The sequence below is a fragment of the Ochlerotatus camptorhynchus genome, unplaced genomic scaffold (genome assembly GCF_037179485.1).
Source record: "Ochlerotatus camptorhynchus isolate MF236.1 unplaced genomic scaffold, CSIRO-AGI_Acam_v1.1 ptg000130l, whole genome shotgun sequence".
NCBI lineage: Eukaryota > Metazoa > Arthropoda > Insecta > Diptera > Culicidae > Ochlerotatus > Ochlerotatus camptorhynchus.
Genome location: NW_027040620.1, coordinates 1,334,708 through 2,488,140, shown reverse-complemented (window position 1 = coordinate 2,488,140; position 1,153,433 = coordinate 1,334,708). Strand labels below are relative to the sequence as shown.

Below are 1,153,433 nucleotides of genomic sequence, written 5' to 3'. Positions count from 1 at the left end.
AAAAAAGTGTGTTATTAAAAATATCCTGATTTCTTTTCCTGAACCCTATGATAGGTCGAGGGGCTAGACTGACATTACATCCCGTAACCCTATCTGTGAAACAAAAAAAAAACGCTAAGATAACTAAACTCAATGTGAATTATGTTGCCAAACAAATTATCACAGTGTCCATCCTACTTATCTCGGTTCATCGCTGTTAGCAACTTTTAATTGACCGTTTCTCGCCACATCCCACTAATAAGTGTCGTAAAAATATCTCTAGCTGCATCTTCGGTAAATATAAAAACAAACTGTGGTACTGGCATTGCCTGGTTGCATTATTGTACGCTCCACAAGTCATCGACGTCGATGCAATCCACTCGATCGGACCATAGCTGCCATAGTAAACTAACTTGAGTTTCGAAAGAAAGTGGTCAAGTCTTGTTTTCGCTTTTATTTCAGTGCGTAAAAAGAGGTGCAGTTTGGAAAATTCCTTCTTCTCCTGCAGATTAACTTATAACCGGTGCTTTTTGCACCAACATGCTATATAGTAGGTATAGGATGACATGCAGCTAACAACGGAAGGAATCGGTACCGGCGGGGCAAATATGGATCAATAGATGTGTATTTATTGGCAGTATCAATAAAACCACCGACGCGAAAAGTGGAGAAAGTGTCTCAAACCGTTTTTCTTTTCTGTTGGCTCCTCAGCAACCATTGGCAAGCTGGTTCGGGATCAATATAGCGTAGAGAGCAGCGAAGGTTGTAAACGAGCGCATGATGCTCACATGGACATTGAACACGGATTTGGGATAACGAAGCCGGCCTAATGCACGTTACCTACTCAGCAGTGCCGTGCTGTTCGATCATCCATGATCGTGATTTTTTTGCAGCTACATACTCCACTGGACGCAATCGGGCAGGTCTTTGACACCATCAGACAGGCAAGGTTGCAGTGACAGGTTTGGTGGGCACGACTCGCCCCGACGATACTGATTCCAAGGTGAAACTGACAGCTTCTCTAATGTTATCGCTCCAGTTACTTCGTGATGTCTGCATCAAGACGAACGAAATAACGACTTTGAGACGTTGGTTGGTAGGTGAGATATTATTGCTTTTATGACATGAGTAGTTTTTGACAAGACCTTCCCTTTAAAAATCTATTTTCGCTTCTTCTTGCCAATAACGTCCCAGTTTTACGTCTTGCCACAACGTGTGTGGTTTGAATCTAAAACGTTGCAATTAATTAAGATTTAAAGCTAAGGATCATGCCTCTAATGCTATGCTTCAAGACCGGTTCCTCTTATCTAAAATACTAACCAAACTTAGTGGAAATAATTAACATGCAGTTTACTATTAATATGGGAGTGCTTCTTGATTGATCGAATTTTCCCTTGAAATCGGTGTTGTCTTAGACAGACCCGCGCTGCCGCATGATTGGGAGCACAGGGGCAACGGCATTAGGCCGCATGATTGCCCATTCAGGCTCACTTTTCCCAGATTTCCGATTTCAGATTTCGTTCCTCTGCATCTGCAGCAGTAGCAGCACATGCCTGCCCACCTAACTACCTACCAATGTGAGAACGGGTCTCACACGTCTTCTCCGCATGTAGCAAATGGTGCATGCAATCAACAGCGAAAAGAAATGTGCATCCGAAGGCAGGTTGCGTTTCACACAGGCACCAAAACGAGTGGTGGTGGAGCCGATTGAACTAAATTGGAGAAAAATGTAGCAATCAGCAGCGGTTGAGCAGTGAATGCATCGACTACTACTCGCTGGCACAGGTAGAGAGGTGCTGGCGTGCTGCGGAAGCTGGCGACGCTCTTTTTGGCCACCGGTGAAAAACGATGCGATGGCACGCGCGCACGCTTTTGGGCTGACAATTTTTGCGCTTTCTTTCCAAACGATTGAAATTTGATTATGAGTTTTGTTTGGATTTTTTATGTGAAAGTGAAAGCATTTGCGGACATGAAAACATTGGTTATGAACATCTGTTTTGTTATGTTGACAAACGAGATTAGTCAAATTTGAGGTATCGCCTGTGTTTCTTTTTTTTAATCAAATTTGTGGGGTTTCGTTGGAAGACAATAATGTTGTTCCTACATCAAAAATCATATATATTTTTGTTTATGAATTGTTCAAATTAAACACATTGTCAATAGTTCACAGGTTTTTTTTTCCTTGATTTGTTTTCCGTCGATCTTGTTTTCCATACTGAGTACCAATACTACTACCAATACAATTTTATGGAGGATTTCAACCGAATTTAGACATAATACATACAGAATATTGGTTGTGTTCCTAGACAATCAAAAGGAAAATTATGAGAAAAAGTTGATTGTGGGCATAATGACTATCATGAAATTATAAAACATCTTTGACAGCATTATGTGGGCTACACAAACTCACTCGTTGGGCCGGTTGTGACCCACGGGCTATTGGATGAGCACCACTGCACTAGACTACTGCTCATTTTCAATAGTTTATTGGTCCAGAGCATGCAGGTTTATTGACAATTATGATCATTTTAAGTACAAGGTGTGAGTTTTCAAGTATCGTTTATATTTCTGTCTTCAGGGATTAATTGTACGTTATTTTTTTGTAAACAATATTGCAGCTTAAGGATCGTGATATAACCTCTGTGCAGTTTTTATTACCAAAAAAAAAAATCATATTTCCCATGCAATCACACACAACTCGCCAACCTCGGGTGAATGACCCAAACGCTCCGCTGGGTGATCGAGTACGACAAAAAAAAAGCTCCATTGAAACGATCTCAGCTGCGACTCCAAACTAGTCCCGTTCTTCAATCGCGTTCCAAACATAGAAAGCCAGGTTCCATTAACGATTTCGTAAACTTTCGCTATTGAAACGCGTTTTAAATCAACATAACGATAAGTATCCCTCAGCAGCAGCAGCAGCACGGCAGCAGTCAGCGCTGATCTGAAAGCCATCCCGAGCGTGCCCGTACACATATAACAAGAAACGTCCAAACGTCTGTGCTACACATATTTGATAGAGCCCAAGTACCCGCCTGCGAAGATCCCGTTTGCCATTCATTATCTGGCTCGTGGAGGAGATTTTGCGCGACGGACAGGTACCTGTTTTGCCGCCGCGGTGGTACTTCGTTATCTTACGACCATCATCATTGCCAACACCGTCATCTACATCGCGATCCATTTGTTAGGCAACTAAAAAATGGCAACTGTACGGACCATACGCCAGTGAAAACGCTATCTCAGTCAGTGAAATGGGAGGCAATTCCGGAGGGGTTTCGCCAAGGGGTTTCTACCAAGCTTGGAAGATGACCGGTGATCAAAGGTTATTGAGTTTTTTCTTCGAAATAATCATTTAATTGGGTTCTTTAATTTTGCAAATATATTGGCTAATATACATCATCTGGACCACGTTTTCTGAGCACAACAATATTTTTTTACTTCCATCTACATTTTAAAAATCAAGATTTATAGCAAAATAACCACATCACTGTTTGACATAAATAGAACTAACATATTGACAGCCCATACAAAGTACCACCGAGGGGCGCTAAGATGGTGATTTTTGGAAATGTAGTCTGACTGACTAGTTTGACTAACTTATTAAAAAAGTGACAGCTCTAAAAAATTTATGAAATTTTGGATTTCGGATCCAATTGCAATGCAGATTACGAATATGCAATTGCCCATTTTTGAATAATGAGACAAGACAACTTACTGCCATCCTCAGAAGATGTCATCAATGATGATCATTGAGTTTTTTCCTCTGTTGGGGACCTAACACCACAGAGACCAGTTATTTGATCTATTGTAGTATATCTCCTGTCCTTAGTTTAGTGCATGTCGTATTACTCCATAATTATTGAGAAATTATGAGGCATTCGTTTTTTTACAGTTGCAATTCTTGCATTTATTGCAAGGATCCGACTCTAATTGAAAGGTCCCACTATTTGTACTCTTCGGAGTGTTGGAACACCCTCCAAAATCACGCCCCTTTGTCAGTTAAAATTGAGTTCATTAGCAGCAAAATTAAGGAATGACACCGATAATGACCATGCATCAGAACCCTAGTCTTAACCACTTTAAACTAGGGAACAACGAATAGAAGATTAGGAATCACATTGATGATAGACTAACTGACTCATTTTTTCCTTGTTTCAAGATCATCCACGGATAGCGGCACCGGTAGTGTAGTGGTAAGCGTGATTACCTTTCAACAATGCAGACCTGGGTTCAATCCCAGTTGGCGCCGCCGGAGTGTTCTGAGGCATAACATCTCTGTAAAGGCGTTGATCCCCGATTCATGAGTTGATGGGTCGATAGGTAGGGTCCAGGTGTGGGAGCTGCATCCCTGGCGTCGGTAGCATTGGTGCTCAGCACGGAAAACAAGATCGACGGAAAACAAATCTAGGGAAAAATTTTTGCTTGCTGTTACGCCCTAATTCCAGCTCTATCTAGAAATGCTACTGCAAACAAAGTCAGGAAAATCTAAGCAGACATCCACGACATTTTTGGAAATTTGTCAACCCTAAACGGAAAGAGACTGGTGTAGGAACCGAGACGAACAGACGATCATTTATTGTTTAGAGATGTAAAAAAATATTATTGAAACACTAAAACGTTTGCTTTATATATAGGCCACGTTGTTATCTGAACTTATCAAGTTATAGTCAAATCTAAATAAAATTGATAAAACATAATAATACAAATAAATATATTTCTGGCATGTACCAAAGTTTTATACATAGTTACAACAATCCAAATATGAAATTCATACAGATATACCTCGATATAACGTAACTGTCACTTTTCACTTCCATCGACGATTTCTCACAAGCAACAATTCAAGCACGCAAAGTAACAATACTACCGGACAGGTGAGACAATCCCCTATTTAATCGTAATGTTAATTTGTGTGGTTGAATTGTTGTTTGCGAGAATTCAACGATGAAATTAAAAAATGACAGTTACGTTATATCAAGGTATACCTGTAATAAGATAATCGAGTTATACATTGGAATTAACAGTTATAATTGATGTATTTTATCTCTGTGAAAGATAAATACAAATAAGTTGTTGACCTTAATGATGTTACTTTTGCAGAAAAGGAAATAAATAATTCAGTAAGCATAATGGTATTTTATATTTAGTGTGCTAATGAACGCACACTAACGGGAAGCTTTACAACAGCTATTGGACTTGCATCAAAGCATCTAAACGCAAACTCTGACCGGATTCCGAGTTAAAAAAAAGGCGCGTTAGAGGGAAAGTTGAAAGAACGTGAACACGAAAGGAGTTTGAGCAGATCATTCTGTAAACTATTTCAGTGAAGAAAAGTCACATTACGGAGTTGAGCAAAGACAATCTTGAAAATACGACAAATGGGTTACCCATTGAGGTGTTTCTGGGCAATGAAGTCGCTACTTCCGCTTCGGAAGGTCATTCAATGATTCTATATACGTCGTCTGCACGTTAAATCACAGAAGCTTGTAGAGATAAACCTGTTCTCCGAGAAGCATTGCGATCACGTCGAATCAAGTGGACTCCGCAATAAATAAATTGAAATACTCTGTGTCCAGTCCAGATGACATACCACCATGCATCCTGAAAAAAATGCGGTGAAGAGTTTGTTTTCCTCTTATGACACTTTTTAACATATCATTATGGAAGCGTAGTTTTCCCACAAGCTGGAAAACGTTAGTCATGTCCCCATTGTTTAAAAGAGGGGTTCAACAGAACATCGAGAAATACAGAAGAATAACTTCGCTGTGTGCTTGTTCATCGGTATGTGAAATCATAATAAATGATGTAGGGGAAATGGATGTAATGTCGGTCTTAATGCCCCTAATTTGGGCCCATACATAAATTCAGTAAACGACTAAATTTTTAATAGCGTTCAAAAATATCCATTAGTACCGTCCCAATGACGCGTTCATCTAGATAAAATTGATAAATATCAGATTTTCAGCGATGGACCCAATCTTAGATCCATAGGCCAACATTAGAGCCATTTTCCCTGTAAGAATAACATTTCTACGGACCAGCACGGTTTCTACCCCACAAGATCAACATCTACAAATCTCGTCCAGTTTGCTTTATTTTGCATACGCAACATTTTTTTTATTATTATTGTTATAGTCACTTAAACGCTCTTGGGTCATTCGTGGCTAGTCCGGGGTGCGATTTGAACTCGTGACTTTGACGTGAGAGGTATGGATGCTAACCACTACGCCGAGGTCGCCTTCCTTATACGCAACATTGATGCTGGTACTCAGATCGACACCGCATACACTGATTTGAAATCAGCTTTCGATAGAGTTAACCAGGGAATACTACTGAAACGTCTAGGAAGAATTGATGTCTCTGTGGATCTTGTTAGCTGCTTTGGATCGTAACCTCACCGTTAATATCGGATTGAAATCTCCGGAACAATTTTTAAACTTATCTGACGTGCCACAAGGCAGCCACCCGAGTCCTTTGTTATTCTCACTATTTATCAACGAGCTTTCCCTCGTACTACCATCTGACTGCCGTTTGTTTTACGCTGATGACGTCAACATATGCATGATCATTAAACGTATGGAGGACTTCTATGCTCTACAACTGCTGCTGAATAGTTTTGCTGATTGGTGCACCCGAATCATGCTGACATTGAGCATCCACAAACGTAACATTATATCGTTTCATCGTACGTCGGTGATCTTGGCGTCATCTTGGATTCAGATCGCTCTAAACTATGTTATCTGTAGAATGAACTGACAGCTGGAATTCATGATCAAAATAGCCTGCGAATTTACCAATCCTCTCTGCCTCCGGTCTCTGTACTGCACTCTGGTGCGATTGATTCTGGAATACAACTCTGTAGGATGGTGCCCGTACCAGTCAACCTGGACTGGTAGCATCGAAGCAATTCAGAGAAAATTTGTCAGGTATGTCCTACGCCCTACCACAATATGACGATCGAAGCAGATGATTGGGACTGCAGACGCTTGATCAGAGACGGAATGATGCCCAAACGGTGTTTGTAGCTAAAATTCTCACAGGAGAAACTGACGCACCGGATATACTTGGTCAACTTAACCTATACGATCCTGAACGATTGCTTCGCCAACGAAACTTTTTGCTGTTTGAGCCCCGGAACTCCTTGTATGGCCTTCACGATCCTGTCCGCTTCATGTCAGTTAGATTCAACGAAGTCTACATCCTCTTCGACTTCAACTCTACTGTTCGCAACATTTAAGCGTAGACTGACTGAATTACATTAATCGATCGAGTGAGATTCGTTGTTGTGAAAGGTGAGTAATATTCCACTGCTCCTAAATTGTTATGATTATGCTACCTGTATATATTTTTAAGGATATCCACAAAGCCTCATGGAGATCATCTGAGCAAATCGATCACGTTCTAATCGACGGGAAATTCTTCTCCGACATTATCAACGTCCGCACGTACCGCATTGCGAACAAAGATTCGAACCACTACCTAGTTGCAGTATGCATGCGCTCAAAACTCTCGACGGTGCATAACACCCGTCGAAGTCGAACACCGCGACCCAACATTGAGCAACTACGGGACACCGGAGTTGCCTAGGACTACGCACAGCAGCTGGAAGTTGCACTACCCACGGAAGAGCAGCTTGGCGCAGCTTCTCTTGAAGATGGCAGGAGGGACATCCGTTCAGCCATAAATAGTACTGCTGCAGCGGCACTAGGTACTGCAATCCCGGACCGAAGAAATGACTGGTTTGACGGCGAATGCAAACTGTTAGTAGAGGAGAAGAATGCAGCACGGGCGAGAATGCTGCGACACCGCACTAGATTAAATGTGGAGCGATACAGACAAGCGCGGAACAGACAAAACTCGGTTTTCCGAAGGAAGAAGCGTCAGCAGGAAGACCGAGATCGCGAGGCGATGGAAAATCTGTACCGCGTAAACGACACACGGAAGTTCTACGAGAAGCTAAATAGTTCGCGCAAAGGCTACGTGCCGCAAGCTGATATGTGCAAGGACTTGGACAGTAACCTTCTCACGAACGAGTGTGAGGTGATTGAGAGGTGGAAGCAGTACTATGACGAGCACCTCAACGGTGAAGCAGCAGAAACCGAAGGTGGCACGGCAACAGACCTTGGAGCACGCGCAGAAGGCGACAGGCTACCGGCCACTGATCTTCAAGAAGTTGAGGAGGAGATCGGTCGGCTGAAGAACAACAAAGCAACTGGTGTAGATCTACTACCAAGTGAGCTATTAAAATACGGTGGTGAAGCACTGGCTAGAGCGCTGCACTGGGTAATTGCCAAGATTTGGGAGGAGGAGATATTACCGGAGGAGTGGATGGAAGGTGGATGGATGAGGACCTCCCTTAGCTCAGTCGGTAAAGGCGCAGCTACAAAGCAAGACCATGCTGGAGGTGGCTGGGTTCAATTCCCGGTCCGGTCTAGGAATTTTTCGGGTTGGAAAATTTCTCGACTTCCCTGGGCATAGAAGTATGATTGGACTTGCCACACAATTATAATAATGCAAAAATGGTACAGGCATCGAAAGCTCTCAATTAATAACTGTGGAAGTGCATCTACAACACTAAGTTGAGAGCACGCAATAAGCTAATATGCGATATGCAATAAGCTTGAAATGCGAAGAAGAAGAAGAAGTGGATGGAAGGTGTCGTATGCCCAATCAACAAAAAGGGCGACAAGTTGGATTGCTGCAACTACCGCGCGATCACACTGTTGAGCGCCGCCTACAAGGTACTCTCCCAAATTCTGTGCCGCCGCCTGTCACCATTTGCAAGAGAGTTCGTGGGGCAATACCAGGCGGGATTCATGGGTGCCCGCGCTACCACGGACCAAATTTTCGCGATTCGGTAGGTTCTGCAGAAATGCCGCGAATACAATGTGCCGACACATCATTTGTTCATCGATTTCAAATCCGCATACGACACAATCGATCGAGATCAGCTATGGCAGATTATGCACGAGTACGGATTTCCGGATAAACTGACGCGATTGGTCAAGGCGACGATGGATCGAGTGATGTGCGTTGTTCGAGTATCGGGAACACTCTCGAGTCCCTTTGAATCTCGAAGGGGGTTACGGCAGGGTGATGGACTTTCGTGTCTGCTGTTCAACATCGCGTTAGAAGGTGTGATCAGAAGAGCTGGGATAGACACTAGTGACACGATATTCAGGAAGTCCATCCAGCTCCTTGGCTTCGCCGATGACATTGACATTATGGCACGGAACTTTGAGATGATGGCGGAAACGTACATCAGACTGAAGGCTAAAGCTAGCCGGATTGGACTTGTCATCAACGCATCAAAGACAAAATACATGAAAGGAAGAGGTTCTAGGGAAGACAATGTTAGCCTCCCACCCCGAGTTCAGATTGACGGTGACGAAATCGAGGTGGTCGATGAGTTCGTGTATTTGGGCTCACTGGTGACCGCCGAAAATGATACCAGCAGAGAAATTCAAAGACGCATTATGGCAGGGAATCGTGCCTACTTTGAACTCCGGAGGACGCTCCGGTCGAATAAAATTCACCGCCGCACGAAGTTGACTGTCTACCAGTGGCCCTCTACGGCCACGAGACCTGGACTATGCTCGTGGAGGACCAACGCGCCCTTGTTGTTTTTGAACGGAAGGTGTTGCGTACCATCTACGGTGGAGTGCAGATGGATGACGGAACGTGGAGGAGGCGAATGAACCACAAATTGCACCAGCTGCTGGGAGAACCATCCATCGTCCACATAGCAAAAATTGGGCGACTACGGTGGGCTGGGCACGTCGTAAGAATGCCGCACGATGACCCAGTGAAAATGGTTCTAGAAAGCGACCCAACAGGAACAAGAAGAAGAGGCGCGCAGCGGGCAAGGTGGATCGCAGACTACGAGGCTGGCGAACTGTGGCCATGGATCGAGTAGAGTGGAGACGACTTCTTCGGACAGCAGAGGACAACAAGGCATTTGCCTGATTGGTAAGGTAAGTATATTTTTTTAAATAAATAAATAAATAAATAAAAAAAATACATTAATTAATTTAAAAAAATGAATAAGTAAATAATAAATAAATAAATAAATAGACAAATAAATTAATAGATTTATAGTTCCGTTTGAGTACAGTAGTGTGAAAATTGAGCACAAGTTGAAATTGAGCGATGGGACATCAATGCGACAATACTAATCAATGGCCCTTCGCTCAATTGAAACTTCTGTTCAAATTTCACACTGTCGTACTCTAACGGAACAATCAATCTATGCTCTTCAGTACTTTCTTTTCTAATAAATTATCGCACTAAAGCTCCATGATGATATAAGTATAGCATTGATTGAATTATTCCGTTAGTTTTAGATTAATTTTGTTACTTTCGATTACTTTTCTACTTTTGAGTACCATAAAACGTTGATAATTTAACAAACATTGATAATTTTTCAAGCATTTTCTAAATTTTTTTAAAGCAATGAATGTTTTTCAAATTTTACTTTTTTAAACAAGAACTGCGGGTCCTAGCGAGTCACACCGTTACTAATATGTTTAACGGAAATTATTGCATTCACACTATTGTTTTAGTCCAACATCAGTGTTTTTATTTGGGATTATTTCGATGAAGAAATATGAAACAATATAATATGAAACTATATAATATGAAACTATATAACTATAATCAGAAAACATCATAAGCAATAAGTAGACAACATTGAATTTGTGATGGCTATATCGAAAATATATTTCATAAGTGATTGTTTGAGTGCCTTTTCAAACAGCGAAAAACAAGAAAATTATGTTTTATATATTTGGAAAATATGTTATACATATTACAACAAAAACTCTATGTGATATAAAAGGTAATACCACAAACGAACAGACATAACACTCGCAAATTGTTCATCGAACACGTATTTAACGACCAATTTATTTATTGTTTAGTTGGTAGTACTGCCACCTATGGCACGCATAGTCAACTCTGCGTTTGACGTTTACACAAAACCGCCATATGTTCAGCGTACTACCCATCACAGTATACTCAACAGATGGTGGTAGTGTTTTTAGCGACGATGTTTTATATTGAAAATATTCAATGTGCTATGTCTGTTAGTCTTTGGTAATACCCTAGCTACAAAATGGAACCAATGTTGCCAACTTATCAAAGATACCCCGTTTTACGGTTTTGGGATTACTAATATTACACAAAGAATCACAAGTTGACCGATGATATTATAGATATAGATATAGATATTTTTAAAATATAAATTTGGATTTTTAATATCAAATTTTCGGATCCTTCCGGAAAAAAAATATTGTCGGAACTGGAGAACCGCGAAATACATTTAAAAATGGCCAAAAACTACCAACATTTTAAAAATATCTACTTTCAAACCACTACATCTCGAAAACGGTGCAACTTAGCATAATTTTACCCAGGTGCTTTTTTATTGTAAATTTGACGTACTTTCATTATAAAAAGTTGAAAAAGTAATTGGACTAAGTTTTGGATATTTTTACAAAAACTTGAGGTTTTTGTCCATCATTTCTCCATCTTGACCTATAGTGCAATAGATGGCATTTTTTTGTCCCTTCAAACATATCAATAAATAAAAAAAATCAAAAAATCTTTTTTTAAGAAAAAATGTTTTTATGATTTTATTTTAAATTGAAAAAAAAAAGTTGCATAATTTTTTAGAGTGCATATTTTTTTTTCAAATAGTCTCATCCATTATCTCCAATATTGCATGAGACACCAAACCGATCAGGCAAACAGTTTTCGAGTAAAATTTTTCTGAAGATAACCTTGATATTTTTCTATATGCCCTTTTCAAAAATAAGGCTGGATCCAAAATGGTGATATGATGATACTTAATGGCATTGTCGGTCATAAGGAAGGTTTCTGCAAAATTTCAACCTAATCAAAAAATACAAAATAAACCTATTTGCCAATGCGTAGGGAATTGCTCTGATTATATTTAGCGTGTGATGTAATTTTTCCATAAAATCCCTCATTTGTGAGATGTTAAATCAGTGAATAATTGAGTAACACGATTGTAATTCTTCATTTGGTTCAAGAAATCGTAGTGATCCCAGTAATCGAAAGTAACAAAAGTAATCTAAAAGTAACAACATAACTTTCATTAATTGTATAATAATCGCAATAAATTCGTGATAATTTCAAAGGCAATGAACGGTCGTCAACGTTGGTCGAGACCCCTCGGTCTCCGCGATCCAAAGTGAGTCGATCACAAAAAGAGATAAAACAATAATAAATCTCGACCATCGCGAACGCGCTCGCTTAGGCTAGGTCGTCGCTCGGATGCCATGGATGTAACATATTTCACTTACGTGAAATTGCACGCTATAATCGAAAACATCACTGGTCAATGAGCGATCTGTCAGGGGAGGGTAGGTACTCGGGACCACCATCACGGACAGTGCTCACACGCAAGCGAATCAAGATCTGATGAACTGTGACGAACAATTTGTGACTGTCGAATTGGAAAGCGGAGCGTGAGCGCGATGCGTTGTGACTTTGTATCGCGATGGGGAAGTTGTGATTTTGTATAGCTTGGCATCAGATTAGAGAAATATACAGATAAGAAATCGGGCTAGGGGCAAAATTAGTTAACTGGTAATGACATTCGTCGGCTTATACACTACAGTCAAAATATCGGCACCATAGAAGTGGAATTGTGTAAGAAATAACTATTTTTTCACGAGACGTAATCCGTCTTAGATCATGAAACGTAAACAAATATGTCATGAAAAATTAAGTGTTCCGAAATCGAAACATATGCAGCTCGGCGTAAAGTGCGTAAAGCCTGTTAGTCTACATATTCATAGCACGTTAATAACAAGTGCCAAGATTTTGGTACTTAAGGCTAACATATATTTTGAATAAAGTAACCAAGTTACAATTCTCAATGTGTATATTTATTGCCAGTAGTGACAAGATTCTGCTTTCCTTAGGATACACAGCAAAAAATAAATTTTAATATTACATCCAAGAGGATGCACTACAATCGTGTCGAAAATCTCATCTAATTCTTATGGCCACAACAATAAACAAATGCAGTAAAAGCAGTGTAATGTGAGTTCATGCACTGTATTAATGATAATTTTGTCCTTTTTGGCAAGTAATATTACACCATATTTTCGACACGATTGAAGTGCATTCACTTTGATGTGATATTAAAATTAATTTTTTGCTGTGTGCACTTTTGGCAATTATGAGTAAACTAAACTCAAATTTGGGTATTTCATAATCGCCGTGTAGGTTGAAATCGTTGTTTCAAACTATCAGTGGAAAAACCCCCATATTTACTCGCAAAATTCATAACACCATGACGGATGTTCCACGCATCACGGACCTGTCACTTCAAACTGCTGTAACAACTCCTCCGCATTCCAGCACAAGGTCCTGCATATTGGATATTCCACTGCACTGCACCAGCTTGTCAAACAATACAGTAATTTTTCAGCAGTTGTCATCCACCGGCCTTAAGTTGCGGAATGCATTCTCACTTAAACAGCCTACCTATATATTTCATAAAATTGTCCCATGGCTCTGTAAGCAGTTGTTGTTGTTGCGAAATAAAACCAACTAGGTACCAGGTGTGAAAAGAAAGAAAATACGCACACATTTTATTACTTACCAAGCGGCCTGTAATATCGGCTCCAAAGTATCCATCACCGTGCGCGCGGCATCATTATCATCCTCATCGTTACCTGCCAACTAGGTAGGTACCTGTTGCGACCCCACCGTTGTCGGTGCGCGGTATGTCATTATCAACAAACCGTCCCAGAAGAGTGCAACAGTTCCTGAGGGGCGGTGGGGTTTGGTTCGCTGAAATGAAAGTGATGACCCAATTCTGTTGACTGGGTCTGCGGTGACACTTCGCGCAAATAAAAAAAACTGAGAGCAATACCGGCAAATCGACCCGGCTACGCACAGTTTATCGACAAGTGTGGCTTATTTGCATATTTGTTTTGCTGTTTCGATTAACACCGTTGATATTGCAGATATACCTACGCATACACCAGGAACTATGGTAATGATACCTTTCAGAGTTCCGTGACGGAGCCTACCAATTTATTTGCCGATTTGCTCTCGAATGGGTACCTCCCATGAATGAAACATTCCGAAAGCTCCAGTTACATATTTGAAGATGGAAATTGATCCCTTTGTCATACCTACATTGATTTGTCAATCTTCCGTTTTCTTTGGAAGAAATTCAGACAAATACTGTCCAAATACTTCCACCTACTATGGTATGCAAGTAACAGATGACCACTACGAGCGACATCTATCAGGCTTAATTAACATTGAACAGCCGTCTGCACGAAACTCTGGAACCGGTGGCACGTACTACTAGGCTAATGCTGCAGCAAGTAGCGGTCAGTGACTTCTATACCGACTGACCAACCATCAGCTGCATGCCGACGAAGAGCGGTGGCGGCAGCCCGGGCACTAAAACAGTATGAAATGAAATGGAAAGCGTACAGTAACTAACTAACCGACTAGTTTCGGTAGCCGGTCGACGGTGTAGCCACGCGTCTTCATGCAGATTTTAGAGAAGAGATTACATTCGCTTCGGTGCATATTTAAATGCATTCACGGTGGCAGAGTGCTGTGGCAGCACCACAATCAAGAAGCGATGTTTTCTTGATGAATGTAGACCGTTGAAAATACAAACATTAGACCAATGCACACGCTATCATGAAAGTACCCATTTATGAGTTAAATTTCACCCATTTTGGAAAAAAAAACTGCTAACTCATTTATGGGTAATTGTCTTACCTTATTAAATGAGTAAGTATTACACATTATTAAAAATTAATAATAATAATAATAAAATTAAATACACATACTCATCCGATGGGTAAACATTCAAAATGGGTGTTTTACTCATTCATAAGTAGTTTGAAGTTAGCGTGCAGTGTTGTTAGATCAACATGGATTACGATCCGAAGATAGCTAAAATTATTTCCACTTTCCACTAATCAGGCCTCAGGTAGTCTAGTCGGTAAAGGCACGCTATTGCCAAGCTGCAGGCGGCGGGTTCGGTTCCCGCTCCGGTCGAGGAAATCTTTCGGGTTGGAAATATACCATTTAGGCAGCGCTATTTATCACACAGCTTTCGTTGGTATTAGATGATAAAAAAAACCCCAAGTTACCTTATTACCAACGAAACTGACTCTGACTTATTAAAAGGTTAATTAATAACTGTAGAAGTGAACACTAAGTTGAGAGTCGAAAAAACGCTTGCAAAAGAAGCGTAAAGCCTAGAAGAAGAAAAATACCAATCTATTGAAAGCACCAAACTTTCGAACATTAGAAAAACTTTGTAAAAAATCTCTGAAAATCCGTAAACTTTTATATTTGCCCATAGACCACAGATGGAATACATAAAATAAGTTTTCCGTACTGAGTACCAATGCTACCGACACCAGGGAGGCAGCTCCCACACCTGGACCCTACCTATCGACCCATCAACTCGTGGACCGGGGACCAACGGCTTTACATCCCGTGATCCGAGATTTTATGCCTCAGAAAATGCCAGCGGACTGGGGGTGAGAGGTAATCACGCTTACCTCTATACTGGCGTAGTGGTTAACATTCATACCTCTCACGCCAAAGTTACTAATTCAAATCTCAGCCCGGACGAATGACGCAAGAGTGTGAGAGTGACCATAACAAAAAAGGCGCACATTTGGAAGAGATGGATACTTCTCTGTACACAATTAATAAATTGGGTACCTCGTTTTTAGCTTATAAATTGATGTTGCTAAATGGTTACAATTTTTACCCTAAAAATAGGTCAATGTTACGTAAAAATGAGAAAAAAATGAAATATTTGTGATGCAGTACATTTCCAAAACGAGATACCCAATTTTGATGCATATTTTGATTGGAGAAGTACTCATCTCTCTAAGTGCACATATCCAAAAACCGCGGAGCTCTAGGATCAGATTCATGAACTGACCACTTTTATGGATGTTTCGGATGTTTAATGGATCACTCCGTCGTTCCCAGTGACCAGATTCCGGCCATAACTTCAAATTAATACTGATAAGACGTCTATGAGAGGTTTCCATTAAAAAACCGCGGATTTTTAGGATCAGTTTCATGAATTTACCACTTTCATGGATGTTCCGGATCTTGCGGATCCTGTGGTCTCCAGTCTATATTCCGGTCACAACTTCGAATTCATTATAATAAGACGTCTATTAGTGGTTTCGAAAAATACACGGAGCTTTAGAATCAATTTCATAAATTTACCACTTTTATAGATGTTGCGAGGACCATCCCTTAGTCTACAGCTTTTATGCGTCAGAAAATCCCGGCGTCGCCAATTGGGATTGAACCCAGGCCTTTTGAAGTGAGAGGCAATCACGCTTACTCCTACACCACCGGCGCCGCTAAGATCAGTTTCATGAATTGACTACTTTAACGGATGTTCCGGATCTTACGGTTGACCATTCCGTGGTCCCCAGGGTCCATATTCCGATCACAACTCTGAATAGATTCTGATTAAACTTTTATGAGTGGTTTTGGAAAAAAAAACCATTGAGCTCTAGGATTTACCGGTGACCCAAGGATGCTCAACCATTTGCACGACCTCTAGACCTCATGGATCTTTACAATTTTGTTGCATAGGCTCATATTTTGGGGATATAAATCAAACTGGAGGGTGGCCTTAATGATTGCAAATCCTTTTTTTTTTCAAAATGAAGCAGTTTACTGTGGCAAGTAAGCTCAATATACTGGAGACAAGCAGTGAATCGAGTTAGTTGGTGCAACATTGCACAGTGGGCCAGATCAGCAATCTAACTGGACAAAATTTATAGCTCCTTGGGATGACGTCGTAAACTATTTGATGACTCAGAAGCCTATTCTGCGCCGCTAGTGAGGTGAGGTTATCTCATGTGAGGAGACTCTACATTTGATTTGCACGGAGGGTCTCGTAGAGAGACTCGTTACGCGGAATACCCAAGTAAACATAGGCATGTTTTTTCGCCTTTTTGGCTATATACAGCTGAACAGTGGCTATACCAGTGTTTGCAAAGTTCTGATGAGGCTCCTATATACACACACTAAGAAATACCAAATTTAACACGTGACGGAATCCATCTTTGACATAAAGGATGAGACGTAAACAAACATGCCATGTAAAATTAAGTGCTCCTAGACTTTGATTGAGCTGTATTTCGGCTCTATTACGACTCAACTTTATGTCAAAATTGACGCTCGTAGATTTTTTTTTTTTTTTTTTTAATCTTTATTTTAGAGATTTTTAGCCTGAACACACGCTCGTAGATGTCAGTCTCAGAGCACTTAAATTTACATCAATTTTTTCTAAGTTTGTAGCCAAAAAGGCGAAATACCGTGCCTATGGCTACTTGGGTAGGCCTCTCAGCTTTGAAGGTGCTCTGCTATACAAAGCCTACTTTGCGAATAAAAAAATCAGATCAGTGCATTTATTTCTAAGAAGTTCTGTTTTCTTCTTGGACAAAGTTGACCTTGAGATTACGCTGAATAAATTTGCTCATTACGTCAAACGCGTTAGAGCAATGTAATGAACAGAGTCAATGTTATAATAAGAGTCCCGCCAAGAGTGAAGCCAGTAGTACCAATCGAAATGTCAGGCGGGCACCAAACAAGCCAAGTAAATAAACATTATTGTTCCCACAGCCATGGTATTAGTTCATTACTGACAATATTTTAGTAATTTTAGATGAAATACATTTCTTTGCTTTATTTAGTACATTGCGGTATTTATAAGTTATGCCAAGCACTTGTTTGAACATTTTTCAGCTTCTATAAATGTTTTTGTCTCCCAGAAGCTCCGTTATCAACATGAAATTTTTCACTTCTGAGTGAAAGTCTTCCGATGCTAACGCAAAAAATCTGGTTGCCGTTTACTCTGACGAAAAATAAATCACAAACAGTGCTGCTTGTTTGCAACATTTTATCTTGGCGGAACTCTTATTATAACATCGACTCTGGTAATGAACAGTAGAGTGCCCACCGACAAACCGACATGAATGCCCATAGCAAAAACAATAAAATTTCTGACCATTGACCATCTGACATTGAATAATTCTCATTGTAAAACATCGTCGCTAAAACATTACCACCACCGGTTTTTTTTTTCCTTTGATTTGTTTTCCGTCGATCTTGTTTTCCGTGCTGAGCACCAATGCTACCGACGCCAGGGAGGCAGCTCCCACACCTGGACCCTACCTATCGACCCATCAACTCATGAACCGGGGACCAACGGCTTTACTTCCCCTGATCAGAGATGTTATGTCTCAGAACATCCCGGCGGCGCCGACTGGGATTGAACCCAGGCCTGCTGGGGTGAGAGGTAATCACGCTTACCACTACACCACCGGCACCGCTTACCACCACCTGTTGAGTACACTTTGGTGGGTAGTACGCTGAACAGTGGCAATAGTGTGTAAACGCAAGGGAATTAACTATGCGCGCCACAGGTGGTAGTACTACCAACTGAGATACTTTTAAATTGACCGTTAAATGCTTGTTTGATGAACAACTTGTGAATGTTATGTCTGTTTTTCTGTGCTACTAACATCTGGCTCCGTGTTCGCGGGAAATATTTAGACAAGCCATGAACCCGCATGCAAAAGTTATAAATTGGTTCGTGTCTGATCTATTCTGGACAAATTATTATTATCAAGATCAAAAAATCCTATGTTTTTGACAGTTCGGATCACAGCACATTTAAAACGGCCGTTTACGATTTTCGGGCATAAGTCAGAATTAAGTGTCATGTCGATTTGTTGGTGGAGTGCCAATGAAAACAAAATAAATCGATCATGTACAAAACGCTTGTTGCCTCGAAAAAAGAGCCTGTACAAAATTTGGGCTCAATACAGGAGATTATTTGGAGGTGGCGCAAAATCATCAAAGTTTGAACTGTATCCATCTGAATTTTTATAATAATAGGTCATGGTCACACTTGTAAAGTTTAAGGATGTGCTGATAATTGATTATACAAATAATCCCAAGTAACATAGCAGGTTTTATCGAGGTTTCATAGCATTTTACAAGTTCAAATCATGGTTTACAGAACACTCATAAAACCAAAATTGTTACTTGGGAATGATAATGTTCATAGTTTGTCAAACAAGTGTACTGCCCTGTGCGGCATAACAGTCCCGACAGCATTGTTGGCAAAAATTAGTTATACATTGGAATCGATTGTCAAATATCATCACTTTAAAATGTACACGACAACTTTCCTAATTTGTTCGGAATATGTCACGAAAAATAACAAAACTATATTGTTCCATCCACACAGTAAAATATAAATTTTAAAATTACATTCAAGAGGATGCACTTCAATCATGTCGAAAATCTCATGTAATTTTTATGGCCACACAAATAAACAAATGCAGTAAAAGCAGTGGAACGTCAGTTCATGCACTGTACTAAAAATATTTTTTTTCTTTTTGGCAAGTAATTGTACACCATATTGAACACGATTGAAGTGCATCCACTTTGATGTGTTATTAAAATTATTATTTTTACTGTGCATAAGAGCCCATGGAGAAAAAAAATCTTCAACAGCGATTTCCTCAGTTTGTTGTTTTAACAAATGGGACAACTATGTTGACATGGGCAGTGTATCCGTGGCATAAGAATATTCCTCAGGCTGTGTTTCATTTGGTAAATTTTCTCTTTAATTTGACATTTCGAAAATAAATTATAATGTTCGAAAATATCGCTCTGTTGTTGATCGTCTGAGTTTCGAGAAGATGTTTGTCACAAATCATTCCTGGTCTGTCAGAAATAAGTCTGGTTCAAGAGCATGATTATTTGAAAATTTTCCATCTGTCAAATTTAAGTGGAAATCCACCAAATGGAACACAGCCTCAATAGGAGAAACATCGATTTGAAATCAATACTGAACCTCTAAATTAACAAAACCAGATCTGGTATTTAACCAATTAGACTCAGTACGTGAAGCATGTACTAACTCTAATTGGTAAAATACCAGATCTCGTTTTCTTAATTTAGACTAATTTTGAATCACAAGGAACCTAATATATTTGTGATATATTTAAATTTACTATGATTCTCCACTAGGGCCAAATACAGGAGAGGAGCTAGGGCCAAAAGTGGCTCACCTACCCTATTTCAATTTTTGCAAGAGAGAAAACGACGCAGCAAAACGAAAACACCTCATTTTCGCAGCGCGACCTACTTCGATCAAGTTTGTACAATTGTGTTAAAATTAAGTATATAAGTAAAGATCGTTTTTACTGGTGTATTTCAATCAAGATTCTTCATAAAAGTCCTGGAACCACCCAAGAATATTTAATTGTTTTTTAATATACTATTTTGATCGTAAAATGTCTCAAGACAAAGTATTAACATGTGTTCCTTTGATTACTGATAAACCCTTCTTCCCTAGTTTGATGTGGTCAGGACTAGGCAAATATATTATTTTCAGAGTTGGTTGGAAATGCTATCTAACATGATGCTTTAGTGTGATAATTAATTGGCTAGGAAAAGGTCTGAAGAGGGTAGGTTGATAGTTCCTCTAGAGTACGGCAACGGAACTATCAACCTACCATCTTCAGAACTTTCCCTAGCTAATAAATTATCACACTTAAGCTTCATGTTACATAGCATTTCCAACCAACTCTGAAAATCGTAAACTTCACGTATTACTTACTTACATAAGGGTCCTGTGCACCACCAGCGGTGCTAAGGGCCAACGTGAAAGACTTCCATCCTGAGCGGCTGCTCGCTTTTGCCTTGACCTGGACCCAGGTCAGATTTCTATCGACTTGCTTAATTTCCTTATTGAGGCTCCGCCGCCATGAGCCCCTGGGTCTGCCTCTGCTGCGATGTCCTGCCGGCTTCCAATCCAGCGCTTGCTTGCAGATTTCGTTTCCGCCCCGTCGAAGTGTGTGGCCGACCCACCTCCACTTTCATCTCGAATTTCTGTTGTTATCGGCTTCTGATGACATCGACGATGGAGCTTGGCATTCAAGATCCACTTGTGAGGCCACCAGGCACGAATTATATACCGCAGGCACGTATGAAGTAACATAAAAACACTTTGAAAATATATTTTATAAATAATATGGTCCACTCTGTCGTTTTCTAAGCGATAAGTCTTTCAAACTTCACGTTCGCTTTTGCGTCAAGAGAGGTATTTTAAAAACCTTGTGAGGGATTTTTTTTTTCCTTTGGTTTGTTTTCCGTCGATCTTGTTTTCCGTGCTGAGCACCAATGCTACCGACGCCAGGAAGGCAGCTCCCACACCTGGACCCTACCTATCGACCCATCAACTCATGAACCGGGGACCAACGGCTTTACTTCCCTTCCGAAGGAAGGCGTGATCAGAGATGTTATGCCTCAGAACATCCCGGCGGCGCCGACTGGGATTGAACCCAGGCCTGCTGGGGTGAGAGGCAATCACGCTTACCACTACACCACCGGCGCCGCAACAGGCTTGTGAGGGATGATTCAAAGCTTAAAAAAGGAATGAAACCAAACTTTTTCTTAAAAATTGTTATCATGTTCCAATGGGTTTAATAGATCTCATGATCTCTACAGAAATGTTTCCTTGGATGTAATAAAAATCATAAAATTACATTTTTCCTGTCTTAAAATTGATGTTCACACACCCCTGTGGAATGATTGAATGCGCGCTGCTGATCTTTCCTGCCGCTAGATGGTGTTAAATTATTGTCCTCTACGTAATGTATGGAAAAATGTAGAGTGGACTTTATTGGTAATACAATATATTTGGACCAGGGTTCAGTTGTAGATCTTATTCTGAAACGTACCATGAAGAGCACCGCGCTACGAGGATCCACTTAAGGAGTGATTAAAATATAACATCCATTTATAGGGGGCAGGGGGGCGGTGGTTGGTTTAACATTCGAAAATTGTATGGATGTCATATTTGACTCGTCCCTTAGAGAGAAAGCAGTGAGGCCTACCAAAGTTTGCAACATATCGGAAAATAATTAGGTATCTTTATTCGGAGTAAATTTTCCGGACTATTATGTTCTTGCAAAAAATATCTATACTCCATACATTTTTTTGTACATTTAATGTTTGAATAATTATCAGGACCACAGACTAGGAATAAATATCTTCGCTTGCGGACTTGGTTGCCCATTCAAATAAGTAGTTAGTAAATTAGAGCTTGAAAATTTCTCGATAGTGGATAAACAATATAAAATTAAGATTAACCACCGTATATTCAAGATATTGAAAATATATCTTACACACTTAGAAATTATCGCCGACTTCGGTAATTTTTTATCGAAATATGAACAGCTGAACTGTTCGGTAAAATTTATGCAATTAAATTTCATTGCTTTTCAGCTACTTTGAAACCAAATCTCCACTAAAATGGCAAGATTTGATAATTTAAACAAAGTTGAACATGTTTTGAAATTATTTTCAAATTCAACAGCCTTTAAAATGAAGGATAAAATTTTACCGAACGTTCAACTGTCCTGATTTCGGTAAAATTTACACGAAAACAAAATCTTAGTGTGTAGTAATCGATTACCGGCATAATTACAAACTCTTCCTGCCCCTCGTCTAACACCATGTTGATGCAAATTCCCGTTATTTTAAAATTGCAAATGTTTGGAGAGTTTGGAAGTAATTGTAGAGTTTTTCATTGAACTAATATTAGTATCAATCGTTATATAGTACAAATACTTTGAACCAAAAATCTTACATGATTGGCCAAATCTCGGTCATTTATAAGATCTAACCATCATTGATCAAACAATGTGTTGCTGTTACACATATGCCGTCGAAACCTTAACTGGAGTTCCAGTGTCAACAGTGAGAATTCAACCAATAATCAATTTTAACCAGTCTTCGACCCACTGTGGACCGGTACTGGCACCGGCACTGCTGATAGCACGTTGCCTACCGAAAGAGGTCAAAACTTTCACGTCATATAAAACGCTCGCGAGCGCTTTTCGCCAAACGTATTACCATCTCAACCATCGTCGAGTGCGGTGTTTTTGCTCTTTTTTTTCAAACACACACGCACGCGTGCCCGTGAAAAGCAAAAACGATCGGCGCATCAATTGCAGTGAAGCAGATTTTGTTTTGGATTGCCATTTTTTGATTTGCAGATCCCCAACCACGATCCCCTGTAATTGTATTGTATCACAGCACCACGTGCTGATCTCCCGTTAATACAACCACCCCATTGATCGTAACTTTCCACCCAACAGCCCGAACAGCTGGGTTGTGTATTAGTGTTTTCCGCACAACTGCTGCACCCCAAACACTGCGCCAAGCTAATTAGAAGTAGTGCAAAGACTATACGGTTCGCTTTCCCTTTCACCAGCGATTCTTTTGAATGCAAATTTTCTTGGCGAATGCGGGAAAAGCTCCAACTGCAACAAGTACATTTTGACGTATGCATGTGTTTGTGCATTTCAGTGAATAATCGTAAACAATATAGATGTACCTACGTAGCTCTTTGAAAGCGAAGTGACACACGGAGAGAAACGTTCCAAGAGATCGACGAGACGATACCGGGGTTTTCATAGTGCAAACCGCAAAACCGAAAGTGATAAGTGTTAAACAAAAATAACCGCACAGCATCGGGATAGTGAGAGCGCAAACCGTACGATATATTGTCGGGAAGTGAAAGGAAGTGCGGTTTTAGCGCCTACCGGAACCGAGTTAAACAAGTTTACCCAGAGCGACCAACCAACCAACCGACGCTTTGTGTGTTGTGTTTGCAAATGACCGAAGAGTCAAAGGTGTGATAATTTGAAACGATTGTGTGATTATCGCTATTGTGGAAATTTACTTTGTGAGCAAAAAAAACGTAAATTGTGCTAAACACAACTGCGAAGAAGATTCATTTGGAATTTTGAATGGAGTTTGTGTGAAGGAGAGTGTGCGCTAACTGCTGGCACCATTGGAGATACCGAACAAGTGGCAATCAATGTTGTCTCACTTTAAAGGATTAGCGATCAACTTTTTTTGAAAGGTATGTTACTATTACTGTTTTTATTTACATAAAATATATATAGTCTCGATTTAATCTGCGACACTTTAGCAATACAATTTACCAGGGACACGACGCGGAAATGGCTCCCGCTTAGGGCGGCAAGCCAAGGGGGCTTATTCAGAGAGTTTCTTCTTGATAAATTTTCCACGAAATTCATTCCCATGTCATTTAATTTATTGGCATATACAGATATAGGAGTAAACCGCATTCTTCCCATTCCATTCAAAATCAATTTTTAGAATATTGAACATTTTTGTATGTTTAAGAAATTTGTTAATCTAGTGTTTCAAGTATTCCAAGAAGGTTCAATCCCTATAACTCTAGCTTTAATATTAAGATTAAATGTATAACGAAAATGATAACTTGGCTCTGTAAAGTTTATTCAATTGAGCCTGTACAAATAAATCAATTCATAAAAAAGTATTCCAAGAAAAGGTTACTTACAGAATAGAATTCCTAGATAAGTAGTATTGAATAGAATTTCAAAGTACGCAGCTAATTTTTTGTTGATTTGCATTTGGCCCTTTTGATGTATTTTCTGGCCTTGATTGAAAAAAACCTCATTTTTCATATTGAATTTTACATGCATATGGGGTCTTCCAGCCCAAGTTTGTACAGAATTCAAAAAAGTTGTGATCTATGTCACCGATTTGAGCCAAACTTGGTCAAAACGCTTATTTTGACATTCTGATCATACGTTTTTTTTTTTTTTTATAAAGTGCCTCTGGGCTACAACCCTGGATTTTCGAGATTAAAAAAAAATAACTTTCAGACGAGATTACTCCACAACCAAATAAGCTATATAAGTATAATATAGAACGTCGATGTTAAGGTTTTTAAATGTAGATTCTTATAAGAGTACCCACATTTTGTTTTTGTTATAGTCTATACTTATACAGGCTGATTACCGGCAGGTATCCAAATTGTAAAAAAATGGCCTATTTTCATCATGGGTGGGATTTTTTATTTTCAACAGAATTCCGCAAAATGATGTATCGAACTTTTGTAGGTTTTGTTAACAACTCAAATCCGTATCTCTTATGTATGACGAACTAGAGCGAACAGAATCCACTACTGTTTTTCAGTGAATGTACTTTACATTCACTGAAAAATTGTAACAAGTTCTGCCCGCTCTAATGCGTGATGAATAAGAGATACAAATTTGAGTTAAGGGCAAAAGTTGTAACTAATAAAAAATCCTACTAAAGTTCTTTACATCATTTTGCGGATTGCTATTGATGAAAAAAGTAAGAGGCAAATGAATGTGAATGATTGCATGAAATGAATGTAAATGATTTTCCATGCCTGGTTTACTTTTAAAATTTTTAAGATACTGAACTCATATAAAATTAAGAAACTCTAGGGCACTGGCAACTTTTGAGATTTCAGAATTAATACAATTTTGAAACCTGTACTATTTAAAATTTCAGACTGAGACTATGAAATGATTTTTCGTAGCAGAAATTTCTTTGAAATATGGCAACTTCATTCAATATTTGGCCCCTCTATTTTTAAATTTGCAATAATAACCATTTTTTAGAACCTGTCATATAAAGCTAAAAATCTTCTTAATCTCCAAGTGTCTTCATATGACTTCAAAAGTATTTGAAGTGATCAAAAACAGTCTTGAAGCATCACTCGCTGTGCGGTAGATCGAATCCCATGCACATTAAATAATGTTTGATAATATTGAACTGCATACACATCCATCATTTCTTTGGACGACATCCTATCTTGAACCAGAACCATTCATGCGTCAAATTAAACTTTCAGACAATAAAATATAACCCATTAGTAAGCTTTTGGCATATTTATTTCATTCAACTTCAATACCATAACCGTACCATCGCACCTTACGCTTAACTCCACTCATTAGATTCTGTACAACATCTGGCTGCAGCTTCTTCTATACGGAAATCCACTTCTTCTTCATGTCTTCCTCAGATTTGACCTCCTTGGTATTCTTCCGTAGTGCCTGCTTCATATTAGCTAAGTATTTTTTGATGGGCCTTAGTTCCGGTGCGTTGGGGGGGTCATGTCCTTGGGTACGAAAGTGACCCCGTTGGCTTCGTACCACTCCAGGACAACATTTGAATAGTGGCACGAAGCTAGTTCCGGCCAAAAGATCGTAAGGCCCTCGTGTTGCTTCAACAGAGAAAGCAGACGCTTCTGTAGACACTCCTTTAGGTAGATCTCCCCGTTTACAGTCCCGGTAGTCACGAACGGCGCCGTTTGCGACATGAGCAGATCGCTTGCCAAATCATGTATTTCTTGGTAAACTTTGACAGTTTCTACTTCCTTACTTCCTCCGGAACAGCAAATTTGTGCTGGACGGTGAAGAACAGTAGCCCCGGAAGCTGCCAGAACTCCGCCTTGACGTAAGTCTCATCATCCATGATGAGACAATGAGGCTTCGTCAGCATCTGGGTGTACGATTTGGAGCCTTCTGCACTTTGTGCGTATGCAGTCCCTCCCGGTCGTTGGCTCTCTGAACGAAAGACTTGGACAGATTCAACTTTTTGGCCACATCCCTGACCGGAGCATTGGGATTCCGCTTAAACGCTTTCACGACACTCTTGTGTTCCTGATCACTAATAGAACATCCATTCTAACCACATTTCTCCTTCCGCTCGATACCCAGAGTTTCGTAGTAACGTTTAATTACACGACTCACCGTTGACTGCACGATTCCGAGTTGTTTTCCGATGTCCCGATGAGAGAGTTGAGGATTTTCCAGGTGCTTGCACAAAATCATTTTTACCAACTTTCGAAAAACTGACAGCGATAAAAATACAGTGTAAACAATACACTCTACACTACTTCTACCCAAATTTTCAAGAGAAAATACCTAATGGGTAATTTTCTACGGCGTTTTTTTCCGTGATGCAATTCCATGTGGGACACTATTTATTAGAAATTAACTACTTCCGTAGATGGATTCTTGAACCATTTTTTAAGTCATATGGATAAATAGGAATATATATTACAGTAGATGAAATAATACGGGATCATTCTTAAACACAAACGAACAAACAAAATAATTCTATGCGCCGATAATTCTATAACTCGATGGTCCTTTCAATATCGAGTTATGGAGAGTTTACTGTATTTAAAAAAAACATCTTGCAACATATAATGTCATGAAGATAGCGCTTCAGATTATGAACCAGCACTAGTGTAAACTAGAGAGGGTCTAGTATAACAAAGGAGTGGCTTAAAAACAAACTGCCTTGGCAACCTATGCCTAGCAACACTGTCAATGCAAACAAGATAGGTGCTGCTCGAGTGGCTCTGGCTGTGGCAGTTCATTTGGCTCAAAACCAGCCAATCCGCTCCTCTCTTATACTAGACCCTCTCTAGTGTAAACCGGGCATTAATATCAATCATCACCAGCCACACACCAATTGCCACAAGCGCCCCTTACTCATCACAATCGCACGGGGCGCAGCATCATTAACAACATTCACATGAACTTGTACTCACGTACTCCAGAAGACCTTGGCAAGCACACACATGCCGGCAGTACCTACTGATGTGATGAACGTACACCACGGCACGACGATCCGGCGGTTTGTGTTTACCTTTATTAAAATTCATTCTTTTATTTTCATTGCGCTTTTTTCATCGCGAAGTGCATTTTTTTTTTGGGCTGTGCAACCCAACGAGGAGGATTTTCAGCGAGATTATTAGCAATAATTACAATTATTATTATTTGGAGAAAGTTTTTCGCTTTTTTAAAGTCGTGAGCCGGGCGCACATAAACGGGCCCATTGAGCTCGGGAGGTTCACATATGAATGCACCACAGCCGCTGAGGTTTGTTATGCGATCGTGGTTCAGGGGGGAAAAAGTGCGTTCGAATCCGGGGAGCTTTATTGCTTCCTCTACAGGGAGGGCAGGGAATGGATCATGCTGTGCACTGGAACGATACACCCAGGATGGAGCGCAGTAGTGGGGTGCCTATGGAACAGGAAGTGCGCTGGTCGAGTTAGGATGGAAAGGTTAAAATTTTGGTTTATGGATTTATGAGATTCGACTGATAAACCGGCTACCTGAAAATGCTTTTAAATCGTATTTCAACCATTCGAGTATGTATGTGCGCAACAGACCAAGTCTAACAATGCTTCAGTTTTGTATGAGAAGAGTGGATTCGAACCTTTAAGCAATGTAAAATCTGTACAGCTGGAGGCATAATGTACCTAAACTTATAGCTCTAAGCGCTAAGGGGTCGATATCAACAAATTATCTCTAATTAAATATTGTGTATGATTAGTTGGTTGGGATACTAGTGAAGCTTGTGAGCATTTGTGTTACCATAGATGTGACTAAAAACCGGACATCCAAGTGGACAGCAATAAACACCACTCGAGCTTGCGTGCGAGCAAGCCATCCATGTAAATCATACCGAGGTGTAGAAATGTGACAATCTAATTACTTCAACTTCAATTCAGTCCGCTAATCCTCTCTCACGCATCCCTAGCTAAGCTAGAAGAAATCATTAATGTCAACTTCAATTGACTGCAAATGGTGCAATAACCGATCGTTCCAACACTCGTTCACCAGCAGCTCCTCAGGAAACAAGTTTGGTCAGTGAGCTAGAAAAAACAAACCCTGACCAGGTTCAACATACTCTCGATTTCACCACGTACAAATCTGGAGCATGAGGAACCGCTCCCAAGGTCGTTTGCCACTGCCGCCGCCAATGGCTGTGGGATACTTGAAGGTAAGGAATGATTCTAGACTGCCCCATCCACGCACGCACGTCTCGACGACGTAGAGCGCCAGAATTCAATTTCAAGGAAATTAGGCGAAAAGCTGCTGAAAGAGGATTCGGAGATTACGGTGAAGAGATGCGAGAAGAAAAGTAATTACAACATAATCCAAATTTACATAATGACGATTTTCTGAGAAGTGCGCAGACCGACAGCATTGTGGAGAGGGAGAAGATGATCGAGCGAAAGAAGAGCAAATTGGGGATCACTTTTCATTTTGTTTGAGGCTCTTGAACTCCCACCATTTCGGGTGGTATCAAGAGTGAGGAGCAGGTGATGGGGTGCCGAAAATTAATTAATTTGCTTTCAAAATGTTGTAAGTTGCTGGTAAACTCGGAGAGGTGAGCATCAATCACAGAATTTCTCCCGTCCGTGTTCTAAGCATGCTCACGGAAGCCCTAACCTGATGATATCGTGTTGCTCATGCAGCGGATGAACCCAGGGAAATTATATCAACAGCAATAAACATCATCATCACTCAGTCTAACGATTCTGATGATGTTGTAGAGACGGAGAGCTCACCTTTTGGTCATCTTGCCTTATTCAGGCGCTGACTGGCAGGCAGGTCCATGCTCCATGTAGGCAAAATGGATGGGGCTCTCTAGTATGCTGCTGCTTTCTTTGACCATGTTTGGATTCCTCGGGAGAGAAATACACACCTAGACCGAAGCACCACAAACGCGCGTTGAAAACAACTTTCTCCTTGGTGGTGAACCACAACCGCGCTCTGTGGCAGAATCTGTCCAGAAAGCGAATATGGGAGCCACCAGGTGGGGGAAGGAGGGTTAAGGCTTGGGAGGAAAATGCAGGGTCTAATGACATTAAATGATTAGCTTCTATTCATTGGTTCCTGCGAGCGCGCGCGTGTGTGTAAATGCCATTCCAGCAGTGCGGAGGCGAGCAAGAAGAATCTCGCTTTCAAGAAGCTTGACACCTGACCGAGCCACGATAGGATAATCCATCATCACGTTTATGAAGTGAGAGCCCATTTGGGGATATCGGCTAGTCATCGTATGTGAGAGTGTTTTAGCTCGCCAGGCACTAACGAGTTTTTGATATGCGGTTGATGTTGAGAGTCTATCAAAATTTCCATTCTGTCGTTGGATGTAGGTAAGGGTTTTACTTGATGGGTTGAGGATAATCAGATGGAAGCATGAATGGACTATGGTTAATGCAGCTAACAGCAATAATAGCGAAAAAGTGGATCAACTAAAATCGAAAAGTTTCTATCGCTAGTTTGTAGCTGGCATTTTGCATTTTGACATCAGAAAGAATTGTTGCTATTCGATCTGTATGTGAGTCAATAGTAGAATTGTCTAATGGTTCCGAAAAAAAGCTTGGAGTAAGAGCTGCTAGTCAAGACTTAAAGTGAACAAAAACCCTACTGTAATACATGTTACATCTCATTACTTCACAAAACTTGGTCAGTGGTGATCAAATTGAGGGCAGAACTGGCTACACTGGGACATGTTTCGTGTGCTACTGACCATGCTTGGAATGTACATTTATGCATATGAATTGCCAATTTGTTAATATCTGTTTACTCAGTCGATGGAGCTTGGTTTGCTTTGAACCAATTATAAGAATAGAACCATATGGATTAACTCTAAAGAATCCTGCCTTTGAAAGTATGACCTAAGTAACGATCGTTCTCTTTCCGTTTCAGTAACGTTAAAATGAGTACACTCAATTATGTTTTACGCGATTTTTTTTTTACGTAGGACTACGTCTTTAATTTCTTCACTAGGGTACACTTTGTGAAAACCGAAAATGGAACATGAAACAAAATTATTAAAGATTTTGAACATTAATAACTCAGCTGCCCCTGGATCAATTTCAATAACTTTATCACCAATCGATCAGAAATATGTCTACGCAGTGCTTCCAACTGATGATTTTCAACAAGAAACTATTGAAAAAGTGGTAATGTCAAGCATTATCCAAAGTACAAATAAAAAGTGATATTTTTTTTCACTGTTTTCATGAAATAAACGTTGTTCCCAAACGCAGTCGTCATGATGGAGTACCACTTGGTTGCACATCATTCTGTTTTAACCTGAAAAGATATAAAAGAGCGCTGCTGTCTAGCCTCAACTGTCGACTGTCGAGCTGTTTAGTCCGTATTTTCGCTCGAGTTCTCGATTCGATTTGTGCTGTCGCGTTACGCCGTGGAAGTGTCGCCACCTTCTCGCGTTCTGGCAAGTTTACTTGAACTTGCAAACACGAAACAAATGGTGCGTAAACGTGCCAATGAGTCAGCAGCGGGCCCTTCAAAGAAGGTGCTAATCAAGCCCAGCGCGTCGCAGGATGACGCCGGAAAACGGGTACTGCAAGCCAACCAGTATGCAGTACTCCCGGAAGGAAAATGGCGATCGTGACGCCGTTCCCATTGCAAGAAGAGAGCGGATTCCCCCGCTTTTCACGCCGGTGAAGGATGTTGCCAAGCTGGGTGCCGAACTGGCAAAACACAAGCTGCTGCCTCGCTTCAAGCTTTGCAGCATCGGTACCAAAATCATGTGCCTGGAGGAGTACAAACAAATAGAATGTTTCCTGAAGGACAACAACGTGGACTTCTTCACGCATGATCTACCAGCGGTTTGGGCTCAAGCCTGAGGCAGTGTACCCGATGAACCGGCGTCCCAACCACAACACCAGCTTCCGTGATCAGTTGTTCCTGGTGCATTTCACGAAGGGATCCACCAGTCTTGCGGCTCTGAGGTTCAAAATCCGGGACCTGTTTCAGGTCATCATCAGTTGGGAGCATTACAAACCCCAACATCGTAATGTAACGCAGTGTATGAACTGCCCCTCATATGGCCATGGCACCAAAAACTGCCACATGAAGACAAACTGCGGCAAGTGTGCTGGAACTCACTCAACATCGAGCCAACGTGTGTCAACTGCGGTGGAAACCACCAAGCCTCCAATCGCGGATGTCCCAAGCGAGTGGAGTTCATTAATATCCGTCAGAAGGCCACAATCAACAACCAGTTCGGTCGCCTGTACTCACGGAAGTCTAGTACCCAGCTCTCCAGCCCCGTCGACATGTTCCGAACCTAGCCCCGCTTCCGCTCAACAACCAACAAGCCAATCCTGCGAGTATCCAAATGGTTCCCAACAGTCGGACAGTTCAGCATCGTCTCGCTGCTGCTGCGGCCCAGCAATTCCAGGTTCATCCACTGCCCCTGGTTTATCATACGCTGGTGCTGTCCTAGGTGAGCCTGTCGACGATTCTCCGTTCACCTCGGAGGAACTTGTGACGGTCGTGGCCGAGGTCATCATCATCATGCGCACATGCAATACTCGATCTGAACAGCTACACGCTGCCCTGTCCCTTGTCACTAAGTATGGACCGTGAAGCCATCAAGATCGTAAATTGGAATGCTTGCTCCTTGAAGAGCAAAAACATCGAGTTTGTTGACTTTCTCAACGAACGGCACATCGACATAGCCGTCATCACCGAGACTCACTTGAAGCCCGAGCTGAACGTCGTCCTTCCCGATTTTCGGCTCGTAAGGCTTGACCACACCAGCTCCGGGGGAGGGGGAGTGGCCATCGCTGCGAGACGGAACATCAGCTGCCGGTTACTACCAAGCTTCCAGCTGAAAATTATCGAAGCCATCGGAGTTAAGGTAAGCACATCGCTTGGTCCAATCACCATCATCGCGGTCTACTGCCCCAAGCAAGCCAACATTAGGGACGGCTCGGTCGCAGACCTCCGAAGAGACATCATCAAGCTAACACGATGGCGGCAAAATTTCGCTATCGCTGGCAAGCTGAACGCCAAGCATCAAGCCTGGGGCAATAGTCGGCGAAACCAGAACGGCACAATATTATACAACGATCTACAGGAAGCCCACACTACAACATCCTGTGTCCGGACACTCCCACCCGGTTAAGTCGATCCGGAGCTCATGCCACCATCGACTTCTTCATCAGCAACATTGGCGATAACATCTGTCAACCTATCGCCTATCAGGAACTGAGCTCGGACCACTATCGGGTGGTGGCCGAAGTAGGTTCCTCGGCCAATAGGTTTCAAGTTTCCCGGTGAAATTACCACCGTGTCAACTGGCAGCAGTATCAGCGCTGTGTGGACACAGCATTCGATTACGACGTCCTACCGGAGTCGTTCGCAGAAGTCGATCAGTGTCTGCAAACCATCGAAGAGGCGATATCCCGTGCCAGGGTGCAACACGTACCAGCATCCAGACAGGTGAGTCATACTATGAACCTTGACAGCGCAACCAAAGATCTTATCAGGCTCCGTAACACCATTCGTAGGCAGTTCCAGCGTTCTGGGCTGCCCCACTTGAAGACCAATGTCAATAGGCTAGCCAAAATTATCCAGGCCAGGATAGTGGAACTCAGAACTAACGATTTTGCCAACAAGATTTGCTCTCTCCCAGATTGTGCAAAACCATTTTGCAAGATGACCAAAATTTTGAAAAATAAGTCGAGACCGATCCCTCCGCTTTTCTCTGTTGACCAGAACTTGGACCCATCCTTACTCATAACCCCAGTTGAAAAGGCCAATGCTCTTGGTCAACATTTTGAGATTTTACATAATCTGCCGTACTGGAGGCATTGTCTAGAGTCACTGACACCCCCGTAGTAGTGCATGATGATAGTACAATATCGGCTGATGAGGTGATTGCAGCTATTAGACATGAAGGCCGCGGGTATGGATGGTGTAGTCAACCTCGAGTTGAAAAACTTGAGTATTGACTACTTCAACCATCTTACCATTATCTTCAACAAATGTTTGGAGTTTGGCTACTTCCCTGCATGCTGGAAGTTAGCCAAAGTGATTTCAATACACATGCCGGGCAAAGATCCTACCAGTGCCAAAAGCTATCGCCCCATCAGCCTCTTGTCCTCCATCTCGAAGCTATTGCCGTCTGCTGGTGTTTTCAAATGACAATAGCATCTTTCTCAAAAAACAATTCGGGTTTAGGAACGGCCACTCTACCATCCACCAACGCGCACGGGCTACTATCATTATCAAGCGGAATAAGTCCGTTTCCAATACATCTGCCATGGCATTGTTGGACGTCGAGAAGGCGTTCGACAATGTATGGCATGATGGTCTAGTGTACAAGCTGCATTGATACAACTTTCCGATCTACCTCGTGAAGATCATTAAAAACTACTAGTCGGGCAGTTCATTCCAGGTCTACTTGAACAATGTCCCCTCTGATACGTTCAACGTTGATGCAGGGGTCCCTCAGGGAAGCCTGCTTGGGCCTATCCTATTCAACAGCTTCACGTCAGACGTTCCTCCTCCTGCCGGGTGGTGGTAGCCTGTCAATGTTCACAGATGACACCTCCATCATCTATAAGGGTCGAGTGATCCGTGCTCTGGCGAGTAAACTACAATCAGGCCTGGATGTTCTGTCCGACTATTTCAAGAGCTGAAAGATTTGTATCAATGCAGCTAAAACACAAACCATTTTGTTTCCACACTCGAATTCACCTCGGCTTGTTCCGCCTGCTAAAGTCAAGATCCATCTTGATAGCACTCCCATTGAATGGTCGAGTGAAGTAGTCTACCTTGGTCTCACCCTCGATAGCAAATTGCTATTCCGATCCCATGTGGACAAGACATCCACCAAGTGTAACGTCTTGATCAGGTCGCTCTACCCTCTGATAAACAGGAAGTCCACCCTGTCCCTCAAAAACAAGCTTGCTGTCCACAAGCAGATCATTATGCCGGCTATTGAGTATGGTATGCCAATCTGGGAGAGTTGTGCTAAGTGCCACCACCTAAAGCTTCAGATGATCCAAAACAAGATCCTCAGAATGATCCTTAACAGTCCACCGCGAACTCGTAGTTCTGAGATTCACCACCTGGCTGGTCTTCAAACGCTCGAGGAGCGAAAGACGTCCACGCTGGAAAGGTTCAGAGTCGCCTGTCTGCGATCAAACCACCGATTCGTGATTTGGCAACCTAGTTCAAGTAGCGGTGTTTTTTTTGTAGGCTCCTGTGCTCAAGTAGGTAGGTTATCAAATTTTTAAATTCAAATGAAACAAGCCCTTAAAAGGGTATCCTGTAAGTTAGCGCTAAATGCAATCATCACATTAGAATAAATAATTAACTAGAGCAAAGATGAAGAGCCAAAGGCTAACCAATTGAAATGTAAAACCAAATGTTGAAACTTAAAAAACCAGCAAATAAACGTAAATTTTAGAAAGCAAGAATGACAACTCTATCAAAACCGAATACTTCATCATTTCTACAATAGATCAAATTGCTGGTTGCAGTGGTTTTATGTCCCGAACAAAGAAAAAAAAGATCTGCTTGATTTTCAAAATATTGAATTCAATTTATTTAAGACGATGACTTTGATTTTAGCTGGAAGCCAGGAAAAAAATCATTAATTATCGTCCACTTTTTATAGGTTGCAAGATTAGGGAAACATTGATATTCTAAAATTTTATTATATTTTCAAACCAAGGTTGCAAACGCTCTTTTCGCATATAGTGAAATTTGGTATAGTGAAATCATGAGATGTTATGAACACATGGATTTATGTGTCAAACACATACTCTGCAACCTCTTCTTGTAAATGTGATCATAGCTGCTAATGATTTCGTAATTACAATAACAAATGCTTTATGCTGTTCCAATAACAAAAATATGAACATTTTCACGCCAACGACGAGTCAATCAGACGTGACCTTCTTTGATGCAAGGTTGCAAAGACTCATTTCAGCTAAAATAATGTTTTTCGGAATAATAAAACCAAAAGATGGTATGATGGCATGTTTTACTTGTAACTTACAAGAAGAGGTTACAAAGTATGCGTTGGAAACATAAAACCTGTAAATTTTGCTTTCTATGAGTCACAATCAGCGATTTGCTGATCGCTGAGTGAGTGAGTGAGTGAGTGAGTGAGTGAGTTTGTGAAAAATCGCTGATTGTGACTCTCATGAAGTGAAATAAACAGGTTTAATATGTCAAACACATTCTTTGCAACCTCTTCTTGTATCCTACCAATTCAAAATTTGATCATGGCATCTAATTATTTCATAATTTAAAAAAACATTGTTTTAGCTGAAATGAGTCTTTGCAACCTTGCTTTGATGTTCATGAAACTTTACATAACTTTCAATCGTTCAAATTTGTACTGCAATTTGTTAAAAACTATAACCAGATTTTGGAGATTTGGAAAAGTAAAGCACTTGGCCAATATGGCCATGTTTTCCAGCTTCCGATATAGTTTACAGTCGATACAGTTTCACATAAGTCGGATAATTTTTTCAACAATCTGTGCCAAAGCTGTAGTCATATATTCTAACAAAAGATGCAAACCAATAAAATAAATCCTCAACCGGTCCAGGAATCGTGTGTGGCTTTTGACTATCTATCCCTAACTCCATACCAATCAGTATAAATCCAAACGCCAATCCTCTAAATTACCCATTAAAAACACGTTTCCAGGAATTATTCAATCAACGGCCGCAAATCATCAGTCCTCATCGCCGCTAGCAAAACTTTTCAACTTTTTTTAGAAATAAGTCTCAACCAATGGTCATAATCCGGGATCACTTTCGCAGAAAGTGGCCTTCCCCGGTGTCGTCCGTCGTTGGCAATTTCCATGGAACGGCCTTGGTTGGGTATTTTTATGGCTTCGCCGTAAGCCTTTTTTCTCCCGAAGAAAGTGAACCCGACTGATGCACGATCTGGTCGTTGTTGTTCACGGATGTAGCTGCCTACCGAAGCCGGATTATAAAATAAAATTGCTCAAATATTTATATTGCCACTTTCGACTCGACAGAACTGCACGTCCAAAAGGCCCGGTGATCTTAATCTACCAACCATAAAACCACACGTGCTTTTTTGTTCATATGTTTACGTCAAAGAATTATTTCACTCCTTTGCTTACCTAACGGTTTCGACTTTCGCTTTCGAGTCCCATAAAAAAGAGACCTGGTAGCAATATGCAATAATACCCTTCTACTGCAACGCTTCTATTCTACATGGCACCAGTTTTCTTCTTGGGGGAAAAAAAAAGCACACTCGAGCACCGTTTGGGTTCGTCTGGCGTGCACCAGGGTGTTGTGGAGCTTGAGGGAGGGTGGATGCCGCGCGCAGTAATACGGGTTATAATAAAAGAGAAAGTTTTTTTGCGCAAGGTTTCTTTCTTCTGGCCATGTGTTGATGTTGTTGTTATTGGCTCTGCTGCTGAGTATGGAACTTGCGATCACTGACTCAAGAGTCAGTTTGGTTCGCTGTGCTATAGGCTTAAAAGGTGAGCTAAGAGGTTATTAAACCGAGCGGGGAAGAGAGAAGCACAAAGCTTAAGAGTATTAGCTCATTGTGTGCGATGATGGTGGGTAGAGCCGCCGAGAGATGTGATGGTAGGTGGATTGCGGATTCGCCGAAGTCGGGTTGTAACCGGGAAAACGTGATTTAAGGCATTTTTCCCCCGCGCCGGCAGGGTCTTTAATGCAAAGTTCGACGATTATAAGTATAGGGCTGAGAGATGGCGAAATTGATATTTTGTCTAAGCTAGCTCTCGTGAAGGTCAAACGTAATCGGGACGGATGATGACATAGAGGTCTCTTATGCATCTTACGGTACGGTGTACTTTCCGCTGTAATGCTACGGAATTCCAGAGGGGGTGGAAATTACATCAACTGGTGGGCATTGGTAGAAGGTTACAACTGATAAATAAAAAAGCAGCTTTCCCAAGTAACAATTCAGTAACCATTCGGCATCCACTCTGATTTATGATGGTTTTATAACGGCAATTAACAATCCATTTAGTATAAATACAGCATTTTAAAGTGAATAACATTCCTGCTTAGTAATTCAGCTTTTTGCTGTTTTAAAAACCTTTTATAGTCTGGCAAAAATAAATTTAAAACAGTTCTCAATCCCTCCTTAAAACTGCTCTGTAATTCAAGCATAAACGTCATTAGAAATTGTTTATGAATGTCTTGATAAAATGCTTTGTAAACGTGTTCTATCATTATAAAAGCAACCATAAAACAATTAAGTTTTGCATTAGAGCAAAAAGCATTTATTGTTGCTTTTTAGGCTTTTTAAAGTGCATCATAAACTCCGCAATTATTCTGTTTACAAATTGAGCTTAAAGATGGTTTTTCATTGTTAATAAAAGCCAAATTTATGACAAAGAAATCTCGAAGGATAGACGAAGTAGGATGAAAAATTCAAGTCAATTTCAGCAAAATTTACTTCTTTAGAAAAACCAGCACACCATCAACTACTGACCATCTGACGGAGATGAGTAAAGTGAGCGTGGGAAGTTTAAAAATATACCAGCCTTCTCCAGATCTTGCGAATAGATGACAACCGACAGCAAACCACTGAAACCACAGACAAACAGACGTAACTCTTCATTGTGTATCTTAGTTCACGTATTTAACGGTTGATTTGAATATTATCAGTTCCGCGACCTCTCGCCGCAGCGCTGGCATCGGATCACTTTGACGTTTCTATACATTCTATAGAACTTTTATGCAATATTGTTTGCGAGTTAGCGAGCAAGCTTCTTTTCCGCGAGAAACCCGAGAGATGTCGTTACTGATGTCCTATGTTTTGAGATACTATGTTTTCAAGAAAAACTTTTTCAAAGAGTTACGTCTGTTTGTCTGTGCTGAAACTGTTAGTCCGAAAATTTCATTCAAACGTACATCCCTGCATCGTTAGATGGTGCACTTCTGTAACCATCCGAAAGAAGGGGATCTTTTTCGGGAACAATTGCGCTTCCAACTGTTCGAAATGCAAAATGTTGTAAAACAGTATCGCAAACTATCTGAGTAACTTCTCACGATCCATCTGGAGAAAACCGCCTGGAAGAATCCTGGATCCCACAGCGCAAATATCGAAAGATAAACTTTGACGTTTAACTTTTTGCAGGCTACTTCGCCTCCATAAATGCTGCCATAAATCTGAACGGGTTAGGATCAAGCAAAATGGCTATAGATAAATTCAATTCAGCCTGCAAGTTTTCATCATAAAAGCCATTTTAAAAACTTATGAATTTGTTAAGGATTTCTTGAAAGCAAAACACCTTTTTCACAAATGACCCATGAAAATCAACTTTTATGCCACCGCCATGTTGCAATAAGTTTGCTTGTTTTTTACAATCTTCAATTTTCAATCTATAGTTCCTTGGATATAACTATATTTTGGTAAATTTAGCAAAAATCTCGGTCTAGCTCGATCTGAAGAATAACTCATTTTTGTCAATGTAAAATAATTAGTCAAATCGACGTTTTACGAGGGCGGACTTATTTTTTTCGATGTTTTCACGTACATTTCACATAAAATTTAATAAGGCACCTAAAACTAGGCCACTCAGTGAGAACTATTGTAATAAATTTTGATATTCAACAAGAATTTTATACCATCAGTTTCTATTGAAATTATTTTGATAAGATCGGATTAATAAATCCTTTTCTATCTTGATTGATGCTTTCCTAGCGGATTTAGCAAGCAGCTAGGAGGAATGGCTCGGAAAGGGTTTTTATTGTTGCTAAATAGCTTTTGTTCTATTTTTAAAATGGTTCTCAATGCGTTCGTCATACAATCTTTTGCAGTAAATCAATCTTGAAGAGCTTCGAGAATAGACCCTTCAGAACCTTCTCCATGGTGGGCCAACTAGACATATTCTAGTCTTAATGAGGTTTTGGTGGATGCATTAATGACAAAATAGCCTTGACCAGAGTTTTATGAATGCTGTTTTATAGCTGCTTTGTAGTATTTCATAAAACATAAAATGTTACTTGGGTTGTCAAATTTTTAAATAAGCTTATACAGGTGGGACTCATTTATCGGTAACTGACTTTTGTCACTTTTAGCGTCGATTTCTCACAAACAGCAACTCAAGCACAAAAATCAACATTGCCAGTACACCGTTTGAAAAATTCATGTAAATTTCTACGAGATATAGCGCACATATAATTAACGCTAGATTTGATATAAATGTGCACGTCGTGTAAATTTAAATTAAACGAGTGGAGATTTTACGTGATAGTTAAATTTTTGATGGTTAAAATTCAGAATGAGAGATTGTCTTCACTGACAGATGGTGGGTTACTTTACGTCACTGAATAGTCGTTTGCTGGAAATCGCTGATGAAAGTGACAAAAGTTAGCTGCAATGTTGATCATCAATCAGCAACAGTAAAAGAATAAAATTTATCGCCGAATTTAGAGTCGAGTATTATACCGTATGAAAAATTCATGTAGATTCACACAAAATTAACACTATATTTGGCGTAATTTTACACGACATTTCATGTAAATTTAATCTAAATATCGCATAAATCAGCTATGTTATAAAAAAGCTTGTATACAATTTCGTTCTTTATGCGAATTGTAGCTCACGACACTGAAAAAAGTTTTCATATAGTTTCCATTGGGAACGCACTTGATAATTTTTCCAATAACAAAATTAATGATTTTTATCTGAAATTTACATGACGTTCATCAAACATTCACATAAACTTCATTGGACACATAAGGTTCATGTAGTTTTGTGGTACGATTCGCAATTATGAGATCACATGAAAGTTATGTGACATTCTAATGGATATTTTCCATTGGAAATGTGATTTATTTTTTGAGTGGAGGGGAGATTTTACGCGATGGTTAAAATTCGGAACTTTTTTCTGTGTAGTACAAGACACTGAAGAAATCTGCCCATTGTAGACGAAATATGCTTATCTGTCAACGATAAGCAAATAGGGTAGTAGAATTAAATGGAAATCTAACTAATCCTTCTCTTTATCTTTATTCTGCTTCTTATTTGGAAAAGTTCGATATTTGCGTTCTAAGGATAGTTCACATTCCGATTTTTTTAGAAGTAATGGCAGATAAAGCACGTTCAAGTTCAAATATATACGCTAGAAATCAGCTCTATCTCGTGATCAACGCTGTAATCGATGACGGTCGCGATTAGTTAACAACTAATCTAGAAATACTTTTTAACAACTCCCTACCCCCTTGTCGTTGCCAGAAGCTACATTCTTCTCCAATTTGGAGGATATTTGGCTAGATGGTCAGACAGTTTCGTAGTCACTACAATGAGCTCCTTTTTTATCCAGTCAAGGAAAAAATTCACTTCTAAGCTTTTACTACCTATATTTACCGAACTGCTTACTGAATATCCTGGTTGCGATATCCTCGTAAGAGCGTTCGAATTCAATAGAAAATCATGGAGTGAACTTCGATTTTGACTTTATTTGCAAATTCTGCACAAAAGTGATTTACGTCTAAGTATTGCCTAAGCAGATTATATTGTATTAATAATTTTAAATCAACTTTTGAAGAATATATATTTAATAAGATTAAATAAATATTTATTCTTCGTTTGCTGGCTTCCATAAACCATACGTTCAGATTATTAATATTTTTGGTTTTAGAATACTTTTATGTTGAAACAATAGTAATTCGATATGAAAAAATATCGACTCATTAAATTTAATTCATCAAAACACTTTTTAAACTATTTTCACTACAAAATTTCACCAGTATCCGATAATATACATAACCTATCATAAGTATGGACTTACATGAAAAAAAGTAAAGCAACACCCATTTGAATATTGCATCACCCTCTAAATATTTAGCATCACCTAAAAAATGATGAAATAGCTTAAAAACGAGCTGAATACGCTTGTGATAGATAGAATTAGCATCTTTGGAACTTTAAAAAAGTACAGATTCACTTATGACAAGTTCGAAATCACTTCGGAAAGTACTAGATCACTTAAGAAATTATCCGGATAACTTTGAAAACTACTTAATCACTTCAGAAAAGATCTAAATCACATCGAAAAGTACTAGATTCCTTAAGAAATATTCAGAGTTACTTCGTAAAGTACTGAATCACTTCATAAAAAGTCGGAATCACTACTAACATAACTGAATCATCCTAGAAATATTTAGAATGCTCTGAATCACTTCAGAAAGTACTGAATCATTTCAAAAATGATCGGAATCACTTCGGAAAGTACTGATTCACTTCAGCAAAGTTAGGAATCACTTCAGAAGGGATTGAATCAATTCAAAAATGATAATAATCTCTTCTACTGAAAGTACTGAATCAGTTCAGAAGCGTTCGGAATCACTTCTTAAAAATTCGTAATCACTCCTGAAAGAACTAAATCACTTCATAAATGTTCTGAATCACTTCAGAAGAAATCGGAATCACTACTAAAAGTACGGAATCATCCCAGGAATGTTTGGAATCAATTCAAGAAGTACTAAATCACTTCGGAAAGTACTGAATTACTTTTGAAAAACTTCGAATCACTTTGGAAAGTATTGAATCACTTCAGAAATGATTAGAAACACTTCTGAAATTTTCGGGATGACTACGAAAAGTTTCTGAATAAATTTAGAAAAGTTTCAAATCTCTTCGGAAAGCAAAAATTACTTTTGAAAAATTCGAAATCACTTCTGAAAGTACTGAATCACTTGAGAAATATTCTGAAATACAGCGGAAAGTACTGAATCACTTCAAAAAAATTCGGAATCACTTCTTAAAGAACTGAATTATAGTTATAGGGATCTCTTTGGAAAGTATTCAATCACTTAACAAAAGTTTTAAACCACTTCGGAAAGTGCTGAATCACTTTTGAAAAATTTAGAACCACTTCATAAAGTACTGAATCACTTCAAAAATGATCGGAATCACTTCTAAAAGTACTGATTCACTTGAGCACAATTAGGAATCACTTCGGAAAGAATTGAATCAATTCAGAAATGATCATAATCACTTCGAAAAGTACTGACTCAGTTCAGAAACGTTCGGAATCATTTCATAACAATTCGGAATCACTCCTAAAAGAACTAAATCACATCAGACATGTTCTGAATCACTTAATATAAAATAACGATCACTACTAAACGAGCTGAATCATCCCAGGAATGTTCGAAATCAAAAAATCATTTCGAAAAGTTCTGACATACGTTTGTGAAATTCGGAATTGCTTTGGAAAGTACTGAATCACTTCAGGACTGATCAGAATCACTTCATAAAGAATTCAGAAATTGAATGATTACGAAAAGTACTGTATCAATTAAGAAAAGTTTCAAATAACTTCGGAAAGTACTCTATCACTTCAGAATTGATTGGCATCATTTCAGAAAGTACTGAATCACTTCAGAAATGTTCAGGAAAACTTCGGAAAGTTCTGAATCACTTCAAATTGATTCGGAATCACTTCTTAAAGAACTGAATTACTTCATAAATGATAGGAATAACTTAGGAAAGTATTCTATCACTTGACAAAAGTTATAAATCTCGTTGGAAAATACTGAATTACTTTTGAAAAATTTAGAACCACTTAAGAAAGTACTAAATTGCTTCAAAAATGGTCGGAATCCATTTCATATCAAATCAATCACAACTTCGAAAGGAATTTAATCAAAAATATACTGGGAAATTCTGAATCAGTTCGGAAACGTTCGGAATCACTTCGAAAGCATCAAAGCACTTCAAAATGTTCTAAGTGACTTTGGAAAGAACTGATTTTCATCATGAACTTTCGGAATCGCTTCTAAAATAACTGAATCTCTTCAAAAATTTCCGGAATCACTTAGAAAAGCACAGAATCTTTTCAGAAAAGTTCTGAATCTCTTCGGAAAGTACTAGACCACATCATAAATATTCTAAGTCACTTCAGAAAGTACTGAATCACTAAATCAAAAATCGAAACCACTTCAAAAAGAACTGAATTATCCTACAAAAATTTGGAATCACTTTGAAAAGTCACTTCAGAACAGCTTTAAATCTTTTTGGAAAGTACAGAATCACTTTTGAATAATTCGGAATCACTTCGGAAAATACTGACTCACTTCAGAAATGATCGAAATCACTTTGGAAGGTACTGTTTTACTTCAGAAAAGTTCTAAATCACTCAGAAAGTACTTAATCACTTTAGAAAAATTCGGAAACACTTCAAAAAGTATTAAAATACTTCATAAATGTTCAGAATCACTTCGGGAAGATCTGAATAATTTAAGAAACATTTAAAATCACTTCAAACAGCACTGATTCCCTTCAGAATCACTTCGGAAAAATCTGCACCAATTCAGAAATGTTTAAAATCACTTCAGAAATGTTCTGAAGCACTCCGTTAAAAACTTAATCATTTCAGAAATGTTGAATAATAAATGTTAAAAAAAATTAAATCCCTTCAGAACGTACTAAATTACGTCATAAATGATCAGAATCACTTTGGAAAGTACTGATTCACTTAAAAAAAGTTCTAAATCACTTTTGAAAAATTCGAACACACTTTGAATCACTTCAGAAAGAACTGAATCACTTTTGTAGTGTTCGGAATCATTTCGGAACGAACTGAATCGTTTAAGATATATTCAAAATCACTTCGAAAAATACTGATCCACTTAAGAAAAGCGTGTTATCACTTCGGAAGGAACTGAATCAATTCAAAAATGTTCATACTTCATAAGGAAAGTATTGAATCACTTGAGAATTGTTCGGAGTCACTTCGGATAGTGCAGATTCAGTTAGCAAGTTGTGTGTGGTGATTCCAATTTTTTCTAAAATGATTCAGTTCTTTGCGAGGGATTACAAACTGTTTTGGAATGATTCAGTACTTTCCGAAGTTAATCCAAAATGTTCTGAAGTATTACAGTACTCTCCAAAGTCATTCTAAACTCTTCTGAAGTGATTCAATAAATTATAAAGTAACTCCACACTATTTCGAAGTGATTCAGTACTCTTCTAAGTGACTCCGATAATTGATTAAGTGATTCAGTACTTTCTGAAATGATTAGGTACATTTCCGAATCCGAAAGTACATTCAGAAGTGATTCCGAACCAGCTGCACTTCCTCTGCTAATCTTTCGGGTGAGATGGTAAGGAAATCAAACTTGTCGATTCCTCGTTCTACAAAAATATATGATTAGTAAATGCTGATGACGAAAATAAAACAACTTACTATTCAGGAAATTAAACAAATCCAATGGAATTTGCAAATCTGGCAACCGGTCGTCAGCAATGCACCGTTCGGACGCCATATTAGGTTTTGTTTAGGCTATCACCACTCAGACATTTTCACACTATAAATTCATGTAGAATCTACACAGCAAAAAAATAATTTTGATATCACGTCAAAGTGGATGCACTACAATCATGTCGAAAATATGGTGTAATATTACTTGCTAAAAAGGACAAAATTATCATTTATACAATGCATGAACTGATATTACGCTGCTTTTACTGCATTTGTTTATTTATGTGGTCATAAAAATTACATGAAAGTTTCGACATGATTGTAGTGCATCCACTTTGATGTGATATCAAAATTATTTTTTTGCTGTGTAAGTGAAATTATGTTACATGAAATTCACTTGAAATTTGTATATATTTCATCTAAGTTTCAAAGCTTATCACATTGCTTTTAATATGATTTGTAATGAATTTTATTAATGTCATGTACTTTTCAGATAATTTATAATATCTGAAGGTTAGGTGTTTTTTTTTCCAGTGAAATTTATGTGACAAATTTTTTGAGTGCAGGGCACGGGAATTTACATGAAATTTTCGTAATGTGTATAAGACCACGTAGCCCTACGTTACCATTGCGTACAACCCCATAGGGCTGTCCTTTGTAGGTTTTTTTTTTGTTTATTAATTTATTTGTCAAGGCTCAACCGAATTAACTTTACAGACCCGAGGATTATTGTTCACTATACAATACATCTTAAAAGTATAGTCAAATGGTACAACACAATAAACATTTTATCTTCCACTATCCAAAAAGCCTCCTCCACCAGAACGGGAGCCGCTTCCAGTGGTTTCATTGTATGGCAGATTCGCCAACGGGGATCAGAGCACTTCCATTGCAGCAATGGACGCAAAACGTGGTCAGCACTCACACATTCATCACGAAACGTTTTCTCACCTAAATCACCAAATCTAGAGGTTGGCCCGTGGAAAATTAAAACTTTTATTTTTGTGGGCAGTTTACTGTACCATGGGGTCAATTTGACCCCAGGCCACATTGAAAGACTACATTTTTTATATTTTCGATGGATTTTACTAATTCTTTCATGTCTGTACCTGAGGTCAAATTTACTCCAAATTCAAATTGTCGTATTTTAACGAAATTTCAATAGATTTTTGCCAAGTTTAACTAAATTTTAGTTAAAATTATAAGACTTTTTTAGGAGGGGCGAATCTCTCGGGGAGAAGGGTAGTTGTAAAAATAAACCCATGAAGTGGCATATTTTGATTTTAGAGATCTTTAACAATACAAGGTTTTCAAAACTATGGATACACACTACGAAAAAGACATGTATATTTCAGTGCCCTGAGACCGACACATGCAAGCGGCCCTTTTGACGTAAGAATCAGTTGAAAAGGACGAGAAAATCAATTCAATCAAACGCACTTATCGTCGAGTTGCATATGTTTCAGTTTCAGGACACTTAATTTGACATGCCATGTTTGTTTACGTTCCATGATTTGCGTCAAATCTGAATTACGTCTCGTGTAAAAATAATAATTTCTAAGTATGTAGTTTATGACAACATATACTCACTAGATAGCGCTAAGACGACAATGACCTAGTTACGCCTTCCTTAATACACATTATATAACGCTATCTACAGATCCTGCTCCTATGAATGGTTCCCGTCTTCCACAAAGTTGTTCAGATGGAATAGACCTATCCTAAGGTAAAGAGTTTAGTTGATAATTCACTCATCAGGCAGCGCTTGTGTGGCATTAATTTTGAACTGTGTGCCCTAACTTAACATCTAAACTAGATAGAAGGATCCCGTCTTGGGCGGAAAGTCAGGTTATAGAAGAAACTTTTTTTTTTTTGTGGTTTGCGTGATAAAATTTCTCTATTCGGTAGCTTCCACTTTACTGTTCGTTTATCGACACAATTTAATACAAACCTGTAAATGATTCGATTACGTAACCACCTCATTGTCAGTTTTCGAAGCTGATGGAAGATTCCACGAGTCATAGCCGTAAGTAAGAAAACCAATTCAAATGGATCAGACTTTCTATGAACTCGATTACGGAGAAGAGCTGCATTACGTAAAATGAAACCAAACATGGGGTTCAGTCCATTGCCGTCGGATGGCTAATGACCCCATACCCTGGGGTACGGAAGCTACAAGCTAACTTTAAATACCAAACCACCGAAAAAAAAAACGACCTCACGCGTGTGCATTACTTATAAATTTTACGCTCCCGGCACAAAAGGTGATAAGTTTCACTTTCATCTCCTTTGCAACCCCCACATCATCGGTATCGGTATGGTGCCACGGAATTACTCAACGAGCTCAAACTAATGATATTTGCAAGTCGTATGGGTGGCTCTCGGGGGCTGCAGCGGAAAATTAAGAAGCGCTAACGATTTTATTTGTTGGTTTCATACGTCTCCAGCAGCGGTCACGGTGGCGTGGATCGATAGCCTGGGGTAGCGATTTAATTGTTACGTTCACCCGGAGCGTGCATCCATCCGCGGGTCGAAGAAAGTGTACATATCAGGTGGAATCTAAATCGGCGCTGGATATTGGATGTATCGAGATGATGGATCAATAAAATGAGTTGATGAAAAAATTGGACGGAGTCAAGTGCATGCGGTCATTGAACGAACTGTGTATAGGGGTACATGTTTTCTGCAGACGTTATAATTCAATTACCATTAAACTTCAAGTTCATTGGTTTAAAAACTGACAATTCGCAGTCCTCTATCCAAAGCATCAAAGTAGATCTTACAGCATTGGAACGTAAACTTAAAACACCAATCGTCATTAACCCGCGTGCGGTAGCAATTTTCCACTTTCTCACATTTACGCTGATTGATTTTCAGACCGCGACGACTATTTGTATTAATTACTGTGGATTAGATTCCCCCGGCGACGATGTGTGTACAGTTTGTGGGGGGTATTTGTATGGCAGATGGTGCACATATAGTGCAATCAAAGAGAAAAGAAAGAAATGAACCTTTTGATCAATCAATGCCGTACTACTACTGCTTATGTTGTTCCGCCGTCGATGCCCGCTGTCCATCGCATCTCCCATACCAATATGTTTCCGAGAAGTATAGCAGGGCTTTTGCTTCGTGTTGCTCCGTTCAGTTTTCGATTTTATTAGCCATCAAGTTGCAATTAGCCCTTACTGCACACATCTCAAAGCAGTTGTGCATCATAATTTGTACTTACTTAGGCAACTGAATCAACAAGGAGAAATTTTGACCGGGTTCGTCATCTGAGCGTTGAAGTCACTTTCAGATTATGGAGATTCTTCTGTATTCTTGTTTTCTTAACCATCATCGGTTCAAACTTTTCTTTTGGAACCAAGTACCTATGTAAAATGTGCTGCAGTCTTTTTACATACTTGTTTCCTACAAAAAGGTATGAATCGATGAGATTAGTCTACTGGTTCCAGAGCCCCTACTGAATAAATGTGCCGCAGAGCAGGTGGAAATGAAAAGTGAAATAAATAAATTCGCTCCACTCTATTGAAATGGCTCGACACAGCAGGTACCTGCACCGCTCTGATGCCCTACTATAAAAGCACGTCTATCGCGCCCAGAGTTGGGGAAGCAAGCTTTTACCATAGGATTGCGTTGCTTCCTGAAAATATCAAGAGGAAGGCTACTATGAAGGTCGCATTAGCCTCTGTAATGTGCTTGCCGCCACAGAGTTCGTTGGCGCTGTTGTTGCTACCTGTAAATAACCCCATTATGCCATGAGATAGCACATTGCTGGTACGGTTCGTGAAAGTGAAAACGTGAGCTCTATTCAAGTGTGTAGAGGTAAATTGAATTCTTCACCAGATATTGTTTCGTCAGAGCCCCATGCAGGGAAACAGTGTGTCCTAATTATTCGTGGATTTCATTCGTTTTCAAATTTTTACCAAAGCAACTTCCAACTGTCAGAATACGAGCCATGACCTGGGATATCGTGGATTAGCTTAGGGTAATAAAACCATGCTCGAATTCTACTTTTATTAGAACAATCTATTAGGCTCACTTTCTATTTCATCACCATAGAGCAGCGTTTCTCAATCTATGGGTCCAGTCCAGTGGAGTAAAGTGTAGACAAATCTGGGAAAAATACAATTTAGTTTGTAATAGCTACGAAATGATTTGAAAAGTTGTAAAAAAAATTGTGGATGATAATAAATGAATAAACTCACCTAACTGGGTTTATCAGCCTAACAAATCATACTACATAGGAATTCCATTTGATCAATACTGATCCCTTATTAAATTAAGGAATTTAATAATAATAGTCCATTCAACTTCACGTTTCAGTTAAAATATATTAAAATCAATTTTTAAAATCCTACAATTTCGTTTAAATCCGCCATGTTTATTTAAGGTTCTATATTTATGAAACCCTTAATTTTACTTAACCAAATTTCAAGTTTATTAAAAGTTCGACGGAGCACTGCTACAGGTATGGTGGAGCACTACATGAAAACCCTTGTTGTACAGAGGATTACTGTGATTTATGAGGCTCGATGGCCTAGTGGCAACCATTTTTGCTTAATGAAGACAGTTTCGTAATTCACAACAATTTCTTATAATATTTATTTTTACTTGTAATCAAAACCATTATCACAGCACTTATCAAGATGATTCCTGATGCTACACGGTTCGAAAAAAAATCATATAATATTTCTGCTAGTGCACACATTGTTTACGTTAGATGTGGTGCACATTTACACGATTATTCGAGGTTCATGTTTCAAAAAAAGTGAAAACTGCTAAGCAACGGTGCAAAAAAGAATATTATGCAAACATACTCAATATCTCTAGTAATTCCAATTTTTTGGAAAAAGCTTAATGAAATTTTTGGCCGCAATAAACATAGTGAACAAATAAAATTACGAGCTGATGGGAAAATCATGGACTCAGATCACGATGTTGCTGAAGTTTTCAACAGCTTTTTTTCTGGCATTGGCAACAGTTTGTCCGAAAAACTTCCAAAGAACAATTTCGATTTTCTGAAACCTGTAAAGTGTGTTAATAATTCAATATTCCTGAAACTCGCTAATGCGAACGAAGTAAGTATCTTAATAAGTCAGCTTGATGTTAGAAAAAGCAGAGGGTATGATAATCTTCCGGCAGATTTGATGAAATCTAACATTGGTCCACTCTATAAAATTATTGCCAAGCTCTTCAATAGCATAATAGTAACTGGATCTTATCCTAATGTTTTAAAAATCGCTAAAGTGTTTAAATCTGGCTTAGGTCTTAGAACCCTTCTAACTATCGATTAATTTCAACCCTGTCAGTCCTTAATAAAATTTTGGAAAAACTTTTATCCAGCCGGCTTCTTTGATCTTTTTATTGATGCGTTGGTCTGTGAAGTTGACCGAAAAAAGATTGTTGGGGGCTTATTCATCGATCTAAAAAAAGCACGAAATTCTTCTGAAGAAACTTGATCGATACGGGACTAGAGGAGTTGCCAACGATTTGATAAAAAGCTATCTCTGAGATCGAAAACAATTTGTAGCAATACCATTTAATTTGAAGTAGCTTACGCTCGGTTAATATTGGAGTTCCTAGATCGTTTGCTATTTTTGATATTTATCAACGATTTGGGAAATTTAAAACTTCATGGAACACCAAGACTTTTTGCAGACGACATGGCTGTATTATATCATCGCTCTAGCATTCAATCCATTGTTAATGACGTCGAATCAGATCTGGTGAGTCTTATAGAATATTTTAACGGCAATCGTCTTTCTCTAAATCTGACAAAAACAAAGTGCATGGTTTTCCACTCGTCACGGAAAAAAATCTCGCAATGCCCGATCCCGATCCATGTGTCAGAAATTAGTGCATTGAAAAATTTTAATCATTTAACTACTTAGGGTTGCACTTAGATTCTTGTCTTTTATGGGATACTCCCTTTAAGCATGTATCTATCAAGGTTTCATCTTTATGTGGCCTCATGAAAAGAGTACGCTATTTTGTGCCCAATGAATCATTGCTACGATTTTATTACGCGTGAATTCATTCCATACTTCAATACCTAATCAGCGTTTGGGGTCATGCTGCTAAATCAAAACTTAAAAATATTCAAACGTTGCAGAAAAGATGTGTGAAAGTAATCTTTAATTTACCTCCTTTATTCTCAACAGTTTTGCTTTATACTAGTTCATACCACAGAATTATCCTCATTCTAGGGTCTCCTTAATAAAGATAACCTAATCCAACCTAAAGATCTTTAAGGGTTGGTTCCAAGAAATTCAGTTCCGTTCTATGAACTTTATGAATTTTTTGTGAACTTAAATGCAGATCAGAGAGCTTCACTACATTAACTTCACCAGGACCATTGTTTGGTCCTCCTCATTGTTTTTCATCAGCAATTCTTTCAGTCGATACGTCATCGACTTTGGAAAGCAACCGTTTCGTGATGGATGTGTGAGTGCTGACCACGTTTTGCGTCCATTGCTGCAATGGAAGCGCTCTGACCCTCGTTGGCGAATCTGCCATACAATGAAACCACTGGAAGCGGCTCCCATTCTGGTGGAGGAGGCTTATTGGATTGCGGAAGATAAAATGTTTATTGTGTTGTACCTTTTGACTATAGTTTTAAGATGTATTGTATAGTAAACAAGAACCCTTGGTTCTGTAAAGTTAATTCAGTTGAGCCTTATCAAATAAATTAATAAACAAAAAAAAATGTTGGAAGCAAAATTCGGGAATGTTCTGAGAATTTCATGGCAGTTCCTGCAATTCTGAGATTATCAACATAATAATAGCAGAAACTTGACAGATGTTCCAAGTACAAAGCCCAGAACACTTCAAAGAAGATAAGAGTCCCATGAAGGTCAGAAAATTGGTACTTAAATTAAGTTCTAAGAATTTTTCAAAATTTTGTAATACTTCTATGTCCATTTAAATCAGGAAAATTGCGAGAACCTTCAGGAAAATCTGAGAATTTCGTGGAAATTCCAATAATTTAAACGAAATTCCGAAAAAATTAAGATCGTCCACCACCTTCAGAAAAACATGGAAGTTTTACGATCTTTAGGGTAGGTTCAGGCAAGTTTCGAGAACTTCAATGAAGATTCAAGAGCTTCAGGGCAGTTCTATTCAATTCAGGAAAATTTAAGGAACTTCAGCAGCTTCCATTACAAAAAATTCAGTTGAGTATAATGAGCTTCAGACAGTTGTGACAACTCAGGACAGTTTCATGATTATCAGAAAAACCATCGGAGCTTCAAGGAAATTCCGAAAACTTCAGGTAAGTTCCGAGAACTTCAGGGTAATTTTGCGTATCCTGGGCAGATCTATTAAATTCAGGAAAATACCGAGAACCTTCAATAAGGTTAAAAAATTAATGAAAGTCTAGAGAGAACATAAAAAGTTTAGAGAACAAGAAAACTGTTGGAAACTTCACAGTATGAAAAAAAAAAATCAATCACCGTACTGCAGAAACCGTCGTGAAGCTTAGAGGTCTTTAGTGCAGGTATATTAATTTTGGGGCTGTGTCATTTCGCCGAAGGACGTTTCGCCCAAGAACATTTCGCCGAAGGACATATTGCCGAATGGGTCATAACTCGAAATAACTGCTCATGTTCAAAAGAAGGAAGCATTCCTATAAATATAAATATCTATTATTTGAAAATTTCTGAAATCAGTACAACTCAAAAGAACTGCTCATGTTCTAAAGAATAAAGCATTACATTTGGATAGCTTGCCAGGTTGAAATAATCGAACCATCTTAATCTTTTTTCGAGACTGATTTCAAAATTTACTGAGCTTTGAGAAAAGTTCAAAACCGTAAAAAAAAAGGGCGAAATGACCCATTTGGCTAAACGTCCTTGGGTGAAATGTCCTGCTCCCATTAATATCAGTGCAACTTCAGGAACAGAAGAGCAGTGAGAACTCCTGAAGAAGTTCTAAGGACTGAATAGAAATACCGAGGATTTAGAAGAAGTTTCATGAACAGACTGCGGGATGGTCAGGAAACTTCTGTAAAACTTCGAGCACTTCAGGCAATCTACGAAAACTTTAAGGTGGCTCCATCAGCTTCAGAGGAACTGCAGGATCTTTAAGAAGTTATTGGTATTTTAGAGAAGTTCCAATAACGTCAGGGAAGATAGGTCTAGAGATTATCAGGGTAAATTAGAGATGTTAAGGCTGTCGTAATTACTTTAGGGACGTCCAGACTTTCAGGTAAGTTTAAAAGCCATGAACGTAAGTTTGGATGAATTCACGACCATGAATGTCAGCAACATTTTGGTACAATTTAAGAAGTTCAAAAAATTTCAGGGAAGTCCAGAAAATATTAGAAAAGTCAAGACATATTTTGGGAATTTCAAAGATGGTCACAGATTTTCAGAAGAGTTGAAAGATTTTTAGGACAGTTCCATTTATTTCAAGGCAGCACCAAGAAGGGTTTCCCTTAGCTCAGTCGGTAAAAGCGCAGCTACAAAGCAAGACCATGCTGAAGGTGGCTGGGTTCGATTCCCGGTCCGGTCTAGGAATTGTATGATTGTACTTGCTACACAATTATACTAATGCAAAAATGGTACAGGTATCGAAAGCTCTCAATTAGTGGAACAGTATGGACTGTGGAAGTGCATCTAGAACACTAAGTTGAGAGCACGCAATAAGCTAATATACGATAAGCAATATACTTGAAATGCGTAGAAGAAGAAGAAAAAGAATAAGAAGAAGAAGAAGAAGAAGAAGAAGAAGAAGAAGAAGAAGAAGAAGAAGAAGGAGGAAAAGAAGAAGAATAATAATAAGAAGAAGAAGATGATGATCAAAACTAAGAAAGATGTACCAGTCATGGCTATACGTTCCTACTATGGTATGTTCCAATCTTGGAATATGAGGTTTCCGTCGGCCATAATTGGAACGCACCATAATAGTAACGTATAGCCATAACTAGTACATCTTCCCTATATTTCACAGGGACTTGATGAATGTACAATTAATTCGGGACTAGAACGTATTTTCTGAAGACTGATTACAGCGAATTTTTGATCCACCAGCGGCCACTGGTGGTCATTTTGCTTTTACAATATCTGACTACATTATGGGAGGGTCGTAGTGGGTCGTAGTCACCGAAAGTTTAAGAACCACTGCCATAGAGTGAATCGTTTCCTGCACCGGTTTCAGCACGGTTTGCGTTCCATACAACCATTCATCGTCATGCAATAAAAATAAAATCGAAAGTTGGATGTGCGTTCTAGGGGGAGAGGGGGTGCAGGGAGTTCATGACGGTGCGGAAGATTTAGTGTGGTAATTTGAAGCTCGCAATGGCTCGTAGGCAGTTCGGTTTCTTTTATTGCATTCTTGAAGATGTGCTATGGTGAGTGTGAGTTGATTAGTTTTCTATTTTCATCGCATGGGAATTTGTTATTTCAGCTGGGATGGCGTAGTTTTAGTCGAAGGGAATTGGTGTTGTAAAACTGCGCTGCTCCCATAAAGTGAGAATTTTAATTAACTATTGGTGACAGTGTCTATACTGTTTTATAGATTACAATTTATTGTTTTGAATATAGGTATCAATCTTAAATTGTTTTTCTTCATGCATGTTACCTAACATACACTTTCCCTGGTTTGATTGCAACAATTAGTGATAATTGTTGCCTGAAGCGAAAGCAAAGCCGAAAATAAATCCATTCGATCAAAAATGTTCGTTATGAAAGCAAATAAATATTTCTAATTAGTATTTAACAAAGTCCGACGGTCACGACAGTCTCCGGACAAAATCACAGCTTGATCCGCACCAGCTTCACCACTTGCACTCTCAAGTCGATCACTTTTACTTTTTGTCCCGCTTTACACAACGCGAGAGGAAAACACGAAATAATCTCACGCATCTGAAAAATGACCCGCCGGGCATGGATCACCCGAAAGGTACCGCGCGCGGCGCTTCAAGTTCAATATCTGCATATCAGTTGATGGCTATACCTACCTACTACAATCGATCGGCCCCGTCGTCGTCGTCCGTGTGGCAGCAGAGATCATTTATTTATTGTTGTGCGCGACAGTCTCCCCAGCTAGGGGAGGTATAGAGGAAACCCTTCATTTTTCAAATCACACGCGGAAAGGTTGAAGTGGATGGAAAAGTAACCCTGATTTAGCGCTGTTTATCAACGGATCTGATGGGCTAAGGGCACACAGTCCGGCCTCCTCGGGCATTATAAACAGCTCGACAACTAGTAGGAACAGCCGCATATTATACCTCTCTGTGGTCCGGCAGATTGAATGAATAATTGAGCTGCGGCCATCGGGAACGAGACACTTTTTCGATACTTCACTTTCTCTTTCTCCGACACTTTGGAATGTTTTCAATTAGGATCGTGCAATAGGCTCTTTAAAGTCGATGGAAACGTATAGGTCATTAATGGTCCCCTCTTATCTGGGCGGTTCGTTTCTCCTAGAACGTTTCCCCGACTATCTCTTCCAGGCGCAGGCGTTGAAGATTTGATTTAGTGATGAAAGATTGTGATCATACATGGTTTAAGTATATTGATGCTTAATAATATCCCCTCTAGAAGCATCATGTAGGAGATTAATGAGCGGTTTTAGACGAAGAGTAATTAATGATCCTTGAATGATCAATAAATCAACTAGAACTGACAGCAGCCTGCTGCTATAGAATGCGTGAAACCAGTGCTACCGAGTTCGGCAGTAAAGATAGTGAAAGTGATTTTGATGATTTTTTTTTATTAATTCTTCCAGCAAAACGTGTAAAACCATCATCGGTGTGGGTTAAGACATCAATCTTTCATAATAGGTTTGTTCTGAGGAGATATTTCTGATTTCGTTTCATTTATTGAACCTAGTCGACTAGTGCTTTCTGAAGTTAGCGAAATTGAAAGGAGATTGACTGATTTGACGGAAGGAAATTGTCATGATCTTCAATAAAAAAGCCACACCTCAACACAATATATATTTATTTCAATTGTTACAAAGTATGCTACTACGGTCAGATCAAATTTTAACGTTCAAATCTGCTGGTAGTGACATAGGTGCTATACCGTCTCAAGTTTGTAAGCAATACTGCCGGTTTCAGCGATATTTGTCATAAATTTAGACATCCAAACATTTGGATCAGAACCCATGGAAGGGAGGGGGGGTTTATTTATTTAAAAAAAACTCACAACATTGTGTGATGGCAATAACGAACGCATGTTTTATGCAAAAAGGACAAACTCTTCATTGCTGGCACACAGTAAGATTTTGTTCGTTACCGAGGAAACGCTTTCGATGAGGCATTTGGCACACTCTGGGTAATATCCTGCAAACTTAGACCCAGCCTGATAATAATGCAAAGATATAGGGACGTAGCAAGCTAACTCCTTGTAGCATAATTCTGGATAGAGCTGGAATTAGGGCCTAACAGCTTTTGTAAACAATGACTTCTCTTGATGATTTCTAGAAATTCAAGGCTCGCCCACCCAAACCAACATCCTCATCGGGTAGGGAAAGACTTTCCATATCCGATGGTTATGTTGTTCTGCGTGGGCGTGCCTTGAATTCCTAGAAATCATCGATATAAGTCATTGTTTACAAAAGCTGTTAAGCCCGCATTCCAGCTCTATCTAGAATTAATTCCACAAGAACTTGTAGCACCTCAGAGCGTTAGTAAAGCAACTTTGTGCATGCATCTCACAACACTCGACAAAGAGTGTGTGGTTCTCCCATTTACTTCGCACACTATTTTCCAACTAATCTGTGTGAAAGCGATCCACATAATGAGCGGTACACTCCGTGTGGCACAGGGAGCAAATATAATAAGGGAGAACAGCCCATAATGCACCCCTGGGGTAAAATGCCCACTTATAGAAAAACAGCGATAACTTTTCCTCAGATGCATTTTCCGGGTAACGGTTTGTGATTGTTTTCAACTGGAGGTTTAACAAATAATTCTTGATAATAAAATCATATATTGACCTTCTGATTCCTTAAAAAAATTGCATTTTGTGCAAAACAGGACACAGTTGTTAAAATCATCGACTGTAAATTAAGCTTTTATCATCATGTATCACAAAAAAATTAAAAAAATTTACGTTTCGTATATTTTTTAGATATTTTACTTGATGAATCACAGTTTAACATTCTATTGAGATTTTGAGACCTTATTTCTGATGTAACATAAAGAAATAATCATTTGAAATACCGCATCCCTTTGCATTATCTACTTGCAGGGGTTATGGTTTGTTTACCATGGGGTGCATTTTACCCCAATGTTGTGGTGCGTTTTGGCCATTGTTGTCGTGCGTCTTGTCCCAAAGTTGTGGTGCATATTGCATCATGAATCAGGCGTTTTGCCCCGCTATCATTTTGGAAGCAATTTAAAAAATACCTTGAAAGTCATGGAAAATCATCCTTTTGTAGTTCTAAATCACTCGATCTTTGTAGAAAACATGGTAATGAACCAAACGACATTACTTTCTTCTTGATGTTAGCTTCCATTCGCCAGCCATTGACGATTTTGCTTAAAGGGTGCGTTTTGCACCATCCTACCCTACAACAAGCGCTAATGTCTTCTTTGAATTCTTTGCAGACTTTGCTTACCACGACTGCATGCATAGGAGATGAAGAAGGGCAGAAACGAAGAAGAATTTTGTCTTTTTGCTGGGTTTCCCATTTGCAACCCTACACTGAGTGGCGCTCTTTGCGTCGGAGCGATGGCTACACATTGAGCTTTCGTTATTTCTTGGTGTGTGTCTGTCTTCTCTTCTCCGCTGCTTTACACTTGCGCAGGGTGAAAGACAATCAAACTTTGTGTTTGCTTGATTCTCACTTTGTTTATTTCATAAAATCAGTACATTGCACACATTGAGTGATCAGATGACAGCCCTGCCGTCCACCCAAGGGATGCCAAATTTGAAGACATGTCTTCATTTTGAATATTTTTGGAATTCTGTTAACATATTTTTCTCCCGCAACTTCATCCAAGTTTATGTTGCTAAGCTCTCTGTCATTGGTCACATGTTGCTGGACCTTATTAATGAATCAACAAACACGTTCAGGTTCAGCTATGTAAGCTTACTTATTGTGAAGCATAAATTGCAGCAAATCTATACATAGAATGGTCAAGGAACAACAACGCAGCAATTTCATCGAAAAAAGTTATAGTGAGTCTCAGAATTTCGTGAAAATTTGTATAGGTCTTACTTCTTAAAAAATATTATATTCTTATTTTTTTAATTCCGATATTACGGTGACCATTTATATGTTAGGGTGGTCCGAAAATCATTTTTTTTTCTCAATAATTCCTTATTTCAAAAACTTATAACTTCTGAACCGCTTGACTAATTTTTACGGTTGACCTCTCAAATGAAAGATTATTTAATGTAGTTTTAAGGAAAACTACGAAACACTCAGAAATTTTCGATTTCATGTGATAAAAATACGTAACAAATGCTTATTCTTGATTTTCACTGCGAAGCTCTTCAACAACTTCTTATTTTAATATTTTTAATTGAAAGATCATTTATAAAAAAAAATATTGATTCCGAACGAGTCGTTTCGGGGATACAAAATAAAAAAAAATCATTGTTCTGCAATATATACACCACACGTGCATGGAAACGATGAAGACGCATTGCATCGAGTCACAGCAGCTGGGACTAACGAAATCTATGATTAGTTTACAAGCTGGGTGCACCATTCAGTTCAGCCTGCGTGCTGTTCATAAACCTTGTAGACCAATTTTTAGACAATGCAGATCCTACCTTCCCCCTTGTATACTTTTCTAAAATTTTAAAATATTTTTACCAAGCTTAAACTTTGGCTGGACTCCCCTCCCCCATTAAAGCCTACGTAGCTTTAAAACAGGCCCCAGTTTGAGATAATTCAAATAAAAATAAGTAAAACATCAAGCATTTCTTTTCTTTAATTGAAAATTTCACACATTTAAAAAAAAAAGAAAAGATTTTTCGGACCACCTCAACACGGAAATGGTCAGCCTAATGGCGGAATAAAAAAATACGAGGTAAATGTTTTTTGATAAGGAAGAACTATACCAATCTTCAATTCTGAGACTCACTATAATTTTTTTAAATGAATTGCTGCATGTAGATAGTTCTAAATCAGTTTTAAGTGTTGGTGTAGCAAAGTTGGTAGTATTGAGGTTTTCCGTTACGGTCTTCACACGTTCGAGCCCAGGTCCAGGTGCAAGTAAATTATGTGTTTAATTAAATCCGGCGATGACAAACGTTCAGAATAATATAAATGCGGTAAATTTCTTGATATGTTCTACTCACACAATATTTAAGTCTACTTTGCGACAAAGCTATATTGTTGATTATATTGTAGAATATCACCTTCTTCTTTTACAGAATTTTTACTCAAATCAGTACTAGACCGGTACGCATAACAGGTCTTTGAAATCGGATCAGCCGGTTTCAGTTGTTGAAAACGGATTTTATCGAACGCATTCCTAATCTCGTTTGGCAACTCATTAGGTAAGCCGCCTTCAATCTGATTTATACCCCTAGTTCACAGCGCACATCTTCGTCTTGTTCCAGTCGGGTCGCTACCAAGAACCATTTTCATTTGGGTCGTTATCCGACATTGTTACGATGTACCCAGCCCACCGTAGTTGCCCGATTTTCGCATTCGATCTAAATTTCGTAACTTACAAACGTGCTGCAATGCTACTTAATGATTCAATTTTTTTTCTACAGTGATTCAACAATTTCAAAATTGGTTTAAAATTTTTAGAAGTAAGGCCAAGTTAGCAACGATCCAGGAAGTCATCAACACTTTTCTAACTGAGTCTAAACCTTTCTGTTATGTTATTCAATCATTTTTAAAGTTGTCAAAGCTTTCCTGAAGTAATCCAACATATCTCGAACCTAAGCTTTAAAGAATTGGTTTCGCATTTTCCGGAGTGAGGCTACATTAACTGATTTAATCTATTTCTTAAATGAATCCAATGTTTCCTGCATTGATTCAACTTTTTCCGAACTGATTCCAAACGTGTTAGGACGCGTTTAACATTTTTCTAAGTGAGCCCAGATTTTTGTTAACTACATTGGCAAGGACTCAATCTTGTTTAGGTCATCTAGCTTTCCTAAAGTGTAGAAAGTTTTCCGAAGTTAACCGACACTTTTTTAGCTTAAATTTTCCAAACGGAGTCCAACCTTTTCTGAAGTGGTTCAATGAGTGATTGATTTATATTTAATGTTAGTCTGAGCTTTCCTGAAGCGATTTAACTAGCTTTTAACATAGATTCCGCTCCCCTAGACCCCTTCCTCGGTCTTGTGAGATTCATATGCTTTGAAAATTAGGCTGAGATTTTAAAGAATGGGTTTTCATCCACAAAAGTACGTATTTTATAGAAATTTGGGTTTCTTGATCAGCCAAGTTTGATTTTGGCTCCGTCCTTTGAAAAACAAGCTTGGATTTTATAGAATAGACCTTTGTGAGTTCATACGTGATGGTAGATTTGTTTGAAGCCAGGTTGGATTTCGATTCGATCGTTTGAAATTTGTGCTTGGATTTTATATTATGGAATCTGCTGAATCCGTACGTGAAGGACCAACCTAGTTAATATTCACAAAAGCAGGTATTTTCATAGAAAATTGAATTTTTTGTTTTTCCGAACTGAATTTTGGCTCCTATCTTTGAAAACTAGGCTTTTTTTCATGATTTGTTTTCCATCGTTCTTGTTTTCCGTACTGAGCACCAATGCTACCGACGCCAGGGAGGCAGCTCCTACACCTGGACCCTACCTATCGACCCATCAACTCATGAACCGGGGACCAACGGTTTTACTTCCCTTGGCGTGATCAGAGATGTTATGCTTCAGAAAATCCCGGCGTCGCCGGCTTGGATTGAACCTATGAGAGGTTATCACGCTTACCACTACACCACCGGCGCCGAAACTAGGCTTGTATTTTATAGAATAGAACTTACTGAATTCATACGTGAGGGTTGAATTTCTCAATTTTTGAGGAAACCGAGTTTAAACTCGCAAAAGTCCGTATTATCATAAAAACTTTGATTTTCTTTTCAGCCAAGTTGAATTTCGGCTCCGATATTGGATTTTATAGAATAAACCTTGCTGAATCCATACATCAGGGTTAAATTTTTGATTTTTTTTTTTTTCTAAAATCCGAGTTTAAATTCACAAAAATACGTATTTTTATGGAAGTTCAGGTTTCCTGTTCAGCCAAGTTGGATTTCAGCTCCGTCTTTTGAAAAATAGGCTTAGATTTTATAGGCTGGACCTTGTTGAATCCATTCATGATGGTACATTTTTTGAAGCATGCAAAATTTTTTGAAAACTGGGTTTAAATTCGCACAAGGAACGTATTTTCATACAAATTTGTGTTTCCAGTTCAGCCAAATTGAATTTCGGCGCCTTCCTTTGAAAAAAGTCGTAGATTTTATAGACTTGCTGAATCCATACGCAATTTCATACAAATTTGGTTTTTCAGTTCTGCCAAATTGCATTTCGGCTTATATCTTTGAAAAATAAGCTTGTATTTTATTGAATGGACCTAGCTGAATCCATACGTGAAGGTTGAACCGGGTTTGGTTTCCTTTTCTGCTAAGTTGGATTTTGATAGCATCCTTTGAAAGTTATGCTTGGATTCTATAGAATAGACCTTGCTGATTTCAGGTTTAAAATGACAAAAATACGTATTTTGTTAAAATTTGATTTTTATGTTCTGCCAAGATGGATGTTGGCTCCTTCCTCTTTGATTTTGTTGAATAGACCTTCCTGAATCCATAAGACTGGTTAGATTGTTTGCAGCACGCGCAATTGTTGAGAAAACTGTGTTTAAATTCACAAACTAGGTATTGTCATGTCAATTTGGGTTTCCTGTTTTGTCATGTTATATTTGAATAAGGAGGAACTATCGAAAACAGAACTTTTTTTTTTATAGAACTATTACGTATGTGGTATTCCACTTGATGGTTTACCCGGAATTTATAAAACTCAAAAATCAGTTGCTTTGATCATATTCATCTACATTATTACCAATGTTCTTCCTTGAAAGGATACAAAAACTTTTGCGGGAAACGTCTTGTTGGTAACCCGAGTGTTACATATAATAAAGTAAAAATTTGTAGCTTCTGTTATGCATTAGTGTCAAAATTCACGGCTTCAAAGAAGTTTAAGACTAAAGCGAAGGCTAAGAAGTAATGTAAGCGCTTGAAATATATGGTTTAGATCATTGAGTGTCAAAAGAAAAACTTGTAATTTGTTCCGGCCTAAGTGCCTTTTAACTTCATACTCAGCGAAACAACTGAATATCGGCTGAGTAGAAGCGTCAAAGAATATGGGATTAAAAGCTGTCTAATGTGACCAAAACTATCTGCATAAGTTCGCCAGATTTGCTTGTATAGTGTTTCAATACAGCTTGAGGCTTGAGGCGAAATTAATAAAGCGTTTATAGATACTGAAACGACGTGCCACTGGTAGGAATGAATCCTTGGTTGATCTTATTCAAAAAGTCGCTGAAACGATTAAAGCCGAAGAGTTTCGTCTTGTCAACTACACACATTAGAAAAAAATGTTGAACTTGCTGTGAAAGGTCAGGAGTATTGAACTTGTTGGAATATATAAATAGTAATAGTTTGTTGATACTAGAACAATCGGGATGTTGGGAACGTCATTTTTGTGAAACTTAGTTGAATTTGGTATTAGCGAAGTGGAAAGATAGCTTGGAGCATAAAGATACAATTGTTGCTGTTTTTTGGTTCTAACACGCACTTTTGAAACAATTGCTGTTACGATCAACCAAGTGCTTTGTAGTTATGAGCTCTGCATATAAATAGTTTGAATGTTATTTGTGTGAAAGTACTGAACGGACTGTTTATAATGATTCTGTTCCAGTTCCATGGGGAATAACCATCGAGTGCCCCAGAGAAGCGTATTAGAGCCCCTTTCGTTTATTATATATATTCATGGCATGCGACTACCTTTATGATTTTGCGACATTAATCTTTTTGCAGATGATACTGTGTGATTCATTGCAGCTAAGGATTTCTTTGATGCCGTTTTACATTTGAAGGAAGATTTGCATTCTCTAAGTAGATAGATAGCATAAGCACTTGAGCTTGAACATCAAAAATCAAAAAATCAGATTGACCGCCCACGGTTGCTGCTCTGTTATTACCAGATCAGCTGCAATTACACAGAGAACCAACAGATGATGTTTGGGACTAACATTCATCCTCAATGTGTAAGAACTGGAGATCTAATATTTAGCAATACCAGCGCCGGCCGTGTTCGAATGCAGGTCAACTAGGGAATTGGAAGGAATGTGTTGACGTGGTTACTCGCTGTGAAGGAAACCGAGAAATCCTCTGCGCTTCCACGAGAAATCACTGGGATGTTGGATGTGGGGAAAGGTTGCACACGCACACGCAGGGATCGTTTTTTGGTAGAGCGATTATAATACACAAACACACACACACACACGCGCGCGCACTCGTCCAATTTCTATTTTTAGATCAGGACCCACACTGTGGTAAGTGATGCGATCGGTGTTAAAGAAGAATTTGTTTTCATTAAAATCTAGTGGGTATAGAATAAGGCAAAGTGAAAAATTGCAAGGAAGGGGACGGGCCTGGGATTGAACTCCCGATCTTCTGCTCAGTAAGCAGAAACGGTAATTACTGAGCTACCGAGCCTCGTCATAAGCACTTGAGCTTGAATATAAATAAAATTAAATTCTTGGTTATTTCATGGAATCGAGTAAATGATAACGTATCTGTTGTTATTGATGAGACTTTTGATCGCGTTCGGGAGATTAAATGTCTTGGCATGATTATTGATGACAAACTTAAGTTCAAACTTGTCAAAAAGTATGGAATTCTAGGGAAAATTTAAAAACGATTTAACTATTTCCAGTAAACTACAGCAATATAAATCGCCACAGTAGTGATGATGGATCTATTATATTTGATTTATTAGTATCTGAGCGAAGAAAAATCGACCTCTTTTTACCGATTTGGACCAAAGTTTGTGGAGAAAAATATTCTCGGTCACTTGACGCATTTGGTGATTTTCTAAAGAGAAAATCACATCGAAGCACACCACACGACAGGATAAACATTAACATCATTTTCTCTTTCTCAAAATAGTTCTCTACAGCAACACCACCAGCGTGTCCGGATTGCGAATAAGAACGGCAGATCTTTACGAAATAACTCCATCCCATCAATTTGATGTTTCATTATGCTAAATTCAACATCATTTCTCTCATCGATAAAACCAAAAGATTTCATCGCCATTGAGAAGAAAGTACAACCCCGACGAACCTCTTGTCGAACAACAACAAAACAGCTGGCCAATGTAGCAGTGCCCGAACGCAAAAACTCAATGCTAAATAGCCCATAACTCATGTGCGCCTTAATTAACCGATCAACCGGCCTTCCGGCTGCTATGCCTCTCGCTCTGCTGGCAAGAAGTGCCTGCTGCAAGTGAAAATGCATTAAACATAAACTCTTTCCTCGCACTTCTGCTGCATACCCACAGCTTCCTTCCTGCCAGTAGGGGTAGGTTGGTATGAGCGAACATATCGGATCGTTGCTATCTTGGTCAACGAAATTTCAGATTTTCGCTGCTCCCGCTGCCGCCGCATGCCAACAGCTCGCGTTGATTTAAAAGTCATAAATCGTCTCGAGCTCGCTGCAGCCTTGCGCTTCCGTTTAATAACAAGCAATTAAAAATTATTACAAATTGTTTGACTTATTTTTTTCTAAGTGAATGATTATCAATCAATGTAGACTGAGTGCAGTGTACACCTTTCCTCCCTTGCATGGACACTTCCGTGAAAAGATCTCCAGATCCGGAACTACTTATCTTGAGCTGCATGCGAGATAGCTGCCATCCTTTTCCATTGTTTTGGTTGGTATTGTTTTCTGGCCCACTGATCACTGATGGTAATACCCCAGACGGACGACGACGATGACGATGCCGACTGCGGTGGAACTCAATTAAGTGGAACTAGGGTGTGGTGTACGCCCGCCGCCATCAGCGCACCATCCATCCTGCGTTGTCGTCGTCATCGTGGTCGCATATGGGGGAGAATATTTTAACCAGCCGCGGCTGCGATCCGGCCCACCAACATCCATCCATGGGTCTAGGTGCACGGCAATGTGGTTTGGTGAAAGTTTTTCTTCTCGCTTCAGCTGGGTGCGCACTGTGGGCTCGCCAGGGCTCTCTTGATACATGTGTAGCACTGTCAGCTAACACGAACCCCGGGTATGTGTTCTGAGGTGATAGATACCAGCACGAAGTTGAGCTTGACGTTGGGCACGTGATCGATGCTTGTTTTGCATATTCAGAAGTTGATTTGAATTGAATCAACTTTTCTAACCATAGATTCGAAGCGGGGGCCGCTGCCGATCATTAGGTGTGCAGATCATGGTTTGGAAGTTTGTGCGATTTGGGTATAAGGATTAAGTTTCTTTCAGATGTTGATGCATTAGAAAGCTATGAGCGAGCACTTGGTATAATTTAAAGGAGCTGTTGAACTGCATTGAGGAGATTTTTTAAAAACTGGCAGGATGGCGTCTTCTTTGATATTGCCTCCTACGGATATTTTTCAGACGAATTAAGAGCTGACGATCGTCATCTATTATGATTGAATCGAATTTAACCTCGCATTTTGGTACTGAGGCAGCTCTTGCTTCAACTATAGAAGTAGTCAGAGATTGAAAAGCATAATTAACATCAAAGAAATATTTGGATCGAAGTTATATTCCATAAATGTTCGATATAGCTCCGAATCAGATGTATGGTAATTGAAAGTAGAGCTGTTGGGATTAGAAATTATTTCTTGGGATATTTCAAAAGTTACTAGAAGGTGATAAGAACCGAAGGCAGCATGGGTAACCAATTGGCAACAAAGTTGACATGAATCAGTTAAGACCAAATCAATAGTTGGATTTCTTGCTGAAGAAAAGCATGTTGGGCTGTTTGGATATTGAACAGTCTAATAACCTGCAGAACAATCATCAAACCATTGGAATTGGTTTGAGCATTATTCCAAGAGCGATGTTTTTTCTTTACGATCGCCAATAATGAAGAATTTAGACCGATGACGGGTAGGTTTCTGAAGGTCACCTTTGAGAAAAGTCTTTTGCTGGCCTACGCATTGGAATGGCTATAAACGTAAGTTGTCCAAATCTTGTTTCGATAGAAATTTCCAAAGTTTCAAATACTTTGGTTTTAAATGAAGAAATAATTTGATGTTTGATACGTCTATGAACAATACTGGCATTGCCACCACCGCCACTATGGGCAAAAATGGGTCCAAAATTACCCAAAATTCAATATCTCAACAGCACGCTGAATTCCGGCCATGAAAAACGACTTTTCCAAAGGGAAATCGTTCGGGGAATCGATTGCACGTGGTCCCATAGACCGGAGAGCCTTGTAGGTATGTGTTTTGGACAATGTTACCCCATTTTCCCCTACTTTTTGGAGGAAATGTTTTTGCAAAGCTCTATTTTTCGTAAAACATAAGCACTTTATGCATGGTTTTAGAATACTATGTCTTTAAACAACAGTTCATGAGATATTAGGGGAATACGGGGTACACTTTATAGAGGAGTAAGGGGTGCACCGGCTCCATCAAGACGGTCATTTCGATAAATGAAATAGTTTGCGTCACTTTTAACCTGGTCTAGTTTAAGTAACGTTTCAGTTATAACGGCGATATACACGTTGTGAACTCTCAACAAGTTAAATAGCTCGTCTTTATCATATTTAAGAGATCGAGAATTCGAACTGAGATCCTGGACATAGAAGAAATCTACAGGGGATGGCCCCAGTGTAGTGGTTAACATCCATACTTCTTACGTAGTCACGAGTTAAAATTTCATCACAGGCCATATCACAAATAACCTATGAATGTTCTTTGACTATATGTTTAGTATTACTTCTGCGTGAAGTCAACTATTTACATAGTTGAAGATGCTAATTTCAAATTCCCTCTCCAAAGGGGGAGTTTGGTAAAGAGAGTTGAAAAAACCGATTTGTACCTTCCTTAAAAGTTGTCCTAGCTCGCTATCTACTATCTATATGCAATATTCACACTGCCGTACTCTAACGGAACTATCAACTCTAGACTTTCATCTCCTTCATCTATCGTATAAAAATTCTGTTATTTGAAATTAGCATCTTCAGCTAAGAATGTTACTAATTCATTTTCACTATTTACTTTCAGTATTACTTGAAACTATAACAGATACGTATTTCGTTTACTACTTGCAAATTTCTTCAGTGTCTAGTCATAGACTTATAGAAAAAGCATGGCTTCTTTTCCTCGTGTATAGGTAGTGATGTTTGTTATGTAGGTAGTCAGTAGTACATAGTACAAGTACGCGTGTTTTGTTTATTGAGGTACCGTAAAACGGGGTAAAGTATATTCTAAATAATTTGTACAGCAATGAATGTTTTTCAAATTTTATATTTTTAAAACAAGTACTGAGGATCCAAGAATCAATTCGTTAGAAATATGTTTAACGGAAATTAAAGCCTTTGCACTATTTTTTTAGCTTTGTGACCGAACTTCAGTTTTTTGATTTAGGGTTACTTTGATGCTTTGAGTGCTTTTTCAAACAGGCGAAAAACACGAAAATTGTTTTTTAATATGTTTGTAAAATATGTAACACATGCTATATAAAAACTATATATAATATCAGCGGAAATACCCTAAGCTACAATATGGAACCAATATTTCTAATTTGAAAAAAGCACAGCGAGTAAATTTAATCTTTAAATTTTTTTTTTCTTCGGTTTGTTTTCCGTCGATCTTGTTTTCCGTGCTGAGCACCAATGCTACCGACGCCAGAGAGGCAGCTCCCACACCTGGACCCTACCTATCCGACCCATCAACTCATGAACCGGGGACCAACGGCTTTACTTCCCTTCCGAAGGAAGGCGTGATCTGAGATGTTATGCCTCAGAACATGGTGGTGCTCAACTTTTTGACTCAGCTCTGGTACTATCTTCGGTCCCAAGCTAATCGATGCACCCCTAGAGACATAGGAAAATCCACGAGCCCCTCATTTTATCTGTCAAACTTTCATAGCGAATCAAAACAAACATTGTGTAGTGCTAGAATTTCGACTATAATGGGGTACGTTAATCGATTTGCTTGGGACCAATAGGCTAGTCAAGTAGTGAGCCAATTTAAAATCGATAGTTTCCACCGGTTGGTAGACTTGATGCTACCTTCATCAATCTTACGAAGCGGTGATATGATAGAGACGGTCCAACCAGGAATCAAACCTGGCGCCTCCAGCTGGGTGATACCGTGCCTGTACTGGCTACACACTATGAAAACACCCGTAAATTTTGGTTCCCTGAGACCAACACATGCAAGCGGCTCTAATGACATAAGAATCAGTTGACAGAGACGAGAAAATCAATTCAATCAAACGCACTTTTCATCGTTTAGCGTATGATTCGGTTTAGGAACACTTAATTTTACATGAAATCTATGTTTGCATTCCATGATTTACGTCAAAGATAAGCAACGTCACCTGTAAAAATAGTTATTTCTAAGTGTGTAGGCTATCTGAGGCCTTTGTTTCTTAATAATGAAATAATTATTACAAATGTTACTGCTAGTTTATTCATGTTCGATCCCAAAAAGATTTGATACGTCCATCTTCAAATTCAAAGAGTCATCTTCGACCTACATCCTCGACAATCAACTTTTCCGACTGAATTCTTGTGTATACAAAACTTCGAATCCATCCCAAACAACACAGATGATCACTTTGGCTGGTTTGGATGTATAGCATAATTTTCAATTATGTTCAACCAATTCTTTGATTTCAATCATAATTCAGTATTCGAACTCAATCAAAACAAAGCCAAACGATCCATTAATCGCCGCTCAACCCCATTTCAATCACCCACATCAGATCATCGAAAGTGAAACTTCGGTTTCGCTTTCATTTATCGCACCGGTATGCTAATAAGAACCCAGACTAGGGAAGCACACAGGCCACAATCATGGTTACCATACCCATTGCGATTCCATATTTTTATGCAATCGACCTCTTTTTCGCTTTGCTTCACTATTACCACCTATTGACTGTGACTGTCGCTCGTTGTTCGATTGGAAGAAGACTCGTCGTAACCCGCATCGTTGCACGCTGACAATAGAACAATGGTCTCCGCTTCAAGGTGCACCACCATCGCCAAAGTAGGATGGGGGCAGGAGGTACGGTAATCCCTCAATTTAAGCGGTGGGTGGTACCGTGGTACCGCTGTTTCTCGGCTGATTTTTTGTATGTGATTAGTGTCAACCATAAACTAGTTATCTACAGAAAATTAGCTCAATTGCTAGAAGGAAAGCCGAGGAATAGCGGCGGGTGGATGTTACCACGCACCGCATAAATGGAGGGATGACTGTATTGTATTTTGGCTCAGCTGAGTGTAACGGAAGCAGAAGAAATTGTTTTGAAGTTTGACGAAATGTACTAGGCTCTGGTAGTAATAAATTGTAAAGTGTGTCTTTATACCGATTATATTTAATGAGCTGATGGACACGTTCCACAATATGTTTGGCAGTGGCACGTATGACAAGTGTGTTATGGCTTCGATTAGTAGCATAAAAAAATTAGTCAATTCTATTGTGTTTTCGAATGCGCATTCATAAGTTGTCGCAAATTTTGTTATGCAATTTTTTTGCTGTTATATGATGGCATAGTTTGGAACCGTGTTTTTTATGCAATCGAAATTTGTTTTCCTTGTGCATCGGTGGTGCAGTAAGAGATAATTTTGAATGCACAGAAAATGTGTTTTATTACGCATAATAATTTGCCAATGCATTCAGCAAAAGTAAGTCTGCGCTGAAAGAAAGAAAAGATGCCATAACCTACATGTTGGTGCTAATATCCACTGGTCGATGGGGCCGCGCACAAATTGACGAGACAGGATCGATGGTCTCAATCTTTATCGTCAATCAGCGAGCGATTATCGTGATTTTTAATCTTCGCTTATACACTTGGCTTGTCTTGTAACGATACTCACTGGCAGCCGAGAAAAGTTCCATCCAACAAAACCGTTGTAATGTGTTGAAAAAGTTGCGAGAAGGTAGCCGTAACCCAGTTTTCTGTAGGAGTTTTCACATTACGACGAACGATGCGTAAGTTGATGCTGTTGTTGAATGTGATTGTGGAGTTGAAATTATCGTTGCATGTTGCACATTTAAAGCAAATTGATTGAACATTTTGATACTGTTATCCCATTGCCAAACATGATGTTTTTTTAAATCTTGGGTAGCACATAAAATTCCTTTGCATCCATATAGAGTCACTGTCAAATCGGGTTGGCTCACAACGCAAAACCCATTCGTATCAATTTCCGGATTTCACACGATACCCGTTCACTTTTACTACCAAACTCCCTAAAGACAGACCCTTCAGTTTAATGTTGACAAATGACTGTACACGGCGAATGAGAACGACTCAAATTTGAGTTTAGTTCACTCATAATCGCCAAAAGTGCAGGAACTCAGCGATGAGTAAAATTTGTCCCATGGTTTCCTGTGGAAAACCTAAAAAATCTGCCGGAAAATGAGGAAATTGACGAAAATTTTATTCAGTCTCGGAGTAGTACCAATAGACTGAGTGAATCCAATCTTTACTTTTCTCAAATTCGGGAATTTTTCCCTGGAAAATCCTGGAAAAACCTGGGAAAACATGTGGCAAATTAACTCATCGCTGAGTTCCTGCACTTTTGGCGATTATGAGTGAACTAAACTCAAATTTGAGTCGTTCTCATTCGCCGTGTACCAAACAGATGACGGAAATTATAATGTGTCCGTCCGTTCCCATTTCTTTTCACCCTTTTCGTTTTGTGCACGCTTTAACGCAGTTTTCAGTCATACAAAAAAAAAGGTAGCTTCAGTGTAAACGTCGATAAGTGTTCCACATAGGGTAGATCAGGCCAAAATGCACCCCTGGACAACGCCCTATTTGCTTTTTAATGGCTTTTCCATTACTAATTCCAGGATTAGTTGCTGAACTAGCAATGCTGCTTATCAAATTCATAAATTAACAACGGGAAAGTTATAAAAAACCGCATCGGGCGTATTGCCCCGTGGTGCATTTTGGACTGTCTTCCCCTAGATGTATTTTGCATTTGAAAGTTTTTATCGTCTTGGGGTCTTCTACGCACTTATTCCTTATGTACCAAGCAATAAGTGTGCCGAAGACAGCAAAACAATTGAACGTAAAAGCGCAGTTTTACAAGCGGGGAAGTTTTTTGATATTAATCATACAGTTCGGAATTGCTTAAATTCATTCAGATCTAAACATACTACGCAATACCTATCATGATTAATTCAGATCGTATTCAAGCTGTCCACCAAAGGTGAAAACCCAACCTCGGTTTCTGATAATTGCATATCATATTTGCATTGACTACGCCGGATCCGCCTCACCGTATAAGCTGATCTAAACGATCAACACAATGCATGATTCGTCCAGCTAAAGCCACAATGTTGGACAAAACAGGAGTGGAGGTGTTGAGTGCGTTAGTTTGTTCAACCGATAGCTACAATTAGATGGATGATCCAAATCCTCCAACAAAAGCGACCTACTCCAATCAATTCCACAACGACATAGGTAGGCTAAGGCCAGTCACCTAAGCGCATCGCAAAAAAAAAATATACTGGACATCATCAACCTTAAACAACCCACCTCTGTTGTGACCATTAGTCAACAAAGGGGTGTACTAGACCTGAGCTGTAGGGAGACACCCAGATTGAGGAGATTAGCCTTCATTATCTCCTTCACTTTGGTGTAGTCGGTGTTTCTTGCTTCAAATACCTCTCCCTCAGCTTTTTTTTTTGGTAGACGCAAACAAAGTCATTGTGGCTTTCGCCTTAAAATTTACCCTATAATTAGCAATTGTCATTCAGACTGGGGGTGCAGGCTCAGACTCTGACGACGATGGATTGAGACAGTGCGAGAAAGGTGAGAAAATGAAGAAAGTGAAAATCATGGATCGTCTCCGCGGTCGTCGTAGTCGTCGTACGTACCTACCTACCTTGTTGAATGATTGGATGATGAAGATTTTATGTATGGCCATATAACCATGCACAAGAAACGAAAGCAAAGACGCGCTCGAGTAAGCGGTTTGTGTTGCCTGTGCGGTTATAATGTTGACAGAGATCAGGTTCAAATTATGGTGCCGAAAAGCGCCGAGTAAGAAACTCAACGATAAAGGGAAACAATCGAAATAATTCATTTGTCATTTAAGCGACGATATTGATTTAATTTTAAAGCGCTTTCGTTTTAGTCAGCCGTTTGAGATACTTTCATATCCAATTGGACCTTTTCGAGTGATCTCGTGATCGTTGGGTGATAATTAAGTCTTGTACTGGGCTTTGTTTCAAGCCCTTTTATTTGTGATTGCCCGGAGCTCACCTTAGTGTGATGGTAGGTATTGTCGGCAAAAGCTACATGTGCAGTAGATTCAGTTTTCCACTTTGTCGGAAGACTAATGGTTTCTATAGGTTTAAGGTGACGCTTAATCGAAACTTTTTTTTAGTGAATGCTGATGTTGTGTATATCGTTTAATCTAGAGAGGGTCTAGTATAACTAGTACTAGACCCTCTCTAGTTTAAATCGCTCTTTCAGTGAGTTTCAGAACATGGAAATGCCACGTGGAAACTCATTTATAAATAGATAAGCATTATCAGACTATCCTTAAAAGATCGAGGCTGACTATTCGATGAAAATTGTCCATAGCTTGCCTAAACTACGTCCCCCTTAAAGAACGCATACAAAAAATATCCATAACCAATCTATTCTCCGTTACCTAAATATAACAGTGAGCCAGCATGTTTTTTTTTATAATTCGAAAATCTATAGTCGTGAGAAAGAGTTCTACTGTTGGCAGCCAGGGATCGTCTGGATGCACGCGCAGTAGTAGTAGTAGTAGTAGTGAAATTATGTTTATTTCTGTTGATTTTGAGTGTACATTGACTTATCATTTCAGATGATTAGCCTATCTTGCTCTGCATATTTGTTTCATTTAGAGCTGGTAAATATCACGGCCGTCATTTTAAAATGAGAAAACAGGTCCTCTCACTATCACGACACGAAACTACCTATCATTAGCTTTCTTGTCATTTTCCAATGATCAAGCACCCATGAGAATAATTCTTATGCGGCTTTGATATCAACATTTCTAACTGATATAGATGAATTTGAGCAAGCAACCGTTGGTAATCGGTTAAGTGAATACATAGTTAAGATTTCCTCGGTACAATTAACTTTGATAGCAATAAACGAGCCTATAATTACGACGATCTTAACACTTTCACGTTCTGTCATGACAAAAAATTCGATGAGATTTTGAAGAAAATCTCTCCCAAGTAACATTGTAAGTTTTATTGAGGTTTTATAGCATTCTACACGTCTAAATCGTGGTCTACAGAACCCTCATAAAACCCAAAATGTTACTTGGGCTATCATCGTTTTCTCATCCGATGATAGTGACTGAAGTATCTCTATAAATATCGCGTGAGATTTGTCATTGAAAATGACATTTGCCAGCCCTGGTTTCATTGGATATTCTAATTTGATATTTGCGTTTTTCAACTAGTTTATCGAATACCCCTTGGAGTGTGTGCTTTGTTTGAATTGAAAAATGTGATTACCTTCCTAACTATGAGTATAACTTAACTTAACGTGCTAGATCACGTATGATCTCACGATCTGGTCTCAGACAGGTTTCTCTGAACCTTTCCAAGAAGACCGTTCTTCGCTCTTCTAGACTCTGATCTCAGAGTTTCGCATCCGTGGACGACTGTTTAGGATCACCCTAAGGATCTTGTTATTGATGCTTTGAAGTTTAAGGTGATGACATTTGGCGCAACTCTCCCATATTGGCATACCGTACTCGATTGCGGGAAGGATGATTCCCTTGTAGACAGCAAGCTTGTTTTTCAGGGACAGAGTGGATCTCCTGTTGATGTTGAAGATTGTTTTGGATACAGACTTGTTCCGTCTGAGAATGTTTGTCACCCGAGCTAGCTGACCTTTACGGAAGCCAAACTTTTTTTTTTCCAGCAACAAGTTGTTTCCATCGGCAGATGCTACGAGCCGGTGTTAGACTTTTTTTTCGAACAGCTTAGATAACTTCGAGAGAAGGCTGATGGGTTGGTAACTTGAAGGACAGGACGGATCTTTCCCAGGCTTTCGGAGAGGGATGACTTTAGCTTACTTCCAGTACGAGGGGAAGTAGCCAAGTCTAAGGCACTGAATAAAAACCAGTACCAGTTGGTTGAAGAGTCTAGAACCCAAGTGTTTGAGTTCTAGATTCAGAATTTGGTCGAAACCTGGGGCAGTCATTTTTCAGATGATTTGATGTAGGCCAACAGTTTGTCAGCCATGATCTCGGATTCCACAGGAAAATTGTTAGGAATTTGTTGGAGGTTGGCAACCGCAGTATCGTATGGGCTTGCCATGTTCAGTCCGCAAATATGAGAGCTGATGAAGTGTTGGGGAATAGGCCTTGGCTTATTTTTAAGGATTTTTGTTGGTTTCCAGAAGAGCTTTGCACAATCTGGGAGGGAACGGATCTTATTGGCGAAATCGTTATTTCTGAGGTTCACCATCCTAGCCTGAATGATCTGTGTTAACCCGTCAAGCTAGACAGGCCAGATCGCTGGTACTGTCACGAATGGTGTTACGGAGACTAATGAGATCTTACGGCTGTCAAGGTTCAGACTTTTTGGCATTTTTTTAGATCTAAAGCATATGCACATTAAATTGTAGCGTGCATATTGAGATCATAACAGCCTAAAATCAATGCGCCTCAAAAATAGAACTGTGTATTGAAAAAAAAATCATTCGATTGGTTTATCATTTTTCTTTTCTTTGATTTGTTTTCCGTCGATCTTGTTTTCCGTATTGAGTACCAATGCTACCGCACCAACTGGGATTGAACCCAGGCACTTTGGAGTGAGAGACAGCCACGTTTACCACTACACTACCGGCGCCGCTAGTTTACTTATCTTAATTTCCCAGAAAATTGATCCTACCATGGTTTTACATAATTTGTCGACCTACAAACGTCACAGAATCTTACTTTGACTCTAGATACACCATTCCACGAGAACTTACGATATTTTGAAAAAAAAAACTTGATGCTTAAAAATAGAGAGAAAACACATCAATTTTGCATTAAACTTAAGGCATATCATGTTTCTGATTTTACCCCGATTGAACTAAACATTTTGACGTAGACTGCGTCATACGGGAAGGTACAGGAGGTAAGTTGAAACCCAAAAATTGTGACCGTCACAAAAAGGTGTTAGATTTTGGACCCTTATGGCGTTTCCATTGATAGATGAAAATAAAATCCAAATATCTATACCAATCGATAGAAAATAACGAATCTGCTGAAATAAATACTTTCCAATTTTCCTTGACAAAAATTAGAAAAAAATTAAAAATATAAAGCGATCATAATCTAGTACCACTTAGTTGCGCATCTTTCTGCTAGAACCTGAAAAGCTATAAAACAACGCTACAATGGAACGGATCGCTCAAGGTACTAACAGCAAGTAATAGTAACATCATCGCCAGCGGTAAGAGCGTCGTGGATAAAAACTTCCTCGCAGTGGACAGGCATGGAAAATCATTTCATCCATTTAGTCTATTCATTTATATTCATTTGCCTCTAATTTTTTTTTTCATCAATAGAATTCCGTAGAATGGTATATATTAAGCTTTTCTGGTTTTGATATTAGCTACAACTTTTGTAAATGTAAATGTAAATGAATGTAAATGATTTTCCATGCATGGTGATGAGTGAAATCACCTTGACAATCAGCGGTGGGGTGGAAGGAGAACTGTTTTTGCATTAAACTCAATTCGCATCTACTCGATATCATCTGATCCAACTGGCGATTTTCTATATATATCTCGCTCTCTCATTTGTGGAGAGTCAATGGCATGATATCGGGCAGGTGTGGGATGAGCAGGGTGATCAGTGAATCGGGAAATTGAAGTCACCGGGAAAAACCTGTGAGTGAAAAATCTGGAAAAAATTACTTAATCTATTTTTCAGACAAAAAAAAATAAGATTTTGGGCTTTGGAAATTTTTTAAGATTTGTAGCAAACCCTTTTGGTACGCCCGCTCAGCCCACAAGTGACTCTAACCACATTCTGGGTCGGCTTTTTCCGCCAAGGTTTGCGAAATAAGGAGAAAAACTATGAGACAATTAATTTACTTACTGTCGGCGATTTATTGAATGTTTGGCCCTAACAGTGCTATCTGATCCTACCAAGAACTACTCACGGTTTCTGATTGTGTGCGGTGTCGAGCCCGTCCATGAACGCTAGCTGGCTGGTTCCTCAACGGTTGGCACGATGTCTCCAATGTCCTCTTTCCTTACCGTTCGCGCCAATCGTGCCGATTGCCCTGATTGCGCCAATCTAGCTTTCCCGATTGTGCCGTGTGCGTCGATCACGCTGATTGTGAATTACGCTGGTCTGGTTCTACGGGACGTAGATGTTTCCACGCTGACACGTGCTACAACGAGACTACTTTTTGAGTACTTCGTCCACGTGATGACGGTGTCAGCTTACCGTTTTTTTATGGCAGTGACGATTCTCGTGGTTTTATTAAACCTTTTCACCAATTTATGGAATAGAAATTCCTTCACCAAACTTTTCTTCGTGAGCTAAGGTATGGGTGCTCTCCTGATGCTCAAGCAAGTGACTGAGGCTCCAGACTTGCAATCGTCGGGAGCCGGCGAATAGGCCTTTTTCCATGGTTGATATAGGTAGCATCCACCCATCAGGCAGTACAGCTACCAAACATACCAGCGTTTAGGGATGTATTAAGGGTGTGTCGTGTTGTTGAGGCTGCGTACAATACTTTTACAGTGTGTTGTGTTTTTTTTTTTAATTTAGTCGTTAGCCGTCTTTTGCCTCGTAGTTTAATTTTTCATGATACCTAATTTAAGCATTTATGTATTTGCATGGGTTTTATTATTTATATAGCTTTCACATTTTCTTTTAATTTTATTTTAAATAAGTCCCTATCTCTCTAGCTAAGGTTTTATTTATTTTTATAAAAGTTGATAGGGAAATGGATGTAATGTAGGCCTAAATGCCCCTAATTTGGGCCCACACATAAATAGAGCAAACGAATAAATTTTCCATAGCGACCAAAAATATCCTTTAGTACCGTTCCAATGACGCGTTCATCTTGATAAAATTGATAAATAGCAGATGGGTCCAATCTTAGATACATAGGCCAACATTAGAGCCATTTCCCCTAAATCTCCATTTATGGAAAGTGAGCGAGTGAGCGACTTGTCACCGATTCTTGGACCAGACGAGATTTTTTTACGAAGGAACTTTGAGAAGATTTTACGTTTTAAAATGTATGACAGAGATAACACCAATGTAGTTCAGAGAAAATTATAGGGAGTTTTAAAAGGAACTCTTAGTGATTTTAAACATTACCGCCAAGTCACTTGTATGAGCTCATATTCAGAATATAATTTTTATGTAGCTCTGTGGAAAATTCCAAGACAATTGCAAAGGGAATCCTGAGGATCGTGAAAAATACCAAGGGGATCGAATTTTGAGCGTACAATTTCAATGGTATTCTGGGTATAATTTTAAAGGAATTCCGAGGGTATCACGAATCAAAATAAATTGTTCACTAAATATTTTAGATATCGTGCGTTTTGTCAACGCATATCCATTATTTTGCATAAGAAAACGAGGTGTTTCTGTGGTGAAAAAAAGAAGTGATTTTTCTATCACAAATTACAGATTTCAGTACCAAGCACTGAAATTATCAGACGGTACCTCTATTTATGCTTCTAGAATAGAATTGTAAGTCCCTCCTAATTGGAGAATTATGCTATGGAACGGCTTGCTATGCCGCGCCTCAATTATAATATCTCGGATATTTTGCTCATGGGGATGGGGCATAGTAAGGCGTTCCATAGCATTCTTCATGCAGGAGAGACTTACAATGCTAATCTTAAAGCATGAAAGCAGTCAAAGAAAATGCATCACCATCTACTGGTTGGGACGCTGGAGAAGGTTCTTCAACTCTAGTTAGGAAATTCAAATTAATTTTTAACAAGCCTTTGGAAATGCATACGGTCGACGCTTTACTATGATGCTTACTATCAAAACATTTAACAGGTGGAGATCCTGTATACGAGTTTTTGCTCTGATGTTGAAGTTGAATGGCTGAATCCCCCTAATTTTCAATTAATGTTATACCATACACATACTTATTTGAAAATTAACGTTTGATTTGAGAAAAGTCACAGTATTCTATTGATAAGTGGGGAAGGGGGCATAATGAGCATACGGGGTGAGTTGAGTCCTCAATAAGCAGATACCATATTCTACATATATGTTGCATGCTGTAAAGTACATAATGGTGATGCATGATTTTTTTTTATATTAGGGTTGGGCTCCAAATTGGAGAACAAAGGAATGCTTAGATCATCGGGTACTCCGTTTCTGATCAGAACAAGTGGAATTTCCCAGAGAACCGCCAGATGGGCACTTGGGATTAGCTTATCCATCTTCAATGTGCAAGTTCACTAATTCAAGCTATTTCTAGATCAGTACCGGTGCCGGCCACGTCCACACGGTTGGGAAGAGTCTCTACGATTGCCATTGGAAGGAATGTTGTGTTAGTCTGGGTCAGGTTATTTTTGATCTGGATTCACTGTGGTAAGTGATGCGATCGGTAAAAGCAGATTTGTTTATTTATATCTAATGGGGATTGAGAATTAGGCATACTGACAAATACGAGGAAAGGAGCGGGCCTGGGATTAAACTCCCGACCTTCTGCTCAGTAAGCAGAAACGGTACCCACTAAGCTACCGAGCCCCGTCTTATGGGTGATAAGCTACCATTTCTATTGAGAAACTCAGTTTTGATAAAAACGCAAATGGGACCGACTTGCGATGAGCGGCAGATTAGGTAGCACCATTTGGTTTTATAATATGATTTATCAGAGTTTTAAAGATAGCTTTAAGTATTTTTGTGTCTTTCATTTTATGAATATGTTGCTGCAATAACACCTATCAGCATCATGACGGCAAACAACTTTTTCAGAGAGTGACTTCTTATATTTCATATTCGCCAATATCACAGGAGTTCTATTCTAAAATTACGCGTAATTCTGAAGAATTATGACCTTTTGGTTAGTTCATAAGTCTTCATAATGTCATAACGATTGGTGAACACTCATCAAAGATATAATGTTTTTAATGATAACAAGATTGGCTGTATTGTTCTGACATGCATTGCATTATAAGGCGTTTTACTTAATGTATTAAACATGACCCGATTTTCTCCATGCAATGCTCTTAAGCGAATTGCTCTAAAAACTGTACCACCACATAATAGTATAATTTAAGCATGGAAACTATTCTTCGTTCACAATTAGAATACATTTTGGAAAGTTCAGATAACAACTCTTCTCCAGTTTTCATAGAAGAGAAAACAAAGAACCTGCCTAACTACCGAATGCCACCCACTGGGAATCAATCAAGAAACCATAGCTCATCATTCATCGCCCTCTGCTCGTTCACATTCTCCCACGGGATCCCCGAAATGTAGTTCCCAAGCTTGCACCGAAAAGACTGCACACCAGATCAGTTAACAAACCGATTCAGCCTCAGAGGTGCGCGCGCATGATTAATTGATTTTCTGGTGCACATCCAGCTCCGAGGAAAGGATATATCCGCGTCGATTCGAATCGTAATGCCATCATTGCTTGATGCACTGTTTCCTTAAACGTTCGTTGCATGAGGTACTGGGGCTCCGGTAATTAATAATCACGCAGCGCAAAGTTCATTAGAATCAATTTAAACTGCTTCGCCGGGCCAGCATTCGGTACCTCGGTTTCAACATGGACCCAAAGGGCAATTAGAAATGGATTTAAAGGATCAGTTTTGGTTTCCCCGCATCCAAATGATGTAAAGGCAGCCGACTGAACTTATTAGAAGGTCAAGCCCTCAATGGAGCGCAGCAACGCAACCAACGGACGGCCGGGTACAAGGGAATGATAAAACTAATGTTTGGCTATACAAACGTAATCCTGTTCCAGACAGCCAGCAGGAGTGGTGCCACCGGCTGGAGGACGAAATTTTGAGTTTTGTTTGATCATGGTTGCAACGCGATGGTATGCCTGATGATTTTTGATTGCGTAGAATTAAAATTCCTTTCCCGTTTGATAGTTTATTGAAGAAAAGTTATTAAGATGAAATTTCGTTTGATGTAGCATTTGATTCTTGATTACCACATCCTGACAGTCTAATAGGGCGGAAGAAAGATCCTTCGTGATGCGAGAATGAGACATAGGATGCTTGGGAAACAAAAAGACATCAATTTCTGAAGAACCCAAATTTCAAGTTTCAACGAGTGAAAGAAGACATGTTAATTTTGAAGCATCCGTCAGGTTTCGGAATTATGTTGAAATTTTCCATTGGCAATTATTTTCACCGAGTTCCATGGAACAGTGGAACAGAAGAGAAACAAATTCCAACTTTGACCATGCCCTAGGTTAAGCTTCCACTGACCTTTAAATCGTCCAATAAATTTCAATTCTCTCAAAGCACACGCACGATTTTTTTATGATCGGCTTATGGCGCAATCGAGTCAGATAGACTCGAGAACCGAAATTCCTCCATTCCAACGCAACGGCTTTTATCTAGAAAATGTGAACCTGTTCTTTTTTAACAGTCCAAGCCTTAAGATGGTACGAACCAGTTTTATGGAATCGTTTATTTACTTTCCTGGAGCGAGCAGCATTTAATCACCGACCGGCGTGCCGGTCGTCCAGCATAGTCGACGTCATCCAAAGAGGAACCAGTCGACCCAAAATAGAAGATGACTCGAAGAAGCTTGCGTGTACCTACCTATAAACCTATAATCCCGAATCGATCGATGATGATCGCCTGGAAAATAATGGAAACGAAAGACAATTAAAACAAATGTAATTACATGTAGAAGGGAGGATGAACATCGAAAGGCACAAATTGCCGTCATTGGTAAGAACTATTTTCAAATTTAGACAATTTTCTTCCAAGGCAATTAGGCTGCCAACTGTTTTCAGCTACGCACATTGCCAGAATATAGAAAGATCAAGGCTTACAACAAGTGAGAATGCGATTGTGTTTGGTTTTGAGGGACTACAACCAATTTGGTCATTCGACCCTTGAAAAAAATGCGCTGTAATGGGGGTTAGAATCGAAGAAACCAGGCACTGTGTCAACCTTTACAGCAAAACATACGTTGCCTCGAACATCGAAAGAAGGTTCACAATTACGCGTAATTTAAAGAAATCATGAAAAATTGAACATTTTAAGAGTTAAGAGTTATTATATATTGGTACACTACCTTAAAGGACATACGTCGTTTCTAAATTTCTTGAAAATTACGACATTTGTGATAAAACTAATAGAATCAGATTGAAGTCTTTGTAAAAGATATCATCTAAAGCCTGGTTGAGAGCTGTTAAGAATACATCTGGACGCAACTTTCAAAGTATCGCCGCGCCCCTTGTGATTGGAGCCACAATTATTTGGCAGTTTTTTGTTCATTATAATACACGGCCAATGAGATCGTCTCAAAATGGAATTTGAAATTTAATGAAAATTAATTCTGTACAAATACCTGGAGAATCCATCGTGATTTGTTTTAAAGATAGTGAAAATCTTTAATCCACATATTTTCTCTGTCTAGGAGTAACCACCATTTTTGCGAATTTGAGTGAACCAGTGAGTTGGTTTAATCGACCATGTATATTTTTTTATAATTTTGACTATCCTTAAAACAGATCCCGAGGCATTCTCCAGGTATTCGTTCAGCATTATTTTCATTAAATTTCACGATCCATCGTCTATAATTTTGAAACGTGTTGAAAATTATCAACGAAATACTCGTCCTAGTATAATCAATAAAAAGCTGCCAATAATCTCCAAATACTAGGGGCGTAGTTTTACATTTAAATCTGTGACCAAATTTGCCAATTTTTTAACCAGACTCTACAGTATACAATAAAACTGAAGATTATTGCTCGAGCCTAATGCTATTTTTTATTTCTATTTACAGATTCACAAAAAAAAAACATCTCGGACGATCAGGTATTGTTTTCTTAACCGTAAAAACATCTATGTCAAAGAAAGTGACAGTGTGGGAACAAAGCGTATCCGCTTGCCTCGCAGAAATCCTACCATTTTCTCTTTATGATATTAAAAATATACCGTCATCCACTTTTAAAAAAACACTGAAACTTTTATCCAAACAAAAACGGCAAAACAAACTGACTCATCCAATCAATTTCACTTTCATATGACGGCAGCCTATGCCATCATACCGCACGGGTGATTGAATAACCAGTCACCCGCCACCGCACACGGACGTCGTTGACCCATAATGCTGTCGCGACGCAAAAATCCCACTTTCGCAACCACCCACACGATCCGGCTGACGCGAACCACCCGAATGCCTCCGCTCTGTTGCTACACAGAGAGGCGTGTTCCAATTATTGTCACCATCACCGCCCCTTTGCCGTCACTGCGCTGTTGGTCACGGATGTTTGAAGCTGCAATTTATGCTCAGCTGTCATTGCAGAGGCCCCCCATGTCCAAAAGTAGCCTCATATCTCGCGCGTCATTCGGTTACACAGCGGCTCGAAAACACACATTACTCATCGAGGTCTGTTGATCCGTGGCTGCGTTCGTTGGTCGAATTATGCAAGCCCTTATGACTGGACGAACAACGACGTGAAATGCCGTAGATCCGTGAACGATTCAAGGGCACAAGCGACCGCGCAACGAGATGATCCATCGCGCGCGTTGATGATGATGGTAAATCGTAGGAGAAATTTGTAGTCACTAAACCTTGACTTGGCAAGCGGCCCGGCAACGTTCGAAATGAGCCTGCGGAACGAAGGAAGTGCGCAATGGGCGCGAGTGAAAGCATCCGGTTACATCTCGTACACAGTCCAATTAACACCCTCGCACCCTAGTGGTGCAGTGAGTGCGTTTGCTCATTATGTGTGCATCAATTTCTATCATTTTTATTTATTTTTTTCATAGTCGAATCCTTTCGGTTGTTAGACTCGCTGGAAGCGTACATTCATCATGCAGACAGCAACAGTCCTTGACAGCATCATGTGCGCCGGTCATCCGCCTTCGCTGTCGGTGGAATCACTTTAATTTTCGATGAATATTATGTACGCCTCTTTGAATGCACACCTTGATGGAAACGAGGGGAAATTGCCACGGCAGTAATGAGAAAAATTAGGAAGAGAAAGATGAAATGGTAAATGGATCGAATGCAGACAGACAGGTGGATGGGCGAACAAACGGGGAGGTTCGTCGCTGATGGATGGGAAAGGTCGTTGAAATCACTTTTTCGGAACGTTGACTGCGTAGAGATGCGTTGGTTCGGTTAATTTGTGTATGGTAAATGAGCTCCAAAATGATTTAACGCAAAGTTGAATTACGCAACTGATGCAATCGCTCGATGCTCTTAGGATTAAATTTTTACCCAACCCATGCGATGATCATCTGGTGAATCATGAACGAGTAGAAATCATAGAGCGATTCCTCAATGTTAATCGAGGATAGAGATGCCAATATACTAAAGGGTGCACGTCAATTCGTGATAGACTCGGAAGAACATATTCGGCGGGACTCCAGCAATAGCCTAGATTGAAGAAATTTCGTTTCTCGTATTCGTAAATTTCATCAAATAGGGGGAATGGCCCTAATGTTGGCCTATGGCTCTAAGATTGATCCCATCGCTAAAAATCTGTTCTTTTTTTTTAATTTTATCTAGATGAACACGTTATTGGGATGGTAATGGTACTAATGGATATGTTTGGTTGCTATTGAAAAATTTGGCAAATTGCTGAATTTATGTATGGGCCCAAATTAGAGGCATTTAGACCGACATTACATCCATTTCTTCTATCACACTAATTTACATTAAATATCGTGTAATGCTTTAGAGACTTTTTTGCTACTTCTACTTTGCTACTGAACTTCGCATACATACCAAGTCCTTTCGGATGGTGGCCATATTAGTTCAGAACTCACTCACTACGCAGCGCTAGTGTGCATATGAGCTTGCTACATAAGCTGTATCTCAAAATCCTGGCCATATAGAAGGTTACTGCCTTCAGCAAAGTTGTTCAGGTGATCATGTCCTTTTGTATGGTGTTTATATAAGTTCATAACTCTCTCACTACGCAGCGCTAGTGTGCATGTGAACTTCCTATATAAACTGTATCTCGAGAACCTGGCCATATAGAACGTTGCTGTCTTGAGCAAAGTTGTTCAGGTCACCAAGTCCTTTTGGATGGTGGTCATATTATTTAAGAACTATCTCACTACGTGGCGCTAGTGTGCACATGAACTTCCTTAATATGTTATGTCTGGAAAGCTTGTCCATATAAGATGTTGCTGACGCGTAGAGAGGCTGTAGATCGATTTCGGACGCCATTTTAAAATCCAAGAATGCGGCCATCGGTTCAAGAAAAACTATCAAATACCCTACAATATGGGTATTTTCGGAAAGGGGATGACGTGTAGAGTCCGGAAATCGATGCCAGACGTCATTTTGGAATCCAATATGGCGGCCATCGGTTCAAAAAACCTGTCAGATACGCTACAATTTGGGTATTTCTGGAACGGGAACGACGTGTAGAGGTCGGAAATCGATTCCAGACTACATTTTAGAATCCAAGATGGCGGCCATCGGTTCAAAAAAACTGTCAAATACCCTACAATATGGGTATTTTCGGAAAGGGTACGACATGTAGAGGCCGGAAAAGGATGCCAGATGCCATTTTAAAATCCAAGATGGAGGCCATCGGTTCACGAAAAACTGTCAAATACCCTACAATATGGATATTTCCGGAAAGGGGATGACGTGTAGAGGCCGGGAATCGATGCCAGACGCCATTTTGTAATCCAATATGGTAACAATGGGTTCGAGAAAAACTGTCAAATACTCTAAAATATATCAAAGATCTAATGTCTCAGAGCATCTGAAAACAATGACGGGACCGAAAGGGCACAGACAAGGGTCCTCAATCATGTTTTTCTCTAAAGCGGAATTAACAGGAAGGTAATCTCCCTGGACATTATCGTGGCAACAAGAAAGGTTGGATGACCCGAGAATTATTTGAGGACTGGATAAACGACTGCTTCTCACCACAGTTGGAGGAGTTTTGCGCAGCCAAGAACATTAGCCTCAAGGCTTTGCTGCTCCTTGATAACGCTCCGTTGCATCCGCCCACCATGAGCAATCCCATAATGCTTCTATACATGCCTCCAAAGGTCACGTCTTTGATTCAACCTCGTGGCATCATCAAAAATTTCAAGCTGTCAAGAGAAACTACAGTGTTATTCTGGAAACAGCCGAGAATGAAGGCCTTTCACTAGCAGATACACGAAAGTAGTTCAGCATCAAGAATTGTTTCGACTGCTTGGATGTGATTCTAAAGGACATAAAACAAAGCACGTTGGTAAACTGCTTAAAGAAAATTCCTCCGTCGCATTTCGCGAATTCACAATGCAATGAAGAAGACAACGAGGATTTGCAGGTCATGTCCGAAATTCAACAAATTCACGGAAATTTTGGTGCGCCGGGGATAAGAAACACGGTGAAATCAACGAAATCATAAGAGAAGAACTAGCTGCAGCAGATAAAATTGTTAGCGAACTGGACCCATTTACAATGAATATGGAGTATATTTTCATACCACCACGGTAGAAATCGAGTTCAAAATAAATCAACTTTCCGAGTTCGAAAGCTTCTGCAGAACAGAGTGCAAAAATCCAAGATTTGCTAAGGGAAGTCGAAACGTTGCTATCATGCTCAATGATACGTTTTACACATTCTACAAATTAGGGGATGTTCATAAACTATGTAGACAGTTTAGGGGAGGTTGACAACTATCCACGGCCCATATAAATTTTAAATTTTTTGTATGGACAATTGTCCACGCAGGGGGAGGTGAGGGGGTCAAGAAACTGTCTACGTAGCTAATGAACAGCCTCATATATGCAACATGCTTGATAAGCATTATTCAGGAAAACTAATGCGAGGCAAGATTTTGAGCTCCAAAATACCCTAAAACATTAATTAGACAAATTCATAAACTACGTAGACAGTTTAGGAGGGGGGTTGGCAAAAACCAAGGTCCATAAAAATTTAAAAAAAATTGTATGGACAATTGTCTACGCAGGGGGAGGTGGGGTAAATAATCCCAAAAAACTTTCTGCGTAGTTAATGAACAGCCCCTTTCTAGTGGATTATCGCCAAACCTACCCCGTACACGGTCCACGTTAACCGTGCTGAACTGATACGAGGCTGTCCATAGCCACTAAATCTAAATCTAAATGTCCATTCGAAAGTCAATTGCCACCATTTTGGATCCCGAAATGGTGGCAGACATCGATTTTGGGCCAAGGGGTAGTCACTCTACACACTTATTTTGCGCCAAAATTTTTCTCAGTGTACCTCAGTGTGCCGCAGCTGTATCGGCAGTGCCAAGAACTCATTGAACTGACTTTTGTTTGCTTGTGAATAATGCCTTGTTTGGCAACCCGGTATTTTAACAGTTCTTGTTTTTGTTTTGATTTTCAATGTTTTCAAAAACATCCATCTTCGGCGGAAGACCGACCGAGGAAACGGATTTGCACCGAATTTGTCACCGCCCGAGTATCGTCCGTCTGAAAACTGGAAACCAACACCGGCCGGAACACACGTCGGACTGATGAAGGACGTACCGCTGACCCGAAACGGACCAGTCAACTTCATTCAACCGGCAAAGCAACAGGGTGCAGTGATGATGGTCTACGGACTCGATAACAACACAGCCAACACCGATAAGCTGTTCAATCTGTTCTTCCTGTATGGAAATGTCAGAATAAAGTTCCTAAAGACCAAAGAGGGTTTGGCCATGGTTTAGATGGGAGACGCCATCGCAGTCTAACCAGTCGAACGTACACCCTGCTGAACAATTCGATCAGCTTCAAGGTCTGCAGTGCCTCCAAGAACAATCACTTCCCAGGACAGCAAAAATCACACTCTCCTCTTCTTCAATATCCCACCCCTTTGACCACCAAGGACTGCCACCCGTCGCAAGTGCGAATGTTCCCGCTGAAATCGGAAAATTTCCTCCTCCGGATTGGTCGAGTTCCCGAGCGTAGCCCTGACGGTGAACGCCATCATGAAGTGCAACCACAGCGCGATCGATTACAAATGCACAAAATTCCCGTTCATTATGAAGCTGTGCTTCTCCTCCTCCAAGAAGATGACCGGTGCGTGGAGCAACGAGAACATCTAAAACACATTAGCTTTCTTTTTCTGAGAAAAGAAAGGATTTTCCTTTTCCTGTGTAGTTAATGTTCCTTCTGCTGGTCCGTCTCCTCTAAAATTCATAAAAAAAGACGGACCAGCAGCAGAATTGGAAGCAGCCGTGGAAGCTGCATCGCTAGTTCGTGTAGCCATGGCCGGAAACCTCGGTCAGGTCAAGATACCGCTGTCAGCTGTTCTTCGTCTGGAAGGAAATGTGAATGCGACTGCCGTCACGGGTGAAACGATTTTGAGAATCCATGGCGAGACTTGGTGGAGATTCACGGCTGTTTTGAAAATAATTTGATTATATTGTGGCAACATCAATAACAAATTTTGACACATGCACACTGTATAAGCGCAGAAAAAGTTCAGTGTTGCCAGTAACTTTAAAGAACATAAAAATTGTAACCATGGGTGCCAGACAGCGTCAATGACGACGCCCGGGTGTGCTAAAGTTTGATTTTGGCACACTGTGTAGAGTGACCATCCCCTTGTTTTGGGCCTATACACGTCATCACCATGGTTTACGTTAAAGCAAAGGCTGCCATCTTCAATTTCAAAATGGAGTCTGGCATCGATATCTGATCTCTACACGTCATTCTCTATCCAAAATCAATACCCATATTTTGGAATTCGACAGTTTTTATTGAGCCAATGCCCGCCAGCTTTGATTCCAAAATGGCAACTTGAATCGATATCCAGCTTCTGCACGTCCATGCTTGTCATGCACAGTTGTACACACCAACCGCTCATTTGCTAATAACTTTTCATTCAGTTGTTGACATTTGTTTTTCTTTAACGTAATTGATAGAATAGGATCATAGCTTACTATAGATATGCAAAGAGTAGGTAAATCTTAACAATTGAATCAACACCAATGAATTTTTACACTTAAAGTCCGAGATGTGCTTTGAGCATTTCTCACTTGATTTTTACAACACAAAAACAGATACAGTTTATTACTGGATTTAAAATCTACTTTTTCTTACGTACCTATAATAAGCTTAAACTTTATTCTATCTACTGCTTCAAACAGAACTATGTTTTATCAACTATGTGCAAAGTTATTAGCAAATGAGCGGTTCCTGACCAAAACTGTGTATGCCAAGCATGTGCACGTTATCTCCTCTCTGAAAATAGCCATATTTTACGGTATTTGACAGTTTTTCTTGAACCTATGGCCGCCATCTTGAATTCAAAAATTGCGTCTGGCATCGATTTCCAGCCTCTGCACGTCATCCCCTTTCCGGAAATACCCATATAGTAGGCTATAGGACATTTTTACTTGAATCGATAACCGCCATCCTGGATTTTAAAATGGCGTCCGAAATCGATCTACAGCCTCTCTACACGTCATCCCTATTCCGTTTCGTGTCCTCACATTGCACAGCAACATCATATATGGAAAAACTTTCCAGACATAACATATTAAGGAAGTTCATGTGCACACTAGCGCCGCATAATGAGAGAGTTTTTAAATAATATGACCACCATCCGAAAGGACTTGGTCACCTGAACAACTTTGCTGAAGACGGAAAAGTTCTATATGGCCTGGTTCTCGAAATACAGTTTATATAGGAAGTTCACATGCACACTAGCGCTGCGTAGGGAGAGAGTTCTGAACTAATATGAACACCATACAAAAGGACATGATCACCTGAACAACTTTGCTGAAGATAGTAAACTTTTATATGGCCAGGATTTTTAGATACAGCTTATGTAGCAAGCTCATATGCACACTTGCGCTGCGTAGTGAGTGAGTTCTGAACTAATATGGCCATCATCCGAAAGGACTTGATCAGTTAAACAACTTTGATCAAGACAGTAACAAGCCAGGATCACGAAATATTTTATGTTGACCTTATGATCCATATATTATAGCGCCCGTCATAAGTAACATACAAGTGAAACGCCTCTAGCGGCGTAGTTCCCAATTAAAGCTTAATCCAATGACACAGGCTTGTTGGTCTATCCCAGTAAAACAACTTTGTCGAAGACATTATAGCTCTATATACCGAAACAAATGAGATAATCCACCACAGCTCCTTTTAGTGAAAATCACATAAGCTTTGGGTATCCTTATTCGCGGATAGCTCGGCAATAAGGGATACCGGCAATAAGGAATCCGGCGATAATTCTGACTGGATCTTTCACTGGTGAGAGATATGTCTTACCAAACATTTTTACAGGTAGCGACTGTCATGCAATTACTCAATATATCAATCTCTTCACCCGCATTACTAATCCAACCTAGCAGGATCTGTTCCAAAACCATCAAAATTATGAAATCGCCCCCAATGCCGTTCGTTCATCGGTTACTCACTTGTCTGCGTCAATCAGCGCGAAAATACCCCACACACCGAATTGCAAAATACCTACTTCTTCTCTAACGTAACACCTCAGCCAATCAGCATCCGTGGCGAAATGTCGCACAATATCCGACGATCCAAGCGAATCATCTCCCCACCACCCCTCAGTCCTTTCGTCCACGAACAGCTACGGCTGGCTGAAAGTTACTCCTCAACCCGATGCGACCACCTTCCAGAAAACTTTCTCGCTCAACATTACACGATTTATCAGTGCACAAACATCGCCGTCGTCGTCGTCGTCAACATCATCATCATCATCATCATCCTCACCATCATCATCGGCGATCAACGATCCGATCCCGAAACCGGCACCTATTCGGGTTTGAGTCACTCACAACCACACGAAGTGGGGAGTTAAGACACCCGAGCCGAACACAACACGAACATGAAATGAAAGTGAAAATTCCACCCCCCTCAGCTTGCTGAGCATGAGCAGGCGCTGGAGTGGAGTGATGGAATTTCCGAGTGACCTTCGCGCTTCGGCAATGTGACGCGGTAGCCTAGTGAGTGGATGAGTCAGTAACCCACCCCGATCGAAGGAGATCCGTTTACGCAACCACACCGACACCGACCGATCGACCGATCGAGTGCTCGCGAGATCCGGCCCGGATGTTATGCGCTATGCTGTTGCTGCTGCAGCGAAGCGAAAGCAACCAAACCCGAGTGAGATTCCGGCTCACGGAGCCGACGCGAGCATAACCCGAGAGTGAAAGAAAAGAAAGTGGGAGAGCGAGCGAAGGCCCCCTGGCAGGCCGGGGCCAGACCAGACCAGTTAGCGGAACAAATCAACGTACACTTCATTTAGTTTGGAATTATTTTTTAACACTGTCGGTCGAGCTCTCGCAGAGCGCAGCAGTTTTCTGAACAAGTGCAATTCGAAGTCCGAAGCGGGTCCGAGACGGTTTCCTTTTGTGTATAGTCTTTTCGCTAAGAGCTTTTTTTTTAATTTTATTTTTTCCGGGGGAAAAACGGTTGTGACCGTACGTACGGCGAAACATTTTCGAGTCTAGTTCAGTAATCGAACAGATTGTGCCGAATTCGGGTGGATTTTTCTCAAATCTAAACGTGTCGCAGTTTTAGCCCCGGGCGGTAGTGTGCAATTCAAGTGATAATACTGTGTAAGTTTCTCCAAAAGTATCTAGTTTTAGTGAAGTGATTACTTTCAAAATATAGATGGTACAATGTTGGAAAATTTGGAATTAGTCGGAAATGTTTTGTGATATTTTGGAATGGTGGTATCCTGAGTTGGATGACACTTTACCAATGGACAAAATGTTTTAACAAATTCCAAACGGTGAAACTTCATTGAAAAACAAACTCGCAATCCGGAACTGGCTTCATCAATCACCCTGCAGGAACTTGACCACCTCAATATAGTGGTAACTGTGCACCACGAATGTACGACCAAGTCGAACATTAGGGAGCCTCGCATTAATTTTCTGATTTCTCTATTTACTTCTGCATCTCACGCGTTGGTTTGAGTGAAATTTTTCGAAAAAGGTGTGAATATTTTACTCTCGAAAGGCGCCAGGAAGTAGAGTAATCGAGCAAATCGACTGCCCTCTTCCCAAACGCCCCCTTTTGCTTCTGCGTTGCAATGGATACCCACATATCGATCGTTCGGGATACGTGTGAAGTGTTTTAATAGGAAAATAACAAATCAAGCAACAATTTTTCGAATCGAATGGAAAGAGCACGGTGGATAGATATGGTCCCGCAGGTGGATCATGTCCAAAAACGAAGAAGGAACGCGAAAATTGAAGTGAAGCGCAAGGTGAAAAACGGCAAATTTAGTTTTACGGTTTTCTACACTCTCCTTCAGCCGTGTGCAGCCGCTTCAACTATAGTGAGGAACCTGAATTATTTATAAGAGATTATCGAGCTTCTCTTGCTCGGCGGGCTTCTGATTACCGGTCGGTACTGGCCGTAGTGACCTATATATCTTCCGGCTGATTCAAGTGCAAGAAGAAACGAGCCATAGAGTTAACGTGCCTAGCGAAGCGCGTACGAAAGCACGTGTGTTTGTATCGGAGAAATTGACACCCCGTGTGGTGATACTGTGTGATTTTCGACCACGTGGTGACTGGTGGAAAGCGGACCGGAACCGGTCCTTGGAAACAGTAATTCACCGTCGGATTAAAATTCGGGAAGACAAAAAGGATTCCACTAACCGCAACTGTGACAGAGAGCGCGAGAGAGAGATTGAAAGACGCGGTGAAAGTGATTGCGCGCGCAGTTTATCGTTGGTGGTGGTCGTCATCATAATTAGCTGGCTACGACGTAGTGACACAAAAGTGGTGTGCGGAAGAAGCTATCCGAAGGGAAGAGTGAAAGTGAAGCGCAAACGAGAAAGACAGGACTGTGTGTTTGTGTGTTGCGAGAGATGGTCAGATTGAAGGAACAATGAAGCGAAGGAAAAAACACGGCGAAGGCAAAACGGACCCGGAGCGAACAAATATGCAAATTATGAAAGCAGAGTGGATGAGTACCCAGCATGAATATGAAATGATTTACAAGATGAATTATTGGGCACAATTTGTGAATGTAATGAGGTGTGGAGTTTGGATAAAGTTTGGCAAACAAACTTGTAATGAAGATGATTTTTTTTTGCATTAATGGGGAGTTGCGTGGGAGTGAATCTAATTTTGGATTAAGTGTTGCTGAGACTGTTAACATTATCTGCAACGTAGGGTAAGGTAGGGCAAGATGGGTCATCTACTTGATTTATTTATTTTTTTGATTGTCAACATCAACAGGCTCAATTTAGCCCCAATGCTGATTTGTAAAAGCATATCATCATTGAGGATGCATTGAACCTGTTGAGTTTGACGAATAGATAAATTAATAAATGTAATAGCTGACCCATCTTGTCCCGTGACCCATCTTGGCCTATCTTACCCTATATTTGAAAGCATTGCACAAGAGGTATTTTTGTTGTTGCGAGGGTCAAATGAGCAAATGTCTGCCTTGGAGCGACGAGTCGTTCTGATATCTGACAAGATATTACATAACGATTGTGCTTAAGAAAATAGTCAAGATTATGTTATAGATTTGTACTAAAGATATACAGATTCTGCAATAAATCACCACGAAACGTGGTAATAAGATTTTTTCAAATAATTGTAGCAAATGTACAGTCTGTTGTACGAACCACCATTATTTTTTTCATAGGAAGCAAATGAACAGAATGTAAGTGTTTCTTACATCCTGTGTATTTATTTCTAACGAAATGTACAGGAAATGTTACTAATATTAACCAGATTTAAAGATTAGGCTCATCGATAAAAAATTTCTGTTCTCAAATTTTTCTTAGAACAATGCGTTTTCTGGACAACACAAATGGATATTTTTGGTTGCTAGTGAAAAATTGGCAGAAAATGCTTTCCATCGTAATTTTTGGATGAGCCCAATATTGGAACACTTATGCCGATATTAAACACATTAACCCTATGCCATTTGCAAAATTTCGTGAAGCAATAAACGATTAACACTCCGATCACTCCGGTAAAATGTGTAACGGTAAACTTGCAATGCTTGAAAAATCATAGCACTGCCATTTATTGACGAACTTCAAATCTATTAGTACCACTTAAAATTAAAGATTTTAAAGATGTATTCAGCATCAATAGATTTAAAATCAATTGATACATTGCTGAGCAATGATTTTTCAAACATTAACAATTTGCCGGTACTAAGTTTACCGCGAGCATCGTGTTCGGAGTGTTGATCTGTTAACTGAGTTAGTAACTGAGCTGAATCCCAAGGCCCAGGGATACCAATCCATGGAATGCAGTTAGGGAACTAGGATTTCAGCCTCGATTTACACCTCAGTCAGGGAATAATACAGTGCGTGTCAGAACAATAGAACCAGTTAAATTCATACCGTCACTAAAACCGTTGTATCTCTTTTGTTTACCAATCAGACTTTATGAAATTATATTGAACAAACTAGCGGCGCATAGTTCTACAAAATGTCACACATTTTAATGACATACATCTGCGATTTGGGTGATTATGTAATATTGATGTTTATTCGGGGACATCCAATATTACTTAGTTCTAAAAATGTCCTAACTATTGGTTTACAAACAACAGGAATACTACGTCTTTAATGACAATGTACAACGTTAAGTAGTTAACGGTTAATAAAATTTAGGTTCACTGGACCATAATCACAGTTTCACAGAAGATAAAATCGGAAAAGTTCAAATAGTGGAAAATCCGTTAAACATTTTCTAAACGTTATGGTTCCAAGAATGTTCAAAAACTTTCATCAGATTAAGCATTTACTCATTATTATAATATTTTGCATAATCACTGCTTTAAAAATGTTGGCAATGAAGAATAATGAAGATGCGAATTATTGCACAATGCATCAATGAAATCTTGAGCTTGAAGTCTCACAACTTACCAAATATTCAGATTGTTGGAGCAGTTGTTTGAAAATCTCCAAATTAGCCTGCTTTGACTTAATGACTGACTGGGAGTGGCCGTTTAATCTCACTGTACGATTGTACGATTTTCCCCCGAAAACACTTTCCCCGAAAACTATTTCCCCGAAAGAACTAGTTCCCCGAAAGATACAATTTACACTGTACGATCTATTTAAATATGATCATAGAGTTTGTTACAACTTATCTATATGAAATTGTGAAAAATATCTCTGCTGAATATTGATAAACAGTACAAAGTCGTTTAACACCCTAGATAAATAATGAGAGAGAGAAGGATTAGTATTTTCCATTTAATTCCACTACTTTATTTGCTTATCCTTGACAGATACGCGTATTTCGTCTACAATGTGCAGACTTCTTCAGTGTCTTGTACTTATACTCGACTGAAGAAAAACATCGCATTTACCGAATATATATTAACACAGGTACATTTTCACTTAGAAACTAGGTAAACTTAAATTTAATTTTCTATAGGAACAGGTACTCCGCTGCTTACTCGTTGATGTGTCCTAGGTAGTAACTTGAAAAGCCATGTGTGTCCGTTTCCTTGATCCCTGTTGAGTAAAGTTGAATTACGTTGTTTGTTGATCTCGAGGCTTTCTGCAACATCCAATTTCCATGGTGTAGATACGGTTCGTAAAATCGTTATGTCCTCCGTCGATAGTTGGTGGTCCTCTGTGAATATGTGTTCTGCAACCTTTGATTTGAAATCATATGTTAGGCCCTTTTCTTCTTGCTTTTTGGCCTTATTAACCTCCGCTATATGTTCTTTAAATCTAGTTGCTAAAGTTCTCTTGGTTTGTCCTACATATACTTTGTTACAATGATTACAGCTTATTTTATATACACCTGCTTTACCTAAAACATTAACTGGGTCTTTAGTGGATCCTAACAATGATTTCAACTGGTTATGTCTACTGGTGAAAACTAAATCTAATCCGAATTGTTTTAACTGTGGTCTTAGTTTACAAGTAATATCTTGATCAAATGGAACGGACACTCGTTTCAATGGTTCAGGTGCTGTGGTGAGGGTTGTAAATAATCTCCTTTGTAGAATTCTCGCTTTTTTATCGATGATTGCCTGGATTGTGGTCTCCTTGTATCCGTTGAGTCTTGCTGTTTCGAAGATGTACTGTAATTCCTTAACCTTTCCTGTATCGCTGAGTGGAAGAGTCTGCATTCGGTGAATCATGTGGTGAAAGGCGGCCATTTTCTGCTGGAACGAATGGTTGGAAGTATAGGGGATAACTCTTTTGGTGCTTGTTGGTTTCCTGTAAATTTCGTATTCAAGCGAGGAAGATGATGACGATTCCCTGATGACTAGAAGATCGAGAAATGCGAGTTTCCCGTCTTTTTCTACCTCGTGAGTGAATTTGATATCCTTATGAATTCTGTTGATCTCATCTAAAATTTGTGGAAGGGCTTCTCGTTTAACTACGCTGAAGATATCGTCAACAAACCTCCACCAACGGTTTGGTAATAGTCCTTTCTCCTTCAGGATTGTCTCCAAGTTGGCCATGAAAAGTTCACACAAGAAGGGGGATAGGGGGTTTCCCATTGGGGCTCCTTTCGTCTGCTTGTAGAAGTTACCTCGGAAAGAGAAGTAGTTCTCTTCCATACAAAGGCGGGTCAGCTTAAGGTACGTCCGAACCTTGTTTCTCCATGCTGCATCCTCTCGTTGTGTTAATAGCCAGTCCTCCAAATGGTTGATCGCTTCCTTGACCGGTACGCTGGGAAAAAGAGCTGTGACGTCGAAAGATACCATAATCTCGTCCTCGTTGATGTCTCCTGAAGATTGTAGTTGCTGGGTGAACTCCTGGGTGTTACTAACTGCTTTACTCTGGAACTGATTCGGCATACTCTGGAACTCTTTGACTAGCCACTTCGCTAGTTTGTGGGTGGGGGAACCAACTGCAGACACGATCTCTCGCATTTCATTTCCTGGTTTGTGGACTTTGGGAAGACCTTTGATCCTGGGTAGAATGGGATTGGGTTCCCGTATACGACCTGCTCCATCTCCTAATATCGATTTGCACTCCTTCAGTGCTTTCTCCACGCGTTTCACTATGTTCTGTAAGGGGTCTACTCGAAGCTGTCTATACGGTCCGTTGTTAATCTTCGTTATCATTTGATTATCGTAATCGTCCTTGTCCATGATAACGACCGCGTTTCCCTTGTCTGCCTTTACGTAGTATACTGCTTTACTTTTTAGCTCCTTTACAATCCGAATTTCTTTTTCGTTGGCGCGTCCGTCCTGTCCGTCCTTGATTATGTTCGATGTGATAGTCCTAACCGTATTCTGTGATGTTGTTGGAAGCGTCTTGGTAATCGCTGTTTCTACGTCAATGATGATCTGCTCCACGTCTGGCTTGGTTGTAACCGCGTATCCTAGCCCCTTGTTGAGGTGTGTCAATTGTTCTTCCGTGAATGCGGTCGTCGATCGGTTGACAACCAACCCATCAATGGAGTGAACCCTCGGCGTCGTGGTGATGGTTGATGGGATCTGCTCACCCGTTCGGTGTGTCGTCCGTCTCCGTTGAGACTCCTGCCGTAGTCTGTTTAGCTTCCTATCCTGCAGCTTCCGCTTCCTATCCGATTCGCACTCCTCTGCTACCTTGGCCCTAGACAGAAACTCCTGGAATTTAATTGGATACTCCTTGGCCAATTTGAGATGTAGATAATAACATTCCAAAACCTTCATGTCCAGTTTGCTATATAGCCGTCTGATGCTATCCTTGATGAACTCTGCTTCCATCCTCTTTACTACGCTGGGTGGGGTGGGTGTCCGTACCTTAATCCTATGGCTTATAGGTATAACCTTATATTTTTGGCATTTCTTCAGAAATGCTACGTCCTTGTGAAGCGATGCGATGGTTTTCTTCAATCCGATGAATTTATTTGGCTCCGACGGCTTGGTTGCCATGATGAATCCTGATGAATGTGGGCGTCTTAGTGGAATACCTGTATAATGAGAGAGAGAAGGATTAGTATTTTCCATTTAATTCCACTACTTTATTTGCTTATCCTTGACAGATACGCGTATTTCGTCTACAATGTGCAGACTTCTTCAGTGTCTTGTACTTATACTCGACTGAAGAAAAACATCGCATTTACCGAATATATATTAACACAGGTACATTTTCACTTAGAAACTAGGTAAACTTAAATTTAATTTTCTATAGGAACAGGTACTCCGCTGCTTACTCGTTGATGTGTCCTAGGTAGTAACTTGAAAAGCCATGTGTGTCCGTTTCCTTGATCCCTGTTGAGTAAAGTTGAATTACGTTGTTTGTTGATCTCGAGGCTTTCTGCAACATCCAATTTCCATGGTGTAGATACGGTTCGTAAAATCGTTATGTCCTCCGTCGATAGTTGGTGGTCCTCTGTGAATATGTGTTCTGCAACCTTTGATTTGAAATCATATGTTAGGCCCTTTTCTTCTTGCTTTTTGGCCTTATTAACCTCCGCTATATGTTCTTTAAATCTAGTTGCTAAAGTTCTCTTGGTTTGTCCTACATATACTTTGTTACAATGATTACAGCTTATTTTATATACACCTGCTTTACCTAAAACATTAACTGGGTCTTTAGTGGATCCTAACAATGATTTCAACTGGTTATGTCTACTGGTGAAAACTAAATCTAATCCGAATTGTTTTAACTGTGGTCTTAGTTTACAAGTAATATCTTGATCAAATGGAACGGACACTCGTTTCAATGGTTCAGGTGCTGTGGTGAGGGTTGTAAATAATCTCCTTTGTAGAATTCTCGCTTTTTTATCGATGATTGCCTGGATTGCCTTTACTCAACAGGGATCAAGGAAACGGACACACATGGCTTTTCAAGTTACTACCTAGGACACATCAACGAGTAAGCAGCGGAGTACCTGTTCCTATAGAAAATTAAATTTAAGTTTACCTAGTTTCTAAGTGAAAATGTACCTGTGTTAATATATATTCGGTAAATGCGATGTTTTTCTTCAGTCGAGTATAAGTACAAGACACTGAAGAAGTCTGCACATTGTAGACGAAATACGCGTATCTGTCAAGGATAAGCAAATAAAGTAGTGGAATTAAATGGAAAATACTAATCCTTCTCTCTCTCATTATACAGGTATTCCACTAAGACGCCCACATTCATCAGGACCCTAGATAAAGTTTGTGGTTATGATTTGTTATGACATTTGGCAACGGCCTTTCGTTAAAAGCTTGCATTCGTATTTGTTTGACCAGTGTGTAAAGTGTACGAAGAAAGTGGTTCCTATCCAATAATTTCATAATGAAGACTTCGCTAGAAAAACTTTGTAAAATACGCGAAACTGAATTTTTGTTAGAGCCTTGCGGACCAGCATATTCATGGCCAAAATACATAATGAAAATAATCATGTCCGATATATTTACATACCGTGAGCGTGTGAAACTCACAACTTTTTTCTATGTTAATGGCCTACGAGATCCTGTAGAATGGTTAAAATTTGTTATTGGCATTAAAGGCATTGCATTCCGGCGATATGATAGGAAAATAGTGTATTTGTACAATTATAGCTCCAATGAAAATGTGCAAAGAACATACTTTTCGTATTGTATGTCTCACAAGCAATATGAGTTGTTGAATGGAAATGTTAAACGGTAAGAAACGCAAAATGAGCATATCAGGAAAAAAAATATGTTAATACGCCTTTTAATTAATCGTAAACGAAATAAAGAAATGGTTTATCAAATTGATATCTGATTGTAATGACCAAGCTTTGATAAAAAAGAAGGAAGAATTGTGTCAGTTTTGTAAAATATTTGGTTGGTTAACTACTTGTATCGAACAGTACCACAATACACATATCAATGTGTGTCAAATTAAGACAATAGTTTAACTTTCGATAAAACTACATGTATAGCTCAAACACTTCTGAAATCGGTGTATGGTGTTTTCTTCGTGCTCCATATAATTTTGGATTCACCCTATAAGGAGTCGCCAAGTGACTATAGTATGGGGACGCATGGTATCTTTTATTTATTAGTATGGAGTTTTTTTTTAACGTTCGTACCTATCCAACATACACACACACATTATATGTAATAAGCTCTATGGAACATATGAAATTATACGTCAAAGAATGCACTAAGATAAAAAGAAGGAAAATTTCTTGCAACAAACAAAATTTTCCCTTCTGTGTATCACAGCTCGTTCTTTAACGTTTTTAGGAATAAATATCTTACTAATTTATCAAAGTGATACCTAATCGTAATCAAATTAAAAAACGAGCCGTTAGGGGCCACACATGAATTATGTCACGCGAAATTGAGGCAAAATTAACCAATCATAGATTTCTACACGTTCCTCCTCCCTTAGGACGTGACATAATTTGTACATCACCCTCCTTATACAAAGAAGAAAAATGTTTGTTTGTTTCAAGAATTTTCCTTTCTTTGTATTACGGCTCGTTCTTCAATAATATGTATTACAATGAGATATCATTTTGATACATTAGTTAGATATTTATTCTTCAAAACAATAAAGAACGAGCTGTGATACAAAGAAGGGAAAAATTTGCTTGTCGCAAGAACTTTTCCTTCTTTGAATCATAGTTCATTATTTGACGTATAATTTGGTATGATCCATGGAGCTAATTTCATACAATGTTGTGTGTTGGATAGGTACAAACGTTAAAAAAGCTCCATTCAAACAAAGAAAAGATATCATGCGTCCCCATGACATGTACATATTAGTCACATGGCAACTCCTTATAGGGTGAATCTAAAATTGTATGGAGCACGAAGAAATCAATGTGTGTTGAATAAAGACAATAGTTTGACTTTCGTTAAAACTACATGTAAATGTCAAAAGCTCCTGAAATAGGATTACACCAATTACACCGATTTCAAGAGCTTGACCTTTACATTTTGTTTTAACGGAAGTCAAACTATTGTCTTTACAATTAGTTAACCAGCGAATTCGGGGAAATGGTACATTCGGGGATATTATTCTCAGGGAACTGTTCCATTCGGGGAATTATATTTAAGGGAAATGTTTTTCGAGGAAAAGTTACATTCAGGGAAATAACTTTCGGGGAAAGTGTTTTCAGGGGACTGGTTTTGGGGGAAAAGTCGTACAATCAAAGGATTGTTAGAGCGAGATCTTTGCTATTTTGAAGATCGAGTATGTGTATCCCTACAAAGATCACGGCAGGGAAATTTTGTTATCTAACCTTATAACATTATACATTATTGTATAATTAGGATGATTATGGTTTTGATACAACGTCTTGTTATGTTTCGTAATAATTAAATTTAATTTCATATAAATCAGTGTAATCATGCTTTTCAATACACTTGGATTTACCTGAATGAAGGTTAAACAAAGTGAATCAATATAATATAAATCAAAAGATGTTCCGTTATCGAAGAAACTTAAATAGGATCAATGGATGGACCAATAATTAAAGAAAGTAAAAATCTTCCTTCACAGAAAGCTGAAAATAAACATACATAATTAATCAATTAATCCAGGCTGTACGAAGACTGAAAAATGTGAATCTAAAGGAAATTCCATTTTTAGGGAGTAACATAACAAAATTTTGATCATTAAGAATTTAATTACATTTTGAAAAATGTGTTAAATTCTAGACTCTTAACCAAATCAAAAATGTACGTCGTACCAAAACGATTAATAATCAGTAAACGAGTTAAATAAGGAATTATAGTCTAATATATCGCTTGTTATCTTGACTAAATACCGAGTTGAAGCTTTTCGTTGAGCATTGATGAAATGTTTACATGTCCCTGTAAAAAAAATTGAAATTTATATGACCTTCTTCAGAATTGTCATTCTGAAAGTTCATCAAACATATGAATTTCTAGCATACGTCAAATGTTTATAGTCAGTAAACACGCGCGTTTTAAATCTGGAGTAATATTTGGGGGTAAGATTTAAATTTTCAGTTACAGTACAAAATCTTCATAAAAACAGGCAAAAACGTGAATATATCCTGGTAGAATGTGTCTGTAACATTTCTTGAATGTCAACAATAAACAGTACATAGTTGAGGCCGAAATTTGGCATAGTTTTTACGATGCTAATTTGTGGAAAATAAATATCTATGTCGTAAATGCCGTGATGGTATGTAAAAGTTCAATTAATACAACTACTCACCAACACGTTTTGAGTTACTCAAAACTTATTACTGTTGATAAATTATTTTAGGAAATCAAACGCATTTTACAAACCTACAAAAAAAAATAGGGGTTGTTTTTTTTTTTTTTTTTTGATATAGTGCAAATTGGTCAAAACGGTTGTAACGTCACGTAGAATGTGTCTATAGCATATGAGTGCAACTTTGTTTACGGATGATTCAGCTCAACACTTCCTACTTAAAACAGTTGCCATACAAAATCTACATAGAAAATCTTTTTTTTTTAATTAGTTCGTTTATTTACTAGGCTCAGTCGTGTGTGACACTTTGCGGAGCCAAAAATCAGTTATGTTTGAATTTACATTTTAAACAGCAGTAGTTCTAGGTTAGTATTGGGTACCATATACTCGGACGGTTGACCAAATCCTGACTGGGCACGAATTTCAAATCTATTAGCGCCACTTAAAGATTTATTCGGTATCATAAGGCTTAAAATTTATCGATGAGTAATGATTTTCCAAACATTGCCAATTTGTCGTTACACATTGTATCGGAGGTATCGTGTTCGGAGTGTGAACAAATTGATGAAATACTTTCTCTTGATATCTATTATCAAAATTTTTTTCGTATTTCAGAGCAACTATTAGCCAAATTTGAGTGCTCTAGGACTTTGTTTACCCCCTGACGAATATAGGTTAAGGTATTACCGAAGCCGACATTTCCCCTATTTGTTTGACATTTGATAATTTCGCCATTGAGGCTTTTTATAGTCTCTTTAACTCTCTTGAGTCATTCGTGACTTATCCGGGGATGAGATGTATTCTCGCCGCCCACAGTGTCTTCTATGGGGCCTCATAGCCTAGTATTTAAAGGCACGGTATTATCAAGCCGGAGGCGGCGGGTTCGATTCCCGGACCGGTCGAGGGAATCTTTCGGGTTGGAAATTTTCTCGACTTCCCTGGGCATAGAGTATCATTTTATTTGCCACACAATATACAAAATTCATGCAGGGTATTGCAGTCGAAAGCTCTCAGTTAATAACTGTGGAAGTGCATTGAAAACACTAAGTTGAGAGCACGCAAATAGCTGATATGCTTGAAATGCGAATAAGAAGAAAGAAGAAGTCTTCTGTGAACTTTTTCATGCTTGAAATGCGAATAAGAAGAAAGAAGAAGTCTTCTGTGAACTTTTTCAGCTTCAAAAGCTCCTTCTTTCGGCTGTTTTTAAAATTACGTTGGTTCTCAAATTATTGGTTACGTTGCGTTGCGTGTGTAACGGAGTTATTCGTAGATTGCATACTGGCAACTGTCATGTATCAATTTTAACGTTCTTATTCTGATTGTTTAAGGAAAACTATTTGGGAGTGAATAGTTCTCCAATCAAAGTTCAGAACAGGAAAAGCATGCCGGCCACGCCCATATTCTCCGTTACGGGGAAAGGAAGGATATTGTTGATGTAACATCTACTTAACGGGAGGTCAACGACTCACCGACGCCCCCACAGATGTTACGGAGTTGGATAGTTTGGTAGGAGATGGGTCAGGATTCGCTCATAGTAATTGCTTTGTTCTCGAAGAGCTTGGGAGTAAACCCACGATCTTCTACTGAGTAAGCAAAACCGGCAGCCGCCAAGCTCCTAAATTTAAATACTGTTTAAAATAAAATTAAACAAACAAAAAGGAACCGTACCACCCGAATGATCCAATTTACTCCAGCCATGTGTGATAAAAACACTGATGCACTTTGAGGGGCCACTTGGCCAGTTCTGAGGACTACTCCAACGATGGTTAAAAAAAACTGAAACAACAATCACTCGCGATGCCTCAAATTTCTGTTCCGGGAGCACAAGCGAAGAAAAAAAACAAACAACGCAGCTCCGGTGGTTCTCAAATTATTGGTATAGATAAACTAACTTTTTTTAATTTAGAAAGTAAAGACACATGTTCTTGAACAAAGTTGTAGCTGAGATGATTTCAAGCGACTATGCTGAAGAAACATTTTGTCTATCTCTTAACGTTATCATTTTTCAAATTGCTCCTAAATATATTAAGAAACACCTAAAGTCAAATAAGAAAAATGGCTCCTAAATGAGAATCTTTAAGAAATTGAAAAAAACATTGATTCTGAAAAGTAGCTTGAATTCATCTCAGCTACAACTTTGCTTAAGAACATGTGTCTTTATTTTCTAAAATTAAAAAGTTTGTTTTTTATATCAATTATTTTAGGACGACCCTAATTACAGAAATGGCCAAAAGAAGAACCTTTTCATGCTGAAAAAGTGCATAGAACACACTAATCCTCTAAATCTTAAGACGAAAGCAAGGACTTTTATCTTGTTAAACTTCCATCTTTTATCATTTAAATCAATTTAAGTTTCTCGACATAAGTGACTATTTTAACATAAAAATCATCCAAATGTGACTTGCACGGAAAAATAAAAAAGTTAGAGCAGAAAAACTGAACTTTTCAGTACCACCTCAAATCCATTCAGAAAAATTGCACTAAAATGAGAACGGTAGGAGATAGATAAAATATTTCTTTGGCAACGAAGTTTAGAATAATCTCCGCTACAAATTTGCACAAGAACATGCGTTTTTATTTTCATAAATAAAAAGTTAGTTTTGCTTTAACAAAATTTGAGGTCCACCCTTATTTTTAAAACGACCAAAAGAAGAAGTTTTTTAAGCTAAAAAAGTTCACACCTCTTAAACTTAAGATAAATGCACTAGGACTATTGTCTGCTGAATTCCCATCCTGGACCTATGTGCATTGTGTAAATTTCAAAGGAAACTGTTTTGCATCAGCTGGATCCGAAAATTGAGCATTCTTTGGAAGTAAAGGGAAATACAAATGCTTCCTAATGTTTCATAAAAAGAAAGACACATGGTTTCGATAGAGGTATTTCAAACTGGATTCACACATTGTTAATACATGATATTATAGGCTCAATTCAAGCTGAAAATTGCATTAGGTACTCAGTAACATTAACAGATTATCTTCGTCAACTTTCTCTTTGAATCCCCACGGCCATATGGAAACATTCTTAGGTATTTTCAGCACACATATCGATAAAAGAAGCTTTTATCTAGCATCCAATACGACAAACACAACAAGATACGGTTATGTACTCAACCTATTAACGAAAGAGAAAGTCAACGAAGAGAATCGATCAATGTTACTTAGGACCTTATGCAATGTTCAGTTTAAATTATGTTCTTCACAGATGGTTAAAAAAATGACAATTCAACAGGATAATTTGCCCTGGGGATAAGTGCAGGGTGCCCAGTGTACTGGGAAATTAGAAAAAAAAAATGTGAATTCGAAGTCACCGGGGAAAACCGAGAATTTCGTTATCATATCGGGAAAAAAAATCGTACTTCGTCCTCTGTTTGCAAAAAAAAAATAAGATTTTGGACCTTGAAAATATATTAAGATCCTTGTACTGGACTAGATTTTCAAGATACACTGAGTTTAAAGAACTATTATGAGAATTTTAGGATTTTTTCCAAAGAAATTTTAATCGAATTTTTGAATGAAATGACACCAAGGTAGTTCAGAAAAAATGTCATGTGGCAGCACTGCCCAAGGTGCGGCCCACGGCCAAACGTGGTCCCTGGATCTCATCAATGATGTAACTCCAGTCAAATTTTGTTAATCATTATGAGTTTTATCCCAGAATGAATGAAGAATCAACAAAATGCAGCTTGAAACATGTTCATCGATCGAAGATACAGCTATTTAAAAAAGCAGTATTAGAAAGGTTGGGCAGGCCTGTCCTAGAGAGTTTTGAGATGAACTCCTAGAGAGTTTTGATTTGGACTCCAAGTCAATTGTGTGGTTTCAGAGTATTTTTTTGATTAGCTCTGTGGAAAATTCTATGGTGATTGTGAAGAGAATTTCAGGATCCACGGGAATCCAATGTTGATGGTACAATTCCAATGGAATTCTGCAACGAATTTTTCGGAAATTCTGACGATAATTACAAGGGCATCTAGAAAAGAAGTTCTAGATAATTTTAAGGAGAAATCCAAGGGAATTATCAGAGAATTCTAGACGAAAAAAAAAGTTTCAAGTAGTTTAAAGTTTTAGGAGAATCTAAGGACAAAATTCATGATTTTGTTGGAGTATTCTGCAGAGAATTTCTGGACTGATATAGGAAATTCCCAAGGGACTCCCAGAGAGAACTCCAAATTTATTTTAGAATAATTCTGTGAAGGGAATTCTTGAGAACAATCAAATAAAATTGTCTAAAGTTTTTAGCAAGGTGCCTTCCGTTCATTTTGGCAAAAAAAAGTTTTATAAAATTATGCAATAATGAGATATTATGATAATGTTTTGTTTGTGTAAACATCAAGACAAGATTGTGAAGTTTGTGTTTTTTTTAATGCAGAAGGCATTCTACACATATTAAATTTTGTAGTGCTCAGTACATAAAAAATTTAAATCTTGCTGAATGCAGGTTTTTGGAAATTTTCATATGGTCTTACAATTATTACTGCAGTCTTAAAAAATTTATATTGCTTCGAATACAAATCAAACTCCATGAAAAAATAAAAAAATCACAGTCAAATACCAATGAAATTACGCCTTCTTAACACCTCTCCTCCATTAATGTTCCCATAGAAGTCACTCTGAAAATGTATAACAACTATTAACAGCTATTACCCCCGAGTAAATTCTTTCCCCATGTTGCTCTCTGTCTACAAACATCTCTCGAATAACCCAATCTCCCACTTCCTCTTCTTCAAAGTTGGGGAAAAAACACAGCAAGCCGTAAATTTAAAGCTCCCGGTTTTTGCTTCACTTCTTCAACATCGACATGTTGTTTATCTTCCAAGCCAGCCATCCAGCCAGCGCAACGGTCTCCACGGTGGCAGTAACCGGAAAACAATGACCAAAGTGCCAAAATTACCCACCGCAATTGCGCAATGAAACTATCCAAGACAGACATGACCTGCTCAGGTTGAGTTGCGAAATGGCAACAACAAAAATCACACCATCAGCAGTAGCTACCAGCCGTAGATAATTCACGTACATCGGCCTTTTTCCTGCTACATATCAAGCCATATATAACACGCTAAATGTGCGATGGTGAGTCGTGGAGTAATTTGCCCAAATTATCCCGTCTTGTTCGCCATTCTTGTTCGGTTGTCGGGTTGTACCTACGTACCCGACACAACCGACTGAGGTATCTGACACGACGGTGGGAGGGAGAGGGGATTGTTTTGGACTGCAGCGCACCGAAAGAACCGAAATAATGGCCTCCGGAAAGTCGGACAATACCGGATCATCAATCGATGCCAGACACGCTTTGATCCGGCACGCGTGTAGCACATAATGGACGGCTTTGGCATAGATGTGCTGAATGAAATTCTTTGATGATCTTATTTGAACATAATTGGAAAAAAAATTAGACCATTGGCCGATGAATGGAATAGCCCGAACTCATGTAGGAAGTTTTTTTTTTTAAGTGGACATGAATTCTTATGGGTAGAAGAGAAGTTGGTAATGAATCGCTTGTTTAATGTTTTTCTTTTCTTATTAAGTAGCTTTAACTGATAATTTTTAAATTGGTGAAATTTCCAAAACCCAAGTTCGATTGATTTGTGGCATTTAGAGTTAAAAATTAACTCATAGGGTGATCAATAATAATTTTTTTGATTCTTTATTAATATGATTTATTGCCGTTGGCTAGTTCATCACAGCTCGATAGGAACTGAAAGCTCCTAAAAATATATTTTTTATAAAACTTTATAAACCAAAATGATATAAATATTACAATCTTCAAACTTAAAAAAATTAAAACCTCAATCAATCAATCCAATGGAATTCTTCATGATAAGCTTTTGGAGCGGAATGATTAGGTTATATTGCACTTTAAGCTGTGGACTAGTTTGTATCATATGGGATGAAAAATTTCATTTAATGTCCTTTAAATGTTGACGTTTCAAATCCAATAAGAAATTACAGTGGCATTTTTACGAATATTGGGATATTTTGACATTTCAAATGCGGTTAAGGACGTTACAAGTAATTCTCTCTTTGAGGGCCATACTAGGCGTCATCATATTGTTTTGGTATTTCAAAGCAATTGTGGCGTTTAAATGCCATTAGGTCGGCTATAAGTTCAAGTATATTTATTCTACATGCGCTTAGGCCATTTTTGCCATTTGCGTTTAAAAAAGCAATTTTGTCCTGTTAAATGACATATTGGTGTTTTCAATACTTTGTGGTAAAAATGCCCATTCCAGGTGACGCGACACGCAGATTTTCGGACCGTGATCACTTTACCTTGTTTCTAAACAATAGTCAGAACTGTAGTCACTAATAAATGCTACTAGATGTAAAACACTGCGTGACGTGACAATGTGACCTAATAATAGAATTTCTTCAACTTTAACCCTATTTTGATTGGAATTTTCTACTAAATGAAATTGTTTTGATATTACTAAGATTATTTAAAAGAAAAAAAGTATCTCAAGCTTTGACTGAAGTGAACCTCAATTGAAAGAAACAACAACACAGATATTTGGAGAGTTTTTAGGCAGCTTAAGGCGATTTAAAACCTATATTGATGGTTTTAGGGAATTTTGGTTGTTCGAAGCCTTCTTTTGATGCATTTCCTAATCTATGTTGGCAATTTCTCCGTTTAAGGTGATACTCTAAGGAAGCCTTAGCGTGAAACTTCAAATGCACAAATGTCAACTTCCACAAAACATACACATTTGAAATTGCTACTCTCTGTTTGTAGGGTTATTTTGGAGGTATTAAGGGGGTTTGAAGTTTTGAACCTGATTTGACAGTTTTAAAAGCCATTTAAGGGTCATTTAATTCCCTTTCATATCCCTCCTTAGATATCCCCAGATTGACTTCTGGTATTCCTTTTAAAATACTCCTGAAATGATTATGATTATATTTTTCGGTTATTTCCGTAGTTTATGAATCAAAATCTTCAACTCCCTCTTAAACTGTGCAAATGCAAGAAAACTTTTTTAACATACAAAAAATCAAAGTATGTATTAAGATCCATTTCTCCAGAAAACTCCCTAGACTTCCTTATTGACTTCCCTCATGATACCTACAGAAATTTGCCTAGATTTGTTTCTGGAAGCCAATTGAATTATTAATTTTATATTCTTTTAAAAACGCCCTGAAATTTTCATAGATATGGCATTTTTGCTCTTTCCTAAAATTCCATTTGGAAAACTTTTGTTCCGAAACCAGGAGAGCTGAGTGACATATACCAATCGACTCAGTTAGACGAGATTGGTTAACATTTATTTGGAAAGGGTATTTCTCATCAACCAGTGCAGCAAATAGCTAATGAATATTTGTGGGATCGGTTGACTGACTCAGTAGATATGGCCGGAGTATGTTCCAATGAGTAAGTGTCTTGTAACTTTAAAACTTGTAAAACGACCTGAAACTTGCCAAACACAAGGTCAATGGTGGTCAAACTGAGTACCCAGGACCACATTTACCACACCTGGATATATTCCGGTTGCCCCCGAGGGTTACATGTATATATGTTAAATATGTATATAAATGATACCACTCATTGTTGCAGGGCACAACCATTAGACAGTGGACTGTCCACCACGTATGACTTGATCAAGTACGATACCTGGTTGTATTCAATTTACCATTTACGGAGGGCGGACCCATAAGCAAAGACACTTACGCGTGATCCACGGGAGCAAGAAGAATCTCCTTCAAATGATAAAAATGTTCCAACCCGATAAAGAACCAGCCTTACGAGCGGATGTTCCAATGAGTGGGGAGAAGAGCCTACCTTCAATTCACGAAATGTTAACAACAGGAAGTTGGTAATAAGGAAGGGACCAGTTCCTGACATTGGCCAAAACACATCAAATCACATGATAATGCGAAAACTAATTCAATAATAGTCATATCAAGTGCTCACGACCGCTTTGGTCACATCCGGACATGTTCTGAGTGCCCTCGGGGAAGCGAATAATTTGTAATTTTGACAAAAAATTTCAAACCCCATGAGAATTCAAAAAGAAGCTCAATGGTAGTCACATAAAGTATCCAGAACCACTTTAATTACATCCGGACTATTTTTGACACGATGTGTCATTTGATAATTAAAGATCATGAACGGTCATATTCAGTGCTATCGTGGTTCCCTTAATTAAAAGTAGGGTGCGGGATGGACTGATGCAAAATTTGAAATTTTTGCTCCACAGTGTTCAAACCGTTTAAAATCGGGTTCTGATTAGCCTCCGAAAGTTTAAACTCATTTGATAAGAAACTGACTTGGCACAAACCATTTGAAGTTTATATGGAAATTACTATGGGAAAACCAGACTTTTTGTTCATTGTCTTCTAGCCTTTTTTCCATATTGTACTGTTAACAAGTTCTATTGCTATTCTAATGGGAATTTTTATCAGCTACAACTTTGCAGAAAATCGTTTTTCAGCCAAATGTCAAATTAAATAGTTATTAATTTGCTAATTTCAAATAACAGACTGTAGTGGTAATTTTTAAACGATAGATGGAGTAGATGAAAGCATAGAGTTGATAGTTCCGTTAGAGTACGGCAGTGTGAAGATTGTATATAGATATTAGAATAGCGAACTAGGACAACTTTTAAGGAAGGTACAAATCGGTTTTTTCATCTCTCTTTACCAAACTCCCCCTTTGGAGAGGGATGGTGAGGGGTGTTCCCCCCCCCCCCGCCACCACTGGGGAAGTAATACTAAAAACATATAGTCAAAGTAGTTATTAATTGTTTAAGAGATTGATAATCTTATGGCAAGTTTAAGCAACTGTATTGTGGGCAACACTGTATTCTGCAGTGTGACATAGTAGCCATGATTTTTGTCCTCTATTCTACGCGCCATAAACACCAATGTTGCCTGCTGAACAGTTGATTGCGCATGATCATAAGACATCAGTATCTTGAATCATTGATAATTTTTGTTCCTTACATTTGATCGAAAAGTGGTCTTGAGCAAACTTGTAGCTGAGAAAATTTTCAACAAGCGCAGTTATCATTTTCTAAAGTAGAGTGAACTGGTGAATTTTGATATAGATATGACCGAAATAATGATTTTCCCATAGTAATTTCCATATAAACTTCAAATGGTTTGTGCCAAGTCAGGTTCTTACTTAATGAGTAAAAATTTTGGGAGGGTAATCAGGACCCTATTTGGAACCGTTTGAGCACTGTGGAGCGGAAATTTCAAATTTTGCATCAGTCTAGTGCAGGGAAGCTTGTTTGCTATCAGCTCTCCATGAAAGTTAAACATACTAGATTTTAGAAGATGAATCAACAATGTTTTATGTCCGACGTTTCGGTCTTTGGAGGCTATCTTTAGGGGATATGAAGTTGTCCCGTCTATCTTACAGTGCAAAAATCTTTACAATCTTATACTAAAACTAGTCCTGATGAAGATTCGAACCCCTGGATCGAAAAGGGGACGATGATAAACCTGTAATCTACAAGACTTAGAAGCCGAAACAAAATGACTATGTATTCAAGATCTTTAAACATCCCCGCAAATTTACGCTTTACTGAAGTTTTTGTTGCTTACTGGAAGTAATTGAAACTGCCCTAAAGAGCTCAAAATCTCAGGAGTTCTCGCATCTTTGCTGAAGTTACTTGTGTTAAGATACTTTTGTAAAGCTCATAGAACTTTCTTTGAAATCTCTAAACTTACCAGAAGTTCCATAAATTTTCAAGAAGTATTGGAACTTATTTAACGTTCCAAAAAAAATCCTGATTTTCATGGAGCATCTATGAAAAGCTTGCAAATTTCCAGAAATTTTTGGAACATTCCTTAAAATCAGGACATCTGTAAAGTTTCCAAAACTATGAAAACAGTTTTCAAAAACAATTCGGTAGATTTCAGGCCTTCCCTGAAATTCAAGGAACTTCTTAAAGAAGATAAAGAGATTAAAGATTTGACCATTTTCCTGATGTTCTCTGGACTTCTCTAAAGTTTTGTTGACTTTCCTAAAACAGTTGCCCTGAAATAAATAACACATTCTGTAAGGTCTCTAAACTTCCCCACATTTTCTGTAGTTTCTTATTGCGTGCTCTCAACTTAGTGTTCTAGGTGCACTGCCACAGCTATTAGTTGAGAGCTTTCGATGCCTGTACCATTTTTGCATTAGTAAAATTGTGTGGCAAGTACAATCATAGTATATGCCCAGGGAAGTCGAGAAATTTTCCGATTCCGAGAACCGGGAAAGAATCTCGAATCTCGAAGAATCACGCTATTTTTCTGAATTTAATAAAATCTGCCCTGAGGTACTGGGAACTTCCCATAAGTTCCCGCAATTTTCCCAATCATGGGCGGGCACTGAGTTCTCATAACTACCCGAAATTACGTAACATTCCTTAATATCTTTAAACTTAACTGAAGTTTTGGCACCTTCAGTAAGGATCCTGAAATTTTCTTGATGTTAATGAAACTGCCCTGAAAAGCATTGATCTTCACTGAAGGTCTCGAAGTTTTCCTGAAATCTATTGAAAGCTATCGGAACTTACCAAAACAGATCTTTAAACTATTCTGGACGTTCTTGAAGGTCTCGGAACTACCCTGAAGTTTTTAAAAGATGTATGGATTTCCATGAAAATCTCGGAAATTCTTGAAATTTCCTGCATTTTTTCAGATGCTAATGGACCGAGAAAGTTTTCAATATTTTTTATAGCTCGTGAAACTCGTAACTCTGTTTTGTTTTCTGGAGTGTGTTCTTAGAGCACTGTAAAGATCCTACAATTTTTCTGAAATTAATCGAATGGACCTAAAGTTCTCAAAACTTCCTGAAATTTTCTGAATTTTCGCATGTTTCCACAATTATTCGGACATTCATGGAACTGCCCTGAAGTTTTTAGAACTTTCCTTGAAGTTCCTTGAACTTACCTGAAGTATTCTGAACTTTATTGAAGTTCTTGTCAAGCTTTTCTTGCTGTTAAAGGAACTGTCGTGAAGTTCTCTGATCTTTTTCTCTAAGTTCACGAAATTTTCTTGAAATTTATGGATCTGCATTGATGTTCTCAGAATGTTATCTATAAACCTAGGAACTTTGCTCACGTTTTTAAAAGATTTATGGATGTTTCGGATTTTCCTGAAGTTCTTGGAACACCATAGAAGTTTTCAAAATTGATCTAAAGAGCTCTGAACTTTCCAGTTTTTTCTGGAGTTCCCTGATCTTCTCAGAACTTCTAAAAAAGTTCACGTTACTTCTCCGAAAGTCTCTATAATGAAGCCAAACTAACTAACTAGTTCCCGTAACTTTCCTGAAATTAATGGAAGTACCAATTTCACGCACTTATGTTTTTAAAATATATGTGAATGTTTGGATTAAGTTTTCTTATGTAATTTGCAATAGACACATATTTGTTTTTATTCCTAGAGGTGCAGCAATATTTCACCACGAGAGCGTCTTGTGAAAAGAAATGGATGCGCACTTGTAAATCAATATGTCTGCACCCAGTTAGTTTTGACTAAGGTGAAAGGAGACGTCATTAATTTAAAAAAAAATTCAAAATCAATTTTTTCGTTTAAAACCGAAATTTTGTCAATGAAAGTGTGTTCACTGTGTTCCGTTCAGGGCTCTACATTTTCAAAGCTCTCAAATGAGCTCGAGTTTTGTTTCTTTTATACAACGTGTTCAACTCATCATTTCTATAACGCCTAGCTAGAATATCAGCACGAAACGAAAATGATAAAGAAGAATGCTTAGAACGAAAGGCTGGCTGTGGATTTTCTCGTCGTTGCTTTGCTCATCGCTTTCAATGAAAGTGACGTTTATTTGGCTTTCAATCCCTTTCACTAACACTCTAGTAACGCTCTTTCAATTTGTTTAATATGCGTTTTGTCCCGTTTTCGTTACTTTTTTTAAGGTAAATATGTGGATGGAAGATAAATCAAACATAATATTATGTAATATTCAAGTGTCTTCACGTGAGCAATGCTTTAAACATATATTATCATTTTCCGTTATATACGTCATGGAACCTGGGTTGCTGTGTTTCATGAAAGACGATACTATCAAAGTCGAGCGCTTTTTCACTTGTCCGTTTCACCGAAGCTTGAACGAAAGACCAATGAAGCGACGGGAGAAAGAGAGACAAGCGATTGAACATTTGTTTATAAACGCCGACTGAGGTTCTAGAATGTTGCAAAGCTGTTTGATTTCAACAGAAAAATGAAAGCTAGCAGTCTCTTCATTGCATCGCTTTTGTCGATTGAAGCTGATATTGGGACGCCCAGTTCCGGTAGGCACAAAGAATGCAATGAACACATTTTCATGAACGAAATTTTGGTTTTGAAATTTTTCGGTTTTGATTCTCCAAAAATTAATCATAAATATCCCCTTTCACCATAAAAAAAATCAAACAGTTTTGAGAGCTGGTTACTTATGGAGTAACCATGAGTAATCACCATGACAAGGCTGACCTTTTTTTATAGGCACTTTAACACTCTTGGGTCATTTGTGACTTGTCCGGGGCTGACCATTTTGAATTTAACAACTGCTTAAAACTAAAATAACAAATAATTTCTCTATTCTCGTGTAACATTAGAAAATGGCCTATCCTCGTTGATCGATTCTCTTAATCAACTTTCTCTTTGGTTTACCACTTCAACATAAACGAATTTCTCGCTAAGCTCGCAGCACAGTTATGCAGAAGATGATGTTAGCTTGCGCCTGAAACAACACTGTTGCGCGAGTATTCAACATTTTTGGAATATTTTTATTGAAAAGCTAATGAAAAATCCTATATTCTGAGAAATTTTCATGATCGACACTTAAAAGTTAACGAAAATCATTGAACAACAACTTTTGGAAAAATTTTAGAACTTTTGTGAGAACCATTTGTTGTGAAATTTGGCGCGGAAAACCATGTTTTAGAATTTCAAAATTCTGTATTTAAATTAGGAATTATGTTCAAATTTTCACAACATTTGGTCCGAAAATTGCTCTTCTATGATTTTTGTTAAATTTGTTTACTACTTAAAATTTTCACAAAATATATGATGTTTCTTAAGCATTTTATAGAAATCTATTTAAAAAACATTGTTATTTAAGTTTAAACACTTTTTTGGATTTTTTAACCGTGTAAATTTTTTCCTGAAAATCTATTATTTTATCCTACAGACGTCTCTACACACTTAATCTAGCTCGGTGAAATCTCCAACAGCCGATTACCTCGGCATTTACTTTTGCTGAGTCTCGGAAATTGTTTTACTGCATCTCAGCAAAATAAATTGCAGAACTACTCAACCGTTGGAATCTCGGCGAAAAAATTTAAGTGTGTAGCTCACACGTCTTTTTGGTTGGAAGTGATGTTTTCGAGTTATGATTTGTTCAAAAATATCAAATACGCCATTTTGAAGTTTTTGGCCAGATTCAAAATGGCCGAATTTTAGCTCAAATGTAACAAACAAATATGCAAAAATTCATGCAAATCGGAGATGGTCGAGTCTGAAATCCAAATTTGTTTTGCTATTTGACCTGGAAATGCTCATTAGAATTTTTTCGAAATATATCACAAACTCCAGAATTTAAAAAATTTGCTCTAAATGCACGAATGCTACTATAATGTTTCACTACAATTTTAAGTTCTTCATTTTGAGCTAATATAATAATATATGTAATATTCTTCCTAAAATTATACCTGTGTGATTTGGTAGTTTTTAGTTTACATGATATAATGTCTACAAATTTGTGATTTATAATACTCGAAAATAGTTCTGGATTGCTTTTTTATAAAATTTACATTGAACCTGCCAATCAAGCTAAAACTCTTCAATTTAATTAATAACTCCTCCTCGAATACTCAAAATGCAAACACAAAACATCAAACTTAGGAATGATGGTATTCATGGTTTTCCTTTTATCCGGGACAGTAATTGTCATCCAATACTGCTCATTTTAGCCACCCTAACGCCATAAAAAACCAACCAATCCCGGCTCTCTCTAATTACCCAATTAAAATTGAACTCCACCTTTACGGGGTGTTGCGGAAACGATAACATACAACCTCTCATTTCGCTGAGATCAACACCATCTCGGCACCATAATTACCGACGGTGACCGACGATCGAAGGTCTCTGAACCCTACGCACAACAACTTCCAAAAAAAAAACGTAACCATCACGATCAAAACAACACCCCAAAAATGTAGACGCAATTTGGAAGTGATAAAACATCATGTTCAAGGTGAAAGAAAAAGTTTCACCTCAAAATATTCACCCACCTCACCGCACACTGCACTGCGGTTCGCACGGTTCACGATTCCGTAATTAAAACTTTCTTATCTCTGCGGCAACGAACGGTTTCAGCTTCCAGCTTACATACATGTGTCCCCGTCTCCTCTACAGCAGCAGCAGCTGAGCGGGTCTTGTTTAGCTTTAGCCGATCAGCCGCCGCTCTTGCCACTCGATTCCGGCGAAAGTTGATTTTTACACACTTAAATTATATTTCAGTTATTACCATCCGGTTGAAAACGAGCAAAATATGCGTAGAAGTTGGTTCGTTGTTGGTTTGAAAAGAGAAGTGATTTGGTGCGTGCTGCCCATAAACGTATAAGCACATCGTTATATGTATGTTATAATGCAGTAAATCGGAGTTTAGTCGAAACAGAAAAAGAGAAAGATCCGCCGCCCCATTCGTGGTTTGCAGATTTTGGTTTTTTCTTTCTTCCCACAACAAGTTGCATACGAATTGAGTCATTATCGTGCCCGAGAGCGCATTCGTGGTGGGTTTTAATGCCCATTACTACAGTGATTGTTTGAGTTTTATCTGTTTTGTTAATGTGATTGAAATTGGTCTGACTTCGTGGAAGACGATGCGAATCTGTGTGAACATTGATTTGTGTTTATGATTTTGAATAAGTTGCTTGCTCAGTTATTTTTGCATGCTATTGTAAACGGTTTGTATGTATTGAATGTTAACAACCATCGCAGCTTGATGGTAGGATGCGTGATTCGGAATGTTTCGTTACACGCTATTTCAAAACTGTCAAAATTTTAGGATGATCTACCCAATCGGTCAAAAGTGAAGCTACTCAAAAATCAGTAAACTAAGTTACACACTTAGAAATACCTAACTTGACACGTGACGGTACCCATATTTGACATAAAGGATGGGACGTAACAAACATGTCATGTAAAATTAAGTGCTCCAAGACTGCAAAGTTCGTTACTCGACTAAAAGTACGTTTGATTTAGCTGAATTTTGCATCTTTTATGACTCAATGTTATGTCTAAATTGACCTTCGTATATGTCAGTCTCAGAGCACCTAAATTTACATGAATTTTTCTAAGTATGTAGGATTGACAAGTTTACAAATGAAAGTTTTACAAATTTTTGAGCAGCTTCACATTTGACCGATATGAGAGGATACTACTCAAAGTTGGGTGGTTTTGAAATAGCGTGTACTTAAAGTTTCTATCAGGAAACATCAATTCGGGTGTAAGTGACGAACCTGAATGTTTTTGCAACATAATTTGGCGACTTTCTTACATTTTTTTCGTCTATTCACATTTTTAAACCACCCCCATTTGTACGGTTTTCATATTTGCCAATCCTGACAAATTCCACTCGTGTGCATGAATGGAGCGCTTCTAGCATTTGAGATCTTAGGATATGTAACTCAATTCAAGCTGTTACGATGCACACTTAGAAATAACTATTTTTACACGACACGTAATCCATCTTTGACGTAATTTATGGTACGTAAACAAACATGTCATGTAAAATTAAGCGTTCCAAAACCGAAACATACGCAGCTCGACGAAAAGTGCGTTTGATTGAATTGATTTTATCCTTTCTTTCAACTTATTCTTATGTCAAAAGGGCCGCTTACATGTGTCGGTCTCAGGGCACCGAAATTTACATGCCTTTTTCGTAGTGTGTGGGTTAAGAAGGGGTTAATCATACTGTCTTTGGCAAAGATGTTCATCTTGATGCACTCTATCATCTACTGTTTCGATGTTCATATTTTATACCCAAAATTGAGTATGTATTTTTGAATGTATTTACTATTTATGTTTGACAGTGACATTATGGTTAAAATCTCCCTGCAATCATGTCCGATGACTTCAAGAAACATGAATACGGGAATTAGAAGGTGATATCTCTACCGCAGATCCAATAGGCCATTTTAAGAGCACAAGCATTCTGAAGCTATCTTCACACACGGTAAGCCTCGCCCCAATACAATATCGATGCTAATAATCCACTGGTACTGTATCGAAACTTTCAATCCAACAGTAGTGCAATACTTGAATTACGCGTATATAATGAGCTGCATTGATTTTTTGTATAAAGGTGGATCCAGAAATGACGTAGCATTTTAGGGTGAACATCCATAAAAAAATACGCTACAAAGGGGAGGTAGACCAAATTTGGTCCTTCATGAAACGTACGCAAACGTTTAATATTTGTTAACGTTTGATGAAGCACCAAGTTTGGACCCCCTCTCCATTGTTGCTTACTTTTCTACATCATGAGTCATCCTAAAATGCTGCGTCATTTCTGGATCTTCCCTAAGAACTACAGAAACAAAGCGTTGGTGCTGCCGGATGGAACAAATTGGTGTCTTCCGAAAGAGACGTCACTATTTGCCAATACCAATTGCTAAAGCAACGGAAACGAGTGGAACTCCATTTGGCCATCGTCACGCAATCCATTAACAATTCCACTTCACAATGTTTACAATTTACTACATATTATTAGTTATTTGAAATTTGAATTGCGAGAAAATCACGCAACAAAATACAAAAATGGACAACTCAGTAGCGCGGCCTACTTCGATTCTCATATTTATATTCACAATCTTGCAACAACATAATATTTGTAGGGCAGAGAACTACTTCAGCCTAATTGCCCGTTTTGGGCCTATCGAGCAAAAAACAACAAATAAATCCATGATTTCGACGTTAGCAAGTCAATTATGCGTTTGTTACGATATTGTTTTCAATTGCGTTTCAATGCGTTACTTCAAAATGTCTCAAAAATTTATTACTCTTTACCACATCTTACGGTACGTACGAAAATGTAAACGAATTTAGAAGGCATCTGCAGTGAAAACATTTCATTTTGTGTCAAAAATCCGCTCAAAAAATAGAGGTAAATGGCGGGCTTTGCTTATGCATGATGCATGATAGTGGTGTACCATCCATTGTAGCACGGAAACTAAGTCCGACTGCAGCGGGCTCCCAGACAACTAGAAATCGTATAAAAATGTACAGATAGTATCGCAAATTGCTAAATTTGTCATCAACATCGCATTTAAGAATGACATACATCCTAAGGGGTAAGTCATTCAGCACATTGGCACACCTACAGCATACCTTCGGCATAATCTAGTAGGCATTGGATTGTTGTAAATAAAATGGGAGCACTGCTGAACAACTGTCATTGAAGTTGTTTACAACATTACGTGCTGTTGGACTGTATATTCAGGAACATCCTCTAATTGAATATACCAGAGAAACTCAGGCCAGCCGTTCCCTTATAGATCTAAATATGAAATATAGGTTCTAGAGTGAGCTCAAGAGAAATGGGCAGTTAATCAGACCCCATTAGTACCCTTAATTCAAATAATGCTGCAAATCACACAAAACAAACTAAAGAAGTATATTCATCACCCTCTATAGTCGGTCTCCAACAATGCTCCCGACCGGTTCCAACTTTTTCCGGCCGCTGATAGACCGATGCTATTCACATCACGAAAAGCTAGGTTTCTGGTCTGCCTTTGAGGGCATTATAAAACACTAAAACACAGGACTTCTATTGCCCTATGGAACACAAAACATCAAAATTTCGCACGCCCGCCACAAACCAAAACATTCAAGTTGTCAGAAATACCGGGTTGCCGGGATGGGTATTTTACAAACAATCGCAGCTTGCTCTAATACCGGCACAATCGGCACATTTGCGGCACACTGACAAAAAAGATAACTTAAGATTGGTGTGCGGAGTGACCTACCCTTTGCATACATCGCATTATATTCAAGTTAAATCGAATAGAATAGTTTAAGGTGCTAATTTTAAATAACAGACTAGAGTGGTAATTTTTATACGATAGATGAGGAGATGTAAGTATATAGTTGATAGTTCTATAAGAGTACGGCAGTGTGAAATTATATGCAAATTGTCAACTTATATGCAATGGATCATTTTTCCATCGTACTGTATCATAAATTAAATCAGATTATATCGTAAGACATTTCAAATTGATTTTTTTATAACTGATTAAGTCGTATATGATGGTCAATCAACTCGTTTAAAAAGAAATAAAAATTTGCACCTATATGACCTCCATTTTTGTGCGTATAAGCCATATTTTTGCGTTCTATACGAATTGTTTGTTTGTGTATATGTTTGTATATCACAGCAACAACTTTGAATATACGTGCTTTCTGGTTGTCTGGACTTTTCTCAGTGTTTGACTTGATCAAGCTTAATAAACTCTGATTGTCCTCAACATATTGCTGTATGAAGAGCCAAAAACGGGTTGGGTGGATCGATAGGTAAAATTACGGGATGATGTATAATTTCCTTCCAACAATAAGATTAAAAAACGAGCCATCTAACAGAAGGATGCCCCAATGAGCGGGGGAATGTTAATAACAGGAAGTTGGCATTTCCACTCTCCCCATCCAAATTGCTTCAATCGGATGGGTAAATGCTCCTATAGTTGCGCTACGTTAGAAGCGTGAGGTTCCTATAGTTGCTTATGGAGTCTTTATAAGCATCTATAGAACTATAGGAGCTTTTACCCTAGTCGGATATACCCTTTACAAGTAGCAGGATGACACATTTTTAATCGTTTGCGGCTTTCAATGGTAAAGTCCCGAATATGGACCTCGAAAATGATGCTCACGTAGCATACAGGTTTGGCTTAATTGGTTCCAACATGGAATATCTCGTGATCTTGGCCTAACCCAAGTAACACACATGTTTTAAAACAGTGCATATAACCTTTATAAGGTTGATTGTATAGCAGTTTATTCAACATGATTCTATGAATTTGTGTTACTTGGGAAGTCTATTATTACATCACTATTGAGAAAAGATGAAGTATTCAGTTTTGATACAGTTGTGTGGCTCCATCGCTAGAAACCAAATATAATTGAAAGGTCCCACTATTAACTCACTTCGACCTTGCGTGGATGTGAATTTCCAGAATTTGCTTTTCATTTTTTTATGATTTTGGCAAGATAATACGTCTCCAAGGTTTTTAATTTGCTGACACTGTGGGATCTTCTAAAAATTAGAAATAGTTGTTGAAAATTGATGCAAAATTTGATGAAATTACACTTTGTTAATTATATTACGTAACTAGCTGTACTCAAATGAGACACGTTGAAAAAACCTTCATTTTGGCACGGTCTCGATTTTGGCAACATGGTATTTGTTTTAGGTAACACAAAAATTTAAAAAGAATCTAAAAAACCTTTTTTTTTGTTTAGTATTCAAACATGATTTATTCTTATTTAAAAAAGGCTTATTTCAAATCCATTTTAGCACTCTATTGTGACCAATTTTATCAGTATTGGCAACATAAATTGTGTGTAGATAGATAGCAGTTGTGTTGCAAAACAAAAACGCTGTACTTAGCACTTAGAAAATCCTATTTAATATAGACTTTGCGGATAATTGTAATGCTTTAGACGTAATCAGATGATCAGATTTGCAATAGTTGAAATGATTTAACAAAAATTTCGATTTCCCAATATCGGACCCTCACCGTACTGTAAAGACTCGAAATCCAGCCATTTATATCACAAATCCGGACACTTTAAAAAGCTGATTATCACTCACTACTATCGAAGACATCAAATCAAGAAGACTGGCAACTTTTCCATTATCCAAGTGACAGATACAGCAGCGCTGCACTTGGGTGAAGGTGGAAGCAACGCATAAAAATACGAGCAAATACACAAACCTTTCTTCTGAGGTTGTAATCTTTGATATGAAATTGTGCCTGTCAGAGCGGTTGTCTTAGAAAATGGAAGAGAGATCAGTCTTCTTGATATGTTGTCTTCGTTACTATGTTCAAAATAGCCACCAAAATCGTTCAGAATTATAACGACCAACAATTGAAATGGCCTTAACTCCATTTTGTAAACAAACCTTGTAAGGCCATTTTCTCGCGAACCGAAATCTTCATTCGCAAACCTAAACCTCAATCGGGTAGAGGAAAATTTCCCCTACCTGTTTATTATGTTGGTTTGCCTTTGCGGACTTCGGTTTGCGAGAAAATGGCCTTACAAGGTTTGTTTACAAAATGGAGTTAAGGCCATTTTAACTGTTGGTCTTGTTATAATTTTGCAAAGTAGACGTACTATTTTAAAAAAAATTACTGTCCGGCATTCAGTGCAGTACGGTATCTTGAGATCATTGCACAGTGGCCCAGGATGGGAGTTTAGCAAAATAAAAGTTTTAGTGCGTTTGTATTAAGTTTCAGACTTTTAGTGTCTTTTGTGAACCTGTTCAGCTTCTTCTTTAGGCGGTTTTTTTTAAATTAGGGTGGTTCTCAAATTATTCATCTAGATAAACTAACTTTTTTAATTCTGAAAATAAGAAGTTGTAGGTGAGATGATGTTAAGCTACTTTGCCGAAGAAACAGGTTTTCTAATTCTTTACGTACTATATCAACAATTTGAGGACCATTGTTATTTTAAAAAAATAGCCAAAGGATGAAGCTTTTTAAGCTTAAAAAAATCCCAGAAGACACCAATCCTCTAAAACTAAAGACAATAGCATTATGACATTTGCTAAATTTCCTTCTTCTACTTCAGTGACCGGGTGGTATCTCATATATTATAACTTTTTTTACTTACTTTTCTCGACAAAAATGTATTTCAATATGCCCTAAAAATCCTCTAAAGGTGATGAAAATAGGAAAAGTTTGTGCAAAAAACTGAATTTTTCAGGACTACTTTAAGATAATTAAAAAACGGGTTCCTAAATAAGAATGGTAAGAGATAGAAAAAAAATATGTCTTGTTCAAAGTAGCTTTAAATCATCGAAGCTACAACATTTTTAAAGATCATTTAGAGAGCAAAAATTAAAATGTTAATTTTTCTATTACAATAATTTGAGGCCTGATCATGGAATCAAAAATATCTCCAAATGACAAAATGACAAGCGATCAACGAACCGAATGATTACGCTGTGTCAGAAGTGGAAAACAATAATGATATAATCTTCTTCCTTTTTTTCATGACAAGCAGCCCGTGCGACACAGCTCACTCGGGGCGGTAGAAGGAGACGAGCAAATTGTTGACAACCTGCTTCACGAAGTAAAGCCGAAGATGATACACATGCGTTAATGAGAATTTTTTTGTTATGTCTTTTCTCGATTCAGATCAAGCTAGGGGAAACGCTCCTATAGTTGCGGTCGTTAGAAGCGTTAGGTTCCTATAGTTGTGTATTGAGTCTCCATGCACAACTATAGGAACCTAACACTTCTAACGTACCACAACTATAGGAGCGTTTACCCTATGTCCTTATCCGTGTATATTGCAACATAGCAGGCAAGCAATATATCATTATCCTTCTACCACTCCGATCGAGCTATGTTACAAAGCGAGTTTGTTATGGTAGTCATAGCAACCGTTTTGTCTGCATCGTTGGTTGCTTTATGTGTTTGGATTCACTTTGTAGAATACCTGTATGAAGAGAGAGAGAAGGATAGTAGTAATTTCTATTGAATTCCACTACCTTATTTGCTTATCATTGGAAGATACGCGTATTTCGTCTACAATGTACAGACTTCTGCAGTGTCATGTACTAATACTTATTAGCATCAACAGGGACCACTTTTCTTGTGTTTTAAATGGATATTCTGAATATGGCTTAAAAGTTATGAAACTGGTTTTTTAGCTGAATACTCTTGAGAACAAATGTTTTCAAGATTGGCACTGCAGACTTGGTTAACTGAACTAAGGAAAAAATAATTATTTTAAGCTTCTGAAAGGTTGTGAATGCGGAAATTATATATAGCTTTAAGAAAATACACGGTCACGAACTGTAGAAATTTATATTGCTACTGACTCAGGTCAAAACATGATTACTTTAAATCCCAATAAATGATACATGAGAAAGATCCTAATGGACAGTTCCACGCCAAATGACTAATCGAAAAAACTCGACCTTCTCCGATTAGTATAAAACTTTGCAAAAAACACAGTTTTTTCGAAAGTTTGGCCATTTCAAATGTTGCATTTTTTTCAAAATGATGTCTTTGTAATTTTTCAATAAATTGTAGCACGAAAACGTCGTTTATGATCGAAATTAAATAAATTATAAATATTGAATATATGCTTATTTTTTCTCAAAATTACTGAAAATACCGCGTATATTTTTCCCATAATTACTTTACTTTGCTAAACAACGTTGGCTCAGACGTCCTTTCGGTCAGACGTGACGTTTTAGTGCTACAATTTAATGAAATGTGTCTAAGACGCCCTTCTGGAAAAAAAAAATACAAGATCCCAAATGGCCGATTTTTTGCAAAAAAGTGAATGATTGCCCAAAACACATAATTATGCAAAGTTTCATGCAAATCGTAGAAGTTTGAGTCCTAAATTTTTCATTAAGATTGGTCCTGGAACTGGTCTAAATCCAAAACGATCTAAACGACATTTTTATAAGATTAACTAGCCAACCCACATATTTTCAACCCTTCGTTAGTCGATCTTTCTCCAACTCAATGGAAATCCAGACTTCTTCAACTACTCTTTCCATACCAATTCTTAAAAATTATCTGCCTTACCTCCATGGTCCCGTCAATATCGAATTTGAGAGAGTTGACTGTATCAAGATTCTAGGGAACAGACAAACGTTCGGGAGCAACTTGAATATTTTTAAAACGCTGGATTTTTGTCCAGAATCTGGTCTGCCGTATTCTTGTTTCTACTTGCACAAATTTTGGAGATTCTGGGGCTTAGGATGTTTACGAGATCTCAATCATAGAAAATTTTCCTAGATCTTGGAGGTAGATCCCGAGTAGGTACCGAAAACTAACCGATAACATATAAATATCTTAATTTGGTTTAATACCTCATGTTGGTATGCTTGGTGTATGAAACCTTATTTTGATATTTTTCAGTTATCGAAATATTTTGTAAAACATCAAATAAATTTCAAAATAACAAAATGGGATGTTTCAGTTTTTAGACAATAACATCTAAAAGAGTTATTAGATTGGTATTAGAAGACCTTTTAAATAACAAATTATGGAATTCTGGCATTAAAAAAAAGCGTCTGTTATCCGTCAGTTATTATAATAACTAAATTATTAATTAGTTCGTTACTCGTGGAACCTTTTTGAGGTATTATTTTTGGTATTTTATCTCTATGTCAGCCTAGTCAATATCATATTTAGGTCACCAGTTATGCTATTTAATAAGATATTTTCTCCAGGTTGAGTTTTGAGCTAATAAAATTCAATGAGCCTCGACAAGGAAATCAAGCACGTCGATAGGAATTTGAACTGGATGGAAGTCTTTCACGTTGGCCCTTTGCACCACTGAAGGTGCTCAGGATATCTTAAGTAACTAAATAAAGTAATAGCCCCAATCCTTCAAAGAGACGAACCAGCTACAGGCTGAAAGTCTCTATAATAAAGCAAAAAAAAAGTTAAGTAATACAATGTGTTGCCATTCAGCTTCAAATACAAACATGACCTGTGAGTCGGGAGACGACTCTTCCGACTGTCTTCGCAATCACGTCCAGAAGTTTCTATCCCATTTCCCCAGTAAGTTTCTTCGATAAGGTTTTTCTGGCTTCCACCGGAATGTGGTTTATGACTTACCTCGGAAGTTTCTCTCGGAAGAATTTTACAATTTTCCCTGAAAGATTCTTTCGATTTTTATCGGAATTTTCTTCAGATTTCCACCAGAAGTAATTTCCTGATTTATTTGTTCTGAATTCTACAGGACATTTTTTTTTTCGAGATTCCTATGGCTTCCCCTGGAAATGTCATCCAAATTTCCACGAAGTTTTTTCCGACCTATTCCGGAAGATTCACCTGGCTTCCTCTGGAAATATGTTTAGCCTTTTCCGGATTCCTTTGGATGTTTTTTCGTCTTTTTCCGCAACTTTTATGTTCAAGTTTCTACCGCCTTCCCTCAGAAAACATGAAGGTAATTTTCCGATAATAGAATCGCACGTGCTGTGCTCTATTTTTCAGTGAAAATTATTTAATAAACATAAACTCTTCCCCGCGAAATCGGATCAGATTCTCGGGAAACACAGATCAAAACTCAAAGCAGCTTTCAAAATAGCAATGTGTTTCACAGCTCAATATTATTTAATTACACAGCGTACGATCTAAATTTACAGAAGTATGTGCACTTTACCCATCAAACAGAGAAAAACTTCCTGCCCTAGTGAAATCCAACCCAAACATGTGCTTTTCCCAATTTTCACCTGATCACGTGCGCGGCACTTCTCGCGAGGGTAACCCCCCTTTTAACCATTCATCGCAGATTACGCTTTTGAGTCGAATTCTTCACCTGCATCCATCATCAAGCCGCGTTTGCCGACGCCGTAACCTGATTTTGTTTTTCTCTTGGCAGTTGTTTCGCGTAACACCAACAATACCAAATAGCCAGTAGATATGTTCCTTCCTACCTAACGACAACAAGTGGCTGAAGGCCACGCAGACCATATAGCTCTCCCTACGGGCACTAGTGGTGGTTGGTAATTCGGTAAACCACGAACAAAAAACGAGTTGTTTATTAGGCTACCGAGATATAATGCCGTTAAATTTCTGCCGGGGTTGGATTCGGTTCGGATTTCTTCTTATCACGTGGTTTTTTTTTTCCAGCTCCAAAACAAAATATTCAACCTCGATAGCCAGCTTAGGAGAAGAAATTCGAAATAAGGCTAGGCCGTTACAGCTGTCGATGTACATAAGTGCGTCTTCGCCTTCGTCTCGAATTTGGCCTGTTAAATGGCCGCAGGCAGGTGCAATAAATGCGATTTTTTAAGCCAATCAAGACCAAGAAAATTCTCGCGGAACCGATCGATTGATGAAAGAAGAGAAGAGATTAATGGCAATAATTGCCGGAGATATCAAATTTCAGACCGGTGTGCGTGGGGGTGTGCCAAGGTGAGATGATTGCAGACAAATGGATACCGAAAATGGACGGTGCAGAGATATTTAAAGCAATCGTGATTCGGTTGCTGGGGAGGAAATGGTAGATCACACAAAATATGGAGCTGTTTTTAATTAGTGATCCATGGAAGGGGGTATCACATAGGCTAGTAGGCGGCGGATTTGTAAGAGCGTCAAAACCCAGGAAGAAGAAGGATGTGATGGAGGATTTGGATGATGCAAATCTCTTTTTATGATTTTATGCAGCTAAAGCAGTAGTCGAGAATTCAGAGTTATTCCATTGCATTAATAATATCTCATTATTTTAAATAACATCGATCTTATCTAATAAACGTTCATACAATTCAACAATTTTTCCTACGATTCCTACAGCCAAGACAGATTTTAATTCTCCTCTTGTAGGTGTAGGATTCGTATTAAATTAATACAGATCACGTCTTATAAGATCTACCGTCATTATTTTCAAATCATTATACCTTTATTCAGTAAATGCCCTGAGCAAAAAGTGATCCTTCTCGAACAGGCATAACTCAAACGGGACATGTCCACTTGAATCAAATACAATTCCCCATTAGGGTGGTTTAAAGTATCAATTTTCCTGCACCAAACTCAATCGATTCTAAATCAGGTCCTGACCATTCTTCCAACATTTAAGCCCATTTGGTTGTGATCTCATACTGCATTGACCCCTTTGAAGTTTATATGTGAATTACTAGGGGAAAAGTAAACTTTTTGTTCTCATAGCCCCAGCATTTTGTTATAACAATTGACAAGTAAGCTTGCTATCTTTGCTTAAAGGAATTTTTTCAGCTACAACTTTGCTGGAGACTACTTTTTCACAGATCGTCAGGATAATTAGTTATTATGTAATTAAGAAGATAATATCCTTGTGGCAGGATTCATCAGCTACCCAGCAGGCAACATTGGTGTACTTGGCGCGGAGTAGCAAAATCCAGGCTACTATGTCATACTGCAAGAAGCAGTGTTGCCCTGAAACCAGTTGATTGATATTATTAGAAAGTTTAGGATTCAAAATCAATTAATAACGTTTAATCTAAAAGTAGTCTTCTGCAAAGTTGTAGCTGGGAAAATTTGAAGAAAGTCAAATTAGCTAACTTACCCGTAAATTGTTATGATGGAAGGCTAGAGACCTCTAAACTATTATGACGAAAGAACTAAAAGTTTACTTTTCGCATAGTAATTCTTAGAGTTGTTCACTCGGCTTTCGACAGAAGTAGGCCACTCTCGATGTGTGTCACGCGATGGTCTGTTTACTCGGCAGCAACCATTGCATTGTGTGGTCCTCCTCAATGTTCTTCATCAGCAGTTCTTTCGGTCAACTTTGGAAAGCAAACGTTTTTAGATGAGTGCGCGAGTGTTGACTACGTTTTGCGTCCATCGCTGCAATGAAAGCGCTCTGCCCCCCGATGGCGATACTTCCATACAATGAAACCATTGGAAGCGGATGCCGTTCTGATTGAGGATGCCTATTGGATAGCGGAAGATAAAGTGTTTATTGTGTTGTACCTTTGACTATAGTTTTAAGATGTTGTGTATAATGATCCGGAACCTGACTTAGAATCGATTGAGCAAAATCGATATTTCGAACCACCCTATTATCCAATGTTAGAATATAATTTTAAGTTGATAAAACAAAGTCACTCTGATTCTCCTAGACCTACGTTTTTCAATATATGGAACGTAAACCACAAATGGCTTGCAGGCTGCCCATAGTTGAGTTGCAGAACTTCAGATATGAAATGTTATGTTTTTTTAGTTTAATCTAGCAAATTAATTTTTTTTATAATTCTTCAATCAGAATGACGTTTATGACCTTTTGGTGATGGTTGAGAATTTTTCATTTGATTCCCTCGCATAACCAATATTTTCATAGGATTTAGGAATTTGAATGCCCCTTTTTGCGATCTAGACTGATATTGTTTTTAAAAATTCTATTTTTATCTCGTTTTGTTTTATTATTTATTTATAGAGCTATTCATATGTTTGTCATTTCTAAGGACAGCTTTAACAGTGACAGTGTTTCTGATTTCAGGCTGTTTTAACACTTTTAAAGCTAATTTTTTGGTATTTGTATGCCAACTTATGAGGTTTACTAAATCAACATTCTAATACTTGAATGGTTTAGCATTCTTCAAGTCTAAATCATATTCTTCGAGAGAGTGTAATAATATTGAAACTGCTACTCGTGCGGTGAATCGAGGCTATTTTGGTTTTTCTTATGCCATTTCTTGACGTTTCAGAATCATTTGAGTGAACGTTAAGAGATAGAAAAATGTTTCTTCAGCAAAGTAGCTTGAAATCATTTCATCTACAACTTTGCCATAGAACATGTGTCTTTATTTTCAAAATTTAAAAAGTTAGTTATTTTCATTAACCATTTGAGGAGCATCTTAATTATAAAAATGAACACAAGAAGAAACTTTTCAAGCTAAAAAGGTTCACAGAAGACACACACACTTTATTGTCTTGCTAAATTTCCATTTTCCACTTCAGTGAATGGGTGGTAACAAAAATGTGTATTTTAACAAGTCCTTAAAATCAATGAGCTAAAAAACTAAATTTTCTCAGGAGCACCCAAGTCACTTGTTCAGAATGTATGAAGGTTTCTTAGATAGAAAACAAACAGATGATACTAAGAACTAGCATTCATCCTCTATGTTTAATGATCTCTACTTTACAATAGACAATAACAGTGCTGGTGTCGTCCAAATTCAAATCAATTAAAGAATGGGTAGGAATATTTTGACGTGATAATCACTGCGCTGGAAATCAAGAAATCCTCTGCACTTATCACTGGGACATCATCTAAAATGATACGCTGAATTGAAGTGATGTGTTCACCTGAGTAAAAAATACCATGCGATACTAGCGACTCTGCAATACGAAGCAATAATCTCAAAAAGGTAAAAACGGCCGTTCTAAGGCCATCGAGCTCTAACAAATCACTATAACCAACGGTAAAGATGTTGTTATTACTGTATAAATCCGACCGATGACTGTCACGTCAGTGCTGTCTCTACACATTTGATTTGCGGAACGGAATGTTCGATCCAGTTTGCCTAAAATATAAAAGTCAGCTAGAAAATTACAGCAAAAAAACCACCCAAAGGAAATGACCTCCAACCATGATTTCCAGGATCGAGCACACGTTCCAACACAGCGTGAACATTATTTCTTTTTCGTACCGAATGCACCTCTGCATCGACGGAAGGACGTTTTTTCCAGAAGGGTAAATTAGATCTGGTTTCGTTTGGTGCTGAATTTCCGGATCCTTACAACTCAGTAAATGTGAAGGGACCTGAGGTACAATCCTCGATCTTCTGCTCAGTAAGAAAAATGGTCACAACTAGGTCACTGAGCCCCTTGCATCACAATAAACAACTGTAATAACATTAAATTTTCGTTGAGATTGACTAATAAAATGTTTTGTTTGGTGGTCGTTTAAAAAAAATGGTCATCCAGAATCCAACCTTATGCAAAGCACTATTGTAAGATCCCATATAACCTACCACGTGATATTCGCGATCTTTATAAAAGGAACGCATCGCTTAATCTACGAGGTGTTTCGAAAGAAGCAACAAAAAATAGTGGAACGCTATTTAACTTAAACTATTTTTAAAACTACTATAACGAACACGTCCGCAGTCTCGTCCTTAGCTAATTTATAAGAATTTTCAGAAATGAAACTGAAATATAAAATTCACTCGCTTGGACAAAACCCTCGGTTGAGAATTAATTCCACAACGTCCCCCTAGCAGTAAACTTGTCGTAAAATGGTTGTAGTAACGTCTATGTGACTTGTTTTGGTCACAAACAAGTTGATGCAACTTTTCTTCACCGAATTGTGCTACTTAGGCCTGAATTGAATTTCTCGTTTCTTTCAACTGATTCTTATGTCAAAAGGGCCGCTTACATGTGCCGGTCTCAGGGAACCGACTTTTTCGCAGTTTGTACGAGTATCACCGACTTTGCCCACAGCATCAATTTAGCACACATTCAAGCTCGTTCACTCCCGTTATTTTGCAAACCGTGCTCTCAATTCTTCGGTACAGATATGGTTGATATTGATTTCATCAAAATTAAATGCAAATCCCTTTTTGGCTCCACTTCAGAACAGCAAAACAACATTCATTCAGCAGGAAAATAGAAAGAAGAATGCCTTTCTTCTCAAAAGAGGAGTGTCAATATTCATAATATGCGATTGTGATTGATATGTTCACGGGGAAATCATAGATATAGGTATTTGAAGTTTTCTGCCCGATAGGACCAAATTGTCGCTTAGGTTAAAGAAACTCTCTATCCTATGCCATGCAGCACACATTCAGTTGCAAAAAGAGAGATTTTCTAGATTCTCAAGCTGAATGGGATTTAGGTATGTAATTTAGGCCTAACTCGACGATTTGGCTTATCAAGCATATCAATCATAATACATCACAACTTAGTTAGCAAACGAATCACTTACTTAAGAGAGGAATGGAGTACATTTCAAGCTCTTTTTAATTGAAAATTGTAAGTTATCTTATAGTGTTCAATTGTTAACGAAATACTAAGCTTACATCAGCATGTATGTTAACAGTGCCATATCATCTGTAGGTTAAATATTTGTTGAGATATGATTGAAAACAAAATTGATGGCTGCTTATTAGACCCATGTTGAGGATACTTAATTTGAACATTTTTCAGAACTTCTCCGGATTATTCTGAACATTGATCAGGGGTCTGAATTTGATATAATATAAAGTGATTTGAATTTATAATACACAGTTTTAGTCTAGGATTTAGCTTACATCGAATGGTCTATTTCAAAATATTAGTTCAAGGGCGGGTCAGCATAACCCAAATTCCAAGACGAATGCCTTTATTATCAAGTAACAATTTGGTTTTATGAGGGTTCTGTAGACCATGATTTAGACTTGTATAATGCTATAAAACCGCAATAAAACCTGCAATGTAACTTGGGTTGCCATCTGGCTCATGTAAATTCTATCCTTATTTATAAAGGACCAGTGATGGTATAATCATTTGAAAACTTATATTTTTCAGGCTGTCATACGACTCGACGCAAAATTGATTCCGTTGCACATCGACAAGTTTTCTATCTCTCTTTACTCTTCACCCATGCCATACACGAAGTTACTGCTGCCATCAGTGATGGAAGTTTCGGGTTGCATTCGGGTGTAAAGCAAAAATCTTGAAATTCAAATACACCACAGTTTGGTAATAATCGTAGCTGGTGAGTTTTGTTAGTTTGATATTAGGAGCAACGGTATCACAACTTTTAGTATCATCAGGTGATGTTTGATTGTTAATATTTGACGAAAATCAAGCGTGATTATCGGAGAGACTGAGATTTGATTTTATGATATTTTCTCAACACTATGCAGAACTTAGATGTTCATCTTTAAATCTAATTTTTTGTCGTTTCGTTTATGCTATGCAGGTACGTCGGTGCAGTTGCGCCAAAAAATGCGAGTTAATGACAGCTTAACATCCATTATTGAAATTTCAGCATCTCTTAAAATATCGAAATATATGTAATTCGAAAACATTTTTTTCTTTCGATTCTTCAAACACTTCCCAAAAAACCACATCTAACCAATCATCTCTATATTTACCTCTCATTTCAGCACACCCCGCGCGAATCCGGCACAACCCTATCGGATTGATTTCCCCCCTTCCTACCTGAAGCCGATCGACGGCTTCCCGTCCTGATCCTTTCCGCAGAACGAGCAAGACCAAAACAAATCGCCAAAATTTCATACTAAATCGAAAAACAAAACCAAACGGTTACCCACCACCACCCCTCCGAAATAGCCAGCTCAACAGGAATCAGCACGAACGGTGCTAAAAACAAAACAAAAAACTCACTATCACACACAAACGATCACCATGGGCAGAGGATCGCGATCTTTGGTCGCGACGTTTGTGCTTTTCTTCACAGTATTAAAGGTAAGTGCTTTTTTTTCGATTGATTTTCCCCGATTTTTCGAAAGTGAAGAGGTTGAAACCAAAATCTCGGAATTTTAACCTATTTAGAATAAGAAAAACCGCTCATTAATTCTCTGAATGCCACCACACTGCGCCAATCACCGATCTCGATCGCTTACCCCATCCGGAGGGTATCTCAATCAAACGCTTGCAAATTCCAAATCTGTGCCACACATTATGCGGTGGCTCTTCATTTTCGAGCTCCTCAGCGTGGCATTAATGTGCGAATTTTAATTCTGCACAATCTTTTATTGTGCTACATATCATCATCTAACGGTCGTTGGCACAATTACGCCGAGTAGTTCAATAAATATTAATGCATCGTTTTGAAGAGCAGTAGCCTTTATCCAAAGGCCGAACAAAAACGTCTAGTAAGAAGTGAACATTAGGGTGAGTCAAATTACCAAGCCCCTATTTCTCAACAACTGCTGAATGTTTACCAACCTTGGGACTTGGATTGAGAAAATTATGCAGAACAACTTTGTCGAAGATAGCAAATTGATTCGACATCAGTTTCTAAATTTTTACTTTCGGCCAAGTGGTCCACGCATACTTGGTACACTAGGCCTAAAGTAAATAAATAATAACTATTTCACAGAATTCCACTCGATTTACAATCATCGACAATGTTGTTCTGCATAGTTTTTCCAACCTCTGATCAAAATTGAACATTTTATGAATTATGGTAATGCATACATTTTCCCATACAAACTTTAAAGTTAAAATCCAGATAGTAACCAAATTCGATCCAATTTGGCTTTGTGATCCGCCATATATACTTGACTCACCCTAGTGAACGAGCATGCTTCCATCGACGGACCTCCTCTCGCCGAAGAAAGTGACTACAAGAAGTATTTTGTTTGCTGATGGTTCTGTTCATATATACCTTTGATAAATAAATAAGTGGAATGCTTTCGCCGTTTTTACTTTCCTCATTCCGATCGTCAGCGTACGGTAAACAATCGCATATCTGTAGTTACCTAGGTACATGCAATCACCACGCAGCAACATCGCTAATGAATAGCTCTCGCGAGTGAAAAGTTGCGATAATTTCCGCGCTGGGTCTTTAGTCTCGTCATGTGTTTACGAGCGAATCAAATCTCAACTTTATGTCGACGTTGGTTTCCGTGGTTTGTTGACTTTCTGGAGCACTTATTTGCATTTCTACTTTCAATGCATATGGTGAAGGTTGAGTGTTGAGTTTATGCAATTCAGGAATTGAAGCTTACCAAAATGAGGGGTTAAATAAAGTGAAGTTGATTGTCGAGTTTACACTCGTTCATGCTACTTTTTCACTAGTTGCTTTTCCCTCGATCTGTCAACACACCAGCTGTGTTGAATAAAAACAAAATATAGGGGAATTTACGTATTCTCGGCAACCTAAGCAGCGACCTTCTTTCTATAGCCTTTTTCTATATGGGACGCACACATATGCAGTATTGGTTTGTTTATAATCTTCTGCTGCCAGCTGCTCTAACTGTTTTGTCAAAAACTGTTTTGAAACGCTTTTACAAAGCTCCAATCTTCTCTAGTGAGAGCGAGTATTGTCGGCAACCATTTTTTCTTCGGCAACCGTTCCTGGTGCTCTATTATCGGCAACTCGAAATCAGCTACAATTTGTAGTGCGTGTGTTTCATTTCAAAAAAACACTGCTAGATTGCTTTTTCTCAGTGGTAAAAATATAGTCAAATTGAAGCTGAAAGCATAAAGAATCGTTTGCATGCATTCAGCGAAGTGTTTTCGTAAGAAAATCCAGTGAAAATAGTGTTTCAATTTGGGTTGCCGAAAATAGTCTGTCATGCCGAAGCCGTCATTTCCCCTATATGCAAGTCAGTGATGTCGATTTTGATTGAATTTTGCAGAACTACAAAGCCTTCTTTTTCCTTTATTTAACGTCGGTCTCTGTTCCGCAATCTAGTGCCAATCATCGACGGACATCGATTGCCATCCATTGACGGCAATTGAATGTACATGAAGGCAGCTTCCACACCTGCGTAGGATATCGCACCAAGTCAACACACATGGGCCAGCACCAACGGCTTTACTTTCCTTCCGAAGGAAGACGTGACCAGAGATGTTTATGCCTCAGAACAATCCCACTAACCTCGGCTAGGCTTGAACCCAGACCCATTGGGGTGAGAAAGCAGTAACGCAGTCACACCACCGGCGCCGGTGAAATACAAGATATTTACAAAGGCTCAGACTTTTATTAGGGTTTTGTTTTGTTTCCCTTGTAAAAAATACCATAAGGAAATGATAACTCAAATCATTGAACTATTTTCTCATATCTTTATTAAGGAGACTTTTCAACAAATGGTTTGGATGATACCCCGAACACGTCGTTAAGCAAAATAACCATAACAAATTTATTAGGGTTGTTTAGTGCGATTTTTCTTTTGCTGGAAACAAGTTTTCAAACGTGGTAATACATCACTAATGAGTGCCATTTCTATCACCACTGATAACTTTAATGTGGATACAGCAAACAAATATAACATGATGATGTATTGAATATCAATAACTGGTAAACGTTGCTAGAATATTACAGTCATCAAAACGATTTGTCTTCGGAAGGGAAGTAAAGCCGTTGGTGCCCGATCTATGAGTTGATGGATCGATAGGTAGGGTCCAGGAGTGGGAGCTGCTTCCCCGGTGCCGGGGGCATTGGTACTCAGCACGGAAAATAAGATCGACGGAAAACAAATCAAGGAAGAACAAAAAAACGATTTGTTACGATGATGATGATGATGATGATGATGATGGTCCCACCTCTTACCCCTACAAAGGTTTGAGCTGGACGATTTATCTTTAAGATAATTAAATATGACATTTTAACCAGGTTGGCAAACAAAATCGAACTGGTTTCAGTTACAGATATAAATTCCCTCTAGAGTTTACAGTTGCTTCACAGCGATATAAATGTTGAAAAGCTCAGGCGTCCACCTCTTAGTTCGCCTTTTTGTCCACCTAAAATATTCATAAGTATTACAAGCAATCAAGAGTTAATGAACAATCAACAAAGCATCCTATTACACTAGTAACCCCGCAATCTGATGCTATCATAATTTTCAGCAATGTCAGGAATGCTCACGAACCCCCAACATTTGCCAGAAAACTTACTACTAACTCAAGGTATCTTCCAAATAAGCTTCAAAATTGCATTTTTTTTTATCAAATGTTAAATTCAGTCCTCTATATCCGTAATACGCGCGCGAGGCTCAAACCTTTGTAGACTACTATTTTTTTACTACTACTATTAAATCATATATCAAAAATCCATCATCACCATCGTGGCGAACAAAATAGTTTTTGCAGTGCTACAATAATTATTAAAAAGTCGTTATAACAGCTATCCATACAAAGTAATCCGTTAAAAATAACTTCGTCAAGATACATAATTTGTCAATTCATAAAAAAAAAAATCACTGGATAACCGTTCAAAAGACAGTTTTAACGTGTGAAATGCAATGTCTCTTAAATTCTGCTAATGTTGTTGAACGTTTAATGTGTCTAGGCATCGAATTGAAAACATTTATTCCTTTAAAAAATAATGAATTCTGTGAAGCACAAGTCAAGAAATGTGGTGTTCTTATTTCATCCGCGTTTCTAGTATTATATCTATGATAGTCACTTCCTCTTTCAATTCGATCACACAAATATCGAGGCAGCAAACCGTTAACTACTTTAAAAATGAACACCATAGTCAAATATACAATTCTTTGCTTCACCGACAACCATTGTAAGGCGTCTAACATCAAAGTTGAGGAAGTGAATCTATTACATCTCAAAATCAAACGCATTATTTTATTCTGCAAGCGCTGTAATCTCGATATTTGTGTTGCATTCGACAGAAATAAAATGGATGGGCAAAAGTCTAGATGAGGAGAGATGATTGATTTGTATAGCTGTATTTTACTGGCAATAGTTAAATCGTTTTTCAATCGACATAGAATTCCATACTTCTTGGCAATTTTCTTGATGACATTGTCAATGTGAGAGTTGAACTTAAGTTTGTCATCAATAATCACGCCAAGATATTTAATCTCCTGAACGCGATCAATATTCTCATCATCAATTACAACAGAGACGTTCTCATTTAATCGATTCCGCGAAATTACCATAAATTTAGTTTTACTTGTATTCAATTTTAACTGCTTACACTTCAACCATCTACTTAGATACTGCAAATCTTCATTCAAGTGTGAGACGGCAACTTCTAAATCCTTAGCTGCAATGAATAACACAGTATCATCTGCAAAAAGGTTAATGTCGCAAAACCGTAAAACACGTCGCAAGTCATTAATATACATAATAAATAAAAGGGGCCCTAATACACTTCCCTGGGGCACTCCAAGGTTGTTCCCCACGGGACTGGAAACAGAATCATTAAAAACAGTCCGTTGAGTTCTGTCAGACAAATAGCTTTCAAACCATTTATATGCAGTACTCGTAATTCCAAAGCGCTTGATTGTACTTAACAGTAAGGGCCTAGAAATTGTTTCAAAAGCGCGTTTCAGATCCAAAAAAACAGCAACAATCGTATCTTTACGCTCCAAGTTGTCTTTCCACTTTGCTAACACCAAATTCAATGCAGTTTCACAAGAATGACCTTCCCGATATCCCGATTGTTCTGGTATCAACAAAGAGTTGCTATTCAAATACTCCAACAGCTGGCCTTTAACAACAAGTTCTAAAATTTTCTCTAATGTGTGCAACATGTTGATGGGACGAAACTCTTCGGCTTTAATCGTTCCAGCAACTTTTTGAATAGGAATCACTAAGGATTCCTTCCAAATTTGTGGCACATGTCCATTCTGCAATGATTCATTAATAAGGTCCAGAAAGATGTGGCCAATGACATGAAAGCAATCTTGAATAACTCTAGCATTAACATTATCTACTCCAGCCGATTTTCCTAATGAAAAACAAATAACTCTAAGTTCATCTAATGTAATTGGGTGAAAAACTTCAAATCTGCAACTACTATTAACTGGCTGTTTTATTTCGTCAGGTTCATCGACCAATTCAATAGATTGATTAATCAATGAAACACTGTCTACGAAATAATCATTAAACTTAGATGCAATTACTTGTTCTGACTGTTCTAATGTGCCATTAAAAGTTATGGACCGCGGTTTGCAATTACTAGGTTTTAATAAAGATTAAATAAATAAATTTGAAAAAAAAATAAATGAATAAATTTTCCATAACTCTTTGCTGTTGTTTTGATGCTGATCAATCTTCCTTTGAACATATTCACAACGAGTTTTCTTTATCGATTGTGAATACTTATTACGCGCGATTGTGTACCTAGTCCAATGATTGTCATTATTAGATCTACAAAACTTTTTGTACCATTTGTCCCTTTTCCTGTTAAGACGCAAAAGATCCAAATTGTACCAGCTGTTCGAGTTTTTCAAAGAAACAAACTTTTGCTCAACTAGTTGATTGGTACACGTTTTCAAAGCGTTATTAAGAACAGCTGTAGATTCATCTAAGTAAGTAACGATGTACACCATAATATTACACAAGCGGAATGACCAATGTGCAGCAGTTTGGATGTAATATTTAAATACTTTTTATTCTGTATTTGACAGATGTGGTGTGTCTCCAGTGTGATGCCTTGGCCTGGAGAAACAGTAGATTGTTGGATTCCAAACATTTTTCCGATGACTCGGTGCGAAAGATGGAGGTTGTTCGGCTCCAGTTTCAAAACACTATAAATTTCACAAGGAAATACACGCAGTGTAATCAATATAAGCTGTGGCCATCTCACTCAAAATTTCATTCAAATTAATCCAAAGGGATATATGTTACAGCTTTTTGAAAGTGATGCAATTTAACTATTTAACTTTATTTCATGACAATCGGAACATAGACAGAAAACCTCAGTTTCACCCCAAGTAACATTGCAAGTTTGATAGTGGTTTTAAGGTACGCTACAAGTCTAAATCATGGTCTACAGAACACTCATTATGTTGGGTTACCGGACCCTTCCCAACACCGTTTAGGGGGGTAATAAAAGGCACTGTCGTTTCTGGGGTGGGACCTTCTGGGGCGCATTTATAAGAGCGGATGTAGGCGCTTCGATTGGTTTCCTTTTGAGGTTCCTTTCATCCACATTCTTTATAACACAGCACATTCGTCCATTCAATCATACATCACATATACTTTATTCTATTAACATACAATTTATTTACAACACTTTACATCTTTACAAGATTCATCACACAACACATATAACATGTTAAATCCTTGTGTCTCTACAATATCCATCCTTCTTTGAGAGTCAGAGCCAACTGGCTATTCCTAAATATATTCCGATCCCTACACTGCTAGACGATCACCGCAGTGACGTCATTAATCCCGATCGTTATTAGAGATGGTTCGATTCTACGTGGTGAGAGTTTGGGGGAGTTTCTGTACAAACGATAGTGGCGTAGCTAGGGTAAGGTGAGCTTACTCCCGAACATACTCACCCACCCTGAAATGTCCTACATTTCTGAATAATTCTTCCTTGGTGCCAATCCTCGATCATTGTTGTATTCACCTTTCTCATCCTTGGTCCAACGTGCTGTCCTTGAATCGGTATATTTCTTTTGACTTGCACAACCCACCCACCGTGAAGACCTGCGTCTGCCACTGATGACGCTATTGCACCGCTCTCCGCTCTCCGTTTCCATTCATGGGTTCGGTACCAGGTCGATGTTATTTGGCTTCTGCGCTCCTGTTCCCTGTATATCGGTTCTTGGGTGCTTGATCCTGGTTGATGTCCTTGTGACCGATTCCTGTTTTGGTAGTTTACGCCTTGCCGATGTTGGACGGATGATCCTTCCGGTGTTCACCAATTAAGTTTGCGTTATTAGGATGACCTTTGGTACCGCTAACCGTGAATCCGTGGGATGGAACTCGCTGTGCTTACATGTATTGCTTGATTCCTTTCCTTGGTTGTTTATGCCTTGCCTGACTCCTTGGTTGCCCGGATGATCCTTCCGTGGTTCGCCCATTTTGCGCCCATTGGATGGCCTTCTGTTCCACTATCCTCAAATGGCTCGCAGAATACGTCTTGCGGAAATTCTCAGATTGGATGAATATTTTATGTCCGTGTCCATGTGTGGGAAAATAATGTTTGTAATATCTGGAAGTGTCGCTTCGGCTGGTACTGTTATTACTAACCTGGTTAAACATATGATGTCGCCCGCAGCCAGAAGTTGACGAAGTCCGGTAGATTCGCTCCAATTCGAATGTTGATGCCAAATGTTTGAGGTGGATTGTCACCAACTATCCATATTCGTGCCAATATGGGACCATCCGACCAGTGACGATTAAGACGATTTGATTTCTCTATGTCGTCCGATTGGTTGTTTGTAGACACCCCTAATGTCTGCTGGTGATGAATACAGGACACTGTAGTCCTGTTCTTTCTGGTTTGAATGGAATGTTCCAGATCCGAGAGGCAGACTGCAGACACCCCTAGTGCCTACAAACTTGATTGTTGAATCATCTGTGGACACCCAGTGTCCGGTTGGAATTATACTTGAACATCCGTTATGTCCAAGCTAGTGTATCTAATCCATGGGCACCCTGTGTACCCAATCCGTGGTATTTGGTTTTGAGCGCCCTTTGCCCCCTGTCTATGGGGATTGGGTTTGAGCACCCTTGTACTCTTGCCTTGGATGAGTTTGCGCACTCTTTGTGCACAAACCGTGGGATGGCTGGAGGACACCCTTGTGTCTTTGCCTTGAAATTGGTTCGAACACCCTTTGTGCTCGACCCTTGGAGTTTGCTAGAACACCCTTGTGTCTTAGCTTCGGATGTGAAGTTGAGCACCCTTTGTACTCAATCTTTGGATTGGCGAATAGACACCGTTGTGTCATAGCCTTGGAATTGGTAATGAGCACCGATGTGCCCAAACCGTGGAGTAGGTAGCAGACACCCTTGTGCCTGCTTGGATATTGATTGATCACCCTGTGTACTCAAGCTGTGGTGTGACAATCAAACACCCTTGTGTCTGACGCCTTGATAAACAATCGAACGCCCCTTTCGATCGAATTGGATTTGGATCTATCAGCACTCCTAGTGATATCATGCCAGCAAACATCCTCAGATTGCATCCATATCTTGATGTAGATTTTCCGTGTAGGTGATATTGGATAGTGGTAGGTGGTCTTATTGGTCCATGCTGAATAATTCGTGATTCCCTTCCGTTATATCAAACAATCTTCAGACCAGGCCATGGTAACCAACGCAGCTCGATTGATCAAACGTGGGTATGGCTTCGTAGAATTCGAAAACCCGGTTGTATACGAAACCACAGATCAGGCAGAGTCAGCGCAACTTGAAATCCTCTTCAAACGATCAGCTGATCGATGATCCGTTTGCCTGTCTTCATACCAATGGAAAGCGAAACTGTTCCGTGTGTTGCGTTGTCTCCAAGGTTTCCGTAGTAGTATGCCAAACGGTGGTGACGTCACATCGTAGATGATTTTCGAGAAAGGATGGTTGGTGTTAGTGCCATGAAAGTAATGCCTAGCTCGGCTAGACATATACGTGTAAGCTACTTACCTGACCAAGTAGGTGCCAAAATTGTTACCCTCTTACAAATTGATCATTTTAGATGGTCAAGTTTTGAACCCACCACAGCATGCTTTTGGCGCTACTGTATATGGACGTAGTACTACTGTGGTAGCCACAGCATAGTTCTGTCAAAACCTCAACAAAATCATTGATCCATTGTAGATGTCTCCATCGTACATAAACAATGGGGTCAGCCGTGGTTGGTGACACAACTTTTTTTCACATCAGAAAACATGGTTTTGTTTCACGCCAAGAATAAATTTTGAGTGAGACGTATTACTGATGTTGCATTGTTTTCCTTAAATCTTGGAATTTAATAGATTTTATGAAATCAAAATTCATTATTTGGCATGATGGGTTTAAATTCAAGTCTGGTCTGGTTAATTCCCCGGGGGCATCTGGGACATGCCCGGAACTGACCAATTTGGTCGCGGCGCTCTAAATGGCCACAATTGATTTGGTTATCATATTTTGAAGTAATTTGTTTTGTTACATGATAGGTTTTATTCCCTACCGGTCAAATCTAGTATCATGGCCGAGGGGGGTGACACATCTAAATCTAAATACTAGATGCTCAAAAAATCTCACACTAGCGAATCAATACTCGAAAAATCTTCTTTCATTTCTCGCATCTACTTGCACCGCGCATCATCTTTTAGCATTCCCCGAAACATGTTTCTGCCACATTTCCAGCACCAGTTGACCGATTGTAACTCTGTTCACAAATCAAAATAGAGCTGGAATTAGGGCGTAACAGCTTTTGTAAACAATGACTTCTTTCGATGATGTCTTGAAATTCAAGGCTCGCTCACGCAAATCAACATTACCACCGAATAGGGAAAGACTTCCCCTACCCGACGGTAATGTTGGTTTGCGTGGCCGTGCCTTGAATTCATAGAAATCATCGAGAGAAGTTATTGTTTACAAAAGCTGTTCCGCCCTTATTCCAGCTCTATCTAGAAATGTTCTATGGGCGAAGCTATGGGAACATGATACTTTTCATTTGATGCAATTCGCATTAGTTATTACCGAGAAATACGACTTAGTTCCCAAAATCCAAGTTTTCGGAACTTGTCCCGCCCATATCTCCGGAAATACTTGACCGATTCTGAATTTGTTCCACAGCATTCAATGTGATCATAATATCTTTTATTTGCTGGTTGCATCGTTTAATTCGGCTATATGGTTGCCGACAAACACCACTTAGTTCCCAAATTCCACGATTTACGGGCCTTGTTCCGTCCATATCTCCGGAACCAGTTGATCGATTCAAAATCTATCAATTAGCATTCTATGGAATCATGGTAACCTTCATTTGGTGGCTGTTGCGTTCAATTTGGTAGATTGGTTGCGGATAAATACGTTTAAGATAATCGTACACATTCATAGATAGATATTTTCCGATCCCGTCAAGCTGAGTCAATTGGAAGACTATTAGAAAAAAAATATCAATTTATTTAAAAAAAAAATTAAAAAACCAAAAACTTCAAAACGTGAAAAAAGAGTTGATCAAAAATTAGACCAATTTTAAACTTACTCCACCATTATTCAATTTGACAGAACCAGAGTACCAGAATCTTCGGGATGAATTGAAATTACACTGAAGCTGTCATATCATAGAGGTAACTCTAAGACCACTGGGTCCCCAAGAAAATCATTATTATTTTTGGCTCACTCAGTACCAGAACAACGGTCCCAAGCAGTCCCAAGCTATTTCACTCACCCCTGCATGTTCTGCATGAATCCACACACCCCTGATGTTATCTGTCAAACTTTCATAGCGAATCAAAACAAACATAGTGTAGTAATAGAATTTCAACTAGAATAGGGTACGTTAATCGTTTGCTTGGGACCAATAGGCTACTAAAGTGGTGAGCCAATTTAAAATCGTTAGTTTCGTATTGATTGTTGGTCATATGGCTCCCGGGGTGGAACATTCAGTTTTTTTTTTTTTTTTTTTAACTCTTTATTTGTTCCAAATTCAAAATAAATTACATTTCATTTTAACCTAGGTGCTCCAGTTACTGCAGTAACGTACCAGCCTTAATTGTTATGATATATATCTAAGTGTTTTTACATTGTTCATGTCTTGGCAATTCAGTATTTAAACAGGTTTTTTAACCTGCATGTCAGTATAACAATTGATATCTTAAAACTAAAAACTAAAACTAAATCTTATCTAAGTATAAAGGGAATTAATCGTTGCAATTGAGGATTGCAACGATTTTTGCCTGAAATTATTAATTATTTTGTTGGACATTTGTGCTAAAGTCTCAACATTCGAAATTCTATGTACTTCGGTTGTACTGTACCAGGGAGGCAACTTCAAAATCATTTTCAGAATTTTGTTCTGAATCCTTTGAAGTGCTTTTTTCCTGGTAGTGCAGCAGCTAGACCATATTGGTACAGCGTAAAGCATGGCCGGTCTAAAAACTTGTTTAAATATTAGAAGTTTATTCGTCAGGCAAAGTTTGGATTTCCTGTTTATAAGAGGATACAAACATTTAATATATTTGTTACATTTGGCTTGAATGCCCTCAATGTGATCTTTAAAAGTTAATTTTTGGTCAAGTATTAATCCAAGATATTTCACTTGGTTTGACCAGGAAATTGGAACTCCGTTCATAGTGACTATGTGACTACTACTAGGTTTCAAAAACGAAGCTCTAGGCTTATGTGGAAATATTATAAGTTGTGTTTTGGAAGCGTTGGGAGAAATCTTCCATTTTTGTAAATAAGAAGAGAAAATATCTAAACTTTTCTGCAGTCTGCTGCAAATAACACGAAGACTTCTTCCTTTAGCGGAAATGCCTGTGTCATCAGCGAACAAAGATTTGTGGCTATCCTGAGGCAAATCAGGGAGGTCCGAAGTGAAAATGTTATACAATATAGGCCCAAGAATGCTACCCTGAGGAACTCCTGCCCTAACAGGTAGTCGATTAGATTTGGAATTTTGATAATTTACTTGAAGAGTTCTGTCAGTTAAATAATTTTGAACTAATTTCATAATATAAAGTGGAAAATTAAACTTTTTCAATTTAGCAATCAAACCTTCATGCCAAACACTGTCGAATGCTTTTTCTATGTCTAGAAGAGCAACTCCAGTTGAGTGGCCTTCAGATTTGTTTGAACGAATTAAATTGTTAACTCTTAAGAGTTGATGAGTAGTTGAATGCCCATGGCGAAATCCAAACTGCTCATCTGCAAAAATTGAGTTCGTATTGATGTGAACCATCATTCTATTCAAAATTATCTTTTCAAAAAGTTTACTTATTGAAGAAAGCAAACTTATTGGACGGTAGCTAGAAGCTTCAGCTGGATTTTTATCCGGCTTCAAAATTGGAACAACTTTTGCATTTTTCCATTTATCAGGAAAGTATGCCAAATGGAAACATCTGTTAAATAATTTTACCAAGAAAGACAAGGTACTCTCTGGGAGTTTTTTGATGAGGATATAGAAAATTCCATCATCACCTGGAGCTTTCATATTTTGAAAATTTTTAGTTATAGACCTTACTTCGTCCAAATCAGTCCCCCAGGAATCATCAAAAATATTTTCCCGAGAGAAAATATTCAGAAAATCCCGAGCAACCTGATTCTCAATAGGACTAGTAAGACCCAAACTGAAATTATGGGAACTCTCGAATTGCTTAGCAAGTTTCTGAGCTTTTTCCAAATTTGTGATCAAAATTTTACCACCTTCTTTAAGCGCTGGAATAGGCTTTTGAGGTTTTTTCAAAATTTTTGTGAGTTTCCAAAAGGGTTTGGAACTCGGGTCTAATTTAGAAATATTATTTTCAAAAGTTTTGTTCCTCAGGGCAGAGAATCGCTTTTTAATTTGTTTTTGCAAATCCCGCCAGATAACTTTCATGGCAGGATCGCGTGTTCTTTGATATTGTCTCCTACGGACATTTTTAAGACGGATCAAGAGCTGAAGATCATCGTCTATTATAATTGAATCGAATTTAACCTCGCATTTTGGTACTGAGGCAGCTCTTGCTTCAACTATAGAAGTAGTCAGAGATTCAAGAGCATAATTAATTTCATCTTTGGTTTGCAAAGGAATGTTTGGATCGAAGTTATATTCCATAAATGTTCGATACTGCTCCCAATCAGCTCTATGGTAATTGAAAGTAGAGCTGTTGGGATTACAAATTATTTCTTGGGATATTTCAAAAGTTACTGGAAGGTGATCAGAACCGAAGTCAGCATGGGTAACCAATTGGCTACAAAGTTGACATGAATCAGTTAAGACCAAATCAATAGTGGAGGGATTTCTTGCAGAAGAAAAGCATGTTGGGCTGTTTGGATATTGAATAGTGTAATAACCTGCAGAACAATCATCAAACAGAATATTACCATTGGAATTGCTTTGAGCATTATTCCATGAGCGGTGTTTTGCATTAAAATCACCAATAATGAAGAATTTAGACCTATGACGGGTAAGTTTCTGGAGGTCACCCTTGAGAAAATTCTTTTGCTGGCCTACGCATTGGAATGGCAAATAGGCAGCTATAAACGTAAGTTGTCCAAATTTTGTTTCAACAGAAACCCCCAAAGTTTCAAAAACTTTGGTTTCAAATGAAGAAAGAATTTTATGTTTGATTCGTCTATGAATAATGATGGCAACGCCACCACAGGGTCCATCAAGACGATCATTTCTATAAATCAAGTAATTTGCGTCCTTCTTAACCTTATGGGCAGGTTTAAGGAACGTTTCAGTTATAACGGCAATATGCACGTTATGAACTCTTAAAAAGTTAAATAGCTCGTCTTCATTATCTTTAAGAGATCGAGCATTCCAATTTACAATATTTAATGCTTTAAAATCCATTACTGAATTTTAAAGTCATGACAATATTATTTGCAAATTTTACTCCAGTTTGAATAGTATCAAACATGGAGTTAGATTTAAGCATATCAGAAATCAGGTCAATTAATGAATTCTGTAAAAATTCCATTTTGGGGGCAGTAATGCTTCCTAAGTCAAAATTGTCAAAATTTCCATTAGAACGTTGGTTAGTATTTTGATTTCTACCCGCTGCAATAGCAGCATAGGTAGCTCCATTAACTCGCTGAACATTGTTAGCAGCGAGGGGAGTAGGTACAGATGAAACATTTGAAGCAGGGGAGATATTTGTACCTACGGGTACGAATGTAGAATTTGTTCCTCGCTGACCGTTGTTAACAGCAGAGGAATTTGTACCTGGTCGGAAACGTGGAGCGTTTCCTACCTGACGGTTAGAACGAGATTGTAGGATCGCTTTGCGAGTCTTACATTCCCAAAAATTGGATTTGTGGTTTTCACCACAATTTGAACATTTAAATTTCTTAGGATCTTCCTTCACAGGACAGTCGTCCTTTGCGTGAGAGGAATCACCACAATTCATGCATTTAGCTGGCATGTAGCAATTTTTAGTTCCGTGACCCCATCCCTGGCACTTACGGCACTGGGTGAGGTTTTGGAAATTTCCTCCAGTCTTCCTGAAGTGTTCCCACTTCACTCGGACATGGAGCATAAGGCTAGCTTTTTCTAAGGCCTTAAGGTTGTTTAGTTCACTAGTCTTGAAGTGAACTAAATAAAAATCATTAGAAATCCCGTTGCGCGAATCGCCAGGACGGGATTTCATTTTCATTTTGATTACTTGGAGTGGCACAACTCCAAGTAATTTTGCCAGTTCATCTTTGATCTGATCCAGGGATTCACCACAGGGCAGTCCTTTCATGACAACCTTGAACACACGTTCAGTTTTGGTGTCGTAAGTAAAAAATTTGTGCTTCTTCTCAGTAAGATACTTGAGAAGACATTTAAATCCGTCCAAGGTTTCAGCCAATACACGGCATTCACCCCGACGTCCAATTTGTAGTGAAAACTTAACTTTCACGAAATTCAAAAGTTCCATGCGAAGAGCATGGAAATCGGTAGTGGTTATCACAATAGGGGGAATCTTTTCCTTCTTGGCATTAAGCCGGGAAAGTTTACTAGAATTTTTCTTGGATGATGGATCATTCTCATCATCCGTGAGCAAATCAAATTGATTACTCAAATTAATTTCATCAGAAGGGGGGTCAAGAGTTTGCCCCTTTCTTTTGCGTTTAGGCGCCATGGCGGCAGTAAATTTTTATCCAAATCGACTTCCAAGCAGATTACTATAAGAATCTGAAGGATCGAAGAGGAATTTTCCAAATCGATATCCAAGAAGGATTACCTCGGGTAGGGTCCAAACAAGGATCGAAGAGGAATAAGAGTTGAACAAGGTAGAAAATTTTTAAAGGTTGAGCACTGAAAAGTGCTGTTTAAATTTGTTGTAGCTTTAGGTAGTAGTAACACTTCCTTCAGCAAAAAGCAAATAGATCCGCACGGCAAGAGAGCACGATGCGGACTGTGGAACATTCAGTGATTTTCTAAAACAATGAAATGAGTAAAAAGTAAAAATTAAATGTGCCACCACCATAAAAACAACCGGTGGAAACTACCAATTTTAAATTGGCTCGCTACTTGACTAGCCTATTGGTCCCAAGCAAATCGATTAACGTACTCCATTCTAGTCGAAATTCTAGTACTACACTATGTTTGTTTTGATTCGTTATGAAAGTTTGACAGATAAAATAAGGGGTTCGTGGATTTTCCTATGTTTTGAGGGGTGCATCGATTAGCTTGGGACCGAAGATAGTACCAGAGCTGCCCAAAAAAAGTGGAGCACGGTTCTTCGGGACCTTCTGGTCTTATAAGTTGTCAGTGTCGAACTACGGAATTTTACGAGCAAAAAGAGTAAAACTAGGGTAAATTTGTCTTTAATGGACCTCTTCCTTAAATTAGAGTCATTTTATCGTCACTTGGTCACAAATCACGTGACTGAAGCCTCACTTTTTGCCATTCAGAAAACATCTGGAGCGATTTCGAGTGTCACTTTCTTGTTCCTTTCCTGTTACATTCAGATTCAAACAAAGCACTATATGCCTGTAAACACCTCTAGATAAATCTGAAAGTTGTTTGCTACTGTTTCAGGAAGCTTTTCAACTTTTCCTGGGAATTCAACATCCAATTTCCAACGATCCACAATTGAATTACTCTGCTCCAACTGGACCTAGGATAACAATGTTTCTCTTGACAATACCTCCTTTTACGATTTCCAGCAAAACATCCAGCACGTTCCGCTTCCCATGAACGGTCAATTTTCTCATTAATCAATCGCCCATCTTGATGAAAGCACGCTCTTTAAGACAACACCATCTGCAAAAAGTTAGAAATGAAAATGATGTACATTTTCCAATTAAATCCATGTAGCTGCTTCATGCCTCAGATGCTCTCGCTGTTTCCCAACACGTATAAGCAATAATAAAAAAAATTGAAGTAAAAGGAGAAAAATTTGCAGATGATTTATATAGAAAGTGGAAATGTTTCATTTATCTACTGCTTCCCTGGAATGGAGCGCAGAATGAGCGATTGCAATCGTATCGAACGAACCAGCTGAGCACACGACTGCTGGTCGATGATCAGAAATCCCCCTTCATTATCGATCTAACGTGATTGTAGTTATTAACGTTTGGCTAATAGTTTGATTGCCGGTCGGCTGGTACACTGATTGAAGGCGGCAACGATGAAGAACAAACCAACCAACCCGTCAAGGCCGGAGAAATTCGTTATGTGGAGGTGATAATTAGCGAAATGGATAGTTTAATTTCAATCGGATGAAAGCGTTATTATTGGGAATTATTTTGCTTTATTTTTAAATGGGAAAATTTAATCATAGACCTTAAGGTGCTGCGGTATTGCTGCAAGTAAACCTAATGAAATGCCGCTAAGATGGATTAAATTTTCAAAAAGTCAGCCACAATTGCCCCAATGGGCGACATGCCATGGTCAAATAGGCACACTTTCATAAAGATGTCAACCTGTTGCTTCGAATTTCCCCATCAGCCATTTTTCACCGCAAACAAATCACGATATGTGATCGTGACGGTCGTAAACACTTCGTTCGATCAACCGGCATGTGACTCGTCGTCGCCAGAAACCACCAACGGAGCCAACCACCATCAGCTGACTCCACACCAGTAAGCCAGAAGCAACAGCAGCACCACCACCAATCGGATCTGAAAAATAGCACCCTGCAACTGACTTGGCTTGTCGGGTGAATGAAGAAATTGTAATACACATTTAGACGAGAAGAGGCAGTCACGTAAATGCAAGTGAAAGTTTTCTCTCTTAACCCGTTGCCAGCACGCGATGTTCCAAGACGCTACTGCCAAAAGGCAACAACTTACTCGTTGGCTCGTTTGCTGGTTTGTGCGGGGGTTTTATTACAATATTTTCTCGAAGGTTTTTCTCTTCATTTCATTTTTTTTTCTTTCGTGTGATTCATAACATTGAGACATTACGCTCAGTGCGGGCGAACAAGGTCATTGAACCTGAGTTTGAGGGATTTAAATTCAGTTCAAATTTTGGGATTGGATTGCAGAATCTTTTCTGAGTCAAATGTATAATAGAAGAAGCGCCCAAAACGTCAAACATAACAGGGAAGGCTCGCCGCGTTATTATAGAAAGTCGATGAAGCGATCCGATTAGTGCAGAGATAGGACCATTTGAAATGTTTTCTGGAATTATTTAATTTTATATTAATTCTGGATGATGATTTTTCAGTGTTACAAATTTACTATATCTGAAAAATCAGATCGGAATTCATTGAAATTTTTGTCAAGAATCGCTTTAAATCATTCCAGAATTTATTCAGATTTCTTTTCAAAATAGCCCTCAGATTATCTTTGTTTCTTCTTCTTCTTCTTCCTCGCATTTCAAGCTTATTACTTATCGCATATTAGCTTATTGCGTGCTCTCAACTTTGTGTTTCTAGATGCACTTCCGCAATTATTAATTATGAGCTTTCGATGCCTGTACCATTTTTGCAGTAGTATAATTGTGTGACAAGAACAATCATATTCTATGTCCAGGGAAGTCCAGAAATTTTCCAACCCGAACAATTCCTAGACCGGACCGGAAATGGTCTTGTTTTGTAGCTGCGCCTTTACCGACTGAGCTAAGGGAGGGCCCAAAATTATCTTTGGTACTTCATTCAGGGTGTCGACTACCTGGAAAAACCTGGAAAGTCAGGGAATGTCAGGGAACTTTAGTGTAGGTCAGGGAAAAAAATAATGTTGATCACATTGCAAAAAATCATGTCTGGGACACATAAAAACAATCTTTGAAATTTTATCAGTGCATGACGTTAACGTTTTTGGGAAGATCCCGGGCATCAGATCTACTCGCTGCGTTTATGGACGCCCTTGCCGGTATCTCTTCGAACAAGTTGCTGCAAGTGTCCATGAATGAGCCCAATGTGAATTGAAGCTAGAGGTACAAAAAGGTGGCGAGAAGCTGATAGATATGGGACCCTGTGGACTGTATTTTTGCATAATGCATTCAAGGATAGTGTTCGCAGTATCAGTTGGAATGTTGTCAAATATTTGCGTGGTATCTACAATATCTTCAAAGATGTACCAGCAAGACGAACGTTTATCACGATGTATTCTGGATCTACCATATTCCCGCTAAAGTTTTGCGGTCACCGATGGTTGGAAAATAGTGCTGCTGTTCAGAGGCCAATCAAAATTACTCCGCAAATACGAAAATTTATTCAAGGCGTCCAGAAAGACAAAATTGAACCAACGTAAGTTTCCTACTAAAATGTTAAAAACGGTTTGAATGACTCGAATAGTACGTTCAGACTACAGATTTATAACATGTTATAGCACTATCTTGATGGTGGTTTCTGTGTTGCAATTATTTGACAATTGTTATAACATGTTATAACTCTGTAGTCTGAACGTGGTATTAAGCTAGCTTTCTTCAAATCAGTTGCTGTCGAAGTTGAGCCATTTCAATGCGAATTTCAGACGGACAACCCTATGGTGCCTTTTTTGGGCAACGCGATGTTTCAAATGGTTAGAGGCATTATCGAAAGGTTAATCTGAGCATCTGATCATCTGCACAGGTATATGCACATTTGATCAATATGATCGCAAAAAGGAACGACTGGACTTTTTTTGGCACAGATTATTGATCGGCGTATTCATGTTGGTTGTGAAAATGATTTGCTGCTAATCGCATGGCAACGCAGATGCAGAAAGAGGTATTTCGGTAAATGCAGAATATCTTTTTGAAAACATGAGGGAAGAGTCAAGGTCCAAGCGCAATGACAGCGTTCCGCTTCCGCCCACATTGCGTTTGGGCCTTGAGTCGTAGCGCGACGTCAGATCTATGATGGTGTTACTCATGCAGGCAGGTTGGAAAACTTACAAATTTTGAATGAACTTATTCAGCGAGTTCCAAAAATCGCATTAGCTTTCCATGTACACAAGGATCGTCGTATGAAAGAAGTTCTCGATTCCGAGAGTTCAAGATGCTCAAAAAGAAGCCGAGAGTTTGCAGGAGAAAATTGTTCTGCTCAAATGATAAACATTTTTAAAAGTAATCCGAAAATAAACACAACACTTGCAAGTTCTCGTTGTAATGTGAACTCACTCACTTAAATTATTTTGCCATGTCTGCGGTTGTCATATGGATATCCAGAGAGTACGAAACTGACTAATGCATGAGCAGTGCATCCTCAGGTTCGGTTGCCAAAGCAAGAATAATCACTGCTCTGTTATTTAACAATAATTTATATGTTAAGAGAAAGGATCGTCTACGGGTTGATTTTTATTTGGCTGTGAAATTATGAACACAAATTGAGAGCTTGATGACATTGATTAAATATTCCTATTATTACTTAGTAATGAGTAGTGAGCCTAGTTGTGAGTAGTAGTTATTCATTATTATATTATAATATGTATTTATAGCCCTAGGCCTATTCACATCCTTCGTAGACCGCTCCAGAAAAGTTTTCTGGAAAACTCAACGAAAGTCCCGTCGAATTCGTCGTTAATAATTTTCCCAAGAAATCGCTTAAATTTATTTCCATAATTCTCCTTTAACATCCACCGGAATCTACCTCATAACTTCCTTCATAGCTATCTCAGAATACTCATTGAAACTTTGTAAGAATTTACCGCAGAATAGTTATGATATTCAGCACAAAATTATGTAGGAACATTGCTCAGAATTTTCCTAAACATTTTCTTGAAATTCTTCTCTCTGAATTCCATTGTAGTTTTTCACAGAACTAAACTGGAATTCTTCCCGAAATTTTCTTGAAATATTCGTCAGAATTCCTTATGTTGAGACTATCTATGAAATTATTCTCTGAATTCCCTTTGAATCCCTTCATTCAAATTTACTCTAAAACGCTATTGCAGTTCCCTGAACTCCAGAAAAACTTTCTGGAAAACTCAACTAAAATCTTATTGAACGTGCCTTTAATAATTTTCCCAAAAAATCGCTTAAATTTCTTTCCATAATTTTCCTTTAACTTCCACTGGAATCTACCTCAGAACTTCCTTGAAAGCTAACTCAGCATACTCAGCAACGCTGTAAGAATTCACCGCGGAATAGTTATGATATTCAGCACAAAATTATGTAGGAACATTCCTGAGAATGTTTCTAAACATTTTCTTGAAATTCTTCTCTCTGAGTGCCATTGTAATTTTTATCAGAACTCCTTTGGAATTCTTTCCGATATTTTATTGAAATATTCGTCAGAATTCCTTGTGTTGAAACTATCCTCGAAATTATTTTCTGAATTCCCTTTGAATTGTCTTCAGAATTTTTTAGGATCCCCAGAATTTCTTTTAAACTATCCATATAATTCCTTTGCTCATAATGTCCTTTGAATTCTCTTTAGCATTCCCTTGGAATTATCCTTAGAACTAACTCCTTAAATTTCCGTGGAATTCTCCTCAGAACTGTCTTAGAATTTTCTTAATAACAATCCAAAGGTCTCTGTACAATTACCTAGGAAACAGGGTGGCCAGCGAACCGGGAAAATCGTAAAAATCGGGAAATAACCGGAAATTGAACAATAATCCGGGATAACCGGGAGAAACCCGGGAGTTCGATGAGAGAATAACCCTTGACCAGGCTTGCTGAAACTCCTCAAACTCACTGGAGGTATTAAAACACTCCTGTCCTGCGAGTTTTGCCAGCCCTCACCTCGAGTGAGTGGCGGCAGGAATATGGAAGAAGTAAACAAAAACTCATCGAGAGAGAGGGATAGTGAACTTTAGCGAGAGGATGATTTGACGTGAGGTGCGCATTTCAAGACTCCGGATGAATTTTTTGTTCAACACACGAAACTCGGAGTTCACTTAAAGTGAGAGTAAGAGCGTGTGATAGAAAACATGAACCTGAATGGCAGCAAAACTCACTCTCATTTTATCCCCTTTCGCTCACAAGCTCTGAAACTCAGTGAAATGATTTGGCAGTAGGCATAGACGAATGCACGGATGGATTTGAGTTCAATCACTCGACAAAAAGTGACACAACAGCGAGGCCCTGTTTACTAAAAATGAACACATGAATAATACTCACGTAATATTTGCAACGGGTCTATCAACTTATGTACACAAAACTTGTTAGGCCTTTTTCGCGCGAGCCGAATACGCTCACGCAAACTAAAAACACCATCGGGCAGAGGAAATTCTCCCCTTCCCGATAGTGCTCTTGGTTTGCGTGGGCGTACTTCGGTTCTCGTGAAAAGGACCTAGCAAATTATGTACAAAAGTTGATAGGCCCTTTTCAAATGTTACGCGAGCATTATTCATGTGTTCATTTTTAGTAAACAGGGCCCCGCTGTTGTGTCAAAAAAATTTCAGTAGATGAACTAAAGTTCACCCGTGCACAGGTCTATTCTACTCCTCAGAAAAATGCTACGCTCGGCTCATTTCAAACTCGCGAGCAGTTTTGGGAAAATATCAAAAAATCAAATCTCACCAACGCCCAAGATCACGCTTGATTTTCGTAGACAAAAATCAACAAGCAAACAACTGCGGTTGATTTTGTAAGCTGTGATATCGCAGCTCGGAATATCAAGCTAACAAAACTCACCGACTGCAAATCTCACCAAACTGTGGTGAGATTGAGTTTAATGATTTTTACTTTACACCCGAATGCAACCGAAACTTCCATAACAGCTTGCAGCAGTCCCTTCGCGTCTGCCATCGGTGAAGATTAAAAAGAGATAGCAAACTATGCTTTCTCTTTCTAAGAAAACGATGTGCAATGGAATCATTTTTGTGTCGAGTCAACTCTCAGCATGATTTTTGCACGTTGTGAATAGTCTCACAATATCAAAGGAGCTTGTAAAATTAATATCAAGCATGATATTTTGTTCCAATATCACGCGTGATATTGCGAGCGCATGAGAGCGGAAAAATATCAATTGATTTCTGATTTTGCCAACACTGCTCGCGAGTGAGGCTCCATCAAGCTTGCCCTTGACATACCTCAACAAACATTTAAAGCGGCATTCAAAGTGTTTTCATGTTACTTCATACGCGAAGTTTGCGATTTTCAGAGTTGGTTGGAAATGCTATTTAACGTGAAGCTTTATTGTGATAATTTATTAGCTAGAGAAGGGTCTTAGAAGAGGATAGATAGATAGTTCCGATAAAGTACGGCAGTATGAAAAATGAATAGGAAAAGAAAATGAGCGAAAGGCCATTAATGCAACAGTACAAAGTCAAACGTTCATTTTGAACTTCTATTCAATTTTCATACTACCAACTCTCATTTAAAGCTGCATAAGACCTACAAATTTTTCATCTTTAGCTGAAAATGGGCTTATTCCGCTCTTAATCAGTTCCAATTATTTGTTGGGACGGTCACATAAATAATAGGTTGTATTTTTATCATCATTGGAGGCTATGTTATATTTATTAGTGTTCTAGTTGCTCACATTGCGAACTGCTCTTTTGTAATGATTTGCGAAAATAATATCAATATTACACATTCAGAAGATACAGATCATTCCAAACACAAATCTAAATCAAGATTGTAAAAAGTTGATCTTAAAATACCGAAATGGCTAGCGAAGTGCCAACATATTTTAGGTCATATGAAGAAACATGTGGGTCGCAGCCCGTAGATTGATAAATACAAGTTTTGTCTCAAATTCGGAAGCATGTAACTCTGCAATATTTCAAGGATAAAAAAATACCTTAAAGCTCATAAAATACTTGAATAAATAATAAAAGAAAGACTTACTCTTTGTGATGCATAATTTCCATCAGACCTTCTTTTTTAGGAATAAATTACTCTGCAATAATACACATTCCATGTACATGGCTTTATAAAAAATATCCAAGAAACCAACTTTGGAAAACATGTGAAATCCGGACCGAAATATTAAATCTTCCGAGATGTTTTTTTCTCGGTTCTAAATCAAAACTAGCATGCATTTTTTTTTTCATAATTTCCATGCTATCAATCCCAGAATTTTCTTCGAATTCTACATTTAATTATGATGAAATTCTTTTTAAACTCATCAGAAAAATCCTTTGGAACTCTTCTCGTAAGTACACGGGAATTCCGAAGAAACTTTTCTAAAAATTTCCTTTCAATCCTACTTAGAATTTTTCAGGAACTATCCTGAAAATTAGAATCCTTTAACTTTCTTTTCAAAATTTTCTTTGAGATTTACGTAAAACCCTCCTCAGATATACAGTGGAATTCGCCTCAAAATACCATAAATTTCTCTTCTGAATTGTTTAAGAATTTCTTTTTAGTTCTCCTCTATTTTTTAAACTAACCTCAGAATACGATTCCTTTGGTATTTTTCTCGGAACTTCCATGAAATTCGTTTCTGAATCTTCCTTTTTAATTACCTTCAGAACACCCTTTAAATTCCAATTACAATTTTTTTGAAATTCTTCCTTAAATTCACCTGCTATTCTCCTCACAAACCCGATGCAATTCACTTCAGAATCACATAGAATATTAGAATTATGTTGGGAATTCGTCTGGCTGAAAATCAAATAACCAACCTATCTTGGGATTACATAGTTGGAGATGCTTAACATCGAATATCAGACTTAAACTGGTCATTATATACGATAGATGAGGAGATGAAAGTATAGAGTTGATAGTTCCGTTAGAGTACGGCAGTGTGGAAATTGTATACAGAGAGTAGAAATCTAGCAAAGCTCAATTTTGAGGAAGGCACGAATCGGGTTGATCATCTCCTTTACCAAACTCCCCAGTTGGGGAGGGATGGTGAGGAGTATCTCCCCTCGCCACCACTGGCAAAAGAGATGGTCGTCAATTTGCTCACGTACCTTCGATGTGCGGAAACACACACGCACTCAATTTGTCATGTGCCGTAAGCATCTAGTCAATTTTCATTCATTCCATTATTCAAAAATCATTCAATTTCCGATGGGATGATCCTTCAGTATTGCATTTCCAGTTTGAATATTGTAAGAACACTGTTAACATTATTTGTTGATGTTTTGCTGGGAGCAACCTATTTTTCATTTTGAACAAATCTCAATGATTTTGCATTTAAAAATTAGGATTTACTTACCATTCTTACCGGCGATATTTTTCTGTTCATATTTGCTTTCTTTTATTGAATAAAGCAATTACATTAACACGTACAACATAGTTTTCTTATCACAAACTTGAAAATATATGCAGTTTGACAGATGATCATAAGTTCATCACCGCTACGATTACAGCGCCGCGGTGGCCGGCATAAACTTGGATTTGTCAATAGGTTTGGAAATTGCAGCTGTCTCGCGTTCAAAGTAATGGATCAATGAAGATGCTGAGATTTTGACAGAACTGTGCTGTGGCTGCCCGATGTCAATTGATCAATTTAGATGGTCAAGTTTTGAACCCACCACAGCATGCTTTTGGCGCTACTGTATATGGACGATCAAATGTAAAATACTGTGGCAGCCACCGATGTCAATCATACAAGGTCAGGAACAACAGGCAGCTTGCTAGTGTTAGAAGCAAAAATGTTGTAAACACAGAACCTTATTATTTTTACATGTGAAATTGCGAAGTGTACCAAAAAGGACGTTACAGGGATGACCGCCGATTTGCTCACGTTCCTTCGATGTCCGGAAACAGTTCTATCGATTGTTTCACACTCAAGTCATCATGTGACGTAAGCATCTAGTCGACGGGTTTGGAAATTGCAGCTGTTGTTACCTCTACCGCTGTATGTGCTCCTGTCATCGTCAACTTAACGATCTCAAGGAGACACGGGTACTGTACTCTTCTCGACCAATGACAGTATGATTGATGGTAAGCTCCCATCTAGAGTTATGTACTTTAACTAATCATGTGTGTCTTACTTCATGCGTGAAGTTAACGATTTACTTTGTTGGGATCATAGTCAGAACTCCTTTGAATTTTTCTCCGAGTATTTCTCATTTTTTTTAGGAATAATTCAGTATTTCTTAGTAATTTTAAAATTTCAATAAAAGATTGTTCAAATCATTTTAATTGCCAATCCTCAATTAAACTTCCAATAATTAAGGAGCATTCGTACTTCTCAACAATATCCAAATGAAAATTGCTTAAAGTGTCAGAATCCTAAAAATCTTTCTAAGTAGAAGAATCATGAATATTATTATAAGCCCGTAATTTTAAAACAAAATTGTTGTTCAAATTCTAGGCCTTTGAAAAAATATGGAGATCCCAACCTTCAGAAAAATATTGCATCGGAAGAATTGTTTTAAATCATGGTCAATCGAATGGAATTGACCAATGAATACCGAATGATTTGATTTATTTTCATCTTTAAGATCTTTAAGACACGAACAATCAACACCTGCATACTCCTCACTTGGCATTTATTTAACTTAGCTTATTACATAACGGGGTTTGGGAGGGACCATCACGACACCCGATTGCAACGATTTGGACAGGGAAACTGCAATTGCAAACTTCCTATCGTTAACATTTCGTGGAGTGAGGGCGGGCCATTCTTTCCCACTCATTGGGACATCCTCTCGTACCATGGCCCGTATTGCAACTTCTTGCAGAATCTTATCACTTTGGAAAGAGATTCTCATAAATTCTGCTGTTTTCGCGCAAGTTTCTCTGCTTACGGGTCCGCCCCTCCGTTTTTGGCCCTTCATACAATGGTAAATTGAAAGCAAACTGGTGTATAACTTGATCAAGTCAGACGATAAGGACAGTCCACTGTCTGATGGCTGTGCCCTGTAACAATTAGTGTTTCCTTTACGGACATACATACATACAACCCCCAAGCTCGAAGAACTTCGTAAAAGTTATATGAAATCCATAAAAAAAATCTATGAACGGAGGTTTTAAGGGGTCAAGCCTACCTTCGAGCTAAAAAAAAAGCGAAATTTTGGGATTTTTTTCTCGGAAGGTAAGCGACATACCTATTTCAAATCGGTTTTCACACATGATAGTTTCAAGTCCTATTTAGATCATAAATACAAATTGAATATTAAAAGTAAACTTTGAATCTTATGAAAGAAAATTTCCATTTTTAAGCCAATCATCGTATCATATACGAAACCAAATGGTTATTGGTTATTGCTGAAGGAATAATAACGATAAGTTATAAGTAACAACTGATAGACCTTATTTTCTGATTCGGAAATCTTATAACATTTTTTACATTTTGAGCTAGTCGAACATTTTTATTTTTTTAGACTAAAATGAAATTGAAAGTTCAAGAAGATTTCAAGCATTAAGCCTGCAACAGGTATTTTGAAAAAAATATATTAATTAAGTTGATTTTTAACCGGGTGGCCATATTGGTGAAATTACCCACTTTCCCCTAATATATTTCCTGGTGGTGTTTGTTCCCCAGGATGCCGCTCCCAGGAAGAGACCTTTTTAAAAATAAGTTCTACGGTGGCCACGCTGGCACGAGTAGAAATTATCTGAAATCAAAAATTTCAAAGGGGTGCATTAACAATGAGTCAATTTAGGCGGTCATCGATGGATTTATAATATTTTTTTTTCGAGACGTATTGTTCAGAAATAAATTCAAGAAATTTCAATAACAATTCCAAGGGAATTCTTTCTAAAATTCATAAAAAAGTAAACGAGGGTGACGCGATTGGTATAGATGGCATACAGCGACTCACGAAACGCAACTGAATCCGATCAGTAGTAGTCCGGCTTCTTCCTCCTTATTCGGTGAATGGATGCTCATGTGGACTGCAGCTCGCTGCTTGCGGGCAGCGTTTCGTTGTGAAGGTATTGGAGAACAATGTTCAACGCCACGCGCTGAAAGTACTGCTGCTGATGGCGACCGACTGGACACCACCACTCACGATGATTGAATAAGCACCTTTCGGTGAGACCGGATGGAGTTCGATTTTGAAATGTGTTGCAACAGTTGGATATTTGTGTAATTTTCAATAGTGACCTATTGAAAATTGATTAAGTGTTCATTTTATCAGATTGGTAGAAAAAAATCCATCCCCAATTGAAAGAGTTATAGGTAGTCAAAACCTGACCACTTTTCGTGACGCGTTCGATTTTGGTTTTTTTTAATTGCAATATGTTGCCAAAATACGTAATCCTACATCAAAAACACGATGCTCTACGTCGGCGTGAATAGCTTCCAAGCTTGCAAGTCACTTGAAATTATTGGCAGCAATCCTTAAGTTTAAACTTAATTTTCGTTTTCGTGATTCGCTATTCAAGGTCATTCATAGGAAACTTTTAAAATATCCTTAAATATGGGATAAGTTTAATTTGATTTTGTGGGCAATGAAATTTTGACGAAACGACACTATTATCCGTTCTCAAAAATGAAAAAAATTAATTTAAACACTTCCAAAAGAATCCTTCCAAGAACAACTTTCTGATCAACTACTTTTCTTCGCTGGAACTCCGGAAAAAAAGGCCTTCCCCAAACAGAGCAGAACATTTTCACTTTCATATCACTTTCTGCGAAAGGCACAGCATCGACGGAGAGAAGGGTAAACCCTTCTTTTAGCCAGCCAACCAGACACCCAGACCCAGCTGCTTCTCGACAGAAGAGAGGCTTGCGTATCCGTTTTCTCGGAATGGAAACTAGGTCATGATGTAACTGTATATATCGTCATCACCACCACCGGGACGGGGCGACGGACGAAGGCAGTTGTTGAGCTTCTTGGACGGCAGGAACATCGTACGCCTGAACCGCAAATGATCTGCCATCCGTGATCAACGAACCAGACTGAATGGGCAGAATAAGCAAGTGGGCATGACGGGGTGTTGTGGGGATTGTTGGGTCTGGAATAGCGTTCTCTTTGGTCCGCATTTTCCTTTATTGCCTTTTTGCCTCTCTCGTGACGATCGTCGATCGCTGTTACGTATACCCTCGTATACCTACCTACTATGGGAGCCGACACAGTCCCCTCTTGTCCGTTCCTCTTCTTGAAAGAATTATGTGCACGCTATAGGTACCGTGTGCCGCTGCTGCTTAGGTTAAGTGGGGAACAGGGATCCGCCAATAAAAAAAATAACTTTCGCTTATTTTCCCTTTCTTCGGTGGCGCAAGAGCTTAGGGTGCTTGCAATAAAAAGAGATTTGTGAATGCGAGTTTATAGCGTTATGTCAGTGCTAACATTTGAAAACGGCACAAAAGCCATTTGTAAACAAATGGTTTGTGGGCCCTTTACTCACTACTTGAAGTACACCCACGCGACACAACAGCAACATCGGGTAGGGGAAATTTTCCCCTTCCTGACGATGCTGTTGGTTTGCGTGGGCGTTCTTCGGGTAGCGAGTAAAGGGCCCACAAACCATTTGTTTACAAATGACTTTTGCGCCGTTTTCAAATGTTAGCACTGATGTTAACTAAAAATGCTGAATTTAAATATTGAATCATTACCACATAGTATTATTCATGTCTTTCTTTTTATTTTTCAGGTATGTCGGTAGCAACATTATGGATATAGAACTCAAATGCTTGTTTTCTTGAGGTAAAGTAATAATCTAGTTGGAGACTTTGTATAAAGTGGATCAAACAGGCGAATGAAATTTAAAGTGAAGTGTTGGAATTATCTGAGCAGGTAAATTAGGTAAAAAAGTTGTGCTCTACGTTAAACAGACTCCTGAATTCGAATAAATCGCAGATTTTTAGCGATAAGCCCAATCTTAAATCCACAGACCAATATTAGAGCCATTTCCCCTAACTGATGATAGAAAATTTCACGAAAGTTAGCATTGTTCAAAAGTTTTTTCATTATTTATTTATTTTTTTAATAAAATTTGGAAAAAAAAACATTAAGTGTTATTTAAAAAAAAATATTACTATTTTTACTACGCATATTTTATTAGAAAAACCATATTATTTCGTACAAATTTGTTTCATATTTCATTTCGATTTCCATGTATTGATAAATATTATGTCATTTTGAAATTGTTTGCATGATTATTAATGGAAGAATTGTTTTAAAATTAGATTTCCAAGTGAAAATAATTTTGAAAAATATTGTTTTTATTCTTTATAAATTAAATTGGTGTTGTTTAATTATTTCAGAGTATTCCAGATTTTTCCAGATTTTATATTTTTAGTGGACTAGACTTCCCTGAAACTGACTTGGTGTCTGGCATGGGTGAAGAGTAAAGAGAGATAGCAACCTTATCTAGGGGAAACAGTCCTATTGTTGCGGTACGTTAGAAGCGTTAGAAGCCTATTGCTGTGTATGGAGGTCTCCATACACATCAATAGGCTCCTAACGCTTCTAACCTATCGAAACTATAGGATTGGTTCCCCTATCTCTTTTTAATAAAAACGATGTGCAATTTAGCGTCGAGTAAACTCACAGCTGAAATTTCACATGTGATGAGTAGTTTTACAGTATCAAAGGAGCTTGTAAAATCAATATCAAGCATAATATTTTGATCCAATATCACGCGTGATATTGAGAACGAATGAGCGCAAAAAAATATTACTATGTAAATGATTATGCCTCACAAGGCGTGAAACGATCGTTCATGCACTTATACATGAAGCCACCCATTCGCGACTACGAAACATGGCGGATATGCAATTTTCACGCAAAGATTCACACTTTGCTACGGGATTTGTCAGTGGAGTGACCATAAGAAAAAATCCGTCATATTTCACGCACCCAGTGACGTTTACTTATGGGATTTCCATAGAAGTAAAGAGTTACGTAGAATTACGGAAATACGGGGTTGCATCAATACTTGGGCATTCAGAGAAGTCTACACGATAAGTTCGTACACAATTATAGAGGAATCCTTCGAATAGCGGCGGGTGGTGCCGTCCCGCCCTCCGCAATTTCTTGGCTGCCTTCCACCAATCAATTGACTTGATTTTCTATGACCAGATAACGCTAGAATGTTTTCAACCCGGATCGACTCCAGGGGAATGAATCAATTCAAAAAGTATAATTCGCTATGGACAGGATTCGAACCTGCGCGGGCAGAACCCAATGGAGTATAAGTCCATCTCCTTAACCACTCGGACACCACAACTGCATGTTTTGTTTTTTGCTTAAGAAGTACCAACGACTATTTTCTAAGATTTGGAAGCTACACTGTACCAAAACATCATGCTCTGTTCGTATAAATCCTCCCCTGAACCCTCCGACCATTCATATCCCTAATAAACAAATACCATAACCGAAAAATAACATAAATAGTAGAATTTTTCCACGAATGGTTTGGGTGATACCCCGAACACGTCGTTAAGCATAATAACCATAACAATTTTATTAGAGATCACAATCGCTTTTGCTTTTGATAACTGCAACCGGATGGCGGTTGTTTTGAAATCATATGATGTTCCTTTCGAATACAGGAGGAAAATTAATTCGAGAAGAGAACGGAGCTTCAATTGAAATACGCTCTTGCAGAATGTTCCCAATTTAAAATGCATATGGCATTGGTTCATACTATAGATACTTTAAATCCCATTGATAAGCGGATTCACGCCAAGTTTTTTTTTTGACAACCATGAAACATAAATGCTCTTCATTGCTGACATTCAGACATTAGAAGAACGAAGAGTGTTCATCCTGAACAGGTTTAGAGCCACCTGTTTGAGATCAGATCAACAGATCATTCGTGATCTTGCACATTCGATTAAGTTATATTCGTAGTTAGGTAGGTTGTCATTTTTTTTTAATAGAGTTCTTAAATTTTGAAAAAAATATCTTAATCTACACATCATCTTAAAGAGCTTCTATTTCTGAGTATAACGATATTTTTTTTCTTTGAAACCAATGAACTTCCATCTCGATTTTTAAATCAAGATTTAAAGCAAAATAATAACTTCACTGTTTGCCACAAAACTAACAAACAAAGCGGAGACGAGCCAGCCAACGGCTGAAAGTCTCCTTAATAAAGATATAAAAAAAAAACTAACAAATTGACAGCTCGCTCCCGTGCAAAGTCCCACCGAGGGGCGCTAAGGTGGTGTTTTTCGCTAATGTAAACGCACTTATTTAAAATAGTTCCAGCGTACCCAAATTGATGAAATTTTTAATTTTGGTTTCATTTACCACAATACCCTTAAAGAAACCAATTTAAACTAAATAGGCCTCCAAGGGGCTGTAAACTAGTTGTTATTCGAAAAATATTATGAAATTATTCAAATCCAATCCAAATCTAAATATGAAGAGCCCTTTAGGCTAAATCAATTGAAATGTAACAGCAAGTGTAACACGGTAGAGGAAGTTTACTCTACCAATGGAAGACTTTTACATCCATGATGGAATGGCTGTTCATGGCTATTCATTATTGGAATGTATAATAGATAAACAATCGATTATGAAGTTCTTGCTTGTCATACTATTCGGAAATGTTCGTCCTCTGAGCGCAGTATGTTTTTACAGCCAATTTTCAAATAAACATCATCCTTTATTTGGATAATAGTCATATATATACTCATTAGCCTACGGCGAATTCAACCAATAACGCAATCATACAAAATTCGATGGGCTCGAGCAATGCAATAATCATTTGAAGTATTGCGGATGTTTTCGCTCAGTGTAGGGAAAATCTTGCCCGAAGGCGATGACACGGTAACCGCAAAATAACCAATAATTACCACAAGGTAAGCTTTTGGAGGGAAACTGGGACTACCCATGAAATGAGTAAAATGTTACCCATTTACGAGTAATTAGAACTACAAAAATTAGCAGTAAGAATGTGTTCCAGTAGATAATGGTAAACGTCCCAAACGCACACTAGTGGGTGCATCGCCGTGTAAAGTTGTTTATTATATTCCTCTGACTAACCTAAACAAATTATGAAATTTGATCTGTTAAAATGAGTCTAACAGCGATTTGTTATGTATTTTCCTCGGATTTTCACTAACACGCTCTCACATATCACACCAATACAAGCGGACGTGAAAGTCTCTATTGCCGAGTTAAATTTAACTCGTAATTAAAAGTGACATTTCGAAAGCTAATTTCAATGTTCGAAAATCCCTGCGTTGACGATCGACCGGTTTTCGAACAGAACTCAGCTACAGTCGTTAAAATTTACCTTTTTGGCTGTCAAAAATAACCACACTCGAATAGCAGGGTTATTCGATAACTTTCACTTTCAATCTGACACTTTCAACTACTAGTTAAATTTAACCCGGCAAATGGGACACAGCTTAAGTATTAATTTATGTGTAACAATTATTCATAAATGGGTAAAATTTTAACTCATTTAATGGGTAGCCCCAGTTTTCCTTGAAAATACATACTTTGGAGTCAATATTGAGTATTTACAGTCAGTATTGGGTATTTTACAGTTACCGTGAAGAGCTCTCCAAGCATAATCTTACTAATACTAATGCAGGATTTTGACAGTTCTCACAGCAATACATAGAAACGCTAGATAACTCCGTTGAAATTCCATAGAGATTGCTGACGTTTGTCGTACGTAGTGTGCGTCACGTATACGTATACGCAAAATGTTTTCATCGGGAAAAAAAACTTCATAGCGGAAAATTTTCCCGATGAAAACAAATCACTTACACAATCATACTTTAGCAATCTCTATGGAATCTCCGTTGGCCGCATTGGAAATCTCCCCCAAAATACTTCCGCAAGATCCTCCACCAAAAACACAAGAAAATGCCGTAAAGATTTCCTGGTACTTACGTTGGCACCACCGAAATCGAACGGAAGCTTCTCTAACGTGAACGCGAGAAAGCTTCGTCAAAACTCCGTGGAACGTCCACTGGCAGAATCGGAAACTTCCGCCAAAATTGTGCAGAACCTCCTCCACTGAGAACGTGAGAAAACTCCGTGGAAATTCCCTGAAACCTCCGCTGGCAGTATCAGAAATTGCCACCGAAGCCGTGTGAAACCTATGGCCCATAAAAAAAGCGACATTTGTATGGCCCTAAAGCCCTACAGTAAAAGTATGGACGTCTGTCAAAAGTTGTTCCAATCTAAAACGCTGGCCAGACTGGCGAGTTATAACATGTTATAACGGTTGTCAAATAATTGCAACACCGAAAGCACCATCAAGATAGCGCTATAACATGTTATAACTCTGTAGTCTGAACGTACTATAATAGTACGTTCAGACTACAGAGTTATAACATGTTATAGCGCTATCTTGATGGTCGCTGGCCAGACTGGATAGTTATAACATGTTATAACGGTTGTCAAATAATTGCAACACAGAATCCACCATCAAGATAGCGCTATAACATGTTATAACTCTCCCGCATAAACAATAACCATAAGATGCGCCTAACCACTAATTCGAGATATCATCCCAACTTTATGTGGTATGGTCACACCATCTAAGATATCGTCAGTATATGGTACCCGTTTATTAGGGCTGTAGTCTGAACGTACTATAACCCCCAAATGTACCCTTTGCTCGACTGGAACAGCTTTTTTCAGTTTTGTGGTGACAGTCGTCCATACTTTAACTAGAGAGCTTCAGTGAAACCTCGTCCGCCAAGAACGCAGGAAACGCCATAGAAATTTAGCTTTTTATGGGCCATACTTTAATTATTTACCTACATCATGTCAGTAGCCGCAATGTAATAGTCAAACCTAATCCTGGTGGATGAACCCTTAATCAGGACAAGGAAGAATTTCGAGAAGACGAGAAAATCCGTTGAAACTTCCTGGAACTCCCGCTGGCAACATCCGAAATCGCGTGGAACCTCGCGAGAGAACGCCGTTGATATTCCCTGGAACTTCCGTCAGCAACATGCAAACGCTTAACAAGTATCGAGCAGAGTCTCCTCCGACAATGCGTGGAAACTCCATGAGAACCTCCGTTGGCAGCATCTGAATTTTTGAGAGGAGTTTTGACGTTTTTGCATGTTCACGGTGGAGAGGATACCACCGACAAACCGACATGAATGATCATACAAATTACAAAGAAATTTCTGATCAAAGCACAAAACTGACATCTGCCGCCGTGTTTGCGGCAAATATTTATCCTAGCCACGGACACGCGTACAAAATTTATGAGTTGGTTCATGTCTAATCGATTTCGAACAAATTATTTTTATCTAGATAAAACATTTCTATGGTTTTGACAGATGGGATCGCTGCACATTTGAATCGGCCGTTATGGATTCTCGATCAAGAGTTAAGTTTAAATTTCATGTCGGTTTGTCGGTGAGGATACCACACGATTTCGGCGGAGATTTTTTATGTTACTGAGGAGTTTCAACGGTGTTTTCACATATTCACGGTGGAGAGGGTTCCACGAGATTTCAATAGAGATTTTCAGTGCTGCCAATGGAGGTTCCGCACGTTAAAAACCGTTCCGGTATTCGTGATCAAACAATCTCTATAGCCTGAAATGCTAGTTTATTTGAATTCATGGCTTATTTTCCGTAAAGGGCCACCCATATGGACGAATGCATCGATGAATGTTTACTAAAAAATAACACTAAATGTTCATTATTAATGAACATTGCCCTGCTCTCCTGTCAAATTTCCATCAGTGCATGAACTCAAATCCGTCGGTGCAGTCGTCTATTAGATTCGTTTGTGTTGACGAAAATTCAACAGGAGAGCGGGGCAAGTTTATTATAAATGAACTCAAATTCAACGGTGCACTCGTCCATAAGCCGGTTTGTTCCAGATCTTGTATGGTTGACGACATCGGTAGCGTTCCACATGGGCTTTCTATGCACACTCACACTGTCATAGAATGCTGCCTATCTTAACTGCATGCAGAAGATGCCTTCTACCGCTAGGTGCGCTAGTGTTCGCCAATGGAAAGTGGAGCCACTTTCTGATCCGAAGTTCCCCTTCTGTTCTGTGATCACATGCAAAGCTGCCGTTGTTCTAGAATTTATCCTTACAGAGTGCTTGAACCCTTGAATAGTGTGTTGATTATTACTGAATGCAGCTGAGCCGTATCACCGGAATGGTGGTCCGACACTATTCCAGTGGCAGGCGTGTGTCATCAAACCACCCGTAGCCTCGAAGAAAACTATTCCATATGCTGGACAGATACCTGCTGCTAGTTTGTGGTGTGGGTGAAACCTGCATCAAGTCTCGCGTTTTCGGTGGAGGAGGTTCTGCTCATTTCCTGTGGAGATTTCTGATATTGCCAACGGGAATATCGACGGATTTTTTTTTTCCGCCTGCTCGGTCGTTGAGCTTCTGGTATAATTTTGTCGAGTCAGGAGTGTAGATTTCAGCGAACCGCAAAAAAGGAGAAGACATTTCATGCATGCATTGGTCGCATTGGTAGAAGCTGTCACTTAAGTGCACCCCACACGACACACTGCCACTGAGAATAACTCAGAAAGAGAGTCACTTTTACTCAGAGTTATGAAGAAATTTCTAAACACTGCAGGAACTCAGCGCTGACGGCGCTGAGAACCTGCAGTTTTTAGAAAATTCTCATACAACTGAGTAGAAGTTATTCTCAGTGGCCATACAGAAGTTTTGTCAATTTTTTCATGTCAATATAAATTTTCGGGGGGTCATCTATACATTGCTCCTCACTAACATTGTTCTATCCGATGGAATACTCTGAGTCAAATCACAACCACCTTGACTAAAGTTGCCGAGGAACAGGCCCCATCTGCTGATACGGTCAAGCAGAAAGGAAATATTGAAACATGATCTCAAACTTTTTTGATTTGGGTCAATATGTTCATCAATATTTTCGTCGTCAATATTTGCATCAATATTTTCGTCGTCAATATTTGCATCAATATTTTCGTCGTCAATATTTGCATCAATATGATTGTCAATATTTTTGAGCATTGACAAAAAATTCTGCCCGTGTGGTGTTTGCTTTAAAGCTACACGTAACAAAAGTGTGCTGAGAAAATGCATTTAAATTTGTTGTGTTCTTGATATAATAATGCACCTCAAGTGACCTCCCTCTAGTTGTAGATTTAATACATTGAGACGTTATTGAACATTGCTGTCTTGTGGACCGTACACGATGGCTTTTATTGACAATAATCGTATTGTCAATACATTTTATATTGACGTCAATACATCGGTATTGACAATATTTCTGTATTCACATCATCAATATTATTGTCAATACTTGTAAGTATTGACAATATTTCTTACCGTGTGGGGTTCGCTTCTGATTTGTCGTTATGTTTTGGTGACATTGGTAACTGATCATGTAGGGGAAATGGCTCTAATGTTGGCCTATGGATCTAAGATTGGGCCCATCGCTTAAAATCTGCTATTTATCAATGTTATCTAGATGAGCGCGTCATTGGGACGTTACTAATGGATATTTTTGGTTGCTGAATTTATGTATGGGCCGAAATTAGGGACACTTAGGCCGACATTACCTGCATTTCCCCTACTATTCCTACTAAAAAATTCCATACCCGAACGATAACCCAAATTATTGAACTATTCCTCAAATGGTTTGGATGATACCTTGAACACGTCGTTAAGCAAAATAACCATACAAATTTTATTAGGGATGTTGATCGATTTTTCAAACTTCAAATTAAATACAAATATCACAGAATCGTCTTCCAATAAGCACCCTACATTTCCTTTATTAATGAAGAATAACTTCACCAACCGTGTGAAAACCCTTTCATGCTATGCAATCAGAAACGAGATAAAAAACTGGACGAAAATCCGACCAAATCTTCCGACTCGCAAGCTGATCGACCAGTTTCACGTTTAATGAAGTGGAACGAGAACGAGGGCCGTTTTTTTTAATCTCCCGTGCTTTCGGGCAACGCAACGAAACACAACAACGATGTCGGTGGGTGTGAGGTAATATAGCAGCACACCGCGTTGAACAACATCGGAAAGCCGGGAAGAAAGCCTTATTACGATCAGCGACCCGGTACGGCGGTCTGGCTGAGCAGCATCACTGCCCGGCAACCATGGGGAGAGGATGAGGGCACTGTATCGTAATATCCGGTTGTTCGTAATTTGCTTTCTTTTCATATACCTACTAGGTATTACGAAGGGGAACGGGCAAAATTATTTTGACTTTGCGACTAAATGGGTGGTTTGTGTGTGGGAAGATTGACTGAAATCGAAAGTTTGACCATGGTGGGATTACGTAAGAGTGTTGTTGGAATGTTTCGAGACAGTTATTTGGTATTACCTATAGGTAATAGTAAAGTAGAACCGGACTGAACTCAACGCCAATCGTTTTGAATATTTTCGTTTTTAAATGTTGTTTTGATTCGCTATGAAAGTTTGACAGATCAAATGAGGGGTTCGTGGATTTTCCTAAGTTTCGAGGGGTGCATCGATTAGCTTGGGCAGAGAGTACCAGAGCTGAGCCAAAAAGTTAAGCACGTTTCTTCGAGACCTTCTGGTCTTCGAGTTACCTCTATGGTATATTAGTCTAGACCAATCGCCAAAATCCCGAACCTCAATTTGACGCCCAATTGCCCAAGCTTGACAAGACAATATAGCTCCAGCTGTCAGCACCAATTACAAAGCTAAACTCACTGGCTGCTCCACCGCATTCATCGTGCTGCGAGCGCCCGCACGCATAGTCCTCCAGCCACATATGACAACGTGTGCCGATTATGGATCTTAAATGGTACCATTTCACGATGCCAAAAAAAAACGCCCATTTCTTTTACATTCGTCAGCGACACGCGAGACAATCGACTAAGCGGCTCACCAATCAGCCTGGCTACAGTTTCCAGATTATGTTTTATACCTCTTAGGTTTTATGCTACTTTCGGGAGAACTGAAACCCCATTTTTTTTTTGGCGCGAAGATCTGTCAGGTTTTCCTTTTTTTCTTATTCCGCGACCATGAATCGATGAGGGTGAAAGACAGGGCGGGAAGGAGGTACCTTGACAGCTTTTGAACCTTCCGCTTTTGGAGTTTCAGTTTCACAAAAATACTGTTGGATCATTGAGGGATACCGACAAAAAAGAAAGGTGGAAAACAATACGCCCTAGGCGGATTGAATTTTGTTTTTGGCTTATTCACTTTCGCTTTTTGCCTTGCGCGGTGGTGAATTTGATCAAGATTTGGATAGGGGAAGACGGTACTATTTAAAACCATCTTTTAACCTTTTAACCCTTTGTCAGTACCTACAAAGTAAAGCTACATTCATAGCGAAAATCCTTCAAAACGTGTTTTAAATAAAATTCGAAATGTGTCTCAACAAAAAGCAGGCATATCAAGAAGACTTTGGCATGCAAAAATGTTAAAGAAAAAATCGTTTTGATGAAGAATCAAGATTGAAAAATTGCCTGGAGTTATATTGACAAAGGACAAAGGGTTAAAATACAAGCAGTCTCACAAGGTGCTGAATGGAAATTTGCACATATAACAATACCTTTAAGGCACAAGCGCAATGAAATCCAAAGCGGAACAGCAGTGGCAGCGGAAAAGCCCAATTTGAGCAAGCCTACTTGTCGGATTGAAAACTAGTTGGAACCAAATAGAGTTCCGTTGGGCATCTAGATGTTATTTCAAGAGGCACATGTGAAAAGGGCATACAAGCTTTTATTAAACAAACCTTTGTAGGCCCTTTCCTCGCCAACTGAGGGTCGCCCACGCAAACCAACAACATCGTTGAGAAGGGGAAAGTTTCCCCTTTTCGTTGATGTTGATGGTTTGCGTTGGTGCCATATGGGTGGTGAGAAAAGGGTATAAGAAGGTTTGTTTACAAAAAGCTTATATGCCCTTTTCACATGTTGTTCTTGATTTGTGACAACTCTCAAACTTGCCATTTCCGCCCACATTGCATTTGGGCCATAAGGAATTAACGAGGGGGCGACACATCTAAATCTTATGTCTAGTTGCTCAAAAAAACTCACAATAGCGAATCAATCTTCGAAAAATCTTCTTTCATTTCTCGCATCTACTTGCATCGAACATCATATTTTTGCGGAATCGTCATCAATATTCTTTATATCTACTCAGCGTGCGCGCATCTAGCCACATCAAAACACAATCTTTCCTGAATCGTAGGTAGAGTCGCCCCCCTCGGGAATTAGGCACAGCTCAAGTAACAATAAGGATTCAATCATGATTGAAGAATGCTTTAAAAACTAGATAAAACATGCAATGTTACTTAGGAGGCAAACAAACATAACTCTATATATGCTGTCAATCGCGAGATCAATCGTTCACTCCTGCCACACCGGTGGCACGCATAGTCAGTTACTACCGCCATCTGTTGAACCCCCTTCTCAAGTAAGCACCAAGCCCATTAATAGCTCGATAAGGGCCCTTTTTGCAATATAAGGCTGATATACGGCTTTAAATTGTTATATTAGCCTTATATAAGCATTATATCACACTTTTTTCATTGATGGGATTGATGGTTACTTGAGTACCCTCAGATGTTGATATTGTTTTATTAGCGATGTTTTACAAACGAAAATTTTATTTGTTGCACACTTGGCGGATCAGATTTCCTTGGCTGGAACTTGAAGCAGTTAATCGAAGTCCTCAAATCAGCTTTCCAGCTGATCAGTGAAATCAGTAAGAAACTGTTCAGTCACGTCTTTCACAGGCATTGTTGGATCAAATTATTGATATATTTGATGTTTCTGCTGGATGGAACGAAAACAGCCCTAAGGGTTGATCCATATATTATGTCACGCTCCAAGGGGGGAGGGAAGGGTTTAAGATTTTGTGACAAGCAATGCATTAGGTATAGGAAAAACGTCACGATAGGGGGGAGGGGGTAATTTTTTGCTCGATTTAGCATGACATAATTAATGCATGGGCCTTAATAGAAAAAAAAAACCTTATCGTACTTAACGACATGTTCAGGGTATCATCTTGAATATTTGTGAAAAGATTTTACCATGCATTCGTTCATGATTTCCTTTTATTAGTGAGGCGCCTATGACCACGTAGTACCACAGAGGTAACTCTAAGACCAGAAGGTCCCGAAGAAACGAGCTCAACTTTTTGGCTCAGCTCTGGTACTATCTTCGGTCCCAAGCTAATCGATTCACCCCTCGAAACATAGGAAAATCCACTAACCCCTCATTTTATCTGTCAAACTTTCATAGCGAATCAAAACAAACATTGTGTAGTAGTAGAATATCGACTAGAATGGGGTCAGTTAATCGTTTGCTTGGGACCAATAGGCTAGTCAAGTAGTGAGCCAATTTAAAATCGATAGTTTCGTATTGATTGTTGGTAGTACTCTAAGCCGGCAAACCTAAAAAAATCACTTTATTATATTTGGTTTCGCTAGTTTTTTTTTCGCAAATTTTCTCAAACACACGTCTCTTACCTATAGATACTTACCTTTCAGTATGTTCAAACTTTCTCATAAACAATTAAATTGACTGCAAAGTCGCTTAACCGTAAATCAAAGCTAGTTTTTATGGACAGTACAATATCTGAATATACCTATACACTATATTTAATATGTCGAATCTCGGCAATTTATGCCACGATTTGCACAGCCAAGCTCCCGGCAATAATTTGCTACTGAGATCTCCACAAAAGTGACGTTTGGTTGCTGAGTCCCGGAAAAGGTTTCTCTGAATCTCAGCAGATAAACGGAATGTTTGCTGAGATCTCAGTAAAATGTGATGCCGAGGGCTCGGGTGTGCAAATCTCGGCGAAATATGACCGACGTAGGGAAAACAAAACTAAGTCTGTACTTTCTTCAAATTGTTAATTTGCACTTAATTCTAGGAGATTTTTCAAAGTTGACCATATTGTTTAAAATGTGCAATAACGAAAACTATCATGAACCGTCTAAGCTATACTGATGATTATGATCTAACCAAGGGGTCCAATCCAATTTTTGGAAACTGCAAACGTGATTTTCCACCAAGTCCCACCATGGATTCTCCAAAAAACAGCCAGCGCTCATCCTAATGTCTGTCCGAAGCTTGGTCCAAAGCAGTATATCATTGCGCGAGAGTCTCTGCGTTCAAACATTCAGACCATCGCACATACCAAAACCAGGGCAACCGCTACTGCGCTTAAAATTATCAACATCGCATGTATGTCAACTCCCCACCCCCACTCAATAAATCCCACATGCCAAATAGCTTCGTTGGTGATACGATAAAAAATGTACCTCCAAGAAATCTGATCACCCCAATCCTACATGACCTGCTTCAAAACCAAAATCGTTTTCAGGAGCTTGTTTAGGCTCTAGCCGTTCTGTGGAGAACAGTGGATTGGATTAATGTCCAGAAGGTCAGTGGTTAAACCAAAACATTGCAGCAACCAGAAATTACGATCCGACTGCAGCTGCTCATCGTGATACCATAGACGTAACTCTAAGACCAGAAGGTCCCGAAGAAACGTGCTCAGCTTTTTGGCTCAGCTCTGGTACTCTCTTCGGTCCTAAGCTAATCGATGCACCCCTCGAAACATAGGAAAATCCACGAACCCCTCATTTTATCTGTCAAACTTTCATAGCGAATCAAAACAAACATAGTGTAGTACTAGAATTGCGACTAGAATGGGGTACGTTAATGGATTTGCTTGGAACCAATACTCTAGTCAAGCAGTGAGCCAATTTAAAATCGTTAGTTTCCACCGGTTGCTAGCACCATCTATTATCCACATTCCCAAGCATTGTTTTGCAACCGGAGCATCCCTCGTTCATGCAATTTTTTCACTAGTTGCTTTTCCCTCGTTCTGTCAACGCGTCAGCTGTGTTGAATAAAAACAAAATAGATGAAAGTCGGTGATGTCGGTTTTACGGTGAAGACTTGAAGGTCCCGAAAAAACGTAATTATTTGTAATTTCAAAGCGTATTCTTTATTATTCTATGTAAATTTCATGTTTATTCAATTCATATTATTTATTATTCTATGTAAATTTAATGATTTTAGTTGTTTCATGTAAACTTTATTATTGAATTAGTGGAAATCGATTTTTATCATATTAGCGCTCTTTCGAAAAATGCTCGGAAAATACTTCGTTTCGATTTCTGCAATGAGGCTTCAGTTCTTTATGAAGGATATATATGAGTAAAATATTTTATGAATGACATCATGACACAAATTTTGACAGAAGAACCACAAAAATTGACCTTCAGATAGACCTTGAGCTACAGTCTTCCAACGCAAATAAAGAATATAAAAAATAAAATTATGTAAAAAATGACGAAAAATCAGAAATTTTCGATTTTGACAACGTTCCAAATCCAAATCAAAACAAAAGCAACAGACGAATCTCGCTAAATTAAAATACAGTATTTACAGTAAAACTTTCAAATTCCGATCCAAATTCCATTTTTTAAACTCAGTTTGAAATATTAGTTTAAAATGATGCCAGTTTTGTTTTTTGCTATGCAGCTCATTTTTATTAATCGAGCATGGATGTCGTCGTATTTATCTAACTATTCCATCGTTGGAAACATTATTATTCATCGAACAATTGGGTTGTTTAACTTCGAAAAATATACCGATTTTTTATCATTATCTGATAGAGCTTCCTTTTCTAAGCACAACGATATTTTTTATCAATCCAATAGACATTCATCTCGATTTTTAAATTAAGATTTAAATTTTTGATCGTTGAAACTAAATCTATTCGTTGATACACAGAAACAAAATCCATTGGCAAAAATACTATATTGATGGTTTAAATTAAATACTCCCACCAATAGATTTGTGCAGAAACGAAATTCATTTAATTTGACTAATTTTTCTATCAAAACTACTATACCGTTTGAGTCAGCATAGTAGTTTTGACAGAATGGTAGTAAATTTGATTATATTTATAGTCAACTATACTGAAATCATGGTAGATTTAACGGTATTAAGCGTAGTTATACTGAAAATAAGTGTTTTCTGCAAAATAGTATTCCTAACTATTATCTTTGTTTCAGTGTAGTTCGCTCCCATATGAAGTCCCACCAAGGGGCCCTAAGATGGTGATTTTTGCTAATGTAATCGTACTTTTTTTTTAAATAGTTCCAGTGTACCAAAATTGATGAAATTTAGGGTTTTGGTTCCACTTTTAATGCAGATATCGAATATGTGTTTACCTCAATACCCCTAAATAACCCAATTGATTAATTCCAAAGTAATTCCGAAAATTATTCAAGTAATCGTAGTAATTTCGGTAATCGAGATTAATAAAAGTATTTTCAACGCAATAAAGTAATTTTATTTAATTGAAAAGTAATCAGAGTAATAGTCGGTAATCTGAATGGCACTAACCGGTAATTAACGCAGGTAGAAACCCCTTGGTTTTAATGTCGATGAAGAGAATCGATCAATGCAGATAGGACCTATTGAAAAGTGACGCGAGATTTGATGCATTTCAGAATACACAACTTGGTATGGGAGCCGTCAAATGTGAAAATAACCGGCGCCGGTGGAGTAGTGGTAAGTGAAACTGCTTATCACCCCAATGGGTCTGGGTTCAGTCCCAGTCAATGTATGGAAATCAATGTCCGTCAGTGATTGGCGGCACTACATTTCGGAACAGAGACCGATGTTAAATAAAGGGAAAAAAGAAGGAGACGAAATGTGAAATACTGTAGAAGTGTGTAGACACGTTTTCCTAAACAATTTACCATTATGGTAAGAATACCACGAAATCATTAAAAAAAACCATGTCCGGATTTACTTAATATTGCGGATGTCTCTGACATGATATATACCGTGGAGTCCGGCTAATCTGAACGACACTTCATGCATATTAACGGAGATAATTTTTACAATTTGTACTTCTAGTAACCCTATTAGCATAAGAAATGCAGCTTCTGATAGCCTTATTGGCTGTTTTGTTTTGATTCTGCGTTCCTTTTTGCAATGTTCCATTTTGCTTTACTTTATTCCATATGCTGAATGACATTTGAGCAATCTTTTTTAGTTTGTACGGCGTGCAGATTAGCGGGGTTCAAATTAAAAAGTGTTCAGATTAAAAACGGTCAGATTACCGGGGGTTCACCGTATATGTGCTAAATAGATCCACTGTCACCGCTAATCTTCACGTGAAAACATACGTGTATTTTTCCTATCGCAGTTTTCACGTTATACCTACGTGATTTTCATGTAGCAAGGAACTATCCGATTTTGACTTTTACAACTGGAGTAACGCGTATAAGTTACGTTAATTTTCAGTATGACATATCTCAGTAGATCTTAAGTGACATCATGGTGTAATTTGCGTAGAAATCATATGAAGAATATAATATTTGTAGATGAATTGTAACTACTGGCCTCGGTTCTGATTAATTGGTTAAAATTTCATTTTAACCAATTACTGAAATAACAAAACCAACACCATCGATTAGTGCAAAAAAATGATAAATCTTCATTAAAAACAATGATTATTCGTTAATTACACATGTTGTATTGGCTCTAGAAACGTTAACACTACCGGTACATTTGCTGGTCTTGCAAAAAATCTATAGGTATGATGTTTGCTCTAATTGTACATCAACCCGCCCCATAGCATTTACCTTTGTTTGAGAAAATATTCTCTTCTGGCACATTTCCTTTCTGAATGGAAGACGAATTACATCTCGGGTTACAGTTACCGTTTGAATTTTTGTGTGTTCGCAGCTTACCACTATTTGCTTCGTTTGTGGAAACTACACACTTCAAAAAAGTTGTGTAAATTTCTGTAACTATGATGCACATAAATGGAGCGTCATACATCATTCAAGTTCACATTTTAGATCGTGTGAAGTTATGATACATTTCATGAAATAATCCAAATAGTGTATGCAACCATCGGTATTTGTAAGCAACATTTCTAACAAGTTGCTAGTTTACGTGAAAAGGGAGTTTACATGCATGAATTTTTGAATGCATATTACCAGTAAAATCCCGATTTTTTTTCTGTGTACGTCAGCACTTCCGGTGCTTTTATGTGGGATGACATATTTAGCACATTCCGGTGTGCTGCTTCGGAAAATGTAACAGTGTCATAAGCCAGTCAGCCACTACCGTTGTCCAGGTCAAGTGACTTCAGCAAACCAATGGTTTTGTATTTCTGTTAAAAATAAACTTTTTTATAATTTTTTCAGTCTTTGATTTTGTCTACAGTCAGCATACATTTCCTGTCAGGAAATAATTTAAATAATAGGGAGCACTTCCAACAACTTTTGAATCCATCTGGATATTATGGTCCGTAAGTAAAAAGTCAGCTCTGCTCAATAAAACATCTCAAATGATAGTAAATTATTATCAAATAAACCCACTTTTACCTGTTTTAACCGTTTAACATCTCCAGTAAATGACCAACTAAATCAGCAAACAGCTACTAACTGTACTGTACAGAGATTATGTATTGATACGTATAGAATACGTAGCGTGTACGTGAAAATCCATTTGTTAAAATGGTTCCAAGTAATACAAACATGTGAACCTAGAAGACCCTGAGCCTTTTAAAATTGATTTGAATGTAAACATGACCCTAAATAACGTTTTCAAAGTTGTTGAACAGGTAAAAAGTGAGATTACGCGACGCCACTGCTGACTACTAAAATCTGCATCCGTCAGGTAAACTCACAACGAAACTTCCTTTTTTGGATCTACGTGATTTTTCACGTAACATTGACGGAAGATTATTTTGTGTCCAGTTGACCTAAGGTTATTCTCATTCGTTACGATGAAGGCATTCTTGATGGTCGTCAGTTGTTCTTCAACGCTGGCCCGCCACTACTCGGAATTCAACCAATGATCTGTTCACTGCTAAATCCCCTAAACTGAATAGATCATATGAAACAAGGGTAGAAAAGCGCCAGTAAGTAGCCCTGAAGGCATGTGTTTGTCCCATGAATAGTTTCTGCAAAATCATTCAGATTACAAGTTGTTACTACATGCACTTTTACACTTTCACACACCATTCCGTGGCACCCACGAGAAAATTTGACAAACCACTTCTCATACAATGTATGCATTATAGTGCGAACGCTGCATACCTCATGGCAAAAGCAATTGGAAAACCTCGTGCATCATACCTGTTTTACATGATTGAGAAGCTAGAGGTGCACGATTAAGGCATCTTTCTCTCACTTAAAAATCACACAAAACCATCAGCAGAAGCAAACACAAACGGAATGAATTAAAATAAACTGCAACATAGAAAGAGAAACTTTCTACCGGGTGTGTGAGTGTGTGTGTGTTTGTTTGAACGCGTGCACTTGGGTGTTTAGAGAAATGCACCGTCTTCCACAGCCAACGACACCACACGTTGCAAAAGGTAAACAAACAATCACATCTCGCGCATTCGAGCCGCCGGAGCACTCGGGAAAAAGTTGCATTCCGGAAAAAAAAGGGGTTCGTCGCTTGCGCGATCATCGCCGTCGTCTGGTCCATCGAGTGACAATCTTCCGAGCTAACACTCTCAATTTTTTCTCTCTTTCTCCGTCATCTCGGCTATCGTCAGCGGTGACACTAGGAAGAATTCTTATTATTGCATGCATCAGATGACACTTTCTGATTACACCGCTGACACATGCTGCACATGGTTGCATTTCGACAGCGCCGCCGGCTCCTAGGTATCATCCGCCAACGGCAGCGGCCTGGTAGTAATTATTGGCCTAGAAAGTTGTTTGTTACACTTTTTCCACAACGGCAAGCTGGACCAGTTTCGCATGGGATCGCTCTTAGGTACCTGCACGGTTGCGTTCCCCGAGTTGAGTCGAAAGCTACTACATGGTAATGGCTGCCGGATTGGAAATAGGAAGGAAGGAAAGTGAAACGCGCGCCTCTTCCTCTATGATGCGTCATCATTATCGGTGCATAAAGCGGCATGTATCATGATCATGTGCACTTGCATGTAGCGACGAACCGGTGACGAACGCCGAGAGTTTCATTGATTGACTCGATATGTAGGTATTAGGCGGGTTGCTGTTGTATCGGTGGCATCGTCTTGTTGAGGGGTAATTTTCTGCTCAATTGATTTGCTATCTAGTGCGGTTTCGCTTTGACAGCCGTCGTGGATTGTTTGTTTTTTTTTGTCGTAGTAAATATAATTGTATTACTTTACTAATGGATTGCCCTAAATCGGTCACTGGGGAATGATTATGTTTCCCAGAAAGGAAATGCTACCATGATAAGTAAATAGATAGAGAGACAAAAATGGAATAGAAATGAACTGTCAATCAGTTTGCAATTTTGATATACTAGAAAATTAGAAGTCGTATATCCATCGCTCAGATACAATCTTCGATGTTACGTCCCAAATGGAAGTTTATGCCTGCTCACAACTTGGACTATACAGCTGCTACACTCAATCGGGAAATGTAAGATTCTATTACAGATTTGCATAAAAAGTACACGTAATTTGTAAACAGATTCTGTGATGTGGTCGTCGGAAGGTTTGGATACTCATAGACAGGGATGGAAAATCATTTACATTCATTTCGTGCATTCATTTACATTCATTTGCCTCTAACTTTTTTCATCAACAGAATTCCGAAAAATAGTGTTTGAAACTTTTGTATGCTTTGATATTAGCTACATTTTTTGTAAACAACTCAAATCATTATCTTTTATGCATGATGAATCAGAGCGATAAGAACCCACCATTGTTTTTCAGTGAATGTAAATTGCATTCATCGAAAAACAATGGCATGTTCTGCCAGCTGTTGCTCGTCATGTGTAAGAGATTCAGATTTTGATTATTAACAAAAGTTGAAGTTAATAACAAAAGCTACAAAAGCTTCATACATCATTTTACGGTATTCTGTTGAAGAAAAAAGTTAGAGGCAAATGAATGTAAATGAATGCACGAAATGAATGTAAATGATTTTCCATCCCTGCTCATAGAGGTTTTGTACGAAAATATTCATTCTAGAATAACTTGATCGTACCTCCGCCTATTGCACAGTGGTCCAAACGGTGGACAACGTGATCGCGTGGAATTACTCCAAAACCTTTCATTTAAGATATATAGTGTCTCCGGAAAAGTTTCTAGGCATACAAAGCCCTATCTTTTGTTTGGTGGGGGTTACAATACCAACAACTTTGCTAAAGACATTAACCTCTATATATTGGCACAATAAAGCTATTGAGCGTTATATTACGGACGATCACAAAAAATCTGTTTCATGACCATAACTTTTTCCATACAATGTATACGTGTTTGTCATGTTCTAATGAGTTGTATATCTTATTAAAATAAACATTTTTGTATAAGACAATCACCCGCAATTCTCTGTTTCTTCGCAGATATTATATATGTTTGATCCAAATTGGCACACTTTTTAATTTGAATAAATCATAGGGTGGCAAATGGTGGCAGATCAGACAACTTCTGTTTGAAAATACAACAAAAGCACTGCATAAACCCGCCGGAATTATCTACATCTGACAACATCATGAAATGTTATAGTAGTGCATTTTTAAGTCAATCAGCATCAAATATTGTTTTGATTTCATGCATTTTTAAAACATATGGTATAAATAAAAAATTCATTTTAAAAGTTTCATGGGAACTGGGGGTAAGCTCGGCCCCTTAAGCATTAATACCATAGAGGTAACTCTAAGACCAGAGGGTCCCCGAAGAAACATTCTCAACTTTTTTGCTCAGCTCTGGTACTATCTTCGGTCCCAAGCTAATCGATTCACCCCTCGAAACATAGGAAAATCCACGAACCCCTCATTTTATCTGTCAAACTTGCATAGCGAATCAAATCAAACATAGTGTAGTACTATAATTTCGACTAGAATGGGGTGCGCTTATAGATGTACTTGGGACCAATACGCTAGTCAAGTAGTGAGCCAATTTAAAATCGTTGGCTTCCACCGGTTGTTAATACTATTTCAAAATAATAAAGAGCTAATTTGGTTATCTTTCCCATGCAGAGTCCATGTCTCGACAGTTTTGAATGGTAGCAAGATTTTAATAGGTTATTTTGTTAATTACTGTTCATTACAAAACAGTGACATACTTATAACAGTGCGGGATAAAACCGTAGGTATGTGCATAGAATTTGATTCATATTTATTCAGCTTAATTGGTTAGTTAACTTTTTGCCAAGTCCACCAAAATCGCACTTCGTTTTTTTGATATTATCCTTTTATTGGAAATTTTATTAGCGGTACATTTGGAAATAGTTGGATGCCTCTTCAAAAACTTCGCTACCCACCCCTTTGACGGCATTACGGTAGGAAAAATACTTTGCTTGCCCAATCGCTTTGCATATTGACCCAGAGTCAATATGAGATGTTATAATAAGAGTCCCGCCAAGAGAAAATGTTGCGAACAAGCAGCATAGACTTCTCTGACGTTTATAAAATGCACAAGTATTAGTGCAGAATTTGGGGTAAATTATAAGTATTAGTGCAAGAAAACCTTTGAATTCACCCAAAGTTCTGCACTAATACTTGTGTTCGTGCAAGCGACGTCTACCGCCTTTACCCTAAGCATAAAATAATAATTCTACTTGTCCATAGATGTCACCACTTGTCCATGTATAATTGTCACTGTGTTATTATTTGTCAGTCGTATGTAAAAACAAACGAATAAATGTACATATAGTTCGTATGCCTCCGCCATGGCAGGATGGCTCAACAGTCGGTCTGTTTTTTATCTATTAAAAATATCACAACGTAGGGAAACGAAGTTCCGTGCGCGATCAACTTGTGCTATTCATAAACGTCAGAGAAGTCTATAGAGCTTTTTGACGTTTAATCGGCGCATTTTACTGCACCATTTAAATCGAACGAGTGCAAGCAAGAGGGAAACAGATTAGTGGGAAAACAAACCGTTCATTCATTCAAGTGTGCTGGATAGAGAAAGACTATCAAACGTCAAAAAGGTCTATTGTTTGTGATTTATTTTTCGTCAGAGTAAACGGCAACCAGATTTTTTGCGTTAGCATCGAATGACTTTCATTCAGAAGTGAAAAATTTCATGTCGATAACGGAGCCTTCTTGGAGACAAAAATAATTATAGAACCTGAAAAATGTTCAAACAAGTGCTTGGTATAACTTATACATACCTCAATGTACTAAATACAACGAAGTAATGTTTCTCGTCTAAAATTGCTTAAATATTGTCAGTAATGAATAGAATACTTGTATTTCACTGGCTGTGGGAACAATAATGTTTATTTACTTTGCTTGTTTGCTACCCCCGCTTGACAATTCGATTGGTACTTCTGGATTCACTCTTGGCGGGACTCTTATTATAACATTGACTCTGTATTGACCGACACTGATTCTAAGGATTTCTTCGCTCACGGGAAGTCCAGCCACCAATTCTATTCTTATCATTTACCATCAACCACATTTACCACCCACTTTAGATCCGTTTGCGTTGCGTTGACGTAAATTTGACAGTTAGACGTACCGTGTGTACGCGTTTGTTGATATTCACCAGTACTTGATTATCAATTTGAAAAGGGCCTAAAATTTGAAAAGGTCCTTTTCTCGTGTTGCGCAAGAAATAATCACATTCATTTTGAACAAAATTATTATTTTGAATATTGTCTACCCCAGAGCCTAAAACCTCGATATTATCATCAATTCAGCAAGAGGCAATAATTTTCCATCGATCTGTGTTTAAAAACCAACACGACACGTCCTTTAGCGCTATATTTATGTAAAATGAAAAGAATCATTTTGCATTTGATCCTCAAAATCATCCCCACCAAGATGAAGACGAATATTAATATTGACAACAAAACGCGCGATAATGAACATCTAACTACGAATGAAGAAAAACAAATGTTGACTTTGATACTCAGAGGTTGCCTCGATCAAAAGAAAGTCGTTATGTCCAGAGACGTTGATAGAGACGCGCAATGAAAATTTCTGTCGAAACAGCAGCACGGTTTTTGAGGGATCTTTTGGCAATGTCACTGGCAACCATGTTTCTTCGAGTGGCTTCAAATGACTTCCATACAGTGCCGCAATACTGTTGAGAAAATTTGAACGTTTCGACCGGAACTGAATAAAAATAAAGTGCGCGGCAACATTTTGCAAAAATAAAGCGAAGACGAGAGATGACAGTCGCTCCATAACAGTATAACTTTTGTCATATTTTACTGTTTTGCTTGCAGCGCAATCGTTTTTATTTCCACAAAACTAAATAAAACGCTACGATTCGATTTTTTTATCACTATTAAATGTTGTATTTAATTGAATCAACAATTAATAAATAAATCAAGCGTAACTATTCAAATCGACGTATCTGATTTTGTAAACAATCACTTCAATCGACGATTTGTGGCAACTGCTAGCTCACTCACAGAAACTAACAACATCAGCTAGTAGGGAAAAGATGGTGTTTGTTTGCGTGGGTGAGATAGCAGTTAAGCAGATACGTCGATTTGAATAGTTACGCTTGAAATAACAGATATCAAATATTTCGTGAAAATTATTAAACACCTTTATCATCATTGAGAACAATACTCCTTTCTGGTGAATTGAGCAACAGTATTGTTTATTTACTTTGCTCGTTTGGTTCAGCGTTTGACGTTTGGTTCTTCTTGCTTCAGTCTATGGGTGTCTCTATTTAACTTCTCTTGGTATATCTGTTAAGCTGGGTTTAGACAGGGCAAGTCAATTGATCAAGTTAGTTGAATTCAACTGACTTGAACGCGAATTTAACGTGTAAACCATGTCATTCAACTGACTTGATCAACTTACTTGAATTGAAAAAAGTTGAACCAGGCTCCACTTTTCAAGCCAATTGAATTCAACTGAGTTGATCATTTGACTTGCTTAGTCTAAACCCAGCATTAAGGTTGTCTGCATTTTCAGCTATGTTGAGTGTATAGAAGAAATTATTTTTATCAGCTCTGCCAGCCACAGCCATTTCCTCAACCCAAATAGCAATTAAATTTGTTCCTTACTCTATTCCCGTAAAAACAGAAAGTTGGCTTTTCAACTGGGCTCGAGTGGGTCTCTTGCAAGCAGAGGTGGCAACAGTACATTTTTTGAAAAACCATCGTCCAAAGCGAAACAAAACAGCCAGCACACGGGCGGCCGTTTATAACTACATTCCAAGCGAACAGTGGAGATAGAGAATAAATAAAATCTCGCAGCCTGATTTTTCCAAACAGTTTATTGTAATGAAATTTTAGCTGCAGGCTTGCGTGTGACAGTAAATTACCAACTCCCTTATTTACGCATAATTTTAACATCAATGCTTATGAGTGGTCAGTCTTCATTCTTATCTTTTAATGCCATGCAATAAACATCAAATACATGCAGTAATTTGCCAGAAAACAGCAAAATTCTACACGACATAAATTTATGTCGCGCGTGCCGCCGGTCTTGTCTGCTTCTTTGTACGAAAATGTTCTGTCACTGGCAGAAAACAGTTTAGAAATGTCATGACATTTTTGCCGCTTGCCAGTTTGTTTTTGTGTGTCGTCACAATGGTTATCGCAAAAAGTATCAAATGTTAAGGAAAAAATGTTAAACTCCAGGACTCGTGCCACCACTGCTTGCAAGCAATCGAAAAGAGTACTTCTCGGAATACCAAAAAGGGCTGCAGCAGTTTCTAATGGATGATCGCTTTTAAAGTTGCCGCCACTTTGTCCTTGCTATATTTGCGGTCCTTTAAATTGGACATCCGCTCAACATATCCGATGTTGAGAAAAGTGTGAAATTGTGACAAGCAAATGAATATTTTCATTCCGTTTCCCTTTATGATCACAGACTCTCATTAGAATCCTAGTGCAATTTCAGATCGCAGTCAAATTCATTCACATTTTGCACAGCTTTTGGGAGCCTCAATACAAATCTAAATTTGTGTGTCCTCTTTCACAGTCCCTTTCATCTACGGGGCTGTTCATAAACTACGTAAACAGTTATCCACGGCCATACAAATTTAAAAAAAAAATGTGGATGGACAATTGTCTACGCAGGGGGAGGGGGGGGGGGGGCTCAAGAATCCCAAAAAATCTGTCTATGTAATTTTCTACAATATTCTACTTTATCGACTTCTACTTTACCGACTCAAAAATTAAATCGACAAATATATAAACAAAGCTGAGGGCAGAGCATACACATGCCTTTTAATTAATGGGTCTGATTTGGGAATTGATCCTGGGCTGTTGGGATGGTGCTGCTGAAGTTGCCTTCGTTGGATCTCGCTGGCCCATGGTTGCTGGTTGATAAGTATGTAGTCACAACTCATGTTTTCAATATTTACCTTGCAGAACAAGCATTTCACATCGCATTGAAATGCAAAACACTTCAAACCCATCTGTTTTGAACAGTAGTATGATTCAATGTGCAATACACTTGAATTAATCAAGTTAAGCTGTTTTTGATATCATCCACATCCAGAGGGCCAGTCACTTTTGAATGCATGGGAATGGTAGGAAACCATTTGGAAATGCATGAAATTTTTCAGTTTTTATTCATTATCGTCTTTATGGGCAATTTTAGATGCACAAAAATTGCACGAGTACATTACTATGGTGATAAGGTAAACACTAGTTTATTTGTTTCCTTCTGTGAAAGCATGTTTAGTCACAAATCGTGGATTTTCTGATATTCGCCATACTGCAAAAATGATTTTCCTACCACTGAAGGGGCGACATCTCTCGGATCTTCAGTATAGCTACTACTCAAATTATATAATTAATTGATAGATTCAACATTTCATAGTTTGAAACACAAGAAATCAACGTGTAGAACACATTGAACCATGGTGAAATACAATTAAAATAAATGTGATTGTGCATATGAAATATCAAGTGTTTAAACACATCGATCAGACGTGTGGAGTTTTTTGAGTGTGGAGAGGGATGGTGGTCGCTATATTCATAGTCTGGCGGATAGAATTTCGATCTTTCGAAAACCGGAACCAATTAACCACTTCATTCGAGCAGATAAAATGACGTTTACTACCACTCGAACTTTGAAATGAAATATTATTTTGAGATTTTTTCTTCTAGAACCTCGAAAAAAGTGCATTTCACAAAAAAATTTAAATTAGTTGGTCCAGTTTTGTGAAATCGCTGGTAGAAAGTCACACCAAAACCTATCACTTTTTATAATTTTTATTGATAATTCTTTCCTCGACAATCGAACGCAAATGACCGGCATCATCGGATACGGGAATCTTTCCCCAAACCAAATATAGTTTGCGTATGCGAGCCTTGAATCACTAGAAAACGGTTTCTGAAGTTTTGTTTGAAATAGTTGATGTGCTCTTTTCTGTTGTTGGTCGTGATTTGCTCGATTGGTTCCGCTATTTGACAGCTCAATTGGATCACGAGATTCTATCCGCCAGACTATGAATATGTATAGCGACTATAAAGGTGAGGGAGTAACCATTGGCAAAAAGAGATGGTCGCCAATTTGCTCATCTTCCGACGATGTGTTTGAAACAGTTCTATCGATTGTACCGCATTCAAGTTGTTATCTGAAGGGAGGCATCTAGTTGTCGGTTTGGAAATTGCAGCTATTGTTACTTCTTACGACTAGATGCCACCCTTCAGATAACAACTTGAGTGCGGTACAATCGATAGAACTGTTTCAAACACATCGTCGGTAGGATGAGAAAATCAGCGATCATCTCTTTTTGCCAGTGGTGCCGGGGGGATACCCCTCACTCACACACAAGGTCCGGGCGGGCCAACAGGCTTGTTGGTGTTAGTAAAATGTGCAAATGTTCAGTGGTTTCGTATTTCATTGAAATGTTTATCTTTTAACATGAATCAGCTGTTGGGCAGTGTCGTAAATCTCACTGTTCGCAGTATAGAATGTTGTGGTAAAGTGACGTCAGCAATGTTTACAATCTTTTTGCTTCTAACACCAGCAAGCTGCCTGTTGGCCCAGACCTTATATAAACATCATTGGATACCCCTAACCAACTCTAATAGCGAATTCGTTTATTATCGGGGTTGGAACCAGTTCCAACCCAGTGCGAAACCGAATTTTTTGTCAGTGCGAACCTCAACCTGAGCTAGGTTTTAAAAACAAACGAGCAAACTGACGTTTGTCAGAAAACAAGCAGACCCAATCTTGATACCCGATCCAGGTTGGAACTGAATAATAAACGAATTCGCTATAAGTAACTAAATACGGTAGTAGGTCGAATGGTACAAAAAGGGAAAACAATATAGTAACAGAAAATAATATATTTTTTTACAAACAAGCACAATTCTTTCGAATGATAATGTTTTTATGGTTTATGACACTGGGTACTAGACTGATGCAAAATTTGAAATTTTCGCTCCACAGTGTGCAAACGGCTTCAAATCGGGTCCCGATGAGCCTCCGAAAGTTTAAACTCATTTGATAAGAAACTGACTTGGCACAAAACCATTTGAAGTTTATATGGAAAATACTATGGGAAAACAAAACTTTTTATTCGTTTTCTTCTAGCTTTTTTCCATATTGTACTGTTAACAAATCCTATTGCTATTCTTATGGACAATTTTCTCAGCTACTATTTTGATGAAGAACTTGTTTTCAGCCAAACGTCAAATTAAATAGTTATTAATTGTTTAAGAGATTGATAATCTTTCGGCAAGATTAAACAACTGTATTTTGGGCAACACTGTATTCTGCAGTGTGACATAGTAGCCATGATTTTTGTCCTAGTATTCTACGCGCCATAAACACCAATGTTGCCTGCTGACACATACTGCTGAACAGTTGATTGGGCATAATCATAAAACATCAGTGACTTGAATCATTAATAATTTTTGTTCCTTACATTTGATCGAAAAGTGGTCTTGAACAAAGTTGTAGCTGATGAAATTTTCAACAAGTTCAGCTATCATTTTCTAAAGTAGAGTGAACTGGTGAATTTTGAGATAGATATGAACCGGAATTATGGTTTCTCCATAGTAATCAAATGGTTTGTGTCAAGTCAGTTTCTAACTAAATGAGTTCAAATTTTGGGAGACTAATCAGAGCCCAATTTGGAACCGTTTGAGCACTATGTAGCGAAAATTTCAAATTTTGCATCAGTCATTATCATTATTTTTTCTTCTCTTCATCTCTGCTCGTTCTTTCTAATAAACTGTGGTGGAATCCTTCGGAACAGTATTAGAATAACTTTATTATGTTTTTTTTTTCAAGCTGATAATGATCTAAACGGTTTATAAGTTTATTGCAGATTGTATAGCAGGCAGGCAAGACCAGCGACGCACGCGACATAAATTTATGTCATGTAAAATGTTGCTGATTTCTGACTAATTACTGCATTTATTTGATGTTCATTGCATTGAATTATAAGATATGAATGAATACTAACCACTCTTTAGCATAGATGATAAAATTATGCGCTAATAAGCGAGTTGATAATTTACTGTTACAAGCAAATTTGCAGCTAAAATTTAACTACTATACACTGTTTGAAAAATAATGGGCTGTGACATTTTTCCTATTCTCAATCTCCGCCGTTCGCTTGAAATGCAAACGACCACTCGTGTGCTGACTTTTTTTTCGCTATGGACGATGGTCTTGTAAAAATGTACCTTTGCTGCTCATGACCATTACTGGTGCTAAACCACCTCTCAGACCCTCCTAAAAATCACATATGTACGTTATGGACGTTCTTCACTGAAAATTTCATGTCATTTGGTATAAAAGTTATAAAATTACAGCTGTTTATGTGTGTACCTTTTTCCACGAATACACCCTTTAGCAAATTATTTTTAGAAAGAGGGGATTTTATTCTTTCGGCATATTTTCATCAATTTCTCGAATGTTGATACATTATTTTTGGAACGTTGCATCTTAGGATCATTCTTTAAGAACACGTAGGGGAAATGAATCTAATGTTGGCCTATGGATCTAAGATTGGGCCTATCGCTAAAAATCTGCTATTTATAAATTTATCTAGATAAACGCGTCATTGGGACGGTACTAATGGATATTTTGGTTGCTATTTAACTTAGTCGATTGTTGAATTTATGTATGGGCCCAAATTAGGGGCATTTAGGCCGACATTACATCCATTACCCTTATGTGCTGGTTTCAAAACTATTGAATTTTTTTTATGTAATATTGAAGGGTGGTCATTTTTCCCCGGTTGGCGATCTTTCCTCGTCTTACGATAATGTATTTACGATAATAGTTATTTTATTTATTACTAGCTGAGTGTTCTCGGCCTTGCTCGGGATTCAATATTAGCTTGAATTTATGCGCCAATTAAAAAAATCTTGTAAATTAAGGTGCTCTGAGACTGACATACACAAGCGTCAATTTTGACATAAAATTGATTCATAGAGATGCGAATTCAGCACAATCAAACGTACTTTTCGTCGAGTAACGAACTTTTCAGTCTCGGAGCACTCAATTTTACATGATGTGTTTGTTTACGTCTCATCCTTTATGTCAAAGATGGATTCTGTCAGGTATAAAATTAGGTATTTCTAAGTGTGTATACCTAGATAGATAGATAATGAACCGATCAACCATGGATGGGAAGTATACACAGCTTAAGGCCGGCGCACAATAGATACGTTTTCAGGTTTTTTGACAGTTAGCCCATGCATTATCTGTCAAAAAAACCTGAAAATGTATGCATTGTGCGCCGGCCTTTATGTTCGCTATGCAACGTTGCATACCTTCGGGTGTTATCCATATAAACAATAATCCAGAACCAAGAGTCCAAATACGATCCAATTATTGAACATTAATGTTAATCATGTAAATTTTATATGGTTGATCGATGTTTTGTAATAGGTTGTTAGATAAACGAATAACCTACACAGCAAAAAATAATTTTGATATCACGTCAAAGTGGATGCACTACAATCATGTCGAAAATATGGTGTAATATTACTTGCTAAAAAGGACAAAATTATCATTAATACAATGCATGAACTGGCATTACGCTGCTTTTACTGCATTTGTTTATTTATGTGGTCATAAAAATTACATAAAATTTTCGACATGATTGTAGTGCATCCACTTTGATGTGATATCAAAATTATTTTTTTGCTGTTTACATTTCAATGTAAAGACTACATAAATTTAATAAATTTTAAGCTAGTAATAATTTATGACACAACTTAGGAATATTAGCTGAAAAATTAAGAAATCGTCTGAAATCATATAGGTAATCAATGTTAAAAATATTAAAAACATGTTTTATCACTGATCATTGATTGATTAGCACAACACCATTATCGGTTAAATCATAGTCATGGATAAATGCTTCAGAGTAAATAATGTGGAGTGTGCAAAAATTGTCAAATTACCCTAGTTTTAATTGGCCAAAAAGTCTCTACATGTTTACCAGCCAGTGCAAACCTAGTAACATAGTACTGAACCATGATTGATTTTTTTTTTATTTCTTCAACAAGTGATTTCCATCGACTTGTCACAGTTAATTTAAGATAATTTTACCGAAATCTGTGAAATTTTACCGAAATCTCAACAGCTGAACGTTCGGCAAACAGTTCGGTGATTTTTCACAGATGTTCTGCGATTTTTCACAGATGTTCTGCGATTTTTCACAGATATTTATATAGTGAGCCAGTTAAGGCTTATACATCAGCTTTCATGTTGTACACATAAGGGGCTGTTCATAATCTACGTAGACTCTTTAGGGGGGGGGGGGGGTGTTGATAAATGTCTACGGTCCTTACAAATTTTCAAAAGATTGTATGGACGATTGTCTACGTGGGGGAGGGTGGGGTGTCTAAACCCTCTAAAAATTGATCTAAGTAGTTTATGAACAGCCATTATTAGATTTGTGCGATATTGCATTCAAATTTAGACGAATTATCGTGTCAAATTAAACCGGCTCTAATGCACTTTATCACAGAAATTTACATGAACTCTTCAAACGGTGTACAGCATGCTACTCTACACACTTAGAAAAACTGTTGCAAATTTAGGTGCTCTGAGACTGACATATACGAGCGTCAATTTTGACATAAAATTGAGTCATAATATACGCGAAATTCAGCTCAATCAAACGTACTTTCAGTCTCGGAGCACTTAATTTTACATGATATGTTTGTTTACGTCTCATCCTTTATGTCAAAGATGGATTCATTCAAGTGAAAGATTGGGTATTTCTAAGTGTATAGCTGTTGAACTCTGTCTTGATCTTGATAGCATGTTGACCAATCAAAATTCCATGACCTTAACGGTCATGTACGTATTAAACAACGAGCTTGAAAACAAACAATTTATCCGTGCCAAGAAGCCATTGTGTCATTGTTGTGCAATAATTGAAGCTCCAAATTCCAAGTAACATTCCAAACAAAAGCCATTAGACTCTTAACCATCAACGCACATCAATACTAACTGTGCGTTTCCACTGCCCAGCCAGATGACCATCAGTTATTACACAATTTCAGCCTAAATTCTATCATCCTACGCGTTAACCTTTAGCCCCCTGGCCCGGGTCAACCCATCAAAAGAAGAACCATTCCGGGCGTTCTCATCCAACAACGCCCGACTAGCTTTCCCACTAACCCATATTTCGAACGCACTTCCACCGAAAAATAACAACCTCAAAAAAGACTTCAGTTACCGTTCAAGCGACGAACCCGGCCGCCGCTTACATAAAACTCCCACATCATCCAAGTGCGCTCTATCGCAGTTCCATCGTTTCGAATTGTGCAATTTCGACCGGAGCTCTACTACCTGCTGGCTTATATCAAACGCATAAACCGATTGCCACTCAGTAAACGAAATTATCGTTCGGCACACATACGCATCTTTACGGGTACGTAGCACATTTCGCGCAAAGCGACGTCATTTTCTTTCCCAGCGTTAGTGCCAGAAAGAGCATTTGTTGCTTTATTTTACGATATGTGTTATGGTTTAATTGACTGAAAAATTCTCCACGTGCGTACCTGCTTGCCTGGCACCGAGTCAGTTTTTGGCATTTAAGATTTAACAACTCGCTCGCACACATTACCGGTTCCGTTTGACGGCAATTAAAGCAGCTATCCAGAGAGAAAAGTGCCTCACTTAGCTACTTGCCCAAATTACGCCACGCTCGTCTTGCGTTTTGAAATGGATTGTATAAATGGCATTAATCCAATTACTACTATCGGCTAATGGAATTGGGTACGAATCGTTTTTGGGAAGAAATTTATGATTATTGCGTTGAATGACAGCTTGTGTAATACTGAAAACTATGGACCCGGTATAAATATCGGCGAAGAGGAGAAAAATTAAACAGAAAAGGCTAATGTCCTATCCAGCGCTGTAAGCGGTCACGTATGTTGAGTTTGTAAATTCGGGTGTATTCGAGATTCAGTTTGAAAAACATTGTTAACTACTATCAGGGACGTCCCTTCATTTGAATAGCTTTTTACTAAGTCGGTCGTAGATTGTTGTAATTTAAGGGGCACGATGGCTATATAACCCAAGCCTCTTTACTTTACTTAGTTGATTGGGTCACGTCATTTGCTTTCTAGGCTTTAAAAGATCGCATCACTTTCCAATGTGAATACAGATCTAATCCACCCATCCCACTAACAAAAACGTCCTTCCTATTGGCGAATCAAAGCAAAGCCAAAACTGGTCATGCGACACCTAGTTTAAAGATCCGAAATTACAAAAATGATGATGTACTAAAAAAAATGTCATGCAATTTGACAGATATCAAAACGTCATTACCATTTTCACCGACTCACCGTCTATGAGTCAATCGTCACATTGATTCTTCAATTTGTGTCACGACGAGCCCTGCATTTACGGTGAATCAAAAGACAGTGGGAACCGTCACCGGTGGAACTTAGAATTTTCGCCGTTCGCCTTCAACGGTGCTTGAAGGGAAACGCCCTGGAGTCAGTGAGAAGCCGATTGCTCTTGCCAGCAAGCGTACCGCACGTCGTCCAGACCCTGCGTACTCTTTTCGGAAGACCGGATCTCCTCATTAGGTCGTTGTTGGGCAAAATCGTTCAAATCCCTCAACCGAAAAACGACCGGCTAGAAACAATCATGCACTTTGGTCTTGCAGTGTAAAACCTGGTCGACCATCTCAAAGCAGCACAGCAGTTCAACCACCTTGCGAATCCGGTACTTATGCAAGAACTGGTAGAGAAACTGCCAGGTTTGCTGCGACTCGATTGGGCAATCTACAAAAACCAGCATCAGCCCGCAACACTCGACAGCTTTGGTGAGCTCATGTCAAGATGGGTGACAGCAGCAAGCGAAGTTTCCTTCACCCTCCCAGGATTAGGTTCCACTCAAAGGTCTATCATGTTCACGGAAACCCGGAGCAACAAACAGAAGGGTGGAAACAAAGGTGTTGTTCAAGCTCACTCCGCAGATGAAACTCCAACTCCCACGTCTACCAGTACGCCTACTAGCACTAAACCAGGAAGGCAATGCGTATCGTGTGGACGAGCGGGCTATCGAGTGGCTGAATGTCATCAGTTCAATGGTGCCAGCGTGGATGATCGTTGGAAGCTAGTTCAACAAAAAGGACTCTGCAGAACATGCCTCAACAGTCACGGCAAGTGGCCGTGTCGATCCTGGAGCGGTTGCAGGGTCAGCGGTTGTCGTCAGAAGCACCATTACTCTACTGCACTCCACCACTCCTTCCGAGCGGATGAATGTTTCTTCTAGCCACGTAACATCCGGTGATTTGCGGTGGCCCCTTTTCCGCATTCTTCCTGTCATTCTACATGGCAAAGATACCTCCCTTACAATTTACGCCTTCATCGACGAAGGGTCGTCTTACACTCTCTTGGACGAATCTGTTGCGAGACGGCTTGGTGTCAGCGGGAAATCAGAAACACTCACTCTGAAGTGGACCGGAAACGTGACACGGGTCGAGCCAAAGTCACAATGTGTAAAACTCGACACACACTTCACAATGCTCGTACGGTTAGCCATCTTGTTCTGCCTACGCAAAGCTTGAAGTATCTGGACCTTTCAAAACGTTTTCCTCATTTACGTGGTCTCCCACTCGACGACTACGTGTCGATCGAGCCCAAATTACTCATTGGTCTTGACAACCTGAGATTATGCGTCCCTCTAAAGCTACGAGAAGGATGGCCCATCCCATCCTGTCGGTGCAAAATGTCGGCTGGGGTGGAGCATCTATGGCTACGTTCCAAACCAATCGACCCAATCAACGATTGTCGGCTTCCACATCGGAACTGTATCCGATCGTGATCGCGAGTTAAACGAACAGCTTCGTGACTGTTTCACCCTCGAGGATGCTGGAGTAGCTGAGCCACGTCAAGTTCCTGAGTCGGCTGACAAGAAGCGTGCAAACCAACTGCTTAAGGAGACAACCCGGCCTGTTATGGAACACTGACAACCCTAACTTTCCCGACAGTTATCCCATGGCTGTCCGACGTCTTGAGTCACTAGAGCGTCAGCTTCAACGAGAACCAGAGCTGCAAGAGCGTGTACGTGAGCAGATCCTGGAATATGAAAGGAAAGGTTATGCACACCGGGCGAATTGACTTCTGTTGAGGCAAGCCGAGTGTGGTATCTTCCTCTAGGTGTTGTCACCAACCCCAGAAAGCCTGGGAAAGTTCGGTTGATCTGGGATGCGGCAGCCAAGGTGGGTGAAGTCTCTTTCAACTCCCGACTTCTGAAGGGACCCGATCTACTGACTCCGCTTCCGATGGTCTTATACCAGTGCCGTCAATATCCAGTGGCGGTCAGTGGCGATGTCATGGAAATGTTCCACCAACTCAAAATACGTTCACCTGACTACCAATCGCAACGCTTCGTATTCCGTCCTCGTACAACAGACCTACCACAAGTCTACGTCATGGATGTCGCCACATTTGGATCGTGCTGCTATGTTTCGAACCCTCACCAAGGTTTACGGGCGGGGGTATGTCACGACGCTGCAAACGCTACGGCCCTGCATTTACAGTGAATCAAATGACAGTGGGAAACGTCACCGGTGCAACTTACACGCTAAGATCAGTTTACCCAGACGGTACAAAGAGATTACCGAGCTTGGCCGTAAATTGCACAAACTCACATATGGGTATTTTTTTTTTAACCCAAATATGGGTTCTTATGCACCATAAACGATTTATTTTTATGCAAATTTGACTTAAATTTACCCATATTTGGGTTAAAAATTTTACCCATACCTGAGTTTGTGCAGTTTACGCCTGATTTGGGTAAAGTAAACCTACATTTGGGTTATCTGATCTTAGCGTGTAGAATAACGTCAAACGAAAAGAGGAAGAACAAACACGAAGAACAAAAGTTTACATAGTTGTTCATCTATTACTATCCTTATTCTATTATTCTACTTATCTAATATTCACATTATTTGCCGTGTAGTGCTTAAATCTAATCATAAATTATAAACACTGTAAGTACGGATGAAATAAACGGAAATTGAACTTAACGCTAGTATTAAATTAAAATTATAGTACGGTCTAAATTGAAGAAGTAGAGTGGGAATTCGAGCCATACCACTTCCAGAGCAAGTACACCAAATTTGTAAGTCTTAAAATTAATAAGTTACGCATCTTTCCTGAAATAAACTCTAAATTGCAGCTTTAAGCTATCACACACACAACCCACAAAGTGTAGCTAAAAAGAGTTGGTAAACTCATCCCAACAATTTGAGAAAATGAGATTTTAATTGAAGAATCAAAGTGACGATTGTTTCACAGATGGCGAGTGGGTGAAAATGGTAATGACGTTTTGATATCTGTCAAATCAAATGACATTTTTTTTAATACATCGTCATTTTTGTAATTGCAGATCATAAAACTAGGTTTCGCATGACCATTTTTAGTTTTGCTTTGATTTTCCAATTGACCACACGAGCTATTGAATTTTCCAATCACAGAAAAGTTTATATTCTGCTCGCACAGAATATTACGTCGTTGGTTTTAACTCTGACCCAATTTGATACGGGATCGATTAGTCATGAGTGGTGGAGTGCTCAAAGTGAGTAGATCAAATTTCGATCTATAGTAGAAGTGATCTTCCAAGTTTAAAAATTGCAAAAATGGTTCATTGACTTCTCGACGCAAGATCTCACTAATCCAACCTTGCTAGAGTAGCCGTGTAAAATCGATTTGTTTATTATTTTCAACCACGAAATCAGCTTTCAAAGTATTCGACTTGACAGCGATTATTTTCAACCAGTAAAACGCATGTATTAGTGAAACTACTCACTAATACTAACGGTGGCAGAGAAGTCTATTGTTCGAAAAAGGAATTTATTTCTAACTAAATTCTAAAATTCTTTTTATGAGTTGTGTAGCATATTTTGAGCTTTAGACGCATTAGCCGAATTAAAGCTCAGCTCATCAACAACGTTAGCGGTTTGTACCGGATCCGTTGGTATCGGATCATTTGCCATGGAGTTTGTCGTATCCGGCTACGACGTTGAGAAGTGTACCACCGACGAACCGACGTGACAGCTCATACAAGCTACTTTCAAATTCGTGCCCAAGACGCCATATTTAAAATACGTTAAACACTACTGACATCTTCTCATCCGATCGCATCATACCATGAGCAAGGACACGAACCCACGTATAATTTATATTGCCTTGGTTTGCGTCTCACCTCGTTTGACAGATCTGATCGCCCGTTTGAAAGTTCGAATCGCTCGTTTGACAATTCGAATTGTGGACAAGCAAAATGCTCCTGTGGCATGTCGGTTCGTCGGTAAATGTACTGCGCTAGCGGACGTGGCACTATTTTGAGTCAGCCCCCGCGCATACAACGAAATTCGAGCAGCTGTACGTTAGACGTCCACCGCTCGGGTTCTGAAGCCAGTACACGAACCAGATATCAACCCCGTGGAGTCAAGCAGTACCAATCGAGCAGTGCACTCCATCCTTTCCGGGGACACATTTACCGCAAAGTTGATCGCCGAAACACGGGGGATATTAGTCGATTCGTCGGCGTGTTAATCGATACTACTTCTCCGTTAGTAAGACCACGTGTGGAGCCGAGATCGACAATAGCTAAAGCTTCTGTATTTTGCTTCAATTTGAACACCCTCGTTCGAAGAAAAAACGAAGGATTCGTAGATATTAGATTTCGGAATTAGTCATGACGTAACACTCGAATTAGTTTTCTTAGGGTATTTTGAATAAATTGAACCCACTTCAACTATTAGCACCCTCAAATAGACTTGTTAAATGTTATGACAAAATTTAAACTTATTAAAAGTGAAATAATTACGTCCAATTAACCACTTCATTCGAGCAGTTAAAATGACGTTTACTACCACTCGAACTTTGAAATAAAACATTATTTTAAGATTTTTTTTCTTCTAGGACCACGAGAAAAGTAGCCAACATTTGTGCGTTTCATATAAAAATAGAAATTAGTTTTGTGAAATCGCTGGTAGCTATTTCAATTAACACAAAGTTTATTAAGTGTAACATATCTAAAACGCCTTCCCTCTCTATCTCTCTTCCGCCTTTTTCCAGAATGTCGACTGTGATGCTCCCCTCGTAGATTCGGCCGCACTGCCCCTGGAGCACAGAGCCGTCTATGGGCCGCCAGCACCATCACCAGTATACGGAACGCCTGGTTTGTTGAGTGGCGGCGGCGGTGGTAGCGGCAGCAGTATCAGCAGCAGCAATGGTGGTGGAGACGACCCATGGCCCCTGTCGGCCACGAACGATAGCCCCCAGATCAAGCATCTGCAGGTGCAGTGCGAGAAGACGCACATGCGCGTCAACATCGAATTCGATCGACCCTTCTACGGAATGATCTTCTCGAAGGGATTCTACAGCGATCCCCACTGTGTGCATCTGAAACCGGGTACCGGCCATCTGAGTGCGACCTTCGAGATCTTCCTGAACAGCTGCGGTATGAGCAGCTCGGCGAACCACAACGCGGCCAACTTTGGAGCCCCGACTCCGTCCGGAAGCTACGTCGAAAACACCATCATCATCCAGTACGACCCCTATGTGCAGGAAGTCTGGGATCAGGTAAGTGTCCCGAATGCATTTGCTGTAACAGACAATGATTGACTCTTTTTTTTGTAGGCTCGTAAGCTGCGTTGCACGTGGTACGATTTCTACGAGAAGGCCGTCACGTTCCGTCCATTCCAAGTCGACATGCTACACGCTGTGACGGCTAACTTCCTTGGTGACAATCTCCAGTGCTGGATGCAGATTCAAGTCGGTAAGGGTCCATGGGCTTCCGAAGTGTCGGGTATCGTGAAGATCGGTCAAACCATGACCATGGTGCTAGCCATCAAGGATGACGAGAACAAGTTCGATATGCTGGTCCGCAACTGTGTTGCTCATGATGGCAAGCGTGCTCCAATTCAACTGGTTGACCAACATGGATGCGTTGTACGTCCGAAGATTATGAGCAAATTCCAGAAGATCAAGAACTTTGGACCATCCGCATCGGTCGTGTCATTCGCGTACTTCCAAGCTTTCAAGTTCCCCGATTCCATGAACGTTCACTTCCAGTGTGTGATCCAGGTTTGCCGATACAATTGCCCAGAACCCAAGTGCGGCGGAGGAGACTACGGACTGCCAGCGCTGACCGGTAATGGAATCTCTGGAGAATATGGAGCTCCTGGCGCTTTGAGCGGAGAATATGGACCACCATCAGAATATGGAGTGCCACCAGCGTACCCAGATCCACGACACCCTTCGGACTCTTCTGGCGCATACTCGGAGAACCAGGACAATGTTGTACCGCCACCACAGGCTCAAACTTCAGGAAACTCAGGCGAGAACAAAGATGGCTCCAATCAATCGGATGCACCACAGCAAAATCAAAACCAAAACCAACTGCACAATGAGATCCATGACAACATCAACATGCCGCCACCACCACCACCTGGACAGTCGGGATATGTAACCGTTACCAAGCGAAAGGATGATATGGCCAACGATGGGAACCTGGTCAGCCTGGGAGGCCGTCCACGATCGGTGGAAGGCTTGGATGACCTGCGCGGAGTTCGACGACGACGTGATACCATGACTGTGGTGGTGAAACCCCGCATCTACAAGCGTGACGCCCAGGAGATGACCGATGTCAACACGGAACGAATCATCCAGGTCGTTGCCCCGGGTGACGTGAACTTTGCACTGAACGGTGGTGCCAACAACGAGACCGTTGTGATCCAATCGCAACGTACCGTGGATCCGGAAACCATCTGCATGTCGGTGCCAAGCTTCGTCGGTGGATTGGTGATGCTGCTGTTGGTTCTGGCTGTGGCCTCACTAGTCGCCGCTTTCCTCTTCGTCCGGGTGAGACACTTCGATCGCAAAGGTACGGCTCCCACCTTCGTGTCGCAGTTTCTCAAGGTGAACTAATACGTGTAACCAAAACACAATCTGGTCTCGTTTTTTTGGTTTCTTTTCTTCTTTTTTTCTTTCGTATTTTGTAGCTAACCACATGCCACTGTCCAGGTAAAACTAGGGTCCCGGTACTGACATTCAACACTCATCCCAAACCATCCATATCTTTCCCTCCCAGCAGCTCACACGTGTTCCTGGTATCAAAGTAAAACGCTTCAGCCGATCCCTCCGCGGTGCCGCGGTTGTACACGACGAATTGCATGTGGAGCTTCGCTGTTCGAATGGTTAACGTTTTGTTAGATGCTTGTTTTATTGGTTAGGTACGCAGTGGCATTCTGGATACTTGACCCACTCGCAAACGCGTGGGTTAGGCGGTCAGTTACTTGGTGAAGTTCAATGGAATGTGCTAGCACTGTTAGGAGCGATTCAGCATTCGAAAATAGACCTTCATTGGCCTACAAAAAAAAAAGAAAAAAAGTAACGCCAAAGCATTCCAACGGAACTCATTGTACACCGGTTACATCTGTTGACGAATGTTGAAACTATTCTAAACCAACAAACGCTTCCTTGAATGCATCAACTTTCCTAGCTTCTATCTAATCTATAAACACACCACACCACACCACACCACCCCTTGCTACATCACCCATCAAGAGGAGCTTTCCCCAGTGCACTAATCCCTTATCTTTTCATCTAAAATCCTATCTTAGAAGAAAATGAAAACCGCCACGCTTCTTAAATTCCCAAGCTCCTCTTCATCTCACACTAACCTATTTATGTACACGCTTAATTTATTCAATCAAAATATCCTCTCGCCCTTGCATCGTTTTCACACCCTCACACCTCCCCCCTTGTCTACAACCCCTGAAAAAAGAAAAGAAGAGAGAGAAAGAAAACTAAAATGTGTAGAATTAGCGACAACAAAACCGATGATTTTCAATTCCGTCACTATGTTGTAGGGTTTTTTTCGTGTAGCTTATAACTATCTAGATCTGGAGCGAGTGAGACGGTACCCTATTGCCAAATCTCGCAAACCCGGATCTATTACCGAGTATCTTTGAATCTAAAGAACACTTATTTATTTGCTTAAATTATAGTTCCCTATCCCCTATCCCTTGCCTATCGGTGAATGTGTCTTCACCAAAGCCAACTACTAACTCCTCAACTTCATCCTTCCATCTCCGATATCAATGAGAGAATGCTAACGAACCAACTTAAATTATACATATTAGCTAGAAATGACAACTCAGACCTCCTTTAGTCCACCCTTTCACGGTACTTTTTCAGTGACACAAACGAAATGGCGCCCCAACACTAGTCTAGTCGCCAGATTAAATCCCTTCAACCAAATCAGCGTTTATCCCTTGATTCCCATCTTATCGGAAAAAAAAATATTAAAGCAGTATTTACAGGTTAGCAAGTAGCGAAAGCATTTCGGGTTAAATGAAAGAAACAAAAAACAATCTGCACCAATACAGAGACTAACAATCTGTTACGACAAAACTGGCGCACCAGGAGAAGGAATTCTATTTCTAGCCCAAATTAGAGCGATTAGAACGTACGACTTCATGCCGACTACCACGGACAGACAGACAGACGGTTACAAGACCTACAGTAACGCTAGGGAAATTACAATTAATTAAAACTAAAAGTTAGCAATTAGCCAACAAATACGGAACGGAGAACGACGAAATATGTGTATGAAAATGTGAAAGTTAAATAATAAAAAAAAAACAATTGAACAATTCACTGTATGTTAATTATAGACGCGACAAGTTAATGATGAAACAACGAGTAGGAACAACGGAAAAAAGTATCTTTGTAAATATTTATTTAAAGCGATAGTTAACTAATAAAGAAAATTGAATTGTAAAACATGTTGTTTCATTTTTGTATCACCTCTTTATGACCGGATGATGACATGTCGACCCTGAAGCTGCGGTAAGTTAATTGGATTTGCATTAAGGTCTTCTTTTTGAAATATTCTTCGAACATCATTTTCTAAATGTATGGGTAAAATTCATTGGAAGTGCATGTCCCCACGCCAAAACTGTCCATGTTTCATAAATATCAACTGGTATGGTGAGGAAAATTAAACCATCTCTTTTCTTCCTCCATTTCAATACAACAGCAAATGTGATGTCACACTATCTAGTGCATAAGAATGTAGCAGACAAAACGTTCACACGTTCTTTTAACTTGGCAACAGAGGACTTCTGCATCAACTTCAAATGACTTTTAGTAAAAAAAAATAACGGCTGTAGTAAATCATTATATCAATGATTTTGTCAAATTATCTTAACAAAAAATAGTACAAATTCTCATTACTGATCATTACCAAACGTATCCCATGACAATGTAATGCTCACTGCATATTTATGATCATTTCTTCGACTATATTTTATATTTAATTGCAATACCTTTCGTGGACCATTCATACCATCGTAATGTTTGTTTACTTTGCACGATAGGTAGCCTGTTTGACAGTTCAATAGGTAGACTTGGCTTCACTGTAAATGTGACTGTAAATACGCAAATGCCCGCACCTTGGCCTTAACCCCGGCCATAAGATTCTGCACAACCTGTGAATCAACCGTTTTTTGCATGTAAACCCATACTTTCTTCAGTTCCTCGACTGTCTTCACTACCTTAGGTCGTTTAAGAAGGTGCTGCTTCATAATCGCCCAGTACTTCTCGATGGGGCGGAGCGGCACGAAATTGACCTTATTGTCCGCATACCACTTCAGCACGTCCTTGGAGTAGTGGCATGAGGCCAAATCCGGCCAGAAGATTGTTGGGACGTTGTGGGCCTTCAGGAGAGGAAGCAGCCGCTTCTGGAGGCACTCTTTTATGTACACCTGTCCGTTCATCGTGTCCTGGGTCACGAAAGGTGCACTCCGCTTCCCGCACGTGCAGATGGCTTGCCAAAACAGGAATTTCTTCGCAAATTTGGACATCTTCTGAGTGCGGACATGCTCCGGAACGCTGAACTTATCCTTGGCCGTGAAAAACAGGTTGCCGGGGATCTGTTTGAAGTCGGCCTTCACATATGTTTCGTCGTCCATGATGCAGCATTCAACTTTCGTCAGCATGTTGAGGTACAACTTCCTGGCACGGGTTTTGGCGGACTTGTTCTGCTTCTCGTCGCGATTAGGGGCCTTTTGTACCTTGAACGTTCGAAGCCCAGCCTTAGTTTTGGCCTTCTGGACAAAACTTCGGCTTAGGTGCAGCTTCTTAGCCACATCCCTAACGGAGGCGTTCGGATTTCGGTTGAAGGCCCCAACTACGCGGTTGTGATTTTTGGTGTTGTACGGAATACTTTTTCCTTCACTTCTAGGCTTCCGATCGGTGGTCAACCGTTCCTCGAACCGCTTAATCACTCGCGACACCGTGGAATTCGCGATTCCCAACGTTTTAGCGATGGAACGATTCGAGAGATCCTTGTTCTCGTGATGAATGCGCAAGATTTTATCACGCACGAGCTGTTCTTTCGACTCCATTTCCGCGAGTTTTGATCACAGGGTTTTAAAACTTGCAGGATGTAAATAATGCACTATGAACTAAATCCACCCAAATTTTCATTAAATTCTACCCAACGGTTAAAAAGTTAGAGCAATTTCATAGTGTGGCAATTTCATCGTGGACACCCTTTAGATTAGAGATTAGATAGAAAATCATGAAATACAAGTGTTAATTCAAGAGCAAATTTTCATTACGTCGAATGTAACAAAGGTAAACAAAGTCGAGCTTTCAGTGTCAATCGATTCTCCTGCTATTACACTATATACTGTCCGAATATAGGATCAAATCACATTTTTAAATTTATTTGCCAGTCAAATTGCTTTTTGACGTAATCACCTTCCGATCAAAATAGTTTTCGATGTTACTTAAGTCACCCAATTTCTATGGAGATGCCGTTTGACTTAAGTAACAGCGCTGAGAAATCCGTGAAAAGTGTACGTTCGTCGTTTCGCTTTCTCATTATTAAAGTGAATAAATCGAACTGTTTGTTGCTAAGATGGTTTCGGTGGTCCTAAAATGATGAATGGGCTGCACGTAAGGAGACGTAATTGATAATTCTCCCGAATATCCTGGTAAATACATTTTGACTTAAGTAAGGGGCCACGACGTATAATAACTTTTGACTCAAAAACCAGTGTTTTTTAGCATGAAAGCTAGCGATTTGCATTTGTATGATTAAAACCCTGCTAAATATGTTAAACATTGCTATCACTATGAGATTATATGTGTTTACTTGGAAATAGGAATAACTTTTCGGTCATCAAAACAAAACTTTATTTTTCTCGGATTGGTGCGAATGTTACTTACGACATAATGAAAATTTGCTCTTGAATTTTTTGTTTTATTTGATGTTTATTGCATGAAATTATAAAATAAGAACGAATACTAACCACTCATAAGCTTAGATGTTAAAATTATGCGTAAATGAGGGAGATAATAATTTACTGTCACATGCAAGCTTGCAGCTAAAATGTAATTTCAATAAACTGTTTGAAAAATAATGGGCTACGACATTTTTCCTATTCTCTATCTCCGCCGTATGTTTTGTTTTGCTCTGGACGATGGTTTTGCAAAAAATGTACTGTTGCCACCTCTGCTTTCATGTGTTCTCATGATTGGGAATCGCACCACGAAATCACATGAACCTTATGTGTCCAATGAAGTTTATGTGATTTTTAGGGGCACGCAATAACCTTTAACTCCAAAGCAGGCAGCGGTTGTAATTAAATTAATTCTATTAACTACTGCTTTAATTATATTAATTATACAATGTAGAACATTAACTACTTTTTAACTCCATTAATTACAGTCGAAATTTCGTAATTAAAGTACATTAATTACATTTTCAATAGTTTTAATTACATTAATTACGGATAGATATTTTTAATTACCTTCAGTACTACTTCAAAACGCATTAATTACTTTATGTACTTTTGATTGCATTTTAACTTCAACGCACCGGTTCTTTGTATTGCGTGCCCCTTGTGTGATTTATAAAATATCATGTGCGTTCCCAATGGAAAGCACCGACAAACCGACATGACACTTAATTCTGACTTATGCCCGAAAATCGTAAACGGCCGATTTAAATGTGCAGTGGTCCGAACTGGCAAAACCATAGGATTTTTTGTTCTAGATAAAAATAATTTGTCCAGAATAGATCAGACACGAGCCAATTCATAACTTTTGCATGCTGGTTCATGGCTTAGCGAAATATTTCCCGCGAACACGGAGCCAGATGTCAGTGCACAGCAAAAAAAAATGTAATATCGATCAACGTAATTCAAGCTGATGTATGAAATAATGATGTAATAGCAAAAAGCAGATACAATATAACATCAATGGATGTAATTTTGTTTCGCAAAATCGATGTACATCGTACAATGTGATATTACACAACCGATGAACCTGTGTAGTGTGCTTTGGTCAGAAATTTTATTGTTTTTGCTTTGGTCGTTCATGTCGGTTTGTCGGTGATGCAAGACAAATCTTAGGTAATCATGACAGCAGTTGGCCTCTTTTTTTCATTCATATTGTTTTCAATAATCAAACGTCATGATTACCTGGGTTTTGTAAAAAAAAAAAGGTACATATTTACGTTGTTTGTACCAAAGAATGGATCAATAACAATGCTGAGGTTTGGACAGAACTATGCTATGGCTATCACAGTATCATACATTTGATTGTCCATATACAGTAGCGCCAAAAGCATGCTGTGGTGGGTTTAAAACTTGACCATCTTAATGGATCAGTGGAAATGCTGAGGATTTGACAGAACTATTGACAAATCCAAGTTTCAATCGGTCACCGTGGCGCTGCAATCGCAGCGGTGATAAGTCCGAAATAATGTGTCAATATATACAATACATTTTTGAAATTTCAACCAAAAAACTATTATTTTGTATTTATTCTAGCGAGTTTCTGTGGGAGTCAAAACATGATCCGAGCAAAAAAGTAGTACTCGTAATAATGGTAGGGGAATTTACGTATTCTCGGCAACCTAAGCAGCGACCTTCTTTCTATAGCCTTTTTCTCTATGGAACGCACACATATGCAGTATTGGTTTGTTTACAATCTTTTGCTGCCAGCTGCTCTAACAATTTCAGTCGAAAGAATTGTCAAAAACTGTTTTAAAACGCTTTTACAAAGCTCCAATCTTCTCTAGTGAGAGCGAGTATTGTCGGCAACCAGTTTTTCTTCGGCAACCGTTCCATTTGAGCTGCATGTAAATCTGCTGTTCTATTATCGGCAACTCGAAATCAGCTACAATTTGTAGTGCGTGTGTTTCATTTCAAGAAAACCCTGCTAGATTGCTTTTTCTCAGTGGTAAAAATATAGTCAAATTGAAGCTGAAAGCATAAAGAATCGTTTGCATGCATTCAGCGAAGTGTATTGTAATTGTAATTGTTCAGTGCATAGGCTGTGCCTTCCGCTAAGAAGGCTTATCTAGGGACCAACCCCCTAGTCTATACACCTACTGTCCTTCCCGTTGCACTCGTCAGCTCGTGCGATACTATAGACACACATGGGTGGTCGTATCCGGGTCCTCCCCTGGGTAGGCTCGTGTCCGTCCAGGTTCTGGTACATTAACTTATCTATATGCATGGTAATTATACTTTTAAAACTCACCCTTTGATTATAATGTCGAAAATGCTGAAACTAAATAAAGGTTAGCGATCCATATAAGGTGTGTGCTGCGACGGAGTAGTAATTGAAGGAAATGAGGTTCTGATGTGAAGTATAGGTAATTCTAAAATAGGTAAATCAATTAATCATTAGCTGCTAACAGTTACTAATAAATGGGTACGATAAATCACTCATCAATGAGTATTGCCACTCCCACTGAAAAATGGGCAAAACCTTAATCATAAATGGATATTCGATTCCTACCGTGTATTTAAAGTAAAGTTAGGATCTTATCAAGCAAGCACACACCTTTTACGATTCTTATCCTACTTACGGTTTCCTGCACATACGACTTTTCCTAGATACAAGCTTCGTCCAGTATACATTGGCTGTCTCCAACCGGCATGATCCTTTCTGTCTGTTTCCTCTTGCCGGTGCAAGTTTAATTCTTCTTTTCTTGTTCGTTTCTGGTTTCTGGTCGTGTTCCCATTTGTCCTCAGGCAGTTAATATTAGTACATGATAGGAAGAAAGAAAGAAATAGAACAAGTTAAGTGTGAGCCGCATGCATTGGTTACTTATTTGGGTCATGGTGTTGTCTTCCCTATTTATTTGCCCTAGTCGCTCTCATATCGAACGTTTAACGCTGGATCAACAATAGAAAAGGGCCCATCAGCATTCGTAAACAAACCGCTCCAAAGCCCCCCACTCACAAAGCGAAGGCCACCCACGCAAACCAACACCATCATCGGATAGGGAAAACTTCCACCTACACGAAGACGGTGTTGGCCCGCGCGAGCAGCCCCCGATCTGTGAGGAATGGGCTCTGGACGGTCTGCCCACAAAAACCGATGGGCCCCCTTCCATTGTTGATCCAGAACTCACCCCCTTCCCTCACACTATTATGGTAGGAAAAGAGAACCCATATTTAGGAATCTATCGCGAACTGCGATGCAGAAGATATTAATAGCAAACTAATCTGGAACTGGTCTAAGACATATGACCCAGTGAGCATTGACACCTCACACTGTTGTGAATGAGCACGGACGCGAGATTTACTAGAGTATTAAATACAAAACGCAAATTCAAAATAAAACTTGACAAGACATCGTCAATCCCCTTATTCTTGGGCAGGGTCTGACTAGGGTTACCATTTAAAACAATTGAAAAGGAGGACATTTCATTTCAATTTTAGAGAAAAAGGAGGACAATGTAGATATTCTTTATCATCAATTGAGGAGGACAACGAGTTTTTATCAAACGTTTTGAAAATATATGCACTCACTCAAAATTTATTATTTTCAGTGTAGTGTAGTGTAGTCGTCATCAATTCGGTAAAAATCATCATTCTTTTAAGAGAAAACGGGACGTCATTCATTTTTGGAAATTCAAAATCAGTTTTTTCGGATAAAACCGAAATTCTGTCTATGAAAAAGTGTTCACTGTGTTCCAGTAGCCAAGTAGAATCCAATGAAAAAATTTTCGTTTACGTTATTTTGGTTTTGAACGAAAAAACTGATTTTGAATATTTGAAAATTAATGACTTTCCCTTTTGGTAATTGGCCGTTTGCCTATTGGGTTACGTAAAATTAAAAAGCAATAGTCCTTTCTAAAGGATGCAACTACCTAGCTTTCAAAATTAATTATACAGTACAGGTAAAATAAGGGTACTAATGCTGGATATTTTGTCCTTCTAAAAAACTTCTGCAACTTTTTAATATGAGTATTGAAGATTCTGAAATTCTTACTGCTGGGTGGTTAAATAATAAAAAATTAACGGAATTATTATGGGCTTAAAAAGTTGAATCAGCTTAAACTTCCAATGATTTTAGTAAAACGCATCTTATTTGGTTCATTTTTCAAATTGTTCGCTCGTCAAGCAGAATGAACTACTACTATTTTTTTTTCTAGTCGAAACATTATTTTATTCGAAAAAATCAGAATTTATGGTCAACGAATAGTATCGTTTCTGAATCCATGATGACTTTCATGTTTCAAAATTGCTTAAAATACACTACACTATGAGTATTTTGAGATCAGAGAAGACGAGACTACAAATAAAAAAAAGTATGATTGATTTGAATGATTGTGCTTCAAGAAATTACAGTTTTAAAAACGGTGTTCAAACAAGAAGCGTTTTACCGAAATAACTCATCCTTCATGCAGAGTCAATTTATCATCGCTCTAAAAATACCAGTAAATTTTGAATATTTAATCAACCAGCAGCCCAAATTTCAGCAATTTAAATGCACATACTAAAACATTACAGCTCTTTGAACTTTTTTGGAGTGCCAAACACTTTACAATTAGCCCTTTAATATGACTTAAGAGAGGAGTAGATTCAAAACAAACTGCCTTGGCAACCTCTGCCTGGTATGCAATCCAGATCTAAGATACAACTGGCTTCTTACTTTTTTATCTCTATCTCTATCTCTCTCTTACGGACTTCAAATCGGCCAATCACGAGCTGGTTCGCGTTTGACAGAAAAGTGGTTCATTTTCGTCCCCGTATTGTCTACTCTTCTCTTAGATCAAGATAGTCGCTGTTCGATTGGCTCTGGCTTTGACAGTTCCTTTTGGCTTAAAACCAGCCAGTCCGCTTCTCTCTTATACTAGACCCTTTATAATATGACCGGTTCTGTACATACTTGAAAATGAACTAGTGAACTGTTTTGCACGAAAACGTCAGTTTAATAACTTCAAAGCCTTGGATGAGGTTGCGTCAAAATAAAATGGAAAATTTATTTATTAACATTTTGCTTGAAAATATTCATGGATTAAAAAGGAGGACATTTTGAGGCAAAAGGAGGACATGTAAAAACATTCGAAAAAGGAGGACATGTCCTCCTTTAGGATACCATATGGTAACCCTAGGTCTGACGATGTGAATCTGATTTTGATCAGTGAACGGGCCCCATATGGTACATTTTCTCACCATGAACCTGTCATTTCCAGCCTATCTGAACTATTTAATAAATGGAAACCATAACATGGGTTACGCTTCCCCTAAGCGGGCCCTCCGCATCCTATCTCTGTCTTATCTCAAATGCCAATGGTTTGAATGTATCAATATATACATTGGAAATGACGTTCAATCAAATAAACCCATACCCCACTCACTTGGCCAGGCTTCAGAATCGTCCAGTGGGCAGTGCGCTCTACACTCCAAGTTCCCTTTCTTTCAAATTCACCCCAAATTTGATATTTTACCCCTTTGAGTGTTGATTAATCACAATGAAACATTGTGACAGAGCACGGACTTGAGGTTACTAGAGTATTAAATAATCTAGGTCCTATTTAGGATTATATCTGAAAAATCCAAATTTGGCCAACGCCCACCATGCATTCAGCGAAGTGTATTCGTAAGAAAATCCAGTGAAAATAGTGTTTCAATTTGGGTTGCCGAAAATAGTCTGTCATGCCGAAGCCGTCATTTCCCCTATATAATTCTGAATTTCGACAGTGAGCATTCATAAGGGCGAATACGCGATGATCGATTCTCTTCATCGATTTTCTCTTTGCATTGCTACAGCTAAGCGAAACAATTTTCAAGAATTTGTTCAATGCAGAGTAGTAACAGGTTGTATTGGCTATCAAAAGCAACAGCAAACGCTCCGAGAAACGTTAAATCTAGCGAGCTATTAACAAAAGAGAAAATCGACGAAGAGAATCGATCATCGCGTATAGGCCCTTATGCATGCTCACTGTCGATTTTATCGTGATTTGTTTCGAAAATATCTTCCAAATAAACAAACATCATCCAGATCACCCGATTCGTCCACCGACTAAATCTATTTCCACTTAAAAATTAATTTCAGTCGGTGTATTAATCAGCAGATTAAATCGTTTTTCGTCTGGTGCTACACCGAGCAATCGGCCTATTTAATAGTTTTTCGTCGATGGATTTAGTCGGCCAACTTTGTCTGCTGTTTAATCGGCAGATGATTTCAAACCTTAACATGTTTTCTGTAATTTAACTGTCTTGAAGTAGCTTTTTATTTAGGAACAATGCATTACAAAATAATTTTATGCATTTTGTACAAGGTTCATCCATGCTGACAAGAAATTTGCATGAAATTACATTGAAATTAAACAATTTTGCAAACAATCAATGAAATTGTCAAGGGCTGTCACAGACTTATCACCGTCGGTTAGTGCTTATTCCTGCCACCAGGCGCGCTGGAGTTTAAGTTGGATTTCTCAATAGTAGAATCCAAGTGAACTTTATGCGTCACTAGTAGTGGCTAGAAATAGTACTAGTCAATGGTGATAAATTTATGACAGCCGGTTCAAATTCCAGAGTTTGAATGATAAATTATTGAAAAAAAAATTCAAAATAGTGAGATACGATCATTAATATGAATGATACATGTAGGAAATTTGTCGAAGAATGTAATGTTATGTTAATTTTCATTTCAATGTCACTGAAAGATAATGAAAATGCGGTCTTTTGGTGAAGATATTTTTTAGGTTATGTTTTGTATGATTGCAGATTCTAACCCCGAATTCGACGTCCAAGTCGGATATACTGGATTATGTTGGGGACTCCGTGCTAGCTAGAGACCTAGCATATTGTCTGCCTGGGCAGCTTGCGTTTACGTAATTTAAAAATCAATTTTTTCCCTTATTGCAAGAAATTAAGAAATTATATTATTGAAGCCACTTACCAATTTGTAGAAGACCACTTTTCCTATAATTTGATAAGCTTTTTGATCACCAAAACTGACACTATGTTGTGGCATTTACATTACATTTGATGGTCCATATACAGTAGCGCCAAAAGCATACTGTGGTGAGTTCAAAACTTGATCAATTTAGATGGTCAAGTTTTGAACCCACCACAGCATGCTTTTGGACGATCAAATGTAAGATACTGTGGTAGCCACAGCATAGTTCTGTCAAAACCTCAGCATTTTCATTGATTCATTGATCAATTTTATTGTGTTTCATGTGTATTTTTCGGTGTCATAGGATAGAGACAAACCCGAAAAATGTTCGAAGGTCGAATCGAATCACCGACAAACCGACATGAATGATCATACAAATTACAAAGAAATTTCTGATCAAAGCTCAAAACTGACATCTGCCGCCGTGTTCGCGGAAAATATTTATCCTAGCCACGAACACGCCTACAGAATTTATGAGTTGTTTCGCGTCTAATCTATTTCGGACAAATTATTTTTATCTAGATAAAACATTTCTATGGTTTTGACAGATGGAATCGCTGCACATTTGAATCAATCGTTATGGATTCTCGTCAAGAGTTAAGTTTAAGTTTCATGTCGATTTGTCGGTGGTCGAATAACGAAAGGCTCATGTATGTGCACGGAAAAGCTTTCGAATAAATCAGTGCCATATTTTAGTCGATAGTTATGAGCATTTTATTGCGATTTGTAAATCCTGTATAAAATATATTCCCCAAAAAATATTAACCGCTAATGCATGATATCATATATCTCTTATAATCAACACTTACAGGGAGGTATAATAGAAGGTAGTCAATGTAATATTTTTTTTTACATTTTCTATTATATTATTAACATTGAGAAACGCTCAATGTTCTGAAGCTTTTGTAAGATTTTTCTTAACCACAATTGAATTGATTCAAAGCAAAACTGAAAAAAATCCTATACCTGCTGTACACATTTCCGAAGAATTCATTCTGTCTAACTATTCCTTTTCGTAGGTTTCTTTGTATATCACAAAATCTATCAATTTGCATCTTCGTTCCTACTAATCAATTAGTATACATTTCTAGCTAGTATGTGCTTAAATGCTAATAATTAGGTATTAGATCACCACAGGTTTGCAATCGTTATCATCCTGTATCCCAATTGAATGTTGTAAAACGAGTTTCACCTACTTTTTAGCAATCGAAAGTACGTACATATCTTTTTCAAGAAAGATTAAGGGTGCACAAAAATCAAAGCCAACGTTATTTTGAGATCCGTTTTCCGGTTCCGCTCGCCTTTCGCGTGATGACCATGACTGTTCATTACTAGGAAATGCTCACAGCGTCACAGCTAGGAACCGGTCTCAGCAGCCGCGGACAACGACCATTTCTAGGCCCACTCAGTCTGAATCATCTGACTGGAAGCAAAGTTTCTTTTTCGTTAGGAAGGAGGCATCGCTGACGGGACTAGTCGTATTATGCAGCAGTGAGTGACGCGAATGGAGGGTCGATTCTTCGGTTCGGTTGCTAGAATTGCTGTTGTCCAACGGAAGCATATCGTCGTCGACCGAATCGTAGCTGAAAGTGTTATTGTAATGCTATTGGTTGAGTTGGGAATGACATGTGTAGCTAACTTACCTAACATTCCTGGGAGGAGTGTCGACGTGATTGTTTCTGAAGCTAAGCCTCAATCCTAAATGATTGTGATTTAGCGGTGTCGAATTCATCATCCTCACCGGGGGTGTGTGCCTAGGAATATCATTGTTCAAAGTGGGAGTAATCTGTACGTCTGACCCTCCACTTCCACCCGTCAAATCCAGCTCTCCGGTGGACAGTAGATCATCATCTAGCTCATCATCGAAGTCCTTCATGAGACACGTCCGTACGCTACTATTAATTCCATTGCAAAAGCTACGGTTATTACTGTTCCTATAACTTGGTTCCCGCTTACAATCATCTGTCGGAAGGGACGGTTTGGCATGGTTCAATCGCAAACAACTGGCTATTGAGAGCACCAGGCTCGCCAAAAAACATTTTAGATTGCACAATTTCCTATGCATGTAGGATTTTAAGCCACGGATCACCCGCCACCGTCGTCTTTCATGGTGCAGTATTGATACTCCGGGCAGTCGTAGAAGTGTTTCAACAGACGGACGACAATCCGGTATGGGATTCATCATCCATCGGATCACATCCTGAAGCTCTTGAGATAACCTACATAAAAGCTCCGATGGAATGGATCCACTTCGAAGTCTCTGCCACAATGGGCCATTCGAAGGAAGCTCCAGATTGCTAGACAGTTCAAGAATTGCGATCCCCAAACTGAATATATCCACAGATTTGGTGTAACGCCCTTCCATCAATTCTGGAGCTATGTAACGGGAATCTCCTTCCGTAGCATGATTGTAATTTCGACTGCTCAAATCAAACACCAGACCAAAATCAGCCAGCTTACAGACACCATCGTCCGTAATTAGAATATTGTCTAGCTTTATATCCAGGTGAATCAGGTTCCGGTCGTGAAGACTTTTTAGCCCCTAAAATACGAATTTAACCAATGTTTTAAAACTTTGTTAATCTTTCCGAACATCCTTCCTACTCACCAGCAACAGATCCAAGAGAATGGACCAAATCTTATCCTCCGGAATGAACCGCTGCTCTCTGACATAATCTTCTAGGCTTCCTTTACACAGTTCCATCTGCATGAACAATCGATCCTCCTGCTCCCACGCCTGGTACAATTTCACACAGTTCTCATGCTCACTGAACTGTTCATACCGCCGAACTTCCTCCAGCCGTTCCTGTCGGTAGTTTTCTCCTCGAAAAAACTCCTTGGACTTCTTCACCGCATACAAACATCCATCCATCTTGCTCTTCACCTTGAATACTTCCCCGAACGAACCCTCCCCTACTTTGGCTATCTGTTCGAAGCACTGCTCGTAGTACGATTCCCTTTTACTTGGCTCATACAGCGTACTGAGCTCCGAACGATTGCTTCGAAACGAAACTGTATGAGCCACCGAGGAACCGTTCAGGCTCCGATTGAAACTTCCGTCGAACTTTGGGTACAGCTTCGGTGGTTTCGGCGGTCGCAGAGATCTATTCTTCCTATGTGGCTGTTTGAACGACAGCGACAGATTATTTTCCTCTAGGAACTCTGGTACCGGCAGTGGGGACCTCATTGTTACCGGGACTGTGCCAATAAGATTAGAATAGCGACGAGCGTTCTTTGTCATCAACCGGTCATCTACCTAACGGAACACCGATCGGAGCAAAACAAAGCACTGAGATTTACGCAAACAAGGTCTAGGTTATGTTCTACGTACCTGTTCATAGGTATGAACAAATTCAGAGCCGGAACCTAACGGAAAATTGTAGGTATATTTCTTGCTTCCTACGTTTTACGTTGCGTTCTGATCTATGTTGCTTGGATTCGCTTGTTTAAAATACAACTTCCACCAATCCTCAACACTCAATTATTTCCTGATAAAAATTAAATTTTAATCAAAAATGATTCCAGCGGTCTTTCTGTTTTCACTCTTGTTTTCGACTCGGATTTTAATTCGAACGGTTTTAAATGGATTTATGTTTGACAACCGAAGCGTTACGTAGCAGCGTTATATTGTTTAAGCGTTAGCTGGCAAAGGTATCAGCTCCCGGGAATCTATAAATTCATCCTGATTCCGTTCATATTGCCAAATCAAAGTTGGCACTCGTGGAGAATAGAAGAACTATGAAAGTGATGATGGTTTCAAAATTTTCCAAGGTGAGGTACACAGAAAAAAAGTTGTTGAATATTACATCCAAACTGCTGCAACCAGGTCAATCCATCGGTTGTGTAATATAACCATAGAGGTAACTCTAAGACCAGAAGGTCCCGAATAAACGAGCTCAACTTTTTGGCTCAGCTCTGGCACTCTCTTCGGTCCCAAGCTAATCGATTCACCCCTCGAAACATAGGAAAATCTACTAACCCCTCATTTTATCTGTCAAACTTTCATAGCGAATCAAAACAAACATAGTATAGTACTGGAATTTATACTAGAATGGGATCCGTTAGTCGATTTGCTTGGGACCAACAGGCTAGTCAAGTATAGTGAGCCAATTTAAAATCGTTAGTTTCGTATTGATTGTTGATATAACGTTGTATACGATGTACATCAATTTTGCGAACAAAATTACATCCATTGATGTAATATTGTATCTGCTTTTTGCTATTGCTGATTGCATCTGAAACTGGACTGTCCCAAAAATGCAAAAAGTGTGATAAAAGTGCACGTTTCCGTCAAATCGTTCTGATGTCTTCGGAACAATTATTGCTTGCATCATAAGGAATAAGTGCACCGAAGACATACCAAAACGATTAGACGTAAACTTGCAATTTTATCACACTTTTTAATAAGTGAAAACGCGCTTATTAGTCCAATTTGGTGTGAAATGCGCGTCATCATTACGTCATTATTTCATACATCAGCTTGAATTTCATTGATCGATATTACATTTTTTTTGCTATGTATACAAGCTCGTATACGAATGCTATCTAAAAATGCTTTTATTTTTCTAATGGAGCATTTTATTTAAATCTGGTTGCTACTACAGTGGTAGAAAAGCTGAAATTTTTGTATACACCTAAAAATCTGAAAATAAATTATGTTTTCTATATTATATGTCTATTGAGTAGTCCTTAAGTTTTCTACTAACGTAGCATTAACCGAGGGGCAACCCTAATAAAAATAACCATAAAAGAGAGCTTAACGACGTGTTCGGGGTATCATCCAAACCATTTGTGCGATAGTTTACCCATGCAGGATACAGCTCGTTTATGGTATTTGTAATATTATGCTCTCGAAAATGAATCGAAAATACGTGAATGAAAAAAATACACAAAAATTCATCATAGCTCGGAAAAAATACATAAATATTCGACGAATAATAAAAATACACGATAATTCGTCATTTGCACCAAAAATTCGAAATATGTACAATCAAAATGCTGAATTCGGACAAAATGTGTAAATTTATTATTTTATATATTAATCCGAGCTCGAATCACAAAACAATGCATTAATGAGCAGGATTTCACCCATTTTTAAGAAAAGTGCCTTAAATCGTTTATTAAATAAAAAACATTAATGAGTAGTTGTGACCCAAAAATAAGTAACGTATGTGTTCTGGCAATACTGGCCGTTGCCCTCCTCCATCGCTGCAGTGAATTTGGACGATGAGGTAGTAAGTAGTATGACAGATGAAGTGACGGATTGAAGAGAGGAGGATAGATAGATGAATAGAAGATAATCTGTCAAAGAACGGAAGGTAGAAAATCACAAACAATACAGTATCGATTAGAAAGTGCTTAAAAGTGAGTTTTTTTAGTATTCTGTGCTTTGGGCATTTTGTAGAAAGTTTGTGGACAAATTTAGGTCAGTGGAGGTTACAAAACACGGAACGGCAAGCAGACGACTCACAGATAGGTAAAACGAGATAAACACTGTAACAAATGAATTAAATTAAAACACTGAATTTTGTAATAGGCGGAAAGAACATTTCAGAGCGGTCTAGGTAGAAGAAAGGTTGTTTGCAGGAGGAACAATAACTAAAATTGTGAGTACTTCAACTAAAACCACAAACTATAAACACTAACACTATATTAAACGAATTCTTGCAGTTTGATGAACTTTATTTACGGTTGATTTACAAAAAAAACGGTTTTGTTTTTCTTTGATCCGAAAATCAAAAATTTTATTTCGAAGCACTTCGGAATGGCCTTTTTACCTTCCAAGGACGAGAAATGTTTGTTTTGCTCCATGTCAGAGTCGACGTCGGAGGACGTAGATTGGGTCCAATGCGGAAAGTGTGAAAATTGGGCTCATTTTTCTTGCGCGGGTGTTGACCAGGAGGTAGCGAAATCCAATTGGTATTGCCCACAGTGTGTCCCAACGAGTGTTCAGCAGTTGAAGATTCCAGACGCAGGAGGCAAGAAGCGAGGTAGCAAGAAGTCCGGCCAAAAGAGCGATGGAGGGTCTGATCAGGGAGCTGGTTCCGATGTTGATCCAGTTGAAAAGCAGTTGGAAGAGGAACAGTTAGCCAAGGTGAAGGCCTTTGCGAAGCAAATGGAAGTGCGGAAGAAGTTACTCGCTCGGCAGAAGGCTTGGAACGAAGAAAAGCTGAAGCAGGAACGGGAGATGCTTGAACTGGAATCCCAGGCCCGGCGAGAAATAGAGATGCAGCAGTTGGACTACGAGCAGAGAATGTTGCAGGCTCAACTGGCTGCGGAGCAGAAGTTTTTGAAGGAACGGGAGGCAATCCGGCTGCAGGTCAACAGCAGCATCAATAGAATTAAAGCGCTGAAGGATCAATATGGCGCTGTTGGTGGATCTTCGAAGGACGGTCCGGAGCAGAAAAGGCAGCCGGAGCAGAAAGGGCAGCTGGAGTTGCAGAAACAGAAGAAGATAGCCGAAAAGCCAGCGGGTACGGATTCTCGAGGAGCGTACCCGAAAAGGGAGGACCGACATGGAATGGAGTCGGGTTCTAGAAAAACCGATAAGCAGAAGAAGATGAAGGAGGTGCCTGCTAAAGATCGGGAGGCCGAATCAAGTGATGAGGGCCAAATCCGCGACTCGTCGGAAGACCGTGCGAGCAGCGACTATTCAGAAGATTGTGGAAGCAGCGACTCGTCGGAAGATCGTGCGAGCAGCAAGCGACCTGGCAGTGTGCGTGGTAACGGAGCTGGTGACGGGTCGGGGCGAACCGGCGGTCGAATCTCGAGGGATCAGCTGGCCGCTAGAAAAGCGATTTCGCATCACCTTCCAAAATTTCGTGGAGAACCGGAAGTTTGGCCGCTGTTTATTAGCAGCTTCGAATATACGACGGAAGCATGTGGGTTCTCAAACCTGGAGAACTTGAAGCGACTGCAGGACTGTTTGCAAGGTGACGCGCTCGAAGCAGTGAGGAGTCGGCTCGTTCTGCCGAATTCCGTTCCGAACGTGATTTGTGACCTACGGAATCTATTCGGAAGGCCGGAGAAGCTGCTGAAGTCGCTGCTGACGAAAGTGAGGAACGCTCCAGCGCCGAGAGCTGATCGACTGGAGATGTTTGTTAGATTTGGGATTACGGTGAAGCAGTTGTGCGACCATCTTGAGGCTGCGCGACTCAACGATCATCTTAATAACCCGATGCTGGTACAGGAGTTGGTTGACAAGTTACCACCGAGTTACAAACTGGATTGGGTGCGGTACAAGCGAGGAAAGGAAGATAGTCCGCTGAGGATGTTCACGGATTTCATGACTGAAATAGTATCCGACGTGTCCGAGGTGACGGAGTTTTCTACGCTGTCGGTGAACGAGCGAGCGTCGCATGGGCGAGAGAATCCTAGAAAGAAGGAGTTTGTGCATGTGCACGACTCTGAGCAGAAGCAGAGCGAAGAACTACGCAGAGAGGTGGTCAGCCGTCCTTGCTGGATTTGTAAACGGACGGATCACATGATCAAGAGCTGCGAAGAGTTCAAGCAGATGAACATTGCGCAACGACTAAGGGAAGTGGACAAGCAGAAACTGTGTGGAGTCTGTCTTAACAAGCACGGTGGAAATCGTTGTTTTTCGAAAATCCGGTATATGGCGCGGAACTGCCAAGGCAATCACCATCCTCTATTACATCGGGTGGAAGAATCTGTTCAATTGCAGAAAGCCAAATCAGACTGCACGGTGATTTTCCGGATGATGTCGGTGACGCTATATGTCGGTAAGCGACAGTACGACACTGTTGCATTTCTGGACGAAGGGTCGTCTGCTACGTTGGTGGACGATGGGGTGGCCAAACGGCTGAAGGCAGAAGGAACGCTTGAACCACTGATAGTCACGTGGACCGGAAACATCAACCGTTTTGAGAACGAATCGCGTAGTGTAGAGATGATGATGTCGGCGAAGGGCTCCAAGGAGAAGTTTTCGTTGTTCAACACACGAACGGTGTCCGAGTTGCAGTTGCCACAACAGAATGTACGATACGCTGAGATGGTGAACCGTTATCCGCATCTTATTGGAGTGCCGGTGAGAGATTTTCCGTCTGGACTTCCAACGATTCTAATCGGATTGGACAATCTCCATCTGTTCGCGCCGTTGGAGTCACGGGTCGGGGAACCGAACGAACCAATCGCTGTGCGGTCGAAAATCGGATGGACGATTTACGGATCGGAGAAACGGAAGCCGCGTGTCCATACTTACCTGAATCTGCATTGTGTCACACCAGTGAGTAACCAGGAACTGCATGACATGATCCGAAATCAGTACGTGCTGGGTGAAACTGCAGCAGCATCATACGCACCCCCAGAACCAATTGAGGAGAAAAGGGCTCGCGAGATCCTTCAAGCGACGACAAAAAGGGTAGGTAATCGTTTCGAAACGGGCCTATTGTGGCGTGAAGATGAACGGCGATTTCCGGACAGCTACCCGATGGCCGTTCGAAGGATGCGAGCGCTTGAGCGAAAGCTTGAGAAAGATCCTGCGTTGAAACAGAAGGTATGTCAGCAGATTGAGGACTATCAGACCAAGGGCTATGCACACAAGATAACTGCAGAAGAACTAGCAGATACTCCAAGCTCGGTGGTGTGGTATCTTCCGTTGAATGTGGTGCTAAATCCGAAGAAACCTGGTAAAGTGCGCATGGTGTGGGATGCGGCTGCATCAGTTGGAGGAGTGTCGTTGAACTCGGAATTGGTGAAAGGTCCGGACATGTTGGTTCCCCTTCCGAAAGTTGTTTGCTGTTTCCGGGAAGGTCGAATTGCATTCGGAGGCGACATTCAGGAAATGTACCACCAGATGAATATTCGGTGTGAAGACAAGCAAGCACTACGATTTCTGTTCGGGACGGATGAAAGTGGAGCACCTCAAGGATACGTGATGGACGTGGCAACGTTTGGCGCCACGTGTTCGCCTTGCTCCGCCCAATATGTAAAAAATCTGAACGCGGGACAGTTCGCAGAGCAGTATCCAGAAGCAGCGGCAGCGATCATTAAGAAACATTATGTGGACGATTACTATGACAGCGTAGATACCGTCGAAGAAGCGATACGAAGGGCCAAGGAGGTGAAGTACATCCACTCGCAGGGTGGATTCCATATACGAAACTGGGTGTCTAACTCGGAGGCATTCCTAGAGGAACTCAAAGATCGCAGTGCAAATGGAGCAGTTCATTTTTCCCGGGATAAAGACGCCGAGTATGAGCATGTGCTGGGCATAGTTTGGAAGCCGATGGAAGACGTATTCTGTTTCGCAACTATGTCGAAAGCGGAATCCTTTATGGTTATCGGTGGCGAAGAGTATCCTACGAAGCGGATTATCCTCAGTTACGTGATGGCGCAATTCGACCCAGTGGGATTCCTCACTCCGGTTACTATACTTGGAAAAATGCTGATCCAAGATCTCTGGCAGACCGGCTGTGATTGGGATACGAAAATCAATCAGATTTCCTTCGAAAAATGGCGGCGATGGATACAAATGATGAAGAACATCGGATCGTTCCAGCTACCGCGGAGTTATTTCGGAAATGCCAGATCAGATGAAGTTACGGACATACAGCTGCATGTATTCGCTGATGCAGGCGAGGCGGCGTACGGAAGCGTGGCGTATTTTCGGGCAACTGTACGAGGTAAAGTGCAGTTTGCGCTGGTCATGAGTCGTGCCAAAGTGGCACCGTTAAAACAGATCTCAATACCGCGACTGGAGCTTCTAGCGGCCGTTTTAGGAGCACGTCTATCACGAATGGTGTTCGAGAGTCATAGCTTTACAATTGACCGGGTGGTGTATCGGATCGACGCAAACGTAGTGCTCTCATGGATTCGATCTGACCAGCGAAGGTATAAACAGTTCGTCGGGTTTCGGATCGGCGAGATACTCAGCCTAACGAAGTTGACGGACTGGCGTTGGGTGCCGTCAAGACTAAACGTGGCAGACCAACTAACGAAGTGGGGCAAGGAACCCGAAATGCATACTGACAGCACGTGGGCGCGAGGACCAGCGTTTTTGTACAAGAGTGAGCAGGAGTGGCCAGAAAAGGAAATGCCACCAGCGAACACGATGGAGGAGCTCCGGATTCACCTCCTATTACATGACGTGAAGGTGCCTGCGGTTTTTGTGGACGTAAACCGTTTCTCGAAGTGGACAGTGTTGGTCCGAACGATGGCGTGCGTGTTCCGTTTCGTGTCGAACTGTAAGCGAAGGATTGAAAAGCTGCCGATTGAGACGCTAAGAGCGACAAGCGGACAAAAGAAAGCACGGAAGTCGAGAACCATTGCATCGGTCAGAGTTCCGTTGCAGCAAAAGGAGTACGAGAAAGCGGAGCAGTGTCTGCTGAAAGTGGCGCAGTCGGAGAGCTTCATCGACGAACTGAAAGTGTTAACGAGAAACAAGGATCGTCCGGTGAGCCAGTGGATGACTATCGAAAAGTCTAGTCCGCTATACAAGCTGACTCCGCTGATCGACGAGAATGGACTGATCCGGATGGAGGGTAGAGTGGAGCGAGCGGAATTTCTGCCATTCGATCTGCGATTTCCGGTGATTCTGCCGGATGACCATCGGATCACGAGGCTGATAGTTCAGCACTACCATGAGAAGAGTGCCCACGGGTACCGTCAAGCAGTGAAGAACGAGTTGCGGCAGATGTGTTACATCCCGCACATAGATGCAGTAGTCAGGAAGGTATCAGCGTCCTGCGTATGGTGCAAGGTGAATCGTTGTCGTCCTGAAGTTCCTAGGATGGCTCCGCTGCCAGTACAGCGGGTCACACCGAATCTACGTGCTTTCAGCTACGTCGGGGTCGATTATATGGGACCGTTCGATGTGACCGTAGGACGTAGATCAGAGAAGAGGTGGATTGCGCTGTTTACCTGTATGGTAACACGTGCGGTTCATTTGGAAGTGGCACATGGGCTGACCACCCAGTCGTGTTTGATGGCGATATATCGGTTTATTGGTCGCCGGGGCTGGCCGATCGAATTCTTCTCGGACAACGGGACAAACCTACGTGGAGCTAGTAAGGAAGTGGTGGAGGCTGTACAGGGCATTAGAGATGACTGTGCAGACCAAGGTTGCAAAGACTCATTTCAGCTGAAATAATGTTTTTCGGAATAATAAAACCAAAAGATGGTATGATGGCATGTTTTACTTGTAACTTACAAGAAGAGGTTACAAAGTATGCGTTGGAAACATAAAACCTGTAAATTTTGCTTTCTATGAGTCACAATCAGCGATTTGCTGATCGCTGAGTGAGTGAGTGAGTGAGTGAGTGAGTTTGTGAAAAATCGCTGATTGTGACTCTCATGAAGTGAAATAAACAGGTTTAATATGTCAAACACATTCTTTGCAACCTCTTCTTGTATCCTACCAATTCAAAATTTGATCATGGCATCTAATTATTTCATAATTAAGAAAAACATTGTTTTAGCTGAAATGAGTCTTTGCAACCTTGGTGCAGACCAGCTAACGAACGCGAGAATGAAGTGGACGTTCAATCCCCCCGCCGCACCTCACATGGGAGGCGTCTGGGAGCGCTTAGTCCGCTCAGTGAAGGAAGCGCTGACAGCGCTTGATGATGGAAGGCGACTAACGGACGAGATACTGCAGACAGCCATCGTTGAAGCGGAGGACATTATCAACTCCCGTCCGCTCACCTACGTGTCGCAGCAGTCCGACGAAGCAGAAGCGCTCACCCCGAATCATTTCTTGCGGGGAGCGTCAGTGAACCAGCCTGGTAGTATCTGTCCACCTCCCCATCCGGCAGTGGCCCTTCGGGATGCGTTTCAGCGTTCGCAGCAGTTGGCCAGCGTGATGTGGGAGCGGTGGATTAAGGAGTATGTGCCGTCGTTGAACCAAAGAACGAAGTGGTTCGGTGAGGCAAGACCGTTGCGAGCAGGAGATTTAGTTTACGTCGTGGAGGGTGCCAACCGGAAGTGCTGGATCCGCGGAATGGTGGAAGAGATCATTGTATCCGGCGACGGCAGGGTCCGTCAAGCATGGGTGCGTACCAATGCCGGAAGGTACAAACGAGCGACAGCGAAACTGGCCGTGATGGAGATAGCAGAGGGTAACCCTGAGCCGGATGTGGCTTCCCGGACAGAGTTACGGGCCGGGGAATGTTCTGGCAACACTGGCCGTTGCCCTCCTCCATCGCTGCAGTGAATTTGGACGATGAGGTAGTAAGTAGTATGACAGATGAAGTGACGGATTGAAGAGAGGAGGATAGATAGATGAATAGAAGATAATCTGTCAAAGAACGGAAGGTAGAAAATCACAAACAATACAGTATCGATTAGAAAGTGCTTAAAAGTGAGTTTTTTTAGTATTCTGTGCTTTGGGCATTTTGTAGAAAGTTTGTGGACAAATTTAGGTCAGTGGAGGTTACAAAACACGGAACGGCAAGCAGACGACTCACAGATAGGTAAAACGAGATAAACACTGTAACAAATGAATTAAATTAAAACACTGAATTTTGTAATAGGCGGAAAGAACATTTCAGAGCGGTCTAGGTAGAAGAAAGGTTGTTTGCAGGAGGAACAATAACTAAAATTGTGAGTACTTCAACTAAAACCACAAACTATAAACACTAACACTATATTAAACGAATTCTTGCAGTTTGATCAACTTTATTTACGGTTGATTTACAAAAAAAAACGGTTTTGTTTTTCTTTGATCCGAACAGTATGCGTAACAGCCGTAACAGATACTTATTAATGCATAATGAGCGATGTAAGGGCCTGTTCATGAACTGCAGAGGGGGGGGGGGAGTTGGCAATTATCCACGGCCAACAAATCGCTGTCAAACTAATTTCGACAGATCTAATTTCATATATTTAATAAATATAGAGTAAAATAATATACAACTTATTAGTGTGCGTGCGTTAAACGGGGCAGAAATTTGTTATGTATTTTCTCAGATTTTCACTAGACGCTCTCACATATCGCACCAAATTCCACACCTTTTAATATTGACGAATTTCCATGTGACCACACATAAACAGAGTCTATTCGACCACACATAATCAGATGTCTATTTACCTCAGTGTACTGTCATGATTGCTCGAGTGATTGCTTGAGTTTTGTCAAAAAACGTAAATATTTACACTGTGTGCAACGATGAATTGAGAAATTCCCGGAAGCGGATACCCATCTCATCGCATCAAAATAATGTTGTAACTTTATTAATGGAAGGTCCCATCCGTCTTGACAACCAACTTCATCGTGAATCCATCAAAAGTTTTCCTGGAAAAAATCGCACTAGTGCAGTTTTTTTTCACATCAAATTTATTTTGTTTTATTAGCCCGTTTCTTATCAAAGTTCTTACTCCCGTTCAGTGTTTTATTGCGTTCTAGCCGTATACGCAGTCTTGAGAGGTTTGATTCTGTACCGCGCACTTCGATAGTCATGTAATTTTCCCACCTACCATTTGCTGGACTGCCAAGCTGAGCTGCTGCTGCTTCATTATCAGAAAAGTAGTGTTGTACAACATAGGTATACCTAATCATCCACTTGACGCAAAGCAGGAAGAGAGGCGTGCGCTGCCGTTGCTACTACAATGATAATGGATGCACTCAGGCATTACGGGCTGAGTCAGCGTACGGAACTTTCGCCAGCGATAAATTTGCCCCTACGGAACACCAGGAGGATTAAGGTACCCGTTTGTTGTTTTCTCGCAGCGCGCTACCATTGATTTGATTCTTTCGTGTTTCAGTTCACCTGCTTTGATGTATCGGAAAAGTATCTCATCTTCGGTGCCAACTCCGGAAGCTTGTATGTATACGACCGGGCGAGTGTGAACTTTCTGAGTATCATTCCCAGCCAGCTCGGTACGATTAGTCAGGTGTTGATTTCGAGCAATGGCAAGCAAATTGCGGTGGCAAACATGCGCGGGGCGATCGGTGTAGTGCTGGATCTAGATAGTTCGGCCTCGAAGGAAGTGCTACTGACGGAGTTGAACGATGGAACTGCCGGTGGTGGTGGAGCCAGTCGGCCTGGGGCCTTCGTTACCAGCTTCTGCTGGGGAGAGGACGATAAGGATCTGTACTGTGGTGATTCGAGGGGAACGGTATCGCTACTGCAGTTGTCCATGTTTATGGTGAGTGATGGGTTTTTAGGCAGGAAATGCTTTATTGATCATTCTGATTCTAGGGAAGAAATATTCTCAATATTACACTGAGTCCAGTGCTGCTTTTGGAGAATCAAATTGTACAGATTGATCGCTACAAGGAACTGCTGCTAGTTTCAACTTTTTCGAAATGTGTACTATGTAATACCACGCGAGAAGAGTTCAAGCAGGTATGTATGGATATATTTTTTGAAAAGACGATGGTCCTGACCTCCAGGTTTGTTTCAGATTGGTAACCGACCTCGTGATGGTTTGTACGGTGCAGCATTCATAGTTCCAAATGACGAATATTTCGATTCGCCAGTCGATGAAGGAACGGAGGAAGTTCAAACGGAAGGCGATGATGACAATGACAACGAACAACGACCATCACCTTCGGCGAAGAGTACTCCTCAGGAAGATGTGCGAATATTCTGCTCCCGACCGGGTTCACGTTTGTGGGAAGCAGATCTCGATGGAAATGTATTGCGAACGCATCAATTCAAGCAGAAATCTGCCGATCGCGATGATGCGGATGGTCGCAATGAGATTATTGCTTTCAAGATTCTGCAGACGGTTTTGGGTCGGTTGATTTTGGTGCACGATGATCGGGAGATATTCCTCATAGATCCAATAGTTTCCCGGATAGTGCTGTGTATTAACAACGTAGGGGATATTTGTCGGGTGTGTGTTGTGAGGGAAGAGATTTACGTGTTCGGTAGCGATCAAAAGTTATTGAAGATTAAACTGGAAATTGAACGGAAGGAGCGAACGAAGACGAACCTTACAAAGAAGGTCAATGGCAAAAGGAGTTCTCCGTTGAAAGAAAATGGAGTGTACATTTTAGATCACCTGTTCAACAATAATGGCCCGAAGGAGCAAACGGAAAGTACGATAAAAGAGGCTTTGGCATCGGTGGTTCGTGGCAAATATGGGAGAAATATCAAGCAAATGTTCCTCGGGTATGACCAGATCGGTCCGGAAAGGCCCAAGACGCTGAACATAAGCAAAGTCTACAACAGTGAGGAGAACTATAACAATATTGCACGAGTATTACCCACCGATGATGCTAGTCCTGCCGAAGAGGACTGCAACGAAGATGTTGTCCCGAAGAGGAACCCACCAAAGAAAATGTTTTCGATGTCGCTTCTCAGTGACTATCAGCTCAGTGAGGACGATAAAACCGTTCGTAATTTGTACTTAGTCTACCGTTCATCTATCATTAGTAATCTAAGCTTCGCTGATCGCTATGCCAAGATATTCGATACTTACGATACGCATACCATTGTTAGCTTACTGCACAAACTGGAAACCGTCATGGACGAGAACAATGAGGAACACCCGAGGCTCAAATGTATGCGAATATATTTTGATTATCTAAAAGTAGAGTTGATTTGGGAAATCGACGCCGAATCACGAGTTTTTATCAAACAAAGCTTCATAGAGTATAACAAGATGCTTCTGCACGAGGAACTAAGCGACCTGGAAAAGTGTGAATCATGCGGACACTATCTGAGGACCAATTCCAACTGCCACTACCCGGAGATCGGGATCACACTTATACAGTACTATTGGTCCCGAAAGGACTACGCCCAGTGTTTCGAGCTTGTACAGCAAATCCCCTACCTATGGCACACGATAACCAAGTTCTACATCCAAGATCACCGAGATGATAAAGTAATTCAATGTATATGGAACCTGGGAGACCATAGCTTGCTGGAACGTGCCGCCGGCGAAATGTTCTCCCTGGATCTTTGGCGTCAGCTGTTAGATCTAATGCTGACGTGTTACAATAGCAATAGTTTAATGTGCTTGAACTGTGATAAACTTTGCACGCTTACAGAAACTAGCCGTAATCCGATGTGGGAGCAGCAACCACAGGCTCATTCGCCGACAGAAAGCCGCAACGACAATAACCATTGTAGTAATCGTAACAACAACTGCACGACTAGAAATAATCACAGTAGTAGTAAAGTTAGCCAATTCTACAGCTGGAACTATATTTTAAATACGGCTATCGACAACGGTAGTGTCGATGGGAACGCACTGCTAAAACTCCTACGAGGCTATGACGAGTACATTCCAAAGGGTGCAATCAGCACAAGCTTCTATCTGAAATGCCTGCTGAATGTATCGGACTAAATTTCATTTACTTACAACGTCTATCTATGTACAACAAAGCGCATTATCGAGCATATCGCTGCAGCAGGCCTAATGGTTTAAGTAAAACAATCAAAGTAATTCTGGTTCTGCCAAACAAACATGTACAAAACACAATCAGTTCAACGGAATCTATCAATCAATGCTACGTGTTTTTTTTTTTTTAATTTGACAGATTTTCTTTGTTTTAAGCTACTTTTCCTCCGTTTACGAGAGAAGGGGTAACGCAGGCGTTGCCCTCGCGGTACGTTTATACACACACACATACAAAGTAATCCACAAATTCGCCAGATCAAGGAATAGCGTTAGAACCAGCTTTCAATGTTAATTAGGGATACAAAACTGTAAGGCTTTCGCAAAGTCTTTAGCAATAATCTATCATAACTCAAATACAGAATTGCATTGTTCGTACCTATTATATTACATACAAAAGTATCACTTATTTTCTTGGAAATAAACATGCTTGCGTATATTTAGTTCAAGCTTAACAGTTATGACTAGGTTGAAGACAATCAGTGACCTGCCTTTGCCGGCATAGTGTCATCCTCCCACGGCCGAGGCCCCCGAATGTTGTCCCAACTGTCGATATCGATATTCTTGACTTTCTCAAACTCGGTTTCCAGAGTTACCTCTTCCGGTTTCTTCATCAACAGCCCGTGCTTCTCGGCTTCCTCGACCGTCAGTGTACCCTTCTTGGAGAATGTGTACCTTAAGAAAAGCAATCATTTTTAATCGGGTCTGCATGGTTTTGTTTACAAACTGCTCCTTGGTGATACAGGAATAAGGATTTGATATGGATGATGTAACAGGTTGAAAATTGATAGTTTTACAACCAACCACATATGGACGTACCTCAACTGAGCAAATTGCTTTAAACCGAAGGATCCTCCGACCATCAGAAGCAGGAACGGGACACCGAATCGGAAGAACTTTCGTTTGGAGTAATATTGAAATTTGCTTTGAAAACTGTTCATTTTGCTTGCCGGTGTTCGCTCTAATACTAGGTTGTAAGCTGTAAATTGAAGACATTTGACATGGGTAATCTTTGACAAAATATGGAAATAATTAGATACCTGCTAAATCTACGAAAACGCAGTTGTTTTTCACAATGACTTAGTTTTATCTCCGCAAACTAGAAAACCGAAAAATATTGCGGACTTATTTTGCATCTGCATGCGACTTAAAAGGGAATGAAAAGAGAATAATGAACTGTCAGAAGTCAATCAATCAACCAGGGCCGACGGTAGGAGAAAACAATCATCAGCCAAGATAAATAAAGCTGAAGGAACGATTAGCGATTGCTAAACTGTGAGTGACTTGTTTTTACACACGGTGTTTCGTGAAAACCCATTTATGGGTAAAAAAATACCCATTTTCAAACCATGTATGCAGCTGTCAAAAAATGGGGGAATTTGGAAATCATAAAATGGATGAAAAAATACCCATTTAAAGAATCAGTTCACGATTGCATAATGGGTATATTTTACCCACTGATGGGTGAACAAACACTTGGAAATGTTATCGTCTCATTCCGTCATCGACCATTGGGAATGCAAACAGTTTCCGTCCGCTTTTTTTTAGCAAAAATGGACGATCTCCGTAAAAGGTTAGATTCCGAAATATTGGAGAGACTTACGGATAAGTCTATACAGTGTTATCCAATATGATATTATAATATCTCGTGTAATATTTTTTTCGCTACACCTGCATTTATTTTCAATGTAAATATTAGAAAGTTTTTTTTTTATATCAACGAGGACAAATAATAACCCAGCAGCCTCGCCAGCAGCAGCATCCTCCATTTGAAGAAATGGATATTTTTTTACTTATTTTACGAAAAACACAATTTAAGAAGATGGGTAAAAAAACACCCATTTATTGACAGTTACCCCATTTACCCATTAATGAGTAAACCATAGTTTACCCATTAAATGAGGAGGGGCACTTTTAGCGGAAATCGAGGGGGACGACTCTATCTACGATCCAGAAAAGATTGTGTTTTTCTGTGGCTAGCTGCGCGCACGCTGAGTAGATAGAAAGAAGATTGATGACGATTCTGAAGATTTCCTGCGAAAAGATGATGCGCGATGCAAGTAGATGCGACAAATGAAAGAAGATTTTTCGAAGATTGTTTCGCTAGTGTGAGATTTGTTGAGCACTGTTTTAACTTGAGATTTAGATGTGTCGCCCCCTTCGGCGGAAATGGGTGTTTTTATACCCATTAATGGGTTTTCGCGAAACACCGTGCAGGAAAATTTTCCACTATGACGTTTTTTTTCCTGATGAAAACATTTTGCGTATACGTATACGTGACGTAGTGTGCGTACGATAAACTTCAGCAATCTCTAGATAGACCTACACGCTATTTCAAAACTACCCAAATTTGGGTAGAATCCACGCTGATCGGTCAAAACTGAACCTACCCAAAAATGGGTAAACTATGTTGGGAGTGGCAAATGAACAAAGTCGATCGGATTCATGTCCTTATTGTCCATTTGTCAACCTGTCACAGTTTCCAAATCCCAAAGGGGGAGGCTAAAAGTGTGATATAATTAATGGACGATCCCTAAGCACCTATAGATGCGAGAAATTGAAATAATTAACAACGCCATTGACGTCAACTTTAATTCCGGCATAACTGCCAGCCAGATTGATACGATCCCTCTGTCCTTTTTATTCCATGATTGCTACTGTCAAATCGACCAATCAGAAACTGGCTCGGATTTGACAGCAAATTGGCTCGAAATCGCTACTCGATTGTAAAGTCCCGTCCAAGGATTTTATCATCCTTATCGATATACTGGCAGCAATGACTTGAAAAAAAAATACATGATGAGTGACCGACGAGTGACGGTTATGGTTGCCAAAACTACAGATAAACTGTGTTTCTACAGTAAAAATAATATCGGTATTTTTTAGAGATGAAAATCGTTACTTTTTCCTATAAATAAGCTATTTTTACTATAAATTAGGTCAATTTTCATATAAATTATCGGTAATCCATGATTACCGATAATTTAGGTATGTGCATTTTCTTCGATTATCTGTAATTTTTACCATATCTAGGTATTCTTTACCGACTTTAAGGTATGTGCCACTTAGCGTGTACTTAAGGTTCTACAAAGGGTAAGTAAATTTGTGTTCGTCTTCTTTTTGAAATATTCTTCAATCATCATCATTGGTTTACACATACATTCACATAATATTAATACAAAAATTTAACACTTGTATTTCATGATTTTAGAACGAAAACTTCTTGGGTAAAACATATTCACTGTATTTATTTACTTGTGTTCTTCGAAGCATAGCACAATAACACACCATTGAATACACAAAACCTAAAACAACTGCTTCTCAAAACTCTTGGTGAACAAAATTGAACACCAAGAAAACCACTTCAACTTTACTGCTTTGCCAGCAATCGTAAAACTATCATTGAAAAAGCGTTGCCAGATGCATTACCTCTAGCAATGCATTTAAGTATATTAAAACAAGCAATTGAGAAGTTTGACTCATTAATATAGATGAGTGGATGTATTGCTGATTGCATCTGAAACTGCGGACTGTCCCAAAAATGCAAAAAGTGTGATAAAAGTGCACGTTTCCGTCAAATTGTTTTGATGTCTTCGGAGCACTTATTATTGCTTGCATCATAAGGAATAAGTGCACCGAAGACACCAAGACGATAAGACGTAAACTTGCAATTTTATCACACTTTTTAATAAGTGAAAATGCGCTTATTAGTCCAATTTGGTGTGAAATACGCAATATTTTATAATGAATAAATATCAGAAACTGAGTAAATAAAACAAAAACGACCATTCTAGGCATTTTACCGGTCCAATTTAAAAAGCCACAGAAGATTGAATTCAACACTAACAGGGTTGATGGCAGCAGTGTACGTAGCCTGGTATTCACTTTCCCGCTCAGGGATGTAAACAAACTTGCATACAGCGGAGTCTGTCAGTGTGAATATTTTATCTGCTCACACTTAATCTAGCTCGGTAAAATCTCCAACAGCCGATTACCTCGGCATTTGCTTTTGCTGATATATCCACAAAATATCTGTTTGTTAGCTGATATCTCAGCAAAATGATATTTGTTAGCTGAATCTCGGCAATTGTTTTACTGAACCTCAGCTAAATAAATTGCAGAACTACTCGGCTGTTGGAATCTCGGCGAAAAAAATTAAGTGTGTACATTCTTATCCACTAGATAGTGTGACATCACATTTGCTGTTGTATTGAAATGAAGGAAGAAGAGAGATGGAAATCGGACAGTCTTGATTGGGATTTAATCCGAGGATAATACCGGTTGGAGATTACCACCATTAAAATCTAAATAGTATAAAAGATACGCTAAATCGCAACTCTCCTGACTGACGCATAGCTTGGTATAAAGAGAGAGAATGCAAACTTTGTATAAAAAATGGTTTATTCATTGAATAGTATAAAGTTGCTGTATTCATACAATGCATAAAGTTTGTTTATTCGTCAGGATGTGTTTATGATTGCTTTTTCTATCATGGTTTGTTATTAAAAAAAAAAGTAAACAATATTTTAATTGACGTAATTTGAAATAAAAGCACCACAAACTATAAATGAAAATAATAATCACGACACGCTGAGGGAGATAACATTACTTTCCACGACATCCAGCATATCAATCGATTACATCTTTCGGATTATCCACGGATGAGTTACGAAGCTGTAAGACCAACCGGGCTAAGGTCAATCGCTTTTCCGGACAACTCCGCCAGGAAGACCTTCTCGACGTACGTTCCAATCTGGATTCGATTACACCTGGTACAGCGGATGCATCGGGTCATGATCGTCTTAACCGATTTCCTCGTCTTTGACGGCACGTTTTGCACTGTGGTTGATATCGGTGAACCGATTACAACTCCTTTCCGAGATGATATTGATTCGCCATTCCTTAATGACCGGCATACTATAGCGCATGCAGCGGACTTCGGAGATTTTTCCACCTCCACCAAGCACATATGCGACAATTTCCGTCCATATGGTCTGGTGCACATTATAGCAGTAGCGAGGAATCCGGTCGTAACCTCCTTTGCGATCAATGATGATTATTACATTACCTGTTAATTGAAAGTGATTTTTTGTATTATATTAGTCCATATTATGCCACTAATCTACCGATGGAACCAAACGACTGATATTGACTAAAAAAATAAAAACGGAAAGATAATAACATGACGAGCGCCATTGCACTCAAAAATATTACAAAACCTATATTGTTTAAATTTTATGCATTTTATTATTAATCAAAATTTATACATTGGTCCGATTAATATTTTCTTCAAAACTATACTAAGTCCGATTATCGGAGTGGTATTCGATCAGTGTATACTAAAACGATCAAAAATGACAATGTCAAACACGATGGCACTCGTAGTCGTTTTTCAGTTCACGTTGAAGGTGATAACGTTCTCAAATGGTTCTGCAAACATCGTCCGCTCATTGATCGAAAGAAGCATATAAGCCTGCCGGAAGTGGAATCAGAGCCTGCCATCAATGGCAACCCTGTATCGATTAGCCAATAAACTGCTGATGCACAGTAATTTCTTCTATCTGTTCGACTTAACGGCCAAAGCGTTGAATATAACAATTCCGGAGGACCCAAGTTTTAGCCGCTTATCAAAGATCAAAACGTCGGGTAATGATAAACCTGGGTTTCGATAATGATAATTTTATGGTACTGCTCTTGCTTTAATTAAAAATTTAATTTTTATTTGAAAACAATTATATTAAGCATTAAACGAAAAAGAAGCAGAAAATACATTCCCTCGAATAAACCGTATGTATGCATTGCAAGCATATTTCGATTTTATACTATGGCAGGTATTAATCATTTTTATACTAAGTCTGCATTCTCTCCCTTTATACCGACCTTTGCGCCGGCACGGAGAGTTGCGATTTAGCGTAACTTTTATACTATTTAGCTTACAATATTTTTTGAGTGTGCAATATTTACGTTAATATCTACCCTAATAAACGTGTACCATATACTGACGATATCTTAGATGGTGCGACCATACCACATAAAATTGGGATGATATATCGAATTGGTGGTTAGGCGCATCTTATGGTTATTGTTTATGCGGGTATACACTGAACGAATTCTACGCCTTTTATTCCGACTTAGTATAATTTTGAAATTAAATTTTAATCAAACCAAATTGGTATAATGTATAAATATTGACATTAAATATTAATCATTCATTGTTTAGTAATATTTTTGAGTGTATACACGACTTAACATCTCAACACAGATATCATCACAGATTATCTGGACAAAAAATAAGATGAAAACATTTTGGGGAATAACAATAAATACACATATTACCTTTTGGCAACCCTGGTGACGGCCAAGAGTTGGTGTGCGCGTTCCGTATTTTAGTCGCGAGTGACGGAGTACGTGCAAAATGTAGAACATTCGGATCGTTCCAGATTCTTTCGATAAAATGTAAAAATCCGTTTAAAAATTTACCGAAAATAGTTGCACCAAACGTCTGACGTGTTAATCTCGTGGAGTTCATTTAAAACCGTGCCGATCTGTTGCGGAAAATGTGTGCAAAAAGTGTCTGGCCACTTTAGGAAAGTCAGACTTTTCTTTTACGGCTGCTGAAGATTACACACACACACATTCGTTTATGGTTTGCACTTGCAGTGGGAGACGGGAGTAAAAAGTGAGTGTTTTTGATTTTTCTCAACCGCGGGAATCGAGTTCACTGGTGTGGTGAGTGAAAAGTGAGACGCCGCGCTGCAGCAGTAGTATTTGTGAAGCATCAGTGTTTGTTTTCCTTTTGCGGTCACGCAGTGTTCTCAGGACGGAAAAGGCGTCGCAAACAGCAATCAAAATTCTGCGATGTAACCAAAACCGTATCCGTAATGCTTTTGTTTGGCTTATCAGTTGAGTGCTAAGTTTTTCAAAAAAATATATATATTATCAAAGAACAGGCAGTTAACATCGTGCTGTGGTTAATGACATTTTTATCATTCTTGTTTATACTTGCACTGCCAACGCTGTTTACAATCGAGGGGTCATACAGTAGCTCAAAACTGTCAGAGAGATTGCATTAAGCTGAACACACACTCATATGAATTTTGAAGCGAGTCTTGCAAAAAAAAAAGTTAGAAAATTTTGACTGCCAGTTGCAGCGATTGTTGGATCAAACATAATTTTCAGTGAAAACTCCGCATATTTTAGTTATTTCAACCTACATTCGACCGTAATTCGAGAACCGAAACAGTGAATTCCAAGCTTCCAGAAGCAAACTATATGAATACGCACACCATAGCAAGTTCATGCATAATCATAATAAGCTCATCTTGTGCACCGTCGTTTACTGGGTACGCAACAGCACAAGAGGAGAAGTGCAATACGTGAAGGAGATTGAAGCGTATATTGTCAAAACTGAAGAGACAACTCGTGATTCTTACAATCGGAGCAAAACAGACGGTCGAAAAGATTAGCTTACATCTTGAATTTGTTTCGAAGATGAGTGTGCACTTCACAGTGTCATCGTGGAAACTTTCGTAAAGAAGAAATTGAGTGAAAAGCAGCAGCATTTATTTCCGGTCATCGACATACTTTCAGTCACCAACGCCTAGCGCACAGCAGCAGGTAAGACTTTTCTTCACTGAGCTCCCTTCTGATATACACATTCATATAGTTATAAAACACCGTCTTCTGCAGCTCAAGCAACAACACCGCCTTATCGATTTATGTTAGACATCTTTTTGTGTACCCCTTTTCTACTATCTTTGGAGTGTCTACTGGTGCGGTTTTTTTTTTTCCTCTGAGGCTCTTCCGTTTTGGAAGATGGCAACCTGCTGGTAGTTGTCGCATCAGCATTTGTCTCGAGCAGGTTTTGCTAGCTGCACCAGTTTCAAGGTAAATCCACAAGCAAGGGGCCGATAATTTGCCTTCAATAAGTTTTTTTTCGGCGTTGTTTGTTGTCGTCGTTGTACAGTAGTTGTATTATTGATGCAGTAGGTTTTGTTGTTGTTGTTGTTTTGCGTGATGCGAATTTTGCTGTCTTGTTATTTGCATATTACCTCAACTGAGGCTAATGCCACATAACATATCTTCACTCAAACCCCATGAGTACTGGAAGGTTACGGCGCGGTTTTGTTTTTGTTACCACTGGAAGAGGAGCAGCAGCTTGGGTGGTGTGTATCAATGCCAAGGATTTCCTCTTTTGAATAACATGTAGTAAAATTACTCAGCGTGATAAGTCACTGTATGTTGCTTACATCCAGTAGGTGTTTATGAGCTTAGTGAGCAACTAGTCTGGAGTGTTTTTTTTTATAATTAGGTCGCATGCAACATTCATGCAGATACGAGAGAAAATGTTGTTTATTATGGTAAACGAAAATTTAAATCTTTTTTCAGTAAGTAAGATAGACAATTATTTTAAAATAACGCTAGTTTATCTTATCACAACATTCAGGAGTGCTTTTTTACCTTTTTGTAAAATAAATATAGACCTTATGTTCCCTCCCGCTAGACATGAGCATTGACGTTATTTAAGGGAAGAATTATGGGTCTTATAATATTTTCATTAATATTATAATCTTCCTTAGTGGAAAATATCACCTATATGAGGGAAATGAACTCGCCCGTTGCTGAAATTCCATAAATAAATTAAAAAAATAATCACATATATGACTCTTCAGTAAGCATCAAACGATTAATTCTTGGTTTTTAATAAAACTTCCTTGATTAAATCGGTTGATTCATGCAGACTGAGCAATTTTGATATCCAGGGTGGCCAGCGAACCGGGAAAATCTTGAAAACGGGGCAATAACCGAGAATTTGAATGTAATTTTTATTTTTTATGGATGAACAAGTTCATTATAAAGTTTATGAAAATTTAGCTTTAAGAATTCGTTATAATTTCTGAGCCATGCAGTTTTAATTTCATCAACTTATGTGTTACTTTTACAATTTCAAATCAAAATTTGATTTTTTTTTATAGAAACACAGATTAATTTCGGGTGACTCTAAAGTCATGTGTCAAAATTAGTTCCGACTGACTGCAGGGGAGATTCTTCCGGTTTAATAACCTCCAGAGCAATATGTGTTACACGGCTCTTTATTGGGAGATTTTTTAAATCCTGTTTGGTTGGATGTATATATAGAATAACAAGATTGTTAGCATAGTGTATAACATAATTGGTAGCGGAATATGCTGTAATAAGTTCCTTTAGGATTTCGAAGCTTGTATATAATTCACTTGTTCTTACCGAGTTCGCTTTAGTTTTAGGAATGTAGGTTAGGTGTAGCTCGAAGAAATTGTTGATAGTAGATTTTAGCACTATTTAGGATATATCATTTAGTTCTTTTGTAAATAATTATTCAATTTAAATTACCTGAATTCAATAGTAGATAGTTTAGATTTAGGTATAGAATTAAGGATAGATTTAATCACTAACTTTGAGAACGGTTATAATCGCGTGTGTAACCACTTGGATCTTGTTGTTTTTATCTTCTTCCTACATACGCTATGTACTCACGATCGTTGACGGACAGCTCCGCTGTCACCTTGCATCAGTGCCGCCGGCACGGTGGGGGCAGGGCGCGTGCTATCCGCTGGGACAGCCAACACTCCCCTCAGGTACGCCAGCGTTCAGACTGGCTTAGCTCCATCGCGCCCAACGTCTAGAACTGCCAATTTCGTGGCCGCTCGAACGTAGACGCCGGTGGCGGTCCTTACGGTGGCAGAGCGGACTTCGACGTCCTTCCCTGGATGTAGCTTAGGGTCGGCAACCACAATCACGTCGCCTACCGTTATTGGGTCGGTTCGGTTGAACCATTTGGATCGCTTGGTGATTTCTGGCACGTAATCGCTTAACCAACGCCGCCAGAACTGATTGGCCAGTACTTGCGACACTAAGATATTGGTTGAAGATCAGCCATGATCGGCGGTTTCGGTGAAGCGTGATCGTTTTTGCATCGTTGGCAGTTCTTCCTAACTTTGGCGTATGGTGCACGGATGCGCGGAATGTTGAACCTTTGCCAAACTTCGTTGATTACTGACTCATGATTTTGGTGGTGGAATAGTTGATGGTAGTGTGCAATCAGTAGGTTGGTAGTGGGGTGATCACGTGGAAGAATTATTGGTTTCTTTGCGTCTTTTGTTGCGTAGTGACAGGCTCCAATCCTTGTTCGCATCCGCATGATACCTCTGCTATCTAACCAAGGCATTAGCTGGAACAGGCTACTCTGCTTCGGCACTATGCTCGATCTGATGCACTTTTTCTGTGCTTTATTTAGATATGCGGACTCTTCCGGGTTCCGGATAACCCTCGCGTTGAGCAGATCGTAGAAGAAAGGCTTCAGCTGATATCAGTTCTTCTGTAGTTGGTGATCCAGTGATAGTTGTTTCGTTGCAGAGTTTTTTGCGGCAGTTGACAGGAAAGCGGAGGACAAGGACAGCTACTTTAAGTAGACACTTCCAGCTAGAGAAGTTTTTGGTATCTATTGTAGGTTCACATGAAGTGTGACACGCCATCAGGTTAGGACGAAGTTCTTCTTCTGTTGCTCTGCTCTTCGTTAGCTGTGGAGGCCAATCCGATTCCAGCCGCTGTAGGAAGTCTGGGCCTACAAACCATCTGCTTTCGGGTGTAAGATCGGGTTTGGAGCTCCATTTGGTACCGTCATCTGCAACGTTTATCTTAGATGGCACCCAGCGCCACTCGTTTACCTCGGTAAGATCCAAAATCTCACTTACACGGAACGCTACGTATTGTGTGTACCGTCGATGGTCTGAGTTTAGCCAACACAGTACGTCCCGAGAGTCTGTCCAGTAGTACTTCCTGGCTACATCAATGGACAGGGCATCCGTTATCGTCCTCGACAGCCTGGCGCCAACGACTGCAGCCTGTAATTCTAAACGTGGAATCGATACAAATTTTAGAGGTGCTACCCTGGTCTTCGCGGCGACTATTGAGCATTCGACGGAGTTGTTTTTGATTAATCGCAAAAATGCGACAGCAGCGATACCGTTTTCGCTAGCATCAACAAATACGTGGAGCTCTACTTCCTCAGCTGAGTCGTAGGATAGTGATCGGTAGCAACGGGAAACTCTGACTTGTTCGACCTGAGGCAATACCTTCAACCACTGTTGCCACTTCGTAAACGCATCGTCAGTTATTTCTTCATCCCACTGCACCCCTGAGCGCCATACTTCTTGTAAGAGGATCTTCAGGAACATAAAGAAATGACTGATCAGCCCGAGAGGGTCGAACATCGACATTAGCACCCGTAGAACAACTCGTTTAGTTGGGCGAATTTGACCCAGCAGAAGGGCGCAATCGTAGCGGTTCCACCCGACCTTGTAGGTGAAGGTGTCAGATGCGGTGCACCACCACATGCCCAGAACCTTCTCCGTGCTGATTTCTGGCGTAAGGTTCAAATCTTTTTCACCCGTTCTTTCTTCCCTGAGGGCTCTTAAGACTGCCGGCGAATTACTAATCCAATTACGGATCTCAAAACAGCCTTGCTGGTGTACCTGCTTCACTTCCCTTGCGATTCGTATGGCCTCCTCCTCGGTTTCCAGGCTAACGAGCATATCATCCACGTAGTGCCGTTTCTGGATAATTTCGGCTGCTCTTGGGTACTCACCTGCATGCCGCTCCGCATTTATGTTTTTGACATATTGCGCGCAGCTGGGTGAGCAGCAGGCTCCGAAGGTCATGACCTGCATCACGTAAACAACGATTTCTCCCTTTTCGTTCCACCATAGAAACCGCTGGCACTGTTGATCCTTGACTAGGATTCCCTCTTGGTGAAACATTTCACGTAAGTCCCCGGTAAGACCCACTGGATACTCTCTGCAACTGCAACAGGATGAACAGTGGTGAGCAGAGTTGATTAGGGCCATTAAGCAGGGCGGAATTCAGCGAAATACCGAAGGAGCATGCTGCGTAATCCCAGACAAGTCTCACTTTTCCTGGCTTATTCGGGTTCATCACCGGAAATACCGGAAGATACCACACTCTGGGGTACCGCATACTCAGTTCACTCTCTGAGAGCTGCCTGACATAACTTTTCGAAACGTAATCCTCCATCTTTCGATTCAGTTTTTCGGCCAGTTCTGGGTCTTTGGTGAGCCGGTGTTGCAAGGATTGATGCCTTCGAAGGGCCATAGCGTAGTTGTCTGGGAGGCGAACATTGTTGTGACGCCATAGAAGCCCTGTTGTATACCGCTCACCATCGTAAGACGTTAGCTGCCTCAGAAGATCCTGTGCTCGTTGGTCTTCGGTCGAAAGAAGAAGCTTCTCCGGTTTCGTAATGCTGAGATTCTCTAGGGAGAAATGATTCTTCGTAGCCTGATGCAGCTCATCGTCTTTCGTTCGCTCACATGAGCAAACGTGGAAGATGTAGTGACCGAGATTGCCTATGTTGTCGCTTTCTACATTTCTTCCACTGCAAACCGTCCAACCCAATCGTGTTTTGACCGCAACTGGATCCCCGACGTCTCCTTCTCTACTTTTCAACACCAAGCTGACTTGAACGTGTTTCGTACCGATGAGGATTCTTGGCCGTGCATCGTCGATGGGAAAGCCTTGGAGATAGGAATATCGTTGTCTCAAGTCATCTGCGTTTAGCGTCTGATGTGGTAGTAGCAGTTCTTCCACGGTTCTTACTCCGGTTAGCTGGAAGCTCTGAGCCATTCTGCCTGTTCCGGAGATGTTGAAAGTGACTGATTGTGAGTCTCTTTCACGGCGCTGCGTTCCGCCTGTCCAGCGGAGGCATAGCGGTATTGTGGTACCCTTTAGATTCAGTTAGTCCGCCAATTCCTGGTCTATCAGGCTTAGGTGGGTCCCCTCATCAAGGAACGCGTAGGTGTGAATGGAGCCTTGAGGTCCACGCAGTACCACGGGAAGATATCTGAATAACACTGCACTTGATTTTGTTTGTTTGTTTGTGAGCTGTGGATGTAGATGGCGCAGGAACGATTTGATTGGAAGCTTTCTTGTCATTGTGGAGCAGCTCGTGGTGTTTATATGTGCATCCGTTTCGTCCACACGGTTTAGCCTTGCATTCTCCTTTGTGCCGGTTTAAACACTTTCGGCATAGTTCAAACTCCCTCACGATGGCCCATCTAGACTCCCTGGATAGTTCGAGAAACTGCTTGCATTTAGACGCAACTTTACATCCACCCTTGCAGACCCCTCCCCTTGGCTAGTTTTTGCACCTTGCTGTTGGTGGGCGGGCTTAATTTCATGCTAGTGGAGTGTTGGAGACGGTAGGTTTATGGCCGGCGCCATGAGCAGGCAATGGGGATTACCCCTCTCTGATGAACCACTGCATGAGAAAACCAAAGATCTAGTCCGCAGTGATAGTATCTTGTTACTCCTTTATAAAAATATCAATTACTACCGTCCCAATGACGCGTTCATCTAGATAAAATTGATAAATAGCAGATTTTTAGCGAATTTAAAAATCAGCTAGGAAACTAACTTCAAAATGATGCATTTTAGTCACATGAGGCTGTTACCTGGGTCGAACTAAGATATAATAAATAAGTATAGGTCAAAATCAAAAGTACTTAAACACGTTTAATTACAAGCATAAGTACAGGTACTTAATTAAGCATGGGTTATGATTGATTAGGTGAATTAGAGCTTTTAATAATTTATTAAATTAGACTAATGAGATATCATAATCATCAAATGAACTTAAATAAGAAACTTCAGAAAGAATAATGACATTAAGTAGATTAACAAAAGAATTAGGATGCGGGGGGTCCGCTTAGGGAGGCAACTAACCTTTAAAGTTGTAGAATAAATCTTCTTGATTAGTCTTAAACTTTAATAAGAAAACGCAAGCAGACCAATAGCATTAAGCAGATTAACAAGAAGAGGAATAGTTTAGGAAATAAGTAAAAGTAGAGGTATGTGACAATTAATAACTTTTAAACTTTTATAGGCATTGTATTCCCCTGAGTTTGTTGTACTCGATTACTATATTATTCTCTCAATACGCGAAATCTCTAATATATATTATATATTAACTTATTTAACTTTAAATCGGGTAAAAAATCGGGTAAAAAATCCGACATACGTAATTATCGTGGTATAGCTATTATCTCTTGCATTCCGAAACTTTTCGAGGCGATTGTAAATGAAAAACTCTTTCTTCAAATTAAAAACAGAATAACTACTATGCAACATGGCTTCTTTAAAGGCCGTTCAACAACTACGAATTTGCTCGAATTAATTAATTATTCCTTGAATGCAATGGATAACGGAAACCATGTAGAAGTGTTGTATACAGATTTCAGCAAAGCGTTTGATCGAATTGACATACCCATGCTTCTTTTTAAACTTCAAAAAATGGGAATTCATTACGCACTCCTCAAGTGGCTTGAATCATATTTAACTGACCGTCATCAAATAGTAAAATACAAAGGAAAGATATCAAATCCCTTTGATGTCACTTCAGGAGTTCCTCAAGGCTCCCATTTAGGACCACTTTTATTTATTCTCTTCGTCAATGACATATCTTTCATTATTAAGAAATTGAAAGTTTTAATATATGCTGACGACATTAAACTTTTTTTGGAAATAAAAGATGCCAAAGACATCATCACATTCAATGAGGAAATTCAAATATTCCATACTTGGTGTCAAAAAAGCCTGCTACAATTAAATATAAAAAAATGTAACTCCATTACCATTAGTAGAAAACAAAAGCTACCTGATATAACAGTCACTTTAGGAAACCAGATCGTAGAAAAATGTGATAGAGTCAGGGATCTAGGTGTTATTTTGGACTCAAAACTTACTTTCACCGATCATTATAACACAATTATTAACAGAGCTAACAACATGCTTGGTTTCATAAAACGTTTCTGCTATAACTTTCACGATCCGTATACGATAAAAACATTGTACATTGCTTATGTAAGATCGATATTAGAATATTGCAGCATAGTTTGGTCACCTTTTTCAATCACACACGAAGAAAGAATAGAGTCCGTTCAAAAGCAGTTTCTATTGTATGCACTCCGCAAGTTAGGTTGGACTGTATTTCCTCTGCCATCTTACACAGCTCGGTGTATGCTCATAAATATCCAAACATTAAAAGAACGTCGTGAATTTGCTATGATTTCTTTCGTAAACGATATCGTATCACATCGAATTGATTCAATAGAACTATTGTCATCCTTAAATTTATATACACCATCTAGGCATTTACGAAACAGAAATATATTTGCTACAAATCGTCATCGTACGAATTATGCCAAATTTGGACCCTTGAACCAAATGATGGATACATATAATAAGCACTGCGATAACATTGACTTTACAATGACAAAAACTAAATTAAAGCAATATTTTAATTCGTCGCATAACGTCAACTAGAAGTAATGTTTTAACTTTTTCTTAAGACATATTATAAAAAATATAAACAAAGACAAAATTGTAAAAATAGCACTTAAGACAACAATTGTAAAACGGTCTACACTGATTGACGACAAATAAATAAATAAATAAATTTCTTAGTGTTCAAGTACTTGAATTTGTAAACAGCAGTCAATGTTAATCTATGAACTAAACCCTACGTAAAATCGATCTTTCCTTATGTAGTATTGATGCATGTTTAACTTTTCGCGGCTGTCGGAATCAACGCGCCTACGTCTACGGAGTTTACGCAGAAGTGATTCGCAATGCGGTAGAGCCCACCAAAAAAATTTTTTTTTGAGCCTCTGAGTATTAAATTTGTTCGGTACGGTCGCGAAATCTTGTAAAATAGCTAAATTGAAACAAAGCTCAACAGTAAAATAAGTAGAATATTTAGGGAGGAAACCAAAATTAATCAACTTGCCAACATAGGCTATCACATTTATTTTGGTGGCACTCTTTAAGTGATCATAAGCTGTTTTTTCTCTACGGTTGTTTCGCGTGGCGTTCACAATTTGCGCGATTTTCGTATCTTACGTAATTTAGATGTTTAGCTCTAAACGGTTTTACTGACTCGAGGTCGTTCCTTAAGCGGTGTTGGTACAGGTTAAACCTTTGCCGACTGTCGGATTTAACGCGCCTAACTATCTTGAGACAATACACACGGAATCCATAGGCTAGTCCTTCTGCTGTATTGTCAAAATAGAAGCAACATTTATTCAAATGGGTCAAGTCTTGAAAACTAAGCTGTCACGCAGCTCCAGCTTGATACCCAAGAAAAAAAAAGAAGCCTCGGCTCTGTAAAGTTGATTCGATTGAAATTATCAAACAAAATAACTAATAATAAAAAAAATCCAGATAGCCTAGTCGGTAAAGGCACGGCATTACCACGCCGAAGGCGGTGGTTCGGAGGTCATCTTTCGGGTTGGAAATTTGTTTGACTTTCCTGGACATGGAGTATCATTGTACTTGCCATACAATATACAATTTCATGCGTTGGTTGGCATAGAGAGCTTTTAATTAATAACTGTGGAAGTGCATTGTTATATCCGTAACCAAGGCCAACAAGTAAAACAAGCTGTTGTTAAGAGCTACTATTTATTACGTCTATCTTGGTTGGTGGTCGGATAAAGAAAGAATCTCTAACTTATGACAGTCAGGCAAGGCCTACTACATCTAGGCCTACTACATCTCCCCCTTTTAGAAAATGTCATAGGAAGAGAGCTATCTTGGAATTCTTGATTCTCGTACAGAACGTCGAATAAAGTCTCCAACTGCTTCAGATGACACGGGCTTTTGTGCGGACTGAAGTTCTTCATCTTGAGCAGCAGGTTCATGATCGATTGTCGAAAAAGGATTTTCGCCAGACGTACTTGCCATTTGACCATCAGCTTCGAGTGATACGGATCCAACAGGAATAGGGACATCGTGATTGAATGGCACTTCTGGATCCAACGGTACAGCTTCATCTTGAATTTCATCAAGCAGGATTTCCCATGGTAGTTGCTGCGTCGCTTGCTCTGGATCATCAGAAGTGTGAAGAGGGCGCATTTGGTTTACATGCGACCTCACCAGCTTCGGTCTCCCGTTCATGTCCAGTGCAACGATATAGTTGACGGAACCTTTCCGTTCGATGACTCGACCAGGAATCCACGACTTGGCGTTTCTGCGATGCTGTTCAACGTAGACCAGGTCATCTTCTTCAAACTCGCGCTTGACTGCTCCATGCCGCCAATTGAACTGTTCGTTTTGTTTGTGGTTCTTGACAGCTTCAGTTACAGGAACAGGTTTCTTCAGTAGGTCCAAAGTGGTGCGCACTGGTCTTCCGAGGAATGCTTCTGCTGGAGACGTCGACTGCGGTGTGTTTCGGTTTGGGATTGAACGATACACCGAAAGGAATGTCTGCAGGTGCTCCAGTGTGGGTGATCCTTCCCCCTTGGCTAGCTTCTTGAGGCCATGCTTGAGTGAATCAACGAATCGCTCCGCTTGGCCGTTGGACTGCGGGTGGTAGCGAGCAGTGTGGAGATGAGTGATACCATTTGCACGGCAATACTGTTGCAACTGCTCGCTGGTGAATTGCGTTCCGTTGTCTGAGACCAATGTGTCTGGGTTGCCGTAACGAGAAAACGTTTCACGCAGCATATTCAGGGTTGCAGTTGTGGTAATGGATTGAGTACGAAAAATTTCGGGCCACTTAGAGAAAGCATCTACCATGACGAAATAGTAGTATCCATGGATCGGACCAGCAAAATCGATATGGACACGTTGCCATGGCTTGTCCGGGAGAGGCCATGACTCCAAGGTTGCTTTTGTCGGGGACTTCGCTGCTTCAGCACATGCAGTGCACTGACGGACAAATTGCTCCACATCGTCGTCAACGTTAGGCCAGTAGATGTAACTTCGGGCCAGAGACTTCATTCGGTCCATTCCAGGGTTCCACGATGCATTTGACGAACGATCCGCTTTCGAAACTTTGATGGGACGACGATTCGATCGCCGAACATAACGCAGTTGTCGACAACTTGAAGTCCATCTCGTCTGGCGAAGAACTTCTTGACATCAGGATCAGTAACTTGCTTCGCATTTGCTGGCCAACCTTCGTTAAGGAAATTCACCACTTGCTGAAGAACTGGATCCTTTCGCGTCTCAGCCACAATCATCTGGTGCGTGACTGGCAGGTTGCTGATGGTGTCGTCGAGAATTGCTTTTGCTTCAGATTCGACGCACACGGCGGCTATGACGTAATCCTCATCTGGTCTAGGCTGCGATGACATGAGCCGGGATAGAAAATCTGCATAGCCAAAATTCGTCGATGAAACGTGTTGGATGTCGAAATCGTACAGCAGAAGTGTCAAGGCCCAGCGCTGCAAACGGTTTGCTGTGTAAACAGGAATACCTTTCTTTGAGCCGAAAACCTTGAGTAGCGGTTGATGATCGGTTTGCAGGAGGAAGTGTCGTCCATACAGCATTTTGTGGAAACGGGTGACAGCGAATATCAGGGCCAATGCTTCCTTCTCCACTTGTCCGTAGTTCATCTCTGCTGGGGTCAGTGAGCGCGAGGCGTGCGCAATTGCCTTCACTTCACCGGTCGGGAATCGATGCATGATGACAGCGCCAAGACCGTCCTTCGATGCATCTGCTGCAACAACGATTTCCTTTGACGGGTCGTAGTGTGTAAGCAGCAGGTCGGAAAGTAGAATGGCCTTGAGCTGCTCGAAAGACTTCTGGCAATCCTTGGTCCAGTTCCAGCGTGCATCTTTCTTGAGGAGGCTGTCCAGAGGAGCCCTGAGTTGCTTCATCTGCTTAACGAATCTACCATAGTAGTTGACAGCACCGAGGTAGGAACGGAGTTGCTGGACATCCTTCGGAGACTACATCTTGGAAATGGCTTCTGTTTTTGAAGGGTCAGGCCAAATACCGTCCTTATCCACGATGTGTCCGAGAAACTTGATCTGGGAGAGTGCGAAACGACATTTTTTGATGCGTAGGTGAAAGCCATACTCACGGATCTGCTCGAGAACAGCGTAGAGACTGCGATCGTGTTCCTGCTTGGTGCGACCAGCGATGAGGATGTCGTCCAAATATGGCTTGACTCCAGGGATGCCGGCCACCATGCTGTCGATGATGCGCTGGAAAGCGCCGGGTGCCGACTTGACTCCGGGGGGTAGTCGGTTATACTGGAACAGTCCACGATGCGTGTTGACCGTGAGTAGCTTTCGCGATTCCTCCTCGACCTCGACCTCGACCTGTAGGTAAGCGTCAGACAAATCGAGATGAGTGAAGTAACGTGCTCCAGCTAGTTCCGCAAAGAGGTCGTCAGGATGAGCCAGTGGATGATGGTCACATTCTAGCGCGTTGTTCAGCCCCGTCGAATAATCGCCACATACACGGACTGATACATTGTCCGACTTGCGTACGACGACTATTGGTGCTGCCCAGTCCGAGAATTGAACTGGAGAAATTATACCGTTTTGCTGGAGCCTCTCAAGTTCTGCGTCCACCTTGGCGAGTGCAGCGTACGCTACTGGTCGTTTCGGGTAATATGCAGGACGTGCGTCAGTCTTGAGGTACAACTTCACTTGCGCTTTTGTGCATCTACCCCACCGTGCTTCGAAAAACTTCCGGAAACTGTTGCTTGAGTTGATTGGTGTACGACGTTGACCAAGCTGCTTATCGGCACAGACCACAAATCGAACAGATCCATAGTCTCGATTCCTAGAACGTTGAGTTCAGCGCTGCTTGAGCTGAAAATGCGACCAGTCTTCGTAACATTCTTGATGGTGATCTCGGTCTGGAACTCAGCGAGAAGGTTGAGATTGCCACCAGAAGCTGTAACTGCAGATTCTTCCGTCGGTTGAGTGGGTGGCTGTCCGATGCTGATCCATGTTTCTTCTGAGATTATGGTAATGTCGGACGCCGAGTCGTGTTGAAGTTTGACTGCTACACCATTGAGCTCGACCGGGATGAACTTCCGCTTGCCTCCGATGTTGCGAACCGTGTAAATGCTTTTTGTCTTCACGTTCTCTTTGGATTTGGCCTGTTAGAACGGTTTCGACGGCGCATTCTTGTTGCTGTTGCAATAACCTTCCTTGTGTCCTTGTTGCTTGCATCTGGAACAGGTGTGCGAAGCGAACGGACACTCACGAACATAGTGCTGGTCACCACACTTCCAACATGGCGTTTTTCGGCACTTTTTGATTCTTTTTTGAGGCAGGATTATTCTGGTTGCGAGAAACAATGTTGACGTTGCGTGCTCCTTTGTTCTCCACCATCAATGTGTCCTGCTTGAGATTGGCCATGCGATGGCATTCTTCCGCGAGGTTCTCCAGGGTTATCTTGCTGGTGGCTTCTCCCAATTCGTTGACTGCGGTTTCGTCAGCTTCCAATTTCGAGATCAACCTAGCTCGTATGTCCGCATTCCGTGGCGATTGGAGTCCACAGACGAAACGGAGAGCTTTGAATTGGTCCGGTGTGAGCTTGGACAGCTGAAACGCTTCACAGTGTTTGTTCACCATGGCAGCATACGATGTGAAGTCATCCGCGTCACTTTTTGCATACTGGAGGCACTGGTAACGGGAATGAAAAACCGACTTCTGTCGACCGAACAGATTCTTCAGTTTCGTGACGGTTTCGTCCAGGGTGAAGTCCCGGGGATGCTTGGGTGTTGACGTACTTCTCGTGCAGAGGCGTGCTTAACTTACGAAGAAGCAATCTCACACGAGCGGCGTCATCCAGGGATTGGCCGTCCTTTGTAAAGACATCCTCGTACCTCGCATACCAGCCATCGAAGAAAACTCCTCCGTCCGGATTGTACTGGAAATCCTGGATCCCGCTTGCCAAGGACTCAATAATCTTCTCACTGCCAGCAGTCGGATTTCCCCGATTTTCCAGGTTTTCAATCTGCTGCTGCTGCCTCGTGATGAGATTCGTTAGCTGCAGGATGGCGTTCCGAAGATCCTCGTCAGACATTTTCTTGCTTCGAGGTTCGAGGTGCTTCCAAAATTTTCCTCGTCGCCAATTGTTATGTCCGTAACCAAGGCCAACAAGTAAAACAAGCTGTTGTTAAGAGCTACTATTTATTACGTCTATCTTGGTTGGTGGTCGGATAAAGGAAGAATCTGTAACTTATGACAGTCAGGCAAGGCCTACTACATCTAGGCCTACTACATGCATCTAGAACGCAAAGTTAAGAGCCGACAACACGCTCGCAAAATAAGCCTAAAAAGCTTAGAAGATAATTGGATCGCACCATAATAGGAACGTATAGTCATACATCTACCCTACAAAAAAATGTCTTATCGGTTACGATGTGTATTTCATATAAATGTTTCATATGGAGCTGTAGTATCATTATATCGTAATATAGGGTTATGCATACATTTTAACACTTTACATTACTATCCCCCTGTCTATCTCTAGATCGAGTAATATACGGAACCGCAGGGGGCAACCATGTCGGTAAAGGTGATATTCGAAATTGGCCACGAGGCATCGATCAAGGCACGTACCACTCCGGAAGGCTACACGCACGATTGGGAACTGTTTGTGAGAGGCAGCGATGGCGGTGATATTAGCCACTTTGTCGACAAGGTGGTTTTTACCCTGCACGAATCGTTTCCCAAGCCTAAGCGGGGTGAGTTTTGTGAGATTTTTCGTCTTTTAAAACGAATAGTATAAGGTAGTAGTAACGGTTTATTTTATATTCTTACGATTACAGTGTTGAAGGAGCCTCCGTACGTGGTGAAGGAGCAAGGATATGCCGGGTTTATTCTGCCAATTGATATCTACTTCAAAAACAAGGGCGATGAACCGAAGAAGAAGGCATTTTCCTACGATCTGGATTTGCAGTCGTTCAAGCTGCAGAGGGAAGAATACGTGATAGCCAATCCTTCCGATGATTTCAAGAGGAAACTGTTGAAAGGTGGTGGAGCGCTATTAAACAGTGGAATTTCCTCGTTGGCTACTTCAGTGGATTACAAAAGTGGTCGCAGCAGTGGAAGCGGTGAGAAAAGCAGCTCATCACAGGATAAAAAGTACAAGAAAAGCTCCGGAGATGATTCGAAAGTTCAGAGCGCATTTGCAAACTTGTTCGGGCCATCAATAACCAAGGGTAGTAGCAAGGTATCGCCTGATCCCGCCGCCAAGCAAAGCTCATCGTCGTCCAGCAAAACATCGCCCAATGTTGGGGGCAGTGTTAGCAGCAGCAGTAGTAAAAATCAACAGGTGAGCTCGAAAGGTGATCGCTCCAGTACAAGTTCTTCGAAAGACAAGGACAAGAGCGACAAAGACAAGTCGTCAAAACACAAACATTCGAGCCCTAACAAAGAGAAAGAATCTAAAAAATCGTCATCCAGTGAAGATAAGCATAGCAAGGAAAAGAAAGACAAAAGCCATTCCAAAGAACGGGACAAAGCTAAAGAGAAAAGTTCTAGTTCGTCGTCTTCCTTTTCGAAGAGACCACTAAGCCCAAAACGGAACAGCTCTGGGACGATTTCCGGTTCAACGTTGACTGCCGGTTCGACATCGACGGCAAAAAGGCATCCATCACCTTCTGTACCACCGCCAGTAGTGGTACCACCAAGCGTCAGTTCCAAGCCGGAGGAAAAACCCGCAAGTAAACATAGTGGTGAAAAAGAAAAGAAAAAGGAAAAGAAAGACAAGAAAAACTACGACAAAGATAAAGAGCGTAGTGAGAAAAAGGATCGTGAGCAAAAGAAAGACAAAGATCAAGAGAAAAGTAGCAGCTCTACTTCCGATAAACCAAAATCGGATATCATAAAACCGAGCAAACTGGATACTGTTAAGCTCGACCAGAAACTGTACTCGAAGGAGAAGAAAATCTCGGAAGAGCCGCCTAAATCAGCCCACATAGAAGTTCCCCAGTTGCAGCAAACCGCAGTACCCACTCCAGTGCAGGAACCTCTCAAGCGGGTTGAGAAGCCGGATGCTAAAGAAAAGGACAAGGAAGAACGAAAGCACAAACACAAGAAGAAAGATAAATCCAAAGATAAGGAGAAAGAACGGTCTTCCAGTAGCAAGGATAAGAAGGAAAAGAAGGACAAAGAAAAGTCCTCCAACAGTAAGCCAAGCTTCCCAACTCCTCCAGTTAGGGAACCGGAAGTGCTGTCTCCTATAAAACCGGCAAAATTGTCGGATCCTACGAAATCTCTTCAACCCGAAAGAGAAGCGCAAGCGGCACCACCACCACCTCCTCCTCCTCCGCCGCCTCCTAAGACTAATCCGCTAAGTTCAATGGTAGAAGAACTTAGTGGTGACAATAGTAGCGACTCCGAAGCGGACAGTCCTCCATCAATAATCCAAGACAAAGATTCGGAAAATTCAAACAGCAGTATAGCAGACTTACTAACAGCAAGACCTCCATCGGCTGCGTCCTCCAGTACTTCATCCAGTATTACGAAACAACCGGAACCAAGGCACGTTCCCGAACCTCCTCCACCGGTCGTAGAACCGCCGAAGCCGGAGAAGACTCACCATAAGAACAAAAAGGAAAAGCTGAAAAATGCCTCATCCGACGGCAAAGAGGAAGGTAAGAAGCGAAAACGGAAAAACAAGGATGCCGAGGGCGAAAAGGAAAAAGAAAAAAAATCCTCAACACCCACCATTCCTGCAATCCGAAGGAGTCCGTCACCTCCAACGCCCCCACCAACCCTGATGGAGCCACCAGTAAAGATCCCCAAACGAGATGACACCTACAACAAGCGTGAGGAGTCACCAGCATCGAACAACAACAACCACTCGAAAATGCTTCCCCCAGAGGACGTCGGCACAACCTCATCCTACTACAATAACAACAATGCTTCCGTTGTTCCGATGGTAACGCCGGCGCAGCTCCTGCCACCGACATCGTCCCAGCCGAACAACAACAACAGTTCCAGTGCGACTACGATGACAAATCTGTCCGGCGATTACATGTCGGAGCTAAAGGATCTGCAGCACAAAATTATGACCCTGCAGGACAACAACGAACTGCAGCGGGTCGTCGAGATGATAGCAGCCACCGGATGCTATGAAATTACTAGCGCAACATTTGACTTCGATCTGTGCGCTCTGGACCGGCACACGGTCCAACGGTTGCAAGACTTCTTCGCCACGTCCTGTTCGTCTTGACAGTAAGTTGTTTCCTTCCCCGTCTACAAAATTTGCAAAATCCCGAATTTTAATCCCGGATTTATTTTACTATTTAAAAAAACAGAACACTCAACCGAAGATTTCCTTCGTTTTATCCTATTTGTATAAGTTATTGTGCTTTAAATTATAGTTTTATTTATTTCCGTATATTTTTTTTCGGATTTGTTAAAAGTTTTTACGACAAAGACTTTTCTCCCCGGCGTATTCGTGTTTTAACCGAAAAAAAAAATGGGAAAGAGTCAAAATCTGTACTCATTGTAGAAATTTGGTAGATTGCACACTTGAAAGCATTATAGAAATTGTACAAAATAAAAACTGAAGATTTAGGAAAAGCGTCTCGTACACTTTCCACAAGGCTGGTGTTTGTGTTTGCGTGTCAGTCAGTTATACAGCCCCGGCTGCCAGTCGTCGTCGGGAGGAACTTTTGTAGATATACCATCATTAAACAACCTCCCGCCACCCATCATAAGGTAGCAGTGGGCTTACAATACGTTTATTGCAGACGTGGACAGTGGATTGAGTGGCAAACAGATGACAAATGAAAATCAACAGGACACAGGTGGCATTATTAGGTGATAAGTAATCGTAAACGCTCTGTCTAAATCATTGCACACGAAATCGTAAAAAAAAACTAGATACTCGACGTTTAATTCCAACATGGTTTGAGTATGGGTCAAACGGTGGTAGCAATGTGTGGTTGAATTGTTAGAATATTCGCGCTTAATGGTCGGTCCTTTCCTTTAGATAGGAAAAGTAAGCAAAGGTGAAGATGGCCTAACGATAGCCTTTCACTAAGGTTGTGAACCATTTGCCGAGTTAAGGCTCTGAACCATTTGGTGGATTATTTTAACTTTTGGTTAAAATTTTACAGATGGAAAGTTATCGATTAACCCTGCTATCCGAGCGTGGTTACTTCTGACAGACAAGAAGTTAAATTTTGACAACTGTGGCTCGAAAACCGATCGATCAACAGCACGGGGATTTTCGAACATAGAAAATAACTTTCGAAATGTCACTTTTAACCACGAGTTAAATTTAACTCGGCAAATGGTTCACAGCCTAAATTTAACTCGTGGTTAAAAGTGACATTTCGAAAGTTATTTCTTATGTTCGAAAATCCCTGTGCTGTCGATCACCCGGTTTTCGAGCAGAACTCAGCCACGGTTGTCAACATTTAGCTTCTTGTCTGTCAGAAATAAACAACGCTCGGATAGCAGGGTTAATCGATAATTTTCCATCTGTCAAATTTGAACCAAAAGTTAAAATAATCCACCAAATGGTTCAGAGCCTAAGTGGGCCCAACGAGCGAAAGTTCACTGTACTAGCGCAGTGTTGAACAGGAGACAGGAAAGACCATCACCTTGTGGAAGATCCGATATTTACACAGAGCACTGCATCGTAGCCCTTCACCACAGACAAACAGACGTAACTCTTCATATGGCCATGAAAAACCCTTTTTGAGAAAAGGGGGAATACTATTTAAGGAGATTCCTTGAAGAACCCAAAAATTACCGTCATTATGGATGATATGCCCTATCACTTCAAGTTTTCTAAGAGCACATGTCTCTTTTTTCCCCTTGATTTGTTTTCCGAACTGAGTACCAATGCTACCGACGCCAGGGAGGTATAGCTCCCGGTGTGGGAGCCGGTGTGGCTTTACTTTCCTTCCAAAGGAATGTGTGATCAGAGATGTTATGCCTAAGAAAATTCCGAGTGAGATGCAGTAATGCTTACCACTACACCACCGGTGCCGCTGTAGCACACATGTTGGTAACTGTTGCGACATCGCTCATGAAATTGGAACTTCCTGTTTGCTTGCGCTGATGCAAACGTGGAGTTCTAGTTACATTGTTTTAAGTTAAAAGTTTGTGTTTGTTTTGATTCGTCTTATAAATTTGACAGAATTTAAGGGGCGGTTCGTGGATTTTCCTATGTATCGAGGAGTGCTTCAATTAGCTTGAGACCGAGGTCTGGTACTTTTTTTCCCTTGATTTGTTTTTCGTCGATCTTGTTTTCCGTACTGAGTTCCTATGCTACGGACGCCAGGAAGGCAGCTCCCACACCTGGATCCTACCTATCGACCCATTAACTCGTAGACCGGAGACCAACGGGTTTTCTTCCCAAATCCCGACGGTGCCGACTGGGATTGACTCCAGGCCCTTTGGAGTAAGGTCTGGTACTTCCTGAGCCAAAAGATTGAGCATGTTTCCGCGTTGGGACCCCGTTGTCTTAATGTTAGTCTATGGTAACAGTGTGCAAGCGTTTTTGTAGCGAATGGTTCAACGGGTTCAACATGCCGACGCAACGGTTATGAGTGGCGCTGATTACCTGACGCTCAAATCTGCCAGAAGTGGACGGGTCTGTTATTTGCGCTTGCCTTCAAGTTTAATTTGGTTTCGTGGCCCACACTTGTGAAAGGATATACAGGTTAGACTTGATTATTAAAATGTCTATGGAAGACTTAAGAAGCAAACTAGAATTCAAGACCAACAATTGAAATGGCCTTAACTCCATTTTGTAAACAAACCTTGTAAGGCCATTTTCTCGCGAACCAATGGCCGTATTAGATGCTAGGTGAACTTTTTTTTTTCATCGAACTGTATGTTGAAATTAGCTGGAATAATGTCTATACATGGCCGTGGGGAAACAACGAGAATATCGACGAAGAGAATATGTCAATGATACATAAGACCATTGTTCGGCTTCACCATTGTTCATCGTTTATTGGCCCATATCATACATATCATACCTGACTGGGAAAGGACGTGTCCAGGCAATTAGCTGTCCACTCATTAAATGGTGGTCAGCTTGCATGATACGAACAGTAAACAGGGGTACCACAAAAGTTCAAATAATGGACGCAGTGGTACAACCTCTATGGTACAACTCCCGCAAAAAAATTGTTCGGCTTGATATGTACATGAGCAAATCGAACATTATGGCCCCGATTACGAGTGTCACTTCACGGTGAAACCGAAGTGAAGTGACCAGTTGTCACTCACGGCGAAGTGATTGCCGTGTAAATCAAATGGGAATCACTTCACCGTGAGTGACAAGTTGTCACTTCACCGTGAAGTGACATCGGTAATAAGGGCCTATGTATTTCTTTTGTCAGTCCCTGTGATAGAGTCACCACACTAGACTGGGCCTACTTCAAGATCGTATGATCAAACGGTAGTTTGGCATAAGAAATGCTGTTCGAATAGTATCGTCTTCGAACTGTCGTTGTTCATTTAGAACTTCTATACTGCCGCTATTGGCACTGATATTCGAATATCGGCAGTATACCGATGATTCCCAATCCATCGCTCCTAACACAGGGAACAAATTCTGTTTGAGCCGCTCTTAATCTTGCGAATGGACGAATCGACTCGAGAAAGCATTTCACCCCTTTAGCGTGCTGTTTGATTCGTGGGGTAGCTTGTGAGCTCTTGTGAGTACTGGCCCCAACGCTTGTATGAAAAAGTTGTTTCGTCTTGATTACATAACGTGACCCCTTCACTCGTCATTTGTAAATGTATTGCCACACATTGCTTCCCAATTGACCGATACTTGCAATCTTGTAATAAAGGAGCTAAGCGAGACTTGAAATTATTTTAGCTTTCGTTTCGTTTTGGTTCCACTGGAATCGCTACAGTTTCCTTAACTACACACACACACACACTCACACTAACTCAACCAACTTTCGTATGCAATCATACCCAAAGTAACGTAACTGTTGTAATTCTCAAAGCATTCAACATCACAACAAAAACAGGCATAACAGTATGTAAATATAAGTCATTAGTATAGTGAAAGACGACAAGCCAACCCTGTTCGGTATAATATTAATCCCAAAATTATGTTATAAATGGTCCCCTGGATCATATACGTACCAGCCGAAAATCGGGATAAGCATAATAGACACTGCAGCAACACTTGTTTCAGTCAAAAGGACCCTCTCAAATCAACACTTATTTTCAAACACTATTATGCAAGCACCCGAGTCAGCGCGCCATGCAATATTTGTATATTTGTTGGTTACTATATTATATATGGTATATTTATATTTAATTCCAAAGTAACGCTAAAGCATATTGTTACAAACACGCATTGAACAACAACTCTCATGATGACAGGAAAACGAGAAGAAGTGTTTGTGTATTTTGAATGGTGTGTAAGTGTAGAACAACAGCTATACAAGAAGTTAGGCAGGTAAGAAGACGTATTAGAGGAAAGGATCGGCTAAAGTATTTACAAAACAATAGAGCAGGAAACGGAGGCATATAAGAGATTGGTTTGTCGCATTATTTTTCACACCACACACTCGTAAGTCGCATCCAGTAATAATAATTGTTAAGGGAAGTCCTATAAGTACCTTACACGTATATTAGGTTTGTCGTCCGTTTTCGTGATGGAATGCGCCCATACGCACTAGCTAAGTTCAGTCAGACTTTCGTTCTTAGGCATCTAGGGATGATTTCTCCTAGCAAAAGTGAGAAAAAGCAAAACTAATAAAATTTAAGCAAATAATGAATGCAACCCTTTTTTCGTGGCAGTTTTTCTTTCTACTAAAGCATACCGAAATTGTCATCCAGAATGAATAGATCTGTCCAATCAATATCTAATAATTTATTCGGCGTGCTAAATATTTAATATGTTATTAAAAACCCTCAATGCTTGTGCAATGCAACAAACTTAAATCACTTCCTTCATCTGATATTTGGCCCAGTCGGCGGTCGGATTTGCGGGCGGCAGAACCCACCCCAGAGGGATAGCACTGGCTTCGTCGTCATCTACTTCGACTAAGCACGCATCCCAGGCCTGACGTGTTTCAATCAGTACCCCTCGGCTCCGATCTGCCCCAAGTAACGGGTGTTCGAATTTCTTCGGAATAGTATCCCCAAACAGTGCTTTGGTCCATTCATTCTCCACACGTCGTTGGTAGTTGGCCGCAGACCGACGGGCCAATACATCCTTCAATCGTATCTCCTCTTTGACACACTCGGATAACCGTGCAGTCCAGCTTCGAGTCAGTTCACTGAACTCGGCCGAAGGTTCTCTATCCTTCATCTTCTCAAACTTGGCCAGATATCTTTTGCATGCCGCCTTCCGTCGGTGCACATCCGCCAGAAAGTGACTGGTAAAGTCCAGCTCATGCTGAGCTTGCTTCTCCTTTTCCACCAGCTTCCACTGCTCTCGCTGCCATTGATCTATCTGTTCGTGAAGCTTGGTACGATTCTGCATTGCTTCTGCCTTTTCCTGCTTCAACCGAGAACTCCATCGCTTCTGCCATTCCCGTTTCTTTCGACGTGCATGAAGTTTTTTTGCCAGTTGACTACGCAGTTCGGAATCATTCAACCGCGTCAATTTGCTCGCTATACTTTGCTGAGTCTGCTCCAGTTGTGCGAAACTGGCTTGCCACTGCGAATCCGGTTGCGATTCGATTTCCTTTTCAAGTGTTTCCTTTTGCGTCTTCAGGCGTTCAACTTCTTTCATCAGATCAACCAACTCGGATCTCAGTTTACTAATTGATGCCGCTGAAGGTTGTTGTTTTGCTTTAGCGGTGCTACTTGTCGACCTGCGTTTGGTGCTGAGAAATTCTTGTACTATGTCCTGATCACAAAATGGATCGATTATGCGAACAGTAGGAGGGGGAAATGCTGGGGGAGGTCTGGTAGGATCGAAAAATGGTAAACTTGACATGTTTACCGCATTAGTATTAGCTTAAACTAAGGAACTCAGTGAAATTGTAGTTAACGGTTATAAAATGATAAATTGTTAGCAGCTAATGATGATCAGTGGTTGGAAAATACACTAATGAGGCAGATTCACTTTAGCGTCCTCAAGAATGGCCACCGCAGCAGTGTACTGACTGCTCTCCTTCAGCTCTTCTTCGTTTTTGATCATTTCACTCAACTCTTCAAACGCCTTTGCTAATCTAAAAAAAGAAAACAAAATTTAATGTATCTCAACAAATTTGATCAAATTGAACCCGCAATGCTCCCATTGTGCAGCTTGTAAACAACCCGCAAGAAAGCAAGGTTATGCGTGCATCCGAAGCAGCGGCATAAACCTCCACCCACACACGCATCAGTCACCGCGCCGCCATATGGTCATGGAAAGCCAACCTACCTTCGCTGACAGTCCGGAACCATCATCATCGATTCTTGCAGCACTTCCTCCTGCTTGCGAAGAACGTGATCGTCAGCCCCTTCCGTCTTCAGTCTGTCGATACGGTTCCGCTGGGTGACGACCTCCTTCTCATACACGGTCTTTTCCTTGGACAAGCGCTTCACTACACCTGTTTTGATCGTAAGCTGGCGCAACCTTGGGTCGGACATTGCAACGTTAATTTTATGTGTTTGGTGACTAGGGCAAATTTACTGGTTACTACAAGGGAAGAGCAGGTTTTACTTTTCTGAACGGATTCAACGCATGCGGAAAAAAATGACTCACCAAGATCTGAAAACTAAACTGGAACCTGTAAACTGGAGATGCTTCTTTGTCACTGATGCGACTTTCGGATTTACAACCAGCCCAAACGACCAAAGAGTGCTGATGTTCTGACAGATGTAGTACTAGAATGATGTGTGCGGGGAAAAAAAAAACGGGGAGCAAAACAGTGTTTCTTTTTCGCTGCAGTTTCTCTGCAATCAAAATCTTTTGTTCTTTGTTGACATCGCAGGTGTGATTGCACAAAAGCAAAGAATCATATTTTTTACAGTTAGGTTGTTATTCCCGCGATATAGAAAAAAATCCCAATATTTTTTTTCCCGTTCTCCCTAATTAGATTAACTTTCCATATGAGCTTTCTCAATGTCTGTGCTGGTTTCGTTGTGTCTGCTGAAGATTGAGATTGTCGACGACGAAAACAACATGAGCGCTGCCTCAGGTGAAGAAAATGGTAAGTGTCATGATTGCCCTTCCGATCTGTAGCCGATCGTAAGAGTAAGAAAAATTCTTCTCCTTTCTCTCACCCACAACCATTTCGTCATTGCATATATTTTCGTTGCATCGGTGTAACGCGCAATTAATCAGCTGCTGGTGGTGCCGTCTCGAACGAACATCCTACGAATCCTCGCCTGCAGCGGGATATGAGGGGTCAGCGGAAACCGAAGAAGATTTCCATCGAAAGCTACCGGAACCGGTTGGATTCGGCTGAAGGCGGCAGCGATGAGTCCCGGGGAGTCCTGCCCAAAAGTTCCCGAGAGCAAACGCCGATGGACGAGGTTCCCCCGGCACCGGGGCAGGAATTTCCCGGGGAGATCAACTTTTTCTCCGGCAATCCGTTCGTCGAGGTGACCAAGGGCATCCTGCATCTGTTCAAGCGGAAGTAAGTAAACCTAGTTTTATCGGTGGAATTTCAATGCTCTGTAGATGTGGACGGTCGTTTAGTCGTGGTTACGTAAATGAAGATTCCTTTCTAGTTGCGTACAGATGTTGTTTGTTTTCGGTGCAAGTAGTGAAATCGCAACTGGTCGAACCTGAATGCTATGAAAGTAAACATTCTCTACGTCTGATTGGTGCATGTCTAGTCAAACAAACAGATATAGATTAATTCAACCACTTAATTACTTAATGAGTGACATAGCCAAGATGTACCTAAATATATTTTAATCGATCGTTCCAAGCGATCGAATACTGATGTTGCAGGGAAGTTCTTCTGTTTCTTCCTGGGAGGCGATATATCATGCTGTTGGTAACACTTTTCTCCGTACCCGCAATTGACCGGTGCTGAAATGTGTTGATATTGACGCGATGTTGACCAAATTATTTTTGACATGATCACTGAAAGAATTGATTCTCAAAAAAACTTTCGTCAAAATCTCATCCATTTTTTCGGTAATGTTTTTTTTAACTCTTTATTTGCGAGATTTTTAGCCGTAGGCTAGTTCATCTCATTTTCGGTAATGACAAAGATTCAACTGATAACAAAAAGTGCAATTTTGTTGTATTCTGCGTCAGCTTATTGTTATCTAGGCAGTAAAGGACGTAGATGCTTGTTCACTCTAACGGCTTAACTACTTCGGCTTAAATGCTGAATTCATTTAATTTCGTTACAAATTTAGCTAATTAAACAAACTGCTCATGACAATTGGGTTTTTTATGGGCATTGAGGTAAATACATATTTGTTATCTATATTAAAAATGGAACCGAAATCCAAAATTTCATCAATTTTGGTGTACTGGAACTTTTTTAAATAACTACGATTACATTACCAAAAATCACCATCTTAGCGCACCTTGGTGGGACTTTGTATAGGAGCGAGCTGTTAACGAATAGATTTAGTGTCAACGATCAAAAATTTAAATCTTGATTTAAATATCGGAATGAATGTCTACGGAATCAGCAGCGTACAGGTGATTGGTGAGGTGATCTCCAGGTGGCTTTGTGGTTATCCTTGCGAGGGGAAAAAGGTACTTCGACCATACCCCGAGAGGCTGCAAAGTTCACGCATCGTTGGCCGTTGTCGTTCGGGCTGTTTGGCCCGATTTTGGTATATACATGTCGCCGATGACGATTTTGACGTCCCGTTACAAACAGCCGTCGTACACCTGGTCCAAATGCGCATAGAACGCTTCTTTCTCGTCGTCGGGTCTCCCTTCGTGTGGGCAGTGCACGTTGATGATACTGTAGTTGAAGAAACGACCCTTAATCCTCAACTTGCACATCCTTGCGTTGATCGGCAGCCAACCAATCACGCGTTGGCGCATCTTACCCAGCACTACAAAGCCGGTTCCCAGCTCATTGGTGGTGCCACAGCTCTGGTAAAAAGTAGCCGCTCGATGCCCGCTTCTCCATACCTTTTGCTACGACTTAAGTGCTACGACTTCGAAGTTGCGTGATTGAAGTTCGTCATAGATTAACCAGCCCGGGAATCCAAGCGATTTGCAGTTCCATGTTCCGAGTTTCCAATCGTAGTCCCCCGGAAAAAACTAACCATACAATTACCATAAAATAAAATACAGTTACAACGATATCTATTGTCAACAAACTCTTTTTTTTTACGTATATTTACAAGAAATTTTAACATATTGTTATTACAATAGATGTACAATACGTCCCATATTGGAAGGATTTTCAACAATAGAACAACATTACAATGAACGGTAAATGGCTCAAGTTTGTTCGGGAAAAAGTGATTTTTCGTATGGTTAAGATACATAACAACCCCCTTGTCGGATGGTCAATCGTAGACTCGTGCTCTACTTGGAGAGTAACGGCTACATTGACCATCGCCGCACTGGGACCTATTTCGCCACACTTAATCAGGTACTTCGGGACGCGAGGGATGCCGACCAGCACGTGGAGCTAGCAACTTTAGACATCGCCAAGGCATACAATCGGACATGGACGCCTGACATCCTTGTCCAACTTGCGGAATGGGGTCTGTCATTAGGGTCACATCAGGTCTCCTCCCATCCACCCCCAGGTTGGCAGCCTGCGTGGAGAGTGGAAGGCTGTCTTTTGAAAAGTACATTGTCGCATCTGTTTGCAAGAAAGTGATTGGCTTTGCAGAAAATACTACAGGGACAAGTGACGGAGTGTCCCTCCTCATGGAGGCGAACGATCTCCTGAATAATACCGCTAACCTGGAGCTCCCCCTGTAGCCAGGGTCCACTGGTGTGGAGCCAGAGGTTGGAACTCACCCATCGATCCGGCGATAAAGAACTGTTTCCGGGCGGGAACCAACTCCCCTGCGCTAGTGAGAACAGTAGCCGAATTACATCGAACCAAATACAACAATCATCAAGTACGATACACCGACGGATCCCGAAGTGGCGGTAGAGTTGGTATTGGAATTTCCGATCCGGAGCTGTGCACCTTTTACCGACTACCAGACCCATGCAGCGTTTTCACTACTGAAGCAGCCGCCATTCTCGTAGCTGTCACCCTACCCTCGAACGTTATGGAATTCTTACGTTCTTTTGCCTAGGTGTATGATAGTACCATAGAGGTAACTCTAAGACTAGAAGGTCCCGAAGAAACGAGCTCAACTTTTTGGTTCAGCTCTGGTACCAACAATCAATACGAAACTAACGATTTTAAATTGGCTCACCACTTTAGTAGCCTATTGGTCCCAAGCAAACGATTAACGTACCCTATTCTAGTTGAAATTCTATTACTACACTATGTTTGTTTTGATTCGCTATGAAAGTTTGACAGATAACATCAGGGGTGTGTGGATTCATGCAGAACATGCAGGGGTGAGTGAAATAGCTTGGGACTGCTTGGGACCGTTGTTCTGGTACTGAGTGAGCCAAAAATAATAATGATTTTCTTCGGGACCCAGTGGTCTTAGAGTTACCTCTATGCTGGTACTATCTTCGGTCCAAGCTAATCGATTTACCTCTCGAAACATAGGAAAATCCACTAACCCCTCATTTTATCTGTCAAACTTACATAGCAAATCAAAACAAACATCGTGTAGTACTAGAATTTCGACTAGAATGGGATACGTTAATCGTTTGCTTGGGACCAATAGGCTAGTCAAACAGTGAGACATTTTAAAATCGTTAGTTTCGAATTGATTGTTGCTATAACATTTGCCCGAATTTCACTAGCCCGAAAATAATAATTTTAGGGGATTTTCCTCAGATTTTTCCGTCTTAGAAATATCAGTGCTAACATTTGAAAACGGCACAAAAGCCATTTGTAAACAAATGGTTTGTGGGCCCTTTACTCACTACTTGAAGTACATCCACGCGACACAACAGCAACATCGGGTAGGGGAAATTTTCCCCTTCCTGACGATGCTGTTGGTTTCCCGCATAAACGCGAACCATATCTTGACCTTACCGAAAATGGTTAAAAATTGTTTATAATCCTTCCTAAACTTTAACTTAAATGGTTATGGAACTTTACATGAACGTTTGTGTGATAAAGTTTTAACCTTATGTATTATGGTTTTTTGGAAGTGAACCTTACAAATAATGGGTTGTTAAGAACCATTACCATTCAAAATTCTTGTTTTCTCCATACATTTTCGGAAAGAAAACTATATTAGAACCTTTTTACTTATGGTTTGAGAATTTTAATGGTAATGGTTATGGTAGTCAGTAAGGTCCATGGATGGTTTTGTATTGTCGGTCAACTTTACGTGGAATATATCACGAATTGGTAATCATTAATTTACAGGCAACCTATTCGCGATATATTCCACATAAAGTTGATCGATGTTACAAAACCATCCATGGACCTTACTGAATACCATAACCATTACCATTAAAGTTCTCAAATCATAATTAAAAAGGTTCTAATATAGTTCTCTTTCCGAAAATGTATGGAGAAAACTAAAATTTTAAATGGTAATGGTTCTTAACAACCCATTGTTTGTAAGGTTCACTTCCAAAAAACCATAATACATAAGGTTAAAACTTTATCACACAAACGTTCATGTAAAGTTCCATAACCATTTCAGTTAAAGTTTAGCAAGGATTATAAACAATTTTTAACCATTTTCGGTAAGGTCAAGATATGGTTCGCGTTTATGCGGGTTGCGTGGGCGTTCTTCGGGTAGCGAGTAAAGGGCCCACAAACCATTTGTTTACAAATGGCTTTTGCGCCGTTTTCAAATGTTAGCACTGATATGAGCAGTTTTGAAGTTTTACGTCTGTTTAGAACTCACCAATTTTCCTTGAGCCCATTCTTAAACCTCAAATTAAAACTTTTTTCGCAGTACAGTACAATCTTTCGGGTTGTACTGTACTGCGAAAAAAGTTTTAATTTTACGTTTAAGAATGGGCTTAAGGAAAATTGGTGAGTTCTAAACAGACGTAAAACTTCATTCAACGTTCACGCATTTAACTAATGATTTGGATATTATTATTTTCGCGAGCTACTCACCGCAGCTCTGGCATCGGATCACTTTGACTTTAACGCCAAGATGTCTCTAACGGGCCGCAAAGGTTGTTTTCTTCGGGCCCTGAGGGATCTAGCAACACAATGTAGGGTGCATGACCAAAGCACGTGATCGATCTCATGACAACCACTACCACAAGCGCACAAATTGCTGCCTGCAAGACCGATTCGAAAGAAATGCGAGTCTACCGAGCAGTGATTGGACATGAGCCTCGACATGACACGTATAAAGTCACGGCTCATGTCCAATCCTTTGAACCACGGCTTGTTCGACACCTGAGGGAGAATAGAATGTAACCAGATCACTCTCATTCCATTTTTGTTGCCAGTTGGTGAGGACTTGCTGACGGGTAATTGAGAAAAATTCCGCAAAGGTGATTTGTCGATCGAAAATCAAGACCAACAATTGAAATGGCCTTAACTCCATTTTGTAAACAAACCTTGTAAGGCCATTTTCTCGCGAACTTTTGAAATATCGCCTTCCATAGCGCCCACTTTAGCCAACGAGTCCGCGTTCTCGTTACCCGGAATAGAGCAATGAGATGGGACCCAGACTAAAGTGATGGTATAGGAGCAGTTAGATAAAGTACTCAATTTACATCGTATTTCGGTCAGGAAATACGAGGAGTGCTTTATCGGCCTCATTGATCGAATAGCCTCTAACGAGCAAATGCTATCAGTAAAAATAAAATAGTGATCAGATGGTAGTGAGGCAATTTGCTCTACTGCGTAGAATATGGCTGCTAGTTCCGCAACGTATATGGAACAGGGTTTTCGCAGTTGATATGAGGCGCTATGAAATTCGTTGAATACTCCAAATCCAGTGGAAGCGTTTATAGTTGACCCATCTGTGAAAAAAACTCTTATTGTTACTGACATGATGGTACTTGTTTGCAAAAATTAAGGGAACAACCATCGACCGATGGTGATCCGGTATTCCACGGATTTCTTGCAACATGGTCAGATCAAAATTTACAGAGGAACTATAAAAGTCCTGGAGGCAAACACGAGAGGAATTGAATGAAGAAGGGCCAATCTCCAGCGTCATGTACTTGTAATAGAGACTCATGAATCTTGTTTGAGGATTTCTGTCGAGCAGCTTCTCAAAGTTTTCTATTACCAATGGGTTCATTACTTCACAACGGATAAGAAACCGGAAGGACAGTTCTGCGAAACGATCTGTCAGTGGGAGAACACCCGCGGCCGAGAGTACTTCGAGGCTCATCGTATGCGTCGAGTGCATACAGCCAAGCGCGATTCGGAGGCAACGGTATTGAACCCGTTGCAGCTTCAGGATGTGTGTTTTTGCCACGGATTGAAAACAGAATTCCAAAATCACTAAGGTTTTGGATTTCTCACTTGTAAATAATTAGAGCAACTGGATTTAATTATAACAAATACACTTTAGATTGAAACTGCTAGGATATTACAAGAATATCAGACATTTCTAAAATTTTGTGAGTTTTCTACAATGTGACAAGTACTGGGCTCAAAATCAGACTATTTTCAAACGATTCGAGTTACTGTCATTCGGGCTATTATTATCTAAACCACAGATGCACAGACAGTTATTATTATCTAAACAACAGATGCTTCCATAATACGCATTCAACATAAATCTGGATATTTTTGATTAATCGCAATAATCGTCCCTAATTGTTCGATGCGTAATTTTTTTTTGATTTTGCGTTATTCGATTATAATTTTTAATATTGAATTATTTCAACTAACCACGCAATACCAAGAGGTGTCTTCTAGTAAGCCCATCTTCGTCGAGAGCGTTATCGCCGGAATGATCCTTATCCGCAGCACCTTGGCGGACGACAGCGACTGCTACAAGCGGAAGAAAACCAGAGGAATACGAAATGTTGATGATCAGATGGTAGCAGGAATGGGACGAGGTAGATAACGGAAGATGAACTCATAGCCTAATATCGAATCTCTCGGTCTGCGCGAACATACAGTATAACTCAATTTCTTTTTGGTCACGGTGGCCAACACCATCATTAGATCGCGGTTGGAAACCTCTGGATGTAAATCGAACACTAGAACGTATTGAACGTTGACCCCGCAGGCGACATGCGTACCTCCAATGTCGTCCCATTGGCTAATAATGGAAAATTATGTAGATGTTTTGTTTTTTTTTTTATGAATGCGTCTTTCATGTCTTGTTCCGACTTGAACTTAGTGTAAACTGCTTACTACTGTCCACATCTGTAAATAGATTTCGTCTCAAGAACATTTGCATCCACTGGCTCGCAGTCTCATTGGTAAAATGGGAGCAAAGTGTACTCTTTATTTCAACACAAGGGTTTTCCATTCGTCGGCTGATTAATTTTTCTGTGCTTATTTTTTTTTTTCAGCGAACGCGCCGACATCACCGACGGACCGTCCACGACGCTCTGCCTAATCGCGGTTCCATCTTCGTTGAATTGCCATGACATCCTGAACTTCATTGCCCCGTGCCATTCGGTGATACAGCATGTAAGAATTCTTCGCGACGGTGCACCCAACCAATTTATGGTACTGCTGGAGTTCCGCTGTGTTGAGGCGGCTGTTGAGTTCTATCAGACCTTCAACGGTGTGGCGTACAATAGCTTGGAACCGGACTCGCTATGCCATGCCGTTTGGGTGTCCGCCGTGGAATGGGGTGACGATGGTATCGCTCCCCAGGGCCACACCGAGCTGCCGATGTGTCCCGTCTGTTTGGAACGAATGGACGAAAGTGTTGATGGTGTACTGACGATCCTGTGCAATCATGCTTTCCATGCTGGTTGTCTTATCAAGTGGGGCGATTCCACTTGTCCGGTCTGTCGGTGTATTCAGACCCCAGAGCTGTCCGAGACTTCAAACTGTATGGAATGTGAAGGAACGGAAGCACTTTGGATTTGTTTGATCTGCGGACACATCGGATGCGGTCGGTATCAGGGTGGACACGCTGCATCTCACTACCGATCAACAAACCATACGTACGCCCTGCAGTTGGGAACCAATCGAGTTTGGGACTATGCCGGGGATAACTTTGTACATCGGCTGTTGCAAAGCAAATCCGATGGAAAGTTGGTGGCCACTCAGTCGCCGGGTAGCGATGGAGATGAGAAAATCGATTCGATGCAACTAGAATTTACATATCTACTGACATCACAGCTGCATGCTCAGCGGGAGTACTACGAGGAAAAGATGATGCGATTGGAGGGCAGTACTGCGGGTGATAAGCAGAAGCTGCTACAGGAAGCCGAGCAGATACGGAAGAAGAACGTTTCACTGGAAGGGAAAATTCAGGCTCTTAACAAGGAGAAGACCAATCTGGAGAAGAAGGTCAATCAACTGTCCGCCAAGTAAGTGTGTTGTATGCTTAAATGCTAATTGATGATGGCCTACACTAACTTCTTTTTGTTTTTAGAATGACAACGGTTCTTAAGGAGCTCTCGGAAGAAAAGCAATTCGGGCAAACGCTACACGAGAACCAATCTTCGTGGCAGACTAAATTTACGGCGCTGGAGAAGAAATGTTCGGAAAAGGAAGTGGAAGTGACCGAACTCAAGGAGCAGGTTCGCGATCTGATGTTCTACCTGGAAGCGCAAAACAAAATTGCAAACTCCGAGCTTAAAGACGAACTGGCCGGTGCGTCGTTGGAGGTCCCCAAGGCCACCAAACGTCGCACCAAAAAGAAGTGAATTCGCTCTCAAATTTCTCTCCTAGAATAGGTACCTATATCAATGTTAGCAAACTAAATTAATAAATTGTAACTAGTTGGGACTCGTTCAAAGACGCTTTTGCGAACGTGAAGCAAATTTTAAGGCAACTGTAACTGTAAAATGCGAACGGCTAACGTCTAACTTATTTCAAGTTGTAATTGTGATATTTCCTATCGATATTGAATAAACCTTGTGCTTGAAGTTAAATCCACACATTTTTACGCGCTTTATCACAATCAGTGGGTCACTTTTCCCAACGTGTCGGCATATTGAAATTCCGGGCTGTTTTCATACTCACACATATCCAGCGCAACCTCGCAGCTTTCCTTCACGACCCGTTTTTCGTCCTTCAGATATGCGTTCAGGATTTTGGTACATTCCTCGGTGGCAATCGCGCCCAATGCTTCGGCACATTCGTGTCGTACCATCTCGTTCTCGGTGCCATCCCTAAGATTCTCCGCCAGGAATGGAATGCTGCACGGCTCCTGCAGTTGGCCCAGAACGAAAGCAACCTCATGCCTGAAGAGGGCACTCTTTCCCTTCAATCCGGTAGAAAGGGCCAAAACAGACTCTTCGGTACGCAAATTTCTTAAACTGAACATGGCACGGTACCGGTTGAATAGGGTCTCGTTTTCGTCCATAAGAATTTTCTGCAATTCGGCAATGTTTGTCGTTTCAGCAGGAGGTGTTGGATCGACCGACGCGTAGGGATTATTATCCATCAAATTCTTCTCCTTGTTCTGAAGCCACCGAACGCGAGCAAGCGCTATTTCACAAGTTTCTGCAACCTCGACGACAGGATCCTTCGAATACTTGACCAGAATGTTTTCTACTTCGGATGCTCCGATGGCTCCCAGGGCTTCCGCTGCAATGAAAAACCAAACATCAACGTCACCCAAATTCAAAGTCCTCACCATCACCTCCTCACAAACCTGCTTCATGTCGCACCATCGGTTCCTGCTTGGTGTCCTCCAGTACCTTCGCTAGTATGGGAATGGCCGCCCGGTCCTGCATCTGGCCGAGACAGTATGCCAGTTCGTGTTTGAGCAGCGCCGATTCATCGTCAAAGCAGGACTCGATGGATTCCAGTGCCTTGGGACCGCCGATGTTTTTCAGTGAGAACAACGCCCGGAAACGTTCCTTCAGCGGTCGATTTTTGTCGTTCAGCACTCGACCGATGTCGCTAATTTTCGATCCTTCAATCTGTACCATGTTGCGCTGCAGAAAATGTGCAAAATTACAAATAATCGAAAATGCTGCCGGGACGGATGAATCACGAGCACAATCGGAATGTTCCGGCGTGTTGAATCGTTGAATGTTGACAACCAACTCTGTCAAAATAAAGCCTCATCGGCAAAGTACGACATTCTAGTACTTCGTTTGCAGCGACTCCATGCAGTTTCATCATAGGCCATTTTAAAAACTATACCAATTCTAAAATTTGTTTATCGTTTCTATAGCATGACGAGGTAGAAGGGTAGAAGTTTCGCAAAATAATTTTAATAAACCTACAGGTTTTTAGAAAAGCACACCACTTTGAACAAAACTAATATCCATTTGGTGAAGCATGCAATTTGGTACAAAAGTTGCAAGATGCCTGCATCTAGTAATTCTTGCCTCGTTTATAACCGGAACCGTCTGTGCCGAATCATCATCAGCAGTTGATCAGGGGTCCACGGATGGAAAGCCTTCGCTACAGATGACCGAAAAAATATGTAAGCTTACTACAACATTTTGACTTTTAAATCCAATTTGACCGAATTCGGAATCCTCCAGATTCTAACATTTTTGTACGAAAACGAGAACAACACAAGCTAGTAGTGCAGCGCTTGATGTCAACGAAGGACTATTCGAAGATATATGACCTACTCCAGCTGGCTTTGAAGGAGATTTTAAAGGTAACTTTATTTGACTTGTGCCCGATTCCGAATGTTCAAAGTATAATGCTTAACAAATTTCAGATTCTGCAAGAAGATGGAGCCAAATTGCTCCAAAATGGCATTACAGCCGAGACTGGTTTCCCTAAGGAAACCGAATCTGTTGAGACCCTCGGTCGATACCTAGAAAATACCTGCTTCTTTGGAGAATTGATTCTCCATCTGCCAGATATATCGAACAGAATTCTCAAAAAATATGAATGGCAAACTCTTCTCATCCAAGCACTGTCCTATACCCGAGGCTTCGTCAACATTTTAGACCAGAAGTCGTTGGAACTACTGGGACTGCTGGAACAGGAAATCGATGAGAGCAAACGAACTGATAGTTACGTCAACCCATACCGGAAGAAGTCAAGCGAAAAAAAACCGTCCAAACAGGAAACCAAACCGACCAAGAAGAAAAAGACCAGCTTGAAGAGAGGTCCTCAACTGTCCGGCGCACCCAAGACTGAACTATGATATCAATTAGGTGAGCCCTTTATTCATTTCGAAAGTTTAATCTATATGTATATATACTTAATAATCTTAAAACCTTACACAATCCACGTCAATCCGAATGCCCTTGGTCGCTTGTCTAGCTTTCCCGTATGTTTGCTCCCAGTTGGCCCATCTGTACCATCTTTCCGTAGCCTCCGCGACCGAGATCGTGATCCTGTCGATACTCATCACGTACTTGTCCGCCAGTTTTGCCTCGACCATACTGTCGCCCTTCGACGAACCCGGCATCCCAGTCGACGCGCACGATTCGATCATCTAATCTGGTACCGTTAATGTATCTCATCGCACTTTCCGCATCGCAGCGAGCGTAGTACTCCACAAAACAGAAACCGCACGGTGTCTTTTTGAACTTGTCCAATCCCATTACAATGCGCCGGATGTCCCCACATCGCGAGAACAGCTCGTGAATTTGTTCCTCCGTCGTATAGAAGCTTAGATTTCCAATGTACAAAGTGCATGTCAATTTCAGCAGCCGTTCCTGTTCATGACGGGATCCCTAAAAAACGGAATTTCCAGTTAGACCCTTTGCGGACAGTGGCCGTCCTAACCTCTCTCTCCCCGTTCGGAAAGGACGGCGAAAGCCAAAAACTGGAAAGCTCACCTTAAAATGCTGGTCCCGATATTTACTGAGCGCAACCGATGGTGTGTGAACGGAAGTCATCGTTAGCTACCTTTTGCGATAGAATGCTTTCCGAAATTCGGTATTTATCACCGCAAAATTGCAACAATTTGCTGGACGAAATTTTGTTTGCCTGATGCGTACAGGATTGTTGTTTTCTGTGCACTGTCACTTTTTTATGCGATGTCAATGTCAAATTTTCTCTCTCGACAGGCAGCGCCACCCGGCGAGTGGTTTTAAGCTCAGAACTAAAAATACACTGTATACACGCTAACTTTAAAGTACCCATTAATATGTAAAAAAAATACCCATTTGAAGAAAAGTACACTCTTAACTACGATTACCTAAAATTATCGGTAAAAAGTTATCGGTATTTTTACCGATAAAAATCTTTATTTTTTACTTTAAATAGGCTATTTTTTACTATAAATTAGATAATATTAAACGTTAATTATTGGTAATCCATGATTACCGATAATTTAGGTATGTGCACTTTCTTCGATTATCGGTAATTTCTACCGATATTTAGGTATTCTTTACCGACTTTAAGGTATGTGCATCCCGAAGAAACGTCCTCAAATTTTTGGCTCAGCTCTGGTACTCTCTTCGGTCCCAAGCTAATCGATTCACCCCTCGAAACATAGGAAAATCCACTAACCCCTCATTTTATCTGCCAAACTTTCATGCCGAATCAAAACAAACATAGTGCAGTACTAGAATTTATACAAGAATGGGATACGTTATACCAACAATCAATACGAAACTAACGATTTTAAATTGGCTCACCACTTTAGTAGCCTATTGGTCCCAAGCAAACGATTAACGTACCCTATTCTAGTTGAAATTCTATTACTACACTATGTTTGTTTTGATTCGCTATGAAAGTTTGACAGATAACATCAGGGGTGTGTGGATTCATGCAGAACATGCAGGGGTGAGTGAAATAGCTTGGGACTGCTTGGGACCGAGGGGGGCGACACATCTAAATCTCAAGTTTAGATGGCCAATAAATCTCACACTAGCGAATCAATCTTCGAACAATCTTCCCTAATAAACAAATACCATAAACGAACTGTATCCCGGATGGGTAAACTATCCCACAAATGGTTTGGATGATACCCGAACACGTCGTTAAGCTCTCTTTTATGGTTATTTTTATTAGGGTTCTTTCATTTGTCGCATCTACTTGCATCGCTCATCAATTTTTTGCAGGAAATCTTCAGAATCGTCATCAATCTTCTTTCTATCTACTCAGCGTGCGCGCAGCTAGCCACAGCAAAACACAATCTTTTTTGCATCGTAGATAGAGTCGTCCCCCTCGCTTGGGACCGTTGTTCTGGTACTGTGTGAGCCAAAAATAAAAATGATTTTCTTCGGGACCCAGTGGTCTTAGAGTTACCTCTATGGTTATACCATAGAGGTAACTCTAAGACCACTGGGTCCCGAAGAAAATCATTATTATTTTTGGCTCACTCAGTACCAGAACAACGGTCCCAAGCAGTCCCAAGCTATTTCACTCACCCCTGCATGTTCTGCATGAATCCACACACCCCTGATGTTATCTGTCAAACTTTCATAGCGAATCAAAACAAACATAGTGTAGTAATAGAATTTCAACTAGAATAGGGTACGTTAATCGTTTGCTTGGGACCAATAGGCTACTAAAGTGGTGAGCCAATTTAAAATCGTTAGTTTCGTATTGATTGTTGGTTATACCCCGTTCACATTACAGAGTACATCAAGAGCCACATGCGAAAAGGACATACAAGCTTTTTGTAAACAAACCTTCTATTGCCCTTTTTCCCATATGTCACCCACGCAAACCAACAACATCATCGGGAAGAAGAAAGCTTCCCCTTAGTGAACGTCAAAAAGAGTGTTGTGAGCATAAATTTTTGCCTTGAGACATAGGAAGCGGAACACTTTTTTACTTTTCCTGATCAATTGATTCATCTGAGATGCTGCAAAACTTAATCTACAGTTGAAAAATTTAATTATGTAACGTTTTTGAAAAGATCCTGCTGGTGTTCAGGAATATTTTTGTTGAGAAAAATGGATAGTTAAAAAAGTGCCTTAGTGGTTATGATCTTCCGCATTTCTTGTGTGTGAATAGTTAAGGTGCAAATCATGTCAGATTTGTGGAAAATCGTACAATAAGACAATTACCGATGGAAATTGGCAAGATTTTGAATGAAAAATGCTGTTATTTGCGTTGGGGAAAATACTTATTCTGATGTAAACAAACGGTTTGGTTGACGTTTCTTCTCGAACTCGCGTGGCGCACTCTACGTTGGTGGTGCATTAAAAAGGCGTATTATATTCAACCACAAAATCAGCTGTCAAAGTGTTCGACTTGACAGCGGTTTGTTTTTTTATATTCAACTGCTCAATCAATACGAAACCACCGACAAACTGACATGACACTTTATTCTAACTTATGCTCGAAAATCGTAAACGGCCGATTTAAATGTGCAGTGATCTGAACTGTCAAAATCGTAGGATTTTTTTTATCTAGATAAAAAATAATTGGTCCAGAATAGATCAGACACGAAACACGAACTTTTGCATAGCTTAGCTTAATATTTCCCGCGAACACGGAGCCAGATGTCAGTAGTGTGCTTTGGTCAGAAATTTTATTGTTTTTGCTATGGTCATTTATGTCGATTTGTCGGTGACGAAACTATTGGCGTTGACGACGACTCTGTAGCTCTTTACTCCTATGAGAAAATCCATAAGCAAACGTCAGACTGTGCGTGAAACATGGCGGACTTTGTACTATCCTTTCACTCCACCGAAAATTCCTATAAGAAACTGTCTATATTTTCAGAAAGAGCAAATTTTTCGACGGTGCCGTCAACGCCAATCGATTTTAAATTGTTTTCTTTGTACACGCTTAAAACAGTATACCCAATTATAAGTAATGGTTTAATTTCGAACAAACCCAGAATATGGTTAAACTGCACGTACCTAAAGCTGGATGAATCGGTGAACAGGAAGATGTATATTTTCATAAAGGTTATTTACATAAAGTTCAGTTAAAGCCATTGGCGAAATAGTGACCAGGTGGAATGTGTGACAAGATGGGATTAACTAGGGGATTGATTGAGCCTTAAAAAACTTAAGGAACTAAATTGAAAATAATGAGTGTAATATTGTATCCACTTTGTCAAGTTGTTGCAGATGTTGATCACCACCATGAATCAAATACATCTTACATTTGATTGTCTGTGGGTGAAGGTTACAAAAACGTGTTCCTTACCTCGTCTTTCCGTGAAGCCATTCTTCTCAAGTTACTCACTAGTTAATGGAATTAATTTAATTACAGCCGTTGCCTGCGTTGGAGTTAAAGCAGACCTCTTTCACTCTTTGGAATTTATAGAGACAGATAACAGCGCCAAACGGTTTGTGACGAGACAACGTTGAACTGCAGCGTTGGAAGAAAACACGCACACCAACATCACGAACATGTACGAACCCACACAACTGAGCGGACGGTACAGCGCAAATCAAAACACGAAGCGGTATCATCACTCATCGTCATCATTCAGCTTCGGCTACTTCCGTTTGCGTTTGCTTTCACCGGCGTTGACAAATACTTCCTACGTTTTAAAATAGGAAAGTAATGATTATTCCAACGTTATGTTTAAATAGAATGCGTGCTGCGTTGGTCAAAGAAGACGGCATATTTTATTACGTTTAGCAATGATTTCGATACGTTTCATTTCCAGTGGCTGGGGTTTTGGAATAATTCTTGAGAGAGAGTGAATGTTTTTCCCATGTTTACTTCTATGCCTATTACGATTATTTTGGCACCAGCTCCGTATATCATCAATTACTATTAAAGATTTGCATCTTACTGATACCGGTGGTATATTGGAAACTCTTTCGCTCGAAAGCATAACATATTACAAGCACATCATTATGCGCGCTTGGATGTGTGATTGTTTTCTCAGTGTTTCTGTTGCGTATTGATTGAAAATCGGAGCAATCACAAACAAGTAAGAATCTTGCTATCGCAATATAATGATATAATGATGATGACTTCGAGGATGATATCGTCTTTCCTCTGCTGATCATCAACGTCCGCGTTGACATCTGTCATGCCTTGTCAGTTGTTGAGCTCTCGTGGTGAAGTTGGCGGGGAACTCCCAACAGTTGCAATGTGCACTCAACAGATGGCACTGCACTCACATAAGGGTGGCCATTATATGACTTGTATGAGGAATTGATTAGTGGGATATCTTGTTAATAAGATATCTTTGGTTAAAGGTTATTGCGTGCCCCTAGGGTCTACTACCATACTACTGGCACTAATATTTCGGTGGCCTTCTAGACACATCCATCTTTAAATCAAACTGCACAGACTGCTCATGCTTCAGTGTGTTGACGTCATCATAACTTCACCTTGCTAATCATTTACCTTTGTTCCATCCCTTTGCTATGACTATGGCTGCCCTGATGTCAGTCTCAAAACATGAGAAAAGAGAACCACAACCTGTAAAACTTGAGTCTAATAAAACCAAACGGGTCCTTATTTTAGGAAGTTAATTTGACTGTTTTAAGTAGAAATTCCCCGAAATTTCCCCACCAATCTTACGTTAGCTAATAGGTTATGGGCCCAGTCACGGCTGGTGGTGGAAATTAGTGCGGTTCGCGAGTAAATCGGAACGTTTTCGTCGAAAGTTTGCCGGCGCTGAAAATCGGTCGGAAGTTCGCGTGTGTCGTCGCGAAAACAAATTGGCGGAGAAGGTTGCGATCGAGAAGCTGGAGGATCATAACTGGCCCCTGTGGAAATTCAAGATCAACCTGATTCTCGGCGAAAAGAGCCTGTCCGATATTGTGAAAGGCGAGAAACCGGCCGAACCGACGAATGATTGGATTTCCAAAGACGGAGTTGCGCAGTCCGTCATCGGACTAGCTTTGGAAGATACGCAACTATGCCACGTCATGGGGAAAGCCACCGCGAAAGAGATGTGGGATGCCCTACAAGCACACCACGAAAGGAAGTCTATGTGTGGAAAAGTTTTCTTGATGCGGAAGTTGATTTCGCTTCGGATGCCGGAGCGGGGCAGTATGACCGACCATCTTTCGGAGATAACCCTACTTCACAATCGTCTCGCTGGGATAGGAGAAACGATGACAGACCACTGGCTGGTGTCGATCATTCTCTCGAGCCTTCCAGAATCGTATAATTCCCTCATCATGTCGCTCGAGTCTCGTCCGGAAGAAGAACTTTCGTTGGATTTCGTACGAGGGCGACTCTTGGACGAGTGGAGGAGACGGTGCGGCGGTGAAACTCATAGCAGCAGCAGTGCAGAACAGCATCATCGTGCCTTGCAGACTGGCACAAAACCAAAACAAAAGTGCCATAACTGCGGCAAGGAGGGGCATTTCAAGCGAGATTGCCGCAAGTAGATCCAGGATCAGCAGCGAAAAGGCGACGGCCGCGATGGTGCCGGCCGTGGTTCGGGCAGCTCGAAACAGAAAGTAAACAAAGTGCAAGAAGAAAATGAAGAAGTGTGTTTCAGTGTTCGGTCGAAGAAAGAAGATGAACATTGGTACCTAGATTCGGGGTGCACCTCCCATATGACTGGTGACGTTTCGAAGCTGATGTCAGTGAACGGTTCGCGGAAGCAAACAATTTGTTTGGCTGATGGGAACAAAGTACAATCAAAAGGCGTCGGTGACTGTCGTGTTGACGCGTGTGATGGTAGTGGTGACCCCGTGAATCTAAAACTGAAAAACGTTCTGCTCGGGCCGGATTTGAAGAACAATTTGCTTTCGATGGGCAAAATCGCTGACGAGGGATACGATGTAACGTTCAGCGAAAGTGAGTGCCGTATCATGAAGAACGGAAGTGTTTCGTTGTCGGTGTCCGTGATGGAAATTTGTATCACTTGAAGCGTGAAAATGAACAATCGTTGTTGGCGAAGACGAATCATCGGGCTGGATGTCAGCACATCTGGCATCGCCGGCTGGGGCATCGGCACCCGGAGGATGTAACCATAGAGGTAACTCTAAGACCACTGGGTCCCGAAGAAAATCATTATTATTTTTGGTTCACTCAGTACCAGAACAACGGTCCCAAGCAGTCCCAAGCTATTTCACTCACCCCTGCATGTTCTGCATAAATCGACACACCCCTGATGTTATCTGTCAAACTTTCATAGCGAATCAAAACAAACATAGTGTAGTAATAGAATTTCAGCTAGAATAGGGTACGTTAATCGTTTGCTTGGGACCAATAGGCTACTAAAGTGGTGAGCCAATTTAAAATCGTTAGTTTCGTATTGATTGTTGATGTAACCAAGATTGTTCGAGATGGACTCGGTACTGGACTGGACATGACCGACTGTGGAATCCGTTCGGTATGCGGCACCTGCTGCGAAGGTAAGCTTTCTCGTTTACCTTTCCCTAAATCAGACACGAAGTCGAAAGCGGTTCTTGATTTAATACATTCCGACTTGTGTGGTCAAATGGAAGTCGTCACTCCGAGCGGAAACCGCTATGTTTTGACGTTGATTGACGACTTCAGTAGATATTGCGTAATTTACCTTCTAGAGCGCAAATCGCAAGCCGAAGAGAAGATCCGAGAATTTGTCCAGTTGGCACAAACACAGTTCGGGAAAACGCCCAAAATCCTTCGGACCGATGGCGGCGGAGAGTATTCAAGCGAATCGTTCAAATCGTTTTTGCAGAAGGAGGGCATTTTGCTGCAGCAGACCGCGCCGTACAGCCCGCAGCAAAACGGCAAAGCTGAGCGAATGAACCGGTCGTTGATCGAAATGACCCGTTGTCTGCTACGTGACGCTGACATGGACAAGAGGTATTGGGGTGAGGCCATTAACACCGCCAACTACCTACTCAACCGGCTTTCTTGTTCCGCTACTGGTAAAACGCCGTTCGAGCTCTGGAGCGGAAAGCTGCCGGATTACAAACATTTGCGTATTTTCGGATCTGCTGCCTATGTCCACGTACCGAAAGAAAAGAGGAAGAAGCTTGACCAGAAGAGTATCCGGATGATTTTTGTTGGTTATGCGGACGGAAGAAAGGCGTACCGGTTCCTTGATCCGGACACGAATGCTGTGACAATAAGCAGAGATGCAAAGTTCGTCGAGGAGTTCTCGAAAGAGGAAGATATTCGTGAAGTTGTTCCAGTCTCGGTTGCAGTATCGCGACATCCGGAAACCAGTTCGGCGAAAGAAGGCTCCGGTGCATTTCCGGCGAAGAATTTGGTGGAGATAGATCGGTCTCCGATTCCGACGGTGGAGGACGAGGTTCCTGATGATGAATCAGTATCTACTATGGAAGATGAAGCGGATTCTTCTGACACCGAAAGGAACTTTGATACGGCGGATGAAACGGAGGAATCAGATTTCGAAGGCTTTCGGGACAAGGAGTTCCAGCGACGTTCGCAGCGAAGCACCAAGGGGAAAGCACCAGTTCGCCTGATCGAAGAAATTAACGCAGTGCGCATTCAGGAGGAGAACGAACCGAAGACCTCGTGATTTGAAGACTTGGGAGATCGTCAAGCTACCGGAGGGGAAGAAAGTGGTTGGCAGCCGCTGGGTTTATAAAATCAAACGGAATGCCAGCGGTGAGCCGGTGAAGTATAAAGCACGATTAGTCGCGCAGGGGTGCAGTCAAAAACCAGGAGTCGACTTTGAGGAGGTTTATGCACCGGTCGTGACTCAAGCCACTTTCCGGACGCTACTGGCGGTGGCGAGCTACAAGAAGATGGTTCTGAAGCATGTAGATATAAAGACTGCCTACCTCAACGGGAGTCTCGGCGAAGAGGTCTACATGAGGCAGCCCCCGGGGTTTGCTGAACCGGGCAAAGAAGGATTCGTTTGTCGTCTGCTCAAAAGCATATATGGGCTGCGACAATCCGCACGCTGTTGGAACCAGCGAATGAACGAAGTCTTGAATGACATGGGGTTCACGGCTAGCTCGGCAGATCCATGCTTGTATGTTCGTGACGTCGAAGGTAAAAGTGTCTACATCGTGCTCTACGTCGATGATGTTGTCATCGGATGCGACGATGAAGGGGAGATAGATCGAGTTCACGAAGAGATCAGCGAGCATTTTGAGACGACCGGATTAGGAGAGTTGAAGTACTTCCTCGGCCTGGAGATCGACCGTGTTGCCGGAAATTACGGAGTGTGTCTGTCGGGATACATTCAGCGCGTTGCTGAACAGTTCGGCTTGGGTGATGCCAAATCTTCTCGTACACCTATGGATGAAGCTTATGCTCGGGGCGACTTGGACAGTCAGCTACTCCCGGACAACGTGAACTACAGAAGTTTGGTGGGCGCCTTACTGTACATCTCCGTGAATGCGCGATCTGATATAGCTGTTGCTACTTCGATCGTTGCTCGGAAAGTTTCCCAACCGACGGAGGCCGACTGGACGGCCGCGAAACGTGTCGTCAGATATCTGCGTGGAACCCTTAACTGGAAATTGCAATTCACTGAATCTGCACCAACGCTGATGGGTTACTCCGACGCAGATTGGTCTGGGGACCACAAAACCAGGAAGTCAACATCTGGATTCGTATTCACCGTGGGCGGCACTGCGGTAGCCTGGAGAAGCAAGCAGCAGAGCATCGTGGCACTCTCATCAATGGAATCGGAATATGTCGCGCTTAGCGAAGCAACGCAGGAGGTGTTGTGGCTACGAAGACTACTTGCGGATCTAGGATTCGAGCAGAAGGAGCCAACGGTGTTGCACGAAGACAATCAATCGTGCATCGCCTTTGTACGATCGGAGCGGGTCGGTAAACGCTCAAAGCACATCGAGACGAAGGAGATGTTCGTGCGCAATCTTTGTGAGAAAGGAGAGATAACATTGCAATACCTTTGTTCGGAGGAGATGATCGCCGACGCTTTAACGAAGCCGCTGGGAACGATTAGAAACCGGAAGCTGTCGACGAAAATGGGATTGACCGAAGATGAATTTCGTGGAACGTCGGGTAAAGATTAAGGAGGAGTGTTGACGTCATCATAACTTCACCTTGCTAATCATTTACCTTTGTTCCATCCCTTTGCTATGACTGGCAGCCCTGATGTCAGTCTCAAAACATGAGAAAAGAGAACCACAACCTGTAAAACTTGAGTCTAATAAAACCAAACGGGTCCTTATTTTAGGAAGTTAATTTGACTGTTTTAAGTAGAAATTCCCCGAAATTTCCCCACCAATCTTACGTTAGCTAATACAGTGGTCTTCCGGACACACAATGTGTCATGCCAGTTTTTTTATAAATGTTTTCGATCAATACTCCGGTGGTCTTCCAGACGCTCCTTGTGACGTTCTCAGGAATAAACCAGAAATTTTCAAACCTTGCAGCATTCTTAACAACACAAAAAATGCACAATGTTTTATGCCAAATACACAAGGCTTCCAATCAAAACTTCGGTGGTCTTCCAGACACCCCTTGGGGCGTTCCTAACCACAAACCAAAAATCTGCACAATGCGTTACGTCAGACACAATTCTTTCAATCAAAGCTCCGGTGCTCTTCTAGACACACCTTGTGGCGTTTCTAACCAAAAACCAAACAAATCTGCACAATATTTTATGTCAGAATACGCAATGCTTTTAATCAATGTTCCGATGGTCTTCCAGCCACACCTTGCGGCGTTCGACAAACCACTCGCAATGACGGTACAATGAGGAAGAGCACGAGAGACGATCACTGCGTGCTCTCATAGTCTCTGTCGTCACATCTGCTGAGGAGTGCGCAGGGTTATGTTCGCAGTAGGTAGTGAGCGGCTAGCATCTCTATGGGGGGGTATTCTATACCGCACAGTAGCCTTTTTGACAACAGAGGCGCTTTCATAGCTAAACATTCGGTTCGCCAGCTAAGCAAAAGAGTGGATCATATTGCTAATATAATATATAGGGAAAATTGCTCTTATGTTGGCCTATGGATCTAAGATTGGGCCCATCGCAAAAAATCTGCTATTTATGAATTGTATCTATAGATGCACGCATCATTGGGACGGTACTAATGGATATTTTTGGTTGCTATTGAAAATTTAGTCGATTGCTGAATTTATGTATGGGCCCAAATTAGGGGCATTTAGGCTGATATTACATCCATTTACCCTATATGGTGTAAACGAAAAGTGGTCTTCAGCAAAGTTGTAGCTATTGAAGTTGAGAATTTCTTATAATTACATGTACCATTTTTTAAAGCAGAGCAATATGGTGAATTGTGAGATAGATATGAACAAAACATTTGGTTTTCCCATACTTATTTCCATTTAAACTTCAAATGGTTTGTGCCAAGTTAGTTTCTTACCAAATGAGATCAAATTTTGGAAGGCTAATCAGGGCCCGATTTGAAATCGTTTGAACACTGTGGAGCAAAAATTTCAAATTTTGCTTCTGTTTACTAGAGAGGGTCTCCCTAGTAAACACCAAATGTTGCACATGGTCACCGCAAAATACTCAAAAATTGTAATTGTAATTTTTTAATTATAAGTAAGCCTGTTAGTTATATTTACTTTACATCAGGTCTAGAAAAAAATGCTATACAATAACAGAGGAAAATTAAGCGAATCACAACTGACTTTGGCCTCAGTTGGTAGTTATTCTTTTAGTGGCACCGTCGAACCATTCTCTTGTGGGGTTTTCCGGCGGACCTGCCCAGCTGATAACCCATCGGTTTTTGTACGTTTGCATACTTTTTAATCCAGCATCGCTGAATAATCGAGAGTTGGATTAAAGGTTTTTAAAGATTATAAAGGGAATGCTGTTGTACTTATATGGATAATTTTAAATATGACCTTAAAAAAATAATAAGCTAAATGAACTAGCCTAGTACAAACTCATCAAAAACCACAATGGTAATAATGAAATGGAATCTAATAATGGAGCTATATACTACCCATAATCGCATATCAGTCCCATCTTTGCTTAATTTCCTATCCATATGGGACTGATATGCGATTATGGGCAGTAAAAGACATTGAAAACAGTCGAATTAAAGCGTCAATGTATGTACAAATTACTCTTATTCAGCTTGTAATTAGATCAAACTTCTGGTGTTGAATCAGGAAGACAGTCAACGTTTATAAAGCTTTCAATAAGTAAATTAATCAGATCAGAGAAAACAGTGGAATAAAGGTGCATCTATCGATCTCGATGAGGTTTTTTCATCACATAATTCGATAACCCTGTTTTACTCAGCATTGTACACTGCTATACATCATTTATTCAATATATATGCTTATTTGTGACTCTGAATAGTTTGTTGGCATGTCATCAGTTCAAACAAACACTCTATATCGGAAGATTGTACAAAACTTGAGAATCTATTCTACTCATCGCTAGTAGGTAGGTATCGCTAGTTTGCTGATTTCAATATGAAACTCTTGTGTTATTGCTCTGTATCACACTGAATACCACTTTACGTTCGTGTGGATATATGTATATATGTATCCGCTGTTTCAAATTAGAAACCTTTTGTCGATGAGCGTCTTTTTGGCCAGGTTGTTCTTCAGCAGATAGTTCATCACAATCTCAAACGTCTTATATGCGATCCCGACCACAACGATCGCCACCAGATAGTCGTTACACAGTAGCACAATCAATAGGAATAGAGCTAACTCTAGCTGGAAGAATATTGACTCATTGCCGTAGAACAGCACCTGATCAAAGGAGTGTCCGTTGTCGATGTAGAAAACACCTTTATCTGTTTGGATGGGTAGAAGTAGAGGAATTACATGGAAGTTTCATATATTTACTTGAAACCGTATTCATACGCACTTTCGGTTACATAACTCTGGAATTCACAGTTGAGAATACTCTCCAGAATACTACGCTCCTGTATAATATAATCCAGGTCTTTCAAGGCCTAAAAGATAAATAGTTAAAATAAGGAGTATAACAACATCACAGAAAACTAACATGATCGACAAAAGCCGCGAAGAATCGATTCACATTATAGTACGTATGAATGGTCTTCTCAAAAGTGTACTCATAGTGTCCCCCAGGGCCGCTGATTACACCCGAATTACTAAGCTTTGCACTACCGACCAGATGTGTTTGATTCAGGTGTTGATGTGGTCCAAAGTTGGACGAATTTCTCAGCGGTGCTATCAGCTTATCGTAGAAAGCCCGCAGATTCTTTGGCACCAATATTGAGTAGGTTTGCTGCTCCGAGCCGGGCAGCAAGCCCCGGTTACCGCAAAGATTATCCTCTTCCCGCTTAAACTGTAGTATCATCGAGCACATGTCCGTATCGGAGAAACCATGTGGTGACCGACCGTGGATATAGAATCCATACGATTCCATGCATAGGATGAAGACGGAGATGTTCGCAATCGAAGCAACATCAATGAACTGCTGTATAGCATTTTCGATAAAACGCTCGTAGATGAGGAAATTGTAGATCCGTTGAACGAAATATATCGTTCCGTACACGATTATCCCAACGGCTACCTTCAGAACTTTGTCGTCCTCTCCCAGGTGTTCTTCTTGCTTATGAAGGTGAAGGTCGAAACTTTTCGCTGACCAGTGTTCGAATCCGCACAGAAAAAATACAGCAATCAGGAGGATAATGTGAGCGAACATGGAAATCTTACGCTTCGTAGCCAGCTCTTGCCACTCGTTGGCAATGAAATAGTTACGCCAGGCTGATACACTGTCACACGAGGGCCGGGCCTGAAAAGGAATTTCAAAATAGTTCAACCTAGTTAGAAGAATGTCATTTACTGCCGTTTTCAGGGCAAACCAGGACGAAAACATTAAGTTTAATATTGAACGGAAAAAGGGCCGATCTCTTCACCAGCTTTTAAAACGAACTGGCTTAAAACTTAAGTGCACGTGAAGTAATCGGCCCTTAACTAAATATGTTGACTTTCTACCAGCGAATTCACAAAATTGCAACTGAATTTCGTAGATAAATTTCATCGAAGAGAAAGAAATTTCTACATATACCTTAAGGTAACCATCCATCGCTCATGTAGTCTCTCTTATAGTACGTTCAGACTACAGAGTTATAACATGTTATAGCGCTATCTTGATGGTTGTTTTTGTGTTGCAATTATTTGACAACCGTTATAAGATGTTATAACTCTCCAGTCTGGACAGCGTTTTACGCATTATAACAAATCAGGGGAAACATGTCAGAAGGGTCTAACTCAAAACGTAAAAAATTACTGGGATCGTCGGTTTCTTACAAATGACAACACACCCACTCAAACTAACGAAATCACCTGACAGAGCAATGTTTGTTCTATGAGCAGGTGTAGTCAGATTCCGTGTGTGTGTGGTCATTCAAGAGAAATCGACGTTCAAAGTCATTGTTTACTTTTCGAATTATACCCTTCTGACACGTTTCTCCTGAAATGATGATCAGACAAACAGACATATTTCTCACTGTAAAACATCGTCGCTAAAACACTACCGCCATCTGTGGTGGGCACTACGCGGAACAGATGGTGGTAGTGTGTAAACGTCAAACGCAATGGAATTGACTATGGGCGCCACAGGTGGCGGTACTACCAACTACGATACGTCTGTTTGTCTGTGCTACTGGTATTAATTTATTTAGGAATTTAGGTGCTGAAGCAACAAATTACTATTTTTTTTAAGAATGCATTCTTGGGAACCTAATTTGACTTTCATACGAGTATTAAACAGAAAAGGTTATATCAAATAATTACCATAGTGCTCGACGCAATGGAGGGTGTATCCAACAGATGTGTTCGCTGGGTGCCTATACCGGTTTCGAATATTTTAGGTCGCTCCCAATCGATGAAAAATATGTCTATACCAGCAATCGTCACAAAAACTCGCAGCAACTTGATGAGCTACGATAATCATAAAAAACTAAGTATTAAATGCCGTCTCAAAGAACAGAACCAATAGATGGTACATACCTTGAAGCCAAAGGCAAGATAGATGAAAATCTCCAAACAACTCTGCACCTCGACCGGTAGCAGCATTTTTACGTTGGTTTGCGTTTTGTATGTGACGAACACGTGCAGTGCCACGATGACCGTTGTGGCGAGCAGTGCCGTGGCTACATTAGAACACAGGTACACAAGAAAGTTGAAGAAAATTTCCATATCGTAGTACAGTTTGTTTTGGCGCAATTTGTGGCAGAATGTTTGGAAGAGCGTCATGGTGAAGGCCAGTAGGATAAATATTGGTAAAATTATCTGCAATAAGAACGACATTTGATTATTCATCAAACAAAATATTCTAGCAAAATTACCTCTAAAATTGATTCGAAACTATACTTTTTACTAAACGTTATCTTGAATTCAAAATCCACTAGCTCTTCGAAAAATGATCCAACAAGTTCTCGTGATATATTAACCACACCGTAGTCCAGCTTAAGTAATGGCACCGCCACGCGATTAGGGTTCTTGTCATGATCCGCATGCAATCTGCACTCCAATTCAACACGTTTCACGTAACGAACAAAGTGGTACTTTTCCTGGGGCGTGCCCTCGTCGTACAGTCTGGGCTTGAAGTGTTCGTTCAATCCCGAGAGCGTGTCTACCATGAGAAACCTTCTGACCAATTGCCACTTTTCCGGATCCAGATTATCATTATGGGAGAACGCCTTCCGTATCAGCACGGGAATCGACCGTAGTAGGCGTATCTTCTGATCGTAGTAGTCCGCGTAGAGATTGATGAACTCGGGTTCACTGAAGTCCTCTAGCATTCGCCGCAAGCTAATCCGACACCGGCGGTGATAACTTTGGGCGAATCGAACCCGCTGCTCTTGGCTGGCGGAATAGCGTTCACAAAGATTCAAATCGGTTAAGCGCATGGCACGGAAATTCCTCAGGTGGCCGTATAAATCGTAGCTAATGAGGGTGAAGTTTAGCGTGTTGTTTATCTGCATGGGGTTGAAAATAGAAGAAAGTGGAAAACCACGGACCAAGGGAAGATTTAATGCAATGGGGTCGGCAATGCTTTCTACTATGGCATTATAAATAGGGCTACACGAATGCAACGCTGGCTGACCCGTGTAGGCAATTTAAAGTGTGTGTGTGTGCTCTAGGTTCCTGTTGACATTTGCATTTTTATGTGCTTGACCGATTTCTAGGCTTCTAGGTGAGCTAAATCAAGAGTGCTTTTAAAGGTCACAGGAAGGGAAATCATTAGAGTGAAGTGCATTTCAATTTTCGATCCAATCAAATGCATGTGGAGTTTTTTTTACTTAATCAATTGAATAGTGTCATGTGTAATTTTTTATATATTTTTCTTCTTCTTCTTATATGCAGCACCGTACTCAGCATTTGACACTAAAGAAATCTCCTGAGCGCCGGTAAAATTGCCCCTTTTCTTTACTTCTTGAAAATTTGCTCAGCTTATGTGAAGTTCCATTATTATTTTTCCAAGTTATCTAAATTAGACCAAGATCTCAGAGGATTCATGATCTTCTCCAAACTTCAGAACCCTCTCTACGATTTTTCTGAACATCTGGACGATAAAAAAATCCCATAACTTCAAGTAAAATCCCAAATTAAACCCTGAAGTTCAAAATTCTCTGAACATCTACGAAGATTGCTGAGCTACCACAATTTCGGCAGAACTTCTACGAAGTTCCTTGAACTTATAAAAAAAACACATACATGAAATTTGTCCAAGCTTCTTGAATTTGTTTGCTTGACTTCTACAAAGTTTTCAGAATACTTGGTTCGGCAGGCGATTTGCACATGTGGACTGAAAAGCGGAATTTTCGTGACAACTGGCACTGTTAACCAAGATATTTATGTAAAGCAATGTTTGCAAAAACGCCTGTTGCCTTTTTTCGAGAAACACAGTTATTCCGTGCTGTTTTGGCCAGACCTCACTTCCTGTCATTACAAAAAAAATGGCTCAGGAATGGTATATAAAGCTGAACATTTCATTAGGTCCTTAGTAACATCGACAGATTCGCTTCGTCGACTTTCTCTTTGTACCCCCACGGCCATGTAAAGACATTCCAAGGTATTTTCAGCACACAGATCGATAAAGAAAGCTTTTATCTAGCATCTAATGCGACAAACACAACAAGAAACGGTTATGTGCTCAAGTTATTAACGAAAAAGAAAGTCGATGAAAAGAATCGATCAATATTACTTAGGACCTAATGTAATGTTCAGCTTGATATCGCTAACAGCGTCCAAGTCGTACCAAAGGACAAAAACTCGCCGGAGCTGCGCCCAATCGAAAAATATTGGGCAATCGTTAAGCGAAACCTGAAGAAAACTCAGAAAAAATGTTGAAAATGAGAAAAGGTTCAAAGCAAATTGGCGTTCAGCATCAAATAAGGTTGATACAACAGCGGAACAAAATCTAATGGATGGTGTGTGAAACGTAAAGCCCAACAGTTTGTATTTGAAAAGTCAGAAGCCTAATAATATTCCTGTATTTTGTTGCCGTTGAACTTCAAAAAGAAAAATAGTTTGATCATTTATATAATAACATAGTCAGTGTTCACTTAATTATATTTGACCAATTTTTGACCATTCCACCCTTTAACTATCAACTCGTATAGTGGAAAAGTATTGCAACACTCATTTAAATATTGCATCACCACCCAAAACGTTTAGCATCATCTAAAAACTACAAGGGACAGCCCAATGGGGTTGTACGGACAGTTGACGAAGGACTACGCTCACATATGTTAACTATTTTAAACGAACGTTATTTAAAATTCCTGATATTATTATGACATCCGTGAATTTCTCCCGAAGTGTAATAGTTGGTCAGTATACATTTTCCGTTTAATACTAATAAGATTCTTTTTCAGTTCATGTAAAATTTTTCTTGTGTTAGAATATTCCAAACTAACTCTTTCTTTGAAAATTGTGGTGGCCCTGAAAAGGGCCATTGTGATGGTTTGTGGCTCTGAAAAGAGCTGTTTTGATGTTGCATGGCCCTCAAAAGAAGTAAGGACTATCCAACGCTTATATAATCACAAAAGCACAAGAATGAGTATCGGCTCGACGACGCCAATCTTATATAAAGGCTGCTGACACGTGATTGGTTAGTTGCTTTATCCAATCAGATTGCATGCGAGTTGTGCTTCGCTAGGATGTTGACAAAATGAACCATTAAGTCAAGGCTATTTTTCACATAGATGGCGCTGTTCCATTGGTAGTAAGTAATAAAATTCTGAGACCTCAACGGATACGGTGCGCTAGTTTGAGCTTGAGTGAGCTTCGACATGACGATAACGTGCTTGATGACGGTAGCCCACAATGCTTTCTCACGATGAGCAACTGTACCCAAACAGTGACAGTGTGGCTTCTAGAGCGCTCTTGCAGGCAGCCTTGGCAGCAAGCTGCTTGTGGGTGGAGCCTTTCGAACACGTCTGAAGTTCGAAAGGAAATGTGGCAATGGCTTGATTCGTTTGGGACCAACAATGTGATGTCTTTGTTAGGAAATACACCTTATGGTGTAAGCAAATGTATGGGAAATTTTGATGCTACAAATTTTAGTTAATTTTCTTAGTTGTTGAACTATTTGCCCTATTTGTACTATATGGCACAAAATTGCTGGAGTAAGCCCCAGGGGGAGAGGTAGCTCATCGATTTTTCCGGTTCGCCTCCTAGCATCGTTCTATAAAGCAAACCCCACACGCATCAATATATTGACGCGAAGGGGAATTATTGACAATAATATTGATGATGTGAATTCAGAAATATTGTCAATAACGATATATTGACGTCAATATAGCATGTATTGACAATACGATTATTGTCAATAAAAGCAATCGTGTAGGGTTCACTTAAGGTACCAGGCGATAACCAGGGTAGTTGATCGATAGCTCGATGACGTCATTTCGTTGACTTCTGCAATGGGAAATTCTCATAGCAGGCGTTGACGATGGGACGTTGTCGAGTTGTTGAATAGCAACTATCGTGGTAACTCACCGATTACCTGCCGATCTGCCAAATTTGGAAAGACGTCTGCATTGAATTGTCTCATATAATAATATTCCGCCCACTATATCACAAGAAATTGCGAGTAGCTGAGTGGAATGGAGATAAGTTAAGCATTGGGTACAGGACCAAGTCTCCTCTGGGTGGTGCCAGAAGATGAGCGCAATAGAATCATCAAGTTGCCATAAGGCACGGAATGAGACTATTGCATGGCTGGGTAGTCAAAGTCATTTCAGGTGGATTAGAACAGGTTTAGGTGGGCGTTGACCAGATTTGGATTTTTCAGGTGTAATCCTGGATAGGACCCTGTCATTGAACGTCGCATGAAAGTGGAACTTAATGAAGGCCTAAGTACTTTTTCGTAGTTTTTAGTTTTCGGATTTGAAAGATCGTCGGTTACAGTGGCCTGCTTACTGAGCAGAAAAACGCGGTCCCAGGTCCTTACATATCAAAGAGATTTATGGTAAAATCTCTTGTGTATCGTGTATTTTGCGAAACTCGTTGTTGTCGTTGGTTCCGGGTTTGAATGGATACACAAATTTGAGCAACGGTATTATGTGATATGAGGCAACCGTTTTTGCTTACTGAGCAGAACATCATGAGTCTAATCTCAGGCCAATCCACATTCAAGATTCGTCAATCGTTTTATTTGCTACATGGTAATAACAGCAACTCGGTGATTAAAAAGGTGCTCGTCTGCCTAGTGGCAAACGTTTTTGCTTACTGAGCAGAAGACCGTGGGTTTAGTCCCAAGCTCCTTCGCGTTATATGATCGTTAGGACGTCAATTCAGCTTATCGTTTACCAAAACGAACCCTGCTGCAAACCCAACCCTCTTATCCAACATCCCAGTGATTCCTCGTGGAAGTGCAGAGGTGTTCTCGGCTTCCATCAAAGCGAGTGTCATATCAACACAATCCTTCCCATTCCTTTTTTGACCTGTGTTCGGGCGCGGCCGGCTCTGCTATTGCCTAATTTAAGATCACCAGTTTTTACACATTGAGGATGATTGCTAGTCCCAAGCATCGTCTATTGGTTCTCTGTGTAATTACAGCTGATCTGGCAGTAACAGAGTAGCAACCGTGGGCGGCCAATCAAGTTCAAGCTCAAGCTCAAGCTCAAAATTGCTGGAGTAAGCCCCTGTCGAATGACATATTGCATGACATATTTCACACTAATGCTTTGGAGATATATGCGTTCAAAACCTGACCCTTTCGTTACATGCTCATTTTTTGTACTCTCAAAGTGTACTCCCATATAGAAAACAAAGACGTAGTCCTACGTCAAAAAAATTGAAAAAGCTGACAAACTATCTGATTACGCTTGGGGAAGATAGCACTTGCGTATTTGGAACTTGAAAATTTACTGATCAACTTCAGAATAGTTCGAAATCACTTCGGAAAGTACTAGACCACTTTAGAAATATCCCGAGCCACTTTGGAAAGTACTGAATCACTTTGGAAAGTACTGAATCACTCCATAAAAAATCGGAATCATATCTAATAGAACTGAATCATACCAGATAGAGTTACCTCTATGGTTATAACATGTTATGACCAGAAGGTCCCGAAGAAACGTGCTCAACTTTTTGGCTCAGCTCTGGTACTCTCTTCGGTCCCAAGCTAATCGATTCACCCCTCGAAACATAGAAAAATCTACTAACCCCTCATTTTATCTGTCAACCTTTCATAGCGAATCAAAACAAACATTGTGTAGTACTATACTTTCGACTAGAATGGGGTACGTTAATCGTTTGCTTGGGACCAATAGGCTATTCAAGTAGTGAGCCAATTTAAAATCGTTAGTTTTGTGTTGATTGTTGTTATAACTCTCCAGTCTGGACAGCGTTTAAGACTTCTTCCTTGTGTGTCACCTTTGATGAAGCTCCTAGGACTAGCTTGTCTTCGGGATGCTCATCGATCGGATTTCTTTTATTTTTTATGGGCAAGACAAATACCGAATGCCAGATAAGCGTGGATCGGTTTTCCGAACCAATCCGAAAGCTCGCGAAACTTTGTTATTGCGATTGCGGACGAACTGCCTTCTTAGAACTTTTAACAGTTTCAATGCGAAAGAAACTATTTATTATTATGAATTTTCACATGTATACATTTTAATATTATTATATACTACACATTATTCCTACACTTACTTCCGTTTGAAAAATTTTGAATCACTTCTAAAAGAACTGAATCACTTCAGAAAAGTCTGGACTCACTTCTGAATTGCATTAGAAACGATCGGGATCACATCTAAAAGTACTGAGTCACTTCATAAAAAAATCTGGAATGTTCGGAATCACTTCGGAAATGTTCTGAATCACTTCAGAAAAAATTGGACTCACCCTTAAAAGAACTTAATCACTTCAAAAATATTTGGAGAGTGTTGAATCACATAAGAAAATAAATCACTTCGTAAACTACGGATTTGAAATCATTCGGAAATCACTTAAGAAAGTACTGATTCACTTCGGATCACGATCGGAATCACTTCGAAAGGTACTGAAGCACTTCAGAAAGGTTCTAAATCACTTCACACAGAAAAAAAAAATTGTTGAATTATACATCCAAACAGCTGCACAGAGGTCATTCCGCTGGTTTGGTGATATTAAATTGTACGATGTACATCGATTTTGCGAACAAAATTACATCCATTGATGTTATATCATAGAGGTAACTCCTAGGGTCAGCGAATCCAAACACATAAAGCAACCAACGATACAGACAAAACTGGTGCTACGACTACCATGACAAACTCGCTCTGTAACAAAGCTCGATCCGAGTGGTAGAAGGATAATGATATATTGCTTGCCTGCTTTGTTGCAATATAGACGGATGAGGACAAAGCTTGATATGAATCGGGAAAAGACATAACAAAAAAATTCCCATTAACACACGTATATCATCTTCGGCTTTACTTCGTGAAGCAGCTTGCCAACAATTTGCTCGTTTCCTTCTACCGCCCCGAATGAGTTGTGCCGCACGGGCTGCTTGTCATGAAAAAGAACGGTGAAGATTATATCATTATTGCTTTCCACTTCTGACATAGCGTTATTATTCGGTTCGTTGATCGCTTGTTATTTTGTCATTTGGAGATATTTTTGATTCCTTGCCTAGGTCCAGAAGGTCCCGAAGAAACTTGATCAACTTTTTGGCTCAGCTCTGGTACTCTCTTCGGTCCCAAGCTAATCGATGCACCACTCGAAGCATAGGAAAATCCACGAGCCCCTCATTTTATCTGTCAAACTTTCATAGCGAATCAAAACATATATAGTGTAGTACTAGAATGGGGTACGTTAATCGATTTACTTGTGACGAATAGGCTTGTCAAGTAGTGAGCCAATTTAAAATCATTAATTTCCACCGGTTGGTAACATTGCTTTTGTTTGGTTTTGGACATTTTAAAGTCAATAGTATCGCATTGTTTATTGTACATAGTCATCATTTGGTTAATATTGCCAAATTTGGCATAGTTCGTACGACGACAATTTGTAGAAAATTAATGTGTATGTCGCAAATTCCGTTAGATTGAACAGAACAGCTTATACAGACAAAAATTGATTAATGTTTGCCAGTTTTTAGCTATTCTACAGCTAACATTGTTTGTTCGGTTATTCATGGAACAATTTGGCCCCAATTATTCTGGCTGAGCAGCTCCATGACAAGTGATTGGTACAGTTCTCCTACTTTCACTCTGTACATAGACATCACGTGCATAAGAGATATTGGCAGACGGCACGCTATTACATGTTTGTTCTGTCTGTACCTCACTGGCTGACTACAAAGGTCAATGGTGAGCTATCAATTAATGTGGCAATGATAGTTCTAAATAAGCAAGGGTTAGTTGAATCGATCCGAAAGCATAGTAAATTCAAGTATACCTAGTGTGAAATTAATGTTCGTATATATTATTGAGTTGTTTGATTTCTAACTAAATACCTAAAAAAACGGAGATGGCGGGTTCAATTCCCGATCCGATCCATTTTCTCGACTTCCCTGGGTGCTTGCCACACAATATACAAATTCATGCATTGATTGGCATATAAAGATCTCAATTAAGAACTGTGGAAGTGCTTCTGGGCTGTTTGGTGAATTTTCACTTAAATTTGACATTTTGAAAATAAATTATAATGTTCGAAAATCTCTCTGTTGTTGGTCGCCCGATGTTTGAGAAGATGTTTGTCAAAATTGAATCAAAAACAGAGGGGTTTTCGAACATTATAATTTATTTTCGAAGTGTCAAATTTAAGTGCAATTCATCAAATGGATCTCTGCCTAAGGCTGTGAACCATTTGCCGAGTTAAAATTAACTCGTGGTTAAAAGTGACATTTCGAAAGTTATTTTCTATGTTCGAAAATTCCCTGTGTTGTCGATCGACCGGTTTTCGACCCACCGTTGTCTAAATTTAACTTCTTGTCTGTCAGAAATAACCATGCTCGGATAGCAGGGTTCATTGATAACTTTCCATCTGTCAAATTTTAACCAAAAGTTAAAATAATCCACCAAATGGTTCAGAGCCTAAGTTTGGTGTCGGCAAAACGCTCGTAAAAGAAGCGTAAAAGTCTAGAAGAAGAATTTTCATGATACCGCAACTACTGAATTACACATAAATCGCGCCTAACCGATTTAGACATGATTTTGGGCTAGCAATAATAATATTCTAATAATCAACCAACGTAAACTTTCCTCACGGCACTATATAAATCATACCAGTACTGTACTGGCAGTACGGAATATAAGCGGCAATGTCCTTTGCTACCCTCAATTTACCTTTCCAGCGCCCTACTTGTGCTACAAAACTACAACAACAGCAAGGAATCCCATGGGGAAGCGTATTGTGAACACGCAACAATAATGGTCACTCCGCCAAAGGCGACCGGAAATACAGCAAGAAACGGCGTGTGCTACATAATTATCAATAGTGTGATGTCGTAAACGAACCAGCTATATGTGCTCAATTTCAACTTCCATTCATAAACCTGTTAATTAGATTGCGGGCTAACGATTCAATATGTAAACTGTGACCAACACACGGTAAATCTACGTTCCATGCTGTGCTTTCTGGAGTGACCAATGACATTAGCATACATAAATATCGTATAAAAAACACACTTACCGAATTGGTTTCGTTGGTATCGTAGCTGAAGTCCAGGTACTTGTCAAAGATTTCGTTGACATACTTCCCACGACGGTAGAACAGGGCCGGTTTAACATTATCGCTCAGCGTCCACAAGTTGGCTGCCTTTCCAGAACCTTCTTTCGGTCCCAGCAGACCCGCCCCAGGAATGTTGCCATCCCCCAAAGATACGTCGTACGTCTGATAGGTGTAGAAGATAGCACATGGCGAATATCTATCCAAGCTGTAGAAAGCGAGTACGCACAGATTGGCCAAATAGTGGCAGTGTCGCGTGCTCCGCATCACATGGCAAAACACAGTTAAGTGCTTAATGTTTCGGAACACGTTACCGTTGTGACGGTGACTCAACCTGAAGGGTTGATAGTTTTGAATGTCTTTCAGCAACGTTTGAGGCAAACAATATGGTACCGATTCTCCTTGTCGCAATTGGTCACCGTATGGGACGGTGTTTTGCTGGCTGCAGCCACAAACGGTACTTTCATTGCCGGGCGGGTAAGTTTTCCGATAGACTTGAATTATCCTGCCAGCGGTCTTGGTCGAATTGAGCAGGCTTACGTGGTGCGTTTTGCAGAACTTTATGATCTCGATACGGGGACCGGGCTGGTCGAACATATCGCTGACATTGCGACAAATCGGACCACGCAGGGAGCTGTCGTAGTCTCGCCACGGAACGGACCGCTCGTCACAGGTGCATGAGAGAACTGGAAGTGATGATGAAATGCAGTTGTAGCAATATTTATAAAGTTGATTTGATGCAGCTTTTGGTTATGTCTTTAATTTTAATTGAAATTATAATTATTGATTATTTTTAAATCATATGTAGTTCCGGAGTGCTTTGAGATTTGGGCGTAATTCATGGTAAGATCATTCTAAAATGTTGAAATCAAAGTAACTGTTATTGATAAATCATTATATAAAACACATAAATTACAATATACAATTAAAAACATATACAAAAGGGAAGGGAGGGTCCAACAGGGCAACCGATTGAAACGATTTGGATAGGGAGAGTGGGATTGCCAACTTCCTGTTGCTAACATTTCGTGGATAGAGAGCGGGCTCTTCTCCACACTTATGGGGCATCCTTCAGGACGAGGGCTTGTTGCATTGCGAATTATATGATCTTGGTTGCTGGAAGGAGATTCTTATTCTGTTCCCGGTGGGTTTCGTGTGGGTGTTTCTGCTTACGGGTCCACCCCTCCGTTTTTGGCCCTTCATACAACGCCAAGCTGAATATGATTTGTCAGTGGGACTTGATCAAGCCGTCCAGATTGGATTGCCAATTGCTATGTGAGTGGTAGTCTCAATCATCATCATCATCACTTTGAGATTTGGGTGTAATTGCTTTTGTAAACAAACAAGTCAATCGCCGATTTCTCTCGAATAAACACTCAATCTCGCAAACAAACTATACCAAATGGTAGAGGAATCATTCTTCTACCTGTTTGTGTTGTTAATTTTCGAGATTGAGCTTTAATTTGCGAGAAATCGGTGATTGGCGTGTTTGTTTACAAAATTAATTACGCCCAAATCTCAAAGTTCTCCGGAGTTGTGTGGTTAGCGGAATGAAACATGAGCAGGTACTGGCGTAATTCTTTGCGCCAATCTTTGCCAAGCTCTTGCGCTATTTTCAGTCGTTTCAATATTGCTGATTCACAGAAATCATGGCATGCATCCAGGCATGGAAAATCATTTGCATTCATTTCGTGCATTCATTTACATTCATTTGCCTCTAACTTTTTTTCTTGAACAGCATTCTGCAAAATAATGTTTGAAGCTTTTGTAGGTTTTGTTATTAGCTACAACTTTTATTAAGAAGTCAAATTCGTATCACTTATGCATGACGAACCAGAGCGAACAGAATCCACTACTGTTTTTCAGTGAATCCCGAATAGAAATTTACATTAGCCCAACGTTTGATTTTGATGTCTACATCAGCATCAAAATCAAATGTATGCCTGATGTCAAACATTAGGAAACATTATGATTTAGATGTATTTAAGCAACGTAACATGATGTATACATCAGAAATTTTGGAACAAAATTTTGCCATTCTAATGTCGGTCTGACGTCAAAAATTTCAATCTATTGACATTAGAACCAAACGTTTTAAGGATGTTTTCAGATGTACAAAACGTTAGAACTAAACGTTGTTCGGATGTTTTTAAATGTAAACGTTTTCTGATGTTTTCTAATGTAGATGTTTCCTGATGTTAGAAACAAACGTTTTTGGATGTTTTCAGATGTAAAAAACGTTAGAACTAAACGTTTTTCGGATGTTTTTATATGTAAACGTTTTCTGATGTTTTCTAATGTAAAGGTTTCCTGATGTTAGAATCAAACGTTTTTGGGTTGTTTTCGGATGTAAAAAACGTTAGAACTAAACGTTGTTCGAATGTTTTTATATGTAAATGTATTCTGATGTTTTCTAACGTAGATGCCTCCCGATGCTGGAACCAAACTTTTTTTTGGATGTTTTCGGATGTACACAACGTTAGAACTAAACGTTGTTCGGATGTTTTTAATTGTACTTCGTGTTTGTTGTTCTCTGATGTTTTCAGATGTACAAAACGTTTAAAGTAAACGTTGTTTGAATGTTTTCAAATGTAGATGTTTACTAATGTTTTTAGATATACAAAACACTAGAATCTTACTTTTCAAATGCTTTCAATTATATTTACAACACATTAGAATTAGAAACATGATCGTGTAAACACTACACACCATTGTTGTTAGATAACATAATAAAAATGCGTACATAACAGTCAATGCTGAAGCTCCCGTTTCCCACCAGTCAGTTAACTGACCTTAGCTAACCTAATATCATTGCGGCAACTCTCTATGCGGCAGGGGAACTATGCCATTAGCGCGCTAAGAGTTATTAGACCACTGACATAGGCGCCAATTTGTAGGTGACGAGGCACTTGGTGACATTACAGCGAGCTTGACGATTGTTGCAGCATTTTTTTAGCAAACTACCAGTTAAGGTGTGTAGTGTTTACAAGATCATGTTTCTAGCTCTAATGTTTTGTACAATTGAAAGCATTGGAAAAGTTAATTCTCATGTTTTGCATAACCAAAACCATCAGAAAACATAAAATAGTACAAAAAAAATCATCCATTCTGGTAGACTATCTCTTAAATGCATACAGAATAGCCATTGCTTAAGCTCCCGTTTCCCACCAGTCAGTTAACTGACCTTAGCTAACCTAATATCATTGTGGCAACTCTCTATGCGGCAGGGGAACTATGCCATTAGCGCGCTAAGAGTTGTTAGACCACTGACATAGGCGCCTATTCGTGGGTGACGAGGCACTTGGTGACATTACAGCGAGCTTGGCGATTGTTATAGCATTTTTGAGTGAACTACCAAACAATCATGACAATGTGATCGCTGCGCCTCCAGATCTCTGCCTGTTCTACAGATGATCCGAAAATGCGGAAAGTTTTGGGCTGCCAGTCTTCTACCTTATTGACGAACTGCAAATATATAATAAACAAAATTATTGTGCATGAAAAATATGACAATGGACAATGCTTGAGGAGCACTGGGAGTTTTCGAACGATGCGTGCTTAGGACCATCTTTGGCAGGGTATATGAAAATGGTGTATAGAGGAGAAGAATGAACCACGAACTGGCGTAACTTTATGGTGAACCCAATATCAAGAAAGTCGCTAAAGGTGGAAGGGTACAATGGGCGGGACACGTTGTAAGAATGCCGGACAACAATACCGCAAAAATGGTGTTTTTCCTCAAATCCGGCCGGTACAAGACGCAGAGAAGCACAGCGTGCTAGGTGGTTAGACCAAGTGGAGCAAGATGTAGGAAGTGTGGGACGCTCGAGAAATTGGAGATAAGCAGCCAGGGACCGAGTTAGTTGGCGCAACTTTGTTATACAAAACCAGATTGAATGCCTTATTCATACTCGAATCGGTTGAAAAATAGACTTAATCTTCTAGGTTACTCGATATGCATCCATTGCAAACAATATTTTGATAATTGTTTGTTTTGAGAGCTGGTGCACAGGTAGATTGAGGTTAAGGAAACGCCACTGCTTGTGGCCAATCTTGGGTACCATCATAAGGCTTGATGAAACTTATTCCACCCGGAAACATGTTTTTTCCGGAATTATGAAGTCATTATACGTTATGATGACATTTTGTATTTTTAAGTTACAAGAGGACGTTGTAAAGGATGAGTTTGACGTATAAAACCTGTGGATTTAATTTTCAGAGAGTCGCAATCAGCGTATTCATTAAATCACTTATGGCTAAGCTCCAATCGGTATTATCCTCGGATTAAATAACGATCAAGAATGTCCGGCTGCTTTGATGTCGACATCAGAGTTATTCGCTATACAAACAATTCTCAGATCATCCAAACAGGGGCGGTATTAAAAGTTAATCCGAGTTGGAGCTTACCGCCGCTTACTCTCTGAATCCAATATTGATAGGCTGAAAAAAAAAATGGTTTAAAAATGGAACCTAAATCCAAAATTTCATAAATTTTGGTTCACATGAACCACAGAGAACAGACATGGAGGCTCGAACAAAATTTCTCTAAAAACTTGTGTAAAGATTCCTATTCGACTTAAGCGCCACTAACAGCGACTTCCCCACTTAAAAAACCTCTTTGAAAACATGATGGCGCATGCGTTGCACAAATTACACTAGACACTAAGTGCTAGTAGCGCCAAGTGGCTATTTTCAACAGAAAATTTATAGATACTAGCGCCAAATTGGTCGAAAGTGGAAAATTTATAGAGAAAATCAGGAGATGCTAACACCACGTAACGGCGACGTTCCCACTTATTTTACACAAGTTTCTGACCGAGCTTCAACGTCTGTTCTCTGTGCATGAACTATGATAAATCAGTGCGATTACATTTGCAAATATCACCATTTTAGCGGCCCTCGCCATAGAGCGAACTCTCATTTAATGGATATTAATGTCATCTAATACAATTTATCGACAATTTAAATCTTGGTTTACAAATCGAGATGAATGTCTGGGAACGATAAAAATATATTTGTGCTCAGAAAACGAAGCTCGTTCAGATGATGTACAAAAATCTGTTTGTTTTTCGAAACTATACAACCCAATTCCATGTTTTCCACACGAAACGAAAATTAATGGCACTACACTAATAGCATCCCATGCCGGCGCCCGTGGTGTAGTGGTAAGAGTGACTGCTTTCTAATACCCCAATGGGTCTGGGTTCAATCCCAGCCGAGGTCGGTGGGATTTTTCTGAGGCATAAAAATCTCTGGTCACGTCTTCCTTCGGAAGGGAAGTAAAGCCGTTGGTCCCGGCCCATGTGTGTTGAATGGGTGCGATATCCTACGCAGGTGTGGAAGCTGCCTTCCTGCACATTCGATTGCCGTCAATGGATGGCAATCGATGTCCGTTGGTGATTGGCACTAGATTGCGGAACAGAGACCGACGTTAAATAAAGGAAAGAAGAATAATAGAATTCCACACATTTTTATTGAAGAATTCCCATGTAAAATTCCACATGATTTACATGTAACCACACATAAACAGAATTCACCCAGAAGCACACATGAAATTTATGAGTCAAATGAATAGTATGCGTGGTTACACATGGCTTTTATGTGTGCACATATTCAGTATGTGTCCGACACATAGATATAATTTGTATTGGAAAAGTAGGACATATAGAAACAATCTTTGAAATTTTATCAGTGTACAGGAATCCCCATCAAGACCCGTATTCGGTTTCCCCATCGGGACCCGTATTCGGTTTTCCCATCGGGATCCGTCTACGGAATCCCCATCAAGACCCGTATTCGGTTTCCCCATCGGGATCCGTATTCGGTTTCCCCATCGGGATCCGTATTCGGTTTCCCCATCGGGATCCGTCTACGGAATCCCCATCAAGACCCGTATTCGGTTTCCCTATCAAGACCCGTATTCGGTTTCCCCATCGGGATCCGTCTACGGTATCCCAATCGGAATCCGTATTCGGTTTCCCCATTGGGACCCGTATTCGGTTTCCCCATCGGGATCCGTATTCGGTTTCCCCATCGGGATCTGTCTACGAAATCCCCATCAAGACCCGTATTCGGTTTCCCCATCAAGACCCGTATTCGGTTTCCCAATCGGGATCCGTATTTGGTTTCTCATCAGGATACGTATTCGGTTTCCCCATCGGGATCCATCTACAGAATCCCAATCGGGATCCGTATTCGGTTTCCCCATCAGGATACGTATTCAGTTTCCCCATCGGGATCCGTCTACGGAATCCCCATCAAGACCCGTATTCGGTTTCCCCATCAGGATACGTATTCAGTTTCCCCATCAAGATCGGTATTCGGTTTCCCCATCGGGATCCGTATTCGGTTTCCCCATCGGGATCCGTATTTGGTTTCCCCATCGGGATCCGTATTCGGTTTCCCCATCGGGATCCATCTACAGAATCCCAATCGGGATCCGTATTCGATTTCCCCATCGGGATTCATATTCGGTTTCCCCATAGGGATCCGACTACGGAATCCCCATCAAGACCCGTATTAGGTTTCCCCATCGGGATCCGTATTCGGTTTCCCCATCGGGATCCGTCTACGGAATCCCCATCAAGACCCGTATTCGGTTTCCCCATCAGGATACGTATTCAGTTTCCCTATCAAGATCCGTATTCGGTTTCCCCATCGGGATCCGTATTCGGTTTCCCCATCAGGATACGTATTCAGTTTCCCAATCAAGATCCGTATTCGGTTTCCCCAACGGGATTCGTATTCGGTTTCCCATCGGGATCCGTCTACGGAATCCCCATCGGGATCCGTCTACGGAATCCGCATCGGGATCCGTATTCGGTTTCCCCATCGGGATCCATCTACAGAATCCCAATCGGGATCCGTATTCGATTTCCCCATCGGGATTCATATTCGGTTTCCCCATAGGGATCCGACTACGGAATCCCCATCAAGACCCGTATTAGGTTTCCCCATCGGGATCCGTATTCGGTTTCCCCATCGGGATCCGTCTACGGAATCCCCATCAAGACCCGTATTCGGTTTCCCCATCAGGATACGTATTCAGTTTCCCCATCAAGATCCGTATTCGGTTTCCCCATCGGGATCCGTATTCGGTTTCCCCATCAGGATACGTATTCAGTTTCCCAATCAAGATCCGTATTCGGTTTCCTCAACGGGATTCGTATTCGGTTTCCCATCGGGATCCGTCTACGGAATCCCCATCGGGATCCGTCTACGGAATCCCCATCGGGATCCGTCTACGGAATCCCCATCGGGATCCGTCTACGGAATCCCCATCGGGATCCGTATTCGGTTTCCCCATCAGGATACGTATTCAGTTTCCCAATCAAGATCCGTATTCGGTTTCCCCAACGGGATTCGTATTCGGTTTCCCATCGGGATCCGTCTACGGAATCCCCATCGGGATCCGTATTTGGTTTCCGGGATCCGTCTACGGAATCCCCATCAAGACCCGTATTCGGTTTCCCCATCAGGATACGTATTCAGTTTCCCCATCAAGATCCGTATTCGGTTTCCCCATCGGGATCCGTATTCGGTTTCCCCATCAGGATACGTATTCAGTTTCCTAATCAAGATCCGTATTCGGTTTCCCCAACGGGATTCGTATTCGGTTTCCCATCGGGATCCGTCTACGGAATCCCCATCGGGATCCGTCTACGGAATCCCCATCGGGATCCGTCTACGGAATCCCCATCGGGATCCGTCTACGGAATCCCCATCGGGATCCGTCTACGGAATCCCCATCGGGATCCGTATTTGGTTTCCCCATCGGGATCCGTATTCGGTTTCCCCATCAGGATACGTATTTAGTTTCCCAATCAAGATCCGTATTCGGTTTCCCCAACGGGATTCGTATTCGGTTTCCCATCGGGATCCGTCTACGGAATCCCCATCGGGATCCGTATTTGGTTTCCCCATCGGGATCCGTATTCGGTTTCCCCATCGGGATCCGTATTCGGTTTCCCCATCGGGATCCGTCTACGGAATACCCATCGGGATCCGTATTTGGTTTCCCCATCGGGATCCGTATTCGGGATCCGTATTCGGTTTCCCCATCGGGATCTGTCTATGGAACCCGTCATCGGGATCCGTCTACGGAACCCGTTATCGGGATCCGTTTACGGAACCCGTTATCGGGATCCACCTACGGAACCCGTCATCGGGATCCGTAGCTTTCAGTATTTATTTATTCGTCAATCAAAACAAATAAACAGTAAACACACTCACTAACCTGCAAAGAGAACTTTGAACTCCCCGCCGGGATCCAGCTTCGGACTCGCTACCGGTATGTGGCTCCGGACTGGTGCACTTTCCTAAAAAAAAAAACATAATTACATTACATTAATTCACCTCAAAAACAGCCCACATACCTGAAAAACAGCCTTCCTTTTCCTAGGGTGAGACCAGCAGCCAGCAAGCGGAAAACTTGCTGATTAACCGCAACGTCGGACACCGAATCGCCACCAAAACTCGCGACGAACACAACGGCACTTTCCCGGACTAATTCGATCGAAATCGATCTTTTAACACCGCGAAAAAAAAACTGTACACGGCCAATGTGATCAACCCAAATTTGAATACAGTGTACTCAAAATCGCAAAAAGTGCAGGAACGCAGCGATGAGTAAATTTGCCTCATGTTTTCCTGTGGAAAACCTCAAAAATCTTACGGAAAATTAGGATTGACGAAAATCCACAGAATCCAATCTTTACTTTTCTAATATTCGGACAAATTTTCCTGGAAAAACCTGGAAATCCTGGAGAAAACAGAGGGAAATTAACTCAAAACTGAGTTCCTGTACTTTTTGCGATTTATGAGTGAACTAAACTCAAATTTGGGTCATTCTCATTCGCCGTGTAGTGCTGACTCAGGACAAAACAAACTTTGCATGGGCCGAGGGCCTCAGGGACTCTAGTTTTCTTTTTGCGATTCAGCTAATAACGCGAGTCATTGACAGGTCAACATCAGTGGTTTGTAATGGAACGTCCATCTGACACCTACACCCTGAATAATTTTGGTATACGCTAATGCAGCAGCGATATATAGAGCTTTACTTCAAAATGAGAACGACATTGACCTTTCTGTTGTTCAAAACACGCACACTTGCGCAATCCCATTTTCAAGTGCGAAGTTTGTTATCCTCACTTTCGCTTCAGCCAGATATGCTGGTTTGTTATTGTTATCCTCACATTCGGACCATCAATACTCGAGCGCATAGAATGGACCGAGGAATGGACTATAACCATATGCATGCAGGGTGGCCAGATGATTTTCTTCGTTTGCCTTGGAATTAATATTATCGTTTCAAATGAAAACCTCGTTGAAAACGTTCTGTATATACGTTAAACATAACGTCGGACATAGTGTGCTGTATTTGTACACGGATGCGGTATACAGCACACTATGGCCAACGTTATGTTTAACGTACAGAACAAAAGTAAAATCGGTTTTCAATTGAAACGATAATAATCAATTAAAACACTAATTAACTCTTGCACTGCAACGTCACCAGGGCATTTGTTTTACTTACAAATAAACATTGCCCACAGGGCATGCCAAAATTTCTTTCAGTGATTTGAGGCTATGTCAGTCGTGCAAGAGTTAATTGTGGTAAGCTCTACCTTGTAATCGCAATGTGCTATTTTATATGATTGCGTCGAGGATTGCGATTTGGACACATTTATGAGATTATGAATGCGGAAACACTAATAAAAGTGCGGTTTTACGTTAAATTGTTGTTGTGTCTTCATCGCACTTATTCCTTGGTGAATGAAGAATAAGTGCGCTGAAGGCGTCAAGACGATACAACGTCTAAGTGCACTTTTATTAGCGTTTCCACTCTTCTAAAGAGTTCAATTTTATTTGCAATTGATAATGTCACAAAACTATGCATAGGAGGCATCACTGCACTGCAAGCCACTTTTTATTGTTGTGTCATAGGATGTATTCTAATGTTTTATGCGTGCAACAATTTACATCGTGATGAAGTTTGATTCTAATGTAACGTTAGGCTCTGTTGTCATTGGATGTATTCTGATGTTTTATGCGTGCAACAAATTACATCGTGATGAAGTTTGATTCTAATGTAACGTTAGGTTCTGTTGTCATTGGATGTATTCTGATGTTTTATTCGTGCAACAAATTACATCGTGATGAAGTTTGATTCTTGTGTAACGTTTGGTTCTGTTGTCATTGGATGTATTCTGATGTTTTATGCGTGCAACAAATTACATCGTGATGAAGTTTGATTCTTATGTAACGTTTGGTTCTGTTGTCATTGGATGTATTCTGATGTTTTATGCGTGCAACAAATTACATCGTTATGAAGTTTGATTCTAATGTAACGTTAGGTTCTGTTGTCATTGGATGTATTCTGATGTTTTATGCGTGCAACAAATTACATCGTGATGAAGTTTGATTCTAATGTAACGTTAGGTTCTGTTGTTATTGGATGTATTCTGATGTCAAATTTTACATCGTCAAGACGTTTGATTCTGATGTAACGTTAGAGGCTAATGTATTTTTATGTACTTGGACGTCACACTGAAGTCTGAATACATTAAGGGTACAGCAATATACGTTAAAATTTAATGTATTGAAGATGTCTGCTGATGTTTTCTACATTACAATTTCTATTCGGGATGTATTTTACATTCACTGAAAAACAGTAACAAGTTCTGCCCGCTCTAGTTCGTGATGCATAAGAGATACAGATTTGTTTTATGACCACAAGTTGTAGCTAATAACAAAACCTACAAAAGCTCTATACAACATTTTACGGAATGCTGTTAAAAGTTAGAGGCAAATGAATGTATGAAATGAATGCAAATGATTTTCCATGCCTGCATGCATCAACATTTTTTCACAAATAAGAAGAAGCAACATCCGCAGCTGTCAAACATAAACACAACACGAAACAAATCACAACCGGATAATAACTGGACAATAACATCTGCCTGATGCATTCGATCCGATCCGCTAGATTATCAATTGTACCACTCAGGCTATACTGGAACTAATTGTGGAGACGGGTGTCCTCATGAAATGAAGTAGTGTAGTAGCACGTAGTAGTCCATGGGTTGGTTTGAGGATCTTTTTGTGCCAATGCGCTGAGATGCAGTTTTCATTTACTTTTCTATTCAAATAGCTTCAGATTTCTTTAATTTATCTTGCGAGCCATCTGGCTTGCTGTTTTAAATATTGTCTTGAATGTTTCATGTGTTGTCATGCGAACAAGGTCTCCAAATCCACTGAACGATTCAGTGTTCGAAAATCCCAAAAGCAGCTGTCAGCGACGATTGTCAATTTCGGTTGTCAAATCTTACTCCAAATGATATTTTTTCTCTGAACCAATCGTTCAACTTCCCCGTTCATCTGAGGCCAATACTGGATTGTGGTTAGCGATTTCGAGGCGAAACAAATAACCCGGGACTCTCCAAGATTGTTTGTTTGTATAAGTACCTCTCCCAGTGCGTATGGGCTAGCATCTGCAACAACGGATGTATCTTCCTCAGGCTTATAAAATCCCAGACTGCCTGCTTTGTAGGGATGCATTTTAATCTCTTCAAACGCTTTTTCTTCTTTCTCACCCCACTGAAATTTGGTACTTTTCTGTGTTAAATTTCGGAGGGGCTCGTCCAGGGTACCGATGAGTTGCGAATTATATGTTTAAACCAATAGATAGTTTTAGTTATAATGATAAACTTCTTCCAAAGTACCAACCCTCGGAAATGTTTCGTTTAAGAGAAATTGGGTTCGTCGTCTAAATTACATTTCTAGCCCACTGTGCTTTGAAAGGAGTTTCAAAAATTTCCTGTTATGCCCAAGTAACCATCAAGCCCGCTAATATAAAATTTAAAGCCGTATATCAGCCTTATACCACAGAGTCAAATGTTAATTTGTGCATACAGTTAACACTCCGCAACTTGATGTGTACTAGCTCGATATCGAGTTATAGAACCATAGTAAACATGTAGTTAATTGTTACTGTGATGATGATTTCATATGGGATTGTTGTTCTATAACTCTATAATTACACATCGAGGGTATGAATACAACATAGAAGAAAAGTACTATGCACACTTAAATACCGTAAAACGGGGTAACATTGATAATTTGAAACTTTGAATGAGTATAATATATATTATAATCAGAAAACATGATAGGCAATAAGCATACAACATTGAATTTGTGATGGCTATATCGGAAATACATTTCATAAGTGATAGTTTGAGTGCTTTTTCAAACAGGCGAAAAATACGAAAATTGTTTTTAATATGTTTGTAAAATATGTAACACATACCTGGGGGCAAGACAGCTGCACTCAAAGTAAATATATTTGCAGCGAGTAAATTTGAGTTACTCATATTACTCAAAAATGAACAAAGTAGTCTCGATTTTCTGATTAAAGAAATATCATCTGACAGCATATTTCGTTTAAAGCATCGGTTCGCACATTTGACAGATCGAATCGCTCGTTTAACAAATCGAAATACAAACGAAATGCTACTGTGGTGCAGTCACGACGGTTTTACGGGGCTTGGATGCCTTTCAGGCGCCTTCCCTCGTTGGTGAGGATTGACACGGCCTAGGACGATACAGGAGTGACTGGAGTTGCCCGTTTCAAAAGGGGAATGCTCCGTTTCGGTAACCTGAGGTACAACCTGAGCTTGAAACTTCGTTCGTGGTCAATAGAATTGGTCCTTGACTGCTGATTGTGGTATATTATGTAGCTGCTGATTCTAGGCCAGATTAGGTCAGCTCTGGCCAGCTTCGCCAGCGGAAGAAAACCACTTCAACTTTAGCGCTTTGCCAGCAATCGTAAATGTATCATTGAAAAAGCGTTGCCAGATGTATTGCCTCTAGCAAAGAATTAAAGTTTATTAAAACAAGCCATTGTGAAGTTTGACTGGATGTATTTAATGGTGAATAAATATCAGAAACTGAATAAATTAAAAAAATACCATTTTAGGCATTTTAGCGGTCCAATTAAAAAATACAGAAGATTGAATTCAACCGAAGACAACAAATCAAGAAGACTGGCAACTCTTCCATTTTCTCATACGAACGCTATGAGACAGGTCCAATCGCGTCATCTGTCGCTCAAAGGTAAATGCTTCGAACGAATTTGATAGCAAAGATTACATCCTCAGACGAAGGGTTTGTGTATTTGCTAATTTTTCTATGCGTTGCTTCCACCTTCACTCAAGCACAGCGCTACTGTATCTGTCGCTTGGATTCTGGCAAAGTTGCCAGTCTTCTTGATTTGTTGTCTTCGATTCAACGCTAACAGGAGAGATGGTAGCAGTGCCACAAACTATATTGCTCAAGCCAGTGACAAGGACTATACCAACAGCAGCGTTTGACAGTAGGCAGCATGTCCCGGGCTCAAATCGTTTATTCTGCTGTGCTGGGCTCGCTGTCACGGTATAACATGTTGTCTATTCGCCTGCCACTGGGCTGATATTGCACTAAGCATTGAATTTGTTGAATTAATTTAGCCTAATCCGAACCATGGGTGGTTCGATACCAAAAGTCCCTACACAGAAATTCCAAGAAAGTACGTCAACTAACTTTGCTTGACAGCATCGGTTTCAATATAACAATCAGGTTGCTATGAGAATATAATAGCAGCGTGAGTTACTCAGAGTTACTCAAAATTAGCTTCGGTTTTACTCATGATCGATAGCTGTCTTGCCCTCAGACACATACTATATAAAAACTATATACGGTATCAACGGAGGACCTTAGTTCAGTCGGTAACGGCACAGCTACTAAGCAAGACCATGCTGGAGGTGGCTGGGTTCGATTCCCGGTCCGGTCTAGGAATTTTTCGGGTTGGAAAATTTCTCGACTTCCCTGGGCATAGAGTATGATTGTACTTGCCACAACATTATACTAATGCAAAAATGGTACAGGCATCGAAAGCTCTCAATTAATAACTGTGGAAGTGCATCTAGAACACTAAGTTTAGAGCACGCAAAAAGCTAAGATGCCATACGCAATAAGCTTGAAATACGAGGAAGAAGAAGATATCAACGGAAATACTCTAAGCTACAATATGGAACCAATATTTCTAATTTAGAAAAAGCGCAGCGAGTAAATTTAGTCTTTATATTATACTATCAAAGTTACCCGCATTATCAAAGATACCCCGTTTTACGGTACTTAATATTCTCTAGTAACACATTTTAGGTCGTATGAATAAAAGCGTTTACTTTACTTTCCCCGTAAGAAAAGCAAGGGAAAGTAAAGCAAACTCTTTTTATTCATACGGCCCATTGTAACGACTAAAAATTAGAGTAGTATTTTTACCGTTTTCATGTGCAAAGCACTTCTTCATTTTTGCTAAGGTGAGGGTGTAAAACCTTCTAAACCCCTTCTTCGGAAACAATCGTTCATACATTTTTTTAAATTTGTATGGACCGTAAACCATTGCCAACCCGCCTTCCCCCTAAAATGTCTACGTATCTGAAGCTCTTAAATTGTAATTTGTTATTAATTTGAAACAATTAAACCCTAAAAAACAAAATCATAACGCCCGAATAGCAAACATACAAATCAATACTTACGATCATCCGCCACCCGAAGATGCAATCCTTCGTCGCAAATTTTGCACTTGAACGCGAAAGTATCAAAATATTCACCACTCCGACAACTTTCCGGTGTTGCATAAAGGATAACTTCATTGATGTTGTAAAAATCCGAATCTGCTTCGACGATAGCAAATCGAACAAACATAAGCAGTATTGTGGTAACAGTTGCAGTGTGAAAGTATGTGTCTTTTTTCGCGCTTCGAAGTGCCATTTTGTACCTAAAGGCGCCTTAGATGTTTTGTAGAGCACCGATGAACTTTAATCGATGAATGATTAATTAGGTTTATTGCAACTGTTGTTTTCCCTGAACGACCGGCGCCGGTAAAGGAAATGCTACCTTGGTCATCCTCGACGGAAGGATCGAACTCGACTGCGGAGTAGATTCGGTTCGGATATCCGAGTGCCAGTTCAGTGACGAATTGTAGCAGGTCGGTTCAGATTTGTTTTGTTGATGTTACCATGGTAATCCGGGGTTGAACCGTTCGGTGCTCCCATGCGTAACGAATTCGTCGGGGGTCATGTAAACAGGTCTATCATAGCTGCCAGTGTGCCTATGAAGAGTAGTAGGTAGGTAGTTGTTTTGCCTAAAATCAGATGTTTGCAACGAATGTGATTGCAAGGCGTGTAGGTATGTTTGCTTATACATGGTCATTACGAATCGGAAGCACGTGGTTCTGTTATTGTTTGGTTCGTCGGTAACTGATGTTCAGTCTCCTAACTAAAGGTGTGAAAATCAATGCATTCCGTATGCATGTCAACTATGCAGGATTTTCTGTCGGTTATATCGTCCTTGAAGTAAAAAGTTTCAAGGACATCCTTTCCTTTTCCGTGTTTCATTACCAAGATATACGTCCCATCAGTGATGGCATAATCATTAACAGATTGATATTTTTCCGCTTTCATACGCTTACAATATCACACGTGATATTGGAGCAAAATATCATACTTGATATTGATTTTACAAGCTCCTTTAATATTGCGAGACTATTCACAACGTGTAAAGTTGAAGCTGAGAGTTGAGTAGACGCAAACATGATTCCGTTGCATCTCGTTATCTTAGAAAGTTAACGTATCCTAATGCTATCTTTTGTTTCTCTTTATCGATGGCAGACACGAAGCGACTGCTGCCAGCCGTTGTGGAAGTTTTGGAAGCATTCGGGTGTAAAGCAAAAATAACGAAACTTAATCTTACCACAGTTTGATGAGATTTGCACCTTGTGAATTTTGTTAGCTTGTTATTCCGAGCTGCGATATCACAGCTTGCAATATCAACCGCAGTTGTTTGTTTGTTAATTTTTATATTTGGTGAGATTTGATTTTTTTGATATTTTTCCCAACACTGCGTCTCATCGCATCATACCAAGCATTTATCGTTCGATATGCCAGGGGTCTACTCATTCTTCTAAATACAATTTCTTAAGTTTTCCAGGTTTTCCAGGACTTTATCGGAAAACTTCCAGGTTTTTAAAGAAATATATTGTTTAACGTTTTTTTGTTTGTGTATGTAACTGAAAGCTTATGGGACGTTTTTGTTGGTGACACTTGATTTTCCTATGAGAGATTTAAACGTTGGAAGTCTCAATTCAGAATCACGAACATCATTTTAGTGGAGGTGCGATAATAACTTGAATTTCATACACAGTTTTAAGAAAACATCATTATAATCAAAGCTATAATTGACGTTTACCAACAATCAATACGAAACTAACGATTTTAAATCAGCTCACTACTTGACTAGCCTATTGGTCCCAAGCAAATCGATTAACGTATCCCATTCTAGTATAAATTCCAGTACTACACTATGTTTGTTTTGATTCGCTATGAAAGTTTGACAGATAAAATAAGGGGTTAGTGGATTTTCCTAGAGTCGGTGTATAATGAGTCACGCCAAGAGTGAAGCCAAGTCTACCTATTGAACTGTCAAACCGGCTACCTATCGTGCAAAGTAAACAAGCATTACGATGCTATGAAAGGTCCACGAAAGGTATTGCAATTAAATATTAAATATAACCGAAGAAATGATCATATACACGCAGTGAGCATTACATTTGTCATGCGATACGTTTTGTAATGATCATTAATGACAATTTCTACTATTTTTCCTTAAGATAATTCGACAAAATCACTGATATAATGATTTACTACAGCTGTTAATTTTTTTCCTCGCTAGAAGTCATTTGAAGTTGATGCAGAAGTCCTCTGTTGCCAAGTTAAAAGAAAGGGAATCTTTCGAAAACCGTGATGCGAGTTCAACTGTTTTTCTCTTGGCGTGACTCATTATACACCGACTCTAGATTTTCCTATGTTTCGAGGGGTGCATCGATTGGGACCGAAGATAGTACCAGAGCTGAGCCAAAAAGTTGAGCTCGTTTCTTGAGGACCTTCTGGTCTTAGAGTTACCTCTATGATCATACTCTATTGCCCGAAAAATTTCTAGACCGTACCGGGAATCAAACCCACCCATTTCCACAGCATGAGCTTGCTTTGTAGCAAAGATATCTAATTAACAAGATATCCCACTAATCAATTTCTCATACAAGGCATATAATTCCACCCGTATGTGATCGCAGTGCCATCTGTTGAGTGCATATTGAAACTGTTGGGAGTTCCTCGCCAACTTCACCACCTGGGCTCAATAACTGACAGGTGTCAGCATGATAGATGTCAATCCGGACGTTGATGATCAGTCGAGGAAAGAGGACGATATCATTCTCGAAGTCATCATCATTATATTGCGATATCAAGATTCTTACTTGTTTGCGAGCTTGTTTGTGATTGTTCCGATTTTCAATCATTACCACTTTATACGCAACAGAAACACTTGAGAATACAATCACACATCCAAGCACGCATCATGATGTGCCTGTAATATTTTTTGCTTTCGAGCGAAAGAGTTTCCAATATATCACCGGTACCAGTAAAATGCAAATCTCTAATAGTAATTGATGACTTGCGCAGCTGGTGCTCAAAAGAATCTTAATAAGCATAGAAGTAAACATGGGAAAAGCATTCACCCTCTCTAAAGAATTATTGCAACACCCCAGTCACTGGAAATGCAACGTATCGAAATCATTGCTAAACGTAATAAAATATGCCGTCTTTTTTGGCCAACGGAGCACGCATTCTATTCAAAAATTACATTGGAATAATCATTACTTTCTTATTTTATAACGTAGGAAGTATTTGTCAACGCCGGTGAAAGCAAACGCAAACGGAAGTAGCAGAAGCTGAATGAAGACGATGAGTGATGACACCGCTTCGTGTTTTGATTTGCGCTGTACCGTCCGCTCAGTTGTGTGGGTTCGTACATGTATAGATGTTAGTGTGCGTGTTTTCTTCCAGCGCTGCAGTTCAACCAACAATCAATACGAAACTAACGATTTTAAATTGGCTCACCACTTTAGTAGCCTATTGGTCCCAAGCAAACGATTAACGTACCCTATTCTAGTTGAAATTCTATTACTACCCTATGTTTGTTTTGATTCGCTATGAAAGTTTGACAGATAACATCAGGGGTGTGTGGATTCATGCAGAACATGCAGGGGTGAGTGAAATAGCTTGGGACTGCTTGGGACCGTTGTTCTGGTACTGAGTGAGCCAAAAATAATAATGATTTTCTTCGGGACCCAGTGGTCTTAGAGTTATCTCTATGGTTCAACGTTGTCTCGTCACAAACCGTTTGGTGCTGTTATCTGTCTCTAAAAAATCCAAAGAGTGAAGGGGGTCTGTTTGTAGCCTTGCGCCTTTACGGATTGAGCTGAGGGAGGCCCCTACCTAACCAAACATGTACAGATGAAATTGTATATTGGATATAGGGGAAATGGATGTAATGTCGGCCTAAATGTCCCTAATTTGGACCCATACATAAACTCAGTAACCGACTAAATTTTCAATAGCGACCAAAAATATCCATTAGTACCGTCCCAATGACGCGTTCATTTTGATAAAATTGATAAATAGCAGTTTTTTAGCGATGGGCCCAATCCATAGGCAAACATAAGAGCCATTTCCACTATATATAATGGCACACAAATAGAATATTCATCATTTAAATGAATGATAATCAATTGATTACTAAATTTTGGATAGGTTCTTTATTGTTTTAACAGAAATGCTGGATATTTTTTACAATAAAACATCTACTAATTTATTATTTTTTTCCATGTGATACTTAAAGACTGTATTCGAATTTAAAATTCGAAGTTCGATTCTATCCAAACTTTTAGGAAATTCAATATAACATTATGGTTATGTTTCAACATAATTACTTTATTGAACCACTTCGCTCTTCTCCATTTCCAAATGCCCACCCCTTTGCTTTGACACTGCTCATTAGATTTGGGCAATGGTGGAGCCAACTTTTTTCGACAGATCTAACCACTCTTTCTTCAAATTCAGTTCATTTTCCAACACCTTAGGGATTTTGCGAAGTTTTGCCTTCATGATAGCCCAATATTTCTCGATTGGGTGAAGTTCAGAGATGTTCGGAGGGTCGACTTCTTCAACAACATTGTTGTTTTTGTACCAACCAGTCTAAGACTGGTTGGATGTAATGGCAAGATACCAAATCCTGTCAAAACAGCGTCTGGCCTCCGTGGGACTTCGGGATAGGCAGGAGGCGCTTCTGGAGGCATTCATCCTTATAAATTTTCCCGTTAATGGTGCCAGATGTGATGAAGGGCTGACTCATTTTACCACATCCACAGATCGCCTGCCAAACAAGGATTTTTTTTTTGCATATTTGATTTTTTTTATTTCAATCAATGTCTTGATCACACGACATACCGTTAATTCACAGACAAACAGACATAACTCTCACAAGTTGTTCATCGAACAAGCATTTAACGGTCTATTTAAAAGTATCTGCGTTTGACACTACCGCCATGTGATACGCCATACTTCCCACCACAGTGTGCTCAACAGATGGCGGTAATGTTTTAGCGACGATGTTTTACAGTGACAAATCTTTAATGTGTTATGTATGTTTGTCTGTGGTTAAATGATGAATTCCGAGCTGTTTACTGATAAATCTATGTGAAGCGTTTGGATTTTCGAAGTGAGTGCACAAATTTTGTTTGCGCTATCATCACTGTAACCACTTGAACGATTGTGCACGGCGAATGACAACGACCCAAATTTGAGTTTAGTTCACTCATAATCGCCAAAAGTGCAGGAACTCAGCGATGAGTAAAATTGCCTCATGTTTTCCCAGGTTTTTCCAGGATTTTCCAGAGAAAAATTCCCGAATTTTAGAAAAGTAAAGATTGGATTCACTCAGTCTATTGGTAATACTCCGAGACTGAATAAAATTTTCGTCAATTTCCTCATTTTCCGGCAGTTTTTTTAGGTTTTCCACAGGAAACCATGAGACAAATTTAATCATCGCTGAGTTCCTGCACTTTTGGCGATTATGAGTTAACTAAACTCAAATTTGGGTCGTTCTCATTCGCCGTGTGATGAAACTCTGCCGGCGTTAACGTTACACTGTTAGCTCTAGTTTCAGATAAAATTCCAGTATTTTTACCAACACACTAAAAAGTTACAAACAAATTAATGTGTCTATTTTTTCAATACACCCTTTCTTTGTCATCAGCACTTAACGTGGAGTGGTTTCGAAATAGAGTAGTGCAAAATCTTCAATAAACTGGTAACATTTCAAATCAAAAGAAATATAGTTCAAGAAGTCGACAATTTGTATTACTAAGACCGATTTATCGTAAATTTTACAAATTCTTAGACACTAAATTTCTAAAACCTAAATGTTTAAAAAAATTGTTCAAGCGTAAGCCGTTAGATAATTGTAGCAGGCCTGGGTTCAATCCCAGTCGGCGCCGCCGGGATGTTCTGAGGCATAACATCTCTGATCACGCCTTCCATGAGTTGATGGATTGATAGGTAGGATCCAGGTGTGGGAGCTGCCTCCCTGGCGAGCTCCCTGGCGTCGGTTAGGAAAACAAATCAAGGAAAAAAAGGCACATGATTTATTTTAATTAAAAAACATCGAAGTCTCAATAGGCTGTGGAGTTTTGACTTCTTCAGAAGAGTTGTTTATTTTATCAACAACTTTGTTGAAGAAGTCAAGTTTTCAAAATTCCATTTCAAATATATAGAAATATTACATTCTCCACTAAAATGATGAAATCTCAAAAACACCAAAATATACCTCTCTCAAATTTTGATATTTTGTTTATCGAGTATTGCTTATTTTTTGCTGAAAATGTCAGGTTGCGATTTTTTGCGCTTTAGGAGATATTAAAGTCAACAATATCTTTAAAATTTGAGGCTTAAACCAGTATGTTTTTTTTCACAAAAGTTATTTATTTAATGCATTTGCATAAGAGAAAAATATAACATTATATGGTTGTCAGCAAAAAAACCGAAACAGACAGAAAAAAAACATATTTTCGACATTTTTTTCTTTAACTCCATATAGCTCGGAACCAGTAGGCTGTGGACATTTTACGTCTTCAAAAGAGTTGTTTATTTTGTCAAGGTAAACAACTTTGCCCAAGACATCAAGTCTCCAAAACGTCAGAGAAACAAGTTAAATTGTGGCGCCATCTTTGCGGAAGAGTTTTGAACTATTTGTTTATGTCAATAGCTGGTCCTTAACTTTACCGAAGACACCAAGTCGCGAAAATGTTTCGTTTCAGAGTTATTAATTTTGCTCCGCTAGATTGCATTTCTGGCCCAGTGTGCAGGTCCCGCACAGAGAAAAAAAATACTTTAAATCCTACTAAGGAATTCTACTTAGAACTACCATGTGCGTGATAATGTTTGCACCATTAAACACTGTGAAAACAAACAAAAGTCTGAAAATTTTCGGAGTGGAAAAAAAATTATTCAAAAGGGATATGTTTGTTAACCTTAAACCTATGATCATCGATAGAATTTCTATTTACCACAATTACGGCCTCAACACGCTTCCGGAATGCTTGACAGGTTCTGATAATATAGTTCAGATCCATATCTCCAGGCGTGGGCGAGCGCGGGTCAATGTTTGTCTGAGGCTTGCTGTATAGGAGTGGCGTTTGGCACAGGCCTTGGCCTTCATGCCGCGCCACACTGAATAATCCAAGGGGGATCGGGCTGGATGGCGGCCACATATCTTTCGGCTAGAACGACAGATGTTCCTTCAGCCAATTCTGCGTGTGGTTTGAGGTGTGGCGTGGAGCCCCGTCTTGCTGAAAGACCACATTCGGCTCCGGTCCATATTGCTCATTAATCCACGGAAGGATATACTTACTAAGAATGCCGATATATACTTCCATATTCAATTTATCCCCTTCAGGAATGGTGCAAACATTATCACGCATACGGTACCTTGGAGTCTGGAGTTCCTCAGAACTAATTTGAAAGGAATCCTCAGCTTTCAATTTCCTAAAAATGCATCCTCTGAATTCCCTTGAAATCATTCCTATAGATCCTTGAAAGATCCCATCAAATATATCCATTAAAGTTCATAACCTTTGAAACTTTTGAAAGGCCCTTAATTTGCTTGATATCTGGATTCTTGAAATGTATTCTATGTCCGTAGTCTTGAATATTTAATTTCATTCCAGATTCTAGAAAACTTCTCCAAGTTGTGTTAAAATTTTTGTGTCAAATGTTAAGAGAAAAAATGTTAAAACCTAGTACTCGTGCCACCACTGCTCGTGACTACGGATTGATGGTGCGATAGAAATAGTACATTATATACTCGACGTTCGCTTACTGAAACATGTTAACTATTCACTTAGCGAACGCAGTTTGCTAACTGAAATCCATTTCATGAGTCAAACCAGCTGTCAAATGCATTTGAAATGCATAATTTTTTTTTTTTTTTTTTTTTTTTTCTTTATTAGAGAGTTTTTTAGCCATAGGCTAGTTCATTTCTTATAGAAAGAAATGCATCAATGTTCATCCTCGTGTTCATACTTTTCCTTTATTTAACGTCGGTCTCTGTTCCGGAATCTAGTGCCAATCACCGACGGACATCGAATGTGCAGGAAGGCAGCTTCCACACCTGCGTAGGATATCGCACCCATTCAACAACACACATGGGCCAGGACCAACGGCTTTACTTCCCTTCCGAAGGAAGACGTGACCAGAGATTTTTATGCCTCAGAAAAATCCCACCGACCTCGGCTGGGATTGAACCCAGACCCATCGGGGTGTTAGAAAGCAGTCACGTTTACCACTACACCACCGGCGCTGGCCATCCTCGTGTTCATTTCGTTTATCGTGACATCTTGAAATGCATAAATTTGACTTATAAATGTCCTGTAGCTGCAGATCAGTGACAAGGCCTATACCAACAGCAGCGTTTGACAGTAGGCAACATGTCCCGGGTTCGAATAATTTATTTTGCTGTACTGGGTCCGCTATCACGGTATAACATGTATAACTTGCCACTGGGCTGTGTAGCTGCAACTTCTTTCAGTTAGCGGACTTTCAGTTAAAAGACGTTTCAGTCAGAAGTCTTTCAGCTACCGAACGTCTAGTGTATTCCAATCTTGTTTTTGATTCAGTTCCAACAGGTTCCAAACTGGATCGGGTATCAAGATTAAAGCCCTACAGTAAAAGTATGGACGACTGTCACCACAAAACTGAAAAAAAAGCTGTTCCAATCGAGCAAAGCGGCCCGCATAAGCGCGAACCATAAATTGACCTTACCGATAATGGTTATAAATTGTTTATAATCCCTGCTAAACTTCAACTGAAATGGTTATGGAACTTTACATGAACGTTTAATGATAAAGTTTTAACCTTAAGTATTATAGTTTTTTGGAAGTGGACCTTACAAATAATGGGTTGTTAAGAACCATTACCATTCAAAATTCTTGTTTTCTCCATACATTTTCGGAAAGAAAACTATACTAAAACCTTTTAACTTATGGTTTGAGAACATTAATGGTAATGGTTATGGTAACCAGTAAGGTCCATGAATGGTTTTGTAACATCGATCAACTTTATGTGGAATATATCGCGAATTGGTTGCCTGTAAATTACTGATTACCAATTCACGATATATTTCACGTAAAGTTGAGCGATAATACAAAACCATTAATGGACCTTACTGACTACCATAACCATAACCATTAATGTTCTCAAACCATAAGTAAAAACGTTCTAATATAGTTCTCTTTCCGAAAATGTATGGAGAAAACAAGAATTTTGAATGGTAATGGTTCTTAACAACCCATTATTTGTAAGGTCCACTTCCAAAAAACTATAATACTTAAGGTTAAAACTTTATCATTAAACGTTCATGTAAAGTTCCATAACCATTTCAGTTGAAGTTTAGCAGGGATTATAAACAATTTATAACCATTATCGGTAAGGTCATGTGATGGTTCGCGTTTATGCGGGGGTGCATTTTGACGGTTCGATTGGAACAACTTTTGACAGACGTCCATACTTTTACTGTAGGGCTTTATTAAAACTCACCTCAGGTCGAGGTTCGCACATCGGTTTGCACTTGAAATACTCAGAGGGAGAGATGGGCGAATATAATGTTTTGAGTAGAAATACTCAGAGGGAGAGATGGGCGGAGAGAATGTTTTGAGCCAATCGAACATTCCCATTAGAATTTTTCTTATTCTTACTAGAATAAATTTGAGAGTATTGCCATCGAAGAGAAATTCAATCACCTTTATGTTTTGTGTGCTTCTCAAATTCAACTAGTTTTTGGAATCAAAAACAATATTCTAACTCTATTGATTAATTGATCTTCGCCGGTTAATGAATGGCACCGAGAAATCTGCAAAATATTGCGATGCAATCAATTCAGTGCCAACATTTCAAAGGGGCGTAATTGCATTTGTAAACAATGGCTTTAGCCGTCGATTTCTCGCGAATAATAGCTCACTCATGAAAAATAATGACACCAGCAGGTAGAGGAATGTTTCCTCTACCAGCTAGCATTGTAATTTTGGAGAGGTAAGATTTCATTCGCGAGAAATTGACGGCTAAAGTCATTGTTTACAAAAGCAATTACGCCCCTTTGAAATGTTGGCACTGAATTATTATTTTGCACTTAAATCGAATCAAAAAACAAATCATTTGAAATGCTAGCTTCTAGCAAGGGTTGCAAGATAATTTAGAAACAAATTCTTGCTGCCGAATTGTATTTTGTTTTCTCCGCCTATCTCTCCTTTTGAGCTCGCTTTTGAGTATTATTTCTAGTATTGAGCCAAATGAACTGCCAAAAGCTGAGCCAATCGAACATTCCCATTAGAATTTGTCCGAGGATTTCTTATTCCTACCAGATTATATTTGAGAGTATTGCAATCGAACAGAAATTCAATCACCTTTATGTTTCGTGTGCTTCTCAAATTCAAGTAGTTTTTGAAATCAAAAACAATATTCTAACTCTATTGATTAATTGATCTTAGTTGGTTAATTAATGGCACCAAGAAATATGCACCATCCCTCTCCAACGGGGGAGTTTGGTAAAGAGAGATGATCAACCGGATTTGTACCTTCCTCAAAAGTTGTCCTTGATCGCTTTCTACTCTATACTTTCATTCGAGGGGGGCGACTCTATCTCCGATGAAGGAAAATTTGTTTTTTGCTGTGGTTAGCTGCGCGCACGCTGAGGCTGTGAACCATTTGCCGAGTTAAATTTAACTCATGGTTAAAACTGACATTTCGAAAGTTATTTTCTATGTTCGAAAATCCCTGTGCTGTCGATCGACTGGTTTTCGAGAAGAACTCAGCCACAGTTGTCAAAATTTAACTTCTTGTCTGTCAGAAGTAACCAAGATCGGATAGCAGGGTTAATCGATAACTTTCCATCTGTCAAATTTTAACCAAATTTAAAATAATCCACCAAATGGTTCAGAGCCTGAGTAGAAGAAGATTTATGACGATTCTGAAGACTTCTTGCAAAAAGATGATGCACGATGCAAGTAGATGCGAGAAATTAAAGAAGATTTGTCGAAGATTGATTAGCTAGGGTGAGACTTGTTGAGCACCTAGAATTGAGATTTAGATGTGTCGTCCCCCTCGCTTTCATCTCCTCATCTATCGTATAAAAATTACCACTTTGGTCTGCTTTTGCGAACAAAACTTCGGAAACCCTTTTCTCGTGATTCAAGGCACGCCTACGCAAACCAACACCATCGTCGGGTTGGGGAAAGTTTCCCCTATCCGATGATGCTGTTAATTAGCGTTTGGTTCCACTTTTTGATAGCTTGAAATTCTATCTCCCAGACTATAAATATAACGACTATAAGCAAGGAAACAAGCAAATCGCAGTTCTGATGAAACACAATAACATTTTAGCAATCTCTATACTAATTGTAAGTATTTTAACAAATTTTTAGAAAAGTGACGCATGAATAAAATATGAGGATTTTTTCTAGTGTAGTCGACTCCGCAATCGTTGAACAAACCGAGGCGGGCAAGGGTAAAGCGCTGGCCAGACTGAGCAGTTATAACATGTTATAACGGTTGTCAAATAATTACAACACAGAAACCACCATCAAGATAGCGCTATAACATGTTATAACTCTGTAGTCTGAACGTACTATAACGGTCAATTCAAACAACACGCGTTTCAAAATGTTTCAAACCGAAAATCATCTGTTTTCGCATCCCTGTTGAAACTTTGCTACCGATCTTTTGTCCCATTCTGGTGTGTCATGCTTTTCGCTGATGACCACTGTCATGTCTTCTGCCAGCATAAAAATCATAAAAGTCAAGTCCGTCAAAAGTCAGTCATTACCGTTCTTCCTTTTCCAAAACTCGGTTCGCGAGTTTTCCAATTTATTCAATTTGCGGTCCCATTGAAGAATCGCCTACCAAAGTGGAGTAATTCATTCGTTACGGAAACCACAGTGTGTACGCACGTTCCGCGAGTTCGTGGTGACAAATAGGCCCAGTGTCGTTTTGGGAGAAAATCGTGCAGCAAAGATGTTCGAAGATGCTGACAATTTCGCCGACCTATTCCGCGGCGGATTACCCTACTATCTGCTCATCACATTACCGATTCTGATCATCTGCTCGTCCAATCCGGTACTGGCCGCCAGCGAGTTTGGCGTTCAGCGAATGTCGCAGTTCGATGTCCACGGAACACCCTACGGTAGGTCCCCGGGTAGGACGGACTCAGTAAGGACAAGTTTGTCTCATGAAAGTCTCTAGGTCGTACATTATTTAGTTATCATTGAGGTTATGCTGGGTGCAGTTTTATCCAGTTTCTAATAGGGTGCGCTGGGGCCTTGCTGATAACTATCATATTGCATTGTACCTTTGGTTAATTAGATTAAAGACATCGCTTTGTTCTGATTGGATTTTCTATTGCAGGATGCCGTGGGTCGCTTTTGAATCTGGAAGCGAAATCATTGTACACCTGGCAAACTTCTCGACACTGTGTTGTCACTCGCTTCCAGGATATGACCATTGATCAGTTCCGTGAAATCCGTGCCAAAGCCGGTGGCTTAGTTATTCTGCTGCCGGAGGATTTTGCCTCCCTTAGCTTGGAGGAGAAGCAGGTTAGTGATGTTCGTATGGTCAAGTGGAAGTTTTATTCAAAAGTTGTGAAATCAAGGAGTTTGCTAATAATAGTAAACAGTACGACGAACTTCTTAAGCCCGGGCTTTTCTCCATATAATTAATCGAGATCTCAGTCAAGAGGTGCTCTAAGACGTGATGTAGGTATATTGTTGCAGAAGACGATCCTTGAAGCATAGGTATTGCGAGACAGGGATCGATCACTCTATGGAGCATCGTTCATTTACTTTTTAATATAAAAAGCTAACGTTATGTATAATTAAATTGTCAGTTAATCCGTCTTTAAATAGATCGATTAATGCTAGTAGTCTACCGATTAAACTTCAAAAATGTCGCTCCGACAAACGTCGAGTTTTCATTGAAGAGTGCACCTTCATTGAAATCACAGATTATTGTTCAACGGTGCGAACATGTTGAATTTTGATTGGTAGGATAATAGCGTTAATCCATCTATTTTAAGATGCATTAACAGAAAATTCAATTGGACTTAACGCTAGCATTTTATGTTTAAAAAAAAAGAGTTATGCATCCCTGTTGCGAGGAATATTATGTTAACTGTTCAAGACGTTCGTCATCCTATTATTGGGTTATACTTTCAAAAACACGCAATAATACATCAAATTACTTTACGCATTATTTCAGATTGCTAACAATGTTGTCATATTTCTTCTGCCGTTTCACGTACATAATATGTTGACTGATTTTAGAAATGCTTCTAAAAAAACTTGATATGATTTCTTTTTATAAAATAGACCAAAGTAAATTATTCCTTTATCGTGCCTAACTATTCCAAAGTTGTATATTCCCTCAAATTAGATCAAATCTGCGGTAACATGCGGCAAATCAGATCCAGATTATGAGTGTAGCATGTTATCGTTTCAAATATCTGCGTATGATTTTTGATTTTTGTTCTGTTATGTATAATTTATTCATATGAGATCAGAACATGAGAAAAAGTTTGATTTTCCAGGAAAATTATATTACATCAGCGCTGTCTCAAGCGGCGTCGTTCAGGTTGTAATATTACCAAATCCGATTAGCCAACATTACCAACAGAGCCACACAGGAGACTAACAGGATTATTTTTTCTTTCTTTACCACCCATTTCCCTACTGCAGCAAATTCACATGCTCGAGCAAGCGATGATGCTGCAGGAGATTTCCATTCCGGTGTACTTTTCCCGGTACAATTCGAAAATGAACGAAATCGTCAACGATGTTACCAAAACGACTATCACGAGCCAGCAAATGTCTTCTCAGCAGCGCGATTCAGCAATCAGTGAAATTCTCGGGTCAATTTCCGCCAACGGCTATCAGATCGTGGTGTCCGGTACAAGTCACGCCGCGAACAAACAATCGAAAATTCCAATCATACAGGGCGAACTAACCCCGACGAAGCACACGATCAAAACGAGTGACGGCGAAAGTAAGTTACCGCTAATCATCCTAACGGCACATCTGGACACATTCGGCTTGGTGAACAACGGTCCACTGAAAAATGTCGATTTGGCTGTGTTGCTCACCTTAGTCGAATTGTTTAGCAAACTTCACGCTAGTATTCCAAAGTATCGCCTGATGTTCCTGGTGTCCGAATCGGGAAGCCTTCTGAACTTCCAAGGCATGAAGAAGTGGCTCGATTCCAACCTGGACGAGAACGTACAAATTCAACAGGCTGAATTTGTCATCTGCTTGGACTCGATCAGCAGAACGTTGGCCAATGATAACCTTTACATGCACGTGTCGAAACCTCCGAAGGAAGGTACTGCGATGAATGGCTTCTACAAGACGCTGAAAACTGTCGCACAGCGATACGGTAACGTTACCGTGGAGGGTGTACATAAGAAGATCAACCTGGCGGATACGTTGCTGGCGTGGGAACACGAACGATTCAGCATGAAGCGAATGCCGGCATTCACGGTGTCCAGTTTGAAGGTAATGTATGAATAGAAATCCTTCCAAGCGCAAAATTCTGATGTGAACCCTTATTCTTCAGTCCCACAAGGATTATCTCCGCAATACGATCTTCGACGATGAGGACGAAGAGGAACAGCTGAACAAGCTGGAAATCAACGTAAAGATCGTGGCCGAAACACTTGCCAGCTACATTTACAGCTTGCCTCTGGACAATGCTGCCGGTAGTGGCGAGATCTTCACCGGTTCCATGGCCATCACCAAAGACATCATCCGACCGTGGTTGAAGGTGCGCTCGAGCCAGCAGAACAATGATCTGAAAAATGCCTTCGAAAAGTACCTTAAGAATGTCAAGGTTAGCTACGACAAACCGGACGCCCGCGAGCCAGACTTCATGCTGTACGACGAGCGCGACGGCCTGCTCAACATCTACAACGTCAAGCCAGCCGTGTTCGATCTGTTCTTGACGTTCATGATTGTGGCCTACCTGGCCGTGATCTATCTGGCCATCTTCCATTTCTCCAAGATGTACACCTTCGTTTGCCGCTTGACCGTTAATAAGGTCAAGGTGAACTAACCTTCTTTTCGTTTAAAATTCTCATCTTATTTAAAGCAAGAATTGCCGAAGAAAAACAAAACCGTTAATATTCATTTTGAGTTCAGAGGTTAGTGAGAATGTCCTCAGAAAAAAAAAAGAAAGTTAATTTGTAGACGTACTTTAAGTTTGCAACGACAACTACAGCTGCTAGTTTTTCATCATCTAAGTATAGTTTTATCTAGTTGTACCACGCTGCTGCAAGTCTTTTTGTTTTGCGAGCTGTTATTTAACGTAAAAAAAAACATCATAACTGCTAGTCTGTGCATTTTTAAAAGTTCGTTTCATCCGCATTGAATCCAGTTCTGTTTCTGTCATATAGGAATTAGAAAAAAAAATGAAGGTTTGGAAGGACGGCGAAAGGCAATGGAATCATATGGTTAAGATTAGGAAAACGGCTTTTTTGACCTGTTAACTCGGTATAGAATGGAACTAGTAAGTATATCATCAATCAGTAAATTGTTTTGCGAGTGGATACAAATAGCGAGTTGAGTTTTTATTCATTGCAATGTTTGACTTCCCTCTTAGACTGTTTAACATTCCGAATACGGTGGGTAAAAAACTTTAAGCCGACTACGAAGCCTCCGAAAAACGTGTAACGGCAAGTTTGCAATGGCATAACTTAGCCATTTATTAATGAATTTCAAAATGTGTGGTACCTTTAGAATTCCTAGGGTTTGTAGATGATTTTGATTGCAAAAAGATTAAAAAAAGAGTCGTCTACTTTTTGTAAAAGCGAAAAGAGTTGTTACACGTTTTTTTGAAAAGTGTGTTTGTATGGTTTTGCAAGTAGCGCAAGATCTGTAATTTAGATTAATGGGCACAAATGTTCACAATTAGCTAGAAAACAGTCATGGTTCCTATATATGGATCCTGGAGACAACGGAACGGTCCTCAAAAAATCCGGAACATCCGTAAAAGTGGTCAATCCATGAACCTTATCCTAGAGCTCTGCGGTTTTTTTTTTTTTGACATTAGGATCTGTGATATAAGAATGAATTTGGGTAATGGACCCAGATGGCCATCAGACCGTCCAGCGAAGATCCGGAACATCCGTAAAAGTAGTAAATCCACGATCCTGATCCTTAAAACTCCGCGTTTTTTTATAAACATTAGGAACTGTGATGATAGAAGCAATTTGAGGTTGTGACATAAACATGGACCTTGATGGCCATGAGACCGACCTCCGGAAGATATGGAACATCCGTAAAAGTGATCAATCCATGAAACTGATCCTAGAGCTCCACAGTTTTTGAAAAACACTAAGAACTGAGATGATAGAATGAATTTGGGATCGTGACATAAACATGGACCTTGATGGCCATGAGACCGTCCTCCGGAAGATCCGAAACATCCGTGAAAGTGGAAAATTCACGAAACTGATCCTAGAGCTCCGTGGTTTTCTTGAAAACGTTAGGATCTGTGATATTAGAATGAATTTGGGATCGTGACATAATCAAGGACTCAGATGGCCATCAAACCGTCCTCCGGAAGATCCGAAAAAACCGGAAAATTGGTCAATGTTGTAACTAATGAAGACTTCCACCCGTTGCCGGGACGGCCGTCTTTACTAGTTTGCCGGACTAGCTCACCAAATAATAAAACTCAGGGTCGGCATAAAACCACGCTAGGAAAAGACTCAAGGCGAAACACTCCAACTATCGTAAAGGAAACCACACTAGATCGATTTCTTTGGTGCATGCAAAAGATGTTCGCGACCCAAGCAAATTAGATTGAATTTTAAACTTTTAAAAATTTATTCAAAATGGAATTGGAACTTTTTTGGACACTTTTGACTCACTGTTCTCTCGTTGATGCTGCTCACTGCTACCGCTGCCTCGTTGGTGGTGCACCACGTGGATTGCTGACCTCGTTCCCGCGCTCGGCCGACCGCCTAACACGCCTCCTCAATGAAACCGCTAGCTTCTTCGCACTTTCCGATGGTACGGTGCGTTGATGGAGTTTTTGGAGAGGACCGTATGGTGACGGACGGTCCGTTCGACAGCCTGGGAAGCGGTCTAGCGTGGATAGCACTCCGGAACTATTTGGCTTCTGACCGGTAGCTACAAACTATCACTGCACGCTCTTCAACACGTGTCGTTTAGAAAACATGTCCAAAAGATTCACAGGACCACTTTCTAAGTTTGCGGAACACGGTTGGAATTGGGCACAACGTTACTTGACGTTTAGCGACCGATCAAAGGTAACGCGGCAAAAGAACTTCTGTTCTGAATTTTTTTAGAAAATTTTGTCGAACTTTTGAAACACTTCGTATAACTTCACTTCCCAGGATTAAGAGACTTTTGTGGGGGTGAAGTGAGCTTATATAGCTTTGCCAAGATAAGTTAGGTAGTATTCCAACTCATCGTACGATCATCACGCCATCCTCGATCGCCTGAGTCTGCGCGCCTTCGGCTCACTTCGTGCGTTCGAGCAGTTGGGTTCGAGTATCGGCAGCCCGGTCGAATTCGAACATGCGAGTCGCCCTAACACTACCTAGATTTTAGATGGCCCTAGCTGCTTCTACAATGCTCAAAAGAGATACAATCCGTCTCATTTGGCAGCACATCCCATATTTTTGCACCATGCTAGTCTTCTGAAATTGTTTTTTTTTTTCAGGATAGCGTGACAACGAATTATATCCTCTTTCAGCATGATAATTTCAAAATTTAATTTAATTTCATTTATTGCATTTAATCGTCTTTTTCAAACTTTCTTTGCATGATTATTTACATTTACTGACAATATTCCTGTAGATCTTAGTTCAAATTTCTCACCAAGCCATCATTTCTAGGTGGAAACTTCTTCGAAGGTTACAATGAGTGGAACTGATCCTAGAGCTCCACGGTTTTTTTTTCGAAAACACTTGGAACTGTCATAGGGTAAATGTTGGCTTCGGCACCCATTGACTGTTTTCGGCAACCTAAATTTAAACGTTAATTTCACTATGTTTTCCCATCAACGCACTTCCCTGAATGTGTCCAAACGATTGTTTAGCCTTTCAGCTTCAATCTGATTATATTTGAACGATCGAGCAATCCAGTAATGCTACATTTTTCTTCAAATAAAGCATACGCACTACAAAACGGGGTTGATTTCGAGTTGCCGATAATAGAACAGCTGGTTAACACGCAGTTCTAATGGGAAGGTTGCCGAAGAAAAAGAGGCTGCCGACAATAGTCACACTCACCTGAGAAGTTTGGAGCGTTGTAAAAACGCTTTCAAAACGTTTTGAAAAATTCTGTCGATTGGAATGGATAGAGAAGCAAGCAGCAGATGAATGTAAACAAACAGACACATCATATATGTGCGTGACGCTGAGAAAATGCTAGTAGAAGTGCAGACGCTGCTTAGATTGACGAGAATACGTAAATTCCCCTATATAAATTAATTTGCGGTCGTGACATAAATATGTACCTAGAAGGCCATGGGACTGTCCTCCGCAAGATCTAGAACATCTTTTAAAATGGTCAATCCTCGAAACTGATTCTAGAGTTCTACGTTTTTTTTTTTGAAAGCATGTATAAGAATAAGAAAGAATTTGGAGTCATTACATAAACATGGACCCAAATGGCCATGGGGCCATCCTCTGGTAAGTCCAGAACATCCGTAAAAGAGGTCAATCAATGAAACTAATACTATAGCTCCGCAGTTTTTTTTTACAAAAACTTCAGGAACTGTGATATTTGTGGTCGTGACAAAAACATGGACTTGGATGGCCATTGGAAGATACGGAAAATCCGTAAAAGTGATCAAGTGGTTTCTTATATCACAGTGTTTAAAAAAGAACTGCAGAGCTCTACACTCAAAAAAATTATCACATATCTAATGGATGAAAACCATGTGAACCTCACATAGCTTTCATGTGATCACATAGCTAAAAATCCCACTACAAAATCACATGAATATTATGAGGCTGATGAAATTCATATGAAAAATCATATAAAATTAACGTGATCCCATAAATGTTATGTAAAATTCAGATGAATCCCATTAATTTTGTTTATGGATGAAAATCATTTGCGTTTCCAATGGAAGCTAGGGGAATTTACGTATTCTCGGCAACCTAAGGAGCGACCTTCTTTCTATAGCCTTTTTCTCTATAGAACGCACACATATGCAGTATTGGTTCGTTTACAATCTTTTGCTGCCAGCTGCTCAAACAATTTCAGTCGAAAGTCAAAAACTGTTTTGAAACGCTTTTACAAAGCTCCAATCTTCTCTAGTGAGAGCGAGTATTGTCGGCAACCAGTTTTTCTTCGGCAACCGTTCCATTTTAACTGCATGTAAATCTTCTGTTCTATTATCGGCAACTCAAAATCAGGTACAATTTGTAGTGCGTGTGTTTCATTTCAAGAAAACCCTGCTAGATTGCTTTTTCTCAGTGGTAAAAATATAGTCAAATTGAAGCTGAAAGCATAAAGAATCGTTTGCATGCATTCAGCGAAGTGTTTTCGTAAGAAAATCCAGTGAAAATAGTGTTTCAATTTGGATTGCCGAAAATAGTCTTTCATGCCAAAGCCGTCATTTCCCCTACATGAAAACTATTTTCGGTGTAGGATCGATTCGCAAATATGAACCCATGAATCCCGGCTGGTATTGCCCCACGAACTCTCTTGCCAATGGTGACAGGCGGCGGCATATAATTTGGGAAAGTACCTTGTAGGCGGCGCTCAGCATTGTGATCGCGTGGTAGTTGCAGCAATCCAACTTGTCGCCCTTTTTTGTAGATTGGGCATACAACACCTTCCATCCACTCCTCCGGTAATCAGTAGAAATACTCAGAGGGAAAGATAGGCGGCGAAAACAAAATACAATTCGGCAGCAGCCCTTGCTAGAACCCAGCATTTCACATGACTTATTTTGATTCGATTTACGTGCAAAATAATAATTGATTACATCGCAATATTTTGCATATTTCTTGGTGCCATTAATTAACCAACTAAGATCAATTAATCAATAGAGTTAGAATACTAGTTGAATTTGAGAAGCACACGAAACATAAAAGTGATTGAATTTCTCTTCGATTGCAATACTCTCAAATATAATCTGGTAAGAATAAAAAATCCTCGGACAAATTCTAACGGGAATGTTCGATTGGCTCAGATTTTGTCAGTTCATTTGGCTCAAAACGTTCTCTTCGCCCATCTCTCCTTCTGAGTATTTCTAGTTTGAAGTTAGCTTTTGTAAATGAGGATTTATGGGCCCGCAAACGACGCTGCCATCGATTGATTGCGTTCAAGTTTTGATTTTCGAAACAGAAGCGTTCTCTCTTTATAGGTACGTTTGTGTTCAACCATTGACGAATGATGGTGCAGAAATGTGAGGCCATGTCATGGATATCCACACTGTCGTAGACACAATTCCAGTCTAGGCCAGACAGATGAGCAATAAGTCCTTCGAAATAGATTTTGATTTTGCTAGACAGAAGGTAGTCTTATGAAGGCCACATTCCAGAACGTGAGTGGATCATGGTGATCACGTCAAACTATAATGTCTAAAATGAACCACATGTCTCAAACAACCCCTAGAACGACTCCCATACACTCTTCATGCTGAATCGTGAGCCCCGCTTTTCCCATATCATTGCATGCAAAATAATAACCTAATGCAGGTCAATTGAATATGCCTAAATGAATTAGTTGCAATGATAGTATGAACAGTAATGACAGTATAATATACTAATTGAATAAAATGACCTGTTAATAATGATCGAGGTTGGTGAAAAGTAAGAGAAGTTGTTACACCGACAAACCGACATGACACTTAGTTCTGATTTAATTGTAATTGTAATTGTTCAGTGCATAGGCTGTGCCTTCCGCTAAGAAGGCTTATCTAGGGACTAACCCCCTAGTCTATACACCTACTGTCCTTCCCGTTGCACTCGTCAGCTCGTGCGATACTATAGACACACATGGGTGGTCGTATCCGGGTCCTCCCCTGGGTGGGCTCGTGTCCGTCCAGGTTCTGGTACATTAACTTATCTATATGCATGGTAATTATACTTTTAAAACTCACCCTTTGATTATAATGTCGAAAATGCTGAAACTAAATAAAGGTTAGCGATCCATATAAGGTGTGTGCTGCAACGGAGTAGTAATTGAAGGAAATGAGGTTCTGATGTGAAGTATAGGTAATTCTAAAATAGGTAAATCAATTAATCATTAGTTGCTAACAGTTACTAATAAATGGGTACGATAAATCACTCATCAATGGGTATTGCCACTCCCACTGAAAAATGGACAAAAACCTTAATAATAAATGGATATTAGATTCCTACCGTGTATTTAAAGTAAAGTTAGGATCTTATCAAGCAAGCACACACCTTTTACGATTCTTATCCTACTTACGGTTTTCTGCACATACGGCTTTTCCTAGATACAAGCTTCGTTCCGTATACATTGGCTGTCTCCAACCGGCATGATCCTTTCTGTCTGCTTCCTCTTGCCGGTGCAAGTTTAATTCTTCTTTTCTTGTTCGAATTTTCTTGTTACTTTTCTCCTATTGAAGTTCTGCTCGTGTTCCCATTTGTCCTCAGGCAGTTAATATTAGTACATGATAGGAAGAAAGAAAGAAATAGAACAAGTTGAGTGTGAGCCGCATGCATTGGTTACTTATTCGGGTCATGGTGTCGTCTTCCTTATTTATTTGCCTCTATTCGCTCTCACCCCCTTCCCTCACACTATTATGGTCGGTAAAGAGAACCCATATTTAGTAATTTATCGCGAACTGCGATGCAGAAGATATTCATAGCAAACTAATCTGGAACTGGTCTAAGACATATAACCCAGTGAGTATTGACATATCACACTGTTGTGAATGAGCACGGACGCGAGATTTACTAGAGTATTAAATGCAAAACGCAAATTCAAAATAAAACTTGACAAGACATCGTCAATCCCCTTATTCTTGGGCAGGGTCTGACGATGTGAATCTGGTATGGTACATTTTCTCACTATGAACCTGTCATTTCCAGCCTATCTGGGGCCCTCCGCATCCTATCTCTGTCTTATCTCAAATGCCAATGGTTTGAATGTATCAATGTATATTAGACCTGTTCATTTTAAACGAAATGTTCGGAATGTAACGGGTCAACCGTGATTACTGTTCGGCATGTTAATTTGAACTTCTGTGCAAATTTTCAGCAAAATCGGTGATGATTTAGAGGTGCTTCAAGTTAATTTTATGTTTTTAAGGTAATTTACGGCTTACAATATTTGTATCTCGAGACTGAAACAACGAAAGCTGCTGTAACAACTTTCATAGCAAAGTTTAATGTGTTATGTATCAACTTTGTAACCAAAGGTTGACTATTCGAAGTGATTTTATTGAAGTTTGACTTAGTTTCATGCTCGAAGATATCTTAAAATGTGAAGAATTTTAAAGTATTTGTTCTACGAATTTTCCACCCATATGATATAAAAATGTGTAGTGTACGGCATAATGTTCCTCATATTGTTCTAGAAGTTTCGTTCCAACATAGTTTTCGTGTATATTTCATAGATTGAGAGATAAAAATCAGAAAAGAGGCCGTTTTAGCTAAAATTCACAAGACAACAGAACCAATAAAAGTCAATTAGATTGACAGAACATAGTTGCATTGCTTTTCAATTACGACCGATGACTGTTTCATAGATATATGATTTTTTCATAAATATGAATCCTCAGTAGACGTGTTTTTTATCAAAGGCAAGTGTCACTCGAACCATAACAGCAATTTATAAAATAATGAACATTTGAATGGCTCGAGTGACACTTGCCTTTGATAAAAAACACGTCTACTGAGGATTCATATTTATGAAAAAATCATATATCAATGAAACAGTCATCGGTCGTCATTGAAAAGCAATGCAACTATGTTCTGTCAATCTAATTGACTTTTATTGGTTCTGTTGTCTTGTGAATTTTAGCTAAAACGGCCTCTTTTCTGATTTTTATCTCTCAATCTATGAAATATACACGAAAACTATGTTGGAACGAAACTTCTAGAACAATATGAGGAACATTATGCCGTACACTACACATTTTTATATCATATGGGTGGAAAATTCGTAGAACAAATACTTTAAAATTCTTCACATTTTAAGATATCTTCGAGCATGAAACTAAGTCAAACTTCAATAAAATCACTTCGAATAGTCAACCTTTGGTTACAAAGTTGATACATAACACATTAAACTTTGCTATGAAAGTTGTTACAGCAGCTTTCGTTGTTTCAGTCTCGAGATACAAATATTGTAAGCCGTAAATTACCTTAAAAACATAAAATTAACTTGAAGCACCTCTAAATCATCACCGATTTTGCTGAAAATTTGCACAGAAGTTCAAATTAACATGACGAACAGTAATCACGGTTGACCCGTTACGTTCCGAACATTTCGTTTAAAATGAACAGGTCTAATGTATATACATTGGAAATGACGTTCAATCAAATACACCCATACCCCACTCACTTGGCCAGGCTTCAGAATCGTCCAGTGGGCAGTGCGCTCTACACTCCAAGTTCTCTTTCTTTCAAATTCACCCCAAATTTGATATTTTACCCCTTTGAGTGTTGATTAATTACAATGAAACATTGTGACAGAGCACGGACTTGAGGTTACTAGAGTATTAAATAATCTAGGTCCTATTTAGGATTATATCTGAAAAATCCAAATCTGGCCAACGCCCACCTATAATAACGGAGTTGGTTTTGTTGGCAGATATTCAGATAACTTGCGGTGTGTCTAGTAGTTGGTCCTTGTCATAATCCATTGTCGTCGCGTGGTCTTGTGTCCGATTATTGTGGTGATTTTGCTTTTATGTGCAGTAGTTTTCCGTGTTCAGTTCCATTGTTGTCGCTGTGCGTAATTTTGTGCCATCATCCGTCCATTTTCGTGTCCTTATTCGTGCATCATCTTATTATAGTCGCTCGTCCATTTTGAATCAGTGGTTTTTGCCAATAGTAGATCAATCCTTTGTCCGTTGTCGTTGCTTGGATCAATATTGGGTCATATATCAAATTTGGTTGATCAATCCTGTCTCCCGCAGAAAGGAGAAGAGCGCTGTGGTGCTAGAGGGGTCATAACTCAGGGTGTCCCTGACGCTTGCTGAGATCCCGTATTGGATACATGGTTCATAGTACTGGGGGCAGTTGCATAGAAAATGTTCCACTGTATGTGGCACATTGCAAGTCTCGCATTGCTTCCTAAATGGACCTCCGCCTCCCATGTTATGAGAGGCTTTGGTATGACCGGTTCTCAGCCGCGATAGAATTACTTGAGATCGGTGTTCAGGCGGATCATCCCATCTTCTGGTGTCCCCTTTAATTTTCCGGATAAAAAGAGATCGCAGGTGATTTGGGTACTTGGTTCGTTGTAGTTCGGCCTTAAAACAGATTTGAATGTGGCATCTCTGGTTGCTGGCCGTTGTATGCTGATTGATGGTCTTCCTTCTTCGCTGCTCGTTGGTGGCGTTCACTTCTTTAGTTGAATTTCGGCGGAGACGGAAGACACTAAGAAATAGCAAAAACGAAATCGGCAATCAAGCACTTGATTGGATTCCATCAGGACATCGCAACAGGGCCGACCCAGTGGCACATGGCGATGTAGCTCCAACGATCAAATAGCAAAAAAGTCGACAGGAAATTAACACGGGCTCCGGCAAACGCCAAACAAAACACAACTCGCCCAGGTTAGCATTCTTTAACGTTGGCTCTATATGCACCACAATGGGGTACGCAGTATATGAGGGTTATTCCGAGAATCGAAGTGACTGTTACCACTAGTGAAGTGAGAAAAGTCACGTCGTGGTGACGTGACTCTCTGTGCAAATCGAATGGAGAGTAACGTCACCCCGACGTGACTTTTCTCACTTCGCTAGTGACAAAAGTCACTTCAACTCTCGGCATTACCGCCTATTTGAATGAGTGAGTGTTCACTACATATAGGATAGCGCTTTGCCCACCTTGCCAGCATGTTTTTCTTTTCGTCCTACCGTCATTGAGTGAGCACAGCAATGGAATGAAAACTAAAATGTATATTTAGAAAACTTTTGCTTGCTAGTCCCTACGAAGATTGTATGCACACAGCGCTGTACTGATTGCATGGGTACAACTTAAAAACAAAAAAGGCATTAAAGTAAAATTTCACAATCATTCTATTAAATAACAATAGCAGAAAGAAAATGATGCTAAAATTAACTTACTATAGGTACGGGTTTTTCAGGCTTCACACAGCGACGGACATAGTTTGATCATAAAGATGAGGGAAACGTGCTTGTCGTTTTCGATGGCGTATGTTGAATCTACACGAAACGGAAAATACAAGTTTCAGCATCATAGAAACAAAACAAAAAAGAAGAAGAAGAAGGTATGCATGTCTTACATTCTGGTAGTATCAGAAAATCACCACCTTTTACTTGGATTTTCTGGCCGTTAAGTTGGAAAGAGAGATTGCCCTCGAGGATCAGGAATTTCTGGAAATTAATCATATAGGCGCATTATGTTTTATGCGAATAATGTTTGCCTTGGGGAGTACTTACCAGCAAGAATTTTGCCGTTTTGGTTAGTTTTTTAACAGCCGAGGGAGCGAACCGCAGGAAGCCATAGTTCTCGGTATCGGAATGAAGATAAAATGAATACTGAATTCCGTTACGCTCGCGGTAGGAAAGATGCTCCTGTGAGTAGTGCATGTATTGGCCCCCGACAATCAGCCCTGTATTCTCCAGGCCTGCAGACTGTACGCCGTTCGTCTGCATAAGCTTAATCATCCAGCTGAAGGCTTGCATCTTTTCTGTTGACGAAGTCCTGTCGCTGTTGGTTGTGCTGGGACTAGGATCAATCGGCGGTTGCACGTCGTCCTGATTGAAGAAATAATTAACTTGATTACTCAATTTAAATATATGCGACCAAAATTTACCGTAATCAACACCACCGTATCGTCAGATCGATTCCTCTTCGATGCCGTTGGCTCTTGCGGATCTACCTGCATTCGCTTGCGGCTTTTGGGCTTTGTTACTCTCTTCTGATTTTGTTCTTCTGCATGTTTCTTGGCTTCTCGTGTTAGTTCCATGAATTCCTCATCCGTCAACTGCCGATAGTTAGGCTTCTCGTAGGCGGATTTCAAGTTGGGATTTCGCTTGATAACCATATCGGCTAGTCGACGAGTTCGCTTGCTGCGGCGTACCTCCGCTTCTTCGTCACTTTCAACTCTCCGTATATTTCGAGGGCTAGCAACGGTGTCCACTTTCTTGCGCAGCTGTTGGTTGTAGCTATCCTTCAGAGATTTTTTATTCGGTACCCAAGTTTCATCATTATCATCATCTATATCCTGGTAGAATCTTGGTAACTTCTTTTCCGGTTTCTCCGTAGTGTACTTTTCGTGATAATCACGAGCATTCTGTTCCTTCCGCCGCTTGCTGGTACTCAGAACACGATCATTAGGCTCAAGTAACGGTGGTATGTTGTCGTTACATTCCAGATGCGTTGCTCCACCAAAGGGTTCCAGTGTGGGGGGGTTGCCGTCGGAATATATCCGCCCTTTGCGTTTTTTTAACGGCAACGGATGTGCGTCTTTATGGAAATCCGAGAGCGAGTCCTCTCCAGCTTCAACATTGTTTGCTTCATTAGATTGGTGAACAACTTTCTTACTGTTTGCTTTTGGTCCGGTTTGAACTGCTGCCGGTTGGACAGCTGGATTAACTTGCTTGCGTGGTCGTCCTCGCTTTTTCGGCTGAGTTTGTAGTGGAAGTACGTCTACCGTTTCTAACGGCGTCCGGGAGATTACCTGTTCCTAAAAGTAAGGCATTATATTAGGGCAGATCTCGAGGAAATATGGTGTTTCACATGTAGAGCAGTTTCACGCCAAATGACGAATCGGAAAAACTCGACCTTCTCCGATGTGCATGAAACTTTGCATAATTGTTTGTTATGGGTAATGATTCATATTTATGCTTAAATTTGGCCATTTTGGATCTAGTAAAATTTTAAAAATGACGAATTTGAAATTTTTTATAGTAATGTAGCACGGAAACGAAATTTCTGATTGAAATCACGTCTGAGACAAAGCTGTAGAGAAAAATGATGCTTTTTAGGAGAAAATATACAAAACAATTTTTTTAGTAATTACAATTCAAAATTCAATACAAATTTTGCAATCCTAAATATTTCAAAATGTCTTTTTTTAGATTTTTGAAAAAAAGCTCATAAATATGTAATACAAACTTTTGAAATGTTTAAAATTATGGACACTTCGAAATTGACAAAAACCGTAGAACAACTACAACTTTGTCTCAGACAGAGGGCTGTTACTCACTGAGGCAAAAAATGTCAAGAACTCCATAAGACATGACCTATGAGCATAAATAATTTTGATTTCATTAGATACTTATATAAATTCCATAGGCATAAGTTATGCATTTCATAAGCACGACTTATTAATGATTATCGTAATACATGAGATACTACGCGGGGTTACACTTTTAACCTAGTCTTTTTCGCAAGCGTTGATAGACGTGGGAACAAATCACGGAGTCAATACTCTGAACGATTCCGGTTTGCTACATTAACTGTTTCAAACGCCAAACATATGATTTTCCCAAGGGGTTTGTCACTCCGCACAGTGTGCCTAACAAGCTTGGGCACACCTGGAGACAGTCATTGGCACTGGTTGGTACCGATATGGTTACAATTTTTCTTATCTTTAAAGATACTGGCAACACTGAACTTCTGCATGTGTCAAAATTTGTTATTGATGTTGTTCAAAACACAACCGCGAATCTCTTTTCGTCTCACACACTGAGCCGGGCAAAACGTACTGGTTTCGTTGTACGACACTACTGTTATTTTTTAGTTTTTCCTCACGCGAGCGTTTTTCCTCACCAAAGTTAGTTGGCATAGTGTTATAGACAACAAGTGCGCGAGTGAGGAAGCCGAGCGCTTTGATTACGGTCCATCTTTAACTCATTCTCATCGCAACATCAACATCAGCAAAACCATCACCACTATCGGCATACGAAAGTGCGACAAATTGCCTACCGAGTCGACCGAGGCACACCAGCTATCCCCTGTTACGTTGTTGGGAAGCCCTCCCTGGCAACGACTCGTTTACCTGTTTGTGAAAATTAATAAATGTTCATTCCACAATCGCACTTCGTCTAGTACAGACGTTTAAATAAACCTTTCTCCGTTTTTTCTTGTTAAACCATATACTTCGTTTGGAGTCTCCCGTTTGTCCCTTCAAGAGGTTATGGGCACCACCGCGAAGGACGTTTCGTGCAACATCCCGTTGCTGCGTGGAAGCGGAGCTGACTTCCAAAACTGGAGTTATCGAGTGCGCCTGTTCCTGGAAGCCAAAGGCGTCACGGGTGTGCTGACTGAGGTGGCTCCAACGGAACAAGCTGCAAAGAAGAAGTTTGAAGAAACGGACCGGATCTCGAAGGCGTTGCTGGTGGGTTGCCTGTCGGAAGAATGCCTCGAGATCGTTCGAGAGAAGGCGACCACGAAGGAGATGTGGGTCAGTCTGGAGGCGGCTTATGCAAAGAAGTCTGTCGCGAGCCAAACGTTAGTACGGAAGCAGTTGGCTTGTTTGCGGATGAAGGAAGGGGACATGCGGACGCATCTACTTGAATTCTACGGGCTCGTGAGAAAATTGAAGACGGCCGGAGCAACTCTGGCGGAAAGTGATCTGGTATCGCAGCTTTTCTTGTCGCTTCCAGACTCTTTCGATCCCCTAGTCACGGCCCTGGAGAACGTCGCGGAAGAAGATTTGAATTTGGACCTCGTCAAGCAGCGTCTATTGGCTGAAGAAAGGAAGCGATCCGACCGGCAGGGCGATTCAGTTGAAGACAAGTTGGCAGCGTTCTCGGGTGACTCAAGATCCCAAAAGAAGTCCCAGAAATTCCTCGGTAAGTACCACAAATGCGGGCGTCGCGGCCACATGAAAAAGGATTGTCGTGAAGCCAATTCAGCGAAGAAGGATGCCATCAGTTTCATGGCCGATGCAAACATTGCGGAAAAGCGGCCTGGACGAATCCTTTTCCTTCTTGATTCCGGGTGCAGTGACCACCTGGTTGGCGACAAGTTCGTTTTTGCTGCCCTGAAGAAGATGACCTGTTGCGTGGAGATCAAGGTCGCCAAGGAAGGAGAAGCTATGCTTGCTGAACAGATTGGCGAAATCAACGTGACCAGCAACAAAGGTGTACATTTCAATCTAAAGAATGTGCTCTACGTTCCAGAACTACGTGAAAACCTGATATCCGTCAGGAAGATGGCCAATGCTGGGATCGATGTCTTGTTCTCTGGAAACGTAGCAGTTCTGAAGAAAAGTGGTAAGTTACTGGCCACCGGACACCTTCGAGGCAGCCTGTACGAGCTTGAGCTATCGTTGGCGGAAGTTGAAGCGAACCATTACGAAGTATCGATTGGAAACCTGTGGCATCGTCGACTGGGGCATATCGGCCAACGCGGATTGAAGACCATGACCCGGAAAGGAATGCTAAAAGGTATGAATGAAAAAAAACCAAAATTGATTTCTGCGACGCCTCCGTGCAAGCCAAGCAATGCCGAGAACCGTTCAACAAAACGCGAGCTAGGGCCAGCCGGCCGCTGGAGCGGATTCATTCTGATGTTTGCGGACCGATCGATCCGCCGGCATGGGATGGTTCTCGTTACATAGTCAGTTTCATCGATGACCATTTCTCGATGATATATTTGCTGAAGCGCAAATCAGAGGTATTCGAGAAATTTCAGGAATTCGAAGCAAAGGTCACAGCTATGCTGGGAAAGTCCATTTCAAGAATAACGGTGAACTTGGGACGAGAGTACTGTTCCACAAATCAGATGCAGTTCTACAAGAGAAAAGGGATACAGATAGAGACAACGGTTGCGTACACGCCCCAGCAGAATGGTGTAGCGGCGTTGGGTCAAACAACTGCATCTCTCCAGTCTGCTGGCGCCTCAGTGTAGAAGGTATATCGTGTTGCTGTTGTTTTGTTCTCACCATGATCGCATCTCCCTTGTTTTCTTGGTCCAACATTAAGCTGGTGCATAATTAGCATAATTGTATGGAGGTCTCCTACACAACAATAGGCTTCTAACGCTGCTAACGTACCGCAACAATAGGACTGTTTCCCCTATTATATATAGGCCCATGGGTTGTTTTTCCGGCCCAAACAAAAAACATTCCGAGGATCTCTAAGGATCTAAAAACATTTTTCGGCCATTACCGATATTTTCAAGGTGACACCAATTAAACTGCGCGTTACCGTTGATTACCAGAAGTAGGCTAACCAAATTGTTGCGTGCGAGTTTTTTTCATTGGAATACTGAGTCTACATACCCAGAAGTAAGGTAGAAACAGCGACAAACCGACATGAATGACCATACAAAGTATCATCAAATTTACGATCAAAGCACAAAACTGACATCTGCCGCCATGTTCGCGAAAATGGTGTATTCTAGACATACAAAATGTATGACTTGGTTCGTGTCTAATCTATTCCAGGCAAATTATTTTTATCTAGATAACAAATTTATATGTTTTTGACAGATGGGATCACTGCACATTTGAAGCCGCCGTTATGGATTCTCGATCAACGGTTAAGTTTAAGTTTCATGTCGGTTTGTCGGTGGTAGAAATTGAAGGAGTGGTCACCGAAGCGAGTTTGACTAGTGCAGCCCAGTGGCAGGCGCGTAGGCAACATGTTATACAGTGACAACGGGCCCATTACAGCAAAATAAACGATTTGAGCCCGGGACATGCTGCGTACTGTCAAACGCTGCTGTTGGTATAGGCCTTGTCACTGGCCTGGACTAGTGATGATTTCTTGGGTCCCGATTCCTTCGGAATCTTTAAAAACCGTGCTTTCCCGAAGGTGAAGATATTGGACAGCCTTCGAATGCAGTCAGTATCCGTCGTAGGCTCCAAAAAATCTTATTCCTTGTCAAACTCGTTTCGTGTAACCTTTTCGGGTTCAGCGTTACCTCACTACGTAGCTATTGGCAAGGTTCGGCTACCTGTACGTCTGTTTGTACCTCGGGTAATGAACTACTCGAAATGTAAACAACTTGCTCGCACATCGGACTACTGCTCGAACAAACTACGCTGCAATCAGTGTGACGAGCAGCATCAAGAGAGTCCTTGCAGTTCTCCTCCAATATGCGTGTATTGCAAGGAGAGCCTGTATACCCTGACTGACTGCCCGAGGTATAAACAGCAGGGTGACAACATTAAGCGGTCTCTGCAAGCTCGCTCCAAGAGAACAATAGCAGAACTCTTGAAGAATACCGCTTCATTTTCTCAGACCACTTAAGAAAAAAAAGTAACACTTTTTTTTCCATTTTGCCAGTTGATGATCTAGACTCAGACTCAGAGGGTGGTGAGGGTAGTCCGTTTGTCTTTAAAGGCAATACGAAAAAACGAGCCAAAAAACACACCACCGACAAGCTTGTAAGGCCCCTCTTAGACAAATCAAGAGGTAACGGAAATGCCATCGAAACCTTGTAATTACAACAAGGACTTTCCGTCATTTCCAGGATCATCTAAAACCTCAGATGTCCCAGTTTTTGGCCAGAAAATCAGCTGAAAAATAATCAGCAAGAACATGCCCCCATGTTCACGTTTTCTGGTATTGTGGTTGTGGATAGCTTCTTCAGAATATTCAATATCTCTGACTCAACGAGGAGCATTATTAATTCTTTTGAAGCAATTAGCTTCTGGTGGTTCTTCATTGCATCTATCATATCGTTTGATGGATAACTCTCCGAATGAGGTCGGGGATATGATCTCTGTTCTTCAGTGGAACTGTAGAAGTCTTGTACACAACTCACTCTCTGATTCATTTGCCCTTTGTGAAACATGGCTCTCTTCAGACAACGATCGTGCTTCTCGGGATCAACAAGCTCCATTACTTTTACAGAATCGATCTGCCTTAGGTGACAGGCATTGAAGTTGGTGCATGTTAGGTTAACATTCGAGGTAAATGTCTCAGAATTGCCTCAGTATATCTTCCACCGAGAACTGCGATTTCTTATTATGCCGGTTATGCCGGAGCCACGCTTGATCTTGAGAGATTTTAACTCTCACGGTACAGACTGGGGGGAACTGTATGACCAGGACTGGCAAATGTCATTTGCAATGGAAGATCTCACGAGATATTTACAGAAATACGTGTGTCACTATCATCGGATGAGAAAACGATGATAGAGATTTTCTTCAAAATCCCATCGAATTTTTTGTCATGACAGAACGTGAGAGTGTTGTGATCAACGTAATTACTAGCTCATTAATAGCAGAATTTAATAAAATAAATATTCAATAAAAGCTGGTAAACGGCTGGACAATACTGGCTGGTAAATACGGACCGGAACAATCGGCATAGACCCAAGCAACGGAAACGGACTAACGATTGGAAACACGGAAAATGGAACTGCAAGTCTCTCAATTTCTTGGGCATTCTTTCCGATTTATTGAGGGTCCGCAAGTTCGATATCGTAGCGCTGCAGGAGGTTTGCTGGAAGGGATCATACGTATAGGGATGGTTATACCATCTACCAGAGCTGCGACAATACACATGAGCTGGGTACAGCTTTCATCGTGAAGGGCGAAATGCAGAAGTGCGTGATTGGGTGGTGGCCAATCGATAGCAGAATGTGCAAGTTGAGGATCAAAGGCCGTTTCTTCAATGTCAACATAATCAACGTGCACAGCCTTCACTTAGCAAGTGATGATGACGATAAAGACGCTTTTTACGCGCAGCTGGAACGGAATACGACAGCTGGCCAAGCCATGACGTTAAAAATCGTCATCGGTGATCTTAACGCTCAGGTCGGCCAGGAAGAGGAATTTAGACCGGTTATAGGAAAGTTAAGCGCTCACCAGCTAACGAACGCTAACGGCCTTAGACTCATCGATTTCGCCGCCTCTAAGAACATGGTCATACGTAGTACCTACTTCCAGCATAGCCTCCCATATCGGTACACCTGGGGATCAACCGCAGCAGACAGAATCGCAAATCGACCACGTTTTGATCGACGGAAGGCACTTCTCGGACATTATCGACGTCAGGACCTATCGCGGCGCAAATATCGATTCGGACCACTACCTTCTAATGGTCAAAGTGCGCCAAAAACTTTCCGTTTCCAACAACATTCGGTACCGACACCCGCCACGGTACAATCTGGAGCGACTGAAGCTGCCCGAAGTCGCAACTGAGTACGGGCAATGCCTCGACGCAGCGTTGCCGGATTGAGGACTGCTGGAGCAACGTGAAAGCAGCCATTAACAGCGCTGCTGAAGGCGCCGTTGGGTTCGTGGAGCGGTTCGACGAAGAGTGTCAGACGGTTTTGGACGAGAAGAACGCAGCGCGGGCGGCGATGCTGCAGCAAGGAACCCGTCATAATGTGGAGCGATATAAACAGAAACAAAGACAGCAAACCCATCTTTTCCGGGATAATAAGCGCCGCATGGAAGAGCTGGAGTGCGAAGAAATGGAGCAGCTGTATCGTTCTCAAGAAACACGCAAGTTCTACAAGAAACTCAACGCATCCCGCCAAGGCTTTGTGCCGCGAGCCGAAATGTGTCGGCTTAACGGACGAACGTGAGGTGATTGAAAGGTGGAAGCAGCACTACGATGAACACCTGAACGGCGCAGAGGCGGAGGACCAAGGCGGCAGGAGGAATGGCTTCGTCGGTACAGCGGATGAGGGGGACATGCCAGCTCACACGATAGGTGAAGTTAAGGATGCTATCCGACAGCTTAAGAACAACAAAGCAGCTGGAAAAGATGGTATCGAAGCGGAACTTATCAAAATGGGCCCGGATAAGTTGGCCACTTGTCTGCACCGACTGATAGTCAGGATCTGGGATACAGGAGGATACCGGAGGAGGCGACAAACTAAAATGTGAGAACCATCGAGCGATCACTATTCTTAACGCGGCCTACAAAGTGCTTTTCCAGATCATCTTTCGCCGTTTATCGCCGCTAGCAAGCAGATTTGTGGGAAGTTATCAAGCCGGTTTTGGGAACGGGCGATCGACAACGGACGAAATCTCCTCCAGATCCTCCAAAAGTGTCGTGAATATCAAGTCCCTACGCACCACCTATTCATCGATTTCAAGGCCGCTTAGAGCTATGGAAGATTATGGACGAGAACGGTTATCCCGGGAAGCTGACCAGACTGATCAGGGGTACGATGGATGGTGTACAGTGCTGCGTGAAGATATCGGGTGCGTTATCGGACTCGTTTGAAACTCGCAAAGGACTTCGACAAGGCGATGGTCTTTCCTGCCTCCTGTTCAACATTGCGCTAGAAGGTGTTATGAAACGTGCGGGCTTCAACATGCGGGGCACGATCTTCAATAAGTCCAGCCAGTTCATCTGCTTCGCTGACGACGTGGAAATTGTCGGAAGAACGTTTCAGGCCGTGGCGGAGCAGTACACTAGGCTGAAACGTAAAGCAGAGAAGGTTGGATTAAAGGTGAATACGTCGAAGACAAATTATCTGTTAGCTGGAGGAACCGAGCGGGATTGGGCTCGCATAGGCAGAAGCGTGACAATCGACGGGGATGAGTTTGAGGTGGTGGATGAATTTGTGTACCTCGGATCATTGCCGGAAGTCGTGCTTACTACGGACTCCACAAGACCCTGAGGTCGGGTAAACTTCACCTCCGTACTAAATGTACCATGTACAAGACGCTGATAAGACCGGTAGTTCTCTACGGGCCCGAAACGTGGACGATGCTAGACGAGGACCTGCAAGCACTGGGTGCTTTCGAACAACGAGTGCTTAGGACCATCTTTGGCGGGGTATGTGAGAACGGTGTATGGAGGCGAAGGATGAACCATGAGCTGGCGCAACTCTATGGCGAATCCTGTATCCAGAAAGTTGCGAAAGCTGGACGGGTACGATGGGCGGGACACGTTTTAAAAATGCCGGACAACTATCCCGCAAAAATGGTGTTTGCCTCAAATCCGGCCGGTACAAGACGAAGAGGAGCACAGCGAGCAAGGCGGTTAGACCAAGTGGAGCAGGATCTTGGAAGTGTAGGACGGTCAAGAAATTTGAGACAAGCAGCCACGGACCGAGTGAATTTGCGTAACATTGTGATGCAGGTGCAATCCTGAGGGATATCGGGTGAGTATCATGTACTATGGATCAGTAAAAACGTCTGGGATTGAAAAAAATATTCGAGATACCATCGAAGTCCGAATAATTCAAGCTGATCTTTGCATTAGATCCTAAGTAACATTGACAGATTTTCTTCGTTGACTTTCTCTTTGTATCCCCATGGCCATGTAAAGACAATCCCAGGTATTTCCAGCACACAGATCCATAAAAGAAGCTTTTATCTAGCATCTAATACGACAAACACAACAAGAACGAAAGAGAAAATCGACGAAGAGAATCGATCAATGTTACTTAGGACCAAATTCATTGTTTAGCTTGAATTGTTAACAGAATTCGATTAAAATACAAAAACAAATTATAAGGATTCAATCAAATTGCCGGTTGTTTTCGATTCCCGGTTCAGTAACAACCACCCTGTGGATACGAAATCAAGCCAAGCTCCACCTGGGACTGAACTGGCACCATGGCACTGATATGCGATTCTTCATTCTTGCATCCGGACCTAATCCGTTGCATCAAATCTGACAGTTAGAGCATAGGTTTAGCTAACACGATCACAGATCAAATCCGGATGCATTGTGCATGACCCTTCAGTCCCCGGCTTGAACGTTATGTCTGTAGAATATTGTTCACTAGACTAGGAAAAAACTAAAAAATTACCTCTTCATGGTTCGGGTCTGCGGTTTCCTTACTCGGCATCTCCGGTAAGCTGGCTAGCTGCAGATCTTCTACTCCGTCGGGATTCAACCTTTCATCCGAATGTTCATCGCTCCTCTCTGAGATTGGTTCAACAATCTTTTCAGTTGGATCGTTGTCCGGTTCATCAGTGTTCGGATGTTTCTTACTCCTGCCGATTTTGCTTCCCGCGACTGGTGGATCTTGTGCATCGATTGGTGTCAGTCTTGCATCCGGATGCTCATCGGCCCTGTCTACCACAGTTGGTTCAGCAATCTTCTCTGCTGGATTATTTTTCGTATTCGTGACGGCTCTTCCAGCTTCAACCTCCATGTCTATTGGGTCTTGCTCCTGGTTTGAATTCAACCTTTCATTCGAAAGCTTGTCGACCTTTTCCACAGGTGTTTTAACAATCTTCTTACCTGGATTGCTCAACGCTTTAGTTTTCGTCTTTATCTTCTTTTTGAGGACTTTTTTACTTCTAACTTCAGGGCTTGGTGGTGCGTTCTGCGTCCGATTCTGTTCCGTCTCCATGTTGTTCTCCGTTTCCAGTACTTTATCTTTGTCGATAATGGAAAGCACATCAGTATCATTGTCTGCAGATTTCCTCAATAATTCTGGTTGTCGTCCCAAATCTGTGCGCTCATCAAAACCGGCAAAAGCTGGTTCAGAATTATCTGATTGGGAATCAGAAAAACATTTGTCTAGCTGTTCATTAGCTGCTGCTTTTGTTAGTTGTTCCCGACAATTGCTTCCGACTTCCGTTTGCTCGTCTGCCTTCTCTCTCGTGCCCTTCGCAAGAACAGTGTTGGATTGCAGCTCGTTGGGTTTATTATTGGCCTTTTCTATCGCCGCCCTGTCCGAATCGGTCAACTTCTCTGGATAATTATCCACCTTTAGCTTCTGGACAATGATCTTAATGTTTCGCAACACTGCAGACGATCCCTCAACACCGTTGAGTTGCACAGGTTTATCACCTATATTTGACGAGGCGTATAGTTTCCGCTTCTGTGCCGTCGTGAGCTGTTTACTTTTAGTCTGTTTAGCCGTATGTGGTGCAAAAGGCTTCACAACAGTATCAAAGTATGGATTGGTTGCTGGATCAACGACAGCCTTCTGACGGCGTGTCTTTTTAACGGGAATTAAAGTTTTTCTGGATGCCGCAGTCACCATCGGCGGAGGAGGCTGATCTCGGAATGACTTGGCAATTTCCATCAAAGTTCCCGACACACGCTCCGGGGTATCGGGAGGAGAAGGCGGCTGCTGACTGGGAGTAGGTAGTTCATTCTGTAGCCGTGAAATCAAGGCATCTTCGTTCTCCCGTAGGAAACGACACTTGGCCGAATCGGTAAACTGTGTTGGGGGCGTGAGTACTCTAGCGGGCGAGACGTCAAGATTTCCTTCCATTGTGCCATTGATGGTTGTCTGTGGTGGCGGGAGCTCTACCAATCGTTCCGCTGAGTCTTCCATATCGGAGATGTCCGTTGGATTGCAGATGGTTACATTAGTAGACGGTTGGGTCTCGGGAATATCGATGAGTGACGGTTGTGATTCTTTAACTGGCGACGGTTCCTGATCTTCTCTTTCTCCATCTTCGTCGTCATCCTCATCGTCCCAGTCTGTGATGATATCTACCAACTGAAGATCGGTCTTATTGTCCTTGGTACAGGTCACAGGTGCCAATAGTTTATCCGCATTTTCCTTGTGAATTCGAGGGGTCCTAGTCTCGTACCACTGCACCGGTGCTTCGTCGATCACATTTATCAGTGGCGATGGTATTCGTTCGTGAATTTCAGTCAGTCGCTTTTCCAACTCGTCATCCCGGACAAGCTCGTTGTAGTTTTCTTCGATATCGTGAGGATCGCACTCTCCGTCATCGCTGTATACCTCGTCTACCACTTGATACTCGCAATCCTCGAAGTCCTCATCGTCACTCAAGTCCGAACTGTCGTCAGAAGAACTTGAATAGTGCGCTTCCGGGATAGATGGTGCTGGTGAAATCTCCCGTTGCTGCACCAGTTGCTGGGAAAATGACACTCGAAATGAATGGCGCTTTTTCTGGGACGCCGAAAATGAATCCTTTAGTATGCTCTTAGTTATAAAACTAGCCGCTGCGTTTTGATGTGGTAGCGATGGCTGTTCATAACCTATCGACTCTTCGTGGTTCACCGGTTCTTCTTCTTCTTCCGATTGTTCTTGATTCACTAGCTGTTCCTCTTCCCTCGACTGTTCCTGTTCCACCGGTTGTGCCTGTTCCGCCGGTTGTTCATGTTCCACCGGTTGTTCCTCTTCCAGCAGCTGTTCCTCTTCCACCGGTTGTTCCACTTCCACCAGCTGTTCCTCTTCCACCAGTTGTTCTTCTTCCACCAGTTGTTCCTCTACCACCAGTTGTTTCTCTTCCACCAGTTGTTCCTCTTCTATCGGTTGACTTGTATCAGGTGTTATAATTTCGTTTGTATCATTTGCCTCTTTATCCGGCAAATTTTTGAAAGTGACGCTAAGCCTCCTTGGTATAATTTGATGAGCAACTTTGGGAGATTCTCCTAATTCTTTGACTGGACTAGGTGTTTCCGGAATAATCATTTTAGGTGACGGCGGAGCAGGCACTGCTGGTGTGCTGACGACTACCACTTTCTTCGTTGTTGCTTCTATAGGAGCTTGTGAACAGGGAGCAAGTATTTGTGGTGGGAGAACTGTATCGATAGGTAAAACCGGTGCTGCTGGGACTTGCAGCAAGACCACTGGTTCCGGCACTGGCATCTCCAGTGGTGGTGCTGCTTGTGAACCTACACGGTCAGATTCTGAAATTCGTGGCGAACTCGCTTCCATGATAGGTGAGATCGAAGTAGTGAACGCGGATATAAGAGTCTGCGAAGAGCCCGCTTCCGGTTTAGGGGTACTGGACGTGATCTGCCTGAGCAGTTCGCATTTCGCCATATTTGTTCGATGGTACTGATTCAACAGTGCTTGGCGGTTCAGGTTACTGACGCCTGAGTCAGAGGACTTACTGCCAGATTTTGTAGACGCGAGCTTTAAATCCTGAAGGACCACCCTCGGAGACAGTGCAGGGTCACCCGGTTTCGCGGAAATCGGTTCGACCGCAACGTTTCCATTCTGTACCGGTGCACTGGTGCTCGCTATCGGTGCCGGTTCAGCAGCAACATTGGTATCAGCAGCAGGCTGCTGTGGTGACTCCGGCAGCGGATTAGGATCGGAAGACTCCATGTCGAAGTGGAATATGGGTTTAGGCTGAAATTGCACGGCATTAGCGAACTGGTTCTTATGTTACATTTAAATCGCAGGCACTTACGATGTTCGCTGCCACTTGTTCAAATATATTTTGCAGCCGTACGCGACCGCCTGTTCCTCGTTTCTTCCTAAGGTAGTCGGCAAGTTTGGCGCCATTGGACGAGGTGAATATGCTGTCCTCTAGCAGATTGTCAATGTCGGACAATCGGATCGGTTCTCTGGGGAGGAAAAGAATAAGAAAAAAAAACGATTCAATTATAGGATATAAATCCAGTTATCTACTTATAGACGGCTTTATTCTTAAGATGTTTAGTTGACGAACATGTCATTCAGATTTGAACAAAATATAGAAGTCGATAACAGAGGCTACCACTGTTTTTTTTCTAGTTACACAATCTTGGAATTCGGAAACCAGATTTCAGATTTTCCAGGAAATCGTGGGATCCCGGGATTGGAACAATAGCTTGAATAAGCGTTTTATTTTCCTAAAAATACGTGTTTTCCCAGATTTTATTCGTTAAGGATAATGGAATACCTACATGCTTGAGTTATGCTCGGAGTCGAGTGTTCGGAAAAAACTACAGGTCTACAGGTTCAAAAATTCATTGCTTTATATTTTGGCGTTATTAATTGTTATTACTGTTGTTTTTGCATCAGTGGATGGAACTCTACCACAACATGCGTAAGCATGCTATCAATTGACATTTGAGCTGTTGTTGAGTTTTAAGCTGGAATGATTTTTCTGTGCACGAATTATTACCACTAGCCCGAAACAACAGCGCAGCAAGCAAACAAAGCGTCTTTCTACTAGAAGATCAGATCGTCAACTGATTTTGAAGGTTTAGATTTTTTTTTTTTTTTTTTTCCTTTATTTACAAGGCTTTCAGCCATTGGCTGGTTCGCCTTGGGCGTGGGTTTAGATAAGGAACATTTATTTCAATGAAAACTACAATAATAACAATTTCGATGTACATGTATAAGAAGAATGATGGTTATATGCACTATAGTTGTATTAATTGTAAAGACCAGAATTTATCCATCTATGGTGTGATATGACTCTTCGTACATATGTATAACATTTTATAAATCGCATTATGAGATTTATTTGCACCACTTTTTTCTCAGTTATTTTGCACCAACTTTTTTCTCAGTGTGCCTTGCGTGTGTCATTGCTTGTGTTTGCTTGTGAATAATGGCATTTTGGGTATCCCGGTTAATAAGACAGTTTGTTCAAATGGTTTATTTTGAAGGAACAGTACAACAAGCAGTGGAATCCGAACCAAGGTGACGATCTAGAGGCACCAAAGCTGGACTGGCTCGACCGGAGGATCCCACCGAGAAGACGATCGAGTTCCTCCGACCCCTGCAGGTACTTTGCTAAGACAACATCGAAACGCATCTGAAATCTATACAGCCGTTGCTAATGTTAAAATTCCGGAGAGCCTGGATCATTCTGGAGGGGGACACGTACCCTAGGCACCCCCATTAGCTACGACAATAGTCGGGGTCCAGAATCCCGCAGCAACATTAAAACTAGGCTAGCCGATTTCGAAGCGTTCAGACCTAAAAACTATAGAGTACCTAAGTAGTGAAGGGCCGTTTCCCTTCCTTTCTTCCACACAAAGCTGCAGTGAAACGGACACAATTTTTTTTTCAGGGTGTCTACTCAATCCAAGGAATCAAATTCCCTGAGTTTTCCAGGTTTTTCCAGGTCGGATGAAAAAAATTCCAGGTGCATACAAATTATACACATTATTATTTTATCTATTTATCCATCTGGAATCAATTGTTCAAACTTGGGCGTTGGTACTTATAAGTCGGCACAGCAAAAAAGTTATTGAATATTACAGCAGAACAGATAAACATAGGTTGTTTAATATTAATTTGTACATGCACCAATAGTAAATACTTCCATCATGAATTACCGGAAAATTGCTCTAGTTTCGGCAGACGTATTTGCTTTTATTATTTTAAATAAAATGAGAAAGAGAAGGTGAACTTTGTGGAGTAGAACATGGTTGCTCAGGAGGAACACAGGCAGGGATCTGGCTCATCCTTCAAGAGCTGTGATATGAAGATGAAAATGGATTTCAAAACCTCGCCAGGATGATAAAACCAACTTTAGACAAGCTAGTGGGAAAAGTTCTCACTAGATCTACATGATTCCTTGAGTTCTGAAAATTTCTGTTGACAACTCAATTCTGCAAGATCTTCAAACCTTCTGACGTCCCTGAAGTTTTGTTTCTGTTCTCGGGTAAAATTTCTTTAAAGAACAACAATCTTTCCTGACGATCTGCAAATTTCTCGGTAGTTCTACAGATTTCTTTGAAGTTCTGTGTGTTCTTCAGAAGTTCTGCAAATTTTCCTAAAAATCTACTAAGTTCCTGAATCCCTGAAGATTTAAGATCCTCGAAGATCAACAATTATCTCTGATGTTCACAAAATTTCTAATAATCTACAAAATTCTCGAAAGTTCTGTAATTTTCTCATGATTCGATGAATATCTGCAAATATCTCTGAACATCTATACAATTTTCTAAAGAATGAAAAGATTATCTAGAAATTTTTGAGCTTTCCTGAAGTTTTAGGGGTGTTCTGAAGTTTTTCTAATTTTTCTGAAGCTGTGCAAATATCTCTAAAGATCAGCGAATTTACCAGAAGTTCTGTAAATTTTTTTCAATATCCAAGAAACACAGTAAAATTCAGAAAATTTATTTAAACATCTGCTAATTTTTGAGTAGATTTAGTTGGAGGCGAAGCAGCCTAAGGCTGAAAGCCTCCTAAATAAAGCTAAATAATAATAATTTTTGAGTAGATTTACGATCTACCCTCTGAACTTTTCTGAAGTTCCTAAAATTTATTTCAAATTCTGTAGAGTTTTTGAAGTACTGTATTTCTGCTCTAAAGATCTACGAACTGCCCTGAAGTTCAATAAATTTCACAGTAGATCTCCGAACTTTTCTAAAGTTCTTTAAATTTCTTTGTGGATTCTTGATCTAAAGATCGGCGAACTTTCCCTAAGATCTGTGAGTTTTGCTGAAGTTTTGTAAATTTTTCTAAAAACGTACGAACTTTTTGACGTTCTACAGACTTCTCTTAAGGTCTACGGACTTCTCTGAAGTTCTTTAGATCTATCTATTTCCGACTTCCATGGAGTTCTGCAAAATATTGTACAGGGTGGCGAATTTTTGCAGTAAATTTCAAATAGTAATTTCTCATGCTTGTGCATCATGATTTAGATATATTTGGCAGCACTGGATAGCTTATACTGTTAGGTGTAAGATTTAAACAAACAATATTGAGTAAACGTAAAGATGTCGAAACAAGAGAGCAATCTGTCAGCCGTTGTCGCTTTGTTGCGCGCCGGAGTATGCATGAAAGAAATAATTCGGTCGGTAAATGTGTCTGAAAGAACAGTGTATAATATTAAAAAAGGCTTGGGAAAGTGATAAGACGGAGCACCTGCTCATACTGCTAATAAAGCACAGAAATGGCTTACGGAAAATATTTCGTAAATTTGGGAGGAAGAAATTTGGCCCTCAAGCAGTCCCGATATCAATCCGTTGGATTATTTTGTATAGGGCGTCGTCCAACGGGATACCAATAGAACCCCTCACACCACACTTAAGTCGCTAAAAGCTAAAATCAAGGCAGTGATGACATCTATGGATCGAAAATTTTAAAACGTGCATACTGCAGTTTCCGGAAGCGTCTAACTACAGTCGTCGAAAGGGAAGACAATTTTTTTGAATAAATTTACTTACAACTTCCATATGTTGCGAAAGAAAATAAATCGCACAAAATTCATTGCTAGAATAACTTACTGGTGTATTTTTTCTCAAATATGCCATTTACTGCAAAAATTCGTCACGCACCCTGTACTTAAGTACTTAGCTGCGATTTGTTTTTGGAATTGAGGTGCTTTTCATTTTCATTTGCATTTAACGAATTTTTCTGAAGATCTCACATTTGTGTGAAACTGTGAAACTTTCTGTCAAATTCCTGCAAATATCTTTAAAGTTCTGTAAAGTTATCTTAAGCTCCGTAGCTCTATTCCCAAGATTTACAAAAAAAAACTTGAGGCTCAATAAATTTCTCAGTAGATCTGCAAACTTCTCTGATGTTTTGTAAATTCCTCTCGGGTTACCCTGAAGATTTGAAACTTTCATTGAAGATTACCTAAAGTTGTCAAAATTTATCTGAAAATATGTGAGCTTCCTTTCTTTCTTTAGATCTACAAATTTTCCTGAAATCATGTAAATATTTTTTTTAAATCGCCGAACTTCCCTGCAGTTCTGCAATTTTTACTGAAGATCCATTAACATTTCTGAGATTCTTCTGATTTTTTCAGAATTCCTGTAATTTTTTTTTCCAAGTTCTGGAGCTTTGTTCTGAAGATCTACGAACTTTTCTGATGTTGACTAATGTTTCGAGGATCTCCAAACTTCTGTGAAATACTTTATATTTCACTGTAGATTCTTGGACTTGTCTGAAGTTATGCGAATTTCCCTGAAGATTTGCAAAATTTCGCTTATAGTTTTACAAATTGATTTGAAATTATTTTTGCTTGCTTGAAGTTTTGAAAATTTCTTTGAACATTTATCTGAAGATCTACGACCTCTCTTGTGATTTTGTTTTTATGAATTTCTGTTAATTACTTTTAATTTGTTTGTAGTTCTGTTCTCAAGATCAACGAACTACCCTGAAGCTCAACACATTTCTCAGTAGATCTCCGACCCTCTCTGAAGCTCAAAAAAATTATATGTAGGCTCTCAGACCTGCTGTCTGGCATGCTTATTCTTATACAATACATGCTTCGTATGCTTCCTTTTGTCGGTTGCCAGTCTCTCTTCTTCGGTCGTTTTCTTTTTACGACGATTTTGATCCTCCACATACAAATCAGTAAAGAGCGAGCGTGACAAGACTCTCTGAATGAACTTGTCTCGTTCGCACACGTTGTCTTAGCTGTCAGATGCTTGTCAAGTTCAGTGTACTTAAGAAACGTTTCGAGAAACTGAGCGAAAAACTTCTTTTGAATTACGAATGAAGTGATAATTGGAAAATTCCCTGAGTGGAACCAAAATTCCCTGAATATTCCATGTTTTTCCAGAAAAAAGTAAAATTCCCTGTAAATTCCCGGTTTTCCAGGTTTTTTTTTCAGGTAGTAGACACCCTGAGACAGTTATGGAAAAAATGCTGTGACGTGTGCGCGTAGATACATCCGCGTAGTAAACCGATTGAATAAGTAAATCCGGTTCGAACGAGACATGTAAATTATGTAATTTACGAAAACCGCGCGAATTCCGAAAGCCTTGCGAGACAACCGAAGCGAGAAAAAAGGCTTATTATCACTTAAAGAATGCCACCAAAATAAATGTGATAGCCTATATGTTGGCAAGTTGATTAATTTTGGTTTCCTCTCTAAATATTCTACTTATTTTACTATTGAGATTTGTTTCAATTTAGTTATTTTGCCGCACATATCAATAATTTCAAAATTTCGCGACCATACCGAACAAATTCTAAACAACATAAGCTCAAAAAACTTTTGGTAAGTGCAACCGAATTGCGAATCGCTTCTGCGTAAGCTCCGTAGACGTAGGCGCGTTGATTCCGACAGCCGCGAAAAGTTAAACATGTATCGATGCGTCAATACCACATAAGAAAAGATCGATTTTACAGTCACGTAGGGTTTAGTTCATCGATTAACATTGACTGCTGTTTACAAATGTAAGTACTTCAACACTAAGAAATAAGTGCACTAAAATGCTTTAAAAGTTATTAATTGTCACATACCTCTAAGTTGGCTTATTTCCTAAACTATTCCTCTCCTTTTTAATCTGCTTAATGCTATTGGTCTGCTTGCGTTTTCTTATTGAAGTTCAAGACTAAATAGGAAGATTTATTCTACAACTTTAAAGGTTAGTTGCCTCGGACCCCCCGCATCCAATTCTTTTGTTAATCTACCTAATGTTATTAGACTTTCTGAATTTTCTTATTTAATTTCGTTTGATGATTATGATATCTCATTAGTCTAATTTAATAAATAATTGAAATCTATAAGTCACCTAATCAATCATAACCCATGCTTTATTAAGTACCAGCACTTATGCTTGTAATCTAAAATCAAACGTGCTTCAAGTACTTTTGCTTTTGACCTATACCTATTTATTATATCTTATCGACCCAAGTGACTAAAATGCTTCATTTTGAAGTTAGTTTCCTAGCTGGTTTGTAAATTATAAAGGGTATATGCGCCAACTATGCTCACACTATGTCGTACCACAAAAAATCACAATAGAAGCACGCCACAGTGGAAATCCCGAGCCATAGTTCAAACACTTATCCCAAATCAAAATGAAGCACATATAGGGTCTTATTACGGGTGTCACTACACGGTGATAAGTAAGTGATACTCGGAATAAGAGCCGTGATTGCCGTACAAATTGGAATCACTTCACCGTGACAAGTGACAAGTTTTCACCGTGAAGTGACCAGTGCTGATAAAAATCCTTTCTTCTACACTCAATTTAGCTGAAAATGAAGAAAACCATAACAGATAGACCAACTACCTGCATGAATTTGAATTTTGATATAAACAAATTCCCTTGATCTAGGCAACCTCTGAGTATCAAAAATAACATTTGTTTTTCTTCATTTGTGGCTGGATTCTCATTATCGCCTCTGTTGTTGTAAATATTGATATTCGTCTTCATCTTGGTCGGGATGATATTGAGGATCAAATGCAAAATGATTATTTTCATTTAAAACAAATATAGCGCTGAAGAACGTGGTTTTTATACATAAGTAGCCGGCAAATTATTGCCTCAAGCTGAACTGATGATAATATCGATGATTTAGGCAGTGTGGTCGACAATATTCAAAATAATCATTTTGCCCAAAATGTCGTTGATTATTTTGCTTTTGAGGATCACTTCTGATTTTCACAATTTTGGGTTTGATAATCGAGCACTGGTGAATATCAACAAACGCATATTCGTTGATGTATAATAAACTCATTTGTTCATTTCGCTCGTTTCGTAACTACGAAGATGTTCAAAACAAACGCAATTCATCGACACTGGGTTGAAGCGATACTCCTTGCATGTGATGGTAAATGATAAAAACAGACACTGGAAGTGACATCCGTAATAAGCTCCATAAGATTAGTCACAATACCATGCATGTACAAAAATGGTGTTTGACATTGTTCTCTGAGTAATACCTCAATGAAAACAACAATGAAAGCTTGTCACGCAAATAGAAGGAGCACTGTTGGGCACTTTCTGAAATATTTCAATAGTAGGGGAAATGGCTCTAATGGATCTAAGGTTGGGCCCATCGCTAAAAATCTGCTATTTATCCAGTGTTGGCAAAATCAGAAATCAATTGATATTTTTTCCGCTCTCTTGCGCTCGCAATATCACGCGTGATATTGTAACAAAATATCATGCTTGATATTGATTTTACAAGCTCCTTTGATATTGCGAGACGATTCACAACGTGCAAAAATCAAGCTGAGAATTGACTCGACACAAAAATGATTCCATTAAGGTGTATTCAGATCTGAGCGTACATTAGCGGAGCGGAGCAAAATTTGCGTTGGAATGAGAGAGACAACTAGTACTTTTCTCCCTCTCGTACCTTCGTAAAATCTCTCTCCGCGCGTGAAATATCGCTCAGATCTGAATACAGCTTTACACATCGTTTTCTTAGAAAGAGAGAGAGAGCATAGTTTGCTATCTCTTTTTAATCTTCACCGATGGCAGACGCGAAGGGACTTCTGCAAGCCATTATGGAAGTTTCGGTTGCATTCGGGTGTAAAGCAAAAATCATTAAACTCAATCTCACCACAGTTTGGTGAGATTTGCAGTTGGTGAGTTTTGTTAGCTTGATATTCCGAGCTGCGATATCACAGCTTGCAAAATCAACCGCAGTAGTTTGCTTGTTGATTTTTGTCTACGAAAATCAAGCGTGATCTTGGGCGTTGGTGAGATTTGGTGAAGCAACTGTAAACTCTAGAGGTTATTTCTATCCTTAACTGTAGCCAGTTCGATTTTGTTTGCTAACCTGGTCAAAAGGTCTTATCTAATTATCTTAAAGATAAATCGTTCAGCTTAAACCTTTGTAGGGGTAAGAGGTGGGAGCATCATCATCATCATCATAAAGAGTTTAACGAATTCAGTTACGGTTCCGAATTAGAAGTGTAGAAAATTTCAATATTCGAAGTATTTCTAAGTGCGTGTCTGTGCTAGCACAAATAGTGGGCTTAAAAGCGAGCTTATGTTATAAAACCGTTTCCACTACAGTGAACCCTTCATGAGTAAATAGTCTATGTGTCGATATCGACTTAATGGAACCATGCTATAAGTTGTTAATCCTTGCATCTCGATATTTCAATGAGCCAAACAGTTAGCTTACATAATAAAGGGGAACGGGTCTGGCATAGTGGTTAGCCTCCATGCCTCTCCAAAGATCACGAGTTCAAATCTCATCCCCGGACAAGTCACGAATGACGACCTAAACTATGTTGAAGTGAAAATAATAATAAAAGAAAAGCTATTCGAAAACGGCAAATCAATCAAAAAAATAACATATGTTCCGGATTTTCTAGAATTCTTCAAAACATTCTCTTCAAACACTGACATCCCTAAGTGAAGTCTTCGATTGCCCTTTTCGTAATATCAACAATATTTTTTTTTGTCAAAATGGAGCTGACTACCGTTTATTGTCAGTACGGGCCATTGAAAATACATATTCGAAGTGTTTGCAAAACAAATCGAATAGTGTGCACGCCCTTGGTTGCACCTTGCAAACATCTCTGCTAGGATATTATTCATTCAAATCACCACATTTGATGACTCATACGTAGATGGTTGGTGTAAATATTTAAACTAGCTCTGACTGCTTCACTAGAAGATTACATCCTTTTCTACCGACACCCTCACTTCACGATCCAGAAATCAACCATAATCGAAAGTCAATCAAACGATGCCTTTCACTACACCAGTCAGTAGTAGGTATATCTCCCACACATTGAAACATTGGGGCTGCAACGTCTAACAATATTAAATTTAAAATGCAACACTTTGTTTACATTGGCAAATCTTCTTAAATTATTGAATAACGCAGCTCCCCTTTGAACTTGTAGTAAAGGTCATGCGTCGCAATACAACTTTCTCTTTGCATTCACGGATGGCTACTTTCTAATAATCTATCTGCTGGTGGGAAATAACATCTACCAGTAACAATTTCCCAGCAAGCCACTATGTCTTCACAGTCATGCATTTCCTTATCAGTCAGATCCACGACTGCATTTTCCACCCACGAGAAAGAACAAAATACGATCCCTGCTCTCCTGCTGAGCAAAAATCCATAAACCAATATATCTGGAACCATGGAACCATCTCTCGCACGTACTTTTCACTCTGCTTGATCTCGTAGAACCATTCGTGGGGCGATTTCATCTTATTGCACTACGCCTCGTAACAGCAGCACCACCGATCAGTAAACATTCACTATTCAAACACGTCCCTTCAGTTGAACGTAGTGCACTTTAAACAATCCACTTCCAATCAAATAGTTGCTGTACAATGTAGTCGAATGATTCGTAGGCAAATGATGCTGTTGCTATTCCATAGCAGCTGCTTTCGAAGGGTAAACAAAACAAGCGAAAATCCAAACGTTATGCTGTTGGAAGCGACCTACAGTGAACTGAAATGCCCGGTAAGTGGTCTCTGGGCACCTCGTCTTCCTCCAATAGGAGGAAACTCTAATCTGCAGGATTGTTGAAAACTTTCCTATTGCATGAGGGAAGCCACCCAGACGCAGACCAATCGCATCAGCCAAGTACTTACCTCGGATTGAAGTCGGACATTTCGAGGCGACTCAGGGCCACGAGATTGCTGAAATCAAATCTATCTGATGGCAAGAATCGTTACTGAACTATTTGGAAATAGGTATATCATCTTTTAATGGCACCACACAGGAAATTTTCTGGTTTTTTAAGTGTTTTTCGGTACACAATCCGAGAGATTTACCAAGAGTTTGGTTTTTTAGTGTTTTTTTTCTAATTATTTTTCGTTGGCAGCAACATAAAAAGGAACGCTGTGAAAAAGGAGCAGCGGGACCAATGGGTTCAAAACAGGTGAAGCACAGAGGAATTGGCGTCTCTTTTGTTCCTCCGGTGTTTAATTGTCGTCATGACGTAGGACGTCAAACTTCTGTATCCAACAAGAGGAACAAAAGAGACGACAAATCTAGACTAACATTTGAAAGGGGCGGAAGAACCCAAATCTAAACAAACCATATCAGTGCTAACATTTGAAAACGGCACAAAAGCCATTTGTAAACAAATGGTTTGTGGGCCCTTTACTCACTACTTGAAGTACACCCACGCGACACAACAGCAACATCGGGTAGGGGAAATTTTCCCCTTCCTGACGATGCTGTTGGTTTGCGTGGGCGTTCTTCGGGTAGCGAGTAAAGGACCCACAAACCATTTGTTTACAAATGGCTTTTGCGCCGTTTTCAAATGTTAGCACTGATATTTTACCACATGTAGAGAGACAATGTTAACAAACTACTCGATAACCACGAAAATATCATTTCAAATTATCAAAAACATTTCTTTTTACATGGTGTAGGTATTTCCAATTTACAACTGTGCAAATTTTCATTATGTCGAGAGTAACATTCGTATCGATCCGAGAGAAATATAGTTTTGTTTTGATGAACGAAAAGTTATTCATATTTCCAATTAAACACATTCAATGATAACAATGTTTAACATATTAAGCAAGGTTTTAATCGTGCAATGCAGATCGCTTGCTTTCATGCTAAAAAATACTGGTTTATGAGTCAAAAGTTATTGTGCGTCTCGTTATACGTCGTTTGGTGGTCCCCTAATATTACTTAAGTCAAACTGTATTTACCAGGATAATCGGAAGAATTATCAATCACGTCTCCTTACGTGCAGCCCATTCATCATTTTAGGACCACCGAAATCATCTTAGCAACAAACAGTTCGATTTATTCACTTTGATAATAAGAAATCGAAACGACGAACGTACACTTATCACGGATTTCTCTGCGCTCCCTAATAAAAATAACAATAAAAGAGAGCTTAACGACATGTTCGAGGCACCATCTAAACCATTTGTGTGATAGTTAACCCATCCGGGATACAGTTCGTTTATGGTATCTGTTTATTAGGGCTGTTACAGTACAGTATATAGTATAAAGTGCAATAGCAGGAGCTTCGAATGACACAGATAGCTCGACTTTGTTTACCTTTGTTACTTTCGACTTAATGGAAATCTGCTCTTGATTTACTATACGTCAAGCACATAAAATCATCCAGAAAATGGAAAGGATTAATTTTTAGGACTTTAAAATTCGGAAGCGATTTTCTCGATATAGTGATTTTTGAATTCCGCGCCTTTCAAATGCTAGTCTAGAAATTCTCTGGGATTCACCTCCCTTTTTATGGCACAGACCTGTTGGTCCATATTTGAACTGATGGGTTCACCTGTTTACCACAAGGGGGGGAGGTGGCTGTCAAATACGAACAATCGTCGCCTACCTCGCATAACTGGGATAACTGGTTCCAAACGTAAACAAGCCATAAGAAACCTACAGCGTTTGTTTACCTTTGGAACCAGTTTCATACAAGAATGATCAGTAGGCTGATTTGACAGCACGTCCCCCCCCAGGTTTACCACTCCTTGGGATTTGACAGCTCGCTTTTAACCGTTGGTTAGACCCAATGATAGAAGTGAACTGGTATTAGTAAGCGAAAAAACTGGTGACGTCACTACTTGCTCTGAGTATAGTCCTCTCCACGCGGGTTCGTATTGGTGCGATTTGCGATTTAGTAAGATGAATTTTTTTGTTAGCTGTGAGAAATTTTTTGTTTGCTGTAAGAACTGTCATTCTAAAGTAAAAATAAACAACAAAACGAAAACATTCCCTAAGCTTGTACGGTAACAGTCAAATACTCTTTTATGAGTAAAAGTAAACCCATTTTTTATAAAAGTGGCTTTACTCATTTATGACTAAATTATTTTATTAACAATGAGTTTCTGCTAACAGTTACTACTTAATTTGCATAATAAATTACTCATTAATTAGTAGTACCACTTTTATTGACAATGGGTTAACTTTTACTCATAAATGGGTGTTTGATTATTACCGTGTACATGGCAGTATACACTAGTATGTGTAAAATAATATTATTAGATTAGTGTTCGTGAGATCCTGCTTGGAGAACTCAATAGACCTTTTTGACGTTTAATCATTCTTCTCTATCTAGCACACATGAATGGACGGTTTGTTTTCCCACTAATCTGTTTTCTTCTTGCTCGCACTCGTTCGCTTTAAATGGTACAGTAGTGTGCGCCGATTAAACGTCAAAAAGCTCTACACGCTAACTCCAAAGTACCCATTAATGAGTAAAATTTTACCCATTTTGTAGAAAAGTGGCCTAACTTATGAAATGAGTAAAACCGATTTTACTCATTAATGAGTATTCAACGAATACGTCAAAAAATGTGTATTTTTCATTCTTCATGCTTTTCTCGCACATGAGTAAAAAGTACCCATTTTATTGATTTCTTTTATGCTTCATGGGGCTATCTGTCATCAAACTAATTTATACCTTTAAAAAAACCTGAATCATTAAAAAAGAAAGCTTCATACACTTTATTTTATACAAATAATTAATAATAAACCCGGGATCGGTCTATGCGGGTTGCTGCTCATAGAACAGGTTCGGACCCTTCAGCATGTACATTTCACTTCTTCCTCATAAAGATCTTCGCTAACCTGAAACGGAACACATTTTTAGAACACATACAGTATTATTACCTCATAACAATCAGTACCAGGTCATGTCCAGGAATGCTGTGATGTTCTTCAAATTTTCTGTTTGACTCTTCTTTTCTCTGAAAGTGAAGGAAACAATGTAACTTCTAGTCGCAGGATTGTTTTAAAATAAACTTGTTCACCTCAATCAACACCGGCCGGATCAAAAATGCTAGCTCCATCGTACCACCGTCACGTAATCGATGCACGCAAAATTCGCGAATGCTTGTCACACTCGCTTGTTAAAAATTATTAATCACTCTGCGCTTCTACCACCGACTCTTCCACTTCACCAAAGATGTGTTGACCTTAATTTGATGTATATTTTTACCCATTTTAATTACAGGAGATATTTTAAATAATGGGGAAAAAGAACCCGCTTTTATTTTTTTGAAAACACCCATTTTTTGGCGTTTTTTAATAACTTTAAAAAATGAGTACATGATACTCATTTAAAGGGTACTTTAGAGTTAGCGTGTATAGAGCTTATAGACTTCTCTGCCACCGTTAGTATTAGTGAGCAGTTGCACTAATACATGCTTTCTACTGGTTGAAAATAAAAAACAAACCACTGTCAGGTCGAACACTTTGACAGTTGATTTCGTGGTTGAAAATAATAAATAAATCGTTTTTACACTGTTATACCAGCACGGTTGGTTTAGTGAGATCTTGCGGCAAGAAGTCTATTGAGTTCGCCAAGCAGGATCTCACGAACACTACATAATTTTACACACACTAGTCTTACACACACGGTAAGGATTAAAACTCCATTTATGAGTAAAAGTGAACCCATTGACTTCTAGACGCAACATCTCACTAATACAACCTTGCTTGGGTAGACCCTCGGGAAGACCTGTAAAATCGGTTTTTTTATTATTTTCAACCACGAAATCAGCTGTCAAAGTGTTCGACTTGACAGCGGTTTGTTTTTTATTTTCAACCAGTAAAATGCATGTATTAGTGAAACTTCTCACTAACACTAACGGTGGTACAGAACTCTATTCTCGCGTCACTTTTCAAATAGACCAATGTAACAAATGTAAACAAATCGAGTTAAGCGATACAAACTATTGCTCTTCTCTCAGTGTATGTGATACAAAAACATCCATCCAAATTTACTTTCATAATCATAGGTCAAAAATTGTCTAATGTACAGTTTGAAATGATGGGAACATGATTGTTACTTCGGTCATTTGGACTGCCTAACATGATTGGTGCTCATTTTCCAAAGGCGGGCCAATCTAAAGTTAGGTACTATACTCTGAAATCTGTGAAAGGGAATCTAGTATCATGTAGACAAAACGTCCAATGTAAAGGCCGGCGCACAATAGATACGTTTTCGGGTTTTTTGACAGTTAGCCCATGCATTATCTGTCAAAAAACCCGAAAACGTATCTATTGTGCGCCGGCCTTAACACTCATTGATTATGTAATTGAGAAAAATCGTCCAATGTAACTTGTCCGATGTACAACTCGACTTGTCTAAACGTCCTATTTGGTTTTTTCTATGTTGTAGCATGAAATTCAAAGTAAAATTGTGATTTTACCGTTTCTTCTGAATTTTCAACGTTATTATACACTGACTACATTAAAAGTAGTATTGCAAACTGTATTGTTTTTAAACAGTTAAAATAATAATCTGTCGAACTACAACTTCGATTTTCTAAAAATGGTGGATATGTTACATTGGTCTATTTGAAAAGTGACGCGAGTATTGTCAATAAAAGTGGCACCACTAATTAATGATTAATTCATTATGCCAATTGAGTAGTAGTTGTTAGCGAGGCTGCTAGCTACTGTTAGCAGAAACTAATTGTTGTTAAAATAATTTACTCATTAATGAGTAAAGCCACCTTTATCAAAAATGGGTTAACCTTCACTCACAAAAGGGTACACGGTAAGAAAAAAAAAAGTACCCAACGGAAAGTTCACTTTTACCTACTTTTGACTAGTTTGTCTCCTTTTCTCCTTCTAATGTTGTCAAAAACGGAGGCTCAAAACCACCCAACAGGGGTAGTAAAGTGTGGGAACCCAACGTTGAGTATAATCATATTTACCTACTGTTGGGTACAACTAACTTACTTTTGGTTAAAAAGCCAGTGGAAAATTGGAAATGGAATTTACTTTGACCCACTTTACCCACTGTTGGGTTCCTGCACTATAGTGCCGAGATGAGTGAAAAGAACTTAATTTTGGGTACTTTTTTCTAACCGTGTACTTGACTGTTACCGTGCAAGCGTACACAGAAAAACAAAACTACCCACCGCTTGAGTTTTTTAAACTCAAATTTGAGTTATTTGACCTCTGCCCGTTTCATTTCCTCTCGCTATTGTTGTCAAAAATAGAACGAAAGATTCGACTCAACCGTCTAGTTCCGTACGAGAAGCCGAAATTGAGTAATATGCGATATACCCAAATTTGAGTTAATTGAACTTAATTTTGGGTAGAAAAAATTGAAAATAACTTAGCGATGGGTAATTTTTTTTGCCGTGCTTAAATGCAAACTACTTTGAGCCGGTTTACCCAAATTTGGCTTATCGTACGGAACATGGGAGATGAGTGAAAAGAACTTAATTTTGGGTTGTTTTGAATTTCTGTGTACACACCGTCATTTACCGGACCACATTTCATGGACCATGACGAGACGAAAGTAATGCTATTTGGGTCTGATTGTATCAATGGTGACCCAAATAGCATTACTTTCGTCTCGTCTGACCAGATCACCTTATTCCAGTCATCACTAGTCCATGAAATGTAGTCCTGGGCCCACTTCAATTTTTTTTTAAATTTTTTTTGCGGAAAACCATGGCTTCTTAAGAGCTACTCTGCCCTTAAGACTTTTCTTATGAAGACGATTTCGTACGGATTGTGATGTCAGCTAAATGGAAAACTCGCTTTCAATCTGTTTCGCAATTTTTGGAGCTCATAGTCCCCGGTCCAGGTCCGCCTTTTTCACGATAGCTCTGTCAATTCGGCCAGTTGTCTTTGAAGGACGCCCCGATCGCTTAGCTGGTGAGATAGAACCACGCTTTTCGTACATCTGCACAATTCTAGCGACCATATCTTTGTGAATCTGGACAATATCGGCAATATCACGGTGGCTTTTGCGAGTTATGTGATGTTCAATAATCAAATTTCGGATTCTGATCGAAATTTGATCTTTTTTAGGCATTTTGAAACAAATAAATTCTAATTTTGAACACAAAACAGAAATTTTGAGCACGAAAACTTCAAGAGCACTAAATGACAGATAGACACAATGTTTACATTCGATGAAGTTGCAGAATACACACTAAAACTCTGTAAAACACACTTAAATCATAGTTCCGTTTGGGGGTGGATAAACTTTTTTTGCGTAATTTTTTACCATTTTTCATAGTTTATCACATGAAATCTCAAGAAAAGATATAAATGCCGTATTTTCAATGGCAATGTGATAAATAAACATAAATTGATAAATCATGGCGGAACACTCATAAAATTAAACTGATTTTCACCAGAAAAACAAAAAGAAATGTTAATTGGTAGGGAGGTGGATAAACTTTTTTTGCATACTGTAGTTGATTTGAGTGGTTTTTCATTCTCAAGAAGTTCGTGGAAAAAGTAATTGTTAACATTTGCGACATTGGCCCTTTTGAAAGAGAAGCAGTTATATGGTTGCATGATCAGTAAACATTGACGTTTCTCGATGACTGCATTTTAACTCTTTACTCCTATGGTAAAATCTCATAAACATCTGTCAATCTGTGCATGAAATCTAGCGAACTTTTTACTATCTCTTCACTCCACCATGGTACCAGCTCGGGTACCAGTGATGCACCGTCTCTTCACGCAAAGCTTGACAGTATCTTATGGGATTTTTATATGAGTGAAAGGGTAAGGAAATGTCCACCATGTTTCACGCACAGACTGACGTTTGCTGATGAGAATTTACCATAGGAGTAAAGAGTTACAGAGTGGCCGAAAAGGCGATTTGTATATTATCAAGGTAATACGGCGATTATTTTTTCGACTTGCTCTACAGGGGGCTTATCAAAGGATTTTTAAACTAGTATTTTCAAGTTGGTCGGAAGCGAATCAAAAGCGTTTTTAACCAGTAATATTTTTCACTGTGCTTTTAGTAAGTCAACTTATAAATGTTATGACTTCAGCACGAAATATTCTGTTGATTATGTTGATGATTAACGTTTACATTAAAATAAACGTCGAAATTTTTCTGAAAAATCATGAAATAAAACTAGGGTTAGTGTGCCAGTTTTAGGCCCTAGTGATGCTCAAATTGGCCTAATCTTAAATTTCCACATTCATCAGGTTTAAATTACACATTTTTGTATTATTTTCAATTTTTTACGATACAAGGTTCGAATATATGTTTAATTTGAAAATGTATTTCATATTTGATTTAGGCCCAAGAGCAAAAAATGGACCACTAGTGTCAAAACTAGTGAACTAACCTTACGTAAATAGATCCAAACGATTACTTTCGTTTGTAAATAGTGCTTAATCTTGATAGGAAAAATAGCCGTTTTTGGTAATTTTGAGACCGCTAGCTGGGAGTCTTAGCCTGGGACCTTAGCCATAGTGGCCGAACAAAGTTCGTTAGGATCCTGTTTCGCCCCTCCTTTCCCTTTTACATCAATCTTTCCACGTGTTTTATTACAAAGTAATTGGAGTAGATCTTTGTGTTGGGCTTTGAGCAAAAGTTTGCAATTGGGTTCTTTAATTTTGAAAAATATATCGTTTTTAATATATCATCTGAAAGAGCTTTGTTTTCTGAGCAGTACGATATTTTTTTCGAACCCACACACTTTCATCTCGATTTTTAAATCAAGATTTAAAGCAAAATAATAACTTCACTGTTTGACACTAAACTGACACACTGACACCTCGCTCCCATACAAAGTGACACCGAGGGGCGCTAATAAGGTGATTTTTGCAAATGTAATCGCACTTATTTAAAATAGTTCCAGTGTACCAAAATTGGTGAAATTTTGGGTTTAAGTTCCATTTTTAATGCAGATTACGAATATGCATTTACCTCAATACCCTTAAAGAACCCAGTTGAGACACATATGGAGGGTTGAATCCTTGGGTATTACAGGTATCGAAGCGCATGATTTGATTTATCGTCCTGCTTGCGAAATTCTTGCGAATGAAACGATGGTCATCTAAAAAACTGCATATTTTAAGCTTAAACCGTTGAACTTGTTGAAAAACTATGCTGCTTCTCTCTGGATTTAAAAATGTTAGCAATAAACCACTTATTTGCGCAGTCATATTGTTCTTCCTACGAATACAAATGAATTCAAAGGTTGATGCAATTGGTTCCAAACAATTATAAAAAGTTTAACGAAAAAATTGTACATACCTCGGTACATACATTCTTCTTCTAAATTTACAAAACTAAAATTGAAAAAATAAAACATACCTGCACAAATTTAGAATTAGAAGAATTAAACAAGTATTCGGGAGGAGTTTCTTCACATTTTTGCCAAAACTACAGAAAAACATTACGTATCGCGTTCAAAATTTGGTTGTAAACAGTGATAGCTTATAGCGAATTTGTTTTTGATTCAGTTCCAACGTGGATCGGGTATCAAGATTGGGTCTGCTTGTTGCCTTTCAAACGTCAGTGTTAACGTTTGTTTTTGTAATCTGGCTCGAGTTGAGGTTCACACTGACAATAAGCTCGGGTTCGCACGGGTTGGAACTGGTTCCAACCTGGATAATAAACAAATTCGCTATTACAGTGAAGTTTCAGGATTAATAGTTGGGTGGCAGGTAATTGCATAAAATATCGGTGAAAATGTCTACCTTTTTTAATGCAAACGTTAATATAAAGGGTGATACGGTCAAAATTTGGTCAAGGGAAAACGCGTGTAAATCGGTGAAATCGTTTATTTAAAAAATCAAATTAAATTTCTTTTTCAAGTTCAATTAGTATAAAATTCAGGAAAAATATTCAGTTAGGCTTCCGCTTTTCCAAATCCGAATTGCCGGGCCTTACGCTTGACCCCTGCCATCAGATTTTGTACAGCCACCTTGTCCACCTTCTTCGCCGCAGAAAGCCAGTTTGCCTTGAACTGCTGCTCGCCCTTAGCAGTTTTTTTGGTCTTCTTTAGGTTCCGCTTGACAATAGCCCAGTATTTCTCAATTGGGCGGAGCTCTGGCGTGTTGGGAGGGTTCTTGTCCTTGGGAACCACCTGCACGTTGTTGGCGGCGTACCACTCCATGGCCTTTTTACTGTAATGGCAAGATGCCAAATCCGGCCAAAACAGTACGGAACAACCGTGTTTCTTCAGGAAAGGCAGCAGACGTTTATTCAAACACTCTTTCACGTAAATTTCTTGGTTGACAGTCCCGGAAGCTATGAAAATGCTGCTTTTCAAGCCACAGGTACAGATGGCTTGCCAAACCAGATATTTCTTTGCGAACTTTGACAGTTTCATGTGCTTGAAAACATCTGCTACCTTTCCCCTTCCTTTTGCCGTATAAAACTCCTGTCCCGGAAGCTGCTTGTAGTCGGCTTTGACGTAGGTTTCGTCGTCCATTACCACGCAGTCAAACTTCGTCAGCATCGTCGTGTACAGCCTCCGGGATCGCGCTTTGGCCGTCGTATTTTGTTTATCATCGCGATTTGGAGTCACTACCTTCTTGTTAGTCGATAGTCCGGCTCGTTTTTTGGCTCGATGCACGGTTGTAGACGATACATCCAGCTTATTTGCGGCATCTCGGAGAGAGAGGTTAGGGTTTCGCTTGAAACTACCGGCAACTCTCTTTGTCGTCTCAGCGGCTTCCGGTTTTCGATTTCCCCCCGATCCAGACTTCCTGGCTGTCGACAAACGTTCCCCAAACACTTTAATTACATTTGTAACGGTTGATTTGGCAACTTTTAGCGATTTTGCCAACTTTGCGTGCGAGTAGCTCGGATTTTCGCGATGCGCGAGCAAAATTTTGATACGCTGCTCTTCTTGCTTGGACGGCATTTTGACAACTGAAGAGTGAATTCCAAAATCAAAATAGGAGCAACATTCTACACACACACACCTTCAAAATGAGGGGTGTTCAGGTTTTTTAAATGCAAAATTGAAAGAAATACGTCAAGTTGATATTGACCAAATTTTGACCGTATCACCCTTTACGATTTGCTGTGTGTGAAGGAAGGTGATGAATTTGTTAGATCTAGCTGTACAGTTATAAATAAAGGACGTACATAGTTAACAATGAACAACGACATGAGTTCAGGAGTGCTAGTTATTATAACTTTAATAGAATTGACTATCCCCTTGATTCCCTTTCTCATTTTACGGCTGGTATAATAAATTTGACAGATCGATGTCTTTCTATACCACTTCAAATCACTAAAATGGGGTCGATTTTTGATGATCGAGTTCCACATATGTTATGTGGTTTTAGTCCCCATTTCCTACCAAAAGTTTTTTCACTTATCCAAAGAGCATTTGTTGCCTCACTAATGACTTGCTCTAGATGCGAATTCCAATTTAGTTTGCTGTCAAAAGTAACTCCCAGATACTTGACTGTGTGTGAATGTTCTAAAATTATTCCTTTCAGTTAACGAGTACCATACACGAACTATTTAAGAAATAATGCAACCATAGCACATAAAATTGTAGTATTATTATTTTGTATTCTCAGCTTTAAGATATTTTTCAGCAAACAAGTTTAATAATATGGAATTCTGAACTTCTTAATCAAAGATAGTTGTATTCTGATCTGGCATCATAAATTTCAGACAGATATAAGCTAAAACTTTATTTCTGGTTAGAAAATAGTAGACTGCAAGAATTTACAGAACAAGTGTATCATTAAGAATGGTTGCATGCAGGGTTGCTTCCACTCACTTGCTATAGATGAGTGATTTTCGGAGTTTTGAATTCGTTAGATGTTGTAATGGAGATTTGTGCTGTTGGATGCGGGTGGAGATTGGAGGGCGGGTGTTTGACGCATAGAGCCTGTCAATTTCGCTTTCAGAGTGTCGCAGTCAGCGGTTTTATGATTTGTGAGCGCTCGCGATTCGTAGAATCGTTGATTGTGACTGCAAGTGGATTTGACGGGTTTTGTGTGTCGGACGCTTGCTTTTTGGCCTCTTCTTGTGTCTAATATGTGCAGAGTATCATTATAACGTCTAATGGTTTTGAGATTCCTGGTGGCGTGAAATATATTTGTGAGAATATCTTTTTGAGATTTTAGCAGTCACGTTTTGTTTGTAGTTTATATTTTATTTATTTCATGTAATTATCGTAAATAATAGTTATTCAAAGCGCTGTGGATTATAAGATGCTCGATGACCCTCGAGGGATCGATTTTGCTTACTGAGCAGAAAATCATGGATTTAACCCCAAGCTCTTCCACAGCACAATAAATCGCCACCATCATTTGTATATTTGATATTGAACATTAACCTCGGAAACTATTTGCATATCAAGCGAAAACGTAGTCCTGTATTGTCGCGAAGCGTTATGGTTCTGAGATGCTCGATGACCCTGGAGGGATCGTTTTTGCTTACTGAGCAGAAAATCATGGGTTTAATCCCAAGCTCTCCGTCATGACTCTTAAAATTCATGATCACTAAACAAAATGAATATGTTCTTTCGATAGCCGGCTATCGAGAGATTAAATAAACAACAAATAAACAATACATACTTTTGGTTGCATCGCCAACTTGAGGTGAATCCTAACCGAATACCCTACCCAACCCTCCAACTCCGTAGCACTTATGAGGGTGTCGCTAAGTCGGTGGCCTCTCGTTAAGTAAGTACTACATCAACATTTCCTTCCCTATCCCTAGTTATGGTAAAGATGGGCGTGGCCGGGAATAGCGACAGTCATGCTTCTGTTACTGTTGTTTAGATTGGAACCAATGTTTACTCCCCAGCATTATTCCTGAAAGTAGTCTAACTGAGAATTTCAGAAGAGACGTGAGTGTCGCTAGTATCCAATCTACGAAGTATATCATAACAACGCTAACGCTAACGCTAATAGTAGACTGCAAGAATTTGTCTTACCCATATATCTGAACGTGGATGCGTTCCTGTCATTAATAAGATTAAACAAGATCTACTGTAAAATTCAACCCTTTCTCTCTACAGAGAATGAACTTGGTCCGAATCAATGAGAATATTTTTTTTATACCGGGAGAATGGCACTCGGCTCTCGATTATTCTCATATTCCCGTTACCAAGCACATTATTTGCTTCTTATCGTTTCACATGTATGGAAGATCCCGAATTTTCCGGAATCATCCTCTGATAGCCCTCGATTGGATTTTTGCCAAACCTTACGTGGTCCAATGCATTCGAACGCGATCATTTCACGCAATGGCTCAAAACATTGCACCATTCATCAGCTAGCAGCATGCGCCATTGAAATGTATGCTGTTGTTTACGTTGCTGTCGCTGTCACCAGCCATCAGGTCTTTAACCCCCTCGCCACCACCCACCACCTCCAGTGCCAACCAATAACAATCTCTCATTCTCACGGAAAAATGAGCATGGGAGATAGAGAAAGTACACGTAGAAGAGTAGTATACTCTCGATTTTCAGTCCACCGGTCGTGGTGCACTCCGATTGGGCCACGAATGCCGGCTGAAGTTGAAGCCCGGGTTCACGAGCTAGGGATTTATTGCCCCGTCTGAGCACCGATTCGGCATAGTATCATTTGAGCGACAGACAAGAAAAGAACGGTAAAATTTGTGATTATTCAAAAGCAGTGATTCGAAGTGAAAGTTGAAACTATTGGATAATATTCAACCACCAGAGACCGTGTGCATTTCTAGGAATAAGTTTTGAAATAGTGAAACCCGCATTTGTGATAAATCAGCGCAAGAAATGTAAGTGTTTGATAATAAATTATCGATTTTTCCTGTGTGCCAGTGTGGTGCGTTGCAGATGTCTAAATTCGTCTGCTTTTAAATTGTGGATTGTTCTGTCTCCAATTGCTTTCTACTAATCACTGATGAATTACGTAAGGACAATGCTGGATAAGGCAAAAATGGGGGAATTTCCATGAGAAAATTGCTTCTAGAAGGATTTTCCTGAGGAAGGCTTCAGGAAAACTACGTGTTTGCTAGGTTTCTCTCAAAGAGAGAGAGAGAGAGAGGAATAAATTTCCGCAAGTGTGAGTGATGTCAGAGTGAGTAATCACCAAGCATACAACTACAACGGGACTCGGAATAAGTGTGGAATTGGTGCCCCACATGCACACTGTGAAAAGCTGACTGTTTACGTGGTCAAATAAATTGAAAGTTACGGGATCAAAAACGACACGCTGATGTCCCTAAGCGAAATTTCTGGAACGAATTTAAACACGCTGCCCCTGATTCCTGACAGGGCTTGTTAGATGCTCAAAAGTTTACCAAACTGATGCATTCAATGCTCATTGAAAGCTTAATTTTACAGAAGTTATAATGATTGTTCTAACTGTTTATATGTGTCAACGTAGTGCACATACATAAGATACTTGATTAAACTTTCGACATTGGGATAAACGTCGAAAGGTATTGATGATTCGTGAGTTCTAATATCGAATACTATTCACAATATTGAATAAATTCAACATGCTTGTTTAAAATTCCCAGCTATTCAGTCATTCCATTATGTGCACCTTCTTTTGAAATTACAAACGTACACATGACATGACCAACACTGACCACAGAGCTGTATTAGTCCCGGTACTGCTCAACCTAGAGATACAACGGAACTTATACGCACATAGTTACTATTCAGTGATGATTGTAAAGCAATTGCATCGCTTCGAGCCTGCACGACTACAGCCGCCGTGCTTACGTAGTTACGTAGCGTACAACGGAGCGAGCAGCAAAGGTTGACGTGTTCTTTTCTCCCGGTCTCTATTGAAATTGAAATACTCAGGAGCCGTGGCTTGTATCTGGCTGTCTGTTTCAATCGAGAGCTCAACGAGGTAACAGTATATTCCTATCTTTTTGTCTTAAATTTCCTTTTGTGATAGAAATAATCTTACTTGAGTGATTTGCTATATTTTCCGCTTTATATCACAAATGTGAGTCGATAAATGCGATACCGGGTGGTTTTGATGTGAATTTTAAAAGCAGTAAAAAGTGATTCGATAGTGTTCATGGCATTGCCATATTTGGGTCACACCTTTCGTCGGGGTGTCTGCTGAATTGGGGTCAGGGAACCTAACTGTTCTTCCCGGTGGTGACACAGAAATATTCGCCCAATAATTGGCATGTTAATAGTAGTGATTTTAGAAAGTTCAAGTCCACATAGTTGCTCTTGTTGGATTTGATTGAATTCGATAGGCAGTATACGAAAGATGCCGGACGAGGGCGGCGCAGCATGGTGGCTGTGCATACTCCGAGAAAAGTGTCTGACGTGGCCCATTTTTATTCACGCTTCGCTTCATGCCTGTAGTGCTTCTATAGTATGCTTCGCTTGCGGCTGTTATCCCACGTAATCGCTTGGCAGTAAGGGACTTGAGTTCTTCTGATAGTTGGAAAATATTAGTTTTTTTTCCTACGGAATTTCGACATTTTGTTGAGCTTATTGGAGGAAGATTGTTCCTAAGTGCAACTCGACCTTCGTATTAACATTCGGGAATGTTCCATTTTACGAGGGTCTTAAACTCAATGGAGCATGCTTTTTAGATAAGGTAGACTGTCATTTCTTTATATTCTGCTTATGTATGGGGGAAATAGCTTGTGTTCAGATCATATTTTTGACTGATTTTTTAAGTAGCTCTGTGAACATTTCCACGGCGATTGTGTAGAGGATTCTAGGATCCGTGAAAATACCAAGAAAAACCGAGGATAATTTCAAGGGCATGTCGAAAAGAATTTCTAGATAGCTTTAAGGAGTATTTGCAAGTGAATTCTTGGATGAATTTAGAAGATAACTCCAAGTTAATTCTGAGCCAAGATAATTTCAAGACAGTTCTGAAGTAAATTGCAAGGGAATTCTAAGGAGAATTTAAACGAATTAAAAAAAAATATGGAAGGATGCTTCAGTTAATTCTTAGAAAAAGTTTAAATTCCGATTAGAACCTAAGGACGAATTTCAATATTTTTTGGAGTGTTATGCAGTGAATTTCTGGACTGTTAAAAATACATTTTCAAGGTACTCTCAGGGGGAATCTCAAATTTATTTTAGAAGACTCTGTGGAGGGAAATTATTTCAATGGAAATGCTTGACAACAGCTAAATAAAATCCTGTTAAGTATTGAGTAAATTCTGAAGACTTCGTACGCAGAACCAAATTCAAGATCTAGGAAAATGTATACTGTCTTAGTAATTACTCATTTAACCTAGTTATCTCTTCGGCTCAACCGCATTTGGTTGTATGCTTAAGCGGGAACATTTCCAATAAATCGGGAAATTGCTTATCACGATTTGCTGGTCGCCATGAAAATGCAATTATAATTAATCATATTGTCGAGCAGTTTTGGGACGCTCTTCTACCAGTGATTTCAAGAAAGTGAAACAATAAACTCCAGATTATTAAAGCTCATTATAATTAACGAAATTCTAGAAGAAAATAAATATCAAAATATTGTTCCACGGCAAAGTTCGAGTGGTAGTAAACGTCACTGTAAACTGCTCGAATGATAATTGAATCTTATATTACTGGGAAAGCTTTGGCAAGTTCACGGGCATTCTAATAAATCTGCAAATTCACTGTCAAATCTTATGTGCTGCTGCAAAATCCATATCAATCGTTTACATAATTTAATGTAATAATTGATGTAGGTAGGATGTTATTAAAAAAAATCGACCAGTATGCAACAGGTGTCGAATTGTTCTCACTAATATAAAATAAATGTTTAATTAAAAAATACGCTTAATTACTAAAAACAAGCTGCACAATTATCCATGAAAAATAACCACAAATAACCAACAAAATGGCATGATTCCTGCTTCGAAAATCTAAAACAAAACAAAACTCATCCCATTTGATGAGTGGCCCACCTCATCATTAATTGGCTGACCTGCGATGCTGTGTTGTGCGTGAGTGTTCGTGGTCACTCACCCGCTAACCGTGAGTGTCTACTGCTGGCCGTTCAGAGCGATGAAGATGTAAAGAACTATTTCCTGTTTTCTTTTCTTTGTGCGCGCCCCGTTGCTGGATGTAGACACTTCGGAATGAGATTTTCTACGTTACTGGGCACGCTTGCCGTACTGGCTGCGTGTGCTGCTGCGCAGGACAAGAAGGAACAAGATTACGGTACCGTTATCGGTATCGATTTGGGAACGACCTACTCATGCGTGGGCGTCTACAAGAATGGCCGCGTGGAGATCATCGCTAACGACCAGGGCAATCGAATAACGCCTTCCTATGTGGCTTTCACGTCGGATGGCGAACGGTTGATCGGCGATGCTGCCAAGAATCAGTTGACTACCAATCCGGAAAATACGATTTTCGACGCCAAGCGCTTGATCGGTCGGGAATTTAATGAACAAACTGTGCAGCAGGATGTAAAGCTATTTCCGTTCAAGGTGATAAGCAAGAACTCCAAGCCGAACATCAAGGTCTCTACGAGTCAGGGAGAGAAGACGTTTACTCCGGAGGAAATTTCCGCCATGGTTCTGGGTAAGATGAAGGAAACGGCGGAAGAATACCTTGGCACAAAGGTGACCCATGCGGTAGTGACCGTTCCGGCGTACTTCAACGATGCTCAGCGTCAGGCTACGAAGGACGCGGGCACCATTGCTGGTTTGAACGTGATGCGTATCATCAATGAACCGACTGCTGCTGCAATTGCCTACGGCTTGGACAAAAAGGAAGGCGAGAAGAATATCTTGGTGTTCGACCTGGGTGGTGGTACGTTCGATGTATCTCTACTGACCATTGACAATGGGGTCTTCGAGGTCGTTGCCACCAACGGAGATACCCATTTGGGAGGCGAAGACTTTGACCAGCGCGTGATGGATCACTTCATTAAGGTCTACATGAAGAAGCAAGGAAAGGATATTCGGCAGGACGTTCGGGCCGTTCAGAAGCTGCGTAGAGAGGTGGAGAAGGCTAAACGGGCATTGTCTTCGAACCACCAGGTACGAATTGAGATTGAGTCGTTCTTCCAAGGAGAGGACTTCAGCGAAACTTTGACTCGGGCTAAATTCGAGGAGTTGAACATGGATCTGTTCAGAGCTACTATGAAACCGGTGCAGAAGGTTCTGGAGGATGCCGATATGAACAAGAAGGATGTTGATGAAATCGTCCTAGTCGGAGGATCCACTCGTATCCCGAAGGTTCAGCAGCTGGTCAAGGAGTTCTTCAACGGAAAGGAACCATCCCGTGGCATCAATCCTGACGAAGCCGTTGCTTATGGGGCAGCTGTTCAAGCTGGAGTGCTCTCAGGTGCCCCCGCTACCGATGGTCTTCTGCTGCTGGATGTCAATCCACTGACTCTAGGTATTGAAACCGTGGGAGGAGTCATGACGAAGCTTATCCCACGAAATAGTGTTATTCCAACGAAGAAATCGCAAATTTTTTCCACCGCTTCCGATAACCAGCACACCGTCACCATCCAAGTCTTCGAAGGCGAGCGTCCGATGACCAAGGATAATCACCTGCTCGGAAAGTTCGATCTGAGCGGGATCCCTCCGGCGCCGCGTGGAATGCCCCAGATTGAGGTTTCCTTCGAAATCGATGCGAATGGAATTCTGCAAGTGTCTGCCGAAGACAAGGGCACAGGCAATCGTGAAAAGATCGTCATTACCAACGATCAGAACCGGCTGACTCCGGACGATATCGATCGCATGATTCACGATGCCGAGCGGTTTGCCGAAGACGACAAGAAACAGAAGGAACGGGTCGATGCAGTTCATGAACTGGAAAGCTACGCGTACAGTTTAAAGAGTCAAATCAATGACAAGGACAAACTGGGATCGAAGATCTCCGACGACGAGAAGGCCAAGATGGAGGAAGCTCTGGACGAGAAGATCAAGTGGCTGGAAGCAAATCAGAATGCCGATACGGAGGAGCTCAAGAAACAGAAACAGGAACTGGAAGATGTCGTTCAACCGATCATCGCTAAGCTGTACGCAGGCAGCGATGGTTCTGCTGCACCTGATGCCGAAAACGACGCCGAAGATGAAAATCCATTCAACGATGAGTTGTAGGCGGTGTTGCTGTAGTGATATAGCGCGTTTCATATTTATAGGGAGTTTTGTTGCTGTTAAGTGTTATTTGTGAATGCGAGAGGAACCTGGATGTTAAGGATAAGGAAACTCGATGTAAGTTTCATGGTGTGCTGCATTTCGAATAGATGATTCAAACTAAACACATTTTAGATAATCGTGTCACATACTAGCTTATTGAAGAAACACTACATGCAGCTAAACAAACAATACACCTGTATAGAGAATGTCATAATCATATCATAACGAAGAACATGTTAAGTCTGAAGCTACACAAGTACAACAAGATAATAAGAAATCCATTTAAAAAATAGTGCTACCATCTTTGCCTTACAATTGTAAACAGTCACGAGCAACCGTCGTTTACATTATTGACACGTCGCGATGGCAGCGCTATTTTTTTGGGACAAAACATTTGCCACACATAACTTATCACGTAGTTTTTACCGGTATCTTATTACACGTTTCGAAGATTCGAAATGAACCGTGTGTGTCACCTTATATAACTTATCTGCCCATCATCCATTATACTTTGCGCACCAAGCGATCCAATGACTTATTCCGATTCTCTCTCTCTCTGTTTTCGTCCCTATTGCAGTGTCGCCACAATGAAGCTGCTAGTACCGTTGGCCCTGGTGGCCGCCCTGGCCGTACTGTCGTACGCCGCTGAGGAGAAGAAGGAACAAGACTACGGAACCGTCATCGGTATCGATCTGGGAACGACCTACTCGTGTGTGGGTGTCTACAAGAACGGCCGTGTGGAAATTATCGCCAACGACCAGGGTAACCGAATTACGCCTTCCTACGTGGCATTCACCGCCGACGGCGAACGGTTGATCGGCGATGCCGCCAAGAATCAGCTGACCACCAACCCGGAGAACACCGTATTCGATGCCAAGCGTCTGATCGGTCGTGAGTTCACCGACCATACCGTCCAGCATGATGCCAAGTTGCTTCCGTTCAAGGTGATTGAGAAGAACTCGAAGCCCCACATCAAGGTTTCGACCAGCCAGGGTGACAAGGTGTTCGCTCCGGAGGAAATCTCCGCCATGGTGCTCGGTAAGATGAAGGAAACCGCCGAGGCCTACCTGGGCAAGAAGGTTACCCATGCTGTCGTCACCGTTCCCGCTTACTTCAACGATGCCCAGCGACAGGCCACCAAGGATGCCGGAGTCATCGCCGGTCTGCAGGTGATGCGTATCATCAACGAGCCAACTGCCGCTGCCATCGCCTACGGTTTGGACAAGAAGGACGGTGAGAAGAACGTGCTGGTGTTCGATTTGGGTGGCGGTACCTTCGATGTATCCCTGCTGACCATCGATAACGGAGTGTTTGAAGTCGTTGCCACCAACGGAGATACCCATTTGGGAGGCGAAGATTTCGATCAGCGCGTCATGGATCACTTCATCAAGCTGTACAAGAAGAAGAAGGGTAAGGATATCCGCAAGGACGTTCGTGCCGTCCAGAAGCTGCGTCGTGAAGTCGAAAAGGCAAAGCGTGCCCTGTCTTCCAGCCACCAGGTTCGCATTGAAATCGAATCGTTCTTCGAGGGTGATGACTTCAGCGAGACTCTGACCCGTGCCAAGTTCGAAGAATTGAACATGGATCTGTTCCGTTCCACCATGAAGCCAGTCCAGAAGGTTTTGGAAGATGCTGACATGAACAAGAAGGATGTTGATGAAATTGTCTTGGTCGGAGGATCTACTCGTATCCCCAAGGTCCAGCAGTTGGTTAAGGAATTCTTCAACGGAAAGGAACCATCCCGTGGTATTAACCCCGATGAAGCCGTCGCTTATGGTGCCGCCGTACAGGCTGGAGTCCTCTCCGGAGAACAAGATACCGAAGCCATCGTTCTGCTCGATGTCAACCCACTGACCATGGGCATTGAAACCGTCGGAGGAGTCATGACCAAGCTGATCCCACGTAACACCGTTATCCCGACCAAGAAATCGCAGATCTTCTCTACCGCTTCGGACAACCAGCACACCGTCACCATCCAAGTCTACGAAGGTGAACGTCCAATGACCAAGGATAACCATCTGCTCGGAAAGTTCGATCTGACCGGCATTCCACCAGCACCACGAGGCATCCCACAGATTGAAGTATCGTTCGAAATCGATGCCAACGGTATCCTGCAGGTGTCCGCCGAAGATAAGGGAACTGGTAACCGCGAAAAGATTGTCATCACCAACGACCAGAACCGTCTCACCCCAGAGGACATCGAACGTATGATCAAGGATGCCGAACGATTCGCCGACGATGACAAGAAACTGAAGGAACGTGTCGAGTCTCGCAACGAGCTGGAAAGCTACGCGTACAGTCTCAAGAACCAGCTCGGAGACAAGGACAAGCTGGGTGCCAAGGTTGCCGAGGACGATAAGGTCAAGATGGAGGAGGCTATCGATGAGAAGATCAAATGGCTCGACGAAAACCAGGATGCCGACTCCGAAGACTACAAGAAGCAGAAGAAGGAACTGGAAGACGTCGTGCAACCGATCATTGCCAAGCTGTACGCCAGCACCGGTGGATCTCCTCCACCAGCCGGCGGTGACGACGAAGATCTCAAGGACGAACTGTAAACTTCTTGTTTATTAGTGTAGCGTAATTCCCATTTTCCGTTCCCTTGTCGGTCTATAGTTAGAGCCCTTCCACTCGATCAGCCTGGTTTTAGAACCAGTGCCCAATAGGGACTACGACTACGTTCATTTGCTAGCCGTTTAGATCAAGTAGAGAACTGGAGAAGAGTTCCACAGTAGAGAGTGTGCGAGCGAGAATACGAGATCGAGTGTTTGTGTACTAGGCGCGTTAGGCGTTCTCATCTCATTTTTCAGATGAGACAGAAGAAAATTAATCAAGAAAAACCCACAAAGTTTAATTTAGCGAGAAACTGAGAGAATACACTTACGAGGCGAGAGGCATCCGATGCGTCTTATTTATTGTTTAAACTATTTTTCATTGACCGCGTATGTTGCTCTGATAGGATAGCCTGAGAAAGAAAAGAGACTTTGTTTCCATTCCCTCCCCCATCCGTCTGCGCGTCGCTGCGTTGCGATCGTCCCCGGGTTGCAAAGTGGTTGTTGCTTCCTTGCAATCTGGGCGCCGGACAGCGGCGAGGCGACGAGAGGATTCTTGAACTTAAAGAACCCCGTTCATCCCCAGTTAACCGATTCCCGCTTTCAATTCTTTTCTTTTCTCAACCATCGACTGATTGTATGTAAGTGTGCGTGATTCATATTTCAAGACAACAAAGTTACAAATAAATAAAAAAACAAGCAACAAATTCTACTAGGAAACATAACATTCAAAGCGAGAATGATACAGATATGAGGATGATGATGATGCAGGAGAAAAAGGCAGAAACAGATCAATAATAGAATGCTGCATGAGAAGGAATTCAAATAAAGTTTTATAACTAAATGAAAAGCAAACGGTGTTGATGTTAATATTATATGTTTTTCTTCGAATTAGTCCATTACTTGTAATACCACTGACGGGTTCATCGATGGAATTCTTGAGTACGAATCGAGGTCAATCAGGAGTTCTTCGCGTCCCCATAGAGAATCTATGAGGTGATAAGTTTGTAACGATGCAAATCGTACACAGGTAAATGACCACCGTTTTTCAAAAAGTGATGAGTGGGGGTTGAGCCAAAATTTTGAGAATCCGTAGAATTTCTTCAGCACTTTTCAAAAAATCTGGGTCTTGTCCTTAACACCCTTGAGTCATTCCGTGACTTGTCCCATCGGGCTTCATTTACATGGCTGTTACAACAGGCGCGGATTTCGCAAATTTGTAGCGGATTTGAGTTTTGAACTCGCAAAAATCGCGAAAACATTAAATGATGTCGCGAAAATCGCGATGGGACTGATTGTTCAATCAGAAAAATTGCAGAATTCATTGTATTATAAATTAATTGTAATTGAGTTCTTTAATTTTTAAAAAAATATCGGTTTTTATACACCATCTGATAGACCTTCGTTTTCTGGCCACAACGATATTTTGCAATCAAGATTTAAAGCAAAATAATAACTTCACTGTTTGACAGTTTTTTTTTTTAACCTACATACTGCACTTTCCTTTCCATTCTATCTTCACCCTTCAAAGCTTTCGATAAAGTTTGGTTTCATGCAGAAACTTCAGCAACCGCTTCTCAGAATCATCGTCGTTGCGTAACGCCGTATAAAGGCTTGTGGAATCGATTCCGTATTTCGTCCTGGCCGCTTCAAATTTCCTGCAGTGCAGAATAATGTGACGAACGTCAACAACGGTCCCACAGCATTCACATGCTGGCGGAGCTGTTATCTTCAGAAGAAATTTATGCGTAACCCTAGTATGACCAATGCGCAGACGAGTGAGTACGCGTTGATCGGCAGAGCTGTACTGATCGATCCACTTCTTCGTTTCCCTTTTGACCTCCTTCAGCTTCACATCTGTCAATTGTGCCCAACGTGCTTCCCATAGCTGACGAAAGACTTGGTTCATGTTCGTGATGGAATCAATCCTTGGTACGGCGACGTTGATTGGTGGATTGTTTCGTGCTTCACTGACTAGACGGTCTGCTTCTTCGTTACCGCGAATTCCGGCATGACCAGGGATCCAACAAAGGTGGATCGGCCGTTCACGTAATAAGCGCTCGATTTCCTGGATCCACGGATGTTGTGATCTTCCACTCTCTATGGTCGAAAGACAGCTGGCCGAATCAGACAGAATGACAACACATTCGGTTGATGCTCTTGCAGTGATGACGACCGTCTTGATTGCAAAGGCCTCCGCCGAAAACACGCTACTAAATACACCTGCTCCAACTATGGTCTCGCATTTAGAACCATCCGTATAAATAGCCAAAGCACGGTTAAACCGGTTAGCCAGCAACTCCTGCACGATGGGACGCACTGTATTCGGGGGATCCCCAGCTTTCACCTGCCGTTTCACATCCCAAACAATATGCGGCTTGGGTTCATACCACTCTCGGTTGGCGAGACGTGTCCGTACAGCGATGTTTGGAAGCTCTACATCAATCGTCGCCAGGCGATCGGACGCTCGTTCCACAACTGGAAAATCGATATTTCTGGAATCCTTCTCCATCAAACGAATTGCAGCACGAATTATGGCTTGCATAACCATTAAATCGAACGGCAAAGTGCCTGCTTCAGCCATAATCGCTGGAATCGGACTGGTGACGTACGCCCCTGAGGCGAAGCGGACCATCCGGTTGTAGATGGGTGCAAGAGTCTGCACCACCGAATCCTTCGCTCTACTGACGAGCCCGATACCGTAGATAAGTCGCGACGTGTCGATTGCTGATCCGATACACAACAGAGAATCGCGTTGCCCTCGCGGGAGTTTAGCCCCGATCCCCGATCATCTTCAAATCCGCAGTCTAGAGTCGCACGTGGTTTTGACTATCTTGCAATGCTGTATGAAGAACAGCGACCGGTCAAGGTTGACGGCAACAACTTTCAGTTGATTCGTCCTCGGTACAGCTGCACGGTCGATGAATATATCGTTGCTGGGTTCTCGACGGGCGTTGGGACTACCGTAGAAAATTCTTGATTTTGTCGCGGAAATTGTGAAGCCAACGCTTTTCGCCCATTTGTCGACAGCTTTCACTGCAGCCTGTAGATCTCTATACAGAGGGACGCTCCTTACTCCTCCGTACCACTAGCAAAATATCGTCCGCATAGAGAAGCACGGCAACAGTATGCGGCACCACTCTGAAAATTGGCTGCATCGCTATAAGGAATAACGTGACAGACAACACTGACCCTTGGGGGACTCCGTTCTCCAATGGCATTTCACCAGATAAATGTTCTTCCACGTTCACTCGGAAAGATCTGTCGGTGAGGAAACTGTTCAGTACGTCGAACTTGCGCCCACCCATCTGCCACTTACGCAGAGTGCGCAAGATACCGTACCGCCAAGTGGTGACGTACGCTTTCGACAGATCAAGCGATGCAATCAAGCAGTGTTCGTCCCGATTTGGCAATGACTTATCCAACTCCGCCAAGTATGTATCGACCCCTCTCCCAGCTCTAAAGGCGTGCTGCCTCTTGTCCAGTCGTCCATTCGACTCCAACTCAGTCGTCAATCTGCGGTTCACGATACGTTCGAACACCTTTGCGATACAGTTGGTCAAAGTGATAGGCCGGAAAGCAGCAGGTCCAGATTCAAAACAGTTTGGCTTCGGAATCGGCACTATTATTCCGGTCCGCCACTACGCCAGATTCTGTTTAGAAGCTGCAACAGCGCGATTTTGACGGATACAGGCAGACGTCGAATCATCGGATACCCTACCGAGTCACGACCTGTAGAGACACTACGTCCTTTGTCGAGTGCCCACAGAAGCTCATCCAGGGTGAAGTCCGCGTTATATATCTCGTCGTTGTCCGGAATAAAATCCACGCGATCCCGTTCCGCCCTTTCCTTTGCTGTTTGAAACAGTTGGGGATAGCTTGAGGTTGCCGATCTCTCACAGTAGTGCTCGACCAGTTCTTCTGCTATTTCTTCCGCCTTCTCCGTGTAGCCATCGGGTCACTTGATAACCGCCACATTGCTGCTGTTGTGCTGCTAGGTGATCTTTTACCGACAAAGTCCTCCCACGAATGTTCCTCAGCTTCCTTCACTGCCTTCGCTTTCTGGAACTGCTTCAAAACATCCGCTGTGTCCGATCCTGCTTCGCTTCAGTGCTCTCGGAAGTTTTCGACGCCGCTTAATCGTCGTTTTCACTTCCGGGCACCACCACGGTACCGATTTGGAACCAACTCGTCCTGATGTTCGAGGAATGCTAGCGGTTGCTGCTGATAATATCCGATCGACGAACTCATCAACGTCAATCTCGTCATCCGGTTTGATGTTGCTGGAAGTCAGCCGTTCGAACAATGTCCAATCTACTTGGTCGTAGCGCCATCTTCTTCGCTTCGTGGCGATCTGTGAGAATTCAGGTGAAGAGACGGTGATTGAAAATTGTTCGCTGCTGTGGGTATCCGGAAGTGTTCGCCAGATAAATCTGGGAGCTAGCACCTCCGAACAGATCGAAAGATCTAGGGTAATTGTGGAAACTTTAGGAAGTCCGAAAACAGTTTAGAGAAGTTAAAACAAAATGATGAGCATATTGCGAGCATCAGGCTAGTTTCTCAAATTACAAAAGAACTTCAAAGCAATTTAACTTCATGAATATTTTGGGAACTTTCAATTAGTTCTGAAGACCTCAGAATAGTCTATTCCATATTCAACGGAGATTACTCAGTCACAAAATTATTAAAGGTTTTCAGCGATTTAAATTTGGTGTGTAGCCAGGTGAGAACTATTGATTTTTAATAGCTTTATCAGGGTGAGTTTTAGCCACTTCTGGGCTAGTTCATCACCAAATCAGTCCACAGATCAGATTTGCCACACTCTTCTCTCATCTGTAAATTTTGACACTTTTGGGTAATTTCTTTTGATTCCCGCCCTGATATGGTGGTCAGTTGGTTCGCATAAAAAGTTGAACGTTGACCAACTTTCTGGTCGTTCAATTCACATTTATTGTGAGTTGAACGCTGGATTGAATTACTTAAACCAGGCTTAAGGCAACGCTCTGAGAGCTACATTTCTGTATACGCTAGTATAGTAATACAGTACCCATTCGTTCAAATGGGACGATCCGGTTTGACAAGCCATGGACATTTCTCTACTGCATTAAAATAGATAGTTCGTTTCATATTTATAATTGTTGAGTACATACTTTAATACTTAAAGTGACGCCAATATCAGTAGAAGCAATAAATAACACAAAGAAATAAAACAGCATTCACTAAATAGGTCCCGAACATGGAATTAAGAACAGCTTTTACTTTATCCGGACTGCAGCAAACAAATGCTGACGTCTTTCAAGCTGCAAGCGCTTCATTGGGGTTCATTAAAGTCTAAAATATACGATTTAGTACAGCCTGCCATCGTGAAGCAATTGCTCATTATAGTATTGAATTCTTACAGATAGACCTCCTTACGTCTTACCTTTTACTACGTCCGTTGAATCATCAACCTTACACCTTAATGTTCATCTTGAAAGCCGACGCCAGCTCGGTCGAGGGAAACATTGCAAAGTCACCCCTAGCAGCACGGTGCGGTTTCCGGCTGAGATATTCGTTCATAATCTCACACGCCAGGTGTTCGGCCTTCGATTTGATCTGCTGCTGGTTACGCTTCTGCTCGTTTTCGTGATCGACGATCGCCTTGGAGACGTTCCCCTGGGAGGTATGCGTTCCGGGCATTTCCGCTCCCCGAACGAGCGACATTATCCAATCGTGCTTAACCTTGGTGATTTCCTGCTCCAACTTTTCGATGCGCTCGTCCTTCGGCTGGGGCACGTGCAGCGGTTCCAGTTGGGAAAGGATCTTCTTGTACTCGCTCGCCTGGACCTTCAACCGCTCGGTGCGCTCGTCCTTGAATGCCTTCTTGAGAAGTGACAGCTCCTGGGCGATGTACGGTGAACTGGCGGAGATGTCTGAAAGAGTACGATGGACAGTTTAGATGGTTTAAAAATATTCAAACCGATCATACATACCGAGTGCAGTGGTAGTTTTAAGATCTCCCTTCTTGGAGCTGTAGGTTTTGAGTTTGTCGCGCAGACTGCTCTTCTCACTTTCCAGCGAGTCGATATCGCTCTGCAGGTGGTCCATGGTTTCTTCGAATTCTTTCTCCTTCCTGTAATTTAAAATGGACGTTAGAACCATTCCACCTAAAATCTTATATAGACCATACTGTTTGAGCCGCTGGCAAACTTCGTCGTACTGTTTCTGCAGCCGGGCAGTGTTGGTTTCGTGATCCTGCTGCAGTACCGACAGCTTCTTTTCGGCCAAATCCTTGCGAATCTGCATTTCGGACAGTTCGTTCTGTTTGAGTTTGGCTGCCAACTTGAGCTGTCGGATTTCGGCCTCCCGGTTTTCCAGTGTTGCCGTGAGGGTTTTGGTTTCCTCCAGTTGCTTCTTGACTGCCTGTGCGCGTAGAATGATTGGTGCCGTGGGTTTCTCCTCGGGTTTTGCGTTCGTTCCGGCCATGATTTCGTACTCATGGTCCAACAGATACTGGGCCAGCTGACTCATGTCGGTACTGGTCTTGCTCAGTACGGTTCGGATGTTTTGCGATGGACCCAAATCGTCCTGTTCGTAGACCTTTTCGCAGGCACTGGACAACATCTCCCAGAGCTTGTCATGCGGTACGGATACTTCCGATTCCGGATCGGCTGTGACCATTTGGATAACCTGCTTGGCGCTGTAGAACATGGCACTCATTAGCTTATTGAGTGCCTCGGCGGTTTTCTTCAGATTCTGCAGTGTGTTCATCGAGAGATTGCACTTGGTAACAGAAACGTCCTGGGGAAGCCGGCGTTTGACCAGTTTGAGCTGTTGCTTCACGGAATCCACATTTTGGGTAATGTACTGCATCAGTAGACCGGAATCACTGGTCTCATCACCGCCTTGAATCAGTGTCTTCATCAAAACCGCATCAGTCGATATCGAATCACAGGCTGCCGAAATGGATGCCGTACAGTCGCGCACAATTTGGGTTTCGTTTAGCAGATCTTCCCCAGACAGTAGAACCAAGTACATGGCGTTGAAGAATGTGACACACTTTTCCAGATTATCAGTGGATGAATTCTCGTCGAGCTGATTGGCTTTCAATAGATCCACAATCTCGTCGACCATCTTCTCCTGGGCTTGCATCTCCGGCAGGGACGATCCGATTTTCAGTAACGTATCTGCCGAGCAAGCAGTCAGCCCGTACAGGAACTGATGCATGATGCTCTGCAAGTTGTGCACGTGATGAAGCAGCCGCGATCGGAACCGGAATTGATAGACTTCGTGGCCACTGACAATGGCATTGCGATCTATTTGCGGCACAGCGGAGAAACGTTCTCTGGCTTGGCTAACAATGATACCGGATTTGAAAACGATTCGTGATACCAATAGGATGACCAGGATTGCATCATGGTCGCCCCCACGAGCCATGAATATTTCCGGCATGAACGCCGTCAAGTATTTGACATGTTCGTTCGCTTGAGTTAGCTCGATCTGCCGCAGCTGTAGATCGATAGCCCTGGTGAAGGCCTTGGATTCTGCGAACATCTGTTTGAAATCGATCGTTTCCGTAATGGTGTCCTTGACAACCTTGTTGGATTCCTGATTAATTTTCTCCCGTAATTCCTGGCACTGATCGTTTAATCTTTGAACCAATTCACGGAACTTGAGGATGGTTTGATCGCGATCGACGATAGTTTCGAGAGCTGCGTCTTTCTCACGGACTGCTTCGCGCTTAGCTGCGTGGGCCATATCGAGCTCCTCTCGCATATCCATCTCCAGCTCGTGGTTACTCTCGACCAGCTGTTCGTGAACTTCTTCCAGCGCTTCCAATTCGGATACTTCTTCTTCCAGCGCCTTGACCTTATCTTCGAGTTCCATCTTTTTTTCAGCCAACTGCTCAACCATCTCTTCTGCACCCAACGCGGCATCGACCTGTTCCTGAAGATCGCTCAGCTGAGCCTCCAACTCGTCGATCTTTCCCGAAAATTTCTCCTTGGTTCTCTGCAGCTCGGCCACCTCCGACTTCTTGGTGTCCAGTTCCTTCTCCAGCTTTTGAATTTCATGCTTTTCATGTGCAGACAAGTCCCGTAAACGAACCAGAGTTTCCCGAAGTCTAACATTTTGTTGCTCGAGTTGCTTGAACTCGTAGGTTGAAGCACCGGTTCCAACACCATCGCCAGTTATTACGCCGCCACCGATGGCCATTTTTTCCTGCATTTCCGTTTTCAAAATCTCCAAGTCCAACGTCAACTCCTCGGTCCTTTCCTTAGCCGTTTCCAGTTCCAGAGCCAAAGTATCTGCCTTCTCCTCGGCCATCTCCTTGTCCAGCGTGATCATCTCGACATTCTCCAACAACTCGGCCATCTCTTCGATGTGCAAATCGCGAGCTTCGATCGCATCTTTAGCATCCTGCTTGGCTCTCTGATAGTCACGTTGCAGCTGAGAGTGAGCATCCATGATTTTGCTCTTGAACTCCACCAACTGATCGTACTGAGTCTTCATCTTGTCGAACTCACGCAGGCGTTCTTTATCCTCGGCGCGACGAACCTTCAGCGTTTCCAATTTTTCGACCAAGTCCTTGTTTTGCGTTTTTAAGTCCTCGATCTCCTGCTGCATCTGCAGTAGGTGAATACGATCCTCCGTGGAAGGAGCCGGCGACGGCGATGTCAACGATTGTCCAGGGGTGAATTGAGGTTTGAGGGTTTCAACGAATCCGGTTTCCACGAAGCTGGCCCGCTTCGAGGTTTGCAACGATTCCGGTGGGCTAATGTGCGATTTGTGCAGCGATTCGTAACGATCGCCGGCCTTGACCATGGTAGGGATTGAGGAGACCGGTGTCGGGATTGAGGACTGACCGGAGGGGCGATCGTTCCCAGGCGAGGTCAGTTGAGTTTTGGATCCCAGCGAGCTGGTGCTGCGATTCAGCGATGCACGAGAGCTAGATCCGAGGAATGAGATAAATTGAAGGTTAGTGAAGGCACAACGACAAGCAATCCCGCTAACATTTGGAACAGTGAATAACACAACTCCGGGTGGAGTGTATGTTTAATGAACACGCGTGATTTGAAGTAAAAGCTCTAATAAAAAACAAAATATAGTACAGCTGGCAAGCGCAACCGAGACGACGAAGACGAACAACCACAAGGAACTCAAGGAAATGTATAATACAACAGGAACACGTGGTGTGAAGGTGGTGGTGTTTGTTCGGCAACCGCAACAGAAGCCATCAGCGATTAACATCTAGTGGTTAATAAAGAGGCAATGCAGTGTAGGTAGGTAGGTAGGACTAAGTAATTAACCTGGACGTCGAGAGTGTCATTGACATGGAGGCGCGCTTCGACTGGGGCTGCTTGACGGGTGACTTGCGGCGTACGCTAGATTCAGTAGCACATCCGGTGATGGGACGGGTCCGAGCAAGGTTTGTTTTGGTATTTGAGTTATATTATGGTGAGGGCAATCAATGATGGTTGTTGGTATCGGTTGCAATATGATCGTGATTAGTTGGACATCGAATATTAGTCGGGGAGATGAAAAGGTAGGAAAAAGAGACGGTTATTATATTTAGTTGAAGAATCTGATTGTTAGCATGAAACGGCAATAAGTACAAGAATTGATGAAACAAATAGTATGAAAACAAAGATTCAAAATTACGAAAACTAGCTACTATTGAAAGATTTGATGAATGAAAAGGATATCAACATACAGATCTACAGGCGATCATTGCGAAGTTTCGTTTAATCCTAAGAAGAAAGGTGAACATAATTTTTATTTAACAACTCGGTAATGTTCCACCCAAATTGAATCACCCAGAGTAGTCATACAGTTAAATTGACCCATTTAAATCTATGAAGATGATCCATAAAGCATCTAAACTGAACCCAAAGGGCGAAGATCTCCGAAGCAGACTCATAAAGCATCAGAAGTGTATTCGCAGGTCTTTGGACTTTACCCATCAGGCAGATGAAATTGAAAGACCTCTAAAAAGACGTCTGTTTTAAAACTATAAAAACTATTATTATGTTAACCAATGAGATTTTTGTAGACCTTTAGATTTAATTCATAATGCCTGTGGATTTCTCTTGTAAGGGCTTTGAAATGGACCCATCGAATTAGATTTAAATACAAAACATCTGCAATTCACCCATAATGCCTCTAGATTGAAGTCTAATGAAATGTTATGGATCCTATGTAGTTAAACCCTTCAAAGATCTCTGGTGGCTTAGTGGTTACCGTTTCTGCTTACTGATCAGATAGTCTCGGGAGTTCAATTCCAGGCCCGTTCCCTTATATGCATTTTTTTACTAGCGTCTGGTGGGGCTAGTGTGCCATCTTTAACAATATATATATATAACGGGTCAACCGTGGTTACTGTTCGTCATGTTAATTTGAACTTTTGTGCAAATTTTCAGCAAAATCGGTTTTGATTTAGAGGTGCTTCATGTTAATTTTATGTTTTTAAGGTAATTTACGGCTTACAATATTTGTATCTCGAGACTGAAATAACGAAAACTGCTGTAACAACTTTCATAGCAAAGTTTAATGTGTCATGTATCAACTTTGTGACCAAAGGTTGACTATTAGAAGTGATTTTATTGAAGTTTGACTTAGTTTCATGCTCGAAGATATCTTAAAATGTGAAGAATTTTAAAGTATTTGTTCTACGAATTTTCCACCCGTATGATATAAAAATGTGTAGTGTACGGCATAATGTTCCTCATATTGTTCTAGAAGTTTCATTCCAACATAGTTTTCGTGTTTATTTCATAGATTGAGAGATAAAAATCAGAAAAGAGGCCGTTTTAGCTAAAATTCACAAGACAACAGAACCAATAAAAGTCAATTAGATTGACAGAACATAGTTGCATTGCTTTTCAATGACGACCGATGACTGTTTCATTGATATATGATTTTTTCATAAATATGAATCCTCAGTAGACGTGTTTTTTATCAAAGGCAAGTGTCACTCGAACCATTCAAAATATTCGTTATTTTATAAATTGCTGTATATATATATACATATATATATATATATATATATATTTGCGTTATTGTTCGTTTATGTTTATTTGTTTATCAGGGATATTGAATTGGTTCCGCTTTTCTATAGATCGAATATTGAATATTCGGCAACGGGAAACGATCTAGATCATTTTCATTTAGAATAGGAACTGCATGATTGTTTGCGCAGTTCTTCCCGTCAAAATAATTTTCATCAGCAGCTAGGGTAGAGCGCTACTTCGTCGTAATCGCCCATTTCCGTTCTATCGATCAGAAAAGATCAATAATATCAATTATTTCACCGTGCACAAATCAATAATATGTTTGTTCCGATGCGTTAGTTCATTAGCTACAACATAAACCCGGTTAGAGCGCATTGTATGAATATTTACGCTTATTGTTCTCAAAACAAAAGAAGCACTCCCTGCGAATCCCCTACTAAAAAAATCTGAATTTTACTGGTGATGTAAACATCCATGCATGCAAACATTCATGCATGTAAACTTCCTTTTCACGTAAACTAGCAGTTTGCAAGAAATGTTGCAAACAAAGGTGGAAAGTTGCATACAATATATGGAATATTGCATGACATGTCTCATAAATTTACACGATTTATAATGTAAATTTGTAGGATTTATGACGCTCCATTTATGTGCATCATAGTAACGGAAATTTACACTACTTTTTTTTAGCTGTGTACGTTTATCCGTAGGACGAACAAAATCTAATGGCGTTTCAATGCGTTAGGACGGAATTGAAACTCGTAGAACGAATTTAGAGTCAAGAAGCAGTGTTAGATTTTAATCAATATCTCAACAATTGGTGACTCTTTATCAAATCCAACGGTACGTATGGAAAGGTGAATAAATTTAGAAGTCATTTTTGACAGAAATATTCCATTTTTTGTTTAAACTCGTTCAGAAGAGTGAGGTGAAGCGCGGGGTGTGCTTAGTAGGACGGAAATTAGATCAAAAACCCTACTATCATTGCTTACTTGAAGGCGCAACCGAATTGAAAAGCGTTCGGGGCATCGTTGAAGTCACACCAGCGTTTGATTTTCGCTTGGTAACACCTTGTTTATTTGCGCACCAAAAAAAATTAAAGGGTTGTGTCCTAGACACGACCGCAGTATGACGTAGAACCACACAAAATTGTTGTTTTTCATGCATTTTTGACTATTATACTTTATCTTAAAATTTTCAAGTATTTCAATGTTTCGGTTATGGTTGACTCAAAACAATTTACACATTTTTCTTGACAAATATCCATGTGAAATTCCACATGATTTTCATTTGACCACACATAAACAGAATCCACTCAGAAGTACAGAACCGGTGGAAACTCGTGTTTATTTCAGTTACCGTGGGGACGTAATTTGTGATTAGCCCCGGTCAATTTCAAATTGTATCATTATTTATGTACGGTCCTTATATTTGAAATGACGTTTCACATTCATCAATGGATGGCCGATTTTCATTCGAATAATTGATAAATCGATTAACGAACCGAAAAGTAAAATATATGTTATCGGTTATATCGTGCCGATATAAGCATTAACATCTCCATAGGATCATCACCACCGATCATTTCAAACATGTGCTGCACTCTTATTGGTTGAAAAATGGCAGCACAGCGAACAAAAAATAATCGATTAGTTGTTAATCGAGTAATTAAAAAATGGGACATCTCTGATTTTGGTGTGTTAGTTTTGATAAAAATGAGCGCAAAATTTCATCTCTACCAAAGGGGCAGCAAAACCACAAAATTACCTTGAATACGGGGGGTATTCATTGGATGAAAGGGACACTAAAATAGAAAGTTTTTCTTCTGACAGTTTCATCTTGGTACACATGAAATTTATACGCAAATGAATAGTATGTGTGGTCACGCATGGTTGTTATATGTACATATATTAAGTGTGTGGCCGACACATAGTTATTGATTTGTTGATCACGTTGCAACAACTCATGTGTGGGATTTGATGGGGGGGGGGTTAGGAGAGGTTGTTGATGAGTGGGGGGGGGGGGGTAGGAAAGGTTGTTGATGAGTGGGGGGGGGGGTAGGAAAGGTTGTTGATGAGTGGGGGGGGGGGGTTAGGAGAGTTTGTTGAGGGGTGGGGAGATTGTTGTGAAGGGGGAGGGAGAGAGGTTGTTGTGAAAGGAGGAGGGGGTTTACATCATTACATTTCCTCATTGTGGTCACGCCGTGATCCACCTTTAGCCGCTGATTTGGCCCTGCTTACTGCAGGACCAAGTGCCACGCCGTCCGAAGCGACAATGCAGAATGATGTACAACCAAGTGGTATTCGTTTGTGATGACTGGGTTTGGGAGAAAGGCTTATTTCATGAAATCAGTGATAAAATTATCATTTGTACATTTTCAATAGTTTATTACAGAAAAATTGGAAAAATATTTATTTCAACAGGTTTGTAATGTAATATCCTATCGATTGGCGTATTTGGATTTTATTTTCATCTATAAATGACAAAGTTACAAGCGTTCAAAACCTAACACTCCTTCACCACACATATTTTTTGATTTGCAGCCCAGTATAGTCGACAAAGACGTAGTTCTACGTCCAAAAACTCGCACTTGCGGCTCATGTTTTGATCGGTGGTCATACAAATTTTGACATTTATGTTAAGAAGACGTCTGCCGGTCGTTGACGTCGATGGGCAGCGCCACTAGCGCCACCACGATATTGTTTAAAATATAAATTCAAAATAGCAGTTAAATTGCTTACACACTTTAGGAATTTGACTTGGATGTCTATTCACTGTGATGAAAAATAGCATCGCACCTGAGTCGAATTCAACTTACAATTGCATTACATTGCATGGCGCCATTGAGCATTGTAGGGGTACCAGTTGAACAAATTCTACTGTTTTTCGGTGAATGTATTTTACATTCACTGAAAACAGTAACAAGTTCTGCCCGCTCTAGTTCGTGATGCATAAGAGATACAGATTTGAGTTATGAGCAAAACTTGTAGCTTATAACAAACCCTACAAAAGGTCTATACATCATTTTGCGAAATGCTGTTGAAGAAAAAAAGTTAGAGGCAAATGAATGTAAATGAATGCACGAAATGAATGATTTTCCATGCCTGGCTTTGATCCTCACAAGTTCCTACGTCACGCCTGCATATGTCATATGATAACAAAAGACTACCAGCTGAAACATGGACACAGCTCGGTCACCGGCTAGATGGCGTAGCCTGAGCAATGTTGCCAGTCCGGCAATAGCAAAGTGAAAAGGTGCGACACGAACACTGGCGCGGTAACCATAGTACCATAGAGGTAACCATAGTACCATAGACTAGTAGGTCCAGAAGCAATGTGCTCAACTTTTTGGCTCAGCTCTGGTACTATCTTCGGTCCCAAGCTAATCGATTCACCCCTCGAAACATAGGAAAATCTAGAGTCGGTGTATAACGAGTCACGGCAAGAGAAAAACAGTTGAACTCGCATCACGGTTTTCGAAAGATTCCCTTTCTTTTAACTTGGCAACAGAGGACTTCTGCATCAACTTCAAATGACTTCTAGCGAGGAAAAAAATTAACGGCTGTAGTAAATCATTATATCAGTGATTTTGTCGAATTATCTTAAAGAAAAATAGTAGAAATTGTCATTACTGATCATTACAAAACGTATCGCATGACAAATGTAATGCTCACTGCGTGTATATGATCATTTCTTCGATTATATTTTATATTTAATTGCAATACCTTTCTTGGACCTTTCATAGCATCGTAATGCTTGTTTACTTTGCACGATAGGTAGCCGGTTTGACAGTTCAATAGGTAGACTTGGCTTCACTCTTGGCGTGACTCATTATACACCGACTCTAGGAAAATCCACTAACCCCTCATTTTATCTGTCAAACTTTCACAGCGAATCAAAACAAACATTAGAATTTTGACTAGAATGGGATAAGTTACGTTAATCGATTTGCTTGGGACCAATAGCCTTGTCAAGCAGTGAGCCAATTTAAAATCGTTAGTTTCCTCTGGTTGATGTACGGTGATAGAGGAAATGCTTCACCAAACCCGAGCGTCTGTTCACCATGGAGGTGGATTTTAAATTGGCTCACTAGCCTATTGGTCCCAAGTAAATCGATTAACGAACCCCATTCTAGTCGAAATTCTAGTACTACACTATGTTTGTTTTGATTCGATATAAAAATTTGACAGATAAATTGAGGGGTTCGTAGATTTTCCTATGTTTCGAGGGGTGCATCGATTAGCTTGGGACCGAAGAGAGTACCAGAGCTGAACCAAAACGTTTTGCACGTTTCTTCAGGACCTTGTGGTCTTAGAGTTATCTCTATGTCAAAACGGCGTCTGTTCTCCATGTTAGGAGCGGCTGATGACCGTCCTAGTGCCAGCGTGGGACTCTAAACAGAGCTGGCACCAACCTGTGGGAGCCAACAAGCCTCCCTGGAAAGAATAACGGATCGGAACAATCGGCATAGACATACAAGACGCAATAAGGTCTACAATTTGAAACTCGGAACATGGAACTGCAAATCGCTCGGCTTCCCGGGTTGCGATAGGTTAATCAATGACGAACTTCAACCACGCAACTTCGAAGTCGTAGCACTGCAGGTATGGAAAAGTGAACATCGAGCGGCTACTTTCTACCAGAGCTGTGGCACCACTAACGAGCTTAGAATTGGCTTTGTAGTGCTGGGTAAGATGCGCCAAAGCGTGATTGTTGGGCAGCGCATCAACGCGGGGATGTGTAAGTTGAGGATTAAGGGCCGTTTCTTCAACTACAGCATCATCAACGTGCATTGCCCACACGAAGGGAGACCCGACGACGAGAAAGAAGCATTTTTACGCAGTTGGAGCAGGTGTACGACGGGACGTCAAAATCGTCATCGTCGACATGAACGCTCAGGTAGGAGGACACGGGAGGCAATGTAGATAAAGGGTGTCCACGATGAAATTGCCACACTATGAAATTGCTCTAACTTTTTAACCGTTGGGTAGAATTTAATGAAAATTTGGGTGGATTTAGTTCATAGTGCATTATTTACATCCTGCAAGTTTTAAAGTCCTGTGATCAAAACTCGCGGAAATGGAGTCGAAAGAACAGCTCGTGCGTGATAAAATCTTGCGCATTCATCACGAGAACAAGGATCTTTCGCATCGTTCCATCGCTAAAACGTTGGGAATCGCGAATTCCACGGTGTCGCGAGTGATTAAGCGGTTCGAGGAACGGTTGACCACCGAGTGGAAGCCCAGAAATGAAGGAAAAAGTATTCCGTACAACACCAAAAATCACAACCGCGTAGTTGGGGCCTTCAACCGAAATCCGAACGCCTCCGTTAGGGATGTGGCTAAGAAGCTGCACCTAAGCCGAAGTTTTGTCCAGAAGGCCAAAACTAAGGCTGGGCTTCGAACGTTCAAGGTACAAAAGGCCCCTAATCGCGACGAGAAGCAGAACAAGTCTGCCAAAACCCGTGCCAGGAAGTTGTACCTCAACATGCTGACGAAAGTTGAATGCTGCATCATGGACGACGAAACATATGTGAAGGCCGACTTCAAACAGATCCCCGGCAACCTGTTTTTAACGGCCAAGGATAAGTTCAGCGTTCCGGAGCATGTCCGCACTCAGAAGATGTCCAAATTTGCGAAGAAACTCCTGGTTTGGCAAGCCATCTGCACGTGCGGGAAGCGGAGTGCACCTTTCGTGACCCAGGACACGATGAACGGACAGGTGTACATAAAAGAGTGCCTCCAGAAGCGGCTGCTTCCTCTCCTGAAGGCCCACAACGTCCCAACAATCATCTGGCCGGATTTGGCCTCATGCCACTACTCCAAGGACGTGCTGAAGTGGTATGCGGACAATAAGGTCAATTTCGTGCCGAAAATGTTCAACCCTCCCAACACTCCGGAGCTCCGCCCCATCGAGAAGTACTGGGCGATTATGAAGCAGCACCTTCTTAAACGACCTAAGGTAGTGAAGACAGTCGAGGAACTGAAGAAAGTATGGGTTTACATGCAAAAAAAACGGTTGATTCACAGGTTGTGCAGAATCTTATGGCCGGGGTTAAGGCCAAGGTGCGGGCATTTGCGTATGGACTGTAAATAAAATACGAGTAAAATGGTAAAATGAAGTTTAATAGTTATTTCTCAATCCCTGAAAATTTGATGGCAATCGGATGAAAACTCGAATTTTGCGAATCAATTTTGTGTGTGGCAATTTCATCGTGGACACCCTTTACCAGCAATCGGGCCAAACAGCCTGCATTCCGTATCGAACGACAACGGCCTTTTTGCAGCCTTCTGTGGTATGGTAGTCCGAAGTACCTTTTCCCCTCGCAAGGATATTCACACCTGGAGATCCCCTGACCAACACACAGAAAACCAAATCGATCACATTCTAATCGACGGGAAATTCTTCTCCGACATCATCAACGTCCAGACGTACCGCAGTGCGAACATAGATTCGAACCACTACTATAGTTGCATTATGCATGCGCTCAAAACTCTCGACGGTGCATAACACCCGTCGAAGTCGAACGCCGCGACCCAAAATTGAGCATTTACGGGACGCCGGAGTTGCCCAGGATTACGCGCAGCAGCTGGAAACTGCACTACCCACTGAAGACCAGCTTGGCGTAGCTACTCTTGAAGATGGCTGGAGGGACATCCGTTCCGTCATATGTAGTACTGCTGCATAGGCACTATTTAGAAATGACTGGTTTGACGGCGAATGCAAACTGTTAGTAGAGGACAAGAAATGCAGCACTGACGAGAATGCTGCAGCACCGCAAAATATTGAATGTGGAGCGATACAGACAAGCGCGGAATAGACAAAACTCGGTTTTTCGAAGGAAGAAGCGTCAGCAGGAAGATCGAGATCGCGAGGCGATGGAAAATCTGTATCGCGTAAACGACACACGGAAGTTCTATGAGAAGTTAAATAGTTCGCGCAAAGGCTACGTGCCGCAAGCCGATATGTGCAAGCACTTGGACGGTAACCTTCTCACGAACGAGTGTGAGGTGATTGAGAGGTCTCTATGGCAGTACTATGACGAGCACCTCAATGGTTGTGCAGCAGAAAACGAAGGTGGTACGGCAACAGACCTTGGAGCACGCGCAGAAGACGACAGGCTACCGGCCCCTGTTCTTCAAGAAGTTGAGGAGGAGATCGGTCGGCTGAAGAACAACAAAGCAACTGGTCCAGATCAACTACCAAGTGAGCTATTAAAATACGGTGGTGAAGCACTGGCTAGAGCGCTGCGCTGGGTAATTGCAAAGATTTGGGAGGAGGATATATTACCGGAGGAGTGGATGGAAGGTGTCGTATGCCCAATCTACAAAAAGGGTGACAAGTTGGATTGCTGCAACTACCGCGCGATCACACTACTGAGCGCCGCCTACAAGGTACTCTGCCAAATTTTATGCCGCCGCCTGTCACCATTTGCAAGAGAGTTCGTGGGGCAATACATGGGTTCCGCGCTACCACGGACCAAATTTTCGCGATTCGGCAGGTTCTGCAGAAATGCCGCGAATACAACGTGGCCACGTGTTCATCGATTTCTAATCTGCATACGACACAATCGATCTAGATCAGCTATGGCAGATTATGCACGAGTATGAATTTCCGGATAAACTGACGCGATTGATCAAGGCGACGGTGGATCGAGTGATGTGCGTTGTTCGAGTATCGGGGACACTCTCGAGTATCGGGGACACTCTCGAGTCCCTTTGAATCTCGAAGGCGGTTACGGCAAGGTTATGGACTTTCGTGTCTGCTATTCAACATCGCGTTAGAAGGTGTAATAAGAAGAGCTGGCACGATCCTCAGGATGTCCATCCAGCTTCTTTTCTTCGCCGATTACATCGACATCATGTCATGAAACTTTGGGACGATGGTGGAAATCAGACTGAAGGCTGAAGCTAGACGGATCGAGGTGGTCGACAAGTTCGTGTATTTGGGCTCATTGGTGACCGAAAATGATACCAGCAGAAATATCCAAAGACGCATTATGGCAAGGAATCGTACCTACTTTGAACTCCGGAGGACGCTCCGGTCGAATAAAGTTCGCCGCCGCACGAAGTTGACTATATACAAGACGCTGATTAGACCGGCGGTTCTCTACGGCCACGAGACCTAGACTATGCTCGCTCTTGGTGTTTTCGAATGAAAGGTGTTGCGTACCATCTACGGTGGAGTACAGATGGATGACTGAACGTGAGACGATGAGGAATGAACCACGAATTACACCAGCTGCTGGGAGAACCATCCATCGCTCACATTGCAAAAATTGGTGACGTATGGTCATGGATCGAGTAGAGTGGAGTCTTGGAACTAAAAAAAAAAATCAAGATTTTACTGACAAATTGTTTTTACAGTGACTAAGAAAATATAGATGGAGTTTGGGCATTCCCCCACTCCCCGAACCCGAAGGAAAGTATAGGCAACTATTTGTTAGGTTCGAGTTGGATGATTGAACACACCTAATAACTGTTGATTTGTGATCAAAAAGAACGTTAAGTTTTTGATGTACAACATTTTAAGTCTATCAATCTTTCAGATTAGTAATCACAGCATTTTTATGTGATACTGGGTAAGTCTTTCGCTTTCGACTATCCTACGTTCCTGGAATTTCAATCAATGTTTAATGGAAAATGTAAAATATGTCTTTCACAAACATGCTCAGCACCGTACAACGTATGATACATGACCTGAATTTTGGTATTATGATTTTAGAATTTTCACACGAAGATCTAACGAAACCGCAGAACCAAAACTAGCAGCTACCAAACGAAAAAAAAAAAAAAAAACAAACAAACAAAATCTACCTACTAATAGGAAATGCTCTTTCCTATAAAACAACTATCAACTTACGCCGTTGGTTTCGCTTGGAAGGTGGGCGTTGAACCCGGCATCGAAGTCAGCGAGCGAACCGATCCAGCACTACAATATGTAGGTGCGTTTGTAAGCATGCATTCAGAACGACGATAGTGTTAAAGACAATGATAAATAGGAAAGATTTCTAATTGAAAGAAGTAGGTAGAAACGGTTTCTAGATACGAAGAAAAATCGGCCCAAATTAAGACGGAGAAAACCAAAGCAAAACTAAGAAGCTATTTATCCAATTCGAATGATGAAACGTTAGACGGTACAACAACATAGAATTATGTGTGGGTGGGTGGGAAGACACCCTTTTTTTTGCAGTGCAATATTTCTGCCAATCGGTGGTGGTTTACTATGGGCGATGAGATTAAAGTTCTATCTATTAGGTACAATCAGCATTGACATTAGAATGGAGGTTGCTTGCGCTACTTTTTAGGCGCTCGAAAAAAGATTGCGCGCTGCTACTGCTGCTGGATGATTGACAAAGGATGAGCATAATATGATTGAACATGTATCGATTTTAAATTTGTGTTTGCTTTCGTTGCTTCAAAGCTTGATTGAGGTTCGTGTGATTGCTGAGCACTACAAACGGAGCGGAACGGTTAACACTTACTTTGATTTGGAAGGAGCACGCTTGGAACTAGCTCGCGTTTTTAGCAACAATGGAATTTATTTGTGGTTTTTGATTTTAGATTTTTTTTGTATTGAGTTAGAGTTGCAAAGAGAAACGAAATACAGAAATAAATCAACGAGATGCTTAGCAGTAATAGTGGTACATTGTAGACTCGATAGTAGAATGACGGAGTGAATGCGAAATGAATGACAGTTTGAAAAGTTGTCTAGATAGATTAGGGTTAGAGTCATCTGATGTTGTAAAATTAGAAAAACCCGTAAAAAAATGACTCACCTGCTCAACCGAGACCGTGGTTTCTCTTCAGGGATTTGGAGATCCGCGCCCTCAATTGGGTTTCCCGCATCATCCAGGAATACCAACTGAGTGGGACGAACGAACATTCCATAGTTTTCTTCGCACTGAAACGACGATTAAATTTTCCTCAATAAGAATTTACATTTGCCGTTTCCGACTCACCGAAAAGTACGTCTGTCCTTTGATCGACCCGTTGTTCTTACCCTTCGGCTCATTTAGGATGACACCAACCCATTTGCCGACCGCAAACGAGGTCATCCCGATGTACGCAATCGAGCCACGGACATCTTTGCCGGAAACCTCGATCCGTTGTCCAATTCTCAGCAACCTATCGTTCATCGTACTTTTTTCGCCGTCAAAATACGTCGATTCCTACTTATTCCGGGGTGTTGCCTATAAGAAAGGCTTTCTAATGAATCTTTTCCAACAACCAACAACAAACGGTGAAGAAAGATGTCATCAGTGTATCCGTGCGGATTCGATTTTCCGCATACAAATTACCTTTTAATTACGAACAACAGTGCAGATACGCTTTCCTACTAAGAATAATTACTTTGAGCCGAGAAAACAGCAATATTTTTCAACAATTTTTGAACATTTCCCGACGAAAACAATTTTTTTTTTCTCCAGGTGAAAATTTTCGCTTTGGTGTCAAACTTTGACAGCACATCAACAGCGAGCTGTCAAAGTGAACAAAAGAGATTTTTTATTGCGGAAAGATCCCGTTTTCGAACCCACCTGTTGCGCATTGTTTTGGGAAATTTTTGAGACGTTACAAAAGGTTACAAATCGTTCCAATGTTTTGTATTGGGCGATCTCGTAAAAATAGGTATTTATCAGCTGGATGGCATCCCTAATAAAATTTGTATGGTTATTTTGCTTAACGACGTGTTTGGGGTATCATCCAAACCATTTGTGGAAAAGTTCAACAATTTGGGTTATCGTTCGTTTATGGTATTTATTTATTAGGGATCCCTATCTTGTTTGCCTTGCCTTGAAAAGAGCTAACATCGCTGCGGGCCCGCGAATCGTGGGCCCCACTGACAGCTCATAATTTGTAAACAAATAGAAGATTCAATCCAGAATTTCAAAAAAGGCGTGGCTGATATTATGGATATTCTTAATATTTTTGCTTACATTTTGTGAAAAATAAACTTAGGACTCATAAAATATTATTTTCTGATTTTCTACCACGAAGTCAACCATTTATATGGCATAAAAGGGAAAATAATTTCATTTGATAAAAATAAGACAATTCAGTCACGCCATTTTTGCAGTTCACACTGGAATTGTGACGTTTCAGATGTTGGTTTCAATAACATGGCGGCATGCCACCCAGCTGGTATTTATGGTCAGTTCAAGTATTATGTACCGCATGACCTAATACACTAATAAAATTCCACACATTTTTATTGACGAATTTCCATGCGAAACTCCACATAAATTTCATGTGACCACATATAAACATAATCCACCCAGAAGCACACATGAAATTTATGAATCAAATGAATAGTAGGGGAAACAGCCCTATTGTTGCGGTACGTTAGCAGCGTTAGAAGCCTATTGTTGGGTATGGAGACCTCCATACACAACAATAGACTTCAAACGCTGCTAACCACAAACGAAGTTACAGACGACTAACTGGCGAAGAAATCCATTAAAATAATGTGGTTCACTGTAATAGAATTTTCTTGGAAGCTTGTGCCATCATCCACCAGATGGGTGTGTTTTTTTGTTTTGATTTGAACACAGTTGATTTTGTGTACAATGATTCTTTGACAGTGTGCAAAGCACAAACGAAGTGACAGACGGAGCGGCTCGAAAATTTTGGTGACTAACCTGCTATTGCAATTTTTCAGTGTACCACATGGCAACACCACTACTACTGGATTGTACTACATGGCAACACTACTACTAGATTGAACTAGCATTTTCACCAAATGTACTAGAATTTTTTGGTTCTATCTCTTTCACTCTACTCAAAACTGAAATGCATAAAAAAATGACAAAATGATACGCACTCTTTGCACACTGTCAAAGCATCATTGTACACAAAATCAACTTTGTTCAAATCAAAACAAAAAAACTAACCCATCTGGTGGATGATGGCACAAGCTTCCAAGAAAATTCTATTACAGTGAACCACATTATTTTAATGGATTTCTTCCCCAGTTAGTCGTCTGTCACTTCGTTTGTGGTGCAAAGAGTGCGTATCATTTTGTCATTTTTTTATGCATTTCAGTTTTGAGTAGAGTGAAAGAGATAGAACCATAATACATTTGGTGAAAATGCTAGTACAATCCAGTAGTAGTGTTGCCATGTGGTACAATCTAATAGTAGTGGTGTTGCCATGTGGTACACTGAAAAATTGAAATAGCAGGTTAGTCACCAAAGTTTTCGAGCCGCTCCGTCTGTCACTTCGTTTGTGCTGCTAACGTACCGCAACAATAGGGCTGTTCCCCCTATGTGTGGTTACACATGGCTTTTATGTGTACACATATTAAGTATGTGTCCGACACATAGATATCATTTGTTGATCACATTGCAAAAAATCATATGTGGGACACATAAAAACAATCATTGAAATTTTATCAGTGTAGTGTTACATACCCCCGTATGTAAAAACGCAAATTTCGCGTTACTTAATATTTGAACGGGCCTGTGTATAATCCAGGGGGAACGACACTCATTCAGATGAATTCTTTTTTACCATGCTTGCCTTAAAAATAATGTAATTGAAGAGATTTTTTGAGTTTGTCGTCTTGACGAAAATTGAGTAAGGATAGAAAAAAAAATATAGGATTCCTAGTGGGATTGCATTGGATGCGAGGGTGCTTTAAATTGTCATGGGGATGCGTGCAACTGAAATGAAACAGTACGAAAGAAAAACATCGAAGTAGCCATTTTAGTCAATGCTCAGTGAAAAATAATGTTTGGATGGTGACAGCTGGACTACAAAAGCCCTCTACTTATAGAATGCATCGATTCCACGACGAAAAAAACACTTAATTCTAAACACGCAAACGAAATTTGTGAAAGCCAGTAGAAGTGGCAGCATTTGCAGGAATAGCAGCATCGCGGATTCATGTAGCCGTTACCGAGGCTGGAAACCTTGGTACGGTCACGATACTGTGATCTTCGCAACCGATTTGCAATTCTCCACAGATTAACTTAAAAATTCTACCCTGAATTTGAACTCACAAAAGTGACTTGGAGTGAAAGTCTAAAATCTCTTAGAGCGGTTTCTAAAACTACCTTTAATACCATCTGAAATGACTTGTTATCCCTAAAATCTACTCAAAATTCCAAAAAAGTTTAGTCTGGTCCAAGAATCTTAAAACTTTACAAAGTCCTAAAATCTTTTTTTTCTAAAAAATAGATGAAGAAATTTTTTCCCCGATTTGTCATTCCCGGTTTTTTTTTTCGATTTCTTGGTTCACTGGTCATCCTGCTCATCCCACACCTGCCCTATAATATTCGATCGACTCTCCACAATGAGAGAGCGAGATATATCGTCGGATTCGTGCAATACTGGCACCACTCAAAATCTGTGAATTTTCACATTCAACGTTTGAAAATTTGGGGTTCAGTTTCAATTTTATGATTCTTTTCATTTCCATTGGACTGAATCTCAGAAAAACTGAATCGAGTGTGTTTCATTAATTATTTCAAATTCAGATTAAAAAATAAACAGTTTAACGATTTTTACTGTTTCTTATTTCAGATGTTCTCATTTGTCATTTGTCTCCTCTATGACGTTCTTGATGTATTTGCCCCGCGACCAATTATAGACGAGTGGTCCGTCATCTATTTTAATTTAAGCTCCCTCGGGAATCCAATCGAGAAATCACTTCATCCTTGGCCAGGACAATCGCCACCTTGAACGACTCAACACATATCAAATTGTTTTAACACCATGTTTATTATGAAGATCGTTGAAAACTGACAGTGCTTCGCGATCGACCTGAAAACTGCACGGCTTGCTTGATGATTTGTGTGCATGCAGAAGGGATAAGTTGGGAATAGAAAGAATAGATAGGATGGATTGAAATTTTGTGCACGTTGAACATTTTAGGAGTGATTTGGGTAAAAATGGGATAATCCTGAAGTGTCTTCCCCCCTGGTATAATCACATTTTTTGATTTGTGTAATATTTAAACGGGTCCTTATACAACAATTCTAGATAGAGCTGGAATAAGGGCGAATGTCGCAAGTGTAAACAAACTGAGGTTGATACATCACGTTGTACTACTAATCAAATGCTACAAAACGATACTAAAAATGTTTGGACAAATAATGTACGTTCTTAAAAAAACGCAAAAAACATAAGGGCGAAACCAACTTTTTTTTATTACAAATTGAGTTGGCTCTTACGGCCGCTTCCTTCCATATACATAGATGGGGCGAAACAGACATTTTTCCCATACAAGGCGAAAGATATAATTTGAATCTTTTCACTACCCCTTGCAATTACCGGTTGGTAATCAAAAGAAAACATTGTTAATCTGATCGAAATAAGCGAAAACACCCCAACACATGAATTTATCTAGAATCCAACAAACTGCAATAGGTCGAAAGTAACAAACCATCAGGAAAAAGAACGTAAACATTGAGGCGAAACATACAATGTCAAAAACTAGCAGGGGTGAAATTCCTTGATTTGTTTTCCGTCGATCTTGTTTTCCGTGCTGAGCACCAATGCTACCGACGCCAGAGAGGCAGCTCCCACACCTGGACCCTTCCTATCGACCCATCAACTCATGAACCGGGGACCAACGGCTTTACTTCCCTTCCGAAGGAAGGCGTGATCAGAGATGTTATTATTGTTGTTTATTATTGTTTATTGAAAAATTCAACTGACAAATACTGTCTAAATGAATAAAACTTAAACTAAATAGTTACGGTCAACGGTACGGAAAAGGCCAAGTAGCCGATGACGAAACACGTCAGCTGATACATTGAAGTCGAACATATAAAAAAAGTTGTTGAATTGCCGGCTGATTGCTCGAATTGGCTCGTGTTGTGTATAATTCCGGCTCCGTGGTTCCAAAAACAGAAAGTCGCGTTGACGAAGAGACCTCTCAGGGGCATACATATTTAGTTGTGACAGCAGTGTTGGGCAGTCAATGTCACCTGTAAGCAGCTTTCCGGCGAACATAGCTTGAGCGACCGTCCGTCTCACCTCTAATGGCTCGATTCCCAGGAGACGGCAACGCTCCTCGTACGGTGGCAAGTTCGTTGGGTCACGCCAGTTGAGGAAACGAAGAGCATATCTCACAAACTTGCGTTGAACGGATTCAATTCTAGTGATCCAGCTAGCATGGAAAGGGCACCAAACAACTGAACTTGACTCCAATAAGGATCGCACAAGCGAGCAGTAAAGTGACCTGAGACATAGCGGGTCACGAAACTCGTCGGCAATTTTGAAAATAAAGCCCAATTGTCGATTAGCTCTGGAGATGATGTCATTGTAGTGGATTCTGAAAGTGAGTTTGCAGTCCAAGGTAACGCCGAGATCCTTTATGTGCTCTACACGAGCAAGACAGCGTCCGTAGAGAACATAGTCAAACAAGATTGGTTCAATTTTTCGGTGATATGAAATAATGTTACATTTTTCTATGCTTAGACTCATCAAATTTCTTGAGCACCAGTCAGCAAAAATACCTAACATATTCTGGAGATCCCAGCAGTCCGAGAGGCTTTTAATAATTTTGTAGATTTTCGTATCGTCTGCATAGAAAACGCGGCATCCAAATGGTATCAGCAAGGCGACATCGTTTAAAAAGATCGAAAATAGTAGCGGTCCTAGGTTACTGCCTTGCGGGACTCCCGAGTTGTTTGAGAAAACATCCGATTCCGACGCGCCAATCTTGACATGTACATAGCGATTCACCAAGTAAGATCTGAACCAATCCACAGCAGTTGACGAGATGCCAAGTATCTCCAGCTTGGCCAGCAGGATATTATGGTCCACCGTGTCAAATGCAGCTTTTAGATCCATATACGCAGTATCGACTTGCCATCCTGAATCCATGCATCGCAGACAGTTAGAAGTGAACTGCACCAGGTTCGTGGACACGGAGCGCTTCGGGTAGAAACCGTGTTGTTCTGTATCGATATAATTTTTGCAGCGTGCGAACAGAGCACCATTTATGATAATCTCGAACAGTTTTGAGCAGGCACACAGGGAGGTGATTCCACGATAATTTATGACATTCCGTTTATCTCCTTTTTTGTGCACTGGGAACAGATAAGAAAGTTTCCAGCGGCAGGGGAACTCACATTGCTGTGCCGAGAGATTGAATAGCCTCGCAAGTGGAAGGCAGAGATTGGCTACACAACGTTTTAGAACTGATGACGGAATGCCGTCAGGTCCGGAGGCGAACGATAGCTTCAGTCTGCGTGTTGCGGCTATCACCATGTCTTCTGAAATGCGCGGAATAACGAAACTAAACACATCACGTGGCATCCCAACAGCAGCATCCAGCACTTGTGTTGGCGAAGCGGAGAAATCGTTGAACACTTGCTTGAAATGACGAGCAAACAAGTCGCATTTTTCTCTTTCACTATTAGCCGAGTCATTCCCGAGAAACATGGAACAAGGCAATCCGGATTCCTTCCGTTTTGAGTTGACAAACGACCAAAAACTTTTCGGATTCGTGCGAAGGTTCGCTTCCGTGCGTCTCACGTGTCGATTGTAGAGAAAACGATTGTAATTTCGATAACTACGACTCGCAAAATTGAACAGTCGTTTGTAGTACGGCGAGCGAGAGTTACAATACTTTCGGAGGGCGGCAGAGCGTTGACGTTTTAGCACGCGTAGGCGTGGGTTAGACCATGCAGGCTTTAGCGGAGGTCGTCGAGCTGGGACAATGCGGAAAATAGCATCTTCCAGTGCAGCACTGAAAAAATCCACTGCATCATTCACGCTAGCGGCAGTTTCGATAAATTGCCAATCAATTTCCGCAAGCGCATTGTTCAATGCAACATAATCGGCCCGGCGAAAGTCCAAAGAGTAGCACTCAGATGACGGCGTAAAAAGAATCGGCGCAGGTAAACTAAATGACGCGACGAGAGCGGGATGATCGGCATCTAGATCAATCAGTGGCTCGACGGGCAAGGAAACAGAAGTGCCCGGTAGTGCGGAATCATTAGCCAGGACAAGATCTAGCAAACGTCCATTTCGGTTTGGAAAAGTATTCACTTGTGTGAACCCGTAAAAGTTAAAACCGTCCAAAAGAGCACAGCAAGCAACCGGCATATGCGAAAGCAGTGGATCAATTAATGGTGTGCCACTGTCTGTAAAGCGCCACTGTAGACCAGCTTGATTGTAGTCACCAAATACGAAAGCGGGAGAGCAGGGACTTAATTGTGACGAAATTGACCCTAACGATTCCACATGCTCACGGATGATCGTGCAGTCGTTTTTGCGGTCGGGAGGCAGGTAGATTGCGCCTACACTAAGCTTGCTTTGTGGAAGTTCTACGACAATCCACAGCTGTTCCAGTTGACTGGAAATGGGTGACGTACTTACGTAGCTGGCTAGTCTAGTAGATACTGCAATCAGGACTCCGCCACCGCGCGATTTTTGACTGTTTAGGGCAGACCGGTCAGTTCTAAAGACGGAATAGAGTGACCCGAAAAGTTGCGATGAGTAAATTCGGTCGTCCAGCCACGTTTCCGTCAGCACAATCAAATCATATTCGGCCTCCGCAACAGCCAGGAAAAACGAGTCGATTTTAGTCCTCAGCCCACGCACGTTTTGGTAGTAAATCCGGAGACCATTCGAGGAGCAATCACGGGCACTAGAAATCGAAAGGACATCAGGTATCGAAAGTTCGGAATCACTAACATACTCGCCTGAGGTTGCAGGCCGGAAGCCCCCGATACCATCACCGACCACAGGACCAGGACGATGACGATGGCGGATGTCTGCAGCAAGCGCGACTGGGTCGGGAGGTTCGGAAGCTTCCTCAGTGCCTGTTTTAGGGTGTCCCGGATCCGAGGAAGAGCAGGTGGCGGCATAAACCTGCTGGTAGTTGGCAGGACGGATGCATGGACATGATGTGGCTAGTGTGGAGATCGCAGAACCGGAAACACAGCTAGAAGTTGAAGCGGTATCAGGCAAAGGAGAAGCTGAATCGTCAATATACTTGCCAGTAATAGCTGGTTGGAAGACCCCCGACCTACATCTACACTCAGGGCCAAGACGACTATGCAGAGCGCTGGCTGGAATAAGCGCGACTGAGGCAGAGAAATCAGGGGCTTCCACAGTACTATCCACGATGCGTCTCGGTGGTGATGGTGGTGGTCCAGAAGCAATAAAGGTAGCAGCATTATTCTTGGAAATCGTGTAAACATCATGATGCGTTGCACTGGAACACGGAAACTGATCAGGCAAATGACTGTAACTAATGTATGCATACTTGCCTGACGACGATGCTCGGGAGACCTCACCACCGAACTCGACCGCAGGGCCAGAACGACTCTGATGGCAGGAAATAGTACGGCTTTGATGGCGGGAAACAGCTAGCGCGACTGGATCGAGTGGTTCGAGGTCTCCCATAATGCGACAGGCAGCGCGTTCTGGTCTACAGCGCTCCAATTCACAGCGCAAAATCCAATTCTGAATCAGCAGACTGGGTCTAGTCCGGAAATGGGAGTTGAGAACTCGGAAGGTCCCGGAATAGGAGAGATCGTGATGGCAGGCGTGTTCAAACGAGGCAACCACATGTTTTTTGAACCGTCTTCAAATTCACGGAACAAAATTCCTTTCGGCCATGTATCCGATCTAAGAGCAGCTTCGCGTAGTTTGGGATCCATTCCGACTTTGTACGAGATGAAGCTCATACGGCTGATGTCGGATCCTTTTTTGACTAGTGGCACAACCTTAATCGGATCTTCACACTGTACACAACCTTTGACCAGCTTCTCGATTGATTCAGATTTCACGCTAGGATGAATACGAGAAAGGTACAGCCAAAACAGCTCGCTGGGTTCAGGGACAGTAAGGACCTCGGTAAAGGCATTGTCGCCTGTTACTGCTTTAGAACCACCAACAAGTGGTTTGCTAGTGAGCGAGCCTTCATCGCGGCGCCGTTTTAATGGCGGTTGACGCATGAAATCGGAGTTTGTCGGAGTTGTCAATGCGATTCGTTTCGATAGCTGAGCGATCTGCTGTTCTTGCTTAGCCATTTCCTTCCTAAGCTCAGCGTGTGCGATTTCCTGTCTCTCGGTGATAGAATTAATCACACTGCCAAACGACGAGACGGCAGTTTTGAACCGAGCACATTTCATCAGCTTGGCGCACTCGTTACACATCCAAAACAGGTTCGGGCTAGTGTGGACAATATTCAAAAAAGCCTTATTCAGCTTTGTGCCGCCGCACTTTAGGTGAATCATCCTGTCGCAAAAAGCCATGCAGGAGATGGATTCTTCATCGCCTTTAACTGGTTTAGCGCATTGGTCACAGGCGGAAGTCATGCTGACTCAGTTTCCAAAAGTGATTTAGAAACAGCGGTGGAGATGCTCTAATACGCAAAGAACTTGATTTGTTGGTATTACCAACCGGTGGCAACTAATGATTTTAAATTGGTTCACTACTTGACTAGCCACTATTAGGTTTTGCACCGTCGGGGTTAACCTCAATCTGATGACAGTTTAGTGGTACTGTTTACGTGGACTTAGCCGATTTTTTCTTGGGTGGATTTTCTCGATAATTTTTCAGACTGCAGTGAGATGTAAACCACATTTCTGCAATGTTCACGAGCAACATCCTTGCAATGCGCTGTTCCTCGACAATTTTCAAGTTAAAATTCGGAAATTTTAGAATTATTTTTTTCGAAAAAACGACTAAGTGCTTGTAAACAGTACCACTGAACTGTCAAAAAGGTTCAGTCGATTAATACTGAGTTCATTTGTGACGTCACGCTGCAGAACCTAATTGACGAGTGCACGGATGGATTTGAGTTCACTCACTCGACAAAAAGTGACACAACAGCGGGGCCCTGTTTACTAAAAATGAACACATATGTGTTCATTTTTAGTAAACAGGGCCCCGCTGTTGTGTCACTTTTTGTCGAGTGAGTGAACTCAAATCCATCCGTGCACTCGTCAATAGTCAAAAGTAGGTAAAAGTGAACTAGCCGGTGGGACTTGTAGATGAATAAAAGTTCACCCGAGCACAGGTCTATTGAATATATTTTTTGCTGTGGGATGATGGTAATCGCCCAATACTATTATGTGTCATGTTTGTCGCACGTGCGTACGCGATTTTAATTTGAATGTGATAACGACGATAACACCCAACGACAAAACGCAACACGCACGACGCGCAGTACGCTGCGTGAATAAATCGAATAAATGCGACTCTTCAAGTGCGGAGTAGTTCGTGCATCTAGTGTCTGCTCACTCCCGGAAGATTATTAAAAAAATGTATCCATATTCGACGTATTTCGCCGGTACTTTTGCTGCGCAGCAGTATCCAACTGCAAGCTATTCAGCTGGCCCTTCCGGCGAATCGAATCTGCAGTTTTTCAAGCAAACTTTACATGAACCTCTCCAGTACGGAATGGCCAACTACGGGGGAGATTCAGTGGCGGCCGTGAAGACGCTTTCATCTGCCAGTACCGAACGGTGGCCCTCCGGTAAATTGGTTCTGCTCTACAGTTTCTTCGAAAACAGCTCAAAGTCCTTTTCCAGATGAACATTATGTACACTCGTCCAATGGACCACTTATCGCTACGGACGCGTCGATCATTGCCGGTATGCTTCCGATCCGGGACGTTCAGCATTTGATCGAGCTGGAGAACAGGATCGTATCGGTGCAACAGTATGAGTGCTTGGTAAGTGAAAGCGGGATTTTTTTCTTCACAATGTCACTCCTTTACGCCTTTTACTACTTATAAATTTTAGTTGGCGCACCTTCAGGTTCTTACGATCCGTTATCAAGGGTCTTTGAGTGAGATGCTCCGGAACTTTATTACCGATCCCGTTCTGGGACAGATTGGCTTCATCCGCACGAAAAATGGAACGTACAACTGTGCGATGAAAACCGACCTTCAGCGAATCATGATGGCCATCAAAGGTAATACTTGGTTGATATTTTTTCGAAAAATTCATACGTCACCCCAATCACCGAAATTGCAGCCTCTTGGTTTCCGGACAAGAGTCAGGAATGTTTCGAAGTTCAAATAGCGCAGTTGTTGAAAAATTCCCACGCTCGTTGCAAAGCTAAAGCAAACGACGATAAACCTCAGCCCGGAAGTCCAAAGAGTCTGGATCAGCCTACAGTAAACTCCATCAAAGCGGAAGTATGGATTGGGTTCAGATTCAGTGTGCAAAACAAAAAATCGATCAATCGTATATTTAACTTTCTTCCAGTATCAGCAAACTGCTACCTACCCGCAGAATTCGGTAGTCCCTCCGCAGAATTTGTATATGTTTCAGCAGAATCAATGGTATCAGTATGCCTTGTACTATCGGGAGCGCTATCAGATTGCCAGAAAAGCTAACCAGAAGATGAAAGCCGACTATGTTGAGCAGGAAAAGCAGTACCGGAAGCGTATATCCGGGTGCCTCAAGCGTGTACGGACCATGCAGCAGTACTTAAATGTATTGGAAGAGCGGGTGCAGCATTTGGAGTGAGTCGGCATCGGGAGACGACGATAATTTCGCAAATCTAGCTGCCATTTATCCTTTGAATTTGATTTTATGTAACGTTACAACCAAAACAGTGCAGAAAAGCACTTTTTTTTAACATGGAGGTGTCTATAATAATATCGAACGAAAATAAGAATATGGGTGAATTTTAACTGCAGTTAAAGGTACAATTACTATTTACTAGTGTCTCTCTCATACCGCCGCAAAAAATATCGGACGGTCCGATATCGGATGCCAGTGCGGCCATCCCTTAAATGTGATTCCGCCATACCACCTATTCTGCGAGTCACGTAACTCTCTCTCACCGGTGAGGTGACAATAGTCACCTCGTATTAGGTAACTCTCCATTTGATTTGCTCCTCACCGGTGACAGAGAGTCACGTGCCTCGCAGAATAAGAAGGATGTTTCGAACGAAAAGAAGAAGCATATCGACAGTGAGCATGCATAAGGGCATATACGCGATGATCGATTCTCTTCATAGATTTTCTCTTTGCATTGCTACAGCTAAGCGAAACAATTTTCTATAATTTGTTCAATGCAGAGTTGTAACAGGTTGTATTGGTTATCAAAAGCAACAGCAAACGCACAGACAAACGTTAAATCTAGCGAGTTATTAACAAAAGAGAAAATCAACGAAGAGACTCGATCATCGCGTTTGCGCCCTTATGCATGCTCACTGTCGATATGTACGGCAAAATTTATACCTCCTATAGGCAGAGACAAATTTTACTCATCGCTGAGTTCCTGCACTTTTGGCGATTATGAGTGAACTAAACTCAAATTTGGGTCGTTCTCATTCGCCGTGTGGACGATACTCAAATGAGTTAGATTAATTTGCCGTGAGGCAACAAAAATTAGGTTTTGCACCGTCGGGATTAACCTCAATCTGATGACAGTTCAGTGGTACTATTTACATGGACTTAGTCGTTTTTTTCTTGGGTAGATTTTCTCGATAATTTTTCAAACTGCAGTGAGATGTAAACCACACTTCTGCATTGTCCACGAGCAACATCCTTTCATCGCGCTGTTCCTCGACAATTTTCAAGTTAAAGTTCGGTAATTTTAGAACATTTAATTTCGAAAAAACGACTAAGTGCTTGTAAACAGTACCACTGAACTGTCAAAAAGGTTCAGCCTATTAAAACTGAGTTCATTCGTGACGTCACGCTGCAGAACCTAATAACAAAACGGAAAAGCGCAGCAAGTTTGTTCTTCCTCTGCAATTCAAGACCAACAATTGAAATGGCCTTAACTCCATTTTGTAAACAAACCTTGTAAGGCCATTTTCTCGCGAACCGAAACCTTCATTCGCAAACCTTAACCACAATCGGGTCGAGCAGAATTTTCCCTACCTGTTCATTATGTTGATTTGCCTTTGTGGACTTCGGTTCGCGAGAAAATGGCCTTACAAGGTTTGCTTACAAAATAGAGTTAAGGCCATTTCAATTGTTGGTCTTGAATTGTAATTGTAATTGTAATTATTCCTCTGTGAGGCGGAGTTTATCTGTTATAGTGTAAACTGTGTGGAGATCCGCAATCTAACTAAAAAATGTGGCAACCAACGGGATACCTGGAAATCACACCTACTGTAGCCTACACGGTCCTAAGTACGATCAGAATCCGCAATCCCCCTCAAATGTACGCCATAGGTATTATAACTTCACTGATTTCAGGCGAAATTTTGACCACTTCCGGAATCTTGATCGACGAACCGGACTGCCGTAAAATAGCAAAAGTGCTCACCCCAGCCAAAATACCCCCACCGATTCCGATGGTTTCGATTCCACTGGACAACAATCCCATTCGCGTTGTACAGGAAACGTATAGAGAAATGCTACCGGCGATGGCCACTCCACCACCACCAGCACCCAGCCCACTGCCGATTTCCGTTTCCCACGAACAAGTTCCTGATTTGTTGGAATTTGCCGACCACGGTTGCCCGACTGCTAATTTCAACGAAGTCGAGCTGGCTCTTCTGGCACAGTGCGGCGTTATCAGCGAGGATAATATGGAACTGTCCTATCTGAAGACCACGCTGTCGCTCAGTATGATGGAGGCGGAGTTTTTGCGTATGCAGCTGAGGCTGTTCAATCTGAAGGCGCGATCCATCCTGGAACTATTTCAGGTGGGTTTCAGACGAAAAAGCCCTGTCCCTGTCTTGGCCTACAATTTTGGGTTTTCTTTCAGTACTGTGAAGGTTCCAACGCCGGGTTCTGTCGCTGCCCGGATATTCGTAAACGGGTATACGAAATGGGCATTCTGGTGCAGCGACAGTAGAAGGTAGGTGATTTTTGTTTTTCTGGTTTTTTTTTAACATAATCATTGTTTATTATGGTCGGTTGATTTTTTTTTAAACTTAATGTATTCTCGAGTTCAGTGGGTTCAGTATTCGACCGGTAATGAGCGCCAGATCCAGCTCCTTATCCAAGATGCAAAAGAGAAATGGGTAGTTGATGGCCAGTTCGATTGGGTTTTTATATAATGACGTAAATCCTGAAATAAATAAATAAATAAATAAATAAATTACATTGACCATTACATACGTTCCTGGGGATAGCAATGTTATAACTCAGAATAGTCAAAAATCTTATACCTACCTAAAGTTGAAGTTTTTTTCTGTATGCAATGGCAAAATGTAAATATCCTAGTTTGTCGAATAAATGTCAACATAATTCGCCTTTTAATCAATAGAACCAAATACAAACGCTCAGAGGATTTAAAGGCATTTCGAGTCTCAAAATCGATTCTATAACATTTACCCGAATGTCACTAGCCCGAATGTACCATTAGCCTGAATCGTTTGAAAATAGTCTGATTTTGAGCCCAGTATTTGTAACTTTGTAGAAAACTCGTAAATTTTTTGAAATGTCTGATAATAGATTCTGATTTTCCATCAAACAAAATTCTCCAGAGAAATGCTCATGTTTAAAAGAAGGAAGGATTTTCTCTAAAATATTAGATTCTGATAACTTATCAAACATTCAAATCCCAGAGCCCATAAATTGTCTCAAGGTCAATTTTAAAATCTCAAATTAAAACTTCACAGTGCAACCATAGAGGTAACTCTAAGACCAGAGGGTCCCAAAGAAACATTCTCAACTTTTTTGCTCAGCTCTGGTACTATCTTCGGTCCCAAGCTAATCGATTCACCCCTCGAAACATAGGAAAAACCAATAACCCCTCATTTTATCTGTCAAACTTTCATAGCGAATCAAAACAAACATTGTGTAGTACTAGAATTTCGACTAGAATGGGGTACGTTAATCGTTTGCTTGGGACCAATAGGCTAGTCAAGAGCCAATTTAAAATCGTTAGTTTCGTATTGATTGTTGGTGCAACCCAAAAGCACTATTCATTCAGTAGTATTCGAGCTACATGAATTCGGACGTGTTAAATTTGGGCTAGTGGAAAATAGTCCATTCGGTAATTCATCGCACAATACTTTTATTTTAAATCAGACTGACCTCGCTCAAAAGTAAACTTCTCGGAAGTTCTATGAACTTCTTGAAAGAAGACAAGAAATTATTCAAAGGATCTTCAGGTGATCAAAGACTTATACCAACAATCAATACGAAACTAACGATTTTAGATTGGCTCACTACTTGACCAGCCTATTGGTCCCAAGCAAATCGACTAACGTACCCCATTATAGTATAAAATCCAGTACTACACTATGTTTGTTTTGATTCGCTATGAAAGTTTGACAGATAAAATGAGGGGTTAGTGGATTTTCCTATGTTTCGAGGGGTGAATCGATTAGCTTGGGACCGAAGATAGTACCAGAGCTGAGCCAAAAAGTTGAGCTCGTTTATTCGGGACCTTCTGGATACAAATCCCGGCGCATGTGGGTGTACTTCTTCAAATCGAAGTCCGAAAAGACGGTTTTGAAGGCATTCAAAGAATTCCACGTAAGGACTGAGCGGCAGTCTGGAATGAACGGGAAGGAGTATGTGAACCATGGTTTCGAAGGCTATCTGAAGTAGCACGGCATACGGCATCAGAAGACGAACGACTACACTCCGGAACAGGACGGCATGGCAGAACGAGCCGGTTCGATTGTGGAGCGTGCTCGGAACATGCTGTTCGAAGCAGGACTGTTGAAAGCTTTCTTGGCGGAAGCTTTCCTTACGACCGTATATCTGTTGAATCGATCTCCAACGCATGGCTACGATGTCACTCCCAAAGAGGGTTGGACTGGGGAAAAGCTAAACCTATCCCACGTTCGAGTATTTGGAACCAAAACGATGGTGTTCATTCCGAAGCCGAAAAGGGAAAAGTTGGATCCAAACTCCCGCGAGCGTATTCTGACTGTTTTTGACGAGGACACCAAAGGGCACATGACCAAGAGTCGAGAAGTCACCTTCATCGATGAAGTCAATTCTCAAGTAAAAATTTTTGTTTTTATGAGGGTTCTGAAGACCATGATTTAGACTTGCTTAGAAACTTCGATAAAAATTGCAATATTACTTGGGTTGTGAAGGTAATAAAGCGAAGCAAGAAGTCCCACGACGTCGCATACTGGTACAACTAGACATCGAGAAAATCGTTTCGCTGTCTCTAGACGAAGCCCCGAATCGCAGCCCAATGTGTCCGAAGAAGACGGTTTTTCACCGACTGTGAAGCAACCGATGAGAGTGAAGACAGCAGCAGTGAGAACAACATGTCCACAAATTCTGCGTTTGTCGTGACTTCCGTGCTCCCACTGCGACAATCTTCACATCCACCTCAGTCACAGGTGTTGAGGCGTAGATGTCGGGAGCACTGGCTACCAGGCAAGTATGATAAATGTCAAGTCAAGAGCCACATGTGAAAAGGGCATACAAGCTTTTTGTAAACAAACCATTGTAGGCTCTTTTCTCGCCAACCGAGGGTCGCCCACTCAAACCAGCAATATCATCGGGAAGGAGAAAGTGTTCCCTACCCGGTGATGTTAAAGGTTTGCGTTGGTGTTATATGGGTGGCGAGAAAAGGGAATAAGAAGGTTTGTTTACAAAAAGCTTGTATGCCCTTTTCACATGTTGTTCTGGAAGTGCCAGGGCCAGTTCAGCGGAATGGCTTAATCCGCAATTCACGCCGACGCTAGGAGGTTGGATGATGATCCGGTGATACACCAGGAGGCACTATCCAGAGACGACTCCGTACGCTGGGAGACGGCGATGAACGAGGAGTACGACGCACTGATCAACAACAAAACTTGGACATTGACGGAGCTACCGAAAGGCAGAACGGCCATCAAGTGCAAGTGGGTCTACAAGACGAAGCACGACGCCAGTGGTAATGTTGACCGCTACAAAGCTCGCATAGTTATAAAGGGATTCTCACAGCAAAAGGGGGTGGAGTACGACGAAACTTATATTCCTGTCGTTCGTCACTGTGGTGACTGCGGTATCTCGCCGGTATCGCCTTGTTTCGTGAAAACCGGGGACGTTAGCTGGTATGTCGTTTGAACAAAGTACTCTATGGTCTCAAGCAATTCAGTAGGGTCTGGAATATCAAACTGGACGCCGCGCTGGAGTAGCTGGGACTATCGGAATACGATCCGTGCTTGTACTACTGGATCGAAGATGGGAAGATTTTGTTTGTTGCGGTGCACGTTGACGACGTGCTGATATTCTCCAACGATGTCGCGCTGAAGAACAGCCTGAAGACCAAGCTAAGCAGTACATTCCGGGTGAAGGATTTGGGACCTGCGACGAGCTGCTAGGGCATCCGTATCACCCGTACGGACGGTTCAGGTTCAGACTCTATCTTGCGTTGGTTCAACATGCAGCGTGCGAAGGCCGTAACCACTACAATGAACACCGCAGAAAAGCTGTCAAAGGAGATGTCGCCGAAGACTGTGGAGGAAGCCGATGCTTGATGTACCCGTCCAGACATACTGTTCGCTGTGAACTTGTTGAGTCGTTTCAACAACTGCAACTTGAAGGTCGTTTGCCCGTTGGCTATCCCGATGCGGTCTGGGCGTCTGATCTGGACGACAGATGGTCAACAAGTGGATATGTATTCCTGCTGCAAGGAGGAGCAGTATCTTGGTGCTGTACGCGTCATGATGGTGAGGACAGGTGTCGCAGTTTGGCGAACAAAATCCGATCGAGTTGCGCTGTAACAACCAGAGAACAATTTGTATCACGCGGAACGGCGGATACATCACCCGGACGAAACACATTGATATCCGGCACCATTACATCCGTGATGTGTTGGACCGGAAAATTATCAAACTTAACTACGCCAAGACAGAAGACCAGGTTACAGATGGTTTAACAAAGCCGCTTCAACAATTAATCATTTTGTTCGACCATTTTCCACAGAGATGGCGCTGTTTTGCTGGTAGGAAATGGTAAAAATCCCCATATAGAAATTGAGAGAAGTGGGAATAATTCGCTTTCGGTGCATATTCAGGTCAAAAAAAGTGTACGACAACCTAAAGAAATTAATCAGGGACTTTGTCGTTCAGTTTTTTCCCGGAAATTATTGTTAAGCAAGCTACAATTAAATAAAAATGATTTTTCCCCATACAATTTTACCTGCTTTACTACCAGTCCCCAGAGAGCCAAAAAAAAATCAAATTTGAGAGAGAAATTCTCTCTCACGAGCTCAATCTCTCAACATGCCATGTATTTTGTTGACACTCGATTTGTGATTTCCCTTTCACAGATTACAAAATAGAGTACCTGACACTACAAAACATGTCTGGTACCTCTATATATGCATTTGCTTTAACATTTGAAGTCCCTCCTTTTTTACATATTCTGCGCAAAAGATACTTTATGCCCCGCCCCATACATAAAATTCGGCGGGAAATTCTGTGAGGGGTGAGCTATTTTGTGTGCAGAATGTGTAAAAAAGGAGGGACTTCGAATAATAATCTAAATGCATATATAGAGGTACCAGACATATTTTGCACTGCAGCCTCTGTGAACAACTATAGGAAAACAGATTGTGTCTAGTTTCCGATAGATGTCACCGTAAACAACAGCTGTGACATCTGATGGAACATGAATGCAGAAGCTTGACAAAATGATCAATTCAAGCTTGAACGTAACCAAAGAGCAATGGGATTGTATATTTGAAGACGCTAGCTTAAGGAGGAGTGTTGAAGACCTGTAAGCTGTGTCCATCTTAGTAGGCTAGTTTTTTATTTGAATTAAAAAATCTCCCTCTTTACTTCTAACCGTCAACCGAACCAGATGTTCGAATTGCCTACTCCCAATAGAAACAATTTCAAAGCTAGCTGGTATCATATGCGAGAATATCGGAGAGACGTGATCGGAACTTTTTGACAGTTGGAGATCTTCGCAGTAATTCCTGATCAATTCGAAGTCTTGGAAAAATATCCTGGGATTATTTAATCATCCTGGAGATTTTTTACCCGAAAGACGTGATTTGGACTTTGGCTGTGTTTGGGACTCTATAAGAAGTTTGCTAATTCTGTGGATGACTTCAAAGCTATCAAAGGGAGGTTGCGGGTCACTATTTATCACCTCTTAAAAAGGTGAGTGGCTTAACTGCAACAAGAAGGCGGTTGAGGAAATTTGTGATTTTTTTGGATGGAACCAAAACAACAGAAGGGCACCCCATATGCTGGATAGTGATCTCTGTTAAATGCTGAAGGAAGTTGAACTTCAGTAGAAAGGCTGTTGGAGCATCTTTAGAAACTTGGATGCCTTCAAAGCAACCAAAGGGCGTTTGAGGTCACGATTGATCACCTTTAAAATATATTGGAGGTAGAAAGGAAGCAGCAAGGCATTTTGGGTGCCCTCCTGTCTCTGCCAGTGCCCCCTCGTCTTAATGAATCTTATGAATCGTAGACACTCGTCATTTGAATTAATTTGAATTCATACGGATTATAAGAGTTGATATCCAGGTGATTTCCCTCATAAAATCTGCTAAACTCTATGCCAAGATAGTTAAATAGCTAAAACTAAAGACTGAAGCACCACACACGACGGCCTGCGAGGTAATTAACATGCCTACTCGGGCGTCGGTCGGGCAGACACACCTCCGTACAAGGCATATCTTTAAACACAATGGAGAAACATTTAGCAGAATAAAGTAAAACAAAAATGCACTAATTACTCTTGAGCTGCTGCAACGATTGCGTCCGTATGTTGATATTGATTGATTGCTCGATGTGCTTCGCGTAGATCAGCGGGTCTTCCGTCATGGGGGTGAAGTCGGCTCGCGTAGGCTCGAAGATGTCGTTGATTCCCATCTGAAAAGAAAGGTAGGCAATTCCATCACAAACATTCAATCCCATGTCAATTTCCGACTCACATTCTGCAAATCGCTGGTCAGAATGATGTTTCCCTTCAACGTGAACTTCGGTACGATCGTTTTGACCCACGAGGGTGCCATCTGCTTTACAATGTCTCTCAGATTCGGAACATTGTCTCCGATCTGAAGCAATTTCATGAGATTCCCCAGTCCAAATTCGTAATCCGGAAGGATGATGATCAGCTTGTAGTCGTCGGAATCAAGCTCCAATTCCAGTACGGTCGACTGCAGTCGATCAACGTATGCGTACTTAAGAATGGTATTATAAATCTTGTAAGGAACCTTGACCGTTTCCGTTTCACTCAGATAGAAGTTATGCTCGATGGTGTCATCCAGGAGTCGATCCTGCTGGAATTGGTTGGCTCTTTCCGAAAAAGCAGGGAACGCTGCAAAAGGCGACGCAGTAGTTACGTCCTGCAGCAAGAAATTCTGCAGGAATCGCTGATGACTGACCAAATCAAACTCTTCGGGGCTTCGTCTGACTCGTAGCATCCTCCTACGGTAATTCGGATGCGACTGTCGTCGCTGCACTTGGCTTTGCTTCTGCCCACGCTTCCGCAGATTTCGCCGACGTTTTTCACCACCTTCCGTTGGTGTTTCTTCTGTTGGCTCTTCAGTTTGCTCTTCCTCGGCGGGTGTTTCCGACGTTTCCTCCTCTGTTGTATTCTCAGTTTCAGAAACGGTGGTAGTCTCCGCCTGTTCGCCACCTTCGGTGACGGTTGTTGTTGTCGTTTCAGATTCCTCGGATTCTTGTTCCGATTCGGTGGTAGTTGTTCCATCTTCTTCCGGCTCTGCTGAACCCATGGTTAAGTCGAAGCTCGTCGCAGTGGACTCCGTGGTGGATTGTTCCTCCTCGCTGGAGGTCATGTAGTCGGCTGGGAATGTGGTGGTCTCCATTGAGTCCGGGGATGTCGGAGCGATGGTTGTTGTTTGCATTTTCATTTCCGGAATATTTTCCAGATCGTAGCCGTAGAATTTGAGGATGGACTCGTATTCGGGGCTGGAAGGAAGAGATGAGTTATTAGTTGTGGAGTTTGATTTTTTTTCAGTACGTTCACTAGGTGTAACAATTGCAAAAGTTAGCATGATGAGAATCTTTCAAACGGGTTTCTTACTTAAGAGAATTTCACGGTAATTCCGAGGAAAATTCAAAGAAAATTGAATTCGGAGGATATTTCCAACGACATTTTTATGAATATTTCGATAGACTTGGTAGAAGTATTTTAAGTTTATTTTTTAGAGACTTCACAGAAGGGTACGAAGTGAATTTCAAGAATAATTCCATGATAGTTTCGGGAGACTACAAAGCGTATGCTGAGGAGAACTCCAAGTTAATTTTCATGTGAAATCTCAGTTGAATATGGAATGGACTATTTTGAGGTTTCCAGAACTAATTGAAAGTTCTCAAATTTTTCCTGAAGTTAATGAAACTGTCTTGAAGTTCTTTTGTAGTTTGAGAAAATAGCCTGACACTTACAACACTTTTAATCAAATTTTTAAACTTCTCTGAACTTTTTCGGACTTTTAAAAGTTTCCTCAATTTATTTAACGATCATGGATCTTCTCTAAAGTTCTCGAAACTTTTTTTTTCAAATTGATGTAATTTCTCTAATGTTAACGCAGGGGCGATTCGTGACCTATCAAGCTACCTGTTCAACCTATATTTTATTTGTATACATACAATAATAAAAAAAAACTTGCGAAGGTTTAATCATGAGACTTTATTATGTACATTTTAAAGATTATTTATACAACAGCTTTTTCTGCGAATAAGTCTGTTACATTGTCATATAATCCTGGTTTATGTTGTAAATCTGAAAACAAATCTTTTTCCACAGCCATTAACATAAGGTAAAACAGTCGATCCTCTCCCATAGTCGTGCGTATATAATCTTTCACCCGACGCATTGCGGAGAAAGATCTCTCCACGGTAGCAGTTGTACTCGGTAATGTGAGAATCAACTTTGCCAGTCTCGCTGTTTCTGAAAACACATCCTCCAACTCTTCTTCGGCAATTAGCATTGCCATTTCCTTAACGGATTTAGTTTAGGGGAAAACTCGCTTCGTGAATAAAATACTTTGAGCTCATTACTCAATTTTGTTACATCAAAATTATTGCCGAATAATTTGGTCAATGAATCGAACAGCTGTTGAGAAAAACACTCATAGTATTCTCCAAATTTAGAACTATTGAGCAACCCTACATATTTAATGATTTCCAATGATTTTAACCGATTGTCCATTTCTTTCAAAACGCGATCGGTTAATGTCTCATAAAGTGCCTGATAAAAGGATTTAGTCTTTTTCCGCAACATGTCGTCACCTCCATGAACTTGAATAGTGGCATCATACACATTTTCGAAATGTTTGATCGATTTCATCACTTCGATCTCGTTGCGGCAAGAACGGACATTTTTTTATGCATTCTATTGCATCCAAGTCTTTCTGTTGCAATACGCTGTAGAGTACGTCAGTAAAACTGAATAGTGCTGCAAAAACCTTCAGAAAAAAAATGTTTCAAAATCCAGCAAGAATCCGTGCAATCCTCGAGCATTGGTGCACGTATCTCCATCCCAATTCATATCGCCGAGATACAAATCTCCGAGGCACGTTATAATACCGGCATAGTTATCGTTTACAACGTTGACCATTCTTGAAGTGTAGGCCCACTTGGTTCTACATACGTTGGGGATTTTAGCATCAATATATTTCTTTAATGCTTGATTTCGTTTTGTGGATTGGGAGAAAAATGCAGCAAGTGACGATAGCGTTTTGAAAAACTTTGCATTTCTTTTTTCTTCTGAACAGGAGTGCAGCAAAACCAAGTTTAGGATGTGTGCTTTGCAGTGAATGTACTCAGCCTTTGGGAAGTTTTTCTTCACCAAGGCTTGCGTCCCTCCCGACTCACCCGACATAACCGCGACACCATCGTAGCTCTGTGCGATAAGCTTGTCAGCATTTAGACCAAATTCGATAGCAATTGAGTCCACTTCACCTGCCAGAGCGGGGGCCGTTTTATCACTACTTACGTCACAAAGACGAACAAAACGTTCAACAGGAGCACCTAAACAAACAAATAAAAAATCAAAAAATAAATAAATTTATAAAAGCAAACAACAATGCTAAACGTACATACCGTTATTTTTAACATATCGAAGCGCACATGATAGCTGAGCCAATCTTCCAAAATCGGTCGTTTCATCCATCATGACAGCAACATATGGAGCTTCATCGACTTCTTTGTTGATTTGTAGCAGTAGGCATTTTCCAACGCACTCTATAATGTCGATTTGTATAGCACTTGATGTTCCGGTGAAGACGCTGGATTTGCTAATAAACTCTACAAAACTAGCAACGAATGAGCAAAAATCTTTATAATTGCCCCTATTGTTAGAAACCTCTCTTTCGTCATGCCCACGAAAGCCCAATCCGTGGGACCCCAGGTAACACACAATATCTATGAGGGTTCTCAATCCTTTCGGGTTCTTGGTCACCATACAATTGTGATTTGTCTTGGCAACTTCCCGCGCATGGTCAAGAGCTTCATCGATTCTGATCCTTCCGAACGTTTTATGGGCCATGGCATTATCGATGTGGTCCTTCGATGACGAATGAACTTTCAATGCCGCCGACAAATGGTTCAAACCAGTGAAGCCTGTTTTTGACCATACACCACGGTCTTGGTTGCTATGGAATAGCAAGCACGGCCAACAGAATATTTTATTCAATTTTTCCGATCCGCATAGCCACCTGTGACTGCTGTACGATGATCTGTTGAAGTTTCTCGTCATAGATTTTCCTGACTTTGAATAATACGACTTCAAATTTTTCATGTCAGGTTAGGGGGTGGCTTTTTTCACGACCAGCAGTTTTTTCTCCATGGTTAGCGCAGAAAATGGTCGAACAAGAATATACGCTACAGCACATTCAATTTGGACTTCTGATGCCATCTGAAATATAAAATATGTATCAATAAGTACAATAAAATTATTGTATAGTGTATACATAGTAAAAACTATCTGCAACTTACGTCTCACTGTTTTAGAAACCGTAAAAGCTGCTAAAAATTCGGAACCACCACTGAGCTTGAACATTCTACAAACACTTTTTCAACAAAACCATTCATAAAACTGACGGTTCAAGCTCTTCGATGCACACTGAGGGCGTTTTTCGACAGAGAAAAACCACTCACACAGTGACAGATTCTTCCACTGTATTCCCATTCATACGAAAAAATGCCTGTTCATCGTTGCAAATGATGATGCTACAAAATATTGCAGCCTGAAATGTCAATTACGTGTATTACTTCTCATCTGTATACGTTTATGAGTGTATCAGTACGACGGATAAAGTTGAACTTGTTGCTTTCACGACACACGAAGGCGTAGCGTGAGATATGCTGTCGCATAGGTACCAATATTTTTCGTGATGATACAATAAGCGCTTGGCGATACATCAATATGGAATGGGCAACTGTATGACTACCGTGGTGCATTCTAACCTTTCTCACTATAGTGCAATGCGGTCATTTTTGGCCTGGAAACAGTATGTAAATATTTTCGAATGCTAACCCTTCTAATTATGAACATTTTAATAATTTAAAAAATTTCTGAAATAGTCATGAGGTCCACGTGTGCAATGAACATGTTGCACATATGGAGGAATCGCCCCTGTGTTAACGGAATTGCTTTGAGGTTCTCTGTTTTTTCCTGAAGTTCTCGATACTTTTCTAAAGTGTTTGCAGTTCTCATGAAGCTTGTTGTACTGCTCTGAATTTAATTGAACTGTCCCAAAAATGTTGAAAAGCTTCCGTGAACTTCTGAATTTACGTGAACCCCTCTATAATTGTCTTAACATCTCTCAAGTTCTCTGAAAATTTGAGAACTTCTTAAAATTTCCCGCTAATTATCTGTGACTAATGGTACTGAACTCCCCCTGAAATTTCCATTTTTTTAGATTACTAAACTTCTTTGTTAAATTCTCGGATATTCTCTTAAGTTCCATAGGCTCTATGAAGTTCGCGAATGGTTTTTGAAAATCTCTGCGCTTCTGTGAAGTTTTCGAAATTCAAATAATCAATATAGTTCTATGATTTCAACTCAAGTTCTTAATATTTTTCTTAACTTCGTGGAACTGACCTTAAATTATCGACTCTAATTCATAACTTCTTCAGTAGTCTAGAAATTCGTGAAATTGTTAAAACTGCCCAAAATTTTTCGGAATTTCCTCAAAGTTCTCTAGACTACTCTGAATTTCGCAGTATTTTTTTATAAGAACTCACAATTTAATTTAATTTACTTGAAGTTTCCACTTTCCAGAAAACCAAATCGAACACGTTCTAATCGATGGGAATTTCTTCTCTGACATCATCAACGTCCGCACGTACGGCAGTGCGAACATAGATATGGAACACTACTTAGTTGCAGTATGCATGCGCTCAAAAATCTCGACGGTGCATAACACCCGTCGAAGTCGAACGCCGCGACTCAACATTGATCAACGGGACCCTGGAGTTGCCCAGGATTACGCGCAGCAGCTGGAAGCTGCACTACCCACGGAAGAGCAGCTTCGCGCAGCTACTCTTGAAGATGGCTGGAGGGACATCCGTTCCGCCATAGGTAGTACTGCTGTAGCGGCACTTGGCACTGCGATTCCGGCCAGAAGAAATGACTGGTTTGACGGCGAATGCAAACTGTTAGTAGAGGAGAAGAAATGCAGCACTAGCGATGCTGCAGCACCATACGAGATTGAATGTGAAGCTATACAGACAAGCGCGGAATAGACAAAACTCGGTTTTTTTAAGGAAGTAGCGTCAGCAGGAAGACCGAGATCGCAAGGCTATGGAAAATCTGTACCGCGTAAACGACACACGGAAATTCTACGAGAAGCCAAATAGTTCGCGCAAAGGCTACGTGCCGCAAGCCGATATGTACAAGGACTTGGACGGTAACCTTCTCACGAACGAGTGTGAGGTTATTGAGAGGTGGAAGCAGTACTACGACGAGCACCTCAACGGCGATGCAGCAGAAAACGAATGTGGCACGGCAACATACTTTGGAGCACGCGCAAAAGACGACAAGTTACCGACCCATGATCTTCAAAAAGTTGAGGAGGAGATCGGTCGGCTGAAGAACAACAATGCTATTGGTGTAGATCAACTAACAAGTGAGCTATTAAAATACGGTGGGAAGCACTGGCTAGAGCGCTGCACTGGGTAATTGCCAAGATTTGGGAGGAGGAGATATTACCGGAGGAGTGGATGGAAGGTGTCGTATGCCCAATCTACAAACAGGGGAACAAGTTGGATTGCTGCAACTACCGCGCGATCACACTGCTGAGCGCCGCCTACAAGGTACTCTTCCAAATTCTGTGCCGCCGCCTGCGACCATTTGCTAGAGAGTTCATGGGGCCATACCAAGCGGGATTCATGGGTGCCCGCGCTACCACGGACCAAATTTTCGCGATTCGGCAGGTTCTGCAGAAATGCCGTGAATAGAACGTGCCCACACATCATTTGTTCATAGATTTCATATCCGCATACGACACAATCGATCGAGATCAGCTATGGCAGATTATGCACGAGTATAGATTTCCACATAAACTGACGCGATTGGTCAAGGCAACGATGGATCGAGTGATGTGCGTTGTTCGAGTATCGGGGACACTCTCGAGTCCCTTTGAATCTTAGCAAGCTGATGGACTTTCGTGTCTGCTATTTAACATCGTGTTAGAAGGTGTGATAAGAATAGCTGGGTTAGACACGAGTGGCATGATCTTCAGGAAGTCCATCCAGCTTCTTGGCTTCGCCGATGACATCGATATCATGGCACGGAACTTTGAGACGATGCCGGAAACACGTACATCAGACTGAAGGCTGAAGCTAGACGGATTAGATTTGTATCAACGCATCGAAGACGAAATATATGACGGAAGACAATGTTAGCCTCCCACCCCGGATTCAGATTGATGGTGACGAAATCGAGGTGGTCGATGAGCTCGTGTATTTGGGCTCACTGGTGACCGCCGAAAATGATGCCAGCAGGGAAATTCAAAGACGCATTATGGCAGGGAATCGTGTCGAGAACGCTCCGGTCGAATAAAATTCGCCGCCGCACGAAGTTGACTATCCACAAGACGCTGATTAGGCCGGTGGTTCTCTACGGCCACGAGACCTGTACTATGCTCGTGGAGGACCAGTGGAGGAGTGGTGTTTTCGAATGGAAGGTGTTGCGTACCATCTACGGTCGAGTACAGATGCATGACGGACCGTGCAGGAGGCGAATGAACCACGAATTGCTCCAGCTGCTGGGAGAACCATCCATCTTCCACATTGAAAAAATGGGCGACTACGGTGGACTAGGCACGTCGTAAGAATGCCGCACGACGAACCAGTGAAAATGGTTCTCGAAAGCGACTCAACAGGAATAAGAAGAAGAAGTGCGCAAGGGCAAGTTTGATCGACCAAGTAGAAGGTGATTTGCGGACGCTTCGCAGACTACGAGGCAAGCGAAGTGTGGCCATGGATCGAGTAGAGTGGAGACGACTTCTTCGGACAGCAGAGGACAACAAGGCCTGATTGGCCTGAAGTTTCCACTATTTTCCAGCATTTCCTTTCATCGCTATGATCTTCTGTAAAGTTCTTACAAGTGTTGTGGAGTAACTGTGAAGTTAATGGGACTTCACTGAAGATCTCTAATCTTTCATAAAGTAAATTAAAAACTTGTAATAAGCCATGTAATCGGCATCAATTGGACTACCTCAGATCCTACGCAGTGAAAGACGAATGATCAATATTGAAATACATTCTCGCTAACATAGTTGAAAACAGTGACTGATTACAAGAAAAGAGGACTTTAGTGACTAGGCCTTAAAAAGAGACACTGACTGGCTTGAAAAAAAAGCGACCCGCCCTGCAATTGGATGTTACAATCCCATGTCAGATTTGCTCCGACAATCCACCTTTGGTTGGTTGAAACTGAATGCGCAAATAACAATATTTCGTTTCTGAAATATATCTGGCTTTCTTCGAAAACATGTGTAGATTTGTCATCAGTATGAATTCGTGATATGGAGGCCCTGGAGGATCCACAAAAAAATCCGGAACATCCGTAAGAGTAGTCAATCCATAAAACTAGGCTTAGGACTAGGTAAGATGATCAAGGCATTCCAAATGGTGATGGTGCACAAGTAAATTAGGGATTCCCTCACTACGCGGCGCTAGTTTACATGTGAACTTTCTATATATATAAGCTATATCTTGAAATCCTCACCATATTCGAAGTCAGGGCATCTACGTGAAGTCCATACGTAGACTAGCGTCACGTAATAAGAGAATTCTGAACTAACTAACTCACAAGAAGATATTGATCAACTGAACAACTTTCCCGAAGACGGAAACATTCTAAATAGTAAAGATCTCAAGATATATTTTAAGCAGAAAATTGACTTGCACGCCGCATGGTGAGATAATTCTGTACTACTGTTCTCTATCCACCGTGCAATTTTGCTGAAGACAGTAACCTTTTATACGGCCAGGATCATGATATATTCCATGTGGCCGTCTTACCACTGGTGGCGTGATTTTTTCAATAGATCAATAATCACTAAATGTATCGCGGCAATTTTATACAGTTTTGGTTGAATTTTACTTCAAGTTTAGGGTGGCCGTCTTACCCCGTAGACCCCTTCAGGCCATCCTCTCGAGTGCCCCACCTGTGGAATCCAGGGCATTGTGGAAGCTGATTATCTCGCTTTCTCCGGTAGACATATGTGCATGTGCCTATACACGCGTAAAGTCCCTGGCCCAGACCTCAAGGATTTTTAGCATCACTTGGGAAGCCTGGAATAGGGACTGAATTAACTCCCACGACCTTTTCATCAGGAAAATCAAAGGAGGCACGGGAAAATAGGAGAATCCAGCCGACTATCGCTCCCAAATTGTCCTCTCCCGCCTAAGATCTGGTCACACTCGCCTTTCCCACAACCTCATTGGAAACGGTGATTTCTACAAGACCTGCTCCCTATGCCGCATTAATCACTCTGTTGAGCATTTCCTATCTCACTGCCCCCAATACCAGGAAGCAAGAGAGCTATACGGGATTCCAAGCAGTGTAAAAGACGCACGCAGCAATAACGCATGCCGGACCGCTGCTCTACTAGGTTTTCCTAAAGAAGCAGAGCTCTTCCACCTAGTTTGATAACTACCACTTCGGTGCTCGCTGCCGGCTGCGGATACCTCACTGAAGCCGGTGGCACCCTCCTTTTCATCATGGACCGACCATCCGCACTATCACCCGGATTACCGACCCTAAACTGACCAATGATACAACCAAGGCCCATATGCACCATAACTACTGACCCCAATAGACCTACGGCACAAACAGAACCCACCCTCAAACAACCATTGAACCTCTCTTACAGCAAATTAGACAGCATACAACACCCCGTTTTGAATAACTCTGTAGTAGGAGGACTCCCTTCTGGCGCCCCATAGTCCTTCCCGGAGACCCCCTCGGAGATCCCCAGAGATGAGCCAGCCTGGCTGAAAGTCTCGTTAATAAAGTAACCTAACCTAACCCGTCGTCCCCTAAATATCAAAAGTTTAACGTTCTCCCCTCAGCATAAATTAATTTCCCGCAATCCGCGTCCGTTGAATCTGCTTTTCGTGATTTTGTACAACCACGACAAACGATGCAATCCAGAAATGTTGGCTCTCAATCACTTTAACCATCTAATGAACAGGATTCGTTAGTTGGGTCCAGGTTGGGTCGAGCTGGTGGGTCAACCAGCGAATTTCGAATATATCACAGTTTGCACCATCTCAGAACTATTTTTTTTAAAGTATCTAATTGACTTTCATTTTCCCTAAGAAATATTTCTAAAAAATTTCAGTGTATATTTGTTTCCAGGTTTTTGAATTAATTTTTCACAACTCGTCCGTAGATAAAATCAACAGTTTTTGAGGTAGATCTTTTCAAAAATAGCACCAATGAAAATACATACTCTCTTAGGCTGTATTCCATTTGCCGAGTTACATATGACCTGGAGTTAAAAATGACATTTCGAAAATCCCTGTCTGAGCGATCAACCGGTGATTCAGCAGAAACTCAGTCACGGTTATCAAAATCGAATTTCTTGCCTGTGCATCTATCACTTTTAACCACGAGTTAAATTTAAATTTAATGTTAATCACTGAGCGCTTGTATTACAACCATTAAAACACATAACATTTACTACTAGTTTAAAATGCCGGTAGTTAATTTTCCAGTGCATCGACCATTGCATATTCATCATTTTTGATTCAATGTTAACGGCGTATTCGACTTACTTTGTATTTCTAAACCATGACCCACTTAGTAATGGAACAAACTCTGTTGCTTATTACAGTGCTCCTAGTGGACATTTTCGGAAGCTTTAGACGTTTATTAATGTTCACAACAACAACGAAAATAACAGTGTATTTTTGTCCGTGATCCGCGTCCAAGCTGGCAAAAGTGTTGAATTTTCCTAGAAACATCGTATGGCGAGTGCTCAAAACGTACAGGGAAACCTTGACGACGCACCGGAAGCCTCACAGGAAAAGTTCGAGAATTCCTTCGAAACCGCGATGAGTAATTCGTTTCGTACTTTTTTCTTAAAATATAAGGACAGAATGCACTTTAGTGAAAACCGTTTTCAAATCCGTTTATTCTAATTCGAAATGACCCAAATGATGTTGTTCCATTACTAAGTGGGCCATGATTTATAATCAGTAATGTCGATTACTACCCGAGTAAAGTCTGAGACCAAATTGAAAACTAAATTTTGGTCGTTTTAACGGTTAAAATATCAAAATTGAGAGCAAACAAATCTTCCTGTGACATCACCTTGAAAATTAATTCTGCTATCAGTGATGGCAAACTGAAAAAAATCACTTTGATGTACATTTTTCCTGTTGATAACAAAACGAGTATTCAATTTGATGTTCTGCTAAGGCATTGAAACAAAATTGCAACAACATATTTTTGAAGAGCAAATGTGCAGCTAAATGAAAACAACATTTGTTATCAAATTTGTCAATCGCATAAACTGAAATCAAATTATGATTTCAGTTTGATGTTGATATTTGATTTCGATTTCTTGTCATTTTGATGCTGGACTTTGCTCGTGTATATTGTTAACTATATTGATTCTCTCAATTAGCGAAGTATTATCAAACAACACAATAAGTTATCAGTCTAAATGAAGAATTGTACTGTCTAAAAAGACGTGGCCTGATTCCCCGCAACAGTCACTTATCCAATCATGGAAATATAGGCATGGTTCATTGTATTCGTATATCATGGTGATCAGAAACCCATAGGGCATTTTTTTTTGACTCACCGTATGGTAATGTTTTCACTACTCAAACTCAGTCCACTGAGTAGGTTCTCCTTCCGATAGAAGTAACTCCTCAATCGGCGATGAATGTCACGATAGCCCACCCGTAGAATATCCTTATCGTACGGCACCACCAGACTATCGTGAATTTCCGAAGCACTTTTCCCGTCGGCACCCTCGTACAATGCGACTAGAATACTGGACAGAGCACATGGCGAAAAAGCAATGTTGTTCTTGTTTCCCTTGGAGTGAAGATACAGAATCCGAAATCCCAGATGATTGGTCTTGTCAACCATCGCGTCCAGCGGTGTAATCTTTGGCCGTATTTCCTGCACTGGTCCTCCGGACGGAGGTGGTGGAACGGGTTGAGCTACTGCAGCTTCTTCGCCACCGAGATTTATGCTATAATATTGACCAGCTGTCAGCGTCCAGTAGCACGTGGTGACCACCAGTAGGATTTTACTGGTAGTGACCATCCTGACACCATCCACACTGGAGAACGACAAATGCGCGACACGAATCAACGAACTTCGATACAACCGGACTCGGCATCAAAACGCGACGGACTAACTAGTTTCTGGAACGGTGAACATCTTTTATAATACTCGTGTTGTATTCTTTGTGCATATCGGAGCGGAGTCTTCTCCACATTCCACCGCCGATCCGATCCGCGTCCATTGATGGCTTTACGATCGATTAGAACCAAGCGCCGCGCTATCGGGTCACAGTTCTGCACACTCATCTGTCTTTCTGTCTGGAGACTCATGGACTTCACATTGGTTCGCGAAGAATAAGTGGTTTTTTAGGCCCTGCTGTTGTATGCCGATACTACCGTTTGGCAGGTAGGTATTGCCTATAAAAGCAGCCCCATCGGTGTCCAATAAAAATAAAATTGAGATGGGAGGAGATCCATTATTATCGGTTCTTCTTTTTGGCTTACATTCTATACACCTTCTTATAGCTGCTGTACGCTGTTGGAATTGGGACTTGCTTTTTTTTTTGTGTATGCAAAGTCATTCCACCTGCGAGGTTCGCGCGCGCGCGAAAGTAGTTGGTGACTGTTGTACAACTATAGCGGTGGAATTTCGGGGGAAATGATGTTCATATGCCAAATGATGGTTTGCATGAATTGTGCCTACATTACCTCTGGTGCTTACCTACGTATGAAGTAGTAGAAGATGACACTCCAAAACAACTTGATGCCTGTACATCATTTATGATAGGACCCAGTAGAATGTAGGACGTTCACTGTGGTTTTCCTAGGTGTTTCAATATGATTGTACATAGGTGATATTGAACCTTATTTTAACAAAGTTTAGTTCTTACGATGGTTATAGGTGTACTTTGTTTCGTAATGTATCAAGGCAGTTAGGCAAAAACGATAGAAACGCTTTTTTAAACCAAACTTATTGAAATGATTGATTCCGGATATTCACACGCAAAGTGAATAAATGGTGTATGTTTGTCATAATTGGCAAAACATTTGAATGGAATTGAATTGAATCATAATTAGCATTTTTTAAAAGAACCACCTGTTTAGGGGACGTACTTTAATTATGTCACGGTAAATTGAGGAAAAATTAGCCCCACTCTCCCCTTTCGTCACGTTTTTCATATACCTAATGCATTGCAACTTGGGCATGAAAGACAGACACTTGCATACCATTTTCCCCCTTTTTTCTTTCGACATTCCGGGGAATAGTACTTGCCACACAATACACAATTTTATGCATTGGTTGACATAGAAAGTTCTCAATTAATAACTTGGGAGCACTTAGTTGAAGAAGCGTAAAAAACCAAGAAGAAGATGAAGAATATATGGACAGCCCCTAACCGTAATTGAAATTAGCTTCTAGGCTCACCAAGAATATTCTTCGGAATATCTTCGGAAATCTTTTGCATAACGGGTGATAACTAAAAAATGAGATTAACTTCAACTCTCTCATACCAAACCACAAATGTCCACAAAAAAAAGACAGCTTATGGAAATCAATGGTCTCTCTCTCTCTCTTTCCGCAAAACTATAGAATTTTTTATTTTGTTTTAACATACTCATTTGTGTTCAAAAAGGCATCAAAATAAGAAGCACTTCGTGAGCGCATTGTACAGTTCTTCAAAACACACGAAAATCGTGGGAAAATGTTTACGGTGGATCATTTCAAATCAGAGAATGTACCAATTTCTACTGTTTATCGTATTTTGGCATCCTTGACAACAGTTCGGAAGAGGGGTAGTGGAAAACCAGCCAAAATAATGAACACAAAAGGGCTTCGATCGCCACACAATACGTTCAACAACAAAGATTCAATAAGTCAGCGGGACGCCGCGAAAAAGTTCAAGTGCACGCAACCTCACATCTGTAAAACGTTGGAAAGGATAGAAATAGATTGTCGAAAGATATCAAGAGCTCCACAATACACCGATCAACAATTTTGAACGTGAAAACTCAATGCCGTTGGATGACAAGAAATTACTCAGGAAAATGTCTTGTTTTGGATGATGAAAGTTACTATCCTCTCTCAAAATCTCACATTCCTGGAAATGATCGATATTATTCTGATGTAAGATTCAAGTTCAAACACAAGTTTGAACGGAAAGTGATGCTGTATATCGCCATATCGGAGAGAGGAATTTGACAAAAATATTGATTCCATTTCTTCAAAAATACCACGCAGACGGAAACTACGTGTTTTGGCATTATGATAAGAAAACACTAACCTTATTGTAAAATCAAAATATCCCGTATGTAGGGTAAATGACGGCTTCGGCAATACCTTATTTTATTATCGTCAGGTGGTAAACAACGTCCTTGAGAGCTCAATTTTGGCATGTAGATACATTGAGTTTCAGAGCATCTATTGGCCAAATTTGAGTGTTCTAAGACTTTTCCCCAACTAAAAAACCGCAATCCAAAATATGAGTTCGTTGGTGTACAAAAACAATTGGAGTGCCAAGATTTGTAATCAGCTCATAAACCGAATCAAAAGTTGCATTCGTTAAATCGATTTAAATGCTGTACAACGCTCATGTTCTCACATCATGACAAAGCTACGTCAAACTGCTGATAACGGACCTTATTCAAATGTTCATGGATTTTTTTTTTGTAGAAACGTGTCGTAGCTTCAGTTGATATAAATCAATTTTTCTTTTCTCAAACATAAATTTTTTTATGAGTCCAAATGAAAATGCTCATTTTTTTGTTATCACCCGTTATATCTGCAAAATTATTGAGCATTAGCATGACTCACCGCCCGTTATACAGATCAGTTGTAACAGAGAACCAATAGATTTAGCTTGGGAGTAGCGTTCATCGTCCAATGTGTAGTAAATGTTGTTGATCTCATGTATTTTGGGCAATATTAACACCGCACAATTGTCCAGAATGGTTATTTAACAGGAAAGCTGCATTTTGAGATTGAAATTGAACTTAAAAAAAAATCTTCTACAAAGTTGCTACTTACAGTTAGGTCTTCATTCTGTAAAAAAATGTTGAAGCAAAAAAAAAAACTTCATGTTTTTATTATAAGATTTGGAAAAAATATGCTTCAATTTATGAATTTTAACCTTAGTTTTTCTTTGGTAATGCCATCAGATTTTTAATCTTAATATTATTATATTTATCTCTAAAAACTAGAATGTTTTTGTTTCGGGTATGTTAATAAAATCTTGAGAGACGAACCAGCTAAAGGCTGACAGTCTCTATAATAAAGCAAAATAATAATAATAATAATATAATCCTTCGTCTAGATTGATGATAAATTTAAAGTGACATTTTTATCAGTTTGATCAACACATATTTTTTTGGGAGCAGTTTCTATGTATTCACAACCTTAAACTTATTCAGCAGGAAAATGTTCTACCAATTTTTGTGTCTTGAACCAAATCAAATGCTATCTAACATGAAGCTTTAGTGTGATAATTTATTAGCTAGAGAATGGTCTTAGAAGAGAGTAGGTAGATAGTTCCGTTAGAGTACGGCAGTATGAAAATTGAATAGAAGTTGAAAATGAGCGAAGGGTCATTAATGCGACAGTACAAGTCAAACGCACACTTTTTTGCCAAAGTATGTCTTCAAATCTACAGGCAAAAAGGCCTGTAGGGTAGGGTATTTTAGGAATCGAGGTGACCGTGTAGGAACCGGCAATCCGTATTTGCTATTTTGAAATCTAATATGGTGGCTTACGGTTACAGAAAAACTGGGAAATTCTGTCAAATACCTCACAATATGGGTATTTTCGGAATCGGAGTGACGTGTAGGGACTGGTAGTCGACGTCTGATGCTATTTTGAATTTCAAGATGGTGGCATCCGGTTACAGAAAAAGTGGGAAATACTGTCAAATACCCCACAATATGGGTATTTTTGGAGACGGAGTCATATTTTGGAGTATTTGACATTATTTCCAAGTTTTTCTCTAACAGGAAGTTGCCATTTTGAATTTCAAAATAGTGTCAGGCATGGGTTTCCAGTCCTTTTACGGAATCCCGATTTCAAACATACCCATATTGTGGGCTATTTGGCAGTAGTTCCCAATTTTTTCTGTAACCGGAAGCCGCCATCTTGGATTTAAAATTGTGTCAGACATGAGTTTCCGGTCCCTTCACTTCACTCAGATTTTTAAAAATATCTATATTGAGGGGGTATTCCATTGCCGTTTCTCAGATATTCTCCCAAGATTAAATTCTTTAAAATTTGAAGCTTAAACCAGTATGTTTCTTCACAAAAGTTCTTTATTTAATGCATTTGCATAAGGGAAAAATATAACAATATATGGTCGTAAGCAAAAAAAAAAAAAAATCCCAAAACAGAAGGAAAAAACATATTGTTGCCATTTTTTATTTCATAAAACTCGGAACCAGTAGGCTGTGGAAAATTTACGACTTCAAAAGAGTTTTTTTATTTTGTCAAGATAACAACTTTGCCGAAGATATCAAGTCTCTAAAACATCTGAGAAAGAAGTTATATTGTGGCGCCATCTTTGCGGAAGAGTTTAGAACTTTTTGTTTATGTCAATAGTTTGTCCTTATTATGATGAGAAACTTTACCGAAGACACCAAGTCGCGAAAATGCTTCGTTTCGGAGTTATTAATTTCGTTCCGCTAGATTGCAATCCTGGCCCAGTGTGCAGTGGTGGCGGTGGGAGATACCCCTCACCATCCCTAACCATCCCCAACAGGGGAGTTTGGTAAAGGAGATGATCAACCCGATTCGTGTCTTCCTCAAAATTGACCTTTGCTCGCTTTCTACTCTCTATATACAATTTTCACACTGCCGTACTCTAACGGAACTATCAACTCTATACTTTCATCTCCTCATCTATCGCATAAACTTACCACTTTAAGTCCGATGTTTGACGTTAAGCACCTCCAACTATGTAAATCGTAATACAAACATAATTAGTATTTTTTTAAATATGAGCAGTGAACGGGTGAACACGGTAGTATGAGCGGGATGGAGGCGAACCAGCCTAAGGCTGAAAGCCTCCTTAATAAAGCTAAATAATAATAATAGTATGAGCGGTGAATGGTGCCCTTACGCTACTTTCATATTTTGTCTGTGAAAGTGGTAATCCAACAACGTATTTTAAATAATTCAGTTTGTCAAAATATCGTGCTAATTATTATGTTATAGTCAATTTATAGCAACTTGTTTGAAATAGCAGTTTTGCAATCATTTTAATGGTGGTAATTAAAACATTTTGCTTTAAATTTAATGATTAATTCAATTCTATTGATGTAAAACTAGTATTACATATGAAGGGCTGTTATTCAACACAGATCAAATAATATTTTTTTCAAAATTAAGAAAATTTCAAATTGTAGTAGCTTTAATCATGCATAAGTTGATGTACTAGAACCTGGACGGACATTTCTCGCGTCACCATTCAAATAGACAACTCTCTCTTTGGTTAATAACTCGGCCCCAAAAACATGGTCAGCGGTTCTTATTGTCCAATACGCTTAATAATACTTTCTTTTAACAGACTATGTAGAAAAACTATCCCGAAATATGAATGCAGCCAAGTTATTAACGAAAGAGAGAGTCGATGAAGAGAATCGATCAATGTAGATTGGTCTATTTGACAAGTGACGCGAGATTTGAGCCTACCCATGGGAGGACCCGGATGCGACCGCCCATGTGAGTCTAGAGTATCGCACAAGCTAACGAGTGCAACGGGAAGGACGGTAGGTGCACAGACCTGGGAATTGGTCATTGGCGTAGCTAGAAAATGTATCTGGAGGGGGTCCAAGGGGGGCCCGTGGCATTTTTTTATTTCAATCAGATTGCATCAAAGCAACTTGTTCTTTGGGTAAATTTTTTCGGTAACCAATAATATGATATTGAGGCTTACTATTATTTTTATGGTGAAACAATAAGTTTTATTATATTTATTTCGTAACAACTATTGGGACCTCGATTGGGTGAGCTTAAAAGCTTACTGATTTTGAACAAGCAATGATCGTTTGTTAATGCTTTTTATAATGAAATCACATAGCGTCCAGATCTATTAAATTTTGGCATCTTGAACTTAAGAAAATGCTCAGAGTTAGGTAATTCCATGAATTTTGTATCTAAATTTCATCATCAGTTAAATCTCAGACATAGCAACCAAACTTAAATTCTAGGAGTTTTAATTTTATAATTTTCCTGAATTCTGAAAAATCAGGTTAAAATTTAATTTCATCAAGTTTTTAAGACACCGGATTTCGAATGTCATGATTCTGATGTTTGAAGAGAAAGGAAAGTAAAAAAGCATTTACCCAGATCAATTTTTCATTCGATGCATTGGACTAACTAACATTTGGAGTTATATATAAACACAAAATTGAACTTTAATTCTAATCGAAATGAATGAAATTGAAACTTAGATGATTTTGTCACTGTTTGTAACTAGATACTAATTATATATATTTGAGAAAAGTTTTTTTTTTAATTTTTAATGAAGCTAGTTTTGGTTGAGCCCATTCAGTACCAATTTGCTCCTTTAACTTCTTCGAAGCTCCTCAAACTTAAATAAATTTTCCACTTCTACGCAGTTTTCAGAACTTTTACAATTTCCTTGTTTCTACGATTTTATCTAAACATCTATGAAGTTCCCAGAATTTCTACTACGTTTCCTCAATTTCTACGATGTTTCCTGAACTACATAGAAGTCCTTGAAGTTTTACGAACTTCCCAGAAGTTAAAGACTAATCCCTGGGCTCATTGCCAATTTGTAGAGCCTGAAGACGTGTTATTTTGCCATCGATTAAATATCGATATAATATAATTTCTCAAATTTGTTTCTTCTAGTCCAGAACATAAGAAAAGTAGTCAACACATTATGGGCTTTAAAAAAATTGTTGTTTGTGATCCAATTTGATTGACCACTGTTAAATAGTAACGTTGAACTTGACAAGCTTTACAAAATACCGGTGAGTTAAAAAAAAACACCGGAAATTCTAAGCGGTGGGGGGGGGGGCTTGATAATTCTGGAAGGGGCCTGACCCCCCTGGCACCCCCATTAGCTACGCCAATGGAATTGGTCTCTAGATACGCTAACTTAACGAAAGGCACAGTATAGCAAAAAGGAGCTTAAAATATGAAGTCAAAATCTTCATTAGGAAAATTTTTCACATGCCTTTTTAACATTCAAAAAGCCTTCGGAAGCTAGTTCGGAAGTCTTCACAAAACACGAAATGTCTTCAAAATTTCTGCAGAAAAAAATCTGAGAATTTCAAATGTCTTCAACATGAAAACATCTGGGGGGGACGTGCTGTCCAATCAGCCTACTGATCATCTTGTATGAAACTGGTTCCAAACGTAAACAAACGCTGTAGATTTCTTATGGCTTGTTTACGTTTGGAACCAGTTATGCGAGGTAGGCGACGATTGTTCGTATTTTAAAGCCATCTCCCCCCCTTGGAAAACATGTCTTCAAATCTCTGCTCGTGTCTTTTTGATGGTACTGTAATCCCCCCAAGAGCGCGGTAGGTAACAAGCAGGGTTATGCATTTTCGAAACAAAGAAAAGAAAATGAACGCCGGCGCCGGTGGTGTAGTGGTAAGCGTGACTGCTTTCTAACACCCCAATGGGTCTGGGTCCAATCCCAGCCGAGGTCGGTGGGATTTTTCTGAGGCATAAAAGTCTCTGGTCACGTCTTCCTTCGGAAGGGGAAGTAAAGCCGTTGGTCCCGGCCCATGTGTGTAGAATGGGTGCGATATTCTACGCAGGTGTGGAAGCTGCCTTCCTGCACATTCGATTGCCGTCAATGGATGGATGAACTCTCCGCAGAATCGTTTCATTTCGAGCAATATCATTTTCGTGTAAGTCATTGTGTTTCTTGTTATCGAGTCACGGTGAAAATTCCTCCGTTTAAACATGACTATCGCTTGTTTTGTTCGTCAAGTGCTTCAGTTCATTTCATTTGAAGCAAAGACTTGTTTCAATTGACGCAATGAATGACTTGAAAACTGATACAATCGTTTTTTCCACTTTCACTTCAATTCGGGCTCATTCGACTTGTCACGCATCGCGTCGTCGGCATACAAATATAGCATCCGGATTATAAGTAGTAATAATATATTATTTTATGTTAATTAACGAAGCTATTCTGGAGTTCAAGATGGCGGCCATCGAGGTCAGGAAAAGTCTCAAATACCCTACAATATGGGTATTTTCGGAACGGGGATGACGCGAAGGTACCGAAAATCGATATCCGACGCCATTTTGGAATCCAAAATGGGGACCATCGGATTTCAGAAAAAGTGTCAAATATCCTACAATAGGATATTTTCGTCGATATTTTCGGAACGATGATGGCACGTAGATGCTAAAAATCGATACCCGACGCCATTTTGGAATTCAAAATAGTGACAATTGGTTTTCGGAAGTGTCAAATACCCTAAGATATGCGTATTTTAGGAACGGGAAAAACGCGTACATGTCAAAAATCCGACACTATGTTGGAATCCGATATGGCGGCCATCAGGATTCAAAAAGTGTCAAATACCCTACAATATGGGTATTTTCGGAACGGGGACAACGCGTGGATGCCGAAAATCGATATCCGACACTATGTTGGACGCCAATTTGGCGGCCATGGGGTTTCAGAAAAGTGTCAAATACCCTACAATATGGGTATTCTCGGAACGGGGACAACGTGTAGATGCTGAACATCGATATCCGATGCCATGTTGGAATCGAATATAACGGGGCTTAGAAAGCGTCAAATACCCTACAATATGGGTATTTTCGGAACGGGGACAACGTGTATATGCCGAAAATCGATATCCGATGCCATTTTGGAATCCAATATGGGGCCATCAGGTTTCATAAAAAGTGTCTACTATCAGGGTATTTTTCGGAACGGGGACCTTTCCGATTCCCACGACACGCGTAGATGCTGAAAATCGATATTCGATACCATTTGCAGACCATTTGACACTTCTTCTAAAATAAGAAGCCACCATATTGAATTTCAAGATGGCGTCGGGCATCGATTTCTGGCTTCTAGATGTCACCCCGATTAAAAAAAACCACATGATCGGTATTTGACAGTATTTCACAGTTTCTCTGAACCAAAGCCGCCATCTTGGATTTAAAAACGGTGTGACATCAATTTTCGGCATCTACGTCTCATCCCCATTCTGAAAATAACCATATTTTAAGGTATTTGACACTTTTCCGCACATCGGAAGTTGCCGTCTTGGATTTCAAATATATCGATATTTTCGGATATCGATTTCCGGCCTCTAAACGTCATACCGATTCCAAAAGTACCTGTATTGATGGGTATTTGACAATTTTTTTTAACTAGTTCGTTTATTTGGAAGGCTCAATCGCGTTAGCTTTACGGAGCCGATAGTTCATTGTTCTTTGTTTGTATCAAAATTCACTTAATTCTATGTCTAGTAGGAGTTGGGTATTTGACAATATTTCCCATTTGTTCTGAAATCGGAAGCCGCCATCTTGGATTTCTAAATGGAGTCTCTTTCCATTTTCCGATCTGTCGACTTCATACTGATTACAAAAATGTCAATATTGATGTGTATTTGTCTGTATTTTCACTTTTTCTTAAGTCGGAAGCCGCCATCTTCAATTTCAAAATGGTGGTGGATATCGATTTTCATCCTCTAGACATCATCCCGATTCCAAAAATACCTTTATTGATAGGTATTTGACAGTATTTCTTACTTTTTATTAAACTGGAAGCCGCCATCTTGGATTTGAAAATGGCATCGCATATCAATTTTCGATCTCTAGACGTCATCGCGATTAAAAAATACCCTTATTGATGGGTAAACAAACCACCGACAATGATAAATTTGACATCCACGTACACAGATCTATGAGCATACGCATACGCATACGAGTGAACAATCAACAAAAGTCATAAAAACTGCGCGAATTTGGATCGAACAGCTTCGCTTCAATGCAAAAGTAAGTTCATTTGACAATGAAAGAAAAAATGAACACGAGTCAAGCCAAAACAAACATCATGAAAACTGTTAGAAAGTGGTTCTGTTGATGTTGACGGGGATGTGCTCGAAGAGAAGACAGAATGATTTTCGAATGAACGTGACTTTGTGGGGCCCTGGTAACAAGTACTACCCACTACTTTTATTCGGTTGTTTTCTAATCAGTCGAGCTGAGTTTTTGCCGGTCATTAGTTTAGGGTCGACACTAGTCACGTACAAAAATCAACTTGGTTCGTTAGAAAACTGCCGAAAAATAGCGGTGAGTATAACTTATTTCCTACCGCGCTCTTCAGAGGATTACAGTATATCATGGAAATGAGTTAGTTGTCTTCATCTATGTGATTCCTAATGTTCTATTCGTTGTTCCCTAGTTTGAAGTGGTTAAGACTAGGGTTCTGATGCATGGTCATTATCGGTGTCATACCTTAATTTTGTTGCTAAGGAATCCAATTTTGACTGACAAAGGGGCGCGCCTTTGGAGGGTGTTTCAAAACTCCGAAGGGTATAAATAGCGGGACCTTTCAATTACAGTCGGATCCTTGCGATAAATGCAAGAGTGGCAACTGTAAAAAATCGAATACTTCATCATTTTTCAATAGTGATGGAGTAATACGACATGCACGAAACTAAGGACACGGGATATACTACAATAGATCAATTTACTGGTCGCAGTAGTGTTAGGTCCCGAACACAGGAAAAAAATATCATGGAATTCCAGCAACATTCAAGAGAATTAATCAGTAAGTTTAAGTAAGTAAGTAATTAATGAATAAGTAAGTAAGCAAGTAAGTACACAAATAACAAAGTAAGTAAGTAGGTAATTGAGCAAGTAATCAAATCAGTAAATAACACATCACCTTTCTGGCCGATATATATATATATATATATATATATATATATATTTCGGGTTCACATTTATTTCCTAAAAAACAGCATAATTATACCACAGTTGTTTCAAACATCGCACCATTTAAAACAGAAACACTGAAAGCTAACAGCACTACAGTGTTGGTGGCCCACTTGCGCCACTCAACGCCGTTACGACATTCGTTTGATAATAAATTAATTCCATTTGAAACGGATACGCTCCGACAAACACTTTTAAGTAAATCAGTTTCGCACTTTTTGCACCTAATAACTACTACTGAACAAAAATAAAATCTCTAACATTATTGTTAATCGTTAGGACAATCCTTCTTGGAAGACTTCTGTTTTGTTCCCTTTCTCTCATACTGTAAAATGCGTTTTGGTTCTAGAATCCTCTAGTTTTGTGCAATAGCAGCTGTGAGACGGTCGATGGGTGATTAGATGAAAATGAGCAGGACCGGGTATGGCAGGAAGATCACACATCATCGCGCCAATCACTTTCGGACAGAACTTTCAACGGTTTAACCTCCTCTATGAAGGTACGGTCAGTCTAGATTTGCTATAGTGAATGATGAAATGGATCAAGGGTCATCAAAGGTGGGTGAAATCCGATTTGATAATTCCGTTACGTTTGGTGATTTCAATCTGCAAAATTTTGAAAGAGGACCATAATAAGATGTCGAATTTTAGGTGCAATCAATTCGTTAGTATTACATCGCCTCCATTCTCGATGTGTTTGGCAAGGGCTCTCCTCATTCGTTTGGCAATCGGTGGTGAGAATAAATCCGTATTGATGCAGGTTTTGCTGCTATCAAGGTAAATTCGATCTTTTCCTTGATATCCCAACCATATTAAGATCAGACTGGTTCCGTAGCCTATCACAAAGGTTACGATATATCCTATGACCACCGACCAAAGATAGGATAGCCGGTATAGGTAGAAGTAGTCCGAATCGGGTCGGTCTGCTTTCAGTGCCATCACCATTGGTAGCGTGCTGTTGTAACCACCAAAGCGATCGCAGTTTTCGACTGAAAAGTCCAACATCTTCGGTGGAGGCCTTGGTTGACCGAAACCTATCCAAAGTGATATTGCTATGCCGAGTCCGAGACCGGTGATTACGCCCTGTGAAATGTAAAATTGTTGACATAATTAGAATCAAATCATGCTTAACCAAGTCACTCACCCGTTGATTCGCTCGCTTCGTAAACATTCCCATCGAGAAAAGGGCAAACAGTGGTCCCCCGACAACTCCGAATATGGTTAGAGAGGCCTGTAGTACGCCACCCATGAACTGGGCTAGGAAAGCAACTCCCAAGCATATCATTCCGTACAGGAAAGCCATAATTTTCGTAGGGTAGCTAGACTGCATGTCGGGCAGGGGTCGCTTCTTAATTTTAGCGTACATAGGTTTCATGTAGTCCTCCAAGGTGACAGCAGCCAATGAGTTGAGAGCTGCTGAAACCGATGACAAACTAGCGGAGAAAATTCCAGACACAAATAGACCTGGAAGGCCGGGCAGATTTCCCATGGCATCTACTACAAACAGCGGCATGGTTTGGTCCCGAACTTTGATGCGGCCTTGCTTCAGAGGATCACAGGTACTGTAGAAATAATAGATGCAAAGACCACTGAAGGAGGTGCTCAGACTCAACAACGAAAGGATTGGCCAGTTGAGCCACAAGGCACGCTGAGCTGATTTGAGATCTTTCACAGTTTGCAATCGTTGAACCTGCGTCTGATTGACTGCGTACAGCGACAGATAAGTGAACATTCCGCCGATGACCAATGACCACCAGGTGTGTCGTGTCGTAGGATCCGGATCGAAACTAGAAAAGAAAACGTTATAAATCGAAACAGAACTTCTGGATAAAATGGATAACTCATACTTCCATAGCTCCAACCGGCCGCCTTTCTCCGCAGCTTCCCAGATTGGACCGAATCCTCCGGCTTGAACAGCGGCACAAATGATCACCGCGTAGATTGCGGCAAACATCAGGATCGACTGGAATACGTCGGTGAGCAGAACCGCTTTCATGCCACCGATCGTTGAGTAAAAGGTGCAAACTATCCCGATCGCCAAAATGGAATAGGTTTGATCCAGACCGGTAACTGCCTGCAGGGCCAGGGCCGGAGCGTACACTGCAATGCCCATGTACAGGATCATTTGTAGCGTGTAGGCCAACGAAGCCGCCAGGCGCGTCTTCTTGCCGAAGCGTATTTCTAAATACTGGAATGAATCGATCTCGGTTAGGATTCACCGCAGACAACAGGACAACTTTTACGTCTTACTTCATATGCACTGCAGGCCTGCAGTTTGAAGAATACTGGCAGGAATAGGTACGCTGCAATCGGAGTGGCTAGGCCGTAGGAAATGTTGATCACCACAAACTGCGTCCCGAATTGGTAGTTTTCGTTGGAAACGCCCAGCAGCGTGATGGCCGACATGAAGCTGGCCATCAGACTGAACGAGACGGGCCAGATGGGCATGTTCCGGTCGGCGAGCAGGTATTCCTGAAATGGTTTAAATGTATGGATCAGTTAGATTTGTTTTGATTTTAGCATTCGTATCATATCAGTTCGACTCAGAATAAAAAATAATAATGAAGGGTTGTGCCCCAAGCACGACCGCATTATTGACGTAGGACTACGAAATTGATTTTTTGCTTATTCATTTAGTTAATAATTACAAAATTATTGATTTATAAATTTTATTCTAATATGAACAAACATTCAATTCAAAGATTTGAAGTTAGGGGACATTCCATATCCTTAGTTGAATTAAATTTCATGTACCCACCGAATAATGTTTATTTACAGCAACCGGAGTGAACATTCGCTATTCAAAATGCAATTCATATTACAAACCGTTTTAAAATAAATGTAAGTACGTCATTCCATAATATTACATTTTAATGTTGCAAAATTATGGTAAAGGGTGATACGGTCAAAATTTGGTCAAGGGAAAACGCGTGTAAATCGGTGAAATCGTTTATTTAAAAAATCAAATTAAATTTCTTTTTCAAGTTCAATCAGTATGAAATTCAGGAAAAATATTCAGTTAGGCTTCCGCTTTTCCAAATCCGAATTGCCGGGCCTTACGCTTGACCCCTGCCATCAGATTTTGTACAGCCACCTTGTCCACCTTCTTCGCCGCAGAAAGCCAGTTTGCCTTGAACTGCTGCTCGCCCTTAGCAGTTTTTTGGTCTTCTTTAGGTTCCGCTTGACAATAGCCCAGTATTTCTCAATTGGGCAATCTGGCGTGTTGGGAGGGTTCTTGCCCTTGGGAACCACCTGCACGTTGTTGGCGGCGTACCACTCCATTGCCTTTTTACCGTAATGGCAAGATGCCAAATCCGGCCAAAACAGTACGGAACAACCGTGTTTCTTCAGGAAAGGCAGCAGACGTTTATTCAAACACTCTTTCACGTAAATTTCTTGGTTGACAGTCCCGGAAGCTATAAAAATGCTGCTTTTCAAGCCACAGGTACAGATGGCTTGCCAAGCCAGATATTTCTTTGCGAACTTTGACAGTTTCATGTGCTTGAAAACATCTGCTACCTTTCCCCTTTCTTTTGCCGTATAAAACTCCTGTCCCGGAAGCTGCGTGTAGTCGGCTTTGACGTAGGTTTCGTCGTCCATTACCACGCAGTCAAACTTCGTCAGCATCGTCGTGTACAGCCTCCGGGATCGCGCTTTGGCCGTCGTATTTTGCTTATCATCGCGATTTGGAGTCACTACCTTCTTGTAAGTCGATAGTCCGGCTCGTTTTTTGGCTCGATGCACGGTTGTAGACGATACACCCAGCGTATTTGCGGCATCTCGGAGAGAGAGGTTAGGGTTTCGCTTGAAACTACCGGCAACTCTCTTTGTCGTCTCAGCGGCTTCCGGTTTTCGATTTCCCCCCGATCCAGACTTCCTGGCTGTCGACAAACGTTCCCCAAACACTTTAATTACATTTGTAACGGTTGATTTGGCAACTTTTAGCGATTTTGCCAACTTTGCGTGCGATTAGCTCGGATTTTCGCGATGCGCGAGCAAAATTTTGATACGCTGCTCTTCTTGCTTGGACGGCATTTTGACAACTGAAGAGTGAATTCCAAAATCAAAATAGGAGCAACATTCTACACACACACACACCTTCAAAATGAGGGGTGTTCAGGTTTTTTAAATGCAAAATTGAAAGAAATACGTCAAGTTGATATTGACCAAATTTTGACCGTATCACCCTTTAGATAAACTGAATCCCATTTGAGTTTGTCCTTTATCTGTGTTCAAACAAAAATCTATCAAATAGCGAACGCTGTAATTCAATAAATTTAACGTCAATTAAATTGTTTCATATTAACATATTTTTGTAAGTTTGGACTGATTTAACCTCGTTTACATAAGGCATAGGGCTGTATTTAAATTTGCAAACATTATGGTACCATTTTGGTAAGTCTTTGTCCGGTTTTGTTTCGCTGATGTATGCCATGAAATTTGCAAATCGTATACTGACAAATCAATAAGTTACAAGCAAATACGTTACATTCGTGTAATTTCCATTTCACATTTCGGCAAAATTTCGATTTAATGTATCATTATTTCAAAGGCATACTTAATTCCCTGATGACAGAACTCTGAACTAAACTGTGCAACATCCAATAGGTTTTGTGCATCTGAACAACTCAGCCATGAAGGAGAACTTGGTGAACTCGGTGATGCGAACTATCTACAAAACCGTTTGCCGACGATGCCGTTGAAGAAAACGCCGTACGAGCTGTGGTATGGCACGAAGCTGGACATGAGCCACCTCCAGATGTTCTGTTCACCGGCGTACGTGTGGATCCCTGGAGAGAAGAGAAGCAAATTAGAAGCGAAATCTCGGAAGTTGCTGCTCGTTGGTTATTCCTCCCAACACAAGGCGTACCGATTCATGGACCCAAACAACGACAAGCTGACCGTCAGTCGGGACTGCAGGTTCCTGCCATTGGACGAGGTTCGGAGTGCCGAACCTCAGAAGGGAAGTATCGTTGATTATCCATTTAGATTCCTAGAGCAACCGAAAGCTGAGGTCCCCCCCGCAAACGTGGACGAGAGCGAGGACGAATCGGATGAGTTCGATCTCCTCGGGTTCGACGAGGACGAGAGCGAGGACGAATCGGATGAGTCTGATCTACTCGGGTTTGAGACCAGCTACGACGATGCCAATGAGGAGACGTTTGTGGAAACAGAAGCGCAGGAGGAGCTTGAGACATCCGACTATCAGGAGGAGTAAGACGTCGTCGGCGAAGTTGATGTACCAGTATTCCGACGATCGGAGCGTACCAAAAAGGGCATCCCGCCAGAACGGTACCAAGACACCGTGCGCAATATGTCGACGAGCCACGCACATTCGAAGAAGCAATGGCTAGCCCCGAGCGCAACATGTGGGAGACAGCCATGGAGGAAGAGATGAAGGCGCATGAAGAGAATTCCACATGGGATGTCGTCCGTTTACCGCCAAACAAGAAGGCTATTGGCAGCAAATGGGTATTCACGAAGAAGATGGACGAGGGCGGAAACCTGATCCGCTATAAGGCTACGCTGGTAGCGCAAGGATTCAATCAAAAATATGGAACCGACTACCATGAGGTCTTTGCGCCAGTCGCCAAGCAAACCACTTTTCGGACCCTGCTGAGTGTCACCGCCAGACGAGGAATGCTGGTGAAGCACGTCGACGTGAAGACGGCGTACCTACACGGAGAGCTGGAGAAGACCATTTTCATGAAGCAAGGGCGACTTGCCCAAGGACCCCTTCCTGTTAAGAAGATCCGTGGAGACGTACTTGAAAGCGAAGGTGGATTCTGCTTACCCAGAGGGCCGCGGAATTTCCTACGTTCTCAAATTGAGGACCCCAGCACTAGTCAACAAGTTACTAGCGATGAAGGAGTTGGTAGGCGGGTTTGCCGTCAAAGTGAGTAAACACCCACTACTTAACGTTAGCAAGTGCGTTGTCTCCTGCCAGGAATCGACCAACTACACGGACGATAAACTGTTGGAAAATCTACGCGATCAAGGTGTGAAGGAACTTCGGAGGATCACGCGGAACGGAGGACCCAGCCAGCACAAGTTCCTACACCGACGGTCATCCTCACCATCAACGGAACGGTCATCCCGAAAAACATTGACTTTGGTTGGATCAGATGTAAGCCTCGCTCGTATTACCCCAGCCCGATGCTGTGCTACAGGTTTTTCACTTTTGCCACACAAAGGCTCGGTGCCAAAAGGATGTGTCTACCTGCGGCCGCTGTAGCCAGGACCATCTCACCGTCCCCGAACAACCATGTTCGCCCAGTCTTCCTGCAGCAACTGCAAAGTGAATGAACACTCTGTATCTAGCCGTTAATGCCCTATCTACCGGAAGGAGGAGGCAATCCAACGTATCCGCGTTGACCAGGGGATCTCGTACCCCGCTGCACGCCAGGCCTACCAACAGCAGCATGGCTCCAAGTCGCGGTCGGCCGTGGTAAATGCCAGCAACGAAACACGCATTAATGAATTTGCCGCCAAATTAGATGCCGTTCTGGTCGACGCCTTAATGAAAATTATCGAGGACAAGGACAGGATACTCGCCGAGAAGGACGCCCGCATCCAACGTCTCTTGGTAATTCCACCCGATCGCCCCCTCTAGCCAAAGCCACCAAGACACCGCCACAGAAGGATCTTGTCCGGCACATTCACGAGCTCCGTAAACAGCTGAAAGACAAAGAGGCTGAGATCAAAGTCGTGAGCAACCCCACGGCCGAGAAGGCGGAGACCAAAGCCCCGAAAAAATCCTGGGCTGAGAAATCCAAATCCTCCGAATCCCGAAACAGCACCAATACACAGAACTCGAATATCAGCGAATCCGAAATGGAAGACAGCCACCCGAAAACCAAGGTCAACAAACACACCACACACCAACCAATCAGCAAGCAAAGCGGTCAAGTTATGGACACCCAAACGAACAAGGAAGACACAAGTAAGAAAATCCTTAACACAAGCACTGGAAAGAGGACACTTAGTCTGTCCTCTCGCAATGGTGTTAAGCCCAGAAGACCTAAAGGCAATTTGTCCACTTTGCCGTTACCCATATCGGACGACGACGACCACGAGATGTGCAATCCAGAACCCAGTTTCGCTTTTTCGTCTGACGAGGTAACAAACCATGACGTCGATAAGATGGACTACTAAATATTTAGACCCCAAACCCACCACTACCACCACACTACTAACAATGGCCACACAAGTACCATCCACTGACGAATATGAAAAAGGAAATAAATTATTTATCCATGACCCCCGCAACCCACCCGACGCTCCCGAAGAACACCAAAACACAACCGACACTCTTTCGATAGGCCGGTCATTTCTGCCAGTAGTGGACCACTCTACGATGCCTGCTACCGGTGGAACCCTGTCCGGCTCTACACACCTGCAAGACACTACACACACAACCAACAATGAAGGAATAGGCCAAACAACCTCGCCTGACCTCATACTCCCTCGATCGGATCCTGGAAGACACCAATACCTAGGACGCTTATCCGAACGGATCAGCAGTCAAGGCACTGACCGACCGGAAGTCTCCGGAGAACCGTAACGGACGGACACCCCTCGACACCCTTCAGCGGAAGAAAGGTAAAAGATTTGGCAAGTCGCATGATAACCTCATTTTCCCTTGTCTGGGTGAAGCCAAAGGACACGACGAGACGCGTGACGATGTCACACTCCCTCGTCCGGATGAAGAATGCAGCGAGACGAGTGATAACCTCATACTTCCTCGCCCGAACCAAGACCGGAAGTCTTGGGAGGACCGGAACGACTGGAACACGCTTGGCGCCTTCTTGGGGACGAATATCGAACCAGAAATTCAGAACACTCCATGAACACGGCCCAAGGCAACTGTCCTTCCCCTAACAAACGGTCGAATCCCCGCCGATCGGCCAGACTAAGCCGCAGGTTGTGATCCGCCATATAAACTTGACCCACCCTAGTGTACATGAACATACAGATACTATCTCGGAAAATGCCTAAAATCGATGTTGTTGTTTATTAACACTCCGAACACGATGTCTCCGGTAAAATGTGTAACGGCAAATTGGCAATGTTTGAAAAAATCATTACTCAACAATTTATCAATAGATTTTAAACCAATTGATACTGAATAGCTCTTTAAAGTCTGCAATGTCAAGTGTCGCCAATAGATTTGAAATTCCTTAATAAATGGCTGAGCTATGATTTTTCATCGTGTTAGGAGTGTTAATTTATTTGATAAGGCTCAATCGAATTAACTTTACAGAGCCGAGGATTCTTGGTCACTATACAATACATCTTGAAACTATAGTCAAAAGGTACAACACAAAAAACACTTTATCTTCCGCTATCCAAAAAGCCTCTTCCATCAGAATTGGAGCCGCTTCCAGTGGTTTCATTGTATGGCAGTATCGCCAACGGGGGTCAGAGCGCTTCCATTGCAGCAATGGACGCAAAACGTTCCAAAATCGACGACGCATCGACTGAAAGAAATGCTGATGAAGAACAATGAAGAGGACCACACAATGGTTGCTGCCGAGAAAACAGACAATCGAGAGTGGCCTGCTTTTGTCGACAGCCGAGTAACACTGTGATCATCGAAGATCAACCAATGATTATCGTCTATTTTGAGAACTTCTACCGATTGGATCTCCGTAGAACAATGAGAAATGTTAATGGTTATTTGACGTAATTCTTTGATTATTTTGGTGCCTCGATAATTTTTGACATGCTAAATCATGCTTCGAAAATGTCATATTTCCCATACAATTTTGTATGGCGTTCGTATCCATTTGATTATCGTACGTACATATTGTAGCGTGATAATGTGGCCTCTTAACACACAAGATATAGAAATTTTCTGATGCTCAAAATTGGCAAGCAGATAAATTTAACAAACCGGTCAATTCCGTATCCGATCCTGCCATGCCTTTTCGAACTTGACTATCGGGATCAATAATAATAAGTTAACTCCTTACTAATGCATTCTGGTGCTTTGATGTCTTCAGCAGGCTAATAGGTAATTCAAGTTCATAAAACCGCACGCATTCCTAGAACAAAAGTTGAAGTTTTTTTTAGCATAACTAAATAAAACTTGCCTGGGGCTTTGGTTCTTCAAGTATCTTTTATCGATTGGAAATTTCCACTCGATGCATTCCACATTGAGTCGAACGGAAAACACGCCACCTCAGGTGATGTCTTTCACATCACCACGACGCTGATCGCATGCTATGTAAAAACCATACCAAAATATCAATGTGTTGTAAGCAAGGAACATAGGGTGAATTTGCTTTTTGTGGACCATTTCCCCTTTGTGAACCACTTACGAAATAATTCAATTTCACATAAACATTCATACGATTTACCGGATAATTCGATCGGAAGACATCTTTTATAGCTAATCTGCACCTAAGTCATGCCTAATATCGCTCAAATACTATTTAAAACAAGGAGAAAATACATTTTAATGCAAAGCACGGTAGAAACTAGACAAGAAATTTTAATGTTTTCTTTAGTGGACCATTTGTTTTAAATGACAATTAAACAACACATGGGACATTTTGGCATGCTTGTTTTCAGATTGAATTAAATATAATAACTCCATCTATTGTTTATATCTTGTTTAAAAGCTGAAATCTCATGTTAAATGGGATTTTGTTCTAGACGAACCGTCATAGGATGTAAACAATCGTATAACGGACCGCGGGTGGTCCCTAAAAGGTTAATGGTGGCGGTTGATAGTCTATTTAATAAAGAAATCTAATCTAATTTAGGTAAATGGTGACTTCAATTTGTAATGCAGATTTTAGTGGTTAAAATAAAGTTATTTATTAGGTGCAAACCTTATTGAAAACTATAACTAAAAGGTCATGCATTTAGCGTAAATAGTTAAAACAGTTGCCCCCTAGTCCATAATAGGCCAATTTACCCTAGGCATGTAAAATAATCGTCCGTTCCAAAGTATTGAGCAAGCAATTTTGATTGCTAACCCTTTTTACTTCAACGGCTTCCACGTGCATGTGCTCTATAAAGCGCATTTCAATTAAACGGCTACCAGATCGAGTACTGCGTCGCGAAATTTTCAACCGAAAACGAAATTCTGAGCATTCATAAAATTTTGCTTACCATCGTGGTTTTCTGCTTGCCACCCGAGAACCTGTAGTAGACGCCGATGCCGGCCGATACGAGGAGCATGGCCACGAATACCACGTAGTCCCAGACGCCGAACGAAGTCATGGTGACGGGTGTTGGTTTTTTGGTTGACCTGCAATTAGAGAATAATTTAAGATTGCTCGTTAGCGAGAGATAGAACCGCTTGGTTATTGCAACACTGATTGTCCCGTTGAGAAATTGCACGACTGTTGTGTCTCTTTATTATTTAACGTTTGGGTTAGTTGGAATTACCAGATTTATTGCATGGGTGCTTCAAAATGGGATGATATAGCAGATAACACGGTACTTTACTGTTTATTACAAGTGTCTTGTTTGGACTCTTCAATCATCTCAATTGGACGTTGGACGACGGCAGGGTGCTGATAATTAATTACATGATAAGTCTTGAAGCCATAGCAATTCTTCGCTGGTCTCTCTCGATAGTTATGCTTTTTCCTGAGGCATATTATAGATTGAAGAAAACAAAAAAAAAGACACAGTTGTGTTTTGCATACGCGTGAATTTGCATACAATCCAGACCGGTGGATGTAAAATCCAAAAATGCTATTTTTGCTCTCATCGGCAAAGTGTGGTGTGTGGGATTGGAGAGTGACTTGTACATTCAGGTCAACTTAACGTTGTGGATCCAATAGAAGAAAAAGGCGGCGTAGTTTGTAAATTTGTATTAACAAAATATCATCGGAGTTGAGTTTATTCAAAGTTTGCATCCTCTTTTGCAAATGATAATCTTAAACCGTATAGCTGCGCTTTAATTGCTGAACACATGTGTCACTGTAGGCAATCAAAATTGCATGTAATTCATCAGTAAAAATCTCTTATCAGCTTTCCGGCCCAACAAGTTCTCATTTACATTCGCTTCTTATTCGAGTTGTCTGTCTCACGTCCGTCCGTTATCAGAGGATGTTTTAAGCAAATGCGGAACATCGGCAACATTGTTGTTTAAGTGACTGAGTAGGTGGTACTTTTGGCTAACCCAAATGGTTCGCAATAAAGATAACTATGTCATTCATTAACAACATGACAACTTGTACAACATCTGAAGCGTGGCAGTATTTGGACCGGTTGACACCAAGCGGTAGTAATCTGTGAACTTCGCTCGGCCTCAACGTTTAAGCAATTTCGTCAACGGTCGTCGTTGTTGATGAGAATGAATTGCCAGTTCGTTCACGTTGTATATCAATTATCTTCTGTTGATTGGGACTGCCGCGACTGAGCTATAAATTGAATGAGGCAAGAGGTAGCAACCAAACAGGAACGCTCAAATCGTTCTGCTATCGAATACCCCGACAATAGACCGTCATTTCCTCGACGCAGATAATGGAGGATGATTTCTGAAGAGACTCTTAGGTTGTCCAGATTCGTCATTTATACGATGAACAGCACTTGAAAGTTGTTTGTTGTGGTAATTGAACAAACCCCGTAGAAGGGCGTGTCGAATGCTTTCTCCAGTTTCTTTGCGAGTTTTTGAAGCTATCCTACTAAATGGTTTTTTTTCCATTTTGTTTATCCACATGTGTCCTTGAGCTTGATCATTAACCCTGCACAGAAGACAGAAGGTATTCTAAAACCACAAACCATAAACGGGTTTCCTCTTCTCTTTATCTGGACGCTCATTCTCGTTAGCTTCATACATTTTTAACAATGGTCTACACCGTTTGAAACATTCATGTAAGGTTCTGCGATTTTTGCGTAGCTAGATTTGGCATAAATTTACACGATATACTCAGGGTGGCCACTCAATTCATAGATTTGAATTCCCGGTTTTTTCCTGGTTATCCACCGTACTTTTCTCGGTTTACTTATAAAATGGAATACCTGTATGGATGATTTCATAACTAGATGTCGCTAGTATAATTTTTTGTTGCGTCCAAAGCACGACCGCGTTGTTGACGTAAGACCACCGACAAATCGACATGAAACTTAAACTTAACTCTTGAACGAGAATTCATAACGGCCGATTCAAATGTACAGCGATCCCATCTGTCAAAACCATAGAATTATTTTATCTAGATAAAAATAATTTGTCCGAAATAGATTAGACACGAACCAACTCATAAATTTTGTACGCGTGTTCGTGGCTAGGATGAATATTTTCCGCAAACACGACGGCAAATGTCAGTTTCCCTGCACTTCGGTCAGAGAGCGTATAGGGCGTCGTTGTGCCAATTTGGTCGTGACACATTTCAAGTATGAGAGAGTAATTGCAGTTTGATCAAAAGTGCCTGAGAAAAATGCAAGTACTTTCACAGATTACCCGAAGTTGCGATAGTGAAGGTATTATCGCAGACAAGCAGACAACACTCTTAAAACGTTCATAGAAATCGCTTTTAACTGTCAATTTAAATGTTTCTTAGTTGGTAGTACTGCCACTGGTTGTGCACATAATCAATTCCCTAGCATTTGACGTTTACACACTACAGCCATCTGTTGAGTGTATTACCCATCATAGTGTATACGACAGATGGCGTTCAATGTGTTGTGTATGTATGTCTGTGATATAACATCGAGGTAACGTTAGGATAAAATCAAAACATTGAGAAATATAACGCATCACTCTCAGAAATACTTTACTTCGCAACCGATGAACCATTCTGACGGCCATATGAGTACCCAATTAACCATATAGTCGCAATATAGCTTGTTTATCTTACTTTTCTTGAGTATGGTTAGTTGGGGAATTTGATGAAACTGTCACTTCTTGAAACTGATCCTTTTCGTATTTCTTTCATTCTCTTTTTGCACACGAGCACTTGGTGGACCAGCGACTTTGGACGTGAGCCTCGTCCTAAATCACCATCGCAAGATAGTGGACATAGAATGAATATAGTGGACATGAAACCGACCACACCAACCAGTGAGGAAGGAGTCAACATCGAATCAGGAACGGAAATCAGTCCGAATTTATCTCCCTCGGAAAATAAGAAAAACCCGAAAAAGGCGGAATCATGTTAGAACCAACCAAAAAATTTTCGGTGAAGCACGGAATGAAATACGAAGCGTTAGAGAAAAACTCCAAGGGATTCCAAAAGAAGTAATCAACGACGGCGGAAGAGCACAATATGGTAAGAGCTGTCCAAATTTAATATCAAAATTAAACTAAATACACGCCAGGGTTGAAACGAATATTTTCCAACCTGGAAGTGTGTATGTATCACCAATATCCATTTGATAACGGTGATGCATACATGCGGGGCTTATTGTGAGTGAAAGTAACCTCGGAATTGGCGTGGCTCTCCAGACATTCTGAAATGGGCTGCTGGATCTGCAATAGAGCTATCACCTTCTAACTCCCGGACTAAAGCTGTATACAATGACCATAAATGCAACATTGTAGAGAGAGTTCTTCCATAATAACACTGCCGGCCAGTGGGGGTTAGAGGGAATGCACACTAGACTGATGCAAAATTTCACTTTTTCGCTTCACAGTGCTTAAATGGTTTCAAATCGGGTCCTGATTAGCCTCCCAAAGTTACAACTCATTTGGTTAGAAACAGACTTCGCACAAGCCATTTGAAGTTTGCTTGTAAATTACTAAGGGAAATCTCAACTTTTTGTTCATTGCCTTCTAGTCTTTTTCCATATTGCGCTGCGAAACAGTTCGATAGCCATTCTTATAGAAAATATACTTTGCTGAAGATCGTTTCTATGTAAAACAAGACAGGAAAAAGTTATTAATTATTTAAGAGATTGGTAAACTTATGACATGATCAAGCAGCTGCTCTGTAGGCAACACTGTATTTTGCAATGTGACATAGTAGCCATGATTTTTGTGTCCTATTCAACGCCCCAGAAACACCAATGTTGCCTGCTGAGCAGTTGATTGAGCATGATCATAAGACATTAGCGCATTGAACCATTGATAACCTTCGATCCTTGCATAATCAAAATGTGGTATTCAGCAAAAATGTAGCTGGGAAAATTTCCTACAAGTACAGTTGAAAGTTTTTGAAGCAGACCGATATGGTGAATTATTAGATGGACATGAACAAAAATCTTGTTTTTACCATAGTAATTCCCATACAAACTTCAAATGGTTTGTGCCTTCTCAGTTTCTCACCAAATGGGTTCAAATTTTGAGAGGTTAATCAGGATCCGATTTGGAATCGTGTAAGTATTGTGGAGCGAAAATTTCAAAATTTGCATCATTCCAATGCACACACACGGCGGCAGATGTCAGTTTTGTCCTGTGATCAAAAATTTCTTTGTAATTTGTATGTTCATTCATGTCGGTTTGTCGGTGGTAAGACTACGAGATTATGTTTGCAGCTCCATTCAATAATATATCCATAACAAAATAAATTGTTTAGAAATTTAAGTCTAAAATGAACTATTTTTTATTATTTTGTTGTTAAAATTGGGCGATTATTGAATAAATCCTAATATTAAGATTCAATTTTTGAACTTAGAAAATCAGTAGCTTTATTATTAATAATTAGATTCCAAACATGTTCACCCAACTTTCGGAAACTTACCAATGTTAGTCATGGCAAAACAACTTTAGAATTCAAAGTGCACCTGACATCACAAATCTTTATGTTGCTGAACTATGACAGACAACTTGGCTTTCGACTAAATCTTAGTTAAGTTAACTTAAAAGTTAAGTGTGCTCAATTAAAAATCTATAAAATATCAAACATTATTAATAATTCAATAAATGGAATGTCAATTTGATTGTTTCATCGTAGCATATTAAACTCCTAATAGAATGGATTAAACCCCATATATACAACATAAAGTTCTAGTTATAGTTATAGTTTTCATAACTTACATTACTCTGTGTCCTCTTTTCTTTCAAGAAAGATTGCATATATCGTGAGATATTCATATGCTTGTTTTCGTTCGAACCGTTCGAACAATAAAAAAAGTAATTTATTTATTTATTTATTTATTTATTGTAATTCATCTGACAGTATTTGTCTTAATGAATAAAACTTAGATAATACACAAAAAAGCAACAGATAAACAGATTACAAGAATAATCATAATCTTCTCAATCGGTTTCGAAATTGGTTCGATGTTTCTCCGAATTCAAATGCTTCTTCCACCGTGGAGAATGCCCGAATCATCGCAGACATTGGCTCATGGTATCCATATGCAGTCCGATGGAATCTTAGCTGTAGTAAGCCGCAACATCCTTTGAGGAACACGGAAGTTTAATTGTGAAAGCAGTTGAGGGTAGTCCACATCGCCATTTAAAAGTTTTGCTACAAATAAGGCTTGTTGCATTTTTGTGGAGGCGAACCAGCCCAAGGCTGAAAGCCTCCCTAATAAAGATAAATTAATTAATTAATTGTTGCATTTTTCTTCTGTGTTCCAATGTGTCCAGGTCCAATAGCATGCATCGGTCTGCATAAGGTGGTAAATTCATTGGATCGCGCCACGGCAGGCTGCCCAAAGCCAACCTCAAAAATCTTTTCTGTACACGTTCTATTCGGAGATTCCACACTAGCTCATATGGAGACCAGACCACAGATGCATTCTTAAGTATGGGCCGAACTAAAGAGCAATATAGTGCCTTCAAGCAGTGAGGGTCTTTGAAATCTCGTGCAATCTTCGAAATAAATCCCAGTTGACGATTCGCCTTAGAGATGATCGCCCCAGTGAAGATTGAAGGTCAAATTTGGGTCCAAAAGAACACCAAGATCAGTCATACGTTCTACTCTGCGAAGCGTTACATTGTCAATGCAGTAGTCGTAAAGGATTGAACTCTTAGAGTGGTGAAACGCCATCACTGCACACTTTGGAACGCTGATGATGAGCTTATTGCGACGGCACCAATTCACAAACTAATCTAGCAGAGCTTGAAGACGATGAAAATCCTCAATCGAGTGAACTATGACGTATAGCTTAAGATCATCTCCATAAACGAGCTTGCATTTAACTCCCAACAAAGCTGCTACATCGTTGAAGAATAACGTAAACAGTTGAATAATGCTGAGCTATTAGGGTGTTCAACACAGATGAGGCTGGCGAGCTGCATGTTTGGCATAGATGGCCCACAGCGACTCACGAAGAGCTACTGAATTCGATCAGTACCGGTGCGGCTTTTTCCTCCTTCTTCGGTGAATCGAGGGTTTCTTGAGGACAGCCTTGATAGCTAGCTGTTGCTTGCGGGAGCCTTTCGTTGTGTACTGGAGAAAAATGTACAACGCCACGCGCCGAAAGCACTGCTGCTGAAGATGACAACCGGACACCACCACACACCACAAGCGGTGATTGAATAAACACTGTTCGGCGAGATCGAATGGAATTCGATTTTGAAATCTGTGTTAGGGAAAGCGTGCTCTTTTGAAAACTGATAAAGTCTTAATTTTTTAATTAAGAATTAAAATCCATCACCTCTGGATCAAAATCAGACCACTTTCATGCCGCAACCTACTTTGGTTTTTGAACTTGCACCCCCAATGTTGCCTTAAAAATACATGGTATGTTAGATTTAAACTTATGGGAACTGACATTCGATTGATGACCTTGACAAATGTCCAGAAAATACTCTTTAACAAATTTATGGTGGTCCTGAAAAGGACCGTTTTGTCGTGATGGTTGAGTAATTGCTGAGCTATTAGGGTGTTCAACACAGATGAGGCTGGTGAGCAACATGTTGTTTGGAACGAAGATGACGCGCTTCGCATAGATGACCCACAGTGACTCACGAAGAGCTACTGAATCCGATCAAAAGCGGTGCGACTTCTACCCTTCTTTGGTGAATGGACGCTCATGTGGGCTGCTTCCGGGCAGCCTTTCGTTGTGTGCTAGAGAACAATGTTTAACGCCACGAGCCGAAAGCACTGCTGCTGCTGTTGGTGTTGATGACGATACAGCACCACCATACACGGTGATTGAATAAGCACCGTTTGGCGAGACCGGATGGTTAGGGAAAGCGCGTTTTGCAGGCAATCGTTGAAAATTTTGATCACAGTTGGACATTTGTGGAATTTTCAAAAGTGACCTATTGAAAATTGATAAAGTGTTAATTTTAGCAGATTCGTAGAAAAATTTCCAATCGATTGGTTTGTTTTAAAAATTAAAATTAATTCGTTATCAGTGGTCAAACCCTGAGCACTTTTCGTAACGCGGTCGATTTTGGTTTTTTTGAAATTGCACCCTCAATATGTTGCCGAAAGACGTAATCCTACGTCAACAAATGTTTCGACAAGAATATGGGTGATTGACAACAACAAAATTATTTGTGCTTTGTGTAGTCACCATTTCCCAAGTAACGGCTAATAAAATGAAAATTGAAGACAGACGCATAATTCCAGTAGTTTGTTGTATTCATCTGAACAACTTTTCCAAAGGCAGCATCCTTCTATGTAGCAGAGCAGTCAGACAGAGCAAGCAATCAAAAGTCAAGTGGTACCATAAGCGCCGACAGATATGTGAATTCTGATCTGAGCTGTCCAGTATACAATAGATCTTATCCATCTGAATAACTTGACTAAAGACTATCTTTACCTACCCTTTAAGAAACTTCTCCATACTAATGAGTAAAGTGACTCACTCTCTGAATAAGATTCATTTTCAGTGAATATAGACTGCTTAAGCAAGCCTTTTGAATCAAATGATGACACTATCGCTGCATGGTGAGTGTATTCTGAGCTGAGAGGCCAATCGTGCGATAGGTTTTGACCATCCGAATAAATCACTGGTGGTGAATAGGGGAACCCTTTAAAGAGTGATGAGGGCTGAAATTTTCGACGTGACGCATAGGAAGAGGAAAATATTTTCACTTTTCCTGATTAATTTATCCATCGTAGGTGCTTGAAATCGACAACCACGCCTGATCCACGTGGAATATTTTGTTTTCTGAATCGATTGTGCATTGATCCGGTAGGTGCTTCAACATATTTTTGTTGAAAAAAAATGGAGATTTGTAAAACCTTCTCAGCGGTTATGCTCTTCCGGATTTTTAATGTGTGGTTATTTGAGTTGCTTAATCAGTTCCGATCTGTAGATGGAAATTTGCAATATATGGAATAAAATATGCATTATTTTGAGTATTGAAAATGGTCATTATGATGTACACAAACGGGTTGGATGACTTTTGCCCTCAAAATCGCCACCCTACATGGTGCATAAAAAGAGCCTTAACAGTAACCTGCTTACTGGTCGTGCTGTCAAGTTAAAAGATGGAATTTGATACAAATTGCCCACTAAGCTTGACCATCCGACGAATCTAATCGAAACTAAGCGATAGTTTCAGCCTCTGGTGGTGAATAGAGTAACCCTCAAAAGAGAGATGAGGATAGGAAGAGGAAAATATTGGTACCTTTCCTGATTAATTTATCCATCGCAGGTGCTTGAAATCCACGTGAAATATTTTGTTTTCTGTATAAATTTGATATGTATGATCTGGCTGCTGCTTCCACACATTTTTGATGAGAAAAATTAAGATTTATAAAACTGTCCCAGCGGTTATGATCTTCCGGTATTGTTATTTGAGCTGTAAATCAGTTCAGATCTGTAGATAATCGTAAAATAAGTCCACTCCCGATGGCAATTTGCAAGATGTGCAATAAAATGTACATTATTTAGAGTTTTAAAAACCGTCATTGTAATGTAAACAAACGATTTGGATGACTTTTCCTCTCAAAATCGCCTAGCGCACTCAACATGTATTCTAAAACACTTTTTTTTTTCTAGCCGAGATGGCAAGCTACACTGAAACCGAATCTTACTCAGAGAGTAAGTCGCATTTACTCAAGGCGTAGTCCTACGTCAAAAGGTTTCAGTACTTTATTTTATATGCTGAGCTTTTATTGGCGAGAAATCGGCGATTGACGTGTTTGTTTACAAAAACAATTACGCCCAATCCTCAAATCACTTCGGAACTGTCTACGTAGTTTATGCACAGCCCTTACATTTTAATCAATCAATCAATCCAAGGGGATTCTGAGGAGAGCTCAAAGAGACTACTTACCGACAATAATTTCAGAAGAATGGACTACTGAGGATAGCTCGTAAAGTATATATATATCTATATGGTCAGGTTCTTATATTCTTATATTTTAAGCAACATTTAGCATTTTCACTTACTGACTAACGCCACACAGTGAGAAAATGCTGAACTTAACTGAAGGTCTGTTATTTAAAAAAAAATCGTCGTAATAAAATAACTTAAGATTTTATAGTACCTTAGTATGTACCGGTATAGCTATATACCACCTAAATAGAATTATGTATTGCATCCTACGAGATTTTTTATTCGGGCAATATTTTCTAATCCTACACTGCAGGGCTAACTCTCGCCTTCTACGCCTTTACGTGTTATCAATTGTCCCACAAGTACACATGTTTCCCATATCAGTGACAAGATCTGGCATTTACCTAATATAGTACGCGGCGACCTTGAAGTTACGCGTCATGCTCAAAATATCCCTGTTCTCTTGGATGTTTTTATTACATTTGACTCTTACCACCGTACCGGCTCCGGTGTACGTACCGATACTTTGATTTCATTCATCTTTCCATATTCTGTAGTCATTCACTCATTGATTGCACTCTCCTATTCTATTCGTTCACCAATTTTCACTCACTCTCCCTCTCTCTACCTCTCACCAAGCATGTGCTCTGTAGTCTCGACCTTGCGTGTCACAACACTATTATATCAATCTATGACGTCACATGACGGTTTGGTGAAAATCGATAAATGAAGCATTCATTAGAATGCTGATTGATTCTACTTACCACGTAGTTACAATGGTATAAAACCTCAATTATGTAACCAAGGGACTGCCAACTCGCTTGCGTATCAGATAGTTCGTACTTCGCTTTCGGCCCCTGTACCCTGGCTGATGGGTTAGAAGGAGGTGACGAAATTACGAACTTTTTGACGCCAGCAATTATAACTAATGACGATTGGCAGAATGCCGAAAACCTACAAGGCACCAACAAACCACAAGATAAACACTAAAGCACAAAATCCAACCAATATTAACACACTGCCTGAAACAACCACTGCGCTAAATGGTAGATTTGTTTTGATTATCACATACGACGTTTGAGGTTAGATTCAGTGAATTAGTTTGCATTTTCTCTGTTATTCTCCTCTAACTTCGCCGAGTGTTGTATGTTTTGCGCTTCCACTATCAATTCAATCGTTGTTGAACGCTAGAAATCGCATTGATCATAACTTTCCGTGTTTTCTCCTTTTCGTTTTGGCACTTTCACACCCGTCACATTGACATTCACTTTATCGGTATCCACTGGCTTTCGGGTGTTTTAAAAACTCATGAACGATGCCGACACGAGAACGTGAATATAATTCCCGGCTGTCAAGAATTCACACAGACGGAATAATTTAGAAGTAATAAATACCTATAAAATGTGCACACCGTTCACCATGGACTTGTGTGCGGTGATGCAGCAATCACACTCCGGAAAATTTTTAGGTCCGATTGCGACGAGAGCGCGCCTGCGACTGATTTTGACAGATTGTATGGATGGCGAACAAACGAGAGTCGGTCGCATTGGGCTTGAGTTCTCACTCTCATTGGTAATCTTTTTCTTATGTACGGTAACCGAAGGGGAAACGTTCATTTGGCTGTGAGTGCTATTTGTTTGTACCGAATGGGAATGGATACTCCAATCAAGTTTCGGATTAATGCATGGTTAACATTGACGAGTTATTACATTTGTTATAAAACTATCTTGATGTGAGTTTCTGTATAATCAACCGGTGGAAACTAACGATTTTAAATTGGCTCACACTGGTACCATAGAGGTAACTCTAAGACCACTGGGTCCCGAAGAAAATCATTATTATTTTTGGCTCACTCAGTACCAGAACAACGGTCCCAAGCAGTCCCAAGCTATTTCACTCACCCCTGCATGTTCTGCATGAATCCACACACCCCTGATGTTATCTGTCAAACTTTCATAGCGAATCAAAACAAACATAGTGTAGTAATAGAATTTCAACTAGAATAGGGTACGTTAATCGTTTGCTTGGGACCAATAGGCTACTAAAGTGGTGAGCCAATTTAAAATCGTTAGTTTCGTATTGATTGTTGCTGGTACAGCCTATCGGTCCCAAGTTCATCGATTAACGTACCCCATTCTAGTCGAAATTCTAGTACTACGCTATGTTTGTTTTGATTCGCTATGAAAGTTTGACAGATAAAATGAGGGGGTCGTGGATTTTCCTATGTTTCGAGGGGTGCATCGATTAGCTAGAGTACCATACTCTCTTCGGTCTTAAACTGAACCAAAAAGTTGAGCATGTTTCTTCGGGATCTTCTGGTCTTAGAGTTCTCTCTATGGTATGGTATGGTGAAGAGACAGCATCAATCGTCATTAGGGCAAACATTGCGCAAACATTTTCATTCTAGTACTCACCATTAACATTCAATGTAAAAATGTCGTATGCCACGTACAGTTCCAGCTCATGGCTGGTTTGGTTGGACTTGGTCGCTTTGAGTCTATGGCAAGCCATCAGTTCAGCAGTGTATATGCTTGCTTCCTTTACTATAGGACCTATTCTACACACTTAGAAATAACTAATTTTACACGTGACGGAATCCATCTTTGACATAAAAAATGAGACGTAAACAAACATGTCATGTAAAATTAATTATTATTATCTCTATTTAGGAGATTTTCAGCCGCAGGCTGGTTCATCTCCGGGAGCCCCAGAATTTACATCAATTTTTCTAAGTTTGTACCCATAATCAGGGTTGCTTCCACTCACTTGCTATAAAAAATTGTTTTTCGGAATTATATAGCAAGTGAGTGGAAGCAACCCTGCCCATAATCGCATATTAGTCCCACCTTTGCTTGATTTCCTATTCATATGGGACTGATATGCAATTATGGGCAGTATAGGACCATTCAAGAGCAAATTTTCATTATGTCGTAAGTAACATTCGCACCGATCCGAGAAAAATAAAGTTTTGTTTTGATGACCGAAAAGTTATTCCTATTTCCAATTAAACACATATAATCTCATAGTGATAGCAATGTTTAACATATTTAGCCGGGTTTAAATCATACAAAGGCAAATCGCTAGCTTTCATGCTAAGAAATACTGGTTTTTGAGTCAAAAGTTATTATACGTCGTTTGGTGGCCCCTATTGTTACTTAAGTTAAAGTGTATTTACCAGGATATTCGGGAGAATTATCAATTACGTCTCCTTACGTGCAGCCCATTCATCATTTTAGGACCACCGAAATCATCTTAGCAACAAACAGTTCGATTTATTCACTTTAATAATGAGAAAGCGAAACGACGAAAGTACACTTTTCACGGGTTTCTCAGTACTGTTACTTAAGGCAAACGGCATCTCCATAGAAATCGGGTGACTTAAGTAACATCGAAAAAAATTTTGATCGGAATGTGATTACGTCAAAAAGCAATTCGACTGGTAAATAAATTTAAAAATGGGATGTGATCCTATATTCGGACAGTATATAGTGCCGGGACGGGACATGACAATCGAGCTTCTCACTCTTCTTAATGTTTTTGAAGAATGCCCTTCGGAAAGTTGCGCGTGGTGTTTGAAGGAGTAGACCAATGATGCCAGGAATGTAAAATATTTTTCTATTTTAAATTTGGATTTTATCCGGAGTTTCTTCCGCAGTCTAGTAGCTTGAACATCATTTTTACTCAACACAATAAAAATAACCATAAACAAACAACAATACCCATCGCTTAAAACACGCAGTGCACTCAATTTTTCAACTCTCCTTTCGCAAATATAAACAAATAACAACGCCATTGACGTCAACATTGATTCCGGCATCACTGCCAGCCAGATTGATGCGATCCCTCTATCCTTTTTATTCCACGATTGCTACTGTCAAATCGACCAATCAGAAACTGGCTCGGATTTGACAGAAAATTGGCTCGAAATCGCTACCCGATTGTCAAGTCCCGTCCCAGATATAGTGTAATAGCAGGAGCATCGATTGACACTGATAGCTCGACTTTGTTTACCTTTGTTACATTCGACGTAATGAAAATTTGCTCTTGATATGATCTCATAGATGGGTCAGTTCATCCGAATAATGCTGCTCCGCACTAAAAAAAAACTGTTCTTTTCCAGCCAGATTTTTCACCCGGTCAAGGATTCAACATTCCACGGGTGCAGAATTACGCGGGCTTCACTTTACAAACAGCTAAAATCCGGATTGCGACACTTTTTTAAATTAGGTTGAACACCCTTCCGTTTTTCGCTTTTTGCGTGCTTCTATTTTTCTCACTCACGCTATTCTAAAATTACCCACAAATGGTTAAAATCTACCCATGAAGAAGCATGTCAATATTGCTTTAAATCGCTAAACAATTTTTGATTAAAAAAAAATGTATGCATGATTTATGTACACACTGCGAAAAAGACATGTAAATTTCAGTGCCCTGAGACCGACACATGCAAGCGGCCCTTTTGACATAAGAATCAGTTGAAAAGGACGAGAAAATCAATTCAATCAAACGCACTTTTCGTCGAGTTGCATATGTTTCAGTTTCAGGACACTGAATTTTACATGATATGTTTGTTTACGTTCCATCATTTACGTCAAAGCTGAATTACGTCTCGTGTAAAAAAAAAATAATTTCTAAGTGTGTAGTATTTTATACTGGAATTTTTGGTCATTCAAATTTCGATGATCTGAACACCTCTCAAATCGTGATTAGAGCCATATTTACGGAAATAAATCGATTTAATGGTATGGAAACTCCACCAGCAGACAAATGAAAATGTATGTAGAATTTAATACTGGGATTTTCGGGTATAAAAATTTCGATGATCTGAACACCCCTCAAATCGCGATTAGAGCCATATTTACGGATATATATATCGATTTAAAGGTATGGAAACTCCACCAGCCGACGAATGAAAATTTATGTAGTATTTCATAGTGGAATTTTCGGGTTTGAAAATTTCGATGATCTGAACACCCCTCAAATTGCGATCAGAGCCATATTTACGGAGATAAATCGATTTAAAGGTATGGAAACTCCACCAGCCGACGAATGAAAATTTATGTAGTATTTCATAGTGGAATTTTCGGGTTTGAAAATTTCGATGATCTGAACACCCCTCAAATTGCGATCAGAGCCACATTTACGGAGATAAATCGATTTAAAGGTATGGAAACTCCACCAGCCGACAAATGAAAATTTATGCAGTATTTTATACTGGGATTTTCGGGTATGAAAATTTCGATGATCTGAACACCCCTCAAATCGCGATCAGAGCTATATTTACGAAGATAAATCGATTTAAAGGTATGGAAATTCCACCAGCCGACAAATGAAGATTTATGTAGTATTTTGCACTGGAATTTTTTGTTATGAAAATCTAGATGATCTGAACACCCCTCAAATCGCGATTAGAGTCATATTTACGGAGATAAATCGATTTAACGGTATGGAAATTCCACCAGCCGAAAAATTTAGATTTATGTAGTATTTCATAGTGGAATTTTCGGGTTTGAAAATTTCGATGATCTGAACACCCCTCAAATTGCGATCAGAGCCATATTTACGGAGATAAATCGATTTAAAGGTATGGAAACTCCACCAGCCGACGAATGAAAATTTATGTAGTATTTCATAGGGGAATTTTCGGGTTTGAAAATTTCGATGATCTGAACACCCCTCAAATTGCGATCAGAGCCACATTTACGGAGATAAATCGATTTAAAGGTATGGAAACTCCACCAGCCGACAAATGAAAATTTATGCAGTATTTTATACTGGGATTTTCGGGTATGAAAATTTCGATGATCTGAACACCCCTCAAATCGCGATTAGAGCCATATTTACGGATATATATCGATTTAAAGGTATGGAAACTCCACCAGCCGACGAATGAAAATTTATGTAGTATTTCATAGTGGAATTTTCGGGTTCGATAATTTCGATGATCTGAACACCCCTCAAATCGCGATCAGAGCTATATTTACGGAGATAAATCGATTTAAAGGTATGGAAATTCCACCAGCCGACAAATGAAGATTTATGTAGTATTTCATAGTGGAATTTTCGGGTTTTAAATTTTTGATGATCTGAACACCCCTCAAATCGCGATTAGAGCCATATTTACGGAGATAAATCGATTTAAAGGTATGGAAACTCCACCAGCCGACAAATGAAGATTTATGTAGTATTTTGCACTGGAATTTTTTGTTATGAAAATTTCGATGATCTGAACACCCCTCAAATCGCGATTAGAGTCATATTTACGGAGATAAATCGATTTAACGGTATGGAAATTCCACCAGCCGAAAAATTTAGATTTATGTAGTATTTCATAGTGGAATTTTCGGGTTTGAAAATTTCGATGATCTGAACACCCCTCAAATTGCGATCAGAGCCATATTTACGGAGATAAAAGGTATGGAAACTCCACCAGCCGACAAATGAAAATTTATGCAGTATTTTATACTGGGATTTTTGGGTATGAAAATTTCGATGATCTGAACACCCCTCAAATCGCGATTAGAGCCATATTTACGGAGATAAATCGATTTAAATTATGGAAATTCCACCAGCCGACAAATGAAGATTTATGTAGTATTTCATAGTGGAACTTTCGGGTATGAAAATTTCGATGATTTGAGCACTTGAGGGGTGTTCAAAACATCGAAATTTTCATACCCGAAAATTCGCGATTAGAGCCATATTTACGGAGATAAATCGATTTAAAGGTATGGAAACTCCACCAGCCGACAAATGAAGATTTATGTAGTATGTTATACTGGGATTTTTGGGTATTAAAATTTCGATGGTCTGAACACCCCTCGAATCGCGATTAGAGCCATATTTACGGAGAAAATCGATTTAAAGATATGAAAATTCCACCAACCCACAAATGAAAATTTATGTAGTATTTCATATTGGAATGTTCGGGTATGAAAATTTCGATGGTCTGAACACCCCTCAAATCGCGATTAGAGCCATATTTACGGAGATAAATCGATTTACAGGTATGGAAACTCCACCAGCCGACAAATGAAGATTTATGTAGTATTTTACAGTAGAATTTTCGGGTATGAGAATTTCGATGATCTGAACACCCCTTAAATCGCGATTAGAGTCTTATTTACGAAGATAAATAGATTTAAAGGTATGGAAACTCTACCAACCGACAAATGAAAATTTATGCAGTATTTTATACTGGGATTCTCGGAGATGAAAATTTCGATGATCTGAACACTCATCAAATCGCGATTAGAGCCATATTTACAGAGATAAATCGATTTAAAGGTATGGAAACTCCACCAGCCGTTTTAATGATCTTTACTGCTCGAATTATTGAGCTAGTATAATTATTGTGAAGTATACTCAGCTCGATTCTTGAAGTTATGAGCCCCTCGATCATCATACCGAATGCATGAAGATGCCTTTAGTCAAAGGTCGACGCTATTAGGTCTGCGATGAGTAGCTGCAGTTTATTCCAAATCTGAGTAAATTTCGTATGGAAAGAAAATTCTCTGAGTCAATTAATCTCAGTCGCTGAGTTGGTATGATTGGCCGTGCGCGATACTCGAATGCTAATGCTTGTAACGCTATGCCATCTTCCTTCTTTACCGACATCCACCTTCGCCATTGGCTGGAGCTTTGTTGAATCTTGACAACAGCTTTCGATAAAACGTTGGGAAAAGTTCGGCATACACTGAATGAAAAACGCTGCTTAGAATTATAAATTCTTTTATTTGAAAAAATACATTTTCGTATTCGACTATTTCAGAAATACAAACTTCAGCTTCAATACAATAAAAAAAAACTAACTATGCGCAATGAGACACGGCGACTCTAGTTGTCGCTAACATATGGCAAATGATTATAACATGTGTATAAAAAGCACTTCTCTATCGGTACGCTTTCTATGAGATTCTAATTCAATACACGCCCTCAACTTGTTAGACAATAAATAAATAAATCGCTTGTTTTGTTTAAAAGCTTTTTTTACACATTCGTTCTTTTCTCCGTTTCGTAAAATTTTTGTTTTGTTCGTGTTCCGTAAAGTAGAAGGGATTTTCTTTTTTTGAATTTTGTGTGTTTTCTGTTTTTTTGCTTTTAGGGTTTTACAAGTAAGCGTATTTGCCAATTTCTAGAATATTTTTTTTTCTCGGTTGTGTTGTTAAATATACAAGTATTTCGTCCCAGTGGAAGTCTGTGTCTATTTGTGCTTGCGGTGCAGCTTTCCTACTATTGGCAGCATGCGTAACAGTTATGCAGAGTAATACTTTATGTGTTGGTTCACTTACATTGTAATTCATACAAACTAGGAGGACACTTAGATTATTCAGATCTACGGAAAAAAAAAAAAAATAAAACGGTGGCATTCTAATATACCTACAACAAAATTACGACACATTATCCAAAAGAGAAATGAGAAATTTCAACTATATCTAAGGTTATGGCAGTTTCATATCTGATTTCAAATTCAACGTTGACGAGGTGTGGCAGATGGTGGCCGTGTTTGTTTTGTTTTTGCTTCTTCTTCTTATTTTTATTATATCCTACGTAGTTGGTTCCAATTCATTCTATACAACTTGCGCTTTTCCGTTTGGAGAAAAAATGTTAGTTGACAAACGGGACAACGAACGGTTTCTGCAGAACAGTGGGCCTGTTTGTTCTCACAAAATGGCTCTTTCAATGTTTTCGATCATTTCATTTTGAACACTTTCAGAAATTTTCTACATTAATCTAAAAACGAGCGATCGCGGTAATACTTAGTTGGACACTTTAACACTATTGGTGAGTATTTTTTGAACGCATTTTGAGATTCAGGATCTACCTTGCGTGGGTTAAAATCCGAAAATTTGTACTTTTGTATAATTCGCAAATCGTATTTCTGAACATTTCTGTTTTCGTTTTCTGAGGCACACTTTTTCTAATTCCATTTACAATATTTCGCAAGCGTTCGTTATCGTTAGAAAAGCACACACAAAATAAGATTAGTCGAGATTACAAGTTTACTCTTACGGTTTTAATAATATCAAAAGCGGCTGCGCTGTCACAATTTGCTCAATAAAACAGAACAAAGAGACAGCCAGATCTGGGACCGAGGACCAGAGAAATAGTGTGTCACACAGTGCATGCGCTATCGCCTCAGCAGTTAATTAGTCGTTCGCTTCAACCTTTTTTCCTGTCAGTCTTTAGTTGCTATTCGGCTGGCAACACTGCCTTTAGTATTTGTTTTGTTTTCGCTTGGTCCTTTTGGATCCTACCTAATGCTGGCGTGCGGTTCGCTTTTCCACTATAAACAAAAAAAAAAATCTTTTCCAAAACTATCGAATTCTGAAAAACAAAATAATGCTTTAGTTGGAGGCGAACCAGCCTTAGGCTGAAAGCCTCCTAAATAAAGATAAATCAATCAATCAATAATGCTTTAGGCGTCGTTATAGGGATTTTTCAATAAATATTTTGTTTTGCTATAAAATGGACTTAAGATGTATGTGTAACTAGTTGGCACCTCCTACTTATTGTTAATTGTCAAGTGGCAGCTCGGATAGTCGATTTTGTGCACAGTTGTCAAAACACTAAACAAATGCAAATGCACCGAAATAACGACTTATATGTTTTCGTTCGCAGTGTCCGACTTGGCGGATCAAGCGCTAAAAATTTGTGAGAGTAGGAAAGTGGCTCGGCGAACTTCACGCCAGCTCTAGGAACAGTCCTGTACTTCGGGACACCGAACAGGTGCCACAGTAACCGCCGCAACGTGCTCGCACTTTTTTGTACGGTGCCTCTAACTGTGGAATACGAAAGGAAATTTGTAATTTGCGTTTAGTGTTGTGTGTGGAAAGGTTGGCAACACTGCCGTGACTCACCCGTATCAGAAAGTTTAGCACCGCATTTTGACCCTTCGTTTCCCACTGGGTACGGGGTCGTATCCGGAAGGGAGTGTTCTCCAGGTTGATCGAAAAGTCTCCCTGCGGACACTGGCCGGTGTTGCTGTAGCAATCTCCGGCCGAGCCGAACGATTGGGGCTTTCCGGAACGGTCGGTAAATCGGTGATCGTCCGCTAGCACCTGCAGGGTGTGGATGTTGAGTCGAATCTTGCGGTAGTGCGTCGCTCCGTAGCTTATGCTCTCGTCCACCCAGTCGGCCTTGGACGGAGCACATACACCCGCATTGGCTGCCCGCTTGTTGATGTAGATGGCGTAGTTCTCAAGGAGGCCTAGGGGTGAAGAAATAAATGCCATTTTTGTTTTAAAATTTCTATTTTTGGTTTCGATGTTTTCACGGAAAACGACGGGGAAAGACGGCCACCCTTTGGATAATTGAAGCAATCAGAAACTCTTGAAAAATATAAATGATATAGAGTTCTCATTATAGTATAGTTGATGTTGTTAACAGCGTTGCCAGATTATTTTCAAGCTTATCGGAATTAAATGTTTAAAAAAAAGGTATTTAACGGTATTTACTATTTTAATTTATTATATATCTGTGCCATTTTGAAGGTAACAATCTTGTATGGTCTAATACAGAAAAAAAATGCATCTTTACACCAGATGCCCATGACAATGCAAGAAAATTAGTTTTCGTTGAAGGAAGTATTTTGCAGATAGTGACAGATGGTGAACTTGAAGATCCAGTGGAGGTGCCATGCAAAGGTGCTATATCCTAGTCAAATGGTATGTTCGAAGTTCGCTGTTTTCCTCATGGTAGACGCCAATTATATTATATTATATTCTAAATATAAATTCATTGGGTAGGGATGGGATCATCCCAACGCTTGATTGAAGCGATTTGGATGGGGAGAGTGGAATTGCCAACTCCCTTTTGGTAACATTTCGTGAATTGAAGGTGAGTTTTTCTCCCCACATCCCTTCGTATGATGGCTTTTTCTTTATCGACGATGAAGCAGAATCTAGTGGCCAGATCACGTGCCCGGAAGTTGTACGACCGGATTCTGACGAAGTACAGAGGATGCCTTCTCATGGATGGCGAAACCTCTGTCAGGATGGATTTCAGACAGGTTCCCGGATAAAAGTTTTATGAGGCCACAGCACGGAGTGATGTCCCCAGCAAATTCCAGTTTGTTTTCGCCGATACATTTCCCCGGAAATTGATGATCTGGCAAGACATTTGCAGCTGCGGACTCAAAAGCAAGCTTTCTTCAGTGTGGAGGACTAATATTCTTTTCTCGTCTTCCATCTAGAAAAGTTTTTCTAATACTGCACTGAAACACGTGTACTTTCAAAACAAATAGCTGTCAAAACATTCCAAATCCGACCACTAGCGGCGCTGCTGTAGAATAAATAACGTGTTACGTGTTAACGGATTCTAAGTGGACCAGACTTTACACTTTGCTATGATCACAATGTACTTCGTATGAATGGTTAAAGATCGCGTGTAACCCTCGTCTATCCACATAAAAGTGACTTCAAACTTTTTTTGCCTGTGGATATTTTTGACACTTAACTTTACAGCGCTATTAAAATAAAACAACAAGTTAATGTTATCTACATGTTACTCCAAGAGTTTAGAAAACATATTCTAGTCATCATTTTCTGCATATTCAAGATATTTGCACCAATAAACATTTCTTAATGTTGGCCCAATGTTACACTGTCTTACGGTATCTGAAGTTTTCAGGAGATTCTCAATGTTATTGTTAAGCTCATAAAATGTTCTAAAAGTTAATGGGACTGTCATTATGTTCTCTGATCTTCATCTAAGTTCATGAAAATTTATTTAATGTCATGAAACTGCTCCGACGTTCTCGCAACTTACCCGTAAAGACCATAAAAGTTCCCCAAAGTTCTGGACGTTCCTGTAGTCCTCAGAACTTCTCCGAATATTTTGGGTATTTTCTTAAAGTTCTCGTATTGTTCCTGAAGTTTTTGAATCTTCTGGGAATTTTATAAATTGCTTTAATAATCACTGAACTTCCATGATAAAGATCCTCCAATTTGTTTGGGTACTCATGGGAAATGGCTCTTATATTGGCCTATCGATGTAAGATTGGGTCCATGGCCATCTAGATGAACGCTTCATTGGGACAGTACTAATGGATATTTTTGGTCGCTATTGAAAATTTAGCCGATTGCTGAATTTATGTATGGGCTCAAATTAGAAGCATTCAGGCCGACATTACATCCATTTCCTAGAGATGAACTAGCCTACGACTAAAAATCTTTTAAATAAAGATTAAAAAAAACATCCATTTCCCCTATTTGTTTTTTTTAAATCCGTACAATATTTTTCAAGCATTTGTTTTTTTATCCCTAGGAGCCTAGCAATATTTCTTCACTTCTAGTGCGGCATTTTCTTCTCATTTTAATGCACAGTGATGGGTGGGTGTCCAAAAATTGCCTTATGTATTATGGTACATAGCTTTTGTATGAGAAGCGCCTATCAGACGATCGGTTTTCGGAGCTGGTTACTCATGCAATAACAACGAGTAACCACCATAGACCTTTTTGACGTTTAATCGTCTTTCTCTATCTAGCACACAGAGATGAATGGATGGTTTGTTTTCCCACTAATCTGTTTCCCTCTTGCTCGCACTCCTCGAATTTAAATGGTGCATTAGTGTGCGCCGATTAAACGTCAAAAAGCTCTATGACAGTCCTGCCTTAAATATCAATAATCACTTAATTTATCGTCAACATTGCAATTGTAATCTAAGCTCAAGGTGGCCGTCTACCCCGTTATCCCCATGGCACTGAATCGATTTCAGCCTCTTGCGACGATTTCTCTGATTCCACTCACCTGACTTCAATGTAAGATATTCGGTCGGCGCATTCGATGACATATTGTGACAGTAGATGCTGACCGGGGTGCCTGTGACATTCAACGTGTATTCCCCGTCCAGCCGGGTCCTTCGAGTCCGCTGGACGTCGTGACAGGTATAGGTCACCGTTTTGCTGTACCTCGGGCGGCAGTCCGCCGCCGGGGAACACTTTCGCTTCTGGCCGGGTCTCGGCTCCGGACATCGGTTCGATTCCGTTTTCGTCAACTCGTCGTAGCACTTGACGCTTCGTCGTTGGAATCCGTCGCACTTGCACTGTAAAATTTTAGAAGGAAAAAAAAAAAACCATTCCATTAATCATCAACTCGGCGGAAGATGGCCGGGTGTGCGGTTCGCGAATCGAGGTACAATGTGTATTGACACAAATGCTTCAGGAGAGTGTACCCTAGAAAGGTAGTGCAACCTACTCTGTTCCATCGTCCGGTGCTCCAGCGGCAGAAGCCGTGCGTTTCACATGACTTCACGTTGCTAGGTTTGTGCTTGGAGTCGCAAACGTGCGCAGTGGAGCGCCCATTGCTACAGGTAACATTACGCGTTGCCAGGCCGGCTCCGCAGCCAACCGAACACTGTATTGTGGGTTTTTTGAGTTCAGGGTTTGGTGATGGTAGTAGGCAGTAGGCATCAGTATCAGCCAGCATCAGCATATAGTGTAGCATCAGTCAGTGGAGCAGGCATATGTGATGGGCGCGTGGGATGACCAAGGTGGCAATACATGTACACGAGGATCACGTGAAGATGAAGATGGTGGTGGTGGTTGTGGAATATGGTTCGGGTTTTTACGACAAGTGGATGGTTATGAGTGTAATGACACAGTGGCACATGGAAGAGAAACAGAAATTAAAGAGATTTTAGATGCATCACAGTAGAGGAAAATTCTATGTAGGTATGTTCGAACAAACGGGATTACAACATTGCTAGAAATGTGAGCCCACCTTAGACCATGGGGATACCTCCCACCGGAACTGGCAGGTTTTGCATTTGCGGACCAGCTTCTTGGCCGGTGGAATCTTTGCGTGGGCACAGTACTTGGCATCGACCTTACGGCCGGTCTTGACCGGGTGCGGATTTTCGACAGACTTCGGGAATAGACGCATACAGACACGTTCGCCGGTACGGTAACCATCGCCACCACCGCACGTCACATTACACTAAAAAAAAAATAAGCGAGAAAACGAGAACGTATGCCAAAGAGAGGCAAACATATAAAATGGAAAGCGGTTAGAGTTTGTGCGGGTCAGGTGATGGAAAGTACAGGAATGAATAATTACAGGCTTCCAGTTAGTAATCCTCCATCTGAAATGGCAACACGACTCCACTTCAGGCGGTTTCTGGTTCAATGGGCATTCGTTACTCTCCTTGCCGCGGTGATCTTGACATAGCACCTGACGATAGCGCTTGCAATCGTCATTGCACTAGAACGAGAGAAGAACAAGAGAGAGTCTTATAGAAAGGCGCGCGTCGAAAGGTACTTTAGTACAGAATACTGGTTCAAACATCATGCAAAAGTTAACAATTTGAATGGAATTTGATTGCATGCGTTGCGCTTGATTCAATGTGATTGTCATTTTCTTTAGGGTATAATGGTATAATGACCCTGGTGAATTTTGAGATTTGGGTCTTGAACAGCTTCCTACCTGGTGCGGGAAGGCCATGAAGTTTGAATGTTTTGATCTATTCCTAATTTGACAGATGACAACATATTTGTCAGATGAGTGCCCTTTTCCGTTCCCATCGAAAAATGTATGTTCGAGTATAAACTATTCGGACCCTTTTTCTCTATCAATCTTTTGTTGATCTATGGATCTAAGATTGGGCCCATCAAATCTGCTATTTATCAATTTTATCTACTTTATCTATTTTAGCGAACATCGCTGTGTAAAGGCTTACTTTAAAATGTTATTGAAAAACAAGATAGTCCAAACCAATCTTCCTGATCTTGTTCAAATTTAGTGAATTAAATTTTCAAGTTTTTGTTTTTCAAATTGATGGTTTTTAACAAAGTGGGCAACCCTGGAGTCATACAGTCAGCTGATAAACTTGAGATTAATGATTCTATTCTGTTCGTGTATGATTCCTATAGAACCTTTATGAATTTTATGACGATCGGAGTCCTTTGGCTCCGGAGATATGGTTTAAAATTTAATCTTTTTCCTATCTCTTCTATTTATCTTAACAAGGAAGACGCGTGTCGCCGCTAGGGGGATTGATCTGTAGAAATTCGGAATAAGTTTCTTATTCTATAATGTTTCACTGATTTTTAAACTTTTACCGAACAGTTCCGTGATAGGAAAACAATACCGAACAGCCGAGGCCTGGATTAGTGTGTAGTTCTTCATAACTAAATTGGAATTCACCTTTAGTCCTACTGATATTTTTTCTAGAAATGCTTCTTAAAATTACCTGGAACTTCTAGTCAAATTCCTTTAGAATTGTCCTCAGAATTCCAAAAGAAAGTGAATTGACATTCTCATCAAAATTCTCCAGAAAATTCTTCAATGTAACAGAATCCTTTAAATTTGACATCTTAACTGCAATAGGGTGGAGCACTACTTTGGCATATGGGACCCATTTTCGTCATACGCGTCAAAACAATGAAGACATAGGGTTTTTGATCTAATTTCCGTCCTACTAAACACACCGCGCATTTTACCTCTCTTTTCTAAACGAGTTTTAACTAAAAATGGAATATTTCTGTCAATGATGACTTCTAAATTTATTCATCTTTTTAGATTTGATAAAGAGTCACAAATTGTTGAGATATTGTTGAAAATCTAATACTGCTTCTTGACTTTAAATTCGTTCTACGTGTTTCAATTCCGTAAATATTCATACAATGCGCTCTAACAGGATTTATGTTGTAGCAAAAGAACTAACGCATCGGAACAAACCTAGTTTTGATTTTTGCACGGTGAAATCATTGATATTATTGATCTTTTCTGATCGATAGAACGGAAATTGGCGATTACGATGAAGTAGCGCTCTACCCTACATACAATATTCATGCATCAAATTATTTGCTAACGAGTTAAATTACGAATGCTGTAAACAAAATTGTACGTGTCGGAAGACTGATTTCTGGGGGGTGTGGCAAAGTGAAGTGAAATGATACCTTAACACATGTTTTTAAGTCTTTAAATCTTGAAAAGTTTACAAAATTGTGAAAACTGGCTAGCCTTAAATTTTCTCATGTAATCTTCAGAAATTTCCTTCTAAAAATCTATCACTTTATAATTTTCGATCCAATGAGCCTTTTGCGTGTAACTGAGACTATTAAAAATATTTAAAAATTTCGGATTTCAAAACCTTATCTAAACTATAAAACATAATTTGACACTCTGTTGCGGAGTAGCACAAGTTTTCAAAATTAGGACTTTTGTTTTCAATTGAGGTGATTTTCGGGTGTTGGACTTGAAAATAGAATTCAGTGAGGCACCCGGGAAAAAGCCGGAAAAACCAGGAATGTAATTTCATAAATCCAGTGGCCACCCTGTTTAATCTTGAACTTGCAAAAGGATCTTTAATTTTTGTTTGCATACAAATTATTTCCATGAGAATTTGTACAGATTTTTTAGGTGCACATAAAGGGAATTCTGAGAATAAATCTCAAGGAATTCTGACGAGTATTCAAATGTTGTTATGAAAAGAGTTTCCAGGAAGAAAAAATAACAATGACTTCTTCCAAGGTAGCTATGAGAACCTCCTAATTCGTGGTGAAGCATCATTAAGTTCTATGAAAATTGTGATGATAGCATCAAATGATTTCCAATGTAGTTTCGAGGGAAATCCTAAAAGAATACTGATGAAAGTTCTTAGAAAATTCCAAGGGTATTCAAAAAGTAATTCTATAAGAGTTGAATGATTTTACGAATATTTTAGAAACACAAATTGCTAAGGAAATGCTTAGGAAAATGATATGGAAGTTTTAAGGAAAAGCTTGGCAGAATTTCAAAATAATTCTGAAGAGAACTCTGAGGGCATCTGATTATATGTCCACGAGAATATTGAGGAGAATTCAAATTTCAAATGAATTGAATGAATTTCGTGTATATTATAAGGAGAATTCCAAGGAAGTTATAAGGAGAGCTCGATGGAAATGGTGAAGATAAATCCAAACGAATTCTTAGGAGCAGTTCATATAGTAGTATATAGGTAGTAATCCTAAAGGGATTCCGCAGCAAACTAAACGGCTAGCTTCAAAGGAATACGATGGAGTATTTAAAGGTGATTCCTTGCAGCGTCTATTTTCGCACTATATTTCGCAATTTCAAAAGTCAAAATATTAGGGCGACACAATATCAGTTTCGACAAAATCGATGCCTCTAGCTTTCTTCTTGCTGTCTAAGTCGAGTAGTTGCGTATCACTCTAGCACCTCAATCGGCGTCTTCAAACAAATGTTCAATCGTTTGCCTCTCTTTCTCCCATCCGTTCATTCGTGTTTCTTTCAAGCTTCACAACTTTGGAGAAGCGAACGAATGAAAGAATGACAACTCATTGTCTCTAGTAGCAAAACGGAGCCGAGGGACTAATATTAATGTACGTTTAGGGTGATTGAGTTTTTCATTTTTCTTCTCCCCCAAGGTGAGCAGCAAGGACACGAAGGAGAGCTAGGTCTTATGCTAAGCCAGGTGTTCACACCGAAATCCAGCAGTAGCACACCCCAAGAAGGATTGCAGCTTGGGAAGACCAAATTGATGGAGGTCAGGAGGAGGATCAATGAACTCCATGACTTCATCAAGGATAAGAGCAACGTCCACAAGGCAATAAAGGAAATGGTGACGGGCATCAAATCCGCCATTATTGCTGCCGAACGTGAACAGGATGCGCTGAGGACTGCGCGTAACTGCCGAAAGGGCACTGATCGAGGCCAAGGAGAAAGCAGAGTGCTGATTGAACCACCGACCGAAACGGATGTGTTTTGTTTCTTCTGTGCTTTTTTTTGCTGCTGAAAACCTTTTCGCATGCGTTTTGTTCTCGAGTGACTGGAGGTGAACTGGTGATCGCATTTAAAAGTTTTGAATACCGTGCGTGATTTTTTTTTTTTTTTTTTTTTTTTTTTTTTTTGATCTCTTGTTGCTTATGCAATGGTGCTTGGTGTGGTCTTGCGTTTTTCTTTGTTGCCCCGTACAACCTCTATCACGCTGATATATTTTTCTGTTGCTGCGATGAGCAACTTCTTTGTGTGGTGTTAAAGAAGACAGTCCGAAAATACATGACCTTGATTATGCGTGGAGTGCGTTCTTTTGTACGTACGAGCTAGAAGAGCGTTATCAGTGATTGCGGTGGTTCAAGGAAAATTAAATAAAGCATTTCTGAAAACATGACGCTGCAAAGTCTCTAGGCCAATCGGGTGAGATCTTTCCATTTTATCTATTTATATTTTATTTTTTGTCACTGATTTATCAAATGCTCTATATTGACGAATAGAGTTGCCAAATCATTCACCCTCCCACTAACACAACTCTTTCCTTCCTGTGACACCTATGAAGGTAGTATGGGTTCCCTGCACCTTCTTAAGTAGATGTTGGATTAACTTTCCCTCCCTTCCCCTGCGATTGTAAGGATGTGGCCAGGTGTATAATGCGATGCTTCTATTGTAGATTTTATTTTCGTGTGGGGAAAATCACTAATCCCAAGTGATATTTTCTGCGTCAACACTCGATATTTTCTGCAAAACGTATTAGTTGACCATTATATAGCCACCCACGATTTGTACAATCGCATATGCTATGCTATGCTATGCTATGCTATTGAGTTTTTCATTTTTCTTCTCCTGTTTTATATTGTTCGCCATTGCTTCGTACTCGTATAGATCATTCAAATGCTTCTGCATTTTCATCACCTCTTCATGCAGCACCTCTATTCCTTCCTCTGTTTGCTGCCTTTACCGTCCTGTTTTTCTTCATTCTGATTTTCGTCCAGATCCGGTTGCTTTCCAAGCTGCTTTTGCAGCTAACGGGTCTTCGATTTTTGACAGGAATTCATCCGATGCCCCTCCGCCTTAGCAAGCATTTATCCTTATTCCCTGAATAGAATATACTATATTCCCCTTCCGATTGATGAAATTAAGCGAGCAGAAAATCTCCCTTTTCACGTCCATGTAAATACCTCGTACTCCCGTGAATATATCGAGGCTCAAAACAACAGTAATTTTTTCCCGAATGACACGAAAATCGATGTCCGACACCATTTTGAAATTCAAAATGATGGTTTCCAATTTCAGAAAAAGTGGGAAATACTATCAAATACTCTTAAATATGGGTATTTTCGGAATCGAAGTGACGTCTAGAGACCGGATATCGTTGTCCAACGCTATTGTGAAATTCAAGATGGCGGCATAAAATTCGCCGCCGCACGAAGTTGACTGTCTACAAGACGCTGATTAGACCGGTGGTCCTTTACGGCCACGAGACCTGGACTATGCTCGTGGAGGACCAACGCGCCCTTGGTGTTTTCGAACGGAAGGTGTTGCGTAGCATCTACGGTGGAGTGCAGATGGATGACGGAACGTGGAGGAGGCGAATGAACCACGAATTGCACCAGCTGCTGGGAGAACCATCCATCGTCCACATTGCAAAAATTGGGCGACTACGGTGGGCTGGGCACGTCGTAAGAATGCCGCACGACGACCCAGTGAAAATGGTTCTAGAAAGCGACCCAACAGGAACAAGAAGAAGAGGCGCGCAGCGGGCAAGGTGGATCGACCAAGTAGAAGGTGACCTGCGGACCCTTCGCAGACTACGAGGCTGGCGAACTGTGGCCATGGATCGAGTAGAGTGGAGACGACTTCTTCGGACAGCAGAGGACAACAAGGCCTTAGCCTGATTGGTATGGTAAGGTAAGACACCATTTTGAAATTCAAAATGATGGTTTCCAATTTCAGAAAAAGTGGGAAATACTATCAAATACTCTTAAATATGGGTATTTTCGGAATCGAAGTGACGTCTAGAGACCGGATATCGTTGTCCAACGCTATTGTGAAATTCAAGATGGCGGCTTCCGATTTCAGTAAAAGTGGGAAATACTGTCAAATACTCTTAAATATTTATATTTTCAGAATCTAGGTGAGTAGACACCCTAAATCGATGTTCAACGACATCTTGAAATCCAATATGGCGACTTCCGGTTTCAGAAAAGTGGAAATACGGTTCCAATACTATACAATATAGGTGTGTCGGGGTGCCGTTTAGAAAATTGATGTTCGATGCCATTTTGAAATCTGAATTGACGACTTCCGATCAAAAAAAATGAGAAATTCTGTCAAATACCCTTCAATTTTTTGGAATCAGGGTGACCTCTAGAGACCGGATATCATTGTCCGATGTCAACGTCATTTTTAAATTCAATATGGCGACTTCCAGTTTCAGAAAAAGTGGGAAATACTGTCGAATGCTCTTCAATATTCGACGCCACTTTGAAATCAAAGATGCCGGCTTCCAGTTTCAGAAAAAAATGGAAAAAACCGTCAAATAACCCTCATTGTTGGAATTTCCGGAATCGGGATGACGTCTAGAGATCGAAAATGAATGTCTTGAAATCCAAGATGGCAGCTTCCAGATACAGGAAAAGCTGGAAATACTGCCAAATACCCATCAATATGGGTATTTTCGGAATCAGGGTGATAGCTAGGGACCAGCAATTGCTGTATTGAATTTCAAGATGGCTTCCGGTTACAGATAAACTGGAAAGTACCAACAATCAATACGAAACTAACGATTTTAAATTGGCTCACTACTTGACTAGCCTATTGGTCCCAAGCAAACGATTAACGTATCCCATTCTAGTCGAAATTCTAGTACTACGCAATGTTTGTTTTGATTCGCTATGAAAGTTTGACAGATAAAATGGTTTTTCTTATGTTTCGAGGGGTGAATCGATTAGCTTGGGACCGAAGAGAGTACCAGAGCTGAGCCAAAAAGCTGAGCACGTTTCTTCGGGACCTTCTAGTCTTAAAGTCACCTCTATGAAGGTACTGTCAAATACCCCAAAAATATGGGTATTTTCGGAATGGGGACGATATGTAGAGGCAAACAATCGATGTCCGGCGCAATTTTGGAATCTAAGATGGCAGCATTGTCAAATATCATACAATAAATGGAAAATCGATGGCTGACGCCATTTTCGGAATCCGGCATATACACGTCGTCCTCGTTCCGCAAAGTATTTCCCACTTTTTCTGAAAGTGGAAGTCGCCATATTGAATTTAAAAACGACGTTGACATCGGACAATGATATCCGGTCTCTAGAGGTCACCCTGATTCCAAAAATATCCATATTTGACATAATTTCTCACTTTCTCTGATCGGAGGCCGCCATATTGGATTTCAAGATGTCGTTGAACATCAATTTAGGGTCTCTAGTCACCTAGTTTCTGAAAATATAAATATTGAAGGGTATTTGACGGTATTTCCCACCTTTTCTGAAACCGGAAGCCGCCATATAGGATTTCAAGATGGCGTTGGACATCGATTTAGGGTCTCTAGTCACCTAGTTTCTGAAAATATAAATATTGAAGGGTATTTGACAGTATTTCCCACCTTTTCTGAAACCGGAAGCCACTATCTTGGATTTCAAAATGGCGTCGGACAACGATATCCGGTTTCTAGAAGTCATTTCGATTCCGGAAATACTCATATTAAAGAGTATTTGACAGTATTTCCCACTTTTTCTGAAATTGGAAGCCACCATTTTTGATTTCAAAATGGTGTAGAACATAGTTTTTCGGCATCTACACATCGTCTCGTTCTGAAAATATCCATATTGCAGGGTATTTGACAACTTATTTGGATAAAAAATGGCGTCAGACATTGCTTTCCGGTGTCTACACGTTCCGGAAATACCCATATAGTAGAGCCTTTAGCTGTTTTTTTTTCTGAAATCAATGACCGTAATCTTGGTTTCGAAAATGGCGTCAGACATCGATTTTCGGAATGTACATGTCCAGTCCGTTCCGAAAATACTCATATTGTAGGGTATTTTACAGTTTTTCAGAATCTGAAAGCCGCCATCTTGGATTCAAAAATGGTATCATACATCGATTTTCGGGATGTACGTGTCATCCCCGTTCCGAAAATACCCATATTGTGGGGTATTTGGCAGTTTATCTGAAAACAATGGCCGCCATCTTGGATTCCAAAATGGCGTCGTACATCGATTTTTGGCATCTTCACGTCGTCTCCGTTCCAAAAATACCCATCACTAGAAATCACTTAGATACTTCCACACACGAAGTTCAGCGCCAAGATACAGGCTACTTCGAGTCAGAGGGGAAATACCGTCAAAACAACACAATTCCTGTTATTTCAATCTTGTTATGTCTCGTATGCAAAGTGAAGTTACTAGAAAACGACTAGCGGCATAATCGTGAAACAACTAAGTCGTGCTGCAACAGTTTCTTGTCCAAATGAGTCCAAAGGCGGAACAACCAAACGTAAACAATGGCTGTAATCGCTAATTTCTGGACAATCAAAATACACCCACGCAAATTAACAATACCATTCGATAAAGGAAGTTTTCTCTATCGGATGATGGTGTTAGATTGTGTGGGTGTTTTTTGATTCTTGATAAATTTACGATTAAAGCCATTGCTTACGTTTGGTTGTTCGGTCTATTTCAATTGTTGGTCTAGAAATAAGAGTGAGGTTTGGTGCTATTCATGTTCATATTTTCTATGTCACGCTTTTACTCTCACTCTGGGCACAGACAAACAGACGAAACTCTTCATTTTGCATCTTCGTTCATGAATTTAACGATTAATTTGAATATTATCAATTCCGCGAACTACTCGCCGCAGCGCTGGCATCGGATCACTTGGACGTTTCTATACATTATATCAAACTTGTATGCAATATTGTTTGAGACTTGACGAGCAAGCTTGTTTTCCGAGAGAAGTCCGAGAGATGTCGTTACTGAGGTCCTATGTTTTGAGATACTATATATTCAAGAAAAACTTTTTCAAAGAGTTACGTCTGTTTGTCTGTGCTCTGGGTGTACTCTGAGCTTCTTGCGTCGAACAAAAAAGTCATCCGGAGTCTCGAAAAGCGCACCTCACGTCAAATCATCCTCTCGCTGAAGTTCACTCTCCCTCTCTTTCGAGGAGTTTTTGTTTACTTCTTCCACATTCCTGTCGCCACTCCCTCGAAGTAAGGGCTGGCTAAACTCGCAGGACAAGAGTAGAAATACTCCTAGGGAGAGATAGGCGGAGAAAACAAAATACAATTCGGCAGCAATGATTTGTACCTAAATTATCTTGCAACCCTTGCTTGAAGCTAGCATTTCACATGACTTTTATTTTTGATTCGATTTACGTACAAAATAATAGTTGATTGCATCGCAATATTTTGCACATTTCATGGTGCCATTAATTAACCAATCAAGATCAATTAATTAATAGAGTTAGAATATTGTTTTTGATTCCAAAAACTAGTTGAATTTGAGAAGCACACGAAACATAAAGGTGATTGAATTTCTGTTCGATTGCAATACTGTCAAATATAATCTAGTAAGAATAAGAAATCCTCGGCCAAATTCTCATTGGAATGTTCGATTGGCTCAGATTTTGGCAGTTCATTTGGCTCAAAACATTCTCTTTGCCCATCTTTTTTGTTTATTAATTTATTTGATAAGGCTCAACCGAATTAACTTAACAGAGCCGAGGATTCTTGGTCACTATACAATACATCTTAAAGCTATAGTCAAAAGGTACAACACAATAAACACTTTATCTTCCGCTATCCAAAAAGCCTCCTCCATCAGAACTGAAGCCGCTTCCAGTAGTTTCATTGTATGGCAAATTGTTGTACGCCAACGAGGGTCAGAGCGCGTCCATTGCAGCAATGGACGCAAAATGTGGTCAGCACTCACACACTCATCACGAAACCGTTGCTTTCCAAAGTCGACGACGCATCGACCGAAAGAACTGCTGATGAAGAACAATGAGGAGGACCACACAATGGTTGCTGCCGAGTAAACAGACGATCGCGTGGCACACATCGAGAGTGGCCTGCTTTTGTCGACAGCCGAGTGAACACTCAACTCTTTGCCCATCTCTCCCTCTGAGTATTTCTAGACAAGAGTGTTTTAAAAGCACCAGTGAGTTTGAGGAGTTTCAACAAGTCTGACCACAGCCAGTGAAAGCAAGTATTGCATTCATTACTGACAATATTTTAGTAATTTTAGATAAACAACATTTTTCGCTTTATTTAGTACATTGTGATGTTTACAAGTTTTACCAAGCACTTGTTTAAACATTTTTTAGGTTCTATAATTGTTTTTGTCTCTCAGAAGCTCCGTTATCGACATGAAATGTTTCACTTCTGAATGAAAGTCATCCGATGCTAACGCTAAAAATCTGGTTGCCGTTTACTCTGACGAAAAATAAATCACAAACAGTGCTGCTTGTTCGCAACATTTTCTCTTGGCGGGACTATTAATATAACATCGACTCTGGCATCGTACTGTCAGATGAGCGTTAACATTTTGTTGTTGTCTTTGTTACATAGTCATGGGGTTGACAATGCCCAAGCCTGGTTCTAAGTTCCATCAACATTCATGCTCGTTCCCGCGTTTTTTCCAATGAATACCATTTCAGGCATAACATTTGATAACGGCACAAAAGCATTTGTAAACAAACTTTCTAAGGCCCTTTACACGCGAACCAAAGTACGCCCACGCAAACCTATACCACTTTCGGAAAGGTGATAGTTGCCACATCCGATGAAGTTGTTGGTTTGCGTTGGCGTACTTTGTTTCGCGTGTAATGGGCCTTAGAATGTTTGTTTACAAATGTTTTGTGCCGTTATCAAATGTTATGCCTGATTTTATCTCACGAACTATGGAGTCGGTGGATTACAATGTGCGTTTAACAGGGTGTCATTCAGATTTGACTTTCACCTTCCACGCACTAGAATTAGGACTAGCTCTTTTACAGGATCAGGTTATATCTGTTGATATACGTGCATATAAATAAATAAATGACGGAGGTCGTTTCCCGTTTCAATGACGGATATGTATTTCCTTTTACTAAGGTGACTGTCTATGCAGAACAAATGGAGAGTCACCTCACTCGCGGTAACTATTGTCACCTTACTAGTGACAGCTAGCTAATTTTCATAAAAATATCTGATTGAGTTTAGAAAACCTTTAATTGATGATCAACAAAATGCATTTCTCAGTTTAACTTTTTCACTTTTACTTATACTATAATAATCATGATAGCCGTTAAGAATTTTCCAAAATCAGATTGTAAAACGTGGCTATTAACCACATTTCAACTTACTTTACTAGAATATCTGATCAATACATTAATAATAATTGAAATCTTCAACAGTTTCGTTTCTCAATACTGATAGAGAGAAGTTTTTTTTTAATAAGGCCTAATTATTCAATTTTTTGTCATCATATATCACATTGAATCAATCGTGGACGCTTTGCAATCAATCCTACTGTAAACTATTCAAAACATAAGAATCATTACACATCCCAGTGAACGTTTTCTGTTTGAATCGGTATCGATACTAGTTTTCAATTAAAAACGAACTGTCACAAAACAAAGCGCTTGCATTCGGGAAATCAAAAAATCAAATATTAAAAAACCGATTCAGTTTTGTTCGCAAATTTTTCGAAATTCAGATCTTTTACAGTGAAGCCAATTGTCTATCCGGATTGGGGGTATTGCTTTTAGGATGTATGTAGCTGCATGTATGCGTGCGTGCGCGAGTTCGTTTCTGGTTAGATGATGCTCGTTGGTCTTGCAAAACGATTCATTCGCGAATGAACCAATTCACACTTGAGGACATTCATTCGCGATTGAGTCTTTGCTTGGAAAACATAAAATCAGCATTTTTAGTTGCGATCGGCAGAAGGTTGAATTCCAACAATTACACTCAAATCTCAAATCTCAAACCGTGCGTACATACCTCACCCCACTGGCCAAAGTTCCACACCGGACAGCGGAAGTTACCGCAGTTGGTCTGTTCCGAGGGCTTGTTGTCCGCGGGGCAGTAGCGATCGTCCACGGTCGATTCGTTGGACTTGTAGCAGCACTGCACCTTCCGCCGCTTGAAACCGCCGTTGCACTTGGCGTTGCAAATACTCCAGGTGCCGGTGCACCACTTGTAGGGATCGGAGGACCCATTCTGGTAGGTGATGGGTGTGTTTAATGCCGAGTAGTAGTTGCTGTCCTGCCGAGCGACGATGGGCTTCGTTTCATAGGCCGAGTATGCATAGGTAGGGGAGTCTTGCTGGGATTTTCCAAGTGGAAGAAAAGGTGTGTTAATATCTTGTGCAAGTGTAGATTGATGCTTTGTCTAATGCGGGTTGAACCATAATTCGAATTAAGCGCCAACAATTTAAACATCTAAATAAAGGTATCACACATAAAGCGAAAAGATTTGTTTTGTATGAAACAGAAAAAAAGCCGATCAGAATTTTGTTCCCTACATAAACCTTTGTGTGGCGATGGCATTGAAAGCGAACAGATACGGAAAATAAATAAAATCAAATAAAACAGGACGATTGTTGGTATACCTTCTTCTCGCAGGGTGGCATGGTACAGTTGACAATAACGGCCACCGGCCGAATGCCGCACAGGGCCGCATTAACGCTAACATTGTTTAGTACACAGTGGATAGCATACCGTTGTTGTCCTTCCCCGCAGGTGACCGAACACTGGACGGTGGATAGATTTGCGTTTGTTTATGAACATCGATGGAAGAGTTGAAGAGATATTTTTTTTTCATGAAGTTGTAGGGTAGTTGTAGGTAGATTTCGGGTTGGGGTGTTTGAAAATGTGTTGCAGGAAGCGTTTGTTGTTTGGTATTTACAATTGAGAGTGTATGTGGTTGACAATGCGTTTCCCGGAATGTCGTGAGAGAGAGAGAGAGAGAAAAACAAAATAGAATAGTGTGTCAAGAAATATTGTAATGTAACAAAGAACATCAAGAGTTAATAAATCAAACAAGTTGCAATTGGAGTGAAATAATGTAGAATTTGTGTTGTGAGATCAATTTTCGATAAGGTTCTAACGATGCTGATCTTTTTACTTCGAAAAATAGAATGTTTTGAAAATTATAGGATTGCTAGAGTTAGTCCTCAGAGTGCAATCCCATGTAACAAAGCAAGATTTATCATATTTTTAAAGCGTTCTTCAAGCCTAAATCATAGTCTTCAGAACCCTCATAAAACCCAAATTGTTACTTGGGATGTGACTAACCAGGGAATAAATTTCCCAAAGTGTAAAAACGACATGCGATTTTTTTTTCATGAAAAACTCCCTCAGCAATAAAGGCACCGACAAACCGACATGAATGACCATAGCAACAACCATACAATTTCTGACCAAAGCACACTACTGACATGTGGCTCCGTGTTCGCGGGAAATATTTAGCTAAGCCATGATCCCGCATGCGAAAGTTATGAATTGGTTCGAGTCTGATCAATTCTGGAAAAAAATATTTTTATCTAGATCAAGTTTCATGTCGGTTTGTCGGTGATACAGGAGCTTCCACAATGCACAGTGATCCAAAATGGTAATTTCGCAGGGAAGATGGATTTGGTGGCTGAAATTTAAACTTTTGGAAAATGTGTCTTGTAGAAAATTGTTCCCTAAGCCCTTATTTTGGTGTCAATTAATACTGGAGTGGCTCTTATCATCTTTGAAATATAAAATTCAAATAAAGGTATGCATACTCCGGCAAAGTTGTAGCTACGTTGTAATAACAACTTTTTTTTTGTATCTCTTGAATTGACCGGTTTAGACAGGGTGTCCATCCAACCGGGAAAATCGGGAAATTCGACGAAAAACCGGCAAAAATTCGGGAAAACCCAAACCGCACCGGGATCTAAGTAACAATTTTGGTTTTATCATAGTCTTGTAGGCAATAATTTGGTCTTCAAGAATCATTTAAACCTTTATAAAATTTGCATTTACCCATTCAATTTATTTTACATCATATGCATAGTTATTAGGATGGGTCATCATGATCATTTTTTTTTAGAACAATTTTTTTTGGTTCAATTTGGGGTCCCAAACGACTGTGCAAAATTTGGGGACGATTGTTTGTAACCCGGCTTTCCGCATTGCATTTGAAATTTGTATGGAAATTAGTATGGGAAAACCTACTTTTTTGCATCTTTATTACTAGGGTCACAATTTTGCACAAACTACGCATCTAAATACGTTAAACTGCCTAAAAACTTTGTTAAAAAATGTATTGTGCTAGAATGTCACTAAAAAAAGTGATAGCTGTTCAAATGCCAAAAATTCCTTTTTCTGCCAACACTGCCGGTGTACCAATGAAAGTCAGACTCCAAATTCGTAGTTAATTATTGTATCGTTTTGGTATGTTCAGATGAATTATTCAATCACAATTTTTCAATTTGACACCCCCCCCTCACCCATAAAAATGGAGGTAAGACTTCAAACTGCAATAACTTCGGTGTTTCTGATCTTGTCAAGTTGGTATGTTCAGATGTATTCAAAAACATAAAAACATGTGCTCCATTTAAAAGGCGTAGTTAGATATGGGGGAGGGGGGGGGGGTTGTATGCTTTCCGGCTCTCCGAAGTTTCCCATATCTCGAGTTGTTCGGATGGATAATTCAAAAACATTAGCTTAATCTCATAAGAGCAGTTGTAAAGCGAGTACTACCATTCTCTTCCCTACTCTTTTGGTGCAATATACAATGTCAGATATATTCACACAAATGTCATTGGATTTTGATGATTATATTTCATTTTTATATATTTTACGATTTCTCAGGGTACTCTTTTCGATGCTGTTCTATCCCTTGAAGCAAATATTGCTGTTGAACTAGGTCTCGGGTGGATTTCTTGATAAGTCAGAAATTAGCTCCACCCCTCATTCAGCCATATCGTTGACAAGTATCAAGGAAGCAACTCGTTGTATCGCATTGTATCATAATTCCACTCGTTTTCCGGTTTTTGCATGAAGCCGATCGAAATTTCGAAAAGGAATCAGCACTGTTAGAAGTGACGTTTGGCTTGGGAGCCCAACTGAAGCTTAACCCACTTAAAGTTAGCCCAACAAGCGAAATCCGACTGTACCTGTGTCTGAGACAAAACTGGTGAAGACAGTTTTCGTTTTCTCTCAGCATTGAAAAAATAATAAAAGAGGAATCTTCCACACTATTACACTCAGAATCATTCATGTTACGCTCAGCTGTCTTCTTCTTTCGTCGTCGGTCTCTGTTCCGCAATCTAGTGCCGCCAATCACCGACGGACATCGATTGCCATCCATTGACGGCAATCGAATGTACAGGAAGGCAGCTTCCACATCTGCGTAGGATATCGCACCTATTCAACACACATACACATGGGCTGGGACCAACGGCTTTACTTCCCTTCCGAAGGAAGACGTGACCAGAGATTTTTATGCCTCAGAAAAATCCCACCGACCTCGGCTGGGATTGAACCCAGACCCATCGGGGTGTTAGGAAGCAGTCACGCTTACCACTACACCACCGGCGCTGGCCGCTCAGCTGTCTGTTAGTGCGACTCGCATAAGCTGCTGTTCGTTTCTGATGTTGTATGCGTGTGAGTGAGTAGTAAATGCAAAATGAAACGATTTTTCCCATGCTTGGATGGGGTATATTATTAACCACCCCTCTCCAACTACACATATGAGATAGAGCAATTGTTTTTGAATAATTCATCTGAACATACCAAATCGGTAAGATAAGAAACTCCGATATTATTATTTCAGTCAGTTTGGAATCTGACTGGCAGTGTTGGCAGAAAAAGGGATTTTTGGTGTTTAATTCAAACCATAAATATTTGAATAGCTATAACTTTTTTTAGATACATTCTAGCATCGTACTTCCTTTGGCAAAGTTGTTAGGCACTTCCTGGACTATATTTGTACATACTTAGTTGCACGGTTTCATACAAAATATGGTCTCTGGTGCGGTAAAGTTTGTGTTTTTTCATATAACGATGACCCGCTCTAATAGTTATGTAATACACACTTCGAAAATCCTAATTTTACACGTGACGGAATCCATCTTTGACATAAAGGATGACACGTAAACAAACGTGTCATGTAAAATTAAGTGCTCCGAGACGGAAGAGTTTGTTACTCGACGAAACGTACGTTTCATTGAGCTGAATTTCGTGTCTATCATGACTTAATTTTATGTCAAAATTGACGCTCGTATATGTCAGTCTCAGAACACCTAAATTTACATGAATTTTTCTAAGTGTGTAGTTAAATCTGTTTACAATTTTCTTCTCATGCTTTCACTGTAGTAAACTATCAAGCATCATCATATTTACAAACAATTCTATTCTATTCTTTCACTCACAGTCTGTTCGCGCACGGGACAAACGGCGATTCGTCCTTTGTTCCTACCACGATAGCTTACAGAGTAATTTATTAGAATTCCTTTTAGTTGTCAGGAAAAAAGGTTTGAATTCTGTTGCTACAGCACTAACCATGTACGCACGATTAGTCAGAATATCGTACCTTGGTTAGTCTGTAAAACATAAAGATCTGAATCCATACCTCTCACGCCAAAGTCAAAGTACTTGATTATCATAGAGATCAATCGTCTATCTCAAACCTAGGGGTAATCATCATTATCATGAGCTCAAATCTAGCCGGAATAAGTCACGAATGATCCATGAGTGTTAAAGTTACTATAATAAAAAAAGAATAAAGAACTGAACTACACGCATTTTGGATGATATTCCAAACCACCCAAGCAACATTTCCAATTTTAATGTGGTCTTCAAGTTCATTTCAAGCCTATAAGGCCTCTTCAAAACCAAGATAAAACCAAAATTGTTAGTTGGGCAATTATCAGTGATGGCATAATCAATTTACTATTTTTCCGCTCTCATGCGTTCTCAATACTACGCGTGATGTTGGAGCAAAATATCATGCTTGATATCGAGACTATTCACAACGTGTAAATCGACGCAAAAATGATTCCGTTTCAACTCGTTTTCTTAGAAAGATAGGGTATAATAATGCTCCCTCTTTTTATCTTCACCGATGGCAGGCACGAAGCGACTGCTGCCAGGCGTTACATAAGTTTCGGTTACATTCGGGTGTAAAACAAAAATCATTAAACTCAATCTCACCACCGTTTGGTGAGATTTGGAGCTGGTGAATTGTGTTAGCTTGATATTCTGAGCTGCAATATCACAGCTTGCAAAATCAACCACAGTTGTTTGCTTGTTGATATTTGTCTACGAAAATCAAGCGTGATCTTGTTTTTGGATGAGATTTGATTTTTTGATATTTTCCCAACACTGCCTGGAACTGATCATTACGCAAAATTTCATGCTAATCGGAGAAGGTTGAGTCGAAAATTCCATTATTTTTTGGCCATGCATACTGCATTCAGATCACCGAAGTCGGTAAAATTTAAAAGGGTTTTTGAACAAACTGAAAAAGTCGGTTCAATTCCTAATGATCGTTTCACATAAGAAACTAATAAAATAAAAAAAAAACATATTTTTCATCATCAAATATGAATAAATTTTCTAATTTTAGTTTTTTTCACTGACTTTTAAACTTTTTCCGAACAGTTCCGTTGTTCAAAAATGACTGATCACCAGAGGCCTGGCTTTGTGTGTGGAATTGCTCATTACATTGTGAGTAACCTAACCTTGAAGAATCGCTACTAACAACCCTTTTCCCCTTAACCGAAGCTCCAACGGCAACTTGTTTGATATGTCCCACATATTTTTATTAATAGAAAGATCCATGGTTGCAATAATCCAGCAATTATTTCTCCTTTGCTGCAACCACGCACTTTCGGCAAGCTACTGTTCTCTTTCTCTAAAACAGGTGCGAGAGGATTTCGGCTTGGAGCGGAGAGTGGTACAATTTTCCAGGAATAAACATTGCCAATTTGAAGAGAGTGAGTGAGTGAGTGAGTGTGAGAGGAGGTCGTTAAGGGATAGAAACACCGAAAGAGAATGAGGAGCTTGGCAAGGAGGAGATCGGCAGGAACATTCAAAAGCCTCCATCTTCTGATGGCGGAACAAGATAGCTACCGGTGTCAGTTCTCCTGTGACCCACTCGGGGCAGTTGTCGGTGTTGCAGCGACGGTAGGTTTCCTCTCTCGGTTGCTTGGCGCAGAAGTCGTCGCTTATCCGGAAACCTTCCGGAGACGACAGACAGCTGACGGTACGGTTCTGCCTTCCACCACCACACGTTCGCGAACACTGAGTTTTCGTTGTTGTTTTTCGTTTTTTTTTTGTTTTTATTCAAAGCAGAATACGTAAAATGGACGCACACATACACGTATAACATGGATTGATATAACAGGTGATATATAACAGGTGTACAAGCCGTTTCGATTCGGGACGTAACACAATACGGATGTATTCCCCCAACACATGCATTTGCGAGACATGTGAGATAGAGAAAGAAAGAGAGATACAAGAAGAGAGATAAAAAATGGATCATTATTAAGGCGATCATGTTCTCCCAAAGGCAGTACAAAATGAAGGGGAGTTCTGGCTGGTTGTAATTTACCGGTTCCCAATCGCTGTAGGACCAGGTTGCATCCGGGCATGGTCCGTGGCACTTCTCCAAAGTGCTCGGCTTACGAATGTTGGAACAGTAGGCCGGATCAACCGGGTTGGTCTGCTGGGTTTTGATGTACCGTTGAACACACTGGTACTGGACGTTCTTGAAGCCTTCACCACAAGAATTTGAACACTCCGAACTGGTCGCTTCCCATCTAAAGAAGGCAGAACGCATGTGTCAACACCAACGACAGATATAATCCAAGCTCAAAATACTCACTCAAATTTGCACTCCGTATTGCATGGTTCGTAGTCCTCCCTCGGCTTGGCACTGTTCCTACAGTTCGATATGGGTGTCTCTTTGCCTGTTTCGATATCGAAACATCCGGCCGTTCGGTGCCGCTTACCGGAACAACTTTGATCACATTTGCTCCAATCGGACATCTTCCACTGGTAGTTCGGAATCGTGTTCTGACTAGGATTCTGCTGCACGTGGGAAGGAATCTTGGATACCGCCACCGTTTGACGGTCGATCGGAATAGTATAGCTGTATTCGACAATGTTTTCACTGACCGGGTGCATCTTCGCATAGAAGATGACTTCGACGATCAAATCCTGCTTCACAGGTCGACCATAGTCCGATCTAATCGTTTCCACCTCTTCATCTGGCCCATTGTACTCAAGCATGACTCCGGCAAAAAGCCGCTTTTTGAATCCGGACACCACCGTCGATTTCGGTGGATTAAAAATATACTCGTAATTCTCGTCTCGCAAAGCTGAAAACCGAATTAATTCCGATCAGTATGCGTCCTAGTCTATAGACCGAACTGACACTTACCTATATAATTTCCATCATCCTTATACCCGGGCTGGATGATGACAATATTGGTAGCACCTCGCGGTATCCGGACAATCTTCTGAGGCTTCTTCTGCGAGTACGCCATTTTGGAAAACGGAAACTTTCCGCTGACTTCGCTGCATGTGTCGTTGGTGCCTCGACAGTTTCCGCACTTGTCCATCGTGGCGTCCGAGTCGAACACATAGTCGCAACCAGCTCTTCTGCACTGCCCATTGATGCACATATCGTACGACTCATGTGGATGCGTACAAGGCGTACCATCCTTCACCTTATCTCTCAAAAGAAAATAGTTGTTTGAGTCCTTAACCCGACAGTACAGCTTGCACTGGTCCTCCGCTTTGACTCCATACTTCGGAATCCACTTGACATCCTTCTCCAGACCAGGTATTTCAAAGTTGTTACCATCCAATTCGTGACATTGCTCCTCCCGGAAGTCCAAAGTTCTCTCGGGACAATCCTCCGTATTGCAAGATCTGTACTGCATTCGCATCCCTGTGCAGTATTTGCCCCCGTTCGCCGGTGGAGGCGAATCGCAGTTTCGCGTCGATATTTGCACACCCGCACCGCAGCTGCGACTGCATTCGCTGAACCTGAAAAACCCTCCAATCAGTTCCGATTCATTCAATTTAACACAAATCAACCGTCGCAATACTCACGGACTCCACTGGCCCCAGCCACCGTCCTGCGGTTGCAGTGCCTTCCGGTTCACGTAGACACACTTGCCCTTCTGGCACCACTGGTTCTCGCCGCAGCTGGTGCCATCGGCCCACGGCATGTGTTGCGTCCGACAGCCGAGCAGTTCGTCTCCGTTGTTACACCACAGTCGTTCGCAGACCGGCATGTAGGAGCAGATGCGGGACCCGTTCCCGAACACAAGTTCGCACTGTTGGTTGTTGTTGAACTTCTCGCCGGCTAGCTTCGTGTGCGTGGAGGATGGCTCGATGAGGTCCGTCTTTGGTTTGTCCAGCATACAGCTGCCGTGGTTTTGCCTGTTTGGAAGATGGATTTTGTATTAGGTTGGGTCGAATCTCAGGCGGAGAAAGATTTAATCCGGGTTTACTTCTTGATTCCGGAACCCATAATGTCAAATTACCACCCATGATGGACCTCCCTTTCTTAAATGCCTTCCAGGGACAGATTGCTATTTTTTTTTACAAAGAATGATTCTGTCCGAGTAACGGTAACCGAATATGCTCCCGCCAAGTACCACTTTATCTTCAGTTATATATTTTTATGAACTCTACAAACCATTCTGATTACGATCAACGCATAACAAATGACGAGATCGTCCTCCGGCTGTGGGAGAAAGTGACCGTCATGACTCCAGCAAGGCAGGTAGAACACATTCACCAAAAACAGTCACTCCACTCATCCAGTGTCGTGTCATGTCGTCGTCGCATCAGGCGACAAGGAAGAGACCACGACTCATCTCGCGTGCACCACGCTCTCGGATTACACGCTCCGGCAGCCGACAGACAAGCGAATTAATGCACTCCATCATGTTGCATTAATTTCACCCATGTGTAAACGGCAAAATGATTGAGGGAGCAGCTTTTATCAAAATCAATTACATCTGGTACCGGCGACGATGACGACGAAGACGGCATAGTCTTTTATGTTGCATTTGTTCGGTGATGCACACTTTCTGATGCGCTGCTGCGATTACATGCAACCGACAACCGCCGAAAGGTGTGGATGTGATTTTTGCCCCTCTTTCGCCTGCATGATGGTCGAAAACGGTTACTGACCCTTCAGGAGATGTATATGGCAATGAGGTGACGATCTCCTGGAGCGAAATTTTATGTGTATTTATAGGAAGAATGCCTGTCAAAAATCAGCGGCTTCTTTCATGCTGGAAATCCGGTCGATATAGCGGAATGCACCGTCCATCCTCACCTGTGTGCATGGTTTTGGACATAACGGGATTCGCCTTGGGTTCATTGCTTGTGAATGTGGTGTTTTATTTTTTTTTTGGGTGACGTTCATTTAATTTTGGTATTTTGGAATTTTATTGACCGTGTGATAATTATTTACATGTCTTCTGGAAGTTTTTTCAACAAACGTTGATGTCTGTATCAAAACGTATGGAGAACGTCAAGATTGTAAGTTTATGAGCAGTTCCACGCCAAATGACGAAAAACTCGACCTTCTCGGATTTGCATGAAACTTTGCTTAATTGTTTTTTATGGACAATGATTTACACCCAAAGAAACAATTCAGCAGCTACTTGGCATCCACTCTGGTTTATGATGGTTTTATAACGGAAATAAACAATCCATTTAGTTTAAATACAGCATTTCAAAGTGTAAAACATTACTGGTTAGTAATTCAGCTTATTACTGTTTTAAAGACCTTTTATAATCTGTTGAGAAACTTGTTTAAAAAATAAATTTGAAGCAGCTCTTAATACCTCCATAAAACTGTTATGTAAATCAATCATAAACTTCATTAGCTATTGTTTATTAATGCCTTTATAAAATACTCTATAAAGTTGTTCTGTCATTATAAAAGCAACTATAAAACAATTCAGTTTTAAATGAGAGCAAAAAGCATATATTGTTGTTGTTTAGACTTGTTAAAGTGTACCATAAAATCCCCTATTACTATGTTTCCAAATTGAACTCAAAAGTTGGATCCTCATAGTGAATAAAAACAATATTTATGACAAGGAAATCTCGAAGAGTAGACGAAGTAGGATGACAAATTCAAGCGATGTTAACGACCGAAGGGAAGTCAATTTCAGCAACGACTGAGCATCTGGTTCATCTTGCATCACGTTCTGACCGGTGTTGACCGTCTCCTTTATGAAGCAGTCTAAAACCAGACCAGCCTTCTCCAGATCGGACGAACGAAATAATTTGCATTTGTACTTACAGCAAACCGCTGGTTTCCGATTCATAGCAGTAATTTTATTCAGCGAAAGGTTCAAAATTTCATGCAAACGTACTTAATCTCAACGGCATCGTTTGATGGTGCACTTCGGGAATCATCCGGAAAAGGGAATATTTTACGGGAACGTTTGAGCTTCCAGTTGTTGCGATATATGCGAAATGTTGCAAAACAGTTCCGCACACTTTCTTAGTAACTGATTCCCTCTGAAAATCCCCTGGAAGAACGCTGGAGTAAAACCTCGTTGCAATGATCGAACAACGCAACTATCGAAAGATAAACAAACTTTGACGTTTAACTCTTTGCAGGCAACTTTTCCTCCATAAATGCAGCCATAAATATGAACGGGATAGGATCACGCAAAATGGCTTTAGATAAATACAATTCAGTCAGGAAGTTTTCTTCATAAAAGCTATTTTAAAACCTTATGAATTTGTGAGGGATTTCATTAAAGCAAACCAACTTTTTCACAAATGGCCCATGCGAAGCCACCGCCATGTTACAATTAATTAGTTTGATTTTTACAAACTTCGTTTTCAATGTGTATTTCCATGGATATAACTTTATTTTGGTCAATTTAGAAATGAGCAGATATTTGAAATACGATAATCATAAAACATATCTCGGCTGAGCTTAATGATCAATCTGAATAATAATTAATTTTTCTTCTCGATTAAAAATAATAAGTCAGATCAACGTTTTCCGACGGCGGACTTATTTTTTTCGATGTTTTCAAGTACATTTCACATAGGATTTAATATGGCACCTACAACTTGGCCACTTTATGAGAACAATTTTAATAATTTTGGAATTTGAATAGGCTTTTTATATGATCAGTTTATATTTCAATTATATTGTTAAGATCGGTTGGTATTTTTGAATCCTTTTCTATCTTGATTGATGATTTTTCTTGTGGATTAAACAAGCGACTAGAGAAAATGGCTTTAAAAAGGTTTTTATTTTTGCCAAATAGGTTTTATTGTAGCTTAAATAAGGGTTTCAAATGGTTCTCAATACGTTCGTCATACAACCTTTTGGCAGTAATTCAATCTCGAAGAGCTAGGAAAATTTACCCTTCAGAACCTTCTCCAGGATGGGCCAACTAGACAGATTCTAGTCTTAATGAGGTTTTGGTCGCTTCATCAATGGCAAAGTAGCCTTGACCAGGGTTTTATGAATGTTGTTTTATAGTAGCTTTGTATTACTTTATAAAACTTAAAATTTTACTAGGGCATTCTAGCTAAAATTCGCCCATTTTGGTTCTTGTAAAATTTACAATACTTATTGGAAAGATCGATAATCCAGTATCTAAAAAAGATTACCGTCTTTTAAGTATACTTTACACTGTTTAAAAAAAATGAATTTATTCTATCTAAACAGCTAAACGAATATCTGATCATTGTAACTAGAAGCCCATTGTATGAATATTTACGCTCAATGTTCTCAAAACAAAAGAAGCGCTCCTAGAGAATCCCCCTTTTCTACGTTTATCTGTTGGACGAAGAAAATCTAATGGCGTTTCAATGCGTTAGGGCGGAATTGAAACTCGTAGGACGAATTTAGAATCAAGAAGCAGTATTAGATTTTGAACAATATCTCAACAATTTGTAACTCTTTATCGAATCCAACGGTACGTATGGAAAGGTGAATACATTTAGAAGTAATTTTTGTCAGAAATATTAATTTTTTTGTTCAAACCCGTTCAAAAAAGAGAGATGCGCTGGTTGTGCTTAGTAGGACGGAAATCAGATCAAAAACCGTACATGTACATAAATTCTGAAAATAGCAAGCGGTGAGGTTCTAGCAATAACATTTCTGATCAGAAATGGTTTAATTTACACAAAATTTTTGGTTTAGAACGAAATAGCACAGTTCATATAAGTGTTATTTTTTTTAATGTGTTTATTTTTTCCAGGCTCATTTGCCGTAGCTTTGCGGAGCCGATATTCATCGTTTGGGTTACAAAATTACTTAAAACTAACGTTAGTAAAGCGGGGGCCAATTACTCGCGGCTATCTCGAGGTTAGGGGTAACAAATTGTAACAAACGGGTGGCAGGGTAGGGATATAGAGCACAAGGTTTTTTAGAGCAATGTGCTCTTGATCTAGAACTAAGCGACATACTGGAGAAAAAGACAAACATGGGGGTACACCGATGGAGACCTAGCAACTTGAGAGAACACAAGATGACACTAACTACTAAATCCTCAGATCGATCCGTTTTAAAAACACATAAATTAAATTAAAATATTCGAGATCTCGGCTCGCCAAGATGTCTCTAACGGGCCGCAAAGGTTGTTTTCCTCGGGCCCTGAGGGATGCGGATAACTCGGATCTAGCAACACAATGTAGGGTGCATGACCAAAGCACGTGGTCGATAGCGTGATAGCCACTACCACAAGCGCACAAATTGCTGCCTGCGAGCCCGATTTGGAAGAAATGCGAGTCTAACGAGTAGTGATTAGACATGAGCCTTGACATGACACGTATAAAATATAAGTGTTATTTGATAATATCCGTTTTGCTCGAATGTTGTTCTATCTGCGTCTTGAAATACTCATTGGTTTCTTCCCTTGGAGTGCAGACGACAACAATGAAGAAATTCTGACTCTTCTAGAAAGTCAAAACGATGGGTTGGCTGTTGGTGCATGGAGGATACTGCAGCGCAACGTAAAAAACAAACATGTAGAACTAGTTTTCACTGTCGATGGAGGATCCTTGAACTGCTTAAAAAACAGTAAATTCATCCTTGATTTCATGTTTGGAAATGCCAACATAAGGAAAAAGTTTCAAAAAAGAAATCTTCACGATGGTAATGAAAGACCAGGGCAAAGGGATGATGGTGACTCTCAAAAGATCCACGTAGGCACTGACGGTGATGACCGTAGATCAAAATAACGAAATTCCAGGGGCAAGTGGTGTTGAGAGCAAAATAAACCGTAATTCTCCTGGCCACACAACAAATACAGTCGGAAAAGAAAAAATACACCACAAGAATTGAAACCAGGATACAGACTTATAAGGATCCAAGCAGAAAGTGATCCAAATAAGGGGAACCGCAAAAACAATGTTGGGTAAGAGCTAAATACCCATGCAAGCGGCGAACAACAACAATAAAATAAAATTTGTTCTAGTGACCCTTCACCATACGAAGGGAGGAACTGCTGTACTTTGTAAAAGATTCACGGAGAGAAAACTGGACATTGCTCTTATTCAGGAGCCATGGACAATTAAAAGTAGGATATTAGGAGTTCCTAAAACGTCTTGTAAGTTAAGTTACGATGAATAGCAATTAGCTCCAAGAGCTGCAATTTTATGTCGTTTTCGTTTTTGCGGTGTAGCTACACCGGTGCTGCACTGCCGTACACCGAAATAATTTATGGTGTAGATATAGGATGCACCTTTTTTTTTTTTTTTTTCCTTGTCGGGTATTTTTATCACTGCGACCATTTTTCTGATCTATATTCTGATATATTGCACCTTTGTTGACAAACAAATGTTGTTGAGCTGTAAAAGACTCGCGCTTATTCCTGCTTACACTACACCGGTGCTACACCGCAAAAACGAAAACGACATTAGTAAATGGAAGAGTAAATTTAGTTCCTATTATAGAATTTATAAAAAGAGACATTGTTGTGGTCATGATGGAGGTTCCAACAACTCACGGGAAATTAGAAATCTATGTTGCTTCAGCATACTTTCCCGGAGACTTGGGAGATGTACCTCCACCAGAAGTAGCGGGGTTTGTTTCATACTGCAAGAAACAAAATAAGGTATTTATAATTGGCTGTGATGCAAATGCTCATCACACGATATGGGCTAGCATGGACATCAATACCAGAGGTGAGTACCTTTTAGATTATATTTCTAACAATGATATAGACATATGTAATATTACATTTAGATACTATATAGAGATACTAAGATACTATTTAGAGGAGATGCTCCAATCTTTATAAATGCAATGAGACAAGAAGTTCTTGATTTGACTTTGTGCAGTGCAATAACCTCGGACAAAATCAAAAATTGGCATGTATCAGACGAAATATCTTTGTCTGATCATAATCAAATATTATTTGAATGTGAGGCTGGTCAACAGCCCACACAAACTTTTAGAGATCCCAGGAAAACAGACTGGGAGTTATATAATTCAGAGCTAGTGGCAGAAAGAGACACGATAGTAATTAGCTCAAACACTTGAGAAGAATTTGAGAATAGTTCTACAAACAGGGATGTACCTTGGTAGAACAACCAAAAAAAAAAGTTGTAAGCTTAGTGCCTTCCTAACAATAAAGGAATTAAAGGATGCTTGGAAGAAAAAAAACTTAACACATTTGGTAAATGACATAAGCATAAAGAAAAAACTGTTGCTATTTTTCAATACCTGGAAAGCCTTATAAAAATGCAAACTTAGAATGGCTAAGAAAGACGTCGAAAAATGGAACACATTTCATGGATCATTGCGGAGTTTGTTTGATATCGGGATGAATTTTAAGGCAAAAACCCGTGAAGAAAAGCAGGTGATGCAATATTTGCAAAAACAGCGGGAAAAAGCTCATCTTGAAGAAGAAACTGAGGTTCTCCCTACCAATGAAACCATTTCGTGTAGCGATTTTGAGGAAGAAGGGTCAAGCCAAAGACCGGATCAAATTTGTAGTGCAACCTCAATTGAAACATCATCACAAAACGACAGCCAGGCTGGGTCAGTGTACTCGCCTAGTACATCCGAAAGAGCTTCTCCAAAAACAGGTACGTTGTGATGTTTTACTAATGTTTTTTTTTTCTTTTAGATTATACACCTATTACCATCCATATTAATATATTTTGAACGTTCTAGGTTCTCCAAAACCAGCTTTGACACGTAAATCGCAACTGATACGAGTTGTTACAGTTGAGGTAGCTGCTGCATTGGACCGCTGTAAAGTGAGTGATCGAAATGCTGTGTTTCTAATATCATCGATCGCTAAAGCTTTAGGGCACGATGTTTCATCATTATTGTTGAACAAGGAATATGTCAGAATCGCCAGAGCAGGAATTCGCTTACAAATGCATCATGATTTAAAAGCGTTGTTTAAGCCAGATATAAATTTAACAGTACATTGGGATTCTAAGCTGCTACCTAACATATTACCATCCAAAGCTCTACCAAAAACCGAGCGCTTGGCCATAGTTGTATCAGGCGAAGGCATTAGCAAATTATTGAATTCTGACTATTTTATCGTTTGTTTTCAGAATTATGTTTACATCTTTTGATACTACTGCATCAAACACCGGTAGAAAAAAAAGGTGCATGTCAGTACCTGGACAAATTGTTTAAGAGGCAGCTTATAGGCCTCCTTTGTAGACACCACATACATGAACTGCTACTTGGCAAAGCTTTGAAAATTCTGAAATTTGAAACGTCAAAGTCTCCAAATGTTGAGATTTTTAAGGAATTCCAATCAAAATGGCACATTTGGAAAAGACTTCATACCACTCAGGTATGGATGATGATTTTTTTAAAATAGCTATTTCGGAAATAGAAAGATTGGCGTTATTGGAGTTTTATGAAAAACAAATTAGAGAGCAACACCACCGTTGTGATTACCGAGAGGTTCTACAACTTGCCATTTTATATTTGGGTGGAAAAATCGATGAAAAATTACAAATAAGAGCTCCTTTTGCGTTCCACAATGCATGGTGGATGGCCAAAATCATTTATTCTTTGAAAATGTTTATTCTTCGACATGAATTTGCTTTACCAGATAAAACTAAAAATCAACTAGCTCGATTTTGTGTGTTCATTGTAAAAATTTATTTGAATAGTTGGTTTCTTTCTCCGTGTGCTGCGATGGCACCCAACAACGATCTGAACCTGTTAAAAATATTGAAGGAATATGAAACTGTTGATGAAGACGTTGCGAAAGCAGTACGTAAAGGACTTTTAACTCACTTGCAATATTTGGACAACAGCCTTATCGGACTATGTATGTTCGACGAAAATGTAGACCTTCGGTTAAGAAAAAGGTCATCAGGTAAATGCTTTAATTGATACATTTGCATTTAACTTTCTAATGATTTTTTTTTACAGATACTCATAAAATCATTACAGCCAGATCCATTGTTGAATTCAACGATATTTCAACGATTGAACTACACTCGTTTGTACAAGGCAGCAGTGGTATTGAAAACTTATTCAAAGCTCCCCAAATTCTGAAGTCGTTGCTGAATGTCGATATGGAGCAGTGGAGTAGTTCCATCGAGTTTAAAAATGCCAAAAGACGGGTTCAATGTTTGGAAGTAGTTAATGATAATGCAGAGCGTGGTATAGCATTGATTAAAACATACAATTCAAAACTATCAACCGATGAAGATCAAAAGCAGTGCATTTTACAATTAGTTGAAGATCATCGACAAAATTATAAGAGTACCAGGAAATCTGATTTGGTGTAGCTAATAAGGAAATATATGGCAAAGTATAAAACAAGTATTGTTTCATCTTTTCAGGCAAATGTTCCTCTTGTGTAAAACTCATGATTCCCAAAAAAACAGATTAACGGAATTCAAGATATTTTTACAATTGATTTTAGGAATTTCTGATGAAAAGTTGTGGTTTTTCATATATTTTTGAATTTTTAGACCACCCTAATAAAGAATAATTGGACCACTCTAGTGAATTATTTCGTATTAGATCCTAAATGGTGGTTTAATTCGATATATGAGACAATTGTGAACAGTTTTAGAAGCCGACTCATCAATCTTATATATTCCATATAGAACTCATGAAAAAAATGGTAAGTCCCAGAAAGTCGATTTTTGAATAAAAAAAAAAAATCGTGATAACACCAAATATTGACGTTTCATGTTTTTTTAAAACACTTGGCACAAAAAAAAAATTTAATTTCCGAAATTTCATGTCCCCCTTGGGAGATTTTCGAGAGTGAAAAAAGTCAAACTTTGACGCGTTTGCGCCACCCCTAAATCATGTCCGATTGAGCTCAAATTTTGCATAGGGTCATTTTTCGAGGCAATAAACATTTTGTATATGGTTTGTTAGCGAAATTAAAAATTACCATTTTCGCTGGCAGTCTACTCCATACGGTTGTTACAAAACTAAAAAAAAATTCTTTTGAAGTCAAAGAAATTTCACTTGCTGCATTCCTTGAAGGTGCATTCGATAATTCATCTCACGATTCAATGACTACAGCTATGATGAAACGTGGTTTCGATCAAAGCATTATAAATTGGATCAATGAGATGTTATCGAAAAGAGAAATATCAGCAAACCTTGGAAGCTCACTCATCAGTGTAGGAGCAACCAAAGGATGCTCGCAAGGAGGCGTGTTATCACCTCTATTGTGGTCTTTAATAGTTGATGATCTTCTCAAAAATTTAATAGCTCAAGGTTTCGAAATAGTTGGCTTCGCATATGATATAGTCATAATTGTACGTGGCAAATATGATTGTATTATCGCTAACAGAATGAAAATTGCCTTAAATTTTGTCTCATCATGGTGTGATAGGGAAGGATTGAACATAAATCCTTCTAAAGCAACTATTGTGCCATTTACGTGAAGGAATACATTTTCATTAGACAACATAAGATTGAAAGGCACAGTTTTAGAACTTCTAATGCTGTCAAATATCTTGGAGTACTCCTTGATAGTAAACTTAATTGAAACATGCATCTAGAGCAGGCAATAAACAAAGCTACTAATGCTCTATGGATACGTAAAAGAACATTCGGTAAACAGTGGAGACTAGAACCGAAAATGATCCATTGGATTTACTCGGCAATTGTGAAACCCAGGGTGGCCAAAAACAAAAGAGAGTGTTGCTCAGAGAATGTTAGAAAAATTCCAAAGGTTAGCAACTCTCTCAATAACAGGTGCAATGAGAAGTACACCATCGGTGGCATTGGATGCTTGGCTTTATACCATTGGATCAATTTGTACAATTAGAAGCCGAAAAGTGTGCTCTAAGGATTACAAGGTCAGTGAAACTTTTTGAAGGAGACCTTGGAGGATATCTTAGGATTCTAAAAACTGTTAGTATCAACTCTCTAGTAAGGAACAACGAAGACTGGATGGAGAAAAGATCCAATTTCAAAAGATCGGATCTTTCGAGGACCGTTCCGTTGTCTCCAGGATTCATATAAATAAACCATGACTGCATTTTGGCTAATCATAAACATTTGTGCCTATTAATCTAATCTTAAGCCATTTGCAAAACCCATAAACACACCTTAAAAAAAAACGTGTTACGACTCTTTTCACTTTTAAAAAACGTAGGCGACCCTATTTTCAATTTTTTAAATCAAAATAATCTACAGACCCTAGGAATTCTAGAGGTACCGCAATTTTTGAAATTCATCAAGAAATGGCTAAGTTATGTTATTGTAAACTTGCCGTTACACGCTTTTAGTAGGCTTCATAGTCGGCGTAAAGTTTTTTACCCACCGTATTCGGATTGTTAAGAAGTAAAGTAACATATATGTCAATTTAACAATGTTTTTAGCATTATATATAAAAACAATCGGGGGCGACCCCGGCGTAGTGGTTAACATCCATACCTCTCACGCCAAAGTCACGAGTTCAAATTTCACCCCCGGACAAGTCACCAATGACCCAAGAGTGTTAAAGTGACTATAATAATAATTCGAAAATTTCAGATAATAAGTTATTCGTAAATTTAAACGATTGAAATAAATGTTTGGAAGAATTCTGAAATGTGATTGTTCAGAAACATACACATAGGACAAATAGTTTTAATCATATCGATGAGCCAGCCAGGACGTGTTCATTCAAAAATTCTGATCTTTCGGAAAAAAAAATGTTATTGGAAGACATTCAAAAGTGCCAAATATTATCAACATTAAAAAAAAAAATAAAAAAAAAAGTTTGTGTCCTAGACACGACCGCAGTATGATGTAGAACCTATCTATCTATCTCTATCTATGATGCATGATATATGCATTTAGGTTAACATCTGACGTCCTTCCTTTTTTACATATTTTGCAGAAAAAATACATCCGAAGACCCTCCTTTTTTTACATATTCTGCTCAAAACATACTTTCTAAGCTCCGTAACTAGGGTTACCATATCAAAAACTTGAAAAGGAGGACATTTCTTTTGAGGTTTTAATCTCCAAACCTCAAATGAAATGGAGGACAATGATTTCTTTCTTAACATTAAAGTAGGACAATGAGTTTTTATCAAACGTTTTAATAATATGTCCGCTATCACAAAATTCATGATTTGCAAAGGTACTAAGCAACCTGATAATTTTACTATTGATTCAGCATAGGACTCTAAGGCCGCAGCCATGGTGGGAGCGAAGAGGCGCGCTAAGCGTTCTATACAAAAGAATTTCTATTATTGATAAATATTATTCCTTACATTCAATTTCACGCTTCGCGTGCCTCTTTCCTCTCAGTATGGCTGCGGCCTAAACAAATCTAGCGTAACCATTCAAATCGACGTATTTGCTTTTGCAAACAATCTCTTCAATCGACGATTTGTCCTAACTGCTAACTCACCCACGCAAACAAACACCATCATCAGGTAGGGGAAACTCTCACCTACTAGATAGTGTTGTTAGTTTCAGTGAGTGAGCTTGCAGTTGCCACAAATCGTCGATTGAAGTGATTGTTTACAAAATCAGATACGTCGACTTGAATAGTTATGCTTGAAATACCTAAAATCCCATAGAACCAGAACGTTAAAATCGAACACATGTTGGATTTAATCTGTGTGGCTGTGTTCCGGAGAATTTCAACTTAAATTTGAGAGATAGAAAATTTTCAAATAAACCTGCTATTGTACAAGACTTATTTCTGGCAGACCAGGAATCAGTTTTGACAAACAACTCGAAAATCACACGATCGATAACAGAGAGATTTCCGAACATTATAATTTATTTTCAAAATGTCAAATTTAAGTAAAAATTCAGAAAAATTGATGAATTTTCATTGACACTAAATAAATAAAATAATTTTCGGACATCCCTATGTTTTGATCGTCCGATTTTCGAGAAATTGTTTGTCAAAATTGATTTCTGGTTTGTTTGAAATAAGTCTAGCATAGCAGGTTTATTTGAAAATTTTCCATCAGTCAAATATAAGTTAAAATTCACCAAATGGACCGCAGCCTAATTGTAGAAGGAGTTTTTTTTTTTTTTTTTTTTCCTTTGGTTTGTTTTTTCCGTCGATCTTGTTTTCCGTGCTGAGCACCAATGCTACCGACGTGCCAGGAAGGCAGCTCCCACACCTGGACCCTACCTATCGACCCATCAACTCATGAACCGGGGACCAACGGCTTTACTTCCCATCCGAAGGAAGGCGTGATCATTGTAGAAGGAGTTGACAGCTGTAGTATGATTAAACAAATAAGCTCTGCAAACAACGCTCTTTGAACACAATTGTATGAATATGTTACTGGAAAAAATGCAAGGATTAAAAAGGAGGACATTTTTGGGCATAAGGAGGATGTAGAAAAACTATTGAAAAAGGAAGACATGTCCTCCTTTAGGATGTCATATGGTAACCCTACCCGCGACTGACAGGATTTCCCGCCATTTTATTATGAATGGGGGCGGGACAGAACGTTTCTTTTGTGCAGAATATGGAAAAAAAGGATGGACTTTGGATGTTAATATAATTTCATGTATAGAGGTACCAGATATGTTTTACAATCAGTTGTGTGTAATTCACCAACAAAATATCATCGAATATGTCTTTCAAGCAATTTGTTTTTCTCAAAATTGAAAGTTTTGGTGCGGGAAGAAATTAAGGGAAAAACTTCTGTTTTTACTAATAATTATGGTTTGTCTAAAATTTATTTCCCGGAAAAAAAGTGATCGTCAAAGTCCATGTCTTTTTCGGGTTATTGTTGAAGGGGGGGGGGGAGAGGTTGTTGTGAAGGGGGGAGGGGGTCAACATATATTGCTTTTCCTCATTCCTCATTGTGTCGCATTCTTCATTGTGGTCACGTCGTGATCCACCTTTAGCCACGCCGTCAGAGGCGACAATGAGCAAAAGCACGTAGTAGTAAAATTTACGTTTATTTTCTGGGTTTTATGTTTCAACATTTGATTTAACATTTCAATTGGTTAGCCTTTGGCTCTTCATCTTTGTTCTAGTTAATTGGTTATTCTAATGTGATGATTGCGTTTGGCGCTAATTTACAGGATACCCTTTGTGGGATTGTTTTGGTTTGAATTTAAAAATTTGATAACCTACCTACTTGAGCACCTAACTACTTAAACTAGGTTGCCAAATCACGAATGATCTGGTGGTTTGATCGCAGACAGGCGACTCTGAACCTTTCCAGCGTGGAAGTCTTTCGCTCCTCGAGTGTTTGAAGACCGGCCAGGTGGTGAATCTCAGAATTACGAGTTCGCGGTGGACTGTTAAGGATCATTCTGAGGATCTTGTTTTGGATCCTCTGAAGCTTTAAGTGGTGGCACTTTGCACAACTCTCCCAGATTGGCATACCATACTCAATAGCCGGCAGTATGATTTGCTTGTGGACAGCAAGCTTGTTTTTGAGGGACAGGGTGGACTTCCTGTTTATCAGAGGGTAGAGCGACCTGATCAAGATGTTACACTTGGTGGATGTCTTGTCCACATGGGATCGGAATAGCAATTTGCTATCGAGGGTGAGACCAAGGTAGACTACTTCACTCGACCATTCAATGGGAGTGCTATCAAGATGGATCTTGACGTTAGCAGGCGGAACAAGCCGAGGTGAATACAAATGTGGAAACAGAATGGTTTGTGTTTTAGCTGCATTGATACAAATCTTCCAGCTCTTAAAATAGTCGGACAAAACATCCAGGCCTGATTGTAGTTTACTCGCCAGAGCACGGATCACTCGACCCTTATAAATGGTGATACGGTCAAAATTTGGTCAATATCAACTTGACGTATTTCTTTCAATTTTGCATTTAAAAAAACTGAACACCCCACACCTTCAAGTGTGTGTAGAATGTTGCTCCTATTTTGATTTTGGAATTCACTCTTCAGTTGTCAAAAGCAAGACGAGCAGCGTATCAAAATTTTGCTCGCGCATCGCGAAAATCCGAGCTACTCGCACGCAAAGTTGGCAAAATCGCTAAAAGTTGCCAAATCAACCGTTACAAATGTAATTAAAGTGTTTGGGGAACGTTTGTCGACAGCCAGGAAGTCTGAATCGGGGGGAAATCGAAAACCGGAAGCCGCTGAGACGACAAAGAGAGTTGCCGGTAGTTTCAAGCGAAACCCTAACCTCTCTCTCCGAGATGCCGCAAATAAGCTGGGTGTATCGTCTACAACCGTGCATCGAGCCAAAAAACGAGCCGGACTATCGACTTACAAGAAGGTAGTGACTCCAAATCGCGATGATAAACAAAATACGACGGCCAAAGCGCGATCCCGGAGGCTGTACACGACGATGCTGACGAAGTTTGACTGCGTGGTAATGGACGACGAAACCTACGTCAAAGCCGACTACAAGCAGCTTCCGGGACAGGAGTTTTTTACGGCAAAAGGAAGGGGAAAGGTAGTAGATGTTTTCAAGCACATGAAACTGTCAAAGTTCGCAAAGAAATATCTGGTTTGGCAAGCCATCTGTACCTGTGGCTTGAAAAGCAGCATTTTCATAGCTTCCAGGACTGTCAACCAAGAAATTTACGTGAAAGAGTGTTTGAATAAACGTCTGCTGCCTTTCCTGAAGAAACACGGTTGTTCCGTACTGTTTTGGCCGGATTTGGCATCTTGCCATTACGGTAAAAAGGCCATGTACGCCGCCAACAACGTGCAGGTGGTTCCCAAGGACAAGAACCCTCCCAACACGCCAGAGCTCCGCCCAATTGAGAAATACTGGGCTATTGTCAAGCGGAACTTAAAGAAGACCAATAAACTGCTAAGGGCGAGCAGCAGTTCAAGGCAAACTGGCTTTCTGCGGCGAAGAAGGTGGACAAGGTGGCTGTACAAAATCTGATGGCAAGGGTCAAGCGTAAGGCCCGGCAATTCGGATTTGGAAAAGCGGAAGTCTAACTGAATATTTTTCCTGAATTTTATACTAATTGAACTTGAAAAAGAAATTTAATTTGATTTTTTAAATAAACGATTTCACCGATTTACACGCGTTTTCCCTTGACCAAATTTTGACCGTATCACCCTTTAGATGATGGAGGTGTCATCTGCGAACATTGACAGGATACCACCACCCGGCAGGGGAGGAACGTCTGACGTGAAAATGTTGAATAGAATAGGCCCAAGCAGGCTACCTTGAGGGACCCCTGCATCAACGATGAACGTATCAGAGGAGACACTGTTCAAGTAGACCTGGAATGATCTGCCCGACAAGTAGTTTTTGATGATCTTCACGAGGTAGTTCGCAAAGTTGTATCGATGCAGCTTGTACACTAGACCATCATGCCAGACATTGTCGAACGCCTTCTCGACGTCCAACAATGCCATGGCAGATGTATTGGAAACGGACTTGTTCCGCTTGATGATGTTAGTAACCCGTGCGAGTTGGTGGATGGTAGAGTGGCCTTTCCTAAACCCGAATTGCTCTTTGAGAAAGATGTTATTATCATTTGAAAACACCAGCAGACGGCTGAGTATCAATTTTTCGAATAGTTTCGAGATGGAGGACAAGAGGCTGATGGGGCGATAGCTTTTGGCACTGGTAGGGTCTTTGCCAGGTTTGTGAATTGGAATAACTTTGGCTAACTTCCAGCATGCAGGGAAGTAGCCAAGCATTAAACACTTGTTGAAGACCACTGCAAGGTGCTTGAAGAAGTCAACACTCAAGTTTTTCAGCTCGAGGTTGACCACTCCATCGACACCAGCGGCCTTCATGTTCTTTGTTGATTTAATCGCTGCTATCACCTCATCAGCCGATATTCTACTTTCGTCAGGGACAACTACGGGGGTGGCAGCGACACTATCCATTGCCTGTGATACTGCAGGCTCGTGGGGACTCACCATGGCGTGGCCAAGGTTATGTGAATTTACAAAGTGTTGTCCAAGAGCATTGGCCTTTTCAAATGGGGTTATTAGTAAAGATGGGTCCGAATTTTGGTTAGGAGAGGAAAGGGGAGGAATGGGCCTCGGCTTATTTTTCAAAATCTTTGCCATTTTCCAGAATGGCTTAGCACAATCTGGGAGAGAGCGAATCTTGTTTGCAAAATCGATATTTCTGAGATCCACCATCCTGGCTTGGATGATTTTGTTCAAACGGTTGCAATTGGTCTTCAGGTTAGGCAGCCCAGTACGCTGGTACTGCCTACGAATCGTGTTGCGGAGTCTAATGAGGTCTTTAGTAGGCCTGTCAAGGTTCAGAGTATTACTCACATGTCTGGATACTGGCACATGTAGCTCCCTGGCCCGGGAAATCGCTTGATCGATGGAGCGCAGACACCGGTCAACATCTTCGGACGATTCCGGTTGGACATCGTAGTCTACAGCGGTGTCGACGCAATGTTGGAACTGACCCCAGTCAACACGATGATAGTTGCGCCGGAAAGCTTCAAATCGATTTACGGAGGATCCCACCTCAGTCACCACCGGGTAGTGGTCCGAGCTGAGTTCCTGATAGGTGATAGGTTGAGCGATGTTGTTGCCCATGTTGCTGATGAAGATATCGATGGTAGCGTGAACACCGGACCGACTCAACCGGGTGGGAGTTTCCGGACTCAAGATGTTGTACTGCGCTTCCTGCAGGTCGTTGTTCAGGATGGTGCCGTTTTGATTGCGCCGATTGTTGCCCCAAGCTTGATGTTTGGCGTTCAGGTCACCAGCGATGATAAAGTTTTCCCGTCGTCGTGTTAGCTTGATAATATCTCGTCGCAGATCTGCTGCCGATCCGTCCCTGATGTTGACTTGTTTGGGGCAGTAAGCCGCGACGATGGTGATGGGGCCGATAGGAGTAGAAACTTCCACCCCTACGGCTTCGATGATCTTCAGCTGAAAGCTGGGCATCAGTCGACAGCAGATGTTTCTCCTTATTGCAATAGCCACTCCTCCTCCTCCAGAGTTGGTTCGATCTAGCCTCACGAGCCGGAAATCGGGAAAGTAGACGTTTGTTTCAGGCTTCAGGTGGGTTTCAGTTATGATGGCAATGTCGATGTTTCGTTCATTGAGAAACTCAACAAACTCGATGTTTTTGCTCTTCAAGGAGCAAGCGTTCCAATTTACGATCTTGATGGCTTCACGGTCCATACTTAGTGACAAGGGACAGGGCAGCATGAAGCTGTTCAGATCGAGTCTTGCAGGTGCGCAAGATGATGATGACCTCGGCCACGAGCGTCACAAGTTCCTCCGAGGAGAACGGAGAATCGTCGACAGGCTCACCTGAGACAACACCAGCGTATGATAAACCAGGGGCGGTGGAGGGACCTGGCATTGGCTGGGCAGCAGCAGCAGCGAGACGATGTTGGACTGTTCGATTGTTAGGAATACTCACATGCTTGACTTGTTGGTTGTTGAGCGGAAGTGGTTCTAAGTTCGGAACATGTCGACGGGGCTGGAGAGCTGGGTACTGGACTTCCGTGCGTGCAGGAGGCGAACGATGATTACGGAGGCGACCGGGCTGATTATTGATCGTAGCCTTCCGACGGATATTGATGAACTCCACTCGCTTGGGACATCCGCGATTGGAGGCTTGGTGGTTACCACCGCAGTTGACACACGTTGGCTCGATGTCATCATCTTGCTCACAGGACGCAGTCCAGTGAGTTCCAGCACACTTGCCGCAGATAGTCTTCATATGGCAGTTTTTGGTGCCATGGCCGTAGGAGAGGCAGTTCATACACTGCGTAACATCACGATGTTGGGATTTGTAATGTTCCCAACTGATGATGACCTGAAACAGGTCCCGGATTTCGGATCTCAGAACCGCTAGACTGGTGGATCCCTTCGTGAAGTGCACCAGGAACAACTGGTCACGGAAGCTGGTGTTGTGGTTGGAACGCCGGTTTATTGGGAACACCGCCTCAGGTTTGAGCCCAAGCCGCTCCAGCTCGGATTTAACCACAGCCGCCTCGAACGACGGTAATCCACGCAATACCAGCTTCAGTGGCTTGCTCGATGGCAGATCGTGCGTGAAGAAGTCAACGTTGTTTTCCTTTAGGAAACATCCTGTTTGATTGTACTCCTCCAGGCTGGAGCACATGATTTTGGTGCCGATGCTGCAAAGCTTGAAGCGAGGCAGCAGCTTGTGTTTTGCCAGTTCGGCACGCAGCTTGGCAACATCCTTCTCCGGCGTGAAAAGCGGGGGAATCCGCTCTCTTGCAGCGATGGGAACGACGTCACCATCGCCATTTTCTTCGGGGAGCACCGCAAACTGGTTGGCTTGCAGTACCCGTTTTCCGGCATCATCCTGCGACGCGCTGTGCTGGATTACCACCTTCTTTGAAGGGCCCGCTGCTGAATCATTGGTACGTTTACGCACCATTTGTTTCGTGTTGGCAAGTTGCAGTAAACTTGCCAGAACGCGCGAAGGTGGCGACGCTTCCACGGCGCAACGCGACAGCACAAACCGAATCGAAGCGAGAACTCGAGCGAAAAAGAAAACGAACTGAACAGCTCAACAGTCGCAGCAAAAGCACGACAGCAGCGCTGTTTTTATATCTTTTCAGGTTCAAGCAGAACGATGTGAAACCGAACCTGATAGGATTTCCTGCCGTTTTTTATGAATGGGGCGGAGCAAAAAGCTTCTTCTGTGCAGAATATGTAAAAAAGGACGGACTTTGGATGTTTGCATATATAGAGGTACCAGATATGTTTTACAGTCAGTTGTTGGTAATTCAAAGAGGAATTTCTAATGTGAATCTAAATGCATACATAAATGGACCAGTCATGTTTTGTAGTGTTAGATACTCGATTTTGTAATCTGTGAAAGGGATTGATTGATTTGTCGACCTCACTGCACTCTGTTAACAACTAACTGAAAATAGTTTATACGTGATGTTGCCACAAGTGGTATCTGATGGCCAATACGCGCGGAACCGATCTCCATCGATTCAGTGTCAAAACTGGGCGTGTGTGGGATATCGGAGTGAGTGATAGCTTAAATTTTGTATCGATCCCTCTATAAGCAGCCGCCGAAGTACCAATAAACTGAGCTGTAAACTTGTTTATGGTTATTATTGTTCAGGTTAAATTTCCACTGAACTAATTTGCACAAATTTTAACATCTTAATTTACAGGCGTGGATGATGAGAGCCACCTACACACTGCGTTCGTTCTGGGCTGCATGTGCAGCCGCCGGCGTAGCACACCCAGCGTGCAATCAATCAGTCGAATGCCCCAAAACAGAGCGCGGAGACAAAGAAACGAAGCCAAATTTTATGAATGAAGAAATTTACACCCCACAGACACAATGCGCACCCACCCATATGCACATTGAAGCCCGACCATATAGTGCTATCGTAAAGTATCGGTTTTCTTACCCATGCAAACCCGAGGATCGCAGTCTGCACAATACTGCTGAATTCGAAGCAGTTGCAGTTTGTTGCGACACAGTGGGTGGCTGGTGGCAATGCGTAAAAATTTACGCCTTCAATAAACGAAGAAGACTCATAACTTATCAACAACCCCCTCGAGTCGCCCCAGAGTCAATTGGTCAGTATTTTTTGTTTCGTTTCGCTTTGTTGCTGTAGGTCGTTGAAGACGTTTTAACGACAAGTTGGTTGCCATTTTTTGACTGACCGGAGGGGTAGTAAAAATCATTGAAGAATTTACGACAGCAGATTGTGTAAATGATAACTAAACATGGGGGGGCGTCCAATATATTCCGCAAACATTCAAAGTGGCATCAATCGGTCACTCGGGCAGTCAACAACGGATGGATCGTAAAATTTGTATGAGTAAAAAGAGCAGACGTGTGGATTGGCCCACTGACTGACTGACTGACTGACTGCCAAACTGAAAACATATTCGGTTTGGTCAGATGGACCAGAGGGGTGTACCATAAAGTACTTGGTGGGGAACATACATATTCATTGCCTAGGTCGTGGATTTTGTTTTCCGCTGTTGCTGTTGCTGCTGCTTAATAATTCCCTCGAGGAAAGTCGTAAAGTTTCCGCCATCGTCGTCGTGAGTGTTTGTTGTTTTTGTTTGTGTGCTCAGATGTTGGTACCTAATGACAAACAGCAATGAATGGCCGGCCAGCGTTCAAATGTCGTTTCAAAACTGCGCACTTAAGGGATTTTTTTTGAAGAAGCGGTTATTCAGTCGGGAAGGTTTTGTAGGGCAAAATCTAAACACAGAGTGTTTCGATCTAGAAACGTTCGCTTGCAAATAAAAGAATTTCTCAGTAGCACAACGACCGCATACACACAGACAGAGTTCACGGTATTTTTGAACTACGAAGTTGATTTATGTTGTGTTGCTAGCCCAAGTATTTCGCGGGCCCGTAAAAATCTCGACTGTCGTTAGTTTGGTCGATCTTGGTTGACGACCGATTTAGAAATTTAGGTGAAATGGTTCAAATTCTCTCGATTGTCGTATCATTCATTTTCTAGGAGACGATCTGAATTTGAAACTTGACCGCATCGAATTAAAAAAAAATCTTGCAAGCTTTCTAACACTTACATACACTGTGCACTGGTGAAATTCTTACACTTATGTCATTACCTGTTTGTTAAAAAATTGAAAGCCATACCCCGCACGTGTATCAATCGAACGATCGATTGGAATTCCAGCAATGTATCGAAGGAATCAACAACTCGCAGGCCCGTTCCCCGCAGTGATCAGATTCCACCGCGAAAAGAAAGCATTCTAATGATGGTCCGGAAATTTTTCCCGTGAGAGGATCGTTAATGTGATTACAGAGGCTAACACCCTGTGAAACCCACCGCACATCGAGCGCTCATCAACTCTGCTTGAATTCGGCTCCTAGCTCTCGCAGCATGTGGTGCATGCGGATTAAAACATCAAATTGAATTGCACTGAACCCCCACAATCACATCCCATCCGGCATCCGGGCGTAATGGCTCTAACAAAACCGACCATTCTCAGTGTCTCTCAGCCGGTTGTCTGTATGTGGGTGTGTGTGAGTGTGTGGTAGATTTGCCAAAAAAATAATAATTTCATTAATTATCTTCAATCATAAATTGGCAGCTTTGCCTCCTCCTCACACTCTGGCGCTCTTTAATTCTTGATCTGTGGGAATTGCGTGATTCATTTCCATCGGTTGATGATCGGCTGATCCATGAGTAGTCGAAATAATATTTTTTTATCGGTCATTTTCAGGCAATGTCCAAATGGAACAATTGTCCATTTGATCAATCTTACATTTGCCCAAATTATTTATATTATCATTCCTGTATCCTGTATCACTCATTCAGTCAATCATTTACTTGGTCAGTTGACTATGTTTTGTTGGCAAAATCAAGTATCTCTTCAATGTGGACAATAATTGGGTGTTTCATGCTACTTCTGACAGCACTCACCACCAGAGGGCGAGCAGTCTTCAGTCGTATGGGCTGGGGGAAAATCGACTTGGTGCAATTTGTTCAATAGGGGAAATGGCTCTAATGTTGGCCTATGGATCTAAGATTGGGCCCATCGCTAAAAATCTGCTATTTATCAATTGTATCTAGATGAACGCGTCATTGGGACGGTACTAATGGATATTTTTAGTCGCTATTGAAAATTTAGTAAATTGCTGAATTTATGTATGGGCCCAAATTAGGGGCATTTAGGCTGACATTATGTAGAAATTTTCTCACCACTACCAGCAAGGTTTGAAGAGAAGTCGTCGATTTTTCAAAAATCCCCATTCCGCAAAACTGGTTTATCCACCACTGGAAGGGCGACATCTGTCGGATTTGATGGTGAATTTGGTCAATTGTCCATTTGCCCAATCTTCCACTTGCCCATTTTGAGCAATACATAGTTCTGTTGGTCATTTGATTCGCTGGGTTGAAGGATCCGATTAGGTAAGATTAAGTGTGAATTTTCAGAACGGAATCGACCTATTCATGTTCAGTGGTCGTTTCCCTCCCCTAAATCAAGTCGGCCAGTCGAGGGAATTAGCCAGATCATTAGAAGCCGCACTGCGCGCACACACTCACACAACGGTGCGTGAGAGCCACAGAAAGCAGCCACGGCTGCTGCTGTATCACGTACAAATACAAATCGTAATCAGCTCGCGCATTTGATCGATGATTTCGATATCACAATTTATCAACGATTTGATCAAGCACAGCCAGAGCCCGAGTCTAGCCGAGGGGGATTAATGTACACACAGGCACGCACGGTTCCGATCGGGTCAGCTATTTTGAACACCCGGAGAGCGTCGACAGCTCTTGGGGGTACTTTGTTGTTTTGAATCCAGTACCCAGAGCCGCAGCCGAGTGTGTGAGTGTGGAGCAGCTATTTGGAGGCATAAACATTAATCATAACCTAATAGGTTGACCTAATTTTTAGTTTTAGATTCGAGATTGTTTGGTTGGAGGTGCGCAAGGCGAACGTTTCGGTGGTTGTGGTTGTGGTACTTACTCCAGGTACTCGGTGACAAAGTGCCGGGAACAGTTGGACCATGACCAGGGGTGCGTGTTCTGATCGAGCATTCGGGACATGATGTTCTGCTTGCCGCTGCCTTCGCCTCTAAATGGACCACATCGGACGTCGTCGTCGTGGGGCATGCTCAGTCTGGAATTGGTGGAGAGTGGATAAAGTTAGGTTAGTTAGGACTCCTAAATTGAACATTTAATATCTTAGAATAAAAGAAATCGATACCCGGATCATCCGGAATTAATCACTGGCCACATATAATCAGGAAAATTTGTAAAATATTCACAGAATAGTTTCTGATGTTTCTTTATGAGTCGCATGGTTAGTATGTTGTAGTAGAAAGTAGATTGAAGTTACCGGAATCGGTTTTCGGAACATCCGGGATAGTTTATGTTAAGCAGAATATAATCATTCCTCCTCAATTAGACATTGTATCTATCTCTCTTAACTATTTCTCTTGTAGATTTCTGATATATGACGAATAACCTGCATAGCTATACAGTATTTACCCGATTTTACCAACTTCTTTTTTGAAAATGTTTTACATGACCTTTATCTTTATTCAGAGCAGGGTTTGAGTATATCTTACTTCAAAGTATTTTTTTCTCAAATCGGCATAAAACCTCCTAATCTTTTATCATCAACGTATTACAACCCAAATAATACAATTTTTCTTAAAACTAGACAAAAATACAAAAATCCGTCGAAGGTTTTGTGGTAAATCGCTCGACGCAGCAGTTCTCAGAAGAACAATTGACACTACTCAACAAGGGATTAGGATATGCGATCTCCTCAAAACCTGACGTGGAAGAGGCCATCGTTGACATGGAGGCTGCAATCACTCACACACTTCCTATTCAATTACACGAGACTGCCAGGAATATTATTTCAGAGACAATACAAAACGGAAAGGACATTCACTTAGTAAAACCAAAAAAGAGGAAATTCGAATTCTCAAAGAACTAAAAATAAAGCCGGTATTCTATACTAAAGTGGACAAAGGTAATGCAGTAGTGATTTTGGACAAAGAGGCCCATACAGACAGTTGATGATTGACCCCCTCCCATCGATGGTTAAACATGTGGATAAAACGTTGAAAGAGTTCAAGGCATTTATTGGCAACACTACGAATCAATTGAAAGTTTCAAACCCTATTCTACCTAGGATCAAAGGTTTACCAAAGATTCACAAACCAGGAAACGAAATGTGGGAGATTCTCTCGGCTCAAGGATCCCCCACTCATAAGCTTGCCAAACGGCTAGTAAAGGAATTTCAAAATGTGCCTAAACCCTTTACAACTCGCTCAGCTAACAGCACACAGGAATTCGCAAATCAACTTCAACACAGGAATTCGCAAATCAACCACATGCGCTTAAATGAATAAACAATAAAAAAAGGTCAGAAAATCTGCGCGAATGTGGATCGAACAATTTCGCTTCAATACGGAAGTAAGTTCATTTGACAATGAAATACGAAATGAACACGAGTCAAGCCAAAGCAAACATCATGAAAACGATCGAAAGTAGTTCTGTTGATGTTGAAGGGGATCTGCTCGAAGAGATGACGGAATGTCTTTTTTTTTTTTTTCTTTATTAAAGAGATTTTTAGCCATAGGCTAGTTCATCTCTTAGATGACGGAATGACTTTCAATTGAAAGTGATGGTTGACAGCTTCGTCGTCGCTTGACGATTTTCGATTGAAAGTGACTTCGTTGGGCCCTGCTTGTGACATAAACATGAACCTGGACGTCCATAGGACCGTCCTCCGGATGATCCGGAACATCCGTAAAAGTGATCAATCCATGAAACTGATCCTAGAGCTACGCGTTTTTTTTAAATATTAGGATCTGTGATATAAGAATGAATTTGGGACATGGACCAAGATGGCCATCGGACCGTGCAGCGGAAGATCCGGAACATCCGTGAAAGTGGTAAATCCACGATCCTGATCCTAGAGCTCCACGTTTTTTATAAACATTAGGAACTGTGATGATAGAAAGAATTTGGGCTTGTGACATAAACATGAACCTGGATGTCCATAGGGCTGTCCTGTGGAGGATCCGGAACATCCGTAAAAGTGGTAAATCCACGATCCTGATCCTAGAGCTCCGTGGTTTTCTTGAAAGCATTAAGAACTGTGATGATAGAAAGAATTTAGGCTTGTGACATAAACATGAATCTGGAAGACGACAGGCTACTGGCCCCTGATCTTCAAGAAGTTGAGGAGGAGGTCGGTCGACTGAAGAACAACAAAGCAACTGGTGTAGATCAACAACCAAGTGAGCTATTAAAATACGGTGGTGAAGCACTGGCTAGAGCGCTGCACTGGGTTATTGCCAAGATTTGGGAGGAGGGGATATTACCGGAGGAGTGAAGCAAGGTGTTGTATGCCCAATCTACAAAAAGGGTGACAAATTGGATTGCTGCAACTACCGCGCGATCACACTGCTGAGCGCCGCCTACAAGGTACTCTCCCAAATTATACGCCGCCGCCTGTCACCATTTGCAAGAGATTTCTTGGGCATTACCAGTAGGGATTCATGGGTTCATATTCGCGATTCGGCAGGTTCTGCAGAAATGCCACAAATACAACTTGCTTACACATCATTTGTTCATCGATTTCAAATCCGCATACGACACAATCGATCGTGATCAGCTATGGCTGATTATGCACGAGTACGGATTTCCAGATAAACTGACGCGATTGGTCAAGGCAACGATGGATCCAGTGATGTGCGTTGTTCGAGTATCGGGGACACTCTCGAGTCCCTTTGAATCTCGAAGGGGGTTACGGCAAGGTGATGGACTTTCGTGTCTGCTATTCAACATTGCGTTAGAATGTGTGATCAGAAAAGCAGGGATAAACACGAGCGGCACGATTTTCAGGAAGTCCATCCAGCTTCTTGGCTTCCCCGATGACATCGACATCATGGCACGGAACTTTGAGGCGAAGGTGGAAACGTACATCAGACTGAAGGCTGAAGCTAGGTGGATTGGACTTGCCATCAACGCAATAAACACAAAATACATGAAAGGAAGAGGTTCTAGAGAAGACAATGTTAGCCTCCCACCCCGAGTTCAGATACCAGCAGAGAATTTCAAAGACGCATTATGGTAGGGAATCGTGCCTACTTTGGACTCCGGAGGACGCTCCGGTCGAATAAAATTCGCTACGAAGTCGACTATCTAAAATACGCTGATTAGACCGGTGGTCGTCTACAGCCACGAGACCGTGACTATACTCGTGGAGGACAAACGCACCCTTGCATGACGGAACGTGGAGGAAGCGAATGAACCAAGAATTGCACCAGCTGTTGGGAGAACCATCCATCGTTCACATTGCAAAAATTGGGCGACTACGGTAGGCTGGGTATGTCGTAAGAATGTCGCACGACGACGCAGTGAAAATGGTTCTCGAAAGCGCCCCAACAGGAACAAGAAGACGAGCAAGGTGGATCGACCAAGTAGAAGGCGACCTGCAGACCCTTCGCAGACTACGAGACTGGCGAAGTCTCGCCATGGATCGAGTAGAGTGGATACGACTTCTTCGGACAGCAGAGGACAACAAGGCCTTAGCCCGATTGCAAGCCATAAGATTGATCCAAGAACGAAAAACCGTGGAACTATGATATTAGAATGAATTTGGAGTCTTAACATAAACATGGGTCCCAATGACCATCTGCCAGTCCTCCGGAAGATCCGTAAAAATGGTCCATCCATGATACTGTTTCTAGAGCTCCGTAGTTTTGTCGAAAATACTTCTAACTGTGATATATGAAATAATTTAGGGTCGAGACATCAACATGAACCTGGATGGCCATTGGAACGTCCTCCAGAAAATCCTGATCATCCGTAAAAGTGGATCATCGATGAAACTGTGAAAATCCGTGGAGCTGCGATTTAAGATAGAATTTAGGGTCGTGACATAAACTTGGATCCGGATGGCACATCCGTAAATTTATCATACTGTGAAACTGATCCTAGAGCTCTGCAGTTCTTTTTTAAACACTGTGATATAAGAAACCTCTGGATCACTTTTACGGATGTTCCGTATCTTCCGGAGGACGGTCCTATGGCCATCCAGGTCCGTGTTTTTTATCTTTATTAAGGAGACTTTCAGCCCTGGGCTGGTTCGTCTCCGGTACGTGTTTATGTCATGACCCCGAATTCTTTCTTATATCGCAGTTCCACATGCTTTCGAAAAAACCGTAGAACTCTAGGATCAGTTTCAAGGATTGACCATTTTTAAAGATGTTCTAGATCTTGCGGAGGATGGTCCCATGGCCTTCTAGGTAAATGTTTATGTCACAACCGCAAATTAATTTATATATGACAGTTCCAAGTGATTTCGAAAAAAAAACGTGGAGCTCTAGGATCAGTTTCACACAATGACCACTTTTACGGAATTTTCGGATCTTGCCGAGGACGGTCCGATGGCCATCTGGGTCATGTTTATGTTACGATCCCAAATTCATTATAATATCGCAGATGGCTATTAAGAGATGGCTAAGTTGTGCCATTGCAAACTTGCCGTTACACGTTTTTCGGAGGCTTCGTAGTCGGCGTAAAGTTTTTTACCCACCGTATTCGGAGTGTTAATAGAGGTCAAGGAAACGGACACTCGAGACTCTTAAGCATGCTACCTAAAACCACACATCGTAGCATGCCTTTACCTGTTGGAGACTAAATGTAGGTACATGGTTAGGTAAATTGTGACATGGCAGTGGATACCTGCTGATTTTTAGTACCTATTGATTAGTATATAACTCGTAGATAACAGATGGATTATTCAGTGGTCTTGAGTACTTGGCACTGATGAAGTCTGCAAGCAGTAGACGAAATACGCGTATCTGTCAAAAGATAAGCAATTATAACGGAATTTAAAGGAAATAAACCAACACAAAGCTCTTCATAAAGGGATTCCGTTAAGAGGTTCGACAAATTTAAAAGAAAAATACTTATTATTCTAAATTTAAAAACTATCAAAAATCTGTTCCAGTTAGTATTTGGCCACTTCTTTTTAATTACTGTAGCGTCTCTAGTGGTCGTAGTAGGAAACTGCTGACAGCGTTTTGATCTGGAAGGATTATAAAATAAACGTCGATTTAAATTGTTTAAGCCTAATTTCAGATCATCCAAACGCAGAATATAATGCTTTTTCGCCTTCGTCCAAAGGTTTAATTTTATTTGTCAATAGCAGGATATTCAGACCCTAACAACAAATTTGAATTTGAAAATAATACATATCTGCTTTATCTTATACTGTTCATTTGCTCGCATTACATAAATATTTACGCAATTTTCAACATAAGAGATAATAAAAAAATGGTAGGGGTTGAAAGAAACAATCAGGACATCCGATTAAAGAGATTTGAATGGGGAGAATGGGAATGCCAACTCCCTGTTGTTAACATTTCGTGGATACAGGACGGGTTCTTCTCCCGCTCATTGGGGCATCGTCCTGTTAGATGTCCCGTTTTTTGAGCAATTGTACGATCTTGTCGCTGGAAGGAGATTCTTTATAATCCCGTGGAAGCGTATAAGTGATTTTGCAGGGCATTCCACCCAACCCATTTTTGGCCCTTCATATGTTGAGGACAATCAGAGGTTATTAAGCTTGATAAAGTCGAACACTGATGAGAGCCAACTGCTGTTGGACTTAGTTTTGATGCTACAATGGTTGGTAGACCACTATCATGCATGGAAGGATAGTTTATTCAGTGGTGAAAATTTCATCAGTGTATGTGTATGAATACGTTTAAAAGTTATCGAAGATGGTCCGCGAGAGACGTGAAAAAATTCTTCGTTGAAAATCCAACGTGGTCAGGAGAAGTGATCGTTAAGGTTCTCAAATTACCAAAATCGAATGTAAACACCGTAACGTTGGATCGCGCAAATCAAAACAAACGTAGAAGTGAAACATATGACCGGAAATTACGAACGATTACGATGGCATCTCTGGACGTGATTTGACGAAAAGGTTCAGTGCGGCGCACAGTACAGTTCAGCGAATATTTATGCGAGAAGATTTTCGGTCCTACCAAACATCCCAACAGGACGCTGAAACAAAACCAGGTTGCCAAAAATCGTGCAAGGAAGCTGTACGAGCAAGTTCTGATTTCTGTATTTTGATGGATGACGAAACTTAAACACCTTTAACTACTTTGCACAAATTTCAGGTCAACAATTTCACCTTACCAAGCGTAAGGGGGATGCTCCGGGTAAGCTCAAATTTGAAACAAAGGTTTTCATCACTGGAGCGACTATAAATGGACAACTTCAGAAGAGAGTTTTGCCATTTATTCAGTCACACGAAGGTCATAAAGTTTTGGCCCGACTTAACCGGCTGCCATTACAGGAGGGATGTCATTGAATGGTATAATCAGAATAATGTCGATTTTATTGAAAAAATATCAATCCACCAAATTGTTCAGATTTTCGTCCCATCGAAAAATTTTGCGCAATTCCGGAGAACTCCGAGATTTGGGCGTATTTGCTTCTGCAAACAAACACGTCAATTGCCGATTTCTCGCGAATCAAAGCTTAATTTCGAGAACAAACAAACTATTCCAAATGACAGAGAAATCATTCCTCTACATGATTGTGTTGTTAGTTTTCCAGGCTGAGTTTTTATTTGCGAGAAATCGGAGATTGAGTGTTTGTTTACAAAAGCATTTACGCCCTAATCTCAAATCACTTCGGAATTATCAAGCGTAAATTGAAGAAATGCGGCAAAACAACCAAAACACCATCTGATTTGGAGAAGTGGTGGAAAAAGATAACAGATAAGGTTGACAGTACTACTGTGCATGACATGATTGGAGCGAAAAGTTTTAAAATTCATCCGAAACGCTGACGAGTATTTTTTTTTGTATTTGTCCTTTAAAGCTAAATGGTACCCTTAAAGTTTTTGTATGTTATTTCCTCTTGGAGAAATAATCCATTTCATGCGACCAAGTTCAAATTGGAACAGACTTTATGCTAACCAATCGGAGCAATTCACGGAACTTACTTTTATTAACAGAACGGGCCAAGTTAAAGTCGAAGATATGATAACAACGGTTGAACACATGACACATACTACTTATAAGTGCGGAACGTGGGAATTCGAAAAAAAAAATTAAAAAATAATTCAACTCAACTTGTAGAGCAGGGCAATCTATGAGACTGAAAAATCTCAGATATGAAAGAAGCCTTAGTTACGTTCCTAAGACTCTCGAGAAGATCGAGGCCGATTAGTTTGCAACGAACTTCATAACTAGGTAGGTTGAAAGCATCGTTCCAACGTAATTGTCAAAGAGCAAAGCGGATAAACTTGCGTTGAATTACCTCTACTTGTTGTATACTCTAATGTAGAGCGAACCAAAGAACAATACAGAGTATTTAAGCACTGAATATCTGATAATCTGTACTTGTAAGTTAAAAGAAGATGTTGTAAGGTATGTGTTTGACACATGAAACCTGTCAATTTCGCTTTCAGAGTGTCACAAGCAGCTTTTTCATGATTCGTGAGCGTTCGCTCAGAGTGAGCGCTCGCGAGTCATAAAATCGCTGATTGTGACTATCTCAAGGAAATTTGACAGCTTTTACGTGACAAACACTTGCTTTTCAATCTCTTGTGGTACCTAACAAGTACAAAATATCATTATAACATCTAATGATTCCAAAATTCCGAAAATATTTTTTTGTAGCAAGTGAGTGGAAGCAAGCCTGCTTATATCCTTAACCGTATATTTACTCTTTAGAGATGTACCAGTGATAGTCACTGCGCATTTGTCAGCATTCAAAGTCATACGATTTGTAGAATACCATTTGAAAACATTGTCAAGTTCCCGTTGAAGGAAATGTGCATCTTCTTGACGGATTATAAAAAGTAAAGTTTCTAGTCATCAGCATACAAGAGCTTAAAACATTTAAGTAATAAGTTGACGTCATTCAAGTACAGCAAGAATAAAAAAGGTCCGATATGATGACTGCCCTGTGGAACACCAGATGTGACAAAGAATTGTTCTGATACAGTATTTCCAATTTTCACTGACATTGAACGACCAATCTAGTAAACTACTGGCGAAACCAAGACATTCGAGTTTTGCTATTAAGAATTTATGATTGATTTTATCGAAGGCTGCTGAAAGATCAGTGTAGATTGCATCAACCTGCTTGTGAGCTTCTATAGTTTTAGTTATAGTGTACTAGTAACCAAGGCATAGTTGGATTTTTTGCATTTAATATCATTTGTTAGTGCTGTAATTGAGTTTTAAGTGTTCATCAAATTGTGCTATAATGGATTGCCTCCCGGTGAACCTGCTCTCAGATGACCATGGCAATTTGCAAGAAAGGTTAAGGCTGCTCTGCTATCCACCAAAACCTCATTAAGACTAGAATCTGGAGAAGGTTCAGAAGGGTGTATTCTCGAAGCTCTTAAAGATTGATTCACTGGCAAAAAGGTTGAATGACGACGAACGCAATACCATTTGAAAACCGTATTTAAACTACAATAAAAGCTATTACTTTTCCTTATCTCTGTTCCGCAATCTAGTGCCAATCACCGACGGACATCGGGGGAGTTGATGAAACCGATTTGTACCTTCCTAAAAGTTGTCCTAGCTCGCTTTCTACTCTCTATATGCAATTTTCACACTGCCGTACCCTTAACGGAACTATCAATTCTATACTTTTATCTCCTCATCTATCGTATAAAAATTATCACTTTAGTCTGTTATTTGAAATTAGCATCTTCAACTATGTAAATCGTTGACTTCACGCAGAAGTAATACTAAACATATAGTCAAAGTAAGTTGCTTTCAAGAAATCCCTAACAAATTCATAAGGTTTTAAAATGCAGACTGAGCTTTTTGGCCATTTTGCTTGATCTTAGCCCGTTTAGATTTATGGCAGCATTTATGGAGGTAAAGTTTCCTGCAAAAAGTTAAGCGTTAGAATTTGGTTTTCTTTCGATACTTGCGCTGTGCGATCCAGCGTTCTTCCAGGTGATTTTCTCCCCATGGATTGGAAGCAGTTACTCGGAAAGAGTGTGATACTATTTTACAACATTTCACATTTCGAACAGCTGGAAGCTCAATCGTTCCCGAAAAAGATCCCCTTCTTCCGGATGGTCCCCGAAGTGCACCATTAAATGATGCAGGAATGTACGCTTGAATGAGTTTTTCCGAAGACTCTTTCGCCGAATAAAATTTCTGCTATAGATCGGAAACCAGCTAATCTCGGAAAATTTTAGTGGTTTGCTGTCGGTACTGATGCAAGTTATTCCGATCGTCATCTATTTACAAGATCTGGAGAACGCTTGTATGTTTTTAGACTCTTCTCCGCCAGATGGTCAGTCGTTTATGATACCGGTTCAGCCGGACGTGTTGGTTCTAAAGAACTCAATTTTACTTAATTCTACTTCGAGATTTCCTTGTCATAAATTAGATTTTGACGTAGGATTACGTCTTTTGGCAACATATTGGGGGTGAAATTTCAAAAAACTAAAATCGATCGCGTTACGAAAAGTGGTCAGGCTTTGAGCACTTATAACTCTGTCAATAGCGTATGGATTTTAATTCTAAACAAACCAATCGATTAGAAATGTTTCTACGAATCTGCTAAAATGAACACTTTATCAATTTTCAAAAGGTCACTATTGAAAATTACACAAATGTCCAACTGTTGCAATGGCGATCAAAATTATAATCGATTGCCTACAAAAAGCGCTTTCCTTAACACAGTTGCCGAATATTAATATCGAGAACGTAATCCTACGTCAAATCTTTGGTCGTGTCTTGGATAGAACCTTACTTTTTATTCATAATGAGGATCCAAACAGAGTTATTTTATGATACACTTTAAAAAGACTAAAAAGCAAAAATATATGTATTTTTCTCTTATTTATAACCTAATGGTTGCTTTTGTAACGATAGAACACGTTTATAGAGTATTTTATAAAGACATTAATAAACAATTGCTAATGAAGTTTATGTTTGAATTACAGAACAGTTTTATGGAGGGATTGAGAGCTGCTTTAAGTTTATTTAAAAAAAAAGACAGTTTTTGACTTTTTCACCAGACTTTAAAAGGGTTTTAAAGCAGCAATAAGCTGAATTACTTAAATGTTTTTTACTTTAAAATGCTGTATTTAAACTAAATTGATTGATCGTTGCCGTTATTAAACTATCATAAATCAGAGTGGATGTCAAATAGTTGCTGAATTGTTACTTGCGATAGTAACAACAAATTTAACGGAAACTTGATCGTAATTGTTTTGTGATATAAGGAGCTTGGTTGCCTAGTGGCGACCGATTTTGCGTACTGGGCAGAAAACCCACTCTCTTTCGCACTATGGAATAGTTAGGACTTCAATTCAGCTTATCGTTTACAAAAACGCATCCTGCTGCTATCCCAACCCTTTTATCCAACATCCAAGTGATTTCTCGTGGAAGTGCAGAAGTGTTTTCGGCTTCATCAAAGCGAGTATTACGTCAACATATTGCTACCCATTCCTTTCTTGACCTGCATTTGGACGTGGCTGGCGCTGGTATTGCCTAGTTTTAGACGACCAGTATTAATTAGTGCAGGTCGATCTCTTTGGCATAAACCCAATGATGATTGAGGAAGTTGAGAACAATTAGCTCAAATAGTTTGAACGTAGCACACCATGCGGTAATTCCTCTGTACTTGGATACTCCCTTTATCGCCTTTTTTAAACTGGAAAAACGAACGGTTGCTTCCAGATATTCGGGAAAGATCCAGATGATACAGTGGGGTTGAAAATAGCTTGCCATGTTCGCTGTTCGTCGTCCAGGATTGAGTTTGATATTCTGTTGGGTTCGATGCAAATATGTACGAAACAGTTTTGTGTTGGGTCGTTTGTATCTGCTATTTATCAGATACACGAGTTACTGTTCCGTGAGAGTTTTTTTTAGAGCAGACCTGTTGACCAATTGAAAGCGTTTAAGAAAGGCATTGGACCAGGGTGGGTAAATAGGACCTTTACTGACTGGTTTGGGCGTTTTTTATAAACATCAACGCGTGTTTTAACAGTCAAATTATGCAACATCTCATCCCAGTTGATAGTGCACAAAAACAGCTTCATTTAGGTGAAGTCTGTTCTCCTGAAGTTATAACGAATAATTTCAGCGGTAGAGGTGTTCTCATAAGGAACGCATTCATTTATAAACAAGTAAAGAGTTGGATGATGTTGGCATTCCTTAACAAGTGGATCAGGAGTTTCAGAAACAGCAATGTCCTGAATCAGTTATTGGGTGACATAGCAAAGATCAAGCAGATGACCGTTAGAGTTGTAGACAGAGTTGAGTTGGATAAGCCCCGCGATACTATAATCGAACAGGATTTGTTTCTGAACTAAAGGGTGATACGGTTAAAATTTGGTCAATATCAACTTGACGTATTTCTTTCAATTTTGCATTTAAAAAACCTGAACACCCCTCATTTTGAAGGTGTGTGTGTGTAGAATGTTGCTCCTATTTTGATTTTGGAATTCACTCTTCAGTTGTCAAAATGCCGTCCAAGCAAGAAGAGCAGCGTATCAAAATTTTGCTCGCGCATCGCGAAAATCCGAGCTACTCGCACGCAAAGTTGGGAAAATCGCTAAAAGTTGCCAAATCAACCGTTACAAATGTAATTAAAGTGTTTGGGGAACGTTTGTCGACAGCCAGGAAGTCTGGATCGGGGGGAAATCGAAAACCGGAAGCCGCTGAGACGACAAAGAGAGTTGCCGGTAGTTTCAAGCGAAACCCTAACCTCTCTCTCCGAGATGCCGCAAATAAGCTGGGTGTATCGTCTACAACCGTGCATCGAGCCAAAAAACGAGCCGGACTATCGACTTACAAGAAGGTAGTGACTCCAAATCGCGATGATAAACAAAACACGACGGCCAAAGCGCGATCCCGGAGGCTGTACACGACGATGCTGACGTAATTTGACTGCGTGGTAATGGACGACGAGACCTACGTCAAAGCCGACTACAAGCAGCTTCCGGGACAGGAGTTTTATACGGCAAAAGGAAGGGGAAAGGTAGCAGATGTTTTCAAGCACATGAAACTGTCAAAGTTCGCAAAGAAATATCTGGTTTGGCAAGCTATCTGTACCTGTGGCTTGAAAAGCAGCATTTTCATAGCTTCCGGGACTGTCAACCAAGAAATTTACGTGAAAGAGTGTTTGAATAAACGTCTGCTGCCTTTCCTGAAGAAACACGGCTGTTCCGTACTGTTTTGGCCGGATTTGGTATCTTGCCATTACGGTAAAAAGGCCATGGAGTGGTACGCCGCCAACAACGTGCAGGTGGTTCCCAAGGACAAGAACCCTCCCAACACGCCAGAGTATCACCCTTTAAGTTCATCGATGAATGAGTAAGGTTGGGATACAGATATTCCGGTAAACCTTGAGTTCAGCAGACAGTACGCATGTGGAAATCGCCCATGATGAGTATCTTATCTGCTAAAGCCATGCGTGAGGTAATCCATGCCAATGATTCGCAATGTTTAGACGCCAAAGTTGAATCGTTGACACGGTCACGAGGTACGTAAATGACACAGATAAATAATGTGTGTGTGTACCCTGGGACAAACAGATCAGTACTGTTTGGAGGTTGCAATAAGCGGCATTTATAACTGGAGCGAACAACCAAAAGCACACCCCCACCAGTGATTTTCGTATTGGTCAGGTTTGAGCGGTCAGAACAGAAATCAGTAGGTATATTCATATCCAAATATTTGAGTGAAGAGTGTGTTGCAGTTCAGCCAGGTGAATAGTCAGCCAGAGTAGTATTCATGCCACCTAGATTTTGATAATAGCATACTAAACCATGTACACTAGAGTTGCGCTGATTCTGGGGGGTAGCTGTTCTATGTTCTATGAAATCCATGCGCGTTTTCAGTGGTCTTATTGCACCAATGTATACCTTAAATATCCATCTTGAAGATGAATGAGGAAGATTTGGAATTACGGATATGTGAAATTATTGAAAGATACAAATATGATTCGCGGACAAAATTGGCTCAATACTGTAGAGCAGTTCCAGGCTTTCTTAGTGAAAAACAATTGCATTTTGGAATCGACCTTCTCCGATTTGTATGAAACTTTGCGTAAGGGTTTGTAATGGGCAATGATTTGATCTTGTTAAATTAAAAAAAAATTGCATTGATTGCAGAGATCGAATGAATGTCCGAAGCTGTGAATTTGAACGATAGTCGAAAGGGTTCTCATTGATATGAGAATCATTGGCGAAACTACGGGGAAGGCTACTGAAATCAGACTTAAAGTGGTCATTTTTAATCGATAGACGAAAGATAGATGATAGATGAAAGTATAGAGTACTCGTGCGGAACTATCAACTCTATACTTTCATCTAATCATCTATCGTATAAAAATGACCACTTTAGTCTGATATCAGTAGCCCTCCCCGTAGTTACGCCAATGATTCTCATATTAATGAGAACCCTTTCGACTATCAATCAAATTCACAGCTTCGATCTCTCTAATGAAATTCAATGCCTTGGTCAATTTTTACAAGGGCTTCCAAATGTCAACTTACTACTTGAGTTAATGTATCCGTAAAGATCAACTCTCAAGCCGATATTCAGGTATCTTGCTACCGCCCGATACTGGTTTTCGGATACTCCCTTCCAACATGAATATGAAACTGCCAAATGCCAAAGCAATGCGATAAAGTAGTATTTCTCAGAGCCACACGGTAGTATAGACACTAAGAATATTTTACAGAAATATGTGAAATAATCCTAGTGTGTTGGAAGATAAATGATTCATACCATATCGAACAGCGGACATCGATGTCATGAAAAACGCACCACTATGAATAATAACTAGCACCGCCCCGGATGATCATCTACGAAAACAAAACCAAATGCAAGCCTCATATGATTAATGGTACTAGATAATAAACTTTATTTAGGAGCTCACTTACTGTCCGGTGGCAATGATCGTTCATCATCGACAGCCATATCGCTAAGGGCAAAAAACCATCAGCAGCAGCAACAACAACAACAACAACAACAACAACAACAACAACGTCATCTTTCCCAACCAGCCCAACGCGTCCGTTCAATTAACGGCCAAAGCGTGTTTGACATAAAAACAATAGCATTTACTGCCCGGAGCCGGTCGGCCGATACTCAGCGATGTGTCATTCTGTCGCGCACTTGTGTCATGAAAGATCCCACCGCGCACTGACATAGTCAGTCAGAGGCCAGCCGCAGACAGTCAACAGACAGTTTTCTTGATTTTGCGCACGCTTCTTCGTTGTTTAATAGCTTTATTGTTCGGACAGCTCGACTCGGCGATCAATGCGCCATTTGGCCGGGTATCGGCCAATAAATAACAATCAGAGAAGGGTTGTCCCTTTGCCAAAGTACGGCGCTCATCATTGTTGTAGTTAGCGGAAAGGGATAGTGAAGTGCGATGGTCATGGAATTCAAGTGTCGTACTGTCACCATCGTGACTAGCCGGGCATGAGTTGGTTTGGTTGGAAGTGTGCTAATTAGCTGGGACATTGCTGGAATTGATAATGTGTTTGGCGATGGTAGACTGAGTCAGGTTTAGCTCAGTTGAACTATTTTAGAACTAGATACTAGACAAAGATGGTATTCACATCCAGCCGGAAAATGCAGTTTTGCAGTTTACGTCAATTCAATTCAATTTATTGGAGGACACTACTTGTGGATATTCCAAAGTGTTGTGCAACGGTCCCTTCCTAATCTTGGATTCCGGAAAATTATCGTTTTGGGCAGTGTAAAACTTATGCACAAATGTATCTTTAGCACATTCACTTCAATTTATCTCATCAAAATAAAAGTTCAGATCAAACCAAAGCGATTAACGCCGAAGACACTCCCTTCAGCAAACATGTCTATAATTGCGCTAAACTACCATTTCAAGTCCATTTATGACATCATAAAATTACAGAGCACCATTTAATCGCATCAAAGATTCAATAGAACAACATTTACCTATTCTCTAAATAGCAAATCATCCCATCATAGAACCTCTATTGCAGTCCATCAAATCAATTCAAAACGGCAAACCATATCATTAGTGAACGGTTCGAATGATGACGTGCTGCCGGCCTCCCCAGCCCCCAATGCCAACGTCTCGCTCGATTGGAACCAAGTTATGGTCATGACCCATTTTTTCCCTGATCGCGCGCACTTTGCCGAGACTTCACTCAAACGGAGAGTTCTCTCTAATTTGTACCATCGCAAAACCGGAGTGCAATTCGCAACGCCATCGCAGAAGGATAGGCTTTTATTGAATTTCGCCGCAATCAATTGGTACCTACCCACCGCCAGCAAATCCCTTCGTTTGAAAAGGTTGACCTGTCGCAATTTAAAGAGTGTGCAATTTTTTTTCTTTTCGTCTCGTTTTTGGTCAACATCAGATCAACATCTCTCCCAATATGTACATGTTGGCAAATGGCGATGAATGACGGTAATTGCATCAGCGTTTATACGGGCTTCAGCGCAAAATGTATCCATTACGGTCGATAATTTGACATCGATGGTTGGGGTTTGTGCCGCCTGCAGACGTAGGGACTTGCGCCAGGGGGTTACTTAATTGTTTAATGAGGATTTTTCTGAGATGGAGATCGATTAAATTTCCATCGATTGCAATTTTGCCAGAACGAGTGAAGGAATTTGGGAAAGAAGGGGTTTGGAGATGATGATGTAGGGTGTGGTCCTCTTATTGACCCTATCGTAAATTTTTCATCTTTACTAAGTTTAGTTCGATACAATACATGGTCTAAGTATTATTCCATTCATCTACGAAAATAATACCATTAAAATATATTTCAAATTTGCCATAATTGGCACACTTACCCTACATGGAAAACACATTAGTCCAAATACAAATAAATCGTTTCAAATCAAACATTAGAAATACAATAAATATTTAAAGCACGGAAAAAGTATTGAAATATTCGAATAGATTTTTTTAAATTTTCTATTGTTATAATGATATTTAGCCAATTTGGTTTGTTAATTACTTAAAAGACATTGATGGCTTTTCACATTTTGAAGCCATTTGTGCATTTTCAATGGGTTATAGACATTTTAAATCCATTTGAGCGTTTTGAAACACATTTTTGCAATGTGAAGGTATTTAAGGGAAGTTGCGTGATTATCATGGCAGTTTTGAGAACTTCAAAAAAATTTCGGGAACTTCAAGGCAGTTTCATTAACTTTAAGAAATTTGCGAGAACTTTTAAGGTGATACCAAATCTTCAAGAAAGTTTAGAGAACATTATAGAATATTATAGATGTTTAGGTAGTTTCATTTCATCCAGTTTCGAGTACTTTGAGGATGCGTAGAGAAGCTCAGAAAAATTGCAGGAATTTTTAAGGAGTTTTGAGTAATTAAAAGATATTCCAATAATTTCAGGAATTATCCAAAAACTGCGGGGTATGCAGGGAAGTTTAATGAATTCCATGGACTCCCGCTTATTTGAATGACACTTCATGCATATTAACGGGGTTCATTTTGAATGTGTACTTATGGTAACCCTATGAGCACCAAGAAAAGCGTGTTTCTGGAAGCCTTATTTCCTGTTTTGTTTTGATCCTGTTTTACTCCATTCCGTATGCTGAATGAAGTTTGAGCAATTCTTAGTTTGCACGGTGTAGTTCAAATTTAAAAGTGTTCAGATTAAAAATGGTCAGTCCACGGTATCAAGAAAATTTCCGAAACTTTAGAAAATATAGGCAACTTCAAAGAAGTACCAAAAATTCTAATTCAAAGTTCCGTCAGTTTCTAAGAAAGTTACGGAAATTTCAGAGAAGTCCAAATTACTCCAGGGAAGTTAATAAGTTTCATGAGAATTACAGGAACTCCAAAAAAGTCCAGAGAATTTCAAAAACACTTAGCGAACTTCATAGAAGCTCAGAAATTATTAAGGAATATCCGGGAACTTCAGAGTAACTCTGAGAACTTCAGGAATGTTTACAATTCCTTGTACGTATTGCAATAGTGTCCAATTGATCGACATAGATGGTCTTAAACGTGCGGGCACACAGTGGGGCCTCATAGCCTAGTTAGTAAAGGCACGGTATTACCAAGCCGGAGGCGGTGGGTTTGATTCCCGGTCCGGTCGAGGGAATCTTTCGGGTTGGAAATTTTCTTGACTTCCCTGGGCATAGAGTATCATTGTGCTTGCCACACAATATACAAATTCATGCATTGTGCTTGGCATCGAAAGCTCTCAATTAATAACTGTGGAAGTGCATATAGAACACTAAGTTGAGAGCACGCAATAAGCTAATATGCGCTAAGCAATAAGCTTGAAATGCGAATAAGAAGAAAGAAGGCAGTGGGACGAAAAAAAAAGCGACGAAACTATTGAGTGCAGCATTTTGATGTCTTCTAGAATGTTTCTTCAATTTTTAAATACTTTATTGCAGTGGTAATATTTGTGGATTAAGGGCGGTATGCAATAAGATAAAAAAAAAATACTTTTCTATGTCTTGTTAAAATTGATGATCATCTATGGAAACATTGTAGATGAAGTCATTATAAAAAAACTTTGTCTAAGACGTAAATTTTCCATCTCTCAAGTGGATGAAGTCACAGGGTGAAAATGAAGTACAAACAGTAGTACCCCTTAAAACCGTTTTTCACGACAACTTTTTAGTTTGAATTTTTAAATTTTTAGAATGTTTTACAAAGTTGTAAGTGCTTTTAAACTGCAAAAAACAAAAGGAAATTTCATTGTTTTAATAAAGTATCTCAATGTTCTGTTACGTTTTGCTGTTTTCATGACCATTTTTCCATCTGTTTACATTAGAGTGGGTTCCCCACTACTTTTTCAATGCTGGTCCCCAAAAACTGGGTGAAATTTTAACGAATTTGGTTATAATCTCGATTTGCGGGAGAATTTTAAATTTTGTATGAACAGGAACGATCCTATTAATTTGCTTACCAAAAATCCTAATGTTGCTCAAATTTCACCAAAACTCGGACTACTATACCAAACAATTTTGTCGAAGCTACAACTCATTCTAATGTACATACTTGGAAAAATGGTCATGAAAACAGCAAAACGTAACAAAACATTGAGGTACTTTATTATAAAATTCATTAGGCTTACCCTTATCCCCCTATGAATTGTATATGTAACAGTACGGTATAAGTTGCTGAACGAAATTACGTTGAGTTTGGCTGCTAATACCTCCTAACCTGCAAGATACACCCCTTTTAAAGTTAGTGTTGAAAAATTATAAATACGGATCTAAATCCTTTACTTGAAGAGCCATTTGCTTCGCTGAGCAAAAATGGGCAGGTTTAAAGCACTTACAACTTTGTAGAACAATATAAAAAAATAAAACTCAAACTAGAAACTTTATGATAAAAAAAAAACGGTTTTTAAGGGGGTACTAGCGTTTATACTCCATTTTCACCCTATAACTTCGTCCACTTGAGAGATAGAAAATTGGCGTCTTGATCAAAGTATCTTAAAATAACTTCTACAATGTTTTTCTAGATGACCATCAATTTCAACAAGACATAAAAAAGTAATTTTTTATCTATCACCTATTTTTTAGTATCCCCCTTAATTAAAAATGTTCACTACTCAATTAAACTACTCAAAAAAATGAAGAAACATTCTTAAAGACATCAAAATGATACACTCAATAGTTTCGTCACAAATAGCCATGTACCACTATTTTATATTTCAGGGAATTTTTTTTAAATTATGAGATTAGCAAAAATAAGCTTAAGATTTTTCGATTTTTTCCAAGCCTTAGAAAACCTCTCAAGATATGAAAAAAAAAACAAGTCGCAAATTTCTAACTTGAAGTTTTTTTTTTGTTTCTGCAACTGAGAGAAATATTGAAGATGTCAGACTTTGAAAAATGTCAAAATCCTAGATTAATAAGATCAAGAGTCTGGTTTTAATTCTCGTGGAATATTTAGAAATTTCAAATCAATTTGAGAAGAATATAAAATTATTTAGACTAGCATTTAAATGAAATTCTGATGAAAATTCAAGACCAATTTATGAGAAAATTTTAATTTTAATTTGGAGGAGAAACTTAAGAAAAAATATTTCAGAGGATAATTCCAAGAAAATGTAGAAGAGAGTTCTAAGTGAATTCGTCATATTGTAATCAATGCCGGCGCCGGTGGTGTAGTGGTAAGCGTGACTGCTTTCTAACACCCCGATGGGTCTGGGTTCAACCCCAGCCGAGGTCGGTGGGATTTTTCTGAGGCATAAAAATCTCTGGTCACGTCTTCCTTCGGAAGGGAAGTAAAGCCGTTGGTCCCGGCCCATGTGTGTGTTGAATGGGTGCGATATCCTACGCAGGTGTGGAAGCTGCCTTCCTGCACATTCGATTGCCGTCAATGGATGGCAATCGATGTCCGTCGGTGATTGGCACTAGATTGCGGAAAAGAGACCGACGTTAAGGTGATACGGCACGTCATGTAACAATGGCTGTCCCCACAATCATTAAATAAACGTGTTTTAGTATGCGTACAAAAGAGATCTTCCTACAAAATAGTAAGTTACTAATTACATACCATAAAAAATGGGCCAAAACTGTATGAATAAGATCTGGATGCATATTTGTACACTTTCTCACCAAAATATTACCAGATCGTTCACGCATTCGCAATATTTGCATGAAAAAGTACGATCAGTCGATTTTGTTCTACTCTGGGCATGTAATTTAACTAACTGTTTTCACTAGCTTCCACTTTTCAGAATCACACTAAAAACAATTACGACACGTGCTTCTACAAGTACTTTCAATTTAATTCACCTTTAAAGATGATATTAACTTAAATGATATCATTTGCATCGTAGAAAACGCGAGCCGCAAATAATTTTGTAAGCTGAAATTGTTTTGTTTACCTTTTTTCTACACACCACATTACGAAGGTGTGTGTACAAATCATCTATCATCGTATCCAGTGTTGTCAATTAAATTGAAACAAAGTGTTTAAAAACAATGTTTTTATTGCTTTTGAAGGTTCTTCAACTGTGTTCAATTTAGAAACCATCACTAATAAATATTAAAACAATAACTTATTTTGCTTTTTCCAGAAAAGAAATGGAAGTAAATAAACCTACAAATCTTCTATAGAGAACCTATTTGTCATTCTGGTTGCACTGGTCGAAGCCATCTGCTGATATTAAAAAGGCGGGAAAAGAATGATGGAAAAATATAAACATACACGATAAGAAAAAACGTACCTAGCGGCCAGTTCACATTTACCTACTTTTTACTTTGAGTATATTCACGATCATATTCACCTACTCTTGGGTATAACTGACTAACTTTTGGGTAGAAAGCGAATTTTCAATTCCATAAGGTTTGAACACAAGTGAATGAAAACTACTTTGATTCATTTTACCTACTTCCTGCTTCCTGTAATAAAGTGGCGAGATGTGTGAAAATAACTTACTTAAGGGTACTTTTTTCTTACGATGTACCTGGAGGTTTGAGTGCTGGAATCATTTTTGGACTGGTCGTCTGTAACCAAAGTGTACAAAGTGTGGCTTTGAATTAATCAACTACTATGATTACTTGACTTGGTTGGCCTTGGTGGCTAGGCGTATGATATTTTTCTGTATAGCAAGGGATGTCCTTGGGAGGTGGTAGATCGTTAATTTTGGCTGATTGAATAGAAATGTAGTAATGGTGTCAATAATGGATGATAAATAGACATTCGACCTATTAATAACGAACTCTAGCAGCTATGTTTACGGTAGTTGCGACAGTGCATGATGAACACCCACACCCCTACAGCATCAATGATAATTATTTCACTGACACATAGAAACGAGAGAGAAAAAAGCAAAAAAAAGCGTGACGTATCGTATCACCTTAAATAAAGGAAAAGAAGATATTGTAATCAAGTTCCAGATTTATCAAGTTTAGCTTGAATAAGACCCTATTTTCTCGAGGATCTAGAAAAAAAATCTAAACATTGTTCCACGGCAAGGTTTGAGTAGTAGAAAACGTCATTTTGAACTGGTCGAATGATGCGATCTAAAGGGTGTACCGTTTAAAATACGCACACACTCTAATTGCTCTAACTTTTGATCCGTTGGGTAAAATTAATTGAAATTTTGCGTAGACATAGTTTAATGTATACCGTATGCGTGATAATGTTTACACCATTGAGCAATGTCAAAATTAAAAAAAAAAATGCTCAAAAATTTTGTTCTCGAGTTTTTTTTATTTATTCAAAGGGAGGATGTTTCTCCGAGTCTTAAACTATGTTAATCATCGATCGAGTTTCCACTTGCTGCAATTACGGCCTCCACACGCGCCAGAATGCATGGCAGGTTCTAATGATGTAGTCTGGATCCATTTCTCTCCAGGTACGGGTCAATGTTTGTCTGAGGCTTGCTGTACTCGGGTGGGGTTTAGAACAGGCCTTGGCCTTCATGACGCGCCATATTGAGTAATCCAGCGGATTAAGATCGGGGCTGGATGGCGGCCACATATCCTTCGCCCAGAACGGAAGATGTTCCTGCAACCACTTCTGAGTGCGGTTCGAGGTGTGGCACGGAGCCCCATCTTGTTTGGCATTTGGCTTCGAACCGTACTGTTCTTTGATCCACGGAAGAACATACTTACTTAAAATCCAGATTTAGACCTCCGTGTTGAGCTTGTCGCCTTCTGGAATGAACACCGGGTCAATTTTTTTTTGCCATCGGAAGTCACCAATCCAAACACCATAACGCTAGCAGGATGCTTGGTCATATACACGTTCTTGTGCTCGTCGGCCACGTCTTTTACCGGAAGAGAACTAATATACCGGTCGGTTCTGGAATTTGATGCGGGATCGACGGTAAACATGCTCTCGTCGGTGAAAAGGATTACCGGCTTTTTTCGCTTAAGGAAGTTCAAGATTTTCTTGCATCGTTCGACTTGTAGCTCCCGGATGCGGTTGGTAATCATGTGAGTTTTTTTTTCCGTGCCCTCGACTTCGCCCCGCAATCTTCCTTTACGATCTTCCGCGCCGTAATGTCACTGATCCCGTGTTCCTTTGCCATTTTCCGTATTGAACGCACTGGATTCACCCGAATCTTCCTTTTGATAGCAGCGATAACCCTCGGAACCCGAGCTGACCTCGGACGACCTGTGGCCACCTTCGCGGATAGTTGTCTTTTCTTTTCTCGGTCTAAAACCCTTTTAACGGTCCATCGGGACACTCCCACGGCGATTGAAATGTTTTTTTTTGCAATATTTGCGCGTGGAAAAAATTACGAATACGCTGCCATTTCGTCATGGTGCAACTGTCAAACTAAGTAAATCATTTTCTTTTATACACAGCCTACTACGGTATGAGCTATAGGTTACGTGCATGCAAAGAAAACCAAGGCATTGTATGCACAGGTGAAACGGGAACCTTATTTTTACGATGGTGCAAACATTATCACGCATACGGTATTGTTTACACTCTGTGAGTTGGTGGTGCGCAAAAGTTTTCAAAATTGCGACGTAAGAACAGTGCGTGCGCGGAAAAGTTTTGCACGAGTGCTTTGAGAGTAAGGATCTGTCGCATCGTGAAAAAAGTTGAGAATCGCGACTTCTGAAGGTTCGAAGAACGTCTGACTGTTGATCGGAAGCGAAGATCCGGAAAAACAGAAGAGTCTGTGCCTTGGGGCATGAACGGAAGCTTGACGTAGGACCGCTAGTGGACGGTACAAATATGTTGATCATTTACTTCTTAACTCTTTCCGTTTATGAATTGGTGGCCTTGAAAAGCACCGGTTGTTTTTCAAATGGTGTCCATTCCGATCGATGTGGGTGCTTTCGTCGTCGTGTCTTCGTATTGGTGCGATGCGTGCAGTTCCGCTCATACGTTGTGTCCAAAGCTTATCCGTCCGTTGCTCGAAAGCAAATGACGAAGAAAACGATTTGGCAAGCATTGGCAAGATTGGTGAAATGGTGAGCGATCAACCGAGCATTGAGCTCGCTCATATGAGCATGCGCAATGTGTCGTTTGTTCGGTTTGCGCTCCATGTTTGGGATTTTTCGTTACATGTTTGTATTTTGATTTTTTTTAATGTGACCCCCAGTATAAAAATTAAATACGTAGTCCTACGTAAAAAAAAAGCCGTAAAGGTCAACGAGAACCACCACAAACGCGTGGTTGGGGCCTTTAAACGGGAACCGAACGCCTCAGTTTGAGATGTGGCTAAAAAGTTGCATGTGAGCAAAACTTTCGTGCAGAATTCCAAAATTCGAGCTGGACCACGTACGATTCAGAAGTCCCCAAACCGTGACGAGAAACAAAATACGGTTGCAAAAAGCCGTGCCCGGAAGTTGTACGGCCAGAAGTTAACGAAACCACACTGCTGCGTAATGGATGACGAGATATATGTGAAGGCGGACTTCAACCAGATTCCAGGAAACCTGTACCTGTAAATTTTGGTTTTCCCATAGTAATTTCTATATTAACTTCAAATGGTTTGTGCCAAGTCAGTTTCTTACTAAATAAGTTCAAATTTTGGGAGGCTAATCAGGATCCAATTTGGAACCGTTTGAGCACTGTGGAGCGAACATTTCAAATTTTGCATCAGTCTAATGGACAGGTGTAGTTGGAAGAGTGTCTCCAAAAGCAGCTCCTGAATCTCTCCTGAATGCTCACGACGGTCCGACGATTTTCTGGCCGGATTTGGCATCATGCCACTACACGAAGGACGTGTTATAGTGGTATAAGGCGAATGATGTCGATTGCGTGCCGAAAGAACTCCCCAATCACTTCGGAGCTGCGCCCAATAGAAAAATACTGGGCCATTCTGAAGGAGCACCTTCTAAAACGACCTAAAGTGGTGAATAATGTAGAAGAAATGAAGAAAGCATGGGTTAATATGCAAAAAACTGTCGATTCTGAGGTCGTGCAGAATCTTATGGCTGGGGTTAAGGCCAAGGTTAGTGCATTCGGATATAAAGGCGAAATAAATTAAATGAATGATGTCAAAACTAACTTTAATTTTTCTATTTACTCCCTGAAAATTTGGTGATAATTGGATAAAAACTCGAATTTTGAGAATGAATTTTGGGTGTGCAGATTTTGAGCGGTACGCCCTTTATTTCGAAAAGTGTTCTAAGGAATTGAACTCTGCGTAAAATTCTAAAGGAATTCTCTGGACAATTGCATGGGAATCATAAGAAGAATTCTAAGGGAATCTTTAGAATATATCTAAGATTATGCTGAACCGCATTCCAATGCAGTTCTCAAGACAACTATAGGATTATTTATAAGGGTATATCGTGAATATTCTGAGAAATATTTTAAAGAAATGCAACAGAAACAGAGCTGGTAAATATCACGATTGTCATGTGACAGTGAGAAAACAGGTCCTCTCACTATCACGAGACAAATCTACCTTCCAAATCTAGCTTTCTTGTCATTTTCCAACGACCAAGCACTCATGAGAATAATTCTCGTGCGGTTTTGACATCAACATTTCTAACTGATTTAGATGAATTTAGGAAAGCATGTAATCGGTAAAGAGAATATATTTTTAAGATTTTCGTGGTACAAGTAACAATAATATAAATGAATGAGCTAGTAATTGCGATGATCACAACACTCTCACGTTCTGTCATTCGATGAGATTTTGAAGAAAATCTCTCTCATCGTTTTCTCATCCGATGATAGTGACAGAACTATCTCTGTAAATATCGCGTGAAATCTTTCATTGATAATGAGTTTTGTCTGCCCTGAACAGAAATTTAACAGAAATTTACTTAAGCAAATTCTTGGGAGAACTATTAAGGATAAGATGTGAGTGGTGAAGAAACCCAAGAGTGTTATAGACAAATTATGAAACGAGCTCTGAGTAAATTTTCGAATGATTTAATGGAAATTTACGTGCTGAGCATAGTAGGCAGCCATAATCATGTTTAAAAAGTTTCTGGATTGCGAGCCTTTACGAGAGGATGTTTGCTGTGAGAGGTGCTTATCGGGAGGCATTATATGATTATGATTCTCGGTAAAAGAATTTCCCATCTCAAATTATATATCTGAATAGTTTCAGATTGCCGAGAAGTTCAAGCTGAACATTGCATTAGGTCCTAAGTAACATTGATCGATTCTCTTCGTCGACTTTCTCTTTCGGTAATAACATGAGCACATAACCGTTTCTTGTTGTTTTTGCCGTATTATATGCTAGATTAAAGCTTCTTTTATCGATACGTGTGCTGAAAATACCTGAGAATGTCTTAAGATGGCCGTGGGGATATAAAGAGAAAGTCGACGTAGGGAATCTGTCAATGTTACTTAGGACCTACTGCAATGTTCAGCTTGAGTTGTTAACATCAGGGTTACTTCCACTCACTTGCTATAAAAAGATGTTTTTCGGTTACAAGAAGAGGTCATGAAGTATATGTTTGACACAAAAAATCTGTCAATATTGCTTTCAGTGCGTCACAATCAGCGATTTTACGACTCGTGAGCGCTCACTCAGAGTGAACGCTCACGAATCATAAGATCGCTGATTGTGAGGATCTGAAAGCGAAATTGACAGGTTTTATGAGTCAAACACATACTTTACACCCTCTTCCTGTTACTTAAAAGTAGAACATACCATTATAACATCTAATGATTGCATAATCCCGAAAAATATTTTTTTATAGCAAGTGAGTGGAAGCAACCCTGGCTAACATGTCTAATAATGTTTCGAAACAGTTTCGTGAACATTTATTGATATCTGAGTTTGTGAATACATTTAACAATAAACGTGACTTTCTACCTAGACCAGGACCAGTACATTTGGCAAATTACCCCTATAGAAACATATTTTTAATTAATTACAACATAAGTCGGTCAACTACTTACACATGTCCCAGTTCGTGTGCGATCGTAAACGCCGCCGACAGTCCGTTATCCTGAACGATCGCACACGAGGACCGCTTGCACATGGTTCCCAGTTCGGCCAGTCCCAGCGTGTCGCACTTCATCTGATGCCGGCAGATTTGCTCCCGCGTCAGTAGAAATGCTGTGTCGTGGTGGAAGTTGGAAGCCTGCTTGATACGGCAGAACGCCTGCAACATTTCGGATGCCGATACGCCTGAAAGCAAACGAAAAAATAAAACCAAAATATGTCAAACAATGACTCAGCTGTGGACTTTATGTTTCAAACAAGCTACCATTATCAAACGAATTCCCGAACCGAATCACAATCAGTTTGCTGTACGCATATTTTATGATTTATAAACGTCCCCGTTGACGTCGTTGTTCGGACTCGGCTGCGCACCGAGTTCTTCTAATACTATTAATCCACGCTTGTCGCGACCATTTCCACAAGGCAATAAATTTAGGCAGCAGCCGGTCGCACAGGCATTCACGACGTGGTCATTGTTTTTCTTCGAGGACCGTCCAACGACGACGACGACGAAGGCGACGGTTGTTGGAAGCATTATTAAATTTCCCTCGTCGTCGGTGAAGTATTCATGACAACTAGTTCTCTTTCTTTGAGAAACAAGCGCCGGTCAGCCGGTGTCAACAGATTTGAAATATAGAAACAAGTCGCCCAGCTGCGTGAACATTCCTACAGTCTCTGACTGACGTTTAGCGAAAATGCATTTTCTGAGGCTGCCAAGATCAAAGCCGCGTCTGGTCACAACTCAACGAACGGACCAGGACTGCGCTGACTGGTGCAACTAGGTATTAGCTATTTCCGAGCGTCTAGACGCAGTCACCACTAGTGCGAGGCAATTAGTCAATTAATTTTACATAGTGTTTCACTCTCGCAGACAAATTGCTGCCAAATAGAAGGCGGTTCTCGATCTGCTCATAGGACGCGATTATGATTCAACGGAAAATACAGTAGGGCTGAATCAACTGATACTTAGATTTCCTCTAAAGTTAAGTTAAACAAAAATCTAACTGCACTGAATTAATTCTGCGTTGTATTACCATTAAGTAGCAATTACTCTCAATCAGGGGAAAATGAAAACAAATCAATATCTATCTGACAAAATATGCACCAGCCTCCGGCAATCTCGAGAAGCAATTTAGATAAATCAGCTACGCAAATCATGCACGGCTGGCTGGTGGTGGTTGTTATTGCAATACCTAGCTGCATTTGGCATTGTGGTAGGTAGCCGGGGCAGTAAGTAGAAGTAGCAATAGCAGATAGAGCTAGTTGTATACTAGCTGGTTGTAGATAATATTTTGTTTTCAACCTTTGTCCGAAGACGCGAGTGCCAGGCTGCCTATATGTAGTATGAGAGAGTGGGACTTGATGCTAGTTAAGATAGCGATCATTTTTACGGTAGTAAGGGAGCAATAAAAAATCAATTATCCCTGAGCAGCGGCTGATTGAGCGGTAACCACACCGAGGAGGTTCAAGTGTTATGATTGGCGTCAATTTGGTTATTATTGGAATTGAACCGAATAGAATTTTTCCAAGGGAATCCTGGCGTGCAAATTATGGCTGATGATTGGGTTCAGCCATGATATGAGTTAAATAAGTGATTTCATTCGAATAATAGGGCAGGTAAGATAGCATTTCGTGGAAAGCATTTTTAAGACTAGATAGATGGTAACCAAGACAGTGTCTAAAAATTGACCTGGGTTTTCAAACATTTCTTTAGCATTTGTCATGTCCAGAAAGTTTTTTTTTTTTCCTTTGGTTTGTTTTTTCCGTCGATCTTGTTTTCCGTGCTGAGCACCAATGCTACCGACGTGCCAGGAAGGCAGCTCCCACACCTGGACCCTACCTATCGACCCATCAACTCATGAACCGGGGACCAACGGCTTTACTTCCCATCCGAAGGAAGGCGTGATCAGAGATGTTATGCCTCAGAACATCCCGGCGGCGCCGACTGGGATTGAACCCAGGCCTGCTGGGGTGAGAGGTAATCACGCTTACCACTACACCACCGGCGCCGTTATGTCCAGAAAGTGTCATAATGGAAATTCCTCTAGGAATTCTGAGCGTAATCTGTGAAGTTTCGTTAGAATTTTGAGGTAGACAAATAGCACAGCTGGTAGCGAGTATCTTTGTAGTGACTTGGTCACTTTTTTCAAGCCAGTCACTAAAAAGTCTCATTTTCAAGGCCAAGCCACTATAGTCACTTTTTATTTTAATCAGTCACTATTTTAAACCTTTTTAGCTTGAATTATATCATCACATCATTCTTCCTACATTTAGATATCTTTTGGAAATTGTAGAGATCGCAGCTTTAGTCTAGACTTTTGGAGCAGTTAAAAGAAATATGTAAGCTTGAGTTTAGAAAAATTCAGGATAGTTCCATGATGTTCCAAACAATAATCAAGAATCTTTAAAATGATCCGAGAATTTCAGGGAAGTATAGATACCTTCAGAGAATTAATAAAATCTTAAAAAATGTTTCAGGTTCTTCAGAGAAGTCCAGAGAACTTCAAGGAAGTTAAAAGGAACCGAGACCTTCGATAGAATTGAGAGCTACAGTGTACCTTCGAGAACACCAAGTCATATAAGAGAATCAAAGAGCAGTTCAAATCGACAGTGAGCATGCATAAGGGCGTTTACGCGATGATCGATTCTCTTTATCGATTTTCTCATTGCAGCTAAGCGAAACAATTTTCTAAAATTTGTTCAATGCAGAGTTGTAACAGGTTGTATTGGCTATCAAAAGCAACAGCAAACGCACCGAGAAACGTTAATTCTAGCGAGTTCTTAACAAAAGAGAAAATCGACGAAGAGAATCGATCATCGCGCTTACGCCCTTATGCATGCTCACCGTCGAAATCATTTTAAGGAAATTGTAGAAAGCTTTAAGAAGTTTCAGGAAACTCAGGGACTTTCCGGAAACTTCAGCAAAGCTCCGAGATAATTTCTGGAACACTATAAAAATTATATGATCATCTGTAAAATGTGAGAGTATAAAGGGTGTCCACGATGAAATTGCCACACACAAAATTGATTCACAAAATTCGAGTTTTCATCCGATTGCCATCAAATTTTCAGGGATTGAGAAATAACTATTAAACTTCATTTTACCATTTTACTCGTATTTTATTAACAGTCCATACGCAAATGCCCGCACCTTGGCCTTAACCCCGGCCATAAGATTCTGCACAACCTGTGAATCAACCGTTTTTTGCATGTAAACCCATACTTTCTTCAGTTCCTCGACTGTCTTCACTACCTTAGGTCGTTTAAGAAGGTGCTGCTTCATAATCGCCCAGTACTTCTCGATGGGGCGGAGCTCCGGAGTGTTGGGAGAGTTGAACATTTTCGGCACGAAATTGACCTTATTGTCCGCATACCACTTCAGCACGTCCTTGGAGTAGTGGCATGAGGCCAAATCCGGCCAGAAGATTGTTGGGACGTTGTGGGCCTTCAGGAGAGGAAGCAGCCGCTTCTGGAGGCACTCTTTTGTACACCTGTCCGTTCATCGTGTCCTGGGTCACGAAAGGTGCACTCCGCTTCCCGCACGTGCAGATGGCTTGCCAAACCAGGAATTTCTTCGCAAATTTGGACATCTTCTGAGTGCAGACATGCTCCGGAACGCTGAACTTATCCTTGGCCGTGAAAAACAGGTTGCCGGGGATCTGTTTGAAGTCGGCCTTCACATATGTTTCGTCGTCCATGATGCAGCATTCAACTTTCGTCAGCATGTTGAGGTACAACTTCCTGGCACGGGTTTTGGCGGACTTGTTCTGCTTCTCGTCGCGATTAGGGGCCTTTTGTACCTTGAACGTTCGAAGTCCAGCCTTAGTTTTGGCCTTCTGGACAAAACTTCGGCTTAGGTGCAGCTTCTTAGCCACATCCCTAACGGAGGCGTTCGGATTTCGGTTGAAGGCCCCAACTACGCGGTTGTGATTTTTGGTGTTGTACGGAATACTTTTTCCTTCACTTCTGGGCTTCCGATCGGTGGTCAACCGTTCCTCGAACCGCTTAATCACTCGCGACACCGTGGAATTCGCGATTCCCAAAGTTTTAGCGATGGAACGATGCGAGAGATCCTTGTTCTCGTGATGAATGCGCAAGATTTTATCACGCACGAGCTGTTCTTTCGACTCCATTTCCGCGAGTTTTGATCACAGGACTTTAAAACTTGCAGGATGTAAATAATGCACTATGAACTAAATCCACCCAAATTTTAATTAAATTCTACCCAACGGTTAAAAAGTTAGAGCAATTTCATAGTGTGGCAATTTCATCGTGGACACCCTTTAGGGTGTTATATCATACAAATGTCAAGAACTTAAAAAATGCGAAAATTTAGCTGAAATGATTTGACAACATCAATAAAGATCCATTAATTAAAAAAAAAACGAAAACTTTTAGCAAGCACCGATATTTTCAAGAAATTTCATTGGACTTCTAAGAAATTTAGATATTTTAAGATGGTTTCAACGAAGTTTCGAGTACTTCGAGGAGGATCAGATAACTTCAGAACAATCACATTAACTTAAGGAAATTTGCAGCGACTTTCAAGGAGCTCCGTGGAATAATTTCAGAAGCGTCAGGGAATTATGAATATATCTAGATAGAGTTGGAATAAGAGTGTAACAACTTTTGTAAACAATGACTTCTCTCGATGATTTCTAGGATCTCAAGGCATGCCCACATGAAGTCTTACCCTACCTGATGGTGATGTTGATTTGCGTGGGCGAGCCTTGACTTTTAAGACGTCGTCGAAAGAAGTCATTGTTTACAAAAGCTGTTACGCCATAATTCCAGCTCTATCTTGATCTTGATCTCATATGCCGGAGCATTAATCATTTTTACAGAACTTCAGTTAAGCATAGGAAACTTCAGGGATGTCTAGATTGTTTCAGGAATAAATAGTGATTTAAGACAAAGTTCCGTGAGCGTTTATGAATTTTATAATCATTAAGGAAAATATGGAAAAATTCAAGGCAATTCAATTAATTTCAGTAAAATTGCTAGTTCATATTCGTCTACAGCAGCTCAATTTCAGTAAAGATGCTATCCTCAAAGCCCTCCGTTCTGTTGACGCTTCGAAAGGGTAAGATCCGGATCGTATTCCACCTTCATTCATCAATAATTGGGCAGCATCGTTGGTCACTTTCGGAGTTGCTATCTTCAAGCGATCACTTCTGGATGGCGTTTTTCCTGGCACCTGGAAGCTTGAGTGTAAAACTATTGTCCAATCTCAATTCTGGATTGTTTGGTGAAAGTTCTGGAAAGTCTTCTGCATGACCAGTTCTACTTGGCTGTCCACTCCATAATCTCCGAGTACCAACATGGATTTATGAAGAAACCTACAATTACCAATTTGATGACCTTCACTAACACTCTGATTGGCAGCATCGAGAAGCGTCAGCAAGTTGATGCAGTGTATATTGACTTCTCTAAGGCTTTTGATAAAGTTCCCCACAATCTTGCTGTCACGAAGTTGAGCCGCCTTGTTCTTGGGAAACTGGGACTACCGATTAAATCAGTAAAAAAAAAGAATGGCAATTGTAATTGTTACTCACAAATGAATACTTACCACTTATTTTTGTAGTATTACTCATAAATGGGTAAAATTTAACTCATTTAATGGGTAGTCCCAGTTTCCCTCAAAAATGCTTACTTTGTAGTCATTATTTTGTTTTTTGCGTGTACACTAGAGGTGGGCACATCAGCTCATCTGGGTGAGCGGATCAGACCCGTCCAGCTCACTAAGGAGAGCCAATTCTTTGTAACAGCTCTTCAGCTCACATTGAAATTATTGAAATATATACACAAATTCAAAGTCGGAAAAGAAATAAGTTATTTTGGTGACCCTAAACCAATAGAGCTATAGAAGCTTAAAACTACATAAAATCGTAAAAGTAGTCTAAACTAAAAAATCCGTATTTTAAAACAGGCTTTACTTTTCAATTGATTACCCAAAACCTGAACAACCAAACTGCGCGCAAATGGAGCCAACAACATATCAGTAAAAGCAAAAAGTGTATGCTATAGGGCTACATCTATAACACACGCGAGGATATAATTAACATCGTGTCACACGATGTTACGCTTTTTCTCATATGCTATGCAATCCAGCCTATATTGATGTTAATTCTCCAGCAGAAATGCCCTCAATATTCTCGACATCAGTTCCAGATCATCAGCATGATCCGGGGAGCTGAATCCGAAGAGCAGGACGGGTCCAAGGGCAGGACGGATCCAAAGAGCTCGACGGGTTCGAGAGCTGGTATCCTAAACAGCTCCCACTGAATCATTCGGGTCGAAGATTCAGATCCGGAACTGAGCTGTGAAGTGGAAAGCTGCATTTTGCTTTTCGGTTATTTGCTTTTGTGCGGATCTTCCGCTCTCCCAGAGAATGATGGGAGGAGTAAGTGATGTACATATGTCTCTCTCTTTCTCAATCATCCGCTTGGAAGTATCCTTTACCGTTTACCGATCCTATCAATTAGTAGGCACATGTTGTATTATGCGCGCATCGTGGTTTACGCGTGGTCAATGCGTAAGTCCTTTTTTTAAGTTTTGATGAGCTATGGTTCTTTAAAAATGAACCGCGGATAATCAGCTCACTTTAGTGAATCGGGTCTTTAGAACAGCTCAGGAGCGGATCGCCCATATCTAATCTAAACAATGAATATCGGCTCCACAAAGCTACGGAAAATGAGCATGGAAAAATAAACGCATTACATAAAAAACTCTAAGAGTTTTGGAAATTCCCATAGGGTATTGAGTTAAGGTGTGTTGAATTAAGATAAGATGAGGAGAAGGAGAAGTGAGGAGATGATGTAGGGTGGTCCTCATCAGTCCTTTTTTTTAAGTTTCGCTATAAGTGACGGATTGTATGGTTTAGACTTGTGATATCAGTGAGCTGATGAGCAGCGGTTCGTTAAAAATGAACCGCGGGTCATCAGCTCACATTAGTGAATCGGGTCTTTAGAACAGCTCAGGAGCGGAACGCCCATCTCTAGTGTACACATCTATTAGATGGCAAGGACTACGAGCGCGATATACAGATATCTATGTGGCAACAACGATATTTTTCATAGAAGATTTTTTCTTCCTGTATCAAGCGGCAAAGATAGCTCGGCAAAACAGATTCATCCTCACAACTGGCTCTCGGATGTTGACTTCCATCACCGCTCATTTCAAAGTGTTGGGTATCTTCTTTACTCGGGTTCAGCTTCAATTTGCAGCGCACGCTCCGACCTATCGGTACTCAATATCCCTCTCAAGTGCATCAATCTTACAATCCCCGTATTCCTCACCAGCGCAAACCCATTAGATACCCGACCCCATAGGTCCCGGTATGGGGCACACGCGCACGTGACAATCGCAACAAACATAAACATAACAAATTCGGTTCGAGATAACAATAAATATAAATTGAAAAATGGCATTAGTTACCTTTGGCCAACCGGGAACAGATCAAACACTTACCTTTGCTGCCGTTGAGATCCAGTGTGCTGTGCGCGGCCAGATCCTGGTGGAGGTACAAAATATGCACCACTGCTATCTTAATTGAATTTCCAATGCTGGCATCGGCGTAAATGCTGGAAACCTGTTGCCCAACGCGGGACCGGGTTGGAGAGAGAAAAATGAGAATTATTAGCTCACTTTGAGGTCGATAGGGAGAATATAATAAGTAGAGGAACAGGCCCTAATGTTGTCCTATGGGATCTAAAGTCTTGGGCCCATCGATAAAAATCTCCTGTTATTCAACTTTTCATGGAAGAATGCGTCATCTGGATAATAAAAGTGAATATATATTAGGTTGCTGCTGAAAATTGTCAAACACTGCTTTCCTTCGAAATGTATGTTCCGGGCCCAATATTAGGGACATTAACCCTAAATGGAAACTATTGGGAAAGCATGTGTAAAAGTGTGGCCCCGAAGGCCGGGGCCGGTCGAGATTTATGGTATCACCGATCGACAGATTCCGATACGGTCGGTAACGGTTACCGCCGCCATCTGGACGTGAGAGTATGGTTCGCGTTTTTCTCCGGGACCAAGCGAGGGAGATGAATTATGACGCGCTACCGCCTCCGTGTAAGGTACCTACCTACTCGAGAGTGGGACTGCAGCAAAAAAGCAGTGGCAGCAAAGTAGCGCTCCTTCAATTGGATCAAGATAATTTTTACACGCTGAAGTGAGCGATTAATCAGTGACGGAGATGGACCTTTGCAACAAGTGCTCCCGAAGAGGCCCAACAACCCAACGGAACAGCGAAACAACTGCCAGTCAAGTAGTGACCGAGAGGGTAATTGCGTGAATAATTGAATTTTCCAGTTTTGTTTCTGGCTGTAGGGCTGCCTGGCATAACCATTTGTAGTGCATCGATTTGTTTTTTTTTTGTGGCCGTAGGAGGATTGCAGCCCGGTAACGGTGCGGTAAGTAACGTGTTGCTAAACAAATCCATTTACATGAAAATTGATTGATTGTAATCGGATGCCGGGGGCTAGGAAGGAGTAGATCTAGCTGGGATATGGCGAGAGCGGCGAGTGAGACTCGTTTGAAAGATGCTGTTTTTGGACATGTGAAGGCGGTTGACGGATCAGCTGTTCTTTTTTTTTGTCGGTGTGAGTGTGCGCTAGAGATCGGTTGATTAATGGCTTAGGTCGGTATATTTATTAACTTGACACATATTCCACAGAGCAGCTAGTGAATGACTGACTGACTGACTGACTGTTATGTAACGGTTTGTAGCAGATTGGGACTGCATCTTTTGCTGTCACTTGGGTGTTTGACTCCCACCACTTGTCTTTGCAGTGATTGAATGGCGTTGAATGTGAGCTCTGTGGTGGGATTTTCCGTAGAAGAAATCGATTTTTTTTTGTATCTAGATGACCAACTTTACCGTTCTGTATATAATTAGACATACCAAGTGGAATCAAATTTTATTAAATCAATCCTGACACCCCTTATGACTCATACCTAGTTTTCACGTGACATCTACATCCGTAAATTCAGCAGCCCTTTGGGTTCCAACGACTGCTGAATTCGGCTCTTGGTATGTTGAATAAAATGTGGTCCAGTTAGAATCCGGAAGTAAGAGATCATCTCTATCTCGGGATGCTCGGGATTGGTTTGTTGTAAGAAAATGGACAAGTACTCAATTTGGAGTTTTTTTTTATTGCACTTGCATATACGAATATCTCAAATCTTATTCCGGTGGTTTTCTGATAAAATTGCGAACTTTCTTTGAAATTACCGCCATTATCTGTTGTACACGCTGGATATCAACCTAAGTGCTGTCACCTTGCCATTCTTCTTCAACTTCCGCACTTGATAACTGCGCAAAAAGGGCTGCATCCGAAAAAACGGAATACCTTTAAATTGTCACACCTTTTCAAAATTTGCATCTGGGCGTTATATATTTCATAGATAGTATAGAAGAATTTCTATTCCTCACAAATGTGTATTACAAGCTGACTTTTGGTGACTACTGGAATGACTAAAAAATAGGAAGGGCCGCTCAAAATGCCGCTCAAATTAAAGGATCTTGGCGTACTCTCGCGTGTTAGCTCACTTTTTAAAATTTGTTTGCCATAAAAGTCACGAATAACCTGAAAATTTTCAAGCGACTATAACAAAAAAATCATTCATCATTCCTAAATATTATATTAGGGGTAAGAGGGACATAGTGAGCAGGTGGGGCATAGTGAGCATCCCGTGCACCAGCTTAGACTTCCGGCCGTTTGGAACAAATTGGTTGGTGGTAGGATCAATATCATAATGATATTGAACCTACTACCAGTTGATTTGTTTCATGCAGCTAGTGATCCATGGCCAAACTGCGGGATGCTCACTATGCCCCACCTGTTCACTATGCCCTCCTCCCCTTATCCAGATTATTTAATTTCAAAACATGCGAAGCAAATTCAACGCATCGTATCTCTCATGGAGATGGCTTTCTGCTTAGAAACCCAAGCACAGGCTGCGCTCATCAAGCTATCAATGAGATGATAATCGTTGCCAGATTCAGAACACCACGGGACCAAAACCTTACTATAATCTAATGTTATGCGCAACCGATGCTGCCGAATTGCTGGACAAAGAGAACTTTTACAGTCAACTGAATGCTGTCGTGGATACGACTCCAAGAGGTGATATCAAGATCTACTCAGGCGACTTCAATGCGAAGATCGGCTCCGACAACTCGGACTATGAGCGCATTATGGGACGCCATGGTCTCGGAGATATGAGCGAGAACGGCAAGCTGCTTGCAGAGTTTTGTGGCAACAACGACATGGTGATCGGGGGCTCGGTCTTCCCCCATAGCCCAGTGCATAAAGTCACATGGATCTCCCGTGATGGATATACAGAGAACCAAATCGACCACATCTGCATTAGGGTGTTTCATTTTGAAAAAAGTGATGAATTTTTGATAGGCCACCCTCCAGTTCGATTCATAGCCCCAAAATATGAACCTGTGCAAAAAATGGTAAAGATTGATGAAGGTTTAGAGGTCGCGCCAATGATTTGGATTTTGTATGGAGATTTTGGTGAATTAGTATGGGAAATTATTGATTTTCGTTTACATTGCTCTAACTTTGGTTGTAGTTGTCCAAACGTTGAAAAAAAAAAATATGTGGTTGTCATGACAATGATCAACAAGCCTGTTGTTGTTGCGATGAAATTGGCGTTGTTGCCTTGTACATATTCATCTGTCAATTTACCCTATTTTGCCATTTTTTCACATTTTTATAATTCTTGATACGCTGCAAAACTGAGCGTAGCAACTGTAGGCTTTTTGTTTATTGCCATAGCAATAACATACTAAATTTTTTCGACATTTGGACAAGTAGAAGCAAAGTTATAGCGATATAAGCGATTTTTTAAATTCTTCCATAGTAATTCCCATACAAATTTCAAATCATTGGCGCGACCTCTAAACCTTCATCAATCTTTACCAATTTTTGCACAGGTTCATATTTTGGGGCTATGAATCGAACTGGAGGGTGGCCCATCAGAAATTCATCACTTTTTTCAGAATGAAGCACACTAATCTGCATCATCCGAAAATGGAGACGGAGCCTTCTTGATGTTCGGAATAAACGCAGCGCTGACATCGCGTCTGACCATCATCTCCTGGTCGGTGAGATCCACCTACGCATTGCGCGGGTTCACCGGCGGGAGGAGAGACTCGATCGGTGATTCAACACACGCCAACTGGAAGACCCAGCAGTGAAGAGATCGTTCGTCGAAGAACTCGAGGCTCACGCAGCTAATATTCCGGAAGGTGGCGGCGTAGAAGAACAGTGGACGAGCATCAAGAATGCCTTTATTGAAACAATCGAGAACAACCTGGGTGAGCTGCGCACTCAGAAGAAGGAGTGGATCACCGATGAAACCTGGAGGAAGATCGAGGAACGGAGAGAAGCTAAAGCCGCGATAGAGCGAGCAAGGACCTGAGGAGCCAAGAACGAGGCCCGTCAGCGGTATTCGGCTCTAGAGAAGGGAAGTTAAGCGCTCCTGTAAAGGGTGATACGGTCAAAATTTGGTCAAGGGAAAACGCGTGTAAATCGGTGAAATCGTTTATTTAAAAAATCAAATTAAATTTCTTTTTCAAGTTCAATTAGTATAAAATTCAGGAAAAATATTCAGTTCAGTTCCGCTTTTCCAAATCCGAATTGCCGGGCATTACGCTTGACCCCTGCCATCAGATTTTGTACAGCCACCTTGTCCACCTTCTTCGCCGCAGAAAGCCAGTTTGCCTTGAACTGCTGCTCGCCCTTAGCAGTTTTTTGGTCTTCTTTAGGTTCCGCTTGACAATAGCCCAGTATTTCTCAATTGGGCGGAGCTCTGGCGTGTTGGGAGGGTTCTTGTCCTTGGGAACCACCTGCACGTTGTTGGCGGCGTACCACTCCATGGCCTTTTTACCGTAATGGCAAGATGCCAAATCCGGCCAAAACAGTACGGAACAACCGTGTTTCTTTAGGAAAGGCATCAGACGTTTATTCAAACACTCTTTCACGTAAATTTCTTGGTTGACAGTCCCGGAAGCTATGAAAATGCTGCTTTTCAAGCCACAGGTACAGATGGCTTGCCAAACCAGATATTTCTTTGCGAACTTTGACAGTTTCATGTGCTTGAAAATATCTGCTACCTTTCCCCTTCCTTTTGCCGTATAAAACTCCTGTCCCGGAAGCTGCTTGTAGTCGGCTTTGACGTAGGTTTCGTCGTCCATTACCACGCAGTCAAACTTCGTCAGCATCGTCGTGTACAGCCTCCGGGATCGCGCTTTGGCCGTCGTATTTTGTTTATCATCGCGATTTGGAGTCACTACCTTCTTGTAAGTCGATAGTCCGGCTCGTTTTTTGGCTCGATGCACGGTTGTAGACGATACACCCAGCTTATTTGCGGCATCTCGGAGAGAGAGGTTAGGGTTTCGCTTGAAACTACCGGCAACTCTTTTTGTCGTCTCAGAGGCTTCCGGTTTTCGATTTCCCCCCGATCCAGACTTCCTGGCTGTCGACAAACGTTCCCCCAAACACTTTAATTACATTTGTAACGGTTGATTTGGCAACTTTTAGCGATTTTGCCAACTTTGCGTGCGAGTAGCTCGGATTTTCGCGATGCGCGAGCAAAATTTTGATACGCTGCTCTTCTTGCTTGGACGGCATTTTGACAACTGAAGAGTGAATTCCAAAATCAAAATAGGAGCAACATTCTACACACACACACCTTCAAAATGAGGGGTGTTCAGGTTTTTTAAATGCAAAATTGAAAGAAATACGTCAAGTTGATATTGACCAAATTTTGACCGTATCACCCTTTATATATGTTTGTATATCACGAAAACAACTTTGAATATACGTGCATTCTGGTTGTCTGGGTTCTATGTCTAGTAGGAGTTGGGCCGATTACTCGCGGCTTAGTCGAGGTTAGAGGGGTACATTGTTGAAGGATAGGATCAGGGGAGGAGCTTGGGGTAGGTTTTTGTTGTCTCATCAGAGCGTTGTCGCCAGTATGAATGGTAGTGCTGTTCTAGCTTCGTCTGGAGTTCGACCGGCTATGGTGACCAGTGGGCGACGATGAGAATCATCGATACGGGGGGACAAGACAAACAAAAACTAATAAAGAGAGACAAAAGACAAAGGAATTAAATTCTTATACTAGACATTTGAAGAAACACATAAACGGACTGCATATAGCAGAGATCACGGGTTGCCAACACGTATCTGATAGGAACATAGGGTTGTCTTCCTTGGGCCTCGAGGGTATTCAAAAGTCGCTCTCTGGCGGCGTCATTATCCGTACATTGCCAAACTGCGTGTTCGATGTCATCGTAACCGTTTCCACACCGACAGATGTTGCTGTCTGTGTTGGTGTAAGATTAGATGTCAATCTAATCAATGCAAGCAACCAAACTTAAAAATACTATTTTTTGGGTTTTGGATTTACTGATTAACGGTAGACCAAAATGCTACGATGTTTCAGTCTTTGGCTTTGATCTTCTTCATGGGATATAAAGTTGAACCTTCTTCCGTTCATCGCAACCGTGACCTAATCGGGATTTGCTGGACACCATGAGTAAAATACGAGGATCGCAAATCTACTTCCGCACAGCGCTTACTAACACGGCTCCACCTGCATGCAACTGTTGTGGTGTGCAACTAACAATACAGTACATTCTAGTTGAGTGTAGCGGATACGCCCAAACACAGATCGCATGTGGAATCAACGGAACATTAGCTGACGTTTTGGAGCACAACGTGGATAAGTGAATTGGACTTTCGGTCCAAGTTTCATTGAGATGTATAACATTCAGTTGCTGCGCCTTCGTAGCAGGCAACATGTGTTACAATGCTCGAATCAGTAGAGAATGATGATAAAAGAGGGTGAAAATGGCAACAATCGAAAAGGTTTGTTTTTCATTGGTCAGAGTACAAACAAATTATTAATATGAATTTGAAAATCAAGCACGGAAAAACGGAACATTTGATCTTTCCCGTTTAGACCGCCGAACATTTCAGTTGAAATTTTAATAGAAGATTTATTTTGTGAATCAGAAGCTTATGTAATCTAAAGTGAGTTTGAAGCCAAATATTTAAAAATCCTATAATTGCAAGCATTGAAATCTAAATAAAAATCGTGAGTCTAGTGAAATTAAAAACCTGTAAAACAAAAAAAAAAAAAAAACTGACATATTTTTAATGAAAGTGGGAGCTGAAAATTCGTTGGGAGATCTCGAGGAGACTTTCATTCGACGGCTGGCGAGAACTAACCTCGAATAGCACTCGGACCCAGCGTTGCCAGCATTCCATGTTTATCTGGATTTTCCAGATTTCCAGTCGTCTTCCTAGATACACAGACCGATCACGTTAATTTCCAGATTTTTTAAATATGTTCCAGATTTTCCCAGATTTTTTCAATGTGTTGCTTTAAAAATATCACTGCAATTGATGGACAATCTAATAAAAAAAAATCCCAAACTTACTACTTTAATTATTAAAGGCCACCAACGTTTTACATAATTGCAACATCATACATGGAATTGCTACAACATGTTTGCAATGGGTTGCAGAATCATGAAAATTGAGACATGTTTTAAAGATTATTGGCTGAAAAAATCATCAAATTTCTAAAAAATATCGAGCCAGATTTTTTTTTTATTTGGAGTTTTGTTTAGATTTTGCCTATATATTTTTTTAAATCCTGGATTTATAAAAATCAAAACTTAAATATGAAGGATTTTTCCTAACTTTAGAATTTAGAGAAATCGAAAGCTGTTCAGGATTGAAAACAATGAATTGAGCTTTGGAAAATTAGCAAGGCTTTTGAATCTAGACAAGCACCAGGACTTTGAAGTATGTTCGTGCTATTTTTGAGGATAATTAATTAGATTTTAAAGGTGAATTTTAAAATCATCTGATAGTTTTTAGCATTTTTATTTAAAGTACCTGTGAATATTGAGCCACCTTAGCAGTCTGAAATACTTTAGAATTCTGAATTGCCCTAGATTTAAGAATTTTAAGGTAATTCTGAAAATAGTTTAAAGTGAAGTGTGAGTATGCAGTCTGTGCAACCTCTGGTTGAAGACAGTGTCAATTGTCTTTTACAAACTCTGATGACAATTGCATGGAGATTTTGTGAAGATAGGAAATAGTTAGAATTCGGAAGAGAAATCATAGAATATTCTTAAGATGAAATTTAAGGAGAATGCTGATACGAATCGGGAGAATAACTTCAATGGAATTCTGTCCAATGTTTCTATGGAGATTCATTTTTAACAAATTTTAAGAAATCTGGCAATTTCTAGGAGACCTTCAAGGTCATTTTGGCAAAGTACTTGAGTACTTAGGAAATACTGAAGAGGATTACAAAACAATTCTGATCTTACCTACAAATCAGTTCAAAGTATAAGTCTGAAAAGAATGTGACGGTCATTCTGTAGAGCGTACCAAGGAAATTATTAAGAATATTCTAAGGGAACTTCATAGGAAAAAACTGAGACAAAATTATGCCAATTCTCGGAAATTATTTCCAGTTTGAGGGAATTATGGAATCAGCGAGCGGTTTATGAGATATTACAAGAGATGATGGTAAGCACTCTTAAAATTTTACTGAAAAAGTTTGGATTTTATGAAGACTAGTTTAGGGGAATCAAGATAAGAAGTATGATGAAATATAAGGATGATTCAAATTGAACGAAGATATCCTGTGAAGAGTTCCAAGTAAATTCAGACTAACAGAAAATTTCATGATCTGGGACCCAGGAAAAATATAAATTCCAGAATTCAAAAATGACGCTTTCAGACTTTCATTTAAGTTATATAATAAAATTATTCTTTGGCATAAAACTATTTGCAACGGTCGTGTGGAGTTACCCTTAGATTAGATAAACTATGTGTGAGTACCACGATGTTAGGCTTCGATTTTCACTTCAGCCAGGAGAATTTTAGTTTAAAATTAAATTGCCTACTGACCTACCGGATGTTGTGAGTTGTATGATGTCAATGGTGATATATGGTAATATTAGAATTATTTTGAACTAATAACATCTTTAAGAAATATTCTACCTACTGCATCAGTAAGGACTAAATCGACTATTAGTTTAAATAATTCATCCCATCAAAGTTACTTGATTCTTTGCTGGTTCAGAATCCTAAAAATATTTTCTGCAGTATTTTACCAACAATTTAACTCAATTTTGAAATGCTGCGTAATGGATATTTAAACTTTTTGGGTACACTGTGTCAATAATTTTCTTAACTTTTGGATGATTTTAGCAATGCTAACAAGTTTGCTTTGTTTAATATTTTAAAACATGGAATTCATAAACATACGGGTACTAAATTCCAGATGATCATTATACTGATGCAAAATTTGACTTTTTCGCTCCACAGTGCTTAAATGGTTTCAAATCGGGTCATGATTAGCCTCTCAAAGTTACAACTCATTTGGTTAGAAACAGACTTCGCACAAGCCATTTGAAGTTTACATGTAAATTACTATGGGAAATCTCAACTTTTTGTTCATTACCTTCTAGTCTTTTTCCATATTGAGCTGCGAAACAGTTCGATCGCCATTCTTATAGAAAATTTTCTCAGCTACAACTTTGCTAAAGATTGTTGCTATGTAGAACGAGACAGGAAAAAGTTATTAATTGTTTAACAGATTGGTAAATTTATGACATGATCAAGCAGCTGCTCTGTAGGCAACACTGTATTTTGCAGTGTGACATAGTAGCCATGATTTGTATGTCCTATTCAACACCCCAGAAACACCAATGTTGCCTGCTGAGCAGTTGATTGAGCATGATCATAAGACATCAGCGCATTGAACAATTGATAACTTTCGATCCTTTTTTTAGCATTTAATTAAAAAGTGGTGTTGAGCAAAGTTGTAGCTGGAAAAATTTCCTACAAGTACAGTTGAAAACTTTTGAAGCAGACCGATATGATAGACATGAACAAAAATCTTGGTTTTACTATAGTAATTCCCATGCAAACTTCAAATGGTTTGTGCCATCTCAGTTTCTCACCAAATGGGTTAAAATTTTGAGAGGTTAGTCAGCATCCGATTTGTAATCGTTTAAGTATTGTGGAGCGAAAATTTCAAATTTTGCATCACTCTAATGATCATACTGACCGATTTTTACGGGAGATTGGCAGATCATTTTGATTTCAAAAGCATTATGTTAAAAACAGGATTTTTTGGAGCATTCCAGATTTTATATTTTAACTGGTCCAGATTTTTCTGAAAATTACCAGAGAACGCTGCTCGGACCTAAGTCCGTCGGTTAGCGAAGTGCTACGGATCAGACGGAGGGCGATTCCCTGGAGGTAGCCTTTGTCTCACGGTTGCGTACCGTTAAGGGTACAACCAGAGAGCATGGTCATCGAATTGAAGTTTGGCCTCGCGATCGCCACCCGTCACGTCCCGGGAAATATATTTTCAGTACCAGTCTAGATCAACTCCTATGCTCCTCTTGGTGGTCGCCGGTAGATTCGGGTGATACGACTCCCTTACCCTCTGCAAGGTGGAAAACCGATTGTCGTTTCTCTTATGAAGTTTAAAGTACCATTCAATAGTTGCTTTCAATAAAATTGAAGCCCTATGCCAGCTAGTCAAATCCTTTTTGAGGCCTTCTGCGATTTTCACTGAACAATGCTCGGGTTTATCGAAAGAATCGATATCAATATCAGATTAAAATAGCGACAACACTTACGATCGACATCAACGTCAGCACGTACGACTTGAGCGTATCCTTGTGGTACTCCTGCATCTTCTTGTCCACCGCCACCAGCACCTCGATTGTGTACTCGTTGTTCGCAATGTGCGCCGTGCTTCGCTTGCTCCTTGGGCTGCGACCGTGGCGCTGTCCATCGCCGTCACCGACCGGGCTTCCGTCTGTCAGTTCAATGTCTTCCAGCTGCTTGTCGTGTTCTGTAACAAAGAAAGAAGAAGAGAAGAAACGCATGAGGACCTTCTCTCTCTCTCTCTGTCTGTCTCTATTTGTAATCGCGACTACTCTTGAGCAATTCTTAAAACCCACCAACCAAACGACTAACCAACCGCCTTCCACTCTCCCTCCCTTCCCGCTGCTTGGATCGAATCCGACCGTAAGGTGTCATTGAACATCATAGCCTCATCATAATCCCCATTCACAAGAAAAGGGCAGAAACTTGTTTTCATTCATAATAACAACAACAAACCACACAATCATCTCTCCTTCAGCGGAACGCGAGAGAAAACATTCCGATAATTGTTGAGGCTGCCCTCGTCGCCGTCACCGTCGCCATCGTCGTCGGCAGCTCGAATTTCTACGCTGAAAGCACGCATGCTCGCTCACCCGCAGAAACCGGGATGCTGTGGACGGCCCCGGGTTGGCCGGCCGGGTGCGCGACGTGCAACTCGTAAAAATTAAAATATTATGCTAATCAAATTAACGATTTTTAATGTTCCACTCCCTCTTTGGCTTCGAACGGCTCGCTCTCGCGCGTTCGGTTGCCTAGCGAGCGATTGAATGGTGGTGCTAGTGAAGTCGGCATGAAACGCTAGTTAGCATAAATAGCAGACACTTGGTCTAGCTTCGTCACCTCGTCACCTCACTGGCTCGGTCGCTCGCTCGCTGGGTCTCTGTCAAATCAACCTGTTTTCCGATGGTCTTCGTCATCGCTTTGCAGAGCCCCACCGCCTGGATGGTAAGCAGCTGCAGTGCAGTGATTGATGGCTGTGACGGGGCTGCGCAGGTTTGGTCTATGGAAGGGCTTTTGGAATTGGGTAGGAATTTCAGAGATGTTGTTCAAGATTGCGGCATGAACATGAATTATGCGTGTGTGTGTGTGTGTGTGCGTGGAATGCGTTCAACTATTGGTGTGAGGTTTAATGGTATTTATTTCTGAGAATTGGAAACAATTACGACAGCAATGATTAGTCAGTCAGGCAATGAATAAAGTAAAATCACCTACTGAAATACGGATAAATTTGTCAAATCAGTACGAGTTCGTCGCTTGTCAGTTCCTCGGAATGACGACGCATTGAAGTCTTTCAGTTTCTTATTATGATAAAAGTTATGAGGCATGGTACCTCATAAATGGAGTCCAGCTTGTATTAGAGATTTGAGAAACTTCAAGTTAGTGTTTCTCAATCTATGGATCACGACCCACCGAATTTAGGCAACTTGATCATGCATTTAAAAATATCTGTAAACATTTCCCTGATCTTAAAATTATTTTGAGATTCAAATGAACAACCTGTTTCAAAATTATATTTAGATTGCCAATGCCTTTTTTAGTGATCAATGGGTTATTAAGGATATTTTCACGTTTTAAAGGGCGTTCAATCTTTTATTTTGCAATTTCGAAGCCATTTTAATATTTTAAAGCCAGTTTTGAAAGGTTTGGAGGCCATTTTAACCCATTTATCTGTGCCTCTAAAATAAAACTAGGTTCATTGCGAAAATCCTTCAAAACGGGTGTCAAATAAAATTCGAAATATGTATCACCTAAGAGGCAGGCATATCAAGAACTAAAGTGCAAAAATGTCAGAGAAAAAATCGGTTTGATGAATAATCAACCCAAGTAACAATTATGGTTTTATGAGGGTTCTGTAAACCACGACTCAAACTTGTAGAATGCTATAAAACCTCTATAAAACTTGCAATGTTACTTGGGAAAATTTCCTATGGTCATATTGACAAAGGATTAATATTATTGGACGCTATTAATATGCCATTTTGACATTTCGCACCATTTTTCGAACAATTTTGTCATTCCTGGACCATTTGAGACACTGTTCAAATGCCAATACGTTTCCAATACCATTTTGCAATTTTATAGCCAGTTTGAAATGTCTTGGACATTTGGACATTGTTTTAAATAATGTTTGGCTTTTTGACGTTCAATGATATTGAAAGATTATTAAAACAGTTGTTTTGCCGTTTTAATAATTTTTAGTCCATAGTAACCTTCCTACGGTGTTCAAAAAAAGTAACATTTAAGGTGTTCGGGTCATATTGAGCCAGATTTATCCCAACGATTTCGGTGGCATTTCCTTACCAAATTTCAAATTCTTTGCACCCAAACTAATCTTTACGGCTTACATTTTGTGAATACGGCCACAAATCTAGGATTGGCCGGAATTGACCACTCAAAATCGGTGTCCGAAAGATCAAGGTTTGGCCATTTTTGTACGGGTGTTGTTTTCACAATAGGAGTCGTAAAATGCATTTCAAAGGGCTGAATATGTTATAACTTGCGATCAAAATGAACACCACTGACAATGTGTACTGTTCAGGGAAACATTGGCTATCCGGTGACCTCAGCCCGAGCAGGAAAACATAACTTATTAATACCAAATTCAGGTATGAAAATAGCATAACTGGTAACCTAAATATGGTATTAGTGAGGCTGACATAAGAGGTAAAATACCAAAAATAATACCTCAAAAATATTCTACGAATAACGAACAACTAAAAAATTTAGTTATTACAATAACAAACGGATAACAGACGGTTTTTTAGATGCCTGAATACCATAGTTTGATATTTTGAAGGTCTTCTAATACCAATTCAATAACTCTTTTAGATGTTATTGTCTAAAAACTGAAAGATCACATTTTGTTATTTTGGTATTCATTTGATATTTCACAACATATTTCGATAACTGAATAATATCAAAACAAGGTTTTATACCACAAGCATACCGAAATCTGCTATCATACCACATTAAGATATTCTTTTGTTATCGATTAGCTATCGGTTCCTGCTCGGGAAGCACCGAAATCTGCTATCATACCACATTACGATATTCATTTGTTTTCGATCAGCTATCGGTTCTTGCTCAGAATGACAGGTTCCGGAAGCACCGTAAATGAGAATGAAATTATGTGTACTTTCTAATTCGACTTGGCCACCTGGTAGTCCCGGAACAGGTTCCGAAAGCACCGTAGATGTGGCCAATTGATCAATTTCATAGAACCAAGCCGTGCTGCACCTCCAAATCTGCAGTATTTAATGAAGAACTCATCAGAGCCCATTTTTTATCATGTCTGGGGTAACATTGGCCACCTGATGGTCTCGGAACAGGTTCCGGGAACCCCGGAAAGACGGCCAATTTATGATTTTCATAGAAGCAATTCGTGGAAAACCTCAATATTGACAGAATTTCATGAAAAATTCATCAGAGATCATGTTGACATGTCCGCGGCAACATTAGCCATCCGGTGGTCTCGGAACAGGTTCTGGGAACCCCGAAAAGGTGGCCAATTTATGATTTTCATAGAATCAATTCGTGCAAAACCTCAACATTAGCAGAATTTCATGAAGAATTCATCAGAGGTCATGCCAACATGTCCGGGGCAACATTTGCCATCCGGTGGGCTCGGAACAGGTTCCGGGAACCCCAGAAAGGTGGCCAATTTATAATTTTCATAGGACCAACTCGTGCAAAGCCTCAAAATTTGCAGAACTTCATGAAGAATTCATCAGAGGCCATGCCAACATGTCCGGGGCGACATTGACCACCTGATGGTCTCGGAACAGGTTCCGGGAAACCCGGAAAGACGGCCAATTTATGATTTTCATAGAACCACTTCGTGGAAAACCTCAAAATTGACAGAATTTCATGAAGAATTCATCAGAGATCATGTTAACATGTCCGCGGCAACATTAGCAATCCGGTGGTCTCGGAACAGGTTCCGGAAATCCCGGAAAGTTGGCCAATTTATGATTTTCATAGAACCATTTCGTGAAAAACCTCAATATTAGCATAATTTCATGAAGAATTCATCAGTGGCCATGCCAAAATGTCCGGGGCAACATTAACCATCCGGTGGTCTCGGAACAGGTTTCGGGAAAACCGAAAAGATGGCCAATATATGATTTTTTTAGAACCAATTTGTGCAAACCCTCAAAATTTGCAAAATTTCATGAAGAATTCAGCAGAGGCCATGCCATCATGTTCGGGGCAACATTGACCATCCAGTGGTCTCGGAACTGGTTCTGGTAACCTAAAAAAGGTGGCCAATTTATGATTTTCACAGGACCATGTCGTGTGATACCTCAACATTCGCAGAATTCCATGGCTAATTCATCAGAGGCTATGTCAACTGTCTAAAACAACATTGGCCACCTGGTGGTCCCGAAATAGGTTCCGGTTACACCATAAATGTGAACAATTTATCACTTCCATAGAACCAAGCCGTGTGACGCCTCGAAATTCGCAGATCAGAGGCCACGTCAACGTGTCCGGGATTTGGACATTGGGATTCACCAGATGGATTCTTCATGATTTTGGGGCGCCACCCGGCTTTGTTCTATTTAAGTGATAAATTGGCCACATTTACGGTGCCTCTGGAACCTGTTCCGGGATCACCAGGTGACTAATGCGTACAGTTTGAAATGCAACACACCCGTACAAAAATAGCCAAACTTTGATCATTCCGACACCGATTCTGAGTGGTCAACTCCGGTCAATCCTAGATATGTGATCGGATTAAGATAAATTTGGGTGCAAAGAATTTGAAATTTGGTACAATAATGCCCCCGAAATCGTTGGGTCAAATCTGGGTCAATAGGACCCGAACAGCTGAAACGTAATTTTTTTGTTGAGCCCTTCAGGAACGTCCAAAAATTTCGGCCAATACGGAGAAATTGAGTTTTCCATAAAAGTTTAAATGTCATAACATTTTAGAGCGAAGTTTGGACGCTTTGAAAGTGCGAGTTGGGTCATATTGACCCGAACACCGTAGGAAGGTTAAAGATATTATAAGCCATTTTGGTGTTATAAAGTCGTTTTGGAAACAATAGGCGGTTGAGAAGTCGTTTTTAAGGTAATGTTGAGGATTTTAATGGTGTTTTAAAAGGCCACTTCAGTGTTCTGATTTTGCGATTTTAGGCTTTTTTCAGTCGTAATTTTGGCTTTGCAAGTTAGCCCCGAGTTGATCGTACTATTTTGTCGATTTAAAACTACTCATACAATTCTAGACAGAGCTGGAATTAGGGCATAACAGCTTTTGTAAACAATGACTTCTCTCGATGATTTCTCGGAAGTCATGGCTCTCCCTGGCAAATCGACATCACCATCGAGTAGAGGAAGACTTCTCCTACCCGATGGATATGTTGGTTTGTGTAGGCGTGCCTTGAATACCGAGAAATCAACGAGAGAAGTCATTGTTTACAAAGGATGTTACGCCCTAATTACAGCTCTATCTTGACTTCGAAAACATTACGTTAAGCAAACTTCAAGGAAAAGTATATAAATGCGATGCAAGCCCTCTGAACATTTAATCAATTTTTAAACGTTCTCTAAGTCTTACTAGCTATCACCAAACTGTTTTCACTCAATTTATTTGGAAGACTCAATCGTGTTAGCTTTACGGAGCCAATATTTCACTGCTTGTAGTTTAACAAGATTAACTCAACACTGCGTCTAGTAGGGGTGGGCCGATTGCTCCCGATTTACTCGAGGTTAGAAAGGGTAACATTTTTAGGGTAGAATCAGGGGAGTAGCATGGAAATGGGATATCGTTGTCTCATCAGTGAGTTGTCACTGGCATTCTTACTTGAACTTTCTCATAATTCCTTGAATGAAGTGCCTTTAAATTGAGATTTTGAGATTTTTTCGATGCTCCAAAACTTATCTGAAGGTTCCTGAACTTCTCTGAATATTTCTGGAGATCTCTAGACATCTCTTAACTTCTCTGAACATCCCTGAAGTACCCTACATTTTGAGATTTCCTGAGGTCTCCTAACTTTTCTGAAATTCTGAATTAATGATCAAAATTATTTTGTAGAAAATTCTAGGAATATTTCTTCCACAATTTTGTAGTTGTTTCGAACTCCTTCATAATCATGAACTATTGTGCAAAAATTGGGTTATATTTTCTCTCAACAAAAGTCGAAAAAGCTATCCTTATCAAATGATCAAAATTCTTATCAGAAAAAATAAGTGTACAATAAAAAATACATACTTTTCTTCAAATTTTATCGCTTTAAACCCTTCACCGTCGCCGGCAGACATCGTGTAATTTAATTAACTTTTAATCGCCCATTTATCGTAATTGTTAGGTGCTGGTCGTGAACGCGCAAATTACGGGGGATCATTGATCGCTCCTCCAAGCTAACAAGACCTCACTTACTTACCTTACTTACTCAATTATGATTTGCTTTACATTCGCATACGCTGGTCAACTTCGGACCTACTCAAGTAAACAATTTATCATGAAAACACACTTCAAAAACTCGCTGCTTGCTGCAGCTGGCCATCAGCTATGTGTGAAGATAAATTTAACTAGTCGCACATTTGCGCATTCCTCTTGTTGGAAGTCTTAGACACCCGTACGAGGTAGCGGAAAAACTAGTCTTGGCCGGAGATGTTGTAGCCACTGCGGCTCCATGGGCTCTCGTGTGATAATGGTGGTGGTGATGATGATGATGATGATAATGTTACACTGAAGGTGACAGTGGCCAGCTTTATTGCGACATGGCACGGAAAGTTCACGGCATGCAGTTGAGCATTATTTATGCTTCAGGTTTGCCGGGTCCACTACCTCTCCTCGGTCGTCCGTTGCGGGAGCACCCGCCAAGGAACTGTGAGTTGTCAATTTTATGGCCCGCGGATAGGCAAAGCGAATGTTCACACCTTACTATTTACCTTTCTGCCACCGAGACGGGCAAATCGGAAAGAGAACATAAAATAACATCGAACTTGCACCTCGTTAATAAAACTGCCATGCTGCTCCATGTAAATATGTTTGCACTATAAGCAACAACAACCAAACAACATCTTGGCTGAAGCGCTCCTAGGAGGGTACTCATTATGTACGACAGGGATCCACTTTGCGATTGTAGACATAAAACACAAACCGTGTGGTGAGACGATAGACCTAGACTGACTAGCTGGTTCGATCCAATCCGAACCACGCGGCCGGAGAACCTTGAGGTGGATTGTTTTCGTGTCAACGTACAGAGTGAGAGCTTGAAGAAACAAGGTACTTGGCAAACACGGGGGAAGCAGATAATTAAGATGCAGTACCGAACTAATGTGTCTCTCTTAACCCATTAGAAGTGGTTCTTGGCTTAGACGACTGGTTGCGATGACAACATGACACACGGAACGCGAGGGTTGTAGGTATCTACGTTTATCGTAACAAATCGATCTGTCGTGCCGAAGCAGACTGCGCGCGCCCGCCGCTCCCTCACAGTTGCAGCAGGTGCCAATGACATCGAATGGGGTGTGTAAATAGAAACAACTCGCACAGTACTTTAGGTATTCGGTGAGTACATATGCGGGTGATAGCCGAAACTGATCAGAACGAACGATGGGAACTGGCGAGTGAAGCCTTAGTGGATTGCATAATTTTGTGTTTGTTTGGATGTTGGTGGATATTTGTTGGTAGTCATGTCATGATTGTTTCACTGCTTTGGCGGAAGGTTGTTTTGAATTACAGAATTACTTGATCTTTTAATGAGTTGTTCGTGGTAGAGTGCATTACTCTCCTTCATACACCATTTTCATTAGCCCCGCCAAAGATGGCCCTAAGCAGGCGTCGTTCGAAAACTACCACTGCTTGCAGGTCCTCTTCGAGCAATGACCACGTCTCGTGCCCGACACTATTCAAACGCGTACATGCTTGACACAAATTTAGGTACTCGCAATTGATGTCTTTGTTAGGGAAAGCAAGAACAACATGGCTGCCCGATTCACATAGAACTTGGATCTCACTTCGATTATGGTTCGCGTTCGTTTCAGATAAATTTTTAAAAAGTTTGCGCATTTTGTGTCCTATGTGTAGTATTAACTAAGGTTAATTTGCTAGTTGTTGTACAGCTATGCACGCGTTTTTTTATATTTTGCGAATTTTCGAGGCAGTTAATCAAATTGAATGTCACTTTTTGTTGATGTATATTAAATATATTAAATTGCTAAATGTTAAATTTTAAATTTTGTGGTCGGAATTCGGTCATTTTAACTCTCGGATCGCAGTGTGCTGCGCTTGCGGATGGAATTGTGTTTTTTTTGGTCGCTGTTTTATCGTTGACTTCTGACACTTTTTTCAAATATTTTTGCATTTTTTTTTATAAATATCTAAAGCTATACAGTAGGAAATTAGTGCCTTTGAATAGAACTTTTGATGTGTGCTGCTGGGAAAAAAGCATCTACAAACAAGAGGAGGAGGACGCTGGCGACAATAATGTCTTAAGACAGGATCTATAGACACATAATTTGGTGAGATCTTTTCATATTATTTTACTGAAAAAGGATATTCCCAATCGTGTTTTACATCATGCTTCATTAAATACGCGCTGAATTCAAAGCATTGATCTGAACCTGAAGGTGTGCTTGCAGTTCCATAAGCCATGTGATATCGGAACTGTAGACATGTGGAGCTTATGGCTTCTGAAAGTGACTTCGGAATTGGTATGAATTATCAAACATTTTAAAATGGGTTTCTGGATCAACAGTAGAGCTAGCACCTTCTAATTTCCGGACTAAAGCTGCTTTCAGTGATCTCTAAAATGATAATTTCAAGTATATTTCTTCCATAATACCACTTGCAAGAAATGTTGCAAACAATATTTTGAATGTTAACTTGTATGATACATGACGCTCCTTTTATATGCATCATAGTGATAGAAATTCACATTACTTTTTTCAACTGTGTAGGCTAAGAACCATTTTCAACCAACTTGGCCAAATTCGAGAACGGTTACGCTCCAGAAAATAATCAAAATGTGTTTTGAAATAAAATTCAGCATGAGACATTTTTACTGTATTATACTCAATTCTGTAACACGATTTTTTTCGTCTCTATTTTTAATCGTGTAATCTCAAATTGCTACCAAGTGTAATGCAACATGTTTCAAAACATAAAAAAACCAAGAATAATATGATGGAATTAAAAAATGTGTACCCATCCTGCATAAGGGCAAAATAATGAACCCTCTGACCCCGTAACGTGGGTAGATCACCTTTTCGTGGTACGTTACGGGATGTAAGATCTACCACCGATTCCTAGTCTTAACTACTTCAAAACAGGGGAACAGGATTTAATCAGTACTTCAAGGAACACATCTTAGTCCTTGTTACTTTTTATGCCTTGTTGATAGTGATAACCCAACAAACAATTTTAGCTGCAGATTAGCTTATGCAGCCAAAACTTGCCTTATGCAGCTAATTTTTGCCTGTATAAGCTAAGCTGCAGCTAAAATTGTTTGTTGGGAAGTCCTCGGGTTGCCTGGACCGAGGATGATCTTGAAACAAGGAAAAAATTAGTTAGTTAGTCTTCACCTATGTTATTCCTAATCTTCTATTCGTTGTTCCCTAGTTTGAAGTCGTTAAGACTAGGGTTCTGATGCATGGTCATTGCTTGTTTTTGTTGCTAAGGAATCCAATTTTAACTGACAAAGGGGCGCGTCTTTGGAGGGTGTTTCAACACTCCGAAGGGTATGACTAGCGGGATCTTTCATTTAACGGGTGTTAAATAAAAATGAGAATGATTTCAGTGCCGTCCAGCGCTCTTGTGAGAGCATCGCGACTAAGTTGCGTCGTACGGCTGACCAGGGCCCCTTCTCCAATATTCATTGACGTTTTTTTTGAAGAATAAACATTATGTTTTTAATAAAAAAATACTGAATTCGCTGAATTTTTTTAAAATTTATAATAGCTATATGACTGAAAAAAATCTAATTTTTTATTGAACACCCATTATAATCGATTCCTTGCGATGAAGGCAAGAATGACAACTGTATCCAAACCGAATACTGTGTGAATACGCAGTGGTTTATGTCCCGAACAAAGGAAAAAAGCGCCTCTGGTGCCGTAGTTCTCAAGTAAACCTCAATCCAATGGCATAGACGTGTTGGTCAACAAGTTTATCGAAGACAAAAGCGGTTTATATATTAAATCAAATGAGATGATCCACAACATTCTCGATTTCTAAAAATCCCATTTCCTTCGTTGTGGTTCCTTGTTTTCACCTCCTATTAGGTGCAAAGAAGGATACCTGAGTGAAATAGAAATATGAAGCTTAAAGGTATTTTAGAGACGAAAGGGGGAAGGATCATATTTTCTTAAATTCTTCTGACGTACCTAATGGATGCTCGCTAGCTCGAAACAACGAATGGTCGACACTTTTGGTATTGACATCTCCTCAGCCAACATAGAATGTTGTTGATTCACGTGGGCAATTGGCAAACTTTTACCACAGCTGTAAGGCCATTTCGCAATGTTGCTACCGGTTCATTTATCCCCCAATCATTGCCATGGGAATCTGCCATCGGAAAAAAAATGTACGTTTGTTTTTGGTACACACATTTATTTGAATATGTCGTTGACCTCGGAAACCCTCTCGAAGGAAAACAAAAACCCAAATAAAAATGACCAACAACAGCGGAAATTTCAGCGAATCTCAACTATTTAATTATTTGTTAATGATCCCCATCGGTAAGGGTTCACCCAACATTTTTCGTTTATTATTTTTCGCACAAAAAAAGCATCTATTGAAATTTTCTGTTTACCTCTGACTGCCGAACAACATGTGGTATGTCAACACACCATGGCACTACACTGCTAAGAGGTTTCCCATGCATAGTATAGAAGGTGTTCAGCACTTGATTCGGCAGAGATGGAAGATGGAGAAAGAGTATCCTCCCATTCAATCCTCTACTCGCCACAGCAGGTGCCACGGGTTGTTAATTACCACCTCTGCAAAAAAAATAAAACCGATTCCTTCTACAAAGCCAACCTTTGTGCATCGCCCGTCATCATCGATGCGGCGAGAGGGGGCACAGATTATGAATTGCGCGCTTTCAACTAATAGCAATAATAGTTTATAATAACAGTCACGGGTGTAATACTCAATCGACGGGGGATTAGGTGGAAGGAGGGGGGTGGTGAGGCGACGACGGAGGTGTAATAAATTGGCCAATAAGGCAAACCGAACGAGTGGGCATTAGAAGACTCTTACCGGGTTGAAGAAGACACTTGAGGATTTATCAAAGCACTGCGAGCAAGTGGCAGCAGGTAGGTGTGTAGGACTCAGTTGACTGTTAGGAGAATGTTCAATGGAGGAATAACGTACGTATGCATCATGATCCAGCACCACCAGCTGGGCCCCGTAATGCGCGGTGATGGTAATTTTTCTCCGGAGCTTTCGTTTGATGTTGGTTGTGATCCAACAAACGACAGAGTGGGAAGAAGTAATTTCAATGATTTAGACGGTTTTACAAACAAAGTTGCCCGAGCAGCTGATAGAAGAGTAAAAGGACTTTAGAACGTCCACTTTGAGTATTCGTTAGCAATAAATCAGCTGTTTCTAAATGAATTTGCAAACCAAAAACTAGAACAGACCAGCCACCGATGAATCGTTGGAACGTGTCCCAAGCGAAAACATTAACCCCATCGATTGCTTCATTTAAATTTAGATGATCTTACGCCATTGTACTTACACTAAACGACTGGAGCAGACGTGCTTGAATGCATCAAAAAACCGCCCTTGTGAATGGTCCCTTGGCTTGTTGGAATCCGAGATTTATGACCCGCAAGTATTACGCAATCCGAGCGTCGTCGTCGCGTCAAGTTTATTAGAGCGTTTTGTGTCCGTGCGCGTCGGTGTTGTACACTAGCAAACTCCAAACAAACTAACTAGGACATGCGGTTGTCACTGAAGTGGCTCTTAATGAGGTCTTGCGCCTTTGGTTGTAGAGTTAGTCTCCCACAACCCATTTGGATGCATGCACTTCATCATTCGTGACACGTGTGTCATTTCATAACCTAAAAGCCACCACTAAACGCACCGTTTGATGATTACAAATGCGGGTCTCAATTAAATGTCAACAAACTTCACTGTCAACTCTTTTCAAGCAAAAGAAGAAAAAAAAGAAGCAGGCAGTAATAACAACAAAGAGCAGTGCACATAAATCTGTAAATGTTTTCATGTTAAACATATCATCCGCGCAGCTCGAGGAAAGTTGACTGACATTTGAGCATTTGTCAAACATGGAGCAACACGCGGCTGCCACTGCTGACTGGTAGCACACGACGATAATACGATAATATTTGTTTCGCCTTTTTTGAGCAATAAAACTTGTGTACTTGTCGTGATTCTTGTTTGTAGTTTGATGAACCGTTCAGCATGGAGCGTCTACAAGGGAGGTGAAATGGATTGACTTGAAAACGTGAGGTCCAGATGCCGGTCGAGTTGTGTGGTTGGAGATATTACACTGAGGCAAGATCCACTTATGAATTTTAGCCACAAGAAATCAGTATGTGCATTCCATTGTTTTGCGTTATGAAAAATAATTTTGTTAAAAAATAATAAAGCGAAGCAGACTGGAACCGAACCATGGACGTTGAGAGTACGAGGCTGTGTGTTGACCACTTGTCTTTCATCGCTTGCAATCCCATGGGAAAATTAAATGGTTAACGCGAGACGAAAATTATTCATAAGTCACGCTTATTCATATGTTTCGTTCATTAGTCGAGCCTTATGAAATTCTTACGTTTATTTGCCTCAGTGTAGTTTTGTTCAATCGCAACGATCATTCAGCCAATATGAGCTACTTCAAGCCTTCATGGAATTTTTTGAAGTAATTGTATTTTGTTGAATTGGAGACGGAGTCGGATTTAGAGTCGGTAGTGATGAAACGTCGCTAGAAATATTCCACAGCCCCAGACAGTCTTTGAGTAATGTCAAGCGCACACTTTTTGCCTGTAGATTTGAAGACATACTTCAATAATCTATAATTGGTTGCTGATCTGGCCAAAACCAGGGCCAAGAAACAATTTCTAGTTCATCAGTCTCTATTATTTGTCACTGAGAAGCTGTTCCGAAACCAAGTAGAATTCGTTGAGTCACAGCGTTGAACATGACTATTGGCCACGAAAAGGCTTGCCAATGCACATCAAAAATCGACTACATACATCCGAACATTTGTTTATCTCAAATCGACGGAAGACATTCCGCGCAACTACCATAAACCGGACTACTTCATGTTGATCTCCGTCAAGCTTTGTCTACAATTTGGACTTCTACATCAACACAAGTCAAGCAGCTTTCAGGTTCAATTGTCTATACTTGGTGAGTTCGTTCCATTTTGTTAATTTTTATCTTTTCAAACTAGTAACGTTGGGAGATCACCTATTTGTGGTGCGTTACTGGTATAAGATTTACCATCGAACCCTAGCCGTGACAACTTCAAACGAGGAAATCAGGATTTTCCAGTTATCAAAGGATCACATTTTAGTCCTTGTTATGACTTGATAATAGTGACAAGACTCGGGCAGTGACCACCACCGTTATGCATGTCTATATTGTATATTTCAAATCAAAAATATTCTTTATGTTCATAGATTTCACATGATCCTTTTCCCTTTGTCCTTCTCCTTACTAGGAGAAGAGTTAGTGCTCATCCCCCAATCGTCAGAAGAAAATGGAGTATCACTTAACCTTTCTAGCTTTGATGCTTCCAACGACCAACCAATCATATAATTACCCAAATCGGAACGTACGGTTCGAGATGTCCACGTTTCATCCATTTATTGGATTCTGAAGCATCGTGTTTAATTCTTCGATTTTAACAGGTCCGATGTTTTCTGAATCATCTAACCCCTTAAATGCTGCACAGTAGGCCTGGCCGTTTTGATATGTGTGACGCATCTTCGATGTAAAACATATATCAAATAGACAAGAAAAATGATGTAGGTATATATAGTTGGTGCTCGATTAGATTAGATTAGATTAGAGATAGACATACTTCAAATCTCGGCGTTCATCGTACGGGTTAGGCAAAAAGTGTGCGTTTGACTTGCACTGCCGCATTAATGGCCCTTTGCTCATTTTCAACTGCTATTCAATTTTCATACTGCCGTACTCTAACGGAACTATCTACCTACCCTCTTCTAAGACCATTCTCTAGCTTATAAATTATCACACTAAAGCTTCATGTTAGATAGCATTTTCACTGAACTGGCAGCAATTCACTACACTTTGGAAACTATTGCTTCACTTATTCCAGACCACTACTTTATTTTTACGGATAGTCTCAGTTCTGTCGAGGCTATCCGTTCCGCTAGGCCGGTAAGGCACTTCTCGTATTTTCTTTTGAAAATACGAGAGCTGCTTAGTGCTTTATCCGTGCGCTCTTTCATCATCACCTTCGCGTGGGTCCCTTCGCATTGCTCAATTTTGGGCAATGAGAAGGCGGATTCACTTGCGAAGGTGGGCGCTATGGAAGGCGACATTTATGATCGACAAATCGCCTATAGGGGTACTGGGGGTAAGACGGACAGTGGGGGTAAGACGGACAGTTGCTTGTTTGCATGTTCATCTTTTGATTTTTTTGTAAAATTATCACACCCACCCTTCATTCACAAAATTGAATGCCTTTCGAGACACCCTGCTATGTGCAGGAACTGTCAAATGTAAAAATATAAACAAAAACAAATCTAGCTTGCTCGCGCAACGCAGCGATGTTAATTTCGGTGTTGAATTTTTAAGGTTTTTCTGCTTATAAACAGTCAAATACATAAAAAACGTGTTGTCATTTTGTTCCTGGTTCAATTCCGGTTGTTTTGTTGGATGAAGTAAGTAGGTAAATTTTGTTATCTGGAGTGCGTGCACTGGCACTTTCATAAATAACTTACCAGTGGGGTGATTCGGACAGTCTCTCCCGGGGCAAGACGAACAGTGCTGATATCTTATAATACGCAGTTTATATTACAGTGGTTTAATTTTTTTTATAGATGCCGCGTGTATACAAGCGTAAAACAAGCCGGAAGTCCTGGACAGAAGCGCAATTAGCTACAGCTAGGCATGCCATCGATTGTGGCATGTCCGTGTATGGAGCTTCTGCGAAGTATCAGATTCCACGAAGTACTCTCATCCGGCGGATCGCCTCACCAGATGTGCCCAAGAAGATGGGACCGAAATCTACTGTTTTCACGCTTGAGCAAGAACAGGAACTTGTTCGGCACCTGCATGATCTGGAATCGCGGTTCTACGGAATTAATATGACGGACGTGCAGAAGCTCGCGTATGAGTTGGCGGAAAAGAATGGGATACCCCATTCGTTCAACAGAAAGAAGCAGCTAGCGGGACGAGACTGGCTTCACGGATTTTTAAAGCGGAATCCAACTCTATCCTTCCGCAAACCGGAAGCGACATCTACGGCACGTGCCAGAGGGTTCAATAAACCCTCTGTGAATGCTTTTTTTGATATGCTGGAAGCAACATTGACCGACAAAGGGTTCCCGCCTTCGCGTATATACAACGCAGATGAAACCGGGATCAGTACCGTAAGCTCTTTTACAATTTTCTTATAATTGAAACTTACACTTACTGTAATATTTTAGGTCCCTCCCAAGAAACAGAAAATAGCAGCAAAAAAGGGGAAGAAGCAGGTGGGTTCCATCACGTCGGCAGATAGAGGAGACACGACATCAGTAGTTATGTGCATGTCTGCGGCTGGTCATCACCTGCCACCCTACGTTATATTTGCTAGGGCACGGATGCACGAATCGTTAAAAAAGGGAGCGCCAAGTGGAACCAAGTTCTCTTGTAACCCTTCTGGATACATGACCGCAGATATCTTCCTGGATTGGTTTGAGCACTTCCTGGAAAATGTGCACCCAACTGTGAGCAATCCCGTTCTTTTGATCATAGACGGTCATAGTTCGCATACGAAGAACTTGGCGTTCGCAGAAAGAGCTCGAGCGAATTTTGTAACAGTGTTGGTTTTACCACCACACTGCAGCAATAAAATGCAGCCACTCGACATCTCTTTCATGGGGCCGTTTAAAATCCACTACGCGAGTGCAGCAGAATATTCTTCTTCTTCTTCTTCTTCTTCTTCTTCTTCGCATTTCAAGCTTATTGCATATCGCATATTAGCTTATTGCGTGCTCTCAACTTAGTGTTCTAGATGCACTTCCATAGTTATTAATTGAGAGCTTTCGATGCCTGTACCATTTTTGCATTGGTATAATTGTGTGGCAAGTCCAATCATACTTCTATGCCCAGGGAAGTCGAGAAATTTTCCAACCCGAAAAATTCCTAGACCGGACCGGGAATTGAACCCAGCCACCTCCAGCATGGTCTTGCTTTGTAGCTGCGCCTTTACCGACTGAGCTAAGGGAGGCCCATCGGTCAATATGACGTAGCCGAATTGATGGGCACTGCGTTTGTAAAAGCCGCCACTACAAGCGTGGCCATCAACGGTTTCAAAAAGTCCGGAATATGGCCGGCAGATCGAACAGTATTTCCAGACGAAGCCTTCGCGCCATCCGAAGTGACCGACCAGCCTGAAGCAACTGATTCAACGGATGTGCAACATTGTGGTACGCCTATGCAAAACTCGGCTATCGTCGTGTTGAACGACTCGGCCGAAGAACAACCATATACAGTTGGTACTTCTTCAGGTAATCCCGAAAACAGAAATAACGCCCTGAGTCAAGTTTCTGAAACTCCTCCGAAATCTTCGTTCGAGGTGTCACCGTCGCAGATTCGTCCGCTACCAAAAATGGCAGTACCGAGAGCATCAAAGAGAAAACGCAAATCAGAAAAAGCGGTAGAAATCACTTCTGGACATTATCGCCAAGGTCTAGCAACAGCTGAGGCTTTGAAGGAAATTAAATCAATCAAAAAGGGCCAGAAACAATCGTCTACTAAACGTCAAAAAGTGGACAGCCATCCTGAAGATGTTCTATGCGAACTATGTGGATTTTGTTTTTCTGGATCAGTTGAAGGGCAAGGCTGGAACAAATGCCTGAAGTGCTTGAAGTGGTTCCATGCTCAATGCTCAATGCAATGGTTGATACTATTTGTCCCTCCTGCACCTAAACAAGTTCATAAGGTTCCTTTTTAGTATGTTATTGTTATATTTACATGACATGTACATACAATGTGAAAATTAATCCATTATACCTGTACCTAAGCATTTAACTTTATCGCTATTTTTAGAGCACTACCGTTCTGTAATGTCATAAGAATAATTACTGTAAGGAGAGCAATAAACACCATCATCGTAAAAACCATCTTTCTTTAAATGTGTCACATTCAGAGAATGCATTGCATAATTTTTAAAATAGAGAAAAATTAAATTTACAAGACTGTCCATTTTACCCCCGCCACCTGTCCATTTTACCCCCACTACCTGTCCATTTTACCCCCACTACCTGTCCATTTTACCCCCGCCACCTGTCCATTTTACCCCCACCACCTGTCCATTTTACCCCCACCACCTGTCCGTTTTACCCACACCTAACTCAAATTATGAATTATTACACTATTTTTAATTTCAAAATTAATCATTACATTTCGTAACTTCAAATAAATTAAGGCATGTAGTTTCTCAAAGCATACGTTTAACCTACAGAATACTGAGATTGCAGGCAAAATATTGCATTCAGCGTAGATAAAACTGAGCAAATCCTTAGGGTGTCCGTCTTACCCCCAGTACCCCTAGTGATTTTTTTTCAATTTATCGTCAGCAGTCACTCGTTAGCTGGCAACATCAATGGAGTGAAGGGAGCTTGGGACGATGGCTACATTCAATTATCCCTAAGGTGTCGAAGTTTGCATGGTTCAAAGGGTTGGACTTGGGTCGAGACTTCATACGCGTGATGTCTCGTCTCATGTCCAATCACTATTGTCTAAGCGCTCACTTGTTCCGTGTAGGGTTGGGAGACAGCAATCTCTGTGAATGTGGACAAGGTTAGCAGGACGCTGATCACATCCTTTGGCCTTGTGCGGAGAATCATGGAGTCAGAACACATTTGTATGATTCCCTTCGGGCTCGAGGTAGACAATCCAATGTTCCGGTTCGAGATATCTTGGCTGGGCGCGATTTGGAATATATGAAACTCATATATGAATTTTTTAAATTCATTAACCTTAGGTTGTAGATAGTTTGTTTTATTAATTTGGTATATTTGTCAAGATGAATGTGTTTGCGAGAAAGTGTGTGTGTGTATATACATTCCTTCTGTAGTATTCATGTTCATCTCATGTTGAAATGATCAGTTCTTTAGATTTAAGTAAGTGTTTTAGAAATAGTTACCACATTAAAACAAATAAAATTCGTAATCCTCTCAACCTTTCCCCATCCTTAAATTGTAAAACTCCATAACCTCGAGACGACCGCGAGTAATCGGTTAAGCCCCCCTTAACTCTAGTTTTAAGATTCTTATTGTTGAAGAAAAAGAATATCTCGGCTCTGTAAAGTTTATTCGACTGGGCCTGTACAAATAAACGAATTACAAAAAAAAAAAGATAGCATTTCCATTTCACTTCAGAATTCTTCTCAACATGCCCAAGGTTAAATTTATTTTGATCCTTTTTGGAAAATTTCAAAAGCAGTTTGTTCCGACGCATTATTTCAGATTGCAAAAAGCTCGCACTATTCGATTCCGTCTAACTTTGAAAAATTTGAAAATTTTGTAAAATCCATGACTGTAAAAAATATAAGAAAATTGTTTCATCTTCATGATTTCACATGTTCTCTAAATATCAGAGTTTTAAAATATTATCGGACGCTGGTCATAATATTTTGTTTATCTTGAACACTACCCTCCCCCTCTTTAATACATCCACATGACCATGGACATTTCCAAAGTTACAGAATAAAAATTTTCTCAATCCCTCCTATCGAAAGCAATCAAACTGAATGATTCATTGGTACATTTGATTGAATGATGTGGAAAGTGAGCGATTGGATTTTGAAATTGGAATACGGAATATTTATTTTTTTTTTAAATATAGGGGAATTTACGTATTCTCGGCAACCTAAGCAGCGACCTTCTTTCTATAGCCTTTTTCTCTAAGGAACGCACACATATGCAGTATTGGTTTGTTTACAATCTCTTGCTGCCAGCTGCTCTAACAATTTCAGTCGAAAGAATTGTCAAAAACTGTTTTGAAACGCTTTTACAAAGCTCCAATCTTCTCTAGTGAGAGCGAGTATTGTCGGCAACCAATTTTTCTTCGGCAACCGTTCCATTTGAACTGCATGTAAATCTGCTGTTCTATTATCGGCAACTCGAAATCAGCTACAATTTGTAGTGCGTGTGTTTCATTTCAAGAAAACCTTGCTAGATTGCTTTTTCTCAGTGGTAAAAATATAGTCAAAGTGAAGCTGAAAGCATAAAGAATCGTTTGCATGCATTCAGCGAAGTGTTTTCGTAAGAAAATCCAGTGAAAATAGTGTTTCAATTTGGGTTCCCGAAAATAGTCTGGCATGCCGAAGCCGTCATTTCCCCTATTAAAGGTTTAGAAATTTTACAATTTTACAATGATTGCTTGAATTTCTGCTTGAAATACTGTGGAACTATTGTCCATTGGTACAACTTTACTGACTCCAGGGCCATAGACCCCAGCTCCAGTATTTTCACCCATTTTCGACCCGTCGGTTTAAAATACAATAAATCCTGGACGTACATTTGGCCCACCAGTTTCCCATATATGGCGGCTTGATTTAACCACTTTGAAGGGAACATCATAGTTTGTTCATAGAGGTAACTATAAGACCAGAAGGTCCCGAAGAAACGTGCTCAACTTTTTGGCTCATCTCTGGTACTCCCAAGCTAATCGATGCACCCCTCGAAACATAGGAGAATCCACGAACCCCTCATTTTGTATCAAAACAAACATAGTGTAGTACTAGAATTTTGACTAGAATGGGGTACGCTTATAGATGTACTTGGGACCAATAGGCTAGTCAAGTAGTGAGCCAATTTAAAATCGTTAGTTTCCACCGGTTTTGTCTTCGTTACCATCCAATCCTCCACTGTATTACCAGCTGAATTTAAGTTGAAAATCTTAAGGATACTCAAATGCAATACCAGATTGCCATCTAAAATTTTATTTTGACGTTTGAACTGTAGGGAACTTTCTGTTGCCTGTTATTTAACAAATTGATGCAAAGGCAGAATATTGAGAAGGTCATCCAAGATGGTGTACTTTTCATTACCCCTGTCATTGATATACAAGAAAGTCTTTGCAGTTTTCCTAACTTCTTTTGAGCGGTTATTTAATTTATTTTGGGCCACTATATCATAGGTAATGTTTGGTCGAACTATTGCTGAATATATCCAGTATACCATATTTGGTCGTAGTCTCCATGTTTCCCCCCACAGCTTTACTGCAAACCCATAGCGCATTTATAGTCTTAGCGATAACCTTATTGAGATGAGAGTTCCAATTAAGTTTCCGGTCCAAAGTAACACCTAGGTATTTAGGTCTTTTGGAGGTCGTATTTTCATATTTTCCACGTACCATAATGGCCACAACGTAGCCAACCACCTCGAAATTTTGCTCCGCCAAACTTTTAAGGAGTTTGTCCACTACTAGAGACCACAATAAGGGTGATAGTATCCCTCCCGAAGGGCAACCCGTTATCTTATAGTTAGTTGGGCAGCTCCAAGATCAGTATTTATTTCTCGATCTGTGAGCACCCTTTGCTTCCATAACTGAACGCATTGAACTGTAGGATGCATTGTCGAATGCACATTTAAAATCGAGAAGCGCAACCACGGCTATTTGCTTGACTTTAAGCGATTTCTCGTTTTTTTTTAAACTAGCGATTGTAGAACCGTTATCGTAGATTTATCAACCAAATTGGAAATTTGATGAAATCATCTAGAATTTTTCCATTGTCTTTAATAGAACAGAACCTTTTCCCCTACTTTTGGTATGTAGCTGAGAGTAACACTGGCTTTGAATAGTTTAGTAAGGAGGGGGCTGAACGTTTCTTTCCGCTGTTGAAGTAATACTGGGAATATTCCATCTTTCCCGGCCGATTTGAAAGGTTGAAAAGAACTCAATGCCCATTCCATGGTGTGAAGATTTCACAAGCTATCTGATAGGCATCTATTGACCATTCATGTCTCGCCATTTCAAAGTCCAGTTCTTCAGGTGAAAATGAAGTCGGCTTCCCAGAGAGTCCTCATCATTTCATCCAGTGTTTCAGAAGAGTCAGCAGTAAAACTACCATCTTTTTTTTAAGGCTGCCAAGGTCTTTTGAAAGAACTTTTGTATTGACTTTTTGTATTGACCCCAATCTGAAGTAGCTTTAGCTCTAATCGACAATGGTCTGGACATCTTCCGGATTCATTTTAGTAAATCACGCCAAATGACATTTGGCTGATCGACCGTCATATCTAAAATAAAGAAAGTTTCAAGAAGATCCTGGACTACATTTGGTACAATTTCCTTTAGATTGGAACAGGTTTGTTGATTGATAACCGACTATAAGGTCTGCGTTAACGACTGCATTGCAAATTCACCATTGCAGACGTTAACGCTCGACGGGTATCAATACCCTGGTATAGCACATTTTCCTAATCCAGTAAGTTTGAAGGTTCTTGAACCCCAGTTTTAAATAATATCAAGCTTAGGGTCTAACATATTCTTATTTTCCGGTCGAAACAACATTTTTCGGATTCTGAAACCTGAAATGAATGACACAAATTCAAAACCCGAGAAGAGAAAAAAAAAACCTTATAAGGCAGACCTGCACAACGTACGGCTCATTTTGTTTCTTATTAAATGACTAAACTGCAAAAAACAACAACAAAACGATGGGATTTTGAAGTGTCAGCAGTATATTTGTAAATATCGCGTGAGATCTTTCATTGACAACGACATTTGCCAACCCTGCTTGTGGCATCAATATCTGAAATTTTTCGTACCTGGAAAAAACCGGGATTTAAATTTCTTATATTTAGTGGGCACCCTGCAGTTCCCAAGTAACATTTTAAGTTTTTTAAAGTAATACAAAGCTACTATAAAACAACATTCATAAAACCCTGGTCAAGGCTATTTTGCCATTGATGAATCCACCAAAACCTCATTAAGACTAGAACCCGAACGGCGCCGGTGGTGTAGTGGTAAGCGTGATTACCTCTCACCCCAGCAGGCCTGGGTTCAATCGCAGTCGGCGCCGCTGGGATGTTCTGAGGCATAAGATCTCTGATCACGCCTTCCTTCGGATGGGAAGTAAAGCCGTTGGTCCCCGGTTCATGAGTTGATGGGTCGATAGGTAGGGTCCAGGTGTGGGAGCTGCCTCCTGGCACGTCGGTCGCATTGGTGCTCAGCACGAAAAACAAGATCGACGGAAAAAACAAACCAAAGGAAAAAAAAAGACTAGAACCTGTCTAGTTGGCCCATCTTGGAGAAGGTTCTGAAGGGTATATTTTCCTAGCTCTTCGAGATTGAATTACTGCCAAAAGGTTGTATGGCAAACGTATTGAGAACCATTTGAAACCCTTATTTAAGCTACAATAAAAGCTATTTGGCAACAATAAAAACCTTTTTAAAGCCATTTTCCCTAGCCACTTGCTTAATCCACTAGAAAAATCATCAATCAAGATAGAAAAGGATTCAAAAATACCAATTGATCTTAACAATATAATAGAAATATAAACTGATAATATAAAAAGCCTATTCAATTTCCAAAATTATTAACATTGTTCTCATAAAGTGCCCAAGTTATAGGTGCCATATTAAATCTTGAAAACAATGATCAAACTTTGATCAGACTTATTATTTTTAATTGAGAAGAAAAATTAATTATTCTTCAGATTGCTCATTAAGCTCAGCCGAGATATGTTTTATGATTATCGTATTTCAAATATCTGCTCATTCCTAAATTGACCAAAATAAAGTTATATCCATGGAAATACACATTGAAAACGAAGTTTGTAAAAATCAAACTAAATAATTGTAACATGGCGGTGGCTTCGCATGGGCCATTTGTGAAAAAGTTGTTTTGCTTTAATGAAATCCCTCACAAATTCATAAGGTTTTAAAATAGCTTTTATGAAGAAAACTTCCTGACTGAATTGTATTTATCTAAAGCCATTTTGCTTGATCCTATCCCGTTCATATTTATGGCAGCATTTATGGAGGCAAAGTTGCCTGCAAAGAGTTAAACGTCAAAGTTTGTTTATCTTTCGATAGTTGCGTTGTTCGATCATTGCAACGAGGTTTTACTCCAGCGTTCTTCCAAGGGATTTTCTCCCGCTGAATTGGAATCAGTTACTAAGAAAGTGTCCACAACTGTTTGCAACATTTTGCATATATGGCAACAACTGGAAGCTCAAACGTTCCCGTAAAATATTCCCTTTTCCGGATGATTCCCGAAGTTCACAATTTTTTTCCCCTTTATTTAACGTGTCTCTGTTCCGCAATCCAGTGCCAATCACCGACGGACATCGATTGCCATCCATTGACGGCAACCGAATGTGCAGGAAGGCAGCTTCCACACCTGCGTAGGATATCGCACCCATTCAACACACATGGGCCGGGACCAACGGCTTTACTTCCGTTCCGAAGGAAGACGTGGCCAGAGATTTTTATGCCTCAGAAAAATCCCACCGACCTCGGCTGGGATTGAACTCAGACCCACTGGGGTGTTAGAAAGCAGTCACGCTTACCACTACACCACCGGCGCCGGCTCGAAGTGCACCATCAAACGATGCATTTGAAATTAGGTACGTTTGCATGAAATTTTGAACCTTTCGCTGAATAAAATTACTGCTATGAATCGGAAACCAGCGGTTTGCTGTAGGTACAAATGCAAATTATTTCGTTCGTTCGATCTGGAGAAGGCTGGTCTGGTTTTAGACTGCTTCATAAAGGAGACGGTCAACACAGGTCAGAACGTGATGCAAGATGAACCAGATGCTCAGTCGTTGCTGAAATTGACTTCCCTTCGGTCGTTAACATCGCTTGAATTTGTCATCTTCTTCGAGATTTCCTTGTCATAAATATTGCTTTTATTCACTATGAGGATCCAACTTTTGAGTTCAATTTGGAAACATAGTAATAGGGGATTTTATGGTACACTTTAACAAGTCTAAACAACAACAATATATGCTTTTTGCTCTCATTTAAAACCGAATTGTTTTATGGTTACTTTTATAATGACAGAACAACTTTATAGAGTATTTTATCAAGGCATTAATAAACAATAGCTAATGAAGTTTATGATTGATTTACATAACAGTTTTATGGAGGTTTTAAGAGCTGCTTCAAAATTATTTTTTTAAACAACTATCTCAAAAGACTATAAAAGGTCTTTAAAACAGTAATAAGCTGAATTACTAACCAGGAATGTTTTACACTTTGAAATGCTGTATTTAAACTAAATGGATTGTTTATTTCCGTTATAAAACCATCATAAACCAGAGTGGATGCCAAGTAGCAGCTGAATTGTTACTTGGGATTACCAATAATTCAGTGTGACCTGTAACATAATGTATAGGACATAGTTTAAGCAAATTTTTAAGTAGGATTTGATGTAATCTATTGAAAATATAAGGTTTTGCATCAACTTGAGAGGGCTTTTCCCTCCCAAATAATAAATTAAGAAATGTATAAACTTTCACCCATGAATTGTTTTATGCATAACTGTTTTGTACATGAACCTTAACAAAAAAAAATGCCTAAACTCACGAAACATTGACATTTATCGAAAACCCAATCCATCCGCCACAATTCTCGCCCCAACAGAAAAAAACAACCGCCAACCAACCGGAGAAATGCTCCACAATCTGACTCGGGCTGCATGTCATTGACATTGAATATAATTACGTAATATCGTGCAAACGATCGGATCACGACGAATTCGCAAAACGCGAAAACCCGTACCGAAGCAGGAGAGCGAAACTAAAAAAAAAGAAAAACACACACAAAACAGCTGAATTCCACTGAAATCGCTTCGCGGGCGGCAAGGTGGCAAGAAGGATGAAGCTCTGCTCTGTACGAACGGGAACGAATTGAATCAAAACTGCTACAACTACAAGTTCACGGAAAAAGGCTCGGCTGGGTCGGGTCTGTTTTCCTCATCTGACAATCTGGAATGGCGATCTGATGCAATTTCGGTGAACTTGATGGGTTGAGCGATTGTCACCTTTCTCTCAAACTGCCCGAAATTGGACAGCCGCGGACGAGTTGGTGGTTGGTTTACGATCCTGTGGTTCTCGGTGTCGTTGATCTTCAACCGACTAAGAAGACGACGACGACGACGACGACGATGGATCGGACGGCAGCAAATGTATGTTAACGACCTCTCATCAATTGTTGTTGCCCTGTTCGATGAGGTGGATTTTTTTTTATGCCTTTGAATCGCAAAGCGCATAAGGAGCGTATTTACTCTTCGCGGGTTAATTGCATCTCTTGAGAATTGGGCACTCAAGTAGTGCTGCAGCGGCACTTGACGGGAGATCGACGAGTCACGTAACGAGATCAAGAATCCGGGTGGTTGTCTGCGTGGAGTTGGGCAATTGGACATTGGATCGATCGCTCGATGGATGGTTAAGAGCAGGGCTTTGATAACTTGGGATTGACTTTTAATGGACATCGAAATCGATATGACCTGTTCACGGTTAACGTGAATTGAATGTTGGAATTTGGAAATCGAATATTGGTTCTTCAGCATATGACATTCTGCCCATTATTAACGCTACTCTAATCAGTGATCAATCAGATTATAAAGTTGTTTACATTTCTTACGTCTCCGTTGTAACTATTGACACCCGTTTGCTGGGCCGTCGAACTCGATCTGTGCTCATAATTTACGTTGCTAATTTGTTGAGTCCGCCCTGTGCGCAATAACCCGTCCCCTTGACGCACCCCCTCGATCTCTAACCATTAATCCACACTGTGCGTCGGTCGTTTCTAACCGAGTGAAAGGATCACCGGGGTTTACCACCACTGATAGCAGCCTGGCTCTTGACAACCTCTTGGTCAAACATCGCAGGGGTTGCCGGACGGCTCAAACCGGCTCATTGAACAATTTGTAAACTGATAAGGTCTCTCGCTTGGTCTTGGCCTCTTGGTTTTGGCCAGCTGCGGACGGACACGGTAGAAGTCATGGGGCGCGTGCTGTTTTGGCCGTTTTGATGGATATTTATGATTGTGTGTTGATTTTGTCACTTTGACATGGTGCTGGTTCGGAGTTGATTTGTACGAGCTATCAGCGGAGGGTGGTCGGAGCAGGAGACAGGTGACAAGCAGCAGTCTTTTCAGACTCAGCTAATTTGCCAAAGCAGCTCACCAGTCAATCAACAACCCGACACCATACGTTTTGCGATCATGGTGCGTTTCATGTCTCGTGCTGAGTGTCATGCTCATGTAGAGAGGGTTGCAGGAATGATCGGATGAATGTTACGCACTGTTGGCGATCTGCAGCCAAAGGTATTCAAACGGTTTCGCTTGTCACCAGTATTGCACTTTTCTGGCGAATAGTTAATTTCTCCGTGGTCTTTGATGTTGAAGATCATCCGACAACACCATCTGATTTGTAACTGTTTAGAAGTGAATATTTTTGGTGAAATTCCACACAACATTGTTGTTGCCAGAATTGATATTTTTCAAAGCACCCTGCAAAGTCTACCATGAATTTTGGGGATAGGAACCCGGGCATAACTTTTCTGATATTTCTTTCATGAATTCTCAGAATTCATAAATCAATACTGAAGCGGGGTAAATCTCTCTCAAGCGAGAATTTCTGCGACACTCTGCTCCGTCGAGCCGCGAATGCACGGCAGCGATCGGATCTATCATGATGAACGATCATCCTTTTCCACCGTGACAGTTCCCATTCAATCATAACTGCAAATCGGGTATCCCATTTCCACCGCCCTCGGTAATCTCAACAATGTATTTTAAATCATCATTAATTATAATTAATAGCATGTCGAGTCGATGCATACCTATAGACAAGCAACCAGTTGGAAGTTGCAACCAATTATGCGCCTAGAAAAAAAAGGAGGCTGGCAGGTCACACAAGCTCACATCGATTGGGCGTAACCTGATCTTTGAGCGACCTTATCGGGCTTAATTTTATCGTTTCATTATTCCCGCCAGGAGATAAACCTTCTCCGACGGTCCCCGAAGGAGAAGGGACGCAACCAACCGTTCATCAAGTCAATCTTCATATCGTGGGTACATCTTTATCTGCGACGATGATACGACTAAGCGCAGCGATTCCCATCATCGTCAACTTCGAGCGCATTACGAAATAACGGAACGAAGCATTTGTCTTGCATGGAAGCGGCAGTGTTGCCAGAACTTTCGGCTCCAGGAATCTTGCACGGTATTGGGAAAATATCGTTTCTTCGCCATCACTGACAGAGGAGGGGTCTCGTGCCTAGGTTGGGTATAATTTCTGCACAGACTCTGCAGCGAATGCACAATAACTCATGCCCAGGCCGAAGGTATTTGCATAAGAAGATTAACTGCACCTTCAACCTATTGTTAAGTAATCATCGCCCCACGCCGAAAGCGAATTGCTGTGAACGGAACATCTTTTCGCACACGCTCCTTGGTGTACGTACGCATTGTATGATGCCATGGAAACACAAGAGCAGCGAGGATTCGCACCAGAGAAGGCTGCCTTGGTGGTGGGTTCATCAGTCATAAATGATCGCGCAATGACCGAGAAAAATTGGAGGCACACGTTGCATATGTTTGTCGTCCGTGTTGGCGTTTATCCAGGCTCCGGGTGAAGATTGCCGTTCCACGTTAATTGCGGCTGCGGCCCACGTAGGGTTGAGATCTTCAGCGTGAAAAATTATGCAATTGCAAAGCTAAGAATGAAGAATGACCGAGTTATACCGTCAACATCTGGAAGCATTCAGCTCTTGAATGGACCTAGTTATGTGCCAATCACTTCTAGAACTTGAAGTCGCATACCGTTCTAGCTACCGTTAGCGGGAAGCATCCAGTATTAAGGGAACTGTAAATCCTTTCCGGTGGTAAGTAACCGGCAAAAACAAACGCTGCATAATGGCACCAGAAAATAATAAAGTTCACGGGCTAGAAGCAAGTATACATATTCAATTTTCCATGGCCATATAAAGCAGAATTATTCTGTCGGGTTGTTGAAGGTCTTGTTCTGAATTGGATGCTAGTGTTTTGAGCTGCTGCTCCCGAGAAGGAGAAAATAACTTATGAATACCAAATTCAAGTATAATATTTAACTGCATAATTGGCAACCTAAACGTGGTATTGATGAGCCTGACATTAGAGGTAAAATTCCAAAAATAATACATCAACAATGTTCTACGAATAACGAACCAATAAATAATTAAGTTATTATAATAAACTGAATGATAATCAACGCATTTTAGATGCCAGAATACCATTTGTTTAAACACTTTATCGTGGAAAAAAACGCTGTAGAAAATTACCCATTGGGTATTTTCTCTTGAAAATTTGGGTAGAAGTAGTTTAGAGTGTATTGTTTACACTGTATTTTCATCGCTGTCAGGTTTTCGAAAGTTGGAAAAAATGGCGTCACCCGAAAAGCAACGTCGCGAATTGATTTTGCGCAAGCACCTGGAAAATCCTCAACTCTCTTATCGGGACGTCGGAAAACCAAGGTTGCAAAGACTCATTTCAGCTAAAATAATGTTTTTCGGAATAATAAAACCAAAAGATGGTATGATGGCATGTTTTACTTGTAACTTACAAGAAGAGGTTACAAAGTATGCATTGGAAACATAAAACCTGTAAATTTTGCTTTCTATGAGTCACAATCAGCGATTTGCTGATCGCTGAGTGAGTGAGTGAGTGAGTGAGTGAGTTTGTGAAAAATCGCTGATTGTGACTCTCATGAAGTGAAATAAACAGGTTTAATATGTCAAACACATTCTTTGCAACCTCTTCTTGTATCCTACCAATTCAAAATTTGATCATGGCATCTAATTATTTCATAATTTAGAAAAACATTGTTTTAGCTGAAATGAGTCTTTGCAACCTTGCGGAAAACAACTCAGAATCGTGCAGTCAACGGTGAGTCGTGTGATTAAACGTTACTACGAAACTCTGAGCATCGAACGGAAGGAGAAATGCGGTTAGAATAGATGTTCTATTAGTGATCAGGATCACAAGCGTGTCGTGAAATCGTTTAAGCGGAATCCCAATGCTTCGGTCAGGAATGTGGCCAAAAAGTTGAATCTGTCCAAGTATTTCGTTCAGAGAGCCAAGGACCGGGAGGGATTGCTTACGTACAAAGTACAGAAGGCTAAAAATCGTGACGAACGGCAAAATACGGTGGGAAAGTCACGGGCCCGGAAACTCATGGTCTCATCATGGATGATGTAACTTACGTCAAGGCGAACTTCCGGCAGCTTCCGGGGCTGCTGTTCTTCACCGCCCAGCACAAGTTTGATGCTCCGGAGGAAGTAAGTAAGGAAGCAGAAGCTTTTAAATTTGCCAAGAAATATATGATTTGGCAAGCGATCTGCTCATGTGGCAAATGGAAGTCGCCGTTCGTGACTACCGGGACTGTAAACGGGGAGATCTACCTCAATGAATGTCTACAGAAGCGTCTGGTCCCTCTGTTGAAGCAGCACGATGGCCCTACGATCTTCTGGCCGGATCTAGCTTCGTGTCACTATTCAAATGTTGTCCTGGAGTGGACGAAGCCAACGGGGTCACTTTCGTATCCAAGGACATGAACCCCCAACGCACCGGAACTAAGGCTCATGGAAACATACTGGGCTATTATGAAGCAGGCACTACGGAAGCATCCCATGGAGGTCAAATCTGAGGAAGACATGAAGAAATAGTGTGTTTCCGTACAGAAAAAGCTGCAGCCAGATGTTGTACAGAACCTAATGAGTGGAGTTAATCGTAAGGTGTGAGCGTACGGCTATGGTATTGAAGTTGAATGAAATAAATATTCGAAAAGCTTACTAATGGGTTATATTTTATAGTCTGAAGTTTCCGTGATGCAATTTGATGTGCGACGCCCTTTAAATATTGAGGATTGCAACGATTTTTGCCTGAAAATTTTAATTATTTTGTTGGAAATTTGTTCTAAAGTGTCAACATTCGAAATTCTTTGTGCCTCGGTAGTATTGTACCAAGGAGGCAACATCAAAATCATCTTCAGAACTTTGCAACAACTAGACCGGTCTAAAACTTTTATTAGCAGTTTATTCTTCAGGCAAAGTTTGGATTTCCTGTTTATTAGAGGATACAAACAGTTTATATATTTATTACATTTGGCTTGAATGCCTGTAGTAGTCAAAGATGATTGTAAAAACTAAGTAGGCGTTCGCAATAAATCTTCGACTTCTTGGATCGTACCTCTTGAGCAAGACAGTTATGGTTTCATTAGCACTGTTACATTGGCGACGAGGAAAATCGGAGCACGTGGAAAAACGACGGAGACGAAACGGAACGGAACGAGGATATCGGGAATTTCGATGGTAAATATTAAATAAGTTATATAATTAGCCCAGCCAATATTGGAAACGGTTCGGCCGGGGAAGGGAAAATTTCCAGACCGTTTGGGTATTAAACCAAAAGCAAACGAAGGGAACAATGTTCTCGTCAGTTGTGCTTACAGCGAAACCCAGGATGACACAGGGAATCATTTTTCCAGTCCATGCACCTGGTCAATAAGCGAAGAGAACTAGCAGTTCTTCTTCTTCTTCTTCGCATTTCAAGCTTATTACATATCGTATATTAGCTTATTGCGTGCTCTCAACTTAGTGTTCTAGATGCACTTCCCCAGTTATTAATTGAGAGCTTTCGATGCCCGTACCATTTTTGCATTGGTATAATTGTGTGGCATGTCCAATCAAACTTCTTTGTCCAGGGAAGTCGAGATATTTTCCAACCCGAAAAATTCCTAGACTGGACCGGGAATTGAACCTAGCCACCTCCAGCAACTAGCAGTTCAGAAACATAGGGAAATGTAGTGCCATTCCAGTCTGTTCTGAACATGAAGCGAAAGGGATCCAAGAAAAACCCTAGTCCGCAAGTGAAAATGATAGGGGATAAAATCCCAGTCCATTTTCAATGACGTAGGGGGTGCAGAAGTGGTCTAGTCCGTCAGAAGACCAAATGTAGGAGAAAAATTCTCAGTCCATTTGGCACCGGAAAAATAGGAAAAATCAAACGTGTTTGGAAAATTTTCACCAGTTACCATGGTAACACGTTTTCAAGGCAACAAGCCGCGGGATGGACCAACTCAGCTTGTTGAGAAGACAAATCCAAAAGGAAAAACTACAAGGGACAGCCCTATGGGGTTGTACGCAATGGTGACGTTGGACTACGTGGTCTTATATAATATATATTATTTGTTAACTGCAGCAGGAGCTTGTGTTTTGTGTAGGAACAGGAATTTGAGCGGGATTCTCTCCGTTTATACTCCCACAGCAACTCACGAAGAGCTACTCATTCCGATCAATAGCGGTGCAGTTTCTTCCTCCTTCTATGGATATTGGGCTGCAGCTTTTCGTTGTGTACTGGAGAACACTGTTCAACGCCACACGCCGAAAGCACTGCTGCTGCTGATGCCGACGACTGGACACCACCACACACGGTGATTGGACTGAATCCGATCAGCGGTTGAGGGCAGCCCTTCGTTGCGTACTGGAGAACACCACCACTCACCACGCGGTGATTGAATAAACACTGTTTGGTGAGACCGGAAGGAATTCAACTTTGAAATCTGTGTTAGGTAAATCGCTTTTCGTAGGCAATTATTCATGTTGTCAAGCTTCTGCATTCATGTTTCATCAGATGTCACTGCTGTTGTTTGCGATGACATCTATCGGAAACTACACACAATCTGTTTTCCTATAACACTAGTTTACAAAACAACATAAAAAGTGTGAACTTTAGTGGTTGACCAACGTTTCTAATGCAAAATCCTACGCTGAATTCAATGCCGTGGTCAGAAAAAATTAAAGTAGAGCCATTTTTGAGGTATACAAAAATTTTGATTTTTTGAATTTTGGACAAAAGTACGATTACTAAAATGTCAATATCTTTGGAATTAGTACACCAATTTTTAATATTTTTTTTATGAAAATGAAGCTAAATAAATTTGCTATCGTTCACTAGAATATTATGTCTTGATTAAAAATTTAATTTTGAAGTCATTTAAAAATTTACAGCATTTTTTTTTATTTTTCCTGCGAATTTTCCATAAAAATCTTGTCCCGCTCCTAGGTTCATGCACCACTTCCAGTAAGCCTTTCTGCGGACGTGTACGCATACGGTGCATTTCACTAACACTACCAGCTGTCACGCAAAATTAAATGGGATATTTTCAACAATATAATTTACGCTAGTGTTTGTGAGACCGCTCGGCGAGAACCTAACGCAACCAACTCAATTTGACAGCTTTCTTTCTTTAACATTGCTTAACGATGTATACGACAAAACGTGAATTCAAGTGTTAAAATGATCCTCAAAAGTTTTGTTACGCGTGTGGCAACTATATATTTACAAAATCCGGTCAATTTCACTGCTTCGTTGCAAACTGCACACGGACTTTATTTTAAAATTGATCCTGGAGACTTTGACAAAGTATTATGTAGTTCGTGCAAAACGTGCTTGGCTAGGTGGATGTCAGGCGCAAGGTAAATTGATTTTTTGAATAACTTTCATATAAACAATTTATGTACAGCATGGTAGTGCTTTGTTCTTTCCTGATCGACATTATCTTACTTCATCTATTTTTGATAAGTGTTAATGTCTTACTTACTAACTCACTTATTTGTTATCTGTCAGTCGCTATTTGTCCTTTGACATGCCCACCATATGGCGTCGACCGTTTTGTCATGCAACGGATTGTTATTTCTGCTTGACAAAGGTTAAGCAACAAGGACGTCACAAAACAGTTGAGTATCCACAAGTGGCTTCTATGACAAAACCTGTTCCACATTCAAGTTCGGTCCCGTATCCTGTTTATCCAAAGCGGAAACGAGCGCCCTCTGTTGAATCGACCGTTACAAAAAGTGAGGAGGAATTCAAGGAGGAATGCGAGGAAGACTTCGAGGTGGAATTGGAAAGAAACCCAAAACTGTTTACACAATCCGAATTTAATGATTTGGTGCGAGATCTCGACTTATCGAAGGAGAAATCCAAATTGCTGGCATCACGCTTGAAAGAACACAACATGCTGAGCAAGAAGGTCAAAATTTCTTGTCACAGGAATCGTCACAAGAAATTTGACAAATATTATTCTACAAAGGACAAGGCATGTTTTTGCCATGACGTAAACGGCTTGTTTGAAGAGTTGGGTGAGCCATATGATCCAGCTGAATGGCGTTTATTCATCGATAGCAGCAAGTTGAGCTTGAAAGCCGTTTTACTGCATCAAGGGAATGAGAAACCTTCTATTCCATTAGCTCATGCCGTTAATATGAAGGAAACGTATGAATCAATGGCTCTATTGCTCAATTTGATAAATTACAATCAACACAATTGGAAAATTTGTTCCGATCTTAAAGTGGTTGCCATGTTGACTGGATTGCAACAGGGATACACAAAATATATGTGTTTTTTGTGTAAATTGGGCAGTCGAGCTCGTAAGGAACACTACGTCCGAAAAGATTGGCCAAAACGGGATAATTTCACAATTGGTAAAGACAACGTTAAAAATGATCCTCTTGTGGTAAAAGAACGCATAATACTTCCACCACTACATATAAAACTTGGGCTATTCAAAAATTTCGTCAAAGCGTTGCAAAAAGAAGGGCTGGCATTCCAGTACTTGAAATCAGTATTTACAAATTTATCTGACGCAAAGATAAAGGAAGGTGTATTTGTTGGCCCACAGATCAAAAAACTGCTCAATGATTCCGCATTCAATACAGTTTTGACACCAGATGAGGAAGAAGCGTGGAAATCGTTCCAGCGTGTTGTCACAACCTTTTTAGGAAATTTCAGAAGCCCAGATTATGAGGAAGCCGTCGATGAATTGCTCAAAAATTATGAGAAAATAGGTATAAATCAAAAATATTGTGTTTGTTACATATAATTAATTTCAAATACTTTTATTTCACTGAACACAGGTGTGAATATGTCTTTGAAGATACATTTCCTACATTCTCACATGGATTTTTTCCCGGAAAATCTTGGTGACAAGAGTGATGAGCACGGCGAACGTTTTCACCAACAAATGAAGATGATGGAACGTCGTTACCAAGGGTTTTGGGATGAAGCAATGATGGGTGACTATTGTTGGTTTCTGATTCGAGAAACAAGTTCAAAACATCGAAGACAAAGTCATTAGATTCTCAATCATTTTTAATAAAACCTAAATAAATTTCTTTTGTATCAACTCGGTTTTAAATCCTGATATGCCTTAATCAAATTGATGTGTAGAGAAAAGAATCTCCCATGAAAACTTTACATGCGAATTGGATGCTTACAACGACACCTAGAAAAGGAACTCTAAAGCTGTTGTATTTCAGCAACATTTTTAAGTGTTTTACAAAAATGCTCATAACTTCGACAATTTTCAACCGATTTCATCCATTAAAGGCTCATTTTCTCCGGTTTTGAATGGACTTTAAGAATAAATTATGGAATGATTTTTTGAATCTTTTTATCCCATTAAAAATGTTGATTAAAACAAGATTTTTATGGAAAATTCGCAGGAAAAATAAAAAATGATGTAAAGTTTTAAATGACTTCAAAATTAAATTTTTAATTAAGACATAATATTCTAGTGAACGATAGCAAATTTATTTAGCTTCATTTTCATAAAAAAAAGATTAAAAATTTGTGCATTAGTTCGAAAGATATTGACATTTTAGTAATCGTACTTTTGTCCAAAATTCAAAAAATCAAAATTTTTGTGTATCTCAAAAATGGCTCTACTTTAATTTTTTCTGACCACGGCATTGATTTCAGCGTAGGATTTTGCATTGGAAATGATCATCACCTTACCGAGTTCAAAAATGCTGTAAACTAGTGTAATTGTACACAGTGGACACTGCAGTGCAAAACATGTCTGTTACCTCTATATATGCATTTAGATTATGATTTGAAGTCCCTCCTTTTTCACACATTCTGCACACAAAATAGCTCACCCCTCACAGAATATCCCGCCGATTTTTATGTATGGGGCGGGGCATACATTATCTCTTGCGCAGAATGAGTAAAAAAGGAGGGATTTCAAATGTTAAAGTAAATGCATATATACAGGTACCAGACATGTTTTGTAGTGACAGATACTCTATATTATAATCGGTGAAAGGGAAATCACAAATCGAGTATCAACAAAATACATGGCATGTTGAGAGATTGAGGTCGTGAGAGCAAATTCTCTCTCTCAAATTTGAATTTTTTAGCTCTCTGAGAACTGGTAGTAAAGCAGGTAAAACTGTATGGGGAAAAATCATTTTTAATTAATTGTAGCTTGTTTAACAATAATTTCCGGGAAAAAAACTGAACGACAAAGTCCCTGATTAATTTCTTTAGGTTGTCGTTCACTTTTTTTTCACCTGAATATACACCGAAAGCGAATTATTCCCACTTCTCTCAATTTCTATATGGGGATTTTTATCACTTCCTACCAGCGGAACAGCGCCATCTCTGTGGAAAATGGTCGAACAAAATGATTAATTGGTTATAATTTTTAATTATCAAATCAACAGTTGCACATTCATGCAATTTTCAATAGTGACATTTTGAAAATGATAAAGTCTTAAATTTAATAGATGCGTAGAAATATATCTGATCGATTGGTGAACAATTTATTGAAATTGGTCCAGGGACAGTTGAGCTATCAACGTTCAAAATCTTTCATAATTTTGTTACATGTTCCATTTTCGGTTTTCACAAAGTGTACCCCCATATAGAAATCACAGACGTAGTCATACGTCAAAAAAAAAAAATGATGTGATTATTTGAAATTAAATTTCAGCTAAACTTCCACATAACGCCGTTTGTTGAAACGGGTGTTGGTACTACGTCGTCTCGTTGGGAAAGATGGAAGGATCAGTTTGTTGCGTATCTGGCTTTAAAAGCGGTTGATGACCATGACGAGATGTATAAAGCGCTCAATGTGTCTCGGTGGTCCAGACGTTAGAAAGGTTGCTCAAAACATCTGTACCACTGAGGGATGTGTTCTGGATAACCTATGTCGGCCGGCGATGGATGTTTTGGACGATTATTATTCTCCACGAATGACACTGCGATACGATTGGTTCAAGTTTCGTCAACTCCACTTTCATCCGAATTCCAGTTTGCAATTCGATTGCGATCTCAGGCGATGCTATGTGATCGTTAAAAGTTAATTTTTGGTCAAGTAGGGTAGAGAACTACTTCGGCCTAAGTGCCCATTTTGGGCGTATCAAACAGAAAACATCAAATAAATCCATGATTTCGGCGTTAACCGGTAAATTATGCGTTTGGTACGATACTTTAGTTCAAATGCTACCGAACGAAGTCAATATGAACGCGTGATATAAAAGTTTGCACCCAATATTCTCAAAAACAAATGAAGCACTCCGACCTAATCAATTTTTAACTTCATCCGATAGGCCGAAGTGAATTAATTGGCGTTTCAATGGCGTTTCAATCCGTTAGGCCGAGTTTAAAATCCGTAGACCGAGTTAGGCGTCAAGAAGCAGTGTTAGACTTTTAACAGTATCTCAACCATTTGTTTCTCTTTATTTTGAAGCCATCAGTAATAATAATATTCTGTTTGGTGCTAAACTACGCTAGATTAAGAAAGACTAAGTGCGGGTTGTGCTTAATAGGCCGGAAATGGGGTAGTTAACCCTTCTAATTCAAGATGTTTCCATTGGTTTAACCATGAAATTGAAGCTCCGTTAATAGTGACTATGTGACTACTATTAGGTTTCAAAAACGAAGCTCTAGGCTCACGTGGAAATATTATAAGTTGAGCTTTGGAAACGTTGGGAGAAATCTTCCATCCTGTCTAAACCTCTCTACAGTCGCGAAGAAGCGGAAATGCAAAAATTTGTGGCAACCCTGAGGCAAATCAGGGAGGTCCAAAGTGAAAATGTTATACATTCTTCTTCTTCTTCTTCGCATTTCAAGCTTATTGCTTTTCGCATATTAGCTTATTGCGTGCTGTCAACTTAGTGTTCTAGATGCACTTCCACAGTTATTAATTGAGAGCTTCCGATGTCAGTACCAATGCATGAATTTGTATATTGTGTGACAAGTACAATGATACACTATGCCCAGGGAAGTCGAGAAAATTTCCAACCCGAAAGATTCCCTCGACCGGACCGGGAATCGAACCCGCCGCCTCCGGCTTGGTAATACCGTGCCTTTACCGACTAGGCTATCTGAGGCCCCGTTATACAATATAGGCCCAAGAATGCTACCCCAGCAAGCCACAAATCGTATAAGGATGTTCGTTTAAAATCGTATAAATATCCAAATCAAGTTGAAGTTGCATAAAATGCAATTTCAAATTAGTTGAAATTGTTTAAGATGAAAAATTATGATTCAATTATAATCTTCTTTGTGAGATTATACATCAGTTCGTTTGATGTCAATAAGGAATTATTTAACGCGTTCTATTTTAAAAATGTTGATGATCTTATATACCTATGTGTTCATGCAGGCGACTACTACTGCCTCTACCCTTAACATAAAATAGATACTGTGCCTACCCATAGATGTCACCACTTGTCCCCGTATCATTGTTATAGCTTATTATGTACTGTTCTTGTCATGTTACAGTAAATAAACGTCTGTAGTACTTTTACCTCCGCCATGGCAGGACGGTCAGTAAATCGATCGTAAATCATTATTTTGATCTATCACACAACGTACAAATTGGGTCCTATCCGTGCGCGATCACTATGTGTACATAAGATCAGTTTCAGTCATATTGTCAAAACAAAATATTGGACCATAATAAACAAAAAGTAACAGCCAATTGTTGCCAACATTCATGAGCTTCCTCACATTCGGCAAATTACTATCGGAATTTAATATGGAGCGAGTAAATTCGTGGATGCTGATGAGTTTTTGTCACCGATGTTACAAGAGCTACTGCTACTTTTGGATTATGGAGTACTGATATAGGATACAGGATTTCATTGAAAATTCGAGCATTTATAAAAAGCGTTGAAAACTTAAACGGAAAACATGGATTAAATGCACTACCAAGGGGAATTATTCTCCAGATAGGAGAGCCATGCGGAGCTGAGAACTCATGAGCTATTCCGTGACGATAAATATCCAGATCATCAACGCGGTGTATCACCGTTAATAAAATTACCGATTAACATGGTGGAAGACGTAATTGTTGCCGATGCATTACATTTACTGGAACTAGGAGTAATGCGGAAATTACTCAATGCATGGCGCACCGGATCGATGACTAAAAAGTTAAATGGAGTGTCAAAGATAAGCAAGAAATCTCTTTGGATGGGTTTGGAATACATAATATCGCACAACTATGTAGGATTAGCTTGGCTCAAATATCACCTACCTTCCAGATATTACGAGCACTGCACACCAACCAACCAAACCCAAATTTGTACTCATTGCTGTTTCTCTTGTAACCATGTTTGATGCAAATTAAAATAGTTCATTACGAATCACATAAATGTACAGTTGAAATTATATAAGATAATAAGTCATATATAATGCAGAACAAGGTTGTATAATGCAATCTGCACTGTTCTAAGCAGCTTCAGCTAGAGGAGGAATGATATCATATAATACACCAGATCGAATTAGATTTAATCACGTATACAAGTAAGTAAGTAAGTAGGTACTGCAGGTAATATTGACTTTAAGCTTTAAATATGTTAATCATTTCCAAAGATAACTCATTATATTTGAATTTCCAACTTATATTCAAACCAATATCACCAGGTACCACCAACTATAGAAAATTGAAGGTTCATTTGAAAGGTATTTTTTGCATGCTTTTTGCTTTGTGGTCTATCATAACTTTAGAGATTTAATTTTAAAGTCGTACAAATAACATTTTAAATAAGATATTGACATATACCAAATCATATTAGATGCTAGATAAAGTTATACATGGAGTTGTATATAGTACCCTATTGAATCATATGAAATCATACGATGTAGGAGTATTTTTCCGCATGCACGTATATGGCCTCCAGATTTATACGTATAGTTGAATTCTATGCACTTTATACGATTTATTTTTACCGAATAAAGATTCACATAGCAGAGTAGGAACTCCAGCGTAGTCATTCAGTATTTAAATGATAAATTGTCCAGCTCAATCCTATGTAGGGGTAAGAGCTGAGACCATCATCATCATCATCATCATCATCATCATCATCATCATCATCATCATCATCATCATCATCATCATCATCATCATCATCATCATCATCATCATCATCATCATCATCATCATCATCATCAAAAGTATCTTATATTTAAAACTAAAAATAGCATGACTTACTCAGAAGTCATCTAACTGTAGAAATTAGATGTTCAAATAAAATACATTGAAGGCAAAACATAAAAGGTACTCAACTATCGATGTTTTGTTCAGGCCGTCCCCCTGTGCATCCTGGAAACATTGAATTCACAAAACAATCACAGCCAATGAGGCACAATACGCTCTAGAGAAAAATTGAATTATCATACTAGGTGATTCATCTGGCTCAGTCTGCCTAGTTTCAACGAATCTATTTAACTATCAAACTGCATCAGCCGCAACAAGCAACCATTGCTCTACATTGTTGTTATTCAAGTCTGAATCATACGACAGTACAATTTTGAGCTTGACCTGCCATAATTCAAACAAAAAATCAATTCCCGTAATTGATTGAGTGTGTGCTTAGAGAACGCTTACGTGGCGCGATACTTGAACATATTTCGTTGGATTTATGTAAAAAAAAAACCTATTCTTTTACAAATCCTTGTCCATCAACTGGTTCTCTACATTGTGTTTTATGGTAATTCAGTTGATAACAATAAAAATCTCGAACCCGCTCCTAGCCCTATGTCAAGGCCGCATGCATGGGGACGGACGTGACACTCCACACACCGACTGCGGTAGCAATCAAAACATCCGAAGGGCGAACAGCTGTGTCCCCCGATGATGGCCCTGTGCTGTGTGTTGATCGACTTGCCTCTACGAGAGAGGGATCATTGTTCAAACACACCTGAAAGGGGTCACCGACAGGTCAACAGCCGTCAGCTGGATGAAATCGTGGGGTGCAAAATGTAAGCCACCCCGAGCTGTGTGTAGACAACATAAATTGCTCACCAGCCACAACACAGTTTACACGTCCACTCGGGGCTCGACAGCCAACAAATTCTCCCCGTCCGTCGTCCTTTGATGCCAAGACAGCCAGCAGTGCCTCGACCGAGCCGTGAGAGTATTATTGCTCGCTTGTAAACACCTTTATTTAGAGATTTTCAATTGAGATACGCGAACGAGAACTGCGCCCTCCGACAGCAGTTAAAACAATTGTTTGATGTTAAAATTAATTAAATTCCTTCCAGTCTTTCAACGCGGATCCCTTGGAAACCGAGAGCGTAACACATGGCAGGCTAGCAGGTCTATTCAGTCGACTATGCAAGGAATCTGACTCATAATCCTAGCAATGAAACCGTCTACCCTCATAATCATCGCTCAGCTGGTTTTAAATAAATTAATTTATTTTCGATACGATACAGCAACGGAACATGTTGAAGATATTGCCATGCCATGCATCATGTTCAGCTGGGCTGGGAGTGCATAGTGGAGCGCATACCTCTCAACCAACGTCGTACATAGTAGGTAGTTGTCCAACAACAGGAGAAGCTTATTTTGAAACAATTTCGCTGTTTTACAAGCTATACCTCGTCCCGAGTCCAATGAAACTTGATAAATCTGAACTGCGCACGAAACTCAGTCTCTGGAAGCGTTGAAAGCTACTACTATGCAAGTGGTCGTCACCGTCGTTGTTGTTTCCAGCAATTCCGCCTGACTTTGTAATCTTGTAGGCAATTTATACAATGGCCGTTTCTATCCCGGCAAGAATTCGCTGATTAATTGGAACCACGACGGCGCGGTGGCGACGGACGTCGTAGAACACACCAGTTTCCGGAAGATCGTTTCGCCCGTATCGGGTTTAATCCAACGAACGCGGATCGTTTTTTAATTAATTCGAGATCATAAATATCCGAACGAGTCCGTTAAAAAAATATATTCAAAAACGGTACCCGCAACGGGGATTCGTGGAAATCAGCACGTGTAAATTGAGGCGAAATCGACTCAGAACTCGGCAACGAATACCTAGATTTGCGAGCGTCTGAGAGGCCGCGCACAAATGGGATCGCTTGGGGGCGGCAGTTCAGCATGCAAATTCGGCGGCAATAAGTCATCTTAATTACGGTAAGATAAATCATAATTAGATACGCCGGTTTGGGGATGGTGCTGATTTGAGCAGGCGACGACGCGGGATCGCAGGATTATGGGAATGGAATGATGAAAAATGGGGCAGCTATTAGCATGTTTAATAGAATTAAACAACTGACTCCGATGGTCGGTGGTTATAGTACAGATTAAATGCTGAAATGTGATTTTATGTGATTTATTTGTTTACCCATATTTGTGGTATTAAATAGTTCTGGAACAAGTGCCGGAATAGAACTTAGGAACTTAGGGAAAACACCAGTTGTTCGATCAAAATTTCAAGAAACACCTGAATTTATTAATTTATGAAGCGATCTGACCCTTCATACTGACCTGAGCGCCGCCTCGCCACGCCACACCGACACCGTCCTCATTTCTAAAACACCGGCAATAGGGAAGTGCACGATATTTTAACTCACTTTTTCTCCATAAGAGTTTAACAGATTCGGGTGGTTTATTGTTTTTTTTTTCGTAAACGTACCACCCCAATCTGTCAAATTCATATGAAGAAAAAGTGAGAGTAAATTTCGTGAACTTATCAATAGAAATCTATTGCACTTATAAACTATGGAGCGCATATTTTTCGAATCAGTCAACTGATTCCAGAGCGACTTGAAACGCGTCAAACACATCAACTCACACGAGGATTTGAAAACGAGATTTACGAGAAGTAAATTACAAATACATATAGTCGTTCTTACAGGAATCCTACTCCGGAATCGATTGGAATTGAGATCTCCAAGCGCAATCTCACGAACACCAAAATCCAACATCCATATTAAAAATGAAGAAGAAGAATAACCAAGAAGGTATCGCGACATCACCACTACTTAAAAAGGTAGCGCGCGGTCTCACGCACACTTTTGTGCATCTGGAGAACTCTATTGGTTACATCTTTAAGACCACCCGCACCAATGCGTTGCTATTCAGGCTGCTAGTTTGACAACTATAGCCATTGCTATTTTAGTTAGCAACTTGCTTACCGGTCGTTGGTATCACGATTGTGAATTTACGTTTTTGGCTTTCGCACCGATGGTTGCTAAACTTATCGTCGAACTTTGAACTGGTCCTCCGGAAGATCCGAATAGCCCAGCGATTTTTTTTAAATCCCTTGTGGTGCTACATAAATGAATTTAAATCTGGAATTTGATCACGGAAGATCCAGACCATCCATCAAAGTGGTCGATTCGTAAAAATGATCGAAATATCGATCTTCGTATGCTCATCTCTTATAAAAGTTGTGCACCGAAAGGCATAAAAGCATTTTCGGATGCCCATCTGGATTACTAGATTACATATCTTAGCTTGTGAATGTATCAAAACATGTAGAAACCTTTAAGAAGTTCTGATTGATAGAAAAGTGGGGAAGTTAAAAGATCTTTAAGAGTAAGTTTCGACAGCTCCAGGGCAATCTAATAGATTTCAGTAAAATTCACTTCAGCGAAGATCAAGAGTTTCAGGGTAGTTCCCTTATATTCAGGAAAATTTAAGCTTAAAGACCTATGAGTAAGTAACGTGAACTTCGGTTAAGTTCTGAAAATGTTAGGGTAGTTCCATGAATATCCAAAAACTATGACAACTTGAGGAACTTTCCTAAAACTTTAGGTTCGTTTCGGGAACATTATGGCAGTTCCATTTATTTCAGTAATATAGAGGAAACCATCAAGAAATTCCGAAAATTTAAGGATAGTAAAAAAACTTCAGGGAATGAATCCATGTTTAAAGGGAGGTTAAAAATCTTCGGGGCAGTTCCATGAATTTCTGAACAATTCCAGAAACATCATCAGGAAAACATAAGGGAAGTTCCGTAAATTTCAGGAAACAATATAAATCTTCAGCAGAGTGTGAGGAATGAAAAGAAGCACTGAGAATTTTAGGAAGTATCATAGGCAAACTGGGGGAACAAAAGAAAAAACTTCTGGAAATTTTGGTGAACATCAGGCAAACTTCAGAATTTTCAAAGTGGTTCCAAAAACTTCAGGAAACTGCAGGAACTTTTAAGAAATTTTGGGAAATTCAGTGATATCCAGAGAACTTTAGAGAAGTCAAAATAATTTCAGAGATGTTGAGATAACTTGAGGAAAATTGACATTTTAAAGAACTTTCATGTACCTCAAAGAAGATAGACTAGAGAGGTTTAGGGAATTTCAGAGATATTAACGGCACTTCCAATAACTTCATAACTTCGTGAAATTCAAAAAATTCCAGACTTTCAGGGAAGTTCGAAGATTTGTATGGGTAAGGTCCGATAAATTCCGGTCAATTCCATAAACTTCAGAAAAACTTCGAGAATGTTTTCGACAGTTCTATTTAGTTCAGGGTAATGAACTTCAATAGAATTGAGAGTACTTCTGGAATGCTTCGAGAGCAGAAGGACTGATCAGAGAAACTAAGAACAGTTCAACTAATTTAATGGAAATTGAAGAATGTTTAAGAAGTTCCAAGAATCTCAGGGAATTTCCGAATCTTCATCAAAGTACCAAGACCTTTATTTAAATTTCAGAAACATAAGAGATCTTACATGAGCATCAAGAAAATGTGAGATCACTTTAAGGAAGTTCCATGGTATTCAATGCAGAAGTTCCCGGAACTTCGTAGATGATTAAAGATCTTCATATCAGTTTCATTTATATAAGGAAAATTTGCAGGATATTTCAAGGAATTCAAAGGAATTATGAGATGCGATGCTTCAGAAATAATGCGAGGTCTTCAGAAAATTTTATAAATATGATTAAAATTTGCGGAACACTAGAAAAATTAATGGACTTCAGGAAAGATTCAAAACCTCAGGGAAGTCCTAATAAAACTAGGATTTTTACGCGAATTGACTACTTTTGTGGATGTTTAAAATCTTCCATAGAACCACTCCGCTACCTGATTGCATATGCTAGTCCTAGATCCTAATTCATACATGAGCTTCAGAATAAGTGAATCGTGAAGTTCTTGAATCTTTTTTTTATCACTTTTACGCATGGCCCGAACCTCCCGAAAGACCGGGTTGTGGCCAGCAGAGTTCGCATGCTGGTCCCAGCCCCAAATTAATTAATGTGTCATCAAAATAAGTTTTAAGTATTATAAGTTATTTAAAAAAAAAAAAAAATACGGAGCTCAAGGATCTTTTCTACGAATTGGCCCCATCTACGGATGTTTTGGATTTTCTGAAGGACCGTTCCATGGCCACCAGAGTGCACATACTGATTTCAAATCCAAATTCATTCATGTAGTATAACAACAAGTTGATTTAAACAAATCTGGATTCTTTTTTCCACATTTTTGTCCCAAATCCAAATTTATTCATATAGGGGAAATGGATGTAATGTCGGGTTAAATGTTCCTAATTTGGGCCCATATATAAATTAGGCAATCGATTAAATTTTCAATATCCATTAGTACCGTCCCAATGACGTGTTCATCTTAATATAAATAGCAGGTTTTTAGCGATGGGCCCAATCTTAGATCCATAGGCCAAAATTAGAGTCATTTCCCCTATCACAATGTTCAAATGAAAAACAAAACAAACATATCATATATAGCAACGCTTGGGCCGGCTGCTATCGCGCTGCTGTATTTGTCAACCCGCTGTTCACCGAGAGGCAGAGTGTTATTTCCCACACTTGAATAGTAGCCCCCAGTGCGGTTACTGCGTTACGGTGGAGGTTGCTAAAATAGCTTTAGCAACGCATTGGTGCGGGTGCTCTAAGAGACGAATTGGCCAGATGCAGGAAGTCTCTATAATAAACCTTTTTTTTTATATCTTTATTAAGGAGACTTTCAGCCGTTGGCTGGCTCGTCTCCGAGCAATAATAATAAAGCTTAACTAACTGGTTTCATCTAGTGCAAGTTGAAATTTTAGGCGGTTTTTTACCATTTACCAGATTTACCGATATTGGGCTAAATATGTCTTTAGGCCGTCTTAGCTTGAACTTTGAAAATGTTTTAAATAATCGAATAAAGAAGGATCTTTCCTTAAAGAAGCCTAACTGTTCTTTGATATTTTTTAGGTTTTGTTTTTCAGATTTAAGGCTTGGAATTTATTCTGAAAGTCAACCAACCCTTTATTATGGATACCACAATAACGAGAAATCGTTCATGGTTCTATTTGGTGAGTCCGTTTCAATTTATTCTCTTATTTATGTTCCTTATAATCCTTGTAATAATCATCGGAGGTCCTAATAATGCGATCTGTTCTTTGATGTTGGGAGTTGTCTCTATTGGAAAGACATTATCTATTCCCGAGAGTTCCGCGTAAGAATCTGCACTCCTCCGTGTTTGACCTTTCATGCAGCAGTGAACTGACGAAATGGCGGGTGACGCTGGTGGCTTTTCATCACATCCCTTCAAAACCCAACCTAAACTTTTTTTCTTTTTTATGTATCTCATGTTAAATACTTTGTGAATTTGCAAGAAACTTTCGTATATTTAATCAATCGTAGAAACTACATGAACCATCGCGTATTTCTGTCGTTCGTAACAGACCACGCGAAAATTAAATCGTATTTTGTCGTAGAATGTTGTGGTTTTGAGATGCTCGATGACCCTGGAGGGATCAATTTTGCTTACTGAGCAGAAAATCAGGGGTACTTTTCCATTTTAGTGCTCTTCCAGGGTGTACATTGTAAAAAGATGGAACTTGAAAATCGATTCCAATGTATAACTCATTATAGTCAAACATGCTAATGGGACTGTTATGCCGAACAGAGTAGTAGACAACATATGCTTTTGATATAGAGATGAACTAGCCAACGGCTAAAAATCTCTCTAATAAAGTTGAAAAAAATATGCTTTTGGTCGTATCACCAGTTTGAAGCCTAATTTCCTACCCAATTATCGCTTAATCGGTGGCCTCTTGTTAAATAAGTACTACATCAACATTTCCTTCCCTATCCCTAGTCATGGTACAGATGGGCGTGGCTGGGAATAGTGATAGTCATGCTTTTCATATCCTCGTTTAAATTGGAATAACAGCATTATTTCTGAAATCAGTCTGACTGAGAATTTTAAAAGAGACGTGAGTGTCCCTAGTATCCAATCTACGAAGTATACCGTAACAACGCTGACGATAACGCTAACTATAAATCAGATTCGTTTCTAAATATGAGATCCACCGAATTTCGGTCGGAGGAACGAGCTTTCAAAAGAAATAATATTCGTGTTTTAAGATAGCTGTACCAAATCCTTCTTAAGAGTAGTTGTTATCGTTGTCGGTGAGGTCACCGCCGGGGTCGAAATATAGTAGCAGCAAGTTGAACAGGAACTTGGGCGTAATTGTTTCGTGAAATAAGGTGCTCGGTGGCCTTGTGGTGACCGATTTTGCTTACTGAACTGAAAATCATGGGTTCAATGCCATACTCCTTAACATTACAGAGTTTTACTTTGAATCGGCTTTCTTTGATAATATGATACAAAGCGTAATACAATTCGGTTGAAGGGACGGGTACGTAAAAGAAGTAATATTTGAGTTTTAGAAAAAAAAAAAACGTGTTGATTGGAGATCCATATCAAACCCTTATCAAGCGCAGTTGTTGTCATCTTTGGTGAGACAGCCGCCGGGATAGAAACCTAATAGCAACAAGTTGAACGGTAACTTGATCCTAATTGTTTTGTGAAATAAGGAGCTCGGTGGCCTAGTGGCGACCGATTTTTCTAACTGAGCAGAAGACCGTGGGTTCAAACTGTTTCCTACCAAATTGAATTGTTAGGACATCAATTCAGCATATCGTTTACCAACACCTGCTGCAATCCCTACCCTTTTATCCAAAATCCCAGTGATTTCTCGAGAAAGTGCAGAGGTGTTCTCGGCGTTCATAAAAGCGAGTATTACGTCAACATTTCCTACCCATTCCTTTCTGGGCCAGCATTCGGACGTGGCCGGTGCTGGTATTTCCTAGCTTTAGATCACCAGTATTTACACATTGAGGATGATTACTAGTCGCAAGCAACGTTGGTTCTCTGTGTAATCATCTGGCAATAACGGAGTTGCATAATTCGATCACCTGATTCCGAGGCCAATAAGCAATATAAACCATTTTAATGATTCGTATTTATTCATTATTCCAAAAGGTACTACAGTCAAATTTCGCTCGTTGGGCTATGTTTAGGTGGGCTACGTTTTAGTTGGGCTCCCGTTAATAGCCCACCTAAATCGAAGTCAATTTTTGACAGTGCTATTTCTTTCTCGAGGGGCTCATGTATGAACAATTTGGATAGTTGCTAAAGGATTGTGATGATAATAAACAATCGGTGTATCCCTCAACCAATTTTCAGCTTGACAGCTCAGCACAACTTATGAAAGCCTTTCACTAAGTAGGCTAAAGGTTTAGCCCAACGAGCGAAAGTTGACTGTACTTGGTTTTATGACGCAACATTTTCAATAAAATGAGCACTTTTTACTCTTGAACAAAAAAGCATCAAAAATAAAAAAGACCCATTTTCTGAAGTATTCGTCGAATACTCAATAATGAGTAAAGTCAGTTATACTCATTTCATGAGTTAAGCCACTTTTCTCTAAAATGGGTAAAATTTTACTCATTAGTGGGTACTTTCAAGTTAGCGTGTACATTGAACATCGACCAAAGGTGGCATCGACTTGGAAAAATGAAGGAACTGCTCACTCCATCGAGTTATAAAGTCTGTTCCATTTAGAATTCGGTCTCTCAAAATGTTTCATTTCTCCAAGAGGAAATTACATACAAAAATGCTAAGGGTATCATTTCGTAGGTTTTTTTTTATTTAGCTTTAAGGTAAAAGTACAAGAAAAATTTTCATCGGCTTTACGGATGAATTTTCGAGCTTTTCGCTGAATACCTCCCATCATGTCTTGCACAGTAGTACTGTCAACATTATTTGCCATCTTTTTCCACCAATTCTTAAATCGGTTGGTATTTTGAATGTTTTGCCACATTTCTTCAATTTACGCTTGACAATGTCCAAAAATTTTCGATGGGACAAAAACCTGGACTATTTGGTGGATTGTTATTTTTTTTCTAAATATCGACATTATTCTGCTTATACCATTCAATGACATCCCTGCTTTAATAGTCGGGCCAGAACTTGACGGGACCTTCGTGTGACTGAATGAACGGCAAAATCCTCTTCTACAGACATTCCTCCTTGCAAAGTTGTCCATTCCAAACGTTTTTTTTTTCACAACTGCAGATGCCTTGCCAAATCATCTAAAGCCTTAGACAATCTAAGAGTGGCGATAAAGGTTTCTCATAAACACCCAGATATGCAGAATTATAAGTACAGAGTTGGAAATCGTAGACAAGAGTATCAGCAAGCAGTCAAAGAACATAATGAAAAGGAAATCATGAAATTTTTCAGAAACCTTAAAGATTTTGATGCAGGCATAAGAATAAGAAAAACCTACAATTATCTTAAACAGTTTGTTAAGCAAAAGAAGAGGAAATCGGCAATAATTAGTACTAGAGTTTGGGAAGACATTTTAAAAACTTGTGAGGGCCCAGAAAAAGAATTTGGTTCAAACAATGATTATATACCATTGCCAAATCCACCAACATTATATGAAATTGAGAGCATACTTTATGCAACTAGTGATGGTTAGTCATCAGGAGCGGATAGAATATTTACGGAATATATTAAATATGCCGATGAAAATTCAATAGAAAGATTAGCAGAGATAATACAGGAAGTGTATATTAGAAATGAAATGCCTACCGAATGGAAGAAAACAACGCAAATACTCATTCCCAAGAAATCAGGAGCTACAGAAGCAGATCAATTTAGAAGAATATCCATGTGTAATGTAGCTTACAAAACTTATGCTAAGTGGATAGCTAAACAGCTAAGGAAATATGCAGGTGAGCCAGGATTGCATCAGGCGGCTTTTACTGCAGAAAGGTCTACAGATGATCATATATTCGTAGCTAGACGTATTATGGAAGAGTATTGGAACGCAGGTCAGGATCTTTATATACTAGCTCTAGATATTAGCAAAGCGTTTGATAATGAAAAATTACAATGTTTACCAGAAGTTTTGATCAAGATTGGAGTTCCATCGAGACTAATTTATAGAGTATTATTATGTGTTAAAGATGAGATTACAAGAGTTTTGTGGCAGAATCAATTTTCCAAAGAAGTAACGAGAGGAAAAGGAATAAAACAGGGCTGCCCTCTTTCACCTCTGCTGTTCAATTATATAATGCAAGATATTTTAAACAGAGTTGTTGCAAAAATACCGGAACTAAAATTGTTGGATATTAATCAATTAAAACTTCCTTTGCTACTTGTTTTTGCAGATGATATTCTAATTATAACGAAGTCTAAAGCAGAGATGGAAGAGATACTTAAAGAATCAGAAATCCAGCTGGAGGTCGTAGGACTAGAAATAAACTGCAAAAAGAGTCAGGTTTTAATTAGATATCCTAATGATAAAGTGCAACATCCTAACGAAATCATCTTAAACGGCAAGACATTTAAAGTATGTGACTGTATAACATATTTAGGAGTTTGTTTAACATCTAAATTGAGCAGAAAATTAACTTGCAGGCAGAGATGTTTAAAAGCGGTTAAATCATCTAAGATTATAGTAGAATTTTGCAAGAAGTTTAAACCAAGCTGAGAATTAGGTAAACTAATGTATAAAACAGTGATATCACCGTCCTTACAATATGGCACCAATAGCTAACTATGAGAAACTTATTTTGAGGAGTATATACCAGTACTGCGTAAAACCTAGAGAAATTAAGTTTAATGCAAAAAAGGGTGGGGCGTATTAGTTACTTTGGACATGTTTTGCGAAGGGATAAAAATCACCCTTTGAAGTTCGCATATAAAGAAGAAAGAGGGTCGACCTAGTATAACTTGGAAAAAATCGTTAGAGCAAGACTTCCAAAGATTCCAGAACATGGACAAAATAAGTTGTGAGGAGCTTTCAAAGGATAGAGAAAAAATGAAAAGAACATTCAATGAAGAATACAATAATGAAGAGAGTGAAATTTCCGATGGAGAGTCATCAGATGAGGACAATAAGGGAAAGACGTACAAACATTGGAAGAAGAAAATAAGAATGTGATGGGAGAGCAACGAGTTAGTAAAGTGGGATATGAGAAGAATAGCAAACAGTTGCAGTTACCGAAGATTTTAATGGTTTTAAATTGTAGTTGTTTAAAAAAAAATCACGTCGGTTTAGGGTGGTAACCTCCAACTAGGTCGGCCAAATGTTGTAAAGAATCGTGATCGGATTGACCGGAAAATACCGATTGGAGCTTATGACCATTAAGGACAGGTAAGTAGTTGGTCCATCAAAGGTAAGATAAATTAATTAACATATAAAGTATCCGTTCGATTTTGGCAACACGTCCTCAGTATATTTGAACTGCTTGTGCTCTGCAGTTATATTATTAAATTCTGTTTAATAATTTTCTTAGATTTTCAGTAAAATTGTGGAGCTTTAAACGTCACCTGCAGGCCTGTTCTGCGAGTAGTATGGCTCTCTGTCGCTAGTAGGGTGACGGTGGTCGCCTCGTGTGAGGTGACTTTTCATTTGATTGCACGGAGAGTCACCCCACTAGTGCGTGACTTTTGTTGACTCATTGGTGGTGGAGATTCGCACGACTCGCGGAATAGGTCAGATGATAAGATTTGCATTTATTAAAGATTTTGAAAAGCTAAGAAGTCAAAATTGTGTTGACAAAGTCTAACGGGTAATGCCGATATAAATATATATATATACATATATATATATATACACATTAAATGCAAAGGGGAGGGATGGGACCACCAGGGCACCGGATTGAAGCGATTTGGATGGGGAGAGTGGAATTGCAAGCTCCCTGTCATTAACATTTCGTGAATTGACGGCGGGCTCTTCTCCCCACTCATTGGGACGTTCCCTCGTATGATGGCTTGTTCTACATCGGGTTGTAGGATTTTATCATTGGAAGTGTATCTGCTTACGGGTCCGCCCCTCCGTTTTTGGCCCTTCTTACAATGGTAAATTGAATACAACCAGGTATCGTACTTGATCAAGTCATACTTGGAGGATGATCCACTGTCTAATGGCTGTGCCTTGCAACAATGAGTGGTATCCTTTACATCACATCACACATCACACTGCAGGATGCCTTGCCAAATCGTCAACTTGCGAGCGAATTTATCTGCAAAGACAAACGCAGCCCCCTTAGTTGGCAAGGTAAGCTTTTTGACCCGGGATTTGTTGAAAGTCCAGTTTTACGTAAGTTTCATCATCCATCAAAATATATCCATTATACTTGATCAGAACTTGCTCGTACCAGAGACGTTGATAGAGACGTGCAAAGAAAATTTCTGTCAAAACAGCAGCATGGTTTTGAGGGATTTTTTGGCAATGTCACTGGCAACCATGTTTCTTTGAGTGGCTTCAACTCGGCTTCAAATGATTTTCATACAGTGCCGCAATGCTGTTGAAAAAAATGAACTTGCAACAGGAACTGAATAAAAATCAAGTGGGCGGCAATATTTTGCAAAAATAAAGCGAAGACGAGAGATGACAGTCGCTTCATGACAGTATAACTTTTGTCATATTTAACTATTTTGCTTGCAGCGCAATCATTTTTATTACCAGAAAACTAACTAAAACGTTCCGATTCGAAATTGTTTTTTAATTACTAATAAATGTTGTATTTAATTGAATCAACAATAAATAAATAAATAAAAAACAGATATCAAATATTTCATGAAAATATTCAAACACTTTTTTCATCATTGAGAACAATACTCCTTCCTGTCGAATTGAGCAAATAGTAATGTTTATTTACTTTGCTCGTTTGGTTCAGCATTTGACGGTTCGTTTGGTTCTTCTTGCTTCAGTCTATGCGTGTCTCTATTCAACGTCTCTGGCTCGTACAGCTTCCTTGCACGATTTTTTGCAACCAGGTTTTGTTTCAGCGTCCTGTTTGAATGTTTGTTGGCATGGTTCGAACGATCGAAAACCTACTCGCATACAGATTCATCGAACTGTACACAGAAAAAAAAGTTGTTGAATATTACATCCAAACTGCTGCAACCAGGTCAATCCATCGGTTGTGTAATATAACGTTGTACGATGTACATCGATTTTGCCAACAAAATTACATCCATTGATGTTGTATCTGCTTTTTGCTATGACATCATTATTTCATACGTTAGCTTGAATTACATTGATCGATATAACATTTTTTTTTGCTGTGTGCTGTGCGCAGCACTGAGCCTTTTCGCCAAATCACGTCCGGAGATCCTGCCCTTCGCTCGTAATTTCCATTTATATGTTCCACTTCTACGTTTGTTTTGTTTTGCGCGATCTAACGTTAATGTTTCCCGGTAGCGTTTAAGTACGGCATTTACAGTCGATTTTGGTAATTGGGAACTTTTGCGATCATTCCTCATGACCACGTTGGGTTTTCAACGTGAGTGTGCAGAATTTTGTTCACCGCTATCGCGTTCCATCTTCGATGACGATTTGAACGTGTGTATCAATCCTGATGAAACTTTCACCACTGAATAAAAAATCCTTTCAGATCAAAACGCTGTCAACAGTTTCTAGCTATGACAACTAGAGACGCAACAGTAATTGAAAAGAAGCGGTCAAATACTAACTGCCACAGACTTTAGAAAATATTGAGTTATAGAATATCGATTCATTCTGGAAAAACTTGCTTGCATGCTACAGTCCATTGTAAGACCTTCCATTACATCTGATGTATGAACAAATGTTAAAATTTGTTTTGCGTGAGAAAGTATGACACGCTATCATTCGCTTAAGCACATATTTCAAACAAATTTTAACACGGTCGTTATCGTTAAATCTTGCCCAATCCCATGTCATTTCTATTTCTAGGACAACTTTTACCTCTTTTCCGAAATGATTTTTTAAAAAATGTGCATTCTCCTCTATTTTTGCACAACAACAGCTATAATTATACCGATGAAAGACGTTTTTAGATGTCACATGCCAAACAGTTGACGGAGAAAAAATCTCTCCATCTCTCATCGGCTAGAAAAATGCATCGCTTCTCAAAAGAAAAGTAGACCGCCGTGAAGGAGTTATCCCGCATTACGTTTAAATGACTCATTCACCACACGAATACCTACTTTTTTGCCTGACGGACGACCTTGCCATCTTGGTTGCGTAATGCTCACTTTTGACGAGGTAAACAAACTGTTAAAAATAATCAAAACAGGTTCTCCACTCTCAAGAGGATCATCGATAATTACCCATACCTTAGTAGGTGGTTTGCGGTATTTTTGTTCTCGGAAAACTGTCCGTCAACGTTCGTTTGTGGCATTAGGTGTGTCACTCGCAATGACACTGGCAATTGTTTGGATTAGCCATTAGCGTTGTCCATACTATGTCAATCAGCGGATCGACACCGACGAACGAATCCAGAGACAGTCAGGCGCAATCAGCAATGCGTCATCTGCCGTCGTCGGTGATCGCTAGAACGGGTTCTCTTTTCACCCCGAAAAAAAAATAAAAACCAACAGACCTCTTCAACAAGCATTAATCTTTTCCGTTCATTAAGTCCCTGACCTTGGCCGATTACCAGACGTGTGTCGTCGTGCGTTCGCGTGGGTGGATGGATCGAACCACCAGCATCCAAATTTGAGAGACAGGAAGACGCACAGACGCTCACCCGGCTGTCGTCACATTTGATTCCGAAGACGACGACGATGCCGATGCCGACACTGAGAGAGCAGAGGGAAAAGATGACTGCGGCCGAATGATGATGATGATGATTTGTTCCCAACAAATGGCTGATGCCAATTTTGGATTCATCATCTTGGACCGGGCCGAAAACCGATACACAGAAACATAGGAGAACTCGAGTGGTGTAGAATGAAAGAGTGTTTTAACGTACTCGACCTTGAAAATTTGCGTACTCCGTTTCCGCTTGTGATCTTCTCGGTCCTCGTGCCGGTCGGCTGATGTTTGTTCACATGCCATTGATCGATGATCTGAGAAATGTAGTTCAAATAGGTCAGTATTTTTCGTTGCAAACGTCGTCCCCCCCCTCTCTCCTGTAGCTGTTGGGCGACGATGGCGAGACCTTGGTGTTAAATTGTGTTTGCCGAATGAGAAACGGAAGATGCTTTTGGAATGGCGTATTGTAGAGTGGAGAAAATGTGGGAAATTAGCGAGTTTATATTCGGACAAATATGATTCAAGCATGCGTGTTAGGAAGAAACGTGCGTGCTAGTTTTTACTACTGCGTAAGCATCCAATTAATTAAACGAATTATGTTGTCTTTCTTCACAACGTGTGATACTGAAAAATGCTAAAACTAATATAACTTCGTCATTTATGAAGAGATTTTTTTTTTATCTATTAGGGGAAGTGTCTCTAATATTGGCCTATGGATCTAAGACTGGGCCCATTGCTAAAAAATTGCTATTCATCAATTTTACCTAGATGAACGCGTCATTGGGACGGTACTAATGGATATTTTTGGTCGCTATTGAAAATTTAGTCGATTGCTGAATTTATGTATGGGCCCAAATTAGGGGCATTTAGGCCGACATTACATCCATTTCCCCTATATGGACTATGCGGATGGGCAGACAGGCAAAGACACAGTCATAACAACTACAACTAACGTTAATTAGGTTCTAAATGTGGTCTTCACAGCTTAAGAGCTAGTTTGGTAATGCCAGATTTTAATCTTCCACAAGCGCTTATCAGCTTTCCAAAGCCTACTTCTTCACCCCCTCTCGATTGTGGAGTTCAATAGTCCGGCGAAGATTTTCGAATCTTCCAACATCCAAAGTTTTCGTGAAAATATCTGCCAATTGTTTGTCTGTCCTAACAGGATCCACACAGGATAAAATGATGCTTGATGTCGATGTGTTTTGTTCGTTTGCGTTCCTGGTTTTGGGCCATCCCTATACAGCCACGGTTGTCTTCATAGATGGTCACAGGTTTTGATATCTTCACACCCAGGTCGCACAAGAGTCCAGATAGCCAAATTGATTCTGCCACACCAGCGCTCAATGCTACGTATTCAGCTCTTGCTTGACCACGAGACTGTGTTTCCATAAACCTGCAACAAGAATCCACTCATCGATTTTCGATCCATGGCCTCCGTTGCCCAGTCTGCGTCAGCAAATCCTTTTAATGGCTCCAAATCCTTGTCACGAGAATATTCCAAAAACATATTCTTTGTACCTTTAATGTACCTCATCACTCGTTTCATAGCAGTCCAATGTGGTTGTTCTGGTTGCTGCTGAAATCGTCCGAGATATCCTACTGGGAAGCAAATCTCCGGTCGAGCCGACATCATAATATACATTAGGCTGTCCAAAACTTCACGGTATGGGCGTTGGGTTGCAATCATTCATATAGAATTACTTCAAGACCATCTCAATGCTTGCTTCTTGCGATAAGTACATTTTCCCTGATGTCCTCGATGTTGTAATTCGCCACAATCCGTCATCTTGGAGAACTGCGATAACCGCCTCTTCCCTTCTTCCACCGTCTTGATTTGCACTCCCATGATCAGCAGGTCATCGACGTATATGACAAGGTAGACATCATCGTTCCCCCTAGCGGCGATCCGGCTATACAAGCAATAGTCATGCTGCGATCTCTTGAATCCAAAGGCCAACAAAATCTGATTCAACTTCTCTTTCCACCACTTGGGGGCCTGCTTGAGACCATATATCGACTTTTGCAGCAGGCAAACTGTTCCAGAATCCACTTTGACACCATTAGGTATGGCCATGTAGATTCTTTCTTGTAGCTCGCCATGCAGGAACGCCGTCTTCAGATCCATTTTGTGGATGACTAGTTCTCTTTGTAACGCGACAGCCAAACCCACGTTGTCAGCTTGGCCACTGGTGCATAGGTTTCGTGATAATCGAGGCAAGGTTTCTGAAGAAACCCTTTCACGACCAACCTCGCCTTGTGTCTTACAATATTTCCGTCGGCATCTTCCTTAACGCAGAATATCCACTTTGGTTGCAAAGGTTTCACTCCTGTCGGACGCTTCATCAGCCGCCACACCTGGTTACTTATCATCGATTCCAGTTCATCATGGACTGCTGCCAGCCAGTGGTTCCGATCGTCCCGTCCTTTGACCTCATCCTAGGATGATGGTGGATCTGGAGAATCAGAAATTCCAACAGCAGGGGTTGCTCTAAAGCCTGTTAGAAAATCTAGCAAGTTACCTGGGAGCATGAGCTCTCGTTTGCTGCGCCTAGTGGTTGATTATCGTCATTACCATCTCGCGACTCTTGGGGTCCAGCTGTTTCCTTTGCTGGCTGGGGATCCATGCCGTAGCGTTACACCCAAAAATCCTTATCTTGTTAAGGTCTGGCTTCACGTGCATCCATTTCTTGGCCGGGGTTACATGTCCAGCCAATGCCCCCGTAAGATAACGGTTCAAGAGGTACGTTGCAGTTAGAGCTGCCTCTGACAACATGGTCTTCGAAACCCGCCAGTCAATTAATATTGATCTTCCTTTTCAACCAGGGTCCGGTTGAATCGTTCAGCTATCCCGTTTTGCTGAGTAAAATAAGCTACCGTTGGTTAAACTTGGTTACCTCGCTTCTTGTAGTAATTGCGTTGTTCATTCGAGAAGAATTCCCGGCCTTGATCCACGGTGAGCTTACAGATTCTTGTCTGGCATTGAGTTGTAGCCATAGCTTCATACTCTCTGAAACAACGGAACACCTCTGATTTGAAGTAACGCGATCCATCCCATGCCGGCGGATCAATGGGGCCACACACATCCAAATGAACACGCTCCAACGGACGTGTGGCACGTTTTCTGACACCGTCAAATGGTTCCCGACAAATGGTTCCCGAAAAAAAAAAGCAATTGAAATTAGTTTCTCCACAAAACCGGTAGCCATTTCATGCTTCACAAGATTGTTCAAAGCTTGTTGACTTGCATGACCCAAGCGACGGTGCCACAATTTATTTGTCTCGTATCCAATTCTAGCTGGTACAAATTTCCACGCAGATACGCTACACCGATCAGTTCTCCATCCTTCTGGAATTCCGCATGGACCGTAGATTTACAAGGTGATCGCTGCTCCCCGAGTCTACGCATAAATGGATCTTCCCAATGTCAGGCTTCCTCTGGTCACCGTTCACCATGAACGCGAATGCCTTGCTGCCAACAGCTGCATTAGCGTTACCTTCCGGTTTTTTCACACAACAGTCCTTTTTCATATGTCCAGGTTTTGCACTGCGACGGCACTTGCCAGAAAACTTCTTCTTGTTCTTTCTTTTACCTCCGATAAACGCCGCAACGTTGTCCTCGAGTCTTCCAGACAGACCGCCCGTTTACTTTGTTTCTCAGCCAGCAGCCGCTGCTTGACTGTTTCCAACTTCAGATCCTTCTCTGCCAGATTCTCGAGTTCCGCCACCAAGGGACCGTAACTACCCGTTAAACCTAAGAATAATTGCGCTACCAAATCATCTTCTTCCATTTTAGCTCCAGCGGACTTCAGTTGCCTAACATTGGGAAATGAAATGAGCTCGCATTGATATTCCTTCTTTCTGCGTAGCCACGCCAATTGCTTTCTGAGCAACGTTTGACTTTAAGCAGACCGCTTCGCAAAGGTTTCTTCCAGAGCCATCCAAATTTTAGACGCCATGCCCTTTCCTTGGACAACTTAAAGGATTTCATCCGAAACAAATTCCACAAGTACAGACTTGGCCTTCCCTGTTTTCCGGAGCTTGCCCTTCATAATCGCTCCAAATTTTTCTATTGAGCGAAGTTCTGGCGAGTTTGGCGGATTTGCCTCCTTCGGCACAAAAACAACATCGTTGGCTTCGTACCACTCCACCACCGGTATCGCGTAATGGCACGATGCCAGATCCGGCCAAAACAAAGTGTCACCTTCATGGGACCGGAGGAAGGACAGCAGGCGCTTCTGGAGGCATTCTTCTTTATACATGGTGCTGGTCGTTATGTACGGCTTGCTGAATTCGCCGCACCCACAGATCGCCTGCCTCACTAAGTACTTCTTGGCAAATTTGTCAACCTTCATCTTCCGGAACGTCCAGGCGGGACTTGCCGACGAAAAACTCCAGGCCGGGGATCTGCTTGGCATCCGCTTTAATGTTCGTCTCGTCGTCCATTACGATGCATTTCGGCTGCACCAACCACTCGCGGTACAGCTTTCTGGCGCGGGATTTGGTCACCGTATTCTGTTGATCGGTTCGGTTGGGCGCCTTCTTTACCATGAAGATATGAAGTCCGGCCCGCTTGGTTGTCTACTGGACGAACTAGACGGAGCTATTGACCTTCTTGGCCATGTCCCGAATCGAAACGTTCCGATTGCGCTTGAAGTAATCCCTCACCTTCTTTGCGTTCACGGGGTCGGTCGTCTTCGCTTTTCTTCCGCTGCCAGCTCGTCGTTGGATGGTCTGGGTCTTCTTGAACGATTTTACCACACAGGACACGGTCGAATTCTCGATTCCAAACTGTTTCGCGACTGACCTGGATTTTCCACGACCGCTACCATAATTTTTTGTCGAAGTACTTCTTGCTTGGAAGCCATCTCGATACAGTGTTGCCACATTTTTTCAAGATTCAATCTGTATTTTCATACCAAAAAATCTTTTTAATCTGTATCTGCCTGACAAAAATCTGTAAAAAAATCTGTATAGTTTCTTCTATGTTTAGAATGTTGAAAAATGATAAAAGTTTGCTTTCTAATGAATTAATCTATTTAAAAAATCTAGATATCGTACAATCTTAATATTTTAAAGAGTTTTTATACTTTCTACATGTCTGATAATACCAAAAATCAAGTTCAATAGTGAGAGACAAATCTGCTTCCGGCACAAAATTTCCCAAATGAAGTAACAATCACATTTCTCTACAATTTATGTTTTCATGTCTGAGATTACGAAAATCTTTATTTGTTCATTGTTTTTTGACACTCCGTAGTTCTTTATAAGTTTTAACACAGATCTTTTATTGGAAGTTTAGTCGAATCGCATATCATATTTTTTTCTAATATGACGCTATTCAAATTTCATAATCTTCAGTTGACTCATAATCTCCAGTTGAGGTCACCATGCGACATGGTGAATAGGAATGGGAAATTAACATCGCTCCCAACGAAAAATCAGAAATTAGAGCATCTGAACATCAGAAGTCTTTTATAAAATTATTGAACATAGGGTTAGCTACACCATTTCCGGCATATTAAGCTCAACTTGTACTTAGTCTTTCTTAATCTAGCGCAGTTTAGCACCCAACGGAATGTTCTTATTATTGATGGCTTCCAAATTTATTTAACTTTCCATATGTACCGTATATATATATACATTATATATATATATTATATAAAGAGAAACGAATCGTTGAGATATTGTCAAAAGTCTAACACTGCTTCTTGACACCAAACTCGGCCAAGGGATTCTAAACTCGCCCTAACGCATTGAAACGCCAATGAATTCACTTCCTCCTATCGGATGAAGATAAAAATTGATTCGGTCAGAGCGCTTCTTTTGTGTTTTGGAATAATGGGTGCAAACCTTCATATCACGCGTTCTCATTGACTTTGTTCCGTAGATTATTAACTAAAGTATCGTACCAAGTATCGCATAAATGACTTGTTAACTCTGAAATCATGGATTTATTTGAAGTTTTCTGCTCGATAGGCCCAAAATGGGCGATTAGGCCGAAGTAGTTCTCTACCCTAATACAATAATATTTTATTAAGTGAAAAATACGCTTTGGGTTTGATGCGCACATAATGAATTCAGCTGGTCAAAAGAAAGGAATTACGATTTGTTGACATTAATATAAATTAAAAGTAATATCGAATATACCTAATCCACATACTTGAAAAATCTGTATAGTTTCTAAAAATCTGTAATCTGTATGTACAGATATCTGTATCGAAATATTGAAAAAAATCTGTATGATTACAGATAAATCTGTATGATTACAGATAAATCTGTATATGTGGCATCACTGTCTCGATAACCACTTGACAGGTTGTGACCAGATTTGGCACATGTAAACATTGCACTCTAAACTACTTTTACTTAAAATTTCATTATTTTTATCCATGCAATAAAAAGTTGAACACAAAAGAAAGTGTTGCATTTTTCTCGAGTACAATCTTTACTACAATGGATCAACTTTCTGGTCACAGTGGATTTATGTCCCTAACAGAGGAAAACAAATATCCAAATGATTCTTTCGGCTCAATCACATTCGGTGTTATGCTTAATACAAATGTATATTGAACAACCGGGAAAAATGGAAAATTCCATGAAATATCGGGAAAATTATTTTCATTCAATTCTCGTCAGAATTCGGTCGTGCATATAAAAAATTCTGGTGTAATTTTTTTTTCAAGGTGTTTCATGGTGGGTCAAAAGAAGAGGGTAAATTTAAGGTTGAAAAAATTCACCTTTGTGGTGGTAAATCGAAGAAAAAGGTTTTTGTTGAATATTTCTGGTGTTTAAAATATCATCAAGGTGGTGGTGCATGGAGGGACTAATCAAAATGAATAACTCTGGTGGAAAAATTGAATAATGCTAAAAATTTGGAGGTGCACATTTAGCTGAAAATTTCTGGTGGAAAGTTCACAACACTGTGGTGAATGTAGAAGCAAGGTTTATTAATTTTTTCTGGTGCATAATTTGCATCGTTCTGATGAATGCAGGTTTATTGAAAATTTATGCTGGAAAATCTGCACTATTCTGGTGCATGAAGAGGCAAAGCCTGAAAATTGCACCAAAAAGGTGCATGGTGAAGCAAACTTCACTGACAATTTTTGATGCACCGTTCTGGTGAATGGAGGACCATGCTTTCTTGAAAATGTTTGGTGAAAAATTTGCATCGCTCTGATAAATAAAAATGAACAGAAAATTTCTGGTGGAAAACATGCACTGATCTGGTAATTGAAGGTACAAGCTTTATTTAAAATTAAGCTTTATTGAAAATTTCTGGTGGAAAATCTGCACCGTTCTGGTGAACAGATGGGTAAGCTTTTCGGAAAAATTTTGGTCTAAAATTTGCATCCTTCTGCTGAATAGAGGAACAAATTTTAATATTAATTTCTGGTGTAAAATTTGCACCATTCTGATGATTGGAGGGAAGCTGCTTTACTGAAAATTTATGATGAAAAATCATGCTCATTCTGGGAAGAATTGCTGGAGAACACAGAGGTAATTCTTCTGAAGCTTCAGGAAAATTTCTGTTTCAAGGTGTTCTGACAAATAAAAAAAAATCTAAAATATTCCGAGAAGAACCTCAAGGATATTGGATTCTTAGGACAGTTCCAAAATATTTCTGGGGAGAATTCAAAGAAAATTCTGCGGATAATTTCTAGTGTATCCTGCTGATAGTTCCAAGATAATTTCGAAAAGAATATCGAGAAAAATAAATTTTGAGTGAAATTCCAAAGGGATTTTAAGCAAAATTTCAAGCAAATTCCGAGGATAATTTCTAGTTCATTCCGGGAAAAAAATCTGAAACTCTAAGAGAAATTCAGTTCCAAGGTGTTCTGAGAAAAAATCATGAAGAGTTCTAAGTATAATTCCAGTGGACTTCGGAAATGAATTTCAAAAGTGCTCTTAGCAAAGTTCTAAGAACCTCAAGGATATTGAATTCTTAGGACAGTTCCAAAATATTTCGGGGGAGAATTCAAAGAAAATTCTGCGGATAATTTCAAGTGCATCCTGCAGATAGTTCTAAGATAATTTCGAAAAAAATACCGAGAAAAACAAATTTAAATGAAATTCTAAAGGGATTTTGAGGTAAATTTTAAGGGAATTCCGAGGATAATTTCAAGCTCATACTGGGAAGAATTTCTGGAGAAGACAGAGGAAGTTCTTCTGAAACTTTAGGGAAATTTCAGTTCCAAGGTGTTCTGAAAAAAAATAGTTCTAAAATATTCCGAAAAGAACCTCAAGGATATTGAATTCTTAAGAGAGTTCCAAAATATATCTGGGGAGAATTCAAAGAAAACTCTGCGGATAATTTCTAGTGCATCCTGCAGATAGTTCCAATATAATTTCGAAAATAAGACCGAGAAAATCAAATTTTGAGTGAAATTCCAAAGGGATTTGAAACAAAATTTCAAGCAAATTCCGAGGATAATTTTAAGCTCATTCCGGGAAAAATTTCTGAAACTCTAAAAGAATTTCAGTTCCTAAGTGAAAAAAAACATGAAGAGTTCTAAGTATAATTCTAGTGGACTTCTGAAATGAATTTCAAAAGAGCTCTTAGGAGAGTTCTAAAAGAATCCGAGAAGACAGTTCCAAAGAATTTCTGGGAAGTATTCCAAGAAAATTCTTCGAAAAATTTCTAGTGAATCCTGCAGATAATTCCAAGATAATTCCGAAAAGAATACAGAAAAAATTAAATTTTGAGTTAAATTCCAAAGGGGTTTTGAAGAAAATGACTAGGGAGTACCTAGCTCATTCCGGGAATAATTTCTGGATAATACTGAGGAAATTCTTCTGAAACTCTAAGGGAATTTCAGTGTCAAGGTGTTCTGAGGAAAAGTCAAGAAGAGTTCTAAAAATAATTTCAGAGGACTTCTTAAAAATAGAATTTCAATAGAGCTCATAGATTTCTAAAAATTTCGAAAAGAACCTAAAGGAATTCTGAGGATGGACTTTTTCGCAACTAATAAAGTTTAAAGACAGCTTCTGGATTCCCTAATTGAAAAGTGGGTATTAGTTTGCCATTGAACCTTGGTCTATTGTTGTCTTACTAAGAATTCGTCTAAAAATCTTCTCTGAAAATTTCACGTCATTTGTTACCGTGGTTAAAAAGTTACAGCTGTTTATGTGCGTTGCAATAAATTCGGGATTGTCCTTTATATCATCTTTAAAAAATGTTGAATGTTCTGCATCAGTTCCTGCCATACTGACTGGTGGTTCTTTGGGACAGGGTTGACATGCTCAATCCTTCACTCAAGTCGTAATTCCGTTAACAATCCTGTACTCGAAAATTAGAAGCTACAAATGACCAAGTTCTACGTACTCGCAACGGTAATAGTAAAGTCTAACTACAACAGCATATAAGGGCTTACAAAATCTTGAAATAGTCAAAAATAACTTTAAAGATACCTTCAAAGTATACATAAACGTACTGCACAGAAAGGTAACTGAATAAAAGGTGATACCAGTACCTTGAAGAATATATTTCCTTTGGTTCATATTTTTAATCGGTAAAGAAGAGCATGACGAAAAACATTATTACAACGATTCCTACAGTGTTCAGAAATTAAGAAAGAAAGCGACCGAGTTGCTGGGCAAACACAATCGCAGTGATACCCATGTTGGTATTATGGAAGCGTGGAAAAATTACAAAACCAGGAAGGGTATCGAAGAACTGGACCACCAAAAAACAGCTATGATTGCTGCTAGTGAGGCAAAGCGGCTACAAAACCGCTATATAATGGAACGTTTCATCGATATTGTGCCGACCACTTCGTGGACATTCGGAAAGAGCGGAAAGTGTGCCACCCAGTTGGTGGCTAACTACAATCCTGTGCTGGAAAAACATTTGGCGGAAGGTGCCAAAAATTGCCAGTACACAAGTAACCGTATTCAAAATGACATGATTACGTCGTCGCACAATGTTGTGTTGCGGAACATTGCGAAAACCTTGCGAGGAAAACCAGTGGCAATAATTGCAGATGAGACGAGCGTTTGTGGCCACCACAAGCAGTTGGTGATTGTCATCACGTATATTGATAATGATGGGATTAAATTGCCAATTCCATTGGCTGTCTGAAATCAGTTTGCATTGAAGAATATGAACCACCACCGGAGCAAAAAATAAATAAAATTAGCTAAATTGAACAGTAGGGGTTGAACCCACCACTGGGACAGCACCATCCACCACGCACTTTGGAGTACTCCCCATCCCCAGATTAAATGCACCATAGAAAAAAAATGGCCCTCTTGAACAAGATTCCTGTGCACGCTAGTGCTTGAAAGAATGTTCAGAGCTACATCAATTAAAAAAAAAATCTTTAGAACTCTAACGATAATGTCCTAAGAAATTCTAAGATAAACTCCAAGGAATGGAACTTATTTCCTAGGTCAGTCTTAGAATAACTCCTTATGGGAGTTGTGAAAGTTCCAAAGATAATTTCTAGGTGATTCTTTTTTTTGCTAATAAATTTATTTGAACAGGCTCATATAGGTGATTCTGATTAAGTTTACAAAATGGTGCAATGGGGAAAACGAAACGTCCCAAAATATCTGCTCATTAAATTTTCGGATCCATTCTATTTTCAAAATCTGCTGCTTCAACAAAGTCCATCGCCTCAACCTTCGACATCATCGTCTCCAATATTGATAACCGTGGGAACTACTCTCGTCACCTTTCCAGCCCATAAATCACCGCAGTTCATTTCTCATTAAACAGCGCTAAATACTTGGCCGTCGTCACTAAGCACTATCTAATTCCCTAATCAGCTTAAACTAGCCAAACCAGTACTTCGCAGAATCGCTCTGCAGCCACTAGCTACAACCCACCATACCTACCTAGTTTATGAGGTTCAGCTGCAGCAACGCAGCACGTCTCTTTTGCTTGTTGAACATTTTTAATAACATATTTATTAGCCGTATCGTTAATTGCATAACCAAGCGCTGGCTGCTGACTGGGACTCTCCCTGTCTACCTATGTATGCAAGATATGTATAACTCTTGACTAGAAACTATGGGGAGGTGACTCAAAGCCTTTTCTACCACCAATCGAAGAGGGTTTATTGCATTTTGGATAGCACCAACTGCTGCCGGTGGCGCAGAGCGAAGCATTTTTCTGAAATAGTCCCATGTACCTATTAAATCCATAGCTGGCTATTTCAATCATTCGACAGTCGATGGCAAATCTATGAGAGTTGCGAATCAGACACACACACACACACGTGGCAATAAAAACAGAAGGTATGAAACCGTGTTATTCGTATTGATGTCTACCTCTGGGGACCACCTCTGAGACCTGTAGCAACTATTTTATGTGATCAGGTCACAACCAAGTGCCATAAAACTATTGCCGCAACTTGGTCGTTTGGCATTATCAAAATATTTACGTTTACTCGGGTGTCCACATGGCCGACTTCTTGCAACAAAGCATGACAGCTTCTAGCTGAATGAGTATAGTTCTGCCTGACGAGCTGGAAACGACTGACGTCCGTCCGACTGCGATGATCAATTGTGGTTCATACCTTTGGACAGATTGACGATTAATTGCTGACGGTGTATGATTTATGGAAGAATGATCGTAATCCTTTTTCTTATCAGAAATCAGGCACATCTGTAAACCATTGTTCCGATTCCACGGAGATTTAGTTGTCCATTCAGAACTGGAAGAGCGTTGCGCGCTGCTCCGTGTTGTCTGGTCACGTTCGCGACGCGACGGGGGAAATGCTTCCGTGGCACGTACGATCGTGGTTGAACTTGAACTACAGAATGAAGTGTAATCTATTTGCAATCGCTGAGAGCTCGCTACTGGGGCGCTCGGTTTGTTGAACCTGTTTCGCCCGATAAGGATTACTCGATCTAGGGATGTAGCAAAACAGATAACAATATGCTTGGCTAAGGGCTTTCGTAACATCTGGTTATAGCGATAATGAATGCTGGAGCGGATCTGGAAATTCGATTCTGTTGTGATGGGTAGGAATCACTGTCTAGAGCTAGATCGACTGCTAGGGGAAGACGGGATAAGAACGCCTTCCGTGGTAAGGTGGGCCACACTCAGTTCTATATGAAATCCTCAGCATATTTTCAATACCGAATAGATTAGCAATATGTTTTTTATCATTCTGAAACACCTTGTAGTTTCCGTCACGTCCCTCTACGTCAAATCAATGAATCGAAACAAGTTCGGTGTGGCTTTTCATGATCTATTTTAAATAGCAATAAGTCTACGAACTTTTGGTGAATAAACTTTTATAGACTAAAGTTCTCGTGATATGTGTTAGATAGAAGAATGCGGTCTTTTGTAATGTTTTTGAGATTACAAAGGTCAACACTACAGTGTGAAATTTGTGTACATGCTATAACTGATCCAGGCTATAAACAAAGTTGCTGTTTTCTGCAATGTTGTTCAGGAGGCCAGGATCTTTTGACTTGTGGACAGTTTGGTTTGGAATTCTCTCGCTAGGTTGCACACCTCGAGATCCAGGAGGCTAATACCTTTTGAATTATCTCACTAGGTGGCACAAATGTTTTTATGGATTTCATGAAAATGCTGGAGGACATCTCGAGTTTCTTGCTAGATACAAAATTGTATTGTTGTTATTAATTTATTTGATAAGGCTCAACCGAATTAACTTTACAGAGCCGAGGATTCTTGGTCACTATACAATACATTTTAAAACTTTAGTCAAAAGGTACAACACAATAAACACTTTATCTTCCGCTATCCAAAAAGCCTCCTCCATCAGAACTGGAGCCGCTTCTAGTAGTTTCATTGTATGGCAAATTGTTGTACGCCAACGAGGGTCAGAGCGCCTCCATTGCAGCAATGGACACAAAACGTGGTCAGCACTCACACACTCATCACCAAACGGTTGCTTTCCAAAGTCGACGACGCATCGACCGAAAGAACTGCTGATGAAGAACAATGAGGAGGACCACACAATGGTTGCTGCCGAGAAAACAGACGATCGCGTAGCACACAACGAGAGTGGCCTGCTTTTGTCGACAGCCGAGTGAACACTGATACAAAATTGTAGTTTTGTGCAATTTTGTTCAGGAAGACAAGGCCTTTTGCATTACTGACGGTAAAGTTCTTGATTGTCACGGTGGCCACACACTTTTGAAAAATTAAGAACTTTATTACTCATTAATCAAAACCACATTTTTTTAGAAGCTTACAAAACAAAGAATTGTACCTTTAAAAAAAATGGAAAAAAAATGAAAAGAAATTATCTCTTTATTTTTTTATCAAATGCTCCCTAAACCTCACTCTACTCCTCTTAATTAAAAAAAAAACATGGGTAGAACAGTAAATATGAGCAGCTATACGCAGTATTTGAGCGTTACTCAACAGTTTAACGGTTGTTTATACTTATGCTAGTTCACTAGCTCAACCAGCTCAACCAACTAGCGGGAATTTAAGTTGTTCCTGGAATCTCATGCTGGTAGACGTAAACGTACCTAAGTTGAGTAATGCAATGTCTTGAAGTTTCGTATTTCAAGTACAAATTCAAGATATGTAAAATTTTCAAAGTGCCTGAATTAACGGCTCCGGTGGTGTAGTGGTAAGCGTGATTACCTCTCACTCCAGCAGGCCTGGGTTCAATCCCAGTCGGTGCCGCCGGGATGTTCTGAGGCATAACATCTCTGATCACGCCTTCCTTCGGATGGGAAGTAAAGTCGTTGGTCCCCGGTTCATGAGTTGATGGGTCGATAGGTAGGGTCCAGGTGTGAGAGCTGCCTTCCTGGCACGTCGGTAGCATTGGTGCTCAGCACGGAAAACAAGATCGACGGAAAAAACAAACCAAAGGAAAAAAAAGTGCCTGAATTAAGGAAGATAAATAAATGATTTATTCCAAGTTCGTAATGAACTTTCTGAAAGATTAGAGATCTTCATTGCAGTCCCATTAACTTCACAACAATTGTAGGAACTTTGGAGAGGTTCTGAGGAATGAAAGGAAATGCTGAGAAGTTCGGTGAAGCTCCATAAACAAGCTGCGGGAACATAAGGGAAGTTAACACGCTAAAATGTGGGGAACTTACTGGAAGCTTTAAGAACCTCAAAGCGGTTCTTTTAGCATCCGAAAATTTGCAGGATCTTTTATGAAGTTCCTAGAATTTCAGAGAAATTCGCAGGTGTCAAGCGAACTTGAGAAATATAGAAAACTTCAGGGGTATTGTGCAAATTTTTAAGAAGTTCCAAGCACCTAAGAAAAGCTAGATCTAGAGATCTTTGGGGAATTTCAGATCTTAAGAGCAGTTCCCGTAGCTTTATTCCAGACTTTTGGCGCAGTTTAAAGATCTATAATCGTAAATTAGTTCCATGATGCGCTGAAAAAAAAAATCGAGAACCCTTAAGATGTGCAGAGAATTTAAGGAAGTACAGAGGCGTAAGGGGCCTCCCTTAGCTCAGTCGGTAAAGGCGCAGCTACAAAGCAAGACCATGCTGGAGGTGGCTGGGTTCAATTCCCGGTCCGGTCTAGGAATTTTTCGGCTTGGAAAATTTCTCGACTTCCCTGGACATAAAAGTATGATTGGACTTGCCACACAATTATACCAATGCAAACAGGCATCGAAAGTTCTCAATTAATAACTGTGGAAGTGCATCTAGAGCACTAAGTTGAGAGCACGCAATAAGCTAAATATGCGATATGCAATAAGCTTGAAATGCGAAGAAGAAGAAGAGGCGTTCAGAAAATTTATGAAAACTTCGAAAATATTTCAGGAACTTCACAGAAATCCAGAAAATTTCAGGGAAATTTAAAGGTGCTTACGGGAATTCAATTTATTTTCGTGCGGAACCAAGATATTCAATAGAATTGGGAGCTTTAGGAAAGCATCCAGACCATCAAGACAGATCAGAGAATCAAAGGAAATTTCCGGAAACTCCTGCATAGCAACGGAGATGTCCATATAAATATTCCTCAAAATTTTGGTGAAGCAATCCTCAGAATTAAATTTTCTTTTAGGTTTCCTTGGAATTACCTTGAAATTCTCCACAATAAGAAAAGCTTTCGAAAGATTCTCCGAATACTTATTGAATTCATTTCAGATTTCCTTTTCAATCTCACTCCTTGCCTTGGAATTCAACTCACATTGAAAGTCTCCTAAGAATCCATTGACATTTCTCCTCACACATTCCTTAGAATTTTTCTCATAATTTGTTCGGCAAACTCTCCTGAATTATTTTTCCGAATTCCTTTGAAGATGTCCTGGAGTTTTTCTCAGATTTAAATCTAATCCTCCTTTTAGTATTAAAAAATTAAAAAAACCAAGGACTTATGCTCAGAATTCGGTTTTCTCCCACAAACTTCATGAAACTTTGCTCAGAATGCCCTTGGAATTTTCCTCTGAAGCTCGCAGGAGTTGTGCTCCTCATAAATTCCTAAGAGCTTTCATTTAAATTTACTTTTAAGTCAGTTTTTAGTCATTATTTTTACAACTATAAGTCACTATTTAATCAACATGGTCACGAAAATCACTATTTTTAACAGCAGTGATTGCTACCAGCCCTGGTCCGACGATCTGGTTTTGAAAATTAATTTTTAGCGGCACTGGTTGTGTACTGGTAAGATTGAATACCTCTCACGCCTAAGGGCCTGGGTTCAATCCCAGTCGGTGCCGTCGGGATTTTTTAAGGCATACAATTTCCGATCACGTCTTCCTTCGGAAGGAACGTAATGCCGTTGGTCATCATTTTTTCCTAGACAGCGCCGACTGAGATTGAACTCAGGCCCTTTGGAGTAAGAGGCAGTCACGCTTACCACTACACCACCGGCACAGCTAAAAAACAATAATATACTCGGAATAACATTTGGATCTATAGCGGGAAGGGAAGTAACGGTCCATGAGTTTGATGGGTCGATACGTAGGGTCCAGGTGTGGGACGTAAAACAAAACAAGGAAAAAAACACATCTGGCTCTCGGAATGCGAATATTTTCAGGATTTTGAGACAGTTGTTCACAATCTTAAACTTTTGGAGATTTCAGACACCGAAAAACAAAATTACAAATATGGTATAATTTTCAAGAACTGAGATTTTAATTTTTGATATTAATCTAAACGACACTTCGTGAATATTAATGGGGTTCATTTTTAATTTGAACATCTAGTAACCCGACTAGCATCAGGAAAGCGTTTTTCTGGAAACCTTATTTGCTGTTTTGTTTTGTATCAGCGTTGTATTTCGCATCGTTGCATTTCGCTTTAGCTCATTCTATCTGCCAAATGACATTTGAGCAATTTTTAGTTTGCACGATGTGCAGATTAGTGGGGTTCAAACTAAAAAGTGTTCAGATTAAAAGCGGTCAGATTACCGGGGGTCCACGGTATCATGATTTGGGCAAAAATTTGGGATTAGGAGATTTTAAACAATTTTGCACATAATTTTAATAATAAAGTGAAATAGTTCTGTGCAGAATTTTACTGGAATTCTAGCGATAATTCCAAAAGAATTCTGGGGCGAATTCCAAGGTAATTGGACTGGAAGTTCCAGGTAGTTTTGAGAATTATTTAAAAAAAAAAATGTAGGGAGAGGTGAATTGCAAGGTAGTTCTGGAGAGGCTTTTATGGAGATTGTTGGAGAATTCCAAGGAGATTCAAAACAAAGCTTCTAGAGAAATTCGGGAAAAATTCCATTGGAATAATTTCAAGTTTCAAAAGAATTTTGAATAGAATCCCAAAAATATTTCTAGAAATTCTATTGCAGGCATTTTAAGAAGACCAAGTGAATTTAAGTAAGCTTACGACATTATTTTGGAAACAACTTGGAATGGATTCAAGAAGACAGGAAAATCCTGAGGAAAGTACCTAAATAATTGTTATGAGAATTTCAAGAAAATTATCAGGTAATCTTTAATGGAATTTTGAGGAGAATTCCGTGGTTTCTAAATTCTGATTGACGTATCAAAAGATTTCTTAGGAATATTCCAGAGAAATTTATTCAAAATATAAATAGAAATTCATGCGAGAATTTTCAAAAATATACAGATAATTTTAAAGTGAATTTTAAAAGTTTTCTTGAGGAAAATCTAAAAGTGTTCGGTACAAAATTTCTAGACTGTTATGGAGAAAACTTTAAGGGAATACCGGAAAGAATCCTAACCCTGCCCCGATTTTGAAACTTGGAATTATTCTGAGAAATCTTTTTATTACTTTGGATTTTTTCTCGGATTTCTCTTGGAACTTTCTTTTGAATCTTCTTAGAGATTCAGAAGAAAGTTCCAAGAGAATCCCAAATATATTTCTAAAAATTCTACTTAAAGCATTTTGAGAAGAATTTCAAGCGAATCAAAGTAATCTTGCGACAATATTTTGGGAACAACCTAATTCCTAAATAATTCTGATAAGAATTTAAAGAAAATTCTGTGGTAAATTTTAATGGAATTTTGAGGAGAGTTCCATGGACGTATCCAAAGATTTCTTAGGAATATTGCATGGAAATTAAAACAAAGTATGCATAGCTGGAAATTTAAGAAAATTCCTGCGAGAATTTTCAAAAATATACCGATAATTTTAAAGTGAATTTCAAAAGTTTTCTTGACGAAAATCTGGAAAGAATCCTAACCCTGCCTTTGGTTCAGTGAGGGTTAGGGCGCGTTCTGCCAGGTTGGTCCAGGTGGATTTCATGTGTGAGTAATTGAGGACACTGGTCACTGTTATGTACAATTTACCTTGAAAGCTGTGTTTCATATTTCACCACAAGTAGTTCGAAAGAGCCCGAATGAAATGTGGAACTGGCAAAGATCACTTGAAGATACGATATGACGGAACATGGATACTATTTGTATAAACCACAAGTAAATGTTTCCATAAATTAGTTAAGGTAACATATTGAAAAAATGTTCCCTCATTTCACATCCGTGGAACCATTCTGAACGACCATCCCGTAGTTGTTATATCACAGCTATATATTTTCCGGTATACGGGAGTCAACAAAGTAAAAGTGAAAGGAGAGCAGAAAAATGGAGCACATTCGATACGACAATGGAGTGATGCTCGTTAGAAAAATACCCGGAGATGGGCACTGTCTATTTTCCGCGCTGGTGTTACAGATTTATAAGACGCAACCAGGAACTCAAGATCATCTTAGATAGTGGACTTTCGTCGAAACGACGTGGAACACATCAGAAATAACATGGGAGGCTTTCGGGAGACTAGTAGTCATTCTGACGGGAGAAATATGAAACGTTAGAGAGATAAAGTAGAAGGGATTCCAAAAGAAGCAATCAACGTCGGCGGAAGAGCAGAATTTGGTGAGAGCTATCCAAATATTCTTCACAAATTAAATATCAAAATTAAACTAAATACGTGCCAGGTTTGAAAAGAATACACACACATACCGGAAAAAAAATCTAAACGCCCAAAAGCAATGTGGGCGGAAGCGGAACGGAAACGGAAAGTTTGACAGTTGTCAAAAATGACATCAAGATGCCTAACCGAAGTCGATTTGGTTCTAACTAGTTTTCAATCCGACAAGTAGGATTACTCAGATCGGGCTTTTCCGCTGCCGCTGCCGTTCTACTTCCGCTGTCATTGCGCTTGGGCCTTAAGTGTGTTGAGAAGAATCATGAAAGTAACTTTCAACACATTTTGGGATGATCATAAGAAAATTTTCAATAAAGCTCCAAAGATATCATGAGAAAAGTTCTGAAGAAATAATTTAGTTAATTCAGCTACACTGGAAGCTTCTTTTACGAACCAAACCGTGGGTTCGCAAAATAGGCTCGTTTCCTTTTTTTCTCTATTAAAGAGACTTTCAGCCTTAGGCTGGTTCGTCTCTCGCGGGGGATTTATTGTTAATTTATTGGTATTTTTTGGAATCGGAGTATCATGTTGGAACCGGAAATCCATGTCTGACGTCATTTTGAAATCCAAGATGGCCGCATCAGGTTGTAGAAAAACTGAGAAATACTGTCAAATACCCCACTATATTGATATTTTTAGAATCAGGGTGACGTGCAAGAACCGGAAATCTATGTCTGACGCCATTTTGAAATCCAAAATGGCGGCATCCGGTTACAGAAAAACTTGGAAATACTATCAAGTTCCCCACAATATGGGTATCTTTAGAATCGGGGTGACGTGTTAGAATCGGAAATCCACGTATGACGCCATTTTGAAATTCAATATGGTGGCCTCCGGTTACAGAAAAACAGAAAAATACTGTCAAATACCCAACAATATGGTCATTTTTAAGTCCAGTTAGAGTCCAGTTAGAGAAAATCTGAAGAATATTGTCAATATGGGTATTTTTGGAATCAGAGTGATGTGTAGGGATCGGAGACCGAAATCGGAGACCGGTTTCAGTGTATTGAGATTTTTTTAAGCTGCCAAACTGTTATAAGATCATGAGACAAGGAATGTATGAAAAGAGTACCAGTGAGATGCGTAAGATTTCAAATTTCAGTGTGTTAATCAATATCCCAGTCATGGATATTTTTTTTTTGAAAAAACTACAAGGGACAGCCTTATGGGGTTGTACGCAATAATGACGTAGGACTACGTGGTTTTACATAATAAATCTTATTTGTTAACTGCAGCAGAAGCTTTTGTTTTGTGTAGGAATAGGAATTTCAGCGGGTTCTCTCTGTTATACTATTTAGTATGACGCGCTTGACATAGATGACCGACAGCAACTCACGAAAAACTACTGATTCTGATCAATAGCGGCGCGCTTGAGGGGAGCCTTTTGTTGTGTACTGGAGAACACCACGAGTCATCATGCGGTGTTTGAATAAACAAAGTTTGGTGAGACCGGATGGAATTCAACTTTGAAATCTGTGCTAGGAAAATCGCTTTTCGCAGGCAATCGGTGATAATTTAAATTATCATAGCAACAATTACACATTCGTGCAATTTTCAATGATGAAATAACAGTATAACAGATGCGTAGAAATATTTCTGATCGATTGGTGATAATATTATTAAAATTGGTTCAGGAGCGGCTGAGTTATTAACGTTCAAAATCTTTCATAATTTCGTTACATGTTCCATTTCTGGTTTACACAAAGTGTACCTCCATATAAAAATCACAGACGTAGTCCTTCGTCAAAAAAAAAAACAAATATCCATGATGCAGACGATATTTTCCACGGCTTTTCTGTACTAGTGAACATATTCATACGAATTGTGTGTCAATTGTATTTTTTTAAAAATAGCTGACAAAACTTCAAATAACTTGACTGTACGATGCTTCCTTCAAAAGTTATGATTTTTTTAAGTCGGTGGTGTCCGAGAAAATCTGAAAACATGAGCGTTTAATTTTTATTTGTTGGTCATATATGGGCGAAATTTCATAGAAATCGGAAACCCTTCGACTCAGCTTGTCTGATAATTAAAAAAAAATACACTACTGTCACAAGACGAAATTTTTCATTTTTGTAATTTTGATCGCAAATGACGGCAAATAGTGTGAAGTTTCATCCCACAAAAATCCATTTTGAAATTCGTGAAAAATCGAAAGTTATAGTTGCTACTTTTTCAAAAAAAAAAAAGCCGTAAATAAAGTAACACAGGTAACAAATTAATGCTTAACAAGTGTTCTTTCAACGATTTTAATTCAGTCTTAGTTTGAATAATTGTTGTATATACCAATTTAACCTTTGTTGAGCTTTTAAACATCTAAATCTGGCGATTTTAATCAACCCAAAGCTTAACAGCAATATAAATTAAAAGCTTTTCAAGGGATTCACCAACCGTCTTTTTCGACCCTTATTCAGCCTTCTTGTTTTATTTAAAAAATAATAATGGAAGACCGCTTCATATCTTATGCTTTCAATGAGACTGCTTTAGAATGTTGCTGACTAATTAAATTCACATATTTTTATTGTTATTATATGTCTAAAAATTATCTTTACAATGTAGTCGAGTGGCAAATTTTTGGTAAAAGGTATGATCATTAACTTGAAGCACTTCAAAATTAAGTTGAACAATAGTAACCGGAAGAGTATTATACAGCAATGCAGAATTGTAAACAATACATTGTGACAGTAAAACATTCCTCTCATTTTCAAGTGCAGTAAAGACAATGTAGACACAAGTGCGCGATCTATTTCGATACTATTTTAGTGCTATAAATGAATTATATTTTTGAAATGCGGTATGAGTGCAAGTGGTGAACATACAAAACACAGGAATACAAATGTTAATACTTCCGACGCCGTCGCAGTCCACTTCTTAGTGGAGCTATTTTTAAAAAGCTCCCCAGGTAACAATTTGCTGCTTAACAAGTGTTGATTAATCGATTTAAATTTAGCCTTAGATTGAATAATTGCTGTACATAGACCACGTTAACCTTTGTCCAGCTTTTAAACATCTAAATCTGGTGATTTTAATCAGCCAAAAGCTTAACAGTAATAGACATTATAAGCTTTTTAAGGCATTAAGTAACAGTCTTTTCCAACTCTTGTTCAGCCTTCTAGTTTTTTTTTTCAAAAATAATAATAGAAGACTTCAGAAGAAGCTACATATCTTATGTATTTATATTGGAACTGCTTCAACTTGTTGCTGACTAATTGGATTAACATATTTATAATATTAATATAAGTCTAAAAATTACCTTTGCATTTCGGGATTCGAACCAGCAGTCGCTGAATCATAGGCGTCAACCATACATACTGGACCATTTAGGCATATGTGTGGTAAAAGGTATGATCATTAACTTGAAGCACGTCAAATTTAAGTTGAATAACAGCACCCGGAACAGTATTATACTGCAATGCAGAATTGTAAGCAACAACTGGTTACAGTTAAACATTCCTCTCATTTTCAAGTGCACTTAACACAATGTGAACACAAGCACGCGATTTATTTTGATGGTCGTTTGGATGTAATTAGTAATTAGAAAGGTAGGCAGTGAATTTAGTAGAACTAAAATGCCGGACATGCAACAGAAACTGACGACATTTAACAAATCAAGCTATCAAAATATGTGTAACGCATTGCTGATTTGTGGAATTGTGTTAAGCTTAAATAAGGCTTGTTCAATCTTTGGATCAGCTAACCTATTGAGGTTGGATTATGGGGATACAATTCGCTTCATGCACTACTAATCAACTATATATTCAGCCTAATGTTAATCAGCTTGTACACCTTAAATCAACCAATAATCAGCTTCTGTTCTTAATGTTCAGCTTGTATTGTTACTTGGGTCCTCGTTCTTGTATCTACTGCTAGTGCTGCTTGGGATGAGAAAGGTAGGCAGTGAATTTAGAATAACAAAAATGTCGGAAATGCAGTAAGTGACACTGACGACATTTAACAATATTGTCACAATGTTAGTGTGCAAAAAATTCATAATATTCTATCTGGCTATCAAAATATTTGTAGCGCATTGCTGGTTTGAGGAGTAAATAGTATTAGGCTAAATAAGTCTGGTTCAGTCTTTAGATCAGCTAACTTACTGAGGTTGAATTATACAATTCACTTTCTGCACTACTATATATTCACCCTGGTGTTAATCAGCTTTGTACACCTTCAATCAACCAATAATCAGCTTCTGTTCTTACTGTTCAGCTTGAGTTGTTACTTGGGAAGGCACATTTTGAGTTGCGCCTGTAAATATGCAATGTTGCTTTTGCAAGCAATATGGTCACAATTCAAAAAATTAATCCCATTTTTGCATGGCAAAGCTCAAATAAAGAGCTTTAAAAAACGTTGGACTGTTTATTTTTTATCGGATATATGAAAGAATGAATGAAACACTCGGTTCAGTCCAATGGAAATGAACAGATTCATAACATTGAAACTTAACACAGAAATTCCGTTGATCAAAATTTACAGATTTTGAATTATGCCAGTATTGCATGAAACCGACGACAAGGCAGGTCACATCTTCTGAAACCCTCCTTCCCCCTAAAATGGTACGTCATTTATGCATGTTAACATCAAAGATGGATTACGTCTCTTGAAAAAAAAAAAATATTTCTAAGTGTATATCCAACTGGGGTAGCTATCAAAATTATTGTAATATTGTCCAGGTTTTAGTAATCAGTCATAGATAGGACATCAAATCTTCATAAGACAACACAAATTACCAAATTCCTACATCAACATTTCCTGCCGATAGCACCGGAAACAGCCCGATCAAAAAAGATTGATCCATCAATCTTGTGCTAACTAATCAAACCACCCCCCCCCTCCAGTCAGTGCCGTTGAACGTGATACAACGCGTGTTGAAAACAGATTGCCTTCCTTGATCAGCTCAACCAACAACCCGTGCCACACACGGGTTTGAGTGATGAGTTAAATTGTCAAAAATTTCTTCCTCAAACAGAGAGTAATCATGATCGATCACCTTCTGCTTGTTGATCTTCCATTAGAGCTGTGCCCGTAGCGGAGCGCGTTGAACTCGCTGATCCTCGCTGATGGAGTCGGCATGCTGTCAATCATCGGTTCCATTGTCAACTGAGGTATTGTGTGCGCCCATTGCATGTGGTGATTTTCCGAAATAATTGAAGTACGTCACCTATAATTAGTGCGTAAACAATCTTTCTATAGCAAATATTTAAAATGATGGAAATCTAACTGAGTCTATGTTCTGGAAAGGTCTGAGGTCGCTAATGGCTTCACTCGGAAACCGGTCGGTCGCCGCTGCGCTGCCAAGTTCCAAACGATATACACCATCTAATTAATTTTACACACATTCGTCAAACGGCGGTTGCTGTATAGAACGGGAGGTTCCTTGCCACGAAACATGGAATTCAATTATGTAAATTATCTCGTAAATTTATCGATGACAGATAACATACTACAACACACACATTTTGCCGGCTCGTTTCGCCTTCCATTCGAATTGAAGAAAAAAAAAGAATGATTTCTTCCCGTTTTGGACTAAACAGCGGCAGCTCCAGTAGTACAGATTGATCAATTCTGGCCGGCCGTGTTGTTGTTAAGGGGTTTCCGGGATCCAATAGTGATTGATTGAGGTGGTAATTTTGCAGCTCGAGCTTGAGATGGTTGCCATCAGGGGGAGGACCTACAATACTTAACACGTGTTGAATGGCAAAAGTGTAGCAAACCGATGTGGTGGAATGGAATTCAAAAGATTTCGGGAACAATATGGCTTTTGCTGGCGTGTCAGTCTGAAGGGAGAATGTCTAAACCATCAACGCTTTCAATGAACCTGTTTATGATTCATGAAATGGTTTACATACTATGTGAAAAGCTTTGTATGATTGGTGTCTTTTCTCGATGGATTTGAAACAGGAACATGAAGCATTCACATCATTACAAAACTGCTAGTAGGTAGACTTACCAGATTTACCATTTTCAACGTTCGAAAGTTTAAGAACATCACACACATCTCCTACCACTATCCCACTATCCTGCAAAAGTTCATCGACTTACCTTCCTGCTCGGTATCGACGGCACAGTTACTGCCATCATCCTGTGCCGTCGGACCGTCCCGTTCCAAGCTGTCGACGGCATTCTCCACCACTCCCCGTTCCCGGGAGAGCGCGTGCCAAATGTTGGTATCCTCGTTCGAGTACTTTTGCAACGGTTCGATGAAGAATGAGCCCCACGAGGTGCGAATGTGTCCTCTCTGCAAAGAAAACGAAGTAAGGGACAAGAATGAAACTCTAAAACTGCAGAACAACAACCCCATAGCGATCATTGAGGTGGGCCAGAAATGAGATTAAAAGGTGCGAATGCGATTCGAATAAGAAGCGTGTAGGTGGGACTCTCTCGCCAGCTAGTCACGTGTAGCTTCGGGCCATTTCCAGACACGATGGAGGCAAGGCATGCAGAATTATGTGTTCGCACAGCGAGCATAGTGCCATAAATCATGGGACAAACTTAAACCAAATTTATTTCTGTATCGGTCAGAAAATCGTGTAAAATCTAGCCATAAACGACCATCAGTACTCAAAGCAGCGCTGCACCTTCGGTGTTGCCATCTGTTTGAGTCTTATCACTTGGATGATTTGACCGTACGGTGAACCGATCGATTGCTTACCATCATCATCGCGAGAAAAGGGATGCAGCGATTCAAAACTGATAACAGATTATTTTTTTGCAAGAAGTAAGCATTTTGTTTAGTATAAAAAGGCCCCCGTTGAGCTCAAACAGTATCACTTCTTGTTTCGGTTTCAACGGTGAAGAAACAGTCGGAACAGCTACTGGATTACTACTGGTGAAAAGATGATAGCGAAACTTCTTCTCCTCGCTCTGGGTAAGTATTTTGGAAGCTGCCGAACTAGGAGCAACAATACGACGCTTACTTTCTTATTTGCTTTCACAGTGGGGCTTAGTGCTGCCAACCAGTACAAGGGCTACAAGAACGGGTTCGAAGGTGAATACAAGAAATACCCCTCCGAAGGATACAATAATTACCCCTCCGAAGGGTACAAGAATTACCCCTACGAAGGCGGGTACGGCTACAAGAGCTACGATGACAAGAACTACTACGAAGGCTACAGTTACAAGAACGGTTTCGAATACGGGTACCAGAATGCCTACTATGGAGCATTCTACAAACACCGTCAGAACATCACTGCTGACTTGGAGTTCAACGCGTGGATGCCAAACCACGAGTACATCTACAATGTGACGTCCAAGACCATGACCGCTATGCCGGAGATGGACGAACAGTGGACCGGTATCTACACTCGTGCCTATATGGTAGTCCGTCCGAAGAGCCCTGACTACGTGGTTGCTTACGTCAAACAGCCAGAGTACGCCGTCTTCAACGAACGCCTTCCACAGGGATACGCTACCAACTTCAACCATGAGAACTTCAAGTGGATTCCCATGCCGATGAGCAGCAAACCTTTCGGAATTCGTTACCACAAGGGAGCCATCAAGGGTCTGTATGTCGAGCAAGACGTCCCCAACAATGAAGTAAACATCTTCAAGGCTTGGGTCAGTCAGCTGCAGGTCGATACCCGTGGAGCCAACATTATGCACTCCAGCAAGCCTGTTCATCCGAACAAGGGCGAATGGAACGGCTACTACAAGGTTATGGAACCCCTGGTCACCGGTGAATGCGAAACCCACTACGATGTCAACCTTGTGCCACAGTATCTCATCCAATCCCACAAACAATGGGTGCCACAGGGTCAGCTGCGCGGTGACGATGATTACTTTATCCAAGTTATCAAGACCCAGAACTTTGACCGTTGTGATCAGCGCATGGGCTATCACTTTGGATTCACCGGATACAGTGACTTCAGACCGAACACCAACAGCATGGGTAATGTTGCCTCCAAGTCCCTGAATTCTTACATGTATCTGACCGGAAACTGGTACAACTTCACCATCCAATCGTCCAGCATGATTAACAAGATCGCCATTGCTCCTTCTTTGATGAACAAAGAACACGCCATGGTTTACGCTCAGGTTAACATAACTCTCAACGATGTTCATACCTACACCAAGGTCCCCATGGGTCCAGCCGAAGATAAGAAGGTGTTCGTTGATCTGGTCTACAGCTACAACATGCCCAGTGATAAGAAGAACAGCGTTCGTCCAGGCAACTCTACCGAATCCTCATCGTCGTCCTCGGAATCTAGCTCGTCGTCGAGCTCATCTAGCTCCGAATCTCAGGAGGAGAACCCCAAGGTCAGTCCCGTTGAACAATACAAGGCTCAGTTGGATGAAGTCGAGAAGCGTGGAAACCGTAACCGTCGTGATCTGAACGCCTACAAGGAAAAGAAGTACTACGAAGCCTACAAGATGGATCAGTACCGCCTGAGCCGCAAAAATGATACCTCATCTGACTCTAGCAGCTCCGACGATTCTTCGTCCAGCTCTTCAAGCTCCTCGGAATCCCATGAACACAGAAATAACTCTTCATCCGACTCGAGCTCATCCTCGTCGTCCTCCTCTTCCGGTTCGGATTCATCGTCCTCGGAGTCCCTCTCCTTGAGCAGCGAGGAATTCTACTACCAACCGACGCCGGAGAACTTCAACCACGCTCCAGAAGCTCCCTTCCTGCCATACTTCACCGGTTACAAGGGCTACAACATCTACTACGCTCGCAACGTCGATGCGATCCGTTCTGTCAGTAAGCTGATTGATGAAATTGCCAACGATCTACAGAATCCATCTACTCTGCCCAAGTCTAACACCTTGAGCAAGTTCAACATTGTCACCCGTGCCATCCGTGCCATGAATTATCAGGAAATTTACGATCTTGCTCAGAAGTACTTCGTTTCCCAAAAGGAACGTCAGGCCGCTCAAATCAATGACAATAAATTCAGCAAACGTGTTGACGCTTGGGCTGCTTTCCGTGATGCTGTTGCTGAAGCTGGTACTCCACCGGCCTACAAAATGATTTCCCAATACATCAAGGAAAAGAAACTGCGCGGTCATGAAGCCGCCAGCGTGATTGCCACTTTGGTCCAATCCATCCGTTACCCGACCGAGCAACTCTTGCACGAGTTCTTCCTGCTGGTTACCAGCGATGTCGTGCAACATCAAGATAATCTGAACGTTACTGCTCTCATCTCGTACAGCGACTTTGTCAACCAGGCTCATGTTAGCAACCGCTCGGCCTACAACTACTACCCAGTGTTCAGCTTCGGTCGTCTGGCTGATGCTGACTACAAGATCATCGAACACAAGTTGGTCCCTTGGCTCGCCCATCACTTGCGTGAAGCTGTTCACCATGAAGACAGTGTCAAAATCCAGGTTTACATTCGTACCCTTGGAAATCTTGGCCATCCTCAAATCCTGTCGGTCTTTGAACCATACTTGGAGGGTAAGATCCAGATCACTGACTACCAACGCTTGGCCATGATTGTTGCTTTGGACAAACTGGTTGTCTACTACCCGGAACTGGCTCGCTCTGTGCTGTTCCGTGCCTACCAGAATATCGGAGATGTCCATGAAATCCGTTGCGCTGCCGTTCACATGTTGATGCGCACTGATCCATCAGCTGAAATCCTCCAGCGTATGGCCGAATTCACCCACCACGACCCAAGCCGTTACGTCCGAGCTGCCGTCAAGTCTGCCATCGAAACTGCCACTCAAGCTGATGAATATGATAACTATAGCAGACTGGCTGTCAATGCCAAGGCTGCTGCTAACTTCTTGTTCCCGGAAGACTTCAGCACTCAGTACTCGTTCAACCACATCCGTGACTACGCCCTGGAGAACCTTGAAATGACCTACCGTCTGCACTACGGAGAAATCGCTTCCGGCGATCACTACTATCCGAACGGTTTGTTCTACCATCTGCGTCAAAACTTTGGTGGATTCAAGAAATACACCACCTTCTACTATCTGGTTTCAAGCATGGAAGCTTTCTTCGACGTTTTCGACCAGCAGTACAATACCAAGCACTTCGAGGATTACTACAAGTCGTCCGACTACAACACCAACTTCTACAACTACGACAAGTACTCCAAGTACTACAAGCAGTACTACAACAATAAGGACAGCGAGTATTACGAGAAATACTACGGAAAGAGCAAGGACAGTGCCTACAGCGATAAGGAACCACCAAAGTATACGGCCGCTCGCATTGCCAAGCTGCTGAACATCGATTCCGAAGAGGCTCAGCAACTGGAAGGACAGCTGATGTTTAAACTGTTCAACGGATACTTCTTCCAAGCTTTCGATAACAAAACCATCGAGAACTTGCCTCGCAAGCTCAAGCATTTCTGCCATGATTTGGAAGATGGCTACAACTTTGACCTTACCAAGTTCTACCAGCAACAGGATGTTGTTCTTGCATGGCCGTTGGCTACTGGATTCCAGTTTCTGTACACTCTGAAGACACCGACTGTAGTCAAGTTTGAGCTTGACGCCACCGCCAAGACCCACCCACAGGTTTACAAGCAACCAGCTGGTCACCCTGAAAATGAGAACGATGACTTCTTCTATATCCCACAAGCTTTGAACGCATCGGTTGGTGTGAAAGTCCTGTATCACCGTATGGTTGACGCCAAGGTTGGCTTCATCACTCCATTCAACCATCAACGCCACATCGCTGGTTATCAGAAGAAACTGCAAGGATACCTGCCCTTGAATGTTGAACTGTCTCTGGACTTTGTCAAGGACGAGTTCGAGTTTGGATTCGAAATCCAAGATCCCAAGGAAGACCATCTGCTGTTCCACATGAGCTCGTGGCCGTACACTGGATTCAAGGACATCACCGACATGCGCCCAATTGCCGAGAGCCCCAATGCCAAGATTGTGCATGACGAAGACCAGACCACCAAGACCCTCGACTACACTTTCGGTCAGGACATGACTGGTGTAGCTCTGCGATTCCACGCTAAATACGACAATGACTTCATCAACTTCCAGCACTTCTGGAACTTGTTCAAGAAGCACGACTTTGTTTCGGCTGTCAACTATCCGTTCGCCTATCAGCCATACCATTACCATCAGTTCAACCTGTACTACGATGCTCAGCGTACCCACGCCAAATCGTTCAAGTTCTTCGCTTATCACAAATTTGGTGCCCCAGCCTTTGAAGAAACTGGACCCAAGCATCCGGCCAACCGTCACTCATACTCCGGAAACTACTACGAATCGAACTTTGCTCAACCGTTCGTCTACAGTGCTGGAAGCCAGCGCCGTTACGAGCAGTTCTTCCACAATGCCGCTTCTGGAATCAGAAACAGCTTCGTCCGTTACTACGACTTTGGTTTCGAGTTCTACGCTCCCCAGCAGAAGAGTGAATTTGTTTTCACCACCGCTTTCGCCGACAGCCCAGTCGACAAGACATCTCGCCAGCTGTTCTACTTCTATGCCAGCCCAATGTTCGCCAGCCAGTCGTACTTCAAGGACATTCCATTCAACGGTAAGCAGTTCCAATTCTGCGGTACTGCTGTCAGCGAGTTCCCACGTGTTCCATATCTGAAGTTCTCGGACTTTGACCAATACTACGGAGATGCCAATCAGTACTTCGATTTCTTGTACGGTGAGTCGTGCCAGGGAGGAGCTCACATTTCGGTGAAGGGTAAGCAGAAGCAGACTGGCAAGTACCGTGAGTATCTGCGCTTCTCGGATGTTGCCAAGACTTGCAAGGAACAGATGGCCGATGGATATTACCAGTTCGAGGAATGCCAACAGGCTATCGATCAGGCATACTACTACGACTTCTACGACTACGCGTTCGAGTACAAGGATGTCGGTCCAGTTGCCAAGAACATCAGCACCAAATTCTACGACTACTTCCAATACGCCTTCTACCCGTACTTCGAATCCAACTTCTTCTACCACGGAAAGCACAACCAAATCAAGGCCGAATTCGAGTTTGCTCCCTACGGCGATTACTACAACGCTTCGTTCTACGGTCCATCCTACGCCTTCCAGGTCCAGAACTACCCGATCGAAAACGACTATTCGACGTACTTCCCGTACTTCTTCAAGTACACGTTCTTCCCGAAATACTATCCGTACTTCCTGCACCGTTTGCCATCGCACAAAGAACAAGACCGTCAGTACAACGAACTCTCTAACTACGAACAGTTTGCCGTCTTCGACCGGAAACCACAATATCGTAAGTATTGCGCATTTGTTCAAGCTGAATTTAAAAACGATTAATTGCTTACAATCAAATGATCTTTTCAGCTTCCTGTTCGTTCTCCACTGACTACTTCTATACTTTCGATGACAAGAAGTACTTCTACGATATGGGTGATTGTTGGCACGTAGTACTGCACACCGTGAAGCCTGACTACGACTTCTACGCTCAGGATTCCCACTTCTACAACTCGGACTTCGAGTACAAATACAAGAATGGATTTGAAGAGTACGAACAGTTCAGTGCCCTGGCTCGCCGAGGATCAGATAAACAGCTGTACTTCAAGTTCTTGTTCGGAGACAACTACATCGACGTTTTCCCCAACAACGGTGGTGTTCCATTCGTTTACTTCAACGGCCGCCCATACGATGTCAGCCAGCACAACATTGCTCACTTCGAGGCCAAGGAAGGCTATGCTAGCTTCCCATTCTTCTACGCCTTTGCCTACCCGAACAAGGATGTTGAATTCAGCTTCTTCGGTGGAAAACTGAAGTTCGCTACTGACGGATACCGTGCTCGCTTCTTCTCGGACTACTCATACTACAACAACTTTGTCGGTCTGTGCGGAACCAACAACGGAGAATACTCCGATGACTTTGTCACTCCCGACCAGTGCTACATGCGCAAGCCAGAATTCTTCGCCGCTTCGTACGCCCTTACCGGCCAGAACTGCACCGGACCAGCCAAGGCTTTCAACTTCGCCTACCAGCAGAAGGCCAAGGAGGAATGTATCAAGAAGGAGGTCTACTACGGAAACATCATCTACGAGCAGGAATTCTATCGCCAACGTTACCGTTACTACAACCACAACGTTGATGAACTTAGCTCGTCGTCCAGCTCGTCGTCTTCGTCTGATTCATCATCGTCGTCTTCGGAATCCAACTCGAATGATAACTCTTCCAGCTCCAGCTCCAGCTCCGAGGAACACAAGGAATACAACGCAAACCAGCAGCAGCATACTCTGAAGGATTGCCCGGTTCAACACCAGCACCAGTTCTTCCAGCAAGGTGATCAGATTTGCTTCACCCTGCGTCCCCTGCCAGCCTGTCACTCCAAGTGTGCTCCTACTGACAAAATCAGCAAGTACTTCGACGTCCAGTGCTTCGAGAAGAACTCTTCCCAAGCACAGCAGTACAAGTCCGAGATTTCCCGCGGTTACAACCCGGATTTCAAGAGCTTCTCATCGACCAAGACCTTCAAGTTCAACTATCCCAAGAGCTGCGTCTACAAGGCTTACTGAACGGTATAAATGAGAGAGCACCCCCACTAGCAAACTGACCGGAACCGAAATGAATACCTCCTAAGTTAATAGCAATAAACTTTGAATTTTGAATAACTTAACGCTTTGGCTCATTCTTGAAGAAATTATCCCAATTAGTCACGCTAAACGTTCGTAATTCAACGAACCAACCATCGTTTGTACTGTCACCGACCAAACCACAATGGATTTACGAGCCATTGTCCGCTGTGTTGCCAAAATGTTGCGGCCTGCGGAATTCAATTTCGCTCTCATAAATTTCACTCAACTACCGCCGAAGGTCAAGTTCGATGATGGTGCACCACAGCCACACGCTAAGCCGCCGGCCGTGCCCGCACGGCGTGAGGTGGGTTGCTATTAATCATCTTCCAGCAGCGCTTCTTGAGTGCTTCTAATTGACTACAACACGACTACCTACCTACTAGAGACTAGAGGTCTGGACTGACGCTGTGTGTGGAAAACGGTAGCCAAGTGAACTAAAGACAATTGGATGATGCATTCGTGATGGGGCGCGGTGTTCTACAGCAGCGTGGCGAATGCTCTCGTTCGCAATGTCAGCGAAGTGATTGAGGGAAATGGGATTTTTATTCGATTTAACAAGTGTACAATGTATGGGGTGTGCTCGGTGGGAGGGAATCACTAAACAAAATATGATGCAAACTGATGCTGGCTTGTTGCTTTGGAGGTTCGTTTTTTCGTGCATGGTGGTTGATCTTGAACTTCGAGCTTCGAGTTTTTCAAGTGGGTGGAAATCTGCTTTCAATATGGGGCTAAGTGCGTTCAGGAGATATGGAAACGGGAGCGGAGCAGGAAATCTATTGGATATTATTATTTTGAATTTCAAAATAAAAAGAATGAAGTATTCGGTTTGCGGCATTTTCAGTCTTTTCTGTGATCGTAAGACGAGCAATAACTGTAAATTACGACGTAGTGAGGCGAAGTTGCCAACGGTGAGCCTTACTGATAGATCCTGGCTAGGGGTACCAGTTGCCTCCAACATCTCCCTCCTATAACCTGCGGCATCACTCAAATTCCGGAGATTTTGACATTTCCCGGGATTCCTGAATTCCGGGTATATACATTTATAAATCCCGGGATCCCGTGCATCTCTGGATTATTAATTTGAGACACTTTTACTCCTTTAAATTTGTTCATGGAATAGGGGAAATGGATGACATGTCGGCCTAAGTGCCCCTAATTTGGGCCCATACATAAATTCAGCAATCGACTAAATTTTCAATAGTGACCAAAAATATCTATTAGTACCGTCCCAATAACGCGTTCATCTAGATAAAATTAATAACTAGTATATTTTTTGCGATGGGCCCAACCTTAGATCCATAGGCCAACAGTAAAGGCATTTCCTCTATATGTAGTAGGATTTGAATCCGGAAATTTCACGTCCTATGAAAAACATCTCTGCCGTTCGTTGACATTTATACTGATTTATTGAAAGTATTGCACATAGGCAACACTTTTTGTATATGATAGCAGTGAAACAAACCGTGGACATTTTGATGAAATTTTATAATGGCGTATTTAGATGGTACACATTTGAAAATCCACCATTTCCATCATTCATAGTTGATCGACAAACCATTGAAATGCATTGTTCAGACAGTTAGAAGTACTTTATTAAGCTAGTCTTGAGTGATGAAAAGACTCAGCATTTTCAGTTTTAAGAGTCCTTCCTTGGATAAGCTAACGAAATGCCAACTCCTTCCGGAGGAACTTCTATCTATCGCCGACTTTATTTTGACTTCCATAGCTCTCCCTCTCTGTTATTTCCTAACCATTCCTTACGTTCAATCCTAGAGCACGGTAAATTAGTTTTTACAAATATATTGATGAGAGGAATCATCCACCATAATCATAATTATCTTCATTATAGACTATTGCGAAATTTGGCTGTCAAACATAACACCACATGATGTTAGAAGCCAAGAGCCATTTGATTTCAGAGAACTTCATAGAATTTCGGGAAACTTCGTAAAAGTTCAGGGACTGTTATAGAACTTCAAGGAGCTTCATAGATCTTCAACTTTCTGAACTCCGACAACTCCGTGGATTTTTTTAGAAGTGCTACAAATAGGAGTTCATTTATCTTTGAGAAAGCTCACTTAACTTTGTACAACTTCAGTGAGCTTCGTAGAAGTGCAGAGAAGTTTTTTGAAGCTAATCGTGACTGCCTCTTACTGCAAAGGGCCTGGGTTCAATCCCAGTCGGCGTCGTCGGGATATTCTGGGGCATAACATTTCTGATCACGCCTAGTAAAGCCGTTGGTCCCCGGTCCACGAGATGGGTTGATAAGTAGGGTACAGATATAGGAGCTGGCTCCCTGGCGTCCGTAGCATTGGTACTTAGTAAGGAAAACAATATCAACGGAAAACGAATTAAGCAGAAACAAGTTTGTTGAATTTTATAAAAATTTCGAGAAATTCCGAGAATTGTTTAGAAACTCGGGGAACTTTATTGAAGTTCAGGAATTTTACTTTAATTCCATCGAACTTCGTAAAATTTCAGCAACTTTATCGATGTTCAGCGTAGTCATTCAGGAAATTTAAGAGAAATGCTGATAACTTCATAGCGCTTCCGAGAATGTCGTAAAAACTCAGACAGCTTTGTTAAAATTGGTGAAACCTTTATAGAAGCGGCAACTTCTGTTTGAGGAACTTTGTTGAAGTTTAGGTAACCTTGATTAATTTCAGGATAATAGTGTTACAGGATCTTCTCCTAATTACCGGGTACTTCGGTAATGATTTTTGTTAGTTTAAGGAATTCCGTTGAAGTTCAGGAAACTTCGCAGAAAATCACAGTAAACCGACCGATTTGTGGTGATTTATCGATCTCAAAACGTTTCTTCACTAATCTGAGTTCAATCATGGATAATTAGATTTTCATATATTAATACCAATTTAGGTTTAGAATACTCACGATACTAGTCTGGACTTTTATCCACAATTCTAGTCACTAGATCTAGGAAATTTTAGTATATTAGATTTAGTTTTGTGTACCAGTGCTTGCCAATCTAGATATAAAATATTGTTTTCAGTTAATTATTTTACTAGTTGTATGATCAAATTTACCGTATCCAATTGAACACACTTTCTGATACCTTAAAACTAGTTGTGATTATTTTTTCAACCGAAATATGAACTAATTTTGCTAAACGCAATCCGAAATTTTCCGCACTAATGAACGACTTACATTTCTCCAATTCAATTCAATTCTACCGTTTACCTAACAGCGACGTAGCATGTTCGCTAGACTGTTATTTGGCCGTAACTCCGGTTCCGCTCCTCCGGAAGTCCCAGATTTATTAGGAATCTCTATCACTGCTAGGTTTGCCAATGCTCTCCTGAATACGCCTCTATTCGTCTTCACCTTGGCATGCCGGATCTTACCATCTGTTCCAGTTCTTCTGCTGTGCACCATCTACCAGGAATATCAAATCTTCTACTTCTACTCTTCAAACCACTTCGTTCTGCGATTGATACTGGGCAGGTATTCCTTACTCCTCCTCTGCCACATCTTTTCGGCCAAGTACTGCGACCGCTTATAGATGTCCCTCAGTGCTTCTGCCAGCTCGACTTCATCATCGACCATCTGATCCGTATCCTTGGTAACCCCGCGCAGAAAATGGTTCGGTGTAATAGCTTCAGTCTCCTCTGAATCTTGTAATAGATAAGTCAACGGACGAGAATTAACCATGTCTTCCGCCTCGGACAATGTGGTCAGGAGTATTTCATCCGTCAGCTTCCTGCCGTTATTCAATGCCCTCATCGCCCCCTTCACTGATCGCACCATTCTTTCCTAGCTTCCGCCCATGTGAGGTGTCCTGGGAGAGATGAAGTGCCACTTGATTGCCGGACTAGAGACGCTTTCAGCGCATTCCGCACTGATCTTCTGCTTCGCTTTGGACATCTCGTTGCTTCCAACCCTTAAAATTGGTTCCGTTGTCCTAAAAGAATTCGTTCGGTGACCCTCGCTTGCAGATGAATCTCCTTATCGCCAACAGACAAGCTTGCGTGGTCAAGCTATGCACCACCTCGAGGCGAATGGCTCGTATCGCAAGGCAAGTGAACAGAGCCACCCATCTCTTTTCTCTTCGATGTCCGACCAACACTTCTACAGGACCCAGGTTATCAACTCCTACCGAGCTGAAGGGGCGTAACTGTGGCGTTACCCGTTCAGCTGGTAGTGGCGCCATCACCGGAACTTGTGGCTGACATCGGTTTACTCGACACCACATGTAGTTTTGCAGGCTATTGATATAGTTGGTCGAAGCTTTGGGATGTAGAAGCGTTGTCGAAGCTCGTTAAATAAGTTTTCCGGTTGGCATGATCATACTTTTCATGGAAGTGTTGTATAATAATACTTGTGATCTGGTGTCGCTTGGGAAGGATTATCGGGAATTTCTTGTCGAAAGTGTAGTAGATAGAGTTAGTGTTGAATAAATAATGAGTAGAATCAAGTGAGCGTGAAGCGTGATAGTTCGCATGTAAACAGAATCTCATTGGTTAGAGAATTTTGATAGGCTAGCAGGTATAAATATGAAGTACCTAAGCTCGTTGAAGTCATTCTTCTAACGAATTTTGGAGGTGACGGACCACCAGCAGCAGCAGAAACAGCAGCAACAGAAACAGCAGCAACAGAAACAGCAGCAGCAGCAATAGAAGCAGCCGCACCCGTGGGAGCTGCATCGCTAATTCGTGTTGCCGTGGCCGAGGCTGGAAACCTCGGTCCGGTCACGACAATGACCTGGTAATTCTTGGACGGATGGTAGATAAGAATTTCCATTACCTGATGGATGGTAGATAGAATTACCATGACCTGATGGATGGTAGATAGAATTACCATGACCTGATGGATGGTAGATAGAATGACCATGACCTGATGGATGTTAGATAGAATTACCATGAACTGATGGATCGTAGATAGAATGACCATGACTTGATGGATGGTAGATAGAATTACCTTGACCTGATGGATGGTAGATAGAATTACCTTGACCTGATGGATGGTTGATAGTATTACCATGACCTGATGGATGGTAGATAGAATGACCATGACCTGATGGATGGTAGATAGAATTACCATGACCTGATGGATGGTAGATAGAATTACCATGACCTGATGGATGGTAGATAGAATTACCATGACCTGATGGATGGTAGATAGAATTAACATGAACTGATGGATGGTAGATAGAATTACCTTGACCTGATGGATGGTAGATAGAATTACCTTGACCTGATGGATGGTTGATAGTATTACCATGACCTGATGGATGGTAGATAGAATGACCATGACCTGATGGATGGTAGATAGAATTACCATGACCTGATGGATGGTAGATAGAATTACCATGACCTGATGGATGGTAGATAGAATTACCATGACCTGATGGATGGTAGAAAGAATTACCATGACCTGATGGATGGTAGATAGAATTACCATGACCTGATGGATAGTAGAAAGAATTACCATGACCTGATGGATGGTAGATAGAATTACCATGACCTGATGGATGGTAGATAGAATTAACATGAACTGATGGATGGTAGATAGAATTACCTTGACCTGATGGATGGTAGATAGAATTACCTTGACCTGATGGATGGTAGATAGAATTACCATGACCTGATGGATGGTAGAAAGAATTACCATGACCTGGTAATTCTGGGACGGATGGTAGATAAGAATTTCCATTACCTGATGGATGGACTGAGGAAATTTTTAAATAGTTAGAATTGCCATGACCTGATGGATGAAATATCTCTGAGATGGTGGATGAAAGTCCCCCGAGAGGGTAGATAAAATTCCCCCAAATGGGTGGATATAATGCCCCCTTCCTCAATTAAGGAGAGTAGAAGAGGGGAAGAATGTAGTAGATAGAGTTAGTGTTGAATAAATAATGAGTAGAATCAAGTGAGCGTGAAGCGTGATAGTTCGCATGTAAACAGAATCTCATTGGATAGAGAATTTTGATAGGCTAGCAGGTATAAATATGAAGTACCTAAGCTCGTTGAAGTCATTCTTGTAACGAATTTTGGAGGTGACGGACCACCAGCAGCAGCAGAAACAGCAGCAACAGAAACAGCAGCAGCAGAAACAGAAGCAATAGAAGCAGCCGCACCCGTGGGAGCTGCATCGCTAATTCGTGTTGCCGTGGCCGAGGCTGGAAACCTCGGTCCGGTCACGACAGAAAGGAACTACTTCCGACAGCGCCAATCTTCCTCCCATTCGAACGATTCCGTCAGCATCGATGATCGGACTCAGCTTGTAGAGCCAGCTCGACTTGTCAACGAGTACTGGTGATTGACTTGCGTTGAGTTTACAGCTGATTTGCAGAATCTTCACCTCCTCCGGAAAGCTGTCCTACTGGGCTTGTCTCACAAGAATCCTTTCTCCTGCTCGAAGCTCTTCTTGAAGAAGCGGCCACCGGATGGATTCCGGCTTTGCTATTACCGAACGCTTCAAGTAGCATCCACCATTCTACGCTACGATTGGCACAGTAAAAGTAGAGTGAACTTTGTAGAAGGGAATTTGGTTAAAGATCAAGGAACTTCGAAAAATATCGCCGAACTTTGTAGAAGTTCAGAAAAATTTCTTAGAACCTCAGCGCATTGCACAGATGCTCAGGAAATAACGTAGAAAGTCATCAAACTTCATAAAACTTTCAGGATCTTCGTATCAGTTTAGAGAACTGTGCAATTTTCGTTTCGCCAATATGTTCAGGAAAATTCCTAGAAAAGGATCAGGTTCTTTCTGGCAGTTTGAAGAAGTTGATGGATGTTATGAGACCAAAAAATATAGATCTTAAGATACGACATTATTTTAGAAGTTAAGGGAACTTTGTAGATGATAACAGAACATTGTATGAATTATAGGAAATACGTATAAGTTCAGCAAGCTTGGCAGAAATTCAGTAGTAGCTATCGAAAAATTTAAAGTTGTAAGCTATGGAAAAATCTTTGAAATACTGGAAATTTCGTAGAAGTTGACGAAAAATCTCAGGAGTTCGTCAAACATTTCACATATTCAAGAAACTTCATAGAGGCAGTGTTGGCAAAACCATCAATCAAATAATATTTTTCCGCTCTCATAAGCTCTCAATATCACGCGTGATATTGGAACAAAATATCATGCTTGATATTGATTTTACAAGCTCCTTTGATATTGCGAGACTATTCACAACGTGCAAAAATCAAGCTGAGAGCTGACTCGACACAAAAATGATTCCGTTCCAGATCGTTTTCTTAGAAAGAGAAAGTAAAGTTTGCTATCTCTTTTTACTCGTCACCGATGGCAGACACGAAGGGACTGCTGTCAGCCGTTTTGGAAGTTTCGGTTGCATTCGGGTGTAGAGCAAAAATCATTAAACTCAATCTAACCACAGTTTAGTGAGATTTGCAGTTAGTGAGTTTTGTTAGCTTGATATTCCGAGCCACGATCACAGCGTGCAAAATAAACCGCAGATGTTTGTTTGTTGATTTTTGTCTACAAAAATCAAGCGTGATCTCGTGCATTGGTGAGATTTGATTTTTTGATATTTTTCCAACACTGCATAGAGGCTTTGAGTTCATGAAATTGAGTTCAAGAAACTTCTTGAAAGTACAGGAATCTTCGTAGATGTTCAGGAAGCATCGTAGAATGTTAGATGATTTTGTTGATTTACACGGATTTTCGATGAGATATCAATAAAGTTCTCTGGATCAGTGCTGATAAAAATCATGTCTTCTTTGAATGTAAGCTGAAAATGAAGGCAACAAATGCTCTTTGGATAAGTAAAAAAAAACTTTTGGTAGGAAATGGGGACTAAAACCTAAAATGATCCAATTGATTTATTTGACGATTGTAAGACCCAGAATAACCTATGCATCATTGGTTTGGTGGCCTAAAACCAATGAAAAATCAGCTCAGAAGAAGCTGGGGAGGCTACAAAGACTAGCTACTCTCTCAATAACTGGTGAAATGAGCTGCACACCAAGTATGACACTAGATGCTCTGCTTTATCTGCTTCCATTGCATCAACTTATTCAATTAGAAGCCGAAAGGAGTGCATTAAGGAGGACATATGAGCATCCTAAAAAATTCAATATTGATTCTCTTGTGATACAAAATGAAGATTGGATGAAGAAAAAATATCACTTCAAACGTCTTTACAATGTAGCAAATCCGGATCGCGATTTGTGGGAAAATGGGGGACCAAACATTCGACCAGGATCAATTGTCTTTTATACAGACGGCTCTAGTTGGATAATCGTGTAGGAGCAGGGATAAATATCTCAATATCTATGGGCTACTGGCCTGTCGTATTTCAAGCAGAAGTCCAAGCAATTCTTGAATGTTCTAAAATTTGCTTGCGTAGAAATTATAAACATTCGAATATTTGCAATATGTCTGATAGCCAAGCAGCACTAAATGCTTTGAAATCAGCAACATGTAATTCTAAACTTGTATGGGAATGTGCAATGTCACTCCAAAAAATGGACTGCCAAACTCAATTTTGGGTTCCTGGTCACTGCGGAATTCAAGCTAGGCTTGGATCAGCTCAACAATTTATAGGACCAGAACCATTCTGTGGAGTTTCTGCTTGCTTTCTTAGAATGGAGTTCAAGAAATGGGAAAAAATGAAACTGGAGACCAATTGGAACAGCACTCTCATTGATAGGCAGTCGAAACGGTTTTGTTAATCCGAGCATTTCAATAACTAGCAAAATTCTTGCACTATCAAAGAATGATCTCAGGATAACAGGACACTGTCCACGTAAATATCACTTGAAGCTAATAGGAAAGCTTCAAGAGGACAAAAGGTCTATTATGTGACATAGAAAAAGAAGACTCTGAACACCTGCTATGCTCTTGTACAGCAATCTTCAATAAGAGGCGCATTTTTTTCTGGATAAGGGGCTGACAGAACCCTTTTGATATTTGGAATTCAGTTCCCAGCCAAGTAGTGCAATTCATTCGAAATGTAATACCTGGCTAGGAATACCTGACTAGGAAAACGCTTTCGGTCAGTCTATGTCGGTCGCTTCACAAAATGGTGATACGACATGCTGATAGAGCAATATTAAAACGGAGAATATATCACAATAGATCTAAGTACTTATGGCAGTGATGAAAATACCCAACACAGTAAAAAGCTGTCTACAATGACTAAAAATGCGACATTGTAGAGAGAGTTCTTCTATAATAACACTGCCGGCTAGTGGTGATTAGTGGAACTGCAAACAAACACAATTATTTACCGATTCTCGGGAATTCCGGAGAAGAGCTACCTGCTCTTTCCAAATTCACAGGTAGTCGGGAAATGGAAACACTACTCAGAATCCAATACCATCGAAATTGCCATGGAAATCTCATCAGAACTCTCTAAAAAATTCTTCTCAGAACATATTCATGAGAAATGGATCTGCAATCCTCTTCGCAATCAACATCGGTTTTTCCTCAGAATGCCTTAAAACATCTACTCTGAACTCACACAATTTGCTTTGAATTCTAATCAAAACTTTTCAAAAGTTCTTCCCAAAACTCCCTTGGATTTTTCCGTTGAAATAGTTTCTTGTTATCCCTAGAATTCATTCAAAAATCACCTCAACGTGACTGTATTCTGAAAATCTACTCCAGTCCAAGGGTCTTGACATGTTTCCAAGGTCCAGCATATTATTCTTCCCAAGAGAGGACAAAGTATATTATTCTCGGTTGTTCATCAAAATTTACGGTATTTGGCGATTTTAAATTCCCGGTGTTTACCGATTTTCCAGATTTTCCGGTTTACTGGTCACCCTGCAATCCAAATAAAATGTTCTATATTCTTTTTCGGACTGATTGATATAATTAGGAAAAAGGCGTCACTTTCACGAATCGCCAAGGGCATAACAAATTCTCACTCATTGGTGGCACTTTAAGGTGAAGACTCAGTATCCATTTGGGCAAATGGTAGGTGCCAATTTCCGTAAATTCACTTGAGATGAATGGATTTCACATCGTGAACCTTCCCACAAAAGTAAAATTAGATCGACCGTGCACAATTCTTCAGAAACCACGTTACCAAGTTATAATGTGCGAAAATAAATCTCACTGCCATCGCTACGTTACGTGGGTTCACTGTTTACACGGTCTGACACATGTCTAATCGCACGCGTATTCTGTCCGGAGATTCGGCACCCGTGAGAAAATGCCTATGAATTATCCATCACACATCGATGCGTGGTTGTTTTGGGCCGGGTGAAGAAGGCGACCTCTCTTCAACGGTTGGCAGTAAACATGCTTAGCCAAGGAAAGGTCATTCAACTTGGTCACTTGAGCACGACCCAAATAGCCGAAATGGATTTCGAGCACCTTCCCGAGCCTTGACCTTGACTCGAGTGAGAGCCGACAAGTTTCTCAGCATTGGCGTTGTTGGTGCTATCGGATTTCACTGCGCGTTCGCGTTGACCTTCTTTTCTGCGCTTTGTACCTTCATTTAATCTTTGTTGAATGTGTGGTCCGGTTCGTTTCGGTATGGATTTAATCCGAAAAGCGATTAAGCACTGCACTTAGTCGAAAAGTATTCCCAAATTCGTGTTGCACATCTTAGAATGCAGTTCATCATCCAACACTGCTGCATCTTCGCCGACCTGTGGTGGCAGGGAATAATCTTTCAACGCTGCTGCCAGCAGGGTTGGCACGCTCAATTTTTCGGAAAAATGACTAAATTGTTAATAACTCTGCATTCACTTGATGAAGCATGGATTTTCTGCATCACAAACACGAAAAGAGAAATAATCGCTGCTCAGTTCAGTTGTCATTTAACTACTCTAAGCGTGTCCACTGTAAACTCTGATCCTACTCTATCAATTGCTTAAAGTAACACCTCGTTTCATCAACTGAGTGAAAAGTTATCAACAAAAGAGACATTTTTATAAAAAAAAAAATAGTGAGCATGCCAACCCTGGGGCTGTCAGACTGGCCGAAATGACAACTTAGTTTCGAAGCTCTCGAAATCCAATCGACCAACTGTCTAACAAAGTCAGATGACGAGCCGAGATTGAGTTTTCGCTTGTCACATTAAAATGTGTTCGTCTGTGTGTATGCTTCGAGCATGGGAGTAAAAATATGCAACGAAGGATCAACGTTGTTGATCCGCCGAGAATCGTTGATGACTCAAAGCAAACGGCGGGGAAGCATCTTTATTTTGGTTCTGGTCGACGACAGTGCGTAGCAACATCGCGAAAGGATTAATGCGCGAAATGGTTTTGATATCAGGCAGTCAGTCAGTCTGTGAGTTGGAGGAGCGAACGTCGTTGTGTGGCGGAAAGGGTGGGGATTAGCCATCCGAGACGATCCATTAGTGATGGGATTTATTTTACATTGCTTTGGTGAGATTTTCTTTTTTATAGATGAGCGATGAAATGAAAACGAGAGTGAGTCACACTGGCGGTTGAACGACGGTGTTGAACCATTTGGTGAGATGGTTTGGAAATTTGGTGCCTTCCATTCATTTTGACTAGAAACATGTTTTTTGAAATTATGGAATAATGAGATATTATATCATATATTATATTATGCACGGTTTGGGCAAGTAACAAGAAAAGATTATAAAATTTGTGTTTGACACATAAAATCTGCAAATTTTGCTTTGACAGAGTCACAATGAGCGATTTTCTGATCCCCTCTTCGACAAAATCGCTTATTGTGACTCTCATGTAGCAAAATTGACAGGTATTATGTGTCAAACACAAACATCACAATCTTTTCTCTAGGCTAACACAAACAAAATATTATCATAATATCTCATTATTCCATAAATTAATCAAACATTTTGTTGTCCAAAATGAATGGAATACACCCAAGCCTTTAGTTAGGATTTCTCTTCCACTTGATCATGCATAGCATAAAGCATAAATCATTAGAAATACTGTTTTATCAATCCTGGATACGTAACAAAACTTACACCAAATTCCGGATATCTCCTTTCATATCCGCGGAATGAGCATGCACATCTTCACCTTTATCTACATGGCTAAACAAAACAACCCAACGGTTGAGATCTTTAACCCTCCAGCGCCATAAGGGAATCGTTACTTTCTATGTATGGGAGATTGTTGATACCTCAAAAAAAGAGGTGTTTTTGTGAATCGGTTCATTTGACCAATGTGCTTTTGAACCGGTAAATGCCATTATACTAGGTGGGGTGAAAAGTAACCTCCTTGACCGCCGTAATGCGCTGCTACTGCAAAAAAAAGGTTATGGTGCCTTGTAGTCCGTTCATATTTAGGCAGACATACCAAAATTCAGTGCGATACTGTCGTTTGTTTTGTTTTGACAGCTGATTGTTGTTGACGTGTTTGGCATCATGTTGAGTATGGATAAAAACAATTTTCGTTCTCTCATAAAACATAGTTTTTTGAGAGGCAAAACGGCGAAGGAAACAAAAGAAAATATTATGGAGCTAATGCTCCGTCAGATTACACCGTCAAATATTGGTTTCGAGAGTTTCGTGGTGGCCGCAACTCCGCTACCGATCAAGTCCGCAGCGGCAAGCCCTCCGATGCGGTTACAGAGGACAATGTCAAAAAAATACATGAAATGGTGTCGGCTGACCGGAAAGTGAAGGTGTGCGAGCTAGCAGATACCGCAAAGATAAGTACTGAGCACACACGCCATATTTTGTTCGAGATTCTGCATATGAAAAAGTTATCCTGCTGCTGGGTGCTGCGCAAGCTCACTCCTGACCAAAAACACGAACGCGAGAGCACTTCGAAAGAGTGTTTGAACTTGCTGATGCGGAATCGGATGGACTTTTGGCGTCGATTGGTAGCTGTTGATGAAACCTGGATCCACTATTACACTCCAGAGAACAGAATGAGTGCCCAGCAATAGACTGAAGCCGGCACGAGTGCTCCGAAACGGCCGCGGGAGGCTCGATGGGTCGGAAAGGTTATGGCATCGGTTTTCTTGGATTGTCATGGTATACTTTTCGTGGACTACATCGAAAATGAAATCAACAGCGAGTATTACCAACAATCAATATGAAACTACCGATTTTAAATTGGCTCACTACTTGACTAGCCTACACAGAAAAAAAATTCTGAATTTTAACTATCTAATCTAATCTAATCTAATCTAATACAAACGCAGCCAGTACGAGAAAGCATCCTGGAAAATGATTAGGTTAGATGAGGTCTAATCATTTTTCTTGTCTAATTGATGTTTACAGCATATCTGAGATATGGTATAAACATCAATACGGCCAGGCCTACTGCGTTGTATTTGCCGCAAAGATGATTCTTGGAAATGAATGGGAACATTTCTCGATGAACATTTCAAATGGTCCTATCTGCTTTGATCTATTCTCTTCATCGACTTTCTCTTTTCATAACCACTGCTATGCAAACAGATTTCGCGCTAATTCTACCACATAGTTTGATAAAGGAGGTTCTTACCTAGCGTCCGAAACGTCAAATATAACAGGGAAAGGTTTTGCAGCTGAGTTATTAACGAAAGAGAAAGTCGATGAAGAGAATCGATCAAAGTAGATAGGACCATTTGAAATGTTCGTCAAGATTTCTTGAATCTACAGGGGTGCAAGGATGCGTGGACATACCGTACCAAACGCTCCGAGTTACTATGTTTAGTTGTGTGTAATGTGTAAATATTTGTACAATATTGAAGAATCATAAAATAATGCAATGGAAGGATCTTACCGAATTCTTTCCTATGTTGGTAATGATTCTTTTGCGCTTAAAAGTTTCGTTGGATGCATCCGCTCCTTGTTTATCATTGGATGTGGGTAGAAAACTCTTAACTTAAATTCAACGGCCCAAAATTTGGGCCATTTAATGGGAAATTCTAATCAAAAATTCAATAAGTAGCAAAAACGTGACAGCGAAATCGAAAATCAACCACTCAGAAAAAAAATCTGAATTTTAACTATCGCGTAGAATCTCCCTTCGTTTAATTTTGAGCTATACTTGGCATAAACAGTTTACAAGCTTGCATACAATATTGCAAATTTATGCGATTTTGCGCTTAAATTTACACGAAATATCGCGTAAATTTATGCCAAATTTAGCGTTAATTTAATGTGCGCTATATCTCGCACAAATTTAGGGGTTCGTAGATTTACCTATGTTTCGAGGAGTGTAGCTTGGGACCGAAGATAGTACCAGAGCTGAGCCGAAAACTTGAGCACGTTTCTTCGGGACCTAGGGACTAGTCTTAGAGTTACCTCTATGGTTTTACCAACCGGTTGAAACTAACGATTTTAAATTGGCTCACTACTTGACTAGCCTATTGATCCCAAGCAAATCGATTAACGTACCCCATTTTAGCTATGAAAGTTTGATATATAAAATAAGGGGTTCGTGGATTTTCCTATGTTTCGAGGGGTGTATCGATTAGCTTGAGACCGAAAGATAGTACCAGAGCTGAGCCAAAAAGTTGAGCAAGTTTCTTCGGGACATTTTGGTCTTAACCTCTATGGTAATACTTTCGCACATGCCAAAACATTGAAAACATTACTTATTTGAAAGGAGTAGCAGCTTTAGACCATTAAGCTACACTAATGAATTCGAGCCTTCGAAAACTTTAAGAAGCTCAATATTTAAATTTTATGATCAGTGCGAAAATATGGCTGTGTTGTGGGAAAATGCGGCCATTTTACCGCTCGGGTAATGTGCTCCCCATGCTTGGCATACACAGTTTTGGTCACGAACTGCTCATTTGCTAATAACTTTGCACAGAGTTGACGAAACATAGTTCTTTTTGAAGTAGTAGATAGAATAGAGTTTAAACTTGTTATAGATACGTTGCAAAACGTTGATTTTAATTCTAGTAATAAACTATATTTATTTTTGCGTTGTAAAAATGAAGTGAGAGATGCTCGCTGCACATCTTGGACTTTAAGTATAACAATTAATTGGTGTTGATTCAAATATTAAGATTTACCTACTCTTTGCATATATATAGTAAACTATGATCCTAATTTATCAATTACTTTAAAGAAAAACAAATTTCAACAACTGAGTGAAAAGTTATTAACAAATTAGCAGTTGGTGTGTACAACTGTGCATGCCAAGCATGGTGCTCCCGCTTAAAACTTATTGAACACATTTTCCAAAAAATCTGTTGCAGGCTTCATACATTAAGCCTACTTGAACGATCCATTTTAGCTTTACCTAAAAAATTACTTTTCTCTAGTACGAATATTCGAAAAATCTCAAACTAAAGGGTGGTACGATCAAAATTTTGTCAAACAAGAATGCGTGTAAATTGATTAAATTTTTTTTTATAAAAATAAAATGATTTTTCTTTATTAAGTTCAATTAGTATAAAATACAAAAAAAATATTCAGCTAAGTTTCCGGTTGACCGGATCCGAATTTCCGGACCTTTTGTTTAACTCCTGCCATCAGATTCTGTATAACCAACTTGTCCACTTTGTTCGCCGTAGGACGCCAGTTTGCCTTCAACTGCTTCTCGCTTCCAACAGTTTTTTGAGACTTCTTCAGACTTGACGATGGCCCAATATTTTTCGATTGGGTGGAGCTCTGTATGGCAGTTTCACAAATGGCACGTTGTCAAATCTGGCCAAAACAGCACGGAACAATCGTGTTGCTTCAGGAAAGGCAGCAGACGTTTTTCCAGACACTTGTCCACGTTTCCTGGTTGCAATGAAAAAGTTGCTTTTATTAGCGACCCTCGACTGTTTCATATGCTTGAAAATGTATGCCACCTTTCCTCTTCCGATACTGTGGGGTTGGGATAAGATGGATCAACCAGGAGGAAGGAAATCGTGGGAGCATTTCGCAGTAATATACTGGTAATTGGTTTCTTGCAGCTCTTGAATTACGAACCACTCACGTTGGTGAAGATTGTGATCTGCATTGAACTGTTGGTAAAAAGGGCACTCATTAGTGATGCATTACCATGTTTAAAAACTTGTTTCCAACAAATGAAATATCACACTAAACAAACAAATCAAATCCCTAAGAAAATACTGAACTTCTGTGAATATCCCCTACGGATCCGTATTTGTGCAAAATTAAATCAATTATATATATCTACGTAAAATTCCCGAGAATCGACATCACTGACTTACATTTCCGGAGAACTTTGAGATTTGGGCGTAATGGCTTTTGTAAACAAACACGTTAATCGCCAATTTCTCGCGATTTGAAGAACAGTCTCGCCAACAAACTATACCAAATGATAGAAGAACCATTCCTCTACCTGTTTGTGTTGTTAGATTTTGAGATAGAACTTTAATTCGCGAGAAATCAGCAAATCCGTGTTTATTTACAAAAGCAATTACACCCTAGTCTCAAAGTTCTCCAGATTTGTTGTGTTTTCATTTAGCACAGCTGACGTGTTGACCAAAAAAGGGAAAAGTAACTGACGGTTGCACATCAATTTCTTGAGAATATGCATGATAGAGGGTGCTACCCAAGTAACAATTCAGCAGCTACTTGGTATCCACTCTGATTTATGATGGTTTTATAACGGAAATGAACAATCCATTTAGTTTAAATACAGCATTTCAAAGTGTAAAACTTTCCTGGTTAATAATTCAGCTTATTGCTGTTTTAAAAACCTTTTATAGTCTGTCGAGAAAGTCAAAATCTTTCTTGTTTTAAAAATAAATTTAAAGCAGCAGCACTCAATCATAAACTTCATTAGTAATTGTTTATTAAACCTTGGTAAAATACTCTATAAAGTTGTCTTATCATTGTAAAAGCAACCATAAAACCACTCGGTTTTAAATGAGAGCAAAAAGCGTATATTTGTGTTGTTTAGACTTGTTAAAGTGTATCATAAAATCAACAATTACTCTGTTTCCAAATTCAACTTAAAAGTTGGATCGTCATAGTGAATAAAAGCAAAATTTATGAAAAAGAAATCTCGAAGGGTACACGAAGTAGGATGAAACATTCAAGCGATGTTAACGACCTAAGGCAAGTCAATTTCAGCAACGACTGAGCATCTGGCGTTTGCATCCCTTTCTGACCGGTGTTGACCGTCTCCTTTATGAAACAGTCTAAAAACAGACCAGTACCTACAGCAAACCATTGAAGCTGTCAGTAAGCCGAGATTGGCTGGCTTCCGATTCATAGCAATGATTTTATTCAGCGAAAGGGATCTTTTTACGGGAACGATTGAGCTTCCAGCTGTTCCATTATATATGCGAAATGTTGCGAAATGTTGCAAAACAGTTCCGTACATTTCCTTAGTAACTGCTTCCAATCCAGCGGGAGAAAAGTGCCTGGAAGATCGCTGGAGTAAAACCTCGTTGCAATGATCGAACAACGCAACTATCGAAAGATAAACAAACATTGACGTTTAACTTTTCTGAACTGGTTAGGATCAAGCAAAATGGCTTTAGATAAATAAAATTCAGTCAGGAAGTTTTCTTCATAAAAGCCATTTTAAAACCTTATGGATTTGTTAGAGATTTCATTAAGGCAAAATACTTTTTCACAAATGGCCAATGAAAACCAACTTTTAAACCACCGCCATATTACAATTATTTTGTTTGATTTTTACAATCTTCGTTTTCAATGTGTTTTTCCTTTGATATAACTTTATTTTCTTCAATTTAGCAATGAGCAGATAATTTATATACGATAATCATAAAAAAATATCTCAGCTGAGCTTAATGATTAATCTGAAGAATAACAATTTTTTTTTCTCAATTAAAAATAATAAGCAAAATCGACGTTTTCCGAGGACAGACTTGTTTTTTTTTCGAGGTTTTCAACTACATTTAACATAAGATTTAATATGGCACCTACAACTAGGCCACTTTAAGAGAACAATTTTAATAATTTTGGAAATTGAAAAGGATTTTTATACGATCAGATTATATTTCAATTATTCTGTTAAGATCGGATGGTATTTATTATTATGGCTTTTATTGTAGCTTAAATACAGGTTTCAAATGGTTCTTAAAACTTTCGTCATACAACCTTTTTGTAGTAAATCAATCTTGAAGAGCTTCGAAAATATACCTTTCAGAACCTTCTCCAGGATGGGCCAACTAGACAGATTCTAGTCATAAAGAGGTTTTGGTGGATGCAGCAATGACAAAGTAGCCTTGACCAGGGTTTTATGAATGTTGTTTTACAGTAGTTTTGTATTACTTCATAAAACTTAAAATGTTACTTGGGTAGTGTGCATGCAAAACACGCGAGACAATATTTTTTCAAGAATTTCATCTAGGAGTTGTGTTTGTTTGTCTATGATAAAGATTTCATTTGGAACTAGTTTCATACAAATGGGTTATGAATTGGATTTTTGACAGGCAAAACAAAACAGATGTCACCTATACACCGTTAGAACAATTCATCTAAATTTCTGTGAGATATAGCGCACATAAAATTAACGCTAGATTTGGCATAAACTTACGCGATATTTCGTGTAAATTTAAGCGCAATATCGTATAAATTATCAATATTGTATGCAAGCGTGTAAACGATTTTGCTGTTTATGCCAAGTATAGTTTAAAAATAAACGAAAGGAGATTTTACGCGATAGATAAAATTCAGATTTTTTTTCTTTGTAGGTGACTTTGGGCGCTGCAGGGTCAAATACTTGGCGCACTTGTCACAAACCGGTTGAGATGTCTGCCATAGGACTCATTTTAGTCGAAATCAAGTTTCTGCAACGTTTTGTGAAAGTTGTGTGCTACTTGGGAACTTACTATTGAGTTCGTGCCTCTCATTTGCTCTCTTCTATGCACAACTTAATACTGAGAAGTTTGAGCTTGACGTTGACAGCAAAATTGATTTTGCTGTTTTCGAATTGACGAGCACAATTCGTGTGAATCATGCTTTACTACAACGATATAGCAAAAAAAAAACTTTCTCTATTTTCCGCAACGCAGCGCGACATGTACCACGCTTAATCGTAGAGGAAAAGAAGGAGCTGTCAAATTAGCACCATAGCACCAGAGAAATTTGGCTTCTTTCGAGTTGTTCGCAGATGACAGGCGTTGCATTCCTGAGCACAAAACAGGTTTTCGTTTCACTCTAAAGCTGGGCTTAGACAGGGCAAGTCAATTGATCAAGTCAGTTGAATTCAACTGACTTGAACGCGAATTGAACGTCCAAACCAATGCCATTCAACTGAGTTGATCAACTCACTTGAATTGAAAAAAGTTGGATCAAGCTCAACTTTTCAAGCCAATTGAATTCAAGTTGATCAATTGACTTGAATCATCTAAACCCAGCTTCAGAGAAGAGGTGAAAATACGGGGGCAAAATGAACCACTTTTCTGTCAAACGTGAACCAGCTCGTGATTGCATGATTTGATGTGCGTAAGATAGAGATAGACATAGATAAAGATAGAGATAGAGATAGAAATTAAAGAGTAAGAAGCCGATTGTCACCTCTTCCTCTTAGGTTTCACTTCATGTGTACGTCAAAACGAGCCAAGCGTTATATTTGAATGAGGCGCATCGGCGAAATGCTTATTATTTCGTAATGTTTCAATAATTATAATTTATTCGGATCATACCTACAAGTTTTTAAGCTAGACTTGAGCAAATTTGAGCCTAAAAGTCGAGATACAAATCGCCGATCGACAGCCACCATTTTTTCATTCAACTTTTCAGAGCAAAGAATGTTAATGCTAACAACCTAGTAAAAAAAAAATGCTTTGAATAAACAAAAAAAAAAAAACAATTGCAAATGATATATTGAAATAAGCCCAATTGAAAAAAGGTCACCATTATTCATTCAATTTGACAGAACCAGAGAGCCAAGAGGTTTGGGGTACATTGACATTAAACTGAAGCTGTCATCGTGTTCCCGGCTTCATGAAACTCAATATTAGGTACTTCTTTTCCTAGCCGTGTACAACAACCAGTTAAGGGCCACCCATTTTAGATCCGGATCGGACGCATTGCGGCAGTGACAACTAAATCTATTGTCTAACTGTCAAATTTACGTCAACGCAAACGGATCCAATGTAGGTGACTCTTTACTGTTTGTATGAACAACACTCCAAATCGCTCCGTACCAAATTTAACGACAAACACTCACAATAAACAAACCGGCTAAATCCGCACGACCTAATTGAATTAGCAAATCTTGGCAATTTTCGCCATTTATTCGAACTCGTCAGCTAGCCTCCAATTAACGCCGCGATGCGAATGGGAGGGTAAAACTGAAATTGCTACTGGTGGTTACCATCAACTTGAATGACGGCCGACGGGTGATGGTGAAGATGATGATGACGTCTGCCTCTGTCTGGCATTCGATGAAAGTGAATCTACCGATTTCGGATAATTCGATCAATTATGTAATTCGATCCACTCTTCTTTGCAGCACCCACCGGAGACCGCGAGGAAAAATTCCGTGTTTGTGGGGCAATTCGGTTTTGTTTGTTTTTCTACAAGATCGCTTTCCTTCCACGGTCATGGTCACGTATCATTACACTTTGTTTAATGTAATCAATCCAGTCCAATCCAAAGAGAGCCGTCGGATTGTGAAACTCGAGGCTGTCATCGTGGTAAGAATTGGCGATGGATTCAGTTCATTCAAGACCAAGTTTAAAGGCAGTTCTGAAACTGGTGTGTACCGTTTGTAGCTAATCCGGTATAAACGGATTTAATGAAGACTTTAATTGCGCGATGGGTTGCGTTACAATTTGTATACTACTTCTTCGACGATAAAGGTTTGGTCATGAATTCTAAATTGGGATGCAGTAGAGCTTTTTTATCAGCAAAATCTACTTGCCAGTCCAGGCACGTTGTAGAAATCAGAAGTAATCTAGACTCATGAATCTTGCACCGTACCGGCCCGGTTTCTGGTTCGCTTTACTGCTTCATTATTCAATTACACGAATTGACATACATTGATGATCTCGGTTACCAGATTGAATATGCAAGTGAGGCTCTGTTTTTGTTAGAAAAGGCAAATTTAAGCAGCCGTGGTTTCGACGTCTAACGGTGCTGTTAGGTGGAGGTGACTAGTTTTGGGTGATTTTCAGTATCAATATAGAAATTGATTTCGGGAGCCTTGAAAATTGTCACTGGGTTGGGTTGGGTTCAGATACTTCCCAGACAGATCCAGACACCTTTAGAACTAGGTCAAGTCCATTAAAATTTCAAATTAGGTCAATAAGAGGTTTAAGTGCTTTATCTTACGACCTTGTAGCGGATCTGTTAGACATTCTAGGCCGGCTTAGCTCTTTTCTGATGCGACGTAGCTTTGGACAGGCACGAGGGTGAATCCAACTACCAAACAGAATTCAAATTCGATTTCATTTTTGGAGTTTTGGGACAGATGTGACCTTGGTAACTATTTTCGTTTAATCTAATACAAATTCCGTGAACTTACATTATTTGTATATGGCATCGAGGTGCTATGAACGCGCTCAAGTTGTTTTTTCTGGCTCTGCACTTCAAGCTGCTCTTTGGGTTTAAGAGACTTGCGTTAAAGATGTTCCAGATTTGGTGATGGGTAATTAAGCCGAATGGGTCACTAGCCTGAACTTTTAATAATTGTCCACCTCTCTTCATATAGCCTCTGCGTTCTTCCCGTTTAAGAAAAGATTGAGCAGCAGAAAAAAGACAGCCTTAAGTAGATGGATAGCTCACCCATTATTTTTTATGAATGGCTTTATTTTATTAAGCACAATCCAATGAACTTTACAGCGACGAGATTTCTTGTTCAATATACAATACAATCAATCTTAAAACTATAGTCAAGAGGTACAATACAAAAACACTTAAGAGTTTTTCCAGCTCAAAACGCAATCAGGTTGGACAGTGTTTCCGATTTGATTGTAACATTAGTCATATGTTCGCTGCTACCAATGGTTGCATTTTTCATCTAAATGTGATTTTTTTCTCCAGCATAGTTTTGAAAAAGGCATATTCAAAAATGGATTATAATTTTTCAAAAAATCATAACATGAAAATAACTGATTTGATCAAAATGACATCTGAGAAAAGAGTACATAATTAAATGTTTCCTAATAAAAAACACAACATGAAAAAATTCAGTAAATTCAAAATAATAATAAAACATGAATTCATACGGAACACCTTCATACTTACTGGAGAGCCTACAGACCACTGAAACTTCTCAACCTACCGGAAACAGCGATACGATCACCGTAATCTCTGGTGGAATACTTGGTAAAGGTCACAACAGGAAGAATATCGATTCCTCGCCGATTTGATATAGAAAAGCTCACTGGAAGCACAAAAAAGAAAAGTTCCAAGTGCACCCTTCAAAAGGAGACCAGCAACACCTGCATGGGACGAAGAATGCACAAAATTGTATGTAGAAAAATCTGATGCTTTCAAAGCTTTTCGTAGACAGAAAACGTTCACATACTTCGAGGAATATTCAAAGCTTGAGAAACTATTAATCGAAGCAAAAAAAAAGTAAGAGGTTGTATCCAAGACACGACCGTAGATTTGACGCAGGATTACACACACAGCAAAACTATACACGCAAACCAAAAATCTATTACAATGAATGTTAGTTCCGTTTCCTATCATCCTCTGTTCATGAACATCGCAACGAATGTTAGAAATTGACCATGCAGGCGATGTAAAGGTTTTTTGCCTTTTTTTATTTCGTGTTCCATCTACGCTTTCGACTATACCAGTAAGCTTGTAGAACGACGTACATTGTAGAACATTGTAGAACGACGCACACACTTGTCTCGAATCTCTCCAGCAGAAAAAGCATACGAATTCGAGCATTTTTATTTCGTGTTCCATCTACGCTTTCGACTATACCAGTAAGCTTGTAGAACGACGTACATTGTAGAACATTGTAGAACGACGCACACACTTATCTCGAATCTCTCCAGCAGAAAAAGCATACGAAGTCGAGCATGCGAGAAAATGAGCGCTTCATGTTTGCTTTTAGGCTGCCCATATTCAGAAGCATGGGGAGAGCAGTGGAGAAAGCACAGGTCTGATAGTCTGACGTCCGTGGTTCGAGTCTAGTCCCCAACCTTTTTTCTATTTTTTTCGACATAATTCATTTCACTCACTAATACAACTCCACATTTTTCGGTCTCCAATTTTCTTACATCGGACCGCAGCTAGGTATATCGCATCCTCGGTTCATGCGGTCTCCACTTACATCCTCTGATGATGAATCCCACATAATTGTAAGCGAATCTTACATCCACCGGTTGGGTGTAGTAAATATTAAATTGATTTTTTAACTCGTTATCAGTGACAAAGTTCGATAGGTTGAAATTCGGAAGCAATTTGAGTGAGAATTCTGTGCTCTTTCGGTGTCCATGTAGTACAAGCCAATCCTGGACGATATATCTTGGATACAAGCTCTTACTTGAACTCTTTATTTAACTCTATTATCAGTCATTTGTGGTCCTGAAAAGGACCGATGGGCTGGAAGGTTGGAAGCCAGTTTAGAACATTGCTGTGGAATTTTTTCCTCGATATTCGCGGGATGATAGCGGTACGAAAATGAAATATTAATTAGGGAAAACACATCAATCACAGAATCTGAGCATACCGGACGGTACCTACGTTTATGCCTTTTGATGCAAATTTTAAGCTCCTTCTATTAATAGAATTCGGCAAGATTTTTTTTTGGCATAATTCTCTTAATAGGAGAGACTTAAAATGTACATCAAAAGGTTTAAAGATAGGTACCACCTGGCATGCTCAGTGCTCGGTCTCAATATTCGTCGACTGTGTTTTCTGATGACAAAATTACGCATTTTCGTGCACAAAACACACGGAGTTTTTGGCTTATTCAATAAATAAAAAATCGCGAGATATTCGCTATCAATTATAAAAAGTCGAGATCCTTTTTGGTTTTTTTCTAGCGTCCTTGAGAACACCTTACCTTAATTCAATGTGGATTAATGAAATCTGTGTTAGGGAAAGCGCTTTTCGCAGGCAATCGGTTATAATTTTAGTAATCATAGCAACAGTTGCACATTCGTGCAATTTTCAATAATGACATTTTAAAAAATGATAAAGTCGTAAGGTTCAATTTACTTTGATGATGCGTCGAAAAAAACCGCATTTGAATTTTTCGAAAATGCATCAAAGTAAATTGAAACTTGCTTTAAACAGATTTGCAGAAAAAATCCTATCGATTGGCGTATTAAGAATTAAAATCCATCATTTCTGATCAAAATCATACCACTTTCATGACGCGACCGACTTTGGTTTTTGAATGTGCACCCCCAATGTTGCCTTAAAAATACATGGTATGTTAGATTTAAACATATGGGAACTGACATCCGATTGATGACCTTGACAAATGTCCAGAAAATACTCATTAACCAATTTATGGTGGTCCTGAAAAGGAGCGTTTTGTCGTGATGGTTGAGTAATACTGAGCTATTAGGGTGTTCAACACGGATGAGGCTGGCGAGCTGTATGTTGTTTGGAGTAAAGGTCCACGCACATTAGATCCGGATCGGACGCGTTGCGGCAAAGTGACAAATCTATTGTATACGTCAACGCAACGCAAACGGATCTAATGTGGGTGGCCCTTAAGGGTGACGCGCTTGGCAAGAGCTACTGATTCAGATCAGTAGCGGTACGGCTTCTTTCTCCTTCTTCGGTGGGCTGCATGCCGCTCATGTTGGCTGCAGCCTTTCGTTGTGTACTGGAGTACAATGTTCAACACCACGCACCGAAAGCGCTGCTGCTGATGACGACCGACTGGACACATACGGTGATTGAATAAGCATCGTTCATTTAGACCGGAGGGAATTTGATGTTGAAATCTGTGTTAGGGAAAGCGCTTTTTGCAGGCAATCGGTGTAATTTTGAACACCTTTGCAACATTTGGACATTTGTGTAATTTTCAATAGTGACCTATTGAAAATTTATAAAGTGTTCATTTTAACAGATTTGTAGAAAAATTTCCAATCGATTGGTTTTTTTAGAATTAAAATCCATCCGCTATTGACAAAGTTATATGTGGTCAAAACCTGACCTCTTTTCGTAATGCGCTCGATTTGTTTTTTTTTTTTAATTGCACCCCCAATATTTCCGAAAGACGTAATCCTACGTCAAAACGTGGTTATTGGCGCAATTTCATCGATGGACTCTCACAAGAAAACTCAATGAACACCTTGTGTAGGGTGGCTCGCAACATGCGTAACCTCTCATCTTTTAATGAGAGTGAAGAATACTCCAACCGATGGATATTTGATTTCGCTAAAAAGGTCTGTCAGACTCAGTTCCAGCACAACATATTCTTCCAGAAGCATCTCCGAGCGACTCAGATATTCAAATGGTCTGGCACAAGAAGCAACTGGCTTCAGTATTCTTGGACATTAAGGGGGCTTTTGATTCAGTTTCCATGGAAATTCTGTCAGACAATCTGCACAGGTGTGGACTTTCTGGAATTTTAAATAATGTCTTGTTCAATTTGTTGTCAGAAAAGCAAATTAACTTTTCCCTTGGACAACTGACAACTTCCAGAATTAGTTAGATGGGCCTGCCCCAAGGCTCATGTCTCAGCCCTCTTCTTTAAAACTTTTATGTCAAAGATATAGACAACTGTTTGGCAGAACAATGCACGCTTAGACAACTTGCAGATGACGTTGTGGTTTCCGTAAGAGGTCCACATGCCGTGGCCTTGCAAGGATCATTGCAAAGTTCCTTAGATAACTTGTCTTCTTGGGCTAGGAATCTATATATAGGGATCAAATTCTCGCCGCAGAAAACTGAACTGGTAGTGTTTACTCGAAAGCGGTATCCAGCTCAAACGCAGCTTAATTTTTTCGGCAGAAACATTCCCCTTTTATTGTCTTTCAAGTACCTTTGGGTCTGGTTTGATTCAAAGTGCATTAGGAATACCCACATTACGTATTTGAAGCAAAAAATGTCAGCAGATGAACAAAGTAGACCTCATAACGTTTTATAAAACAACAAATCTCGCGTCACTTTTCAAATAGACCAATGTAACATATCCACCATTTTGAGAAAATCGAAGTTGAAGTTCGACAGATTATTAATTTAACTGTTTAGAAACAATACATTTTGCAATACTATTTTTAATGTAGTCAGTGAAAAATGACATTGAAAATTCAGTAGAAACGGTAAAATCACAATTTTACTTCGAATTTCATGCTACAATACAGAAAGAACCACATATGACGTTTTAACTAGTCAAGTTGTACATGGGACATGTTACATTGGACGATTGTTCTCAATGACATAATAAATGAGTGTTACATTGGACGTTTTGTTCTACATGATACTAGATTCCCTTTCACAGATTTCAGAGTAGAATACCTAACTTTAGATTGGCCCGCCTTACGAAAATGAGCACCAATCATGTTAGGCAGTCCAAATGACCGAAGTAACATTCATGTACCCATCATTTCAAACTGTACATTGGACAATTTTTGACCTATGATTATCTTAAATAAATGAAAGTAAATTTGGATGGGTGTTTTTGTATCACATACAATGATAGAAGAGCAATATTTTTTTATTTTTTTTTTTAGATCTTTATTAACCCTCCGTGACTTGCGCTGTTGTACTTTGTACAACACACATGAGTTTTCCATTGCCATTTTGTTGCTGAGTTACCAATCAATCTGAAACCAACGAGTATTCCTCAAAAAAATTGTTTTGATCTAAACAAGCAAAACTTTGATTACAGTAAACACCTAAAAAATGCAGATAATAGGGAAAATGTAAATGGAAACCACTTAAACTGTGACCATACTACGGGGGATTTGACTTAATTGATTACAACATGGAATATATCAAGATCCTGACCAGATAGAAAGTTACTGTCGTCCACAAAGTTGTTCAGGAGATCATAGCCTTATCGCTGGCGGACAGTAGTTCAGAATTTGCTCACTACGCGACGCTAGTATACACGTGAAATTATCATATGAAATATCTTGAGTTCCCAACCAGATAGAAAAGTACTGTCTTCGGCATAGTTGTTCAGGAGGTCTAGGCTTTTTCGCAGGTGGACAGAAGTTCAGAGTTTTCTCACTTTACGGCGCTATTATACATGTGAAACTCTTGCATATAAAATATCTCTAGATCCTGATCAGATAGAAAGTTACTGTCGTCGGCAAAGTTGTTCAGGAGGTCAAGGTATTTTTGCTGGTGGACAGAAGTTCAGAATTTGCTCAATTCATGGTGCTAGTATACAAGTTCTTGATCAGATAGAAAATTACTGTCGTCGGCAAAGTTGTTCGAGATGTCACAAAATTTTTGCTCGTGGACGCGATCCTGACCAGATAGAAAGTTACTGTCTTCGGCAAAGTTGTTCTAAATATCATAATCATTTTGCTGGTGGAGATAAGTTCAGAATTTTCTCACTACGTAGCGCTAGAATGCATGTGAAATTATCGCCTATGATATATCTCGAGATCCTGACCAGATAGAAAGTTACTGTATCGAACAAAGTTTTTCAGTAAATTTCTACCTGCTCAGAATCTCGAGCTTAACATTCGCGAGAATTGTACACGTTTACTAGTGCCACGTAGTGAGACAATTCTGGGCTACTGTCCACCAGCCTTGACCCCCTGAATAAGTTTGGCGAAACCAGTAACTTTCTATCTGCTCATGATCTCGATCTGCATGTGCATTCTAGCACCGAGTAGTGACAAAATTCTAAGCAACTGTCCACCAACGAAAAAAATTGACTTCCTGAACAACTTTGCCAAAGTCATTTACTCTCTATCTGGTCAGGATCTAGTGATGTATCACATGCGAGAGCTTAAAAGGTATACGAGCATTAGCTAGTGAGAAGATTCTGAACTACTGTTAACCTGCAAATAGGCTATGATCTCCTGAACAGCTTTGCCTAAGACAGTAACTTTCTATCTGGTCAGAATCTCGAGATATTTTATATGAGAATTTCACGTGTATACTAGCACCGCGTAGAGAAAAAAATTCTGAACTACTGTTCACCAGCCAAAAAATACTTGACCCCCTGAACAAGTTTTCCGAAGATAGTAACTTTTTATCTGGTAAGGATCTAGAGATATTTTATATATGCGAGAATTTTACATGTATAATAGCGCCGCGAAGTGAGAAAACTCTGAACCACTGTCCACCAACCAAAAAGCCCTGACCTTCTGAACAACTTTGCCGAAGACAGTAACTTTCTATCTGGTCAGAATCTCGAGATGTTTTACATGAGAATTTTACGTGTATACTAGCGCCGCATATTGAGAAAATTTTGAACTATTATCCACCAAGAAATAGGCTTTGATCTCATCAACAACTTTGTCAACGAAAGTAACTTTCTATCTGCTCATGATCTCGAGATATATCACATGCGATAATTTCACATGCATTCTAGCGCTACGTAGTGAGAAAATTCTGAACTTATCTCCACCAGTAAAATGGTTATGATATTTAGAACAACTTTGCCGAAGACAGTAACTTTCTATCTGGTCAGGATCTCGAGATTTTCCATGTTGTAACCAATTAAGACAAATCCCACGTAGTACGGACACCGTTTACGCGGTTTCCATTCACATTTTCTCTATTATCCGCATTTTATGGGGGTTAACCGTGATAAAAGTTTAACTTGTTTAGTTAAAAACCAGTTTTTTAAGGAATACCCGTTGGTTTCATATCGATTGGTAGATCGGCTGCAAAATGGCAATGGAAAACTCACACTGTTGTACAAAGTACAACGCGCGAGTACTCGTGTTACAAAAGTTGGCGCGAGTAACGGAGGGTTAAGGAGATTTTTAACCTATGGCTCGTTCATCTCCGAAGAAGAGCAATAGTTTGTACCGCTTAACTCGATTTGTTTACATTTGTTACTTAGGAACTTTTGAAAAGTGACGCGAGAATTCTCTCTGTTCTAGAGTACGGCTCTTTCTGCTTTCTGTCGGGAAGAAAATGTCACCTAATAAAATTGGAACGAATTCAATATCCTTGTCTGCGTATTGCTCTTGGCTGTATGCACTCAACGCATACCATGAGTCTCGAAGTTCTGACAAGAGTACCCGTTTCTGGGAGCTCTCTCTCTCAGCATACTTATCACATGGCGAGTGAAGAACACACTTATAAATGCAAATTTTGAAGAAATTCTTGGGCTGAACAGACAATCTCGATTTGTGAGAATCTACCACCACTACATATCGTCCGATATGTGTCTTCCTTGTTATATTCCAGACCGTACTCACTTCACCAATAGCAGTTCCTCAATTGAATATGATCTGTCCATGAAACAAGCAACTCATGTGATTCCCGATCAACTTAAACCTATTCTTATCCCGAGTATTTTTACTGAAAAGTACCAACATGTCAATTGCGTGAAAATATATTTTACATACGGGTCCCGTCTCAATGGATCCACTGGCTTCGGTGTCTTCAATTAAAACTGTAGCGCCTTCCGCAAACTTCAGGAACCTTGTTGCTGTGCTGGCAGTAGTCAACTTCGCCTTGGGGATGATTTCCAACATGCTCGCAGACCATTACTTCATCTTCTCGGATAGTCTCAGTTTACTTGAGGCTATTCGGTCGATGAAAACAGTTGGGCACTCATCTTATTTCCTTTCTAAGGCAAGGGAACAGACGAGTGTGCTGGTCAAAAGATCATATATGATTACCTTTGTATGGGTCTCCTCACATTGCTCAATCATAGGAAATGAGAAGGTGAATTTTATGACAGGCAAATTTCACACGATGAGTTTTATCATTTATTGCGTCAGAGAGTATCCTTTCGAGTTGGCAAACCGATTGAGACAATGGAAATCTTGGACGGTAGTTACATTAAATTATTCCTAATGTTTCTTCGAGAGCGTGGTTTAAAGGCTTGGCCTTTACTCGTGACTTCATTCGCGTGATGAGTAGACTTATGTCCAACCACTGATCGTTAGATGTGCATCTCCATAGAATAAACCTCGTGGACGGCAACATCTACATCTCGAAAACGGTGTGACTTAGCAAAATTTTATGTAAGTTCTTTATTATTGTAATTTTGGCTTTCAATCAATCAAGTCAAAAAAGTAATTGAACGAAGTTTTTGATATTATTTCTCAAAAAATTCAACTTTGTTGCCCATCATTTTTCCATCTTGATCTATAGTGCAATAGGTGGCATTTATTATCTACTAAAACATTTAAATATCGTAGAAATATCCATTTTTGAGAAAACAATTTTTAAGCTTTTATTTTAAATATTGAAATTTTTTTGGATTGCTTTTTTTTTCTTCAAATAGTTATACCATTGGTGAAGGTACCAAACTGACTGGAGAACAGTTTTCTGAAGATATGCTTAACATTTTTCTATAGACCCCTTTCAAAAGTAAGGCTCAATTTAAAATTGTGATCTGAAGATGCAAAATGGCATTTTAAGTCATGATTAACGTTTCTAAAAAAAATCTGCCAAATAAATTTGTCTGGAATCGCTCTAAGGCAAAAATGTTACAGGTTTAGAAAGCTCTCAATTAACAACTGTGGAAGTGCTCAAAGATTACTTTGAGAGCCGGTGTATAGTCCCAGTAGGGATGTAAAAAAGCCAAAGATCGAAGTGTGCTCTGCTTCAAAACGGACTCGTTATAAAATCTGCTGTCAAATTGCTCGTATAGGGTAGAGAACTAATTCGGCCTAATCGCCCATTTTGGGCCTATCGATCAGAAAAATCCATAATTTCAGAGTCAACAAGTCAATTATGCATTTGGTACGATACTTTAGTTAATAAGCTTCCGAACAAAGTCAATGAGAACGCGTGATATGAAGGTTTGCACCCATTATTCCCAAAAACAAGAAGTGAATTCAATGGCGTTTCAATGGTGTTTCAATGCGTTAGGCCAAGTTTAGAATCCGTAGGTCGAGTTTGGCGTCAAGAAGCAGTGTTAGACTTTTGACAATATCTCAACGATTGGATTATCTTTATCAAATCTTCTGGTACATACGGAAAGGTAAATAAATTTGGAAGCCATCGGTAATAATAACATTCCGTTTGGTGCTAAACTGCGCTAGATTAAGAAAGACTATATAAGTGCGGGTTGTGCTTAATAGGTTGGAAATGGGGTAGTTAACCCTATTATGTTTTCGTCGCGGTTTTCCAAATTTTATCTGAAGATGATTTGCCAGTTTTGAAAATCGATATGTTTTTTGAAGAACAGTTTTTGTTTTTTTTCCAAGTGCATTTATGACTGGTGTTCCATTGGAAGATTTTTGATACCATTGGAAGGTAGGTATTTCCTGGGAGCGGAATGGACGAATAATATGTGTGAAGTGTTCGCACCGGAAAATGATGTTCTGTGTATGATATGGTGAAATCCATGTGATGATTCGTCAACTGTTCAAAGAAGTACTTAGATGCTACGACCGTTCGGTTTTGTATTTTTTTATACCAGTAGCTTACAATCAACTGAACAGGATTACTGGATACATCGGATTCATATGGTAAGATCTTTCCATTATTATCATTATATATACAATTTATTACATGACAAATTACATATTGACTTACATTTATATAACTCGGAGCGTTTGGTACGGTATTTCCACGCATCCTTCCACCCCTGAGGATTCAAGATTGTTGTTTGTATGTATTTATTTAAATACGAATCATTTCAAATAATCATCTTTGTGGCAAATACAACCCAGTAGGCCTGGCCATTTAGATGTTTGTATCATATCTCAGATATGCTGTAAACATCAATATTAACAAGAAACATGATTAGACGTCTATAACCTAATTATTTTCCAGGATGCTTTCTCGTACTGGCTGCGTTTATATTAGATTAGATTATTTTAGATTAGATTAGATTAGTAAGGATGTAATAAAGCCAAACATATACACAACTCCAGTTTGAGGATCTCCAGCTTTGGAGTGTTTCAAGACTTAACGGGAGTTTTAGCGGTTGTTGCTCTTGAAAACATTTAGAGATTTCACTTTCAAACCATCTCACCATAGTCCAGTCAGTAAAGAATTAGGACACTAAACCGGAAGTTCCATTCCCGGTCCGGCCCAGGAAATACTAATATTGGAAATGTTCCCGTCTTCCCAAATCCAGGAATCCAAAAGGTATCATTCGATTAAAAATCAAAAATATAGGAATCCCCGAAAGGTGCGGTCTTCGACTGTCTTCCAACCGATTGAGCACATAAAAAATTCAGCTTAATTTGATGAAGGACCACCGAAAAACCGACATGACACTTAATTCTGACTTATGCCCGAAAATCGTAAACGGCCGATTTAAATGTGCAGTGATCCGAACTGTGAACCAATCCATAACTTTTGCATGCGGGTTCATGGCTTAGCTAAACATTTCCCGCGAACACGGGAGTTATGAAAGAAAAGTTATGAATTGGTTCGTGTCTGATCTATTCTGGACAAATTATTTTTATCTAGATCAAAATATCCTTTGGTTTTGACAGTTCCGATCACTGCACATTTAAATCGGCCGTTTACGATTTTCGGTCATAATCACAATTAAGTGTCATGTCGGTTTGTCTGTGGTAGGACAGCCGAGCAATTGGCCCAACGGGAGATTCCTGTACTAGATGTTTCACACACCAACGCAAATTTTCTTGAGATACTTTCCCATGTCTTAAACGTAAATGGTATCCAAATACCGGACTCAATCAAACAACCAACAGTTTCAGACTGTCAATTTAACAAATCAATTAAAATTCCAACACCAAATCGATTGACACAACTTTGGAAGGACTTCAACGCTTTTTTAGTTGTTGCTGCTGTGACGATTTCAAGATTCTAATCGCACTTTGCGTGGTCACAAATTAGTTCGCCCGGAGATGCGTAGGCGCTTTCAATGACCGGCAAAGATTCGGTTCGCGGCAGATCGATCGATTCGGCTTTGTCGTCGTCATCATCGTCGTTTATCCATTAAGCAATCACGCCACAGCGGCGGCCAGGACCGATCAATCGGCAAGTGCAAACAGCCGGCAGCAGGTGTGAGTCGTGCGCGAGCTATTCGGGCGGGAAATTAGCATAAAACATTAATGTCCGCGTGCGGAGAGGGGGGAGGGAAGCGTCTCTCCACGAGTCAAAGTGCCAATTTGTTGCCGGATTGATGGGTCAATGTTGCTGTTGATTCGTTCGGCGAATCCCGTGCCCGAGTGGGTTGATTTAAATAATTTCGAGTGGCAGCAGACCCGTTTAGAAGCAATTAATTACCCCTGATTGGATTGTGGGCTGACGGTTTCGAATAAAATTGAGAGATTTAGATGGGTTTGTTCGGGTTAGCAAATATTTTCCAAGAATATGGGTAACTAGGTTAGTATACTCAATTCACAATTTATCAATAAGTAGACCACTGCCAGGAAAAGGGCGCCTGGCAAATGTCTCGGTTGAGATATTATCAACAAATGCACTGGTGCTAAGTGCCGGTCAGCAAATTGCATAATTAGCCATGATCACGATACAGTCCTGTTTATACAGAAACGCTCGGCAGAGTCCACCAATAAACAAAGTTGCTTGATCGTTTTTGCATCGAGAGCTGCAGATTTTTTTTATTTTCGTTTTTGCACACACACGCCACTTTGGGATTCTGGTGAACGGTTTTTGGGTGGATCAGTTCTGGATTTTCAATCCAAAAATAAACTGCATCGCGTGTGATTCGGCTGAATTGTGATGGATAAATTCGCTGAGATTATTCGTGTAAACTTTATTATTTCGGGAAAAGCGATTCATCGGGAATTGGGACGGGAAAATCTCTACTGTAAATAATAGAAACATTAGGAACAATGCGAAACCGATTAACTTTCCTAGTGCATTAGGGTCTTTCTTGACCCGGCGTTACTTTTAAAAAAGCTGTAACTTAACGAAATATGACAGAGACCGGAAAATTCCTTACTTTCTCTAACTTTTGGAAACGAACATTTTGATGTCAAAAGAAGTTTTCAGCGACCTCTAAGAGTGGCGCTACAAAATAAGCTGAAGGGTCTGTGCCTAGGAGCACAAACGGAAGCTTGACTTAGGAGTTGTTTGTGACATTAAATTCTGAATGATGATATTACCATAGAGGTAATTCTAAGACCAGAAGGTCCCGAAGAAACGTGCTTAACTTTTTGACTCAGCTCTGGTATTATCTTGGGTCCCAAACTAATCGATGCACCCCTCGAAACATAGGAAAATCCACGATGCAAGTATATGGCAGCATTCACACCAGACCAAGACGTGCACAGCATTGAATTGGATTGTTGTGAAAGAACAACTAGCGCTACTGGACTTTTTCACACATGCCGACTGGATGACGGCGGCCCAGTTATGCTGCCTATTGCGGGCAGCGTTGCCATTTCATTTTCAGAAAAATCAAGACCAGGAAAAATATAAAATCTGGAAAAATCTGGAATGCTCCAAAAAATCCTCTTTTTAACATAATGCTATTGAAATCGAAGTGATGTGCCAATCTCCCGTAAAAATAGATCAGTATTATCATCTGAAACTTATTTAAAGTACTAGAATGGTTATAAACTACATGTTTAAATAAATTATATAAGGCAATTAACTTGTAAGCATTGCTAAAATCATCCAAAAGTTGAAAAGTATTGACACGGTGTGCCCAAAAAGTTCAAATATCTATTACGCAGCATTTCAAAAATTGAGTTGAATGTGGGTAAAAAACAGCTCAAATATGGTTAGAATTGTTTTTTAAACTGTAACTTTTTTAAAACTAATGAGAAGCAAAGAATCAAGGAAATTTGATGGGATTGATTTTTTAACTAATATTCGATGTAGTCCTTACTATTTGATGCAGTACCAGAATTTAAAGATTTTATTAGTTCTAAATAATTCTAATTTTACTCTGAGGTTGATCAGACCTACAGTTTAATTTCTGACATTATACAACACACAACACCCAGCAGACCAGCAGACCAGTAGGCAACCAGATCGGACTGAAGTGGGAAACAAAGCCTAACATCGTGGAACTCACACACATTTTACCTAAACTACGGGTAACTCCACTATTCGCATGACTTTAGCGAATAATTTTATGCCAAAGAATAATTTTATTATGCTACTAAAATAAAAGTCTGATAGCTTCATTTTTGAAGTATCAGGATCTTCCAATGAGTCTAAATTCCACAATTTATATTTTTTCTGCGCCCCAGATCATGGATTCTGAATTTACTTGAAACTCATCACAGGATAGCTTCGCCTTTTGTTTTAGTTCAATTTGAATCATTCTAGAATTCCATCATATTTCGTTTCTATATTCCTCTAAAATAATCTTGAAAATATCTCAACTATTCCAGTAACATTCTAAGAGTTCTTAGCATTACCTCTTGTAATTTCTTATACATCACTCTCCAATTCCACTATTCCCACAAACTGGCAAGAATTGCTCAATTTTGTGTCCATTTTTCTATATGAAATTCTTAAAATATTCTCAAAAATTTCCTTGCTACACTCTTCAGAATGACCGTCACACTATTCTCAGACTTATCCGATAATTCCTTTTGAACTGCTTTGTAGGTAAGGTCAGAATGGTTTTGAAAGTCTCCATAGAAACATTGGACAGAATTCATTTGAAATTATTCTCACGATTCGTATCAGCATACTCCTTAAGTTTCATCTTAAGTTTTTTCTATGATTTCTCTTCCGGATTGTATTTTTTTTTATTGACAAAATCTCCATGCAATTGTCATCAGAGTTGACAAGACAATTTACACCGTCTTCAACCAGAGGTTGCACAGACTGAATATTTAACACTAGACAACGGACGACAACACACCACACCCTTTAGACCAGTAAGGAAATTTTCAGGTTGCCAAAATTTGCACCGGCTGGAGCGGGAATCGAACCCTCACTTCGTGGCACTCACAATATGCCTAAATGATGGGTGACGCCGCACGACCCCGAAGCTCACAAAGATGGATGTAATTCTACTCAGAAGTAGCTTGAAATTCTCCTTTGATTTCACAAAGAATTCGCCTCACACTTAACTGTGAACTATTTTCAGAATAACCTTAAAATTCCAATAATGTCCAACGTTGATGGCCTTTAATAATTAAAGTAGCAAGTTTGGCTTTTTATTTTTTCAATTGCAGTGATACTTTTAAAGCAACATGTTTAAAAAATCTGGGAAAATGTGGAACATATTTATTAAAATCTGTAAATATACGTGGTCTGTCTGTGTATCTGGCAAGACGACTAAAAATCTGGAAAATCCAGATAAATCTGGAATACTGGCAACGCTGATTGTGGGAAGCCTTTCCTCCGGTCGATGTGGGTGCACTCGTTGTTGTCTTCGTATTGGTGCGTTACTTATTGTCTTGTGGTTTACAATTATTGTACATTTTATTTATTTAGCCCGAAAGCTCTTCATCTTTAGTGATTATGTCTGTAACAAGTTACTGTTTGATTTTAGTTTTACATTGTAATAGTTTACATTTTGATTTTAAGGAAAGCATATTTGTTGATTTTAATTAGAAAATTTGATATTCTACCTAGTTAACCTAGTTGCCTAACCTAACGTGCCAGATCCCTAATGATCTGTTGATCGGATCGCATGCAGCAATCTCTGAACCTTTTGATGGTAGCAGTTCTCCGTAACGCCAAGATCTGGGGACCAGCCAGGCGGTGGACCTCAGAATTTCTAGTACGCGGTGGACTGTTGAGGATCATCCTCAGGATCTTGTTCTGGATCCTTTGTAGTTTGAGGCGATAAGAATGTGCGCAACTCTCCCAGATTGACAACCCGTACTCTATGACGGGAAGGATTATTTGCTTGTAGACAGCAAGCTTGTTTTTCAGGGATAGGGTGGATCTCCTATTGATAAGCGGGTACAACGACCTTATCAAGTTGTTGCATATCGTTTTTGTTTTGTCAACATGCTCCCTGAAAATCAGTTTGCTGTCGAGTGTTGGTCCGAGGTAGACTACCTCTTTGGATCACTTCACCACTGTGCCGTTTAGGCAGATTTTGTTATTCTCTGACGGAACAAGTCTGGGTGATTTTGAGTGTGGAAATATTATGACCTGGGTCTTCGCCACGTTGATACGGATCTTCCAGCTGTTGAAATACTCAGACAGGACATCCAAGACTCTCTGGAGTTTGGTAGTCAGAGCTCCGACGACCCTACCCTTGTAGACGATTGATGTGTTGTCAGCGAACAAAGACAACGATCCACCATCAGGGAGAGCCGGAATATCGGAGGTGAATAGATTGAACAGGATGGGCCCAAGAATACTTCCTTGGGGCACACCTGCACCGAAGTTAAAGGCATCCGAAGTGATGCCATTCAGAGAGACCTGGAAAGTCCTGTCCGATAGATAATTTTGTATGATCTTCATGAGAAAGATCGGAAGACCGTATCGATGCAGCTTGTACACTAGGTCATCATGCCAGACATTGTCAAACGCTTTTTCAACGTCTAACAATGCCATAGCAGATGTTTTTGAAACAGTTTTTTTTCCGTCTAAGAATGTTTGTTACTCGGGTCAGTTGGTGGACGGTTGATCGACCTTTTCGAAAACCAAACTGCTCCTCGAGTAAGATGTTGTTTTCTTCGGCAGATGTTAGAAGCCGGCTGTAAACTGCCCTTTCGAAAAGCTTGGATAACCCTGAGAGAAGGCTGATGGGTCGGTAACTTGAAGGAGAGGAAGAAACCTTCCCAGGTTTCCGAATGGGGATGACTTTAGCTAACTTCCAGCACGGGAGGAAGTAGCCAAGTCGGAGGCACTGATTGAAAATCAGTGCCAGATAGTTGTAGAATCTGGAACTCAAGTACTTGAGCTTCAGATTCAGGATGTAGTCGAAACCTGGAGCCTTCATGTTTTTGGAAGTTTTGATATAAGCCAACAGTTCGTCAGCCGTGATCTCGAATTCTTCGGGAAGCATGGAATCGATTAACGGAGGAGCCCACTACGGCCACCACCGGAAAGTGGTCCGAGCTTAACTCTTGGTGGGCTACCGGTTGGGAGATGTTTTCCATGTTGCTGACGAAGATATCGATGATGGAGTGCACGCCAAACCGGCTCTGCTGGGTGGGAGCGTCCGGCGCCAGGATGCTGTACTGGGCCTCTTGCAGGTCGTCGTTTAGAATGGTGCCGTTCTGATTCCGCGTATGGTTGCCCCAAGCTTGATGTTTGGCATTCAGGTCGCCAGCGATGATGAACTTTCCACGGCATCGTGTTATCTTGATAATATCTCTCCGCAGGTCTGCCGCGGATCCAACCTGGCGTTGGCTTGTTTCGGACAATAGATTGCAATGATGGTGACGGGGCCGATAGATGTGAAGACTTCCACTCCCAATGCTTCAATGATTTTCAGCTGAAAACTGGGTAGCAGCCGGCAGCAGATGTTGTTCCTGGTAGCGATAGCCACGTTCACCTCCGGTTTCAGGTTAGTTTCGGTGCTGATGTCGCTGGTATGTTCGTTGAGGAAGTCACCGAACTCGATAATTTTGCTCTTGAGCGAGTAAGCTTTCCAGTTTGCGATTTTGATGAGTTCACTGTCCATAACTGAGCATGGACGAAGAAAACGGTTTGACAAGCATTTTTATTACCACTGCTTTTCTCCTCCCTTCCATTCAAAGCGGTGAGCTCGCTCATGTGAGCATGCGCAATGTGTCGTGTGTTCGATTTGCGCTCTATCGTTACGTCCGTGTTTGGGATTTTTCGTTACATGTCTGAATTTTGGTTTTTTTTTTAATGTGACCCCCAGTATAGAAATTAAGGACGTAGTGCTACGGCAAAAATGACACATTGTGCATTAGGGCCTAAAATGACCCAGACTCCAACCCGCTCCCAAAAATACATTTTTGAATCGAAAGAAATATAAAGGCTCCTAAAATGACACCCTGTCCAGGATTTTTACAATTTGACCATTTAGAATACCTGGCATCGGTTCCGATAGGGCACAAATGGACACTTCCAAAACATCATGTACTGGTCTGCCCGACGGCTCAAAGTAAAAAGACATCAAGCCATGGATGGTAAGATGAATCTGGCCACATCTGGATGAACCACTTCAAAAGCCAATAACTTCTTCTTCTAGTGGATCAACTGGAAATGCTTTCGCACATACAATGTTGCTTTAAAAAAAATCATCCCATACAGAATGCAATCACAACCCTGCATAAATCAGGTCATTTCCACTCCCCACGGGCTACCACCGATGACTAAGCCAACCCGAAACAATTTCTGATTTGCTTTTTCCGTGACTCATTTCGCATCCTTATCGCCGTGGCCCACCAAGCGGCTCATTCATCGCCAAATGTAGCGCTAAAATTAAGCAATAAATCCAAAATTAGCGCCCAAATTTTCGCTTCTCGTAAACAGCAGAATTCCCATCCCATATCGTTTTTGCTCGTTCGCTCGTTGTTACCACAACACTTCCAAAGTTGAAAGATTTATGTTCCGCTAAATGTGCTTGATCACCACCGTTACCAGAACCGACATCCGACACAGTGTGAAGTTGCAATACTGCAGTTGCCCTGAACTGAATTCAAGAAGATCGATAACAGGGAATCACTCGATAGTGCTGCTTTCGCGCGCACATATGGTGCGTGGATTCTGTTTACACGGGCTAGCTGTCAACACAGCAACTGACAACTGGCGGCTCGGATTGTTCTACGAAAACACCCTTTTGCCCGTTCAGGATAGATAGCGTGCGGAAAAAAATACTTACAATTCCCTCGCAGAGCGAAACGGCGACGGCGGACTTGTCATCGCCCACCACCCGGCCCTTGTAGTAGCACCGCTGCAGCTCGTCGTGGTCCATGTGGTCTTCCGGCCTGCGGAGTGTTTCGTTCGATGAGAAGATGTGTGTCACCTGCGGAAGAGAATAATTTGGAAATTGATTAATTTCAACTCTTGCATGTCGATAACGAAGTAAAGAGTTCAAGAGCAAACCGTTCGTATAACACTTAATAATATTCCGAACAGATTGCTCTCTTCCTTCGCATCCTGTGCAACATTTCCATCTGGTTTGATCCGAATAAAAGTTGTATAATTTCAAGTGCACTTCTTCCTCACTGCCAGGCAGTTGTAAGACAACGTCTGGCACCCGATTGTTAATCCGATTCGCACATGTGGCAAAAATGGTACGGTGGCTATAAATTTTACATGCTTCTCCGACCGACCATCAACGACCATAGGATCACAATTGCCATTCCCATGACCGCACGGAATCATTTGAGAAATTATGATTATTTATCCACGGGTGGGTGGTTGGTGGTCCCACTTCTGTTTACCATCGCTTGATGATACTGAAATGAGAATGAAGCGATCGTACAAATGGCCAAAAAGTGCACACGCACACGATCTCGGACGGAGCCACCACATGCAGATAATCTAATTGCCCTGTAAATTATGGAACCACTTGAAGCAACAACTTGCGGACTGCCAGATATTACAAGTAGGTACCCACCGACATCGCCGGCGGAAAGATTACGCTAATTGTTATTGGCAGCGGTGCAGCTCCCGATGGGTGCACGCGCTTTGGTGATTATAACGAAGCAATTGGCGGGGTGGATACTTTGTAGTTTCTTGTAGGGAAGTGAACAGATAGCAGTGGAAATGGTAGCTTCCATGATATTTATGGCGACAACTTATGAAGTTATCGAACATATCAAAAAAATGTTCCTATTTTTATTGAGTAAATATTTTAACTAGCCCTAATAACTGGAGAAGTAAGTCTGCATCAGGGAATCAAGAAAATCCTATCTTTCGATGGTTACCGACGATAAAAACACCAGTAAATGGAATCATCATAAGTGTACATCTATGTTACATATCCTGATCAGCAACAACAATTATAATCCACTGATATGATAACAATCACTGTGTAATGTATCTCAAAATCTAGGAACTTGCTGTCTTCGGCAAAGTTGTTCTGGAGGGTAAATACCCAACAATATGGATATTTTTTGGAACCGGGATGACATGTTGATGGCAAAAATCAATGTCCGCCGTCATTTTTAAATCCAAGATGGCGGTCGTTGGTTTAAGAAAACTGTCAAATACCCAAAAACTGCGATGACGTGTATAGGCGAAACATCGATGTCCGCCGCCATTTTGGAGTTCAATATGACGTCCATTCCATCAGAAAAAAAGTATCAAAGCTGTTCCGAAAATCTCCATATTTCGAGTATTTAGCCCTTATCTGAAATCCATGACCGCCATATTGGAGTTTGAACTGGCGGCGTACATCAATTTTCGACATCTATACGTCATCCTAGTTCCAAAAATACACAAATGATATTCGCATTATCGTTTCCAGAACTGTCCGTTGCGATGTTTGAGTTTGTACTGATCATGAGTGTAACCAAAATGAGAATGACATTATATTTATCTGAATCGTTGATGTTGATTTCCTGGTCTGGATACATCGCTCAAAAGTGAGAGAACATTCAACATTCTAAATGTCATGCGGTTTCTTAAGCAGTATTGTGGAGCAAGACCTTGTGGAAACGGAATACTGGAATGCTTGAATAAGCGAACTCTTTTGATGATCTAGAGGAGATCCAAATTATTCTGAAGTTTAGGCCTTTATCAACAGAGACTCAAAGGAGATCTTATCCATAGATATGTGTTCAAAGAACCTCGTAGAACCGAAACACACTATATGAAATCGGCAGCAGCATATGCGAGGAACTATAATATATTAAATTCATTCTGAAGAGTTGATCCTGAAGTTCTACATGATCAACTAATACCCCGTACATACTATGGCTAATATCATGTAATAAAGTATAGGCTGTCTTGCAATTAGCGCTCATACATCTAGTTTTCACTGGAAATCCTATGTATGAGTGCTCATTGCAAGACAGTCTGTATTACATGCTAAAAGTCATAGTCAGTGCGGGGTATAAGCTTTAAATCTTGATGTTCTATTGACTCAACGAGAGTTGAAATGACAAAATATATAGAGTCCTCCAAATCACGCAAAAGTTAAGATCTAATGGTAATATCCTGACTAATTACTTGAATCCATGGAGCTACATTGGACCTCATCACATCATGTGAGCTACATGGATGTGCTAAAAAAATATATCTCTGATTATACAAATCATCTTGGAGTTCAGATTTTGAGATTCTACTGTCTCAACGAGATATGTACGATAATCCGACTATTTTTTGCATTTCGAGAGCCTCTTGGAACCCCCTTATATCATGTAAGATATAAAGTGGAAAATACAAAATAGCTCGAGTCCTCTAATTCATCCAGAAGTTAAGATCTTGAGATTCTGCAGGCTCAACCAAACTCTGGTACGATGTCTTGACTGAATATCTTGAATCCATGGAGCTATATGGGACCTTATCGCAACATGTGAGTCGTACTCGCTTATCAGTCCCATTTGGTTTTTCATCTCTTTTGAGTTAACAAGTTTATTTTTATCGTACATTTAAAAATTACACTGGTTGTTCGGTTAATGTAGTGTTTTGGTGGCGTTTATTCGGTCGTTTTTAGTTTTGGGGAACTTTGAGTAGCGTTTTTTTTTTTTATTTTATTTAGGGAAGCAGAGTGTTGCCATTCCATTTACGACGATTGGAGGAGGGGGAAAAGGAAGAGTTTGGTAGTTGTGAAGGGTTTGTGAAGTCCGGTTTCGAAATTGTAGGATAACATTGGGAGCGAGAGAAAAGCGAGGGAATGTTGATGATGAAGGATGGCTTGAGTTCAGAAGGGAAGACAACAACAAAAAAAAAAAAAATGCAAAAATCATTATGGTAGTGGAAGTTTGGTTCATGGAATCGGTAGAAGAGTGGAAGAAGTGTATGGAATTCAGAAAAAGGAGTGTTGAAAATGGGCGGTTAGCATAACATTACATTATGTTTGCAGAAGAATAGGATCCGGCTCAACATTTGGTGAGATCCATCCATTTAATAAAAATTAAATTTGATCCGCAACATAGGGTAAAATGCATTTAAAAACTAAATACGGCCGGGCATCGTTTGCTGGCTGTTACCGTGGGTTTCCCAGGTACTCGGTTCAAGTTTCAGTTGGCTGCGGTGGCTCTTATTTTTCTTCTATCCCCAAATAGATAGTGCGAATAAGGACGTCTATATGATGTTTTGCTGTACCTGTTGTGGACATTAGTACATCCTTTTCCTTGAACTTGTAACAACATAAAGGGCACCAGGCTGCTTAGATGACAGCATATCAATCGTTATCTTCGTATATCGTAGCTGGATGAGACTGGACTTGGAAAATTCTGCATCTATTGACGGCAAGCTATTTAACACTTTGCTGTTTTCTACCGACACAATTGATTGAACCACTTCCGAATTCGAAATTAATACTGGAATAGGAACTGCTATCCACCTTGTCACCAGTTCATTCTACATCAACCAATCCTTCAAGACCATCGCTTCCATCAGTCTTAAGCTTGAACTCAATTGTAACTTTCATCTTCTGTTCTCTTCGATCCAAGCCGCTTAACATCCCCTAATAATTTTCACTGCACTCAAAATATTGCGTCCATACATTCGGCCGTTGAATCTGACTTAACTCCGCAGAAACGCAAATTTCTCATAGACTGAGTAAATTGTTCACAATTTTCCTCAAAAATCTGCTCGAGTATGAAAATAGACAATTTTACTTGAAAACTGAGTAAAATGGTTCACAAATTCCTTGACAAATTATTTGAAGCAAATTGAATTAATTTTTTACTAAATTTTCAAGGGGAAATAAACATAACAGGTAAAATGAACAACAGTGAAATAATCAAAATGCTGCAAATGTAAAAAATGAAAGGGTAGAAGTTGCATCGAATTAATTGTCTGTATGCTAAATCCGTTGATATTTTGATGCAGTGTTTATTTTACCACCACGTGCGTTTTGCAAATTTGAGTTAAAGGAGTGCAATTTAATATAGCTTCGTTTTCCCATGTAAACTTCTCAGTATTATGACAGCTTTAAGTCGATTGGTTCAACAGGAGACTGCCTCAACTATGGAAAACATGATGATACTCCGCTGTACCTAGATTGAGGTACCATATTCAATCAGTATTACAATCGATGTACTAGCTCAAAGTAGTACAACTGTATTTTAATCATGTCTATCGACGTTCAAAATAATAAAACAGCCGATAGTGAGTAACGGGACTGGTATGCGAGTACTTTTGCCCTTCTCTCATAAAGTACTTTCATCCGAGTCCCATCTGATTTCATTCTACGTATCCTAACAAAATACCACTGCTATGAACCAATAGAGCTGATTTTCTGTAGATGAAAAGTTCAATCTCAATGGAGGACAGCCGAGAAATAGCAGTGGATGGGCGGTATCACCCACCGCGCTATTCGGGAAATTCCTGTAAGATCTTGATGCTTTACAGGCTCATCGAAGTCTTGTATGACGATCCAAGATTGTAGAGCAATGTGAAAACTTACTAAATCACATATTGGTCAAGACAAACTACTAACATTCGAAGCATTTTATCGAGGCTTTTCTAAAGCTTGAAAATATTGTGGAATTATCGAGCCCCAATCATCAATATAGCATGGAAACCTAAAAATAATATGTCATTATAACTACATATTTCACATGATGTAATGGGGCTCTAAAAAGTTTTCCGGGTTCACACATTTAGGTGAGACTCGTTGAATCAGAGGAACATCAAGATAATAACTCCAGGACAATTTGTATAAAAGAACATAATTTGTTAAAACGACTGGTGATCTTCCTTGATGTGATGAAGTCCCACGGATCTTTATGGATTAGTATAATACATCTGGATATCATACCACATTTCGTTGAGCCTGTAAAACACCAACAATCCATTCTCAGTATAACTTGGAGACCCCAAAATATTTTGTCATTAAAACTTTATATGCCGCATGATGCAACGGGGCTCCACAAAGCTTTTTGGGTTCACAAATTTAGTAGAGATATCGTCCAATACCTCTTTAAATCCTTAAATCGTCAACATCTGAATTTCAGGGCAATTTGGAGAAAGGAACATATTTGGTAAACACCGTTATATGCCTCACATGATATAATGGTGCTTTGTGGTACCGGTTGGGTGAAAACAATCCGTTGGAACATCGTACAAGTCACTGTTGAGTCTGTAGAAGTTGAAGCTCTTAACTTCAGACTGCTTTGTAGAACAAGAGATATTTTGTCAACATAACTAGAGTAACGGCCTAATTAGATCTAAATAAATAAATTTGCTTTATAGATATTACCACAGTGAATCCTGATCAAACATAACCTGACCAACACTAACACAACTTTCCTTCCAATGGTAATCGTAGAGACGCAGAGGTGTAAACACGGTCTCTGAATTTGTAACTTATACATTGAAGATAGATAAGGTTTAATCTCAAGTGCCATCTATATGGTTCTCTGTGCAATCCACTTGTTCTGATCAGAAACTGAGTAGCAACTACGATATCCACGGTCTTAAAAAAAATGCTGAAGAAACTTATCTCTTTAAACAGTAATTTTTGACATCCAATTTTGATTTCTATATAACCCGGATCGAATCAGTTAAAAGATCCTCAAAAAAGGTACGTAAAGACAGGACAAATCATTTACGAAAAATCAGTATATAAAAATTTACTGTTGAAAAGCCGATTTTTTAGGGGCCACCCTAAGTTAGTTATTAAAAACAAATATACATAAATCATGAACCATAGAAGATAAAAATTGCATCCATGAGCAAAGTTGTTTCAATTTTATTGTTCTACAATGTTGTCGAACAATATGCCGGTTAATCTCGAATAATTAAACCCTAATGTTTTGAACGTCAGAATATTGGCTAAACTTAATGAGAACACTTTCCCAAAGACACTATTTACCTAAAACTTTAGACAGAAATAATTTATTCCACCGAAATACGGCTTCTGGACCACTATGCAGTATAGTTTAAGCCTTCCAACTGGGAAAATACCGATTAAATTTAACTCTTTGTTAAAAGTGACAGTTCGAAAGTTATTGTTAAATGTTGAAAAGTCCTTACTTTTTTTTGTAAAAACTAAACACACTCGCCTAGCAGGGTTTTGCGATAACTTTCGATCCGTCACTTTTAACTATTACTCTCTCAACTTTTTTTAGGGCATTAAAGGATTGGTTTACAAAAACTGATGTGCTATTTTATATTGCTTAGTAAGAGATTGAATCAACCCGTATCGATGAATTACTGTACTAGAATTGTTGTATTAGTTTGGGTTACATGTTTTTTTTTAATCTGAATACAGTAAAGAACCCATTTTGTCAGCCTCCTTTTTGAAAATCATTTCTACGAAACCCATGCGCATTTTCAGTGGTCTTATTGCACCAAAGTTTACTTTAAACATCCATCGGAGATGAATGAGAAAGATTTGGAGATAAAAGTATGATGCGTGTAGAGCCTAAAGACCCAAATCAAATATATTATATTAATAATATGATCCACTCTTTCGCTAAGTTGGCGAACCGAATTTTTAGCGATGAAAGCGCCTCTGTGGCCAAAAAGGCTACCAATGTATTTGTTAATCTGCATGAGGAGTAAACCAAATAAAAATATGTATAATTTAAAAAAGTATGTGTTTTACCATATTGTTTATGCCATGTAATCAATGAAAATAATTTGACCTTTATTTTTGTAATAAGTGCTCTATTTGCGCCCTTTGATTATAATTAAATGATTCTTGCTGACCTTTTTCAACGCTGGATGGTACGTGAAGCAATGGTTTTAGGTTGCTATTACAATATACGGAGAAGACATGAATGGATCATATTGTTAATATGATATATTTGCCCAAACGCAATGTGGGTGAAAGCGGAACGACTTACTCAGATCCGCTGTCATTGCGCTTGGGCCTTAAGTCATCTTCCACGCATCCAAGAGAAAAGCTTACCACGCAACAAATATTTCAAACCCAATAAACTTCCCATTGCAATTCCACTTAAACGTAGTAGGAAATGACACTAAACGTTGAAAATGACTCCACGAGCCAGCAACAGCAGATGAAACCTACATACAACCTGCCAGCAGAGCATGTGAGCATTAATTTTAACTGCAAACCCGCGTGATAATAATCATATACCCGTGAGCGCAATTACACACTTTGCAGCAATGCTCTTCGTGCTACTGGAATGAATAGCATCTTGGAGCAAACACGGAACGATCCGCACGCGGTTCTACTACTTGGATAGTGAAGAAGAGAGCAATCCGCATCCGAACCGTTCCACATTGCCCATTGAATTGATACACGCACACAGGCATAGGACATCCCCGAACAGCGTTGTAATCGTCATAAATTGGCACCCGGACTAATTGGAAAATTGCGAACCGCGTGCTACCACGCCTAGTCCAGTCGGTTAGCATTCGTTGCAAGTCGGGAGGTGTGCATTTTCCATTTTCACGCCACCATTGCTGATAGCATGCACTGCAATTGTCGATCGGAAGTTAGAAAAAGTTCAATCTACTTCTGCAATCATATGTTTTTTTTTAACTCTTTATTTGTTCTAAATTAAAAATGAATTACATTTCATTTTAACCTAGGTGCTCCAGTTACTACAGTACCTTACCAGCCTTAATTGTTATGATATATATCTAAGTGTTTTTACATTGTTCCTGCCTGGGCAATTCAGTATTTTAAACAGGTTTTTTAAACCTGCATGTCAGTATAACAATTGAAATCTTAAAACTAAAAACTAAAACTAAATCTTATCTAAGTACAAAGGGAATTAATCGTTGCAATTGTTGCAACGATTTTTGCCTGAGATTATTAATTATTTTGTTTGACATTTGTTCTAAAGTCTCAACATTCGAAATTCTTTGTACCTCAGTAGTACTGTACCAGGGAGGCAACTTCAAAATCATCTTCAGAACTTTGTTCTGAATTCTTTGAAGTGCTTTTTTCCTTGCAGTGCAACAACAAGACCATATTGGCACAGCGTAAAGCATGGCCGGTCTAAAAACTTGTTTAAATATTAGAAGTTTATTCGTCAGGCACAGTTTGGATTTCCTGTTTGTAAGAGGATACAAACATTTTATATATTTGTTACATTTGGCTTGAATGCCCTCAATGTGATATTTAAAAGTTATTTTTTGGTCAAGTACTAATCCAAGATATTTCAATTGGTTTGACCAGGAAATTGGAACTCCGTTCATAGTGACTATGTGACTACTACTAGGTTTCAAAAAGGAAGCTCTAGGCTTATGTGGAAATATTATAAGTTGAGTTTTGAAAACGTTGGGAGAAATCTTCCATTTTTGTAAATAAGAAGATAAAATATCTAAACTTTTCTGCAGTCTGCTGCAAATAACATGAAGACTTCTTCCTCTAGTGGAAATGGCTGTGTCATCAGGGAGGTCCGAAGTGAAAATGTTATACAATATAGGCCCAAGAATGCTACCCTGAGGAAATCCTGCTCTACCAGGTAGTCGTTCAGATTTGGAATTTTTATAATTTACCTGCAGAGTTCTGTCAGTTGAATAATTTTGAACTAATTTCATAATATAGAGTGGAAAATTAAACTTTTTCAATTAAGCAATCAAACCTTCATGCCAAACACAGTCGAATGCTTTTTCTATGTCTAAAAGAGCAACTCCAGTTGAGTGGCCTTCAGATTTGTTGAACGAATTAAATTGGTAACTCTTAATAGTTGATGAGTAGTTGAATGCCCATGACGAAATCCAAACTACTCATCTGCAAAAATTGAGTTCGTATTGATGTGAAGCATCATTCTATTTTGAATTAACTTTTCAAAAAGTTTTCTTATTGAAGAAAGAAAACTTATTGGACGGTAGCTAGAAGCTTCAGCTGGAACAACTTTTGCATTTTTTCATTTATCAGGCAAGTATGCCAAATGGAAACATCTGTTAAATAATTTTACCAAGAAAGATAAGGTACTCTCTGGGAGTTTTTTGGTGAGAATATAGAAAATGCCATCATCACCTGGAGCTTTAATATTATGAAACTTTTTAGTTATAGACCTTACTTTGTACAAATCAGTCCCCCAGGAATCATCAAAAATATTTTCCCGAGAGAAAATATTCCGAAAATCCCGAGCAACCTGATTCTCAATAGGACTAGTAAGACCCAAACTGAAATTATGGGAACTCTCGAATTGCTTCGCAAGTTTCTGAGCTCTTTCCTAATTTGTGATCAAAATTTTACCACCTTCTTCAAGCGCTGGAATAGGCTTTTGAGGTTTATTCAAAAATTTTGTGAGTTTCCTAAAGGGCTTGGAACTCGGGTCTAATTTAGACACATTATTTTCAAAAGTTTTGTTCCTCAGGGCAGAGAATAGCTTTTTGATTTGTTTTTGGAAATCCCGCCAGATAACTTTCATGGCAGGATCGCGTGTTCTTTGATATTGTCTCCTACGGACATTTTTAAGACGGATCAAGAGCTGAAGATCGTCGTCTATTATAATCGAACCGAATTTAACCTCGAATTTTGGTACTGAGGCAGCTATTGCTTCAACTATAGAGGTAGTCAGAGATTCAAGAGCATAATTGATTTCATCTTTTGTTTGCAAATGAATGTTTGGATCGAAGTTATATTCCATAAATGTTCGATATTGCTCCCAATCAGCTCTATGGTAATTGAAAGTAAAGCTGTTGGGATTACAAATTATTTCTTGGGATATTTCAAAAGTTACTGGAAGGTGATCAGAACCGAAGTCAGCATGGGTAACCAATTGGCTACAAAGTTGACATGAATCAGTTAAGACCAAATCAATAGTTGAGGGATTTCTTGCTGAAGAAAAGCTTGTTGGGCTGTTTGGATATTGAATAGTGTAATAACCTGCAGAACAATCATCAAACAGAATATTACCATTGGAATTGCTGAAAATTGGAGAAAATTCTTTTCTGGCCTACGTATTGGAATGGCAAATAGGCAGCTTTAAACGAAAGTTGTCCAAATTTATTTCAACAGAAACTCCCAAAGTTTCAAAAACTTTGGTTTCAAATGAAGAAAGAATTTTATGTTTGATTCGTCTATGAACAATGATGGCAACTCCACCACAGGCTCCATCAAGACGATCATTTCTATAAATGAAATAATTTGCATCCCTCTTAACCTTATGGTCAGGTTTAAGGATCGTTTCAGTTATAACGGCAATATGCACGTTATGAACTTTCAAAAAGTTAAATAGCTCGTCTTCATTATCTTTAAGAGATCGAGCATTCCAATTTAAAATATTTAATGATTTCCATTACTGAATTTCAAAGTCATGACGATATTTTTTGCAAATTTTACTCAATTTTGAATAGCATCAAACTTGGAGTTAGAATTAAGTATATCGTAAATCAAGTCAGTTAATGATTTCTGCAAAAATTCAATTTTAGGGGCAATAATGCTTCCTAAGTCAAAATTGTCAAAATTTCCGTTAGAACGTTGGTTAGTATTTTGATTTCTACCCGCTGCAATAGCAGCATAGGTAGCTCCATTAACTCGCTGAACATTGTTAGCAGCGAGAGTAGCAGGTGTAGATGAAGAATTTGAAGCAGGGGTAATATTTGTACCTACGGGTACGAATGTAGAATTTGTTCCTCGCTGACCGTTGTGGAACGTTTCCTACCTGTCGGTTAGAACGAGATTCTAGGATCGCTTTGCCAGTCTTACATTCCCAAAAATTGGATTTGTGGTTTTCACCACAATTTGAACATTTAATTTTTTTAGGGTCTTCCTTCACAGAACAGTCGTCCTTTACGTTAGAGGAATAACCACAATTCATGCATTTAGCTGGCATGTAGCAATTTTTAGTTCCGTGACCCCATCCCTGGCACTGACGGCACTGGGTGAGGTTTTGGAAATTTCCTCCAGTCTTCTTGAAGTGTTTCCACTTCACTCGGACATGGATCATAAGGCTAGCTTTTTCCAAGGCCTTACGGTTGTTTAGTTCACTAGACTTGAAGTGAACTAAATAAAAATCATTAGAAATTCCGTTGCGCGAATCGCCAGGACGGGATTTCATTTTCATTTTGATTAATTGGACTGGCACAACTCCAAGTAATTTTGCCAGTTCATCTTTGATCTGGGTAGGCCTTTCATGACAACCTTGAACACACGTTCAATTTTGGTGTCGTAAGTAAACGATTTGTGCTGATTCTCGGTAAGATACTTGAGAAGGCATTTGAATCCGTCCAAGGTTTCAGCCAATACACGGCATTCACCCCAACGGCCAATTTGCAGTGAAAACTTAAATTTCACGAAGTTCAAAAGTTCCGTGCGAATAGCATAGAAATCGGAAGTGGTTATCACAATAGGGGAATCTTTTCCTTCTTGACATAAAGCCGGGAAAAATTACTAGAATTTTTCCTGGATGATGGATCATTCTCGACATTCGTCAGCAAAGCAAATTGATTGCTTAAAATACATTCAAAGTGTTTTTTTATGTTACCTTATACACGAAGTTTGCAAATTTCAGAGTTGGTTGGAAATGCTATCTAACATGAAGCTTTAGTGTGATAATTTATTAGCTAGAGAATGATCTTAGAAGAGGGTAGGTGGATAGTTCCGTTACAGTACGGCAGTATGAAAATTGAATAGAAGTTGAAAATGAGCGAAGGACCATTAATGCGACAGTACAAAGTTCTTTTTTTTATTATTATAGTCACTTTAACGCTCTTGGGTCGTTCGTGACTTGTCCGGGGGTGAGATTTGAACTCGTGACTTTGGCGTGAGAGGTATGGATGCGAACCACTACGCCGGAGTCGCCCCCAGGGCAGTACAAAGTTAAACGCACACCTTCTACCTAACCCGTACGATGTACGCGGAGATTTGAAGTATGTCTTCAAATCTACAGGCATCTACGAGAGGAGCAACACAATAGTTGGGTAAAGAAGAATTGCAATATAACACACCATCGACTGGAAATGCTCTCGGCAACGTGGGGCTTTAGGTACTGATGAAACGTTGCCAGAACTATTCCATAGTTCATAGAACTATACGCTCATTTTCAACTTATATTCAATTTTCATACTGCCGTACTCTAACGGAACTATCCACCTACCCTCGTCTAAGATCATTCTCTAGCTAATAAATTTTCACACTAAAGCTTCATGTTAGATAGCATTTCCAACATACTCTGCTTAAAATAATTTCATCAAAAGGGGGATCAACAGATTGCCCTTTTCTTTTGCGCTTAGGCGCCATGGCGGCAGAAGATTTTTTTTTAAATCCAAATTGACTTCCAAGCAGATTACTATAAGAATCTGAAGGATCGAAGATTACCTCAGGTAGGGTCCAAACAAGGATCGAAGAGGAATAAGAGCCAAACTAGGTAGAACATTTACAGGTATAATGAGCAATGAAAAGTGCTGTTTAAATTTGTTGTAGCTTTCGGTAGTAGTAACATAGAGGTAACTCTAAGACTATAAGGTCCCGAAATAACGTTCTCAACTTTTTGGCTCAGCTCTGGTACTAAAGAGATGAACTAGCCTCAGGCTAAAAATCTCTATAATAAAGAAAAAAAAAAAAAAAAAAAGCTCTGGTACTATCTTCGGTCCCAAGCTAATGGATTCACCCCTTGAAACATAGGAAAAACCAATAACCCCTCATTTTATCTGTCAAACTTTCATAGCGAATCAAAACAAACATTGCGTAGTACTAGAATTTCGACTAGAATTGGGTACGTTAATCGTTTGCTTGGGACCAATAGGCTAGTCAAGTAGTGAGCCAATTTAAAATCGTTAGTTTCGTATTGATTGTTGGTAGTAACACTTCCTTCAGCAATGCAAGAGAGCACAATACAGACTGAGGCTCTTTCCTCCTAAATTCTTATTCAGGACCACTGTGCATTGACACTGAAATCTTAGCTTTATAAATGTGTTTCATTCTTTTCATCAGCGGGAGTTTTTTCATATATCTAAAAATTTATAGAGTTGGCAATTTAGTATTCATCGTAACGGTGTCTTAAGTCTGTCAAGTATTCTTTCCACTATTTTCAATCTGGCCAAGTGAGATTTACAACACAATATACCACCATTTGACCTTTCGTCCCCCTTCTCATCATTCAACCATTTGTCCGTCTTCTTATCACTCGACCTTTTGTCCACTTGACCTACTGTCCATTATTTTTTTTTGCATTCGACCTTTTGTCTATCTGAACTTTTGTACATTCCACTTTTTGTTCATTTGGCCTTTTGTCCTTCTTATCATCATTCGACCTTTTGTGCCCCTTCTCATTATTCGACCTTATGTACATGTTTGAATCATTTGATCTTTTGTACTTTAGACCTCATAATTCGACCTTTTGTTCATTAGACCTTTTGTCGTTACGACATTTAGTAATTCAACATTGCATTTTGCGCTCTGATACGCAGAGTAAGCTCAATGACCTAGCCGAACGCTCCTCAGCGGCGGGTCTCACCATCAACGTCAACAAGACCAAATCGTTGGATATCAACACGGGCACCCTTCCAACTTTACAGTAGTGGGGCAAGCTGTGGAGAAGGTCGAAAGTTTCCAATATCTTGGCAGCCAAATAGCGTCGGACGGCGGGACCAAGAGCGACATAGGTGCATGAATCCAGAAGGTTAGGACTGCCTTTGCGAGTTTACGAAACGTATGGAGATCCAACCAGATAAATCAACGCACCAAAATCCGAATTTTCAACTCGAACGTGAAATCTGTGTTGTTATACGCCAGCGAGACGTGGTGTGTATCAGCGGAGAACACTCAAAAGCTGCAGGTCTTCATAAACCGATGCCTGCGGTATATAATTCGTGCCTGGTGGCCTCACAACTAAATCTAGAATACCGAGCTCCATCGTCGATGTCATCAGAAGCCGGTAGCAACAGAAATTCGAGAGCGAAAGTGGAGGTGGGTCGGCCACACACTTCGACGGGGCGGAAACGAAATCTGCAAGCAAGCGCTGGATTGGAATCCGGCAGGACATCGCAGCAGAGGCAGACCCAGGTGACGGCGGCGGAGCCTCAATAAAGAAATTCAGCAATTCAATAGGAATCAGGCCCAGGTCAAGGCAAAAGCGAGCAGCCGCCCAGGATGGAAGTCTTTCACGTTGGCCCTTTGCACTGCTGGTGGTACACAGGACCCTTAAGTAAGTAAGTAAGTATTCGACCTTTTGTGATTCAATCGAAAACATGTTTAAGAGAATTTCGGGGATAATTTAATGGGCATTTCGAGGCGAATACACATAATTCTAAGCAGAATATCTAGGTTTTTCTGAGGTGAACTGCCTTAAATTTCATATCAGTGCCATATGCATATGGATTTACGTCATTTTTGAGATAACAACGCTATCCTCTATGTGAAAACGACATCAGGTCAGTTTGTCCCAAGAAGTAATCGCATATCAGTACCATTTTGAAATTCCATCGTCCAAAAGTCCAGTTACAATGCTGCTTTTTGAATTACCATAATTTTCATAATATATAATATCACAAAACATGCCAAATTCATTGCTAAAATTATCAAAAAATTTGCTATTATTTTTCATAGCTACTTTTCCATATGGGAATGATATACGATTCTAGGCATGAACATTCTCTGGAGAATTCAAGTTGTTTTAGATTAAAATTATTAACGGAAGCTTCAGTAAATTCTTGGACGAACCATTTAAATTTCAAAGTAAATTTTCGTTAGGAGTGTTCTGCAAAAAAATCTGATTATTATTAAGAAAATTTGAAGGAAATTCAAGATATATTCTCCAATTTAATTTAAAGGAATCCTGAGCAGAACTCTGAGCAGGAAAATGAGTTTGAATAAAATTCACGAAATCATTCCAATCAAATATGCGAATTTTCAAAGAAGTTCAAACCTAAACAATCCTGGCTACACCCGTGAACCAAGCTTACCTTAATGTCTTCAGGCATAAAGCTGCGATCGTGGGACAGCTTGATGTGCATCTTGAGGCCGAATGCGTCGATCTCGTACTCCGGATGGGGATCCCAGATGCGCGACGATCGGTTGCGGAACAGTCCCGTCCGGTGGAACTTGGGTGCGAGATGTGCTCCGGTAGTTTCTGCAAAGATGTTTTGAAAGAAATGCCATTTTTGAATGTGTTGAAAATTCCAGTTTGAGGTTTTTAAATAGCATATAAACAAAGAAAGTAATTTCAGCAAACGACAACGATGAGTGACATCGAAACGCCATTAAGGGTGGTCGTAAATAAGATCTGCGTTCGAGTTCCTTGTTTTTATCGATTGCCAACCATTTGTAGGGTTGGGTTCGTACACGCAGTGGGTACCTTTTAGGATGGGGAGGATAATTAGTCGGTTGAGTCGTTTTTACGATCGATGCGCGTTTTATTGGTTGATGTGCATCTATTAAAGCCGATTGAACACGGGTCGGGATTTCGGTACTCTGTATACTAATGTGTAGGAAGTGCGGGACTGAAGTTTGATGCCGACCATAAAACGGTTAATTTGTTCCGTCTGGTGGTGCTCGTTGTTGTTTAAGCATAAACTGAAGTGTTTGGATTGCCGGTTTTCCTTAACTGTTTAGGAAACATCATGGTGCAGTCCATTATGTTGTTGTTGTTGTTGTTGTTGTTGTTGTTGTTGTTGTTGATGATGATGACGTGTTTAATGGGCTCACCCTTTGATTGAAATGGTAAACTTCTGAGAATTGTGTCCTCCCATCCAGCCGGAGATTTTACAATGTTAAAAGAATGTTCTTTATTTGTTCATGTAATCAAAATACTCAGCAACTGTCTAATTAATCGACCAACTACGAAGACATTATTATACTCTTACATTGCGGGCTGAGCCTAATAGCTTACCGCCCATGAGTGCCAGTCAACATTGACTTAACAATTTCTCATATTAACCGATTCAAATCACACCATAAACCTGCAATAAAGTCGATCTTAATGCATCCGAGCCATTTAAGTTCCACGAAGCTCGATTTTAAACGATTTGCAGCCATCGCATTAAGGCTCACTGTCACCGCACTACTGCCCGGTGGACGGACGGAGACGTGATCAACCTGTGCCTGTTAAATCCCTGTATATTTAAGCCCACGGAGAGGAAACCGCCCAACGAAACGACCGCAAACTGTCGCCAATGCTTTAAGCCGATTGTCGTGAACAGACAGAGTGCTGCTCCTGCACGCAAAGAATACTGGCGTCTTCCTCGGGTTCCATCGACTGGGGCCGGGTGCGCTGAATAGCCATCACCTTCCGCAATACCAATTGTCGACACCATCCAGAGAGCCTCATGCAGTTTCAGTATCCGTTGGTGTTGATGATGGAAGATGTCGATCGGTTCGTGACATGACGATCGCGTCATATATGCAGCCAGTTTCACTGTTGCAGAACAACAACAGTGGTTTTAAAACACCCGTCACGTTTCGGTCTGTCTGAGAGCGTACTACGGCGTTGGCGCGAAAAAGTGAAGAGGCGCTACGCCAAATGGCAATTGGAAGTGCCGACATCGTCCCCCGGATCCGGAGGAAAACATTGCAAAACACATGTCCGCCTGTAACCCGATCCATGCCAGCGTCTTTGTTAGCTCCGATGTTTTGTTAATGTTTAAAATGCTTCTTCTTGACATGATAGTGAATTTAGTTCTGTTTTAGTATTTACTATTTTATCTATATAATTTTCGTATTAATTTCGTTTGATTTATTATTGAATTGTTGTCGCATGTTTCGGTTTCGGTTTCGGTATCAGTTTTCTTCAAAATAACAAACTATTTAACATATGCCATAAATTGCCAATTCAACTTTCGAATGGCACTCATCTCCATAATTTGGTGTCTAATGGGTTAATAAACGTGGACCAATGTGGATGACATTTTCGCGCATCTGCGATGATGCCTTTCCGGAGAGTCACTCCGAACCATAATGTTATTAATGAGCGGTGAAGATTATAAAACTTGAAGCCGGCCGGTCGAATAAATTCTATTCCCACGCACCGCAACCATCCCAATCGACCGACCGACTGACGGTGGGCTGTTTCATCTGGATTTTTAATGGATTCGTTGGACATGTTCGTCGACTCATATGTCGAAAATGTGCGAGAATCCCATCGTATTCGCACTCTCGCTACGCTCGCTGACTGAATGCACTAGCTGGCTGGTTGGTGGCAAGCGTGATTCACATTTCGCCACGTTTAGCTCAGAGATACTTTACTTATGCACCGCCGCCGACAGGGAAATTATCCCGGGAAGCGAGAGTTGCATTATAATGGGAACTTCGCATGGATGGTGATGTTTGCCAAGGGGCCCACCAATGGGTGTCTTGTTTTGAAGGTAGACGGATTCACCGTTTCATTCGAATCACCCTTGGGTGGATCAAGTGCCGGAATTTTAGACAGAGTAAAACAAAGGCAAGATTAACCCATTTCGTGGCTTGTTGAAGAAGTTATTATTTTGACGGGAGTCGCGTTTATGACCGCGCACGATCATCATCACCAAAGTGAAGTCATATGAGGTGGTATGCAGTGTACATGAGAAGGAGGCATTTCGCATATTAAATTGATGCAATCTGAACAGGATGGTCCGATTTATGGGATGATGAGATTTGAACAGACTGGAGCTGTCATCAGTGCAATAATTTCGAGAGAATTAAGAGATTGGGCAAAGCTTACGCAGTCAGTCCCACTGCCGCAGGTGCTCAGAGCTGTGATGTAAACTCTGGAGGCCTTATAAGTTGAGCTTAGAGGCCTTACAGGTCAAGTGTACCCAAGTAACAATTCAAGCTGAACAGTAAGAACAGAAGCTGCTTATTGGGTGATTTAAGGTGTACACAACTGATTAACACCAGGCTGAATATATAGTTGATTAGTAGTACATGAAGCGAATTGTATCCCCATATTTCAACCTCAATAAGTTAGCTAAACTAAAGATTGAACAAGACTTATTTTAGCTTAACACTACTCGAGAAATCAGCAATGCACTACCAATATTTTGATAGCCTGATAGATGAATATGAATCTATTGCACAATATTGTTAAATGTTGTCAGTGCGTTCCGGCATTTTAGTTCTTCTTAATTCACTTCCTACATTTTTAACCCCAACAACACCAGCAGTAAAGTTAAGAAAGATGATTTGTTTAGGAATATCTTCAGGTAGAAGTGGACTGCGACGACGTATTCCTGTGTTTTGATTTCTTTATATACACACTCACTGCGCTGAATTTTCAGACCACATTCCAAAAATATAGTCCAATTATAGCACTAAAATAGCATCCAAATGATTGTTTACTGCACTTCAAATTGATAGGAATGTTTTACTGTCACTAGTTGTTGTTTTCAATTTTGCATTGTTTTTTTTTCCCTTGATTTGTTTTCCGTCAATCTTGAGAGTAGGCTGTGCGTGTGTTCGAACCTGACGTTTGCTTTTTCCGTGGAGTTTTTTTTTTATTTATAATCGGTTGCTGATCTGGCTATAACCAGGCCCAGGAGACAATTTCTAATTCCTCATTCTAGGTCCCTATTGTTTGCCACTGAGAAGCTGTTCCAAAGCCAAGTAGAACCTCCACGAGGCGTCCCATCGTTAGTTCCATCATTCGTTGAACCTGACTATTGGCCAAGAAAAGGCTTGCCAATGCACATCAAAAATCGACTACATACATCTCAAATCGAAGGAAGACATTCCGCGCAACTACCATAAACCGGACTAGTTCATGTTGATCTTCGTCAAGCTTCGTCTACAATTTGGACTTCTACATCAACGAATATCAGGTAGCCTTCAGGTTCAATTGGCTAAACTTGGTGAGTTCGTTCCATTTTGTTAATTTTTATCCTTTCAAACCAGTAACGTTCGGAGATCACCTTTTTGTGGTGTGTTACTGGTGTAAGATCTACCACCGAACCCTAGCCATGAAAACTTCAAACTAGGGAATCAGGGTAGTCCAGTTATCAAAGGATCACATTTTAGTCCTTGTTACTTTTTATGACTTGATAATAGTGACAAGACTCGGGTAGTGACCACCGCCGTTATGCATTTCTATATTGTATATTTCAAATCAAAAATATTGTTTATGTTCATAGATTTCACATAATCCTTTTCCCTTTGTCCTTCTCCTTTCCCTCTTCTTTTTTTCAGAAAGCGAGTAATGGCGCTATAGCCATAAGTCATAAAAGGCTAGGACAAGAGTAAGTGCCAGGGCCCCACAAAGTCACTTTCAATCGAAAATCTTCAAGTGACGATGAAGCTCTCAACCATCACTTTCAATTGAAAGTCATTCTGTCTTCTCTTTGAGCAGATCCCCGTCAACATCAACAGAACCACTTTCGATCGGTTTTCATGCTGTTTGGTTTGGCTTGACTCGTGTTCATTTCTTCTTTCATTGTCAAATGAACTTACTTTTGCATAGAAACGAAGCTGTTTGATCCAAATTCGCGCAGTTTTTATGACTTTTGTTGATTGTTCACTCGGTTCATTTAAGCGTGTGCGCATTGATCTGTACACGTGGTTGTAAAATTTATCATTGTTGGGTGGTTTGTTTACCCATCAATATAGGTACTTTTTGAATCGAGGTGACGTCTAGAGATCGAAAATTGATATGCGACGCCATTTTTAAATCCAAGATGGCGGCTTCCAGTTTAAGAAAAAGTTAGAAATGCTGAAGTATGAAGGTATGAAGTCTACAAATCGAAAATTGATATGCGACGCCAATTTGAGATCCAAGATGGCGGCTTTCGATTCCAGAACAAGTGGGAAATATTGTCAAATACCCATCAATATAGGTATTTTTTGGAATCGCGATGATGTCTAGAGGTCGGAAATCGATATCCGACGCCATTTTGAAATCCAATATGACGGCTTCCTATTTCAGAAAAAATGGGAAATGCTGATGCCGTCCCATCAATATGGGTATTTTTGGAATCGGGGTGACGTCTGGAGATTGGAAATCAATATCCGACGCCATTTTGTAATCCATCATATACCCATACAAATGTTTTTTTTTTTAAATCTGGGTAACGTCTAGAAGCCGGGAATCGATATCCGACGCCATTTTGTAATCTAAACGGCGGCTTCCGATTTGCGGAAAAGTGTCAAATACCCTAAAATGTGGGTATTTTCAGGATGGGAATGAGACATAGATGACGAAAATTGATGTCACGCCGACTTTTTTTTGGAATCGGGCTGACATCTAGAAGCCAGAAACCGATGTGCGACGCCATCTTGAAATTCAATTTAAGAAGAAGTATCAAATAGCCTACAAATGGCATCGAATGTCGATTTTCAGCATCTACGCGTGGTCCCCGTTCCAAAAATACCCAGGAAAATGGCATTGAATATCGATTTTTGGCATGTACACGTTATCATCATTCCGAAAATACCCATATGGTAGGGTATTTGACACTTTCTGAACCCTGATGGCCGCCCTTATTGGATTCCAAAGTGGTATCTGATATCGATTTTTGGCATCTACGCGTTGTCCCTGTTCTGAAACTAACAATATTGTAGGGTATTTGACTATGGATGCCATATTGAAGTCCAACATAGCATCGGATATCGATTTAAGGCAGCCACGTCTTGTCTCCGTTCCGAAAATACCCATATCTTAGGGTATTTGACTCGTCTTAGGAAACTTGATGGCCGCCATTTTGGATTCCAAAATAACGTCGAATATCGATTTTCCGCACCTTCGTTCCGAAAATACCCATATTGTGGGGTTTTTTAGGCTTTCCTTGACCCCGATGGCCGCCATCTTGGAGTCCAGAATGGCCTCGTTAATTTAATTTTCGTTCATTATAAAATAATACATTATTACTACACCTAATCTGGATGCCTTCCCTATCGGCAACCTATATTGTGCGGATACTATCCGGATACTATATTTTGATGCCTGCGTCGTCAGGTCGTGACAAGTCAAATGAGCCCCAAATTGAAGTGAAAGTGGAAAAAACGAAGGAAGCAGTTTTCGAGTCATTCATTGCGTCAATTGAAACAAGTCTTTGCTTCAAATGAAATGAACTGAAGCACTCGACGAACGAAACAAGTGATAGTTCTGTTATGTTTGAAAAACAGAATGTTCATCATGACTCGATAACAAGAAACACGATGACTTACACGAAAATGATATTGCTCGAAATGAAGCGATTTTGCGGAGAGTTCATTTTCTTTTCTTTGTTTCGAAAATGCAGAACCCTGGTTAGTGCTCTTGCCCCAACCGTCAGAAGAAAATGGAGCATCACTTAACCTTTCTAGCTTTGATGCTTCCAACGACTAACCAATCATATAATTACCAAAATCGGAACGTACGGCACGAGATGTCCACGTTTCATCCATTTATTGGATTCTGAAGCATCGTGTTTAAATCGAAGATGTTTTCTGAATCATCTTGCTCCTTAAATGCTGCACAGTAGGCCTGGCCGTTTTGATATGTGTAACGCATCTTCGATGTGAAATATATATCAAATAGACAAGAAAAATGATGTAGGTATATATATCATTTTCCAGGATGCTTTCATGAACTGGCTGTGTTGGTGTTAGATTAGATAAGATTATATTAGATTTGTTTTCCGTCGATCTTGTTTTTCGTACTGAGTACCAATGTTTCCGACGCCAGGGAGGCAGCTACCTGGACCCTACCTATTGTCCCATCAGCTCATAGACCGGGGACCAATGACTTTACTTCCCTTCCGAAGGAAGGTGTGATCAGAGATTTTATGTCTCAGAAAATTCCGGCGGCGCCGACTGAGATTGAACCCAGGTCTTTTGGGGTCAGAGGCAATAACGCTTGCCACTACACCACAGGAGCCGCATATTTTGCATTGCTGTATAATACGATTCCGGTTCCTATTATTCAACTTTTTTTTGACGTGCTTCAAGTTAATGATCATACCTTTTGCCACAAATAGTGGTCCAGTAGGTATGGTTGAAACCTGTGAAGCAGCGACTGCCGGTTTGAATCCCGAAATGCAAAGATAATTTTTAGACGTATAATAACGATGTAAATATTTAAATCCAATTTGTCAGTATCAAGGTAGAGCAGTCCCATTACAATTCAGCCAGTCCATAGCAAAACGATGTTGTTTTTCGTTTTTGATTTATATTTTTTGGAAGTTATCAAGTTTTGGGTTTTCGCTCAATACTCCTATGCAACTAGACTACCACAACTATGTTACATTAGCTATAAATCAAAGGAGACGCATGGTAGTCTAGTCACTTCAGAGTATTGAGTGAAAACCCAAAACTTTTTTTTTTCTTTTTTCCTTTTGGTTTGTTTTTTTCCGTCGATCTTGTTTTCCGTGCTGAGCACCAATGCTACCGACGTGCCAGAAAGGCAGCTCCCACACCTGGACCCTACCTATCGACCCATCAACTCATGAACCGGGGACCAACGGCTTTACTTCCCATCCGAAGGAAGGCGTGATCAGAGATGTTATGCCTCAGAACATCCCGGTGGCGCCGACTGGGATTGAACCCAGGCCTGTTGGGGTGAGAGGTAATCACGCTTACCACTACACCACCGGCGCCGTTAAAACCCAAAACCTGATAATGTTGTGTAAAAAAGCCTAAATTTTCAAGGAAAACCAGCGCCCTCCCGTTGCGAATCCAACATCACTACCCTACTACTATCTACTACCCCGGGATTATCGTACGCCCGTGCTGTTTCAGGTGAGTCAGAAGACAATTATCCACTCACAAGCGACGAACTAGTGATCCTCGTGACTGAGGTGATCATAATCTTGCGTACCACCAAGACACTACCTGAACAGCTTTTTGCAGTTATGTCCCTCGTGCAAAAGTATGGACCATTAATCCATCAAAATAGTCAACTGGAACGCTTGCTCGCTCAAGAGCAATATCATTGAGTTCGTTGATTTCCTCAATGGACATAGCATTGAGTAGAAAGGCATTGGCATTGAGTAGTAAGGCTAGACTGGACCAGCTCCTGTGGAGGAGTGGCTATCGCATTAAGGAGAAATATTGACTGTCGACTGCTGAGTTTCCAGCTGAAGATGATGAAGATGATTGCGGCCTACTGTCCCAAACAAGTCACCATCAGGGACGGGTCGGCATCAGACCTGTGGAGAGACATCATCAGACTAACTCGACGGCGTTAGAAGTACATCATCGCTGGCGACCTGAACGCAGGCTTGGGGCAACAGTCGACGCAACCAAAACGGCACAATCCTGAACGACGACCTGCAAGCGGCTCACTACACCATAATAGCGCTGGACTCTAACACCCGGTTGAGCCGGACTGGCGTTCACTCCACGATCGACATCTTCGTCAGCAACATGGGAGCCAACATCTCGCAACCTGTGACACACCAGGAGCTGAATTTGGACCACTATCCAGTGGTGGCCGATGTGGGCTCATCCGTCAACCGATGCTAAGCTTCCCGACGCAACTACCTTCGCGTCAGCTGGGATCAGTTCCAACACTGTGTCGACTCCACTGTCGACTACGGTGTCCTTCCAGAGACGCCCGAAGTTGTTGACCGGTGTCTGCGTTCCATCGAGGAGGCGATACTCTGAACCTTGATAGAATTACCAAAAATCTTATTAGACTCCGTAGCTCCATTCGAAGGCAATACCAGCGTTCTGGCTTGCCTGTCTTGAAAACCCACTGTAATCGCCTAACAAAAACCATCCAAGCCAGGACCTCAGGTGGACCTCAGAAATCAGAACTTTGCTAACAGGATCCGCTCTCTCCCAATTGTGCAAAATCCTTTTGGAAACTAACCAAAATCCTTAGAAATAAGCCAAGACCTATTCCACCACTGACCCTACTGGATAGTCCCGGCGACCCAGTGGTTCAGCTGATAACTCCTGAAGAGAAGGCTCAAATATTTGCAAGGCTCAATCGCGTTAGCTTTACGGAGCCGATAATTCATTGTTCATTATTTGTACACATAATTCTATGTCTAGTAGGAGTTGGGCCGAATACTGGCGGATTACCCGAGATTAGAGGGGTACATTGTCCAAGGATAGGATCAGGGGAGGATCTTGGGGGTTAGGTTTCGTTGGCTCATCAGAGCGTTGTCGCCAGTATGAACGGTAGTGCGGTTCTAAATTTTAAACAGTTATTCCAGTTTCCAACAGCTTTGTCTCAGATGTCATTTCGATTAGATGAGCCGTTTTCGTGCTGGGATTTATTAAAAAATATTGAAAACGCCATTTTATTTCATTGCTTCTAACGATCAATTGTGCGAAGTTTGATGGAATTCGGTGACGTAAAATCTACAATATTTGTTTTAAATTTTTGAGATTTTTTGCCAAATTGCGAAATACAATTCTTTCCCGGTTTTGTCGGCCTAATCTTTTCTTTTTCAATATTTTAACCATCAAAATGATTTTGAAAACATAGTTTTACCTTTATTTATTTACTATTAATGGAATTACTGATATCTGTTTACTATTCATACAACAAAGGGTACACCAAACGTCTGGAAAAGTTTGCGTACGGTTTGTTGAGCTTGTACGTACGGTTCGGTTTCCAGCGCTACAACCAAGGCTGAACCTCCATATCTCAGTATCAACGTTAATATACTAGCCAGGAGCTGTCTCTTGTTACTGATCGGTCCCGAGATGTTCGGTATGATTCTGGCTACCGCGTTGATGGCCTTCGCTGCCTTCTCGTAGGCGTATTCAACGTGGCTATTGAAGCAAAACGGCCGTCGACCATCACTCCCAGGCATTTCAACACGCACTTCTAGTTTATTGCGTGTTCACAGCCCAATTCGCTTTTGTTGTGGGCTATCTGCAGCTTCACTCCATGCATTAGATTTCCAATCATGTCGACCGCCTCTGTAGTCAACATTTCCATCTATTCCAGCGTCTTGCCTGTTACCGTAAGATGACGTCGTCCGCATAGCCAACGATCTCAACTCGTTTGGGTAGCTTCAGCGTTAGACCGACGTTTTAAATCACGTTCCAGAGCGTTGGACCAAGAATGGAGACTTGTGGAATTCCCACCGTGATCCTAATCGATATCTGTTCCATATTTGGCTCGTACACCAAAACCCGGTTTTGGAAGTAGCGTTGGCCTCCCAGCTGGAGCTGTTGAACGCATTCTTAACGTCGATCGTTATCACGGCGTAATATTGATCTCCTCTCCACTTCTGTTTCGATGCCTTCTCGGCTCTCTCGACAACTGTCCGAATTGCATCCACTTTTGCTCTTCCTTTTCGAAATCCGAACTGTCTCTCCGACAATCTTTGCTCACTCTCCGTGCATTTCATCAACCTGTTTAGGATGATCCTCTCCAAGAGTTTTCCGAGTGTATCCAGCAGGCACTGCTACGAGTTGCTCGTTGGTGACTTCGTCATTATCTCCCTCTCCGGCTCCGTACGATATAGGTGGCGCGAAGGGTGATGATTGCCTCGTTGCAGCAGTAAGCTGGAGGCCGTCTGTTATTTCGCTCCAGTATCCTCGGTATGGTCATGTCACATCCTTTCCCTAACGATTCTGTCAACTCGTCTTCCAATTCAGGTCGCAAGTTCTCGTCCTCTGTACTGCCACAGGATTCTGTTGGCCGATGCCATATCGGATTGCCTGATGGTCACTTTGGGTATATCCTTCACACACTCTCCAATTCATGTTTTCCACCAGCGACGGACTGCAGTCCACATAAAGTGACGTCGATAATGGATTCCCGGCCAGCTCTGCGAAAAATGCTGGTGGTGCCTTTATTGAACAGCCCAATTTCCAGCTTCGCCAGAGCTTCCAGCAGAATGTGCCCTCTTGTGTTAGTACATCTGTTTCCCCACTCCACTGCCTAAGCATTGAAGTCTCCTCCGACGACTACCGGTCTTCGTCCGATCAGCTCTTCTGTAAGTTCAACCAGCGTCTCGAGGAATTGCTCCATCTGCAATATTCTGTTAATTTTGGTGATCACGAAACCTTCTTCTTGAATGGGGTATCTGCCCATAACTTGTATTGCAGCCATTCCAGCTCTATCCGCCACCTAGCTACCTTTATCGAGAGGGACTCGATACAGCTGTGCAGTGTCGCAATAATTGAGGTTCGTTTGATTTACCTCTGTTCTTGTTGCGACAAAACAATTAAAATTTATTTGGAGCGAAATGCTTGAGAATTCATGCTTAAAAACCAAATATCTTCAGGCTGACAAAATCGGGAAAGAAAGCTGTCAAAATCGGGGGTAGACCAAATCGGGAGCTGGCAAAATCGGGAATGCACCGTATATTTTCAAGATTTCTAATTAAAAAAACATTCCAGATGATAGCTTTCTAGCACTTTGAATTTTGTAATGACGTTAGACTTTTTCAAGTTGTTTTTTCAAACGTTATGATTCTGGAACATTGAATCAAATTTGGCCGGGGCAATATAAGTTTTAAGATTCTGAATTTTTGTGAGCTGTAAAAATTTAACTACGAATCACCTAAAATCCTTTCAGAACTGCTTTAGAGCATTTCCAGGCCAAATAGCAAAAAAACAATTGACTTTCAGGCTCGACCTTCTCGAATTTGCATGAAATTTTATTATGTTTGTTATGGTCAATCATTTAGCAATGAATGTGACTAGATAAAAAGTTAGTGTTAGCAATCTTTCTTGTAATAATAAGTTCTACAACTTTGCTCGAGGCACCAAGGCATTATATTGTTATTAAAAAAAAAATATTTTTTAGATTAATTAAAAAACGCATAGCGCTAAAATTTAGACAGGTAAATTTCAAGAAACTTTCCGGACGACATCATATACTTTAAATCAAATTACTCAAATCTCAAACGATCACGTTTTTTATGGTTTCAGACCACTGTGACCTGTGGCCTGGACTGATTTAATTGCTTGTGGGCTTCGTTGTCATATATAGTTAGTGGCGTCACCCGTCGTTCAGGCGTATTGTGTGTGCCATGAAGTGAGGGTTGGATTCCCGCTTCAACCGGTGGAACTTTTCGCCACCTGAAAATTTCCCTACACTCTGAAAAATCTTCACGTCCTATTGACGTGAAAACATAGGTGGTTTTCGTCCACCCTATTTTTCACGTAACTTTTACCGGAATTGCCGTTCAAAATTCAGCTTCAATTATCTACGTGATTAGTCAGGTAAATAAGACCTGATTTCCACGTACTGCTTACGTGCAATGGGGGTGAAAACTACTGGACATCTGTTTAAATTAATACTTATATCTACTCATAAAATTGTGAAATATTGACTAATTGATTATTATAAGGTAGAAACGTGTATGAGTTTTTTTTTATTTCTGACAAAATATTAACAATTGTTGCAGACTCAAAATGCTGATGTCACCGTCTGAAATTATAAAACTAGAAAAAGGCTACATATAATCATAAATAAATTAATATAAAAGAATCTAATTACCGTCCAACATTTGAAACAAGCGCTGAGGAAATTTTGAAACTTTGAGGATTTCTTCCACCACGCTCGGTGCCGCCATCTTTGATTTTTTTGCGTACCTGTAAATCACGTTAATCTCGTTTCACGGAAATATCGAAGTCCCAAACACACAAACACAAATACACTAAATCTGTTTACGTGAATATACGGTCAATTTCACCAACATTTTTAGTGGACATGACGTGTAATGCATATCAAAGTTACTAACGTCACGTTACATTTGAGATTTTCTAAATACAGAACAGGTACGTGATATTTCACGTAAATCGGACGTGAAGATTTTTTAGAGTGTACATTCCTTACTGGGTGTTGTGCACACTATTTTGAGTCTACCCAGTGTCTGAGTAGACTCCACTCATTATTGCGTCAAGTGTGTGGTTGCTAAAATTTCAGTAAATAGCTTTATTCTGATGAGTTAAAGCTACCCAGACTCTGGGTAAATGGATTTTGTAATATAGATCAAAAATTCAAAATGGCGCGCCAAAGCAAAAAAAAAAATTTTGCGCACAGTAAACAATAAATGTTTAGATGTTCTTTCGTTTATTTAACGTCGGTCTCTGTTCCGTAATCTAGTGCCAATCACCGACGGACATCGATTGCTATCCATTGACGGCAACCGAATGTGCAGGAAGGCAGCTTCCACACCTGCGTAGGATATCGCACCCATTCACAACACACATGGGCCGGGACCAACGGCTTTACTTCCCTTCCGAAGGAAGACGTGACCAGAGATTTTTATGCCTCAGAAAAATCCCACCGACCTCGGCTGGGATTGGACCCAGACCCATTGGGGTGTTAGAAAGCAGTCACGCATAGCACTACACCACTGGCGCTGGCCAAATGTTTAGATGTGATACAGCTTAAAACAGCAACCACGAAACTTTTTGAATAGTGACACATGACAGCAGCTTGTTGGTAAGTATATTGAAAGTTTCCTAACTTTATACTTCCTCTAATTATAAATTTTTCAGGAGTCTAGTGCAGTTTTAGACCTCGGACCAAGCCAGCGACTCATTCATCGATATTGGTTTTGGATACTTAAAGGCTTACAAGTAATCGTTGAAGGAGTCTGTAGCTAACATTTTAAATATTTAATTTATCCAATGCACAGCATTTTTTTGAATAGGGGAAATGGCTCTAATGTTGGTCTATGGATCTAAGATTGGGCCCATCGCTAAAAATCTGCTATTCACCAATTTTATCTAGATGAACGCATCATTGGGACGGTACTAATGGATATTTTTGGTCGCTAATGAAAATTCAGTCGATTACTGAATTTATGTATCGGCTCAAATTAGGGGAATTTAGGCCAACATTACATCGATTTACCCTATATGTTGATTGATTGTATTAATTGTTATCCATATACTATTTGTAAGCATTTGTGAGTATTTATTTTCTATAAAAATGAATTAGCTTTACCCAGCTAGCAATAGTCAAAATCTGAGGAAGCACCCATATTTGAGTAAATACAGGTTTACCCATTTTTGGGTAAATTCCCTTTTGGCCGAACTGAGTGATTTTGAACTCAAAAATGAGTAGCACCAGAATAGCGTGTTTGTTGTCCGTTGTATACATGGAGAAAAAATACAACTTAAAATTTGAGTTCTTTTACTTAATTTTGAGTTGAGCCTCTCACTTGCACTCGTTATTGTTTTCAAAAAAGGAACGAGAGATTCGACCCAACGATATAGTTCAGCCCTGGGTACTGCGGAGTCGTTCGATTTTATTTTGCAAGCCAAAAGAAAACTGCTTGAAAATTTTCTCAAGTTTAAAACTGTTTTGCTCGTTCTCGCTATCGACGTTTGTTTACATACATGTTTCACCAAAGTTTGTTTTACTGCAATTGAAAACTCAGCTGAGTCATAAAAACTGTGCTGGTATAGTATAAAATTTCATCACTGAACCTGCTGGTTTTTGTCTTTGAGCTTAAAATTAAGAATGTGTTATGGAAAAGTAAGGATCATTTTTATGAGATTACAATGCTTAACGATGGATAAGAATAGCAGCTGCATTTGTTGCTTCTGAATGTTTGGCTCCCGTTTGACAGTTCACACTGGCTCCCAAGTGACAAGCACATTGAGTGAGTCCTTAGTACTCAGGTTCAGCCCAATAAGTTACTCTGGAGTAAATTGCGTATTTTCAAATTAACGTGAATTAAACTTAATTTGGGTAGAATATACTTAAGAGTAAGTAATTCTTTTTGGCTGGTGTTAAATGGAAACTACTATATGCGATTTACTCAAATTTGGGTTATTGGGCTGAGGGAAAAGTATTTAATTTTGGGTAGTTTTTCATCTCCGTGTAGTGTTATAAGTGTCTATGCAACCTCTGATTGAGTCAATTCTTTGGTACAAGCTATGGAAATATTTACCTTATTTGACAAAACCCAGGTAATCATGACGTTTGAACAATTGAAAACAATTTGAATGAAGAAAAGAGACCTGAGATTTGTCAAATAATGTAAATATTTACACCGATTGCATCGAAGAATTGTCTTAATTTATCGCTCAATGATACCGGAGTAGAATGACAGGTCGCATATCACAGCAGATCAGCGTTCTGATCGTGTAATAATGATGATGTTTCGAATGAAAGCTGTAACTTAAATCCTATGCCTTGCCACTCACCGGAACTCATCGTCTTGGAGTCGTACAGCAGATCGTTGTCGTGTAGCTGCGCCAGGATCTTGGTGGGTTTGATGTAGACAACATCCGACTTGGATGGATCGTGCAACAGAGGGATTCCTTCGTCGAAATCCAATGGCGATCCCCCGACCATTGCCGTCGTATCATTACCGCCGGCGGCACTCAAAGGCGAACCGTTGGAGCTGCTACTGCCGTCCTGCGGCCTTCGCAGAATGGGAGAATCTGCATCTGCAAATGCAAGTAAAGAATGGACAAAGAAAGGGATTAGCTTAATTTTTCCTGGACAGGCGAAGAAGTAAAAAAAAAAAAAAAATTGGCGAACATATTCCTCAAAGCAACAGCCCAATAAAACTGTTGCTAAGTGATTCATCTCGAACTTCTCGACTGGGAAAATTTACTGCTCAGTGTTATCGTTTTGATGTAGGTCGTTTCGCCTTTTTTTTTTGCTGTGATATGCAAAATTTCTTTGGATGCTCCTTTTCCGAAGAACTGCTTCTTGCCCATGCCTGTCATTGGGGATTTTATTTTTGAACCTAAATTGGATTTTAAGAACAAGCAATCCCTTCCACCCGAGTTCGCCGGCCCTGTCATAAGTAAATTGAAAACTTTTTAATCACTGTCGCGGACAGCGACGAATCTTCCCCGTACTTGACTAATGGTTATGGACGGGCTTTTAATTTAATGGTCTGCTGACATGCCATCCTCCCAGGGATACCACCCTGGTTGCAGATTGAAATGGTCAGAATTTATGGACACATTCGAGCAATAATTCAAGGATCGTTCGATTTGCGTTGCCGCCGTCGCATTCAATTCAATTTGTTCAACATTCCTGTGAACAATAATTAGAATCGTGACAGACCTATTTTCCACACGACGCCGATGTGTAGATAAGCACTCCAAGGCCTTCGGTAGGGCCCATTCCCTACTTTTAGCTGTTTAACACCGTCGTCAATTGAAAAAGAGTACCCTTGAACGGTTTCCCATAAGCCAGCCACGACAGCTTCCTCATGATCCCTTATTGTGTCACATTGAATAAGGCGGGTTTCGCTCGCGCTATATCTGATTCCAGTTGAACGCGGTGGCGTCTCGTCGGGCGTGACACTTTCGAACGGTGCCGTGTGATGGTGGTCACTAAATCAATTAGCTTGGACACCTTCTCAGATCGAGCAGAAAGAAATCTCGATCTTATGCAAATGAGTTCCCCGGACGTGCCATTGTAATCCAAGACCCAGACCTAAGACGCGTTAATCCACGCGAGAAGAGATTTATCGAGGCTTGGCCATTAGGAAGAAGGGAATACGATATGTGGAGTGAATACAGACAAAGTATCGAATTACGAACTGCTGCAGTGAAGCGCAGAAGACTGATTAACCCCGGAAGAGATCCCCGTAAGATCTACGCGACAAAACTCATTAGTATTCCCAATCGTGAGAGGTGCACTGCTTAGAAGAAGGCTTGCCAAGGGCTAAGCAGCTTCTGGTGAGAAGCGAAAGCTTTCAACGCTAAACTAATAAATTACTACTCAACAGACGACGACGACAATGATGATTCGGGGCGACAAAGTTATGAGCACCCTAGCTGCTAGCCTAAACGCCAAATGAAAGAATTGAATAAATTGATTTATTAATCCTGGTGGACCTTCGCCATTTTTTTTCAGCGCGATGAAGTCAGCGTTCAGCTATGATTGTAATTTATGGTGCAGCCTGGTTGGCTGCGAAGAATGTAATAATTTTGTTTATATTGGCATTATGGACTGGATTTACAAAAATTTCACAAGAGGGCATGGGGCTTTCGGTTTCATTTAGCAACAGGATTTGACAGTGCGGTTTGGTCGGTGAGTTATGGGAGGATTTATAGTGACGCGTGTTCTGGTTGTGTGATTTATTTTATGCTGGGAGAACCCTCGCGAACCATGTTTGACGTAATTTAGTAAGTGCTCGATATCCGTGTTAATTTTCCACCTGGATATCACACTCAAAAATATAGTTCTGGAGTGATTTCTAAATGGTTTCTACATTAATTACGATGCGGTGCGTCATCATATTTTTTTTATTTATCTGTGATTGGTCATTAGGCCGAAAGGGTCATTGGTAGAAATTTCAAAAGTGTTTCATTTGTCATAATACGGTATCAGGATTGATATGGTTTATGAAAAGAATGAGCAGCTCTAAAATTAATTTAATATTCTTAAGTTGGATATCTCGAAAGATTTCTAAGGCCTCATTGAGACTTAAAAAGTTTTTCGAGCTACAGAACCATGACAATTATTAGAAGGCTGCTATGCTGAACGCTATGGTTAACACGGTTGAATTTGGTAAAGTATAAACAATTCTTTTAGAAACCATGAGCTTGAAAAAAAATTGGATGAATTTACAGGAAATAAATAAATATTAAAATAGAATTTCGATGAGAATTGGCATAATCCAAAGGTTATTCCGAAGAAACCTCCTAGGGAATTCTGGAAATCGTAAGGCTTTGGGAGGAAAGCTTCAGGAAAGTACTTGGGAAAATTAAAGGTAAATATAATTCCAAGCGGATTGTAAGGAAATGTCCTTGAGAATTTCGAAGAATCTCTGAGAAGAGTTTGAGCAGAGGAGAATTCCAAAAAATATCCAAAACTCCACCATTCCAAATAAATTCTGCGCAATGCTGACAAGTACTTATGCATTCTGACATTAATTTCAAAAGAATTGTGATAAGAATCCGAAAGGAATCTGTACCTGAAGTTGATTCGATTTCAAAGGAATCTTAAAGAGAATTTAATATTTTCTACAGCGTCAAGGAGAGGTTATTCGGCAGTAGTTTTGAGTTGAATTCCATGGACGCTAAAAGTCACAGCATCTGAGGATAGTGTATGGAAGTTTTAAGGAGAAGTCAGCCAGGCATGTCTAAACGCAACACATAAGTCTGTTCCAATTAGTATTTGGTCACTTCTTTTTAATTACTGTAGCGCCTCTAGTTGTCGTAGCAAGAAACTATTGACGGCGTTTTGATCCGGAAGGATTGTTAATTTAGTAATGATAATTCCATCAGGATTCATATACTTGTTCAAAAGATATCAAAGATGGAACGTGACATACGTGAAAAAATTCTGCACACTCACATTTGATGGACGATGACAATTACGTAAAAATGGACTTTGGACAAATCCCGGGCCAAAAATTTTACTTTGCTTAACGTAAGGTGGATGCTCCGGATAAATTCAAATTTGTCAAATTCGCTCGCAAGTTGATGATTTGGCAAGGCATCTGCAGATGCGGAAAGAAAACAAAGGTTTTCATCACTATGAATGGGCAACTTTACAAGGAGGAGTGTCTCCAGAACATAATTTTGCCGTTCATTCAATTACACAAAGGTCCCGTAAAGTTCTGGCCTGACTTAGCCAGCTGCCATTCCAGCCGCGATGTCATAGAATGGTATAAGCAGAATAATGTCGATTTTATTGAGAAAAGTATCAATCCACCAAATTGTCCAGATTTTTGTCCCATTGAAAATTTTTGGGCAGTTATCAAGCGCAAATTGAAGAAATGTGGCAAAACAATCAAAACACCATCTGATTTGGAGAAGTGGTGGAAAAGGATGGTAGATGAGGTTGACAGTACTACTGTGAAAGACATGATGAGAGGTATTCCGCGAACAGTTCAAAAATTCATCCGACGTAAGCGTAAGCTGACGAATAAATTTTGTTGTATTTTTCGCTTAAAGCTAAATAAAAATCATACAAAATGATACCTTTAGCGTTTTTTTTACTTTATTTCCCCTTTCCCCAAATTCTAAATAGAACAGACTTTACACTGCGCAGTGGTGAGATTTGCCATTGTCATTGACAGACTTTCGCGCGATATTGACAAAATTGTTCTTCACGTAGTCACTGACAGACTTGATCATCAAAATCGCATTCATTTTTCGTCAATGATAAAGATTCACCTGGTAACAAAAATTATGATTTCGTGCATTCTGTGTCATATTAATGTTATCCAAGCAGTTCAGGACATAGATGTTTGTTCACATTAACGGCTTCAAGTAATTGTGTTGCTCAAGTCATTTAATTTCGTTACAAATTTAGCTAATGCAAAATCTACTCTTGCTCGTCATTGAAAGCATTGTCATTGACAATTGACATGGTTTGCCTTGACCAGGACTGTTAGCTCAAATGAGTGATCAAAGCAGCATTGTCAATATCACCGTGTATTGTCGAGATTTTGCAGCACTGACACTGCGTACTGCCTTTTTTACACACCAGCAAGAGCATTGCGTTTTACGCTCCGTACCAGTGCTCGATAGAAAACACCCAACGTAGCGAACAAGGCACCCGAACAAGGTGCCCGTGCATAATTGTTTGCACCGGTGTATGGATGCCTCGGCAAAAGCCGAGTGTTTCTGACTTCGGCAAACACCGCAGCCGAGTGTTTTCGATTTAAGCTGGGTTTAGACTAGGAAAGTCAAATGATCAACTCCGTTGAATTCAATTGACTTGAAAAGTTGAGCCTGGTTCAACTTTTTTCAATTCAAGGGAGTTGATCAAGTCAGTTGAATGGCTTGGTTTACACGTTCAATTCGCGTTCAAGTCAGTTGAATTCATCTGAGCTGATCATTTGACTTGCCTAGTCTAAGCCCAGCTTTAGGAAAACACGCTTGCTGCTCGTATACGCATACCTATAGGAATTTTCTTTGGGCGACTTATGAATGATTATCGTCTTACACAAGGTAGCTCTTATACGTCTTTAGCATCTTCCATTTAACAAGAGCTGATAGACGAGTGGTCTCATAATATCAACGTCCATGGTTCGATTCCAGTCTGTCCCTCTTCAATATCGTTTGCCAACAATATTTTCATTATGCCTTTGGCTAAAAAGCATTGCGTAATCTTATGAATCTTATGAGCTCAAGGGATCATCTACCAGGATTATTAAAAATACGCAAATCACCCACTTCGGAAGAGCGTGATCCTGTTGCCGCCCAACCACTGGTATTTCTTGACTTTATATTAACTAATTGGGCTGATTGAAAATCGGCCAATCAACACGAGAGGGATTTTCGAACAATATAACATTGGAACACAGTCTAAGGCTCTAACAGTACTATCAGGTAGAGAAAATTTTCCCCTATTTGATAGCAGTGTTAGTATACGTGGGCGAGCTACTAGTTACGCAAAATCGACGATCAAATGCATTGTTTACAAAAACCGATACGTCCTTTCGAAAACGTAATTGAGATTTGGTGAATTTCACATAAATTTGACATTTCGAAAATAAATTATGATTTTAGAAAATACATCTGTTGTTGATCATCCGAATTCCGAGGAATTGTTTGTCAAAATTGATCCCTGGTCTATCAGAAATATGTCTGGTAGAATAGTAGGTTTATTTTAAAATTTTCCATCTGTCAAATTCAAACCACAGCCTAAATGTAGGGGGGTTGAAAGGTGTAGTATATTCCTGATCCCACTATCGAATGGCATTTTCTTTATAAGATGAGGTAGCGACATAATTAAACAAATATGCGCTGCAAACAACGCTCTTTGAAAACAATTTTATAAATATGTTACTGGAAAAAAAATGCAATTGTTAAAAAGAAGGACATTTTCGGGCAAACGAAGGATGTAGAAAAAATGTTGAAAAAGGAGGACATGTCCCCCTTTAGGATACTGTATGGTATCCCTAACCCTACATTAATGGTGAGTAGTTCTGTTCACCCACCGCTATTTGGGTGTTTACATCTGTGCTGGTGCTAGTGAACTAAAACTGTACATATTAATAATCAACATATTGTAAACAGGGCGTCAGCATCTACCGGCATGAGATTTCAGGAGCCTCTTCTGAAATTCGTACTAGCTACTTGAGTTGGTTGAGCTAGTGAGCCAGCATATATGTAAACACCCCATATATCTCTACTATGATTCATTCAGTTGAGCTGTTTGTTTTTGTTGAAGATAAGTTATGATTATTAGATTGACTATAATCACATTAAAAAAAATCAGTCAAATTAGTTAATATAAAGCCAAGAAATACCAGTGGGTGGACGGCAAAAGGAACACGCTCTTCCGAAGTGTGTGATTTGTGTATTATTAGTAATCCTGGTAGATGATCCCTTGAGATCATAAGATTCATAAGATTGCGTAATGCTTTTTAACCAAAAGAAATCGAAGTAAATTTCATAGATTTACCTTATGAAAATATTGTTGACAAAGATGTGAAAGAGGGACAAGGACTGGAATCAAACCATAGACATTGGCTTTATGAGACCAATGCGTTGACCACTCGTCTATCAGCTCTTGTTAAATGGGAGATGCTAAAGGCGTATAAGAGCTACCTTGTGTAAGACGATAATCTTTCATAAGTCGACCAAACAAAATTCCTACGAGCAGCAAGCGTGTTTTCCGAAATCGAAAACACTCGGCTGCGGTGTTTGCCGCAGTCAGAAACACTCGGCTTTGGTGTTTGCTGAAGCATCCATACACCGGTGCAAACAATTATGCACGGGCACCGGTACCGGCGCCTTGGTGTTTTCTATCTAGAACTGGTACACTAACAAAAATTTCACAGGTTTAATTGAAGTGTTTAAACACTTGATTTTTTAATTGCACAATCATTTTTAATTTAAGTGTATTTCACCTTGGTTCAATGTGTTATACACGTTAATTTCTAGTGTTTCAAACTTTGAAAATTTCATTTAATGTTGAAAATCTTTCACTATCTTTTCAAGTGTATTGCACATTGAATCACACTACTGTTCAAAACAGATGGATTTAAAGTGTTTTGCATTTCAATACGATGTGAATTACTTGCTCAGAAAGGTAAACATCGAAAACAAGAGTTGTGACTGTATCCTATCAACCTGCCTCATATATGAGAACAACCGTGGCACAGTGAGATCGAACGAAGACTCCGGCAGCAACACACCCCAAACAGTTCATGATCGAATTCCAAATCAGACCCATTAAAAGGATATGTGAAAGCTCTGGCCTCTGGAAGTTTTGTTTATATATTTGTCGATTAATTTTTGTAGTCGGTAAAGTAGAAGTCGATAAAGTAGAATATTGTAGAATATTGAACTATGATGTGCAAAGCTATTGATATCACCATATAAGGCACATAGAATCCCAGTGCGTCATCATTCAAATCAATAGTGATTAGGTTCATAGCATAAGATTCACACATGAAATGGATGTGTTTCACAATAGGCGCAAAATTAAGTGTGAGACACATGATGATGACGTAAGGAATTTTTTGAGTGTACGGAGCGTAAAACTCAATGCTTTTGGTGGTGTGTTTGTAGTAGAGGTGCCCAAACAGCTCATTTGGCTGAGTGGATCAAACCCAACCAGCTCACTACAGGGAGTCGATTCTTCTGAACAGCTCTTCAGCAAACATTGGGCTTGTACGAACAGTTGACGTAGGACTACGCTCACATATCTAGATAGAGCTGGAATTTGGGCGTAACAGCTTTTGTAAACAACGACTTCTCTCGATGATTTCTAGGAATTCAAGGCTCTCCCACGCAAACCAACAAAACTATCAGATAGGGGAAGCTTTCCCCTTTCCAATGGTGATGTTGATTTGCCTGAGCGAGCATTGACTTTCTAGAAATCATCGAGAGAAGTCATTGTTTACAAAAGTTGTTACGCCATAATTTCAGCTCTATCTAGATATGTTAACTATTTTGATCGTACGTTATTTATAATTCCCGATATTATCATGACATCCATTGATCCGAAGTGTAATAATTGATCAGTGTCCATTTTCCGTTTATTACTAAAAAGATTCTTTTTCATTTCATGTGTAATTATTGTTGAGTTAGAAAATATTCCAAACTCTTTCTTTGAAAATTTTGGTGGCCCTGAAAAGAGCCGTTTTGATATTTTATGGCCCTCAAAAGGACCGGTTTGATGATGTGGTTGGTTTAAGGGGAAATAATTTTGTCGTCCTGAAAAGGACGGGTTTCGTTTGACAAGCAAATTACCCGGCTGTTTGCCCTAGGCAAAAGTGTAGCCTTGATATTAGACGGATGTCCAATTTACTATGAACAATGTTTGTCTTCTTGCACAGCCGGCGTTTCTTGTCAACTCACCGATTCCAGCTGCCAAGTAGACTGAGGCACCGGTATCAATAAGCTCGGCGTTGTTATTCCTGAGCAAACGATCGGTGTGACCGACGGGGAACTGCAGTCGAGCAAAGCTTCTCCTTCACCAGAGTTCTTAAGGCGATCCATGTCATTATTTGTACTATATGCCACAAAATTGCTGAATGAAACCTCCGTCGAATGGAATATTGCATGACATATTTCACATTAATGCTTTTTAGAAACATGCGTTCAAAACCTGACCCTTTTCGTTACATGTTCATTTTTCGTACTAGCAAAGTGTACCCCCATATAGAAAACAAAGACGTAGTCCTACGTCAAAAAGATTCGAAGAGCTGAACGAGTTCGAGAGCGGGACGGGTCAGAGAGTTGTCATTCTAAATAGCTTCCAGTGAATTGTTCGATAGTAGATGATTCGGATCCGGAGCTGAGCTGATAAGCTGGAGAGCTGCATTTCGCTTTTCGGTTATTTGCTTTTGTGCGGATCTTCCGCTCCCCCAGAGAATGATGAGAGGAGAGGTGAGAGCGAGATGTTTTTAAGACAGGTGGGCAGGAACTCACGGTCTCCCAGTGTTGGTGAGTTCTTTGCCGTTAATGTTCACGAAAAGTTCACTATTTTGCCATACAGAAATTGAAAACAAAAATTTTTATCTGCGGATTTGGACTGTTTTTGACCTGTTTCGTACGACCGGAAGGTGTATGCTGGTCATAAATGCCGTGCCAAACTGATTTCCTACGCAATTAATCAATCTTTGATGTGAATTTCGCTAATAAACACAAGGAACATTTCTTATAGCAAACTTGCCATAACCAAATGGGCATGGTTCATTTAAGTAAACAAACTAACACTTCTTCCGACTGTGGCACCTCTCTTACTCGCCTGGAGGTGAGAGCACATATGCTGGAGGAATAACATCAGCAATAAAAGCCGCTTACTTAAAAAACTTGGATAATACCAGTAGAAAATTAACATCGTGTAGCACATGTGTATATGTCTCTCTCTCCCAAACAGCCGCTTAGAAGTTTTCTTTTATCATTGGTGCTGTAGAGCAGTAGGCACATGGTGTATTACGAGCGTGTCTTGGTTTACGCAGTGACTATTCAATGCGAATTTCTCGCTAGGCTCGGAACACAATTCGACAGAAGATGATGTTAGCTTGCGCCTGAAAGAACCGAAACAACACAGTGCGAAACCGAACTTTTTGTCAGTGCGAACCTCAACCTGAGGTCGATCAAACTGAGCAGATCCAATCTTGATACCCGATCCAGGTTGTAACTGAATAATAAACAAAATCGCTATTAGTGAGGTGGGTTATTTTGAGATCAGGATTCACTGTGGTAAGTGATGCGGTCGGTTTGGTTAAAGGAGAATTCGTTTTCATTTAAATCTAGTGGGGATAGAATAAGACAAAGTGAAAAATTGCAAGGAAGAGGATGGCTCTGGTATTGAACTCCCGACCTTCTGCTCAGCAAGCAGACCATTAATCGACATGATAGCTGATATGCTAAAAACTAACTCCATGTTTAATGCTATTTAAACTGGAGTAAAATTTGCGAACAATATCGTCAAGACTTTAAGATAATGATAATGAGATAATGAGGACGAGCTATTTAACTTTTTGAGAGTTCATAACGTGCAAATCGCCGTTATAACTGAAACGTTCCTTAAACCGAACCATAAGATTAAAATGGACGCAAATTATTTCATTTATCGAAATGATCTTCTTGATGGAGCTGGTGGGGGCGTTGCCTTCATTGTTCATAGACGAATCAAACATAAAATTCTTTCTTCATTTGAAACCAAAGTTTTTGAAACTTTGGGAGTTTCCGTCTAAACAAAATTTGGACAAATTACGTTTATATCTTCCTATATGCCATTCCAATGCGTAGGGTAGTAACAGAAATTTCTCAACGGTGACCGTAAGAAACTTACCCGGCATTGGTCTAAATTCTTCATTATTGGTGATTTTAATGCGAAACACCACTCTTGGAATAATGCTCAAAGCAATTCCAATGGTAATATTCTGTTTGATGATTGTTCTGAAGGTCATTAAACTTTTCTATATCCAAACAACCCAACATGCTCTTCTTCAGCAAGAAATTCTTAAACTATTGATTTGATCTTAACTGCTTTATGTTAACAACCCATGCTGACTTCGGTTCTGATCAACTTCCAGTAACTTTTGAAATATCCCAAGAAATGATTTCTAATCCCAACAGCTCTACTTTCAATTACCATAGAGCTGATAGGGAGCAATATCGAACATTTATGGAATATAATTTTGATCCAAACATTCCTTTGCAAACCAAAGATGATGTTAATTCTGCTCTTGAATCTCTGATTACTTCTATAGTTGAAGCAAGAGCTGCCTCAATATCAAAATGTGAGGTTAAATTCGATTCAATTATAATAGACGACGATCTTCAGCTCTTGATCCGTTTGAAAAATGTCCGTAGACGGCAATATAAAAAAACAAGCGATCCTGTCATGAAAGTTATCTGGTGGGATTTGCAGTTCCAAACCCTGAATATTTCCTCTTGGGAAAATATTTTTGAAGATTCCTGGGGGACTGATTTGAACGAATTAACATCTATAACTAAAAAAAAAATCAAAATATACAAGCTCCAGGTGATGATGGAATTTTCTATATCTTCATCAAAAAATTCTAAGAGAGTACCTTGTCCTTCTTAGCAAAATTATTTAACATTTGTTTTCATTTGGAATACTTTCCTGATAAATGGAAAAATGCAAAAGTTGTTCCAATTTTGAAACTGGATAAAAATAAGTTTGCTTTCATCAATTTCCAAAGTGATTTGTACAATCATATTTTTTAATAAAAAATGATATTTTATTCGAGTTTACAATGCTGTGTGATGGAACACTTTTTTAATTCTAGTGAATCAAATTGTTTACTCCCATAGATCATATTTTGTTTTTGTTCAAATCGAAAGTAGAGTCATGCATCTGTAGATTTTTTCAGCCACGATAATGCACCAACAGCTTGGCCATGATTATCACATTGTCACGTGATAGCCTTGATCTTGAATGTTGATCCCGATTCGTTGCAACGGACGTGATTCCGTGACTGTTGCTTATCTTTGAAAACGGAAATTCAACTCGTTGAATGATTTGTTTGCTGATAGTGATATTTAGATCTGGGGCATCTAATTGCCTGCCGATGCATTAAAGTTGCATTTGATGCTGTTCGGGAAGACAAAACATCGATTTCAAGTTCAGCATCTCGCTTTGCAATCCAAGCTCATAACATTGTTTCACTGTTTGCTCATCCCCAGTCCCTTATCCAGAAATGTATGAGTCTGCGGAAGCAGTGCACTCTTCTTAATTCAAGATTAGATTCTTTGGTCCGATCTTAACGCGTTTCTTGAACCCATCAGCATAGACCACAGTCTCCTTCCATTGACCGTTTTCATCTATCCCAGTGCATATTTGCATTCCAACATTGCATCTGCAGCTACAGCACTCCATTCAAACTGATTCATTGATGGCATGCTCAATCCGCGCAAATGAATGCTAATGGCGCGCGCCCACCCAGCGAGTCTGGTACTGGAACCTAGCGAGGAAAAACGAGACATAAGAAACAGGCAAACAAGTACCATTGACTAATTTGTTCCTCCCGTTCCGTCGCGTCGTCGTCATCGTCCGTAATCCGTTCCGTTGTGAAGCGAAAAGCAGCAAGAAGACAATCTAATTCGAACCAAGCCCCGTTTTTGTACACAAGTTAACGTCTTCGCCGCCGTCGTTGTCTGCATTCATGGCGTAGAAGACAATTCGATTTGAATGCATCATTAACATGAGAAAGACTACAAGTAGGGTAGGAGGGTATCAAACGCCCCACCGGGGCAGAATGTCCCTTTTGCATTTCTACGTATCCAGGATTAATATAAATGCAAAACTGATGGGCGACTCAAGTATTTCTAGACCAACAATTAAAATAGGCGGAACAACCAAACGTAAACAATGGCTTTAAACACAAAATTTTTGAGAATCAAAACACTCCCACACAAACTAATAATGCCATTCGATAAAGGAAGTTTGCTCTATCAAATAATGATGTTGGATTTCTTGGATGTGCTTTGATTCTCGAGGAATTTGCGTTTAAAGCCATTGTTTACGTTTGGTTGTTCCGCCTATTTCAATTGTTGGTCTAGAAATATTCCTCCTTGGTCCTCTGCTATGCAAGTTTGACAGCTGCCAAGTGCCGCATATCAATAATTAATACAAAATATTGAAAAGTATCCTTTCGATTAGATTTTGAAAAATACATTTCTTTCAACTTTGTTCAGCATAAGACATCTAATATTGACACTCTTGGGTATGTCAAGCCTTTGTTGTGGAGCGTACTATTATTTTAGTAGATGTTAGAGAAAGGTACAATCGTTAATCTTACTGAGCTGATCTGACCCGTTGAACTCATTTGGGATGAACGGGTTCTTTGGAACAGCTCTTCAGCTCATTTTGCTATATCTGAGTGTCTCTCTACGGAGTCCAGCTCCCGTTGGCGTTCTCGCTCAGTGAACTACACACTTAAGAAAATCCATGTAAATTTTAGTGCTCTAAGAGTGACATATACGAGCCTCAATTTGAAAAGGTAAATTTGAGTCATAACAGATGCAAAATATAGCTTAATCAAACGTACTTTTCGTCGAGAAACGAAATTTTCAGTCGCGGAGCACTTAATATTACATGACATGTTTGTTTACGTCTCATCTTGTATGTCAAAGATGGATTCCACCACGTGTAAAATTAAAACAGCAAAAAAAAAAAAAAAAAAAAGGTTATCTTCCATTTAATTCCACTTAATTAATTTTGGTATCCATGACAGATACGTATTTCGACTACAATGTGCAGTCTTCATCAGTGTCATTCCCACTAAAGAACTTATCAAAATCTAACCCCCTTAAGTACTCATCCCCTAGGTATAAAAGTCACCATACCAAAATTAATTAAGTGGAATTAAATGGAAGATAACCTTTTTTTTGCTGTTTTATTAAAGCATTCCGCTAACAACCCAATTTCATTACTTCATTATGATGGCTACCAAGCCTTTGGGATTTTCCTTATTAGAGAGTTGAATAGATTTTTCTCCTTTAGCTTACTTAAATCTTTGGTTTTAATTAGTTAGATAGGTTCCGATTCAACACATTGTAGTTTCATTTATATACCTGTGATCTTGACTTTTATACCTAGGGGATGAGTACTTAAGGGGGTTAGATTTTGATAAGTTCTTTAGTGGGAATGACACTGATGAAGACTGCACATTGTAGTCGAAATACGTATCTGTCATGGATACCAAAATTAATTAAGTGGAATTAAATGGAAGATAACCTTTTTTTGCTGTTTTATTAAAGCATTCCGCTAACAACCCAATTTCATTACTTCAGTGTAAAATTAGTTTTTCCTAAGTGTTTAGTTCTAGTTCAGCTGTCGCATATAAAACATAGGTTATCGTTCAGCTCCCGTTCACGCTCTTGCTCAGTGCAACCTGAGTGGCGCGAAGTCGATCACTTATTATTCTTAAGTTATTCTGCCTCAAAAATATTCATTTCCTTGTCTTTGTTGACATTCTCTCAACACCGCTCACAAATTGGCGCCTTTTTTCAAGATCAAAAATGAGAACTCATTCGTGACTTTCTCGATATTTGCTTACAATTGCTTGATTGATCCTTTTGCTGGTTTCCCTCAGACCCGGTTATTTTAGTATTCAACTTTTCTTTGTTGAGGATATTTACAGGTTTTAGTGATTATTTCAAATACTAGTTACTACGTAGTTTTTGATTGATATGAATACATTTGGTGAGCCTTTAAGATGAACTTGGTTAGTTACTTTTAAATTTAATTATAACACATTTTTGAGTGTTGATTCAAATACTTTATCTTTCGATAGAATCTGTTTAAAGGACGTAAGCCTTGGTGTTGGTCCTGCTCGTTGGATTTTGTTTGACAGAACCAGTTGGATTTTCTTTTCGACAACAATTTCGAATGACTCCGAAGTACTCAGAGTACAACTAGCTCAGCTGTCAGTCATTCTGGTGTGGTGAGCGGGTGAGTTACCATTCTAAAAAAAAGAGTGATTGTTCACTTGTTCATACCGGTGAATTACTTCATTGGCTCAGTTCATGAGCGGATTGCCCACCAGAGATTTTTTCGTTACTGACATTTACAAACTTTTTAGTTTTTTCACAGCTATTTACAGACATTTATAATCAAGGGAAAATTTTAAAATTTATTTGGTTACATTGTTTTACATCTTTAATCAAATTACACGTGCGATTTTGCAACATGTACCGTGCCGATTCAAATTTCGGACACTTTTAAAAGTTGATTATCTCGGTCGAATATGATCCACATGTCTTGTAAATTTTAAATTTTTTTGACTAGTGCCCTCCACGATCATCTAACATTATTACTTTGTTTCTAACTGGATGTTATATTTAATTAAAAATGAAAGTGTCCGAAATTTGAATCGTCCGAAATTTGAATCGGAACGGTATTAGAAATTCGTGCGTTTTCAAATCCACCACAGGAACGAACTGTCACTGTTATAGACGGTCATAGTTATAGACCTGTAAATGTGCTGCCATGTTGTATCCAAAATGAACATTTTCCATGCTATTTGACGGTTTGTTTGGATACGTCAACTCACGTTGGCCGGTCTATAACTTGACTGTCTATAGTCACTGTGAAAAAGTGAATAAGGGAAGACGAAGTCCAAAATTTATTCAAATTTTGCCAAAAATTACTCTAAAGTTTGATTTATTGATTTATAGTCGGAGAAATCCATTTTATCGGATTCATCCGATATCATCGTGTTTAAATCTCTAAAAACAAAAAATTATCGGTCAAATCTCTTATATAGGGTCCCAGCTCTATAAGTATCATGACAGGTAACGATGACAGCCGTTTGTTTATAAGAAAAGAACGTCGTGATATCTCAACCCAGCGGATCAGCTTTTGTAATCAAATCTTGTAATGCTCTTTTTCCGCAAATCGAAGCTTGCCTAGCCAAATCAACAACACCGTCGGCTAGGAAAAATTCGTTTGCGTAGGCGTGCTTCAGTTTGCAAGATAAGGGCATTACAAATTTTCTGATCCACCCTTTAGTATGGTTGGTTGATAAATCTGTTCGAAAATCGTATGTTCAAAAACCATTTATGGTGATTCCTTGAAGAGTCCACAAATTTCCTGACGATGGCTGAGATGCCTTATCGCTTCAAGTGTTCTAGAGCACAAATTTCGGACACAGTTGTGACATCACTCAAGAAATTAGAACGCCCTGTTTGCTGCATCAAATGTGAAGTTACAGTTTCATTGTTATATGTTTTAAGGTAGCTGTTCTCTTGAAATTTTGAGGGGATAGTATAGCGCATTACGTACATTATAGGAAGTGCGGAAACGCATATGTCACGAATGGGAATTCTCGGATATTTCCAAGGTCATTACTGATTTCCATCACTACCTCAACAGACTTCCCCAATCTAAGGCATCCGTTGAAGATCAGCATCGATGGCACCTATCGTTTGGTCTTCGGTTTGGTCACGTTTGGCCATCGATTGTGTTGCCAAATCTCCGGGCAAATATCGTTGCTTCCAGAGTTTGAACATGTAACAATCACAAAAGTAGGTGCTCAAGAAAGTGACAGTTCATATCACAAAACACACTTAAAACAACATCAGCATAATGCTCGATAATTCTATCACATTCAAGATTGTCGATGATGAAATCAGATAACATCGACAGGTGTATGAAATCAGATAATATCGGCAGGTGTTTGTTATTATTCATAACGACTCGAATTTATCTTTAAAAAATTGAAATTTTCAAGCAAATTTTATAGAAATCCGTCAAATGAAATCTAAAGTAACAATTTCGGTTTTATGAGGGTACTGTAGGGGCTACAAAATGGTGAGTTGACAACCTGGAAGGAACGGAATACCTAGCCCTGGTCCTCATAAGTTCCTACTTCACGCCTCCTCGAGTCATATGATAACAAAAGACTACCAGCTGAAACATAGGCACAGCTGGATGGCGTAGCCTGGGCAATGTTGCCAGTCCGGCAATAGCAAAATGAAGAGGTGCGACGCGAACACTGGCGCGGTAACCATAGTACGGTGATAGAGGAAATGCTTCACCAAACCTGAGCGTCTGTTCATCATGGAGGTGCGGCTCAAAACGGCGTCTGTTCTCCATGTTAGGAGTGGCTGATCTCCGTCCTAGTGCCAACGTGGGACTCTAAACAGGGCTGTTCTCGATGGTCCCCCGGCGAGACAGGGGGTTGGGGCAGGCCGTGAAAAAAAAAACAAAGTTGCAAATACTGAAGAAAGAAATACGGATCGGAACAATCGGCACAGACCTACGCGACGAAATAAGGACTACGATTGGAAACTCGGAACATGGAACTGCAAATCGCTCGGCTTACCGGGGTTGCGATAGGTTAATCTATGAGAAGGTGACCTGCGGACCCTTCGCAGACTACGAGGCTGGCGAACTGTGGCCATGGATCGAGTAGGGTGGAGACTTCTTCGGACAGCAGAGGACAACAAGGCCATAGCCTGATTGGAACTGGAGGGTACTGTTGACCATGATGTAGACTTGTAGAGTGATTTAAAACCTCAATAAAACTTACAATGTTACTTGGGATGTAAAGCCGATAGCTTTCGTCTCCCTTGAATGAAGCGGACAGTGTGTTTCCATCCTATTCCATCTTAGTGCTGAACGAAGCAGACATTTTCTCCATTTTATACCTAATAAGAGTCGTGAAAATGTGGAAAAAATCGAGAAAAATCAAAGGGAATCCGAGAGGAAACCCCATAACAAACTTTTTCATAGGATCCCGTTGAGATGAGTCTATTGGTATATGCCATTCGTCTCTCCGAGTCTTGGAACGAAATTGTGTATTTCAAGGGATATCATAGGCTTTCCATCAAGGTGTGCCGAAAGGTAAACAGGTTGGTATAAACAAATTGTGTTATATTTAGCCAAGTTTTCTCCATCAGGTGTGTAAATGTTTTGCAAAATGTAATGAATGTGTTGGTTGATATATCTTACTATAAAACTGTATTTGTAAAATCGTTACAACAGTGTTAGTGTTTAGCGCCAATTCATCGTACTTGGCTACGTTGTGCAGTACTCTCGATTTCTCGATGATCTTTATTTCGATATTCCTTCCTATCTGAATCGTTTCAGCAACCCTGATCCTGATTCATCAACACTTTTTGAGCAGGAAGTGTTTAGAGTCGTATTAATAAGCTTATAAATTGACCACTTTGTCAAGCAGTTTTAGCGTGACTTTCTACCAGCGATTTCACAAAACTGGACCAACTAATTTCTATTTTTCTATCAAACACACAAATGTTGGCTACCTTTCTCGTGCTTCTAGAAGAAAAAATCTCAAAATAATGTTTTATTTCAAAGTTCGAGTGATAGTCATTTTATCTGCTCGAATGAAGTGGTTAATTGTTCTTTTGATTGTCGATTTCTCCATATTTTGGTGGTGGTGGAGTTGAATATCTCACTAAGATGTGCTCGTTTCCCCACTGCTGGCGTGCAAAAGGACCAGTACTAAGTAACTAGCGGATTTCCACACTACATGTCACATAAGATCGATTCAAATTTAAATTTAAATTACTCGTTACTCGAAAACGTGTCTCATAAATCTTTTCGAATATGACAAAAATCGACGAAAAATTAACTCATTTTAGAAGTACACAAATTTGATATGAACTTCGAGACATTGTTTATATTAGAAAACAAATTCCTGTAAAAGCTCGGGAAATTTTACTCAGTCTATGAGTTAACTAAGTTTTCAAGAATATTACTGAACTAATCTTAACTTTGAGTCAACCTCATTTGTCGTGCAATCGTAATTTATCTTTTTATTAATTTCTTTTAACGTATACGGCGTAAATGTATGCATTCCCAACCCCAATCAGGTTCAATTCATTAAAAGCAGGTTTGTTTTGCTCGAACATCACTTTTACAGACATTTCCTAATTCGCATCTATTTCATGACTCCCTCCCCCCGTCACACGCAAAACTTCTGCTAATTTAAGCAGCCCAATTACAGACATTTCTGAAATTCACAGACATTTTTCGCAGACTACTGAAAACAAAATCTGGCATCTCTGTTGCCCACCTCTAGTAGGTTTAGACTAAAGAACCTGAATTTATAAAGATACGACATCTTATCGATTTGACAGGTCTTCTGCTCGATTGGAATGACTTTTCCTATGACTTTGACAGATAATCGTGAAATGTCGTCTCTTTATAAATTCAGGCTCTTTAGTATAGACCATACGGCCCCTTTATTGTCGGTGCATATTATATTAAGATTGATAGATGGGGCATTTTTCCCCGCAAGTTGAAGAACCTAAGATTCAAACGTTGTCAAAAAATGATCCCCAACTTTGTGTTTAACTACCACTGCAGAAAAAAAACAACTACATCTTATTTCTAACCCCCTAAAGCAACGGATATACGGGAGCGCTTTTCCATAAGAGGGGCATATTATACCTGCTTACCCCATATACCAGAAACCGAACGGAGAGAAAGAGAGTTCAGACTTGGTTTTCGGTCAGAGTGCGATGAAGCCGTCTACGTCGTCTTCGTCGTTGACGTCTCCAAATCTAAAAGTGTGCTGCCTCATTGTATCACATCCGAGCGATCGGTGGTTTGGCTCGGCGGGGTGGGAAAGGGGCAGGAAAATATTAAATTATGCAAATGATTATGTTTTTCCTAAGCATTTTATTGTTTGTAGGCACAAATCGGTTTGATTGAGGGTTCGCAGCACTGCGCGTCCGTTGTTATAATATCTTTATGTTTCGTGAGTGCTGCTTTGAATGGCGAGGAGGACATGTTTACATTATTGTTCGATATGACAAAAGTGGCAATAGAAATTCAATAATGATCGATTCTTGGGAATCGTTTTTGGTTGTCTTAAGTGCGTCGTCGTTTCGATGCTTGTATGGGCGCTCACAATGTATGCTGTTTCGGGTGTAATGGGTTTGTTTTCGATCGCATGTTTGATCATCTCCTCGGTGGATTTGAATTAGCTCATTTGCCATGGATGAATAGCTTTGAGTAATATTGATGTTTGATTGTTGCAATGTTGTCAAATGGTGAACGTGGTTTTCGTGAAGCTATTTCAACTAGCTGTCTACCTTAACTGTCAAAAATCATATTCATTTGTCTTTCCTCAGTGAAGCGTTTACCGAGTAGCCTAGTACAGTGAAAGGCAAGTTCCTGATGAGCAATTAACTGTTTTTATTAAATGCCATAATGTCAATAAAAAGCAACTCCCTCGAACGTAACGAGATTAGCTCCCGCTGGAACTTTCAAGGACACAATCATGCATCATACCTTCACCCTCTTGTCCACCCTTCGAACAAGTAACGTGCATCGCGAACCCTACGGCAGTAATCTCCGCGGAATTATTATAATGGCCCGTTGCATCCTATCAATCAATCATAAGACCCCTTTGGGGAGAGCTCTTGACAATCAGGAAAAGGAAAATGTGAATGAGTACCTATTGGGTAATTAACTACCCCGGTCAGGAGGTGACATCTTCGCACGAACGGACGGAATATGACAGCAAAACGACACACGAACACGATGATCGCTGACGGCGACGACGACGACGGTGACGATCGAAGACAGGCAGGACACCTCTTCGACCAGAGATCAAGTGTGTAAATGATAGGCAAACAAGCTGAACGTGCTGCGGGTTTTTAATTTGCGAAATGTGAATCGTTAATTGTTTTGGTTGCACTGAGCTGAGCGGTGGTGCGGTGTGAACTGAGTACGGGTAGGTGGTAGAGTTAATTACAATTAACCCTTACATTACCGGAGTGCTACCGGTGAGGTAGTGAACGTTGGGTGTAAACGGTTTTTTGTATTCGATGTACTGGTAAAGTGGTATTCCTTAGTGAGATATCATGATAAATTATCAGAAATAAAGTCTAGTGGTGACCCTTATAAATGGAAATCCCAAGATAATCGGAGGAAACCTACGCTAGGTTGTATCGATCTGCAACGCGTTTTTTCCAAGAAATCTGCTAGTGCCATAATTTTGTGCAGCACCTAGCTCCGTGCATTTGCCAACATTCTATAGAGTATTGTCACAGTCGTACTCAGGATTGTTTTATTAGGTGGTGTACTCTCAGTTTTACACCCCTGACTCTTTCACTTTTATGATGCTCTCATCGCAGTCTAAAGGTTGAATACGAAAAAATCCGGACACGAAAATCTTGTTGGGGTTTAAAAATGCATTTTATTTTTATAGTTCAATGTAACAGCTATACATTAGTAGGTATTATTATTTCTTCTTACCATTCATATCGGCCCATCATATTTTGCACGAGCCCTTTTCCCACTTGTTTGGCTGCCAAATTCCATTTCCGCTTGAAATCCTTCAGGTCAATTGCAGTTCCACCCTTTTTCTTCAGTATGTGCTTCACAATTGACCAGTATTCCTCAATTGGCCTTAGTTCCGTAGTATTGGCCGGATTCATCTCCTTGGGAACCACTGTGACGCCATTTTCACTGTACCACTGTTTGGTTTGAGTAATGGCAGCTTGCCAAGTCCTGCCAGAATAGCCAATCCACCTCATGTTGCCCCAGAAAAGGCAGTAGTCTGTTCCGTAGGCACTCCTCCTGGTAAATTTGCTGGTTCATGGTCCTAGAAGTAACGAAATGTTTCGCTTTTCAGCCCACAACTGCAGATTACTTGCCAGACAAGGAACTTTTTGGGAATTTTAGCTTCTTTTTGATTTTAAATTCTTCCGGGGCACTCTTCCGGTCAACAGAGATATATAATTTCTGCCCAGGAGTTTGATCGAAACCTGCCAGGAGCGGATAGACCGGGATTTTAGATTCGAGCGTTAAGGATCGAATCGCGGCGTGCTTGTTTCGGTGAAGCCAAGATGTAAACAAATGAACTTATCATGACAACCAATGCCTACTGTGATTTTATACACTGAACACACTTTTGAAAATTTTTACTCCAAAATGCCTTAATGGCAGCGTTTTTAATGCGTACGGATTTTTTTCTATTCAACCTTCATCAGAGTAACGTAAAAGAGAAAGAGATACCACAACAAATTCTTTTGATTATTTAAAGTTCAGGGCATTTCTTAGAAGCTCAGTGAGTACCGTAGAAGTTAAGTCAACTTCCTACAACTCGGGGGCAACATGACAGCTCCAGTATATTGCCAGTGTACCCCGACAATTTGGTGCTCGTGGTTCTGTCAAACTCACAAATTCCAGAAGTTTCATCTGAATAGGGCGAATTTGGAAATGATGTACAGTAAATAAAATTAATGTTTAAAATCCATCTTATTGTCGCGTGCCAACCAAAACGGACACGTGACGTCCAACGTAAAAATTAACATTAACGACATAGGAACTCCAGTGATGCCAGCAAGAAATGTCGTTTTGATTCTCAGTAGTATGCGTATTTAAGCAGTACAGAACCAAAAGCTGAAATATTTGATTTGTAAAACAAAATTATATGATTGTCATCGAATTTATTGGAACAAATGAGAATTGATCAAGGCTATTGTTATTATAGTCGATGATGAACAAAGATGATTGGTTTTGCAACAAGTAAGAGCGTACTAATTATACCCAGCTAGTAATGCAAAATGTATAATTTGAGGTACACGCTTAAATTAGTACAACGTCGTACTTTGTACGTCTGTCGAAGGCCTTAAATGCATTTAAGCTAAATATGTGATATATTGTCCAATTTGACTAAATTTTCAAAATTTTTGCGACATCGGATCTACGACCATTCTTCAAAACTCAATTTTAGATGATATTTTAGAAAATTCTGATTAACAACCACTTCACTTATATGATTACTGAATTTTCCAGAGTTCTTCATGGTATTTGAGTTGTCATAGTGACTATTCCCATAACTGTGTAACTAAATAATAGAACATACAAACTTATGACCCATCTGTTTCTTGAAGCTTTAACGTGTGTAACAAAAGACAAGCACTTAATTTTTATTAAGTGGAACCTTTATTTAGATTTAGATGATATAATTTTATTTATTTTGTCAATTTTGAATGGATTTACAAAATGTTCGTCTTCACCCAGAATAATATATTATTTTTTTGCGGATGGAATTCTCAATGCCTCCTATGTTTTCGACATATTCCTCAAGGCGAAGTTTGAAATAAAAATCGATACACAATTTTATCAATATATTGCGATGATTGCTTACTGTATCCTGCTCCAAAATATATCCTGTTACAAAAAAACATGTTGATGAAAGATGCAGATGCTTATAGGATGCTATTTTCAAGCCGTTCAGCAAATTTCCCAACGTTTCGGAAATCTTGCATATCAGAAGAACACACAAGAACATAGAAACACGGGAAAGTAAACTCTTTTTATTCATACGGCTCATGGCAAGCCTTCATCGCAAAACTATGGTCAAAACAAATTATCTGAAGCCTGATTAAATTCAAGAGCAAAATAAAATAGAAGGCAGCAAAGTTTGTCTATTGTCATTTGATTATATAAGAAAATGAACCTCCATCAATCGATTTCAATTCGTTTAGATTTATTTCATTTCACCACGAAAATCATAAATTCGCGCTATTCATATAGCATTCTTGCCTGTTGTTTGTCATCCACACATGGAGAAACAAAAAGGTGGTTTCCCATAGAGAAATGCCATTGCAGTGGTGAAGGACAATCCCTTTGTTTACGTTGTTACGTTTGCAAGTGGGTACGTGAAACTAAGATTATCTGTCATCTTGCCGGGGACTTGACTTCCTAGAACTTCAGGGTTTGAAGACTAACAGAAAGTTTTCGAGCTTTGTTTCACCCGGACGTTTAGGAAAATCCGTAGAGAGTTTGGAAAACAATAATTATGGAACTAGGAAAATATTCATGAACCTTGAGAAATGTTTCCAGAAGTAAGGAAACTTTGTAGATGTACATGGAAAATTGAATAAACTATAGGAGTACTTAGAAATTCACTAGTAGTTTGTTAGCTATTGAAAAATTTTAGAAGTTCAGTAATCTTCGTAGAAGTTGATGGACCTTCTCAGGAGTTTGCAAAACTTCCCACAATTCAAGGGAACTTCATGCAGGCGCAAGAAGCTTGCATAAGCTAAATGGATTGGAAAGAAGTTTATCGATAGGGTGTTGACTACATGTAAAAACAGGAAATTCAGGGAATTCATTTTTTAACCTGGAAAATCAGAGAATATCAGGGAATTTCATTCAATTCAGGGAAATATTTCTTTATCGAAGAAACTTTTTAACTAGTATGACCAGTGTTGGGAAAATATCCTAAAATCAAGTCTCACCAATGCCCAAGATCCCGCCTGATTTTTGTAGACAAAAATCAACAAGTAGGTAAGCAACTACGCAAGATATTAGAAGCTGTGAAATCATAGCTACAAATATCGAGCTAACCAAACTCATCAGCTCCAATTTTCACCAAACCGTGGTGAGTTTGAGTTTTATGATTTTTGCTTTACAGCCGAACGCAACCCGAAACTACTGTTACTGCTGACAGCAGTAGCTTCGTGTCTGCCGTCTGTGAAGAGATATAACAATCTATACTTTCTCTTTCTAATAAAACGAAATGTAACAGAATCATTTTTGTGTCGAGTTAACTCTCAGCTTAATTTTTACATGTTGTGAATAGTCTCGCAATATCAAAGGAGCTTGTGAAATCAATATCAAGCATAATATTTAGTTCCAATATCACGCGTGATATTGAGAGCGTATGAGTGTGGAAAAATATCATTTGATTTATGATTTTGCCAGCACTGAGTATGACTGATTTCGCTAGTTTCAAACAACTTAATTACTCGGTGTAGTTTGAGGATGGTTATTCATTTTTTTGAAGACAGTGCATTTCGCAGTTGCTCCTCCGTGATTTATCAGAGAACCACGTAGATGGTGCATGGGATTAGCTTTCCATCTTAAATGTACAAGTACACTTAAATTCAATCTATTTATAAATCAATCACACACACTTAGAAAAATTAATGTAAATTTAGTTGCTCTGAGACTGACATATACGAGCGTCATAATAGACGCGAAATTCAGCTCAATCAAACGTACTTTCAAACTTTTCAGTCTCGGAGCACTTAATTTTACATGACATGTTTGTTTACGTCTCATCCTTTATGTCAAAGATGAATTCCGTCACGTGTAAGATTAGGTATTTCTAAGTGTGCAGCGCCTTCCACGACCTCACGGTCTTTTGGGAAGGATGATTAGTTCGACATCCGTTGTTACTAGATACCGAATACACCTCTGCATCTCCACGACTTTCACGGGGAGGATAGTTGTGTAAGTGAGGTGGGTTATTTTTTTTATCAGGATTCAACTGTGGTAAGAGTGATGCGATCGGCTGGTTAAAGCAGAATTCGTTTTCATTTAAATCTAGTGGGGATAGAATAAGGCAAAGTTAAAAATTGCAACGAAGGGGACGCCGGGCCTGAGATTGAACTCCCGACCTTCTGCTCAGTAAGCAGAAACGGTAACCACTGAGCTACCAAGCCTTCCTTGAGAATGGTTGTTTATTTCAAATCTTAAATGGTGTTGCGAACTGCGTGGTTCTTCAATGCTTGATGTTGCATTTTTGCAAGTTGAGCAAAAATTACTTAAATAAACGGGTATTTCGATGATTTTGGGCCCAATATAAATTCAACTTCAACTGGATGTTGGCACATTTCTAAGTTGAACTGAGATCCTAAGAGTTGCTAAAAATCCATTTCTGTAGACGCTAGACGTTGTTGCAAAATTTAAACTCATTTGAACTGACGTAGATTGGTGCGTCTGCTCAATCCAGATGTGTCCAACAAAAATCAATCCTTTGAGCGCATTGGAGCGTCTTTTAGCAAATGCAAGAATGTTAAGGTGATTCCCTGCAGCGTCCTTTTGTGTGTTACACTTCGCAATTTCACATGTAAAAATATTATGGTTTCTGTGAATGCACGTAGCTGGAACTAATACTTGTTGTTTGCTGCGGAGAAGCAAGCAATGTCTGAAGTTTGCAGATGTGTAAACCTCGTAGAACTTGAGCTGTGTGCTCTTGAAATTGCAAGGTGTGTTGGAGTAATGGACTCTACAAGGAACCACCTTAACAAGTTAAGAATTATTGATTTGGTTGCTTGGAGTAGCACATTTATAATTGAATAAGATATGTAGACAGGCATTGCTTTAATATCTTATAGTGGCTTTATGGAGTATTCTAGGTCTTCATTCGTTAGTTCGGTTTATTAGCTTTTCAGAGATGATTTAGTATTGTGATGTTTCAGCTATTGCAATTGAGAATTTTGAAGGTGAAAGCGCTGTTTTTTGCGATTTCCCACCGGAGGAATCTGGCAGCGAATTAGTGTTTGATTTATTTTCTTGTGGAACTGGGTCTCAAAATGTACTCAAGGCAAAACAAAATATAATGGGATTAAAGACAAGTGTTTCATATGTAAGATTCAAAAGAGCTGGGTGAATTTCTGCCCCTAGTGTTGAGTTTGGAAACAGTTAGAAAACAACTTCTAAGGGTGAGTCAATTGCCTTGCCAAGGACCTCCTCTCGTCTCATGGAGCATCATCTTTAAAATGTCTGTGGAAAAAATCTGTCTTGACAGAATTTCAAATGTCTTCAAAACGATTCAGCCTGCAAGTGACAGTTCGAAAATCAACAATAGCCTTCTCTGACAGCGCAAACCTGTTATGCCAGGATTTTCTTTAAATGAGACATACGCACAACACAATTCTGCTGATTTCGAGTAGCCGATAATAGAATAGCTGGGTAACACTCAGTTCAAATGGAAATGCTGCCTAAGAAAAAGGTGCTGCCGACGATAGTCACACTCACCTGAGAAACCTGAGTTGCAAAAACGCTTTCAAACAGTTTTGAACAATTCTGTCGATTGCAAGCAGCAGATAAATGTTAACAAACAGACACGTCATGTGTGTGCGTAACGCTGAGAAAAAGCTAATAGAAGTGCAGACGCTGCTTAGATTGACGAGAATTCGAAAATTCCTCTTTCTACGCTTTAGGCTCAATTCAAAACATCCACATTGCACATTATTTTGGATTTATTTAAATTGCGCTAAATTAGAAGTTAGTTGTAGAATAATGGCACTTTACGTTAGTATACTAGCGTCACCTGGTGAAGAAAGTCGAATTTTAACTGTCCTCATGTCATGTCGGGATAACTAATCACCTCAGAGTACGAGAAACAAGATTGCATATGAATACAGCAATGAACGAGCGCAAACATAGTTACAAATGCAACACGATGTCAAATAGATTTTTGACAATTAAATCGAATGGAAAAACTCATACTCAAAAGAAGATAAAATTCTTAGAAATACAAAATTGTGGCGAGAGGGTCTCACACGAAGGCATCTCCGATAATCAGTCTCCGTCAGTGAAAATTTTTCCTCTATCTGAAGAAATGGCTTAATACTTCTATCCACAAAAAATAAAAGCTCGCAACCAGCTTCTACCTAAGGCAGAAATGGAGCGTTCTTTTGAGACTTTTCATTTTCTTTTTAACATAGAATGCTTACGTAAAATCCAGTTGAATTTTCAGTCAACCCTTCAAGATGGACAGGACAGTTTAGTGCTTTTATTCTTCCTATCAAAATTCAAAATTTCCGCACCACAGAGCCAAACTTTGTGTTTTCACTGAAGGTGCCCTTGAGAGCACTCTCGAGGGCACCTTCAGTGAAAACCAAGGGGTTGGTCACTCTGCACAGTATGCCAAAAATAAGCTTGGGCACACCTGGGCACAGTCATTGGCACTGTTTGGCATCCATGGTTACATTTTTTTTCAGATTACTGGCAACACTGAACTTTTCTGCACATGCGCAGTGTGCATGTGTCAAAATTTGTTATTGATGTTGCCACAATGTAATCATTTTTTTTTTTTCAAACACAACTGTGAATCTCCACCGTGTTTGGATTTGAGACAGTCGCCTGTCACCGAAATGTTCGTTACACCACCGAACGCTGCTGCCACGGCGGAGGCTATGTCCATGCCCATGTTTTCGATGATCTCGTTCCTTCACACACCTTTCATCGTCTTGGACGAGGAGAAGCACAGCTTAATAATGAACGGGAATTTTGTGCCTTTGTGATCGATCGCGCTGTGGTTGCACTTCATGATGGCGTACACCGCCAGGGCTATGCTCGGGAAGTAGACCAATCTGGAGGAGGAACGTTACGATTTCAGCGGGAACATTCGCACTTGCGACGGGTGGCAATCCTTGGTGGTGAATGCAGTCAGCAGCAGATCCTCGGACATACCGGATGGGGAATTGTAGAAGTGGTGAATCTTGCTCGGGAAAGGAAGCGATTGTTCTTGAAGGTGGTGTAGACCTTGAATCTGATCGAATTGTACGGCAGGGTGGACTCTGACAAGTAGTTCTGCTTGGAAAATGCAATCTGAATTTTGCTTCCATCATTTCCGATTGGTGGATGCTCTTTGATCTTCAGGAACTTTATCCTGACAGCATTTCCGTACAGGCAGAACAGATTGAACTGTGATGATGGCTGTGTTGTTATCGAGTCCATAGACCATCATCACTGCGCCCTGTTACTGTGCCGGTTGAATGAAGTTGGCTAGTCCGTTTCGGGTCAGCGTTGCGTCCTTCATCGGTCCGACGTGTGTTGGTTTCCAGTTTTCCGAAGGATGAAACTTTTAGGACCATGTTTGACTAATGATTGACGGTCGTTGTACGGGGTGGGCCATCCGCCGAAGACGGTAGAATCGTATAGCAACGGGGTTCGTCCGTCCGTTACAGGCATCCTTGGAGACGGCTGCTTCCAATCTGTAGTCCCAACTGGAGTCCGTGCCGTTTTTGTAAACATTTAGTTTTTCTGGCTTGACATAGTCGATCTTCAGTGTGCACCAACCGGAGTAGATGTCACAGCAATCGCGAGTTCTGGTGGTGGATTCAATGCTGTCAAACTCAACCATAGCTTGATCTATTCTTCTTGAATATCTTGACACGTTGCACTTGTCCGTTGGGTGAGCAGATGGTGTGTAGAACATCCACTGTAATAGACTGGATTAATAATGCGGAACAGTAGGATATGGTTTGGGCCGGGTTGCTACCTCGCGTTTTTGCCGAGGCTCATCTTTTACGTTGATGTTGTTGTTGTTCCGGCTATTGAGCGGAACCGTCTCGATCATCTCCTGGCCGGTACAAAGGCGCTTGTTATGCGAACAATTATGGGAAGTTTCATGGAATTCTGAGAGGTAAGATCTGAAATTCGTTTATGTTGTCGCTATTTTGCGTGGATTTGCTCTTCTTTGGAACAATTTTCAACTCGCTGGTACTTTAAGAGTATTCCAAGATCTGACAAGGGATATTGAATAAATTATATAAGCTTGACATGTGAAATAAAAACAAGATCCTGGATCTTTCTTATCTATCGTATAAAAATTACCACTTTAGTTTGTTATTTGAAATTAGCATCTTCAACTATGTAAATCGTTGACTTCACGCAGAAGTAATACAAAACATATAGTCAAGGTACATAACTCTGGATGGGAGCTTACCATCAATTACTGTCATTTGTCGAAAGGTACAGTAGCAGCACCTACCCTAGCCGTGTCTCTCGAGATCGTCAAGTCAACGATGACAGGAGCACATACCGTGGTAGAGGTAACAATAGCTACAATTTCCAAACCTACGACTGGATGCCTTCCTTCAGATAACAACTTGAGTGCGGTAAAAATCGATAGAACTGTTTCAAACACGTCGTCGGTACATGAGCGAGTCGGCGATCATCTCTTTTTGCCAGCGGTGGCGGGGGGAATACCCCTCACTATCCTTCTCCAACGGGGGAGTTTGGTAAAGAGAGATGATCAAACTGATTTGTACCTTCCTAAAAGTTGTCCTTGCTCGCGTTCTACCCTCTATATACAATTTTCACACTGCCGTACTCTAACGGAACTATCAACTCTATACTTTCATCTCCTCATCTATCGTATAAAAATTTCCACTTTAGTCTGTTATTTGAAATGAGCATCTTCAACTAAACAATTTTCATAATATTAATATGCCAAAATGCCAAACTTCAATCTTCAAAATTCTAGCGGATTTATAAAATTTCTGCTATAAGGCAAAAACTTAAACTCTTAGTTTCGCTTCACCGTGCCTCATCACACACACAGCATCGAATCATTAACATGCGTCACCAATCGCAGTCCGTTGATAACATTTCCAAACAGTAGCTTGACATTTTGACACATCAGTAGCGTGTTTTCACACTTTAGATGATCAGCAACCGCTTTGCATTACCAACAATCTATTTTAAACACATCTCTCCTAAAGATGAAACTCGATGCACTTCGCAACGGGCAGTGCACTTAAGCCGTTCACAGCTCGGCTTGTTTACAGTTCACGATGGGTCATAAATTTCCAATATTATAACAATGTTACTCTTGCACACGATCGCACGAATGCACCGGAAGTGGCATCTAACCAAACATTAAACAATTGCAAAGTTGCTAATATTTATAATCGATTAAGTTATAATTGCAGCGCGAAATTGCGTATAAATAGCAAACCAGCTACCAGCGCAGGGTGTGGCACCTTCTGTTCTCTACTTGGGGGTGTTAATTACATAAGTAACATTCTTCGTCAACACGCATAATTTCCATACGTAACGAATTTGTCCTCTATGAGGGCGGCCGCGGCAATTGCCATTACGTTCGAGCGAGCGCCCGCCAAAGAGAGTGATCTAAGCTTTGCGTGGGCCTTCCTCGTCAAGCAGAGGGTGTAAAAATTAGAACAACTTCTCGCACAGCGTGGAGACCACGCATTAGGCACGTTTCATAACACATTGTCACCGGAGGTCGGCCTGCGGTTGGTGCATAAATACAAATTGCTCATTCACCAAACGACAACGACTACAGCAACAACAAAAAGTGGCGCTCTTACTATCGACGGACGTCCTTAATTGACTGAATCGTATGCCGCTGGCGACGACGAGGTCATGCAATGGATACTGCGAGCGCAGTGTGGGCCAACAAAATTCGGTCAAGGTAGCCACCGTCGAGTGCATGTATCTAGTCTACTGTGACAAGTGCAATCCCCGAGGTGCAGTGAACTTGAGTCGTGGCCGTTTGTCATACTTTGATCGGCGTCACCGGCTTGCTTGGTTAGATTTTGCTCTCTATCCATCTTTCTATCTATCTAGCATGCCAGGGAGCTTACGGGGTGCGCTAACTGTCTGTCGATCAGAACTGCACGATAGTGACGACAACGACGACGACGACGAGCTCAGCCATCTAGAGCAGACAACAATCAGACATTTAAGTTTAAATAACTAGAGTGCAAACTATGCCTAGCTGTGAAGATGCATGATTCAATCGCAACAGTAGTCGAAGCAAATATTATGAGTGGCTGGGACATCTTGGAAGGTTCTACGTGTAACCTTTTTCTATATACAGTTAATGCAGTAGCTAAAGAAATCCGTAGCAAATAAAGTATTATGCACCTGTCGGAATCATTTGCCATATTTCCGATACTAAATTTCCTATCAAGATCAAGATTCTACATGCCGTGCAAGATCAATAGTTATGAATATAGTCACTTATACTTGCTACTAGATGGGAACAACTTCGTGACGTGACCAGTGTTCGGAAAATCTTTCTCAAATCTCATTCATTGAGCCTATTTTTGAGAATAAACTCGGGTGAGATTCACGCTTGAGATTCTCATGCATATTCACGCACTCACACTCACAACGCCGAAAAACCATTCAGAATTCAGATTTAGGTGGAAAGATATATTTTGAGCTTGAAATTGAAACTTTAGACTAAAAGTCTCTTCTACAAAGTTGTTCCTTATAGTTAGGCCCTCATTTTTATGACAATGAATTCTAAGGTGGTTCTTATTATCATTAAAATAATAAAACGAACTTTTTTGCTAGAAGAAATAAAGGTATACATTTTTGGGCAAAGTTATAGCTGAGCATATTTTAAGCAACCTTGTAAAAAATAACTTTTCTGTATCTCTTAAATTTACCGCTTCAGAGCTATTTTCTTGAATTAAGTTAGGGTGTCTCTAAATAAAAGGAGTTGTTTTGCTCTAGATTTCTTATTTAAAATTTATCAGCAAAGGTCTCTTCAAATAACTTTTAGATCTTTAGAAGGCGCAAATTTTTACTGCACGCGATATGTACCGATACAACCGGACGTGAAAATCTCTATACCATTTCGGTAAAACGAAGAGAGCAAACTCAAATCTCCACCATAACCATTCGACTGATTGTTTTTCCCACAAAAATCAAACTACTTCGACCAATAATCTCAAACATGAACCCCCGAATGACATCTGCAACGCAACCAGCAACCAGCACGTATATGGCAAGCAGTCGGAGTGGGAGCCGAAGGCGATGCCGGAAAACCGTGAGAAGCCCGGAGAAAACAAACTTAAAACGCAACAACAATAAAAGAAGTCAGTATCAATTAAACGCGCCATCAGAGATAAGCCATTAACGCAATTAGCATAAACATTATTGATTTTTGATATTTACACATGGTGTGCACATACCTACCAATGCATACTGGTGGGATTCGTACGACGACGACGATCGTGGCAAGGGTGCACGGGCGATCGTCGGAGGATGAGAGTACATATCAAGGGAGGCCGAGGGCTTTGAATGCTTTCGTTTTCCAATCACTACGTTGTTCCTCTTCGTACACTCGTTCCTATGAATCGTCAGTGCATTTGTAGTGTTATGAATGCACAGGGCGATGTCAAGTGAGGTTAAGTAGGTACTCAATTCTGTTTGAGCGCTCAAGGCGGGTGTAGGTAAGTACGATGGCAGAATCGTCGTTGTTTATTAGTCCCAGGCCCAGGGATATGAAGTTAGAAGATAGTTCAGCGTCAACATTTCAAATGGGCGAAATTGCTTTAGTGAACAATGTCTTTAGCCGTCGATTTCTCGCGAATAAAAGTTCACACATGCAAAGTAAGGACACCATCCTCTACCAGTTGGCATCGTTAATTTGCAAGAGTGACCTATTATTTGCGAGAAATCTATCGTTGAAGTCATTATTTTCGAAAGCAGTTTCACCCTAATGAAATGTTGTCTATGAGTTGGTTTTCCGCCAGCAACCAATGATGATCGATCTAGTAGAAAACTTTCATTTACATTCCAACCGGATTATGGTGCGCTACTGGATGCCCTTAGTCATTTTAACACTCTTGGATCAATCATGACCTGTCCGACACTGAGATTTGAACTCGTGATTTTGGTGTGATGTTAATCACTACGTCGGGGTAGTCCCCACTCATTGGACTTATTCTATACTAGGTTAACCAGTCGATTAAAGCTTATCAAAAACTGATGAACCAGTGATAAACACTGATAACCTGGATAACGTGGAGTTTTCCATGATCTTGCGCTATAGTTCCAATTGAAGGACTGGATGGTATGTACCTGAAAAAATAGGGAAAAAAAACAAATTAGAATACATTTTACATGGCAATTCAACATTAAAACGGTTTAAAATATGTATGAATTTTCACTAATAGAGCTCCTTATTGTTATTCAGGAGCAGTGTTCTACAGCGTCCCACGTGTCAGATGTGTGCGGCCTGCGAAGCATTCAAAAATTTTACATCACAAACATTTAGCATTAAGATAACTGTTGTGGAAAAAGGTAGGCTGGGAAGATTTTGTCAAATTAGTTCTTATCATTAGATCCAAGGGTCCGAATTGCAAAGAATTTATTTTAAAATTTTCATCAATACATGAACGCTGAAGATATTCTCTATAATACAAGGGGTGGTCACTCTACACACATATTTTGTGTAAAAAAATTTCTCAGTGTACTTCACGTGTGCCGCAGCTGTGCCAAGAGTGCCAGTCACCATACCAACCTTTCTTCTTCTTCATTCCTTTATTTAACGTCGGTGTCTGCTTTTAACACACATGAAAAAAACTGTATACAAAGGTAGTACTGAGTATAATTCCAAGTAAACCCTGAATAGGACTCGAAAGAAATTTTAATGGAAATTCATATGAAAGGAAATTGAAATGAAGTTAATTCCTAAGGAATTCTGAAGAGGACTCCAAGGAAATTCAAAAACGAATTTCAAAGGAATTCAGAGGACAATTTCAACAAGTTTCAGGTAGAAAAATAATCCGAAGCATAATTCCATGGGAGTTTATGGGGAATACTTCGGGAGTCTGCTAAAAGGAGGATTACAATAGGCGAATCCAATAGAAACTAAGCGATTGTTTTAACCTCTGGCGGTGAATAGGGGAACCCTCAAAAGAGTGATGAGGGTGGAAATTTTCACCGTGAAGTATAGGAAGAGGAAAATATTTTCACCTTTGCTGAATAATGTATCCACCCATGTGCTTGAAATCATCATCCACGCGAAATATTTTATTTTCTGTATCGGGTTTGCAGTGATCCGGCTGGTGCTTCCATATATTTTTGATGAGAAAAATTAAGATTTATAAAATTGTCCCAGCGGTTATGATCTTCCGGATTTCTAATGTGTGGTTATTTCAGCTGTAAATCAGTTCAGCTCTGTAGATAATCGAAAAATAAGACCACTGATGAGGGTGGAAATTTGCAAGTTGTGAAATAAAATGAACATTATTTTGAGTTTTGAAAATCGCCATTATGATGTAAACAAATGGATTGGATGACATTTCCTCGCAAAATCGGCTAGCGCACTCTACATCAGCGTTGCCAGATTGTTGTAAAGCTTATCGGTATCAAAGGTATTAAAAAATTGGTATTTATCGATATTTACTATTTAATTAGTTTTATATTTTTGCCGTTTTTGAAAGTGAAAATTTTAAAGATGGTGACAACTGGGACTTGAGGAGAATTGCTTCGTTTAACGGCTTTTTCAGTCTTAAAACAGTCTTTAATTTTTTTAATTTAATTTTTTAAATTATCGTTGTCCTCAAGTGGTGATCAAAATTGTGAGAAAGTAGTTTTTTCAATTAAATATCTGTTCACGCACATAAGAGCGATGGTAATCGCCGGTGTCTCACGCACTTAATTCCAACACGCAGTGATATCGTCACTATAAAAAGGCACCTTTAATCGCGGTTAGAGATACTTTTATTTTACAATGATACAAGTTTATTTGCCGTCGGCCGATCGCGGGGATGGTTTATTTACTACTAACAGTACTACCTACTCTGCCTGATCATCTGTTTTGCCTGCATGTAGTAGGAAAGATACACGACCACCGTTCAACCGTACGCTAAAGCCTTTCATATTCATTCTACACAGCTGGTTGTATGGTGCACAATAGCGTACGGGAGAGAAAATTGAGAGTGAGTGATCGCGTATTAGGGTGGCTCTCGCAACATAAATGCAAGTTGTAATTATATGTTTGGCGCGATCAATATCATTAAATGAAACCAATATATGGAAAATCAGCCACAACAACGACTAAAATATTGACAATAATGACAAACAATATTTTCACTTGAAAAAGGCCACAACCCATGGCCGAAAAGTGCGAGCAGATTACATCGTAGTCGTTGCAGTTTTTTAAGACTGAGAAAGCCGTTAATCAAAGCAAAATTTTAGCTTTTGTACAATGATCGGAAAATTGCGGAAGAAAACTCCGAGGAATGTTTGAATTAGCTTCTGAACGAAGCCGAAAAAACATCCAGAGAAAGACGAAAGAAGCTCTATTGGATGAAGTTTGAGGAAAGTTCTAAGAAAAGTTGGAAAGATATCCGGGAAACTACCAAAACACGAATTGATAAACTTGTGGCGAAAATTTAAATAAACTAACGGAACATTCCTGAAATGTTTCATAATTCCTCGAAATTCCTTCAAAGTTCTTATAATTTTCCTGAAATTAGGGGCTGTTTAGGAGTTCTCTGGTCATCCTCGCAGTTTTCGGAACTTCCCTGATTAAAATAAGCCTACCGGAATAACTCTAATCATCTTTGAAGATCTCTGGACTTTCTTGAAGATTATGAAATCTTTTAAGTGCTCTCACAATTTTCTTGAATTTATTGTAACATCAGCATTGAATTTCTCTGATCTTCCCGATTTTTTTAAATTTTTAAAAGCTGTCGACACTGCCATTAGAACTTCCCATAAAATGTTCTCACAATGTTCTAATGTTCATATAACTTCCCTTACATTTCCTAAATTTGCATGAGCCCCTCAGGAAATTGATGAAGTTTTCGGAATTGCCTGAGTTTCTCTGAGCTTCTTTATAATTTCAGCAATTTCATTAATTAATTGATCTGTCCTGATGTTCTCTGAGCTTCACTAAAGTTCCTGAAAAGCATTAAATTTCCCTGAAGTTCTTTGGACTTGTGAAGTTTCCAAAATATTTATGATGTTTCATAAAGTTCACTGGAGTTCGCTGGACTTTTCTGAAATTCCTGGGTTTTCAAATTTTAACAGAAGTTAATGAAACTTTGTTTAATTTATCGAAACTTACACAAAAGTCTGGTTTTTTCTGAAGTTTCAGAACTTCTTAAAGTATCCTTGAAATTCCGGAAAAGTTGAAAAAACTGGCGGGAGAAGATGAAAGAATCATTCGAGCGAAGGCTGAAGAAGCTTCCAAGGTTAGGTGGAAGAAAATTCCAGGAAAAGTTGGATGAAACTTCAGGAAGTTAAAAAATGAATAAAACTTCTGGAAGTTAAATAATGTTTAAAAAAACATTTCTCGATTCCCTAGGAATTACCGGAAAGAGCCATCGACTATTTTTCGATTGATGGGTAGCCAAAAACGGTGAGGAAATACAAACATTAGTCGGAAGAGTATCAATCATAAGGCATCTTTAGAGATGATTGTTTAGAATTTTGAAGGCTAAAAAAAATATGAGGTATTCAAAAAGATACAAGACTCTCACAAAAAAAAATCTGAAATTGGAGGGCGGGCAGGCAATAATAATTTTGATTATTTAAAAAAACGGTATAAATCGGTATGAACCTTATCTGTACATCGGTATCTAGTTTGGAAATCGGTATAAATACCGATAAATCGGTATATCTGGCAACGCTGCTCTACATTGATGGTGCATGAAAAGAGCCTATTAAATCTTAAAAAGCAATTCCGGTTAGCGACTTATGATTGAGAAGTAAGCACATATCATCGGTAAATGACGTGTGTGTGAGAAAATTGGCAAAAAATCGAAGGGCACCAGTGTGAAAAATAATTCCAGGAAAACTTCATGGGAACTCGGCAAATAATTCCAGGAGAGTTCTGACTTGAATGCCAAATAATTTTTAATGAGAAATCTATGGAATTTATTACTTCTCTGCAAGTAAATTCTTAGGAAACTTTCAAAGTGAGTTGAAATTCAAGGGAAGGAGTAAAGGACATTCTGAAATGAATTTATTGAAAATTCTGAGAATAATTGTAATGGATTTCTTACTGAGGAGCATTTCAAGGATGATTCCAAAGATATGTGAGGAACATTTCTAGAGAATAGTAATCAAGTTCTGGTGATAATATTTAGATAATTCAAAGGAGAGCTCCAAGGAGATGGTAAGGAGCAGTTCAAATAATTTATAGGAGTCCTTAACAAAACTTTAAAGGAATTCCTAGAAAAATTCCATTGGAATACAAAGTAAATGCTGAGGAGAACTTAAAGTGAATTTTCTGGAAAAATCAGTTGGGAATTCCTAGGTAAAACTGCATAAATTATTTATAATTTGAAGAGCATTCCAGATTTACTTCAACGATTTTTCTGCAAATGATTGTCAAGAGTATTATCATAGAGAAAACTCTTAGCCCAGAACAAGGTTGCAAATCCTCATTTCAGCTAAAACAATCTTTTTTTTTAAATTATGAAATAATTAGATGCTATGATCATATTTTGAATAGATAAAATACAAGAAGAGGTCGCAAAGAATGTGTTTGACATATTAAACCTGTTTATTTCACTTCATGAGAGTCACACATCAGCGATTTTTCACACACTCACTCAGCGATCAGCAAATCACTGATTGTGACTCATAGAAAGCAAAATTTACAGCATACTGTGTAACCTCTTCTTGTAAGTTACAAGTAAAACATGTCATCATCTTTTGGTTTTATTATTCCGAAAAACATTATTTTAGCTGAAATGAGAATTTGCCACCTTGGCCCAGAAGGTCCCGAAGAAACGAGCTCTACTTTTAAGCTCAGCTCTGGTACAATCTTAGGTCCCAAGCTAATCGATGCACCCCTCGAAACATAGGAAAATCCACGAACTCCTCATTTTATCTGTCAAACTTTCATAGCGAATCAAAACAAACATAGTGTAGTACTGGAATGTATACAAGAATGGGGTACGTCAATCGATTTGTTTAGGACCAATAGGCTAGTCACGCAGTGAGCCAATTTAAAATCTTTAGTTTCGTATTGATTGTTGGTATTATGGAGCAAATTATAAGAAAATCTAAGAAAAAAAGAAGGTCTAATATCCCGTTCTACTCTGGGGGTATACTGAGATAATTCAAGCAAACTATTCAGAAAATACTGAACAAATCCTGTAAAGATTTACACGGGATGATAGCAAAATAGAATTTATTTTCGAGATATTGGACAAAAAAGAAAAGAATCAAGATGCAGGATTTGGAAAAACTACAAGGGACACACCTATGGGGTTGTACGCAATGGTGACGTAAGACTACGTGGTCTTCTATAATAAGTCTTATTTATTAACTGCAGCAGGAGCTTGTGTTTTGTGTAGGAATAGGAATTTGAGCGGGGTTTATACTCTTTAATATGACGCGCCTGACATACATGGCACATGGCACACAGCGACTCAAGAAGAGCTACTGATTCCGATCAATAGCGGTGCGGCTTCTTCCTCCTTCGTTGTGTACTGGAAACAATGTTCAACGCCACGCGCCGAAAGCACTGCTGCTGCTACTGATGATGATGATGCCGAAGACCGGACACCACCACACACGGTGATTGAAACTGAATCCGATCAGCGGTTGAGACCAGCCTTGATAGCTTGCTGCTTGCGGGGAGCCTTTCGTTGTGTTCTGGAGAACACCACCACTCATCACGCGGTGATTGAATAAACACTGTTTGATGAGACCGAATGGAATTCAACTTTGAAATCTGTGTTAGGGAAATCGCTTTTTGCCAGGAATCGGTGGTAATTTTAATTATCATAGCAACAATTGCACATTCGTGCAGTTTTAAATATTGACATTTTGAAAAATGATATTGTCTTAAATTTAACAGATGCGTAGACATATTTCTGATCGATTGGTGATAAAATTATTAAAATTGGTCCAGGGGCAGCTAAGTTATTAACGTTCAAAAATTTTCATAATTTTGTTACATTTTCCATTTTTGGGTTTCACTAAGTGTATCCCCATGTAGAAATTACAGACGTAGTCCTACGTCAAAAATTAATAATATTTTTTAAAGAGATTACATGTTTAGAAAATTTTATGATTCTGGATTAAGAAAAAATAACAAGACTCAGCAGTTTTATTTAAAACAATATTTCGGATATGCAGAAATTCCCAAGATTCTGGAACGTCCAAATAGTCAGAACAAATATCTAAATGTTTAAAATCATAAAAACATAACTTTGTAATTAAGCTCGTCAAACATTTTTTTTAAGTCTGGGCTAATGATCATTCGGCTTATTGGCCGGACGCCCTCCGGACAATAGTGCCACATCCGGAAATGACCAGAAGCTTTGATATATTGACAAATTAACTGTCGATAGCTGGCAGCCTTATTGCGTGTTTTGTGTTTTTTTGGCCTAATATTATAAATTAGCTACTCAGAACTTCCAAAAATGGATCCTTGAAGCATTTGTCGAATTCATATGAGTAAATAAAGCCAGATATTCCAGTAAATGGAGTATTCCGGTATTGTTCTTGAAATTATAGACGATAAAACATATATTTTATGCAGCTCCTACACCTGGACCCTACATATCGACCTATCAACTCATGGACCGGGAACCAACATCTTTACTTCACGTGATCAGAGATTTTAGGGCTCAGAAAATCCTGGCGGCGCCGACTGGGATTTAGCCCGTTTTGTTTATTCTATGAGTCGATAATTCTATAACTCGATGGTCCCTTCAATATCAAGTTATGAAGAGTTGACTTTATAAGAATTATGGCAAATATCCATTATGGCTATGTGTTTACTAACGTCTACATACGAAAATAACAGGATAGCTAACATCCATTCTGGCACTCGTCCGTATGGCAAACGTATTGGCTGGACATGGTCATGGTAATGCAAAGAGAAAATATCTAGCCGGCGCCGGTGGTGTAGTGGTAAGCGTGACTGATTTCTCACCTCAATGGGTCTGGGTTCAATCCCAGCCGAGGTCGGTGGGATTTTTCTGAGGCATAAAAATCTCTGGTCACGTCTTCCTTCGGAAGGAAAGTAAAGCCGTTGGTCCTGGCCCATGTGTGTTGAATGGGTGCAATATCCTACGCAGGTGTGGAAGCTGCCTTCCTGCACATTTGATTGCAGTCAATGGATGGCAATCGATGTATGTTGGTGATTGGCACTAGATTGCGGAACAGAGACCGACGTTAAATAAAGGAATGAAGAAAGAGAAAATCTACGAAGAGAATCTGTCAATGTTATTTAGGAGCTAATATGCTTTGTTCGTCTTGCTATCGATTGACTTGCCTGTTCGTTACATGTGTGGTCGTGAGATGATCTATTTGACTTTTATTTTGATTCTGATTTATGTTATCTGGTTGATCGTGATTTATGGTATCTGGATCAAACGGAAAGAAAGCACTGTCTCTTTCTTCTTCATAAGTTCATACGCGAGAAATGAAAGTGACGTCAACAATGTGGTTACGTTCATACGATAAAGAGTGAAAAAGAAACGCGATTCCACAAGGCTTCAAATTTGACACGAGGTTAGGGCAGCGTTGCCAGATTGTTTTAAAGTTTATCGGTATCAAAGTTTTTAAAAAATCGGTGTTTATCAGTATTTACTATATTAATTTATTTTATATTTTAGCTGTTTTTGAAAGCGAAAATTTCAACGTTTGGACTATGATCGGAAAATTCTGAAAGAAAACTCCGGGGAATGTTTGAATAAGCTTCTGATGGAACATCTCGATAAAGAAGAAAGAAGCTCTTCTGGAAGAAATTTGAGGAAAGTTCTAAGAAAAGTTGGAGAAACATCCGGAAACTACCAAGACAAGAATTGAGAAGCTTCTAGTGAATATTCAAAGAAACCATCGAAAAAAAAATCGGACGTTACATCCAAAGGAAGAAAATATTCGGAACATAGAAGCAGGGTTACTTCCACTCACTTGCTATAAAAAAATGTTTTTCGGAATTATGAAATCATGAAATAGTATAATGCTAATTAGTACTTGTAAGTTACAAGAAGAGGTCATGAAGTATATGTTTGACACATTAAATCTGTCAATATTGCTTTCAGTACGTCACAATCAGCGATTTTACAACTCGAGAGCGCTCACTCTGAGTGAACGCTCACGAATCATAAGATCGCTGATTGTGACGCTCTGAAAGCGAAATTGACAGGTTTTATGAGTCAAACATATACTTTACACCCTCTTCTTGTTACTTACTAGTGCAACATATCATTATAACATCTAATGATTGCAGAATTCCGAAAAATATTTTTTTATAGCAAGTGAGTGGAAGCAACCCTGCATAGAAGTAAATTCCAGAAGTAGCCAGTTCTAGGGGAAGCCAGAAGAAGCTCGGAAAAACCTTCCAATAAAAGTCGAAAACCTATGGCTTATGGACACACTTCCAGAAGAAGACGGAAGAAACTTCCTGAAGAGACGCTGGCAGACACTTCCTAAGGCAGATTGCAAGAAACTTCTGGAGGAATTCGGAAGCAAGAGCGCCTACGGAACAGTCGAATGAAACAAGGACATAATTCCGGAAGAAAGAGATTTCTGGGGGATGTTCTAATGATCCAGCCAATTTTCCTGATATGCATAAAACATCCCTGAAGTTTTCGGAACATTTCTGAAATGCACATAGGAATATTCCACAATTCCACGGAATTCCTTAAAACTTATTGTAATTTTCTTGAAGTTAATGGGGCTGTTTCTCTGATCATCCTTCAAGTACTCGGAACTTCCCTGATTATAATGTCTATTATAATGAATATCTATAATCATCTTTGAAGGTATCTGACATTTCTTAAAGATTACGAAATTTCTTAAGTGCTCTCACAATTTTCTTGAATTTATTGTATCATTAGCATTGAATATCTCTGATCTTCCCTATTTTTAAAGTTTTAGTTCTTGGCACTGCCATTAAAAAGCAAGGAACTTCCCATAAAATGTTCTCACAATGTTCTAATGGACATGTAACTACCCTTATGTTTCCTAAATTTGTGGAACATTGCCTGAATTTCTCGGAAATCCTTTGAAATATCAGCATTTCCTTGAAATTATTTGATCTGTCCTGATGTTCACAGAGCTTCCCTAAAGTTCTCTCAATTCTCTGAAACAAATGAAACTTTCCTGAAAACCATTAAATTTCCCTGAAGTTCTTTGAACTTGTGAAGTTTCCTAAATATTTCTGATGTTTTCGTAAGTTCACTGGAGTTTGCTGGACTTTCCTGAAATTTTCGGGTTTTGGAATTTGAACAGAAGTTAATGAAACTATCTTTAATTTATCGGAGCTTACTCAGAAGTCTAGACTTGTCTGAATTTCAGAACTTCTTAAAAGTTCTTGCAGCTAGTGTGAATCCGCAATAAAAAATAGGGGAAACATCCCTGAAGTTCAGGAGAAGAACCATTCGATGTCTGAAGAAGCTTCCAAGGGAAGTTGAAATAAGTGTTCGGGAGGAATCGTGAAATAAGTTATGGTGTAAGGTGGAAGAAAATTCCAGGCGAAAGTTGGAAGAAAATTCAGGAAGATAAAAATGAACAAAAGCTTTAGGAAGTTAAAAATTGTTTAAAAAGTATTTCACGATTCTCTAGGAATAACCGAAAAGAGCCATCGACAGTTTCTCGATTCATGGGTAACCAAAAACGTTGAAGAAATAGAAACATTAGTCAAAAGAGTATCAACTTCTTTTTCTTATTCGCATTTTAAGCTTATTGCTTAGCGCATATTAGATTATTGCGTGCTCTCAACTTAGTGTTCTTAATGCACTTCCACAGTTATTAATTGAGAGCTTTCGATGCCAATACCAATGCATGAATTTGTATATTGTGTAGCAAGCACAATGATACTCTATGTCCAGGGAAGTCGAGAAAATTTCCAACCCGAAAGATTCCCTCGACCGGACCGGGAATCGAACCCGCCGCCTCCGGCTTGGTAATACCGTGCCTTTACTGACTAGCCTATGAGTATCAAGCGTATGACATTTTCAAAGATGATTTTTTTTATGAATTTTGAGAGCTCAAAAATTTGAGTTATTCAAAAAGATACAAGTCTCTCACAGTAATTTTCTCCAAAATTGGAGGGCGGGCAGGCAATAATAATTTTGATTATTTAAAAAAACGGTATAAATCGGTATAAAATCTTAAAAATCGGTATTCGGAGGAACCTTATCTGTATATCGGTATATAGTTCGGAAATCGGTATAAATACCAATAAATCGGTATATCTGGCAACGCTGGGTTAGGGACATATATCCTATGTCACCATAAGGTTTTTGAATTTTGATATTAGTCATCATATCAGTATCATAGGGGAAATGGATGTAATGTCGGCCTAAATGTCCCTAATTTGGGCCCATACATAAATTCAGCAATCGACTAAATTTTCAATAGCGACCGAACATATCCATTTAGCGATGGGCCCAATCTTAGATCCATAGGCCAACATTGGAGTCATTTCCCCTATTGCACTTTTTGCATTAGTGGGTTTGATGGTTACTTGGCTAGTGCCGTATACTTCCTAACTGAATTTCAGTTCAAAGTTCTAGCTCAGTAGTGACAACGCACTAAAACAAACATTGCAACCTGCACCCGATCACCGTCCCGACGGACGTCGCGACGATTGGACCAGTATAGATCATTTTCGCGCTACGCTCTGGCTGCCGTGTATCATAAAGGGAAGAGAATGGCCAAGTCAAGTGTTGTTAATCCTCGCCATAAACTGTCACGACAGCTCGGGCATGATCGGGTAAATATTTCGCCTGACTGCACGTTTCTGTAAATAAGGAAGGCATCTCAGGTCAGACGCCAGCTGCCCCCCCTCTCTCTTCCGCTTCACTCGATATTGACATGCGCTCATAATTCGCGTGAAATGCATGATCGCGCTGCACTCGGCAACAAGGAAGCGCACCGCGTCTGTCAGAGCTAATTTCGACAAAAACTCTTCCCCATGTCCATAGATAGATGGCGGTAGGTACGTTGCATATCCTTCATTCTTAAGCGTCGCTCGTTTAAAACGTGCATTTGTTTATGGATTCGATGCACGCGATTTCCTGCTAGTGCTAGACTGCAGTTTGAAGGCCTCCAGAAGTTTCACTTTCCTGCTCGTAGTACTAGGTTACGCTAATTTAAACTGACAGGCATTCGGTTCGACTCAACTGCAAGCGGCAACGCTCGATCGGTCGGCGAAGCTTTCCGATTAGAATAATTCTAGTTGTTTACGGCCGAATGTCTGGCGGGTGATGCTTTTCGTCTCATTAAAATAGTTAAATTAATAAAGTTATTTCCCATGGGTTGGTAATTTCCTTCTACGGGGATTTGATGCCGGGTAATTTATTAAGGCTGTTCGTCATACATCAGTCGACGATGGTGGTGGCGATCGTTACCGATCGCGTTGGGATATCCTAAAGCAACGCACTGCTGCAATTGCCAATTTGCATATTGGTTGTGTGTCTCTTCTGAGCCCCGAATAGAATTCAATCGACGATGGCAAGAAACATTGTCCGCAGTGTCGTAGCAGGGGAGAAGGTTTTATTTTTCTGATTCCATATTGATTCTAGACAACTAGGTGAACTTAATACTGACAAAACTAAGTCACTGGTATGTTATAAGATCCCCCTTGCAGAAGTGTGCTGGTTAGGATGTCTTGTTATATATTAGCTGGGCAACATCGTAGAACCATTAGCTGGACCTGACCACGCCATTGCCAAGACCACACGAACGAAAGCCGGTGGTGGCTGTAGCTTTCCTCAGGATTCCGTCCACGGTACGGTTGATGGTGGTTTGTGGTCAATCAATTTGCAAGCTTGACCTTATTCATCATCCCGGTTGAACAAAGTTGCCGCCACCGTTGTGCTTTCCACCTAAGCCGTTCCCATGCTACACTGTGCATATCTCCGCAATTCAAGACATCACCGCAGGAAGTATTAAGGCTTAATTAAGACATTCTCATTAGAATAAGTTTCCCATTCGGCCCGATGAAGGAGAGTGAGTGATTTATCTGTTTACTCATCGGAAATAATGAGCACCATGGAGAGGGAGCGGTTGCTGCAGCGGAGACTTTTTCGAAGCTCGAACTGGAGTGCCCCAGGGACATGATGGCAAAGAAACCCGTACCACAGGAAAGAACTTTGATTAATTGCTCAAAATTTGCTTTATTCAGTTGATTATTGCCTTAAAAATTATACACTTTATCTTGCCTTTGATTCGACATTTTTCTTAGGCGGGGTCCGGGTAGCTTGTTGGTGTAGTACACATTTTACTGATTGTGGACACAGGTCTTCGGGATGTTGAACTTGACAGTCTTGGAGACGGTGCGAGACTTCATGTCTGGGTTGAAACCCTTCTGGATCTGGCTCTTGTACAGCTTGGCGGCTGGGTCTTCGTTGCTGCGGCAATGGACGTCGAAGTACTTCGGAGTCTTGTCGGTGGCCATACAGTGGGCTGGGCAGGCTGGCAGCGGGCGCTTAGAGAAGCAGATTTGGCTACCCTCCTCGAAGAACTGATGCTGGTGCTTGACTTCGCACTCCTTCACAGTGTACTGTTGCCGGTGTGGGTGGTATTCCTTGTTGTTGTTCTGGTAATCCTCGTTGTTGTACTTGTAGCTGTCCTTGTAGCTGTCCTTGTTCTTATTGTTGTTGTTCTCCTCGCTGGAGCTGTCGGATTTACCATGCGAGTTGGATTCCGAAGAAGAGGACGAAGAATCAGACGATGAGGAGGAGCTAGACGACGAGCTGTTGTCTTCAACGTTGTGGTTGTAGTAGCGGTAGCGTTGGCGGTAGTTTTCCCGCTCGTTGATTACGTTTCCGTAGAAGACCTCCTTCTTGACACATTCCTCCTTGGCCTTCTGTTGGTAGGCATAGTTGAAAGCCTTGGCTGGTCCAGTGCAGTTCTGGCCGGTGAGCGCGTACGAAGCGGCGAAGAATTCTGGCTTGCGCAAGTAGCACTGATCGGGGGTAACGAACTCGTCGTAGTATTCGCCGTTGTTGGTTCCGCACAGACCGACAAAGTTGTTGTAGTACGACTGATCAGCGAAGAAGCGAGCACGGAATCCATCGAACACAATTCTCAGATCGTCATCGCGGATGCTGATTTCCACTTCCTTTCCTGGCAGAGCATAGCAACGGAACAGTGGCTGGTCGCCTCCATTGTCGTTGGTGTACAGCTCAACAGCGTATTTCTCATGAACCTGTTGTGGCTTTCCGTTGATGTAAACCTTGGGCAAGTCAGATCCATTAGGGATGATGTCGATGTTGTAGTCATTCTGCTTGTATTGTCCCAAGACAACCTTGAAGAACAGTTCGTTGTTTGGTCCGGAACGTCCCAGGATGCTGACCTGCTGATCCTCATCGAATCCATTCTTGAAGCGGTATTCGTAGTCGGAGTTCTGGAAGTGCGACTGGTAAGGGTAGTACTCGTAGTCAGGCTTCACAGTGTGCAGCAGAACATGCCAGCAGTCACCCATGTTGTAATCGTAATACTTTCCATCGAAAGTAGCAATGTACTTGCTGGAAACGGCGCAGGACGCTGTAGAAAAAAAACCCACATTAACCAACGAACAAACCTCAAAACATAATTAAACTACTTACGGTTGTACTGTCCACGGTAGGCATAGGTTGCGAAGCGATCGAAGAAGGACAGATCGGAGTGAACCGAGGCAAAGTATCTCTGGTAGTAGTTGAAGATCGGGTAGTTTTCAACCTTGAAGGCGAATTCCGGACCGAAGAAGGAAGCGTTGAAGTAGTCGGCGTACGGAGCCAGCTCGAAGTTGAACTGACCCTGGTTGTTCTTGCCCTTGTAGAAGTAGTTCGATTCATAGTAAGGATAGGCAAACTGCTGGAAGAAGTTGAAGAACTTGTAGGTTAAGTTCTGCGAGTAGGAGTCGAAGTTCTTGTAGTCGAATTTGAAGAAGTACTGATCGAAATAGCTGGCCTGGCGGGTGGCGTTCTGGCATTCCTTCAGCTGGTAGTATCCATGGTCCATTTGTTCCTTGCAGGTCGAGCCAACTTGCGACGTGCGCAGATAGTGACGGTACATGTCCGACTGGTGCAATTTACCCTTAACGGAGAATTGAGCTCCTCCCTGGCACTTTTCACCGTACGAAAACTCCCATTTCAGATTAGCGTCCTCGTTTTGGTTCAGAGCATTCACGAAGTTCAGCTTCGGTACATTGGGGAACTCGTTGGTGGCAGAGAAGCACATCTGGAATTGTTTTCCTTCGTATGGCATTCCAAAGAAGTATTTAGATGAGTAGTATGGGCTACCAGAGAAGAAGAACAGGAATCGAGACTTCTCGTCGACTGGACTGCTGGCGTAAGCAGTGGTGAATACGTATTCGGCCTTCTGCTTCTTACCTTCGAAGGTAAATCCGAAGTCAAAGACTCCTACATCGCTGTTGCGGATTCCTGCAGCGGCGTTCTTGATGAACTGCTCCTGACGGCGTTGACTAGCAGCAGAGAACACGATGGGTTGAGCGTAGTTGGCTTCATTGTAGTATCCGGCATAGGCGTGACGTCCCTTCGGGTGCGTTACATCGGAATCCTGGAAGTCCTGATCAAAGTCTCCTTCCTTGTAGTGAGCCGAAAACTTGAAATTCTGGACATCAGTGCGCTGAGCGTCGTAATACACATTGAACTGGTGGTATTCGTAGGGTTGAGTGGCGAATGGATAGAAGAAAGCAGAGTAGAAATCGTTTTCCTTGTAGAATTCGTAGAACTGTTCAAAGTTGAAGAATTCCTGATCGTATTTGGCGTGGCAGCGTAGCGCAATACCAGTCAAGTCCTGTCCGAAGGTGTGTTCGAAGTACTTGGTAGACTGATCGTCATCGTGCACAATCTTGAAGTTCGGATTTTCAGCGACCGGACGCATTTCAGTGATGTCCTTGTATCCGGTGTATGGCCACGAGCTCAGGTGGAATAGCAGCTGGTCTTCCTTGGGTTTCAATGGCGAGAAATCAAATTCGTATTCATGGGCTTCAAAGTCCAACGACAGTTCAACGTTGAATGGCAGATGAGTGTATAGTTTCTTCTGGTAACCAGCAATGTACCGTTGATGGTCAAATGGAGTAAGGAATCCAATCTTGGTGTCCTCCATACGATGGTACAGGAAGTTGACATCGATCGATCCATTCAGAACCTTGGGCCAGTAGATGAAGTCGTCGTTTTCGTTTTCAGGATGGCCAGTTGGGTTCTTGTGGATGCTTGGGTAGGTCTTGACGTGAGCATGAGTTTCAAACTTGAACACCGTTGGGGTCTTCAAGGTGTACACGAATGGGAATCCGGTGGCCAACGGGAAACAGAGAGAAGTTTCCTGCTGCTGGTAGAATTTGGTGAGATTGAAGTTCCATCCATTTTCCAGATCTTCGAACCACTGCTTGATGCGTTGTGGTGTGTTTTCGATGGTTTGGTTATTGAAGGCATAGAAGTGGTATCCGTTGAAGAGCTTAAACATGAATTGTCCTTCCAATTCTTCAGCTTCTTGTGGATCGATGTTCAACAGCTTAGCAATGCGAGTGGTCGAGTACTTCTGCGGTTCCTTGTCGCTGTGTTCGCTCTTGCTGAACTTCTGGTAGTAGTCGCTTTGTGGTCCGTGGAACTTGTAGTACTTATCGAAGTATTCGCTCTTCTTGTTCGGGAACTTCTTGTAGTACTTGTAGTAGTAGTCAGCAGATTTGTAGTCCTCCTGGAAGTAGCTGCTATCGTATTGCTTGTCAATCAGATCGAAGAACGATTCCATGCTCGAGAACAGATAGTAGAAAGTGGTGTATTTTTTGAAACCTCCAAAGTTGTTGCGCAGCTGGAAGAACATACCATTTGGTACGTAGTGATCATCGGCCGCGACCTGTCCGTAGTACATGCGGTAAGCCAAGTTCAGATTTTCGAAAGCGTAATCGCGGATGTACGACGACGAGTATTGGAAGCTGTAGTCTTCTGGGTTCAGGAACTTGATGGCAGCCTTGGCATTCTCGGCAAATCCGTTGTAGTAATCGTATTCGTAGGCTTCAGAAGCTGACTCCAGGGCAGTCTTGACGGCAGCACGCACATATTTGCTAGGATCGAAGTGGGTATGTTCAGCCATGCGTTGCATCATATCAGCTGGAGGATTGGCACGCATCAGAAGGTGCACTGCAGCGCATCGGATTTGATGAACATCTCCAATGTTCTGATAAATCTTGAACAGCACAGAACGGGCCAGATGCGGGTAGTTTTCTACCAGTTTATCGAAAGCGGCAACCATAGCGAGACGCTGGAAGTCACTGACGTGGTACTTGCCTTCCATGTAGGGTTCAAACACATTCAGGATTTCTGGATGTCCGAGGTTTCCAAGACAACGGATGTAGACCTGAGCCTTGATACTGTCTCCATTGTTGATGGCTTCACGCAACTGGTGCGAGAGCCATGGAACGACCTTGTGAGCGACGATCTTGTAGTCGGCATCGGCCAAACGTCCGAAGCTGTACACAGGGTAGTAGTTGTAGGCCGAGCGGTTGTTTACGTGAGCCTGGTTGACGAAGTAGGTGTACGTGAATAGAGCGGTTGTGTTCAAGCCATCCTGATGCTGGACGGTATCGGAAGTAGTCAGCAGGAAGAACTCATGCAGCAGCGACTCAGTTGGGTATCGGAGCGATTGAGCAAAGGTGGAGATGACGCTGGCAGCCTCTGGACCACGCAGTTTCTTTTCCTCGATGAATTCCCTGATGAGCTGGAAGGCTGCTGGAGTTCCAGTTTCAGCCAGACAATCACGGATGAAGTTCCAAGAGTCAACACGCTTGGCGAACTTTTCGCTATTGTAATCGCCTTCCTTGCGCTCCTTTTGCGAAACGAAGTACTTCTGGGCAACATCGTAGATGTCCTGGTAGTTCATGGTGCGGAAAATGCGGGAAACAATGTTGAACTTGCTCAGGGTGTTGGACTTTGGCAGGGTAGATGGGTTCTGCAGTTCATCGGCGACTTCTTGGACCAGTTTGTAGATGGAACGCTGACCGTCAACGTTACGAGCGTATTGGATATTGTATCCCTTGTAGCCGGTGAAGAATGGCAGGAACGGAGTCTGAGGGGCTTCCTTAAAGCTATCCGGAGCTGGCTGGTAGTAGAACTCCTCGCTACTCAGGGAGTAAGAGTCGGACTCCGAGGATGAGCTACCGGATTCAGAAGAGGATGATGAGGAAGAGGAGGAAGAGGAGGAGGAGGTTGAATTTTTGTGATCCTGGGACTCCGAGGAGTTGCTGCTGGACGAAGAATCGTCGGAGCTGCTAGAGTCAGATGAGGTATCATTTTTGCGGCTCAAGCGATATTGATCCATCTTGTAGGCTTCGTAGTACTGCTTTTCTTTGTAGGCATTCAGGTCACGACGGTTGCGGTTTCCACGCTTCTCGACTTCATCCAGTTGTTCCTTGTACTGATCAATGGGGCTGACCTTGGGGTTCTCCTCCTGAGATTCGGAGCTGGAGCTGGAGCTGGAAGAGCTAGATTCCGAGGAAGACGAAGACGAGGATGAAGAGGATGTTTCATTGCCAGGGCGCACACTGTTCTTCTTGTCGCTGGGCATGTTATAGCTGTAGACCATATCGACGAAGACCTTGTGATCTTCAGCCGGTCCAATTGGGGTCTGCGTGTATTCTTCAACTCGGTTCAGGGTACAATTGACGGCGGCATAGACTAGGGCCTTGTGCTTGTTGACCAGAGAGGGAGCAATAGCGACCTTGTTAACGGTGTTCGAGGACTGGATGGTATAGTTGTACCAGGTACCAGTGAAGTACATGTTCGAGACAGCAGATTTGGAGGCAACGTTGCCCATCTGGTTGGTGTTGGGTCGGAAATCACTGTAGCCGCTGAATCCAAAGTGGTAGCCCATGCGCTGTTTGCAGTGATCAAAGTTCTGAGTCTTGACAACCTGGAAGAAGTATTGTCCCTGTTCACGGAGCTGAGGCTGAGGAACCCAATGCTTGTTGGCTTGAACCATGTAGGGTGGGACAACGTTGACATCGTAGAGGGTCTTGCATTCGCCAGTTACGACCGGTTCCATGACCTCATAGACACCAGTGAAGGAGTTGTTTCCGGGGAATTGATTGTATTTCGAATCAACCATGCGTGCACCGCGGGTGTCCAGCTGGAATTGACTGAGCCAGGCTTTCAGCACGTTGACCTCATGATTTGGGACCGATTGATCGACGTAAAATCCCTTGATTGTCGCCTTGCTGTAGCGGATGGCAATCGGCTTAGAGCTCATTGGCATCGGGCGCCACTGCAATTTGTGATGTGAAAGCTCGGTATTGTAGCCCTGGGGCAGGTATTCGTTGAAAACGGCGTACTCTGGCTCCTTGACGTATGCAAAGACATACTCCGGACTCTTCGGGCGGAATACCAGATAGGCACGGGTAATGGTTCCAGTCCAATTATCTTCCAGATCGGGCAGAGCGGTCATGGTCTTCGAGGTGACATTGTAGACATACTGACGGTTGGGTTCCCAAGCGCCGTATTCGAATCCGGTTTTGTTCTCCGGGCGTTCGTAGTTGAACTCGTTCTGGTACGAGTACTGGTAGGCAGTACTGATCCCCACTAAAGAATGGAAGAAGGAAAAGATTTTTTGTCAGATTTCTTTCTATTGATTGAGCTGGAAAATGACACTTACCCAGAGCGAGGAAGAACAGTTTCGCAATCATGTTTCACTGGATCACTTCACTCCTTTACTTGCTATTCGACGAGAGGAAAGGAAAAGTCGAACTGTGCCGATTGACTTCCAGCAGGTCCTTTTTATATGGATCATTTTGCTGAGGTGGTTAATTTGTTCCAGTCAACGATCCGGAGATAGTTCATTCATAATCGCTTATCGACAAACCTAGTCAATGACCACGATTCAATGCACTGATAAGGAATTATGCATGTCTCAATCATCATTCAAAACAGCTGTTGAGAATAGCAACATCGATTACTACACGTAGCCCGAGTACCAATTAGAAAAGCGAAAAGCGGACGACGATCGAGGCGCCCGAGCAGTACACATGGATGCTGTACTCAGTCAGCTATTTTTGGATCGCAGTTTTGTTTTCGTTCAAGATCAGCAGCGCCGTCACTGAGGTGGCTCACCAACACTCACTTGCCAGCTCGCTCAGAACGCACTTGCGCCGTTGGGAAATGGCCAAAAATAGAACCCCACCCATACGGATCGAGAGAAAACGCTTGGCCCGCTTGTCATTGCTGCTCCGGTTAGTTTTTCCGAGGATTGATCGCGAAGAAGGTCGATTTTTTGCATAGTGTACAAACAAAAAGTGGTGAAAAGAAGATCACTCTAGGATTACCGTGCGATAGTGCTCGAGGCGATAAGGTCAGAGCTCTACGACCGCCGTAGCAGCAGCAGCAGCAGCGGATGTGGCGAGTAAAACCAGGCAGCATCGAGGATCTTGATCGTTTCGAGATAAGCACGAGAAATTGAGAGCATCAGTGAATGCTTATTTGGCAAGATGGCCGGCGAAGTATCACAACAACAACAGCAACAGCTGCTGCAGGAACTGAGCGATAGTTTAGAGTGTCAGATTTGTTTGAAGACGACGGACGATCCGCACCTTTGTCCCAAGTGCTCCAAGTTTTTCTGCTATGGCTGCATTCGGGATTGGCTGCAAAAGTCCGGAAACGACACGTGTCCAAACTGTTTGGGCACGGTCTGCCTGGCGGACTTTGTGAAATTTCGTTGGGGCAATGGTATCGAATCGCTAAGAAATTTAGTGGCAAAACCAGTGGAATCCTCGGCGGGTGGTGTTAAAAATTTGCAAGGCACTTTGCGAAAAACACAGGATTCGTTTGCTGCTACCACGGAACGAATCAATCGGAGCCTGGATGGCCGGAGGGATGCGTTGAAAAAGTCCAAGGACGGAATCATCAAATCGATCAACATTCTAGTGCAGCAAGAGTTCCGGGATGTTAACCAGCAGTACCAAGCCAAGCTGGCCGAGTTGGATGCTTGGAGTGAGATTCTCTTCAAAGAGCTGAACAAGCTGGATGTGTCGCTGTACACTCTGCAGGAGAGCATTTCCCAGGATCCGGCTCCGGAAGTGCAGCTGCAACTGGAAACCCAGTGCCATGTGCTGGGCAAGAAGCTCGAGCTGCTGGCACCGAACGTCCCGGAACATAAGTTTTACTGCAAGATGATGCCGGCACCGACGGTGTGGCGTTTTACGGTGAGGAATTTCAATCAGGCTCGTATGGGCAACCAGGTGCAGTATTCGGATCTGGTGCGGGATGACCTGGGCAACACGTGGCGGCTGGAGATCCATCCGAATGGGTTCGATGACGCACGGAACCGGAGCGTCAGTGTGTTTTTGCAGCTGTACGAAGGAGTGGAGGGAAGGTAAATTTAAAATGAGGGCTTCGGTTGCTCTTTAATTTTGATTTGGAACCATTAGCATTCTGTTGCCTATCCTAGGTGATGGGGAGGTAATCGGAACTCATTAGATGGGAAAAGTCGTATTACGTTTTTTTACCTACTTAAATTTTATGATCATCAACACGTGTCGTACATGTTCGTCTAACATAATTATTAGGCTGCCAAGTGGATGTAAAATATAATTAAAATTGAAATTTCAGGATTGAAATACTGTCAGGCATTTGGTGCATTACGATTTTGATCAGTTCTTCGCGATAAACAAATTTAGAAAAATGTCTGTTTTTACAAATTAGAGCCATAAAGATTCAAAATCCGGACACTGTGTCCATAAATCCGGACACTTTTGATTATCACTACCTGCTTTTCTCAAAATAGCAAGTGCGTTTTTCCATGGTATTTTAGTGTTGTACGAAATCATCGCACATAGAGTAAATGGCTCTATAGTAGGCCTATGGATTTAAAGATTGGGCCCATCGACAAAAAATCTCCCGTTCTTCAATTCTTCTTGGAACAATGCTGTTAATATTTAATTAAATAAAATTAAATGTCCAGATTAATTCATCGTCCAGTATTTGGTGCATTACGCTATTATAGGTTGCAGGTTGGATTTTAGTCTAGTAGGGTCTTGACAGAGTGGCTCACCCAAGAGGTAGGTCACTCCGCACACCAATTTTGGGTCATATTTTTTTAAGTGTGCCGCAGGTGTTTCGATTGTGCCTATCATAGAGCGGCTGCGTTTGTTTGTAAAATATCCATCCTGGCAACCCGGTATTTCTGACACCTTAAATGTTTTGGTTTGAAATTGCAAGGGTAAATCGGTCTAGCGGCATTTCGGATTTAAATCTATAAGAGAACCGAGAAGTGAATTGCTGGTCTAAGTTCCTCTGGTGTATTTAATTAGAGAATGTTCCTGCACGTAATGTTGTGAAAAACTTCAGTGACCAGCAGTGCTCCCATTTTATTTACAACAATCAAATGCCTACGAGATTGTGCTGAAGGATGTGCCCAAGTTGTGCTAAATCTAATTGCGGCACAATGTGATGAGCGACTTACCTCTTGGGTTCACCTCTTTCGGGCACAATTTTTGTTTTACACATTTTAAACACATAGAGCTTTTCTTTTCAAAAAACATTTCCGAAGACAAAAAATCACTAAAATTACTCGTTTTGGAGTTATTTATTTCGTTCCGCTAGATTGCATTCCTGGCCCACTGTGCATTGCGCGAAGATAAGGGCAAAAAATCCAGGCTACTATGTTATAAGTGCAGTCTTGCCCTGCTTCGAAATCGATTAAATTTTATAAATTAAATCGACCTTGAAGTCTAATCAAATGTAAACTCAACTTCACTGGCCCTTTGAAGTTTATATGGGAATTAATTCCCAAATAACATTACAAATTGTTACTTGGGTATAGCCCTGTAAGAGAGAGAGAACCGAGAAGTCGTATCTGCAGCCAATTTAACTGTCCCATAAGTGCTGCCAATCGAGCAGTAGACCTGTCAGTGGGTAGAAAACAATTCTGATTAGATTGTAGTATTGCTATCACCGAAAATTAATGCGACAATATTTTAATAGAATAAAACCATCCTGGATAGGATTAACACTATGGCTTGGTGTATTGTAAGGAGATGTATTAGAACATATGAAAATAAATAAAATTCATCGTTAACGTTTACGTTAATACAGTAACGTTTTATAAATAACAAACAATACACAACGACAGCGGTAAGTCACTCTTATAGAAATTACTATGGGAACAGTGAACTTTATGTTCTCAACGTCCTAGAGCTTCGCCATAATAATTTAAGGAAAAGTTTGGTATTTGTTCTTATGCGAAAATATATCAGCTACAACTTTGCTAGAGACCACTTTTTGATTAACTTCAAAGAAATTACTTGTTAACCTTAATTAATCCACCTGTAATTCGTGATTCAATAAGTTTAAAAAGTCCATTCATGATTGTTTTATAGTAACGTTTGCATTAAAAAAATTGACTTTTTTCGGATGGTGATAAATAAAGTTAAGGCAAATAATTTCTTTTGATAAATTTCCCATGGAAGGTAATTATTTTAGCTAACTTGCAAAAAAATTCCACGCCCTTGCGAGCGGCCTTCCGGCAGTTAACCGGAACATTCGCCATGGCGGACGAAAACATGCGTGTAGGCATGTTTTTGAGTTCTTTCTTCGTTTTATTTATCAATTCCTCCTCAGTTTTCGCGACAAAATTGTTGGAGTAGATCTTAAACTTCAGGTTGGCCCAGAAATTCTCGATGGGACGCAGCTGGGGGACGTTGGGCGGGTTCACCGACTTGGGTACCACATCGATATTCAGTCGCTCCATCTCCTCCAACGATCGCTTCGAGTAGTGGGCCGACGCCAGATCCGGCCAGAACACCGCGTCTTTGCCCTTATGGTATTTCTCGATGAACGACGCAACTTCCGGCAGGTATTTCGTACTATAAATTACCCCGTTCACGGCCATTCCGGAGCGAAAGAAGAGCGGCTTTGACATGCCCTTCTCGCTGATTGTCAGCCACAGCAGCACCTTCTTGGGGAACTTGGTGTGTGCAATGAATTTCACGTCGGAGCTCACTTCCTTCGTGGGGGAAGGAAAATACAAAGTGCCCTGCCAGTGGTTGCCATCCAGGGTAAGATAGTTCTCGTCGTCTATCACCACCGTCGCGATTCGCTGGGAAAAACGAGTTGACCATCTTATTCAGCTGCTGCCGCTGCGTCATTGCCTGCAGCTCCGAAACCAGCGGACGTGACTTCCGCTTCCTGATATGTATGTTCATGTTCGCCAGGTACTTTTTCACTGTTTGGCCGGTTGCACCGACATCCCGGCCAAGCGCACGCAGCGATGTAGCCACTTTTCCCTCGGTCTTCCTCTTCAACATCCTTTGGAGCTTCTTGTCGCTCAGGGTCGACGGCCTTCCGGAACTGGGCTTTCTTTCAATGCTCTGATTGTTGTCTAATGGTGCCAAGATGTTGTAGATGCCGGAACGGGCGTATCGGGCGTCCACAAAGTGCCGCACGATGTCCGTTTTCGACGCGGCGGGGTGCCGTTCTTTGAACGCGCACACTTCTGAACGGATTGATTGATTTGTCTTTATTTAGGAGGCTTTCAGCCTGAGGCTGCTTCGCCTCCAAACTTCTGAACGGAGTTGCTTCACTGTTTTTTTTCCATCACGGTTAGAGTTCGGCTGATAGAGCTGTCAAATTTTGTCTGCTGAATCATGGGTTACTATGACTGATGCTGCATGGGTAGTTTCGTCAGTGCGGGTGAAGGTAAACCCATGAAAAATCGTCAATTTTTGTTCATTTTTTTAATGCAAACGTTACTTTTATTAAAACTTCAAAGCTACAGCATTAGATGGTTAAATTTCACCAGTTCGAACGAAATCTCGAACCTTCCTCTTGATGGAGCCCATCAGCGCCCGCACAGTGGTAATGGACACGGAATTGGCGCATTTATTCCATTTTGCCCGCATTTGCTGGATGTCCTCGACTGCCCCGCCGCTTCGTCGAATACGTGCTTTGAAATTGCCCAGTATTTTTCGATTGGTCGAAATTCCGGTCAATTCGGAGGATTCATTAGCTTGGGGACAAAATCGATCTTGTTGGCAGCATGCCACTCCAAAACCACCTTGGAGTAGTGGCAGCTGGCCAAATCGGGCCAAACGATGACTTTGCCCTTATGCTTGCGGATGAACGGCAGTACACGCTTTTTCAGGCATTCTTCGATGTAAACTTGGGATGTCCTCGTCGATGATGTGACGAATGGTTCCTCTTGGCGAACTTGTCGGCAAACACGAACTTGAATCTTCCCGGCACATTCCCACGTCCAACCACGATGTAAAACTTTTGACCGGGAAGCTGCTTAAAATCGAGTGCGACGCATGTTCCGTCATCGATCAAAGTGCAGCCCTCGTGTTTCGTCAAAACACAGTCGTACAAGAGCCTTGCACGCTTTCTGGAAACGGAATTCCACTTCATGTGACGGTTCGGATGTTTACTGGCTTTGTACGACTTGTATCCTTCCCTGGCAAGGATGTTCCGCACCGTTTGAAGGTTGGCGTTGTACTTTCTGGCCACATCTCGGATCAAAAGACCGGGGTTGGCTTTAACGCACCTCAACACCTTGCTGCGCAGTTCCAGTTTCTTCGTAGGTCCGCTGATTCCTTTCCACACACAGGGTTTCCTTGTAGGTTTTGAGCACTCGACCGACTGTTGTTTTCGGCATCTTCAGCACCGGACCACTCCGGATTTCCCAGGTGTTTGTGCACAATATCCATTTGACGTTATTTCTGAACGCGATAGACTGCTTTGATCAAACTTGCACCAGTTGTTTTCTTTGGAAGTGTAAACAAACCACTGTCAAAGATTTTCGATTCCCAACACTAGAAGCGTGCTAGCGACGCGCAAGGGGCGTACCAATTTACTTTTAGTCGGTCTTTATGTAGAAATTCTGAAAAGTGAGGTGATGAATGAAATCTCATGTGCTTTAAGGTATCGCATTTTAGATTTTGACGCTATCTCAAGTAATAATTTAAATTTAACAGTAAGAACAGACGCTGATTATTGGTTGATTTAAGGTGTACCAGAAACATTCGCAATGCTGAAATTTTCAATGGCGCTTCTTTCATCGAATAACTCTGCTCCGGAAAGCGGTATGATCAAATTCGACCTTCCAAAAAACCTCCCCGATATCGCTAAAAGTCGATTACCCAAGCTGTATAATTCCTTTATGGAACTCAATATAGTTCCACCAGCATGGAGACAGGTTAAATTAATATCTATTCAAAAGCCTGCGTCTGATCACAATTTTTACCGTCTGATCTTTATGTTATCATGCCTGAGGAAATTATTATAAAAAAAAATGATCCTATCAATACTTGACAATTGGGTTAAATCAAACAACCTGCTTTGAAATACGCAGCGTCTAGCCTTGCTTTTATCTGATATTCAACTGGCCTTTGCGCACAAGGAGCAATTGGTTTCATTCTTTTTTTGATATCAAGGGTGCATTTGATTCAGTTTCCATAGATATACTGTCAGTCCTAGTCTGCACAGTAGTGGATTACTCGGTATTTTAAATAATTTCTTGCATAATGTCAAAGATATTGATAACTGCTTGGATAATCGATGCACGCTTAGACAGCTTGCAGACGATGCTGTGGTTTCCCTGAGAGGTCCACGTGCGGAAATCTTGTAAAGACTATTGCAAAATTCCTTAGATAATCTGTCCTTCTGGGGCAGATATTTGGGGATCAAGTTTTCACCGCAAAAACTGAATTGGTAGTGTTTACAAGGAAGCGGTTTCCAGTCCAACTGTCCAGTCCAGTCGACTAAATCTTTTGGGCAGTTCTGTAGGCGTTTAACGCCCGCTAGAACCTCTAGGCTCATATTATGTTGGTTGGAAATTCTATCTAACATGAAGCTTTAGTGTGATAATTTATTAGCTAGAGAATAGTCTTAAAAGAGGGTAGGTAGATAGTTCCGTTAGAGCACGGCAGTATGAAAATTGAATAGAAGTTGAAAAGTCGCTAGATCTATTCCACAGCCGCACGCAGTATTTTTGCAAAGTCAGACGCACATTTTTTGCCTGTAGATTTGAAGACATACTTCAAATCTGCACGTGCATCGTACAGCTTAGGCAAAGAGTGTGTGTTTGGCTTTCACTGTTGCATTAATGGCCCTTCGCTCATTTTCAACTTCCATTCAAATTTCATACTGCCGTACTCTAACGGAACTATCTACCTACCCTCTTCTAAGATCATTCTCTAGCTAATAAATTATCACACTAAAGCTTCATGTTAGATAGAATTTCCAACCAACACAATATGAGTCTAGAGGTTCTAGCGGGGGTAAAACCCCTGCAGAACCGTTTCTGGGAGCTCTAATTAAGAGTATTGATGAATAAATGTAGTGTCAGTAACAACCTTGTGATTGAAAACATCGAAGAAATGCGCGAATTGAGCACCCAGTCTAGATTCGTGTGAATCTACCTTAATTATAGGTCATCTATAACACCACCTCGTGTACGAATTACTAGCTATAGTTCCCCCATTGACTATGATCTCTCCATGAAACAGGCTATTCAAGGTGTTCCAGATCAACTTCGACCTGTCTCAATTCTCCGTATTTTTGCTGAAAAGTACCAACAAGTCAATTGCAATAGAAGATTTTTCACTGGTGGATCACGCATCGATGGATCCACTGGCTTCGGTGTCTTCAATGGAAACTCAACCGCCTTCCGCAAACTTCAGGAACTTTGTTCCGTTTATGTTGCTGAGCTAGCAGCAATCAACTTCGCACTGGGAATGATTTCCGACATGCCCATAGACAATTACTTCACCTTCTCGGATAGTCTCAGTTCGATTGAGGCTGTTCGGTCGATGAAACAAGGTAGGTACTCATCTTATTTCCTTTCAAAGGTAAGGGAGCAGATGAGTTTGCTGGTCGAAAGATCAAATATGATTACCTTTATATGGGTCCCCTCAGAAGGCAGACTCTTTCGCAAAGGTGGGCGCACAACAAGGCGAGATTTATAATAGAAGAATTTTATATGACGAATTTTTCCCATTAGTATGTCAGAGTTCTCTCCTAAGTTGGCAGAACGATTGGACAAGTAATTGTTTTGGGCGGTGGTTACATTCCATTACTCCAAATGTTTCTTCGAGAGCGTGGTTCAAAGGTCTGGATCCCTACATGCAGGCGATCTACGAATTCCTTTGTTTGTCTGGTGTTAGAGTTTGATGTGACCATCCCCTCCTTTCCACATATTTTCCAGCCATTATCCACCTGTTTTCGTGCTAATTGCATCATGCCCAGTCAGTATTTGGTGTACCGTTCCAGAGTAGTATCTGAAGGAGGCTTCAGAAACCTGTTTTCTACCTAGCTTCTTCCAATCGAAATTGTTACCCATTAACCTTGAGCCTGCCACGAGTAATTGGTACCCGATACTAACCTAGATTTACTGCTGTTTAAAAAGTTAATTAAAAAATTACGGATTTCTGGCTCCGCAAAGTGTCACACACGACTGAGCCTAGTAAATAAACGAACTAGTTAAAAAAATAATAAAATGTATTTGCCAAGGTTGTTAACAACTTCAAATTTTCAGATCTTTGAACTTCGAAAAAAAATTTCGAGGTCTCAGACTTGGAGAAATTTTAGAGATCATGGACTGAATTAAATCTTCCAATATTCTGCCACTTCAACAATCATCAAGATCTTTAATTTTAGAGTGGCGCCGGTGATGTAGTGGTAAGCGTGATTACCTCTCACCCCAGAAGGCCTGGGCATAACAACTCTGATCAAGTAAGTAGTAAGTAAAGCCCCCGGTTCATGAGTTGATGGGTCGATATGTAGAGTCCAGGTGTGAGAGCTGTCTTCCTGGCGTCGGTAGCATCGGTGCTCAGCACGGAAAACAAGATCGACGGTAATCAAATCAAGGAAAAAAAAAAGATTCTTATTTTTTTTTAAAATTAATAAAATCCAAGGGGTAAGTCACTCAGCACAGTGTGCCGAAAGAAGATTCGGCACAGCTTGGGCTCATCCATAGGCACACCTTCGGCACACCTTCGGCAAAATCTCGTAGGCATTGGATTGATCATTAAATAAAATGGGAACACTGCTGGACAGCTGTCATTGAAGTTGTTCGCAACATTCACTGTGTATTTCAGAAACATACTCTAATTGAATATACTAGAGGAACTCTGACCAGCAATTCACTTCTCGGCTCACATTTAAATTTGAAATGTAGGCTTTCGAGGGCTGTCGATTGCTATCGATGCCGGACACAAGTCTTTCAACTACTACGCAAATGGAGTGTACTACGAACCGGAATGCAAGAACAATTTGGATGGATTGGATCATGCAGTGGTGGCGGTTGGATGTGGAAAACTCAAAGGAGAGATTACTGGCTAATCAAGAACTCCTGGTCCAACTACTGGGGCAACGATAGAAATGCTTTGATGGCGGTGAAGGGTAACATCTGTGGCCTATCGACCGATGCGACGTATGTAAATTTGAAGTGAGATTTCTGTTCAAACTAGAATTAAGTAAAAGATTTGTTTTGCTTTCGAATATGTGTCATCTTATACGAGATGGAATAGATGATTTTCGATTTTTGTAACATAAAATAATAAAAAAAAATTAGGTTGAGTGGAAGCAATAAAAATTCCGTGTGATTGTGCCGTGAAAAATAGTTCGGTATTGTTCAAGTGAGTTTGGTTTGGTAGATGACCAATTGACCAAGTACTGGTGATTTGCTGCTGAAAAGCAGGGTCCTTACAAGGTCGCATCTTATCACTCCCGAGCCGTTGCCTCAACATAATTATTTTTTATCAAATTCTCCCGGAACTCCAACCCAATGGAAAAACCGAACTTCTTAGCTTGCGATCCTCTTTCTTGGCATAACCGATTCTGACGTCGAAAACCTCCGAGAGCTTCTTGCCCAGAATCATCACCTTGAGCAGTTCCTCTTCCAGATTGAGCAGAATGGTGTAGTGCTTCTGAAACGTTTTCTTCAGTGGTCAGCGAACGACATTGGAGCAGTAGGACTTGTAACGCGCTCCGAGAGCACAGATGATCGATCCGAAGTGCAGATAGGTCTTGTCGCTGAATGCACTGAACTTCAAGTTGTAATTGCCACCCGACTGAATAATCGCCACTTAGCATATGTCCGACTAATTGGTATCCACACCGAAGACGTACCTTTTGTCCGTCAAAGCCTGCTCGACACCCTCCGACAGTTTGGCATGATTTACTTTCTTATCAGCATAGATAATCTCCATGATATAATCCTTGAGGTACTTGTTGAATACGTCTACGGTCACCAGGCAGGCCTCCTTGATGGTGTTAACCTCGAAGTCCTCTTTGGAGCACATGATGTACCCGATTGGGACACTGATGTCCACCGTGTCGAAGCTCTTGTCCTTGACGAAGGCTCGCTACGATTCACAGAATTCACCCGCGAAGTTGTGCTCGAAGAACGTCCAACGTTTTGTCATCCTTGGAACCCTTGATCGCCTCCAGCAGCTTTTCAAAATTGGCCTTGTCTTTGTCGTTTGTATCCCGAACCAACAGCTTCACCAACGGAATGCCCTCTTCACCGTCCTTCTCGATCTGCTTCAAGAAGATCTTCTTCTTGCTGATCAGGAAAAAGATGGACTTTTCGCACAGCACCGTAATTGTATCGGTCAGCTCGGTCTGCAGCGCGGTGGATTTGCTGTAGATGGTTTTCTCGTCTACGCCGACCGCCGTCAGAATGCAATCCACTTTCTGCAGCGAATCATCATGGAAAACTCTGGTTCTTTCAATATGATGTACAGGCGTTTTATTCGTCGGTAGAAGGAATCCTTATCGAGCACGTTATTCGATATGTTCACCAAACCAAAACACTGAAGCTATCAGAAATACCGGGTTGCCAAATATACCTTAACATTCGTATTTTACAAAAAATCGCAGCTTGCTCTATGACCAGCACTGCACACGACACGCCTGCGGAACACTTGCTGCACACTGAGAAAAATGTTGACCCAAGATTGGTGTGCGGAGTGACCTACCCCTTGATAAAATGCTAAACCAACATTTTTAAAATAAGCTAGAACTAAACTTTGTTAAAGATGCAAGCAAAATCCCAGTTTCTTCTGGATTTTCTCGGTTATACTTGTACCCTGTAAGACAAATTTTTGAATATTATTTGAAAATAATATTGAATTGAAATTTCATATTAGGATTGCAGCTATTACAGACAGTATTTCCCGGTAGTCTGACCGTTTTTAACCTGTTCACCTTTAAATTTGAACCCCGCTAATCTGCACGCCGTGCAAACTTAAATATGCTCAAACGTCATTCACCATACAGGAATGGAATAATGCGAAATGGAACATTGCGCACAATCAAAACAAAACAGTAAATAAGGCTACCAGAAAAACGCTTTTTCTGATACTTTGCCCCTATTGATAATTATTGGAGGAACCAAAAGTGCCATGCCCCCTCCTAAATTAGCGCCTTTGCTTATCGATAACGACACAATTTTATTTTTGTCCGACATTTGAAGGAATCAGTGTGAATTATAGATACTATAGATTCCATAGATAAGCGGAGGCACAAAAAGTTGTTTTGGCAACCATGAGTAATAAATGATCTTACTGGCATCCGTGAAAAAAGTTCATGCTATCATAGAACTCTTCGTTGGGCAATTTTGTTTTGCTTCGTGCGCAAAAGTTCAAAATGTAGTGCAAAGCAAATCTTTGCAATGGTTTGCTTTATCTTTCGTTCTTCCGTTGTCCGCGAAATAGATCGGAATGTGGAGTGTGGAAAGTGTTTAGTGCTCATCATATTACAATACTTCTCCCTCAAACAACACCATGTTGACGTCATGCTTGTTTGGCTACAATATACTTTGCCTCCGCTTATCTATGGAATCTATAGTATCTATAGTGTGAATAAGTGAAATCCGAAATCTGCAGTACTTATCTCGTAATTCAATTGAAAAAAGACAGACTGCAATGCTCATAGCTAAAGCCGCATCTGATCCACCCTATTTATCACTTAGACACAGACAAACAGACATAACTCTTAGAAGAGAATTCTTCAAAAAATATCGTCAAGCGTATTTTGTATGCACACTAGCACCCTCTATCTTGCACATTCCGAAGCATTGATTTGCAACCGGAGCTTCCCTCGTCCATGCAATTTTCCAACTAGTTGCTTTTTCCTCGTTCTGTCAACGCGTCAGCTGTGGTGTAAAAAAATAAACAAATGCAAGTCAGTGATGCCGGATCCGCAGAAATACTACTCAGGCTATGTGTAGGGATTTGTTTTGTTTGTTTTGCGTAATTTTTATCGGAACGACAAATGTGTAGCTTTTCGAATGTAATATTCAATGCATTCCTGACGTTGCTGAAAATTACGATAGCATCGGAATGCGGTGTTGCTAGTGTATTATAATGCTTTGTTGATTATTCATAAACTCTTGATCGCTGGGAATACTTGTGAATATTTGAGGTGGACGAAAGATTGAACAAAGAGGGAACGCCGAAACTTTTTCACATTTACATCCCTGTGAAGCAACTGTTGAGGGAATTTATATCTGTAACTGTACCCAGCTCGTTTTTGTTTGCTGATCTGGCTAAATGTTATACTTAATTATCTTAAAGATAAATTGTCCAGCTCAAATATTTGTAAGAGGAACCATCATCATCATCATCATCATCAATAACTTTTTTCTGTATTCGTCAAATTAGTATGTGGAATGCATTCCCACGAACTGGCACCACTGATAAGTTCCAAATATGCTGGCTTGCTTAACGCTTCAGTGGCGCCACCATGACAAATGCGATCACATTCCGAACTGAAACCTTATTTGCGAAGAATGTGATTGTGAGGATTATTTTTATTTGTCTGTGACTTAGATCTGATTGAAATAGCATAAACAATTAACCACTCCCCTGCGCCTGTCCCCCACAAGGTACCACTTCACCATCGAGCTACCGCACCGTGCCCGGCCGCATTCCTACGAGGATGAAGATTTCTTCCAGCTGCGCAAGGGCTGGGGCCAAAACCACTTCGTTGACCTCAAACTGCTGCTGGACGACTTTGTCGAGAACGATTCCTTCGAGATACGGTTCTCCGTTCGATCGCCGCATTTAATCGAAAAGTACGACTGCCTGCGGAAATACGCTGACAAACTGGAGCGATGCAATTCCGCTCTTCGAGAGTATGTTTGACGAATGTTTTATTTTTGGGAGCATTTCTCAAAAAGGAATTATAATTTTCAGAGAGTGTGTCGTAGACTGCATCAACGAGATCTGCTGCATTCGGAACGTGACGGAGGCATGCAACAACTACAGTTGTCTGTATTCGGACACCTTCCGGGATGACCTTGGTGGATCGTGGAGACTTCAGGTCTTCCCCGGGGGAAATGGTGAAGTCAAAGGGATGTTTGCTTGTATATTTTTGGAACTGGTCGAAGGAATTCCTAACATGTAGGTTCACTTAATATAAAATCCAGTTTTTCGACAACGTATACTAACTAAACACCCCCGACAGGTACGAATTCTCCGTGGACCTCATCAACGAGTCCCCGAAAAAGTGCATCAAAAAGTCGCTGGAGCACACCTTCCAACCGTGGATGCCTTTCGGTTGGAAGAATTTCGTCTCCCGTGAGGAACTACTGGACGGAGGATTTCTCAAGAAGGACGCCTTGATGATCCGGCTAGCGGTGCGACCACCCACCGTCGGCCACAAGTTCAACTACCTCCGGCAGTATCACGACAAAGCAATTAGGGACCTAACGCAGCAGCAGGCTCAAAGCAAAGCTGGGTCCTCCTCGTCGCCGCTGATTTCCGCCAAGACCTTCGAGGCTCCGATAAGTTTCTTCAAGAAGATGCTTCCCAGAACGCCCAGTCAAGAGCAGGGAACTCCTCCCAAGTAAATCACACAGGTAAATCAGAATAAATGTAACCGAACACTCATTGTTGGTCAAACTGTACTGTAATCTGTTGCTCTTTTTTCCGGACGATAAATCACAGCCGAGGCGTGAACTCGTGATTCATAAATCACGCACATGGACCGGTGTGGGTCTGTCGAGTGCAGCAATCGTTAACCGCTCGAAACAACAGGTTGGTTGGCTGGTTCGAAAAGGTCGATAAATATCCGTTTTTAATTCTCTTCAATTACCTGCTTTTAACGGTCTAAACAGGGGTATAAATTTGTAGAAATGATGACCACTTGTGTGGGGGATAGCGTGCGAAAACGGTCGGATAGAACTCGATCGGTTTTACAACTCATGAATATGCGCGGGGATAGCGAAAGCCTTACGTTGGTGGGCGGTCAGTCCGTCAGTCTGTCAGTCAGCGTGGAGAATGGGTCGTATTTTGTGTGCTCCGTAGGCTGCGGATGAATGGGATAATAAAATATGCTTAGAGCGCAGGTTAAGTATCGGGCTTTGCTACATTGGCACATTCCGGAATGGTTTGTTGCTGGTGTTGATTAACAACAATATGGAGACGACAATTTGTGACTGCAAATGGGATATGTAGATTGGAGGGATTTACACCGTTAACCGGTGCGGGAGATTTACGGTTCGACAAGATACTAACGAGATAAGATCAACTAATGACTGGTGAGGAACGGTAAGTGGTCTTGGAGAAGGATTGTGATGGTCGGGTTATGAAATTCTAATGAAATCTAAGTGCATGACATTTGGGTGCGTGACCTTCAGCGTGAGAGGTATGCATGCTAAACACTACTCCTGGCCTGTTCAAATATATCACTGAATCTGAAGGTCAAAGCAAATCCACCAATGTTAACACTGCATAGAATTTGAGAAACTTCTTCACACAAATTGTGGGAATAGGACTTAATGAGTGATAAACAAAAAATAACCGAAAGACATTTAGCTGAATGGATATTAAACCGAAACAACATTTCAACATATTTTTTGGAATAGAATTTGGAAAATTTACAGAATGTCGACTCACATAGTCAGACACTATTCTAAACATCTTCAAAGAATCAAAAATGTATGTGAAGTCTTTCGAAGTTCTTGCATACTTTCAACTGAACTGAAAAATTCGAAAAGAGCCCTTTCAGACATCCCCTCATCATACCAGCATGACCAGCAGTTATGATAAAGACCATCAGCTCTTCAGATATTCTATTTTAGGGTGTCCCAGAAAGTATAATCACACTTTCAACTCACCACCATTTCTACCCCGATGAAGTTTATCAGCTGTTCATTGATGAAATCATCAAAATGCGAGGCATTTCCCCGGAAAAGTGCAAACAGATCGTGCACAAATGGTGCACTATTCCCAACCTATCAGTAAGGCATTTGGAGAAAGTAAGTATCGGAGTAGTCCAAACCGCCATCCGGAAGTTTGGTGAAGAAGTTACCTTCGACACATCGAAATCTGGTCGTAAACCGGGACCGGTTGACCAAAAAGTGGACCAGAAGATCACCAAGCTTTGGTCAATAAGAAAAGTGCCTCTGTTCGAGATTTGGCCAAAAAAGTAAGAGTAACGTCCAAAGTGCCATAGATAAAAACGGGCTGAAAACGTTCAAGAAAGAGAAGAAGCCGGAACGGAGTCAGAAACAAGCCGCATCCATCAAACCGAGGGCTCGGAGGCTATATGATAGCCTGCTGTGTGGAAAATTGACGTGTGTTATCATCGATGATATCAAATTCGACTACAAGGCGCTTCTGAGAGACCAATGCTACACTGTCCATGCCAATAAGTTAATTTTTAATCGAAAAATTTAGAAGTGGTTTGAGGATTCTTGTTCACTATACAATACATCTTAAAACTATAGTCAACAGGTACAACACAATAAACACTTTATCTTCCACTATCCAATAAAGGTCCGTTTAGACTATCTGATTTCTTGGTTTGATTTTGACCGCCGCCATAATGAAAAATCCGCTCGATTTTACTTTCGACACACTTTGTCAAACCCCCCTGTTTGCTAATATTCACACTGTTTGCACAATGCACATGTCGAAAGAACTGTTAATTTAGATTTCAAAACATAACTGTATCAGGAATCAAAAGTAAATACTTCCATAATGAATTACTTTGTGGAGTAGGAAATGGTTGCTCTGGACGAACACCGGCAGGGATCTGGCTCATCTTGTCTTTCAAGAACTGCGATATGAAGACGAAAAAGTATTTCAAAACTTCACCAGGATGTCGATAACAACTTTCGACAAGCTAGTGGGAAGAGTTCTTGATCGATCTACATGATTCCTTCATTTACGATTGCATTCTGCTGAGTGAGCTGAGTGAGAGCTCTGCAGTCAGAATCACTTTTTGTTTTCTCGCTATAAACATAAATTGATACATATAAATTGGTATCAACGTGGAGAAGAGTATTACATTCTAACACAAACGCAAATATCGTAAAACTACTTTGACCAATTCAAATCCAAAAAATATCTCACTCGGCTATTTAAATCGTTAGCGATCGGTTTTTACGCTTTCAGTCGGTTTCTCCCTCGGTAGAGAAAATAGTTCGGCTGCCTTTCCGTTTATCCTTCATTCCTTTTACTGTAGAGGTTTGCAAAAGGACTCATCTTGCTGAGCAAATCTGACTCGTTCAGCTCACTAAGGTGAGCCGGTTCTTTTGAACAGCTCTTCAGCTCATTTTTAAATTAAATAAATATTAACACACACTAAATCAATAGTGAAAAATCAGAAAAGAAATCTATGGTTTTGGTTACCAATAAGGTTAAAACTACATCAATAGGTGAAATTAAATAGTCTATACATTTTAAACCATTAAATCCGTAGTTTGAAGCGTGGCCCAACTTTTCAAATAAAGACTTATGACACCACTGACGCTTTGAACAGTCAATGCGTAAACCAAAATGTGCGTGTAATACAAAATGTACCTACTGATCGATAGCATCATTGAGCAAACTTCCAAAGGGCATGTACACAGAGAGGGGCTACGTAAATGTCTCGTGCAATTCAATCCAGCAGATTTGCTCTCACCAAGAGGTGGTCATTCTACACACTCATTTTGCGCCAATTTTTTTTATCAGTGTACCTCAAGAGTGCCGCAGCTGCCGCAGCTTGTTTGTGAATATTCAGGCATGTTTGGCAACCCGGTTTTGCAGATAGATTGAATGTTTTGGTTTGATCGAGCCACTCAAAAATATCAGTAAATCTTAAATAAATTCTATACGCACCGCTTAGATTAAAAGGTAATCTATAGTAGATAGCTTATGAATAAACATTTCATGTATAAAAAAAAAGTAGAAAGGTATCAGTTTTCTGTCGAAACGTGATGGTGTAAATCTTCATACATACAAAGATCATTATTAATTTTCTAGAAATGTAAAGCAAAAATGTTCGAAAGGCATAACATCCACAAAATGGAAATCAGTGTTACTTAGCACGGAAGTGAAATACCAACTATCGATTGGAAATGAACAGCATTATGGTGCAGGATTTGTGTTGGTTGCTGAAGATTATCAGCTTCCGAACGAGGAGGAAACCATTTGGGATCGTTGGAAAAAGGAAAAGGTTTTCGAAACCTGTTTGATGGAATCTAAATATAAAGGGATGTCAAGGTAAGTTCTTTGTATTTTTTTTACATAGTTCGAAAATTCAATAGTTGCGGATGTTATTGTCTTATGCATTATCTGCGGCTTTGCATCGTTGCTTGTGAGTCATCGATTTGTAAACCATTTATTTCTTCGGTCCAGATACACATTTTACGATGGTCCACCGTTTGCAATCGGGCGGCACCATGGCGGGCCCTATTCTGGTCAGAACGATGAAGGATGTTTTAACCCGATATGCCCACCAGTAGGAGTACGTGGATATGTGGAGCGCCACATTGATTGGAGTTGTCATGGGTTGCCAGCTGAGTACGAAATCGAAAAGACATCAAGGCGTACAACAACGAGTGCCGGCAGATTTTGATGCGCTATGCAAACGACTGGAAGGAGATTACCAGCTGGACGGTGGATCGATTTGAAGAACGACTGCAAGATACTCTATCCTTTGTGAATGGACTCAATCTTGTTTGTGTTCAAGGAGCTGAAACGTCTGCGGTGATGAGTTCATTAGCATATCAAATTACTCTACAAACATCAAAGAGCACTGGGACTGCTAATCCAGTGTTCAGCAGTTCTATGAAAATATTCTGTAGACAAAAACATGTCACAAAACAATAATGCACTTTATACTAGAATTATTATACAGTAGACTTAAAAATAAATTAATTGAAATAATGATGGTTATTCCGAGAGTCGAAGTGACTTTTGTCACTAGTGAAGTGAGAAAAGTCACGTCGTGGTGACGTGACTCTCCATTTGATTTGCACAGAGAGTCACGTCACCACGACGTGACTTTTCTCACTTCACTAGTGACAAATGTCACTTCGACTCTCGGAATAACCCCCAATATCCTTCATTATTTAAAACGGAAAACATTCACACCAACCCTACAGATATATACATATTAAAAAAGAAGTCTTCTGCAATTATTGGTTGAATTAGTTTATGATAAATCATAAAATTGATGAAATTTTACCTGATCGATACCGGAGTCCATGTCTGTCGATTGCCGTTGCCATGGATATTTTTTCACGAAACATAAGGATGTAAACAATGATTTGAGGCGTACTCAGAAACAGTGCGGTGTTGCCAGTTTTTTTTTAAATATTGCATGCATTTCTGAATAGGGTGCCCAACAGTCCCAATACTGGTGCCAGAGCTGCACCAAACCTGTTTTTTTGGCACATCCCATTTTCTGGGATGGTGAAGAGCCACGCAAAAGTAAACAGCCGATGACCCGGCAGCTCCAGCTCCAGCTCATCAGCTCAGAACTAGAGTCAATCGTACGAATAATCCGGGACCTGTTCTACGGTGGCCATATTGCTCTATGGATGACGTTTTGTGTGCCATTGATTGATCATATTTTGTCCAGTAGATGTGATATGATATGTCGCTTGATATGGTTGTAAGAGATATTGCGGATCGGATCTGACCCAAGTAAAATTTCACAAGGCTTCTATAAAACAACATTCATAAAACCCTGGTCAAGATAGCTGTGTCTTTATTACATCCACCTAAACCTCATTAAGTCTAAAATCTATCTTGTTGGTCCACTCTGAAGAAGGCTCTAAAGACTGCATTATCGAGACATTTCAAGAATGACTTGCTGCAAAAAGGTTATTTGACGAATGCATAAAGAACCATTTATCAAAAGTACAATAAAAGCCATTTGGCATCAATACTTGTGCCATTTGCCTTTAACCGAAGACAACATATCAAGAAGACTGGCAACTCTACCATTTTATCATACGACCGCTATGAGACCGGCACAATCGCGTCATCTGCCGCGAAAAGTTCAAAGCTTCGAACGAATTGGATAGCAAAGATTACAACCTAAGAAGAATGGCTTGTGTATTTGCTTATTTTTCTATGCATTACTTCCACCTTCACTCGAGCGCAGTGCTGCTGTATCTGTCGCTTGGATTCTGGCAGAGTTGCCAATCTTCTTGATTTGATGTCTTCGCTTTAACGCTTGCTAAGCGCACTAAAAATAAAGCATCAATCAAGATAAAAAGGGATGCATACATATCGTCCAATTTTGTCAAATTAATTGTTCAAAAATGAATCTGTCAAAAATCCTCATAAATTTCCTCATCATTAAAGTGGATGAATTACTAAAAAATATCAAAACTCATATTGTGGTAAATAAAGTAAATGAAATAATAACATAAGCCATTTGTGAAAAAGCTGTTTTGCTTTCATGAAATCGGTAACAAATGCAAAACATTTTAATGCGGCTTTTATGAAGATAATTTGCAGACTGAATTGTTTATATCTGAAGCCATTTTGCTTGATCCTATTCCGTTTAGTTTTATGATGGCATTAATGGTGGCAAAGTTGCCTGGAAAAACTTGACGTTTGTTTGTTTATCTTTCGATAGTTCTGTCAGCAGTTCTCCGCAGTCCCAGTTTGGCACTGATGCTATTCGGATCATCATCGCAACGTTATTTCTGGAGAAGGTTGCTATTGACAATATGCTGTGTATTCCCATTAATTTTATGCGTCTACTTTGACGGCTTCCAGTGCTTCGTAAGCCGCATTCACTTCGCTCCTCTCAGTCTGCACTGTTGTTGTGGACCGATTTTGTCGGAGCTGCCCTCCCAGAAAGTTCTGGAATTGGATTCCTTTACTCTTCCGTCGACAGCATTGCTAGAATTATTACTCGATTATCCTTTGGCGTTTCCTTGTGAATCTGCCTTTGAAAGCCCCACTCGATAATGTTTATCTCTGTTTCTAGGCGGGTCCATCTTTTTAGTTTTATTTGTAAATATATGCTTTTTGATGCCGTTTGGAACCGAACGGTTTCATAATTGCGTTTATAATAATAAAACGCCTTTATGTAGAATTTTGTCGTGACATCAATAAAACAAATACCAATTGATTTACTGAACAGTTTTATAAAGGGATAGAGTGCTGCATTAAATTCATTTTTAAAACTAGACACTTTCTGATTTTCTCGTCAGACTTTAAAAGGTTTTTAAAACAGCATAAGGCTGAACTCCTAATCAACAATGTTTTGCACTGTAAAATGCTGTATTTAAACTAAAAAGATTGCTTATTGCCGTTATAAAACCACAATAAATCTTTCACTCTCTCTCAGCCAAAAGGCTGTTAAATTGTTACTTGGGGAGATATATCAAATTTGACCATGTGGAACGGAACTATGACCCGGAATATTCAGAAACGGTTCTATGGTTATGAGTTATATCAAATATGACCATACGGAATCAAAATCCGGAATATCCAGAACCGATTCTAAGGAGGCCATATGATTCTATGGTTGTCGTTTTGAGTGCCATTGGATATATTTATGAAAGCTTAAGGAATCCTTTGAATACATTCAGCGAAGTGTTGTGGTGAGAAAATACAGTGAAATTATCGTCTGAATTTGTGTTACCGAGAACATTCAATGGGTGCCAAAGCGGCGAATTCACCCTACTCAAACTAAAACTTGTGTTAACATTTAATCAACGGGATTTCATTGAAGTACATTTTGATTGTGTTTTGATTGAATCAGAGTCGGTAGATTAGGATCCGAGTCCGCAGCTCTGACAATAAATGTGTTACATGTTGAACTCTTCTGCGTTAACGAATTGAACTTCAAAGGTCTCCTGTTTGATGAACTGAATCTCTACCATTCGATGACTATTGCACATCACCAACGTTCCTTTTCTACACCAACTTCCCAAGAAATCGATCCACCCATCCAAATCCAAATAAATCTGATTCATCCTCCCGGGCAGGGCAGGGGTAAACATTTGCGCGCTTCTTCTCGTCGAAGCACTCACACGGGGATCATAACAAATCCCGCAGTAACCGATCGTGCCTTGGGCAAGGTCATATCCCAATGCAGCGAGCTGCACTGCCATCCACTCGATTCGTCAATCAACGGTCACAGCTCAGCCGGCGGTGGTGGAAAGCACGAGATGCAATCGATCGCTCAAGCATCCGTAGCTGATCGATTGTAGTGTATGATGTGCTCGAAAGGCGTCGCCGACAAAACACTCCGCTTCGAGTGCGCTCATCGTGAGATCTTTATCCTACCCTACTACCTGGTGGTGGAGAGTCGTTTTCGCGGTCTCGTCCGTCCGGTGGTTGGTGGTGATATAGCAGTAAATATAACTGCTACAAGTAGGAAGCGCCATCGTCACCTATAGGTGTGCAGAGGGTGTGAAGATGGCAATTATATGTGCAGTTATTGCACACGCGCCCGCCCGGAGCTGCCGCTCCACGAAAGCGATCCCTCATCATCGCCGGCCAAGTGCGGAAAGACAACATGAACCGTGTTTGCACTGGTCGCGCTGGAAGATGAAGGTCGCCGAAAGGTAGCAATATCGGCGACAAATGAGCAAATCATTGTCATCCGTTCGATTTGCGATGTGACAGCTAGAGATGAACCGTCGCCAATAGCGATAATAACCGTGATCAGCGTTCCACGATGGTGATGGGCAGATAATGAGCAACGTGTTGGAGGTAATTGTCTGTAATCACACCGCATGTAATTGGTTGAACCTCTGCACCAGACCTAGAATGCTGGAAGAACTTACCTTAAGTCCTCTTGGTCAAATCAATCAGTACTGATCAATAGAGATTCAACTTCAGATTCTTCAGATGCTTCAATCCCGTGGAGCGGTCTATGAATAGCGGTAACTGGGTATGTGCAGATCATCAGTTGGTTTGGACATAAATATGACATAATTATAGAGCGAGTGCCAAAGGCAGACCGTAAAGAGTTGATTCGAAAAACGTGACCTATACATTCGCCCATCAATGCGTGCAACGGGCAACCTCGGTTCAAACTTATGAATGGAACTTCTGCGGAACGACAAGTGAGAAGTAATGCTTTAATAGTTCATTGATGCGTTCATACCTTCGCATTTTGCAGCTGTTGCCGATCGATAATTGCGTGGAAGATGACTAGCTGAAGAGATGAATGACATTTAGCGCAGCAATTCTCAGGAGAACATGTTTATTTGGAACGAATTGACGAGTTGATGATGTGCTAGTCATATTTGCATTAATCGCTGACAAGCGATGACCTTTTCCGCAATAACTTCATCGCAATCGATGAAATGCTATTTTCTTGAACTTTGCACAATTCGGCAAACTTGCATACCTTGCTTTGATCCCTTTGAATTGCCCAACCAAACCTAAGCTCCCCATGCACCTTCAAGGTACGCCTCATGAATCCATAATTGCTGCGTGAGAACAACATCCAAACTAACACATTAGAGTCCCCATACAGAGTTCTTTGGAAAGCCATAAAAAAAACCTACCAGACGGACGGCAAAACAACATTAATCCAAGCGTACAAATCAAAATTCCCATTAAAGGGTCCACTCCAGTTCAGTCAAGTCAGTCGTCGCACCACCACCCTTACCCAATCTAATTACGCATTCCAGTTCGCTCCTGCTCGAAACGGCTCGCACGACTTTGTTTCATTCAGTTTACAATCACCGCCGGTTCATTTTTGCATGATAAAACCCCATTAGCGAATTACAAACTCAAAACAAGAGGGAGTCGCCGAATGCTGGTCGAGTGTACAGAACTCCTGAAAACGGCAATCTGATAAAAGCAGATCGCTTTTACTGTCTCGTCGTGTCTTTTGCTCGCTCTGTTTGTCCTGTTCCCTTGTTCCCTTCGTCTTGGGGTCCACTTGGGGGCCCCTCGCTAATTAATTCATCTCTTTTGCTCCGTGTGCCTTTCAGCAAGTATTCAATTTAACATAAACATCATCTTCAGTTATGATAAAGCATGTTCTGAGTGGAGTTTTGTGCTTTCGACGGAATTTCGCTACACTGTTAATGGGAATTGGTGCTTTAAAAAAATATGTATACACTCGTAATATTGGTGCAAAATAATTAATCTGAATTGCTTTGTTATTGGAAAATAAGTGTTAAGCAAACCCCACACGTATCAATAAGAGTGAAGGGGAATTATTGACATTAATATTGATGATGTGAACACAGAAATATTGTCAATACCGATGTATTGACGTCAATATTGAATGTATTGACAATACGATTATTGTCAATAAAAGCAATCGTGTACGGACCACATTAGAGCTGTAAGTCGATCAATATTTTCTTCTTCAATGCTTTTTATGCTTCTCTAGTATTCTAGATGCACTTCAACAGTCAATCAATGCATGCATTTATGTGACAAGCAAATTGAAACTCTATTCCCAAGGAAGTCGAGAATATTTCCAACACGAAATAGACCGGACCGGGAGTCGAACCCGTCGGCTTGGTAATACCGTACATTTACTAACTAGGCTATGTGAGGAATCAGTTCAAACATCATCCACATGCCTGGGGAAATCGCCAGCTCCAACTACGCAAGTGAGTAATCATGAGGATCATCGACTTCTGGATTTTGGTGGCTTTTTCCGAATCATATCCGTTATCATCTTTGCGAGTGCTCGTCATTCACTGTAATCGAAGGTGATCTTGGTAGGATATTCGCATCCACTCTGTCTGAGATTGACCCGGAATTAGAAGGTTTCTATAAATTTGGGGTTTTCATCTTTAGCGTGTACGGGTTCATCCTACGACTGTGTAGAATATGTGCTTAGAACAACAAAATACAAACATGTGAAAACATATAGCATTCGGCCCGACGATGCGAACAGCATGCAACCAATAACATTGTCAAGATTCAAAATTAACGATTTCTGATAAAATTTATGAACAATGTTTCACCCCCATTGACGTAAGTCTGCTGCAAATTTTCCGTGTACTGCACCCCCCGATGGGCACTTATTATAAAACTTCATTTTCTCCGCTCTGTCCATTCCGATAATGTACACGTATTATAAATTCCCAGTGGTGCATCACCGAAATATTTACTGCTGCTGATAGTCGCTCGTCGTTCTGTCCGACTTCATATGCATGCTTTATGGAGTAGAAGCTTCGTCGCTGCTGATCGTGAGGAAAAGTGTTGAAAAGTGCAAGCAAAATGAGCCCATTTCAAGATCCTCTGAGCGCGTGAGTCGGGAAGGTATGCCGAAAAGTAGGGTTAAGATTTAATTTTGGGCCTACTGAGTACAACCCGCACTTCGCTTCCCTTTTTTGAGCGGATTTTAACATAAAAGAGAATGTTTTACCATAGATGACTTCTTAATTTGTTTACCTTTCCGTACCTAGCGTTAGATTTGATAAAACCTAAAAACCTAGCACTACTTCTTGATTCCAAGTTCGTCCTGCAAATTTCAATGGGCTTTTCCAATGCACAATCAATGTAGGGGGCGCCAAGCGAGTACGAGAGGAAACGTCAACCAAACCGTTTGCTTACATCTGAAAAATGAACGAATTTTTGATTGAAAAACTTGCCAACTTTCATCGGAAATTGTCTTATTTTTCGATTTCCTACAGATCTGAACTGTAACTGAACTGAAATGTACATGTCCCTAACCTCGGTATAATACCCAAGTAACCAAAAGTTCCAATCAAAGCCTATTTGTGGCTTAAGCACCTTGGTTGATGGTGGTCTAAGCAGCTTCATTTTTAAGTCATTATAAGAACTTGAAAGTTCCGGTACCATAATTGAAGAATATCCTAAGCAGCTTCTGGCGAAACTTGACGGAACTTTTAGAAAAAAAATTTAAAAAAAAGTTGTTGTCCTCTATACCAATTCTATATTTAGTTCGCACTTTTATGAAAGTTAATTCTAGGGGTCAGGTCTTTATGAAAGTTATTTACAAAGGCAGGTATAAACGTGTATTGGATTTATCAGCATTAGTAGTAGAAGAATTAAACCCAGTCCTGCGTGAGAGCCCCAGCACGAACCACTACGTTCATCTGAGATATATTAAAGTGAGCTGTTGGAGTTTTCAGTACCGGCTGACTGATTTGAACACGAAATACAACACCTTGATGAATTTCAAATTGGTGTTAGCCCGCATGGTGTTTCAACACATTTGTGGCTTTTATATGTTTGGATAGAATATTGATGCACTGCATAGATATAAGAATTATGATTTATTCAAGCCACTGATCATTTCATATTTACGTACATTAAATTTTGTTACTAATAAAGACTTGTGCGGATTGCTTTATGTGGGCTATGACGGACCTTTTAAGAAACGTTCAAGTTACTAAAAAGTTCCGCAGGGAACTTCTAAGATCCTTTAAAGTTGCTAAGAAGTTCCGCTGGAAACTTGTTCGGAACTTTATTGTGGTCATGTTTTCAGCCTTTTCTGAAGATCCTAAGAAGTGCTTAGGGATGATTTTTGGAACTCTTTTTGAACTTCAAGTTGCTAGGAGTACGCATCGGAACTTTTTGGAGCCTGAAGCTCCTCGTGTGCTTTCAATAGCTTCTAAAGTAGCCAGAAAATTGTGTAGGAACTTTATATGCACTTTATGGAACTTGAAAGTGGGTTTTAACGTTGAAGGCTGAAGTTTTGGTAACTTTTTGCAACTTTATTTAAACATTATGGAACTTGAAAATTCTGTCGGATTTTTTTTTTTTTGAACTTTATGTAATTTGCGTTCAATTGGCGAGGGAAGAATAATCAATGTTTTTTTTTATAAAAGTTGATAGTACCTTTTCAATTGTTGGTCTACAATATGTTGAATTGGATCCGCTTTTTGATAGATCGAAATTCTATCCGCCAGACTATTAATATAGCGACTATATGCACTAGTAGATTCATTATTCTCTGCTTGGCCATCAAGCTGTACAGTCCGATTTCTTTTCGCTCGCTCTCTCGAGTCGTTCGGTGTTTTAGGTCGGTCATTGGTCGTGGTACCCGTCGCGAGTTTTCGTTTTGGCTACCAACGTGTCGTCAGTTCTCGCCTTTCTTGTGGCAGTCGCTAAATCGGCGGTAGTGGAGCAACAATTGAATGCCTCCACTCACCCGTTGAAAAAAACAAAAGGTCATGGGTCGCCAAAGTGTGGATGCAACCGCATTTGATCAAGATGCCCCGAAAAGGCCTCGCAAGCAAGCTGGTGCCAGCAACCACACGGAAAGATTGCTTCAGAGTAATCCGTTCTCGGTACTCCCCGAAGAAGCAGATGTAGATCCAGTTGAGAAACGGGAAAAACTGTCCCCACTGTTCACCTCGACGAAGGAACTCGCGTTGCTCAGGAATGAGCTGACTAAAAATCAAATCCATCCGCTGTTCAAGTACATCATCATCGGCGCGAAAAGTACATCATCGCGGGCGACCTGAACGCCAAACACCAGGCTTGAGGCAACAGTCGACGTAACCAAAATGGCACAATCCTAAACAACGACCTGCAAGAGGTTCGCTACACCATACTAGAGCCGGGTTCTCCCACCGGGTTGAGCCGGTCTGGCGTACACTCTACCTTCGACATATTCATCAGCAACATGGGAGACATCATCTCGCTACCTGTGACCCACCAAGAGCTGAGTTCGGACCACTATCCGGTGGTGGTCGATGTAGGCTCATCCGTCAACCGATTCCAAGCTTCCCGACGCAACTACCATCGTGTCAGGTGGAAGCAGTTCCAACACTGTGTCGACTCCACTGTCGATTACGGTGTCCTTCCGGAGACGCCCGAAGATGTTGACCGGTGTCTGCATTCCATCGAGGAGGTGATATCCCGGGCCAGGGAACAACACGTGTCAGTATCCAGACAGGTGAGCAATACTCTGAACCTTGACAGATCTACTAAAGACCTTATAAGACTCCGTAACACCATCCGAAGGCAGTACCAACGCTCTGGTCTGCCTGTCCTTAAGACCCACTGTAATCGCCTAACAAAAACCATCCAAGCCAGGTTGATGGACCTCAGAAATCAGGACTTTTCTAACAGGATCCGCTCTCTCCCAGATTGTGCAAAGCCCTTTTGGAAGCTAACCAAAATTCTAAAAAATAAGCCAAGACCCATCCCACCACTGACCCCACTGGAAAGTCCCGGCGACCCAGTGGTTCATCTGATAACTCCTGAAGAGAAGGCTGCCGCGATAGGTCAACAATTCGTCAGCTCTCATAATCTCGGACAAAACATCACCAGACCTCACGAAGCTGAGGTTGCTGAAAACGCAATCCATCTCCATCAGATTCCCAATATTTTTCCGAGGAATCCGAGATTACGGCTGACGAACTGTTGGCCTATATCAAATCATATAAAAACATGAAGGCCGCAGGTTTCGACAGCATCCTGAATCTGGAACTCAAACACTTGAGCTCCAGATTCTACAACCATCTGGCACTGGAAGTCAGCTAAAGTCATACCCATCCGGAAACCTGGGAAGAATCCGTCCTCTCCTTCAAGTTATCGACCAATCAGCCTTCTCTCAGGGTCAGTGTTGGGAAAATATCAAAAAATTCTAATCTCACCGACGCCCAAGATCACGCTTGATTTTCGTAGACAAAAATCAACAAGCAAATAACTGTGGTTGATTTTGCAAGCTGTGATATCGCAGCTCGGAATATCAAGCAAACAAAACTCACCAACGGCAAATCTCACCAAACTGTGGTGAGATTGAGTTTAATGATTTTTGCTTTACACCCGAATGCAACCGAAACTTCCATAACGGCTTGTAGCAGTCCCTTCGCGTCTGCCATCGGTGAAGTCTAAAAAGAGATAACAAACTATGCTATCTCTTTCTAAGAAAACGATGTGGAATGGAATCATTTTTGTGTCGCGTCAACTCTCAGCTTGATGTTTGCACGTTGTGAATAGTCTCGCAATATCAAAGGAGCTTGTAAAATCAATATCAAGCATGATATTTTGTTCCAATATCACGCGTGATATTGCGAGCCCATGAGACCGGAAAAATATCAATTGATTTCTGATTATGCCAACACTGCTCAGGGTTATCAAAACTGTTCGAAAGAGCAGTCTACCAACGGCTCCTAACATCTGCCGAAGAAAACAACTTGCTACTCGAGGAACAGTTTGGTTTTCGGAAAGGTCGTTCGACCGTCCACCAGCTGACTCGAGTAACAAGCATTCTCAGACGGAACAAGTCTGTTTCGAAAATATCTGCCATGGCGTTGTTGGACTTTGAAAAAGCGTTCGACAATGTCTGGCATGTTGGCCTGGTGTTCAAATTGTAGCAGTACGGTTTTCTAATCTTCCTAGTGAAGCTAATAAATAACTATCTATCAGAAAGGACGTTCCGAGTCTCTCTGAATGGCATCACATCGGATGCTTTTAACATAGGTGCTGGGGTTCCACAAGGAAGCATCCTTGGCCCCATTTTATTCAACCTGTTCACCTCCGATATGCCGGCTCTCCTGTCAAAACTCAAAATAATGTATATTTTATTGCACATATTGCAAATTTCCATCAGGAGTGGTCTTATGCAAGATGATTCCAAGCACTGCGATTGATAAATCAATCAGGAAAGGTGAAAATATTTTCCTTTTCCTATGCTTCACGGTAATAATTCAGCCTCATCACTCTTTTCAGAGTTCCCCTATTCACCACCCGAAGCCGAAACGAGCGCACCGCACCGAGAAAAATATAGTTTTGTTTTGATGACCGAAAAGTTATTCCTATTTCCAATTAAACACATATAATCTCATAGTGATAGCAATGTTTAACGTATTAAGCAGGGTTTTAATCATACAAAGCAGATATCTAGCTTTCGTGCTAAAAAATACTGTTTTTTGCGTTACAAGTTATTATACGTCGTTTGGTGGCCCCTAATGTTACTTACGTCAAAGTGTATTTCCCAAGATTTTCTAGAGAATTATCAATCATGTCTCCTTACGTGCAGCCCGTTCATCATTTTAGGACCACCGAAATCATCTTAACAACAAACAGTTCGATTTATTCACTTTAATAATGAGTAAGCGAAACGACGAACGTACACTTTTCACAGGTTTCTCTGCGCTGTTACTTAAGGCAAACGGCATCTCCATAGAAATCGGGAGACTTAACTAAAGTAACATCGAAACATATTTTGATCGGAAGGTGATTACGTCAAAAAGCAATTTGACTGGTAAATAAATTTAAGAATGGGATGTGATCCTATATTTGGACAGTATGTAGTGTAATAGCAGAAGCATCGATTGACACTGATAACTCGACTTTTTTTTACCTTTGTTACTTTCGACGTAATGAATATTTGCTCTGGATATGTAATGTTTTCTGCTCAATAGGCCCGAAATGGGCCGTTAGGCCAAAGTACATTTTTACCCTACTTCCTCGGCTCGGCGGTTTGTGCTGCGAATATCAATCTCAGAACTGTGCGATGCGCGGAGGAATTTTTCGCATCACCGAAAATTAGGGTGGTTCTTTAAGGTTTCAACAACGGACGAAAATGTCTTTCGATGGGAAGATTTGGAGAACAGCAGCCTACTGGATATAATTCGTTCATTGGATGATTGCCTCATTTTCGCAAGTTAGTTCTTCCCTACGAACAGCAGCGGTTGCTGAGACGACGTCGACGACGACGAAGACGATGTGCGACGCTTCAATCATGTTCACGCTTGCGGCACACCGAAAGGGAAGCATGCATGAAATAAAAATTAATTTTATTCAAATTTTGCATCTTGTTTCGCCCTTCTTTGGCAAGCAGAAATTGAGACAACACCGCATTGATCGTTTGTTGTGAATTCTTTTGCTGATGTTTTTGCTCCTTGTAAGCATATGATAATTTTGCCAGATATGTGTTATTGCACTGTACTGGCTGCATGGACATTATTTAAACAATTTCCAGATTGGAAACAATGCATTTTAGCCCAGTCACGCCGAGCACTTGCCGATCGGACCTCTTGCTTCCTTCGTATTATTCAGCTAAATGGTTTGTCAATTCCATCCGCAACGGTTAGATCGCAGTTGCAACCAAGTCAATCTATTCAAATTGAAACGGAAAAATAACAATAATCCATCATTCACAATCGCAATTAGTCAGCTCAATCCGCGCGGTGATTGTACCAAGTCATCCTTGAAGACCGTTAATCGCTAAATTGCACTTTTTGCACCCCCAATCTGCCTCCACCCGTTGAAGTTCTCACACAATGCATCCTACTGCACACTGCACACTAGCTCATTCGAATGGGTCTGGAAGGATCAGCCGTCACAGTTCCTCGAAACCGCACACCCAAACAAACAGTCTCAAGTCTGGACATTCTGGCACCAGGAAGAACCTTCGCCTAACTCAATTTGTCATTTTTGTGATTTCTGTCCAATCGCATCAAAGTCGTTTTGGAATTGCATTAGGTTCCCACACTGACTGACCTTGGATCCCCCCGCGTCGTGGATGATTAAGTGGAAATAACAATAAATGATACGTTCGCAATCCAAGAATAAGGATAAGTGCGTCAAAAGTGCAATTACTTGCTGAGCTGCAGCAGCATAATAAAGCAGCGTTACCTACTAAGGAAGCACAATATTGTTGCAAAAAATGCGATGAATAAAGAAGGAAGCAAACGATTGGGAATGCACGATCGAGAATTCGGCAATTCAAGACTCTCAGAGTCAGTTCGTGAGTCATTAGGTGTAGCTGATGATTGGATTGGGTTTGCAGTAGGACCAACGTATGGGAAAATGGAGCAAAACTAATCGACTGATGTCTGCAGCCTCCGGTTTTGGGGGGAAAATTAATATGTAGTCTCTTTTTAAAAATAATCCATCAGATTGAGCAATGGTGCATGGCATCGATTGTTTTTCGACGATGTTATTCAGAGGATAGTTACTGGAACAGTGTGTTTAATTCACCTTTAGTTGTCATTTCGGCATACAAGTTTGAGTATTGTTGATGGACGTACCTGAAAAGATAAAGAATAAAAAATATATTGATGAGCATTTTCGATCTATATTAGTATTTTTATTAAGAGCAGGGAACGCCCATTTGGGTTGACCTTACTTTCAAGCTCGTTCTCAAATTGGAGCAACATCTACTCTTCATTTCTCATCGAAAGAGAAGTACATTATACATTAATTAGCTTTAAACTAAACATTATTTTATTACTAAGCACAATTTAGATCTTAAGTTGTGCTGAAATCCAAATCATATGCATGCCTGTGTCATCGACGAACAAAGATTTGTGGCAATCCTGAGGCAAATTAGGGAAGTTCGAAGTGAAAATGTTGTACAACATGGGCCCAAGAATCCTCCCCTGAGGAACTCCAGCTCTAACAGGTAGTCGTTCAGATTTGGAATTTTGATAATTTACCTGCAGAATTCTGTCACTTAAATAATTATGAACTAATTTCATAATTCAGAGTGGGAAATTAAACTTTTTCAATTTGGCAATCAAACTTTCATGCCAAGCACTGTCGTATGCTTTTTCTATGTCTAGAAGAGCATCTCCAGTTGAGCAGCCTTTAGATTTGTTTGAACGAATTAAATTGATAACTCTTAAGAGTTGATGAGTAGTTGAATGCCCATGGCGAAATCCAAAGTGCTCATCTGAAAAAATCGAGTTTCTATTGATATGATGCATCATTCTATTCAAAAATATTTAAAAAAAATTTTGCTTATTGAAGAAAGCAAACTTATTGGGCGGTAGCTAGAATCTTCAGCTGGATTTTTATTCGACGTCAAAGTTGGAACAACTTTTGGAAACATTTATCAGGAAAGTATGCCAAGTGGAAACATCAGATAATAATTTTCCCAAGAAAGACAAGGTACTCTCTGGGAGTTTTTTGATGAGGATATAGAAAATTCCATCATCACCTTGAGTGTTCATATTATGAAACTATTGACGTAGAACTACGTCTTTAATTTCTATACTGGGGGTCACATAAAAAAAATTCAGACATGTAACGAAAAATCCCCAACTCGGACGTAACGATAGAGCGCAACACACGATCGAACACACGACACATTGTGCATGCTCACATGAGCGAACTCAATGCTCGGTTGACCGCTCACCATTTCACCAATCAAAGGAAGGGAGGAGAAAAGCAGCGGTAATAAAAACGCTTGCCAAATCGTTTTCTTAGTCATCTCCGTCAACGGACGGATAAGCGTCAGACACGACGTATGAGTGGAACAGCACGTATTGCACCAATACGCAGACTACGACGAATTACTGGGCCACCGTCATCCAGTCGGCATCTACTTCCACTAGTGTGAAAAAGCCAAGTAGCGCTTGTTGTTCATTCACAACAATCCAATTTAATGCTGACCGGAGCACGTCTTGGTCTGGTGTGAATGCTGCCCATTACTTGCAACCAGGAACGCTCCAGCCCGTAGTACAAACGTTGCATCACTTCTGATCGGCCACATATGTGTCATGAGATCCACCGCTGTGGATCATCATCGTTAAGTGCATTGCGCGTTACAGTGCCACCATCATCGGCGTCGTGAAGCAATGTCATCTATGTACCAGGTCCAGGCGAGTGGATTTGCTTTTTCAGGACCAACAACCAACAAACAAACGGCCCTTTTCAGGGCCGACAATTCAAATACAGAAGAAGTTAAGATAATAGTTTTTTGAATAATTAAAAGAACTAAGAGCAAACACGTTTGTTCTGACCACTCACAGACTGTGCGCTACATATTCCAGATCTTATACGGCCTATACTTACTGAAATAGGTAAGTAGTAATATCATCATTGAGAAATTAATGTCACAAACAAACTTTTAAAATTACAGGTATCAATAATCACTATTTTTTCATCAAAATGACCCCAGAACAAAACAATAACGGCACTTCTCAGGGTCACCATTTGAAATACAACTGACCAACAGGGCCAACTATTCAAAAACGGAAAGCGTCAGATAATATATTATCGATCAATTAAAGGAACTGAATGCTCACCATATAAAAATAAAGGGCAACACTTTCGAATAGATTGATACTACGAGCCAATGGGAACAACAGGTCTTATCCCAGCTTCGATCCGGACACACCCGAGTGACCCACAACATGGGTAGTGCTACCTCTTTTCGGAAGATTTGCGACTCCTGCAACACGATTATGACAGTCGAACACCTGATTGTTAATTGTCCCTGCTTCCATAACATCCGGCTATTCTATGGAGTACCGAACACGAGTCCATGGAAGCAGCCCTAATAGTTTTCCTAAAAGATGCTGGACTGTTCTATAAAATATAATCAAAATGACTACGCCTCGAATATGGACGCTACTGGAATAAGCCTGGATATCACATAACGATTACCTGACTGCCTTCAACAATGATCACCCCCGAGCAACACACATGTTCTATATCAGTTTATATAACCTTTATATGACTCGATTTGGTTGTAAAGAAGTTTACTCAACATAATTATATGAATTGGTGTTACTTCGGCCGCCATTCACACCATGATCCGCCAACAACGCTAGGAACCATAACAGGAACTATAATTAACTCTGCTAAAAAACACTCTGTACTAAGGGGACTCCCTTCTGGAGCCCCACCCACCTCTAGGAGAACCCCTTCTAGGTTATCCAAACTCTCAACTATGTAACTAGGGAAGCCCCCTTCTGGGGCTCCCGGAGATGAACCAGCCTGCGGCTGAAAATCTTCAAACTAAAAGAAATCAATCAACAAAATGCTCAACATATTTGTTCCGTTCACTAGCGGTCCTACGTCAAGCTTCCATTCGTGCCCCTAGGCACAGACCCTTCTGCTTTTTAGTTATAGTAAAAATATTTTCCCGAGAGAAAATAGTGAGATAATCCCGCGCAACCTGATTCTCAAAAGGACTAGTAAGACCCAAACTGAAATTATGGGAATTCTCAAAGATCAAAATACTTTTTAGGAAAAATATAATGATAAATGTTGGAGAACTTGATAATTGTTTCCTTCGGTTGGGTTGATCCTCAACACTCGGCTTCTTTGAATGGGTTAATGGTGGTAACCCATAGGTTTTTGGTAGGAAATTCTTCCTTATAATCACTACACTCGTCACTTAATTAAAAACACTCTTTTCAACAAAACACTTCACAAACTACATTTATTGCATAAAACTAACAAACTGTACACTTCACCTTCTCTATTAAACGATACAAAAAAGTAGAAGGGTCTGTGCCTAGGGGCACGAACGGAAGCTTGACGTAGGACCGCTAGTGGACGGAATAAATGTGAAGGGCATTTAGTTCTTTTAATTGATCAATTATCTATTATCTCAACTCTTTCCGTTTTTGAATTGTAGGCGTACCAAATGTGTAGTAATTTTTTTCAAAGAGAAGTTTGGTTACAAGATTACAACCCTGGAGAGCATTTGTGTGGTCGTTGGGGGCTTGTGGTTCTGAATTTGAACAAACAAGCACAGATAAATTCTATTCCAACTCTTTACTGATGTAAACTTGATGGCCCTGAAAAGGGCCGTTTTATTGAAGAGGACATCCATCGCCACTTACGCTTGGCGTGTTTAGTGTAGGTGACAGCATCACGGACCTCATTTTCCAGGAACACCTTCAGCACACGTCGTAGATCAGACCGGAAATACGTTTGACACCACCACGGCGAGCCAGACGACCGATAGCGGTTATCTCGAAGAACTTTGCGATGACGCTTGGCTCCTCTTTTGCCAGACCTTTTTCTCCTTTGCCACGACCAGTCAATTGTTTCTTGTTAGGTGTGAAGGTGTGGACTAGCCACCGCCTTCCTACTGCTGCTATTGCTGTTCACCACGCCGTCCGAAGCGAAAATGAGCTAATGCCATTTTTTTTTTACTTTAAATGATCTTTATTTCTTGTGTTTGTGTGGTTTACATGTATGAATTTTCAAGTGACACAGATGCGTCTTTTCAACTTTAGTACATTTGACATTTTAATTATTAATTACAGTTCCTAGTCCCATCAGGCCTGTTTTAGAGACTGACCACCTTGGTGGGATTGGTTTGTTTTAAATTGAAAAAGGAAACTACTTATAACTACTATTTACAACTACAACTACTATATACACAATGCCATACAGCAGCGCTCGTTTGTATCTTTTCAGGTTAAAGCCGAATGATGTGCAACCAAGTGGTATAAAAGCTACAAAGACTCCTCCCATTATTAGTAGTTTGCTATCAAGTCGCGACACTGGCTCGTTTCCTTTTGCGTACACGGCGAACGATAACAACCCAAATTTGAGTTTAGTTCACTCATAATCGCCAAAAGTGCAGGAACTCAGCGATGAGTAAATTTGTCTCATGGTTTCCTGTGGAAAACCTAAAAATTTACCATAAAATGAGGAAATTGACGAAAATTTTATTCAGTCTCGGAGTAGTACCAATAGACTGAGTGAATCCAACATTTACTTCTCAAATTCGGAAATTTTTCCCTGAAAAATCCTGGGAAAACCTGGGAAAACATGAGGCAAATTTACTCATCGCTGAGTTCCTGCACTTTATTTCTTATTTCTGAGATAATTAAACTCAAATTTGGGTCGTTCTCATTCGCCGTGATATCACCTTGAAAGATATCAGCGCCAGTGGTTAGCGTGATTACTTTTCACCCCAGCAGGCCTGGGTCCAATCTCAGTCGGCGCCACCGGCATGTTCTAAGGCATAACATCTCTGATCACGCCTTCCTTCGGATGGGAAGTAAAGCCGTTGGTCCCCGGTTGAGTTGATGGGTTTATTGGTAGGGTCCAGGTGTGGGAGCTGCCTCCCTGGCGTCGGTAGCATTGGAGCTCAGTACGGAAAACCAATCTCGTGTCACTTTTCAATAGGTCCTATCTACATTGATCGATTCTCTTCACCGAAACTCTCTTTCGTAAATAACTTGGCTTCACAAATGTTTCCTGTCGTCTTCGTCGAATTAGATGCTAGATTGTTGCTTCTTCCATCGAAAATATCCGGCCGTGGCGATTCAAAGTTGATCAAGGTTGATCAAAATGATTTGTACCCCTGCTTCCAGTTTGATTACATGAGCATTTTGTGTGGTCGTTGGTTCTGAATATGGACAAACAGGTAGATGAATTCTAGTCCTACTCTTTACTGTAATAAGCTTGGTGGCCCTGAAAAGAGCCGTTTTGTTGCCAAAGTTGGTGATGGTTTAACCTCCGAAACCAAACAGAGTGCACTTCAAAACGTAGATGATATCCATGGTGTAGGTGGCAGCATCACGGATATCGTTTTTCAGGAACACCTTCAGCACACCTCGTAAATCAGACCGGAGATACGTCAGACACCGCCAAGGCAAGCCAGACGACGGATGGTGGTTATCTCGAAGAATTTGCGTTTGGATCTAAATATGGCGATGAGTGTGCAAAATATGACATTGTAACTATTGTATGTAGTCTACTTTGCTTGACGAAATAAATAAATAAATAAATAAATAAATAAATAAATAAATAAATAAATAAATAAATTCCATCCTCCCTATTCGCACGCGCCCGAGGATCGGAGGCGAATGCCACTTCGACTTGTTTCGTCTACTTACTAAAGGGTGATACGGTCAAAATTTGGTCAAGGGAAAACGCGTGTAAATCGGTGAAATCGTTTATTTAAAAAATCAAATTAAATTTCTTTTTCAAGTTCAATTAGTATAAAATTCAGGAAAAATATTCAGTTAGGCTTCCGCTTTTCCAAATCCGAATTGCCGGGCCTTACGCTTGACCCCTGCCATCAGATTTTGTACAGCCACCTTGTCCACCTTCTTCACCGCAGAAAGCCAGTTTGCCTTGAACTACTGCTCGCTCTTAGCAGTTTTTTTGGTCTTCTTTAGGTTCCGCTTGACAATAGCCCAGTATTTCTCAATTGGGCGGAGCTCTGGCGTGTTGGGAGGGTTCTTGTCCTTGGGAACCACCTGCACGTTGTTGGCGGCGTACCACTCCATGGCCTTTTTACCGTAATGGCAAGATGCCAAATCCGGCCAAAACAGTACGGAACAACCGTGTTTCTTCAGGAAAGGCAGCAGACGTTTATTCAAACACTCTTTCACGTAAATTTCTTGGTTGACAGTCCCGGAAGCTATGAAAATGCTGCTTTTCAAGCCACAGGTACAGATGGCTTGCCAAACCAGATATTTCTTTGCGAACTTTGACAGTTTCATGTGCTTGAAAACATCTGCTACCTTTCCCCTTCCTTTTGCCGTATAAAACTCCTGTCCCGGAAGCTGCTTGTAGTCGGCTTTGACGTAGGTTTCGTCGTCCATTACCACGCAGTCAAACTTCGTCAGCATCGTCGTGTACAGCCTCCGGGATCGCGCTTTGGCCGTCGTATTTTGTTTATCATCGCGATTTGGAGTCACTACCTTCTTGTAAGTCGATAGTCCGGCTCGTTTTTTGGCTCGATGCACGGTTGTAGACGATACACCCAGCTTATTTGCGGCATCTCGGAGAGAGAGGTTAGGGTTTCGCTTGAAACTACCGGCAACTCTCTTTGTCGTCTCAGCGGCTTCCGGTTTTCGATTTCCCCCCGATCCAGACTTCCTGGCTGTCGACAAACGTTCCCCAAACACTTTAATTACATTTGTAACGGTTGATTTGGCAACTTTTAGCGATTTTGCCAACTTTGCGTGCGAGTAGCTCGGATTTTCGCGATGCGCGAGCTAAATTTTGATACGCTGCTCTTCTTGCTTGGACGGCATTTTGACAACTGAAGAGTGAATTCCAAAATCAAAATTGGAGCAACATTCTACACACACACACCTTCAAAATGAGGGGTGTTCAGGTTTTTTAAATGCAAAATTGAAAGAAATACGTCAAGACCAAATTTTGACCGTATCACCCTTTACTCTCTGACGACTGTGCTGGGGAAGCAGCATATGCATGTAGATAATTGGTGGATTTGTTAGTTAATTAAAATAATTTTGGACAATGCTGGACATGTACCAGTTTTTCAATAGTTTCTTGTTGAAAATCAACATTCAGAAGCATTGTTATCTATGCGTGACCGTATTTCTGATCGATTGGTGATAAAATTATAGAAATTGAACCAGGGGCAGCTGAGTTATTAACGTTCAAAATCTTTCTTAATTTGTTACATGTTCCATTTTCGGTTTTCACAAAGTGTACCCCCATATAGAAATCAAAGACGTAGTCCTAAGTCAAAACTAGCCATGTGTGGCTCTTGAACGGCGCATGGAGGAAAGTCAAGATGCGAACAACATTTTTTTATAACAAGTGTGCGGAAGCAGCCCAGTTGTCATGGTTTGAGGACAGACCGCGAGGTAGAAAACCACCGACCTGGTTTTTTTTTTTAAATGCAATAGACAACTCAACCGCTACACTACTGAACTACGACTGATTTATTATAATTGAATTATGCTACAGTTCACCTTCTCTGTACTCTCAGCACCTCGCGCGATGGGTACTAAGTCCAACGATTGTCCTCGATACCGCTGCTGCTTGGTTGACGAATTCTGCTGATCGATGCCATGCTGCTGTTGCCGTGTTGATAGAAGTTGCTGACACCGTCGATGGAATTTGTACAAGTCCAGGTAGCTGGGTCGTTAACTCGCGCCATGTGTTTTTATATTTTTCCTGGTAAATTTAGGCTTCTTTACGCAACATATCAAAAAATTAACGATATTTTATTCGTTTATGAGTTATGTTTTTATGAAGCTATCAAGTTTTGGGTTTTCGCTCAATACTCCTATGCGACATAGTCTATTTGCATAGGTGTATTGTGATTTTGTGATAAGGAACAAAATTTCCAATGTTTAGGAAATCCTATCGTTTTGCTATGGAATGGCTGTAAATGTACATGGAATCAGCTTATCTTGTGGAAACCTGGTTTAATTTAGTGAAATGCATTAAATTATTTTTGCAGAAGTAATTGATGAGATCATCATCATTATTTTGTTGGTCCCCGGTTCATGAGTTGATGGGTCGATAGGTAGGGTCCAAGTGTGGGAGCTGCCTCCCTGGCGTTGGTAGAATTGTTGCTCAGCACGGAAAACAAGATCGACGGAAAACAAATCAAGGAAAACAATCATCATTATTTCCAATGATTTGTTTTTCCTTCGATCATGTTTTCCGTACCAATGCTATCGACGCAAGGGAGACAGCTTTCACACATGGACCCTACCTATCGACCCATCAACTTATGGACCGAGGACCAACGGCTTTACCTTCCGTGATCAGAGATTTTATGCCTCGGAAAATCCCGGTGGCACCGACTGGGATTGAACCCAGTACTTTTGAGGTGAGAGGCAATCAAGTCTAACACTACACCATCGGCACCGCTTGTTTAAGCTTTTTTACACAACTTATAAAAATAGCGACTCCATAATTGAAATAAGTATATGTAGATAATGTGACCATCTTCAAGTCACTATAAATCAAAGGAGACGCATGGTAGACTACTAGCATAGGAGTATTGAGCAAAACCCCAAAACTTGATAATTTTGATAATTTTAATAATTATCATGATTTTAATTAACTCTAATTTGATATTTAGACCTTTGAAATCGGTCTAGTGGTTCAAAAAATATGAATTTTTTAAATGGTCACCCAGCTAACAATTTTCATAATGTAAACGCTTTACTCATTTCATTTATACAGCCTCAAGCTGTATTCAAAAGTTCTATGATATGAGAAAACCTTTACTCAACCTCTATACAAGCAAATCCGGCGAACTTAGTCAGCTACTTATGGCTGTTGGGACAAGATCTCATTGCATATCTATAAACGCTTATATCCTGCTGTTAAAATTTGGCCGAATGCCATTTTACCGAAAGCCTTTGTGTTGCTGAGTTTAGGGGGCAGTTGCCCCCCTGCTCCCTCTGGCTATGCCTATGGTTGGTTATGAGTAATATATTCACTTTATTAGCTTTGTTTTGCATCCACAAGTTGAAAGTTGGATTAATATTTACATGGAAGAGGTATTAGCGATTATTGGCTGCTGTTTTTCAGTGCGACTGACAAATTGAATAATGATTGTGAAAAAGTTGAATAAACGCTCTCCAAAACTATTTTGCTAGCACACTAGCGACTACCCGGATAGGTTCAGACAAGGCTCCGTTAAGCAGAACTCTGCACGTGAAAGCCTGATACTGCGCTTCGATAAAGTTGACGATTTTATCCGGGACTCCCTTGCGTCTCAGGGTACTCCGCAGATTCTCGTGATTCAAGTCGGTCGAAAGGTTTTTCTTAGTCAATGAATATCAAATAAATGGACTCTTGGAATTCATTGACCTGCTCCAGGATGATGCGGAGCGTGACAATGTGGTCCACACAAGATCTTTCGGCACGGAATCCTGCCTGCTGCCACCGGAGAGCCGCGTCAATCTGCTCCTGTATCCGATTCAAGATAACTTTGCACAGAACTTTGAGAACAATACTCAGTAACCCTAATGGTCACCCTAATGACAAAATATTTTGCGATAAGGATCAAAACTAATATCTTTTACGAAATTATAAGAACCGCTTTTCCGTTTTGCTATGGAATGGCTGTATTTGTACATTTTTTCGAAAGCTTTTTAGTATATTGCAAAAGTATTTATTCCAGCAGATTCGTTGAGTTATTTCCTATCGATTGTTTTATTTGGATTTTAACTTCATCTATAAACGACAGAGTTATAAGCGTTCAAAACCTAACACCTTTTCGTGACAATTGCAATGATTAGCCGCCAGCTTCCGCCACCTTCCACCCCGTACCTTCCCGTGAGACGTAGTCTTCGTCAAAATGTGTCAGGTTTAACAAGCTATCAACAACTGTGAAAGTGCTCAATGAACAGTTGAAAGCTGGCGTAAACATCCAGTGTGCAGAACAGAGGGAGTTTCAATTTCATCAGCAATGTCCCAACACTGTTCGAGATTTCTGATCGAGAAAACTTGAAGTGATAGGGCATATCAGCCATAATGACGGTCATTTTCAACCTCACCGAGAATCACCTTTAAACAATGTATTCAAGAGCAAATTTTCATTATGTCGTAAGTAACATGCGCACCAATCCGAGAAAAATAAAGTATGACCGAAAAGTTATTCCTAATTCCAATTAAACACATTTAATCTCATAGTGATAGCAATGTTTAACATATTTAGCAGGGTTTTAATCATACAAATGCAAATCGCTAGCTTTCATGCTAAAAAATACTGAATTTTTAGGTAAAAGTTATTATACGTCGTTTGGTGGCCCCTATTGTTACTTAAGTCAAAGTGTATTTACCAGGATATTCGGGAGAATTATCAATTACGTCTCCTTACGTGCAGCCCATTCATCATTTTAGGATCACCGAAATCATCTTAGTAACAAACAGTTCGACTTATTCACTTTAATAATGAGAAAGCGAAACGACGAACGTACACTTTTCACGGGTTTCTCAGCGTTACTTAAGGCAAACGGCATCTCCATAGAAATCGGGTGACTTAAGTAACATCGAAAACTATTTTGATCGAAAGGTAATTACGTCAAAAAGGAATTTTACTGGAAAAATAAATTTAAAAATGGTATGTGATCCTATATTCGGACAGTATATAGTGTAATAGCAGGTGCATCGATTGACACTGATAGCTCGACTTTGTTTGTCTTTGTTACTTTCAACGTAATGAAAATTTGCTCTTGTATTGTGGTATGGCAGAAATGTTAACGACACCTAAAGAATTCAAATCTTGCACTCACACTGATAATAATTGCCAATAAGGGTAGTAGGGTGCTACCTCAGTAGCAATAAACGATTGGAATCTATTGCTGTTTAAACTAACTTTCGCATACGTTAGCATTTTGTTTGATCTAAATCTAAAACGCCCTCACGGCTGTTGAACTCTAGTGTCATCAGTTTGGACTTTGTGTGGACATATGGAAGCGCACAGCGCTCCGAAGCGGCAAATGACGGCGTGTATCCTTTCATGCTATTTATGCTCCAACTGACAGCCAAACATCGCTACAAACCATCAATCATCACCGGGGGCAGAAACGCCGAAAAACTGCCATAAATGTTCATTTTGATGGGTGAGAAAATATCGCTTTTCAAACACTTCAATTCTTTCAACAAAGAAAAAATGCTTTGAATGGTATAGGACCGGTCGGACGCCGACTTCATCATCATCATCATCGTCGTCGTCATTTCTGCATGGATGCGGAGTGAAGTGGAAGAAATATAAATCTTTCACTGCCGAAGAGAAAATCTCTGTTTTCTTGAGCCGCTGAAGAAGCTCAGCGCCAAACACGTTCGACTTCACAAATGGAATCCGTCAACGTTCTTGCCGGGCCTACCTTTCCTGGTGGCGATTGGATGTGAGTTGCTGGTAGGTGTAGCGAAGTAAATGAGGAATTTCTCGTCTTTAGAACGTCCGCCGTCTGAGTGCGCTAGTTGACCTCTCGTGATTTATCATCCTCTGACGGTTACTTGTGGGTATATTTCATATTCTCTGTAACAGAAGCGCACACGGCACAAGGTGATCAATCAATTTGTCATTTTCTGTTTTGATTTCCGGGCTGTCGGGACACTATCTGCAAATCATTGTTCGAATGCATTTCTTGGATTATGTTTTGACAGATGCATTTGCAGGGTTGGATTGAGTGTGATGACGGGAAAGGTTTTGCATAATCGTTCACACTGCGTGCAACTGCAGGTCGGATTTCGAAAAAAAAATCAAACAAATATCTACCAAAGTCGTGACTAGCAAATGTACACGTTCCGTTTATCTAAGTGTCAATCGTTCGGGTAAAGAAGAAAACGAAATCATTCCGAAACGCGTAAGCCACGCGTTTACAACGTTTCCCAACTTTGTTTGGTTTAGTCCGAGAAAGAAACCAGTCTCCACCCGAAACAGGTAACCCACTGTTCTGCTTACCGTTGCTAAATACTACCAAGCCTAGTAGTAGTATATAGTAGCAGCATTCACAATGAGAAAGAGTGTGGAACGAACCGGGAGGGACCATTTTTGGGAGTGATGTAATGACATGTTACCACAAAACGCGCCCCAAGCTCGGTAGTCCTAATCCTCAGTTCAGGTTTTCTCGAGCGTCCAAAATCAATCATCGCTAACCCGTAGCCATCACACACTGACGCACTGCCAAAGAGATATGACTAGGTTTAACTCGAAACTCATCAGCAGCCGTTGAACTGTTAATTCATGGCAAAGTCTATATAGCTTCCGTCCTCCGGCTCGTGATCGTGATCGTTGACTTTGTCGATTGGTGTGAGACTGCTTGCCAACCGGCCGCCGGACCAAGTGCGTATTATGATATCAATGTCAGCGTTTATCCATTCTTGTAAACCGTTGATTAAAGCGAAGTAATGCCAGTGTAGTCGAACCACGGAGCAGTTTGGTGCTGTTTTGGGGAGGTGCAAATGACATGTTTCGATTACGACGGTGAACGATAAATGATGCCAGTTCGTGACTTCGGCGAGTTCGTTGGCTCTTAATTGATAAATGTTTGGATACATTAATAGAGCTCATTTCGTAGCTCACACGGAAGAACTCGTGCGAAGGAATGTTAACAAGATTCTACTCGGAGATTTTTCCACCGGAATGGCTTGCACACGAGAAGCTGAACCCAAATGGGCGAAAATCATGACCGAAAATAACAATAATAAAGATAAGTGCTACCAAGACCAATTAGCATTCCTGCTGAGGTAACTACCGTCGCTGCAGTGAGCAGGTAAGCAAAAAAATGTGCATGGGACGCCTTGAATAATTTGCATAACTGCTGGCAATAATGTAGCAAAAGACTATGCACTTTTTACGCGCTTGGCGTGCGTGCGTGCGTGATGGACGTTGTTGGATGCATTTAATGCATGCCAGTGCGGCTGGAATGGCGATGGACATTGGCTACCTATGGATGCAGTTTTACTTTTGACATCATGCGGTGTAATTGCAGAGACAATTGGTCCGGCCGGCAACAATTGCCGACACATGTTTGACCTTAGTCCTTAGGGGACAAATTTGAGTGGATCAATTTACGGAAAAAGGAAGTTCGTTTAATGTTAGAACTGGCACCAGGTTCTCAAGGTTGTGAGTGAGAAAATCAAAGGTTTCTAATGAGCACTTTTTTGAAAAGAGCTTTGAAAACAATTTTGAACACAAGCATGGAGTGGATCCCGAAATAAAGAAGCAGAAATACGTTTCACATTCCACATTCACATTAAACAGGTAGGCTATGAAAATGATTTGCTGGTGAGCAGCAGTCAGCCTACTTGTATGCTAACTTTGATAATCATCATCATTTAAGTAGCAGTTTGCATTTGATATAACATAGAGTCCCAAATTTGTCTGTGTCAAAAATTCAGGATACATGGGAAATCGCTGGGCTGAGCTAGTAAAGCTTGAATCATTTAATATCTGGACGCACTGTTTATTTTACTGCAGTGCTTCTAGTAGTTGGATCTGGAATGTTTTGACAGCAGTTTGTTTTGAAATGTTTCCTCTTTCTGGGCTGTAAAGCTCATCACGATTCATTTTGTTTAAAACATGTTATACTTGATGGAAGCCGTGAACCGAACATTAATTTTGGACACCCACTTGGAAAATCCAACGTGGTCAGGTTCAACCCTCGCGAAGTCGTTGAAATTGGCTAAATCGACCGTGTGCAGTGTTCTCAAACGTTTCCGTGAGCGGCACACTATCGATCGGCATGATCATAGCAAGCGTCGTAGTGGAACTAAGGATCGGAAGCTGCATTTGAAGGTGTTGAGAACGGTTAGGAAAAACCCAGGGCTGTCGGATATTTTTATTTTTTTTATTTTTTTTTAGCGTCCAGAAATTAAATCAAGCTTTAGTATATCTAGATAGGCACCTAAACTTTGGAAAATACTGCCGCATGGTCAAAGATCCCTGTTACTCAAGAATACATTTTTTACGGACCACCACTAGATGAACTAGGATACGGCTAAAAATCCCCTAAATAAAAAATAAATAAATAAATAAGACCAGTAACCGTAGAATTGGGTTGAGAGCAAGGGGTGGTCACTTTAAACATTTATTTTGCGCCAACAACTCAGTGTATCTCAGTGTGCCGCAGCTGTACCTGCAGTGCCAAAGTCATTCAACTGACTTTTGTTTGCTTGTGAATAATGCCTTGTTTGGCAACCCGGTATTTTTACAGCGTTTGTTTTTGTTTTGTTTTTCAATGTTTTCAAAAACGACACTGACTCCAGTTGGGACTACACACTGCCTGCAACTGACGAGCTCCGTTGCTACACGATCCTTCCATCTTCGGCGGAAGGTCGACCCCGCACAACGAACGTCAATCATTAGTCAACCAGCCCTTCTGGGAGTCGGCGGAGGAAACGGATTTGCACCGAATTTTTCACCGCCCGAGTATCATCCGTCGGAAAAATGGAAACCATCACCGGCCGGAACACACATCGGACTGATAAGGGACGCACCGCTGACCCGAAACGGACCAGCCAACTTCATTCAACCGGCACAGCAACAGGGTGCAGTGATGATGGTCTACTGACTCGATAATAACACAGCCAAACCGATAAGTTGTTCAATCTGTTCGGCTTGTATGGAAATATTGTCAGGATAAAGTTCCTGAAGACCAAAGAGGGTACCCAAGTAACAATTTTGGTTTTATGAGGGTTCTATCGACCATTATTTAGACTTGTAGCATGCTTTAAAACCTCGATAATGCTACTTGGGTACCGCCATGGTCCAGATGGGAGACGCCATCGCAGTAGAACCAGTCGAACGCAGCATCCAGCACTAGAACAACATTGAATGAATGGAAATGATGGTAGCAAAATCCAAATAGCATTTTCCAAGCAAGGTCCACCCGTACACCCTGCCGGACAATTGGGTTCTTTAAGGGTATTGAGGTAAATGTATATTCGTAATTTGCATTAAAAATGGAACCCAAACCCAAAGTTTCATAAATTTTGGTGCACTGGAACTATTTTAAATAAGTAAGATTACATTTGCAAACATCACCTTATTCGCGCCCCTCGGTGTCACTTTGTTTGGGAGCAAGCTGTCAGTTTAGTGTCAATCAGTGAAGTAATTATTTTGCTTTAAATCTTGATTTAAAAATCGAGATGAAAGTGTGTGGCTTCGAAAAAAATATCGCTGTGCTCAGAAAACGAAGCTCTTTCAGATAATATATAAAAACGGATATAAAAGAAATTAAAGAACAAAATTCGATCAGCTTCAAGGTGTCCAACAACAATCGCTTCCCAGGCCAGCAAAAATCGCATTCTCCACTTCATCAATACCCCACCCGTATGTCTTCTGAGGATCTGCTGCTGACTTCATTCACCACCAAGGACTGCCACCCGTCACAAGTGCGAATGTTCCCGCTGAAACCGGAAAGTTCCTCCTCCTCTGGATTGGTCGAGTTCCCGAGCGTAACCCTGGCGGTGAACGCCATCATGAAGTGCAACCACAGCGCGATCGATCACAAATGCACAAAATTCCCGTTCATTATGAAGCTGTGCTTCTCTTCCTCCAAGTCGATGAACGGTGCGTGGAGCAACGAGAACTTCGAAAATTCAAGTATTTTCAACACACAGATCGATAACAGAAGCTTTTATCTAGCATCTAATATGACAAACACAACAAGAAACGGTTATGTTCTAAAGTTATTAACAAAAGAGGAAGTCGGCGAAGAGAACCGATCAATGTTACATAGGACCTAATGCAATGTTCAGCTTGATATGTTGGACGATGGAATAAGGCTGTCCACGAGACAGTTGCGATCAGCTGACTTTTTTGTTTACCAAGAACTTTTGAAAGATCACAGTAGAACTGACAGTTCACACGTGACGGAATCCGTCTTTGACATAAAATATGAGACGTAAACAAACATGTAATGTAAAATTAAGTGCTCTGAGACTGAAAAGTTCGTTGCTCAACGAAAAGTACGTTTGATTGAGCTATATTTCGTCTCTGTTATGACTCAAATTTACAGTGTGCATGGGTGCCAAACAGCGCCTATTACTGCACCCGGGTGTGCCCAAGTTTGTTTTTGGCACACTGTGAAGAGTGACTAACCCCTTGCACAAGACACAAACTCCTGCTGCAGTTAACAAATAAGACTTTTTATATAAGACTACGTAGTCCTACGTCACCATTGCGTACGGCCCCAGAGAGCTGTCCTTTGTAGTTTTTTTTTCTGGATGTTTCTCCAGGTTTCCCTGGTAAAGTTGATCTGACTTCTTCTGAAAGTAGCTTTCTACTTACCCCAAAAGTATCATCCAGTTTCGACTGATCCCGGAATCTTTTACCGACCTAACACGATAATGTCTACCATCTTTTCCCGGAAAATTCTTCGGAAAACTTTTTGACGTAGGATTACGTCTTTCGGCAACATATTGGGGGTGCAATTAACAAAAAAAAAAAACCAAAATCGACCGCGTTACGAAAAGTGGTCAGGTTTTGACCACTTATAACTCTGTCAATATCGGATGGATTTTAATTCTAAACAAGCCAATCGATTGGTAATCTTACTGTAAAGCTGCTAAAACGAGTACTTTATCAATTTTCAACAGGTCACTATTGAAAATAACACAAATGTCCAACTGTTGCAATGGTGATCCAAATTATCACCGATTTCCTGCAAATAGTGTTTTCCCTAACATAGTCACCAAATATTGATACCGAGCACGTAATCCTGATTTTCCATTCGTTTGCCGACACCGGTGGTGTAGTGGTAAGCGTGACTGCTTTCTCACTCCAATGGGTCTGGCTTCAATCCCAGCCAAGGTCGGTGGGATTTTTCTGAGGCATAAAAATCTCTGGCCACGTCTTCCTTCGGAAAGGAAGTAAAGCCGTTGGTCCCGCCCCATGTATGTGTGGTTGAATGGGTGCGATATCCTACGCAGATGTGGAAGCTGCCTTCCTGCACATTCGATTGCCGTCAATGGATGACAATCGATGTCCGTCGGTGATTGGCACTAGATTGCGAAACAGAGACCGACGTTAAATAAAGGAAAGAAGAAGACGTAATCCTACGTCAAATCTACGGTCGAGTCTTGGATACAACCTCATACTTTTTTAACTTTCCCGGGAAGTTTCTAAAAAAATTTTCGGAAGTTTCCATCAGCCGTCCTTCTGGCTTCCATTGGAAGTATCTTCTGCTATCTACGGAATTTTATTTCAGGGTTCCTCCAAAAACTGCTTTCAACTTTTCCCGGAACTATCCTCAATCTTTCCTGGAAGTTCCTCGGGAAGTTTGTACCGGCTCCTCTATTAAGATTTTCCTGACTAAATCAAATCAGTTAGCGGCGCCGGTGGTGTAGTGGTAAGCGTGATTACCTCTCACCCCAGCAGGCCTGGGTTCAATCCCAGTCGGTGCCGCCGGGATGTTCTGAGGCATAACATCTCTGATCACGCCTTCCTTCGAAAGGGGAGTAAAGCCGTTGGTCCCCGGTTCATGAGTTGATGGATCGATAGGTAGGGTCCAGGCGTGGAAGCTGCCTCCCTGGCGTCGGTAGCATTGGTGCTCAGCACGGAAAACAAGATCGACGGAAAACAAACCAAAGAAAAAAATAATAATAAATCAAATCAGTTAATATTTCGGTCTATGGAATGACCATGAGTGGTGTGGAAGAGAGAGAGAGAGAGTGGAAACAAACAACTTAGTCAAAGATTTCTTTTTTTCTAGAATGCTTCTATCAAAATAAAGTCCAAGTGCCATCTGAGCGGTGGGATCTGTAACTTAACTAATGATGTCAAAGATAGTCCTCTAGGATGCGCAACGATTTTTGTCCAACAAAAGTAACATTCTTCCCCAGTGTGTATTGGTCTACTGGGTCTTTCGCTCGACCACAAAGGTCCGGTAAATTGGTAGCTCTTACACCGTAATGCACCCTCAATCACAGTAAGCATTGGTTGATAAGTTCATTTGTGTTCATCATGGCTTCACCGGAGCAAGCACGATCCTGCACACTTGAAACGAAAATCCCGGTCCATCCGCTCCAGGCGGTTTTCGATCAAATTCCTGGGCAGGAATTTTATGCATCGGTTGACTGGAAGAGTGCCTCGGAAGAATATAAAATCAAAAAGAAGTCGCAATTCCCCAAATAGTTCCTTGTCTGGCAAGCAATCTACAGGTGTGGGCTGGAAAGCGAAACTTTCGTTACTTCTGGGACCATGAACCAGCAAATTCACTAGGAGGAGTGCCTACGGAAGAGACTACTGCCTATTCTGGAGCAGCATGAGGTGGATTGTCTATTACGTCCAGGCTTGGAAAGCTGCCACTACTCAAAGCAAACAGTGGTACAGTGAAAATGGCGTCACAGTGGTTCCAAAGGAGATGAATCATACCAATACTGCGGAGCTAAGGCCAATTGAGGAATACTGGTCTATTGTGAAGCACATACTGAAGCAAAAGTCTGGAACTGCAATTGACGTGAAGGATTTCAAGCGAAAATGGAATTTGGCAGCCAAACAAGTGGGAACAGGTATAGTGCAAAAGATGATACCTATTATTACTGAAGCTTAATACCCATTAATATTTAGCTGTTACATTGAACCTATGTCAAATAAAACGCTTTCTAAGCCCCAACAATGTTTTCGTGTCCGGATTTTTTCGTTTTCAACGTTTACTACCTTAACCCTCCGTTACTCACGCCAACTTTTGTAACACGAGTACTCGCGCGTTGTACTTTGTACAACAGTGTGAGTTTTCCATTGCCATTTTGCAGTCGAGCTACCAATCGATATGAAACCAACGGGTATTCCTTAAAAAAAACTTGTTGTTAACTAAACAAGCTAAACTTTTATCACAGTTAAAAAATACTACGTGGGATTTGACTTAATTGGTTAAAACATGGAAAATCTCGAGATCCTGACCAGATAGAAAGTTACTGTCTTAGGCAAAGTTGTTCTAGAGATTATAACCTTTTGCTGATGGAGAGTAGTTCAGAATTTTCTCACTACGTAACGCTAGAATACATGTGAAATTATCACAAGTGATATATCTCGAGATCCTGACCAGATAGAAAGTTACTGTCTTCGGCAAAGTTGTTCAAGGTCAAGGCCTTTTCGTTAGTGGACAGTAGTTCAGAGTATTCTCACTTCACGGCGCTAGTATACATGTAAAATTCTCGCAAATATAAAATATATCTAGATCCTTTCCAGATAAAAAGTTACTGTATTCGGCAAAGTTTTTCAGGACGTCAATATCTTTTCGTTGGTGAAGTAGTTCTGAAAATTGTCACTACGTGGCGCTAGAATATACGTGCAATTGCATATACAATAGCTAGAGATCCTGAGCAGATAGAAAGTTACTGTCTTCGGCAAACTTGTTCAGGGGGTGAAGACTTTTTGTCTGGTGGGCAGTATTTCAGAATTTTCTAACTATGCAGCGCTAGGATATACGTGAAGTCTTCGCATATATAATATCTCGAGATCCTGAGCAGCTTGAAATTTACTGTGTTTGGCAAAGCTGTTAACGAGATACAGATCTTTTTACCGATGAACAGTAGTTTATAAAGTTTTTAAAACTTGGCGGGTAATTCTCGCATACCGAATATCATAAAATTGAAATACAATTTACATCAGCCTAAGTGGGATATGACAAATATACCCTAAAATTAAATTGAAAAAAAAAACTAGAAAATACAGCCCTATGGGGTTGTATGCAATGGTGACGTAGGGCTACGTGGTCTTATATAATAAATTTATTTGTTAGTTTCAGAAGGAGCTTGTATTTTGTGTAGGAATAGGAATTTGAGTGAGGTTCTCTCTGTTTATACTCTTTAGGATGACGCGCTTGACATAGTTGGCTCACAGCAACTCACGAAGAGCTAATGATTCCAATCAATAGCGGTGCGGCTTCTTCCTCCTTCTATGGATGCTCATGTGGGCTGCAGCTAGCTGCTTGCGAGGAGCCTTTCTTTGTGTACTGGAGAATACCACCACTCACCCCACAGTGATTGATTAAACACCGTTTGGTGAGACCAGATGGAATTAAACTTTGAAATCTGTGTTAGGGGCATTGCTTTTCGCAGGCAATCGGTGATAATTTTAATTATCATAGCAACAGTTGCACATTCGTGCAATTTTTAATAGTGGCATTTTGAAAAATGCTTAAGTCTTAATTTTAACATTCGTAGAAAAAAATCCTATCGATTGGCGTATTAAGAAAAAAAAATCCATCATCTCTGGACCAAAATCAGACCACTTTCATGCCGCGACCGACTTTGTACATGTTATGTTAGATTTAAACATATCGAGATAGTAAACAATGACTTCTCTCGATGATTTTTAGGAATTCAAGACACGCCCATGCAAACCAACATTACCGTCGGGTAGGTGAAGTCTTACCCTACCTGATGGTGATGTTTATTTGCGTGGGCGAGCCTTGGCTTTCAAGGCATCATCGAAAGAAGTCATTGTTTACAAAAGCTGTTACGCCCTAATTCCAGCTCTACCTTGATATGGGAACTGACATCCGATTGATGACCTTGACAAATGTCCAAAAAATACTCTTACATATTTATGGTGGTCCTGAAAAAAAAACCGTTTTGTTTGAGTAATGCTGAGCTATTAGAGTTTTAAACACAGATGAGGCTGGTTAGTTGTATGTTGTTTTGATTGAGGGTGACGCGCTTGGCATAGATGACCCATAGCGACTCACGAAGAGCTACTGATTCCAATCAATAGCACGGCGGCTTCTTCTTCTTGCTTCTATTGATGCCCATGTGCGCTGCAGCTCGCTGCTTGCAGGCAGCCTTTCATTGTGTACTGGAGAACAATGACAATGACGCCACGCGCGAAAGCACTGCTGCTGCTGCTGATGCAGCCGACCGGACACCACCACACACGGTTATTGGACTGAATCCGATCAGCAGTCGAGGGCAGCCTTGATAGCTAGCTGCTTGCGAGGAGCCTTTCTTTGTGTACTGGAGAATACCACCACTCACCACGCGGTGATTGAATATATACCGTTTGGTGAGACCGGATGGAATTAAACTTTGAAATCTGTGTTCGGAAAATCGATTTTCGCAGGCAATCGGTGATAATTTTAACTATCATATCAACAGTTGCACGTTCGTGCATTTTTTATAGTATCATTTTGAAAAATTATACAGTCTGAAATTCAACAGATGCAAAGAAATATTTCTGTTCGATTGGTCATAAAATTATTGAAATTGGTCCAGGGGGAGCTGCGTTATTAACGTTCGAAATCTTTCATAATTTTGTTACATTTTCCATTTTCGGTTTTCACAAAGTGTACCCCCATATAGAAATCACAGACGTAGTCCTACGGCCAAAAATTTAAAATTAAAAGTAGTAGTAGAACCCTTATGCTATACCATTCATACAATTCAAATAACATAAAGAGATCAAAAATTGGACGTAAAATGAGAGAGCTTTGAACAAACACATGTGCATGTACTACACATGCATTACATTACACATTTTAGACGAACTGAGTAGATTCTTCTCGCTTAGATTTAGGATAAGGTGTATGTAACCATAAATTCGACGTCACACTACGCGTCGGAATAGCGGTATTGAGAAAAAGATGATAATTTCATATCATCAGGCCTTTTCATTATGACTTTGGTATGTACCTACCTCTATACGAACTTCCATGCGCTCGGTGACAAATTGTGCATTAATTTAGATAGCTAAGTTTCGGTCATCTGCGCATCGATTTTGATTAATTTTCCCTACTATCCGCATTTTTTAGGCATTTGCTGTAATCAAAGTTTAGCTCGTTTAGATCAAAACAAGTTTTTTGAGGAATACTTGTTGGTTTCAGATCGATTGGTAACTCAGCAACAAAATGATAATGGAAAACTCATGTGTGTTGTACAAAGTACAACAGCGTGAGTAACGGAGGGTTAAAGGAACAAATTGAGTATATTTCCTGTAGTATCAAGGTTAATGTGTAATATTTAGGTTACTTTGTAATAACGCAATTACTTTGATTTGGTGATTCATTACCAACATTGCCGATCAAAAGCCATCCCAAAAATTGCTATGCCCCCGGTTCTTCCATAAATAATGCAACTGATCTCATCGCCCAAGTACGGCATTCCCTTATAATCTCCATAAACACTGCCAATATCTACGACCGAAACGGCTAATTTATGCAAAATGCATACATTTAATTGCCCAATAAATTTTCAGCGCTCAGCCCCTTCAGACCGGAGCGAGACCGAGAGAAAGAGTGAGTGTGTTTTGATAACTTATTCCGGAGTTACTGGCAGCTACCGGCAACTTCGCACAAGAACGCAGAAGCAAACCATTAGTGGTGCAACATTTTATCTTAATTAGTGAACTGTTTCTTGCTTCCAACCCTAGCGCAATGCATTTTACATTTTTGATTTAAATCCAACGGCACTTATTGGCGGATAGCCCGTTTAGGGGTAGTAAATCAGTGACATATAAGGCCACGTAACGTGTGCTGCGCACTAATCAAGCTTAGATATGGGCAAGAAACCTGCCCACTACAAGTCTTGCTCTGGCTCTGCACATGGATGTTTTTATCAAGATCGAATACGATTTGCTTTAGCTAGACTTTCCTCCCAGCCCGTCGTCCGTCTATGTACCGAGGTGAAATGCGTCCGATTCAGCCTGCTCCCGGTTATGCGGAAAATATATGCAATTAAAGTTCTGTGAATGTCCCGATGTTGGACTCTAACTGGCCTGGTACAAGATCTTCGATTAGGATAAGAAGCTGCGTATAAATTATTCGCTGTTGCTGGAAAATGTGGCTAAGGCTCCAGAGCTACCCGAACGGAAGAGGATACGCGACGGCCTAGTGAAACGGGTAGAGTTTAGAGTTGTGTAGTTTGCATAAATTATTCCGATCGATCCGGGGTGCGGGGTGCGCGGTGTGTTAAGCTGCGGGATCGATAAATTTTGTGCATGTTCGACGAGGGCAGAAGATCGACCCCGAGAGTGTCAGATTGCGGCTGTCGATTCGGCCGAAGATAAAGCGAACAGCTATTAGCAGCAATTGGAATCGAAATGTGCGCGTGGTCAGTCGAGTCCTGGTCTCTGGGTTGGGTTAGTTATGCATGGTTGAAGCCACAACCCATTCTAGCACCTGCCAAAGATGCTGACTGGTGGTTTGAATCAGCTCAAAATGAGATCATACTACCCGGAGTGCATCCGACCTCATGTGTCCCATCTACAAAGTAGGCCATCAATTAGTAAGATACAGACACCAATGAAAACAGCATAATTTCCGCTTGCGAAACTCCCACTAACCTAGTGGGATCCGCTGTACTTAGTACCGGCACACAGCACATGTGTCAGCATCGTCGTCGGTCGAAGCGCAAGATCGAAGTAATTACGCACTCCCGACAATTTTCACGCTAAGTCGGTATTTACTTTAACGCGTTTTAACGAAACTTGTTACTTCCGAGAAAGCGACCTGGCGGCTTCAGCATTTCTAGGGCACACCCGCACTCAATCGAGAGGATTTTCACGCGTGGCGAACCACGATCGGTAACAATAACAATAATATTTACCGAGGGGGACCGAATTCCCATATAACTGCATGACTTTGCTTCCAATACGATGGTTATTTTCGTGCTGTCATCGGGTGATCTGGAGTGGAATAATGGCAGAATTATTTAGTAGACCCAATGCTGGGTGTAAGGGCTGGGAAGTCATTAACGAAATTGCCGATCTGGGAACTGGATCACAGAGGAGGCGATTGTTATAGGCTGGTTCAAATGGTCGGGCTAACCTCCATACATCGTCGTATTCAGAGTCGGTCTGTAGCGATAGACCAAAAGCCGTCATTCGCACTGCTGTTGGCTGCTACTGGCAAAAGTTATCGAACCATTTCGAGGTTGGAACAACACAACTTTTTGCGCCTGACATTTAACCCACCATCGCACTGACACACAAAAAACCGCTCCAGTTAATATTATTATTATAGCGCTTCCGAACCGGCAGAGAACGATCACGACTTCGACTTTGACTTCGAGAGGAGCAAGCAAGCAAAAACAGAGAAAATTGCGGCGGTTTCATGTTTGGATTATGAAAATGTTCCGTATATTTATGGATTTATGGAAGATGAGATCACGAGTCGTAAATCACACGCTAAGACTCGGCATGGAGAGTCCGTAAGTGTGCGAATGCTACTGCTGCTACACTTCTGGCACGCGAGATTCGATGATTTTTGGACGGATGGACGGCCTCCGGGCGAATTGCAAACAGATTTTGATTAGCTCGAAGCTGCTCTCGTGTTCGATGGCTCGTGGCAGAATACTTCAAATGTGCGAATCTTGACGGTTTCCTACAACCGGTGTGTATTTTGATTGAGACGAAACCGATGTCATGCCAAACATTAAAAGGAATGCAAGAAAAGTGTCACCGAAAATATCTCTGCCGCTGGTCGTAAAAAAATATATTTTATATTCATTGTTAAATTCGGATTACGCGCTAGACTTGATTCCCCTCCCCTTCGAATAGGCCGATGTTGAGTCAACTTGTTGTCTGGCCCGTGAGTGCGAGTGTGATTTTGTCTCTGTTTTATTGTTTTGAGGAGCGACGAAAACAAGTTTTCGGTGAATTTTGTGAGTGGATTTGCGGAAGACAACAAGGAAACATGCCGTCTCCGATGGAGACCATATGTCTGACATCAGATTTCAGCTGAACGCCGACTCATGCGAATGTGATGAATGGTGTTAAAATTGGAAATTTTCGATTTTAAAGCTTCACTCTTCGTTGATGAGTGCTCCGATGAATTCATGTTCATCCGTAGATCTATTATAAATTAGCATTTAATGATCATTAATAATTATTCATGAACATTTTATGTTAATTATTACGTTAACAAGATCCTCGTCACCTGCCAAATTTTCTTCGGAAGTTGAACTCGGATCCATTGGCACATTCGCAAATATAATCGCCCACCATGCCCACTAGGGTTGGTCAATGGTAACAACCCCCTACTCCCCACTACTCTTTCGATCTGCATTGAGCTGATAAGATCTGGATTTGCGGGAGAACTTTAAATGACAGACAAACAGACATAACTCTTAGAAGAAAATTCTTCAAAAAATATCGTCAAGCGTATTTTGCATGCGCACTAGCACCATCTATCATCCACATTCCCAAGCAATGTTTTGCAACCTGAGCATCCCTCGTGCATGCAATTTTTTCACTAGTTGCTTTTCTCTCATTCTGTCAACACGTCAGCTGTGTTGAATAAAAACAAAACAGATGGAAGTCAGTGATGTCGGTTCTACGAAATTTTCCGAAGATCTATAGAATTGATTGAATTCTGCACAAATACGGATCCGTAGGAAAAAATTCTCAAAAGCTAAGACTTTTTTTAGGGATTTGTTTTGTTTGCTTAGTGTGCTTTTTCTTTTGCTGGAAACAAGTTTTTAAACAAGGTAATGCATCACTTATTGGTGCCCTTTCTACCACCGCTCATCACTTCAATGTGAACACAGAAGAAAAAAAAAATAATATGTATCAATCAATGATATTCATGGAGAAATATTGAACATCAATAACTGTTAAAAATTAGAATAGAATATTATAGTCATCAACATGATTTGTTCTCGAATTCTGTGTACATCGTACAACGTAATATTAGGAACAAAATGACTAATGTGCAGCAGTTTTGATGTAATATTCAACAACTTTTTTTCTGTGTTCGTCAGATGTGGTATGTGTCTCCAGTGGGATGCCTTGACCACTTATCATTTTCAAGAGCTTACATCTACTAGCTAGACGTGAAAAAGAACTGGCATCACTGATAAGTTCGAAATGTGGTGGCTTCCTCAATGCTTCAGTGGCGCCACCATGACAAATGCAAGCACATTCCCAACTAAAAGATTATTTGCGATGAATGTGATTGTGAGTGTTATGTCTGTTTGTCTGTGTTTAAAGTTTATATGAGAAAATGTATGGGAACTATTAGAAGATTGCAGCGAAACTTTTGCTAGCTTTCGCCACCTACATTTCGAAGTGAGAACTGTTATTTGGATGATGATTGAAACATTCTCCAAGGCAAACAGGCGATTTTTGGAGAAAACCACTCCATAAAGCAAAAGTAATCTTTTCTCGAGAAAATTGTTGCTTGAATCGCGTAGAAATACGTACTAACTGTTCTTCTTCCGGTGTGGTTCTGTTATGTTTTCATGATAAATTATTCACAACAATTTTTCAGTCATAGGGAAGTTATTGACAGTTCAGCGAAAAATTCACGGGAAACATCTCAAAAGGTTATAACTCGAAACGTAAACAATGACTTTGAACGTGGATTTCTCTTGAATGACCACACACCCACGGAATCTGACTACACTAGCTCATAGAACAAACATTTCTCCATCAGATGATTTAGTTAGTTTGAGTGGGTATGTAGTCATTCGTGAGAAACCAACGATCCAAGTAATTGTTTACGTTTCGAGTTAGACCCTTCTGACTTGTTTCCCCTGAATTAGCATTTGGCGCCAGATTTGACAACCAAAATTGGCTATCGTCACTGACAGCTGCTTTTGGGATTTTCGAACACTGAACCAAAATCGTTCCTTGAAGACTGACTTCCTTGGAGATCTTGTTCGCATGACAACACATAAAACATTCAAGACAACATTTCCAACAACAAGTCAGATGGAAGCTGGCAAGATAAATTAAAGTAAATGAAAACTGCATTTCATCGCATTGGCACAAGAAGATCCTCCAACCAACCTTTTCACATTCTTGCAGTTATCTTTCGAAATTCCAACTAATTTTGAATGCACGTGATCGTGGACATGACACATTTTTATTTCACAATAATCATGATAATCATGTAGAATACTGCTGAAATAGTGCTATATAAAGTCGCTTCAAAAATTAGGTACCCGACTGTTCCCGATGCTAATTTGTTTAATACTTACAGTGGAAATCATGACAAATTTTATGACGTTGAGTGTTGAAACATGCACATTTTTGTAAAATTTATTTTAGGAAATTGGTGTATTTTGGCTTTGAAATCACTGTACATTAAAATGAAGCCGATACAAGTTGTTGGTGTCTTGAGAAAAGCTATGGACTTTGATAGTATCTAAAACTTTTTGGAATATACCGTATTGATAAAATACGAATAAACTATTAAATAACTCGAAAGACCTGTTTTAAGGTAGTCCGGAGAGAAAATCCGCTATATCTCATTTGTTTCCAGACATAGAAAATATCTAGTTCTAAAACTTTGCCGAAGACATAATACGTCTATGTCATTTACGTAAAAAGTTAGATTTTCTAAGTTTAATACCCTTTTAATAAAAAAAATCTGTGTATATTTCAAAAGAAGTGGATCACCATTCCAAACAACTTCACCGAAGAAACCTTTGAGGGTAGTCAATGTCAACGTCAATGAAGATGAGAAAATACTTTTGAATGTCTTTTTTTCAGAATGGCCCCACTGTGTCGCGTAGTGAGAAAATACTGAACTTATATGTTTACCATTCAAAAAGCTTGATCACATAAAAAAAAAAACTGTCGAAGGCAGCAACTTCCCAGATGACCAGGATCTGGAGATATAGCGTATATACACATGAAGTGCACATGCATACAGTTGTACAGACTTGTTTAAAGTGTAATTTAAGCTTATGGTAACCGTTTTACCCCGTCTTCCTCTAATCATTAAATCGCTGTTGTGAGTTTTTTGGATGTAGAGTATTTGGGGCAAGAGTACGCAGGCGGCAAAATTACGCACTGGTTCGAAAGGCAGATAAACAAAATGCTGGACTAATGATTACACTAGTTTACAAAACAACATAAAAAGTGTGAACTTTAGTGGTTGACCAACGTTTCTAATGCAAAATCCTACGCTGAATTCAATGCCGTGGTCAGAAAAAATTAAAGTAGAGCCATTTTTGAGATATACAAAAATTTTGATTTTTTGAATTTTGGACAAAAGTACGATTACTAAAATGTCAATATCTTTGAAACTTGTGCACCAATTTTAAATCTTTTTATATGAAAATGAAGCTAAATAAATTTGCTATCGTTCACTTTCATATTATGTCTTGATTAAAAATTTAATTTTGAAGTCATTTAAAAATTTACAGCATTTTTTTTTCCTGCGAATTTTCCATAAAAATCTTGTTTTAATCAACATTTTTAATGGGATAAAAAGATTCAAAGAATCATTCTATAATTTATTCTTAAAGTCCATTAAAAACTGGAAAAAATGAGCCTTTAATGGATGAAATCGGTTGGAAATTGTCGAAGTTATGAATTTTTTTGTAAAATCATGGAAATTGAATGTTCCAAGATTGGCCGTTGTCCCGCTCCTAGGTTCATGCACCACTTCCAGTAAGCCTTTCTGCGGACGTGTACGCATACGGTGCATTTCACTAACACTACCAGCTGTCACACAAAATTAAATGGGATATTTTCAACAATATAATTTACGCTAGTGTTTGTGAGACCGCTCGGCGAGAACCTAACGCAACCAACTCAATTTGACAGCTTTCTTTCTTTAACATTGCTTAACGATGTATACGACAAAACGTGAATTCAAGTGCAAAAATGATCCTCAAAAGTTTTGTTACGCGTGTGGCAACTATATATTTACAAAATCGGTCAATTTCACTGCTTCGTTGCAAACTGCATACAGGCTTTATTTTAAAATTGATCCTGGAGACTTTGACAAACCGTGGATTCCAAAAGTATTATGTAGTTCGTGCAAAACGTGCTTGTCAGGCGCAAGGTAAATTGATTTTTTGAATAACGTTCATATAAACAATTTATGTACAGCATGGTAGTGCTTTGTTCTTTCCTGATCGACATTATCATACTTCATCTATTTTTGATAAGTGTTAATGTCTTACTTACTAACTCACTTATTTGTTATCTGTCAGTCGCTATTTGTCCTTTGACATGCCCACCATATGGCGTCGACCGTTTTGTCATGCAACGGATTGTTATTTCTGCTTGACAAAAGTTAAGCAACAAGGACGTCACAAAACAGTTGAGTATCCACACGTGACTTCTATGACAAAACCTGTTCCACATTCAAGTTCGGTTCCGTATCCTGTTTATCCAAAGCGGAAACGAGCGCCCTCTGTTGAATCGACCGTTACAAAAAGTGAGGAGGAATTCAAGGAGGAATGCGAGGAAGACTTCGAGGTGGAATTGGAAAGAAACCCAAAACTGTTTACACTATCCGAATTTAATGATTTGGTGCGAGATCTCGACTTATCGAAGGAGAAATCCGAATTGCTGGCATCACGCTTGACAGAACACAACATGCTGAGCAAGGAGGTCAAAATTTCTTGTCACAGGAATCGTCACAAGAAATTTGACAAATATTATTCTACAAAGGACAAGGCATGTTTTTGCCATGACGTAAACGGCTTGTTTGAAGAGTTGGGTGAGCCATATGATCCAGCTGAATGGCGTTTATTCATCGATAGCAGCAAGTTGAGCTTGAAAGCCGTTTTACTGCATCAAGGGAATGAGAAACCTTCTATTCCATTAGCTCATGCCGTTAATATGAAGGAAACGTATGAATCAATGGCTGTATTGCTCAATTTGATAAATTACAATCAACACAATTGGAAAATTTGTTCCGATCTTAAAGTGGTTGCCATGTTGACTGGATTGCAACAGGGATACACAAAATATATGTGTTTTTTGTGTAAATGGGACAGTCGAGCTCGTAAGGAACACTACGTCCGAAAAGATTGGCCAAAACGGGATAATTTCACAATTGGTAAAAACAACGCTAAAAATGATCCTCTTGTGGTAAAAGAACGCATAATACTTCCACCACTACATATAAAACTTGGGCTATTCAAAAATTTCGTCAAAGCGTTGCAAAAAGAAGGGCCGGCATTCCAGTACTTGAAATCAGTATTTCCACATTTATCTGACGCAAAGATAAAGGAAGGTGTATTTGTTGGCCCACAGATCAAAAAACTGCTCAATGATTCCGCATTCAATACAGTTTTGACACCAGATGAGGAAGAAGCGTGGAAATCGCTCCAGCGTGTTGTCACAACCTTTTAAGGAAATTTCAGAAGCCCAGATTATGAGGAAGCCGTCGATGAATTGCTCAAAAATTATGAGAAAATAGGTATAAATCAAAAATATTGTGTTTGTTACATATAATTAATTTCAAATCCTTTTATTTCACTGAACACAGGTGTGAATATGTCTTTGAAGATACATTTCCTACATTCTCACATGGATTTTTTCCCGGAAAATCTTGGTGACGAGAGTGATGAGCACGGCGAACGTTTTCACCAACAAATGAAGATGATGGAACGTCGTTACCAAGGGTTTTGGGATGAAGCAATGATGGGTGACTATTGTTGGTTTCTGATTCGAGAAACAAGTTCAAAACATCGAAGACAAAGTCATTCGATTCTCAATCATTTTTAATAAAACCTAAATAAATTTCTTTTGTATCAACTCGGTTTTAAATTCTGATATGCCTTAATCAAATTGATATGTAGAGAAAAGAATCTCCCATGAAAACTTTACATGCGATTTGGATGCTTACAACGACACCTAGAAAAGGAACTCTAAAGCTGTTGTATTTCAGCAACATTTTTAAGTGTTTTACAAAAATGCTCATAACTTCGACAATTTCCAACCGATTTCATCCATTAAAGACTCATTTTCTCCGGTTTTGAATGGACTTAAAGAATAAATTATGGAATGATTTTTTGAATCTCTTTATCCCATTAAAAATGTTGATTAAAACAAGATTTTTATGGAAAATTCGTAGGAAAAATAAAAAAAAATGCTGTAAATTTTTAAATGACTTCAAAATTAAATTTTTAATTAAGACATAATACTGTAGTGAACGATAGCAAATTTATTTAGCTTCATTTTCATAAAAAAGGATTTAAAATTGGTGCACTAGTTCCAAAGATATTGACATTTTAGTAATCGTACTTTTGTCCAAAATTCAAAAAATTAAAATTTTTGTATATCTCAAAAATGGCTCTACTTTAATTTTTTCTGACCACGGCATTGAATTCAGCGTAGGATTTTGCATTGGAAATGATCATCACCTTACCGAGTTCAAAAATGCTGTAAACTAGTGTTATGAGTGGGATTGAAACCTCTACTCAATACAAGCTTACTAGAACAATATTATGTATTTTTAATAAGCCACCAAAAATTTATAACTAAAAGTATGAACATTTTTCGATTTTTGCATTTTGATATAAATTTAATGTTGATTATAACCTAAGTATTTCAGTTTTATGATCGGTCTATATGTTTAGAATTTGATCATAAAGGGCGAACACGAAATTATTGCGACACATTCAACAGGGCATAACTTTTTTACCATTGGGTAAAAATCAACCAAATTTTGCAACTTTCTCATTGATGTGTATTGTGTACATGCTGTCAAACTCGAAGTAGTGTTTTTCGATTCAACGAAAATGGAGGTGAACCAACGCGAGTTGAGAGAACAAATTCTTTCCAAACACCTGGAATTTCCTGACCTGTCGCACCGGCAGTTGGGAAAAATGTTGAACATTCACCATTCAACCGTCTCCAGAGTGTTGAAGCGGTTCCAGGAGCGGTTGACGTTGGACCACGGCAAAGGAGCTGGAAGAAAACCGGGACCGGAGAACAAAAAGACGGAGGGAAAGGTGAAGCGGATGATTAAAGCAAATCCCAACGTCTCAAGCCGTGATTTGGCTAAAAAGATCGGCATGTCGCAGAGCTACGTCCAGAATGCAAAGAAGAGAGCTGGACTACATACATACAAGGTACAGAACTTCCCAAACCGTGATGAGCGGCAACAATCGACGGCTAAAACTCGGGCACTGAAGCTCTACGAGAAGATGCTGACAAAATATGGCTGCTGTGTGATGGACGACGAAACGTATATAAAAGCCGATTTTAAGCAAATTCCGGGGTTGGAGTTTTTCACCGGCAAGAGCAAGTTCGATGTGGACGACAAATTTAAGAAGAAGAAAATGTCGAAGTTCGCCTCCAAATATCTCATTTGGCAGGCAATCTGCTCTTGCGGACTGAGGAGTGAGCCTTTCGTGACAAAGGGCACAGTAAATGGCGAGATCTACAAATCTGAGTGCCTCGAGAAGCGCCTTTTGCCGTTCTTTCAGCAGCACGACGAAGCTCCGCTATTTTGGCCAGATTTGGCATCATGCCACTATTCTAAAAGTGTCCTGGAGTGGTATGAGGCCAATTCTGTCCATTTTGTTCCAAAGGACATGAATCCGCCAAACTGTCCGGAGCTGCGCCCGGTGGAGTAGTACTGGGCAATTATGAAGCGGGAACTTCGGAAGAGCAAGAAGACAGTCAAAGACGAGAAGGACATGTTAAGAAAATGGAAAAAAAAACTGAGAAACTGGTACCGGATGACACTGTAAAGACTTTGATGGAGGGCATCAAGCGAAAATGCCTTCAATTTTACACTCAAGGCTCCATCGATTAACTTTTCTTTTGATTTTTGAAGTAAATATATGTATAAAACTACCCTAAAATTTTGGTTTGATTCTAAACATTATAAGAAAATTGGCATGACATTTTCGGTGTCGCAATAGTTTCGTGTTCGCCCTTTATGTATCAGCAAACTATATAAGAAATACGTAATTTATAGGAGGCCCTTTTCATTATTGACTTCTAGTGGGGCAAGAGTATGAATGGCCTCTAATGATGGTCAAATTGTGTCGATTTTGAAAAATGCTGATTGAACCTGTTTTTACTCTTTTATAAGTATGCCGTAGTGCAGTAATATCAAATATATTGATAACATCAGATTTGTTCGATTTTATGCTAATTTCCACAGCTAAAAAAACTTCCAACTTTCAACACTTGAACAAAGAAGACAGATGAGTGCATACACATAATATGTGTATGACAAACTAAGGTTCAATTTTGATTTGGTATTGATTCAAAAAGCAGTCATTAGATTAAAATAAACGTTTGAGAAAGATTAAATGAACTCGGAACCTTTTTACTTAATCAAATTTTTTAAGAAAAATATAATGATTTTTCAAATAGTTACCCGTGAGGAATTTTTGCCAAATAGGCAGTCATGGAATCGACTCACAGTTATAAACTTAAATATGAGGATACGATAAAAAAAATACCTGAATTTTAAAACTAAGTGCTTACTCTTGACCCACTTTACTCTACAGTTTTAAAACTCAAATCAACGAAACGTCCAAGTGTGAACGCATCCCTGTATAAATATTCACATGTTACATCTTACGCACTAGCTTATTAGCTCTTGCTTCTTTTATATAAAATTGATTCCGTTTAAAGCACGGGTGATATTATTAATTAATGATTTTGTCAAGCTTCTGCATTCATTTTCCATCAGACGTCACTGCTGTTGTTGGCGGCAGGGTGGCCATACCTACCGATTGATCGGTAGTCCTACAGATTTTCGGGATGCCTATCGATTCAAAACTACCGATTTTTCACTTTTACTTCCAAGAATCACAGATTATAAGTAATCTTGAAAAATTTGCAATACCTTTGTTTTTTGTTTGCGTGTAGTTAGTCAATTTGATCTAACGCGTTGCGTTTTACAACTTCAATCCAAACGGATAAGTTTTTTTTAACGTTTAATCGACTTTCTCTGTCTGTCTCCTAACGGAGATGCTATTTTCTGTTTCTTCCTTTTTTAGTTCCGTATTCCGTTCGTCCTACTCACACTTACTTGTTTTGACTAGACTAGAGTCGGTGTATAATGAGTCACGCCAAGAGAAAAAACAGTTGAACTCGCATCACGGTTTTCGAAAGATTCCCTTTCTTTTCACTTAGCAACAGAAGACTTCAACATCAACTTCAAATGACTTCTAGCAAGAAAAATAAAAAGCGGCTGTAGTAAATCATTATATCAGTGATTTTGTCAAATTATCTTAACAAAAATAGTAGAAATGCTCATTACTGATAATTACCAAGCGTATCCCATGACAATTTAATGCTCACTGCGTGTTTATGATCATTTATTCGATTATATTTCAAATTTTATTGCAATATCTTTCGTGGACCTTTCATAACATCGTTTGTTTACTTTGCACGATAAGTAGCCGGTTTGACAGTTCAATAGGTAGACTTGGCTTCACTTTTGGCGTGACTCATTATACACCATCTGGCCACCCTGGTTGGCGGTACATCTATCGGAATCTACGCATAATCTGTTTTCTGTTAATTGTTCAGTGCAAAACAAGTCTGGTACCTCTATTTATGCATTTAGATTAACATCCAGACATGTTTTGTTGTGTCAGGTACTCTATGTTGTAGTCTGTGAGAGGGAAATCCCAAATAGAGTGCCATCAAAGTACATGGCATGTTGAGAAATTGAACTAGTGAGAGCAAATTTTCTCTCTCAAATTTGAATTTTTTAGCTCTCTGGGGACTGGTAGTAAAGCAGGAAAAACTGTATGGGGAAAATCATTAAATTATCATATTGTTGGGCCATTTCGCACAGAGATGGTGCTGTTCCGTTGCACAGTGGGGATTTTGGCAGCAAAAAGGCTTGAAATTGTCTGCCGCTCAAACCACACATTGTAAGATATGACTTCCTTTGGGAAAAATGTCAAGAATTTTATGCTGCATATTTTTAATTGGCGCACGCGGTGATAAGTGCATGTGTGGAGCCTATTTTGCCCCAAAATCCCGTATTTTCTGTAGTTATGTCCCATTATGATACTTTACTGATTCAAATAGTCAGTAACTTTTATCAGAAATAGCCAATTTGTCTTCTAGTAGTCAGCTTGTGCCTTTTAAAAACTATTGATAAAATTTATACGAGAGCGCCTGATTTACCCCAAAATCCTCTATCAATTGAAAGAATTTAAACTGGTTTATTGGCTTAATTAGACAATAAATTTCTTTGAAAATTTCCAAATATACCATTTAGAGTTAGTTAATCAAAGCTAAACATGTATTAATTTGTCCGTACACAGTATGAAAACAAGCACATTTGATGCTTGGATTCCTTTTTACCGCAAGAAAACCTAAATCTTGTGTTAGCATTTCAGCGGCAGAAACTGTTCAGTCATCAGAAATCTTTCAAAAAAATTTAATTGCTTTGATATGAGATACCGGGGCAAAATATAATGTTATATTATAAGCTTGACAAAATGATTAAATGCAGCTTGTTTAACAGCGATTTCCGGGAAATAAGTGAACGACAAAGCCCATGCATGATTTCTTTAGGCTATCGTTCACTTTTTTTTTACCTGAATATGCATCGAAAGTGAATTATTCCCACTTCTCTCAATTTATATGGGGATTTTTATCACTTCCTACCAGCGGAACAGCGCCATATCTGTGGAAAAAGGCCGGACGATATGATTAATTAAGACCCGTTTCCATCCATATTATGAGTTGTTGATTTTATAGGCATGTAGCAAAAACAGGACCAGTATGATAAGCGGCCATATAAAGTGCCTAATTTCCGGTGTTTCCTCTTTACGACATCCACTATCATAAAATTCTATGAGACAGAGGTCACGACCACTACATCTCATGCCAAATCCCATCCTTTTCATAGAACTCACAGACCCTCGATCCTCTAGAAGCGAAATCCACGCTCATTAGCGTATTTTGAAACCACCGAAAAACCGTTGTTATTCCAATGCTAGTTTCCTAAATTATATCGTTTCCTCTTGCACAATCATACTTGTCCAGATCTTGTTCGGCGATTCCGCAACCCCATTCCGCAGGGTGGGGTCCAAGGGGCGGATTACTCCGGGCCGCGGCATGAGAGGAAAAATAAATATCATCATACAACTTCCCGCCGCTGCTAATTAGCACCATTTTGCCGCCGCCACCACCACTCGTGGGGCAGGCGGAGAGATTCTAATGAAGCCGAAATTTCCAGCGAAATAGACCGATCGGTCAGGTGTTGCGGTGGTCGGGGCGCGGTCCAGACGAGTGCAGCTCTTTAATGTGTGTGCGCGTGCGGTCGCTTGCTCGTTTGTGTTGTGGGATGAGTTCATCCACATCAGGCTTGAAAATATGGTATGTAGATGAGCCGGTTGGGCCCCAGAACAAACGCGAGCATTTGGGAAGACTTGGGAAATCCGAGCGCTGCGGTCCAGAACCCGCAGCAGCAGGGGTACAGCGAAACCAAACATAATTAAACCGATTTCCGCCTTCGTTGTTGGAGGAGATGACCGACGCGGCTGTTGGTGGCGGCGGCGGCCTATCTCCAAGCACCGATGCACGGTGGGTCGTTTTGGAGGGATTATTGGTTGAAATTGGTATACGTCCAAATGCGTTCAATTATCAAGACATAATATAAGAGTGGTTTAAACCGTATAATTTTCTCCACATATCGCAATTGATTCCATACAAGGTCCTGAGCAGAGACAATTGCCCATTAGAACAGATAACAAGTTACCCGTAGATTTAAAGGACAACATAAACGAACATCCGTTTTCCCACGATTATTCCCAAATGAACTTCTCAACGCCTTCCAATAGTTTCAGGTCGGTCCCAATTTTCGGAGAACTAGGTATTTCATCAATGTATTTTAGTTGCCTTGAAGTCCAACTTTCTTATTTTGAACCAATAGTAATGCAAAATTGAAGAATTCAATTTTATTGAGTTAGACTACCGTTTTTCAATGTTTTTTTTTATAAATATAATGGAATCTACCATTCCAAGGTGCAATTTATGATGGTGTGTTTACTAAATATTCGAATCCAGTTTTTTCGACGCATCATTTGATGATGATGATGATGGCCCCACCTCTTACCCCTACAAAGGTTTGAGCTAGACGATTTATTTTTAAGATGATTAATTATGACATTTCAACCAGGCTAGCAAACAAAATCGAACTGGTTACAGTTACAGACAGTGATGGAAAAGTTCACAAAAACTCTCTATGACTCGCGAACTTTTTCCTTGGTGAACTTCGTGAAATATCGCGAACTTTTCCAACACTGGTTACAGATATAAATTCCATCTAGAGATTACAGTTGCTTCACAGCGATATAAATGTGGAAAAGCTCAGGCGTCCACCTCTTAGTTCGCCTTTTGGTCCACCTAAAATATTTATAAGTATTACGAGCAATCAAGAGTTAATGAACAATCAACAAAACATCCTATTACACTAGCAACCCCGCAATCTGATGCTATAATTATTTTCAGCAATGTCAGGAATGCTCACGAACCCCCAACATTTGCCAGAAAACTTACTACTAACTCAAGATATCTTCCAAATAAGCTTTAAAATTGCATTTATTTTTATCAAATGTTTAATTCAGTCCTCTATATCTGTAATACTTTTTTTTTAAATCTACTAATAGGGTAGAGAACTACTTCGGCCTAATCGCCCATTTTGGGCCTATCGAGCAGAAAACTTCAAATAAATCCATGATTTCAGAGTTAACAAGTCAATTATGCGTTTGGTACGATACTTTAGTTACTAAGCTACCGAAAGAAGTCAATGAGAACGCGTGGTATGAAGGTTTGCACCCATTATTCCCAAAAACAAAAGAAGCGCTCCAACCGAATCAATTTTTATCTTCATCCAATAGGCCGAAGTGAATTCATTGGCGTTTCAATTGCGTTTCAATGCGTTAGGCCGAGTTTGGCATCAAGAATCAGTGTTGCACTTTTGACAATATCTCAACGATTGGTTTCTCTTTTTCAAATCTTACGGTACGTACGGAAAGGTAAATAAATTTGGAAACCATCAGTAATTATAACATTCCGTTTGGTGCTAAACTGAACTAGAATAAGAAAGACTAAGTGCGGGTTATGCTTAATAGGCCGGAAATGGGGTAGTTAACCATATTAAATCAAATATTAAAAATCCATCATCACCATTGTGGTGAAAAAAAAATAGTTTTTGCAGTGCTACAATAATTATCCAAATGTCATTATGACAGCTATCAATACTAAATAATCCGTTAGAGATCAGCAGGCCTGGGTTCAATCCCAGTTGGCGCCGCCGGGATGTTCTGAGGCATAACATCTCTGATCACGCCTTCCTTCGGATGGGAAGTAAAGCCGTTGGTCCCCGGTTCATGAGTTGATGGGTCGATAGGTAGGGTCCAGGTGTGGGAGCTGCCTCCTGGCACGTCGGTAGCATTGGTGCTCAGCACGGAAAACAAGATCGACGGAAAAAACAAACCAAAGGAGATAACTTCGTCAAGATACATAATTTGTCAATTCATAAAAAAAAATCACTGTATAACTGTTCAAAGACAGTTTTAACGTGTGAAATGCAGTGCCCTTTAAATTCTGTAAGTGTTGCTGAACGTTTGAACGTTTATTCCTTTAAAATGTAATGAATTTTGTGAAGCACAAGTCAAGAAGTGGGGTGTTCTTATTTCACCCGCGTTTCTAGTATTATATCTATGAAAGTCACTTCCTCTTTCAATTCGATCACACAAATATCGAGGCAGCAAACCGTTAACTTTTCTAAAAAGTGAACACCATCGTCAAATATACTATACTTTGCTTGAATGACAACCATTGCAAAGCGTCCAGCATCAAAGTTAAGGAAGTGAATCTATTCCCAAGTAACAATTCAAGCTGAACAGTAAGAACAAATGCTGATTATTCGTTGATTTAAGGTGTACAAAGCTGATTAACAGCAGGCTGAATATATAGTTGATTAGTAGTGCGTGAAGCTAATTGTATCCCCATAATTCAACCTCAATAAGTTAGCTGATCTAAAGATTGAACACGACTTATTTTAGCTTAACACTACTCCACAAATCAGCAATGCACTACAAATATTTTGATAGCCTGATTTGTTAAATGTAGTCAGTCACTTGTTGCATTTCCGGCATTTGAGTTCTTCTAAATTCACTGCCTACCTTTCTAATCCCATGCAGCGGCAGTAGTAGAGACAAGGTAGAGGAGCTTTTTAGGAATTGCTCCAGGTAAAAGTGGGCTGCGACGACGTCGGAAGCATTAACATTTGTATTTTTGTGTTTTGACTGCTATATTGCACTGCATTTTCAGACAGAATTCCAAAAATACAACTCAATTATGGCACTAAAACATCTCCCACATGACGATCGAAATAAATCGCGCACTTGTGTCCACATTGTGTTAACTACAATTGAAAATGAGATGAATGACCTGTTGTTGTTTACAATTCTGCATTGATCGTACCTTTTGCCACACATATGCTTAAATGGTCCAGTAGGTATGATTTATGCCTGTGAATCAGCAACAGCCGGTTCGAATCCCGAAATGCAAAGGTAATTTTTAGACTTATTATAACAATATAAATATGTAAATCCAATTAGTTAGTCAGCACCTTGTTGCAGTCCCATAAAAATATATAAGATATGAAGCGGTCTTCAATTATTTTTTTTTTCTTAATAAAACTAGAAGTCTGAACAAGGGTTGGAAAAGACTGTTATTTAATGCCTTAAAAAGCTTATAATTTATGTTACTGTTAAGCTTTTTGCTGATTAAAATCACCGGTTTTAGATTTTTAAAAGCTGAAAAAAGGTTAATGTGGTCTATGTACAACGATTATTCAAACTAAGGCTGAATTAAAATCAATTGAACAACACTTGTTAAGCATAAAATTGTTACCTGGGTTGCATCTCAAAATCAAACGCATTATTTTATTCTGCAAGCGCTGTAATCTAGATATTTGTGTTGCATTGGCCAGAAATAAAATGGAAGGGTTAAAGTCTAGATGAGGAGAGGTGATTGATTTGTATAGCTGTATTTTACTGGCAATAGTTAAATCGTTTTTCAGTCGACATAGAATTGTTGGAAAATATCGGATATTGAACAACTATTAAAGCCGTGATTTATCGAGCAACGTTTTTATTTCAATGTGGTTCAATTACACGCTTTTAGAAGAATGACGGAAAATAAACTTCTGGTTGCATCATACGTTTTTCAAAAGAACATAGTTTGTTTGCTCTCTACGTTGTCGTTGTGCGAGGGACGCACTGATGTAGACGGCATGTGGTGTACTTTCCAACACTCCTCCTCACCATCTGCCACCGCTGTCCTTTGTCTGTGACAGTCCCAGCAATCCTGATAATTTCTTGAGTTTTGTAGTTCCAAGTGGCTTAGTTAGCATGTCAGCCACCATCCCTTCAGTGGGACAATATTCAAGTCGCACAGATCCCCTGTCGCACAACTCTCGAACATACCTCTCCTTTGTCTCAATATGCTTTGAGCGACGGCTGATTCGATCTGATTGCACAAACTGGATGCATCCTTGATTGTCTTCCATAATACATGTCGGTCCATCCAAAGTTTCACCCATGTCACTAAGCAGTCTTCTCAACCAGACAACCTCTTGACTGGCCTCTCCAAACGCCACGTACTCAGATTCCATTGAGCTGAGTGTGACACAGTGTTGTACTCTGCTGCCCCAAAAAATCGCCCCTCCAGAGGAAGACATAATTCGTTGTCGACCGACGAGTACTGATATCACCAGCCCAATCTGCATCCGAGAATCGTAGTAGTCGTTCAGTATCGCTCTTGTACACCAGCTTAGCACCTTTCGTTGATTTGAGGTAACGAAGCACCCTCTTTGCCGCCACCCAATCATTTTCAGTAGGAGCACACACCTTACGACCAAGTATAGACGCACTTACGGCTATGTCTGGGCGAGCACACACAGCGACGTAAAGTAGGGCACCTACGAGACACCTAGGCCGTGTTGTCGAGGAATGGTGAGCTAGTATCCATCGACGAAACATACCCAGTATCCATTGGGCACTTAGCAGTCTTGGAAGTTTGTAGTCCGAATCTAGCAGAGAGTTTGTCAATGTAACTCTCCAGGCAAATACTATATTTCCCGTTCAGTCGTTAGATCTCAAGGCCTAAGAAGAAGCTTGGCTCTCCTAAATCGGTAATATCAAATTTTTCACTCAAAGCTTTGGTCACTCGGCCAATCTCCAATGATTCCAGGCAAGCGACAAGTATGTCGTCGACATATACCAGCAAGTAGGTTTTCAATTCATTAACGACTTTGGTGTAGAGGCACTGATCCGTTTCACTTTGCGTAAATCCCAAATTCTGCAACACGCTATGTAAACGCTGGTTCCAGCACCTGGCTGATTGCTTGAGTCCATAGATGCTACGACGAAGTCTGCACACAAGTCGTTCTTTACCCTTCTCAATGAAGCCAGGTGGTTGTTTCATGTACAACTCTTCAGTTAAGTTGCCGTAAAGGTACGCGGTCTTAACATCCAGGTGACGAAGAATCAGATTTTGTTGAGACGCCACTACCAACAAAGCTCGAAGTGTGGTTTGTTTGATAACGGGGCAAATGTTTCTTCAAAATCCTCCCCGTACTTTTGCGTGTAGCCCTGAGCTACTAAACGAGCTTTATGCTTAACGATTTCGTTTTCAGCACCTCTTTTGATCATGTAAATCCATCTACAGCCGACCGCCTTGCGGCCGATTGGAAGTTCTGTTAGCTCCAACGTACCATTTTTATCATGAGATTCTAGCTCCTCCTTCATCGCAGCTCGCCATTCCGATTCATCGGGACCAGCCAATGCCTTTTGCAAACTTTGTGGTTCATCATCTGTAGCCTGGACATAGAAAATCTCCTCAAGTAGCCGACGTGGTGGAATTCCCTTGTTGACGCGAGATGATCGACGAAGATTTTTGTCTCCTTCAAACTGTGGATGACTGTGAAACGAATTGCTGTCATCGGTTCCATCCTCTTGCTCCGAAACTTCTTCAGGATCTTCGAACATCGGTTCATCAACGACTTCTTCTGTTTCTGCTCGCGCGTACCATTAGTTAGTTCAAGGAACTTTGCGTCCCTACTAATAGTGACACGGTTCGTAGTGGAGTCCAAAAAACGATACGCCTTCCTGCCATCAGCATATCCTACAAACACCATCTTTCTAGCCTTCGGATAAAGCTTTCGTCTTCTCTCATCCGGTACGTGAACGTACGCTTCACTCCCAAACACTCGGAGGAGAGAATACTAGATAGAGCTGGAATTAGGGCGTAACAGCCTTTGTAAACAATTACTTCTCTCGTGGATTTCTCGGAATTCAAGGCACGTCTACACAAAACAACATATCCATCGGGTAGGAGTAGTCTTTCTCTACTCGATGGTGATGCCGATTTGCCAGGGAGAGCTATGGTTTCTTCCCCCACCAAAGTTCAAACGGTGTAGCTTCGATCGCAGCAGTCGGTAGTAAGTTTTGCAGAAAATTAGCAGTTGACACTGCCTCCCCCCAATATTGTTTACCAAGTCGAGCTTCCATCAAAAGACATCGCATCATCTCTTGCAAAGTGCGATTCTTTCGTTCAGCCGTGCCATTCTGTTGAGGGCTGTAGGGTGCTGTTTGCTCCAATCGGATTCCATTTCCAGTCAAAAATGTCTTCAACCCAGTACAGGAGTACTCTCCTCCTCCATCCGAGCGTATTACTTTCGGCAACCTACCAAACTGATTCTGTATCATTTTTGAGTACTAGACTATCTTTGCAGCCGCCTCCGACTTGTGCTTCAGCAGATATAGAACGCAATACCGGCTGTAATCGTCCACCATAGTCGATTTCCTCGAGGTGTCGCAACCTCCAACGGTCCGCACAAGTCAGTATGGACAAAATCTCCTACAGCGCTAGAAGAGGACACGGACTTGTTTGGAAACGGTGCACGACACATTTTTTCCTTCATAGCACACTCCGCAATCACCTTTAACATCACACTCCTGCAAATTTAGGCCATTTCCGAGACCCTCTCGAACGGTCTCCTCAATCACTTGCTTATCGCGATGGCCAAGACGACGATGCCACACATGAATACAATTCTGGTTGTGGCCTGCCATCGTTTTTAACGCCTTCTGAACATAGATTTTCAGCTGATACAGATTGCCTCTTCTTTCAGCACAAAGCAGAACTTTCCCAGTCTTCTGGATCTCACAACTGGTTTTGTTGAACAATACGGAGCATCCTTCATCGGTCAATCTACTTACCGACAGTAGATTCCCAGCCAACGCAGGAACATGGTAAACTTGCTTGATAGTCACAGGTACCTTCTTACCATTGCCATCCAGCGAACGGAATCTGCTGGAACCAACCCCTGCCGCAGTGATCTTGTTACCATCCAGCAAGGCCAATAGTCGAACTCACCTTCGTAACGTTTTCCAGAAGCGATGCATCACTGGTCATATGCGATGCGGTTCCCGAGTCTAGACACCACACAACATCACCCGAATCACCACCGAGCAGTCCAGCAACCAGACACACCTCGTCAGCTTCTTCATTTTCGACCACTATGTTCGCCTTCTGATTGTTGGCACTTTCTTTTTCTTTGGCAAACTTTTTCTTTCTTCTTCTCTTGCTTCTTTTGGTTCACTTCCATTTTCAACACTTTTTCATTACTGCCGCTAGCACTTCCACCGGACTTTTCTAGACGCTTTCTCCACTCATCGAGCAACTTCCTCTTCACGAATTCCAACTGCAGATCAGCTTCGGGACGACTTTCCAAAACCGTGATCAGACTGTCATAGGACTCGTTCAGACTTGACAGGATGATGGCAACTAACCAGTAATCTTTCAGCGGATCTCCCATGTTTGACAGCCGGTTGGCCAGTTGCGTGATTTGCGCCAAATGATCTGCCATATTTCCATCTTCCGGTAAGTACATTCGGAAGAGCTTCCGCAAAACATGTATTTTCGTGGCAAGCGATGACCGGGCATGGTAGTTCTTCAGTGACAACCACATTTCGCGAGCTGTGGCAGCATGCGTGACGTGGCATGTTTGGCCATCATCAATTGAGAGACCGATCAGAGCACCAGCTCCATACGAAATTTCCAGAGCTCGTAGTTGAAATCATTCAATTTATCTACGGCCAAGCTCGCGTTCGTTGCCATGTTGCTATGGTACTATCCAGAATGAGTAGCGAGAAAAAAAATTGTCTTCACAAGTGAAAATGTTTTTTATCGGAGAAAAAAAAACACACACTTTACATCCGATTTCCGAACGGAATTTTTCACAATTTGCAAACTACGCGCACATGCGACGCTGGGCCCATAACCTGTTGGGAAATATCGGATATTGAACAACTATTAAAGGCGTGATTTATCGAGCAACGTTATTATTCCGTGAAATTACCATAAATCTAGTTTTACTTGCATTCAATTTCAGCTCCTTATACTTCAACCATCTACTTAGAGAATGCAAATCTTCATTCAAGTGTAAAACGGCATCATCTAAATCGTTAGCTGCAATGAATAACACAGTATCATCTGCAAAAAGATTAATGTTGCAAAATCGTAAAACACATCGCAAGTCATTAATATACATAATAAATAACAGGGGCCCTAATACACTTCCCTGGGGCACTCCAAGGCTATTCCCCACGGTACTGGAAACCGAATCATTAAAACAGTCTGTTGAGTTCTGTCAGACAAATAGCTTTCAAACCATTTATATGCAGTACTCGTTATTCCAAAGCGCTTGATTGATCTTAACAAAAAGGGCCTAGAAAATGTTTCAAAAGCGCGTTTTAGATCCCAAAAAAACAGAAGCAATCGTATCTTTACACTCCAAGTTACTTTTGCACTTCGCTTATACCAAATTAAATGCGGTTTCACAAGAATGACCTTTCCGATATCCCGATTGTTCTGGTATCAACAAACTATTACTATTTAAATACTCCAACAGCTGGCCGACTTTAACACTCTTGGGTAATTTGTGACCTGTCCGGGGATGAGATTTAAACTCGTGACTTTGGCTGACAGCTGCCAAAAAATTGGATTGTCCGAATCAAGGTACCCACTGTGCCTCCGGGCAGTACATTTTCTCCACACATGCCGGACTTCGCCTAGACTCATTCGAAGATGGAATCCCACTGCGTGTGTGCTTTCGGCTGCTACATACGCCCATCGTCTATGCTCAGTGATGCAAGAAAAAGGGCCGCGATAACCCACATACACACACACACAAACACATTCGTTAAGTACACACTCCGCACAAATCTTTTATCTTTTCATTCTCTCTGCATTTCGGTTAAGTTCCTCTTTTTAGTTTCCATCGTGGTGCGAGAGACCTTCTGCTAATGAGGCGATTATGAGCGATGAAGTGGTAGGAGTTTTGATAGATCGATCGGCATTTCGATCTAATCGTGCTCAATTAGGGGGTAATCATCGCTTTCGGACGGCGGATTGGGCGAATTTCGAGGTTAACCGTAGGGCTAGGCAAGGAACTGGAATTTCTGACGTCTGCTTCGTTAGTTTGTTTCGAAAACTGGCTCGCTAATCATATTTATCTCTCGAGGGAGGTTGGCTAATAACAATGCCAGGAATAAAGAAGCATTAAAATGGAATCTATGATTAAAAATGTATCGGAGGGAAAGCAGAGAACCCGTGGCCATTTTGGCTAAGCTGCGCATATTTGATTGCTTAATCGGCAAGTCGAGCTCGGATGGTTCGAGTGTCGGCGTTCTCCTGTTTCAATTAATTTGGAAAAGCTGCATTTGCTGTTTAATCATAACCAATATGGCATTCGTTTCGTCGGTGTCATGAATGAAACCGAAGTAGCTTACAATCAGAGGGCATTGTTGTATCAATCAAACCGTTTCTGAGGATTTCATGTTCTGGTAAAAAATGATTTGGGTAAATTCTATTCTCACTACTACGGGCGACAAATGAGTCGTGTATGGCGAAGCAAAACGCTGAATCGAAATTCAACTCATTGAAGAAACGGCAAAAAGTGGGAGTAAAACTGGAACGCATTCCTGGAACTGTTGTTTTGATTGATGCATTGCAACAACAACCGCAATAACAACAACAACAACAACAACAACAACAACAACAGTAGAAAGTGCATCGATTGCAATCATGATTGCATTTGCATTTTGACGTAAGGCTGTAAAAAATTGTTTGTCATTATTGCTCAAAGCTTCTGAATGAAATACTGCACCGAACCGGAAGTGCAGTGACTGTGTAAAATGTTTGCGGTTGAACCTTTTAATTGGCTAACGTGAATGCTGACTAGAGATAGAGACACATTTTGCTTTACCTTGATCGACCTGGACAAGTTTCTGGTGGATGGTTTGAAGATCCGGACCACCCTTGTGGGTACAGGGGCTGATTTTCCACTAGATAGCCACCCATCCAAACGAGATCTGTTGGAGGGAAGCACTCCAAACACGTAAGCAGGCTTTCGTTTGTTGAAAGAGGTAATACATATGCATGATTTAAATACAGTATCCAACGATTTTGCAACATCATTATTTGATTATTGATGCCACTTGCGGGAGATTCTGGACTGTTTTAGTAATTTGATGTAACCTGCAGCTGTACAGTTTATGAATTAATTGAGCAAAAGTTAGTTTCTTTGAAAATCTCGAACAGCTGATACAATTTGGATCTTTTGCATCTTAAACGTAAGAGGGACAAATTGTCCTGAAGAAGCCCTATCTTAAATGCAAATTTCCCGAGAATCAAACTGCATTGACGCAATCTAGCACCAGTATCTGATAGAACAAATTTCCTTTTTCAAATTGTATTGTTAGTAGGCGTGGGTGTGTTTTGATTCTCGAGTCATTTGCGTTTAAACCCATTGTTTTCAAATGGTTGATACGCATTTTTCAATTGTTGTTGAGTTTTAAGAGAATGTATTTCTGATATCAAACGGAAGACACAATCTCAACCTAATGTTTCCAGGCAAAGTTCGAGAGGTTAGATACGTCATATTAAACTGGTCGAATGATGTGATCCATTCGAAAGTCATCTCGAGAATAATTTCTAACGTTCTCGTTTCAGAGTAATGTTTCGGAATTGATTTATGGTTTTCCTGAAAAATATAGTTTTGTAGCACTAACTTTTGACGAAGGACTATGCCTTTGTGGACTATAGGGTGTCCCTGAAAGTATAAGCACACTTTCAACCCGCCACCATTTCTACCCTGATGAAGTTTATCAGCTGTTCATCGATGTGTGTTGTTGTTTACTAATTGCTCAACGAGTTTGTGTGCGCAAAGTGCATTTTTTTTTACAAAATCATCAAAATGCGAGGCACACAAATGGTGCACTGTCAGTAAGGAAGTTGGCGAAAGTTGTAACCGTTTAGTTACAATTTCCTAGGTTTTAATTTGTGCATGTTGTTTTAGGAAACTGTAGTGTTTTTTAGTGTCAGTGTTGGGTTAGTAGGATTAGTAGGATTGTTGGTAAAAATGCTGTAATTAAAAAATGTATGAATTTGTGTTACAGTCATACCTCGATATAAAGCAACCTCGATATAACGTAACTCGATATAACGTAACTCGATATAACGTAACTTCCACCTCGATATAACGTAACTTTTTTTTTAAGTCTAAAATTTGAAAAATATCAACTCACAATCGATTATAAACGTTACAAATCCATTTTATATTATCTCATACATACACACTACGAAAAAGACATGTAAATTTCAGTTCCCTGAGACCGACACATGCAAGCGCCCTTTTGACATAAGAATCAGTTGAAAAGGACGAGAAAATCAATTCGAGCAAACGCACTTTTCGTCTAGTTGCATACGTTTCAGTTTCAGGACACTTAATTTTACATGCCATGTTTGTTTACGTTCTATGATTTACTTCTCGTGTGAAAATAAGAATTTCTAAGTGTGTAGTATTATGAAATTTTTCATATAACGCTGTGTTGAATAAACATCATTTTTATCCGAGAGAGAGAGGAGCCAGCTCAATGACGGATGGTTTGTTTTCTTTGTTTTCTTTTTTTTTCCCCTACCCAAACGTGTTGTTGGTTTGCGAAGGCAAGCCTGGGTCCGCACGAAAAAAGTTGTTTTCAAAAGGATGATAGCCCCATTTCTAATGTTTGGCCTAGTTTGCAGTGATAGTTCATGACTGGATCTCGATGACGTTTGCGCTATCGATAGCAAAGCTGTCTCCTCTCTCTCAGATTTTTATTATTTCAGTAATCGCTATTTCAAAACCACCTAAATTTGGGTTGAATCTACCGTGATTAGTCAAAACTGAACCTACCCAAAAATGGGTAAACTGTGTTGGGAGTGACAAGTTGGCAAATGGACAACATTGGCATGAATCCGACCGACATAGTTCATTTGTTAACTGGTCACTCCCAACACAGTTTACCCATTTTTGGGTAGGTTCAGTAGTTTTCAAATAGCGTGTATGTATTTCATGTTTTCAGCAGCACTGTAAGAATTTGTAAATCTCCAAAAAATTCTGCACGCACTGTTCTATCTGACATTTTGAATATTGTTGGTTATCTTTTGCTGCGGATACGTACCAGGAAGAAAATTCTTCGAAAATAAAATAAAAATGGCTCGTTCACCGCGCAAAGAAGCGCAAAAGCAAAAGCGTGCGTGTTTATTGTTAACTGAAAAGGTAAAGATAATACAAGAGCTGGAAAATGGAGTGCCTGTGAGCGATATCATGAAGAAGCACAGAATTGGGTCTGCTTCTACCATTTACAGCATAAAATATGCCAAGAACAAAATTCTCACGAAATTCGGGGAACAGCAAGGAGCTCTTGGTAAGACGTACAATACATAGAACATATGTACATAGATTAAATCCAAGTTGAACTATCATTAATGACCATTTACAGCTAACCGCAAGCGCTTCAAACAAGCTCAACACCCAAAGGTGGATGAAGCTCTATACATCTGGTTTCTCCAGAAACGACAGCTGCATATTCCGGTAAGTCAAGAGATGCTTCAAACGCAGGGAAAGAAGTTTTTCAACCAAATGGTTGGAGAAGGAGACTTCGGAAGCCGCGGTTACATTGCAAAGTTCATAAAAAGATACGGTATTCGCCTGCTGAAACTAAGTGGGGAAAAATTATCCAGTAATGTGGCAGTTATTGATCAATACACAGCCAATTTCGCAGCAGAAATGCGGAATAAAAATCTGTATCCGTGTCAGATTTTCAATGCTGACGAAAGTGGGTTGTTTTTTAAAAGCACCCCACCAAAAACCTACGTTGACAAAGATGCAAAATCTGCACCTGGGCGCAAAGTCATCAAGGAAAGGGTTACATTCATGCCATGCAGTAATATGGATGGTACGCTAAAGCTTCCTCTGATGATAATTGGGAAATCGCAAAATTCACGAGCGTTAAAGAACATTCAAGATCTACCAGCATATTACAGAGCATCCAAGAATGCATGGATGACAAGAACTCTGTTCAAAGAATGGTTTTTCGACCAGTTTGTCCCACAAGTCTCTGAGTTTCTGAAAGCATCTGGATATCCGATTACAGCTGCTCTTGTATTGGATAATTGTTCAGCGCATTTTAATGCAGATGAGCTGAAAACCGAAGATGGATCGATTTTTACTGTATTTTTGCCACCCAACACCACTGCAATCGTACAACCCATGGATCAAAATATTATCCAGATGATAAAGACACGTTACAGAAATCAAATGATGCGAGAAATTCAGGCTCGTGGAGGAGATTTCGGCGAATGTGTGAAGAAGATTAACATCAAGGATGCCATCTTTTGGGTTGCTCATGCATGGGAGCAAGTTCCTGCAGAAGCGATTCGCAAATCATGGAACATGCTCTACAAGCCTGGAGAAATTGAGGATAAGGATGATGTACCACTATCTGTTGTTAGACAACAATTGCTTGATATTGCGGAGAAGATTACATTGTCAGAGGTTATTGACGAGGAAGATGCTGAATACGCAACGTTGGAAGATGATGAAATCATCGCAAGCATCCTGAACCCTAGTCAAGATGTGGACAATTTCTATGCCGGAGACGATTCTACGCAACCAACGCTGGATGGTACATTACAATCTATGACTTGTGACGAGAGTGACTACAACTCAATCGTATTCGATGAGGCAGCATTAAACGGTTTTGATGTGGTCATCAGATACGCAGAAGAGAATGGTTGGCCACTAAATAGCCAGTTTACATTGCGTGAGATGCGTTTAAAAGTTGTTGACAAATTGGTGAATACACAAAATTGAGAAATTGCTCAAAGAAAACCATGAAAACTTGTTGATCAAATAAATAATTCTAAAATTTCAAATTCGATACTTCATTTCCTCAATTTATAGTTTCTTGACGAAGGACTACGTCTTTCTTTACTATACTGGGGTGTTTTCAAACGCATATTTCTCCAAAGAATTATTGTGAAATATGTCATGCAATTTGCCATTCGACGGGGGCTTAATCCAGCAGTTTTGTGGCATATAGTACGAATAGTGAAAATAGCAATTTTGACGTAGGACTACGTATGTGATTTCTATATGTGGGTACACAAAATGTAACAAAATTATGAATGATTTTGAACAGTTATAACTTTGTCCATATCGGATGGATTTTAATTCTAAACAAGCCAATCGATTGGAAAGTCATCTGCAAATCTGTTAAAATGAACACTTTATCAATTGTCAATAGGTCACTATTGAAAATTGCACGAATGTTCAACTGTTGCTATCATAATTTAAATTATCACCGATTGCCTGCGAAAAGCGCTTTCCCTAACAGAGATTTAAAAATTGATTTCACTCCGGTCTTGCCAAACGGTGTTTATTCAATCACTGCGTGTGGTGAGTGGTGGTGTTCGTTCGTCATCAGCAGCAGCAGCAGAAGTGCTTTCGGCGCTTGGCATTCTCCAGTTCATAATGAAAGCCTGCCCTCTCGATTCAGCCCTCGATTTTACGACGAAAGAGGACGAAGCCGCACCGCTACTGATCGGATTCAGCTGCGCGTCGTGCGCCACAGTAGGCCGTCTATGCCAAGTGAATCGCCCTCGTTTCAAACAACATACAGCTCGCCAGCTTTATCTGTATTGAACACCCTAACAGTAGCTCAGCATTACTCAATCATCACGACAAAACGGTCCTTTTCTGGACCACCATAATTTTGTTAAAAAGCTCATTCTGCAGTTAACAAATAAAATTTTTCATAAAGGACCACGAAGTCCTACGTCACCATTGTGTACAACCCCATAGGGCTGTCCCTTCTAGTTTTGTTTTATGTATGTATAGTACAAATAGTGGAAATAGAACAATTGGACAATTAAGAAATTTAACAAATAAAATATGAATATGTCGCGTACTAATCAGAGTCGCGAACTGATGGGATGAATCGATATTCTCTCGCACGGACATTACAAACTAACACTTCTTCCTTGTGTGGCACGTTTCATTAGGCACCTAGATTCGCCTCAATGCATTAAAAATGCATGAATTTGTATATTGTGTGGCAAGTACAATGATTCTCTATGTCCAGGGAAGTCGACAAAATTTTCAATCCGAAAGATACCCTCGACCGGACCGGGAATCGAACTCACCGCCTCTGGCTTGGTAATACCGTGCCTTTACTGACTAGGCTATGAGACCCCGGTAGAAAACTCATCGGTAATATTAAAACAATGCAGCGGTTGTACTAAAAAGTTGATTTGCTTTTTTTTCCTTCATTTGTTTTCCGTCGATCTTGTTTTCCGTTCTGAATACCAGTGCTACCGACGCCAGGGATCCAGCTCCCACACCTGGACCCTAGCCTATTGACCCATCAACTCATGGACCGGGCACCAACGGCTTTACTTCCCTTCCGAAGGAAGGCGTGCTCAGAGATTTTATGCCTCAGAAATACCCCACAGGCAGCTTTTGGGGTGAGAGGCAATCACGTTTACCACTAAACCACCGGTGCCGCAGTTGATTTACTGTTGGTATCGATTCCATTAAAGAGTTTTAAGGATACAAATTTTAAACAACTAAAAGAATTAAGCACAAAAACAAGTGTACCGACCAATCGCGGCAAAGACCATAGTATTTTTTTTTTTCATTTTTATATTTTCATGTTAGTTTTGGGAACTTATCTAATAAAATTGGGAAAAATTATATAAGAAAGGTTTTGTAAACCTCTTAGGTGACTAGAAAAAAATTGGGTCATCTTTGGGTTACAATAAACAATTTTCGATTTAAAAAAATATTTTTTTTTTTGCTTCGATATAACGTAATTCGATATAACGTAACGTTGCTTTATATCGAGGTATGACTGTAGTAGGTAGTTTGAAATTAATATTAGTTTATACACTTAATTGGGTGTTTATTAAGGATCGAAATGGTGTTATGATCAACTGTGGTAGAAAAACTCAATAGGCGAAGGAGATGATATGGATGGGTGGTGATAAGCTACAAGGAAGGAAAATGGAGGAAATAAGGAACGAATAGAAAACTGGATGGTAAAAGGAGGGCTTTTGATAGCTGGGATGGTCAACGATTGCCCAGAAGTAAACCGGCGTTTGTGCCTAGAAGACGTGAGTGGGGTACAAAAGTGAACCAAAGTGCAGTGAACGACCTTTTTATGTTCCTGGTGTTCCATTCAGGTAACTGAATTTGACCAAATATGATTTTGGCTTGGTTTTAAACAACCATTTGTCCTTTAGGACCTTTTTGATTTATTTCTCGGATATCCTCACGATCGACACTTTTCGACCAAGGCACTCTCGACTGTCTTGGTCTAAATGTTAAGGACCTTCCACTCTCCGGCTTAATAATTGCTAGAAAGGAGAGCATCCTCAGACTCGCAAGTCCTAATTGTTAAGGAGGAAGACCCTTCTCGGCTCGACCAAGGTGGCCTTGTCACGGTCAGCTGATATTCGCCAACGAAGGGAGAAGCCGTTGACACCGAAAAGGCTACTTCGGTAGCAGCACAGGGATTGCTACATTCCCTGGTTGCGAACCGCCATCGCAACGCACAAACCCAAACCTCAAATTCGCCATTGTAGTGACCACAGCTCCAGTCACCAGGCGCCATCTTACAGATCAGTTGAAGACACCGATGCGCCATATTGTCGATGGAGTGATCAAGCTAAGGACCGCCATCGCCATCAAACAACAGCTGCCCAATACAATCACCACCAGTGAGCGCTCGCCATCGTCCAGCAAACACCACCGGTACGTCCCAACAAACAATTTTAGCTGCAGCTTAGCTTATACAGGCAAAAATTAGCTGCATAAGGCAAATTTTGGCTGTATAAGCTAATCTGCAGCTAAAATTGTTTGTTGGGGTGCTAAGGAAGCAGAAACCCGTAGAACACACCCCATAATAGCCCAATAAAACCATCCGCACCATAATTCCATTTGAATAAACTTCTAGACTTTTTCCACCCACACTTTAGCTTCCAATTAATTTCACCATCACTTAAGAAATCCCACAGTTTCTGCACAGTTTGTTCCACGTACCCCTCTGAATTACCCTGTAGCATGCCAGCTCTGTGACCAAGGAATCAAAAATATCTCCAAATGACAAAATGACAAGCGATCAACGAACCGAATAACAACGCTATGTCAGAAGTGGAAAGCAATAATGATACAATCTTCTTCCTTCTTGACAAGCAGCCCGTGCGATACAACTCACTCGAGGCGGTAGAAGGAAACAAGCAAATTGTTGGCAAGCTGCTTCACGAAGTAAAGCCGAAGATGATACACGTGTGTTAATGGGAATTGTTTTGTTATGTCTTTTCTCGATTCATATCAAGCTATGTCCTCATCCGTGTATATTGCAACAAAGCAGGCAAGCAATATATCATTATCCTTCTATCACTCGGATCGAGCTATGTTACAGGGCGAGTTTGTCATGGTAGTCGTAGCAACCGTTTTGTCTGTATCGTTGGTTGCTTTATGTGTTTGGATTTGCTGTCTGTGACACAGTTCAGGGGTCTCATGCTACTGAGATAGATATCCGGGAGTCTTGGTTGAGCCACTAGGGTGAGTCTCATCTAGTATCAAAGTGGAGGAAGTAAGTATCGAAGCAGTCCAAATCACTATCCGAAAGTTAGATTAAGAAGTTACCTTCGACACATCGAATTTTGGCCGTAAACCGGTGGATCGATGGACCGAACAGTGGACCAGAAGATCACCAAGCTTTCGTCAATAAGAAAAGTGTCTCTGTTCAAGATTTGGCCAAAAAACTGAGAACATCGAAGAGTAATGTCCAACGTGCCCATGCAAGAAACGGGTTGAAAACGTTCAAGAAGCAGATGAAGCCGAAACGGAGTCAGAAACAAGCCGCATCCGTTAAACTGAGGGCTCGGAAGCTGTGTGGAAAATTGACGTGTGTTATCATGGACAATCAAACGTCAAATTTGACTACAAGACGCTTCCGGAAGACCAATACTACACAGTCTGTGATGGTCAGGAAGTTGATGATGCCGATAAGTCAATTTTTACCGAATAAATTGGAAAGAAGGCCATGGCTTGGCAAGCGACATGTGCCCGATCAGAAAGGCAAAACAAAATTTTAAAAATTGGAGTTATTTATTTAACAAATAAAAATATCAGAACGTTTTATAAACATTGGCTGGTTAGTTGTTAAGATAGCAAAAATCATAACAAAAAATCGTCTAGTTAGTTAAAACAGATCTTGATATGATTATATCAAAATTATTACAAAATTAGACATAATCTACCGCATTCAAAAATATACATATATAACAACCATTGTTATAAATTAGACATAAAATTTGCCTTATTTATGGTTTAGTTGTTTTAGTAATTTTCAATGAATGAATGAATGGCTTGGTTGCCGTTGTTCGTGGTCTTCCACATGGATTGTTAGAGGATCTTCCATCAAATCATGAGATTCCTATGGTGATGGAATTTCATTCATTATCTGGTTCAGAAGCAGTAGGCTGCCAATCTAATGTTTTCACGATAGGCAAAACTTTCCCGAAAGCTTTATCACTTTAACTAATGCTTTCCCAGCTCCGAAAGGGTTCATTTTTGTGTGAATTGTCATGATGGATGTGTCGTCTTCTTGTTCAATAATGACAGCACATTAACAACCTATTTTATTTTAAGATATGATGCTACTCCACAACCTGAACCTCTATGCCCTGTCGAAAACTGTGGATCAATTTAAACGAACTTTTTGGCTACTTTTCCCATAGAGCAGCAAATCAGATAATCTTTTTTGAAATACTCCAAAGAAATAGCTGAATACGAAACACTGGTTATTACTGAAGAAATTCGCGATATGAGCCGTTTATAATTTAAACAATCTCTTTTTTTTCAACAATCATTCGAAAATTTTATCATTTCTTACTATTTCTACACAGATGCCTCTAATGATCGTCACTTAGAAACAGAATATAGTGAATAAACTTATATTTAGGAATCATCAATACATATTTTATGTATTGATGGTAATTAAAAACGACTTTGTTATAATTCTGATATGATGAGAAACTTCGCACCAACCCCTTTCTACTAATATAACAAAATATAACACCCGTTGATATAAATATCAACCATTGATATAATTGTGTTATAAATTTGTTATGCCCTTCTGATCGGGTGAGTGTGACAAGTTGTCAAAGCCATGAACACTGAAATTTACGTTCGGGAGTGTTTGAATCGGCGTCTGGGTCCCATGATCCGTCAACATGATGGCCCAGTACTATTTTGGTCCGATGTGGTATCAATGCACTACTCGAAAGACACGCTAGCTTGTTACAAAGCAAACAAAGTGAAATACGTGCCACAAGAGATGAATCCCCCGAATTGTCCGGAGGCCCGGTCAATCGAAACTTTTTGGGCCCTTTCCAAGGGATATCTACGGAAACACTTTAAGGCAGCGAATTCTATCGAAGAATTTGAAAAAGACTGGATAAAAGAGGCCAAAATAATCACCAAGGAATCTGTGCTGAAGCTCATGGGCAGCGTCAGATCAAAAAACCGCTCCTTAGTGTACGATTAAAGGAACTGCGGATTATTTTCATCAAATTGAAAGAGAATACTATAGATAACACAAAAAGCAGATGTGTGGAAATCCATATATATAGCCATAACTATAGCCATAACTGGTATATCTACCCTGTATGAAATAAATAGTTTAGTTCGTTAACATAACTTTTTTTTATTCCAATAATAAACTGTGCTTATACTTTCTGGGACACCCTATATTTGCAGTGAAATGCTTCTATTCAATCATCTCTATTCATCTCGAATTTTTTTGCGATGCAACAGCTTCACTTCCTCAACAACTTTGATGCTGGACGTTGGACGCTTTAAAATGGTTGTCGGTAAAGCAAATAATTGTATTTTTTACTATGCTGTTAATGTTAAAAGTAGTTAACGGTTTGTGATCGAATTATAAGAGGAAGTGACTTTCATAGATATAATTTTAAAAATGCAGATGAAATTGGAACACCCATTAGCTGCGCTTCACAGAATTTATTTTATTTTAAAGGAATAAATGTTTTCAATTCGATACCTAGACACATCAAACGTTCATCAACACTTACATAATTTAAGAAACACTGTATTTCACACGTTAAAGCTGTCTTTTGTACGGTTATCAAGCGGTTTTTTTTATTTTTATCAACTGACAAATAATGACGACTTTTTAATAATTGTTGTAGCACTGCAAAAACTATTCTATTCTAGAAAATCAACAGATTTATGGCTCATTCAGTGTGGACTGTGATTTTTGCTTCAACAATCTTCAAGCCCAGTGGACAGTTTCCAACCCTTGAAATTTCATCGAAAATGAAAAACGCAATGTTTTACAATGGGGCAACTTGCGGTTTTCCTGACCCTCATCCACTGCATCCAGGCAGCAGAAAACCTCCGTGCCCGTAACTTATGGTTAATGGCCATTACCGCTGCACCAGTAGTTCAACCACCTTTCGGTCTTGGGTTTTACGCGCGTGGGCAAAGAACATGCAGAACGCAACTCGGCAGCATCGGGTCAAGATCTTATCGCGGTTTCACTTAAACGTAGCCATTAACTAGATTTTTACGATGGCTGGTTGCTCTTCTTGCGAAACAGAGGGAGGGAAGTGGGAGGTCATACATACTCTCGGTAGCAGCTAGCAACAACGGTCAGCTACAGGAACGCCGGAGTAAACCTTTGACCAATGGCCATAAATCGTCCAAGCCCTGGATGCTGCAACGCAACGCGTCGCACATGACGGGAATGCCAATGTAGGTAGCCCTAATTTCGAGATAATTGAATAATAAATCCTGAACGTTGGTCGCCGGTCCGCTGACATTAATGGTGCCGTGATTGATGGGAATGCGCAGAAGAAGAAGAAATCGAAAAAGTGCGAATTAAAATGTACTTCTTCGAAGGCAGTCTCGGTCAGCCTTAATTGCCTTGTTCGAAACCCGGAGGAGTCGTCACATGCGGGAAAGAAATTCTTTGTCCAATCATGACATATAGGCGCCACACAGGAGACAAAGAAGATGATTGCGTGCTTGAATCAATTTTCTGCTCTCTGCGCGTTCGCTTTGGTCGGATCACTGCTGGTTGAATGGGGAAAGATAAAGGGCCGGGCCTTAAGGTGCGGATCGCCATGACGTGGTGCAGGAAACGTCATCTTGGGATCAATTAGCGATCCCGATTTCGGACTGTTCCGAATTCCAATTCGCTGTTGCATCCCGACAACAAAGATCGCGCTGGATGGTTAACGGTCCAAAACAAGACTCACCCCTGGGCCGAGGTGACCATGACCGGGTTTGCGTGTGCATGTTCTAGAGGCTTTTATTAGCTGACACGAATATTTACGGTTATTACTTGGAAGGACTTTTATGGCCGTCGCACTATAAAACGATGGCAAATAATTAAACTTCCCAATGGTCATACGTAAGAGCATGCATGTATCTCTGTGTATCCAGCTCCAATTGCCCTATGGTTGCTCTGACGTGACAGTGTTGAGCTCCACTCAACAGCAGATCATTATCACATCTGTAGGTATGTATCGGATTGCATAAATGGGAACTTCCGTCCAGCAGCTCGATTAGATCTATATCTCCAAACGAACGTAGCATTTCGCTAGAAAGAGAACTCCGCAGAAGGAGAGAAACCAAATCAAATATTAGGTATTACTCAACGGCTACTAAATGGGAAGTCAGTCAAGCATAGACTGAAATCCATCGCGAAAGCTGACAACTCGATGATTGAAACGTTATACCGAATCTATTATTATCTGATGCGAAGAGATGGAATCTACGTTTGTCGCTATTTGGGTGCCTGCGTGCGTATGGGATGGTAACTACTCTGGCGGGTAGTTTTGGTCAACATTCCGTCGGTTGATTTGCTGCTTTTGGAGGTTCGATTTCATTGCTTTATGGGGATCGTGGTGGGTTTCGTTTGTGATGAGGGGTTGGAAATGTGTTTCGATAATTTCAACGTACTGGAATAAATGCAATGATAAAATACAACTGAAAGTCTTCCCGACCAGAAAGTAATGATAATATTATTGTATCTTGCGTTATTTTGTTCCACAGATTATTGTACAGCGGTTGCTACAATTTAGATACCGGATGTAGTGAAAATATCCAAAAATCCAACGAAAACTCTACTGCCTAGAATCAAAATTATAACAAACATTTTTAGGGAAATATCATATTTAAACATAGCATGTTACAAAATTACTCATTGGGGTAAAAACTTAATAGGGTGGTCATTATAACACAATTTTGTTAAAATATGTTTCGAGTGTCTTTTTTATTTTTAGATCGTTATCAATATTATAAAACAAGTCAAGAGAAATTGAGGAAACACACCTATACAGAGCTTGCCAAATAATTCTATGCACAACCAACTCCCTTCTTAAAGCGTAACATTAAAAATGGATTGCCCTGAACTGCTAAGGAAGTGCTGATGGGAAAAACATCAAAACATAAATATAATACAATACAAACATTTGAGTTCAACTTTTCCTTCTATTCCTATTATAGCAAAGTTTATTAAAATGTTGCTATAAATTTTCAATGTAAAAAAATGTGTTAAAGGTTTTTTCAAATTTACTGATAATTTTTTTTCAAATCGGGACCCTGATTTTTGTCAACTTTTACGTATTTTAAATATTCTAAAAGTTTGCGTTTTCTTGAGCTTTAAAAAAAAAATTAAGGGTAGTGTCCAAGGCACGACCGCATTGTTGACGTAGAACTACGAGATTATTTTTGCTGTTCTATTCACTAATATATTAATCACAAAATAAATGGTTAGGCAACTTAACTCCAAAATCAACAATTCATTATCCAAATTTTTGTAATTTTGCTGTTATTGATTAAATTTTAAAATTAAGAATCAATTTTTGAAATTACAAAATCAGATCCTTTATTTTCCATAATTAGGTTCCAGACATGTTCATACAACTTTTGGAAACAAACTAACGTTAGTCATGGTAAAACAACTGTCGAAATCAAAGTTTACCTGGTATCACAAATCTTAATGTTTGCAGAACTAGGACAGACAAGTGGCTTTCAACTGCAACTTATTTAAGCTAACTGAAATTGATTTTTATCTGCTGCCTGTGCTCAATTAAAAATCTATAAACAACATCGACAAAGCTCATCCCACACTCACCCGATCACAGCGTCTGCGAGAATGTTCAGGACGACAGCAGAGAGTGAAGGAGAAAATCCACCTCTAGATCTTGCTTGCTGCTTGCCTGTCATCCGAAGCGACAGCAGCGCTGTTTTATAACTTTTCAGGTTCAAGCAGAACTATGTGCAACCAAGTGGTACTCGATAATGGCGACTGGGTTTGGGGAAAACGTTTATTCAATGAAAACACTGATAAAATTATCGATTGAACATTTTTCAATAGTTTGTTTATGAAAAATTGGAAGAGTATTAATTTCAGCAGATTCGTAGAGTCATTTCCTAGCGATTGGCATATTTGGGTTTTGATTTCATTTATAAATTACAAAATTACAAGCGTTCAAAACCTAACACTATTTCACCACACATATTTTTATTTGCGTCCCAGTATAGTCCACAAAGACGTAGTTCTACGTCAAAAAATCAGAATTTGCACCAGAATACTTCGAGATATTTGGGGTTTAAACCGAGGGGAGCGACACATCTAAATCTCAATTCTAGATGCTCAAAAATCTCGTATCTACTTGCATCGCGCACCATCTTTTTGCAGGAAATCTTCAAAATCGTGATAAATCTTCTTTATATCCAGTCAGTGTACGCGCAGCTAGCCACAGCAAAACACAATATTTCCTGCATCGTAGATAGAGTCGTCCCCCTCGGTTTAAACATATATTTTTTTTTGTTTATTTTACAACTACAACTTTGTCTCTGAAGTCATTTCGATCAGAAGTGCCGTTTCGTTTTAACGGCACCGGTGGTGTAGTGGTAAGCGTGATTGCTTCTCACCGCACGAAATCTCTGAATACGCCTTCCTTCGGATAATATATATATATATATATATAATAATACTCCGGTTGATCTCATTTTGATTGACTCAACGGTTAACACAGCAAAAATGAGAGCAATATTTTACACTGCTGAATCAAACGGAAAACTAATCCCGCTATCAATGAAATCAGTTTGATGACTGATTTTGAATTCATAATATTTAGCTGAATACGGGCCTGGCGTAAATTGTAAGCATCCATGCTTCTCACGTTGAAAAACTTGAGTTCAAATCTCACCCTGGACTAATCACGCATGTCCTAAAATGTATTCAACAAAACAATTAGACAATCATCGTTAGTTAAATTTTCAACAAGACGTTAACAGCAGAACTTGAAGCTAATTTGCTGAAACACCCAAAAAAAACTGAAAGCACAATATGTAATCAGACTTATTATGATAGTAACAGCAAAATTTAATATCGATTTGCTCGGGTAGCGTCCAGATGTGGTCCGATTTTTCGATTCGTCATTTGACGTGGAGCTTCTCAGGTTAAAATCCGTTCTAAAAAGAGAGGTAAAGCGTGGGTTGTGCTCAGTAGGACGGACCATACTCCAAGTTCGACATACAAGAGAAAATCCCCAATTTTCAAAAAGCACGCAGTTAAACAAATGTTATCAATTCACACAAACATTCGCTTAAGAAAACAAATGTCTCTTTGATTGCTTACCAACCTTTACGCCCGCAGCGGGGACCAGACATTCCCGATGGGGATTCCAGACGTTCCTGACAGATACTTTAGACATTCCCGAAGTGATACCGAACACTCCCGACGAGCATTCTAGCCAGTGTCTGTTTTTATCATTTACCATCACACGCAAGGAGTATTGCTTCAACCCAGTGTAGATGAATTAGGTTTTTCACCGTCGGGTTTAACCTCAATCTGATGACAGTTCAGTGGTGCTGTTTACGTGGACTTAGTCGATTTTTCTTGGGTGGATTTTCCCGATAATTTTTCAGACTGCAGTGAGATGTAAACCACACTTCTGCAATGTCCACGAGCAACATCCTTTCAACGCGCTGTTCCTCGATAATTTTCAATTCGGAAATTTAAGAATTTTTTTTTTTTTCGAAAAAGCGACCAAGTGCTCGTAAACAGTACCACTGAACTGTCAAAAAGGTTCAGCCGATTAACACTGAGTTCATTTGGAACGTCACGCTGCAGTACCTAATTGCGTTTGTTTTGAAAATCTTCGCTGTTACGTACGAGCGGAATGAACAAATGAGTTCATTATACATCAACGAGTACACGTTTGTGGATATTCTCCAGTGCTTGATTATTCAACCCAAAGAAAAACACGTCAGCTTTCAAGTGCGGCCTACTGCTATACTGCTATAGTACTATAAAACTAAATGTACCTTAACACCCTATTCCAATTCTGAAAAATTTCTCTAAAATTAGACGATTAAGAGATAAAAAAATGCTTCTTGCGCAAATTTGTTTTGAATTGACTTAACTACTACTTTGCTGAGAAGCATACATCTGCATTTCTAAAAAAAAGTTTGTTTTTAAATATCAGTTGATTTGAGGACCACCATCATGTTAAATATCAAAACAAAAGTATTGAAACATTGTTTTAATATGTCTTTAGGGTGGCCCTCTGAAACCCATATTTTTTACGTGTAACTTTTTCAATTCATATTTGTCATGAAAGTCATCTTGGAGAGCCTTTTGAATCCAAATATTACACGCAAGTTTTTATATAAAAGCATCGTCAGCAGCAAGAAGCTTTACCTAGTTAAATTTAAAAAATGAATGAGGCCTAGATGATTCTATGGAAGTTAAAATAACAGAACGTCTCTAATTTTCACCCCTTTCAAATGCCGTCAATATAATGGTTTATATTTTCCCCAACTTGAGATATTATCTTAAAATTATCAACAAGTTCTGATCGGTAAAAATTTCGTTTTCGAAAGTTCTAACAATTACGGCCAAACAACTCAGAAATTACCTGAAAATGTTACATCACACAATTCCTACGAAACTTGTTAGAAATTCCCTTGAAACAACCATAAGTTCTCTCAATGCTTCCCAAAAGTTTCCTCAAACTACTAATAAGTTTACATGAAACGCTAAACTAGTTCCCTCGAAAAGTCACTTAGAGTAGTCCTCCATAAATATCCCAAAGTTTCCTTCATACTTCCCACAAGTTCCATCCAAGTTTCCCCAGAAGATCCCTTTTAAGTTACTTTGAAACCGCAATGTCCCTTGGAACTGCCTAGAAGTATGAAGAACATTGAATTTGACTATCCCAATGGAAGATTGGATTTGACTATAAGTTTTGTGAAGACACTGGATGCGAATCCCGTTGAAATGGATGCAATGAACCGGATTGTGGAAGAGAAGACACTCTCCAATAGGTTCAAAACGGGAAAATCAATGCAGTATGCTTTGCTGCATAGCCTGGACCAATTTGGCGAAGGCAGTTGAGCTACGCATGTCACCGAAGGAGGGAAACGTTCAGTACGTGTACGTGTACGAACATCAGCATTTCAGCAGGTTCCGGATCGGGATCTTGCATTAGTGCTGGGGAAATACGAAAATGTTAAGCGCGTCATCCGGGAGAAAATATGTGCGGATCTGGGCATCGACATGCATACAGGTTTGCGGGATGTATACATCGACGTAGAGAAATAAATACCATCCATGTTTCGTTTCCTCAATCTGAAGAACTAGTGTTTCTTGTGCAAGATAGAGGGGCACTGAATAAATTCCTGACCCAAATGGAGGGTCAGGAAGCAGCCGGCATGCATTGCCAGTTATACAACGGTGGGCCTATATCAAAGAAAGGAATAGCAACTTCATACAAACGCTGATTCAGAAAGTGTTTACTCTGACGATTGAAAAATCAACATCGATTTTTTCTTCCTTCAATCATTTTATATTTAGCGTGTTCGTTTATGCCAGCTTAATCTGACATAAAACGGTATAATTTCTGACTACGTTTTGAAATGACCGTTAGCGTAACAGTTCATCCTGCTTAATACGAACTGTTGTCTTAAAGCTCACAAAAATTTCTACAAACAAGTTTTTGTATGAGTAACCACAGTTTTGCAAACATGCTTCATGCTATTTGTGCCAAATGGTTTGAAGAAAAAAAAATGCAATCTTCTTCTTTTTCTTCTTTGGCTATTATGCCCCAACTAGAAGTTTACGCTTGCTCTCAAATGAGGGGATTAGAGGCAACGGGGTGCAAGTGATTTTGAGTTATTCTCTTCATCGACTTCGTCTTTCGTTAATAATTCAGTGGCAAACATATTACTTGATGCGGTTGCTATTCTCCATAAGCTCCTTTATCAAACTATGTAGCAGAAATAGCATGAATACATCTAAGGGAGGCTCTAAAAGATGTAATGTATTACATATCTACAACATATAATAACAATCACAACAGTGAATGTTTTTGCAACGATATAAAAAAATTGTGAAGAAAATCGATCGTATTGAAATGTTTTATACAAAGATACTGCATTCGTCCAAGTAGCTCACTAAATCATAGACCGAGGGAAGGGAGGTGATAAAATTGATATATGTATATATATATATATATATTGTTGAATTATTGAATCATTGTCACCATTATTGAATTATTGGTAGCTGAATTTTTACACTACACGTTGCTATGTGTGAGTTTCGTTATTGTGCAATATCTTGTAATATTGACCATATCTCAAATCAGTGTCTTCAATAAAGTTGTTCTCATGACCATGACCTTCCAGGTGTTAGACATATAAGTTCTTCCGTTAGATCTATTTTGAAAATTATTTAAAAAAAATTATGATTTCAGTTTGAATATTTCTGCAACAAGAACAACATAAAGTGATCAGAAATCGATTTTCGACACCATTTGTGAATAAGGTAACAGTTGTTGGGAAATTCTTGTTTTCTCCATACATTTTCTGAAAGAATACTATATTAGAACCTTTTTACTTATGGTTTGAGAATTTTAATGGTAATGGTTATGGTAGTCAGTAAGGTCCATGGATGGTTTTGTATTGTCGGTCAACTTTACGTGGAATATATCGCGAATAGGTTGCCTGTAAATTAATGATTACCAATTCGCGATGGAATATGTAAAGTTGACCGATACTGCCTTACTGACTACCATAACCATTACCATTAAAATTCTCAAACCATAAGTAAAAAGGTTCTAATATAGTATTCTTTCAGAAAATGTATGGAGAAAACAAGAATTTTGAATGGTAATGGTTCTTAACAACCCATTATTTGTAAGGTTCACTTCCAAAAAACCATAATACATAAGGTTAAAACTTTATCACACAAACGTTCATGTAAAGTTCCATAACCATTTCAGTTAAAGTTTAGCAGGGATTATAAACAATTTGTAACCATTTTCGGTAAGGTCAAGGTATGGTTCGCGTTTATGCAGGTTAGGTGCAATAAGACCACTGAAGAAGCTTATGAGCGATGTTAATTTTCTAGGAGGAGGAGGTAGAATATTTTTATTTTTAGCGTTATGTTATAAATGGACGCCGCCTTATAAAGTTGAGAATGAGATAAACTTTTAATGTTTATTGTTTAACAACTGCGTGTTCAACACACACACTGCACAGCATACATTGATTTCACTTTGATCGGAATAAATGGAACGATCTGTATTTATCTTGAATAAAATAAATTATACCAGATTCCACCTGTCATCACTAATAAATCAACATAGAGATTGCTAAAGTATGATTGTGTTAGTAATTTGTTTTCATCGGGAAAATTTTTAGCTCTGAAAGATTTTTCCCCGATGAAAACATTTCTCGTATACGTATACGCTACCTAGTGTGTGTACGATAAACGTCAGCAATCTCTATGGCATATCAAGTTGTTTCCGATAGTGCGTGCAATTTCTTTTGATTAATCCGTGGTATTTTCACTTTATATTATTTTCACTTACCCATGTGATTTCATCGATGCATTGACAAAACGTCGGCGAAATGATCCGAGCAGACAAACAAATTCAATTCGCTGATTTCTGCTCTGCTAATAATTTTCAGCCATTTTTCACGATTTTCAATGTTGCTAGAAAACAGTTAAGCAATATGAATATGTTGCCTGCGCAAAGGGATTACCGGATTACTTACCGTTTTGCGACAGAATAAAAAGAAATATCATTCTGAGCTGCGGAATTATAACAGCGGGGAATGGCGCAAATTTTTCGTCCCATTTTGTAAAAAAATAACTGATGCAAATACAAAAATACCTGCTAGCGCAGCAGGAACAGCAGCTGTCAACCCAGTTTTACACTGGAAACAATTTAAAATTTAAAAGTCAAACCAGTTCTACACTGAAAGCAATTTCAAATTGATTCGAATACAAAGAATGCTTTTCCATCAAAACGACGACACCGCTTTTTTAAACTAAAACCCAAACAAAAATTCGGTGAAACGCTCACCACTTCCTTCCACGCAAACCAACACCACCATCAGAGAAGTGGTGTTAGTTTACGTGGGAGTACTGAGAGTTTCGTCGAAGCGACGTTTGATATTTTTTAATATACATATAAGCACATTCATCGCTGTGAAAAATCACCCTTCAGTTAATGTTGTAGACTAGGTTGTAGAGCATTTTATAAGACGTTTGCTAACTTTTCAATTTATTATTATTAATTAGAAATATCTTCTTACTACCACCACTCAAACTAAGAATTATGTTGCATCTTGTTTTTGTTATTTACAAGAGAAAATAATAAACTTTTAGAACCGAGACTAGAAATAGGATCGTTTTCTTTGTGTAGTTAGACTTTTGTTTTCATAGTGCTTTCTTTTCGTCGATGGACTGTCAACTGCAGGGTCAGGATCCAAAACAATATGCTCAGTTATTTGTGTTCTCGCAGCAAACCAGATTAATCCAGAGTAACTATGAGAAATCTGAATACAAGAGGTACTCTAAGGAAAGCTGACTTCCCCTCGGTAAGATCCATTAAAAATTTCACACGGAAGTGGGAAGTTGTCAAGCCAGAAAATTTTGTATGGATCGTCACAGTTTCCAGACCCCCCTCCCTCCTCCTTAAAATTTGAACATAAATAATGTTCTTTTTCAAACGTAATAATTAAATTTTATCGCATTGTAAAAAATGTTTCCATGAATATTTTTCCATAAACTGGAAATAAAGATACCGTCAGACTTTTGGAACAAATATATTTTCTTCAAAGCTAGCTAACAGATTCCAAATTGGTAACCATGATCTCAAACTTGGTATGAGCAGAAGCGAGAGCAGATCCCAATTCTACATTAATGGCGGCAAACTCCAACTCGTATTAACTTTTAATACCGGCCCTGTTAGGAAAATCTGCTAAATGTTTGCTTATGATTGTATTGATTTACACCAATGTCGATACCAAATCAAACTGACGTTGACCACTTGAAAGCTGGTAAATCCGAAAGGCGATTCACTTGTGTATTTTGGATTAATTTTGTGTAATAATGTATTATATTGTATTTTAATTGGAAAAGTTATTTTGTCTACATTAAAAAAACAAAAGTGTATTTTATTTGAATGAATGTATTGAAATCAGTTATGGCGGTAAGCTCCAACCGGTACTATCCTCGGATTAAATCCCGATCCAGAGTGTAAGGTTGATTTGGTGTTGACGTCGGTGTTGATCAGTTCTATCTTAAACCAAAATTTGACAGATCTTCCAAACAGGGACGATATTAAAAGTTAATCCGAAACATATACTGGAACCGAGGACAACAACTCAAATATGTTGTTGTGATGAGTAAAATTACATGCAGTTTGATAAATTCTTGTATCACACATATTCCATTAATAAGCTCGTGAACGAGCTCATGAATTAGTATGTGTTATGCACTCGGTTATCCATCGATGAACAATTTTTACTCATTTGTGGATTACAGTTACTGATTAATAGGCAATTTATTAATCATTTATCGTGGTGAGCTCCAACCGTTATTATCCTCGGATTAAATCCCGATCAAGAATGTCTGGCTGCTTTGATGTTGACATCAGAGTTGATCAACACGACTCTTAGAAGAAAAAAAAATTGCAAATCATCCAAACAGGGACGGTATTAAAAGTTAATCCGAGTTGGAGCTTACCGTCATAATTGTGTTTTTCACAAAATGGGAGAAATCCTACACATGAATGGGTACTATAAAGTTACCAGGCAGTGAAAGAACGCCAATAATATATTTTATTGCATTTTTTTTGTGATTTGAGCTCGCATTTGTCTGTGTTTGGCAGTTTTATCGCAATTTTAGTATTTTTCTGTCAGTAGCGAATATTTGTGTATTTATTTTATTCGTCAAATATTTATGTATTTTTTTTCGAATTTTACATTTTTATTGTTTTTTATTTATTTTGTAATGAGTAATGATGAATTTTTGTGTTTTTTTTTCACTTTCGTATTTTCGATTCAATAATCAAGAGCAGGGAATAGCCCTTCGGGAAAATCAGACTTGTGAAAATCGATTTGTTTTTTTTCTTGTTTGTAATCACCCAATGATGCGTTTAACGTATAAAACAAAAGAAATAATTTTTTTTTCGCTAGTCTTATCTTACAGCTTCCAAGTGGAATGACAATACTCGTTGAGGGTTACCGCCATAAGCATGTTTCAATTCGATAGATTGTACAAATACAACGTTGTGCGAATACAGCGCATTTTGTCCGACGTTATGTTTTACATACAAATCGAGAGTAAAATCAATTGACCACTTTGTCAAGCAGTTTTGGTGTGACTTTCTACCAGCAATTTCACAAAACAGGACCAACAAATTACTATTTTTTTATGAAACACAGAAATTTCGGCTACTTTTCTCGTTATTCTAGAAGAAATTTTTTTTTATTCTTCTATTACGAAGTTCAAGTGGTAGTAAACGTCATTTTAACTGCTCGAATAAAGTGATTAATTGGCCCGTGTTGGAATTTTGGGTTTTCCACTTTGCCGTACTGCCGTTCTACGCATATCTGTCCCATGTAAATTTTGGACGTTTTGCACTTTTGTTCATAAAACAGTACTTTTTTAGGTAAACTTTTGAATGAAAATAGAAAAACATGTTATTTGTTTTGGGCTTATTTAAAAACAAAATCAAATCTAATTGTCCCATGTTGAAATTCTACGCATAACTGTCCCACAAAGAATTTGTACTGAATCTCATATTAATGAATCGATTTAAGTGCACGAATAATTGAAACAGGATTTAAATTATCAAAAAAAACTGTATGAGTCATTTCGGGACGTAGACCAGCTAAATTTATGATGAAAAATATTAAGAGAAACGGGAATTCATATTAAAACAGCAGATTATAGTTCAGACCCAGACAAACAGACATAACACTCGCCATCACATTCTTCGCAAATAAGGCTTTAGTTGGGAATGTGCTTGCATTTGTCATGGTGGCGCCACTGAAGCATTAAGGAAGCCACTGCATTTCGAACTTATCAGTGATACCAGTTATTTTTCAGCTCAATTTAGTATATGTCAGCTCTTGATAATGATAAGGGGACCAAGGGATCCCACTGGAAACTTATATAGCAATGACCCGATTTCGCCAGGCCTTTTTTTGAAAATATTTTCTAATATTCTACGTTAAATTCAACAAATTCTATAGACCTTAAAAAAATTTCGTAGAACCGACAAGACTGACTTCCATCTGTTTTGTTTTTATTCAACACCGCTGACGCGTTGACAGAACGAGGGAAAAGCAACTAGTGAAACAATTTCATGAACGAGGGACGCTCCGGTTGCTAAACAATGCTTTGGAATGTGCATGATAGAATGTGCTAGTGTGCATACACGATATATTTTGAAGAATTTTCTTCTAAGAGATATTTCTGTTTGTCTGTGGTTCAGATTTCAAACTGTGAATTATAAGAGTAATAATAATCAACTGATAAGAAGCAGTGTAATGATCTTAAAATAAACCAAAGACAAAATAACATGATTTAAAATTCAATTGTATGTACCAACGATGTATAAACATCTTCCAATATTAGCATGATTAAAAAAGTACGTATTATTGTCTAAAACAACTCGAAGTAACGCAGTTAACAATGATGACACTTTCTGTCACTTGCTGTATTCATTTATCAAGTTGATAGCTGCTACCATATTTTGTAGTTAAACCTGTTGACTGATTCAGAATATCCGTTGTCGTTTCGTCCTTTCGTAAATTTAGTCGTTAGAATGTTCTCAATATACTGCCGTGGATGCATTTGGTTGAATATAATAATACGCAGTATAAAGGACAACTCCGTACGGAAGAAATCCTTACTGTGTATGTTAACTTTTCCAAAGTCTTTCTTGAAATCATCGAAGTCCACGATCGATAATCTTATTGTGTTCTACACAGAGCATTCATCATTTGTTTCTCAAGATGCCCATACTTTAAAGGCTTCATAGATGTAGCAAACGACGATTGTAGCAATGTCAACGCATTTATTGTTGGTTTCAGTTAATGATGCAAACCTATGTGAACTATCCACTTTCAAAAAATCGCGTAGAACTCAAGCACGCTCATGTAAACACAACCACAATCGTCAAACGCAACACGGAATGTAATAGTTCTTAGTGGGACTGATATGCGTAGAATATCCTACTTCATAGTAAATTTCTCGGCATAACAGTCCCACTGAATTGTTTTCGCATAAACATAGGCTTAACTAATTTCATTGAAGGTAATTTCTGTAGTTTTCATTAAAACAAATTGATTATGTTGAAATGTAAACAATGCACTGACTCATTTTCATTAATATTTCTTCCAATGAGCAGAAATGATTCGAAACATTATTCGCGATTTTCTCAGATATTACTTTTACAATATGGGACAGATATGCGTAGAACGGCAGCGTATACGTTACTATACGAATGAATTGTATTGGTAGAAAAATATTTCGTTTGTTATAAAACCGCTTTAAAGCAGTCAAGTTGTACTTATACGTGTCATTAAAACTGGTATAATGCTAACTATATTTTCCGTGTAAAAAGCGTACTTTCCACCGCTAGGTGGCTTTCTAAAGTACATTGATTTTTTTCACTTTTCGAAGCAGAGATGAGCTTCCTTTCTTTGCCTATATGGTCTACGGATGTGTTTAGCTTATGAAATTTTTATCTAATACACAACAACAATCTACAATGCTGAAGCATATCCAGTACAGTATGAATATAACATTAGAGAACACTAAGACTAAGGTGGGAAACGGATTCGAAACTCAAATGTCATTAGCCAGATACATTTGTAGACTATATAGGTCCACCGTTATATAATTGGCGTGGCGACTCCAGTGGCCTACTGTGTTACCTGACTTATAACGAATATACGTTGTATACGAGTACCCCGAATATAAAGTATAGGGGAAATGGTTTTAATTTTCTAAGATTGAACACATCGCTAAAAAACTGCTATTTATCAATTTTATCTAGAAGACGCGTCATTGGGACGGTACTAATGTATATTTTTGGTCGCTATTGAAAACTTACTAGATTGTTGAATTTATGTATGGGCCCAAAATAGGGGCATTTAGGCCGACATTACATCCATTTCCCCTAGTTCGTCTAATTTCACATTTCACAATGCTATGCAAAATTAGATGAGTCAACACAGTAAGAAGAGTGTGAAGAGAATCCAAGCGATGCCCAGAAAGTCCAACCACGGAACTGATACATTCCTACGTGTTTGGTGACTGGACGGCAAGGGGTAATCAACTCTGCACACTGTGCCAAAACACAGTATGCTACACTGATCGGCACAGTTCGGCACTTTAAGACACACACTGACAAGTAGGACACAAAAAATATACTATAAAACGGCATCACTGTTGAGTGTTGACGTTTCGCAAATCGTTGCTAAGGTTACTTTGTTTACCTCGAAGTGAACCTAGTGTTAGAAAATTTTATTTCATACTTGAAACTTGAGACTGGTGAAACAACGATTTAACCAAGGATTTTAAAATGGAAAACGGAACACATTGTAAGCATTCTCTGAACCATGATCACTTCACAACTAGCAAAACTTAGATCAACTCATCCGATTCACAGCGAAAATACTAGCGGCTCTCATTCAGAACAGCTTCAATCCGGGCCTCACACCTACCGAGTTCTTCTTCCACACCATGGCCGGACGAGAGAGTTTTATCGATACGGCTGTCAATACGGCCGAATCGGGTTATCTCCAGCGATGGTTGGTAAAATGTCTGGTACATCTGATCGTATTGGACGATGTTACGGTTACGAAATGCATACGGGTTGGGTCTCGTGTCCATGGAAATCAACGTCAGTTTATGCATGTTCGCAATACAAATCCCTTTTGGGGCGAAAATTCTCTGAACGTAATAATATACCGACTACGCTGGGTAATGCTATGGCTATGGAGCTAACACCAATCGACCAACACGGTTTCGCCTGTGTCCGCCCGTCCGTTGCCTTTTCCGATTAATCCGCTAGGAAACACAAACAACATCAAGGATGGAAATGGATCCTATATATCAGAATGGAACTGTATACCGTAGATGCCGGAACACATATATTTTACTGTTATCCGTCTGAATTATATGATATCCTGTCGTGGGTATCCGATCTCGAAGCGCATATAAGTGCAAACAGTTGTTTACTATCCTATCGGATCCCGCGATTCCAGGTGCCAAATTCCCATAAATGAGAGTACCACAAACTAGATAAAAATAATATAAGAAAATCCTTTGTAACGTAACAAATGATTCAAAAAAACCGTGTAGTTCCTTGAAAATTCCCAGAAGTTCTTTCAAAATCACTTACACAGGAAAAAATCTTAATTTTACAATCGCGTAAAATCTCTTCTCGCATTAGTTGTCACCGAAATTGTTTACAAGCTTGCATACAACATTGCTGGTTTACGAAATATTACGCTAACATTTACATGCAATATTGTGTAAATGTACGCCAAATCTAGCGTTAATACCGTGTGTGCTATATATCGCAGTAATGTACATGAAGTTTTCAAACGGTGTAGAAGCTCCCTCCGAACTTCTCAGACCGATATGGTTCCTTGGGACTTCTTATGAATTAAATGCGATAGTACCGACTAACGCCTAATATTTCCATTTCCCAGCCATTTTCAGCTCTGAAATATTTTTTCTGAAGTCCTCAACATTTTTACTAAGTACAAATTGTCTGTACAACATATTTAAGTACAGAAAATCTTAGAAAATCAATGCGTCTAGAACTCTAAAGAAATTTAGGAGAATTCTCCAAAAAAAATTCAAGTCCGAGTAACCAGAATGGCAAGCATGTGTCAATACAATTTACGGCCAAACCTCTTGGCCCCGTTGTAAAGTGGAAGTAATAACAGAAAATTAAATGTCTGGATTAATGAGCCGTCCGGCATTGAGTGCACAAAGAAATTTTATTATACTTGCAATTAGGTTTGACGCCACTTGGTCGCACTTCACTACGCTTCGTTATATCCCCCCTAATATAGATCATTTCACGTTAATCGTAATCTAACCCGCAAATAAATAAGTTGACAGAGGGACTCGCATGAACAAATATGGGCAGGCCAAATACTCCACGTTCTAAACATTCAACTCACCTGATAATCCGCTGGTATTCTCCACTCCACCCGCACCTCCACCTCCACCACCGGGAGGCGTTTCCGACACTAAACCCGGCACTGCATCACTACCCGGCTGCTGTGTAGTCCCACTTGTCCTGTCGGTAGCACTATTTCCCGCACTTGCACCCCCAACCACGGCTGCCCCCAACCCGGGAGGAGGCGCCGGATGTGGTTGTGGACTGGTGCTCCCTTGGTGCTGCATATAAGTCACTATTAACGTCACTATTATCAACACGAGCGCACCGACCACGGTGTAGATTATACATTTGGACGAAGACCAGAGGGTCGTCATCGTCGTGGTGCACCGACGCAAGAGGTCGTTGTCCTGTTCCGCAGCAACAAAAGCAGCAGCAGCACCACCACCCTGGCAATGGTCACTGCCAGGGTCCGCAAACTCGAATCTAGTAGAACGGGGGATGATGTGAGGGGCCCGCGCGCCGGCGGAATTTCACGACCCCACGGTTTTCACGTGTCAGCGTGCATCAAGCGGCTGTTGCGAACTGAAGCAAACACCCCCGAACCGGACCGGCAAAACCCGCCTACAACTACTTGCCAGTGTGTTTGGCTTTCCACTAGTACACGATTTGCCGATGATGCTGAAAAGAAATCCAGAAGAGAAGAGAAAAAAAAATCAGACTTGAAGAACATCACTAGAAAATGACATTGAAATTTTAAATTTATACATTTTTTCCACATGTTTGATGGCGAACCGCGTGCGTGGTTTAGTGGCAGGCGCGAGGACGAGACATGTTCTAAATCTCCCACTGCTAAACATATCGGTATCTGCGTCGCGACGTCAAAACATATTACAACGCCGCGATCGAAGAATCTACAGACGAACGGAAGATGCTGAAGAGGCCGGCTTGAAAATAAATTCAAATTCTCTACGTCTACACTACTCTCACACGAGGGGCGCTCTTCAGATCAAGTGGCTGTCGTACACGCATCGGAAAAAACAATAGCAACATCACGGGCCAAGAGCGAGGAAAACCGCTTTTCCTCCTCGATGATACAAATTGGACGCGGACATCGCCGGATGGAGCGGCGCTGGCAGATGACTGATGCTGATGTGACGTCCGTCCTTATGCCTATATTTACCAAGGTGTGTGTGACACACTGAACGCTGCGAACGTGCGTGAGTGAGCTATTTTCGGCCGGAAAAAACAATGGAACCTGAGGCCAGATGAGAAAATTGCCGACGGAAACATGATTAATGATTCACAATGCTTTTAGTGCTGGTTTAGAAAAGAATGGCCACCGAGACGTGACGGTTTTACGGTGTAATGAGGTATGTAAAGGAAGCATGTAAGCACCCTGTCAGATGGAGGCGGGAACAATGTTCGCAGGTAATTTGGCGTGAATAAAGTTTGATTGTTTTAGATTAAATGATAAACAAGATTTTACCAAATGACTTGAAATTTTGAAGTGAAGAATGTTTAGTCCATAACGTATTAATTTGTTTTTAGGGGGGTCTGAAAGGTAGTTGATCTAGAGTAATGAGTAACTTATGAGAACAACATGCTGTCTTATAAATGTATACAGTCTCAAATTTGAAATCAGCGGTTAGGCAAGGAAATTTTTCCGTCATTGTTGAATCTTGGAACCAAACCAATGTTGGGGAAATGTCGGATTCGGAAATACCTTAACCTATTATCGTCAGGGGGTAAACAAAGTCCTACACACCAAAAAATTATGAATTTTACAGTCAAAGTAAAAATTTGACATCCACTGCCATTTTGGAATCCAAGATGGCGGACCAAAATCCAACATGACGGCCTCCTGACAGCGCATATGCATCTAAACTCATGCAATATGGGTATCTATAGAATGCGCTAGATGAGTAAAAGTGAAAAATCGACATCCACCGCCATTTTGGAATCCATAATGGCGGACCAAAATCCAATATGGTGGCCTCCGGATAGCTTATATGCATTTAAACCAATGCGATATGGGTATCTAAGAAATGGGTTCAATAAGTAGAAGTAGAAAATCGACATTCACCGCCATTTTGAAATCCAAGATGGTGGAACAAAATCTAAATCCATGCAATATGGGTATCTATGAAATGGGTTCAATGAGTAGAAGTGGAAAATCGTCATCCACCGCCATTTTGGGATTCCATAATGGCGGAACAAAATTCAGTATGGAGGCCTCCGGACAGCGCATATGCTGGTTGGTTGGTTGGTTGTCTTTATTAAGGAGATTTTCAGCCAGACGCTGGTTCATCTCCGGAGGCAGCGCATATGCATCTAAGCTCATACAATATGGGTATTTATGAAATGCACACCAAAAATTATGAATTTTAATGGTGATGTAAATATCCATGCATGCTAAAATTGAAGCATGTTATACTTCCTCATTACGTAAGCTAGCAACTTGCAATAAATATTGCTTACAAAGATGGATGGTTGCATAAAATATTTAGAACATTTCATTAAATGACTCATAAATTTACACGATCTGTAATGTAAATTTGTATGATATGTGACGCTCCATTTATGTGCATCATAGTGACAGAAATTTACACTACTTTTTCGAACTGTGTGGGCTCGATCACAGATCCTAATGTTTTCAAAACAACCACGGAGCTCTAGGAACCTGATCCATGGATTGATCACTTTTACGGATGTCAGGCTTCGTAGTCGTCGTAAGGTATTTTACCCACCGTATTTGGACAAAAATCAAAACACTTCACTTTACCTTTTATTGAAATTTTAGAAATTGTTCCCCGAAAAATCTTTCATTAGTCTTAAAACCAGTTTCCTATTAAAAAATAATCAAAAATTTGCGCAAAAAATAGAGTTCAATTTTTTTAATGAATAGTTGATGTTCTACGATTGTGTCAATTTTTTAAGGTTCCATAGGCTGTTTCTATGCACCACCAATGTGGAGTGTGCTAGGCGATTATGAGAGGAATCGTCAACCAAACCATTTGTTTACTTAAAAATTGCAATGTTTACATCTCAAATTAACGCATATTGTTATCCGTATCTTGCATATTTTTCATCGGGAGGGGTCTTATTTTATTTTATTTTATTTTTTCACATATTTGAACGGATTTACAGCTCAAATAACACCACATTAAAAAAATTGGAAGATCATAACCGCTGGGGCAGATTTATAAATCTTCATTTCAAAAATATGTGGAAGATCACGCCGGATCTCTATAAAATCGATACAAAAAGCAGAATATTCCTTGTTGATGATGATTTCAAGCACCTGCGTGTGAGTAGATTTGTATACAGCTTTCGGGACCGCTGCTTTGCTGACGTGTTTTGTTTGTAATCTCAGTTCGCCACCTTCACCTTCTTAAACGTCGACAACCCGGCTCGTTGTTTGGCCCGCTGCACAGTAGTATGGAAGACATTGAGCTTGCCAGCGACGTCCCGGATGAAGAGGTTAGGATTCCGCTTATATTTCACCGCCACCTTCTTCGTCGTCGCTGCCACGTCCGAATTACGATGGCCGCCCCTTCCAGGCTTCCTGGCGATCGACAGACGCTCCCCGAACACTTTTAAAACGTTTGTTACGGTCGATTTGGCCACATCCAGAAATTTTGCCAACTTGGCATTTGAGAACGTCGGATTCTCTTGCTGCGCGAGCAAAATTTTGACACGCTGCTCCTCTTGCTCCATTTTAAAAATAGAGAGCAAACGGTGAAAACTCATCATAGCAACCATTGTATATACACTCAACTTTCAAATGCAGCATTTTTTTTGCAGGTTTTTTTTATGCATATTTAACAGAAATACACCAACTTGAAGTTGATCAATTTTTGCGCGTTCCAGACTTTAGATCCGTTTTTCTTCGTACAGATATTAAATGACTCAAGCTTTAGCCTGACATATATAAGAGGTGAAATACCAAAGCATAATTCCAAAAAAATCCATCAATCACATTCCAATACCAAATTAAGCAAATTCTATACCAAAACAATACCATCCAGGTATTCTTTTGGTATTCAAATATCAATTTTTGTTATTTACAAAGTATTTAGCATGCAATTTTTTTTTGTATTTTTTTTGGGTATTTTACCACTTATGTCAGGCTGATCAACGTCAGATTCTGGTCTCTCGATAGGGTTTTTGATCTAATTCCCGTCCTACTAAGCACAACCCGTACTTTACCTCTCTTTTCTGAACGGGTTTGAACAAAAAATTGAATATGTATATCAAAGATGACTTCTAAATTTATTCACCTTTCCATACGTACCGTTGGATTTGATAAAGAGTCACAAATTGTTGAGATATTGTTTAAAATCTAACACTGCTTCTTGATGCTAAATTCGTCTTACGAGTTTCAATTCCGTCTTAACGCATTGAAACGCATTTAGATTTTCTTCGTCCTACGGATAAACGTAGAAAAAGGGGATTCGCTAGGAGCGCTTCTTTTGTTTTGAGAACATGAGCGTAAATATTCATACAATGCGCTCTAATAGGATTTATGTTGTAGCTAATGAACTGACGCATCGGAACAAAGCTATTTCTGATTTGTGCATGGTGAAATCATTGTTATTAGTGATCTTTTCTGATCGATAGAACGGAAATGGGCGATTACGACGAAGTAGTGCTCTACCCTATGTTTTCCGATCTGAGTACCAATGCTTCCAACGCCAGAAAGGTAGCTACCACCCTGGACCCTACCTATCCGACCCATCAGCTCATGGACCGAGGACCAACGGCTTTACTTCCCTTCCGAAAGAAGGCGTGATCAGAGATTTTATGCCTCAGAAAATCCCGATGGCGCCGACTGGGATTAAACCCAGGCTCATTGGGGTGAGAGGCAATCACGCTTTTAACTACACCACCGGCGCCGCTCCAAATTTTGGTATCTATAACATAATTAGGTACTCGTTAGTTGTCTCCTGCTCGAGTGATGTAGAGTTAATTTGTGTATATCAAGAAGCAAAGTCTATAACTTTACTCTTCAAAGTATAATAAACAGTTACTCTTCAAAGTATAATAAACAAAATTGTAACCAGTTGTTTGGAAAATACACGTTTTGTTAAACCTAAATCAGTAGACACACACAAGAGCGAGAGGGTTTGTGCCGCTGCAAACAACAACGTAACGTTACTGAAGGGAGGTATATCTTGGCTTTAAAATAACAATGGATGCGCAAATTGGATGATGAATAGCTAGCCATCTTAGATTTGGAAGATTAGGCAGAAGTAACCAGGCGTCCGTGTAGACCAGTTGAGTGTTAAGTGTAGTGTATATATAATACAACACCCCCCCCACTTGTGGGGTTTAAGCTGGAAAGCCTACCTCCGTTCAGGTAATTGATTTTTATTATACTGACGGAAATTTCCCTGACTGAATTGTGATAATTCTCAGGACCTCTTGTGCTTTTGTACATTTTGTACACCTCGTACCGTAAATAAAACGGTTTTACACGGCTCGGCTCGGAAGTCAAGATGGCTTCCGAGCCTAATAGTAAATGATCCTCGATCGTCCGTCAGGGACGATTCCCTCAGGCCAGTGGCCTTAATTTCCAAGGAGGGTCCCGTCTCGGCTCGACCAAGGCGGCCATGCCACGGTCAGCCAATTTTGTCAACGACGGAAGACGCCTGCCAGCCAAACGAGCCAGCAACGCCTGCTGAGCCGTATGTGGCTGATGAACGCCACCAGATCCGCCATTCTCCCAAAGCTGCAACAACACTGTCTGCAGCCCGTGCCGCAAGTTTCCGGCTACACGGTAGTGCAGGAGCAGCCGTGTGGACTAACGCCAGCGTCGCGACGCCGTAGGAGATCCCGCTGCAGCAGTGAGTACAGTGCACATTTTAAAACCCCCGCATACACGCCACACATATGTAAAAACCCACAGCCACACGCCACAGAATAGGGCACATAAATGTGTTATAAAATGTGAATATTCCTGTGTTTCCTATTTTGTCCGCGGAGCCCCAGTAACATGCCGGCCCTGTGACACAGTTCAGGGGTTTCATGCTACTGAGCTAGTGTCGGGAGTGTCTGGTCATGTCATAGTCACAAAAATATGTCAAAAGTTTCTGGTTTTGATCGCTGGCGTTTCAATAATGCATTGAAACCTGCGTTCATATTTACTTTTAACCAGGCGTTATTGGTTTCGTATAGCCGTGGAGCTAAAAAAAATGTGTTAATCAGTGAAGTTTTGCTCTTTTCAAAAGCTCTTTGACAGTTGTCGCCCCACACATGTTTCCCATGATGATTAATATATGACATACATATGATTGATTTTGAGACAATGGCCTCTAAAAGAGCCCCTCCTCACAATAACGCCATTCTTGACGAATGGCTTGTCGTAAATCCACCAAACCCACCAACGAGCATGAACTTAACGCTAAATCCATTTGTTTTCAGATTTTGTCAATGCAAATCGGACTCCACAAATTTCAATCGACAAAAAACATGCCCCTTATCTGCAGATCTTCGTTTAACGACACGCACTAATACACACACACACACACGCCAATTCGGTAGTTTGGCGGCTAATGAGCCGTCTAATCGGCAACCGATGAATCACCGTGGCTAAAAGGTTTAGCTGAAAATCAGTAATCACTTCCGAATCGTCGTCGGGTGGGTTCATTTCCATCCACCACGCAGTTTAACACCGACCTTTTATGGCCCACTGCCACAGCGGACCTCATAAATCTTCATCAACAAATTTTTATGCTGTAATCCGCTGCCACCGGACAGACCGAGCTCGCTAAGCCTTGCGTCGTAGGTTGATGGGATCGTTTATTCCGAATTATGTCTGCACTGAGCGGTTCCCTTTGACCTGACCCTCGCCGCTTGCCGCGTGGTCGTCGCGTCGCGCCGTTGGAAGTGCCCTCCGGGAAGAAATGGACACATATCCGAAGGTTTCATCACGCTTCGGACGGACCAGAAAATCACCGTCATAAACAACTAGCTCGAAGGCTCTTTTCGCGAGTTGGTGGTGAGGTCTATGTTGCGTAAGCTCTCCTGCGGTTTGCGGGACGACAAATATTCATAAAGTCACTCCGCGGCCACGATAAGGATCAATGGATCGTTGACTTTTGCTGGGTAAATGTTGCGTTGCGTGCACGTAGGTAGCAGAAGCAATCGATAGCCTCCCTCCGGCGATTTGGGTTATTAATTTTTCGTCGGTAATGTGTGATGCGGTTTCGTTTGACGTCAGGCCCTCGTTGGCCAACTTGAACATCTGGTCGTCAAGAGTCTTACTTTGTAGCTGAACCTGCTAGAATCAAAACCCTATTCCATTTAGTGTATGAATGAACTTTATACGACCAATTATTAATCGCTAGTTTACATATGTGGGCTCATACTCATTTATGGCGCCCAGATGAAGATTTATAGCCATATGCTCTTAATTGCTCAAGTCTGTTCATTCTTTATTACCCTTTCTCGTTCAAGCCCGAAGATTTCCCAGACAATGGAAGGAAGATTGACTGCAGATGCCGAGTTGCTTTGCACCATCATTGTCTCCCAGCTTGAAATTTAATAGACTCCTCCAGCGACCAATCAGAGGCCATCGAACCTAGCGGGCACGGTGTGAAAAACGACCAGCAGTGTCAAATGGTCACCGCTGAACAACAACGCACTCCACTAGAGGGAGGTGACGAATATCCTACAAGCCATCATTACGTAATTGCCAATGCTCGACAACTATTTTATCGCTACACGCATCGATCGATCGATTCTTGGCCGCCGCCTCCGGAAGAAACGCCACGCCGAAAACTAGAGAAACAACACGAACGGATTTTCTGCTCTATGGGTCATGATTTATGGCCAATTTGCTGCGTACGGATGGATGTCGTTGGCGGTGGTGGCAGCGGTGGATGGCAATTTAAAATCCATTGGAACTATTTGAGCGAATTCGGATCGCAAAAGATTTATGATCGGGCGATGTTGCTCTTGGTGACGCCTGCCGTTTGCTTCGCGTTTGTTCGTTTACTTGTAGGTTGTCCCGTTTCGGGAAATGAGCTATTTGTTTAATGTTGGGGGGTCTCGGTACAGGCACCCACTGCCTTTTTCGTGGCGGTTCGGCTGAATGGTTGCTAGTTGGAGATTCTTAACCCTTAAAGAATGTACACATCAAAAATTGGTCACGGGAAAAAATCGTTTAAAAAAATAATGCATCAGCTTCAAGGGTTGGCAATATACATATAGTCAGCATTGAACCATCATATCTAGGACTTCATTTTCAATTTAGCGATTTTAACGTAGGACTACGCCTGTGATTTCAATATGGGGGTACACTTTGTGAAAACTGAAAATGGAACATGTAACAAAATTATGAAATATTTTGAACATTAATAACTCAGCTGTCCCTGGACCAATTTCAATCATTTTATCACCAATCGATCAGAAATTTACGCATCAACAACAACTGATGAAAAAGTGGTAATGTCAAGCATTGTCCAATGTACAAATAACAAGTGATAATTTGATCACTGTTTTCATAAGATATACGTTCTTCCCAAACCCAGTCGTCATAATCGAGTACCACTTGGTTGCACATCATTCTGCTTTAACCTGAAAAGGTATAAAAGAGCGCTGCTGTCTAGCCTCAACTTCTTTGCTCGACTGTTGAGCTGTTCAGCCCGTATTTTCGCTCGAGTTCTCGATTCGATTTTGTTTCGTTTTGTGCTGTCGCGTTGCGCCGTGGAAGTGTCGCCAACTTGATCTTGCAAACACGAAACAAATGGTGCGTAAACGTGCCAATGCGACCGCAGCGGGCCCTTCAAAGAAGGTGCTAATCAAGCCCAGTGCGTCGCAGGATGACGCCGGAAAACGAGTACTGCAAGCCAACCAGTATGCAGTACTCCCGGAAGAAAAAGGCGATGGTGACGCCGTTCCCATTGCAAGAAGAGAGCGGATTCCCCCGCTTTTCACGCCGGTGAAGAATGTTGCCAAGCTGGGTGCCGAATTGGCAAAACACAAGCTGCTGCCTTGCTTCAAACTTTGCTGTATCGGTATCAAAATCATGTGCTCCATCCTGGAGGAGTACAAACAAATAGGATGTTTCCTGAAGGACAACAACGTGGAGTTCTTCACGCATGATCTGCCATCAAGCAAGCCACTGAAGGTGGTTTTGCGTGGATTACCGTCGTTCGAGGCGACTGCGGTGAAATCCGAGCTGGAGCGGCTCGGGCTAAAGTCTGAAGCAGTGTACCCGATGAACCGGCGTTCCAACCACAACACCAGCCTCCGTGATCAGTTGTTCCTGGTGCATTTTACGAAGGGATCCACCAGTCTTGCGGCTCTGAGGTCCAAAATCCGGGACTGTTTAAGGTCATCATCAGTTGGGAGCATTACAAACCCTAACATCGTGATGTAACGCAGTGTTTGTACTGCCTCTCATATGACCATGGCACCAAAAACTGCCACATGAAGACAGACTGCGGCAAGTGTGCTGGAACTAACTCAACTGCGTCCTGTGAGCAAAATGATGAAATCGAGCCGACGTGTGTCAACTGCGGTGGAAACCACCAAGCCTACAATCGCGAATGTCCCAAGCGAGTGGAGTTTATGAATATCCATCGGAAGGCTACAATCAACAATCAGCCCGGTTGCCTCCGTAAGCCTCCTGTACTCTCGGAAGTCCAGTACCTAGCTCTCCAGTCCCGTCGAAATGTTCTGAACCTAGCCCCGCTTCCGCTCAACAACCAACAAGCCAATCCTGCGAGTATCCAAATGGTTCCCAACAGTCGGACAGTTCAGCATCGTCTCGCTGCTGCTGCGGCCCACCCAATTCCAGGTTCATTCACCGCCCCTGGTTTATCATACGCTGTCGACGATTCTCCGTTCACTTCGGAGGAACTTGTGACGCTCGTGGCCGAGGTCATCATCATCATGCGCACCTGCAACACCTGTCTGTCCCTTGTCACTAAATATGGACCGTGAAGCCATCAAGATCGTAAATAGGAATGCTTGCTCCTTGAAGAGCAAAAACATCGAGTTTGTTCACTTTCTCAACGAACGGCACATCGACATAGCCGTTATCACCGAGAATCACTTGAAGCCCGAGCTGAACGTCTTCCTTCCCGACTATCGGCTCGTAAGGCTTGACGGCACCAGCTCCGGTGGAGGGGGAGTGGTCATCGCTGCGAGACGGAACATCAGCTGCCAGCTACTACCAAGCTTCCAGCTGAAAACTATCGAAGCCATCGGAGTTGAGGTGAGCACATCGCTTGGTCCAATCATCGCGGTCTACTGCCCCAAGCAACGTTAGGTACGGCTCAGCCGCAGACCTCCGAAGAGACACCATCAAGCTAACACGACGGCGACAAAATTTCATCATCGCTGGCGACCTGAACGCCAAGCATCAAGCCTGGGGCAATAGTCGGCGAAACCAAAACGGCACAGTCTTGTGCAACGATCTGCAGGAAACCCACTACAACATCCTTTGTCCGGACACTCCCACCCTGTTGAGTCGATCCGGGGATCATGCCACCATCGACATTTTCATCAGCAACATTGGCGATAACATATCTCAATTGAGATAAACTTGAAACCTATTGGCCTAAGGTTAACCTTAGGCCAAGAGGTTTCAAGTTTCCCGGCGAAATTATTATCGTGTCAACTGGCAGCAGTACCAGCGCTGTGTGGACACAGCAATCGACTACGACGTCCTACCGGAGTCGTTCGAAGAAGTCGATCGGTGTCTTCAAACCATCAAAGATGCGATATCCCGTGCCAGGGAGCAACACGTACCAGCATCCAGACAGGTGAGTCATACTCTGAACCTTGACAGCCCAAGCAAAGATCTTATCTGGCTCCGTAATACAATTCGTAGACAGTTCCAGCGTTCTGGGCAGCCTCATTTGAAGACCAATGTCAATAGGCTAACCAAAATTATCCAAGCCATGGTGGAACTCAGAAATAACGATTTTGCCAACAAGATTCGCTCTCTTCCAGATTGTGCAAAATCCCTCCACTTTCCTCTGTTGACCAGAACTCGGACCCATACTTACTCATAACCCCAGTTGAAAAAGCCAATGCTCTTGGCCAGCATTTTGTGATTTCACATAATCTTGGCTAAACCATGGTGAGCCCCCATGAGCCTGCTGTACTGGAGGTAATGTCTAGAGTCGCTGACGGCCCCGTAATAGTGCATGATGATAGTAGAATATCGGCTGATGAGGTGATAGCAACTGTTAGAAGCACTAAAAACATGAAGGCCGCGGGTCTGGATGGTAAAAAGGTAAATGAATCATTAAACAATGACGATGTTCCTTAATAAGTAAAAAAAATCTCCTTAAAATAGATCGGGTTGCTCCTTAAATGATTAATCAAAATACGTTAAAAATCTTAAAATGCTCAGTAAATATTTAAAGTACGCTCCCTAAAATAGAGAAAACTGTACATTAAGCATTTGAAAATGCTCCTTAGTATGCACCGCTTTGCACCATTTTGAAGTGTAATTGTACCATATATCATCGGAAAAGCTGCTGTAGAAAGGTTAATAAGTACCATGAAATCAGCTGAAATGTTCAGTAAATCATTGTGTGCATTTGTGCATTTTTACACAACATTTCAGCTGATTTCATGGTACTTATTAACCTTTCTACAGCAGTTTTTCCGATGATATATGGTACATTTACACTTCAAAATGGTGCAAAGCGGTGCATACTAAGGAGCATTTTCAAATGCTTAATGTACAGTTTTCTCTATTTTAGGGAGCGTACTTTAAATATTTACTGAGCATTTTAAGATTTTTAACGTGTTTTGATCAATCATTTAAGGAGCAACCCGATCTATTTTAAGGAGATTTTTTTTACTTATTAAGGATATATTCATCTGTTTGATTGAGCAAAAGTAGGGCTGCCGGTCTGGATGGTGTAGTCAACCTCGAGTTGAAAAACTTGAGTATTGACTTCTTCAATCATCTTACCGTTATCTTCAACAAATGTTTGGAGCTTGGCTACTTCCCTGCATGCTAGAAGTTAGCCAAAAAGATTCCAATATGCAAACCTGGTAAAGATCCAACCAGTGCCAACATCTATCGCCCCATCAGCCTCTTGTCCTCCATCTCGAGGCTAATCGAAAAGTTGATACTCAGTCGTCTGCTGGTGTTTTCAAATGATAATAACATCTTTCTCAAAGAGCAATTCGGGTTTAGGAAAGGCCACTCTACCATCCTCCAACTCGCATGGGCTACTAACATCATAAAGCGGAACAAGTTCGTTTCCAATACATCTGCCATGGCATTGTTGGACGTCGAGAAGCCGTTCGACAATGTCTGGCATGATGGCCTAGTGTACAAGCTGCATCGATACAACTTTCCGATCTACCTCGTGAAGATCATCAAAAACTTCATGTCGGGCAGATCATTCCAGGTTTACATGAACAATGTCCCCTCTGATACGTTCAACGTTGATGCAGGGGTCTCTCAGGGTAGCCTTCTTGGGCCTATCCTATTCAACATTTTCTCGTCAGACGTTCCTCCCCTGCCGGGTGGTGGTATCCTATCAATGTTCGCAGATGACACCTCCATCATCTATAAGGGTCGAGTGATCCGTGCTCTGGCGAGTAAACTACAATCCTGCCTGGATGTTCTGTCCGACTATTTCAAGAGGAGGAAGATTTGTATCAATGCAGCTATAATACAAACCACTCTGTTTCCACACTCGAATTCACCTCGGCTTGTTCCGCCTGCTAACGTCAAAATCCATCTTGATAGCACTCCCATTGAATGGTCGAGTGAAGTAGTCTACCTTGGTCTCACCCTCGATAGCAAATTGCTATTCCGATCCCATGTGGACAAGATATCCACCAAGTGTAACATCTTGATCAGGTCGCTCTACCCTCTGATAAACAGGAAGTCCACGCTGTCCCTCAAAAACAAGCTTGCTGCCCACAAGAGAATCATTCTGCCGGCTATTGAGTATGGTATGCCAATCTGGGAGAGTGGTGCTCAGTGCCACTACCTAAAGCTTCAGAGGATCCACAACAAGATCCTCAGAATGATCCTTAACAGTCCACCGCGAACTCGTAATTCTGAGATTCACCACCTGGCCGGTCTTCAAACACTCGAGGAGCGAAAGACGTCCACGCTGGAATGGTTCAGAGTCGCCTGTCTGCGATCAAACCACCAGATCATTCGTGATTTGGCAACCTAGTTCAAGTATCTAGGTAGGTTCCTGTGCTCAAGTAGGTAGGTTATCAAATTTTTAAATTCAAACAAAAACAAGCCCTTAAAAGGGTATCCTGTAAATTAACGGTAAACGCAATCATTACATTAGAATAATTAATTAACACTCCGAATACGATGCCTCCGAAAAACGTGTAACGGCAAGTTTGCAATGGCACAACTTAGCCATTTCTTAATGAATTTCAAAAATGGTGGTACCTTTAGAATTTCTAGGGTTTCTAAAAGATTTTGATTGCAAAAACCTTGTTACACGTTTTTTTGAAAGGTGTGTTTGTAGGGTTTTGCAAGTGGCGCAAGATCTGTAATTTAGATTAATGGGCACAAGTGTTCACAATTAGCCAGAATACAATCATGGTTCCTATATATGGATCCTGGAGACAACGGAACGGTCTTCGAAAAATCCGGAACATCCGTAAAAATGGTCAATCCATGATCCTGATCCTAGAGCTTCGCGGTTTTTTTTTTTGAAAACATTAGGAACTGTGATATAAACAAATATTTGGGGTCGTGACATCAACATGTACCTGTATGGCCATGGGACCGTCCTCCGGAAAATCCGGAACATCCGTAAAAGTCGACAATCCATGAAACTGATCCTAGAGCTCCGTGTTTTTTTTTTTTAACATTAGGATCTGTGATATAAGAATGAATTTGGGTCATGGATCCAGATGGCCATGGGACCGTCCTCCAGATAATCCGGAACATCCGTAAAAGTAGTAAATCCACGATCCTGATCCTAGAGCTCCGTGTTTTTTTATAAACATTAGGAACTGTGATGATAGAAAAAATTTGGGCTTGTGACATAAACATGGACCCAGATAGCCATCGGAACGTGCTCCGGAGGATCCAAAAAATCCCGCAGTTTTTGAAAAAAAAAACTGAGATGATAGAATGAATTTGGGGTCGTGACCTAAACATGGACCTTGATGGCCATTAGACCGTCCTCTGGAAGATCCGGAACATCCGTGAAAGTGGAAAATTCACGAAACTGATCCTAGAGCTCCGTGGTTTTCTTGAAAACGTTAGGAACTGTGATGACAGAATGATTTTGGGATCGTGATATAAACATGGACCCAGATGGCCATCGGAACGTCCTTCGGAAGATCCGAAAAATCCATAAATGTACGGTTTTGTCGAAAGCATGTGGAACTGCGATATAAGAAATATTTTGGGACATGACATAAACATGGACCCAAATAGCCATGGGGCCATCCTCTGGTAAGTCCAGAACATCCGTAAAAGAGGTTAATCAATGAAACTGATCCTAGATCCCCACATTTTTTTTTTTCCAAAAACATTAGGAACTGTGATATAAGAATGAATTTGTGACCGTGACTTAAACATGTACCTAGATAGCCATGGGACCGTCGTCCGGGAGATCAACAACATCCTTAAAATGGTCACTCCATAAAATTGAAAGGTGGAAGCATTACTATGACGAGCACCTCAAGGGTGATGCAGCAGAAAACAAAGGTGGCACGGCAACAGACTTTGGAGCACGTACAGTAGACGACATGTTTATGTCACGACCCCAAATATTTTTTTGTATCACAGTTCCTAATGTTTTCAAAAAAAAAACCGCAGAGGTCTAGGATCAGGATCATGGATTGACCATTTTTATGGATGTTCCGAATTTTTCGAGGACCGTTCCGTTGTCTCCAGGATCCATATATAGGAACCATGACTGTATTCTGGCTAATTGTGAACATTTGTGCCCATTAATCTAAATTACAGATCTTGCGCCACTTGCAAAACCCTACAAACACACCTTTAAAAAAAAACGTGTAACAACTCTTTTCGCTTTTTAAAAAAGTAGACGACTCTATTCAGTTTTTTGCAATCAAAATCATCTAGAAACCCTAGGAATTCTAAAGGTACCACAATTTTTGAAATTGTATGTATGTATGTATGTAAGGTAGCCACCATCCCTTCGAAGATCTTGTCTTGTATGCAGCTCCACTTAATAGCAAGATCAATTTGAGCTACCGATCTGAATTCACAATATCGCTGTATGAAGGGCCAAAAACGGTGGGGTGGACCCGTAAGCAGAGACACTTACGCGAAATCCACGGGAATTTAAGAATCTCCTTCCAACGATACGATCCAACAAATCGAATAACGCAATTCGCAATACTTATTAAGCTTCCTACAGAATGGTTTGTTAAGAAGGGCGCGTCAATCTCACTGAAACTGTTGGAGTAGAATTCACACCATCACAATCGAATCGGTAGGATAAAGAAAATGATAGTGTTTATTCCCTCCTAGACTCCGGTTGTCATACCACTCCAATCGTCCAGTTTCAGGTCAAATGATACCCTGATGCTCCCTCCCAACCCAGTATTTATTTATATATATATAGTAAACATATGTAATGGAGAAATTAAATATATCAGAACATTAAAATACGTAATAATGAAAATACATTTATATGGATAAAAAAACTGGTATTCCGCAATGAAAATAATAATTATTTTACATACAATATGATGCAGCTCTATGTCTCCTCAGCTCCCAATAAGGAAGATGTAACCCTGAAATTTCCAACAAAAGACACAGAAAAGGAGATTTTGTTAGTAAGTTGGGTTCGTTGGATCAGGATTCACCTTGATAAGTGATGCGACCATGGTTTTAAATGAATCAGTGTTATCATGCATTATACTTGGATTTGCCCGAAGCCAAAACCAAATGGTGTATCATTGGGCCTTATTACGGGTGTCACTACACGGTGATAAGAAAGTGATACTCAGAATAAGAGCCGTGATTACCGTACAAATCAAATGGGAATCACTTCACCGTGACGACAAGTGACAACTTTTCACCGTGATGTGACATCCGTAATAAGCCCCCTTATAATATAAATCTGAAGACGTTCCATCATCGAAATGCTGAAAATAAACTTAGAGCATGAGCATGAGCAAAATTGATCGCCCGCGACTGCCAACACCAAGGAGCTGAAAACCAATTCAAACAAATCAAATCAACAGACAAAACCAGGGTGAAAGCTGTAAGAGTGAATCATTACAGTATAAATCTAGTGATGTTCCGTCATCAAAGAGCTGGAAGAAAACTCAAATAATTTAAATCAATAGATCCAGTCTGAATGAAGGCTGCAAAAAGAGAATAATTATACAGCAATGACCCCATTTTGTCAGCTAGCAAAGTATGTGTATCTTAAACATTCATCTTGAAGGAGGAAGGTATGAAATTACAATTATGTGGAATTATTGAAAAATAACAGTCTGATGCGCGGAGAGATTGACAGGATCGGGTCATAACTGTAATGTGAATATTAGGAAGATTTATCATCATCAAACTATTCTTGAATTGACCTGGAAGAATGCTTGTGAATAATTGTTATACAGATAAATTAAATTGATAAACTAAATGGTTCAAACAACAACTCCAGACTGTAAAAAAGCTGAAAATAGGGAATCTTTACAATGTGGATACCCGGCGGTCTTCTACTCAGTAAGCAAAAGCGGCAGCCACCAGGCTAGTCGATCTGCTCAATTTAAATATTGAAACCTTATTTTATGAAGTTCTTAAGAATACCAATTGAAACACAATGTAAACAATAAAAGTTAAGAGTCTCATCCGAATCAAATGATTCCAAACGATACGCATTCATAGAAATTAAGTTTAAATAGACAAAAGTAGAAAAATGGAACAATCTCACCAAATCAGTCCAACTGAATCCCTTGCAAGCAGCTATGTCACGCTTGGTGTAGTAGCTCCGATCATAGACCCGCCCTACGGGGATCAATCCTCTGGTCGAATGTAGTCGATTGCTCCATGACGCGAACACGAAGCGACCGCTCACAAAATCATACAACGCGTAAACAACTGAAATCAAAAACTATCACACGCGACGCCACAAATTTCTGTACCGGGAGCACAAGCGAAGAAAAAAACAAACAACGCAGAAAGCGACACTTCTTCTGATGCCTGCAAACATGATGCATCACGTTTTCTTTTTCGATTCCAAAACTTCTCGGAAAGCGAGAAAACCACCAATCACACACGTATAACCGTCCGGGAGGCAGAGTGCCAGCGCTAATCTGGCAAAATCAGCGAACGCACGCACAAAACAGAAATAAACTTATACACAACCGTATCCGAACAGGTTCGAAGCTGAACTGGTACCACAATTTTTGAAATTCATTAAGAAATGGCTAAGTTGTGCCATTGCAAACTTGCCGTTACACGTTTTTCGGAGGCTTCGTAGTCGGCGTAAAGTTTTTTACCCACCGTATTCGGAGTGTTAACTTGAACAAAGATGAAGAGCCAAAGTCTAACCAATTGAAATGTAAAACCAGCATTTAACGTAAATTTTACTACTACTAGTCTCAACTCATTTTCACTTCGGACGGTGTGGTGAGCAGGCAGCAGAAGCAGCAATAGCAGCAGTAGGAATGTGGTGGCAGGTTAGGTAGTCGACTCTTTTGCCCAACAAGCAACAATGACTGGTCGTGGCAAAGGAGGAAAAAGTCTTGACACCAAGTGTCATTGTAAGGTTCTTCGTGATAACCGCTTTCCGTCATCTGGCTCGCCTTGGCGGTGTCAAACGTATCTCTGGTCTGATCTACGAGAAACTACGCAAAAGAAGAGTGTCACTACTTTATAGCAAACTACTCATGATGGAAGGAGTCTGTGTAGGTTACCGGCGTGTGCAAAAAGAAAAGCAATCAAAATTTCATTTTGTTCCACTAAAATGATGAAATCTCAAAAACACCAAAATAAACCTTTCTCAAATTTTGATATTTAAAGCGGCGCCGGTGGTGTAGTGGTAAGCGTGATTACCTCTCACCCCAGCAGGCCTGGGTTCAATCCCAGTCGGCGCCGCAGGGATGTTCTGAGGCATAACATCTGTAATCACGCCTTCCTTCGGATGGGAAGTAAAGCCGTTGGTCCCCGGTTCATGAGTTGATGGGTCGATAGGTAGGGTCCAGGTGTGGGAGCTGCCTTCCTGGCGTCGGTAGCATTGGTGCTCAGCACGGAAAACAAGATCGACGGAAAAACAAATCCAAGGAAAAAAAAAAAAAAAATTTTGATATTTTGTTTATTGTCGAGTTTTGCTGAAAATGTCAGGTTGCGATTTTTCGCACTTTGAAAAATTGTTGATTTTTCAGTTTTTCAACAATATCTTTAAAATTTGAAGTTTAAACCAGTATGTTTCTTCACAAAAGTTATTTATTTAATGCATTTGCATAAGAGAAAAATATAACATTAAATGGTTGTCAGCAAAACAAAAACCCGAAACAGAAAGAAAAAAACCATATTTTTTTTTTTTCTTTAACCCCATATAACTCGAAACCAGTAGGCTGTGGAAATTTTACGTCTTGAAAAGAGTCGTTTATTTTGTCAAGGCAAACAACTTTGCTCAAAACATCAAGTCTCTAAAACGTCAGAGAAAAAAGTTAGATTGTGACGCCATCTTCGCGGAAGAGTTTTGAACTATTTGTTTATGTCAATAGATGGTCCTTATTATGATGAGAAACTTGACCCAAGACACCTAGTCGCGGAAATGCTTCGTATCAAAGTTATTAATTTTGCTCCGCTAGATTGCATTTCTGGCCCAGTGTGTAATGGCGTTTCAATGCGTTAGAACCAGGAGGCTGGCAACCCCATATCAATTCTATACGTTTGACAGTAGGCAACATCACGGGCCTTATTTAAATACGGCCCGCCTGACGTATTCATGGTAGAAAGGGACGGAAAATCACGTCATAAAGGGTGATACGGTCAAAATTTGGTCAATATCAACTTGACGTATTTCTTTCAATTTTGCATTTAAAAAACCTGAACACCCCTCATTTTGAAGGTGTGTGTGTGTAGAATGTTGCTCCTATTTTGATTTTGGAATTCACTCTTTAGTTATCAAAATGCCGTCCAAGCAAGAAGAGCAGCGTATCAAAATTTTGCTCGCGCATCGCGAAAATCCGAGCTACTCGCACGCAAAGTTGGCAAAATCGCTAAAAGTTGCCAAATCAACCGTTACAAATGTAATTAAAGTGTTTGGGGAACGTTTGTCGACAGCCAGGAAGTCTGGATCGGGGGGAAATCGAAAACCGGAAGCCGCTGAGACGACAAAGAGAGTTGCCGGTAGTTTCAAGCGAAACCCTAACCTCTCTCTCCGAGATGCCGCAAATAAGCTGGGTGTATCGTCTACAACCGTGCATCGAGCCAAAAAACGAGCCAGACTATCGACTTACAAGAAGGTAGTGACTCCAAATCGCGATGATAAACAAAATACGACGGCCAAAGTGCGATCCCGGAGGCTGTACACGACGATGCTGACGAAGTTTGACTGCGTGGTAATGGACGACGAAACCTACGTCAAAGCCGACTACAAGCAGCTTCCGGGACAGGAGTTTTATACGGCAAAAGGAAGGGGAAAGGTAGCAGATGTTTTCAAGCACATGAAACTGTCAAAGTTCGCAAAGAAATATCTGGTTTGGCAAGCCATCTGTACCTGTGGCTTGAAAAGCAGCATTTTCATAGCTTCCGGGACTGTCAACCAAGAAATTTACGTGAAAGAGTGTTTGAATAAACGTCTGCTGCCTTTCCTGAAGAAACACGGTTGTTCCGTACTGTTTTGGCCGGATTTGGCATCTTGCCATTACGGTAAAAAGGCCATGGAGTGGTACGCCGCCAACAACGTGCAGGTGGTTCCCAAGGACAAGAACCCTCCCAACACGCCAGAGCTCCGCCCAATTGAGAAATACTGGGCTATTGTCAAGCGGAACCTAAAGAAGACCAAAAAAACTGCTAAGGGCGAGCAGCAGTTCAAGGCAAACTGGCTTTCTGCGGCGAAGAAGGTGGACAAGGTGGCTGTACAAAATCTGATGGCAGGGGTCAAGCGTAAGGCCCGGCAATTCGGATTTGGAAAAGCGGAAGCCTAACTGAATATTTTTCCTGAATTTTATACTAATTGAACTTGAAAAAGAAATTTAATTTGATTTTTTAAATAAACGATTTCACCGATTTACACGCGTTTTCCCTTGACCAAATTTTGACCGTATCACCCTTTAAGCAGAAAGACAAGAGCAGGTGATAGCATCAAGAGTCCGCATCGTGCTCTCTTGCCGTGCGGATCTATTTGCTTTTTGCTGAAGGAAGTGTGACTACTACCTAAAGCTACAACCAATTTAAACAGCACTTTTCAGTGCTCAACCTGTAAAAAATTTCTACCTTGTTCAACTCTTAGTTTCAATGCAAGTATTTCGGTTAAGAGTCACGTGGGGCCGGTCTGGTTTCTTCACCATTTCATTGCATTTTCTTGTAGTTTCAATTGCCCAAAAAATGGCCTGCTCGTTTTTGCCCGTTTAGAAGTTATTGGTATTGGAAGTTGGGTAATTTTCAACCAAAAAATGTAAATAACTTTTCAAATATTAATGATAGCAATTTACAGTTTTCTGAAAAGATTTGTAATTTGATATTTTAACAACTTTGTAGAACATGCCAAGCATGTAGAAATATTGTAGGAAAATTTACAGGTACAAAATTGATTTTAACAATATCTCCACAAAAAAAAACCTTTATATCTCAGCAGTTATAGGAACTAGAAAGTTATAGTCTTCAGCCAAGTTGTTCACAGTAATGTTTTCTACAGCTTTGCCCAACACATTTTTTTTTGTATCTCATCACATTAAAAAAATAAATTATGAATCTCACTTTTAAGTGGATTAATCTTTAATTTTCTTTTACCATAAGAAGAAGTTTTGTTACCCATTTCAGCGTAAATAAAAAAGCGCGTGTTTTGATACCCTTGGCACCACTATGCCTTTTTGACTTTTCATCAAGTCCAATGGTACTTATAGAAAGGTAAATAAACTTGAAAGACATCCATAGTAAAATCACTCTATTTTGGGTTCATATCCGATTGGAAAAGAAAGTTGAAGTGCGGATTGTGATTAGTAGGATGGAAATTAGATCAAAAACCGTATATGCTGAAACATTACGCATTACGCCGTTGTTCAAAATTACCATTTTCAAGAAGCTGCTTAAACTATGAAATTTTGTTTTCCACATTTGTCATACATGTTCCACATATACATAAAATTCCTTACAACCTACCTTTGGACATCAAGAAGATTTGATGAAACTTCCTCTACCAGAGGCGGGTGTTGGTTTGAGGTTTGTGATGTTTTCCATTCGTGACAATTAAAATTAGACCATTTTTTTAACGTGGTTGAAGTACATCCTTTTTGACCTGATAGAGATTCCGATTTTATGCTGCGTATTAATTAATCCCACTGCAATACCTGATTTCAATAGAATTTCCCATAAAGAGTAATTGAATTTCAGCCAAACGTATAAACCTTAACCCGAATCGATTGCCATTTTTCCAGATGTTCTGGCGGGAATTTGGCCTTGGCGGTCGGAAATTTTTGCAATTTCGCTACCCCCGGCAGAAAGATAAATATTAGCAAGCAACATAAAACAAGGTTCACATTCCGGCTCCGGTAAATTTAGAAGTCAATTTTGAAAGAATAACCATCCTAATTGAGCACCACAACGCATCCAGACGCATCGCTAGCTTTGAAAATTCTTCGTCGTCGACGTCGTCGCTATCGTCATCATCGGGGTGTGAGACTAAACAAGATCTAATTTCACCTACCCGCGTAAACGTGTAATAGTAGCATTCTCTCGTTACGACGAGGCTAATATTTTCGGTCTGGTTGGAAACCGGCTGTTATCCAAACTAACCGTGGCCATAAAAAAAAAGGTTAGGATTTTTTCCCGCACCATCCAGACTTCTTTACTACACGGGCACGCAGTCCCGGTACTATTTACGAAATCGAAATTTCCCGAATTCCTCACCGGTTGGGATTTCAACAATTAGCGTAAGTTGGGGCTAATTGTTATTGAGTATTTATGTTAACATTCGGCAGAGTAGCCCTGTCGGAATTATCAGGAATCAAAGTTCTTGGCGATCGAGGATGGGCGCCACTGAGTGATATACGACGGTTTTCGTTAGGTACGTCAGGATTTTTCTTCTGTTTGCTTTCAGGTGGCCAGGTGTTGCCCGAAAACAAGTGCTCTAGTAGTAGAAGATTGCTCACAACCGTGTGATATGCCGACCGTTTACGTCGGACGGCTGGGAAGAGTAAATGTTACATGCCGAGCGCGACTACCACGTTTTGGTGTTGCGAGCGTAGAATGGGTTCTACGTTGAAAATCAAAATTATTTCGTGGAACATTATGACAGCCCTAGGATCATAAGATCGGGGACATACAACCCAAGTAACAATTCTACAACCATTTGGCATCCACTCTGATTTATGATGGTTTTAAAGTGGCAATGAATAATCCATTTAGTTTAAATACAGCATTTCACAGTGTAAAACGTTCCTGCTTAGTAGTTCACCATTTCGCTGTTTTAAAAACCTTTTATAGTCTGGCGAGAAGTCAAAAACTGTCTTGTTTTAAAATTAAATTTAAAGTAGTTCTCAAACCCATCATAAAACTGTTCTATAAATCAATCATAAACTTCATTAGCATTTTTTTATTAATGTCTTGATAAAATACTCTATACACCTGTTCTATCATTATAAAAGCAGTCACAAAACCATTCGGTTTTAAATGAGAGTAAAATGCATACATTGTTGCCTTTTAGGCTTTTAAAAGTGTATCATAAAATCTCCTCTGTTTACAAATTGAACTTTAAGGATGGATCCTCATAGTGAATATGACAAGGATATCTCGAAGGATAAACAAGGTTAGAGGAAAAATTCAAGCGATGCTAACGACCGAAGGGAAGTCGATTTCAATAAAATTTAGTTCTTTAGAAAAACCAGTAGGGTAAACGCTCCTATAGTTGCGGTACGTTAGAAGCGTTAGGTTCCTATAGTTGTGTATAGAGACTCCATACACAACTATAGGAACCTAACGCTTCTAACGTACCGCAACTATAGGAGCGTTTCCCCTACGTTCGACGGAACAGGTACCATCAACGACTGAGCATCTGGTCGAGAAGAGTGATTTGAGCGTGGATCTCAAATTCGTAAAACATTGTCAAACAGCCTGAAAACAGAACAGCCTTTTCCAGACCTTGCGAATAGATGAAGATCGGAATAACTTGCGTCAGTACCGACTGAAACTGTCAGTTAGCATACAATAGTTGGTTTCCGATCCATAGCTGCGATTTTATTCGGCGAAAGGGTCATCACTTGGAAAAAAAAATCATTCAACCGTACATTCCTGCATAGTTTGATGGTGCACTTCCAGAACCATCCGGAAGAAGAGGATTTTTCGGGAATGATCGAGGTTACAGCTGTACAAAATGTTGTGAACACCTTCTGAGTAACTGCTTCCAAGCCATCGAGAGATAATCGCCTGGAAGAACGCTGAATCGCACAGCGCAACTATCGAAAGATAAACAAACTTTGATTTTTAACATTTTGTAGGCAACATTGCCGCCATAAATGCTGCCATAAATATACAACAATACAGTCTACAAGTTTTCTGCATAAACGCCAAATCAAACCCTTATGAATTTGTTAAGGATTTCTTGAAAGCAAAATAACTTTGTCTCAAATGGCCCATGAAAATCAGTTTTTATGTCTCCGCCATATTACAATTATTTTTTTTTATTAATTACTTTATTTGTACAGGCTCAATCGAATAAACTTTACAGAGCCGAGTTATCATTTTTGTTATACATTATTGATTTCTTATATTTAAAGTTAAAGGAGCTGGACCGGATACTCGCGGTTGTCTCGAGGTTAGTGGGGATTTACATTTTTTTTGGATGGGAAAAGGGAGAGGAAGGTTTGAAATGTGGTTTACGATACAAATATTTAATTAATCCTAAAACATGAACGAATTTCTATTCATCTTGAAAACAAACATAAAAAAAAACCCACACGTACAAAATACAAACTAAACACATGGTTAATAAAACTTACAATCTAATGTTAATATTCTTAAAGTAAACATATATGAGTTTCATAAACTCCAGATCGCGTCTAGCCAAAATATCCCGAACTGGAACATTAGGTTGTCTACCTCGAGCCCGAAGGGAATCGCACAGCTCAGATCTGACTCCACGATGCTCAGCACAAGACCAAAGGATGTGATCGGCGTCTTGGTAACCTTGTCCACATTCACAGAGATTGCTGTCCTTCAGCCCAACACGGAACAAGTGAGCGTTTAACGAATAGTGATTGGACATGAGGCGAGACATCCTACGAATGAATTCTCGACCCACATCCAACCCCTTGAACCAAGAACTCTTCGACACCTTAGGGATGATCGAATATAGCCATCGTCCCAAACTCCCTTCACTCCACTTATTCTGCCAGCTGACGAGTGACTGTTGACGATAAATGAAGAAAAATTCATCGTAGGCGATTTGTCGATCGTAAATATCGCCTTCCATAGCGCCCACCTTAGCAAGTGAGTCAGCCATCTCATTGCCCGGAATCGAGCAATGAGATGGGACCCATGCAAAGGTGATGACAAAAGATCTTAAAGATAAAGCACTAAGAAGCTCTCGTATTTTCATGAGAAAATACGAGGAGTGCTTTACCGGCCTCATGGAGCGAATAGCCTCGACAGAACTGAGACTATCCGTAAAAATAAAATAATGATCTGGTGCAAGTGAGGCGATCGTTTCTAGCGTACAATGTATTGCCGCCAGCTCAGCAACATATACGGAACAAGGAGCTTGATGCATTCGAGAGGCGCTATGAAATTCGTTATAAATACCAAAACCAGCGGACGCCTCTATTAGTGATCCATCTGTGAAGAACGATCTTGCGGAATCAACTTGGCCAAACTTTGCAGCGAAAATTGACGGAGCAATCATGGAACGATGATGCTCTGGGATTCCGCGAATCTCTTGCGTCATTGATAAATCAAAATGAACAGAACTGTCGAAGTCGGAGAAGCAAACACGATAGGGATTATGCGGCGAAGGGCTGACATCCTGTGTTATGTACACGTAGTACAATGACATAAAACGAGTTTGAGGGTTCAGCTCAAGAAGCTTTTCAAAGTTTTCGATTACCAGTGGGTTCATAACTTCGCAACGGGTGAGGAGCCTGAGGGACAATTCCGAGAACCGATCAGATAGTGGCAATATGCCCGCCAACACTTCTAGACTCATCGTATGAGTCGAGTGCATGCATCCTAACGCGATACGAAGACAACGATACTGGATACGTTCCAGTTTGATGATGTGAGTTTTAGCCGCCGACTGGAAACAAAAACTACCGTATTCTAAAACCGATAAAATCGTTGTCCGGTACAACGTTAGAAGATCTTGCGGATGGGCTCCCCACCACGTTCCGGTAATTGTTCGGAGAAAATTGATCCTTTGTTGGCATTTTCGTCTCAGATACTCAATGTGGGATCTCAAGGTGCATTTTGAATCGAACCAGACCCCAAGATATTTGAAGGACATAGAATGAGTGATCGGTTTACCCAAAAGTTGAAGCTTTGGTTGTGCTGGGCTATGCTTCCTAGAAAAAACGACCAACTCAGTTTTCTCCGTGGAGAATTCGATACCTAGCTGAATAGCCCAAGTAGACAAATTGTCTAAGGTATCCTGTAAGGGTCCTTGCAGGTCGACCCCTTTGGGCCCTGTCATAGACACTACGCCGTCATCTGCAAGTTGTCTCAACGTGCAGTTGTCACTTAGACAATTGTCAATTTCTCTGACGTAGAAATTATACAAAAGGGGGCTTAAACATGAGCCCTGGGGGAGACCCATGTAACTAAATCGAGAAGCTGTAGAGTTTCCATGAGAAAAGCTCATATGTTTCTCTGACAGCAAATTGTACAAAAAGTTATTTATTAATGGAGAAAGGCCACTAGCGTGGAGTTTGTCTGAAAGGACTTCAACAGATACTGAATCAAAAGCCCCCTTGATATCCAAGAATACAGAAGCCATTTGCTCTTTTTTAGCAAAAGCCAACTGAATTTCTGTGGAAAGCAACGCGAGACAGTCGTTCGTTCCCTTGCCCCTACGGAATCCAAATTGAGTATCTGAGAGTAGGTTGTTCGTCTCAACCCATTTGTCCAAGCGAAAAAGGATCATTTTCTCCAACAATTTTCGAATGCACGATAACATCGCGATGGGACGATTCGAGTTATGATCTGAAGCGAGTTTTCCAGGCTTTTTAATGGCTATAACTCTCACTTGCCTCCAATCATCCGGAACAATATTGAGCTCCAGGAACTGACCAAACAAGTTCAACATGCGCCTCTTAGCGACGTCTGGGAGGTTCTTCAACAAGTTGAACTTGATCCTATCAGCCCCCGGAGCCGAATTGCCACACGAAAGGAGCGCGAGTGAGAGTTCCAGCATTGAAAAAGGCTGGCTGATCTCGTCTACAGAATTCGTCGTTTCGCGAGGAATCATCTGTGCCGGCACGGAATCAGGACATACTTTTCGCGCGAACTTGAGAATCCAACGATCTGAGTACTCCTCGCTCTCGTTGTTCGAAGACCGGTTACGCATCCTTCGCGCCGCGTTCCAAAGCGTATTCATCGACGTTTCGCGCGATAATCCGTCCACGAATTGCCGCCAGTATCCGCGTTTCTTGGCTTTGATGAGGCTCTTGAGTTCGCGTTCAAGAGCCGAGTACGCTTCGAAATACACGGGTGTTCCACGTTTCCGGAAAAGCTTAAACGCGTCGGACTTTTTACGATAAACCTCAGTGCATTGGTGGTCCCACCAAGGGGAAGGAGGTTTCCTACGCAAAGACGTTCCTGGAACCGGCCGAGTTTGAGCTCGAAGCGCGCTGTCCAAGATCAGATTGGAGAGGAAGTTATATTCCTCCAACGGTGGAAGCCCTTCTACCGACGACACGGCTTCCTCTATCGCGGTCTTGAACGTTGTCCAATCGATATTACGGGTGAGATCGTACGCGACGTTAACGGATTCCGACGGATTGAACCCACTGGCAATCGAAATTTTGATCGGCAAGTGATCACTACCGTGGGGATCCTGGATCACATTCCACGTGCAATCCAACGATAATGAGTTAGAGCAAAGTGTGAGGTCTAATTTACTTCCATTCGAGGATGGTCCAGCCAAACGTGTTACTTCTCCATTGTTAAGAATTGTCATATTGAAGTTATCACAGAGGTCATATATAAAAGTAGAACGGTTGTCATCATACAGTTCCCCCCAGCCTGTACCGTGGGAATTAAAATCTCCCATAATCAACCGTGGAGCAGGAAGTACTGAACATATATCTGAAAGTTGTTTTCGATTAACAACGGCTCTAGGAGGAATATAAACAGAAGCAATACAAAGGCTCTTACCTTTAATAATAGCCTGACATGCGACAACTTCAATACCTGTAAATTGTGGAAGATTCACTCTATAGAAAGAATGGCACTTTTTGATCCCCAAAAGTACCCCTCCTCCACGCGAATCCTCACGATCCAGTCGAATAATGTTAAAATCATAAAAAGGAAGATCTATATCTGAAGAGAGCCAAGTTTCACAAAGAGCAAATGCATCACAATCATTATTGTGAACTAAAAACTTAAAAGAGTCTAATTTAGGAATAAGACTTCGACAATTCCACTGTAGAATAGTGATCAAATCCCCGACCTCGTTTGGAAAATTATCCATCGAAGGAAATGATTGCTGCAATGAGGGGCCACTTCAATGTCAATTGCTTCAAGAGGGTCTTCACAGTAGGAAGCATTGCCAGAACAATGCTTTTGAGAGGATCAGAAATATTCAGGTACTTGAGAATATCGTCCACAATTTTATCAAATGAGAACAACCCAGATGAAGAAGGGGCTTCTGTTCTTAAAAATGGGACATCAGGGGTTTTGGATGTCCCCGGGAGAGGTGGAAAATCCTGGGTATAGTCAGTTCTTCTGAATCCAGGAGGAGTAGAAACTTCCTTTTTTCCACCACTCCTTGATTTGGGCAAGCTGATTTGGGGTTCTTCATTTTCAACTTTCCGCGAACGGATGCGTTTTCGTTTCCGTGCTGAAAAACAGAAAGAAGTTCCCTCCTCAGCCAAGTCAGAGTCAGTCTCGTCATCTGACAAAAGAGAAAAGGGATTTTTGTCGTTGGTCGATGGCGTGGCCGTCTTAAGCATTTCTGCAAAAGACTGCCGGGAACGTTCCTTAAGTGAGCGTTGTAATTTCTCCCCGCGTTGTTTGTACACCGGGCATGACGAGATACCATGAGGAGTTCCCTTACAGTACACGCATTTTGGTGCGGTAGCTGCACAGGTGTCATCCCCATGCTTCTCTCCGCATTTGGAACAGCGTGCCTTGCTGCCACAGTGGGAGGCCGTATGTCCCAACTGCTTACAGTTTTGGCAGTTCATGACCCGGGGAACGAACAAACGCACAGGTAGTCGAAGTTTTCCCAGCTCGATGTAGTGAGGAAGGGCTGAACCAGAAAAGGTCACACGGAACGAGTCTGTGGGGGTAAAACTCTTTTTACCCTCGCTGACAGATACTGAGCCCAGTTTTTGGACATCCAGTATCTTCACCGGAGGAAGCAAACGGTTCTTGAAACGGCCAACCGCCTGCTTCTCCAAGATCTCGGGGGTCAGACTCGCTTCGGTGACCACACCTTCGATCTCCACATCACGAGCTGGGATGTAAACTCTGTACTCGAGCGTGAAGAGCTGGGAGGCAGCAATATCGTTAGCCTGCTTCAGGTTAGAGACGGAGACACGAAGTTTATTGTGCCTAACCTTCGTGATTTCAGTCACGGCCGAGTATCGCTTCGTCAGATCATTAGTAATTTGCATTACATTCAAAGGTTTGTTTCTGGGCTGAAAGTAGACAACCCATGGGCCAGTCGAGTCATCTGGATAGGCTCGCGATCGGGGGTTTATCTGAGCCTGTCCTTTGCCAGACTGAGACGATGAACCAGGGATGACATCATCTTTCTTCTGAGATGACGTACGTTTTCGACCCTTCTTGCCATCGCGTGGCAAAGTGGTGTCATCTTCCGACAAAACGTCCATTTCGTCTTGCGACAAAATGTCCATTTTGCAGTACTAGTGGGAGCGAAAAACGCTCTACCACTGAAACGATAATCACTCGGACACAATACACAAAAAAAAACTACAAACACAGAACACAAACTTAAAATTTAACTGTGGGCGAAAGAGAGAAACAAGAACAAAAACTTATCTGATAATCCTATACTACTACCACCGAGCGTTTAAACGGCAGCAGCGGAGCGACGCGCAGCGTGGATGATCTTCGATCAGCGTGTGCGGGCGGTCTTCGTTGGTGTGTGCTTATGTGAGGGTCGGCACTCAGCTGAACATACGATGATAGATGAGCGGTGTAAATGCGGAGGCAGATGCTGACACTCGATGACGATGATCCGTGTGCAGGTATGCGTTACCACGCACCGATGGTGCGCAAAATGGTTGGCGAATTGGCAATCGTAAAAACAATTTTCCTTCCGATGATGCCGAAAACACACTTTCTTCTCAGAAAAAAACTCACTTTTAGTTAATTATTTAGCTGGGAACTCTAAGCGAGAAAAAACTGACAATTTAAATCAAGCGAATAGCGAGAAAACTTCCAAAATAGCGGAGCGCGAACTAAGTCGACCGTACTTCTTGCTAGGACGCAGTGGAATGTATTACAATTATGTTGTTTGTTTTTTTTTTACAATCTTCGATTTTCAATCTATATTTCCTTGGATATAACTTTATTTTAGTTAATTTAGCAATGAGAAATATTTTGAATGCAAAATACATGAGAAACGAAAATCTCGGCTAAGCTTAATGATCGATCTGAAGAATATATTTTATTTTCTTAATGTAACATAATTGCTGCTGCACTTCGGACAAATAGACGCATCGCAGGAACGAACGATGAGTATTTTCAACCCGGACGCACCGTAGAAAGCACTTGGGAAGTCCTCGGTTCTTCTAACTCAGTCGTGCCGATTCCTGCCAGCGTACATCAATGTCGTCCCGGCCCTGAGCTTAGATGTGGATCGGGGGTCTTCCAACTTGCTATGTCAGGCAAGTACAAATATTATTCTGAACATTCACTGCCTGATGCCGAGTTGAATTTCAGCACTCTGGATGTCACCGATCGAGGAAATGCTTCTACTCCTGTTAATTGGAACCTAGGACGCGCTGTAGAAAGCATTGTGGAAGCCCCCAATCCCTCTGACCCAGTCCTGCCATCTGCCGCCTCCGATCTTCATAGTCGTTCCGGGCCTGTGGTTGGATGTGGAGAGGGGGTCTTCCAACCTACTCACTACGGCGAGTATCCACTTGAGATTGTTCATGTCCATTCGCCACCTGATATTTCGATGACTTCCAGGGAAAACGCCTTACCTCGTGCGACCACCGACCGTAGTAAACACGACGTCATTTTCTACTACCAAAACGTAGGCGGAATGAATTCTGGTGTTCTTGACTACCACCTAGCTGTATCGGACCGATGCTACGATGTCATCGTTTTTGTCGAGACTTGGCTCGATTCTCGAACGCTTTCCATCCAGGTGTTCGGATCCAAATACGAGGTTTTCCGCTGTGACAGAAATCCGAAAAACAGTCGGAAATCTACTGGAGGTGGTGTTCTCGTGGCAGTTCGTTCCGGGTTAAAGGCGAGAGCTATTGAAAACGTCTTGTGGAACTGTGTGGAACAAGTTTGGGTGGCCGTAGAACTGAGCGATCGCACACTGTACCTATGTGCGGTGTACATTGCACCTGACCGGGTTCGTGACAACGAACTTATCGATACCCATTGCCGGTCCGTTTTCACCATAATGGAGAGTGCGACACCAACTGATGAGATAATCGTTCTGGGTGACTTCAATCTACCCGGTGTTTCCTGGAAACCATCTTACAGCGGCTTTCTCTACCCAGACCCTGTACACTCTGTATTTCATACAGGATCAGTTAGCCTTCTCGACTGCTATAGTACAGCAACACTATCTCAAATAAACCACGTAGTCAACGAAAACAACCGTAGCCTGGACCTCTGCTTCGTTAGCGTTCAGGACACCACTCCTTTCATCTCCACGGCATTTTCTCCACTAGTAAAGCAAGTACATCATCACCCTCCCTTGGTTGTCACTGTTGCTGACAATCACGATCGGGTCTTTGACGACATTTCCACGACCGTGTCATACGATTTCCGGAAAGCCGATCACCGTAGTATCGTCAACGTGCTATCTAGTATAGATTGGGAGAGCATCCTCGATCCTGATAATGTTGAAACCGCTGCGCAAACATTTTCACATGTCTTGGCTTATGTCATTGACAGGCACGTTCCGAAAAGAGTTCACCGTAAAATTTCTCATCCTCCCTGGCAGACGAGTGAACTGCTTAGGTTGAAGTCGACCAAGAGAGCCGCATTAAGAAAATTCACTAAGTATCGTACGCTTTCGCTGAAACGTCACTACGTTAGGCTCAATTATGAGTTCAAGCGAGTTAGCCGTCGATGCTATTCGCGATATCATCGTCGAGATGATTTCCACTGCCGCATCACAACTCAAGTCGTCCTTCAATCCAGGACCCGATGGCGTTCCATCCGTATTCCTGAAAAAGCATATCGCCAACTGATGCCCATGCTTCACCTATTTCGATTGTCCATCTCGAGTGGTACATTTCCATCTTGTTGGAAATTCGCACATATGTTTCCTATCCACAAAAAGGGCAGCAAACGGGATGTGGACAACTATCGTGGAATTACGTCGTTGAGCGCAATTTCGAAGTTATTCGAGTTAGTCATCATGGAGCCTCTACTCTCTCATTGTAAGCAGTATCTAAGTGGTGATCAACATTGCTTCACTTCCGGTCGTTCTACTTCCACAAATCTGCTGTGTTTGACATCGTATCTTACGGAAAGCATGGCAGAGAGGACTCAAACAGACGTCATATACACCGACTTGTCAGCTGCCTTCGATAAGCTAAACCATGCCATCGCGATTGCCAAGTTGCATAGACTTGGGGTCAGCGGCAACCTCTTGCGATGGTTTCGTTCATATCTCACTGATTGGCAACTGATGGTTGCCATTGGTGACAACCGGTCCAATATCTATCTAGCTACGTCAGGAATACCTCAAGGAAGTCACCTGGGACCTTTGATTTTCTTACTCTACTTCAATGACGTGAACTTGGTCATCGAAGGCCCACGACTATAGTATGCAGACGATCTTAAAATCTACCTACGAATCCACTCGATTGATGACTGTCACTTCCTTCAACGTCAGTTCGAAGCCTTTGCTAGCTGGTGTAATTTGAACCGAATGGTGGTTAACCCCACTAAGTGTTCAGTGATCACTTTTACTCGGAAGAAAGAACCAATCACATTTGAATACAAACTTATCGGCACTGTAATCGACCGTGTGAACCATGTGAAAGATCTGGGTGTTATTCTAGATTCTCAACTTACGTACAAGCAGCACATCTCGTACGTTGTCGACAAGGCGTCTAGGACATTGGGATTTATCTTCAGGATAGCAAAGAATTTCTCCGATATCTACTGTTTGAAGTCACTGTACTGTTCCTTGGTGCGATCCATTCTGGAATATTGTTCTGTGGTCTGGAGTCCAAACTACAACAATGGTGCTGAGAGAGTTGAGTCCGTTCAACGCCGTTTTCTTCGATTCGCTCTGCGGAAGTTGCCTTCGAGAGACCCATTTCATCTGCCCAGCTATGAAAGTCGTTGCCAGCGGATTGATCTGGAGCCTCTCCGAACTAGAAGAGACACCTCTAGGGCCCTGTTCATTGCGGACACTTTACAAGGTAGAATTGATTGCAGTGCAATCTTGGGGCAAGTCAACATTAACGTCCAACCCCGTGCGCTACGTAACAACGTCATGCTGAGATTGCCACTTCAGCGCACAAACTATGGCATGAACGGTGCAATAGGTGGGCTGCAATGAGTGTTCAATCGAGTCTCGGGCATCTTTGATTTCCATATGCCTCGACAGCTGCTACGAAGATACTTCTCATCGTTCTTTTCTGGCACAGTTAACCGTGAATGATTGTGTGTTTTATTTATGTATTTTATTCTTAGTTTTTATTTTTTGATTTACCTATATAAGTTACTTAAATCATCATTGGGGCTTTACACAGCCTGTTGATGCAGACAAATAAATAAATAAATAAATAAATTAGTAAAATCGATGTTTTCCGTGTGCGGACTCAAGTTTTTCGATGTTTACACGTACATTTCACATCAAATTCTATATGGCACCTAAAACTAGGCCACTTCATGAAAATTATTTTATAATTTTGGAAATTCGGCAGGATTTTTATGCGATCAGTTTTTATTTTAATTATTTTGATAAGATCGGATGGTATTTATGAATCCTTTTTTATCTTGATTGTTGTTTTTTTTTTCTAGTGAACTAGGGTAAATGGCTCGGATAATGCTTTTAATTGTTGCCAAATAACTTTTCTTGTAGCTTAAATACGGGTTTGAAATGGATTTCAATGCGTTTATCTTACAACCATTTTGCAGTAAATCAATCTTGAAGAGCTTCGAAAATACACCTTTCAGAACCTTCTCCAGGGTGGGCCAACTAGACAGATTCTAGCATCAATGAGGTTTTGGTGGATGCATTAACGGCAAAGCGGTCTCAGAAATGACCAGGGTTTTATAAATGTTGTTTTATAGTAGCTTTGTAGTATTTCATAAAACTTAAAATGTTACTTGGGAATAAAGGTAGTAAAGCAAACTTCAAAAACCGTAATTTATCCACCAAAACAAAAGAGTGCAGCTTTTTGTTGATGTAATATATTTGCCAACAGGTGAACCATTGTGTTGGTACAAACCAACTTTACATTCAATAAATCTAAAAAAATAATCCCATGTTAACGTAAATTTAAATTTGGAGCAACATTTCTTCACTTTTAATAGCGCCTATTCAAAATTGAGATCCGAAGATATAGCATTTGGAGATGTAGGTACTATTCTATGCAGAAGCTCATGACCATTCATGAGGCGGTCAAAATAAAATCAACCTGTTTGTATCTCGTTGGTTAACCCTTCTCTGACGTGGAGTTTGAGTTGTTGAGCCCTCGGTTAACCCTCTAAGTGACAGTTCGAAAATCAAATTCAAACATTCCTGTATTATCTAAATTATCGATCAAACGATTGTCCAACATAAATTGGTCATGTTTGCTAGAAATTCTTTTCGACCTCGACGGTCAGTAAAACAAGTCTCTGTCTTGATCTCTATTTAGTTTTGTAAAATCCAGGCAATTTTTCCACCCTTAGGATGTTTAATAGTGACAAATGCCACCTTCACCACCTGCTGAGTACGTTGCTGGAAATTTATCAGTGATATTGCAGGCCAGTGGTAATTCATGAGCATGTTTTGTTGGAAGCTTTATTTCTATTAGATCGGAACAAGTTTTGCAATGTAATTCTAAAGAATCACCAGTGGTTAGAATTCTAGATTAAGCATCATAGATACCTCATAAATATTATTTCGATAATTATTTGATTTGATGATTTTATCGGAATTAGAAACATGCCTTTATCGAAAATCTAAGATTGCGACGAAGCCTTTTGAGTAATACCCTTCATGAACCCCTTACATTTCTGCCTGATTTTGTGTTTATCCACACCGCGGAAAGTAAATAATCGGTACATTATTTCACGCATAAAATTTGCAACTCTTTTTTTTTGGTCCGGTACGATGAACAGGAAAAAAAAACCTAAATGTAAGCAACCTCAAGGTTGTTTTTGCTAAATTTAGCGCCTGGAAGCACTTTTAGGCAAAGCGCGATTTTTTTTCTACTTATAATTAACCTCTCTCCATATGTGAGTCTATAAGACGACGACTACGCCGACGACGATGACGGACGCACACACCTCAGCAGCAAAATGATCGCTCACTGACCGATCGTCGGTCGATCGTAATGCCGGTGCGTACGTAAACGCAAAATAAGCAGATTTCTGTGCTTCTTCTTCCCCACCGTTTGCTTGATTTTCCCGAACCTGTCTTTTGTGTCGGTTTCTATTATTTTGGGTAAGCAGGTAGACACACCATTTTCATAAGCATGCGTGGCATCCGCCAAAGATGGACCTGCGACTGTTTAAGTGGCCTGGCGCTTACCGTCACCGTAGCTGTAAGGTATTTAGTGTAGCGTGGCGTCGGTCGTGCGCCGTGAAATGTTGAGCTAGCTTTAATGCGATTGGCTAAATAAAAATGTTCGATTTAGCAGTCTGGTGGCGATGATCTCCTTTGTACTACACGACCGACGGATTGCGTAGTGGCGAGTCGTCGCCGGTTTGTAGGTTTGTAATGAATTCCATAGGTGGGAGGGAAGCGATTAGTGCGTATTCGTGCTTGGTCAGGCAGGGTGCGTGTGGTCATCACTGGGGGTGATGACAGACTCTGATTGAGTTAATGATGTGGAGGTTGGAGAACCTTGCTGATGAGGTGCGGGCGTCAATTTGAATTGAAATCTAAACATGATGATAATGGGCTTGATAATGGTTGTTTCAACGTTTCCCATGTAGCCAGAAATGTGTATTTTTGTCCAAGCATTGAACATAGGTATATTGTTTTACGTCAATGTTCACCTGACCATAAGCTGTAAAATGTGTTTTAAATAGAGGCAAATGCAATTTGCCTTCATACGCAGATGCGACACGGAACCGGGTAGCGTGATTGTTTCACCTGATGTCAAAGCCTGTCATTTGATGGCGCCAGCTATGTTTTGCACATCTTAGTAACGGTAACTTGAAAACAATTTTGGACGGGCGATATACTAGCGTCAGTGTAGTGCCGTTTGTCACGGGATGAATATAATCTCATCAAAGTATGTTATATCACACGCTATGTCTGAAGGCAATTTTTTTGCAACTTTCATGTACCTCAGTTTTTTCTTCACAAGATGTTAAAATTGATCCTAACAATCATATCCGTGATAGTTTTAAAATATTTCACCTTGGTTTTTTTGAGAAAAAAGTGTTTTGAAGTTTACAAAACCGATTATGAAGGAGTATATGGCCCTATTGACGAAACAAAACTATTACGAATTGAACTTAGGAGTTAAATAAGGTTTAAAAGTGGATTGAATTAATCCAAATGGCTTTAAAGAGCTCTTTTTGACTCTCAAGTAAGATTCATATTGATCCGTTTACGCAAATTCAATTAATATTTGTTGCTAGAGCAACATCTTGTTTAATTTATCTTCCCTCATAATAGTAAAAGATAAAGGACGAGCAGGGCAGTCTAGGACAGCCACGTAATCATAGTAGGCTTTGATTTTTGTCCTGTTCCGAGTGTTTTTTTATATATGTATTGTGTAGAAAATCTGGAAAATTAAAAAAAATCACGAAGAAAATAGAGCGTTTGTTTTTTGTTCTTCGAAAAAGCGACTCTGTCAAGAAAAAAATTCACTCCACTTTAGTAGCGACGATCGTTGAAAGATTTATATTGGAGTTCAATAAAGGAGATAGTAGGTATCCGATATTTTTGTGTCCCATACTCAGTAGGTGGCGAAGGTGGCCTTTGCAATCCTGTGAGGCAAAACATTTGCTTGTATTTTTAAAAATAAATAGACATGTTTGACTCAACGGCGAGATTGAAAATAAATTCTGGCAACCATGACGAATTTGTTTGAAAATCGTTTAACCGATAACGTTGATAATACAGGAATTAAACTCACATGAGCAGTATTGGCAAAATCAGAAATCAATTGATATTTTTCCGATCTCATGCGCTCGCAATATCACGCGCAGTGCTGCACAATTTCGACAATACACGGTGATACTCAAAATTCTACTTTGGTCACTCGTTTGAGCTAACAGTCATCGTCAAGGCAAACCATGTCAATTGTCAGTGGCATTTTTGTCAGTGACGAACATGTGCTGATTTGTTTATTAGCTAAATTTAAAATGAAATTAAATGGCTTGAGGAAAAAAATTACATGGAGCCATTAAATGAACAAGCATCTACGTCCTGAACAGCTTGGATAACAATAATGTGACTCAGAATGCAAGAAATTACCCTTTCTGCTACCAGGTGAATCTTTGTCATTGACGAAAAAATGAATGAGATTTTGACAAAGATTTTTTTGAGGATCAAGTCTATCATTGACTATGTGAAAAACAATTTTGTCAATATCGCGCAAAAGTCTGTCAATGACAATGACAAATCTCAGCACTGATCACGCGTGATATTGTCACAAAATATCATGCTTGATATTGATTTTACAAGCTCCTTTGATATTGCGAGACTATTCACAACGTGCACGAATCAAGCTGAGAGTTGACACGACACAAAAATGATTCCATTGCACATTGTTTTCTTAGAAAGAGAAAGCATAGTTTGCTATCTCTTTTTAATCTTCACCGATGGCAAACGCGAAGGGACTTCTGCCAATATGGAAGTTTCGGTTGCATTCGGGTGTAAAGCAAAAATTATTAAACTCAATCTCACCACAGTTTGGTGAGATTTGCAGTTGGTGAGTTTTGTTATCTTGATATTCCGAGCTGCGATATCATAGCTTGCAAAATCAACCGCAGTAGTTTGCTTGTTGATTTTTGTCTACGAAAATCAAGCGTGATCTTGGGCGTTGGTGAGATTTGATTTTTTGATATTTTCCGAACACTGCACATGAGGTTAGCTACTCTTGCCCAGTGAGCTGTCTAAGGGAACTTTGTCTCTTGCCCATATTTTGTCTAAGGGAACTTTCTGATAGGTTCAGCGACTTTCTAGAAAATTCTGCAAACTATATGGAACTGTAGTGAATTTTAATAACTTTCAGAGATGTTTATTGAACTTCAGGGAAGTTCTACAAACTACAGGAAAATTCTTTAAACTTTAAAGATGTGCTTCGATCTTCGGAGAAGTTCTATAAACTTTTGGAATATTTTGCCTACTTCAGGGACGTTTTATGAGCTTCAGGGGAGTACAATGGTTTCCTGGTAAGTTCTACGCCCTTTAAGAGAGTTCTGTGAATTAAAGCAACATTATATGAATTTCAATGATGCTCAGCAAAAAGTTCTTTAAACCTGTGAACCACAGGGAAAATTTGATAACATGAGGAAAATACTAGGAACTTAAAGAAATATCTGAGAATGCCAGGAAATGCTAAACTCAGAGACGTTCTGCGAACTTCAAAGAAGTTCTAAGAACATCAGGAAAGTTTAAAGAAGTTCATCGAAGGTCAACGAAATCAAGGAAAAACTTATTTACATGGAGTTGAATTTGAATGTAACTTCTATAAACTGCCTCATTGGGTTGCTGGTGGAACAACTTACACTCCATGTCTTAGAAAACAGGTATGATAGAGAGAATTTGTTGTGATATCGCTTTCTCTTTTACGGTTCTCTTATGTAATCGACGATAACGCTTCAAATTGGGTGGTTGCTGCAAATGCGACTCAGCATACGCAATTTGGATTCGCTGGTCGCCATTGTAGGTGCTTGATAAACGTGTAGTTTTGGAAGGATGCAATTTTGATCATCAGCTAAAGATTTTGGACAATATGGATGCTACTATCCGACTGACATTTTTTCTGACTACATTTTTGAATTCATCGCACTATTTTACATGGGAAATGACCATCAGCAACAAAGTTCAAATATGCTGTAAACTAGTGTAATAATAGTAAATTTAGAGACTAAACCATTGTTATTAACTTATTTTATTTATTTAAACATGACAAAGTTACGATATCTTACGGTACCGAAGAGGGAATCTTACTGTTCCAGTGAAACGTAGTATTTTGACAACTTTCATTTCATTCTATCCTTAACAGTTTTGTATCGTCAATAGCCCATATACACCTTCATAAACGCCTAAGTATACTTCAAAACACTTTTTCTCAAAAAACCCAAGATGAAATATTTTAAAACCTTCACAGATTTGATTGTTAGGATCAATATTAACTTCATGTGATGAAAAAACTGAGGTACATGAAAGTTGCAAAAAAAAGTGCCTTCAGACATAGCGTGATCATTTGTCAGTTACATTGTAGCTTCTACGCAACGTGTTGGACAGGTCAACAGGATTTCTCGACGGCAGAAACTCGTCCGATGAACGACCGCGCAAAAAATGGTTCGGCGTCAACGCTTCCTTGTCTTCCTTCACGTTGGTGGACACGTAGGTGTGTGGACGAGAGTTGATCAGGTTCTCCGACTCCAGCTTCCGACCATCGGTGAACGTTCTCAGTGCCTCTTTCACTGAGCACACCTCCCACGTTCGGGGCAGCCGGCGGGTTAACAGTCCAACGGGTCCTCTCACCGGTAGACGTATCCGCACACGATAGATTGATTTCCTTCAGCAGATTTCGACTAGCACCGACAACGTTCGTGCCGTTATCCGAAAGGATCTCGATCGGACTGCCGTGTCGTTTCACGAACCTCCTGATCGCCATTTTGCACGACTCCGTGGTCAGGCTGTACGCCACCTCCAAATGTACCGCTCGCACAGTTATGTCGTTTTCGTTTTTGCGGTGTAGCACCGGTGTAGTGTAAGCAGGAATAAGCGCGAGTCTTTGACAGCTCAACATCATTTGTTTGTAAACAAAGGTGCATCCTATATCTACACCCTAAATTATTTCGGTGTACGGCAGTGTAGCACCGGTGTAGCTACACCGCAACATATTCTATGCCGACATGCGAAAATGTATCGACCCTCACCGCCAAACGCCGCCGTCCTGGTAAGGGTGTCATTCTCGGAACAATTGGCTTCGCCTTCTGGATATTGCACCAAACACAGGCTCGCATTACTTGATCTACTAGCACTCGGATACACGGGATGTAGAACACAACGGTTTCTCTGCTGCTGTGCCCATAATGCCGATGGTAGTGTTCCAACAACTTTCGGTCCTTCGGATCGGAAACCTCCCAAGTAACATTTTAATTTTTATGAAATACTACAAAGCAACTATAAAATAACATTCATAAAACCCTGGTCAAGGCTATTTTATCATTAATGCATCCACCAAAACTCATTAAGACTAGCATATGTCTAGTTGGCCCACCCTGAAGAAGGTTCTGAAGGGTGTATTCTCGAAGCTCTTCAAAATTGATTTACTGCAAAAGGTTGTATGACGAACGTATTCAGGACCATTTGAAAGCTACAATAAAAGCTATTTAGCAACAATAAAAACCTTTTCCGAGCCATTTCCCCTAGCCGCTTGCTAAATTCACTAGGCAAGAATAAATCAAGATAGAAAAGGATTTATGAATCCGATCTTATCAAAATAGTTAAAATAGAAGCTGATGGTATAAAAAAAAAATGTTTTATATCCTATTATATTAAAATAGTTCTCATTAAGTGGCCTTGTTTTAAGTGCCTTATTAAATTTTATGTTAAATGTACGTGAAAACATCGAAAAAAATAAGTCCGCCCTCGTAAAACGTCGATTTGACTAATTATTTTACATTGAAAACAAAAAAATAAATATTCTTCAGATCGAGCTTGGCCGAGATATTTTTTTATGATTTTCGCATTTAAATGTTAGCTCATTGCTATAGTTATATCTAAGGAAATATAGATTGAAAATTTAAGATTGTAAAAAGAAGCAAACTAATTGTAACATGGCGGTGGCATTAAGTTGATTTTCAGGGGTCAATTGTATAAAAATTGTTTTGCTTTCAAGAAATCCTTAACACATTACAAGGGTTTAAAATGGCTTTTATGAAGAAAACTTGCAGGCTGAATTGTATTTATCTAAAGCCATTCCGCTAACTAACAGTTTCAGTAGTTTGCTGTCGGTTGATATTTTGATTGTCTATTCGCAAGATTTGGAGTTGGTATGTTTTTCAGCTTTCGACAATGTTTTATGAATTCGAGAGCCCCGCTCACTTTACTCTTCTCCGCCAGATGGTCAGTCATTGATGGTGTGCTGGTTCTTCTAAAAAAGTAAATTTTGCTGAAATCTACTTGAATTTTTCATCCTACTTCGTCTATCCTTCGAGATTTCCTTGTACTACACACTTAGAAATACCTAATCTTACACGTGACAGAATCCATCTTTGTTTTTAAAAGATGAGACGTAAACAAACATGTCATGTAAAATTAAGTGCTCCGAGACTGAAAAGTTCATTATTCAACGAAAAGTACGTTTGATTGAGCTGAATGTCACGTCTATTATGATTCAATTTTATGTTAAAATTGACGCTCGTACATGTCAGTGTCGGAGCACCTAAATTTACATCATTTTTTCTAAGTGTGTAAATCTGGCATTTATTAACTATCAGGAACCACCTTTTAAGCTCAATTTGTAAACAAAGTAATTGGGGAGTTTATGATGCACTTTTAAAAGCCTAAAAAGCAACTATAAATGCTTTTTGCTCTAATGCAAAACCTAATGGTTTTATTGTTGCTTTAATAATGATGGAACACGTTTATAAAGTATTTTATCAAGACATTAATAAACAATTGCTGATGACGTTTATGCTTGAATTACAGAGCAGTTTTAATGAGGGATTGAGAACTGTTTTAAATTTATTTTTTAAACAAGACTATAAAAAGGCAGCAAAAGCTTAATTACTGAGCAGGAATGTTTTACACTTTGAAATGCTATATTTAAACTAAATTGATTGTTCATTGCCGTTATAAAACCATCATAAATCAGAGTGGATGCTAAATGGTTACTGAATTGTTACTTGAGCTTGCATCAAACGTCGTATATTCAGCCACTTCAGTACGACCTTCCATCCGCACGAAACCATCCTCATCCAGGAACGGAGCAAGACGATACAGCTTACTCGACCTCTCGAGCGACATTTCGAATCCTTGTTCTTCACCAGGGTCCTCACTTCGTCGGCAAACTCGTTTGCCTGTACCACCTTCCACAAAATTGTTTCCACAGCCTGGTACTCCTCCTGTCGCAACGGCACATCTACGGTGGGGAACGCTGATCCTTGCTTGACACCTTTCCCAACGGCTCTGATCGGCAGCTTCTTGACGCGTTACCGGTAGTTGGACATGAATCGGAACACTGTTGCTAGGGTCCGCACCATCACTGTCCAACGCGAAACATGCAGCAACCTGTCCGTAAACCTATCGGGTAACACGATGTGATGCAGCAGAAAGCTCGCCCGGAGCTCTTCGGCAACTTCCACTTTTGGACGCTTTTGCTTCGGCCATTCTTCCACTCCGCGATACAGAAACTCCGGTCCTTGGAACTATCGGTCTCCCGACTTCATCTTCGTTATTTTGCCCCACTTCGTCAAATCGCTGGATTGTACGTCGTTCCTACCCAACACCAAGCTGAGAATCTCGCCAAAACGATAGGCAACGAACGGCTTATACCTTCGTTGGTCCGATTACACCCATGATATCATGTATCAGAGTCACACCACAGGAACCACTTCGCTACCGGAAAGGAAGGGCTTCATAGATCGGCTTTGCCAATCGCGCACAGAGAACAGCCGCTTCTAGCTCCAACCGCGGTGTAGACAGGTACTGTAATGGTGCCACCTTCGCTTTGTCCTCGATTTACTTCTCTTCCAAAGGAAGGTGTGATCAGAACATCCCGGCGGCGCCAACTGAGATTGAACCCAGGGGGTGAGAGGTAATCACGCTTACCACAACACCACCGGCGCCGCTTACACCGCTAATTTCCGTCAGACATCCTGGATGATTTATCACCATCGGGTGAATCCGAGTTTGATCTGGTACACCCAACGACTGTCTGATCGATCGGCAAAATTTCAAAAAACCAAAATCAACCTCGTTACGAACAGTGGTCAGGTTTTGACCGTTATAACTCTGTCAATAGCGGATGGATTTTAATTAAAAACAAACCAATAGATTGAAAATGTTTCTATGAATCTTTTAAAATGAACTCTTTGTCAATTTTAAATAGACCACTATTTATAGGAACCAAAACCAACGGCAATGACCCCAGCGACGAAATAGGACTTGCGATTGGAAACTCGGCACGTGGAACTGTCGATCTCTAAATTTCATCGGGAGCATCCGAATACTCGCCAATATAAGGACCGCGGATTCGGCATCGTAGCTCTGCAGGAGGTGTGTTGGACACGATCCATGGTGCGAACGTTTAGAGGTAATCATACCATCTACCAGAGTTGCGGCAACACACGCGACCTGGGCACAGCTTTCATCGTGATGGGCGAAATGCAGAAGCGCGTGATCGGTTGGTGGCCGATCGACGAAAGAATGTGCAGGTTGAGGATCAAGGGCCGATTCTTCAACTTTAGCCCTCACTCCAGAAGCACTGATGATGACAAGGACGCATTTTACGCGCAGCTCGACCGCGAGTACGATCGCTGCCCAAGCCACAACGTCAAGATCATCATAGGAGACCTAAACGCTCAGGTAGGCCAGGAGGAGGAATTCAGACCGACGATTGGAAAGTTCAGCGCCCACCAGCTGACGAACGGGAATGGTCTACGACTCATCGAATTCGCCGCCTCCAAGAACATGGCCATATGTAGCACCTTTTTCCAACACAGCCTCCCTTATCGTTACACCTAGAGATCACCACAGCAGACGGAATCGCAAATCGACCACGTTCTGATTGATGGACGGCACTTCTCCGACATTTTCGACGTCAGGACCTATCGTGGCGCTAACATCGACTCTGACTACCATCTGGTGATGGTCAAACTGCGCCCAAAACATTCCGTCATCAACAATGTACGGTACCGACGCCCGCCACGGTACAACCTAGAGCGACTGAAGCAACCGGATGTCGCCTTAGCATATGCGCAGAATCAACGTTGCCAGCGGAGGGCGAGCGTTGCCAGCGGAGGGCGAGCTCGATGTGCCCCCTCTAGAGGACTGCTGGAGTACAGTAAAAGCAGCCATCACCGACGCATCGGGTACGTGGAAAGAAGTCGACGGAATGAGAAGAACGCAGCGCGGGCGGTAATTCTGCAGCACGGAGCCCAACAGAACGTGGAACGGTATAAATAGAAGCGGAAACAGCAGACCCGCATCTTTCGGGAGAAAAAACGCCGCCTGGAAGAAGCGGAGTGCGAGGAAATGGAACTGCTGTGCCGTTCCCAAGAAACACGGAAGTTCTACCAGAAGCTCAACGCATCCCGCAACGGCTTCGTGCCGTGAGCCGAAATTTGCAAGGATAAGGACGGGAGCCTCTTGACGGACGGACGTGAGGTGATTGAAAGGTGGAAGCAGCACTTCGATGCGCACCTGAATGACGAGGAGAACGTAGGCACGGGAGACCAGCGCAATGGAGGAAACGACTACGTCAGTGCAGCAGAGGACGGAACTGACCCAACTCCCACGCTGAGGGAAGTTAAGGATGCCATTCAGCAGCTCAAAAACAACAAAGCAGCTCGTAAGGATGGTATTGCAATCGAACTCATCAATATGGGCCCAGAAAAGTTGGCCACCTGCCTGCACCGGATGATAGTCAGGATCTGGGAAACAGAACAGCTACCGGAAGACTGGAAGGAGGGGGTAATCTGCCCCATTCACAAGAAAGGCGACCATTTGGAATGTGAGAACTTCAGAGCGGTCACCATTTTGAATGCCGCCTACAAAGCGCTATCCCCGATCATCTTCCGTCGTATATCACCTAAAATGACCGAGTTCGTGGGAAGTTATCAAGCCGGCTTCATCGACGGCCGATCGACAACGGACCAGATCTTCACCGTACGGCAAATCCTTCAGAAATGCCGTGAATACCAGGTCCCAACGCATCATTTGTTCATCGACTTTAAGGCGGCATACGACAGTATCGGCCGCACAGAGCTATGGAAAATCATGGACGAGAACGGCTTACCTGGGAAGCTGCCTACTCTTCAACATCGCTCTAGAAGGTGTAATGCGACGAGCCGGGCTCAACAGCCGGGGTACGATTTTCACGAAAATTTGCGAACGACATGGACATTATCGCAAAAACATTTCGAACGGCGACAGAACTATACACCCGCCTGAAACACGAAGCAGTAAAGGTCGGACTGGTGGTGAGTACGTCAAAAACAAAGTACATGCTAGTAGGCGGAACCGAACATGGCATGATTCGTCTAGGAAGTAATGTCACGATAGACGGGGATACTTTCGAGGTAGTGGAGGAATTCGTTTACCTTGGATCCTTACTGACGGCTGACAACAATACGCATCATCAGTGGAAGTCGTGCCTTCTACGGGCTCCAGAAGAAACTACGGTCAAAAAAGATTCATCCCCGCACCAAATGTACCATGTACAAAACGCTAATAAGACCGGTGGTCCTCTATGGACACGAGACATGGACTATGCTCGAGGAGGACCTGCAAGCACTCGGAGTTTTCGAGCGACGTGTGCTAAGGACCATCTTCGGTGGTGTGCAGGAGTACGGTGAGTGGCGGTGAAGAATGAACCACGAGCTCGCTGCACTCTACGGCGAACCCAGCATCCAGAAGGTGGCCAAAGCCGGAAGGCATGTTGCAAGAATGCCGGACAACAACCCTGCAAAGTTGGTGTTCGCTACTGAGCCGGTTGGCACAAGAAGGCGTGGAGTGCAGAGAGCACGATGGGCGGACCAGGTATAGCGTGATCTAGCGAGCATTGGGCATAACCGAGGATGGAGAGCGGCAGCCGCAAACCGAGTATTGTGGCGTACTATTGTGCATTATGTCTTATCTTAAATGTGATGTTGTACAAATAAATGTATGTACTATTGAAAATTACAAAAATGTCCAACTGTTGCAATGGTGATCAAAATTATCAGCGATTGCCTGCAAAAGCGCTTTCCCTAACACAGATTTCAAAATTGAGCTCCATCCGGTCTCACCGAACGATGCTAATTCAATCACTGTGTGTGGTGGTGCCCGCTCGATCGTCATCAGCAGCAGCTGTGCTTTCGGCGCGTAGCGTTGAACATTGTTCTCCAGTACACCGCGAAACTCACCGAAGAAGGATGAAGAAGCCACACTTCATAGAACGTTCGCTCGCCTTGCTGCCAGCCACATCACCCCCAAAGCTCTTTGATAATGTACCCAGCAATGAAACGTTTGTGGTCAAATAACAGTAATTGAAGTAGTACATACAAATTTTCATAATGACCGAATTCCACATGACCTTGTCAATTAACCAGAAACACTTCGAATAAGGTTTTCTCCAGGACGCTAGAAAAATGCAAAATAATCTCGAATTTAAATGATTGATTGCGAATATCTAGCGATTGGAAAATTATAGCAAGAAATTCATCCAATTCAGCAATTCAATTTTTTACATCTTTATCTCAGACGTTATTTCGATTAGATGAGCCGTTTTCATGCTATGATATTTAAAAAAATACCGAAAGAAAAATTCCCTAAATCACCAAATTGGTTCAGGTAGACCAGTTTTATTGTTTTATCATTAAATTGGGTTAACATATCAGAGTATGTATAAGTTCAGGGGAGTTACCATAACAAACATAAAATGTGGGTACACCTTTAAGAATCTACATTAAAAAACCTTCAAATTGACATTCTAAGATCACGAATAGATTATTTAGTTGTGAAGTAATCTCTTCTGAAGATGAAATTTTTTAAAATCTAGAAAATCCAGGGTTTTAGCCGAGAGGTATCGAAGCACTTCAGAGCAAAATAAAAAAAAAGGCGTTTGTTCAAAATGCCAAAATAAGTGTTTTGGCCAAGTTTGGCTCAAATCAGTGACATCAACAGGTGACAGGTGATGTACCCACTTGAGCTAGAATGACCCATATAGCATCACTTGAAAACAAGATTTTGATCTAAAGCCCGGAGGGTCAAGCGTAGCCAATAGATCGGCTCGGCTTGACAAAATCTAAAAATGTATTTATGCGTATATACCCAATCCTTGTTTTACGAAATCCTTATTTTAATTTTTTCGATGCTCAAATAAACTCAACTGGTGTCAAGCAATCAGAATAAATGATCATTGTAAATTATGGTACCTACAGAAATTTTCAAACTTCACTACAGGAAAAGGAAATTGTAAAAATTCTCCCGCCTCAAAAAGATTGGGTGTATGTGATGTACACATGTATGTGTACATATGTTACTCTCTCACTTTTCTTGGAGATGGCTGGATCGATTTGAGTGCAACTTGATTAATTGTGCTTTTATATTTCTCTTATAGAACCCGATTTAATGTTATACTATTCGGACTTATTAACTAAATTGAAATTTCACAATTAAACTGTGTTAATCAATCCCTTAATTTTTCAGAGATGACTGAACTTCTTGCAACTGGTTCCATTTTGTTTGTATCTTACTTTCAGAAAACCTCCATAGATTTCCTATCTCCGATCACACACTTGGTTCCAGAGCTGTGAACATAATTTCGCATTCAAAATATTCTATTCATTCACTTTTCTCGGAGATAGTTGAATCTATTGACTGATTCCATTTGGTTTGTATTGGACTCCCATATATTTTTTTTTTTTTGTATTTAATCCCGATTGGACATTTGAATCCGGGCATATCAATAAAAATATTGGTACACCTGAGCAACCGATCTGAGAATAATTTGTAACACGCCTTCGCTTAAAGTGATGAAATTGTTGCCTTATATACAAATTCACATGCTAATATGTAAGCTTCAATTAGTATGCAAATTTTCCAATATTGGTTTTTTATTCACCACTCAAGAACTTAAAATAGCTCCGTTGCGTTGATTGGCGCTTAGCGAATTGCAAAATTTTCAAATTGATATAAATGTTGGCTGACGAGCGAGCGGTGCCTTTTCTACACCGTCGCGAATCATTGAAAACATGTACGCACTAGTGAAGAGGCTTTCATCGTCTGGCTTTGCCGCCGTCATGTGGAAGATCAATACCCGCCGAAGAATTTCTCGCCGTCAACTAATTCTTTCGATTGATCGTCACGATGTCCCGTACGGTGTGGCCTTCGCCTTGGGCAGCTTCAATCAATGAACTGTCGCAGTATATTGGCACTCAGCCACAGCATTCAATCTCCCACCCCCTCCATTGCATTGCTACAAACTGCAACAGTTTACGATCCTGACCAACCTGACGCAAGATTGCATTCACCTCACGAGGGAGAAGCCCACCTCCGGAGATTGGACAAACGAGAGATCACAAATCACCTACGGTGCCTGCCGCAGGTTTAACAAATGTGCAAAAATCACAACATTTACAAACCACTCGCAATCAGTCCACCTGTCCTTTCCATGTGCGTTTGTATGTGTCGCCAAGGGGCACCGCGCGTGCAATGCCCAATTATTGACTCCTAATTGCCTGGTTTGGTAACCCTATAAAATCCCATCAATAACCACCGTCGAAAAGCGAAAACAGACCTGTACGAAATGAAAAAAAAAGAAGTTTTGGCGTGGGCCCACTATTACGATACTCGAGTTCATACATTCATACGTTACTCTACTGTCACATGTCGAATCGATTCTCACTTTCGTTCGTTTGCGAATTGGCGTGGATTTTCGCTTTCGTTGATCGTCGCCTCCCGGGTTGGAGTGGAAGGAAGGATGGCAGGAGAGGATGGACGACGCGACCAGTTCGTAAACTTAACCGGTCACCGGTGGCCGGTTGGGGACCTGGATCAACTCAACGTTATACCTCGGTAGTGTGAGGCAATAAAATCGATAAATTTATTTATTTATGTATTTATGACTTTTTCGCGCGCTGATTAACTTTTCGCTGGAAGCGACTGAATACACTCCAGAAGAAATTGACACACACGCACACTTTACCAGACGGTTGGAAGGGGATGGGGGAACGGGGACGAGAGTATATTGTATGCATCATAATGCATATGTTGCTGGATGCAGATTCAGGTGAGGAGGTGACCCGTTTTTCGTGTGAAGCTTGTGGTTTTATAAGGCTTCGCAGACAGACCTGCCTCAATGTTAAAGCAATGATGACAATAACTCCAGACTGTGAGTGGGAATATAAGTCCTTGAATGCGATGGAATGGCTCAGGGGCCTTGAAATGCCGTTTTCCCCTATGGAGCTTTATTTCACAGGATGAAATTCCCGGGATCAACATTTACCAGTACGTCCCAGGTTTTCTAAATTTCGCGAATTATCATATTTTTTCGGCACTGTCAATTAATTATTTAATTCAATTTATACATATTTGCATGAACATAAAGATCATTATCACTATTGGTTTCATAAGCAAATCAGTTTTGGTTGTGGTTTACAAAGAAAAATACCAACCATTTCTGGCTGTCTGGGAATCGGAAAACAACTGATGGCTCTTCCCGGTAATTTCCGGAATTTCGGAAATAATTTTATCCGGTGACCAGATATAATTTTCGATCGTTATTCATTCGAGTTAGAACTTCTAGCGGTTAACTTATGAAGCATAACCAAGGGGTTAGTCACTCAGCACATTGTGCCGAAATTAGATTCGACACAGCTTGGGCACATCCATCGGCATACCTTCGGCACAATCTCGTAGGCATTGGATTGTTGTAAATAAAATGGGAGCACTGCTGGACAACTGTCATTGAAGTTGCTCACAACATTACGTGCTGTTTGACTGTATATTCAGGAACATGCTCTAATTGAATGTACCAGAGGAACTCAGACCAGCAGTTCACTTATAGATCTAAATACGAAATGTAGGTACTAGAGTGGGAGAAAGAGGCAGTTAATCAGACCCCATTAGAACCTTTAATTCAAATAATGCTGCAACTCACACAAAACAACCTACAGAAGTCTATTCATCATCCTCTATAGTCAGTCTTCAACAATGTTCCCCACCGTTTCCAACTCTTTCCGATCGCTGATAGACCGTTGCTTTCGCTTCACGAAAGGCTAGGTCTCTGGTCTGCCATTGAGGGCATTATAAAACCCTAAAACACAGGACTTTTATTATCCTATGAACACAAAAACCCAAAATTTCGCACACCCGCTACTTTCCGCGTCATCATCAATCCGATTTATCCTTGTGATTTCAAACAAAAACATTTAAGGTGTCAGAAATACCGGGTTGCTGGGATGGCTATTTAACAAACAATCGCAGCTTGCTCTATGACCGGTACAATCAACACACCTGTTGCACACTGTCTAAAAAGATGACCAAAGATTGGCGTGCGGAGTGACCTACCCCTTGGGCATAACACATATTTAAATCAATTTTAATAATAATTTTTTTCGCCGGAAAATTTGCACGAATTTCCTACATGTGTTTCTTCTGATTCACCCTGGTTTCTCCTGGAAGATATTTCCGAAATGTTCTGCAAGTTTCTTCGAACCTTGTTTATTTACGGCTTTGCAGTCTGGTATAATCCAAGATTAGAGATTAGAACAAATGAATTTTAATTTGTCCCTGCGTTTTAGCTCTGAGCCATCCGTTCTAATCTTGGATTACCAGGCTGCAAAGCCGTATGATTCATCGATTATGATTTTACTCAGAAATATTTTCAAACTTACCCTGGAAGAATCTTCGATCTTTCCCAGAAAAGATCTTCTAACTTTCTCCAAAAATGTATTATATCGTTCGATCGGAAGTTTCTTTAAACTATTGAAACTCTACTGGCTTCCTGTGGAAGTAGAAATTATATCCCATTTCATTCTGAAATTCCACGGAAAACTCTTCTGAATTCATATAAAAGTTTCTTCCGGCTTCCCAGAAGTCCCTGTGTTTTACTGACTTCCAGAAATTCCTTTCAACTTTTTCTGGAAGTATCTCCCCAAAACCGGTTTCACTTGGAAGTAAGAATAACGAGGATGCTATTCCGCCTTAGCACTAAAGATTCTTCCAAATTGCCCAGGATATTTCAATTTTCTCCAAACGTTTTGGAAATTTTCTCCGGAAGCGTCTTTCAACTTCCAAGGGAAGTTTTTTTTTTAGAATTCCCCCCGAAAATTGGGTTTGAATTTTCCCGGCAGTTTTCAACAACGTCCCCTGGAACATTTTGTCAGCTTACTCCAGATGTGTCTACTGGCTCCACTGAGTATGTTCTTTTAATTCTCCCGGGTAAATCAAATAAATAAATGACATCCTAATAAACGCTCACGAAAAGAAGGAAAAACTTCCAGATCGAAGAGTGCTGTGCTAGTAGATGGAAGCGAAACATTTTCTTATCGTCAAATTTTTGGATTTTGCGTTGCTCCGGATTGTAAAGTTAAAGTGATATTGGTGACGAACGGATACTTGAATTTCCTGAATCGAGTTCCACAGTGTGCGGATTGTGTCAAACGGCCAAGAGGTGTTTCATTCGGAACATTCCGTACAAGTTCTACCACAAACCGGATTACCCCGTGAAGCGAACCGTCTATAATTGAGACTTCCCTTTTAACACATCAGACCAGCTTGTTGGGTTCACTTGGTCAAATTTAGTGAGTTTGGTCCATTTTGTCCTTTATAATATTTTCATACTTCAATTCCGGGTACTATTACTAGTACTAGTGATACTACAATACGCGTCAATCAAGCAATATAGCTTGATTGAAAGTTCCAGTACATTATTAATAATTCCCACATTGAAATGTATTGGAGCGGGGCTTATCGTATACGAAAATAGCTTCGAAATGCTTGCGTTCTTGAAATGGGCTTTTGGAGTTGCGATAGAGCTGTCACCTTCTAACTCCAGGAATTAACATTCTTGCAATTATTTATATAAAAGATGGTTGCAGGAGGATTCTATCCATAATGCCACTGTCAGTCAGTGGGAGTTAGATTGTAAATACACACTAAAAGAAGGAAAAACTACTACTATTTAATACGGAATTACAAATTAACTTGCTCAGGTGCAAAAAGCTATTGAAAATGAGGAATACACTAGTTGAAAGTAGCAATTGAAAATTAAAAAGTTGCAAACGAAAATAAATTGAAAAAATCCAAGAGAAAATTCAAAAGTAACAAGAGAAAACATATGTTAGAGCAATACACAATTTTAAATCATCCATAAATTATTGAAGAATTTCCAATTAAAAATCTAAATGAGCTAAAAAGTTTAGAATTTGACCAATAAAATATTTAAAAAGAGCCAATAAAACCCCGAAAATAGCAAAAACAATAACCTATCTTTATTGGAATTTATTGATAATTTTTAGGCACCTTTTGAATTTTCGCTTGGTCACTTTTAATTTTGAATTTTGTATTCAGTTCTCGCTTCCAACTTTTACGGATCAGTTTTTTCAGTGTACAAATTCAAGAGAATTTTAGAGGCAATCATTTCACAAAACCACCAAATGCTGAATTCTAAATTGTCTAAATTGTTTTTCAAAATGTTATTGTTTAATGTGTTATTGCTTAGTACAAGTTTAAAAATAGCTACCACCATGCCCAAGTGACATTGCAAGTTTTATCGTGGTTTTATAGCATTCTACAAGTCGGTCTTGCGGCTATTGGTCTTCAGAACCCTCATAAAACCCAAAATGTTACATGGGCGGCTTCATGCAGCCTCCCCTGTTCACGGTAGCAAAAGGGTTTAAGAAATGTCTCTTTAATCTGATTTTCTGATCAAATGATTCCTACATACAGGAAATAATCTCAGGAATAGAATGAAACTGAACAATGCAAGCTTTTTCAAAACTTATCCGTTAAAATAAAAATAATCCTTAATAGGTTTTCAATAGAAAAATACTTCAAGAATCCAATAAAAATGGATTCAACTTACGCAGATATGTGCAAACTATCATGTTGACCTGTTGTGCCCCAATTGCCGTATTCTCAAAATCAAAAAATAAAATAAAATTAAGTTCTGTTTTCAATGAGATAATCTTATCAAATAAAGTAAAAGTATAACTTGGGGTAAATTATCAGATATTCATAGGTATTAGGTAAGGAAAATGGCTCTTATGTTGGCCTATGGATCTAAGATTGGGTCCATCGCTTAAAATTTATCTGGATGAACGCGTCATTAGGGCGGTACTAATGGATATTTTTGGTCGCTATTGAAAATTTTTGGCTGACATTAGATCGATTAAATCGATTGGGAGTTATTTAATTTTCAAAATAAGGGATTATGGAACAAAATAACCTTAACCCCAACTTGCACTATCCTGCTCAAGATGAAATCAAATCCATTCGATTCCAGAGATTTGTCCCTGTAGGCAAGAATAAATTGATCAAATTTCTCCAACGAGAACTGGTGTTGTTGATTTTTGAGACATTTTTACGTTTTTGTTCCCAGTGTGCAATGGGGCAGATCGTACAAATTTACAACATCTCACATTTGCTAAGATTCAAGTCATTGAACGTTGGTGTCTCAAGTAAATAAGAACTATCTTTTGACATCATTTGTTTTGATCTAGATCACTATATTTTGATCTAGATCAGCTATATCTTTTGAGGAAGCACGGTATTAAATCAAAATCTTCAACGAACTTTTCTAGAGAGCTATCTTTTGATACCATTAGAACCGAATTTGATTGCTGAATGTTGATCTCGATCAGTTCTATCTTTTGGTAGCAGCAACTTATCGGACAAATCCTCATAACACAAAAAAAAAATCAGGCCATCGAGGTTTGGTGTCTTCGGCAAAGTTGTTCAAGTGAATAAGATCAATCTTTTTACATCACAAGTTTTGATCTAGATCACTATAATTTCAACCAGATCAGCAAGATAGAGCTTTAACTATTATGTTTTTATTACTTCTGGTTGAAGTTAACGATTTACATAGTTGAAGATGCTAATTTCAAATAACAGACTAAAGTGGTAATTTTTATACGATAGATAAGGAGATGAAATTATAGAGTTGATAGTTCCGTTAGAGTACGGCAATGGGAAAATTGTATATAGAGAGTAGAAAGCGAGCAAGGACAACTTTGAGGATGGTACAAATCGGGTTAATCATCCCTCTTTACCAAACTCCCCCAAAAGCTGTCCTTGCTCGCTTTTTACTCTCTATTTACAATTTTCACACTGCCGTACTCTAACGGAACTATCGGCTTTACTTCCCTTCCGAAGGAAGGCATGATCAGAGAAATTTTGCCTCAGAAAATCCCAGCAGCGCCGACTGGGATTAAACCCAGGCCTTTTGGGGTGGGAGGAAATCACGCTTACCACTACACCACCGGCGCCGCTTAATACAACAAAGTTTTCTAGATTGATAAGAGCTATCTTTTTATACTATTCGAACTGACCTTGATTTCTTAATTTTGACCTATATTAGTTCTATCTTTTGGAAAAAGGGTGTCCCACATCAAATTGCATCACGGAAAAAAACACTCCAGAAAATAACCTAGTTGACCGATCCTTTTCAAACTTTCAGACAATAAAATATAACCCATTAGTAAGCTTTTGGCATATTTACTTCATTCAGCTTCAATATCATAACCGTACGCTCGCACCTTACGCTTAACTCCACTCATTAGGTTCTGTACAACATCTGGCTGCAACTTTTTCTGTACGGAAACCCACTTTTCTTCATATCTTCCTCAGATTTGACCTCCTTGGGATGCTTCCGTAGTGCCTGCTTCATAATACAGGCCGGACTCGATTATCCGGAGGCTCGATTAACCGGAGGCTCGATTATCCGGGGCTCGATTATCCGGAGAAAATGGCTCGATTATCCGGAGTAATATTTTTTTACCTATCTTGCAAATTGGAAAACCGACTTTCGATCCGAGGACGAGTAACATACATCGTTCGACTCAGTCTGACAAGATCGGGAAATGACTATATTTAAGTGTTTGTGTGCCTTTGTTACAAAATCCGGCGTTAAGGGGGTTTGGATTACCTTTGACCTGAAAGGAATCAAACATATCATGTGCCACAACAACATACAAAAACTGAATCCCATGACGTTCCGTTCACTAATTACGTCACGTTTCAGGGGGGGAGGGGAACGGCAACCGAACAAAATTTTTGAAGATCCCTAAAAAAAATGTACCAAAGGGCCTTTAACCCTCCGTTACTCGCGCTGTTGTACTTTGTACAACACACATGAGTTTTCCATTGCCATTTTGTTGCTGAGTTACCAATTGATCTGAAACCAACAAGTATTCCTCAAAAAACTTGTTTTGATCTAAACAAGCTTAACTTTGATTACAGTAAACACCTAAAAAATGCGGATAATATATGTAAATGGAAACCGCGTAAACTGTGACTATACTACGTGGGATTTGACTTAACTGCTTACAACATGGATTATATCGAGATCCTGACCAGATAGAAAGTTAGTTGTCTCCGACAAAGTTGTTCAGGAGATCATAGCCTTGTCGCTGGCGGACAGTAGTTCAGAATTTTCTCACTACGTAGCGCTAGTATACACGTGAAATTCTCGCTTGTGATATATCTCATGATCCTGACCAGATAAAAAGTTACTGTCTTTCACAAATTTTTCAGGAGATCAAAGCCTATTGCTTGGTGCTCAATAGTTCAGAATTTGCTCACTACGCGACGATAGTATACACGTGAAATTCTCATATAAAATATCTTGAGTATAGAAAGGTACTGTCTTCGGCATAGTTGTTCAGGATGTCAAGGCTTTTTCGCAGGTGGACAGTAGTTCAGAGTTTTCTCACTTTGCGGCGCTACTATAGATGTGAAACTCTTGCATATAAAATATCTCTAGATCCTGACAAGATAGAAAGTAAATGTATTCGGCAAAGTTTTTCAGGAAGTCAAGATCTTTTTGTTGGGTGACAATAGTTTAGAATTTTATCACTATGCGGTGCTAGTATATACGTGCCTTTCTCCCATATTCAATAGCTCGAGATCTTGATCAGCTAGAAAGTTGCTGTCTTCGGCAAAGTTGTTTAGGGGGTCAAGACTTTTTGGCTGATAAACAGTAGTTAATAATTTTCTCACCACGTGGCGTTAGTATACATGCACACTTCTCGCATATGCTATATCTCGAGACCCTGATCAGATAGAAAGTTGTTCAGGAGGTCAAGGTCTTGGTGGACAGTAGTTCAGAATTTTCTCACTTCATGATGCTAGTATACATGTGAAATTCTCGCATTTAATATATCTCACGTTCTTGACCAGATAGAAAGTTACTGTCTTGAACAAAGTTGTTCAGGAGTTTAAAGTCTAAAGTTTATGAGAAAATTCTAAACTTTGACCTCCTGAATAACTTTGTTGCAGACAGTAACTTTCTATCTGATTAGGATCTCGAGATATAGCATATGCGAGAAGTGTACATCTATGCCACGTGCTGAGAAAATTCTTAACTACTGTTTACCAGCCAAAAATGCTTTGACCTCCTGAACAACTTTGTCGAAGACAGTAACTTTCTATCTGGACAGGATCTCAAGATATTTTATATCTGAGAATTTCTAGTCTTTTGACAGTAATTGTCTACCTATTCAGAATCTCGAGCTTAGCATACGCGAGGATTGTACACGTTTACTAGCGCCATGTGATAAAAAATTTCTAGGCAATAGCAATAGGCATTGACCTCATGAACAACTTTTTCGAAGAAATTAACTTTCTACCATACGCATACGCGAGAATTGTACACGTTTACTAGCGCCACGTGGTGAGAAAATTCTGGGCTACTGTCTACCAGCCAAAAAGTCTTGACCCCCTAAACAAGTTTGCCAAAAACAGTAACTTTCTATCTGCTCAGGATCTCGAGCTATTGTATACCCGAGAATTTCATGTGTATACTAGCACCGAGTAGGGAGAAAATTCTGAACAACTGTCCACCAACGAAAAGATCTTGACTTCCTGAAAAACTTTGCCAAAGACATTTATTCTTTATCTCGTCAGGATCTAGTGATGTATCACATGCGAGAACTTATCATGTATACGAGCACTACCTAGTGAGAAGATTTTGAATTACTGTTAATCAGCAAAAAAGCTATGATCTCCTGAACAACTTTGCTTAAGACAGTAACTTTCTATCTGGTCAGGATCTCAAGATATTTTATATGAGAATTTCACGTTTATACTAGTGCCGTATAGTGAGAAGATTCTGAACTACTGTCCACCAGCCAAAACTACTTGACACCCTGAACAAGTTTGCCGAAGACAGTAACTTCTATCTGCTCAGGATCTCGAGCTATTGGATATGCGAAAATTACATTTTATTACATCGTGAGAATTGGTCTTTTGGTGGCTTCATACCTGAAAATTTATATCAATTTTCTTATCTTATTTTGTAGTTCAATTCATTGATTCATCATTTCAGTAAAAACAGTAGTTCATCAGTAAAGTTATTCAGTAAAAACAAAGAGAATTGCAAATTTGATCATAAATCAATCCTTATTGACTTTTTTATCAAGAATATTTCCCCTGATTTCACGAAGTAAAAACTGCCGTTCCACCGGCAATTGGTTTTCCTCAGCCCATGTGATGATAGTGTCAATATTGTTCAGCGCTGATTGATCTGGAACTGGTTCGTACTCCTCATCTTGGTTGTCATCTGCTGTAGAAATGTTTGCAGTTTCATCCAGAGTGGTGTTCGTCACGCTTTCTCCTTCATAAAAATGTGAATCATGGTTAAGAACAGACTATGTCAGCATCAGACATGTCATCGAATTCCGCATTCTCGTCTTCATTTTCGCCTGCAGTCGCTTTATCAGCAACTATCAGTTGAATTGTTACACTATCATCCCTAGAGCACTGGAACTAATATTTGCAATGTTATCATTTCAAAAATATTAATGGAAAATGGTCGAAATTGATCGAGTGCGTCAAGTTAGGAACCGCGTCAAATATGGTGCCTTCACGGTAGCCGTGATTTTTATTCAAGCTAAACTTTGTCTCTACACACTCGTGAGAGTCGCGAGACTACGATTTTTCTCAAGTTGAGGGGTCCCATGGCGTGGTTGGCTTCACGTTCGCTTCTCAAGTGGATGGTCCATGGGTTCAATTCCATTGATCTTCTTATCGAATTTTGATATATTTTAATGTGCCTCATGATAGGTTATTATCCAAGTCCGTTTCTGGTCACTTTCCCGGGGCACCTGGAACTTGTCCGGAAGTGGCCAATATGGTCCAAGGTACTTAATTTTTTCCACCATTGATCTGGTTATCGAATTTTGATATAATCTGATGTGTCGCATGATAGGTTTTTATTCAAGTGTGGTTCTGACCACTTTTCCGGAGGCACCCGGAACTTGCCCGGAAGTAGCCAATATGGTCCAAGGTACTTAATTTTTGCCACCATTGATCTTGATATCAAATTTTGATTTAATTTGATGTGTCGCTTAATGGGTCTTGTTCCTTTCAAGTCAAATTTTGCCTCATGACCCATAAATGCCGGAACTTGTTCCGGCCATATCTACACAACCAGTGGTCCGATTCTATAATCCTTCAATAGCGTTCAATGGGACCACTAAAAGCATTAAATGAGAACATAAGACCAAAAAAAAAATTTTTTTTTTGATGGCTGTATTATCCGGAGGGCTCAATTATCCGGAGTGAAATTTTTTTCTAGACTCCGGATAATCGAGTCCGCCCTGTAGCCCAGTATTTTTCGATGATCAATTAAAGTATGTATTACTTAGTTCCGGTGCGTTGGGGGGGAGAGGGGTGTTCATGTCCTTGGGTACGAAAGTGATCCCGTTGGCTTCGTACCACTCCAGGACAACATTTGAATAGTGGCACACAACTAGATCCGGCCAGAAGATCGTAGGGCACTCGTATTGCTTCAACATAGGAAGCAGACGCTTCTGTAGACACTCCTTGAGGTAGATCTCCCGTTTACAGTCCCAGTAGTCACGAACGGCGCACTTCGTTTGCCACATGAGCAGATCGCTTGCCAAATCATGTATTTCTTGGCAAACTTTGAAAGTTTTTACTTCCTTACTTCCTCCGAAACATCAAACTATTGCTGGGCGGTGTAGAACAGTAGCCGCGAAAGCTGCCGGAAATCCGCCTTGACGTAAGTCTCATCATCCATGATGAGACAATGAGGCTTCGTCAGCATCTAGGTGTACAGTTTCCGGGCCCGTGACTTTCCCACCGTATTTTGCCGTTCGTCACGATTTGGAGCCTTCTGCACTTTGTACGCATGCAGTCCCCCTGATCGTTGGCTTTGGTTGAACGGAAGCCTTGGACAGATTCAACTTTTTGGCCACATCCCTGACCGAAGCATTGGGATTCCGCTTAAATGCTTCCACGACACGCTTGTGATCCTGATCACTAATAGAATATCCATTCTGACCGCATTTCTCCTTCCGTTCGATGCTCAGAGTTTCGTAGTAACGTTTAATCACACGACTCACCGTTGACTGCACGTTGCGAGAGTTGAGGATTTTCCAGGTGCTTGCGCAAATAAATTCGCGACGTTGCTTTTCGGGTGACGCCACTTTTTCCAACTTTCGAAAAACTGACAGCGATAAACACTCTAAACTACTTCTACCCAAATTTCAAAGAGAAAATACCCAATGGATAATGGATGGTTTTAATGTTTTCGTTTAAGTTGTTCGGGTGAATAAGGTATTTCAGCTTCTCATCCCCAGACATAGAGCTGGCCCACGCCAGAGAATTTAAGATATAAATACCAGAGCTTTTGCTTAACTAGTTGATTGGTACAGGTTTTCAAAGCGTTATTAAGAACAGCTGTAGATTCATATAAGTTACCGGCCGCGAATGGAACATCCACGCTTCTCTCAACAAGATTCGAAACAGCTTGCTTCGAATATTTCCTCCAGTACTTAAATTTTACTAATTCATCGTTGTTATTGATATTATCTAATACATTGATCACTAAGGTCTCATGATCGGTTATTTTGAAATCAGTATCCGTAACTGAACGAATGGAATCAAAATTAGAATAAACGTGATCAATTAAAGTTTGACTGTGCCTGGAAATACGCGTATACTCATTTACCGCTTGCTTTAAATTAAAAAAAAAAACTCAGCTAAACGCTTCATATGATTCGAGTTATGGTTATCACGCCAATTAATATTAAAATCACCAGCCAATATATTTAATTTACTAGAACCAAGGAATGTCTCGAGCCAGTTCTTTAAAACTTCAACAAAACGCTGGTCAGTAGAACTGGGAGAATGATACAAAACACCATAATTACCCATCTTCATGCCACGTACAACTGTAATGCCCAAGAATCAGTTGCCATAAATAACTTCGTTGGTTCAAAGGTTGAATACAACCAAATCGTCCGAAAAGACAATTGGGAAAACCTATGTACCCAAGCAGACCCGACAGTGATTGTTGGAACATTAGTACATCATATCTAAAGTAACATTTGAAATGGACCTATGTCCAAAACGTAAACAGACCAGAAAATGAATTTTAAATTTTTCCGCAACTATTCAATTCATATTTAAGAAAACTGAAGTATTTTAGGGATTTATATTGTTCACAATAACAATAGTAACTGTATCTCAGTATACAACATCCAAAATATGCGAAAAGCTTTCAAAAATATATATAAATCGATAACAATTTAATTTCATAAAATAATAAGCCTTTTTTGTGAATCTTTCAATGGATAGGGCCTTTTTGTTAAGCCGTTGTGCTTGTCATCAGAAATTGTACGCCCTTTGCTAAACCTTTTCGCAACGTCAAATAAATTCAAAACAAATCATCGGCCCTGCCTCAAGCAGTAGGGCCTAGCTTTGTTTTGAAAATTTGAATGGTTGGCCGTTTTAGCGTGCGGGCCTATTAATGAATCGAAAAATTTCGTTGATCAGCCGTTTCGAAAACCGAGTTATTTTTAATGAATTTTCTCGATTATGCGGAACTTTCCTACACGATTAGTAGCTACCAAGCGATGCTAAAGAATGGTATCAAAACTCGATTTGTTTATGGTTTGGGCATAGGCCCATTTCAAATGTTACTCAAGATATTATTGGTTGCTCAAACAACGTTAATTTTGGCTGCCAGAAACTGCCATTTAAGAGAAATTATAATTGCAAAGTTGGTGAAGTTTTGCTTTAAAGTCGCTTAACAAAGCAAATGAAATTATTTACAATATTGCTGTTTTGAGAAAAGTTGTGTATTTTTATGATATTGAAAACTCTATATAACATGTAGACTCAATTAGTTGAGATTTATGATGCAAAAAAGTAAAAAACTGATTTTAGGGTAGTCCTGACAAAAATCCATTTATATCTCGCTAGACTTAGGATGTAGAAACATATTGTCTTCAGCAAAGTTTAATTAAATTCATAGTTCTGCAGCATTCACAAAGACATACTCATATTATCTTGTGATTACAAAAAGGTTAGTTTTTCTAAGAGTAATACTACCTTAATAAAAAAAAAAGTATATGAATTTTTCAGAACATGCAAACTAACATGTACAGAAACTTCTACGAAAACACCAAAACATCGAGAAAAGCGGGAAAAAGGTTTTGACCGTCTTTTTTCAGAATGGTTCCACAGTGGGCAACCGGTGGCAGATGAAATTTGGTGTATGACAGGTTGAGAGTGGAGACCTTAAACTTTATGTCCTTGAAGAGGGAAGAGTGGGGCAATGCAGGGCTTTGTTTTTACAGCAAAGGACTTCCCCTTCTCCTTATAGACATTTTAAGCTTCTTATGCGAGCGTTTTGCCGGTTTTCAACTTACTTCAACACTTTCACAGTTATTGAGTGAGAGCTTTCTATGCCAGCCATCCAATGCATGAATTTGCATATTGCGTGACAAGCACAACGATACTCTATGCCCAGGGAAGTCGAGAAAAAGTTCAACCCGAAATATTTCCTCGACCTTTAAAGATAGCCTACTGAGACCCCTGTTCCGTTCTTGCAGCTTATTAATTAACCTACTAAATTTGACCAGGAGTTCAAAAAAGGGCAATTCCAATAAATTTGGAGGCTGTGATTCAAAAGAACATGCTTATAGAAACTTTCGTCACTGTGATTCTCATATAAATTATGCAAAGCATGCTGATGTTATTAATGTAAACAATAGAAACCTCCCGGGTGTTAACTCGGCCGGTTAATGCAACATACAAAAACAAAAAAACGCATAACAACGCCATCTGCTCACCAATGATGCAACTCATTTTTATCGTTCACATATCTTGACCAACAATTGAAAAGGGCCCATCAGCTATTGTAAACAAAACTTTGCAAATCTTTTCCGTGCAAACCGCAGGCCCCCCACGCAAACACACAGTATCATAGGGTAGGGGAAAGTTTCCCCTGCACGGTGATCCCATTGATTTGCGTGGGTGGTCTGCACGGTGGATTCCACGGAAAGGGCATACAATAGCTGATAGGCCCTTTTCAATTGTTGGGCGAAATATGCTCGTTCATGGTAATTCAACACCATCCCCATGATTACTGAGAAATCAAGAGCAAAACCAGAAACAGAGCTTGTGCATCCATGTGCAGATGATCAAAGCACAAATAAAGACATCACACAATGTGTGCAAACACCACCCAATCCCTCATGGGTCTCGTGGATGTAAATAACAAAAATAGATTACCTACGACTGTAAAGATAAATCTGTGTTGATACAAAACCTGACAGTCATCACAATCAAGCTTCTTCACTGGAACCGAATTCACCGAACAGGGCCGCAAAACTATTCCCCTTCGGTCGCTATCCGAATCCAAATAAAGCATACTGGCGATCGAGCATCTGCTTAATTTCAACTGAAATCTTTGCTCCAGTCGGGGAGGATAACCGCGCCGCGTGTACCAGTTTTTCTCTCTCTCTCCCTAATCACTCCCAGATTGAGTAGTCGGAATTAATGTTGTAACCTGCCCAGCATGCCAGAGTAGAACAACTAAGGGGTGTGTTAATATGTTGTTTCAATTGACCATCACATGCTTCAAAAATAATGAAGCCGCTTACGTTGCAGGTACAGGTATGGCTCGATTTTGTTGAACTATTTTTTATCGGACTCTTGCAAAACACTTTTCTGTAAGTTTGAAACTATTCGATTGCGGCAGACTGCCGACGATCCGAGAACGTTGTTTGCTTATTGTTTATCTTTTGAACGTTGGCAACTAAAACGGGATTGTTTAGATCCTCACCGGACCGAAACCGAAATGGGTAAACAATATATCCCCGCGCGCTCACAGCATGTCCGGAGTTATTATTAGAGTACACTGCCTGTGGTGGCCATAGCAGTTTAGTGCAACAAGTCTGTTACAGTGAACGCGGTACAAAAATATAAGTACATATGTTGTGTGTTTTGGGGGAAATGTGGCAAAAAGGAGGTGATGATTAGTCGGAATAGAGTTTACTTTATCATTATTCTTGGGATAGACCCTAGGATCGGTGCTAGTCATCAATAGTTTTCCGGGGAAGATGGCTCAGATAAATTGGCCCTCTCTATCGCCTAATAGCTTAACCGCCTATAAATAGAAACAAACCGCATCGCTTAAATTCCACTATCACCCTCGGATCATCAATTTCACTCACCGCTCCAATTATGCAAATTACGTTTTCTCCCTCCCACGGATTGTCGCCATCATCGTCATTTGCCTCTGCAAGCTTCCCAAATGAATAAATTATGTTAAAAGTCGATTTATTCTCCTATTAACGTGGTTGTTGTTGTTGTTGTTGTTGTTGTAGTTGATTCTTCGTTGTTGAGCCTAGTTTTGCGCGCTTCGATGCACCACCTTTTTCTCCGACGAACGAACGGGTTGCACTGATGGCTAGAGAGCAGGAACCAAACCAATCAGTTGCAAATGGAGCATATCACTGTGCACATGTACGCTCTTGTCGACTTCCTCGGGACCAAGATATGCACCGCGCCCTGCCCCTGGGGCCCCATGGCATCCACGCCGCCCAAGAATCGCTACTAGTTAAATTGAAATGAATGTTCGTCGGTTCGTGATGGTGGTGATCTCTCGATTAAATTGATTGCAATGCTAAAAACAGCATCAGTTGCTCCACACCGGTAGACGCATCGACCACTCCGGACGATAATAATAGCTTCGTGACTCATCCCATCCTGACTTTAGATCCTAAGGAACAGGTCTCTAGCTCAACTAGAGACACTGAAGCGAATTGAAGCCTACAATTTCCACCGTGTTCTCACTTTTATCTGTGGAAGGCATCGCCGGCAAAGAAGATCGTCAGTCGCTGTGTACGGCGGCGATAATTGTTTAGCGATTTTTATTGATCACACGGCAATAAAAGCAACCATCATCGCGAGCGGCTGTCAGCGTCATTTGTACGCAAACATATGACCATTATTGCTGTTTTTGAACGTTCCGCAGACCAAGAATGGGACCGATTTTTCACACTTTGTTGAAGAGTTTCGCCATGGCATTGATTGAACATTTTTCAACTTTTTAAGGAACGAGAATTAGTGAGTGTCCGTCAATGCTCCGAAACCCATTCATACCGTAAGGGGGAATCATTCTTATCCTTTTCTACAGCTACAAATTTAAATTCCACTTGTTGCTCGAACCTGTTCCAATACTGCCTTTATCAGGAACGATGCAAATAGGCAATTAAATTAACCGGAACATGGGCAATGGACATTCATGACGATCCCAAATGAAAGCGACAGAGGTGGCTAAACAGTCTACATTGGGAACCGGTCTCCGTATTGGGTATAAGACTATCGCGCTTTCAATGGCTTTGAAAGTGAACTTGTTCTGTTGGTTGTTGGTTGTTTGGAGATAAGATTCGTATTGGCTTAGTTCAGGATCTGTGTGGACATGAACATTGGTCGGTTTAATTTTACTTTCATACAAAGCAATGCAACATAATCCTGGTTTTGCTTCTTCTACTTCGACTATTACGTCCCAATGAGCTGATAGAAATGCACAGTGGTCGGAGATGGCAAAATCACGAACTTAATTGAATTGTGTATAAAATATTGACTTAATCAATGTTGAGCGAAATTATTCACCTTAGTATTACCCATAATTCTTCAATTTTATGAATTAACCAGGGCCTACTATGAAAAAAGATAAATCTAACTTTTTCCCAACTCTGCACACCTTAATCTGTGCCAAGAGTTTTGACAGTGCCGAAAGCTGTGCCAAGCATTGTGCCGATCATTTCGAAGTAAGCCGAAGTGTATCAATCAATCATGTCAATATCCCATTAGTTTGGCAACCCTTTAGTTAGACTTTTGTGATTTTGTTTACATTTTCAATTGATACAATTAATGACCATGGTTCATGACAAATATATTAAGCTTCATTCTCATTAGAATGAGAGCGGATTGGGCAGTGGAAAGAAACGGACGGTGAACAAAATTTTCACCAGCTACCAGTAAAATGCTCTCCGACAAAATCAAACCAGAACTCGAACGGACGAAAGTTCACTCCTATCCTAGAAAAAACATCCTCGAAACAGTTCTGATCGACTCAGAACTTCGCAACCTCGAAGACATCACCCAAGCCTATCGTATCGCAGATCACCATCACCCAATTACTCACGTTCAAGCCTATCAAGTTCACGATCTTTGGCAGATGTGACACATCTTCGTTCGACATCGTAGGATTTATTACCTTTACATAGATCCATTCACTTGGGTTGTGGTAATATCATTGATAAATGTTTAATACAAACCTGGAAAAGAACAAAAAACAATTGATTACAAGTTTGAAATGACACGCTTGATTTTATTAAAAATAGTGAAATCTGAGATAAAATAAAGGAACAACGGTTGACAACATAAGATCTACCCAGAAATTCTACCAGACCAACCAGAGCATGAAAAGTTCGATCGCATAAATATTTCGTTCAATGACACCAAATCAGCCATCTGGTATCGCTCTTTGCAACAGAATACCGTACGTTCTAGTTCACTGAACGACACATTTGTTTTGTGTGCCCCAAATCATATACTATTACTGTAACTTATAGCTTTCAATCATTCATCCCCAAGCTCAAGTATTTATCCAGCCGCGTGTCCAGCTGCTATGGAGTTTCTTGTTCTTTCTTAAATCCACACATACAGACACACACACACACTAGTGAAGAGGCACTCTTCAAAACCTAGCCTTGACCAAGCCAGCATACCAATTAGATCCATGACACACTCCTCGATTTTTCTCTCCCGAATCGTCACTACATACTCAGGAGGAGGAGGAGGAGGCGTAGGAGGAGTAGGACGACTGCTAGAACTCGTTTCAGTCCATATAGAAACTAGCCGATTCGCAAAACGTTTTGTAATAAAAATGATGAATGAGCCAAATGTGCGACATCATGCCCATCGGGGACCGTTTTCATTCAGCAGAGCACAAGACTCTCTCATAACCCGAGCAAAGTAAAATAACAACCTGATATCATCTAGATAACAATCAAATACTATTTGTGTACGAACGATTGAGCATGAGCATGATTGACCGCCCGTGGATGTAACTCGATTATTGACAGATCAGATTTACTGCCCATAAAAGCATTTTTGTCTGAAATGAGTTATGCATTCGAATCGATTGTGAACTACCTGCATTTACTGTACACTACATGTGTTATATGTTTTGTTCAGAAAATTTCGCGAAAAATGTAAAAACTAGATTGTCCCAAAATCGTTCAGGGACATGTTTTCCCATGTGGAAAATGATTATTGGGACTAATTGAGAAACATATCAAAAATTGAGCTTTTTTCGTTGGCATTTAGAGGTGGCTACTTCTTCATGTTCGCATTTTAAGCTTATTGCTTAGCGCATAGGGATCGTCCATTAATTATGTCACACTTTTAGGGAGGAGGGGGGTTTTGGAAACTGTGACGAGCCTTACAAAAAACAATTAAGGTCCATATAAATAATGTGACAAAGGGGGGAGGGGGGTTGAAAATGGGCCAAATTTAATTAATGGACCTTCCCATATTAGCTTATTCCGTACTCTCAACTTAGTGTTCTAAATACACTTCCACAGTTTTTTGATTGAGAGTTTTCGATGCCAATACCAATGCATGAATTTGTATATTGTGTGGCAAGCACAATGATGCTCTATGCCCAGGGAAGTCGATAAAATTTCCAACCCGAAAGATTCCCTCGACCGGACCGGGAATCGAACCCGCCGCCTCCGGCTTGGTAATACCGTGCCTTTACTGGCTAGGCTATGAGGCCCCTAAAAGGTGCCTCTTTAGAGGTGGCGCAAGGGGTCTAAGTTCAAAATGTCGAACGATGATTTTTTTTTTCAATAAAACATACGCTTTTTTAAATAAACACGTTATTGTGTGAACCAAAGGGGCGAAAATTTTGTTCATTTAGTGATATCTTCACTGGTTCACTATCGCATTTAGCATCCTTGCAGTGCTTTCTGGTTGTACATTTTGTTTGCACATGTGGGACAAATCCTTGCTGATGGATTAATAAGCGGTAAAGTTGCCTAGCAGAATTTATTCCACTGTCCAATTGAACCGCTTTTTGAATCCACTCCTTTCATTCCGTGTTAGTTTAGGTAAGTATTTGAAGTTCTGCAAATACTTTTCTCCAATACATTCGTCATCTATGTCGTTTTTATGCACAATATTCCTTATAAAAAGCGCTTTGCACTTTTCCGTAGGGTCAATTAAACCAACTCCACCACTGTCGGGATCGAGATACAGCTGTCTTCTGTCCATTCGAAAAATGTAATTTTTCCATAAAGAATTTCCAATAATTTCATTTTTTGCAAAATGCTGAGTTTTTGCAGGATAAAGCTGAGCCAAATACCATAGCTTGGACAGGATAAATGTATTCACATACCACACCTTCTTAAAAAAAAACACATGTTGTGAAAGGAAACTAACCATTCATTTCATTAATTAATTTTTCGTAGTTGATATCAACTACGTTCCAAGTACTTTTGAAGGTAACTCCAAGCAATCTCAAGCTTTCATTTTCTGCTACTTGGAAATGTCCACCATTGCAGTTATTTAGCCTCATGAATCGTGATTTTTGTAAATTTATACTAATTCCCAAAAACATTGAGAAAGATGCAATGATATGTAGAACTTTATCAAGCTGTTCTGAGTTTCGAAGAAATACATTAACATCGTCCGCAAAGGCAAATACCCTCAGGAATTTGTCATACACAAGGACCCCGAGCACGCTTTGATCAATCATCCTAATCAGTGATTCCACATACAAAATAAATAATAACATGCTCAGTGGGCATCCTTGTCTGACAGATGAGTTTATTTGTATATCCTTCGTTAAAAATAAAAAATTGTACAAAACTTTAGAAGCTGCTTTTCTGTATAAATGCTGAATGCATTGAATCAGCTGATCTGGAAACCCGTATTTTTCCAGCACTTTTCAAAGGAATTTGTGATCTACTTTATCAAAAGCCTTCTCCAAATCAAGGCTCAACAGAAGCCCTTTAAAACGTTTACTTTCTGTAGCTTTTGTCATAATCCTACGTACATCATTCAAATTGTCACAAAAACATGCACTTTGCCCAGATCCAATTAATTTGGCAATATGTTTTTGAGTTCTGTTATAAACAATCTTGGTGAAAAGTTTATAATCAGTCAATAAACTGATTGGCCGAAGATTGTCCAAATTTGTCAGGTCAACTTTTTTCGGTACCAAAGTAATTATTCCATCTGTGAATTCCTTGGGTGGAATACCCTGTCCACTCAGATGTAAGTTGAACAACCTTACAAGGTCAGATTTTAACAAATCAAAATGATTTATTAAAAATTCATAGGTCAAACCATCTGAGCCTAGGGATTTCTTCTTGTTACACATCTTCAAAGTTTCCCAGAGTTCTTCTTCGGAAATGTCCTGGAGGAGATCTATGCTGTCTTCTGCTGATAATGTTTTGGTAATCGAGTTCAATGGGTTCTCATATCTATCTAGGTAAGGATTTTCTGATGTTCCTCTGTAAAGTTTCGAAAAATATTCATGCACCAATAATCCCAAACCTGTACTATCTGTTGCCAATACTCCTTCATGTTGGTTCACACTAAAACCACCGACAAACCGACATGAAACTGAAACTTAACTCTTGATGGAGAATCCATAATGGCCGATTCAAATGTGCAGTGATCCCATCTGTCAAAACCATACAAATGATTTATCTAGATAAAAATAATTTGTTCAAAATAGATAAGACACGAACCAACTCATAAATTTTGTAAGCGTGTTCGTGGCTAGGATCAATATTTTCCGCGAACACGGCAGCAGATGTCAGTTTTGTGCTTTGATCAGAAATTTCTTTGTAATTTGAATGATCATACAAATTGTCGGTTTGTCGGTGCTAAAACTCTATAATGTGCAGGAGCATAAAATTGAACCCGAAAATGTCTAAATTGATTGATGACTATGACTCGACAATGAAGAGGTTTGCAAGTAGTAAACGAAATACGTATCTGTTATAGTTCAAAGTGATGATGAATTAGTGAAAGTGAATTAGTGAAAGTGAATTAGTGAAAGCGAATTAGTGAAAGTGAAAGTGATACAAAAGTAGTAGAATTAAAAGGAAAAATCGACGAAAAAGGTATACAAAAATGTCTGCTCAATAAGCAAAATCTGTCGCGACAAGGTCACTGAGTTCCTTATATTACCAAAAAATATACAATTAAGTTCTCGTTCAATTTACTGCTACTAGATTTCGGTCGCAGCGGTGAGCTCACATATGGATTTCCGATCAATCCGATATTTTTCCTTGCAAATTTATGTTCTTTCACACATTATATCAAAAAGTCAGCGATGTGTTTTTCTTTTGTTTTTGAGTTATATTTTTTCAAGTTATCAAGTTTTGGGTTTTCGCTCAATACTCCTATGCAACTAGACTACTATGTATTGAGCGAAAACCGAGGGGCACGCAATAACCTTTAACTCCTGCGCAAGCCTTTTTTAAGTACAATAATTACAGTTAACTACATGATTAATTACTTTAATTACGAGCATCTGAAATTTTTTAATTTAAAAATTTCAGCTTTAATTACAAGTCGCATAAATTAAGTACATTAACTCCATTAATTTACAGCGAGAAATGTACTTAAACTACCCCACAAAAATTTCACAGGCCCTTTTGCTACGTAGGATAATGTCAGCTCTGAAAGATTGTATCGCTACCGCTGTTATGATTTCCCCGAGGAAATCTACGTTGGTGATGGGTGCCAATTCACATGCAACGATCGGTTCGTGATTGGAAATGTTGTTGGATTTCAACACTGCCGAGGTGTTGACAGGGCAAAAACCTATACCCTGGATCACGCCCCTGTCAAAGCACCGGAGAATGCGACAATTAAAGGAATGTTTGTTTGTGCTAACTGGTTCAACCTAAGAAATAACGAATTTAATTTGGTGGATGTGAACAAAAACTAAAGTGACCAGGCGTCCCGGATTCTGCGGGACAGTCCCGGATTTATCCTACATGTCCCGCATTTACAAGTGTCCCGGAAAACGTCCCGGATTACCAAATGTCCCGGAAAACGTCCCGCATTTGAAAAGTGATTTTAAAATGAAAATTAGTGCACGCTTATTTATTTTCAATTCCACCAGATAGAGCGCGCATCATTTTAAATCCATTTCTAAAGGGTTCGACTAATGCTGAAGGGTATGAAATGACATTTCAAGAAAGAGAACAAAATGAATCGGAACAACAACAATAACAACAACAACAACAACAACAACAAAACTTTTGTCAACTACTGCACACTGCACCATTCAAATTGAAGGAGTGCGAGTAAGACGCATGCAGATAAGTGGGAAAATAATGAAGCCATTCATCCATGTGTGCAGCTTGACAGAGAAAGGTAACTAAACAACAAATTGGAGGCTCGGTTTTTTTGCTATCCTGCTCATTCTCACGTCTTGTTGCTGACTGCTGAGGTCCATGTTTTCGAGTTCACTTCACTCACTGCGAAAATTATTTTCACTCTGCCTGCAACATCGATCGTTTGTACTGAATTTGAGATTATAAAAAGTTGTTTCATTTCATCAGTTAATCATAATTTCGCAGATTTTCCCGCATTGTTCCCGGTTGTTCCAAGAATATTTGAAAGTGGGTAAGCAAATACTCGGTACCTATGTTCTGGCTAAATGATGACTTTCTGCAGGAAACCATGTCGAAGAAAAGGTTGTGCACATTCACGGATGATCTGGAAGCTGAATTTCCGTTCATCAAGCAATCAAAAACGCAGAACGGTGTGCATTGTAGCCAATGCAACAGTATTTTTTCGATTGCATCTGGTGGAAAAAATGACATCACTCGGCATCTCGCTACTGAAAAGCATAAGAAAGCACTACTGGCAGCAGCAGCATCTTCCAAAGTGAGTTCTTTCTTTCGCAAAACGGAGTATGGAGCAAAGGAAAAAAAGCTTGCTGTCGCCGAGGCTGTTTACGTGTACCACACAATTGCCCACAATCAAACTTTTCGGTCGTTGGATTGCTCCTCAAAACTCATCCGGATGTTGTTTGAATCGAAGTTCTCGTGTGCTCGTACGAAAGCTGAAGCTATCGTGAAACACGTTTTTGCCCCTTTTTCGGTTCAGGAAATGCTGAAAAAGTTGCAGCAAATCGATTTTTTGACTGTTTTTACTGATGCTTCAAACCATAAGGATATTAAATTGTTCCCCACTCTAATTCGATACTTTGATTACAAAGTAGGAACCCAGATAAAATTGTTGGATTTCGTTTCTCTGCCAGGTGAAACGTCGGAAATAATTGCAAGCTCCATTTACGAAATATTGAAGACGCATAATCTACAAAACAAGGTAGTTGCTTTGTGTGCCGATAACGCGAATACTAATTTCGGGGGATTGCATAGACGAGGTACCAACAATGTGTTTAGCAGGCTTAAAGAATACTTGAAAAAACCGATTATTGGTGTAGGATGCGCTGCACACATCGTACATAATACTATACAGTCAGCAGCAGATCAGCTGCCAGTTGACATTGAAGGAATTATCATTAAAATCTATGGTCATTTTCACATAGGGGAAATGACGGCTTCGGCATGACAGACTATTTTCGGCAACCCAAATTGAAACACTATTTTCACTGGATTTTCTTACGAAAACACTTCGCTGAATGCATGCAAACGATTCTTTATGCTTTTAGCTTCAATTTGGCTATATTTTTACCACTGAGAAAAAGCAATCTAGCAAGGTTTTCTTGAAATGAAACACACGCACTACAAATTGTAGCTGATTTCGAGTTGCCGATAATAGAACAGTAGATTTACATGCAGTTCAAATGGAACGGTTGCCGAAGAAAAACTGGTTGCCAACAATACTCGCTCTCACTAGAGAAGATTGGAGCTTTGTAAAAGCGTTTCAAAACAGTTTTTGACAATTCTTTCGACTGAAATAGTTAGAGCAGCTGGCAGCAAAAGATTGTAAACAAACCAATACTGCATATGTGTGCGTTCCATAGAGAAAAAGGCTATAGAAAGAAGGTCGCTGCTTAGGTTGCCGAGAATACGTAAATTCCCCTATATACTGTGCGAGTTGAGTTGTTAAAACAATTTTGCGAAGAAGCAGAAGTTGAGTACCATCGATTGTTGGGGTACAGCAAAACTAGGTGGCTGGCTCTAATGCCAGCAATTGAACGTGTGCTGCAGCTTTTCTCGTCTTTGAAGTCTTATTTCCTCTCAATTGATAATTGCCCAAGGATGCTAAAAGATTTCTTTGAAAATGATGGTTCCGAAATGTGGCTTTATTTTGTGCACAATCAAGCAGCAATATTCCATCAAACAGTAAAATAGATAGAAGGAAACAACGTAACCATCGTTGAAGTTGCGTCAGAAGTAGGAGAGCTGAAGTTCAAGCTTGAAGAGAGGCTGAAAATGGAATACCTTCCTTTAGCAGTACGGAGTCAGATGACAAAGCTTGTAGACGACGCTTGGCCACACGCAGGCGTGTTTAGAACTAGCACGCAGAATTTTTATCGAGCATGTATTTTGTACTTGGAAGCTCGTATTGTTCAATTTGAAGAAGTTGATTGCTTTAAGTGGGTATGTTTGAATAAGGTACTTGAATGGTCAGTCGTTCAGAAAAGTTTTGAGTATATTGCAGAGTTCAGCGGAAATAATGATTTACTTGAGGCGGATAAAAATGAGCGAGACCTTTTCGACGAAGTAGCTTATCTTAAGAAATACAATGATGAAGACAAAATTAAGGGTTGGAAAGAGAGCAACACAAAAGTTGAAAATAGATGGGTAGAGATATTTATTTATTTCGACACAAATGGCATTCCAATTCGAAACCTCAGAAAGATAGTTGAATTTGCTTTGTGTCTTCCAGGAACTAATGCTGTTACAGAGCGAGTTTTTTCTGTAGTTAACAAAATTTGGACCACTGAGAAGACACAACTAATTGTTGATACTTTGAAATCTGTACTACAGGTCAGGCAAAACTTTGATGAGACTTGTGATAGTTTTCATAAGATGATTTCAGAAAATGATGGTTTGCTTAAGGAGGTGCACTCAGCCGAAAAATATGTTTAAATTTTCATAAGATTTGTTAAATATAAATAAATTGTTGTTTTCCTTAGAAAAATGGTTCTTTTATTCATGCTCAGTATTTTGGACAGAGCGTCCCGCATTAGCCCGCAAAATATCTGGTCACTTTAACAAAAACAGAATTACAATAGAAAATTATGTTAAGCACGTTTTGCCTCTTTGTATTTAATCCCAAAATGTATGGTTAAGGGGAAGTTTACCGACCCGAAAATATAGTTTTTTCCTCGGTTTTTCGACACAAATCAAAAATAAATCTGTTTGTACTCTTAACATATGAATGATTCAAAGTAAATTGAAAACATGTTTAAAAATAAAATATGTATTTTGAATTAAATTCAAAAGCATGTTTTTTCAGCAATATAGAAATCAATCGTATTTGAAAGCATCAGTCACCGACGAGGGGGGCGACTCTATCTTCGATGCAGAAACGATTTTGTTTTGCTGTGCTTAGCTGCACGTACGATGAGTAGATTTTAAGAAGATTGATGAAGATTTTGAAGATTTCCTGCAAAAAGATGGAAGTCGATGCGAGTAGATGGATTTAGATGCTTAAAATGGCAAGAAGATTTTTCGTAGATTTATTCGCTGGCGTGAGATTTTTCGAGCATCTATGATTGAGATTTAGATGTGTCGCCCCCCTCGGTCACCGATGTGTCTGTGTTTGACTGGCGATGATCGATTTCTGTACGTGGTGGTAGTTCTTTCGCTAGCCGTTTCGCAGGATCAGAAGTTTTTTTAGGCCGATAAGGTTGTTCATAAACTACGTAGATTTTTTTTTTATTATTGACACCCCCCTCCCCCTGCGTAGAGAATTGTCCATACAAAATTTTTAAGATTTGTATGGGCCGTGCATAATTGTCAGCCCCCCTAAACTGTCTACGTAGAGCTGAATGGACACTGGAGCTGGTGAGTACTTTGGACATTCACACGCTGCGCTACTTCCGGGAAAAAATCGCAGCTAGTATGCAATTGTCTTCCCAGCACGGATAACTTGAGTGTGTCAAGTTGCTCGGTAACGATCATTTCGTGTCCTGTGCACATGGGACTCATCGTTTTCTATCGGTTTGGAGTTCTGCCCATAGTATTGTTTAGTTGACCCATGGAAAGACGAATAATGGGGAGGCGAATTTCATAAGTGCTATCACGTCAATTCTGAATACGGATGTGATCATATGATGACGATAATACAAATAAAAGCACACAATTGGTTTGAATTATCTTAGTGTCTGCAACCAAAACCTGATTATATTTTTTTTTGTTAATGAACTCTGGTCTAAATCTGTTAATTATTATTAGTATAATAATATTATGTTTGAAAGAAATATTGAAATTATCGAAGAATTCACGGGTAACATCAGAAAATTAATGGAAATGCAAATACATCTTCCATTGAATTTGATAATTCAGGCACAAGCTAATATCATCATCTGTCGAATTGTGCTGCGAACATTTTTTAATCGGGAGGAAATTTGCTCGAGGATTTGCTTGAATTTGAGGAAATGTAAAATTTGAAGACTTGTCGTCACAACTAAGTGATTCCCATTTCATTTGTACGGCAATCACGGCCCTCGTTATGAGTATCACTTCCTTTTCACAAGCCGGCGCCAGTGGTGTAATGGTAAGCGTGACTGCTTTCTAACACCCCAATGGGTCTGGGTTCAATCCCAGCCGAGGTCGGTGGGTTTTTTCTGAGGCATAAAAATCTCTGGTCACGTCTTCCTTCGGAAGGGAAGTAAAGCCGTTGGTCCCGGCCCATGTGTGTTGAATGGGTGCGATATCCTACGCAGGTGTGGAAACTGCCTTCCTGCACATTCGATTGTCGTCAATGGCAATCGATGTCCATCGGTGATTGGCACTAGATTGCGGAACAGAGACCGACGTAAATAAAGGAAAAAAAGAACTTACTTTTCACTGTATATTGTCGTTAGAGTAGTAAACCGATATAACCCACTCATGACAATCGATTGTATTCTAATTCTGCATTAAAGTGCATTATTCAACGGATACAGTGCACTAGATACGACATTATGTTGAACGTACAAAACGAGAGTGAAATCGATTGTCGCGAGTCGATTATTTCAGTTTCCAACTCTAGCACGAGCTCTAGCATGGTGCTTCAAGAAATGTATTATGAGTATTCGCAGAATTGGTCATGTTTGTAGTCTAGTAAAACATTAATGGGCGTATTTCGGGGTGTAAGAAGAGTTTTCGAATAAATTGATTATTCGAGTATGTGTTAAGGGTTTTCTTCAATTTTTTTTAAATAGTTCAAGAATAAGGATTTGGGTACGTTTTTAATTACATTTGTGTTACTTTAATTACATTAATTACAGACAATAAATTTTTAATTACATTAATTACGTAATCAAATTGAAGTACGTGTTTGAATTACAATAATTACAATGGCACTGCTTTGATTACGCGAAATTAAATTTAATTGCATGAAATACTTAATTTTCATTTTTAATTACTTAATTACATAGTTTAACACCTTGTACTTTAAATCCAACGCAGTCAAAAAGGCAATTGCGTGCCCCTCGGCGAAAACCCAAAACTTGCTAACTTCAAAAAATGTAACTCAAAAACGAAAAAAAAACACCCGCTGATTTTTTTAAATGTTTTGTAAAAAATCCAAAGTTTTCAAGGAAAAATATAAAAAACACATTGCACCGTCTGTCTACAAACCATGAAAACCTTAAAAAATAAATACAATCTACGTTATTCAATACAAAATCCCAATTTTTTATGACCTTTTTATTTTTTTTATATTTTTTTAAATACCTTTCATTCAGTATTGTGATCTTTGAAATCGGCCAAGTTATTCAAAAGTTATAAATTTTTGAAAAAAGCCATTTTTGAAAAGAAATGATTTTTTGGACCACCTTCATACAAAACCCCTTTGGTCACCCTAATAACAAAACAAAAAAATACGGGTCTAATATTTCGCAATGCGGAACATAACTACCCATTTTTACGAAATTCTGAGAACCACTAAATCGTGTTGCTATGGAATTGCTGTAATATTAAAAAAAAAATATCATATCACGTCGTTATTTCTACATAGAAGATTCTGAACTAAGATTTCGAAAATCCACGCATAAAATATTCCACCCTTCATCGACACGATGAAATTTGCGCCTAAATTAAAGAGATAAACGCGAAACGAAGATTTCCAAACCCCAACACCCCTCAAATCGTGATTTAGACCTCAATCAAGGAAAAAAAAACGCGTTAAGTATTTTTTTTATAGGGAAACACGGCAAGAACGAAAACCAGAATATCCCAACAAGCAATTTTAGCTGCAGCTCAGCTTACACAGGGAAAAATTAGCTGCATAAGGCAGTTTTTGGCTGTATAAGCTAGTATGCATCTTAAATTGTTAGTTGGGATGGGTGTATAATATAAATCCAAAGAATTTCCATCATCGAAGGGTTAAAAAATCAATTAATAACCCCAGCCTGAAAAAAGACTGAACAAAAGTCAATCTAAAGATGTTTCATCATCGAAGATCAGATAATAAACTTTAATAAGTTGTCAATAAAATCAATAAATCCAATGACAAGTGTTGTAACATCTGTGTCACAAATGTAGTGCTGTTAATTCTAAAGCTGTACGATAATCTGTTATGAGTAGCGATACTTCCATATAAAGTTCACTATCTCCTGGTGAGAATATTTGTTTACGAACGATGCAAGGTTAGTTCAATACTTTAAATATTATCTGCCTGCTAAACAAAACAATTTACTTTACACCACTAATCTTATTTCAGTTATCAGCGAAAGGCAATATCAAATCGATAACATAATTTGAAATTGGTTGTCATTTTTGTTATAATTGTTGTTATGACCTTAATAAAAGGCATATGGTTATTTTGCTTAAAAACGTGTTCAGGGTATCATCCAAACCATTTGTCCAATGCACACCTTTTTTTTTAATTAGGGATATTCAGTTATCAAACCTTGAAAACCGGGTATCAGAACTTGTAACCAATTTGGTATGGAACTTTACTCGGGAATCGCTCTAATATATTTTCGGCTATGTTCGGAAAGATAGAAGGTGGTAGGGCACGGGGTCGGAGACGCTCTCCGAATCGCACTCGCTCTCTAGACGTTTCGTATGAAGTAACCCGACCTTGACTCGGATCAAGGGGATTTGCTGGTGGGTAAATTGGCAAATTTGCATTTGCTTGCGTTGGTATGAGATCACTTGTGACACTTTTGAAGAGAGGAAGTTGAAATTGTGCACAGCTGGATCAGTCATGGGAGTTTTCATTTTTTTTTTATTTAGATCGTTGAGATCTAGCTTGAATATTTATTCATAGAAGTGACATCTTGGTGATTTTCGTTCTACAAAGCAAACTTTCAATCAAAAGTATTGCACAACATTGTACAACTCAGTTGCCCGTGTTTGCAGAATCCAGCTACCCGTCACTTCAACCATGGCACAACCAAAACAAAAAGCGAGTCAACACACTCACACACGACTCGAGGATACGCGCGATCTGCGAATACCCGGTTGTCTATGTCAAACCAAGATTGCAAAGATGATGCTGCATGATCCGCTGAGGTGACTTCTGTTCCTTTTTCTTACCTCCTGCTTCTCTCGCAAAATTGAAATTCAAACAAGCTGCCGCGCACACGGCACAGCACCATCACCGGGCCAAAGCTGAGTGGGAGACCTTGCCGGCGATCGATGACAACGAATCCACGCACCGTTGTTGTTTGTTGCTGGTGCAGATCGTTGACATCTGTGCGGCAGCAATAACCGCAGCGCCATTCCGAGATTCAATCAAACACCGGAAGAAGACCATGACGACCAATCTGATCGCGACTGAAAGTGAGAGTCTGTCGGCAAATTCTCCAACCAATCAAACGGCAATTGGTAGCACAGAGGAAAGTTTGTACCGCAGCGACTCTAAGAACAACCGCAGAAGATCCGCGTCAGCAGATAGCGGGAGCGCGTGGATGATTCTACGCTCGTCACATGCTGATGCTGTGCAAACGTCATCTACTTAGGTACTCCTCGGGGAAGTGGCGCTATAATTCTACTTGTGAACACACACAAACCCATAGCGCGATACAAAGTATATTATACGATAGTACGCGGTAAAGCTGCGCAAATAGAGCGGACCTGGAGTGCTGTTTTGATGCAAGATAAATGTTGTGTCATCATACGGATACCTATGGCGAGGAAGATCACAAAAGACTTAACTGTAGCGACAGTCTGGTGATGAGCATGGTTGCAGTTTTAGATAAATGAAAACAGGGTGAATTGTTTTATTTGACGGTTCATTTACGGGAAATCCGAGGGGTGATTCAATGTTGGTTGCTCACAACGGTCGCAGCCTTGGTACTCTGAGAGCTAAAAGTGACGAGTAACTATTATGATCCGTTAACGAAACTTTCCGCAAGAACATCATATGAATCCATAGAAATAGGAATGGATCGATTTTGATCTGTTACATGAATTTACTTTGCAGTCCATTTAGATATTACGGAATAATTCAACAAAATTTCGCAAAAAATACTTACAAAAGGTTCTGCATTATAATGATATCCCCAAGTTCACTTTACAAATCTAGCAAATGATCATCGAAGAAAACATGAAACGATTCAATCATTTCCTCGCACTAGATTTAAACACACACACACACACACACACACGGATTCAAACCAGCACCAGTCGATTCCAACCATACAGGCTATCCAACGACCGCATGATACATTTAATAAATTACGTCCATCATATTATGATGTTTATGAAAAGTTAATTTCGGCCGGCTCCATGTTCCTCCCAGTCTGTCTGGGGGACGCCCAAACAAATCTCACTTCACAAGGGAACCATGAACCCGTGATTCCGTCCGATCGGACTGGAGACCAATTATAGGAGGCCGGCCGTGCGCGTGCAATGTGGGAACATCAAATCCAGCAGACGACGAAGCATTTCACACAGTCAGTGTGTAAGTTTAGATTTCCCCTCAAATCATCGTCAACCACCGCAGCACCCGTGCATGGATGGTCAAATTTTGACACGAGCCGGAAACCCTCTTCACTCTATGCCACTACCAACTGCCTTGATGCTGACCTCCCACGAGATCTTAAGCACGCCGACGATTGCCCATAAAGTTTTGACCCTATTGTTCACGGTGACGGCTGCTGATAGGTGAGCGATTTCGATATCCAAAATTTCGGTCGTAATGAACGGGAGATAATGGCAGGGCAGAGCAGGGAATGAGTCGCGACTAATTTACAGCCATTTTTTCAGCTTTCGGCGGGGTACCGGTCAAAAATAGTAGCACCAACTGCGATAATCTCTAGTGATAAATTTGAAACAACCCACTGCGGTTCCGATTCTGAGGGGGGAGAAATGACAAGTGATCATAAATAAACTTACTTAAGATCGTATGGATGTGAGACATTGAGGTTGGTTGAAAATAAATTTTCTACGGAGAGCTCGATCTGCCCCTCCAAAGTCCAGCCCAGTATGGTGAATATGTCGATCCATGAATTTATGATCTTTATCTGTCACATGAGGCGGTCCTGCCGGGTAGAAAACATTGCGATTAGCATATACTCATGTGGAATGGGCCGGTCTGCGTGAGCTGCGTTTAGCAGCAGTTATTATCGGTCGTTGATAATTAATTAGCCAAAAGTCTTCATCACTTCTTCCAGGTGTATTGGTACTCCTAAAAACTCAGCACGATAGATCGGTGCCGTTTGTCGTTTTCAGAGCAACATGCGAAAAGAGCCTAACGGGTCAAATGTAAACAATGACAAACCAACACTAATACAATTCCACACATTTCTATTTACGAGTTTCCATGTGTAATTCCACATGATTTTCATGTGACTACACATAAAACAGAATCTACCGAGCAGCACATATGAAATTTATGAGTCAAATGAATAGTATGTGTGGTCACACATGGCTCTTATGTGTACACATATTAAGTATGTGTCTGACACAGAGATATCATATGTTGATCACATTGCAAAAATTCATGTGTGGGACACATAAAAACAATCTTTGAAATTTTATTAGTGAATAGCAGCATCATTTGGTAGAGGAAGTTTTCTCTATCAGATGATATAGGTACTTAGTTTGCGTGGGCGTGTTGTGATTCGTAAGCAATTAAAGTAATGTTACACATAAGCCATTTTCACATGTTGCTCGAGGTTTGTGTCTGGCTCCCCCAGCGGCAGCAGCAGAGACAAGTGGCCGCTTAGTTTTAAGCCTTAAGCACCGTCATAATTTACTGGCTCAAGCTGTGAGAGCGGCAATAAGGCGATTTAAATTCGATTTTTGGCTGCGTTTAGAGAAAGAGGACATGTGTATTATATAAAGCAAGATTTCCCATCCCAGATTCGCTGGTGCTCTTAGGTGACTATAAAGTGTATAGTTTCCGAATGGGTTGATGATGCAATTGTCGACGAAGCTGTTTCCATGTTTTATTTTATCCTACCTCACACTTGCATGGGTCTAGCTGATGACCAAAGAACGTTAGCTGGTGATGCTGCTCACGGAGCCAAGGCAAGGTCATTTTGGTAAACAAATGGATTGGGATCGCGGTGATAGCAAAGTGAGGAGGCACGGCTTTAGAGCGGTTACCACGGAAGTGCAGTTCAAACCCAGCTTAAAACCGTGGTTCCGAAATGGAAACTGCTTTGTAACATTGCTTTTTATGCGATGGGAGAGCCAGTTTTGCTGTTTTTCCAACTTACCCATAAAAGTTGTTGAGTTTATCCGGTATAATGAAATTAGCTGAAATTTCCATTGAACCGGGAAGCAAATGAGACCGACTTGCGATGAGTGGCAGTACTGCTAAAAATATAGGAAATTTTATGACAAACAATAACCCACAATAGTATACGCCTATTGTTGATAGCTATTAAGTTATCCAAAGTCCCATCATCCTTCTAAAATTATGAATATTTTCCAAAAGTTCCGTCAACATTGTTCAAGCACTATAATTTTTGTTTTCTCATTTATCTCATATCATACTTAACTTTCTCAAAATTTCAGGAAAAACCTTGAACAATTTTTAGAAATTTTCGTAAATATTCGGGCAAAACTAAGTTCTCAAAACTACCAGTAAGATAGATGCTGGAGGTGGTGGATTTGTGAGTGGTTAATCATTATCATGCTCAAGTATGTCTGTACTATCTGAAGTTATTCATTACTTTCTGAAGCTTTCCTGCAGTAATTCTGATTCCGAGGCTTTTAAAGTGTTTAAGTACTTTCCAAAAAGATTTCGAACTTCTTTGAAATGATTCTGTGCTGAAGTGTTTAAATATTTTCTGAAGCGATTTCAAACTTTTCTGAAGTGATTCAGTTCTTGAGGAAGGGATTGCAAATTTGAAAGAATCTATACAATACTTTCCGAAGTTTTGTGAGGTGATCCTTGCGAAATTATTCAGTTCTTACGGAAGCGATTAAAAACTTTCTGAAAAGATTAACCATGTTCCAATGATATTCAGGAATTTTCTTTAGATATTCAATACTTTTCGAAGAATTACCGAGCTTTTCTGAAATGATTTTCAAAAGTTATTCAGTTCTTGCAGAAGTAATTCAGTACTTTCGGAAGTGAGTACAAACTATTTGGAATCATTCAGTACTTTTCGGAGTTAGTCAGTACTTTCTGCAGTGATTTAATTTTTTTTTATGAAGTGATTCAGTACTATCTAAAATGAATCACTATTTTCCGAAGTGATTATTATATTTCTGAAGCGATTCAGTACTTCCGAAGTGATTCTGAACATTTCTGAAGTGATTCAGTGCATTTCTAACTGATTCAATTATTTTGAAGAGAAATTGAAAGACTTTTCCAAAATGATTCCGAACATTCTTGAAGATATTCAGTATTTTCCGATGTGATTCCGAACATTTCTGAAATGATTCAGTGCATTCCTAAGTGATTCAATTATTTCCGAAGCGAACTTTCCGCAATTATTCAGTACTTTCCAAAGTGATTTAGATTTTTTTCTTAAGTGTTTCCAAACTTTTCTGAAGTTATTCAGTTCTTTATGAAGTGACTTTTAACATTTCTAAAGTGATTCCAAACTGTTCTGAATCGATTCAGTGCATTCAAAAAAAAAATCCAAACATTTCTAAAGTGAAAAAATACCTTCCAAAGTGATTCAGTATTTTCCGAAGTGATTGAAAACTTTTCTGAAGTGATTCATTATTTTCTGTAGTAATTTAGAACTTTTCCGAAGTGATTTACTACTTTCCGAAGTGATTCAATTATTTTCTTAAGTAATTCAATACATTCCAAAGTGATTCCAAACTGTATTGAAGCGGTAAGCTGGTTTACCTCTTAACTATTCTCAAGTGATTCAGTACTTTCCGAAGTGATTTCGAGCTTTTGTGATATGATTCCAAACTTCTCTCCCATACCTCACCGTGAATGAATTTTGAAGACATCATTATGTCAAAAAAAAATTATCTTTCGCCACTAAGTAGCACCAACTATTATTTTGAACAATTTTACCTAGTGTCTCACTTTCCAACAGGTGCTTCCAAAAATTTGGTATTTTGTAATGGTAAAATTGAACATATTTGTAGTTCTGTGGCTAACGTTTCAGCTCAATTTATCAAAAGTTAACAAAGCTACATTATGTCAAAGTTGACCTTTTTGTATGGATCGGCATGCGCTGCTATTATATTGAACATAACTGTATATACTCTACGAACATAAACCATATTTTAGGATTAAAATATATAATATAAAAAAATCATAACGGGGATGATCACTACCTAAGTTTCGTCACCATTAACAAGGACTCAAATGTGTTCCTTTAATTCCAGACTGAAAATCCTGTTCTCCTAATCTGAAGTTGTCAGGACTAGGTGGTAAAACCACACACCACGAAAAAGTGATCTACCAGTGGTTGGTTTGAAAGGATAAAAGTGGAAAAAAAAGAAACAATCTCACCAAGTTTAGCCAATTGAACCTAAAGGCAGCTTGACAAGTGTTGATGTGGAAATCCTAATTGCCGGCGGTCCGTTTGACGAAGACATGTGATAGAGCTTGCACGAAATGTCTTCCCTCGACATGTGATAAAAAATGTTTGTATTTAGTCGATTGGCAAGCCTTTTCTTGTTCAGCGCTGCGACTCAACGATGGGACGAATGATGGGACTTCGAGGGCCCTGTGGAGGTTTTACTTGGCTTCGGAACAGCTTGTCAGTGGCAAATAGCAGGGACGCAGATCTAGATCAAATAAGATGCAGCTCTCGCAAGACGTCTTCTGTCTTAGTGAAACTGGAAATCATATCCTGGGCCTGGTTTTGACCAGATCAACAGCCTATTATAGGAAAAAAAAACATCGCGGAAAAAATGTACGTTCGAACACACCAACAGCCTACTATTTGGGTTCTAATCCAACATGAGGACAAAAACAAAAATATTTTTAATATTTGCAATAGTCTTTCACTAAAAAAACATGACATGCTTTCTTTTTTAACCGTAGGATTACGGTGCAATTTCAAAAACCCAAAATGGACCGCGTTACGAAAAGTGGTCAGGTTTTAACCACTTATAACTCTGTCAAGAGTGGATGAATTTTAACTCAAAACAATCCAATCGATTGGAATTTTTTCTACAAATCGACGAAAATGAACACTTTATCAGTTTTCAATAGGTCACTATTGAAAATTACACAAATGCCCAACTGTTGCAATGGTGATCAACATTACCACCGATTGCCTTGCGAAAAGCGCTTTCCCTAGCACAGATTTCAAAATCCAATTCCATCCGGTCTCACCGAACGGTGTGTGGGAATTCCGGTCGGTCGTCATCATCAGCAGCAGCAGTGCTTTCAGCGCGTGGTGAGCTGCAGATCACATGAGTGTCCATTCACCAAAGAAGGAGGAAGAAGCCGCACCGCTACTGATCGGATTCAGCAGCTCTTTGTGAGTCGCTGTGGGCCATCTATGTCAAGCGCGTCACCCTCGTTCCGAACAACATACAGCTCGTGAGCCTCATCTGTGTTTAACACCCTAATAGCTCAGCATTATTCAACCATCACGACCAAACGGTCCTTTTCAGGATTACCATAAATTCGTTAAAGAGTATTTTCTTGACATTTGTCAAGGTCATCAATCAGATGTCAGTACCCATTTGTTTAGATTTAACATACCATTCATTATTAAGGCAACATTGGAGGAGCAATTTCTAAAACCAAAGTCGGTCGTGGCATGGAAGTGGTCTGATTTTTTATCCAGAGATACTTTTAATTCTGAATACGCCAATCGATTAAAAACATTTCTACAAATGTGTGTGTGTGTGTGTGTGTATGTATTCAATCTAATCCCGACTGGCCGGCAGTGGTATTATGGAAGAAATTTGCTTACAACAATCCTTGATGTAATAATTTAAAGCAAGTTTAGTCCGGGAGTTGGAAAGCGATAGTAATATATGAAAATATGCATTTATGATTGATTATAAATCAGATCGAGGGGGACGAGTCTATCTACGATGCAGGAAATATTGTGTTTTGCTGTGGCTAGCTGCGCGTACGCTGAGTAAATAGAAAGAAGATTTATCACGATTTTGAAGATTTCCTGCAAAAAGATGATGTGCGATGCAAGTAGATGCGAGAAATGAAAAAAAAAAGATTTTTCGAAGATTTATTCGCTAGTGTGAGATGTTTTGAGCATCTAGAATTGAGAATCAGATGGATCTCACCAAATTCTGCCTCTGACAAATTACAATCCAACACGACATTTTGAATCACATTCGAAGTTTTTCGTTTGCACCGAATTTTTGCTTGACACCTCATTCGCGTGCATCCTCCGGAAGGCAGAACGCCAGCACCAAGAAAAAAAAATACCCGGTAAAACTCTTCTTGGGAGGGAGGCAAAGCACCAAAAACAAGCGAAATGAAAAATCGACCGACGCGACACCACAGCAACACAGCTACTCGAAACAAATTCTTGTCCCAGATTTTTCACATTAATTACAATATCACTTAAAAAAAAACTTCTTAAGACGTGTTACATCTTAATTTACACTTAAGCACACGCGAAAACTAATATTTGTTTTTCGATTAAAAACATTTCTACAAATCTGTTAAAATTAAGACTTTGTCAATTTTCAAAATTTCACTATTGAAAATGGCACAAACGTGCAACTATTGATATGATAATTAAAATTATCACCGATTGCCTGCGAAAAGCACTTTCCCTGACACAGATTTCAAAATCAAATTCCATCTCGCCGAACGGTGTTTACGCAGCAACCAAACGTTTGTGGTCAAATGCGTTACAGTGTTGAAGTGCAACACCACATGACCTTGGCAATTAACCAGAAAAACTTCGAATTAAGGTGAAGTTTTCTCAAGGACACTAGATACCTGCAAAAAATCTCGAATTTATATGATTGATCGCAAATATGTTGCGAATAGAAAATTTTTGCAAAACATTCCTCGCATTTTCACTTTGTTATTATATATTGAATAAACCAAAAATTTTGTCATCAGAAAACGAGGTTTTCCCGTGATGGGAAAAAGTGGTTTCTACGGTCGTGTCTTGGATACAACCTCTTACTTTTTTTTTATATTTTTGCAATGTCATACAAAAACGGTCAAAATATATGATTTATTTGGAAAATTTGTCAAGTAAATAATTTAAAATAGAGCTTTAGTAAGAGTGATTTAAATTTCAAGGTGCTCATACATATCAGTGTTTAGATCAAACTCGTTCAAGATGCCAGCTAGGCCAAAGTACATTGGATTGTCAAATACAGACAGCTCTCCCTTACTCGATATTTAACGAACCATCGACTTAGGGAGGTATAGAGTAACAGAACATCAGACAAAATACACAATTATTTGATTCCATGACATAACCTTAGAGTGTAACCGTCTATTTAGAAGAGTAGCGATCAATGCTATCAAAAAAAGAAGCGATTTTAGTGACCATGTTGAGGAAAACTTCATGTAGATATTAGTATAGCATTTCCAACGAAATAAATTTAAATTAATCAGACACTTGATATGTTTTTTTTTTTTTGTACCGGCAACACGCATATTTCCCCAAAAAAATGAATAAGGTTTTGAAATTCTGGACTTAATAGTTATAATACTATTAGACATTTTCAAGAAAGTAAATTTCCTTGCACAGTTTTAAAGGCTCATTGAATTTTATTATAATTTCTTAGGACCTCAATCAAAAAGAGTTCCGGGAAAAAAATCTTTGAGAAAAACATCAATCTGCGTTCGAGGTAGTTCTGAGGAATTTTAGATTTCATGTGATGCCTGGAATAGTTTTGAGTAGAATTTCAAGAAAATACTGAATTGAATTCAATGTAAATTTTAATTAAACCTTATAGTAATTTCTGAGGATCAGAACTCCTGTGAACTTCAGAGGAAAATTCCAATTTCATTGAGTTTGTGGTAGAGAACGAATCCGGACCATAAGTTCTTGGATTTTTGTCGGAGAGTACTTATGGGATGAAGGGGATGACAAAAGGAAGATTACAATTGAATCTGATAATAACTCCAGGAAAACTCAAAGAAATTGAGAACAAAAATTCCACGAGAGTTTGCGAAACAAATTATGAAGAGAAATCAAAGGAATTTGTGAGGTGAAATGCAAATTCTAAGAAACTTTCAATGTGAGTGGAATTCCAAGAGAGTGATATTCAAAAGAAAATCTGAAATTAATGCAATAAAAATTCCTAGAATCCTTCCTGGGTTTCTTACTGAAGAGAATTTCATGGTAACTCCGAGGAAAATTCAAAGAAAATTGCATTCGGATGATGGATCCATCGAAATTTTGAGGAATATTTGAATGGAATTGCAAGAAGTATTTAAAGTATATTCTGGTGATATTTTTTAGAGAATTCAGAGAAGCGTCTCAAATTCAATTTATTCCATGATGGTTTCGAGAGAATACAAAATCACGTCTTCCTGCGGAAAGGAAGTAAAGCCGTTGGTCCCCGGTCTATGAGTTGTTGGGTCGATAGGTAAGGTCCAGGTGTGGGAGCTGCCTCCCTGGTATTTTTAGCATTGGTACTGTGTACGGAAAGCAAGATCGATGGAAAATAAATCAAGGAAAAACAGACTGTAACGAGACCGATTTTATTACTAAACTGGTTAAGATGTCATACTTAATTATTTTAAAGATAAATTGTCCAGCTCAAACCTTTGTAGGGGTAAGAGGTGGAAACATCATCATCATGATCATCATTAAATATGGAATAAACTATGCTGGGTTCTTCAGAACTACTTGAAAGTTTTTTAAATTTCCCGGAAGTTAATGAATCTGCCTTGAAGTCCTATGTAGTTTGAGAAGCTATCAGTTTACTCATCGCTGAGTTTCTGCACATTTTCCGATAATGAGTAAACTTAACTCAAGTTTGAGTCGCTCTCATTCGCCGTGAGGGTGCCACCAATCTTGATTTTCCGAACACGTTAACATTTATCTACCCATTCCTTAATTGATGTACATTCGGACGCGCTCGGCGCTGGCATTGCCTCAAGTGAAGTTTTTACATATTAAGGATGAGTGTTAGTTCCAAGCATCATCTATTTATATTGGTTATATGTGTAATTAGAGGTGATCTGCACACATAGAAAAAAATTATGTAAATTTAGGTGCTCTGAGACTGACCTATAAAGTCTGAAACGCGCAAAAATTAGTCAACTTCAAATTGTTGTATTTCTGTTAAAAATGCATAAAAAAAACCTGAAATGCTGCATTTGGAAGTTAAGTGTATAAACAATGTTTACTATGATGAGTTTCACCTAAAGCCCTACACTAAAAGTATGGACGTCTGTCAAAAGTTGTTCCAATCGAACCGTCAAAATCGTCAAAATGCACCGCTTTGCACGATTGGAACAGCTTTTTTTCAGTTTTGTGGTGACTGTCGTCCATACTTTTACTGTAGGGCTTTAGTTTCATCGTTTGCTCTCCAGTTTTCAAAATGACGTCCAAGTAAAAGGAGCATCGTGTCAAAATTTTGCTCGCGTAGCAAAAGAATCCGACGTTCTCACACGAATCTTATGTGAAGGCGGATTTCAAGCAGCTTCCGGGACAGGAGTTTATACCGCATCAGGAAAAGGGAAGGTGGCTGAAATTTTAAAAACCATCAAACTATCGACTTTCCCGAAAAAAAATATCTCGTCTGGCAGGCCATATGGACGTGTGGTCTAAAAAACGGCATTTTCATTACTACGGGAACCATCAATCAAGAGATCTACGTCCAGGAGTGCCTGGAAAAGCGGCTGCTACCATTCCTAAAGCAACATAATTGACCTGTGCTGTTCTGGCCGGACTTGGCGAGCTGCCACTATGGGAAAAAGACCACAACCCTCCCAACAGCCCAGAACTCTGTCCTATTGAACGGTATTAGACCTTGGTCAAACGAAATCTCAAAAAAACTAATAAATCCATGGAAAACGAGCAGCAGTTTAAGTCTAACTGGCGTTCGGCGGCGAATAAGGTCGATGAGACCACTGTGCAAAATGTAATGGAAGGGGTTACGTGGAAGGCACGGCAGTTTGGACTTGGCAAACCAAAAGAATAAACGAACATTCTTTTCCTTTAAATATATGAATTGAACTACCAAAAGAAAAATAAGAAAATTTTTGTGATATGAATTTTGACTGAAAGAAACGATTTTTTTGTTGACCAATTTTTGCGCGTTCCAGTCTTTACGAGCGTCAATTTTGACATAAAATTGAGTCATAATAGACGTGAAATTCAGCTCAATCAAACTTACTTTCAAACTTTTCAGTCTCGCTTTATTGAATATTATATGACATCTCTGTTTACGTCTCATCCTTTATGTCAAGATTAGGTAAGATTAAGTATTTCTAAGTGTTTGGTAATAACGCAGTAGCAACCGCCGGCGGAGAATTATGCTCATGTATGTTCATATTCTCCGATTGCTTCATGATCTGTTTGACCGTACTTAAGTTCAACATCTTGATTCGTAATATCCTCTGATCTACAATCTCATAATATCCCAGATCATATTAATAAACAACGTATACACATGTACAGTAATGACCCAATTGTGTCGTCCCCTTTTATGGAAATCTTTTCTTATGTTCTACGAAACCCATGCGCATTTCAGTGGTCTTATTGTACCACGGACCTCCCTTAACTCAGTCGGTAAAGGCGCAGCTACAAAGCAAAACCATACTGGAGGTGGTTGGGTTCGATTCCCGGTCCAGTTTAGGATTTTTTTTCACGTTGGAAAATATCTCGACTTCCCTGGGCATAGAGTATGATTGTACTTGCCACACAATTATACGAATTCAAAAATGGAACAGGCATCAACAGCTCTCAATTAATAGAACAACTCAGTTGAGAGCATGCAATTAGCTAATATGCGATAAGCAATAATCTTAAAATGTGAGGAAGAAGAAGAAGAAGAAGCTATTATTTTCCATCGTCCACCTTTTGAAGATCAATGAGAAACAATTGGAATTACGGTTATGTGAAATTATTGACAGCTAAACATCGGATGCATGGAGGGGCTGACAAAATCGGATCATTACTGTATTTCCATAGGCATTCTAAAGTCCCGGAACGAACGCATCGCACATAGCGTTTCGAATTGTCCGCCAAAACAACCACAACAGGTCCCGTGTGAAAAAAATGCAACCATAGCGGAATGCCCCCAGTCGTGGATGTGGCTCCAATCAAGTGAAAACCACCATAGTTCGAGCAAACTTATTGTCTGGAATTACACACAAACAACGAGTCTACGATGAACAGTCGCAGCATAAAATAGTTGGTTTTATTTTCAGTGAAATGGGTGTGCTATACACACGTATGCTGTATAAAAGCCAGGGGAGCCAAGTTGGGAAGAAAGGGGACGATGTTGTTTAGAAAATCGGTTGTAAGCGAAAACTAATTAAAATTGTATCGAAGAACGGTGGGTTGCGGGAAACGGACAAGAGTGCTTTACCTGCCATTTGCGTGAGAAAGGTTTTCGCTTTCGACTATCAGAGCACAGTTGGCCGGAGAATGGTAATGGAAATGGAAATTGAATTTGGATTCTGCTGTTCGGAGCGATTAAGGTAATAAAAATATGGGTGGAGACCCTGTCAGTTGAGGAACATGCTGTCACCGCTCATCGAGAAACCTGCACCTCTGTGCTAAGCTTAAGAAGATAAGCCAACGATCTCTTGTAGAACTCAACGCGGTAAACTTCTGCTCGCCATTTCCATTATGCTAAAAGCTTGTCTACATAACGCATGTTGTACAACACACAAACGAAACACGCATAGTACATTACGCGTGTTGAACCCCACCGAGCCCGTCGTCGTCGTCGCTGTTGTTGTCGCCGATCGTCGCAGAACATGCAAAAAACAACTTCTATTTGTCTATCTGCCATTTATCTTCCAAACAATTAATATTCATCTCTTTCAGATAGACCGGAGGAGCCGCAGCAGGGGAGCTATGCGGTTTAATCTTCGCGAGGAGCCCTCCGCACCTTACGGCAGCGCATCATCCTTCTGGTTTCCCGACGATCTCGATATGTTTTGAGTTTCCTTCTTATATAGCAGATATGATACAGCACATCGATCACCAGCCGTCGTTGATCGTCGCACTGTTCTCTCGCTTATTCGCATGTGATGTCATCGCCTACACGCGGGGTGTAATGCGTTGAAAAAGACGACGTCGGAAGACTCGTTGGAGTCTGCTCTGCGTTGTCTGTACCTGGGATCGGCGCGATCTGGTTGTCTGTTTATATCGGATTGCGTGCGGTGAATCGAAAAATAAGATCATGTTCGAGAACTTGACCGTGCAGATACAGTTGAGGTTTAGGCGGGAGGAGTGCACCGGCGGGGAAGAGTTGGAGGAGTGGTGGAAAACCAGCGAATTACAAGCACGGTTGACTGCAAAACAGCTTGGAAGGGGGCCATTGATCCTGGCCGGGCTGCGGTGAATGGACTGTGGGGTTGCAGTCTGTGTCTGCTGCACTTAGAGAGGACGGAAAAATGGGTTAGTTTCAGTGGTTTATTGGACTTCATGATTTGTCTGCTTTTCAATTAGATACGAAGGCTTCTTATGAGGCGATCTTTGGAAACACAAACTTATCAAATACTGGAACATAAAAGGTATTGGGAAATTTGATCAAATCGAAGGTGTTACGCAATGCTGTCACAACTAAAAAAATATCATTTATTTTAATTATATTTTTTTTTTCCTTAATTATAGAGATTTTCAGCCTTTGGCTGGTTCATCTCTTGTTGTATTTTATACATAGTAGAGGGCTTGTTATCACTAGTTAAGTTCTGCTGGTTATCCGTAATCTTGTTCATTTTCATTTGCCGTTAAATGTTATCGTTGTCTATTCTGCTCTTTGTCGTGTGTATTTGGTTGTTGCCTTCGGTTGCCATTAGTTTACACGGCCGTTGAATTGGTTGAATCTGTGGTTATGATGTGGTGAGTATATCCGTTGAGATGTGGCGTCAGTTTTCTGGCATTACAAAAAACCATACAAAAACCAAATAAAAACACTGTATATCTCTAGCAGTGGATTTACACAAAATTTTAATTCAGGTGTAAAATCTAGAACAAAAATCAAACACAAAGTGAAATTTTCGACGAATATTCATACAAGCTGAAGCGATTTTCCCATCCTTTTTCGAATTCCGGTCAATCACTCTGGACCAGGGGTATCGTACAGCTGTCAAATCCCCTACATTCAGTTTGAATCTTTCATGACTTCGATGTCGACGTTCTGGTATGTATGCGATTTGACAAGCACAGTGTGTCGGAAGTAGATTCGGCACAGCTTGGGCACATACATCGCACACCTTTGGCACAATCTCGTAGGCATTGGATTGTTCATTAAATAAAATGTAGAACTGCTGGACTGCTGTCATTGAAGTTCACATTACGTATGCATATATGCATATATGCGTTGAGTTTGTCTTTTATCTGTTAAAATAAAAATAACAAGGCATAGGGCAGTATTTAAATAAGGAAACATTACCTTTAAACTAAATTTCTGTCTGTCTGTCTATTCAAATGCCTGATGTAAGCCAAGCGGACCTTCTATCAGCTCTTGAAACATACCACAAATCTTCCACAGTACATGGCGGTTTGCACCACTAGTTGTAATTGAAACTTTCAGCAGTCACGCGTCAAACGGGAACAGCACGGAAACAGCAGTCTAGTACGCTTTGGACGTGTATCATACTTGCAGACCGGTATGAATGTGTGAGTTTAAATTAGAAGAACATTTGTGATGTATGGGTGCCTAAAGCGTGCATTTCTCGCTGTGCACGTGGATATCTGATTGCAGGCAAAGAGAGTAATAGAGGAAGAGAACGCAAAAGCTCGCTGTCACTCTCTTTCCAGTTATAAAACTCTCAATTACCGATGGTTGCGCCGGTGGGCCTGTCAAAACTTATGAGCCTCCCCTGGTTCATTCTGATAGTGTTGTTCTGATAAATAAAGAGTTGATTAATAATTCAATAATCAAGTTTGCTACCCACGGGACTTCATGAATTTTCTCTAGATTTTGATGCTGTGTTGTATCAAGAAATGTTTTCGGAAGTGTTTGACGAGTATTCTTTATTACACTTCAGTCGAAAGAGTTAGTCTTGTGACAAGAACGAGAATTAGTTAAGTTTTGCAATTCCTCCTACTACTGTTAGCGCGAAAAGGACCATACAAGTTTTTTTTACACAAGATGATGATAGGCCCTTTAAATGAAAATATGTCACTCGATTTAATGGAGAATTAAAAAAAAAATACAAAAACTAATATGTGGTCGTAAACTATAACGAACAAAGTTTGATGCACAGGTAACCAACTGAGGCTCGCGACGCCTCTGGTTTATCTCGTTGACACATTCGTTTCTCCGCTGGTCTCTTATTCCAGTGTTTCTAGTTTCCTAGTACTAAAATTCTGTAAAGGCCCACCCGCATTAGATCCATTTGCGTTGCGTTGACGTAAATTTGACAGTTAGACAATAGATTTAGCTGTCACTTTGCCGCAACGCGTCCGATCCGGATCTAATGTGCGTGGGCCTTAAGTGTTGTTGAACGTTTGATGTATCGAGGCCATCAAATTGAAAACATTTCGAGGAAACAGTCCTATTGTTGCGATACGTTAGAAGCGTTAGGGCCGGCGCACAATGCATACGTTTTCAGGTTTTTTGGCAGATAAGGCATGGGCTAACTATCAAAAAACCTGGAAACGTATCTATTGTGCGCCGGCCTTTAGGAGCCTATTGTTGTGTATGTAATGAATTTTTTGAAGCACAGATCAAGAAATGTCCGCGTGTCTATATCTAGGAAAGTTACTTCCTCTATCAATTCGATCACACAAATATCGAGGCAGCAAACCGTACGTAGGAGAAACAAACGGAAATGTGATTTTCTCCTTCGGGTATAAAGATAAGGACGCCATACACAAATGTATGGGGAATTGGCCATTTTTGAAGCATGATTCGCAATGTCAAAAGCTATTGTGGCACTATAATATTCAAAGAGTTAGTACAAATAAACATCGAATTTTATGGAGCTCCTATAGGCATCAAATTTGAACTAACTCATTAGTCATTCTGGTGCCACCATAAGTATTTACTTGCTTAGTCATGATTTGAAAATGGTCAATCTCCTTACATAGACGAAACTGGTCAAGTCAAAACTTCGCGATGCAACCGTTGTTCCATCGCCGGGTATGGTCACTACCCTCTATGCATATACCACGGTTTAAAGGGTGATACGGTCAAAATTTGGTCAAGGGAAAACGCGTGTAAATCGGTGAAATCGTTTATTTAAAAAATCAAATTAAATTTCTTTTTCAAGTTCAATTAGTATAAAATTCAGGAAAAATATTCAGTTAGGCTTCCGCTTTTCCAAATCCGAATTGCCGGGCCTTACGCTTGACCCCTGCCATCAGATTTTGTACAGCCACCTTGTCCACCTTCTTCGCCGCAGAAAGCCAGTTTGCCTTGAACTGCTGCTCGCCCTTAGCAGTTTTTTTTTTGTCTTCTTTAGGTTCCGCTTGACAATAGCCCAGTATTTCTCAATTGGGTGGAGCTCTGGCGTGTTGGGAGGGTTCTTGTCCTTGGGAACCACCTGCACGTTGTTGGCGGCGTACCACTCCATGGCCTTTTTACCGTAATGGCAAGATGCCAAATCCGGCCAAAACAGTACGGAACAACCGTGTTTCTTCAGGAAAGGCAGCAGACGTTTATTCAAACACTCTTTCACGTAAATTTCTTGGTTGACAGTCCCGGAAGCTATGAAAATGCTGCTTTTCAAGCCACAGGTACAGATGGCTTGCCAAACCAGATATTTCTTTGCGAACTTTGACAGTTTCATGTGCTTGAAAACATCTGCTACCTTTCCCCTTCCTTTTGCCGTATAAAACTCCTGTCCCGGAAGCTGCTTGTAGTCGGCTTTGACGTAGGTTTCGTCGTCCATTACCACGCAGTCAAACTTCGTCAGCATCGTCGTGTACAGCCTCCGGGATCGCGCTTTGGCCGTCGTATTTTGTTTATCATCGCGATTTGGAGTCACTACCTTCTTGTAAGTCGATAGTCCGGCTCGTTTTTTGGCTCGATGCACGGTTGTAGACGATACACCCAGCTTATTTGCGGCATCTCGGAGAGAGAGGTTAGGGTTTCGCTTGAAACTACCGGCAACTCTCTTTGTCGTCTCAGCGGCTTCCGGTTTTCGATTTCCCCCCGATCCAGACTTCCTGGCTGTCGACAAACGTTCCCCAAACACTTTAATTACATTTGTAACGGTTGATTTGGCAACTTTTAGCGATTTTGCCAACTTTGCGTGCGAGTAGCTCGGATTTTCGCGATGCGCGAGCAAAATTTTGATACGCTGCTCTTCTTGCTTGGACGGCATTTTGACAACTGAAGAGTGAATTCCAAAATCAAAATAGGAGCAACATTCTACACACACACCTTCAAAATGAGGGGTGTTCAGGTTTTTTAAATGCAAAATTGAAAGAAATACGTCAAGTTGATATTGACCAAATTTTGACCGTATCACCCTTTAGCTCATTTGGTAGCGGGGATCGCAACACACAGGGGAAACAGTCCTATTGTTGCGATACGTTAGAAGCGTTAGGAGCCTATTGTTGTGTATGGAGACCTCTATCTTTGATATAAAAGATGCGACGTAAACAAACATGTCATGTAATATTAAGTGCTCCGAGACTAAAAAGTTCGTTGTTCGACGAAAAGTATGTTTGATTAATCTATATTTCGCGTTTGTTATGACTCAAATTTATGTCAAAATTGACGCTCGTATATGTCACTCTCAGAGCATCTAAATTTACATGAATTTTTCTAAGTGTGTACACTGGCCCTTTGAAGTTTATAATATAAACTTTAAAGGGCCAGTGTAGTTATAGAATGTAAATTACTGTGGGAAAAGTGAACTTACTTATAAAAATGAGAGTCATCTGCTTGTCATTGCTCCCCTCTGTAGGCGTTAGTGGTCTATGTAATGATCAAACCTCGTGTAACATTTAAAAAGGGCCTATACACTTTTGTAAACAAAACTGGCTACAACAACAACACCATCGGGTAGAGGAAAATTTCCTCTATCCGATGATGTTGTTGGTTTGCGTGCACAGCAAAAAAATAATTTTGATATCACATCAAAGTGGATGCACTACACTCATGTCGAAAATTTCATGTAATTTTTATGACCACATAAATAAACAAATGCAGTAAAAGCAGCGTAATGTCAGTTCATGCATTGTATTAATGATAATTTTGTCCTTTTTAGCAAGTAATATTACACCATATTTTCGACATGATTGTAGTGCATCCACTTTGACGTGATATCAAAATTATTTTTTTGCTGTGTGGGCGTACTTCGGTTCGCGCGTATAGACCCTAGCAAGTTTAGTTTACAACAAATGATAGGCCAATTTCAAATATTACGCGAGAAATGTTTCATTTAAATTCATCACCTTAAATCTATTATTGGTTTTTTCAAGACTTTAGGTTTAGAAAAGGATATTTTAGTTCTGGAACTTGGGTAAAGTTCTAAAACAAACCGCTTTAAAATCACATGGGGAAAACAGTCCTATTGTTGCGATACGTTAGAAGCGTTAGGAGCCTATTATTGATAATCTTGATGACATTAATGGCCCGGCGATCGAGCTGCAGATAATAATTTCCATCGCAGATATTTCCTTTTTTGAAACATGTAAATCAGTTCATTGAAAACAAATGAGTAGTCTTCTAAATATTCAAAGATTTCGTTCAAATCGATCAAAAGCCTCCCCTGCGGAATCTTTTAAAATCGTTTAGCAATAATACCAAAAATATTTCCTTAACCGGCCTCGATTATCACGTCACCACCAGCGTGCTTCAATGGGAGTAAACTTGTTCCAACTCAAGACAACAATGCTGCACTCAATGAGCAAACCGCATTACGACATTCATTCAACAAAAATGCTTCAAACGACCGATTTACGTACATTCCAAATTTGACACTGGGTCGCCAGAAATAAACACTATTAACCGACTAACGTGACGTGTAGTTCAAGATGTCGTTCAACTCACCCGGTTCACGGTAGGGTGGATCCAAATATCCATCACTTGTGTCCCAATTGTAAATAAACGCTTCAAAGCAAGGGTAACGCACCAACATCAACTCTATTATAGGCATCAAGCCTTTCCCAGCTTTCGAAATGTTTATTTTCGGCTATGTTTTGAATCCACCGACTGACTGACAGTACCTATCGAAACGTAAACCGAACATGAATCGATCCAAACAAGTACTAGTTGCGGGCTACCTTTTTCGTGTAAGAAAATATTTGTACAATCGACTTGGCGGCGTGCTGCTCTATAGATGGTGATCGAAGGTCCCATCCCAGCTCAACAATCAGCCACCCCACGTCACATCCATGAATGAGAGTGATGTTTCAATCAAACGAGTCCATTCGATCTGCACGGATTAGGCTAATCTATTCGATTGCGCTCATTAAGAAAATAATAGAGCTTCACTGTGTATGGTATATAGAGAAATACGGAAATCTTGGCGCCGTCGCTGTCGTCGATCGCATGCTGCACACGCACGCATTTATTTATGACAGCTCGGCACAATTGATGGACCCAGCATAGGCGCCATGCCATCAACCAAAGTCAACGTGATCAAAACAACCGGCCGGCCGGCAGTTAGTCAGAGGGGTTCGCTTAGCAAATTTAATAGAATCCAATTTACTGGATCGCGGGAAGACGCAAACGACGAGGTTTGTTTCCTTAGGACGGCCTCGACCACGGAGCACCCATCAAAACTATGCATAATGGAAAAGGAAGACAGCAGACGTAGTCCCATCCGATCGTCCAGCCAAGAGTCTCGTACCTACAGACGATTGTTGTTTATACTTGGCGTGGACATGCGACTCTCGTGAACTTGCATCAATTTATGGAGTGGAGGAGAAGATGATGATGACGACGGCGGCGGCGTCTGGTCTTCTCTTTCGGAACCTGGGTAGTTGGTTTGAAAAACGGTCTCATGTGCGCATACAAACGTCACTCCAGTGGACGGTAATGTAAACAAAAAAGTTTTATCGTATGTTATGAGCGGGGGTACACGATCGAAGTTTAGATCTATGTGCACGGTGTCTACGGTAGCTCCGCCACCGGAGAGCTCTGAGGGCAAAGAACTGCACGGTCAAGCTCTCGGTGCGTTCGGTGCCCCGGCTTTTGGCTTCACGGTGTGTATTATTATGGGTGTGTTATTATTATGGGTGTGTTGACGACCAGAACCGGTCACCAATAGCCAATGACTGACTGAATGGAAGTGTTCGGCGAAGCAGCATTTAACCGATTAAACGCACCAGTCAGTCAGTGTAAGATTATAGCCGTAGCTTATAAACGTGATAAGCAAGATCGTGCTAATGACCAACTATCCTTCAGGTGATACAACCGACGTTCGGTAGTACCTTTTGTCTGCCGTTGTTGATAGCTCAAGGATAATCGAATTGGTGGTTATGTGTGTGTGCTCTTTGGGACGTTTGAATAGAAAATGAGCATCAATTTGAGCATTTCTATCATTGTAAATTTACAGCTGTATAAGAATATAAAGTGCTGTTGCACTTTTACCAGCTCTCTGTTCTGGCTACCACAGATTTTGTGAACTTTTCAAACCTAAAAAAAATTTACACTGTTTCTTCATCTTCTTCTTTTTGTTCTTATTATTATTATTCTTCTTTATCGCGAGAGTTTTTTCGGTTCTGTAGCGAGCGTTTTGCCGGCTCTCAACTTATGCCGTTTTAGTTTTATGAACCAGGTTCGAAACAGGGTTAGTTTTTTTTTTAATTTCACTCTCGCAGTGAACTGGGTGAACTGAAATGTGTGACTTGAAATAGAATAGTCAAAAAGGCAATGACAGCTAGCTGCCAAGGGATTGCATCAAAAGCAGTTTTCAGAGTTTTCATTTTAAATATGCACTGGACATTCCTTTGTTCGCTGCTAATTGAGTCCGCTGCCATTTTTCATTTTCAAAAAATTTATTTGAATGCACGCAAATGGATACCATGAATTACGAGCTAATTTATGACCATGAAGGAGACATAATCCAACAGGATGAGGAATATGGACAGTAAGTAGCAGGATCACTATTGAAATGGAATATTTCATCTTTGATCAAAATTGTATCCAGTTTAACAAAACCGCGTACGTCTCGTACCACATTTAAAAATTGACAATACTTGCGGTGATTCGGGATAATCATAGAACCATTTTCTGGCCACCCAGTAACAGAATCGGTCTAAGGATTGCTTGTTATAGCTATGCTGAAGATTCTATACAAATTACAAAAAATCTCTTATCTCTAGGCTGTCTTTCAAGAATTGACCGTACACGGAGTTCTCGGAGTTTTTCGGGAATCTTCAGACCATAATCCTCTCACTAGTTTTCTCGGTCCGGCTGGCCAACAACAAGTCCAATCGATTCACTATCTGTTTCGCTGAAAAGCCTATGTCCTTTCAAAATAGGGCTTAATTTTAAAATTTGTTGGACGCATTACCGAGAACCAGCCATGCCAACATGAATCGATACTCAGGAGCCACGGTTTTTTTTTTCGATCCGGTTGGCCAAATGCAGGTCCAATAAGATAACTTTCTACTTCATTTGAAAGTAGATTCCTATATCTATCGAATGGTGACTAAATTACAAAAATCGATCATCACAATGCCATGAACCAACCATGCCACCATGAATCGATACGCTGATTGCAGTCTTGGGGTTCTGACGGATGTTCCGGATTTTCTATAGGACCAGCGTGAGGTCATGGATGGTTCAAATAATATTTCCACATCGTATATTCAGGTAAAGTAATGAATGAATTTAATAATTGGACCATTTCTACGAGTGTTCTGGATCTTCTGGAGACTACTTGTCCCGGAGTACTCGATGGCTCATATGACATATGGCGCAGCATCATATTTTCACAAAAATTTCTTCGCAGAACAGCCGGTTTCGATTCTCCTGAACTCACTCCGGATTGTAGTTGATTCCGTGCGGTCATGATGATCAAATGGCATTCTAACCGCTTAAATGGCAAAAAGAGGTTTGTGCACACGGGAAAAAATCCGATCTCCGAAATGAGGAAAATGACTCATGATTTCATGAACAAAGCGTATTTTCATGTTATGAAAATACACCATGAATAATATTCATGATACCATGAGCAACTTTTGCGTAACGCAGCAAACATACCCAAAATCATGAATCATCCGATTTGAAATCATGATCTAAAATTCATGGGTTTAACTTTTACCAAAAAAAAAATGTAAAAAGAATAGAATAAAGCATCAGACTGGATTCGAACCAAGAACCTTGAGATTATAAAACCCAGTCTTTGACCACTAGACTATCAGTACATGTATAAGAAGAAAGACAAAAGGCGTATAAGAGATACCTATGTAGTGCGGTTTATGAACACGGTTTGCCAAGTACGTGTAACGCTTGTAGCGGCCTTGATTCCACTGCATTATGAAATCATGAATTTCCATGACGAAATCATGAATCATTGTTATGATTTCATGGGATGGCAAGTTTTTCCATTTCATGATTTCTTATTCATGAAAATGGAATCGGATTTGTTTCCGTGCAGTTACTATAGATGTCTCGCATTCCCCTTTGCTGCAGGTAGATTGAAAATCACATGTACATGTACATGTACATGTACTGGAACTTTCAATCAAGCTATATTGCTTGATTGACACGTATTAAATGAATTGGAAATGTTTGTAGTATCACTAGTACTAGTACTAGTACTAGTACTCGGAAATTAGGTATGAAAATGTTATAAAGGACAAAATGGAACGAACTCACCAAATCTGGCCAAGTTAACCCAACAAGCTGGCGTGATGTGTTAGAGGGGAAGTCACAATTGTAGACGGTCCGCTTCACGGGGTAATCCAGTTTGTGGTAGAGCTTGCACGGAATGTCCGGAATTTAATCTTGAAACACCACTTGGCCGTCCGACATAATCCGCACACTGTGGAACTCGATTCAGGAAATTCAAGTATCCGTTCGTCAGCAATATCACTCTACTGTTGAAAACAAAATCCGGAACAACGCAAAATCCAAAAATAATGACGGGAGGAAATTTTTTCGCTTCCATCTACCGACCCAGAAGCCGGGCGTGTGACTTTTTTTTTTTTTTTTTGAGACACAGTACGTACTTCAAAACCCTTGAAACTTTACCAGAAGTTAGGAAAAGTCACCAAATTTCAAGATCATCGACCTTTTGACTTCAGAGTTACAGTCACTTAAATAGCGCGTTTGGGCCGAAAAAGACCCGAATACCATCGCAAAATAAAAATCGATATAGAAGCTCATAACAATTCAATATTTTCTGACCGACTTTGTTGTCTACCTTTTTGACATTTCACCCATACCTTAAGTTTTGAATGTAGGTATGTGTAAAACTGATGAACCTCGAAAAAAATTCGAGTTCGAACCTAGTCGTTTTTCAGGTTGCTTGGTTCGTAGCTGACGCTCAAACTATCAGTTTGACAGCTCTTAGGTTGCAACCCGGGTGAGGGTTCGCTTCAAACTAAAACTGCATTAAGGGCCACCCACAATAGTCCGTCACCGTCACCGTTACCGTCAGCGTCAACTGACAGCTTGGTTTGAGCCAACGCTATTCAGTTTAGCAACCCACAAAGATGCGTTGCGCTCAGTGCGCGCCAGTACTAAAACGCTGACGCTGTGCTAAATTTTGAAAATTTTCAAAATTGACACAGCGTCATGTTGCTGTTTTTTACATCAGCGTAATCAGAAGCGTATGTTGTGCCGTGTTGCTTTGAACACATCATGGAAAACATTGTTAGTAGGAATTTGCATTTGTAAGAAGGGCCAACCCCAATTCCCAAACAAATTTCAGTGATTTTTTTCAATAAAATACAACTAGTGAAATAGCTTTGTATACAATTTAAACTATTGCAATGTTTTATATATCCTTAAACTGGGGGCGACCCCGGCGTAGTGGTTAAGATCCATACCACTCACGCCAAAGTCATGAGTTCAACGCTCACCCCCGAACAAGTCACGAATGACCCAAGAGTTCTTGGGTGACTTAAAAAAAAAAAAAAAAAACAAAAAAAAAAAAAAAAAAAAAAAATATCCTTAAACAATATTGTGTGAATACATGTTTGGCCAACACATTTCGGTTAACGTATGCAGATCGTGTCGCATTGTTGTCTCTCTGAAGGGCCGCAGAGTTAATACATCTCAGAGGAACAACTAATGTACACCATTCACCAGGTTCACTGATGTTCCCATCACCATCCCTCCTGGCTCTGGACAGCCGTTGATTGAAGTTGTCTTGAATTGGAGGTAGGTCAACACCTGGATATGGCCGGAGCAAGTTATTATTAAGAGGAAATGCGGCACCCCCAACAATGATATACGGCATCACTTCATTTGAGCCTGGTAACTTGCCCGGTGCTGGCAAATCCAACTCGCCATTCACCAATCGCCTCCCAAATTCAGAATGTTCGTACTTTTTTTTAAAATACATATTAAATCTTCTACCAAAACAAATGATCAAAACGAGATTATGCTACTGTCAAAACGTAACACGTGACGCATGATTGTGCGCAAGCACTGCTTCAATGCGTCCGTCAGCATTTTTAGTACATGATGGATGCGTTGACGCTGACGGTGACGGACTATTGTGGGTGGCCCTTTAGTGTTCTTTGAGCACTTTCACAGCTGGTAATTGAGAGCTTTCGGTGGCCAACCAAAGCCTGAAATTGTATATTGTTTGTGTGCCAAGCACAATGATACGACAACAGTGCCCAGGGAAGTCAAGAAAATTTCCAACCCAAAATATTTCCTCGACCGGACCGGGAATCGAACCCACCGCTTCCGGCTTGGTAATGCCGTGCCTTTACTGACCAGGCTATCTGAGGCCCCATAAAATCCAAGGCCTTCAAATTATGTTAAACTTGCACTGGCTTTGTTGGCTTTGCTGTAGGCAATATCAGTGAAAAATTACAGGAAAACTGTGAAAGATTACCGAACTGTTTACCAAACGTTCAGCAATTGAGATTTCGGTAAATTTCACAGAAATCTGAGAAATAATCTAAGTGTGTATATTAGGCATATTTTTTTATGGTCAAGTTTTAGCATGAGAGGCATGAATGTTAACCACTAATCCAGGCCACGGACAATACGCTTCGAGGAAAAAGGGGGATTGACAGCGTCATTTATGTATGCGCTCTTACCTTGATTTTAAGATATTCTGGACTTGGTCTGGACTTGCCCTAGAAGTGCTTTCTACTTTGTGTTCTTTGCTATATGCCAACCAAAGCATAAATTTGTATATTTATTTTGTATCAAGTGCAATGATATGCTATGAGTTCCAACCGAAAGATTTGTATAGACCGGAACAGGAATCACCACCTCTGGCTTGGGAATGATAGAACCCAAACGGATGGTTATCGACCGATAACCCTGCTGAGCTGCATGGGAAAAACCACTCGAGCGAATGGTTAATCGTCGTCTGTCAACTGAGCTGGAGAAGCAAGGACGGATCCACCCACAGCAACACGCATTTCGAAGCGGCTATGGATCGGCATTATTGTGTACGCCGATGATATTACCACAGACAAACAGACATAACACATTGAATATTTCTCACTGTAAAACATCGTCGCTAAAACATTACCGCCATCTGTTGAGTACACTGTGGTGGGTAGTACTCAGAACAGATGGCGGTAGTGTGTAAACGTCAAACGCAAGGGAATTTACTATGCGCGCCACAGGTGGTGGTACTACCAACTAAGAAACTTTTAAATTGACCGTTAAATGCTTGTTCGATGAACAACTTGCGGGAGTTATGTCTGTTTGTCTGTGATATTACCCTCATCGTATTGGGTAAATACGTTAGGGTGGTTAGGCATAAGATGCAGGATGCAGTGCAGTCCGTCGTTGACTTGTATTAGGTTTGTGTTGGGTTTGTGATTTCCCCCGAGAAGTCCAAACTGTTGCACGTCTGCTTTGGTCATCATCATAGACCGAGTCTGCTATTCGTTAGTATCGGTGAGCATGCGGTCAAGGCCGTGCGCGAGATGAAACTGCTTGGTGTCACTATTGATAACAAACTCCGATTTGTTAAGCACGCCAAGTTGGTGAAGGATAACGTCAACAGCAAGTTGAATATCCTTTGGACCCTGAATGGTCGCTTCTCTGAAGCCTCTCGTCGTACAGGTTGCTAGGGCTTTGGTTGTCCCTAGCATCCTTTACGGAGCAGGGGTGGTGTCTCCCTGCTCAAGATTATCGGGGTTGGAACCAGTTCCAACCCAGTGCGAAACCGAACTTTTTGTCAGTGCGAACCTCAACCTGAGCTGGGTTTTAAAAACAAACGATCAAACTGACGTTTGTCAGAAAACAAGCAGACCCAATCTTGATACCCGATCCAAGTTGGAACTGAATAATAAACGAATTCGCTATTAGTACAATGAGGCGTACAGAATTTGTAGTGGTGCGTTGAGGTCTTCACCAATAGCTTCCCTATTGGTGGAGAATGGAAAGGTACCTTTGGTGAATGTTGTCAACGAAGACCTGGTCACTAAGGCGCTGAGGTTGTTGCAATGGGATCCCATCCTCAATGACAGGCCCACGGTTGCTAGGGCGAGAGGATGGTGGAACGACTTGACGGGAGTAGGTGTGTGGCAACGGGCATGGAATGCTACTGCACCGAAAGTCGACTGGAGGGTTAAAGCTATGTGTTGGGCGGGGGCCAGCTCTGGTGTGATTTGATTGATTTATCTTTATTAGGGAGGCTTTCAGCCTGGGGCTGGTTCGCCTCCATTAGCTCTGGTGTGGCGAAAGCTAGCTGCATTCAGGGAGGTTGCTGCCTCATACGAGGGGAGGCCCATGCTATTTACGAACTGTTCTTTGATCGACGAGGAAGTTGGTTATGGGGTGTCTGGGTAGGCCATAAGCCGCTGCGGCCGGTTATCCGGTCTCTGTGGTATCTTCTCAGCTGAGGCCTATGCTCTCCTGCAAGCTTGTAGGCTAGCAAACGGGTCTCAGGCCGTTGTATTCTCTGACTCAGCGAGTTGTCTTTCTGCCCTTGAGCATGGGCAGGTTGGACACCCGTGGTTGTTGGAGGTGCAGCGGTACGCTTACATAACCTTTGTATGGGTACCTGGACATGCAGGTAAACCAGGGAATAAGGCTGCTGATAGACTAGATAACCAAGGGTCGTCTTGCTCAGCTAGAGGTCACTTCGGTGCCCTATAGTGACGCTAACCGCTGGGTGAAGCAAACCTCGCGATACGCATGGAATATATCTTGGCATAACAACCGTGATGCATTCCTGCGTAGAATCAAGAACACTACACAAGAGTGGAAAGATGTACCCAATTCTCGACATCAGAAAGTTCTGACTCGGCTGAGGATTGGTCATACACGGCTCACACATGGACCTCGTTTTAGCGGCAGTGTGGCCTACTGCCAGGGATGCGGTGCGGTGTAAGATGTAAATCATCTATTGGTGGAGTGCCCGGCTCGAGCACAATTGAGGGAAGAAATGGGTGTCTTTGGTTCAATCCGTGAAGTATTGTACAACGACAGGAGACTGTTAACAATTTATTGCGGGCGGTTGACTTATACGATATGATATAAGCATAAGTAGGTTGAAGTGGCATTAGAAAGAAAATGACTTGTATAGTCACTTCACTTCTTTTTGGGTAGTTGGGTAGTCTTGATAGTCCTAAAGACAATGGTGTGTGAGGGTAAGCGATAACGGGGGGTTATTGATGCTTGGAATGGATGATGCCTTATGCCTTATCGATTCAATGCACTAGTTTAAACAAGTAAGCGTATATAAAGTGTTTGCCTCAGTTCATCCGTTCTCAAGCAATTGCGAGTTTCATAAATAGGAAACTATGTATTTTCAACATTCTGGACTTTTCTAAAATGCCGATGCCCAACAACTAAACGTAATTTCCATGATTGATTATTAACAACAAAAAAATTCTCAGATACGATGGCTGTCAGGCTTAACCCATAGAGGTAACTCTAAGACCAAAAGGTCTCGAAGAAACGTGCTCAACTTTTTGGCTCAGCTCTGGTACTATCTTCGGTCCCAAGCTAATCAATACACCCCTCGAAACATAGGAAAATCCAATTGTACCTCATTTTATCTGTCAAACTGTCATAGCGAATCAAAACAAAAATAGTGTAGTACTAGAATTTTGGCTAGAATGGGGTACGTAATCGATTTGCTTGGGACCAATAGGCTAGTCAAGTAGTGAGCCAATTTTAAATCGTTAGTTTCGTATTGATTGTTGCTTAACCGTTGCACAAAAACTATTACTAAAATTGAATTGGGAGGCATAGGAGAAAATCGTCGTTTCTTCTCAGTGTATTTTTTATCCAAGAACATTTAATTACTTACAACTTCTTCTCAGATAACATTTTCGTCAGATATTAAATCCATTTTTAAATATTCCGTTTTAAAATGATTCTTTTAAGAAGAAAAAAACACATTTAAATGAAAATTAAAATTAAAATGGTTGTAAACATATAAGCAAAGTTTCCTTCAAATTGGAAACGGTCAAGACAAAATGGTCATTTTTTGGGCTGGAAATGTTCCATAGAAGTTTCCTGGACTTGTCCTTGAAATGCTCTGAGCTGAAGACATTCCCTGGAAACCTTCAGCACTTTCCCTGGAACATGGTAGGAATTTCTCTGGATCTTATCGGGACTTTCCCTGTAGCAGGACTTTCTTACTGAAAGTCCTCTAATTTTTTCTGGAAGATCTGTGGACTTTCTCTAAGGGACTTCTTGAATGTCTTCTAGTCTTGCTCAGAAATATCTCTGCAATTTCACGGGAGTCCCCTGGACTTTCTCTGGTCTTATTTCGAAAGCTCTCTTGGATTCCTCTGGAAACCCTCTGACATTACTTCAAATTCTCAAGTTACCAGGTATAAACTCTGCATTGGATGTGGTGGTTCTATGAGACTTGTTTTCATTGTTATTATTATTCCGCCATTCCATAGCAAAACAATATAGTGGATCTCAAAATTTCGATTTTTTAAAGTTCTGTTCCTTATCGCAAAATATTAGAACTTACTTGCTTATTTTGTCATTAAGGTGACCGTTTCCATGTTAGGGTGGTCCAAAAAACGATTTTTTTTTTTATTTTTTTTTTTAAAAAGCCTTTTTTTCAAAAATGCATAACTTTTGAACCACTGGGACCACTGAAGATCAAAATATCATTAAAAGGTTAACAAAACTACTTTTTAGAAAAAAAAATAATGATATAAAAAAAAATTTGATTTTGAATTGAAAATATTGATTGAATTTGTTTTTTTTATGGTTTCCATGGATTGTAGACAGAGGGTATGTTTTGTTTTTTCTTTCCTTGAAAATTTAGACTTTTTTACACAACATCAGTGACTGTAGTAGTTGAGAGGACTTATTTAATAGAAATTTGGGAAATTTACAGAAGTTTGGGGAACTTCTGAGAAGATTGAAGATATTTTTTAGAAGTTCGAAGATTCACAAAAAAATCGGAAAACTTCATAGAGAACAGTAAACTTTATGAAACTTATATTTTAAAAATGTTTCATGGAGTATCATTAAGTTCAGCTAATTTCATAAAAGTAAGAAGTATTTTTATAAAAGATCGGGGAACATCACAGAATTTCTGGAAATTTCATAGCGTAGAACTTCATGGAAATACATGAATCTTCAGAGATTTTTTATGAACGCGCTTGCGTCTTTTACATCATACAGATTGTTCTTGCAGGCGACTACTACAGCTTCTACCCTTAACATAAAGTAGCTGCTATACCTACCCATAGATGCCACCATTGCCATATCATTGTCATTGCTTGTTTTGTAGTTTCCTTGTTATGTTCCAATAAATAAACGTTTATAGTTCTCATACCTCCGCCATGGCAGGACGGTCAAATAATAGTTCTCGTTTCAATTAATTATCACACAACGTACAAATCTGGTCCTACCGTGCGCGATCACAGATTTTCTCTCATACGATACCAGGCTGCTAAGAAATTATTCAACCGATCTTCAGGTGTTCTAAGATCTCCATGAAGTCCTCTTGATATTGTTTCAAGACTTCAGGAAGATCAGGTATTCTTCTACTTCAACTGCCCAACAATTAAAATCTCGTTCATTAGATGTTCTCTCATGTTACCAGGTTGCCCAGAAATCATTCTGATCCCTCATGACAACCTCAGGTTACTTTTTCAAGACTTCAGGTTTATATGGTATCATGCTGAAAATATCTAACGATGCAAATCACACCTCTAAGATGTTCTCTCATTATCCCAGGTGACGCTGAAAATATTCCGAAGACCTTCATGTATTTTAAGATTTTCATGAAGCCCTCTGGATACTTTTTCAAGACTGCAGGATGATCAGGTACTATTGTGCAATCAACCAACGATTCAAATGACATATCCCAGATATTCTTTCATGATACCAGGTGACTCACAAAATATTGCAAAGACCTTCAGGTGATCAGAGATCTTGAAAAACTTCTCATGATATTTTTGCTAGTCTTGATGTTGATCAAGTATTATTCTGAAGATCTTCAACTGTCCAACAATTTAAATCACGTCGCTCAGATATTCACCCAACTTACCAGGTTGCTTCAAAATCGTTTCAAAGATCATCAAATGATCTGCGATCTCTATAAAATAATCAACAATCCAAATTACATCCCTAAGATATTTTCTCATGTGATAAAAAACGACTCAGAAATTATTTCATAACCCTTCAAGTAATCAGAGATCTCCATAAAGTCGAAGACATCATATCAAGAAGACTGGCAACATTGCCAGAATCCAAGCGACAGATACGCTTGACCGCTGCGCTTCAGTGAAGGTCAAATATTATAAAATTTATATTGTTAATTTAATTAACAATATGGTTCACTCTTCTATTATCCTCAAGACACGATTTTTCCCGACACTAGCGGCTCTAGTGACGCGAAAGGTGACTAGTACACTGTAAATTGAGCGTAACAAGGCTATCAAAAACAACTCACTATTGAGTAAAATTTAAGCACACGGTAAGAAAAAAATGGTCAAAATTAAGTTTATATCTCAAGCGTCGCCGGGATTTTCTGAGGTACAAAATCTCTGATCACGAACTGCTTCTCGGGCGTCGGTAGCATTGGTATTCAGTACGGAAAACAAATCAAGGAAAAAAAGTTTATTTCACCCAACTAGGTACTATGTGGGAAGCCAAAAGTAAGTAAAGTCCCATGTACTGAATTCATCATGTTTTGTTGTTTTTGACATCATCCACATCCAGAGGGCCAGTCACTTTCGAATATATGGGAATGGTAAGAAACCAATGCATGAACATTTTCAGTTTTTATTCATTATCGTCTTTATGAGCAGTTTGGCAGTTGTCAAAAATGACATCAAGATGCCTAGCCGGAGTCAATTTTGTTCTGAATAGTTTTCAATCCGACAAGTAGGCTTACTCAGATTGGGCTTTTCCGCTTTTTGCGCTGCCGTTCCGCTTCCGCTGTAATTGCGTAATAAATAATAGAGTGGAATGAAACGATGCAAAATGGAAAGCAGAATCAAAACAAAACCGCAAATGTGGCTACCAGAAACTCAAATTTCTAATGGTCATAGGGTTACAAGAAGCTCAAAATAAAAATAAAACCCGTTTATATGCACGAAGTGTCATTCAGATTAGCGGGGGTCCACAGTATTGTACACGGTAAGAAAAAAGTAACCACTGGCCAGTTCATTTTTACCTACTTTTGACTAGTTTGTCTCCTTTTCTCTTTCTAATGTTGTCAAAAACGGAGGAGCAAAACCACCCAACAAGGGTAGTAAAGTGTGGGAACCCAACGTTTTATTTACCTACTGTTGGGTACAACTAACTTACTTTTGGGTAGAAAACGAGTGGAAAATTTGCGGTTCCTGCACTATAGTGCCGAGATGAGTGAAAAGAACTTAATTTTGGGTACTTTTTCGAACCGTGTAGGGTATTTGGACACCGCAAAAATTTCCCTTTTATACGTGCATCATTCTAAACATGCGATTTTAGCCATTTCCCCAGAATTTGGGTACATTTTACTCATCGTAATAAAACCGGTTTACTCAGATTCTGCCAACTCCTTACTGCACATAAGAATGGGTGCCGTCTACCTAGTCTCAGGGTGGAATCAGAATAGTATGTAGAAGAAGTGAATTCTACTCAATTTAGAGTTGTTTGCATGTCAATTTCTCTGTTAGCTAAACATTTAAAATATCTGGATCGTTTTGGTTAATGATTTTTTTTTAACGCTATGGGTCGATCATTGTGCGATGTTTCTGGATGTTCCAGCTAGAAAGAAGACCCTTCTAGGATTTCTTTCTTCCGGATTAATGCTTCATTTGGAAATATAGTAAATTTCAGCTAAGGCATACCGAAGTTTACAAAATTTTAGGGAAGTGGATGCCTGGACAAACTTCTGTCGCAACCCGTCACTCAACAAGAGCAGTCTAATTTGTTCTTTGCATTTTCAAGATTCCGACTTCTACAATCCGAACAACAAAACTCAAGGTGAAGTAATGAAATTGGGTTGTTAGCGGAATGCTTTAATAAAACAGCAAAAAAGGTTATCTTCCATTTAATTCCACTTAATTAATTTTGGTATCCATGACAGATACGTATTTCGACTACAATGTGCAGTCTTCATCAGTGTCATTCCCACTAAAGAACTTATCAAAATCTAACCCGCTTAAGTACTCATCCCCTAGGTAAAAAAGTCAAGATCATAGGTATAAAAATGAAACTACAATGTGTTGAATCGGAACCTACCTAACTAATAAAAACCAAAGATTTAAGTAAGCTAAAGGAGAAAAATCTATACAACTCTCTAATAAGGAAAATCCCCAAAGGCTTGGTAGCCATCATAATGAAGTAATGAAATTGGGTTGTTAGCGCACATTGTAGTCGAAATACGTATCTGTCATGGATACCAAAATTAATTAAGTGGAATTAAATGGAAGATAACCTTTTTTGCTGTTTTATTAAAGCATTCCGCTAACAACCCAATTTCATTACTTCATTATGATGGCTACCAAGCCTTTGGGGATTTTCCTTATTAGAGAGTTGTATAGATTTTTCTCCTTTAGCTTACTTAAATCTTTGGTTTTTATTAGTTAGGTAGGTTCCGATTCAACACATTGTAGTTTCATTTTTATACCTATGATCTTGACTTTTTTACCTAGGGGATGAGTACTTAAGCGGGTTAGATTTTGATAAGTTCTTTAGTGGGAATGACACTGATGAAGACTGCACATTGTAGTCGAAATACGTATCTGTCATGGATACCAAAATTAATTAAGTGGAATTAAATGGAAGATAACCTTTTTTGCTGTTTTATTAAAGCATTCCGCTAACAACCCAATTTCATTACTTCATTATGATGGCTACCAAGCCTTTGGGGATTTTCCTTATTAGAGAGTTGTATAGATTTTTCTCCTTTAGCTTACTTAAATCTTTGGTTTTTATTAGTTAGGTAGGTTCCGATTCAACACATTGTAGTTTCATTTTTATACCTATGATCTTGACTTTTTTACCTAGGGGATGAGTACTTAAGCGGGTTAGATTTTGATAAGTTCTTTAGTGGGAATGACACTGATGAAGACTGCACATTGTAGTCGAAATACGTATCTGTCATGGATACCAAAATTAATTAAGTGGAATTAAATGGAAGATAACCTTTTTTGCTGTTTTATTAAAACTCAAGGGTTAGTATATACGCTAACGATTTTAAATTGATTCACTACTTGAATAGCCTATTGCAAAGCAAATCGATTAACGTACCCTATTCTAGTCGAAATTCTAGTACTACACTATGTTTGTTTTGATTCCGTATGGAAGTTTGACAGATAAAATAAGGGGTTCGTGGATTTTCCTATGTTTCGAGGGGTGCATCGATTAGCTTGGGACCGAAGATAGTACTAGAACTGAACCAAAAAGTTGAGCACATTTTTTCGGGACCTTCTGGTCTTATACCCCGTTTACATTACAGCCTATATCACGTAATATAGGCTGTCTTGCAATGAGCACTCATACATAGGATTTCCAGTGAAAACTAGATGTATGAGTGCTCATTGCAAGACAGCGTATATCTCGTGATATACGCTGTAATGTGAACGGGGTATTAGAGTTACCTCTATGGTACTATCCTTTCACTTCATCGAAAAATCCCATAAGAAACTGTCAATCATTTCTAGAAGAGACCATTTTTCGACGGTGCCGTCAACGCCAATAATGGAGCACGAACGAAGGCGATGAAGCACACAAAAATGACAGTATCAAAGGCAGCGCAGGTTGCTATGATTTTCATCCAAAAATAAGCTGAAATTTTCCAATGGTGAAAACATGACGGTTGAATACTCGGTTGAGTATTTTTAACTGAAAATCGAATTTATTTTAATTTTTTTGTTTTTGAGTATTTTTGAGTGTTTTTTTCTTACCGTGTTTGTTGATCTATTACCCAAAATTGCGTTAACGATTATTAGCGTGTTGAAAGTTTTCTTCCTGTCAGTTTCCAATGTGGTATGTAAAGAGGGATGGCAGATATAATCTGCATTTTCTTTTGTTTTTTTTTTATTACCTCTAAGCTTATTGTACATTCAAACTATCCAGCTTTCCATGCTCGGTAATGGCGGACTGTTTTTATGAATAAATGTATCCTTCACTGTGCTTTTTGACACTATCTGGATGTTCGAATATCAACCCCTTCCCTTTCCCTCTCCCAGGAACAGAAGAAAATGGAACAACATACGCCCTCCAGTTAGTGTCAAAAAGCACAGTGAAGGATGAATTTATTCCGAGGGGGGCGACTCTATCTACGATGCATGAAATATTGTGTTTTGCTGTGGCTAGCTGCGCGTCACTGAGTAGATAGAAAGAAGATTTATCATGATTTTGAAGATTTCCTGCAAAAAGATGATGCGCGATGCAAGTAGATGCGAGAAATTAAAGAAGATTTTTCAAAGATTTATTCGCTAGTGTGAGATTTTTTGAGCATCTAGAATTGAGATTTAGATGTGTCGCCCCCCTTGATTTATTCATACAAACAGGCCGCCATTACCGAGCATGGAAAGCTGGATAGCAGATATCACGTTATTTAGGCACTTTTGATATCATATTATATTACCTTATTACGTTATTATTATCAACTATAGTCTGAACGTAGCATAATTTCATGACGTCAGGGTAGGCGTGTAACATGCATGAGAAAGCTAATACTGTTTGCCACACCTTTTATTTGACTAAACTTATGAATTGATTACACGCTTAAATAATAAGGCCACGAATGTTTTTAGTCACCTTTCTCACCGGGAGAGGGTATTACTTATGCGTCTTTTCAGAAATATACGGAATTCTGGAAGTGAACCATATTGTTAATTTATAATATTTGGTGAAGGTGGAAGCAACGCATAGAAAAATGAGCAAATACACAAACCTTTCTTCAGAGGATGTAATCTTTGCTATCAAATTCGTTCGAAACATTTACCTTTGATCGGCAGATGACGTGATTGTACCTGTCTCATAGCGTTTGTATGAGAAAATGGAAAAGATGCCAGTCTTCTTGATTTGTTGTATTCGATAAAGTACTCAATATATATTTTTTTCAAGTCTTCAGGTTGTTGATCAGATACTATTCTGAAGATCCCAAACCATCCAACAATTCAAATAATGTCTCTCATATATTCTCTCAGGAAACCAGATGACTTCTAATTTCCAGATGATAAGTGATCTCCAAAAACTTCCCTGCATATTCTTTTCAATACTTCTGGTTGATAAATTATTCTGACGATCTTGTAATATCCAAATTACGTCTCTCAGATATTCTCTTGTGATACCAGGTAGCTCAGAAATTATTCCAAACGCCATCAGGTGATCAGATATCTCCATTAAATCCTTAGCATATTTGTTCAAGCTTTCAGGTTAAATAGGTACCATTCTGAAGGTATCCAAAAAATTAAATTGCATCCCTCAGATATTCTCTTATGAAACCTCGAGACTCAGACATTATTCTTTGGATATTTGTTCGATACTTCAGGATGATCAAGCATTATTCCAAATATATCCTGCTAGCTGAGTGTGCTCGGCCTTGCTCGGGATTCAATATTAGCTTGAGTTTATGCGCCAATTTAAAAAAAGCATGCAATATTGTTCGTTGCCCCCCCCCCTCTTATCTAAGGGGTAACCCCATATGACCTCCACATGTCAAAATTGGTTCCATTTGCTTGATTAGTTCTCCAGTTATGCAGAAATTTCTGTTACAATTGTATTGGAGCCCCCCTTTACAGAAGGGGTAGGGGTCTCGAACCATAATAAGAACCTTTCCCTGCTCCAAAAACCCCTGCATACAAATTTTCACGCCGATCGGTTCAGTAGTTTCCGAGTCTATAAGGATCAGACAGACAGACAAAAATTCATTTCTATATATAAAGATTAACAAGATGATCCATTCATGCCTTTTCCTAAAATTGCAATAGCCAAAAAAAAATTGCTTCACGCACCATCTAGCGCTGAAAATGGCCAGCAACAATCATTAAATTACAACGAGGGGCACAAATATAGCACTTATTACAAACATAAAATTCAAATTATTTTCCTTAATTACATTTTGTATATTGCATGAAAATGTGTGTGACGTATCATTGTTTACATCGGATAATAAACTATGCAGACATAAATACATTTGAAATATCGCATAAATTGTAATTTGGTTTACCCCGCGTGAAGATAAACAAATACATTGGTAGCCTCTTTGACCACAGAGGCGCTTTCGCTCGCTAAAAATTAGGTTCGCCAGCTTAGCAAAAAAGTCGATCATATTATTAATATAATATATATGGTTATTCGAAACATCTTCAACTGTCCAAAAATTCAAATCACTTCTCTCAAACATTTAACCATAACACCAGCATAATTATAAATTATTTAAAAAGCTGTAGATGATCAGTGATCTCCATGAAATTCTTAGGATATTCTGCTGCCTTTCTGCACATTCGATTGCCGTCAATGGATGGCAATCGATGTCCGTCGGTGATTGGCACTAGATTGCGGAACAGAGACCGACGTTAAATAAAGGAAAGAAGGTGTATTCAGATGGAACTTTCTTTACATGTTTCGACAGCATAATCGTCCGAACTTCTCGTAGTACGAGCTCGTTACCTGACACTAGATTACGTTTTTTTAATCATCTTGTTCCATGAAACACGTTTTTGAATCACAATCTTCTTCTCCGTTTGTGTTAAAATCACCGAAGCAAGCAAACTTTGCACACGCACACATATGTAGGGAAGAATACCAAACACTTTTCAAAACTATGTGTTGCATTGATCATGTTGCAGTTTCAATTTTGACAGTTTCAAATTTTAGAGCTGTCGAGTAGTTTGAAACAATTGTGAAACTCAGCATTGCAAGCGTCCTTTCTCTTGATAGGTTTAACCGAAAAATTTATCTTAACTGATGATTTGGACACAAATTTATTCATGCTCAATACTTGGAATTTGGAGCCAGTGTGCATTAGCTTATATACAAAAAAGGGTCATCAAATTCTGGCACACACTGAAAAAAAAAACACATCTCTGCTGAACTTGAATTTGATTTCACCCAAAGCAAACAAATAATCAAAACAAGCACACAGCAACCCACCACGTTTGGCCTGCATTTCATTCCGTCAACAGCCCAACCATACATGCAACTGCACTTTTCTCTGGTAAACAACGCGAAACTACGCGACAAATGCTTCTTCTTATTTGGTTTGTAACCTCAAAATGCTCTCCCACTGACTGACTGCATAGAAGCGTGTGATGCTTTACCGTTTCCGAACTCAAAAATCTTGGTAAATAAATCTCGGTGCGAAACATTTCACCACGAGATACACTTAAATCCACTAACGACGACGGGAAGTATGTTAATCGACATTTTATAACCTATTCGGAAGAAAGTCATCGTATCCACATTAAAATAAACCAACGCATCATCATCATCATCACCATCCGACACGCGATCATCCGGAATGACGGTGGAAAGACATGCCGTTGACGACGGTCCGTGCCGTGACGGTTCGTTCTGTGGAACGTAGCTACAGCTTCCATCTTGGCAACTGTCGTAGATATTGCATTTCTACATATAAGTAGGAAAAGGGAGATGATTATTCGGATGAGTGGTTCCATTGATGGATTGCTGAATAATGCATCTCAACCGCTCTGCAAGACGCAGAAATGTCTTATGTGACATTCTGTCAAGCGGATGTTTGCCATATTTGGATTAATTTTGAGTAAGTCTCAACTGGTCACTGTTTACAGTTTATAGGACCTTCAAATCCAGATAATACTTGTAATGTTGCAGCTACGATCATTCAATGCATTAAATCGGTGAAGATTCAACTAATGCATACACAGGCAATCTGACTAATCCTACTCAATTTTGAGTCAGTCAGATCATTTTGGTTTGGGCATCAGCATTTTGATTTGGGGTTACTTTGAGAATGCTCGATAAATGTAGAAAATCATGCGTGCAACTTAAACAATTAACGCAGACAAACAGACATAACTCAGTATACTCAACAGATGGCGGTAGTGTGAAACGTCAAACGCAAGGGATTGACTATGCGTGCCATGGGTGGCGGTACTCCCAACTAATAAACATTTAAATTGACCGTTAAATACGTGTTCCATGAACAAATTGCGAGTGTTATGTCTGTTTCTCCGTGCAATTAAGTTCAAGAAATAAGAAACATCATAAGCAATAAGAATACAACACTGAATTTGTGATGGCTATGTCGGAAATACATATCATAAGTGATACGGAACAATGTTCGGAAAAATGCAGAGAGTAAATTTAAACATTATATTCCACTTTTTCAGTTACCCGTATTATCAAAGATACCCCGTTTTACGGTACCGGTAAATATTTAGAAGAGTCACAAATTGTTAAGAAATTGCAAAAAATCTAACACTGCTTCTTGATTCCAATTCCGTCATACGAGTTTCAATTCCGTCCAAACAAATTGAAACGTCATTGGATTCACTTCGGCATACTGATGATTTGACAAGTTGACGTTTGAATCTTTGTTTACAAAAGTAGATAGGGGAATTTACGTATTCTCGTCAATCTAAGCAGCGTCCGAACTTCTATTAGCGATTTCTCAGCGTCACACACATACATGACAGGTTTGTTTGTTGACATTTATCTGCTGCTTGCTGTTCTACCAATTCCAATCGACAGAATTGATCAAAACGGGTTGAACATGTTTTTACAACGATCCAAACTTCTCAGGTGAGTGTGACTATTGTCGGCAGTCCCTTTTTCTTCGGCACCCTTTCCATTTAAACTGCGTGTTAACCAGCTGTTCTATTATCGGCAACTCGAAATCAGCCGTATTTTGTAGTGTGTATGTTTAATTTAAAGAAAAATATGGCATAACAGGATTGCACAGTCGTAAAAATGTAATCAGATTGAAGCTGAAAAGGTAAGGAATCGGCTTAATACATTCAGCGAAGAGTTTTGATGGGAAAATACAGTGAAATTAACGTTTCAATTTCGGTTGCCGAAAATAGTCAATGGGTGCCGAAGCCATAATTTACCCTATGTCCTTTTGAAAAAAGTAATCGAGATTTGATGCTTCTTCTGGATACGACGAAAATGGGCGCGTATGCTGAAGAAGCGCTCTACCCTTTATGGATGTGGAAACGCATGATATTTATATAAAATGATCTTCTCCTACAGTAACCCGGCATCTTATATGACGCTACTGCGACTCACGTCGCAATTCACATCGGAACAAAGCCACTCTTTTCCCAATCTGTCATCGACTTCACCACCACACTTTATCATGAATACGACAAACACGACGACGACGACGATGGATGGATGGACGGATGGACGGATAGGTGAGCGGAAAATAAAAGTGGTGCGGGTGTATACAGCCTTAACTGACATGTTGGGGAAAACAATGTGACAGCTTATCCCCAACAACAGCAACGGCAACAACGGTTTGCAGAGCGACTAATCCAAAGAAAGCAACAACAACAACAACACAATTCAAGCAGCACATTTCAAGATGAAATAAATTGATATTCGTCTGCCTTTGCAATCTCCTCCACACCCCCCGTCACTATTTTCCGCTGCTTAAGCAACCGAAAGAAACCTGTCAACTTCCGAAGGTGCTGCTGCATGCTTATCTTCTCCGGGTCGACTGGAATTGCTGCCTCCACCAAGGCATCTATTAACGTGTCCCCAGGAAAATATTTCACCACTTTTTCTAAGGTTGGGCTCCGTCATTCCAAAAGGGAAAACGCGAAATCTTGATAACAGCTGGACAAAGCCCGTCCGTCCGGTAGTGTGTGCGAAAACTCGACGGTATTCCGATAATTTTTTCATCTTCGGGGGAAAAGCTTTCGATCGGAATTCGAGGTTCTCGTCGTTGTATTGTGTCAGTGGAGGTGTGACTCTAACAGGGAGAACATTTCGAACTAACAAAACGGATCGCGAGGATCTTTGTTCTCGATCACCGCGAGTCCGTCTGAACGACACAAAGGCCCTCGACGTTCTTCTCTTGTCCGGTCGCTCTCAAGATAAGACAATGAAAGTACTGCCTGCAGTTTTCGTGGTCGTCCTCCACGGAATCGATTTCCCCCGCCAGCTCAATAAAGAAGAAAGACGGCGCGACGGTCGGTTCAGCGGAAAGTCCCGCTGTGTGAGATCGAATTCAATGATCTACGACTGACTGACACAAGGTAAAAACAACAGTAACAACAGCAACCGAAGGAGAGCAGAAGGTAGGGCAAAACATGCAGCGAACATGTCCCAAGACATTCCGAAGCTGCTCGAGTTCTACTCCCTCGCTACTGCCGTGGACCATCCGTTGATAAATGGAGAATTATGCCAGATTTTGGCAGATTGGTTCGGGACGACGGGGCGAGTTCTCAACAGAACAACGGTCAGAACACGCGATCCTACGGTGTCAAACGATCGCGCGCTCTTTCGAAAAGGACGTAATTGCCGGGCTCGGTGCACATCGACCGATCGACGGCGACGACGACGACGACTGACATTCGAGCGAATGTAATTGTCGGTTTCGCGCGACTGTCGATGAAATATGGTTTTGATGTGTTACCTTAATTTATGGTTTCGGTTACACTTCCATGACTGCTGTGCCAGGAGGAGAATCCGTAGTTTGAGCACGAGATGCCGTCGTACGTACCTGGAAAGAACAACAAGCAGAAAATGAACTGTCATTAATTATGAGCAAACATGGCTGCAAGATAAAGTACAATGTATACGGGGGAGGGGGGACCTTCGAAAATTGGTAATTGATTGCAGTCGGCGTGGAGCAAAAGGGTTTTCGGGATTTATTAGACCATTGATTGTGAAACTTGTGGAGCTGTGGAAAAAAACATGCAGGCATAAGTTTTCTAACAATAACATCCTGATTCAACTTCATAAGTATCTGATTTTGATTCATAAAATGTCATGGAACTTAAGCTTTTCAAATGACTAAAGCTTGATAGTATTTTCCAATTGCATCAATAATTATTACATAGTAAAAGGCCTTCATGCATTCGATTGCACTTTCGTGGACTTCTTCTGTATGTTCTGAGCAATTAGTTTTAGGGAGATGATAAACAACTTTCACGGTAAAAAGAGAGCTTGTTGAAGATTAGTATCTACTCGGGAGATTTACAGTATGTCCAAAGACGACAGTTTTGACGTAGAACTACGTCTTTGTGGACTATACCGGGGAGAAAAAAAAATTGTTACGAAATAGTGTTAGGTTATGAACACTTATAACACGGTCATTTATGAATGAATTTCAATTTTAATTACATCATTTGATTCAGATTGGATATAAGGTTTGTTTAGTATAAAGATGATAGTTTTCTATAAATAGTAAACATCGGAAAATTGATCAAACTTTTCGGCCGTAGTCAACCAATCACGTGCTCACTCGCTATCGAGAGAACAGAGAGACGAGCTGATTGAGCGAGGTTATAAAAGAGCGTACCAATATTTTTTTGTCCGTCTGCGGATGTGACGAAGGTAGCTCGACACACTGTAAGGCGCTATTGAAGGTCGACTTGAATCACTCGTTCCAAAATTCCCACCAAATTGAAGGATACCAGCAAAGATGTTCAGATGGACAAAGCCTATTAAATGGAAGACAGTTTTAATGAGCGACGCAATTTGCTTTAAATTAACATCTCCATTAGATAAAAGATTGTGGTTTTTGAAAAATTGGCCGGTTAAAACCTTTAAAAATGTAAACGCCATATACACTTAAATTGTATTATCGAGACCGCTGACTAGCTAGGTACACTGAAAACGAATCTTAAATACTCAGAGAGTGAGTCACTTATACTCATTCGTATGGAGAAATTTCTAAAAGCGGAGGTTACTTATGCGCTGAGTGACCTACGCTTTTAGAAATGTCTCCATACGAATTAGTAAAAGCGACTCACAAGTGAGTAAAAGTGACTCACTGTCTGAGTCACGTTTACTTAGTTGTGAGTCACTTTAACTCATTCGTATTGATAAATTTTTAAAAGCGTAGCTCACCCAGCGCTTTTTTCTGAAATAGTCCTTATTTTGATAAAATCAATATTTTCCAGTTTTTTGCCATACAGAATAAATCGTCGTAACGTTTTCTCACTACCAACGTCTGTTGCCAAACTTGACAAACAGCTATATACAGAGAACCAATAGACGATGCTTGGGACTACACAGAAGAAAAAAAAATTGTTGAATATTACATCCAAACAGTTGCACAGAGGTCATTCCGCCGGTTGTGTAATATTACGTTGTAGATGTAAATCGATTTTGCGAACAAAGTTACATCTATTGATGTAATATTGTATCTGCTCTTTGCTATTATATCATTATTTCATACATCAGCTTGAATTACGTTGATCGATATTACATTTTTTGCTGTGTAGCATTCATCCTCAATGCGTTTTTTTTTTTATTTATTTTTTTTTTTTTGTAATTATTTTAGTCACTTTAACGCTTTTGGGTCATTCGTGACTTGTCAACTTATGGTTGTTGGGACAGTTGGGACAGTTGGGACAAGCTCTTATTGCGTATCCATTAACGCTACTATACAGCTGTTATCCTGCTGTTTAGCTGTGTGTCAACTTGAAAGGCGCTTATTCAACCTTTTCTCGGTTATTTAATAATTACTACACAGTTTTCTCTTGAAGCCGGGTTAAATACTGCTTACGATTTTTTTTTTATGGAGGAATTTATTGAGTTTATTTTGCTGTCAAATCAAATTAATCGAAATTAGTTACAAGTCATCACCAAATTATTTTACCCTGCACCGGAACCTGGAATCGAACTCGAGACGACCGTATTGGAAAACCTTGACACTACCAACTGTGCCACGCCAACCCTTTGAACTGATGTAAACAAATCAACATGCCCTTCTACAACAAAATCGCTGAGTAGATGCTTTATAATAGTGCACATGAATCACTTTTCTCGACTAGTTACTTCACCTTTGTAAAGGAGCAAAGTAGAAGCTGTAAAAGTGCACACGTCTAAAAATAAACCTAGCTGACTGTGAAAATGCGTCCAAAGTAGCGCTAACACAGTTGATTAGCTGAGTACAGGTTGTTTAGTTGTTGAAAAAACACTTTTGATGTTTATGTTATTCAGCAGGAGTGGTTGGTTGTGTAGAAGCCATCAAATGAGTAATATATTCACTTTATTAGGTTTGTTTTGCAGCTACAAGTTGAAAGTTGATTAGGATGTGTATAAAAGTGACATTAGCGTTTATTGGCTGTTGTTATTCAGTGAGATTGGTAAATTGAATAATGGTTGTGAAAATGTTGAGTAAACGCTCTACAAAACATTTTTGCTAGCTTCTGCTTGTAGCTGTATCTGCAGCTTTTTTTTCAGCTATTTTACAGCACAACGCTGCAAAAGTTGGCTTACAAAGCAGAAAATGTTAGTTGGGCCCTCCTCAATATGTAAAAAACTAGTGATCTCAAACTAAGTAATACCAACGCCGACCGCGTCCAAATGCAGGTCAAGAAAGAAATGGGTAGGAATGTGTTGATGTGATACTAGCTTAGATGGAAGCCTCAGCCTACAATTAATCAAAAACAAAATGAAAGTTTCGAAGATTTTTATTTTGAGTTGTGACAGGCTTGAAACCGATACAACAGGTATTGAAAGATTCTGTTAAGTCTAGAATTCACTCACTAGGTGTAACTAACTTGAAATTTGAGTTCAAATTACTTGCTTAACATGACTTCTCGATTAAATAGAAGCTGTCTTAGGAAAAGTTGTTCAAATTAATGGTAATTATTGAATGATGAACAACTCAGTTTAAAATTCGCTCATTCGAAACGTGGCTTGACGGTCGAATCAATTCATCGCAACTTTTCGGCAGCTTATTCACAGTATTTCGCAATGATCGTAGCCGTCTAAACAGCACTAAATCTCGTGGAGGTGGTGTACTCATAGCTGCTGCAAAGCGCTTAAATTGCTGTCCAGACCCTACACCGATCACTGCTTCGCTTGAGCAACTGTGGGTTTAGATCAAAACTACGAGCAGAACAGTTAGCGTGGGCGTTATTTACTTACCACCGGACCAAAAATCTGACCTAAACTGCATTGAAAACCACGTCAACTCAATTGGCGTAGTGTTATCTCGATTGGACTCTATTTGATGGTTTCAACCTGCATGGCTTAGCGTAAATCAACACCGTTTTAAATAGGAATGCTCGACTGCTTGACCTTGTACTGGCGAACGAGCTCGCTCTACCGGAATGCTCGGTATCTGAAGCTGCAGATCCTTTGATAAGTCTTGATGCCGATCAACCCGCGATGGAAACATCCATCAGCCTTCATGCTCCCATCAGCTTTGAACCCACCGAAGATGTGCTAGGTCTTGATTTCCGCAAAGCAGGCTTTCTTGCACTGACTCATGCGCTTGAACAAGTCGATTGGCAAATGCTTGAGCAATCACCCAGCGTCGACGAGGCTGTCGAAAATTTCATTGGGATTGTCAACCGCTTAATCACTACTTGTGTACCATAACGAAGACCTCCTTTACAACCCGCTTGGTCAAACGCTCGACTCCGTCACCTCAAGCGACTGCGATCAGCAGCCCTTCGAAAATACTGTCAAACACGCACCGCTCGCTCTCACAAAACGATGGTTCTCTCGAGCTAGCAACAACTATCGGAAGTATAATCGGTTTCTCTACAAACGGTATACTAGGCGAATACAGCACAACCTTCGCACCAACCCTAGATTGTTTTGGTCGTTTGTCAACACTAAGAGAAACGAAGTTGGTCTTCCTACGGAAATCTCTCTTGGAGATAGACATGCGCGCACTCCATTCGAGAAATGTAACCTTCTGGCAGAACACTTCAGACACGCCTTCAACGACACAACTGCCTCAGTGGATCAAGTGAACGAGGCAACCAGAGACACGCCAAATGATGTGCTTCGTTTGGACATCTTTGAGATATCCGAGGAGCTAGTGGAGTCTGCCATTAACAAGATGAAACATTCGATTGCTGCTGGTCCTGATGGGATCGCCGCATGTATCCTGAAGAAATGTTCCTCCGCACTTACTAAGCCATTAACGAAGTTGTTCAACCTTTCACTACAGCAAGGTGAATTCCCTAGGCGTTGGAAATCCTCCTTTATGTTCCCAGTATTCAAGAAAGGAGAAAAGTGCAAAATTGAAAACTATCGCGGAATCACTTCACTCTGTGCTTGCTCTAAAGTGTTTAAAATAATCATTAATGACGCTCTATTTGCAAGCTGCTGTAGCTATATTTCCCCGGACCAGCATGGGTTCTACTCTAAGAGATCTGTCTCTACAAATCTAGCACCATTCGTATCCTCCTGCCTTCGGAATATGGAAGCAGGAGCACAAACAGATGTCGTCTATACGGATTTGAAGGCTGCTTTTGATCGAGTTGATCATGCTATCCTGCTAACTAAACTGGATAAGCTTGGTGTGTCACAGGGCTTCATTCGTTGGTTCAAGTCTTACTTGACAAATCGAGAGCTCTGCGCGAAAATCGGAGCAGCACAATCAAACTCTTTCACCAATACATCCGGTGTCCCTCAAGGCAGCAACTTAGGACCGTTGCTATTTTCAATCTTCATTATCGAGGTTGGATTGATTATTCCGGCTGGTTGTCTATCTTTCTATGCAGATGATGTTAAGATTTATGTTGTAGTTCGAAGCCTTACTGACTGTTTACAGTTACAGCATATGATCGAAGACCTTGAGGATTGGTGTTCCAGGAACTTCGTCACGCTGAGTATTCAAAAATGCAGCATCATCTCTTTTCATCGCAAGCAGAAGCCAATCAAGTTCAACTATACAATCAACAATGAACCTTTGCAACTTGTGAGCAGTATCCGCGATCTAGGAACTACGCTTGATCCTGGAATTACATTCAAGCTGCATTATTCTGAGATCATCGCTCGGGTTTATCTTCAAGATTGCTGATGAATTCCTTGATCCAACATGCCTGAACGCACTGTACTGTGCTATCGTGCGTTCAATATTGGAATTTGGAGATGTCCCATACCAAGCGATTTGGATAGCGAGAATCGAATCCGTTCAGAAAAAAATCGTACTTTATGCATTACGCCACCTCCCATGGAACGATCCTGTCAATCTCACAGCATACGAACATCTCTGGCAACTTTTGGGCCTTGATACATTAGAACGTAGACGCACTATCGCTCAGGCAGTGTTCGTTGCTAAGGTATTTTTGGGCAGTATCGACTCTCCAAGTATTCTAGGAGAATTAGAAATTTATGCTCCTGAACGACCATAGCGGACAAGGAATTTCTTACATCTTTGGACGCGCGCAACAAATTATGGCCTGCATGATGCAATAAGATTCATGTCTGCTAGTTTTAACAGCTTCTACGAATACTTCGATTTCAACATTTCTGCGGCTGCGCTTCGTTACCGAATTCAACGAAGTCTGCACGAGGGATGAAATCTACTGAAAATTGGAATAACTCGGAATTGGAATAACTTTTTGCAACAGGTGAGTAACATTCCAATGCTCTCACAGCTTAAGAAATGTGCTACCTGAATCTTTTGTGTCTCATGTTCTCTGTATTTTACTTGACGACGAGGTTTGCTTACAACGATGGACCATGCAAATTACACATTTTATACTTTTGACTTCATTCAAAGTGTTTTTTATGTTACTTCATACGCGAAGTTAACGATTTTCAGAGTTGGTTGGAAATGCTAACATGAAGCTTTAGTGTGATGATTTATTAGCTAGAGAATGATCTTTAGAAGAGGGTAGGTGGATAGTTCCGTTAGAGTACGGCAGTATGAAAATTGAATAGAAGTTGAAAATGAGCGAAGGGCCATTAAAGCGACAGTTTTTCAAGATGACGCACATTTTTGCCTAGCCCGTACGATGTACGCGGGGACTTGAAGTATGTCTCCAAGTCCACAGGCAAAAATGTGCGTCCCTTTTGTTGCTCATAAACTGACTGCGGCTGTGGAATAGTTCTAGCGACGTTTTCATCACTACCTAAAGCCCCACGTTTGCGAGAGCATTTCCAGTCGATGGTGTGTTATAATGCAGTTCTTCTTTACCCAACTATTGTGTTGCTCCTCTCGTCATGACCAACGTGATCATCTCAGAGAGGAAGCAGTAGGGTGGTTGTTGCGTGCTGTACCATCATCAGTATCATACTGCCGTACTCTAACGGAACTATCCACCTACCCTCTTCTAAAGATCATTCTCTAGCTAATAAATCATCACACTAAAGCTTCATACTTTTGACTGCTGCTGACATCATGTTTGTTAAATGTTATGTTCCTAATTTTGTATTTTGTATTGTGTATTGTGAAAAGATGTGGTGTTTTTACGCCATTTCGGCTTCTCCCCATCAAAATAATCAAATTTCATTACGACAACACAAAGTCAGATGAGAAATATTAAATAAATAAATAAATAAATAAATTAGTCCTAGTCACTAGGGTACTAAAGGGTGATACGGTCAAAATTTGGTCAATATCAACTTGACGTATTTCTTTCAATTTTGCATTTAAAAAACCTGAACACCCCTCATTTTGAAGGTGTGTGTGTGTAGAATGTTGCTCCTATTTTGATTTTGGAATTCACTCTTCAGTTGTCAAAATGCCGTCCAAGCAAGAAGAGCAGCGTATCAAAATTTTGCTCGCGCATCGCGAAAATCCGAGCTACTCGCACGCAAAGTTGGCAAAATCGCTAAAAGTTGCCAAATCAACCGTTACAAATGTAATTAAAGTGTTTGGGGAACCTTTGTCGACAGCCAGGAAGTCTGGATCGGGGGGAAATCGAAAACCGGAAGCCGCTGAGACGACAAAGAGAGTTGCCGGTAGTTTCAAGCGAAACCCTAACCTCTCTCTCCGAGATGCCGCAAATAAGCTGGGTGTATCGTCTACAACCGTGCATCGAGCCAAAAAACGAGCCGGACTATCGACTTACAAGAAGGTAGTGACTCCAAATCGCGATGATAAACAAAATACGACGGCCAAAGCGCGATTCCGGAGGCTGTACACGACGATGCTGACGAAGTTTGACTGCGTGGTAATGGACGACGAAACCTACGTCAAAGCCGACTACAAGCAGCTTCCGGGACAGGAGTTTTATACGGCAAAAGGAAGGGGAAAGGTAGCAGATGTTTTCAAGCACATGAAACTGTCAAAGTTCGCAAAGAAATATCTGGTTTGGCAAGCCATCTGTACCTGTGGCTTGAAAAGCAGCATTTTCATAGCTTCCGGGACTGTCAACCAAGAAATTTACGTGAAAGAGTGTTTGAATAAGCGTCTGCTGCCTTTCCTGAAGAAACACGGTTGTTCCGTACTGTTTTGGCCGGATTTGGCATCTTGCCATTACGGTAAAAAGGCCATGGAGTGGTACGCCGCCAACAACGTGCAGGTGGTTCCCAAGGACAAGAACCCTCCCAACACGCCAGAGCTCCGCCCAATTGAGAAATACTGGGCTATTGTCAAGCGGAACCTAAAGAAGACCAAAAAAACTGCTAAGGGCGAGCAGCAGTTCAAGGCAAACTGGCTTTCTGCGGCGAAGAAGGTGGACAAGGTGGCTGTACAAAATCTGATGGCAGGGGTCAAGCGTAAGGCCCGGCAATTCGGATTTGGAAAAGCGGAAGCCTAACTGAATATTTTTCCTGAATTTTATACTAATTGAACTTGAAAAAGAAATTTAATTTGATTTTTTAAATAAACGATTTCACCGATTTACACGCGTTTTCCCTTGACCAAATTTTGACCGTATCACCCTTTATATACATATACTGCGATGCGAGATAAGCTGAGCTGCGGTCCAATATAGAATGGTCTGGATCGGTCGTCCAGATTCCTGGACAACATGCCCGAAACTTTCATTTCGGAGTGAGTCCATTCTGGAAGCAATCTGCCTGTTCAGATCGGCCATGTCAATGTCACACAATTATACTAATGCAAAAATGGTACAGGCATCGAAAGCTCTCAATTAATAACTGTGGAAGGTGCATTTAGAACACTAAATTGAGAGCACGCAATAAGCTAATATGCGATAAGCAATAAGCTTGAAATGCGAAGAAAAAGAAGAAAAAGAAACTTGTCGAACACATGCCTCGTCAGCCAAGGATATGGCCTGTTGAAGTCCTTCCAATCCCCGGTCGATGTCATCTACGGTGTCAAGCGGCGGATCTTCGTTGATGCCTCTGTCAACCACACGTCCAAACTGCACCCAGTTGACGTGGTGGTAGTCTTTGCGCAGGCTTGGAGCAGAAGCCGCGTTCATGCTGACTTCAGCCACCACCGGTTGGTGGTCGGAACTGAGATTGTTGTGCACCTCCGGCTTGGATAGTCCGATGTTCGACAGGAAAAAGTCCAGAGTGGAGGGATTTCCCATTGGTTTGTTTGGAAACTTCACAGTATACTGTCCATGTTGTGCGTGATCAAATAGTTCCGCCAAGCTTCCTGGTGGGCATCCAGTTCACCCCCAACGATGAATCGGGAGCTAGTTCAAGTCGGTCAGGTCGTTCTTGAATTTTCTTGCTAATCCGTTGTTGGCTGCACACTGCCGAGGGCAGTAAACAGCGATGAACTGGACATTTCCAGTTGGTGGTTCCACCTGCACACTAAGAGCTTCGATGATAGAAGTGTGGATGTGTGGCAGGGTGTAGAACTTGTTTCCTTTCTTGAAGACGACCACAATACCACCACCCCCTGAAGCTGATGCGATCAAACCGGATTATGTTGTGGTCAGGCAACCAGAAGCTGTCGCCGGACTTTAGATGGGTCTCGATTAGAAGGCCCACGACGATGCTGTGCTTGCGAAGAAAGTCGGCAAGCTCAATCTTTTTTGTTCTTACAGAGCAAGCATTCCAGGTGACGGTAGTTAGCGGTTTATACGCCATACTGGATTATGAACTTACCGAGCACTTGGATCTGCTCGGGCTTATTGTGGCACTTACGAAGAGCACCGGTCATGTTGACGAAGATTTCCATAAGTTCATCCGCTGAGAACAGATCGGGGTTGTTGTTTTGCGCTGTTGGTTGTTTCCAGAATCCAGAGGGGGGTACCTTCAACGAGCTTAGATACCTCATATTTATACCTCTAGCTGTATCAAAATTCCCGATCCAATGAGATTCCGTTTGCATACGGTCTATCACGCCCCAAGTAACCAAAAGTTCCGCATTGAACGATAAAACTCACTTCCAAGTTCCATAAACTTCAAATAAAGTTCCGACAGAACCTTCGAGTTTCATAAAGTTTGAATATAGTTCTGACAGAACTTTCAAGTTCCATAAAGTTCAAATAAAGTTCCGACAGAACTTTCAAGTTCCATAAAGTTCAAATAAAGTTCCTACAGCTGCACTTCTTAGCAACTTTAAAGCATCTTAAAAGTTCGCTGCGGAACTTCTTAGCAACTTGAAGGTTTCTTAAAAGGTCCGTCATAGCCCAAATGAAGCAATCCGCACAAGTCTAAGGAACAAAAATAAATGTACGTTAATATGAAATGATCAGTGGCTGAAATAAATTATAATTCTTATATTTATGCAGTGCAACAATATTCCATTCAAACATAAAAAAAGCAATTTCCTGGATTTGCCACAAGTGTGTTGGAATACCATGGAGGCAAACACCAATTTAAAATTCATCAAGCTGTTGCGTTTCGTATTCAAGTCAGTCAGCTGGCAGTGAAAACTCCAACAGTAGGTGGGACAATTGCTCACTTTAATATATCTCAGATGACGTAGCTGTTCGTGCTGGACCTTGCATGCAGAAGGGCTGGGTTTAATTCTTCAAACAGCTCCAATACTACTACTAATGTTGATAAATCAATACACGTTCATGCCTGCCTTTAGAAATAACTTTCATAAAGACCTGCGAACTAAATATAAAATTGGTGGAGATGACAAAAACCTTTTTTAACTTATTTCCCAAAATTTCCGTTCAAGTTCCGCCAGAAGCTGCTTAGAATGCTCTTCAATTTTGGTATCGGAACTTTCAAGTTCTTATAACGACTTAAAAATCAGGCTGTCTTAAATTCTATAGACCACCTTGAACCAAGCTGCTTAAGCCACAATTAGCCTTTTATCAGAACTTTTGGTTACTTGGGGCTTCACGCTTACTCGATTCTACTCATTTCTATTCCACACTAACTCTATCTACTACATTATTTCCCCTCTCCTACTCGCCTTAATTGAAAAATGGGGGGCATTTTATCAACCCTCTCGGGGGAATTTCTCATCCTCTCAGGGGAATTTCATCTTGTAATTGGTTTCATAAACCATATCATACCTGACTGGAAAAGGACGTGTCCAGGCAATTAGCTGTCCACTCATTAAATGGTGGTCAGCTTGCATGATACGAACAGTAAACAGGGGTACCACAAAAGTTCAAATAATGGACGCAGTGGTTCAACTCCCCAATAGCAATAAGCTTGAAATGCGATGAAGAAGAAGATGAAGATGAAAAAGTTTGAGAATGATTTTTGTGTTGATATTTCAACCACAAACATTACCGTTTACTGTCATAAATCATCGAAATATCCACCGACACACAATTTATTACACTCATGCTAGATTTATTACGATATAAGGTGTTTCAAAGTTTCAAAATATGTCTGTCTATCCATAGTCGACCGTGCAAATCACGAAATTCTATTCGTCAGCTTCTAAACATCAGTCTACGTTTTCAAAAACACTAAACACGTACCGAAAACTTCAAACCATCCTAATAGCTTCGACTGGTTGTGTGATATTTTTAGATTTGCATAACCAGAAATTTACATTCATTTGAGTGCTTCCAAAAGCCGTATTGCACCGCTGCTGCTCGCACGCGCATATAAAACCCCGATCAAACGATATGATTTATTGTGCACTTTTGTTCCCGACCGACTTCCCTATATCCACCGAAATCCGAAATCCAAAATCCGAAAAGCGAATCCACCAGTTGCTAGTAGTTGAACATTATGAATTCAAGCGGTCATCGCTCGATTGATTGATTTGCCAGTAATAGCGCGACTTGGTTCCCCGAATAGCGCTTCTTACCAAGTAGTGGTAATAAACAACACTCGGCATACAACGAGTCACGGTCAAAGTCAACGACGTCGACGCCGACGACGACGACGGCGCGACGTCGGTGGTTTAGCAATTCGGCTATAGGCAATATTTTCACACCCCGGACCAGCAAGCGGCGGCTTTGTATTGCATTAGCAGTCATAGTTTGTGTGTTTGTAATGCAAAAACAGTAAATTCTCGTAAACAGCGGTGATCTTGATGGTGCAGCGAGATTTGAACCTAGGTCCTTACACTTAGCTTTATGATCGAAATCAGCATATCTCACCTCACCGGTAGCTCGTGTCACATATCGCTCCGTATCGGGCGTTCGAAACAGTTTGAATAAAATTGGCACATCAAATCACGTTTGGCGAATTTGCATTGCAAAATCATTACCCTCACTATTATATAAACAGTCCGAGAGTTAGCGCGGGAACCAGGACCGGACCGGAATATGAGTCAGTCAGCCGGTTTTGTTTTTTTTTTTTTTGGCAAGTCGGTGGTGGCGTGCCGTATGTGTGTGTGTGGATATTCTGCCAAAAAAATTTGGAAGTTGTATTCGAAACAAATGTCCAGGCGTGGAGGAGCAGGAGGAAGCCGAAAGCGGATCGTTTGAGAAACACAGATCTTATGAAAGTGTGTCATTTGCTCTAGCAAAATTAGAGTCATTTTTCATCTAAACGCTTCGCGAGCGCGTGCATTTGCTCGGATTATGCGATTTGCGAATTTATATTTCTGATCCACGGGGTGGTCTGTTCCGGGAGTGATTTTTTATCCAAGTTCACGTCATGCACCGGATGATGAACATTCATTGAGCCTGTGTCGAAATTAGATCCGAAAATAACAGAGTGAGTTAATCGCTTTTAAGTTCTTGAAACTAGTAGCATCCTTTATGAGTTTAACAGCAACACATAATTGAAATGGAGTCTAAACGGAGCAAGTTGGGAATTGAATCTATGAGCATCCGCTAAAACACCTCTTCTTCTAAATGGCTATTACATTCCAACTATATATTCACATCCACCTTCAACTTAATGTTATAGTGACAACTCCACAGTTCCTAATTGAGGGCTTTTGGAAGTCTGTCGTCTATATATCCAGAAAAGTCAACCCAAAAAAATGTTCGATCAAACGAGAAATCAAAACCGTCACCTCCGGCATAGTACTGCTGTGTAGCTGCCCATTATCTGACTAAGCTGTGGCTTGCATAAAATACAGTTTCAAAAAGTTATCTAAATTGAACATTTTGTCCACAGCATCTGTTCGTCTTTTATCTCCAAAACGGCCGATCAATGTTGGGTTTGGAACAAGCGGTTAACCGAATTCTTTTATGACCCCTCCGATGAAGCCATGAGCTCGATCACGATTAGAAAATCGAACATGTTTACGACCTCGTGATACCTATCGAAAATGCAAATCCGACGTTAAGCTATAGCCGAAAATCTCACCGGAATCCTATTATTGGATAACTTTTAAAATTCTATAAAATGTTTAACATATGCATCGAACAAGGTGAATGCTTGCGTGTCCCAAATCCACCATTATAAAACAATAAAACCCTACCAGCAACGGATTGTGTGCCGGAATTATATGCAATACGTCACAGCAACCAACCTCAAGCCGACATTTTTATGCTCTTCCTTCTCCTAACACGGTTTTATCGTGTTAATATTTTTTGCCAACTGTGAGTCCATCAACGCTAGGAGCGGTATATTTAATCTTAATCGAACCGCGCAGTACTACCAATTTTATGGCACATTATTGTTTTATCATATTCCAATTTATTGAATCTTTAAAAAAAAACGGTTACGGGACTTGCGGGACTGGCGGCTTTCAAAGAACGAAACCAGGACTTATCGCAACATAAACTTGATGGTTAAGTCGTTGAAGCAGTGATGCCGAAACAATCGCTAGCATAAATGCTTTAATGTAAATTATCATCCAAAAGCTGGCAACACCAACCCAGTCAATGCACTGGCAGCTCACACCCAATTTCAAGGAGCTTACGTGTAATAAACAAAAATTCCATGTTCTCTCCAGAACAAAAGACGATCCGCTACGTGCCAAAGTACCCAGCCCAGCACCTTATTCCTATGAAAAAGAAAAAAATCTTTCCTCGTCATCTCTGTTTGTATAGCTTTCATAAGCCCCGAATCCGCTTTACCGCAGAAGCAACGTCCGCCGAAAAAGTACCGGCATCGAGACATCGCCATTGACCATCGTCCACTTGTCGGATGTGTTCGAGGAAAAATAATACAATGTGAACGGAGGCGCGCGAATAAAGACCAACAACAGCCGCAGCGAACAAAACAAGATATGATAATTATTATTATGAATCGAACGCATGTAGGTACATACAATTATGGCCAGGAACATTGACGGGACTCGGCGGCTTATGCGGGCGATCGTGAATCGGTCAATTGTTCCAAAGGACGCTCCTGCCCAGAGCAGAGGTAAATTGTCGCGCAACGCCCCTCAGAGAAATCGAATTCTTAGAAACCATGATGATTAAGGTGAAATTTGCATTGTTGGATTTAGGTTATTTTAATACTTTATAGCTTTACACCAAACAATCATCATTTCTTATATAACCATGAGAACCGATAATGACACTGTGAAACACAACTTTAAGTCAAGTTATTTTTAATTATTTTGGTAAAATTAGAAGATATCTGAAAAGCAGAATATACTTTTACCTAGAGTCGGTGTATAATGAGTCACGCCAAGAGTGAAGCCAAGTCTACCTATTGAACTGTCAAACCGGCTACCTATCGTGCAAAGTAAACAAGCATTACGATGCTATGAAAGGTCCACGAAAGGAATTGCAATTAAATATTAAATATAACCGAAGAAATGATCATATACACGCAGTGAGCATTACATTTGTCGAGCGATACGTTTTGTAATGATCAGTAATGACAATTTCTACTATTTTTCCTTAAGATAATTCGACAAAATCACTGATATAATGATTTACTACAGCCGTTAATTTTTTTTCCTCGCTAGAAGTCATTTGAAGTTGATGCAGAAGTCCTCTGTTGCCAAGTTAAAAGAAAGGGAATCTTTCGAAAACCGTGATGCGAGTTCAACTGTTTTTCTCTTGGCGTGACTCATTATACACCGACTCTACTTTTACCAAATATTATAAATAAGCAATATGGTCCACTTCCAGAATTCCCATACGCTTCGCAAAAAAGACGCAACACTAATACCACAGACAAACAGACATAACACATTGAATATTTCTCACTGTAAAACATCGTTGCTGAAACATTAGCGCCATCTGTTGAGTACACTATGGTGGGTAATACGCTGAACAGATGGCGGTAGTGTGTAAACGTCAAACGCAAGGAAAATGACTATGCGCGCCACAGGTGGCGGTACTACCAACTACGATACTTTTAAATTCCAAAAGGCCTGGGTTCAATCAAAGTCGGCGCCACTGGGATTTTCTGGGGCATTAAATCTCTGACCACGTCTTCCTTCGGAAGGGAAGTAAAGCAGTTGATGGGTCCATAGGTAGGGTCCAGGTGTGGAACTGCCTCACTGGCGTCAACGAAAAACAAATCATGGGAAAAAAGGATTAGGCAGATTATATCTGCCATCCCTCTTTACATACACGGTAAGAAAAAAATACCCAACGGCCAGTTCACTTTTACCTACTTTTGACTAGTTTGTCTCCTTTTCTCCTTCTAATGTTGTCAAAAACGGAGGAGCAAAACCACCCAACAGGGGTAGTAAAGTGTGGGAACCCAACGTTGAGTATAACCATATTTACCTACTGTTGGGTACAACTAACTTACTTTTGGATTGAAAGCTTGTGGAAAATTCCATACGAATTGCACAAAAGTAAATGAAAATTACTTTGATCCGCTTTACCTACTTTTGGGTTCCTGCACAATAGTGCCGAGATGTGTGAAAAGAACTTACTTTTGGGTACTATTTTCTTACCAGGTTCAAAATTGGCAACTCTCGCGTAACTATTCAAAAGGTCCTAAGAAACAAATGTAAACAAATCGAGTTTATCAATACAAACTATTGCCCTTCTATCATTGTATGTGATACCAAACACCCATCCAATTTACTTCCATTAATTTAAGATAATCATAGGTCAAAAATTGTCCAATATACAGTTTGAAATGATGGGTACGTGATTGTTACTTCGGACAATTGGACTGCCTAACATGATTGGTGCTCATTTTCTAAAGGCGGGGCCTGGTAAGGTTAGGTACTCTATTCTGAAATCTGTGAAAAGGAATCTAGTATCATGTAGGCCAAACGTCCAATGTAACACTCATTGATTATGTCATTGAAAAAAATCGTCCAATTTAACATTTCCTATGTACAACTTGACTAGTCAAAACGTCCTATGTGGTTTTTTTTTTATAAATTGTAGCATGAAATTCAAAGTAAAATTGTGCACTTATCGTTTCTTCTGAACTTTCAACGTTATTATTCACTGACTACAGTAAACAGAGTATTGCAAAATGTATTGATTCTAAACAGTTAAAATAATAATCTGTCAAACTTAAACTTCTATTTTCTCAAAATGGTGGATATGTCACATTGGTCTATTTGAAAAATGACGCGAGGCTGACAGAAGGCAAACTGCCAACACGCTAAGAATCGTTAACCCAAATTTGGGTTATCGATTTACACGGCCACTGAGGATAACTCAGAAAGAGAGCGTCAGTTCTACTCTGAGGTATGAAGAATTTTCTAAAACCTGTGGGAACTCAGCGTTGAGTACTAGTGGCGTCTCACATTTAGAATGCCCACTGAATATGCATTTAATTTAAAACAAATTCATTTATTTTCCAAAGATTGCATAAACCGTTCAGTCGGATGTGAACATCAAAACAAAGTATGCGCTTTTTCGGTGACACCTATAGGTATATATACATGACACTCCAGTGGCACAAAAATCATCCAAGAACACTTTACTTGAAGCCGATTTTTTTTGATTCTTTGGTTCGATTATACGTCAGTTATTGACAGCTGATGTAAACATTACGAGCTTCAGCATCGTTTATGCGGTTGTTTAAACGGCCATCGTAACGATACCGTATAGGTGAATATTTTCATGTGCGTGGTGCTTTCCATGGTTGTCTCGGTGTATTCCAGTGTTTTTTTTCTATTGCTCTATGCAATTATAAGAAAGAAGTGCATAAAAGTGAATTTAGGCTTCAAGAATCAATGATTTTGCTATCGATTAGACATACTCGGATGATTGGATCTCATTGGCTAACCATGATGATGGTAACGAATGAACGAGACTTAAAATTATGCTGACATTAGCGACATCACTATCATTGACGGCAGCTTCAAGAACCAATGGCCGTGCCAGGGGATTGATACATACATGCATCGAAGCGAACATAAACAAATACAACAGGACAAGAAAACTCGTCGTTCCGCACGATTTCGTTGGTGTAGATAATTCACGAAAATCGTGCAGAAGCTCCTGCTCCGCCGAGATCGCGAGACAACTCCGTCGAAATTCCGTAGAATCTCCATTGGCAGCATTGGAAATCTCAACCGGAATCTTGCGGAAGCTCCTCCCCAGAAAACACGAGAAAATTCCCCGGAACTTCCGTTAGCAGCTTCCAATCTCTTCATTGATATCGTTCAGAATCTCATTCACTGACAATGCGTGGAAACGCTGTCGAAACTCCGTTGGCAGCATATGAATGCTCGACGGGAGTTTCGACGAAGTTGTTACGTGTTTACGGTGGAGAGGATAGCACACGGTTTTGGTGGAGATTATTTATGTTACCCACGGAGGTTCCAGGGAGTTTTATCGCGTATTCGGTGGAGGAGGTTCTGCACGATTCCGGTGGATATTTGTGATGCTGCTTTGCCCTTTTCACATGTTGCTTTATTTACTAGCTTCCAAAACAAAAACGATAAAGTTGGGTAAAATTAGTGCATGATGTTGTCCGCCATGGTGAGTACCGTATGCGTGATAATGTTTGCACTATCGTACAAATAAGGTTCCCGTTTCACCTGTGCATATAATGCTTAGGTTTTCTTTGCATGCGCGTAACCTAAAGCTCATACCGTAGTAGGCTGTGTATAAAAGAAAATGATTTACTTAGTTTGGCAGTTGCACCATGACGAGGTAACAGCGTATTCGTGATTTGTCCCACGCGCAAATGTCGCAAAAAGACATTTCAATCGCCGTGGCAGTGTCCCGGTGGCCCGTCAAAAGGGTTTTACACCGAGAAAAGAAATGACAACTATCCGCGAAGGTGGCCACAGGTCGTCCGAGGTCAGCTCGGGTCCGAGGGTTATCGCTGCTATCAAAAGGAAGATTCGGGTGAATCCAGTGCGTTCAATAAGGAAAATGGCAAAGGAACACGGGATCAGTGACTTTACGGCTCGGGAGATCTTTAAGGAAGATTGCGGGGCGAAGTCCAGGTCACGGAAAAAAAAAATCACATGATTACCAACCGCATCCGGGAGCTACGAACGATGCAAGAAAATCTTAAACTTCCTTAAGCGAAAAAATCCGGTAATCCTGTTCACCGACGAGAGCATGTTTACCGTGGATCCCGAATCAAATTCCAGAACCGACCGGTATATTAGTTCTCTTCCGGTAAAAGACGTGGCCGACGAGCACAAGAACGTGTATCTGACCAAGCATCCTGCTAGCGCTATGATGTTTGGATTGGTGGCTTCCTATGGCAAAAATAATGGACCCGGTGTTCATTCCAGAAGGCGACAAGGTCAACACGGAGGTCTACATCGGGATTTTAAGTAAGTATGTTCTTCCATGGATCAAAGAACAGTACGGTCTGAAGCCAAATGTTGTATTTCAACAAGATGAGGCTCCGTGCCACACCTCGAACCGCACTCAGAAGTGGTTGCAAGAACATCTTCCGCGCCATCCCCGAGCTTAATCCGCTGGATTACTCAATATGGCGCGTCATGAAGGCCAAGGCCTGTTCTAAACGCCACCCGACTCTAATTACAACCGTAACGCAGCCAGGATTCAGGGAGCTGAAATATTGCTGTATTATCAAAACGTTGGAGGCATGAATACAACTGTAGCTGAGTACAAATTGGTCTGCTCGGATGCTTGTTACGATATGTACGCCTTCACCGAAACTTGGTTGAACAGCAATACACTTTCTAAGCAAATATTTAGTTCGGATTTTACGGTCTATTGCACTGATCGTTCTCGAGCTACTAGCCCCAAAGCTTCCGGCGAGGGTCTTGCTAGCAGTTCGTTCTACTTTTAACTCTCGGTTACTTCATCCACCTAATAGCTCAGGTGTCGAACAGGTGTGGGTGGCTGTTACCCTACCGTTGAAAGTGATCTTCATTTGCGTGTTGTATTTACCCCCAAATCGACTTGGCAATTCTGAGTTGATCGATCAACACATTGATTCACTTTTTTTGGTTGTATCCAAGATGAATGCGACTGACGAAATCCTTGTGATTTCAATCTTGCTTCAGTCAACTGGTCATCGAATGAAACAGGGTTCTTTTATCCTCGCTCTAATGGCTCATAGGGTAACTGATGATGGTTGGACCTATTTAGGCCGGTTTCACACGACTTCAACATTCATATCGTATTTTTTTTATGAATTCAACATATAATTATGAAAAATGCGTGATTAGGGGAAAGATCTATCTTTCTTGTTTCTAATGATAACATAAAAAGTTAAATATTATGAACAAATGATTTTATAAAACGTTTTTATTCAGCAAAGAATTATGATATTGGTTGGACCTATACTGATCTTGGTTGGGCCTAAAAAATGATGATGGTTGGACCTATTTTTGCAAATGCTAGTTTACCCCATATTTGTTCAAAAACATTGTTTAGAGCTCATTGATATCATTAAAAAACCCTTTTTATACAGTTTTTATGAATTTGCTATTTAAAAAAAATCAAGATATTTGAGTTTAACTTCGTTTTTAAAAAGGTTCACTTTCCACGCATTAGCTATTCATCATGGCTCATTTTCTCGGAAATCATTGACCCGATTCGGAAAATTTTCAACGTCAAACTATAGGTATTGTGGTCCCATTGAAAGCTATCGAATATTTTTGGAATCGGTCAACTGGTTCCGGAGATATGGCCTGAACAAGTTCCAGGGTATATGGAACATGGACCTAATTTTGACATGGAAGGAATAAAACCTATCATGCGACACTTCACATTACTTCCAAATTCGATAACAAGATCAATAACATAATTGAGTTCCTTGGACCACATTGGCCACTTCCGGATATGATCTGGGTGCCCCGGGGAATTTAGGGGCTTAAAATTACAGAATATCAGAACTCAATTTCACTTTTAAAGTTTTTTTTTCTCCTAGGAGTTTTTTTTTCGGAAATAAGTTTCAGTTAGCAATTTTTAGTTTGTTAACATTTTATTTCAAGTTAATTCACACACAGAAGGTGTATGAGAAGTGCTTAATGTAAATTCATATTAACAGATTCTTTCGGCGCTTTCGTGGTAGTTCGGAAATCGGTGGTTACCCTTTCAGCCAACCTGACGATGGAATTCCTCCTTTAAATTTACGCCCAACTCGTCGTCTTGGGACTGCCAGAAGCAGCGCACATACAAACCCAATCCCCTAACTGGTTCTCCAAATCAACACTCAACACTATTTCCTTTCCATATTTCTTGCCGTGGCTTCCCTTAATTTTTGCGTGAAGTGTCGTTTTCGGAATATTGTACCTTTTCTGTGCCTGATACGTGGTAAGTGATTTATTTCTTACTAAAAAACAGTCTCTTGAAGATTTTCGACCGTATAACTCTTTTCTTTAGCCATTTTTTCAATCGAAGAAACTGATCACTCGGCCAAAACGAAATCGAATTTCAAATCAACTGCGCATGAAGGATGTACACAAACCGAAGCGCACCTAGCGGCCGTCTTAGGAAACACATAGGTCCAACCATCATCATGCGTAGGTCCAACCATGATCATATTTATCTATTCGAATTTCGTCAATTATTCAAACATTTTAGTGAAACCAATGGATAAATGACGTACTTAAAGCAGTATTTAAAGTCATCCAAACGAGCTGCCTTGAAGACATGTTGTAAACTTCGAACGGATGCATCGAAAAGGAAGTACAACCTCGTTAACAAACAGCATAAGTGGCTCAACAAACAACTTTATCAAGCCCATCAGCGCCATCTACAAACTAAACTCAAAGCAAATCCCAAGAGCTTCTGGAATCATGTGAACGATCCACGGAAGGAATCGAGCTTACCTTCTACAATGTACAATAGAGATCAAGAAGAATCAGATACGGATACGGGAGTTGCTGACCTGTTCATGTCACAATTCAGCAGTGTCTTCGTCAAAGAAAATTTACCTAACGAGCACATCGTAGCCGCCGTAAGTGATGTTCCCGTACTGTGCATCCGCCTATCTCGACTAATGATGTTCGTAGAGCAAGCCTTCGTTTGAAGAATTCTTTCAGCAATGGCCCTGACGGAATCCCTTCCGCGGTTATTAAGAACTGTATTGGAGTGCTGGCCGCACCTTTAGCATCTATTCTCAACCTCTCTTTGGATTATGGGATCTTTCCCGACTGCTGGAAGGATTCTGTTGTTTTCCGTGTCTTTAAAAAAGGCAATAAGCAGTCGGTGTCCAACTACCGTGGTATCGCTGCTTTATGTGCAGTCTCAAAACTTTTTGAACTATTGGTGATAGATTATTTAAAACACACACGCTCTAGTTATATCGCAACTGAACAACACGGATTTATGCCGAAGAGGTTGACCGCTACAAATCTCGTTCAATACATATCATCAATCAGACGCGAGATGGAAAGAAGTCATCAAGTTGATGCTATATACAACGATCTTTCTGCTGCTTCTGATAAAATCAATCACGAGATTGCAGTGGCCAAACTAGAGCGACTTGATTTTCACGGTTCCCTTCTTGATTGGCTTCGCTCATACCTCACCGGTCGACATATGTCAGTGAAGATTGGAGATCATTTTTTCTCAACCGTTCGCTGTTTCTCCTGGTGTACCTCAAGGCAGTCACCTGGGACCGTTCATATTTTTATTGTATCTGAATGACATTCACTTTTCGATCCGTGGCCTGAAGCTGTCTTATGCTGACGATTTCAATCTATACTTTGCCATCAAAGATCGAAGTGATGCATTGTTTCTTCAGCAGCAGCTGGACGTTTTTTGCTGTTTGGTGTGACAAGAACAGAATGGTATTAAATGCTTCTAAATGTGCCATTATAACGTTTTTCCAGGAAAAATCACCTCTCTGTTATGCTTGCAGTCAGCAGGAGCAAATATTAAGCCGTGAATCTACCATTAAAGACTTAGGGGTCCTAGTTACTTGATTCACAACTCACCTTCAAGGACCATGTGGCTTATGTTTCCGCTAAGGCATCTTCTCAACTTGGTTTCATTTTTCGTTTCACCAAAGACTTTAGGGACATTTTCTGTTTATAAACTATTGCTCACTAGTCCGCTCCACGTTAGAGTACTGGTCGCCATTCAGCGAAGATTTCGCCCTTTGTTGGATACCCTGGAGTGATCCTTTCAATCTCCCTAGTTATGAAAGTCGCTGTAATTTGATGTCCTTACAATTACTTAGTGTTCGCAGAGGCGTCTCTTAGGCTACCTTCATCGCTGATCTCCTACGATCGGACATCAATTGTGGTTAACTTCTGCAGCAGTTGAATGTCAATATCAGACACGTAAATTTACGATTATATTATTTTTTTTTTTTTTTCAATAACCCGGCTTCTCGCACAAATTACGGCGCTAATGAGCCTTCAACTAGTATGTGCAGATTTTCAACAAATGTTATAACTGCATTGATTTTAATATGTCCCGTGTTAGGCTTAAGAATCTGTTTTATAATGTACTTTTAACTTCTTGACGGTTTCTGTTTTCTGTACTTAAATTAAGTTAATTATGTTATCATTAATATCTTTGTATATGTTTAGGACTTAGTTCAAGCAAATGTATCTGCAGGATTCCATGTTAACTGTTGGTACTGAAATGATGAGGTTTTGCGCCCACTAGTGTGGGCTTTTCCCACCAAATAAATTAATAAATAAATAAACAACAAAACCAAATTAGCACAGCATAAAGTATGGCCGGTCTAAAAACTTGTTTAAATAAAAAAACAACTCCAGTTGAGCAGCCTTCAGATTCAGTAACTTTTAAGAGTTGATGAGTAGTTGAATGCCCATGGCGAAATCCAAACTGCTCATCTGCAAAAATTGAGTTCGTATTGATATGAAGCATCATTACATTTAAAATTATGTTTTCCAAAAGTTTACTTATTGAAGAGAGCAAACTTATTGGACGGTAGCTAGAAGCGTCAGCAGGATTTTTTCCGGCTTCAAAATTAGAACAACTTTTGCATTTTTCCATTTATCAGGAAAGTATGCCAAATAGAAACATCTGTTCAATAGTTTTACCACAAAAGATAAGGTAATCTATTTTAGTTTTTTGCTTAGGATATGGAAAATTCCATCATCCCTGGAGCTTTTATATTATAAAACTGTTAGTTAAAGATCTTTTTTTTTTCCTCTGTTCGGGACATAAAACCACTGCGACCAGTAATTTGATCTATTGTAGTATATCCCGTGTCCTTAGTTTAGTGCATGTCGTATAACTCCATCACTATTGAGAAATGATGAAGTATTCGGTTCTGATACAGTTGTCATTCTTGCCTTTATCGCAAGGAATCGATTCTAATTGAAAGGTCCCGCTATTTACACCCTTCGGAGTGCTGAAACACCCTCCAAAGGCGCGCCCCTATGTCAGTCAAAATTGGATTCCTTAGCAAAAAAAAAAACAAGACATGACACCGATAATGACCATGCATCAGAACCCTAGTCTTAACCACTTCAAACTAGGAAACAACGAATAGAAGATTAGGAATCACATAGGTGAAGACTAACTAACTCATTTTTTCCTTGTTTCAAGATCATCCTCGGTCCACGAAACCCGAGGACTTATCACTATCAACAAGGCATAAAAAGTAGCAAGGACTAAGATGTGTTCCTTTGATTACTGTAAAATCCTGTTCCCCTAGTTTGAAGTAGTCAAGACTAGGAATCGGTGGTAGATCTTCCATCCCGTAACGTACCACGAAAAGGTGATCTACCCACGTTACGGGGCAAGTTAAAGATCTTACTTCGACCAAATCAGTCCCCCTGGAATCATCAAAAATATTTTCCCGTGAGAAACGAACGTCACCCATATCATCTGCGGGGTCTCCGATAGCTCAGTTGATAAAGGCACAGCTATACAGCAGGACCGGTCTAGGAATTTTTCATGTTGAAACATTTCTCGCCTTCCCTGGAGAATATGATTGTACTTGCCAAACAATAACAATAATGCAAAAATGTTACTGGCTTAGAGAGCTCTCAATTAACAACTGTGACAGTACTCAAGAACACTAAGTTAAGAGTCTGCGTAAAGCCCCAGAAAGAAAGACGACGAAGAAGACCCATATCATCATAGTACCAAAGCGACGCAAACCAGCCCTGAATCACAGCATCCCATATTTAGCATACACTTGAGCACAAACGGATATCATAAAGCTAAATGACATGTACTAAAGTAATAAAATGAGGCAGTCCAACTCACCTGCCCCCTCTGCCGCGACAATCATGAGCCCGAACTTAATCATTTTTGCAATAGTCACGAACGGGAAGTGGTAGCTCTGTTACCACCCGCGTATCAACCCAACAGTAGTAGCGTGAAGAGAATTCGAAGAAGAAAAAAAAAACTCTTCCGTAAATCGACACCATCCGGTCTGACCGGACGACCGAAAATCGTATTCACCTACGGAGAATATCATCCTAATTAATTAGGCACGCCGTTTAAGAAACCATCTCACACCACACAATTAACACAAAATCGAAAAACCTCACGTTTGTTTGAAACTTGATAGGTACCTAGTCGGAGTCGGGTCGATGCTCTTCGCATCATCGCATATTAAATACCTACTTTACTTCTCCGTAGAAAAATATGTTGATTTTGTGCTATCAACCGCAGCCTCGTAGCCTCGTAGTAGCTACGTATGTGAGAAAGACAAAAGAATAAGCGGTGAGTGACTGAGTAGAACATAGCCAGCTCAGAGTTCAGCGAATCGGAAAAAAGGTCAAGTTGAGTAGTGTTCCACTATGGGCTAGAAATTGAAATTTCGCGGCAAATTTTAGAAAAGAAAATGTTCGAACCATTCGGCATTTGTCTACTACTCAATCAATCTTCAATGGTTTCCGAAAACAATTCTGGGGTGATTTTGAATTTAAGTGTGCTTGTTTTCTTTAATATGGTGATAAGCGAAAAAAAATTTTATTTTTGAAAGGAGATCCAAACTGATCCAATATTTTTCCAATAAAAAAGTTGAGCTACCAGTTTGGTGTCTTCAAAAGAGTTACTATTTTTTCAAGACAGACAAAGTTCCATAATGTCAGACAGGGTTGCTTCCACTCACTTGCTATCAAAAATGATTTTCTGAATTTTGAAATCATTAGACGTTATAATGATATCAATCTGAACATTGCATTAGGTTCTAAGTAACATTGACAGATTATCGTTGTCTACTTTCTCGTTGCATCCTCACGGCCATGTTAAGACATTCCCAGTTATTTTCAGCTCACAGATCGATGAAAGAAGCTATTATCTGTCTTCTAATACGACAAACATGACAAGAAATGGTTCTATACCCAAGTTATTAACGAAAGAGAAAGTCGATGAAGAGAATCGATCAATGTTACTTAGGACCTAATGCAATGTTCAGCTTGATATTTTGTACTTGTTAGATACAAGAAGGTGTTGAAAGGCAAGTGTTTGACACATACAGCCTGGCAATTTCGCTTCCACAGTGTTACAATCAGCGATTTTATGATTCGTGAGCCTTCACGTGAGCCTTCGCTCGCGAGTCGTAAAATCGCTGATTGTGACTATCTGAAAGCGAATTTGACAGGTTTTATGCGTCAAACACTTGCCTTTCAACCTCTTCTTGTATCTAACAAGTTCAAAATGCGGCGCCGGTGGTGTAGTGGTAAGCGTGATTACCTCTCACCCCAGCTCCGCCGGGATGTTCTGAGGCATAACATCTCTGATCACGCCTTCCTTCGGAAGGGAAGTAAAGCCGTTGGTCCCCGGTTCATGAGTTGATGGGTCGATAGGTAGGGTCCAGGTGTGGGAGCTGCCTCTCTGGCGTCGGTAGCATTGGTGCTCAGCACGGAAAACAAGATCGACGGAAAACAAATCAAAGGAAAAAAAAAAAAAAAAAAAGTTCAAAATATTATTATAACATCTAATGATTTCAAAATTTAGAAGATCATTTTTGTATTGCAAGTGAGTGGAAGCAAACAGGATGTCAGACTGAAAAGTTAGATGATGGCACCATCTATGCGGATGAGATGCAAACTATTATCGTCCAAATTGCATTTCCGGCCCACTGTGCGTTCCTCGGCTTCAGGGTCTCCTGCAGTGGTTGGTTATCTCCTTGATGGTACTATTTTCAGTGATCACCGTGCCAACGGGAGGCTTGATTCTTCCCTATAATCGCTGCATTAAAAGATCACTTTCACTCCAGTCGACAATTTTTTTTTCAATTGCAAGCTCTATCAGCATTCTGCGCCAGATTGTCTCGAATGCCATACAACGACGACGACTTGTTCTGAAACGGGTGTGTGGTGCTGACGCAAGCGCTGTGAAATCACTGACTGGAATTGATCCGGAACCTCAACTCATCGCATTAGCACCTCATAATCATCGAAATAGCACCCGTCGCATAAATGCCCACTCGCGAAATTCGACTCACACACACACACTCTGTGTCTCTGTGTGTCACTTCCTTTCATCTATGGAGACCCCGGCTCGGTTCAACGATAATCGAATTTGACGGTTCGGTTACGGCACACATTCTGTCCTCGCAATCCCCAAGGCCCCCGAAATACTCGAAAAAATGGCTCGTAAAATCCATACTTATCAAAAGGCGGCAACTTTTGTTGACTTGAGCACGTACAGCATCGATTTATCGTTAATTGATTATCGAAACTAATCTTGACACGTTTATGGCGGTTGGTGGTTGTTGCTGTGTGGTTGTGCGGTTGCCAAAAAATCATCGATCGACCGATAATTCGCCTTCACGGTCAACGATGCACATTTTGGCACTCCGGTGATCAATAGAAAAAAAAACAGGCAAATGACTAAGAGTGGACGTGACATGTGTTCGGGTTGTAAGATTTCTTGCATGTGCAAAGGTCACCTGCTGAACCGGGCCGGACCTACCACAGTGGTTTTCGGTTCAGCGTGCTGAAATGCTACTTCACCAGCCGTGCCAGTTCAGAGCACGTGAGTCGTCAGTGAGGTAATCAGATCAAGAAATCGAGTTTGATGGACATCTTTGAGTTGTAAAATATGTGGTGGATCATCAGGTACCGAGTTCATCAGCTACACAATTCTCTTGCAGTTTTAGGTAAATAGTTTAATGAGGGTTCTGTAGACCATGATTCAGTCTTGTAGAATGCTTATTGAGGCTTTAATAATGCTTACAATGGTATCTAATTAAATTTCTCAGCAAAATTGTCTGGACAAGACGAATTTTTTTTTGACTTATTGCCGGATCCTTATTGCCGGGCCACAGCTTATGGGATTTTCACTAATAGGGGCTGTGGTGGATTATCTCATTTGTTTCAATATATAAAGCTATACTGTCTTCGACAAAGTTGTTGTACTGGGATAGACCAACAAGTCTGTGTCATTGGATTCAGGTATAATTGAGAACTACGCCGCTAGAGGCACTTCACTTTTATGTTACTTATGACGGGCGCAATAATATATGGATCTTAGGACCAACAAAGAATATTTCGTGACCCTGGTCACATAGAAAGTCCTTTAGGATGGTCACCATATTAGTTCAGAACTCTCTCACTACACAGCGCTAGTGTGCACATGAGCTTTGTATATAAGCTGTATCTCAAAATCCTGGCCATATAGAAGGTTACTGTCTTCAGCAAAGTTGTTCAGGTGACCATGTCCTTTTGTATTAGTTCAGAACTCTCTCACTACGCAGCGCTACTGTGCTTGTGAACTTCCTATATAAACTGTATCTCGAGAAACTGGCCATATAGAAAGTTGCTGTCTTGAGGAAAGTTGTTGAGGTGACCAAATCCTTTCGGATGGTGGTCAAATTATTTCAGAACTCGCTCACTACGCGGCGCTAGTGTGCACATGAACTTTCTTAATATGTTATGGGTGGAAAGCTTGTCCATATAAGATGTTGCTGTGCAATGTGAGGACAGGAACCGGAAAAGGGATGATGAGTAGAGAGACTGGAAATTGATTTCGGACACCATTTTAAAATCCAAGATGGCGGTCATCGATTCAAGAACAGCTGTCAAATACCCTACAATATGGGTATTTTCGGAAAGGGATGACGTGTAGAAGCCGGAAATCTATGCCAGACGGTATTTTTAAATCCAAGATGGCGGCCATAAGTTCAAGAAAAACTGGCATATACCCTACAATATGTGTATTTTCATAAAAGGGATGACGTATAGAGGCTGAAAATCTATGCCAGACACCATTTTTAAATCCAAGATGGTGGCCATCAATTCAAGAAAAACTGTCCCTACAATATGGGTATTTTCGTAAAGGGGATGATGTGTAGAGGCCGGAAATCTATGCCAAACGCTATTTTGAACTCTAAGATGGCGGCCATCAGTTCAAGAAAAACTGTCAAATACCCTACAATATGGGTATTTTCTGAAAGAGGATGACGTGTTGAGTATATACACTGTAAGAGGCCAGAAATCTATGCCAGACGTCATTTTGAAATCCAAGATGGCGGCTATCGGTTCAAGAAAAACGGCAGTAAAATACCCTACAATAATGGTGGAATCAAAGCTGGCGGCCATCGGTTCAATAAAAACTGTCATACCATATCACAATATGGGTATTTTCGGAAAAAAAAGAACGACGTGTAGAGATCATATATCGATGCCAGATGCCATTTTGTAATCCAAGATGGCGGCCATTGCTTTAACGTAAACTATTAAGGGGGACGACGTATATAGGCCCAAAATCGATGTCTCCCACCATTTTGGGATCCAAAATGATGGCAATTGGCTTTCCAAGGTATGGTGAGCCTCGTATCAGTTCAGCACAGTTAACGTGGACTGTTTACGGGGTAGGTTTGACGATATTCCACTAGGAACATGCATTTTGTCTAATTAATGTTTTGTGGTATTTTGGAGCTCAAAATCTTGCCTCGCATTAATTTTCCTGAATAAAGCTTACCAAACATATTGCGTATAATTTGTATAATATGTACAGCGTATCCTTAAGCAAGATGACAACGTATCGTGGAGAATTCCTCAAAACAATTAAACGGTTAGTTTGTTTTGTTTTTTTCTTTCGTAAACTGTAGATCTATTCCACAATGTATTTCCTCTTACGATGACAAAGAACCAATCAGCGCTGTCATGTTTTATGCATACTAGTAAACCTCGTTGTTGCACTCCTTGAAAAGGGTTCTGACTTCCCTTAGAAAATCTAGCATTTTTGCACTCTGTTCGACATTACTGTCCAATGTGCAGAAGTTTTCGAACTCCAAGAGTTGATTTATTTTGAACCCGATTTCTGCCGTGGTGGGATGAAAATGTAAACCATATTCATTGTAGATGGGTCCAGAATTTTTTGATGATGCCTGGATCAATGGGTTGAATCAAAGACGTGATTTTTGGTGGTATTTATAGAAGCATTATGTTGGGATTGCTTATGATGGGCGGATACGACGCAGCATTATCAAGGAACAGCAAAGCCTTGAAGCTAATGTTCTTGGCTGCGCAAAACTCCTCCAACTGTGGTAAGAAGCAGTCGTTTATCTAGTCCTCAAATAATTTTCTGGTCATCCTGCCTTTCTTGTTGCTACGATAATGAGCAGGGAGATTTGATTTCTGTAAATATTTAATGACCCTTGGATTTGCGACATTGTTCATAACCAACGACTGCATCATCAGGGACCCTTTCGCGTAAGAGCAAAACATGATTGAGAACCCTTTTTTGTCCCCTATCGAACCCGGTATTGTTTTCAGATGCTGTGAGACTTAAGATCGTTGAGGCGTTTTTTTCAATACTGAACACTTTTATTTTTTTACCAACGAACAAATGGGATCGATTTTGACCTTTACACGTCATTCTCTTTCGGTAAAAACCCATATTGTGGTATTTGACAGTTTTTCTTGAACCGATTGTTGTCATCTTGGACTACAAAATGGCATCTGGCATCGATTTACAGCCTCTAGACGTCGTCCCCTATCCGAAAATACCCTACTGTAGGGTATTTGACAGTTTTTCTTGAACCGATAGTCACCATCTTGGCCAAAATGATGCCTGGCATCGATTTACGGCCTCTACACGTTGTCCCCTTTACGAAAATACCCATATTGTAGGGTATTTGACAGCTTTTCATGAACCGATGGTCGCCATCTTGGATTTTAAAATGGCGTCCGAAATCGATTTCTGACCTCTACACATCATCCCTTTTCCGGTTCCTGTCCTCACATTGCACAACAACATCTTATATGGATAAGCTTTCCACACATAACATGTTAAGGAAGTTCATGTGGACACTAGCGCCGCGTAGTGAGCGAGTTCTGAAATAGTATGCCCACCATTCGAAAGGATTTGGTCACCTGAACAACTTTCCTCACGACAGCAACTTTCTATATGGCCAGTTTCTCGAGATACAGTTTATATAGGATGTTCAAATGCACACTAGCGCTGCGTAGTGAGAGATTTCTGAACTAATATGAACACCATACAAAAGAACATGATCACCTGAACAACTTTGCTGAAGACAGTAACCTTCTATATGGCCAGAATTTTGAGATACAGCTTATATACAAAGCTCATGTGCACACTATCGCTGCGTAGTGAGAGAGTTCTGAACTAATATGGTGACCATCCAAAAGGACTTGATCAGCTGAACAACTTTGCTGAAGACAGTAACTTTCTATATGACCAGGATCACGAAATATTCTATATACATATTATTGCGCCCGTCATAAGTAACATAAAAGTGAAGCGCCTCTAGCGGCGTAGTTCTCAATTATACCTGAATTCAATGACACAGGCTTGTTGGTCTATCCCAGTACAACAACTTTGTCCAAGACAGTATAGCTTTATATTTTGAAACAAATGAGATAATTAATCCACCACAGCTCCTATTACTGAAAATCCCATAAGCTGTGGGTATCCTTATTCGCGGTTCCTTATTCACGCCCCCGTTACCCCGGTAATAAGAAGACTGTACATATTGTCGCGCTTATGTTCAATTCTCATTTCAAGAGCCACATGTGAAAAGGGCATACAAGCTTTTTGTAAACAAACCTTTGTAGGCCCTCTTCTCGCCAACCGAGGGTCGCCAACGCAAACTAACAACATCCTCGGGAAGGGGAAATCTTCCCCTATCCGGCGATGTTGATGCACGCTAACTTGAAAGTACTCATTAATGAGTAAAAAAAGACCCATTTTGAAGAAAAGTGGCTTAACTCATTAATGATTAAACAATTTTACCCATTAATGAGTATCTGTTACCCATTATTGATTAACAATTACTCATTAATGGGTAACAGATACTCATTAATGGGTTAAAAATTTTCTCATTTAATGAGTTAAGCCACTTTTCTTCAAAATGGGTCTTTTTCAACCATTAATGGGTACTTTCAAGTTAGCGTGTGGTTTGCGTTGGTGTCATATCCCACACGAATTGCCGGCGAAAAAGTGACGTCATTTGACATTGAGCGACTTGAAGACTGATCGTTCGCCCTTTGTCCGGGATGCGGACGAAGGGCGACTCGCCCCGCTAGAGTAATTTCATCCGCCGGGCGACCAAATGGCGCTCCGGGATGCGGACGATGGGCGACTCGCCCCGCTAGAGTAATTTCATCCGCCGGGCTACCAAATGGCGCTCCGGGATGCGGACGAAGGGCGACTCGCCCCGTTAGAGTAATTTCATCTGCCGGGCGACCAAATGGCGGATGGAACTTAGCAATTTTTTTGCGTTTTTGTTTTGCGTCGGCTGATTACGCTGACAGCCATTTTACAAATCTCGTACGTCAGTTCGGTCGGGTCGTGTCGGGAAACATTTTATTTTGCCTCCGATGGCCAGTTCCGGGAGTGAGAATCGGTTGGTGCAGCTGAACATTTTGCTGGATAGACGTCAATCGTGTCAAGAGGTAAGATAAATTTTCATAGAAATCTGGATTCCAGCATTCCTGATACGCGTTGAACATGTGATTTTTTTTTTTAAAGATGGAAATGTGAACTGTAATGTGTTTGTGATTCACAGTGAAATAATGTTTCAAAAATTTTGTTTTTCAGGACATCCGGACATACGTGGACATTGGGAATCCGAAGCGGGATCCCAATACGGCATCCGAAGGCAGATCCGAATAGAATTCCTTTGGTGGTAAATGAACTGTTTGTGATTTTCGTAAGTGATGCACAGTACAATAATTTTTCTTTTGTTTTCTTTTCAAGGACATCCTGCTGAATTACAACATTAGGACATCAGATGCTGGATTCGAATAGGGAATGCGATGCCGGATTCCGATAAGAATCCGATGCCGGAACCCGATTGAGAAGTAAGTTAAAGTTAATGTAAAATTAAGTAAAAGTTATGTAAAGGTAAATTAAACTTATAATACAGCTATGTTAAAATTATATTAAAGTTAACTCAACTGCAACGCATCAACTCATCCGGATTCCTCCAGCGGATCAATTTTGATGTAATTATTTTCCAAAATTGATCCGCTGGAGGAACCCGGCTGAGTTAAGCATCCTTACTGATGCAACGCATGCCGGATCCCGATGTTTATGTTAAAGGTTAAGGCTCGGGTTAAGGTAAAGTTTGTGTTACAAAGTTAAGGAAAAGTTTTATTAAAATTAAGTAAATGTTAAAGTTAAGGTTATTTTTAAGTTACGTTAAAATTAAGTATGTACAAACTAAAGTTAAGTTAAAATTATGTTAAAGTTAAAGTTAAGTTAAAGTTTAGTTAAAGTTAAGTTAAGTTAAGTTAAAGTTAAAGTTAAGTTAAAGTTAAGTTAAAGCTAAGTTAAAGTTCAGTTAAAGTTAAGTTAAAATTTAAGTTAAAGTTAAGTTAAAGTTAAGTTAAAGTTAAGTTAAAGTTAAGTTAAAGTTAAGTTAAAGTTAAGTTAAAGTTAAGTTAAAGTTAAGTTAAGTTAAGTTAAGTTAAAGTTAAGTTAAGTTAAAGTTAAGTTAAAGTTAAGTTAAAGTTAAGTTAAAGTTAAGTTAAAGTTAGGTTAAAGTTAAGTTAAAGTTAAGTTAAAGATAAGTTAAAATTAAGTTAAAGTTAAGTTAAAGTTGAGTTAAAGTTGAGTTAAATTAAGTTAAAATTAAGTTAAAGTTAAGTTAAAGTTAAGTAAAAGTTAGGTTAAAGTTAAGTTAAGTTAAATTTAAGTTGAAGTTAAGTTAAAGTTAAGTTAAAGTTAAGTTAAAGTTAAGTTAAAGTTAAGTTAAAGTTAAGTTAAAGTTAAGTTAAAGTTAAGTTAAAGTTAAGTTAAAGTTAAGTTAAAGTTAAGTTAAAGTTAAGTTAAAGTTAAGTTAAAGTTAAGTTAAAGTTAAGTTAAAAGTTAAGTTAAAGTTAAGTTAAAGTTAAGTTAAAGTTAAGTTAAAGTTAAGTTAAAGTTAAGTTAAGTTAAAGTTAAGTTAAAGTTAAGTTAAAGTTAAGTAAAAGTTAAGTTAAAGTTAGGTTAAAGTTAAGTTAAAGTTAAGTTAAAGATAAGTTAAAATTAAGTTAAAGTTAAGTTAAAGTTGAGTTAAAGTTGAGTTAAATTAAGTTAAAATTAAGTTAAAGTTAAGTTAAAGTTAAGTAAAAGTTAGGTTAAAGTTAAGTTAAGTTAAATTTAAGTTGAAGTTAAGTTAAAGTTAAGTTAAAGTTAAGTTAAAGTTAAGTTAAAGTTAAGTTAAAGTTAAGTTAAAGTTAAGTTAAAGTTAAGTTAAAGTTAAGTTAAAGTTAAGTTAAAGTTAAGTTAAAAGTTAAGTTAAAGTTAAGTTAAAGTTAAGTTAAAGTTAAGTTAAAGTTAAGTTAAAGTTGAGTTAAAGTTGAGTTAAATTAAGTTAAAATTAAGTTAAAATTTAAGTTAACGTTAAGTCAAAGTTAAGTTAAAGTTAAGTTAAAGTTATGTTAAATTTAAGTTAAGTTAACGTTATGTTAATGTTAAAGTTAATGCTTAAGTTAAGTTAAAGTTCAGTTAATTTTAGGATAAAGTTATGTTAAATTTAAGTAAAAATTACGTTTATTTAAAGTTAAGTTAAAGTTATGTTTAGTTAATGTTCGGCTTGAGTTAAAGTTATGTTAATGTTAAAGTTATGTTAAATTTAAGCTAAAATTTAAGGTTAAGTTAATGTTAGGTTAAAGTTATGCTAAAATTTAAATTATGTTAAATTTAGGTAAAAATAAAGTTAAGGTTATGTTAAAGTTTATTTAAAGTAAAGTTAAAGTTAAGTTAAGTTTAAGTTAAGTTTAAGTTAAATTTAAGTTAAGTTAAAGTTAAGTTTAAGTTAAGTTAAAGTTAAGTTTAAGTTAAGTTTAAGTTAAGTTTAAGTTAAGTTTAAGTTAAGTTTAGGTTATCTTAACGTTATGTTAAAGTTAAAGTTAATGCTTAAGTTAATGTTAGGATAAAGTTATGTTAAATGTAAGTTAAAATTACGTTAAGGTTTTGTTTAAGTTAAAGATATGTTAAGTTAATGTTCGGTTAAAGATAAAGTTATGTTAATGTTAAAGTTATGTTAAATTTAAGTTAAAATTTAAAGTTAATTTTAGTTTAAAGTTATGTTAAAAATTAAGTAATGTTAAAATTTAAGTTAAAGTTAAGTTAAAGTTAAGTTAAAGTTAAGATAAAGTTAAGTTAAAATTAAGTTAAAGTTAAGTTAAAGTTAAGTTAACGTTAAGTTAAAGTTAAGTTAAAGTTAAGTTAAAGTTAAGTTAGAGTTGAGTTAAAGTTGAGTTAAGTTAAGTTAAAGTTAAGTTAAAGTTAAGTTAAACTTACGTTAAAATGAAGTTAAATTTAAGTTAAAGTTAAGTTTAAGTTCAGTTAAAGTTAAGTTAAAGTTAAGTTAAAGTTAAGCTAAAGTTAAGTTAAAGTTAAGTTAAAATTTAAGTTAAAGTTAAGTTAAAGTTAAGTTAAAGTTAAGTTAAAGTTAAGTTAAAGTTGAGTTAAAGTTAAGTTAAATTAAGTTAAAATTAAGTTAAAATTTAAGTTAACGTTAAGTCAAAGTTAAGTTAAAGTTAAGTTAAAGTTATGTTAAATTTAAGTTAAGTTAAGTTAACGTTATGTTAATGTTAAAGTTAATGCTTAAGTTAAGTTAAAGTTCAGTTAATTTTAGGATAAAGTTATGTTAAATTTAAGTAAAAATTACGTTTATTTAAAGTTAAGTTAAAGTTATGTTTAGTTAATGTTCGGCTTGAGTTAAAGTTATGTTAATGTTAAAGTTATGTTAAATTTAAGCTAAAATTTAAGGTTAAGTTAATGTTAGGTTAAAGTTATGCTAAAATTTAAATTATGTTAAATTTAAGTAAAAATAAAGTTAAGGTTATGTTAAAGTTTATTTAAAGTTAAGTTAAAGTTAAGTTAAGTTTAAGTTAAGTTTAAGTTAAATTTAAGTTAAGTTTAAGTTAAGTTTAAGTTAAGTTTAAGTTAAGTTTAAGTTAAGTTAAAGTTAAGTTAAAGTTAAGTTTAAGTTAAGTTTAAGTTAAGTTTAGGTTATCTTAACGTTATGTTAAAGTTAAAGTTAATGCTTAAGTTAATGTTAGGATAAAGTTATGTTAAATGTAAGTTAAAATTACGTTAAGGTTTTGTTTAAGTTAAAGATATGTTAAGTTAATGTTCGGTTAAAGATAAAGTTATGTTAATGTTAAAGTTATGTTAAATTTAAGTTAAAATTTAAAGTTAATTTTAGTTTAAAGTTATGTTAAAAATTAAGTTATGTTAACATTTAAGTTAAAGTTAAGTTAAAGTTAAGTTAAAGTTAAGATAAAGTTAAGTTAAAATTAAGTTAAAGTTAAGTTAAAGTTAAGTTAAAGTTAAGTTAACGTTAAGTTAAAGTTAAGTTAAAGTTAAGTTAAAGTTAAGTTAAAGTTAAGTTAAAGTTAAGTTAGAGTTGAGTTAAAGTTGAGTTAAGTTAAGTTAAAGTTAAGTTAAAGTTAAGTTAAAGTTAAGTTAAACTTACGTTAAAATGAAGTTAAATTTAAGTTAAAGTTAAGTTTAAGTTCAGTTAAAATTAAGTTAAAGTTAAGTTAAAGTTCAGTTAAAGTTAAGTTAAAGTTAAGTTAAAGTTAAGTTAAAGTTGAGTTAAAGTTAAGTTAAAGTTAAGTTAAAATTGAGTTAAAGTTAAGTTGAAGTTGAGTTAAAGTTGAGGTAAAGTTGAGTTAAAGTTGAGTTAAGTTAAGTTAAAGTTAAGTTAAAGTTAACTTAAAGTTAAGTTAAATTTAAGTTAAATTAAGTTAACGTTATGTTAAAGTTAAAGTTATGTTAAAGTTAAAGTTAACTTGAGTTAAGTTAAAGTTCAGTTAATTTTAGGATAAAGTTATGTTAAATTTAAGTTAAAATTACGTTAAGTTAAAGTTGAGTTAAAGATATGTTAAGTTAATGTTCGGTTTAAGTTAAAGTTATGTTAATGTTAAAGTTATGTTTAATTTAAGTTAAAATTTAAAGTTAAGTTAAAGTTAGGTTAAAGTTATGTTAAAATTTAAGTTATGTTAAAATTAAATCAAAGTTAAGTAAAGGTTATGTTAAAGTTTATTTAAAGTTAAGTTAAAATTTAATTGAAGTTAAGTTTAAGTTAAATTATCCCGTAATTTAATAGTCGTTTAATAAATGTAGAATAGTGTCTAATGAAACATTATTTCACATAATAATCAAGCGTCTATATACACCTTTATATCATCGCTGTTTAAGGAAGTAATGATGTCTAATTAACGCTGAATAATCAAAAATTTGATCGAATAAGCTCTGTTACAATTTTTGTAAGTCGAAGAAAAGCTTCTCGACATACCTTATTCAACACCAAATACTTCGATGTTGTAGTTGAATAAATTCTCCATATTTGTGTGAACAAAGCCTGAACAGAAGTTAATATTTAAAATAGTACAAGTATTATTAAGCATGAAGTGATATAAAATCGTCAAGAAGTCGTTTCTTCAATAGGCAATTGTTTGTTGGGAAGTAAATTTTAGGTTAAAGTTATGTTAAAATTGATTTTTGGCCTCTATTCGTGACCCAAATTCCAAAAATACCCATATTTATGGACTTTTGAAATTATTTTTCACTTTTTATGAAACTGGAAGCCGCCACATTTGATTTCAAAATGGCATCGGATATCGATTTTCTCTAGACGACAACCTCCAAAAACCTTCAAAAAAATCCCATATTGATTGATATTTGATAGTAATTCCCAATCTCTTCTTGGATCTCGGAATTCAAAATGGCGTCGTATGCCTATTTCCAATCTCTAGACGTCACCCGATCCCAAAAATACCCATTTTATAGATAATTGACAGCATTCCCAATTTTTCTTAAACCAGAAGCCGCCGTCTTTAATTTCAAAATCTTATCGGATATTGATTAGCGGCCTTCAGTCATTACCCCGATTCTAAAAATACCCATATTTATGGATATTTGACACTTTTTCTGCAACAGGAATCCTCCACCTTGGATTTCAAAGTAGCATCGGATATCGATTTCCTATGTAAACACTACACGTCACCCTGATTCCAAAAATACCCATATCGATGTCAATGGTATCAACGGTATATGACAATATATCCCATATTTGATTTAAAAATGGCGTCGGATATCGATTTCCAGTTGATTGTAGATTGTAGATTGTAGTAGAGTTGGAAACTTGATCATGTAAACACTACGCATCATTGTCTGGTAGTACGTTAAAAAATGATACAACAATCGTCAAGTTCGCTGTAACGTCACCTAGTGCCTCGTCATCCACGAATTGGCGCCTATGTCAGTAGTCTAATAACTCTTAGCGCGCTGATGGCATGGTTCCAATGCCGCATAGAGAGTTGCTACAATGATATTAGGTTAGCTAAGGTCAGTTAACTGACTGGTGGGGAACGGGAGCTTTAGCTATGACTATTATGTATGCATTTCTATAACGTTATCTAACAACAATGGTGTGTACTGTTTACAAAATCATGTTTGTAATTCTAATGTGTTGAATGGTTGAAAGCATTTGAAAAAGTTAGATTTTAATGTTTTGCACATTTGAAAACATCCGAAAACAATAAGTTCTTAGTACAATTGAAAACACCCGAAAATCATTTTGTTTTAATGTCTTGTACATTTGACAACATCAGGAAGCATCTACATTTGAAAACATCCGAAGAACGTTAAATTTTAACGTTTTGTACGTCTGAAATCATCTAAAAAATAAAAATTCGATTTAAATTCTCGACGTCAGAGCAACATTTGAATAGCAAAATTTTATTTCATGTTACATCTAAATAGCAATGTTTTCTAATGTTTGATGCCAGGAATATATTTTATTTCGATGCTGATGTAGACATCAAACGTTAGGCAAACGTAAATTTTTATTCGGGTTCCCCCGGGACACCCGGAATATGTCCGGATGTGGCCAAAGTGGTTCTTGTTCTGGTTCTTGTAGTGGTTTGAGTTCCATTGAACCAGAAATTGAATTCTGATGTATGTATTTTGATGAGTCGCATGATGGGTTTGACCATAATCAGATGTTGGCCTCTTCCCCCGGGACACCCGGAATGTGTCCGGATGTGGCCAAAGTGGTTCTAGGAACTAGATTTGAGTTCCTTTAAACCAGTCGTTGAATTCTCATGTAATTTGATGTGTCGCATGATGGGTTTGGCCCTAATCAGATGTTGGCCTCTTCCCCCGGGACACCCGGAATGTGTCCGGATGTGGCCAAAGTGGTTCTAGGAACTAGATTTGAGTTCCTTTAAACCAGTCGTTGAATTCTCATGTAATTTGATGTGTCGCATGATGGGTTTGGCCCTAATCAGATGTTGGCCTCTTCCCCCGGGACACCCGGAATATGTCCAGATGTGGCCAAAGTGGCTCTAGGAACTAAATTTGAGTTCCATTGAACCAGAAATTGAATTCTCATGTATTTTGATGTGTCGCATGATGGGTTTCACCCTAATCAGATGTTGGCCTCTTCCCCCGGGACACCCGGAATGTGTCCGGATGTGGCCAAAGTGGTTCTAGGAACTAGATTTGAGTTCCATTGAACCCGTCTTTGAATTCTCATGTAATTCGATGTGTCGCATGATGGGTTTGCCCCGAATCAGATGTTGGCCTCTTCCCCCGGGACACCCGGAATATGTCCGGATGTGGCCAAAATGGTTCTAGGAACTAGATTTGAGTTCCATTGAACCAGAAATTTAATTCTCATGTATCTTGATGTGTCGCATGATGGGTTTGACCCTAATCAGATGTTGGCTTCTTCCCCCGGGACACCCGGAATATGTCCGGATGTGGCCAAAGTGGTTCTTGGAACTAGATATGAGTTCCATTGAACCAGAAACTGAATTCTCATGTAATTTGATGTGTCGCATGATGCGGTTGACTTAGCTTGTAAGATATTATTGTTAGGTTAAGATCTATTTAATAAAAAAAACATATGTTAGTTATAAGAAAATGAAAAATAAAATTTATTGATGAAGTCATGTTTATGCTTCAACTGTTTTCATTTTTATTAATTTAAAACCCATTGAAAAAGAAAATGGTGGTGAACAATCGGGAGCGCGCCGGGGCGCCTGGGGGCGGACAAAATGGCCGAAACGATCAGTTTTTTGACAGGTATCGTTTTCGCCTCAGGCGCCCAAATGTTGCAAATATGGTCGCCCCCGGCGCGCCGGCGACCAAAATTGGACCAAGCGGCGCCGCGAGGTTCGAGTCGCCCAAGTCCGCCCCGTCCGCCGAGCGGTCCGGGGGCGAGCCGTGGGCGACTAGCCCGCTGTATGTGGGATGGGTGGCGAGAAAAGGGCATAAGAATGTTTGTTTATAAAAAGCTTGTATGCCATTTTCACATGTTGTTCTTGATTTGGTGACGGTCAAAGCGCGCCGCTCATAAGCGCGCTGCAACCCCGCCCATAAGAATTATCACAGGTGTGTAACTTAGATACACTGAAAATAAAATTTCGTTTATACAACGAAATCGCTCGTTTGTTCTACGAATTTATTCGTTGTTTTCTGCAACGAAATGCATTTGTACATTGTATGAAGCTAGTTTCGTTAGAACTGCCACACTCGCTATCGCTACACCCAACCAGCGGTCCACAAGTGTTGGTTGTGGAAACCGAAAAATGTGGAGTGTGTTAGTGAGGATGGTTAAAAATAACTTCATCATTCGAAGGAATAAATGACAAAAAAATAAAATTAGGCTGCAGACAGGACTCGACTCATGAACCTTGCGATCGTTAGATCTGTGCATTATTCATCGCTCTATCTGTGCTATGTGAAAAGGTAAAGCTAAAGGCAATAAGAAGCACTCATGGAGCGGTACTTCGATTTCTCTTGCTTTTTCTGCTGTTTGCATGTATTTTTTTTTCTCTAACATAAAACCACCGCGATGATTTATTGTGGTAGCTTGCATGTATTGGTCAAACCGACAATATTTCTAAAAAAAAACTATCCCATCTCCAACACACAATCAGCACTTTAGGAGACAATAAACGCAGTTGTTGGTTTGATTGTACGAAGATGTATTTGTATATTATACGAATTAGGCGTAATATTGACATTGCGCCAGATGACAGGAAAAACGAATGTTTCGTACCATTTATGAAAGATGTACGATATTCATTTTTACGAAACGGTTTTCAGAGAAATAACGAAAATACATTTTCAGTGTAGTATTTTATGGCAGCGGCTTGAGGAGCGAATCCTGGATAAAGAGCCGCCGTGTGTCAAATCAATGGGCGCAGTCGTACTGCCATAAACAGATAACAGATGGTATAGGGGAAACGCTCTTATAGTTGCGGTACGTCAATCTCACTAATCTCAAACAGACAGACAAACAGACCACTGGTTACACTCTCCCCCCGCTCGGGTTAAAAAAATGTCGGTGAAGCCACTTCAACAATCATCGTTGGTAAACCAACTCAACTCAGTTTCAAGGTCGAACCTCAATATCTTTCGATTCCGGTCTCCAGCGTACCCTTTTGAACTGTATAAATTGTTGGACCAACACTGAAGAAAAACTAAATAAAATATATATATAAGCTATACTACATTTAACAATTAAAATTAGTATTTAAAATCTACTTAAACAGAACATGCAAATTTTCAAAATTTGCCATATTAATAAAGAATTCCTGAATAATATTTACAGTTGTTACAAAATTACGCTAGAGTACGGTGTGAAAAATTTCATCACCTTTAGAAACGTTTTGCTATGTCGGAGTAGGCCGTTATCAGTTAACCAGCTGTGGCTTTTTTTGTGATAACGTATCAGTTTTATCAGTGTGTGCGAACGGAAGACTGTGAACTACCAAAATGTCAAATGCCTATTATTTCAGGACGTATTGTGTTTTTTTTTGTGCTGATTATGAAGGTGTGGCTAAAATCTAAGTAAAAAGGTACTTTTTCAGAAGAACTATTATCAATTTGATGACTAGTCGAAACTTATTTTGGCCAATGGATCATTTTGCGAGTTTTTCTTCTCGGAAATTTCCTTCTCTTACGATTTTAGCTAGAAGTTCATCATGTATGGGGATTCGCCTTGACACCAGTCCCGAAGTGACGTTTCTTCACACACATTTTGACAGTTCCTTATGGGGTTTTGCGTTGGAGTGAGAGAATAAGAAAAAGTCCGCCATGTTTCACACATAGACTGACAGTTACATATGAAATTTCTCCAGAGGAGTAAAGAGTTACAGAGCTCTCATCAACACCAATTGCATACTGGACATACAATCAGGTAGCTTCTTCTTCTTATTCGCATTTCAAGATTATTGCTTAGCGCATATTAGCTTATTGCGTGCTCTCAACTTAGTGTTCTAAATGCACTTCCACAGTTATTATGTTGAGAGCTTTCGATGCCAATACCAATGCATGAATTTGTATATTGTGTGGCAAGCACAATGATAAATACTCTATGTCCAGGGAAGTCGAGAAAATTTCCAACCCGAAAGATTCCCTCGGTCGCCTCCGGCTTAGTAATACCGTGCCTTTACTGACTAGGCTATGAGGCCCCCCAATCAGGTAAGTATGGACGAAAAAATGTGGTTGATTCAAAGTCATTTTACTACGGTTATCCATTCTCCTATTGTACGCTCACTCTCTCTCACATTATGCACTGCAATTACCAACTGAAAAAATGCAGTTTATTTCGTAGAGTGCAAAAATGGGGCTATTTGAAGAAAAAAAACACACAGCTATTTGTCAACAAATCGAAAATTAAATTATTTAATCGGTTCAGTAGCCCTCCAATTTGGAGGCGAACCAGCCTTAATAAAGATAGATTAATCAATCAGTAACCCTCCTCACCATTGACCTTCTGTAACTCAAAAATCAAACAGTTATTAATTGGTGGTACCACGCTGTGTTTTTATATTCTTCTATTTTAGGCCTTCAGATCCGCTGCAGAAAAGACACCTACAGATCTACCATTGAGATCTGCGATGTCATACGAGCTGTTGCCTTTTTTCGCAACGATAACGCACGCTGCGGACCTAACTTCGCGTAAAGTCCTTTCCAGCAGATGACAAAGTAAAGCTCCGTTTGAAGACTCGTTGTCCGACCGTGAATACAGGTGAGTAGCGTTTGTGACGTAAGTCATATTGCCGTTTCGTGCTCTCGTAGGCTCTCTTCAAGTTCTCCCTCACGAGCTCGAAGTTCTTTTTATTAACTCCCTGCATCCTGACCCCACGTTCTTCTTCCGAGAGCTCACCCTCCGGTGATCTGAACCTCGCGTTACCATCTCATGCCCGAAGATCACTCGGTACGGGGTATACTTCGTCGATCCATGTATGGTGTTGTTCAATACGAATTCAATTTCTGAAATTTTAGTATCCCATAGCTTCTAATCGTGACGGACGTACGTCCGGATCATCGAGTTTATCGTCCTGTTAAAACGTTCTGTTGGGTTTGCTTGACTTCGGTGTCGTGCATTGGCCCAGTGCTGGATTTCATATTTCCTCAGCAGCTCTTGAGTCGCATTATCCGTTATAACGTACTGCGGAACGGACAGTCTTCGGAACCATCTTTCTCTCGTCCGACTATGTGATTTATCGTCTCGATCTGAATCCAGCCACATCTCAACTGCTACGTGGTGGCGGCGTACTGACGGGTGTCAAAAAGCATTTACGTTGTAAGTTGGTTCCAATGCCAACTGTTTAGAGCAAGTGGCCGTGTGTGTTTCGTTGCCAATGCAGTCGGTCTACATATGTTGCGTCTACTTAAGGCCTAACTTGGACTGCGCCAATTACTCAAATCATGCATCTTGTGTTCAAGAATTGTGTGAGCTTGCTGAAACTACCGATACAGTCATAGTTTTGGGAGACTATAATCTGCCTAGACTATCATGGCAATTTGACGCCGACATGAATTCTTACATCCCGACCAACACTTCATCTGAACAAGAAATCGCTTTGACCCAGTCGATCCTTGCATGTGGATTACAGCAGGTTCAGGATGTACGTAACGTAAACGAGAGATTACTTGACCTGGCTTTCGTTAGTGATACTGACAGAATCGAACTTTTCGAATCGCCTTGTGTAATTTTAAAACTCGACGCTCATCACAAATCTTTTATCATCAAATTTGACTACCTTCTTAATACTGACGACGTTGGGCTGGACCGCTGTTACTACGATTTCAACTTCTGCAATGAACCCCTTATCAACGCCCGGATAGGCTCGATGGACTGGACGACGCTTTTGACTGAATGTGACGTTGACGATGCTGTTTTCCGGTTTTCTGGTGCCATTTTCGATATCATCCACGAATATACTCCTATTCGACGACATTGCCTCCGTGTTCACTACAATCAAGCATGGTGGACCACGGAACTTAGGAACCTCCGAAACAGGTTACGGAAAGCAAGGAAACGTCTTTTCAAACAACGGACTGAGGAAAACAGGCGCACTACACCAGCCGGTTGAACACAGTTTTCTATGAATATGTATTGCGCATTGAATCGGAGGCAAAGCGGGATCCATCGTCTTTTTGGACCTACGTGAAGAAACTTAGGTGGAATGGCGGTATACCTACCACTCGATGTGTCCTATAAAGAAGCTCGTGCTGACTCCGCGGAAGAAGCTTCTGATCTTTTCGCAAAATTCTTCAAGGATGTTTTTTCGACTACCCCTACCCGCAGTTGGATGTATCTGTTGAAGAGGTGATGAAAGTTCTTTCATCTGTAGATCCTTCTAAAGGCCCTGGTCCAGACTGTTTGCCGCCATCGTTCATTAAGAAATTTTCTGCATCTCTCGCTTCACCTGTATCGATTATCTTCAATCGTTCGCTAGTTAGTGGCGTTTTCCCCACAATGTGGAAGGTTGCGTCCATCACACCTATTCACAAAGCTGGAAACATCCACAACGTTGAAAATTATCGCGGAATTTCGATTCTAAGCTGCCTCCCAAAAGCTCTGGAGAAGATCGTATATGAGGTCGTATATCAAGCGGTTAGGCCAGTAATTACCGAACATCAGCACGGCTTCGCGAGGAAACGCTCTACAACAAACAACTTAATGGTGTTTGTCAACTCGCTGATCAACTCCATTGAAAAACGACGACAAGTTGATGCGATCTACGTGGACTTCAGTAAGGCGTTCGATAGTGCTTGCAGTGGACAAAATGAGGTGTATGGGATTACCTAATTGGGCCACGAAGTGGCTACAGTATTACTTAACTGACCGCTCAGCCTATGTGAGCATTAACGGTGTTAATTCGCCTAGTTTCGAGATACCCTCTGGTGTTCCCCAAGGTAGCCATTTGGGGCCTTTAATTTTCATCCTGTTCGTGAACGATCTGTGTAGTCGCCTGTGTTCTTCGAAACTTATGTTCCCCGATGACTTAAAGATCTTTCGTACAATTAAGTCAAGACTTGACTGTTGCGCACTCCAGAAGGAAATTGATTCCCTTTTGCGCTGGTGTACATTGAACGGTATGCAGGTTAATGTCACAAAATGCTGCGCAAAATCTTTTAGCCGTTCACGCGAGCCCTTTTGACATGACTATAGGATAGGATTCAGTAGTTTGCTCTTCGTTTCTTCAGTTAAGGATTTGGGTGTTATCATCGACTCTAAAGTCAGATTCAATGAGCACATCTCCATGATAACTGCTAAAGCATTCGCCACATTAGGTTTCTTGAAACGAAACAAAAACGCATTCCAGGACATCTACGCACTGAAATCACTATACTGTGCTCTCGTCCGCAGTCTTTTAGAGTATGCTGTTGTTGTGTGGGCACCCTTTCACGCTATTCAAGCTAACAGAATCGAAACCATTCAGCGAAACTTCGTAAGATACGCTTTACGTGTTCTGCCCTGGAACGATTCGGTAAATTTGCCGCCTTACGAAGAACGGTGCAGGCTGATTGACCTGGACACGTTGGCAGCAAGGAGGAAACTACTTCAGCGACTCTTCGTGTTTGGATTGCTTAACGGTGACGTGGATTGCAACTCTCTTGTGAGCCAAATCTACATCAATGCTCCTCAAAGAGTTCTACGTAGTTACTCGCTTCTGTGGCAACCTACCCATCGGACCAACTATGGATTCAACGAACCGTGGACTTTGTGCTATCGTGTGTTTAATGAAACGTTTGATGTATATGATTTTAACATTAGTAAGTCTACTTACAGATATAGAATTCGACACCTAGCCTAGAAAATATGTTGAAGATTTAATTAAATAAATAAATCTTTCTTCCAAGATTGTGCACCGACTCCCTGAAGAGATTTTCTTTACCGGAACAAGCAGGCAGTACTTAGAGAAAACGTCTAAGACGACTAATAAGGGGGCATTGCCCTGCTTGCTTCTAGGCAAAGACTGTATGTAGTCCATGCACACAATCTGGAAAGGCCTGATCGCGATTTCCCATCCCCGGAGCAGTTGATGTCGTTGAGTGCTTGTTCTCCTTGCAAGCCTCGCATTTTCCTACGTACTTCTTAACGTCAGCACTCATCCTAGGCCAATAGTACTTTCGTTTGACACTCTCGATGCACTTCTCGAATCCGATGTGCATCAGGAACACACTCCTTTTTATTCAAATCTGTAGTCTAATACATCCGATTTGGCAGCTACAAACTTGAACAATCGACCATCCTCGATCCGGAAGTCGATGTATTTTTCGGGTTCGTTTTCAACTGATTCATACAGATTGTGGTACCGTAAAACAGGGTAACATTGATAATTTTTTAAAGTATATTCTAAATAATTTTTACAGCAATGAATGTTTTTCAATTTTTTTATTTTTAAAACAAGTACTGAGGATCCAAGAGTCAATTCGTCAGTAATATGTCTAACGGAAATTAAAGTATATGCACTATTTTTTTTTAGTTTTGTGACCGAACTTCAGGTTTTTGATTTGGGGTTACTTTGATAATGCTCAATGAATGTAGAAAAAATGGGTGAATCTCAAACAATTTAGTTCTTTAAATTTGAAACTTTGAATGAGTATATAATCAGAAAACATCATAAGCAATAAGAATACAACATTGAATTTGTTATGTATTGTCGGAAATACATTTCATAAGTGATGGTTTGAGTGCTTTTTCAAAAGGACGAAAAACACGAAACTTGTTTTTCAATATGTTTGTAAAATAAGTAACACATACTATATAAAAACTATTTATTTATTTATTTATTTAATTTGTTTTTCTTCATCGGACTTAACGTGTCTAAATGAAGCCTGATGGGGAAACGCCTAGAAAAGGCGTAAAACCCCATATCTTTTCGAAACACATGGATCACAATAATACAATACAATTACAACGAACATTAATCAAGTCTATAGCATAAAAAAAGTTATCCTCCTATGGTATAGAGTTTTCCGTGAATCAGATAGAAGTCCTCGTCCTTCTCAGAAGACTGCGTTGAATATGGTGACGAAAGGTTTCCGCTGCACAGTTAAAGTCGAAACTCGTGAAACTCGTTGAAACGCCCATACATGAACCTGTAGTTCGCAGAATGAGGTCCAAGATGCAGGAAACTCCTCGACCGAAGAACTCGTTCGGGTGCGTAGATTTCAAATTCAGCCAAGATTCCTGGAGAGTCGATATATAGCAGTATAGAGCTTTTAGACAGGTAGGACCGCGAAACTCGTCAGCGATCTTGAAAATGAACCCGAGTTGCCTGTTAGCTTTCGCAACGATGCCCGAGTAATGAAGCTTGAATATTAAGGCGCATTCCTAGGTCACGAACATTGTCCACACGTTGCAGAAGTTGGTGATTTATCGTATAGTTGAAAGCCACTAGTTTCAGTTTGCGATGAAATGAGACAATATTACATTTTTGTACATTCAACGTGAGATAGTTTCTTGAGCACCACTCTTCGAAAGTATCGATTAGGTGCTGAAGCCGCAAGCAATCGGCGAACCAAGTTTTTCAAGTTTAGCTAGCAGTATGGAGTGGTCAACCCGGTCGAATGCAGCCTTAAGATCTGTATATACAACGTCCACCTGCGCTTCAGCTTCCAAACTCCAAAGACATAAAGAAATGAACGGAACTCGATTTGTTGAAACTGATCTCTTGGGATAAAAACCGTGTTGGTCAGGAGAAATGTATTTTTTGCAGTTAGAGAATAATGCGTCGTTGATGATGATTTCGAAAACATTAGAGCAGGCACTGAGTGATGTGATCCCTCGGTAATTTTCGACGTTTCTCTTGTCTCCTTTCTTGTAGATCGGGAATATGAATGACGATTTCCAACGCGTAGGGAACTCCCCCTGCTGTAATGAAATATTGAACAGGATGCTTGAGGGGATCCCGTCAGGGCCAGCAGCATTAGAAAATTTCATCATTTGATGGCGGATTCGATGAGGTCTACTGTAACCGAGGTAATCGAAAAATTGAAAGCATCACTAGGAGTGTCCCTCACCGCTTCAGCAACTTGGGACAACGAAGCCGTACATTTTTCAAGGGAATTGCTGGCGATTCTATCACCAAGGTGAATTTCGACTGGTGTCCCCTCCTCCTTTCGTTTGGTATTCACGAATGACCAGAACTGCTTTGGATTAAGCCGTAAATTAGCCTGCACACGCCTTGTGTAGCTCTTGTAAAGAATGCGGTTATATGTGCGATATTCGTTGCTCGATGTTGAAAATAATCGTTTGGTGATTGGGTTACGAATACGACAGTATTTCCGGAGGGCCTTTGATCTCAGACGCTTCAAATTCCGTAGTCGAGGATTTGACCATGCGGGTTTGGGAGAGGGTCTCCTCAGTGGGACAGAATCAGTTATTGCCCGGCCAACGACCTCAGCGAAGTAGTTGACGGCTTCATCAATAGATGAACACGTGTCAACGATATCAACGGAAATACCTTAAGCTACAATATGGAACCAATGTTTCTAATTTGGAAAAAGCGTAGCGAGTAAATTTAATCTTTACATTATACTATCAAAGTTACCCGCATTATCAAAGATACCCCGTTTTACGGTACCATGTGTTCGCTTCTACCACCTCCAATGCTTCAATGGACCGAGATAACGCATCTGGAACAATGTTCTCCTTCCCTTTACGATGTTTGATGTCCATATCGTATTGTTGCAAAGTAATGCTCAATCGGCTCAAACGCGATGAGGATCTCCATTTGGCTCTCATTATAAAAGAGAGTGTCGATGAATCCGTTACGAGAGTGAACCGAGTGCCCCCTGTGAGGCATCGAAACTTCTCAATGCAGCGAAGGGCAGCCAACCCCGAGATGTTTTTAAGACAGGTGGGCTGGAACTCACGGTCTCCCAGTGTTGGTGAGTTCTTTGCCGTTAATGTTCACGAAAAGTTCACTATTTTGCCATACAGAAATTCAAAACAATTTTTTTTTTTTTTTGCGACTTTGGACGGTTTTTGACCTGTTTCATATGACCGGAAGGTGTACGCTGGTCACAAATGCCGTGCCAAAATGATTTCTTACGCAATTAATCAACATTTGATGTGAATATCGCTAATAAACACGAGGAGCATTTCTTATAGCAAAACTTGCCATAACAAAATGGGCATAGTTCATGTTAGTAAACAAACTAACACTTCTTCCCACTGTGTTCACTTTGCACTTGAACATTGAATTCTGTATGGCAAAAAACTCACATTGAATTTCTGTATGGCAAAATAGTGAACTTTTCGTTAACATTAACGGCAAAGAACTCACCAACACTGGGAGACCGTGAGTTCCTGCCCACCTGTCTTAAAAACATCTCGGGTATCACTAGCGTCTGTCTGCACGCAAAACGAAAGACTGAAATCGGGATTAGCCATAAAGCTGGGTTTAGACAGGGCAAGTCAATTGATCAACTCAGTTGAATTCAATTGGCTTGAAAAATTGAGCCTGGTTCAACTTTTTTCAATACAAGTGAGTTGATCAAATCAGTTGAATGACATGGTTTACACGTTCAATTCACGTTCAAGTCAGTTGAATTCAACTGACTTGATCAATTGACTTGCCATGTCTAAACCCAGCTTAACAGGGGCAGTAATTAGCCTCTCCTTGATAGCTTGAAACGCATTTTCTGCTGCCTCATTCCACCGTACTTTCTTGGGTTTGTTTTCCAGCAAATCGGTGAGTGGTGCGGTGAGTTCGCTGAATTTGTCGATAAACCTGCGGTAATAGTTTACCATACCGAGGAATCTTCTCAGTGACCTTACTGACTTCAGGACCTCGTATCCCAGAATCGCTTGGACTCAATCCGGGTTGGACCGTAATTGGGATGTTACCGAGGTAAGGCAGTTCATAGCAGCAGAATTTGGATTTCTCCAGATTTGTAAATAAATTCGCCCAAAAAACCCTTTCCCTAGGACGCGCTATTTTAAAGATAAAATTGAGTGCATTCTAGGCTTTAGGAACTAGAATTAAACAGAAACCAAAGAAAGGAAGCTCATCTCTGCTTCGAAAAGTGAAAAAAAATCTATGTACTTTATAGGGCCACCTAGCGATGGAAAGTAAGTACGCTTTTTACACGGTAAATATTGGTAGCATTATACCAGTTTCAATGACAGGTTCAAGTACAGCTTGGCTGTTTTGAAGCGGTTTTATAAAAAATGAAATATTTTTCGTATGTATCTGTATGTAAAAAATCGTTTTTTGCTAGTCTGATATTCCAGCTTTCAAGTGGAACAACAATATTATACTCGGATTAAATCCCGATAACAAATGTCCGGCTGATTTGGTATCGACGTTGGTGTTAATCAATACAATCATAAGCAAACAATTAGCAGATTTTATAAACAGGGACTGTATTAAAAGTTAATCTGAGTTGGAGGTGGCCGCCATTAATTTAGAATTGGAATCTTCTCTCGCTTCCGCTCTCACCAAGTTTGAGAGCATGGTTACCAATTTGGAATCTGTTGGTTAGGTCTGAAGAAAATATATTTGTTCCAAAAATCTGATGGTATCTTAGATTTGTGGATATAGGAGCACAGCTAAAATTAAGACCATTCCGGTCCAGTCAAAGAATTCTTCAGGTTGGAAAACTTCTCGACTTCCTTTGGAATAGGGTATTATCACCGGTTGGAAACTAACGATTTTAAATTTGCTCACTACTTGACCAGCCTATTGGTCCAAAGTACATCTATAAGCGTACCCCATTCAAGTCGAAATTCTAGTACTACACTATATTTGTTTTGATTCGCTATGCAAGTTTGACAGATAAAATGAGGGGTTCGTGGATTTTCCTATGTTTCGAGGGGTGCATCGATTAGCTTGGAACCGAAGATAGTACCAGAGCTGAGCCAATAAGTTGAGCACGTTTTTTTCGGGACCTATTGGTCTTCTCTGTGGTATGATTGTGCTTGCAATACACGTACGAATGCAAATATGGTGCAGGCTAAGAAAGCTCTCCATTAACATCAGTGGAAGTTCTCAAAGAACCAGAGTTGCGACCAATCACAATCACCATCATCAAACAGCTAATCGTAGTAACGCTTTGTACATTCCTATCAATGTGCTCGTCGAAGCTCTCTCCATGACCATCCATCAAGTTGACGAAAGAAGTAAAAAGTAACTGGTGAATCTCGTCTTCTGTTGTGATCCATCACCGATCTGGTCATTCCTGACAATCACGACACTCATCTGTGTTCGTTTTGAAGCAGTTGCTGCTTTGCTTGCTTATGTGCGTGTGTTGGTGAGTGAGCCCAACAGCTTCCGTTTAATGTTGCCTGTTTTGTTTGTAACTCACACACTTGCACCTGCCGAGACGAACTTGGAATGCGAAGGCATTGTTTTCATTTTCTTCTGTCCTTTCACTTTTTCTCATGATCGTACTACAGAAGTCTTCACTGTTTTCGTTGTGCTTTTCATTATCAGCAGCGAGTGTAACGATTTGCTTGTGAGCAGCGACCATTACTGGTGATTGTTGTTTGCCATGGCTCTAACTCTCACTGCGTGACAAAATGATCTGATAGTCGGTTGATGGGAAGACGAGTGTCACGTGAGTGTCATGAAATTTTGCATCACTGCAAAGAACACTAAGTTGAGGGGGTTAGAGGCAAAGGGGTAAAAGTGATTTTGATTGATTCTCTTCATAGAGTTTCTCTTTTGATAATCACGGCTTTACCAACCGATTTCACACTATTTCTGCTACATTGTTTGATAAATGAGGCTATCATCTGGCATGCAGGATAGCAACCGCATCAAGGAATATGTTTGCCGCTGAGCTATTAACAAAAGACAAAGTTGATGAAGAGAATAAATCAAAATCACTTACACCCTAGGGCAGATGAATTGTGAAACATTTATTGTAATTAAAAAAAAATGGATTTTTAGCCATCAAAATAAAATTTAATTCATTTTCTCAGTGCAGCTAAGCGACAGCTCCTACCAATACATGCATGCATGTATGAAAGGATTTATCCTGTTTTGTTGTTCGACTCGTTTGGCAGCATCAGAAATCTTCAACGAAACCTGGTGCAACCTACAGGAACCAATAATGGCAGCTTCGGGAATCTCCACAGGAATCGTGTAGAGCCTCCTCCCCTGAGAACTCAAGAAAACTCCGTTGAAATTGTCCGAAACCTCCGCTTGCAGCATCAAAAATCACTGAAACCGTGTTGAACCTCGTTTGCCAAGAACGGAAGAAAACGCTAATCGAAATTTCCTTGAACCTACATTGCCAACATCTAGAATCCAAAATCATGCAGAACCTCGTCAGCCGAGAAAGCTAGAAAAATTCATTGAAACTTTCTGGAACTCCCGCATCCAAATCGCTGAAATCGCGCAGAACCTCGTTCGCCGAGAACGCGAGAAAACTCTGTGGAAGCTGTATGGAAATTCCGTTGGCAGCATCTTAATTCCTACTAAAATAGTGCGGAACCTCCTACGCCGGGAACCCTGTCCACCGATAAATGCGGACAGTACCTCTTGACCTGTTAATCTAGATATGTCCAGTATATGCATAAATACAAAAAAAAGTTTGTTTGTACACATTTTTGTGCGCTTTAAAACCACAGTTCATATGACGCAGGGTGAACTGTTAAGCTAACGGTCATTTCAAAACGTAGTCAGAAATTATACCATTTTATACCAAATTGAACTGGCATAAACGAACACGCTAAATATAAAATGATTAGCAGAAGAAAAAAATGGGTGGGGTTGTTTTTCTAGATATTGATTTAAAATACAGTAGAAGTAACCTATGATTTCGGTCCTATGTACATATTTTGGATTTCCTACTTAGTGCGACTTGAATAATTTCAGGACCTCATAAAAATGCAAATACATATTCTATTAATTTTGGTTCCTAAATAACAATCAGATATGAGTAAGGCTTTCTTCAGGTGATTCATTGAAGCGTCCAACAATGACCGTCATGATGGCTGATATTCCTTCGCACTTCAAGATTTCTAGGACACAAATCTTAGACGGTTGTGACTGATGAATCACTCATCATTTTCAAACTCCTTATGCACTGGACTGCAACAAACGTGAAGTTCCAGTTTCTTTGTTATAAGTTTTGTGAGAGCTGATATCTGTACTCTTAAAATTTTTATGTTTTAGTGAGATTGATCAGAAATAAGGTTTCCTCAGCGATTCAACTTCAAAACGCTAAACGGAGTGCACAATTTTGCACCAATGTTATGCAACATCAATATCAATTAGATATCAATTAGCCATGAATCCCTCCAATAAGTTCTCGGTACATCTTTTATCTACCAATTGAACAAATAAAAAAAAAAAGGCTGTGAAAATTTTCACTTATATTTGACATTTCGAAAATAAATTAAGATGTTCGAAAATCCTTGTTGTTGATCGGCCGATTTTCGAGAAAGCGTCTGTCAAAATTGATTTCTTGTCGGTCAGAAATAAGTCTGCAGGATAAGCAGGTTTATTTGAAAATTTTCCATCTGGCATATTTAAGTAATCATTCACCAAATGGAACACCGCCTTAATAACTTGAGCACATAATCGTTTCTTGTTGTGTTTGTTGTATTAGATGCGAGATAAAAACTTCTTTTATCGATATGTGTGCTGAAAATACCTGGGCCGAATGGGTTCAAGGAGAAAGTCGACGAAGAGAATCTTGTCCTTAGGACCTAATGCAATGTTCAGATTGAATTGTTTTGCTTAGCTGTAGCAATGTAAACAGAAAATCGATGAACAGAATCGAACATTACAAGTAGGCCCATTTGAACGCTCACTTTCTAATTTCAGAACCTAGCACTGAAAAAAACTCGACGGTACCTCGATTTATGCTAAGAGATAAGCATTGCAAGTCCCTCCTACTTGAAGAATTATGCAATCGAACGGCTGGCTATGCCTCGCCCCCATCAGCAAAAAAAAACTGGGGTAGTATAAACCGTTCTATAGCATAATTTTCCAAGTAGGAGGGACTTTCATAACTAATCTAAAAGCATAAATAGAGGTACCGTCTGATAATTTCAGTGCTTGGAACACAAAACTGTAATCTGTGCAGGAAAATCCTTCTTATCACCACAGAAACACCCCGTTCCCGTTTTCTTATGCAAAATAATGAATGTCCGCGCAAAATCTTAAAAAACCATATTAAGATTTGTTTAATTCAATCAATAGATTGAATGGAGGGATTTCAAGCTAAAATGTTGTGATCGCGAAATATTGATGATCAATACCGAAATTGTCCAACCCGTTTTGTGTGGTGTGCTGCTGATTTTCAGTGTTGCTCAGTGGGAACTTTCATAAATAACGTAGTAGTTGAGGGAGGAGAGGGGTTTCAGAAGTTGGAACCGGCCATGTATTAGGTGTATTGCAAAACACGCTCCGAGGGGGAAGGGGGGTTAATTGACCAAAAAATATACGTAATTTATTAATGGCCCAGGGCTGTGTCGCAATGGGCGAGTTAAATTTATCTTGTGGTTAAAAGTGACAGATGAGTTATCGAATAACTCTGCTATACGAGCGTAGTTATTTCGGACCGACTAGAAGTTAAATTTTGGTAGCCGTGGCTGAGTTCTGTTTGAAAACTGATCAATTTCCGGCATTTTCGAAATGTCACGTTTAACCACGAGTTAAATTTAACTCGGCAATTGGTACACAGCCCAAGAAGTATTTCTCGATTACTTTTTCGAAGGAACGTATCAGCTTTTGTAAACAACGCATTTGATCGTCGATTTGGCGTAGCTGGTAGCTCGCCCATGCATGCTAGTGCTACCAGCAGATAGAGGAAAATTTTCCCAACCTGTTAACGGTGTTAGTATGTGGGGCGAGGTATTAGTTATGCCAAACCGACGATAAAATGCGTTGTTTACAAAAGCTGATATGTCCTTCCGAAAAGTAATTGAGATTTGGCAAAGAGCGCTTGCGCCATCGAGGCGACGCCGCTACCAGCAGCCAATGATCTTGACAGGAACGACGCGCAAAGTTCGAGGTGCAAACCTCGAACTCTGCGCGCTTGATAGGAACCGCCTTCCTACTGCTACTGCTACTGCTACCTGCTTACCCGCCGTCCGAAGCGAAAATGAGTTGAGGCACTTTTTCTTTCACTTTAAATGATCTTTATTTCTTGTATTTGTGTGGTTTACATGTATAGCTTATCAAGTGACACAGATGCGTTTTTTCAACTTTAGTTCCTTTGACATTTCAATTATTATTAATTACAGTTCCTAGTCCTATCAGGCCTGTTTTAAGAATGACCACCTTGGTGGGATTGGTTTGTGATGAGTTGAGGCACATTAGCAGCGCTGTTGTTATAACTTTTCTGATTCAAGCAGCACGATGTGCAACCAAATTGCACTTGATTATGAGGACTGGGTTTGGGGAGAACGTGTATTTCATGAAAACAGTGATAAAATTATCACTTTTTATTTGTCCATTTTTAAAACAGTTTTTATGAAAAATTGAAAAAGCGTTTATTGCAACAGCTTACGAAAGGTATTTCCTATCGATTGGTTTATTTGGATTTTTATTTCATCTATAAATGACAAAGTTATAAGCGTTCAAAATCTTACACCTTTTCGTGGTGGTCACAATTTTAGATTTTCGATTTACCCCCAGTACCTTCCCGTAAATCGTCAAAGTAAACACTTTCTAGATCAGCGTTGGCATGAAGTTGCTGTTCCTTTCTTTGCAGAAACCCTTGGTGCTTTATAAACCGAGCAGCTTTGTCGAAGGCCGTAGAGCTGTTGTAAATATGCCCACGGCACGGTTCTAGAGATTTTGACCAAGACATCTACTACACCTACGAGGCTCATCTTTTCTTAGCGGGAAATCTATTTATGAAGAAAATTCGCTTACGGACTGACACAGAAAGAGCGGCTTTCCGGGATCATAAAGTGGTCCTTCGAGCTGATGAAACGATTATGACGCTGGGTACAGCTAAATTTGCACGTTCTTCATCCCTGGATCGTTACGCGAAAGCATCTTAATAACGATAACAGCTTGGTTAACTCCTTTCACTGTCTTCAAGCACTTCAGTCATCGTAAATTGCTGTATGAAAAGAAATCATCAATTGCCGGACTGCTATCTTCATTAGTGACCGACCCCGTCGCTATCTCCGTCGCCGTGAAGTTCAACAGTCAGTACGAGTGCAAGTACAAATCAAACATTAAAGAGCATTATTTTCTCTTTTTTGCACCACACACAGAACACGCCTTTGGTACCAAGTGGGTAAACAATCATTAATATCAATTAAAAAGTCATTTTGCAACAGTTTTTCAATTTCCTTGATACGTTCATCCCACAGGGTTCTGAACCTTCCCAGTACCCGGTCCAGTTCAGCCGTGGCTGTATCCTTGACGAATCGTCGCCTTCGGATGGGTATGGGAATCGCCTGCGCATGGGATTCCCATTATTGACGGATTTATGAGATACTCGTACCTACTGACTACTGACTACTGCATGGGCGAGAACAGTACAGTGGGATTGTTTTGATAAAGTTGTCTGCAGCTTTTTTCTTTGAGTTGTCAGTTTGTAGGGGCAGAAGAAGAAACAGAATCTTGGTGACCTTCGTCCAGATGTAGCAAATTAATTTATGGGCAAACAACAAGTTAAAATGAAGCGATCTACAACTGGCAATAACTGGTTCAATAAAAGGTTCAAACCATCGCCTTTGATCCAAATCACTCTAAATGAGCAAAAAAACCAACTTGATTTATGTCTTTTCAAAGCGAGGAAAAGTGATCCATCCATCCCAGATCCATCTATCGTATAGTCACACTTTGCCAGCCCCATAGTGACCTCGCTACCGAAATCAGCGGTAATAAATTTTACACGCTTCAAAGACTGATGATTGAAATTTAATGCTCTACTCACCACACAGCTCATTTTCTATCTACTGTCTTCATGCTGAGCTGAGCAGAAGCCTGAGTCTGATAACAGGCAGCTTATCGTCTTAAAAGAGATTAAACATTTTGAAAACCTTCAAACACCAGACTTGATTCCAACTTGACTTTTATTGACATTTTACGACCGGATAGAACTCTCCGATCCACTTTGCTTTTGAGGAAGCCAAGCGAAATCGGAACAAACCTACCGACTAAAAAATAAAACTTAAATCTGCTGACTCTTTCACGACGGTCCTCCGCTGTTTACCGAGAGCGCGTTAGGTTTTGTTGTCCGAACCAACTGTCTATTTCCTACAAAATATTGATGTTATTTTTACGGAGTGGCAAAGAAATTTTTCCTCATTCGTCACTTCGTTCATGATGGGTGTTCTTCTTTTTTCTTTCGCTTTATTATAGAGACTTTCAGCCCTGATCGGTGTTCTTCTTGCTCTTCTCTTTCGGTTCTGAATGTGCAGCTCAGTTTTACGAGTTAAGTGCATTCCAAGCGATTCGTGTACCTGAGCACGCATTGCAGAAAGCGTTTATTAGTAAACGGATTTCCACGGAAATTTATTTGTTGCGCTTTTTTTTAATGATGCATCAATATTTAATCGCAACATGTCGTAGAACAAGAGTTGTTTCCCAAGCGCTGCTGGTTATTTAATTTGCAGTGCATTTTTTTCTACGACCAATTGCATTTGCATCTTGTAAAACTAATGTTTTCGATTTTTTTTTTTTAAATATGCTGGAAATATAATACATACGTTTATTTTGAAAAATTTCACCAAATATTAATAGAAGCCACTCACAATTTCACAACCACCACCTGTAACCATCGCTGGAATCTTCAGTGCACTCTCTGGGAAGCCTCGAGTTATGCAACTTCGATGATACACATACACAGACGACAGACGAAGCGCCCGCTCGCGTTAATCAATTTCAGCAACTCGCTCTCCGTCTAGGTTGACATGTTTTTATCACATCAACAACTTCAGCGCGGAGCTTGACTGACCGACCACCTTCTATGAGTTGATATCGCGATCGGGCACGCACAGGCAGCCGGTCGCCGGTGCAACGGCGAAGATCACGTGTTTGAAACGATTTTCCCACCATGGTAGCTCCTTAGCATAACCGGCTTCTTCACTGGAACGGACGACAACTACCGGCGTGCACTGTTTATCAACATAAACGCATACAGGCAACCCCGTGAACGGTGGTAGATCATTGATACTCCAATCACGATCTTATGCAGCCTGTAGTGCAGTGCCTGCGAGCGTCGATTGATGGCAAGCGGGGAAAAGTTTTCCCAAGTTTAGCCGAAACTTAGTTTGAAATATACCAGAAGATTTTTTACAGTGTACCCAGGTTCTCATGTCACGGTAAGCTCTGTTGCGCGTAATGGCTACATGCGGTCCAGAGTACGGTGACTTGGTCTTGTCCATATAGTGCGTCGGTATCAGATGGGAGAGGGGTTCGTCATCTGTTTGATCTTTATATCTCACTGATGTGAAAAGATTACGATCTGATGCGTACATGGTGTATGGTTGGAGATATTGTTGTTTTCTTTTATGCGGTAGGTCTTGATGTAGATGATAAGAATGGAACAATCATTGAGTTAAAACTTCACTTTATTCAGCCGAAATATGAGCACAGCGACTGGAGTGGAAGATGGGGTGATATTACCGTTCTCAGTTTTGAATACAGTGCTTTCCCGATTTTGTCAGACCCTTCTCAACTTTAAGGCTGACAAAAACGGGAAACTGATAAAATCGGGAAATTTTTTTCCCATTATTTTGATGATCAAAATTATTACAGAATAATGAAATTGTTATGGGATATGGTGTGATAATAGGCGTAATATAGTAATAACGCATGTTTATGTGTTTAAAAAAAAACAATATTAAAAGGGTTTTCACCCAAAATATCTAGAAGAGCTGCTGAAACTTTTTATATCAATTAGTCTTTAAATAGTACGTGAAAAAAATGCTGTTGGTCATATTACTCTGGGACGTTTTTGACCGCACATTGCCCTTACTATGACTATTATTTGTAAAAATTCTTCTAAACCCTCAAATAATTAGAATTAGTGCATCAATATCCACGATAAATAAAAACTATCAACTTTGGAGATTGTGGGATTCTTACCGCACTAAAACCTCCTTGGACGCCTTACCCTTTTCCCCCGGAACCACTTGTCGTATTACTTCGGAGGGGGCTGTGCATTACTCACCTCACTGTACCTCAGCTTACTGGCGCTTCCACTTCGCTGATCGTCTCTTCAATTGGTGAGCCATTTAGCTCCAAGCGTCGTGTTCTACTCGGCTAACCCCTGGCGGTGGATTCAGCCTACTCCGACGGAGAGTTCTCCCGGCTTCGTTCTTCACTTCGCACTAGTGTGAGTACATTACTACTTTCTGGCTGGTCCTCTCGCCATTTTCGCTGCAGCGCTGACATGATCTACGTTACTGCTCTGCTGACGGCGTTAAAGGTGCCCTCCTCTCGACACATTTCTTCGACGACATTCTCCGCGCTAAGGGCGAGCATCTCCTCTCGCACAGCATCAAATCTAGGACATTCGAAGACCACGTGCTCTGGTGATTCTTCCACATTCCCACACTCCGGACAGAAGGGTGACGTTGTGTGTCCGAACCGATACAGGTACTTCCTGAAGCAGCCATGACCAGACAGGAACTGCGTCAAGTGGAAGTTGACTTATCAATGCTTCCTATTCACCCAGGTCGAAAGAATCGGTATTAGCCTGTGAGTCCATCTACCGTTCTCTGCTGCATCCGACTCCTGCTGCCACTTAGCCATCGACACCGTTCTCTCCATTTTTCGGCGATAACACATACTGCCTCCATCGAAATGGTTCTGTACGCACTCACAACTCACATGACCATGAGCCGGAACTTACTGCTCAGTTTCCTTTGGTTCTGCTTCGTTTCCAGTGCTGCAACCCAGGCTGGACCTCCATACCTCAGTATTGACGACGACACACTGGCCAGAAAACGCCTCTTGCTTCTGCTGGGACCAGCGTTGTTCGGCATGATTCTAGCTATCGCGTTGATAGCCTTCGAAGCCTTCTCACAGGCATATTCGACGTAGCTGTTGAAGTTTAGCCGGTCGTCGATCATCACTCTCAGGTATTTCAACACACGCTTCGAGGTTATGGCGTGCTCCCCGACTGTGATTTCTGCCCGCTGTACCGCTTTACAGTTACTGACAAATAACACTTCCGTTTTGTGGTGGACTATCTGCAGCTTCGCTCCTTGCATCCAGTTACCAATCATGTCGATCGCCTCGGTTGACAACACTTCCACCTCTTCCAGCGTCTCACCTGTTACCGTCAAGACGACGTCATCCGCAAAGCCAACGATCTCAACTCCTTTGGGCAGCTTCAGCGTTCGCACGCCGTTGTACATCCCGTTCCAGAGCGTTGGACCAAGGATGGAGCCTTGTGGAACCCCCCTTTGTGATCCTAATCGATCTTTGTCCCATGTCTGTCTCGTAGACCAGAACCCGGTTCTGGAAATAACTCCTCAGGATCCTGCACAGGTAATCAGGGACTCTCACTCTATGCAGCGCTTCGGCGATGGCCTTCCAGCTGGCGCTGTTGAATGCTTTCTTCACGTCGATCGTTATCACGGCGCAGTATCGATTTCCTCTCCGCTTCTGTTTGGAAGCTTTCTCGGCTCTGTCAATCACTGTCCGAATTACATCCAGAGCGTAAAATTATTGACTGCCTAGGCTGAGTGTGAAAGCACTGTACTATTCAATCCATTGCAGACCGTTTGTACCAAACGGTAAAGGACGAGGCAATGAAAGAGCCAACAAAAACATTCAGTCACTCACGAGCAGACGACGCACACCGCTTGCCTTCGCTCGCACAGCATGTAATTGAGTCATTTTACCATAGAAAATGTACGCTCAATTATTCAAAACAAATATTGGGTACCATCACGGCAGAATAAACGTGTTGACTGAGCTACTGACTGAGTGCTCGGCTGTCAGTGACTCGTTTACCTCTGAATCATTCAGACTCTCACGAGGCAGTGAATGGTGAGGCTGATGGCAGTTCATATTCATATCAAAATGACTCAATGAACCTGACTATTTTGCGCACTGGTTGCATCCACCGTTGATCTCCCTTTCCGGAATCCGAACTGCCTCACCGACAATCAGGGTACCTTCCATTCATTTTGACTAAAAAATTGTTTTAGGAAATTATGGAATAATAAGATATTATGATGGTATTTTGTATGTGTAAAGAACAAGAAAAATTTTTAAAGTTTGTGTTTGACACATAAAACCTGCAAATTTAGCTTTGACAGAGCCACAATGAGCGATTTTCTGATCGCCTCTCCGCGATGAATGAAGAGCAAAGAGTGGGTGAGATAAATGACAAAATCGCTTATTTCGACTCTCATGCAGCAACATTGGCTGGTATTATGTGTCAAATACAAACTCCACAATCTTTTCTTGTTGCTCACACAAACAACATATTATTATAATATCTTATTATTCCATAATTTCATAAAACATTTTTTTAGCCAAAATGAATGGAAGGCACCCTGCCGACAATCCGTGCTCACTCTCCGTGCATTTCGTTAGCCTGTTGAGGATGATCTTCTCCAATAGCTTTCCGACAGTGTCCAGCAAGCATATAGGCCTATACGATGCAGGATCCCCCGGCGGTTTTCCGGGCTCCGGTAACAGCACAAGCTTTTGTACCTTGCACCTATCAAGGAACTGGCCCTCTTCCATACATTTCTGCAGCATCATCATGAACATGTCCGGGAACGTCTGGATCGCCGCCTTCAACGCCACGTTGGAATTCTATCAGGGCCGGGAACTTTCTCCGCCTTGAACCCTTTCGCTGCTGCTCGGAGTTCCTCGTTGGAGACTTGTTCAACGTTGTCTTCATCTTCCTCGCAATATGGATCATGCTGTGTGAATAGTCCCTCCACGATGACTTTCAGCTTCTCTGGGCACATTTCAGCGGGCATCGTTGGACCTCTGATCTTCGCCATCACAACTCGGTATGCGTCGCCCCAGGGGTTGGCATCAGCGTCTCGACACAGCTCCTTAAAACAGTTTAACTTGCTGTGCTTTATCTCTCGTTTAAGAGCGGCCCTAGCCGCTCGAAACACTCCTTTTTGTTCCTCTCTGTCTACTTCTGTCCATGCTCTCTGAACACGTCTTCTGGCTCTGAGACAACTAGCGCGGACGGTGCTAAGAGTCTCATTCCACCAGTAAACTGAGCGCCGTCTGTTATTTGGCTCCAGTTTCCTCGGCATGGTCGTGTCACATGCTCTCACTAACGTTGCTGTCAGCTCGTCCGCGTTCAGATCTGCGGGACTCCTGTCCACACGGAGTGCCTCAACGAAAAGATCCTTGTCGAAAGCCTTCGTCTTCCTCTTCCGGTCACAAGTTCTCGTCCTCCGTACTGCCACAGTATTCCGTTGGCCGATGCCATATTGGATCGCCTGATGGTCGCACACTCTAGAAACCATATTTGCCACCAGCGACGGACTGCAGAAAGTAATGTCGATAATGGATTCCTGGCCATTTCTGTGAAAAGTGCTGCTGGTGTCTTCGTTGAGTAGCATAACTTCTAGTCTTACCAGAGCTTCCAGCAGACTGTTTCCCAACTCAACTGTCTGAAGTCTCCTCCAATGACTTCCGGTGGTCGTTCAATCAGCTTTTCGGTAAGCCCATGCAGCATCTCATGGAACTGCTCCATCGCCCATCTTGTGGGTGCGTCACAACTACATATAAAGATTCCATTAATATTGGCGATCACAGTCGACCGCCACGACTACCACAACAGTTGCTGAGCAGTGTCGCAATGATTGAGATTTATTTGGGTTACCTCCATTACTGTTGGCCTGCCATCGCCTTTTTGTATGCTAGGCATTTGAAGCCTCCCGTCGTATGATCGTTTCCTTCAGCCCTCTTTTTGACGTAGGACTACGTCTTTGATTTCTATATAGGGGTACACTTTGTGAAAACCGAAAATGGAACATGTAACAAATTAAGAAAGATTTTCAACGTTAATAACTCAGCTGCCCCTGGTCCAATTTCAATAATTTTATCACCAATCGATCAGAAATATGGCTACGCATCGATAACAATGCTTCCGAATGTTGATTTTCAACAAAAAACCATTGAAAAACTGGTAAATGTCCAGCATTGTCCAAAAGCGTCGAGTTAACTAACAAATCCACCAATTACCTACATGCATATGCTGCTTTCCCAGCACAGTCGTCAGAGAGTAGTAAGTAGACGAAACAAGTCGAAGCGGCATTCGCCTCCGATCCTCGGGCGCGTGCGAATAGGGAGGATGGAATTGCGTAATATTTTGCACACTCATCACCATATTCAGAACCAAACGCAAATTCTTCGAGATAACCACCATCCGTCGTCTGGCTCGCCGTTGCGGTGTCTGACGTATCTCCGGTCTGATTTACGAGGTTTGCTGAAGGTGTTCCTGAAAAATGAGATCCGTGATGCTGTCACCTACACTAAACACGCCAAGCGTAAGTGGCCATGGATGTCCTCTTCAATTAAACGGCCCTTTTCAGGGCCATCAAGCTTACATCAGTAAAGAGTTGGAATAGAAATTATCTGTACTTGTTTGTCCATATTCAGAACCACAAGCCCCCAAATACCACACAAAATGCTCTCCAGAGTTGTAATCTTGTAACCAAACTTGCAAGCAGGGGTGCAAGTGATTTTGATTGATTCTCTTAATCAACTTTCTCTTTGGAAAAAAAAATTACTACAAATTTGGTACGCCTACAATTCAAAAACAAAAAGAGTTGAGATAATAGATAATTGATCAATTAAAAGAAGCGGTCCTACGTCAAGCTTCCGTTCGTGCCCCTAGGCACAGACCCTTCTACTTTTTTGCAGAGCTTACACCTCGGTTGCTTCGTGCAGCCTCTTCCAATATGACCTTTCTCCCCGCATTTCCTGCACAGATCAGATCTGTCAGGGTCATTGCAGTTCCTCGCCTGGTGACCGAAACCCATGCACTTGAAGCATCGCTCCAGTTGCTTGGTAACCCGAGGAGTGACACTGACCACCCAACCTTGACCTTGCCTGTCTCCAACAGCTAATTCGCTGCAACGTGCACTCTCAACGCACTTCTCAGTTCCTCCTCTGTAGTGATCTCGGCCAGATCCCTGCCTCGACCACTGTCTCCTGGGATAGAGCTTTTACGCTCGCTCTTTCGCCAAGAGACTTTACGACGAGCTCCTTGAAGGCAGAGCTCTTGATCGTAGGATCCTTCTTCAGATCAAAGAGCATCTCGCCTTTCTGGGTGCGCATGGTTTTCACCACGTTCTCTCCTAGTTGCTTCAACTTCGGATCCTCTCGAACCTTCGGGAGGAGCGCTGTATACGACGTTTTGTCTTTTGCTTCGACGATCAGAGCATTGCCCTTACATCGCTCCCGACGAGGGCTGGGTTTCTCCTTCTTCTATTCTTCTTTCTATGTATGTGTGTTTCTTGAATCTTTGGGGTAGCCTTGAATGATTTGGACAGAAAGCAGCAGAGTATATTTTTCCTGTTTTCTTATTACTATTTTTTTTTAATTTAATTTTAATTAATGTTTAGAGCTTTAAAGTCATTTTTAATCAATGTGCCCCAAAAATATCATCATTTTAACAATGTGCATTAAGGGGAAGCTTAACACCTAAAAAAACTTTGGCGCGTTTTGATTTTTCTTAAAAAAGATATCAAAAATCCAAGAAAATTAATTCTTTTATAGATTCTTGAAAAAAAAATACCTACATGTTAAAATATGTTTTATACCTCATCATGAAAAGAAAAATTTGAATCTTAACAAAATCGAGAGGTCGATTGCAACGTGATTTTTTTTTCGAGGCGTTAAGTTTCCCTTCAAGTAGATATCTCTTAAATTGGCCGATTTAGCGCTATTTACTTGAATTGAGTTAGGATGGCTCTTAAAAAAAACAGTTGTTTTGCTCTAGTTTTCTTATTTAGAATTTCTCAACAAAGGGGTTTTCAAATAACTTTTAGATCTTAAGAAGGCGCAAATTTTTGCTGCACAAAGCTTGTCAATATCTTTCGCCGATCAAGAGTTATTGACATTTTTATACTAAAAATATGCACTTTTCAAATATTAATATCTCTGGTTGGTCTGGAGGACGTATGCTATTCTCAATAATATGAAAAAAATGGAGGTATGTTATTTTTTAAACTCGAATAAAATCAATTTGAAATTATTAATATTTTTTACTATATTTGGGTATATCTGTTTTTTTTTTAGAAGAGATACAGGCAACAAATACAGCTATAAAACATTCGTCTTAAAGAGTTTTAAAAATCTCTAATTTCAAATAAAAAAGTTATTGGCAAAAGATGGATTTCATAGGACCACTCTAATGACAAATTTATATAAAATGTGCTAGTACATTTGTTTCAATATTTTGACATTTAGTGTCTTCAAAGAAGTTTTTGTTCTTAAAAATTTCCTTCTTTTGGTGTTTGCAAACGTCAGGGCGGTCCTCAAATTAGGGAAAGTTTAAAACTAACATTTTTGTTTTACAAAATAAAAACATGTGTTGTTTGAAAAAGTTGTAGCTAAGTTGATTGCATGCAACTTTGTCGAAGATTTTTTTTCTACCTCTTAACGTTCTCATTTTAGAGTAATTTTTCGGAGTTGACTTAGGGTGTTCCTGGAAAAAAATAGTTTTTTAGCACTAACTTTTTTATTTGAAATTTCTAATGAAGGTCATCTTCTAAAGACTTTTAAAACTCTTTAAGACGAATGTTTTATGGCTGGATTTGTTGCCTGTATCTCTTCTAATAAAAAACATATGCCCAAATATAGCAAAAAATATGAATAAATTCAAATTGATTTTATACGAGTTTAAAAAAACATTAAGAACAACATACGCCCTTTGAAATGCCGTAAAAAAAAACTTTTTTTTTGTTTGCCCCAACCAGAGATATTAACATTTGAAAAGTGCATATTTTTAGTATAAAAACGTCAATAACTCTTGATCGGCGAAAGATATTGACAACCTTTTGCAAAAAAAAATTGCGCCTTCTTAAGATCTAAAAGTTATTTGAGAACACCTTTGCTGAGAAATTCGAAATAAGAAAACTAGAGCAAAACAACTGTTTTTTAAGAGACACCCTAACTCAATTCAAGAAAATAGCTCTAAATCGGCCAATTTAGGAGATACAAAAAAGTTATTTCCAACAAAGTTGCTTGAAATTTGCTCAGCTATAACATTGTTCAATAATGTATACCTTAATTTATTCATATATGAAAATAGGATCCACCTTAGAATTCATTGTCGTAAAAATGAGGTACAAGAGACTTTTAGTCTAAAGTTTCAATTTCAGGCTCAAAACAAATCATTCCACCTAAATCTGCATTCTGGACCACTGTGCATTGGCGAATGAGAATAAAGCACTAAAATGAATTAGATTCATTCCCTTGAGCCTCAAAATAAACCACAGCGAACATACATGGTTCAGACCCCTTATGTCCGGTATAATTTGAGATTTGGGCGTAACTAGTTTTGTAAGCAATGGCTTCAATTACCGATTTCTCGCGAATAAATGCTCAATCTCTAAAACTAGCAACATCATCAGTAAGGGGAGTGATTCCTCTAGCAGTTGGTATAGGTGGTTTGACAATTATCGACAATTGACAATTGATAAGGGCCTATCAGCTTTTGGCGGCTAAAAAGGTAATTGTTTTGCCCGTGTTCCTTTGCCCGTATTCCCGACAGTACAATTGCCTTGTAAGTCCCAAATGATGAAAAGTTTCAATTGAAAAAAAAAAAACTTATTGCAGTTTGATGCCCGTCCGCTGGTTCAGCCATCCTTAATGCAATATTAATTACAGAAAACAAAATATTTTGTAACACCAGCCAGCTCCATGTAGCGCGTGATTGCATAACCTTACATCCAAAAGTCGTGGGATTTGACTTCTTTTGTTGTCGATGATTGCAGAATGCAATCGAAACCAGCCAGCACCGCTGAAGGATGCCATTTTTCACCACCAGTCACTCCCATCCTGTTCAGTCCGCCCATTTTTAGAGGAACACGACATTAAAATGCATCAAGAGGGGAAAAAGTTGTTTAAACAATCGAAATGCGCGCCTTGCCAAAGTGCCATGTAATAATTCCATCTTTCATTTTTATTGCAATCTTTAAGTTCAGGACGACGGCCTAGACCGCCGCGGTTCGGTTCGATACCGAAAACAAAAGGCAACAAAGTACGCAAGAATCAATCATGACATAAATATTATCGAACTGTGCAATTGTTTTCCGATCTCCGGGTGAGAGCTTTTAAGTTTACGATTTCTTTTTCTGAAGCTGAAGTCGGCCTCAACGTGCGCAATGCGGTTGGCCATCGTTCGATCTTGGGCGGGAGATTACCCTCGTTGCATCGCTGGAATGGGAACCGTACCTCAATAGCCTTGTGCGAAAACAATGACTGTGAAGAAATGTCAATTCCATCGGATGAGTTGAAGAAGATTTGTTCGAAGTTACAATGACTTTTTCCACCCAGTGACAAATGGATGGCCTTCGGATGAGGCTTATTACAAGCAGATGAAATCATCGATTTTCTTCGCAATAAAATGCATTGCAAGTATGACTTCACCCCGACCGATCAATAACGTTCCAATAAAACGTTGTTTGTTTTGTTTTTCCCACAGAAACGAATCGGTCCAATCTTGCCACGACTCGTGTTTCAACTAATTTGTTCCAATTTGTGCATCCCAAATTTGCATTTTTATTATGGCTATCATCTGCGCTTCTGTTGCATTCTCTCATCTTCCAACTCTCCAAACATGATTATCGTATCCCATCAAAATGCTCATTTAGCCACCAAACTATCTTGCTAATTTGCAAAATTTACGATCAACCAGTCGTAAAGGAGTTCCTCGTGGTCACCAACAAAAGATTCACCCAATGATTTATCATTGAAATGGAACACCACCCTTTTCGAACCGGGACCCTGATATTTAAAACCAATTCAACATCGACAGTGGAAAAGTGAAGAATACCCCCTTACCAATCAGCAAAAGCCATTAATAACCGAACCGAAGGTCACCACCCCTTTGCTCAATTGGCTCTCAAGGAATTATCATTTTTATGCAACTCGAAGGAAATTTGCATCCTTTATGCAACGCAAAAAAAAAGCCAATGTCTCTGAACAAATAGAGTCTGTGGTGGGGCGAGGCGTGTCGGTAGTTGATACGGAAAGATCGCGACGAGTCTGTGCTGACAGAAAAATTTTCCATTTATCACTGTCAATCACGATATGGCTGATGTGGAGGGCACTTTCAATTTTCCCCCCGTTCCCATTCCACCCCCGGTTCCCGAGAAATAAGGAGCTGCCCCAAATAAGGGCCTGCGAAATTGCGTGAGCGTCGCGCATTCCAACACGTCGTCCATCGCGAAAAAAAGGTGTATTATGTGTGTAAGAATTATGCAAGGTTTGTGCTTTTATCGTCCTATGTTGGGTATCAACAATGACAAAATGCAAAAAGGAATTGCTCCCTGGTCGATAATGAGAAACGGTTTCTTTTTTTCCGTTGAAAAGTGCATTAACAAAAAGCAGCTCAAAAACAAATAAATGCGTTGTCATCGAAAGGTACTCGGTGGGTAGTGCGTTGTCAAGTGCATATGCAGCACAATTACTGCTATAGCATAAGAATGAGTTGACATTCAACGTATCTCGTTTCGGGTTTTTTTTTCTGTCGTCTGTCCCTTATAGGGCCTTTGTTCAGCGGGCGGCCCACCCAACCGAGCTATTCATAAGTGAGTAACAACAACAACATGACAAAACGTCATTAACATTCGATAATGATGAAAATATGGAAATGCAGGCACGTTGGAAGTGGATCGCTCATGGAAATTTGAGGTAACATTGATGGAATATGTTGGAATCACAGGATGGTTTTCTGCCGTCGTTTGTAAAAATAGGGCGACGAAATTTCAAAATCTATTGTCACTCATATAGTTGACTCTCAACGTTCCAACTAGAGCCCTATTATTAAGTCTGGTCCACTTAGAATTCGGACACACAGAACCAGGTGTTTCTCGGGATTGATTTGACGTAAGAAAAATCCAATTTAGTCAAAATGAAGGTATTTTGTACTTTCATAAAAAAAAATGCAAAACTACTCCGACAGCGTTCGGATGAACCAGCGGACTTTCTTTATAATTCCCGCCATCATCTGCCGCACACTGGACTGGTCAACCTTAGTGGCCATTTCATCAGTTTCCGGGCGAATTTATCGACGAAAACAAAGTTTAATTTGCTGGAGATATCACCCCGCTTATTCTTTCTTCTTCTTCGCATTTCAAGCTTATGGCATATCGCATATTAGTCTAGCTTATTACGTGCTCTCAACTTAGTGTTCTAGATGCACTCCCACAGTTATTAATTGAGAGCTTTCGATGCCTGTATCATTTTTGCATTGGTATAATTCTGTGGCAAGTCCAATCATACTTCTATGCACAGGGAAGTCGAGATATTTTCCGTACACGAAAAATTCCTAGACCGGACCGGGATTCGAACCCAGCCACCGCCAGTAGCTTGCTTTGTAGCTGCGCCTTTACCTACTGAGCTAAGGGAGGTCCCAATCACCCCGCCCAAGTTACAATTCAACAGCCCTTTGACTTTCACTCTGATTTATTGTGGTTTTATAAGGGCAATAAACACTTGTTTTAATTGAATACGGCATTTAATAATGCAACACATTCTTGATTAGTAGTTCAACATTTTGTTGTTTTAAAAAACCTTTTAAAGTCTGACGATAAAGTCAAGACGCGCCTGGTTTTGAGATTAATTTAATTCATCACTCTATCCCTTCATAAAACTGTTCTGTATCATAATGGTATCATAATGAATCATAAACGTCCTTATTGCTTGTTTTTTGATGTCACGTCAAAATACTCCATAAAGAAGTTTTATCAATATAAAAGCAATTATTAAATCGCTTTCAAGCGGGAACAAAAAGCGTATATTGTTGTCTTTGAGTGTAAATAAAGGGTATCAAAAAATCCCCCACTGTTTACAAATTATACTAAATAGATGGATCCGCATAAAGACAAAATCTGAAATTTTTTATCGAGTTTGTATTTCAAGGAATCAAAAGGAAATGAAGACGGATAGTCGAACTAGGAGGAATAATTCTAGCGATGCTGACGACGGAAGGGAAAGGAATTCAATTCCAGACCATCATGGGAGCTCCTATTGAACCGTCTCTGTTCTGAATAAAAACAGCCCAGCCTTCTCCAGAAATTGCGTTTCCATGATGATCTAAATAACATGTATCAGTGCCAATCTGGGACTGCGGAAATCTGCCGACAGGAAACTACAGAAAATGTCAGTCAACTGGAAATTGGCTACCTTTCGAATCATAGCAGCAATTCCATTTGGCGAAAGGTTTAACTCTTCCAAAAATCCAAGCAACCCAACTAACAATTTTAGCTGCAGATTAGCTTACACAGCCAAAAATTGGCTTATACAGCTAATATTTGCCTGTATAAGCTAGTCTGCAGCTAAAATTGTTTGTTGGGAAGCGCACATAAACTTCATCGCATCATCCGGAAGAAGGAAAACTTTTCGGGAACGAATGAGCCTCCACCAGTTTCAAGTTACACTTTCCAGACACTTTCTTGAGGAGCAAAATCGGGGAAAATCGTCCTTATTGAGGATGTCACGCAACTCGTTGACCCAACGCTGGAGTAGAACCTCGTTGCAATTATCGCACAACAAACCTAAGGACAAAACTATCGAGTGATAAACAAATGTTGACATTTAACTTTTTCCAGGCAACTTTGCAACTATTAATGCCATCTTAAGACTAAACGGTTTAGGATCAAGAAAAATGTCTTCAGATAAAAATAATTCAGTATGCAAATTATCTTTATAAAAGTCGCATTAAAACGTGTTGCATTTGTTAGAGATTTCATGAAAGCAAAACAGCTTTTTCACAAATAGCCTATGAAAAATAATGTTTATTCCATTTGCTTTACAGTTTTCGTTTTTCACGATCTATTTTTTTTTTTTTTCAATACCTACCTTAATTATTCTCAAAAATCCATCAATGAGCAGTGAAAGAGATAACGAAAATCATCAAATTATCGCGGCTGATTGATTTAACGAATAATTTATTACCGTGCCGATTCAAATTTCGGACACTTAAACTCGAATTTCGGACACTTTTAAAAGTTGATTATCTCGGTCGAATATGATCCACATGTCTTGTAAATTTTAAATTTTTTTGACTAGTGCCCTCCACGATCATCTAACATTATTACTTTGTTTCTAACTCGATGTAATATTTAATTAAAAATGAAAGTGTCCGAAATTTGAATCGTCCGAAATTTGAATCGGAACGGTATTTTTATCTTAGATTAAAAATTAAGCTCGATCAGTTTTTTGTTGCATTATGGAATGATTATCATGGATTCCTCTATGAACTTAGCAAGCACCTAAGGTAAATGGCATAATATTGGTTTTTATTGATGCCAAATTGTTTTTATTGCAGCTTATTGCTTTCATCATATAACCATTTTGAAACAAAGCAATCTTGAAGTGCTTCGAAAATATACCCTTCAAAACCTTCTTCAAAGTGGGCCAACTAGACAGATTCTAGTCTTAACAAGAATTTGGTGGATGTGATAAAGGCAAAGCTGTCTTGACCACGGCTTTATGAATGTTGTTTTATAGTAGCCTTGTAGTACTTCATAAAACGTAAAATGGTACTTGAGCGTGCTGTGGCCAGATAAAACTTTTGTCCGGGAACCTATCTTGAGATAGATTTTGTCGTCCATGAGAAGGCACCCTCTGTTCTTCGTCAGCATGCGATCGTACAACTTACGGGTGCTTTTTCTGGCCACTATATTCTGATTAATCGTCCTGTTCAGTTGCTTGGAGGCACGGAATGAACGGTAGCCTGCTCGCAGACAGATCCTCCGGACGGTACTATGGCTGGCACCATATTTTTTGGGTACAAATCGATCCGAGAGTCCTGGGTATCTCTTGATCGAACTTATCACCTTCCAGTTCAGTTACCGATCAAAAGTTACAGCACGACGTTTACTTTGAATCTTCCGGGTCACACTCTTATGATCACGGAAACACTTGAGAACATCTCGCACGGTAGAAGCGACAATTTTCAACTTTTTCGACTGACCCCGTCGTGTTTTCGACGTGGGTGTGCAGGATCAATTTTCTTTTCTCGTCTTCCATCTAGTACAACTTTCTTAATACTGCACGTAACGAGTCAAAACTTCCACCACTGAAACACGTGTACTTTCAAAACAAATCGCTGTGAAAAACATTCCAACTTCGAACACTGCTGCGCATAAATGAAGTGTCCGGATTCTAAGTGGACCAGACTTTAACATGACTTTAAGAGCAAAATGTCATCAAAATAACCTTGTAGCATTTTAAATAGAGCTTCCAAGTATGAACTCAGGGTTATATTAGATTTACACTCTGGTCAATATCGATCAGTTTTCCAATTACTATTTTTTGAATTTACTTGAATTTACCCTGTATTCTAGCAAACCAAAAAATCTTCAGTTGGTATTTTTTTGAAAGAATTCAAGACCTAATTTCCCACAGGCCTTGCATGTCTCCGCTTTTTCAAGTGTGGTCAGTTTAAAAAAACCTGAATTAATTCCCCTATAGTGAGATCTGACCCTTCTTCGCAACAAACAATTTCAGCTTCAGACTAGCTTATAGAGGCAAAAATTTGATATATAAGCAATTTTTTGCCTGAATAAGCCAATCTGCAGCTGAAATTGTTAGTTGGGTTACTAAAAGAAACTTCATCAAAAGTGCACATATGATGTGATAGGGTAAATGTCGGCTTCGGCAATACCTTAACCTATTATCGTCGGGAGGTAAACAAAGTCCTAGAGCACTCAAATTTGGCCAATAGATGCTCTGAAACACAATGTATCCACATAGCAAAATTTAGCTCTCAAGGATGTAAACTGATAAACTAACGATAATAGAACAAGGTATTGCCAAAGCCGTCATTTACCCCATGACCGATGAATTCTCAAGTGATTTGAGGTATCGCATGATAGATATTGACCCTAGTCAGAAACTGCCCATTCCCCCCGGAGGTACCCGAAACGTGTAGGCAGCTTGATCCTGGGTATTCCAAATATCTACAATTGAACTGGTTTGTGAATTCTCATGGCATTTAATGTGCCACATATTCCTGAAACAGTTAACCGATTAGAAATATGCAAAAAAATATTCTATGGAACCATATTACCTTTCATTTGGTGGTTGTTTCGTCCAATTTGGTTTAGTGGTTTAGAATTCGCAATTGGTTGAAAAACACTGCTTTAGATAGTGTTGGTTCATTAGACTGAGATACGTTAGACCAAATGGATTATTTAACCGAACTGATCGTACGAATTTCATTTCACGTTCCTTAGGTTGCGTTTCATTTGGTGAACTTTAACTTGAATGGAAAATTTTCAGATAATTGTGCTATTCTATCCTACTTATTTTTGATAGAAAAAAAAATAATGTTGACAAAAATCCAGTTAAAAATCGGTCGTTCAACAACAGCCACATAATTTAAATGCATAGTAGCAAAAAACAAAAACATAAATGAATACAAGAACCAATTACACAATTACACTCTCGGAAAAACCGTTGGACGAAAAATAAAACAATTTTTTTACCTGAAGAAGATGCTAACCGGCATCGAAAGGATGTACACAATTTCACCGATTGTTCAAAGTTATACAGACTGCTTATCAGAATATCACTAAAATGGCAAACATACTTTTGAACATAAAAACCAATAAATGATCCATAAAATATTGGAAAACGTTTTATAAAAAACATCCATATGTTCCATAAAACTTCGGAGAAAATCCTTAAAAAAGTGTGAATGATCCATAAAAAATATCAATATGATCCATATTTAATGTAAAATTTAGCAACACAATTGTAAAAATGTACCGCTAAATTTCTAAGGAATGAGCATTGAAATTGTACGAATTACCCATAAACATATTGCAATTGATCCATAATACATTCAGCAGTGAACCTTAAACTAAAGAAAGTGATCCATAGAAAATCATGTTTGCGCACTTAAAAATATAGCCATGTTCGTATTAATGAAAGCAACTTCCTCAGAGCAGTCTCGTTTTGGACAGTTTGAAGCTGAAATAGGTTTTATTAAACTAATATAAAAACAAAACCAATCTTAATGCTTATAAGGTGGCAAAAGGAACCAAGAAGTCTGTCTCAAATAAACCACCTAGCAGAAATAATAGAGTGAGGAGTGATGCCGCAACCGAATCTGGAAAAGGCAGTACCAATGTGGTCAGCCTGGAAGAATCCCTAGACCAGTTGCTGCAGGAGAAAAGCGCAAATAAGAAAGCGCTGGAGGAAGAGAAATTCCTCCATGAAAAGCGATAGGAGGCTGAGCGGGAGATTTTCAAACCGAGAGTTATCTTCCGTCACTCTTTCAACAAAGATTTGGCTAGATTTAGCATTTAGGGATTCAATTATTATTTTAGTTAAGCACGCAAACGATGTAGAATGAGCTACTTACTAGTTACTTAGGGTAAATCATGTATATAGCGTTTAGGAACAAATTGTAGGTTACCAGATTTTAGGATCAAACTGTAGTATCTAGATTAAGCAAATATAGGGTTATTAAATTCAATATTTGCACGCATTCCACCTCCAACTAACCTACTTCAGTAGCTACTTAGAGGTAACTTTAAGACCAGAAGGTCCCGAAGAAATGTGCTCAACTTTTTGGCTAAGCTCTGGTACTATCTTCGGTCCCAAGCTTATCGATGCACCCCTATAAAACACGAGAAAATCCACGAACCCCTCATTTTACCTGTCAAACTTTCATAGCGAATCAAAACAAAAATTGTGTAGTACTATAATTTTGACTAGAATGAGGTACGTTAATCGATTTGCTTGGGACCAATAGGCAAGTCAAGTAGTGAGCCTATTTAAAATCGTTAGTTCCGTATTGATTGTTGGTAGCTAGTTCACTAAAAAATAACTACAATTTAATTAAACGATAGGTATATTAACAAATTTAGGCAATTAAAATAATTTAGCTGTAAAACGTTTTTTAAATGGTTTGGAATTGTATCTTCTTTTCCTCTTTTTTTTTCTCGTTCATACTCCGACCAAACCTTAGATATTTGGTTCAACGGAACTGTGAGTTCACAGTTCCGTTGAACCAAACCTGACGGCTGCCATTTCTGACAGCGACCGTTACCGTAGCTCTCTGAATCCCCCACAGGGTTGTCACTGGACTTGGCGGTACAGGGTTATCCCGATATTCCGAACAGCCATGATCCATAAATTAGACGTATATTATTCACGTTTTGGACACTGTATTATTAATTTTGATCCATAAACCATGAAAAATTGCTCCATTACTGCTTAACTACTTAGATTTACTGTCCTGCCGTGTTTTTAGGTAGATGTTCGAAGCGACGGGCAAGCGTCTAGAATTAGCTTCCAAAAGAAGCTTCAATAATAATCTTCTTAAGAAAAAATGAAAAAAAAAATGTTAATTTTATGGATCATACCTAGGGTAGGTGTTCCAGTTGTTGGTAGACGTGCTTATTTTGGTGTGTTCCAATTATAGTCTATATCTCGGTCTATATACATATGTTTTTTAATTTGATCAATAAACCTTGGAAAATTGCTACATTACTGCATAGCTACTCAGATTTACTGTTCTGCCCGTGTTTTTTTTTTTTGTCAGAAGAGCAGAACGATGGGCAAGCGTCTAGAATAAGCTTCTTAAAAAGTTTCTAAATGAAGCTTCCATAGGAAACGTCTTAAGAATATTATTATAGAATCTTCTTTTGGAAGCTAATTCTAGACGCTTGCCCGTCGCTTCGCACATCTACCTTAAATACACGGGAAGGACAGTAAATCTAAGTAGATAAGCAGTGGAGCAATTTTTCAAGGTTTATGGATCAAAATTTAAAAAAATAGTGTCCTAAACATGAATAATATACGTCTAATTTATGGATCATGCCTATATTTTTAAGTGTGCAAACTTGATTTTTTATGGATCACTTTCTTTAGTTTAAGGTTCATTGCTGAATGTTTTATGGATCAATTGCAATATGTTTATGGGTAATTCGTACAATTCCAATGCTCATTATTTAGAAATTTAGTGGTACATTTTTACAATTGTGTTGCTAAATTTCACATAACATATTGATAATATTGATATTTTTTATGGATCATCCACACTTTTTTAGGGATTTTCTCCGATGTTTTATGGATCATTTGGATGTTTTTTAATGGAACGTTTTACAATATTTTATGGATCGTTTTATCAATTCTAAAGGTGCAAACTTAGGGCTGCCCACTAAAATCATCACTACAGTCAAATCTCGATTCAGCCTAAAGAATAATAAAGAAAAATGTGGGAACTATCATCAGAATTGTGATGTACCTTCAATAGGAAATCTCATAAGAAATTCCTTTTAACTTAAGGTCTGACTCTCAGAGATTCATTGAAACCATCTTAAAACTCTTTTCTTCATTCAGTTATCCCCAAATTTTTCTTGAAATTACCCTAAAAATTCTAAAGGAATGCTTCTAAAAGTTCTTTCATATTCCCTTTAAATTCTATTAGAATCTTCCTCTTAATTTCCATGAAAAAATCCTCAGAATTTGAGATCGCATTAGAATTACTTTGACGCTATCCTCGGTACAGTGGCTTCCAGAAAACACGACCTCGACACGACCAGTTATTTTAGTCTCCAGTTTTTTTGCCAATGCTTTCTGGATACATTTTAATACAATACCAACCTTCTCTGATCCCTGAAGAACGCTCTAGTAATATGAAAAAAATAAATTCAAGCGTAACTATTCAAATCGTCGTATCTGATTTTGTAAACGAACAAACAAACGTAAACAATGGCTTTAAGGGGAAGATTACCGCCCCAAAAATAAAATAAAATATATTTTCGGCACGTTTTTATTTCTCTAAAAACTATGGAAAAAAATATCAAAAATCCAAGGAATCAGTTTATTTTTTAGATTCTTAAGAAAATTGAAACGTAAAATAATTTTTCTATCTCATCATGAAAAAATATTATTATTATTTAACTTTATTAAGGAAGCTTTCAGCCTTGGGCTGGTTCGCCTCCAATCATGAAAAAATATTGGACTCTTAGCAAAACCGAAAAGTTGATGTTTTGCGGTTTTTTGAGTCCAACTTTATGCCATGATAAATTACAATAAATATTTTTGCACGTGAATTATCTTTAAAAAAATACGAAAATATGTGATTTTTGATGTCTTTTCCTAATAATTTTAGAAAAATCGAAACTCAATTTTTTTTTCCCCTTAAACACAAAATTCTGGAGAATCAAAACACTCCCACACAAACTAACAATGCCATTCGATAAAGGAAGATAAAGCAAAGATGATGATGTTAGATTTCTTGGATGTGCTTTGATTCTCGAAGAATTTGCGTTTAAAGCCATTGTTTACGTTTGGTTGTTCCGTCTATTTCAATTGTTGGTCTAGACTTCAATCGACGATTTGTGGCAACTGCTAGAAAACGAGCATACATTATAAAAAAAAAGTTTTCTAAAATACAAATATCTTCGGCTGTAATAAAGCTATATAAATTATTTTAACGTCAAAGTAAAGGTGAGAAAATCATTTTTCAGTTACCAGCGTAAAAAGTTCAAATATGATGTAAACTAGTTTAATTTTGCATTTTAGATCACAAAGATTCAAAGCTGTAGGTCATCCATACGACATTTCACTATAAATGATATTCAGCAAAACGATTCAAGACAAAAACGGAGCAATGTACTAAAAAAAATAATGTTTTGAGTTTGATTCACCATGTTTAGTGATAGAATAGCCAGTTGGGAAGTGTCGCCCCAATTTCGTTCTAGCAAGCAAACAGCTTGGAATGTGAGGATTAATAATATAACAATAAAACACTCCAACTGTTTCCAGCTTTATCAAATAGACAACTTTTCCGATGACTAGACGAAACATAAGGGGGTTAATGTTCTGGCTTCAGTAGTAGGGCGAGAAATCATCACACTGAAGGGGCAGTAAACTCTGCCTGGGCTTGTTTTTCGGTCGTGGTGGATGGATCAGATATCTAGAGCACACATATTGGTATATGATGCCAAAGGCAATTTCAATGAAACGATAGATGTGAAAGATGTGAGGCAGTAGGGATAGTTGCTGACCAAATGATCCGTGTCAGATGCCAGCTGATTATACTTCAGTTTAGCTCAGTTCCGGAGTGCTTAGAGATTTAAGCATAACTGCTTCTTTAGACAATGCCTTCCATCATCGATTTCGCAAACAAACTATACCAACTGCCAGAGGAATAACTCCTCTAAATGATTGTATTGTTAGTTTGCGAGATTTAGCTGAATCCTGATGAATGACAGCGTCTAGAGTGGATAGCTAGTTAACATTACTGACTGTCAAACACATAATAAAAAATATTCTAAAATCTAAAAACTACTCGTTACGGTTTGTTATCCAAGAAAATAAAGCACTATATTTTCGTCGAAATAACTCACGTGACAAGTGAAAGTCAAACGCATATGAATCTCTGTAGAATAATCTTTCAAGACTGATGATAGTGGTATGCATGCCATAGTTAGTTATATTCAGTGGCAAGCGAGGCATCTGATTGTTTCGCAAGGACCTAGGCTGCACATTGATATTCATTTGTTCCAATACAGCGGAGTAATAACTTGATTATACAGAACGTCAGCAACATAGATACACAGCTCTTATAGTGGTAAGCTCCAACCGGTATTATCATCAGATTAAATCCCAATGAAGAATGTTCGACTGCTTTGATGTCGACATCAGAGTTAATCAACATGACTCTAAACAAACATTTTGCAAATCATCCAAACAGGGTTGGTATTAACATTTAATCTGAGTTGGAGCTTACCGCCATTAGAGTGTGATAAGGTTCTAGGTGTATTAATGAACAACGTTCCTAATAGGGGGCAGTCCAAAAGGATCATGCCACAGTAACCACCGAAGTGCGTAGTTCTACGTTGAACTGTCTTGATTCGCTCAACTCCATTACGATAAAAAAAGATTCCAGACGGTTGCACCATATTATAATGTAGATCGTACTATGGGATAGTATAACGATTTAAAACAGTACACATCAATGAAATTGTAGCGTGCAAAATGCGGCTAACGGTTTTCCGTCTCCTGTACCGTTTCCTGGCTCGATAAACGGACGGCTTATGCGCCACCTCCGGGCAGGACCGTCCGTCGAGTCTTGTTTGCCCGTCTAGAAACCCGACCTCAGGGCGGGTTTGTTTCAATCAGAACCAAAAATTTAAATTGAGAACGAAACAGAAGACTCAAATGGTATGATGGATCAAGAGGTCGCCTCAATCGCGACAATAGAATGGTTGATGCTACCGGAGGAACTCACTTATCCAAAAATCCCCGCTGATCTAGACACGTGAGTGGAGAGACTGATTTCATATGCAGTCTAACCTAGCGTAAAATGTGAGAACTCTCGAAACCAAAAAATTAATTTTCATGGAAAACTTTTAACATTTAACAAATGAACTTTTATTGGGATAAACTACTTTAAAACATTTAAGTAAGTTTATTTAATTGTATAACCTGGCTTTTCATATTCATGTTTCTTCTTCTCTAGTTTCCCTACTGTGTGCCGATTTATTCTAGTGATCGCTAGCTATTTTCGCTCATCGAGCTCTTCTTTCGTGGTGTGTGTGTGGTATTGTGGCGGTGGCGGTATTGTGGCTATCGCCCGAAATGCGACGATCGACAATGGTGCTGCGGAGATTCCCAGTCGATGGTTGGTCTCGAAACTTATACCAACAATCAATACGAAACTAACGATTTTAAATTGGCTCACTACTTGACTAGCCTATTGGTCCCAAGCAAATTGACTAACGTACTCCATTCTAGTATAAATTCCAGTACTACACTATGTTTGTTTTGATTCGCTTTGAAAGTTTGACAGATAAAATGAGGGGTTAGTGGATTTTCCTAGGTTTCGAGGGGTGAATCGATTAGCTTGGGACCGAAGATAGTACCAGAGCTGAGCCAAAAAGTTGAGCTCATTTCTTCGGGGCCTTCTGGCCTTTGAGTTTCCTCTATGCTTATACTGAACTCGCGTCGAAATGGATCGGCGCTGCAGATGACGTTGGGGAACCTCAGTATTTTTACACGTGTTTACCGCGTGTACGGGAATGGCGAAATGGCCGCTCTGTCAGAACGGTTTTTTATCTTCCGGCTTTCCTCTCAAACCGAGACTCTTGACGCAGAAGCGTGGGGTCGAGAGTAGCGTCTAACTAAAGATGCGGTGTGCCGAGCTTTGGCCGTATATCGCTAGAAGCGAATCCTAAATAAAAAGCCGTCGAACGGCTGTTCGACGCGTTAACAAACAATCTCCACACAAAACAATTAACCACGACCTTTTATCTATACGAACGCACACGCAAAAATTTGACCGCACGTCAACTTTGACCTAACTACTGAACTTTTAGGTTATGCGAAGGAAACGAAAAGTAACATTAAGTTCAATCACAAGACTTCTCACATTTGAATAACTACCAATTTAAACACACCGCGACACAAGAACTATTTCACGCACTCTCGCCTCTTCCATTGTCCTGGTCAAAATGGACGAGTGAACGTCTTCGCAACCGGAAGTACGTCAATTACCGAAGTAATTAACGACCTTTTTAAACTACAAATATCATCCACTACGATGTTGAGCCGATTGAAACTCTATCTCTTTCTCGCTCATACCGTTTGATTAAACTGTATCGTTTCAATCTATTTCTGGTTCGATTGATTTTTGTACGAGAGATAATGGTTCGGATTCGAACCTTGGACCTTACAACGAGTCTCACAAACCAGTGAACGTTTCCAGTGGTGGTAAAAATGAATTTTGGAAGGCAGCTTGTATGGAAGTGTTTCGTTTTTATGCGAATTTACAATATGTTTCATTTGTAATAGTGATTTCAATTTAACTTAAGTGAGCGTGTAATTATTCCAGAAAATGAATAAATGTAAATTGTAAATAAATAACTTGAACGATAGCTAATATGGCAAAACAAATTATAAATTCAAAATAATACTTGGCAGTTCTTAAATTATACTTACATAAAAGTGACCATGCTAAAAAATCCTTAGCTGTCCTAAAGATAAACCTCAGAAGTAATTCACGTGAAGGACCTGTCACGTGACTAACTCGTTCAATTTAAATACGAAGGAAAGTGTAAATGAACTTTAAGGACCTTTTTTTGCGAGAAAAGGTGACTATCAAGTATTTGTCATGCGGTTAAAGTCACACCAGTCACTGAATCTATCAATCTGTTTATGTAGAACCATTGTGTCAGCAAGCGTTTGAATCTTGAGAAAAAGCTAAAGATCATCAGTGAAAGACAAACGAGGTGTCTCTAGCACAAGGTTCACATCGTTGAAATAAATTAGGAAAATTAGTGGCCCGAGGTCACTTCCTTGAGGAATACCTGAAGTTGCTGGGAAAGTGATCGAATTGCAATTCTAAATAGACACACTAAGTTGGCGCTCGATAAGATATGACTGGAACCAAGATAGTATAGACATCCATTAATCCCTAGCCGATCCTATTTAGCAATGGTGATAGCGAGATTGATCTTGTCAAATGCTGCTGAGAGATTGGTGTAGATTGATGTCAACTAGGCGTAACATTGGAGACGAAATACGCGTCAAGGATAAGTAATTGAGGTAGTGAAATTAAATGGAAATTACTAATCCTTCTCTCTTCCTTTATATGAGATTGAGGATTTATTCTTGAGAAATCGGTGATGGAAGTCATTGTTTACAATAACCAAATCTCGAATCACTCTGGAGTTGTGCTGAAAAATCGCCGAATAGAATTAAATCAATTGAAAATTCGCGATTATCGTCAACACACATTTAATTAAATATGTGCAATGGAATCTTATCCAAACCATATTGGGACAATATGGACACTTTGGCAGTGATTCCAGATGTTTCGGATTGGAGTCGTCAATCGATGTGACCACGTTGATACCAATTCCTATTGTTGACGATTGGATCACATCAGTGTTTTAAAATACGTCCAACGAAATTCTGTTGAGACCATTTTAGGACAATATCTCTCAAGCGCCAAGCCGAGGTTTGTGCGGTTTTTCGGTCGGTTTCTCACCAACAGAACAGCAGGATAGAATATCACAAAGCCAAACCGAATTTTTTTCCCTACTTTTGATATTTATATTTGACAATTGTGGTAACCCGAACAGATGCGTTGCCAACGCGATAGGGAGTCCGGGAGCGGGTGCAGCTCAGCCTCATCATCATCCCCCGCATATAATTATACTGCTCAAATGCGCTATTCAGGAAGAGAGAAGCCAAGTTGCCTAGACATCTCGCGACGATGTGCAAAAATAAATAAAAGTAAAAGGATTTTTTTGTTGTCGTGTTCAGACGGTTATTCGCGAGTAGGAACGTGCTTTTTTTTATAAATGTTATTTTCTGCACACATTTGCTTACTGGCACTATAAATAAATGCAACACTAATGTTTATATGTCTGATATTTACACACATTGCGTACGCTGCTGCTACCGATTGTTGCTGGTGGGTAGAATATTATTTTGTTTCCTTAATGCTTCTGAGTCTACCAGAACCAACCGGACGATCGATGAGTCGATGAGCAAAAAAAAAAAGAGCAGACACACACTTTTTGGGGGCACATATCCGGAGGGGCTTATTGGTTAAACCACCATAGATTGGGGTCTGTTATTGGAGGGCGAGCCGCATGAGATCAACAGTTGTTCAAAGTATGACCTAGATCTGCTGTGCTGATGACGTAGACAATTTTCCATTAGACGTGCAGAATGCAACACATTATGGTCTACAGTTGAAATAACAGAAGAGATAATTTTATTACTGGCCTGGATTTCGAGCAATTTCTTGAGCAAGGAAGTCCTTTCACATGAAAACATTGAAACGTTTCTCAGCCAGTTAGATATGATTTAGAGAACTAGTTGTTTGAACGTTCTTAAACATAAAAATACGTGTTATGCTAACGAAGTTTTTCAATAGACGAATCCAATAGAAACTAAGCGATCGTTTCAGCAGAGCTGCCAGGTGGTTTTATAAAAAATCTGTATCCACTCTATTAAAAAATCTGTATTTTCTGTATTGACGATTTTTTTCTTAATTAATCATTTTTTGTTGTTTTACAAATACAGTGCATACAAAATAACCATAAAAAGTGGGGTTGGTTGGAAATGCTAACATGAAGCTTTAGTGTGATGATTTATTAGCTAGAGAATGATCTTTAGAAGAGGGTAGGTGGATAGTTCCGTTAGAGTACGGCAGTATGAAAATTGAATAGAAGTTGAAAATGAGCGAAGGGCCATTAATGCGACAGTTTTTAAAGATAGACGCACATTTTTGCCTAACGCGTACGATGTACGCGGAAACTTGAAGTATGTCTCCAAGTCTACAGGCAAAAAATGTGCGTCCCTCTTTTGCTCATAAACTGACTGCGGCTGTGGAATAGTTCTAGCGACGTTTTCATCACTACCTAAAGCCCCACGTTGCGAGAGCATTTCCAGTCGATGGTGTGTTATAATGCAATTCTTCTTTACCCAACTATTGTGTTGCTCCTCATACTGCCGTACTCTAACGGAACTATCTACCTACTCTCTTCTAAAAGATCATTCTCTAGCTAATAAATTATCACACTAAAGCTTCATGTTAGCATTTCCAACCAACTCTGAAAATCGCTAACTTCGCGTATGAAGTAACATAAAAATACTTTGAATGTAACAACTCAAGGCGGGAGTAGCCGTCAACAATGCTGATGATGGTACAGCACGCAACAACCACCCTACTGCTTTCTCTCTGAGATGACCAAGTTGGTCATAACGAGAGGAGCAACACAATAGTTGGGTAAAGAAGAACTGCATTATAACACACCATCGACTGGAAATGCTCTCGCGACGTGGGGCTTTAGGTAGTGATGAAAACGTCGCTAGAACTATTCCACAGCCGCAGTCAGTTTATGAGCAACAAGAGGGACGCACATTTTTGCCTGTGGACTTGGAGACATACTTCAAGTCCCCGCGTACATCGTACGGGCTAGGCAAAAATGTGCGTCTATCTTGTAAACTGTCGCTTTAATGGCCCTTCGCTCATTTTCAACTTCTATTCAATTTTCATACTGCCGTACTCTAACGGAACTATCCACCTACCCTCTTCTAAAGATCATTCTCTAGCTAATAAATCATCACACTAAAGCTTCATGTTAGCATTTCCAACCAACTCTGAAAATCGTTAACTTCGCGTATGAAGTAACATAAAAAACACTTTGAACATAAAAAGTGCTTAACCACCTATTCGGGCTATCGTACTTACCATACGGGATATAATTGCGCCATTTGTGATATCGTCCGTACTTATTTATAAGAGTGATATGAAGCCGTTTGAAAATGTATGGAGATTTTAGTTTATATTCATTATCTTCCTGATAAGCAGTTTTAAATGCAAAAAAGTGCACGAGTTCATTACTATTTGATATTTTTAATATAGATGAATACGATTAATTACATCATTTGTGTGGTAGTTACACCGAAAAGTCGAGAGATGTCGCCCCGCCAGTGCTGGTAAAATCATTTTTGCAGTATGGAGAATATCAGAACATCCGCAATTTCTTACGAAATACATTTTCAATGCAAGTAAAATGCTTACGAGTACTTGTATTTGTACCAAATTAATGTGCTCGGGCACTTTTCTTGTATTTAACATACATGTTTATATTGGAAATATTCAATTAATACTGTAAATCCCCATACAATCTCAAATCGTTTACTACCAGCTCCATATGCATCCGAAAGCGGTTGTCCTCTTAATTTTGGAGAGAAGGGGGTACGTTGATAAAATCGAGCAAAATATTTTGTTTTTAGAAATTTTTAATTTTTTTTCTCAAGCATTTTATAAAAATCTGTATAAATCTGTATTGTAATTTAAAAATCTGTGATAAATCTGTATTCTGTATCGGGTCTGTATGAAGATTAAAAAATCTGTATAATACAGATAAATCTGTATAAATGGCAGCGCTGCGTTTCAGTCTCTGGTGGTGAATAATAGCGAATTCGTGCGAAAACAGTGCGAAACCGAACTTTTTGTCAGTGCGAACCTCAACCTGAGCTGGGTTTAAAAACAAACGATCAAACTGACGTTTGTCAGAAAACAAGCAGACCCAATCTTGATACCCGATCCAGGTTGGAACTGAATAATAAACGAATTCGCTATAAAAGAACCCTCAGAAGAGTGAAGAGGGCTGCAGCTGTCATTACATTTTCGTTCTGAAGCTTCACGGCGAATGAGAACGACCCAAATTTGAGTTTAGTTCACTCATAATCGGCAAAAGTGCAGGAACTCAGCGATGAGTAAAATTTGTCTCATGTTTTCCCAGGTTTTTCCAGTATTTTCCAGGGGAAAATTCCCGAATTTGAGAAAAGTAAAGATTGGAATCACTCAGTCTATTGGTTTTACTCCAAGACTGAATAAAATTTTCGTCAATTTCCTCATTTTCCGGCAGATTTTTTAGGTTTTCCACAGGAAACCATGAGACAAATTTACTCATCGCTGAGTTCCTGCACTTTTGGCGATTATGAGTAAACTAAACTCAAATTTGGGTCATTCTCATTCGCCGTGAAGCTTCAGAACGAAAATGTAATGACAGCTGCAGCCCTCTTGCAGTATGTACACATCTATCGACTTAAATTAGACAGGTATGGTGCTAGGAAAGAGGGGGTTAGTCATTGGAAACAGGGAAGAAAAAGAAGTAGTGAGAGGAGATTAGGGAGTGGTGTCGATAGGTATTACAATAAGGCTGTCCTCGAGACAGTTGCGATGAGCTGACATTTTTGTTTACCAAAAACTTTTGACCGATCACAGTAGAACTGGAAGTTTAGTATCATATGAATTTCTGCTTTGTTTATGTTTACATTCAGCACCATTAACACCAGATCACTCACACAATATAGATTTCTTGCTATTAGTTCCACTGAGAAACGTCTCTTAAATTACATTATTGTTATAATTTTTATATTCAATGAATAACTTTAGTGGGCTAGTTGGCAACAGGTTTGCTTTGTTTCAATTCAACGTGTTTGTTTTTGTTTATACTTTTGACAAGTTCGTTCGGGATCGCCTTCTCAAATCCAGTCCGCTTTTTAGATACACATGTAGTTGGTTATAAAATGAAACCAATAAATCACGAGGAAAATCAGGACAGAGTTTGGGTTTTATGCCTAAAGAAGACTAATTTGCGAAAACCAACCGAAAACTCGATTTGCCTAATTAAACAACGTTATCTGTCGGACATCGACGCAAAAAGTTGGTACTATGCAAAAAAACATGTAGGGTTTTTGATCTAATTTCTGTCCTACTAAGCACAAGCCGCGCTTTACCTCTCTTTTCTGAACGAGTTTAAACAAAAAATGGAATATTTCTGTCAAAGTTGACTTCTAAATTTATTCACCTTTCCATACGTACCGTTGGATTTGATAGTCACAAATTTTTGAGATATTGTTTAAAATCTAATACTGCTTCTTGATTCTAAATTTGTTCTACGAGTTTCAATTCCGCCCTAAAGCATTGAAACTTCATTAGATTTTCTTCGTCCTACGGATAAACGTAGAAAAAGAGGATTTGCTAGGAGCGATTCTTTTGTTTTGAGAACAATGAGCGTAAATATTCATACAATGCGCTCTAACAGGGTTAATGTTGTAGCTAATGAACTAGCGCATCGGAACAAACCCATTATTGATTTGTGCGTGGTGAAATCATTGATATTATTGATCTTTTCTGATCGATAGAACGGAAATGGGCGATTACGACGAAGTAGCGCTCTTCCCTAGTCGTTGTTCGTTCTCTCTAAGTGATCAAAATCAGCTCATAGAAGTACATCAGTATAAACATGGTCAACGTGTTTCAACGAGGAGTGGAATAAATTGCCAATGTGACGTATAAAGGGCGAACACGAAATTATTGCGACACATTCAACAGGGCATAACTTTTTTACCATTGGGTAAAAATCAACCAAATTTTGCACACTTTCTCATTGATGTGTATTGTGTACCGTTCCGATTCAAATTTCGGACGATTCAAATTTCGGACACTTTCATTTTTAATTAAATATTACATCCAGTTAGAAACAAAGTAATAATGTTAGATGATCGTGGAGGGTACTACCCAACAAACAATTTTAGCTGCAGATTAGCTTATACAGCCAAAATTTGCCTTATGCAGCTAATTTTTACCTGTATAAGCTAAGCTGCAGCTAAAATTGTTTGTTGGGTAGTCAAAAAAATTTAAAATTTACAAGACATGTGGATCATATTCAAACTCGAAGTCGTGTTTTTTGATTCAACGAAAATGGAGGTGAACCAACGCGAGTTGAGAGAACAAATTCTTTTCAAACACCTGGAATTTCCTGACCTGTCGCACCAGCAGTTGGGAAAAATGTTGAACATTCACCATTCAACCGTCTCCAGAGTGTTGAAGCGGTTGACGTTGGACCATGGCAAAGGAGCTGGAAGAAAACCAGGACCGGAGAACAAAAAGACGGAGGGAAAGGTGAAGCGGATGATTAAAGCAAATCCCAACGTCTCAAACCGTGATTTGGCTAAAAAGATCGGCATGTTGCAGAGCTACGTCCAGAATGCAAAGAAGAGAGCTGGACTACATACATACAAGGTACAGAACTTCCCAAACCGCGATGAGCGGCAACAATCGACGGCTAAAACTCGGGCACGGAAGCTCTACGAGAAGATGCTGACAAAATATGGCTGCTGTGTGATGGACGACGTATATAAAAGCCGATTTTAAGCAAATTCCGGGCTTGGAGTTTTTCACCGGCAAGAGCAAGTTCGATGTGGACGACAAATTTAAGAAGAAGAAAATGTCGAAGTTCGCCTCCAAATATCTCATTTGGCAGGCCATCTGCTCTTGCGGACTGAGGAGTGAGCCTTTCGTGACAAAGGGCACAGTAAATGGCGAGATTTACAAATCTGAGTGCCCCGAGAAGCGCCTTTTGCCGTTCTTGCAGCAGCACGACGAAACTCCGCTATTTTGGCCAGATTTGGCATCATGCCACTCTTTAAAAGTATCCTGGAGTGGTATGAGGCCAAATCTGTCCATTTTGTTCCAAAGGACATGAATCCGCCAAACTGTCCGGAGCTGTGCCCGGTGGAGCAGTACTGGGCAATAATGAAGCGGGAACTTCGGAAGAGCAAGAAGACAGTCAAAGACGAGAAGGACATGTTAAGAAAATGGAAAAAAAAACTGAGAAACTGGTACCGGATGACACTGTAAAGACTTTGATGGAGGGCATCAAGCGAAAATGCGTTCAATTTTACACTCAAGGCTCCATCGATTAACTTTTCTTTTGCTTTTTGAAGTAAATATATGTATAAAACTACCCTAAAACTTTGGTTTGATTCTAAACATTATAAGAAAATTGGCATGACATCTTCGGTGTCGCAATAATTTCGTGTTCGCCCTTTATATTGCTGCTTGTGTAGCATTGCGTACATACTGCTGCTCGTGTAACATTTTAACAATCTATGCGGCTTACAGAATAAGGCGAAGAAGCATGGGAGGCCTTCAGCGAAGGAGTCCTTCCCGTTGGGTCACAGGTTCATCGACTTCGCATAGTAATGAAATTCTATCTGTTGATGACTTGTTCCTAATAAAAACCAAATGCAATTTGAGCACAAGGAAAACATTGCAACTAAGCAGTGCTCTCCGAAGAATGGACATCGAAGTTCCCTCTTATCTTCCCCCAAAATATTAAAGATATGAAACAGAAGCTCAAGGAGTTCTTTTCTGTTACACATCTTCCATTGGAATTTGAGCAGACCAGTAAGGGGTCTTCTCCAAGAGTCTTGATGAAACCAGTCATATTTTGTAACGACGTGAAGGCTTTAATCGAGTATGTTGAACATGAAAGATTTCTATCTAATACCGATGTATTCTATGAGTTAGGAGCAGATGGGGGAGAAGGCTCATTTAAGATTACCTTATATATCGTCGTAGAAAAGGGGGAATGGAACTAAAGATACAGGAGTGAAAAAGTTATTTCTTCTTGCAGTAATACCCAGCATTCAGGAAAAGTACACCAATATTGTACAAGTTTGGTCGACACTTCTCGCGTTTTACAAATTGGAAGCGGTTGTCGCAGGTGACCTTAAAATCACCAATCTTTTTCTAGGTATCATGGGTCACAGTTCAACTTATCCTTGTTCATATTGCTGCACAAGTAAGTCCATGCTTTCTCAAGAGAGCAAGGTTCCAAGAACGTTGAACTTAATAAACACAAGTTACGTAAAATGAAAGACTGATGGTTCTGATAATAAACGAGCAAAGCATTTTTATAATTGCCCTCAAAAACCAATGTTGTGTGGAGCTCGTAAACAAAGAACTGTTCTGCTTTGTCCACCACCCGTGCTCCATATCGTACTAGGAATTATAAAACCTTTAACAAAGGTGTTGAATCTGTTGATCCAACAACTGCTGAACAGTGGGTGAAGCTAAGTTCATGTCAACGTCATAACAAGTATGGCTTTACTGGTAGAAACTGCCACAAATTACTGGAGAAGAGGACTTTGTTGAAATCTGATGGACCGCTCAGTATTTTCAGAAATGTAAGAATTCAATTTAACTCTTCTTTTATTATCATCAACTTAATTAAGCGACTATTTGTAGGTACTTTACCGTTTTGCTGAGGTGTTGTTCAAATTTTGCCTTCAAGAAAACTTAATTGCAACTTCGTAGGATCATGGTTGGGGCTTTATGGCGAAAAGGCGTGTGAAACTGTCCATTTTGATTTTGGACTAACATTAGATCAATATTCCAGAGACGTCAGAACATTACGACGATCATTTGCTCCGTTCCGTGATTTTATACAACAGTGCTCATTTGTAAAAACTATAGCATATCCGGACAATAGATCATTCATCTATATTTGTTATTTAAATACATATTTAAATGCAAATAAATATTAGCGTACAAATGTTACTTGAATACAACCATTTAATTATATTTAATCGAAAAGCCTACTTATCCTCCGACTTCTCTTCTTAGTTCGGTTTCTCTGCTCTTCTGTTTTACATGTTTTCCAGCGCTCTGCTGTCCAATTTTTTAATCTAAAGGGGGGATGAGGGCTCGTACTACCAATGTATTGGATATTCAAAAGCTACCATTGTAAAACCATAGTTTGAATGCTAAAAAAAAACTTCAAAAAAATTGCTCTAGATCCCCCGACCGATTATTTCAATAGAGGTCGCAAATGATAGGTAAAAACCTATTCTTACATGTGTGCAAATATCAGACTTGCCGATTTTTTTATGTTGAAGTTGTTCTACAAAACACACCGTGACTAGACGCTTGCCCCTCGCTTCAGACCTCTAGCTAAAAAAATACGGGCAGGACAGTAAATCTACGCTTACTTAACAAGATTAAATCACAGACAAACAGACATAACACTCGCATTTAACGGGCAATTTAGAAGTATCGTAGTTGGTAGTACCGCCACCTGTGGCGCGCATAGCCAATTCCTTTGCGTTTGACGTTTATACACTACCGCCATCTGTTCAACGTAGTGCCAACCACAGTGTACTCAACAGATGGCGGTAATGTTTTAGCGACGATGTTTTACAGTGAGAAATATGCAATGTGTTATGTTTGTTTGTCTGTGTTTTTAGGGTTCATTTTTTAAAATTTTCGTTTTTTATGGGCTCACTATGTGCTTTAAGCAACATTTTTTATTAGTTGGCACAGTTTCAACAGCAAATCTACGCATAAAAAAAGATTTAATGTTTCCTGAAAAAGATTAAATGTTCCCTTAAAATATGAAATGCATTATTACATTTAATTAAATGTGCCAACAACAAAGGTGAAATGTTCTATAAAAAATTGCTTAGGTTTATGGAACATGTCATATTTTTTATGGAACATTTCATCATTTTCTAAGAAATATTTCATAACTTTTTTAGGTGATCAAAAAATGGGCATCAGAACATTTTCCCAATATGAAACCAGTACCACATGACTGAATCATCTCATTCCCTTGAATATTAATTATCGCCATACTTTGTCTCCCGTAGTTGCACCTTTCGCTGCAAATTTCAGGATCCATAAATCACAAAAAAAAAACGCTCTCAGCAAGTGCACCGTGGACTTCACTTCACGAAAAAGTGCACGCATTCCCAAAAATATCTCTCCACCGCCTGTTCGCAGTAATCGTGTCGCATACATCAAGGGAACAAATATTTAGCACTCACGACAGATTTCCCGTTTTGCTGCACTCAGCCAAATTACTTCGTCTCGAAATTTGATCTAGCCACCACAGCTCAAGACACGACGGCGTGTGTCTTCATCCTCCACGATAACATTGCCCTACTTAGAAGGCGATAGGCACCTACCATATAGGTTGAGGTTGGGAATTGAAGAGAACGAACACGGCCACGGTGGCCGATTCGGATGAACTAGATTTTGTGTCAACTCATCGGAAAAGTTGCCACATCAAATAGGAAAACTTCAATGTAGGTACCGCTCACGAATAGCTCGGTTTCGGGTTGTAGAAACGACATGCCACGCAACACCATCATCATTGTCAGTTGCCGTTTGCGTAGTTTCATGCGGGAAAGATTTCGTGGTGAATCTTCCGCACATTACGTAATATTTTGGCAACTTAAAATGAGGCCAAAGTCAGCACATCTTTCTCGGACGCGCGGGGATCATAATCTCCAATTGCACGAGATAGACACGGTTTATGGGCGTTGTGGCGATTTTGGTTGCCTTTGGAGGATGGAAGATAGGGATGTTCAGGGAAGCTGTACCTGCTCTTTTGATTCTAAATCTATCATTGAAGAGCCGTCAGTAAGCCAAATCTAAGAGGTTAGTAATATTCTTAATTCCATAGTATTGAAGGCAAACATAATTTGAACACCTCTACTCACACTCCCTCGCCGATTGGTTTACAACTGAGGAAGCAAAGATTTTCGCATTAATTTCTTCAAGGTCTCTGACACACAATTTCAGTACCACATTACTCAATTTTCCATCTCCATATTGCACGAACACACACATACACACGGTCAATGAGATCGATCCAAAGCGAGCGCTAAATAAATTTTCCTTGAGTTTTTCCAGGAAAAAACCCAAATATGATAATAGCCCAGATTGGACTCAGTCTATTGGTACTATTCCTAGATTGAGTAAAATTTTCGTAAATTTTCCTCGTTTTCCGGTAGATGAGGTAATTTTACTCATAACTTAGTTGAGTAAACTGAATTCAAATTTGGGTCGATCTTATTGGCCGTACATACCAATTTGTACGACCAGTTTTGGCAGCCGGGGAAACCACATGAGTTCTCTGACCTAATGGTGGAAAAGCACCCTCCATCACGCTTTTCCATCCTCTTGACGACACGATATAATCATCGGATATCCATAGGGTGCATTACCACCGACAAACCGAAACGCAACTTCGTCTTAACTTTTGCTCGAAAATCTATAACGGCCGATTCTTATGCGCCACGATACGATCTGTCAAAACCATAGGATTTATTTATCTAGATAAAAATTGTAGATAAGACACAAACCAACGCATACATTTTGCAAGCGTGTTCGTGGTCTATTTCTATGGTCATTTATGTCAGTTTCTCGGTGGCATTACGACTTCATCAGTAGCAAAACCCAATCTTTTGACATCTCAACCGAATGTTATCGAGCGAAACTCTAGCCTCAAATATGGCCTCCCTGCGGATGCAGACATAATTCACCCTACAGAAGCAGTGTTTCGCACAAGACGGGAGAGAAAGTGCTGAGTCGTTTCGCCGAGGACGACCCCGGACTTGTAGTGGGAGAGATAAAATGGACTATAAATTAAATGTTTTGTTGATGTTCAGCGATATTGTACCTACGCTCCAGTTCACAAGAAATGGGTGTTTACACGTACGACTGAACACGCGACACCAAAGTTGTGGTAACTGTCGGGGGGACTGAGTGTGAAGAGGCTGGTAGCTGACGCTAGTCTACGTCTAATTTTCGGGAATGGTTTATAAGACAAAAAAAAAATCGTGAGCACTATGTACTGAGATAAAACGACGATTCAGATAAGCGGATGCAACTGGGTAGATAAAAGCGATTCAAAATTTGCGTTATTACTAACCGCAATGGAAGATTTCCGCTAGCATCCCGCTCGGTCGGGACGATAATCAGCAAACGTACGTATTCGCCATATATAGCTGGCATGGACATCTCAATGCAATATCGATATTGTGTCATTGGTGGCATTATTGCAGCGACACGACACGGTCAGTTTCCCATAAATTAGTATTATCCTTAATTTTTCATCCCGCGCGAAAGGGGATTGTTGTGGATCATTGATGCTGCGCTGTGTGACCTTCGCGGATCGGGTGTTGCAATACGCATCCCTGAGCCAAGTCACTGTCCAGTGCAAGCCTTTCATTATTTTTGCAGATGTATGGCAGCTGCTGCAGCAGTCTCACTTCACCTAGAACCATTAGTCATATTGGATAAATAGCTTTTTGGAACAATATTTTCTCATCAGCGTGTATTGTCAGAGCTACCACTGGGTTTTATGAGTATGGAGTCTGTTGGAAAGATTTGCGAGCTTTTTGTCATGCACTGTGAGGAAGTTAAATGGTCAAAAATAAAATTCTCCTGATTTTATGTAATCAAATGTTCAAAATATTCAAAATAGCGGAAATGTCTCTAATGTTGGCCTATGGATCTAAGATTGGGCCCATCGCTAAAAAACTGCTATTTATCAATTTTATCTAGATGAACGCGTTATTGGGACGTTACTAATTGATATTTTTGGTTGCTATTGAAAATTTAGTCGATTGCTGAATTTATGTATGGGCCCAAATTAGGGACACTTAGGCCGACATTACCTGCATTTCCCCTAGTATATGTAGAATAAGAAGCCCAAATTGAGAATCACTGTGTTAAGGTACTACTTTCTCGAATGACTAATCCAAAGCAAACAAATCAATGATTTGGACGACATTCGACTGACAATGTGCCTGTGAATGGAACATCCAGAGCAGGAGCTTGTGACAATATTTTCCCCATCAATATCTGGTTGCCATTTCTTGGACAAACAAGTAAGGTCTCACGTCGTGAGCACATTGACAGCAAAATAAGACAAGTTTCCACTGAGCTCCACCACCCCATCGAGTCGGAGACAGCAGGAGATGTCTTCGTATTTTGTTTTGCCTTTCGTTGTTCAATCTGCAGATCCAATATTTTATTAACAAAGTAATACACTTTTTCCGAGGCGATTACAAACAAAAACGATACGTTGACGTTTTATTTATTCGATTAATGAAAATGCGTTTGCCTCTCACGTGGTTGCTGTATACCTACTTACTTATGAATATGTTTATTCAGCCGTAGCCGTTGTCGCTTTCAGACTGTGCTGTTGATCAGATGTTCAGAACGCCTCTACTGGCAGCGTGTTGATCTGGACTTGTTAGGAGAAGACTTGTTGGAAAAGCAACGTCATTTAGCAGACGAGAAAGGGTGTAGGATTTCTTTCTTCAAACAAGGAGGCTATACTCCTCCTCAAGGACGCCAGTGATGAAAAACATGTTTGACGTTTGATCGATTGATTAAGACGCGACAAGCATTTACATCATGACTGGCGTCTGTTTGGTGCCACACAGCAAAAATAATTGAAAATTAACCGTCACTTAATTTAAGAAGTCACTGAATAATTGCTAACGTAATACAAAATCGCACACAATTTTACATTTGTAATGACGTATACAACGAAAACATTACATCCAAATTAGAATTGGATCCTTTTCGATTTAATTTAAAATAAAGATAAAAATTTAATTGAAACATAATTAAATTTTACATGACACATTCAACTTTCCATCATAAACATTATATTTTACATGTACTTAACGTAATTTTTTTTTTTGGCATGCTGTGTTTGTCGTTTATCAACAAGGCAGCGCATCAACCATGATAAAAGACTTGTATATTAAAACAGATTTGCTCCTCATTTATTATTGTATTAATAGTATTACCATAGAGTTAACTCTAAGACCAGAAGGTCCCGAAAATACGTGCTCAACTTTTTGGCTCAGCTCTGGTACTATCTACGGTCTCAAACTAATCGATGCACCCCTCGAAACATAAGAAAATCCATGAACCCCTCATTTTATCTGTCAAACTTTCATAGCAAATCAAAACAAACATAGTGTAGTACTAGAATTTCGACTAGAATAGGATACGTTAATCGTTTGCTTGGGACCAATGGGCTAGTCAAGTAGTGAGCCAATTTAAAATCGTTAAATCGTTTCGAATTGATTGTTGGTATTACAGTAATAGTTACGCACTGGAAATAGTGACAGAATCTAGAAGTGTTATGATAAGTTCCTGGTTGAAAATATCAGCTTCATGAATTTTATGTACAGCACTAATTTCTTCTTTTATTTCAATGCGAACTTTCTTCAAATCTTATAAAAATTGATGTAAATTTAGATGCTCTGAAACTGACATATACGAGCGTCAATTTTGTCATAAAATTGAGTCATAATAGACGCGAAATTCAGCTCAATCACCGCACTTAGTCTTTCTTAATCAAGCGTAGTTTAGCACAAAACGGAATGTTATTATTACTGATGGCTTCTAAATTTATTAACCTTTACGTATGTACAGTAAGATTTGATAAAGAGAAACCAATTGTTGAGATATTGTCAAAAGTCAAAAGTTATGTATCACTTATAATACAGTCAACTCTCCACAACTCGATATTCTTTTTTTTTCTTGATTTGTTTTCCATCGATCTTGTTTTCCGTATAGTCGCTATATACACAATCCTCTGTCAAGAAGGCGGGTTGCTGAAGCCTACAGTTTTTATTCTATGTTTATATGTGCATTGACGACACGTATGTGTTAAAAAATCTTATGTGAATAATCATTAATGAAACTTGAATTTTTCTTGCTTAGCTTGCCTAATGTAAAAATTAATATAATGCATATATATAATTCCTACATGTACGCGCTTGTTTACCCATTAAATGTTCAATTTTATCACGATTATTTATCCACGCAACAAATCAAACATCTATGTGGACGAAGCATAATTTCGCAATGTTTGCATCGGCTGTCTTCGATTGACAGATAATCGAGCCAAAGAACCAACAACTTTGGCTTCAAGCAAAATGTTTGTGGATGACGTTTCTGCCACCCGAGTGTATATTCATAGTCTGGCGGATAGTATTTCGATTTATCAAAAAGCGGAACCAATTAATTATATTTTAGACCAACAATTGAAGAGGTACTATCAGCTTTTATAAACAAAACGTTGATTATTTTTTCCTCGCCAATCGAACGCAAATTACTAGCATCATCGGATATGGGAAACTTTCCCCAACCCAAATAATGATATTAATTTACGTAGGCGAGTCTTGAGTCACGAGAAAAGGGGTTCCGAAGTTTTGTTCGCAATTACTGATGTGCTCTTTTCTGTTATTGGTCGTGATTTGCTCGATTGGTTCCGCTATTTCACAGCTCAATTGGTTCCCGATATTCTATCCACCAGACTATGAATATAGCGACTATAGTGTTATAGTGAATGAATGTTTACATCACTATTAAAATTCAAATTTTTTATCTGTGTGGACCAAACACACTTAGAAAAAATCATGTAAATTTAGATGCTCTGAGGCTGACATATACGAGCGTCAATTTTGACATAACATTGACTCATAACAGATGCAAAGTTCACGTACAACGTACTTTTCGTCGAATAATGAACTTTTCAGTCTGGAAGCACTTCATTTTACATAACATATTTGTTTACGTCTCATCCTTTATGTGAAAGATGGATTCCATCACATGTAAAAATAGTTATTTCTAAAAGTGTTTTTGGTATTTTTATTATAGACACTTTAACGCTTTAACGCTTGTTACGTTTAAGTTTAGAATATGATAATAAGGCACACTTTATGTCGAGTGTGCAACAACAAACTGCTTAAACCCACGCGAGCGTGTACAAATAAGATTGGCCACAAGGGTCCGCGTGGCTTGAAAACGAACGAGAGCAGAAAATTGGATGGCAACACGAGAATGTATACACGAGCAGCAAGTAGTCTTCCGGTCATCTCTCACCAACAAAAGTGTATTAGCACAAACGAAGTGACAGACGACTAACTGGCGAAGAAATCCATTAAAATAATGTGGTTCACTGTAAAAGAATTATCTTGGAAGCTTGTGCCATCATCCACCAGATGGATTAGTTTTTTTGTTTTGATTTGAACAAAGTTGATTTTGTGTACAATGATTCTTTGACAGTGTGCAAAGAGTGCGTATCATTTTGTCATTTTTTTATGCATTTCAGTTTTGAGTAGAGTGAAAGAGATAGAACCAAAACATGCTAGTTCAATCCAGTAGTAGTGTTGCCATGTGGTACAATCCAGTAGTAGTGGTGTTGCCATGTGGTACACTGAAAAATTGCAATAGCAGGTTAGTCACCAAAGTTTTCGAGCCGCTCCGTCTGTCACTTCGTTTGTGGTATTAGTGAAAACCATCAGACGAGTGACTGCTGGACCGTCGGACAACGAAGTCGTCGCGGAGAGTGCGGTGCTGTTTGATCCTGAACATCGTCAGTGGACTTCGGTGGAATTCAACGCCTAGAAAATTCGGGCACCAAAGTGAAGGACTTGCCACTGACGAGCCGCACAGCATAGGATCGAGGGAGAAAAACGGGCTCGCCGTAGCCGCCATCACGATCGAGACGAAAAGACGATTGGAGGTTAGTAAAACAGTTTCCGCTTACGGGACAGCAATCCTGACTAAAGCTCTTTCAAGTAGCACCATACTGGAGGAAGCAGGTCGAAGCACCGTCGAAACGACCGAAAGATTGCGAGCGCATAAGAGCAGACCTAGGAGTGGATTTTCCCTGCTGCGTCACGGCATCGCAGAGCTGGGAGTCGGCCATTGGGCACAAAAAAAAACCTTCCCAAGGAAGTAGGTCCTCCCAGATGTTGATGTTGTCCACGAAGGTTGACCTAGTGGCGCCTCAGGGCTTTTTTAAATTTAATTGCAGCTTCGAACCCTTCCAAATCGTGCAAGCCAATCCGGACAGTCTGCGATTCTTCATCGCGTCAATGGCATCGATTTCGACGCTCAACGAGCAGTGCGGCGGCAGCATTCTTCTAGGTGACCCCATCGAGTCGGGTAACCGAACGAATCTCGGGCCTATTTCATCCGTGGCCGATTGGCACATCAGGCCAACGTAGTCCCTCGTATGCCCATGTGGAGCATTGTTCAACACTAGTAGGACGTGTCGGGTGCGTGTGTAGTGTCCCAGCGTGACTGGAATCGAGCGGTGGTAAGGGTGCACCCAGCCGAAACAGTGAGTAGGAAAAGAAGAGAATCGTGCAGTTGAAAGAAGAAGAAAACTTGAACCAGAAGGTAGGACAGTTTGAGGAATTAGGCAAAAGAGGAATAGACAAGGCAAAGATGGAAGGGAGGAATAAATGTATCTAAAATGATAAGCCCGTTCTTGATTTCGTTGGTGCACATTCCTCCAGTGTTTGCGTTCTAGCCCATTCATAGGTAGTCTGCTCTACCATTAAATGAACATTGCAACACGCTTGGGTCATTCGTGACTTGAACGCTCTTGAGTCATTCGTGACTTTGGCATGTTTTTGGTATCCTGAGGAAAAATGGTCCGTAGGGTTTTTGATCTAATTTCCGCCCTACTAAGCACGCGTTTTACCTCTCTTTTTTGAACGGGTTTGAACAAAAAATTGAATATTTCTGTCAAATATAACTTCTAAATATATTCACCTTTCCATACGTGGATGTGATAAAGAGTCACAAATTGTTGAGATATTATTCAAAATCTAACACTGCTAAATTCGTCCTATGAATTTCAATTCTGTCCAAACGCATTGAAACGCTATTAGATTTTCTTCGTCCTACGGATAAACGCAGAAAAAGGGGATTCGCTAGGAGCGTTTCTTTTATTTTGAGAACGTAAATATTCATACCATGCGCTCTTCCAATAAACCTATTATTGATTTGTGCACGATGAAATCATTGATATTATTGATCTTTTCTGATAGATATAACGGAAATGGGCGATTACGACGAAGTAGCGCTCTACCCTATCTTTAATTTATACCAAAATCTATCATGCGTAAATCAAGCTTGAGTACTCAGGGCAGGGGTGTCAGGTATTTTGATAAAAAGACTTCAACAAGATCGAATAAATGCCTTCACATGTCTTTAGCGCTGTTGGTTTGTGGAGGGAGGGCTTTCAATAAACATATAGGTATACCACCGACAAACCGACATGACACTTAATTCTGACTTATGACCGAAAATCGTAAACGGTCGATTTAAATATGCAGTGATCCGAACTGTCAAAACCAGAGTTGATAATAGAAGATTTAAAATTGTGATTTTTTTTTTAAGTTTACCATTCGATTACATATGGCTTGAAACGGAGAATGAGATTCGAATTAAGTAGATAGATTGTATCGTTATCGAGAAATCGTTAGAAACGTACCGTGTACATCGCGACTCAGCGGCAGGCTGGCGGAAACTCCTCAAATTCACTGGAGGTTTTAAAACACTCTTGTCCTGCGAGTTTAGCCAGCCTTCACCTCGAGTGAGTGGTGGCAGGAATATGAAAAAAGTAAACAAAAACTCCTGGAGAGAGAGAGAGAGAGAGAGAGAGAGAGAGAGAGAGAGAGAGAGAGAGAGAGAGAGAGAGAGAGAGAGAGAGAGAGAGAGAGAGAGAGAGAGAGAGAGAGAGAGAGAGAGAGAGAGAGAGAGAGAGAGAGAGCGTGAGCTTCAGCGAGAGGCTGATTTGAAGAAGCTCAGAGTTCACCCAGAGTGAGAGTAATAGCAACCGGTAGAAAAAAACGATTTTAAATTGGCTCACTACTTGACTAGCCTATTGGTCCCAAGCAAATCGTTATCGTACCCCATTCTAGTCGAAATTCTAGTACTACACTATGTTTGTTTTGATTTGCTATGAAATTTTGACAGATAAAATGAGGGGTTCATGGATTTTCTTATATTTCGAGGGGTGGATTAGCTTGGGACCGAAGAGAGTACCAGAGCTGAGCCAAATAGTTGAGCACGTTTCTTCGGGACTTTTTGTCTTAGAGTTACCTCTATGGTAATAGCAATAGCGTGTGATAGAAAACATGAACATGAATGGCAGCAAACCTCACTCTCATGTTATCCCCATTCGATCACAAGCTCTGAAGCTCAGTGGAGTAATTTGGCAGCTACGTTCGGCTCATTTCAAACTCGCGAGCGAGGCTCAATCAAGCCTGACTCAGCGGTGCCAACCGTAAGAAAAACAGCATAAAAAATCGTTTGAAAAAAGACTTGAGTTATATCGTTTTGCTATGGAATGGCTGTATATACAGGGTGTTTTTGATTCCGGGTATTTTATATATTTTAAGGGCTCCCAAAGTTATGGAAAAATCCCCATGAAACATAGCGTTGGAAATGACTGCTAAGTGAGTTATTCAACATTCATTTTTTTTCTCATAGCCAACTTTGGTTAACTATATTTTATCAATCTTAATGTGTTTTTCTGATTTAAACATATCAAATGAAATATTGAAGCCTTATATCACCGACAAACTGATATGACACTTAGTTCTGACTTATGCCTGAAAATCGTAAACGGCCGATTTAAATGTGCAGTGATCCGAACTGTCAAAACCATAGGATTTATTGATCTAGATAAAAATAATTTGTCCATAATAGATTAGACACGAACCAGCTCATAACTTTTGCATGCGGGTTCATAGCTTAGCTAAATATTTCCCGCGAACACGGAGCCAGATGTCAGTAGTGTGCTTTGGCCAGGAATTTTATTGTTTCTGCTATGGTCATTCATGTCGGTTTGTCGGTGCTTATATATCAATCCTTATTTGATAGGAATTCGATTAAAATTAATTATTATACATGAAAATTGAAAAGTATGTCGAAAGTACTAAAAAAACTGATCAAATTACGTACATTTTTGTATTGTTAAGTTGAAAATTTTCATAAATGTTACGGGAATTTACGTACTCTCGTCAATCTAAGCAGCGTCCGCATTCTTATTCGCAATTTCTCAGCGTCGCGCACAGATATGACGTGTTTGTTTGTTTACATTTATCTGCTGCTTGCTATTCTATCCATTACAATCGACAGAATTGTCCAAAAGGTTTGAAAACGTTTTTACAACGCTCCAAACTTCTCAGGTGAGTGTGACTATTGTCGGCAGCCTCTTTTCTGCCTGCTGTTTTATTATCGGCAACTCGAAATCAGTCGTATGTTGTAGTGTGTATATTTAATTTGAAGAAAACGCTGGTATAACTGGTTTGCTCAGTTGAAAAAAAGTAGAAGGGTCTGTGCCTAGGGGCACGAACGGAAGCTTGACGTAGGACCGCTAGTGGACGGAACAAATGTGAACATTTAGTTCTTTTAATTGATCAATCATCAATTATCTTAACTCTTTCCATTTTTTATTTGTAAGCGTATTAAATTTGTAGTATTTATTTCAAAGAGAAAGTTGATGAAGAGAATCCAAGGGACTGTCAACTTGAGTATTTTCGATTCATCTACCCGACTTTAAAAGGTGTATTTTGATTTTTTTGTTATTTATGAATTTTTAAGTTTTGTGCATTTTGGTATTAAAGAGTATTCAATTAACCCCTCACAGGATTTCCTTCCGAAATATATGAATGGGGCGGGACGGAAAGTAGGAGTAACTACCCCATTTCCAGCCTATTAAGCACAACCCGCACTTAGTATTTCTTAATCTAGCGCAGTTTATTACCAAACGGAATGTTATTATTACTGATAGCTTCCAAATTAATTTACCTTTCCGTATGTACCGTAAGATTTGATAAATAGAAACCAATCGTTGAGATATTGTCAAAAGTCTAACACTGCTTCTTGACGCTAAACTCGGCCTACGGATTCTAAGCTCAGCCTAACGCATTGAAACGCCAATGAATTCACTTCGGCCTATCGGATGAAGATAAAAATTGATTCGGTCGGAGCGCTTCTTTTGTTTTTGGGAATCACGCGTTCTCATTGACTTCGTTCCGTAGCCTATTAACTAAAGTATCGTACCAAACGCATAATTGACTTGTTAACTCTAAAATCATGGATTTATTTTAAGTTTTCTGCTCGATAGGCCCAAAATGGGCGATTAGACCGAAGTAGTTCTCTACCCAATCGTTTGTGCAGAATGTTTAAAAGGAGGGACTTCGAGATATTGAACTCGTCAGAGTTAATTTTCTCACAAATTTGATTTTATTGGCTTTCAGGGGACTGAATATACACCCACAGCGAATTATTCCCACTTCTCTCAAATTCTATATGGATTTTTAACACTTCCTACCGGCGTGTTCTGGAAAATGGTCGGACAATGATTAATCTCACCAATACATTCGGGTCTACAATTCCACATCTTCTATAGAGACCAGGTTGAGCCTTGATAGCTAGCTGCTTGCGGGAACTGATGACCTTGACAAATGTCCAAATAATAATCTTAACAAATTTATGGTGGTTCTGTAAAGGACCGTTTTGTAGTCATGGTTGATTAATGCTGAGCTGAGCACGACGAGCTACTGATTCCGATCCTAGCCTAGCGGTGGGACTTCTTCCTCCTTCTCTATGGTTGCTAATATGAGCTCTGCAGCTCGCTGCTTGCAGGCAGCCTTTCGTTGTTGTTGTTGAAAGCACTCCTGCTGCTGTTGCTTCTGCTGCTACTACTGCGGCTCCTACTACTGCTGCTGCTAGACTGGACACCACCACTTACGGTGATTGAATGAGCACCGTTCAGTGGGACCGCATCGAATTCGATTTTTAAGTCTGTGTTAGGGAATGCGCTGTTTTCAGACATTCGGTGATAATTTTGATCACCATTGCACCAGTTGGACATTTTGTATTTTTAAATAGTGACCTATTGAAAATTAACTAAGTTTTCATTTTAGCAGATTGGTAGATAAATTTCTAATCGTTTGGCTTGTTTAGAATTAAAATCTATCTGCTATTGACCGAAACCTGATCTCTTTCCGTAATGCTGTGCATTTTGGTTTTTTGAAATTGCGTGGATTCTATAGATCCTGTGGAGATCTATCTAGTCCTGATGTATGTGTTGGTAGAGGGAAAAATGTAAACTACGGGAGACGATGTCTTAACACTCGAAAGCAATTTTGTGAAATATGAAGTAAAACAAATCCTAGCTAGTTCTGAATGATGATTTTGTTTGATTTTATTAATTTGTAAAGTCGCCGGGAAATACCAGCTGGCCATATTCTTAGCTTTCGATTACCTTAGCATCATCTGCGCCGAAAGAAAATATCACTGCTGAGATATTGATATTGCTATTTATCAATTTTATCTTAATGAACGCGTCATTGGGACGATACTAATAGATATTTTTGGTCGCTATTTAAAATTTAGTCGATTGCTGGATTTATGTATGGGCCCAAATCAGGGGCATTTAGGCAGGTCATTTCTGTTTGATATGTTTACAAAGTTTGACAAACAGAAATCAGCATTGTGTGTGTAATGTAGTTTACCAATTTCCTAAGTCATAGACTTCAGATAACTGTTCAAAGTCCCAGATTTATTTTAACGGAATCATGAACAAAAAACCAAAGACCACTATGACAAACACGACCGATCTGAAGGGATCTTTGGCTGACTAATGAAAAGCGAGACGTAGAACATAGAAATGGTTTTAAGGTGATACGATCCAGAACCTCGGGCTCTGGTTCCACTTCGCTTTTTCCAGGAGTCCACTATCTGCTTTTGGAAAACATACAATAACAAAACTGTGATGACAATTTAGTGCCTCAAATCGCAATAGTGCCCGAGATTAACTTCCTAGAAAACTCGATTACTATGATTTGTGGACGCTGAATCGTATCACCTTAAGAACCCAGTATGTTCCATTCCCAGGTTGGAAATTTTCTCAACTTCCCTGGACATAATACAGATTCATGCATTGGTTGGCATAGAAAGCTTTCATGGAGATTTTTTCATTACTTTAGGAGCCCTATCTACACTGAAAATATGTAAAACCCGGAATCAAACACCCTGTATATGCAGACGACATGAAACATTTCGTGGAAATAAGCAAAGCATCTGACTTTCAAACATTCCAACATGAAATTGGCGTGTTTTATATCTGGAGTATAGTAAGAAAAAAATGTTAGAACTTAAAGTAAAAAAATGCAATTCTATATCGTATACTAGAAAGCATGCAATTGTTCATGACACAATTACTCTAGGCCAGAAACCAGCTCAAAGATGCTAACAAGTTAGAGACTTAGGTGTTGTTCTTGATTCTAAGTTGTCATTTGCTGATCACTACATCTATAAAGCAAATAACATACTTGGGTTTATCAAACGATTGAATTCAATGATCCTTAAACAAACATCTATCACCAGCGAAATGGTTATTTCATCCGGGAAGAAGCTAAAAACTCAAAAGCTGCCTGACTGCTCTCGCGACACCTCTAGCTAACGTTTTCAACCTCTCCTTGATGTCTGAGGGTTTCCCAGCTTGCTGGACAGAGTCTTTCGTGTTCCCAATCCACAAGAAAGGCTGCAAAAGGACTGTTTCAAACTACCGTGGAATAGCTTCGTTAAGTGCTACCTCCAAACTTTTTGAGGTTGATTATACTCGAAAAATTGGTTCAAAGTTTTGCACACTGTATCTCGATGGATCAGCATGGCTTCATGCCTAAGCGTTGCACGACGACTAATTTAGTTACGTTCACTTCGTTCATCATTCATGAAGTAGAACGTGGCCATCAAGTAGATGCCATCTACACAGACCTCTCCGCAGCATTTGACAAAATGAACCATGACATTGCATCGGCTAAACATGTCTGTCAAGATTGGAGACTATGTTTCTTCATCCTTCCCCGTGACATCCGGCGTTCCCCTTGGGTCATTTATGTTTCTGTTGTACATGAATGACGTCAATACCATCCTGAAATGCCTTAAACTATAGTGTGCGGACGACTTGAAACTCTACTTCGTGATAAAAGAACCTAGTGATGCCATTTTGTTGTAGCAAACAATTGGAAGTCTTCGCTGAGTGGTGTCGTATTAATCGCATGTCACTGAATGTCTCGAAATGCTCTGTAATTTCCTTTGGCCGCAAGCGTTCGCTTCTTCACCATGACTACGCCCTGGCGGGCATAACTTTGAAACGGGAATCGACTATCATGGAGCTGGGAATACTGATCGACTCCAAGCTCAGCTTCAAGGATCATGTTGCATACGTAGTATCCAAAGCTTCCTCACAACTCGGGTTCATATTCCGCTTCGCCAAAAAATTCAAAGATGTATACTGCCTAGAAGCATTATACCAACCGGTGGAAACTAACGATTTTAAATTTGCTCACTACTTGACTAGCCTATTAGTCCCAAGCAAAACTACACTAATACTACACTATATTTGTTTTGATTCGCTATGAAAGTTGAGGGGTTCGAGGATTTTCATATGTTTCGAGGGGTGCATCGATTAGCTTGGGACCGAAGAGAGTACCAGAGCTGAGCCAAAAAGTTGAGCACGTTTCTTCGGGACCTTCTAGTCTTAGAGTTACACACTTAGTTTTTTCTACCGAGCTCGGCTGTGCAAATCTCGGCAAAATAAGTTTCACTGAGATCTCAGCAAAAGTGACATTTGATTGCTGAATCTCGGTTAATGCTTAGCTGAATCTCAGCAAACAAATGAAATGTTTGCTGATATCTCAGTAAAACTTTTTTTGCCGAGATTTGCACAGCCGATTTCGGTAGAAAAATCTAAGTGTGTACCTCTATGATTATACTGTTCGTTGGTGCGACCTATTTTGAAGTATTCTACGGTCGTGTGGTCTCCATACTGCCAAAATGAAACCATGCGTATTGAAGCTATTTAACGGAAGTTCATCCGGTATGCTTTAAGGTATTTTCGCTGGAATGACCCTAGAAACCTCTGCCTAGCTATGAAAACCGTTGTATGTTTATCAACATAGAGCTTTTGGATGCAATACGTAACGTAGCAATGACGAACTTCGTCGGCGATCTTTTTCAGGGAAACATTGACTGTTCTACACTGCGCAGTGGTTGAAAAGTCCATTTTGACGCTCTTAATTAATTAATGAAGAATGGATTTAGAGTAATGACGTGTCGAAAAAAAAATCGTTTCTTTCAGTAAAAATTCACATCACAAAAATCTTCTTATTTTTCTTTTGGTAGTTCAATTCATATATTTTTGAAGGAAATTTTTTTCGTTTATTCTTTTGGTTTGCCAAATCCAAACTGCTGCTCGTTTTCCATGGATTAATTAGTTTTTTTGAGATTCCGTTTGACCAAGGCCCTTTACCGTTCAATAGGGCGGAGTTCTAGGCTGTTGGGAGGGTTGTGGTCTTTGGGTACCACAACCACGTCGTTCGCATCGTACCACTCGATTGCCTTTTTCCCATAGTGGCAGCTCGCCATGTCCGGCCAGAACAGCACAGGACTATTATTTTGCTTTAGGAATGGTAGCAGCCGCTTTTCTAAGCATTCCTGGACATAGTTCTCTTGATTGATGGTGCCCGTAGTAATGAAAATGCCGCTTTTTAGACCACACGTGCATATGGCGATATTTTTTCGTGAACTTCGATAGTTTGATGGTTTTGAAAATTTCAGCCACCTTCTCTTTTCCTGATGCGGTATAAAACTCCTGTTCCGGAAGCTGCTTGAGATCCGCCTTCACGTAAGTTTCGTCGTCCATGACGACACAGTCGAACTTTGTGAGCAGATTCGTATACAGCTTTCGGGACCGCTGCTTTGCCGACGTGTTTTGTTGGTAATCTCGGTTCCACCTTCACCTTCTTAAACGACGACAATCCGGCTCGTTTTTTGGCCCGCTGAACAGCAGTATGGGAGACATTGAGCTTGCCAGCGACGTCCCGGATGGAGAGGTTGGGATTCCGCTTATATTTCACCGCCACCTTCGTCGTCGCTGCCACGTCCGGATTACGATTGCCGCCGCTTCCAGGCTTCCTGGCGGTCGACAGACGCTCCCCGAACACTTTTAAAACGTTTGTCACCGTTGATTTGGCCACATCCAGCAATTTTACCAACTTGCATGTGAGAACGTCAGATTCTCTTGCTGCGCGAGCAAAATTTTGACACGCTGCTCCTCTTGCTTGGACCTCATTTTGAAAACTGGAGAGCAAACGGTGATAACTCATCATAGCAACCATTGTATATACACTCAACTTCCAAAAGCAGCATTTCAGGTTTTTTTATGAATTTTAACAGAAATACACCTATTTGAAGTTGACCAATTTTTGCACGTTTCAGACTTTATAATAATATTTCAAAATATGTCGAACCCTAATCTAAACCAAGAGAACCACGAACATAAGATTGGGAATCATACAGAAAACTAACACATTTTTCCTTATTTCCAGATCATCCTCAGTGGAATACGACCCGAATCTTGTCAACAAGGCATAAAACAAGCAAGGACTAAGGAATGTGCAAATTTGTAAATAGATCAGTTACAAAATACACGTTGAAGGAAACACTACGTCGTCTGTTTCTCTGGTCGGTCGATGACAAATTATTTTTGTGATCAGTGATTCGGTTTGTGCAGAATTCGTCTCGGTGCTAGTTTTCTACTAGCGAAGAAAGTCCTTCTAGTGACGTGGCCCAACATAACTGCCTCATTAATTTTAATTTATTCAAAAACATGAATTTTCTATTTTTACAACCTCACCAGCCATCGATCATCGTACACATCGATGAGAACAGTCAGTCATCCTGAACATAAAACCAAGTTCATTTACAGCGCTCATAAAACGATAAACGAAAACTTCCTCAAATCATTTCCGATCCTGCAGTAGCAGCAGCAATAAAGCAGAATTCACCACGCTATCATATCCATTACCGAAATGATGCCCGCACTCCAAGCAAAAAGCGCAAAACATGCTCACTTCCTCCTAATCTATAATATCGAAGAACAACTCGCCAATCAGCCTCTCCCGCGTAGCTCTATAACGTGCTATGCAGCACTATCAATCAAAGGCAAACGAGGCAAAGAAGCGGAGAGCAATCAAAAAAAAAAAACTTACCTCGTAAAAACGAAACACAGACAAGATTCGGAATTTTATCGCTTCCGTCAACAGATCGGACGACCGGACCAGGACACCGATTCGGCAATTCTCTTCGCTTCAACCTGATTCGGCACGAATCACACTAACTTCCCCTGGGTGCGCGTGGTAATTTACTTTCTCATTAAATCATCTACCGAACTAAGCCACCAGTTGCTATTTTTCCACAACTCGTTTTCGGTGAAAAGCCGCGCTTTATAAATATTTTCGTTTTATTGCCGATTTTCTCACCCCTTTTTCGGCAGCCGACAGAGACGCTTCACAGTAAGTAATTTTTCTTCTCGATCACAAATGTGGGATTTTCTTTATTTTCGTGAATTTCACACATTCCGTGAGAGCGCGCGAAATGTCACTTCGGTTCACTGTTCTCACCGGTTGCACGTTGATTCTCACTACTTTTCCGAAGTCTTAATCTTCTTCAACCAGTGCGCCCGCGAATAAATTCACTATCATGATACGGCCAACACAATCGAACGGAGAGTGCACAAGAGCTCAACAAAAAACAGGTTGAATACGTAAAAAAAAATCAATTTTCATGAATATTCAACACGGCTTCGATCATATTCTTGCCCTCCTATTATTCCACCAACACATATGGCACCACGATCATCTTCTTCGCGATCGGATCCTCTTCTCGCCAAAGGTGCAACCAGCCCACCTGAAATCGATCGTGCTGGCTAGCAGCTCAGGCGCACATACACCGGAAAGCACCGTTTAATGGATTTTTATTCAGAGACACGACACGCGATCCAGGTTTGTAATTGGAACTTTGCAAACCGCAGCAATTCCCCAACCGCGAGTTCTACTCCATAAACCTCAACCAACCAACTACTACAGTAACTATGGACGCTCCTAGATGGAAGCCTTGGGTGCAAGCAGTTCTTCAGAACATATCACCCACCAATCGTTTCTCCGATTTTGTGGCAAGACCCCTGTGAATGATCGTCGATCGTCGTGAATGAATTCAAATTCAATGAATGAAACCAGAGACCTTCCCAACTACCAAATATCTCACGATAATAACTTCACACAAGTCCGGCTACCTTCACAAAAAAAAATCACAAACTGCTTCCGTAAGTTCTTCAAACAAGTAACAAACTCAACAACTATAGTGCGTACGCGTTAACAAAAAACACACAAGTATCAAAGTCCTGCGAAAATTCCTTCCTTCCTGATCTCTGCCACAAGACACACACGTTCAGGAGCTGCCACCACCGGCGTCGCCAACGTTTTCTTTGAAACTAATTCTTCTTGAGCAAGCAGCGGTGCAAGTAAGCAGCTTTTTACAAACAGTGTTGCCACATTTTCCTCATCTCCATCCATCCATCCATCCATGTTGAGCTCCAAAATCTTATCCATCTGTGAAAGCTAAGACATCTGTTAAACCTTTTCCATAACTATGCATAATTCGATACATTACACTCATAAATCTGTATCTTCAGATTTATCCACCGAATAAATCAGTATAAATCAATTCGTGCGGCACCACTGTCCACAAAATACGTCTCAAAACGCGCGCGCGCTTACTCACTCTCGCTCTCTCCACCGCCAAATGTTGTTCTCCTGTGCGTGTGCATTCAAAGCATGCTATCAACCACGCAACATGACAATTGGAGAGCATGATAGTTGAGATGAGCCAGCATGCAGCATCCGAACGCTCGCGTGTTATCATCATCTTAAATTATACCGGGTTTGTGAGTGAAGTGACGAATTTGCTCTCGGAGCAAATTCTCTCATGCTCTCGTATACTCTTTCCAAAAAAAAAAGAACAGATGATCGATCATGCATCCCGAGCCACATGATCAACAAGTTTGATGGTGCGTTATCCATGGCGAATGCGATGGATGGATCCTCTCCCTCTCTCATCTGATGGTGGCAGTAGACAATGCGATTGTCGTGCAACAACAGAATGGGTTGCAAGCAGGCCAGTGACAAGGCCTATACCAACAGCAGCGTTTGACAGTAGGCAGCATGTCCCGGGCTCAAATCATTTATTTTGCTGTGCTGGGCCCGCTGTCACTGTATAACATGTTGCCTACGCGCCTGCCACTGGGCTGGTTGCAATTGTTTCACATCACGGTCGATCAGACCAACTCAAATTTCAGTCGAGTCGACTCCATGTCGCCATAAGTGGAGTTACTTAAAATGGCTTTTCGAGAAAAAACTCCTAGATAATTTTACTCAGTCTAGAAGTATACTAATAAACTGAGGGAAACATCTATCGAGAAATTTTTCCTGCAATAGCCCGGAAAATTCAACTCTCTTTTGAGTAAATCCACTATAGATGAAATAGAGTCGACTCGACTGAATTTTGAGTCGGTCTGATCGACCGTGAATTCATATGTCGTTTAATGAATGCTGTAGCGTGTTGCAGCACTGTGAGATTATGTGTTGGTTGAAATCAAGATAGAAATTATTCGCAGCAAAGCTTGGTTACGGGTACCGTGGACCCCAGTAATCTCGAGGGGTGCGACACATCTAAATCTCGATTTTAAATGGTCGAAAAATCTCACACTAGTGAATCAATCTACGAAAAATCTTTTTTTTTTCATATCTTGCACCTAAACCCATCTACTCGCATCGCTCTCCACCATTTTGCAGAAAATCTTCAAAATCATAATCAATCGTGTTTCTATCTATTAAAGCGTGAGTGCATCACAACACCAAAGCAAACAATTGCCTGCATCTTAGATAGAGTCACCCCCCTCGAGTAATCTAACCGGTTTTAATCTTAATTCCACTAAGACTAGGCAAGTCAAATGATCAACTCAGTTGAATCACAGAGAACAGACTTTGAGGCTCGAACAAAATTTCTCTAAAAACTTGTGTAAAGATTCCTATTTGACTTAAGCGCCACTAACGGCGACTTCCCCACTTAAAAACCCTCTTTGACAACATGATGGCGCTGGCGTTGCAAAACTTACACTAGACACTAAGTCCTGGTAGCGCCAAGTGGCAATTTTCAACAGATAATTTATCGTTACTAGCGCCCAATTGGTCGAAAGTGATAAATTTATAGAGGATATCAGGAGATGCTAGCGGTACGTAACGGCGACGTTTCCACTTAACTTTACACAAGTTTCTGATCGAACTTGGATGTCTGTTCTCTGTGGTTGAATACAATTGGCTTGAAAAGTTGAGCCTGGTTCAACTTTTTTCAATTCAAGTGAGTTGATCAAGTCAGTTGAATTGCATGGTTTACACGTTCAATTCGCGTTCAAGTCAGCTGAATTCAACAGAGTTGATCAATTGACTTGCCCTGTCTAAACCCAAACGCGGTTCCAATCGAGCAATGTAAATAAACACGAGCGCTTCACGAGGAAAAGCGTGAGGAGTATTGAGATGGCGGTTGAAATTTAATTTTAAATATTTAAATAAATAAACGTATGATAACCCAAATTATTGAACTATTCTACAAGTGGTTTGAATGATACCCGAAACACGTCGTTAGGCAACATAAGCATAACAATTTCATTATGGTTGCGTATTGCTTTTGGAATACAAATAAAACACACAAGCTTCTTTCATTCTGTTTTCGCACACGAGCACTCGGGGGACCTGCGACTTTGGACGTGAGCCCCGTCCCAGATCACCATGGCAAGATAGTGGACTTATAATGAATATAGTGGACATGAAACCGACCACACCAACCAACGAGGAAGGAGTCAACATCGAACCAGGAACAGAAATTAGTGCGGATTTATCTCCCTAAGAGAACAAACATCATGTTAGAATTAACCAAGGACGATCTACGGAAGGAAATTGCCGGTGAAGCACGGAATGAAATACGAAGCGTTAGAGAAAAACTCCAAGGGATTCCAAAAGAAGCAATTAACCGCGGCGGAAGAGCAGAATATGGTGAGAGCTGTCCAAATTAAATATCAAAATTAAACTAAATAAGGGAAATGGATGTAATGTCGTCCTGAAGGTCCCTAATTTGGGCCCATACATAAATTCAGCAATCGACTTAATTTTCAATAACGACCGAAATTATCCATTAGTACCGTTCCAATGACGTGTTCATCTAGATAAAATTGATAAATAGCAGATTTTTAGCGATTGGTGCAATCAATCTTCGATCCATAGGCCAACATTAGAGCCATTTCCCCTACATGCCAGGTTTGAAAATAATATTTTCGAACCTGAAAGTGTGTATATATAACCAATATCCATTTGATAACGGTGATACATACATGCGGAGCTTATTGTGAGTGAAAGTACCCTCGGAATGGGCGTGACTCTCTAGACATTCTGAAATGGGTTGCTGGATCTGCAATAGAGCTATCACCTTCTAACTCCCGGACTAAAGCTGTCTACAATGACCATAAATGCGACATTGTAGAGAGAGTTCTTCCATAATAACACTGCCGGCCAGTGGGGGTTAGAGGGAATATACACACATACATGCACACACAAATAAAACACACAAGTAAAATATTTTGAGATTAATTGTTATTTACATCAATACCAAAAGGCAAATATTTTTTTAAAAATTTCAAAGCCGCTGATCGACTGTCAAGTTTTTAATCACAAATGAATTTGGTGAAAGACTTCAGAAAAAGGACTTTTCGATTAGTTTTTTAAATGACGTATCTGCTTTTGTAAACAATGCATTTGATCCTCGGTCGGCGTAACTGGTAGCTTACCCACGCATACTATTTTGACGTAGAACTACGCCTTTGTCGACTATACTGGGGTGCAAATAAAAAAATTTGTGTTGTGAAATAGTGTTAGCTTTTGAACGCTTGTAACTTTGTCATTTACGAATCTGCTGAAATAAATATTTTGTTTCAATTTTCCACAAAAAATATTTGAAAATGTACAAATGATAATTTTATCTCTGTTTTCATGAAATAAACGATTTTCCCTAACCCAGTCGTCATAATCGAGTACCATTTGGTTGTACATCGTTCTGCTTAAAACGGAAAAGATATAAAACAGCGCTGCTGTCATGCCTCTGCTCATCTTTGAGCAGTACAGTCGACGTCTTTACTCTCGCTCTCTTCGTTCGCTCGATTGCGTTGTTCCGTTTTTTCTCGCGTTGAATAGTTACGCTCTCGCTAACCCAGCCATGGGTAAAAAATCGCGCGGTGGCCCGAGTGCCGGTAATCCCGGGAAACGGTCTAGGCCTGAAGACAACAGTGACAGTGCGACAGCCGCGAAGAAGCTGCTCGACAACAATCGATTCTCCTTTCTGAAGGACGGTGCAGAACCGGTAACGGAAACAACAGGACTGCCGAAGAAGGACAGAATGCCGCCCTTCTACGTGAAGGGCTTCCCTCCCGGATTGCGGGAAAAATAAACTTCTTCATCACGCAGGGCGTCCGGTGCACCATCCAGTTGTGCACGGAAGGATACACACTAAGATTTTTTTACAGGAGTCAGTATTTATTTACTGGGTTTTTGAATTGCTGAAAAAGTCGGTAAAAATTCAAATGACCGTTATCCGTAAGGAATCAATGTAATCGACCAATTTTATTTTCTATTATTAAATGGGGTTACCAGAACTAAGTTTGTACAAGTTCAGAACAAATTTTCTCATTAATAAATTTTCCACAGATTTTTAAACTTTTACCGAACAGTTCCGCAATTCAAAAACTCGGTAAAACCGTACTGACTCGATTAGTGTGTACAAACTGATGGTTCCGGCATTGAAATATTACAAGGCGGTAAAGACCATACTGGACCAATCACAGGTGGAGTACTTCTCCCACGACATCGAGGCTGTTAAGCCGTTCAAGGTGGTCCTGCGCGAACTATACGACATGGACACAGGCGTCCTCTTGGAAGAGCTGGTGGCTAATGGACTGAAGCCGGTCCAAATTCACAAGATGGCCCGCCACAACAAGGCCGTCAAGTACCGCGACCAGCTATACCTGGTCCACCTTGGTCCACCTTGAAGTGGGAGCGGTACAAGCCGGTCAGCCGTGGAGTCACCCAATGCTGCTCGAACTGCCTGCTGTTCGGCCATGGAACAAAGAATTGCCATATGGTCAGCCGCTGCATCAACTGGCGTCCCTACCGCAGCCAGAAATCAACGATGGTTCGTGGTTCACCGCAGCGGAACTAATGATCATCTTCCTCAAGATGCACGACATTGCCAACACCATCAAGAACAAATCCGACCAGCTCCAAGCTGTGGCTACCTTCATGCTCAGTTATGGACCGTGAAACCATCAAGATCGCCAACTGGAACGCTTGCTCGCTCAAGAGCAAGATCATCGAGCATCGACTTCCTCAACAAACAAAACATCGACATTGCCGCTATCACCGAAACCCACCTGAAACCGGAGGTAAACATCTACCTTCCTGACTTCCGGCTTCTAAGACATGATCGAACCAGCTCCGGGGGAGGAGGAGTTGCCATTGCTGTAAGGAGAAACATCTGCTGTCGGCTTCTACCGAGCTTCCAGCTAAAAACCATCGAAGCTTTAGGGGTAGAAGTCTCCACTCCTGTCGGCCCTATTACCATTACGACCTACTGCCACAAGCAAGTCACCATCAGGGACGGGTCGACAGCAGACCTGCGGAGGGACATCATCAAACTAACTCGACGGCGCGAAAAGTACATCATCGATGGCGACCTGAACGCCAAACACCGGGCTGGGGCAACAGTCGACGCAACCAAAACGGCACCATCCTGAACGACGACCTGCAAGAGGCTCGCTACGCCATGCTAGCGCCAGACTGTCCCACCCAGTTGAGCCGGTCTGGCGTTCACTCCACGATAGACATCTTCATCACCAACATGGGAGACAACATCTCGCTACCTGTGACCCATCAGGAGCTGAGTTTGGACCACTATCCGGTGGTGGCCGAAGTAGGCTCATCCGTCAACCGAATCCAAGCTTCCCGACGCAACTACCATCGTGTCAGCTGGGAGCAGCTCCAACACTGTGTCGACTCCACTGTCGACTACGGTGTCCTTCTGGAGACGCCCGAAATCGTTGACCGGTGTCTGCGTTCCATCGAGGAGGCGATATCCCGGGCCAGGGAACAACACGTGCCAGAACCCAGACAGGTGAGCAATACTCTGAACCTTGATAGAATTACCAAAGATCTCATCAGACTCCGTAACTCCATCCGAAGGCAATACCAGCGTTCTGGTTTACGTGTCTTGAGGACCCATTGCAATCGTCTTACAAAAACCATCCAAGCCAGGATGGTGGACCTCAGAAATCAAGATTTTGCTAACAAGATCCGCTCTCTTCCAGATTGTGCAAAGCCCTTCTGGGAACTAACGAAAAATAAGCCAAGACCCATTCCAGCACTGACCCCACTGGATCGTCCCGGCAACCCAGTGGTTCATCTGATAACTCCTGAAGAGAAGGCTGCCGCGATAGGTCAACACTTCGTCAGCTCCCATAATCTCGGACAAATCATCGTCAGCCCTCATGAATCTGAGGTTGCTGAAAATGCAACCAATCTTCTTCAGATTCCTAACATTTTTCCAGAGAAATCCGAGATTACGGCTGACGAACTGTTGGCCTATATCAAATCGTCTAAAAACATGAAGGCCCCAGGTTTCGACAACATCCTGAATCTGGAACTCAAACACTTGAGTTCCAGATTCTACAACCATCTGGCACTGATTTTTAATCAGTGCCTCAGACTTGGCTACTTCCCCTCGTGTTGGAAGTCAGCTAAAGTCATACCCATCCGGAAACCTGGGAAGGATCCGTCCTCTCCTTCAAGTTATCGACCAATCAGCCTTCTCTCAGGGTTATCAAAACTGTTCGAAAGAGCACTGTTACACCGGCTTCTAACATCTGCCGATGAAAACAACTTGTTACTCGAGGAACAGTTTGGTTTTCGGAAAGGTCGTTCAACCGTCCACCAGCTGACTCGAGTGACAAACATTCTCAGACGGAACAAGTCTGTTTCGAAAACATCTGCCATGGCGTTGTTGGACGTTGAAAAAGCGTTCGACAATGTCTCGCATGATGGCCTGGTGTTCAAATTGCAGCAGTACGGTCTTTCAATCTTCCTAGTGAAGATAATAAACAACTATCTATCAGACAGAACGTTCCGAGTCTCTCTGAATGGCATCACATCGGATACTTTCAACATCGGTGCCGGGGTTCCACAAGGAAGCATCCTTGGCCCCATTCTATTCAACCTGTTCACCTCCGATATGCCGGCTCTCCCTGATGGTGGATCGTTGTCTCTGTTCGCAGATGACACATCCATCGTCTACAAGGGTAGGGTCATCGGAGCTCTGACTACCAAACTTCAGAAAGGGCTGGACGTCCTGTATGAATATTTCAACAGCTGGAAGATCCGTATCAACGCGGCAAAGACCCAGGTCATCATCACACTCTAAATCTCCCAGACTTGTTCCGTCGGTGAATAATAAGATCTGCCTGAACGGCACAGCGGTGGAATGGTCCAAAGAGGTCGTGTACCTCGGGCTAACACTAGACAGCAAGCTTCTTTTCAGGGAGCACGTTGACAAAACGAAAACCAAGTGTAACATCTTGATAAGATCGTTGTATCCACTTATCAACAGGAAGTCAACCCTGTCCCTGAAAAATAAGCTTGCTGTCTACAAACAAATCATCCTTCCCGTAATAGAATATGGGATGCCAATCTGGGAGAGTTGCGCCAAATGCCATCACCTCAAACTCCAAAGGATCCAAAACAAGATCTTGAGGATGATCCTTAACAGTCCCCGCAGACTAGAAATTCTGAGGTCCACCGCCTGGCTGGTCTTCAGACACTGGAGTTACGGAGAGCTGACTCCATCGCAAGGTTCAGAGATTGCTGTAGACGATCCGATCAGCAGATCGTCAGGGATCTAGCACGTTAGGTTAAGTTAGGTTAAGTAGGTAGAATAACAAATTAATACATTCAAACAACATACCTACTTCACAAAAAGAAAATTGAAAAACATTACACAGTAAAAAACAACATGTACAACACAATATCAAAAAGTTCACCAAAGATGAAGAGCCATTCTGGCTAACCTCTTGCCCTGTATTAGCAATTGTAAACCACATAACAAATCAAAATAAAGAAGAATTTTACTACTACTACTACTGTCTCTGCTCATCACCGCTTCGGACGGCGTGGCACTTATAGCGAATTCGTTTATTATTCAGTTCCAACCTGGATCGGGTATCAAGATTGGGTCTGCTTGTTTTCTGACAAACGTCAGTTTGCTCGTTTGTTTTTTAAAACCTAGCTCAGGTTGAGGTTCGCTCTGACAAAAAGTTCGGTTTCGCACTGGGTTGGGACTGGTTCCAACCCCGATAATAAACGAATTAGCTATTAGTCCTGCAGCAAGCAGGAGCAAGTCAGCGGATTAAGGTGGATCATGGCGTAACCACCTATCTCAATGATAAAATGAAGAACTTGGAAAAGATATACATGCAAAACACCCCCTCTCCTCCCCCCGCCTTAAACGACAACCCGAAAAAGACATGAACTTGTCACTTTATTCCGGGAAATAAATTATAAGCAAACTACAATTATAAGTAAAGGCAAAAATTAAATTCTTTTCATTTTTTAGAGCCAAAACTTTCAAATTTGAGAAAAATTTGGCTTCAAAAAATGTATACATTCTATTCTCTCGGTGAACTTCCAACAACTGACTGTAAATACACTGAAAAAAATCGACATGTACCATTTATTGGATCCATCTTATAACATAGCAATGTCAGCAGATTTATTCATTCTATGTGATGATTGATAGATTCCATTGGATTATCACTTAAAAACTGTGACTGCGATATGGAATGATTTCTATCGTAATTTCACATACTTAGTACTTGATAATACTTTGCTTCGAACGTGGTTAGCGATAGGTAAGATGTATATGAATATTGTCAAATATATTCCATAGTGAAAACCGGTTGATATGTCATGGGTGGGAACAGACATCTAGAAACTAATGGAAAATCATATAAGTTTGCACTATGAGAAAATTCAGTAAAATATACCTGTTTTCATGATGAATATGGCTCATTAAAAGATATATCTTATAAGATAATCATGTATATTTTATTGGAGTTGCTTTTAACGATTTTTGACGTTTGTTGATATGTCGCGTGTAAACAGATATGTCGAATCTATTGGACTGTCATTTAACTTTGCAGTATAGGAAAACATTGGAATAGCTTCCTTTGATTTTTGAGGTTTAGAGATTGTAAAAAGATCTATCGCAGTCATTAAATAGTCATACAGCCTTTTAAGAAATCCAACAGCAAACATTTGTTTTGGCATGGTTTTGTGGGAATATCGCTCCCAATAAAATACATTTTACATGATTGTTCTTTATAAATTATTGAAACAATTTTCAACGATGTTATCGTACACTCATTAAAATGATATAAATATTGCTAACAACAATGATACTGTATTGAATAATCTTTGTTTGTTATTGTTTCATAAGAGAAGGGGTTACGGAAAAGAATATATTGAGATTGAAAAAAAAAATGATTCTACTGAAATATTTACTTTGCTAAGATTCTAATTGTAAGCCTTCTACACGGCTAATTCAGATTCCAGCACTAGTGGTCAAACTTCATGAACCAGTTCCATGAACTCATATAATGTAGTCGTTGTTTTATTGCACACAGGAGCATTAAGAAGGATTTGAATACACGACTCCACTGAAACGGAGCATAAATTTGCCAGTGTTATTTTTCTTCACTCTAGCAAAACGAGCATAACGTTGCACTACATTCCATGTCGTGGGAGGGCTGTTCTTACTTCATGCTAATTGAACGAACTCAATCTTGAAGTCAGCCGTAGCCCAGTGGAATCGAGCGCAGACACCGAAAGCATCACACCTGAACAGTTCTGGATCGAATCCCAAATCAGCTACAATAAAAAAAGACACAACTGTGAAAGCTCCCCACTGCCTGTGCTTATTTTTCGATTTATTTTTCGAAAACGATTGAATATATGTGTCCAAAGAAGAAGTAAATTTCATGTGATTTTCACATAAACTTTGCTTCGATTGATTTATGACACATATATTATATTGTGGTGAAAAGTAAAGCTTATGCTTATGGGTTTCAAATCCATTTCAGTTAATTATTATCAATTGACCCATTTTCATTTATCATACGACGATCATATAAAAGTTACCAAATTATCAGCATTGTAAATGTATCAGATATTCATGTAGAATTTACCTGACACATTTTCATTCATTTATTTTCAATGGATTATCTTATAGCGCAAGTTTATTAGACTTCCACATAACAGGAATATGTCAAATTGGTTCAGTGACTTTTTTTTTTGACTTTAAATGATCTATATTTCTTGAATTTGTGTGGTTTACATGTATAACTTATCAAATGACACAGATGCGTCTTTTCAACTTTAGTTTTTTTGAAATTTCAATTATTATTAATTATAGCTCCTAGTCCTATCAGGCCTGTTTTAAGAATGACCACCTTGGTGGGATTGGTTTGTTTTAAATTTGAAAAAGGAGACTACTTATAACTACTATTTACAACTATAACTAACCTACGACTACTATATACAAATATTTTATCAAAACATGTTCTGATAAATTACATTTTTGTGCAAATTTATTCTTAATTTCGTTAATTCTGGAATCTATTTTGGCAATGCCTGCCTCTTCATGTAAATTTGTTATTCTAGTGTCGAAAGGACGATCAAGAACCATCCTCAGCACTCTATTCTGAGCGACTTGGATTTTGTTCCTGTGAGTCTGTGCACATCATTCCCACACCGGAGCTGCGTAGAGGATCGCAGGTGCTATGATTTGTTTGTAGACAGCCTTCGGCAGACCACTCAACCCTTGTGCCATCCATGATTACAGTACAAGAGGGAGCCGGTTTTAGTTTGAGCGATTGCCGGTGGAGGAACATGATCGCTTGTGTTTTGGAGGCATTGATTTTGATTTTCCACGTGGTGGCATAATCAGCAAAGGCGTTAAGGCATCGTTGAAGTTTGTTCGTTATTTCGCGAGGCATCCCTCCTTTGACGGCTATTGCGGTATCATCTGCGAACAGGAAAAACACGCAACCGTCTCCAAGGGGAGGAATGTCGGAAGTGTAAATGCTGTAAAGCAAGGGGCCCAACAGACTGCCTTGCGGGACTCCTGCTGGGATGGAAAACGTGTCTGAAAGACAACCATTCAACAATACCTTAAACGACGTTTGCTGGAGGTAGTTACATGTGATTTTAACCAGATGTAATGGGTAGTTGAAGTTACAAAGCTTGTACACAAGCCCGTCATGCCAAACAATGTCAAACGCCTTTTCAAGGCCATGGCTGTGGACTTGGATACAGCTTTGTTACTTCGGATGTTATTCATCACCCGTACTAGCTGGTGACTGGTGGAGTGCCCCTTTCTGAATCCAAACTGTTCCGGAAGGAGAATGTTGCTTTCCTCCACAAACTTGAGCAAACGATTGAGAATGAGTTTCTCGAACAATTTGCTCAGCGCTGAAAGAAGGCTGATTGCTCTGTAGCTTGAAGCTAGCGTTGGATCCTTACCGGGTTTGCGGATTGGTATGATTTTTGCTACTTTCCAGATGCTTGGAAAGTAGTGCAGTTCCAAACATCTGTTGAAGATAGCGGTTAGAAAAGACTGCACTTTCATGCTGAGTCTCTTCAAGATTAAGTTGAATATACCGTCAAACCCGGGAGCCTTCATGTTCTTGGTGCATTTCAGCGCTGAGCAAATTTGTTGTACTGTAATCATATCTGCCGGAGGCACGACACAAGGGGAGGTATCTAGGTTTTGAACGCATTGTGCAACCTGATCATCGAGCGGACTTTGGATAGTCGAGCCAAGCAAATGCGATGAAGCGACATGCTTACCGATCTCATTTGCTTTCTCCTGTGGGGTGATTATCGACTGAGAGGTGGAACGGGTTTGGGATGAGTTTTCAGAACCTTGGCTACCTTCCAGAATGGTCTGGAGCGGCCGTCCAGATTCTGGACAACACGCCCGAAACTTTTATTTCGGAGTGAGTCCATTCTGGAAGCAATCTGCCTGTTCAGATCGGCCATTTCACGTTTTTTGCCCAGATCTCCAGTCCTCTGAAACTGGTGTCTACGAACATTTCTCTACCAAATCAGTAATTGGGTGTGGGAATCAATAGCAACAAACTTACGCCTCACTGGAACTTGTCGAACACACGCCTCGTCAGCCACGGATATGGCCTGTTGGAGTCCTTCCAACGCTCGGTCGATGTCATCTACAGTGTCGAGCAGTGGATTTTCATCGATGTTGCTGTCCACTGAAAACTGGCTCCACCAACTTGCACGAACACTGGAGACACCTGGCGGTAGCGGGCAAGCTTTTTACACGGAAAATTTAATTAATATTTGATAGCTTTAGACAAGTCATCTCGTCTAATTGAAAAAAGCAGTGTTGCGAAAATCCCTAAAAATTAATCTCATGCTTGAAATGTGAATGAATTTCCTTTCTGAAATGTAAGTACCAGGGGGACTCTCTCCCTGTCAACCACATATAGATGCCATAGCTCAGATGATTTTGACATTTTTTGACAATCCGACACTTTTGGGCAAACTGACAGCGGTAAAACTGACGAAGGTATGACAGTACAAAGCAGCTTACAGTACAAAGCAGAGCAGTCTGTTGCAGTCATCCTCACATTTATGTGAGCTCCGCCGAAATTCGTGATTGTTGCCCCCGTGGTACTCGAAAAAAAATATAATAAAACAACGAAATTACAATGATTTCGAGTACATTAAAATTTATTGTTAAATTGCTGTACGGGAGAAACGTTAATTTCGTTTTTTAACGATTAAAAGAGTGTGATGGGATCAAATTTGTTCGAGAGAAATCAGTTTTTTTTATTGAAGCTGCTTAACAACCTCCTTTTTTGCTGCAAATTTCTCAAATACCATGATTTTCTTTGTTGTGTTTATAAATTTCGTTGTGATTTTATGGTAATCGACAAAAATGTTCAATGTTTTGACAGTAAATATCATCATTGCAATGACAATGAAAATCATTGTACTTTTAATGGATTTTTTTACAAGTAATAATCACCGACCAAATATGTCGGTTCAATGAACCTTTTATCAAATTAATGTATTGGAAAATTCATCTCAGTTAGCGAAGCATTTCCAGCCCAAAACCATCTAACAGAAGTGGAACTTCTGATCCTAAATTGGCTCCATATGAACCAAAACCCAAACTGGTTGGAGTGTTCCGCTTTGAATGAAACATTACTCATATGTTCGCTGCTTTCAATCTGTATTTTGCTAGAAAAATATTACATCGTAATTAAATTGTATACATTTTTCGAAAACTTGTCCTCCATTAATAGGAACACTGTTCCAGTAGTAGTGGTAGTTGCTTACTTTGGTTCCTATAATAGTGGAACGCATTGGTTTCTTATGGGTTCCACTATTATAGGAACACTACCGCAACTATAGCTGCGAAGGAGTCAAAATCTTAAGGAAAATAAATTGTTTTCCGTCATTTATGGGTTAATTTTAAGTTGGAAAAATGCAAATCTGCTTTATTTTAGGAGAGCTATAGATGAAAAATTACCTTAACCGGTTTTCGCTCATTATTCTGACGCAACCCTCATACCGCAACTATAGGTACACCACTATTACAGGAACACCTACCCTAGTAGCTTAAAATCCTGCCCATAGAGTAAAACACCGAGCACATTCAGCACGCTATTTCAAAACTACCCAAATTTGTGTACAATCCACCCAGATCGGTCAAAACTGAACCTACCCAAAAATGGGTAAACTGTGTTGGGAGTGACAAGTTGACAAATGAACAACATTGACATGAATTCGATCGACGTTGTTTATTTGTCAACTTGTCACTTCCAACACAGTTTACCCATTTTTGGGTAGGTTCAGTTTTGACCGATATGGGTGGATTCTACCCAAATTAGGGTTGTTTTGAAATAGTGTGTGTGATAGTCAGCAGAAATGATTGTGAAGAGTCGCAGACGGAGACGGAGTTGCAATATTTTTCACAAACTCGACATCCCTGCATTATTTATAAATCTTTTTTTTTCAAAAGTAAACGTAGAATAAAGGGCCACCCACATTAGATCCGAATCGGACGCGTTGCGGCAAAGTGACAACTAAATCTATTATCTAACTGTCAAATTTACGTCAACGCAACGAAAACGGATCTAATGTGGGTGGCCCTTTACAGTTTCATCGTGTTACGTGTCCTGGAAGCTGATATTTGTGCACTTCAAGTTTCGAAGTGATTACTAGAATAAAAATCTCACAGCGAAACACCACTTGTAAAAACGCGTTTCAGAAAAATCCAAATACAGCGCGACGTGAAATTTACAGAATCCTGTAATCATTTTGAATTTTCAAAACTTTTAAATGAGCAGACTAAAATGCCTTGAAGCTGCATGAAATCAAATCTGGCATTCCTGCTTACTCGTCTAAAACATCAAGCAAAATAATTTAGGCCTCACAAACATGGTTCGGCAGCATTAATTTGTCATCTCCTTTCTTATTTTACCATTTATACTATAGCGAGAATGACGTCAAGTTTGAAGGTTTATTGAAAGAGAAGGAACGAAAAGAAGGGCCATTTTGCAACACCGGACCTGTTATTCTTTCTCACAGGTGGTATTGACGCGTCGCACAGTGGTGCAATCCATTCATTCATCTGTTATGTTTCCTACTTTTAAATTTTCGTCAAAATGAGCGTTTAAAGAATTTCTAAATTTTATTTTACAATGCTTTATTAGGAAACCTGTCCATATTTACAACACTTCTATGTATTCCTAGTTTTTTTTTTTAACAAATATTGAAAGTTTTGTAATTATAACCATATATAATTGCTTACACCCATTGTGCCTTTGAATGCGCTCAGCTGGTTGAACTGGTCTAACTCAGTGTCAGTAGTAAACATAAACAAAACTGTGATGGGAAAAAAAGTTTGTGCGGTGTTGAATTGTAACAATTCATCTGATACACCTAATGTATCGTTTTACGATGCCGGAAAAAGGTAATTATATCGAATGTTTTTAAGTAGATTGTTCTTACATATACATATTTATTTCAAGGTCAGTGCAATACAAGCCGTATTGGTTGCAATTTTGCGACGCAAACAAAACGATTAATGAGAAGGAGGGAGCTTGTTTTGTTTGCTCTGATCATTTTGATTCGTTGGATTTTATCAATCCCTCCTGCAAATACCGAGGGTAAGTTTTCGTATACTTTTTAGTGATTGTATTACCACCACTCACCCAAAACAGTGTTTATAAAAACACAAATAAATTCGCCGATCGATAGCGCAGGAAACATACATACATACAATACAGTTGAAACCCGCTAATGTGAAAATAAATTATCGATAAAATATGTGCAAATTATTCTTCATTAGTGGGTGAGTTTTTTCAATCTTAAAAAAGGGAGGGGGAGGGCGATAGCTTTGCATAATTTAGCGGGGGTCTTGTAAAGTGTTATTTATTATTACATAGGGGGCAGGGTGCTCAAAATCTGGAATTTTTGCGTTATGTCGGTGAATCTATGCTTTCGAACTGCGACAACAATAGAACTATCAAGCTGCTGTTATTCAACAAAGCATACCAAAACTATAGCTACTATACAAAATACCGACGATCACGTGATCCACATTGAGAGGTTAAAATTACTGCTACAGTTATAGACAATAGTTGACTCTGAGTTCGAGTTCTCTTTGGAATTCCCCATTCACCTGAAACCCTTCCTAGAAACTTGAGGTTGTACTTAACATTTGGCTAGGAATTTTTCTCACACTCGTTTCTTTTCAATTCTCTTGAAATTTCAGAATATTCTTGAAGCTCTTCCCATAATTCTTTCAAAAAAATGTTCAGCATACGATTTCCTTTGTAAATCCCCATAGATCCACCAAAGGATGTAATTCTGTAGTGTTTCAAAGTTCTCTATACAAATATCTTGGAATGTTTATCAAAATACTCTTGTAATACCATACAAGTAAAATTTCCTACCAATCTCTTCAAAATCTGTTGAATTTCAAACGAAGAATTTACTAAGGATTATCGCTAAAATGTCTTAAATCAGCTTGATATTCCTCACTATTTTTTTTTTTAAATTCGATTTCCAATTTTTTAGCATGATTTTCGTGCTATCAAAATCACAATCAGGTGGTAGTTCGCAATGACTTGTAAAGTAAATTTAGTGAACTTTCTGTTTAAATTATCACTTTTTTTTGAGGGGTGGATCTCTCGGAGGAGGGGAATATCTTTAAAGGAGGAAGCAACATCCTATTTGGTTAGGATCTCGCGATATAAACATCTCTAACATCAAAATATGCCCCTTCATGGGCACCTTTTTAAAATGACCCCTCTCTTTTAGACATCTGCCCCCTGAAATAAATTTTAATAATTTAATCTGAAGCTAAACTAAATTTACTTTACAAAAAATTTGAAATTTCAAGAATCCGTTGAACTTTCACTGCGATATGACAATTTTAATTTGGGGTCAAATTGACCTGAAGGTACAGACAACGTAAGTTTTTGTTTGCACAGACAAAGTGTTAACATCTTGTTTTCAAATAATCTGAGAATAATCCTTAGACTACTCTTGTAAAAAAAAATCGGAGGTCAATAACGGCCCAGGTTCATGGATTGATAAAAAAATTAAATGATGAAAATATGAAATGGTCCCAAAATAAACTTTAATGTTGCATAAAAAAATATAAAATTTATCAAAAAAACAGTGGTGTAATTTTTCTTATTTATTGTGTCTTTACATTTTTTATTGAGCATTTCAACTAACATTCGCATATTTTTTATGAGGTAGTTTTTGAAAGTTTATAGAATTTAATGATTAAAAAACTGGTCAAAAGAATGACAAAAGTTTACTTTCATATTTGTTTATACCAGCGTTCGGAAGCATGCTATTCCGACTTGCAAAGTTTCTAGAACTCCAATTGAAGTGGACGACTGTGATCTGGAGATTGGTGCAAATATAGAAGTCGACATGGGAACTTTAAAAGAACAACATATTGGTCCTATATTATACCTCTTGAAGAAGCTCAAATTAAACCAAAGAAGAGTACAAAAAAAACGAAAGTGTTGCATGATCACGATTACAGTTTTACTCACGAGCGCTTGGAGACAATATACGGGGAAATGGAAAAGTTAAAGGAACACAACAAAGTTTTACGAAAAAAACTTCGTGAGCAGTATCGTGTAACATTGCGAAAACGGAAGGCTGCTGAAAAGTGGAAGCTTAAACTACGGCAAACAAGAGCGAAGAAAATAGTCAAGAAGGTAGCTAGAGGAGGAGGATTCTTGGACGATCTTGCACGCAATTCCGTTAAACCGCAGAAAGGGGCTAGATATTGTGAAGAGACAAAGAAAATAGCCTTAGGGCTGTACTACTGTTCAACGCGAGCATACGAAGAAATTGGAAAGCATTTACGACTGCCAAGCGTTTCGTTGATTAAAAAGTGGATGCGGAATTTCAACATTAGCGAAGGATTCAGTGCGAATATCATGGATCTATTGAAACAGAAGGCAAAGCTGTTGTCTACAAAGGATCGAGTGGTTGTTATCAGCATAGATGAAATGTCCTTGAAACCAAACTTATCATATCTGGGAAAAGCGAAACCGGATTTGATTCTCGGGTTTCCTACAAACCTCCCTGGAAAAGCTTTGAACAGCACAGAGAGAGCAGCCTCGGTTTTAGTTGTGATGATTAAACTACTGAATTCTGGGTACAAGCAAAGTGTGGGTTATTTTTACAGCGCAGGAGGGTTTAAAGCTGATGAGCTGCTTAAAATTGTTCACAAATCTGTTCAGGAAATTACAGATGCTGGTTTTCTACCCAAGGTATTAGTTTGCGACCAGAATGCCACGAACAGATGCCTTTTCTCCAAATTGTGTATTACCCAGGAATCACCATTCTTTGAATACCATGGGCAAAACATTTTTGGATTTTTTGACCCGCCTCATTTACTAAAATCCTCAAGAAATAATTTGTTGCACCACAACGCTATCTATGAAGGAAGCATGATTAAATGGGACCACTTAAAACAGTTATTTGATGAAGATTCCACACGATTGCCGAGAGCTGCTCCGAAATTATCGATAAGCCACATATATTTACCTGCTTTTGGTGAAATGCGCGTTGGTGTTGCAGCTGAAACGCTAAGTGCAACTGTTTCTGCAGCTATCAAAATGTACATTGCATTAGATGTACTTCCACCGGAATCTCAAAACACGGCCAAATTCTGCTTTGACATAGATACCTTATTTGATATCTTCAACGGTTCGGAAAATGTAACGAAGGTCGATAAGGTAATCTCACGGATTAGATATTTCTAATTAAATCTTCAATAATCAATGTTTTATTAAAGGAATTCCTCCAGCCAATAATCGAAGGATCTCATCATTGGAACGTTTTGAAAACACTTGAATCAAAGCTAAAAACTCTCAGATTTGTGGAAAAGCAATGCGAGTCAGTTGAATCGGTATGAAATGGCATTTAAAAAGAAAATATATGTGACAACTCTATCTTCAATATTTTGTTTCAGGAGAATGATTATAAAATGCTTCCAAAACAGAGTCGGCTACCATGGTTCATAAGTGGTTGGTTATTAGATATTAACAGTTTGCGACATCTGTGGGCAGACCTGGTAGGATCTTTTGGATTTGACAAGCTGAATGCGAGGAATCTTAACCAGGATGGTTTAGAAAATTTTTTCTGTATCATCCGAATGAAGAATCTAAATAACAATCGCCCAGACCCGTGTCGCTTCCGCTCAGCCTATAGAGCTGTAGTTGTTAATCAACTGTTGAAAAGTTCAAACACATCGAATTGTGAGAATGATAAAGGTGTCAACATCCTAAGCTTGGTGGCTTACTCCAAACTAAAGTTGTTTATCCCTACTGCGGCTCAAATCGAAGATGAAGACGTCCTTTTCGTCCAAAATCCATTGGATTCTGATATTGAGAATATAGATGTGGCACAAATAAATTGTATAAATTATACGGCTGGGTGGGTTGCGAGAACAATAACTCACGAAACCTGTCTGAAAAAACTCAAAGAGGACAAACAGTCGCCACAGGAACATTCCATATTGAGCAATAATAAAGACAGTTCCCATGTTGCTGGCCAACAGTTAGAACAACTGCTTAAGCAAATTTCAAATCATTTCAAACAGTTTTTTAGCGCATATTTGGCGTTGAGCAATATTGGAGTAAAACAAAGAATGATTAAATTCATATTGAAGTCATTCGACATAGACGTACTGTGCGACGATTGCAAAAAAGCTGTTTGCGATAAATATGTAAACATGCTGATAAAAGGTCAATTGAAAGTTTTGAACCAAACTTTAACCAAAAAGCGAGGTTCTGGAAGAAAAAACAAAACGACGGGATCAGAGAAAGCAAGAAAACTCAATATCTAGTGTTCACAAGAGGCACAACATAAATTTAAAAATCAAAATCGGGTATTTGAAACGTAAATTACATTAAAACTTCACAACTTAATTCATTTTGTTGCAGATCTATCACACAATATTGTTCCGAAATCCATAGAAATCATCTGATAACCATAATTTGCGTTGTACAAAATAATAAATAAATTAATCTCTCGAAATTTTAATTGAATATCTCATACTATTTACTCTTTTCTTCTAAATTTCCGAAAATCCAGTGATTTTAGTTCTGGGCACATTTCGCACCAAATCGTATCGGAGCTGGCAGCACCCTCTTAGATTTCAATGAAACTTTCTGGATGTGTAGGCCTTTACTAAATAAGCCAATTTGCATTAACTTTAGCAACCAAGAGATTGAATTGAAAGAATTATATCGAATTCGATCCTGTCTCACTGCACAGTGGTCCAGAATGCAGATTTAGGTGGAATGATATGTTTTGAGCCTGAAATTGAAACTTTAGACTAAAAGTCTCTTCTACAAAGTTGTTCCTTATAGTTACGCCCTCATTTTTATGACAATGAATTCTAGGGTGGTTCCTATTATCATTAAAATCAAAAATCTAACTTTTTCTAACTTAACTAATTTCAAGCAACTTTGTTGAAAATAACTTTTTTGTATCTCTTAAATTGGCCGATTTAGAGCTATTTTCTTGAATTGAGTTAGGCTGGCTCTTAAAAAACAGTTTTTTTGTTCTAGTTTTCTTATTTCGAATTTCTCAGCAAAGGTGTCTTCAGATAACTTTTAGATCTTAATAAGGCGCAAATTTTTGCTACACAAAGCTTGTCAATATATTTCGCCGATCAAGAGTTATTGATGTTTTTATACTAAAAATATGCACTTTTCAAATGTTAATATCTCATATAATAATGTTGGGGCAAAAAAAAATTTTTCGGACATTTAATGTCATCGAAGAAGGTTTTGTTCTTAAAAATTCCCTTCTTTTGGTGTTTGCAAACATCAGGGTGGTCCTCAAATTAGGGAATTTTTAAAACTAACTTTTTTGTTTTACAATATAAAAACATGTGTTGTTCAAAAAAGTTATAGTTATGTTAATTACAAGCAACTTTGTCGAAGAAAATTTTTTTTCTATCTCTTAACGTTCTCATTTTAGAGTAATTTTTCGGATTTGGCTTAGGGTGTTCCTGGAAAAATAGTTTTTTAGCAATAACTTTTATATTTGAAATTTCTCATGAAAGTTATCTTCTAGAAAATGTTAAAACTCTCTAAGACAAATGTTTTATATCTGATTTTGTTGCCTGTATCTCTTCTAATAAAAAAGATATACCCAAAAATAGTAAAAAATATGAATAATTTCAAATTGATTTTGTACGAGTTTAAAAAATAACATACCTGCCCCAACCAGAGATATTAACATTTGAAAAAAGCATATTTTTAGTATTAAAACGACAGTAACTCTTGATCGGCTGAAGATATTGACAAATTTTAGCAGCAAAAATTTGCGCCTTCTTAAGATCTAAAAGTTATCTGAAGACACCTTTGCTGATAAATTCGAAATAAGAAAACTAGAGCAAAAAAACTGTTTTTTAAGAGCCACCCTAACTCAATTCAAGAAAATAGCTCTAAATCGGCCAATTTAAGAGATACAAAAAAGTTATTTTCAACAAAGTTGCTTGAAATTAGCTCAGCTATAACTTTGCCGAAAAATGTATACCTTAATTTATTCAAGCAAAAAAGTTAGATTTTTGATTTTAATGATAATAGGAACCACCCTAGAATTCAATGTCATAAAAATGAGGGCGTAACTATAAGGAACAACTTTGTAGAGGAGACTTTTAGTCTAAAGTTTTAATTTCAAGCTCAAAACATATCATTCCACCTAAATCTGCATTGAATGGTGCTCAATCAATCACCGTGTGTGGTGGTGTCTGTATCAGCAGCAGCAGCAGCAGTGCTTTCAGCGTGTGGCATTGAACATTGTTCTCCAGTACACAACGAAAGGCAGCCTGTAAGCAGCGAGCTGCAGAGCCCACATGAGCATTCATTACCTATCTTGAGACAAAATTTCATCCAAATTAAACAACATTAATTTTAAAAATCATTTTTTTTTTCAGTGTGCATCTCTAATGGATTTTTTTAGTATTTTTATTCGAAAACGTGGACAATTTCCTAAAAATCATCCTTGCAACAGTTTTTTGTAGGGGTTGTCATTTTTCCATTATATTTTTTTGATAAAAATCGGCAAAAAAAGTTTGGCCCTTCTTAAATTAGTCTAGATAAATTTTGGAAAAAAAAATTGTATGCCAAGTGGCTTATTTAGTCAAGGACCACACATCCAGAAACTTTCATTGAAATCTGAGAGGGTACTACCAACAATCAATACGAAACTAACGATTTTAACGAATTTGCTCACTTCTTGACTAGCCTATTGGTCCCAAGCAAATCGATTAACTTACCCCATTCTAGTATAAATTCCAGTACTGCACCAAGGTGACTACACATAGGTGTTCTAATGTGTCAAATTCATGATTCATCCATGTTGGATTTTTGCATGGGACAGCGACCGAGTTTGTTTACAATTTGCTCTAAAACCGCACTTTTTCCCCCGTGACTTCCACGCCTAAATAGTGACAAAGCTTTATCATCCGACAAAATGGGCCCAAGGGTCTCAGAATATCATGAAATTTTACCCACACGTAGAGTTTAAATATTGGAGTAAATATTTTCCCGGAAAATTTCAGTTGAAGCGTTTGGAATGTCCTGGACATCCTGAAATTTGAAAATTCATATTTGATACACTAAGCACCAAATAAAGAGGTTAAAGATAGGTGGATTCATTCGGGTTTTTTAAAGCTAAAAATTTATCTTTCACTGGGAAAAAATTATTACTGTTTTTGAGTTATGAATTAAAACAAACTTTAAAAACCCATTACTTATAAACCATGTATCGTAGACACAAATTATTTTGTTATGTGATCAACAAAAAATAAAGTCTTGATTAAGGTTTCCACAAAAAAACGGAAAGAAACATACATAGAACAAACCATTTTACGAATACTGACTCCAATATTGTTTGTCTTGCTTTGAAAATTTCTTGTCTTTACTGGTCATTATATAAAAGTGGAATCTCTTACTGGTTTTGAATTATGACCAAAACTCAAATAATTTTTCCAGATTTTCTATGCAATTTTCCTCCATCGTGAAAATTCTCGTAAAAATATGCAGATCATATTTTATTTTAAAATTTACGTTCGAAATACAACGTTTTTTCTACGATGCTTGTATCATCTTCCGAGCAATCTCTCGGCATAAATTAATAAATTAAAAAATCTCACTATTAAACGGTTCTTTCAAAATACTAGAGTATACCTGTACCAATTTGACAGCAACGGTTAGACGAGTTTCCATACTTTTTTAGACGAGTTTATCGTCATCTGACACACTCAAATTTGAAAATGATTGAAACGTGTGCTATATTCGGAGACCGCGAGGTATATCTTGATAAAAAAAAATTGTTCTAATGGCGAATTCGTTTATTATCGGGGTTGGAACCAGTTCCAACCCAGTGCGAAACCGAACTTTTTGTCAGTGCGAACCTCAACCTGAGCTAGGTTTTAAAAACAAACGAGCAAACTGACGTTTGTCAGAAAACAAGCAGACCCAATCCTGATACCCGATCCAGGTTGGAACTGAATAATAAACGAATTCACTATAAGATCGCCTTCTGTTCTGTGTGTCCACCATTCGTCCGTACTGCACCCAGTTGACATGGTGGTAGTCTTTACGCAGGCAGCTTCTAGCAGCAACCACGTTGACACCGACTTCAGTCACCAGGTGGTCAGAGCTGAGATCGTTGTGCGCCTCCGGCTTGGATAGTCCGATGTTTGGCAGGAAAAAGTCCAGAGTGGAGGGATTTCCCGCCGGAGAGATCAAAGTGGGTTCGTCCGGAAATTGCACAGTGTACAGTCCATATTGTGCGTGGTCGAACAATAGACATCCGTTCCGGTTCCTCTGGTAGTTCCGCCAACCTTCATGGCGGGCGTTCAGGTCGCCCCCAACGATGAATCGAGAGCTAGTACGGGTGATGGCGGTCAGGTCCTTTTTGAATTGGATTCCTAGTCCATTGCTTGCGGTACACTGGCGTGGGCAGTAAACAGTGATAAACCGTACGTTTCCAGTTGGTGATTCCACCTCCACACTAACAGCCTCGATGATAGAAGTGCGAATGTGGGGCAGAGTGCAAAACTTGATTCCCTTTCTGACGATGACCGCTACAACCCCCCCCCCCCCCCCCCCTGGAGCTGGTGCGATCAAGTCGGATAATGTTGTGGTCAGGCAACCAGAAGCTGTCACCGGACTTTAGGTGGGTCTCGGTTAGAAGAACCACGTCGATGCTATGCTTGCGGAGGAAGTCGGCAAGCTCAATATGTTTTGCTCTTACAGTGCAAGCGTTCCAGGTAGCGATGGTTAGCAGTTTAGACACCATACTGGATGATGAACTTACCGAGCACTTGGATCTGTTCGGGCTTATTGCGGCACTTACGTAGAGCACCGGTCATGTTGATGAAAATCTCCATCAATTCATCCGCTGTGAACAGATCGGGATTATTTGGTTGAGCTGTTGGTTGTCTCCAGAATCCAGCGGGGATGGAGAGCTTTGTCCAGCAGAAGATTCAGACGTTTCTTGAGGGGGGGGAGGGGGGAAGTCCTCCGTCCTGAAAGCCGGGGCCTTATCCTTCCTTCGCGCTGGTTGATGTTTGGTGCACGCCTGATTTTGGATGCGCTTGAAAGCCTCGCGTTTAGGGCACTGCTTGTTGGATCCTTGGTGAGCACCACCACAGTTAGCGCATTTTAACGCCACAGCTCCATCCGCAGGGCAGTCGGAAGTGGCGTGGTGCGCAATTGCCACAGTGTGGCTTAATGCTGCAGTTGCGGGTGCCGTGTTCCAAGTTCAGACACCGTTGGCACTGAGTCACATCACGATGGCCGCCACGGTATGGCTCCCAGCGGACGATGATGGAATCGATGGAGCGGATGGCTTTCAGTGCGTTGAGCGTCACCGTTCCCTTCTGGAAGTGTGCCAGGAAAAGGCTATCCGGATACGCCTTCACATTTTCGTCCTTCCTTGTCATCCGATAGACGGCACTTGGGGCCAGCTTGCACCGGTCTCTGATTTCAGCTTCGATAAACTTCGGGTCGAAGAATGGTGGGCCCATAATGACGACCTTGAATGACTTCTCACCGGGAATGTCGTGGGTGAAAAATTCCACCTTGGAAGTCCTCAGGTGGGCGACGACCAAGTCATACTCCGCTTTGGTACGGAGCACCACCTTGGTGCCGACTCTGCCCAACTTATATTCGGGCCGGCAGAATGTTCGTTGCCGATGGCGTCGCCGAAATCACCGATGTCGCTGGCGTTCGTCGCAGTAACATCGGACTGGCCTCGATTCTTCTTCCTCTTCGTGCTGCGTTTTTCCAACACAGCTGGCTGGATATTCCCATCCATGGGGAGAACAGCAAACCTGTTCGAGGTAGGCACACCGGAGCTTCCTTCACCGGGGTTCTGGACCTTCGCCGGGCTTCGCGACCGATGCTTCCCCATTTTGGGGCACACACACACGCACGACAAACCGCGAAGAAGGCAACTTCAAAATCATCTTCAGAACTTTGTTCTCAATTCTTTGAAGTGCTTTTTTCCTGGTAGTGCAAGATCTAGACCATTTATTGGCACAGCATAAAGCAGGTCCGATCTAAAAACTTCTTGAAATATTAGAAGTTTATTCTTCAGGCAAAGTTTGGTTTTCCTGTTTATAAGAGGATACAAGCATTTTATATATTTGATACATTTGGCTTGAATGTGATCTTTAAATGCTACCACTTTCAATAGGATTACAATCTAAATCTGTGGACCTCATATCGGCTCTTAATTATGCGAGCAGTATAATACAGATTTTTAAGGAGAGACGAGCGACGCGGAATCAAAATTTGCTGAAATTTTCAATGCAGCCTCAAAGCTACATATATCTGTTTTTGATAGCGCAATTACGACTCCACGTGCATCCAAGCTAACAAAACGTACAAATCAACCAGTAGAAACACCAGAGGAATACTATAAAAAAGCAGCTTTCATTCCATGTCTCGATGGATTGATCCAAAACATGATGGAACGTTTCACACAAAATGGTGACATCCTTCCGGTGTTCCAATTATTTTTGCCTGGTTTTACAGATATTGGAGAGTCATCCCAACTTCACAAACTTAACTGTTATTTCGATAATTTCACCAGCTAGAAAAACTCGTGAAAGATGGCTCGGAAAAATGGCCAATTCCTGAAAGTAGACCTAGAGATCCGCGATTTTTTTTTTCTAAATTGTATACGATCATGTGCATATACCAGTGGAAATTAATATAAAGACAAATCTAAGAACCATAGGAATTCTACATCATGTGTGTTTGGAAACCACATTATCATGCCACAATATGACCCTAAGAAAGAGCCAATTGCATCGTGTACGTAGGAAAAATAAATGGAGATGTGATTTTCTCCTTCAGAAATAAATATAAGGACGCCATACAAAAATGTATGGGAAATTGAACATTTTCAAAACATTATTTAGCATGTTGAAAATTATGTTGGCACCAAAAAAATCCGAGTTATTTTTTTTCCTTGATTTGTTTTCCGTCGATCTTGTTTTCCGTGCTGAGCACCAATGCTACCGACGCCAGGGAGGCAGCTCCCACACCTGGACCCTACCTATCGACCCATCAACTCATGAACCGGGGACCAACGGCTTTACTTCCCTTCCGAAGGAAGGCGTGATCAGAGATGTTATGCCTTAGAACATCCCGGCGGAGCCGACTGGGATTCAACCCTGGCCTACTGGGGTCAGAGGTAATCAAAGAGTTAGTTAAAATAATCATTGAGCGTCATTTCTGAAAAGTTTTAAGCAGATCCAATCGCTAGAAGTTCTAAAATTCACAAAAATCATTGGTTGATCAGCGATGATCACATAGGAGATACATACATTTAGGCGTTTTCCGAGCTAGTTATTACCTGGGTTCGTCTTCAGGAGGTAGCAAGAAAGCTTCAATCGACGGAACGACATCTTTTTTTTCGTTTTCTTCCCATTTTTATCGACGCGGAAGAAGTCCTCTAAGAAATGGGCCTGCAAATAATTAAAAAAGATCATAGCAACATTGATAAAATGCAAAACACTTGTACCGTCAACACATACGCTACAGACTCGCGAGCTTGGTTTAATTTCGCCGGTTCCGGAATCCATCCGACAGAACTTAATCCATTGGGATCTTGTGATATAATCAGTAGGAAAGCGCAAAAAAACCAATCCAGGATAATTTCTGCTGTTCCGGCCGCAGTATTTCACCTGACACTTCATTTTGGCTGATTCACTACGAGTCTCTACAAGTGATTTTTCAACTCCAACTTTCCACAAGCATTAAGTCCTTTGCTTTGTTTTTTCCGTCGATCTTGTTTTCCGTGCTGAGCACCAATGCACAAGCATTAAGTCATCCGACGGTAACACGTAAACAACAGAGACACGAAAAACCGAAACCCCTCATTATGGGAACAAATTACTTGATAATTTTTATTTGCCAAGAATTTTCTTGCGCAATATTGTGATTGATTTATTTGATTTTGTGTGTAGTATTTGCTTCTCCCTCCCAGGTTATTACTACCTTGTGCGTTTCACTCGTTTCGAAACCAAATGTGGTCGAAACGAGAAAAAAAACACTTCAAGCACATGGATTGACAGATGGATTTTTTCATCGATAATATTTTCGAAGCGCTATGTAACCCGTAGTGTAAAATAGGATACATCCCAAGATATAATTTTCTCGGTGGTGCAATCGAATTCCCAGGGTTTTCTCGGTGATTTCAAATTCAAGTTTTTTCTCGGTTTACCCGCAATTCCCTGGACCTGACTTATAAGCATGCTTGGCATACACAGTTGTACATACCAACTGCCCATTTGTTAATAACTTTTCACTCAGTTGTTGAAATTTGTTTTTCTTTAAAGTAATTGATAGATTAGGATCATAGTTTACTATAGATATGCAACGAGTAGGTAAATCTTCACATTTGAATCAACGCCAATGATTTTTACACGGTAAAGTACAAGATGTGCAGCGAGCATTTCTCACTTCATTTTTACAACGCAAAAACAAATACAGTTTATTACTAGTAATAAAATCTACTTGTTTTTACGTATTTAAAATAAACTTAAACTCTATTCTATCTACTGTTTCAAAAATAACTATGTTACGTCAACTGTGTGCGAAGTTATTAGCAAATGAGCAGTTGGTGAGTACAACTGTGTATGCCAAGCATGCTTATAAGCATGACGGTTGTACGTATTATCCGGGAAAACACGAACTCGTTTAATGTTACATTCATTATGCTATATTAAATTAGATGAGGAATACATTCCCGAGTTAGGTAACACAGTAGCAGTTTATATGATTAGTTTGAAATCGTTAGTTAGTTTGAAATCGGTGATTGTAGTCATTGTTAACAAAATCAATGTTACTGCAGTCCACGTAAAGCACCATTTCAACAATACCTAATTCTTGCAGAACGTTCTTTTACTTCTACTTGAAATCGAAGGCATCTGCCGGTAATAGATTTTTTGGTCTACAAGACAATTATTATTTATCAATACATAGTGTTTTTCTTTTCTTTCGTTTTACAATTTATCATTAGATAATTATTCAATCGTCGAGGTTCGACTGAAAACTTGTTGATAAATTTTGTATTTATTTTCGTTTTTTTTTTACAGCACTTTAATCGAACACTTCTAAAAGCAGTGAGATGTGTTTCTTAATTTTCTTACAATTTACATCAAACTATCAACATATTGTGTTAAGTTGTTTCAATTTCTTTTCACTGTGTGCTGACTGCTTAGGCTGCTGAATGTTTAGAAAAAATAATCTTCTGTTGAAATAGGGAATGGTTATTAAAAATTAAAGGGTAAAATATACGTGTAAAAAGTATGTTCGGTATAAATGTAAATAATCAAAGATCACAAATTGAGATTTTAGACAAATTTCTCCTTCCCATGGGGTATGGGTCCGTGCGGATTCATTACAATTCTTATTTTTTGTCGTGTAAATAAATACAAATAATTGGAAAATGTTTGACTTACAATATAAAATAAAAGAAAAATAATGCATAATTGTGTCACTTTCGAAAATCTCGCGCAAATCGTTGCCTAATTTGATAACTTCACTCCAAGGTTGGAAAAAGTGATAGCTTTACAGTTCGCTATTTTACATCTAAGTTATCTAGTAAACCCAATCACCATTAGATTTTTCGGATTTTCTTCTTAATTTTGCAGCTGCGAACGGAGTCACGTTATAGTCTACCCAATTTCTACAAAGAATGTCCGCGATAGACACGAAAGTTATTGAAAAAGAAAAGCATACTCTCTTCAGAGCACCCAAATGCAGTCGCTTATGGTCCGCTTTAGGAGCGACAACCTCCGGCGCAGTCCGGTGTTCGGCGTCTTCCGCTGCTTTGCTGTCGACCTCCGGTTAGTCCCGTTCCACTTCGCTTTGAGGTGTCCCCATACTGAATTCCACTACCAATCCGTTCCGGATCAAGTTCGCCAGTCTCGATCTTGGCGAGGATAGTTTTCGAGCATTTCAAGAATGCTTCCTCCACGTTTTCGCCGGTTTTTGCACTCGTCTCCAAAAAGATCAGCTCATTCTCCTGGGCAAAGTTGCTCGCCTCCAGGAAGGTCACTTCGCGTTCCTCCTCCATGTCTTTCTTGTTGCCCACCAATAGGATGCAAATGTTCTGCGAGGCCAACGTTCGAGCATCGTTCAGCCAGTTCGAGAGGACATTGAAACTGTCCCGGGAGGTTGTATCGTACACTAGCAGGGCACCAGCTGCTCCTCGGTAGTAGGACCGTGTAACCGACCGGAACCGTTCCTGACCAGCCGTGTCCCAGATCTGCAGTTTGATGGACTTGCCACCGACATTTACGATCCGGGATCCAAACTCGACGCCAATCGTGTGGGAGCTGTCCTCCTTGACTGAGGAAGTAACGAAAAGGTATTATGTATCAACTAGCTTGAAATTATCTTCGATTGCTTCGCTTGATCAATACATTCTTATCATAAATAAAAACACTACATTCAAACCGGCTTCACCTAAGCCAGCACAACAAACTAAACAAATAGGAAAATCGATTTCATGTTGGCAGTAAATAACAATCCACACACAAGTAAGTCAATGATACACATTAGGTAGGTACCTACTTCTGCGAACGAACGCATTAACGAGGAACTTCGCCTCGAATGCGTTCTAGGCCACCCACTGCCATTATCGCCCACCACCCTACACTCCCCTCCCAACGGTACCGTTAACAAATTAACACAAACAACACTTTCATGACTTCAGCTATTGCAGAAGGGAATTATTGGCGAATACCTACATTTGTTTTCGATAAAGTGATGCAGCAGGCATGATTTTCCACTTCCCGCTCGGCCGATGATGAGAAATTTGAAGAGATAATCTGAAGAAACACAACACCAAAAAAATAGAAACTGTTATGGGAGAGCTCAAATTTCACTGCAATCATCATCGCCTTTCTCGATGCAGAAGAGGCTTCACGTCGTCATCATCACGGAAGTGCGGTGCGTTCATCTGATCGCTCTCTCCTGTACTGCCTATGCCTTTACCAGCAAGTACAACAAAAGAAACAATCGCAGACGAAACCCCCGAAACCCCGTTTTCATTTTCCGTACTTGTGTATCAACTCGAACGATCGGAAAATGTAAATGAGTTCGTGCAAAATCCTCGTCCATCTTACCGTAGGATTCGGACATGGTTGTTTTTGTTGTTGCTTTTCTTCGCGATAGGAATTCAAATCCGGAGCCCTAGGTCGGGAAGTTCACCGGATTACTAAACCGAACAATTTAAAGCAGAATGCGAACGGCTAAAACACAATTAACAAACACTTGATAAGCGGAATTTCGCATTTAATTTCGCAGTTTGGGTTTTCCCGTCCACCATTCAACAGCGCACAATGTTTTCAAAATACTTTTGCACTTTATTTTGACGTTTGGTCGGAGAGACACGCAACAAAGAAAAGAGAACGACGATTTTGACGTCCTCTGAAGAAATCCAAGGGTGACGGTGAAAAGGCTTTTTGGTGGGGGCAATACTCGTAAAGGCTGGGATCACATTAGCGCGACCGGCGCCGTATCTCGGAAACGTTTTTTTTACTCAGTGACTTCCCGCATAAACGCAAACCATAAAGGGCCACCCACATTAGATCCGTTTGCGTTGCGTTGACGTAAATTTGACAGTTAGACAATAGATTTAGCTGTCACTTTGCCGCAACGCGTCCGATTCGGATCTAATGTGCGTGGGCCTTAACATGACCTTATTGGCGTTGACGGCGACTCTGTACACAGCAAAAAAAAATGTAATATCGATCAATGTAATTTAATCTAATGTATGAAATAATGATGTAATAGCAAAAAGCAGATACAATATTACATCAATGGTTGTAATTTTGTTCGCAAAATCGATGTACATCGTACAACGTTATATTACACAACCGATGGATTGACCTGGTTGCAGCAGTTTGGATGTAATATTCAACAACTTTTTTTTCTGTGTAGCTCTTTACTCCTATGAAAAAATCCATAGGCAAATGTCAGACTCTGTGTGAAACATGGCGGACTTTATACTACACAGAAAAAAATGTAATATCGATCAACGTAATTCAAGCTGATGTATGAAATAATGATGTAATAGCAAAAAGAAGATACAGTATTACATCAATGGATGTAATTTTGTTCGCAAAATCGATGTGCGTCGTAAAACGTAATATTACACAACCGGCGGAATGATCTCTGTGCAGCTGTTTGGATGTAATATTTAACAACTTTTTCGTCTGTGTATCCTTTCACTACACCGAAAATTCCCATAAGAAACTGTCTGCAAGAGCAAATTTTTCGACAGTGCCGTCAACGCCAATACCAACCGGTGGAAACTAACGATTTAAAATTGGCTCACTACTTGACTAGCCTATTGGTCTCAAGCAAATCGTATCCCATTCTAGTCGAAATTCTAGTGCTACACTATGTTTGTTTTGATTCGCTATGAAAGTTTGACAGATAAAATGAGGGGTTCGTGGATTTTTCCTATGTTTCGAGGGGTGCATCGGTTAGCTTGGGACCGAAGAGAGTACCAGAGCTGAGCCAAAAAGTTGAGCATGTTTCTTCGGGACCTTCTACACTCACAAAATTCGACACATTTTTATTGGCGAATTTCCATGAAAAATACCACATGATTATCAAGTGTCCAAACATAAACAGAATCCACTCAGAAGTACGCATGAAATTTATGAGTCAAATGAATAGTATGTGTGGTTACACATGAATTTTATGTGTACACATAAGAACTATGTGTCCAACACATATATATCATTTGTTTATCACATTGCAAAAATTCATGTGTGGGACACATAAAAATAATCATTGAATTTTTATTAGTGTAGTCTTATAGTACGTTCAGACTACAGAGTTATAACATGTTATAGCGCTATCTTGATGGTGGTTTCTGTGTTGCAATTAGTTGACAACCGTTATAACATGTTATAAATCTCCAGTCTGGACAGCGTTTTAAACGCTGTCCAGACTGGAGAGTTATAACATGTTATAACGGTTGTCAAATAATTGCAACACAGAAACCACCATCAAGATAGCGCTATAACCACTAGCGTGCACAGGGATCTTGTTAAGGAGGGGCAATTTTTTTTTCTATGGTGCATTTAATCTGGAGATGGGGAGTACTTCAAAGTGCGTGGTGCATGGTGCTGTCTATCCACCACTGTTTCCCTACCGTTCAATTTAGCTAATTTTGTTAATTTTTTGCTCCGGTGGTGATTCATCTTCTGCAATGCAAACTGCTTTCAGACAGCCAATGGAATTGACAATTTAATCCCATCGACGATGTCGATGATGACCGGTTCGTCAAATGGATGCAATAATAACCGAAATGATACATTTGCTGCAATGTTGTTGCCTTGGTGGTTGGATTCAGCTGAAGTCACAACAGCTGGTAGTGATAGCACCGACAAACCGACATAAATGACCAATAAGAACTACATTCTCCTTTCGCATGCACACTGCGTCGACAAGTACAAGGTTAAAACAGTGCGCATAGCAGTGAACAAACAGTATATTGCTCTTGATCAATCCAATCTAAGTCTGCAAGTAGTAGATGAAATACGCGTATCTGTCAAAAAATAAGCAATTATAACGGAATTAAAAGGAAATAAACCAACACACTCAAAGCTCTTCATAAAAATATATTGCTGTTTTTGTCCTTGCACTTGGTTTGTACTTCAGCAGTGCTGCCAGCCATCATGCTGGCACTGTCAAAACATACTGCCATCTAGAAAAACTGGAATACGAGACCAGCGGATACACTGTTATGATTCCAATCTAACTGTCAAAAGCGGTTCCAATCTGCAATGTTTACAAATGGTATGCTTCAATTAGGGAGGAGTTTAACAATCACTCATGAACTCGCTCGTGCGAAGTCACTGGCAAGCAGTTACAAATGTTAGTGATGCCAGGATTACTTTGATGTTTATCGTGTTGCCAAATTCATGTTTTTTTTTCTCCGCTGGTCTCTTATTCCAGTGTTTCTACTGCCATCAACTGCTCCCAAGAAATCTGCATCGCTGTCAGGACCTCAGAAATGGTATTGAAGATGGTCATCGCGTCTGTTGTCAACACCCGTCTCACACCCACGAATGTATCCGTCTGCCGATCATTATCAATATACCTGATGAAAATCACCAACTGCTCGGGGTGGCCACAATCGCTCGTCTAATCTGCAATGATTGCCACTAGTTTTCCTCGCAAGGTTTTCGCAATGTTCCGCAACATTACATTGTGCAACGACGTAATCATGTCATTTTGAATACGGTTACTTATGTACTGGCATTTTTTGACACCTTCCGCCAAGTGTTTTCCAGCACAGGATCGTAGTTAGCCACCAACTGGGAGGCACATTTTCCCAGAATGTTCACGAAGTGGTCGGCCACCTTTGCAAAGTATGCGCACAATATCGATGAAATGTTCCATTATATAGTGATTTTGTAGCCGCTTTGCCTTATACACCGTACAGGCTATGGCTTATATTATGTAATATAGGCTGTCTAGTAATGAGCACTCATACATCTAGTTTTCACTGGAAATCCTATATGGGAGTGCTCATTGCAAGACAGTCTATATTACATGATTTTCTCGGTATTCTTTTCGAAATTATCTTGGAACTATCTGCAGGATGCTCTAGAAATTATCCGCAGAATTTTCTTTGAAACAGAAATATTTTGGAACTGTCCTAAAAATTCAATATCCTTGAGGCTCTTTTCGGAATATTTTCGATTTTTTTTTTTGTCAGAACACCTTGGAACTGAAATTCCCCTAATATTTTAGAATAATTTCCTCAGTATGCCCAAAAATTCTTTCCAGGATGAGCTTGAAATTACCCTCGGAATATCCTTGAAATTTTCCTCAACATCCCTTTGTAATTTCATTCAAAATTTGATTCTCTCGGTATTATGTTCAAAATTATCATGGAACTATCTGCAGAATGCACTAGAAATTATTCGCAGAATTTTCATGAAATCATCCCCAGAAATCTTTTCTTTTGAAACTGTCCTCAGAATTAATTACTCTTGAGGTTCTTCTCGGAAATTTTCAATAAAGCAGCCCCTCCATTCACCAGAACTGTGCAATTTTTGCATAAGGAATTTTCAATTCAGCTGGCCCCTCCATGTAGCAGATTGTTGCAAATCTTACACCAGAAATTTTCAATACAAACTTGCCGTCAGGTAATTTTAAACCAGAAAATTTCAATTGACTAGAACCATGCAAATTTTTCACCGTTATTGTTCAATAAAAATTGCTTCTCTAATCTTCTGATTGCTGCAGATTTCCTTATTCGATTTTCCACCAGACATTTTCAATATAGATTGCTTCTCCTGTCATCAGAATGTTGCAGGTTTTCCACCAAATAAAGATTGCCCCTATTTTCAGATTTTTCATCATAAATCTACAGTAAAGTAGCTTCCCTCCAATCATCAGAATGGTGCAAATGTTACACCAGAAATTATTATTAAAATTTGTTTCTCTATTCAGCTAAAGGATGCAAAATTAAGACAAAAAAAAATCGGAAAAGCTTGCCCATCCTTTCACCAGAACGGTGCAGATTTTCCACCAGAAATTTTCAATGTAGCTTAATTTTAAATAAAGTTTGTGCCTTCATTAACCATACCAGTGCAAGTTTTCCACCAGAAATATTTTAATTTATCAGAGCGATGCAAATTTTGCACCAAAAATTTCAATAAAGCATACTCCTGCATTCACCAGAACGGTGCACCAAAACTTGTCAGTAAAGTTTGTTTCACCATGCACCTTTGTGGTGCAATTTTCAGGCTTTGCCTCTTCATGCACAAAAATGGTGCAAATTTTCCACCATAAATTTTCAATGAAGCTCGCATTCATCAGAAAGATGCGCACCAGAAAAATGATTAAACCTTGCTTCTACATTCACCTCAGTGTTGCGAACTTTCCACCAGAAATTTTCAGTTAAATGTGAACCTCCAAATTTTTAGCGTGATTCAACTTCGTCGTTAATTTCTCCTCCATTTTGAGAATTTGCACGCTCCTCCAGCATGGTTTCATAATGAAGGCAATTTCGTCTATAACCATAGAAAAACATTATCATACAGTTCCATTTAATGTTCACATTGAAAAAACAGGAATGTTAAAGTTTCTTATGGTTAAGGAGTATACGCAACAATTTAATAAAGGTTTTGTATATGGTAACTATATCTTGTACAGTTGAATTACATTATTACTGTAATGAATCAAGTATACATAAACCATAATCAATATGGTAACCTCAATTCGAACCGTTGGGATAAAGTCGTACCGGTTATCGAAATGGTATTTAATTATGCGGGCCTCCCTGCGAGAAAAAACTCGCGTGCAAATTCGGCAAACAAAATTCACGCTTGAGATTCTCATGCTCATTCCAGTTTTAAACTCATAAAAACCACTCAAACGTCAATTGATACCATGCCTATGGATTTTGTGTTAGTTTTCCAGCCCCTGATGCACAAACAATAGTACTAGCAATAGTAATAACAATGAATAACGCTAAAATATAAAGCAGTGAATTTTTTAACCTGATAACTCATCGGTGATTTTTGCGACGTTGAATTTTGCAAGGCAAAACTCATAGGCGCATAAACACTAATGCATGAGATTTGAGTTTTTGAGTTTTTTTTTTCGAACACAGCCCGATTTCTATGGAGATACCGTTTGTCTCAAGTAACAGCGCAGAGTAACCCGTGAAAAGTGTGCGTTCGTCGTTTCACTTCCTCATTATTAAAGTGAATAAATCGAACTGTTCGTTGCTATGATGATTTCGGTGGTCCTAAAGGAGACATGATTGATAATACTCACGAATATTCTGGTAAATACACTTTGACTTAAGTAACATTAGGAGGCCACCAAACGACGTATAATCAACAATCAATACGAAACTAACGATTTTAAATTGGCTCACCACTTTAGTAGCCTATTGGTCCCAAGCAAACGATTAACGTACCCTATTCTAGTTGAAATTCTATTACTACACTATGTTTGTTTTGATTCGCTATGAAAGTTTGACAGATAACATCAGGGGTGTGTGGATTCATGCAGAACATGCAGGGGTGAGTGAAATAGCTTGGGACTGCTTGGGACCGTTTTTCTGGTACTGAGTGAGCCAAAAATAATAATGATTTTCTTCGGGACCCAGTGGTCTTAGAGTTACCTCTATGGTATAATCACCGATATTCTTGTTTTCGTTCGAACCGTATCTTCCATACAAAAAACCTTTTTTTGTATGGAATATACAGTTCGAAAGAAAACAAGAATATGGGTGAATAACTTTTAACTCAAAAACCAGTATTTTTAGCATGAAAGTTAGCGATCTGCTTTGTATGATTAAAACCCTGCTTATTATTAATGTTAAACATTGCTATCACTATGAGATTAAATGTGTTTAATTGGAAATAGGAATTCAAAACAAAACTTATTTTTTCTCGGATCAGTGCTATAGGGGAACTTTTTCTTTTCGTGTAATAAATATTAGTATTAGTGGCGACATCACCAATTTTTTTTACAGTGTCACAGTGTTACGCTTTGCTGTCACACGCCAAAACCAAAACAAAGTGAGTGAGAAGATAAACATCATCCACCCACAATTTGCCAGGTGATTTTAAATTTATAAGTTTTACTCTCGGTTTTACTTAAAAAATCCCCCGTAAAAATGCCCGAATCGGCTTTGACGGTGTTCGAAAAGGACAATTTCAATGCCGAGAAATGTAAGTATCGCCGCATTCTGATGTGAAATGCGTTGAAATCCAGTGATTGAACTTTCCTTCCGTTCGCATATAAATAACAGACGTCAAAGAGTTGGTGCAGGATTGCGTCGGCGGACCGGAACTGCAGCAAACGAAAGCCAAGATCCAGAGCCACAGTGACACGGTATCGTCTACGCTGAAGAAGCATGTCTACGAAAATTATATGCAATTTATCGAAACGGCCAAGGAGATTTCCCGTGAGTTGGTGTTCCGGATCTTTTTTTTCATCGATCTAAATTGCGAGGTATTTTCTAGACTTGGAATCGGAAATGTACCAGCTGTCGCACATCCTGATCGAGCAGCGCAATCTGCTGTCAACGTTGCGGGATGAGTCGATGCTGGAGGATCAGAAGTACATCATCGAGGATCAAAGTGTCGATCCGAACGTGAACGACGAACAGCAGAACAGGAAGGCGATTCAGTTGATTAAGGAGTCGTTGATGGGATACAAGGTATGCCGGGCGGGGTAGCAAAAAGCCAGCTTAAAGAACTGTCTATTTCAGGGAACGCTGGACGACAAGGTGTTCATCTATGAAGGCGGTTTGATCGAATTGGATCCTAACGATTACAGACCAATCTGCCGGATTCACATATTTCTCTTCAATGAGATTCTGGTGCTGGCTAAGGTCAAGCATGACAAGTAAGATTTCCCTGGTTAAGATTTTTTTTTTTGTATTTCAGTAAAATGATTACATTTACATAGGAAACTGGAATTTCTCACCGAGTACGACACCAAGAAGATTGCCGTCATCAACATAAAGGGCCTGGACGGGGTCAACAAGAATGCGATCAACATTTTCACTAGCGATGGGGCGCGGATCTTCCAGTGCGTCAATTCCGCTTCCAAGCTGGAATGGATCGACAAGTTTGAAGTGGCCATCAAGTTTAACCAGCTGAAGCACAAAAAAGGGCCCGCTCCGCAGCCTCCGACGACGTTGAAGTTTGTTCAGCAGAAATCGGTCGATAGTGAGCTGCTCAGCCCGACGACATCGAAAGTGGTTTCCATCGTGGAAAAGCTGGCACCAGATTGGTTGACCTCGGCTCCGGAGGAAATTCAGGCTGAAATTGCCCAGCGTCACTTTGAGGATTGTTTGATGCTGGTGCAGAAGTGCGAGGAGTATCTGGTCAAGGACAGTGGTTTCCGAGGGGCGGCAGAAATTAGGGAGAAAATCAAGGGGCTTAAGAGCATGCTGTCGTCAGTTTTGATGCAGGAGTTGTCCACTTCGCAGAGTCGGAGCTTGCAGGCTGCTCTGCGTTCGAGTCGACGTCCCTTGAAGCTGCTGGTGGAGATGGGAAAGGCGCGGGAGGCTTGTGGGATATTGTTGAGGGTTTGCAGCAGTGCTATTAGGACTTCGCAGCGACAGGCACGGCGTAACAATCTGGCCGTTTCGGAGCTGTTCTTTTGCGATGTGGCTCAGGTTGCTAGCGAGTTTTTGCGAGCGTTCAATAGTAAGGCTTCCTGTACGAGTGGTAGGTGGTTGGTTGATTGAGGTTTGATTGGGATGAGCTTTGAAACATTTTAAATATTCCAGCTTTGATCGTTTGGTGCAACATGGAACTGCAGTACTTTGCTTCGCAGCTGATCAAACATTACCTTACCAAGGATACTCAGCTGGAGATGGTAGCCAAGGTGGTGGAAGGCGTCCGAGAACCGTGCACCAAGTTGACGGAGATTGGATTGGATTTGTCCTATCATATGGAAGGCTTGCTACGGAATACTCTGGATAAACTCCTCGAGGAAGCCAAGTATCGTCTGGTGGATTCCATTGGGCGAACCGAAGATGTATGGCAGCCTTACAACCTACAGACGAAGACCAATCTGAGGAATGTTTTGAAAGAATTTGACGCATTGGGATTGGACATGAAGCCACTGGTGACCGGAGATACTTGGATCAATCTTACACAGACCACGGTGAACTTTTGCCGGCACTTTATGACCACCACGGAAAGCTGTGCCTATCTGGCCAAGTACGACTCGCTGAAGTTGGATGCCGAGATGCTTCTAAAGGAACTTTTCCTGGCCCAGCACGTCGTCAAGCCGCACTCATCGATGAGCGTCGATCTGAACTTCATCGCCAAGAACAAGGTCTACATGGCCGAGATGCTGCTTCCGATTGCAATCGGTCGTTTCGAGAAAATCTCTGACAAGAAACCGGATCTGCTAGTAGAACTGCAAATGCAGCTGAGGGGACCACCTAAACCGAAACCACGAAGCGTTTACAAAACGGACGTTCTCTAAAGACGCTGACAAAACACCAGAGCCTATCTTACAACGTATTTATTCCATTTAAAGTAATTAAAGTTATGCAAAGTAGAAGTTATGTAACAACGCAAGTGCATGTACCTTTCGAATTGCAGTCCTAGTCGCCGAATGTGATCTTTTTACCTTGAAACTCCTGGATACCCTTCTCTTTCTGCTTGGCAGCCCACGAAGGGTGCAAGTCGGACGGGGCTGGAGTTTCCACGCTTCGCTCCGCGTCGGCATCGAACACGATCTTCTTACCCTGAAACGGTTTTAGTCCCTTCTGCTTCTGCTTGGCGGCCCAAGACGGATGTAGGTCCTCTGTTGACTGCTGCTTCGGTTCCGTCTGCTCACCTGAATCGAAAACGATTTTCTTCCCGGCGAACGGTTTAAAGCCCCTCTGTTTCTGCTTGGCCGCCCACGATGGATGCAGGTCTTCCCCGGCTGGACCCGCACTTTCTTCGGCAGCGTCAAATTTGATCTTTTTCCCCGCAAAAGGTTGAATATTTCGTTGCTTCTGCTTAGCAGCCCACGAGGGATGGAGATCTGGATCTTCTTGGGTGTTGTTCGATCTTTTCGGGAACGATTCCTCCTCATCGAAGCGCTTCCGCTGGCCTTGGAATTGTGTGATGCCTGCAAATAAGTGGAATCAGCAAAAAACAAATACAAGTTAGGCTCATCATTATGTACTCACCTTTCTGTTGCTGCTTAGCCTTCCAGGACGGATGGATATCGTCATAATTATCCCCAGCTTCCTTGCTGCTACTGAAGGGTCGCTTCTGAGGCCTTTCTTCCATCTTCCCGAGGATATCCTTTCGCTTGTTGGATCGCTTCCAGCTGAACTCTTCTTTCTCCTCCTGCTCGCGTTGTTTCTTATCCACAACCGGAGCGGTTGCTACGTAGGTTTGGCCCGAACTCGTCACGAAAAAGCTATCCTGAACTTGAACGCATTTATTCTCAGTATCGTCATCCTCTGAAGGTTTGGATTCCTTCTTCTTTTTCAGCTTTTTCTCCCCTTTTTTTGGAACTTGTTCCTTCTTCACAGTCCTCTCTTTAATCAGAGCCAATTTAACAAACTTCCCTGTTTCTTCCTCCTCACTATCATCGTCGCCATGCGACGATTCCAAACCGGAAGCGCTTCCCATTGACTCCCGACCATCGTCCGCTTCGCAAAATCCCTGATCCTCCGACTCTTGCTTTTCCTTTTTCTCCTTCGCCGCCTTCTTAGGCTTGTCTTTCCTTTTGGTCGTTTTCTTCCCTGCCTGCGCCTTTTTGCCGTCCCCCCGATTCTTCAGATACTTATCCAGCACTTCCAGTTTGCTGTTCAACCCGAACCTCCTGATCAACGTTTTCACTTCCGGCTGAAGTTTATTGTTTTCGTGAAACCTCAGCAGAGCTCGTTCCTCCAAGCCACCGCAGCCGGTGCTCTTTTTTGGTTTAAATCGAATGACGGCCTTGGCCAGCTCCGAGGCCGATTGCGACTTGATGTGGCCAATCAACGCTTCCAGCGATTCCACCTTCTTCGAAGCTCGCTTGTTATCGGCGTTGGTTTCCTGTTTCGCCTTCCAAAATTTAATGTCCCGTACCAGCTTGTGGATGACGTTCTCCCGGGCGATCTTCACGTGGTTCCGGAAGATCTGCAGCTGTGGGTTGAGTAGTTGTAGGGGGATAGTACAAGCATTTGATTGAAAAATGTTACCTCTCGATTCAACTTGTCCGTATCCATCTTTGACCGCGGAATCTGCTCTATTTTCTATTCATAACCAAGGCAAATCGTAGATTAATTTAAAAAAAAATCCGAAAACAGAAAGATCCTGTTTGCACGTTTGTTTTGGTTTATGACAGTTTCAGCTAAGCGTCACCCAGTCGTCACAGCAGTGTTGATTTTCGGAATAATTCTCGAACTGAATACCACCCTTCACCGACGACCAATCAGAGAAGAGGCCTTTTGTTTATCATCATTTGCTTCGGCTTTTTTGAATTTCTGTCTCTCCTCGTTTCGTGTCTTCAATTTTATTGTGATGGTGATCTACAAAAATACAGTGATCTGGATCTTTTGTGCTGCTGCTGCTGAAACAGTATTCAATCAACCGTGAAGATAAGCAAATCGTTTCGACAGCAGAACGGTTGGGTCTTAAGTGTAGTGAAGCAACCACCGAAATAAAAAAGTGAAAGTTGCTGAAACACAATTGCCATTTTCTTTTTTTCCCGCTGTTGGGAAAGATGTCCGCACTTCTTGGAGTGCAAATTTGCGTTTTTGCAATTTTTTTAGGGATCTCAGGTGCCCATCGTAATGTCCTGCTTCTACTTGGTAAGTCTGAGCCCTTTATTTCCCAGTAATCTTCAGAATAACCGACAACTTTCTCGTAGCGGACGACGGTGGTTTCGAGATCGGGGCCTATCGGAACAAGATCGTCCAGACCCCGAAGCTGGATGCCCTCGCCAAACAGAGTCTGATCTTCAACAATGCCTACGCTTCGGTGAGCAGTTGTTCGCCCTCGAGGGCATCGATCCTGACCGGAATGCCGGAACACCAGAATGGGATGTACGGATTGCACAACGGGGTGCACAACTTCAATTCCCTGAACAAGGTGAAAAGCATTTCGAAGATCCTGAGCGACGCCGGTGTGACGACCGGGTTGATCGGTAAGAAACACGTCGGGCCGGGAGAGGTTTTCAAATTCGATTACGAACGCACGGAGGAGCAGTATCCAGTCAATCAGGTTGGGAGAAACATTACCAATATCAAACTGTTTGTGAGAGAATTCCTGAGAGAAAGTAAGGAGAAGGATCATCCATTCTTTTTGATGGTGTCGTTCCACGATCCGCACCGTTGCGGACACATAACTCCTCAGTACGGACCGTTTTGCGAGCGTTGGGGATCCGGCGAGGAAGGAATGGGCTTGATTCCGGATTGGCATCCGATTTACTACGTTTGGGACGAGTTGATCCTACCGTATTACATCCCGGACACTGAACCAGCTCGTAGAGATGTCGCTGCCCAGTACACCACCATCTCCCGCCTCGATCAAGGTGTGGGTCTGGTACTCCAGGAACTCGCGGATGCCGGTTTCGAGCAAGACACCTTGGTTGTCTACACGTCCGATAATGGACCTCCCCTACCGGCCGCTCGAACCAACCTGTACGACCCCGGAATGGCTGAACCCATGTTCATGCGTTCTCCGAACCCGGAAAGCCGCCGAAACGACGTAACATACTCTATGACCAGCCATCTCGATCTGGTACCAACTTTCCTCGAATGGTTCAATGTCTCCTACCCGATGGACGAACCATTGACCTCTGATAATCTCGACACCAACGCAATCGATCAAACCCCGGCGAAGCCCCTTCTAACCGGCAAATCGCTTCTTCCCCTTCTTTCCGCCGAACCTCCCTCCGATCCAGATCAAGCCGTGTACGCTTCCCAGTCGTTCCACGAAATCACCATGACCTACCCGATGCGAGCCGTCCGCACCAAGCGCTACAAGCTGATCCACAATCTCAACTACCAGCTGCCGTTCCCCATCGATCAGGACCTGTTCGTGTCGCCCACTTTCCAGGACCTACTCCAACGCACCACCAACAAGCAGGACCTTCGCTGGTACAAAACTCTCCGGCAGTACTACCAGCGTCCCGAGTGGGAGCTATTCGATCTGAAGTTGGATCCTGCGGAGAGGAAGAATCTCGTTGGAAAGCCGGTGGCGAAGGAGATTTTCGAGAAGTTAAAAGTAAAGCTAAGCAAGTGGCAGGAGGTGACGGACGATCCGTTCCGCTGTATGCCCGGGGGAGTGCTGCTGGATACCGGTGAGTATCTGAACAATGCCACCTGCTTCAGCCTGGGACAGTGAGAGGAGAAGTTAGATTTTAAAAGCGTGCGAATCGAAATATACCCGCAATGTGTTACGAATGAAGTTTTATAAACTGTTAGATTTTAGGTGTTGGAAGCTTTTGGAGATCTTTATGTTTGTATTGTAATACAATGTTTTATAGAAAATGAGGTGAATGTTTGTTTGTCCGAAATTTCCATGGTGTACAAAAAAACAGAACACAGAAACTTCTGAATGACTAGCATTAGGGCGAAGACAACATATCAAGAAGACTTTTAACTCTTCCAATTTATCATACGTCCGCTATGAGACAGGTACAATCGCGCCATCTGCCGCTCAAAGGTAAATGCTCTGATCGAATGTTTTAGCGATGAATTCAACCATAGAAGAAAAGTGTGTGTATTTGCTTATTTTCAGATCCCTTTCACTATTTGGAATGTATAGAGACAGATAACAGCGCCATACGGTTTGTAACGAGACACTTCAATTTGCGAGAAATCGGCGATTGTCGTGTTTGTTTACAAAAGCAATTACGCCCTAATCTCAAAGTTCTCCGGAAATACGAACAATAGTCGCCTACCTCGCATAACTGGTTACAAAGACGATGGTTTGTTTATGTTTGGAACCACATTCACATATGGAAAATCAATGAGCGTAAACATTTTTTTTTTTCTTTATTAGAGAGATTTTTAGCCATAGGCTAGTTCATCTCTTATGAGCGTAAACAGGTAAGGCCCAGTAAATTTATCGTCTCTTTCGTTTTCTGGCTGATTAAATGGATGACGGAGTTTGACGTCACACTCCTTTAACCGTTTAAACAGCGGGAGAACGAAAGAGATGAGAATTTCACTGAGCCTTACATAGGGTTAACTACCCCATTTCCGGCCTATTAAGCACAACCTGCACTTCATCTTTCTTAATCTAGAGCAGTTTAGCACCAAACGGAATGTTATTATCACTGATGGCTTCCAAATTTATTTACCTTTCCGTACGTACAGTAAGATTCGAAAAAAGAGAAACCAATCGTTGAGATATTGTCCAAAGTCTAACACTGCTTATTGACACCAAACTCGGCCTACGGGTTCTAAACTCGGTCTAACGCATTGAAACGCCAATGAATTCACTTCGGCCTATCGGATGAAGATAAAAATTGATTCAGTTTGTTTTTTTTCTTTTGTTTTTGGAAATAATGGGTGCAAACCTTAGCTTAGGCCTCCCTTAGCTCAGTCGGTAAAGGCGCAGCAACAAAGCAAGACCATGCTGGAGGTGGCTGGGTTCAATGCCCGGTCCGGTCTAGGAATTTTCCGGGTTGGAAAATTTCTCGACCTCCCTGGGCATAGAAGCATAGAGGTAACTCTAAGACTAGAAGGTCCCGAAATAACGTGCTCAACTTTTTGGCTCCGCTCTGGTACTCTCTTCGGTCCCAACCCGAAAAAAAAATACAGTGAAATTTTCAGTGGAAACAATGCTCTAACATTAATATTTATTGTCGACAATAAAAATGATTGTTAAAATGTTGTACTCTTCCGAAAACGGCAAAACTGCTACCTAGCTGTACAATGAATATACATACTAAAATGTTGTTACAATGATTTTTATCGTATTTTTCATTTATTTTATTGTTAACATGATTCGATCTTGAACAATAATGAACAACTCTATTACAATAAAAATTGTTGTTACATTAAATATTCTTGTGTTTTCATTGTGGGTTACTTCGGTTACTTCACGAACAATAAAAATAAATCTGATTGAAGCATGTAGACTATGAGAGGGACAGCAACACTGCCAATGTAATCAAGATAGGCACTGCCCGTATGGCTCTGGCTTTGACAGTTCGTTTGACTCAAAACCAGCCAGTCCGCGTCCGCTCATCTCTTATCCGAGACCCTCTCTAAAGCTGGGTTAAGATGGTTTAATTCAGCGTTCAACTCACTTGAACTGCGAAATGAACGTCCAGAAATCTGACCGATATCGGACTTGCTCTATTCGTTGTCAAGTAAATTGAACGTCTACGACCAGATCGGGTTGAGTTGAATTGAACTCACCTGCCTCATCTAAATCCCACTTAATGCAGACCTTTTCCGTGCAGCCAATAATCATACAATATAATAATAAAAAATTCCACCACTTGAAGATGTCAGGAAGGAACTTTCAGGTGAAAGCATATTTCATGGGCGATTCTCTCCAGTTGAAAGCATTAACTTAACAACGACGCTTAACCACCAAGGAGACGTGACCTAGAGAGATCAAGTGCAGGGGAGTTGGCCTCCATTTCTGACAAGTTCCTGATCGAATCTCAATCCATAACCAGTAAAAAAGGACTCACCCGTAACAGACATACCACCCCACTTCCCTTCCCGGGGCGATGTTTTATTTTTTCGATTTATTTTTAAAGTCGATAAAGTAGATCTGTCAAGCCAACACATACACTCTAAAGAACACTGTTATTTTTTTTAAATCAATACATTCGCCAACCAACAGTAAAATAACAATAATATATAATGTTATTGAAAAAAAATATATATATATAGGGAAATCACGAAAATTTAATTGTTAAGATACTTAACAACCCCTTGTAAATTGGGTTCTTTAAGCGTATTGAGGTAAATGCATAATCGTAATCTGCATTAAAAATGGAACCCAAACCCAAAATTTCATCAATTTTGGTACACTGGAACTATTTTAAATAAGCACGATTACATTTGCAAAAATCACCTTATTAGCGCCCCTCTGTGTCACTTTGTATGGGGGCGAGCTGTCAGTTTGTTAGTTTAGTGTCAAACAGTGAAGTTATTATTTTGCTTTAAATCTTGATTTAAAAATCGAGATGAAAGAGTGTGGGTTCGAAAAAAATATCGCTGTGCTCAGAAAACGAAGCTCTTTCAGATGATGTATAAAAAACGATACATTTTTCAAAATTAAAGAACCCAATTTTCCATTTACCATGAAATTTACTGTTTTGTACAACATAAATCAAGGTAAATTTATTGTAGCCGTAACAATATAAATTATTGTTCAGACAATAATTTTCGTCTTATTGTTACATGGTTTTTTAATGAATTTTTATTGTCATTTTTTTTGGGAAGCTAATCGATTCACCCCTCGAAACATAGGGAGGATTTCCCTAGCCCCTCATTTTATCTGTCAAACTTTCATAGTGAATCAAAACAAACATTGTGTAGTACTAGAATTTTGACTAGAATGGGGTACGTTAATCGATTTGCTTGGGACCAATAGGCTAGTCAAGTAGTGAGCCAATTTGAAATCGTTAGTCAGCGATTCATCACTTCGTTAAGTAAAACCTGCGCAGGTATGTGAGAGCATGTTTAATTCATGGCCATGATTTGCTCTTTCCCGTAAACCCCTCTCAGAAATCCAATGCGAATGAAGGCTAGAATATAGTGGTGTAACCTTTCGTGAAATTTCGCTGAGCTTTTGATTTAACTCAGTGGCTTAAGCGCCACTCTCTATTAAGAGAGACCACTGGTCGTGTTAAAGCTTTGCCCGACAAATGAGACTTTTCTCTCATAGGACCTCTTGAACGGTCGTTGGTTACTAACGGCAATGAAAAAAAAACTATTAACTTTCTGGAAATGCCAAGTCCTTCAGTAATACAGGAATGGAGCGCATGGACCAAATAAATTAACCAAAGGTATTACCAACAATCAATACGAAACTAACGATTTTAAATTGGCTCACCACTTTAGTAGCCTATTGGTCCCAAGCAAACGATTAACGTACTCTATTCTAGTTGAAATTCTATTACTACACTATGTTTGTTTTGATTCGCTATGAAAGTTTGACAGATAACATCAGTGTGTGGATTCATGCAGAACATGCAGGGGTGAGTGAAATAGCTTGGGACTGCTTGGGACCGTTGTTCTGGTACTGAGTGAGCCAAAAATAATACCCAGACAACCAGAAGTCGTATAATAATGTACAGACAGTATCGTAAATTGCTACAGTTTTAGTCAAAATCGCATATAAGAATGGCATACCTCGCATTATGTTTAAGTTAAATCGTATAGAATGCAAATTTCCGACCAATATGCGATGACTCATTTTTCCATCGTACTGTATCACAAATTAAATCGGACTACATCGTAAGACTTTTCAAAATGAATTTGTTATTACAGATTAAATCGTATATGATGTTAAATCAACTCGTTTAAAATTAAATTAAAATATGCACGTATATGGCCTCCACTTTTGTACGTACAAGCCATTTCTTTGCATTATATACGAATTGTTTGTTTGTATATATGTTTGTATATCACGAAAACAACTTTGAATATACGTGCATTCTGGTTGTCTGGGTAATGATTTTCTTCGGGACCCAGTGGTCTTAGAGTTACCTCTATGGTATTACTCTGACTCACCCCCGAAACGAAACGGTAAGAGAACGAAGGAATGTTGACTCAACTGAGCGGAAACGAAAGAAAACAGAACGTAACGTAGTAAGTGTGTTTTATTCAGGGAGTAGCATTCAAAACGTTCGAAAAACTAATTTTCAAAATTTTATTTAAACAATCTTTTACTGCCAGCTGCTCTAACAATTTCAGTCGAAAGAATTGTCAAAAACTGTTTTGAAACGCTTTTACAAAGCTCCAATCTTCTCTAGTGAGAGCGAGTATTGTCGGCAACCAGTTTTTCTTCGGCAACCGTTCCATTTGAACTGCATGTAAATCTACTGTTCTATTATCGGCAACTCGAAATCTGCTACAATTTGTAGTGCGTGTTGCATTTCAAGAAAACCTTGCTAGATTGCTTTTTCTCAGTGGTAAAAATATAGTCAAATTGAAGCTGAAAGCATAAAGAATCGTTTGCATGCATTCAGCGAAGTGTTTTCGTAAGAAAATCCAGTGAAAATAGTGTTTCAATTTGGGTTGCCGAAAATAGTCTGTCATGCCGAAGCCGTCATTTCCCCTATATTCTAGCATTCATTCGCATTGGATTTCTGAGAGGGGTTTACGGGAAAGAGCAAATCATGGCCATGAATTAAACATGCTCTCACATACCTGCGCAGGTTTTACTTAACGAAGTGATGAATCGCTGACTGCTGTCCGATGAGGGCTCAACGACTCGATGATGGCGGTGTAGCGATGGCGGCGTAAACGTGATGGTGCCGCTCACATGCTGCAGTATGGCGCGCAGCAACGGAAGGTGACTCGTACGCGGTATGGCCGAATTAGAGTTGCGGAGGGAGTGGCGGCTGGACGGAAGACTTCCGATTTGGCAATCGAGAGCTGAGCTACGACGAGAAGTCGTGCTTTCCCGGGAGATTCGCTCCGCAAAGAGAAGAGGCCAACTTACCTTCGGACGGCTTTGCGTACTTTGTTTCCGCTATGACCATCCGTGATGAAATGAACCCCCTCTCCCGTTGGATTGAATCCGGACCGCGGCACGCTTTTGGCGACGCACTCACACGGTCCGAGCTCTCGGAAATAATGGTCCACGGGGTTGTAGTGGAAGGGACCTCGTCGACGGATGATTGGCGACCGTCGGAAGATATTTCGCTTCGAAGATTAGCGAACTTCACCCACCTCCGTTTAGCTACCTTCGAAAAGGCGGGCCTTAGCAGGGCGCACGAGTCACGGGAAAATGTCCGTCTCCCACGAACGATGATGGCGATGCCACGAACCCCCGATCCGGCGTTGACGATAGCCGAACGGAACGTATATCCAGCCCGTACAAAAAAAGCGCAACGCGCTGGAAATCCAATGCGAACTCACATTACTTATACAATTCTAAATTTTAACAAAATTCAATAAAATTACCTTTTTGTACAATATCACAAATAAACGCACTGAACAGACTACGCGGAACTTAATACGGACTTATGTCCACTGTACAAAAAGAAAGAAAACGTTTAAAAAACCACTGGTTGATAAAAACTCACGCACTACTATTTAGTACCTTTAGAGAAAATTATCGCACAAAATCAATTTGATTTAATATAACTCGAGAACGTAAAGTAATTCGCGCACTTCTGTTATCCAGCCGATTCGAAAGCGAAATGGATGAGTCAGAATAATTTTGCGAGCAGGAAAATTCCTAACGACCTTTTCCTATTCAGATAGGTCATCTTTTAAAAACTCCCTCTTTATTCGAGAGTTGCGCCAAACCTTTCGAATGGCGACGGACTTCATGGCGCCTCCAGAAAGCATGTACAATATAATACAGCTCACTATAAGTTGAGCTTTTATGGCGAAGTTGTAGCCTAGACACAGTAAATATGGCAAAGTTGTAAAATCGACACAGTAATGGTCTGATTTTATTTACACGGTTGAAATATTTCATTTCTTAGCAAACTTGACATAAAAAGGATTTAATTGTTAATTAAATTAGATTTCAACGAAAAAACTATTTACAAATAAACGTAAAACGTTACACGTATTGATTGTTGATAGAAGTATGATTGGACTTGCCACACAATTATACCAATGCAAAAATGGTACAGGCATCGAAAGCTCTCAATTAATAACTGTGGAAGTGCATCTAGAACACTAAGTTGAGAGCACGCAATAAGCTAATATGCGATATGCAATAAGCTTGAAATACGAAGAAGAAGAAGAAGGGTGCAAACCTTCATATCACGTGTTCTCATTGACTTCGTTCCGTTGCTTATTAACTAAAGTATCGTACCAAACGCATAATTGACTTGTTAACTCTGAATTTATGGATTTATTTGAAGTTTTCCGCTCGATAGGCCCAAAATGGGCGATTAGGCCAGCTATTTACATCTCATTGATGGTCTCTTAAATAAAGAATTGAGATTTTCACGTTCGATTGTATTGGTGCGATATGTGAGAGCGGGTTAGTGAATATCCGAGGAAAATACATAACAAATCGATGTCAAACTCATTTTGACAGGTCTACTTTCATACATTTTTTAGGTTAGCCAGAGGAAAATAATAAACAACTTTACACGGCGTTGCTTCCGCTAGTGTGCGTGCGTTAAACGTCACTAATATCTATAAAAAAAAATCATTGATGGATTTTCAGTAGGCCGATTTGGCAGCACATCCCGCCCCTGGGATGATATCGTCCTCTTCCCTCGGTTGATCATCAACGTCTGCACTGACATCTGTCATGCTGGCCATGATTGGTGTTCGCACAGGATCACAAATTAACCGGATTTCGGACCTTACACTTTAATCTTCACCGTAGGAAATTACTAATTGCGGTTATTTGCAACGGGAACGGAATTTATTCTTCCTCAAAAAAAGGTCACAGGAATAATGATAAAAACATCTTTGTACGCGCGCGATTGGTGGATAACTTATGTATTGCCCCTATCAGCTGTTTACTCGTACCTACAATCCTAGGAGCTGAATGAAAGGTGACACACAAGGTTGAAGTATTAGTTTGTTTACTAAAATGAACCATGCCCATTTTGTTATGGCAAGCTTTGCTATAAGAAATGCTCCTCGTGTTTATTAGCGAAATTCACATCAAAGATTGATTAATTGCGTAGGAAATCAGTTTAGCACGGCATTTGTGACCAACATACACCTTCCGGTCGTATGAAACAGGTCAAAAACTGTCCAAATCCGCAGATAAAATTTTTTGTTTTGAATTTCTGTATGGCAAAATAGAGAACTTTTCGTGAACATTAACGGCAAAGAACTCACCAACACTGGGAGACCGTGAGTTCCTGCCCACCTGTCTTAAAAATATCTCGCACGAGTAGGTTGTATCATGATTCTGAATAACATAGAAAAAATCGCAAGGTTCTAGGACAATTTTTATAATGTGGCCACTTTATCGGTCAATCCAGATTATCCGGAGAACCATAATATGGCCACTTTACCCCAAAATATAGTTTCCGTATAACATACGCTTTGATCTCTTGATTCTGAACAACATAGACAAAATCACAAGGTTCTAGGACATTTTTTATAATGTGGCCACTTTATCGGTCGTTCAGGATCCTCCTTTAGGCCAGTGGAGCTTCCCTGAGGGCGTTTATGATGTCTTCACACCATATATACTTAGTGCTATCAATTTCCAGTAATATACGTTAAGTAAAGTGTAAAATTATGTCGATAGATAGTGGCATTTCCTACTTTACCGGGAACTCGGGTTGATCCCGGCGCTCTATCTCGGTACGCAAAAGTCTCCGGCCAATGAGACTACCACCAATCGATTCAGCAGAGTTTTTCCTTTGAGAATATGTATAACATGTTGACTGAAACCGTTTGGCAGCCGAGATATTCAATTTAGTCGCGGTATTATCAATGTTTGCCCACTGTGCACTGGTTAAATCTAACAACAAGAAAAAATCAGTAGAGTAGTGGTTACCGTTTCCGCTTTTCAAGTAGAAGGTCATGAGTTCTTGGGCTCAACCCTTTTTTATATTTGTGTTCTAAATCGTAATCATCGATCACATCACTCACGACAACAAATTCATTAATTTAGTTTAATAAATAACCCAGCATCCTTTCCTTGGAAATTGGAGAGGTGAAGAGGTACAATTGGTCTCATGTAAAACAACGATGAATGAATTAATGATTCCCACTGTACCTTGGGACGATCGGGAGTGCTGATAGGTATTCAGTTTCAAGCAAGCTTTTATTAAATATTGAGCAGCCCATAAGATGTATTCTAGGATAGCTCAGATGGCAAGACAAGCGACTTGTGATCGGAAGGTACATGGTTCGAAACCCATGCAACGGACATGTACATATATTAGACTGATGCAAAATTTGACTTTTTCGCTCGACAGTGCTTAAATGGTTTCAAATCGGGTCGTGATTAGCCTCCAAAAGTTACAACTCATTTGGTTAGAAACAGACTTCGCACATTGCCTTCTAGTCTTTTTCCATATTGAGCTGCAAAACAGATAGCTATTCTTATAGAAAATTTTCTCAGCTACAACTTTGCTGAAGATCGTTTCTATGTAAAACGAGACAGGAAAAAGATATTAATTATTTAAGAGATTGGTAAACTTATGACATGATCAAGCAGCTGCTCTGTAGGCAACACTGTATTTTGCAGTGTGACATAGTAGCCATAATTTTTGTGTCCTATTCAACGCCCCAGAAACACCAATGTTGCCTGCTGAGCAGTTGATTGAGCATGATCATAAGACATCAGTGCATTGAACCATTAATAACTTTCGTAACTTGCATTTAATCAAAAAGTGGTCTTCAGCAAAGTTGTAGCTGGGAAGCAGACCGATATAGTAAATTATTAGATAGACATGAACAAAAATCTTGGTTTTACCATAGTAATTCCCATACAAACTTCAAATGGTTTGTGCCATCTTAGTTTCTCACCAAATGGGTTCAAATTTTGAGAGGTTAGTCAGGATCGGATTTGGAATCGTTTAAGTATTGTGGAGCGAAAATTTAAAATTTTGCATCACTCTAATGTATATGTATGTAATAAATTTTCTAGTATCTGTGTGTGGGGCGTGCTTCGTCAGAAATAAATGAAAGTAATCACTAATGAAAAGACAACTCTGTCTGTCGTTTCTCTACCGTTCTTTATTTTTGGGTTAATTTTCTTGCAGTTGAATAATCGTTTAATAAATTAATAGTAGTGTTTAATTTAAACGGGTACTTCACATGATAATCAAGCATATACACACAGAACAGAAGGGGAAGTACAAACAAATCGGTGAATCAAAAATGGTTAGTTTTTCTGCTCAACAAGCGATGTGTTGTGGTAGCGTTCCACACAGGCTTTCTATGTGCACTCACACTATCATAGCATGCTGCCTATCTTAAATTCAGACAGAAGATGCCTTCTACCGCTAGGTGCGTTAGTGTTCGCAAATGACATGTGGAGCCACTTTCTGATCCGAAGTGCCACTCCTATGATATTCATCATCGCTGTTTAAGAAGGAAGCAAAGATGTCCAATAAACGCTGAATAATATAACATTTGATCGAATAAGCTCTGTTACAACTCATGGAAGCCAAATAAAAGCTTCTTGGCATACCTTAACCATCACCATGTTGTGGTTGAATAAACTCTCCAGATTTGTGTGAACAAAGCCTGAACAGAAGTTATCATTAAAAATTTACAAGTATTATTAAATATGCAGTTCAATAAAATCGTTAAGAAGCCATTTTTTCAATGGACGATTGTTTGTTGGGCGTCATCCGGTTGCAGCTATCATTTGAAGAAGCGATTTCGATGTTTGGATTTGAATGATCTGAGATTTCATTCGAATAGTGGATGACATTTTGGTACAGTGCAGCAATTGGTTGGCATGTATCCATCCAACGACGATTTGACGCAGTTAAGAAATGCTTAAAACACCTGCTGAAGAATTGAAGCAAAGCTAAGAATGATCAAGGCACAGTTGCTAAAAGAGGACGCGTCCTGGGGATTACCGTGATTGAATTCAACGACCGCAGCAGGAAGGACAAAAGGCGTTATTTCCATGATTTGTAAACGTTGTCGGAAAGTTTTGTTTTATTCCAGTGACTTCCTGTGGAGCTGAAAGAGCATTTTCAAAACTAGCGATAGTGAAAAGCAAGCTATACGTTCTATTATGAGCCAGCAAAAGCTAGATGCAATAATGCTACCATTTGTTGAGCAAGAAATAGCAAATGGCTTGAATGTTGATGACATCATGGACGAATTCAAATCACTTTCAGAAGCACATCGTCGAATGAATTTCTAATGCTTGATTGTTATCATGTATTTTAAGGGTTAATAAGAATTAGAAATACTCAGAGGGAGAGATAGGCGGAGAAAACAAAATACAATTCGGCAGCAGGGATTTGCACCTAAATTATCTTGCAACCCTTGCTAGAAGCTAGCATTTCACATGACTTTTATTTTTGATTCACTTTACGTGCAAAGTAATAATTGATTGCATCGCAATATTTTGTACATTTCTTGGTGCTATTAATTAACCAACGAAGATCAATTAACCCAATAGAGTTAGAATATTGTTTTTGATTCCAAAAACTAGTTAAATTTGAGAAGCACACGAAACATATAGGTGATTGAATTTCTGTTCGATTTCAATACTCTCAAATTAATTCTAATGGGAATGTTCGATTGGCTCAGATTTAGACAGTTCATTTGCCTCAAACCATTCTCTCCGCCCATCTCTCCCTATGAGTATTTCTAATAAGAATACGCCATGTTGCTTCAATATTGTATGATTTTTTACTTTTCATAACACAGTCTCATAAAACATTATGATCAGACAGATCACTTGCACTAATATGATTATGCCCCCCTTTGGATTATGCCTGGAGCCGCCTATGGATATAGTGGGTAAAATATACATGAAAGTAACGTTCAGCTATGCATCAGAACGATTGAAAGATACTTTTTGCTGAAATTCTAAGATGCATTATTTAGCCATATTTTATGGGTGTGCACTAGTTCGATACAAAGTGTGCAATACTAGAATGTATAAGCGAATGGTGCGTGCAGAAATTTGGCTCTGAGACACATTCAAAGTATTTTTTATAAGGAAAGTTTTGACGAATATAAATTGCAAATGAGCTCTGGAAATGTTTCATGAATCGCAATCGAAGATTTCTTGACGAATTCTTACTTCGAACACGATTTCAGCCGTGTTAAATCGTTAAATAGCAAAAATCGCGTACGTAACTGTGCAACAATAGGCAAATTACCCTATTAATTTCCAGGTCAGTGACCACCTCACATTGATTAGCGATAAAGACACCGAAACGTGCACATTTAATATATTTTTTAAACGAGTTGATTTACATCATATTCGATTTAATCTGTAACAACAAATTTAATTTGAAAAGCCTTACGACGTAATCGGATTTTATATGTGATACAGTTCTAATCTAATACAAACGCAGCCAGTACGAGAAAACATCCTGGAAAATGATTAGGTTAGATGAGGTCTAATCATTTTCTTGTCTAATTGATGCTTACAACATATCTGAGATATGATATAAACATCAATACGGCCAGGCCTACTGCGTTGTATTTGCCGCAAAGATGATTCTTGGAAATGAATGGGAACATTTCTTGAATCTACAGGGGTGGAAGGACATACCGTACCAAACGCTCCGAGTTACTATGTGTAGTTGTGTGTAATGTGTAAATATTTGTACAATATTGAAGAATCATAAAATAATGCAATGGAAGGATCTTACCGAATTTTCTCCTATGTTGGTAATGATTCTTTTGTGCTTAAAAAATTCGTTGGATGCATCCGCTCCTCCGATCGGGAGGTTGCAGAAAAATCCAAACAATCGGTTTGCCATCGGCATTGCATGTCCAAAAGCCAGATTGTGAGCAATCTCTTGACAGGCGAGCTCTAGCAAAGGATTAGTCACCCCTCCAGGAAAATCATCTTTCACGATTGGTCCTTCATTATGAACAACATCGCAAACTGCGTTAGCACCATGGCACCAGCCACAAACTTGAACCGCGGATCATATCCGAAAAACTTCTTGATCTGCGGATACTTTTGCAGGATAATCTTCCTTCGACTGGCGTGCGGTTCCTTGGTGTAACACCACTCGAAATCCGTGCTGGCCCATTGCGGTCACTTCTTGATTGCTTCAGAAGTAGGGTAGAGTAAAGCGACAAGTCAATTAGACGTTTGGTACGATAATTTAGTTAATAAGCTACCGAATAAAGTCAATGAGAACGCGTGATATGAAGGTTTGCACCCATAATTCCCATCACAAACAAAAGAAGTCCTCCGACCGAATCAATTTTTTTCTTTATCCGATAGGCCGAAGTGAATTCATTGGCGTTTCAATGCGTAAGGCCGAGTTTAGAATCCGTAGGCCGAGTTTGAGGTCAAGAAGCAGTGTTAGACTTATAACAATATCTAAACAATTTGTTTCTCTATATCAAATATTACGGTACGTACAGAAAGGTAAATAAATTTGGAAGCCATCAGTGATAATAACATTCCGTTTGGTGCTAAACTGCGCTAGAGTAAGAAAGACTAAGTGCGGGTTGTGCTTAATAAGCCGGAAATGGGGTAGTTAATCCTACTCCCAAAGTGAAAAAAAAATTCGAATTTCACAATACTGCTTCACGTAGAATAGAGAAGACGCTCAAAAGTAAAAGTCGGATTTTATATGTGATACAGTTCTATGAAAAAATTATTCATCGGATATAAGTCGGAAACTTGCATTCTATACTGTTTAACTTAAACATAATGCGATGAATGTCATTCTTATATGCGATGTTGACTTAAATTTCTCTGTGCTTA

At 40.2% G+C, this 1,153,433-nt stretch overlaps 31 protein-coding genes and 1 non-coding gene across 45 annotated transcripts; 15 read left to right on the top strand and 17 right to left on the bottom strand.

Annotated features, from left to right (window-relative positions):
- Nucleotides 1-87,302: 87,302 nt before the first annotated feature.
- LOC135700181 (uncharacterized) lies at nucleotides 87,303-96,861 on the bottom strand. Its single transcript, XM_065220600.1, has 2 exons — nucleotides 96,041-96,861; nucleotides 87,303-87,399 (listed from the first exon to the last, which is right to left on the bottom strand). The coding sequence occupies exons 1-2, from the start codon at nucleotides 96,859-96,861 to the stop codon at nucleotides 87,303-87,305; spliced, it is 918 nt and encodes a 305-aa protein (XP_065076672.1).
- Nucleotides 90,286-201,007, top strand: dyl (dusky-like). The gene is made up of 6 exons (XM_065220652.1): nucleotides 90,286-90,602; nucleotides 131,832-132,153; nucleotides 197,294-197,800; nucleotides 197,858-199,103; nucleotides 199,222-199,243; nucleotides 199,314-201,007. The coding sequence occupies exons 2-6, from the start codon at nucleotides 132,094-132,096 to the stop codon at nucleotides 199,339-199,341; spliced, it is 1,863 nt and encodes a 620-aa protein (XP_065076724.1). The 5' UTR covers nucleotides 90,286-90,602; nucleotides 131,832-132,093; the 3' UTR covers nucleotides 199,342-201,007.
- TRNAI-UAU (transfer RNA isoleucine (anticodon UAU)) lies at nucleotides 162,055-162,136 on the bottom strand. Its single transcript has one exon. It is a non-coding gene; the product is annotated as a tRNA-Ile (tRNA).
- Nucleotides 201,008-211,159: 10,152 nt separating the features above from the next.
- Myt1 lies at nucleotides 211,160-213,981 on the bottom strand. The gene is made up of 4 exons (XM_065220578.1): nucleotides 213,777-213,981; nucleotides 213,054-213,701; nucleotides 212,089-212,987; nucleotides 211,160-212,028 (listed from the first exon to the last, which is right to left on the bottom strand). The coding sequence occupies exons 2-4, from the start codon at nucleotides 213,684-213,686 to the stop codon at nucleotides 211,851-211,853; spliced, it is 1,710 nt and encodes a 569-aa protein (XP_065076650.1). The 5' UTR covers nucleotides 213,687-213,701; nucleotides 213,777-213,981; the 3' UTR covers nucleotides 211,160-211,850.
- Nucleotides 213,982-216,209: 2,228 nt separating this feature from the next.
- On the top strand, nucleotides 216,210-221,555 carry LOC135700180 (uncharacterized). The gene has a single exon (XM_065220598.1). It carries the CDS (start codon nucleotides 216,210-216,212, stop codon nucleotides 221,553-221,555), a length of 5,346 nt encoding a protein of 1,781 aa, XP_065076670.1.
- Nucleotides 221,556-223,690: 2,135 nt separating this feature from the next.
- pink (WD40 repeat domain-containing protein pink) lies at nucleotides 223,691-226,709 on the top strand. The gene is made up of 4 exons (XM_065220635.1): nucleotides 223,691-224,107; nucleotides 224,168-224,551; nucleotides 224,605-224,751; nucleotides 224,810-226,709. Exons 1-4 carry the CDS (start codon nucleotides 224,012-224,014, stop codon nucleotides 226,700-226,702), a joined length of 2,520 nt encoding a protein of 839 aa, XP_065076707.1. The 5' UTR covers nucleotides 223,691-224,011; the 3' UTR covers nucleotides 226,703-226,709.
- A 443-nt stretch (nucleotides 226,710-227,152) lies between these two features.
- Nucleotides 227,153-227,898, bottom strand: LOC135700229 (cytochrome c oxidase assembly protein COX16 homolog, mitochondrial). The gene is made up of 3 exons (XM_065220672.1): nucleotides 227,794-227,898; nucleotides 227,573-227,732; nucleotides 227,153-227,428 (listed from the first exon to the last, which is right to left on the bottom strand). Exons 2-3 carry the CDS (start codon nucleotides 227,692-227,694, stop codon nucleotides 227,233-227,235), a joined length of 318 nt encoding a protein of 105 aa, XP_065076744.1. The 5' UTR covers nucleotides 227,695-227,732; nucleotides 227,794-227,898; the 3' UTR covers nucleotides 227,153-227,232.
- Nucleotides 227,899-233,159: 5,261 nt separating this feature from the next.
- ear (ENL/AF9-related) lies at nucleotides 233,160-255,334 on the top strand. Of its 3 annotated transcripts, none has more exons than XR_010517569.1 (4): nucleotides 233,160-234,370; nucleotides 248,084-248,297; nucleotides 248,382-251,628; nucleotides 251,872-255,334. XR_010517569.1 is itself a non-coding variant. In XM_065220634.1 (4 exons), exons 3-4 carry the CDS (start codon nucleotides 248,117-248,119, stop codon nucleotides 250,790-250,792), a joined length of 2,592 nt encoding a protein of 863 aa, XP_065076706.1. In that variant the 5' UTR covers nucleotides 233,160-233,432; nucleotides 233,954-234,370; nucleotides 248,084-248,116; the 3' UTR covers nucleotides 250,793-251,871. The 3 variants fall into 3 exon arrangements, 2 of the variants coding, with proteins under 2 accessions (XP_065076706.1, XP_065076705.1); XM_065220634.1 differs by lacking the exon at nucleotides 251,872-255,334 and having other exon boundaries at nucleotides 233,160-233,432; nucleotides 233,954-234,370; nucleotides 248,382-251,871; XM_065220633.1 differs by lacking the exon at nucleotides 251,872-255,334 and having other exon boundaries at nucleotides 233,160-233,432; nucleotides 233,899-234,370; nucleotides 248,382-251,871.
- Nucleotides 255,335-255,409: 75 nt separating this feature from the next.
- LOC135700218 (programmed cell death protein 7) lies at nucleotides 255,410-256,591 on the bottom strand. The gene has a single exon (XM_065220661.1). The coding sequence runs from the start codon at nucleotides 256,496-256,498 to the stop codon at nucleotides 255,491-255,493; it is 1,008 nt and encodes a 335-aa protein (XP_065076733.1). The 5' UTR covers nucleotides 256,499-256,591; the 3' UTR covers nucleotides 255,410-255,490.
- On the bottom strand, nucleotides 256,492-257,304 carry Tbca (Tubulin binding cofactor A). Its single transcript, XM_065220671.1, has 3 exons — nucleotides 257,252-257,304; nucleotides 256,928-257,185; nucleotides 256,492-256,733 (listed from the first exon to the last, which is right to left on the bottom strand). The coding sequence occupies exons 2-3, from the start codon at nucleotides 257,134-257,136 to the stop codon at nucleotides 256,610-256,612; spliced, it is 333 nt and encodes a 110-aa protein (XP_065076743.1). The 5' UTR covers nucleotides 257,137-257,185; nucleotides 257,252-257,304; the 3' UTR covers nucleotides 256,492-256,609.
- A 199-nt stretch (nucleotides 257,305-257,503) lies between these two features.
- On the top strand, nucleotides 257,504-266,563 carry LOC135700214 (BRCA1-associated protein). The gene is made up of 5 exons (XM_065220658.1): nucleotides 257,504-257,518; nucleotides 257,586-257,699; nucleotides 257,834-258,128; nucleotides 265,022-265,996; nucleotides 266,062-266,563. The coding sequence occupies exons 2-5, from the start codon at nucleotides 257,612-257,614 to the stop codon at nucleotides 266,333-266,335; spliced, it is 1,632 nt and encodes a 543-aa protein (XP_065076730.1). The 5' UTR covers nucleotides 257,504-257,518; nucleotides 257,586-257,611; the 3' UTR covers nucleotides 266,336-266,563.
- Nucleotides 266,561-267,641, bottom strand: nero (deoxyhypusine hydroxylase nero). The gene is made up of 2 exons (XM_065220662.1): nucleotides 267,289-267,641; nucleotides 266,561-267,221 (listed from the first exon to the last, which is right to left on the bottom strand). The coding sequence occupies exons 1-2, from the start codon at nucleotides 267,566-267,568 to the stop codon at nucleotides 266,593-266,595; spliced, it is 909 nt and encodes a 302-aa protein (XP_065076734.1). The 5' UTR covers nucleotides 267,569-267,641; the 3' UTR covers nucleotides 266,561-266,592.
- A 185-nt stretch (nucleotides 267,642-267,826) lies between these two features.
- On the top strand, nucleotides 267,827-268,816 carry LOC135700222 (coiled-coil domain-containing protein 134-like). The gene is made up of 3 exons (XM_065220666.1): nucleotides 267,827-268,071; nucleotides 268,133-268,254; nucleotides 268,318-268,816. The coding sequence occupies exons 1-3, from the start codon at nucleotides 267,924-267,926 to the stop codon at nucleotides 268,750-268,752; spliced, it is 705 nt and encodes a 234-aa protein (XP_065076738.1). The 5' UTR covers nucleotides 267,827-267,923; the 3' UTR covers nucleotides 268,753-268,816.
- On the bottom strand, nucleotides 268,755-269,571 carry Cbp20 (cap binding protein 20). Its single transcript, XM_065220670.1, has 2 exons — nucleotides 269,393-269,571; nucleotides 268,755-269,287 (listed from the first exon to the last, which is right to left on the bottom strand). Exons 1-2 carry the CDS (start codon nucleotides 269,450-269,452, stop codon nucleotides 268,868-268,870), a joined length of 480 nt encoding a protein of 159 aa, XP_065076742.1. The 5' UTR covers nucleotides 269,453-269,571; the 3' UTR covers nucleotides 268,755-268,867.
- An 11,131-nt stretch (nucleotides 269,572-280,702) lies between these two features.
- On the bottom strand, nucleotides 280,703-307,411 carry LOC135700201 (meckelin). The gene is made up of 8 exons (XM_065220631.1): nucleotides 307,034-307,411; nucleotides 292,422-293,143; nucleotides 283,637-284,269; nucleotides 283,299-283,580; nucleotides 283,083-283,229; nucleotides 281,323-282,078; nucleotides 281,182-281,269; nucleotides 280,703-281,107 (listed from the first exon to the last, which is right to left on the bottom strand). Exons 1-8 carry the CDS (start codon nucleotides 307,266-307,268, stop codon nucleotides 280,863-280,865), a joined length of 3,108 nt encoding a protein of 1,035 aa, XP_065076703.1. The 5' UTR covers nucleotides 307,269-307,411; the 3' UTR covers nucleotides 280,703-280,862.
- An 11,343-nt stretch (nucleotides 307,412-318,754) lies between these two features.
- Nucleotides 318,755-322,540, top strand: LOC135700190 (BOS complex subunit ncln). The gene is made up of 4 exons (XM_065220608.1): nucleotides 318,755-319,124; nucleotides 319,346-319,533; nucleotides 320,671-321,483; nucleotides 321,545-322,540. The coding sequence occupies exons 1-4, from the start codon at nucleotides 318,956-318,958 to the stop codon at nucleotides 322,037-322,039; spliced, it is 1,665 nt and encodes a 554-aa protein (XP_065076680.1). The 5' UTR covers nucleotides 318,755-318,955; the 3' UTR covers nucleotides 322,040-322,540.
- Nucleotides 322,541-332,010: 9,470 nt separating this feature from the next.
- LOC135700198 (titin-like) lies at nucleotides 332,011-356,132 on the bottom strand. 2 transcript variants are annotated; one of them, XM_065220623.1, is made up of 7 exons: nucleotides 355,509-355,913; nucleotides 346,150-346,306; nucleotides 342,825-346,088; nucleotides 332,956-333,828; nucleotides 332,579-332,896; nucleotides 332,422-332,512; nucleotides 332,011-332,341 (listed from the first exon to the last, which is right to left on the bottom strand). In XM_065220623.1, the coding sequence occupies exons 1-7, from the start codon at nucleotides 355,553-355,555 to the stop codon at nucleotides 332,259-332,261; spliced, it is 4,833 nt and encodes a 1,610-aa protein (XP_065076695.1). In that variant the 5' UTR covers nucleotides 355,556-355,913; the 3' UTR covers nucleotides 332,011-332,258. The 2 variants fall into 2 exon arrangements, with proteins under 2 accessions (XP_065076695.1, XP_065076696.1); XM_065220624.1 differs by lacking the exon at nucleotides 355,509-355,913 and adding an exon at nucleotides 355,946-356,132 and having other exon boundaries at nucleotides 332,013-332,341.
- A 12,479-nt stretch (nucleotides 356,133-368,611) lies between these two features.
- LOC135700189 (endoplasmic reticulum chaperone BiP) lies at nucleotides 368,612-377,437 on the top strand. Of its 2 annotated transcripts, none has more exons than XM_065220606.1 (2): nucleotides 368,612-368,802; nucleotides 374,684-377,437. In XM_065220606.1, the coding sequence occupies exon 2, from the start codon at nucleotides 374,694-374,696 to the stop codon at nucleotides 376,662-376,664; it is 1,971 nt and encodes a 656-aa protein (XP_065076678.1). In that variant the 5' UTR covers nucleotides 368,612-368,802; nucleotides 374,684-374,693; the 3' UTR covers nucleotides 376,665-377,437. The 2 variants fall into 2 exon arrangements, with proteins under 2 accessions (XP_065076678.1, XP_065076679.1); XM_065220607.1 differs by lacking the exon at nucleotides 368,612-368,802 and adding an exon at nucleotides 369,789-369,890.
- On the top strand, nucleotides 370,736-374,178 carry LOC135700187 (endoplasmic reticulum chaperone BiP-like). Its single transcript, XM_065220605.1, has 2 exons — nucleotides 370,736-371,952; nucleotides 372,078-374,178. The coding sequence occupies exons 1-2, from the start codon at nucleotides 371,939-371,941 to the stop codon at nucleotides 374,065-374,067; spliced, it is 2,004 nt and encodes a 667-aa protein (XP_065076677.1). The 5' UTR covers nucleotides 370,736-371,938; the 3' UTR covers nucleotides 374,068-374,178.
- Nucleotides 377,438-381,779: 4,342 nt separating the features above from the next.
- Nucleotides 381,780-398,092, bottom strand: DCTN1-p150 (dynactin subunit 1). Of its 6 annotated transcripts, XM_065220625.1 has the most exons (9): nucleotides 397,947-398,092; nucleotides 397,608-397,838; nucleotides 397,425-397,549; nucleotides 397,131-397,157; nucleotides 396,509-396,577; nucleotides 385,946-386,020; nucleotides 382,828-385,584; nucleotides 382,631-382,770; nucleotides 381,780-382,570 (listed from the first exon to the last, which is right to left on the bottom strand). In XM_065220625.1, the coding sequence occupies exons 2-9, from the start codon at nucleotides 397,782-397,784 to the stop codon at nucleotides 382,110-382,112; spliced, it is 3,831 nt and encodes a 1,276-aa protein (XP_065076697.1). In that variant the 5' UTR covers nucleotides 397,785-397,838; nucleotides 397,947-398,092; the 3' UTR covers nucleotides 381,780-382,109. The 6 variants fall into 6 exon arrangements, with proteins under 6 accessions (XP_065076697.1, XP_065076699.1, XP_065076698.1 ...); XM_065220627.1 differs by lacking the exon at nucleotides 385,946-386,020; XM_065220626.1 differs by lacking the exon at nucleotides 397,131-397,157.
- A 9,923-nt stretch (nucleotides 398,093-408,015) lies between these two features.
- Nucleotides 408,016-409,091, top strand: LOC135700179 (uncharacterized). The gene is made up of 5 exons (XM_065220597.1): nucleotides 408,016-408,091; nucleotides 408,147-408,289; nucleotides 408,360-408,531; nucleotides 408,594-408,757; nucleotides 408,828-409,091. Exons 1-5 carry the CDS (start codon nucleotides 408,016-408,018, stop codon nucleotides 409,089-409,091), a joined length of 819 nt encoding a protein of 272 aa, XP_065076669.1.
- Nucleotides 409,092-410,594: 1,503 nt separating this feature from the next.
- Nucleotides 410,595-411,454, top strand: LOC135700224 (uncharacterized). Its single transcript, XM_065220668.1, has 3 exons — nucleotides 410,595-410,714; nucleotides 410,781-411,232; nucleotides 411,295-411,454. Exons 1-3 carry the CDS (start codon nucleotides 410,657-410,659, stop codon nucleotides 411,382-411,384), a joined length of 600 nt encoding a protein of 199 aa, XP_065076740.1. The 5' UTR covers nucleotides 410,595-410,656; the 3' UTR covers nucleotides 411,385-411,454.
- Nucleotides 411,388-429,311, bottom strand: Spn85F (Serpin 85F). Its single transcript, XM_065220657.1, has 4 exons — nucleotides 428,743-429,311; nucleotides 417,382-418,381; nucleotides 417,184-417,319; nucleotides 411,388-411,600 (listed from the first exon to the last, which is right to left on the bottom strand). The coding sequence occupies exons 1-4, from the start codon at nucleotides 429,213-429,215 to the stop codon at nucleotides 411,464-411,466; spliced, it is 1,746 nt and encodes a 581-aa protein (XP_065076729.1). The 5' UTR covers nucleotides 429,216-429,311; the 3' UTR covers nucleotides 411,388-411,463.
- Nucleotides 429,312-440,083: 10,772 nt separating this feature from the next.
- LOC135700210 (putative sodium-dependent multivitamin transporter) lies at nucleotides 440,084-460,682 on the bottom strand. 3 transcript variants are annotated; one of them, XM_065220655.1, is made up of 8 exons: nucleotides 460,609-460,623; nucleotides 459,962-460,151; nucleotides 450,227-450,365; nucleotides 442,355-442,576; nucleotides 441,952-442,292; nucleotides 441,249-441,891; nucleotides 440,780-441,187; nucleotides 440,084-440,710 (listed from the first exon to the last, which is right to left on the bottom strand). In XM_065220655.1, the coding sequence occupies exons 3-8, from the start codon at nucleotides 450,335-450,337 to the stop codon at nucleotides 440,657-440,659; spliced, it is 1,779 nt and encodes a 592-aa protein (XP_065076727.1). In that variant the 5' UTR covers nucleotides 450,338-450,365; nucleotides 459,962-460,151; nucleotides 460,609-460,623; the 3' UTR covers nucleotides 440,084-440,656. The 3 variants fall into 3 exon arrangements, with proteins under 3 accessions (XP_065076727.1, XP_065076725.1, XP_065076726.1); XM_065220653.1 differs by lacking the exon at nucleotides 459,962-460,151 and having other exon boundaries at nucleotides 460,592-460,682; XM_065220654.1 differs by lacking the exon at nucleotides 460,609-460,623 and having other exon boundaries at nucleotides 459,962-460,574.
- A 7,319-nt stretch (nucleotides 460,683-468,001) lies between these two features.
- Nucleotides 468,002-1,097,565, bottom strand: AdamTS-A (ADAM metallopeptidase with thrombospondin type 1 motif A). 3 transcript variants are annotated; one of them, XM_065220620.1, is made up of 23 exons: nucleotides 1,096,316-1,097,565; nucleotides 869,893-870,512; nucleotides 714,768-715,013; nucleotides 699,707-699,873; nucleotides 684,633-684,776; nucleotides 637,691-637,886; nucleotides 559,311-559,528; nucleotides 549,074-549,194; nucleotides 541,558-541,789; nucleotides 515,711-515,863; nucleotides 493,002-493,334; nucleotides 492,325-492,935; nucleotides 491,767-492,262; nucleotides 491,494-491,701; nucleotides 491,010-491,180; nucleotides 485,513-485,653; nucleotides 484,903-485,226; nucleotides 473,256-473,399; nucleotides 472,920-473,135; nucleotides 472,395-472,553; nucleotides 471,948-472,242; nucleotides 469,058-469,407; nucleotides 468,002-468,979 (listed from the first exon to the last, which is right to left on the bottom strand). In XM_065220620.1, exons 2-23 carry the CDS (start codon nucleotides 870,206-870,208, stop codon nucleotides 468,881-468,883), a joined length of 5,340 nt encoding a protein of 1,779 aa, XP_065076692.1. In that variant the 5' UTR covers nucleotides 870,209-870,512; nucleotides 1,096,316-1,097,565; the 3' UTR covers nucleotides 468,002-468,880. The 3 variants fall into 3 exon arrangements, with proteins under 3 accessions (XP_065076692.1, XP_065076693.1, XP_065076694.1); XM_065220621.1 differs by lacking the exon at nucleotides 485,513-485,653; XM_065220622.1 differs by lacking the exons at nucleotides 485,513-485,653; nucleotides 491,010-491,180.
- LOC135700195 (vitellogenin-A1-like) lies at nucleotides 638,431-645,107 on the top strand. Its single transcript, XM_065220619.1, has 3 exons — nucleotides 638,431-638,516; nucleotides 638,586-643,799; nucleotides 643,871-645,107. Exons 1-3 carry the CDS (start codon nucleotides 638,486-638,488, stop codon nucleotides 645,061-645,063), a joined length of 6,438 nt encoding a protein of 2,145 aa, XP_065076691.1. The 5' UTR covers nucleotides 638,431-638,485; the 3' UTR covers nucleotides 645,064-645,107.
- On the bottom strand, nucleotides 759,360-765,912 carry LOC135700186 (vitellogenin-A1-like). Its single transcript, XM_065220604.1, has 3 exons — nucleotides 765,832-765,912; nucleotides 760,791-765,758; nucleotides 759,360-760,728 (listed from the first exon to the last, which is right to left on the bottom strand). Exons 1-3 carry the CDS (start codon nucleotides 765,860-765,862, stop codon nucleotides 759,461-759,463), a joined length of 6,267 nt encoding a protein of 2,088 aa, XP_065076676.1. The 5' UTR covers nucleotides 765,863-765,912; the 3' UTR covers nucleotides 759,360-759,460.
- Nucleotides 766,404-780,058, top strand: LOC135700158 (E3 ubiquitin-protein ligase TRIM37-like). Its single transcript, XM_065220577.1, has 4 exons — nucleotides 766,404-767,544; nucleotides 779,059-779,307; nucleotides 779,369-779,575; nucleotides 779,640-780,058. Exons 1-4 carry the CDS (start codon nucleotides 766,661-766,663, stop codon nucleotides 780,022-780,024), a joined length of 1,725 nt encoding a protein of 574 aa, XP_065076649.1. The 5' UTR covers nucleotides 766,404-766,660; the 3' UTR covers nucleotides 780,025-780,058.
- A 28,396-nt stretch (nucleotides 1,097,566-1,125,961) lies between the features above and the next one.
- Nucleotides 1,125,962-1,127,798, bottom strand: Rab4 (RAS oncogene family member Rab4). The gene is made up of 3 exons (XM_065220576.1): nucleotides 1,127,550-1,127,798; nucleotides 1,127,172-1,127,252; nucleotides 1,125,962-1,126,770 (listed from the first exon to the last, which is right to left on the bottom strand). Exons 1-3 carry the CDS (start codon nucleotides 1,127,563-1,127,565, stop codon nucleotides 1,126,199-1,126,201), a joined length of 669 nt encoding a protein of 222 aa, XP_065076648.1. The 5' UTR covers nucleotides 1,127,566-1,127,798; the 3' UTR covers nucleotides 1,125,962-1,126,198.
- A 6,241-nt stretch (nucleotides 1,127,799-1,134,039) lies between these two features.
- Nucleotides 1,134,040-1,136,536, top strand: Exo84 (exocyst 84). The gene is made up of 6 exons (XM_065220573.1): nucleotides 1,134,040-1,134,140; nucleotides 1,134,221-1,134,376; nucleotides 1,134,435-1,134,631; nucleotides 1,134,683-1,134,819; nucleotides 1,134,883-1,135,649; nucleotides 1,135,712-1,136,536. Exons 1-6 carry the CDS (start codon nucleotides 1,134,086-1,134,088, stop codon nucleotides 1,136,416-1,136,418), a joined length of 2,019 nt encoding a protein of 672 aa, XP_065076645.1. The 5' UTR covers nucleotides 1,134,040-1,134,085; the 3' UTR covers nucleotides 1,136,419-1,136,536.
- Rlb1 lies at nucleotides 1,136,442-1,138,233 on the bottom strand. The gene is made up of 3 exons (XM_065220574.1): nucleotides 1,138,121-1,138,233; nucleotides 1,137,116-1,138,064; nucleotides 1,136,442-1,137,054 (listed from the first exon to the last, which is right to left on the bottom strand). The coding sequence occupies exons 1-3, from the start codon at nucleotides 1,138,145-1,138,147 to the stop codon at nucleotides 1,136,540-1,136,542; spliced, it is 1,491 nt and encodes a 496-aa protein (XP_065076646.1). The 5' UTR covers nucleotides 1,138,148-1,138,233; the 3' UTR covers nucleotides 1,136,442-1,136,539.
- Nucleotides 1,138,234-1,138,522: 289 nt separating this feature from the next.
- On the top strand, nucleotides 1,138,523-1,140,416 carry Sgsh (N-sulfoglucosamine sulfohydrolase). Its single transcript, XM_065220572.1, has 2 exons — nucleotides 1,138,523-1,138,732; nucleotides 1,138,792-1,140,416. The coding sequence occupies exons 1-2, from the start codon at nucleotides 1,138,645-1,138,647 to the stop codon at nucleotides 1,140,267-1,140,269; spliced, it is 1,566 nt and encodes a 521-aa protein (XP_065076644.1). The 5' UTR covers nucleotides 1,138,523-1,138,644; the 3' UTR covers nucleotides 1,140,270-1,140,416.
- The last annotated feature ends 13,017 nt before the right edge of the window (nucleotides 1,140,417-1,153,433 follow it).

Coding starts and splice junctions, on each gene's coding strand:
- Cbp20 (XM_065220670.1), bottom strand. CDS start 269,452: ATGACTTCCGTTCACACACCATCGGTTGCGCTCAGTAAATATCGGGAC. Junction 269,288..269,392: donor ATCGGGACCAGCATTTTAAG/GTGAGCTTTCCA, acceptor TCCGTTTTTTAG/GGATCCCGTCATGAACAGGA.
- LOC135700214 (XM_065220658.1), top strand. CDS start 257,612: ATGTCTGTGCTGGTTTCGTTGTGTCTGCTGAAGATTGAGATTGTCGAC. Junction 257,700..257,833: donor TGCCTCAGGTGAAGAAAATG/GTAAGTGTCATG, acceptor GCAATTAATCAG/CTGCTGGTGGTGCCGTCTCG. Junction 265,997..266,061: donor GTCAATCAACTGTCCGCCAA/GTAAGTGTGTTG, acceptor TTTTGTTTTTAG/AATGACAACGGTTCTTAAGG.
- LOC135700222 (XM_065220666.1), top strand. CDS start 267,924: ATGCAATTTGGTACAAAAGTTGCAAGATGCCTGCATCTAGTAATTCTT. Junction 268,072..268,132: donor ACAGATGACCGAAAAAATAT/GTAAGCTTACTA, acceptor GGAATCCTCCAG/ATTCTAACATTTTTGTACGA. Junction 268,255..268,317: donor CTTTGAAGGAGATTTTAAAG/GTAACTTTATTT, acceptor AACAAATTTCAG/ATTCTGCAAGAAGATGGAGC.
- LOC135700210 (XM_065220653.1), bottom strand. CDS start 450,337: ATGACTTCGTTCGGCGTCTGGGACTACGTGGTATTCGTGGCCATGCTC. Junction 441,188..441,248: donor CGAAGCGAGCGAATCAACGG/GTGAGTGACTTG, acceptor TACATTTCACAG/GGCGTAATCACCGGTCTCGG. Junction 440,711..440,779: donor ACATCGAGAATGGAGGCGAT/GTAATACTAACG, acceptor AAAATTTTGCAG/ATTGAAATCACCAAACGTAA.
- LOC135700186 (XM_065220604.1), bottom strand. CDS start 765,862: ATGATTGCGAAACTGTTCTTCCTCGCTCTGG. Junction 765,759..765,831: donor ACTGTTCTTCCTCGCTCTGG/GTAAGTGTCATT, acceptor TCCATTCTTTAG/TGGGGATCAGTACTGCCTAC. Junction 760,729..760,790: donor CTACCGTGGACAGTACAACC/GTAAGTAGTTTA, acceptor TTTTTTCTACAG/CGTCCTGCGCCGTTTCCAGC.
- pink (XM_065220635.1), top strand. CDS start 224,012: ATGATAATGGATGCACTCAGGCATTACGGGCTGAGTCAGCGTACGGAA. Junction 224,108..224,167: donor GGAACACCAGGAGGATTAAG/GTACCCGTTTGT, acceptor TTCGTGTTTCAG/TTCACCTGCTTTGATGTATC. Junction 224,552..224,604: donor TGCAGTTGTCCATGTTTATG/GTGAGTGATGGG, acceptor TTCTGATTCTAG/GGAAGAAATATTCTCAATAT.
- dyl (XM_065220652.1), top strand. CDS start 132,094: ATGGGCAGAGGATCGCGATCTTTGGTCGCGACGTTTGTGCTTTTCTTC. Junction 132,154..197,293: donor TTTTCTTCACAGTATTAAAG/GTAAGTGCTTTT, acceptor GCCTTTTTCCAG/AATGTCGACTGTGATGCTCC. Junction 199,244..199,313: donor AACCACATGCCACTGTCCAG/GTAAAACTAGGG, acceptor CCCTCCCAGCAG/CTCACACGTGTTCCTGGTAT.
- LOC135700180 (XM_065220598.1), top strand. CDS start 216,210: ATGGCCTTTTTACCTTCCAAGGACGAGAAATGTTTGTTTTGCTCCATG.
- Myt1 (XM_065220578.1), bottom strand. CDS start 213,686: ATGACAAAGAACGCTCGTCGCTATTCTAATCTTATTGGCACAGTCCCG. Junction 212,988..213,053: donor TTCTCTTGGATCTGTTGCTG/GTGAGTAGGAAG, acceptor TTCGTATTTTAG/GGGCTAAAAAGTCTTCACGA. Junction 212,029..212,088: donor ACTCCTCCCAGGAATGTTAG/GTAAGTTAGCTA, acceptor TAACACTTTCAG/CTACGATTCGGTCGACGACG.
- LOC135700198 (XM_065220623.1), bottom strand. CDS start 355,555: ATGAAATCGCCCCACGAATGGTTCTACGAGATCAAGCAGAGTGAAAA. Junction 346,307..355,508: donor GAGATCAAGCAGAGTGAAAA/GTACGTGCGAGA, acceptor TTTCCTCCCCAG/AGAACCGATCCGATTGTCCG. Junction 332,513..332,578: donor AAACGGCAAAATTCTTGCTG/GTAAGTACTCCC, acceptor ATTAATTTCCAG/AAATTCCTGATCCTCGAGGG.
- nero (XM_065220662.1), bottom strand. CDS start 267,568: ATGGTACAGATTGAAGGATCGAAAATTAGCGACATCGGTCGAGTGCTG. Junction 267,222..267,288: donor GATGGTGCGACATGAAGCAG/GTTTGTGAGGAG, acceptor TTTTCATTGCAG/CGGAAGCCCTGGGAGCCATC.
- ear (XM_065220634.1), top strand. CDS start 248,117: ATGTCGGTAAAGGTGATATTCGAAATTGGCCACGAGGCATCGATCAAG. Junction 248,298..248,381: donor GTTTCCCAAGCCTAAGCGGG/GTGAGTTTTGTG, acceptor TTACGATTACAG/TGTTGAAGGAGCCTCCGTAC.
- Spn85F (XM_065220657.1), bottom strand. CDS start 429,215: ATGGTCACTACCAGTAAAATCCTACTGGTGGTCACCACGTGCTACTGG. Junction 418,382..428,742: donor AGTGAAAACATTACCATACG/GTGAGTCAAAAA, acceptor TCTTCCTTCCAG/CCCCGAATACGAGTCCATCC. Junction 411,601..417,183: donor ATCGTTGCAGCAGCTCAAGA/GTAATTAGTGCA, acceptor TATTTATTTCAG/GATTTACGTCATTATATAAA.
- LOC135700224 (XM_065220668.1), top strand. CDS start 410,657: ATGTGGCAACCAACGGGATACCTGGAAATCACACCTACTGTAGCCTAC. Junction 410,715..410,780: donor TGTAGCCTACACGGTCCTAA/GTACGATCAGAA, acceptor CACTGATTTCAG/GCGAAATTTTGACCACTTCC. Junction 411,233..411,294: donor CCATCCTGGAACTATTTCAG/GTGGGTTTCAGA, acceptor GTTTTCTTTCAG/TACTGTGAAGGTTCCAACGC.
- LOC135700179 (XM_065220597.1), top strand. CDS start 408,016: ATGGCCAACTACGGGGGAGATTCAGTGGCGGCCGTGAAGACGCTTTCA. Junction 408,092..408,146: donor TACCGAACGGTGGCCCTCCG/GTAAATTGGTTC, acceptor GTCCTTTTCCAG/ATGAACATTATGTACACTCG. Junction 408,532..408,593: donor AATCATGATGGCCATCAAAG/GTAATACTTGGT, acceptor CCGAAATTGCAG/CCTCTTGGTTTCCGGACAAG.
- Rlb1 (XM_065220574.1), bottom strand. CDS start 1,138,147: ATGGATACGGACAAGTTGAATCGAGAG. Junction 1,138,065..1,138,120: donor CGGACAAGTTGAATCGAGAG/GTAACATTTTTC, acceptor CTCAACCCACAG/CTGCAGATCTTCCGGAACCA. Junction 1,137,055..1,137,115: donor GGCTAAGCAGCAACAGAAAG/GTGAGTACATAA, acceptor ACTTATTTGCAG/GCATCACACAATTCCAAGGC.
- LOC135700181 (XM_065220600.1), bottom strand. CDS start 96,861: ATGGCAACCAAGCCGTCGGAGCCAAATAAATTCATCGGATTGAAGAAA. Junction 87,400..96,040: donor ACGAAGATTAACAACGGACC/GTATAGACAGCT, acceptor TTTTCAAAACAG/CCGTGAATCTCCACCAAGTC.
- AdamTS-A (XM_065220620.1), bottom strand. CDS start 870,208: ATGACGACCCTCTGGTCTTCGTCCAAATGTATAATCTACACCGTGGTC. Junction 549,195..559,310: donor TGCTGACGTTGATGTCGATC/GTAAGTGTTGTC, acceptor GTTGGGCAACAG/GTTTCCAGCATTTACGCCGA. Junction 491,702..491,766: donor AATACGGAGTGCAAATTTGA/GTGAGTATTTTG, acceptor TGCCTTCTTTAG/ATGGGAAGCGACCAGTTCGG.
- LOC135700201 (XM_065220631.1), bottom strand. CDS start 307,268: ATGGCACTTCGAAGCGCGAAAAAAGACACATACTTTCACACTGCAACT. Junction 283,581..283,636: donor GTTTCGAATCAATTTTAGAG/GTAATTTTGCTA, acceptor TTCTTATTGCAG/ATAATTTTACCAATATTTAT. Junction 281,270..281,322: donor TCGCGGCTTTTGTCGATCAT/GTTAGTTTTCTG, acceptor TTTATCTTTTAG/GCCTTGAAAGACCTGGATTA.
- LOC135700218 (XM_065220661.1), bottom strand. CDS start 256,498: ATGTCAAGTTTACCATTTTTCGATCCTACCAGACCTCCCCCAGCATTT.
- LOC135700195 (XM_065220619.1), top strand. CDS start 638,486: ATGATAGCGAAACTTCTTCTCCTCGCTCTGG. Junction 638,517..638,585: donor ACTTCTTCTCCTCGCTCTGG/GTAAGTATTTTG, acceptor TTGCTTTCACAG/TGGGGCTTAGTGCTGCCAAC. Junction 643,800..643,870: donor CGACCGGAAACCACAATATC/GTAAGTATTGCG, acceptor TGATCTTTTCAG/CTTCCTGTTCGTTCTCCACT.
- LOC135700190 (XM_065220608.1), top strand. CDS start 318,956: ATGTTCGAAGATGCTGACAATTTCGCCGACCTATTCCGCGGCGGATTA. Junction 319,125..319,345: donor TGTCCACGGAACACCCTACG/GTAGGTCCCCGG, acceptor TTTCTATTGCAG/GATGCCGTGGGTCGCTTTTG. Junction 319,534..320,670: donor TTAGCTTGGAGGAGAAGCAG/GTTAGTGATGTT, acceptor TCCCTACTGCAG/CAAATTCACATGCTCGAGCA.
- Tbca (XM_065220671.1), bottom strand. CDS start 257,136: ATGTCCGACCCAAGGTTGCGCCAGCTTACGATCAAAACAGGTGTAGTG. Junction 256,734..256,927: donor GTTCCGGACTGTCAGCGAAG/GTAGGTTGGCTT, acceptor TTCTTTTTTTAG/ATTAGCAAAGGCGTTTGAAG.
- Sgsh (XM_065220572.1), top strand. CDS start 1,138,645: ATGTCCGCACTTCTTGGAGTGCAAATTTGCGTTTTTGCAATTTTTTTA. Junction 1,138,733..1,138,791: donor TAATGTCCTGCTTCTACTTG/GTAAGTCTGAGC, acceptor ACTTTCTCGTAG/CGGACGACGGTGGTTTCGAG.
- Rab4 (XM_065220576.1), bottom strand. Junction 1,126,771..1,127,171: donor TCACTTTATCGAAAACAAAT/GTAGGTATTCGC, acceptor TTACTTCCTCAG/TCAAGGAGGACAGCTCCCAC.
- Exo84 (XM_065220573.1), top strand. CDS start 1,134,086: ATGCCCGAATCGGCTTTGACGGTGTTCGAAAAGGACAATTTCAATGCC. Junction 1,134,377..1,134,434: donor AACGGCCAAGGAGATTTCCC/GTGAGTTGGTGT, acceptor GGTATTTTCTAG/ACTTGGAATCGGAAATGTAC. Junction 1,135,650..1,135,711: donor TAAGGCTTCCTGTACGAGTG/GTAGGTGGTTGG, acceptor TAAATATTCCAG/CTTTGATCGTTTGGTGCAAC.
- LOC135700229 (XM_065220672.1), bottom strand. CDS start 227,694: ATGAACAGTTTTCAAAGCAAATTTCAATATTACTCCAAACGAAAGTTC. Junction 227,429..227,572: donor AAGCAATTTGCTCAGTTGAG/GTACGTCCATAT, acceptor GCTTTTCTTAAG/GTACACATTCTCCAAGAAGG.
- DCTN1-p150 (XM_065220625.1), bottom strand. CDS start 397,784: ATGAACGATAGGTTGCTGAGAATTGGACAACGGATCGAGGTTTCCGGC. Junction 397,158..397,424: donor CCACGGTCTCGGTTGAGCAG/GTGAGTCATTTT, acceptor AACGCGAGCTAG/TTCCAAGCGTGCTCCTTCCA. Junction 382,771..382,827: donor GTTTGCCAGCGGCTCAAACA/GTATGGTCTATA, acceptor TTTAAATTACAG/GAAGGAGAAAGAATTCGAAG.
- LOC135700158 (XM_065220577.1), top strand. CDS start 766,661: ATGGCCGGCGAAGTATCACAACAACAACAGCAACAGCTGCTGCAGGAA. Junction 767,545..779,058: donor TACGAAGGAGTGGAGGGAAG/GTAAATTTAAAA, acceptor GTCCCCCACAAG/GTACCACTTCACCATCGAGC. Junction 779,308..779,368: donor TGCAATTCCGCTCTTCGAGA/GTATGTTTGACG, acceptor TATAATTTTCAG/AGAGTGTGTCGTAGACTGCA.
- LOC135700189 (XM_065220606.1), top strand. CDS start 374,694: ATGAAGCTGCTAGTACCGTTGGCCCTGGTGGCCGCCCTGGCCGTACTG.